The sequence below is a fragment of the Mustela putorius genome, unplaced genomic scaffold (genome assembly GCF_011764305.1).
Source record: "Mustela putorius furo isolate JIRA1106 unplaced genomic scaffold, ASM1176430v1.1 tig00003913_pilon_pilon_pilon, whole genome shotgun sequence".
NCBI lineage: Eukaryota > Metazoa > Chordata > Mammalia > Carnivora > Mustelidae > Mustela > Mustela putorius.
Genome location: NW_025422060.1, coordinates 2622295 through 3775727, shown reverse-complemented (window position 1 = coordinate 3775727; position 1153433 = coordinate 2622295). Strand labels below are relative to the sequence as shown.

At 40.2% G+C, this 1153433-nt stretch overlaps 2 protein-coding genes and 1 pseudogene across 19 annotated transcripts; all 3 read right to left on the bottom strand.

The window, feature by feature from the left end:
* Positions 1-228627: 228627 nt before the first annotated feature.
* PARD3 (par-3 family cell polarity regulator) lies at positions 228628-882282 on the bottom strand. Of its 15 annotated transcripts, none has more exons than XM_045069142.1 (25): positions 882017-882282; positions 767053-767154; positions 624180-624360; positions 584768-584946; positions 563195-563326; positions 524640-524731; positions 522315-522398; positions 502917-503042; positions 501433-501818; positions 497185-497324; positions 494688-494816; positions 492355-492393; positions 477178-477366; positions 475735-475905; positions 467179-467338; positions 460423-460612; positions 455156-455307; positions 454054-454098; positions 448946-449173; positions 435420-435651; positions 405256-405366; positions 389444-389683; positions 249283-249403; positions 236775-236902; positions 228628-230692 (listed from the first exon to the last, which is right to left on the bottom strand). In XM_045069142.1, the coding sequence occupies exons 1-25, from the start codon at positions 882134-882136 to the stop codon at positions 230296-230298; spliced, it is 4074 nt and encodes a 1357-aa protein (XP_044925077.1). In that variant the 5' UTR covers positions 882137-882282; the 3' UTR covers positions 228628-230295. The 15 variants fall into 15 exon arrangements, with proteins under 15 accessions (XP_044925077.1, XP_044925078.1, XP_044925087.1 ...); XM_045069143.1 differs by having other exon boundaries at positions 455159-455307; XM_045069152.1 differs by having other exon boundaries at positions 455246-455307.
* A 20231-nt stretch (positions 882283-902513) lies between these two features.
* Positions 902514-902941, bottom strand: LOC101688267 (annotated as a pseudogene).
* A 129107-nt stretch (positions 902942-1032048) lies between these two features.
* Positions 1032049-1134463, bottom strand: CUL2 (cullin 2). Of its 4 annotated transcripts, none has more exons than XM_004774295.3 (21): positions 1134298-1134463; positions 1110352-1110492; positions 1098774-1098876; positions 1095267-1095361; positions 1088357-1088462; positions 1081896-1081978; positions 1057549-1057645; positions 1057345-1057455; positions 1054150-1054312; positions 1050945-1051069; positions 1049162-1049269; positions 1048420-1048479; positions 1047560-1047688; positions 1047365-1047451; positions 1046193-1046345; positions 1045828-1045905; positions 1040806-1040872; positions 1037672-1037874; positions 1035678-1035779; positions 1033980-1034096; positions 1032049-1032945 (listed from the first exon to the last, which is right to left on the bottom strand). In XM_004774295.3, exons 2-21 carry the CDS (start codon positions 1110468-1110470, stop codon positions 1032814-1032816), a joined length of 2238 nt encoding a protein of 745 aa, XP_004774352.1. In that variant the 5' UTR covers positions 1110471-1110492; positions 1134298-1134463; the 3' UTR covers positions 1032049-1032813. The 4 variants fall into 4 exon arrangements, with proteins under 4 accessions (XP_004774352.1, XP_004774350.1, XP_004774351.1 ...); XM_004774293.3 differs by lacking the exon at positions 1134298-1134463 and adding an exon at positions 1134051-1134242; XM_004774294.3 differs by lacking the exon at positions 1134298-1134463 and adding an exon at positions 1133765-1133969.
* Between the last annotated feature and the right edge of the window lie 18970 nt (positions 1134464-1153433).

The following is a 1153433-nucleotide window of genomic DNA, read 5'->3' as shown; positions in this document are numbered from 1 at the left end:
TCTTTGCGCAACTTTTTTAAATGTTCAAATATTGACCTAAAATGGAAAAAAAAAATGTGTAGAAGTGCTTACTTCATTCCTCCTCTGGGAAGCTTTCTCATTCAGTAGGACTCAGATTATTATCCAGCATACATGAATAGAGTTTGGCCAAAGGAAACCATTGTTAAACAAACTTTTCCAATGAACTCCTTAAAATAATTCCTACCAACCACTCATCGTTTTCCTCAAATAAAATGCCAAGACCAACTGTAAGTTTTACTCAAGTAAATGGCAATTCATTAAAAAGTAAACATGGAAGAGTCAATATTTCTACTCTAACCTTGGATCAGTATTTGCACTTAGGAACTAAAAAGAAATGAAACTGTTATGTAACAACTTTATTTTTTTCCATTTAAAATTTCATTGATGGGTTATATTTTTGGCACACACATATATATAATTTACTTTATATGTACAAATGTGAACACTCATAATTGAAACTTTGTTATGAGATTAAAGTATGATAATAAACTATATGTCTCATCTTTCTATGAGTCTATTCTGATACCAATTGCTATATTACAATTCAATTCTGGCATTAACCACCTGGACTAAAAGGGCAAAGTACACAAGATTTTCCTAACCTCAGATGCCAGCCATAAGTAGTATTCTTAGTCTACCTGTTCTTTTGTCCAACTGACTTCAGATCCAGGGATTCTCAAGAACCCCCTCAGGTATGATGAGTTACTACAATAATTCACAGAATTCACGGCATTTACAACGAATAGTTTTATTATAAAGGACACAAATCAGGACCAGCGGATGAACAATCACACAGGGAAAGGTCTGAATGCAGAACTTCCATGTCCTTTTCCTGTGGAATCTGAGAGTGTTATAATTCTAGCACATACATGTATTCACCAATCAGGAAGCTCTACTGAGCTTCAGTGTCCAAAGTTTGTATTTGAGGTTTTATTACATAGGTATGATTGGTAACTCGATCTCCTGCCTCTTTTCCCTCCCTGGAGGTCAGGCTTCCTCAAAGCCCCAGCTATATGGTTGGTCTTGCTAACGACCAACCCTCATCCTGAGCCATCTCATTAGCATAAATTCAGGTGTGATCCAAAGGAGTCATGAATAACAAACATCCTCCTATCTTCTGGGAAATCCCAAGGGTTTTAGATGCTCTGGGTCAGGATCCATAGACAAAGACCAAACAAATTCTTTATTATACAACAGCACAACACCAAACAGAGTCAAGTAAAGCAATCATTTTCTTTAGAGATTTATTATTTATTTATTTGAGACACAGAGCGTTGCAGGGAAAGACAGAGGAAGAGAGAGAGTCCTAAGCAGACCATGATGAGCAGAGAGCCCAACACAAGGCTGAAACCCATGACCCTGAGACTATGACAGAGCTAAAACCAGGAGTCAAATCTTAACTGACTGCCACCCAGACGCCCCTCAAGTAAAGCAAGTCTATACCTAGCCAGCCCATCTTGGTCCAGGTACATGGTTTTCTTATGGTTTGGCTTTAGAAGTGTCAATTATAGAGCATCTACAAGGGTGAAATGACTTATTTATCTTCCAGACTGTGCTTCATAATTATTGACTTCCTCAACTATATCTTTAAAATTGACATTATCTAATTAAGACCCCTAAAAAGTTACAGGTGAGGAGAAACCTGGCAGATATCGACCGAACCATGTCATCCAAGTTACCATGACTACATGTGCCTCCTTATACGATGAGGCACTCAGAAGGCTATGATGTCACTTCTGTATTATTACTACCCAAAATTCATAACTGGTCTTTACTCCTTAATAACATCAAGGTCATGAGAAACAAAGACAGACTGAGAAATGCTTCCAGAAAAAGGAGACTGGAGTGATAAGACAACTAAAGGAAAAGTAGTCCCGTGACATGATCTTGTCAGTTGATGTAATTTGTATATGGATCACGAATCAAATAAGATTATTATAATATTATTATGTCAGGATTGTATTTCCTGGTTTTGATCATTGTATTGTACATTGAGATGTACACACATAAGCGAATTTCCTTGTTCTTATGAAACAAACACTGACATATTTAGGAGTCACTATGATGCATCTATACTTCACTCTCAAATGATTCTCCCTGAGAAATAGGAGAGGGGTATGGTGAATGATAAGGTATAAGGGGTAAAGTATAAGCAATAGTGGTATTCTTGGTATAGGGTATACAGAAGTTCTTTGGATCATATTCATAGCATTTCATTAAGATTAAAATTATATCAAAGTAAAAACATTTAAAAAAAAAGTCATGAATGTAAAGGGAAGGTATATGTGATGTTGCAGAGAAAATGAATAACTGGCCTAAAAGAAATACAGACAGAAATGGTATGATTTTGGTAACTGTGCTTTATTTTAACTTTAAAGATCTTGATGAAAAGATATTCTCATTTATTATCTTCATTCTTAAGATTTTTTTTTTGAAACTTTTCTCAACTTGAATCTCTGTTTTCACCATTCTCACTAAATGGGAATATTTTTTCTTTTTTTCTTTATTTTTTTCTCTTTTGTTGGTTTGCATTTAGAATCCTATACTTTGCACTGTAGGAAACATAGCACTGAACAAAGTATGTTTCCTACTCAATGAGCTTATAATTTTATAGAGCAGATAGGCCTTCTCATATTCAGCTGTTTACATGTGGTAAGGATTGAAACACTAAAAGTGATATGAACGTGCTGTAAGAGCACATGAGTCTGATGTCCTGCTGAGTTTTGAGATGAAAGGAATTGATAAGGGAAGACAAAGATGGAAAGCCATTTCACAACATCTGGTCTCCCCCAGCTCTGGGCAGCCCTAACAAACCTATCACTACCTTTTACTACAAAGGAATATTTGTGTCATTTCCTCCATATTTCTTTCAGAATCACTTGTTGATGACTTAAAGTTGAAAGAAAGTTTCATAATCATTTCCTCTTCTATTTTTCTTCCTATGCTCTTCTTTCCTCTCTGTCTCCCAGTGCCTTGGCAGAGTAAGTCCATGCCTAATTATTCATTCAACAATCAGCTGGGCAAGAATTGGAATTTAGCTTTGACCTCCTATGAGGCTGGGCAATACAATCGAGGCTTTGGTTTGGTTAGAATCAGAAGCAAAGATAAATGAATCCTGATTGAGTTAAGAATGAAATTTGGTTAATGGCCTTTTGATGGAATCAACAGAATGGCATTATTTACTGGTTTGGTTGCAGAAGTTTCAAACATTAAAAGTGAACACCATCTGCTATCTTTATACCAAAACAGAGACACTGGAAATGAACTGAGAAGTCAGAGATGGTCAGAATAATTCTTGATGTATAAGTTTTAATGCTGCTAAAATCTGACCCATTGAAAAATATTATATTAGTTGTATCAGGTTTAAACAGGAGACACCAAATGGATCCCCATAATATATAGCTTACAAATCTGCCTTAATCCTCACCTTTCCTGTCTTTGAGAAACTACAGAGAACCAATAAATGACGATGACATATCAAAAGAGCCCTTGTCCATCCTGTTCCAATAGCTTGAGGGTCCACATCATTTTCAAGAGTTGGTGTGGTCTTTAGAAATCATGGTTCCTCTATATGATTTTTTCACACCCATTGAGATAGCTCTGACCAACCGAAATAGATGACTTTGAAAAATATAAAAGAAGTAGAAGTAGTACTCTAATTTTGTCAAGATGGTTGAAATCAGACTCCTTGCATTTGGTACCATCATGACACAAAAGGAGCAATTTTAGCTTCACTATACTGCAGAAAGATCTAGGTCTGGAAAGCATTCTTCCTTTCCTTGGGCAAGAACACTTGGCATTATTAACAACAATGTTGTGACTATTTCTTGGTCAGAAATTTTTATAATACTATTGGTCTGGTTCAATTGACTAGGTGAGAAAAAGCACTTTGATTTAATGATAGATAGCAAGATAGATAGATTGATAGATAGATGGATACAGATACCCAGGTACTGAGGGAGGGAAGAAGGGATAGAAAGACAGAGAAAAAGGGAAGGTTTTATAACTTAACCCCAAAAGGGCTTTACATGCACATTATTGTGCAATTTATCATTATACACTTTGAGTAATTAAAAAAGATAATTTTTTTAAAGATTTTATTTATTTATTTGACAGAGAGAGAGAGAAAGCACAGGTAGGCAGAGAGGCAGGCAGAGAGAGGGGGGAAGCAGGCTCCCTGCTGAGTACAGAGCATTAAAAGTGAACACCATCTGCTATCTTTCCTTATATCAAAACAGAGACACTGGAAATGAACTGAGAAGTCAGAGATGGTCAGAATAATTCTTGATGTATAATCCCAGGACCCTGAGATCATGACCTGAGCCAAAGGCACTGAGCCACCCAGGTGCCACCCAAAAAATAATTTCTTGGGGTGCCTGGGGGTTAAGCAACTGCCTTTAGCTAGGGTCATGATCCTGGAGTCCCAGGATTAAGCCCCACATCAGGGTTCCTGCTCAACAGGGAGTCTGCTTCTCTTTCTCCCACTACCCCTCCCCTAGCTCAAGCTCTCTCTCTCACTCACTCACTCTCTCAAATAAATACATAAAATCTTTAAAAATAAATTAATTAAATAAATAAGATAATTTCTCATCATAAATATTGCAAAGTTCCAATTTAGTTCAGAGCACTTGGAAATTGTATACTTACAACTATCCAAGAAAGACCTCTAAAGTTAATATCGGCAGTGTGACTGTATTTATTAGTGTTAAGATGACTATGAAAATTGAAGTAAGATATTAATCATACTCTTTTCACACAGAGTAATTTCAGTTATAGTGTAGTTGAGCATTCAAGGGATTAAGTAGGCTAGTTGTAGGCCTCAATATATTCTTTTTCACAGGAATCTTCAAAGGATATTAATTATCTGCGTTCAACGGTCTTGGAACCCCCTTTATACCGCCCTTTCTTTCCCTTTCTCCATCTAAAGCCAAATGAAAAGGGACATGAAGGAAGCTGAACACACTAATCCAGGTTAGAGGCACTGAAATCAATGAAGGAAATCATTAAGCACAAAATAAAGTCTTCGGGGACATATCAAAAGGGCTACTTAAATATAGAAATTGAACTAAATAAGAATTTGTGCTTCTGGGCTTGCATCATCACCTAAAGAAGGCCCATGTAGATCACCAACATCCTGTTGCCTCTAGCCTTGAAGTGCATGGGTCCCCTGTCCCAGCTCAGAGGCCCTGTCATCACATCCAGCACTGGTCTCTCCCTCCTCACGTTAATAGTCTCACAACTCTTATTCATTATTCTAGACATTTAGGGTTGATTTATTTTGACCACCTTTCATGATTTAAGTGTTCTGTCTATTCCTTTTTTTGTTTTGTTTTTCTTACCTCTTAATGTTTGACCTTTCCAAACTTATTTTTAAAAGATTTTACTTATTTATTTGACAGAGAGAGTGCAAGAGCACAAGCAGAGGGAGCAGCAGAGGGAGACGGAGAGAAGGAGGCTCCCTGCTGAGTGGGGAGCCCAAACTGGGGCTCCATCCCAGAACCCCGAGATCATGACCTGAGCCAAATGCAGATGCTTAACCGACTAAACCACCCAAGTGCCTGTTTGACCTTTTCAAGATTCTGTATGAAAAGACATATTACCTCTAATAGAGTCGATTTTCGAACACTGCAGGAGTTTAGGGTGCTGACCGCCCCCCCAAGTCAAAAATCTGCCATATAACTTTCAACTCTCCAAAAACTTAACTCCTACTAGCCTACTATTGGCCAGAAGCCTTCCCGATAACGCAAGCAATTGATTAACACACGTTTTTTATGTTATATGTATTATATACTGTATTTTTACAATAAAGTAAGAAAAGAGAAAATGTTATTAAGAAAATCATAAGGAGAAGAAAATTGATTTACATTTAGAGTACCATACTGTAGTTATAAAAAAAAAAAAATCTGGGTCTAAGTGAGCCTGCACCGTCCAAACCCACATGATTTTAGCGTCGTCTATACTTGAACCTTTTTATTCTCCTGAAATCCTCCCAGTCCTTTTCTTATCTTTTTGGCTTTGCTTCAACTATCATTACTTACATGCCAGTGTTGTCCTCCTCTGATACTACTTTCCATTTTTCCTGTTGTGACTTTTCACTTTCTAACTATATTGAAAACCAAGATGCATTTGGATGCAGCTTGTATGAAGAGAGATGCGTAACAGAAATTGCTTTGGTCAGGGAGTTTGGCCTCCGTGTTTACTCTTCTCAGTGGGCTGGCTGGATAGAGGCATCTCCTTTCTACCTTTTCCCTCGCTTGTTTGGCTTATTCTGAGTCCAAACCATGCAGCTGATCAGACACATCCCAGAAAGAAATTTTATAAATAATTACAATGTCAAGAACCCAAAGTTTCGTGTTTGATTTTTACAGGATAGTGAAAGATAATAAGCCTTAAATTAAAACTCCTTAAAAAATGATTTCTCTAATTAGGCCACTTGGTAGGTGCTATTCCTGTTAAATACTCTTTGCGTCCCAACTTTAATGGTATTACATGAGACAGCAAAACGGAGAACGGCTTTTCCACCCTAGTAAGCGGAGAGCAGGAAGAATGCATTTTGTTCGTAGAACTTGTTGTAACTCACTGCCAAAGGGAGAAACTTTGGGGAAATTTGTCATGGTAAATCAATGTATTTGTCATGGGTTAAATAATGGCAGAAGATACATGAAAACCTGATGCTGATCGCTGAGTTACAAATGACTTGCAGATGTTAAAATGTTTCCCAGTAAAAAATAAGACAAAATGCCAGGCTGCCTGGCAAGAAGAGGCTAGACACCTGCCTGAAAACAATGAGAATCAAAATAAGCAGGAACAAGCGAGATATTCCTGAAACTTCCTTCCTAAAAGCTAACAATAGCGCCTTCCATATTCTTTTTTTTCACATGAACTACAAATTCCTACACTGGATGCATATAAAGTGTGTACTGGTAGTTTCCTTCTCAGCACATAGGAGATGTACTTGTTTGTGCAACTTTTATGACATTGTGATTTATAAGGGGCCTGATTCTAATTCTTTCATTTCTATACCAATGGCAAAGCCTTCCTTCAGAGCAGCCTTGAAGGGCATGGCATCAGCCTCCAAACGACTAGCGGCTGCCTGTTGGCTCTTTAAGCTCATAGTAGAGATTCAGGAGTATTTCCCTAACGTGACAAATGGGGTTGTGATTGACCCTCTAGTTCTCTTCCAGTTTGAGATACAGATCAAATTTTAAGTGGAATCATTCCTCAAAAACAGGCCAAGCAAATTCTTAGAAGGCAGCTAGCCTCAGATTAAGGGGGTATAGGTCATCCACTGCAAAAATTAAGTTTATTTCTCAGGTCAAGAGGCAAATACCAATTACCTTCCAGAATACTCAGACCTCTCTGAGACCCAAGTTTCATATTTATAAGCAAGCCTAATGAATGGATTAGTCAAAGGGTTTGCAGACTCCAGGAGTACACACAGGAGAGAAAATGGATTATGAAAATCCATAAGGATTAATCAAACATTCTGAACTTCTTATTTTACTGGGAATCTTGTAAAGACATCACTGTGACATGGTTCAAGATAGTTAGGCTATGTATATATGTAATTTTGATTCAGAGACCAAAACAAAGAATATTTTTTTCTTTCAATGAGCATTTATTGAGCCTACTATGCCATTGGGACTCCAAAGGTGAGGGAGACAGATGTAGTTTTTGCCCTCATGGATTTTACAAGCATTTCAACTGTAGGGAACAAAGTATCTATAAGCTGGAAAAAAATGTATGAAGCATCTAATTCTATGCTTGGTTCTATGAAAGATAAAATCTTATTGGGGCAGGTCAGGGGACAGGACACCTAACATGACACCACAAAAGAACAACTAACATTGCATAGGGAATGGTAATTATAATCTGCACAAAAATCCCCATTCCAAATATCTTGAAATCGCAGAATTTTAAAAATCCTTTTAAAATAAATTAAGGAAAATATCAATGTCCGTGAACCATCCAGAGAAGGAGATTATGGCTAAGCATTATTGTTAAAACAAATAGCCCTCCCTAATTACTCCCCTTCCCCACTACACACACACATAATAATGGGAAGTGTTGTTTCTTCATTCACAGGTTTATACCACCATGATTTGTGTTTTGAGAGGATTTCAATTTCCAGTAGCAATTGGTGGGGGACATTTGTAGTTTGGGTTAATGTTTATCCTTCAAAGATTTGCTTTGGTTAAATGTGAGTTAACTATATTTAAACCTACTTAAAAGGTATAATTAAAATAGGCTGTGGAGGTCAAACATTTTTAGAATCTATTGCTTTGGCAATTTAATTTTATGTTAAAAAAAAAAAAACAGAAAAACAAAAAACAAAATTGAAGCCCACCTAACTAAACACCTGTTCAAAGAATAGCCTTGTAGGAAAGACCATATCTGAAATCATATATATAAGTTTTTTTAAAAAACCACATGATAAAATGATACACCATTACTCTTGATATGCCTATAATGAAATAATGAATATTTATACAATACAATGATGAAACAGAATATAGATAACCACGTGGTCATTTTTACTTCCAGTCTCAATTAATCACAATCATTCTTGGTAAAGCAATTTTCAGGTGAAAATATAAACAGATATAAAAACCATTAAAATGAAGATATTCATAAATTTATTCATATTCTCATATGGTTCACAATGCATAATAAAAGTGCACATGCAAAAATCAAAACAGCAACTGAAAGTTTTCTAGAAGATTGCCTTATTAAAATACTCTTCATTTACCACATTTTCAAAGTTCAGTTAAAGGGTAGACTGTTTATTTTTTATATATCATTTCTAAGGAATTCTGTAAATGTCATTTGCTTTCATCAACTTAAAAAATAAGAAAAGCTATGGTTTTTCTGGGATATTATTTAGATGCATTTCCTCAAATCCTGTTCTCTAGTAACTATTCAAAACATTTTCATCTTACGATCATCTATTTTACATTATTTTCACATAATGTAAGGCAACAAATTATATTTAAGGCAGTAAGATAAGAAAAGATTTTCTCGGTGGTGGGTATTGTGGAGGGCACGTATTGCATGGAGCACAGGTGTGGTGCATAAACAATGAATTTTGGGACACTGAATAAAAAATTAAATTAAAAAAGAAAGAAAAGATTTTGCCTTTTCCTTAAGTAAAATGATTTGACCATACTTGAAACATCTCTCAAAATAGAACCAAAATGTTTTGGACAGAGTCCATGCATAAAAACTGGTATTTATTTCATTACAGAAATGTTTTATCTGATGCAGAACATGTAAGCAAAATCACTGTGCTGTGGCACTTGACTCTATTTTGCTTTTAACTCTTCATAGAAGATCCCTGAGTTGGCATACACGTCACATGAAAACTATAGAAGCATTTTAACCAACATTTTCAGGAGTCCTATCAGCTATGACTTCTACAGGGCGACGTTATTGGGAAATGTGATCTTGGAACATGCTTATAGTCTCAAAGAGTTGGCAGGGTTCCTAAGGTGGTTTCGAGAGTTTATGACCCAATCCTACAGAAGAGGAAGTCTTGATAAGGTTTTGATATTAGAGGAATAAAGAGCAAAACAGACTTTTCCTGTGATTAGTCCAATGGAAACATAGAACTATTTTTATTTGTTCCATGTTATTAACAAAGACCTTAAAAGGCTTTGTGCACTTGAATTCCCCTAGAAACACAGTGAGATTGATAAGAATTTCCATTAAGGGTTTTTCGGTTTTTGTTTTTTTTGTTGTTGTTGTTGTTTAAGATTTTATTTATTTATTTGGCAGACACAAGTAGGTGGAGAGGCAGGCCGAGAGGGGGTGAAGCAGGCTCCCCGCTGAGCAGAAAGCCCAATGTGGGGTTCAATCCCAGGACCCTGGGATCATGACCTGAGCCAAAGGCAGAGGCTTTAACCCACTGAGACACCCAGGCGCCCCAGAACTTCCATTAAGGTTTATAAATACTGAAGTGGAAGTGGAATGTCTGGCCTAGGGGGTCCACTCACATTTAAAGGACCCTCATGAGCTGGAACAGTCCCGGAGACGCGTGCTAACGTAATGGCCATGTTTTCACAGGAACACACAAAGCAGGACGAGCAGTTTGAGAGCCATCGGCAGTGGCTTCTCCTGTAATCTGTGCAATTCCTTGCTGCCTGGAAGGAGGCAAATTTGCCCAGAGAAGGGACTGGCTCCTGAAAAGTTGAAGAAAACGACAAGGGGAAACCCATCATCAGAAAGCAGAAGTGCCTAGTCCCCATGGCTGGTTAGTTGCTAACAACTAATCCTGGCCAAGGTGCTAACCAAGCCTCCAAGACTGACCTCCCGAGAGCCTTTTAATATGACCTTTGTGGACCCAGTGGTCATCATAGCTCAAGGCAATAAATTAGTAACAACAATAACAATATGTGTTGAGCAGCCACAAGTCAGAAACTTCACATACCGTCTCCCTTAAGTCTCATAATAATCCCACTGTCAGGGAGGAAGACCTTCCTCTGTCCATCTGCTCTTGTAGCTGGATTTAGAACCAAATTGATACTAGGCAGATTAGTAGGAGAAATCACATTTAATAGACGGACGTATGCTTGGGGAGTCCACACAGACAAGATTCCAAAGACAAGGAGGCAGGGAAACTAAGGAAAGGGGTAGGGTCTCAGGACACTCGGGGAGGAAGGCCCTTAGCAGAAAGGTGAAAGGAGATGTTTGAAAAACAAAGCTTGCCTTATTATGCAGACAAGTTTCTTAGGTAAAAGGGTGTCTCTGTTAATAGCTCTTTTCCTGGTACAGCTCTCCATTCCAAAATAAATTTAGGTGGTTGAGGGGTAAACAGAGAGCTTTTCTGGCATCTACTGGGTTTGGGTTACTTTTAGCTCAAAATAATCTTTATGCCAAAGTGGCCCATCTTGGGGCAGCTTGCCCTGGGCCCCTACATTATTAAACAGGAATTATTCTCAAATGTTCCAGGTTAAGATTTAGAGAGGTAAGAAATTTGTCCAAGATCACACAGCTCATAAGTGGTAAGTGAGATTTGGACCTAGGTTTGATGCCAAACCCAATATTCATTCTATTTCACTACACCATTCCATGATGAACTTTCAGAATATATATGACAGAAGATGGGGGAGACATTTTTTTATAAAGGAGTCCTCTTAGTACCCCTTTGTTCCTCTCATATAAATGAGAGTCTATCTGCACAGCTGTGGGGCCCAACTTCTTACAAGTGTTAGTCTATTTTCGTATTGCTTTGCCAAATCCAAGTGCAGGCTGTTAAACCATATGTGACCTGAATCATATCCATAAAAACAACTTTGTAAATCACCACTAGAACAGGGTGAGAGTTTATGTTACTTAGGTTGCCCCAAACAGGGTATTTATTTCATTCTGGGGATCAGTTTGGTAATGCAGGGACTTGCTGCACTATAATAGCTTTGTAATTCCTCTGACCTGGACTGGCTGTGTTCAGAAAGCCATCAATGGCTTCTCCCCTCCCAGGATAGTGTATGAGAGATTTCCCACAGGAGATGAGCTTTGTCTCATTTACTGCATTGTATGCACTTCTGTTCCCTTGATTGTTCTGCCCCACTATCCCCCACAATCTTCTTGTGTAGTTGCTAAGTCTGTAATACTCTTGTGTGTCCATTAATTCATCCAATGAATATTTATTTTCTACTTGTCACCAGGGACCCAGGCAATGATAAAGGCTTGGTTCTGCCCTGAGTTCTTGTCCTTTATTGCTGACCATCTTGGATGGTCAAAATCTGACATAGTGTCTGTTACACATAACTAGCTTTATAGGTCCCCACGAGTCATAGGTTTAGATGTGGGTTTAGATGTGTGAATTGATTAAGTGTTCGTGGTCATTTCCAAAGCTGTTAAGTGCTACAGGAAGGAAAGGTCGTCCTACTGCAAGAAAGGCCAGTTTCTCTTGAAGAGTGTGGTTTCTTCTAAACATCTGGGCTTAGATGATTAAAGAACTTCCCTAATCTTGATAAATTGCTCCTTGGTCCTGGATATTCTATACATGGGTTTGATAGCATCTTTTTAATCTGACAGTAGAAGGGCTTCCGATCCAGAATGGCTTCAATTCACATGGTGGATGATTTTCTCTGGAAAATGAAGAAAGGTGATCTGCTTGGTTTCCTTTGATGCTTTTGGACAAGATAGATGATTATCCTGGGTCCAGTGAGTCACATGTGTGGGAGGCTTTCCTTTGTAGTGAGGAGTTTCTTCCAATGTCTTCCCTGAATGAAGTTTTATCTTGTAGTTCCATCTCTAATTTGAAATTCCTTGAGAATGAAGTGAATAAACCCATGGCTTCCGAACTGTGTGATCTTCTTGGCTACTTCAATATTGAAATTAATTCTTGAGTAAGAGCTCTAGGATGACAATTTGCATTAATTATGATCATATCTGAAATTCTTGTCTTGACCATTCACTAAGTCTAATTATTTCCATTTTTGTATTCAACCTAAAACAGAAGACAATAAGATAGTAGATATAAAGATTTACAATAGAAGGTATTCAGACCAGATAAATGATTTTTAAAATAATGTCCTTTTTTTTTTTAGCAGTGCAATCCTTTCTTCCAGTAATATTAAAAATCGGTATATAAAACACATAATAGAATTGTTCTTATTGAAATGGAGAACAGAGGGGAACCTGGGTGGCTCGGTTGGTTAGCACCTGCCTTTGGCTCAGGTAATGATCATGGGGTCCCTTGCCTCTCTACTCAGAGGGAAACTGGCTTCTGCAGGGTCTGCCTCTCCCCCCTGCTCATGCTCTCTCTCTCAAATAAATAAAGTCTTTAAAAGAAAGAAAAAAAGAAAAGAAATGGAGAACAGATCTTTCTCCCATTGGTCCCTGCTTTCTTCCCCTCATCTGTATCTCTTCCCTCATCATGTGGGGGCACCTAGCACACCATGTACGGAAATCACAGCACTAGACAACTACTTCTAGTTCTAAAATTAATGCATTGATTCCTAAGTCCACTACAGCCTTTTTACAATCATGTCATTCCAATTCTGCTATTTCAAGATATTTGGAATGGGGATTTTTGTGCAGATTATAATTACCATTCCCTATGCAATGTTAGTTGTTCTTTTGTGGTGTCATGTTAGGTGTCCTGTCCCCTGACCTGCCCCAATAAGATTTTGTCTTTCATAGAACCAAGCATAGAATTAGATGCTTCATACATTTTTTTCCAGCTTATAGATACTTTGTTCCCTACAGTTGAAATGTTTGTAAAATCCATGAGGGCAAAAACTACATCTGTCTCCCTCACCTTTGGAGTCCCAATGGCATAGTAGGCTCAATAAATGCTCATTGAAAGAATAAAATTCATTTACATTAAAGTATCCAAAATGTTAATTGCACCTAGTTGTTTTTCTAATGTGTGTCACTTTAAGCTTCGGTATTTTCATCTGCAAAACAGTGTCTAGTGCACGAGTTTACTGGAGAGATTAAATGTGGGGGACATATAGCATTTCTCACAAAGTAGGCACACAAAGTAGGCCTTTAGTCAATATTTACCAATGAGTGAAGAAAGTTACCTTTTACATAGGATAAGTGTTTGAATTTACTATTTTAGTCATTAGCTTTGTTATCTTAATGTGACAGAGTTTTCTGTTCTGTTTTACCTGGAAACCAAAACAATCAGAAAATAGTAAGAAATTCACCTTTTACATGATTTAAGTGTTATGAGGTTTCTTGGGATAACTTTTGTTTGTTGAGCTTTTGGAGAGATTATAAAATATTTTACAATGGAAATAGCCTTTTTTATTTAATTCTCCAATAACTCAGAAGCAGCTGCAGGCAATCTTCTTCTTAAGTTCCAAAAAGAAAAAAAAAAAATTTTGGCCTCAAAAGAAGCAAGGAAAATTTTAACCCCAAAGGATAATGTTTTGGAAAGTTTCAATGGAGTGAGACTTGGGGTTACAATAGAAATTTCATACAAACCTAACTCCAGCTTACACTAAAGTGAATAACATAATGCATACTGTGGAACCCAACTTAATTTACTCTGTAATTGTACCAGACAGCAAACAGGATACAAACAAAAAGAACAGTGATGCCTTTTTAAAATGAATAGCTAGTAAGAGAATATTGACAAAGGGTATTTGTCAGCAAAAACTAGAAGTGGGACCTATATGTATCTAGTTCTTTCCTCTATTCCTTTACAAGGTATTCATTTTAAAGGAATTTGCTCCTCTCTCGTGTACTTTACTTGTCAGATGGTACAATTACAGTTATTTCACAGAGTCGATTTTCTGTTACATAATCACATAGACTTGTGTCTAATGCAACAGAAAATTGCCTGTGTAGAATAACTTTCAGGTGTTGGTTGACTCCAGGGGTTTTGAGTTTGCTTTTTGGTCACAAAGTTTTACTTTGGTTCAAATCTCAACTGGAAGTCTTGGTTCCAGCACCACTGGGGAGAAGCAATCTACACAGCTGTTCAGGGAGTTAGCATTACCTCCGGATAAAGCTGGTGTGGAAGTCCAGTTTGACCACTTACCCGCCATTTATTTGTGAGTGTATCTCCTGCTGCTCACCCGCTTCTTGAAGAGATGAACTGAGTTCATTGTTTGTTCGGGTGAGGAAGAACACCACCATCGAAGGGCTCTGATAGGGTTTGGGAAGGAAACGGGCAAGGTTTGATGTTGCTGAGAAGCTGAAGGTCGGTTTAGGGTGAGTTTTTCAAAGCTGGTCCTTGAGAAGAAGCAGGAAAGACCACAGCACAACAGTCCAGAATTAGGGAAAACCGTGAAATGAACACCTTAAGATCAAGGACTCAAAGGATTTTATGGCATAAACTGTCCGTCCGTACTTTCCACTGAGGAAGTAACAGATCTTGTTGGTAAATTCCTGAAAGGAACCATCCAATCTGTTGCCTGACAAGAGAGGCCTGGGAAGAGTCAAGTCAGTGCTCATTCTACCCTGTTAATAAACTTGAAAATAGGCTTCATGCTTCTATAGTGGTCTGTGCCACGGAACCAAACACATGGTGCGAACTCGGGGAGAAGCTATTGAACAGAATGGGCTCCCCCCTCCCCCACCCCACTTTATTCAGAGGGCAGAGCCGCAGCTTAGGAGATAACGTGTTTCCAAGGACACGGTGGAGCTGTATCTGCTTGACATTTAAACAATTTAGTCAAATTCAATCTAAAATCGAATGAGTCCAGATGTCTTTAATTGGTGGAGACAATGCCTAAGCCTTCTAACAATATGGCTTTGGGAAACATGCCTTCAAGACTTGTTTTCCTTCTTTCAGTCAACTAAAATAGTCGGGAGTTGGGGGGAGGGATGTTGAAATTTACACCTCCGCACGGAAGACTCAGGTTGTCCTTCCCCAGAAACGGCCTCACAGTGGAATCTTGGGAATTTTGGCAAGAGCCAAATTGACTGCCCCTTAGACTTATTTGCAAAAGATTTCCTGTGTTTGCACATTCTCCTTGAAAGTCACGTCCTAGCCTGGGCTGTGGTGTGAGCAGAATGGAGTTCTTCCCCTCATTAGAATCTCAAATGTCCAGGAAGAAGAAAAGAGCCATTGTGTCCAGCACACCTTGGTGCTATCTGGTCTCTGTCCATGTCTGCCTATTTATTACTCATGCTTTCTCTTTCCTTTTTTGAGGCTCTTTGGTATTATTCCAGCTCTTAATAGGCTACCTTTTGATGTTTTCCCAAACAAAGCATCCTTTGTGTCAACTGTCAAATACTTACATTTGACTTTGCTTTTTGGACAAATATGAAGAGGCTGTTTGAAATTTTTTTCATTCTTTTCATTATTTTAAAACAGCAATTAAGACACCAACCAGAACTCGCTTGTGCTCTATTGGAAACAAACCCATCATATTCAGCCTTCCCTATAATTGAATTATTGAAGCTTGATGTCATTTTGGTTTCCATGCAAGTACAACCCCTTAAGAGCAATTTCATCGTTTTGTAGGCCTGATAACCAGTCGTAGTTCCAATTCTCCAAGGTACCTGAGATCCAATCTTACAAGACCATAATTTCATTTTCCTTATCTGTATTATATCATTTCTTGCCACATAACTGCTCTTAACGTTGTTTGTATTGTCTTTATTATATCTGAGTGAAGTTAATAAAACTTACACCATTTAAAATTCTTGGAAGATTTTGAAGTCATTTTTGTAAAATAATTTTAGCATGCCTAGTGGAGGTGACGTGGCTTTTCCAAATGATACTGTAATCATGCTGTTCCAAAGGATAATACTAATTCTTTACATGTTTCTTATTAGTTAGTCTCGTGATCAAATGTGTTACTTCCTCTACACATTTCTATACATCTAAGACTACCCACAGCCATGTTCTTTTTTTTTTTCCAGTGTTCCAAGATTCATTGTTTATGCACCACGCCCAATGCTCCATGTAATACATGCCCTCCTTAATACCCACCACCGGGCTCACCCAACCCCCCATCCTCTGCCCTCCAAAACCCTCAGTTTGTTTCTCAGAGTCCACTGTCTCTCGTGCTTTGTCTACCCCTCCAATTTACCCCAATTCACTTTTCCTTTCCTTCTCCTAATGTCCTCCATGTTATTCCTTATGCTCCACAAGTATGTGAAACCATATGATAATTGACTCTCTCTGCTTGACTTATTTCACTCAGCATAATCCCCTCCAGTCCCATCCATGTTGATATAAAAGCTGGGTATTCATCCTTTCTGATGGCTGCATAATATTCCATTGTATATATGGACCATATCTTCTTTATCCATCCAGCCATTGAAGGGCATCTTGGCTCTTTCCACAGTTTGGTGATTGTGGTCATTGATGCTATGAACATTGGGGTACATATGGCCCTTCTTTTCACTACATCTGTATCTTTGGGGTAAATACCCAATAGTCCACAGCCATGTACTTAACATATTTTCTATACGAACCCTTCGGAAGAGTCCTCAGAGTTGAAAAATAAGTCTCTGTTTTCTTCTAGATAGCCAATTTTCATTATAATGGAAAAATAGTAATTATTTTAATTGAACTATTCCTCCGATGGAATCACCAATCACTGGCTCTGCAAGAGGTCCAACCTTCTCGGTGTCCTGTTGAAGTAACAGTCCTATTACTACAGAGAAGAACAGAATTTGGGCTATCATTTTAACTCAATCTAAAAGGCAGAAAAATGTCCTACAAATTATTGTCACAGAATGGAAAAAGATTATACTGCCTCGTGACTAGTTTCCAGGAAACCAAGATCCACATCTGTTCTAAAGACTTGCCCTTTAACTTTCGCTGAGTGCTCAGGAGCTCCTTGGAAGGGACAGGGGCAGGACCCTCACATTATGCACAAGCTGCCTCTGTAATCTGTCCCTGTATTAGCATTTGAGGGAGGCAATTAAGTGATGGCTGAGCTATGGCAAATTATTGAATGAACTCTGCTATAGCCACAGTGCTTTATGAATTCAATTCAGGCAGTATGTTGTGATCTGGGTTTGTGAGAGATGAGCTCTACTCGGTCTTCAAACTAATTGTTTAAGTGCAGAATTAATAACTTGTGGGACAGTCAACGCCTTGCAAATCAAATCACAGCACTCCATCTCTATTTGGGATTTAATGAAAAATTCTTTCCCTTTCTGTCAATGCACTCAACTTCCCACAGTTTTCAACATATCACAAATTAACCTTTTCTTATTTCTGGAACAAATCTGTTTCAAATATTTTTCAGACTTGCCTTCTGACAAAAAGACATTTTTTCTGTGATTTTCAGTGGAATAGTAATGTTCTCACTGAGTAGAAGTCTTTCTATTATCTAAGAAGAGGTTTCTCGCCATTGTCTGAAATGCAGAGTCAAGTGCTAATTCTCTTAATATCACCAATACCATGTTAAAAGGACAAAGCTGAGTTTATTGCTGGGGACGGAGAATACCACCACCACAGACCTTCTATAGCCTCTTGGAGTGGGAGAGACAAAAGTTAGATTTTACTGAGAATTTTGAGTTTGTCTTTGTCAGGGAGGAAAAACTTCTCTATGCAAATTAAACTGATAAAAGGTAGATTAACAAGTGAAAAGATAGATTTATATTCCCATAAGTATGTAGGAGTTAAAAAAAAAATGGGACTTCAAAAGTTGGTTAAAATTTGGGGCTTATGGGCACCTGGGTGGTTCAGTGGGTTAAAGCCTCTGCCTTCGGCTCAGGTCATGATCCCAGGGTCCTGGGATCGAGCCCCACATCTGGCTCTGGCTCAGCAGGGAGCCTGCTTCCTCTACTCTCTCTCTCTGCCTACCTCTCCCCTACTTGTGATCTCTCTCTGTCAAATAAATAAATAAAATCTTTTTAAAAAATTGGAGGTTTATATACCATCTTAATAGGGCCCAAGGAAGGAGAGAAAAGGCGCTTACAGGAAAGAAATATCTATTAGGAAAGACAAATGAGCCCTTAGGAGAATAGTTGTGAGATACGATAGTTTTGGGACTATCTAGGTGATTTCTTATACTAGCACCGATTTTTGATTTCTTGTGTCCAGTGATAAGAGTCAATCTCCTAGTTGCAAAACTCCCAGGGAAGGGATTTATGACAGTTAAATTATTTGGGGAGGCTCTGCTTTTAGACAGATAAGGAGAGTTCAGAAAACAGAATAAAACGAGACTCTCCACAGTGGCATATTCTGGATCCCATCAGGCTTAAGGCAGCTCTTTCTTAGAGGGAGGAGCCAAAGGGGGTGCGGGATGATGATTCACTAAAGCTCGAAATGTTTAGGGTTAGTGGGTAATGCAAAGAGAGAAGTTTTAGGCAAATGCAGTATGAAAACTATGCCTCCTGTAAAGAACTGGCGAGCTCTGTAAATTGTTCCTACAGTGAGCAAATGTGTTATGAGCCTGGGAAAGTGTGTCCCAGAATGGTGAAGTTAGGCTAATGAATACAATGAAATATTAAACTCCAGCTAATGTGGTCTGTAGGCTGTGTGGGAGTAGGTGGTTTCTGTTCTCACCAGTGGGCATCCTGGACTGCTGCTCTTTCTTTGGCTTACATACCAGCTGGTATGTCTGCCTGCCTTTGGCAAGAACCTTTCAATCAGTATTAATTGCTTTTGATAATAATTCCATTTATACTTTGAAGAGGTTGACCTTTTATCCCTTTATTCTGCTTTGGAAATATCCTGACGTCCTGGACCACTTAAGCTATTTTTTACACCAAAACCTTAATGATTTTATCAAGACCCAGCACATAAAATACAAAAACACCTCAACATGTGCGGTCTCACTGATCTGGGGCTCTGTCACTTTCAGTTATGTCTCCTGGGCCTGTCACATGGTGGGTAACCCGGAAATATTTTAAATAATTTCCATTTCGTGTATTTCTGAAGCTCAAGAACCTTTCTCTTTCCAGTTTATAAAACTTCTAACCACATCAACATTCCATCAGAAGAACTCTAATGAGGTACAGTCTTCTGGAAGGAGTAAAGAAGGACAGGCTGGACATGGCCGGCTCATAGGACCCAGGCCAAATTCTGAAAGAAGGAAGTCTGATTCTAGCAACATAGGTATGCCCTTCTCCCCTCTCTGACTTCTCGAAGTGGCCAGCTTGATCAGTGTTACCCCTCATCAAATCAAGCTCTTTCTATTACCAGATTTAGATCTGCATTTATCAGCTTGATTGTAGCTCCTTAAGAAGCAAAATTAACTTTTTCCCAACTTCCATGACTCAGAATTTTACTCTAGGGGAACAGTTACAAATAAGTTAATGGGTTGTCCCTCCAAGAGAACACATTCATACTGTGTTGGGGGAAAAAATAAAGCCTATTTTCCCTTCTGTATTTCTCTTTTTCTCTCTCTTTTCCTTGACACCACGTCTTGTGGAAGTTGCCAAGCAACTCTGTGACACCAACTGGGTGTCCTACAATTCAACTCAGTTCTGACACCAAATGCTTGGAGGTAGTATCAGATCCTATAGGTTAAGGTTTCAGGCCTATCTCAGGTCCCCAGATTTCCCTGCAACTCTGTCCACTTGGCTACAAATCAGAGAGTCCCACAACCCTCTCCTTGAGTTCCAGTAATTTTCTAGAGTACCTGACAGAACTCAGGGAAACACTCACTTAAGTTTTCCAGTTCATTGAAAGGCATGCTAAAGGTTATGGACGAACAGGGACATAGGGCAGGATCTGTGGGGCAGGCGAAATGGGGGAGCTTCTGTCCCTACAGAGTTGGGGTACACTACCCTCCTGGTACATGGGTGTCTTCATCAACCTGGAAACTCCTAAAACCCCATACAGTTCAGTTTTGTGGAGGCTTCTGCAAGTAGGTATGATCAATGACTGACTTCCTTTCTCCTCTCTCTGGAGAATAGGTAGGACTGAAAATTCCTACTTTCTCATGGCTTGGCTTTTCCGGTGACCAGCCACCACCCAGGAGCCATCCAAGAGCCCACCCAGAGTTGCCCCACTAGAACAAAAGACAGTCCTATCCCCCAGGAAATGCCAAGGGATTTAGGGGCTCTGTGTCAGGAATTAGCATCAAAGAGCAAAAAAACAGAAGGTGCTCCTGGTGCTCTTATCACTTAGGAAATGACAGGGGTTTCAGAGCTCTCTGCCAGGAAGTAGGGAAGAGGCCAATATATATATATTTTCTATTATCTCACATATATGAAAACAAACACCCTCAATAATCTCATCAAAAGGGACAGAAGTTCTCAGAGTCCCGAGCTGGAGCTAAAGCAAGTACAAGCAGGACCACTGTATACAGATGTAGACATTGTGCACTGCACAACATAAACTGAGTGGTACCCCACAGAGTTGCGTAGAGCCTCTGTCCCAAGCAGTCTTTTGGTGGTCCCTCGAATGGCATGGTATAGATGCCACCACATAGCCTTGAATTCACCATAAAAAGAACACATGCTTTGCTTTTCTCCCAGTGATACTGGATGCAAATGCACAGATTTCCACTCCCTTTGTCAGTCTGAAAGATAACTGGCTGGGTTTTAGGGCTCTGAACCAAAATCTTCTGTATGCAATGCTCATATGACAGAGAAGGAACTTTTCATCTTCTATTATCTGCTATCTTCCATTATCAATAATATACTTTATACATCGTAATTAATATGAATTGTGAGTAGACAGGAGAGGCTTATCAAAATTCTATGTAGAATGGGGAATTATGTGTGATTTCAAAAGGCTATAAAACACATAGCTTTTTATATTTGGGGAAAGTTATTTTTGGTAACATAATGTGAAGAGAGCAAAAGTTGACAAAATCTTCCTGAGGGTGATGGATAGAGGTGATTCCCAGGCAGGTGGGATATATTCCTTCAGGAAACATACTGGAAACACTCACAGGAGAAAAAGACATTTTTTAAAGCAAAATGGAGCATGGCTTAGGGAAGAAACACTCCGTAAACGATCATGGGTAAATTAACCTCCAGTAGGACTAGAGCTCGTATTTGCGAACATGTGACGATTCTATCAGAACATAGTAATAAAAAACAGGAAAGAAAGCAGACTTGGAATGTCTAGACCTTGGACCCTACCGTGCTGCCGCTGTGTGACCTTGGACAAATAATGTCACCTCTCTGAGACTCAGTTTTGTCTTTTAAACTAGCATTAATTAGTCTTCCTTATCTCAGAGAGAAAATGCTAGAAAACATGATGCATGGAAAAAACACATCCCAGAAAGCACTCACTAGATGGTAGCTGTTATTGCAACAGCTATCCTGAACATATGAAACTATCTCTAGATTTCATAATTGTTACCCAAACTCTTCCCATTCTTAAAAAAATCAGAGATACTGAATCTGTCTTATGTGTTTATGTATTTTAACTTGAGATGCAAGGAACATTTGCCTGTATCATGGGGAGAAAAAAATCATCAGAGGCTTAGTTTCCCACCAACCCAGTCGAAAGAGACAAGTAAGAATCTATGTGTCTCCAGGATGCCCTCGCGGTCTTTGTAGGCCACAGAGCAAATTTCTAGAGAGAGAAATTACTAGAAGCCTTGGAGTAGAGAAAAATCACTGGGCAGAAAAACCAACAGGGTGCAGTTAAGTCCATATTCAAGGTGTTGCTTGCAGAACACAGCCCTGGATCCTTTTCCAAAGCCAGATAAAAGGGAAAGATACTAAGCCAGCTCAGGCTCTATCTGTTTGACTCTCAACGCCCACCCATATTCAAAGCCAGCCAAAAATCTGGGTGTTTTGGCACCAGAGAGATAAAATACTCATTTCTAAATTGACTATTTCACATTTTTATTTGGACGTGTGACAGCATGTACTTATTTATTTATGTATGCCCTACCTACTTCCCCAAAGGGTTCGAGAAGGCAGCATCATAAAGACAGCCTTAGGTAATAATTTGCTCTGAAAACCCTCCAGCGCAAGCCTTTACAGAAACCCGGTTTGGAGCGGAGGAGTTATGGGTTTATGTAAACATAATGGCATTAATTTCAGTAGTAAACTAAAACAATAAACAATATATTAGGCACAAAATTGAATCTGCAATTGTATCTTAAAGTACCAGCATAAAAACAATAATTGTAACCAGATGAGAACACTCTTCATTATGATAAAATTAATCCAGGAGCCTATTTGCATGACGCTCCTCGTTTGACACCAACACAATTTCAGAAGCGCGCTTTCTGAAACTGAGGTTATTGCTACACTACTCTGGTCGAACTCGACCAGAACAGATATTCAGTGGGTCGTCGGTAGGAAAAAGAAAGAACACATTTTATGCCACTCTAGGACTAAGGTTTCCTTTCTTCCCGTCCGTCATTCGTATAGGCAGCCATAAAAGGAAATCACCGAATCAGAAGTGACAGTGACAGTGACAGCAGCCACCTCCTGCGCGGTTCCCATGTGCCAGGAGCTTTGAATACATGGACTCTATGGGGCTCCTGGGTGGTTCGGTCAGTTCAGCGTCTGCCTTCCGCTGGGGCCGTGATCTCGGGGTCCTGGAGCTGAGCCCCCTGTCTGGCTCCCTGCTCTGCAGGGAGTCTGCCTGTCCCTCCCACTCTCCTCTGTGTGCTCGCTCTCTCTCTCTCTAAGAAATAAGTAGAATCCTCTTTTAAAAAAATGAATAAGTAAATATACAGACTACAGTGGCACCAAATGAGGGTCTGCCCCTGAGTTTGGAACTGGAACTTAGTATCGCCCAATTTTCATGGTCCTTATTATCTTTTATTAACAATAAATTAAATAACCAAGGGGTGGGTGAGGCTGCAAATTATACGTCCCAGTAGGCAGCATAAGCAGCACTTGGCCAGGAATGCCTTTTCTCAGGTTGACAGGCATAACCCTTCGTCTGAGCGCTGAGTGCGTGGGTGTGCTTGGGGCCGCCTGGCTGCCATTCCAGCTCTCTTCCTGCTCACGTACCTCTAGCTGCCTTTCTAGAACATTTCTTTCTTTCTTTTTTTTTTTTTTTAAGATTTTATTTATTTATTTGACAGACAGAGATGACAAGTAGGCAGAGAGGCAGGCGGGGGGCGGGGGCAGGGGGAAGAAGCAGGCTCCCTGCTGAGCAGAGAGCCTAATGCGGGCTCCATCCCAGGAGCCTGGGATCATAACCTGACCCGAAGGCAGAGGCTTTAACCCACTGAACCACCCAGACACCCCTAGAACATTTCTCAAGACACACCAGGCACAGGAGGAGCTCTTCTAATCTTTACCACAATCCTGTGAGGGAGACATTATTGAGTGTTCTTGTCTTGAAGGGGAAGAAGCGGAGGCTCAGAGAGAACCAAGTCCTGTCCCCTGATCCCCGGAGGCCGTGTTCATAATCACCGCGCCGTCCTGCCTCGTCATAACACTCTTATCCTTTCTTTCTTATTATTCCTTCTTATTCCCAATACCAAGAGTATGTAATGAAGTAAAACTCACTGTCAGATTTTATTGTTTTCATCATTTGTCTTGTAAATAAAATAAAAACACTAAAATCTTGGGCCTGATGTTCAGCTCTCTGGTATGCTCCCCTGTGGGTCTGACCACACTCAAGGAGGCCAGTCCAGTCATGACCCGAACGACTCAGGGAAATCATCGGACAACCGCCATGCCGGTTTTGGGTGACCGGAATGGGCAGCCCCCTTGTCGTTCACAGCAAGGCCCCATTATGCTTCCAAGAGATTAACAGTTAATGGAGAATAAAGACAGTATCTTACACTATAATTCTTCCCACAGATGCTTAAACACGTAGCATATCCCTGTGCTCTGATATAGTAGGTGTATATTATTATGTGGTATGTTTAATAAATAGAAGCTGAACTGACTCTAACCTCATCAAGTCTGGGAGACTCTCGCCCGTAGCCTCCCTCGTCATCAAAGCCAGCTCGGTGCCTCATGAAACGGGGAACGAATGACAACAGATATAAGCCCCAGAGTCACTTGAATTTAACCTCTATTATGCTTCAAAAGCCCATTCTCATCACCACACTCAGTCTTTTTTAATAATCACACAGAACTGCTTCAGTGTTAAACCGCCTCCTGATCTTCCCGCTCTCTCTCCAAACTCCTCTGTATTAATCCAGTCAATCATTCAGCAGAACTTCAGGAAGCTGCGAATGCTGGGCCATGTGGTAGGCAGGGAAAGAGGACACAGAGAGGAAAAAGACTGTGCCCACCTTCAGGGGCCACCCCACCCGGTGGGGAAAATGATGAGAAAAATATCCATCATGACCTGCTAAGGAATGAACTGGGCGCCAGGGGTAGCCACAGTGCAGGGGGCAGGAAGTGTCTTTCTGAGAAGGTCAGTTGGCCCCTCCCCAACCTACCAACAGCCTAAGTCAGGCCAGCTGTCTGCCTCCTCCCCCTTCCATCTTGTGGGCCAGTAGCAGCACCAAGGGGACTGGTGCCCCTTCCCTCAGAGCATCTATGTCCCCATCTGTCCCCTCACACTTGGCACTTGGCTCAGCCCTTCAATGCTAGAGAACAGAGGCCACGAGACACAGATCCCTACACTTCTTATACCCTGCAATTACATTTGGCACAGTGTGTACTCTTCCTCCCTTGGGCATCTCGGTGGAGCTCTGGGCGGACCCACTCTCCTGCCTCCTCAGGGCACTCTCCACACTCACAATGCCCCATCCCAGTTACCAACCCCGCAGCTAGCTCCTCAGGCTCCTCACTTTTCACAGACTCCCATTGAACCAACTGTAATGTTTGATTAAATTCATCTCCTTCTAGACATTTGTCTTGAACACCTCTTGAAACTTTCCCCCTTCATCCTCAAAGAGATAACAGAATGAAGTCAGACCATATGATTCTTCTTAACATACTTCACTGACCTCACAGTTGTTTTTACATTGGCAGTCAAGGCTTTATATCCCTTGAGTCCTGCCTATTTCCAAGGTGTCAAAGCTGCCTAACTTTCATTCAAGGTCTTTTGTTTGACCTGATCTTCTTTTTCACCACTTCTGTTTCCAAAAGCTATGTTCTTTGGGAAACCCCAAAACTATAGTGGTCCCCACTTACCTGTGGCTTCACTTTTCACAATTTCGGTTACTGCGGCCAACCCCGACAGGAAGCAGAAGATCCTCCTTCTGACAGACGAACTATCAGGTCAGTAGCCTAATGCTACGTCACTCACCTCACTTCACGTCTTTGCTGGGACATGTGGTCATCTCACATTATTGCAAGAAGAAGGAGGATGAGGACAAGAAGATATTTTGAGAGACATAGAGACCATATTCACATAGCTTTTCTTATAGTATATGGTTATGGTTATAATTGTTCCATTGCATTATCAGTTGCTATTAATCTCTTACTGTGTCTAATTTATAAATTAAGCTTTGTCATATTATGTATGTATAAGGAAAAACCTAGTATGTGCAGGGTTTGGTCCTGTCTGAGGTTTCAGGCACCCACTGGGGGTCTTGGAACATATCCCCCGGTGAATAAAGGGGGACCACTGTACTTACAATTCCTTACATACATCCTGCTTTTCCACATCCTTGAAGCGTTGTGTGAGATTTTTGTCTGATTTATCCTAGACTCCCCCAGTCTCCTTCACTTTCATGACCCCTTGGTCACCACATCCTGCTAATTCTATCTCTTAAGTGGTTCCAACCAAGTCCTGTTTGCCTTCAAGATTTCCCTTGAAGTACACACTCTTCTGAAACTCTTCCCTGGGAGTCTTACAAAGGCTGCCTTAGGGGGCTCTTCTTGGTCCTTATTTCTCAAAGGACGACCTCGGCCTGGTTAAGTCAGGTGGTGGATCTTTGAAATGAGGTGACCTTTCTGATCTGCAGTCTCTGTGTCTACTATGGTGTCTGGGACATAGTTAACCTTCAGATCATTGCAGAGCGGCCGGGCGAGGTAGCATTAGGAGAAAAAATGGAATAAACTGGGAGAAATTTTATGCTGCTGACTTTCTGTCCACTGGCAGCTAACTTTTGGGTTTTAAGTTTCTGTTCTCGGGCAAGAAAAATAAAAGGCCTACATTCATCTGGGGTCTCACCCCAATCTCTCTTTGCCTTCTACAGTAGTTTGTTGTGTGTTCCACATGGACCATCGAAACACTAAAACATTAAATGGGGGAGGCATACAAACCATCTATTGTTGAGAGAAACCAATAAATTTTCATATACTGAATGTGATAATTTCAGATTTGAAGTAACTACTAGGCTACTCTACCTCCTGATGCGGGCTGTCACTCCTTCCCCTAGATTCTGGAGGTGTCTGGGCTACTGACAAAACCCCTTTGTGGTCTTGTCCATCCTGCAAGCATGGTTCCTCGGCTTCTCTCCTCTCACCCTGCTCTCCTTCTGGAACTTCTTTACCTCCTACCCCAGCGGTACCATGCTTGCTCTTTGCAAATCTTTTAATCCCCACGCCTTTCTATTGTTTTCTCTCCCAGGCCCTGGATATCAAACCATATTACTGTGTACCATCTTTTTTTAAGTCTTCAAAATGCATGTCTCCTTTTAAAACATGACTTATGGTGATTTTGGCTATTTCCTTTAAAAGGTGTGTGCTCTCTTATTTACATTTTATTTAAGATAATTATGTCTAAGGGTGGAGGAGAACCACTTCTAAATTCAATCTCCCTTTAAAGGAAGTTGTTTGAATCATCTCTATGCTGCATTGGTGTGGGTGGGGCTTCCCGCCCCAGGATGGGGATGACCAAACCCATGACACCAGACACGGGACAGATGAGATCAACAGTAACTTATCGTCATATATCCTCACAGCCCAGAGGAAGAGAACACCGCACAGCACCCAGAAACATACAGGACTTGAGCTTGGGAACCCAGTGAACCACCAGAAGACTGTGGGAGATAAGCCTTGAAGTATCAAGAGGGTGAGGTGACCCTTGGTTCCTACAAGAGGATGTCCTTGGCTGACTGGAATGTTTCCTCAGGCTAGCAGGGAACTGAAACTCACTATTCAGGGATAAGCCGGACCTTGCCTGACCTCATGATGAGGAGATTTGTTTGGCTAGGGGACCCTGGCCCCAAGAGCAGAGTGAGCAAAGGACTCTGATATCAGGCAATCTGATGCCCTCCGGGTTTCCCCTGATGACAAGATATACTTAATATCGGATCTTCATTTTAGGCCTTACATACAGGAACGGAGAAGAGAAGAGGAAATTCTCTTTTCTTGCATACCCAATAGAATAAAATTACTTATTGACTTTGAAAAGCTAATCAATTTCATTGTTTATAATGAGTGGGGGGGCAGTGGACCCTGTGGAGCCTGGACAACTGAATCCAAGTGTGTGAAGACAAGGGTTCATCTCCTGGAGTCTCTTAAAGCCTGGCTATCAGGACCCAGCATCCACAGAGCTTGTGATATGACAGGAATCCTGACTGTCCCCTGAGAGTGATGAGACCACTTGCAGACGCGGCCCCTCCCCCTCTGATCTCCTTTATCTCCAAAAGGGCTGTGAGAACGTGATACGGGTGGGGCGGAGGGGATCCTCTGTTGGTGAAGGTGATGTGTCTAATGGTAGCTAGGCACCAATTATTCGATTCTGTTTGTGTAAGAGCATCCAGAGAGACATTTTTACCACAATAACCAGACAGAAATGGCAAGTCAGTAATATTTCATCTCTAGGTCCAATGTGTTTCCTCAAACTATTCCAGAATTTATTATTCAGGTATCTTTACTGCCTGGAAGACACGGGTCTTTCATATGGATAGTGAGTGTCCTCACAGCTTTTCTTCCTTCTCTCTCTCCTCCTTGATGTGCTGTGCAAGCAGTGGGTGAATGTGAGCCAGAGGCTACTGTCTGAATGGGGGGGGGGTAGTGGGTTCCATTCAATGGGGCTGATTTGTATTATCATGTATGGTGATGCGCATTTCTTTCCCATGCAAAGAATACAGACTTTTTTTAAGCACAAGTCTTTTTCCATGGATTTTTTTTTTGAGAATCTCCAGGAGACAATGAAAAGCTGCTGCTACACTGTGGGAACACGTAAATTATCCCACACCAGCATGTGCTGGTTCCTTCCTGCTATTCTTCCCACTTCTAAAGAATAGCAGGTTTTCCCATTGTTGTTTTTGAACGTGGCTGAAAGGGTTATCCCGAAGAACCATTTGTGGTGGCCTCTGAGCTGAAGGCTTATAGTAACCACTATTCTTACAGGCCATATCCTGTCATTGATTTTTACATAGAACTCCCCATTGATTTCAATAGGGAGTTTTTCCCTGAGATCGATGGCAGGATATAGCGAGTGACATTAAGCATAGATAAAAGACCCTTGAGTTAATTGTCAACAGAGTTAAAATTTAGATGTAAACTCATTTAACAAAAATTGGCTTTCCAAGATTCATCAGAAAAGAAAGCATTTTAAAATGCTTTTTTTCCTCCTTAAGGCATTGTAAATAAGATTTCTTATTCCCAAATCATTATTTCCTTAGATTTGTCTTTTTGCCTTTCGTGTTTATCAAGAGCACATTCTCATTAGTACCTGTAATTGATTTAAATTTTTTTTTAAGAAATGTAATTTTTGCCTCAAACAATATAAGGGTATAGTAAGGAGGAAAGATGGGTGTACATACAACTCTAATACAAAGTGGGAGGGGAAAAAAAGAGAAAATACAGAGAAGGGAGAGAATGTTTCAAACCCGAGGGTGCTAGGAACAATTGTACTATGGGTATATGTTCTCAAATAATGGAAGTTAAAAATTAAAAACTTGATCCACCCAAATTTTCTGAAGGTATGTGATACTATCCATTTATTAGCCCTATTGGTATTACCTATATTTCAAGTCAAAAGTGGGAAATCACCTATAGGCAGAATGGGCTATTCGTAGGGTAACCCCGGCTTCTAGTATTCCTGGGACAGCACAGTTACACCTGAGGTCCCATAGTAATTATCAAGGGCACAGCCTTACACTCGTGGAAGTGATCCTATTTAGCTAATGAACGTCACGACCACACTCTAAGCAATGCTGATGTCCGAATCGATCTTAGTTGTGGCAAGTCAATGAATGAGAAGGAAAGAGGCCATGTGGAGGGCACTGGTGTGCCCATCTCGGGTGCAGAGCCGTGAGGCCTGAGCTCTGAGTCCAAGGTTAACCTGACCAGGCAGTGCTTAGCAGTGGGACACCCAACACCATGGAAGGCTGGGCGGATGGGAACTCTGTGAGGCTCCATGATCCTGGGTTCTTCCCATTCCTTTCTCTCTCTTTCCTTCTTTTTTCTCTTTTTTTATCTGTCACGGTCTTTTTTTTACCCCATTCTGTTTTTCCTTCTATCCTAGAGTCATCAGCTGCTGGATGGTTGTTCCCTAAGACATCTGCTCTGCTTCCCTGAGACCCAGAAGCATTCAGAATCTCTTCCCGATTGTTGGAAAGCATCCTTCCAGATCTGCTACCTAGTCAGTCAACCCATTTTTACGGAACAACTGTTCTGCACCAGACAGAGGGCTAAGTACTAGGACTATAGTGGTAAAAAGCTCCACCAGAGCTGTGACCATTTATGGACTGGGATTTTTACATGGGTCACCATGCAGGACAGATACTGCATAAATACTATTTTGAAAGCACTGACAAACTTCTGGGTTTTAGTCCCACAGGTAACAAGTTTGAAAGTCACCCCTCCAGCCCAGCCGCAAGTAAAAAGCTGAACGAAGCGAAAATCCAAGAGTTCTTCTTAGATCCATAGAGGAGTGAGGTCCCAGGACAGAGCCCGGCTCCCCAGACTGGAGTCTGCGACGCGCAAATAGAGAGAAGCACAACACGCAGGCGCAGAAAGCCACAATCAGCCACCCCAGTGGGAACCAGAGCCTGCTTAGGAAAACCTGAGCGGTAATTGACCTGCTGGAGGCTCAGTGTAGACAAGTCAGAGTTACAAACTCCAGGGAGGCCCCGTCAGAGAGGGGCCTGCACACTTTCCTGATTTTTACCTCCTGGAGCTCTCCCCGGTTCTCACAGTGAATGGCAAAGTCCCCTTGTGCTTCCAGCACAAAGGGGGGGGGGGGAGATCCATTCTGAAATACGCCAGAGCACTCCGTTCTAGCAACAACACCTGCCCTCTGGAGAAACGGGTTTACCAGAGCCTACCTGCTGGGGCTTTAGCAGAACCTACCCAACTCCCACCCCCCAGCCTCTCCCATCCTAAGGGGCAGCGGGGGTGGAGCGTGAGAAGTTACCTGTGAAGGTCACAGTCCAGACGCACAGGTTCACTACAGGGCAAGACCTACTCCTACCGTCTAAGACTGCTTCCCCTCCCCACACTTCACCACCCCATGACTAAAGGCCGACTTAGAGAGCAGTTACTTCTACTTAGTACCTCAGTCCATCAAGCACCACAGTACACATTCGCTGACAAATTTCTGAAGGTAACCATATCAAATTGTCCTGAAGTTTTCATCAGTCTGAACAACGCAGGTTGTAGCCAGGAACTCTGAAACGTTTTCTTAATTAGTGGGGGATCATATGGGGTTGATTCATACATATTTGAAATGGACATTAATCTCATTCAAACATGTTTAATGAACAATCATTAAAATTTGATATAAGTAGACTTCACACATCTACTTCATCTTTGACAAAGGAATTTTGTGAATAAAATGTAACACAATAGAGTAGCTTCTCTCTTTGGACCTAACAGCATCTGACTGACAGATTTAAAAGATTCTATCAACCTAATGTTTAGGAAAAAAAAAATTTTTTTTTAGTTTTAGATTGTTGGTTTATTTCCCTCGTGTTCATAACATCCAAGTAATGAATCTCAGATTTTATGCAAGATAAGCTGCTTATGTTGTGGAAGTGAAATCTTAAATTTGAGGAAATGGCTATGAACACGGACAAACTTCTACTTAATATATGTCAGACGTTTGGCTTCCCCAAACTTCAGCTAGCAAGGGAAATGCGTATAGCTCTTGAAGTTATCTGACAAGAAACTGAATCGTATGTCATTGTACCCCTGAGGTCTGCCCACTTTTTCACAAGCATCCAGCAATTATGAATGGGCTTGGATCTGGGCATTCAGATACAAGTGTGGCATTTGGATTTAGCCTTATTTGTAAACAGCATGATCCACAAAAACCCAAGTGAATAACAAAAGGAAGCAGACAGAGCTGTGTGAGGCTTTAATTAATGTGAAGCTAACCCGAGGATGTGCAAACTGTCAATTTCTTGCCGGCTGCATGGGAGGCAGTGGCTCATGTGTCAGCCCTGATTCAAGACCGGTTTGCAATCTCAATAAAGCAATAATCATGCAAAAGATTGGTAGATCTGAGAAGAGGCATCGCAAATGATCACTCTCTTCTTAAGGATTACCCTCTGGGTGAAGAGTGAAGAAAGCACACTCATTTCCCCCAATTCCTTCTGTGCCAGATAAAATCATTAGACAAGATTAAAAACCCAGAGGGTGGGAATTGCTTCCCTATAAGAAAAGTCTTTCCGTTTCTCTCCAAGCCACCGTGCTTCCTGCTGGTGTCCTGAGCAGACGTCCGCCTCCCTGCCTCCAGAATAAGACAGTTCGATGCCTCTCTCCTTCTTTCAGAAATCTCTTCAGTTACATCCAGTACATCCAGTTACATCCAGTAGTTGCCCTAGCTTGCTTTCAGCCCAGCAGACAGGGGTTTGTAGAACAAGAACTAAACAGTTCTGCTGTAAGTAAGCCCCTGGAAGCATAAGCAGTTTATTGGGGTGCTGGGGCAGGGAGGGTATAGGATTTTAATCTTTCCTTAGAGTTGTCTCTATTCAGCCTTAACGCCTCAGTTTCACATGCAGTACATACACACACACACAACACGCGACAAATTAGAGTAAGGCTATCCGGAGTTGTGCTGTCCCCTCCACTGGTTGCTTATATGCATTATTTATGTCTGTGAAAGCATATCTTCTTGGGTTTTCTTCAGAGCATAAGGTAGGATTGCAATTCCTTGCCCTCCGAGCCAGGTGTGACCCTGTGATTTGCCGCAGCCAGTTAAGAGAACAGGAGTGCCGAGCCTCCCTTCCAGAAAGGAGCTTTAAAAGCCAGTGTGCACAATTCTTTAAAAAGAACTGCCATTCTTTTTTTGTTTGTTTGTTTCTCTGCCACCCTGACCAGCCATGTTTTAGCTGGTGGTTCTTCTGGAGATAGGACAATGCAGAAGGGAAAAGAGACAAGTGCACGGACAGGAAATACACCTTGTTTTTCTAAACTAGTGAGATTTGGGGGTCCAACGTCCCATCTATGGCTGATAGACAAACCTCAAAAATCCCATGAAATTCTAAGAAATTCTCATGTTTACACAGCCTATCTTGGAACAGACTCGCAGAGAGCAACACTTTCTCTGTGTTCTCTCTTGGAACAGCATCGCTGGAAGTAGCCAGTCATGCCGAAGCCAGCACACACTCGCGCTGGTTCCTACACCAGCAGATGGCTTCGCAAAGGCTGCGCGAAGCTTTCGACATAAGATCTAGGCTGCGCACCTCTGCAAAGGAAACAGGTCACTTTAAAAGTCCATGCCTTTTTTTTTTGAAACCAGCTCTTAGTCTTTACCCCTTTCCTTCCTGAACTTATTCAATCCTCATAAATTCAAACAAGATAACCAGCCCATTGGACATAAATAAAGACATAAGGCGGCCTATCCATTTTAGGAAATACACACTTAGTCATCCATTTCTCCACCTTACTATTCATCCTCCTCCACTTCCAGGAACGATTTCTGTTGAGAACAGCAGTTATTCATTCGCCATTCGCCGGTCTTCCCTGGCTGAGCCATCTCTTGGCTCCTAAGAGGGAGACTTGAGACGCAAACCCACACAGGCAGTGGCGGGCCCGGAGCAGGTGCAGTGCTGCTTGGTTTCTGCAACGCGCCTCTGCTGGGGCCGCTCTGTCAGCACCATCAGCTGCGGGCTTAGGAGCTTCGCCTTCCATCCCCTCACAACTAATAAGGATAGCGTTTCCGAAAGCAGCTTCCTGAAAACTTCAGATTTACGAGCCTAAAGTTTAAAAAAAAAATTCCAGTTGATGATATCAGAACCTACCTTCTCCCAGGGGCTGAAAGAAAAGAAACTTAAGGGCAAAATAATACATGACATGGAAATATTTAAATATAGGATTTGCATGATAATGGGGGAATAGATTACATTTTTCACCATTCTACCTGCAAATGATTATGGAGCAGGATCATCTTTTGCACAGCAAAAGCAAATCATATATAGATTAAATCCGAAGGTTCAAAGATTGATGGAAATCTTTTGCTCATTTCCAAAACAAAGGCAACAAAAGATACCAGCACCCGCCCTTAATAACTGGTGCACATTTCCGACATAAATACCTGAGCTTTTCCTCTTATGTCAAGGCCCTCTCTGCTGAGATGATTGGCAACAGATTTATGCCACCCTGTTCTGAAGACATTTCTGTTCAGAAAAAGTCACACCTCCTTTCTGGTTAGGTGCCCCTTTTTGATGCTTCTTTATGCTTTATAGTAAGTTAATACTCATGACATGCGTCGGTCTCTTGTATGCTGGTCACACGTCCTGGGGCCCGTCTGACACCCTTATTGGGCTGCACATTCCTTAAGGGAAGGGCCACATGGGATTTCATTGTTGTGTCCTTGGCAGAGAGCATCATGCCTGACGCAGAATGGATACCCGGTAAATACTGAATGTTTAGGGCGTTTTAATGATACCCCTTTTGAGCATCCCAGGCTCTCCTGCTTACCAGGACAGGAGTCTGGGGAGGCCCAGAGTCCCCTCACGGAGCTCTTCTCCCCAAAAAGAACACATCAGGAATGGGAAAGAAACCTGCTCCTTGGCTCAGGCTTCTCACCACCATTTAGGGAAAAGTCAGGAGAACAGTATATCTACTAATCGTCTTAAAGGCCTATAGTAATCACAGTGAGGAGCGCCATTTCTTTATCTTAAAGCTTGACCTCTGCAGGGAGAAAAACAAAAAAAGAAAAGGAAAGGAAAGGAAAGGAAAGAAATACATATAAATATGAACATTAAATTTTGCATTTGACAGATTAACACCACAAATACACATACACATCACTTATCAAAGGTTTCCCATCAACTCCTTATTATGAGTGATAAGGCCCTCATAATCTGAGCTTTAGGGCCCCCTCTCCCCTCGACCCCTCTTCCTGCCCCCATCCATTCATTCTATTTCAGCTCCTTCCGTTCCAGCTTCCCAGACTTTTTCCTCCTCTGGGCTCACGCTGAGCACACCCCCAGCCCGAGGCCTTGAAAACATGGTGTTTCCTCTGCCCAGCACGTGCTTCTACTCGAGTTTCGCATAGCTCACTCCTTCCCCACACTCTCGTTGCTTCTTCAGAGAGATCTGTTCCGAATCACCCGATCTCTCTCACTCTTTCACTCTTGATCCCCGTCCTGGTCCACTTTCACTCACCAATACTCATGACTCCAGATGCGGGGGGCTCCGTCATATTAGTCAATCCTCCAATTCTCTGTTCACCCACCGGGTGTCCTATGTACAACTCAATTCAGTTCGGACACCCACAACCCAGAGTTACCAGCGGACTCCGCAGGTTGACAGTTTTAGTTCCACAGAATGCCCCCCCATTTCAGGTGTCACGTGCAAGTCTCGTGTTCCCAGGTTCCCCACATGACTGCCCAACCTGCTGACAATTCTGGGGATTCCCATATCCCCCTCCTCTCAGGTTTGATAATTTGCTAGAATGGCTTGCAGAACTCAGGAAGGCAGTTTACTTACTATCTTCTGTTGATTATCAAGGATATAACTCAAGAATGGCCAGATGGAAGACAGGCATAGGGCAAGTCACTGGGGGAGTGGTAGAGAGTTTCCATGCCTTTTCCAGGTGCATCACCCTCCCACAACCTTGGTGTGTTCAGTAGGCTGCAGGGAGTTTTATGGGGGTGGGGGAGGGGTTATTATGTAGGCATGATTGGTTAAATCATTGGCCATTGGTGATTAACTCAATCGCTAACCTTCTCCCCTCCCCAGTTAGGGACTGGAGCTGAAAATTCCAACTGTCTAATCACTCCTTGGTCTTTGGGTATCAGTCCCCATCCTAAAGCTCTCTAGGGCTTCTCAGCCACTAGTGATCTCATGAGCATACAAGAGGTTCTCCTACTCAGAAGAACCCAAAGATGTTAGAAGCTACACCAGCAACCAGGGACACTATTTTCTCTCTGACAATCACTTAAAGCAATAACATCTTTTTTTTTTTTAACCTATTTCGCTGTTATTTTTCAGTCTTCCCCTTCTAGAATGAAAGTTCATCAAGGGCCAGGATTCGGGCTTACTCACCCTCACTGGGTGAGGAGCGTGTGAACAAGTGAGGGAGTGAATAAACCCGAGACCCACAGAATAAGCAATTGCTCGGAGCCACAAGACCCGGATATTTTCACTCTTTCTTCCAGGCTCTGCCTCTAATATGGAAGGCTGGCAAACTGGAGCTCCAAGTTACTACCTCTTTAGTCCAAGGAAACTGAACGTCCTTTCCAAGCACTGTATTAGTTTCCAAGGCCTGAACATAACAAAGCACCACAACCTCGTGGTTTCACACAACAAATTATTCTCCCACAGTTCTGGAGCCTGAAAGTCCAAAATCAAGTTGTCGACGGGGCCATGCTCCCTCAGAAGACCCTGAGAAAGAAGGCTTGCCCAACTTTTCAAGCTTTTGGTTGTGCCAGCATCCCTGATGTCCTTTGGCTGGATTTTGCATCACCACCCCATTTTTTGTCTCCATCTTCATGCAGACTTCTCCCCTGTGCATGTCTGTGTGTCTTCTCTTCTTCTTGTAAGGACAGTGGTCATGAGATTAGGACCCAAGTCATAAAACAATATGGCCAGTCTGACCTCATCTTAACCTGACCATATTTGTAAATCTATCTACTTCCAATAAGCTCACATTCACAGATACTGGGTTTAGGACTTCAAATCTCTATTTGAGGAAGACAGTTCAACCCAAAAGTGTTGATTAGATTATTCACATAGAGCATGTGGGCACCACTTTAGGAATTAACTATTCCTGGGCACCTGGATGGCTCAGTTGGTTAAGCATCCGACTCTTCCACTCAGGTTATGATTTCAGGGTCAGGAGATCAGGCCCCACATCTAGCTCCACGTTCAGCATGGAGTCTGCTGGCAATTGTCTCCTTCTCTCTCTGTTCTTCCCCCTGCTCTCTTGCTTTCTCTCTCTCAAAAAAAATAAATAAACAAATAAGACCTTTTTAAAAAATAGAATTAGCTAGTCCTTCTGAGCTGACCACAAAGTGTCTCCCAGGGCCACAGGCTAATGAGCTTCTGTATCATATCTTTTTATCGAGAAGCTCATCAACCTCATATACATGGAGTCTTGGAAGGAACTGCAGTAGAGACAATCTGTGAAATCTTTAGTAAGTATCAGGGAAGAGGATAAACAGAATACAAAGAAGTATTAGGCAATGGAAAACTGTAAACATTAGTAACGAAATGAGTGTTTTTAAGAAGGTTAGGATTTTAGAAAAATGATGGGTCCAAATTTTTAGCAGAAGAATAAGCAAGTTGAGTCTTAGCAGTAAAAATCTACTTACTAAGTGCACACATTTCTGAAGCAGAAATGTGAGAAATGACCCCAGAAGCTCAGACAGCAAGTGGTTATTCTCTGCACAATAAAACAAACAAACAAACAAACAAAACCCCCAAACTAAACTAAAACATGCATCCCAGTAAGGCCAAAACCACCAGATGATAGTGTGAAAATTCAGGGAACAGATATTTGTTCTATATGATACCAAATGTCCAACTATCATGTGTTTGTTGTCACTGTTTTTCCGTAGAAATAATAGCTTGACCTGGTGTCACGCAGAGTGCATGAGAAATTAGAGATGTAGCCCTGCTTTCTGGATGTCCCACAGGATGACTGAGATTGTCTTCAGTGCTAGCAGACTTCAAGGTTCTCCCTTGACCCTGCTGAGGGTGGCAGAAAGCTCACTTTTTCCCTTCCCTGTGCCCTGACTGCCGTGGAAGGGTCATGTGACCAACACCACAAAGTCTGCTCAGTTATCAGGGGAGCCATGGAACTGCTGGAAAATCAAATTCAGCAGAGGGTATAAAGTCCGCGATTATTAAAAGTGAATGTGTTCCACTCCTAAGCAAACTGGCAGCTTGATTTGAGGCTCATGAGAAGTTACTAAGAGTTACTAAGAATCATACCATATGAACTAGAGTAAAGATTATTCTCATTCTTTCCCATCTACTATTGTCAATGATTTTTCCTCCATCTATCTCTGAGATTCCTGAAACTGAAGGACCTTAGGAAGAGAAATGCATTTCATTTGGCTCAAACGTTCGTTCTCCAAAAATAAAGTGTGCTTCCACAGAAGGTAATGGGTGCCTAATTTTTTAAAAATATACAAGCAGCAACTGTTTAGGATACTCTCAAATGAATTCCTGTAAAATTGTGGGAGACAATCTCTCATGTTCCTTCTAACTCTAAAAACTGTGTAATGTTGATGATTTATTTCATCCCAGAAGATTTCAGATACACAGATATTTCAAGTTCATTGAAAGAAAGATCAGAAAAGAGTAACGTTATAAATGATACGGAGGGAATTTAATCACGGATACAGCCCACAAAACGAGCAGCTAATTCTCTGAAGTAAGGGTCTGGGGCAAGAGGGAGGGGCTGTCTTCACCTTCAGAGGCCGATCTGTCCAAGCAGATCAATTTCAGAGGGTTGTCATTGGATGGCGTGTCAGAGAATGTGAGGCATTTCTCTCCATCTAAAAGAGTCATAAGAAGCTGTCTTTCTTCAAGGTTTATATATTAGGGCCCTGGTTCTAAAATTGAGGAAGAGGGTATAAGAGAGCAAACTAGATTTAACTCAATAGGCTTTTCAAACAACATACATGTGCCCGTTCCGTGGAAGAGAAAGATGGGGGCAGATGGTGGGGAGGGTTAATGGGGCAGGAGTGTGTTTGAAAAGGCTCCTCGGGCGACTTTAATTATCTTCCCTGTTTCAGAATCATACCATATGAACTAGAGTAAAGATTATTCTCATTCTTTCCCATCTACTATTGTCAATGATTTTTCCTCCAAATTTGGCTTCACTTTTCATATGGCCTAACTTTCCTTCTGTGTGGTAGGCTGTTACGGAAATCACAGTAACAATTTACTCAGTAAAACTCTTAGCCAAGTAAAAAGGTTCCCCCACCCCCACCCCGCCTCAATTTCAAAAAACTCTGCTAAATTTGTGGTGATAACAATCTTTCACATGTTGAGAGTTTGGAGAAGAAATTAAAAAATATGTGATTGCCAAAAAACATGGTAAATTCCCTTTTGTGTTACTGCACAAGTATGAATTTATCCCAACCAGACCTCCCATGTTTAGGGACTTTCCTCAAACCCCTTGACTTTTTAAGATTATGAAATGTGCTCTGGGTACAACTCCCCTAAGTATCCACACCCTCCCACTCCATGAAAGAGACAGAACATCTGCTCCTCAGCTCTCTGGGAAAGTATATTTAATTATTAGATGCTTTTCTTTTCAAAATGGTGCTGGCTTTTTTTTCTTTCTTCCTTTCTTTCTCTTTCTTTCTTTTTTTGTTTTTTCCCCTCCAGGGCAAAAACAAAATAAGATCAGCCCTTTGATGCTTAAATCAGATAATAGCATCTGTATCAACACAAATAACAGCTAATAGCATGAAAGTGTGTCTTCTAGATTCCATGAGAACCAGGAGTGGGCATCAGGCATGGGTTTTCTCAGTATCCATGCAATGACTCTCCCTTAGGAGACTTCTAGAAGCAAGGGATGCTGAAAATGGGACAGCAAAGGAAGATTAGGAAATCTTGCAGACTTGATTATGGAAGCTGCAAAATCTTAGCCACATGATCAGTTTTTGTTTCTCAATTCTAGCAGAATCTATCAGAAGGGTGTGTGTGTGAGAGAGAGAGAGAAACAGAGAAAGAGAGAGAGAGAGAAAGCTTGAGAGAGAGAGATTGAGAGAGGAGACATGATAATGAGGGAGACAGGGAAAAAAACTAAGCATGTGAGTTCTCTTCCTGAAAAAACTTAATGCCTTCCACATCATGGTATAAAAGACTGCTAAAATGAGAAGCAGAAATTTCACTGGAGCAAATCTTAACCAAAAAAAAAAAAAAAAAAGTCAAGCAAGTGTGGGTCTGGCATCATTCACACTTTAAACAACCAAAGAGTAATATTACCAGATTTTTGTAAGATTTTTTTTTTTTTTTGCAGTTTTGTAATTTTCCTAATGTCTTATTTGTTTTAAATCTTCTTTCTGGAAAACCAACAAAAACGAGCCAAAAAGAAGTTTGCTTTTGTTTTAACAAGAGCAGGCGAGGACAAAGGTTTCAACTGAGTTCAATCAAATGAGTATCTTGTGAACCACTTCAAAGCCGGACAGAGTTCCTGCGCTCGCGAAGTGGACGTTTCCTGGCGAGACGCACAATTAAAGACACTGCAGTGGACACGGGAGCGACTCAGACGGAGTCGGAGGGGCCGGTCGGGGATGCTGCCCTGGGAAGGGAGGCCCACGAGGGGTTCCCCAACTCCGCCGCTCTGCAGAATTTCCAGGGGGAGTCTCCGAAAAGGTCAATTCCAGGATCGCTCCCTGGACCTGGGGAACTGGAATCTCTAAGAGAGGACTATATGTTCCCAAATTTATCCCGGGGAGAGCGCAGCGAGCAGCGGCCTGCCCGGGCTGTGGCAGGAGGCCGGCGACCCAGCCCGGATCGCAGAGGGACCTGAGAGAGGCCCGGCCTGGAGGAGCCCCAGCCTGGGCTGGGCAGCTGGTGACCGGGACTTAGGGAGGGAGTTGAGGGAAGCAGGGAACCAGGAGGAGAGCTATATGTTCAGCTGCAGGGGGGGCGGCCATCCCCCTCAAGGCGGCAGGGGTGGCAGGAAAGAGAAGGAGCCGGAGCAGCAGTGGGAACACAGCAGGGGAGGCATCCCCAAGACCTCCCTGAACCACCCCCTCTGCCATGGTTGTCAACTGCCCAGAATCTGTTCTGCGGCCCTTGTTGCATACTTTTTAAAATCTCCCCCACCCTCTTTCCCTTTTGTCTCTGCCCAGATCCCTCCATTCGCCACTGGGGAAAAGGGATGAGGTCAACACCTCATCACATGCTTACCATTGAGGATCAGCTGGGACACTTCCGCTTTTTCACCTGCACAAACAGAAATGGACACAGCTTCCCCAAAGAGAAAAGGGATGTAGCCCTGAACTCCTTCCTCTGGGCCTCTCTCTCAGGCTGCCCCGTACGACTCCTTAAGGCTACTGTAGATACTGTCACTTGTAAGTAAGTATTACGATATGTTTGAGCCCTCTCCCTCTGACAACGGTGGTACCCGTGTCCCTAAAACCTGCCACATGACGAGGTACATAGTGCCCTCCCTTGTGGTAGGACCATATCCTCAGGCTACAAATCTCTGTGGCTTTATTAGAGCCGAAAGGTAACAATCTGAGTGCACATGACAGTAAAGGACTGTCACACAATAGAGGAAAGGTAGGATCTCTGGTCTTCACATTCTAGCCAGCCTCACCTGCCCGCTAAGTCTCATGATGCTTCCCTAACTAGTGAAACTGACAGCAACATGCGTCAGTGCAAAGATTTAATAAGAACATTTAGTGGTAACAGGTCAAGAGACAGATCTTTGAAAACCACAAATTTTTCCCCAAGCCTCTGTTTAAGTAAATACACTTGCGCTAATAAAAAGTGAGGTTTCCCTAAGCAGAGGAAGCAAATAAGTGTGAGAAAACCAAGCTCTGGGTAACAAAGGTTATTGTCCATACCAGTCACGTCATGGAAACTAAACTGTGCTGGGGGGGTGACATGAAGGCATTTCCCTCCGACCAGCAGGTTTTTAAATAGGACCGTTGTTGAAAGAATTATCCAACGTGGAGAATCTCAGCTTAAATGTACCTATGGACATTGGCCAAAAGTTCACCTCATTGTCCACATAGATTCTTGTAGCTCTTTCTGGTGTTCCTGATTTTTTTTTTTAAGATTTATTTATTTATTTATTTTAGAGAGAGAAAGCAAGTGTAAGGGGGAAGAACAGAGGAAGGGGGAGAAAGAAACTCCATGCTGAGCACAGAACCTATGTGGGGTTTGATCCCATGACCCCGAGATCATGACCTGAGCTGAAACCAAGAGTCAGACGCTTAACCAACGGAGCCACCCAGGTGGCCTGGTGTTACTGATTTTAATAAGCCTCCCTATGTTTCTCTAGAGAGAGCTGGGGACCCAAGATGAAGAGGAGAGTGATCAAAGAATGACAGACCCCAAACTTTGTTTTCTACTCTAAGTCTAACCCAAACAGGTGATTTGAGCCCCAAATCAAAAGAGTCTGGAAAGTCAGTCTCCTCTACCCAGAAGTATTTTCTCTGAAAGTCATGTCAGTATGTTGGAAAGAGTGTTCATAGCTTGAAAACATTTCATAAAGGTCATTATTAATGATCTAGAAATGTATCTTGGTAAAAGAAAGCTTTCATACAATAAATGATGCCAAGGGGTATGTCGAAGTGTCTGTGCATTAGAATCTTGTTTTGGAAGAAAAAAAAAATCCTTCAGTGTAAACTGAGTTACTGTTTTAAGGCTGTAGTTTAAATTATTGAATGAAGCCCAATCCAGATTAAAAGTAAAGCAATTCAAAATACAAATCTAAAAGATGAGCTCCTGACTGAACTCCCTAAAAAAGAGAAAACCTAACACATAAGAAAAGCATCACAGTTTCAAGGTCTTCTTCCCAGGAGATGGAAAGAAAAATGGAGCAATAAACAGAAACAGAGAAACACAGGAGAGAGTAGGAAGACAGAATATTCTGTTACCCATGGGCAGAGAGCTTGTCCGTGTCTCACACTTCAACTGAATCCGAATTCTGACTGTATAAGTGAGATAGAATAATAACTCTTTACTTGGGTGTGTGATATAGTTGAAAGCATATGAGTATGGATTCAGAAACATCTGTCTTCCACATCATCTGTCTATGGTTTGCCTTAGACTAAAACCTTGGGTGGAACTAATAGCTCCAGTCATGCAAGCTGATGCCTCCAGGGGTAGGAGGTGAGAACACAGAAATATTAATACAGCCATCAGAGAAACGACTGTAAGCCAGCAGCTGACACTGTTTAGGCTCATTGACTTATGAGGACTGGGTAGTTTTAAAAGTGAATTATGAACGTGGTTAAGGGCTAGTTTGAGGAAAATGTTGGCAGGTATCAAAACCAGACTGGTTGTGGCCACTTCTAAGATTTCAGTTGACATGAATTTGTGGTTGAGAAGTCAAGAGGGCTCCTGAGGAGCGAAAGTTCAGCCCTTTCTAGTCTGGTGCCAAATCCAAGCAAGGCATGAAAACCAATTTTTATACAGTCAAAGGCACCGCCAGTATATAAAGTTTTATAATCTGATGTGTACTACATGATCCTTGCTGTTTAAATTTCCATCATGCTGAGAATGCAGAATGAAAGTCACCGAATGAGGGGGGCAAGTCTAGACCTGCTCAGGGCCCAGGGGTTAAAAAGTTTATACGAGTAATTACTTAGGCTTTAAGCCTGAATGATTCAATATCAGAATCAGGGCTGGTCCTAAAGAGAGAAGCCAAGGTTCAGGAAAACCTGGAGAGAAAGGAAGGCACGTGGCCGTTCCCCAGGGTTCAACACCTCAGTGCTGTGGGGGCTTTGCCGAGTTGGGTACAAATCAAAGGAGGGACAGGCATGTGTGTCTTGGCCCTCCACACTCTCCTTGGAACAGACATTTTGCACCTTCCATGCAATAATCTTCACTCCCTTAGCTCTAAAGACAAATTAAGTAAATCTGGCTTAGACATTTATATTGTGTTCACTAGAATTTCACTTTTATAAAACATTAATATGCTAAATTATGCCATTTAAAGCTCCCCAGTCATTGCATAGATAGAACCTAAGAAGGAGAATGCTGTAATGCCTCTGGAATCAACTGCCTGAGATCAGAGCCTGTGTATAACCCCCACTAGTGGTGTGACCTTGAGCAAGTTTCTAAACATCTCTATGACTGAAGTTTTCTAAGATCTGTCTTACAAGTTTCAGTGAGGAAAATAAGCTATCTACCTCATGCAATAATCACATGAGCATCAAAAGCCATCATTCACATAAAGTTTTTCGTAATGCATGGGATTGTGTGAGATCATCTGTTTTCATGAAATCCTAGTTGTGCGTCCTAGCTGTGAAGTCGTACCATGAAGTTGGTCATGTGTAGTAGGATTCCTCCTTGCCACTTTCCACCCTCCGAGCCCTGCTCTGAGGGGCGATTGTTAGCTGAACCTATTGATACTTGCTTCCATCTTTCCAAATACTATGACTAAATTCAGACGTGATATGTCAATTCCTTATTAAAATAGGTGAGGATTTAACCCTGTTATACCAATACACACACACACACACACACTCACACACACACACACATGATCTGTACCTTTCTGTTCCCCACCATGCTCAAATGTTATGTAACAATTTCTGGTTGTATGCAGTTCTTGTTCCCAGTTGAACCACTGACTGAACTAGGATATTTCCATATATATATAATTGCCTCAGCTGAGTTGCTTTGTTTTCTGTGCTTTATCACTAAATGTTCTTTTTTAAATTAACATGTAATGTATTATTTTGTTTCAAGGGTACAGATCTGTGAATCATCAGTCTTATACAATTCACAGCACTCACCATAGCACATACTCTCCCAGTGTCCATAAGGAATGGAGGGGAGCTTCCCAATATGTCCACCTACATCAAGAATGCTAACATATTTTGGGGTCTTCTCCCCTGAAGCCCTCTCTCTTCCACACTATTGGTTGTACTCTATGCACAACTGTCATTTTGTGCCTTCTCTTCATCAACTTGGAAACTTAGTTTTTCTCTTTTTCTGTACCAGATGCAGTTTCCTGATCTCCTTTTCTTTTGTTTATCCCTTTGTCTTACTAGACCAATCCTTCAGTGACTTTTGCAGAAAAGATGCTGTTTTGAGACTTTAATATGTCTTTAAACATCCTCACTTTTGGGGTGCTTGGGTGGCTCAGTCAGTTAAGCAACCAACTCTTGATTTCAGATCAGGTCATGATCTCAGGGTCGTGAGATCAAGCTCCAAGTCAAACTCCAAGCTGGGCTCCACACTCAGAAGGGAATCTGCTTGAGATTCTCTCTGTCCCTCTCCCTTTGACCCACTGCCCACAGTACATGTGTGTGCTTTCTCTCTTTAAAAACAAACAAACAAACAAACAAAAACAACTCACTTTTATTTGCTAGTTTGACATGATAAAGAAATTCCAGATTGTAAAACATACCTTCAGAATTTTAAAGACATTGTGATGTTTTTTCTAGCTTCCACTGTTATAACTAAGAAGTGTGGTTCACTTCTAAATCTGCCGTGTGTGTGTTTGTGTGTGTGTTTGATTTGGTTTGCTCTTTAATCTGTAGAAGCTTCTGGGGTTTTCTCTTTATTCCTCTTGTTCTGAAATTTCATAATAATGAGTCTTGGGTTTTTGTTGTTTGTTTGTGTTTGCAATTTATTATTTTGAAACCTCAGTGTAGAAACTCATGTCCTTCAGCTTTGAAACTTTTTCTTGAATTGTATCTTTGATAATTTTCTCCTTTTTTCTCTGTCTCTCTGGAATTCTTATTAATTCAATATTTTACTTAGTAGATTGAGCCTCTACCTTTCTTATCTTCTCCTTTTATGACACTAAAATCTATCTTTGTTTCTTTCCTATACATTCTGCACAATTTTCAACCTCATTTTTCTTGCCCTTTTTAAAATATCTTATTTTAATTTTGCTGTATTTAATTTCTAACAGCTCTTTCCTATTGCAGACTACCCTTATTTGGTAAATGCAGTATCTTCTCTCACTGAGGATAATACTTATTGAGGTGTATGTTTTGCTTCAGTTTGAGTTTCCTTTCTTTTTCTCATTTATCTTTGAAACTTTTTCCTTTTTTTCTTTTCTTTTTTTGGGGTTTGTTTTAGCTTTCCTGTTGGAGTCTCTCCTAAGGAACTGGTGATGCTTAGCTGTCACTCATATTTAAGGGAGAGGAACTACAGCACTAATTTTAATCTCAGTGTGCCTCAGTGGGGTTTATGAGCTTTGCTTTCAAGTGCCAAACAGGGACCCATATTTTCACCGGATGGTCCCAAATATCAATATCAATAGATCTTTTCTTCATGGGCCGGTTTCTCTAGAGAGGAATCTTCCAACGTCCACTTACTACCAAGGTGCTGGGGACCTCTTCTAGGAAGTAAGACATACTCACCAAATGCCCTCCTGATGTTACAGCAACATACCATACACTGAGCTGCCCTTGGCGAGCAAGAATTCAGGCTCTCTGCTCTAGTTTCTGTAGAGATGATGCCGGCCTCCTGCTCAGGTTGGCAGGAATAGTCATCCCGCTGGGTGTGAGAAAGGGGAGACACACAGGGGAAACTAACTGCTCAATAAACAGTCTCCAGCCTGCTGAACTACCTTTCCTGCCAACTCTTGAGCCTGTCCCAGATTCTATATAATAATAAAAGTACTCCTCTTTGTCATTCCTCTCTGATAAGTCTCTTCCTGAGTCCCTCTCTGCTTCCCCTTCCAGAACTTCATTATACTTCTAGTCCCCTCTTTGCCCTCTCTGACTCTGCTTGTCCTTTGATCTTAAGCCTTTTAAAATTACTTATGGTCAGTTTTAAAAGACTTGGGAGGGAAAACAGGCAGCTACATGCATTTAGTCACTATGACATTTAATAATGTTACATATTTTATTATCATTTTCTTAATACATAATAATATTATTAGCTAACATTGCTAAAGTAATAACCATTGTTCATGTCCTCTGGTCACTGTGAAAATAAAGGAGTTAAAATGAGGAAGTCCTATTGGGGAAAATTGAAAACATGGGCATGTCCTGTGTGTCTCAGCCTGGCTCTAAATATTAGCTCAGCAATGGAAAATTCTTTCTCCTTGCTTTTACATAAATTGTACCTCTTCCGTGACTTTCCTTAAGCTTTCTGGGTTTCTTTCCTATGGCAACTTATCAGTTGCCATGGAAAGAAGTGAGTGCCCCCTCACTATATTTTGACCTCCCAGTGGCCCTCTGGCTCCTCGCAGGTCCTTCTCTCACAAACCCATCTTAGCATTTCCACATTTCCTTCATGTCTCACTGTTTCCACGTGCTCTGGTTGGCTTTCCCCTTGTCAGGTCACCAACAGGTCTCAATAATTTCGCTCACCGGTCACTGACCAGCAAGGCAGAATGGAACTTCAAATTAAGTCCTTTAATTGTGGCATCTGCTCTGGATCTGTCCAGAGAAAAGCCTCCAAGTGGGAGTGAAATAATGAAGTAACAACAAACTATTGCTTTTCAAAACATTTCCGATAATTCCACAAGCAAACAGTGAAGGAAAAACTGGCATCTCACTCTCATGAGTGAGAACCCAGAGTGTTCTAAGACCTGAGGTTCTGAGGTTGTAGATGAAGTCCCGCAGGGGGGTCTCACGGAGCTCTGTGGAGACCTCGCATCTGACCTGGATTGTACGAGTGGGGAAGAGTAAGGATGACCTCTCCCCTTCTTGACTTGACATTGTTCGACAGGACCAGCCAAAATCCTTTCTTTGCCTAGACTATGAATTACTGGCCATTCCCCCATAGACCTGTGGATAAGGGGACTCAAATCCCTGAAGAAATCTTCAATTTCTATTCCTGTTTCTCACCGTCTTTCTAAGCACCGCATAATGACCTTGCAGAGAAAACTGGGGTTCTGACTGCCTGTGAGATCCCTGCCCTGCAGAATGTCTCCCTTGACAGGATTCTTCAGCTTATTTGTGTACATACTACAGAGATGGAAGTGCCCAGAAAAACAACACTATGCACTAAAATCCTGGTTTTACACAGAAGCTCTCAGCCCTCGAGTGAAAAGGCAGAGAAAAGAAAAGTAGGGAAATGACAAAGTCACAACACTGCCACAAAGCAAAAGCGCAGGGCCTTGAGGTGACATGTGCAAGGGAGTAATTGTTTGGCTACTTCCTTTCTGCCAAGGAACAATATACTGTAAGACCAAGCTCGGGAAACTATACAGTTAATCATCCAGCATGTGAATAAAGTTAAATAATGGAATAACTTAGATAAAGATGCTATAGTTGGCTGAAAAATCTCTGAATGGCAATTGTTTAATACAAAAAAAAAAAATTGGCAAAGTCTCAAGTCAGAAATCCCTGGTTGATTGAACTCTCCATTCCCACCGTCCCTTAGCAAACCTCCCAGGAAGCTGAGGAGGTCTGCCAGTGCCACAAAATATTTTGGTTTCATGGAAGGGTGTTTATCTTGGCTGCCAAAATTCCACATGCCATCCCTTACCTTCTCTTGGTTTGAAAAATACTCAACTCACAGACGAGATAAGAGAAGTTGCCCTTTGGAATAAAACAAAGAAAACATGTTTTGATTTATCAGATACTTCATGGAACTTGTGAAGGTTTGCATGTTCCTTAAATGTCCCCTCACTGTCTGTTGCTTTCTCCAGCTTTAATGTCCCCCAAGACAGGCATTAGTAAGACTGAACAATGGGAATTTATACCAGCCTTGGACCATTCAGGATTTGACCCATTTTTTTTTAATAGAACAGCCTCTTTTGCCCAATCACAATACTGAGTTAATTGTAATTTCCGCCATCAATACCCAATTGTGAATAAAGTAATAAAAATAACAGAGTAGTTTATCACAGAACTGACTTTCAAATAATTCTTTCATCTGTATTTTTTTTTTCCTGGTAAATACAGGTCTTTTGTAATTTTTGTAGGAAAATTGAAGTGATTTATGTAAAAGAAAATGTGAGAGGTTTAATAAGTTGGGGGTAATCATAAACAATGAAATAAAAAAGGGACAACTGGGGGGAGGAATTCAACTAACTAGTTCTCATTAAAAATGTCAATGTGGCTGAAAGTTCCAGATCTTTCCATAAGTAGTGATTGTAGGATATTTTAAAGCTTGCACTGCCCTCGCAAAGATGCAGCTGCTGTGCTGTTTTTCTTGGCAACCGTTGGGATCCTTTGTGGGTACTGAATAAACCTGAGCTTCGAAGCTGAGCAACTCTAGAACCAGACTGCTAGATGGTTCTCCTGAGGGTTCAAATATTTGAGTAAAGAAATATGTGTAAAACTCACTTCTTGTTTGGATGCAAGGAAATATGGACACTTAACCAGGTGTGAAAACATGGCTGAGCTTCTGTAAATGTGGTGTTGGATATCCAAAGTCTCGAGAGATGAGGGGAAATGAGCCTTCCCAGGCCACAGACTCTTGGCAGGAAAGCTCAGCTCCTCAACATGCACTAAGAAGTGTCCATCTCCACTTTGTTGACCTGGTTTTCTTGGGGCTTTCAATTAGGAGCACATTCCTTTTCTCCCTTTACTATTTTCAGGTTTAGTCCAGGTCAATAAGCACCTGAAGCTTTTTGGACAGCAAATAATAAACTTAATCAGCCTCCTGATGAGTGAAAATGCCCTCGGAGTCTTGCAGCACTTGAGCCTTTGGCATTTTCCTATTCAAGATAAGCCTAGATAATATCTGGGATCAAATGGAGTTGATGAGGTTTGAAGTGCCCAAATGCTTACTCCTTTCCTTTTTTCTTTTAAAGTGAACTTAGCCTTATTACACTCAAAAAAAAAGTGGACCATGAAGTACATGGTTTCCTCACCCAAAGCAGCTTCTTTAAAGAAGTTTTCCTTAGGACCAAAATATAAAAGTGGCAAGAAATTTCTGCAGTAAAATTAATTGCTCATGGGATGCGAAGAAACTAGGAAGAGAATATTTTAATGCAGCAAACAGCCGAAATACACAACTACAACTTGTAGTTGATAAAATTAAGTCCATATTTTAGGATTTTTTTTTCCCCCTTATCTATCTTTCCGTCTACTAGGTAGTCCCAGGCACTCTGCATGATTCCTCATGCAGATGGCTTTGCAGGAGACCATCACTTTTCCTGATTACTATGGCATCCTTTAGGGCACTGGAGTACCGTCCTTTCAAGACGTATTTCACGCCATCACTCACTGTTAATGGAGAGATGAAAGCATGCACGAGTCAAATATATTCCTCGTGAAAGGGCTGAGTCTCCTTTTTCTAGACATGGTCTCAAAGGCCCCGGATGGGACAAAAAGGGAAGATCTGAGTTAGCCCATTAGGAGGGGAACTTGTTTCAGTAAACCTGGTAACGAAGCCATCTGCCCAGAAGAAACACTTGCTGAGGCACCTGACTTGTATTGTCCTTGGCTGGCTCCGCCTTTCAACTTCTGCTGCAGGCTTGCAGGCTTGCAAGCATGACTTCCTCCCCTGCCCGTTTCCTCTCCCCGTCTCTGATCCCTGCAGCCTGAGACCCACCGTCTGCTCTGCACATGGCTGAACCTCGCCCAGCAGTGCACCAGAGAATGGTCGTCTCATCACTGCATCATAATGATGGTGAAAGTGTGTAACCATAAGGTAGGGGTTCATCGGGACAAAGCAGAAATCGTTTCTGTGTCACCATGGGGAAACCAAGGAACGACCCATATCTTTGTCAAAATTCACCTGCCGACAGACCTTGGAGATAAATATAAAGTGACCTAGGGTTTTAGACAAAGTCAGGGAATGCCAATTTGAGAAACAAAGCAGGGTCATGAAGGTTGAAGTCCCCATCAAATAATAGTGTTTAAATTCAAATAAATTTAACTTATTCAGTATTAGCTATTATAGGAACCCAGAGAGAAAAAGAAGAATTCTGACTAGCATGTTGGGAAGATGTTAGAAGAAGGTAGCGCTTGAGCAAGTCTTTGAAGATGAGACTGAACTTGCGCTTCTCACAAAGGGATGTGGGAAAAAACTCATGTGGGACGGAAGGCACAGTAGCAGTAAAGACAGAAGCAGAAACGGGAATTAGTGTAGTGCAGAGGGGAGGAAAGAAGCTAGAAAAGCAGCTTGAAGGACCTACCTTGGTTGGTCGAACTTCCATGCTGCTTCTGTAGACCAAGGAGAGTCTTTGATGGTTTCTGAGTAAGAGATTGTCATATTCAGAGCAGTGTTCTCAAAAAAGTGAATCTGGCCATGCAGGTGGATTGGAGTGGAGAGAGAAAGGACACAAGGCAGACAGCAGTTAGGCGGCTGGTGAAGTAATCCTCAAGTGAGGTGAAGTTCTAAGTCATGGATGACGGTGGGGCTGGAAGTAGGGGGCAGACGGCAGAAACAGAACAAAGGGTGGGTCGCAAAGACCTGGACATGAGCTGGCCCTAAGTTGGGAAGGAGGTGGCAAATACAAGATCACACTGAGGTTGCAAGCCCATGTGACCAGGACGGCTATGTCACTAAGGATAGTCACAAGAACTTGTCTGAGATATATTTCATTTAAAGGAACATCCAGGCATCTAAGTCCAACCTTGAAAATGGGAGATTTCCAGAGGAAAAAGGGCTAAGAGCCAGAAATGATGGCGGGGCAGGGGTCTGAAATAAGGTGGGACCCCAAGACAATTAACATAGAGTTGCTCACTTAATCAATATCAGTTAATAAGTATCAATTAATTAAATAAATGAGAGTAGAGATGGGGAGAAATATATCTCATATATATATGAAATATTTCATATATATATACCCTACTTGTAGCAAAGTGTATATATATATATTTGTTCTCTATATACTTATAGCATATATATTTATATATATTAATATATATATGTATATATATGCCCCACTTGTAGCTTAGATTGAACTCAGTGAATGCAGATACAGACAAAAGGTTGAAAAGCATAAAAGACCTGAGGAAGCAGGTGCTCTAAAAAGCTTAAATTGAGAGCATTTCTGCCATCTAGAATTTAATTAATATAATAGACATACCATGATGTGTAGCGCAGAGGGGAGGAAAGAAGCTAGAAGAGCAGCTTAAAGGACCTACCTTGGCTAGTCGGACTTCCATGCTGCTTCTGTAGACCAAGGAGAGTCATTGATGGATTCTGAGCAAGAGACTGTCAGAATCCGAGCAGTGTTCTCAAAAAAGTGAACAGAGCATAAGTATCACAGAGCATAACCTACCTTAATGAACTATGGCAACCACTCCCAAATTTCTTTTGAAAAATGCCAAGAGTACACGTTGCTCAATAAATTACATAATCAAAATGAACCTATGGCATTCTTCTCAAGTAGCAGAATTTCTGATTCCAAGCATCCGGGCACCCTGCTGCCAGGAGCGGCTCATTACACAGAAGTCCAATAGTTTGAATCCCTCATTGAGAACGAAGCTTCTGTTCATCAGCCGTTGTAAATAGTTTCGTTTTGTTTTTGTTTTCCTCTAAACTATCCTCAGGTTAGAACAGCTACATTGGAGACAATGGTTATTTCTCCAAGCACTTAATTTTTTTTTTCCTCTCTTATTTCTTAAGAGGTTGGGTGCTGGTGGAAGATAAGGTATGCGTACTTGTCCAAAAAATTGTCAGTAGCAGAAAAGAAATGGGGAACGATGATAATATCAGCAATTTGTATCTAATAGCATCCTTACTTGCAAGAGCTGAGAATGGTCTTTGAACTATCTCATTACACCAGTATACATGGAAAATATTGTAGGATTCGTATTATAGATTTTTCAGCCTGGTCAATAAAAGTTTCTGTACGGTACCAATAAAGAGTATTACTAGGGTGTTGACTTTTAAACCGAGTTCTCTTTGGTCAGTTCTTTCTAAAACTCCATAGTGAATACATCATCTGAAATGATTTTCACTAAAGTTCCCTTGGCTGCCAAACTAAACAGCATTAGTAAGTTGATGGATCATGGTCTTTCATTTTTGAAGAAAATAATTTTGCTACAGGAGTGATAGTGGGGGATGGAGGTACAAAGGTGGGAGTGAGCTGGGTAAGTAGAGATGGGAGTTGCATTGCCATATGCAAAATTGAGCTCTTACCTATAAATAAACAAACAAGCAAAAAGAAAAAGGGCATTCCAATTCTGCCAGTGGAGTCCAGAAATTTCTGAGTTACTCCTCACCTTTCCTCAAGCCAGCTGCCAAGGATAAGGTAAAAAGAGTTCCAACGAATGGAATTCATAAATCATCTGTTAAAGCATGAGCATCTTTCAATTTCAACATTCTTTTGTATGGTTCTCAAACAAGTTGGCAGCTAAGGCATTTAAAATACCTCTCAGCCACTGCCATAAACCTTCAAAGGAAGGAGGAGATGAGGGACTCACCATTCTGCCTTCCTGGTCTACTGAGGGCCTTCCCTATAGGCAGGTGGTAGCAGGGACAGAATCAGTCCCTGTTTTGAAAAAGGAATTGGTAAAGGTGAAAAAGCATAGCTCAGACCCCTTCCATTTAGTCTTCATCTAGTCATGGATAGTGAGGGATATAAAAATGAGTAAAATGTAACTCCACCCCTCAAGACTAGCTCAAGGGGAGAACTGGGGAAACTGCCCATTTGTTGCCACCATTGGAAAGAGGGGGCCAAGGGGCTCTGCTCAGGTCCCCCTGGGCTATCGAATCCTTCTTCTACAGGCTCTTCTCAGCCTAGGTGAAGTGACAGGGCAACAGTATGAATTATTTAGTTCATCTTGGCCCCACTCCTTTCTCTCCTTCTAATGCTGCTTGCTGTCTCTGCCCTAGCCATGTCACAAACACTGGCCTCTAGCTCACACTTCCCTCTCTCTCTCTCTCAGGAAAGGGTCTGAAGTCAGTCGTTCAATAAGAACTGCCATGTATTTCTCTTGGGATTAGCGCACAGTAAATGCCTCTCTAAGAAGAGGTACTCACTCTAAAGTAAGGAGGCTCATTTTCTTGCATGATATTTGGAAAGCCAGGTCTTCCATGACTTCAGAGCAACCACAGACTCCAACCTTGGCAAGAATTTAAGTCCCAGGGATGCTTGCACTTTTGTCTTTTTCAGCTTGGGCTGCTATCACAAATCATGACACTGAGTTGTTTAAACAATAGACATTGACCTGTCATGGTTCCGAAGGTTGGGAAGTCCATGGTCAAGGTGTCAGCATGGTCAGGTTCTGGTGAGGGCCCTCTTCCTGGCTGGACATCAGTCATCTTCTTCCCGTGTCCTCCTGTGGTGGATAGCAGAGAGAGGAAGGAAGTTCTCTCATGTCTTTTCTCACCAAGGCACTAATCCATTACATGAGGGCTCCACCTTCATGAACTACTGACCGCCCAAGGCCCCACCTTCTGGTACCATCACACAGAGGTTAGAATTTCCACATATGAATTTGGAGAGGATACTTTCAGTCCCTAAGCAGCTTTGTTGCCACTGAAGTTATTCCATGAACTGTGAGCTGGTGGGTGGGATAGGGATTTTGGAGAGAGAGCCCTTCCTGATCCTTGAAAAATCACTCCATTCACTCGAGCAGCCTGAACCTGTGCTATCCGTCACTATGATTACAGTAGCCGATAGCCACCATGGCTGTTTTTATTTAAATTAGTTAAAATTAAATGAAATTTAAAACATAGAGTTTCAAATACTTTTGCCATATTTCAAGGTCTCGCTGCCTTGGCCAACAAAGAACCTTTCCATCTCGGCAGAAATTTCTACTGGACAGCACTGCTCTGAATCAACATTCAAACCAGGGCTGGGGATCACTTTCAGATGTGACGTTCACACAACAGCAATGTAACTATTTATATAAAAAATCGGCCACAATAAAAAAATTGAAACCGTAATTATGAAAGACAATTTATTCTCCCACACATGAAAGGACCAGAGACAACATTTTTCATTGCACACCAAAGAAAGAACAGAAAGACTTCCTAGAGACAGTAAGGTCTGAACTGAAATGAGTTAGAAAAGAAAGCAGCTTATCTTTTCAACCGGCTTAGTCTTTGGAGATCTGTGTAAAGAGGTACTTCATAATTATAATAATCCGCACACCATACTCTAAAATGCACATAAATATTTTAATCCATATATTGTTGCTTCAGTGCACAATAAAACCACATAGGGACAGCCTGCAGAGTTAAAATTAGACACATCATACACAAAGCAAGAGACAAGCCTAGCCAATCAGGTAAGGGGCCATGAAGTATGACACCCAGGAGCAAAACGAGTAGCCTGCCCGGAAAAGAAATGTCACGTGACAGCCGCTCATAAAGGGCCTCCTGGTGTTCTAGCAGTGGGGGAGCCTTGTGTCGCCACTTAAGGCCCTGGTTGGTGCTCTCTTTTCCGCAGCAGAGTAGCAGCTCTCCCAGACAGGGGATTCTCTTGGCCTTTTGCTTTCCACAGACCTTCTCTGCAGCTTGTCAACAGCCTGGCCAGCATGGGCTAAAGGGGCTGGGGAGGTAGCAGCAAGGTAGAGCTGTGAACTGCAAGCTGATGAGATTTTGAGAAAAAACAACTTGGAGGCTGAACTTCAGAAAGATACATATTTCCATTTCTGAAACTCCTCACCCCAACCCCAGCGAGGATCCACTCTCTCTATTTCCAAACCATCGCTGAATAGGATAAAGAAATGCAGAAGTGCAGAAGGCAGGAAGGTAAGCATGAATTTTGTAGGACGCCACTCTCCTGCTCCTTGCTGCTTTACCAGATTCCCAAAACTAAACTCTCCTTCCCCAGGATAACTCATACCGAGGGCAGCTTACCACTCATTGGCGCACAGAGCTGGGTTCTCCATGTTGGGTATGAGCTAAAATATATCCCAAAGATCCTTGGTCTGGCCCACCTGCAACCCTAGATAACTCTACCAGCTCTCTTGGTAGCCCACGATGAGACCCGAAGAGTAAGCATTCACAGCTGCAGCTATCAGTCAACACATACTTATGGGCACCCCCATATGGACTCAAGATCCTTGCCTTCATGAAGCCTCCAGACAGAACTCTCTTCTTAACATGCAAAAATCTGAGAAAGGAGACTAGCATACAGTCACTAAGGCCTTAGCCATTCATAACTGAGGATCTTGAGTTGACAGCATAGGGAGAGGGTTTGAGGGGCCCAGGGAGGCCATGGCAATCTATCAAAAGAAGGATCATGAAGGTCCCATTTGGCATAGCAGTGTGGCATAGCTTATGGTGTGGCTTGGGCCCCCCCCATTTCACCATCAAGAAGCTTCTGGGAATTAGTTGCAAGTATCTTTTCCTTTGTTTTCTCCTTAGTTTTGCCCATGGTTTCCTTGAATATTTAAACACATTTTTACCTAAAGAGTTACACTTAGAGCATCCATTAATTCTCTATAATTCACATGCTAATGCACAACTGCTATGAAGGCAATATTTGTGCCTTTCCAAAATTCATGCTACAACCAAGCCCCCAGTGTGATGGTATTAGGAGGTGGGGTCTCTGAGAAGAGAAGTGGAGTAGGTCCTGAGGGCGGAATCATAATGAATGGGATTAGTTGCCTTATAAAAAAAAGGCCTCAGGGAGCAGCTCCCTTGTGCCTTCTGCCATGTGGGGCACCAAGAAAGCAGCTGTCTATCAACCAAGAAGCAGGCTCTCACCAGACACCAAATATGTCAACACCTTGACCTTGGACTTTCCAGTCTCCAGAACTGGGAAAAATAAACTTCTGTTGTTTAGAAGCAAACCAGTCTATGGCATTTTACTGTAACAGCCTGAACAGACTGAGACAACAGCGCTAAAACAATAATCCATTCTCTTTATCATACTCTACTCATGACAATAAATACCATATCATCTGTGGTATCAGCTTGAAAATGGCTCTCCTGCTCTCACGGAGAAGTGTCGAGACAAAGCCGATTGGTTGGGAGATACCTCCAAGCTCTTTCTTGTCTTCCAGGCTGGATAGGAACATTGTACTGAAAGAGATAAACAGGGCTGAGCGCATTTCAAAGCTCCCAGGCAGAGGTAGGTAAGATCAGCTACAGAGGGGCTCTGTGACTCCAGTAAGATGACAGTTTGAATTGAACTTGGCGGATGAGCTAATTATGGTCGAAGAAAGTTAGCACTGGGCTTGCAATGAACGACACATTTTTTTCTGGGAAACACAGCACACAGGTGACATCCTTATGCAATTCAAGTGTTTCTTCAAGAGTTTGGAAAGATATTTAAACCAAAAGAGTTCAAGATAAAGGGAAAGGGGGTAAAAAAAAAAAAAAAAAAAAAAAAAAAAAAGTATCTGTATGCGACTGTGAAGGTTGAGTGGTGAGCAGGAAGTGGAGTTCAAAAGAGGTAGAATAATGGTCCACAAAAGGCAGCAATAAGTGGGAAGAAGCAATTAATTGGATCAGTCTGTTAAGGCTCAAAACAGTCTGATAGAAAGACGACGTAATATCCTGATTCCCAAGTTAGGATCCCAAATCTTCCATATGACTAATAATTAAAGCCAGCTCTTGGGAAATAAATTCTTGAATTTGTATATTCAAAAGGGGGAATGCAGTTAGCCCTTTGACCTTACTCCAAACTCTCTTTTAGTGGGTAAATTCTTTAAGATCCTCCAGAAACTGTTTGGAAGCACTCTCTATAGCCATGACAAATTTGAGGGCCTCATGAAAGGTCCAGGAAACAGCCTTCACTTCCAAATGTCCTGCCACATCCTACATAACCCCCAGAGCTCGCTTTTGAAGACCCAACTGCCAACCTCAGGTACGACAGGAAGGCTTACCGACGATATTGTTGAGTGGTTTGTTTTTTTTTTTTTTTCTTTCTCCATTTTGTTACCCAACATTTATTCTTGCAAGCAGAGACATACATACACTAAAGGCACCAGGGATCTTGGCAGGAACAGAGAAACTAATCGTCACAGCAAGCCGTGGTGAAGACCAGGCCAGTGGTTTGGATCTCAGAATGGAAAACAGATGCTCCTCGTCTATTTCCCCTTCCTCACTCTCGCCTGGGCAGAAGCCAGAGGAAGAATGACCCCAGTCTCTGTCAAGAGTTACTAGCTCAACTGTGCTCAGTGTAGAAGATTCTTTTCATGCTGTTCTTAAACTGGATAATGACTCCACCTTCACCTTCAGGGAGGTGAGTTATCCAAATCCGTGACTAGGAACAAAATAAATGACAAAAGGCCATTGATGTGCATGGCACGGACAGCTTGAGAAATAAAAAGAAGAAAGTCAAGGGTTCTTCTCTGCCCTCAGGAGGAAAAAGGGAAGCATACAGTGGCCCCAGTGTTAAGGAGAGACAGAGGAGGATACAGCCACTGGAAGCCAAGAGGGACTGATGTCACCCGGGGTGGTCTGTGAAGAAGGGTTCCGTGTGGAGAACAGCTGGAAGCAAGGCACTGACAGAGACCAAACCAAAGCTTTAAAGAGCCCAGGGAGTAAAAGGCACCTTCTGGTCAGTATTCAACATCCTTCGAAATCGCCTGTCATCACGCATGGGGAGGGGGTTGGGGGGTGGAGGAGGGCCTCAAACCCAAAGACTGATTGAGTAGGTCTGGGCTGGGTCCAATAAATTTGAGGTGGTGCTAAAGCTGCCAGTACTAGAAATAGACACATTTTTGCAAGAAAGCTTGGTTGATACTCAAGACAGAACTATTACGGGAAACTCAGCCTACTTGTCCCTTTACCAGGCAAGAGCAATGGCATATTCTGTTAAGCCACATGGTAGAAAATAATGTTTACTTGCTGGAAGGTGAGAAGCATAGCTCTGTCCAGTGGAGCCCATGTTCCCAGGAACTAGTGGAGAAGGCTAACTGCCAGGTGTTGGGTCTCTGTTATAGAACCATCTCTGTCATAAGGGTTCTACTGGGAAAAGTTTGGTTCAAATATATCCACAGCTTTTTGAAGACTTCCCTAAATTAATGGAAACCCATGTTATTCTGTTATTCCACTACTTCATGGTCTCAGCCTTTAAGACACATCACGATAACCCTGCATACAATACCAGAAAATTCTGTTTCCCCTTCTTTGTAAGCCACGGTTTATAGCTAGACCCATTAAAAGTCCTTGGAGACTTTTGCACACCTGTCAAGAGAACCAAAAATCACATTAGCTCCGGAAAGAGAGTTGAGATTGTTCAACACATTGGCTTTGTTTGGTGTTGAACTTGATTTGGTGGTGATGGGATCAGGCGCTCTCAAAGGGAAATTGCAGGGATATACACAATACTTTCAGCTGAAAAAGTCAATGACTCCCAGACAGGTAGGTTCTGTTTGGCCATCGAAAAATCGTGTCCCCAGGTGATCTGAGCCGAAAGCTAAAGTGGCTGTGTTGAAAAGCTTCACTTCCACTGTAAAACCATTTCAGCACTTGTTCATTAAATGTAAAACATCAAAGAGGATTTGCAAATCTGGAAAACATTTATGAAAAATTTAAATGGGGTGTCACTTTGGCAGTGTAAGTGGCATGAACTGTTTGATTTTCAACTATTTACAGATGTATCTGAGTCTGGGATTAAGGCCTATATTTTCCAGGAGAAATTGTGTATGCAAAGTTTTGACCAAATTTGCCTACAAGAGGGAAATTAGTTTAAATATACATAATGCGGACCTATTCTCCTGTATGTAACATGTCTCTCTGTGTATGTGAGAAAAGAGACACACCTTTTTTCAAATTTGTATTATTTTATAGCTCTTGATATCAGAAATTCTGCATCAGAACATTTAAGAACGTAATGTTCTATCCTCATTTCTGTTTGGAATTCCTAAGTTCCAGAGTTGCCAAATCCTTTCTTCCCTGGTTGATATTTATGTTTGGGAACTTTCTTTAAAGAACTATCTGAAAACGGGTCACATAACACAATGCCAAGAGACAATATGAACTGGGAACATATCTGGCTCTCTGCAAGTCTTGAAGTTTTCTTAAATACTGTTTTTCTGCTGGATATTCCAGTAAATCAACGATACTATGACTCAGAGCTTCAGCCCTTGGGGGAAAAAGGAAGATGATTCATCTCTTAACCTAGAATGTTTCGAAAGACTAAGTGTTTTCTGTAATTTCTATTTTAGGTATGATTTATGTCACTTCTTACCCCTACAGTGATTTGATGTGACTTACATAAGTACATATAATGCTTTTTAAATGAAGCCAAGAAAATGAGGAGAAAGAAAAAATAATTGCCATAAGTACACTTTAGTGCGAGTCTGCTACGTATTGGAATCTGCATTTTCTAGCAGCCAACCCAGAGAAAGAAACACTCTCTGAAAGTATTCTTTTTTTTTTTTAAAGCAATTGCTCGGGAAAGGTATAGTTGATCCTGGTATTGGTAGTAGTAAGATCTGAGTGGAAAAATATAGGTTGATATAGGGAAAATACTTTATAATTTTCTCAATAGCTTTCCTACATGATGTATTAAAGACTTTCCAGAACTTGAGTTTTATACATTCCTCAGGGTAGTCAATGGCTGAACCCAAGAGAAGAGCTCAACAGAGCACGACGCAAGGTGGTAGAATAATGTCTTCCAGAAAATCAGGGTACCCTGGTCTGGCTTTATCTAAGAAGAAAATTGCATGTACCTAGCAAAATGAATGGATTGACTGTCCTTCAGGCAGTCCTCCCCAGATACTATTTTCTGAAAAACAAGCCTTTAAGAAATATGGAACAATGTCATACAATCTTCCTCCTGCATTCCACTTGGGGAGCTTTCTAAAAATGCAGTCCTCCTAATGATGTTTCTGAAATCTTAATCCCCTATCTCCATCTTCACGAAGCTTCTCCCTGCCACGGCCCTTGGTCAGGTCATTATTGCTTTTCCATCTCCTTCAGTCTGTGAATACCTTGGGAAGACATCTCAGGACACGTTGGAGTAGTTTAGATGGAATTAAGATTTAGATTCCTAAAACACACCTCTGACTTTAAAAGTCTTGTTTTCTTCTACCTACCGGAATAAATGATGACATCTTTGGATCTAAGTCTGCTTTCTCAAATATCCCTGTCTCTCTCAAACTCTGCACTTTCCCATAGCTTTGTCAAATGCTCACACAGTGTTTCCTCTGGGGAAACCTCTCTCAGATCCTACCGCCGAAGCAGCCCTAATCCCACCTTGTGTTCAAGGCCCGTCAACTGTGTATCCCTCACATCAGTTAGAACAATGTCTTTTCCCAAAGTTGGAGATGAATTCATATTGAATGAGTGGATGAATAAATGTTCATCTCCATATCTTCTCTTGGCTTCATTAGCAAGAGAATAAGATTTTTTTTCATTAATTTCCATTTATTTAACTCAATCCTTTCAGGGAAAACAGACTTTTTGACCTGCTTTGTCACTCCTTAAAAACCAGAGAGAAAAGCTTTCATATGTGACCCTTCTCAGGAAGCAGAAAACCTTTCACATTGTATTCTCCTAAGGAGACCTTGTTTCACACCACGAATCAGAGCATCTGCAAGGGCAAGCCTAGTCATGACACAGGGAAATCCACAGGATAGGAATTTGCTCGAGATCTCGAGACCAGGCTGCTTCAGGAGAAGAGCGATAGCTCAATGAGGAAAGAGGCATCGGGGTTCAAGAACATCATTCACTCTTCACCTGCCTGCTATTACAGGTGCAATGACACCACAGGACACTGTGATTTATCAGAGGAAAATAGCCTGGTAATAAGAGTAGAACTAGACCTCATTAAGATGAAGCAGTGTCTGATATCTTTCAGTCAGACAAAAGAGAATATGAAATTGATGTGGTCAGCATTACTGCCAAGCTGCATTTGAAAAGAATCAAACGAAGTGGCAATTGACAGCACTTCAGGAGGAAAATACCCACAAATGAAACAGAAGCTTGTTGAATGCAAACCTCTAGTCTTCAATGCATTAAAATATGACTTTGCATTTGATTTCCTTCCATAGTGAGATCATTCAGAACAAATCTATAAAAGGAACAAGGTGTGTACATTTAATATGCTCTTGTCAAAGCCCTACAGCAAAGGGTGGTGGTAGGATTAATTTAATTACCAAACTCTCATCCTCTTAACATGAGTATGGACATGTTTCTGATGCTGGGATGACAAAAGTGCTTCGCAAAAGGGAGACAGGGCCGGCCATAGTCCTCGAAGACCCTCAGCTATTAAATAAAGGAGATATCGGTTACCCCACGTTACTTGGCTTTCTGTCACCTCCCACACTGTAGGTAGGATGGAGGCGTTTGTTTGCAGTGGCCCTAGCTAGTGAGCTACACCATATGTAACGAATAGCCTTTCTTCAGGTGAAAGTCTTCATTCCTGAGTTGCTTCGAAAGAAGATGGTCAATGTGTTTTCTCTGAGAAGCAGATAGCAAGTGGTGGCCTTTCCTCCATAGGAGGATTGGTATCCCTTGCTATTGTTTAGTGCTAGTTACTGATTAACAGGTGAAACCTTGGTGATCTTTTTTTCCAGCAAAAATATCTTTATTCATGTGTTCCATGCAAATCTTCCAAAGATATTATATCTTATCTCCCACCCAGGGGATCTTCTCCAGCCTTTTAAATTCCAGTCATTTTTATTTTTATTTGTTTTTTTTTTTTAAGTAGGCTCCTGCCCAGCCTGGAGCCCTGTGTGGGGCTTGAACTCACAACCCTGAGGTGGAATGGGACACTTAACTGGGTGAACCATCTAAGCACCCCTAAATTCCAGTCTTCAAGACCCGCTGCCACTGCTCCCATATTTCTCAAATAGCCAAAGAGCAGCCTTGGGCTAAGGAAGACCTTTAGGCTTCTTGGGTTTCCACAGGGAGGGATCCAATCTATTGCAGAGACCCAGCTTTGAGGGGCTGCCATAAGGAAGGGGAGGGACCATGGCTCCCTCCCAGCTACTATGTCCTTCTTCCTTCTCCAAATTATTAACATTTTTAAAAATAAGACACTGATGGACTTGAAATAAAGTGAGGTCATATTTGAGAAAGCATGAACACATAGCCTACTTGTCAATTTTTAAAAAGCTCAACTTAGATACATATATATGATAGATATTACAGCATTTAAAAATAACTTTCTTTAAAAAAATAAAAATGAATTTCTTATTGTTAGGCTATTTCTCTAAAACAGAATGTTTCTGTATAGAATAAATCTTTGGAGAGCGCCATCTTACTGGACATACAGCTCTTCTTCAGCCAACTGTGACAATAATAATAAAGGGCGAAGTTCTGTGCTGTGGGAAAAGGCAGAGTAAACCAAAAAGTGCAGTATGTTCCTGGCAGAGATTTGCTGTGAAACATGACCTATGATAAGTGCAAAAGAGGGAAATACTTTCCCATAATTCTTCAGAAACCTAGCTCATCTGAACAGTTGATTTAAAATTAAGAAACAATGGGTTTTTTTCTCATTTTAATCCTACTTCTTAAAATAAATAAATTCTCCCAGCAGGGAACAAGGGGTAATGTGGTTAAGGACAAAACAATGAACAGGCCGTGTCCATGCAGTTTCAATTCTGTCTCTAGGTGCCCAGGACTCCAGGATCAGTTACTGAGACTTTCTGGTCATTGACAAGGTGAGATTTAACAACTGTCTTCTCATGGGTTGAGAACATTTCACCATCCTCGTCATAAGAAGAAAGCTTTGGAAAGATTCTGAATTTTTGTGAATACGAAATTCAAATCACAGCATTTGTACTGTTTTAAGGAACTTTCTTAAGGGATTTGTCTCCCTAGTTTTGGCTCTCCTGGTAATTTTTCCTAAGGAGAATTATTATAAGCAAGAGGGTAAAAAAAATGTTTTCCAGGTCCTAGAGACAAAGTAAATTCAGTATTTATGGTGTACAACAGGACGAGAGGAGAAGAGCAAGGAAGCCCACACTGACCTGCTCTGGACCCCTCTGCAAACTCACTCCGGTAAGAAGATCTTAGCAAGACAGGCAAAATGGTAGAGTTTACTCCAAAAGCATTGCTGGGCTTGGAGAACAAGCAAGCTCTGCAAAAAATCATAGCCCTTTAATTTTCACTGTGAAATACAGACATTTCATTTTCTCTCTTTTTAGCATGCAGCAAAGACTTATTTGTTAATGAGTTCTGTTTGTGAAGGAATTTTTGTATGTGATTTAGGGGGAAAAATGTGAAACCCCCACAAATAGAAGAACCATCATTTCAACATTAATATAATTCCCTTTCCCACCCATTTCTCACAATCATGTACTCTTGATATATTTAATCTTTTGCAATGGTTCCCATAGCAACTCCTCCTGGTAGTGGCTGAGCTGAAGGCTACTGGAGTCTTGAAACCCAGTCCTGCCCTGGGCAGGTTTGGGTTTTTTTTGTTTTTTTCTTTTCTCTCTCTCTTTTCATTTATTTGTTTATATTAAACCTTGGGTATCTTAGAATTCTCCTTGTGTTGCCCATCAGAATCCTGCCAGAAATAAGAATATGAGATCATTTTAAGGACAAAAGATGTGTTATTTGTTTTGTTTCCTGTATTTCTTCCTTTTTTTCTTTTTTTTTTTTTTTTTTTTTTTTTTTGGTTTTCAAAGCAGGGACCCTGATTCTTCTAAATCTGCTCTCCATCACCACTTGCAAATTTCTTAACAGCACTTCCAAACAGGAGGAGGGGCACCTTAAAGAGGTATTAATTAAAATGTTCCCCTAAAGAATAAAAAACATCACCTCTGCTCTGCCCCCAGTTCTAGGGTGACCAGGAAAACAAGAGGCTGAAAATCCTATGTAAAAATTCATGGGGTGACGCAAAGCAGCGTTTGCAAAGGCAGCTCTGGGACTGTGTAATACCTAAGAATTCAAATGGTAGGACATACTTCTCATTTCCTTCCTGCAATTTGTTTCTCTGCCCCCCCAGATAATACCAGCTCTGAGGAGTGGGCTCAGGGACTTGAAAATCAAATATTATTATTAATCACTGTAATTACTTTTCTTGGCCCAACTGTGGGGCTGGAAAGCAAATGAAATTCTCTTGAGTGCTGTCTTAACTAAAACATGTTGCTGAGCCACGATTACCTCATCCTTAGTCATCTTAAACTAGAGTATTAGGGCAAAAAAAATTTTTCTAAAATATAACTGAGACTGTTTATTTACATACTCAACTTTTTTCCTAAAGATGAAGGTAAGTCTTGTCTCTAACTCCCCAGCATCCGAAAGAATTCACTGCAAATTAAAAGGAGTTTAAAAGGAGAGTATACTTCTGTTGACCAATGGAGCAAGATTAAAATTTCAAAGTTAATAGTACTGAGACGACTTGTTTGAAATTATAGCAGTTATATGTCTAATAGCTTTGTGGTAAATTCTCTTTTCTGATAAATGTACATCTGGGCCTCGATCATTGCAAAACTCTGTGGGGTGCCATTCAATTGAAAAAAATCATAGTATTTCTTACAACCATTCTCCAGCAGATGGAATTAAAGTCTTTTGATCTTAAACAAACCGAAAACAGCTTATTGTGACAATCTTCTGTGAGTAGAAAGTAAAGAATGCTGAGGAAAGTATGCCTTTTTCTAATTTACACAGAAGCGAATACTAAATATATTAAACGCATTCCATTTAAAGCCATCAATATGGGCTACAGGCTGCACCACAATATTTTGATTGAGATTTATGGTCAGATGAAACTATTGGCTATTTTGTGCTATACTCAACAATGATTAGAGATTGTTTAAATTTTTCAGCTGGTGGATTTGCTATTAACCAGTCAAGTTTGAGACCACATGAATGCAACATTTGGGCCGTTTATTAAAATGTCACTGTGACTTAGCTCCATGGGTGGCAGGAAACCCAAACTTCCATTTTGTGAGCTGGATTTAGGCACCCTGCATTCTTATATAAGTTGGAGCAAATCCATTTTTACCCAACCAGTCTTGTTTCTTCATCTAAAAAAAAAATTATTACAGAATTTCTAAGGTCTCCTTGATTGTATATTTTATAAGATTATAAATTTGGCCCACTGATACTTTCAGGAATGTGTAATTGTATTATAGTCAGACACACAGCCTTAAAAAAAAAGAAAAGTTTTATATTTCGTAGGTCAGATGGCAGTATGTGAAACATTCAAAAAAGTCAAATCCTCTTTTCCTTTTTCTTTAGAAATATATATTGTGGTATAATTGATATATAATAAGCTGCATATAATCAAGGTGCACAATCTAATAAATTTTGACTTATGTAATACCCATCATCACCACAATCTAGATAATGAACTTACCCATGATCCTGGATCAATTTCTTAGGATCCTTTGTAATCTTCTTCCTGCCCTACCCCTCCCCCAGTCCCATTCCAGTCTCCAGGCAAACATGGATCTACTTTATTTCACTATCGATTAGTTTGTATTCTCTAGAATTTTATATAAATACAATTATGTTGTCCAGTTTTTTTCACTCCGCATAGTTTTTCTCTTTCTGAGAGAAACTCCTTCACTAGAAATGTTGTATTTGGATCCAAAAAGACCAATATGGAGCCGTCTTAAGATCTCTGAAACAGGGACGCCTGGGTGGCTCAGTTGGTTAAGCAGCTGCCTTCGGCTCAGGTCATGATCCCAGCGTCCTGGGATCGAGTCCCATATCGGGCTCCTTGCTCCGCAGGGAGCCTGCTTCTCTGTCTGACTCTGCCTTCCACTCTGTCTGCCTGTGCTCGCTCTCTCTGACAAATAAATAAAATCTTTAAAAAAAAAAAAAAAATCTCTGAAACAAATATTTATTGATAATTAACAATATGATTTTGAGAAAAGATTGATTTTGAGAAATATAAAATCAGATTGGTCTGAGTTTTAATAAAGAACCATATTATGAAGTAAGAAGACCTCAGCTCCAGAAGGTAAGGAATCTTGGATTTCCAGTTCTGTCTCTAATGCCATAGTGTTCATTTTACTTAACAAGTAACAGTAGCTGTTTATTAGTAGCATAGTCAACATATAGTGTTTCAGGTGTACAGTATAGCGATCCAACAATTCTATACACTACCCAATGCTCATCATGATAAATGTCTTCCTTAAACCCCATCACTTGTTTCACCCATCCCCCATGTCCCCTCTGATAACCATCAGTTTGTTCTCTATAGTCAAGAGTCGGTTTCTTGGTTTGTCTCTCTCTCTTTTTTCCCTTTGCACATCTGTTTCGTTTCTTAAATTCTACAAATGCGTGAAATTATACAGTTTTGTCTTTCTTTCACTGACTTCTTTCATGTAGCTTTATACTCTCTAGCTCCATCCATGTCATTGCAATGACAAGATTTCATTCTTTTTTTAGGGATGAATAATATTCCATTGTATATATACACACCACATCCTCTTTATCCATTCATCTACTGATGAACGTTTGGGTACTTCCATAATTTGGCTTTTGTAAATAATGCTGTAATAAACCTAGGGGTGCCTATATGTCTTTCAATTAGTGTTTCTGTATTTTTTAGGTAGCTACCTGGTACTGTGATTACTGGACCATGGGGTATTCTATTTTTCACTTTTTGAGGAACCTCCTTACTGTTTTCCACAGTGGCTGCACCAGTTTGCATTCCCACCAACAGTGCATGAGGGCTCATTTTTCTCCACAACCTCACCAACACTTGTCATTTCTTGTGTTTTTTATTTTACCCATTCTGATAAGTGTGAGGTGGTATCTTATTGTACTTTTTATTTGCATTTCTGCGATGATGAGGGATGATGAGCATCTTTGCGTGCTGTTGACCATCTGGATGTCTTTTTTGGAGAAATCCTGGTGCATGTCTTCTGCCCATTTTTTAATTGGATTATTTGTTTTGGGGAGGTGTTGAGTTATATCAGTTCCTTATTTATTTTAGGTACTACCCCTTTATTGGATATGTCATTTGCAAATATCTTCTCCCATTCAGTAGGTCCTCTTTTATTTTTGTTGATTGTTTCCTTCACTGTGTAGGAGCTTTTTATTTTGATGCAGCCCAAATAGTTTATTTTTGCTTTAATTTCCTCTGACTCTGGAGACATATCTAGGAAAATCTTGCTACCACTGATGTCTAAAAAGTTACTGCTTGTGCTCTTTCCTAGGATTTTTATGGTTTCAGGTCTCACATTTAGGTCTTTAATCCTTTTGAATTTATTTTTGTGTATGGTATAATAAAGTGGTTCAGTTTCTTTCTTTTCCATGTAGCTGTCCAGTTTTCCCAGCACCATTTTTTTAAAAATAGTTTATTTATTTACTTGACAGAGATCACAAGTCGGCAGAGAGGCAGGCAGAGAGGCAGGCAGAGAGGGCTGGGGGTGGGGAGAAGCAGGCTCCCTGTTGATCATGACCTGAGCTGAAGGCAGAGGCTTTAACCCACTGAGCCACCCAGGCGCACCCACCCCCAACACCATTTTTTGAAGAGACTCTTTCCCCCATTAGAAATTCTTTCCTGTTTTGTTGAAAATTAATTGACAGCATAATTGTGGGTTTATTTCTGGATTTTCTATTCTGTTTTATTGATCCATATGTCTATTTTTGTGCCAGTACCATACTGTTTTGATTACTACAGCTTTGTAGTATAACTTAAAGTTTGGAATTGTGATACCTCCAGTTTTGTTTTTCTTTTTCAGGATTACTTTGGCTATTTGGGGTTTCATACAAATTTTAGGATTGTTTGTTTCAGTTCTGTGAAAAATGATGTTGATATTTTGGTAGGGGTTGTATTAAACCTATAGATTGCCTTGGGTATTATAGATATTTTAACAACATTAGTTCTTCCAATCCATGAACATGGAATCTTTTTCCATTTTTTGTGTCATCTTCAATTTCTTTCATCAATATTTCACAGTTTTCACAGTACCTATCTTTCACCTCCTTGTTTAAGTTCATTCCAATATATTTTTTTTATTTTAACGGTGCAATTATAAGTGGAATTGGATTTTTTAATTAACATATTATTTGTTTAAGGAGTACAGGTTTGTGATTCAACAGTCTTAAACTATTCACAGCACTCACCATAGCACATACCTTCCCCAATGTCCATTGGATTCTTAATTTCTCTTTCTGCTGCTTCATTATTAGTACATAGAAATGCAACAGATTTCTATACATTGATTTTATATCCCATGATTTTACTAAATTCATTTCATCAGTTCTGATAGTTTTTTGGTTGGGGCTTTAAGGCTTTTATATAAATAATATGTTGTCTACAAATAGTGAAAGTTTTACTTCTTCTTTAGTATTTAAAAGCCTTTTTTTTTTCTTTTTCTTGGCCGATTGCTGTGGCTAGGATTCACAGTACTATGTTGAATAAAAGTAGTGAAAGTGGGCATCCTTGTCTTATTGCTTAGTATGATATTTGTTGTGGGTTATTCATATTAGGTCTTTATTAAGTTAAGGTATGTTCCCTCAAAACCTACTTTGTTGAGGGTTTTTATCCTGAACAGATACTATAGTCTGTCAAATGCTTTTTCTGAATCTATTGAAATAATCATATGGATTTTATCCTTTTTCTTCATGTAATTCATCACCTTGATTGATTTGAAAATATTGAATCACTCTTGCATCTTGGGTATAAATCTTGATTGTGGTGAATGATTTTTCTTAATGTATTGTTTGATTCAGTTTTCTAGTATTTTGTTGAGTATTTTTAAACCTATGTTAATCCAAGATACTGGCCTGTAGTTCTCTTTTTTGTGGTGTCTTCATCTGGTTTTGGTATCAGTGTAATGCTGACCTCATAGAGTGAATTTGGAAGTTTTACTTCCTCTTCTATTTTTTGGAATTGTTTGAGAATAGGTATTAACTCTTCCTTAAATGTTTGGTAGAATTTGCCTGTGCAGCCATCTGGCCCTGGACTTTTGTTTGCTGGGAGCTTTTGATCCTCATTCAATTTCATTGCTGTTTATCAGTCTGTTCAAATGTTCTATTTCTTCTTTCTTCAGTTTTGGTAGGCTATTTATTTCTAGAAATTTGTCCATTTCTTCTAGGTTGCCCAATTATTGACATATAATTTTTCATAATATATTTTTACAATTGTTTGTATTTCTTTGTTTTTATTTCTCCTCTTCCTTTTGTGATTTTATCATTTTAAAAATTTTATTATTTATTTATTTATTTATTTGAGAGAGAGAGAGAATGAGAGAGCAGGGGTGGGGGCAGAGGGAGAAGCAGTCTCCTCACTGATCAGGGATCCCTACTTGGGACTTGATCCCAGGACTCAGGATCACAACCTCAGCTAAAGGCAGACATCCAACTAACAAAGCCACATAGGCACCCCTGTGATTTTATTTCCTTGCGTCCATTCTCTTTTTTTCTTGATGAGTCAAGCTAGAGGCTTATCAATTTCAATGAACATTTCTTTGTTTTTTAAGATTTTATTTATTTATTTGACAGAGAGAGAGAGACCACAAGTAGGCAGAGAGGCAGGCAGAGAGAGAGGGAGAAGCAAGCTCCCTGCCGAGCAGAGAGCCCAACTCGGGGCTCGATCCCAGGACCCTGAGATCATGACCGGAGCCAAAGGCAGAGGCTTAACCCACTGAGTCACCCAGGTGCCCCAATTTTATTGATCTTTTCAAAGAACCAACCCCTAGTTTCATTGATCTGTTCTCTGGTTTTGGGGTTTTTATTTTGTTTTGTTTTTGTGTTTATGTTTTAGTTTCTGTATCATTTATTTCTGCTCAAATCTTTATTGCTTTCTTTTCCTTCCACTGATCGGAGATTTTCTTCTTCTTTTTCTGGCTCCTTTAGGTATAAGATTAGGTTCCTTATCTGAATTTTTCTTGAGGTACGTCTGTATTGCTATAAACTTTCCTCTTAGAACAGCTCTTGTTGCATCCCACAGATTTTGGATCATTGCGTTTTCATTTTCCTTTGTTTGCATGTAATTTTTTATTTCTTCATTTTCTTCTTGGATTTCTTGGTTGACCCATTCTTTGTTTAGTAGCATGTTATGTAACCTCCATGTATTTGTGGGTTTTTTTCAGTTTGGGGTTTTTTTTTTTTTTTGTGGTTGATTTCTAGTTTCATAGAGTTGTGGTCAGAAAAGATGCATGGTATGACTTTGATCTTTTTTAATTTGTTGAGACTAATATGTGATCTATTCTGGAGAATGTTTCATGTGCACTAGAAATGAATGTGTATTCTTCTGTTTTAGGGTGGAATGTTCTTTTTTTTTTTTTTTTTTTTTTAGGGTGGAATGTTCTGAATGTATGTTAACTCCATCTGGTCCAGTGTGTCACTAAAAGCCACTGTTACCTTCTTGGTTTTCTGTTTGGATGATCTGTCCATTGATATAAATGAAGTTTCAAAAGGTCCCTACTATTACTGTATTGCTATAAATTAGTTCCTTTATTCTCATTATTAACTTTGTTATGTAATTGAATACTTCCATGCATAAGTATTTACAATTGTTATGTCTTCTTATTGGATTGTCTCCTTCTTTATTATATAATGCCTTCTTTGTCTCCTGTTACACTTTGTTTTAAAGTCTATTTTGTCCAATATAAATATTTCAGCATAATTATTTGAGTGTTATCCATGTTCTCACAAATATTGATAAACTATTTTTATTTTTTTATTACTGAGCAGTAGTCTATTGAATGGAGATATCAGTGTTTATTTACTTATTCGCCTGTTGAGGAACACTGCAGTTGTTTCCAGTTTGAGATTATTATAAATAAAGCTGCCAGGAACATTTGTGTATAAATCTATATCTGACATATTTTCATTTTTAGAGGAAGAGTGGCTAGATCATATAGTAAGTGTATCTTTGCCTTTTTAAGAAACCGATAAATTTTTTCCAAAGGTATATAAACCTACATTCTCACGTGCAGAATGTGAGAGTTCCAACATTGGGCCAACATTGGTATCATCAGTCTTTTTCATTTTGGACATTCTAATCAGTGTGTAGTGATACATCACTGTGGTTTTAATTTGCATTTTCCTGTGTCCAGTGTATTTCCATGAACTTATCTACCACCCATTCCCTTTGGTGAAATGTCTATTCACATTTTTTTTCTTTTTTTTCTTTTTTGGCTCTTAATCTTCTTATCATTGAGTCTTGAAACTTCTTTATATACTCCAAATATAAGCATCCTGATAAGTGATTTACAAATATTTTTCCCCATCAATAACCTTTTCATTCCCTTTGCAGTTCTTTTAAAAAGCAGAGTTCTTCAATTGATGAAATCTAACCTATCAAACTGCTTTCTTGTATGGATTGTATTTTTGATGTTTTAATGTAAGAAATTTTCTCTTTCTTTGAGAGAGAAAGGGAGAGTGGTGGGACAGAGAGAGAGGAGGAGGAAGAATTGTAAGCAGGCTCCACATCCAGTATGGAGCCCAACACAGAGTTTGATCTCACAACCCTGAAATCATGACCTAAGCTAAGAGTTGGACACTTAACTGACTGAGCCACCCAGGTGACCCAAGAAATCTTTGTCTAATCAAACTTCACAAAGATTTTCTTCTATGAAGATAATCATGTTCTTCTAGAAGTTTTATAGGTTTATGTTTTATACTTAGGTTACTTGATGCATTTAGAGTACATGATGCAAGATGTGAACTGATATTCATTTTTGCACATGTGGTTATCCAATTGTTTCAGTAAAATTCGTTGAAAGACTGTCCTTTTTATCACTGAATTGCCTTTGCAACCTTGTCAAAACTTCATTGACTATATACATGTGGGTCTGTTTATAGACACTTCATAATTTATCTTTTTATCCTTGCAGTTCTATTAGTTTTTGCTTCCTATATTTTGAACTTCTGTTATTCAATGGATTAACACTTATGATGGTTATGTTCTATAATTGGCTCTGTTAATCATTATGAACTGAACTTCTCTATCACTGCTAATATCCTCTGCTCTAAAATTGCTTTGTCTGATATTAATATAGCCATTAAAACTTTCTTATGATTAGTGTTAACATGATATATCTTTTTCCATACTTTTACTTTTAACATAACTGTACTTATATAGTTAAACTGCATTTCTTGCACACAGCATGCATTGATTCTGATTTTCTGTTTGTTTTCCAACCCAACAATTTCTATCTTTTACTTAGAGTGTTAGTCCATTGTGATTTAATATAATTATAAATATGGTTAAATTATAACTACCATCTCATTATTTTTATTTGTCCCATTTATTTCTTCTTCCCTTGTCCCTTTTTCTCTGCTTTCCTTTGGTGTTAGTATTTTTAAATTTTACTCATTTATTTAAGAACAATTAATTGACACCTACTTTGTGTCAGGCAGACACTGAAAATATAGCAGTGAACAAAACAGAAGAAATCCCCCCTGTGAGGCCCCTCCTGGTGGAGAGATAACAAGGTGACCAGCATGGCTGGACAAGATGTGCAGGGAGTAGAGGGGATGAAACTGAAGTGAAAGGTTCAGTTAAGGGTCAGATCACACTGGGCCTTATAGATCATGGTAGCATGTTTGGATTTCATATTTTGGTGTGATGAGAAGCTACTGATGGGTTTTGAGCATTAAAGTGGAATGGTCTGGTTTACATTTTAAAATAATCACTCTGGCTGCCATGTGGCAAAGCTAGACTAGAAGCAAAAAGTGTGATTAGGAGGTCATTGCAGTTTTCCAAAGGTGAGAGAAGGGTGGTTTCGAGGAGTATAAAATGGTTCAGATGGTGAGTGGTTGGATTCTGGCTGTTTTTAAGGTAGAAATGACAGAACTTACTCAGCAATTGGATTTGGGAAAGAAAGAAGAGAAATCAGGCATTTTCTAAAGTTTTATCTGAGCAACTACATGAAAGCTGGTGCCATTTGCTGAAGAAGATTAGGTTTTGTTTTGGACATATGAAGTTTGAGATGTTTATTAGATATTCAGATGGAAAGATCAAGTAGAAAGTTGGATAGGAGCCTTGAAGAGGAGGGGGGAGGTCATGCTGGAGAGGAATTTTTCCGAGTTGCTCATGGGCTTGTGTAAACTTTTAAGAAAATATCCCAATTGCTATATTCTGAGGCAGGGTGGGATGCGTGGGGGGGGGGATTCATATTCTCATATTGCAAATATAGATGTTTCTTCGTACTCAAGTCCAACACACATCTCTTCTTAGTGAAGATTGTTTTGATTATATACAATAGAAACTGACTCTGGATAGCTACCCCAAAAAGAGAGAAATTAATTGAAAGGGATTTTTCAGTACAATCTCAAAATTGGAAGAATATTAAAAACTATGACACAGTAAAGATGGCAACCAAGGCTAGCCCAGAGATCTCTGTGATAAGTGTTTGAGGGATTGTTATCAGTAGAACTCAAGTTCAATGGCTTCCGTGCTTCTAGAGTCATTGCAATGCTCTAAAAAGCCAGGAGAAGGGCCATCTATTCCTTCTGTGTTAGAAAAAGGGATTAAAGCAAATTCCTGCTATTGAAAACATGGTCCTTGGATCAGTAGCTTTTTGGAACACAGAATTTTAGGTCCCATGTAAGACCTAATCAATCAGAATTTGCATTGCAACAAGATCACCAAGTGACTAAAATACATGTTAATGGGAGGTTTGGGTGGCTCAGTCAGTCAAGCTCAGGTTATGATCTCAGGGTCCTGAGATTGAGTCCCACGTGGGGTTCCTTGCTCAGCGGGGAGATTGCTTCTTTCTCTGACTGCCACTTCCCTGCTTTGTGATGGGGTATAGTTTACCCAAGCCAGGGTATCTAGTGTTTCTGGGTGGAGAAAGGGATTATCTGTCCAGGAGGACAAGGAGACTTCCTGAACCAGTCCTTACTGTGGTGTGTCCCTTTTCTCAGTGCCACCTATCCACTCACTGTCTTTGGTGAAAGGTGGGAGGGAGTCTCAGGTCTAGAAGAGAATGAGAGTGCCTCCTGGGCCACACACTTTTTGGAGTAGGATCTCCCATCTTAGTGTCTTCCAGTCTCTTTCGTTAGAGAAAAGAGTCTTGGGTTCCCACTAGAAAGAGTGAACGGTTCCCCTAAACACTTACCATTAACAGGGCTTCCAATCAGTCCCCTTTGCTAATGTTGCTGAGCTTCCCTTTTGTTCCTGAAAGGAGTCTCAATCAGTCCAGGAGGCAAATGAACCTACCTATCTGAGGTTAAAGGTCAGAAAAGGCCAAGTCTGAGTCACCATCTTCTGTTAGGCAGGGGGATTATAAGATAACCTGATGCTGTTTCTCCTGTAGTCCTGAGGTCCCCAATCAGTTGTTTTCCTTTTTCTAACATGCAGAGTTCTCCTTTGGTTGCCTCTTGCCTTATCTCCAAAGTTTATAGTTGTACCTAACAGGGACAAATGAGTCTATACCAATTTGCCCAAAGCAGAAGTCCGCAGATTGAATATTTTTTTATTGATTCTACTTACTCCCTGAGTTTTCTTATTGGCCATAATTCTCTATGGCATTATTTTTGTAATTGTTTTAGGGTTTATAGCATAGTATACATCATATGTCGTTACCTTTTCAGAATCAAATCTCCCTTCCCATATAGTATAAGAACCTTCAACAGTATACTTCCATTTCTCTCTCCTGGACTTCATGCTATTGCCATCATACATTTTATTCCTATATATTATGTACTCTCCACGATGCACTGTTATTGCTTTGAGCAGTTGATTATCTTTTCAAGAGATTTAAATTAGAAGCAAAATCTCTTTATAGTATCCACAGAGTTGCCATTTCCTAGACTCCTCATATCTTTGTACGGATACAAATCTCCATGTGGAGTCACTTTCCTCTGCTGAAATAACATTCTTCATTGTTTCATCCAGTGTAGGTGTGTTGGTAACAAATGTTTTTAGCTTCAACTGTCTAATTAAGTTTTTATGTGCCTTTATCTTTCAACGATGGTGTTTTCACTGGTAAAGACTCAATGTTGAGTTTTCGTCTTTGAGAACTTTAAGGATGTTGCCTCTCTGTCTTCTTACTGGCTTTGTTTCTGGGAAGACAACTGCTTTCCTTTGTTCTTTACATTTAATATGGTCTTTTACCCTGGCTGTTTTTAATATAGTCTCTTTTTCACTGGTTTTAAACAATATGACTATAATGGCACTTGATGTAGTTCTCTTCATGTTTCCTGTTTTTAAAGTTGCTTGGATCCATTTGTTTATATTTTTCATCAAATTTGGAAATATTTTGGCCATTATTTCTACAAATAACTTCTCTGTGCTACACCAATTACACAATATTAGACCTACTAAAATTGTTCCAGACCTCACTGATGCTCTCATTTTTTTCCCTTTCACTGTTTTCTCTTTATTTCATTTCAAATAGTTTCTACTGCCATGTTTCCAAGTTCACTAATCTTTTATTATGCAATGTCTAATCTGCTGCTAGCCACATCCTGTGTATTTTTCATCTCAGACATTGTAGGTTTCATCTCTAGAAGTTTGATTTGGGGTTTTTTTTTTAATATTTTCTGTACCCCTACATAACATGTTCATTTTCTAACTTTTTGATCACATTAAGTACAGTTATAGTATTTTAATATCCTTGCCTACTAGTTCTATCATCAGTGTCAGTTCTAAGTCTGTTTTGATTTTATCCTTGTTATGTGGTATACTCCCCTGTTTGGTGTTGTTGTTGTTGTTTTGTTGTTTCCTAATGCTTGATGATTTGTGATTAGATACCAGACGTTGTGATTCTTACCTTATTGGCTGCTTAATTTTTCTATGATCCTGTACATTTTCCTGTTTGTTTTGTTTTTTTACTGGGATGTGGCCAAATTACTCAGAAATCATTTGATTCTCTTGGGTCTTCCTTTTAAGCATCGTTAGGCAGAACCAGTTCTTACAAAACCAGATTCATAGGAGCATTATGCCCGGGGAGAATTTTTCTCACTACTTAAACCCTTCTAGTACTCTATTCAGTGAAGCATAAATTATGAGGTTTCCACTGTGACTACAAGCAATGGGCATTATTGTAGGTCCTAATTGAGCTCTGGGTATTTTTCATTCTTATCCTCTTGACTAGATCTTTCCTAAGCATGGGTAGTTTCCTTGCAGACATACACTCATCACTATTCAGCTGAATACTTGGGGAGGACTCCCAACAACTCTCCAGAGTTTTCTCTCTCTGCAGCTCTCTTTTCTCTGACACTCTCGTATGAAATCCAACCCCCTAGATCTTCCTGTGATCCCAGCTCCCCTTTACTTACCTCAAAAACAATGCTAGGCTCCATGTGGCTTCCCCTCCCTGCATCATGTTAATAAGCTAAGTCATTCTGAGACTCACTTTTCTTGTTTACTGTGTCTCAGTTGTCTCTATTTTTATTGTCTGGTGGCCTGACATCCAATTCCTCATAAAATTTTACTTCATATATTCTTCATGTAGAAAAGTAACTAGAAATTAACAAGAGTAAATGTGGGGATAACATTGAGGAGGCTATGTCCAGTAAGACTAGGATGATGCAGTAAAGATGGAAAGAAATGGATAGTTTTGAGAGATATTTAGGAAGTATAACATCAGTATTTGGTGACTGGTGGGCCATGCAAGAAGGGCAGGGGAAGGAGAAGAAAGTGTTCCCAGGTACCTCTGGGTGTGTGGTGGCACTACTCACTGATGTAGGGAACTCTGGAGGGGAAGCTAGTAGAGGATGAGCCAAGATCAATTTGGGAGATGCCCAACTTCATTGTGATGGCCAAAGTAATGATGGACTAATTAAAATATAAGGCTAGGAGAAGAAATTGTAAGAAAGAAACCAGGTTATAAAGGATATAAATGGAAGAATAAAACCATCATTATCATGCCTTTCTATGGGATTTTATGGATTATTTCTACGCTCATTTGTAAGGGCCGCTCATTTGACACTTAAAAACATGAAGTTTCACTGATAATACTGACTACTTCTAATATGTCAAAAAATAAATACAAATGGTTTCAACTTCTGGTTTTAGAATTAAGAATGTTAAATATGTTTATTGATGGAGATATTTCATAATGAATTATTTGCATGTTGCTACTTTTCCATAATTGAAAATTCTTGATTCATACCCTTGGGTTTTTGTGTTATAAGCTGCTATATTCTATCAAGAAAACACTGACTTCGAATGTAGATGGCAGACTGTTGTCCAGAGAGGGGAAAACACTGAGCCAGATTAACAAAGCAAGGTGCAAGATTTCACCACAGCATTCAGAGAAGATGGTAGGCTTGGCCATAACACATCAAAGAGGAAAAAGGAAACTTATGGTATAAAGTGAGAACTTCCAAATAGGTAAAAATAATTACATATCAGAATTCATCATAAAATACTTACTTTACAAATAAATAGCAAAGCTAACATTCCTAATTCTAAAATCAGAAGTTGAAACCATTTTTATTTTTTATTGACATGTTAAAAGCAGACAGAATTGTTTCAGGCTGTGTCTAAATGATCTGATTATGAGCCAACATCAAAAGTGTAGACAGTTCTAGGCAGGAGTAGCAAACACCTGCTGAACTCACCATCATGTTTAATATCGTACTGAATTTTGAGATATAAGATCACAGCTTAAATACTTGTCTCACAAAACATCGGGCTTAAGACATTGACCTTTATTTGTCTAAAACACATAAAACTCTCTCTCTCCTGTTGATGAGCATGACTGTCAAATGCTCTGTGTGCAACCACTAAACACTTCCAAGACTGCAAGTTGAGGCATGGATATTAAGTGTACATTTAATCAGCTGGAGAAGGTGAGAAGAAGCATTATACTGCCTAATTTCAGTAGTAACTGTAATGGGCTCGTAATTATATTTAGTGTCTGGTAGATTCATTTAGTTGCTGATTGCAAGACATAGTGGCAAATATTGAGCAGTTTACCTCTCTTTCTAGACGGTGCACATTTTAAAAAGAAACCCGAGTTCTCAAATCACGTTTCTGTGGATGTAACTTGGGGAAGCATCTTTGGAGGGCAATTTGGCAAAACCTATCAAAACCGAAGGGTGCTTCTATTTCTTTTAACCAAGAGATTTGAATCTGAGACTTTATCCCAGAGATAATTCCATATGTGTGCACAAAGACGTAAAGACAAAGATGTCACTGCAGAATGGAAGACAATAGCAGAATATTAGAAACAGCCTCAATGCTCATCAGCAGGGAATTGGTTGGATAAATTATTATATTTCTATGGAATAAAGTGCAGCTATAAAAATAAGATTGTGCTTCTTTATATAATGATTTGGAACATCTGTTGAGATATATAGATATGTGAAGGAAACCAAATAGAGATCAGTGTGTAACATAGTACTATTTGTGTGAAGGGGAGAAGCAAGCATCAGTTCTAAAAATTTATGTGTATGTTTATCTGCAAGGATACACAAGGAATGAGGAATCCTGGTTGTCCATGGACAGAAGAACTGGCAACTGAGGGCCAACGATGGGGAAAGATTAATTCTTCATGTATATCCATATATCCTTGATATGCTTTGAATATTTTACTACATAATATATAAACTATTGAGAAATTAAAAATTAAAAATTCATCAAATATTTAAAATTATATCAGGCTCCATTATAAATTGTGACATAGCTTTAGGAAAAAATACTTGGTAGAAGATGGAGTAGAGGTACTTAAGAATGTGCCAAATCCTGTTAAAATTACATATTTAAAGGAAATTAGAAGTTTCTGATAAAACTAATGATCATTAAAAAGAAGTCGGAAATACAGAAACAAAGGAATTCGGATATTTTCCTTGCTGGGCAAGGAAATGCTGAGAGAAAATTCCTGACAGCTTCCTGACCAGGAAAGACAAACCTGCAAGTCACGTTTCCTCTATCGGGTAGCTCAGACCCTGTGACTACCCATCATTTAGAAGGCTTTTGTCAGTAAACACTCTGGCCTAACTAACAAGGGAAGGAGAATTAGGAAAATGAGAAAAGAAACCATTTGAAATGAAATTGCACATGAACAAAGGAGCATGCTTACTGGGATAAAATGTTTTACTGGAATACAAACACTAGAATAAAAATAGTTTGCCGAATTTCTATGGAGCAAACTATAAATGTCTATGTATCAAAAATGACCTTCATTTGCATTACTTGTAAGTTTGTGGAAGAACGAAGACTATACACAAGTGTTTGCAATAAAATAGATTGTGGATGCGGTCACCCCCTAAGCAGCCAAACAGAACCTTGTAGCCAAGTGAGAAGAACACCTGGGTCCAGTGAATACTTGTTTGTAAATTTTATTTGAAGATATAAAATCTAAACTTATAATTAGTGCTTTGCATTTATAAATATTAGAAGCTCTATTAACATGTCACTTTCTATCTTAGAAAGTGTTTTTTTTAATGGTCCTGTTTCAACAACGTCTTCATGTATCAAGAGAGAATTTTTTTTAAAAAATTAGACCCCAAAATTGGTGTTTTCTTTTCCCTTTTGGGCAGTTTTAACAATTATTGGCTGATGGGCTAAAAGGCCTGAGGAGAGTAACCATCAGTTAAAGAAACGAGTCACCAGGTCGAGGACATGCTTCAAACATCTAACTGGCCTGATCATGAATTGTTAGGGAGAAAAGTCACTTGTCAGTTCAACAACAGTCTTCATGGAATTTGATCATATTGCACAAGTTGTTGGATGTCTTCTTGGGCAGATTCCACTCTGGTAGAACTTAACTCACTCTAAATGCAACTTGTGAGAAGTTTAAAAACATATGCTCCCTAACACTCCCAGGTGGCTACATCTTCAAGAATGGAACAGATGCCAAAGACGAACAGCAATTTCCATTGGAGAAACACAAGAAGAAAAGAAAAAGGAAAAGCACGAAATAAGGAAAGAGAGCATACATCAGAGGATAAAAAATGTTCATGTCCTCTGGAGGAACCCAGTCCTTTCCTTCCTGCTTGCCTCCCAGCGCGGACCAGGATGGGCCCCTCTGCAGACCACAGAATCTAGTCCCACTTCCAGTTGCCTAATAAAAACCACTCCTCACCGCTTTTCTCCCCACTTGGTGTGTCTCAGGCATTCTACCCTGATCTTGAGAAATTCTTCTCACCCCACCTGGTAGCCATTTGTGGAACATCTCCATACATGTGGTTTGTGAGATGAGTAATACATGATTCATCATCAAGATCACAATCGAGCAAATGTTTTGCTCTTAACTCTGAAGCTTGAGCTCAATTAAGTAGAACAGGCTTCAACACAATCATCTTCACACGAAGGTCCTACCTGTTCTACTAACTAGCAATTAGACAAACTGCCGAACGGAAGTATCAAGCTTTGCTTTAGTTATTATTACTTCTGTTCACAGATTTTCTGCAGCTCCAAATAGTGGGCATCTGGTATTTGTGTTCCTTTCTGTGATTCAACTAGGAAATGCCTCATTAGTGACAGGGGCAGTGAGAAGGGGCCTTGCAAAACTCTCTCAGCCCTCCAGCTGCATATGTCTATGACTCTGTCTATGGGGGAACCAAATGTCAGAGTGGAAACTCGGTAAATCAATCATTCTTTGATTCTACAACATACTTATTGAATGTTTACTGTATGTAGTATGCTATACATGGACCTACAGATGAAAACGTGAACAAACGGATCGTGCCTTAAAATTGCAAAGGACATTGAACATGAGTGGAGTGCTGAATGGAGCAGAAGGGTAGAGGAAATCAGCAACTCAGTACAGTAAAGGAGACTTACTGTCCAGAGATATGCCTCTGGTGGTGGAGTAGCCCAATGGAAGGAAACCTAAGACTCAGTCAGGGAGGATTTCCAGAAGCAGATGGATCTCCAGAGAAATCATGTAGGACACAGGCAAGTCTTCATCGGAGAAGAGAGAGCAGCTAACAGAGCAATCAGAAGGAGTGTGCCCGTTCTGGAGAGAACAGAACAATGTGACCAGTTTGTCCACTGCTTTGCCCCACTTCAAACAAGGGCTGCCATATCCTATGTCATCAATGGACACTTATCAAATGAGTAAACGTCTGATGAATCATGGAATCGTTCTATACACCTGTAACATAGAGTCAGGGAGCAGGGAGTGTTAAAGGATGAGGTTTTGTAATAGGAAGGTCAGAGACAGACTTACATATCTCTTGGAAAGAATCTGTAGTTCCTTCTACAGGCAACATGAAGCTATGAAGAATTATCTACAGAAACAGACATATCAACATGCATTATCCACATTAAATGCCGCATCATGCCTACTCCTGCCTCAGTCCTCGAGGGCATGTGTGAGAGCACCTGGATGGATTGCCCTTGAGCATGGCTGTGCCGACACATCCTTTGATGAAACCATCCCAGAAGGACGCTCAAAAGAATGAGGATCAGATGATACGGGTTGGTACCAAATGCAGACATATTCTTGATAGAATCTCAATACCTTGTGAAAGGAGAGGTATTGGAGGATCTACCTTACTTGCAAGCCAGTTAATTAGCTTCTTCCATGGATGTTCTCAGAAAACACTTTTCTGGGTCAGAGACAACAAACCTCATTACTCACAACACCACAAGCAGCATTCGTACCACGTAGTTTCATTGGTTCCCTTGCCCACCCCCCTCAGTCCCGTGGACCCCCAACGGCTACTGCGCACAGAGCAGGTTTATCCCAGCTGAAGAACACTGAGTTTGGAGAAACCACTGCATTCAAACCGTAAGACAGCCTGCTCAGTGTCTGGTGACAGATGCGACCTCAGGACCAATGGTTGTTAGCCTCAAACACAACTCTGAGAACTGACCCAGGTAAAGAGCGCCTACAGTCGTATGCGCGGGATAAAGTGTATTAGAGCACCAGAAACCCAAGACGGGCTGTCTTTCTTGACAGAAGGCATCCATTTACCTTGGGGGAAAATGAAAATGATTTAATTTAATATTACTATTTGGGGGTTTGGTTATGCCTTTTTGCCTCTGCCATGCCAGTGTGCTCCCCTCTTCAATGACAGGCTCTGTGAGGGAGTGGCACTGCCTGCTACTGTATTTTGTGCTTCAGGAATGGGTAACAGTAAATGTGTGATGACGCATTATATTTACGGAACGCTGTGCTAGTAGGACTCACATGAATCGTCTCATTTACTCTTCAGAACCCCACGTGGTAAGTTCTATTGATTGTCACTCTTATTTTACAGATGAGGTAGGTGAGGGGTGGAAAGGCTGAGTGCTTGCCTAGGGTCACTTCCATGGCACAGCTGGGCGCTTACAGCTGAGCCGAGTGACTTCAGAGCCCACTCATTGCTGGGAACATGTTCTGAGGTGCAAATTGTTATTTCGGGACCTGTAGTTACACACTTCTGGTTCTGTTAATTTGAGCACATCTAATCCTCTAAAAAACAAACAAACAAAAAACCCCAAACCATCTTTTTAGGTAATCACGGTGGTCCTGAGGATATTCATGGGTTGCCACAGAGGAATTGCAAGTCAAGTTCTCATGGTGGAGAACTCTGGGTGGTAAGCTGGATAGAGTCTCAGAGTGGAGAGGTGAGAGCCACAGGCAGATGAGAAAGTCTAAGAATGGGTGTTATTAGGGGTTGTGTTCAAAGAGTGAGTTGAACATATCTCACAATAAGGATGTACCTAGACCTAGACGTGACTCAGCTGTCCAGGCCTACCTGTGAGCGGGGCCTGGCCTGAGTGCCAGGACTTCTCATGAGAGCAGTTCACAGGTGAGTGTGGTTTGCACTGTGAGTCAAGAGGCATTCCTCGAACGGTTGTACATGAAACACCTAGGATGGGAATCCAATTAGTAAACCAAAAATGGGATTGGCAGAAAAGACAAGAAACTTGCAGCTTGGGGCTTGGCCCCACAGGGATGAAGTAGGGGTATGATAAAAGGATCTCGGGGACAGCCACCGAGTAAGATGGTCCAAAACGTCCATTGGAGGGGTTCAACATCTTTGTGTCTGGGTGTGTACGCAAGGGCAGTCTTGCAAGGGCTGAGCTGTTCTCCTCCCAATGTGGGAACCTAAAACCCAGAAACACCACACTTGGCAAAATAGAATGACACGAAGCAGGAAAACCCTCAATGATCAGAGATCCTGAGGGAGACAGGCCTTTAAAAAACACAGACTGCTCACCAGGGTTATGAGTTTCCACACCCAACCCGTAGATTTATCATTATTCACATCTTTGTTTGGTAAAACTCTGTCCCATGCATTTAGGGGGAGGCACACAGTATGTGACCTGGAGGAGGGTAATAGGCCCTGTCCACAACAAGGATGTTAAGAGGTCATGCTCAGCGACAAGGATCTATTCCAACTACAGGAAGGCTGCAACCCAAACCACGAGAACACAGATGGTTGTTTAGGCACAGAGACATACACAGGTCAGAAAAGACACACAGGTAGCTACTGATATCCAATCACGGGAAGTCTCTGGAAAGTTTCAGATAAACTTCTTCATTTCAGGTGAAGCCATCATGCTATCCTACCACTTCTTCACCACCCCGCCATAACTGTGACAACTTTCTTGCTGGATGCTTGATTCAATCTTCAGTATAGTTCTCTGGCTTCTTAGGCAGAGGACCTTGATAGTCTCCCATTACTTTAGAAGTAGTATTACAATACCACCGGGTACAAAGCTAGAGGATGAAGCCACTTAGATCTCTGAGGAGAACTGCTAGTTGCTTTCTCTTCTTCCTTTCCATATTTTATAAAATGAGAGCTAGATTGGGTTCTTTGTTTCAAGTGTTCGGGACCAAAACAGAAGATAGGTACCTTTCCTCACCTTTATTTGACTCTCTGCCATTAGTGGATAGTACTTTAGGGTTAAGAATCAGTAAATCGTATAATCAACATCCTAGGAAACCACTTTCATTGTTGAGAGGAATCTCAATGGATGGAACCCCCTATATCCATAAGAGTTCACAGACATGGGTCAGTGAAACAGAACAGAAACTGGGGAACATACCCCAGGACAGCTCAAGGGCAAATCATAAACACTAACAGAGGCACAGGAATTTATAACCAGGGGCCGTCACCTCATTATCAGTCCTATATGTTGCTGCCGACCAGAGGATCCACGTCAAGGACTTTATTCCAAATTCCACAGTATAATTAGCCAATTATTTATCACCTGGTTCAGGGATGATCAGCAAAGAAACTGCGGATGATGAAAAAACCCTAGAATGCTTGTCTTAAAATTTTACTTTTTACGATTTAAGAGAAAAAAAGTATCTTCAATGATGGAGGGGAGAGAACCCAGAAGATGTTAATGACTAGCTTCCAAGTCAAATCACTTAATTCGGTGTTATGTGCTAAGCTAATTTCAGTTTTCTTGCGGAAGAATAAGGCTAATTGAAGGTTTATCTGACGTGTCTTCCCTCCGTGCTGTGAGTTCTTTCCCTTGCTGTTTCTCTCTGGCAAACGGATGCATTGTATACCATCACTTTCTGAGCACACTTGGAGGCAGCTGCTTCAGCACTAGCTACCTTTTGCTGAATTCCACAGATTGAAGCAGCTATCCATTAGAGAAGACAGCTTTGGCCCTGCGATTCGGGGGAGAGGCTTCTAGTCTGGGCTCCTCTAGTAGCTTGCTGTGTGACCTTGAAGAAGTCATCTCTTCTCCGGGGCCTGATGCTTCAGATCTAATTTAAGAGGGTTGCCCAGGATGATCTCAATCCCCACTCCTGTCCAAATACTCTGTTCTGTGGTTAGAGGACAGAAACAGCCATGGGGAGAAGAGAGAACAAAGATAAGAGGCCGTGGCCAGAAAGGAAATTCATTCAAGCTCAAAACCCAGGCCAGCAATTTGATCCAAACAAATGGCAGGCGGTAAGATTGCAGGAGCCTGTTTTTCAGCTTCCCAGTTCCCATCCCAGATTTTGGAAAGCCAGCAGCAGCTCTAGTCTTTTCTCCACATTGGCGTCTCTGATTCCAAATCAGCCCTGAGACCCACCATTTCGCTCCTGTGCCCTTAGTCGGAGGCTCTGCTGCGCCACACTGCATCTTTCTTTTCGTGTTGCTTCCTGCTCATGTTGACATCTCAACAGCATGATGACTGAAGGACCCCAGAAAAAAATAAATAAATAAAATAAAGGTGATTTACAGACACGCGGCAATGAAATAATGAGGGAGAAGGAGAGCTCGAGTCACAAAGGAATCCAAAACAAACAGCGTCCAGCAAAAGCCTGGCTATGAAGCAGAAATAGAAGATGCCCACATCTTCCTGATCTGTGAATCTCTGAAAATACCAAGAGGAGAAAGAATGAGGGTGCGCTAAGCACAGCGCCAGCTCAGACGTTCCCAAGAATGATTGAAAAAAGTCAAGAAATGGTGGGGGGGGGGGAATGCTGAAATCAAGAAGAGAATGTGTTACCAGGTCAGATGACCAGGTTGTGTGACTCAACGAGATTCTCTTGTTCGTCTCTTTCGGTGCATAGATTAAAGCCCCTGTGAGAGTCCTCGAGCTCCAAGAATGAGAACGACGTCAGTGAAATCATTTCAGCTGACAGAGATCGGACCTTGATTCATGCGGCTGGGGTAAGAAATTTCTAGTTTGGGCAAACAGTCTCCTGAGATGTGAATGTATTTTGTGGGCGGGCAGAACTTGAGTTCTTTGCTGCCGGAAAAGCAAAGCATGTATTCACAACCAAGACAAATTTCTTAAGAACCCTTGGGTCCTTGAGGGATAGTCAAGTGGGTGAGGGGTATGTCTGGGGAAGGAAAGCCTGTTACATCCGATCCATCTAGCTAAACAGAAATAGCAGTTTTCAAGCTAGATAGCATAAGGAGGCTGCTCTGACAAAGACCACAGCTCCGTGCAGCTGGGGAAGGGGGGTGATGGTCTGGGGACGGAGCAGCCCCAGTCCCCTCCAGTGCACACAGCTCCTGCAGTGCCCTGCTGTGAAAGAACACTGGTAGCTTCATTCATGGTATCAAAGAACAGCGATGCGTGCTGGAGCACCTCCAAATGCATTTCTGTTTCCCCAGAGGACAGCACTTTATGACAGGACAGCCCCTGCTTCTAGAGACCGGGAACTCCCACAGCGTTATAACAAGTGAATTCTGCTTTGAAACTGAAGTACCAAAGAAAATAGGTACCAAAGCAAAACCACACAGACAGCAACCCGGAGCCTTAGGTCACCTGCTCTCCACTCCCCAGAATGGATTTTTCTGCTGCTGTTGCGAAACAAGTCAGTTGCCCATTGACAAGAATTCTGGATTTGCTTCCCATGCAGCAGGTTCTAACCAAGTTCCACTGGATAGAGTTCTTCAATTCTAACAACTTTTCTCTGGGAATGGGGTGTCATTCAGGATAAAACCTGATGTCCTTAAACAGTGTGGATCCTAATGAAACCTTATAAGAGACTATAAAAATAAAGTTCCCTCCCTAGAAATCTAAACTTTTTGCCTACTAGTAAAATCAAAAGGAATCAGACTGGCTATTTAAAGTTTTCCCAGGGTTCATTAGAGCTTCAGTATCATACCTACTGCTGAGCTGATGACAGGTGGGGATTTTACAGAAATCACTGGATCTAATTAGCACCAGGGGTCCACAAGTCAAGCACTTCCAGGCTACAAATTATTGGTGACATTTCTAAACACAGATTGACAGCTGAAGCCAGGACAGTCTTCTCTACACCTTTGGAACATGATCAGGGAGCAAATACCCTACCCAACTTTTCTAATCTACCATATTAAAATAAAGAACTTCTTACAAACTCTATTGTCACGCTGACTCATACACTCAGAAGACTGGTGTATGCTTACTCTAACGAACCCCAAACAGGCTTCTTAGTAATGTTTACATTTTGCACTTTCAGGAACATGCATAAAACCAGGCACCCAGACTGTATAAATGCCGCATGGTGATAAAATTATGTAGTTGTTTCTTGGATGACAGAGTTGCTTCTCGACTCTTCTTGCCCTGTAAAATTTCAGATACCAGTCTTGTAATAAAGGAGTTACATCCACTTCTGTTTTAGACTCGTCATTCTCAAGCTGTTCCCATAAAATGATAGTGCTCCCTAAGCTGGGGTAAATATCCCACAAGTAATAACGTCCGCACCAAACAACCCCTAGAAATACATTGTACAGAATGATTGTCGAGTTAATGACAGTCAAGGTTTTCTTACTTGTATTTTTCTGCACCCTTTGGTGCTTGCTCCCCGGGTGTCCATTAGGAAACATTGGCAGCTGACAAAAATGGACGGACGAAGAGCAAATAGACTGAGGGAAACTCCATGATGGCTGACGCCGCTGGTTGAACACTTTCATTTCCCAAGTGTATGCATGTTCATGATTGTGGCTCTCTATCACAAGTGTACAACACGCTCCCATGAAGCCTTCTGACTTCCACAAGAGGGGTGATATCACAAGATGTCTTTGTCCACAGCTCTACCATTTAAAAATAGAGGTCTACTTTAATAGGAAGAAAAACTGCAAAAGCACACTCTACATACTTACCAGGGACTTGGACTTTGAACTCTTCGCCTCTCTGAGGTGAGCTAAAGTCACCAGAGAAAAACAAGACTGAAGGATAGGTAGTCCATCTCTTTCTCAAGAAACTAAAGCAGGGCCAAACTCTCTGGAAAGGATTGGCTAGTAAATATTTTAGGCTTTGTGGGATATGTAGTCTCTGTCACAACAATGGAACTCTGCTGTTGTAGCACAAAAATGAGCTTAGAAAATACAGTATGTGAATAAATGAGTAGGATGTGTTCCAGTAAATGAGTAGGATGTGTTCCAATAAAGTCATATTTATGGACATAGAAATTCAAACTTTATATGATTTTCACATGTCAAGAAATAGATGCCAAAAAAAATTCATATTTGACCCACAGGCCATAGTTTGCCAAGCTCTTCCTAAAGTTTAGCTGATTTAAGATGCATTCCTCCCCACTGGAGAATGGGGTACCTGATTTCCTCATTTGGCCCTTCCATGGATGACATTTACTAAATTGGCTTTGCTGTAGCTCCAAGAAACAACACAAAGGAAAGTGTGAGAAACAGCAGATGAACTTCATACTTGGGTTTAGTGAGACAATGTCCTCCAGAGCATCCTACAGGGTCCTGTTACAGTGGATACAATTTCTCTGGGGTTCTGATCGGAGAAATGACTCTAGTCTTTCGAAGGTCAAATGGCTTATCAAAAAGAATCATAATGCTGATAAATTTTTCTCTTTAGCTGCTAGAAATTTCATGGGCCAATTTGCTCAGATGGAGCAATATTGGATCGCACAGCATATATTTTATGTAAATCCATCCCACATTTGCCTTATTTTCCTATCCCATTTTTCCCTTTATATTGCATTCTTCACATTTAAAATATTATTATATTATACAGGTTTGGATCATTAGCCCACTATGGCAGGGTACAAATAAATAATACAAATAAAATATATACATTATACCCATATTTTTGTACTTGAAATTGTTGATGATTTAAATTTTTTTTAAGATTTTATTTATTTATTTATTTGATAGAGAGAGAGAGAAGGAACACAAACAGGAGAGGGAGAAACAGGCACCCGACCAAGCAGGCAGCCCAATGCAGGGCTCGATCCCAGGACTCCGGGATCATGACCCGAGTTGAAGGCAGATGCTTAATGACTGAGCCACCTTGGCGCCCCTGTTGATGATTTATTAATCAAGAAAAATTTGTTGTCATGTCCCCAAAAGAACACTAGGACAGGTGTTTAACCAGTGAAACCAGTGGTATTCTGACTTGTTATGGCTGAAGAATCCTCTCCTTAAAATAAATCTTAGGCAGAAACCAAATAGTGAAAAAGACAAAACAAGGAGTTGTTTTGAATAAAGCAGGACAAAGCACCCAGGGCGAGGAGGTACAGAAGGAATACTTCTTCAAATGACAGATTTCTGGGCTTCACTTAGAACCTCTGGATCTTCCCCTTCAGGCACAGAACTTAAGAATCTACTTTTTAAATTGGATCCTTGGGACAATTCTTGGAATACTAAAAGTTGAGTGATATCACCCAAAGCTCTGCTAAGAACAATTTGAAACACACTGTTCCAAGCAGTAATACCATCCCCTAGAGAATTCAGAGAAGAGGGGCCTAGGGAAAGAGAACTGTCTGGGGAACCTGGGCAGGATCTTGCTGTAAAGACAAAGGGTTCATCCATGGACCTCTGGGACCAGTATGGGCTTAAATCCTGGGTCAAAGTTACTAGCTATATAACCTTGGGCATGTGACTTAACCTCCCTATCAGCACCTTCTTCATAATCTGTATTCCCCCCTCCTTGTAAAATGAGGGTTTTGATGACAAGCGTGATTTATTTGGAAGATTTCTGTGTCAATAAGGTTTGTAGAATACTACCCAAACTTTTCCTTTCTCCTTTTACCACTTATCAGACACTTTATTATGGCTTGCTCCTGCTCTCCTCGTTCCTCTTGTATCCTCATCTTCAGCTTTGCCCTCTTGGACATCAAAACTCAACATCGGAGCAGTAGCCAAAGGGAAATTACATCTTTATGGTTGTGGGTGTCAGGAGGAGGACTGCATGGGAGAAAATCTTGAAGCACGGCGGAAAAGCACCTTGAATCATGGTGAAATCACACAAAAAGGAGTGCAATGTGCAGATGGGGATAGGCTGGCACTTACGGAGGTGCTCACTTCCATGTGGGCTGAGCTAAGTCTTGATGATACACGTTAGGCCCAGAGCAATTTTCTGATGTCCGGCCCGAGTCCAGCCACATCCTCACTGTCACTAGCATCCCAGCAGCCACAGCACCAGCATGAGCGGCAGGAGGCACACACGCAGTGTGCATCATCTTTTAATGCAAATACACACTAAGGGTAAAAAGCACATTTTGATTAGTCGCTCATCCTTTGACAAGGTTTTACTCACATCTAGCACCTTAAGGAAACAAAATGTAGTCTTTACTTCTTAGTGTATATTTTTGTACATGTGGGGGGTGGGGGATGATATTGCCCTAAGGTGATAAAAATTCATTCTTGGGAGGCAAAACCATCTTAGCCATGATGGTCCTTGACGTCAGACAGAGGAGGACCACTATGTAAAAACAGATATATAGTCTACCTGGGACATTACAATTTCATGAGAGACAGGTGCAATTAAGAAAAAAAATGTCTAAAAAGGCTCAAGGGAGGGAAGAGAAGCAATTAATGAGAAAAATGTTGAGAAACACTATTTCAGTGGACTAAGCGGATGCTAACTCGGTAGGAGAAAAAGCTCAGGATGTTCAGATGAAAGAGATTTTAAAGCAGAGACATTAGAATAGTACTGATGCCCGCTAAAGATTCTGGAAGGCCTCAGAGCTTCTGGAAGACATCATAATTGGCAAATGTCTCAAGATTAGCTGCAGGATGGGGTTAAATTAAATCAATGCATGGTTAAGTATACTCCGTTGCATTCTCCGTTAGATCAAGGTCTTAAAAAGCCTTATCGCTGGAAGCGGAAAGATCATTTTTTAAAAGAGAGAAATCCATTCTGTATTCTTGAATTAAAAATGATGCCCCATGAATTCAAAACTATCACAATAGCTACAATAAAATGATTGAGCTACCCAAATTCATCTAATCACACATCCTGTCGGGTCTATTCAAACACACACACTACACAAAAGAAGAAGTCAAAGCCTTACTTCTCCCCGCTATCCGTAAATAGGAAAGAATGTTCGAAAGGTTGTGATCGAGTTCTGTCGTGAATTTTTGCCTGTTTCATATTTTCACAAAACGTACTTGCCTTCTGAAGAGATCAGCTTGAAATTTAGTTTATTAAAACAAGATTTTTTTAAAAAATCCGGAAGTCTAAAGGAACAATATTAATATTCTGTTCAAATCATCTCTTGATTTCTATTTTGAAGGGCACCGCAAGACAGCTTGATTTTTATTATGGTGAAGAAAAATAAAGCGACTCCCTCCCGTTAATCAAAAAGAAACGTAAAAATAGGTTCTACTCAAAGCTACCAGAAAGTTTGATTTTGCAGAAAGATAAAGAATATCTTCAGAAGTATTGCAATCAGTTCTGAAAATTTTCATTCTTTTTTTCTTCCACAGCTTTCTAGCTATTGTGATCTTCCATCCCAGCTACTTCTTGGAGTGATTTTATTCCATCCAGCAGAAGAAAATGAACTAGTTAGCTCCACACTTAATGGCAAACTCCATTTCAGCATACGCATTAAGTCCAGACTCCAGCAGGCCCTGATCAATACATTTGGTTATGAACCAGAGGCCCCTGTGCAGCTGGAGATCCTCGCGGGAGATAAAGGACTGAGAGCTGTCACTGATTGATGCTCTCTCGGCAGGACACTGACAAGCGCTGCCCTAGGACACAGAGTAGAAAACCATATGAAGCAACAGACGGGTCCTTGGGGGAAATGCCGACCAGCGCAGACCATGAATTGTCCCTAAAAGCCAACAGAGCTGTGCCCTGGTGCAGGGCACGGGCGCCATGTGAATATGCACGCAGCATCTAGTCAAAGCGCTCCTGTGAACCTCAGCTTCTCTGGGACTCAGGCCCAGGAGCTGGCTCCCGAGGCGGGATCGTGGTGGTGTTCATCAAGCAAGGTCCTTGCACTGCCTACGCACACCCTCCAGCTCACTTGAACTGGCAGCTGTGATGGGAAGACTCACTATAGCTCCCTCCTCTCAAGTCTTTGGACACAGCCTAAGATAGCCTGCAGATCAAACCCCTAGCAGGATAAGTGACAACAGAGAATTATCGATGGCGGGTCCTTATCACAGGCAGCGCTCAGATGTGACAATTCTGCTGGCTAAGAAGCAACTTTATTCCACCAGACAGGTAGGAAATAAATACAGCAACACGTCCTTCTTCCGAACAGCAAAGAGAACCGGCTTGACAAATATTGGGCCGTTCTGCTGGAAAATGTAAAGCCCTTTACAAGTTTTGCGAGGAGCGAGAGCCCATCAAGCAGATACCTAGCCAGCACTAGGCCAACAAAGAGTAAGAGAAAATAGCAGGCAGTGACATTTTAGCGGCTGGGCGTGGAGGACCCACTCAGGTCCAGAGAGTGAAGGAACCAGAGTTCCTGGCATTAGACTTTTACATCTTCTGAAGAGAAACCACGAATGGTTTTTACAAATCTCCACATATGCCTAAAACTTCTTAGCGAGGATAGGAACAGGTGAGCCAAACATCCCAAAGCTTTCAATTAAGAGTGGGCTGTTACACGCAAAGAAAATAACTAGGGGGCCAAAACATGTCTCCAGGAAGAGCAGACGTGGAAAACCAACATTTGAATTCAAAAGCATCCATTCGGACCGACTCGGACAGGGAGCACCTGAGACAAAATGATCACGACTGTCTAGAGCAGGTGCCTGTCACAGGTGTGAACGTAAGCACACAGACGCCATATTTCCCTCAGCAATTTCATACAATCTAAACTCTCAGGGGAAAAAAAAATGCTGTTTAAATTAGATAATCCATAGGAGAGTGGCCTGCACACAGTAAGCAATGGGTCAAAATTCATTCCCTTCCTGATCCCGGATAGGGGGGCTTGCTTATTTTGACGTATATCCACCCAGTGCACACAGGTCCTATTCTACAGGAAGAAAAAAAAGATGACCAAGAACAACATCTCCCTTAGCTCTCCCAGAAGACCTGCATGTATTTATTCCAACACAGGGGCCCAAAGATCTTGCCCCCCCAGTTTTGAGGTGAATTCTGAGGAGAAACATTATTCATTTGCGGCTGTTCCAGATAAGCCATTTGAAATGATGTTTGGCAGAGTTTTTCCTTGCCTTGTTGTTCTGGTTTTGTTTTTAATAACAACAGCTGCGCTCTGAATCAGCTTCTTTTTGTTCCTTTTAAAGTGACTGGAATCTGGGGGGTTTGAAAGATTCTTCTTCATACCGTTGATCAAAGATTCTTTTCCCTGAGAACTGGTTTACTCCCTCGCTGTACATTAATCAAATCCTCCCCTTTTCTCAAGCGCCCAAAGTGTTTTTCTTCCCTCCCTCCAGCTTTAAGTCTGATTCCACATTAGGAAAGTTGATGAAGTGGCTCTGTTGTGAGGGAGACCCAGAGGGCCTTTCATCTCGAAGACCACAGATCCCACGTCCTCAGTCAGACCCGCTTACTGAACGTCAGGCTGCGCCGCCTCTGCCGCCTTCCAGCCCCTCCACTGCGGGCTTGGAACCAGCACCTGGGAATGGGCAGTGACCAGCCTTGTGTGTCTGTGAAGAGACGACCTACAAGGGACAGCCTCCTGTGGGATGTGACCCTGGAACACACATCCGGGACCTTTCACCACATGGCAACCCTTCACTCTCTTGGCTGTCCGCCTCTCTGCCATTTGTCTTCAGTGAGTCATATTATCTTTTGTGATAAATTTTTATTGGTCATCTATAATTCTCTCAGACTCGAAGCTCTAATTAGGAATCATCTTGGCCACGTAAAGCTTTCCCTGTCTGAAGAGCATTAGGTAGCCATTATTCCACCTCCACAGCGAATGCCTCGTATGTCCAACAGTGCGCTTCTTCGTCACGCTCGAATTGCCTGCGTTTGTGCTCTTCCTGGCTTAGCCAGTCTCATTCTGAGAGCAGTCATTCTGATTCACAATGAATAAGTAAATAAATAGCTAGTATTTGTCAGACCGAAACAGTGCACCGGTCCTTTAAGAAGTGAGAAGAACTCAGCTCAGAAGTCTGTTGCCTAGCAACACGGAACTAACTTTGCTTTCCATTTTCCAAACTGGTTGATAGCCTCCTGTTGGTTTGTCAGCCTTCCAATGTAAAACTTTCCCCTCCTTTTTAAAATTTAGGAAGGAATGTTTGGCTTTTTAGTTCTCAGGGAATCGACTTGCACCATCACGACTTGTTTCTGAATTTCACAGTAATCCCGATTTCCTGGTTCTCAGGAGGTCCTAATTTGTGATCCCTCCCTGATAGGGACTGCTAATTCTCCAATTAAGTACTATACCTAAGAACAATTCGCCTATTTCCCATGAAAGGACACAAGCCTCAAATAGAAGTTTAATTGATTTTAATTAATAATAATCACACCAGTCAATTAAATGGCAGTTAATGCGCGGTAAAGTCCTTTCATGTCCACCAATTCATTTAATTAATATGTTAGATGCTTATCCAAACTTCTCTAGCTGATGACAACAGGCTCAAAATCCTTCGAACTATGGTCAAGAGGTTTGTGGTGCTGCCTTTTGTTGTTTTGCTTCACATGAGGAGACAGTATCTGGTGACTAGGCTTTCCCATAATTCCGGTTTCTCAAATCCACAGCCTGGTCAAAAATCTAGAGGAAAAGCAAAATTAGATCTTTCATCTGTTCCTTTTTTCCCTCCAATGCCGAGCCCCCTTTCACAGGTGATAAGCCTTGCTTAGAAGCCACCCCCGCCCCCATTTCTCTCTCTCCTTCCAGCCACAACCCCTCTGGGTCTTTGCAGGGAAGCCATGTCAGGAGCTTAAGGGAGAGCAGCCCAGCTGAAGAGGCTCCTGGGCTCGCACTTATCTTGATGACTTTTTCTGGCTATTCAAGGTCTTTGAAATTTTCTCCAGACAGAAAGTAAAGAGACTCTGACAAAGCATCTCTCTATATTTCAGAGCACAATTGTTTCCCGTGCCACTGCCACATCAGCTGTGTTTGCAGGTTCACGAGGTTTACTTTTGACTCTGGCCCTTCTCCATAGCAACACTCCCTTCATGTTGGCTTCCACATCAGCTCCGAAGTCAGGGGCTAGACTTGGGACTTCAAAATCACTGTGATTTTTCAATGTCTGTTAGATGAGTCAGGAAACACTTTGCTATGAGTCTGGCTGAGGTAAGGCAAAAGAAATGGCCAAGTGTAGTGAGATCACCTGTGTCTTCTTCTCTTCAGGAAAATTACAGAGCCTTGGTCTTTGCTTTTAGAAATTGGAAACAACTTCAGCATCACCCATCATAAAAACCACTCAAATAGTCAGTGTAAAAATGTGAATAAATTAAATTAGATGAGGGAATTTTCACTACGAAGGACTGTGTTTAGACATCAACAAAATGTAAGAGAAACAAACGTGTCCTAAAATATCTACATCCTTTGGCAGCTGTATTATTTGGTTTGCATTTGAGGATATGTGAATATGTAATTTTGAGGCTACAAATATGGAATATAAAGAAGTAGAGAAGGAATATACCTAAATATGCATCCTGACTTCTCACAATGCTTTCACTGACCAAGTAAATCTTAATAGAAAGTATGTTTCTTCCATTTTTTTCAATTCTTTCACACCAGAAAATGGATTTCCCAAGAGTCTTTCTCATCCTCGTCTCTCATTTTCACCACAACAGGCATCTAGTCTAGTCTCACCTCTGAGTGGCTCATGTCTTTAGAAATCTAAGGCAGAAAGTTCTCACACACGTATAGAAGACAGGACTACGCCACCAAGGGAATGTTCTCTGGCCAGAACATAATGTGGTGGGAGGGGGAGGTGGCAAACTAAACTGAAATACTAGGCCTTGAATTCAAAACTTAGTAAGAATTTCCAGGTGACAACCATAGAGCATGAAACCCAGCCCAGGGCTCATGTCAGCACAGGGTACTGGGTGACCACTCAGGTCACACACTTGTGAAGTGTACCTTGAATCCAGCAGAGGAGGCCCCTGTCATATGGGGCTGGAACCTCAAGAAACACACAGTCAAGGCCGTCAAGGAGAGGCTGTTTGGTGGTAACAGAAGTGAGGAAAGTGAGTGATTACTCTCCCTCAGCCTCCTCGCGTGCTCCTCTCTGTTAATGGGGAAGGCTATTTGGGGCCCAAAGGAAAGGAGAAGAACATTGATAAGCATCAGGCTTGATACACGGTAGTTGTATTTAGTACCTACTATTGTATTTGACTCTGTAACAACATTCTGAAGAAGATATATCATTTTAACAGAAGAATCCAAAGAACACCAACAACGTTCCCCAATTGTGCAACTTGAAGGTGACAGTGATTGTATTTGAAGCCTGGCCTGGCTTCTCTCACAGGTTTCCCCCACTGTTATCCTCTTTAGGCTCAGGAAGACCCACTTCGTGACCCTTCTTAGCATGAGAGACAAACCTATTCAATAGCATGAAGGAGGAAAACTAATGAGTTGATAAGTATGCCGACTGAAATAGCATGGCAGTGCTGCCCTAACCCCTCGCCAGCAGGCTCCTGTCCTTGGGTATTCACCCTGTCTCCAGGAGCCCAGTATCCTCTCTGTCTTCCAGTCCCCCCCCCCCTTGGTGCCCACAGCATGCCCTTCTAGAAGACATCCCAAACCCTGGACCTTTCCCAAACTTCTTTCCATCAAAATATCACTATTCCACATCCCATTCATGGGAGGAAGTATCGCCTGCCAAGTTAACTAATCATGTCAACTCATTCATGAATCGATTCCTTAATTTGACCCCTCCCTCCAAAAAAAAGTGAATAATGTGTGAATTTCAAGGCTTTATAGATAGGTCAATGAAGTGAATTTTCTTCCCCCAAAGGATCATTTATGAATCCCTCGAATTATATCTCCTATCCATAGTGCACCTGTAGTCAACATATCATATAATACAAGATAAATGATATAGCCATGATTGTCAGGTTTATAGGTTAGGTAACAGTTTGTAGAAAGTAACCTCAGGTACCACAGGGCTTTCCCAGGCAGTGGTGATAAAACACTTCACATCTGATCTGTAATATCCTGTATCCTGTTAAGGCTAACCCTGCAGTGAACAAAATTGCCACTTCTGCCAAATTTCATGGTCAGTGATTCTGTGATACAGAGAGGTGTTCAGTATAGATTAAAATGAAATCATCAAAGGCCTTACACTGATGACCTATGACAGACTTGAACCATCTCTCCCAAAAAGTACATTCATCACTGAAACCACTTCACTATGGAGTCCACTAAAACAGCATAAAACTTCTTGAGAAAAAGTTCTTATAAAAACATACAGAGTATTTTGAAACCCTCAATATTGGCCTTATTGGATACAATGTACTTTTATCATAGGGTTTCCTGATTTTAATATTAAAATGTTCATCTCAGACAAGAAAGAAGCTATACTGTGTATTGAATCTGGCAAATGCAAAAATTTCCAACCATTTAAAAGAATAAGATTCATTTATAATTTGGATTGGGAATTTAGGTTTATACTTGCATTGGGAATATAATCTAACCCTTAAATTTAAATATGGTTGTGTGGTATATTCTAGGAAATGACTTCTGACAAGATGACCAAGTCATACTCTGGAGATCTGATCCAGAGGAATCTGGGAGGAGTTTTCTGGTCATGTTCTTTCTGCTCGCCCTCTGTAGGACTTGCCAGTATTAGCTCTCACTTGAAACTCTTCTTTCCTGACTTCTATGACACTGTACTTTATATACAGTAATTAAGTTTTTCTTCATTTGTCTCTTCCTCCTTTACAGTTCTTTTTCCATCCTTCCCTCTTCCAAAGGCCCACCATAGATTTCTCCCCACCTCTACTCCCCCTCCACCAGCTACTTGTCACAATGTGATCTCGTCTCCTTGGCTCCAAATCTTTGTTTCCAACTCTAATCACTACCGATTTAAAATCCTGCAGCTCCAATAATCTGCACTGCCTCTCTTCACCATGAACTCAGGAAATCTAAAACTTCAAAGGTAGAACACACTGTTTAGGAGATAGAGTGTTCCCTCTTATTGGAGATGTCTGTGCTCATGTGAACATTCTTCTGGCAAGATGATATAGAGCAGCACTGAACACTAGAAGGAAGATTGGACTAAATAACCTTTAGCTAAGGTCCCATTAACAATGAGATTCTATTATTTATTGCTTTTTTCTCCAAACCAGTTTCTCCTCTTGAAACTTTTCCTGGTCTCCCATAATCAAAATCATGGGATCACCATTGTGCCTTATTTTCCTTTTCCTCCCACATGGAATTAATTGCCAAGTTCTGTTGATTCTTCTACACTATCTTGTTGGATCTCCCCTACTCTCCATTCTCCTCAACCTCAGCTTCATGTAGCAGCAAAATTAAGTTGATGCAGCTGATGCCTTTGAGCTGAATCTGGGGTGACCCTGGGGCCAGAACCTCTGTGGCAATTTTTTTTTAACCAGCAGGTAAAGACTTCCAGAGTGAGTTTGGATAAAATGAAAATTAAAAAGGGGGAGAAAAGATGTGGAAGGAAAGCAAGGGGGTAGGGGGGCTCATGGCCCCTCTTCAGTCCCAGCCAGCTGTTCTGTGTTCAGAGTAAGAGACTAGACCCTGAGTCTACAGACCCCCCTCCCTGGTCTCAGAGTATCTGCTTTGGTAAGTTTACACCCTAAGAAAACTAAACTATTCAACTTTCTCTTGCTATCCCCAAACCTCTCACATATTGAACCAGATCCAGTTTCCCTTCTCACCAGAAGAAAGGGGATGATCTTTTCATTGTACTTGGGAGCCACACATGAAATGCTACATCAGATTCCGTTTTCACTCATTATCCTACCAGACTGTTTATCTCAGTCTTAGGATACTGCAACTGCCTTCCAGTCTCTTGGAATTCTTAGCCATTCTGTACACGGATACCAGATTAATCTTCATAAAATATTTATGTGTTTGTGCTTATTTTCAACTCAGAAATGCTCAGTGAATGACTTCCCTTTTCTCATCGCATAGAGTCCAAAATCTTAAACCTCCTAGTTAAAGCCCTCCAAAATATCTTCCACGGCTTTTCTTCAACAAACTCTCTGCCTAGGGAAGTTTCTTTCATGGTTCCTGACTACCATGAGATTTCACTCACTCTGACTTGGCCACCATCCATCTCGCTGAATTGAAGGGCTGTTGCTACCTCCAGTTAAAGATTCTGTGCATTCTTAAAGACCCAACGAAATATATCCTTGTTTTCTAAGCTTCTTCCCCAGTTTCAATCAGAAATAGTTCCTTCCTCTTTATTTATCTCCTAAGATGGTTATATCAAGTATGTGATGGCATTTCACGCCCACAGTACATGCCCACAGAACTATAATTACCAGATTTGTGTGAGATTTTTGCACATACCTTAGCTTTTCCAGTAGTTCACTTCCTGGAGCTCTAACTAGTATTTCTTTGTGTACATCACAGTATTAAATAGTATCTCACACGCAGTAGGCATCTGAAACTTTCATTGGTGAACTAAATTAATGAATGAATAAATCTTCCCTGGCAACAGCTCTTGCTAATAATAGACATCTTTCCTAAATAGCTACGAATTTTGTTCTCTCAATATTCCTAGAGGGAGGCAAGTATTTTGGTTTCAAAAGACTTCTATACATAAACAAATAGAGTTGAGATGCAGTAATTAATTATAATTATAATTAATATTAGTTAATATCAATGGTGAGTGCACAGTTCTTTGGTTTTTTAAGTGCAGTACTTACATAGAGTGGGTGAAAGCAAAGTTTTCCTTGGATAAATTAATTCAAAATTATCTAGAGTTACCTGGATAGCTGTATGTGTATACTCCTATCCTATTATTTCTCGATGCAATTAGCAAGCTTCTGTGCAACAAAATTATTACACTACTACTAAGTTTAAAAAGTCAGTTGAAGTCTAGACAAAAAAAGACACAGGAAAACACATAAGATATAAATGAGACAAGATCTCCACAATCAACTCTAACAAATGCTCATGTAAGTTTCACACCACTCTCAGAAGATTTACCATTTTTAGTGTTTTGCTCTGGCATACCGATAAAGGTGGTAGCTGCTAGCTGAAAGATTCCTTGCCCCCTGTCTCAAAGACAAGGAAGTTTATCCACAATGATAATATCAATTTGAAAAGAGATTTTATTAAATGCTACTTGTCCTTGATGAGTAAAGAACCATCTATCTGGCAATCAAAGTTGGTAGGTTCAAAATACCAAAAAGTGTCTATATTTAAGACCCAAATGACATACAGACCAATGACACTGCTTGAGGTTCTGGAACAACACTGCGGGTAATGCCATTCCAGCAGCAATTCAGCCAAGGCCATAACCTGCCAGTGTTTATGCAACGATACCAGTTATTTGTCCAAGCAGTTGATACTATATCGGGCTACTGCCGGATATCGCCGTAAGTTTTAAGAATAAAAACATGAGGGGTGCCTTGGTGGCTCAGTGGGTTAAAGCCTCTGCCTTTGGCTCGAGTCATGCATGATTCCAGGGTCCTGGGATTGAGCCCGCATCAGGCTCTCTGCTCATCGGGGAGCCTGCTTCCCCTCTCTCTCTCTGCCTGCCTCTCTGCCTACTGGTGATCTCTGTCTGTCAAATAAATAAACAAAATCTTAAAAAAAAAAAAAAAGAATAAAAACATGGATGAGACATGGCCTTAAGGCAACTCTCATTCCAGGCTGAGGAAGAGACATCTAAACTAGTTCTTAGCATGAGGGAGTTGCTTCACAGAGGCATGCTCCAGATGTGATGGCAAGACACGAAGAAAGTAACCCCAGACTCTGCCAGGGAAGCAGGGGGAGAGAAAAGGAGAAGAAGAAGGAGAAGTTATAGACTGCTTCTCCTGAGAGGGGGCACAGAGCTGGGTTGTCCCATGAAAGGAAGGCTATTACAGGCCAAGTGACTAGCATGTGTAAGGCCTGGAGAACAAGAGAATGCTTCAGTGCGTAGTTTCTAAATCATCCAAAGTTAAATCATGTTTAGTATACTGGTAATGTCAAATGAACGGATTTTACTTATATAGAATTTTTAAATAGTAATATTCCCAGATAAAGAGATTTTTTTTTAATTTGTTGTTTCATTGTTTAATTAGTTGTGCTGTTGTTGTCGCCGTTGTTGTTTTAACCAGAAAGCTCTAGCAGTTCTCTACAAAGACATAGATTCACTCTGACCTGGCAAGTCACTAGTATAACCTTTATTTATTCCTGTCTAGGGCAATCGTAAGGTTGCTGGAGAAGACATGAGCCCGTGTCCATATACTCCAGAGCAGAGGCACAATGTGTGAGTTAACTGAAGCAGCTCTGTCCGTGGAGATGCCAGAAGGCTGTGTCTACTTTACAGGGAGAATTCTGGCTGTGCCTGACACCTTCATACAACCACTTAGGAAAGAAATCTGGCAAGGTGGATCAGAAACCCAAAAAGAGGGGTTCATTTCCTTGGACCCAACAATGCAATTTCCATGTTCAAAATAATGCTCATGGACTAAGACAGCAACAAAAAGATTGCTAGTGAGGAATTATTTATTAGAAAAAACAACAAGGAGAAACTCTAGGGTTCAACGGTTAGGTTATGACTGCAATGTGACTGCAACATCCAGAAAATAAGCCTTTCCTTAAAAGAGTGTCTAGGAAGAGCTTAAGACAAGAGAAATATCAAGGATATCAAGCTGAATTAAGAAACAAGAAGCCCATGATTGTGTGTGCAGAGCGTGATCTCCATTGACCAGCGATGACTCTCACTGGCTCTGTTATCTCTCCCTTCTTTCATTCCACACCCAGCTCTATGCTGTAGGGTGTCATTTGTGTGTCAGTGACAAGTGACTCGTGTGGAGTGAGCACTGCATGAGTATTATTTGATGAATAAATCAACCCTCTAAGCAACACATATGTATTCCCTTACTAAGCATTTAACATGCGGATGAATTAAAGGTACAACCCATTAAGAGATAGCTCTGATTATTAGCTTTGCAAGCACACGGTAGAGTTCAGAGAATGAGGCACACAGGATTTTCCCCTCACCACCTACATGGCCCTACAAAGAACTCCTAGGGGCAGGGAATGTGAGCACAAGCCAGGCTTCCCTCTCCTCCCCCACCCCACACCCCTGACTCCCACTCCCCTGGGGAGTCATTGAAACATGGCACCATTCCCCAGGCTCTTCCTTCCACTTGGGTTTTCCCATTCCAGCCAAGCCTGAGAGGCAAACATTTACATGGTAAAAAATAAACAACAACAACAAAAACCTTCTGTTACGAAGTGGACTATCTTTTACGACCTATCCAATGAGCTAAGAGTCATTGTCTTATTTTTCTCGGCCTTATGGATGATTTCTTTTTGTGTGTAACTTATAATCTAGATGGGTCAGTGCCCATATAGGATTGAGTACATGAAGAGGGAAGAAAACCCTTCACTGTCTGGAATGCAAATGCCTTGTGAAATGACTAGGAGATTTCTATACCAAAATACCAAGAGTGTTTTTCTCTGGGCGGTAACATTACAAATAAGCTTCTATTGTATTTACACATGCACTTTTTTTTTTCTATTTCCTACTGCTGGCTGGCATATAAAAATTTTAAAAACAAACATTTTAAAGCTACTTTACTATGCTTACTAATAGTTTTCAGCATCTTTCTTTATCAGTCCACAGGCCATAATTGAAAGAAAATTAAGGGGCAATTAAGACAAGCCCTACAGAGCAGTGTTTTGTTGGAAATCATACCAAACCTGAATGAATATCATATCCCACTACTCCTCGTGCTTCAATCAGATCATTCCTCCCAGATTATTTGGAGGCAACACACAGTTTGCACAGAGTTTATCAAGCGTTCACTTTCTAAACATTCCTCCCAATCGCTTCTGATTTCCTGCAAATCAACCCCTCTGGAACAATGAGTCTGAAAGTATGCCACAGCCCTTCTCCTTGGAATTCCAGTTCAGTATGTGTTAAGAGATCTGGATCTCGACAGGAGGCAGGGAACTCGGAATCTCAGCCTCAGTGATGAAAGTGCTAATTACTATGGTAAGCAAGGCTAGATCTTTATGCATTTTGCTTGTTAGACTACTCATTGAATACATACCACTTTGGGAAAGCAGAAACACTTGTGGGGGGCGACATTTACATACTTGTTTACTTTAGTTAGTTATTTATGTTACTAAATACAAGTCGGTTAAGCTCCAACTTGCTGCTGACCATGGGAAAACAATCAACAAATAAAGTCAAGAAAGAGTCACTGCCTATTCCTCCCCAAAGGACAGTTCTTCAGCCACCGCACGGTATCAATCACAACCATCTTCCCTAGCTACTTCCACCCCTTCCGATGCTCACTTCACCAGGATACCCACATTCTCTGGCTCCTGAGAACAGACTCATTGAGAGTGTGCTGTGTTAGGAAGTACGATTTGCCTAAAAAGGAGATTGCCATCTCGCTCATTAATTTTACATTACCATACTGCGCTTCTAGTGATGTTATCACGATGCTTTCTAGAGCTACTTACTGTGATTGCAAAAATACACAGATTGTTCTGTCATTAAGAAGAGTAAACGGTTTTTTGAGTGATGCAAGGGAAGGAAAACTTTCAGGATGATTTTCTCTAGCTACAGCAAACTGTTCCACGCGTACAGTATGTGTTTGCATGTAAACAGTCGTGTGCGATATACATCGATGTGGTCGAGGTACTTCATTGCTCTTTTACTATCGAATTGTTGAAGATGTCTTCCTGTCGGGCAGAATGTTGGCTTAATGGCACATAAACAAAAGAGGCTATTGACGTGGTTATAAAGAAGTGACTCGGTCTCAATTTGCTCTCTTTTTCTCAAATCATTAAAAAATGGATAAAGAAGGATGACCGTGGTATACTTACCAGCATGGTTGTTTTCCTGTAGGGCTTATTAAATCTGTAACTGTCAATATACAAAAAAATATAAAATCATGATGGAACAAATTTTGGAAACAAAAATACTTATTTTCTGTGGAAAGGCATTGGACTTTAAATTATAAAAAGATCCCAATCTGTCACTTACTTACAAAACTATGGCAAGGGATAGCATGTTCAGTTTTCAGCAACGTGGGCTTAATAAGACAAGCCTTGGTTTGACGAGAGACTCCACCACTTACACCTGTGTGACCTTGAGTAAATTACTTCCTCAGTGTACTTTCATCTATCAAAAAGAGACAGCAATAGTCTCTTACAGTCACTGATGAGGTTGTTGTAAATATTACATGCAATAATGCATGCAACATGGTCAGCATGGTATCTGGTAGATAGTAATAGTCACTAAAAAATTGGTATCATCATCAGATTTTTAAGATTTATTTATTTATTTATGTATTCATTTTAGAGAGAGTGTAAGTGGGGAGAGAGAATCTTACTCCCCTAAGCACAGAGTCTTATACTGGGCTTGATCCCAGGACCTTGATTTCATGACCTGAGCCAAAGATCAAAGCCAAAACCAAAAGTAGCCCCCTAATAGACAGAGACACCCAGACACTCCCATTGTTATTATTAAGGCATTATTTTTAGGCAGCAAATTCCTAAGATATCCTAAGATAGCAGTAGGAGACTATACCTGAGGGTCCACCCAGTAGAAGACCTTATGATTGAGCTAGGGAATGATTGTACTTAACAAGAGAATTCCTCACAAAGAGATTCAAATGACAAAAACAACATCAATTTATTCACAATAATATTAACTTCTATTTTGGAAATCTTATCTGAGGTAAAGTTCTGATAGTAGGGGTAGCATGTGGGAATTGAGATCCTGCTTCTCTGTATTTATTTGCTCCTCTTTTCCAGTAGCCTGTAAAGCTTCTGGAGGCAGGGATTGTGTCTTATTCATCTTTGGAATCCCATGTTCAGTTCATTGAGTGATTTAAAACCAATAAGTAAACGAATGAATGACTTGATGAAAAGAACAAGCAGCCTAGTAGCTCTACCTTTGTGAATATAATCAAATAAAGAGGCTTAAAAAAGATATGGAAGGGGTTAAAAAAAAAAAGGAAAAAAAAGACAAAAAAACAAACAAACACCTTGGGATGAAATTTGTAATTTTAATTAAAAGGGCCCAAGAAAGCCTCAAGGAGGATATGATATATAAATAAAGAAAAGAATGCAAGGGAGCTACCCACTTTGATGTATGAGGGGAAAACTTTACAGAGGGAAAGCAGATGCAAAAGCTCTGATCCAGGAGTCTGATTGATGTGTTAAAGGAGTGAGAAGAAACTGGTAGGTTGAAATGGAGAAAGCAGCACAGAGAGAGGCAGGAGATAAAGTCAAAAAGATAAGGGGAATGAGGGGCAAGGCATGTGGTCTTCCAGGGCTTTTCCTCTGCATGAACAGAAAAGATTGGGGAGCTTGAGCAGAGAGGCTGTGTGAGTGGCTTTGTTGATTACTTTGGCTGCTATGTTGAGTGTAGTTGGGGGGTGCAAGTAGAGGAGGCGTATAAAGGGTATCAGTTAAGAAGCTACTTCTTCTTGGATAGAAAAGAGATAATGATGGCTTGGACCATCATAGAGCTGATGAAAACTATTCACATCCAGAATCAATGATGAAAGTAGAGCTGTAAGATTTTCTTGCAGAACTGGTACAGCCAATTTGGAAAACAGTATGGAGGTTCCTCAAAGAACTAAAAATAGAACTACTCTACAGTTCAGCAATTGCACTACTAAGGTGTTTACTCAAAGGATACAAAAATATGGATCCGAAGGGGTACACGTACCTTGATGTTTACAGCAGCATTACCAACAATAGCCAAACTATGGAGAGAGCTCAAATGTCCATCGACTGATGAATGGACAAAGAAGATGTGGTATGTATGATGCAATATTACTCAGCCATCCAAAAGAATGAAATCTTGCCATTTGCAATGGCATGGATGAAGCTAGAATGTATTATGCTGAGCAAAATAAGTCAATCAAAGAAAGACAAATATATGATTTCAGTATTATGTGGAATTTAAAAAACAAAACAGAAAAACATATGGAAGGGGTGGAGGAAGAAGACAGGGAAACAAACCATAAGAGATTCTTAAAGATAGAAAATAAAGTGAGGGATGAAGTGGCTGGTGGATGGGCTAGACAGGTGATGGGTATTAAAGAGGGCATTTGTTATGATGAGCACTGGGTGTTGTACGTAAGTGATGAATCACTGAAGTCTACTCCTGAAACCAATATTGCACTGTATGTTAACTAATATTTAAATAAAATGTTTTTAAAAGATTGTCTTATAGATAAAATCGGGGATAAAAGAGGAAGAGAAAAATTAAAGAAGAGCAATTGGAAGGAAGCAGTGTCTATTGGTTGGGATGTTAAGACTCTGAGGAGAACAGGTTTGAAGGGAAATGGTGAGAACTCTGTTTTTTACTTGGCTTGGTTTTATGTACACAGCAGACATCTAAGTAGAGTGCTATACAGACAGCCAGATAAAGAGTCTGAAATTCAGGGTGGAGGTTACAGCCAAAGATATAAATTGGGAATGATCAGAGAAGAGATGATGCTTAAAGCTATGTAACTGAATGAGAGTATAAAGGCAATGTACACAGGTAGGAAAAAGAATGAACTGGGATCTGAGCCTAGAAATACTTGAACATTTAGGTTACAAACAATGTTTGTACCTAAAAGGAAACAGCAAAAGAGTCCATTAAGAATTGACTAGTTGGGGCGCCTGGGTGGCTCAAGTGGGTTAAAGCCTCTGCCTTCGGCTCAGGACATGATCTTAGGGTCCTGGGATCGAGCCCCGCATCAGGCTCTCTGCTCTGCAAGGAGCCCGCTTTCCTCCCTCTCTCTCTGTCTGCCTCTCTGCCTACTTGTGATCTCTGTCTGTCAAATAAATAAAATCTTTAAAAAAAAAAAAAAAAGGAAAAGAATTGACTAGTAAGAAAGGAGGAAAACCAGTGTGGAACATGAAAAGCTAGTCACAAAAAACATCAAGGAGGGGCGTCTGGGTGGCTCAGTCTTTAACTGTCTGCTTTTGGCTCAGGTCATGATCCCAGGAACCTAAGATTGAGCCCCACACTGGGCTCCCTGCTTGGTGGGAAGCCTGCTTTTCCCTCTTCCACTCCCCCTACTTGTGTTCCCTCTCTTTCTGTGTCTTTCTCTATCATATAAATAAAATCTTTTTAAAAAATCAAGAAAAGAGTATAGACAACTGTATCAAATGCTGTTAGTTGGTCAGATAAAATGATGACCAAGAAGTAACCATTGGGATTAGCAATGTGGAGGTCATTGGTGACCTTGATAATGGAAACTTTAGTAAAATGGTATGAACAAAAGCCTGATGAAGAGGGTACAAGAGAGAATGAGTGAAGGGAAATTGGAGTGTGTATGGAAAACTCTTGGTTTCTTGTAGAAGAGAAACAAAAATTCTTAATTTCCTAGTTTAAGAGAGGATAAGATCTAGGGGACAAGAGGCGCAGTTGGCTTTAGCTAAAGATCAGGGCAGTTCCTCCATAATCTTTAGCCATAAAAATGAAAGACAGATGGGCAAGTTTAATCATGTAGTTATATATTTTCATTCTTCTCTAATGATGACAATAGATTGGCTTCTTTCTTAAGTTTCACATATGACTACTAGAATAGCCCTGGAGTTATTCTAAATTGCAGATGTTATGGAAATAATTTTAATTCAGCAAATAACACTTTCGCCTGACTTTTTTAGGAATGCATCTATTGCCTAAAGTAAATTACTCCTAGACTTCTGGAACCAGCCGTGGAACAGTGATTTTGAGAACCGATTTTTAAATATAGATATACTATACAGCTTATGCTCCACTTATAACAGAAATCCAAATTATCTTTCTCTATTATGAAGCAATAGTCTTCAAAATCCCCTTTGATGACTCTCCATCTTCTCAGAATGTTAATAGTCCCTATCATAAATGTCATTTTTTTCACACACGTTATCAACTGGAAGCTTGTATTGTTTATTTCATTTTTGTGTAATATATATGATATATATTATATATATTAATATAACTAAATGCAGAATATGGGTCACATTTGCATATATATCTGCTTTAGTGATGATGACTGAAGCTAAAAATAAGCAAAACCAGGAAATTTCTGGAGAATCCTCCATTGTCATATAGTTATAAGATCAGAAAATAAATATAAGCATGTGTCCATGGAGAAATAAGTCTCCTGGACTCATAGAAACAAATGTCAAGTCTATATACATTCTTCAAAGGAGAAGGAGGAAATTTCCCCAAACTAGTATCAGATCATTTTTTAAAAGAGTATCTTTGTTTTAAAGATTGGTCCAAAGATGTTTCCTGGGGAAGAGAGAACGAGAAAACAAAATTGCTAGAATTATAGATTTTTCATTATAAACCTTGCATAGAGAAGTGGATGCGCATGTACATCAACAATGAAAGGTTAAATATAATCCCACACTACGAGCCAGCACCCTATAGGTTTTCACAGATATACCACTGGAGGTAAAACTTGTATCAACTCTTCTTTTCCATGAGGTTGATCTTCCTCTGCATAGTAGATCTTGTCTCTCTGCTGTGGGTGTCCCCAGGGAGTTATATACCATCTTATATCATGGTATCAGGCACATAAAAGCACTTGAAATACCCTTGTTAAATGCAATTTTCACATAAAAATCTAGCGATAACAAATATTTTTATGGATTGCAGTTCCTAATTACTGGAGAGTGCATGCTAAAGCAAAACTGTGACCAGTGCTATTTGTATTAATAAACTATACAGTAAAAATTACTATGTTAATCAATAGCTCCTTAAAATGTACTAAAAGTGATACATTTTATTAACATTTATTAGGCTTTGCTTTGTTGGCAAAAGTTACAATTCACCATAGAACAGTTGAGAAATATGGCAAAACACAAAGAAGAAATTTTATATCATCATCCAGAATTCATATCTCAAAATTAATTCATTATAATTTTATTGTATCATCAGAATAAATAATTTTCTATCTACATGGGATTTTATAGTACTTGTTTTAGAACATATTTTTTTGACATAATTAGTAATATAACTTAAATGGTCTTCCATGTCATTAAATAGTTTCCTAAAACACCATTTCTAATGGCTGCATCAGTATATAGATAAACCATAATTTGTTTTACAAATACTCTATCATTGGTCATTAATGTTATTTCAAATTTTTCATTATTATAAATGATGCTGAAATAAACATTTCTATGAATAAATTGCCCAAATCTGAGGCTATTTCCTCAGATTAAATCATCACAGTGGAATAGTCTAAGCATCATTACATATCTATGCAAATATACTATATATAGTGAATACATATATTGGCAAATGGTTCTACAGAGAGAGTGAGTAATTTACACTCATCACAGAGCATAAGAAAAATATTTTCTCACAGAAAAAATGTTTTCTCCATAATCTGATTATAGTCAGAAAAAGTTTCCTCCTTTAAAAAAGCAGAACAGTATTGATTTTGAAAAATCTGATAGCTAAAAAATACCTCATTGTTTGAATTCGTGTTTCTTTGAAAGCTGGTGAATTAACTTTTTTTTTCAAATTTTCTGGCTGTTCACCATTTATATTTTGGAAAAAAAATTTTGGGAGAATGAGCATGTGTGTCCAAGGGAGGGAGGTAGGGGATCGGCAAAGGGAGTGTGAGAGAAAGAATCCTAAGCAGGTTCCATGGCCCCAGGGTGGAGCTCCTGTGGGGCTGGATCTCACAACCCTGAGATCATGACCTGAGGAGAAATCAAGAGTCAGATGCTTAACCAACTGAGCCACCCAGGCACACTCATATTTTGGAAATTATTGTTCCTATCTTTTGCTTTGGTACGGTTCTTTCTCTACTGATAGTCTCCTTTCATTTTTCATTTGTATATTTATATTTTTAGGGTATCAGCTTTTTGCTCTCACACATGTCCTAAATAATTTTAATTTTCTCTTTAATTGTATAAAAAGGTGTTTTTTGATGTACTCATTTTTTAATGGCCAAATCTATTGGTTTTTAGATTAGCAAATATTTCTATCTTGACTTCCCAGCACCCATTTCCTTGTTTGGCAGCACTCCAATTCCCTCTCTCCTCTCGCAATGGACATAGTCTAGTGAAACTGTCATTAGAAGCTTCACCTCTCTTAGCCAGATGGTAGATATTTGATTTAAATTTAAATATGCGAATTGAAACTTAAATTTTTAGCTGAAGAACAAAGAAACTGAGAAAGGCTAGAGTTCACCCAACACCAGTGCCGCAAGTGTACTTCTTCCCGGTACAAAATCATTCTTGTGATACTTATTTCCTAGTCTCCAGAGTTCTTATGATAACCATCATCTACCAAGCCAGCCTACCACCAAGCATCAACTCTTGCAAGCTCCTAATAGCAATTCAATGACTACTTTATTCCTTAATGAACCAGTCAGCCTAGCAGGGCTATGGCCAACGTAACAAACCTTGCCCAGTTCATTTCTCACTCAAGTTCTTTGCTGGCCAGAAAGTTCGTTTCTCAGAGCCACTTGGGACCCCAGCTGACAGAACTTAAATATTCATCTGTATTTCCAGGGAAGGGAAAATGGTAACTTAAACCCCTCTGAAATACTCTGCTCGGACGTGGCCCACCATAAGTTTTTCTTCATTTTCATTGGTCAAAGCAAGTCCCATGGTCAACCCAAATGTTACAAGCAAAAAAGTACAAACTTTCCCCAATGAGAGATAGCAAATATTTGGAAACAAAGTTCCAGCCTGCTCTACTCAGTTCATCAGAGAGGTTTCTTGCTGTTTATAACCAATCATGTTACATTTCAAAGTTCTAGCTTTGATATGATGTTCAGAAAGACCTTCCTACCACAGAAATTATAAAAATGTTTCCTGAAATTGTATTCTAGTTTTTTTGAGAATTATTAAGCCAAATTTCCAAAGCGGTGCTTTATTTGAAAATAAAAATAGTTCTACATAATTATGCCAAATGTTGCATTATAATACAGCTTGTGAATTCACAATGAACATTAACATCATTTTTAGAATTTTTGCAGTGAAGAAACCAGTTTAATTTCATTTAATTTGACACTTCCCAAACTTATGTAGCCAGAGAACTATTTTTTTCATGTTAACCTTATTAACAGCCCACAGGTGAGTGTTTCTTTGAAAATGCTATCTTCTCTTATTTGGAATTTATTTTGTTATCCAGGATGTAGAGACCTATATTTTTAATTCAAAGAGTTAAGCAACTGTTCTAGCATCATATGTTAAATAAATTTCACTTTACCTAATAGTATGTTAACTTTATTAGACACCAAAATTACCCAATACTAGGATTTCTATGGTTCATATTCTATTTCAGTGATCTTATTTTCGATTCTGATACAAGCATGATAGTTGTAATCCTTCCAGTTTTGCTGTGTTTATCTGTTACTACGGGTCTTCTGCTACTCTTTAATAATTTTTTCCCTTATTGTCATTCAGTGTTTCACAAAACTAGAGCACCTGCAAATGTAAGGAATTGTGATAGGCAAAATAACATACAGAGGAGTAAGACAAGAGAGTCTGTACACTTGAGGCTCATATTCTAGCAGGATGTGCAGTCCTTAAATGGTTAATTACACCAAACTATTAATTGGGATTTTGATACATCCCAAAAAGAAGTATCCGGCCATAAAATTAAATAAAAGGAGTATACTGAACTCTTCCTTGAAATACATGATGTTGAAGTGGTTCTTGGAGGAGAAAGAAGACATAACCAAGGGAAGAGGAAGAGAAGGAGAGATCCAAGCAAAAGGAATAACAAAGACCTTGAGGTGCAAACACAGTAGCGTTCAGAAAACTAAAACTGCCATCCCTGGAGAGTGCAATATGTCAGGGAAAGGAGCCAAGAGGAGACTGGTGAGGTGAGACAGACGGGGCCCTGTTCCAGCCCCCCAAGCATAGAGCTTCTGTTTTAATAGTAATAAAAGGCTATGGAAGAATTGTAATAAGTAGAGATACAAGACCAGATATTTCTCATATTATTAAGAAAGAATAAAGAATGGTGACTCTGGTCAGCAATAGTCAAAAGGTAGACCATTTAGGAGGAAATCCACAAAATAACAGTTGCGCTGGTGGCTGAAGACATGATGTGATGTGGAGAGACCCAGAAAATACTTAGGACAGAAAATCAATTGGATTTGATAAGTTATGGGATTCCCCTGGATCAATTCAGGATCCAGAACTCATTGGCTTTGGATTAGGACTGAGAGCAATCTTTAAATAGAATTATGGAAAGGTGAAATTTTATATAATATTTAACTCTTACCAAGAACCTGACTTGTTTTTTCATTGATTCACAGCTGTCTTTCTGTTCTCTCCGCAATATTTGCTTGCCTTCTTCATGTAAATCACACATATTTCTTGCAAGACTAACTTTTAGAAGTTGAGCTTTTTGTTCTTGTTGCTGTTATGGGTTAGAATCTTTTTCCAAATGTTTTTTTTTTTTTTTTCTTTTAACCTGATTGTCACTTAGGTGTACAAGGAGGATTTTGACTCTGGAGATTATAACTCACCACCTTACAATAATGTTCACTATTACATCTAATGTTTTTCCAGTTCATTATTTTTGGGTTTCTGAAGATTATGATTACTTAATTTCTCCTTTCCAGTGGCTATCCCTCCTTCTGCCAAACTCTTTCTCTAATTTACTGCATAGAGAAGAAGTTCTAGAGAGGATAGCAAATATTCTTGTCTTATTCCTGGTATTAATTGAAATTTATACTTATCACAGTCCTTTCCAAAGAACATTCCATAGAACTCTAATGTATGGTTACACAAATAAAGGATTCCAGGGTCAAATAAACTTGAAAAATAACATCTTGAGCAGAGTAAAACTGATTCTTTGATAAACATCTGATTTCTCAGAAGCTTTCTGATGTTAGTGTTCTTCTTAAATATCGAAAAAAAGAACCTAGTATACAGCAGTTCCCAAATTTTCTCCTTTTCTCCCCTTTTTAGTATCTGTCAGTCCTCATAGTTTATGGGACACAGATATCTTGGTCCCAAATTCATGGGACGTGGCCACTATTGGCCCAACTAAGGCCAGGGATTCACTTCATCCCCAGGCCTGGGACAGGTCTTATACTCCTGTCCCCTACAGCCCATCCTGAGATTGAGAAGGGTCAATTCTCAGTCCTCCAAACTCTGTGAGGTCAGGCCACCAGGCAAATTATCAATATTCCATCCTCCCGTTGTGGACATGTGAGAGTTACTGAAGAGATGTCTAGAAAAAATCGCCAGTGGATTACCTGCTTATGCTCCTGCATACCTCCAAATCATTAGACACACTTAAAAACTAAGGATGAAGTAATTTACCCTCCATTTCATCCAGTGATCTAGGCCTTTAGCATTATCTAACCACTTGATACATGTTTTGGGCTGAGTGACAATTATAAGTGGGAATAATAAATATTAGTCTCTTTAGTGATGGCACAATCCTAGCATAGTCCTTGTCCACTTATGACAGTTTTCCAAAAATCCAACCTGCTCTTTTAGAATTAAACAGAAACACATGATCATCCTTCAGTTAACATGGCATTTAAAAAATCTACTATCAAAGCAATCCATTCACAATACCAAATGCAACACAAGTTGAATGGAAGTGTTAGGAGAAAAACACACTATATATCTCCGCCACTGGCTGATGAGGAAACCTACAGGTAAGTGGTCTGAACCTGGAACCATGGGGCTTCAAAAATGCAACCTTCATCTACAAAGGGGTGTGCTTTTTAAGACATTAACCATCTGTAGCAGTGTTCCAACAGCAGCCCTGGTCTTTTTTTCCTAGCTCCTAGCGACTTCCCCGTGGTGCGTGTTCCTGCGATTACGCTCGGAACTCAAATTGTTTCGCATCCAGAAAGCCACAAAATATGAATACATATATATATATACTATATGAATAACCAAAGACGTTGCTTGAATAAAGATATTTTTATTGCCACTCATTAAATTGCTGTGTTTGAAATGTCTCAAACAAATGCTTTGGAACAGTGTCATGCCAAACGTTACCCACACAAACAGAAAGGCAACTCAGCTTAAAAAAACAAAGTGCTAACAGCCACCATGCTCTGATTGGAGCCACATGGTACTCTGGGATGCCATGTGCTGCCTTTTCCACCCAAATTAACTTGGAACATTTCCTCCTGAGGGCCCCCTCTCCTATTTCCTTCCCCCTCTGATTTAGAACACATTCCAAGAAACTTGAATGCTCTTTATCCTTTACCCAAGCATAAAGGACAATGCAAAATGATTACGATCAAATATAAAAAGCTGGTTTATTTTGAATCCCTGAGCTATCAAGACTACATTTTACCTGTTCAATTGAAGACCCACCCAGCTACTAGCCGTAATCAGTATAAAGTTAATTTTCAGGAGGATTATGTGCCCACCTGAGGGCAGAAAGCCCTGGTGGCTGCCGGGAGCCCTGGGTGTGGGGATCCAGGCCTCAGTATGAATGCTTAGGCTGCTTGGGGCTGCCTGGGGCTGCTGGGGCTGCCCAGCCAGGAAGCCTAGGGATACTTCCTACTGGAAACGCGGTTTGGGACAGCACAGACCCGGCCCCTGGGGAAAAAGGATGGAATGATGAAAACACATTTTACAGAGGAAGAAACAGAGATGTGAAGTTGATTTAGCTCATCTGAGATCTCGCAGCCCCCCACAGGTGGAAGGAAGCCTAAGACTGAGGCCTAAGGCCACCCCAAAGCCCCAGCTGTGCAGCTCCACCACTGGGAATCCTGAGGGCCGCTCACAGCGAGGTTTCACTGGAGCATAATAAAATAGTATATTTCAATCACAAAACAATGAACCATTGATTTCATTAGATGTCAAATTTGCAACATTTCATAGTTTAAAAGCAGAATTTTATCTTAAAAACAAAAACGCCTTTGCCCTCCACCTGACGTGGACAAAGCCTCTCTTTCACTACACCGGTGCCTGCTAAGTGCCATTCTGCGGATCATCGAGACATCCCAGGAGGGTATTTTGCCCATGTAATCGATGAAAACACTGTCTGAGGATAAGCAGGACACCCACTTGAATGCCCTGTAGCTTGGGAACATTCGCAGCAATGAGCAGCCTGTCAAGATGGCACCCCACTCCTGCGGCTCACGGGCGCCGACCACAGAGCACAGAGACGCAGTCAGCCGTACACTGAGCACTCGCAGGAGCACGCGTGACATTTGCACGTCAATTCTCACCATATTGTCTCCCTGCCCCTTGGCCTCCTACAAATGCCTGGACCTTTCCTGCACTTCAAGCGAAGTTAGAAGCTGCTCATCTGTTGCGAAAGAGAACTCAAGGATAGCTAGTCCAAGCCAAGAAAACATATGGTCTAATTTCCTGGAAGAAAGAATGGAAGGAAAGGGTTCAAAGGGTTCTCGATTTATTTTTAGAGGAAATATGTATTGAACAGGGTAGTGAGTTGGCCAAATTGTTTTAAAGAATAATTGTAAAAGACAGGTGGGCTGGTCCAGGTGCAATGTTTCCAAAAAGCAGAACACATCTTAAATTTTTTTTTTTAAAGGAACTACATGGCACTGTGTCATTCCCTTGACATTGGAAGCGATAAGGTTAACCGTTCACCTCACCACCTCCTGTTCCTTACCCTCCTCCATCCCTTGCTGCTACACCCAGGCAGGAGGTGGGACAGAGGTCTACATGAAGAACACTTCTTCCCATCCACCAAAGGCATGATCTTTCAAACCCTTCTCATTACCAGAGCTTAACATAAAAACAAAATCTGGGGGTGCCTGGTTGGCTCAGTGGGTTGGACCTCTGCCTTCGGCTCAGGTCGTGATCTCAGAGTCCTGGGATCGAGTTCCGCATCGGGCTCTCTGCTCAGCAGGGAGCCTGCTTCTTCCTCTCTCTCTCTCTTCCTGCCTCTCTGCCTACTTGTGATCTCTGTCTGACAAATAAATAAAATCTTAAAAAAAAAAAAATCTGTGAGCAAAAACCTAGAGAACACTCAGATAAGAGAGTAAGCTGCAGGATGGAGAAAATAGAGAAAGAAGTTCCCAGGCCATAATTACTCATGGCAGGTGTATGGAGAGGGGATGGGAAAAACAACGCCTCCTTCAGAGTGTATTTGTTGAAGATCTGGTCCTTAAAATGAACTTGGAGCAAGAGCAGAGGCAAAGGATGAGCATTTCCTCCAGATGATTCTAAGGACCCCGTTATACGAAGCATGAGTCCGGGGGCCAAAAGCAGAATTGTGAGAGATCCACAGAAAAAAAAAAAATCAGGGCAAGGGAGTTCTCAAATAGGAGAAATATAGGTTGGATTCCAACAGACCTTGTTCTCATATCCAAACTAGGCTCGGTATTCCCACAGCCCAAGCTAAGAAGAAATTGGATGGGTAGGCAGCAAAAAATCCTGATAAATGGTAGTATCAGGATTGGAACACAGACCAATCCTTTTGTTGCATAATGACACTGGCTTAGCTCTATGGAAACTGCATGAGATCCTCATTCCATTAGTGGGTTCAGTCATCAATTGTGGCTGCTATTGTTGTCTGAAGTCAAGATGGCTATCTTTCTTGGGAGGGCTGGCTCTTACAACAGAGATTCTGTGGCCCCAGTGGGGGAGACCAGGTGGGTATCCCTGCTGATGAATGGCCCAGGCTGACTTTAGTCTGCATGCTCTACACCTGACATGTAGACAAATGGAAAATGTGCATTTTTAATAACTACATTACATGTTTATTGCATTTTTAAACACAGTCTTAGATCATGGCCTTTCTGCCTCCACTGTCATCACACAAGGGTCTGACGCCCTTTGCTATGACCATACATGCCAAGCACAGTTCTCAGAAAGAGGCCTCTCTGGGGGCAGAGACCATGGCTTGTTCATCTTTGTAGTTCATACCCTCCCCCTCCCCCGGACCACTCCCCCAATTCCCACAACAGTGGCTTCCACAAGACTGGCGCTCAATAAATATTTATTGAATTCAGTCTGCCATAACCTTCTTCATGCTAGCACTTTGACAGTGCTAAACATCTAAGCCAGTCATTTTGAGAATAACAAAACTGTTTTCCAAGGGAGGAAGCATATTTCCAAATGACACTTGTGAGGGGTTTTTTTTTTTCTGATTATAAAAGTAATACATATTCATTATAGAAATTTGGAAAATCCAGGAAAGCATAAATAAAAAGTAAAATAATCAATAATCCTGTCATCTACAAAAGAACCACTATTAACATTTTGATGCTTATTCTTCCAGGTTTCTTAATATTATGCCTCTATACACATATATTACAAAACTGAGATCATAGGGATTACTATTTTTAATCTTTTTAACATAACTTATGAGCTTTATCATGCATGCCCTTAAATATTCTTGAAGAACGTGATTTCTAATGTTTGCAATGTGTTGTACCATATGGATGCTCCAGTATTCTGTAATTTAATCAATTTCCTTTGTTAGGTATTTTGGTTGTTTTTAATTTTCCACCATTATAAATAAAGCTTCAGTGAACATCCTAGTACATAAATCTTTGCATCCATTTTAATTATTTCCATACGTGAAATTTCTGCAAGAGGAATTGTTCAGTCAAAGACAAAAAGCAAGCCTATTTTGAAGATGAAAAATGACATGCAGTCCAGAATCTAACATCAGCCATTTACGGAGATAAGGACCAGGTAACAACCTCTTGGCCTCATGGCACAACCCCTTTGAACCCTGACTTTTTTGGTTCATAGACCTACTGTCTTCCACTTTATAAGAAAACTGTCTTCTATTGAGAAGACCACGAAGAGACTTGGCTCTGAAGCCCAGCCACGCCTCCGTCTTAATTCAGATTATCTCCATTTGTTAACCACATGAATTTGTCCAATGCACTGAGAATGAAGACTCAGAGTGCTAGTTATCTACCCAATATTTGTTTTCTCCTTCATTCTTCTGTCAAACCCCTGGTTTTTTTTGGGGGGGGGCCTTGCATTGTACTTTAATGAATTTATGACAAATTTCCCTTGCTGGTGGGTGTGGCTTTATATGTTAGTGTTTAATCATAAGATGTAAGGGAAAATTGTTTGGGGATTCCTGAGAAGACTTCTTTTTTTTTTTTTCCAGCTTTATTGATATATAATTGTCCTATAACATTGTATAAGTTTAAGGTGCACACACTGATGATCTGATACAGGTATCTACTGTAAAATAATTACCACAATAAGAGTAGTTAACACATTCATCACTTACCTTTTTCCGAATTTGTTGTAAGAATAATTAAGATCTACTCTCTCTCTTTTTTTTTAAGATTTTATTTATTTATTTGACAGAGAGAGAGAGATCACAAGTAGGCAGAGAGGCAGGCAGAGAGAAAGAGGAGGAAGCAGGCTCCCTGCTGAGCAGAGAGCCTGATGTGGGGCTCAATCCCAGGACCCTGGGATCATAACCTGAGCCGAAGGCTGAGGCTTAACCACTGAGCCTCCAGGTGCCCCTAAGATCTACTCTCTTAGCAACTTTCAGCCCTACAGTACAGTATTTTAACTATAGGCACCATGCTTTCTGTGCTACCCCCAGAACTTACTCATCTGATAAACGGGAGTTTGTGCCTTTTGACCAACATCCCTCTTCCCATCCCATCCTCTACTCCCCACCTCTGGCGACCCCCAATCTGTTCTCTACGTCAGTGAGTTTGGAATTGGTAGGTCCCACCATCGGTGATATCAGACATGTCTATCATTCTATATCTAACTTATTTTACTTAACATGTACATGGTAGGATTTCCTTTTTTTTATCTATTCCTCTGTGGATGTATACTTAGGCTATTTCCATGTCTTGGCTATTGTGAATAATGCTGCAATATATTTTTAATGGCTGAATAATATTTCTGTGTGTGTGTGTGTGTGTGTGTGTACACACAATTGTGGCATTTGTATAAATTATATATGTAATATATGTATATACATATATATAGGTATATATTTCTCTTTATCCATTCATCCATGGATGTACACTTAGACTGCTTCTGTGTCATGGCTATCATAAATAATACTGCAATGAACACGAGAAGGCACGTCTCTCTCTTTCGTTTCTTTGGTTGAGGTATAATCAGCATACAACATTATATTAGTTTCAGATATAACACCAAATTATTCGGTATTTTTGTATATTATGAAATGACTATCACAATAAGTCTAGTTAACATCTGTCACCATACAGAATTATTTTTTTTCTTGTGATAATTGTAAAGATCTACTCTCTTAGCAACTTTAGGATTTGTAACACAATATTATTATTAACTGTCATTACCATGCTGTATATCATATCCCCATGACTTACATATTTTATAACTAGAAGTTTGTACCTTTTTTCTCCCTTCACCCATTTCACCCACCCCCCACCTCCCAGATAACTCTTCGATATAGCGATTTCATTTCCTTCAACTGTATATCCAGAAGTGGGGTTGTTGGATTGTATGGTAGCTCTACTTCTAATTTTTTAAGGGAACTCCATACCTTTTCCCATAGTGGCTATACCAAATTACATTCCCAAAAGACTTCTTAAAAGCAGGAATAGTTGGAGGAAACCCCTTTTGCATCCCTTCTTTCTGATGCTTGGAACTCAGATGTGATGGCTGGAGCTCCAACCGTCATCCTGGAATCTTTTTTTTTTTTTTTTTTAAGATTTTATTTATTTATTCGACAGAAAGAAAAAGAAAGATCACAAGTAAGCAGAGGGGCAGGCAGAGAAAGGGAAGCAGGCCCCCCTCCAAGCAGAGAGCCTGATGTGGCGTTTGATCCCAGGACCCTGAGATCATGACCTGAGCTGAATGCAGGGCCACCCAGGTGCTCTGCATCATCCTGGAATCTTAAAAATGAAGCCACACTCTAAAAATATTGGAGAATAAAAGCTGGTGCCTGACTCACTTAGGATACCAAGGAGTTGCTACACCTGCCCTGGACTAACTCATTCACATGCTTTTTCTGAGAGACGAAGCCCAGTTTGGTTAAGTCAGCATTGTTTCAAGCTCTCTCATAGGCAGCCAAGCCTAATGCTAACTGATGAGAGTACCTGTATTACATAGTCACTGTAAGATTAAAACAAAGTAATTTATTAATATACCTGACATATAGCAGGCTCTCAGTAAAGGTTAGGCCCTTTTTTATATAGTAATATCCAGTTTCTGTTCCTGGAACATGCTAACCTTCTGCTGACCCTCTCTCCTTTTCCCTTCCCCCCACACTCCCCCCTGTGAAACCACCAAGGACCTCCTCCTCCTCCTCCTCTGACTTCCAGTTGAGAATTTCTTGCTGGCAGTCTCAGCAGTCTAGCTTCTGACATAAATTTCTCTTTCTCTCACAACTTTCTGCTTCCCTCCTTAAAGCCTCACTTTCCATTGATTTACTGGGAATTCTGGACTAACTCGCCTCTCTTAAACATACAAAACCAATTCTGATTTTCCAGCAAGTAACTCAAAAATTTACTTAATATTTCTCATCAAGACATAATTGTTAATCACACATTGCTCCAAAAAGCTATCACATAGTCAGGTACATTTGTGCCTGAAGTTCTAATTTATAGTTGGGTTGCTTCACAGATCAGATCTGACAGACTCCCTGGTCAGAAGAAAGTCAGAAAATTTTCTCCTCAATTTGGAAACCAGAAAAATAACTAACTGTGCCTTTTGAAGTCTGAAAGATCCATCTACCTATCTATCTACAACTTTCTCATAGTGGACTGGAGATCTGAAACTATAAGCCGGGCAGGATTTAGTTCTTGAATGGTTGAAATTAAATTAATTTAACCAGTCAACAAAGTGATTGGACCAAATTTGACCAGTTGTGAAACAAAAGGCAAAGCAACTATTTCGATTCAAAGACACTTCAAATTTATTTGCAAATGTGTGTGCAATTAGAAAAAGTACTAAATTATATTTACCATAGCATTAGTTTTAATAGTGAAAAATTGGAAATGAAATTGGAAAAGGGATAAATAAATTATGTTGCAGCCGTGGATATCACCACCTGTTATAGACGTGATGTTTATAGAATAGATAATAATAACAAGGATAATGTTTGTAATATTAGGAGAAAATGGGGACGCCTGGGTGGCTCAGTTGGTTAAGCGACTGCCTTCGGCTCAGGTCATGATCCCAGCGTCCTGGCATCGAGTCCCACATTGGGCTCCTTGCTCAGCAGGGGACCTGCTTCTCCCTCTGCCTCTGCCTGCCATTCTGTCTGCTTGTGTGCTCTCTCTCTCTCTCTCTCTCTGACAAATAAATAAATAAATAATCTTTTTAAAAAATTAGGAGAAAATGAAATATACAGATGGCATAAGCAACGTGATGATTTTGTCCATCCTCATCATTGTTATCTGCTGATTTTTCAGTTAGTCCCACACATTCATGGAACACGTTGGCACCCCTCATTCTGCTCAATCTTCCTGGGTGGCATGCTTGTCATAGAATAACATATACTCACTAGTCTGGTCTATGTGGAATTTAGGTTGCTAAGTAGGACAGAGGGTCATTGGAATTCCCAATGTGAATTTCCAGAATTCTAGTGACCCTCTGTCCTACTTAATAACCTACCCTAATCATCACTCTGGATCATATTTACTAGAGATTTTTGTCTTCTAAATATGATACCCCACTGCTTGACTAAAATCTCCTATTATTATGATTTTCTTATAATCTTACTACCCACTCATCTATTCTTGAAACTGATTTCTCCTCTGGTCCCTTAAAATGGTCCCATTTGAGCCCCTGATCAATTCTTTTCTGTCATCTCTTTTTTCTCTCCAGCTCCATTATTCTACAGTGACCCTTCAGGATTCTGATCCCTCGCCCACCATCCCTTCTCCCATATGAAACTCCAGCCTTGGACTAAGCCAAACATGAGTCCTTTGATTCGACCCCTGGGCTCTGAAGCACTACTGCAGAGATCTGCCCAGCCATACAGACTTGTACTGACTCATGGTTTCCAACCTCCCCTGGACCCAGTGACCCCTGTTCATTCCAAAATGTTTCGACTCATAATTTCCTCAGAAAAAAAAAAAAAAGCTCCTACATTATTGGTGCTCTTTTCCCCCTCCCTTGCTGGCTTCATTGGAAGCAGAGTCCTTCCTCTGTCTCAAGCTCATCTTTCCCTCCTTTGAGCCATCTTGCCCCACTCCATGGGACACTTCTTTGTCAATTACTACCTATTTTTGGACCTTTTGCCTTTTTTGTGGGCATCAAAACTCTTCCATCAAAAATCTCTTCCATCTCAACAAAGTTTTTTTTTAATTTCCCGTCCATTGCAGCTGCCATCCTTTGCTTCCTTTAAAAGCCAAACTTTTAAAAGGATGCTCAACATTTGGTGCCAGTTTTTACCCCCTTTTTTGCTTATCAACATCTCAAGTCTGCTTTTTTTCCCTCCAAAAACTGTTCTTCCAAGGTGACTAAGTGACTACCTAAACTCAATGCAAAAAGTCTCATTTTATTGACTACCATGTAGACATGGATTATTTTTTGGTTGGTTGTTTTCTTGTTTTTTGTTTCTTTTTTTTTTCCTGAAACTTATTTGTTTCAATTATTTTTAATTTAATTTTTTTGTTGTTATGTTAGTCACCATACAGTATCTCATTAGTTTTTGATGCAAGATTCCATGATTCATTGTTTGCGTATAACACCCAGGGCTCCATGCAGTATCTGCTCTCCTTAATACTCATCACCGGGCTAACACAACCCCCACATACCTCCCCCTAAAACCCTTAGTTTGTTTCCTGTAGTTCATAATCTATCATGGTTTGTCTCCTCCTCTGATTCCTCCCCTTCATTTTCCCCTTCCTTCTCCTAATGTCCTCCATCCTATTCCTTATCCATATGATAATTATCTTTCTCTGCTTGACTTATTTCACTTAGCTTAATCCCCTCCAGTTCCATCCCTGTCAAGGCAAATGATGGGTATTCATCCTTTCTCATGGCTGAGTAATATTCCATTATGTATATGGACCACATCTTTATCCATTTATCTTTTGAAGGGCACCTCGGCTCCTTGCACAGTTTGGCTTTGTGGACATGGCTGCTATGGACATTGGGGTTCATGTGCCCTTCCTTTTCACTACATCTGTATCTTTGGGGTAAATAATACCTAGTAGTGCAATTGCTGGATCATAGGGTAGCTCCATTTTTAACTTTTTGAGGAATCTCCACACTGTTTTCCAAAGTGGCTGTACCAACTTGTTTTCCCACCAACAGTGTAAGAGGGTTCCTCTTTCTCCACATCCTTGCCTACATTTGTTGGTTCCTGCCTTATCAATTTTTGGCATTCTAACTGGTGTAAGGTGGTATCTCAATGTGCTTTTGATTTGAATTTCCCTGATGGCTAATGATGTTGCACATTTTTTCATATGTGTTGTAGGTATTCTTATGTCTGCTTTAGAGAAGTGTCTATTCATGTCTTCTGCCCATTTTTTGACTTACTTGGTTTTTGGGTGTTGAGTTTGAGAAGTTCCTTATAGATCCTGGACATAAGCCCTTTACCTGTAGTGTCATTTGCAAAGATCTTCCATTCCATGGGTTGCCTCTTTGTTTTGTTGACTATTTCCTTTGTTGTGCAGAAGCTTTTATCCTGATGAAGTCCCAAAAGTTTATTTTTGCTTTTGTTTCCCTTGACTTTGGAGATGTGTCTTGAAAGAAGTTGCTGTGGCCAATTTTGAAGAGGTTGCTGCCTATGTTCTCCTCTAGGATTTTGATGGATTCCTGTCTCACATTGAAGTCTTTCATCCATTTAGAGTTTATCTTTGTTCCTTTTGGTAATAGCTTTATTGAGATATAATTCACATATCATATAATTTGCCCATTTAAAGTGTACAATTCAATGGCTTTACAAAACTCTGAGTTGTGTAATCCATCACCATAATCAATTTTGGGACATTTTCATCGTCCCCAAAAGAAGGCCCAGACCCTGTGGCTGTCTCCTTTTTCCCCTTCGTCCCTCCTCTTCAGCCCAAGGAAACCATTAATCCACTTTCCATCTCTATAGTTTTGCCTTTTCTGGATACTGCACATACAGGAAACAATAACTCATACAATGTGTAAGTTTTTTTGTAACTAGCTACTTTCATTAACCCAAGGTTTCCTATATTCATCCATGTAGTAGTATGAATCATTATTTCTTTGCTTTTTAAAGGCCAAGTGATATTTCATTGCATAACTATACCACATTCTTGGATGAAATGTGGATTCTATTTATCCATTCACTAGTTGATATACATTTGGGTTGTTTTCACTTTTCAACTATTATGAATAATGCTGCTATGAACATTTGTGTGCGCGTTTTTGTGTGGACTTTTTTTTCTTGTATCTTGGGTTATATACCTAGGAGTGTAATTGCTGAGTCATGTGGTAACTCTATGTTCAACCTTTGGAGAACCTAGACTCTTTTGCAAAGTGGCTACACTATTTTACATTCTAATTTGAAGCATACCAGTTTCCAGTTTCCCCACATTTTCACCAACACTCACTATTATTTTTTTTGTTACAGCCATGCTAATGGGGTTGAAGTGGTATTTCATCATCGTTTTGGTTTGCATTTCCCTAGTGACTAAGAATGCTGAGTACCTTTTTTTTTTTTTTAAGATTTTATTTATTTATTTGACAGAGAGAGATCACAGTAGGAGAGAGGAAGGGAAGAGATCACAGAGAGAGATGAAGGGAAGCAGGCCCCCTGCTGAGCAGAGAGCCCAATGTGGGACTCGATCCCAGGACCCTGTGATCATGACCTGAGCCGAAGGCAGCGGCTTAACCCACTGAGCCACCCAGGCGCCCCGCTGAGTACCTTTTTTGATACATTATTTTATTACTGAGTTGCAAGATTCTTTATGCATTCTAGAACCAAATATCCTATCAAATATATCATTTGCAATTTTCCTCTCCTGTTCTATGGCTTCTGTCTTCACTGTTTTTGTAGTATCATTTTAAGGGCAAAAGTATCTAACTTTGGGACGCCTGGGTGGCTCAGTTGGTTAAGCGGCTGCCTTGGGCTCAGGTCATGATCCCAGCGTCCTGGGATCGAGTCCCATATCGGGCTCCTTGCTCGGCAGGGAGCCTGCTTCTCCCTCTGCCTCTGCCTGCCTCTCTGTCTGCCTGTGCTCACCTGCTCTCTCTCCCTCTGTCTCTGACAAATAAATAAATGAAATCTTATTTTTAAAAAAAAGTATCTAACTTTGACAAAGTCCAACGTATTTGTTTTGTTTTGTTTTGTTGTTTGTGCTTTGGTATCCTAAGAAACTATTAATTCATCTTATCTCATAAAGATTTTCCTCCTTATTTTCTTCATAGAGTTTATACTTTTAGCTCTTACATTTGGAGCTTTGATTCATTTTGAGTTAATGTTTATAAAAGTTGATCTGGACACTCTCAGTCTTGAACTTTCTTTCCTTTTGGCTTTCAACATTAGCTTTCCCCTAGTTTCTACCCTATCTCACAATGAATGTGAATTCATTGTTTCTATAAAAAGTTTTCTTTCTTCTCTGGAAGTCTGAATTATAATTATTGATTCAATTTGGACTCCCTGTTGTAAGTTTGAAATTGAAACTTCCTTATTTGACTTTATGCATACCAAAATTTCTGACAACATCTGGAACTCTGTGGGTATTGGTCCATGTTTCTGTTTAAAAAAAAGAAAGAAAGAAAGAAAGAAAGAAAAGAAAGGAAAAAAAAACAAAACAAAACCAGAGTCCTGAAAGTAAAATATAGACCATACACACACACACACACACACTCACACAATCTTGCCATATCTTGCCTTAGTTTCTTTTTTTTTTTAAGATTTTATTTATTTATTTGACAGACAGATCATAAGTAGGCAGAGAGACAGGCAGAGAGAGAGGGGGGAAGCAGACTCCCTGCTGAGCAGAGAGCCCGATGCAGGTCTTGATCCCAGGACCCTGGGATCATGACCTGAGCCAAAGGCAGAGGCTTTAACTCACTGAGCTACCCAGGCTCCCCTTGCCTTAGCTTCTATTCCTTGTTTCTTACAATAAAGATGCATGGAAATAATAAGAAAACATCTGCACTTAAGGGAAAAAGAGAGAGAAGCTAAAACTTTTAACAAGCAAACAAACAAAAAATTAAGTTACTGTGCTGACAACCTCACTAGATTATGAGATCAAATGAAAGCACGCCACTGAAAGCAACTTTTATGAAAAGCACTACATAAATACAAAGTAAAGCTCTGCACAAACCTCACCTGTGATGCCCTGGTCATTATCTGCCAAGTCTGAATTCCTTTAGGGCAGGATCCATTTCCTGTATATCTCCAGCCCTAGCACAATGTCTGGCCTCTAGCACATCTAGTCCCTTGGTTCATTTAACTAATAGGTCTTGAGTAGCTACCATGTGCCACAAACTGTGCGTCGTGCTGGAGAATATAGAAACAAGAGAAGCGTAGTCTCTGCTGGTGCGGCCTATTGTGCAGTTAAAATAGGGAATAGATTTATATGCAGCAAAATTAAATCTGCTTGTGTTCTTCACATGTTGTCTTAAAAATTTTAATTATAATGACAACCTGTTTCAAATAATTTTTAAGAAAGTTGAAGAAAAAAACAAGGACATACTAGTGAACGAAAACCTGTTAGGTACTTAGAGAGTCCCCAGTATAGTCAAACCACCCTAGAGTCTGTGAGGAATAAAAAACACGAGTGAGAGCAGGCTCCTGCCCTGTGAAAGTGCCGTCGAGAGAGGGGTAGACAGACCTACACACAGAGAGGTCTAATTCCTGGCAATCTATGGGAAACGCTGTGGCAGAGGGCCAGACAAAATACTGGGGGTAACTTAGTATAAGACAGGATTACAAGGAGAACATCATGTTACCTTAAGGAGGTTTCTGCTCGTGCTTGTCTGTCTGGCAACTTAGTCTGGAGCAGTTTCACTAACAGGTTTGAGTATCTGTGCCATCACAAAGCATGTTCACCTCCTTGCCCACACTGCTGGGAAGATGGCAGCTTTGGGGGTGATTTGAATTCAGAACTCCTATGAATCCCCAAGACCTGGGGCTAGATGGGCTTCCCATTTATGGTGATGGGTGGGTTTTCTAGTCCTTCTAGAATATATGAGATCTGCACCATAGAACAGGGAAAGAAGCTGCAGTCCATCTCTTCCGAATTTCCCCTCCGTACATCATTATTTGTTTGGTTGTTCAATCTTGGAGCCTATGTCAGCGCTCAAGGACAAGTGTCCTTTCAACTCTGCCATCTAGGAGATCCTTGGATTTTTGAAGTTTACCCACACTTAAAGGAGAAGTAGAAGAAATGAACATTCAATTAAGTGTAACTCAAACAATCTGTTTTATCAAAGCAAGTTGATCGTAAATCAGAAGAATAGGTACAGTCCAAATTACGTAAACGAGACAGGAACTTGGCAGCAACCCCATCTTGGCAAGCTGTCATCCCAGGTCTACCCAAGGTCAGTATGGTAATTCATTTCCCGAAATTACTTAATTCCGCTGTCTGTAACCAAATTGTTATTTATCTTCAAGTACAGAAGCATGTCATTTCAGGTAAAATTGATATTAGGAATTCCAAGTTTACATGCAGATGAATTATTACAATACCATAGGACTGATTCCTTTGCAGAGGAACATCTCTTAAACATTCTAAAATAGGATTCCATTTACAAGAGAAAAAGATTATTCTATGCCACCTTTCCTAGAACATCGTAATTACATGGAGATGGATATGGCTCCATACAAAAACTTCCCACGATGGTCGACAGATAATATTTGTGCTGAGGCAAATTCCAAAATTTTGAGCAGTAATTCTGGATGCTGCCAAGTCCGATTGCTGGAGGTCGATTTTAACGTCCTTTCAAATGATAGTAATTAATAACAGATTTTTTTTTTCCTGTTATCGACCCAGGCATAAACGCAGGCTTGAAAAATAGCCAAAACAGATCTACACGATGCCCTAAAAGAAAGCTTTCCTCTATGGCACCGATATAAGCCTTATTCCAGATTTCTGGCAAAGCTTGTCTCAGTTGCCTTCCTCCAGCAAAGTGGGCCTACGCATACTATAAAATAAACTCCGGGAATGTTCAGCAATCTGCTGGGGGGGAGGTGCTTGTGAAGTGAGCATCTCTCCCCTCTGTAAGCTGAAGTGTGATCATTTCTCTGTTCACCTCATTTGCATTATCTAATGAAACATGCGCAACATGGGACTATATTCGAAGCTACGAATTTATTAGGCCAGAGCAACAAAAAGCTAGACCCAGGCTGGGAAGTGTTCGACCGTATACGTGTTACATGAAACAGCATAGCACACGCATTATTTGAAGATGTTGTGGAATTGCTTTATCTACTTATAAAAGTCTATGCATTTATCCAATAAACACATAAAAAACACTAAGAAGTCAAGGGAAGGACCTTACGCTTTGGTAAAAAGGTATAAACTTGGAGCAAAATGGAGGGCCAGACATGCTCTCAGATAAATGGATGCTCTCTTAGCAAAGAGACCAATTCTATCTTGGGCCAGAGACTGGATGGACTCTCCGTATATTTAATGTAAAAAGTTGGAAAGGTCACCCTAATCAGGGGACTCTATAAATGTCATGCCTTCCTTATTCAAACATGAAAGCTTTCAAATGATGGTATCTGGAGCAGAGATACAAGTATGGTTTTTTTTTTCTTCTAAAATTGCAAGTATGTTTGGAATAACTCAAGCGGTGAATTACACTGAAAAGTCATTTTTCCAAAAAAGAAAAGCAGATCTTATTTTATGCAGATGCATTACGTGGGACAGACTTCCTTCCTATCTGCCTTCGGCTCACCTTTCTAATGTAAGTTATATGCTGCAGGTGAGCTGACTGTACTTTCCCTTTTTCTCTTTTGAGGATGAAAATGACAGCTGTACCTAGCACAAGGCATTGCCATCTGTATGCATTAAACTAAGCCAATTTAATTTTTAGGATAATAGGACTTTCCAAGCCTTCAAAGCTAAAGACAAGAAGAGGAAAAAAGACCATCTCAGACTTGCTCAGATTCTGGAAGTGATTGTTCTCCCTTATGTGAACTATTAAGGTAATGGAAACTATCAATATCACTGTATTTACTCTGTAAGATCCTGTCTTGTAATACTATTTGAATACATATTATAACAAAGGAATAATAAAAGGCAAGGTGGGATGATCTGTCAGTGTTGGAGCTAAGGAATACACACACTTCACTGCAGACTGGGCTTCTGGGTCGAGGGCTGTGAATGTCAGAACGTATCAAAGGGATCAGGGACCGTCAGCAAATCCAACCTGTTGCAAATGTGGGACGTTGTTCTGGGTTTCCTATGGAAAAGCACAAGCAGAATCGATCAAACTGGGCTTTAATTAGGACACGAGTCAATCAAGAGACCAAATTCTAAAGCTAATTCTAGCACTGTCCAAAACAAAAACAAAACAAAAAAAGCTCAATTAGACATTGTCTTCCAGTCCTCAACTAAAATGAAAGCATCTGCCTAATTAGAAAAAGACATCATTCATCCAACACAAATTAGGAGACTTGTCCATGAAGGTTGCATGCAAAATTATGGGAAGATGGGTAAGAATTTCTATAACTCCCAAGAACATGTTTACAGAATTACACAGCCTTTGATGAAATTCTCATTGCGTCCTGCTTGCAGGGCTGTGTGAAGGGAGTTATCCTTATCTTTAAATGAACAAATGCCAAGAATATCCCACCCCAATATCCTCTCTCAGCCGAGCAAGCAAATGTGTAATTTTTTGTGACTGAATGCACATTTAGCTGCGTTTTTCTGAGTTGATTATATTTTCAAAATTCATTTTTATTGAATTGGTCCAGCTTAAAATTTAATTGGCTTCGTATAAGACAAAAATAGGTCTTATAACAGTTGTGCTGAATTTTAAAAATGCAAAATTAGAAAAATAAAATGATCTGAGTACCTCTATGCCAGGATTCTTCCCCCACATTCCATCCTACATGTACATGGTTTGATCCAGACGGTGCACCGAGCTTTTGAAGGTGCCCAGAAAAATCACTATACATGTGACCGTATTAAGCAAATTACTGTTTGCTTTAGAGGGAGTAAGAGTATCTATGTTACAACTCTGCATTTGAAGATGAAGAAGGCCAGTCAGTGCATATAGTTACATGTTAAGCAAGAGTTCTTCACCTAAGAACACCTCTGAAGAACACAGCTGCACAATATGGCCGCCCAGAGTGCTGAGCCAAGCTCACCTGTGTCTGAGAAAACTGAAATGGCTGTGCCTGCAAACAATATGCCAGGTGAAGATCGTATTTTATTCACATGGAATTCCGTTTTCAGATGCAAACTGAATTTTTAATGAAATATTTTACTTTTCCCTACCAAAATATTATCCTCAGAATATCCTGAAGGGGCAAAAAGGCATATCCTATTCAGACACATCCATTTTTTGCAGCTCAGACTGCACTTTTCCATTAAGATCTTAGGGCTTGGGGCACCTGGGTAGCTCAGTGGGTTAAGTCTCTGCCTTCGGCTCAGGTCATGATCTCGGGGTCCTAGGTCCAAGCCCCGAATCGGGCTCTCTGCTCAGCAGGGAGTCTGCTTCCCCCTCTCTCTCTGCCTGCCTCTCTGCCTCCTTGTGATCTCTCTCTCTGTCAAATAAATGAATAAAATCTTTAAAAAAAAAAAAAGATCTTAAGGCTTTATATTAATAGAATGACTATGTGAGCAGTTACATCTCTAGTTACCTGTGGTGGGTTGGTTAAAGTTCTTGCACACCTTAATTATGAAAGATGTGTCCTCATTTGAGAGGAAGTCAGGATAATTCATGTGAATCACAGCCTCAACCTAGAGAAGGTCCCAATGGGTGAAAGGCCACGGAATGACTCAATCCCCCACACAAAGGAAAATAGTAAAAATGGTCCAACCATAAAATCTCTCCTGCCTCTTGCCCTATTTCCTTTAGAGAATACAGCTGCAAACTGTATTGAGATACTTAGTATTATAATATAAGTATTGAGATACTTAGAAGGGAAAATATTATCTCTCTAATATTTCTGTGGAAGATTTTTACAAGGCAAGAAATCACCTGGTCTCTTAGGCACTCATGACACGGACTTTGGTATGGACTTCTCCATGTGCACTCCAAGAGGAGGTGGCATCCTCCTTTGCTGCTGATCTCCAAGCCTCCTTCTTGCTCTAAGTGCCTCTCTTTTCTTGGCCTCTAAAACATCCCTCAAATCCCCTCCCCAGCATGGTCTAAATTCCCCTTTCCCTAATCTAAAATGAGATTCAACTATTCCATCCAACTCTCTTGATCTCTTCCAGAATATGTCTCAATAGAATTCCTCACCCTTTCATTGTCAAACTTCCAGTGTTTGCTCCTTTGACAAAAATACCTCCACGCCTGCACTCTCTCCATTCTTTGGTCTGTGTGATACATTGAACATCCACAAGGAACTGAACAGTGTTGCAGTATTGAGAAAGCCAATCAAGGCTATATTTCCCCTGCAACTAACTGCCCCGCCCTCTGGTACTGCTCAGCAGTACAGCACTGAGTGGCTTTTTACCCAGAGATATCCAGTGATAGGACAAATGAGGGCATCCCACAGACAATCCATCCAGATTTCAGCTTGGTGTCATGAATAGCCCAGACCAACAGGGTCTATGGTAAATAGGTCACCAGCCTGGCTTGGGCTGTTTGGGCTGGACATATTGGAAATGTTCAATGGGTATGGATAGTGGAACAGAACAGGAAGGAGACACATCATAACAAAAACACTGTGCATAGCTCAAGAGAGCACCTCATCTATCTCTGTTACCACAGCTTTGAGATGAGCCAACATTCATCCAGAGTGAGTCTGTTGCTTAAAACAGAAAATGCCTTATTAAATATGTACTAACCCAACCGCTTTGCTTCACACTTTACCTCTTCCTCCCCACCCCCTACTTCCAAAAATCCCAACACTGTTGCGGATGATTCTAGAAACTTCTCCCCCTCGCTCTACCCCTGCTCCTTCAGCAATGCATCCCCCCTCGCCAAACATGGAGGTTGTCAGAGAAAGCTAAAGGCAACAGTTGTATTCCATCTGCTGAGTACAAGAAATGTTCTAAAGACACTTTAGCTAAAAAGCATTGGCTAGCTGAATATATGTGCGAACAGTTGGGAAAGATGTGTACGAAAGACAGCAAGGAAGAAGTTTGGGAGGAAGCTGTACCTAGGAACGCTGTGAGGACCAGAACAAGCAGACATGTATCAGCTCAGCCAGTTTCAGAGGCAGTCTAAGCAAATGAAGAAGATTGGAGGTAAGAACCAATGATTAAAGTCTGGTTCAAAGTAGTCTTTGGAGGCCTGTATTAAACAGGAATGATAATTTAAGCACCATTTGAGAAATGTGATAGGTACTTGAATGAAGATGGCTTTAAACGATGACAATTTTCACCTCACTGAGTGTAATTGGCAGATATTTCTTTCCTGGAAATCTTATTTTTATGTTTATTCCTGGTTCCTGATATCTGATTAAGAGCAATGGAATCACCCGATCTTAAGTTGTGGGAAGGACTGTTTAAGCAATTTGTTATCTGGGCCCTCTTTGCCACACCAGTGACAGAAAAGCAGCTTGCTCTGCTGTTCACACTGTAGTCTAGTCCATTTTGATGAACAATAGAGCCTGTAATGAACTCAAAAAAGGAATGAAATTTGTGTTTTTATGGTAAAATAAATGCCTTTTTACCGTTTCCAGCCAAAAAGTCTCTTTCCTAAAAAAAAAAACCTTTTAATTTGATTCAACTCTGAAAAATTACCCCATTTCCTTGTTCTCACTGGAAGATAGTATTTTTGGTTAAAAGCTAATGTAGGCACTTGGATATCTCAGCCCACGTCCTTATATCCTGGGTCCCAGCAAGAAATACAGTACAGTTCGATGGGTATGGGGCTGCTCTTCTCTTTCCTATTACAGGACCCATTGTCAGCTCCTCCAAACATCTCACTGTCAGCAAAATTCATGGATACAGGAAGATCCCACAGGTTGAAATTCACTATAAAATGCAAATATGTGAGTTGATGGGAACCAATCAAAGCGGATATGGCATTAAAATCCCCTTAAAGGAGAAAACAGTATCTATTGACATTCACTTTGGGGTTAGCAAATACTACTTAAAATCAATCAAACAACAACTGTAACTATTCGATGATGCTTGAACTAAATGGAAACATCATTGGCTCTGCACAAATTTCGTAATTATCTCAGATCTCTCAGGACAAATTAATTTTAACTTATGTGTGTCTGTGGGTATGTGCATCTGAAACTATAGTTTTCACAAAACACCTGCCGATTAAACAAGTGGCGTGAAAAGCATCATTAAGCCAAAGAATACTAGAAACTTTTTTTTTTTTAATTTGGGAAAGACTGCACTCGACCATGGGCAAAACGTTTGTCTTTTACTTTTTAAATACAATGCCACTCTAGCCACACCATACCCAGTTCTCCCACCATCACCTCACGCTAGCCAAGGACGACTTCAATAGGATATAGAGCAAATCAAGATGCAGACCATTCTGGCTTTTCTTTCTAGATGGCCGCGAGCAAGCACAGGACTTCAGGGTCAATGCCTGGCCAGGAGGGAGTACTGTCATCAGGCTCAGACATCAGGCCACAGCGGGTGGCCTTGCTGCCTCCCTGGCCCCTCTACCATGCCTCTCAAATAGAGTTATCCTGGAGAGTGACAGATGACTGGCCCTGGAGGCTACAGCCCAATGCTGCCTCCAACAGACAGCTGGAACCCTGCAGAAAGAATCCACCACACCTTATCTGTGACCCAGAGAAGCTACTCCAGGGAAAAAGGAGAGGCCACGTTTCAACTGGGTCAATATTTGGTCTTTGTTTTCAAAGGTACCCCGAGGCTACAACAGTTCTACTCATCTTTACTTGTGTGTGGGCTTTGGTAGAGTAAGAAGTGGGGCTATTTCCTACAACCTGGCTTAAAATGATAGGCAGTTTCAAACCATCTCAGCTGACATCAGTTGAATAAATATTCCCTGAATAAGAAACTGTTGTCCTCCCATTCCAAACCGTGAGGGGGGTTCACTTTAGAGTTGAATCCCTTTTAAGGAATACATTCTCTGTTCTTGGCTCCATTTGCCCTAACATAAAAATCACGGAAAAATGTTAGTAAAAGCATGTTATCCTTCTCAAATCGTGTGTCTTAGGTCTCTGAAATATGAAGTGTTCTGATATTTGATACATTATAATGATTATTTATAAGGCGAACAGGATCTGGCCCCTGGGTACAAGTAACAGATACAAAATTAGTTGACTTTATCAACTATTTACTTCTAGAATCAACAGCCCTCCCAGCTGGCCCTTCCTCCCAATCCAGTTACCTGGCCCCTTACTTTACATACACTGTCAGCATCAGTATGCCCATAATAATATCTTGCCTTCAACATATAAGATGAAACAAGGTGGTCTTTTTTAATTCTTGCTGCTCTAAGGCAATCCATCTTGTGTCTTGGCTAAAAACGTCTTCCAAAATACCCATCTAAAGATTCTTCCTCCCACTTAGACCCTAATATGTTAAAAAACAAAAAAATCAAATTATTGCATCAAACATTCATCTGAATTTCGCTATGTGAATCACTGAAGCATGACACCATACATTATTCATCAATCACATGTAACTTGGGAAGTGTCTCAATGTTACAAAGACAAATTGTGAATTTTATGTAGGAGAGAAAAGTGATATGTACCTAAATATTTAGGACATTTTAAAAAATGCCTTATAAAATGTTCCTTTGTGTCCTGATTTCTGTCTTAATTTTACCCAGTAAAGTTGATTTACTGAGTAAAAAACAAAGCAGCTCGCCACTTTCCCCCCAACCAAATGGATAAATAAATCCAGAGACAATTACTTTGTGGTTTTCAAGTTTTGTACATTTTGGCAAATAGATCACAGAAAACCCTTATTTATACCATTTCCATTATCTAGTGAGCTAGTGTTGGGTCTTTTCAGGAAAGGAAACATTGAGAAAGAAGTCATGTGTAAAAAATGGGCACTGCCAGGGAGAATCATTGGCTCTCCACCTACTAAATTGCACTGCATGTGAACTTTAAAAAAAAAGGAGAGGAAGGGAGGAAGGAAGGAAAGAAAGAAGAGAAGAAGGGAAGGGAAGGGAAAGAGGGAAGGGGAAAAAAAAGAAGGAAAACATGTCTGGTATTTTTGCCGTAAGCATCTTTGCCACAGACATTTTCACCACATAAGTAATTTTCTATTTCGCCAATCAGTGAAAGATAAAAAATAACTGGTTGTTAGTTTGGCTTGATAGGTTGGTTCCATCAAAGTGGTTGACATTTTGGTTCCATTTGTCCATTGATGAAGTACTCCCATTTTTATATTATATAAATCCTAGCCCTCACCATGGTCTACACAGTGGCTCAGAGGTCTGAGCCCACATTTCCGAAGAACTTTGGAACATCCATCAACAAACACACCACAACATGCCAAGAACAGTGTAGAAGTGTTTCACAACACAATATGAAACACGGTTCCAATTATGCATCTTAGTGTTTGGGAACTGATACCTTCCTTCATGAAGAAAATGTTAGCAAAAGAAGAAAAAGTGTGATGCTGAATAAGGGGACAAATCTAGGAAAAAATGAAAGAAAGAAAGAAAGAAAGAAAGAAAGAGAAAGAAAGTATAATACCAGGATGAAAGACTGAAAACAAGACTTTATGTACAATCTACAAAATGAATTCAGTCATCTGCTCAAAATTGTCATGAATCTGCACTATACATTTTGAATATCTTCAAATGCTTCATAATGAAGTCTAGTTAGTCATTTCCCACATTTCATTATGTCCTTTTTAATGAATGTCCCTCTTTTATTTTCCCTGATTTTACCTTTTACAGCAAGATTGCTGTACGGCCAATTAGTTTTGCAGCAAAGACGTCTGCAGCAAAAACGCTTGTGGGCCCAGATGCTTATGGTATAACTCCCTGCCACCGAAATAAACACCTTTGAATGAAATAAGCCACCTCCAATATGTCAGACAAACATAATGCATTTTGTTCACACCTTTCCTTGTAACAGGTTTCTTTCAAAGGTAAGGTGTATTTTTACATGAGCGATTCTTTTTAAGATCAGTAAATGCTGAGTTAAAAAAAAAAAATCTGCGAAGTACCTAATTCACATATGGACATTTTAGGAGGGGCTGGAGCTGGTTAGACTCAGAAGACATTCAGCATTTTCTAAATGCATACTAGTTCATCACTTTCCTCAGGAGGAAAGGCGAAAGCTGGCTTGCATTTTCCCTTGCTGTAAACATCGGTGTATTCATTTTCTGAACATAAAATAATAATGATTTATAATAGCATCCCCTCCCGGTGTAGAATCTACTGGCTAGAATCATGTTACTAATGGAATTTAAGCTATTTTCACTTATTATTCATAGTAATACTCAGGTTTAGCTCTGGGCAAAATTGTTAAGTAGGCAAAACTTATCTTTGGTGTCTTCTTCTTCAGTAGATATTTCCCCTGGTGAAGAAAGCTGGACCCATACTTACTAAGGTATTTACAGCTAATGCAGCAAAATATTCAGGATTACTTCTTCTGGGAATATTTGCACACTGATAAGAGATTTCTAACATTCTTGGGGGGGGGGTGACCATAGGTTTGAGATGTTAAGTTCTAATGGCCAGCAAGACGAGAGGTATTTGGTCCAAAAGAGCTCCTTGGACACATTTCAGTGTCCACCATGAAGGCTGACTCTTGTAAAAATAGCAAAGCACTCGATTTTAAGCATAAATCTAGCTATTACTTACAGGTATATATTATATTATTTCAATTCAACATTGTAGAATAGCACTTTGCAAAATGTTATGCAATGTGGGGGCCCCTGGGTGGCTCAGTCAGTTAAGCATCTGACTCTTGATTTGGGCTCAGGTCATAAGCATGGGGTCGTGGGATAGAACCCCACTTTGGGCTCCACACTCAGTGGGGAACCTGCTTGAGGATTCTTTCTCTCCCCCTCTCCCTACTCATGCTCTCTCTATATATATAATAAATAAATATATCTTCTGAAAAATATTACATGGTCTGGCTATGAATGTGCATTCCTGTACTCCATGTTTTTTTCAAAATACAAAAAACAAAACACCTACCACATTTTGTTCTTTATCTTAAAGGAAATTTCCATGAACTAAGGAAGAGGGAAAAAAAACCAAAACCATAGACTGCAATCTCACTGGCCTCTTACTCACCTATCTACAAATATCTCTTTGATGAGAACGAGCAATACAATTTCCACAGGCCTGATGGCCAAGTCAACTGTCTACTCTCAGAATCATTCCTGGAGAAAGAAGACAGTAGAAAGGAGTAAGTGTGCACTGAGAAGGAGAGTACCAGCTCAAGTCATGGAACCACCCCTGTAAGATATTGAGCAAATCACATCTTCTTGAGCTTAGATTCTCATCTAGTTAAAGGACTAGATCTCAAAAATTCCTGCCAGTACTGGAGAGCATCTGGAATTTAAGAACTCAGTAAGAGACAAACATGAATAAGAATCCATTTGAAACCCCAAGGTGGGGTTGCAAATTATGACTTTAAATATTTGAATTACTTGAAATAATGAATGGCTTTCTGACTTCCTCTTCTACATTTTCACACTTGTACCCAATACAGCCTTCCAATTATGATTCATTAAGAAGGGAAGAAATCTTTCTTCCTGATTTCGTGAAAGTTTCATTTTAAATGTAATTCAGGTCAAAGTTTCCTTTTCTGTGTCGGGTAAAATTACGTAACGAACTCAGAAATAGGATTACAGAATGAGTCAGATAATACCATTTCCCAATAATTAATGAGTCTGGATGTCTTGGTCTATGCAGTGAACATTTCATACAGATCTGTATTTATTCTGTAGTCAAATATAGGCCAAAATGAGACAGATAACTGAATACCAATTTTGATTAGTACATCAGAGAGGGGGAAAGCCCTGCCAACAGCACTGCTTAGCCTTGTTTCCATGAATTGCTTAATAACACTTAAGTGGCTTTTGAGAAATTGGATTTTCCCCACTTCTTCTTGGGCAGGAACCAGAAACAGGAAAAGCTCTAAATACAGTTAACAGGACCCTTTCCTTCAGACTATTTCCTGAAGTTGAATACAGATCATAGGCCAGATTGGTTCCTTTATTTTCATTTAACATCATCTTCAGATGAACACTTTTTAATAAGAGACTACTCTTTGAGTCTCTGATTTAAGTAGTGACTATTGATTGACTAGTTAGAACTTCCGTGCTTTATGAATTGTTCTCTAGAGGTGATGAAATGAAGAAATCAATGCTTTTATTTGCGTTTATAGTCAGTCTACAGAGTGAATTGGATTTTCAGACCAAAGGATGTTTTAGAATGCCATTACTTAAGGAATGAAATTTTTAAAAAGGCTAATTATATCGAAGCAAATATTGCTCAAAATATTCCTAAATGTTCTGAAATGGGTGATTAATGTGAAGAAAGCCAACCCTCAACCACTTAGATAGAACTTTCTTTAAAACAGAAATTGTCATATTTGTCATTTTCTCCTTGCTACTTAACATTTGCAAAGCAAAAACATCTGATGAGTAAGAGCGTGGGCTTGGAGCCACGCAGAACTAGTTTGGTCCTGCCTGTGTGGTCTCGGGCAGGTGGTTTAGCTTATCTAAATCTTAGGTCCCTGTTATATCAGATGGAATAATAATAGTCCTTCTTCCTAGGATTGTAAGGAGGCTTAAATAAGGTAATATACAGCATGATGTCTGGCTTACAAAAAGCAACATCGTAAATGTCATATTACTGCTGCTTCTACCTCTACTGCTAGTAGTAGTACATGGTAAGTAGATACTCAATAAATGTTGATGAAGTGAAGTTTGGAATCAAGTTTCCAGAGGCTCACTGCTCCCTGGTCTGCCCCTGGTGTCTCTCCAACATCCCATCTTCCCTCCTGCTACTTCATGGTCAAGTAATTAGAACTTGGTAGTCCAAGCCCTGTCTCTTCCATTGGACCTTTGGTGTTCATTAACTGTATATGTTCCTCCAACTAGATTCACCTGAGCCCTTCTTTATAGGTATACCATAAAGCCAATACTTCTCAGCTGAACTCACTTCTGTGGTCCATGACCATCGATGCCCTCCCTAGCTTTAAACCCTACTTTGAACTAAACTCCTTTAGTGCTTAAATCCCAATCATGCTCAGCTTTAATCGCCTGCAGGCTCACTCCATCTTTATTGGCTCCCTAGGATGCACTTCTAGTTTTGACCTTCTGGTTCACAATCCTCCCTTCTATTCCTCCAACACAGCCAGTGACAGTTCCTCAGTTCTTCAACATTCTCAACCCTATAAATATTTGTTCACACTCCACTCTCCAATTTAGGGCCACATCAGTACGCTGAACTCCTCCCATTTTCTTCAGGTCTCTGATTATGAAATTCCTATATCTTCCTGTCCTTCCATATACCTCATTCCTTTAGTTACACTAAATTGACTTTTACTCATGAGTACTAGTATCAAGATTTCTCCCTTTCCTTCCTGGCCATCTGCTCCTTCTATTCTCCCTTACCTCCTTCTCCTCTTCCCTCTTCCATCATTTCAATGAATTTCTTTGCAGAATCCTCAACTCACTTGTTTACTTGTCCTTCTGTCTTCTCATGTTATGAATTCCTAAGTTTAGCTAGACACCCCCTCATAACCCTGTTTTGTTTTATTTTTTTTCTTTTCAGATCAGAGGAATCTACTGAGTGAAGCATTGAAAATGCATTTGATTGTCCTTTATTTGGTACTCTGCTTTGTTTGGCAGTGTTCTTATTTATCTTTAATTTGTTTCTTATCACCTTTCCCAAAACTCCCATTCATGTCCCTTCTGTTGTCCTCAAACCCTACTCTGGTCCTAATGTTTGTAGAAATACTTAGGCTTCTCCTTAACACACATACACACACACACGTTTCCTTAATGCTTCTTATTTTTAAAGAAGTATTTCTTCTTTGTAAAACCAACCCCATCTTTCATGACCCTAACCAATTCTTTCTGCTTGTTGTTGGTTCTATCTAAATTTGTTATTATCTTTCCCTATTCTATAATTTATTTTTCTAGCCAGAATAATTTTCTTACTTTTTGTAAAATATGGTCAAATTTGCCTGTTACATAGCTTTTCAAAAGTTTAAAAAACTATCTCATTTGACTACTTTATTTATCTACCATCATCACCTACCAATCACTCATTCTTCTACTCTTCCTAAAACTGTCTACACCTACCATCCCCAAATCACCTTTTATCTCAGAGTTAATCAATGAGACATGAGTTCTCTGACTTCCAATTTCTATCACCTTGATTTCCCTGCAGTACTTGAAAATATATATACTTCCTCCATGAAACATTCTCTGCTCCTTGCTCCCACGGTGCTTCTTTTTTCTCCACAATTTTCTCTGTCTACACTTAGGTGATTTCTATTTTTTGGCCATCTCCCAAAATTTTGTTCTTGCTCCTCTTCTCTTTATTATTTATCTCCTTTGGCCATTTTATCTACTTCTGCTACATCGTTGAGGAAAAACTCAAACCCAAGCTCCTGACTCTGAGGCATATCCACAGGGGTGTCCCAGAAACTTATTCGCAACAAATACAACAGCTTTACTCATATATCTATTTATTTGGAAAAGCTGATAAGAAAGCCCAGATGTTTCTCCTTTGGTGCCGGCGAAAAGTTCAAACACATGCAAAAATCCTTTCCATGGTCCTACCACTGAATCACCATAAAAACTTCAGGCCATGTTCACATGTCTTTTAGAGCTGCCCTGCTCTCCCTCATAAAGCCTCATTGTGTGAGTAATGAAATCTCTTATACTTTTTGGTGTGTGTGTGTGTGTGTGTGTGTGTGTGTGAGTCTTGACATCAAAACCAAATTTTGGGTGAGGGTCCATCCTGGTTCTGCAGAGTGGTCACATTTACTTTATTAACTTTCTATGTCTCATTATAAATGTGTAATTACACTGCCCACCCCTAAGTTTTACCTCATTAAATCCATCCAACATTCTCCATGAAGCTCAGATATATTTTATTTCTTCTCACTTACAACATTTCACTTTTGTCTATTGCCTCCCAAATAAAATTTTTGATCAAGAATTCAAAATTTTCCATGACTAAATCCCAACGAGAAGATCTCTATTTTCTATTCTCCTTTAGGTCTTCTAAAATTTCACTAAATTACACCATCTACCTTTCCCCAGCAATCCCTGCATTTTCTAGAGTTGGCTCTTGGTTAGATTATCCTCACCCCTTTGCTTCCTGTCCAAATCCTAACTGAATAGATTAGCCAGGATATTTTTTTGGTTGCAAGAGACACGGAATCCATCCCAGACTGGCAAAATGATAACATAATTTATTGGCTTAGATAGTTTTAAAAATTTAGGAGGATTTCAGGCTTTGAGTGAAGCTTGATGTGGAGGTTCATACAACATCCTTAGGACTCAGTTTGGTCCCTCCAACTCCAAGTTCTGTAACAGTTCCAGTCCTATGACTGCAATACTCAGACAAGGGAAAGGTGGAAGGTCTTTTCCCAAAGTTCCTGAAAAACTCTTGAATTCATTCGATTGGATCATCATAGGTAACATGTTACCCTGGAGCCAATATTAGCTAAGAGGAAGCAAACCACTGAATGGCTCTAGCTAGGGTTACATGTTCCATCTGTGGAACAGGAGGCAGAAGGCCACCAAGACCAGACCACAAAGACCAAGAGTAGAAAAATGTTGACATCCCAAGAATTCAGAGATGTTACAGGAATAAAGGAAAATGGATGCTGGAAAGGAAAAGAATAAATGTCCACTAGATTATCTGTCCTGACCAAGCTCACACACAAGGAAAAAAAACCCAACTATGTATGGTGATGGATATTAACTAGACTTATTATGGTGATTATTTTGCAATATATGCACCTATCAAATCATTATGTTGTACACCTGAAACTAATATACTGTTATATGTCAATTATAAATCATCTCAATAAAAGACACAGCTCAAATTACATTTCCTTAATGTACAATTAAATTCACAACATTGAAAATAATTTCTTTCTCCTCTAAACTCCCATCATACATTGTACCTGCCTTTCTGATAATATTTGATAACACTGTGTTTTGTAGAGTGTCATTTCTGCAAACTCCAAGGATAGTGATCATATTACACTATTCTTCATATTTGCCCCTTAGTGTCCCATTATAAGTAGTGTTTCATAAATGTTTATCAAAAAATAAAGCTCCCTAATGAAAGTATTAAAATCAATAATAATTTTCATTATAATAATGATCATTCCACTTTCATCCTATCATTCTTACTAGTTATTCAACTTTTCCACTAGTCACTCCCTCTGAGAAAAGAATAATGACTTACAAAAGCTTGAATGGCTAGACTAAAGTGCAGGTAAGTTTATAATATTCTCACCTGTGGGTATATATCAAACTAGAAGTGGTTTTCTTTCTCTTTTTTTCTTTGTATTCTCTGAAGGAAAATTGAGTCATTTTAATTTTCATGTTCATCAGTGAAGGAATACTGCTATAGATTTACAAATAACAGTAACTCCAAAGACATTCTTAAAAACTCTCTTGGTCATCCTCTGATCTTAATGGGAAGTGAAAAGCAGGAGAATGTTAACAAGAAATTAGCTGTATAGTACTTCCAGGAGGCAAAATGTCTTCCTGGGAACAAAATCTCTCCTATACCCCGAAGTCTACTGAGTATCGGGCAGACCAGGGAGAGAAGTAGGGAAAGATGGCATCAGGAGAAGGCTAAGAGAGCACCAAGGAACCGAGGCTGGGTGTGCTGTCTTCCAGTTTGCTGTTGTTCCTCTTTCCACTAGGAAAGGACAGACCCCAAGTGGCTGAGCCAGCAGGAGCAAAAGTGGGAAGGAATGCAGAGTGTGTGGAAGAGAGATGACCAGAAGAAACAAGTGTGTATAATTAAGGCTATCCTCTTTAATGACTGTTACAGTTAAAGGTATAAAACGTGCCAAATTAAACTATAAAACATCCAAAAGATCTAGGAAATCATCAGTGTATCTTCCCATCCAATGCTAAAATAGCCAATAAACCTTTATATTTCTCTGTAAAATAAACGTCATTAGTATATTCATTAATAGGATCTTTTAAGTGACTGGTTTTAGGTCTCAGGGTAGGTTTTTAATCCCAAAGGTATATTTCCCATTCCATCTTGCCTTATAATAAGTTGATCAGAGTAACACTGCTTAAAAGTGGCTTTGAATTATTCGTTTGACCATTAACACACTCTAACACATTTTCTAATTTTCATTACAAATATTTTGAATGAGTTTTCTCTATGATCAAAAACTCAATACACTGTATTTTACAGGTCTTTCTCTTCCATCTACGAGACCAGGACTTACCGCTAAACCATGTAAACAAGAACAGACTAATCAAAACCTTTAAGCAATTACTATTTCAGTTAACAACCTCTGTCCACCAAGGTTGTCATAACAGATTCTTCAGATCCCTGATGACATTTGTTATTCTTTGAATTACTGGGCATATTAGACAGCATTCTGTTAATATTCTCTATGAACCATTTTGGTGTTATAAATATTATCAGTTTAAATGACTAAAAAGTTCCAGTAAGGAAAGAAGAGAATAAGAATTTAATGGGCAGCTTTGTGGGGTTTTTTTAATTATTTGTAAGGCTAGTAAAATATATGCTCAATGTTTTGATTTCAATCAGAAATACAAGTTTCCTCTCATCACTGCATGTCAGTATTTCCGAGTACAGTCAGCTTTCCAGAATTTCATTCCATTTAAAATAATCTTATCTTACAAGTAAAAGTGACAGCTCTGAGTGAAATAAAGACATTTCCTTCAGTAGAGGCAGTAATTATTTCCATTTTTTATTAAAGTAACCCATTCAGTATTAAAGATCAGAGGAAATAATTTAAACTATAAAATAAAATTGCCATTAAAGCAGAAATGAGCTAACAGAAGGAAATACATAAACAAGATGAAGACTTCTGAAAACTAAAAAAATAAACAATGATAAACATCAATAACAAACACTTTGCATTTCTAAAATACCTTATATCTAGAAACCCCAAGGATCAAAGGCAAATGTACAAATATTTATAATACATAGGAAGAAAGGCAAAAGAAGATAGCATTCCCTCCAACCTTTGACAAAGGGAAATAGACTCAAAAAAGAAAATAAAAATTCAAGGAGTTCTTTTTTTTTTTTTCTGCTGCACTCTTCAAACTTTAACATTCTTCTGAGAAGTGAGTTTCCTTTGAAGATATTTTTCTCTCAGTGGGTTTTCTATACCCTACCAGCTCCCTTGGATCTCAGAGTAAGATAGGCTTGGTGTGTTGGGGCCAAGATGGTAATGTGTGTGTATTTTGGAAGGAATATACTCTTTTCTTGCTCTGTGTCATTTTTCCTCTTGCTATGGTGTTTCTGAGTGGAGGGCAAAGACAGAATGGGAAAGCAGGAACTAAAATCTCTCCAGTCTAGCGATGAGTCCTCTGGAAATCTCCCATAAATGACTTAAACCCATGCCAAGCGCATCTGAAAATGGACAACATTGATTGGCTGTCCCAGGTGGTAACTCTATACCAACCCAGTCTTCTGGTGGCATTTTCTCTCCATATGCCAAGACGTACATTTACTCCCAGAATAAACTGTGGCTGCACTTGTTCCCACAAACTAGAAAGTCTGGAAAAATCTCAACACCAGGTTAATTTAAAAAGCAAAACAAAACAGGAATCTGGTTTTTGTTTTTTTGTTTTTTTTAAATCTCAAAATCCTTATTCAAGATGGTAGAAATTTTATCTATTCTTCTCGGTATCGAAGGGTATTTTAAGGGAAAAAAATTTTTAAGAAAACAGTTCTCAAAACAAAAGTAAATGCTGACTTTTGAGCATTCCTCCCTTATATGGCACATGCTCTGTCACCGTCCTAAAGCACTGCCTCAGCCTCACAGGTTCCAGCTGCTGCTGAGAGGTCTGTCAGGCACTAATTCAGACGTGAGGGTCAGATTTCTCACATGTGAGCTTAGGAAAATCACTGCTCTTCTCTAGGCTCCAAGTTCCTTGTCTATTTAAAATGGAAATTAAAATACATAATGTGGACTGACTCATAGTCGGTGCTCCACAACTGTTCTATATTAATTATCAATCCTAGCCAGTGATCATTAAGAAAAATGGGGGAACACCGTATGTTAACTACACTGGAATCAAAATTTAAAACTTTATTAAAGAGAAAGAAAAAAATGGAGGAAATGGGGTACGTATTTGTAGTAAAGAGGCAAGCCTGTCTTAGAAACAGTTTTTAGCTCACAACAAGTTTACATTTTATAATGAATAATTGATACCCCTCAGCTCAAAGGGAACCAGATGTAGTCATTCTACTTCTGTATCAAGGAAAAGACGGCATGATAACAGGCATAGATTCAAATGCTTTCTTGATCTCATTACAAATTCCCCCAGATTCTCAAAACCCTACGAGTCTTCTGCACAGCAAAAGAAACAATCAACAAAAGGAAAAGGCAATCTACAGAATGGGATAAAATATTTACAAATCATATATCTGATAAGAGGTTAATGTCCAAAACGCAAAAGGAACTCATACAACTCAATTTCTAAAATAGAAAAAAAAAGAAAGAAAGAAAAAGAAAATACAATTAAAAATGGCAGAGGAGCTGAATAAACATTTTCCCAAAGACATACAAATGGTCAGTAGGCATGTGAGAAGGTGCTTAACATCATTAACCATCAGGAAAAGGCAAATCAAACCCACAATGAGAGATCACCTTCTACATGCTCGACTGGTTGTCGGAAAGAGGCGATAACAAGTGTTGGTGAAGATGTGGAGAAAAGGGAACCTTATGCACTATTGGTGGGAATGCAAATTGACATAGGCATGTGGAAAGTGGTATGGATATTCTTCAAGGAGTTAAAAATAGAACTAACATATACTCAGCAATCCCACTTCCAGGTATATATCCAAAGAGAATGAAAACAAGATCTCAAAGAGGTATCCGCACCCCCATATTCATTGCCATATTATTTATAATAGCCAAGATATGGAAACAACCTAAGTGTCTACCAACAGATGAGTAAATAAAGAAGATATTATGTGTGTGTGTGTGTGTGTGTGTGTGTGTGTATACACACCAAACAATGGAATATTATTTGGTGATTAAAGAAGGAAATCTTGGGGCGCCTGGGTAGCTCAGTGGGTTAAGCTGCTGCCTTCGGCTCAGGTCATGATCTCAGGGTCCTGGGATCAAGTCCCGCATCGGGTTCTCTGCTCCGCGGGGAGCCTGCTTCCTCCTCTCTCTTTCTCTGCCTGCCTCTCTGCCTACTTGTGATCTCTCTGTGTCAAATAAATAAATAAAATCTTTAAAAAAAAAAAAAAAAGAAGAAGGAAATCTTGCCATTTGTAACAACATGGATGGACCTTGAGGGCATTATGCTAAGTGAATTAAGTCAGACAAAGAAGGTTAAATACTATATGATAGAACTTATAAGTAGAATCTAAAAAAGCCAAACTCAAAGAAACAGAGAGTCAACTGGTGATTACCAGGGGTTGGAGAAATGGTAAGGGGAGTGGGGAGACAGTCAGTCAAAGAGTACAAACTTCTAGTTATAAGATGAATGAGCCCTGGGATCTAATGTACAGCATAGTGACTATAGTTCATTAATAATACTGAAAGTCAGACAAAATAAGATAACTACCATACGATTTCACTTTTACGTGGAATCTAAAAAACAAAAATGAACAAACAAAGCAGACACAGACCCATAAACACAGAGAACAAACTGACGGAAGGGAGTAGGAGGATGGGCAAAATGAGGAAAGGGATGTGGGAAGTACAGACTTCGGGTTATGGAATGAACAAGTGATGGGGATGAAAGGCACCACAGCCAGTGGTATTGTGGTAGCATCGTATGATGACAGACGGTGGCCACCCTAGTGCTGAGCATAGCAGCAAGTTGTCCAATCACTGTGTGGGACACCTGAAACTAATGTAACATTGTGTGCTGAAGGTACTTCAACAACAACAAAAACACTGTATTGTTTACAGTTGATAATGCACTTGAAAATTGAGTAGATCTTCAATGTTCCAGCCACACAAAAGAAATGGCAATTATATGATGTGAAGGTGTTAGATAATGCTATGGTGGTAATCATTTAACAATAAAAAGTGTATGAATGTATACCTTAAATCTACACAATATTATATGTCAATTACATGTCAATAAAGCTGGGAGTGGGAGGAAGCCTGTGAGTCATTCTTCCAGATTCCTCTAATGTCTATGGAAGGCTGTGGGTGGGAGTGACAGAAGGAAGGTACCTTAAGAGAAACCCACCGAGAAAAGTTCGAGGATTACAGGCATTCCACTCATCTCTCTCATACATCTCTGCAGCCTTGGGCATGTCACTTAATTTTTTTAAGCAAGCCTCTGCTTCATCCTCTATAAAATGGTGATTTTAGCAGGATCCCCTTCATTGGTTAATTCAAAGAGTAATGTAAACTCCAATGCTTGGCAAATAATGGGCTTTCAATAAATATCGACTGCTATTTATTAATATTATTCCTTCTCTCTTAAATTAAAAAATTAGACAGACTTGAAAAAATATTTCAGTGATGAGGTCACTTCAAGGATGCTGCTCATGGCCCCAAGCCTCCCCATTCCTGGACCCCCACAGCACAAGCCCTAGGGAAGAACGGCCAGGTTAGCACTACTTTCAAGTGAGAGATCTGTTGCCTTCTCTGACATCTGAACAAGGAGTGGGGTAAGCCACCCACTCTTGGTTTCTGCTCAGGTCCTGATCTCAGGGTTGTGAGATTGAGCCCCGCATGAGCTCAGGCTCAGTGCAAAGTCTGATTGAGATTCTCTCCCCCTCCCCCTCCTACTCATGTTCCACCTCTCTCAAAAATCAATAAATAAATCTTAAAAGAAAAAAAATAAACAGTACCGGCCCTGTTCATTTTCATACCTCTCTAGCTGTGCCCACAGACCCTTTCTTTTCTTGCTCCCCCTGTAACAAGGATGTCCCCGTGATACCTGGAGCCACCACGATTTCAAAGTGAGGAGGAAAGTGTGGTAGTTGGCAACTGTGTTATCTTTTAGCAGATGACTAGAGTCCAGAGGCGATAATCATTTCAAACTAGCCAGGAGAGGGAGAACGAGAGAACTGTAATAATGTACTCAGGTAGCGGTTTCCACCTTATCAGCCCCAGCAGATGCAAACCTGCGCTGACAAATACTACACCAGAGGGTAGGATAAAAGCAGAATTAGAAAACACCTACCTTCAGGAGATACCGGGCTCCCAAATTCGATATACAATTGTAATATAGATAACACGGAAAAACAGATAATAAATACAGCTTTTAATGCAAACATGACCTTCAAAGAGTTTTTCCCTCAGAAACACAAATGAAAGGCCCCCAAACCTTTGAAAGAGAAGATCCAAACAATAAGCATCGTCCCTTGTCCCTCCTTCCCCACTCCCCGCCACCCCGCCCTGAATGCAGGGCACACAGATGACTCTTCTCAATAATGGCCTGGCAGCAGTGCTTTTATCACATTTTATCACATATTCTAAAGTTCTTTATCACATGGGAAAGATAGGCTTCCTTTACCACATTTTATCTCATTCCAAAGGTATCTTATCAATATTCACTGGGTGAGCCTGTGAGTATTTCTAAATGACAGCCCAGAACAGTAGATGATAAAACAGGAACATTGCTGCCACTCCGATCAGCAGGCGAGATAAAGAGAATGTGGCCAGCCAGAAAAATCAGCCGGGCTTGGCTAAAGTGTCAGGATCATCTGTAATGTGGCAGGGAATGGCGCAGCGCTGAACCCAGAGACTCTCCTCAAAATGAAGAGGACCAGGAGGTACAAGGTCAAAGTGGCCTGGAGAAGTGGCCTCTAACCGCAGCCAAGTGGGGGCTACCCATTGTCCTTGAGAAGTGAGCGAGCCTCCGCATTAAACTGTTTTTCTCCTAATGCCATATATTATGGGGACCAGAGTGTTTTAATTGAGCCGAACCTCTCAAGGTTGAGCATGAGCCTCTCAAGGTTCATGCGAGCTCTTCCCACCATGATATTGAAGCAGAAACTGTTTCTGCTCCTTAACAGTTTGTAATCACACAGAAAATCCTGAAAGGCTAGAGCCCCCCTCCCCCGCCATGCCCGCATCCTTGATATTTCAATCACTCCCTCCTCCCGGCCCCATCTTTGGTTTTCTTTCTGAAATGGAGCATTCATGTCTTGTGTAGAAAGCTTTCCATGGTTGATAAGAGGGGTACATATGCAGCTTGCTTTCTCAAACAAGCATTCAAACATTCAACTGCTTTACGAATTTCCAACAGTAGCATCAAATGTAATTTTTCAACAAAATCATATGAATTGTCTGGTTAAGAAAGACTGTTACACAAAGGACTTAAATTCCACCAAATATAACAAGGTGCACATTCTCATTTCTGATGTTAGGTCCTAGAGAGCATTCTCTGGTTAATCAAAGGCATAAACTCAATCTCCAAAAAGAATTCGATAGTGATGGTGAATATATCAATTGATCCAAATGCAGATGAAGGGGTACTGCTCAAAAAACTTCCTAATCCTAACAGTCAAGTTCTTCTAGACCAGGTGCAAAACCAGCCCAAAAGTTGTCATGTTACAGCTGACCTAGAAGGCAGGTCAATGACCCCAAAAGACACCAGGATCCCTTTTGCTGGACAGAGGAATAGCAATTCACAAGCAATTGAGCGGAAATTATTTCCTCTCTGGGGCAGTTGAACCAGCATAACAAAATCACGAATGCTGTGGCTGGGTTAGCTTAGATGTTTCAAAAACAATGCTAATGATGTCAGGGTTGCAGGGTCAAACCCCATATGGGCCCATTGTCTTTGGAGAAGGAGAAACGATGTTCCATGGCCGGGGTGGCTTCATGAGTAAATGTCTCTGGTCCAATGGGGGTCCTAACACCAAGACTTCACCACAATCCATCAGTACTACAAGAAAAGCTAGTAGTACTGAACTACTTAGTTCAAAGCAAAATGTCTCTCTACCTAAATATGCCCAGTGAGTATGATCTCTGAAAGGAAGACACAGGTCATGATAGAATCGTGTCAACAAAAATATACAAAAGGACAGGACAATGATGTGATTTTATCGAAGAAATTAGAGAGAAGAGAGAAGAAAATTGAAAAATCAGGGCCAGAAGCTGATTGCTTTAGGAAAAGGGTCTCTCGAAAATAAAAATATGATAGAATGATCACAGATGATCCCAAAGGGGAGGACAAGAAGAACAATTTTGAGAGGTCGGCGTGCCACACGATTTGCTCCAAAGGAAGGAGAGTCTCCAGACTCTCACGGCTCCAGACCCTCAGTGAAATGTTCATTGGAAGGGGCCCATCCCCCAACCCCACAACCTCAACACAGTCGCCCCACTCCACTACTGACTCGTACCACCACCTTGCAGGGTAAAATGATTTTAAGAGACGTGGCGCTTTCCTTCTGGCTGTGACGCATTCTAAGTTTAAAGCACAGCTGAAATTCAACATACAACTGAACATTTATGAATAAATATTACATTCTAAAGTCACTTCCTTATCCTCTTTTTCAGTTTTGTTTTTGCATCACTGCTAATTAAAGATTAACTACCACTTCTAAATAGAAGTTTGGTGAGTCAGCTCCTAGAAAACACATTATTCCAACAGTGGCAATATCAAAGAGCTGACAGATAAGAATCACCGCCAGTCCAGAATTCAACCCTTTTCTATAAATATGTTTAGACCCTGCCTTCCTGCCAGGCTGCTGGATGTGCTAAAAACAATCCTCAATTCCATTTAAAAAATGAGAAGATGGAAAGGGGAGAGTTGGCTGGCGAGCCATTAAAAAACTTAGGTCATATCCTGAGCGCTAGCATTCCTCCAAGACAACATTTACCAGCAAAAGGCCATTCTTAAAAATGTAACAGACAACTAGTGGGAAAGTCAGAAAACAAGCAGTGGATATAAGGGCACGGGACTGAGATTTGATAGCTAAGTGTGAGAAATCTGTTGGGTGAAAAAGTCAATAATTCAAATCTCAATTTCCCTACAGGATTACCCCCATCTCCAGACTTACAAGTAAACTCTCAGATATCTGGCATAACCTTTATGATCAAGGTGCAGGACTAAGGGAAACAACCCAGGCCCCTCTCTCAATCCTGGGCCATTTCATGGCATCAGGGTCAGAAGCAAGTGGGAAGAACACTACTTCCAAATCACTCAGACCTTTAGGAGAGACTCCCAGAAAGCAAAACCAACAGAGAAATCCAGAAAAGGTACCCTTATATATCGATGAATATTCTTCAAGTTGCTTTCCTTGAGAACATATTTCTAGCTCCTCTGATGAGGAGAGAAAAAGTCAACAGCCAAAAAGAGAGTGCTGACCTATTCCAAATAATCAACTTAAAAATTTCCTTTAACAAGGAAAATGAGAAAGGCAATTAGAATTGCTTTTTCTGTTTTATTATAAACAGAACAATTTATTCTCTCTGCATTTACTGACTGCCTGCTACATACCTGGACAGAATGAAGCTTTCTACGAATGACTCAGCCCCAGGAAACCTTATTCCATGCACTTTGTCCCACTGTGTCCATTAAGACCTCTTCTGACTCATTGTGTCCCTGCCATCTGACTTCTGCCTCAGCCTTAACTCCAGTCCCTCCTGGGAATGTGATTGTTGACTTGATGCTCAGGGAAGACAGATAAGGAGCAGAGGGATGGATTCTGGGTCTGACATCCTACACAATGAGGTCTCCTAATAATCTTCAAGCCCTTTCCTGACCAGCCAAGCCCAAAGTCACTGCTCTCTTCCTTCCTTCCCACTAGCTCTTATCTCTAATCTTCATTTGTACTTACCCCAACTGGTAGACATAGTTGTCTGCTTATGTAAACGTATCATTCTTTCGGTGTGGACAATAAACTAGTTGACACAGGAACCATTAAAATGAGATAACACAAGTGATTAATGTCATTCCCTCAACTCCCCCAGCACAATACCTCGTATAGTAAGGAATCAGTAAATATCTGCTGATTAAGTAGATGTAAGAAAGGCATTTTGTTATATGGGCAAAAGTCCATTTCTCAACTACGAAGTCAGGTATTTAAATTTAGTGATCTTTAAATTCCTTTTGAACTTTTAACAGTCTATGATTCTTATTCATTAATTTGCAATCAAACATTATACTAAGGTTTATCGTTGCACAGTCTGTAAGAAAATAGTGTTTGCTGACACACTAACAGAATCTAACAAACAACACTCAGAAAATAATTAAGTGGAAGTTTTTGGTTTTGTTTTTGTACTTCAAGTGCATCTATTCAGTTCAAATTGATAAGTTAATTATAAATCCTATTTATTCACTCTGACAATTGTTTCCTATGATGCTTTGAAACAATAAAATAATACTTTTTAAAATATAATCTATGATTCTGTGTCTTGATTCTTGAAATGGATTTCACCCCACCTAATTAGTGGCAAAGTCAAGCTTCAGTCATCGATTCATTTCCCCAAGACCCACAGCTTTTTCTTTTTTTTTTTTTTTAAAGATTTTTATTTATTTATTTGAAAGAGAGACAGTGAGAGAGAGCATGAGAGGCGGGAAGGTCAGAGGGAGAAGCAGACTCCCCATGGAGCTGGGAGCCCGATGCGGGACTCGATCCTGGGACTCCGGGACCGGGACCTGAGCCGAAGGCGGTTGCTTAACCAACTGAGCCACCCAGGTGCCCCGACCCACAGCTTTTTAAAAATACTCCAGGGGGAAAATATCCAAGCCACCCCATCAAATTGGCTATTGAAGTCACCATTTTGTATCTGTAAAATACAATAGTTCATTCACAACTAATTTAATAAATAATAACTAAGAGGTTATTATCTTTCAGGCAATATATAACACACTAGATTCAAGAAAAATTAGTATCTAGATAACAATTCAAGAGAGTTAGGCAGAATTATATAAGCAATTATGACTCAGTGGCCACATGATAGAGAAGAGCAAAATGCTTTCCTGGCCTTAGGAAAATTTCCCAAAAGAGAAGCTATCCCAGGGATGCCTGAGCAGCTCAGTCAGTTAAACGTCTGCCTTCAGTTCAGGTTATGATCCCAGAGTCCTGGATTGAGTCCCACGTTGGGCTCCTTGCTCAGCAGAAGCCTGCTTCTCCCTCTGCCTGCTCTGCCTGCCACTCCCCCTGCTTGTGCTCTCTCTCTCTCTCTCTCTCTGACAAATAAATAAATAAAATCTTTTAAAAAGGTGAGAGAGAAGCTATTCCAGCTGAAATCAGAAAGAGTAGTAGCATCTAGCAAGATGTGATAGTTTCGTCACATAGGCATACTTTCTAGGTAGAAGGAACTGGTCATAAAGAAGAGAGGAGTTAAGAAAAAGTATGTTGTTAGAGGAACAGTTTTAAGTTTTAAGTCAACCTACAGTAAAAGGGTATAGAAAGGGGGGAAGCAAAGGAGAAAAAGGAAACAGATGAACCAGAGAGATGAGCAGTTGCAAGATCATGCCAAGATCTTGTAAGCTTCATTAAGAAGCTTAGACTTTGTCTACTGGGTAATGAAAACCCACTAAGATAAAATGATCAAATGGTATAAAGTCATGTGTGGAGAACAAATGGAAGACAGTCAAGACTTGGCATCAGGAGAGAAATTAGAGCATGAAAAGATGGTGACCTGGGCCAGAACCAATATGAAAATAGAGAGAAATGGTCAGACAGTCCAGACAGTGAAGAAACATCTGCAGGCATCAGTGATTGGTTGACTAGGGAATGAGCAGATGGAGAAGTTGAAGATGATGCCCATGGTTCGAACTTGGGTAACTAAGCAAATAGCAGCAGCCACTAAATGAGAAGAAAGGAGATGGTGGTGGCTTTATAGGGGCCTGAAGAGAATGAGTAGGAAGGGAAAGGAGATAGTAAGTTGAGTTTTCATGTTGTTAAGTTTCATATACTTGTAGAACAACCATTTGAGATGTCCAGCAACTGACCATGTGTGTGTGTGCAGATCAGACAAGAGCTCTGACTTGGAGAAAGGATCTGGGGTTCATTAACTTATAAATGGCAGTGGAAGTCATTGGAGGACAGAAACAGGAAAACAAGAGTAGAACATAACAGAAACAAAAACCTAATTAACAATAATATTTAGTAATGGTTTGAAGAAGAGGAAGTCAGAAAGAGGACTGAGTAGGAAGAACAGAAGAAGGAAAACCAAGCAAGTATTGTCCCATAAAAGCAAATGAAAAGGATGTTTCAAGAAGGAAAAAACTATTGATAGTGCTGAGTGTTACTGATAGATGAAGACTAAAATACAACCATTGGGTCTCAGGACAAAGAGATCATGGCCAGCCTAGCGTGACTGAGAACAATTTAGTAGAGTGATGATTAAAGGTCAGGTTGTAGCATTCACTTTTCAGGCCTCTACACAGTGTTAGCAGTGGCCAACCACTGTCACCCCTACTGATTTCCATTGGCATCTGGGTTCTGGCATTCTTCTGGCTTCCTTACTCCACCCCTCATGGATCTATTTTTCCATCCTTTTGCTTCTGCTCCCATCCATTGAGCATGAGCACCCTTCAAAGTCTATCTAGCACCAGGCTATTCTTCTTTTCCCCACCCTTCCTCTTCTTTCCTCAACCCTAATCAGGAAAGGCATCTTCATACCTGTGTGGCTTCCACGGCCAAATTTTATCTCCAATTGCTGCTGTCTAAGCCCCTGGCTCTTCCTTCCCCGCTCCCTCCCCTTCCACTCTCTCCCTGTCTGTCTCTGATCCAATGTCTGTGTCCCACACCACAATCACAACTACCTGTGTACTTCTCTCCCATACCTTCATCAACTGAAAGCATCTTAAACTCAAGATAACCCAACTGAACTCTTCACTGGCCTTCTTCCCACCTCCCAATTCCTCTATGCTCCACTCTCTCCATTTCAAAACAGGATAATCATTTTTAACTTAACTTTCGATCTTTGCATCCAATCTGTTGAGAAATCACATCTACCTTACCTTCCCAATTTTACTCACATTTTTCCCTCTTTTTGTCACACATCAACCCTTCTGGTTCAGGCCATTCTTACTCTTTCCAATACCAAAATAGATTTCAATTCAGTCTTTTTCCATTTTGCCTCTTGAATATGCTGTACATTTTGGCCTGATGTCCAGCTCCAATCATGTTTATCTTGCTTAGAAGCTTAATGCCTCCCCATTGCCTGTTGAATTTAGTACACATTTCTCTGATGTGCCTTCAGAGACCTTCATAACTTGACATTTTATATCCTATCTTTCCATTTACTGTTCTGCTACCTGCTCTGTAAGTCCCAAGCCATGAGACTACTCACCCTTCAACAAATTAAACCCCCGTTTCTCACCTGGCTTCTGTCCATTGTCTTCCTCCCTAGAAACCCTTCCACCCCATGAGGCCTACCTCCAATGCTATCCCCATCCACCATGAACCCCCTTCCAACAACACTTCAAAAAACTCCCCTACCGGGGCACCTGGGTGGCTCAGTGGGTTAAGCCGCTGCCTTCGGCTCAGGTCATGATCTCAGGGTCCTGGGATAGAGTCCCGCATCGGGCTCTCTGCTCGGCAGGGAGCCTGCTTCCCTCTCTCTCTCTCTGGCTGCCTCTCCGTCTACTTGTGATTTCTCTCTGTCAAATTAATAAATAAAATTAAAAAAAAAAAAAAACCTCCCCTACCAAAAAAAATTCTTCATAGCATGCTTATTGTACATTTTTTTGTGGCACCCACTATTTCTATCTTAATTACAATCATTGTTATCTTGAAATTATCACCCTCTATTCAACCCAAAGTTCCTGTAGGTCAAATCCATGTTTGCTAACCTGGGGCTCTGGGTGGCCAGTGACTGCCTGTTGGCAGTAATTAATGGGATTCCATTGCATATGTGTAAGCATTTGTTAATAAGAGTTAATTTTTCCTTTTCTAGTAGCATCTAAAACAGAGGTCCCAAATTGGCAGCTGGAGGCTGAATCTGGCCCACAGATGTGTTTTGTTGAATCTACAGTTATTTTTTTAATTGAGTCAACATTTTTAAATGGAATATTTTGCATAAAATGCCAGATTTTCAGCTTCTCTGAAAGTAGACTATTCTGGCAACAGTGGACCCATATTCACATCTGACAGGAAGCGACAGAAACAGGGGCCTGCTTGCTCCCTTCAGACAGAGTGTACACGGCTTGCTTCATTTCTCTCCCCAGCACTTCCTGGTCCAAACTCCTCATTGATGTTACCAATATGTTCCACATAGACATTAGAGATTGCAACTCCTGGTCTAAAGCCCTTGCAAGGGCAATCTGTAGAACTATGCTGACCCATGTCTCTAGTTGAGGACTGTTTCTGGAATCAGATTTGAGAGGTAAATGAATAGAATCATGGCCTTCGTTTTCCTTTCTGTGACAGCTCTCCCCCTCATCTATACCATGCAAAGCCCTCGGGTGTCCACCTGGAAAACCCTTCTGTGTAATGTGTTATGATCCTTTCTCATCAAAATGTGTTACACAGCATAATGACACACATATATATTGCAAAAAGATAACCCCAATTACTTAACATCCACCTCAGTAGTTAACAATTTTTTTTTTCTTGTGATGGGAACTTTTTTTTTTTTTCAAAGATTTTACTTATTTATTAGGCATAGAGAGAGAGAGATCATAAGTAGGCAGAGAGGCAGACGGGCTGGGGGCGGTGGGGAGTAGGATCCCCCCTGAACAGAGGGCCTGATTCGGGGCTCAATCCCAGGATCCTGGGATCATGACCTGAGCCGAAGTCAGAGGCTTAACCCACTGAGCCACCCAGGTGCCCCTTCTGATAAGAACTTTTAAGATCTTCTCTCTTAGGAACTTTCAATTATACAGTAAGTATTATTAACTATAGTCACCATGCTACACCTTACATCCCTAGAACTTATTTAACTTACAATTAAAAGTTTGTAGTTTTTAACCATTGTTACACATTCCCCCCACCCCACCTCATACCTTGGGCAATCACCAATCTGTTCTCTGTTTCTATGAGTTGGGTTTTTTTTAGATTCCACATATTAGTGAGATCATAGTACCTGTTTTTTCTGACTGACTTCACTTAGCAAAAAACCCTCAGGGTCCACTCATACTATCACAAATGACAGGATTTCCTTCCGTTTGTGGCTGAATAATATTGCCATTTTTTATATAAATATTTCTTTCTTCTGTGTTTTCCTCTAGAATTTTTATGTTTTCAGATCTTATGTATAAGTATCATGTCCATTTGGAGGTGACTTTTGTGTGTGGTGTAAGATGTGACCCCAATACCATTTATTAAAGAGACTGTCCTTTCCCCATTGTATATTCTTGGCTCCTTTGTCATAAGCTAATCAACTATATATATATATATATGTATATATACATATATATATATATGTAAACCCACATATATATGTGGGTTTACTTCTGGCGTCTCGATTCTGTTCCATTGATCTAGCATATTGTTTATGCTAATATGATACTGTTTTGATTTCTATAGCTTTGTAATATAGTTTGAAACCAAGAAGTATGACAACCTCCAGCTTTCTTCTTCCTCAAGAATACTTTGGCTGTCTGAAGTCTTTTATGACACAGAAAACACTCGGGGGCACCTGGGGGGCTCAGTGGGTTAAGCTTCTGCCTTCGGCTCAGGTCATGATCCCAGGGTCCTGGCATCGAGCCCTGCATCTGGCTCTCTGCTCAGCAGGGAGCCTGCTTCCCTCTCTCTCTCTCTCTGCCTGCCTCTCTGCCTACTTGTGACCTCTCTCTGTCAAATAAATAAAATAAAATCTTTAAAAAGAGAGAGGTAGAGAGACTTGAGAAAGAGAGTGGAAGCTGGGAGACAGGGGCATGTGGAGAGGGGTATAGGGAAAAGGAGAGAGAATCCCAAGCAGGCCCTATGCCCAGCATACAGCCTGACACAGGATTCAATCTCACAACCCTGAGATCATGACCTGAGCTGAAATCAAGAGTCAGACACTTAACTGACAGAGCCAGGTATTTTATTATTGGACTGTTTTCTTAATTTCTCTATTTCTCTTTCTGATAGTTCATTTTTAGTATGTAAAAATAAACTAATTTTTATGTTGATTTTGTATCCTGCAACTTAATTAAATTTGTTTATTAGTTCTAACAGGGTTTTTGGGTAGAAACTTTAGGGTTTTCTATATATAATACTTTGTCACCTGCAAATAGAAACTGTTTTACTTCTTCTAACTCAACTTGGATGCTTTTTTGTTTTTTTTAATTTATTTATTTGACAGACAGAGACCACAAGTAGGCAGAGAGGCAGGCAGAGAGAGAGAGGAAAGCAGGCTCCCTGCTGAGCAGAGAGCCCGATGCGAGGCTGGATCCCAGGACCCTGGGATCATGACCTGAGCCGAAGGCAGAGGCTTTAACCCACTGAGCCACCCAGGTGCCCCTTGGATGCCTTTTTTGTTTTTATTGGTTAATTGCTCTGACTAGGACTTTCAGTTCTATTCTGAATATAAGTGGTGAGAGTGTTGCTGATTTGAGGGGGGAAAAAAAGCTTTTAGCTTTTCAATAATGAATATATTAGTTGTGGACTTGTCTTATATGGTCTTTATTATGTTGCGGTATCTTCCCTCTATAGTGAGTTTTTTGAGAGGTTTAATCATGAAAGGATGTTGAATTTGTCAAATGATTTATCTGTGCATATTAAAATGATCATAGGATTTTATTCTTTATTTTGGCGATGTGGTGTATCACATTGATTTGTGGATGTTGTACCAACCTTGGATCCTTCAAATAAACCCCACTTGATTGTATACAATCTTTTTAATGTATCACTGAATTCAGTTTCTAATATTTTATTGAGAATTTTTTCATCTATGTTCATGAAGATACTGACTTGCAATTTTTTCCATTTGTAGTTTTCTTGTCTGGTTCTGGAATCAGAGTAATGCTGGCCCTGTAAAATGAGTTGGGAAGTGTTCCTTCCTTTTCTGTTTCTTGGAAGAGCTTAAGAAAAGTTAGTATTCATTCCTTAGAAGTTTAATATCTGGTCCTGAGCTTTCCTTTGTCAGGAGATTATTGATTACTGATTCAATCTCCTTACCAGTAACTGGTCTGTTCAGATTTTCTTTTTCTTTATGATTTGGTCTTTGTAGGTTGTATGTTTCTAGACATTATCCATTTCTTCTAGGTTCCAACTTTTGGCATGTAGTTGCTCATAGTAACCTCATATGATCTTTTGTATATGTGAGGTATTAGTTATAATGTCTCCTCCATCATTTCTAATTATGTTTATCTGAGTCCTCTCTCTTTTTGCTTGGCAAGTCTACTTAAAGTTTGTATATTTTGTTTCATTTTCAAAGAATCAGCTTTTAGTTTCATTGACCTTTTCTGTTATTATTTTCGTCTTTATTTGATTTCTTTCCACTGTGATCTTTGCAATTTCCTTCCCTCTGCTAACTTTAGGCTTACTTTGCTCCTCTCTTTTCTAGTTCTTTGAGGTATAACGTTGTTTATTTGAGCTTTCTTTTACTTTATGTAGGTCCTTATGACTATGAAAGTCCCTCTTAGCACTGCTCTTGCCGCATCCCATAAGTTTCAGTATGTTGGATTTTCATCTTCATTTGTCTGCATTTGTCTTGTTATTTTTAATTTCTTTTTTGATTCTCACTTGTTCAGAAGCACGCTGTTAATTGTCTATATAATTGTTAACTGTTCCATTTTTTCTTATAATTTATTTCTAACTTTATACCTGGGTAGTCAGAAAGGTACCTGATATGATTTCAGTCTTCTTGTATTTATTAAGAGTTGTTTCATGGCCTAACATAGGACCTGTTCTGGAGAATGTTTACATGTACTTCAGAAGAATATGTACGCTGCTGCAGTTGGATAGAATGTTCTGTAAAGGTCTGTTAAATCCATTTTAAGTCCAATGTCTCCTTATTTATCTTCTGTCTGGATGATCTATTATTGAAACTAGTGTGTAGAAGTCCCCTACTGTTACTGCATTGCAGTCTGTTTCTCCCTTCAGGTCTGCTTATATTACTTCCTATGTTTAGGTCGTCCTGTGTTGGGTGCTTAAATATTTACAAGTGTCATGACTGCTTTATCATTGGAATGACCTGGTCTTCTCTCTTACTACAGTCTTTCTTTTAAAGTCTATTATATCTGATAAAGTATAGTGACTTCCCGTTTTCTTTTGATTTCCGTTTGCATGGAATATCCTTTTTGATACCTACAATTTCTGTGTGTATCCTTGCATCTGAAGTGAGTCTGTTATATACCGTTCCCTTGTACTTAAGAAGTTGTTTTTCTTTTGCTGCTTTTAAGATTCCCTCCTTGTCTTAAACTTTTGACAATGTAATTATATTGTGTCTCAGTTTGGGTCTCTGGATTCATCTTTTTTTAATCATTATTTTTTTAAGTAAAATTAACAAAGGTATTTGAGTTTCAGGTGTACAATATAATGATTCAACAATTCTATACATTGCTCAGTGTTCATTAGGATAAGTGTACTCTTAAGAAACTTTATTTCAATCATCCCCTCCTCACTCACCTTCCTTCTGGCAACCACCAGTTTGTTCTCTGTATTTAAGCTTTTGTTTGTTTTGTTTCTTAAATTCCACATGTGAGGGAACTCATATGGTATATATTTGTCTCTCTCTGGGTGACTTAATTCCCTTAGTATTATACTTTCTAGGTCCATCCATGTTGTTGCAAATGACAAGATCTCGGTCTTTTTCTGTCCCTTTCTCTCTCTCTCTTCTCCTTCTGGAGAAGATGCAAATATTGATTGACATGCTAGTGCCCCATAAGTTCCTCAGGCTGTCTTCGCTCTTTGTCATTCCTCTTTCTTTTTCTTTCATTTATTCATTCGTTCCTTTTTTCTTTCTTTCTTTCTTTCTTTCTTTCTTTCTTTCTTTCTTTCTTTTTCTCCCCTCTGATTGGAGAAATTCCATGGCCTTGTATTCCAGTTCATGAATCCTTTCTTCCATTTGATGTACTCTGTTGTAAATTTGCTCCATTGAATTTTTCATTTCAGTTATTATACCTTCAGCTTTGTGATTTCTGTTTGATACTTTCTTATATTTTCTCACTTTATTGAAATTCTCACTTTGTTCATGCATTGTTTTCCTGACATCAGTGAGCATTTTTATAGCCATTATTTTGAACTTTTTAATCAGGTAAATCACCTGTCTCCATTTTATTAAGATCTATTTCTGGTATTTTATCTTGGTTTTTTGTTTGGAACATATTCCTCTTTTTCTTCCTTTTTTTTGACTCTCTGTGTTAGTCTTTGGACATTAAATAAAACATTCACCTCTCCTAGTCCTAACTCATCTCCTCAGATGAACCTTATTTTTCAGCCCAGTCCTAGCTCTTACTTGTCTCTACACATTTGTGATTGTTCAGGTTGTCCTCTTTGTGGTTCCCAAGTAGCTGAGGGTATGCCAAAACAGGGCAGTGTCCCAAAGGGGAGACTCTCAGTCAGCACTTGGATGTAGGCTTGTTAGAAAACAGACCCTCAGGCAATAGAATTTAAAATATGCACTTATACCTCTGTCAGTCTGGAAGATTAGTGTTTTGTCTGCTCCCTCTGCATTAAGCCCTGCTTGGGGTACCATTATCCAGTTAAGAACTCGTTCTTTGTTACAGTCCTGTGGAACCCATGAAGAGAAGTCCCACTGGTCACAAGAACCGTGTATTCAAGGGCTGTGTCCCTTGGGTGACAGCCTCAAAGCTAGGGCACCAAATGTGTGCGCAAGCTCCTTGCAGAGAGTTACCAGCTACCTGGAGCAAGGAAAAGGGAGACCATGGAGATGGCTCTCACTGGCCTCCTTCATAATTGGCCCCTAAATATGTACTGAAAATAGGAGTCTGACCTTCAGGTCATAGGATTTGGGGTATACAGATAGGTCTCATTCAAGGAAAGACTACAAGATGGACATTTCTTTCTGCTCCATCTACACTGTATCCTGAAAAGACAGCCATGGCAAGAACTTGCAAGCCTATTAAGAGCTAGTTCTTTGTTTGCTATAGTCTGGTGGATTTCTTGGATGCAAGCCTTGCACATCTAGGTGCATTAGGGGCCTATCCCTCAGGTGAAAGTCTTAAAACTAATGCCTAAACAGGTCCTAGATGCTGGGTCCAAATCTTTCAGTCTTTAGGGAGAAGCTGGGAATTGTGAGTTTGCTTCAAGCTATAATGTCACTATGTCAAGTGTGGGGTTTATGGTGAGAGCTGCGTTTCAGCTTTTCTATTCATTTCAATGTCTTGGGGTGTTTGTTTGTTTGTTTGTTTCCCCCCTCACTCAGCTGATGTGTAGGAGTCACTTAGCGATTTCTGGATTTGTTTCAGAGAAAATTCTTCCATGTATGGCCATAGATTTGGTGTATTCATGGGAAGAGGGGCAGCAGCCTCCTGTTTCCATTTTGAACCAGAGCCCACATGCATGTTTTAGAAACAAGGGTCCTGAAGTCATTTTAATATTTTAGAGGAATAGAATTATTCCAACTAGAATGTGTTGTTCCCATTGCCTGTGGCAATCCTACACTATCCTTGTACTGCTTGGTCCTCCTCATAGCCAAGGCACATGATGGTATATAAACGATGAAGCTGGGGCCTAAGAAGACTCAGAATGGCTTTAGATACACTATCACTCAGGTTGCATCTGCTGCCTAAGAGGGAACTCCAAGAAATCAGACGTTAAATAATGGGACATGCAACTCAGTAAGGCCCAGAAAAAGACACTTCACAAAAACAAGATAACTAACTGTAGCCCAAAAGGAGCATAAGCAGGGGACTATAGAAAAGAAGTTTCAGAGAAGCAAGGCAGTCAGCAAAGAAGGAAACATTAATGGTATTTTATTGTCCTTCTATTAACTTAAGGAATGGAGTGAGGGGATGGTCAAGAGTACAGCATTTTCTGGAATAAGACATGGCATGCAGACCTGACAGTCATCCCAAGGAACCAACATGGATCTGCATATGGAGGCAAAGTTCTGAGTCAGCCAGGAACTTTAGGTGTGATTCCTGTATTTTTCAGGAGCCAAACCCACAGCAATTGTATACCAGAGTTTAAGGGGAGCAGTTAAAGAATATGTCTTCCAAAAAAAGGAAGAATGTGACAGCTCTAGAACAATTCTGGCCCATCATAATGGAAACCATCCCTCAGATTCAGGACCTTCTTTGCAGATTCCTGGTCATACAATGTGTTGTCTAAAGTCTCTTAGAACTTAGTTGGGAAAACAGCAATTACTTTTCCAAAGCTGAGAAATGGTAAATATGTCATGGCCAGTATATATGCACATGTTCTCATGGGTCCCCATACACCTGCATACACACAGATGGAAAGACACATACGCACACACATGCATGCGTGCACACACACAACACACACTCACACACACACACACACACACACACCAATACATTTTTACTTCCTGGTACTCTAAACCAAAATATGGCTCAACTACATAGCTTGACAGAAACATAAATAGGGGACATTAGAAATAGAATATTCCCACATATCATGATCCGGCAATATTAATTTTACACCAGTCTACCTTGCCAGTGGAGTGTAAGCCTCACCTTCTGCTAGATTTTCAATAGTGATAAAAAAACATGTATTCCCAGAAAGTGAACACTTGTCTGCTCCCTATGTGGCCATGTCCTACAAAGAGCCATATGCAGGTGGTTGCCTATTAATGCCTTTTAGTGATTCTGGTGAGAAACCAAGGATCATGCAATCAGTGCAGAGATAGCAGGTCTTCTGGTCTGTGTTCCAAGATGTGCTGAATCCCTTAAGCACTTTAGCTTAATCCATGGGAGACAATAGGTTAATGGCATCTACTTTCACTTGAATAGTTAACCAAATGGCTTTGTTCAAAGGCAAACTATAACTAAAAAATAAAAGAAAAAATTTTGCTTATAGAAAATTTTTAAAACTAGTGATTAATGGGTATACTTAACAGGGTATTGCCTACTTTCATCTCTGTCATAACTTGCCTTGAGAGCTTTTGGAGACCTTTATCTGTGTTAATTTTGAAAGAGATTATCATGAGAAGTATGTTTTGAGACGTCACCTTTCATTTCTTAGGACCGGGTGGTAAGCTCTCTAGGAGCGTAGCCTGAAGCTTAATGAGGATGCCACCTCTGTGCCACTGCAGCACAGAGGACTGGAAAATGTTGCCTGCTTTTCTCTGAGCAGAAAATACCACTGTTCTTTCCATGGACCCATTTAGGGGCAGGATCAATGTCTATTCTAAGAGTCAGGCTTGAGTAATAACTCAATATTAAATGCTTGACTGAATGGGTTCTTTCTAATCAGCTGTAGTATATAATCTAAATCCCCTTTCTAGGAATACAAGGCAAAAAAGAAGAAGAAAAGAAGGAGAAGGAGAAGAAGAAGAAGGGAATCCCAAACAATCTCTACACCACTGTATAAGCAAGGGACGTGAGGTCAGCTCCTAATAATTGGATGGAATTAACTCAGCATGACCCTAGAGCCCTATAACTCTAATGGAGCTCTGTCATAATTTGGGGAACTGGTAGGAGGTAACAGAGGACTCAGGTTTAGAAGCTGGAAATCTTTTCTTTCTGAGAAAGAAAATCTTCTAAAGTAAATCTTCTAAAGTAATGCCAATTTTGGTATAGTACAATTCAACTTACCTTACAGAAGTAATCTTACAGGCCAAAATGTTCAACTGAGATTCACTGGCCTACTACAATGCATAAGGAAATTACAAGAAATTTAAAATTACAATTTTGAAGAAAGAACTAAAAAGAAAAGGAAAGGCCAAGTATGGCCATACCCTTCCTGATGCTCGGCATCAGTGTCTGCTTCCATTGTGTTTGTAGAAATAGAGACTGATCCTTTTCCTAAATGGGACATTTAGGAAATGGTAGCATTTTCTATCCAAACAATTTTCCAGGTGAGGATCTAGTGGTCCTTATGGCTATTATGAAATCTTGACTTAATAACATCACAGTTATCTTTTCACTGTTGGTTCATAGATTCAGTCCTGTAATGACATATTACCAGTTACTGATCCAGTCCCCTGATGGAAAGTCACAGTCATGTGTTGCTCACTAAGTGTAAAATGCATCTATGACACTATTACAGAGGTAAGGTTTTTGTGACTTTACCTATGAAAGAACAAGAGCTCAGATGGGGATAAGTAATGTATCTAATGCCCCAGGGCAAGGAGGTGACTCAAATCCAGGTCTGCAGGATTGCAGAGTTCATGCTCTTACCACACAATACTTAATTGACTTCAACTTGTTCACTCTAACTTGCTCTCTCTGAATGGGGAAAAGAGACTGTCAAGGGGAAAGAAGATCAGACAGCAATAGGTCTAAGACTGAACAAACAAGATGGCAGTTAGGAAATTCAAGTCAAGACAATAAATCCAGAATCCAAACAAGATTGTTAGGGATTGCTGAGCAGGGTTGGTCATGGAGAAACATGGCAGACAAAGTGTGAGCAGCCCACATCCCTACAAGGGTAAGCAAAGGCGAGGTTAGCTGGAAACTGGACACACAGCACAAGGTGAGACGTAACTCTGATGCCAAGACAGCAGACTGCCCCTGAGACCAGATGCTTTTATTCTCTTCTCGCTTTGGTCACACCAATCCTCAGTAAGCCTGGCCCAAAGCCCTACAGGTGAGAAGAATGGGAAACAGCTTACAGGCGAGTGCGTGAGGGAGCAGGGAGCAGACCCTCTTCTCTGGCAAAACCATTCCCCTAACAGGTGGCAAGAGAAGAGCATGTTCCCAATCAAACCGAGTTGGACGGAAACAGCTAAGATGAAAAACAAACTCAATGCCATCCCTTCAAAATCTCCACATGCAGTGGGAAGTGGCTGCTGAGCTAGACCTTAGAGGGAGAGAAGCAGACCTTCGCAGCTGAGAACTGACACATAAACACCTGTGGCCAGCCCCTGAGGGCAGGAGAGTTGGAGACCCAGATGAAATCCTAACTCCTAGAATAGTCCTGATAAGAATAGCAGCAACACACGCTGAAATCTCCTTATGGCCAAACACTTGGGGTACGTGTCTTTGTCTTGTTCCCCAACAATGCTGGTGTTTCCCCACTTTCCAGGCGAGGATCTAGTGGTCCTTATGGGTAAGTAACTCACCCACTATAAGCAGGACCACACACTCATATAGAAGAATGTCCCAAAGTGTGACTAGAGTGTCATATTCCAAAGCTTATGCCCTTTCAACTTCTGCCTATGAAGGTCTTCTTCCTGAACCAGATAATAGAACCCGGGGCGCAGGGTAAGAGGGCAACGGACCCCACAAGAGCCGTCTGACTCCTCACTGGGAAGGGACCCCCGCCCATGTCGCCCGTGCGCCCGCACCCGCCCGTGTACACACACGTTTCGTATCAAACTTTACAAGTTTCAAAAGCATTTCCAAATCTTTTTATTTTTAAAATGACCACACACATCCCTTTTCCTCCCAAAAGATGTATCTTTGAACAAATTTAATTGGAAACACAATTTCGAACAGGAATATAAAGTAGTTCCTTCCCATTCCCCTTAAGAACCGCTTGCTTAATGATCTTTTCTCCGAATTTAACATTTTTCAAAATGGAAATCCTTTTTCTTAACTTCAAATAACTAATACATCCATTTTCTAAGATTTTTTTAGACAAAATTATTTTCAAGTTACTAGATCCAAATTTTTGAACCAATATTTCTTAATTGTTCTGGCTGAATTCTATAATACTTAAGGGACTTGGGAGTATTTTACAGAACTATTCCCAGCTAGCAAATTTAATCTCCCAATTTGGGGCTAGGAATTGTGGGATCTCCCAGTCAAAATAGAAGTTACTTCTGCACGAGAAAAAGATTTAAAAGACATTTCCTGCATGCCATTAACTAACTATTTAGCACTTTTGGTGTATCAACAGGACGAGAACTAGAAAGCTTCACACGAAAAAATTTATGTATTTCCCTCATTGATCTGAGAGCTCCATTTCTAATTTTAAGCACACTGCATCTTTAGAAAATCTGTTTTATGGAAGGGTACATACACATTAGTTGGTTGCCCTTATCTCTAATTTTACTACAGAACCAGCAAGACCCTTCAAAGAAACTCCCAGGGGCCCTTGTGCCTAAAAGAGCTTCATTTACTCAACTGTACTTTGTTCCCAAATGCTCTTCCTAACAAGCACAAAAGCTGAAAACAACATCAGAAAAATATCCTGAAAATGGTTCACAACATTCTAATGGCTTACAGATGGGTTGGGAACCTTCCTGCCATTTTTATTGTTTGCTAGCTTCCTTTCTTCTGTCCGGAGTTTTATTGCTTGCTTTCCTTGTTAGCCTCCTTGATGCTTGAATTAACCCACTGAATCTTCCCACATCAGTGGACAGGGCCAACAACCCTTTGCCCTCCAGCCGATGGAGAGGGTCCTCAGGCTTCAGATTGTATTTCCACAATCCGGAACAGAGGATACTTATATTAGTCAGGCCCAGCAAGGTGGTTAGAAAGTATATTTCTGTAAAGATATTAAACTCACTTTAACCAAAAAAAAAAAAATTTTTTTAATCCCCACAGTTAGAATAATGTCCTTGGAGACCAGGGAAGCTTATCCAGATCAGCTTTATTAGGTCGAATATCAATCAGCAAAGCTCAGGCTGCCAGAGGATTATTATGTTAGGAAAGTAAGTCAGCATGTTAATGGTTCTGCCTGTTAGCAGTGTTAACTTGTTCACAAGACTGAGAAGGATTATTACCTGACACTTGTGTATCCTTACTGAATTTGGAACGCGACAGCTCAAATCCAACCAAAATTAACTACGTCAGATGTCGAGGTCATGGAAATAAAGATCAATGAAGCCAAACAAGAAGACCCAAGATGGAACTTGGGAAGTGTCCTGGATCCGGAATCAGAAAACTTGAATTCCGGCTCCGTGGCCACGCCCAGGTCTGCAGGAGGCACCTCCACTGTGCTTACCCAGCCTCCTCTCCAGCTGCTGCTGGGAAATGTTCCTGTCTCCCACCTCACCAAGTGCTTCCAGTGGGGCTGGGGGACAGAGGCTCACTGCTCAAACCACCAGAGCTCTACCCCTGGATTTCTTATGTTGAACTAAGAGAAGTTGGCTCTCTGTGCTCTGCGGCAGGATCTGGGATCCCCCCATGGTCCTGTTTCCTCCACGTGGAAGCAGAAGTTCTGTAGACAGGAAATGGGGGGTGGGGAGAGGCTGATGCACTGAGAGCCTCAGAGACAAGAATCAGAACACCCAGCAACTGTCCAGCTCCAATTCCATCATTCCAAGGCCTCGACCCAGTGTTGCCCTTGCCATAGTTTGAGTCCAAGAGCTGTTCCTTTCCCCTCACACCTGAGCCCACTTGATGTTGGATTCTCTCACTTAAAATAAAAAACGCCCGATGGACAAGAACACCATGAATTAATCTCTCAGGCCCTCGGTGTCTTTGAAGAAAACTTTAAAAGCACTGTATTCCTGGGGACTTCGGTCTCTCTTCTGTCAAAAATACCTGAAATAACAGTTTCTCACTCACAAGTGAAACTTCAAAGCTGGCTTGCCAGCCTGCTCTGTCAATCTGGCAGGGGCCCAGGCTCTTTCTGTCCAGGGGTGCTGACCAAGGAAATGACTGCCCAGCCAGGGCGGGGATTTGTTGCTCTTTCTACCTGACAGGATTTGATCATAGTTAGGGACCAGTGACCGTGCATGTTTCCTGTTCTTCCCTCTTGTGAGTGGGAGTTTTTACTGTCATTAATCTAATCCTGCACTATCACTGTCTGCTGAGTATGAGGAAGAAATAGACAACTTGCTTTTACTAGGGAGAGGAACCTCATCTAGATGTGACAGAGATGACGACACATCCCCAGAGATCCTAGACCTTAAGCTGGATGCAGGGACTCAATGGACCATTAGGATGGTCTCTCCTGGGCATGGAGTGGGGGTGCTCTATGAGAAGCAAAGAATGCATATGGATATTTGAGTGGCCAAAATGGGTATGTTGACAGAGACTGCTCATTGTTCCAAATATCTCATTTTTAATAGAATATCCAGCTTTTAGCCGGGTAGACCATTGCAGAATAAAGAGTGCATATCCCAGACTCCATGCAGCTAGGATGGCCTTGTGACCAAGTTCTGGTTCATGGGATAGAGCTGAAGTGACGTGCTCACCTAGGGAATCATGCTCCAAAAGGGAGAAGCGTGCCCCCTCTCCCTCTTACACTCACTCCTGGTAGCTGATATGCCAACTGGGTGGTAAACCATCTTGGACAGGGCAGATGCGACCAATCCCTTAGGGATAGTGACCAACTAGACAGGACGATCCTGGGCGCCCAACATATATCAGCCCTGGACTGTTACGTAGGAGAGAGAAATAATGCTGTCTGGTCTAAGCCACTTTACATTGGTCTCTGTGAGAGCAGCTAGATGTTATTCCCTATATCACAAGTACTATCCAAATGCATCTCCAAGTAAGTTTTCATCTCAAATTGAAGTTTCTAGGAGTCAAGGCCCAGGGCCACTCGCTTTCCAATGTAAATGTGAAGCTGTGATCGATGCTGGAGACATGAACTGAAGGCGATTTAATGAGTAGCGATGCTTTTGTCTGGCCCTCCTTCCCTGGTTCCTTACGGCAGCCATGTACTTGCCTTCTTCTTGGAAGCAGCCCCTACCCAGGAAACCCCTTACTCTTGCCAGGACATGAAAGGTACTGGCTGACTTGGTCTCACGGAGGCCAGGCCAAGTTTGAAGTGAGCTTTCTCCCATACAGTCAGATTACTAAGGACAAAGATATGGCCACTGGGACATAGCAAAATGACAGGGCCTCGGTGCCACTGTGGTAGGAGTGAGCCTGGGGCATTCCTGGGAACAGGACTGATCCTCATGCCCCTCTACCCCCCACCTTACCCCATAACCTTATTATACAGCAACTAAAGGATTAGCACCTGACTCACCTGGTTAGCAAGCCTTACCAGGACCTTGTTTCAAGGCTAAATCTAGTATCTATTCTGATGTATTGGACCCCAAGTACGTGAACAATTAAATATGTTGAATCATCCTTGCCTATGTGTACCAGGTTCTATTTTTCCATCCACCTGCATGAGCAGGCCATTCAAATGAGTTTCCACAACTGGGTGTCCCCTTCCTTCCTTTGCCTGTTATTCCTTATTCCTGTTAGAACTGGAGCTCGGTCTTCAAACCCATGTCTGGATACTCTGTCACATTCTTGCAAATTTCCTTCTTCTTTGGGTATAGTTGAGTGCTGCCATGAGTGGAAGAGACTCAGTGCCACTTCCTGCCTCCTACCTTGACTCCTATGGCCATGTGTTGCTCATCATATAAGAGCCCCTTCATAGATGACTACTTGCTGTGTAGACCGTAGTTGAAAGCCTTGGAATCAGGAGACCTGGGTTCAAATCCTAATGTCAACACTTAAAGTAATGAATGTGGCCTTGAGAAAAAAAACCTAAGCTTCAGTAGTTTTATCTTCAAAGTGAAAAGTATAGGGGCACCTGGGTGGCAAGGTCTGTTAAGCATCTCCTGATTTTTGTTCGGGTTGTGATCTCAGGGTCATGAGATTGAGCCCTGTGTTAGCCCCACTCTGAACATGAAACCTGCTTGGGATTCTCTCTCTCTTTCCCTCTGCTCCTCCCCCCACCTTTGCTCATGCACGTGCACACACTCTAACTCTCAATAAATAAATAAATAGGAGCATCTGGGTGGCTCAGTTGGTTGTGCAGCTGGCTCTCGATTTCAGCTTAGGTCATGATCTCACCATCCTGAGATGGAGCCCCAGGTCAGGCTCCACGCTCAGCAGGGAGTCTGCTTCAGGATCCTCTCTCTCTCTCTCTGCCCCTACCCACCTCTTTTCTAAAATAAATGAACAGATCTTTTTTAAAAATTAAATTAAAAAAATAAACAAAAGGAAAAGTGTAATACTTACTTCATAAACTTGTAATTAAGTATTGAATGGGGGCGTCTCGGTGGCTCAGTCAGTTAAGTGACCAACTCTTGATTTTAGCTCAGGTCATGATCTCAGGGTCCTGAGATCAAGCCCCATGTCGGCCTCTGCACTCAGCGGTGAGCCTGCTTGAGATTGTCCCTCCCTCCCCATCTGCCACTCCCTCTGTTCACATGCATACTCTTGCTCTTTCTCTTTCTCTCTCAAATAAATAAATAAATCTAAAAAAAAAAAAAAAGATTGAATGATACATAGTGAGTAGTCAAGAAATGGTAACTGATCCGTGTGCCCTCATAGCTGAGCTACCATCCACCTGGCTATTTATTCTTCAGCTGTCAAGCTGTCTCTCAGCAGTCAGCCTCCACAGGGGAGATACTCTCCTTGATCCATCTGGTCCTGGAATCTGTCCCTATCCTACTTGATAATGTTGCCAATCCCCAGGTGAATGTGCTCAATCCCACCCAAAGCATGATGACCTTGTTCATGGTAGGCCCTCAGCACATGTTTATGGAATCAGTGTTTATGGAACCATGTTTATGGAATCAATGAAAGACTAAGCACATGGATTAAATATCTATTGTTTTCTAATATGCATAAAATATCTACTATAAGCAGAGACCTGTTCCAATTGCTGCAGGGAGTGCACAGGATGATAAGCATGGTGGCTTCTCCCAAGGTGTTCACCATCCTTTGTTCCCTCAGTGTCATTGTCAGGAAGGACAAGATGAGTCAGTTGACATATCACGTCTTCACTCTCCACACTCCCACCAACATCCCAGCACTCACAGGAAGAGAACCACCACAAAGCGTGATGTATCTGCTTCTGAGGTCTTGGGATTAACCTAACTCTCATGCTCTCGTGGACTCTGTGGTAGACATGAGTCAGTCAGAGCAATCTGTGCTCCCTCTCCTACAGAGGGACTGCCTCACTGCATGCATTCATGGAGGCCTGCCCCACTGAGGGCCCAATCAGCAGGGAAGAAGGAGGTAACAAGGATGTGAGTGCCACTGTGAGCTCCCCTGCAAGGAAGGAATTTCCAGACTCTGGCACAATATCCAAGAGCAGCTGCCCCTGCCCTGGGAATAGCTCAGGCCTCTGATAGTGATAAAACTGAGGAAATGTCAGAAGGGGAAAACTCCCCTGCTTTTGGACTTATAAATATGCCACCAGTTCCACGAACTGGAACAAGTCCCCACTCCCTCACCTCAGAGCCTCACCCTTCAGCACAGCCCTAGCATTTAGAACAAAGAAAAATGTTTATTTGGCTTTGCTCCAATGATTATCTCAACCTTGCCTTGAGGATCTGTATGCATAGATAAAAACCATCTTTTTCCCTTTGTTCTCCATCCTTGAGTGTAAGTATCAAGTTCCAAAAAAATATTTCCATCATTTTAGAAAGAACTGGGAACAAAAATAATATTCAGAAGGGCTTCACAAGGGGAAAAAAAAAGTTATTTGAGGAAAGAAGAGTGAAGATTGGGATAAATGGAAGAAATGAAAGAATTAATCTTGAAAGGACCAGTTGGTGCTTTTACGTAATCAGGAAAACACAGGCCAAGGGCACCCTGTTGGGCTTATGGTTGCAAGAACCCATCTACCTGTAGACCTTCAGGCAGCTGAACTTGGAATCTGAGTCCATCATGGTAAAGTCAGAAATGCTATCAAAATAGTTCCCAATGATTTTCCTCCTCCGTGGCTACAAGCAGAAGCAGTGTCCATGGAGAGGTTCCAACCCATTAGGCCTGTGGCTGCTCATTCAGACTTTCCCTGTGGAGACTCTCTCCCCTCTTCCTGCTCACACAGCCTTCAGCCACTGGGTTGGCTCCAGGCAGAGCCATGTTCTGCAGACCGTGTCCAGTGACCTGACCCTCTAGTCTGGCCTAGAGGACAAGCATGTCTGGTGGGCAGATAGGGGATTAGTGATGCCTAAGGAATCAAGGCTTCCTTTGAGCTCCGTCTACCTTGGGCCCAGACCTGCATTTCAGTATATTCTTTAAGCCAACTGGGTGATAAAACAGAAGAAGGGACAGCCATTCATGCTGGCACTTCACTTTACTGATTGCAATAACTGATTAATTGCTCTTGCATAGCAGCCTTCTTCTCTGCATCACTTAGATGGACTCTTGAAGGTAAGGACCATGTCCTAGCCCTGGTGACTCTCTGTAGAGGGGTGAGCAGGGTAGAAGCTGTGCATTGGCATAAGAGTTTGAAGATGGACACATGGACATTGATTCTCTTTTCAGGCCTAGTTCCCCATCCTAACTGTCCTCTATGTGTAGAAATATGACTTCCATCTGTGGCAAAGGAGCATGAAAGTTTGCCAAAATTTTCCCTGCTGCAGAGCTTCTCTCTGGCCAAAAATGACTCAATCGGGTCTTAAGCAAAAGACCTGGAATGTCTGTCACTTCTAGGGGTCTCGTGCCAAGCACAGGATGTAAAAACTCACTTCTTACTCTTGCTGCCCACTGCTTATTCTATACAACATAAATCTCCTTTTCTTTCTCAGATGACCTTCCTTTCAGAAGCACAAAGGCACTAGCTCACTTTGGGCTCAGCTTTGCCAATAGTCACAGATTTCTGCACCATGGTGTCTCCTCTCTTTCCCTGGAGAGCATCCCAAACTTCCTTTCACCTTGGAATATTTTGGGCATTGGGAACTGGATAGGGATAACAAAAAGAAGGGCTCAAAGTAGCTGAGCTTCCTACATCCCCTTCTTTGGCACAGTGAAAGTAGAACCGAGGGTAATCGCGGACAGCATCTAGCACATAGAAGACACTCTATAAATGGCTAGTGAAGTATTTGGCACAAAAACACCAGCTGTGATAGGTTTTCAAGCACCACTGAAAGACAGGAAAGTACCTTCCCTACAAGATACCTCCCGGAACCTTATTAATTAGATTACTCCCGAACCACGTGAAAGACTACAATAAGTGCCTTGTATGGGACATATATCCACATAAGTCAGTAATCATCACAGAATTACTGTCCTGTTATTTCAATTACACTCAGCAAACATCACACCACCACATACAACCCCCTGTGCCAGGTGTAACACCAGAATGAGTAAAACACAATGTTTGACCTCACGAAGCCCAACTCTGTTAGAAAGATGTGTTGAGACCCAGTTACAATAATGCCCACCGCCATGATTCTCCATGGAGGTGAGGTTGGTGGATGGAGGCGGGGCAAAGTTGATTTAAGCTCCCTGGGCTTGAATGAAGGCTAGATCTCCCTAACTCTTGGGTGTGCACATGCCATAGCTAGGGGTGCTGGGGTAGAGGTTGGTGGGGGCTGAGTAGGGTAAGTGAGAGGAAGAAAGAACCAGTGCTCCTGGCAGAGGAACACCACAGGCAAAGGCATGGAGGGTTGAGACACATGAACTGTTGGAGAGCAGTGGTTATTCTAATATGCCTTCAGTGGGGTGTGTGGACAGTGAGGAGAGGCCAAAAGAGCAGAAGTGTTGTAGTGCGTTGGACAGTAAAAGGCACTGCACTCTGCACTTGGGAGACACCCTAGAGGCCCCTAAATGATTTTACATTGGAAATGACCTGATTACAACTGTGTTACAAAAAAGCTAACCCTAACAAAGGAGTTGATTTCCCCTATTAATGAGCTATAAGAGATTATCTACTCTCACCTCCAATACCAATGTATGGCATCGTGACAAGGAAAATTCGAGTGCATATGTAAGAGGGTATGTTGTACACTGTCTTGGCTCAGGGGGCACCCCCCATCTAAGTATAGATGTAAGAAGGGTCCTTTTCCCTTTCATTGTCCAGTTATGTGTCCAGAGCCCCACATCTTTCTCTTCAACTTATTCAGGAATATCTTAGGGAAATACTCCACCTGGGGTCAATCATCCTGGAAGGCACTGGTGAGACATAAGTTAGCCTGTCATCAGCCAAAGAGCTGTGGGAGGGCAGCTGGCTGGGGCTTGTCCTGGAGGACACTGGGCCATGAATGTTTGGGCTATTTTCACTGCTGTCTGCCTTCTCTCTCCTTCTCTTCCTGGGCCCTCCAGCCCTTCATCCATCCATCCTTGCTCTGGGTCTGGACATCTATTCTGGTGCAGGAAGTTTGAGGGAGAGGGTGGTCAAGGAAGGGATCTTGCCCTCACTCATGAGGTTCTCACACAATCTTGTCTAGATCACCTCCTTGTTTTGCCCATTAAAAGAAAAACAATCCAGAAAGAGCCTCTTTTTTTTCTCGGCTTTCTCCTTTTTTAAAAACATTTTATTTATTTTTGCATGCACATGCACCAGAAAGAGAGAGAGAGAGGGAGAGAGAAAGCACGCATGGGGGAGGGACAGAAGGAGAGGAAGAAGCAGACTTCCTGCTGAGCAGAGACCTTGGGATCCCAGGACCCTGGGATCACCATCTAAGCAGAAGGCAGATGTTTAACAGACTGAGTCACCCAGGTGCCCTCTGTACTCTACTTTTATTTCTCCTTTAAGAGCCAATGGTCACAGAATAGTCCCAGAGCCTGAATAGGGGGACAGGACAAAATAGAAAAAGGAAAGACTGGAGAAAAATTGTTTCATTGTTTCACATCTCAAAAATATCCTACAGCAAAGGGACACTTATAATGTTAGCTTTTATATTTATATTTATATTGATTTGTTTACATATTATATTTATATTAATTTATAAATATTATATGTCTGAAATGCAAAATTCTTGAAATGCATCAAAAACCATCCTATAGGATTATGAACTTACCCAAGTTACTGGAGCATACTGGAGTTTCTAGACCTCTAGTAGATACTAGTAAATCCATGTGAATCTTAATTAATATAGTTATATTTTCACACAGACAAAACTTCAGAGTGCCTATTATAATCCTTCAACCAACTGGTTGCTTCCTCCTCAACACCATCACTACTCTGACTAATTGTGCACAGAAAATATTTTAGCAAATCATTTTAAAAAAGAAAAGATCTCAAGATACCGAGATAATTCTCTTCATCCCTCATCTGTAAATCCTAATCCAGTCTAAGCATATTCACATCTCTTTTAAATAGTCTCTGTAGGCCCCTTAAGCTTTCTAATCTCTTCTTTCAAAAAATTGCTCAGTTCTGAAAAATGTTTCTCCTGGCATAATACCTGGTCTTGTGATTCCTGGCCTGGACTCCGACCAACACTGAAGGCCCCACCACTGGAAGCCACGTCCCCGAGGAACCAAATCTGTTGGTAAAGTCTCTGGGATGCCATAATACTGTTCTCGCACCATATTTCACCCCCTGAAAAAGTGCCAGAAGGTTTTATTTCTGTTCTGCTAAATGACATGATCCAAAATGTTTGAACAGGATCACGCTAAGTGTGGTCCACCCAGGAACCCACCCCCCGCAGTGACACAAATGCATTCACAGCACGGCAGAGGTGGATTTTTTTCATCTTTAGATAGATCATTTTTAGATAGACTTTGGATCCTCTCCAGGTTCAGAAACTTTTCAAGGAGTAGATGGGAGCCAGTGAAGTAATCCATTGAAGAGTCTTGCCCTGGCTTTATTTTTCTAGAACTAATATATCTATTTTTGAAAACTTATCCTTCTGCCTGGTTGTCTGATCCAGGCTTTTTTTCTTTTTTTCTCTTAATATGAAGAGGATAGTCTGAGAAAGATGCCCTTGCTTTGGCCTCTTTTCATTAATTGAAATTTAAAAATGCTACATCTCTCTATTTGTTAGTATGCTTGATTTTCATCTTACAGTGGTCTTTCCAAAACGATATGTAAGTGGAGTAGTTATTCACATCGTATGATGACAGGTAAGAAAGCCCGTAATCACTTCAAAACATTATTTATGCACAAGTGAGTAAGTGCCTGTGTGTGTATGTGTGTGTGTGTGTGTGTGAGAGCAATTTTTTTTGCTTAAAAGCCCATCATTAAGAAATCACTCACTTGGAATTAAAAAATGTATATTCTCGACTGCGAAAGAAAATTTTTTTAAGTATACTTCTAATAGGCCTGAGTAAGTCATTCTTTCTCCAAGTTTCAGAATTCCCTGTAATATTCTTTAAAATTATAGCTTTAGGAAAACAAACAACCAACCAAAGTAAAAACTACAGCTTTGAGGCCCTAATCAGGCCTGCACAAGCAGAATGTCTGGTGGGAGAGGCCAAGAATCTGTGCTTTTAACAAACACTCTAAGTATTTTTAAGAACCCTAAAGTCTGAGAATCACTATATTAAATATTAAGAATAGCTATTCCATAATTAAAATTAACAACTCAGGAAACAATAGATGTTGGCGAGGATGTGGAAAAAGGGGAACCCTCTTACACTGCTGGTGGGAATGTAAGCTGGTACAGCCACTCTGGAAAACAGAATAGAGGTTCTTCAAAAAGTTAAAGATAGAGCTACCCTATGACCCAGCAATTGCATTACTGGGTATTTATCCAAAGGATACAAACACAGTGATCTGAAGGGTTACATGCACCCCTATGTTTATAGCAGCAATGTCCACAATAGCCAAAATATAGAAAAAACCCAGATGTCCAATGACAGATGAATGGATAAAGAAGATGTGGTATATAAACACAATGGACTATTACTCAGCCATCAAAAAGAATGAATCTTGCCATATGTAATGATGTGGATGGAACTAAAGGGTATTATGCTAAGCAAAGTAAATCAGTCAGAGAAAGACAAATGTATGATTCCACTCATATGTGGAAACAAAACAGATGAACATAGGGGAAGGGAAGAAAAATAAAATAAGATAAAATCAGAGAGGATGACAAACCATAAGAGACTCCTAACTCTAGGAAACAAACTCAGGGTTGCTGGAGAGGAGGTTGGGGGGGTGATGGGCATTAAGGAGGACACTTGAAGTAATGAGCACTGGGTGTTGTATGCATCTGATGAATCACTAAACTCTACCTCTGAAACTAATAATACTATATGTTAATTAATTGATTTTTAAAAAGGAATAGTTATTCCAATCCTAGCCTATGTAATCTCTCTACAAAAATAAAATAAAATAAAAATAAATCCTGAGGTCTCTCAAGACTCAATCTTCATGTGGACTTGGCATTTGAAGAAATAGTCTTATACCAGAATCCACAAAAATATCTTACAACAGATATCATGATAATAGCAGGGTATGAGTCTTACAAAATAATTTACACCAGAAACATTCCCAGCTACCCTCTTCAGGCATTTCTCCCTTTCCTCCAATTTTTCTACACTCGAAAACAATATATATCCGTTAAATATCTTTCCCTTGGGGCATCTAGATGGTTCAGTCATTAAACATCTGCCTTCGGCTCAAGTCATGATCCCAGTGTCCTGGGATCAAGCCTGACATCGGGCTCCCTGCTCATCGGAGAGCCTGCTTCTCCCATTCCCTCTGCCTGCTGCTGCCTACTTGTACTCTCTCTCTATCTCTCTGTCAAATAAATAAATAAAATATTTTTTTAAAAATCTTTCCCTCTGATGCACTGAAAAACAAATGCTACAAAAGAAATCTCTGGATAGTTGAAGAAATATGAACATGAGCTCTATGCCGCTTATATTATGTTATTATAAAATTGTTAGTTTAGCTAGGTGTGGAAATAGTCTGGTGATGTAAATTGATGTCTGTAGTCTTAGGAGATGTATTTAGAGCAGAGGTACCATGACATCTTCAACTTACTTTCAAATGGTTCTGTAAAGAAAAGTATAAATATGTGTATTTGTATGTATGCACACATAAATAAATGCATGTAGACACACACATATGCATATGTACACGTGTGTGTGTGTGTGTGTGTGTGTGAGTGAAAGCACATATGACCAAATAATAGTGATGGGGTTAATCCAGGGTAATGATATTACCTTCTAACTATTTTGTAAATTCAAAATTTTTCAAAATTTAAATTTGGGGAAAAACAAATCTCCTTCTATTTTTCATGCTGTTCTGTCCCACCTCCCATGTCCTATCACACGCTGCCCACCTTCCACCCGGACGCAATGACCACTCTTTCAACCACACCAAACTACAAACCCCATACCTTCCAGGCCTCCCTTGCAAGAAATGGAAGCAACTCGAAGGATATTTACCTGCTCTCACTCTAATATTCTTCCCAAGAAATTCCAACGTGTAAAATTCTCCACCTACTAAAGTGTGCGTATGCTTATCACTTAGTCTCCACCGAACAGCTGACTGAAGAACTCCAGAGCGTATGAAGGTCTTAAGGGCCTGGAGAATTAAAATCCTGCACAAAGTCCAGGATCCTGTTGGGCCTGATTACAGAGGCCACATTGGTACCTCTGGTCTAGACTGTCCATGAGAATTCTCCAGAACACATAGCTTCCATTTACCACCAAACCTACTCATCATTGAAATCTTGTCTCCTCCAACCACTGTTCTCTAGTACATCCTCTGTCCTCAATTAGCTCACGAAATCCTTAGCATGATATGACTAAGTATAACTTCCCCTCCACCAATGGTGAGAGGGGCGGTTCAACAGTATGCTAGGCAGTGGCTTGTCATTCGCCTCTGTCAACTGCAGCCGTATAGAGATCTCAGGGACAACAGGCCCAGAGCCCCCAAAATCAAGGGAAAAGTGAGGTGCCACATCCAGCAGCCATTGTGGGGTATTCCATTAAGCAGGAAGCTAGAATTTTGTGGAGTTTATTGGAGCAAAGCCCAGTCTCATTAGCAATACCATGGTAAGTGTCCCCGTGGTTAAATAAACTCTATGTGTATGACCCCAGAAAGCAACCCCTCAATGGAGAACTTCCCCGGAGGAGTTGGGCCAGGGGAAGGGGGACTGGGAGCCCCCACAAGAGGCCAGGGAGCAAGAATTGAGATGAGACACAAAACCTAATAGAGACACTGCCCCTGGGAGAACAGATATAGCCTTGCACTGTCCCACTGGGGGCATTTTGTCATTCCTTAGTGAGGAGGAGTTTAGAAATAAATGCCAGAAACCAACTGTGGTGGTGTGAACAATTGGCACCCAAAGATACCCCAGAATCTGTGAATATTACTTTTCATGACTGAAGAGACTTGGAAGATGTTAAAAATCAAGGATCTTGAGATGGGAAGATTATTCTGGACTATCTTGGTGGGCCCTAAATAAGAACACAAGGGTCCTTCTGAGAGAAAGGCAAGAAGATCAAAAGAGAGAGAAGACCCCTGTGACGATGGTAGCATAAGGCACAGGGCTGCAGGCCCAAGCCCAGGCCAAGGAATGCCAGCAGCCTCTAGAAGCTGGAAGAAACAAGGAACAGATCCTCCGCTGGAGCCTCCAGAAGGAACCAGCCCTGCTCACACCTTGATTTTCAATTTCTGACCTCCAAGACTATAAATTTGTGGTTAATCTGTTACGGTGGCATCCAGAAGCTAATGTATCATTCACACAGATGTTTAGTCTATGTGGGAATGCTGAAGGCAGCCAAAGAGCAAACCACAGCTCTCACTTCACAGCAGAGTTTCAGTATTTCTCATTAGCTCCCACTTTCTGGATCTTCATAAAATTCTGCATTAAGAAATTCTGTCAAGAATTGGTATAGACATGGTCCTTGAGTGGCTCAGTGGGTTAAGCCTCTGCCTTGGGTTCAGGTCATGATCCCAGGGTCCTGAGATTGAGCCCCACATCGGGCTCTCTGCTGGGCAGGGAGTCTGCTTCCTCTTCTCTCTCTGCCTGCCTCTCGGCCTACTTGTGATCTCTGACTGTCAAATAAATGAAATCTTAAAAAGTAAAAAAGAATTGGTATAGACTACAGAGAGCTATCTGGAGGGTGTTGACCCTATCCAGTATGGCAGTCAAGGTGGACAGGCTCCAGCAGCCGCTTGAGGAGGCAAGAGCTCTATCAGAGCTTCTCATCTAGGGATCCCCATCCTGACCGCTTAGCCCACTTCCTTTTCCTGCTCCTACCTGACCACAGCACTTCATCATGGGATCCCGGAACTGGATGGGGGAAGATGGGAGTCTTAGGGTTTTTAAACAGCAAGGCCCCAAACAGACCAGTGAGAGACAGTCCCTATACTAGAAACAGAACAGAGACATGTATGTTTGAATCCTAGCTCCACAGTGACCAGCTATAAATCCAGAGCTTCTCTTTTATCTGAAAATCAGAAATCATAATACTTCTTACTGGCTAGCTTTCTAGTGCGTATGAAGTCAGATTATGGTGGTAGAGGCCCTCACGTGCTATCTGTCCAGAGTGTTGTTATTAATAATAGGATGTGAGTCGCCGGCACTCACACAGAGCTCATTGCCAGAAGGACTGCCTCCCATGTCCCTGGGCCATGGCATTCTGGCTCACTGAACAGGACACTATTTCAGGAGTCTTGGCTTGCCTTGGACTACTTTGGAGCACCTTTGAACGCGACTTCCATCCATTTTGCTGGCTGCCCTCAGCCGCTGCCCCGACAGCCCTCAGTTCACCGAGGGCTGGGCCATGGGATGACATTCGCCCAGCCCCAGCTGCATGACCCAGGAGGATGATTCAGGCCGGGCCAGGGGACAGAGGCCCTTGGATGAGCCAAACAATGCCCCTTCCTCAAGGAAATTCTATTTTAGAGTGTCCAGATAAGAAGAGAAATGACGTTTATGGTGTAGAGTCAGCAGAAAGCCAGAAGAAGGACAGCGTGAGGTACTATATGATCAGTTCATGGGCAGATGAAAGGCTTCAGGAGGGCTGTGATTTATATGGGCCCTGGAATTGGGCAAGACTGTGACAGATGGTAGAGGGACAAGGAAGGCGTGGGAACATCTGGGGCCCACTTAGACAATGGCAAGCCGTCTGCCATGGGTGGCACTTAGGGACAGTAGACATGCTTATGCCCACCACACTCCAAATCCAAATGCTTTTATTTCTGCTTTATTCTTCACGGTCAGTGCAGGCCACGGAGAAGGGTAGCATGCTTAAACCAATGCTCAGCTGCTTCCCTTTCTTTGTGTATAGCCAACAGGTAACTATGGGGCTGCTTTTCACTCTTTGGGGAGAAACAACTTTATCTGCTTCTCTTAAACAACTGTAGAGCCAACAGATACCCCCTGGCAGGAGGAAAATCCTCAAGAGACATGTGTGGCTGGAAGAAGGCATCCCCAGGAGCTCTCTGATGAAGGGTTCTGCAAAAGGGTCCCGCCACTTTCTGAGGAGATCGTAGGCCCTTGTTTCTCAATTCCAGGAATCAGAGAAGTTGACTGACACCAGCTATGGGCCCCTGGTTGTTGTCTGAGGCCAGAACAGAAGCCAAGGATGCCAACAGGAAGTTTACAAGAGGGGAGGGAGTCTGTGGTGATGAGGGAAGCACAGTCAAGGGCTAAGGGTCAAGGGCGATAACTCATCCCAGCAAGGCAGGGGCCCAGTACTCAAGGCCCTTCCAACCCAAGAGGCTAGCACAGTGCAGCATTCTAGAACAAATGCCTGGGAATGTAGGAACGGAAGGGGCAGTCTCAGAGCCCAATCAGTATGGAATATTCCAGTGAGGCATAATCAGGGATCCATGCTGGGGTCTCCACCCCACAATCCTCACCAACAGAAAAGAAGCTTCCACCAGAGAAGGCAGGACTCTTCTGGGTGGCAGCTACTTCCTTCTGAGCAGAGAAGCAGCTGTGCTGGGTTACACGAGTTGCTAATTACATTCATACTGGCTGGGCAGAAGGGTCCTGCCATCGCCACAGCTGTTGGGTGTTCATTGCGGTGTGCAGATTTTAGCATGCCGCTACTGACGTGCAGACCTGTACCAATGTCATCGCTTTCCTGCGCTAGACCCCTAGCAGGGCCTCTGGCTGTTAAGCCGGCGTGCTCAGCACGGAGGGTGGCAGTCACTCAAGTACGGGGATGCTTTCTGATGAGGACATTGATGAGCCAGGACTTGTTAAACATCTTAAAAGTCTTTCCTAGGACAGGTTCCACATAGATGATATTAAATTCATAAGTAAAATCCTTGTCAATTTGTCTCATTTATATTCAATCCAGATAAAGGTCCCTTTTCTCCACAGCTTCCTGTCACATATTACTTTTTAATCAGATCATTTAACTTCAAACTACATGGGTGTGGAAGAAAGAAGATGAGTAGAAGGGAGACCACACTCATTTCTGTTGATCTTCTGAAGTTCAAACCAGGGTGTTGGATAGAGCACATTGTCACCTTCTTGGGAGTCTCAAATTCACCCAGATCAGTAACTATACTTTCTCAGCAGCCCTCCTTATCTTCAATCTGTCTCCCCAGCTGCACCATTTAGTGTGATCCCAGAGAGAAGGATGGCTTCCCTGGCCCTTCAAGTCTGGTCCTTGCAGGATATCAACCTTGAACGTTGCTGTCACAAAGAATTGTGGGGGAAACAATGACCGTGGCCCGGGGCTGCCAACCTAGGGGCCCTGTCTCCCCATTTTGCCAGGAAGACACAAGGACAAACAGCTGCTCCAGACATGTCTGTGTATATGTAAATATCTACATACTCGCTCTGAACTCTGAGAGCAGTCTGGCCAACTGCCAGATTCAGTGTGTATCTCAACTCTACAGTCAAGGTCACAGATGGAGGTGGGGTAAGCCCTGGGCATCTCTACCCCAGTCTCAAGCACGCAGACAATCCCAGAGCTGAATTTCTGAGCCTTTGAGGTTTTCCCATCACACTATTAACAATAAACAGAGAGCACAATTCAAATGAAATGTTGTCTTACTGTTTCATTGTTCTGAATGGGCAGAGAAGTGCCAAAGTGCTATTAAAAAGACAAGGTTGAAAATGCCCAGACAATAGGACATCCAGAAACCCTTTCCCTGTCTTGTCCAAAGCTGTTCTCTAAACACAACCACTAACACTCTCTCTCAGATCCAGATCAACAGCCCATTGAAAAAATTTCCTCCTTCAGATCTCCGAGACAAAAGTCCAGTCCCAAATAACTCCTATAATGCCTCCTTCTGCTCTCCCGCCCTCCTCCTCCTCAACAGCTTCGCCGTCTTAGCTGTTCTGTCTTTCACTGGATTCTCAGCGCTGTTGCCTTGTTTCCATAGAATCACAGAAGTCAAAGCTGAAGAAGGCTTTGCATGTTTTTTCCCTTTACACAAACCTCCAAGGGCAAGATCTTAGCAAACTCCTACTCTCAGAGCCATAACAGACTTTCCTGTGGGAGTTGGGCCTGAGCACAGAGTCACGCGTGACTATCGAGCCCTGACGTATGTGTTGGAGAAAGGCATCAAGTTGGGCAGGTCTACGACGGCCACCGTAATGGTTCCCCCTTCCAAAGGAGCTTTCACGCTTCTCTTCGGCTCTCATTTGCTGCTGAGGATTAGAAACCTCAAGTTCATGGACTGCTCTGAGCACTCTCATGATATACTTACTCTGTCTTTTCCTAGTAGGCATGCATACTCCAAGCCAAAAAAACAGTCAGAGAGATGGATGGGGCAGAAGACAGGGAAGCAGGTAAACTCTAGGAAACTGGCCTGTCTGTTCCACAACATGACCTCAGAAGGGGGCTCTATGCGCAGTTCCCAGGAGCATGAGAGCAGGCAGGAGGGCAACTATTTAGAAGATGATGATACTTCCGAACACTGCCTTGGAGGGTTGGCCTCCCATGACCCAGGTATGGGCCCTACCTCCCTTTCCCCAGACCAAAGAGTACCTGCCTCTTGCATCATTCTTTTGGGGTCTGCTTGGCTGACTTGACAGTATTAGAAAATATCCAGGTTGTATCTTAAAGATTTTTTTTTAATTTATTTATTTGACAGAAATCACAAGTAGGCAGAGAGGCAGGCAGAGAGAGAGAGAGGAGGAGGAGGAAGCAGGCTCCCTGCCAAGCAGAGAGCCCAATGCAGGGCTCAATCCCAGGACCCTGGGATCATGACCTGAGCCAAAGGCAGAGGTCCAACCCACTGAGCCACCCAGGCGCCCCTCTAGGTTGTATCTTAACACCTTTAATATCTTAACAATAAAAAAACATGTGTAATGATAGAAATGTAGGCCATTAAAAGCTGGTCAGTGCAAGAAATAGTTAAAACCCCCCAATCATGATGGTAGATGACCATCAACTGTCTGGTGGGTTCTTGTGTTTTTTCTTAAGCTATAGAGGGAACATGAAATTGATTTTTCAAATGTCCCTCCCCATTATATTATTTTTCCATCCCAATTAGGAACAGTAAGTCTTTGGGAGGTACATCAAGTAGGTAGGCAAAAATAGCAATAAGAAAATATCCCCAGACTTCCTGTCTATCAATCTAGCAATGTAGGCATGTCACATGGCCAAGGACAAGTCTTTCCTTCTAGACTACCTCACTAGGGCAGCTTGGCCCACTGACCCTGTCCACCAAAAGGGAGCAGGTTTATCCACAAAGAAGGAGCACTTCATCATGAGCTGTCCATTTTCAAAAGTAAGAGTTTGCTCTCCACACCTATCCAAAAATCGGCCCTGTTAAGAATCATGATCAGACCATATTGATCACTTCTCCAAGCATCTCTTCAAGTGATTCTCTAGACACACTTGACTGAGCCGGATTTAATTTAAGCACTTTGCTATCTACAGATTCTATCAGCTTAGCTTTGTGAAAATTATGACATTAAGGACCCGGCTTCCCCAAGGAGCTTTGAGTGCTGATGTTCCTGATGTCTTGAATTTCCTCAGCTCAAGGAAGGATTTGGGTAAGTCTGCCCCTCCTTTTGAGGTGAACCCTGCATTGCTGTCATTTTCCTCACACTATCAGCCATGCTGTCTTGCCACCCAGATTTCTCTTCTTGACAAGCAGCTGCCTAAGACCACATACCAACACCAACACATCCTATTCAACTGAGAAGCAACTTCCCTGTCTAGAGAGAAAAAAAGAATGAAGCAATTTGAAGGAGCCAGATCCCCTTCCTACCGTTTTTGGGTTTTTTTTTTTTTTTAAATCATCTTTGATACCTCTGGAGAAGGTCACTGTAGCTAACATCTGCTGGTCCGATTCTTTGATTCGTTGACAGTGAGGCAGACTGGGAATTACGGGTGTGCAGAGGAGATAGATTTTCAACCCCTTTATTTTCTTGAAACTCTTTCCTCTCATAGTGTGAATGGAATTTTAAAAATGATATCTGAAGCACAGCAGGAAAATAATGTAAATCTGGTGCTGGGAAATTCTTCCCTCCAGGCATCATTCAAAAGCCGGGTTCATCTGAGAGGAGTTCCAGGGGCTCGGGACAGTTGAGAAGGCTCTTGCTTTGCCCTGTCCAACTGCGACAAGGAGAGAGAAAAGAGTGTGCGGGGACTGAGCGCTGAGACCCTGAGCTCAGAGCTTGAAAGCAGTGAGTCAGCCCTGGAGCCACCCGCTGAAAACAAGCACTCAGCCTTGTTGAGATGAGATCTGGAGGTGTGTGTGGGTGGATCTTGAGTTTCAGATGCTTTCAGAGTATTTTGTCCTATCATTTGTTCCATTAAGATTTGCTTCAAAGAAAAAAAAAAAAATCCAGGAAACCAACGTCAACAACTAAGAGGATTTTGTAAATACCCTTCCTCCCACTTCATGTGGCGGTGCCTACATCAACACTTACCACACATCAGTAAAGCTTTTGAAAGGAATTAAGCAAAACAACAGTCAGAAGTTCCTATGACTTCAGGAAGCTTTTACCAAACATCTACTTTGATTTCACACTTCCCAACACAAGTAGCCATGACTGTACTTTTAAGTGGAAACCCTGTTCTGACATGGATGAGTAATACTGTCATGAAACAGAGACTAGTAAGCAGGGAAGCACAAATGGGACCTGGGAAAGTGACTTTTTTTTTTTTTAAGATTTTATTTATTTATTTGACAGACAGAGATCACAAGTAGGCAGAGAGAGGGAGGAAGCAGGCTCCCTGCTGAGCAGAGAGCCCGAAACAAGGCTCGATCCCAGGACCCTGAGATCATGACCTGAGCCAAAGGAAGAGGCTTAACCCACTGAGCCAACCAGGCGCCCTGGAAAGTGACTTTTGTAAGATGCCATCCTCACTCTCATTTAATATACAACGTGGGGCAAGCCTGGGTGACTTTATAAATCACCAGAAGGGGATACGTAGCTTTTAAGTAGTAATAGGGCTGAAAGTTCCCTCAAGGATGGGATGGTTGTAGTAAGACACAGAAAACACCAGGAGGTGAAAATGAGGTTGAATGAAATGGAAGGCTTTTGGGTAACACAGACTTTGTTCTTGCTTTGTTTTTCTCATCAAAAACTATAGTGTTATAATCCTTCCCCACTGCATCAGCAGGAGGCAGTGAAGGTTGTGAAATTTTTATTCGTTTGTTGGATTTGGGAAGTGTAAGCAAAGACCAGAGAACAGTAACAAGCAGTAACAATGCAACTGATAAACAATGTGAAGCTGGGGAAGAAATCTTTGCCCCTGATGGTCAACTCAGAGAATAGCGCAGAGGGTGCTCATCCACTAGGACCAAAGCAACAGCTTCCTAGTGTTATTCTGGGGTTTCTGCCTCATCCTAGGGATGGTGTTGAAGCCAGATCATAGCTGAGGCTTATTTAAACTAATTGGGACAATCTTTCAAACTAAAGAAAGATTTGTATTCCAAATCTTTGGATTTGGTCCTTCCTATTCCTTCCTTTTCCTGAGCTATCTAGTCCTAGACCTAATAGATGAGAAAGAGCAAAAGGTGGAAAGAAGGAACCACAGTGGCCCAGTGTGGGGGAGGAAGCCAAAAAGGACAAGGAACATATTTGTATACAAGAGTCACCTGCAAGGGATGTCAGAGCTCAAGCAGGACCAGGAGGCTATCCATATGGAAGGACTGGAGGGGGAAGCAACAATGGTCCAGCTTAGGGAATTAGAGCTCTAGGGAGGTAAGGGGTACCCATGTGGGGATGGCATCAGTGGAGACTAGATACATTCAAAGAGATTGATCAAGTAAGCAAATGTGCTAAGGACAATAGGACTCAGGTTTTTCACTGCCTGAGAAGGCAGTTACAAATAAGGAAAGAAAGGAAACTAGAATGAACCCCGCAGTGTTGGTTTGAAATTGGAGGTATTGCTACTACTCCTTGAGGTTCTCAAAACATATGGATAGATAAATACATGTAAAGACATAGATGTAGTTATAGAGGTAAAAGTATCTATACCTATATATGTAGTTTTATATACATATGTGTGTGTGTACATACATACATTTCCTACAGGTATATTCTCTATCTCTGTCCACTGAGAAAGAAATATTCCAGGAGCAATGAGTAAACCTAGAACCCAGAGGTTGGCTTCTGAATACCCTTCTCCACTCAAAGGAACCAGAGCTTCTTGGAGAAACAGATGATTCCACGGCCAGGGAAGGAAAAGTAATAATGAGTCAGGAGCATCTAATTATGCTAGAAAAGAAGGAAGTGTTCAGATGATGACTAGGGACACATCAAAGTATATCAAAGTATAACAAATTAGTTTGAAGGGACATCTCCTGGCCAAGTCCAGGATAATTAGAAAATAGAAAATCAAAGTTAAATAATGTTAGTAATGGATCATATCCCAATAAATAGCAGAGCAAAACATGAGTCCATATTGATACAAATAGGCATGAGCTGAAAGTTTATAGAATAACGAGATATTTACATAGTTTAAAATTGCTCCCTTCACAATACGTATTAATTACAAAGAATAAAGGAACAAGCTTGGTGTGGAGAAAACTGGCAGACACCGTAATCAAGTATCTAAATGAATTGTATCATTAACGGAACAAAGGCACATTGTGTACCTCTTGATAGAATGCATTGAGAAGAAAACAGCACCACCTCTGATATTTCTGCCGAAAATGCATGACCAAAATCTAATTATGAGGACATGTCAGACAAACCCAGATTGAGGGGCAGTCTACATTATACGAGGCCGTCGTCTTCAAAAATGTCAAGATCCTGAATGTCAAGCAAAGACTGAGAAACTATTTGAGACTGAGAGATTAATGTGGCATGACAACTAAATGTACTACGTGATTTGGGGCTGGATTCTCTTGCTACACAGGCCATTACTGGGACAATTGATGAAACTGGAATGTGGTCAAAGGATTAAATTGTAGAAATGTATTATTGTTAATATGCTAATTTTAATTATGTTGTGGTTATACAGAAGAATGTCTTTCTTTGTAGAAAACACACACTAAAATATTTAGAAATGATAGAGTATTAAGAGAGAATATTAAGTTGGCAACCTGATCTCAAATAGTTCCAGGAAAAAAAAAATTCGACATTTGCAACTTTCCTCTGTTTGAGATTATTTTTTAAGAAATGTTTTTTAAAAATATTGTATGAAAAATAAGTTCTACAAGGATTTTCTCATCAACTAATACAGTGCTGGGGTTTTCTGAATAGTAATTCTAAGCCAATAAGCATAACATAATTATCTAAGGAATTTTTCAAAACATATACACACATACATAAGTATACACAAGCACACACACACATAGACACACATACAGAATCATTCAAATTTAGCCACTGATCCTAGCTAAGTGAGACATTGATACTGAACCAAAGAACTGGCCTATGGTTATGTCTGTCTATTCTTGTAACACAAATAAAGGGTTCAAAAACTTTTTGGGCCAGTGAAGAAACGCAATGACTATATCTTCTTATTGATATGGTGCCCAGATTAGCACATAAGAATGATAACTTATTTTGTAATCTACATGGTTAATTCTCAAAGTTTAGGTCAGCAAATAGCAGGTGTTTAATAAATGGCAACAATAACCTTTACTGTATGCCAGAGGCTGTTATCCCAACTCTGCACAACACAACAAGGCATATATTAAAGGAAATATAATTACCACTATGTGAATAACCTGTCTGCTTGAGGCTCAGTGAGGCTGAGGCTTTTGCTCAATACCACACATCAGGAATGTCTTTATTACTTTCTCTTCTTGACCCTGGTTTGAGGCCAGATTGCCCTCCCTCTCAGGCAGCCTTTACTCCGTTGGACAAGCCCCACTCTCTTGGTAGGAAAGACCTAGAGAAAAAATATAGAGGGATTCTCGGTGTCCCAAGGGTCATAAAAAAATTCTTCCTCCCATCAGAACACCTCTGAGTTGAGTAAAGTCACTTCAGTATCAAGACACATTGCTGGGTGCCTGGGTGGCTCAGTGGCTTAAAGCCTCTGCCTTTGGCTCACATCATGACCTCAGAGTCCTGGGATCGAGTCCCGCCTCAGCTGTCTGCTCGGTGGGGAGCCTGCTTCCCACCTCCCTCTGCCTGTCTCTCTGCCTACTTGTGATCTCTGTCTATCAAATAAGTAAATAAAATCTTAAAAAAAAAAAAAAGACACATTGCTGCTATCCAACCTGGGAAAGGAACTGAGGGTATAGCTCTTCCCTTCCCTGCTAATGGAATCACACTACAGCACTGGGTGGGAAGCTGAGATCTGTCTGCTTCCCAACCTGTGTGCAATAGGAAAAGACACATTAGTCCACACTGCCCATTCTGGATTTACTGTATTTTCCCTCTAACTCCTACCACTAGCCCCAGTCACTGCTTGGCTTCAGAGTAAACAAGACTGGACACATTCCGAGGACTTACTCTCATAGAGCTTCTATAACCAAGCATTTTAAAGGCTTCACGAATCAGGTCTTTCTATAACACCTGCGTAGTGCTGACTAGCCAGGTTGAATTTTTTGCAGTTTTACGAGATAGACTTACATGAGCTCTCAGCAAATTCCCAAAGGAAAATCCCAATAGCTGTTATTCAAAAGAAGTTTGTAAACCAGGCACAACTGGATTTGGGTCCCTATCCTTGACCACATTTGATGGACAAGCAATTTCCCTTCAAAAGGCAGTTCTTGGATCTGCTCAGGTTTTAGAGGATCCCGTCAAGTAAATAAGGAAAATATTGTCTGACTTCGTAGACAATGTGAAATGGGAAGAAGTATGAAAGGTTAATTGGGCAAAGTGGATTCAGCTTCAGCAGTTACCTCCCAGTGGGGTGAATAGTCCAATTCATATATTCAACAAGTAGGAATCAAGAATCCGCCACATATCAGGCACTGGTCTTGCTTCTGTGTACCTAGGGATGAACATGACAAGCCAAATCTCTGTCTTACGGGGAATCAGTCGTTCGGTCGTTCACTCAACAAATGGCTATTTGCTCATACTATAGTCCAAGCCCTGGGCTAACGTAGTTGGCTTCCTTCTGGCTCCCGAGCTGCAGGTCCAGCCAGCTACTTAGCTTTTTAGGCTGTGTTGGCCACCATTGATCACCTCCCACTGTGTGCCATGGTGACAACACAGAAGGGATAATACGGAAGTCAGGAGTCGACAATCTTGAGTTCTAACTCGAAGAGAAGCATGGCGATACCAGATGCCACAGTCAAGCAAAGCTTTCGAGGATTTCTTTCATGAAGAACGACGACAGAGGAGTTGTGCAGGGTCACTTATGAAAATCAGGCAGTCTCATTTACTCTATATGGATACTAGCATCACCCAAGTGTAAAGCTTTTAACGCTCTGGTAAGCAAAGCTAAGATTGGACTCCCTTCTGCAGTTTGAATAGAGTGAAACTCACCACCAGCTGGTTCCCATGGCCAATTAACTGGCCAGCCTGTATCCTGTCTGGGCACAGTGAGGCAGTTCTCAATGAATTCCACTATTTTTATGGCAAAGACAAACTTCTAGAGTTGTCTGGGATTTATTTCAGACCTTCTTTATGATGGGAAAGTAAAGCCTCCCTATTTGTACAAGCTACTGCGTGTTTACAGAGGGATTCTAAACATACTGCCAACTGGAGAGCATGGGGTTGGCCTAGTTTCGAAGAGAATCTTAATTAGTAACACCAGCAAAAATCCCATTTGGACCAAAATTTCATGTTCCAAAAGTTTTCATCTCAACTCCCTTAGGTTTATGGATGACTATTTCTGGAACGGTCTAGTGAAGAGAGAGTAAGAGAATCCAACACCATATATTTATCTCATTATATCAAAGTAAAAAATTCAGGCAACTCCAAATTCACAAGTTGGAGCATGAGAATGAATTCATATGATCACTGTTGATCCAGAGCTGTGTGTTTCCTTGAGAGGTCCTTCTGTCTTAGGAAAGAATTTACCAAGGACCCCTGTCTGCTTCCTGGCCAGGCCACAGGATCTTTTCTCCAAACTTGGCTGAGGAAGGGCATCTCCAGTTAGAACAACCTATCTGCTTTCTGGGTCAGTTTTTCTCAAACATTAATGTGTATCTAAACTACAAAAGGATCCTGATAAATTTCACATTTTGATTCAGGAGGTCTGGGATGGGGCCTGAAAACCTACATTCATAAATAGCCCCAAATGACGCTGATGCTGCTGATCCACGGACCACAATTTGAGTAGCAAGATTCTAGGTAATGGCTGTGAGTGTGAAATAGTACCATTTCACTCAGAAGAGGCCCCGAGACAAAAGTTAGAGGGAAGATGCAGTGCTGGAGAGCAGAGTGATTAGACTGAGCAGACTGAAAAAAGAATATGCTCTGCTTCCTGGAGCATATAACCTAGGCATGGCTTCTCCCAACCTCTCATGAGTGATGTCCGCCAACAATATGCCACCTGCTCTTCAGCAGGATCTCTTCCAACATCTTTTCCTATACCATCCAGGGTAGTTCAAATCCATGCTGCTAGAGGATAGGGGATCCCATATATGGCTTCCCTTTACTATTTAAAGTCTTTGGGGATTTTCTTCACTAATATAAGCTGGCTGACTTGCCTTACTCTTCATTTAACCGATCTGCTTTGAGGAAGGGACCCCACCTGTTTTATTTAGTGGGGCTTGTATGAAAAGTCCTCATCTAAGACTTGAAACTGTTGGCATCTCTGGTTTGAAGATTTCCAGTATCTTTCCTGTTCCGCATATGTTGCTGACCTGCAGGTTTTGCTTGGGTAAGCCTGCAAATGGCAGGTCTGACTGTATACAGGAAGGAACTGCTCTTCGCCCATACCCCTGATTCTTCTCCCCATCTAAAAATTTACCTAACTAAAGGATGAAGCCTTTCAAATAAATGTGTTTTCTTAAAGGGAGCAAGGATTAAGATAAGGAAGATTGATCAAAACAAAAGGAAAATGACTGATATTGAAAAAAGAAAAGAAAGGAGAAGAAATAAAGAAAAGAAAAGAAAAGAAAAGAAAGGAGAAGAAATAAAGAAAAGAAAAGAAAAGAAAAGAAAAATTTGTTAGTCATGTTCAATGAAAAATGCAAAACTGCTGACTGCTTTTGGTTTGGGGTTCTGCTTCTATAGGGGATCATGATGTCTTTTGCTTTACACATATATCTGGGCATCAAAGAGATAATTCCAGTTGTGAGGACATGGACCTGCTGTGCCCCTATAAACACTTAATTGCACTGCTAGTTGAGATGGTTCCTCTCTTCATATTCTAGTTCTTATTATATTCAAAAAACTTCTCCATGTGTGAGAAAGCCTGATATGGAGAAAGAAAGCGGATCCGTGTTCACTGTGAAATGTTCTGAGCTATCGACCCTGCTACTCAAAGGGTACTTTGGGGACCAGCAGCACTGAGGCAATCAGGGAGCTTGATAAACAATAAAAATCTCCGGTCTCACTCCACACATACTGAATCAGAACCTTCATGTTAACAAGTTCTCCATGTGATTGGTAAATGCAATGGTCTTTGAGAAATAGTGCTATAGTGCTCCCTGATTATGTAATATAACATTTCCTGGGACACCGGTGTGTCTCAGTTAGTTAAGTGTCCAACTCTTGATTGCGACTCTGTCATGATCTCAGGGTTGTGGGATCAAATCCTGTATCAGGCTCCTCACTCAGTGGAGACTCCGCTAGAGATTCTCTCTCCCCCTCTACTTCTGCTCCCACCCTTCTAAAATAAACAAATCAATCTTAAAAAAAAAAAAAAAAACCACATTTGGGCAACTGTCATGTGAGACAAATTTGTTTGTTTAAGGAAGCAATTCTGGAAGCACAAATGAACTGGCCACGTAGCTTGCAATTCCAGCTCACAATCTCCAGTGTGGGAGACAAAACCCACATGCCCCCTTTCAGATAGATTCTTCTAAAGAAAATTAAGGCTTTCATTTTAATTGGCATAGAAATTCTAAATTATCTTTTAAAATACTTTCCAGGACAGACCAAAAAATGTCCATAAATTCTACTGGATAGACCATAACTAATGGATTGAATTTTACCCAACCTCATATTACATTTGTCTCATCATGTATGCCCAAGTGACTCAAAGATTCAAAACATGGGATTTGTTTTATGTCATGGAGCAACAAAGTTTCAGAAAAATCTCTTTTTCATGTGATTTCCTCTGGCCATACTACAATGGTTTGTCTCCTCCTAACTGTTCCTTAAGCACTTCTTGCAGTAGTCATTTCCCTGCTCCAAAATGTGGAAACAGAGGTGCATTCCTATTTCAAGGAATGGTAAGGCAGGCTATTTGGGTCAATCATTCTGCTTAAACCAGTCAAAATTTGCTAAAATTTACTAAAATAAAAGAACTTATCTTCCTAACAGTTAAGATAAAAAGAAATATGTCCAAAGAGCTAAATAAACACAGACACACATTTTTCTTGGAGAGCATTTGCCAATCTGGGCAGATACTTTTTATTTCAGTAAGTCTGTGATACAAGAGAACACAAATCATTGTTCCAAGTTCATAAAAGGTTTGGTGGCCCCCAAATGGTAGTGGCTGAAAGAGGTATGATCTTAGCATAACAGCATACCAGAAGTAAACAAAACCTAAGGATTTGCATGCATTTCTTTCTTTCTATCTCTACACAGCTTTATAAAGTTCTTTGTGTAATTGGTATGTTGCAGTGTCTCTCCTACTTAAAAAAAAAAAACTGTTGTCTAAGGCTTCCATTTCTCAGTGACCACTGGAGTTGTCAAGCATCAGATCATTCCACTTCTGCTCAGCAGAGACCCAGGCTCCTTTCTGGAGACAGGTGACATAAGGACAACAACCTCCACCTGGGGTCTGGAAATGCTAAGAAAAAGAGGAGAAGCCTGGGTTCAGTTAGAATACATAAAAGGGAGCCAGGGAAGTGAAGGGAGGTGGCTGAGATGAAGGGCACTCCAGAAAGGAAGAGCAGCTTGAGCAAGAAGCACAGGACAACCCAGGGACCCACGTGCAGCTGCTGTGCTGGGGGCCTGCATCAAGTGTGCAGAGTGAGGAGGAGAGGCTCATAATACCTCAAATGTTATCCTTGCTTTAAATGTCAGACAGGTAATGCCCCAAAACCTTTTGCAGAAGAAAACATAAACTCTTTGTGAAAGAAAATACCTTCATACTAAACCTCAAATGCCTCAAAAAATAATTTCTATAGGCAATGATTAGCACTCTGTCAAAGATAACAAGGGAAACAGTAGAGCAAGACACCATGAACAGAAACCAAGAGAAGCAGAGACTTTGGATCTTGGAATCATCAGACCATAATTATGAAAATAGAATTAATTATATTAAAAAACAGAAAACATTATCTAGATTTCAACACAAGGAAATAAAAAGATGGGGAAAAAACAGAAGTAAGGTTAAGTATCTAGCTTATTTGCTTATTTGTTATTTCAAAAGGGCAAAATCAAGAGAAGGGGAAGAACAAATATTAGAAGAAAAAAAATAACCAGAAGGTTTCCAGAATAATAAAAGATGCCAAGTTACACATTCAAGAAGAACAAAAGATCCCAAGTAGAGTAAATAAAAAGACTCACACCTACATACATTATAGTAAAACGTCAGAAAATTAAAGGCAAAGAGAAATCTGAAAACAATTAAAAAATGAAAAGAAGACAGATTGACAGCTGACTTCTCAAAAGTAACATTAAAACCTGAAAACCAATGGAAAATATGTCCATATACTAAAAGAAATTACTGTCAATGTAGAATTCTATAGCCAGTGCAACAATCTCCCAAATATGCAGGTAAAATAAAAATGAAGATCTTGTCAACAGCATCCCTTCATTAAAGGACATCCTAAAACAGTACTTCTCAAGTTTTTTATGGTGAAGGACCAGATTTTTTTGATGTTTTATTTTTTTAATAAATTTCTGATCTGTCATGGACTTGGCCCTTTGGTTTCTACCTTGTTCAAAAAGTCCAGTACACTGGTCATGCACTTGGCTATTGCAGCAATGTCAAATGGTTATACAAATTTTAGATTCCCACTTTTTGTACTTGTCTTGTGGTGGACTGGTAACTAACAGTTTGCAGACTGGCAACCATCCTGTGGACCACACTTTCAGCAGTACAGTTTTAAAGAATGAGCTGTAGGCAGAAAGCAAATGTTCCCATATGGGTTGTCTGAGATACAAGAAAGAATAAAGAGCCAAGAAAGTGACTGATCCCGCTGAGGACACACTGGTAAGAAATCTGAATGTCAAGTTTTACATGGGAACAATTTTACATCTCCTTTTAAGTTAAATGGAGCTGAGCTATCTGAGGTGGCTCATTAAAGCAGTTTTCAACCCTGCTTTTCCTAGATGGCAGGAAAGAGTGAATTTCATTGCAAAGAGAAAGGGGTGCGGAGATTTTCTTCCTCTATTTAAAGTCAAATACACTGCATAATCATCCACAGTCTTTTAAGGATTATTACATTTCCCTGATGATATAGGTAATTCTAAAAAACCTCTTGAGAAAATTACTCCAGAAAACCCTCCTAAAACAAATTTTAAAATAAACTTTATTTTTCTCTCATACTGTCATGAATAGCAAGTTCAAATAAACCGTGGCTATCGGGTTGTAAGCTATGGAGTCTTCAGGTAGGGATCCGGTTGGGGCATGGCTGGATCAGGAGAAAAGCTTCTCTTTTGATTGTTTTAATAAATAATAATGTCAGCATGTAAAAGAAACATTATAATCCAAGTCCAGTATACTTCAAAATAATGAGGGTTAAAAATAAGATTCCTACTATGGACTACTGGGGAGTTTATTCTACCAACTTAATCAGAAACTTGTGATCCACTAATTCATGTCTTATATGAGTACCAAAACACATATTTTGGATCTCATCTTTTTCTTTTCCCTGCCTCAACTAATTAATTAACTCTGTTTTATCTTCAAACACCACTCCCACTTCCCTTCTACTCCCCACTTAAAGCCATGCAGTTGGGGGTGCCTGGGTGGCTCAGTGGTTAAGCCTCTGCCTTCAGTTCAGGTCATGATCTCAGGGTCCTGGGATCAAGTCCCACGTTGGGCTCTCTGCTCAGTGGAGAACCTGCTTCCTTCTCTCTCTCTCTCTCTCTCTGCCTACTTGTGATCTTTGTCAAATAAATAAATAAAATCTTCTAAAAAAAAAAAAGCCATGCAGTTGTGTTTCATGTGTGTATAATCTTATAAAATATATAGTCTTACAAAATGCATTATTTTGTATACTGGTATTTTTATTACAAGCAAAGTAGTGTTGTGTTATATACTTTAAAAATCGGGATGGCTCCTTATTTCATTGACTCAAAGATCCACAAAATTTAAGTTGACTTTTTTTTAAAGATTTTTTAAAAGATTTATTTGACAGAGGGAAGGAACATAAGTAGAGGGAGCAGGAGAGGGAGAAGAAGGCTCCCTGCTGTTTAGGGAGCCCAGTGCGGGACTCAGTCCCAGGATCGCGGGATCATGACCTGAGCTAAAGGCAGACACTTGACGACTGAGCCACCCAGGTGCCCCAAATTAAGTTGACCTTTGAAGTCAAGTCCATCTTTCTTCCCAGGATGCCCTTGCCCTTACATCATGCATATGACAGACAGGATGTCCAGCCAGACTCAAATACTCTAAGTATTAGGAATTTCCACTTTGTAAGGAGGCTAATTCCACAGTGACAGTCAAATCCATGAGAGGTCTCTTCCTTCTCTTGGGCTAAAATGCCAACCTAAAAGTCGCTCATCTTATAGACTCTGCACCAGGACCCGCTACAGCACACCGTTAACAGTGGATATCTAACCAGGTCATCATTCTGCCATTTAGTTTCCCAGGCTGAGACTTGGGAATTGGGTTTTTAAAGACCTATTGCCTGACCTATCTTTATTAGCTCTACTTCCCTCACATCATTTCCCCATTCAGAACTCTTCCTCAGCTCCTCTGTTTCTGCCATTTTGATCCTGGCGTCTTACATACCCTCCCTCCCTCTCACACCTCCCCTGTGCATACCTGCTGCTAGACTCGGACGCTCTCTTCCCTGTGTCACATGCGCACTTTGCTTGCTCCCACCATCACAGCTTTGTTCACACTGCTTGTTTCTCCTAACACCTTTTTTCTCTCTCCTCCAAGACTCAGGGCAACTTTCATTTCCCCCGTGAAGTGTTAGAGACACACACTAAGGGAGGAAAAAAAATCCATGGAGAAAAGTAGCTGGAAAAAAAAAATTGCCCAAATTTAAGAAGCCTAATGTAGTATGTGCCCAAGCCATTAAAAAAAAAAAAAAAAAAAAAAAAAAAAAAAAAAAAAAAAAGCTGGTACAAAGCTATCAAGCAGCTCTTGGAATCTATGGACAAAACTAGAGAACACTTTTTGACCAATGAGCTGGAAGGCAGAGTGGGGACCAGAGCTAAGATCGACAATGAAGTCATCTCATTGGATGCCACCATCACTACCACATCACTGCCGCTGGTGGGGACTCGGCACCATTGCTGTCTCCCAAGTGAGACTGGCGCCACTGGATTCCTGCTGCCATAGATAATGTCTCAATTGTCAGCCCATTTTTGATTCACTCCCTCAAAGTTCAGGATCTAGGCAAGGGAATCTGATTCCCAGTCCTGGGTCTTCTACTTACACTCCATTTGTCAGGAATAAGTGGCCCCTGAAACTCTCCTACTTAGAAATGAGTTTCTACCTCCCACCAAACCTCACACAGTTGGGACTCTAGATAGCCAGAAACTAAATTTTCCCAACAGATACTTAGAATATTTACTCATTCTTTTTGAGGTAGGTCCACTTTTCCCAACCTGATGTGTAATACACATTTTGGGGAACTTGTGAAAACAATCTCAGGTAGGATTCTCGGTGATAGAGGGAAAGTCAAAGACCTGCAGCTTCTTGAAAACATCTTACTTCCCTCAAAAAGGAAACTAAAATATTATTAACACTTGATGACTGTAAAAAAGAAATATCAGCAGCTATGTGAGAATAGGGGCTATAGCTAGTGCTTCTCTTGTGTTTATTGACGCCAGATCAGAGTGGAACACGGGGAGGTTGTCAATTACATGGAAGCTTCCATTGCAAAGATGGTTTCTGATTTTTCCAGCTTGACCCATATGAACGCTTATTGTGGTTTCAGACTTTTTGCACGATCCTTTCTGGGAACCTAGCTAGGTAATTAAGACCCACTTGCTGTTTCTAGTCGGGTCAAGTCTCAAGACCCTCCTTGAATAGAGCCAAATGTCACTCTTGGGAGTATTCCCAGACATACCTTCTGCCACCAGGTACTATTAAGTTCTAGGATGCTCTGGGCTCTGTCTTGGTCAAATGGTTTGGGGTAGCCCAAGGAGCTGTTACTGGAGGGGTCATTTAGGAGGAACTGGGCTCTAGAACTAGCTCTTCTCACTGCACTGTGGCAGGCTCCAGGGCTACATTATCAGCTGCAAGTTTGGAGGAGAAAGGAAAGCAGACTGGCACAGGGACCACAAGGTTACAGCAAAAAGCACACGGAGTTCTCCAGCCAGGGGTGAGCCTGTCTCAACAGGTTAGAAGAGTAAGATGCTGCAGAGGGTGCTGGGTGCCAAGCAGCCTCCCAGATCCCTATCCCTGGTACCGGCACACCTGCCCTGGTCAGTGCAGCCACGGACCTAGGTGTCTACATGGTCTTACCTCTTTTGCTGTTCAGAGTGGGTAAAGGAGATGTAAATGGAGACCACTGGATTTCTGGGAGAGCCCCCCTATAGCTGTTTTCCCTTTCCTTTCTTGTTTAGAATATGGACATAATGGCTGGAGTTCTTGCAACCATCTTTCAAAGCTGAAAATTTCAGAGTCACCTGAAAGTAAGCCACATGGAATGATTCAGGGAGCTTCATTGACTTAGAACCCATCCTAGGAGTCCTGGACTGCCTACTTCCAAAGTGGTTTCCTGGTTTTTTCTTTGTTTGTTTGTTTTATGTGAGTGAATGAACCCTTAATTTTCTTATGTCATGTATTTGGGTCCCTGTTAGCCCAGCAACCATGAAGATTGAATCATACTGTGGATAAAAAGGAGCAAAAGGACAAAGAAATTCAGAGGCTCAAGCAGGGCAGCGGTTGTAAATGGCAGAGAAGAAGGTCAGTAAGAAGCAGGGCTTCAACCACCACCCTCTGTGAAATGAAGGGCTCTCTCCTCAGGCTCCCAAGGAACAGGGCTGCTGGTCACATAAGCCAGAAGCAACTTAATCTAAGGGGCTAAACAACATCCAGTTTCCAGAATTTGTATACACAACCAGGACTGAGTTCCCGGAACAAACACAAGCACAGTTATCAGGACCAGATGTGGCCCATGGTGAAAGCTGCATGAGTAGCAAAAGGGATTTGAGGCCAAGTTCTTAAATCCCCCTGTCTGGAGTCAGGACTGGTCCAGAGATTAGAGTGAGGGTCAATGTGAGGACAGATGACAAGTGTCTTCACTCACAGTTAGACCCAGAAATCATTCATTTTGGGTTTGATTGATTCATCAGGGCAGTAAGTCACCAAGGACTGAAGTCCTTCAAGCCCATCTCAGTGACTCTCCACCTCAGCCTTGTCCCCATGGTCCCAAAATGGCTGCCACAGTTTGTAGCATCATATTTGTATTAGAGTCTTTCTCAGACTATGGTTGTATCTAACTGGCCAGAACTAGGTCATATGATGGGATTGCAGGAAACAGTGTCAAAATAAATATTTGGCATTTTTTCAGCCTTTTGTGAGAAGTGGCTTCTGCCAGCAAAGGAGGGGTTGGAGATGAATATTGAGTAGATAAGCAACGGTATTCCCATGGGGAGAGTAGGTACTGCTCTAGAAAAATGGAACAGCTGTAATTTGAGCCTGAGAAACGGTTCAGAGACCCAAGTCATCAGAATTTACCAATATGTTTTTAAAAGGTGGGATAAAAAGAATCTGATGTGTTCCTCGTTCCTGTCTTGAAGGACTCCTCCAGCAAGGTGCACTCTGCTATCATTAGCCAAGAGCTGGGCACATAGTCTTAACACTTAAAAGTGACTTCACGGGTTACAAGTCACTCAAAAAATCTTCCATCAACCCCCTCGCATCCCCCCTCCACAAAATGGCCTCCAAAATGTGCTTGTCCGTAGTACCTTGTGACCATATCAACCCCGTTTAAGTCTCTCCTACAAAGAAATTCTGGAGCTGCCACCTTATAGTGATCGAACAAATGACTCTCTCCTAATGTCTGAATCTCAAATGAACAAATAAAAAATTAAGCAAATGGTCAAAGTTACTATATTCAGACTTAGGTGTCCTTTAGGTACCTTAGCACTTGTTCTTCTGGATCCTTGGTTGTTCAGACATTTTTTAAACATAGATGAGTCACTCAGTATCATTTCAGTAAACTCCTTTTCAGATGAAGGTCAGCAGAGTTGCTGTTGCTTGCAATAAAGAACCTTGACTGTTACAGATGGGATACCACCTGCTAGCCAGAACAGAGGGGATAGAACTCTCATTTAAAAAAACAAAAAACAAACAAACAAAAAAAAACTCTAGTTCCAGCACTAAAAGATTTTTAAAAGCCCACTTTTGAACTACTTTCATGTCATTCAGGCCACACCTTTATCACTAAAATCAGCCCATCAAGGTGAGAACCTTGAAGTTGAAACATCTACTTAAGGTCCTGTCCTAGTCGACCTCCTCAACTTGATTGTGTTTATTATATCTGATTTCTTAGCAAAAAGATATGTGCCCAACCTTGCAGCCCACTATACCGTGTGCTAGGAAATTGCCTGGCAAACAATGCATGAAACTCCTTCTGTCTCCGAAGGAAAAGAACACATTAATTTTATCAGGGTGATCCGAGCCAGTATTATTTGCCTGCTTCTTTCCCCTTCCCTTAGAGATTTGGCCAAACAATGTCTCTCAGTTGTGAAAAACAAAACAGAGAACAATTACTGTTAGAAATATTAAACTTTAATCTTCGCTTTTGAAAGGACACTAAAGTCCTTTTTCCAAAGAGATCTTCAATTGGATACTCATTCTACTACTAAAAGAACCAAGGATGCCTCTGTTAAGCAGGGATTATGAGATAAGGTCCACAATAGACCACCAGCCCTGTCGAGGTAACAATTTTTCATTACCCTGCATCAAACTAATGCACCATTATAATGATCTGATCATTAGGATAGCAGTTTATTCCAACTAAGAGCCCACAAAATACCAGTCTATAAAACAAAGCCAAGGTTGGTTATAGGCACAGATGCAGCAAGGCCACATCCACACTATGAGGGAATCTGGCATTTGCATTCACAAATCAATGCCTCAGCACCTTGTGAGGAAAATCTGGAAAGACGCTTGTGTATTTTGACACACTCGTCGTGAGATATGGTCTGCTTGTCACTTGGGCACTGTGCTCTCCTCCCGACATCTGCATGGTCTATTATCATACTAGAGAAACTCAACCCAATGGTTGAGATGGTTTCTTAGCAACCAAAACAATATTATTGTGCAGCCAGAGGAAAAGCATCAGATTAGCAGAAAATCCAGATTTCAAATTCTGAAGCGGGACTTCCCTTGCCACCAAATACAGGTTCTGCCCTTGATGCAAAGAGTTATCCAGCATTTCACACCAGGCTTTCTTCCCCTGCCACAGCATGGCTGGCATTCCAAAGTGGGTGGTGGGTGCCAGTGGGGTACCAGTTACCTATGCTGGAAAAGAGCCCAAGGCCCATAAGTGACCAGATAGCAGGGGCGGTTGAGAAGGTGGCCCAGAAGTCACTGTCCCAGGAAGACCTGTAGTACACTCACTGTCACAGAGCAAGCTACAAGCTCCAGATTGTCCCAGCACAATCCCAGGCCTCCTTGTACTTTCTATTTCTGGAGCCACCTCCCTCTTGTGTTTCTTGACACCATTTTGGTGGGTGTAACATGATGTCCTCAGAGCTCTGCTCTTTCCACAGCTTGAATCCCACCCCCGGGGAGCTGGCAGCTGCCCTTATCCCAAGGGAAATATGCTGGAACTGAATTGGGAAAGAGTCTGTCTGGGAGGAGGGACTTGGCCCACTGGAATTCTTCTGCATGAGGCTCTGTGGAGGCTCTGAGTGGGCTCTGGGTATAGGGGAAGGATGGAAAGTAGTCCTCATATCCCTCCAACCATCTGCCACTCTATTCTCAAGGGAGGGGGCAAAATAACATAGAGGCACTCTCAGATCCTTCCCTGAACCCCAGGTTTGGTGAGATAGCTCCTATCACATGTTTTCAGACAATAACCTGTGCTTATTTTTGTTATTTTTTACTGTGGTAGCACCAACTGAATCTCTGGGTATTGAAAATGCCCAGAATCTCTGCTTTATGAGAATGAGAACTTGTCTTAGTCACTGCCCATCCCCTCTGCATAATACAATCAATGCCTGTCAGGAAAGAGAAGAAAAAAGGAAAGAAAGAAAGGAAGAAAGGAAGGAAGGAAGGAAGGAAGGAAGGAAGGAAGAAAGAAAGAAAGGAAGGAAGGAAATAGAATTCACATCACACACAGCACAGTACAGCTATGTTGAGGGGACACAATGATGTACTTGCCCTCTAAGAACTTGCCATCTAAGACAAAGAGGTTGTGCCTGAGTGTAGAGGTGAGGACTCAGGTACCCACCATGGGTTGCCAGAGATGCCAAGACCAAGGAAGAACGGGGTTGGCAGAGACACTGAGCCGTTGTTTGGAGGTACTCGCAGTTGAAGAAAAGAAACAAAGCCTTCAAAAGAGGGTAAAACAAAGTCTGTTCCTTTCTTCCCTCCAGAGGAGCCCTATAAACACTGATCGGTTAAATTTTCACTTCTGACATTTTATGTCTTTCTCCCCAGGATGGTTTTGAAAACCTCAATTCAAACTGAATTAACAAATGAGGAAGTTTATCATTCCACTTGGCAAGGGGTAGAACAGTGCAGGCCCCTCAGACCTCTGGCCCTATGGCTCTTCTCTTCTTCCTCTCAGTCTTGGACTCAACCTTGGCCTGCTTCAAATGGCTGGTGAAGTTGCCCGCTTCCTATCAGACAGGGTGTGTTGGCTGAATTGTGTCCCCACACTCAAATGTTGAAGTCCTTTCTTCTAGTACCTCAGAATGTGACCATATTTGGAGATAGATCTTTAAAGAGGTACTTAAGGCAAAACAAAGTCATTCCGGGTTGGCCCTAAAGAGACTAGTGTCCATGTAAAATGAGACTGGGACAAAGACACAGAAGGGAAACCATGTGAAGATACGAAGAGAACATGATCAGTGACAAACCAAGGAGAGAGTCCTCAGAAAACAACAACCACAACAAAAATTTGCTGACACCTTGATCTTGGACTTCTGGCCTCTAGAATTGTGAGACAATAGATTTCTGTTGTTTAGGCTACTCAGCATTGTACTTTATGGCTGTCCTAGCAAACCCATTCACAGGGCTATGTCCAGAAACACAAAGAGCAAACTCACTCTTTCTTGGGATTCTACCCCCAAGGGACTTTGCTTTACGTCTCATTGGCCAGAATCAAGTCTCACACTCCTTCCTGGTCAATCTGACATGATGAAGGGGATGGGCATCCTCTGAGATGGAACAGATACAGCCACATAAACCCCCAGGATCACTGCCCAGCCCCGGAAAGAATAATTCTCTGTCTGCTTCTCTGTCCTTTATCACTTACCCTTAGGATATTAGCAGAATATAGAGACCCCAAATGTGGGAAATGGGCAATCATATTACTTATTATGGCTAATCTTGCTTCCCTTTTAAGTTCTTAAAGTTTGCGTGTCCATTTGGTTTGTATAGCATCCAACAGTTTACCTTTTGTAATCAAATCTTATTGTAAAGAAAGATGCAGACTCTACAAAAAGAAGAATCACTCAGTATTTGTCCTTTGAGATCGAATGGCAAAAAGTTCTTTGTCATCTCTTTAGGATCATCTGGGCAGTTCACAGTGTCTTGAGCATAGCTGGTACTCAGTAGTTGAATGAAGATTCCTGGTTTCTTCAAGTACCTTTGTTTTATGAGAAAAATGGAGAATTGATTGAAAATCTGGGCAATGTTTGGGAGCCAAAGAGAACCAACCAAAGCCAACCAACAGAATGAAATGTGCCATTTTATCCCTCTGCAATGACTATACCCAGAATTTGGTTGGTCCCTCTGCCCTGAGTTGACTACAGAGTGTCTTCGCAAATAGGTTGGGAATTTTGGAAGTTTGGGGGAAGACATCAGATATATTGTCCTGCTATCACCACAGACATCAGTGCTAGAGTTATCTGCCCCAGAACCTACCTCACCTGTGGCACCCACTGAAAGGATGTCCATAAGCACTGAAAGGATGTCCATAAGCAACCACATTTTAAGTAACACATCTTTTCTCCGCAGCCCCATTATACGGGATCATCAGTAGACAACCAAGCCACAGACAAGCACCATCTCTGCTGATCAATGATGCTTACCTCAAAAAAATATGGGATGTGCTAACCAGTGTTTTTGACTGAGAAATCTAAACTGTGAAGCTGAATCAAGTTAGCAGCAAAAACAAAGAGAAAGTTCCCAGAACAAGGGGAGCTCTACATATTTGTTGAAAGGGTGAAAAAAGCTGGGAGACAGAGTTGGGCTAATGGGAAACTTAGTTCTGAAGAAGCAGGAACTAAAATGTTCAGAGCGGGTGGACAACATGGCGGCCCCATTCCAAAGTCAGCTCAAAATGCCATACTCTGACAAAAATGTTGCTGCACCTTACACTATGCTGGAAACCTTCGTGGTCTTTCTTTAGGGCAGTATGTTCTTTAGGGTAACCCTAAATGTGTCATGTTTTTCTCTTGGTGACAGATTTGCCTTTATCTCAGAATTGAATATGGCCAAGTCTTACGCACATCATTCATGAATCAACCAGCTACAGAAAATGATTGAGCCTGTCCCTGGGGTTCGGTTTTCAGATCCATAGATAGGAAGTGTGGACATAGATCACCGAGGTCTGTTCAAGTGCTAACATTCTGTCACCATGATTTTCACCATTGCTTTATCTCTTTCTCCCCCTTTGTTCCTATTCCTACATGTGAAAAAATACCAGAAAACCTTCCAGGAGGATGTGATCCTTTAAAAGGCAGATATTGGGAAACTTGATGAAAAACAAAACATTTAGAAATCAAAGCTATTCCCACCAATATCAACCAGACTATTTTCTTCCTCGGCTTCCCTGAACTTCCCCACCCCTGAGCTTCTGGTCTTGATCCAGCATTGCAAGCCACCCTTCTCTCGTGTCTCAGGCTTTCTTCTCGACAAAGCGATGGCTAGAGTTACTGTTCTTAACATCTCCAACATGGGCTGTGGGACAACATACCACATTTCAAAAGGACACCTCACCACGGGAATGTGTGATTGCAAACATCAACTTTTAATTTTCTGATTTCCTCTGTTAGCATATTTCCCATAAACCTAATCCCATGAGTGCAAATACAAAAACACAAATTGAACCAGAATTCTCCAGAAGAAGGAAGCCAGGGAACTGTGGAGAGAAAAACAAAGAAACTAATTCAGCTTGCTCTGGATGGTTGTGAAAAAGAGAAAGCCGAATACTGCTCCTGGCTCAGTGCTTGGAAATCCTGTGCCCATTTCCTTGGCACATCAGACCCCAGCACTTTCTGGACAGACTCACCTGGCATTCTAGTGTTTTCTTCCTAATCTTTGGTGTTGGCTGGTCCTGTCATTTGAGCCCAAGCCTGAGGGGGGGAGATTAGACATGACAATCTCCCCTGTCATGGAGGCATGTTGTGAGGCACACGTTTGCTCTCTCAATCACCACATTTTCAAATGCCTCTAGAAAATGTCAGGAAAAATGAGGTGAAAAAGGTCTCAGAAGTAAAGGCTGGTCAAAGGGAAATAGCAGGAGTTCTTTGTTTGCCTGTCTGCTCTGACAGGCCACTGGAGAGTGATTCTGCAGTCGGATTCAGGACAAAGCAAGGTGGGTGGCTGGCCAGCTTGAAGGGGAAAATGTATGCAAGGCAGGCTCTGGGACGTCGTGTGAGCTGGTTTCTGTAATCCTCCTCACTGACAGATGCATACATTTGGGAAGGATTTGGTCTTGCAAGGTAGATAGAATTGAAACCTCTCATGAGAAAAAATGATAAAAGAGCAGTGTCTATAGCTCCGCAGCTTTTCCAGGAAGAGCTGTTTAACAAAAGCACCAGCCTGGCGCCCACGTTACGTGATGGCGTTGCTGCCAGTGGGCCAGCAAAGCTTCCCAGCATGAGCCATCAAGGCTGCTCTCACGCGAAACATGCCCACGCTGAGCTGGTCGTCTGGTTGGCTGGGCAGAGGCGGCGGTCGGAGGCTTCTGTGACTGACTGCTCCAGTCTCTGAGCTCTCAAAACCTTGGGGTCCCTCACACTCAATGACAGACAAAAAATATATACCTTTCATGAGGATGTAGAACTGGAACTCTCCTCCACTGCTGGCAGGGACATAAAATGGTGCAATCACTCTAGAAACATAGGCAGTTTCTTAAAAAGTTAAACACCCACGTACCATAACATCCTGCCCCTCCACTCCCAGATACTTACCCAAGAGAACAAGAAAGCTACTTGCATGCCAAGACCTGTACACGAATGTTCATAGCAGTTCTATTTAAAATAGTCAAAACCTGGAAATAGCCCCAATTTCCACCAACAGGGGAATAAACAAATAGTAAATCCATACAATGGAATAGTACTCAGCCCCCCCAAAAAAAGAACTATTTATACATACAACAATAGGGATCAATCACAAAATGAAGATGCTGTGCTCGCTTCGGCAGCACATACACAAAATGAAGATGCTGAGTGAAAGAAGCCAGACCAAAAAAAGAAGGTGTACTATATAATTTCACTTACAAAAATTTTAGAAAATGCAAACTCATCTATATTGACAGAAAGTATGGCAGTGGTTGCCTGGGGATGGAGTGGATGCCAGGAAGCCATTAGCAAAGGGTGGAAGGAAACTTTTGGGGTGATGGGGATAGTCATGATCTTTACTATGATGGTGGTTTCACAGATGTATACACATGACAAAACTTATCAATTATATCCTTTTAGTACGTGCAATGTATTATATATCAATTACACCTCAATGAAGCTTTTTAAAAAACGTGTATGTCTTGTTACTTGTCTGTAACCACTTCATGTTTATCTTCAGCAGCCCTCAACTTCTCCAGGAAGGTTTCTTGGCTACCGCTCCTTCTCTCTTCCCCACACACAATCTGTCAAGGTCTACACTGTGCTCACCATCTTTCTACACTAACACTCATTCGGATATTTTTAAGAAGGATTGATTGGTTGGTGTGGTACTAGATGTTAGGGTTCTATCTTTCATATTTGTGGCCTTGGCACCTACCATGATATCAGGCACAGAGATATTTTGTGAGTGTTGAATCCTGAATAAATAAAAGAATGTAAAATATTTACTTTGCATCTTCTAAAACACTAAATATCAAAGTTGGAACATAATCCTACTTAACATTTAATAAAGAACAGATGGAAGGGTGGATGGTTGAATGGATGGATGGATGGATAGAGTGAGTACTGACCTGTTGACCCCTGATCCATTAGCATCCGAGGCTATATTTCCCCATCACCTTGAGTTAGCTTCTGAAATTCCCCCCTTGAAACCTCAGTAGACACAGTGCCCCCCCCCCCCAGGCAGCAGCCCAGAGTTCATGCTTCTTCCATATCAGACTTCAGTATATCCAGTCTACTCCAGAGCCTTGGTTCAATCGCTTTCGTGATAACAAGACTTTTTCCAGGCTTTTTCAAATCAATACTTCACCTGGAGAATGTTCTACTTTGCGGTGGTGCTGAGTAGGGGGAAAATGGAATAAATTATTCCAGTCTGATGCCTTTCTTTCTAATAAACCCCAATTTCCCAAATTATAATTAAAAGGAAAATATTAGAGCACAAACAGAATTATAACATTGAATTGCTGTATTTGGTGGAGTTTCCTCTCTAAATCCACATCAATAGACAATTTAACAATAGGAGCAATCTCAATGGGAGTTCAACAGATGAGATTAACACAGCACACGGCTCTGGGCTCAAATATTTCTTTGCCCATGTAATTGCTTGCAGCCACCCTTGTGTAAAAGCCCCCATCAGATTACAGGATTTGTTGTATGTAAATTGAAGACTAAATGGTTGGTAGCACCTTTCAGCTCTGCAATGCTGGAAATGAGTTTTTTAATAGGAAATTAGATTAGTAATATTTTAGTCAACAAAAATGTGGAAAAATTCTGCATAAAGATGAGAAAATCATTCATGCAAAGAGACTTTCAGAATCAAGAGTGAACAATTGTTGAAATTTGTGAATGGTTATTCACAAAAGAATTTCTCTATACTTCTCCTTTTCGAAGTCTAGGACAGGGAAAAAATTATTTTCCCCATACCTTTATCACAAGATTCCAGTATAATTAGTGGTCTAGATAATGACAGTATGTTCCCTTCCTCCAGAGTTCCCTACAGTTTGCCTATAACCTGGGAACTTAAATCAACTGCAGGTGAGTCGGGTAGGACTTTTACATCCTAAAGTATGGGATGTCAGCAGGGGTGCATCCTAGAAACATTAGCTTGTGGTCCCTGGAAGGCGAAGGGTGGGGAGTACAGAGTATCCAGGGACATCTGGCTGGCTGGCTTCCTTGCCAGCATATGGACCTGGTTGAGAATAGCCCTGGTCCTAGGAACTGGGGGGCTAGGCTGGCCTTACCTCTGGTTCTAGGCTAGAAGTAAAGGACATTTGATACGTGGGAAAAGCAGGCTTGGCAATTTAGTACATAGTCTGCAGTCCCCGTGAGCAGAAGGAAACCAAGGCAGGGAGAATAGTACTTAAAGGCCTGTCACAGAGGCCCCATGTGCCATGCTAAGGAGGAAGATGAGAGGTTCCATTTTTGGAGACAATGTCTAGATGGTGGAGTATGAAACTCATACAATTAGGGGAGTTCTCTTTATAAAAAGAATAAAAAATTATGAATATCCCTTAAGGCATAAGGCCTTAGAAGGGGCCTTGCTAGGGAGTGTCTCTGGAATGTAAGCTTCGTAAACTCTCCTGTGAACCTGCTTCTGTCCATAAAACATACCTGCAAAAGAGGGAGAAACTATTTATGAGTCTGGGACCCATGGCTGGAGAGAAAACCACAGCAAGAAGTGGGTTGTTTTCTTTCACTGAGGTTGGGTGTTGGGGAGTGAGTGGGCGCAGCACTGTTGTCTGGGCCTGATCCCCGACAAGGAACATTAAACTGGCTGGAGATGGCCTGTCCAGCCCTCCTCCACCAGCAACAGAAAACAGATGGTGTGTGTGCTGCCAAGAGGCACAGGCCTGAGAAAAGATGTGACCCTCCCTTCAAAGTGGCCATTCAGAGAGCTGTGTGGGGGCAGCAGGACAGCAGAGGAAGGGCCCAGTGGAACAGCCACAAGAGAGGGCATTTTAGCAACCAGAGCCAGTGACTAGATCACACCAGCCACTTCCCATAGCTACCTTTCAGATGGTCATTGCTTACCATTTAATTCTGTCATGGCAGAGAGTATTGACTTTCCATCAAGCTACACTTCATAGGTCTGAATCTTGGCTCCAGCACTCATGAGCTATATAAGCTTGTATAAATAATAAACCTTTCACATCTGTAAAATGGGTACTACAATCGCATATACCTCTTGGGGTTGTTTGTTCATGTGCTTGAAGCACTTAGAACAGTGTAATAATAAATATAAGGTATTATTATTACCTAGTCCTTCAAAAGACAATTATACAGACTGATGTATCTCAAGTGTGGTATACTCTTGCATCAACTGGCAACAGTTTTTAAGTAAACTTTTTATTGAAATGTGATGTGCTTACAGAAAAGCACAAAAATGATAACCATACAGCTTACTACATGTTCGTGAAGTAACTACCATCAAGACCAAAACAGAATATTGTGGCCTGTGATGTGCTTTTAGAAATGCAGACTTTCTGGGGCGCCTGGGTGGCTCAGTGGGTTGGGCCACTGCCTTCGGCTCAGGTCATGATCTCAGGGTCCTGGGATTGAGCCCCGCATCGGGCTCTCTGCTCCACAGGGAGCCTGCTTCCCTCTCTCTCTCTCTCTGCCTACTTGTGATCTCTGTCTGTCAAATAAATAAATAAAATCTTAAAAAAAAAAAAAAAAAGAAACGCAGACTTTCTAGCTGTTTTCCAGAATTTCCAACGGTGGAGAATAACCTTAGAATTCCCAGCCTTTAAATAAAATCTTTAAAAAAAAAGCGGAGGGGTGGGGGGAGGAGGGCGGTGGCTGGGCGCACCTGGGTGGCTTAGTCATTCGTTAAGTGTCTACCTTCTTCAGCTCAGGTTATGATCCCAGTGTCCTGGAATCAAGCCCTGCATTGGGCTTCCTGGTCCGCAGGAAGCCTGCTTCTCCCTCTCCCACTGCCCCTGCTTGTGTTCCCTCTCTTGTTGTATCTCTCTATATCAAATAAATAAATAAAATCTTAAAAAAAAACAATTCCCAGCCTCCTGAACTGAAGTACCTGCTGGGGACCAAACATGCTGAAGAGGTCCTACAAATATAGATGGGCCAGTCAGGTAATGTTTTTTAAACTGTCTAATTCACCTGAAGTGAATAATGCTTGAGGCATCTAATGACAGGTCAGGTTTCAGTCATAGGAGAGACTGGCTTTGAAAGGGGTCTTACATTATTTGAATAGTGCTCCATAACAAATTACTCCCCAAATAATGTTTATTGTCTCAGACCTTCTGTGAGTCAGGAATCTAGGGAAGACTTAGCTGGTCTCTCTGTCTCAGGCTGTCTCAAGGCTGCAGTCAGGATGGCAGCTGAGCTGGGATATCTTCTGAAAGCTCGCCTGGGGAAGACCTCTCCCTCTCATGGTTGCTGGCAGGATTCAGCTCCTCACGTGCCAGACAGCAGAGGCCCTTGTTTCCTTGCTGGACGTGCCTCTCCTTATGGTAGGTTGTCTTCTCAGAGAGAGCATGTGAGGACAGCCAGAGAGAGAGTGCTGGGATGATGGAAGTCACAGACTGTGATAACTCACTGGTAGAATCGACAACCCATCACTTTTGCTGCAATTTATTCACTGGAAACAGGTAGGTGAGGATCATGGGAAGCCATTGTAGAAGCCACCTACAACAGCTGGGGACCAAACATGCTGAAGCAACAGCTCTCTTTTCTAAGTTGAATGCTTCTTCCCTTCCTTTTTTTCCTTAAGATTTTATTTATTCATTTGAGAAAGAGAGTGTGAGAGAGAGAGAGAAAGAGAGAATGAGCAGGAGGGAGAGGGAGAGAGAATCTGAACAAGTCTCCCTACTGGGCTCAGAACCAGATGCCGGACTCGATCCCATCACCGCAAAATCATGGCCTGATCTAAAATCAAGAGTTGGATGCTTAACCGATAGGGCCACCCAGGCAACCCCACTTCTTCCCTTCTAAACTTCTTCTTAGGGGAAGGGAAAAGTGGTCCCTGGCTGCCCGGGGCTGCTCCAGTGAAGGCCTTCTCTGCCTTGGTGCACCAGCCAGCCTGGAAATAGATGGAGCTTGGGCTGGGCTGGGAACCATCTGTGGGCAAGTCACTTGACTTCTCTTAGTGAATCTTCCTCTGTGATAGGAAGATAAGCTATGCTTTGCAAAATCATGAGGAATAAATAAGTTGACAAATACATAATGCCTGATTAGTAACCAGTATTCAACCATTTTATTTCCCTTACACGTGTTTTGAGGTATTTCTTGTCCCTCTGAGAGAAAATATTGTCATTTTGTCCTCTTCCCTAAAGCTTTTCTGGGCCCCTATAGCCCCCTGAGGGAGCCCCCTGTGCCTCCCTCCCTGATCTCCCCTCATCTTGAAACCCATACCACTTTCCAAATATTCCATACCTCTCAACTTTGGAGTTTAATCAATCAACACTTGAATAAAATATAGCGTTTTATTTTTGGCTAATAATTTTTCCTAATTCTTTCCTGTTGGAAATGACATCTCCTAAACAGGCAGCTGTTTGAAGGTAGAGACTGTGCCCAACATATTTTGGCTAACATGTGGCACAATGTTCAGTCCACGGTACCTGCCTGATTGCTGAACGGACTTGAACTACTTCTTATCCCTCAATCAGAATGAAATTGATCCTATCATGCTGACTTCCTGCACTGGTATTAGGCAACGAATTCTGGGACTGACAAGCTGACAGGTCCCCCAAAGACTCTCGACTTGCTTTAAATTAATCAATGAATCAAGACTGCTTTAGGAAAACCACCACAAAGAAAGAACCACAGGGAATATAGAAACACACAAATTTAGTCTTCTCCTCCAGGAAGCCAATAGACCAATGAGACTAATAAGCAGTGAGCACACAAAAGCATTAACAAGAACAAAGTACCAAGCATAAAAAGAGCTCAGTTGATAGAACATGTAATCGAATATGTAATTCTTCGTGTGGAGGGAAATCATGTGGCTGTAGCAGGGAGAGGGAGTTTTATAGGAGGAGACAGAAACAGTTGGACTTTGAGGGGTGAAGAAGATTTGGGAAGGAGAATGGCTGCTGGCAAAAAGTGAGGGTAGGAAATCTCCTGGTCCAGAGTGATGTCGTAGACCCAAGAATCAGATAGGAATGCAAGATGTGATCTGACAGGAGGGCTGGTTTAGAGATGGGATGTAATGGGAGAAAAGGCTAGAAAGGTAAGACTGGGTCATAGCCTCAGAGGATGTACCAGAGGATGTACCAGCTTCATGAGCCACAGAAGGGCTTGATAATGTTGGCTCTGAGGAATGATGGTCTGGCTCCAAGGTACAGCTCAAACTGGAAACTCTAAGTGTAGCTGGGACTGAATAGTCTAGAAAGTCTCTCCTTGGTCAGCCTGACCCTGACCACCAGGGACTATTCCAGATCCGAATGCTGTGTCGCTCAGTGCTTTTGAGTCCACCTAAGCTGAGACTGCTTGCTCACAGTTGGGCATCACTGCTGTGTGCTGGCCTGTTTTCATGCAGAGAGCCCTTCTTGCTGCAGAAGAAACAAAACAAAAACAAAAGCGAGAAGGGGTCGTTTGAGAATTCTTGCAACATCTGTGCAAGCTAGGTAATGAACAAATATTCTCCTACCTGAGACCACATCCTCACTGGGCTGCAGAATCAGGAAAATTAAAGAATGAGTAGACTTAATAGGTTTTTTTTAGTGTCTCCCCCCAGACAGTACCCAATTGTTCCCCATAGTATAGAATTAAATTACTCTGAAACACAGCTACTTCCCAAGAAACCAGATCATCTTAATAATTTAAGAAACTTAAAGAGAATAATCAGCTTGGAAAAACAAATTAGAATTTTGTAGTTATTTATGCAACCATCATATAAGCATGTGGGGAAATTCCCTCAGAAGCAGAACAAACCCAAAAAGGAGTCAGAGTAAATATCCTGGACTCATTCACCTAATCCTTAGGAAGCAACAACGTTATCAGTCATCAGCAGCTCTGGCAAGATGAGCAGGCTCTTCTGGAAAGGAGAGTGGTGTTTCCGTTCATAGAGTAAAAGTCAAATCCTTAATCCAGGAAAGATGATTGGGAACCAGGTCCTAGGCTGGCGCTCTGAGTGCATGAAGAACTGGAGACCCAAAGCTTCTGCCAGTCAGTTAATGTGCTGGAGGAGAGGAGGGAACAAGAAAGAGGGTCCAGTGGCTGGGGGGTGAAGAGCAAAGAGATTACTTGTTCAAGATATCGCTTTCTGAGCATCCCTGTAAAAATCCCTTTTGAGCTCCTTGGACAGAAGGGGACCACCCTAGGAAAAACCAAAGGAGGTACTTTCACAAAGGAATAATCTGCAAAGAATAAAAATGAACATTTGGGGAGCGCTTACTATGTCCTAAGCATGGAACAAAGGGGTCATATTATCAGTGAATCCTTTAAACAACACTGCGAAGTAAGTTCTCTTATTGTCCCCATTTCACAGATGAAGATATTGAGGCTTGGAGGGGTTAAAATCAAAGATGATCTAGTGAGTAAGTGACAAAGCTGGGATTCAAACCCAGGTCAGCTGACTCAAGCCCGTGCTCCTTGACATTGCAGTAAACTGTGTCACAAGCCGGGTTGAGAACAATTCCACCCACAACGGAGCAATCGAAGGAGAAGAGTGAGCCCCAGTGGGGCATTGAGAAGGTCAGGAAAGCAGACCTCAGGTATAGGCATTGGTAAAACCAGAAAGACCCCAGCAGGAGAGGCAGTATGTCCCTGCGTGGCTGTGAGGGGCAAAGCAGGCCAAGTGCAGACCCTGAAAGAGCTGAGTGTCCCAGAGACACTGAGGCTTGGAGCTCTTGACATGAGATGGCGCAGGAAGAGACTATACAGGGAGGGAACAGAGTGAGAGATGAGAAGAGGGCCCTAGACAGACGCCAGAGGAGAACCAATACATCACCAATGAACAAAGAGATCTCAAAATCAAAACTTAGGAAGAGGTCAAAATTCCATCTACCCAATTCTATGAAAACACGGTGAATTTCATTAGTGATAGTTCCCAAATACAGTTACTCGAGTTGAGGAGCATTTGTCTTTTTTAGTTTCTCTTTAGAGTCACACCAATATCTCTTTTCTTACACTTCTTCTCCCTCTCTACTATTGTTTGCAGAAACACCGCATGACCATTTTAGTTGCAAAAAGGACACTACAGGGAAAACATTTTTTTAATTGCTTTAAGTAAAGTTTCATACAAAGCATTCACTCGACAAACATTTATTGAGGGCCTACTATGAGAAAAAAGCCAGGTTAATTTCACAGTCAATTAATTTCCCAAAGTCAACCTATCAGAAGTGATGGATGTAGTGCCGCGGGTACCATCTGGGGAGAGCAGAGTGTCATCCCAGCCTGGGGTACATTTGGAAAGACTCTGAACCATTTGGTCAAACCAAAAGATAGCCGAGCACCAAAGATAGAAGAAGAAAAGCCAAAGCCAGAAATAAGCCTATAACAGGTATTAAGATTAATCAAATCCTGAGGTTAACTGGGTGAAAAGAATATGGAGATCAAGGCATCAAAATCATGTCTTAGGGCCAGGCTGAGATCAAGAACACAGGATGGGCTAATGGGGTATCAAAGGGCTCCAACTATTTCTAACACAATGGCCCAAGGTATTGGCATTTAGTTGGACCTGAGTCTTGTGGGCAATGGATGAATTGCTTCGTAAGATGTTGCTACATGTCTTTGGGAATTTCACCTTCAGATTCACCAAAATGGGACTTAACATGTGGACCCCTAAAAATCCTGGTTTTCATGGGTTTTTTTTGTTTGTTTTTCCAGCTATGGTCCCATTTTCACAGGAAAAACCACATATCTTAGTAAAGAAAAGCTTATCTTTAAAAAAAAAAATGGGCAAAGAGAAGATGCATGATATTTAAGTCAGACTAAAGAAGAATACAGCATTTGAAGGCTCTTGGGTGGCTTAGCTGGTTAAGCATCTGACTCTTGATTTCAGTTCAGGTCACAGTCTCAGGGTGGTGAGATCAAGTGCTGCATTGGGCTCTGCACTAGGCATGGAGCTTAGGATTCTCTCCCTCTGCTCGCTCGCTCTCTCTCTCTCCAAAAACAACAACAACAACAACAAAAATCATTAAAATTACACTGTGGCAACAATCAGAATGTTGACTCGGCAACAGATACTCCTTAATGTAGAGATTTCTTTAACGTAGGCTATTAAGCATGCCAACCACCTTAGGCCTTTGTTCTCCTTTGTAAGAAACTTTTAATCAGAGAGGGAGTCACATTGCCTACCATTCAAGTGTGATCAATCTTCCCACCCATGCCAAGAAGCCATCTGCCAAAGCCAGCATTTTTGCCAGTCTCTCTGAGACTCAAGAGGAAAGTTGGCACTTCTGACCAGAACATGAATCTTTGACGGTCTCCCAATGGCCAACATTATTAAATAGTAATCATGTGGCTCAAGACTCCTCTGCTTCTTATTATCTCAGGACTCAAAGTGTCACGTACCTGTTCTTTGTCCCATCTCCCTTACTCTTCTAGGGATGGTTTGGGAAACTTCTGTCCCAAATGCCCATTGTGTTACATGAGTTCTCTGTAACTCTGACTCACTCTCCATTTGAGCTCTCATGAAAAAGAGTCATCATGGGGACACAGTCTGGAAAGGTGGTGATTTGGGCCATAAATAGGAGGCGAGAGATCCTGGGGGTGATGTTGCCTGGTGGAGAACATCCGTAAACCACAGGAAACTCCAAGGTCCTCTTCTGCTGGACTGTGTCTGTATCCTGGAAATCACTCAGCAGCTAAGTGAGAGCTCTTATTTCTGGCATTTGCAAAAGCAGAGCCTTTAAACAGTACTTTTTTTCTGATTAAACTTTAAAATCTTTCGATAAAGGCCACTCAGGAAAGATCAAGCCAAGAGTTCATCATCGCAAGAGGACTTCCACTTGTTCTGGCTACTGAATCCATGATTAAGAAAAGGGGCGAACAGGATGTTAAGACTTTTGTTTCTGAACCATCCTGAGCATGGTTAAAAACCCGCTGGGGCTCCTCTTTTTGGCACTTAGCTTTTTTTCAAAAAAAGGGGGAAAGGAACCTCTCCCAAACCTCTCCGCACAAGCTGAATGACCATAATTTCCCTATTCCTCCCACAGTCCAGGTCACTGGTTGATACCAACAAATCTGCGTGAGCAGGTGGGTTTGGAGAGCTGCTAAGTCATGTTGATCAGTTACGCTTTCCCACAGAATGTGGAATGGTTACCACTTGAGAAGACATGGTTCTTCTCAGACAGGAGCCGAGCTAAGCATTGAAGGGCTTTAAGTTGGCAATCACCTGGGGATGGGCAGGAGCAGCTATTTCTGATACAGATTAGACTATTTGCTGCTCCCAGTCTTTAGGCTGGGCCGCTCAACGTTCTTTCAGCTGGAAATGGTGTAAGAGCACAACTTCTTTCTCTGAGGCATCTTGTAACATACCATGAGATGGAAGGACTCTCGTGACAAGACTGCTGGAAATGTGGCACTTTTTATCATTCGACGTAGACGCTATCTCCAACTTCAGTTCTCACTCTTAAAAATAAGCAATATATTTCAGAGTATCAGAAGAAAAGAGCTTTACTTCTTAGAACTTTCCTGATCTGCACGGGGTATTTTATTGAGGAAAAATCAACTTTCTATACACAAAGTACATTTATTATATTGTTGAGATATTGTAAAATTTATAATAAAATTTATAATAAAAGTAGCTATTTTGAGCTAATGGCTCTCCTCTGACAGGTGACTTTGGCAAAAGGACTCCCCATAGGCTTTAACAAACTTTCCTAGAACTTCACCATAGTACATGGCCTTTCTTCCTCCCGTCTCTTCCTCACAGCACTTGGAACGGCATCATGGTCAGATGGCTCTCCCAGGTTCCTCTGGCTCCCTCCCTCTCACCCCTCACTGGCATTCCCCCCAATTCATTTATCAATCAACCAAGCTCATCTTGGTGACTGTTTCTCAAAGTTCCTCACAGAAGGGCTCCTCAAAGGAACACACTACTCCATAAAGTACACCACCAAATATCTTAGTGGGTCACTCATTAAATCTCGAGATAAACCAAGTTAATCTCCAAGAAATTCAGTTACATTTCTTTGGGTCTCTGCCATTACTGATCGTATGCGGCCTTTCACCTTCCTCCTAACCTTTCTAACCATCTACCTACATGTGTTGTGCAGTTAATTTTCCTGAAATGTCGTCCTTAGCCTACCTGTCCCTTGCTTCTTATTCAGGATGGTTTCCCCAGACATCCCCAAATCAATCCACAGGCCACATGAGGAAGCCCTGGGCATTCCCCATGAGTCAAAATGATCTTGTTGTCCTGTGTGAAGACCAGGCTTTCTTTCCTTCGATGAGCGTGAACGGGAGGCCTAGGCTCAGCGTGTGTCATGGCTTCCCCAGATCTCTTCACTGACTCCCCTAGACATGGCCTTGCCACGAGGAAGCCCATTTTGGCTGTTTATGACCATCATTGCAAGAAGCCCCAGATTCCCAGGGCACCCCTCTTCCCTCACATTCTAAATCTTAGAAAGCTCTCTACAGCGGCTATTTTGTTCTCAATTTCTGCCGATTTTATTTCAGACCCATTCCCGGTGCTTCAGGAATTCATTGAATGCAAAGTCTGTGCTCCCAACCACCTCTCTGAACCCCAGCTGACTGAGGCCTGGTTTCCCCTACATAAAAGGGAGCAGTTAGCCTCCTGTACCTCTCAGTCCTGGGCCTGGAGTGTGAGTCGGCCTCTTCCTTTACCCCCATTATGGCTCTGATCTTACCTTCTCTCCTCAAAACTCCCCTCATCCTTGAATCTCATGCCATTAGACTCCATCCCACCCCAATCACCCTACATGGGTCCCATCGCGTCCGGCCTCACTGTCACTTTCACTGGTGTGGCTCCTGCCATCCTTTGTGGTGACAACATCTGTCCCTTATGCAGTGGTCTTCCAATTATCATTCACATGGCTTAACCTCTCACTCTAGGACTCGTCACTACCAACAACTTCGGCCCGGCCTCCGTCTGTCTCTGCCTTGGCTCAGAACCCCTGTTTTCCAGCCTTTGCATGCGCGAGGCCTCACGAGGCTCGCTGTGACCCTGATTCAGTACAGCAACCGGACCCCGCCCTCCACAAATGTGCCTGCTCGCTTCTTCCCGACTACGCAGCACTCTTCCTACGCTGTAACATTTACTTCTTGAGTTGGTCGCTTACTTGGTCTCCCCCTCCCCAGTGCCCACCGCACTCACCCCAGTACACACTCAGATGTCGGCCAGGTGAGGGCAGGGGTTTTTATCTGATCTGTTCACTCATGCATCCCAAGCTCACAGTGCCTGGCACACTTGACAAGAATGTGGTAAATTAATGAGTAAGCGAATGCTCAAGAACCTGCCTTCTCCCCCCATCCCCGCCATGGGCCCCTGGTGTCCAAACGCCTCTGCAGCTGGCTCCCCCTGCCTCGTCCAGCCCAGGCGCCCACACCTGTCTCCACACAGCTGCTCTCACTCACACAAGTTGTTAAGCCCCACTTCTACAAGTTGTACGTGGAAGTTTTCCTCACAGGAAGACTCCTCCCTCCCCTCCCCTCCCCAGTGCCACCCTTTTATGAAGGCACAAGCCCACGTGCCAGCTCGTCCCTGAGTCACCCTGGATCACCATGAGCTAAATGAGCTTCCCTGTCCTGACCTTAGATGTTCTCCCACAGCAGCCAGAAGGCCCGGCTACCCTGGGTGTTCAGTAAACACCCTGAGTGTTCAGTAAACCCTCGCTGACTGAATACTGCCATCCCGTGTGCCCGGCTCCAATGCCAAGGTGGGAGTGAAAAGGCAAAAGGTAACTACAAAGTTTAAATATTTTTAACTCAAGAAAAAATGTTAAATAAAATGATTGTCTTTATTTTAATGGAGACACAGAGAAAGAAGTCAATGCAAATCCTAGTGCAAACACTCAGTGGAAACTCTCATTAGTATCAGGGGTATTTGTTCCCTTCCTTCACATGTACATGCATGTACACACATGTGCATAGATACACACATGCTGGGGGACAATCTAATGTTCACTTTTTTTAAGCATTTTTAATTTAAATTCAATGTGGTAAACAGTAGTGTGTTATTAGTTCCAGGGCTAGAATTTAGTGATTCATCAGTTGTGTATGACATCCAGGGCTCATTATATGATAGCCTCTGAGTTCAGCATCTCTTATGGTTTGCCTCCCTCTGTTTTTATCTTGTTTTATTTGTCCTTCCCTTCCCCTATGTTCATCTGTTTTGTTTCTTAAATTCCACATATGAATGAAGTCAGATGGTATTTGTCTTTGACTTATTTCACTTAGCCTCATACCCTTTACTTTTCTCCATGGCATTGCAAATGGCAAGAGTTCATTCATTTTGATGGCTGCATAATATTCCAGTGCGTGTGTGTGGGTGTGTGGGTGTGTGTGTGTATCTCACATCTTCTTTGTCCATTCATCTGTCAAGGACATCTGGGCTCTTTCCACATTTTGGTGATTGTGGACATTGCTGCCATAATTTTTTAATTGAACATTATATTGCCATTTTATTTCTTTGTCAATGAAATATATTTATCAGCTCAGGTAACAAGAGTGCTGCATTTTATACATAATTTACTTAGCTATTTCCCTATGTTCTCATGTTTAGGTTCCAATTTTCCTTTTATAAACAATGTTTTTGTTTTTATTTTAGTATTTTTAACAGGTTTGGGTGTAACTCTCTGTTCACCTTTTGGGTTGTTTCATTAGCTAGATTCCAGAAAATGAACCCTTACTGTCAAAGGGGATGAGGTCTTCAGATACTTGATATGTTGTCAAATTCTTGTTGGGTTTCCAGAATCCTTCAGGACCCACCTTACACAGCCCTCCTCCCTACCTTTCACCGTCCTCAGCCTGATTACATCCCCTTGTCCTGCTCCTCGCTCATAACAACTTTGTTTTGAGAGACCTTGTCATAGTTGAACATACTACATCTTGTCACAGTTGAACATACTATATCTATTAATGTGTTTATTTAATTAATGCTGGCTTCTGCTTTTTTTAAAATTTTTAATTTTTTATAAACATATATTTTTATCCCCAGGGGTACAGGTCTGTGAATAGCCAAGTTTACACACTTCACAGCACTCACCAAAGCACATACCCTCCTCAATGTCCATAACCCCACCCCTTTTCTCCCAAACCCTCTCCCCCCAGAAACCCTCAGTTTGTTTTGTGAGATTAAGAGTCACTTATGGTTTGTCTCCCTCCCAATCCCATCTTGTTTCATTGATTCTTCTCCTACCCACTTAAGCCCCCATGTTGCATCACCACTTCCTCATATCAGGGAGATCATATGATAGTTGTCTTTCTCTGCTTGACTTATTTCGCTAAGCATGATACGCTCTAGTTCCATCCACGTTGTCGCAAATGGCAAGATTTCATTTCTTTTGATGGCTGCCTAGTATTCCATTGTGTATATATACCACCTCTTCTTTATCCATTCATCTGTTAATGGACATCTAGGTTCTTTCCATAGTTTGGCTATTGTGGACATTGCTGCTATAAACATTCGGGTGCACGTGCCCCTTCAGATCACTACATTTGTATCTTTAGGGTAAATACCCAGTAGTGCAATTGCTGGGTCATAGGGCAGTTCTATTTTCAACATTTTGAGGAACCTCCATGACGTTTTCCAGAGTGGTTGCACCAGCTTGCATTCCCACCAACAGTGTAGGAGGGTTCCCCTTTCTCTGCATCCTCGCCAGCATCTGTCATTTCCTGACTCGTTAATTTTTGGCTTCTGCTTTTGAACGCAGTTTTTATGAGAACATCAACGTCTCTTTAGTTCACCAGTGAATGCACAGTGACACACATTGTCTGGTATCCATCAGCTCCTGAACAAGGGAATGAATGTGTGAATGTGTCTGTTGTCAAGACACAGGCGTGAAGCAGGTTTGGGGATTTGGGGAGTTACAGCACTCTACCCCGACTCAAGGGGCCCCTATGGTCCTTGCAAGAATCCTGCCTCTCAGCATCTGAGAAGTAGGCAGTGACTAGAACTGAATTTCAACCTCCCCTCAGAGACCAAAGAACTTGATCTTGCTCTGCAACCCTTTTACCTCAGACATCAGAAGCAGCCCAAGGCCTCGAGGGGACCCCTGTTATGCGGTCTGATGTCTCTAAAGGGTTTTGCCCATCCCCCACCAGCTTTTTGCCTTAATCAACATCCCCAGCCTTTCCAGGGGTGGTTGGTTTTTGCTCACACAGCACACACTTGGGGCTTGGACATGGGATAGGTGTCTCTGTCACTCTTTAGGGACACTTCCAGGTCGTAGGTCCTCCTTTCTCCCTAACCGCCCACCCCACCCCACCCCCACATTTCTTTGAAGCTTCTAATCTGGTACAATATGTTTTATTTCACTCTTGGTGGCGGTTTTCTATCGATCTTCATTCTGTGAAGATTTTAGCACCTGAATCGGTGTCTCACAACCATATTTGTTGTTGTTGTTGTTGATGTCAACACCCACAAAGAAGACCTAACATATGGGTCTTTCTGTTCCTTAACTGCCTTACTTCCACTGAGCTTGTCTTCTGCCTCATGGTCCCACCTATGAGCGCTCCCTCTCTAATCTCTGCTCAAACTGCACACTCACTCATGACTAATTCCCCGACTCCAACCATTCCTTGACCAGAATCGATTCATTGACCAACATTGCTGTGTATCTCAACCTGACTCTTGTCCTTGCTTTTCTCCTTGTCCGGCTCTGATCATGATCATAAAAACTTTCCTGCTCCTGTCTCCCTCAGCCACCCTCCCCTGGGAGAACACCAAACCCGGCCCCCATACTTCACGGTGAGCTTCCCAGGCACTCAACTGCCCTGGCCGTTTGCACTTGTGGTTCCTCCTCAGCCTGCTCTTCCTTCAAAGAGCCACGAGGTTCCCTCACCTCCTCAGATCCCTGCTCTGAGATCTCTGTCTACTCCTTTTCATTTTCTATCCCATAACCTCTCTTTATTTTCTTCCTGCTGAGTACCACCCCCTGACTGTTACAGAGCTCTTCCCTGCTGGAATATGACTGTAACACTCTGCCGTATGCTCAGCATCTAGCACAGCGCTTGGCATATAATGGGAGCCATAAATGAATGAATGAATGAGTGACTATGAGATAATTTTCTTTCCTAAATTGACTCCACATTCTACATTGTACATTTCAGGCCACATAAAGTGGCATCTTCCTTAAAAATCAATATTGGCCTCCTCATGGCCTTACAATTACCTTGAACAAATCACACAAACAGGATATCCATGATTTTCAATTAATCCAGAGGGGACTGAAGATAGGCAGCAGAATATACTAGCATAGTATATGAAGTAACCAATCAGAGATTAGAAGTCCCTGATGAGCCATCCCCTACTGAATGCAGAGAACATTTCCTGGCTTACGGGAAGGAGAGCCGGAGCCAAGGGAAGTGCCTCGTTCAGCTGGATTAGTTATTGGAAACTCGTTTCCTTGGGCCAGCCAGTTCTTCCAGACACTGAGTCTGTGGCTGTCTATGTCTCTTCTCTAGGGACAGGGGATCAGAGGAGAGGGGCCTGGAGCATCAGCTACGACCCCACAGTTCATTTAGAGGAGCAAGGAACCGAGGGTGGACATGATCCTCCTGGCGGAACCCCAGGGAGTGTCCTGGGTGGGGCTGGTCCTGGGGAGCTGCCCAGACTCTGCCTGCTGCCCTGAGACATCACAAGAACTGCCAGTGTTTCTCTCCGAGATACCGAACTGTGTTTGATTAGGATCTTGAGTGAAATAAGCCGCTCGTTTCACTGGGAACGTTTTGGAGCTAAAAGTTTCTTTCTATGCTTAATTAATATTCTACCTCTTTGAAGATAAATTTTATCTCTCCAACACTATAAATGAATCATTTCCCCCTGGCTGTTACTATGTAGTCTCCTTACCAAAAATAAAATAAAATACAAAGAATAATGATATGTAAAGAAAAAATCATCGCAGAAAATGATTTACATTTTTGTTCCCAGTGCGAAAAGCTAAGAATGTTTTTAATGCATGTCCAGCTTGAAACCCGCTGCAAATGTCTTATGACGTTTTGTAACAGGCTCTTCCCATCTGTGCTGAAAACAGCTGATGATTTAATGCAAATTGTGATTGTTTCATGATCTCCCAGCCATCTTTTCTATTTTGTTTCAGGATTTGGGGTTTCTTCTGCATCTGCTTCAGAAACCCGGCCGCTAGGATTGGCTTTTTGTTGTGACCACTCTGTGTTCTACTGCCTCCTGTTTTCCATGTTTCAGATCCAATTCATTTTATGTATTTTTGTTTTTTTAACTTTCACTGTCTTCAATCTCAAGTGACTCTTTTCTGAACGTGAAAACCTGGCTTAGACATGAATACCTTCTGGTCAAAGAGATTTAAATAGCGAAACGAAGGATCCAAAGCATGAAACAGTGGTTACCAACAAGGGACATGGTGGGGTCTGCAAATCCACAGGGAAACCCGGCATTGTCTATTTCAATAGGTATTTGAAATCTGTAAACATTGGGCTTAAAGTGTGAACAAACCATTGCATTTAAATCATATAGCGAATATATTTACAATAGGTAATATACGCAGTTGTAATTTTCAAGTGCATGTAAATGGCATTGTGATTAACGAAATCTATTTTTAAGGCATTGCTAACTTCTTAATTCCTTAGACATTATTTTGTGTTTCTTCTCCCAATTGGTGAGTTATAGTCAAATAAGGAACTTTACATTGTTAAAAACAAAAGGCTTCTCTTTTGATAAAAACTTGATACTGCAACAGTGGGCTGCAGCCAGGACAATGGGTTTTGTGTTCTGATGGAGCTGCCACCGCTGGCAAGACACAAACCCAGGGAGGCTCGATTTCCTCATTTGTAAAATTGGACCATCACTTCTCTAACCTGCTTCCTGGGGTTTGGAGACTCAAAGAGAAAAGATGAGAATATTGTGATTATTGTGAACTACCACACAAATAGATCAAGTAAACAGAGTGAGAGCCAGCAGCAGCTTGTGTACTCTGATTCCAGGTTGAGATTTTATAGAAATGCTTGGGTTGCCCAAACCAGAGAGCAGAGACTCCTTCGGCTCAGATCGGAGTCCGGCCAAGGAGAGTTTGGAAATGGAGTTGAAGGTTGGGACATGTGTAGGACAAATTCACTCTGAGGCTTCACAAGGCAAGTTCAAAGGTTCTCATTATTCCGAAATAACCCTCGTTCATTGGCGAGCCCTAATCTGACCTGTCTCCGGGTCCTTAGGTTAATGTTTTCACCCATTTGGTCCCAATATAAACAACTGTGATAAGTTTTATGCCACTGCATGAAAGCAAGTCAGATAGGAGCTGAAGCCTGAAACCAGATCATTAGCCAAGGTCACGATTGGTTTAGAAATTTGTGTTGTTTCCCTTCCTGTCACTTGCCAGAAATATATGGCACTTTTCCCCCTTGTAGTTTGCAGTCGGCTGGGCCCTGAGCCATGGAGACTGTTTTTAATGGCAAAATCTTCAAAGTTGTACTTAAAATATTTGCATCATAAAATCCCTCGTGGAAGCCAAACTTCAGCTTGAGGAGGAGCCTTGTAGCAAGTGGCAAACTTGCCTTCAGAGACAGGAGAAAGGCTCCTGCCACCTGGACCCCCTTCTCACCGATGATCCGCGGAGGCTGATGACACCCTGGGAAGAGCGTCGTCTCTTCGTGAGACATCCACACTGTCTGGGAACAAACTCCAAATGGCTTTTCTGAGCCAACGACAGTGTGAGGTGACTCAGCAGTTAGTTGAGCAATTCAGAAAAACGTGTTTTTCACACATTTAATTGATCCTGTGAGCAAATAAGCCCAGAGGAGGAAAGACGAGTCATTGTTCAGACTCACTGGAGGGAGAGCTTCGCCCTCTTTCCGGCACCCAACAGACCTACCTGGGCAGTGACAGGCTGCGCCTAGGGCGCGCTTTAAAAAATGCAAAGTCAGAAAACAAAAACCGATCACTTACATCTGAATTCAGAAAGGAAAAACAAACCAACCAACCTGTCTGTCCCAAAAGATGCTTGATCTTATAGGACTCATAATGGGATCCTTTAAAAATGAAATTCTGTACTGCGGGGTTTAACCTAAAGAAAGAAAATGTATGGACAAAGGACACTCATATATTTTGGGCTTGGCTGCGTGGGATGTGGAAGCTGGAAGGAGAGGAAGAGCAGGGGAGAGGAGTGCTGCGGGAAGACGGTGGATTTTGGAGGAAAGAACCCATCTAATGGGAAATATGTCCGTTCTGTGTGGAGTGCAAGGGCCCTCTTTCCCTCTTTGAGATCAATTGTAAAACACCAGTTTCTTGTGAAAGAAAGAAAGAAAGAGGAAGGAAGGAAGAAAGGAAGAAAGAAAAGCTTATGCTCAAAATTATAACCCTCATTCTCCACACGTTTTTTTAAAAAGTCAATTTAACTTAACCAGCTCTGTGATCTTGTCATTACTCAGCTGACGGGGATTTCCGGTTAAAGCACCTCTGTCTCTCGCGCTTCTGACCTGTGAACATTCTTATTAGCTGCCTTATTAAGATGATATCCTGTCTCTGAAGTAAGAAAGGAAGATTATCTCCTTACCTGACAGGTCGTCAGTATAATCTTTGTTAAAAAATAAAGAAGAAAGAAAGAAAGAAAGAGAGAGAGAGAAGGAAGGAAGGAAGGAAGGAAGGAAGGAAGGAAGGAAAGAAAGAAAGAAAGAAAGAAAGAAAGAAGAAAAAGAAGAAGAAGAAAGAACTGAGTTAGAGAGCCATTGAAGTTCCTAGTGCACTGTTACCCAAGGAAGCCCTCCAGGACGGGATAAACTCAGAGGTAGTTAGTCGGACCTTAGTGACTTATTCTTCCATGACTAGCGAACAAAACTAGAAACAAAGTACTCTCTGCTTCGTCTTGGTTTGACTTCAACCAGGACAAGAGCTGCGTGCGTGTCAAGGACTCACAGGATGAAATTAGAAGCATGTTAAACTAACCAGACTAATGGAGACAGATATAGAAACACGTGTGCATTGTGCACATGCTACCTAGGCCTGTTCCACCATCTACATGGAAACGTGTGTACTTTCTAAGAAAAATTATTGGAGAAAGGCGAGCCGCCTGGAAGACAGTGGCCTTCTTTGGGCAAATGGTGAGCAGTGATGTGGACAGAAGAGCCTGGTCTCTTGCCTCTGGCCTTGTTTTCAGAATCATGCTGCTGGCAGAGTGGTCGGCTCTGTTGCCTTATTTGCTGCCCTTCCTCAACATGGGTTTGCAGTTAAATCCGTAGCCTCCGCTCAAAAAAACAGGAAATTCATTTGGTTTATGGTCTCTGATTTGATATATTTGACTTCTTTGGCAGGAGACGTGAGAAGCCTCATTTTCCTTCCTATTGTGCGGACAGCCCTGTCAACCGTGGGGTGGTTTGACTTCTGAGCAGTCTTTGGTCTAACCAGCCACAGGGAGAAAAGATGGTGGTGGCATTCAATGCACATATGATACAGACACCTTATAGAATATTATTGGATAATTTATACTTGCAAGACTTTCCATAGTCTTAATGGACCAAAAGTGGTGATGATGTAACTGTGGGACCATCTTTTCTGAGGGATGGCTGACTCACTCCACTTCCAACCTCACCTAAGTATGGGCTGTGGTGGGGCTGCCTGTCCCCTGGCATGGGTTGGAACTCCCCCCCCCCCACCCCCCAGAGGCTGCAGCGTCCAGTGCACGTGCTGACCACACCCACCCTGGCTCCCTGCTACAGATACGCTCTTCCTGTGACCCCAGCTAGTCCCTGGAAAGTACTCTGGAGCCAGAAGGCCGTCATTTAGGCAAGTCTGCTGGTAGAGCGTATTCCCACTTCTGTGCTGACTCATTGCGAGTCCTACTTCTCCTCTCAGTGTGGCCCAAATAGTCAGTATTCATCTACAAATCCCTTTGTGATTTGGGCCCCCACGATATTCACTATTACCTCTCCCGCTCCACTTCTGTCAGTTGAGACAAATAACCTGCGAGTTTTGGCATCTGCAATGGGCCTCCTGGTCAGTGAGAAAATTAACCAATCTGCCCACCTTCTCTTTGCTACTTTCCCACACCTTGCATGCATACAAGAACCCAAGACATGCTATTTTCTTGGCTTGCTATACACTTCTCGTTACTAATCCTGAGGTGACAGAATTGGACTTAGTGACAGGCTGAAGGCTACCATGACAACCAGCTGATGCTGGTTGTGGAGCTGGCACTCCACACGGAAGCAATTTTCAACAGGTCTGTGTAAAAAGCTTGCCCTCTGGGCGGGGGCCACATGGGTATTTATGCACGAGACACACCTAGGGATATGGTGCCCTTTATGTCTTCAGAGGAGCGTATGCATGTTAATGAATCTAAAAGAAAGAGTGAAGCCTTATTTTGTAATTTGGGAAAGAAGAACTGGTTGGTATTAGAAGTGGAAAAGAATCTGGACCTTTCTCTGGGCTCACAGTATGCAAGGTGGGATTCCCTCAAAACACTTGGCTCTGCTGAAGCGATCCAGAGGGAGCAAGGGACAGTAGCGGGAATATGATGTGACTTCCTGCATAATTTTTCTCTTATGTAGCTCTAGAGTATTGACTCCTTCCATTCTGCACTCCCCAGGCTTCTTTCGGCAGCCTGGGTCTTTCAGTAAACTCACTAAGGCGGTCCCTCTTTCTTTCCTGCCCTCTCTCTCCTCAGGTGTTCAAGTAAGCGGTCAATCACCCACCTCTGCATCTGCACACAGACAGACAGAAGGAAACTTTCAACTTTTTCCAAATGTGGGGGGAAAAAAAATCACATCTGCTAATATACTTAAAAAAAAACAAAACCAAACCACCCAGCTAGGAGTTTCCACAGGAACACTACAGACACCACAAAGCACAGGAAGAAATATGCCTTTTATTAGAAGTCTCATATGTACAGGGAAAGCTGTTTCTCACAGCTCCGGGAAGGCTGTGAGAAAGAGCCACTGTCATCCAAGGTCACCGTGCTGACATTGGTAACACCACTGAGTATCGCCACACATTAGGAACACAAAGAACCATTACACAGAAATGCAAAAAAGACAATAGGTACGTGTGGACATTTCACATATTTTCTAAAAACAAGTGGACACAAAAATACAATGTGCCAGTAAAAAAAAAATACGTATATCAGTACATGTCTTTTTTTTGTTGTTTTCTTTTTTTTTCTTTTCTTTTTTGTTAATACACGGTATGCCGAGCTTTCACCTCAAGCCTTTGCACCTCGGGATTTGCAGGCACTTTAGCAACCCAGCCATGGTTTACAGTACACGACGGTCAGACCGACAGCTGAAAACGGGAGCAACCAAGGTCCTCATGACCCCCACACACCTTACAATATTGACACGAGAGCCCAGGCTTTTGTTACCACTGTTTGGGGACACCAGAAGGTTTGCCGTGTGACAGAACAGCTTTTCCCTTATTTGTCTTCTTTGTCTCCGGGCAGAATTATTTGGGAGCCCGGATGGTATCACCAGGCAGAAATACAACGCACTAGGCAAATGTCATTTCCAACTGACTTTCAACACCATAGAGAGCAGATGAGTTTTGAGAATCCCAAAATGACTGTCTGATTTCTCTTTGTCCCACTCTATGCCCTTCCTGCCAACCTGTCAAATGCAAACTAATTAAAATAATTACTGGGATGTTGTGGGCCAGAAGCTCATCCTGGGAGAATTCTTTTCTCAGCTCCCACCTCCCACATCACGATACACACAGGGCGGGTGGGCTGGCTCTATCGGTCCCCAACCAGGAGTCTGTCCCTCTCCCACGCCCCCCACACAGAGCTGCGCTGACTCAACACACGTGTCAGGAACATGACTGAACAAGCGTATTTATAAACACGGACGAGAATGATCGCTTTATTGGTAATGTCGAGTTCTAAGGCAGTGGCAAAAGGACCCCCCATGATAACCAGACAGTGTTGGATATGGCTTAGCTTCTTTCATGGGATGAAGGAACGTTGCTGTGGCAAGGAGCTGAGGAGAGAACAGGGAAAACCATGCTGATTACAAAGTACTATAAATGACTGTGCTGTGAAGTACCATAAGGCCCCAATTTCTGGTGTCTGTCACCCATGCAGATCCGCCAGACACTGGGACGTCGCCTCACATCAAAGAAAACTGAAAGGGGAAAAAGAAGGATCCGGATCACCCTCACTTCAAGGTAATTTGTCACCCTAAGTTGTCAGGGGCCGAGATGCAGTACCACGGACAGCTCACCATGGGGGGTGGGGGCGGGGGCGGGGCACAGTCCTGGGACTCCAGAGAGACGCAGAGCACACGGATGCCTTGAACCGATGATTGTCGGGAGGCGGGAAATCCTTCCATGAAACAGACACTGGAGACATGGTGGCAAAGACATTAAGGCCTTCCACTTCTTTGCCCTCGTTGCGTAAAGGCACTGATACCAACAACAGAAATATTCCATAGTACCATCGAGGTTTTAAAAAAACTCCCAAAATACAAGTCTTCGTAAGAAAATGTCCTTTATTGCCTGACACGGAGCCTCCGCTCTTCTCCTGCTCAGGAATAGAAGGGTTTCCCTTTCTCAGGAGTCTGGAGTCTGTTCAGCCTAGCGACCTGAGAAGGGGAGGGGGGCACATCCTGCCGGAAGGGCCCCTTGGGAGGGGTATAACTGGGGTCCTGGACTTTCTTGTATGAGTCATAGTTGTTGAGCCCCTCTGGAGGAGGCGGCTGCTTCTTCATCTGCTGCTCTTTCCGCCTCTGCTCCTGGCGAAGGAGCTCCTGCGTCTCCAGCATCACCCTGGCGTTGAAGCCGTGCCCGCCCAGGTAGCCGTTCCTGGAGCCTTGGTAGCTGGAGTACCTGGGGTTCTCCTTGGCACTCTGGAAGCCTTCCCCGGGGGAGTAGTTCTGCTCCCAGGAATCCTGGGACACGGAGCTGGCGTTTTTCCTGCTTTGCCTAGAAAGCAAATCCCGAAGGTTAGTACAGGGGGGTTGGGAGAAGGGGAGAGAGAGAAAGGAAGCAAGGAGAGAGAGGGAGGGGGCGGGGGGACAAAGCAGGGTGGAGAGGCAGGGAAAGTGGAACATGCATTTGCATCTCTCGACCAAAGGTGCTGAGCTACAATCATGCATCACCCAGAGTGATGGGGGGAGGGGTCCCCGGAGGATTAAAACACGACTGTCAACAAACAGTGGCCAGACAGGGGAGAGAGCTAAGGGACTCCGTGGCATCCAGCAAAAAGGATCCTCTGACTGCGTCTGGATAGGCATTGTCTGTTCTGCTTGGGGTAACCGTATGTCCTGCCATTTAGATAGACACACCGGCAAGACGCTGTACAGGAGTATTAGAGATCTGGTAGCTTCGGCCCCAGCTGTAATTGCTCGTTTCAGAACGTTACAATTCAACCCTAAACAAGCAAAACAAATATTTTACACAGCTGCCACCATAATGCCCGAGTCTCGAGCTAATATGAAGTGCCCGTAATGGATTACGGTATGAGTTCAGTTATGAAAGATTTAAGTCTAGACTCCTATATGATGAAAAATGCAACAGGAGGTCCCTTAAAGCCCCGGCTTTCGAGATGTGTATGTCAGCAACTGACACTCTTCAGAAAACATGCTCATCAAGCTGGTGAAACCTGGAAGGCTGGAGAGTAAGCACTATTTTCCCACACACTGCACCCTCTCCGAGGGCTGGGACTGTCTCCTTCACTCATTTTCTGTCATCCCAGGATAGGGAAATAAATCAGAGTCATATAGAAATTTCGAAGTCTTATCACTTCTGCAATAAAGTTGCACATCATTTTCAGGAAACATTATTGTTCTGAAACATCTTTAATTTACTATCAAGTCTCTAGATGCTTTTATGAATTTACAATAAGATTGGCTATGATAAAGTAAAACAATTTGGTGCCAGAAAGGAAGACATGTCCTAATTTTTCGCCTTAAAAATGGAAGAGAGGAAGAGAGAATTGAGTAATAAAACAAAATATATTGCTCCATTTATCAAGAAGAAAATCATCTGGCGACAGTATGTAGTGCTCAGCCTTTCACATCAACACACACGACATGACGGAATGTTCAGGAAGACTCGTGTGAAGGGAAAATAAGGTCTAGGCAGCTACAGGGCTCCCACGGGCATGGAGAAATTTGCATTTTTGAACATTCAGAAGTGCTACCAATATGGTTTGGGATGAAATCTGCCCATTTTCCACATGGCCTAAAATGCAGCTGGGGATAGTTTCAATAAGGAAAATGAACTAATGTCCAGCATCATCTCTGGATATGACTAAGATTAATTGAGCGGTCCCCAGTATCTCTATCTGGCTCTCTTTTAATGGGAATCGGACCATTTGTACCATCAGCCCAGGCAAGAATCCTTAGATTTGATGGAATAGTTTATTTGCCTAAAGCACTGATTATCTTCACTTAAAAAGTCATAAATTAATCTGCCCAGGGACATGAATGATGGAAAGTGCCAGCTTGAAACCAGGGATTTGACATTAATCATGAAACTTTAATTAAAACAACGAACTTGTTACTGATGTTCCAGCAACAAAAGTGGAATTCCTTCATGGGTTAGTTATCAATTTAAAGATAACCAGAAATAGGCTGCAGAAATGTCAGCTCTTTTCCATTCTTAGCCTACTGAGATCCACTAACCGTCTCCACCCCCCAACCCCAGACTCTATAAAGCCCGAGGCTTTGCTCTATGGCACTCATGCACCAGAAGTGGAATTCTGAATCCTTTCAGGAAGACAGAGTCTTTCTTATTTAAACACACGGAGAAGTCACCAAAGGTCTGTTAGGGACAGACATTATGATGTGAGAGAAAGAATTTCTGGTAGCTAAAATATTCTTCAAATTAGGCAGGCCAGAGAGAAGAGAGCAGATCTGCCTGAGATATGAAGTAAGACACGTGGGGAAAGTACATACGTATGGGTACACACGCATGCACATGGGTACACACGCACGCATATGTGCCCATGCGCACACGCACACACACCCGTGCTGGCCCGTGCCCGTGCACGCACTCTTGGTAAGGAAACCACTGGTACCAATAAGCCCTTGATTAAGGAGAGGACGAGAAATGAGCAGCTCATAAAGAAACTCCAGAATAGAGCAGACAATGAGAGTTTTCTACACTAGGCTCAGGATCAAGTGGACAGAGATTCCAATCCTGTCTGCTACTCACCAGGTGTGTGATCCTGGGAGGGTTATACTGTTTGGGCCCAAATTGTCTCATCTGTGAAATAGGCTAGATACCTAATGGCATAGGATATGGGGAGAAATCAAGGAAAGAGGACGTGTCTAATGCTTCGAAAAGCATGGCACACAGTGAATGGTTAACTAATGGGTGTTGGAAGTATAGTTTGAAGGCCAAGTCACTTTGCCCTTAAAGATGAGCCTCTGGGTTTGGGGGGCATCTTTATGACCAACAGGGGAAAAAAATAAGCAAAAATAAGCATCTGTCCTTTGTCAGGAGGACTGGGCCGAGACCAAGATCTTAGCGGGAGAGACACCAAATAACTGAGGTGGTTTCACTAAGTGAAAGCAACCCCACTTCCTCAGAGACTGGAAAGGAGTTTCTGACTATCCCAGGATTTCTTAGTCAAAAGCCACAAATTAACAACAGCAGAAACAAAATATCAATCTCCTTTCGCTGAACTCCTTCATAACCAACACAAAGGTTTGTTTGGTCCTGGAAAGAGCCCACTCGAGTCTTCTGAATCCACTCAAAGCAAATGCCCGGGTTTGGCAGTACCTGCCACTCAATGATTACAACCACTTCCAAGATGGCCTAAAGACCACCACCCTGTACACCAAAGACCCAATGCTTCAGGAAAGCCATCTTTCTGTCCGTGACTGTAAGGGAACATACTTCTACTCAGTTTTAGAGTTGCCTTTTGAACACTAAGAAACTAATCTAGAAATGTTAAAAGGATTAAAAAGAAGAAAGTAAAAAAGAAAAAAAGATAACTAATTTAGGAATTCAAAGATTTAAAAAGAAATCCTAGTCTGGTTGAGAATTAAGTGTGCATTCACTCAGGTCTCTCCTTCCAAACGAGTGTTATTACCTGAGTTTCTTACTGACATTTCAAAATGTAACTCGAATTCTGTCTAGAGGTTTGTTAATTACAGTTAGAATTTACAAACCGCTCCCTCTGTATCCAGCCCTCTAATTCAAACCACCTTGTCCAATGCTACTGATACAAAGACGACCATTTGTTTGATTTTATGCTCCACTTTGCAAGAGAATTTCTGCTGTGTGTGAAGTCTTTTTGATATCAAATGCCACACCAACTTGTTTAGACAAAACTCAAATTGTCAACATCCAAAAGGCAGAGGTCAAGTGTCTTTAAAGAATCTCACATGTCAGAAATGTGGGTTTGACTCAAGCCCATGGAGGCTGTTGCAATCTCTCCCTGAGCTCCTCTTTGGTCTCTCTACCTTCCTCTAGATCTCTGCACACAGCCTTCGTCAAGGGGTGCCGCTCTACAGGGAGCCAAGCTGGGGGCAAGGTTCCGGAATCTTCCTCACAATCGCCACTCCCATTGAGAAACTGTTCTCTGATGGAAGAGAACAACAGGCTGTACAAGGCCTACCAGCCCTCTTGCCTGAAACTACAGCTCATTCTTTTTGGAATTTCTGCTTTTCTCCTACTAATACAGAACACAATGCCTGGTCCTAATGGGGCTTTGGTCAACCCAGAGGGATGTTCTGTCGCCACTGGCAGTGGTAGAAGGAGCCCCTTCCATGAATCAGATCCTTCTTCTGGGTTCTTCAGAAGGGAGAGGGAAGGCAAGCAAAGGCAGCTCAGAGAAGGAGGAGGTGGGGACAAGAGCAGAGGCTCAGTCTGGAATACTGGGCTACCTGGGAGCACGACCAGGAGAAAGTCAGCAGAAACACCCCATCTGTCCTTGTCCTCTTGCCCAGCACCGGGACCTGACGGGCTCTTCTTCTACCACGTGTCCTTCCAGGCCCTTGGCCACCATCTCTCCCACTTCCCTTCCTTAGCCGCATGCATTTCCCAACTCACTCCGCCCCTTACAGAAGCTTTCTGATATTTTTCCTTCATCTGTTACACTCTTGAACACCACAAACATTTAAGAAGCCAAACAATTGGCCAATAAAATCAGATCATAGCCCTGCACAGGCAATGCTGTTCCCATGGGCCACGACATGCGCCTGACCACCAGGTGGGTCTACCTGACCTAACTGCACTCATCTTTCTGATGCAAAGCAAGCCACACGGGCGGAGTGGAGGGCTTTGACACAGAACCCCTTTGTGTAGAATCCTTCAGGTGTTCTCCGTTTGATGCACTGAGCTGATTCATACAGTGGCCTTCTTCCAAATGCTAAGGGCAGTAGAGCACAGAGAAACTTTACACCTACTCCCATTAAAATTCCAGACTTGAGAACCAAAACCTTTGGTAGCAATGAGCCTTATGAAATTAGGGTTTAGGGCATGGGCAGGTTTGGGTTCTGAATGTTGGCAGAATCAGCTGTGAGACCTTAGGGGAGGTTACCTAATTTCACCTAGCTGCTTCCTTGTAGGACAACATGATTTCCAAGGTCCTGTCTAGACCTAAACTTCAATGACTCTTACTTAGACAGGACTAAATAAAAATATTCTCCTATTTAAAAGAAAAAGCCAGTCTCCTATTTAAAAGAAAAAGTAATTTCGTTTTCTAAGGAGATACAGCTTTATAGATTAAAAAAGAAAAACTGAATGAACAATACTACAATACTAATAATACTACGATCATGATAACTACAATAAAGTATTCAGCCTGGTAGAGAATTTCATTCATATCTTCATTCCCTTGTCTGATCTGCAACAATATAGCCAAGTCCCTCATGGTTATTATAGTGATTATTTAACATTTAAAGGGACTCATCATTCTTAAAAATTTGAAGGAAATCAAGACTACTTTTGTATCCGTCGGTCAAGTTTACATGTAGAAGCACTTGCCGCCCCGGCCCCCAGGGCTCTGCTTGCATTCCAGGCGATCCACCTGATACAAACATGGTCAACATAGTTTCTTTCCCACCCAAAATGTTTTTGTCACCTGCTTTTGAAACAGAACAAATGTCTGTTAGGAATTGTGATTATCGGAGTGCCTCCTGAGAAGTTTGGGAAGATGAGCGTTTTTAAGTGATTTTATTCTTTTTTTTTTTTTAAAGATTTTATTTATTTATTTGACAGAGAGAGATCTCAGGTAGGCAGAGAGGCAGAGAGAGAGGAAGGGAAGCAGGCCCCCTGCTGAGCAGAGAGCCTGATGTGGGGCTGGATCCCAGGACCCTGGGATCATGACCTGAGTGGAAGGCAGAGGCTTTAACCTACTGAGCTACCCAGGTGCCCCAAATGCTTTTATTCTTTACTGTGCATGGAGGAAATAGCTAAATGGAAAAAGGTCTATCATTTCAAAGTATTAGGGCTCAGTCACCCAAGAGACCCTACCAGCTTGTCAGCTAATGAGGTAGGCATCCCTGGGACTCTCTGGATCAGCACTGAGCAAAAGCAAGGATGGCAGGAGAGTAAGAAGAGTAAGATGCCCCCTGAGCACAGACCACAGAGCCTTCACCCCTACCCTTTCACAGAGCCCTGGATCCACACCGTACCAGACACACTAGTTGGCCTACCCAGCCAGGCAAAGGAAGAGTTAGCTTTCCATTTCTCAGCGGAAGAGACCGTCTAGTCCACGGCCCCCTCGGAAGTAGCAGAGCCAATACCAGATGGGAGGTGTGACCCCTCAGCCTAGTCCTCCTACGTCAGCTCATCTTGCTCTCAGTCGGGGAGTTTGGGGTGAGACCAGCAGCATCCCCTGCACAGGGAGATGGCCATGCAGGCTGAGCCATGCTCCCCTCCCCCCGCCTCTCACCCCCTACCCTCCACCCCACCACCACCCGGAGGCTGCTTTCCGCAGGGAGGCTGCTTCCTCGGCTACGGGCGAGAGTGGGAGAAGCCAGTGCGATGTGTCGCAGGGAGGGGTTTGCTACAGCCAGGGTGGCTGTGAGCTCAGGGCGAGGGCTCCTACCGGGGCAGGGAGCTGTACTGGCGCTGAGCCTGCTGGAACCCTTCGCGCTCCTCCTGCCGCTGGCGCTGCATCTGCACCTCCACCGACACCGAGTGCCTGCCGCTCTGCGCCGCCGCTCTGGAGTTCGGCTGCGGGAGGGAAACGCACATCGGTTAGCAAGAAGGGAAGGGTGGATGTCACCGGACAGCTTGACCCCGCTCCGATGCATAAGGATTGCCTCGGAAACACATTACACATTCTGTGAATTTTTAAAAAGCCCATGGCTGTGTTTTCTATTTGCTCTTCTGAGCACGCAGTACTCAAGCATCTTAAATTTTGATTATGGCTGGAGGATGGTCTGAAATTGAGAGGTCAACTTTTCTAGTCTTCCTCACGAGGTTTGGTAAATACCAACATTAGATACCACTTTGTATCCCATGTCTCTCTGGCAAACATAGGGGAGTGAGTCTGCTCAGAAGACCAGAGGAAACCAATGCCAAAAATAAACAAGTCCCTAAACATCTGCTACAATAATTCACAAAAGTGGGGGGAGTCCGTGAACATTGGTTGAGCTGGTGAATTGTTTCAGCAGCTACATATTTTAGCCTAGCAATAGACGACAATATAGTGGATTCCCCTTTTATTAAAGGATGACAGTTACATTTTGAATCAAGATTGGCTGAAACTAGTCACGCTTGCCATAGGTCTCCTCCAACCCACAGATGGCGACCACATGGGAACGGAAACACTCATCAAAAGAACAAACCCAAAAGCTAACAGGTACTTGAATGGGTTATGAGATAATACATGTTGCCTTCTTATTAGGAAATGGCATGTTTTTTTTACCTGGGTTAATTAAATTCTATGGAGAAACTTTTACTTCTTCTGGCTAAACACAGGTCAGCAGGTCATCTAACTGACTGCTGCGTCTCAGCAAAATCAGATGGGGGGGGGGGGCGGGTAGACTGTTCCTTGCAGACCAAGCCCCCGTGGATGCTTCAACTTCTCACTGACAGTTTTCAGCTTACCTTCCCTTCTGGATCTGCCCTTTTAAATCAAAGTAACTCTGCTCAAAATAGACAGCGGTGCCTCTAATTTTACAAAACACCCACCAATGGTTTATCTTAGCATTGGTGACACTAAATAACCCATCTGGGCACTGTGGACCTCTGTTCCCCTTTGTGTTACGCAACATTGTGCAACAGGCATATTCTGCGTGAAGAATGTCTCTTGAAAACAAGCTATTGATTTTCTTAGGGAGTTGAAAACCAATGGCAGACTTTGACTCGACACTAATTTCCTAAAATAACAGAGTCTTCGCATTCGCTCCGAGAGTCATAAGATAACATGTGGGCTTGCTACTTAAGGAGTGGCTCCTGTGGTTGGCTTTTGTGTGAACAGAATGCAAGCATCGTCTATTGTTCTCTTTCTGCCTGGCCAGCATTATCTTATTTGTTGGTAAGCAATAATAAGGCAATATATGGGACAAAAATTTCAAAGCATATGGGCATAGTCAGTGAGCATATTAAAAATATCCCGATACAAAAATAATGTGTGAAGAGATTAGGCTTTACAATACCCCAGTCTCTACTAGTGGATGTTTATAACCACACTCACCGGAACAAATGTGTGTTCTGAGACCCGCTCCACAACACCGTTCAAATAACACATCAGCGGTGCCTTCAGCAAGGAAAACACTTTGCTGAGTGAGTTCTGCTTATGCAAACAAAGCATCATCCAATTGTTCATCAACTCCATTAAGGAAGACAGACATTTTCTTCCATTACACTTGATGAGGCTGGCCAAAAAGAGAACTGAGTGGTTCTATTGTTCATGGTGAGGCATGGGAAGCTTGAAACAAGCCACTGGACGGAGGGAAAGCAAAGCAAGAAAATACTACACAATTGCCTTTACACCCTCAAAAAAGAACCACGTTTCTCTTTCCCTTTCATTCAGTATAAGCTGTATACATGTGTCAAGCAGTCTTGAAAGATCTGGCATTCTCCAGTAGGATTTAGTCACCAGCTTTTTAAGCTCATGCTGTTCTGTGACACACTGCTTGTGGAGATGTGAAAAGAAAATGCAAGGTCTTGTAGAATTTTCAGGTGTATTTTTAAGTTGTTTCTCCCAGAGGCCTGAAAATTTGATTCTGACAGGAAAAAAAAAAAAAAAAAAGGAAGAAGAAGAAGAAGAAGTTGAAGGGCTTTTGTTTCCTCCAGTGTGTGGTTTCTGATACCATTCTCCTCAAACCTTATCAGTGGCGAGCATCTTGTTGGATCTTGATGCATTCTAATAATAAAATTATCATCACACAGGATCGGAAAACTTAACATGAGTGAATGAATTTGGTATTGGCAAACTGACATATGTCATCCTAGTTTGCCCACGAGGATGAAATATACACCTTAACCTTACCATGAATATTTTATTCCATTTCTCTTTTTCTAAGTGTGCAAACGGGTAAGTTCTTAAAAAGAATCACCCTTATCTTTAGGATGAAACGTTAACTGAGCTGCCGATTTCCAGGAGGCTTAGATACATGAGCAGCCCAGAGCAACACCTAGGTAAGTTCATCCTGGCAAGTTTCATACTTGGCCCAAATCAAAAATAACCTGACCCATGGTTTCAATGAAGAGCGCATAAAAATGTAAATTGTGGGAACAGTATTATAATGGACAATCCTAACTTTTAAATGAAATAGAATAATGTATCTGGAGGCCAGAAATCACAAAAATAAAGAAATGAAGAAAGGTAATTTGTAACCCCAGAGAGAAGTGCAGGTTTTCAAATAAAACAGTATCAACAAACACCACAACAAAGTAACAAGTATACAGGGAAACACATGGGTAAATTACAGTTGTTATAATTCTGGAGATTCACCAGCCAATAAGGTAATAGCTCTGTTTTTAAGAGTGCAAATTACAAATAACCTGGCCTTGTTCAAAATGAAATTTGTGACAAGCAATGACCTTTCAAGTAAAAAAATAGCCAAGGTTGCCACAGCGATGGTAATGTAGAGATTGTAAATAGAAATAAATACGTGGTGATATAGTACAAGTACACTCGAGGGCCATGATATGTGGATCTCTTCATGGTTCCTGTTTAAAACCACAGTGAAAACTATGTTACTTTTGTAAGTGAGTTGCAAAGTGCTGGTCTTTATCATGATTATAGAGAGATATTATTTATACCATACAAACAACTATATAAGTTTTGGGAAAGCTACACAACTTGCCCATTATTTACTGGTGTAAAACAAAATATTAAAAATATCTACAAAGTGTTTTCATCACATTAAGTCATTAACTAAGCATTTTCCTCAGTTATACAAAAATCATTCTTTTGCAGAAGTGAAAATAATCAATACAAAAAATAAAAACACAAAATCAAAATGGTTAACAGTTCATGGGCTAAAGGAAGAAAAAAAATAAATTATGCACCATACAATGTTCCAGCGCAGTTAGAACTAGGCAATGTTGGTCAAACTTTTAGAGCTTAATACACAAGTGCATGTGTTACATAGGAAAGAAAATTCATTAATGTTTATGAACATTTAAAGAAAATAACTTTTAGATACTCTTTTCTTCATGTAAAGCAGCATGTAAGCCTACATGTGTGTGCACCTGTATCTGTTTACATATACACACATGTATGTGCTATTCTTATAAATGATAGAGAGGGAGAGAGGGGGCTGAGAGGGGCAACAAGGAGAGGAAGAGAGAGAATCTGAAGCAGGCTCCACAGCTAGCATGGAGCCTCAATCTCATGACCCTGGGATCATGACCTGAGCTGATATCAAGAGTCAGAGGCTTGGGCGCCTGCCTGGGTGGCTCAGTGGGTTAAAGCCTCTGCCTTTGGCTCAGGTCATGATCCCAGAGTCCTGGGATTGAGCTCTGCATCAGGCTTTCTGCTCCGCGGGGAGCCTGGTTCCTCCTGTCTTTCTCTCTGCCTCTCTGCCTACCTGTGATCTCTTATCTGTTAAATAAATAAATAAAATCTTAAAAAAAAAATAAAAAAAGAGTCGGAGGCTCAACTGACTGAGCCACCCAGGAGCCCATCCAAATGATACTTTTGAGTGACTTTCCTATTTAAATTATCAATGATCAAAATTCCCAAATTTTCCCATACATTCAAAGGGCACATATTGAAAGCAAAAATGAGCTACAAGAAGTTTGTCTGCTTTGGAGGCAAAGCTGTGGTGAAGATGACGGCCACGATCACTGAAAGAACACACGCCCACCTGAGATCTGGAGTCCCCATTTCAGCAATTCAAATGTGCTGCAACCCTAATATGCATCCCACGTGCTGATAAAAATGGTAATTTACACATTTGGTAGCGGGCAGGAAGAACAGCTACGCCACTGAATCACGTAAAGAATGTAAAACGTTTATTCTTTTTAAAAAGGGGCAACTGCTAATCTTGGTAATCATTTTCTGAAGCAGACCCACCAAAAACTTTTAATCAAGACAAAGTTAACTTCTGTCTTGATCCTGCCTTCGCGGCCCTCCACCTCGATCCCATCACCCAAGGTACTTCTACAACTATCGATCTAACTCTTGTGGGTTCTGAATGTTGAAAAGCTTAATTGCTACTAATGATGTGACTAATGCTTGAAAAATCTGCAGAGCATACCAGTTTCCCTCATAAAGTTTTTATAAATACATGTTTGATTTTTAGACACCGTTTGTCTCTGTCTCCTCTTTCCCAACCAGTGCCTGGATCTACTTCCCCCGCCGCCCCGCCCTCAAACAGCAGGTAGGATGAAAATACAGAGTAGCTCTACAGAACAGGCGAGCTCTCTAGTGGCACGTGCTAATGGCAACCCAAAGCAGCGTCACTCGTTTCCACTACCTGACACCACTGTGGGTGGCACGGCCCACTGGTCATGGAGCCTTTGGCTAGGGGACGGGTCCTGGGGCTATAAAAAAGGGCTCTGCTTTGCAGCAGCGTGGAGGCTTTGGCCATGAGTAAAGGGCCCTCCCTTTCCTGTGGGAATGGCTTTCTCCAGGTCGACTTCTAAGGGAGGTGATTTCCACCCAATGTGGACTGAGAGGCCATCAGCTGAGAGAAGGTATTTGTTGTCAAGGCATGGAGCCCCATTATAAGAAAATCAGAGCATATACCCTTGAAGCCTTAAGAAAGATGAAAACCAAAACAAAAGCATCATTTGCTCTGATTCCCCAGGTACAGGGAAGGCAATCTGGGGGCGTGGGGTGGCTGTGTACTACCGACTGGCTTGCTAATTAAAGCAGACAAAACCCTAAAAAGGGAAGAGGAGCCATTAAAAGTGCAAGACAGAAAGATGGAGAAAAGGGAAGATTTTTTTTGTTGTTTTTAATATTTGTTTAAAGATAGCTAGAAGAAAGCTTGGGGGAGAAGAGGGTATTCACATCACAGAGGATCAATTTTCCATCTGAAGGACTAAACTACTTTCAGTCACTACCAACCCGGGATGGAAAGGATTTAGCAATATAGCTATTAAAGGCTCCATTATCCCATCTATCAACCGCCTCAGCCAGCAAGTCTCCTTGTGGGCAACACTCAGGTATCTGCAAAGTTTTAACAGCATACTGTACTTCTGTCTGCAGCCTGCAATTTAATTCTTTTAAAAGCAACACTAAGTCCTGTCCATATCTGAGCTCTGTGATAATAACCCTAACCTCAGCTATTGTTCCATTATCTTAAGAAAGATTGAAAACAACTTGCTGCTTTATTTATGTTGTACCTGGCATGACACCCGGGAAGAAGTTGCTTTTTCTCCTTCTCCTTCTTCTTCTCCTTCTTTTTTTTACCCAACTTGGGAGAGAATTCACTTTAATTATGGAGCTAAGGAAATTTTCTGGGCCTCTGCTCATCTAAAGACCTTTTGTGCCACAAATCAGCTCCCTTAGGCCCGAACATTATTTTGAACAAAAGCCCAGGAACAGGTGCATTCCACACTAGTGGAGTTTAGGGAGAACATTTTGAAAATGGATGAATGGAAAAGGGCTACTTGGATGAATTTTCTGCAGCATGGCTCTCTGTATGTAAAGTAATTGGCCTGGATCTTTTTCTATGTAATACATCTGGTTGCACTTTGTGTGTGGCATTTCCAACAAGCATGGCAATTTCAACTACTGTGGACTAAGACGGACACATAGTTTGAAGATGAGTTTGTGACTCCTTGGAACAAAAATGATTGCAAACCGTTCTAATGGTTGAGATCATAGTCTCATCCTTTCCAAATACAGTGACATTTCAAGGTCAGAGTACATACAGGAAAAGAAAAAAAAAAGACTCTAAGACATTCAAAGCTCATTTTATAAAACATAATAAAAACCATACACCCAGCTACCTTTTGAACAACTGAGCAGCTCTTATTAAGGCAACAATGAGAATTGGTAGGAAAATTAATACACTAGGTAGAATTACAGTCACTTGAAGCCCATTTATATGATCAGCAGAAAGCAGAGTACACAGCAAGATCCCAATTGTTTGAAAATTAAAAAAAAAAAAAAAAAAAAAAAAAAAAAAAAAAAGAAAAGGTTAACTCCTGACCCACAATTTAGGAAATTATTCCATTCTTATAGTAATCAGCTTGTCATCCAAATAATTCCCCATTCACTCATTACAGGAAATGATAATACAAGCCAAGTGGTCAGTCTAAAGTTGTGATGGCATTTTGTTATACAATAATTTGGCCTATGACCTTCAGTAGGTGACTTTCTGGATGTGTAAGATTTTCTCAAACATTTTTTTAATACAGGATTGTATTAAGCAGATAAATAGAAATCTATGCCAACATATTCCTCACTACCATTAAGGAAAAAAAAATCCTTACAAATGAATCAAAATTGGTATTAAATCATTTCCACATCTTTCAATGAAAAATATCTACAGCTAAGAAGTAAGAAATGCTCATTTAGCCTCAAACAAACTTGGACATTTGCATGGGGATACAATGTCAGCAACCAGAAGTCCAATCAATCTGAGTTCCCAAATACATGTTTTTCTCGTTCTCAAAGTTATATATTTAAAATATTTTACAACTTCAGTGAGGTGTTCTTTCTTTCAAGTTCATGCTGGCACATGTACTTGAAATCAAAATGATACAGAGATGACGACCATGGCCCCCAAAGGGAACACCGAAGTCTTCTTTCAAGCCTTTCCTAACCAGTCACACTGATCTGGCCATGGTTCCTCTGTGCTTAATACTCTGTGCGCACCTGTATCATAAACTGTACAAAATATTCTTTTCTTGTGGATCGGCTCGACTGCGGAGTTCTAAGGGTAATCTTTCCTTCCCATCTTTGTCCTCCTGCACCAAACACACTGACTAGAACACAGCAGTAAGCACTCAATACATCTGATCAACTAAGTAATTAATTATTTAATTGTGGTTTGAAATCCACATTCCCAAGTAAAGTAAAGAGGATTTCTGCTACTCCTCACAGTGTGGTATGGGGACTAAGAAACCCAGGCATGCTCTTGCTGGGTTAGGACTCTGTGTTTGAAAACCATTTTCATATAGGATTGGTCTTCTCCCTCAGGTGGCCACTGTACTCTTTCCTCTTTTCAGCTTTTCTGTGCAAATATACATAGCTAAGGATGTTTACCACACCTCAAAAGAGAATCCTGCTTCAAATCCACTGACATGATACATCACAACAATAAGAGAAAGGGTAAAAACCATCTGATCATGTCAATAGATGCAGAAAAAGCATCTGACAAAGTACAACATCCATTCACAATAAAAACCCTCAAAAAAGTAGGCCCAGAGGGAATATACTTCAATATCATAAAGGCCATCTATGAAAAACCCACAGAGAACATCATACTCAATGGGGAAAAACTGAGAGCTTCCCCTAAGGTCAGGCACAAGATGGGATGTTCACTCTTCTCACCACTTTTATTCAGTATAGTGCTGGGAGTCCCAAAGCAATCATACAACAAAAAGAATTAAAAGGCATCCCAATTAATAAGGAAGAAGTAGGGGCACCTGGGTGGCTCAGTGGGTTAAGCCTCTGCCTTGGGCTCAGGTCATGATCCCAGGGTCCTGGGATCGAGCCCCACATCGGGCTTTCTGCTCTGCAGGTAACCTGCTTCCTCCTCTCTCTCTGCCTGCCTCTCTGCCTACTTGTGATCTCTGTCAGATAAATAAAGAAAAAATCTTTAAAAAAAAAAAAAAGGAAGAAGTAAGACTTTTGCTATTTCCAGGTGACATGACACTACATATAGAAAACCCAAAAGACTCCACCAAAAAACTACAAGAACTGATAAATGAATTCAGTAAAAGACACAGGATACAAAACCAATGTACAGAAATCTGCTGTATTTCTATACACTAACAATAAAGCAACAGAAAGAGAAAAGAAGAGAAAAATCCCATTTACAATTGCACCAAAAATAATAAAATACTCAGGAATAAGCTTAATTAACCAAAGAGGTGAAAGGTCTATACTCCAAAACTATAAAATGGTGATGAAAGAAACTGAAGAGGACACAAAGAAATGTAAAGACATTCCATTTTCATGGATTGGAAGAACAGATATTGTTAAAATGTCTATACTACCCAAAGCAATTTACACATTTAGTGCAATCCCTATCAAAATACCAATAGCGTTTTTTCACAGAACTAGAACAAATAATCCTAAAATTTGTATGGGACCACAAAAGACTCCAAATAGCCAAGCAATCCTGAAAAAGAAAGCAAAACTGAAGGCATCAAAATTCCAGACATCAGCTTCTATTACAAAGCTGAAGAGATCAAGAGAATATGGTACTAGCACACACACACACACAAAAAGACACAGAGATAATGGAACAGAATAGAAAACTCGGAAATGAATTCACTATTATGTGGTCAATTAATCTTCATTGAAGCAGGAAAGAGTACCCAGTGGGGAAAAGACTGTCTCTTTGTCCAACAAATGGTGTTGGTTAAACCTGACAGCCCAGCCACATGCAAAAGAATGAAACTGGACCATTTTCTTTCACCGTACACAAAAAGAAACTCAAAATGGATTAAAGACCTAAATGTGAGACCTGAAACCATAAAAATCCGAAAAGAGAGCACAGGCAGTAACTTCTCTGACATTGGCTGTAGCAACATATTTCTAGATATGTCTCCTGAGGCAAGTGAAATAAAAGCAAAATAAAGTATTGGGACTATAAAAACTATTTTATCAAAATAAAAAGCTTTTGCCCAAGAAAGGAAACAATCAACAAAACTAAAAGGCAGCTTACCAAATGGGTGAAGATATTTGCAAATGACATATCTGAAAAGGGTTAGTATCTAAAATATATAAAGAGCTGATACAACTCAATACCCCAAAACCAAGTAACCCAATTAAAAAATGGCCAGAAGACCTGAACAGACATTTGTCCAAAGAAGACACCCAGAAGGCCAACAGACACACGAAAAGATGCTCAACATCACCTATCATCAGGGAAATGCAAATCAAAACTACAATGAGACATCACCTCACACCTATCAGAATGACTAAAATCAACAGTATGAAAAGCAAGTGTTGTTGAGGATGCTCATGCACTGTTGTTGGGAATGCAAACTGATGCAGCCACTGTGGAAAATAGTATGGAGTTTCCTCAAAAAGTTAAAAATAGAACTACCTTACAATCCAGTAATTGCATTATTGGATATTTATCCAAAGAATACAAAAACACGAATTCAAAGGGATACATGCAGCCCTATGTTTATTGCAGCATTATTTACAACTGGCAAGTTATGGAAGCAGCCCAAGTGTCTGCTGATACATGAATGGATAAAGGAGATGTGGAATACACACAATGGAATATTACTCAGCCATCAAAAGGAATGAAATCTTGCCATTTGCAATGACATGAATGGAGCTAGAGAGTATAATGTTAAGCAAAATAAATCAGAGAAAGATAAATACCATAAGATTTTGCTCATATGTGGAATTTAAGAAACAAAACAAATGAGCAAAGGAAAATAGAGAGAAACCAAGAAACAGACTCTCAACTACAGAGAACAAACTGATGGTTATCAGATGGGAGGTAAGTGAGGGGGATGGGTGAATAGGTGATAGGGATTAAGAAGTACACCTGTTGTGATGAGCACCTGGTGTTATATGAAACTGTTGAATCACTATATTGTACACCTGAAACTACCATTAACACTGTGTGAACTATACTGGAATTAAAATTAAAAACTTAATTTAAAAAAAAAAAAGAAAGAACCATGCTTTAGGAAACCTAGTAGAAAGAGACTGAGTCAATTATGCCAAACAATATAAATAGATTAACATAATTCAGTCATGCTGCTACCTGGGAATGACTCAATTTACTTGATCAACTAAAAAATAAATGTTTTAGAAAAACAATGCCATTAATAGTAATATTGTTGCAGGAACACGATTAGAAATTTTCCTAGATGTTATATCTGCTGAACTTGTTTTATAACCTCCCAAAGTTAGTCTGGGCTTGATTTCACAATCAGGTCTTACTCTTGGATGTTGGTCTCATTTTGCCAATTGCCTGCTCTAAGGTTCCACCTTCCTCACTTGAACTGAGGTAGTACCACTTCTTCCATTTTTCCTTCTTCTATCTCAAAATTATCTTCCACAGACTCCAGTTTGACCCCTAAACCCCACAATCAAAACGTTTATAGGTTTCTGGCGTTGAGAAGAGTCTATCGAGGGTGTCAGATTTTAGGACCAAAAAGGACCTCAGAGATGACTGAAGGTCTAGAAAGGTGCTTCTCCAAGTTGAAGAGGCTCCAGAAGGACCCCACCAGGCCTTGTTAAAATATAGATTCCTGGGCTGCACCCAGAGAGGTTGAGATCCAGAAGGTCTGAGGCAGGGCCAGAGAATGTGCAATTATAACAAGTTTCGAAGTGACAGTTCAAAGTGCTGGTCTGTGGACCACACTCGGAGAAGCTCCCCTTCTGTCTGCTTTAACTTACGCACTCAGCTTTCTCTTAAATTTTCATTTTATAACAAAGGGTTTAATAACTGGCGCTCAACCATCTACTCTAACTCTCTTGGTTTACAACATCAGAAAAGAGGCCTGAGGAGCCAGATCGCCTGGCCAGTAGGCCTGTGCTCTGTCCTGATACTATCTTTCTTCAAACTCCTAATCTAGCTTTGAAGCCTCCGACTACATTTCTACCTTTATCTCTGCTTCCCTACAAAATAACCAACCTCTCAATTCTGGGTCAGCTGGGTACATACCCTTTCCCAAATAAAACAGGATTTTTTTTAAGCCCTTTAAACCACTTTAAGCCCTTTCTAACATTACTAGTCCTCCTAGTCCTACTTCCCCAAGTATCTAGTGTAATTAAAATTCCAGCACATTGAACTGAACCCATGAGCTTTTTGGACCTTAATCTCTCATCTACTTTAGGAACTCACATGGATGGGATACCTTTGACCGCAAATTATCCAGAACTGTCCCACCTCCAAGATCCTGGACTCTTAAAAAATATACCTTCTTGCCTGCAGCCCCCTATGCTTTCCAATCCGTAGACCACTGACCTTTCTCGCATCCTCCCAGGCAACTGGGGTAAAGCTTCCTTGAGCTGCACTTACCCAGCCTGGGCAATGTTCCACCAGCATCTTCCCAGGCCTCCAGAGTGCCTTCCCTGATTTTCTGTCATGTCTGTCTTGCCAATCCCCAACACTGAATTAATCCAAACATTGTTCTATTCCCAATCCTCTAAGCCCTGTTGGCTATGGGCACAGTACAATGTTGGCTAGACTTACTAATACTCTCAGCTAGAACCTCCTACCTCAAGCAGCTTGTATGTTCACCTCTCACAGATTCTCTCTCAAGTTTCCAAAGGGATTCCTCAAAATTCCTGTCATCTTGAACCTCTCCACCCCCCACCCCCAACCAAATCTCCCCCAGTATCTCCCATTCCCAGCAATCCCATCTTCTCCAAGGCAAAACACAAGAACAGAGAGCAAGTCTGGGGCTGGACTTAGGGGGATTAGCACAGCACTCTGTAGAATTTGGACTCTCTCTTCTGGGGCCTTGAGACGCCATTCAAAATTTTGCTTTAGAAAAATCACTGTGATGGCTGTGAGCAGGACACACTAGAACAGGGATAGGGGCAGCTAAACCAGAGGGATTCCACAAATACACAAAGGGGATGAGGGAAAATCAAGAATCAAGAATTCCTAAATACTATACTTCTTGTATAGTAGATACACAATAGCCATGTGTTGAACTAATTTATTCTGGCTCTGATTCTGAGAATATATAGAAAAATATTTACTAAAGTTAAAAAAAAAAGTGCATAGTTGAGAGCAAGAATCCCTTGGCTATGTCTTGTCATAAGGCAAATGCAACTGATTATGCAATGGACAGATGGTGCAACAAGATATAAAATGAAATTAGCAATGATGAAACCCAGATGGAAATGAGGAAAAGGTCAATATGTTAAAGGTCAAAGGAATTTGGCTCCATCTTGTCTTGTTTCATAAAGGACGAAGGTCAGAGCTCAGTGGTCTTTACTGCAGGCAAGTTGTCAGACTGTTCTCTGTGCCGCTGAACCGCACACTCACCCAGGGTTGCTCAAAGCTGTAGGTACGTCGCCGATCTTCTACGTCTTCATCCTGCTTCGCTTGCTGAAATTCTTGCCGTAGACGCTGTATCCGATCATGGTTGCTAGGAGTTGATCTGTTGCTAAAAGAGAGAAGGGGCAGCAATGAACACCCTTCAGAGATACAATCTGTGATATGCAGTTGCTAGGGGAAGAAAATGGCAGCCGGCTGTGGAATGACCCCGTTTAAGAGGCAGTGAGTTTATAAAACAGTATCTGGGCACTTAAAAGGCTTTCATTTTGTTCTTATGATTAAGACTTATTGAAGACTTACTTCAGATATTCCAGAGGGCAAGCAGTATTTTTAGACATTCCTGTTTTATGCAGTACTTTAAAAGCTTCATTTCCTTTCTGTAATCTGGCAAGGTGTTGGCAGCAACAATTTTTTGGAAAGGACATTGCATTAAGAGACAGAAATACCAGGGTCCCATCCTCGCCCCCCCCCCCCGCCTTCTCAGACTAAGGCACTTAATACCTCTGAGGTGTGGGGTTTTATATACATATGAATTGGACATGATAATCATTTCTGCTCTAAATATCCTAGTTGCAACAACCAAATAACAACCAAGTAACAACACAGACTCACGAACGTGCAGTATTATTTTCATAACGCCATCATATAAAGTTTCTGTTTAGGAGTTATCTATATACAAAAGGCAGGTCTCACAGCATAAAGGACAAGCATTTAAAAAATAACTTGGGGTGGCAGTTTGATTTCACGAGTTAGCTAATAATAATGATGCCTTCTTTTTTGATAGCATTAAATTTTAATTCTCACAAAAAGCCTTTAAGATAGGTACAGATGGTAGTATTTCTCTCTCTCTCACTACACACACACACACACACACAAACATAGAAACTGACTTTCGTGACTTGTCTGCAGTCTCCCCATCAACAGGGAGGGGAGGCTGGAATTCAGATTCTTCTGGAGCCCAGTCCATCCCTGATTTTGCTGTGCCATGTTATGTCCCTTAGTAAAACGTATATCAGACTCCAAAGCCCCTGCTTTATAAAATCATACAGATTTTAAAAACAGTCTTTGGCAAGAGTTGCAGAGATAGCCAAGTTAAAACAATCTTAAATCTCATGGCACTTTTGGTCTATGTTATCCCCTGAGGACGAAGTCATGTCCTATCAGGAGAGCTATTCAAGCACATTAGGTACATGCTGTCTCCCCAGTGACACATCGGACTCCTTGAGGGTGTGAATCAAGCCTTGTATTTATCAACTATACCCTCCAAGCTGCTCACAGAAAGGAGAGCTATAAGCTCCTAGAAGACGGGGTCTCTTCACTGAAAACATGTTACCCTGGTTACTCTGTATGATTCTGAGTTCCTCTAGCTGCACACCCGCCCTGGGTCATGTAATTTGTCAGAGGTAGCTTGGAAAGAGGAAGTCTGCCACAGTGGAGTACATAAAATTCTCTAATATATATCTTCATATGATTCCATGTGTTTTGAAAAATTCTAAAGGTTTAAGGATCTCAGATTGAAAATATTCATATATAGGACAATACGAACATCTTCCAAGAATATGGGACAGTCTTTCATCATTTAATCTACTGGGTAGATCCCTATCATCTTTTTGTTGCTATTAATTTTATTAGAGCTTCTGGAACATTCTGTCAATACTCCCAGTTTCATTATTTTTTCAGTCAATAAAACCCTGTGTTCCCTTCTTAATTCTGACAAATATTTTGAACAGATCGCCCTGAGAACATTAAAGGCTAATGGGTCTGTACAATGTGCTACTTGACAAGGCTTCAGCCCACGTCTGGATACTGCTTAAAACTTCCCCTCCATACTCTTGAGCTGAGCAGGTTGTTATTCCCACTGGTTTTCAAGAAACATATAAAGCATCTTATATTTTTTAACACATGCACTTTCAATAATGGCTTCCCAACATAGTACCCAATCCCTGCAACTCCTGCTCTCCATGTGAAGCTGTGATAATGCAGGCACAAAGATAGTTCCTGAGATAGGAAGTGAGCATTCGTTAATCTCACTGCTGTTTCTCCAACTGTGACTTTTTTGTTCCTGGAATACTTTCCATAGCTTTTAACATGGGGATCGTAGGAGGCTTGACTGACAAAATATTTTACAGGTCTGACTAGAAATATTTCCCTGTTATTTTCATGTAGCATAGACAGTTTTAACCCCATAATTATCAGGTTCATGAAGTCCAAACCACTGATGAAAACTGATCTCCTACTATTTGTGGTTAATTGAAAGTACAAATCTCCCAACACAGGAAGTTGACCCAGTGTCCTTAATTTTAAATTCTGGTGACCTCAATGTTTTTCACAGTAACAGCCAAGTTCTGGAAGTCACTTCTGCCCTTATTTCAAATCTCAGCAGCTGTTGAGACACTGCTTCACTTTCTTTTCCTTTGCTTCCTTTCCTCCTTTGCTCTAGAGAATGGCAACCCACTTGCCTAAGACTAGCAAAGCCGCATTAAGGATTGAAATTGAAAAACAGGCCGCAATGGTTTTCATGATTGATGATGACTTTCAAAGACTGGAAGACCATCAAGCATCCTTGGGGACAACAGTTGGCAGTCTGAAGGTGAAATCCTGGCTTCAAGAATGAATCCCTTGCAACTGCTTGCTCTGTTTCTCAGGCCAGTCTATAACGGGCCAATAATTCACATTTAGACTTCTAAAGTTCTTGGTTGGCTCTTCTGCCAAGAAAGCCAAAGGAAATTTTAAATATTCATTAGCATTAGTGGCTGAGTCCTACACATCCCAATCAACTTATATTTAGATTCATTGACAATTTAGGTTGCTCATTATTTTATGTGTGGGGGAATAACAAAGATGCCACAGGAGTTAGCAGATGGGTGAGAGAGACAATACAACTCTTAATGACGAGCTAGTAAATCATAACTTCTACAGAAACGAGGGATGAAGAGGACAATTACAGAGATGGTTTTTCTTTTCCTTCTTAAAAAAGATTTTATTTATTTATTTGCCAGAGAGAGAGAGAGAGAGAGCGCGCACAAGCAGGGGAGCAGCAGGCAGAGGGAGAAGCAGACTCCCCACTGATTAGGGAACCATAGATGGGACTCGATCCTGGAACTCTGGAATCATGACCTGAGGTGAAGGCAGACTCTTAACTGACTGAGCCACCCAGGCATACCAGAGATAGTTTTTTCATAAGAATTCCCACAGACACAAGACAATTTAAGTCTAACACCAACACAGCCTTCCCTTATACATTTTTTTAGTCCAATTGGAACTTTCTTTTATACTTTTATGTGTGTGTATATATAAATTTTCAACTAAATGATGGTGGTTAATTATGGTTCAGTAATTATCTGGAAGTCTTTCTGACAGCACTAAAACAAGGATACATTGGCTCACCCACTATGGAGATTCCTAGTCTGGCATGAACAGTGTAACCCTTAATTATATGGAACTCAAATCTTTTCCATTCATAATTACATGGCCTTTGTACCCTCTCCTATCAGAGGAAGATCACACAGACTGCTAGGCTTTATAGCCTTCAGAATGGACCACTGCAACGTGCTTTGCAAAAGTAGCCAACTGTAGCAAAGATCTTATGTGCCTGTAAGCTCTGGAGTCTGTCCTGTACCTGAGCCCTGCAGGCACGCTATCCGACCCATGGCCTTAGGTCCAGAGAGTGAGAAAAGAAACATCAACAGGCGCTCTCTTGTGTCCATGAGAATCATGCAGGGCATTTGCTTAAAGATGCAGATTGACAAAGACTCACCTGGAGAGATTCTGAGTCAGTGAGTCGTGGGCGGGTCCTATGTATCTGTATGTATTCAAAAGCACTGCAGGTGCCATATGGACACCACTTAGGAAATAATTCAGCCTGTAAACGTCATAGTTGGGACAAATTCCCAGGCCCGTGGGGCAATTAACTAAGGACAGAAGGAAAGCCCATGGCCTTGGGAGCACCCATGTGGGTTCTGTGACAAATGGGAGTAATATGCTTAATCAGGAAAGGGAGTCCCTTACTTGGTTTCAGTAGATTGTTGTCCTAAAGGGATGTGAGCCTAGCATTGCCTTCTATTTTCTTTTTCTTTACAGAGAAACCAGAACTATAGTTTTCTCCTCTATTCCCTGAATTTTAAATGCTGGCTTACTTTTTTTTTTTTTTTTTTTTTTTGAGCTAAGGTGAGACAAAACAAAAAACCAAACCAAATAGGTCTGTGGGCAGCTAGCTTGCAACCTCTATTTTGTATTCTGCGGATGCTGCCTGTTTCATACGTTGCTTTTCTAGGCTATTTACTTCCACTGCACCAAGATAAGGCCAGTGATCTCCCAGTAACAGACCCAAGAAACAAAAATATTTTTTTAAAAAAAAGACAACTAGGCATTTCCATCTAGTCTTGCCTCTCCAAAGCTGTCTGCTCCTTCTGATCTAACGTTGGGTCTACTGCCCTGCAGGCTGGAGGTCTGACCTATCTTTTCAGACCAACATATGCTGAGAGAGAGGGGGTTGTGATGTGACTGATTAATTCTTTATGGACTAAAAATACCTTAACATTTGCATTTTTAATTATGCAAAAGAAATCTGGAAAGCTGGAACAGAGGGCACAGCTTTAAGATCCAGAATTCAATGGAAGGGATAACGACCACTCTGTTGTTGTTTGTTTTTTTTTTTTTTTTTTTTTTGAGCAAGAAGCACCACCTTGGAATACACTAGTTTTCCCACAGAAGGAAGGAAACCATGATATGGGATGGGGAAGACAGAAGGGAAAGAACGAACTGTGGCAGGCTTTCCATGGTGCCCAGAATGGAGAGGTGATTACCATGTCTAGCACAAGACAAGGGAGGAAGGTATATTCACTCGAATCTTTCTTTCTGTAATATCCTCTCCTTTCCTTCCATCTTCTGATTCTACCAGAAAATATTGTTTTACAGTGTTTATAACTTACATGTGCATGTGTTTCTCTTTCTTAAGATCATGACTTAATCACAATAATTAAATATTATAAATATATTATATAAATTTATATTTATATTTATTTTATATATTTATTTATATAATATATATATTATATATAAATATATAATAAAAATAAATGATAATATATTTTATATATTTATATTTTATAATATATAAATATATTTATATTCTGCAATATATATTAATATATAATATATAATAATATTATATATATAATTATAATATTATATTTATATTCTGCAAGTCACGTTCCTGTGGCAGGGTAAACTGTTACATAAATACTTGTCATGGACAGACTTTAGAGTGGCAGTGGCCCCACAATCCCCCTTCCACATATTCACACCTTTGCACAACTCTCCGTTGCTGAGTAGGGGCAGGGCCTGTGACTTGCTTCTATCAATGAAATGGAATAAAAGTCAAAAAATGGATATGATTACATTTGTGTGAGTATATAAGTATGCAGTGTCCATCTTGCAGGTCTGTATCTCTCTCTTCTGGCTTTGAAGAAGAAAGCAGCCCTGAATCCTACAGCTGCAGAGAACAGAATGCTGTCAACATCTCCGGGAGCAGGGAATCAAATGTTTCTTTCCCTAGTGGAGCCTCCCAGGGAGACCCCAGCCTGGCTGACTCTTTGATTGTACTTGGATGAGACCCTGAGCAGAGGATTCAGCTGAGCTGTTACTGGACCCCAGATCCACAGAAACTGATCGAAGAAGCTGTTAAGACTGTGCTGATTTGTTATACAGCAATAGCACTAATACCCTTTGATGTTGGCCTTGGCCATGTGTCTTGATTTTACCCACAGGATGTTCATGGATGTGATGCAAATAGGGGTTTGAAATGTGATTACACAGTGGGTTTGTTTTCTTGTGCTCCATTGCAACAAAAGATAATAGACACTCTAAACCTCTTTCCTTTAAACACACACACCTACATATAGACACAAACACTTGCCACAACCACCACCACATCACGTTAGTGCTGGCAGAGTGGTGGGGGTGGAGGTGGGGGTGGGCTGGCCATAAATAGGTATTAAATGGAATAAAGTTGCCTAGAAGCACAAAGACCTAAGCCCTGCCCATGGCTGCAAACAAATATTGCCTGTTGGAAATGCTTGCTGGTTCAAAGAGCAGAATCAAGAGAGGAATGAATGAATGAATTTTACCACTGTTATTTATATGGTTAGTCACTCCAAAGTTCCAGTCTCTGAGAAAAATTACACAAAGTAAATACTATTGCAGAAGATGTCCCTGAAAGATGGTTACTGCCAGATCTTAACACAAGAAACCAATCAAATGAGCTTTCCTCTGAACACCAGTATATTGCCAAGAACACTCCATGGAAATCTACCCAATTGTTTAGGGTGACTCCTTCAATCAATTTCCTCATCATTGCACCCAACGTACCTCTCTGGTTCTGTGAGCTCTGAAAATCAGTCCTCATGAGACCAAATCCACCATGTGAGTGCTTTCTCAATGTGTGGTGAAAATAGACCTGCCAGCCAGGTCATTCAGTAAAATCTAACTCATGGGCTCACTCCCAGTTTCTCTTCCTGGCAGAGATGGGTGACCTGCCAGGTTGTGACATAACTCACAGATATTTGTGGTTAAAACTGGTTTTACTTAGTCTGGAACTTAACATATGTCCTTCAAATCCCCAATTTACAAAAGAACAGGTACAATGTACAGAAATCAGTTGCTTTCTTTTACACTAACAATGAAAATATAGAAAGGGAAATTAGAGAATCAATTCCATTTACTATAGCACCAAGAACCATAAGATACCTGGGAATAAACCTAACCAAAGAGGTAAAGGATCTGTACTTGAGGAACTACAGAACACAAATGAAAGAAATTGAACAAGACACAAAAAGATGGAAAAACATTCCATGCTCATGGATCGGAAGAATAAACATTGTTAAAATGTCTATACTGCCTAGAAGCATCTATACTTTCAGTGCCATCCCAATCAAAATTTCACTGGCGTTATTCAAAGAGCTTGAACAAACAATCCTAAAATTTGGATGAAACCAGAAGAGACTCCAAATTCCTAAGGAAATGTTGAAAAAGAAAAAACTGGGGCCATCACATTGCCTGATTTCAAACTTTACTACAAAGCTGTGATCACAAAGACAGCATGGTACTGGCATAAAAACTGATACACAGACCGGTGGAACAGAGTAGAGAGCCCAGATATTGACCCCTAACTCTATGGTCAAATAATCTTTGGCAAAGCAGGAAAAAAAATATGTAGTGGAAAAAAGACAGTCTTTTCAATAACTGGTGCTGGGAAAATTGGGACAGCTATGTGTGGAAGAATGAAACTTGACCATTTTCTTACACCATACAAAATGATAAACTCGAAAGGGATAAAAGACCTCAACATGAGTCAGGAATCTATCAAAATCCTAGAGGAAAACATAGGCAGTAGCCTCTTTGACATTGGCCACAGCAACTTCTTTCAAGATATGTCTCCAAAGGCAAAGGAAACAAATTCGAAAATGAACTTCTGGGACTTCGTCAAGATCCAAAAGCTTCTGCACAGCAAAGGAAACAGTCAACAAAACAAAGAGGCAACCCACAGAATGGAGAAGATATTTGCAAATGACAGTACAGACTACAGACAAAGGGCTGATATCCAAGATCTATAAAGAACTCCTCAAACTTAACACATGCAAAACAGATTATCACGTCAAAAAATGGGCAGAAGACATGAACAGACACTTCTCCAAAGAAGACATACAAATGGCTAATAGACACATGAAAAAATGTTCATCATCATTAGCCATCAGGGAGATTCAAATCAAAACCACATTGGGATATCACCTTACACCAATTAGAATGACCAAAATTAACAGGACAGGAAACAACAAGTGTTGGAGAGGATGCGGAGAAAGGGGAACCCTTTTACACTCTTGGTGGGAATGCAAGTTGGTGCAGTCACTTCAGAAAACAGTGTGGAGATTTCTTAAGTAATTAAAAATAGAGCTACCCTATAACCCTGCAATTGTACCACTGGGTATTTACCCCAAAGATACAGATGTAGTGAAAAGAAGGACCATCTGTCCCCAATGTTCATAGCACCAGTGGCCACAGTCGCCAAACTGTGGAAAGAGCCAAGATGCCCTTCAACAGACAAATGGATAAAGAAGATATGGTCCATATGTACAATGGAGTATTATGCCTCCAACAGAAAGAATGAATACCCAACTTTTGTATCAACATGGACGGGACTGGAAGAGATTATGCTGAGTGAAATAAGTCAAGCAGAGAGAGTCAATTATCATATGATTTCACTTACTTGTGAAGCATTAGGAATGACACAGAAGACATTGGGAGATGGAGAGGAGAAGTGATTGGGTTAAGTCGGAGGGGTAGATAAACCATGAGAAACTGTGGACCCTGAGAAACAAACTGAGGGTTTTGAAGGGGCCTGGTGGGATGGGTTGGGTGAGCCTGGTGGTGGGTATTATGGAGGGCATGTATTGCATGGAGCACTGGGTGTGGTGCATAAACAATGGATCTTGGAACACTGAAAAAAAAAATTAAAAAAAGCACAGGTACACACAGTAAACATTTTGTTAACCACATCAGCTTATACCCTTGGCCTTTCCATTTTTGCTCTACACTCCTCAGCCCCAGCAATTTACTTTTTGGCCTAAGTACAAAACTCTATTCCAAATGCTACTAGATTTTATACCTGCACTTGGCATCCAATTACTGGAAATGTAAAAGGACATTATTCTTTTCCCAATTAAAAAAAAAATCACAAAAGTTAATTTCCACATTCTATCTGAGATCTCAGATATGCCACTCCATGCTTGACGCATATTCCTATGACATATTTCTAGCATTCCCCGCTGGGGGAATGCTACACCCGAGGGGGGCTCTTGGAGTTCTGCTGACTGCCAACTTCTCCCCTTAAGGAACTCTTTCTTCTCCAGCCACCAGTGTTTCAAAGTCCAACCATCTCCCAGACTCCGGGATCTTGCCGTCCAGCCTTCTGAAACACCATTATGGCCTGCATCCCAGCACACTGACAAAGGCAAAGACCAGAGTAATTTAAAGCATCCAGGATACTGTTCATGACACTCAAAAGACCCTGTTTTCCTGAACTCCGGCTTTTCCAAACCTCGGTGCTGTCTGTAGATAACCCGCCCTTCACAGGAGGGCCACTTATTTCAGGGAAATGTGTTTCTTTTTTGACTTCCTTGGTAGTCGCCCACAAATGAAAAGACTAAAGATCTCGTACATTATGTAAACAACCCTTCTTGGGTACTATTACTTTTCAAGATATTTCATTAGAGTAAAACTAAAGCACCTTTCCCTTCCTTGTCCAATGACTACTTCTTCCTGCATCCCAGAGAAGGAAAAACTTTTAGTCCCTTCATTTGTACCAGTGGCAAGTCTAAAATTCAGTTATTTCATGGATGTCACTTAAAACAGACACTAGGACCAGAGAAGGTAAAAAAGTGACACCCAAGGAAACATATGTAGGGCAGACCTGTCACACAACTTTAGAAACAGGCAGCCAGCAATGACCACAAGCGTCTCAGATCATTAAGCAATGTCTTACTGTGATGTCATGCACCGATGTACAGAGTTGTAATCCTTTCAAAACAGACAGATTGTCAGCATGATAAAGTGGATACAAACAGGTTCTTGAACAGTGATGACTACAGTGTTGGGGGGAGGAAATGTCACTGAACTGAAAAGCGTTACCAACACAACTCCTAGGGGCCAGTGCCATCGAGAGACTGAAGGTATGTCTCATTATTCTCACCGAGCTGTTTCTCTACACTGAGCAGTAACTGCATAAACTCTTCCTGATCTTGTAATTGCCAGACAAATAGTTAGAATCTACAGATGTCAGAACTGAGTTCCTAATTGCTGTAAATTAGTGAGCAAACACAGGTTTCTCATTAAACCCATTACACCCCGTATGTTAAAACAGAGCCCTTGCATGTGTTTTCTTTCTTGGCACTCACAGCATTCGTGGAACAAACCTAGGAAGAGAGATGCAGAGTGGTATTGCTAGGGCGTGTGTGCGACAGGCTGATTCCTGGGTGAAAAACTTGGAAATGGCAATGTGTTTGTTGCCGAAATTTTAATGAGGAGTTACACTGTGCCTCCATCTTTGCTTTCTTAGGACAGAGTCAAGTGACGTCACGCCTCTTTGAAAGTTTTTGCTTCTCTTAGAGGAACCTGGAATGCTGCCTCCCGTGGCACTTGGATTTGCCTCCTGTTACCTGTGCAGGTGGAAATGCATACATTGCTAGATTAAATGGGAAGGGAGGAGGGAATGGACTGAAATGCTGTGGAAAAGCATATCTGAATTTTCATTGTAGGTAAGCACTAGTCTTCTGGCTCAGAAGACCATGGCTTTTTCTACTCTGGCTCTCTCTCTCAGGCTGGAAGATTTATGAGAAATGGGGGAAAGGCTGGGAGGGTTAAACCAAGAAATGTATCAATTACCAAACTACAAATAAAAATAGCTCCTTTGCACAAGCTTCATTAAGTTTTATCAGCAAGTATCTTGGGGTTTTACACTCAAACCACAGGTCATAAATTCACAGTAAATCCCCCATATGTTCACCAAACACCTGAATTCAATTTCTCTTCTGGTTGTGAAGTAGGAATATGGTGCTCCAATTAATTATGCATGCAAAGTTAGTTCCTAACATGGGGAACTTTTTTTTTTCCCCAATGCTGAAGGGTATTTAGACATTATACATTCATACATAATATATATATTACACTATATAGGTATATTTATAACATTCGAAATTTAGGGATAGATCTTTTTTTAATCATCACAATTTTATACTGGTGAATAGGTATAAATTCTCTTTTCCTAGTTTGAACAGTGAAAAAGCAAAATTGGTATATACTTTGCTGTAATGTATAATTTTTCTATAGACAATCTCATACCTTTGTGAGATGTGACAATGATGTTAATATTTAAGGTTTTTACTTTGAATTACAGAAAAAGTCTAACGTGAGGCTAAATGGCTATATTTATATGTGTCTATATGTACATGTGAAATTAGCTACTTAGGAAATATCATGTCATTTTCAGTTTATTTTCACAGTTTTGCTCATCACTTGTAATATGAAAAGAATTATGAGAAACTTATGCAAATCCCAAAGGCACTCACTTTCCTCAGCTGATAAAATTCATTTTCAGATTTTTGACACCCATGATTTGTTGTCCATTTCACACCAATTTCAGTGTAATAAATCATAACAAATTAAAAACATACAGCTACGTTTTCTGGATTAAAAAGGTAGTCACCAAAGCTGTTATTACTGCATTTGCTTCTGATGTGATGAGTCACAGGGAGGGTCACCTCTCTCCATCAGAAAGACTGGGGACTAGATCTTACCCTGGGTCCCTGTGTGGTCATTCGGTAAAGGGCTATCATTTCATAAGCAGCAAAATCTCAGGAATGTACCCCTCACCCCATTTTATTACTATCATCACTCTTCCTTATTAGCCTGTCACCGGTCTCAGGCAGGAGTGAGAAAAATTTAGCTTTACTTTTTCGAGGAGAATTCGTCCAGCTACAAAGAAAACACACGTGCATGGACATACATAATTTCAGGACCCAACAATAAATACACGAGAAAAGACATTCTATTATGAGCCTGAGGTCGTTTTTCCTGACTAGTAAATTTCACAGAAATAATCCAAGTTGTTTTCTCCCCAGAAAGATTGCTAAATCTATTGCAGTCACACTTCTGATGAGGCATTTACTTAAAACTTAGCACAAAGTAACATTATTTAGCAAGCTTTAAAGGACCATCAATGAAAAATGATTGATCAAAGTGTTCACTTCAGAAATCATGTTCTCATAAAACTTTCCAACAAGTGAGCTTTGACTGTTGTGAGATGGAGTGTTGGAGCTTAAGACCCCAGAGAAGGTGAGAGAAGCCAGAATGAACCTCCCCAGGCCCTTAGAGGAAAATGGGCAAGGGGGCAGGGGGAGAGAAGCAGTGTGCCTCAAGTCTTCCTCACTCCCAAGTTGACTACTCTGGGGCTTTAAACAAATAAATGATGGGAGAGAAAATGTTTTCCAGGCATATCTATGAATTTAAACTCATTCTTGAAAATACAATGTTACTGCCTCTAAGAAACCATATATGACATTTCTCTTTCCACGATGCAAGACGCAGTTATAATTTGGATATAATGCCCCAAGTGCACTTTCTTTTCATAGACTGTATGATTTTCATAAATCGTCTAATAAATGGCAAGGACATAGAAGGTATTCTATTAGGTTAGAGAGCTGAAGAAAGTTTATGGATCAGGCTCTTCATTTAATAAAACCACTGGGGATATGAAGGTTAGCCAGTTGTGACCCACAGTTAAAGTCGGTGCTTCAAACTAAAATATACGTTTCAGTGTCTGAAAAAAGAGCAAAGGAATTCGGGAGCACAGGTGAAAATTCTAGAGAGTGAAAAGAAGAGTGAAAATCAGGAGTACATTATGAAAATTTGAAATAAGAAAGCAATGGAAATTAAATTACAAAACCTGATGGGTTTTGATGACAAAATAAAATGATTATCATGTTCCTTTTCATATTAGAGAGGTTTTATCATACAAGCATAGAAACTAATTATAGAACCATTATTTTAATTCTTTAATCATGAAATGATTACATAGAATTCAAGACTAACATTCTTTTTTTTTGTATTCTTTGTCCTTAATGACAGCATAATTGCAAAATACTATACGAACCTAAGCTATTTTTTTTTCCTAAGATAAAAATTCCAGTGCAATACGCTGTTTAATGCTCATGTCAATTCCCAATTATGGATAAATTCTATATGGCTTTCCTGGAATGATTTAAAATGGAAAATAATGTAACAGGAGATACACGGCCTGTGATTCCATGACTGGCTAACTGAAAGGTTTCTGAGAACTAGAATAAAAGCAGAAACATATTTATTAGTCTTCTAAGAAAACAGAACACTGGATGTGCCCAAATGAAGAACTTGCACATATTACTTTATAAACATTTTAAATATCATTGGAATACTTCTGTTGACAGGTAGTTTTTTTAATGTCTATTTATGTCTTAATTAACTTCATAATTATTAGCTAATAATTTTTTAGGCTTTCCTTTAATTTACAATCTGGCCATGTCCCAACTTATAAATAATTTATCTGGATAAAGGAAATAAATGAGATAGAAACATTGATCAGTTTAACTTCTCCTTTCACGTTCAATTAAATTATTAGAAACAAAAAATGTGACCATGTTGGTTTGGAATTATTGATAGATTTTGAAAATGGTCTGCATCATTTTTTTGTTAATTACTTTTTCAAAGCAACACTTGCATGTGTAGGGTTGATATTTTTAACTGCTAACTAAAAGTCTTAAAGTATCTTCTACTTCATTGCCTCGTGTCCCTCTGACTACCCAATCCCAAGCTAAATACTTCTAAGGCTTTTCACTGTTTTCTACAACATTTCTTTTTAATTCAACCTCAGATAGCAGAATGGATCAATCACAATTCCTGGTTTGTGATAGACTCTTGTTGATGATTCTCAGCTCACTTTCTTCCATATAATTAATGATTTTTAATACTATACTCAATATAACTAAAAGTAAATTATCAATAAGATTTATTACACAAAACAAAAGCTAGAGATTTAACAATAATCCCTATCTACCCGAAATACCTCTGGCATTTCACTACATTTTTCTGAATAATTTTAAACATTATTTGTTGATTTCCTGTGAAGGTAGAAGCAGCACTAACTCTCTTGTACACGGCAATCCCATTCTTCACTCCCTGTTTTCATGTCCCACGTCCTCTCGATGCAGTTCTAGCAGAACTTTTAAATGCTTTTTTTAGTATTTATATTACGTATATAAATATTGTTCATTACTAATTCTAATGGAGCACTGTGATTACATTTCCTTTTTTCTATGACATTCTTGGTTTTTCTTTGGCTTAGTGTTCTTAGAGCCTGTCTCTAATTTTTTCCACCCTCTGTAGTCTTTTTATTTTTTTAAGATTTATTTTTTAGAGGATTTTTAGGTTCAGAGCAAAACAGAGAGGAGGGTACAGAGATTTCCCACAGACCTCCTGCCCCACACGTGTGTAGCCTCCCCCGTTATGAACATCTCCCACCAGAGTGGCATACAGGTCACAACTCAAGAACCATCTTGTCACAACATTATTAGCCGAAGTCCATAGTTCACATTAGGGTCTGCTCGTGGGGTTGTAAATTCTATGGGTTTGAGCAAATGTATAATGACATTTATTTATTATTATAGCATCATACAGAGTATACTTTTTGCCCTAAAGTCCGCTGTGCTCTACCTGTTCATCTATCCCTCTTCCACCTTTCCTGGCAGCTACTCATCTTTTCACTGTCTCCATAGTCTGCCTTTTCCAGAATGTCAAAGAGTTGGAATCACAGAGTATGTAACCTTTTCAGATTAGTTCCTTTCACTTAATAATAATATGTTTTAAGTTTCCTCAGCTTGATAACTCATTTCTTTTTAGCTCTAAATTCCATCCCACTGTCTGGATGTCAGTTTCTATCCATTCATCTACTGAAGGAAATTTTTATTGCTTCCAAATTTTGGCAGTTACAAATAAGACTACTATAAACATTCATGCGCAGGTTTTTGTGTGGACATAAATTTTTAGTTCTTTTGGGTAAATACCAAGGAGCACAATTGCTGGATTTGTAAGGTATGTTTAGTTTTTGTAAGAAATTTCCAAACCTTGGTCTTCCAAAGTTCTGGTACCACTCTTGCACTCCCACAAGCAATGACTGAGTTCCTGTGGCTCCACATCCTTACCAGCATTTGGTGTTGTCAGATTTTGGCCATTCTCATAGATATGTAATGGTATTTCACTGGTGTTTTAATTTGCATTTCCCTGATGACATGTGATGTGAAACACCTCTTCACATCCTTATCTTCTGTTTGCGGATTGTCTCTGGAGAGGTGATTGTTCAAGTCTTGAAGCCCTTGATCCTTTTTTGAAATGGGTTGTTGAGGGGCACCTGGGCAGCTCTGTCATTTAGGCATCTGCCTCTTGGCTTCAGTTCAGGTCATGATCTCAGGGATATGAGATCAAGCCCCATATTGACTCCATGCTCAGCAGAATCTGCTTGAGCCTGTTTCCCCCTCCCACACTCTCTCCCTCTCCTCCTCCCCCCACTTACACTGACTCTCTAAAATAAATACATAAAATTTAAAAAAAATAAAATTCAGCAGTTGGCTTTCTTATGGTTGAGTTTTAAGAGTTCTCTGTATATTTGGGATATGGTTGAGTTTTAAGAGTTCTCTGTATATTTGGGATAACAGTCTTTTATCAGATAGGTCTTTTGCAAATATCTTCTCCCTCTTTATAGCCTTAGACACATTTTCCCATGATCCAACCTATCATAGCCTGGGTTTTTTCTTGGAGCCCTCCAAATCAAGTGTTCTTGCCACATGCTCCAGGCTGCACTGGGCTCTCCAGGTTTCTGCATAGTGGCAGTCCTGGCACCTCCCTTCATCATCATCCTGGGATTTTTTTTTTAGAGTACATCATGTAGCTTCCTAAAAGGGGAAGTATTAGAAGTAAAAAAGAAAAAGAAATAAAACAAGAACTTGTATCTTTACATGCTTAAACCATCACCACTTATTGGCAGTTTGGTTAGGGATGGAACCACAGGTTAGGAAACACGACTCTTCAATATCTGAAGGTATGGCTCCATGTTCTTCTGGCTTCCAGTGTTGCTGTTGAGAATTCTAACATTCTGATTCCCAGCTCTCTACTGTATATTTTCTTTAAAGGATCATCTATTTGTTTCTGTTATTCTGAAACTTCACAATCCTGTTTTCTTTTAAATTTGAGTTTTGGGGGCACTAGTTAATTCTTCAGTTTAGGATCTTAAGTTCTCCATCTCTGGAAAAATTTCTTGTGTTATTTTTCTAATAATCTCTCTGTTCATTACCTCTGTTCGCTCTTTCTAGAAAACATATTCATTATATGATGGACCTTCCAGAATGAACTTCTGCTTTTTTTCCTCTCTCTCTTTCCCACTATATTGATCTTTACCTTATGTTTCATGTTTCCTGGCAAGCTTTAGAATTATTTGTATACTATTCTTTTATATTATGTATGTTTTATGCACATAAATTACTTTTTAGAATATTTATATATTTACACATGCTATATGTTTATATATGTTAATATATGTAAATATATGTGAATATCTATGTGTGTGTATATATACTTTAAAAAATATTTCCATATATATTGACTCAGAGACTAAACTTTTAAAGCATTCAATCTGTAACCTACCAAGTTCCAAATACAAGCAAATCTTATTTTTATGACTTAGCCAAGTCTTCCAAACCTTTCTTCCACAAACACACGTTCTGGCATTATACTACAAATGACTTTTTCTTTGACATGTAATGAAATTCACAGTTTGGGTTTAGATGTTTATTACGCAAGTTTACTCCCACTGCTCAAAATGGTGATTACAATCTATAATTTTTAACTCTCTGTTTCAATATTTGCTGGCGTCCACTCTTAATTCTCCTGCCAAATAGTGACCAGCTCCCACTTGGATCTCTTAAAATTATCCCATTGGTGTTCATGGTAGAATGTTTCATGACTTTTCCCACAGTGCAGTCCGAACCTTAGCCACAGAAGCATGCTTTGAGAATACAGTCCAAGACTCAGCACATCCCACCACACACAAAGCTGATGCCATTTTCTAAGAGATTTGGTTCTATAGCTAGTACATGTGAATTTATGTAAGCAAATGAAACCTGGTATAAAATCCTGAATAATCACAGTCTTTGAAGAATCAATTGCTACTTGGACTAAATAAGAGTTTACAAAAGTCCTTTTTGTATGTTTGTTACAATCCCCGAGTTTGAAAATCTTTCTAGAAAGCACTAAAGTCTCTTCCATCTAGGAAAGAAGGAATAATGGATATCATTTGAGTATCTTAAAAAGCTTTAAGATTCTCATGAACTTTAGTTCTCATTACTGAATATCTGAGTAGGAAAAAGAAGTACTTGAGCTGAACCTTATTCCATCAACTACGGGATAATACCCAAAAGCCCTTTTGCTTTCTCATTGATGTTTTTGGACAAATTCCCAATAGCAGTACTTTCGTAGGCATCTACCTCTTTCTTCTAAAACTAAACTTTTGCAAACATTGGCTAATTGTAGGTTTGCTTGGTTGATTTCTAGATAACTGAGACTTCACTGTATCATTTTACTTACACGTGACTTTAAAATTGTACTGTAGCTGAAACAAATGAGAAAATCTTTACTTATTTTGCGGTATAGGATTCCTAGAAGAGGTTTCCTTTTCTTGTTTGACTTTTTCTCTATTTCAGGCATTTGTGAATTTCGAAAGAAAAAAATCAATAATACTGACTTCCAGACACAAAATGTTTAAAATGTGGATAAGAAACTTTTTGACCTTTATAAGTTGATTCGTGTAGTCAAATTTTCACTTCTGACAAAAATGTTGTTCAAAGACTTTTTAGAAGTCTTTTTATGACTTTTTAAAAAATTTAATTTTTTCAAGTATAATTAACCTGCCATGTTATATTAGTTTCAGGTGTTCAATATAAAAGGCTTCAAATTTAATGCTTTCTCTTTTTAAATTTAATTTTTAAGGTTGTGTGTTAATTCAAGTTATTTAATAAGTAATCCAACACTTCCATACATCACCCGGTGCTTTCATAACAAGTGCCCTCCTAATGCCCCTCCTCTAGTTCACCCATCCTCCCATCCCCTCCCCTCTGGTAACCATCAGTTTGTTCTCTATAGTGAAGACTGTTTCTTGGTTTGCCTCTCTCTTTTTTTTCCTTTGCTCATTTGTTTTGTTTCTTAAATTCCACATCTGAGTAAAATCATATGGTATTTGTCTTTCTCTGACTTATTTCTCTTAGCATAGTACACTTTAGCTTTGTCCATGTTATTGCAAATGGCAAGATTTCATTCTTTTTTATGGCCAAATAATATTCCTTACACACACGCGCGCGCACACACACACATATTATATATTGTATCACATATATATATATATATGTGTTATATATATATATATACATACATATATATAATCTCACACATCTTCTTTATCCATTCATCTATTGATGGACACTGGACTGCTTCCATAATCTGGCTACTATAAATGACAACTGCTATAAATGTCAGGGGGCTTGTATCTGTCTGAATTAGTGTTTTTGTATTCTTTGGGTAAATACCTCGTACTGTGATTCCTGGATCATAGGGCAGCTCTATGTTTAACTTTTTGAGGAGCTTCCATACTGTTCTCTGGAGTGGCTGTACCGGTTTTCATTCCCACCAACAGTACGAGAGGGCTCCTCTTTTATCACATCCTCTGAAACACCTGTTGTTTCTTGTGTTGTTCATTTTAGCCATTCTGACAGGTGTGAGATGATAGCTCATTGTAGTTTTGATCTGCATTTCCCTGATGATGAATGATGATGAACATCTGGCTATTTGGATGTCTTCTTTAGAGAAATGTCTGTTCATGTCTTCTGCCCATATTTTAATTGGATTATTCACATTTTGGGTGTTGAATTTTGTAAGTTCTTTATATATTTTGGGTGCTAACCTTTATCACATATGTCACTTACAAATACCTTCTCCCATTCCATAGACTGCCTTTTAGTTCTGTTGATTGTTTCCTTCACTGTGAAGCTTTTTATTTTGATGTAGTCCCAATAGTTTATTTTTGCTTCCATCTTCCTTTAGCTCAGGAAACCTATCTAGAACAAAGGTGCTACAGCCAATGTCAGAGAAATTACTGTCTGTGCTTTCTTCAAGGAGTTTTACAGTTTTGGGTCTGACATTTAGGTCTTTCATCCGTTTTGAGTTTATTTTTGTGAATGCATGTGGCTGTCCAGTTTACCCAATACCATTTGTTGAAGAGACTGTCTTTTTCCCATTGGATACTCTTTCCTGATTTGTACAAGATTAATTGACCATGGAGTTGTGGGTTCACTTCTGGATTTTCTATTCTGTTCCATTGATCTGTGTGTCTATTTTTTTTTAATTATTTATTTATTTATTTGACAGAGAGAGATCACAGCAGACAGAGAGAGAGAGAGAGAGGGAAGCAGGCTCCCCGCCAAGCAGAGAGCCCGAAGCGGGACTCGATCCCAGGACCCTGAGATCATGACCTGAGCCGAAGGTAGCGGCCCAACCCACTGAGCCACCCAGGCCCCCTGTGTGTCTATTTTTGTACCAATACCATACTGTCTTGATTACTACAGCTTTGTAATTTGACTTGAGGTCTGGAATTATGATGTCTCCCACTTTGCTTTTCTTTTTCAGATGGCTTTGGCTATTTGGGCTCTTTTGTGGTTCCGTACAAATTTTAGGATTATTTATTCTCATTCTGCGAAAAATGCTTTTGATATTTTAGTAGTGATTGCACTATGTAGATTATTTTGGATCGTACAGACATTTTAACAATATTTTTTAAAACAACAAACAAAGCCTAAATCCAGCAGAAGGAAGGAAGTAATAAAGATCAGAGCAGAAATGAATGATACAGAACTAAAGAAAAACAGAAACACCCCAGTAGAATAGACCAATGAAACTAAAAGCCGGTTCTTCTAAAAAATTAATAAAGAGTGATACTTAATCAAAAAGAAAAGAGAAAGGATCCAAATAATAAAATCATAAATGAGAGATGTGAAATAAAAACCAACACCACAGAAACACAATTATAAGAGATCATTATGAAAAACTGTCTGCCAACAAACTGGACAATCTGGAAGAAATGGATAAATTCCTAGAAACATTTAAACTACCAAAACTGAAAGAGGAAGAAATACAAAACTTGAATAAACTGATAACCAGCAAAGAAACTGAATCGGTATTCAGAAAGCTCCCAACAAACAAGTCCAGGGCCAGATGGGTTCACAGGCAAATCCTACCAAACATTTAGAGAAGAGATAATACCTATTCTTCTCAAAATATTCCAAGAAATCAGGGTGCCTGGGTGGCTCAGTGGGTTAAGCTGCTGCCTTCAGCTCAGGTCATGATCTCAGGGTCCTGGGATCGAGTCCCACATCGGGCTCTCTACTCAGAAGAGAGCCTGCTTCTCTCTCTCTCTCTCTCTGCCTGCCCCTCCATCTACTTGTGATTTCTCTCTGTCAAATAAATAAATAAAATCTTTAAAAAAAAATATTCCAAGAAATGGAAGGGAAACTTCCAAATTCATTCTATGAGGCCAGCATTACCCCGATACCAAAACCAGATAAAGACACCACAAAAATAGAGAACTTCAGGCCAAAATATCTGATGAAATCTAAACAAAATACTAGCAAACCAAATCCAATACATTAAAAAAAAAATCATTCACTACAATTAAGTGAGATTTATTCCTGGGCTGCAAGGGTGTTCAATATTTGCAAACCAATCAGCATGATGCATCACGAGAAAGAATAAGAATCATACGAATAGATGCAGAAAAAGCATTTGATAAATTACAACATCCATTCATGATAAAAATCCTCAACAAAGTAGGTTTAGGGGGAACATACATCAACATAAAAAAGGCCATAGAGGGAAAAAATCACATCTCATATCATCTTCAAATGGGAAAAACTGAGAGCTCTCCCTCTGTGGTCAAGAACAAGACAGGGTGTCCATTCTCACCATTTTTATTCAGCATAGTCCTGGAAGTCCTAGCTATAGCCATCAGACAACCAAAAGAAATAAAAGGCATCTAGATCAATAAAGAAGAAGAAAAACTTTCACACTTTCTATATATAGAAAACCCAAGACTTCACCAAAAAACTGCTAGAACTGATAAATGAATTCAGTAAAGTTGCTGGATACGAAATCAATATACAGAAATCTGTTGCATTTCTATACTCCAATAATGAAGCAGCAGAAAGAGAAATTAAGGAATCAATCCCATTTATAATTGCACCAAAAATAATAAGATACCTTCCTAATCAGAGAGGTGAAAGACCTGTACTCCAAAAACTATAAAACACTAATGAAAGAACCTGAAGACAGCACAAAGAAATGGAAAATTCTCATGGATTGGAAAGGCACTTTACTAACTTAAATAACTTTGGGGGAAAACAACTCAACATGATCACAGAGTGTAATCAAGATTTGTTTTTCTGCAATAAATATAGAATTTTTGATCTTTCAACGAGTATCAAAGTGCTGGGAAATAGGCAGAGTAAGTACCTAACCAGGGTTCTACTGCATCATGAGCAGCAGGGGCAGAGGTCACAGGAATCTGGGTGCACATTTCCAAACCAGCCTCGATGCCTAAAGACTCACCAAGGCAAGGGGTAGTGCCAGCTTATACCTGAGCACAGAGGAGAAAGGAATGGAGCAAGGCATCTGTTAAAACTCAGTACGACCCCTTATAAGCAGATTGCAACACTGCTTTCCCTGTATTTTTGCATTCAACCTATGTCCAAACACTAGTGTGCGGGGAAGCTAAGCCAAGACCAAATAGAACTAATTATGTGTGCAGTAGCAACAGAAGCCCAGAAGGAAGTCAGAGATAGACACAGACATTGATTTAGATCTAGACACAGGCAGAGATGTAGATATAAATATCAGCACGAAAAGACATTTATACTGAAGAATCAGTTCTGGATATTTTCCTGAGTGGCAAAAAAAAGATTTAGAAAATATATACAGACCATCCCCAACTTATGATGGTTTGACTTAATGATTTTCTTTTTTTTTTTCACTTTATGATGCTCTGATAGTGATCGGCATTCAGTAGGAACCGTACTTTGAATTTTGAATGTAGATCTTTTTCCAAGCTCACATACAGAGTGATACTCCGTTCCCAGGCCCCAGCCAGCAGCAGGATCTCACGAGGACAAACAACGGATAACAATGGTCATGCACCGATCCAGCCATTCTGTCCTTCGCCCTCACTACAGAATTCAGTAAAATGCATGAGCTATTCAGCACTTGATTATCAAATAGGCTTTGTGTTGGATGATTTTGCCCAACTGTAGGCTGATATAAATGTCCTGAGCACACTGAAGGCAGGCTAGGCAAAGCTAGGAGGTTCAGTAGGTTAGGTGTATTAAATACATGTTTGACTTGGGATATTTTGAACTTACAATAGACTTATTGGGACCTAACCGCATTGTAAGTAAAGCAAGCTCTGTACTGAAATATTACCCGTGTTTGTCATGAGCCTATTATCTGACATAAAGCTTCCCTGAGACTCAGAAGTCACAGGCCTCTGTAGATATCATTTTGTTTTGTCTTTCCTCATATTGTAATGTCTCTGCAGACTGCCTCTGATATTGTTTCATTTTGATATCATAATAGTGTCTCCATGGATTTTGGCTGACATTTTGTTTTGACATTAGGCTACAATAGACCTCCACTGACATTTCATTTTGTCACTGCAACATTGTTTCTATAGGTTCCCGCTACATTATTTTGTTTTGACATCAAAATGTCATCTCTACGGTCTTGGCGTGACATTATCTAGAGAACTTTATGAAGAGGTATGGAGCCCATGGAATAGATGGATACAATGCAGAACATCTCATAAACTTAAAAATGTTTTTGATAAACACACGTTTACATGAAACAATATAAATGTGCTAAATTGTTTCCATAAAGTTACTAAGGTTTTTTATAACATGGATTCAGGTAAGGTGTTGATTTTCCATCTTTCCAATAATACAAAGTTTTTTAAAGATTTTATTTATTTCTTTGAGAGAGCACGAGACAGCGAGAGAGCACAAGCAGGGGGAGAGGCAGAGGGAGAAGGAGAAGCAGACTCCCTGAGGAGCAGGGAGCCCAATGTGGGGCTGGATCCCAGGACCTTGAGATCGTAACCTGAGCCCAAGGCCGACGCTTAGCTGGCTGAGTCACCCAGGTGTCCCGCATTTACAAAAATCTTTATGAACATTTTGCTACTCATAATAAGGCCAAGAATATTGATCAGAAAACTAAATACTTCTAGGTTATATCAACTTAAATTCCCAGGGAAATATTTTTACAGCATAATAAATCTTCAACTTTGGTCAGAAGTCTATATGACAAATGGTTACAATATGAATATTTCTGTGTTTTTGGCAACCTATATTTATAAACGTTATTTAATTTGTTGAACAGTTTTTATTTTGGAACATATATATATAAAACATTACTCCTAACATAAAATGCCAGAGAAGGTATTTCTATAGATGTTCTCCTATATTTCCATCTATTGTGTAAACAATTGATAGTAATAAGAACATTCATGGATCTTATACAATCCTTCACTAGAAAATTGTCATTTCATTACATAGTTTCCCTTTTACAAGTATGTTAAAAGTGACCTGAAAGTTGGTGCTAGTGAAAGCATTTCTCTGGCTGAATATGTGTTTCCTTTAGTTACAGAGTGAGGATTTTATATTGTCCTTTTTGCCTTGGCTACCAGGAATCTCCAAGATAATGTTCAAGTATAATTACTCACACCAATTTCCTGGTATATCTTTTTTTCCTTTAGTCCTTTTAAACTTTGTTTTGACAGCTATTTTTGCAAACTGCTTCAAATAATTTTTGGAAATCAGATGGGCATAAGTCCTATATGAATAAACTTTATGTTTTAGAGGGACATAGTAACCACTCTCCTGAATATGGAATATAAAGCCTAGAATTTCTCTTTGTATTTTGAGCAGTTATTTCTTCTGATTCTCTTAACAGAAGTAATAATATCTGTCTCATGCATATGCAAATAGTATGAATGTGGCCTAAGAACACCCCTCACCCAGTGGTGAGCACAAAACAGGCACTTCCCCACCTCTGAGTCCGATGAATTAAAATGACATCTTGATAGAGACACAGAATCAGTTGTTATAAATCCAGGCTTGCAGCTCAGGAGAAAAATAAAGGTGCACATAGAGCAGGGCACCTGGGTGGCTCAGTGAGTTAAGCCTCTGCCTTTCGCTCAGGTCATGATCCCAGCCTCCTGGGATTGAGCTCCACATCGGCTCGCTGCTCAGTGGGGAGCCTGCTTCCCCCTCTCTCTCTGCCTGCCTCTCTGCCTCCTTGTGATCTCTAGCTGGTAGATAGATAAAAATCTTTTAAAAAATTGCAGATAGCGCTTCAGGGGTCATCAACAGATACAGAGGTATAATTCAAGTGGTAGGAGTGGGTCAGATCACACGCAGCAAGGATGTAGAAGAGGGACGGGCATGTATGAGAACTCGAACTAATACCACTACAAAAGAACGGCTCTGACTTTCCACAGTGGCTGTGTAATTGGGATAGAGAAGCAGAAAGGTCAACCGGGTTGCTTATGAAGTGGGGACCCATGGGATATCACAGTGTGCTGTTGGAGAGAGAGCGGCACCTCCAGTGATTCTTGGGCTCCGCTGCTAAAGGCTGACTGCAGGGAATCCCTTCAAGGTCCCAACACAAACTTCTTTGCTCCCTCCAGCTGGGCTCTCAGGCTTGTGATACCTGGGCTGCTGGCAAGTGGCATCTGCTTTGTGGGTGACATGAGTCTCCTCAGGGGTTGTTGCTCTGATCCCTTTCATGAGTGCTCAGGTTTCACTAAGTGAGAAAACTTTACAGAAAATTAAAATGTTAAATTAACTAAGTATGACAGCTGCGATGTGCTGCTGTCATGATTCCCCTTTCTAAATCCAACACTCGGAGATTAATCTTCCCATTTTCCTGATGTTAGATTAATATTGTTACTGAGTATGCTCTTTATCTCACCTATGCTTTGGCTAACTTTTCTCATGAAAAGAATGGAAGCCACAGTAAAGGGCATACCCCTGTCTTGGCCAAAACTACTGTTCTCTGTAAATCTCAGCATGTTTTGGTAGATGAGCTATTTGGCTTATGCAGTTTCTAAGTCCCAATGGGTATTATTATGAAAGAGATATTATCTTTCAAAAAAAGCTGATTGGACTCCTTCAATTATTTAACAACAACCAAAAAAAACTCGAGAAACTTTATTTTTTGTTCTTGTAAACTTAGAACCATGATTCTCGGCAGGATCTTAGCAGTAATTAAAATATTCAGCTAAAGATGTCACCAACAATGTAAGTCTGATTAATGACAAAAAGGAGCACAAAAGGACAATGAACTTTTGGATTTTTAAGAGAAAAGCCAGGATTTATCAGTAACTGTAACTCTAGTCTACATTTGGAATATCAAGATGTTTGGCACTGCAGAGAAGAGAGCTCTTTTTATTTTATAACATTTCAAATTAAATTCTCATTCCAAAAACATGAGTGCATAAATGTGTAGCAAATTTTCCAGTTAAGGCTTAAGTTTGACTTACACATTTACTATCCTTTCTGTATGCACTTGGGGGAGGGGCTGGACTCCCACTCAAATCGAATCCATGAGCGAACTTCAAACTAAGACACACTAGTCACATCTTGCCAAGTCATAACTGATGGTATAATGAGTTGAAAAGCTTAAACTTCAAAAAATGCAGGCATTCTCTACTTTTCACCACGATGTGAAACCACATCATAAAGTAGATCACATTTTCCCAGAGGAGCAATGTTATAATTGGAGGTTATGTTTCTGACCAAGGAGTTGGCTCCAGATAATTCCATGATACAGCAACAATGGATGCCATAAACAAAGACATAACAACACTAAATCTTTACAGTAATGTTGATTGTAAAAGTAGACTGTGACTACTATAAAGAGTTTAAATATAGTCTACATGTAACTTATACAAGATTCTTAGCATATATACATATATATATATACGCATACATATACGTGTGTGTGTGTGTGTGTGTGTATTACTAAGAAATTTTTAGGAATTGTCATGAAATGAACTAGCCAACTAAATATCATCAAACTTTGATTTTTCCCCCCTTTTAACTTAAAATTGCTTTATGGAGGATGATGTCCAGATTTTTTGAAGAGGAAGAGAGTCATCTTCTAGTTAAACCTTTGAATTTTACCCTGGAGACCCAACATGCTTTTTATATTTTTCACAGGATTTTCCTTTTATTTTGAAAAAATTTCCCCATGTTCACAGAGACTACCCCCCGCACCCCCCCCCCAAAAAAATCATCCCATGAACTTCAGAACTATTCCAAAATGCTAAAGCCAGGGAATCACAAATTGTTTAACTACATGTTGGAGAGTTTGTTGGTCTCTATCATGGCATTGACTATTTTATTCAAATGCCATTAAGGAAAACCCCTGACTTAAAAAAAAAAAAAGGGAATATTTAACCCTTTCCCAAATAACTGACACAATCTGTACTTGGACTATTTGCCTTCCGTTCTTGTAGTTCAGACATGGCTGTGAAAATCACTGAATAGAAGATTTCAGGCAAAGAAAAAGAAAATTTAAGTGTTCCTTACATGGTACAGAAGGAATGGCTGATCACTCAAAATCTTATGCTATAAACCATACTCTGTGGTCACAAATTCATTGCTTTTAGAATTAAAGAACATTCAAATTATAAAGTAGCTCTGAATTCATGGAGACCAACCCCTTCACTTTATTGAGGAGGGAACTGAGGCCGAGAGAGAAAATGACAGGCTGGCGGAACGACAGAGATGACAGGCCGAGGACAACGCATTCTTAGTCCAAGGCTACTCCAGGTTGGCTCCCATGCCAGCATTCTGTTGCTCAAATCTGCATGATGCAAAGAAATTGGGAAAAAGCTTTCTCATCTGTGCCCACTTGGATTAAGAGATCTCTCTCCCTCTCCTTTCCTCTCTCTCCCTCTCATGCACATACATATATAATACATGTTCAGTTCCTAATATGACTATAAAGTAACATGATACTTTCTCATATTTATTCCACATGGGATCAGACACTTGAAGTGTTTAATGCACACCATTTCTGAAAGAGTACCACATTTGCAGTATAAAAACACAGAAATAAGAAAACCAGCCTTGGGCCAATTTAATTCAGACCTTCTAAAAGTAAGTCAAATTCGTATAAATCCTTTGTCCAAGTTGTGTCTTTTATTAGCAATCAGTTTAGCTCAAAGTCTTATAGAAAAGATCAATTAAATATTAATCAAAGTCCAGAGAATTTTAAGGGTCCATTCCATTATCTTAAATGCAACACCCAGATAAACCACCAAAGCAAATCTCTTTTTTCCTCCCTTATCCTTCAACATAAATAAGCTTTTTAGTCTTTTCCCTGATGGTATAACTCATACCAAATGATGACACTATTTACAGTATCTGCTTTAAAAGGGCATAGCTTCTATTCCTATTTCAATTAAAGCCATTGTGCAATTATGCTTTCAAGAAACAATTAACCGAGGAAAAAACCATCTCGCTCGCTCCGGCCTTTTTAGAGCTGTGTGGTGAGTACCCCTTCTTACCACTAGTGGCACTGAAGCAATTATTTAATGTTAAGGTTCACTTCCTCGGATGTAAATTTTGGTTTTAGTTGACACTAAAAAGAAACATCAATTTATTAGGAGATAAAACTTGTTCTCTAGTAATGGAGCCGCTGCGTACATAAATTTATTGCAGTTTAATGTTCTCACACATAAAGCAATTAGAGTTTTCTGACAGACAGACTCGCCGCAGAAACGACAGTGGGCACCGTGGTGGGGACGGTCTGCGAGATGGAAACTGCCGTGGGAGGCGGTGATGACAATCTCTGCGGAGCCGTAAAATAATAACAACATGCATTGGACAAACTCAAGGGGAACTCTCTTCTTGGTGAGTGGAAATGGAAAGAAATGCGACAAACTCTGAGTTCCCCTCAGCACACACGCACGGTAGCTTCGCTGGCAGTGGACTCATTTAGTGACGCCCAGAATGGAGACAGCATGGATTCTGAGCCACGGATGGAGCAGACCATCCCCGACGGCATCACCCCATTGGGAAGGCAGCACAGTGGTCAGGTGAGCGGTTACGGTTATTTCCAAGAGCTGAATGTCTGGGCTATGCTTGCCAGAAACTAAAGCACATTTGCTCAAGAGTTTGTTTCACTCCAGACAGTGTCCCCATCTTTCCACATGCCACCTTTCATTTTTAATGCATGAGAGGCAGTGTGGGAGAGGAGGCGGGGACATCCACCACCCACGACACCAGGCCTGCCAGTGTAGCAGACCCTCCCCGCCCCCATCGGTCCTCATTGCTTTGGGTTGAGAATATGTCTTCCCAGTTCAAACAGGAAGATTAGGTAAGACTTAAACCTGCTATAACATGTTTCCATAATTGGTAGTGACAATTACCATTGTTATTTATTAAGCACCTTTTAAATGCCGGGTAATACACATTATATTGTTGACAATACACAGATGTGCAAAACGGTTCCTAAACTCAACAGTCGGGTAATATAAGAATAGATAAGGTCGTGGGTGCGGTGCCTGGAGGCCTTAGTCGGTGAAGTGTGGGCCTCAGGTCATAATCTCAGGTTCCTGGGATCAAGCCCTGCCTCAGGCTCCCTGCTCAGGGGGAATCTGCTTCTCCCTTTCTTCCTGTGCTTCCTTCTCCCTCTGCCCCTCCCTACTCCTTGTGCTCTGGCTAGTGCTCTCTCTCTCAAATAAATACATCTAAAAACAACAGATAAGGCTGTACAGGAAAGTAAATGTATAATTTTTGTGAAAACCAGAGGGGTGGACCAATTCTTAAGGGAAGTTGAGGCCTGGGCCAGCTGCATTTCAGACTCCCTGCACTTGGGATGGGCTTGGAGGGAGGAACTGGTGTGGGCCAGTTTAAGAGGCAGCAAGTGGTTTGGGGTCCCTGCCTGGATGGAATTTTTCCTAAAAAGAGATTTCTGAAACACCCAAACCCAACAGACTGAAGTCACACATGAGGCCAGATCTCTTCTAAAACCCCACTAAAATGACAAAACGAAACAGTCTTACAGCCCCAAGGATAAAGAGGGGACCACGATAATTGAAATGAGGGAGCACCTGGATGGCTCAGTCAGTTAAGCATCTGACCCTTTGATTTCAGCTCAGGTCATGATCTCAGGGTTGTGGAATCAAGCCTCAAGCCAGGCTTCACGCTCAGCATGGAGTCTGCTTGAGATTCTGGCTCTCCCCCTGCCTTTGCCCCTCCCCCCACTCATACGCGCTCCCTCTCTATCTCCCTCAAATAAATAAATAAATGTCTAAAAAAAAAAATAAAAGAGATGAGATTTTAGGAGCTGGAAGGCTAGTGAGACAGCATGCTGGAAAGGACAGAAGTCTAGGTCTAGGTCAGGGGGAGATGCTCAGAGTCAAGCACTGGATCTGCAGTTTCCCAGGAAGACCCGGACACAGAGGCACCAGGGAGCTCTGAAGATGGGTGGTGGATACACTATCCTTTGGGCGTTTTTGCTTTACACAGTTTTCCCTTTCACCATTCTAAGAAACCACAAGCCCTTTAAAAATATGTGTGGGTATACATATGTGTGTGTATATTTATACTCGTGTTTCCGACTTCCATGACAGCAACAGAGAGCCAGCGGAAGGAGCCCAGCAGAGTAGTGGTGGCCACAGGTGGACAGAAAGGTCCTCTGGGAGCTGAGCGTCTGTCTACATGCTGGTGCAATCTGTGCTGACCATCCTACTCAGAAGTAGGAGGCAGACGCCAGGCTGCCCATCCACTGTGATCGCTTTCCTAAAGCAGGATAGCAAAACATAGCTGTTCCGCGTGGTCCAAAAGGGTTTCAGCTCACACCTCTGACCGGCTTCCTACTCTGATAACTGTGTGAGGCACAGGGTAGAGATGCCAGAGATAGGCGCTCAGCTGAAAGATTACACTTCCTATCTTGATGGAGTGGCCACAACCTCAGATACTCTATGGCCATAAACAGATGGCTCATGCCAAGTGCCAAATGTCCTAATTTGTAAATGAGAACTCATGGTCAATGGGAAGTAAGGGGTTAAAAAGAAAGGGCTTCATTGTAAGTGCTCCCTCAAGAAAACTAAGAAGCGATGGGTGAGAGTTTCCAGTCAAGGTTCCGACATGAAGTGGTCCTGCTCCTAGATCCCACCCAGGTCCCCAGCGGGAGCCATTTGCTGGGGCTGGTCACTTCCAGTTCTCAGCATCCCAGAAGCTCCACTGGGCTCCCGCTCGCCTGGCTGCCATCTCCACGCTCTTCTCATTAGGGCAAACCACCGCCCACGCACTTACTAAATTCTTTGTATCTTTGGTTTACATGAATGGGAAGAACAGCTTCTGCACATTTAATCTTCTTACTATAAATACTTAAGCGAAGAAAAAAGGTGACAATGAAGGTTCATCCCACTCAATTTATTCCTGTTAGCATTCTTTCAGTGGGAAAAAAAAGAAGGGGGAAAAAAAAAGGCAGCCCTTGACTATGAATGTAACATGAAAAAACCCTGTGCTGAATCATGAACATGATTATTCTATGAAAAGACTCAAACTGAATTTTAAAATCTCATTTTATAGCTACTTATAAATCCTGTGAATGGCTAGGCATTGATCTCACTGAACTTCACACAAGAACATCCACTGTCAAGGGCAGAGATTTTCAACTTGGTGGGGAAGATGAGGGTGATGCGGGGCAGAAAATTCTGGTTTGGACAAGGCAAAGTCTCAAGGGTGAAAATACTCCTTTTCTGGCTGAGCAAGATGCATCTACACTTGCCAGTCCCCTATGCCGTCTTATACTAGTGTGCACTGCAGGTGTTTACTGGACTTGTCTCTCTGGAATCAGACAACAAGCTTTTTAAAGGGAGGGACCTCATCATATTCATCTTTGTGTCCTCAGCCCTGGTCCCAATGCCAGTTAAGTAAGTACTCCATGAATTCCTTGAATGAATGAGAGCCTCTGATCTATACCCTCCAGGGATATGCTCCACCTTAGCTCCATTTTCTTTAACTATCTTTCACATGTAGTTATACTCTGTGTGTGTACCTCCCAACACAGAACATTATGAGCACATGAAAAATATTCGCCCTGTAAAACCAACCAGAAAGGACTCCTTCCACTCAACTCTGCAAATTTCACAATAGAACTCTTTCTATCATATATTTCCAAACCTGTGGCTACACTTAAGGATTGGGGACCACCATCTGCTTTCTATATAGGATTTTTTGCTGTTCTGATATCCATGAAAGGATGACATGAAACACATGGCAAAGTAAGTGTAACACTATTATGGAACTAGGCATTAGAAAATTAGAAAAATAACTCTATTTATTCTATTACCTATAATTCTAACTCAGTATTATTCAGACTTCGACCAAGGTCTATAATATTTTATACAGCAAGCAGTACAAATGTACATAAATATATAATATATATAACTGAAGTAGAGATTATGAAAAAAATTTCTATATCTAGTATACTTGATAGTATCTATTCTATTCTACCTCATTCTCCTTAAAAATGGCTGATGCCAACCTATTAAGATGATTTTATAACCCAACAGTGGGAGGTGACTCATGATTTAAACCTAAAAGTTGTCCATATCTCATTTCCTTTAAGAAAGAAGTTTTGGGCATGATTCAAAAGCAAAACAGGATCATTAAGACCCCCAAAGTAGATAATCACTTTCAGGGAAGAAGTTAAAAACCCTAGAATCTTCTGCAGAAATCTCTCTTAGGTCTCTTCTCTCTTTGCCATCTCTCCTCCTGTGGTTCTCTTTTTTATTTATTTATTTATTTATTTGACAGAGAGGGATCACAAGTAGGCAGAGACACAGGCAGAGAGGAGGAAGTAGGCCCCCCGCGGGGCTCGATCCCAGGACCCTGAGATCATGACCTGAGCCGAAGGCAGAGGATTAACCCACTGAGCCACCCAGGTGCCCCATCTCCTCCTGTGGTTCTCTTGGACAGCTTCCTTTCTCTTCCATTTCATACTGTCCACATGGTTAAGAATAGGCAAGACATAGGTGGGGGCTGGGAGAAACAGAAAAGTTGCCTCTACTCAGGCTTGACTCTTGTCAGCCCAGGCTTCATTCTGAAAGGCAAGAGGAAACCTAGAAGCTCCCCAGAGATCCTGTCCTGGGTACAACAGTGGGCTACCAAGGATAGAGATTCCAAACCTTAGCTCATAATACCATATATGTACCACATGTCCCTGTGAATATCTCTCTACAACACTGCCAACAGAACTTTCTGCCACGATGAAAGTGTTCTACATGGATGCAATATGGTCATCACTAGCTACCTGTGTCTACTGAGCACTTGACTTAGCTAATTAAGAAGAAAATCTGGATTTCTAATTTCATTTAATTATAATTAATTGAAATATAAAGAGCCAAGTGTGGCTGGTGGCTTCCATACTGAACAGGGAGCCCTTGGACCAACTAAAAGATGGAGAGAGTGTTGAAGTTGGGAGGCTTAAGGGCAGGTAAGAACTTGGAGATACTGATCCTGATTATATCATTCCATCTGATATTTCCAAAAGTAAGGATGGAATCATGGCATTTAGCACTCTCGAATCTTGAAAGAGAAATGGAGTATGTGGAACCAAACCACCACAGAGTTTCCTGTGTGGGATTCTGTCATAGGTGATAAGCAATCTCTTCCAACTAGATCCATGGTGATAGGTGTTACACAAACAGTTAAATGTTCTTTGAGGGGTAGGGGAGACAAGAACCTAGTTCATTGTATGGTTTTAGAAGGCCCAAGTTATAAATATGCTTTTTAGTCTCCAAAGCTAGGGATGGGCTGTTCAGCTGTCGTGATTCGGTGTAGCACTCGGTACTATGTCTCAGGCTAGATGACTTTGCAGTACTCAACAGTGTGTACACATAAGGAGATACGCAAATACTCTTACTCTAGTTTAGGCTAACTACCAATTAAATTACATAGATAGATACAAGGCTGACTCTAATTATTCTATATTTGTGTGACTTCTAGAAAAGGGTAATCTAAAACTTGTGGGAGACAGAAAAATCAATCTATACTATTAGTAATCCTCAGACCTAGAATATGACTGGCCAAAATCTGAAGGTCTCTGAGGTACTTTATCCATTGTTATCCATGACAAAAACAGCTAATACAGCTATGTAGCTCTTTCCATATACTAGACACTGTCCTGTTTACCTAATCCTCACAGTTCTAGTATTATGCCCATTTAATAGACGAGGTAAGTGAGGAGAGAAATGCAAAGATTAAATAATTTGCTAAAAATTAACAGCTAGTAGTTATTGTAACTGGGATTAAAACAGAGTGCACACTTGCAATCACTACATAGTAGTGTCTGCACATGAAGAGTGGGTTCTAGATGGATGGCAGTCAATCATCTTAGCATAGTCACTCTGGAACTTGGATGTAACATAAGACAGCATATTAATAGCATCAAGGACACAAGATCAGAAGCAAAAAATAATATATGACTACAGATGAAGTTCTATAAAAATAGATTAAAATATTTTAACAATCTGTTAAATCTGTTATTTACTATAAGAGCAATCAATTCTTTATATCTTAATAACTCAATGAAATAATCAATGCAAATAGATGATCTAGAACCATCAAGGGTTAATTATCATCTAAGTACACTGCTGAAGAAGACAGAGAATCATTAAATATAGGTTAAAAGAATTCATACTGGGACACCTGGATGGCTCAGTCGACTAAGCATCTGCCTCCATCTCAACCATGTTGAGCTCCCTGGTCAGCGGGGAGTCTGTTTTACCCTCTCCCTTTGCCTCTGCCCCTTGCTTTTGTGCTCTCACTCTCTCTAAAATAAATAAATAAATAAATAAATAGATAGATAGATAATAGAAAAAAAATGGGTTCCTAAACATAGTGAGCTTTGGTTATTTGGAAGATTCAGCATACTCAATGCATGACATAGTTCTACGAAATAAACAAGACTTCAGTAAACAAAGAAATTGATCCCAGGGCCCTCTAAGTGCTTAAATCAAAAAAGTGTGTACAGCTTGGTGCAATCAGTAGGCACCAACACAACAGTCTTGAAGAGAACTGAAGATTCAACACTGCTGTTGGGTACATTAAAGAAAAATGTGCTAAAATAATGGGCAATTGAGGCATTCTGAAATTAGATCTAACAAGGTGAGTAATTGCTGTGCAAGTCACACTACATTTTGCAGACTGTGTTCTCACACTGAACAAGATGCAGAGATTGCCTTTAAAAGGTATAATCTTCTGTAATCGTTTTTTGGTGTTCAAAGCAATTGCTTTCCAATGGTAAAAGAACACAAGAGAATAAAGGTGCATACCCCCAGACATCTTGATGACATGGAAACTCTGACCACTCACAGCACGCCATTATTGACCAGTTGGGCGCCATTAACTTACTGCAAAACTTGTCAGAAAAGGAGTAAAATGCCTTTGGCACCTGTTTCTAGTACACAGGCCCAACTGAGGGAGCATGTGGAAGAAGACTGAATCATCTCAGGCAAGGTTCATTTTTTAGCCAGTGCAAACTAGGGAGATGCATCATAAAAGAGAGAACAGCATTAGCATGAATTGAGGGGAAGCCCTAAGCTGACGTTCAGTGCCAAGAGGGTAAGGAACGGATTCATTCAAATGTTTCTACAGTGTACAGTGAGTAAAATGCAGTATGTTACCCCGTAGGGGATAAAAAGATGAATAAGACACAGTCACTTGAGTAGGAAAGATAGGAGGTTTTATGTGTGTGAGTGTGTGTGTGTGTGTGTGTGTATGTGTATACACATATATATGCTGATAGTAAACTTTTTTGTTTTAAGGTTTTATTTATTTATTTGACAGACAGAGATCACAAGTAGGCAGAGAGCGAGGAGGTGAAGCAGGCTCCCTGCCGAACAGAGAGCCCGATGCGGGGCTTGATCCAAGGACCTTGGGATCATGACCTAAGCCAAAGACAGAGGCTTTAACCCACTGAGCCACCCAGGTGCCCCATAAACATTAACTAGAATTGTGTTGTATGCTAGGAAGGTGAAGGACAAAGTGTATCTGGGTTGAGTTAAGCTTGCCACACTCTCCTGAATTCTGACTTCACAAGGTAAGTTGAAACGACTAGTAAAAGTTGATCTGATTGGGGGCACCTGGATGGCTCAGTCGGTTAGGCATCTGCCTTCGGCTTCGGTCATGATCCCAGGTTCCTGGGATTGAGCCCCACATCGGGTTCCCTGCCCGGTGGGGAGCCTGCTACTCCTTCTTCCTCTGCCTGCCTCTCTGCCTACTTGTGTTCTCTATCTCTATGTCAAATAAATAAAACCTTTAAAAAAAAAAAAAGTTGATCTGATGGGCTGGAAGGATCCCACAAGCAATGAAAAGTGTCCACTGATGAGTGCTGAAAGCCATCGGCTGGCCACCAAAGACTACTGGCAGGACTGTGAGATTTCAGACCCCCCCGCCCCCAAACTCTGGGACGAGCTGCTCAAACAGAGGTCATGACTATGTGGGAATCTGAAACCCCACCTCATTTCAGAGCTGGAAACACTTGCCCAAACCAGCAGGTAGAGCTCTAAGGAAATGCAGGGCAGAGAAAGCTAGAACCATCTAGGGACTGCATTACCATAGAGCAATTTAAATTGTGATTATCAGGGTATTTCATGTGGTATTCTTTGATATCAACAACACGTGATCTGTCACTCACTAGGCTGATGATGACGGGGACTAAAGTCCAACAGCCCACCCTGGGACTCAGAGCAGCTACACCCAGAGGGCTGAGCCCTTATCTTGGAAGTTAAATCTGGGGAGAGGCCTGTGCTTGAGGACACGCTATTGGACTGGGTTAAGAAGAACCCAGAAAATGCAGGATAGACGCTTAGATTACAAGTAGAGTAATCCATGCTGGTGGAATCAGATATGACTTCTTGGGTGAGAAAGCACGTGTGTTGGATCTTAAAAGGGAAGAATTTGCAGAGGTCAGGAAAGGGCCTGAGATGAAAACAGACAGGATGCCGTGGATACATTAAAAAAAAAAAAAGAAAGAAAGAAAGTCCTGTCAGTTTGGCTGGGACACAAGATGCCCAACTGAAGAAGAATAAGACAAGAGTGGGAGATAAAACTAGAAATAATTTACAGTGGGATGGAGAACCACTAGCAAACTTTTTCTGCAGATGGCCAAATAAATATTTTCAGCCTTATGCGCCAAATAGTCTGTTTTAAGTATTCAACTCTACTTCTGTAGAGTAAAAGCATCCACTGACAGAGCCTAAACAGATGGGCGGTGGGTGAAGGGTCATTCGGTGCGCGGGCCGTCGTCTGCAGATCCTGCGTCTGAGGACTTTGGAGAGCTGGGGCCTGCGCATGCGCTGCTGCAGGACAGCGAACCACGCATGCGCAGCAGTAAGTACTTGGGAGGGGGGTCCAGTGAGTCATGTTAGCGCTGGGTGGTGGCTTCTTGTTAGTCTCAAACCAAAGGGTTCCAGAAACAATAAATACTCCAGGGAAAGCTGTAATAATAAGCAAAGTAATTAACCTGGAGTATTATTCTATTTGTTACTTCATATAAGTATTACTTTTTTAATATATAAAAAAATGAACGTGGAGCGAGGATCGACTAATTAAAGCATCATGCATTGGTCAACTTGGGGAAGGCGAGGACGAGCAAATCACTCACAGGACCTTTGTCTGAAGCAGAGACATAAACAGCTCTGTACTCACAGAGCAATCAAATAATGAAGAAAAAGAAGGGATGGCCACAAAAAAACAGGCCTTCTGTTTCTGACCAACCTGTGAGAGATTAGTGGAAAAGTTCCTGTTTATCTGCAACGCAGGCTCTTTCCGCTGAATTGTTAACACGGTTTAAGAACATCGAAGCATGGTCACGGTCAACTTTCGTGATGGGCAAGTGCTTACAACTTCTGCCTGCAAGAGCTATACTGTTGTTATCTCCAGGGATTAACACACACTGGATAATTACAGGTCATTCAGTATCATTAGAATACGCTGGTACCCAACATGGTCTGTAATGTCTGAATATTTGAAAGCTTTTAATGAGGAATCACACCTGCTGAATTACTCTGACCAGAAAATAAGACAACGCAAGAGAAAAGAATCAAGGTCAGAACTAGAGGTCTCAATGAACTACAGACCATTTTTTTTCTTCTTTTTTCACTCTGAGAAACATATAAGCAAATTCCAATGACAACTTCTGTAGACATGTTTATAGCCACTGCTAAAGAAGACTTGTATTTTCACTGCATGCAAAAAATCTAAAACTAACATATAAAGGTTGTTGTTCTTTTTCCAAAATTCATAAAGTACTACTTTAACATCCCTTCTAGTTGGACAGAGACATCACAGACAGGCACACACAGAGTGCTTCATAATTTTTGTATGGGTTTAAAAAAAGCAAATAGTAACATTTCTCAAACAGACTGAACTCACCCACTGAAGTTATCAAGTCACTAACTGGAACGTTTTCAAGAAACCACCCCGTTTTGATCCTTGACTTCAGCCAACTGAATGTACATTATTTAAAACAGGTAAGTTTTTTTTTTTCCCTTCAAGATTTTCCATAGCCCGTTAGAACCCCATCCTAACATTTCTTCAAGTTTCTAAGACACAGACAAAAGAATCACCTTTTTAAAAAAGATTTTATTTATTTGACAGAGAGAGGCACAGTGAGAGAGGGAGCATAAGCAGGAGAAGTGAGAGAGAGAGAAGCAGGCTTCCCGCTGAGCAGGGAGCCTGACATGGGGCTCGATCCCAGGACCCTGGGATCACGACTCGAGCCGAATGATTGAGCCACCAGGTGCCCCAAGAATCACCTTTAATTTAAACTCATTTCCTCTTATTTTGGCCTCTGTAAGAGTAGGGGAAAACTGGCCAGACTCATCCTCATAAAACTTTGTGTTTCTGAGAATCAGAACAAGGCCTCCTCCCAGTCTTCTCTTTGAAAAGCTAAGTAAATCTCAGTTCTGTCACTTTTACATGGAGCCTCTCTCCTACCCCTCTTAAGTTTGCCAGCTCTTCCAGTTCCCTTTGGCTATGCAGACACCACATTTTGCTCTGGCCTTCCTTCATACCTCCAGCACGCTAGGACATGTTTACATTTAAATCAGCAAATCAGAAATTTTAAAAGCCAGACTCACATGTTCATTGAAATCTTACTTAATATCACGTATCTTATAAGGTGCTGTGTGGGGACAAACTTCATCATGGCCTAAGAGGCAAAACTGTTATGGCTGGTAACTCTTTGTGTCTATAATTCACAGTCCCCTCTGCCCACCTGCCAGCACACCTCCCTCTCTCTTTCTGCTCATTCTGGATGAGTAATTAGGACTTCGCTGCCTGAGTTACTTTCCTCTGGTATCATCAATGACTCCTTCATTGCTGGCTGATTTATCTCCGCTTCATGACCTTTCCTTGACCTTCCTATTCAATTAAGTCATAAATACCAAGTTCCATTTCTACCCTTCTCTACCCAACACTGCACGAAGGTCACTGACATTCCACTCCCACTTCACACTGTCTTCTCAACATCCAGCAACGTGGCTTCAGTGGCTCCCACTGGACTCTCAAACAATTTTCCAGAGGCTTAATGCTGTGAATGTCTTCTTTTAGGTTTTTGAGTTTCTGGCAAAAATCGACCCTGCCAATCTCTTCCTCTTGAATAATAAAATATGATTCTCCATATTTTGGGGGGGGAGAACCCCAAATTATGACTCATTTTTTATCTCTGTTTGCAGCCTCAATAGGCTGGTCCATCCTATGACATCAATAATCATTTTCATGCAGGGAACTCTACCTCTCCAGCTCTGACCTCTCTTTTAAAAACCATATCCATTAACCTAATTGCCTGTTGGGTATCTCACCTGGATATGCCAACAACAATCTGAACCTGTTATATATAAAAATGAAATAATCGTTCTCCCCAAGCCTTCCCTACTTCTATTGGCCCTATGTTAATGCTTTCACTTTGTCTAGAAAAATACGCCAGTTTTCTCTTTCTTTCCCTAATCCCTCCCTTAAATTCAATGAGCTGGAGTCAAAGATGTGAAGTAGGAATAAGGGATTTTACTTTATTGCTGATAAAATATTAGCTTTGAAAATAGTTGTTCTAGTGGATAAAATTAATTGGAAAACAAAATTAAATTTAGTAATAAAGCTTGGTGTGTACCAAAGCATGGACTGTGCTCTTTCTTAAGAAGTACTGATGAATGTCAATACTTTCCCTGAGTCTCAAGATTAAATTCCATTTTGAACCTGGCAGATGGAAACACCAGAAGTTTCACTTGCATTAAAAAGAGCTCAGAAAGCCTCAAGAACTTTAAGCCCATGGCTGGGACAGATGAGAGGCCACTCAGAAAACAGTCTGCAAATACCTTCCCTACCCCCATAACACCCGACCTCTAAATCTCCTTAAATACTTCTCTTTTAGAAAAACAAAGTAAAAGTAGACCTTAAAGATCTTGGTAACCTCTGTTTTTCTGCATCTCTGGTTAAGGAAGGATGGCTGGTATCATTCCCTATCAACATCCTGCATGTTCCATCTGAAATGATACACTCTGGCTGGGTCACTATTTGCAAAACAAAACTGTCAAGATAATTAAGAGAGTGATTTGTGAGAATAAAAAAGCATGACCAATTTGGGCAGTAATGATGTAAACCTGATGTACCGCTGAAAATTTACACAACACTGAGTGTTGGCTCGTCTTTCCACTGTCTTTAAATCTGTTTGCCAGTGGCTCCATGTCTGTGTGTCTGTCGGAGACAATAACCTGTTGGGGGCAGGTGGCTGCAGAAATCTCCCACTTACCCATTATGGCCAATTTAATATTGTTCACTAGTTATTATTTATATATCTTACTTCCAAAATGTCTGACTATAATAAAGTATCCACCACCCAAAACCATAAACAAAACCAAAAACAACTCGGGGTCATTGTGGACACCCACCATCATTGCTTGACTCTGCCAGCGTGCGCATTTTGGTGGGTGATGGGTTACGATGCACAGGAATGCCTTTTCATTATGACCATCTACATTAGAAACAGTATTGAGGGGTGTTTATGGAAAGATGCTCCAAAAGTGACAAGACATTTTCATTCTCTGAAGAACTGTTAAAAAAAAACAAAAAACAAAAAACAAAAAAACCAACAACTCAAGAAATGATTCCTATGGTTTGCAGAAAAATGAAAAAAGTCATATTCAGGTAAATGGAAAGAAGCACATCTTCTGAAATGAAAAAAAAAATTAGAAAGTACATAGCAAGCAGAACTGAGTAAACTAGGAAAATGTCTTATGGGTCATTTTTCTTTGATATGTTCTAAACTTTTTCTATCAACTTCAAACAGAATACCTAATACCTTGTTTAGACCTAAACATGTCTCTAGTCATGGAAGGCAGTTTCATGAGACTTATTAATTTCTAATTTGTTTTCTAATCTGATTATTTTTATAGCTACTTATTTGTGTCCTTTGGTACAATAATAGACTCTTGGTACTAATTGAAATGTCCACTAACCCTGTGTCCTAGAATCATGTACCACCATTAACAGAAAGGGCTGCCCTTTGGCCTTTACTGCTCCCAGGGGTGCACGAGTGTTATGTTGAAACATGGATCTTTTGAGAAAAGGTCATGCCACTAGTAATGGCTTGATATGGGGTTTTTCTTTTCTTCTTTTTTCCCTAATGAAAAGGCTAAGTATTTGACAGAACTATAACATGGAAGCTATCTTCCTTTTATAGCTTTGATATCAACTGCCCAAAAATAGAGTTCTGAGATGTATAGCTTAAATGTTTAATAAAAGATGTCTCCCCCAACAGAAAAGTTAATAATGACACGATACACTAAGTTTCAGAAGTAGTTATTTAGCAATATCTTTGTGTTTATCATGGGAATTTAGCAGATAGTTATCTGTTCTAACTGCAAGTATGTCTTACTGCATACTATGATTTAAAATGGAGTCATTTTTTTTTTCCTGCAAAATTGTATTAGTATAGAACATGTCATAGTAAACTCTAATTTTAACATGAGTTTCTGATTTGGGATGTTTTGTTTTCCTTTAATCCAGAGAACTGAGAGTACGTTTTTGGACTGTGCCAGCATATCTTGCCAAAGCCTGGTTCTGTTGTTAAATATTCAAGCCCACACATAGTTCTGTGTTCCATTTAGCCAAACACTTCCTAGGACATCAGGGGCGATCTCCAGGACAGGCATACAATTTGGTAAATCATCGCAAGGGTGATGCGTTTCACTCTGATTATCCTGACGGGCTCTTTCCTGCACAGGGCTCCTTGGCTCCGAAAAGAGCATCTAAAATCAACAGCTGTGTCCTGATGTTTTGCCACTCTGTGCTCATAAAACATGACATTTGGTAACATATTTCAAACGCAGTTTGCTTTTGTCTTTTCAACACCAAAACTCTTGCTTCTGTATCTTCTTTAATGCAAGAATTCCTAAACAGTTTGAGGGCCTTCATTATGCCATAAAGAAATCCCTTCACAGTAGTTACTGGTGTTACTGTTATCCTAATTATCTGTAATACCGACAAATCCAGCTTCTCTATTGGACTGCACCATGGAAATGCTCGTAACGGAACGTGCTTTAATGCTACCTAGAAATGTCCGCTGCCTTGTTGATGACTAAAGAACTCTGAAATGTATACATACTGCAGAATCTTCTCTGTTCCGCATTGTGCTTTTCACATTAAATGTCAGCACTGAGCTTCTCTTTCTAAAACGCCTCTGCTATATACAGACTTTTCCCTGTAAGTCGGAATGAAATTTACCAGCTACATTTTTTTTGATCAATTTCAGACAAACCAGGCTAAGGTATGTCAAAGTAAAGAACAGCTGCTGAAAATTCAATTTCTAGGTCCTAGGCCTTGCAGACAATGCAAAGAAAAGTCATGCAATCTCTGCTTTCAAGAAGCTTACAATTTCAGAGGAAGACCAAATGCAGGACGGAATACAGGAGTAAGTTTAGTTTCCCACGACGGTAACCAAAGGACACAGAAGACAGCGTGGGAGAAGACTCACAGGAGAGCAGGAGGCGACCAAGGAAGTTGGATATTCTGGTGCTAAACTCAGGAGTTGAAAGTTCAAGTTTTATTTTTACTCACAAATATAATGAGAAACTTTTGGAAACCCTAAGGAGATGACACATGATCCAAGGGATGGAGAGAGAACACTTTGAGGTGGCCAGCTGTTCCCCCTCTCTACTGGGGACGAAATGGAGGAAAATGGGCATTTTGGGATTTAGATTAGAGCAAAAGAATACATTTCTGACAGAGAGACTTATTAAACAAATAATGGAATAGGTTACAGAAGGAAACTGTGAAAATGTCATCTGTGAAAGTCTTTAAAACTGGGACACGTTTTCAACAACCTAAAGAATGGAGCAAGTGAGGTATGGGGCTTGCTGGCCTAATGGAAACCATGCAGCTTTACCTTCCAACAACTGAACAAAGGCTCTCTGGATACATCTGCTTGAGATTCATTTTCTGGTCATGAAGGCCAGGTGAGCTGCCATATTCCTTGACAGAGCCTCCTCGACCCAATGTGGGTGTCTCCAAAGTGGCCAGTGGAGAGGAACCCAGACTCTACTCAGAGAAGCAAGGTTGGGATCCCATGTGGCATAAAGCAACAACACTAGATATCTGTAGAGCCCTTCACAAACTGAATCCATGAGCTCGGATTTTAAGTTGGGCATCCCCAAAAGGGGGTTAGCTTTGAAGAGCTAGTTTGGGACCCTCATTAAGTTACAGATTTATTCATTCAACCACATAATTACTTTGCATTTAGTGGTGGGCATTATAGGTACAGAAGGTGGAGTCCCTGCCACAGGGAAGACAAGCACAGAAACAGTTAATTATACACCAGAATCACGAATGTTAGAAGAGAGGTAAGCCTAGGATATGTGGGAAGCACATATGGTGGGTGCTGCCCCAAGACAGAGGGCAAGGGAAGGCTCACAGACTGACATCAGGGGATCCTGGAAGGAAAGAGTCAGGCAGCTGATGACAGAGGAGAAAAGCTTTCTTTCGAGAAAAAGGGCATGGCATGTTTGAAGGCATTACATGCCACAACAAAAGATGATCATGTGAATGCCTACAGCAAGGGGAAAACTGGCAAAATCACAATCTTGGCTCGCATTTGCTTTGCCTTCTAGCGCCAAGGTTGCTTTTTAAAATATTTAAGTAAGACCTTCAGCCTTGATTAGAGCATCTGTCATATGAATATGTATTTACTGGTTCCCTGGAATAATGTGTTAGACATGGAATTCAAATGCCCTTTCGTTTATCAATGGCTACTAAGAACTGTAATCAAGCCAAGTCCTCTTATCCAAACAAACTCGCTAAACGTAGGGACAGAGGTCTAAATAGAAAACACGATTCATTTGATCATTGTTTTCTCCCACCATAAACACTCACTCTTCATTCATGACATATATTCTCGTGTGTACACATGCATTTATACATACTATCCATCAATCAAAAAAAAGCTGTCACGGTGAATATATGATTCCACGAGTGAGAACACAAGCTCTACCAAGAGGCAAAAAAGAAGCTCAATAAATTTTTAAGATTCTCTGGTTATACATCTGTTCAAACTAGAATTAATATGCAAAGTGGAGATGATCAAAGTTGCTTCTTTCATCCTGTCACCCATGGAGGCTTTCCCAGTGACTATGGGGACAGCGCTTTGTCCCTTCATGCTTTATCAATGTTACCAAGAGGTTGGTTCATGGGGGTCACAACACAGCCATCTCACGAAGAGATATGGATGCAATTGGTAGAGGAAAGGGAGAGATGTTAATGTATGGGTAGTAAAAAAATATGGAGTCTGTCTGCACTGCATGAGGTCCACGTGCCCCTGTTTTTTTCTAGCCCTTTCTGCCCCTGCCGAAGATGAGTAAAAAAGAAGCTGTCCACACATGGACTCTGCACAGACCGTCCCCAGCTTCAGGGTGCTGAACCCCAACCCCAGCTGCTCTGGGCTCTTCCCAGTGACTTCTCCCCATTTCTCTTTTCCCCATCTCTCGACCCTTATGAAGGATTTACTAAAAGACTGAGAATTTTTTGGACAGGCAATTGCTGTTGTAACACAACCTTCTCAAGGGTTAAGTGTAAATAAATCAGAAACATGTGGCTTAAATTTCCCACAAAATTGAATTCATATGGACTTTGATATAAAAGGGAAAATGGTGCTTTTCAAAACATGGTTTGAGTTTTGAAAGACTCCAAGCGCTGGGAAAATAGTTTAGGTATTCACTTAACTTTTAGCGATGGCCAGAATTATTCATCCGTAATACTACAAAACTTTGTTCTGTTACATAATGTGTCACGCTCGGAGGAAATTACAGAGAGAGTGATTAAACACCCACCTTCCCCATTCTGTTATGAGCTCCAACAGAATCTGATCAGGATGGAACACGGGGTGCTTAGGGAGCGAAACTGACAAAAGTGCTTCCCACCACTGAATGTGCATGTGTATTATGTGGGGATCTTGTGAAAATGTAGATTCTGGCTCAGCAGGTCTGATGTGGGGCCCGAAACCCCCCACTTCTAACAGCTCCCAGGTGACGCCAATGCTGCAGGTGCACAGCCCACATCTGAGCCGCAAGGGCTCGGGTCACCCATGCTGCATGTCACCACTCACCACACAAGTCACTTCATACTATGTTACAGGGCTCTGAGCTTCCGGAGATGCCTATTTGTTTGATGGTAGATAAATAAATAAATAAATAAATATTCAAGCAAAATTACATAAATGGGAATTAAAATACCCTGCTAAAAAGGTATAGATAATTGCTGTGAAATTTACATAACAATATCCACTGATTAGATGTAATGAGTAATGTATTCATTATTACACATGAACAATGAGAAAACAAATAGGAAACAGTAAATATTCATCATTATCAGCTCTGCTACTACTTTATACCCTATTCCAACTGGGAATCCTTTCACAAAATCTTCCAGTTCACTTCAGACACAGGAGATATGGCCTGTTTGGAATTCGAGCACGTTGTTGTCTTCCACGTGACTAAGTAGGAAGGACTCATCTAGCCCTTCTGCACGCATTAATCTTGCACATATGGATGCCTTATTTTCACAAAGAGATTTTCATCTCTGTGAGGGTGTGGCTTGTCTTTTCCCTTCCTGAATACCCAGGAGTCCCTCAACGTGCTTCCTTAGTTGACGATGAAATGAGCCTCACATCCTTTATAACCATCTAGAGTCCTGGCAGACTTCGGCTTACGGATTTTCAAGGCCAATAGCTGTACCCATCTTCACAATGTTAGAATTCACGCTGCTCAGGTTGTAATAAATCCAGTTCTATTTGTCACCTGAAGGTAGGGGGTGAAGGCAGGGGATAGATGCTGGAGGTGGGTAAGGAAACATTTGATGTTTGAGAAAACATTCAATACTGATTCACAAAACTTGATGAAAAATTTGTAACTCCTTTCCTCCCTCAGGGGTTGAATGGGCCCATTTTTCATATATGCAGCTTTACAGGAAACTTGTTAAGATGAAGAATGTTATCATTTTCCTCTTGGGCAAACTCAGCAGAGAAGCAGCTTCCTTTTGAGTACACCACACACACCACCACCACAATGGCAAAGCTAATAAAAGTGTTTATCAAACCCTCCAACTTCCAAACCATTCTTCTCACTCTCCTGGTGAGAAGGCACATATTTAACTGCCTTTCTAAGGGCAAGGTCATTCCCAGGTTCTGGAAAACCCATTCACATACCCTGCCACTGAAAGGCCCGCTCAGTCTGGACTGCCCTTCATTTTCCACATGAAAGCACTTGGGCTCCAAAGATAGGAAGGTCTTTTCTCACAGCAGACGAAGTGTGGCCAGAGAATCCTAGCTCCCAGCTCTCACCCCTGCACTGAGTTCTTCCACAGCCAAAGTCCCAAGGCCACAAGCCCCCATCATGAAGGGAGCAGCATAGGTTCTGCTGACTCTCCGGCTAGGATCGGAAACACTTCCTCTCCTCTGCACATAACCTATGGCTGGTTCTGGAAGCAATGTCATAAGTGAGGTTGGTTGGTTGGGTGGACCATTAGATCTCTGCATCAGGTCTGCCACCATGCATAATAGAGGTCTCTAGGAAAATGAAGGCCAGCTCACACAGGCCCAAATTGAAATAAACTGGGTGCTGTCTCTTCAAGGAGGACAGCTCAAAATGTATTTTTTGTAAGATAGGACTGTCATAAATTCCTCCTCCTAGTATGAGCTGAACTGCAACTACACTCCCAGCACTATGCTAGGTTAGGAGTAGGGAGAGTGCTGGGGTTTTTTCATACTTTTTACCCAAAGAAAATTTGCAGTCATGATGGGAAGACAAGACATACACAAATAAGCAGCTGAACAGCTTTTGAGCCAAGAATATTATTGCAAGACATGTTACGAAATGGTATAAGAAAGAAGCGATTGAGCTGTGTCCTGAAGGTCAAGAACAACGTGTGAAGGGAGGAGTGGACTAGGAGTCCAGATCGGGGATATGCAGTTATGAAACTCTGCTGCGCGGGACACAGTGCGTCGACCCACCTGGCTGGTGCAAAATGAACATCAGGTAGAAATTTAGGTTATGGTTAAAGTAAAAAAATCATCAAATCAACAAGTTTGGATACCATTCGGTAGGTGGATTTTTTCAGACAATATTCCTTGGAATCCTCAGAGTCTATAGACATGACTTAATATTCTCAGTGGTTGATTTTAAGAACAAATGCATATAACACTTTTGCCCTTAAAACTACATTTATGCCAAAAAAAAAAAAAAAAGAGAATTGTTTTGATTAGTTTTATAAACTAAAATTCTGTGTACAATTCTATCGAGAAAAGAAGAATGACCTTGATAATCATGAGCTACCTTTTGAGTTATCACAGAAAAGAATGGCACTGTTTAATTGAAAGCATCTTATTTTATTTATAACGCAAATTCACTTCAAAATTAGTTTAAAATTCATTGTATTTAAAAAACAATAAAAATGCTTAATTTGACACTTGGTGTTCTAAGGATCCATAAGGTAAAGTTATTATCGACAGCGTTATTAAAAATATCAATCTGGCTGCATCGCATTAGCTGATGAGGACTAATAGATCAGAGCGTGTGCCGTTATGGGATTTAATAGCACATGGTCCAAAAGAATTGCTCGCTGCCCAAGCAGCAATGCATCCTTGTATATACAAAACCCACATTAACTTCATGGAGAGCTAAGCATCAAACAGGGCCAGCAGATGATGGGCTTTGGTCCTTGATGACTCTAACGAAGATATTAATTTCAGTTTTGCAGCTCATTCAGAAGATTGCCCTAATAACTTGGAAAAGCCCAGTTGACACTTTCTGCTAGTGTGTGTGTGTGTGTGCGCGTGCGCGTGTGCACGCAGGCACACACGCATCTGAACCAAAAGCAAGCATGCCAGCCGTAAAGGAAATTAAAAACAAACTTAAATATGCTTCCATATGCCAGGGCAGGGGCCCCAGAGACTGGATCATAAACTTGCACACTGAAATTGTCTACCTGAATTCTTGATTCAAAAAGTATACTAAGCAATTTTATCAGCACAATCACATAAAATAAAATATATTTTCGCTTGGGGAAAAATATTCCTCAGGCAAGAAATGGGATATTTTATTTAGACATTCAAGTATCAATTTATAATAAATGAATGTTCTGGATTTTAAAAACCCTAATAAAGCTACTACTTTCCCTTGTATGAGGCGGTCACAGAGAGGGAATAATACAGGAGATATAAGAAAAGGAACTTAAAACAATCAATTTTATGGGATGATTGAGAATTTTAAAGTAAAATTATATTAACAATTTAAGTGGTAAATCCCCACGTGTCGATTCATTTAAATCCCCTTATATTGTTAAACAGAAAACAGGTGTTGAATTTCTTATACTTTATTCTTTATACTTACTCTTCCTCTCACTGCATTAAGGTAATTTTCAAACAGGTACTTTCAGGTACTGAGGATCCTTCAGACACGGATTGAAACCAACCCACAAATAAATAGGATGTAATTCAAATATTTAACAAATACGTTTCTCTAAAACCTTATTTCATATTTGTGGACAAAAGTGATCTACTGGACATGATTTTAAAATTAGGTGTTATTATAAAAAGGGGGCCTATTCCCAGGCACTGAAGATGACGAGGTCTTGTACGCACATGGACTTCTGTGGCTACCACCTCCCTACCTGGATTTATTAGAACCAGGAAAATAAAAAGAGTTGGATCAATTTAATTTTAATTCCAATTAAAAAAAAATGTGCCAGGCAATCAAATGGCAGCTGCAGACTTTTATGCCAAGAGGATGCAAAAACAGGGACATCGAGTATTACTAATATGTAACATTATTAAGAAAAATTTTAGTGAGCATAAATAACACGGGGGAGGAAGGGCAGAACACTGGAGATTAAATTCGTAAAAGTGCTTGTTAGCAGGAAATCCACTTGTTTATTGAGAGACAGCCTCAATTAGCTGATTGTGGAAGTGGATAATTTGTTTATTGTTTCCACTTTGAGGAAAGGTTTTCTTACGTATTTCCAACCAAAATAATGGGCCCAGTGGTGTGTTTTGTCTCTGGGGCAGCTTCTGCCACCTGCACCCGTCACTGCAACCCTCACCCCCACCTCCATCTCGGGCTTGCCAATCACTCTCTCTAACACTGTAAGAAGCCCCGGAAGGGGCCTAGACTTCTGGGGTAAGGGACTTAGGTGTTGCAAAGGCTGGTGCAATCAGATCCGAAAATGACTGCAATTAAAAAAAAAAAAAAGGAGCTTGCAAAGGGGGAAACCCTGATATAGGGATGAACGTCAGCCGATCATCAAACCCTAAATGACAAAGGAACTAAATTCTCAGGGCTTTCCCTGGTTACAAGACTGGCAGTGGGAAGTGATTTGCAATTGTGCACAATCAAGGTTGTTTTCTCTTTAAAAACGCATCCCAGGAGGAGTGGCGTTGAAGGAACCTATGCCACTATTTGCTATCATTATAAAGGTTTTGATCTTAAAATCCAAGGTTAGTATATATAGGCATGCTGAAGGCAAGAGAGTAGCAGAGGACTTGTAGTATTTAAAAAACATGGCAAATATTTAAAATCACACTCCAGCAGAGCCGAGATCGAAGGTGATACCACCAGAGACTTGGGCTGCCCTGACCCTGTGCCTTGTCGACTCCCCCTACCTCCCCCATGCAGCTTGGCACTGTTATTCTTTACGGGGGAGCACACTTGGTCTCAACCTCTTTTAGAGTCGGGATTTTCACTCATGATCCGATGGAATAAGAAAAGAAAGACAAATACTGCAAATCAATTTGACAAGTATTCACCGATCAGATTTCAAAATGTTTGAGAAAGAAAACCTCTCTCTTAAATAAAATAATTTAAAAAAGAAGAAGCAGCAGCAGCAGCCACCGCCATCCTTCATCCCCTCCAGTTCGGTCTGCTCACTGGGTTGCCAGCTTTCAAGCCTGACCCTCCCCTGATAACCACTTATTGTCCCCAGACCTCAGCCCACTGGGCAATTAGAACACAAGAACCGCTTTCCAACCTCCTCGATTTAGTCGAATGCATGATCAAGGAGTTCCCTTGAAAGGGCGGGAAGCACACACCAGTCCCGGCGACATCACAGCCGCTTTAAAGACCCTGCGACATCCGCCCCTGCAGTTAACAGAGCGACACCAGATAGAGGGAGTCCCCGCTTCCTTGGCCCTCGCTCCTGTCTGCTACACACAGATTTTCCCTGGTGGGGATCTCTCGCCTTCAGCCCTTCTACTGGCTTCAGGTGCTTCCAGCCTTATCAAGTTATTTACACGAATTACTATCACCGGTCCTGGGAGGTACTATGATCATAAAACATAACCCAAGGTATACACATCAATGACAGCAAAAGTATTTTCTACTGACTTTGCTATAAAAAATAACATCAATAAAATTTTTATGTTGGACAAAAGCGACCTAATTAGAAGAATACATTTTTGGCTGCAAATCTCTGTAAACTGTGTATTTACAGAGACAAGGAGAGAAAAGCAGCTTCGTGAAGAAGCCGAGCCTTCTCTTATCAAGTGACAGGGACACCAGTACACTTTCCTCTAACATAATTACCTACAGGAAAGTTGGTTTCTTTTACTCATAAACCCAAGTTCAGCAAATGGAAATCCTAAGAATTCAGTAGCAAAAGGGACAGTAACCGCACCGAAGGCCTTCCAGGGAATAAGGCAGCTCAGTCCACGGACCACAACCCACTTTCCACCAGACCACGAAGACATGAGCGCCAATATTTTTTTTTTCCTTTTAAGATAATGAATTTGAATCTCTCTGTGAAAGAAAAAAAAAATCCACAAGAGATAGCATGCTTCAAACAGACCTTTACTGTGAGGATCTCTCCTAAGGAAAAGCAGGAATAAGAAAAGAAAAAAATAAATTAAAAAACACCTCATGGATCCTCCTTACTGAGGGACTTCTACTGAATTATTGGCAATCACCCTTTAGACTGGACTGGCCCCACCTTCATCTGGCCTCATCACAAAATGCTGAACCTTGAGGCGTAGAGGTCTGGTTTATAAAGAGATGACATTTGCCAAACTTCAAAAAAGAACACTCAGTGGTGGAATGAAGGGGAAAACCAGTTTGGTGATAACGGTTATAATTTTAACTTCCCACGATTTGCACAGTGGTCAGTTAACACGGTACTTTTGAAATTTTAACAAGAACAGGCTACATGACTACAACTATTTTGCCAATGATGGAATTGGGGTTCAAAGAGGACAAACGATTTGGTTAGGATGTGATAGGAAAGCAGCACTGGAGGCAGGACCTGCTGCCAGATTCGTGACACGGGACAATGAATGGCCCGTGGCCTCTGCCAAGTTTACCCAGACAGCCAGGCAAATACACGGACCCTGCCTGCAAGGCTTCACCTCCCCCAGGAATTGAAGGAGAGAAAAACCGAGGAAGAACACCAAGACACAGAGAAAAGATGTTGATATATCTCCGTGGCCTTCTAACAGAAATAGCACATAGGAAATTCATTTACAGCATTCAAGCACGCACGCACACATACACACACCGAGTTTAGGGACTGTATTTTTAAATTTACTGCAGGTCAGCCAGGCCCTAAGTAGAGGTATCTATAAATAGCACGGAGATCTGGAAGGATAACCCTCTGGTGGAACATTCTGGCTCTGTCACCACCACCATTTCACAAAATATGTGTGGACACACTGCCATTCTTCAACTTGAGAAAGCCTTGGAAAGCGGGAAGCACAGAGCCGGGAGAATGGTTTCTATCGTTGTGGTAACATGAGAAACCAGAGTGTTTTAGTGGAGGAAACGCAAAGCTTCATATAAATCAACTCAAAATGTAAACATACCACTTAAATATTAATCAAGGTAATTATAGAAAAACAATCCAGAAAATCTCTGTAACAATCCAAGATAAATAAATGTCCCCAGACTGAAACGAAACTCAGAACTCATTTGTTCATAACATCTCTGGACTTTCTTTGCTACCTCTTACCAAATACCATATGCTTGGCTACCTCAGTTCTAAATAAAGTGATCTTGTAGTTGCTATTTTTTTTTTAAAGATTTTATTAATTTGGGGGCACCTGGGTGGTTCAGTGGGTTAAGCCTCTGCTTTCGGCTTAGGTTATGATCTCAGGGTTCTGGGATCAAGCCCCGCCATCGGGCTCTCTGCTCGGCGAGGAGCCTGTTTCCCCCTCTCTCCGCCTGCCTCTCTGCCTGCTTGTGATCTCTCTCTCTCTGTCAAATAAATAAATGATATCTTTTAAAAAAAGATTTTATTAATTTGAGAGAGAGAGGCAGAGATAGGGAGAGAGAGCTTGAGTGGGGAGGAGAGGGAAAAGCAGACTCCCTGCTGAGCAGGGAGCCCCATGTAGGCTCCATCCCAAAGGCAGACCGACTTAACCAACTGAGCCACGCAGGCGCCCCTTGTATTTGGTATCAACATGGAACCCAGCAAACCTACACAAAAGTTTATGAGGGGGAGGACTAAGTCCAAGGCAAAAAGCCATGAAAATAATCACAATATCCCTCAAACAGAACCACTGTATATTTTTTAATAAGGCCTGTTTCTCAACTGTTTCCTTTAGGAATGTGTAAAAGTGGAGAACAGGTGCCTGTGCAGGGGAGCAGGCACATTTAAGCCAGACCGCATGCACTTCAAACTCCACTCTAATTCAGAATGGCAGTAACTTAGGTAGGTAGAGAAATGAGAAAGGCTACTTCTCAGCATCTCTGGAGAGTTGAGTCTTTCCTGAGGGGTCCGAGATGTGATTTTGCAGAAGCAGTGTGGTCAGTGTGGGCTCTCACAAGAGGAGAAAGGTGAGTTCTAAATGACCAAAGGTACTTCTGTTTTATATGGTGATATGGGGAAACAGAACTGCAGACAGAAGAAGCAGCAGATGCAAAGGCCCTGGGGCAATAACAAATGTGCACATGAACAGGAGAAAAGCCTCTGTGGCAGAAGCACCATTAGCAAAGGGAAGGCTGTGTTCAGTGCCTGGTATTCCATGCTGTTGATTCATGATTATTGGTTTATTTTCATCTTCTGAGCTCTTTAAAATTAGAGGAGGGGCTAGGCTGAATTATCCAAGATTATTACCTAGGCTCTAACATATTTCTGGTCATCAGGGAGGCAACTAACATGGGAACTTACTAGCTGTGTGACCTGGGCCACCTACTTCACCTCTTTGAGCCTCCACGTCAGATGAGGTAATTACTACCATCTTGATAGGATTAGTGTGCCTGTGCATGTGTGTGTGTGTGTGTGTGTGTGTGTGAACATACAGCTGGCACACAACTGGTGTACAAAATTACTCCTGACACAATATAAATATTTCTGGCTTTTCCTAGTCTCTTTTAAGAACTTTCTCTAGTGGATTTTGTCTTAACAGGTCATTAACTTCTTGAGACACTTCAAGCTAAAGCAGTAAGACCAATGACAACAGCAGACCAATTATAAACACTGATCAGTCAGCTCTGAAGTCTTAACTCAGCGGGAAGCCATGATCCAATTAACAAACGTTGGGTTTGTATATTGCTGTTCAAAAATCCAAATCTGTATAATGTCCATTCAGTAAGTTAAAAAACATTTGTCTGCTAAAATTCAGAGACAGATTCCAATTGGGGCATAGGTCTCACAATTTTCCCCCCACTTCTGCGAAGTGCTACAGAAGAAATGAGCTACAAAACCACAAAGGGTGCTTTCAAAAGGTAAATACATTCAGAGTCCCATCACCTCCGTTCGTACTTGTCGGAACATATCTAGTAGATAAATATAGACTCTTCTACTATTTACAGATTTTCTTTCCTTTATTGCCTCAGCAATCAGTTAACACCAGAAGTCTACGGCTCTTAACAGCAACAGGTAACAAGTCATCTTTCTGGAACCTGCTGACATCTGGTGACATGGGATTGCTCTAAAACTTCATAATTCAGGAAGTTCCTACAGGAAACATTGTGCTTGACCTCTATGCAAATGACTCTGGGAACTTTCAGGAATCACTATTGACACTGTGTTTGAAAATCTCACAAAAAGGTCTAGCCTCCAAATTTCAAACCCAGGATTCCTCCAAAAGCTGGGTAAGGAGAGAAGAGTCACACAGTTGGAAACAAGATGCATCCTCAGAAAAGACCCCAACTTATCCCATTAGGGCCAACTAAATGTGTCAGATAAGAATTTGGTGAATTTACTTCAGCGAACACTGCTCTCCTTCTCAGTACACACGGCTGATGAAAAGCCAGATGTTTTCAATCTGGAAAGCTTAACACTACCCCACACCAAAACCAGCTGGCAACAGCCTGAAAGAAAGTGTGTGTCTTGCTGGGAGAAATCCCAGCCCTGCAGTGTTTGATCTTTCACACACAACGAACAGAGTTCTCCCCTTCCTGAGTCCACTCCTGTGTCGCTGTCCTGACAGCCGGTTCTAGTAAGGACTTTGGGAACAACAGCATGATGTCATTCTTTTTCCTAGAGTTCAAAACTACTTGGAAAAAATATATATATACATTTTTACCCCAAATAATAGTCTCCCTAAAACGATTTAACCTCCCCTCAAAATGATTTCACCACTTCATCTCATACCTTAGCGGAGATACACGTGTGTGAACATACTTTGCAACAAACCACACACCACTAACTCATATAAGTTGCAAAGAGCGAGATTGAAGGTGGCATCTGTACTAATATAGAAAGGGCTGTAGTACAAATTATTTGAATTTTCTCCAAATCTCACACAATGGGAATCTATTATAGGAATCAAGAGCTATAAGCACTTTTCTAGCCCTTCAAAAATACCCATCTGTTCCAGCTGATACAGGCCGGAAGATCACAAACCAATTTTATCTACTCGGGACAAGTATACTCCTTAAGTATCACCAGCGAGCAGCACTTTGTTAGCTAGCTTCAAAATATATTTCTTTAAAGAAAAAAAAAGGAAAAGCAAACCACTACATTTATTTTTTTTAAAAAGTTAAAATTTGAACTTTTCACAATTTCCAATGGGTCCTCATTCTAAGAGGCCACACTGAGTGAGCTTTAACTATACTCATAAATGGTTCTTTTACACCACATCATAACTATCTTCTATGCATAGTGTGTCTTTCTCATAAGAAATTCAAGTACATAATGTTTATTGGTAAATTACATCCAAATTGCAGGAACATTCCAATGATCCTAACATCTATGTCAGATAAGCAAACTGGGGAAATGAAAATATTTACATGACACGGAGAGAATAAAGAATATAGCATTGAGCCACTAGACCATGAGCAGGAGGTACTCTTCTCCCCTACAAGTGCTTGGGAATAATCCCAATGCCACAAGGAGCAAAAATTCAAAAAAGCCGTGTTTTCAAATAAAGTCGTCATTGAGAGGATCAATCAATCGATGAATCTTTGAATGGACTATTATGGCAGCTACAGAAATACTGATTTCCAGTCTGGCCCTCTTGTTGCATGTTCTCCTTTACTGGGCACAGGGGAACTGAGCCCCGATCTTTCCTCTGGACTTTCAAACCAAGTACAAGCAGAGCTCTGAAAATGAAGAGAACACAGCAAGAGGCAGAGTGGTCACAGAGCCTGCGTGGAATCACAGGACAGAAACCAAAGTGTTGACAGACCTTCATCCACGGTCATAATATCCAGGTTTTTCTCCCACACAGGCTGATCAACATGCTACCTTTGTTGTTCCTTCTCATAAAAATTCCACTCCACCTCCTCAGCTCCCAAGCCCGCAGTGTTCTCGAACTTGCATATCCACTCTGGCAAGAATCACTGGCCCTCCTTCGTGATTAGTTACCGACGGACGGCACCCCTTGGCTCAAGGGGGGCTTAGAGAATTAATTAATGTTTGCAAAGTGCTTGTAGATCCACAAGCCAAGGGGTATTATATAAATGCAAATTATTAGCATTATTCTGTTCTCCAATGGGGCAGAGTGCCCAGAGCACTTATTCATGCCTTATAAGAAAACCAAAGTCTCCTTAACTAGGTCTTCCTGCATTAAAGGGACTGTCGATTTACAACCCCAGATCACTGTGCCTGCACCACCAGCCTGTGTTCCAGGACTTTGGGTTTTTTAGTGAGCTTTTTGGTGGTTTTTTTTTTTTTTTCGCTCCCTCTCAAGGAGCTATTTTTGGACCCTGGGTTCTCCTGCTCAAAGTCTGCAAAGTAGTTCAGAACCTATCATTAAAACAAATCTCACCTCCAGAAAGCAGTTTCACATCTCACTTTCTCATCTTTGGAAGGAGATAGGACAGAGGTCTTGACTTTTTAGAAAGTTCACTGTGTCCCTCGGTGGGAATACCACATTGAGTGATTATGTTCTGCTCACCTCAAGGTCTCCTGCTGCTCCAACTGTGTGTAGCAGTTATCGCCACTTCCTGCCCTTGAATGTTTTGCAGGCGTCCCCCATTCTGTTTCAACAAATGCTGCATTTCACCTGTCAAAGCCCTATTCCAGGGAATAAAGGGCAAGAGGACATTCGACACCACACCTATCACTTTGAGGTCCTCACTTTGAGGTCCTGGGATGCTGGTTTATTTTGTTATGTAGATCGGATGAGCTATTAATATATCATGTTTACACACGTCAGTTTCTTCCTTTATCTCTGTTATTTTCACTTTCAACCTGGGAAAACAGTTGGAGGTTATGTAAGCATTACCCTGGGTCCTGATCCCCAAATATCTTTTGTTGGTCTTGGAGCATTCCATTCCTTTGTACTAAAGAACACGGTCTTTCATATCACATCATTAGAATTACACAATGTTAGGAGCAAAGCTGTCAAAAAGATCTCCAAACACACTTAGAGGAAGGAGAAATGGCTTTGAATTATTCTTCCTGTATATTAAAAATGGAAACAAAAACAAAATGCACAAGGAAAAGAGAAGAAAGAACAAATCATTTCAAGTAATTCCTTCATTTTCTGGATGCTTACTGAACTAGGATATGCAAAACAGACATGGCATTGATTTTTAGGACTTTTTACCTCTCCCATTTCTGCTCAAGGAAACGTAAATAATTTTGGTAGGAAGAGTACAGGTGGGCAAGGACTATAACTTCTCTTCAGGGGTTTGTCTTAGAACTAGACCAGTTAGTCACAGGGTGTATGGACAAGGCCTGAGAAGGCAGCAGCTAAGGAGGAATCAGAAAACTGACAGGCAAACCGTCCCTTACATGTTATTACATACGTGCATACGTGCACATGTATATCTACTACTGTAGAGTTCTGTGGTTCAGAGAGGGCTTTAACAACTATCTCATTTAAAGCTCACCCAAGTATCATACCCCTTTTACAGACAGGAAAACTGTAGCTCAAGGAGCTGAGCGACTACCTGAGGTGGATCAAACAGCCAGTCAAGGAGCACATTCTGAACTTGAGCCCATTGCCAAGAACTGGAGAACGGTTAGTTTGCACACTCTCACTGAAGGAGGGTAGGGCATGAGACAAGCAAGAGAAGAAATTCGGGAGAAGATGGTGGGATGATGGTTCAAAGTATGGGTGACACAACTTTCCTAGAAACTGGCCAGCAAAGTGCCCCTACTCAGAAAGGTCTCCAAACACTGATGCGCATGTTCAAGTTGACTATGAGTTCTCCCGTAACTGTTCGGACTGCTCGGTCACACCTAACTGTCCTAAGAGCCCCTGGACTCCATCAGCTATTCTGGGAGTCATTCTGAAAGCCATCACAGAGACCATGGCTGACCCCAGTGCCTCAGTTTCCCTCTCCTCCTGAATCTAGAAGTCTAGAAGGAGCCAGTGCTCCCAGAGAGCACTGAGGGAAGCGGCTGGAAGAGGGCAGAAACAGAGAACACCTCAAGGGTCCTTACAGATCGACCAGTCCTCAGTGCTGATCTGGGGTGACCCCTCAGCCTCTCCTTCCTCTTTGCTGGACATCAAGACCTCGCCACCCTCCATCTCCCCCCTCAGCCATTCTGGGGCCAGCCTCTTCCCTCCCTACATTCCTACTATCCAATGTCTCATGTCTCCATTCCAACCCTTCCCCATGGGGCACAGACTGCCTGTGGACAGAGGCAGGGCATCATTTTTCTTGGTCTTCCCCTGTAGTGCTAATTTCAAGTCAGACATTCTAAGAATGTCTGTGGAACTAGCTCCTGAAAATACCCCATGTCCTATTCAAAGAACCCTTTCCTCTCTCCCACTGTTTAACTGATAGTGTGAGCTCTATTCCATGCTTAAGAACATTACCTTCTGGAGACAGGACCCTGGGCCAGCTGTTAACAATGGGGTGGGGTTTCAGTTTATTGGGAGGTGAGATCTTGGGCCCAGGCTTTGGGGATCTTGAGAGAGGAGGCAGTTAAAAGAACTAACCTTGAAAGAAGCTGAAAGCCTGAACATTCTGCCATTTGGATATGTTGCAACAACACAAGAGGCACAGTGTTGGGCAAGAAGCGTAGCACAGCATCTCAATGTTAGTTGAAGGGCTTCTACAATGACAATTCAGGGAACTGCCGTTTAAAATTCCCATCTGCTACAATCATGTCTAAAGTCCCAGGCCAAGGCCCACACATTCCTGTACCCTCCACAAGTACAACAAAAACAGATGCTTGGAAGCTCCACTGGGGAACAAAGGCAAGCTCATTCCTGGTGCTGATTATTTTCTTCTGTATCTCTTCTCAGAGGAAAAAAAAAAAAAATCAAACCACAACATTCATCAGGACAGTGCCTAAAAGGGCAAAATGGCAGATCCCAGGTTGGAAAGTCCGAGCAGAAGGAAGCCATGAAAAATCCATCAATGGCAGCAATTTGGGGAGTAATATAAGCTGAGCCCCTGAAATGCTTCACACCTTGATGTCCTTTCAGTGATTCTGGTCTCCTCGGGTTTAACCGACTTAAACGACATTCACCGTCTGTAACAGTAAACCGCCTCCCAACCGAATGGAAATTCACAGTATGTTCCTCCTTTTTCCAGGGCGGGGCTAACTGTACTCTCCAAAGTGAAGCCACGTGCTTTTTTTAAAGGCATTTAACTAAATCACTTTTAATCCACTTGGCCAATCAGAGATGAACCATATATGATCTTTGTAGCACGGCAATGAGAAACTTTGTCACCCTCGCCAGACTGGGACAGCCAGTTACCTGGGTAAATGTGGCAGAGAAAGGAATACAGAGCTGCAGATAATTAAAGTGCTTTAGACGCTCACCAATTGATTTCCCTCTTGTAAAGGTAGCTCAATTGAAATGTTCAGAATAAATCATGTGTTAGAATTATCTTCTGAAGTAAGAGCTGAGAGCATATTGATTAATAATTATTTGCACTAACAGACTCAACTAAAGCAATATCATCAATTACCTTAAAAATTGGCTCAGATCAATCACAATGGAATCAGCTGAGTTTGAAGATTCGTTGTCTTCTGCTCAGTATTTTTTAAAGAGATCAACAGAGAGGCAGGGCTCCTGAATGGAGTCCCAAGCGAACACTGCTAGCCGGGTTAGAATGATTTGTGATTATTCTGAACATCATATTGACCTAGACCTCGTAACTGAGTAATGAGTCTCCCATGCTGCCACCGAGTGGGAGGTCTCCATGGTAAACAAATGTTTTCCGCATATGATAGAGGATGGACGTGTATGGTCCAAGAAATGTGCTGCTGATGAGAAAACACAAAGACGCGCTGGCCCAGAAAGTAACGATCTGGCAGGCCAAGGAGCTGGGGACGTGTGCGCACCTAAGTGGTACCTATCAGGTCCGTGTGCATATACGCCCAAAGTTCACTTCCTACAGAGTAAAAATAAGAGCACCCAGAAGTACCTTCAACCTAGTGCATCCGTGCAACTGAATGTGATTTGAGTAACAACACCACTCCAAAAGTGTTTAAAAATTGGGGGCTTACTCAATCGGACACATTCATTAGCAACTCAAACATACATAGCCAGTTTTTGGCATTAATGTCCAGTTCTGACTCCCTAACTCCCCACAGGGCCTCCAAAGTCCCCACAGGACTCTGTCACTTGTCCCCTCATGCCCTTCCCGGCCCAGCACTAATGAACTCTGCGGCCTCCATCAAGGGGCCTCGGTCTGGCTCTCTAGTCCCATGGTGCTGGAAGCGTGCTCTGTGGATTCCTGGGGGTCTCCAAGAGCCTTTCAACAGGCCCCCGAGGCCAGAACCATTTTATAATGATGATAAGACATTATTTGCCTTCTCCACTGGATTAACATATGCCCAGACAGTATACAGACAGCTAACAAGGGGGTGATTAAACAGCCGCTGACCTGGGGCCCAAGGTAACAGCACCCACTGTCCTGGTGGTCACTGTATCCCTCCCCTGCAGGCACTGGAAGGAAGATAAATGCCAGGTTCACTTAGGCATACCCTTGATGAAGCAGTAAATACTAGTTTTAGTAAATTTTGACCCTGTGTCCCTACCTTTCTAATATTCTATCACAGAAAAACAAGTACACCTGAAGCTCTTATGTTGCACCTGAGTACGCGGTCAGTCTCACAGAAGAGCACACTGAGACCAAACAGCAAGCCGAACTCGTCATTTCTTTTTCCTGAGCACCATTTTTACTTAAAAAGAACAACTGACAAAAACCTGTTATTCAGAATTCGGGATTTACCAAGCATTCTGAGTAACAGAACAAAAAGTTTGTCCCTGTTAAGTTTCCGTTTTCACACTATGATGGCATGCCAGAAACAATGGCCTGTCAAGTTTTGGTGTAGAAAACTACCCATAATCAAGGCGGACTGTCTGCATAGCCATCCCACTGATGTGAATGGAATGTAGGGTCAGTTACGAGAATCCAGCTATCCACTCACAATGAGCCAGACGTTCAAAGAGTGTCTTAACTGTTGGTGGGAATGCAAGCTGGTGCAGCCACTCTGGAAAACAGCATGGAGGTTCCTCAAAAAGTTGAAAATAGAGCCACCCTACAGCCCAGCAATCGCACTACTGGCTATTTACCCTAAAGATACGGGGAAAGTATGTGAAATGGTGAGTGCTGTGAAGCGTGTAAGCCTGACGATTCACAGACCTGTACCTGTGGGGCAAATAATACATTATATGTTAATGACAAAAAATAAGTAAGTAACTAAGTAAATAAGTAGATAACATTACCACAATTTTTAAAAAAAGAGCATCCTAAAAATGCAAAACAATGATGGCCTTCTTGCTGTATTGTTTTAATTCTGAAAAAGAGTTATTTTCTATAAAATTGTATCACTTATAGTAGCAGGTAATGGGTTTATTTGTGTTGATTTTAAAGGAATTAATAATTTTAAAAACAGTTTAAATTTCCAACATGGTAGATATCAATGGATATTTACCCACAAGATTAACAAAAACCTCTTGGAGGCCGTTAGTAATTTCTCTGAGTGTAAAGGGATCCTGAGACCCAAGAGCTTGAGGACCACAGCTGTGGTCTTAGTCCTGGGCACCTTCTCCCCAGTGCGCTTCCTGCCCTCAGGAGCTCGTACGCCAATCCAGAGACATGTCAGCAAACAAGAGTTTCGAATGCTCCGTGTTGAATGTGGTCACGGGAGTCCCCGGAGTGCAAGAGAGCAGGACAAATTCAGCCCTGGAGAAGGAAGGAGAGACTCCGCGCCGGCAGAGGACCAGGAGAATGAGCAGGAGGCTCCCAGGCAGACATGGAAGATGCCAGCGGGGAGGGAGCATTTCAGGCAGAGAAAGGGCAGAAGCAAAGGCAGAGACAAAGCAATGGCATGGAGCATCCCGACTCCTGCAACGTGAGCCGTCAGCGCACAGAGTGGAGACTCTGGGAAAGAGAGCGGGAGACGGCTGGCAGAGCCCAGGGCATTCCAGACCAGAAAAGTTGATGATGGGCCATCAAAAAGCCTTTAATCAGGGATGTAACAGATCTGCATTTAAAGCAAAGAAGTTGTGTCAACCTTGTTAAAAAGAAAAGAGTGAAAGAGGCACATGATGAAGAGAGCTAAGAGAGAGAGGTAAGAGGCTACCAGAATACGTTTAGGTGAAAAATAAAGCCTGAACCCAGGCACCTGCAGTGGGCGAGCAGATGCGGCGGGTTAAGGCACCGTTATCCAGGAGAGATCTGGAATTGGGAACGAGCCTGTCAGGAGGAAAGTTTTCGAGCTGAGCCAGGGTGTACTGACTGGGGGACCCTTGGGAAAGACGCCGAGTAGGCAGCTAGGTGTATGGGATGTGGTGAGTGGAGCCATCATCAAACCTCTCACGGGCCAAGACTCCATCACTCAGAGTACCAAGGGATCTGAGAGGCAGAGGGAGAAGGAGAAAGGCCCCAGCAGATGGAAAGGTACAGCCCAAGGTCTGCATAGAAATAATCTCTGGCCCAAGGAAGACACCACTGGGACGCTTCAAGTTACTGAACTTGAACGAACTTGCTGGATATTCAAAAACAGACATGACCAGCCAGTAGATGCTTTCCAATTCACAATCGCAGAGGCTCGGAATAAGCTTCAGCCTCGTGGTGGTGAGCATGGGGACTGAGACACAAGAGGAGGGAAGAGTAAAAGCAGATTGGTGTTGATTCAGAAAGATTTCTGTCCCTGCTGAAAAGAGAGAGCCAACCTTCCAAATGAACAGCGACAGCACGAGCGTCGCCTCCTGGTTCCCATGTCACATACAGACAGAGGAATTTTGGATGAGGGAACCCAAGACTGAGGGAGTTTTGTATCTTACATGTGATCAAAACTGTTTTCTAACAATAAACTAATTTTATCTCCAAAGCCAGGAAGCAGATACTCTGGGCTAAAACACGGACTCATTTGAAATCCAAGGACTCGATCTAAGCACACAGTCTGGTGGAAAGTTAAGAGCTTACCATGTGAAGTGGACTTAGCAGAATGCTTCCAAATCAAGCATTCAGAACCCAGCCTGAACTACTTTCCTGTCTCTCTGTCTGCCCTTTAGGCTGTTGTGTCTGGGGCAGGAACAGTGCTACTCTTGTAAGATAGTTTCTATCTTCTCAACACAGAGCTTCAACTTTTCAGGGATTTCCTTGTTGCTTTCTGCTTCGCAAAAAAGTTCTTCCATTTTTTAAACCAAAGCCTTCTAACCAGAGATCTAATTCCTTGTCTTCCATCCTCAGCTGTGCTGGGAGATGCCTGACCTCTGCCAGAGAGAATCAAGGCTGTGTCCCTACTCTCCCCCGGGGGCAACAACGTGGTGGGGGGTTGTTGAAGGCATGCGCCTGCATCCTTTAGGTCTGCACGGAAAGCTTTAGGATCCAGGAATAACTAGCTGGCTCTTCTCTATGTGTCTCAAGGCTTTCTATGAAGCCATGACGTGAAAGTACCAGGCGGGCTCCATGTGAATGGGACAGAAACACTGATTCCCACATCCACCATCCTCACTGTAAAAGGATCACTCCAGCCTCTCCATCTGTATTAGAGGTAAAGGCATTAAAAACTAGAACACTTAAAAAAAATAAAAAAGATTTTATTTATTCATTTGTCAGAGGAGAGAAAGAAAGAGGGCACACAAGTAGGGGAGAGAAGCAGGATCCCCACTGAGCAAGGAGCCCATGCAGGATTCGATCCCAGGACCCTGAGATCATACCTGAACTGAAGGTGGATGCTTAATTTACTGAGCCACGCAGGTGTCCCTAGAACACATTTTTTTATAGCATCCTTTTAAGTTAAACTCAGTTTTAAAATATAACTGAGTCAGTGTGAGCCCCTAAAACTGATTTTGAAGGAAATGGGAACACCACTAAGGACAAGCCTTCCCTGAATTACACAAAACACCATTTGAATTAAACAAGTAATTCTTTCCACTGAAGTATCTAATTTGAATTTAAACATTTCTTTACATGCTACCTTAATTAGATGCACGTTTCTCTCAGCATCTTAATTTTATGCATTTTACACTTCTAAGCAGCTTGCTAGTGAGGATTGCTTATTTGCATTCATTTACATACAATTTGCAAGAAATGTTGAAAAACCTAGAAAGGGAGAGATTGTAAATTCATGGATTTTTTTTCCCTAAATATAAATGTCAGTTCTATGAGGAAACAAACAGCGCATTTTTTCCTTGCTTACCTATAGTACTTTCAAGACTACTTTTAATATTTGTACACACAAAGAGATCCATTTAATGAATACTGGAATAGGAAGATTTTCCCCTACAAGTTAATAACAATGATAAAAAAGGCTCCAAACTTCTAATCGCCTTCTTAATAAGAACATGAAACATTCTCAAGCAGAGGATGCCTCCTAAAAAATATTATTTGCAAAGTGCATCTTCTCATACAATAAGGACATATTTTATCAATTCTACTCTAAAGATTCATCCAATTTAAAACTATTTCTTTTAGCAATGGGTAGTTTATTCTGTATGACTTTCACTCTAGTTAATTGGATTTTCTCCACATCCCTCTCCACTCTTGAGCTTGAATTTATATTCACAATAATTCCGCCTTCCTTACAAAAATGCTAACCGCTAGAGGACCAGTTTGGGCCACTCTTTCTGTCAGGAAATTCAGTTGCTTATTTTTCGGAGATGGAAGTTGTTGATACTTTCCAGGCTTGCAAAGCCTTGTATACACTAATATCACAAAATATGGGGTGTTCCTCTCCCTGTGACCTTGAGCATGGGCTCAGAAAGGGCTCTGGGAATAGATCTCCTACAGCAGCTATTTCTGCAAGGGCTGTAGAGGGAGGAAAATGGTAGAAAACACTTAAATATAAGGTCTTTTGACATTAAAATTTTATCTCCCTAATTTCTTTGGAACATGTCCGGGAGCTCCCCACCCAAGCTTCATAAATAACGACTGTACTTCCAGAAGGCTCTCCCCCCTCTACATATTGAAAGTAATTTTAGGTTACCGATCTGAGCTTCATAAAAGAAAGCTGCCTGTCCAAAATGAGACATGCTTCGACAAAAATTAGAGTTTTGACATTCTTCTAGTTGTAAAATAATGTTATCTGGCAGATGGAGTTTATCCTTGAACAACAGTAGAAAGGCTAGGCACGGAAGTTGCCTCTACAGGGCAGTAGGGGAGGCTGGAGCAACAGTGTTTGATGGAAGCTCCTGATGCAGCAGGCTCCAGCTTCCTGGGTGGGCTCGGACTGGCCACGTGACTTCCCTGTGCCTCAGTCCCCCTGATGTAAAACCAAGATCTTGCAGAAAAAGCAAAAACAGATGCTGCACTTGAGATGATCTCTCTAAAGTAAACAAATTAGGGAATTTATACATCAACTGTGGTCTCTGGAAATCAGTGAGAACCGAGTTTCCTAAAATAATTCAAGAAATCACTATGAATATCCTGTAACGTGCCAAAGCTATTTTTTTTTCCCCAGCACTTTTCTCCATCATTCTCAAGGCACTGTTAGGTGGATGTTAGAAGATGCATTGCGGGTCACAGATGAAACATACTAAATTTTGACCCACAGTTCCTGAAGAGTACCAGTGGAACTGTAGCAGAAGAAAAAAGAAACACCATTTTTACCTAAGTGATTATGAAAACCTTTCTTTGTAAACTTAAATCTTACAGGAGGTGTGATTACATATATTAGAGAAAGTGAAATTTGGTGAACTTATCTATAAAGCTAAAATCCAACATATATTTATTTATAAAACAGATTTGCTCTTTTTGCTCTAGCAGAATAACTGAAGAATTAAGTAATGTTCATTCCTGGTTTTGTAACATCCTAAATTGTCTTCAAATATCTCAAGTTGTGCCCAGTTTCTTATGCTAAGTTAACTGGAGACTCCAAATTTCTTCATTTTACAAACAGTATTCCGAACAGTGTCCCTTTAGAAAAAGCATATCAATAATTAATCCAATGAAGAGTTGCAAAAAAGTTGAATATGATTAATCCAGTGTTTGTGGGATCCACCTTCAATTTTCATCTTGCTTAATCCCAATCTTAAGATACACTTGATTTTTTTTTTTTTTTAAATGTGCCCATTTATAGTCTTGGACACATAGTAAGAACCTCAGCACTACAGTGGACTTTCTTGCTCACACTGAGCAAGGTACCGGCTCTTTCCTTTTCTGTTCAAGCAATGTCTGGCACTGGGACCAGGCCCTCTGTGAATATAATGTATAATAAGCCCATTCATAGAATGTCTGCTACGAATACAAATATGCACACATACACATTAACATACAACATGAATATTAACTGACAATACACAGCAACATGCAAGGGGCTTGTCAAAGAAAGCTTCTTTAAAACAGACAAATAGAGAAGTACAGACATCAGAAGCAAACATTTATAGTGTGTTTATGTGTTGGGACAGGAGACACATTTAACCATCCTCTAGAAATTAGCTCCAGTTAGGAAACGGGATATATTTATATAAAACTAAGAATATAAGGCATCATATGTTACATAAAAAATGAGAAGGGACAGAAGGTAGCGTAAGAAGCAACATTTGAAAACGTATTTAGACACAGCCCAAGAGGGATTTTAGGAAGAGGTGTATGATGTCAGCAAAACGGAGTGGAGTGGGGTGGGGGTTGGTGGGGTCCACGTATGCACAGAAAAGAATACATGCTTGCAGCACTCACAAGCAGAAAGCTTGCCACTCGTTAGCCACAAAACCTTGGCCAAGCTCATGAACCAACTCTTTTAAAAACCTTAGTTTCCCAATCTCTTAACTGTGGGTGACAGCAGTAACTCACTGTGAAAGAGAAATGTTGTGAAAACCGACTGAATTCGCGCAAAGGGCTTACGTGGTATTCAGTGCACAGACAATGCTTTCGAGAAATATGAGCTATAACAGAACTGATTTACATTAAACTTACCTCACCTCCTCTTAGCCCAATTATTCATTCCTATGTCATTTAATTTGTTCTCATAATGACTTTTCCCATCCCTTTAATCAGTCTTGTTGCTGGCCTGGCAGTCCCCTGGTCTACACTTTCTAGAAATAAGTGACCCAGACAGAGTTCAGTGTTGGGGTGCTCCCCGGGGTTACAGATTACGTAGTGACTACATCTGGGCTCTGTGACATAATCCTTTTATAGTGCACATGGAATTGTGCTGGTCTCTACCCTAACAGATCTAATTAAGGAGCACTATCATTTGAGAGTCACTCTTTAAAATCATCTTTCGTCTCAGTATCTCTGAAGCTCCTTAGATTGTGTGCTAGTTCTGGCGTTTAGGACGACTTTTGATACAACACAGGATGGTCCTACCTCCTGTCTTATGCTGATCACTGTGTGAAATAAACAGGCCCTCCAGGGAAGCTTTGAACTCATTCTTGTCACAAAGAATTTGATGATCCTGGCATTTCTCCTTACTTTCTTTGACCTCTAGTATCTTTTAAGTTAATACTTTGTAATACTTAAGTTGAATTCTTTGTACTCTTCCTGTTCTGATTACTAATGAAGTTAAGAGGAAGACCAGAGCCAAAACCAATATCTGTGTAACATCCTATGATGTTACAGCCAATTTTTTGATGTTACCATGCAATGTCAGCTTTATACGTCCATCTTAGGAAATGGCTGGTTGTGTCTTGGAAACAGGTAGACATTACACTTTATGACCTTGTGCTTTCCCATCTGCACCCACAAGATGAGAAGATATTCAGCTCCAAACGAAGTTAAATTAATCTGAATAGTGCAATATCTTGAAACAATGTCTTCTATTCCAAATTTAAAGTGTATGTGTGTATGTGTGCACTCACACACATACATACACACAGACATATAGCTCATAATCTTGAATAATTTCTTGCAGTCACCAAATACTATGTATGTATTCTTAGGAAAAACACTTTCTTGTTTTTAAGATTCAGTTGGCTTCTGAGTATTCACAGATGGTCTGAATGTTTTAATTACTCAGTCTGAGGGACTGATTGGCCCAGGACTGGAATGAAACCTCAACCTCCTGGTTTTTGTCCCACTGGCACTCAGTTCAGGCTGAACTCTTAGGACAATACATTGTTTTCCTTTAAGAAAAAACATAGACCACCTGTCCACCTCCAAACAAATAAAAACAACACAACAATAACAAAACCAACCTCCAAGTTCCTGGTATATACATACTCTTTTGTCAAACCTTCAACAATGCAAACATCATTAGTTTGTGTTTAATTATTTTAGGACATCAAAGTTTGCTCTATCCCTTCTCTCTTACTTAGACCAGGTGCTTACTGAGTGAATAGCAAACTCAGGACCCCAGGTTAACACATCAAAGTATTTTATTTTTAACACGAATTATCTAGTTATTTGCTTGAATTCTCCCCCACCCCCCCCAGTTTACTGTGTAACCTTAGCTCCTGCTACAGAAGAATGTGAATCGGGGGTAACCTGGGTAGCTCAGCTGGTTAAACATCCAACTCTTGAGTTCAGTTCAGGTCATGATCTCAGGGTAGTGAGATCAAGCCCTGTGTCGGGCTCTGCACTGGGCATGGAGCCTGCTTGAGATTCTCTGTCTCCCTCTCCCTCTGCCCTTACCAACTCCCTCAACCTTCCAACCCCCATGCTCGCTCCTGTGCATGCTCTCTCTCTAAAAAAAAAGGACTGTGAAGCTGTTATTATGTTATGAGATGGATGAGAAATGCTCTTGGACCTTGACGTCCACATTAGAGCTCTTCACATTAATAATGAGAGCAGCAAGTTTTTAGAAGATGATGCAATAATTAAAATTGTGAAAACATCCCATAAGCATAATTTCTGGTCAAATTAAATTTTAAGATCGTTTTATTTTTTGATTATCGAAGAACCCTAATAAACTCAGATAATAAACAGAAGAAGATAAAAATCACTGGCAATCCTGACAATTATGATTTTAATGTTTTGGTCTTTTTTTCTTCTAATCAACATTCAATCAATGAAAGATTTATCATATTTCAATAAATTCCACCCAGATACTGATTTTCAAATAAAATTATTTTAAAATCTAGAAGAATGCCCACTTGAAATCACTGGTTGGCATGTGCATATACACATAAAGGGCTATCCAGAAGGGCTGCCCTAGAAGGATCTTGATAGAATAGGGCACCATCTTTATTTTTTTCTTTATGTTTTTCTGCATTTCAAATTTTTATGATGAACACTATTCCTTATTATTTAAAAAATAGAATTATTCTATTTTGTTAGAGCATTTTCACTGGCTGTTATTTTGCTTTATGACAGTCAACTGAAAGAAAAATGCATCCTGATATTCCTTTATAGATTACAAAATTGTCAAAAGCAGTTAATTCCCTCAAAAGGTGTCATAAAATAGGCAAATACAAAGGGAAAAGCAAACTGCCAGATGAGATCCCAGGCTTTGAATTTACCTGGGTAGGGGCTCGATAGCTATGAGCTCATCCTGATATGCCCGCCACCCTGCGCTCTGTGCCGGGGGGCTGTTTTAATAAAGCCCAGCCTCAGCCCAGAGAAGCCACATGCAAAATTGGAGAGAAAAGTGCTGCTGTGAGACAAATGCTACAAGCTGACAGTCCCCCGTGGCTGGTTAGTGCAGACAGAGCCAAAGTCATGGTTTCAAGTAGGTGACCACGGAGCTTTCCTCTCCTTTACTGCCATTGAGGACACACACTCCTAACTCCAGTTACCTGAGCAAATGCTGGCCTGTTGTGTTGGGCAAACCTGAATAACCAACACCATGAGTAAAATAAAGCCATCAGAGTATGAAAAATGCACCTTTCTAACCAGGTGAATAGAGCAACAGCACCTCACTCCTACTTTCGAGAACAGAAGATACAACCTTTCTCTTCTGAGCTACTAATCAGAACAGGAGAATCGGCGAGGCCAAAAGAAAGGTGTGAGCTCCAAGACACAACCTAGTTCTACCTGACATCTTCCCGGCTCCTTACCGAAGATCATTCTTCAAATGTGAGTAGGAAATGCACAGCCCAACAAAAGCAAAATATTATATCCATGAAAAATGGTCCAGAGGCCCCAGGAGATGACATATATGTTCTGAATTTGGCTGAGGCAAAGAAATAATTGAGACAGCCATGCAATGGAATCAGACAGTAAAAACCTGCTCCAAAAAGCAGAATTGGGTATATGAACCATCCTTGACACTCTGATCATATAGACCTTTGTTATAAATAGTGATGATAATGGTAGCTTCTTGACCTCCAGCTTTGTTAATCAGCTTATGTACCTTGTCTCACATAGTCCCCCAAGCCCACAAGACAGGGAGCACCATGACCCTTCCTTCACAGAAGCACAGCTTAGAGAGGTTAAGGAACTGGCCTACCATCCCCCCATGAGAACTGACTTCCAAGTCCTCCCAACACCAGAAGAGGAAAGCACACATTTCCCACAATGGTTTCTTTAGGGATGGGTGCTAGTTGCCAACTGGGAGACGAGGTTGGAGGAACATGGCTCCTGATGTGGAACTTTTGCCAGACGCTGAGAGATTTAAAAACCTCACAAGAGAGAAGAAATGTGTCAGGAAATGCACTAGTTGCACCACATGGGATTGCGCTGCCTGTGGGTTCCGCTCTAGTTGGGGAGTCTTAGTCTGTATCAGAAGAAGGAAACTGGGAGTCAAGATGGCGGAGAAGTAGCAAGCTGAGACTGCTTCAGCTAGCCGGAGATCAGCTAGATAGCTTATCTAAAGATTGCAAACACCTGAAAATCCATCGGCAGATCGAAGAGAAGAAGAACAGCAATTCTGGAAACAGAAAAACAACCACTTTCTGAAAGGTAGGACTGGCGGAGAAGTGAATCCAAAGCGACGGGAAGATAGACCCCGGGGGGAGGGGCCGGCTCCCGGCAAGCGGCGGAGCAACCGCGCACAAAATCAGGACTTTTAAAAATCTGTTCCGCTGAGGGACATCGCTCCAGAGGCTAAACCGGGGCGAAGCCCACGCGGGGTCAGCGTGGCCTCAGGTCCCGCAGGGTCACAGAAGGATCGGGGGTGTCTGAGTGTCGCAGAGCTTGCGGGTATTGGAACGGGAAAGCCGGCTACAGAGACAGAGCCGACAGTAAGCTCGCAGCTCCGTGTTACCTTGAACCGGTCGCAGGCTCGGTGAGCTCGGAGCGCGGCCGGAGGTCAGGCAGACGGGAGTAACTGGGCGCTGTTCTGTGAGGGCGCACTGAGGAGTGGGGCCCTGGGCTCTCGGCTCCTCCGGGCCGGAGACCAGGAGGCCGCCATTTGTATTCCCGTCCTCTGGAACTCTACGGAAAGCGCTCAGGGAACAAAAGCTCCTGAAAGCAAACCCGAGCGGATTACTCACCCCGGCCCCGGGTAAGGGCGGTGTAATTCCGCCTGGGGCAAAGACACTTGAGAATCACTACAACAGGCCCCTCCCCCAGAAGATCAACAAGAAATCCAGCCAAGACCAAGTTCACCTACCAAGGAGTGCGGTTTCAATACCAAGGAGAGCAGCAGAATTCCAGAGGAGGAGAAAGCCAAGCACGGAACTCATGGCTTTTTTCCTGTGATTTTTTTTAGTCTTGCAGTTAATTTAATTTTTTTCTTTTTCATTTTTTTTTTTTTCTTTCTCGCCTTCGGGTAAAATTTTTTTTTTAAACTGTTACCTTTTTCTTTTTTAAAAACGATTTTTTACTAGTTTATCTAATATATATATATATATTTTTTTAACATTTTTCTTAGGTGTTTTTCTTTTTTTAAAAATTCTTTTCTTTTCTTTTCTTTTTTTTTTTTTTTTTTTTTTTTTTTCTTTTTTCTTTTTTTTTTTTTCTTTTTTTCTTTCTTCTTCCTTTTTGAACCTCTTTTTATCCCCTTTCTCCCCCACTCACGATTTTGGATCTCTTCTAATTTGGTTAAAAGCATATTTTCCTGGGGTTGTTGCCACCCTTATAGTATTTTACTTGCCACTTCATTTACTCTTATCTGGACAAAATGACAAGACGTAAAAATTCAACACAAAAAAAAGAACAAGAGGCAGTACCGAAGGCTAGGGACCTAATCAATACAGACATTGGTAATATGTCAGATCTAGAGTTCAGAATGACAATTCTCAAGGTTCTAGCCGGGCTCGAAAAAGGCATGGAAGATATTAGAGAAACCCTCTCGAGAGATATAAAAGCCCTTTCTGGAGAAATAAAAGAACTAAAATCTAACCAAGGTGAAATCAAAAAAGCTATTAATGAGGTGCAATCAAAAATGGAGGCTCTAACTGCTAGGATAAATGAGGCAGAAGAAAGAATTAGTGATATAGAAGACCAAATGACAGAGAATAAAGAAGCTGAGCAAAAGAGGGACAAACAGCTACTGGACCACGAGGGGAGAATTCGAGAGATAAGTGACACCATAAGACGAAACAACATTAGAATAATTGGGATTCCAGAAGAAGAAGAAAGTGAGAGGGGAGCAGAAGGTATACTGGAGAGAATTATTGGGGAGAATTTCCCCAATATGGCAAAGGGAACGAGCATCAAAATTCAGGAAGTTCAGAGAATGCCCCTCAAAATCAATAAGAATAGGCCCACACCCCGTCACCTAATAGTAAAATTTACAAGTCTCAATGACAAAGAGAAAATCCTGAAAGCAGCCCGGGAAAAGAAGTCTGTAACATACAATGGTAAAAATATTAGATTGGCAGCTGACTTATCCACAGAGACCTGGCAGGCCAGAAAGAGCTGGCATGATATTTTCAGAGCACTAAACGAGAAAAACATGCAGCCAAGAATACTATATCCAGCTAGGCTATCATTGAAAATAGAAGGAGAGATTAAAAGCTTCCAGGACAAACAACAACTGAAAGAATTTGCAAATACCAAACCAGCTCTACAGGAAATATTGAGAGGGGTCCTCTAAGCAAAGAGAGAGCCTACAAGTGGTAGATCAGAAAGGAACAGAGACCATATACAGTAACAATCACCTTACAGGCAATACAATGGCACTAAATTCATATCTCTCAATAGTTACCCTGAATGTGAATGGGGAAATGCCCCTGTCAAAAGACACAGGGTATCAGAATGGATAAAAAAACAAAACCCATCTATATGTTGCCTCCAAGAAACACATTTTAAGCCCGAAGACACCTCCAGATTTAAAGTGAGGGGGTGGAAAAGAATTTACCATGCTAATGGACATCAGAAGAAAGCAGGAGTGGCAATCCTTATATCAGATCAATTAGATTTTAAGCCAAAGACTATAATAAGAGATGAGGAAGGACACTATATCATACTCAAAGGGTCTGTCCAACAAGAAGATTTAACAATTTTAAATATCTATGCCCCCAATATGGGAGCAGCCAACTATATAAACCAATTAATAACAAAATCAAAGAAACACATCAACAATAATACAATAATAGTAGGGGACTTTAATACTCCCCTCACTGAAATGGACAGGTCATCCAAGCAAAAGATCAGCAAGGAAATAAAGGCCTTAAATGACACACTGGACCAGATGGACATCACAGATATATTCAGAATATTTCATCCCAAAGCAACAGAATACACATTCTTCTCTAGTGCACATGGAACATTCTCCAGAATAGATCACATCCTCGGTCCTAAATCAGGACTCAACCGGTATCAAAAGATTGGGATCATTCCCTGCATATTTTCAGACCACAATGCTCTAAAGCTAGAACTCAACCACAGAAGGAAGTTTGGAAAGAACCCAAATACATGGAGACTAAACAGTATCCTTCTAAAGAATGAATGGGTCAACCGGGAAATTAAAGAAGAATTGAAAAAAATCATGGAAACAAATGATAATGAAAATACAACGGTTCAAAATCTGTGGGACACAACAAAGGCAGTCCTGAGAGGAAAATATATAGCGGTACAAGCCTTTCTCAAGAAACAAGAAAGGTCTCAGGTGCACAACCTAACCCTACACCTAAAGGAGCTGGAGAAAGAACAAGAAAGAAACCCTAAGCCCAGCAGGAGAAGAGAAATCATAAAGATCAGAGCAGAAATCAATGAAATAGAAACCAAAAAAACAATAGAACAAATCAACGAAACTAGGAGCTGGTTCTTTGAAAGAATTAATAAAATTGATAAACCCCTGGCCCGACTTATCAAAAAGAAAAGAGAAAGGACCCAAATAAATAAAATCATGAATGAAAGAGGAGAGATCACAACTAACACCAAAGAAATACAAACTATTATAAGAACATACTATGAGCAACTCTACGGCAATAAATTTGACAATCTGGAAGAAATGGATGCATTCCTAGAAACATATAAACTACCACAACTGAACCAGGAAGAAATAGAAAGCCTGAACAGACCCATAACCAGTAAGGAGATTGAAACAGTCATTAAAAATCTCCAAACAAACAAAAGCCCAGGGCCAGACGGCTTCCCGGGGGAATTCTACCAAACATTTAAAGAAGAACTAATTCCTATTCTCCTGAAACTGTTCCAAAAAATAGAAATGGAAGGAACACTTCCAAACTCATTTTATGAGGCCAGCATCACCTTGATCCCAAAACCAGACAAGGATCCCACCAAAAAAGAGAGCTATAGACCGATATCCTTGATGAACACGGATGCGAAAATACTCAACAAAATACTAGCCAATAGGATTCAACAGTACATTAAAAAGATTATTCACCACGACCAAGTGGGATTTATTCCAGGGCTGCAAGGTTGGTTCAACATCCGCAAATCAGTCAATGTGATACAACACATCAATAAAAGAAAGAACAAGAACCATATGATACTCTCAATAGATGCTGAAAAAGCATTTGACAAAGTACAACATCCCTTCCTGATCAAAACTCTTCAAAGTGTAGGGATAGAGGGCACATACCTCAATATCATCAAAGCCATCTATGAAAAACCCACCGCAAATATCATTCTCAATGGAGAAAAACTGAAAGCTTTTCCGCTAAGGTCAGGAACACGGCAGGGATGTCCATTATCACCACTGCTATTCAACATCGTACTAGAGGTCCTAGCCTCAGCAATCAGACAACAAAAGGAAATTAAAGGCATCCAAATCGGCAAAGAAGAAGTCAAATTATCACTCTTCGCAGATGATATGATACTATATGTGGAAAACCCAAAAGACTCCACTCCAAAACTGCTAGAACTTATACAGGAATTCAGTAAAGTGTCAGGATATAAAATCAATGCACAGAAATCAGTTGCATTTCTCTACACCAACAGCAAGACAGAAGAAAGAGATATTAAGGAGTCAATCCCATTTACAATTGCATCCAAAACCATAAGATACCTAGGAATAAACCTAACCAAAGAGACACAGAATCTATACTCAGAAAACTATAAAGTACTCATGAAAGAAATTGAGGAAGACACAAAGAAATGGAAAAATGTTCCATGCTCCTGGATTGGAAGAATAAATATTGTGAAAATGTCTATGCTACCTAAAGCAATCTACACATTTAATGCAATTCCTATCAAAGTACCATCCATCTTTTTCAAAGAAATGGAACAAATAATGCTAAAATTTATATGGAACCAGAAAAGACCTCGAATAGCCAAAGGGATATTGAAAAAGAAAGCCAACGTTGGTGGCATCACAATTCCAGACTTCAAGCTCTATTACAAAGCTGTCATCATCAAGACAGCATGGTACTGGCACAAAAACAGACACATAGATCAATGGAACAGAATAGAGAGCCCAGAAATAGACCCTCAAATATATGGTCAACTAATCTTCGACAAAGCAGGAAAGAATGTCCAATGGAAAAAAGACAGCCTTTTCAATAAATGGTGCTGGGAAAATTGGACAGCCACATGCAGAAAAATGAAATTGGACCATTTCCTTACACCACACACAAAAATAGACTCAAAATGGATGAAGGACCTCAATGTACGAAAGGAATCCATCAAAATCCTTGAGGAGAACACGGGCAGCAACCTCTTCGACCTCTGCCGCAGCAACATCTTCCTAGGAACAACGCAAAAGGCAAGGGAAGCAAGGGAAAAAAATGAACTACTGGGATTTCATCAAGATCAAAAGCTTTTGCACAGCAAAGGAAACAGTTAACAAAATCAAAAGACAACTGACAGAATGGGAGAAGATATTTGCAAACGACATATCAGATAAAGGACTAGTGTCCAGAATCTATAAAGAACTTAGCAAACTCAACACCCAAAGAACAAATAATCCAATCAAGAAATGGGCAGAAGACATGAACAGACATTTCTGCAAAGAAGACATCCAGATGGCCAACAGACACATGAAAAAGTGCTCCATATCACTCGGCATCAGGGAAATACAAATCAAAACCACAATGAGATATCACCTCACACCAGTCAGAATGGCTAAAATCAACAAGTCAGGAAATGACAGATGCTGGCGAGGATGCGGAGAAAGGGGAACCCTCCTACACTGTTGGTGGGAATGCAAGCTGGTGCAGCCACTCTGGAAAACAGCATGGAGGTTCCTCAAAATGTTGAAAATAGAACTGCCCTATGACCCAGCAATTGCACTATTGGGTATTTACCCTAAAGATACAAATGTAGTAGTCCAAAGGGACACATGCACCCGAATGTTTATAGCAGCAATGTCCACAATAGCCAAACTATGGAAAGAACCTAGATGTCCATCAACAGATGAATGGATCAAGAAGATGTGGTATATATACACAATGGAATACTATGCAGCCATCAAAAGAAATGAAATCTTGCCATTTGCAACAACATGGATGGAACTAGAGCGTATCATGCTTAGCGAAATAAGTCAAGCAGAGAAAGACAACTATCATATGATCTCCCTGATATGAGGAAGTGGTGATGCAACATGGGGGCTTAAGTGGGTAGAAGAAGAATAAATGAAACAAGATGGGATTGGGAGGGAGACAAACCATAAGTGACTCTTGATCTCACAAAACAAACTGAGGTTGCCGGGGGGAGGGGGTTTGGGAGAAGGGGGTGGGATTATGGACATTGGGGAGGGTATGTGATTTGGTGAGTGCTGTGAAGTGTGTAAGCCTGGTGATTCACAGACCTGTACCCCAGGGGATAAAAATATATGTTTATAAAAAATAAAAAATTAAAAAAAAATAAAAAAAAAATTAACAAAAAAAAAAAAAAAGAAGAAGGAAACTGTTCACGGCCCTCTGGCCCATCCATCACATGGCTTAGTATTTACTGAATTCTGAGAAGGTATCAATGGCGCATTGGTGCTGGTCCGACTGGTCGGTGCAATGTACAAGAAAGGACCAGGGCTAGCCGGGGACAGAGCATTGAGAGATACCAAGTCACGGCAACAGGAAGGAGGGAACAAAGCATCAGTCCCTTGGCTACTGGCTCCTTCAACACTAGGGCTATTGCTGTGTTACAGAACAAAAGCTCCCACGTGGACACCGGGGCTACCATAGCAGATGGTTTTGGGGGGCTGCCATGGTCAACCCAGGCATCAAGATGAGGGTGGCTATCCCTGAACCAGCCTCTGCTGCTTCATAAACAGGGTAGATGGGGAGCAAACTTTCTGGCAGCTTCTTGGAAAATCTCCCCTGTCCCTCCCTCCAGTATATGTGTGCATGCTCATTTGGGAAAACAGACACACACACACAAACACACACACACACACACACACACACACCTGCCTTGTCATCTTTACAAACGGTATCCATTCCCAGGGATGGCAGTCTGGAATGGGAATGGTGTCGGATTCAATAGAGCCCCGTCTCTGTCCTCATGGACTAGGCAACTGCCCCAGGTCTCTCCTTTCTTGTGTCAAAGAAAGATAACACGCACACACTGGGGGAGTTTGAAGGATGAAGTAAAGGACCCTGCGTTAACAGCTAGCAGTGTTTGGCACATGCTACGCTACATGAATGCAACTCGCTAATATTCTTGTTCCTCACGGCTTCTCAGGAAACGCTGATAAATCTTACTTCCACTGTGAGAACCTTCTTGGAAGAAAACAGGTGTTCTCTCATTACTTAAAAACAATATTTTATAACAGAGGAAGATCCTTATCCCAGAATACATAAAAGTTTAAATAAATTATTAGAAGACCAAAGAGAAATATAATTAAATATTAGAAAGAAATGAAAAGTCACTTCTATTAAGTGGGCTAAGATATTCTGGAGAGAAGAGTTCCAGCTGCTGGTTCATCTCTTCAGAGGGCTGGCAGTGACTCTTTTAAAAGGAAAGGGGGTTTTTGTTTGTTTGTTTTGAAATTGTAAATTAACATAGAGTAATACTGAGTTTTTAATAGACTCTACGTTAAAATCCATAGAGTCACACACCAAAAGAAGTCAACTGCATCATTAAAAAATGAAATGAATTTTAATACACCAAGAGATTAAACAAAAATAAAATGCAAAAATAAAAACAAGATAAATTTAAAAATTTAAAAATCAAATGAATTAATTTCAACACTAATTTTAAAAGGAAAAGGCATGTTAATACATCAAAAATTGATTTAAAAATAAAATGAATAATGAAATAGGGGCGCCTAGGTGGCTCAGTTGGTTAAGTGTCTGACTCTTGAGTTCAGCTCAGTTCCTAATCTGGGGTTTGGTTCAGCTCTGTGTTGGGTTCCATGCTGGCCATGGAGCCTACTTGAAAAAATAAAATAAAATGAATTAACTTTTAAAGAATGAAATTTACTATAGTAAGAGACTCATGTAAGTATCCTAACAGTCATAATATGGAGCTTTCATCACCCTAGAAACCAAAGGGGGCTGAAGTGGGGTTTCATTTAGCAACTGAGTGCCGAGTGCTTACTGACGCTGATAAGTGTGCTGAGTACTAGGGAGACAAAAGTGAAGGACAGGATCCCTGCCCCAGAACATTGTTGTGTTTGGAGAGAAGGGTTAGAGATCTTCTAAACTACTTTAAAGACTTTTCAAGCATATTCTTTACACATCCTTTCTGCATCTTACAGAGAGAGGTGTGAAGGGCTTACTAAGATTGAGATCCACTCTTTGGAAGAAGAAAGCATTACTTCTTGTCCAAACATCATATTGTATAAGTGAAGCATAAAACAGAGGTACAGAGACGCTAAAGGACTTCACACAGAAGATCCAGAACCAGGGCCAGCGACCAAAATACTTCTGGACATATCTGAAAACTCATTAAGACAAACCTCCTGTTCCTTTTATTTCAAGTGATGTTTTTGCATATGGTGGCATTCCTTATATGCATTGATAGCGATCAAATCACACTGTAGAATCCATTCTTTTTATGAATGTATTCTCACTTTCATAAAGAGGAAAAAAGAAAAATAGGTCTAAATGTACATTTAAATGTTACTGTCCTGGTAATATTTAAGGCACAATACATCGATCTATCTCTTAATGTTATTCACAAACGAAAAACAAGTGGTTTAAACCCAGAAAAAAATAAAATGAGTAAATCTGCTCAGTGACAGTGGCCATCTGAGCTGGCAGTGACTGGGCATGTCTGGCACTCTGAGCATCCAGAGCTTGAATCCACTGAGGTCTGCGTTTGAATACAACCCAGTGGGCACGGCCACCTCTTGCTCGTGTCACCTTCTCCCCAACCCGTCCCTGCTGCTGGCATCAGCTCCAGGGTACACATCTCCAGTTTCTCCCTCTGCCTCTGCCAAGACATCATGACAGTTTAATTTTGAAGGTCATTTCTGGAGTGTATATAATGCAAAAGAGAGCTCTGTTTCTTGCTGTCTCTACCGAGAGACAGAACAGCAAAACACTTCAATGTGAAGCAAGTGTTCCCAGAATCTGCGAAATCACTGTCCACCTATCCACCCTCCACGCACTTGAGGTCTGCTATAGATCAATGGCTGGGTTTGCTACAGTAGAAAATATAAACAAGTTATCAAATAGGGACGGTGTGAAAGTGCTGTGTTCATATGCAAGAGAAGTTTGGGAGATGTCTGATCTATTTTGAAGAACGTTTTGAATGAGTTAAAGATGCCTCTTGTGTTCTGAATGAAGTCAGCGGCAGCTGGATCACAGTCAGAATGCTCATGAGTTGAAGTTCTAGTTCATCCCTTGATTAGAGGTTTCTGAATAATAAATGTATTGACTAAGCCTAGATCTCACTTAGAAAATGGAAGGTAAGTGGAAAGCAAAATATATCAACATTTATTGACAGTATCAATTTCAATGATGAGAACATGTTATCTCTTCAGTGAATGTTAGAAGAGGATGTTAATTAATTTTCCAATTACCTTTTTTGATGTGGACATTAGTCAGCATAAGAGTTTTCTTCATAAGTAGAACAACTGTTTGTTTAGCAAACTTTGGATTTGCTTCTCTTGTATTTAATTACAAGCATATTAATTTTATGATCATATTAAAGAACTCCAATAAAACTTTCAATGACTCAAGGGAAAGGTAGCTTTAGACAGTCAACCATTATTAAGCAAAACAATTGTACCAGCTTCATTACGACAAATGTAAGGCATAATTTGAGTCTGGGGACAATAATCTTCAAAAAAAAAAAAAAGAAAAAAGAAAAACAAGACACCTAAACGTTTGCATCATAAGCACATTTCGTCAATAGCAGCCTCAGGGCTCCGGTGAAATCAATTAAATATGTTATATACTTAACAATGGAAAAAATCTTAGATTTTGTATTTCTCAACAAGCAGACATCTGATGCTGGAGTTATTGGAACTTTCAGGTGAGAATCAGCAGGAGCTGAGAGTTTTAACACCTGCTTGTAGAACTTGCCTGATTTGACTATATTTAGTCTGTTATACTGATATCTGAACTCAATTTAAAAATACTCTGATGCTGACCTAAAGTCTCTTCAAATTCTACACTGGCCATGTGTATGAGGAAAAACTCCTCCATGTATTAGAAAAGAAATTAACAAAGTACTCAAATCCTTGAGTGCTTTTTTAAAAAAAATATACTTGTGTTTTAATATATTGTGTTTAATTTTTTTTAATACACTCTTCCAACTTTATTCTCTTGATCCATTTTCAAAAGTAAACCCACGAACTGTAATCATATATGACTCTGGTGAGGCATCAGACATGTAGAGAGGCCAATGGGCTTGAGGAAGGGGACCAGAGGGCAGGGAAAAGCAGCACAGTGAGACAGAAGGTGAAAGTAAGGGCAAGGAAGGAAACAGAGACTAGGCCTTGAAGAAATGCAAGGACTCACCTCCTGAAGCTGTTCCTCGAGTTCCCCACCTTCTCAACCTCACCTGGGGTGCAGGAAATGCAACAGGTTTCTCTGACTTGTTTCTGTTATGGGTATCTGGCGTGGGAGGAGGCAGCACACTGTGGTGTGTGCTTTGCAGAGAGTCCCCCCACCCCCTGGGCTGGGAATCTGAGGGCTGCTGTCACCAAACCCCAGAGGGTCATGGCTGAGGACCAATGTGAGGGTGGGGGAGGTGGGCAGGGCAGAACGGAGCTGGAACACCCCTGCTCAGGTATACAGTGACAGTCAATCATATATATACCTCACTGGACTCTTACTCCTACTTCATTCTCATGTGAGACAGAAGGAGGGGCGGGGGGTCCAAAAGCAGGTGCGAGAGCAGGCTGCCTGGGGACAAGGAGCAAGCACCGTGACAGATACAATGGCGGGCACAGAGACGGCAAGTAAAAAGAACAGTGAGCTGGCTGGCCAGGAGCCCCATGCCCACTGACTGTGAATCGCAGACCTCGTGTGCCAGGGTAGGAAATGATAAGGAAAGATCTCACCGCCGGGCTACCGTGACGGCTCCAGCAAACCCAGCACTGTCAGGAAATAGGAAATAGCTTACGATCACCTTGAGGCCCTTTATGCCCCTCCTTGTGCTACTGAGATTTGTCAGGTTCCTACAGGATCCAGGCCTTGACCCATTTGTATGTTTCTGGAGGAAGTTCTCTTGGATATAGTCAGAAAAACTAGTGGTACCACCCTATAATTCAAAAGGCTCACTGCTATAGGCATCTACCCGTCACTCCCTTTGTGCCCAGCATCAAGCCATCATCTGTCAGGGTGTGTGTGCCTGCCTGCAGGTACGCTAGTGTGTATATTTGGTGAATCTGGGATGGATGATGCCTCCCTGTTTACAGCTGAGTTGGATAAACAAGATTCATTAATCCTATACCCGAAATTTGCTCCTAAAATATACTCCCTCTTTAGCTTATAGAGAGACTCATGATTCATTAAGATTCAGTCTTCTGATTATCTCCCATTCAAATGGTTGTTTTGCAACTCTTGGATTAAAAAAAAAAAGTAATAAATAAAAATAAGCACAGAAACAGGTGTTCTTCAATAAGCAACCTTACCACTGACCGCTGGCTCTAGCTGAGGTCCTGCAGCTAATTCAGGCTAATCAGCGGGGAGCAAAAGTGAAACCCCAGCAGTGGAGTTCCTGGTAGAATCATTTCCAAAGTGGGCAGAGAACAACTTCCCCGTCCCCGCCCCCCACCCCCTGCACTATCAGAGGTCACTGCTGCTGGGACACCATGGATTGAGTTTCACTTACTCGGGACAAAGCTAGTTACATAAATAAAGCCTATGGTCACGGAAGGGTTAAATGTACATCCCACCTTTCTTTTATCAAGAAGAGATAATTTTTCTTCCCCCCCCAGCCCCCAAAACACACACTAATAAAGACACGCAGTAAACCTTGTGGGAATTCTCAATTGATATTTATCAAAAGGGTTTCATTTGAAATTTCTCATTCCCAACTTGAAATAAAAATAACCAGTATAATTCTAGTTCTTAAGGTGATTTAATTTCCCTTTAATGTGAACACTGAAGCTTTTTTAGGAAAGTCTGAATGGCTGAATTAAAAAACAAAAAAACAAAAAACGTGTGCCTCCCATCCTTTTTCAGAAAATAGAAAGTTTATGTCAAAAGAGGCAATAAAATAACTTTTATAAGAGAGGAAAAAGTAATGAGCTCTCCCTGGACAAAATACGCCTGGGATTCTCATGCAAACAACATACTTCTCCAATTTTTCAATGCTTAAATATTCTCTATGGTGTGAAACAAACCATAGAGTGTTTGTTTCATAGAGTGGTGTAAGTACTTTTGCTAATTAATGAGCTGCTTTTAGCTATAAGTCAGCAGAATTTCATTTTTTAGAGACACACAGCCAGGAACATAAGATTTACTTTTTTTCTTATATGTATCATTTTTTTATTCCATCTCTGTCATGGACACAAGTCAAATCAGGAATCATGAGCCATTCTCCAAGGTGCAAATAACAGCATTCATTAAAGACGTATTTTAGCCAAGAAAAGGAGCAGACAATAAAGATGCCGCCTAAGTTACGCCAGCAGGTGGGCCCCGTGTGGGACACGGAACTGAATCACGGAGGTTCTGCGTGACCATTTAGTCAGTTGCTCAAGACAGGAATGGCAATATTAGTGAGTTCTCATCTAATGTTACTAATGACATCCCTCTGTCTTCTAGCCTCAGAAACCTTGCCAACACCACCACGGGGGTAATGCCAAGGTCCTTAAATACAGTTTTAACAAGGCTGTTTACTAATCGATCACACCTGATGGCACAGGCGCATCTACAGCTGATGTCTCGGGAGGCTCATTGTGCACGGGGCTAAAGATAACAACAGAGAAGGCAGGGAAGAGTCACAGCAAAGGCAGCGATGGCCATGTGTGATGCAAGGCACGTTGCTTCCCTAGTCCTCCTCTCCCAGGGCAACGGAGCAGCAAGCAAGAGCTGCATCCCCAGCCATCAGGCCTTCAGCTACACAGTGTTTCATCAGGGACCACCCTGGAACGTCATACACGGACCTCTGGAGCCAAAGGCCATCAGAACCCGGCTGCTCCGTAGCTACCCCCGTGGCTCAGTCATGCTCCCTGAGGGCCTTTCAAATGGTGAAAATCATAGGTTCTGATATCTTGAAAATTGTAAAGGGATTCCACCATCTTTCAGCGAATACTGAATGTCTGAATCCTTTTTAAAACAACAGACCTGTCTCGGTGACCACAGCTTTGTAGTAAAGCTTGAAATCAGACAATGTGATGCCCCCAGTTTTGTTTTTCTTTTTCTCTTCTGGTTCCATACAAATTTTAGGAGTATTTGTTCCAGCCCTTTGAAAAATGCTGGTGGAATTTTGATCGGGATGGCATTAAAAGTATAGATGGCTCTAGGCAGTATAGACATTCTAACAATGTTTATTCTTCTGATCCATGAGCATGGAATGCTCTCTCATCTTTATGTGCCTTCTTCAATTTCTCTCATGAGTGTTCTGTAGTTCCTCGAGTGCAGATCCTTTACGTCTTTGGTTAGGTTTATTCTCAGGTTATCTTATCGTTCCTGGTGCCATAGTACATGGAATCGACTCTCTCATTTCCCTTTCTGTATTTTCATTGTTAGTGTATAAGAAAGAAATTGACTTCTGTACATTGATTTTGTATCCTTCCACATTACTGAATTGCTGTATGAGTTCTAGTAGTTTGGGGTGGAGTCTTTTGGGTTTTCCATATAAAGTATCATGTCATCTGCAAAGAGAGAGAGTTTGACTTCTTCTCTGCCAATCAGAATACCTTTTATTTCTTTTTGTTGTATGACAGCTGTTGCTAGGACTTCTAGTACTATGTTGAGTTACAGTGGTGAGAGTGGGCATCCTTATCATGTTCCTGATCTCAATGGGAAGACTCTCAGGTTTTCCCCATTGAGAATGATATTTGTTGTGGGTTTATCATAGATGAATTTTATGAAGTTGAGCAAAGGTTCCTCTGAAGAGTTTTTTTTTTTTTTAAAGATTTTATTTATTTATTTGACAGAGATCACAAGTAGGTAGAGAGGCAGGCAGACAGGGAGAGAGGGAAGCAGGCTCCCTGCTGAGCAGAGAGCCCGATATGGGACTCGATCCCAGGACCCTGAGATCATGACCTGAGCCGAAGGCAGTGGCTTAACCCACTGAGCCACCCAGGCACTCCCCTCTGAAGAGTTTTAATTGGGAATGGATGCTGTATTTTGTCAAATGCTCTTTCTGCATCTATTAAGAGGACCATGTGGTTCTTCTCTCTTGTTTTATTAATTTGTTCTATCCCACTGATTGATTTAGGAATGTTGAACCACCCTTGCATTCCAGGGATAAATCTCACCTGATCATGGTGGATAATCTTTTTAATGTACTGTTGGATCTTGTTGAGAATCTTGGCATCCATAATCATCAGGGATATTAGTCTGAAATTCTCCTTTTTTGGTGGGGTCTTTGCCTGGTTTGGGGATCAAGGTGATGTTGGCTTCATAGAAAGAGTCTGAAAGTTTTCCTTCTGTTTCTATTTTTTTAAACACTTTCAGGAGAATAGGTATTATTTCTTCTTTGAATGTTTGGTAGAATTCTCCAGGGAATCTGTCAGGTCCTGGGCTTTTGTTTTTTGGGAGGTTTTTGATCACTGCTTCAAACTTGTTACTAGATACTTGTCTATTCAGGTTGTCAGTTTCTTCCTGATTCAGTTTTGGAAGTTTATAGGTTTCCAGGAATGCAACCATTTTGTCTAGGTTGCTTAACTTATTGGCATATAACTGTTGATAGTAATTTCCGATGATTGTTTCTATTCCCTTGGTGTTAGTCGTGATCTCTCCCTTTTCATTCATAATTTTATTAATTTGGGTCCTCTCTCTTTTCTTTTGGATTAGTTTGGTCAATGGTTAATCGATCTTATTGATTCTTTCAAAAAACCAGCTTCTAGTTTCGATGATGTGTTCTACTGTATCTCTAGTTTCTATCTCATTGATCTCTGCTCTAATCTTGATTATTTCCCTTCTTGTGTATGTGGTTGGCTTTATTTGTTGCTGATTCTCCAGTTCTTTAAGGTGGAAAGAGAGCTGGTGTATTTACTTCAAAGCTGTGATCACCAAGACAGCATGGTACCGTCACAAAAACAGACAGATAGACCAGTGGGACAGAGTAGAGAGCCCAGATATGGACCCTCAACTCTATGGTCAAATAATCTTCAACAAAGCAGGAAAAAAAATATACAGTGGAAAAAAGACAGTCTCTTCAATAAATAGTGCTGGGAAAATTGGACAGCCATGTGTAGAAGAATGAAACTTGACCATTCTCTTAGACCATACACAAAGGTAAACCTGAAATGGATAAAAGACCTCAACGTGAGGCAGGAATCTATCAAAATCCTAGAGGAGAACATAGGCAGTAACCTCTTCGACATCAGCCACACCAACTTCTTTCAAGATATATCTCTAAAGGCAAAGGAAACAAAAGTGAAAATGAACTTCTGGGGCTTTGTCAAGATCAAAAGCTTCTGCACAGCAAAGGAAACACTCAACAAAACAAAGAGGCAACCCACAGAATGGGAGAAGATATTTGCTAATGACACTACAGACAAAGGGCTGATACCCAAGATCCATAAAGAACTCCTTAAACTCAACACACGTGAAACAGATAATCACATCAAAAAATGGGCAGAAGACATGCAAAGACACTTCTCCAAAGAAGACATACAAATGGCCAACAGACACATGAAAAAAATATTCATCATCATTAGCCATAAGGGAGATTCAAATCAATACCACACTGGGATATCACCTTATACCAGTTAGAATGGCCAAAATTAACAAGACAGTAAACAACAAGTGTTGGAGAGGATGTGGAAAAGGGGGAACCCTCTTATACTGTTGGTGGGAATGCAAATTGGTGCAGCCACTTTGGAAAACAGTGTGGAGATTCCTTAAGAAATTAAAAATAGAGCTAACCTATGACTCTGTAATTGTACTACTGGGTATTTACCCCAAAGATACAGATGTAGTGAAAAGAAGGGCCATCTGTACACCAATGTTCATAGCAGCAATGGCCACAGTCGCCAAACTGTGGAAAGAACCAAGATGCCCTTCAACAGATGAATGGATAAAGAAGATATGGTCCATATACACTATGGAGTATTATGCCTCCATCAGAAAGGATGAATAGCCAATTTTTGTATCAACATGGACAGGACTGGAAGAGATGATGCTGAGTGAAATAAGTCAAGCAGAGAGAGTCAATTATCATATGGTTTCACTTACTTGTGGAGCATATGAATAACATGGAGGACAGTGGGAGATGGAGAAGAGAAGTGAGTTGGGGGAAATCGGAGGGGGAGACAAACCATGAGAGACTGTGGACTCTGAGAAACAAACGTAGGGTTTTGGAAGAGAGGAGGGTGGGGGGTTGGATGAGCCTGGTGGTGGGTATTATGGAGGGCACATATTGCATGGAGTACTGGGTATGGTGCATAAACAATGAATTTTGGGACACTGAAAATAAAATAAAATTAAATTAAAAAATAAAAAACAGACCTGTTACAACTTCTCCAAGGATTTAAATATCTCAAGTTCCTTAAACATTCTGAAATGTACTGGCCTGATATATATTAGCCCAAATACTCATATATATGTGTGTGTGTGTGTGTGTATGCTGAATGAAATAAGCATATATATGTATAATAATAAGCATATATATATATATATATATATATATATATATACATACATACACAAGTATTTTGGCTAAAGGAGAAAAGTAATACTGTATGAGGATAACCACCACTTCATTTAAGGCACACTGAATTTTCACATATTTTGATCCAGAACAACCACCACCACCACAACATAAAAGAAAACAAAACAAACCTTAATCCTGTCACTTAAAATTAACTAGAGGGGAGGAAAAATGACTTCGGATTTTCTTTCCACTTCAGTAAGACATGAACAGACACTTCTTTAAGTTTCTTTACACACAAAACATGTGGGGCATTCCACCCTGGTTCCTTTAAACTCCATTTCCTGGGTCAAGAGATGAACAATATATAAACCCACTGGTTCTTTTTAATGAGAAAAAAACTTCAGTTCACAGGAAACATCTTCTCATCAAGAAGTCTAGCAGAGGGGCGCCTGCGTGGCTCAGGTCATGATCCTGGGGCACCTGCCTTTGGCTCAGGTCATGATCCTGGGATCAAGTCCCACATCGGGCTCCTTGCTCCGCAAGGAGCCTGCTTCTCCCTTTGCCTGCTCTGCCTGCTGCTCCCCCTGCTTGTGTGCTCTCTCTCTCTCTCTGACCAATAAATAAATCTTTAAAACAAACAAAAAAAAGTCTAGCAGAACCTGTAGTTGGATGATTATTTGGTTGTCAGGAGCCCAGAGGATTCACTCTTACTTCCCTTAACATCATGCTATGAAATATTCTGGAAATGAAAGAGGGTAGAACTCACACGGAAGCATTATCAGCACTGGTGTCAGAGCTTGGGTAGGCTCTTTGCCAAGAAGCAAAGCATCACTGAGTCTTTTCTTTGTGAAATAATATTAAGATGAATGTCAAATTCTATCTGGGGAGAATGACCTTGGGAGTCCAAATTTAACATCTTTTATAAATAGGGAAATACTTCCCAGCCCGGTTTCCTTAACCACAAACATGCACACATGGGAGTCAGAGAGACACGGGTTCCAGTGCTAACTTAGTAGCTCTGGGAGCCTGGCTGAGTCGCTCCTCGGTTTCGGTAAACTGTACATGCTATAAAGTGGTTTCCCGAAAAACTGCCCACTTCACAGGGATGCTGTGAAAACTAAAGGAGGAAATGTATGCAAATTCTTGCAAGAGAAAGCACTTAATATAATGCTAGCAATTATTAGTTATCATTACCATGCTATTTTGTATCGCAAAGTTGTAATGCTAGAACCATATCAGGTAAGATATTTATGGCCAGAAATCCCAGACAGGCACCCAGTTTACCATGAGTGCATAAACTTCACCTTCAGTTGCCAAAAATCCTACTTAATGGAGATCGGATTCCTTGAATTTTGAACATATATCTTTCTAAAATTATCCACATATTGCAAGCATAGGAAGATTTTTTTAGAATTTGTCCCACTGTGAGCATCTGCATGGTACTGTCTTTTTATGATATGTGCTCGATGCAAGGCCAGGACAGAGGATGTCCCAACATATAGCATAAGAAAATGTCTCCCATATTTCCTCTGTTACTACAATAAGTGGTAACCATAAGTGTAAATAAGGGTTGTGTGTGCACCCACACATATGTGTTACACATGCGTGTGCATGTTGTGTGCATATATGCGTGTGTGTTGTGAGTGGGAGAGAGAAGAGAAATTGGAGGAATACCAGTAGAGCTGACCCTTAAACAATGTGGGGTTAGGGGCACTGACCCTGTGTGCTTGAAAATCTGTATATAACTTTGGATACCCCCAAATCTTAACTACTAATAACCTACTATTGACCAGAAGCCTTACTGATAACATAGACAGTCAATTAACACACATTTTGGATGTTGTATGTATGATATACGGTATTCTTTTTTTTTAATTTATTTTTTATTTTCAGCATAACAGTATTCATTATTTTTGCACCACACCCAGTACTCCATGCAATCCGTGCCCTCTATAATACCCACCACCTGGTACCCCGACCTCCCACCCCACCGCCCCTTCAAAACCCTCAGATTGTTTTTCAGAGTCCATAGTCTCTCATGGTTCACCTCCCTGATATACGGTATTCTTAAAATAAAGCAAGCTAGAGAAAACAAAATGTTATTAAGAATAACATAAGTAAAATACATTTATAGTAGTGTATACAAAAACATCCATGTGTATAAGTGGACCTATACAGTTCAAACTGTGTTGTTCAAGGGTCATCTGTATTGGGGTTTTCTTTCTTTCTTCTGTTTATCAAGGCTGTGGTCTAATTCCTCCGTGACATGTGAACATAAATCAGAACCGTTCTTTCAGGGGCGGAATGCCCCACATACTTTGTGCGGAAATGTTGGATGGGACATTTGATAAGACCAGTGGCGATGGAAACAATTCTTGTAGGATACCACCTCTGCATTGAAGCCTGTGGTTTCTAGAGCATCTGAAACAGCTCAAGTTGTTGTATATACATGGAGGGAAGATATACCCAGGGGTACAAAATGGAAATAGTTCACCATTCTCTCTTGACTGACATAATAGACACGAATGATCAAAAACTTGCTGCCTGAGAAGATGCCATTACTGGGACACAGGAGTGACCTCCCCTCTGTGCCCTTACCTCATTGCCATTATGGTCACAGCCCAGACTCATTTCCCAGGACATGGGGTGGTCTGGGATGATCTCAACCATCTGATCCCTAAGAAAACTACAATTTATCCCACAATGCCATCCTTTTTGACTTAATTTTTCAACACGGTGTGGTGGTAAGGGGTATGGTGTCTTACCCTGCCGTGACCCCATTCCCCTCAATTCTAGGAGAAGGTGACAATGCATTGTTTCCTACTGCTGCACCAAGGTCTTTATGTGTATTAGCTCATTTACTCAGGCCGACTTCACTGGGTTGTCATGAGAATAGAGAATGCATACACAGCTCTTCGGCCTCTGCCCTATGCCTGGTACACTATAAATACTGATAAATATTCCTTCTCTTCCCCTGACCCTTAATTCTTATATTTTGTAAGGTCAGTGTACTTGTCCCCAACCGACAGACATGGAAACATGTCTAGCGTCCTAAAGACAGGAAGTGGCTGTGTAAAGATTTAGGCCCAGTCTGGCCCATCTGACCCCAAAGAGTGGGTGGGCCCTTTCCTCCATGCCCAGACATCTCCTGCAGAGTGTGCATTTCCTTTTTAAGTTCAGAGTCATGAAATTGGGAAATGACTGTACACTCAGAAATGCTCAGAATCTGGGGAGGGAATGTTAAGCAGACAGGAGGGAAGACAATGGCAAATCCAAAAAAAAAAAAAAAAAAAAGGCAGAAATAAGAAAAAAGAGAGAACATGTTCATTTTCTCCTTTCCATCAAGGGGAAAGGCCGCTTTGTGGCATATCATATAGTATGTTATTTAGAATCTGACAGTGCCTAGACCATCTTTCTTTTTTTGCTTCCATGTATTTTTGCTCTGTATTTTGTTCCCATATATATTTCTGCCCGTTCCACCGGTTCTTAGGACTACTTAAGGGTGCTCAAATCACTATCATCCTAGCTGAATTTATAATACTATCGGTGAGCCCTAGTGGGAAATCTGACATTTATTATTATACTCTCCTTCTCCCTTCTTACATTTCGTGACATTCCCACAACTTCACCAATATACATTTTAAAAAAATATCTCAATAAACTCTAGGACTTTGAAGTCCTATTATCTCAGCCTCTTCTTCTCGATCTTATGGCTGTCAACACTTGCCCAAGCAGCCTTCATTTTTTACACTCTTCTAGCCTGACTCTTCCTGGCAATCTCCTTTAGCCCAAATGAGCATCATGACTTTGTTTTCTGCTTTCTTTTTTCCAGCTCTGTTGCCATCATTTAGAAGTCAAACTACTCTGCTAGGCTGTGAGGACTACAAAGATATTCAGAAACGAACCTCACTTAGACAGGGAAGTAACTCCCAATGTAAAATCATAAAATGTTATGAACAAAAGGCAGACACGACCAAGACATGCCTTGCATGTCCTTTAGTCCCTCACGGAAACATCTCAGCCTCACTTGATTCAAGTCAATGATGATGTAAATGCTTACTGAGGATTCTAAGTGTATGGCCTCCCATTTGGTTTGGTTCTGTAGGGGATGCACAGAGGTCCTCCAAGAATTCACCATCCTGGAGTAGAGAGAAGACGGTTATGTAAACAACGGGGATGGGGACAAGGTCCAAGCACCTGGACAGCTCAGAAGGCAAGAAGTGAAGCAGCCAGTGAAACCCCACATTTTAGGGCTATTTCTTTTGATGATGAGAAACCATTGGCTCTTTGATACACATTTTCTAGCTTATTTTGATTTTCTTACAGGGAAGCTTTTCATGCTGATTTTTACATATAGACTCTTTTGGTTAAGTGGTGTGCTTTAATTTATAGCTCTTCAGGGTCCACAAATTGGGAGCGGGTGGGTGTTTGCAATTTCAGAGAACTGTCATAAAATCACTGCCATTATTAATGTGGCTATATATGCAATTCTTATGAACAAATCTGGCAATTCTTCCTTCCATATCATCAGTGACAAGGGAAACTCACTACAAAGACATCTGCAGTCTCAAGCAATACGGGTTGAGCTGCCTATTTGGTGCACAGGAGAGAACAACTCAGGGGTCTCCCATTACCCTGCTTTTCTAGTTGCTACCACCACTATATGAACAGGGGGAAAATGTGCTCATTTATACTGTCTGTTATATAATGAAGGTCTAAAAGTATCCTATATGGAGGGGTCTTCCACAACTCTTTCTCAGGAGAAGTCCAGTATCAGCACGTGGTATTTTGAAGATAATAAAAACCTTTAGAAAATCAGGACTTTTCAATATAGGAAGAATATGCCATGAGTTTTCAGTATTTCCAAGAGTCCAGGAGACTTGAAAAACCTAAAATGATCAGGCCTCGTTTCCTTTAAGTATCAGAACCCAGTCAGGAAGTTAACCCACTAGTTTTGCTAACAGATGTCGTATTAGCATTAACTGTAATGGCCCATTTTACTTATTAGGTCCCTCTCGCCTATTGGCGTGGCACGCACCTTGCATAAATCCTGCAATAAAGCCAATTAAAATCTCATTAAAAGATAACCTAAAACTATGCCAATAAATGCTAAATACATTTTAAATACATTCATTTTGTATCACTTGTGGAAGATATAAAATGGAAAAGAGTGGTGTAACTGTTGCAAAGCCTTATTGAGGACAGTGCCAATCTCAGGAGGTCAACCTGGAAAATACAATTAAATTAGTCAAATGTGCTCTGCCTTGTCAAATTTCCAAGTCTGGTTTTCATCAGTACTATATTGAAGGGATTTCCTACGTTTTATAGGAAAACCTGTTTCTACCTGCAATAAAGTAAGGGAGATATTTCTGGGATAAATGTGTATTGAAAAATACATAAAATGTCATGATAGGAAAGCTGAAATGTCACTTTCAAAAATTTATCCTTTTATTCAATTCATAGCACATATGTCTCACCAGAAAGCATGGAATTTGCTTTCTGAACATCTCTTGTAGGAACAGGGAATTATACGTTAGGTATGAAACTTAACAACTTGTATGAATAGACCTAAAGAGCTGACCCATCAAGAATTTTTCTAAGATTCCCACCTCCATGGGTGAAAAAATGCCTTTCTGTTACTCTCTACAAAAGTATGTAAACATAGGCTCGTCTTCTATCCCTTCTATAATGTTTGAAGCAAGGGAAGAGATAAAAATCTTCCAAGGAAAGTGATACTTCCTTTAACCAAGAAGAATAAAGAAAGAAAATAAAAATAAATTGTATTCACAACTAGATGAGTGCTTGGTGATGTGCGCATGCGTGTGTATGGTGGGGGGGAGGGGAAAACATTTTAATTTTTTTTCAAATATTTATTTATTTATTTATTTGAGAAAGCAAAAGAGAGAGCACGAGTGAGAGGGCCAGAAGGAGTGGGAGAGAGAGCCTCAAGCAGACTCTGCCTCGAGCATGTGCTGACCCAGTGCAGGGTCCATCTTACTAACCTGAAATCACGGCCCTAGCGGAAACCAAGACTCAGATCCCCAACCGACCATGCCATCCAGGTAAGTGCTCTGAGACATATATTTTATAATAATACCTTTAACACATGTATCCAAAAACAAAATAATTGTCATTGGGTGATGACATCTGTGTTTTTCATTATGCCCTTCTGTATTCTCCATGCTCTTTGCATTAAAGATATAGTATTTAGTATTGGGAAAGTAGGTGCTCTCTAACAACCTATGCGCAGTATTAGATATATAGGAAATTAGTTGACTAATCTATTCAACTGGCCTCAGGAAAAAAGAAAACACAGTATCCAAGTAAAATGGCTGACACTTCTTGCATTAACTACATTCTCTCACTGGGGCCCAGCTGATGGTCTAAAACGGCTCCACACCATTCCTGACCTCCGGCCACCTAACCCAGTATCTTGATGCAGATATGTAAGAAACATGCATGAAACTAAGCAAGTGGGCTACACTGCTTTAACAATAAGCATTCATAATGCTATTTGTACTACTACCTGCAGAGAATAACACTGGATGATCTCTATAGAAATTTAATAAATGGAACACTGTCAAATTTATAAGCAACATTTAGACAGCAAATATGTTGCTTGGATTTTAGCAGTCTTAAACACTGCAAGCGGCTTAACCTTATCTCCCAGTGCCACTGCCTTCCTGGAGTAATTGATGCTTGGAGTCCCCAATTTCACATAAACCAGGCCACTGTGTTATTGTATACAGCAATCTGACTGCTGGCAGAGACAGGAAACTGCACTGAACCCAGATCAATAGACATGTCAACAGTAAGCTGCTTAATCTAATTCAGCCTATCTCATCTCGGGGCACAGAGTTTGCAATTTTACTGTTGGGTCCCTCTGGCAGGAAATGGTTTGGAAAGTTTAGTCTTAAGAAGTTTAAGTGATATGCTTATCCTTCAGACTCTTGAATGTTTATTCAGCAGAATAGCTGTTTTAAATGTTTTATAAATGGCAGTAATGTAAACAAGGCACTTCTGACTTCCCTCACATGTGAAAACTACAATGGTGATTTCCTTGACTATGGACACAGAGATTAACACTACAGTCAATTACACTTTAGAGGAAATTGCTTTGGTTCACGTGTTCTGGGCTAATGTGTTTTTTAAATTCCATCCTTACCTCAACCACTAGCATTCTTCTGAGAAAAAGTAACTATTTGTTTTAAGTAAATACTTGTTTCTTCTTTAACTACATTTTGGACAAATGGCTTCTTTAGTGATGAAACCTTAAATGATTACCCATCAAAGCACTGTTCTTATTCCTCAGAATAGGTAAGCAGGAACTAGTTCAGCCATGACGATCAGAGTCGGAAATCCATGAATTCTGGCCCTCCGCCAGACATCCACCTCTCCGGCGGGAGTAAGCCACCTCACTGCTGTCCTGTCCCTGGAAGTTCTGTGCCCGTCTCCGGGACGGCAGAGCTAGGAAGACATCATCCCTCGGAAGACAGCGAGCTAGCTATGTACTTGTACTGCCTGCAGCGCTGGTTCATGCTGGCCTCGAATTATCGATCATTTTCCACACTGTTTGTACCAGACTCAGTACTTTCGTCAATCTTTGGAAATCACAATTCATTATCACTGTCATCCTTAAAATGACCTTTAACAGAGGTGTGACAGGTGATGTGATCCTACCTTGTGAATGGAGAGGGCAGGGAGGCTGGGCCCGGAGGACAGGAGGGAGGAGGGTGAGGAGGACGGGGAGGAGGGGGCAGAGGACATGGAGGACGGAGTTGAGTGTGGAGGACATGGAGGATGAGGGGGGCAGGGGATCAGGGATGCAGAAGGAGAAAGAGGGTGGCATGGGAAAAAATGGATTTGTTCTCAGTGGCATCAGATCATAAAGGTCAAGTCTCTGCTTGTGGACATCAAGGGCTCACGTACTTAACTTAAACTAGCCCAACATTTTCCATGCCCAGACGGCGAGGAAGCTGTGCCAAATAAGGGCTGAAAGGGAAGCTCACAGAAGTGGTGAAGCATTCGAGAAATTTCCAGTCAAAAGAGATGAGGGCCTGACTGGAAGAAATCAAATCTGTGCTGGTGCCCAGGAGTAAGAGCCCTGAAAAGTAGGGATTCATGAGGCTAGTGAGAGTCCCTGATAACACACTGAGGGCCACGTGTGGAACGCTTTCTGCCCGGGAAGCCTGGGCAGGCAAGCTGCATCCCAATTTCCAGTCTCCAGGGAACTTATTCCAGAGCTGAAGCTACCACACAACACTACCCCTCAGGGTAACACGTGCTAGTCCATGGGTGACAAAAGAAGAGTTTGCTTCAGTGGTGGGTTCCTGAGTTTCAGTATTTTAAGATGGATATTTATCAAAATTGCATGTGTTAAACCTCACTTTTATTAATCTCAAAGAGAATGGTGGCAAGCTAGGACAAACAACGACAAATTTTCTTGCCTTGGTAAGCACTCAGAATGACACCCCAAAAAGCAGACAATATCAACAGCAAAAATATGAGAAAAAAGTCATTTTCAGTGGAGCCCACCACAACCGGAGGTGATTCGCCACTCAAGAGTACCCTCGTAGAAAAATTCATAACACAAGTATCAAAATTCTGTATTCATGCAGTGAGTACTGAAAGCGCTCACAACAGAGAAGACAGAAGCTAATGTATGTGTGTGTGTGTGTGTGTGTGTGTGTGTGTGTGTGTCACTCATACCTACCTGGCAGGGGAGTTCTATTCTCAGCAGAGCCAGAATTTTTATTCTGAAGCCATTCTCAGAATTCCTTTAGCTTCTTCTCATACAGCTGCCCATGCTGCACACTGCATAAATGTGCCATGTTAAATGGGCACTATTTGCATCACAGACAATGTCAATGTGTGACTGTGGTGACAACTTTATGGCAAGCAGCAATAAGTATCCTCTTTTAATAAAATGCCACAGAGAGAGGAGACAATAAATCTGGAGGAAGGGGTGCCTTTTCTAGGAAACTGCAGGTTTCCTATGCAGGTAGCTCCTGGAGGCCCTGACTACTGGTGCATCCAGTTCAGAAAGTGAAAGAACAGAACTGGACCAGGTAACACACCAGGAAGCTCTGGCTGTCTGCCCAAGTTCTTGCTCCATTTTGGCTCTCCTGAGCATGTGTTCCCAAGTCCTCCAACTAACACTGAATAAGCAATTTAAATCCCTACCAGGAAATGTAAGTGTGTAGCTACCAAATAAGGTAGCTACAGCATTCACAGACCTAGAGGAGGAGGAAGAACCCACTTTAAATGTTCCCAGAACCCATCCAGGATTTGGGAATGATTAGTTCCCCTTCTCAGCTGGGTTTGCTCATTTAAAACAGGTCAAAATGAAAAGATCTAGTAACCTTTCTTCTGGATTTCTAGATAATCTCAGCCTCTCTTGTTCTTCAAGGTTAATCATACGAGGCAATACTAGGAGGCTTATCTCCCCACTGTGGGAGGGCAAGGCAGGGGGAAGCTTTGTACAACACTTCCTGAGAAACTGAGCAACAAAGTAATGACAAATCCTATTACCAGAAATAAAATAAGAATTCTAGAAGAAACCGGTTCCACTTATTTATGGTACATAATCTTAATTAAAGAGGAGGAAGAACCCTGAAGAAATATGCCATTAGCTCTTTCACTTTAGCTGGAATATGCGTCCCCCCTAATTATGAAACAAAGTGCACCTTTATGCACCTGGTGATTTTCTGTGCCATGCTGTAGTGTAACGTACAACGGGGATTGTTTTAATAGGGCTGGTAATGAGATCTGGGTGGAAAATCTCTCTGTTAATTTAGCAGTCCTCCTGAGATGTTAAAATTCTAGTTTGCAGGTGTTTTAAAGTTCCTCGCCAAGCATGACCCCAGTCTGCCCCCTAGTTTTGACATTAGGTTTTAAATATCACCTGTAAATCTCTTCCTCGGTTTGTCCTCACCAAAAATCACTTCTATTCTCTTCTTGCCTCTATGCCACTGTGAGTTTCTTTTGCTTTGCCTAAAATGTTACTGAATTAATAATTTGATACTGTAATAATCCACATTTGAAAACAAGCTTCTACAGAGTTTTAACCCTACAATCTGTCCCATCCAAGGCACAGCAACCTCAAATAGCCAGAACCAACTTGAGCAGCTGCTGTCGCTTCTTGACCTTTTTGTTTAAGGAATACATCAGTCCTTGTAAGCATACTTAAATAAATGACTTGCAAATTAAAAGAAACATTTTTATGATTCACTGCAGTAGTTTGCTTTTTGGGATACAAGGTTAAAAGTGAACAGTAAACCTTTTAAGGTTATTGAAACTAAATTATTAACGCTGTGTTTCACCTTCCTTTTGTCCTCTTTATGACGTTCTCCCTGATTACTCACTGCAACTCCACTCCTACAAGTTGTAAATCAAATGAAAAATCTTTAAACCACAAAAACAGCTGATTAAAATGTTCAACCACAGGGGAACTACAGAGATGATGGAGAGGGACACACCGCATTTTTTTAAAATATGAAGCTTCTGATAGCTTTTGAAGAAATATGTTGTGAAAACTGTGCACTTTCATCTCCAGGAGTGAGCAAAAGGGACAGTCCCGCTTTTGAAATCCATTTGCAACCTTCAAAATAATGAGTACTTTCTTCCACTTGCTTTGCACCTGGTACCTCACACCAGAGTGCTTTTCACCTGTACGGTTTGATGCTCAAACACGAGTTGCTTCAAAGGGGGCTGGTGACTGGCGCCAGAGGATGGGGTTTTCTTCCTCCTCTGATTAGCGATGACTGACAAAGCTCTGAAATCACGATCGGGGGGGGGGGTGCTGGAATGTCACTGAGGAATGCCATGTTCCACCAATCTACGTGCAGCCTCCATCTCCTCGCCTGTAAAATGGGCTGATGATGCTTTCTTCTTAGGTCCTAGCTGTGAATATTATTTTCACCTCTGAGCACACACTCAATAAAATATTCAGTGGGTAAGTCATGCCTTACACATCTTCTGAAAGGAGGGTTTTATGCTTCACAAAACCGTCTGAATTCGTTAAGTGCATTCTGATTAATAAAGCAAGTCCAATCCTGCCCGGGGCACCAGCACATTACATCTGGGATCCCCAGAGGACGCTCCGAGGAGGGAAGAATGGAGCAGAGTGGAAGCTGGGCCAGACTCTGGGGTCACACTGCGTGACTCCACGCAATCCGACGGAAGGGGCTTCTTAAGAGTAGCGCTGTCTCCCGTAGCCTCCTTTCCCAAAATGCTGGGGAAAATACCAGGAACAGGGCCAGGCCCCCGGCTGTGCATCCTGGACAGAAGGGTTCTGCTGTTGCAGTCCTGATGTCCTTCCTAAATTATCTGAACTTGTGTTAAGTGGAGTCGACCGGATGGTGGCGCGTGGGAGGGGGCGACGATCCTGCAGTGCGCATGCACCGCTCCTCCGCCCCGCCCCGTGAGCTCGCACCATCCCGCATGGTCCCCAGCCCAGGATCCGGGTGGACAGGACCGTCAATGCTCAATGTGTGGGAGTTCAGCGCAGGTGCCCGAGACGCTGCTCTCCCCGTTCAAACCAGAACTGGCTTTGGATGCAGAAGGCAGGCAGTGGTGTTCTGAGAAAACAGAAATGACCAGGGAACCCTATCCTGTCCTTTCTTACTCGTGTTACTTTAGCTGATTACCCAAAAACACTGTCAAGGACGGAAGGAAAGGGAATGATGGAGCCGCCCACAGATCCTTTCGGTCCTTCCTTACAGTCAGTAAGTCGGAAGGAGAGCGTGTGAGTGGAGTGTGGGCTTCTCGAAAGCAAAGAGATCAAAGGTTGAGTTAGATTTCTGCAGCGTTTCCCCACGTGGTTGACAACACAATATGTATGTGTGCATGAGCTGTGAAACACGAATTATGTAACTTCAGCGATTCCGCATGCGAGGGAAATGCTCTTATATTTGTATTTAAAACTGGCACCGATCCCAACAATGTGAATGTGCTTAGCACTACTGAGCTTAAAAGTGGTTAAGATGGCAAATTTGATGTTACGTGGTTTTTACCACAACAAAAAAGAATGGCATTACAATGCTATCAAGATGAATGGTAGAATCCGTGCTAATAATTTAAAACTGCAATGTTTCTTTACTTAGAACAACATTCAATAGCAAATTAAAAACATCATGAGAAGCTGGAAAAGAAGCTATAAGAGAAAGGCACAGGCTTTCTATTTTCGTGCCTTTAACTGCACGTTTCTCTTGTCTTTTAAACAAAGGACCCGGAGTTTTCATTTTGCATTGGGCCTCACAAAGTTCGGAGCTCACACTCACCGTGAACCAGTTATCTGAGTGAGAATCTTTGTCCTTGGAATGCCCTAGGAAACCTAGGGCTGGCCCAGGAAGGACCAGGAGCTGCCCTTCTCTGTGAAAGCAGTGGAAAGAAGAGCACCAGGCCCCTCCTCCTGGGGACTGACAGCGTCAGGCTCCAACAGGGGAGTCACGGTAAAGGCTTGGAACCCGCTATCTGCTCTACCGCTCTGGCAATAAATGTGAGAACAGAAGCAACAGTCCCAGCAGCGGCTTTCAGGCCTAACCAGGATGATAACAATTGAGAGAGGGAGAGATCCATCTGGTGGTGGTGAAGGGAGACAGTTGCTTCTTACCTTCCCCAAGGCTATATCAGGTCTGCAAGCATCTGCTGGGTCCAGAAGGGGCTTGCCAGAGGCCCAGGATGGACCAGCATTTGAGCTCTGGGAACAGAAGCCACCAGCAATGCCCTTACCTAACTTCTGCCCTGAAAGAGAGATTTTCTGCTCGTGTGTCTGTTCAGAATCCGTTGCCTTGGTCTCGGCTGTATAGCTCCTTCTGGACTCCAAATCACACAGGGTAAGACAGAGAAAGGGAAACAAGACACCCAGCCCTCCAAAGAATGTGCTACCCTGGACAGCTCTCATTTTGGCTGCTCCCCACCTCCGGTTCTCTGTGGGGCCCACCAGGCTCTCCTCTCCGGTATCTGACCAACAGCCCTCTCTGCTGTTTGGCTGCTGTAAGCCTTTTTGGAGGTCTACATGTGCCGGGAATTACTGACCTTTATCTAAATCATCTCACTGGGAACTCCTAACTGCTCCTGGTGGTGTATACTAGAGGTCCCCTATTTTAGATGAGAAGCAGGTTCCAAGAGATGGAGTGGCACACGTGACATCAAAGGGAACAAAGGGGCCAAGCAGCAACTGCACCATCTGCAGACCATACTCCCAGTACATCCCAGGCTCCCAGGTCATGAGGAAACCCCCGGGGAACATCCGCAATATGGAGCATTATGAGACAACTGGCCCAGACTCTGCATGTGTGGTACCATCCAAAGATATAAAAAGGGAGCGGGGAGAGAAAGAACATTCTAGATGAAAAGAAACTGAAAAAGGCATTGCAATGATATGCATAAAACTTAACTGGATCTTGGATCAAAAACAAACTGTACCAATTGGGGAAACTTGAATATGGATTATACATTTGATACTATCAAATCAACATCAATTTATTGGGGGTTAGTTTTGAAAAATGGACCAGAGGACAAAGACCAACTTCAGGAGATATCTTAAGGGGGAAAGGAGAATGGAATGGGAGACACATCTGACCATATCTGTAATGTGATATCTCTAATAAGAAATGTAAAGTACACACACACCAAAGCAAGGGGCACCATATGAGGCACAGAATGCTATGGAGGGATCTTGCAAGCTTAACATGATCAAGTTCAGGTCAGCACAGAAATAGTTAAAAACATTAACAATGACAGCCATTAATTAGCTTATTGCACGTGAGGCTTAGATCTACATACCTTTTTTATATTCTTTAGTTGGCCTTTCTAACTTCTTTGAGACAGATGTGAACCCCATTTTTACAAAACAGGAAATGGGCTCAGAAATATCGAGTAACATTCTTAGGGACACACAGCCTAAGATTCCGACCCAGGTCTCTGTGGCTCCAAATCCCAGCCTAATCATTATTCTGAACTGCATTTCAAGTAGATGAAAGGTGAAAAACTAAAGGTGGATATTAAAGAACTTGGTCTGAAACCCTGAGGATGTACTTGATCCTTACAGTTTGATACGATCAAACCTCCAAACAGGTCAGCCTCAGGAGGGAGAAGTCTCATTCTGAGAGCCTTTGCCAAATCCTAGCATCATTACTGCCCTTATATTCCTGTCTCAAGACAACAAACCTGAAGAGATTGACTTAAAAGCTTTCCATAAGACATAGTTAAGAAGATCAATACCCAAATACATTGCTCACTGAAACCTGCTTAAGTTGACTATATGGAAAGATTATTTCTCAGCTGGATTTGGGGAAAATCTCACAAGATTTTACAGAGGCATGCGGGAAATTGGAGTAATATTATAAGTATTTCTCCCTCTTTCATCACTGTTTTAAACATACTGAAACCCCCCCTTGGGGGAAGGACCACTCATGTGCATGTGTGTGTATCTTCTACAGGACATAGGACACAGAGCTTATTACATACTAAATCCTCAGTAAATATCTGTGGAGAAAATAAACTAGAATCTCTCTCACCTGATTATAAAGAAATACAAACAACCTTTTATTGCAGAAAATTTAGACTAAATCCTCGAGGCACAGGTTATCGTCTCACCTGGAGCATAGGAAAACCATGCCTCAGGTGCCACCGCAGGAAGTGTATGGGACAGGGAGATGGACATCAACAGAGACAACGAAAGCCCTCAGCAAATTGGAGCACAGAGTGACTGCAAGTAAATAATAGAGATGGGACTGGCCACATGTCTGCTGTCGTCTGAGGGTTTCCAGGTTTTCTTAGATATGCTATTTCATTAGGGCTGTAGCCGTTATCCATCACCCTGTTCAAGTCCCATCAAATCACTGTCCCTTTTCATATGTCTATCTCCAAAAGCTACAAAGCAGCTCTGCAGAAATCTGGGTACTGTCAGCTAGAATGATTTATTCCTTCTCCCGAACAGGCTGGTTCCCTGGACTATTTTCATGGTTGCTGTTGTTTCAAATGCTAGCAGGTTTTAGATTTTGAAAGACACACACACACACACACAGCGTGGGAAAGGAGAGGGAGATTTTCAAGGTTCATGGAGGTAGATATTTAATCAAATTCAACCCAAAATACTTCAGGTTCTAGTACATTTCTCCACTGAGGAAAGAGTGAAAAAGAGGCTCACATTCTGGAGAGAGAGACAGACATAAACACACCATGACAATAGAGGGTTCCACATTTGACACCAGACAAATGTACAAAGAAATAGGTAAGGAACAAGTTCTATCAAAGTAGAGAAGAGAGGACACGGAAAACATCCCAAAAAACTTAAATATCTAAGATGAGTTCCATAGGATGAATGGAATTTTGTCACACGGCCTCTTGTCTATTTTGACTTAATTATTAGCTAGGATATCCACATGTCCATGAGATCACTTCAGCTCTTTTCTCCTCACATCATACACAAAATCATTTAAAAAATTTGGACCACAGACCTGAATGTAAGAGCTGCAACTGTGAAACCTCTAAAGGAAACCCAAGAGGAAATCTTCATGGCCTTGGCTGGGGGTAAGAGTGCTTAGCTATGACACCATAAGCATAATCTTATAAAGCAAAACTAATAAATTGGAATTATCAAAATTAAGGACTTTTGTATTTCAAAAGACATCATTAAGGAAACTGACACGGGTCCATCAATGGATGAATGGTAAAGAAGATTTACATACACACATACACGCGCAATTGAATTTATTCAGTCACAAAAAAGAAGGAAATTTGGCCCTGACTACACGGAGGGCCCTTGAGGGCATTATACTTAGTGAAATAAGTCAGAGAAAGACAAATACCTATGATCTCGCTTTTATGTGGAATATACAAAACAAACAAGCAAACAAAAACCTGAACTCATAGATACAGAGAACAGACACGCGGTGCCAAAGTGTGGAATGGGGACTTGGAAAATGGATGAAGGTGGTCCAAAGGTACAAACTTCCAAATAGAAGTAAGTCACGGGATATGATGTACAGCTCGATGACTACACTTAAGACTGTGAAGAGTAGATCTTAGAAATTCTCACCACAAGAAAAAAAACTATGTGATGGATGTTAGTAGACATGTGGTGATCATTTTTCAATATATACATACATAGGACTGGTATGTTGTACACCTGAAACTAATATAATGTATATGTCAGTTACATACCAAATTTTTAAAAAATGTTCATTATAGACTGTAGGATGTTTTTTTAAAAATCAACAAACCACAGAATGGGAAAAACATTGGCAAGTCACATCTCTGTTAAATGACATATATCATGAATACATAAAAGACTCTTAACTACTCGATAATAAGAAGCCAATTCAACCAACCTTATTAAATCAGAGTAAAAATATATATAAATAATTTACAAAAGAAAAGGCATACAAATGGCCAATAGGCAAAGACATTCAACATCATCAGTCATTAGGAAAATGCAAATAATTAAAATCACAAGATACTATCTCACATCCATTAGGATGTCGGTAAGTCAAAAAAAGACAATAAAAGTGTTGATGAGGATATCTATAAACCAAAACTCCCCTATGCTGGTGGTGGGAACATGAAATGGTACGGTCACTTTGAAAACCAGTGTGGTAGTTTCTTAACAGGTTAAACGTAAACTCACTACACAACCCAACAATCCCACTCCTGGGTATGTGCCCAAGAGAAATGAAACGCGTGCACACAAAAACTTGTGTGGAAAAGTTCATAAGAGCATTACTCTTATTAGCCCCACACCGGAAAGATCCAAATACCCATTTGCTGGTGAATGAATAAACAACATGTGGTCTATCCACATGGTGAAATATTACAGAGCAATAAAGAGGAAAAACTACAGATATGTTATATAATATGGAGGAACCTAAAAATATTGCGCTAAGTTAAAGAAACGAAACACTATAGTTCTACTTATATGAAATTTGAAATCTTAAAATTTTTTTTTTTTTTTTAAGAAGACAGAAAGCAGGAAAGTGGTTGCTGGGATTGAGGAGGGGTGAGAATAGGGATTAACTTCCAATAGGCACAAGGGATATTCTAGGGAGAATGGGAATATTCTAAAACTGGATCAGAGTGATGGCTGTACAACTCTATAAATTTACTAAAAATAACTGAACTGTAGACTTAAAACCAGTCAATTTTATGGGGTATAAGTTATCCCTCAGTAAAACTATTAAAAATTACTGGTTAGGATGAAAATCAGAGGAAAAGATTTTTAGGGAGCATAACAGTTATAGTCTGGTGTGAGACAAACATTTTAAAATAAATGAACAAAAAATGAAAAGACTGGATGACCATCACACCCCTGATTCATGCGGATAAGTGCTCTCCGTCATGTGAAACTCTTTTCACATGTTCCTGTGTTAGCCACGTGGGCTGTAGTGGCTAGAGGGTAAACCTGGGAATTTTTTAAAACTCTCTTCTTTCTGCTTTTCATTTCTCTGTTTACCTTACCTTGCCTGTGATTGCTTGTTCTTCCTGTTATATCCAAATTACCCTAGTCCCCTGTCTCTGTTTCTCTTGAACCTGGTAAGGTGCAGGGATCTACCAGTTGTGTTTTCTAACCATCGTCCCCAGCCTCGAAGCCTCTAGACCCCTGGGCCTTCCGGTCTAATGCCTCACCCCCCAGAGCAGCTACTCTGTACCTGGGGAGTGGGCACCCCACATCCAGCCTCAGGACTCTCTGCGTGAGATGCCCTTTATGTCTGTTCCTCAAAATGTAGCTTCACGCTCCTCTTATACACATCCCACAACTGGCCTAGAGATAAACCTCTTTAATGGTACTACTTTGCGCTTATTCATCTGTCCCTTTGCGAGTCTTCTCGAGTTGGGGGGAGGGGGCGGCAATGTGTGCACGTGTGTCTGCAACCAGACGGAAAACTCTAGATCACACACCACGTCCTCCCCACACGTCTCACGCTTTCAGCACACCGAACCCACCTTTGTGTTATTTTTGTTGCTGGGCAATACACAAGTGACCACAGGTAGGAAGGAACGAGGTGCCAATATGACAAAGAAACATTTCTCTCATTTTGTCCAGTTGGCCCATTTGAACACCTTGGTCACCTACCAAACAGTGACGCAAGAACTGCCCTTACTTATCCAGGGACTCTGGTGTTCATTCCTACTCGCAGTTGGGTGGTTTGAAAAGACCATAGTTTCAGTTTCTATTTATGCATCTGGCCAGCTACAGGGCGAGACAGAAAACGCAAATGTATTGACGTGAAATAGCAATAACCTTTCTCCGCCCGGCTCCGGGTAGGCCCTGAGCTGCAGAAACAGTCTGGCCTTTTGGCTCTATTTAATACATTGAGGAACCACAAATCAAAGACTGCAACGTATAAGGAAACACATGCACAACAGGACATAAACCAACCCAGCCAAAGAGACCAGGAAAGCCTCGATCTGGCCATTTCCTGAGCAGAGAGAAATGCACGAGGCACGATCTGGTCCAGACCACACCGGCTAGGGCCAGAAGTGCTACACACCTGCTCCATCTTGCTCTCTGTCTCTGCCCCACACTTGAGCTACGAAGACTGATTTCTTTATTAGACGCGTTAGTAAAGCTGAGCCTTCTGTTTATGTTTGTCAAAAAACATAATATAGCCAATATCAAGGTGTTTACTTAGAGAAGAACAGATTGGAAGTTCTCCCTGTCTAGCAACTCCCTCTGGGCACTTGAATATAGACCTGGAACATCTGTATCACCTCCAAATTATGCTTCTTTTAGCCAATTTCATACTGGAGATGTCATGCCCTATTTTGGCCTTTTACGTTTCAATGCAAACCAGCCACCTGGAAAACAAGAGCTCTTTTCTTCTATTCTCCTTAAAATGACAAGTTTAGAAAGCAAAAAGGGGAAAGTGCACAAGCAATAACTTAAAACAAAACAAAACAAAACATGCAGACCAATTTCTCTAAGGTTGCCCTTCATGCTAAGGTTATTCTACCTATATCTAAAAAGGAGACACTTGGCCCAGCCATGAAAAGACTGCACTTTGCCAAACTCAATATAGAAATCCACACACACACACACACACACACACACCATTTCTTGAAGTGAAATTATATTTCCTCTTACAGGAAAAAAATATATATACTACATGAGATTTTTTCCCTTTTATCTGATGACATGTGCATTTAGTGGTATGATCCTAAAAGACCAAAAAAAAAAAAAAAAAAAAAAAAAAAAAAAAACCAACCAACCAAACAAAAAACCTAGAAAGAAAGAAAAAAAGAACTTATTCAGGAACTATTTGTTATGAAGAATCAACTTTTGGTTGCTGAACTTTATTATTTCCAGAAGTCACACTAGCTAGAAATGTACGAGTTACCTCTGAAGGTCATAAAATTTCAATCAATTTTGGAATGTCAGCGCTGTCTGTGGCATATTCCAGAACTCAGCATTCAAAGTGGCAGCTGTGGCTTAAAGATGATCATCTTTTAGGTCCATCACTGACTTACACAATTTTCATAGGGCAGAGATGCACAGAAAACTTGTCTGTATCAAATGCCTCCTCCGGAAAGTCTCCACCCCTCTCCTGAAACAGCCGCCCATTGTTCTCGGACATGGACAGACTTTGCTCTAAATCTTCATCTTTTTTTTTTTTTTTTTTCCCAAGGCTCTCTTGCTTGTTAATGCCCTGACCTTGGCATCTGTGCTCAAACGACAGCTAATGTGATCTGCTTCAACAATGCTGACTATTGGCAAGGAATAGAAGCATGCTCAGTGATGTCATTGAACTCATTAGGGATATATCTGACATTTTGGCCCCAAAGAACATACTTATTAAACACAACCTTACTGAACAGCAGTGTGGCCTGTTGATAAGTCAAGTAAAACAATGCATGTTTTGTCTTGCTATAAAAATAGCATTTTGACCAAGAAACAGAGTTTCTGCTCTTGTCTCTCTAATTATGGTAGCAAAGCAAACTGAAAGACAACTTACGTAAGGAGGAGAGATAATAACCTGAAATGCTCAGTGCTATGTTAGACATTTTACAGAATTTAACGAAGGTCCCAATATTAATCAATCGCTTAGCAAACAATCCTTTTTCCAGCCCTGGCCCAAGAGCAGAGGCAGATGTTACTGTTGCTGAGACAACGTTACTTGAGAAAACGTCTTATACATCGACAAAGCAACATCTAAATTGTGATTTTAGTCTAGATGGCTTATTTGCAGACTGATAAAGCCGACAGAATATGCTGGCTTCCAGCGACTCCAATCCAGTTTTATCGCCCTTGCCGTTCCGTGAAGGTGGCTTGACCATGTGGCAGCTACGGAGGGCACCTGGGAAAGGTTGGAGTAACCCTGCTGACCCATGGGGCTTCAGAAACAGGCTAAACACGGCACCATGGGCCTCGCTTTCTGGCACTTAGAAAAGGCAGGCCTTTCATTAGCTCCTAAAAGAACAAACACCTTCTGAGCCTCTTTTTCAAATGAGATTACTTTCAGACACGTGAGTGGAGTGTTCCTCATTTATTGAGCAGCACGACTGGAGGAAGCTGGTTAGAAAATCCCTGAGTAATGCCTTCTTCACATCTTACTCTGTCCACGACTTATTTTCCAAGCACCCCTGCACACAACCGACCACTGCCTCCTTCCTGTCTTGGCTTCTCCACATCACACTCTCTTTACTTCCCTTCTAGTATTTGTTCTGTCCTGTGTCAGCTTCCTTTGCTCCCTCTCTTGCTCTGATCTCTCAATACTGGAGATCCCCAGGGCTCAGAACTAGCCCTTCTTTCTCTTTATCCTCTCCCTAGCTGGTACCATCCATTTCTATAGTAAAGACCACCTGAAAGTTGATGATTCCCACATCTGGGTCTCCTCTGACCACCATACTCACATATCTGATGGCTTACTTGACCTCCCACACTCAATGTGGTCTAAATTCAGTTAGATTTCTCCCTGCACCTGCCCCTCTGGATCTCTCTTCCTCAAGGAGCGGAGCCGAGTACACTCAGTTATTCGATTAGGAAGCTTGGGAGTTCATCTTGACTTTCTATTTGGTGAAACCAACCCACAATGGCGGGTCTTATTGGTTCCAGCTCCAAAGTCTCTCTCAAATCCAAGCATTTGCCATCCCACCACCTATGCTAAACCATTTGTTTCATCTCCAGACCAGCACAGCAGCTTTCCTGTGCCTGCTGCTGCCCATGGTGCCACGTATTAATCTGTTGTCTCTGCTCCAGACCCACCTTCCTATCCTCCACTCTGTGTTCTGAGAGCTGCTTTACACACCTATTATTTCTAGATACTTTCATTATCTTTTCCCTCTTCCAACCCCCGTGTAACCAAGCCCCTTTACTAAATCCCACCTGCTTGACATCCCTAATATACTTTCTGCCTTCCTAGGTGACATGCCCACCGCACAATCTATTTTCCACACAGCATAATTTTAAAATTGTAAGTCAGACTATGCTCACAAGCTCAAAAACACTATAATGGCTCCCTAGAGAACCTTGAATAAAACTTATCTTGTAAGCTTTGCCTAGGGAGGTTTGATTTCCACATACTGCTTTGATTTCCTCCCATACCAAATTAGCTTCCTTCCAGTTTCTGGAACAGGTTGAACTTTTCCCTGACTTTCACTCGGTTCATACAGCTCCTTCTGCCTGGACTCCTCTTTCCTCCATGTCTGACTTCCTTGTGCCCTTCAGGATTCAGCTCAAATGGCATCTTCTCAAAAAAAAAAAAAAAAAAAAAACTCCTTCCTCCTGAAGGATTTCAGCACCCTGACTAAGTCCCTATCATAATCTGTAATTAAACATGTAGTCATTATTTTTTTTTCCCAGTTAACTCTAATTCCCATGACATAAAAGGCAGGGACTTTGTTGAACTCACCAGTCTGCACCCAGTACCATGGCCCCACTACATATCTGTTCAATGAATGAATGCATGAATGAAAAAGTAAATGAAAGATTACCATTTCTTCTATGTTTCTGTAAATGAATAACTTCCAAATTCCACAAATAATTCAAAAATCAGAAATATCTCTATTTCTTACAAAGGATGATTTGTAAGGCAAATTAGTAACATAGATACACTTCAGGGAGAAAAACCACTTAAAACATACTAGCCCATGGTGAATTCCTTAGAAACACTGCTTTATTTACCCACTGATGTACTATTTGTAATTTTTTTCTTAACTATTTACCAAAGCAATTTCTGCAAGGAACTCCATAAATCTGAAAGCAATTAAATAACTATTAATTTTTTTAAAGAGTTATAATTTAGGCCACTGATTTAGTTCGGTCTTCCTCTTACTTAATGTGAATTTAGTGAGTTTTGCTACATCTTCTGCATTCATTTTTTTTTTTTTAAGATTGTTATGTTACAGAAGTACAAAAATTCTTTTAATCCCATTGGTTGGAATATCACAAATTTTCCTAATAACACCAAATTTACTGTTTGGTACAATGGGAAGAAGCAGACAAGAGAGCCGCAAAGTCAGCTCAATGTTGCACTAAGCACAAAGATGACTTGGGTCAGAATCAGCTCAAGGGCTGGGAAGATTCTGGGCAGTGCTCCAGAGCCTCCTACTTTGACTTCTGGTATAACCTCATTCAAACCGTTTGCCTTTGTCATGTTCTCTTCTACTCAGGGATATTTTTGTGATGGATATTTACATTTTGGGGTATTTACATAACATTATTTACAACTGGTCACTATTCGCGGATAATTTGCTTTTTTCCAGTTCATCGATGTGTTTATGAAATGCCACATTAACTACCACTGCTATTTAGTTACTGAGTCCTAATGACTGACATAAACAAACAAATGTGTGTGTGTGAATGTGACTGGCATGAAATCAGATCTTGCCGAGAGAGTTCTGACTAATGATATTCACTTGTGATCTTATTGGTCCCAATCTGAATCAGTGACGCATATTTACAAGAGTGAAGGTTACAGTCATTGCTTTTGCATTTGCATGTCTTGGGTATTTTACATCGTACTAAGTGATTTTGATTTGTTCTAAGAAAATGTCTGACAATATCCACTTCGATGCATTTTCCAGCTGAAATGTTTCCAAACACAGTATTTTCCCTCTAGAAGTATTCAACCATGTAAGAACATTCACACACTTTTACCGGTGTTTATATTAATGGAGACAGAAGACACCAAGAAAATCCTGCACAACCAAAGGTTGGTAGTAGGACAATGTCATCTGTTCCACAGCTGGTGATATAGGAAATGCTAGAATCAGCAGTAGAAGATAATCTTGGAGATCATGCCCAATCCAACCATCTACCTAGGTTTGAGGTCAGTTTTAGGGTGTGTGATGGCCATGATAGGAAGAATCTACAGCTAAGGATTGAGGGAAACAGGGTGAGAGAACAGGGAATGGAAGGTTAATGACTAAGTTCCACAGTCTAACAACTTACTGTCCAATGACACAATATCAACCAAAGAAGATTGTATCAAATAATAGATACTCTATTTATTTTAGGACTCACTGGGACTCCCTACCCCTCTTCAATTTCCAGGGCTGTCTGATCATTTTAGTTTTAATATCACTTTTATTAGAGTTTTTCCTCTCAATTGTAATAACGAACTGGTCATTTATTTTACTGTGTCAAACAAAGAGTAAAAACAATGACACTTTCCTATAACAAGTATATGATAATTAGTAGCTTAATTATAAAAAAAATATTCTCTCACCTTGAGTAAAGTCAAAGCCTTTTTGTTGTGGTGGTGGTTTTTTCTGTTCGGCATTACGTAAAAAAACAGTCTTGAACTCTGACTATCTTGCAACACTAGCTCACGAGAAGAAAATGGCTCTAGACCCATTTTGATGCTCAAAGCCTAAACTTGTTAACAAATGCCAACATTTCTGAACCAAGACAAAATATTCACAAGTTTTTGTGGGATTCAAGAAGGAATAATGTGGCATAGACCTTCACAGTTCTCTTAGCCCTGATCAAGTCTATTCTCCAACAAGTCTGAATGATTTCCATTATGCGAACATGTTATTGGCACATGTCTGTGGCTCCTTGCAGCAAGGAGCGGGGGGTGATAGGGGCAAGCTGAGAATAATGATCCTTAAAATATTTGGAAACTTTAATAATAATTTAGCTCCTGGGAAGCAGTATTTCCAATACTTACCATAGTTGATGTTAAAAGAATGTAGAATTAGATGCTCGACGAAAAGAATTTTTGAATTCCTACTAAGAACGGAGAAGCTCTAGCTGACAGATGCTGAGGTCAAGCTACGTAGCCTTTTACAGCTAATACAAAACCTATTACAGCGCTCAGTACACAGTGTTGGTTGTCAGAATGAGCATGTGTCTTTAAACTCTTAACCACAGATTAGAGGCTCGCTTCCTGAGGGTTTTTAGTTTCTTTTAAACAGATGGTCCAAAGTGAGGATGAAGGAAGCTGTTTTGATCCATTGTGTAGGTACAGAATGTTATCTTTGTTTTGTTTAAGCATTACACTACCTAGAGTTAAATAATTGGGTGACAATTCTCAGCTTTACTTTGAAGCTAGAGCACATGGGAACAAAGTGTTCGGTAATTTTTCTTAGCATATTTGCATAAATGTTTACTCTCCTGCAAATATGAATGTAAATACAACTATCCTTAGTATTTACACAGTCACTGAAGGGATGGGCATGCCTCTCTATATATTGTTTATTTATGTTTTTTTTTTTTAAGCAACTGTGATCATCTTTGGTAGAAAGAAGAAAAGCTGCTTTTTTGTGAAGTTTAAAGATAGGAGGCCATTGTCTTATTGAAGTTTCCGTGCAAGATCTCAAACAGCCTTCAAAAGGTAAAAAGTAAATCTTCCTGACACATCTTTTGATTTTACAAACTATGAACACAGGCATGTAAATTTAACTCGGAAATTTCGATACTTCTGAGCATTTGCATATGATACTATTCTGATATACATTATAACCTGAAATTACATTGCTAAAATAATAAGGCTCAAAGCAGTCCTTCTCCATGAACATGGGATTAGGAATAAAGAGTACTGTCTTTCTAAGCTTAGCATTTGAATGCATTATTTTATATGCCTCTCCTGGCTTGGCTTCACACTGGTAAATGGTGTTTCATCAGCCCAAATGATTGGGAAGATGGTTCATGAATTTAGTTTATGAATACTGACACATTTCAACCCACAAATAGGGATGTAACACTGCATCAAAATGGAGCTAAAAGATGAAAAAGAATACAGCAGCCAATGGGAAAATCTAGATGAATTGAACAAAGGCACTTAATTTAATAATGAAAACCACTCCAACGTACAATGTACTGTACTATACCTCTAGCCATTCAATTATTAAAATAAATGCATATTCAGATGTTTCCCAAAGATGCTTTCTTTCTCTTTCAGATTCAAAAGAACGCCTTTCTAATCCAATACAATTCTTTTCACTCTGCATTTCAGCAGCTGTCTTTCCTGATTTCTAATCAAAGCTGATGATAACTGGCTTTGGCAACAGACTGTAGTATCCCAAATGAGTAATTAAAGCTATAAATGTGCTCACTTCTTCCTCAAAACCCAGGGTGCATTTCATAGCCTAACAGATTCAGGCTCAACAAGGCTCTCCTGGTTTTTAAATTTGGTCAGGATCTTTAGTGCATTAATAAAGGAAGGGCTTGAGGTTTTGTGTTCGGATTTTTCAATAGCCAGTTCTACGTACACAATACAAATGTCAGTAGGGTGAACAAACTCCTTCAGTCTCTAATGTCTCCCCCACATATGGGCCCAGGATGAAGAAGCTGACAGCCAATAATAGCATTCTTCTAAGAAAGAGAAAATGGGGGGAAAACAAACAAAAAAAAGGGGGGGGATATAGCATTTTAAAGAAAAACGGAAGAAAATATTTTTAAAATCAGAGAAAATGCTTAAACTATGCAGGGCAGAACACTTTCAATCTCTGTCTGAGAAACAGTGGTCAGGGGAGGAGATGTCCACTTTGAAATGGATTCTACCTTGAAGGGATATATTCCTTTCTAACCCACCTCGTCCCCTGTAAGAAAGATGAACTCATAAAATGGAGAAAACAAGGAACAGATACATTGTATCAATGTAGAGCCTAAACAGCATTTTCTTTCCAGCTCTTAATAAATGCATGATAGGACCGTGAATAAACGTAGGTTTTTCATATACTTAATTCAGAACAGACACTTAACTGTGACATATTTTAAAGGGGGAGTAAACAGACATTCATTAGAAATAGAGATGGGGTTTTCTTTTTTAATCCAAAATAACAGAAACAGTTCCACATTTCTAAATGTGTTTACTACATGCTTAACTGCATGGGAAAGAAAAAAAAAAAAGACTCAAAATAAGAAAAGTTTAAATTAAATCGAACAACTTTTATTGAAGGCCACATGTCCTCTTCAAGTATATTGGTGAACTACTCCACTCCGAAAACAATTTCTTTCGTTTCCTACCACCCCGAGGCTAGCAGCCCGATGAGCCCTGAGAGACGATAAAAGATGAGAGAAAGCAGAAGAGCACGGCTAACCAGGATGGAGGCGCTTCCGCTCCCGGCCCTCGTCCTGCAACAGCCGGGGTGAGCATCAACCTTTAGCCGAAGGTCAGATCGAAGAGGTGGCAGAGGCCAGGAATGAGACAGACGAAGGCAAGTAGGACCAACTTTTACTTCCAGGTGGAAACTCCTGAAGCAACCTCTTTTATAAAACTAAAGTGTTCTTCCTCTGGGAGGAACTAGAAATGCCCTATTATCTTTTGATAATATTATTTGAAAATAGAGACAATGTGGAGTTTTAGACTTTAAAATGTGTTATTGATAAAATAAAATTACGTACTTGAATTCGTAAGAAAGAGTAGTAGGACAGATCAGAATGTGTTTTAAGTTCTTAAATGATAGTAGGAACGGATAAATATAAACTAAAGGGCAGCTAGTATTCACTGAGTACTTGCTATGTGACGGTCTTGGTGCTTTCTGTGCCTCTTCTTATTTAATTTCCTTACGCTATTTAAGGCAATGTTGTTGTCTTTTACAGACGAGAAAAGTGAGGTTTAGACTGTTAAGCGCAAATTGGTTTGACCAAGATAAACCCCAAAAATGAAATACTGTAGCCATTTAAAAAGTACTTTTGTAGGAGAACGCTGACTGGCACGGAAAGATGTTTGTGATATACTAAGTAAAAAGGCAGGTCACCAAAGAGTTATGTATAATATGATTTAGTTTTGAATAAGTATACATCTGTAAATATCGATCTATGTCTGGCTGTGTGCCTAAGAATGTACTCTAAAATGTTAATAATTATTATATTGGGGTGAGATCATCTTTTTCTTTTTTTATTTCCTTTTCTATTTTCTAAGTTTTACACACAAAAAAGGTATTACTTTTTTTAAGTTATTTTTTAAGATTTTATTTATTTATTTGAGAGAGAGAGAGAGAGCATGAGAAGGGGGAGGGTGAGAGGGAGAAGCAGGCTCCCTGCCGAGCAGGAAGCCAATGCAGGACTCGATCCCGGGACTCCAGGACCATGACCCAAGCGGAAGGCAGTTGCCCAACCAACTAAGCCATCCAGGTGCCCCAAAAGTATCACTTTAATAATAAAATAACTTTAAGGTTCAGTGAAAGGGATCATACTATTAATGTATGTTAATTCAACGAGAACACTTCCAGAAGCTCTTCATTCTATATTCTCAAAGAGGCGTGCAAGGAGGGTTAAAAGCAAAATCTCTGACAAATCGGTTCTTAAATACAGCTGAGACAAGGCAGAGTTTTTGAGTTTGGTGAAAAGGAGGTGCTTTAAAAACCCGAAACAGAAAGCACCAGAAGGAGACGACTCATTTTTGCTCCTGGTGGGGACCTTCGTGGCATACCCAGAGGTCAGCACCTGCCACCCAGCAGGATTTTCTGAGAGTAGGTAAGAGCGCTTCCTCAGCAAGGGGAAGAAAGCCACACCCCCACACAAACACACATATATCCACACATGCATAGAAAGATACACACACAAAACCTGCATACGAAATACACACATGCACGCATGCATACAGCAAGGATCAGCTAGCACCTACCCCTGGCCAGCCACTGTAGAGGAACCTTGCAGACAGACAAACAGACAGGACTTGGGGGGTCTTGAATATAGATTCAAGAAGGCAGAATTAGAAATAAGAAAACACACGGGCGAAGAGGGCAGGCTGAGATAGGGATATGTGTATGCAAACATCAAAGAAGGGTAACGGGCTAGAGAGGGGTTGGGAGGTGGGGCAGCCTGTGGCACATAGATGGGGCATCAGAAAAGATCACCCTGAAGAGTGAGCCGGGATGACAAGAAGCATTCAGTCACGTCAAGAGCCAGAGCAGGGCATCCAGCAGACGAAATGCCAGGTGCAAGGGCGTGAGCGTGGGAACACTCGTTGGCTGGTGTGGCTGGGTCCCGGGAGTGCTGGGGAGCAGGAGCCGCGGGCAGCAGACACAGGAGAAGGAGAACAGAGGATCTAGAGTGCACAGAGGTGAAAAGGCGAGGCTGGATCAACAGCAGGAGAAACAAAGAAGAAAGCAAAAGAGAAGGATGGAAAGCAGCCCTGGAACCAATGCAGGTCCAAGGAAGCAGGAACACGGTATGAGTGATTAATGCAGAGCGCGGTCAACGTGTCTCAGTCATAACTGCAACGGGGGGACATCGCGATATTTAACAAGACTCTGCAACGAAATGAAGAATGGCCACAGACACAGCTCAGGGAGCCACCACCACCGGGGCCAGTGGGGGTGAGAAGGATGACACAGAATTCAGAGGAAACAGACCGATTTGTCCAGATGAGTGCATCCTTCTCAAGCTCTAAGACAGGCTGGTCCACACTGGACTGGTGCTGGCATCATCCATTCACAGAGCTGCCTCTGCTTCATGTAACTGTGCCATTAACTGTTACATTAATGTAACGTAACTGTTACTATGGCGTCCATGGGTTATAACTACATGGTACATATTAAGCTCTTAAAAATTTTTTTTTCTCACTCAAAGTCCAGTTAGACCCTTACTTGGGTATTGCTTATTAAAGAAGTATCTAAGTCCTGGAACATTCCAATACACCACTAGTATGGTAAGGTGTCCTCTACTCTTCAAAGCTGCCACATCTCCACCTCTGAATGAATACATTACTCAGTAAAATTCTAGAGTTCCTGGAAGAAGTCACCAGGCAGCGGCAATTATAAAAGGGGAGACCTTTATATTTTTAAGTACACTTTCACATATATACTTTATTTCATGTATACTACTACTTTCACATATATACTATATTTACAGACACTTCCTTTTCGTAACTGGCAGACTACGTGTGAGTCTGTTTTATACATTTGTAGAACACAAATGAAGTGACTCACACAAGCCAGCACGCCTATCTGGGGGCAGTGGTCCCACAAGCCCACAGGTTTCCTGACTCCACATCAGCTGCTTTTGCCATGGTACCACCACCTTTAAAGGAAAGATAATGACAGGCAGGACCCACCCTCGTTGACATCCCAACCCCTCAGTTCCCACTTCAGTGAAGTAAGGGGCTGTTAAATCAGGACTTCCCAGGGGCACCCGGGTGGCTCAGTCCGTTGAGCTTTGGACTCTTGATGTCAGCGCAGGGTTGTGGGATCGAGCCCCACGTCCAGCCCTGTGTCCTGCCCCGTGTCCAGCCCGGTGTAGGGCTCTGTACTCAGTGTGGAATCTGCTTGTCCCTCTCCCTCTTCTCCTTTCTGCCCCTGCTCGTTCACTCTCTTTCTCTCTCTCTCAAATAAATAAATATAATCTTAAAAAAAAAAAAATCAGGTCCTCCCAGCTCTGCAACCAGAGAAACCTATGATTCTAAAGTCTATTTTAACATAAAATTTAATGAAAACCAGTATTTCATCACCAACAAAAGCAACATTATAGCTGTCAAACCATGACTACCCCTCGACGTTGGAAACTGAGAAATGATTACCACTTTAAGGACCTTGTTAAAAAGTGTGCACATTAAAAATAATTTACAGAACCAATTCTCTGTTTGCAGCCACAGTTTAAGAAACAGGAAAATGTATTTGCATTTCTATCTTGTTAATTCCTGTGTTACGCTGGTGTTACTAATAACATAAAATATTTAAAATTTGTGTTACACACAGAGCCAATTATAATTATCTAGTGAGAAAACAATTTTATATGGGAATCTAAAAATAATCTATTTTACCACTGCAACAGATCACACACGTTATGAAATAAATTCTATCGCCAATTAATGTTACAGTGGTTCATCTACTGACAGTCCAAGTTTGAAATGCTCTCATCCCAGCTGATGCCCACATTCACATTACTCAGAAAACACTGGCTACAAAATTGTTATCACACATGTGCAACATATATTAAGTACGCTGCCCGATATGTCACATTCAGGGATTATCTCATTTTATTTACTCCATAGCTTGGCCAGTAGTTTCTATAGATTAAATTCCATTTAAAATGAAGTCTAAGATTTCATAATGTACTAAAACTAAATGCTTCTTCAAGTAATTGTACCTCTCATTAAGTTTTCAAGGTCTACTTATTAAAAGGGTTGTTTTATCGTAACATATTTTTGTCAGATTTTTGACATGCACCACAATAAAACAGATTTATAACACTGAAAGCAGGCTTTATGCCAAATGTTTTATCTATAGTATCTCATTTCTCCTACACAATTCTACAAGATAGTGACCATTACTATTTATCTGTATGCGGATATTTCACTGTACAGATGAAGGAATAGAGGTAGTTTCTCAAATTCACAGTGCTTAAGTTTGAAACTGATGTCAATATATAGTCTTTCTTTGTGGATGACCAATTAAATTGATAAACGTGATAATAAGCTTAACATTGTTTCTCCTGCACCTGGACTTCAATATTGCAATACGGTAGCAGGACGCTTCTTCAGACAATGTTTAATTACCAGCCTTTAGCTCAGAATTTGAAACTAATTGGAATAGGACTTTGTTTAGTGTAAACAGACATCTCAAAAGAAGCTGATTAAGGGATAATATGTTTCTTACTCAGGAAACATTTAAAAGAAATCAGCAAAATGTTGTGCCTAGTTAAACATAGTGCACCACACTGCCAGAATATTTGCACAGGAAGAAAGAGACACAAGAGGAGAGATGTTGACGGGTCCCAAAATAACCTGTATTCTTTGTTTCCTTGGGATGCCTAGCCTTGAATCCAGCATTATCAGGAGGAGGATAGATCATGGTCACGAGCTTAAGAAATGTATCAGGGAAAAAATTTGCATATATAAATATACACATACAAACACACACACCTTTATCAATACTGAATTTGAATTATTTTGTCCTAGCCCCTCCCCCAAAATACAGTGCAATAATGGATTTTTTAAAAAAGATTTTATTTATTTATTTGACAGAAAGAGAGATCACAAGTAGGCAGAGAGGCAGGCAGAGAGAGAGAGGAGGAAGCCGGCTCCCCGCTGAGCAGAGAGCCGGATGCGGGGCTTGATCCCAGGACCCTGAGCCGAAGGCAGAGGCTTTAACCCACTGAATCACCCAGGCGTCCCGCAATAATGGATTTGTAAAGTGTTTTATTCTGTTCCATGTCACTGATACGTTACCGCAAAGTTATATGTAACTGATTTTTATAAACGGAATCATCTTAGATGCTGAAGTCACATGCTACATAATCTCCTTAAATCAATCAAATGATTCAACAATTTTAAGCCAATTTTTTTTCATTTATTCATCCTCATGCCCACCTTTAATTTCTCCAAAAATATGCAAAAGCATCTGGAGGTTATGAGTGAAGAAGGCATGGCCCTGAGCCTTATTTTCTTATAAGAGAAGTCAGCCACATACAGAGTGATCACAACCCTACACATGAGATTGCTTTCTGGCTGCAGTGTGAGTCCTAAAAGCAGCTCTTGGGGAATGCCTTAATGATTTCCCACCATCACTAAAGAAGACCTCTAGAACAAAATGAGAAAAAATGCAAATCATGCAAAAAGTGGAGGGGATGCAGATAGCTTCTAACTCTCCCATACAAACATAGAAATCCTTAGTAGGCAGGCATGCAAAAATGTTTTGCATCCAAGAAAAATGAGAGACTCATTCCAACTAGATGTACTAAATTTGCAGAGATGGCATCTGGAAAATTAGGATTCTTAACAATGGAGATAAAGAGAGCCATATGCGTCAGTTTCAGACTGATTTAAAAAAAAAAAAAGCTTATGTGACGGGGACTATGGTAGGAAAATGCTTGACACATTCTGGGATAGCAAATAGCCTAGTGTGACTCGTTTTGACAAGGGCAAACACGGAGGATTAAGACTGTGGTGGCTCACCAGGAGGAGAACACCACACTCGAGAAAAGTTTGGACTCGATTCTGCAGTGAGATTTTCTGAGCAGGAGCAATGCCACCCAAACTAGACTTTAGAAAGGTGATGCTGACACAGTGTAAGATGGATCACAGATCGGTGAAAGGGGTGTAGAAGTGTAAGTGCTGCTACTTCACTACACCAGAGAAGGGATAATACATCTCTGAGTCCAGACAGTGAAACAGGTGGGGGAGACTGGTTTAACAAACAGTACAGAAACAATCAATAAAACCTTATCACTAGATACAAGGATGAAGGAAGGGGATGTGTGAAGAGCACAGGGAGGATGATGGTGAAAATAGTAGACAGAGGGGACACCGTGGTGGCTATGGTATTGATAATACAGATAACGGTAGATTGGTTATGTTGAGTTTTGCTGCTGTCAGTATACCCAGAGAGAGAGGCGGGGAAGCAGGGGTGGTACTCAGAGATAGATCAGCTCTGCTCACAGTGACCTCAGGAATCTGCTGCACATACGTGACAGGGGAAGGCACAGTAGGAAGGAAACTAGATCAGAAAGCAGGTACTTGAGAATTACGACAGGTAGGGGATAAAAGAGCCAACCCCCCCAAAAGTGGTAGTCAACAATGAAGACACAAAGCGTAAGAGACAAAGGAAAAAGAGCGTCCTGTAAACCCAACATGAATGCCTTTTTAAGGTGGTGTGAAGGAGTGGTCATCAACACTAAATATTTCAGAAAGAACAAGGAGGCGAAAGACAATGCTACGGTCTCAAGATCTGGCAATTTCATCACTTGGAAAGAGTTCGCCTGCGTGCGTGCCTGCGTGCGTGCCTGCGTGCCGGCGTTCGTGCCTGCGTGCCTGCCTGCGTGCCGGCGTGCGTGCCTGCGTGCGTGCCGGCGTGCCTGCGTGCGTGCCTGCGTGCCGGCGTTCGTGCCTGCGTGCCTGCCTGCGTGCCGGCGTGCGTGCCGGCGTGCCTGCGTGCGTGCCGGCGTGCGTGCGTGCCGGCGTGCGTGCCTGCGTGCGTGCCTGCCTTCCTGCCTTCCCTTCCCTCTCTCCCTGCCTTCTTTCCTTCCTTCTCTCCCTTCTTTTTCTTCCTTCCTCCCCTTTCCCTCCTTCCATAGGAGAGAGGAGCCTGAACTCATGACCCTTAGATCAAGAATCAGATGCTTAAGCAACTGAGCCACCCAGGAGCCCCTGCAAAGAGTCTTTCAGGAGCCAGTTGTGAGTGGTTTAGGAGTAAGACTGTGTGGGTAGAACGAAGACGCCCTCGGAAGAACAATTCTTTAAATACATTTTAAGAAGTTCCATTTCTGGCAACAAGAGGATGTAAGTGGTATCGCGTTCCCATCTTATTTTAAGCAACTGGAGAATCATAAAAAACTATGTTCAGAAATTGGGTGTGAGGAAGACTAGCGCTGTCATCTCCAAGAAAAGGAACCCAATGCGATGAGCTCTACCCATACCCCGGCTTTCTGTCTGGTGGCGATTCCCACACTGCAGTGCAGGGAGGGGAACGCAAATGGGCACTGTCGTCACCCAGACAATTCTGAATTGGGGGAGGCAGAGGCATCAGAATTTCTGGGAGAGATTCTCTGAGAGGAGAGATCTACACTGAAGACAGAGCTCCAGAAATCTGCATGTGGACAAACCATGCTTGGGTCAGGTAAAACCCCACAAGCCTGGTCAGGAACAACTTTCTGGGAGAAGAGAAATTCATTCCCAGGCAGCAGTAAGATGAACAATTTGGGCCACTCTTAAAGTACTAGGAATTGGGCAGTTTTTCTCCAACTGGAGGAAGAGACCTCATGGAATTCTTTGACCACGCGAAGTAGTCCATCAAGAAGGGCCACATCTTGGAAATGGGGCTAAGTTGGGTCTCAACATGAAGGCTACTCTCACCCCGGCCGAAAAAAGATTTTAAAGCAGCCTAAAAATAACAAACGATCAGCCATTAATTTAATCGCTTGCCAAGTAAGATCCAACACTTACAAAAGAGAGTAAAACCCAGCCCTCAATATAATAAAATTCAAAATGTCTGGCATCTGATAAATATTTATTAGACATAGGGACGCCTGGGTGGCTCAGTGGGTTAAAGCCTCTGCTTTCGGCTCAGGTTGTGATCCCAGGGTCCTGGGATCGGGTCCCGCAACGGGCTCTCTGCTTCGGCGGGAAGCCTGCTTCCTCCTCTCTCTCTGCCTGCATCTCTCCTACTTGTGATCTCTGTCTGTCAAATAAATAAATAAAAATATATATATTTATTAGACATAAAAAGGAGGAAAATGTAATTCACAACGAGGAGAAAGTCAGTCAATAGAAACAGATCCAGAAAATACAGTGATGGTGGAATTAGAGGAACAAGGGCATTCAGCAACTAATTTAAAGATAGTGTGTATGGACATAAAGGAAAACACAAACTGGAGGAGGAGAGAAATGAAAGATATGAATGTTTTGATGGCACCGAGGAAGCTAGGGATGCAATGAATATTTAAGAATTGATCAGGGGAGAAGACAATCTAATACTGTGATTTCACTGCTGTTCACAGAAGTGGTATCACGATTTAGAATGATTTGCACAATGAGAAAAGCACAAAGTCATGCTACTTTAAACCCTGACTATTTAAAACAATACATTATTGCTAAGTATTACCCAACTCCCATGTTTTATGTTCTTTGTGTTACAACACCATTCAAAATCTGGAACTGTGTACCCACAATCAACTGATTTAGGGTAGTTTTATAACGTTTTTAGGCATCCCCAATCACACAGTATACGTTCTGTTCTAGATCATTTCACATACTCATTGCCTACAGTTCTTTGATGCAACAAATTTCCAGTGACTGATGAACGATAATCTGTACTCTATCTTTTAAGAAGGGTGTTTATATCACCAAGAGCTTAGAAAATGGATCGATTCAAAATAAAACATTTTGCTAACAACTTTCATGGTTCACTGGCAGAGAAAAGAAGGCTTATTAGCTTGGCACTCTAGATATGGCCTTGTCCATATGGTAAAAAACATACCAGATTTTTAAAAAGTCAATCAAACCATTCTGGTCTAGCTATTAAAATAAACAGCATGGTCAATAAAACTGGTTGTGTTATTTAAATCCGTCTGTTATTCTCCCAAAAGACTAGGAGAGCATTACCATCAGAGATTGGATCTCTATTTCTCTTTGAGCCCCAATAACTTCTAACACGGACCATGATGCATGGTTATGAAGAACATATTTTCTAAATATAAAAACCGGGACACAGCTGACATATGGTCTAACAATGGGACAAAAAATTTAAAGTACAGATGAATTTAACGAGGCTCACAGAGGTTAAGTAACTTGCCAAACATCCAAGTAAGTGGCAGAGCCAAGATCTGAATCTAAAGCCACGGGGCGGTGAAGGGGGGGGGGCGCGCCTGGGTGGCTCAATGGGTTAAGCATCTGCCTTCGGCTCAGGTCATGATCTCAGGGTCCTGGGATCCAGCCCCGCATGGGGCTCTCTGCTCAGTGAGGAGCCTGCTTCCTCCTCTCTCTCTGCCTACTGGTGATCTCTCTCTCTCTGTCAATAAATATATAAAATCCTTAAAAAAAAATAAAGCCACAGTGATCGACTATGTCACCCTACTATAGAAGCTTACATCTGCATTCACATGTCCATTGAAGGCTGAGAAGCAGGACAGGTAAGTTGAGAGGATCATAATGATGAAGTCCAGTAAATCTATCTTAAGCTTCTTCCTGGAATCTTGAGAGTATCATATGCAAATACTAGAATTACTGAAATATGCATACTCACACCAAACAGGTCATGGTAATGCTAATACAGAAGAATAAAGTATTTATTATGAAGAGTTATCAACAAACATTCCAAAGGTAGGCAAAATGTAAGGACTAGCTCTGGGTAAAGAAAGGGTTAATAATTTTTAATGGTAGATAATATCTCCTAAAATATAAGCATTCTTTTAATTCTCCATTAGTAGATATTTATATATTTACTGGTGGCTCATTAATTTTTTAGACATATTTCTGGGAAAAATAGATCAGGGACATGAGGCAAGTCAGCATTAAGTTTTCTGAGAACAGTCAAGAGGGGAGAATGGTTTCAATCCAATGAAAATATTTACAATTCTGTACACATATACATTTACCAATTTTAAGCACAAGTTTTTATTTCTTAACATTTAGCAATTTTTGCTCAGCATGAAAACTCAGTGCTGTGAAAAAGTGAAAGTTAATATGTACTATACACAAAAATTGCTTAACATGGCTGTGGAAAATAGACATATACTACTTCAAAATCAATTTCAAAAAAGAAAAAAGAAAATATCTATCCATCTACTTTTTTTTTTTTTTTTCAGTGCTAGCATCAGCTTGTCAGAACCTGTATGTGCCAAGCATGTTTCCACCTTTTAGGTTAGTTATTCAAAAACAACAACAACAACAACAATAACAAAACAAAAAACCAACACAAAAACAAAAACCTAGGGCCTATGGATGCATTTAAGGAGAGGTACTTGGAGTTTGGGGTTTTAAGAGGTTCCGATCTGATTCCCACACCCTGCGTGGGCTGTGTCTAGCTGCTACCGGTCACAAGCAGCCAGTGAACAGTTTAAGAATAAAGAATGGCTCTTCCCTGCACAAGCATCACATTAACGTGAGGGCCCAACTCTTGGCTTCACTGAGACAGAGCAGCGCTCTCTAGGTGGCAGCACAGAAGCCTCGGAGAGGGCCACCCCCGAGGACACACAGGCCCACGGAGCATCGGAGGGTGAGGGCAAGTGTGCCTTGAAAGTAACCGGAGACACGTTCTGAGAATAAGGTGTATGCCGAGATAGTGATCTCAGTCCCGGACCATGCCGCACACACGATGCTTCGTTCTTTCCCATTGATGGCATAGTCTAAGAGTGCGTCCCAGTTACTTACTTCCTGACTTCTGCATATGATAATTCAGTCCTTAGTCTTGGAACATATGAAATAGAAAATCTGCACATTATTATCAAATATTCAGAGGAGGCAAGAACCCGGTGCAAAAAAGCATGCGCGCGCACATATAGCTTTCCACAGCCTAGAACTCTTAGCTTTAAGTACAGTTAAAAAAAAAAAAGTTGGATCAATTAGCAGCTCTGTGAAGAATGTTGGAAACATCTTAACAGTGTCTCAGAGATGAAAGAGTATAATACAGAATGAGAAAAAGAGGGAAAGGTAAATTATGTCTGCAGTCATAATGAATCAAAGCCCAGAAGGAGGTCTGCAAATCAGCGGGTTCTAATGAAATATTAAGGTAAGTGATTATTGATGAAAAATGAATAAGCCTTTTTGATTTCAGCAACCTTTAAATCACACCTAGCTAATTAAAACAACTCAAACGCATTCATTTATTCCTTGATGGGCATTTAGCTATCCTTGGGTATAATGAGACCTCATTTTGTGAGGTATGTATGTAGCTAATCCCAGGTAAGTGGACAAAATGGGCCAGAAAAAGGCATATCATGAAAGAAAACAATCTAGCCCCTTCTCATATCTGATTTATTGTTTCCAGGCTGGGAATAAAAAAAAAAAATCACAAGGGACATTTCTTGTTTACCATAAATAAAACATCAATAATATTCTCAATAATATTCTCTACTACATATTTATTAACACTGAACCTTATTTTAATTAATTATCATATAATGAATACGAGGCATTTGTAATACTAATATTATGCAATTACATGGTAGTTTTTATTTAAATATACCACAGAGCTATTTAAAATGGCCCTATTATGCCACCCCACATTCCAGGAGGAAAATGGTAAGGTAAGCAGCCTTCCTGAAGGCGGGGAGTCATCCATGGGATGCATCACGAGCTGTGGGAGGATCTGACCCCAGTCCCAGGCCTGTGCTGTTTTCATTCCTGTCCTCAAATATCATAACCCTCATTTACTTTAGTGTTCTCTTTTGAAAATGAATCTGTGGCTTTTCAAGTTCAATACTACACCAACTTACTGCAGATTAAGTTGCTTCTTAATGACAGAAATCAGTCAAATGTCCATGGCAATGCACATCTTAGCACGGCATATACTGTAAAAAGCTGCAGATGCCAACTGTGGCATCAAAATAAGAAGTTGAGAAACCTACAATAAATACTTATGCACAAATATGCTAAAAAAATACAGAATCATTATAGATCATGTTCAGATGAAATAATCTATGAGGCAAACTTTTTAGCTTCTAAAAGTCCTTAGAATGCAAGAATACAGGGGCGCCTTGGTGGCTCAAATGTCTGACTCTTAATCTCAATTCAGGTCATGGTCTCAGAGCATGAGATTGAGCCCCATGTTGGGCTCCCCTGCTCAGTGTGGAGTCTGCTTGGGATTCTCTCTCTCCCCCTGCCTTTCTCCCAACTCTGCTCACTCTTTCTCTCAAATAAAAAATCAGTAAGTACTCTTAAGAACTCAAGAGTACAGATGGTGATGGTGGTGATAGCATAATAATAAGGATGACGTTGATGACAGCAACTGACACTTACCGGAATCTTCTATGGGTCAGGTAGTATTCAAAGGGCCTCGTCTGTAATCATTCATTCAATCCTCACATGCATACACAAAAATCCCAATGAGGTCAGTAATGTCAATATCCCCATTTTACAGGTACAAAAAGTGAGGCACAGAAGGTTAAATGGCAGAGCTGGCATGAGAACTCAGACTGTGCCCTTTACCCTACCTAGATCATATCTACCTTAATGTATCACATTGCATAATATTATATCACATCTCTCCCTCAAAATTATAGATGCTTTAGGAAACCCAGAAGGATAATGGATCTAGCATGAGCAAAAGTGATTTTTAACAATTAAAATGTTTAACTTCCTTTTGAGGCTAGAACTCCCACTCTTCTTTTCTAAAGCAGGCCCCTCTACTTGCGCACAGCTTAGAGTTGTCCTTTTCAGACACCACGCCCCACATACTGCCTTTCCTGTGCTGACTAAGAGCTTGGTTTATTCATTCATTTAAAATATTCGAATGACCATATGCCAGGCCTTGGAATACAGCCGTAGACAAAACAGACAAAGACTCCTACCTGAAAGGGAACTTCAGTCTAGTTGTAGGAGATGGAGGATAAACTGTGTTTTGAAAGTCTGACTAGGCCCTATGATAACAGCATAAGCACTAGTCAGAAAACTAAAGCAGAGAAGGTAATTAGGGAGTTTAGGAAAGGATGCGGGAGCGTTGCAATTTTAAATTATTTGCATTTCTTCACATTAACCACTTTTAATTACTGCTGGTGGCTCTGCCTGCTCCTGGCCCCGAGCCCTAGCTGCTTTGGGGCCAGAGCCAGGACCCCTCAGAGGCAGCTGAGGCCTTCACAGGGGAGTGCTCCCGGCTGTGGCCTTCTGCCACAGAAGCACCTGCGACTCACTCCTTCCTCAGGGCTGCAGGCCTGTGGCGCCTGTGAGGTCCCAGAATTTGCCTGGAACGATACACCAACTCGTGGTCAACTAGCCTGTCTTCCTTGTCCTGACTCCCATCTTCCCAGACGCCCTCCTTCCCACTGTTGGCTGTGAAGGTTCAAGCCAAAGGCCACGTGGGAAGACTCGCCCTGGTGGCCGGTGCGAGCCTGGGGAGAGCCCAGAGTGCCCTCAGGAAGGACATCAGCGCCTGAGTAGGGATGCCGCCTGGCTCTCCATCGATGGGGTGATGGCAGAGGCCCTGGCTTGCACTTGCCTCAGGTCCGGGTTCTCCCAAGACAGTGGAGTTTATGACCAGAATTTTCAGCTCTCTAAGAACACAATCGTATCCAACCCTGCATATATGTACATGTGTGGCCTTGGCATAGTCACTGGACTTGTAAATGTTTTCAGGACTGTACTAGAGTAAAAGTGGGAGAGTCACGGTCTCGTGCAATAGCTGTGAAGGACGTCCCGGTAAGACCCAGAGCACCTGCCCTTCAAAAAATCAGCCAGGGGGCACCTGGGTGGATCAGTGGGTTAAAGCCGCTACCTTCAGCTCAGGTCATGGTCCCTGGGTCCTGGGATCGAGCCCCGCATCAGGCTTCCTGCTCAGCGGGGAGCCTGCTTCCTCCTCTCTCTCTATCTGCCTGCCTCTCTGCCTACTTGTAATCTGTCAAACAAATAAATAAAATAAAATAAAAAAATCAGCCAGTTTTAAGTCCGATGGGACCGCTGATCATCACAAACCCCTCAGTCAGCGGGGATAACACGACACCTATCTCCAGTTTGCCCTAATTGTGTGTAAAAGCTAGAAACAGAAAAAGCAAGACAATTCAAAGATGTGCTGATCCTGGGGCACATGGGTGGCTCAGTCAATTACGCGTCTGACTCTTGATTTCAACTCAGGTCATGATCTCAGGGTTGTGAGATCAAGCCCCGCATCAGGATCCATGCTCACGGTGGAATCTGCTTGACCCTCTCCCTCAGCTCCTCCCCGCTGCAATCTCTTTCTCCCACTCTCAAATAAATAAATTAATTAAAAAAAATTTTTTTTAATATTTTTTGAAAAAGATGTGCTAAACTTTAAAAGAAACTGGGGCAGCACATTTTGGATTTATTTATCACAAAGACGGATTACTGGGGCTCTCCCAGATGCAAATAAAATTCCTTAAACATAATATCAGAGGGAAAACGAGATCTGCCAGCATTTCTGAACTGGCCTGGCAAGGTAGTCTGCGTCTAGCAGGTGTTCAACAGATAACTGCCACTAACTAACGGAGTCCCATGTCCCTTGTTGATCCAGCAAAGCCTACAGGCCTGGGGATACTGCAAACCACAGGCCATTCACGGCCAGGAAGAGCCGAAACAAGACTTTGAGATTCTTCAGGTGTTTTGAGCCATACTATATGAAATACATAAATATTCTCACAAACCTATTTTGGATCCATAAGGTCAGTATCCCCAACCACAGCTCTCACTCACAGCCCCTGAATCCTGGATCTACTCTCCTAGAAACCACCTGCCTGGTAGGGCAGAGCATCTCTGCCTGTCCAGGCTCTACTTCATTATCCTGCAGGCCTCAAGGCCCCACCTAACTGAGAGCTGGAGACACCAAGGGACCTAAAGGCTAGGCAAACCTCACTTGCTGAAATCCATAAACCCTTCCAAAGCATCAGACCGCTCGGAGAGAAAAGCCACAGCAATACTGCCAGTGGCTTTTAGGCACAGGAGGTATTAAAGAATCTACATAGTGAAATGTTGACCACATTTCATATTTACCAGGAGCACATATATAAATCGAGTGCCTTAACTAGACTGCATTGTCAGTCAAAACTAGGTAAATATATATGTAAAGATTTTTATTTATCAACATCTTACAAATTTTTATTTTTTATATTTATATAGATTGTGTATATATGTGATATATTTATATATTTTGTTAAATAAGATTTACATATTATAACAATATATATTTATTATGCTAAACATATATTTATATACTGTAATATGCATATGATACTATATATTATAGATATTTATAGATATAAAGATATAAAAGCTCTGACCCACTTTGGATGCAAGCACATCATGTCTTTGAAGCCTCCCTTCCCCAACCTGAGTCAATCTCCTTAGCATCCTAATTCCTCTCAGTCTGTGTGCAATATACTGTGTATGGTCTCTCAGGTAACACCAAGTAAGAGGAACCTGGGAGGTAAATGAGGTCTCTCTCATTTCCATATCCCAGATGTTTCCACAATTTTCAGGACCCAGTAGCCCCGGGGATAACTGCTAGGGAGGGGGATGACCACCCCCAGGGGCTGGCTGTAAGATGGAAATGTACAAAAACCTTGGGCTTATTCAAAAACTGTAAGCCCTTGACTATTTCACAAAGCTTAAACATACAGACTAAAGGGAAAAAGGAAATGGAAGAAAAAGAGAATAATTAGAAATAAGTATTTATCCTCAGCGTTAGTTTCTGTTACAAAAGGGGTGGGTTTTTAAGGTTATGCTAATGCAGCTTGCAAACCAAAAACCAAAACTCTTCTGTATCAGAATTCTAATTACACAGAATTTCAGTCATTTTTCTAAGTCCTCCACCTCCCCCCCTCAGGCCACATGGTAACTTTGTGAAATTGAGAGAAAATCCTCATGCCTCATGTCACTGACCACCAACTGCCAGAAATTCACCATTAATTGTCCACAACCACAATGACTGGTTTTATGGCACTCCTAGGGATTAAAGAGCCCTTAATTCCCTCACCTATGTCCTCCGAAATTCCCCAGTTCCATTTGCATTCCTCCCATCCCCCCCCCCAATCTTTTTAAAGAATTCTTTAAAAAAAATGTGGCACTTGAACTCACAACCCTGATAGCAAGACCTGAGCTGAGATCCAGGGCCGGACACTTAACTGACTGAGACATCCAGGTGCCCCCGGGAATTCTGAGCACCATTAGAATTTAAAATATATTTGGAGTTAAAATTTTACTTGACTATGTCTCTGCCTAAGTGCCTGATGCAGGTCCAATTTATTACATAACCTTCAAAAGACTACTGCTTTGTACCCGGCATTAAATGACCTATTAAGTAGCAAAGCAGAGACCAGAAAAGAGAGACAAAAGATATCTGCTATTTGGTTGTTAAACAGATTTATTTGGAGGGAATTGTGTTCTGGTCATAGTGAAGAGTAAGTTCTGATATGGCAAACTTTTTCTTCTAAATCACATTTTTCTTCACAAAGACAAAATAATTTTTTATTTTTTAAAATATATTTTCACAATTCAGAATTATATGAGGTCAACATGAAACGATAGCAGTATTTTTTGTATGGGGGTGATTTATAATTATTTCAGATACCACTATTCATAACCTTTGAAAATCTATACAGGAATTTATCTTTTCACTATCAAATTTTTTTCTTTACAAATTTATAGCAGAAATGAAATTTTAGGGAGACTTATCTGAAAGGAATTTAGAAGAATAATTTTCTAATCTGATTGCATTCAGATCAGCAAATAAGTCTTCTCTAAATAAAATTTAGGCAAATTTGATTTATATCTAAATTAGAATAACCAGAATCCATGGTAAAGTTTACAAAATAAAGATTCTCTAACTGAAACTGCTAGCCCTTCATCTGAGCTGCCGGATATGCTTTAAAGTTCTGAGCATGATCTCTTTGAACATATACTTTAATTCAGATGTTACACTATTTCCTCAATTCAGATTGACATTACCAGTCAATGCTAAGTCACAAGATTTTAGGCTGAATTCATGTACACGCAGGAAATCCTCCAGATTCCTGAACGCTGTATTCTTCAGCTCACTTCAGCTCAGATCATCTGAGTTCCGCTGTGAGCTGGGTTCATTCAGTGGCCTGTTGGTCTTCCCTTTGCTTCAGGTGCAGTCAGCACCTGCCCACACCCCCTGCCACTCTCCCCACCCCACCCCCCACCTCCCCACCGGAAGGTTAACAGCACATGGGGCTGGGCCAGGTGGGCCTCTCTTGGAGGTAACCAAGAATTTCAGTTAAACCAGGGTACTAAAAAGTCCAAATTTAGATTAAGATTCATTTTTTGCCCAATAATATCTGTTCAACTTCTAAAATACATTTGTAAAAAAAAAAAGAAAAAAACTGAAAGAGCCCCCCACCCATCCCGACACATCACCAAAAAGAATCACCTACGAGATACTTGCCTGGCCCCGAAATATTTTCTTTTGAGAACAAACATTTTAAAAACTCTGTATTCCTAGGGGTTCGATCCTATAACCCCTTTATAATCTATTAGGTAGAACTAATAATATAAGACAAAAACTGATACAGAAAATTCACTTTTAAAAATATTTGTGAATTTTACAGAAATGTATATATACACCAATAAACATTCATTCATTGATCCATTCAGTCTATGAACATGAGTTCCTTTTATGCAATCTCAACTATAACGTGTAATTACTACATGTTCATAGAACATATGAATTATCTAGTCATTTTCTATTCTGCAACAATACAGAAAGCTTAGAATTTCCACATATCTATATACTCGTCTATTTTAGTAGGAGACACACTAAGGATTCTCCAAACACTTCCGTGATTGGAATATGCAACAAACATTTTTCAGTCAACTACTACTTCTCCTTAAGTTACAAAAATCAACCAACAAGGAACTGATGGAAAGAAAAGGAATGAAGCAGCCAATAAGGACTAATCAGACAGTTATTCACACCGAGGGCTGGGGTGCCCAAGGAAAAGCTCTAGAACATCTGGGAAGTTAATTTAAAAATGGATTTGGATTCAGGTCTTGATAAAGTCTCCCCCAAAGTTGAAAATGCATCTCACAACAGGGCTCCATGTAAATCCTCATGAATTTATATTAATAGTTGACTGATATCCCAGCTTTGTTCAGGAGCAAGAAAGAAAATAATGCCAACCTAAGACCACTATATACCAGTAAGATTGGCACTTGAGTCCATGGGTTTCAACAGGAAACCTGTTGTCTACAGGACAGGAGGGCCAGGAGGTTGGGACAGAATACAAAGATGAGTTATCATGCTGAGTTGCATTTAAAGCAAGATCTTGGAGCTTCTGTTAGAAAGCTAAAAGCAAATGAAATCTCAAACAGCTCAAGCAGATTCGACGCAGTGCGGCCACCTCACCATCAAAGGCCGAAAAGTTCAGTGCCCTGCAAAGGGAAAGACATTAAAACAAAAGCGAACACACTGTGCTGGAAAATTATTTGCCTGATGACTACCAAGGTCTAAGATGGTTTTCCCTTATCCTCATATTTCTGTGTAATATTTAAATCTCCTCCAAGGCTGAAATAAATATATAAATAAACAACGCCCATTACATGTTACTTCTACAAACAAATTGTGGTTTCAGGCAATGCTAATCAACAAAAAGAATTAAACAAGAAGTCTTTAAAATTAGCCATGACCTTATTTATGGCTTCATTACTTTCAAAATTTCATTTGTTGGGTTGTTTATGTCACCTCAGCCTTTAATTTAATTGCTGCATCTCTAACTATATTAGAATAGCTTAATGAACGGTGATTGCTTGTTTTAACCCACCAAAATGTAACATTTACACAACATATAACGACCAAAGAACCACTTAATTCACCCACGTATTTCATGAAGTTGGTTTATACTTCTAGGATATCCTCTGTTAGGAAAGTAGGACGTGAACCAATATGACATAGTCTGATATAATTAGGAAGGAGGCTGAAATGGAAGGTCTCGGAGGCCCACAGACACCATGCTGAGGGCTCAGACTGCATCATGGAGACAATGAACAGCGACAGAGTAATTTTAACCAAGGGAATGGGCTATCAGATCTTTATTTTGTGTAGAAGACTCAGGGTACTGGTAAAAGTAGGAATCTGGGGAAAACAAGACTGGAGCTCAAGCAAGGAGATGAGCTAGCACACTGTTGCCAGTCCATGTGTCATGGTGTGGAAGGACAGAAAGGATTTGGAATTGTTTAGCGTGTAAAACTGGTAGGCCTCTGTCACTGAATGAGGTGGAGGAAGGGAGGCTGGCTGCCTAAGAAAGGTTTGTGTCTTGAGTAAATCTAGAGAAAGTATTCTTGGAGATTAGGCCCATGAAACTAGAAGAGGCTTGGAATGAAAGTGATGACCTTGGCTTTTGGATAGGTTGGGTTTAAGTTCCTGACAGACACATGAAGCAGACACCCCAGCTGGTAGTTAGCTCCAAGGGTCTGGAGCTTAAAAGAAAGGACTGGGCTAGGACGGGTTATCCATCACCAGTGCCACACAGTAGTTAAAACTTCAGCCAAAAAAACCACATTAGGGAATAGCAGTAGTCCAGAGCTATCTCCCTGAAGAATTCAAACTTAGCAGGCAAGAAGAGAATCCTTAAAAGGACAGTTAAAAAACAGTTCCATAGGAAGTAGGAAGCAAAAGGCAGTAGGTTCCATTCACAGAAACACAGAGGACAGAGTTCCAGGAATGCCACAGAGGGATCCAAAATCAAAGTACTGAAGTGTTTACCGGATCAGGAAACTAGGAGACCAATGGGAAACTTTAATTATATTGTAGTTTTGGAGGTCAGAGTCCAAAATGGTTTTCACTGGGCTAAAACCAGGCTGTCAGCAGTGTTATGTCCCTTCTAGAGGCTCTAGGGGAGACTATTTCCTTGCCTTTTCCAGCTCCTAGGATCTACCTGCATTCCTTGTCTTGTGGTCCCTTCTTGTCTTCAAAGTCAACAGGCCAGCATCTTCAAATCTCTCTCTGACTGACTCTCCTGTCCCCCTACTTCACTTATGATGACTCTTGTAATTCCCCTGAGCCCCCTTGGATGGATAATCTAGGAAAATCTCCCCATTTTAAGATCATTAACTCAATCAGATCTTCCGTGTCCTTTTTGCTGGATAGATAGAGCAACATATTCAGTGGTTTCCAGGCTTGGGAATGAGGTAAAGGTGTGGGGGTGGAGGCCGTTATTGGGCCTGCCATGTGGAAGGAATGAGATGTGGGAAAGAAAACCCAGACCTAGTTTACATCAAATCTAGATTAATCTTTCAAGAAGTCTGAATTAGAAGTGAAGACAGAAAATAGGGCAGTAAATAGCTAGAGGGTAAAAATAGCTAGAGGGTAAAAAAGGATTTTTTTTAATAGCATGATAAAGACATCTATATAGTTACTCCTCTGTGGAAGAGCGAGCAGAGAGACACAGGCTAAAGGAGGGGCTGAGAAGGACTCATGGAGCGAGCCAGCTCCTTGCAGAACGGGGCTGGCAGAGTGTACACAGAACTGGCCTAGAAGAAGAAGAGTTGACCCGCGGCACGTAAGGAGAGGGAAGGAACCAGAAAAGACGGAGGTGGGTGGTCGGTTTGGACAAGAGAGGCATGTTGAAGGAACAACCCAGTTTGGGACATTTGCTGAGGTGGATGGAGCCAGACAGGGTCAGGAAAGGATCGCTAAGGGCACTGAGAAGGGCGGAGTGGAGCACATGAATTAGCAATGGCACCAACTTGCAAAACTCTTCATGACAACGAGATTCACTACCTTCGAGAATGACTTTCTCACATTTCAAGAAAAGCAGGGATGACTAATACCGAGTAACTGTAACTAAATAAAATGGCATTTGACTTTTTGAATAGCAAATGCAACTTTGTTATGTGACCCAACATTTTAAGAAGAGCACTTGTTTAATAACTACCTGTATCTAAGAAAATTAGTTTTGTTCTTTGTCACACTTCCTTTTGACACAACTGGATTTCAGTTTTAATGGGGGGAAATAAACAAGTTCACAAAGGTCTTTTCTTTTAAAATCCACATTTTCTTTTTAGTGGTAAAACGCATGCAAAAAGCGTTATGATTATGGTATTTATGTTTCCATTAAGGTGTCCTGAACAAGCTGGGGGAGTCTAGCCTACTATTTTCCTGCTATTTAGATTTATAACAGCACAGTACCCTGGAGATAACCTGATGTAAATAGAAATGTCAAAATTTTAGAAAAGGTTGCAGAAGTTCAAGTCTCCATACCTCCAAGGAATTTCGCTAGCTTGGAATCCACCAGAACTTCATGAAAGTAGAACACGAAGAACTTCAAAGAGTTCCATGAAAGTACAAATGAAGACCTTCAAATTGTCAAAGGACTGAAATCAATTAAGAGATCACATTCTTACACAACTATCCCCCCTACTTATTCTCAAGTAAGCCATTTTACAGTACCCAGCACTTACAAGTATTTACACAGAGGAAGCCCTCCACAAGGCCTCATACCGAATCCAGTATGTCCTAATTTAAAGAGAAATGTGAATAGCAAATGATGAGGTTTATGAAGAATACTTAGAGACCAAGCTATTTAGTGACTAAAGTGGTATCAGCAGAGTTGCATGCCCACACCTTTACAAGTATGTTTACGTGTATGGAATAAAAGTTATCTTAATTCGGGATGCCTGGGTGGCTCAGTTGGTTAAGCAGCTGCCTTCGGCTCAGGTCATGATCCCAGCGTCCTGGGATCGAGTCCCACATCGGGCTCCTTGCTCCGTGGGGAGCCTGCTTCTCCCTCTGACTCTGCCTTCCACTCTGTCTGCCTGTGCTCGCTCTCGCTCGCTCTCTCTCTGACAAAAAAAAAAAAGTTATCTTAATTCATTTCAGTTCTGTTCTTTGCTTGTCTCTGCACCCAGGTGGGGCTGCTGCACTTTCCTGAGGGAAAAATACCCATTTCCTAACAAACTACAGCAACATCAAACACTTAAACAGGGTTTACTGTGGACCAGAGACATTGCTGGTCCTTTTTACGTATTTTTTTTATTATGTATTTTATATACAGCGAGAAGGAGAGAGCACACATGTGGGAGTGGGGGGAATAGGGAGAGGGAGAGAAACTCTCTGCTGAGCATGAACCTGCCCCTGTCCCATTGCTACCCCCATGCGGTGCTTGATCCCATGACCCTGAGATCATGACCTGAGCAGAAATCAAGAGTCAGATGCCGAACTGACTGAGTCACCCAGGTGCCCCAGAGCTTTATATGTATTAACAGACTTAGTCTCCCCCAAGCCTGATAAAGTGTATTATTATCCCTATTATACAGATGGGGAAAATGAAGCAGAGAGTTTACACAGCTGATGGTGTAAGAACCCAGAACCAAACTCAGGTAGTATCCCCCATAGCTCGGGCTCTTGTATGTTACACTTTGTAGCCGGACTGTTGAGAGACGCAGGAGTTGCCGGGAGATGGTGCTGTATCAGCGTCAGGAAGGATGTTATGCTAGCAGACATCTGACTGATAATATTTATTTAAGTACAGGCTAAATAAAGTGAAAAGTAGAAGAGCTAAGTAAGCAAAACTAGAAAATAAATTTGCCTACTACTTAATACAAAATAATGTGGACATGATTTGACCAGGGGATAGTTCTTCAGACAGTCTTGATCAAAGGATGATTATTCCCTTTGGGCTCCAAACACTATTTGGCTCCATGGAACAGAAATGATGGAGAGTAACCTAAACAAGTAAGAGGCTCAGTTGCACAGGTCGCAAAGAGGGTGGGCATACCGGAGTTAGAGCCATTCGCTGTCCAAGGGAATGGGCCGCTTTCCTCTTCCTCCATGTAGCCTTCATCTTCAAGAGTGTCAGACAAAAGCCCACCTTGGAGTACCTACCTAAGTTCTAGACGGGAAGGAGGGGAAATGGCAAAGGGAAAAAGCTGAGTTGGCTCCATTTTTTCCCATCAGAAAAAAACTAGCTTTACAGAAAAAGTTCTATCCAGATCCGCTTCTCACTCATTAGTCAGAATGATGTCACATAAGCACCTTTCACTGCAAAGGAGCCTGGGAAATTGAATTTTTATCTGGGCACCTTGCCAGCCTGAACAAAACTGGGATACTATTAAGTGGAAGGAGAGAATAGGTATTGGGTAGGCAGCTGGGATGTCTTCCACGGTAGGAAGAAATACATCAGAGAGCACCGTATCAGCCTCTCACATATCTAGCCAGCCGAAGATATAATTATCAAGCAGGAAATACAATCTTGCCAAAGAAGTATAGGATTATGAATCATTTACATAGCTAAATCTTTGAGGTCTCTGGTTCTAATCAGGATAAAATGTACGTACGCCCGTATTTTTGTGAGCTTAAGCCTTGTTATTCACATAAAACAGAAGGGTAGGGTTGGCTTCTCGTTAGCATCAACCCAAAATGATAAGTCAAAATGTTACCAAGGGCATTAATGGAGAATAGTAACAACACTGTGACCAACACAGACAGTCGGATAAGAGTTCATTTGTCAATCAAACTAAATTGGGATGAAAATATAGTAGGAAGGTACCTGTTTAAAAAAAAAAAAACAACATTTTACAAATAATCTGTGCAAACGGAAAAAGTATCCTATTTTGACATCAAATTCACAGCAGTTAACAAATTAACCCTGGGTATTTCCATGTGGGGCTAACAGATGCACATTTCCGACTATATGATCAATCAAAATGATTAAGCGATGAAATTCCGAATGCCGCTTTCTCAGCGAACAGTGAAAAACCCTAGAAACAGATGCAGGCTATACTTCAGATTGTCCACTGAGTACCTACACTCCCGTGAAGTCCAGAAATCTGAATCGTAAAGTTGTACCAGTTCACCAATTACAAATCTTGGTGAAATTTAATTAACTGATGGGAGTTTCTTTATTGGGTATATTCTTTGTACAGGAAACACATTTTTTTAAGAGTTTATTTATTTATTTGATAGAGATCATAAGTAGGCAGAGAGGCAGGCAGAGAGGGAGAGGGGGAAGCAGGCCCTCCGCCGAGCAAAGAGGGGCTTGATCCCAGGACCCTGGGATCATGACCTGAGCTGAAGGCAGAGGCTTTAATCCACTGACTCACCCAGATGCCTCAGGTGACATATTCTGAGGAGTGGCAAGCTTTTTCTGTTTTCATCTGAATGATTATATCTCGGTATAAGGCATCTCTGTCTGAATTTAAGTTTCCAAACATGAAGGCACCCAGAAATGGCATTTTCACTGCCTCAAGTTACTGATACCCGAAGCAAGTTGGACTTCACAGGTAAAGACGCCGAGACACGGCAGACAGGAGGGAGCTCGCAGAACCGCAGAAGTCTTGCAGAGAAAATGGGTGGGGAAAGGAGTCAGCGCTGGGCGTGTGAGGGTAGGCACACAAACTCAAATGAACCTTCCATGGCGCAGCCACCACCATATTAATGATTTGTGCAAGAGTTTAGATTTTAAAACACATTACTGGCCACATTAAATTAATGTTGCTCATTTGAATGTAATGGTTTTGCTGTTTTGTTTGTATTTAATTTGTAAAGACGTTTGGTTTTATAGTTGTATAATGGCTGTAAACAGAAGGAGTTTAGCCCTATTTTATTTTTATACATATTTAAGTAACATTATAATCAAAACTATTTAATTCCATACTGCAGTATCAAGAGATTGTCCTTTAAAAAAGAGTCTCTATTACCACTCAAGTCTGAGAACCACTTTTCCACTACTTTCTCTCTGACGGGAATAGACAATGGAGGGGATGCTGTTATTTCCAAGCCACATTCATATTCGATGATAGGTTGGTAAAGAAGTACTTTACAGATGAGATGACGCCCAACTTTTCCTATTACTAATGTATTGTTTGGTAGACATGTTATTCTCCGTAAAAACAAGAATTACAGAACACTAAGAAGTTCCTGTGATCCTTTTCAAAGAAAAAATAAAGTCTCTCTCTCTTGAGTTGGCAGTGCCTTAGAAATCTTCTAGTCCAATCACCCTTTGGGGGCACAAATGGGTAGAGTCTGAGGTCCCCAGTGGTACCCAGCTGCCTAGGCTATGCTTGAGTGAGGCTGAGGGGGACTTCTGGATACAACACTATCCATGATGTGATTTTTGAGCTGTTCTCTGCCTGGTATGACTCGTCCCCAAAACAAAAGTCTCTCCTGAAACATCTCACCAAGTGGGTTTTTGACAGAAATGAGTTGAGGAGGCTGAGTTGCAGTAGGGTGTCAGCCTGGTCCAGAGCTGAGATGGCAGCCAGGGATGCTGGAGCCCAGTAGCAGATGGTGCTCTGAGCACTTAGTCCTTTTGAAAATGTGCAGAAATTGTCAGGGGAGACAGAGACTCCTGCTGCGGGGCACGGGTTTTTCAACTGGGGGTTGAAACAACTGCTTCCGGCCTTCAGGGACTGGAGAGATCGCCACACACCAACTCCCCCCCCCCACCCCGGGGTTCCCCTCTCTCCTGTCAGCTGGGACTTGGTAGCCCCTATAAGCACATGTACCACCTACAAGATTTCCAAACTTCATGTGGGAGGTGCTGGGAATGATTAATATTTTTATTATTGATCAATACAACATTAATTCTCTTTCAGTTCTTCCCAAAGTTACTAAAAGGCCATGCCAACGTTTCTGTTGTCCTTTCTCCACCCAGAAAACCACTTTTGATGGGACAGTCATGGCCTTCTAGTGCTATTTGACCTTCTACAAGCAGCTTTCACAAGTAGAGCAAAAACCAAGTAAGAAGTTCAGTATAAAAATGTCACTGTTACTGATAATGACCTTATTCTTTGAGTCCTGACACATCGATATTGGTTAACAAGCACTTTGAACTTTCTAGATGACCACACCAAAGGGGTTTAAATAAAGCATAACCCTTCTATGTTAACTTACATTACTTATTCATTACAGTCAACATCAAATTGGTTTTCATAAAATAATAAAGAAAACCTAAAGCCAAGAAAGAAGGAAAGAGAGAAGAAAGAGAAAGAAAACAGAAAAACAACCTGACTACAGTTTTACCTTAAGGCCTGCTTCTCCTTTTGCTACTCTTTATAAAATGCTTCCTTCTGGGTTTGCCTGAAGGTTGCCTGTTACATTTGCAAACCTCTATCAAAGCTGGAAGTAAATAACTAAAACACAGAACGCCTGCAAAATGTAGCAGCCAAATCACAGGTGGGTGCTAGAGACGAACTAATTTCATCTCATCCCTACACTTGCAAGGGTTGGTAAAGTGCAGCAGGGGAGAGCAACCTCAGACTCAACAACTTGTTAGAAATGCAAATGATAGCTCCACTCCCTTCATGCCTACTGAATCAAAATTCCGGGAAGGGTTAAGCAATCTGTGTTTGAAGAAACCCTCCAGGTGATTCTGATACAAGTCAAAGCTTGAGAACCACACCTTTTAAGTGAAACCTACTTTGAATGTTCAAAGCCAGCTCCCCTAGAGAGCAATGATTATAAGAAAGCCTTATAATATATGATGAAATTAGTATATTTTTTATGAAAATAACATACATATATAGTACAGATAAGAATAAATGAGAATTATTTTCCTCGTGAACTAAACTTTAAAGGTGTTTGATAAATGGATAGGTAGAAAAATGTGTTTTTAAAATAGTTCAGAATTTAAAATTAATATGGAGCCACTAATAAATATATAACCATAGAGTCAGTCAAATTTTGAAATAAATACGTAGTCACTAATATATAAAATCAACCTTTCCCTCCTTTGTGCTATATTGTTATTCATAATCAGACCTTGGTCTCTGGCTATTAACAAGCAATTTGGAGACTGGCTATATTATACATCTCATTCACTAATTCTTCTGTAATAGGAAATCATGTCACCAAAAAATGAGACCCTTTAAGTAACTCATAATTCAAACAAATCAGGCCACCTCCACCTGTTTAATTACTGTAACTAGAGGCTCTGTTAGCAGCAAAAGGAAATACAGCTTAAGTAGAAAAGCCAAAATTTCAAGTTTGTTTTTTATTTGAGTTACAAACTCAAAGGTTAGTTTTCCAGTCTAAAACCAATTTAAGGACAAGATGAAATACGTTGGAATCATTAGAAAAGCTATCAAAACCTCTGCTCCTCTTTCCATTAAGCTTCAATTTGTATAAACCCAATACTTTTAGACACAACAGCTTTCTAAAGGCCATTAATAAAAGACAGTCCAGGTACAAGGACTGATGAACAATCTACTCCCTTGTCAAAAACTGTATAAAAGTTGATTTGGAAGCAATACCTTGATTGCTCCCGGAGCCTACCTGTCTACAGATGAAGGTTTGGAATGCCGTGGCTTCTTCACTTGGGCATATAAAGCATCCATCATATCTCCTCTTGGGCTCTGGGGTCTGGCGTTGAGAGCCATAGAAGCTTCATAGGAAGACATGCCCCCATACATCAACTCATCGTTACAACCCAATGTCCGATGAAAATCTTGGATTTCAGCATAGTCACGCTCTCGAGCTTGTCGCTCTCTAAATTCACGAGTTTTGGCTTGAATCCTGTAAAATTAGAACAAAATTGAAAAAACAGAAATGATGCCTTTTCTAAGAACTGCATACAGAAACATTCATCAAAATACGTTGTAAAATACACTTTATTTCATGCAGTTATAAGACTGATGGCATAAATGATGTTATAGTCATTTTAGATTGTCAAGGTAATAGGGACTCTCCAAAATGATAACTTTAGAAAAGTTATGTTCATGTCCATAAGACACAGTCATGATTCACATCTTAACTTAAATTGCCACTTATTAATTAGTTTTAGAAATTCACCAGGGACAGTTTTAGGCATCCACCTGAGTCTTACTCATGAATTTTTTTTTTAAGGCAAGAAGTGATTTTTTTTTTAAAGTTACACACACGCACACACACATACACATGCACACACAGAGACTATATATGTATAAATTTATGTGTATAAATTTATAAATAATGTATACATCTTACTCACTATAAACCTATCATACACATATAATATGTTACACTTACAATACATTATGAAACCTAAACATGAATCCACACCATAATTCTCTATTAACAGCAAAAGAAGATCTCAGTTTAATGATACCAGCTTTGATTTATGTGTATACAGAACCAGCAAATCCTGAGACTAAGGACAAGAAGGCATGTATCCAATCAAATTCTGAAATAAAACTTATCTGTGTTATAACTAAAAAACACAGCTTAAATAACCACTTTTACTGAAGATCATTTAAATATTTCCTAAGATTTTATTGAGCTACTTGGTAGAAAGGACTTTTCAACCTTATACTGGTATACTTCATATACTAAGTTGATCTTCGCTACCTAAAAATAATTAAACAACCCTCAGTCAAATTGTAATGATTTTTGTTGGGGAAAATATTTCCACTATATACTTACAAAATTTAGCTGCGAACTTAAAAGTGAAGTCTTGTGAATATAAAACAATATGTTCGACTGAGTTCAACATTTTATTGCAAAGTTCTTTGCTTTATTCATATCTGAAGTAAACCAATGCTAGCATACATGACATATAGGCATATATTGAAAAGAATACAGAAAAGATACAAAAGCCAGATAAAGATAGTATAGAAATTAAAAAGCAAAACAAAACTGAGCCAATATCCTTCATGAACACAGAAGCAAAAATCTTTAACAAAAATATCACCAAATAGAATTTAGCACTCTATAGCAAGACTATACATCACAGCCAAGTGATGTTTATTGCAGGAATTCAAGGCTGGTTCAATATTCAAAGATCAATCAATGTTATTAACAGATCAGCAGATTAAAGAGGAAAAAGCACATCATCATATTAAGTAATGCAGCAAAAACCATCTGACAAAATTCAATACCCATCATGGCAGAATCTCTCAAAAAAAAACTGGTTATAGAGCATAACTAACTTCCTAAACTTGATAAAACTACAAAAAACTTGTAAGTAACATCACACATTATACATCATGGAGAAAGACTGAATCTTAAGATTAGGAAAAGGCTAGGGATGGCTGTTCCCCCAGAGGGCTGGAAATTCTAGACAGTGCAATGAGCCTAGGAAAAGAAATGGGTGGTATATAGAACAGATTGGAAAAAAAGTTATAAAACCATTCTTGTCTGTAGATGACATAATGATGTCATTGCAGGTCTGCATTCAGAGAAAATCCCAAGGAATCTACAAAAGTCTCCTAGAACTAAAGCTCAAGTTCAACAAAGTAACAACATACAGCATCAAAAAACCCAAAAATCTTTGTATATAAGCTGTCAATGAACATGGATGCTGAAATTAAGAATACAATGCCATTTATAAGCACTAAAAAATGGAATAGATAGATACACAGATTAAAAACTTGGTTGGTTTATAGATATGTATAAACGTAGAGAGATTATCAATCTAACAAAACATGTACAAGACTTATATGCTAAATATTATACAATGCTGATGAAAAGTAACAGAAGATCTAAAAAAATGGAAAGAGTTACAGTGATCATGAATCAAAGACTCAAGATAGTAAAGAAGTGATGTCTCCCCAAGTTGATATCCAGGTTTAATATGATTCCTATAAAAATTCCAGGAAGATTCCTGTAGATATGGACAAGATTGTTTTTATTTTTATTTTTAAAGATTTTATTTTTTTATTTGACAGAGACACAGTGAGAGAAGGAACACAAGCAGGGGGAGTGGGAGAGGGAGAAGTAGGCTTCCCATTGAGCAGGGAGCCCAATGCAGGGCTCGATCCCAGGACTCTGGAATTATGACCTGAGCTGAAGGTAGACACTTAACAACTAAGCCACCCTCACGCCCCATAGACAAGATTATTTTTAAATTTATATGGAAAGACAAAGGATAGAATACCTAAGCAAATGTAAAAAGTAATAATAAACAGAGAAAAAAACACCCATCCTGATTCCAAGACTTAGAATGTAGCCATGATAATCAAGACGATGTGAAATCTATGGAGGGACAGACACATCAACAGAACAGAAGAAAGAACCCAGAAATAGCAAGTAAGGTCGACTGATTCCTTTTAATTATGCAAAAGCAATTCAATGAAATAAAGCATTCTTTTCAACAAATACTGCTTGAACAATTAAATGTCCCTAGCCAAAAACAAAAACATTACAAAACAAAGCACCCTGAATTTACACATCATACCTTATACAAAATTAATCCAAAATGAATTACAGATTTAAATGTAAAAATATAATACTATAATACATTAGGAGAAAATCCTTAGGACCTAACACTTGGAGAATAATACCTAGAAATGATACCCAGAGCATCATTCATGAAGAAAAGGCATACAAACTGAACATTACCAAAACTAAAAGCATTTCCAAATAAATAAAATCTTTAAAAAAAAAAAAAAAAAAGGGGCACCTGGGTGGCTCAGTGGGTTGAGCCACTGCCTTCGGCTCAGGTCATGATCTCGCGTCCTGGGATCGAGTCCCGCATCGGGCTCTCTGCTTGGCAGGGAGCCTGCTTCCTCCTCTCTCTCTCTCTGCCTGCCTCTCTGCCTACTTGTGATCTCTCTCTGTCAAATAAATAAATAAAATCTTTAAAAAAAAAAAAAAACAAAAAAAAAACTAAAAGCATTTCATCTCCAAAAGACTCTATTAATAGAGTGAAAAGATAAGTACAGACTGAGAGAAAATATTTGTAAAACACATATCTGACAAATACTTCATGTCCAGAATATCTAAAGAACACTTAAAACTAGACAGAGAAATACAATCCAATTAGAAGAGCAAAAGACATGAAGCAATATTTCTTTGAAAAATATATACTCTCCCTCTGATCCAGTCTCTTCATTCTTTCCTTCCTTCTTATAATGTCCTCCATGTGATTCCTTACGTTCCACATATAAGGGAAATCGTATGAAAATTGTCTTTCTCTGTCTGACTTACTTCACTCAGCATAATTCCCTCCAGTTCCATCTATGTTGATGCAAATGGTGGGTATTCATCCTTTCTGATGGCTCAAAAATATTCCATTGTAATATGGACCACATCTTCTTTATCCGTTTGTCTTTTGAAGGGCACCTTGGCTCCTTCCACAGTTTGGCTATTGTGAACACTGTTGCTATGAACATTGGGGTGCACTTGGCCCTTCCTTTCACTATATCTGTATCTCTGGGGTAAATGCCCAGTAGTGCAAGTGCAGGGTCACAAGGTAGCTCTATTTTTAATTTTTTGAAGAACCTCCACACTGTCTCCCAAAGTGGCTGCACCAACTTGCATTCCCACCAACCAGGAGAGACTATGGACTACATGAAACAAACTGAGGGTTTTAGAGGGGAGGGGTTGGGGGAATGGGTGAGCCCAGTGATGGGTATTAAGGAGGGCATGTATTGCATGGAGCACTGGGTATTATATGCAAACAATGAATCATGGAACACTACACCAAAAACTAAGGATGTACTGTATGGTGCATCCTTAGTTATAAAATAAAATATATATTGTATAAATATATATTTAATATATAATATAAAATATATATTATTATAAAATAATTATTATTTTAACATAATAAAATTTTTTAAAATTTAAGTATATACTAATAATAAGCACATAAAAGATGTTCAACATCACAAGATGTAAATTAGGACTATGATGAGCACATCTATTAATCAGTTAAAATAAAAAAGTGACAACATCAAATGCTTGCAAGGATGTAAAGAAACCACCTGTCATACATTACTGTTGGAATGTAAAGTGGTACAGCCACCGTGGAAAACAGTCTGGCACTTTCTCACAAAATTAGACATACACTTACTATATCACAAGCAACTGCACTTCTGGACATTTATCCCATAGAATTAGAAACTTACATCCATGCAAAGACCTGTACGCAATTGTTCAAAGACTCTTTGTTTCAAATACTCAAAAACTGGAGGTAACTAAAACATGTGACAACAGGTGAACAGCCAAACCAACCAAAGTCCGTCTTTCTCACAGAGTACTACTCGGCAATACAAATGGACAGATTAGTGATAAACGCAGCAGCTGGAATCGACCGCAGGGGCATTATGCTTTGTGGGGAGAAAAAGTCCATCTCAAAAGCTCAAGTACTTTTGAAATAAGATTTCATTTATATAGCGTTCTCAAAGTGACAAAATTAAAGACCAGGTGAAGAGACCAGCGGTTGCTGGGATTTAGCAACAGTCGGAGCAGAGGGGCGGGTGTGATGATAAAGAACAGCACGAGGAAGGTCTTTGCCAAGGAATCGTTCTGCTTCTTGACTGCAGTGCTGGTTACAGGAAGCATACACGTGACCAGATGACACAGAACTATGTACATACACGGAAGCAGTGACAATTTCCTGGTTTTGACATTGTACTACAGACATGGACGTTTTAGCAGCTAGGGGAAACTGGATGAACAGTATACAAGATTTCCCTGTGCCATCTTTGCAACTTCCTATAATCTAAAATTATTTCAAAATAGGAAGCTGGAAAACTGTCGATAGCACTGCAAGCAAAATGTGCACTTTTCTCCCTTGTTTTCTTCTTACATTGAGCCTATCATCATGAGGCGGGTCCTGCTTACCCAAATTTTGGACCTGCCTAGTCAATCTTTTCTAACTTCCTTTATTTCCCAGCTATAAAATGGAACTACCTAAATTCGCCTAGCTTAGTGCTCCTCAATAGGGGTCCAGTGATATCCGAGAAAGGGTAATTCGCTATTGTTGCAAAACTTCCTGCGTAACTAGTTCCAGCTACATATCAGCAAGTAGTGTCCCCAGCCATGTGGGCAAGCAAAAATGCTTCACATATTCCCCAAACCTTCTAAGAAGTACCCTATCTCCTGAGCTGAGAACCAATCATTGTCTTAATTCATAACAGACTAGTGGAAGCTAGCAATTTTTATCAGGAAGGGTCCTAGATTCTAATAAGTCCCACTAAGAGAATACACATAAGAAAAATAGCAAGTCAAATTCTAATGTCAAGTTTAGCTAAATTTATACTCAATTTCTTATTATAGTCTACTTATTCACTTAGGAGCTATTATGACAGTCAAGGATGTTATTATAAAAGCTGATTACCACTAAATACTGGATATTCATGATGAAAAGTTCATATAAGTTCAGAGATCTTTTCATTCTTTGCATCATACTATCTTTTTGACTTCATATTCAGTCAGAAAAACTACAGAAGAGAGAAATGAGTTCTTTCTTCAACTCAGTGGGATATTAATTTGAAGCTCAATTATGACCACTCCACTGACAATCTACTTTACTACTCTACGTGGTCGCCATCAGAGAATCACCTAACTATAGGTGGCTGGGCATTCGCAGACGTCTTGAAGTTTGGGAACCTGTAGAATGTGAAGGGCTACAACAGAAATGAAGTAAAAATCTCTGAATTTGGAGACCCCTCTGAAATCAAAGGGAGTAACAGATGGTTTTATGAATGAGCCCTAAGGTACTTGAACCTCAGTTCACTAAAAGTAAAGAAAATCCAACTTACTTATGTTGGAAAATGCAGCCCTGTTCAGAAACCATCGGAAAAAAAGAATATGAACATTCTCTTCTCAAGAGAAGCATGAACCTAAATCATCTCCCCAAACTTCTTGTACAATAGTTCCAATATATTATTGATGGGCCCCAAAACTGAATGTTCTTTTGTTCCAAATTACACAGAAACTCATCTTCATTTTGGGAGTCAATTTCTAACAAGTCAATTGCTCAGAAGAAGCTCTTGGTAGCACAAGCTACTATTCATAAAGCCTGGCTCTCATCTGCTTACTTTTACCCAAATTTGTACACTATTACTAATTGCCACTAATCACTGAATCCAATAAACATTACAGTCACATCTATAGCGCCTTCTAAAAGCATTAGGTTTTTTTCCTAAGCTCCAAGAACATAAGAACTTATATTTTTTTTATTGTTTATCTTGTCATCACTAATGAATTCATCCCCAAAGCCATGAAAGCTCTGTGCCCCTCCCTCCCTCCAGCTCACCCCGTGCTGAAAACCTCAGAACTCCAGTGCACCTGTGGCCCAGAAGTGGGGCTAGAGCTGTAAGAGGTGAACGAGTCTGATTATCAGCTTGGACCGATATGCGTTTTATTTATTTTTTTAAAGATTTTTATTTATTTATCTGACAGAGAAAGAGATCACAAGTAGGCAGAAAGAGGGAGGAAGCAGGCTCCCCATGGAGCAGAGAGGCCCAAGGAGGGACTCAATCCCAGGACCCCAAGACCATGACCCCAGCCGAAGGCAGAGACCCAATCCACTGAGCTGCCCAGGTGCCCTGCAGAATTATTGCTAATGAGCTTGCTACTGTGAAAAAGGCCCTGAATAGTAAATTTTTAAAACCAGTAACGCACTATGGCTTTTGTGAGTTTTCATGACAATTCACAGTCAAATTAACAGAAAACACAAACGATTTTCTTTATTACATACTTTTATGCATGTATGTCTTGTGTAATCTAAAGTGAGGAAAGGGACTTAGGAACACAAACATGTTATATTTACATATGACATATTTTCATTCTCTCTGGAAAGATTTAATTAGAAAAGAAATATTTGACTCAGGGGAGAAAACATTTTTGGTGTCTTAATAAAAATAGTAAGGAAAAATAGTAAGGAAACTTAAAAAAAAAGACAGTGAGTACACTGCAGTTCAGCCTTTAATAGTTCCAGATGGTCAGTGCTATAAAAGGACACCCCCTCTATTCTTTTATCGTGACCCTGAGGTCACAAATTATCTCTAAGATGTAAGAGCCATTCGTTTTTCTGAACAGTCAGGTTGTTGTTTAGCATTATCCATCCAATTTATCTTGGGCCAAACCTCAGCAATCACAGAAGTAACTGATTAGCCCAAAACTTAGCCAAAGAAATAAATGTCTATTGCTTTAAGCATTTCAGACAGTCCTTCGTGGTTATAAACAAGAGAACTATTCTGAGGCCTAAATGATGGCAGACAGCTGTAGTGACGGAGGCTGATGGGCAACATCATCATGAATGATTTCCTGATTCTTAAAATGTAAAAAAAAAAAAAAAAAAGAAAGAAAGAAAGAAAATTTTTAAAAAAAAGGAAAAGAAATGAGAGCTTAAAAAACTCTGTAAGACTTTTAACAAGTGAGGAACTTACATCAATTTGTTATATACAAGCATAAATATCCACATTTTTTCTTTTTGTTAAAAAAATAAAGTATTTTCCAAGATGATAACGAACTTGCTTTGAACCTGCATGGACAGCAATACACAAAATAATGTAATATACTAAATAAAGTAATAAGGTTAATTTCCTTCCCGCTGTCACTAAATTCATGCTAACAGTCTCTCTTCAGCTTGACATCAATTAATGATTTTAATTCTAGACTCTTGTCACAGTGTTCACCACCCTTTTCGCTAATTAAAATGGATGATGCGTGATGAAGATAAAACACACAAGACTTCTGTTCTTGTAATATTTCTGTTCATTTGGATTTTTGCTTTTATAATAAATGGCTTTTAGCACTAATTGCAGTAGAGTAAGATGAAAATAACTTTTATGGCTATGAAGTATGGTCTTCATACAGCCAGAAAAGGTACAGCATGAGGATTGCTACTGAGTGACCCACTCCTGAGGATGGAAATCAATGACGTACTTAGTTATATCCCAAATACTTCACCTCCAAAGTTACAAAACTTCAATACATAGAACACCCATGGTTCATTTTTCAGAACTCTCTAAAAAACTAAAATCGACCTGTAGAGATGTTAATTTTTTAAAAATTTAAAAAAATGCTATAAATGTCTACTCATACTAGTTTACCAGAAAAAAATTAAAATGAATTTTGGATTGGTATATTTTAGATAGTTGTTAAATATTTTCAAAACAATGTTTAAGGCCTTGCCAACAACTCTTTTGGGAAACATTTTACACCCAACTTATCGCACTGTTATCTAGAAGCCTCATTCTGGGAACAAAGTTTTTGAATCTTTTCCCCTCAGTATTTCCTCTCTCTAAAAATCAGTATTACAGACAGTCAACAAATAAAATCTAAAGGCATGGCAGAACGAAATTTAAACTACAAGATAACTGGAAGGAAGAGTTCAATGTAATAGCAGTTTGTGTCAACTGAATGAATGCTGTATTTGCCCCTAGAAACACCTCAGCAACTGGCGGACTTCGGAAGTAGCGTGGCTCAACTCATCAATCCTTCAGCTCACCCTGCTACGTAAGGCTAACTGCCACCTCCCAATAAGCATGCTTCCAATTTGGCGTCTGTGCCGAATTCCCAAAAGAGGGACAATAGAACACTACATTTCCTACTTTGAAAACAGTCATAATTTTAAGTGGGATTTTTAACCTCTTTGTGATACTGAGTTAAAAGTTGGTTGAGAAGAAAAAACTTCCATATTCTAAATGGGTTCTGAGGAAAACTTTTTCATGAGGAGGACCAACTGTTTTTGAAGGCACATTTCCCATCTAAGATTTTATTTATTTATTTGACAGAGAGAAGTCACAAGTAGGCAGAGAGGCAGGCAGAGAGAGGGGGAAGCAGGCTCCCTGCTGAGCAGAGAGCCTGACGGGGCTTGATCCCAGGACCCTGGGATCATGACCTGAACTGAAGGCAGAGGCATTAACCCAGTGAGCCACCCAGGCACCCCAGAAGGCAAATCTTAAAGTTTAGAGCTCCACAGAAGAAACGTGCACTCGGTAGGGCAAAGTTAAGCTTCATCCCTTAATGCTCAGGTGAGATGATAATGGTTTTAAAATACAAAATGGCTAAAAGTTGAAAAAGAGATCAAAGTATTCATACAGATACAACTAATGACGGATACAACCACAATCTGTACGGAATCTGAGGGGTTAGAAGAATGCCTCCTCCCTGTGAGCGCCCGTGCCCGAGCATGTGTGTAGAATCCGTCCACTTTGCTAAATATGTAAGTTCTTGGGAATGAGACCCCAGATGACCGTCTCTGGGCAGTGTTCATTATTAACTCCAACCTGTCAATCTGTCCCTTCCCAAAGCTCCGCAGCTACCTATTTTCACACTGATTATATTGCTTTATATCGATTTTATAATGTTAACAGGCTTAGATCTTTTCTCCCCCTTAACAAAAGCAAGGGATCCCTGGGAGAGGGTATAATAACGTAGCACAGAATTCATACCATCAGATGTGGACTTAATGTATTGTGAAACAACAGAAACTTCTCTTTTACACTGACTAATGGAACACTAGAATAATATTTCACAAACCAACACACACACACACACACACACTCACATACATACTCATTCACTCACATGATGTTCTGACTTTCCCGAGTATCAAAGTACCTACAGTTATTTCTAACTCAAAGAGATGTTGAAATGCTAAATACGTCTAAAAGAGCTCTCATCGAATATAAAATTACCTTTTCCTACTCCAGTTACAGTCTATCAACAAAATTCATCAAACACACACACACACACACACACACACACACGGCTTAATTTGCCCAAATATTGGTCAAAATACTGAACTTCCACATAGTTAATAGATTCTTTAAAATTTCTGTTCACCTGCAACAATAAATTTTTCTAAAAAATGCCTGCTGGAACTAGTCTCAGTGATTAGAGTTGACTTTTCTGAAGGAGTTGAGAGGTCAGAGAAAATATGAAAAAATCTGCTATAGAATAGAAAAATGTAATTTTCCACCAAAAGGTTAATTTTTAAAAGTCAAGCTTTGTTCAAATGACAATATGGGATCTAAATGCAAAGATCACCTAGGTTGTCTGGGTTCTACTGTCAGAATTCAGGGAGGCTGAACACTAAGTTTCAAGCCAAAATGAGTGAAAATATCTTTTATTTTTCAGACCTACGACTGCTTTCTTGATTGTTCTCCCTGTAATTTCACAAACTTTCTATTCATGTACTTTAAACACACTTTACTACTACATTATGATATTTTAAAATGTTAATTTCTGCAAAGACTAATAAACACATATCATCTTTTTAAAAAGATCTAAAAAAGAACTAAAAAAATCACAAAAAAGTTTTTATCAAAATTTCAAGGAATTACGCAAAGCAGATATTGGAAACAATTGGTAAAACCAAAAAGAGAAATGCCAGTAAATGGGAACCATGTACAGAAATGCCACAGAGTTGCAAATGAGGCACCAAGAAGGGGAAGTACCCCTTGTGGGCACAAACAGTTCAACAGCCCAGTACTGAAGACACAAAGCCTGTAAGAGAGATTATCTCTTTAAATAATGGAACATTTCAAGCCATACATTTCCTTAGCAGATTTATAAATGTCCTTCACATACTGGGGTAATTTCGTAAGACATTCATTTACCTTTTTCATGTCTCCACTAGGAGCATTCAGTCCCCTTAAAAATACTTCCCAGTACAACTTACTACATAGATAACAGATTAAGAATACCAGAATAGGTATCCCTTGCTGAATAACTACAAAACACAAGCCAGTTAACGTTATGTCTAAACCTCATTTAATAGAATGAATAACATGTGAGGTAAATATTTGACAGCTGGGGAATCTGCCAGATACGGCAGCTAAGATTTCATCTTTCAGACCTCTTTCATTCTTTCCATCCTTCCTTCCTATCCATCCGTCTGTTCATACACACTTGGCCTTGTCCCAGAAAGTTTAACATGGTTTTCTAAGGATGTATAAAAATGCAGATGAAGTAAAAATGAAAACAGAGGGGCGCCTGGGTGGCTCAGTGGGTAAAGCCTCTGCCTTCGGCTCAGGTCATGATCCCAGGGTCCTGGGATCAAGCCCCGCATCGGGCTCTCTGCTCAGCAGGGAACCTGCTTTCTCCTCTCTCTCTCTGTCTACTTGTGATCTCTGTCTGTCAAATAAATAAATAAAATCTTAAAAAAAAAAAACAAAAACGAAAATAGATGTGGGGCACCTTGGTGGCTCAGTCAGTTAAGCACCAATGTCAACAACTGATGATTACGGCTCAGGTCATGATCTCAGTGTCAAGAGATCGAGTCTTGAGTCAGGCCAAGGAGCTTGCTTATGATTCTCTCTCTCCCTCTCTCCACCCTCTCCCTGCTCACGCTCACTCTCTCTCTAAAATATGGATAAATCTTTTTTAAAAATGAAAATAGATTTAACTTTTTAAAGGTATGCCTGTGTGGAAATATATATTTTATAGGAAATAAATTAGAAAGGCATAGACCAGTAGGTTAATAGTGGTATTACAACAGATAAATTTTTATTTTCCAGTTTTAAATTTATGTTTTTTTCTTTCAAATTTTCTATAGATATAGGACTAGAATACATTAGAATTAGACCTTAAAAATGTATATGTTTTAAACAAGTGAGAAATGTGGGTAAGAGAAAATGGAAAATGAATGTTCAGGAATAAGATTCGTAACTACACAAAACAGAGGCCATAATGTAGAGGCCGGTCACAAATACTGGCTCTACACTTGCTCATGATTCTATGAAACAACCAACCCGGAGTTCCACAGCAAGTCACATGAGGGAGCTGGATATGGCTGACTCAGGAGCTAATGGCCTTTGCTTTCCACCAGTATTTCCCCAGTGAATGAATCCTGTAAGATGTTGGTATTTCACAGAAAACAAGTGAAAGGGGGTGTTCTGTGAATAAATAAGTTAGGAAATGATGACTCTCTATTCATATCTTTGTGACTCACAAGGTACATTAACCAGGGGAGGGTTTTGAGAATAATGGAGTAAAGAAATATGCATAAACTGGTTTAACCAAGTGTTTCTCAAACATATCTGCATGCAGAACTCTTTTTTGGCTGCTAAACACTGTTTGGGAAATTCCCACACCACACTGCTTATATACACCAACCTTAAGAGCCTAAGCAGAGATACCACTAGAGCAAAAACACAACAGAGAGCCAAACGTTAATTTGGATACTTAGTCAACGTAATGGTAGCTAAGTGGGCCTGAACTGACACAGATCATTTAATGAAGTATGTTCTATTTTGGGTTTGGAGCCCAATCCTTCTGTGTGGTGGAAAACAGCCAACAGGGGCTTTGTCCCTAGGCACAACTGAAAGACAATCCAGTAACAGCAGTGAATTCATCCCTCAGCTCCAAATACCCATACCCTGCTTCGTTTCCCCACCTAGCCCTAAAGTAGCCAATAGCATCTCTGAAAGGTACCTCGGTTTGGCGTTAGAAGTCAAATAGCACATCACAGGACCAGCTAACCCAGTACTAACCCAGTACTAACCCAGTACTGGTGTTAGCCCTCTGTTCCCCCCTTCTCAGAAAGAGAGCCTAGATGTGCAGGCTCAGGCTGTTTAGTGGGGCAGGACCAGTAGAGTCAGAGGACAGTTCCAGGCAGGGGTCTTCCTCATTCATTTCTCCTAGAAGGACAGTTTTTTATTCAAGACCCTACCTCCCAGGGATGACAGCAAGTGGAAGGAGATGGGGAGAAGTGAGCAAGGATGAAGTCAAATCTAATCTCAGACCCATGCTCAGAAGAATCTAGTTCATGTTCATTATCGAACACATTTTCAATTCTATTCACTTGTCTTCTCACTTGTTCCGTATTTTTATCTTGAGTCATAGTCAGGCTTCAGGGATGTATACAGACAAAAAATATTTTTGTATATGGACATGTCATAATTAATAACCAGGGAATAGCAAGTTTTCTATTTTTATACGAAATCAGCCAAAATAATTTTGGGAACTCAAACAGCTCCAGTGGTAAATAATGTGAAAGGAGGTGTTTTGCTACTAATCGGCGCGAAGCAAAAGCTATGATGAGATTATAAACAGTGCTTTATTTATTTTTATCTGCTCCTCCACCCAAATTCTCCCCAAAGAAGTTGCAATTTCCTTTCTCAAACAAAGCATCGCCAATGCCAACAGACAGAATAGAAAGGAGGGCATACAAAGAAAGGCTTCGCCTATCCAAATAACAAACATACTTGTAAAAACTGTTACTGAAATACGAAGTCAGAGTATAATAGTTTTCTTAGATTATGAAGCTAATTGATTTTTTTTAATGGACCATTTACTTGTTCCTTGACCCTGAAAGATTTTTATTCTAGGCCTCCTGTACATTGTAAATTCATTATGACCAACCTAGTTCCCAGAAGTATTGCATCATTAGAGGTACAGAGACGGAGATTAAAAGCAAAACTGCAAGTGAACTGTGCCTTAGGCAAATTAATAATACAAGTGAAACCATTATATAAAAATCATTGTTTGGCTGCAAAAACTTGACTATGCATTTTAACAAGTATCTTGGAAAATGTTGATAGAATTCTGCATTGAAACACAGTGATCACCTTAAACTGCAAGAAAAGGATATTGCAAATATGGATAAGGTACTGGATTAATGAAGCTGTCCGCTATGGTTGGCAACAACATAGGGGAAAAATATAATGTTACTACCGCTAAGATTTTTCTCTAGCTAAGTCACATTATTTGCCTGTGGATAAATCTGAGTACATATGTTCAGCTGCTATACACTCTATCCTACACTCTCTTAGGATATAAGTTTATAGTACTGAGCAATTAAATGCCATATTGTATGGACTAAGGAATATTGTGTGTCCAGGCCTGACAACAGTGAGCTTATTAATAAGCTTGAGGATCGGGGAGCCTCGGTAGCTCACTGGGTTAAGCCTCTGCCTTCGGCTCGGGTCATGGTCTCAGGGTCCTGGGTTCAAGCCCCACATTGGGGAGCCTGCTTCCCCTTCTCTCTCTGCCTACTTGTGATCTCTCTGTCAAATAAATAAATATTTTATTTATTTATTTTTTAATTTTAATAATATTTATATTATTCATTACAATTTATTATAATATAATAATTTAAAAATATTATAATTATTATTTTATTATTATTATTTATTTTTAAAAAAATAAGCTTGAGGGTCTCAAAATTGCTGAGGATTAGAAAGGGTCCCAGAAAGCAAGAAAATGGAAGGATTTAAAAAATAAATAAATAAAAACTGGGGAAGAATCAAAAGAATAAATCCAGTCTTGCATCACAAATTAAAAGTCCCTATTTTTCCCAGTTACGTATTTAGTACTCTGAAAAGCTATGCATAGAAAATCAGAGTAACTATCCTAGCCTAAAGCCTCGGACATGGGAGAAAGATGAGTAGAAAAATACACAAACAGTAATCTCTTCTAAAGAAAACCATGGTAGAATATTCTTTTCAGTTCTTTCATTAAACTCGAAAGTGCCCCGACTCTAGAATTGTTAGCAAGAATCTGGAGATGTAGACACTGGGCTCTAATCTTATTTATGGACAATACTTAATCTTTTAGCCTCACTCAAGGCACCCTCATTTCCCGGATGATTCCAAGTACAACAGGTATAGATAGTGTCTCTTGCTATAGGGGTCTGAAACCACAAAGAGGAGTTGGCTGTGAGCCTGTGAGTAACAGAAGTTCAAGGCAAGGCGGTGGTTTGCTCATCTCCTGGGAATTACAGCAGGAGAAACTCTAATCACTTATAGAAATGAGTTTCAATTATCTGTCTAAAGTAACTTTTCATGCATTTCACTGGTCTTTGGGTTCTTACCACAGAATGACTCAACAATAGATAACAATCTTTCTGGAAGAGATGCAATCAAATTCAAGTGATAATTTCATAAAATATGATAGGGAAATAAAAAGAGAAAAAAAAGAAACAAATGTCAGGTTTGAGAGGAAAACAACATAGCAAGAAAGCCTTCTTGAGTCTTATTATAAATCAAAATATTTTAAAAGAGATATAAAAATTCAGTTTTATTGCCAGAGAAATAGTCTTAAAAATTATCACAAAATACTATATATTCATAAATGAATGAAATGGTATTGTAACTATTTCCTTATGATTTTAAGAGTGATCATAAATTCAGTCTTAATGTTTATTTAATTCATCTAATATGCCCTACTCTCTTCTAGGCAAAGATCTTAACTCAACCATTAACATTCACTTTAATGCCTCATATAAATACACGTTTTTTCCTTGAATCTTCCTTTACATTGTATCTATCCCACAACCATCAGTGTTCAGACTGACACAGAAAAACTAAAAACCCATTGAGTATAGATTCTTCATATTCAAGAAAAAAAGAAAGAAAGAAAGAAAAAAGAGCAGAAAGGACAAAAAACTCTATCTGGTGAGATTTAATCAAATGACTGAAGTCTACCTCTCCTGCTCCTGCTTCATTCGTATCCTCTCATCTTCTGACGTAAGGGAGTCCTGTATTTTTATTTTACCCGTTTTCTCAATCTTGTCATCTTTTCGATGTTTGCCAAACCTGTTGATAACAAAAAATTCTAATTTGTCAATATATACAAAATGAGTTTTCATTCTTTTGTGACAAAGACATATCTACTCAATGAAATGCGACCTTCCTCAAAATGAGGGTCAAAAATTCTGTAATTCTCCAGTTTTTGCCCAATATGAATATTTTCAATCAGATTACTGGATTCATTTTTAATGAGAACTTTCCAGAGACAACCCTTTTGAAAATGGCCTCAATCCCCCCTTTCTCCTTTGGAGAAACAAAAATAAAAAACAACTCTGCAGTTCATCCCTACTGAACGGAATTAAATACTTTAAATGCTAGAGGCCAAAAATCTGCATTAGAACGGGTTGCTCTTATGACTAAAGAATGGTAATCCGCAATCATCTACTTAATAATCTCTCCATAAACAACTATTCTTATTTTCACAGTCAGGTTTATTGGAAACATTCATCATAGTTTAAAAACTGACAAACAAGGTCATGTTTGCAAGGTTTAAAGTACAAAGGATAATTTACACTGCTACAATGCTTTGAGCTTATTAAATTGAAAGCTTTAAGGCATTCTCCTCAAATGCTATTCTGAAATCTGATGGAAAGCAATTGCTGAATATGGCATCTTTGCCTTTGAAATCTGTATCTGATCAAAAACAAACATGATTCAAAACCGGTCCACACAAACTTTCACAGATGGCCACGGAGCTGGAGGCTCTCTGCGAAAACACTAATACTCCATGCTGGCATCATCCGAAATATCTCTGGAGCCTAGATTTGCTGTCAATTCTTGGTCCTGTTCTGCTGCTTTCCTCTAACAGAGACCATGTTGCCTGGAATGCATGCGTTACATACCCTCAAATAATACTCCTTTTAGTGATTTTGTCACCAGATATTTAAAAAAAAACCTTTTATAGACAGTTACTCAACTAAGCATTCATGAGTATATAAAATACATCGAATATTTCTTTCAGAGGACAAAGTAGAAATCTAGTTTATGATGAACAATTAATCACATTGAAAAGAAGAGTTAAATAAATAAATAAATAAACAGTGGTCCAAAACTGATATTAAAGAGAAAAAGATATTTTAATTAATGGCTTGGTTGGTAGCATAGGTCTTTCTTCTATTAACACAAATCTGATTTCAAATAATGGTTTATACATGAAGTGTCCATGGGATTATCTTACACGTTTACTAAAGGAACACTGTTTACAAAGGGGTTTAGAAATAAGGGAGTACATTCTTAAAATGTTAAAATAGAAAAAAGTTAAAATAACTACCATCACTCATCCTTCAAAAGTTACGTGTATTATTAGACAGTATTCAAAACTGTCTATAAAATTAACTTCTATAAAGCAAATCTACCCTTAAATTGTAACGGTATTTAGAAACTGGAAAATCACTGCAACTGCAGAAAGGGAAAAAGAAAAAGAGGAAAAAAAACTCCCTAAGAAGTTAGGCCCAGAATCTGACCACTTCCCACAAGGGATAAAATATGCACTACGTTTTTAAAACAAACACAAAGCATTAAAAACAAAAACTTTCTCTTGCCTTTATTTTTGTCAATATATCAATAATGCCTAAGAGTTAGTCATAATGACTGACTTTATGGAATGAATTAATAAACAAATGAAAAAGTGAACATAAAAAACTGATACATCACAGTAGGAGCCAACATCTAAAACATAATGTTCATTCATTTGACAAAAATTTATTAAGCATCTACAGGGGGTTCAGGAAAGAGGACAGAACTGGACAAATTAATCTGAGCATCATCAGCATGTAGATGGTATTTAAAGCCCTCATGAATTCCCATCCTGAAAATTCTGCAACACTGAGGCATCTGGAAATAGAAAACGTATTAAATTCCAACTTCAAGAAAAGTGTAAGTTCAAATCTTTACATGATATTTACTTAGATGAGGGCTTTCTAAAGGTAAATCATTTTAACCATTTAGTTTTCCAGTGCATAAATATCCCTCCAATGATACAAGGCTGCAAACTTGTTTTGTTTTGCTTTTAAAGGCCTGGGCTGGTTCACATTGTAAATTACATACATTCAAACCTGTATCATATTTATGAAGCACTACACCATGACACAAGATACATAGTTGACGCTTAAACAACATGGATCCACTTATACCCAGGTTTGTGGTTTTTTGTTTTTTGGTTTTTTTGATAAATATAGTACAGTACTGTAAATGTATTTTCTCCTCAAGTTTTTCTTAACATTCTCTTTTCTCTAGCTTACTTTATTCTAAGAATACGATATATATAACACATACATAAAATCTGTGTTAGTCAACTAGTTATATTATCAGTAAGGTCAACAGTTGGTTATTAGTACTTAAATTTATTTGGAGTCCAATGTTACCCATGAATTTTCAAAAGCACATAGGATCGGCACCCCAATCCCTGTATTTTAAGGGTCAATTGTATCTCTATCTGTACCAAAAGGTACAGTTTAATCTTACAAGAAGATCATGTACAACATTCCTTTGAGTTAATAATATGAGGGAAAACTGAGAGTGGTTGACTTTGCCATGTTTTAAAACAGTTAAGATATTCTTGGTCCCAAACCTAACATAGAGTTATTTTTGTTTTTGTTTTTTTAAAGATTTCATTTATTTATTTGACAGATAGAGATCACAAGTACGCAGAGAGAGAGGAGGAAGCAGGCTCCCTGCTGAGCAGAGAGCCCGATGTGGGGCTCGATCCCAGGATCCTGGGATCATGACCTGAGCCAAAGGCAGAAGCTGTAGCCCACTGAGCCACCCAGGCACCCCCTAACATAGAGTTTTAATCAGCTATGTTAGATCTTTTTTTTAATGATCTCAGCCTGAAAGCTGAAAAGGTTTCTGTTTTAGATCTCAATCTATTAACTTTCAAGTTTCATCTTAAATACACATGATTAAAAAGAATAAAAAAGAGTGAATCCTGATTCAGATTTAATAAGTGAATTTTTTTCCTCATTTATTTGATATTAAAAATATTAGTGTCCTAGGCCAGCCCTGAATAAAATATGCTATTTTATTATATGTAAATTTATTATCAAACTGTTACAGTATACTTTCCTTTTGACATTATAAATTCAAGATTGATATATTAAAAAGCAAAGAAAGCACAGATAAAATGTTTCTAGGTTAGCATTTGGACATTTCCCTTAATGCCTGCCTTAGTTAATAAATTATGTGATTTCTTTAAGACATACTATAAAAGCACAGCATATTACTTTATAATTGGGTAAAAATGAATCCCTTAGTGTAATTTTTTGACAGAATAAAATAAAGACAATAGGTGAAAAAAAAATATACCAACTGTTCTAGAGTGTAAAAAGAACAAGAGCGTAGCTATGCCCTCATTTATTCTCATTGACAATATATTGTAGTGTTCTCTTACAGTGTTTAATTTTTCCTGCAAAGAGGCGGGACAGGATGTCCATGAAAACTTTCAGTTACACATGTATTTTCAAAGTCAGTTTCACAGCTAAAATCGGTGATCAGTCTATGAAGACAATCATTTAATACCAAGCAGCTTAAAACTTGGAAAATACCAACTACATTTATTTTATTATCTTTTAAAAGCCATGGATGAATTTCAAATGGGTCATGTTCCAAAGAAGAGCAAGGCTGAAAAAATCATGCACTAATAATGGTAGGTCCAAACCCATTTCCAGCAAAGGATCAGTTTTGGAACAGCCTTCTGACTAACCTTCCCCCTACCCCCAACATGTTCAAACAGAAAACTCCACCATCCAATGGGTGTGACGCTAGACTAGAAAGCAGTCATGGACCCTACCACTCCAGGAAGAATTTGCTAGTCATATCTTAGGATAAATTAACATAAGGAAATGACCTTTGAAAAACACAAATATGGGGGTGGTGGGGTGATGCAGTCAGTTAAGTGTCAGACTCTTGATTTCAGCTCAGGTCCATGATCTCAGGGTCCTGGGGTGCAGCCCAGACACAAACCCTGCGCTCAGCATGGCATCTGCTTGAGATTCTCTCTCCCCTCCCCCTGTCCCCTCCCCTGCTCATGCTCTCTCTCTCTTTCTCTCTCTCAAGAAAGACAAAAACAACAATAACAGCAACAACAAAAACAAAACACAAAAGCATGGAGACAAAAAGAAAAATAGGAAGCTTGAGAAGAAGTTGATAGAGAAAAATTTCAGAGGTACTGCTACCTGAAGAAGGTGCTGTGGAAAAAATGCCAAGCCACCGAAGACTCCTTCACAATAAGATACAGCCTGATGAGCCCTGTCTTACCAGAGTAGAATTGATTCTAACATTTCTTAAACATATGGCTTTCTTCATAAGGAATACAGCAATGTTTTCATTCAGCTAAAGTAATCTTCAAGTAATCTGCTAAATGGGTTTCACTATGACACGTTACAAATGAGATCACTGCCGTCTGCCAGATCGGCCATATTTATTACTATAGTAAAGAACAATGGGCAAAACCATGCACTTGTTGATGAAAGGGGAAAGAGGAAAAAAAAAAGAATAACAAAGGACTACAACAAAATTCTGTTGTTTTCTATAGAAAGAACTGTCATTAAAAATTTACTGGTAAGAGTTTCATGCTATTGAGCCATCATTTCAGCTTTTAGTAAATTAACCTAATTCTCTCTGCAGTATAAATAACAGTGAAATATCTTACTATTATATTGCTACTAAATTCTTCAGAAAAAATTATGCTGAGTGATAGAACACACAGCATCTTACTATAAATAAAATAAAATAAAAATATAATTGGATTTGTAATAAATGGAACTTCCTAGTATTGTATTTGAAAATGTGATATAGTAGAAGTCTTAAAAATCTTCTGCCATACTTAAAAATAGATGAACAGAACACCCAGCACCAATTATCTTGCGAGCTTTGAGGAATAATTTTTGAAGTAAGATTTTCTTCAATAAAGAAAATCACTGAAATGTCACTTAGAAGGCTGGTATTTCTCATTGCCAATCACCAAGGTCTTTATTTCTAAGGAGGGTTTGCTATAATATTTGCCTTACTTTTTACCCTAACCAATGTGTAGGTTAAGTGATAACGCTTGCCTGGGGGAGAGAACTGAAATGGCTCAAATACAAATTTCGTGTCAGTGACTAGAAGCCCTGTCCTCCCCCAACACCAACTTCTCCACTGGAGCGGCCACCATGCACTTAACTCAATACCCCATGCTGTCTTTTGGCCCTCATCTTTATATATTTGCACCATCACATGGTTTAATCACTTCCTTTCTCTGGGAACTCATTATCTCTTTCTGGAATCTTCCCGGTGTCTCTCATAGACACAGTTAGTTTAGCCACTGTGCTAACCTGTCCTCGTCCACTGTCTGCTGTGATAATGCTGCCCTTTGCCCTAAAGATCCTTGAGATCCAGCAGTACAATGAGCTGGAATCAAGACTCTACAGCAAAACTGAAAACCCTGTCCTGTGTTATTCTGATGTTCTATCAAATTCTCTGAAATGCCTCAGGAACACTCTGTTCACCCAAATCAAAGCAAAACCATGAGCTTGTAACACTATTTCTCTATTTTCCTTTTGTGTCATACTTTTTCCTAAATGGTTTTGATCCAAGTTTCTCTAGAAAATCTTTTCAGTTGATTCTGGTTCAATCTTTTTCCACATTCTTGCTGTCAGCAATGCTCTCAATTCATCACTATGGTCTCTAACACAATTATGAACTTTTTTTTTTTAAGATTTTTATTTATTTGTCAGAGAGAGACAGTGCAAGCTGGAGGAACAGCCGGCAGAGGGAGGAGCAGACTCCCCACTGAGCAAGGAGCAAGATATGGGACTCAAACCCAGGACCCTGGGATCATGACCTGAGCCGAAGGTAGATGCTTAACCGACTGAGCCACCCAGCCATCCCTATTGAACTTATTTTTGTCTTAAAGCCTTAAACTGTTCTAAATTTTAGTTGGAAAAAAAATCTAGCTATATATCTTTATAGAATATTCTACTGCACTCTTACCCATATGCACAGAAGGTATATGTGCACATTTCTGAAAATCAGAGTCTAAAGATTGGTCACCGCATTCAATGTCCATATTTGACAAACAAAGAAACTGAGGCTCAAGAAGTATGCAGAGCTGCCCAACGTCACACTGCAAACTAAGAACAGAGTTCAGGTCACCTCATATGTAGTTTAAGAGATCTCAGTGATTCTAAACTTGGATACTCCTAGAGAAATTGAAATTCCCAGACCTATGAAGTTCACTTCGTGTAAATCCTAAGTGAGACATATAATTGAACACCTGTTGGATGCTCTTTTGATTATTTAATTACATTTAAGTAGAATTTATTGAATTTTTATTATGTACTTTATCTCATTGATTTCCACAACCAGCCTGTGAGGTGGGTGTTACCATCATCCTCCTCTTTAGGGGGAACCTCAAGGGGATTTAATGATTTCACAGGCCATAGAGCAAGTAGCAAACCCGGACATTAGACTCTTTTTACCCAAGATGGGCCCAAGACTCTTTTCACCACACCCAGCCTCAAAAGCTTGAGGAACCAAGAAAAAAACAAACTTGAGGAACCAAAGACAGTCTAACACTTATTCTTTTATGCTCAGAGCAGCTGTTAAACCATCTTTGTGGAAATAAATGAGATAAATCTTGCATTTCCTACAGCAGTGAGGTCCAAAAGGACATTGTTCCCAAATGGAACTTGTCTGTGAAGACCATGAATCTGGATGCAAGGTTAAGAACTGATCCTCAACATTGGGAAGGATCTTAAAAACGACCCACATACCCATTGCTAGGACACTGCCAATATTTCTAAATACAATGATACTCCACAAGTCAAAATTGTCTGTACTGACATATGCAAATACTGCCAGGCAACAGCAGAAGCGTGTCAAACTGTCCAAACCCAATCCAAGGGTAAAACAGCAAGAATTCAATGAGTGCATTTATCTTTTATAATAACACACTCATAGTTTCTGGCTAGCCCTCCCCCCATCTCTTCTTCTTCTTCTTCTTTTTTTTTTTTTTTTTTTTTGTGGCTCAGCCTCCATTTTATAAATAAGATAAAAAACAAGTCACTTCTAACATGTCCTTCCCATACAGGATCTCACATATTTTAGTGACATTTTAAGAACTCGCTACCATGATCGTGCACTGATTTGCTCAGCAGTAGATTGTGGCAATGCTGGGTGAATCAGGGAAGAGAAGGCTGATTATGAAAAGCAGAAAGCTTCTATTTAGGCAAAAAAAAAAAAAAAAAAACAAACCTGGTAATCAACAATGATGAGAACGGAGGCTTAGAAAGGGTACATGACAACTTGATAGTGCTTTTATAAAATGGGATGCCGTTTTAACTTGGCGGAGTTTAGCAGGGGTTCTCTTTAGAAGGAAATTCACAAACTTGAGAACCATTATTTGATTGTGTACAGTTTTCATCAGTGCTAGTCTGATTAGATTTAATAAACTAAATTTGGGATGCTTGATATCCAGAAAAAAAAAAAGAACTTTTTTTTTTTTTTTTTTTAAAGAAAGTATAGCTTCTATTTAACCAAGCTAGAACAGCCTTTAGACATGTAGTATATGAACCCTGAATGGACAACACACCCTTTTCAGGACGCCCATTAAGTGTCCTTATAAGTGCGCTCTTCCCTTGGCATAGCCTGTGTTATCTAATCAAGGATGAACTGAGATGCCTAGTAACCCAGCACTTCAGGAGTCCTGGAAGGATATGTATGGAACAAGGAAATATTAAAACAACAGTAAAGAAATTGAACCTGGCACATATCAATATTAATTTTACAAACATCACTGTAAATCCCAAATATCTTAAAAACAACACCAAACCCAAACACACACACACACACACACACACCCACAGGATCTAGATAGAAAGACTTAAGAAAAAAAAAAAAACAAGCAGACACAGTAATCCTCCAAAACACAAGATAAATACATAAATAACTCTGAAATAATATTTATAATTTGTACTAAGAGCCATTCAAGGAAAATGACAGAAGATGAGTGGAAGTATATCTTAATTATGATGTTAAAGCCTTTCAGGCATCAGCTAGTTCATGGACTACATGACATTTTCTGTAGCAAATAAATTCCCTTTGTAAAATGGGGTCAATTAGTAATTACTATTCCATACAAGATTTTTATAAGGCTTGATACACCTTATTTTTTTTTCAACATATACCCACACAGGTAATCAAACCACACAAACCCCTAACACCCATAACACCAAACATGCAGATGCAAATAATATGAAAAGTATATTTTTTGTTTCCCCTTTAACTACACTGACTTTATATTAAATGATGTGTATATATATAATATAAAATATATATTTATATATAAATATGTGTATATTTATATATATTATTAAATATAAATATATAATATAAAATATAATATTTATTTATATATAAAATACACACACACACCTAAACATAATAAAAACAACACATAATTCTGTTTTTTTTTTTTTTATAAATGCTTAATTTGGCATTGAAATCAGTCATGTCCACTTCTAATGATTCTGAGAATGCCTTTCACACAACTACTTCTCTGGATCCTTTCTTTACTACTATACTCCTAATTCTTGCACTGTTCCTTTTAATGCATTATTGTTTCATAATACAATACTCCAAATTGCAAATTACATTTGGCTCAAGAAGTGATTATGAAAAATACTATCACTGCTGCCTTTGCTCGAATAACTCGGATAATAATGAGAGATTGATTGAGCTCTGAGCAGCCCAAGTGATGAGAAGGGTCAATTTGAACATTTCTATTAAGCTTCTTTTGTTAAATCCAACACTTTGCCAGGTCAGAGGCAAATAATCATACCCTACATCTGGTTACCATGGTTTTCCTTTTCTTAAAGCATCAGAACAATTTAGCAAGTGGTACTGCCCCAAAGGCAGTCCCTATAAGAAATGCTAATGAGACCTAAGTCAAGAAACACATCTATTCAAAAGGGCACTTGAGAAACATAAAAAGTAAAAGAAAGATAGGTTACCCTACACCTTTTTTCCTATTAGGACAAAGAATCGGAAGTATTTAGCACCAGAGATAATCCTAATAATTTCCATTGTCATCTGCCTGATACTCAAATTGACGTCCAGGTTATAAATGCTTCTGTGGCAATGCAAACACATGTACCCTTTAGGAATATCTTTTTTGAGCTGGAAATATTCACCCTCCATTAAATACGTACTGCAAGTCGAAGTCCAAGTTTTAACTACTGATAGGAGATATTTAGTTATAGATACAGCGGAAACCCTCTCAAATATGTTCTGTACTGTGTTTACAGAGCAAGGAAGTGACAAAGAAAATATGATCATTGATGACGGGAGGATGGGAAGGGGAGAGACCTTTTGTATAGCTCCTGGAAATTTTGAAAGATTAAAACTTCCCCAAAGATCTCATTATCTGTAAAGTTAAGGTGTCAGTCAGCACTTTTTTCTGTTGATGAGAAGAAACAATTTCTGTTGATTCACATTTCTTAGAGAACGCTCTCTACAGAGTAAATTAAGAGGTACCGACTTTCATTTTTTATCTTTTGCATATTCAGATTTAATAGTAGGGAGCTGACACGTTTGAGAAGGTCCAACAAAGGGTTCTTTGGGGCGTGAGCTGGAGGCTACTGGCTGTCCCCACCTCCCTGGGTCACAACATCCGCTCAAGGAACAAAGGCCTTATGGTCCCACATCTGGGTCAAGTCGGAGTTCCTGCAGCACGCCTCGGTCCTGGTGAGTTTCACACACACAGATGAGGGCCGGCTGACGGGGAGAATGGCCATGGCCGTTTTCTAGAAAAGCTCCACTCCTCTTCCACACTGTGATTCACTCCACCCAGACGCACAGGACCGCCTCAGAGTTATGACTCAACTGTGGCTCAGGGCACAGCTGCCAGGGAGGGTCTGAAGTCTGGATGGCTCGGGGTCTCGAGCGACAAGGCCTCGGAGTAGGGAGATGTGTTTACTGTCTCATGTCCAATCAGCACAGCCCCCGTGGAACAGGGAACATGAGATGTGACAAATGGCAAACCACCACATTTTTCCTTATTTGACAAAATAGTTCAGCAAGCATTTAAATATAGAACTTGTTGATTTGCACACTGGCCTGGAATTCCTCTCCGCCCAGCGGATTTCCATCTCCCCAGCAGGGTCTCATCTGCCCGGCCTGCTGTGTGGTCTGCGGCCCCACCAGCTCCGCGGCAGGCGTGGGCCAAAAAAGCAGAGCTCGGCGAGAGTGCGCCCTGTTTGTCCAAGAAACCGTCCTGGAACCAGAGCCAAGCCCACGGGTCTCAGTTTAAATTCTCAAGTCTCCCCAGTGACGGCTGCTTTGACGGGAGATCATTATGCTGCTTTTCCTTGGCTGAAGTTGAAGCTGTCAGGCCGAAACGAGTGTGTACAATCAGGGGGTATTAGCCAACGTCACTTTATGGGGATAGTTTGTAATATAAATAGACTTCTACCCCAAATGATCGAGATAACCCTTACATCCTTTTTAGCAAAGGCACTCAGGACACCTATCTAGAAACTAAGAAACTAATGCAGAAAGAAATAATCTAAGGGACAAAAGGCCATGAGAAAAGAACTTAAATAACACGAGCTGACAGATGTACAGCACCTTACAATTCCAAAGCTTTCCATCCATATTCTTTCATTTAGTTCTTAGAAGACACGAGAGGGAGACGTGTAGACGGGAGCCCGAGGTGGCCGGGTGAGGCAGCAGGGGCGGTGGGGCCGGGCTGGGAAGACAGAGCTTCAAATCCACACCCTGATTCTTTCTACCACAGAATCCTCGTCTCCCCTTAGACTGACCTCAGCCTCTCTGAATGCCTCTTAGGTTCCTTGTGTTATTTTATATGTACTGGTCACTCATGAAGTAAAATCTTTATTTAGGACACTGAGATCATATTAAATATAAACTTTAAGGAAGATCACTACGTAAGCACCTGCAGCACCTATGTAGACTGCAACATACTTGAGCATTTCCAGTGTAATGCTAATTCTTAAACACCCGCCAACATGCACGGTGTAGGGTTCCCCCCCACAGAATAACTGAAGTGAGCTGCTCAAGGGGGATCCAAGGACAACCTGACGTAAGACACAGAAGCATTTGGGTAGCTTGTCTGAAAATCAACAACGCAAGGACATGTCACATAGAGGCTGGGGCTGGGCAGGGGCAATGTTTTTCCAGCCTTGGCATTCTTGAAATTTTGACCCAGAGACAATCCTGGGCAGTAGACTGCATGGGGTGGGGGAGGGGGCTCTCTCATGCATCATGGGATGTTCAGCAGCATCCGTGGCCTCTAACTGTACCTACCGCTAGCACTCCTCCCCGTGGATGACAACCAAGGAGTCATTAGACACTGCCAGAAGCCCTGAGGGCAAAACCCTGGGGCCTGAGGACCACTGGGCCAGGGTTTCAGATAAACAACAAAGCTCAATGTGGTATCTTTATTATTTACAAAGAATAAGAAGAGAACTCCTAGTATAGTAAAAGGTAAATCCTCACCCCCAAGTGCCCCAATTATAGGCCTACTTCCCCAACACTAAAGAAGGAAGCTCCTTCTACTGAGATGGTTACGATTGAATGCAGATGGCCCTCTAAGTCCCAGACGGTAAGATCTAGCATGCTGTAACCCAAGAATATATTAGGGAATATATCCATAAAAACCAATCAAGTTAAAAAGGCACCACAGTCAGTATCATCAACATGAGGACACTGATGAAGAGCCTGTATTCCAAAATCAGAAAGACATAAGTTACTTGATATATAACAGTTGGCACTATTAATAAAAATACTATCTATAAAAAATAGTAGCAAAGATGAAATGTAATCATGTTCTAAAGCATGTAGCACTCTGAAGGCAGAAATCACTCAATTAAATAATAGATATGATTTTCTAACAAAAATATCTATATATTCCTTCCTTCCTTTCTTCACTGGATTCCTTCATCCAGTGTGCATCCTCTAGGCTAAGCTGGGAAGACCACGACCCTTTCAAGAGGTGCATATTATAATGCTTTCCAGTATTTGTGGCCCACACCTTGTCTTTCTGGTTAAGCCAAAATGCTCTGGCTAGTCATAGCAGGTCTTGGCCAGCAGGGTAGAATGAGGGCAAACGGCAGCCCAGAGCTATAAAACAGCTACAATCTCAGAGGCCTGACTCCACCTGTCTTCAGAAACAGTGACTCAGAAAGGTGGCTCCCAGCGCAGACTCCCCACAGCAGCTCCTAGCTGTCAGGTATCCCCTTCTTGATCTCCTCAGAAAAGGACGCCTGATTTGGTAGGGAGAGGAAATGTGCCTCCCTGGGATCAAGCTACTTTGCCCAGCCACCTTTGAGAACAGGAACAGAAGACTGTAGAAGACAGTTAGGAGTGTCAACACTGGAGCCAGATTTCTGGGTCAAAATCCCAGCTTTGCCCGACCAGCTATATGACGCACAGCCATACGACTCACTCTGCTTGGACAAGTCACTGAGCCTCTCTGAGCCTCAATTTCCTCTTTAGTAAAATGCAACCACCCTCATGGATTTACATGAGAATTCAGTGCACTCTGCACTGACACAAATAAGCTCTCCAAAAGTACTAACTGTTTTATCATTACTTTTATTGTTAAATTCTGGCTCATAGAAATTGATATGGGACTTCTGGGAATGATCTGTAGAAAGGCGGCCAATTCCACTGAAAGTTCCCTTTCCCCCTTCCTGCTGCTTCTTGCTTAGAATTCTGATAAGATGGCTGCAGCTGTAACCACGAAGGGACCACAAGGGTAGAAATACATGTTTAAGACACTCGTGTTCATCGTGACACGACTCACACAAGCTAAAAGATGGATGCAAACTGTCTGTTGATGGACGAATGGATAAACAAAATGTGAGATAGAAGTAGAGTGGAATATTATTCAGCCTTAAAAAGGAAGGAAATCCTGTCACAGGTTACAGCACGATGGATCTGGAGGACGTTATGCTAAACGAAATAAGCCAGTGACATAACTACTGTTGGAAGTATCCAGAATGGTCAAGTTCAGAGAGAAAGAAAACAGAACCGTGGTGGTTATGGGTGGGGGACGGGGAAATGGGTTTGGTGTTTAGAGGACACATGGTTTCAGGATGTGTGAGAGAAAGAGTTCTGGGACAGACGGTAGTGACAGCCACACGGCAACGTGAATATTAATGCCCCTGGCCAGCACACTTAAACACGGTTAAGATGGTAAACATTATGGCTATTTTAGCACAATTAAAAAAATAAAGACACATGTAGTAAGGATGGCTGAATGAACAGAAGTGGGTCACACTGCAGACACTCTGGGCCTAGAACAGAAGCCCTGGACTGCCTTTCTCCAGACTTCTTGCAAATTAGAGACAAATAAGCCTTGTCTCATTTAAACGACAGTTCCTTGGGTCTGTGCTGCAACCAAACCAATTTGTCCCAGATAAAGGCATGGAGATAAGAAGGCAAGAAAGACAGTTTCCTTTCATATATTTGGCTTTCCAAACAGAAAAGAAAAATACATTCTTTGAAGCATCTTTGTAAATGATCGCACCCCCCCGTCAGCACCTCACTCTTCAGGCCCACGGTTCCCGGCAACTCATCTACTCTTAGGGATGTCACCGTCAAGGTTAACCCAAGGTGGCTGACGCGGGGGGTGGGAGGGCGCCAGCCAAGACTGTAACAGCAGAATTAATGGCGACAACTGAAAATAACCACCGCACAAAGCCTCATCTCTTTTGGCCAACCCTGCAATTCCAACTGAAAGACTTTCAGTATGAAATCGAGATGAAAATAACATTCCATGAGTCAAAAATGATTTTCATTTTCTCCTCATTGTTTCTGATGCTATTTGGATATTCGACAGTTGGTGACTAGAGACTCCTTCACACACTTTCTATTACCTTGGTCACTATTAAGGCTTCTTTCTAACTTAGTTGGCTGCCTGTCAGCCGCACTATATACACAGAACGGAGGACGCTCCTAAATGAAAGGGGGATTTCCCATGGCTGACCAGACTACCTGGAAATAGTATGAAAATTCTGCTTTGGTGAATTACCGAACTTCCATCTCACAAGAAAAATAACATTCAAAGGAATTCTGCTAGACTCCACAGAGAGGGATCTACTCGTAAGAGTAAAAGCATGGAATTTCGACAGTAAAGATAATAAGACCCGTATGGATAAAACTATATTTAAATATGCGACCTTTCCATATAAAAAGAACTCCATAGGGAAAATGTTATATACACTTTTTTCTATTTGTTCATGAAAATTGTGAAGGCAGATCTAAAATCATAGTAGTAAATTATTTAAAGACTGCAATGGTACCTATGACCAAACAACAGCTAACTAGTTATGTTTTCTACTTTTTAAAAAATGATACTTAGCTTATAGTATTTTATTATTGAAGATATAAAAGAAATCAAAATCGTGTCACAGCAGGAAATACACATAATTCTCTATTTTCATGGGAAATATATTTCCAGAAAGAAACCTAGTTGAAATGCTTCGGAATGCAACCATGACTATAAAGTGCATAATATACAGAATGATTCATATTAAAAACACCTGTAAAAAAAATAGTAAAAAGTTTTCTTAAAATAATGCAGATAGGCAGTGCACAGCTAGGAGCCCTTCAGAAAAGGCAACAAACTAAAAATAATGGGCACACGCTCAATATACCAATTTCAATAGTTTACATAAAGCATTAATAGTGTGACTATATCCCAAACTTTATATCCCCTTGGATAGAACATAAAAGATGAACACGGTGGCCTTGAAACACAAAGATATCTGTAAATGGTAAAATCGGTTTGTTCTCTTTTAGAAGCCACGGGAATGGAAGCACTCACGAATCTTGAGAAAATACATCCTGGGAAACAGTTTGAGATGTACATAAGTATACAGTGAGGACTCTTATTATGTGTTATAATGGTTAAATGTCACAATTTGAAAAAAAAAAGTTTCAAAATGAATCTTGGAATGCTGAAAAAATTAATTAAATTTTTTAAAAATGTAATTTAAAGCAGGAACTGTGAGGAATTCAGATACAAGCTTTGTATCTGAACTAAGTACTTCTATTGTTTTGTAAACAGGAGAGAAAATTGAACTAAGGTCCTATTACAATTCAGAGCAGCTGGTGTCATCCTGATCCCCACTCAAGTCTGGTCACAGACTCAGCAGTAAGACACCTGCCAAGACAGACAGAGGAGGAAGACAACACAGAGAGAGGGAATGAGAAATTCTCTCGGACCTCATGGTCAACAAAACCAATAATTAAATTTGTTAAAATTAATCCCTCATATCCTAGTTTCTGTAATTCTTTGTGAACGTCTACAATGGGGATAAATATGTCACTTAAAATGTAATTTCTATTGCTCAAAAATACAGAAATCAGCACAGGTTTCTGTGTTTGTGTAGCCAGTGTTGGGAAAAAAAAAGAGCTTGCATCTGGGCGCCTGGGTGGCTCAGTGGGTTAAGCCGCTGCCTTCGGCTCAGGTCATGATCTCAGGGTCCTGGGATCGAGTCCCGCATCGGGCTCTCTGCTCAGCAGGGAGCCTGCTTCCCTCTTTCTCTCTCTCTGGCTGCCTCTCTGTCTACTTGTGATTTCTCTCTGTCAAATTAATAAATAAAATCTTAAAAAAAAAAAAAAGCTTGCATCTTACCACAGGAATTAATATATTATATCCCTAACTTGGAACAAGCATTAGCATCCAGAGATTCTGTGTGTACTGCCATCCTACAGAAACCCTGAAACGGGTAACCATTCAAAACTGGTCAGTAACATGTATGATGCTAGAATTCCCATGCAGCCAGGCCCGTGAGTCCGTCGGACTTCTCAGCAGAAACACTGTGGGCCATATCCTTCTAATTAATAAAAGACACACCCTTGCCTTGGCTTTAACAATCATAATCTGGTTTTCTATCTGCAGCAGCCTCTCGGTCACCAAAACCTTCCACGGCCCCACTCCGCACGCTAAGCTGCCCCCCAATATTTGAAGGGTCCCCAGCACGTTGGCCTTCACCTTTTTGGTCTCCGACTTCCTAATCTCTACAGCCCCTCCTGCTCATCTGCTCCCTGGTAACGTCCACTGGGGTATTTCGCACACAAGCACCAACCAGTCAGATTCAACAGGTCCCACTTCCTCCTCCAGAAGGGACATTCCTTCAGGGTTTCCCATCAGTGTAAACACCATCAGTCTACTTTCTCAGGCCCAAACCGTAGAAATTACTTCTTACTCATTTTTCTCTCTCATTTTTTACATCTATCAAATCCCCAGGTCCTCTAGATGCCTCCTGAGAAATACGTATCGTATCTCTGTCCCGGTGGCCACCCCGTGGCTGGCCACCATTTTTATAACAGCTGCCCTGCAGAGCTCCCGGTCCCACGCTCTGGGCCAGCTCCTTAGTTCCTCCCACACACCGTTGCTACAGTCCTTTTAATTTTCTTAAAAAATGTCAATGTATCAAGCCATTCTCTTGAATGGCCTCTCATTCCCCACCTGCTGCAAACCTACAGGACTTCCAGCACCGAAACAGTATTTTTCAATTGTACGTTGCAACCTGTTAAAAATGTAAAATCAATTTGGTAGGACACCTTTAGCTTTCCAAACAAGTGAGTTACACCATAATAACAGTAACATCACGAGCAGCTACCATTTACAGAGAGCTTGCTTTCTTTTGTAGCAGGAGGGGTTCTGAGGTGCCTGGGATACAGTGACTCATTTTAGCTTCCAAACCACGGGGTGAGGCAGGTACCATTATTATGCATACTTGACAAGCAAGAAAAGTGAAGCACAAAGGGCTTCATTAACTTGCTGCAAATGCAAGGCTGGTGAGTGTACAGCTGGGATTTGGACCCAGGGGATGGACCTCGGCGTCCAGGCTCTTCACCATTCTGCTCAGCCGGCTCTCACCAGTACATCAGAGCACAGCACACGGAGGAAGGGCCAGTCTTACCCCGGGAAATGTTGGTTTTAGTGACTTTGTGTGTGGGGGTCCACTGGCTTGCAAGGCAAAATGTATTTCTTACTGAGGAACGTTATCAAGAGTCTGAATCCCACCGATGCCAAATACTCCTTTCCCCAGAAGACCCCTTGAAAAAGAGAAAACATCTTTTGGATCTCAGTTTTAATGTCATCTTCTGGAGGGAGGTGACTCTGGCCCCTACTGTGGGCCGGATGCACTTGCTCTAAGTCCCCCAGCCCCTCCAAAGGGCCACTGAGGCAGGGCCTGTCTTCTCTCAGTTACACGGGAATCCCTGGCCCCCAGTATGGTCCCCAGCAGAGAGCAGGCCCTAAGAAACAGTTGTCGAATGTACGTACGAATGGCTTTACCTGAAAATGACTAAGACATCCTACCCACTCCATAGCCAGCCACTTGCTCACCATCAGAAACAGTTTCTGCCAGGTGAGCAGCAAAATGCTCAGAAGCCATTGCCTGCCCCAGCTGTTCTTTGCACAAGGCACGTGCATGCATGTTTTTCTGTGCCTGCCTCAGAGTCCAGGCTGCTCCCGCTGGCAGGGGTAAGCAGGAGTGGATATGGTAGGAGAATGAAGCCGTCCTTTGGAGCAGTGATCAGGGCCAGGAGCCCACACTCGCCTCCATCAGGAAAATGGCTCTTCCTGCCAGAAATAACCATTGAGGAAATGGAAGGCATCAAGCCATACTTCTCAGGCTGCAGACTTCCTTGGCTCCAGATCTGTGGCTCTCACCAGCCAATGTGCAAAGAAGCAGTGAAAGTCTTTAATAGGATACTTATCATTAAGTGTTGAAATATGATTGCCCATCAGGAGATTTACTGCTCATTTGCAAATATATGTACCTGAATGCTGAGATGCAGGAAACTTAATTAATTTGAGGGCAATCCCCTTTTTCCCAGTCTGGCTAGGACAACTCAGGTGTGTAGCAGAAAACATCCTGAATAAATGATTATCAGCGCTTTGCTGGTGTGCTCTAAGCATCTGGCTGTTGCTCTGTTCTAGAAAGTTCATCAAGGGAAAATGTCCAAAGTTTACTTCCTTAAACTTCCAGAATCACCCTATACTAAGATTAAATTGATACTATCACTTACTCAATTAAAAAAAAAAGTTTTAACCTTACCCTAAAAAGATGAAGTAAAAAAGAAAACCTGAAATTCCAGGAATTCCAAAGTAAACTTAGGATGCTTTCCTAATGACGGAAGTGGTTATAAAAGCAGGAATTCGATAAAAGATTACTTCCCTCAAAGCAGCCGTGGAAAGGTGCCCTGGCCAGGTACGAGGATCCAGACAGACATAATGAGCAGTGCCGACAGGCAGGCAGCCCTGAGCTGCACTGGTCTTCCAAGGGGCACAGACCTAAAGGCTGAACTGTGGTCTCTGGGGCACATCCAAGGATCGGCAGGGTTGCTAATCCAGGCGGCACGGACAGGGCAAGGGCGAAAACAGGAAGATAGGGAACATCAGGAGATTCACGGAGGAAATCAAGACTGCGAACACACATGGCCTCAAGACTGTTTTAACAGCAGAAGATGAAAGGAAGAGCAGCCGTCGAGCAAGATCTGAGGTACAAAAAGGTACACAGTAAGGGGAAAAGGGGGTGTAAAAACGGGAAAGCACTTAAAGCATTTATAGGACTCAATAGCCATCTTGGAAGAAGAGAGCAGGCATAGAGCTAACCTTTGTTCTCTTTTTTTTAAATCATCACTAGTATTTGGGGTACCGTATAGATGGGTTTGAGGGTCAGGTATGGGGGAAAGGATATGGCAATCAGTAATTTTTAAATTAACAATAAAACTCCTGAGTCCTTAAAAATTATTTTGGGAGGGGAAAGACCACAGACAGAGGAAGCTAAGAAATCAAATAGGAACAAAAGTTAAAAGTCTGGCTCAAAAGATACTAACTTCCACACTTCCCAGCTAGCAACAGGGATCTCTCTTCTTTCCTAGCACACAATAGCAACAGCACGTCACGTGATTAACCACTAGCCATCTTGGCTCTCATCCGGGTAGTCACGGCAGCCCAACACATTGGAAGAGGCTAAGAAGGTTCAGTTGGTTCAGCAGAGTGGGTAGGAACATGGCCTTAGGGGTAGACCCGTGTTCAAATTCGCTGTGGCTCTGCCACGGGGCCCCTGTGTGACCTCGGTCATCAGTAACCCCTGAACATTTGTGTTCACGTTCTTTACCTGTAACAGCTGATTAGAAAGAGTACCCACCCTACAGGGTTATTATAAGGATTAAATGAGTCATTGCAACAATGTTCTTAGCGGACATCCATCAATATCAACACGCAATGAATGCTAAATGCTTGCTACCGTACCAGCAGAAGCACAATCCATGAGGGATGATTTCTCTCCTTCGGGAAGTCCTCACGACCAGCATGTCACCCAACGAAATCAGAAACAGGTACCAAGAGGTGATAATGGATAACAGGCTAAATTACTGGGAGAGTAGAAACAGAGAAGCCTTCATGCAGACAGTAGGGATGTTACGTAGTTAGTTTGTGTCAGTTCAGTTCATTTCAAAGTCCCTGTTCCTTTGTTTGGGCAAAGAGTGTAAACTTGTTCTTTTATTCTTTTTTTTATAAAGACTGAAAGTGTTACATAAACTAAAATGACAGTCTTTTTAACACAGGAGAGATGGATGTAATAATCACAATATGTAAATATTAAATAAGGTATTGAAGGAGCAACTAAGGAGGTACGGCTACCTTTACCCCAAGATACACCTCATTTAAGAATCAGGAGTATCCCAGGGTGGCTGAGCCTGGGTGGCTCAATGGGTTAAAGCCTCTGCCTTCGGCTCAGGTCATGATCCCAGGGTCCTGGGATCGAGCCCCCATCGGGTTCTCTGCTCGGCAGGGAGCCTGCTTCCCCTTCTCTCTCTGCCAGCCTTTCTGCCTACTTGTGATCTCTGTCAAATAAATAAATAAAATCTTTAAAAAAAAAAAAAAATCAGGACTATCCCAGGCCTCAGGAGGCTGGGCCCCAGGCACTCCGCTAAGCCTCCTCCCTTCAGGGCGGTCGAGAAAAGGGGAAAACTCCAGGGCGCCACCTATGGGTGGTGGCACCTGCAGAGGACGCAGGCTGTGAAGGCCGTGGGTGTGGTCTTCAGAAGGGAGGGGACAGTTTCACCAGCTCTTTCTCTGCTGCTTGGGGAAGCTTGTGAAGAGGAAAACAAGGTTCCGACTTCTTTTAGGGACAGAATCTTGCACCATCTGCTGAGCCTGACATTTTAAGGCTTAGGAAAGCATTAATAGGGCAATTTCAATATTGACTCCTTGCCTGAATCTGTGACCCCTCAGCGATACGACCCAAAGCCTGAAGGTTGGGGCCCGCATGGCATGAAGAACTTTAATTTGGAAATTGTATCTTTCTTTAAAAGTCTGATGTAATGAAGAATACCTAAATCATTTATGGCTACTAAGAGCACGGAAAACGGTAACTTGAACAATAAACCAAAGGACATGATGTAGACCTATGGAGTGTGAAAAGGCCTGCTCTCTAGGGACTGTCTTGGTCAGTCACAGACACGCTTTCGAATGACATCATCTTCCAAAGATGGGAGCATGCAACAGCACTGCCCTGGAGTGACAGCCTGTCATAAACTGCAGAATTACTCCAGGTAGAAATTCCTCACCTACACTGTCACTGCTTACTCTGGGAATCTGATGTATTCATTCAGTCAGTCAACACACACATCTGGGTCTGGATTTCAGCACAGTAGATCCTGAGATGAGGATTCAGGCCAGTGGTTTACTGGAATGACAGGGGAGTGCAGACATGATGGGGCGGAGGGAGGAAAAGCAGCCCAAAAGGAGTGTTCTCAAGCCTGCTGCCACTGTGGCAAGGGGAGCTCAATCCCGCAGACAAACTCCAGGAGCAGGCAGAATGGGGCTGCACAGCCTCTCCCCACGGGGTGTGCACAGAAATCTCTAGGGCTGTAAAGCTGCAGGTTCTGATGTCAGTGGATCTGGAGAGGGGCCTAGGATTCTGCATGTCTGACAGGCTCCCAGGGCCTGCTGTGCTCCTGGTCTGAGGACCACAGTTCCGGGACGAAGGGAGACTTATGCCTGAGCATTCAAACCCTCTGGGCCGTACGGACAGGAGTCCTTTTACGGGGGCTTTCTTGAGTCCTCGGCTGCCCATGGCTCTGAGGAGGGGGGATCCCAAGGCACTTCCGGCTGTCTGCATGAGAAGCAGAGCTTCCTTCCACAGCCTGTGACGTCTCGGGCACCAAGGGGGAGATGGGCCGTGGGAAGCTGGAGGACACACTGACCGCATATGGACGTCCTGACCTCTGTTACACTCCCTGGGTACTGATGACGCACCAGGCAAGGGCCAAGGTCAACGATCCCTGCCACTGTCAACCGAATATTAAATCAAGTGTGATATATCCTATGTTAGGCAGTGGTGAGTGCGGAGGAGAAAAGCAGTGCCAAAAAGTGGGACAGGAAGGGTCACAGTGGGAGGGAGTGCTATTTGGTAAGGCTGGAGAATCAGCCCTGAAAAGCTGACCCTCACGAACCTGTGGGTATCTGAGAACGGATGATTCCAGGCAGAGACACAAGCAAGGACAAAGGCTCTAGTGGGCCTGGCAGGTGTGGAAGGAGAGGCCAGCGCAGCCAGAGTGAAGTCAGCAAAGGCAAGAGAAGAGGTCAGAGGGGCTACGGGTAGGAGGCAAGTGCTGGGCGGGTGGGGTGGGGGAAGGTGTCCCACAGCTGACCCTTGAACCTCTCCTCTGAATGCCTTGGAAGGCGGCTGGGGGTTGAGCAGAGGGAAAGGACATGACTTCTAGTGCAGCGTTCAGAAGGTACTGAGTGGAGGCAAGGTGGGAACAGGAAGGGCGGTTGGAGGATTCCTGCTGACATCCAGGAGGCGGAGGACGGGGGTACGGAAAAGTACCAGGGCTTTACAGAAATTATAAACCAAGTGGGCCTTTGCTCTTGTACACCAATAAACTGGATGTGGAATGTAAGGGAAACATTACAGGAGAGAAAATGAGGTCGTAGTTGAAAGGGAAGGATCACTTGAAGGTTTTGGTTCTAACCAACTGAAAAAAAAAAAAAACCAAAAAACCAAAAAACAGAGTTGCCAATATCTAAGAAGGGAAGAAACAGGGGCCCCTGGCTGGCTCAGCTGGGTAAGCCTCTGTCTTCGGCTCAGGTCATGATCCCAGGGTCCTGGGATGGAGCCCCGCATCAGGCTCTCTGCTCAGCAGGGAGCCTGCTTCCCCCTTAGGCCTGCCTCTCCCTGCGTGGGTGTGTGTGCGTGCTCTCTCTCAAATAATAAATAATTTGAAGAAGAAGGAGGAGGAAACAACAGAAGAAGAAGAAGGTAGAATGGTGAAGAGGGAAGCAATATCCAGCACTGAGCTGGAAGCACATGAAGCGTCGACAGTCAAGTGAGCGTGGGAAACAGATGGAGGACCTACCAATCTAGAGTTCGAAGAAGATGCTCAGGTCGGAGATGTGAACCTGGGAGTCATCTGCCCCCCGGGTGTATTTAGAGTCCAGAGGCTGTTTCCTAAGAACGGAAAAACCCTGTGTTACTGAGAAGGGTAAAAGAGAAGAGCACTGAGGACGGAGCTGGGGGTGTGGGAGGGGGAGCACCATGACCTGAAGGACAGACATGGCCCAGGACTGAAAGGGGAGATGAAACGGAAAGGCTAGAATGGAAGGCAGAGACCCCGGCGAGGCTCATCTCGAAGACGCGCAACCGTCAATGTGCCAAGTGCTACGGGCCCACCCAGGGGAGCTGAGGGGGCACAGGGAACACCGCCCCCTGACAGAAGAAGTCCCTGATAACCTGCATGATAGAAGAGGTCCCTGATAACCTGCATTGGGAACAGGCCGTAGAGCCCAGGGCAGTGAGGTGTCACCGAAGGCGGTTTCAGAGAGAACAGGAGAAATGAAGAGGACGAATACTAATTGATCAAAGGGTAAGTGCTGGGATGCGTAGGAGAGAAAATGAAGTTGTAGTTGAAAGGGAAGGGAGGTTAAGGCAGACTTCCGTCTAAGCTAGAGAAGTAACAGCACCGTGTAGGACAAAGGGAGTGACCCGGTGGAGAAGGGCAGACCTTCCTGACGCGTCCCGGCCTTACCTTCAATCTCATCCACGCTAAAAACAGAGAAGTAGAAAGGTTAACGGGAGACATGATCATTTCACTAGGATATGAAATTTAAGCCAATTTTAGTCTTTTGTCTCTAAATTGGCTATTATTAAACAGGTCAAAAGAAAACCATCCAACACTCAATTATGTAAGCGGTCACTTAGCCAGGGAATTCTTTAAAAGCCTATCTGCAAGAATCAATTACCTTTATGTAATAATTTGTGGCTTGATAAAAATATATTTAGGAATACCAGGTACTCGGATCCATTATATTTAATGTGAAAGATACAGAACCTCTAATGGTAACAAATAAAAACATTCAGAGGGAATATTCCCAATACATGTTGTGGTAAATGTCATTAGCCTGGCCTGTCTTCCAGGACATTTTCCAATGGTGTGATCGTATTTATTTACCCTGTGTTATTAGAGAGTGAATAGTCACTAGCCTTCAATTTTCACATCAATTGCAGAAAAAAGATTCCATTTTCTACACCGTCTGGAATTGAAATTGACTTAGCATCTCAGAACTGTCAAAAATTTCTTTTACGAAAAGGTTTGCTTTACAGAGACTATAAAGTAGGTGTCATCCTTGACACGGGCATTCTATATTCATGCCGCAGGTCTCTGCAAAGGCAGCGCTAAGGAGCGTCAGGAAAGGTCTTGGAAAGGCCTCGCCGTCATGCTTTGTGCCTCCCCTGGCTTCCTCGCAGTCAGCTTCTGCGCTGTAGATGTCAGGGGCTCTCTATTTAAAACTGCTAACAAGAAAGAGAAGAATTCGAGAAGAATATGATATCAGCTACCCTCGAACTTGCCTTTGCTAACAGGTCAGCCTGACAATTTTCCTGCGTTAAAAACGGGAACCTCGTCCCCATTCGAATTAGAAGCAAACGTTAAGTCCTCGGTTGCACAGATTTGAAACTTACTCCGAGGGATCCTCCCCCGCCTGTGTACTCACACAACGGGGCTGGTCTCTGTCCAGCTCACAAACAAGAAACTAGGTAAAATTACACAAGATCTCCTTAGTCCTTTCTTTTCTGTTAGGAAGTACTGTGCCTGTCCTTCATACAGATGGGCAGACTTTCCCACAGATGTTTTCTTAACTGCATTCCCTAAATCAGCAGCAGCTTAGACTGAGTGCCATTTAACGTTACCAGTGTGCAACCGGTCACATTCACCCACAGGGCAATTAGGCCTGAGCCATAAAAATCTACAAGCCCCGCTATTTCCGACATCAACAAATAAACAGGCTTATGGGAGCCTCCTTCCTGGGATCCAGGTCAGGGCTGTTGCCTGGCAGGGGTGGGTGGAGTTCCGTCCTCACAGGTGCACAAGCCAGCTTCGAGACACCCTTTATGAAATGGTTCTCTGTTTCATCATCACGTTTATTTTCAAGAGCGATACGATTCCAACATTCTCCGGGAATGAAGCTAACTACATAGAGTCCTGCCGGCAATTCTGAAGATGCACAGAATGGAGAGTTAAGGCTTCTTCTGAGCAGAAGGCTTCCTCCTAAAGGAAGGACAGGCTGAGAGCCACCCATACATTCAGAGAGTAGTGATTATGAAACGTGGTCAGAGAGACTCTTTCCGGAAACACTGTTATAAAAGGGTATATGCTCTTAACTCCCTGGGGCCTCAGCAAACCTTAGAATTACTATTTGCTGGAGTGACTCTACTTTTTCCCAGGAAGGACCTGATGGGTCAGCCATGCCCCCTAAGCACAGACATCTCTTTTCCTAACCCCAATCTTTTGTCTGAGCCCTGTAACTATGGAGGGACTCAACCTTGTTCAAAAGTACCTTGCAAACCGGCAGATTTGGTTATCAAGTAGTGGGTGACAGTCCCAACCCACAGGCCTCCCTGCCACCTGCCTGTGTCCTTGGCCACCGTGTCACACAAACCAAACGGGTACGTTACATTGTCTCGAAAGCAGATTCTAACATGGGACTGATGTGTGCTGATGATTTCTGAATACGCCAGCAGCTAGACTATGGTTTTCCACTATTAAAAAGGGGCTAATAAAAATGATAGGAAAAAACACTTCTCTGCCTTTTCAAGCAGTAATTTAAACCCCCAAGCTCAAAATCAAGATGAAAAAGTTCCAAATTGATTAATATGGAAATTACCAAACCATCGAAACTGCTGATGTCGTAAACAAAATTTGTCAACAGCCACTAAGACTTCATTGAAAGTAAATTTATTGTTTGTTTTAAAAATCAACTGTGCAAATATGTGCTTCTCGAGACCTTTTTGAATCTGGTTTGTTGTTCATCTCTTCTCAGGCTTCAGTTTGGCAAGGCTAAATGAGAAACACGGTACAGACACACAGTTAGTAAGTACAGGTAAGGGAAGCAACAGTCATTCCTGTTTGTTATTCTCTCAAAGCCTAAAGCGTATAATCCAAGCTACAATATTAAGTCTTAAAATCTGATCATGTTCACTGTGGTCTGAAAACTATCATATTCTAAAAGGGGAAAGATAGCAGTGTATCTGATTTCAACCAAACAAGGTTTCAAACTAAATTACCTATTTCCTCTTACAGAACTAAATAAAACAATGCTGCAGGGACCCAGGTAATCATTTTAAGTGTAATTGGAGGATTCAATTTTAATGGTAATAATGCAACATTACTTGTGCTTTAGCTCTCCATAGTGATAGGTTCTCAGCTGTCACATATGGACAAAAGCACAAAATGAACCCGAGATGTGCACAGTGAGGTCACCTCTAAGAAACCTTCAGTTTGAGAGTGGATACAATTCTACGGCATTCGAAACAGAACCATTCTAATCTTTTAGGCAAAGCAATATCAAATTGTACTTACTCCAGGACTGAAAAGGAGGGCAACACGTAATTTTTTCAACACTTACTATTGGAGACTATTGTCCTAATATAGGGTTTTATTATCATATTGATTATTTCAATTTGAAGACAGACACCAGGCAAAAGTTATGTTACTGAATAATGCTATTGCTTTCCTTCAAACATGAACTCATTTAAAACATTAAATAATAGATCTCTCTCCTTCTAAAGGGCAGATTTAGTTCCTTCCCTCTTTAGGGACAATTTCATGAACTGCAGAATTCTCAAAAATATTCTGGAGTATTAAATGTGAATAGGCAAGCATCTGAGAATCAAACATAACAAAGACTCAAAATTCCAGACCTTCCCTCTGTTCTGCACTTTGCACAAAGAATGATTACATTTACAAGTCATGTTTACCTATTCAGCAAGCGCACTCTGGTTTCTTAGCTACAAAGCCATTTTAATTAAGGCAACAGGAGTTCCTTATGTGCAAAAGAAGATGTAGTGTATACAATGAGAAATTCATACAAACATGAAACACTTTACATTTGTTATTTGATTTCTTATAGATTTGAATTTGTGATTTAAAACTTGCATTAAGACAGCTTTTGCACTTCATATACTCCATAATTTATAAACAGAGAAGTGATTCATAGGACTCAACACATTCTTTCCTAGAGCTGTTTATCAATAATTAAATCATCTTTGTGACTACCATTCAATGTGTGAAATAGAAAACCATGTCCTCTGACTATACCAATAAATAAAAATACTTATGCAAGGTGCCATGGTTTCCTCTGGTGCCCTTTTAAAAACAGAGTCCGTATGTTTGGCCCTCTTCAAACTGAACCCCAAATCACAATCTACAGGGGTAGGAAGAGAGTGTATGTGTTTGCGGGGAGCTGTGGAGGGAGATGGTGGGAGAGAGAGCTTGTGAGCCTGCTTTTAAAGGAAAACTTATTATTACCTCCTTCAGTGACTAAACAGAAAAAGCTCATGTGCCCAGAAAGCTAGACCAATATCTAATGCCCCTGACCCTTAGTTTTATCATTCTGTTACCTGAAACAAAACACAGAAACAAAATCATAAAAACACACGCACAAATACACACACTTGCACACAGACACACACACACACATCCTTGGTTCGTACTTCAGGTCTCTGTTGGGCAGCCTCATTCGAACTCCTTTCCTTACAAACTGATCTAAGAAGGTATATGCACATACACATTTTGATTAAGCTATTTAAAAGCAACACTGCTAAGGAAATCACATGCTCTTCTCCATAAGAGCACAAGAAGGGAAGAGACGAATTTTAAAATTGGACTATATTCCCTACATTATTAAAAAAAGAAAAAAAGAAAACGTAAAAGAAGCAACCTGAGACTGGATTGGTCTCAAACAGTGAGATTCAGAATAAGAGGTAGTTACGAAATGTTTTGAAAAAATCTAACAACACTTTAATAAGAGTCTTCTCCAATAAGAAGAACATAAAATAATGGTGTGAAGGAAGGATTAAGAGCCAAGAATCAATCAGACAAAAAGTGTATTTTGTTTAATAAATTATTCTCAGATCATTTTCAAGGAGAAGTGCTTGGCAAGCTTCAACCATTTCCCAAAGGGCTGAGCCAGAGGTCTGCACCCAGATGGAAGACAGCCACACTCAAGAAAACTAGACGAGATACCGAGACTCTGCTAAAGAGAGATTTACATTCGTCACTTGGTGGCATGTCATTCTCCTAGGGGAAGCAGCTCTGTTCTGTGGAACTCAGACACTTCCATGGTCTAAGCTCTCCCAACACAGCTCATACTCATCCAGCAGCACATGTTTGAAAGGTAGCGCTGGCGAGAGCTGTGTCTGCCCACCCTCGTAACATGTCCGCACGTGCCGATGAGAGAGGGGTAAATAACCTCAAAAGCAGAGACCGTGGTAAAATGCGATAAAATAATCAGGAACTGGTAAATTTTGAGTACTGTTTTTGATTTTATAAAGCGGACTTAATTTTTATAAATAATGGCGTGTTTAACAATCGTTGGGCTGTGTGTCTGAACAGGGAGCAACCCGCTCTCAGAAGCCAACGTGGGCTAATTCTAGCAAACCACTGACTCTGTATTCCCGAAAAAGTGTGAACATTGGTGATTTTCTTTAATAGCTATTCTCAAACACTGGGAGAACACAAGCTAATTTTTTAGGGGAAAAAAACCACACACACACACAGACCCTTTGGCCCCCACACCTAAACATGGAAGTTAAGTTTTCAAAAACACGCAGGCCTTTGAAATTAGAATTTTCACAAAGTTGGCTTTCACTAAAGGATGCAGGTATAATCTACAGAATCTGTCTAGAGAAAACATCATGTGGTATTTTACAGAACTTTTAGCAACAAGGTGCTTGCCGGGTTACAATTCGGCATCCCTCTGAAACATATATGTTCCCATGGACCCCACACTGTCCACTCTTCTGACCCCCAAAGGAACAACTCTACCATAAATCCTCTCTTATTCTGGAGCTGTAAATTATAGAAAAAAATTTATAAGGAAAATAATTTATAACATATTTTATAAAAAAACACACCAGAATGTTGCTTTTTTTTTTTTTTTTTTTTTTTAATTCCAGGAGAAGGACAGAGCACACTATCTGCCAAATAAATGTTGGCTGACGAAGGGGGAAAACTAACAGCCCATTGACTTTCAATGTGACTCCAGGAGGGCACCTGGACACAAGACTGTACGACCGGTTGAATGTGTTATGTCTAGGGAAGATATTCTCCCATCTCATCTTCTCTAATTTAAAGAAGACAGCAGTACATGGTCCTTAAATTTTAATTGATGGGCAAGAGCCTTACGTCATGAGTAACCAAGTGCCAGCTTATGTGCTGCCCATCTACATAGACAGAAAGAAAAGCCCCTGGCTAACACAGAAACTGAAATAAAGTGGCAGTTAGCGCAGTTTCATCCCATAGGTGTTCCTGGACACGGCATATAATGAAGAAAGGCGAAACATACTGAAAAAAGCATTCGGGAGTATATAAACAAAAAAAACTCTAATGTCAAAGTAGGAAAATCCCCAAACTCTAAAGCATCAGAGATGAAAATCCCTTCATATTTAAATGAAAGCTAATGCCGCTAATAGACCAGGCTTTGTTTTATCTAGGTCTGTAGTATACTTCTTCTGTGCACTCGACATGTACATTATTCAGACATGTACGGAGCACATCTGTTGGATTGTGCGGCCTGTAGGCTGTGCCCCGAGTCCTCAACTTTGCAGGCCTGACATATCTTTAACTCTCTGAGTTATTGAGGTCAACCTGAGGATCATAAATCAAGAAATTCCATGAAAATAAAAACTCTTATTCATATTTTGCAATTAAAAAAAAGTTAAAAGGAAGGGATTCCTAATACAGGGTAACTACGTTTTGAAGAGTCAAGCGACTATGCTGTATGTTTTCAATTTGAAACCATGATTGTGATATGTTTAGGGGTTTAATTTATGGAACAATCGAGCAATCTTTATATTTAACATTAAATGCCTGAATATTATAAATCACTTAAGATGAACATTTATGGGAGAGTTTCAGTGCAACTTCTGAACAACTTGTCATTTTTACTGTGGAGCAATGATTTGTAAAAAACGATATGCTAAGTAATCCTGGAGTATAATTTAGGGACACAAAAACAACTGTCAGGAAACAGCCAGAGACTACATTTAATGAAATCTTTACAGACTGAAGTAATAAGTATTAAATTAATCAACACAGCTTAATTGAAGCTCTATTTGTAACATTTTTTATTAGACTTGTTATTAATGAACCTTTAAATGCTACCACTAACTTGAGCTCTATGTTAAATTTAAATAATGAACCATTGTTCACACACACAAAAGAACAAACACCGCTTTAATAGCCCTTTGTCTCCACGGGGCTTTTACTCTATGCACAGCTAACATGAAGACATGTCCTTCCTTCCTCTCACCGTTATTTACATGGTTGGCAAGAAAACATCTTTAAGGCTGCTACAAGGGTCTGAAATGACTCAAGTGAAATCCCTGAGAAATTACAAGTGCAACGGCGAAGAATGAAAATTAGAAAACATTTCTGGTTGAACTCAAAGATAGTGTTTTCAAGTCTGTGTTTCTGGAATTCTGGATTAAGTATGTCTAGGGATGATCTGCTCTGGGTTGGTAAAGACTTACCTGAACATGTCTCCCAAGCCCTTCAGCATTCCCTTCTTGGCTTTCATTTTGTCCTTCTCCTTGTCTCGGTCTTTCTTCTTGTCTTTGCCAGCTTTATCCTTTCTCCTATCCATCTTGTCGCCTTTCTCTTGGTTTCCATTCATGTGTCTCTCCAGAGAATGTGAAGGCTGATCACTGGCTGTGGATACAGACTCTCTCCCTGATCTTGAACTTTCTTCTGTGTCTTCCTCCACTTGGAAGGGAAACAAACACAAACAGATGAGGAATACAATGAACCAAAAGAACAAAGTCAAAGAGGCTAAAATATACACATGCAGATTTTGCTTTCCTACATTTTCTACCGTTGTTTGACCCTGATATCAATGGGGATTGCAATGTTAATTTAGTTTTTGCTTTTTTAAGTTTTTCCTTTTTTAGTAATCTTTACACCCAACCTGGGACTTGAACTCATGACCCTGAGATCAAGAGTCCCATGCTCCTCTGACTGAGCCTGCCAGGCGCCCCTGTGCTATTTACTTTTGAAGAGAATGAGAACTGAACATGTGGTATGGATGACTACTAAGCACATAGGTATTCCTATGTGAAGATCATGTGCCAATGGTAAGAGACAAGCAGCTTCCTGGCCAGATGTTGATTCCTTCACTAGGGTAATATCCTCCTTGATACAGGCTATGCATGGCTGGCTGGGATTAGTAGGCGCTTATCACACAGCGTGGATCCCTAAGGCTCCTGTGTACTGTACTTGCAAAATGCAAAGGAAACAAGCAGCTCCTCCTCTGGTGCTTCCTTTCCTCGCAGGTAAGGATAACGTAGATCTACTCTGGCCCCTCATTAATTTGTGAGACTACACCATTCACTAGTAAGCACACCAACACCAGCACAAGGACTTCTTTCTTCAGGCTCCCAAATATGTCCATTTGTGATTTCTGCAAACAGAAGACTGGATCTTCACAGCCTGTTACTTTTCCTCATGCTGTCATTGCATAAAGCCAACATCATAAGCAAATGCTACTGTATCTTCTAATCCTAAATAATTCTGCATGTCCATCTACACCATGACAAGGAAACAAAGATGGATAAAACCATGAAAATGTGTAAATCAATAACCTCACACTCCCTTGAAGTCTGCAGATAAAAGATCTACTTAATGATAACAATATCCTATCCTTTGAACCAACACTCAGCAAGCATATGGTCCAAGGGCACTTCAATACCTCAAACTTTTTGATCTGAAAGAATGACAAGTAACTAGAGTAGGTTTCCACCTACCAAAAGAATTAGAACAATTTCTATATTAAGTAAGAAACAATACATATACATATTAAGAGCCACTCTCATAAATCTTTTTTGAGATTGGTTGCCTAAGATTTTCTTCCCAATAGAATAAGAATTATTGGGGCTTCAGATTTTCCATTGACTTCTGAGGTCATTTTATTCTCCTGCATCAACAAATAAAGTAGGAATCAATGTTTTTGAGCTTCCTCTTATACAGAACCAAATAGAACAGTTAAGCCTCTTCCCAATATTTCACAAAGAACTGACCTCTAAGTCAAGTTAATATATCTTCAAGTGAAAGTCAGTCTTGCCTCTCCAACACCAAGGGACACTTGAGTTAGTAATACACAATATCAAAGCATAATAAGGCCAGTTAAAACAATCTCAGTATCTTAGTGTTCTGCTAGTAAACCTTCCCAAATCTGAGGAAAAGATGATCAGTAATGGCATGACCACTACAAGGTAATACAGTTTAAAAAAAATTCAGCTACTTAGCAAGATACCAAAATAAAGTGTACAATTCCTTTCGTTGACACATTTGGTTAAAAACATGAGCCAACATATTTCTCACGCCAACAGGTCATGCCTTCGTACAGCTCAAGAATAAAAGCACCACCGTTTCTAAATCTGGAAGGTACTTCAGAGGTCATTCAGACCAACAACTCCTATTTCTTGCTGAGGAAACAGTAAAGTTTGAGGGCAGCATACTCCCAGGCTAGGACTCTTTTTAGAATTATGTCCCATATGATTGTACTTCAGCAAGACCTTCATGCGTTTCTTTCATCAACTCTGTTTGTGATTGCGCATTTCCATGCTTCACACAACACACACTGAGGTAATCTATCACCCAGCCATTACACAGTCTGCCCAGAAGATAATTCCAGCGGTCAGCACTGTATTTCAGAAACCTACTGTCAATCCTATGTATTCATTTAATGCTGTGACTTGTGGCTCATATTGATGAAATCACTCAAGAAGCCAGATCAAAAATGTATATGAAAGACTTTAATGACTTAGAAAGGTGCGACCAGTGACTTAAATGCCTTTAGAAAGGTCTGCCTCCCTCTGCACTGGGTGATCTAATTGTGAACCACTCCCCTGCTCCAAAGGATGTAGTAGATTTTAAAATTTTGCTTTTTTTCCTCTCATTTTTTTGTGGTCTACACAGAGCAGTGAAAGAATATCCTGGTCAGGGGTGCCTGGGTGGCCTGGGTTAAGCCTCTGCCTTCAGTTCAGGTCATGGTCCCAGGGTCCTGAGATCGAGCCCCACATCGGGCTCTCTGCTCAGCGGGGAGCCTGCTTCCTCCTCTCTCTCTGCCTGCCTCTCTGCCTACTTGTGATGTCTCTCTGATAAATAAGTAAATAAATAATCTTAAAAAAAAAAAAAAGAATATCCTGGTCAACTAGGCCAAAGACGTGCCAAGTATAATGTAGCCTTTTTACACGTGAGTCTCCCAGGAGAATGTAAGTATCGCTTTAGCGGGTCTGAAGTGCCTTGTCTGACCCTGTAAACATGCCTGTTCTCCACCAGGTCACCAACTGCTGTCTCAGCCCTTTGGGGATCAGGTGTGGCCTCAACTTTGAGATAATCATGCAAATAGTTACATAGCAATCAGAGGTTCTCGGAAACTGTAAAAACTAGGTCTATTGGTCCACTCAAGATAGCTAAATGGATGCTAGTCAATCTTCTTAAATTCCCAACATGCAAGCCTCCCTTTACCCATCCTTCCATAACTCTTGGTATAAACTTTTATTACTGCACTCCCCATGTGGTGTGACCACATGTCTGCCTCCCATTCTCTAAACTTCTAAAATGAGGACTGCCAGGCAGACGCGGACAGCAGAGGAAGGACTGTGGCTAAGCCTGATGCATGACTTTATCCCAACCAACCAAACTCTCCTCCAATCTCTGGGTATCCCCGTTCCCCGAGGTTCAGAGCAATACCTACTTTCCTCTAACCGAGAGTGACAAAACTAGCCACACCCCAGCTACAACATCAGGAAGGCTCACTGTACTTGGTTTTTGCTCCCTCATCAGTTGCTGGTACCTTTTCATGTGATTATTGTTAGTGCTACACGTGTTGTCTAATGGATTTTAGAGCCCTCTCCAATATCTGAAACTAATAAACAAAAAATGAGCTCAATAAATGTAAGTGACTTAGTCTTCCACAGCAACCATTATCATAAATCATGAATGGAAGTATCAGTAGCAGTTCTGCTAGTTTTCTGCCTAATAGTTTTGGCAGAAGTACAAGGGGCATATGTCTGCTCCTGGCTCAGTAACAGAATAAAGGCAGTGCCTTCACAACTGACTATATGCTGAAGTCAGATTTGTTGCCAGTTCTTTTCATGCTCACAATAATTTTCTGGTGTATGTAATACAACTTATTTTCTAAATTGGGTGAAACAGAGAAAATTAGTATTAAATTATTTATTAACTTCGGGTTTTGTAACCTCATTTTATAAAATCAAAAATCCTAGCTCCGTTTCCTGCCCCAAGCAAGTGGACTGTTTTTAAAATGATACTTGCACGTTTGAGAATTCTTTATGCTTATTCGGAACATTCTAATTTAGATAATACATTATCACAGAAACTCTTCTGGGGGTGTACTGATTTAAGTAATCCCTTTGAATGCCAACTAATTAAAAATATTTAGCAATATGTGGCTTCATATGTACAAACATAAGATGTTCTTTTAGAGTATCATAGTATATATACTTCGAACTCTAAAAACATTTGATAGAAAAAAAAAAAGTAAGGATCTCTCACTTGACCCTGTCCCCATGCAGAATCATGGTGGTTATCAAAAGCTTAAATAAATGGGTTACAGATGTATAATTGTTTAAAATATGTATATTCAAGGTCACTGATAATACTAGTCAGATTATTTTTTAAAGTTTTACAACCAATCCTTGTACACTTAATACTACCTTTATAATGAGGTACATAAAATACTTTTATTCCCTCAAACTTAAAAAAAATACAAAAAAATTCACATAAACAATTTTTCAAGTAAGAAAAGTACTGGCAATATATTAGTAGTAAATGGTTTGATCGATTGTGTTCCCGCCATAAATTACAATGCAAGAACTTAAACTTACACTTAGATGATCTATTTAAATGCTATGTTTTACATTTTTTCTCCTTATTTCTGCTCATCTTGACACATTATTTGATTTCCTTTTGCAGATAGCCTACACAAAGAAAGATGATTACTTCCTTCCAAACAAATAGAAATTTCTATTTTTGACTAACACTTCTGCCTATTTTAACCTGCTCTATGCACTGAACTTTCCCACATGATTACCTAGGAAGGCAGATACTTTTAAGTTTCTCTTTCTGAAGAAGGTTTAACGCGAAGCTGCTCATTTCTTTTTAATGCAGCACCGTCATTCTGCAATTAAAACATACCTAATTACCATGTTTTCAACAGATGCAAATGCAGCTCAATTAAAATTCTAGTCCATGCTACAAATTAAGCTACTTAATTCTGCAAGGTATCATGTTAGGACTGGGTCACCAAGAAGTTCAGAAAAGATTGGGCACTTATATGTTAATGACTATGGAGGAAATGACGTTAGGTTTCAACTGAAAAAGTTCTGCAGCTCCTGACATAAACAAATACTTCTATCTAGTTATCACAAACATTTTCCAATCAAAAATTGACTCTAAGCCACATGGACCTGAGAGTCTTCTCTTCCCCATGGTTACTGTTGATACTGTTAATGATTTCTGTTGGTTGCTTATCCACAATCCATTTTCCCCTTTCTTCTTCGTACTGGGACTCTGACCATGTTCAGGAACGCAGTCTAGCTCCAACATGTTAATTCAGCATTAGACCAACCTATGGGTGCCTGCCCCTTGATTTACTATTTCCAGTGTTACTAGTCTGAGAATGGCCCCGTCAACCTGCATAGAAACACTCCATGCTTGGGGAGATAGCGCACTCACCCCCCACTGTTGGATATACACAAGAAAGCAGAAGGCCTCTGAGGTCTGTGATTACCCTTTGGATAAGCTGAATTGTGGATAATGGAGCCAAAAGGGCAGGAAGATGGGGGATCTTTGGTAACCCTGCTGGGCTATGAACCCAATGGTCTCTGAAGCTGCCCAACTCCAGAGCTCAGCTACATAAGACAGTGCATTTCCTTATGGTTCTAGTTGCTCTGAGTTGGATTTTCTATTAAATGCAGCTGAAAGCATCCTAATAGGTACATTGTGTAAATCAAACTTTAGAGTAGCTATGAAAGATACACAGTCTATCCCAAGTGTAAGAGTTAGCAGTTAAATGTAATTCTGGATAGTGGTGACAACTTTGCTAGAATTAAATGATTTGTTCAGACTGGCTACTAGAGTTAAATGAACTGTTCAGCAGGTATAAACAGGGAAACACAAAATGAGAATGATAATATTACTTCTTCATCACCAGTAAACAAGTCCTTTCCTTTGAGGTCACAGCTCAAAGAAGCATCATTATTTCTTGAGTGAACGACACAATGAACAAATAGTCAATCACATGGAAAACTATCCTTTACTGTTCCTTACTTATGAAGGACTACCCTAGGTATCAGAAATACCTAATGAGGGAACCACACATTCTTGAGTAATTTACAATTTATTTTAAAAGACAAAGAATTAAATGGAGTAATTGTATAGAGGATGACTAAGTCTTTGGAATTTATCTTCTTAAAACTTAAAATGAGTAAGTTCAAATGAGACATGAGTAATTGGAAAATTTCACTAGACTTAGCAAATCCACTGACCCCTACCAATTTCTACTGATTAATCTTAGGTTAAAAAAAAAAGTGATAAAAATTAATGAAGACTAGACTCCCGGGCACTGCAAAGTCCTATGCAGGATTCAAGAACTTTGGGGATATAAATATTCTTTTTGTTTCTTATTTTAGTAGAGTATTTTGACTTTGAAAAGGAAGAAAGATGTGGAAAATGAACAGCTAGTGATACAGATGGTGTCGAATAACAGGATCTGCTTTTCTGGACTCTGACTTTTAACATTAGAATGATGAGCTCTTGGCAAGGGATAATTTAGCTTTTTCAAAATGCTAAAAAAAAAAAAAAAAAGAAAAAAAATTACAAAGCTGCCACCAAACGTAAAACATGAAGAATTAAGAAGCTTCTACCCTAACATCCTAAAATTTGAGGTGAGAATAATAACTGATATGATGAAGAACCAAGAGTCTGACTATGAAAAGAAAGACAGAAGAGTTCATGTGACATTTGCCACATGCTATCACAGAGGTGGTTTCAGCAACTGGAAGACAGGTCAAGTAGATGATTCCAAAAACACTCTAAAGTATATTTAGTTCATTTTAAAAAACCAACAACAATAACTGTTTATGTTGAAGAGTGGACACAAACAATTAAGATCACTCTTCCAAAGAACTGAAGACTTATTAACAAAACTCATTTTTTGTTTCTACTTTATATTCTAGCGTCACTCCAAATTAAATAGGTAAAATGCTCCTGAAGATGCTGGCAGAATGTCATCTCCGTTATCCTTCCCTTCCCAAGAGAATGCTACAGAACACATAAGTACAATGAGGGTCATACCCTCAATTTTCTGAACCCTTGCATTTTAACTTTCGGCATCTAATTGATTTTTACATTCAAATGATGGTCTACAATGGATACTACTTCCTGTCCATGGGGACAATGTAGTGAAGCTGGAAGTGTTCCTTTCAACAGACAGAATGGATTGGTTACACAACCAAAATGGTGGCACTCATCACTCTACTGTTGGAACATCACTAAAAATTTTACTTTTAATCATGGAATGAGCGTGGTGTTGAATCTATGTTCTAACACTACACAGAATATGATTTATAGTGTCAAGGAAAGAGATTCCAGGTCACTACTCTGACTCTTTTAAGTGAAAAAAATACAAAAACAAAAATAAATAACAACACTACCATGTGCAAATATGATAAAGTAGTGAATGGCTAGCAATGCTCTATTTTGCTATTTATTGAGAAATCAAAATCACTATCCCCCAAAAGCCAGTGTTCTAAACTATCAAGCTAGTCCATACTGGGGACTCCACAAAATCTTCTTGATGTTAAAAAAAAAAAATGCTTTATAATATAAAGTCTCAGATACATCCTATATAATCAGTTAGGGCTTGAGAAAGTCAAGGAAAGACTAGAGTGCTTGGGAAGGAGTTTCCTGAAGAAGGCAGATAGTCTAACGTACCATGAGAGGGTAGGGTTGAGGGGGAGGAAGAAGACACAGCTCATGGAGATTACATACTCCAGGCAAGAATGAGCTGGGAGGCTTGACGGACTCTGAGAATAAGAACGTGATTACAGAGTTTTCTAGAGAAAGCAGAATCAGTTAGGAGATCCTAACAATAACTTTAGATATTAAATAATGAGGATTTGGCTAGATTGAACAGAAGGAGTGAAATTAGTAGATTTCATGGGGAAAAATTAAGAAAGCTTGGTAATGGAGTGATTACACAGTACGATGATGATTCGAAGTTTCAGAGCCTGGAAGTGCTAATGAGAAAGATCACATCATCATCATCCATCTTTATGTGTGAGATGCTAAGCATGTAAACGCAGTTTCTTCCTTTTCTTTGGCACTGCCAAGCATCATTACTCAACCTGGATGATCGCATTACTAACATATAACTGATTTTCTTGCCACCAGTACTGCTCACTTACCATGACATCCCTGGTAACCATCCTCTGTCCTACCACCCCAGCAATCACACTTACTCGAAATTCTTCAATGGTTCTTTAAGGCCCTTCATATAAAACAGAAATAATTTAAACAAGGTTGTCTGTGATTTGTCTTCTACTTTCATCTTAAACCGTATTCCTCATTACGCTGTCACCTACACTACACACATCAATCTTAATCAATCTATGGCAACCCAGAGAAGGTCCACAGTCTTTCTGATGCACTTGCTGCCTACATGTCCAGGTGAAGACCTCTCGGGCAACACCACTCATCTCCACTCAGACCTCTTCTGGGGCGGCTTTTCCTCGCTACCTCCCCTTCTGCTCTAAGTCCACAGAGGCTAAGTGGGTACCCTGACCTTTGGTGCCATGATAACCCATGCACTACAATGGCCCTTAACCACATTGCTTCTTAAGGATCGGTTTATCCAGTGGGTTGAACCACCCCATGGCGCCCAGGAACTTACAGGGCGAACACACACTCACATACTTTAAAGTAGTTTTAGTGTAGGGGCTTTCCCATTTGGAAGTTTAGTATTCTAGAAAAATCACAGGACTATGAATCAGAAAGTATACATTCAGCATGATTCAGTTTTTCCCAAGTGTGCTCTTGGTCAACTATTTAAATACTTCTTTCTTATCAAAAAGTGGTTAAAATGAGGATTCTATAATTCAAGCACTTCAGATGTGACTTTTCATCATACTTTTAGCTTACTTAAGTTAATATTCACCCACAAATAGAAGGGGAACTAACACCTTGGGCTATTTTACCCGCTTACACCCATATTGCATGGAGAAACTTCCTAAAATTCATCAAAGCTCCTTTTCTTAAACTGCAGGTGATATTTAAGTATTCAAATTGGCTTAAAAGCACAGGACAGGCTATTCCTACAATTCTGGAACAAAAATTTCTATAGCTCAACATCCAATTATCGATATTAATCAACTACATAATCTTTTGAAGTACTTTTGACTTTGAAACCCATGTCCTGAATTGTCACAGCAGATTTTCTATAATCTAATGGGTTTTGCTTAGATAAAATTAGACCTAGTTTGCATATTCTGCTGGAATACATAGTGCCGAAAGTGCCTACGAGTGTGCAGAATGCCGACCACAGAAAATCTGAGCTATCAACTGCGATATTCTGTTTTATAACTAATAAACAAAAAAAATTACCCAGGGATCCCTCATATGAGCTGACTTACTCCTATAAATTTACCTTCTTCAAATCTCATAGGGTTCACCTAAGCTATGTATATTTTATAGAGCTATGTCTTTTCTTATACCCTGATAAGAGACTACAAGAAAAGTGGGCAAACTACTCAAAAGCAAGCAAGTTGTCTCTGTTTTCAAGGCATACAGTTTTCACATCTAAAACTGTAAACTAGATCTTAAAATCCATAGGTACAATTAATAAGAGTGTTTTGGTTTCATTATGCTTTACCGTCTGACCCCCACAAAAAGCAGTTTCTGTGTTGATAGAAAGACTTACAATTTGGCAACTTTAAACAGAAAAAAAAATAATAAATGGGGCCATATATTTTTCAAGAAGGAAACAAAGCAATGTTGTTGCACATAGCAACAGAAACTGATTTATTCTGGGAGAGGTAGAAGCCACGTGCTGAGAGCCAGGCAGGGTATGTAATTTGCATAGAAGAGGGAGCAGATTGTGGATGCCCTGACCTGTCAAGCCCAGGTAGGGCCTCGGAGATAATGGGTCCCAGAATACAAAGCTCCATCTTGATCCAGACAGACACACACAACACGGAGAGGCCAGATGGATTAAATGAGAGACAAAAACGCTGGCTTCTGCCATCTCCACAGGAAGAACGTAAGTGTTACAGAAGATGACAGATACCAGATACCACATGGAGCCCGCCCCGGTCTCTTGGCCCCCATTGTTGTGCCCATGCCATGATTTCGACACCGCAGAGAAGAGGCAAGCCTGTTCGGAGCCATGAAATACAGTCACCAGGGAGATGCTCGGCCCAACTGACAAGAGCCATCAAGCGAGCCTATGCCTCAGCATCTTACTTGCAGGGCTCAGGCGGGAGGAGGAAACAGGGACAGGAGCAGCACCGGGGGCTGTCTGTCTGGGTCCCCTGCCTCGGCTCACGGCCTCACGGCCTTCGGACGACAGCCCGCCCTCCGAGCCCACACGTCTGGGGCACACTGGTGGGGGAACAAAAGGACTGTCTGCTAGGACAGTGTTCCTCCCTTCAGAGCCCCGTTCAGCAGCGAAAGGGCATTTTCCCTGCCACCGGCGGCTGTGAGGGCGTCGGACCACAGCACAGGAAAGCACGGTCTGCCGGAGTCCCCCAGAGCACAGACAGGGGCAAGAGAGAGATGCGCTCGCCACAAAGGACGGTGCCCTGGGAGGCGGGATGCGGAGTACAACCAGAAACAAGCACCCGGATGCTGGGAAGCCACAGTGACAGCACGTGTGTGGACCAGGCCGTGAGAATCCGGAAGCCAGACTCTGAAAAGGACGCTGTTTAGGAAACCAAAGGAAGAGTGGAATGAGCTGGACCTTCCTCGCTGCTGGAGCCACAGAACACCTTTTTGTATCCAGTCCTACGTGAAGGGGACAGTCTAATGCTCACCGGGAGTAACACTGGGTCGGAGGGGCATTTTTTTTTTTTAAGACTTTGCTTAGGCACCAGAGGTCTGGTGCGTGCAGGTTCCGCGTGGAGCACAAAGAGGGATGGCAACGTGACACAACCATCCCCCTCTTCCCACAGAGTGAAAGTCTCTGCCCCGCTTCTCTCTCGCAGAGACACAGGGACGCAGAGGGACTAGTTAAGCAGGAGCTCACTCACTGATACAATGAATATTCACCGAATCCCCTGATCGGCCTGGCCCATGCTTGGTTAGGCGGGACTAAACCAGACATGGTGGTGTTTCCCTTCGTGGGCCCTACAGAAGGTCAGAGAGCTTCACGGGCAGGACTGAGGCAGGTAAGTGAGCAGGTATACAGAATCATGGAATGGCCAAACTACAGAGGACCTCAGAAACCATCTAAACCAGAGCTTTTCAAGAATGTTCTAAAGAACTGTAAACTACCCTTTACTAAAATTAAAATGTACAGACAACCAAAATGTATTAAAAGTAACTTAAAAAAAAAAACAACCCTCAAGGGGTGACAGCAGAGTCCCGGCCACTCAGCCTTTCCCTGACTTCTGGACTCCCCCCAAACCCCTTGAGGCTCCCCCTCCTGACCAGAGGTCACAATACACAACTTTGAGAATCAATGATCCAGTTGTCCCAATCTTCAGTTCCACCAACGAGGAACTTAAAGCTCAAAGGTTTTAGATAACTTGACCAGAATCCCAAATTCGTCAGAAGGATGTGGACTAGGACGCGAGTCGCCCAAATCCCAGCTCAGTGCTCACTCCACTCCACTAATGCCGCCTCAACGACTCGGACTGTGGAAGTCTGAAATGTACAATATCTGTTTTTCTCTCTCTCTTTTTTTCTTTTGTAACCTGAGTTCAACAGACTGCTCTGGGAGGGGAAAAAAAAATGATAAAATCAGGCCTTTTGGACAACATAGCGCTCATGGCTACAAATGCCCATGTCACAGGTCTTTCCCCATCTCTCGTCCAGAACGTCTCCTTTGGTTTACAAAATGTAACTTGTCTATTTGCTTGTCTTTGTCTCAATGGCAGCTGAAGGAAAAAGTTTTAACATGATGTACTTAAACCAGTTATTTCAAATTATAAAAGGAAACTGAGTTGACATAGGGACAAATTTAGTTGTCTATCCACACGGCTGAGAAACTCTGAAAGCTGTCCCTATCAGAATTAAACACGTGCCTTGTACTGATATACATTCCATCCCCTGATGCATTTGAAATGAGTGTTATAGATGAGAAAATTACATTTTATGAGTGAATTTAAATAACATTTTAACCAGAACAAGAAAAAAATTCAAAAGCATCAGAAACTGTAGAAGCTTAAAAAAGAACTAAGAGTGAGGGGCCAAAGTACCATACGTCTCATTAAATACAGACCCAGGACAGGCAGAAGCATGATGCTACCATAGTAGGGCTGCATGAGAGATACTGCTTAGGCTGGAGAGGAACCACTGATAGAGCGGGAAAAAACTCAAAAGAAGGCTGAAAGCGCGTATGACTCAGGATCTTGGAGCCCAGACTTGGCAGCAAAAATAGGAAATATGTTCTTCATCTGGCAAGAAGAGGTTGCATACATTTGAAAATCACTGGCTGGATAGAGTAAAAAGGCTCCATCCAGCTTTAGATGGAGAAGGAGGTGAAGGGGCAGGAAGGCGGGGGTGGGGCAGAGCAGTGCCCTCCCGAAGTTTCGCTTGCTACGTGATGACGGTGGTATTCGCCTTCCCAAAACCAGTGTATGTGCGACAAGCAAAAACTATATGATTTTTCTTTCAGTCCCCACAGAATATGATTTTTATCTAAAGCTTTTCTTCCCCACTGCAATTTTCCTTAGGTATTTGTGACAGGAGCAGTTCACCCAAAAGTTAAATTGCAAGTAAATTACAATCCACTTCAATTATCTCTGGTTTCTGCCTGGACTTTGAGCAATAGTGTCTCTAACAACAGTTAGATGCACAGAGTAGTGTTTGAACTTCCAAGTCCAATAGAATTATAAAAGTATAGAGCAGTAATTATGAACAACAGAAGTTAATCAATAGGTTTTACTATTCGGACTCTTAAATCCTTTTTCTTTTAAGGAAATATACTAAGGTTGTTTTCTGATTTTTAAAACCAACAGAATGGTTATTTTTATGCCATGACTGTTTAACTATAAAGATAGTGCTCTGTAACATCTGAACATACTTATAAATAATACTTTTTTCTCAATATTCTACAGAAAATATATTGCTCACCCATAATAACCTTTGACTTTCAATAATCTTAGCTTAAAATATTTTGCAATTTTGAAATACACACATCTACAAATATGCCAGCTAAGATCAAGGAAAGCAAGAGTAATTCATAAAAATAAAACTACGGTTTCAAAGGCATAGATTATTACATATATTCACTGGAGATATCACATTATAGCGGCGATTTTCAAACATTTTGGTCTCAGGATAACTTTAAATTCCTAAAAATTATTAAGGAAAAAAATAATTTTTTACGTGGATTATCTCTATTATTATTTACTGAATTGAAACTGAGAAGACCTAAAAATATTAATTACTTTATAAAAAACAAAATTTATATTAAGAGAAATTGTTTTTATAAAACGATCATTGTTTTTTCAAAAAACAGTGAGTGCAAATCTCTTTACTATCTGGCTGAAAAGACTGATTCTTCTATCTGTTCTGCTTTCAATCTACTGCAGTATCAAATGACTTGTTGTCTCTAGAAAACCCAACTGTGTCCTCGTGAGAAAACAAGGGTACAAAGATAATAAATGACATCTTATTATTATGAAAAGTTTGGACCTCACTGATCCCTCTGAAGGATAACAGGAACCCCTAGGGTTCCCTGAAGCATACTTTAAGAACCGCTACTCTACCAAGCTGTCTGTAATTGCTATTCTTTCAGACATTATGAACTTACACGTCTCCATGCCTTCATCATCATCATCCACCGCTGGTTTATCATAGGACTTGTCGATGGCAGCTCTGAAGCTCTCATTGCATCCCCTTCCTCTGATTATCCGCGGCCGTGGGCGGTGGAAAGGAATATCCCCATTCAAAGTCACTTCAGCGACCGCCGTCTGCAGACTCTCTAATGAGCTTGACTTTTTCAGACCCAGGGAAGGGCCTACATCTCTGCTGGGGGAGCCTTGGAGATTTACAAAAATGAAATGTTAGTTAGAATTAGTGGTGAAAATTACATACCTGAATATCTACGGACTGTGGAAAACATCAGGGACATAAATTATTCACTCTCTGAGTTCTAAAGTGTGGATGGAAATGTTATAAAAATAAAGTTAATCGTAACCAATTTTAATTTTTTCCAAATATATTTTAAATTTAGTCTACTTTCTCTATTTTCATTAGTCTCCATTTTTAGCCCAAGAGAGCTAAAATCATTTGCTGGTCAAATCATTTGCTCCAAGTATGTAAATAACCAAAACCAGCTAGAATAACCCAGAAGCTTACTTGAAAAGTAGGGATGATGAGAAGGCTAGGATAAGCAACCAAACGTAAGCTTTGTAACTTAACTGAAATCATTTATAGACAGCTCAAAATTATTTACAGCAGAATTTAAACTTTCATCTCAGTGAGTTCCACGAATTCTCTTCCTCATTACACCACGGCTTCACACAGCTCAGTCAGTAAAACGAGCACAAAGACTACTCGTCACTGAGTCAATTAGGGCACCCTGGCACCAGACAGAAACCTGATTCTGGGAAATATTCATGTTCTCAGGAAAGAGCAATGCAAGATCTGAATAGAAACAAATTACATAAGGGCTCTCACTAGGGAGCCGTGAAGGAGGAGAGACTCAGGAGCTGAACATGAGTACGTGTGTCTCCAGGCTCGGGAGTAATAATAGCTTCTCGAGGAACAACTGAGGAACAGGAGGAAGAAAACTTAACAATTAATGAAGAAAATTTCAGGAGGATGGCAGGGGAGAATTGGGAGAATGAACAATGGGGCTGTTTCTGGAGGATATAGGGCAGGGGGCCCGGAGAGAGTACCAGTAGCACCACGCTTTAGAAGGCAATCAAGATGAATTTCTTTGAGTGAGGAAGACAGCCGCATCCATCACTGCCTGACCTGGCACTCAGAGGCAGATGAAGTCTGCCGCTCCATGACTAAAATACCAGCTTTGGACCACCACTGGTCAGCCCAGGTTTCAGAACTAGCTCGTCACTTACGCTGTTAAAAAGACAGGCACAAAAAAATGGGAAGGTAGAACAGAGCAGGTCGTTTATCTGTACATGGGGTCACCAGCTCACGTGTGAATCAATAATTAAGGCAGAGCCTTGATATGGTATCACCTAAAAGGCAAATAATTATGACACGGGCTTTGCATGGCTCAGAATAAAAGTTTAAACTGAGAGTCAAAACAAGAATTATCTTTTTAAGATCCATTTACATTACATCTCCCACCTCATTTTCACAATGGGGTAGCAGTTTTTAAGTTAGAATAAATACGTCAAAAATGTAACACAGGCAGAAAGGCAGAAAGATGATTCTAATGAAGAAATAATAGTCCCTCAATTATTGTGTTTGGGAGAAAAAGATGATTTACTGAACTTTCTCCATGCAGGATTGTATATATTTGATTATTTTATAACAAAAATTCCCATGAAATGTTTCTTTCTAGGATGATCAATCTTACTTTTTCTCTTGATAGCACTATAATTTTTGACAAGATCATGTTCTAAATACTCATAAAAGTCATGTCACGGGAAGGAAAATGAATTCTGTTCTAGAATTAAACAAAAAGTAAGAAATCAAGAAGTCAAAGAGAACAGGAGAAGATCACTCGTAGGCAGGGACATTTACTTTATATTTCCTAGAATTAGCACAGGGGAACCCTTTTTCTGAATAACTCATGCATATCAATTTTCATAACCTACCAGCTACACCTGAATTCTGTAGTCACTTATCAGGCAAATATTTGGCACTTTTTGGTGAGCATAAAGGACGTGTGTGTTTGTGTGTGTATGTGTGTGTGTGTTCGTATCTATCTATATTTCTCCAATAAAGATTTCATGCTTCCAGTAAAGATTTTCATAAAAACATCACTCAGGTATATTAAGTTTTTCTTTATGAAAAGTTAGCTGAGATTTGACTTATTATACTCACAGCACTAAACATTTTAATAATGAAATCTAGAAATAGCATGAATATTACAATAGGTGTATGTCTATATATACATGCATATAAATATTTATGTACATATATAAGAATATATATATATGTATATATTAAAATACATAAACAAAGGCAAATCTGGTGGAAAAAACAATGATGAAAATATAAATAAGCAACAGATATTTTGTAAGAATAATTTAAGGCTTACCTACCTATTCTTCTTTCTGAAACTGTAACACTGTAGTATGTAACATTCTGGCCATGGTATTATGTATATAGGAAATCAATGAATTATTACCTCTATATTTAGGTATGGTTGAAAATTCTTAAAGTAAAAGGTTATACAAAAAGTCATAATTTGTAATTTGTGAATCTATAAGAGGGATCAGCCAACCATGGGCCTAATCTGGAATGCCCATTCTATTCCATGGCTGCTCTCATGCTACATCAGAATGGAAGTAATTGTTACAGGAACTGTTTGGTCTATAAGGCCCACATTATTTACTATCTGGTCCTTTACAGAAAGAGACTTCTAATTTGTAACATGGATATGATACATTTAAGTATGACATTTGTCAAAGAAGCTGTTAACAAAGATTTTGTTAAGGAGCAATGCTAAGATTCCTGAGTGATGGTTACTGAGAACCCCAACATGATACACTTAGCACTTCCTAGAGATGAAAATTAAAAACGCCTTTCTCTATATAAAGTATGGGCAAAAATTTGTCTTATTTACACACACAAGCACACACAAATCAACACCTTTTAATTTTAAAATAATATTCTAAAGCTCTTTATAAGTCAGCTCATTAGGACACTTTGCTTATTTTTTATATCCAAAGATTAAACTGTTAGAAACACAATTCTCCTCTTATTCTCTCTTTTCATTCACAAAGAAAATTTACCCCCAAATATCAAAAAAGAACTTTAGATCTGAAATAAAGGGGAAAATCATAATCATACTGTTTTCCCTAGGCCATTTTTCTACTACTTACTAATACGTCTCTTGCCGAAAAAAAGTAGAGGATGTCTTTTGCAAGGGCAAAGGGGAATGGAATTCAATTTTCATTATGAAAGGCTTATGGCTAGACAGATGATCTGTGCTGAAATGCCACTGTGGCTCTACCAAAAACCTTTGGACTGAACTGTAAAATCATGATCATCTTAGCAATTCAAGTGAACTGAAGAAAGAAAAATAATAAAATCTGCTCACTGTCCAATATTTCAGGGTGGAAAGGATCTACTTTAGACATTTTATTCATGTAGATTTAAAACCAATAGACCAAAAAATAGGTACTGTGATGTCTATGTAATAATTTTGTTTCCCAAGGTTTTCTAGTTTACTTTGGTAGGATCAATGGTGCATAGTGGGGAAAATAAAAGAAAAAAAGAAAAAGGTTTTATCTAGGATCCAACATTTTAAACCACAATAAAAACACAAAATTGAATTAGATTGAATTAGATTATAAAATCTGCCTCCTCTCCATGAAAGTTATTTTATGTGTCCAATTAAACTCTGGATATCATCATCATTATTTTTTTTAATTGCACTAATGCTCTTTTCCTTTTAGTAAAAGTGAGTTGGTCAAATTAAATATTTTCCTGACTTTACCTAACTGGCATAGTATATGAAGTCATGTTCTTTAACCTGAGAAGTTCGAGTTGGTTTTTATGAACATTAACTTGGATAGGGCTTACTTCTTTAAAAGTAATGAATACTGTTAACTCTAAAACTAATTACTAATTTACATATATGAACTATCAAATAGTTTCTCTTTAGCCCTGTTCCAGAATTTCAGTGAATTTCATGTTTGATCAGAGAAATAACTACATAATAATGGCTGAAGCTATAGTTAATTGCCTTCCACTACAGTTAATCTTATGATTTATTGGATGTAATTTTTAGAATGTATCTTTTACTCTACAGAATGTAAAAACTCCAACCTTGTCCACAATAATCTTTACATATGTATATGGATATACATTTTTCAAGCAGGCTAAAACTAATTACTACTGCAGGTTAAAAAGGTGAATTGAAGCTAATTAGTGCTAAGTGATGTGAGTACTTCATACCGGATCTAGAATAATTAAAACACTATTCCAAACTTATAATAATAAATCATAAATGCACCACTGTACAAAGCACATTAATTACACGTGATGACTTTCCTATGATTATTTTTATAAAATAACATAAAAATAAATTCTAATACAATGAAAAACCCAGTTCAATATAATCTGATTATTGATGCTACATAATGATCTAGACAGCATTTGAGAAACAGTCCTAATAAATTAATTAAAAAAAAAAAAGGAAATTTTAGAATAGGTTCACAAAGTCAAGTCAAGACAAGGAGCTGTGTGCATTGTCTAGTCTAACTCCATATCAGACAACTATGAGCTAATTCTTGCACCTGAAGGAGAACTAAGGTTTTCCGAGCAACTAAAGACAGCATTACTGGACACTGTCCATCAGTGAAAAATATTTATATTTATGCTATCATCTTTCAAATCAAAATCACCACTTTGAGGATCACTGTCTGGACATCAAGCTAGTCATCTAATACATGACTTAGATACTTAAGAGTCTATTAGAAGAGATCCTGTTTTCAGGATTTTGATTTTTATTTAATCGTGACAAAACATTTCTACACAAATACTATTAAAATCTAGGTTGTTTTAGCATTTTTGAAACACTAATTATATTTGCACTTAGTATTCCTTCTAACAGAAAATTTTTCTTTTCCTGTACAATTTGATTTCCTACAATGAAAGCATCCATGCAAGTCTGGAATATTTATGTTTACACGCAATATGATTGGCAGCTCTATAATTATGATCAGCTCCTTGGACCACAGTTTCTATGGCAACAGTCTCACTGTCCATTCTTACCTGCTTTCTGGTCATCCACTGTATTGAGTTTAGTCTCGTCAGCTACTGTTAAAAGGTAAATGTATATTGGTTAGCACAGTTAGTCCCCACAGCCCAACATGCTTCAACCATTCCCGGATCTTTTCAGTTAGGTGATCATTCTTAGGTAATATTTCATGCAAATAATATGAAACATCAAGCAAACATTCATAATCAAAAAAGGGGGGGGGAAGCAGTGTCTCCATGCAAAATGCCAGTCATTTCATTTCACAGACACGTGTGTTATTTATAAGTTAGCATATCATAATTAGCCAAGGCAATGCATCGCCAAATTTTTCTTTTATGCATGTGATAAATTAATGCTTTTAGTCTTGAAGTACAAACAGCCACCAGAGAACAGCATAAATAAGTTACAGTTGATTAACAAAGGTTCTGTAAATCATTTGATCGGTTTATAGATATAATTAATTATTTTACTTGTTTGTTTGCTTTTTGGTGGATTTTGATTCAAAAAGAGACACTACCTGATTGGTGTTTGATTGAACAACTACGGTTATTTTCCTCCTCCCATTTGCTTCCAAATACTTTCTACAACAAATATTCTCTCCAATTATTACTTCAATTACATGCCTTAATTATCAACACGTAAGAGTTTCTATTATATAAACCTTAAAGAATAGGAGTGAAACAAAGATATCATGAAGTAACCAAATTCCACACATGGATTGAGATAATGGTTTCTCTCCAATACTTCTCCTTCTAGTTCAAGAATCCCACAGCCAACCAAATACTATTTCCAAAAATTGGTTTTAGACAACCAAGATGTTAAAACATTTCATCTTTTCAAATAAAGATGCAGGAATATAGCATGAGATGCGTGTGTTTGTTTCTTTTATCATCAGGAAACATATATGTTAACATATTGCACATTATGTAAACATGCCACTTATGATAAATATGGTTATCTTAAACTCAGAGAAAAACTAATTTTTGCCAAATTGCCACATTTCACATTTATTTTCTCTATTGCTTAAAGTAAACAGACATGTGTTTGGGACTATCAATTTTAATCTGAAAGCATCTAAACCTTATTTAGATAAAGATTCATGGAGATTGTACTCACTACCTAAATCCATGCTTTTTGATTTTCGCGTTTTAACGAAATCCAATTGACTGGCATCTGAAAATTGCTTTGTGCGTTTTTCTGACATACTCTGGCGTCCAAATCCTTCTCGTTGAAAAGCAAGAACTGGATCAACATCTGGACTCAAAGAGCTGGTGTGAAGAGAAAAACAAACATAAAAATATTTACTAAAAATAGAGGACATCCAACATCAGGAAAGAACATATACGCTTGTGCGTAAGAAGGTGTGCTGAAACTAACACAAATACAGTTCATTAAAAACAAAAACAAAAACAAAAAACCTGTGGCTGAATAGGAAGTGATGGGAAAATACAAAATTCTATTTACATTTAGAATAATTCTTTCTCCACATGAGTTCTCTCGCCTTCTTGATTTGCTTCAGTTTCCGCACTGTTCCCCTATACATCATTATTTCTAAGTGATTAACAAAAAGAAGGCAGATGGGGGTGCTGGGGTGGCTCTGGCAGTTAGGCGCTCGACTCTTGGTTTGGCTCAGGTCATCGTCTCACGGTCATGAGATCAAGCCCTGCACTGGGCTCTGCGCTCAGCAGGGAATCCACCTGTTCTTCTCCCTCTGATCTCCAACAATCTCCCCCCCTGCTCACACAGGCTCTCTCCCTCTAAAGTAAATAAATACAATAAAAATCTTTAAAAAAAAAAAATAAGGCTGGTAGTCTTTTGGACATGGGGAGGATTGGATATTTGAGGAAGACTTTCATATATGAATACAAATACTGGCCGCAAACAATGACTGTATGAACTGCAATCAAGTAAAAATTTTAAAAAAGAGTATGGTCTTTTTTAGACAGCCTTTAGATATCCTGGTCTTCTTTGATATCCATTATCCTGTGTTTCAGAAAAGAAGGAAAAAACACCATTGTGGTATGTGGTTTCATGAGAATGCAGTTTCTCAGCAGTATTTATTCAACGAAGAAGAAACCATCTCAACACACCTTTATCAGAACCTATTCTGATTAACATGTTGTGCTGGGGACCGAAGTTAAAAAAATAAAAACAAACCATCTCTGTTCTCTGCACGTTCCTACAGAAAAAAATACTACACCAGACGCACCAAGCCAAAGCTGTGGACGCGGAGATGGGGGAATGTTTGGTATGGGAGGGAGGCGGGAATAGCGCGACTAAGCCCGGATGATATTTGATTTTGGCAACACCAACACAGTAGTTCAAACAGACATGGTGAAACCCACGGCAGATCATTGGAAACAGGACACCGCCGGAAGAGTTTTCCCAGGGGACGTGTCATGGGATGACATAGAATCACTCCTATTTGTAAAAATCTGTAAACGCTTTAAAAAAGTACTTAAGTGTTCTGAGCATAGTTTCATGCAGTAAGAATGGTTGTTCTGTGCTGGGCACACTGAGTACACACACCACTCTCCTGTGTTAGCACCCAGCCACCTCCCCATTTGGCCGGTGAGGAGAAAATGCCTCCACAGCGAGCTAAACATACTAGAAGGTGAGGGGGCCGCGTCTACCCCATCAGCTCAGTTTACAGAACTGAGTTTATAGGCTGATAGCCTGCCTTATGCTTCTGATGGAAGCAAACGTCTCTACCCTTTATGGCCGCAGATAATTACCATCCATACTGGTAAAGCAGAGAGATCTGGTTTGGATATCCATCAAAAACGTAGCTGCAGTTTACTGCGCATGAAATGATAGCTGGCTCTGAGAGAAGAGCTAAAGCAAAAATTGTAAAAAGAAAGACATCAAGGGAAATGTTTCGCCCTCAGGTTAAGTGACCTGAAATGTGTCGGGCGCACGTGTATTCATATGCTCAATAAACAGGAGAGCGGCCCCACCCGTCTGGAAAGGCCAGTGAGAGACTTCAAGGACATAATGTGAAAGCCCTTTGTAAACTGCAAACCACGGTACAAAGTAAGCTATTATCACCCCACAAAGACTGTCTGTCTCAAATAATCAACTTAATACACATTATGATAACAGACATAGATAGGGGGAATACACAGGGGAACTGCACAATCCTTCCCAATCTGTTCCACCAAGCACAGAGTGGGGCCCCCAGGGTGAGACAAGGTGGGTGCCCACGACTCCAAATTCAAGAAAGCACTCACTCTCACGGTCGTGCGAGGTCAGAGTGCACACCTGGGAGTGATTGCCTGCCTGTAGTTTGTATCCTGGGCACCTGGCTTGCCTCGCCCTTGTCCTGGTCCCAGTACTGAGAAGAGAGAAGATGTATTCCATGGGCACTGGGAATTCAGCCCAGGGCAAGAACAACTTTATTTGGTAAAGTTCTATGTTATGTCCAAATAAACGTTCTTTTCTCTGCATTCTATAATACATCTTTCCATCTTTAATATGCCACCTTTTTTTCCATGAAATTTTGACTACATTTTTGAGACCTTTGGGGCTCCTTCAGATACTACTATGCCTGCATACTGTGTATGCATGTATCTGTGCATGTATGTGTGTATGCATGTGTGTGTGCATTGTGTATGTATGTGTGCGTGCATGTGTGTGCGTATATGTATGCGTGTGCATGTATGTGTGCGTGCATGTGTGTGTGCATGTATGTGTGTATGCATGTGTGTGCATGTGTGTGTGCGTGTGTATGCATGTATTTACAGCCACAGCTTGCAGTATGCACATAATTATGTACTGTTTAGACATATTTCTTAAATTTATATATGCTTGAGTATTATGTATATGTAGTAGTATTCAGATACCACTATGCTTACTACATTATTCTTGTAGTTTCCACATACACCCCAATTGGAAAAGACAGTCCTAGAAGTGAAAACTAAAAACCCATATGATAAGAACTATGATCCAATTTTGCAACAGCGTACTCTATATATTTTCAGTAAGAATAATTCTTTCATCTGTTGAAAGCTGATCCCTTCAATCATTCTACTCCTGAAATACATTCTTAATAGAAATTTGGTAAGGGCCTTTTCAAATAAATATTGTTGGTGCCAATGTTATCTGAAAACCACATACTGGCATATTTTTTAAACTGATCTCATATCCTTGGAATTATGTTGCCACTAAGATTAGAATCTGCTGTTTTGCCTTGTTTCTCCTTAAAAACATTGCTGATATTCCCTAAATCAATTAACGGATTGAAAAAAGTATATCCTATTCGTTAACAAAAGTTCAGCCACTTGACGTATTCACCTTCCACGATGGCTCAGTGAACTGTAAACATACACAATTTAAAATGTCAAATGAGTTTGTGAGCTAATAAGAGTCTTAAAATAACTAAATACTCTTAAACCATGACATACTTAATTCTTCCCTATCAATATACCCATTAAACTAATTTCAGACACAATAAACAGTATACTAGAATACTTAACAAGTTCGATTGCAAAACTGACAGCTGATTCTTTCAAGAATGTAACCATATCCTGACCCTCAATGTTATTAAAATTCCAGTTATTAATCCTGTCTTATTGCCCTTTTGTTTTCATAACATTTTCATCAAGGATTAGGGAGATATTGTCAGGCTGGAAAAGCTTACAGTTTCTGCTGTGATTCGGAACAGCTGCCATTCTTGTTTGGATAACCCTTCATTCATATTCCTTCCCCTGCTCCACGTCCCCCACAGCAAAATCACGCAAGTACTCCCCATTTTATCAATGCCCTTAGGGAAATTAATGCCACAATCAATTTCTGCTAGTTCCTTATTTATTTTCACCAATACAGTGCGTTAGAAGGCCCCAAACAGATCTATTCCTATGGCCACCTTCACAATCCTCACCACTGTGGAAATTCGAGGGCTTTTGTCCCCAAGTTGAATACTGCCAATAACTAACCCTTACTTTCCCTGTTGCTGCTTTCACTCTCCAAAACAGATACAAACTGCAGCAGTGAATGGAACAGCATCTGTGGATTTCAAATGAGATTTTACTTTATATTGTGGTTTCCCCTTCTATGTTGAGCCAAAAACCTCATTCACGGATACGCTATTATCATGCAAGCTGGAGTATAGCTCCTTTTTAAATCCTGTATTTTCAGGAAGAGAATTTTTTTTTTTTCTTGAAGAAAGAAAGACAAGACAAGACAGAGACAGACTTTTCAAGGATCCAAACAAACAGGTGAGACTATTCCAAGAGAACATCTGCAGAATTCCCAGGTACATGTGCTGGATGTTCATGTGGTTTTGTAAGGAGTGGGGGAAGGGGACTGGGGAGAGGGTGACTTTGCTAAAATCACCTCTAAAAAATGTTAACACAAATCAACAATGATCCCCCAGACCCCTCTGATCTAATACCAACTGTTGACACAAGTCTGGGTAAGAGTAGAGAAGAGAAATGGGTAAGTTGTGAAGAACAATGCTGTAACATTTAAGTATTATTTTGCTGATGTATTCATGGAACACCCCCAGAGAAACGGCAATAAGAAAATTCTTTATGCTAATTTTTACATCAACCTCACAAGGTCATCCCTGGGAGGTATTTGCCTTTCGGGTTATGGATGTGTATAATTACAAGGCACGCAAATTAAGGCACACATCCACACTCACAGGCCACGCATCGGCTCGATAATATCAAATGCTTTCTTCTGTTTTGGAAGATTCGGGAGAAAGAAACGGCATTAGACTGCCCCAAAAGTCACAATGTTAGAAGCAAGAGGGAAGGGTTACAGCACTCTAATAAAACAACCCTTTAAAAAGTCTCCTCACTTGGGGCGGCTGGGTGGCTCAGTGGGTTAAAGCCTCTGCCTTCGGCTCAGGTCATGATCTCAGGGTCCTGGGATTGAGCCCCACATTGGCCTCTCTGTCTACTTGTGATCTCTGTCAAATAAATAAATTAAAAAAAAAAAAAAGTCTCCTCCCACTCCTACAGCACAGCAGCTATTAATTTGACCAAAGTCATCTAATGGTTACAAACTTTCAGCCACCTCAGAGATTTTGCTTAGAACTGATTTAATGAAAAAGCAATTCATCAAATTAAAACAGATCTAAAATAACCAACAGCGGAACTTCAGAAACGAACATGTCTTTTTGGTGAGTGGAAGCTCTGTCACAGAGCTGGCTGAGTTAGTCAGTACAGCTCTGGACACGCTAAAACAATGGGGCAAGTTTATGGGGTGGAGGGGAATCTTTTATTAAAAGAGTGATAATTAAGAGTATTAAGACCATGGAAACAGAACACGGCCATAAAACAAAATTGATTAACTGTGCTTAATGATAGACCATTTAAACATAAAATGAAGGTGATTACAATTAAGTAATGTTTTCCAAGCCTGGAGTGCAGTCTTACCAGTCTGCTGAATCACTGATTGCAGCCTTCGCCCACGTGCCAGCGTCCATTGTCATGAAGCCCACGTCATCGTGGGAGCTGGAAGATGACTGGTCAGACAGATGTGGGGGAAGCACTGGCAGCCTGTCATCTTCTATAATGACAGTGTCATCCTGGGGCATGTTCACCGTGGGGGACAGCTGGTATTTACCTGCCCAGTGGAAAGAAAAGTAAGAGAAATTCTAGATCTCAATCTAAGGGCTACGCATATAGCTATACGAATGACAATATTAGAAAAAGGCTAAATTTCCAAATGTCTGCTCAACCTGGTGGAACAAAACAGAAGGAAGGAAATTTATTTTTTCACAAATAAATGGCCAGTGGAGGCCTCGAGTCTGCTCCCTTCTCTGACTCGGCAGCTCTGTAGCTCTTGGCACAGAGTTTAATTTCACTGGATTCAGGTTTCCTAAAGCCACAGATGATCTCCAGAACGTCTTCTAATGTGAAAATGTGACACAGATTCTAGGTTGTGGAAGTCCTTTGAAAAATTTTACCAGGAAATTTATAGGGAAGCCCTGCAGACTTACATCAATCACTCCCGTTCTCATTCGCTGGGCACATACCACGTAGCAAGGATGGAAGAAAGACTTAAACCTCTGCCCCCAAACAGCCCACACCCTGAGAAAGAGCCCGGCATACAAACAGGGATAACGGACTGGTGGTGTGAAGGATGTGCTAAAAGGACTATGGCCTTCACTAGGGCTGGTAATTGCCTGGGCAGCTGGAGGCAGAGGACGCCAGGGATCTTCACAAAAGTTAACCTCACAGTTGGGCTCTGAATGAGGAATGTGATCTTTTCTGCTAGGAGAAATGATGACATTGACTTAACGCATTGGCAACAACATCATCAAATTCATGAAGGAGAAAGGCTCCCGGTACACTAAGGGGGCACTTCAAAGATGAGTACATGCAGAGTCGAGGCCTCACGGGGAGATGGCAGGAGTGATCTGAAATGATAGGATCTCACTGCCCAAAGGATTTCAGGCCAAGATAGTGGGGTCTGTATATTTTTATTTATTCAATTCGGATGTAACGTTCTTGCTAAGGACAGACTCCAAACTGTCTCTACTGATGAGTTTTTTGGGGAAATCTGCTCGGGCATGTGGATCAGCATGACAGATGTATTTTTTGGGACAAAATGAAGATTCAAGCCCTCAATCACTAAAGATAAATCTTCTTTATCTTTGATGAGGCATCTTCCTCCCCAAAACATCCACAGTTCTGGCTTCCTCCTCAAATCTCATGCCATACTTCTGGGTAAGACCTCGCTGGACAAGCCTTTGGCCCAAGTGGACCCATCAAGAGAGTTCATACTCACAGAAACACACATCAGGGTACGATGACTGCCTCTCCCAACAGGACAAGAATTGACAATTTCCCCATCACCTTACAGCAGGATAGGCCAAGTCTCATTTGAAGTCCAATATTCCAATCTGGTAAGCCAGCTCTACTGGCTCCTACCCAACTGAAACGGACTGCTGTCCTTTCCCAACACTGGCACCATTTTACACTTTACACAGGGTGCTCTTTCCCTTTATTATGAGCCACTTTTTAAAATAGCACCACAGCAACATGTGGAGAGATTTTAACATTTTAACATCAGGCTTAAGATCTAATTTTTAAAACAAACATTCATAAGAATGTGCAAATGATGACTTTTTATTTTAACACGATTTTGGCAATTATGGGATGGCATATATAGGCTTGAAGGATTTTTAAAACACATATTATTCTAGACGTTCAACAAAGGAACAAAAATTAAGTTGATATGTATCTTTTCAGGACAACCCACAGAAGAGGATGTGCTAGACGTTTCAAACGCATTCATTATTTAGCACCAACTACTTTATTATAGAAATACTCTATGTTTACTGAAACAGCAACATAGCATTTTATCAAGAAAAACACTCTATTTTGATTTGAAATGCACTCATTTTGACAAACTGTGAAAACTAGCAACTTTTTATGAATGCTCATGATTATAAAGCAAATCAAATTTAACATAATCGTTTCTTTCTCCTGAATTCAAATTATTCATTTACTACTACTTGAGTTTTAGGACTTCAACACAGAAAGAAAAAAATCTGTCTAAAAAATTATCATTCATAAATAAAGTTGGGCATCCTAGGACGATCACCAGAAGAAATATTCCCTTCTCAAGACAGACTTTTTTGCCTAAAAAGTGTATAGAATGACAAAACCAGAGTTATCCCTGACAGCTCGCCACTGACAAGGCACGTGTCACAGCATTAAATGCCAAGTCCTCACAAAGGCAAAATTTACTGGAAGGAAAAATTACAATATAATTATAGTGCACTCCCTTTTAAACACAAAAACTAAAACTCTTGGGTTTACACAATATATTCTGGGAGACAGCCTAATAAGCAATATGGAACACTGAATGGTTCTTCATATGACAATCCTTTTATAATATGCTGTGTTGAGTAGAAATATTGTACCTTAAGTGATCCAAAATTTTATACATAAATGGTAAGAAATTTTCCTAATAATAAGAAAACAATTTAGCTTTTTTCCTCTCACAAATGATTCTAGGGGCTAATATTTCTTTTTTTTTTTCTTTTTTTTTTTTTTTTATTTTTTTATTAGACAGAGAGAAATCACAACTAGGCAGAGAGGCAGGCAGAGAGAGAGGAGGAAGCAGGCTCCCTGCTAAGCAGAGAGCCCGATGCGGGGCTCGATCCCAGGACCCTGGGATCATGACCCGAGCTGAAGGCAGAGGCTTTAACCCACTGAGCCACCCGGGCGCCCCTAATATTTCAAAAGATTTGAGAATTCACATTTTTTATGAGCTTCCCAACTTCTTAACATACTCGCCAAGAGTTAGTTTTTGATTCTGGATGCAGGAATATATTGGGAACGATGGACAACTAAATTATTTCACTCCAAGTTCTACCAACTCCACCTAGACAATACCTCTTAATGATGTATGTACATCATAAACATGAAACCTTCCAAGGGTGATCTGAGAAGCCTTTGATCTGTTGTTTGATGGATAAATATTCCTTCTAACTAAAATGTAAACCAATCAATATCTTACAGAGGAGTGAAACAATGGATACAAAATGATTGTTTACTAAACATTTATTAATTGGTACATTTACACAGAAGACAATACCATTCATGACACTAGAAACAGATGAAAACTTTTCCAGTGATTTGACTCACAATAAAAATAACCTTAATGTTCCATTTCTCAATGTTGAATTTCTAACAAGATAAAAATATGCTGAGCACAAATATTTATTAAACTCACCACAAATGTATGACTATAAAAACTACTGAGGTTAAACTCTAAAATGAATATACCAGATTTTGGTCTTACTTTAAACAGAAAATTTCTTCAGATTAAAATTTGGAAAAAAAAAAAAATTAAGGTTCCATGACTCCAAGTGTCAACTTGAGATATATTTTAGTGAACATGTTGGTTAAATTAACCATGCCTGTTATTATTTAAAGATTATTATAGTTAAGGCAGTCCAGCAATTTAGGAGACTTTTTTTAAAGTCTTTTAACATGAAGTGATCCTAGGCTGGATCTCTAGAGATTTCTTTTTAATGAATATCCAGGATTAAAAGCCCTGATTAGTGGCAGGTAACCCCACACAGAAGACATTAGCAGAAATCTTGCCTTGGTCACAACTCTGGCTGATCTGAACAAAAGAGAGACCAATCCAGGTTGAAGTAATGTGGGACTCATGAATCGGGAGAAAACACACCCTCACTGGTTCACGAACACAGAAACCTTGTGACTTCAGACTTGTCACTGAATTTCTCTGGTCCCTAATTCCTCTGAACATGAAATAATTCAGCTGGAGTAGATGATTTCTAAGGCTGTTTTGAGATGAGCTGTTCTAATCTTCAGAACACAGTGGCCGCCAGAATGGAACAGCTTCTGGAGACTGTCTAATGCTTTTTGCTTAAAGATATGGATAAATTAATATTAATCAAGAACGGTCATCACTAGTCCTCATTGTGTGGTCTAACTATGCCCTAGAGAGGGCTACTTTTAGAAAAAGGAAATAACCAAAAACAACATAAAACAAAAAAATCACCATGGGATCTTGTGTCGGTGGTCCTTTATCTGTTAAGTGGGAGAATGCAGCGGATGACCCCGACCCCTGCCAAGTTTTCCATCTCTTCCTTTTTTGATTTATTTTTTAGAAGCTTCTCTCTTGAGATATGTTTCCACAGAAATGAGTTAGAGAGCCTCAAAGCTCCTTTTGGTCTAGAGTCTCACATGATGATTTTTCTAGGTAAAAATTCACCCTGTTTGCATACAATCAGTCATTTCTTAATCAGCTGGAATTTCAATACAAAGCTCTATCTGAATCAAAGCAGATCATAAAGTAAATATCATCACCTCCACTAGTGTCTACATTCGAACTATTCTAAATGCAGAAGACAATCCGTAACCAAACAAGATCTACCTGAGAGATTTCCATGTACCTAGATTCTGTGCAAATCAGATACATACTAGTGCTACTGATTTAGGTTAACAGAAATTCAGTGCTCTACTATCTGATATTTGGTAACCTGTTCTGGTATTTTGTTGTAAGCTAACATCCCTTGCAGGACCTGGAAACGGACTTAGCAAACTAATTGTTTCTTAGGGCCACTGATAATGGAGTATGGACTGATGAAGACTGAGTTCTCAAATTTGTTAAAACTCAAGACAGATCAGGTTAAGCATATACATTTCTCAGGGCAAAACTATAGAGGATCCCTAGTTGGCAGTAGAATATGTAAAAAACGATGTAAAGAAAATATCCAAATTGTTCAACATTAACTTGGCCTACCAACAAAGGGTAAAGAGTTTTTCACCCCCCACCCAAAAGGCAGGCACAATACATCACAAAGATCACAAAGCACAGAGCTGGGAGGGAAGCTGCTGCCCCCGGAAGGCATCGGGAGCCTTAAAAGTCCATTACATCTCCACAGGAGGGAAGGAAGAACAACAGCAACACCAACGGAAGTGGCCTAATGAAGCCACAGCTAACAAAATCAGGGCACCAGACTATGAAGAAAATGAAGGAATCCTCAACCCCTTATAGACAGCACTTCGAAAGGTCACTAGGTGAATTTTGGGGTTTTTGGTTTTTTTAGTTTTAGTTTCTCAGCCTTCCTCTGAAGCATCAGGGATTGGAGGCAGGACGCAGGTTACAGGAACTGGTGGACCAATGGTCTGATTCAGTATGGCAAGTCCTACGTTCCTATAATAAAGGGGAACAGCGTATCACTTTGTATGCACACAGATCCAGGGACACATGCACTCTCTCTCTCAAGGGGTCTGAATTTTCATTAATGAAAAAAGTATTTAACAAAGATAAATTTCACGCCAAAACCAAGAAAGTATGGGAAATGCAATGCCAGTGAAGAGAACGATCATTAAGAAGTGAAGATTAGTGTGCTGATCTCTGAGAACTGTGTACCTCCTAACAGGTGCACAATGGTTTCAGCATCCTTCCCCTACTTCCATTTATGCCAAGCAGGCAAAAAAAAAAAAAAGAAAAGAAAAGAAAAGAAAAAAAGAAAATTATCGACAAAATCAAACCAAGGGTTGGCAGGTCTAAGTCCTATGTGCAACAAAATAAGGAACTGAGAATTTAGCAACTTTTCCAAACTAGAAAGCTAGAAGGACCAAAGGAAGACCAGAAAATTCTACTAGTCATTTTTATGTGTTTTTCCTGTCATGCCCAGGAGAGAGTTCTTTTTAAGCAAAGATTGTGTCTCACTCATTTTTGTATCTACAGCAAAGTTTGTACACAAACGTCCTGTCAATAGAAAGTTGTCCACAAATGTCCACTGATGAAGGAAATAAATTCCTGTCCCAATGAAGCTTCGCAATAGAGACTTGAATTGTATTAAATCTTCATTAAATGTTTCAAAATGGCATTAAATTCAGGGTTTTACTTTCGAGCCTTGCGAAACACACCAGCAATAAAAGTGTTTTATGTCAGGTGCTGTTTTAATCAAAACAGCTTCTTATGCTTTAAATTTGAAAACTCTCACAAGTTAATCCCAAGATGAGCAACTCAGTCAATCCAACCACTCCTGTGGCAAAGCAAGTCTTTATTAACTGGATCTGTTAGGAGAGAGCTGCACGGCTATGGAGCTCGTGCTAATAACCTCATTACCCACTGGGGGCCAAGCAGACAGTATGGTGCTGAATCCAAACAAAGGATGCAAAACACCAGCTTCCAGATTTTAAAATGAGAGTTTTGAAAAAGTAGAGATGCAACTTAAAAACGGTAACATCTTACTGAGTACAAGCCAAATCAATGTGAATATTTCGCCTACCTGCAAATGTGGGGAGATGCATTCGTTCCTCTCCCTACACACGGCGCTGCTGTGACTTTGAAACCTCCTTGTCATAAACCACTGAATTTTGACTTTCCTAAAACATGGCTTCACTTCTACTCTCAAATAAGCTAAACACATCTTGATCACTGACTGAATTTCCATGTGACCCCTTCCTTTTCTCCCCCCCAGCCCCCCACATGTTACAGGATCTAAAATTCACTTAACAAGATCAATGTATTGATTCAGTCTCTCCGCTATTAACACTTCCTGGATGATTATAATGAACCTGCTCTTTCTCCTCTTAAAAACACGGACCTGCCTTACATTAATATTACATTAATAACCTTCCAGTGAACCAGGAAAGCATAAAAATAAGATGTGATAAACAGAGTTTTACCTGACTCACCCATTATCCTGCTGAGGGCAGCATTTCTCGTGGGGGATTCATCAAGCCCCTCGATCCCACTGTAGAGGGAATGGGAAATTCTTCGTTCTCGATCATCCAATACCGTTTCAATGGGCAGCTCGGGTCCAGAGGGGCTCCCAGGTGACTTCAGCTATGGAGAAAAGGAGGCAAGGGAAAGTCAGTCCTGGAGGCCCACGAGCAGCATGGGGGAATTATAACAACTTGCCCAAGGCCTGCATCCAACTGGGTACCAAATGAACTAGAACTTTTCACCCTGTACCAAAATAATTTGTGATGACAGCTCTGCCTAATGACCAACTTTCTCTGCCACTTTACACTGGGCCTCCCATGAAGTTCTGTCAGATTGCAGCCATTGGAGGAAAAATATGTATATTAAAAGCTTTTTTTTTTTAACTTATTTTGCTGCTTATTTTTTCAATTTGACTGTTAGTATCTGCTGAAGTCAATTTAAGTTATGGTTTAATTCGGAATTCTTTATGAGCTGTTGCTCTGCATAAAGCGTGCTTTATCAGAATGGAAGCCGGAACTGAGCTATACTTTTTGTATCTATAATAAGCAGATATACCTCACAAGCGCTGGTAGAATTACTACCTACTCTATAAGACCTAAAGACCATATGTAAGCTCAGGTGTCTTGAACAATTCACTGAGTCTATATTTCTTCTGCTAGAAATTAGAAAAAAAATCATCCTATTCTCTTACTGCAATCTTAAGATAGTGAGTACCTGAGAAAACCACTTTAATAGTACACAAACAATATAGAAGTAAAGACCAAATATTCTAATGAAGCAAATATGTGTTGGTCACAAACATATATGATCTAAAAAAATAAGCAAAGAAAATGGGTCAATTTCCATCACCATGATTAAAACAGTATGTGGCATTCTTTAAAACAGCTGTGCCTCATAGGTCAGATTCTTTACAAAAATAATAGGAATAAGGAACCTATGTTCATAAGGCCTTGAAACAAATCAGCTTCGAGGAGGAACAAAGCACACTTAACAGCAATCCTCCAAATGTGGGCTCTGAGGTTAACCCCATAGACTAAGATCTTATGATGCTCAGCCAGAGACAAAAAGGGCTTGGCAGGGAGGGCTGGGCTGGTGGTGGGGGGACTCTGGGGGGAGGCAGCACAGCACCGCCAAGTGGGAGAGAGGACCGCACATCCCAAACAGAGGAAACCACAATGGCTCCGGCTCCTTCATTGGAACAAATTATTATTTCTGTTAGAAGCTATCATCTGTTTAATATAAATGAGATATTTAATGAAGTTCCGAATTGTAGACTTATCTCTCCCAGTTTGATAAGCACTGGGGAGATTTAATGCATTGAAGGGTCAACACAATTACAATTGGAGGCACGTCAAACTGCAGGAGAATAATAAACTCACAGCGCTAGTGAATTAGACTCAATAAGGTTTAAATTGTGAAATGAGGATTTGTTTTATTAGTTTTTTTTTTTTAATTGCTGATTACAACTGACAGCTTCACAGAAAAGTAAATTAAATATTCAAGGTCTCTGATGTAAAAAATAAAAGGACATTTTCTGAAAAAATACTATGCCTCAATTCCTAAGTACTTTGGGGAGGTAAAAACAAAAACAAACAAAAGCAATACCCTATGTCTTTAAGAACAAGTATATCTGAAAAAATTTTAAATGAGCACATACACTGAAGAAACTTGCAATCCAGATCTCTAAACGAGACCTACTTCCTGTACAATTTATTTTATAAGACAAACAATGCATCCTCACATTTGCTTAACAGATTACATTTAATTGAACTGCAGAACTGCAATTTTCTAGATGATAAAATCCTTATAATTCATGAGAAATCCCTAAATAGTCTAAAAGGCTATTTTAGAATTTTAGAAAATCGAATAAAAATTCCATTAAAAAAAAAAAAAAAGCAGATGCAGGCTTTCTAGAGAAAAAAACAGTAAGGTGCCTATTCAGAAAGAACCTCACACTTGAACGTTTTCATGGGAATGAGTCTACACCTCCCTTACCTCCCTAACCATGTCTAATTTACATCTCAAAAGACAGATTTAAATGAAGACATCAGTAGCCTACTACATAAATATTTAACAGAAGATACAATGCCTTTTAATTTCTTAAAAAAAAAAACAAACCTGATTGGGGTGCACAGTTTTGTTTTAAATCTATTGATGATTTTTTGTTGTTGTTGCAAGAAAAGGAGTTTAAGAATAAGAAACGTGCCATGGGGCACTATGGTGGTACAGGCAAGAGACAGAATGAGGGGGTCCTGGAAAGAGGCCCAGGGTAGTCTGCAACCTAGCTCGTCCCAGGTCCTGTAAGTCTCCTTACATAAAAACCTGCTCCAAGTCAAAGTTAATTAGAAGAAGATACTAAAATAAAAGAATCACAATTTTTACTTTGTGGCTTGTTGCCTGAGGTGCAAAAAGTGTTCTTCAGTCTAACTTAATTTAGTTAGTTTACTAACTAGTTAGTTAATTTACTCCTCCTTCAGGGAGGAGTAATTATGCTCAGGCCCCCCTCAGCTCCACCTCTGGAAAAACAGGAAAGCTTTTCCACCTGTTAGAAAAAAATTAGCTCTCAGTTGTACTGGGTACCAGTCTTTTCTAAAGTAATACAGAAATGTATATCACAGGTCCCCAAACATCTGATACTCCTTGACCTGGCCACTTCTTTCACTTTGTAGTGGTCACTGCCCTCACAAAATAATAAGCTATGTGAATAAGATTCACGTGAATCAGTTCTTTATCATAACATTATCTACAAAGGTATAAAATTGGGAATTACCCCAATACTGGAAAACAATGTTAAATGTAGTTCATACTTAGAAAAGATATTCAAACGATCCTATGTTGCTTTTATAATCAGAAAGTAACAAATGATATATAATAACAAAGAAACTGGATTCCATCCAATCAATATGCTTTCCATTATATACTTGATTACTTTTCTTAGGAAGAGTTAAAAATGTTGGCTTCTTTTAAAAAAACTAATATATTTTCTGCAGCGTTTAGCAAATTCTCATGTTGTTGTAAGTAAGCATGAGTGGGTCAAATGATGTCTTTAATATAGAGAAATTGTATCCCACCATCTCAACATTAACATCAAAAACCTGGCACAGATGTGGCCCTGATCTCCACAGCAAATTACAGACTGGCTTCTGGTTAGTAACTGTCACAATCTTATTATTCTAAATTTCAATATTTATGGGCTTATTCTATTTTATCCCCAATACCTGGCACAGGGCAGGTACTAGGTGACTAAAGGTATGAATAAATTAATTTCCAACTGAATGACTCAGATTTTCCTCAAAATGGTTTGGAGATCTTATACACACTAGGCCACTGGAAGCAGGCCTCAAGCTGAGAGCACAGCACAGTACATAGCCTAGATTACAATGATATCTTGTGGAAAGCACTAACATCCAAAGGACGGGTAGAAACGAAACAATGAATAAAAAGACAGGCTTGAGTTTTGAAGAGTGGTCCTAGTGTTCGGGTCAGTTTCAGGTTCTGCTGTCAGGCAGGACAACACTTCATCTCCTTCGATCCCGCCCCCCACCACCCCCCCGTGGGCTACACCAAGGATCAGAGAGGTACTGGAACCTTCCCAAGTCACTCTACCTATGGCAGACCCAAAATGTAACAGACTGTCTGATGCTAAAACCCATGCTTTTATTGTATGCTACTTCCTAACACAATCAGAATATAAACTGCCTGAACAACACAATCACGGCCAATTAGGCGCACTCGCATGTGTAAGAGGAATGGGCACCTTGCTTCTAAATTACTTTGCCACTACCCTGGCCTTGCAGCCATTAAGCAAATCATTCGACCTCTCCACATTTATTTCTTAATACATAAAGTGAAGAGAATCATAAATGATACCTTAGGCCCCTTCCTATTCTCATATAGCTTTCTAATTCTAAGAGGATTAAACTTCAGAGACTCATTTTAAAGTAGTCCCTGATGACTAAATCCTTCAGTATGGGGTCTAAGACAAGGCTCACCCGGCCACATTCTCTACTTGTACTAAGACGAGGCTTTACGTGTCTAACACAGATACAATGAGATAACTGCCAGCTGTGTTAAAGTGCTGTAATTTCTACAAACGTTAATTTCCTTGGAACATCTACAATCAGCATAATTGTCATACACAGGTTATTTTCAATCCTCAAGGAACAATGTCAAGTATTTACTCCCGTTCCCTCTACTCTCCTTCAAAGTCCTCAACAAAAGTTTTCTTTGTGATGGTAACCAACATTCCTGCCTCTTGCTTTATGTGTTATATCCAATGGAAAAGACTTATGAAGTTTTTCTCCAAAAAAGTTAATCTATCGGTCAGGAGCACAAAACAAGGGGAAGCCATTTCTCTCTCTCTCTCTTTTTTCCCCCCTAAAGAAACAATTATTGTCAATGAGATGTTTTTAAATGTACTTAACAATAAAGGTAAGGAAAGCAAAGGAAATCCAGAATCACTGCCAAAATATTAGTTTGGTTACCATGCCTGATGGTTTTGTTTTGTTTTTAGAACTTCAGTTTCTTTAATATAACTATGTTATCTTTTCTTCTAAAAACATCAGCCTCCCTAGGATTATTTCCCTAGTCATTCCTTTCATGTTTAGGTGACAGCTCTGGGTTGGACATCAAGTGATGGAGAGGTAGGAACACACAGCAGATGGACAAGGTCCCAGCCATCTCAGAATTCACAGTTCCCACGAAAGAAAACTAAAAAGAAAAACCAGGACAAGATGACTGCTGCTAGATGAAGGTAAGTAGTGGGACTATGGAATACTCTGGTGAGAGAAACAAACTAAAAGCTGAAAGTGGTCTTTGTGAGGGCAAGGAGCAGAATGGGCTCATGGGGCAAATCCAGAGGCGACAGAGAAATTGCAAGCAGTGCAGAGGAGCTCACGCTGGCCGCACGGGACAGGCTGGAGGGGCACAGACGCCAGCTTCTGCATGGCCCAGGGGCCCACGGGATGGAGACTGACGCCCATCCCGGAGAGGATGGAAACCTCCTGAAGGGATTTCAGCCAGGAATGACATGAACAAAGTGTTGTGAGCAAAAACCTGCCTTCCTGCAGGGTGAGGACGGACTAGAGCAGCCAATCCTGTGGGACAAGGTGGTGCCACAGCAAGGGGATGGCGTAAAGTGGCTCAAGGAGAGAGAGGTTCTGGAGGCAGAGGCTATCAAACTAGGGAAGGCATTGGAGATGTCAAGAGTGAACTCACATCTCCAGCTTCTAAACCACAGAGTGGCAGTGGAGGTTTGCGAGGAGGAGGCAAGACCAGGGTGGATGAAGAACTCAGGGAGAACTGGTTTTGAAGGAAAAGCATAAACGAAGTCTTAGGCACCTTGTGACAAACGAGGGAGTATCTGGAACCAGAACAGAATTCTAGGCTGGAGACGGGTTTGTGGGACTGGTCCTAACATCGGGGGTACCTGAAGACCTCCCAAGGAGCATGCACAGGGTACAGGCCCCAGTCCAGGGAGAGCTCTGAGGCACACTCACAGTAACAGAGCAGACAGAAATAAAGGAACCTCAAAGGAGAGAGAAGAGCCAGAGTGAAGTAGGAGAAATATGAGGAGAGCAGGTAAGAAGAGCTGCAAGATGGCTGCTTCCAAGATTCCTGAAAGGCCAAGCGAAAGACACTGAGAAACATCTTCCAGAGAATGTCTCAAATGTGCTGTAGAGTGAAATGCTGGGTAAGGTGACGATACCTACTGTGGAGAGTTGACAAATAATTTTTGGGAAAAAAAAATTAAGATTATATACAGCACTTCCTACATAAAAGAAAAGGGCACAAAGAGATGTGACAAAGTACAAACCATTTTCCTTCTGCAAATTCTCATCTCCTCTGGTTTGAAATTACATATGCAAACCCCTGATTTAAAGATGAGTTAGTAAAATATAGTTTTGTGATATTGTCAAAGGCTGGACTCTGGCTGACTAATAGACCCAGAAGGAGGGAACCCAAGCACATTATTTTGGCTTGAGGTTCATTCATGACAAGACACCGTATGCTTGTATCAATATTTACTGTAACATAATTTACACATACTCTCTCGTAATTCAGGGAGCCGCTTTTCCAAAGGTAATATATAAGTACAACAGCAGCAAAATCATGTCTTATGCCTTATGGGAAGCTGAACTGAGCTCTTCTGTCTTCATATAATTCTTTAGTTAAACCCTGTCAGTACAAAAGGCTTCTCGGTAGTATTACAAAGAAAGCACAGCACTCGTGATACGATTTTTTTTTTATATAATTGTTTAATAAGCTTATATTCTCCTAAGAAACAGTAATAACCAGCAATGTATGAAAATGATACCATAAGGAATATTGAATATTAAAGTCTATTATTGTCTATTGCAGCTGTTCCCTTACTTAAATCATTTCATTCACATAAATTCATATGAAGAAGTAAATGAGACACAGAGATATTTCAGTGGGATTCCAATTTCATGTGTTTTACAGGACAACAGGGAATAAAATCAGTGCTTTTATCAAAACATTTTCAGGCTGGTACAGGTTTGCTTTGCTACTGTTCAGGGAGTAATAGGGACTCATCCGAATCACAGGAAAGCATGTCTAGATTCAGGACGCTGGTCTTTAGTGTACACTTCTTAATGTTTTAAGTGCCCCCAGAACATCCCATGCTTTTCTGTGAAAGAAAAGTTTGAGAAGGCGTTTAGTAATTTTATTTTTAAAGAGACTGAGAATATGACATATTCTCCAGTAGAATACAAGTTTTGCAAGAGAAGGAGCCCCATCTGTTTTTATTCACTGCCATATCCCAAGGATCCAACACATTTCTTGAATATAGTAGATGCTCAATAAACATGTGCCAAACAAATACCATCCTACGAATGTGACATTATTCAGTTTTAGAGAAAGACCTACTAAAGAACATGTACTTGTGAACTTTGGAGATTTTGAAACTAGCACTTTACAGGACTTATATTAGAAAGGTCAGTTAATAATTTTTGGCAATGAATAAAAACTCTACTGTTCAAGAAAACCATTCCAGTAGCCTACTCTGAGGAAATCAGCATTTATATTTATCTTATGAAAATGAGTTCTTTTATGTCCCAGTGTTCTCCATTCTGAGATTTTTAGTTAAGGTTACACTGTTCTCGTATTGCTATGGAAATTAATGCATTAATTATTGTTAACAAGTTCTCCATTTGAAAAATAGTAAAGAATAAGTCAATAATCAATAACCTTTCCCAAATTGGTCACGTGTAGATTGACCACCCAACTTTCACTGCAAAACATGATTGCCCTACAGGATGGCATGAGTGATGAACACAATCTGAATAGCTCGCTTTATATATATAACATAGATTTTTTAAATTAAGAAAAACACTTAAACGATTTAGATATAATTTTCAGTTTGTATGATTTCCTAGTCATTTCCTTGTAGCTGATTTGAAAATGTGGGGAGTTGAGCATTGATTAAAAACAAAAACAAACTCTACATTTTTTTTTTTTTTTTTAAAGATTTTATTTATTTATTTGACAGAGAGAAATCACAAGTAGACTGAGAGGCAGGCAGAGAGAGATAGAGGGAAACAGGCTCCCTGCTGAGCAGAGAGCCCTATGCGGGACTCGATCCCAGGACCCTGAGATCATGACCCGAGCCGAAGGCAGCGGCTTAACCCACTGAGCCACCCAGGCGCCCCCAAACTCTACATTTTTAACAAGCTTTGCTCTCTAAATTCTCAGCTCCCACCTATTTCATATAGACGGCACATAATTTATAACAGATCTATGAACCTGCTTTTTTTTTTTCAAGTTCTAACATTATCAAATCAATATAGAATTCCTTTTAAATTTTCAAATACCCCACTGTGCCAGAAAGTATGTTTCCACTTACTGTTTTTTAAAACTTGGGAAAAGAGATGATCACAACCTTCAGGAGAGGCTACTCTTGCAACTCTCTGCTAATGATGCACTGCTGCAAATATTTAGAACCCGCCACAGCCTCATGCAATAGTTATCTCTCACAAAGCACGCCATCAAGAGGAAAATACTCCACCCCACAGTGAAGGAGAAAGGGGACATAGGGCACAAGAGGGGAGACTTGAACTTTTGACAATGTGACAAGAGAAACAGACTCTGGCTGTTTCAAGGCATCCCATTTTAAAGAAACAAATGAACAAGCAATTGTTTCACTGTTTCTCTGTCCCAGGTACAACACTACTGAACAGAAGAGAAACTGTTGGTTCCCAGAAGGAAAGTGTGTTCCTGTTTGCAAGAAGAGAACCCAGCTAAAGGTGCTTCTAAGATTTCCAGTGTTATCTGCTGAGTTGGCCATAAAAATACTCATGCGCACTTAGGAATTCTTTGAGCATAGAACTAAAAGAACAAATCGCAGTCCACAGTCAGACAATAAGAAGAGCAAAGATAATTTTATAATATTTGGAAGGAAAGTGCCAGGGCCTGCCATTCTTTGTCCATTAGGACAAAAACTTAGTCTTATTACAATTTCAAATGGAACTGTCTTGTTTTTATTTCCTACACTTTACCTCATTGCACTTGCTTATTCGCCTCGCCACAATGAGCTGGATCATTCCTCGCTTGTTCCCTTCGGTGGACATAGACCTTCTGAGGGTTTCCATGGCGTCTTGGTTTGTCTTGCCCAACAGGGATTCCCCATTCACTGCTATCAGTTGATCATTCACCCGAAGCCTTCCATCCTGGGAAGAAAACAGGTAAAAATAAGTGCTATTAAATAGTCTGTTATGAAAGAAGCTTCTTTCTCTTTAGTTTAAATAAAATAAAATAAAATAAAAACAAGGGGAAAGAAAGAAGGCTTTAATCCTAAAGGATTATGCCCAATTGAACAGGAGCACAATAATGTCTGAACAGCCATGGCAGCCTGTGTCTATTTCAATCATTTATACATTTGTAAATCAAGTCATTATCATAATCTGTTTACCAAAATAGCATACTAATTTAAAGGACACAAAGTGATTACTTTCTTGCTTCCAGAGACACCCATAGAGGTTATTTAGAACCCAAGACAAGAACAAGCTCAAGGCTGTGACACAATTACAGAGAAGTGCCCCCTTGACAAACAGGCAGGAAACCTGCTCTTCACTGGCCAACAGGCTAAGTGACCCACAGGCAGGGGAGAGCGGAAAGACGTGCCTTCCCGTAGAGCAGCTCTGTGCCCAGAACCTGAACTAAGTCTGCATGGATTATCTTCTTTCAACTGCAAGGACTAAGGTTTATAAAAATACGAGACCAAAAAAATGGGGACTCGAAGCTATGGATTCCATCCCGAAATGGGAAATCACGGAGATTTCCATTCGCTTGCTCACGAATGGGGTATTATGAGGAAAAACAAAAGGTGTTACAGGGTAAGCACGCCACCCTGGCACAAGGTCTCTTTGGAGCTGAAGGCAACCAAGATCCGGCAGATGCAGGAGGAGCTCTTTGCTCCCCGCCCAGCTGGCTGAAGAGAGAGTTCTTCTTACAAAGATGGCCCCTCACCTGTCCCTAACCAGAAAGAGAACCACCCTCACCACCAGAGACAGGGATGGCACGGAGGTAAGTCAGCGACAGAACAGACCAGACACAAGAAACCTGACTGACCGTCAGCTTCTGCCGTCTCTTTACCACACCTGACCTCACCGAGAAGCCCAAACCTCCTTTTTGCTTTTTTCTCTAGTTACTGCTCCACAACTTACTGCCCTTTGCTAAAACGGTATCTAAGCTTCTGAGTTTTCTTTAGCTTTTCTTTCTTTTCTGTAGAGCCCCTGTACCTGGAAAATTTTAAATATTAATGTCAATAAAATTTGTAAACATGTTCTGTTCATCTGGTCTTTTGCCAGTTTAATTCACAGGTGTGTACCCCTACACACACACACACACACACGGTGTATATGTTCCCAAGACAGGAATAGGGTAGTAATGAACTATTTTTGTTAATGGGCATAAGCTGATTAAAGTTAACATTTGCTTACTTTAGACGCCGCTCCTCCATTAATAATGGACTTGACGAAGATTCCCAAATCCGCATGGTTCTCTTTTGACCGGTTACCTTTGACACTGACACCAAGACCGGCTGATCCTGAATCGTTAAGTGGAACTTCAAATGTCAGAAATTCCCTGGTGCCGTCAGGTGTGAGAACAATATCCTCATCTTCTCCTTTCTAATAGGAAACAAAATTGCACGGCATGTTATATTCCAATGTTCCTTTCTCACAGCTATTTTTAAAGACTGCTAATGAGCAATGTTTAATCCTAACAGGCACAGTATTTCCACCAAAGTTCTGTGACAAGATCCGCGATAATAGTGCATCTGCACCCCCTCCAGATGACTCCTGGAACCAGCTGCTAATATTTTTATGTGGCACTTGTTTCAATATTGAAACAAACTCAAACCAGATTCTGAGAAATGTAGGGAAAAGTATAGCTGAAGACTGAAGACACGTGGACTCCTAGAGTTTAGTGTGGTTTTTTTTGGGGGGGCGGGGGGATCTGTTTATATATCCTAAACCACAGGAGAAAAACAGTCACAGCAGGAATCAAAATAAATAAATAGAACACCTTTGTCCTTTTAGTCATTAGGAATTTTTAATGTCATTAAGAGTTAAATGCTCAGTAACGGTCTGTCATTTTCTTCACAATTAATAAGTTCTGAGGATACAAAGCCAGTAGAAACAGGTTTACATTTTCAGAGAGGCACTAGAGAGCTTTACCCTTCAACATCGTGAGGCAGAAAGCACAGTAGAGGACACCTTTCCTCAACTCTGTCGCATGCCTCAGGCAGCTTGGGGGATATGCCCCAAGCTTCATGAATTCATGGTGAGCACAAGGTTTGATTTCGTAACTGTAGTCGTCACCGCATGAGAAGACTGCTTCAGACTGCAACACATATAAGACACCCAGCTCCTGCCCAGCCCCCTTCACACAGTGAGGAAGAATGGGATGCTGGAAGGAGAGCCTGATGAACCCCAGTCAGAGGACATGTTCTGCCACTCGGACACTGGGCACTGGGGAGACGCAGCCGGCCCCCAGACTTCTCTTCAGCAGCCCCACCTACGACCAGGACTCTACCCTGGTCATCTCCAAACAGGCAAGCACAGACTTCTTTTTCGAAGTTAGGACTTCCAACCACATAACAGCTAGGTGGCACAAACTTCAAATCACAGCCAGCCCCTCATCTAGCCCTACTACACGTTCCTCCTCTGCTTTCTCCAGTTTTGGAATATTTCTCCAGCATCTACCTAATCACTCAAGCTGGACTTATCAAATTGTAACTGAAAAATGGCTAAACATCTAATGGCATATAATTAGGCGAGACTATAATGCATCCTTAAAAGTGTGCTTTTAAAGAATGTTCAATCACAAATATGGAAAGGAGACCATCACGCAGCAATGTGGGGAGACTTCAGTTTTCCTCTCTGTGTCCCAACAAATGTTTAAATTTTTCTAGTAACTACCAAAATTAACATAATAATGACGTGGTTTTTTTGTTTTTTACAAATTTGGGGATTTAACAGCGCAACGAGATGAAATAATTTTTGGAAGTATAATATTTATCAATAAAAGATTATTTTGTACTGCAAAAGATAAGTTTTTTTTTTAAATCTCCAAATCCCTAATTATGTGATTCATGAAGTGATGTTTCTGATTTACTAATATCCACTTTAACGTTTTATGGTAGGATATTCCTTGTGCCATCTTTGCAAAAGACAACCTCATAGGTATTAGGACAAGGTATGTTTCAAAAAATAAAATAAAATAATTAATATGTTAAAAACAAGAAAACTATATAATAAAGAATACAAAATAAGAACAACTTGAAAAGATACACGGCAATTCCTATGTTACTATACAAAGCAAATATACTTCAGTGTCAAAGTCAAAAAAAAGCCTAAGTCTACCCATTATAAAGATGTTTATATTGAAAATATTCCCAGAGAATAATTATACCTCAAATAAAAGCATACCTCAAATAAAAGCAATGTATGAGAGAAATAATATCAAATACTCATATCAAAATATTGGTATAGCTCATATTTACTATGCTAATACTAATGTATATATTATATTCTATAAACTTTTATTCATATAGTTCAAAACAACTAAAAAATACTAAGTAATGACTGTGTGAATTAATACAGCTATCTCAATATAAAGTATTATAGAAAACATAATGTATGAGTAAATTTTTATGTCTGAAATACAAAACAGTATCAAAACACACCATAGTGTCCTTCAGAATTATTTCAAATTCAGAAGTCATTAAAGGTAAAACATACTTTGTTAATCAGAATCAGTATTTATATTCCTGGAAAAGTTGCTTTTAAAAAGGTATAAAAAGCAAAGATAGTTCTTAGCTGGGCACATTTAGGTCTGATCATTGAGCACATTTGTTTGCCGCAAGCCTGTAAGGTTCTTAATTGTCACTTACTGATTTAGATCTTCAGTTTGGCTTTTTAATGTTTACTGATTTTCACATTTCCATAATGTTTTACTAAGGCTTAAAATTCTCATTTATTTTTCTACTTGAAAAATCAAGATAAGGAGCTGACTGAATATATGAAGAAAAATTTTAATCAAGTTGGAATCATTTCCTGACATGCCCTACTCTGAACCTGTCTTAAAGGAGACTATTTTCTCCACAGGAAAGTTTCATTTATTATGAAAACTGCAGGATGGGAATGATATTCTTTTTCAGCTTTCTTATCAAGTCTTAAGTCATTTTTATCATGAAAAACATTTAAGTGAGAGACTGTACTTTCCTTTGATATTTCATTATTAATCCATTTGGCTCTTGACATAAGACTGAAATTAATGCCAGCTTTTAGAACTTAATTTTCTGGCAGCAAAATCTTTTTTAAAAATTTGCTCTTCAAAAACCATTTTAAATGCCACATTATAGAGAACTTTTTACACTGTCTTCTAGTATGGAGATCTCTTCACTCTGATATAAAGGAGAAGCTAATTTTCTATCACCTTGAGGGTTTCCATCCAGATTGTGTAATTTACAACTATATGAATCAAAAAAAATTTTTTTTAAGATATTTTGTATTTATTTGAAAGAGAAAGAAATAGCGAGAGCAGGAACACAAGCAGTGGGAGTAAGAGAGGGAATACAGGTTTCCTACTAGGTTGGCAGCCCGATGTGAGGCTCAATCCCAGAACCCTGGGATCATGACCTGAGCCGAAGGCAGACACTTAATGACTGAGCCACCCAGGTGCCCCATGAGTCAATTTCTTTCTACAAAAACACAACAAATGTCCTTCCTTTATCTCTCATGCCATTTGTACATGACCGTGTCATTTAAGCTCACATGACACATGTAGGGACAAGCCAAGTGATTTTTTGCATTGATGCAACCTGGCATTTTTTACAGTGCCTACTACTCCCCTGTAGAGTATACTCTATATGCATACTAGAAGCAGGAAACCTGCAGAATGGGCAGTATGAAAGCTATCGGCTTTCCCACTATCCTCAGAACAGCGGGAAAGATGCACACTTCTATCTGCAGACAGAACAGTAACCACAAGTGTGCAACACCAGCAGGACACCTGTCCTTTTTCCTCAGACAGGAGTCCCAACAGCTGCGGGAAACAGCAGGCCCATAGGTCCCTCTGAGCCTGCTTGATCTGGAAAATGGGTCGATCCAAATGAGAGAGGGAAAAAAAGTTATCTTAAGTAGAGGAAAAAAAAATTGAGCAGAATCATCTCTGAGCCTCAATATACTACAATTTTAATATGAGTGCACAAAATACTGGAAAGACATGGTATGGTTATGTATCCAGGTCATAGGAGGCCCTAAAATCACAGATGTGAGTACAATAGCTGATTTCAGGGTCTGCAAAGAAATAAATGACTCGACATATTTCATTTGTGAAATTGAGGAAGTAAATGTAAATATATAAAATTTGCCTTCAATGCCTGCTACTATATTGGTCTTTTGTCCCAGTTCCTGACACACGGCAAAAAAACCCCTGTATTTCCTAGTAAGAGTGTTTCTGACACAGAGCTCCAAAATCCCTTGGGATTTTCTGGATGTTAGGGGCATCTTTTGTTGTAATGAGGTGACATTTGGTGGATTCCTTGGTGGCTCCCGGATGGGATCTGGCCACCAGAAAGAGCAAGCCATGATTAGAAGTTAAGAACTTCAGCTCAAGCCCATTCTCCAAGGACGGGAGAGGGGCTGAAAACTGATTTAATAACTGATCACGCCTATATACTGACGCCTCTATAACAACTGTGAAAATATGAGATTCAGAGAGTTTCCAGGTTGATAAAGTATCAATTTACCAGAATGGGGGCACACCCCCACTCCAAAGGGACAATAACTCCTGAGCTTGGGAACTTGCAGATTTTTGCCCTGAATATCTCTTCATTTGGTTTTTCTGTTTGTGCCCTTTAAAATATCCCCTGTAGGGGCATCTGGGTGGCTCAGTTAGTCAACTGTCTGCCTTCAGCTCAAGTCATAACCCAGGGTCCTGGGATCAAGCCCGGCTTCAGATTCCCTGCTCAGTGAGGAGTGTGTTTCTCCCTCTCCCTCTGCTCATGTATTCTCTCTCTCTCTCTCTCTCTCTCTCAGTTGCTCATTCTCTCTCCAATAAATATTTTTAAAAATAAAATACCTTTGTAAGAAACTGGCAAGATCCTGGGTTCTGTGAGTTGCTCCAGCAGATTATCAAACTGAAGGAGATAGTCCTTCAAAGGCTCAAAAAAACCATTGATTCGTGGCCAAGTTAGATAGAAGTTGTGAGTGGCCTGAGGACCCACTACTTCCTTATGGCCTCTGAGTGGGGGGCAGTCTTGTGGGACCAAGCCCATAACCTGAGAGATCTACACTAACTCCAGACAGTATAAAAAAAGTAAATGGTCTAGAAAATTCACACATTTGGTGTCAGAACTGTTGTGAGTATGAGCAGAGAAATAATGGCAAAGTTTTTGCTGCTCCCTGCTCCACTCCAATTTACTGACTCACTCTCTCGCTCCCTTTTCCACTGAGTTAATTTCATTATTGCACAAACGTGATGACTTAGTAACAAAAAGATGAACACTCACAACAAATATGAAAGAGAGATGGATGAGCAATTCATTAAAGAAAGATGAATGAACCAAAAAAATAGGTAAAATAAGCTACTTGCAACGAAAGCATGCAATCAACAAAAGTTATCAAACTACTGAAGAAAACTGCTTTAAGTAATGCTATCCAAGAATGCAGAAAGGATGGTGAAATGGGTACTTCCCTGCACTCTGGTGAAATACAGAAAGATACAACACTTATCGAAGTCAATTTGACATCACTTAATAAGAGCCCTCACATTTTTAACCCAAAAAATAGTAGTACTTTAGTAATATGTCCTAAAACACCATGATCAAGAATGAATGTTAGGACGTTCACTGCTTTATATGACAGCTAAAAAATAAGAAAAACCTATGTGAATGATATTAGGTAGATAATGTCATACTATTCAGCTATTAAAATGTCTTAAATCAGTATCCCATTTGGTGGGACAGAAGAACATTTATGACTAAGAAATTGGGTTTTATTCTGTAAGCTCTCTTAACTTCCAATACGTCACCCATCATAAGCCCTGATATCCTATTTTAATAAATTGTTTAATGTCTGCCTTTTCGTATCAGTAAAAGTTTTAGGAGGAAGGGACATATCAACCTGTCCTTCTGCTTTGGACATGACATTTATTAGCTACAGGATATGTGCCTGGTACACCATATATATATGGTGTACACACACAATATATAAAATTTATATGTATAATTTATAATTATATTATATATAATTATAATTTATATATATTTATATTTTTATATATAGGCTGCATAGGTAAAGGAGAAAATCATGAAAAATACACATCAAAATGGTGGCACTGAAGTCACATAATCGCAGATGATTTTTTCTTCTATACTTGACTGGTTTTTGTAAAATCCATTATACACTACTGCTTTGTAACATAAAAATCCTATTGCATGCCACTTCTTTAATTCTTTTTCCTATTCAAAAACCCAGTGAAGGAAAGAAGGGCTAGGACCATGGTTATAAATGCTGGGCAGGGGCTGGTACTCAGAAGGGACACCAGAGTTCTTACAAAACCATTACACCATGGTGACAGAACATCATGTTCTCAAGCTAACAAAAGGTTTACAGAAGTTGAAGGGAGATTACATTCATTCAACACAAAGAGATTAAATAATATGCAGTTATCACAAATAGGAACAACCATTCATGTTTTTAGTTATCAGGAGGATTTTTTAAATAGATGAGTTATCTTGGTTTTACTTTATTTTTTTCACAGAAGAATGATCCTCTAGTCAAAGTTTCTTTAAGTTATATATTTTAATTTATCCCATGTGTGAGATGAATGTTTATATACATTATCTATGCTGATATGTTAAGGTTAATTATTCTTATTAGCAAAGTCAAAATATCATATCTGGCTTTATTGAGCTCTATGCTAAATCAAGTGGTAGATGTAAAATAAATAAAATTTAAAGAATTTATTGGCTTGATAATATAAAAACAGATAATGTTTTATACAGTTAATAATCAGTAATATTGTTAGAAAAATCCTTATCAAATTAAAAAAATACCACACAAACCAAAACTGAGGTGCATTCTCATAGTAACCTGCTCTTCAAAAATGAAAAATAAAGATAAACTGAGGAAATGTTCCAGATTACATTAGACTGAAGAAACATGACAGCTAAATCCCTCACATGGTCCTGAATTGGAAACCAAACCAGGATTTGATTCTTATGTATCCATCCATTCATTCATTTTCAAGTCAATGTTAATTTCATTGTCTTTGGCAACTATACTGTGGTTGCATAAGGAAAGGCCCTTGTTTTTAAGATGGATACACTGAAATATTTACGGATAAAGAGAGTTACATCAGCAATTTATTCTCAATTCAGAAAAAAATTCATATAGTGGGAAGGAAAGGAGGAAAAAGTAGAGGGGGAGTGGAGGATGAAAGATAATTAGGTATCAAATGCGGTAAAATATTAACAATCAGGGAGTGTGGTGAAGGGCATACTGGAGTCCTCTGTACTGTTTTTGAAACTTTTTTAAAGGTCTTACATTTCAGGAAAAAAAAATGGTACAAAGTAACTAATCCAGAATAGTTCTGCTATATCTAAAACAGTTTCCATTTTAAAACAGGTATTTCTACCAACATAAAAAATAACCTAAGAGTTCAGTAGCCAAAAAAAAAAAAATCAATTTTTTAAAATATCAATTTTATTACTATCTACAAAAGGAGGACAATAAACAATAACCAAGATATGTTTCTCAAGGAAAAGCACACCAAACACTAAGAAAGCCTCATCTTACTACGGTAATAATAAAAAATTTCAAATGAATTCCTTAAAGCTGACAAAGAGATTGACTATACAAAATCACTACTATTTTTATAATATCATGAAAATATTATTCTATCCTAATTTGGAGAAAGATCATATTAACATTAAGTTTGAATCAGGGCACCTTGGCTAGCTCAGTCAGAAAAACTCCTGGTCTCAGGGTTTTAAGTTCAAGCCTCATGTTGGGTTTAGAGATAATAAACAAACAAACACACTTTAAAAAATGAAAATAAGTTTGAATCATCTGAATTTAAACTTAATTAAATTAACTTAAACTTAAAAATAGCTTAAAATAAGTTTGAGCATTTAAGCACTAAAAATAGTTCAAGATTTTATAAAATGTTTTATTACAATGGCAAAATTTGCTACTCAAAATCAAACTACTAAAACCAACATATGATTATTGTCTCATAGTAAAATTCTTCATCAAAAACTCAAAAAAACACTTTAAAGTGTGTTCTCTACAGTATCAACATTAATTTACATTAAAGGGCCTATAGAAGTGTTTCATTATGAATTTAACCCAAAGAATTTGTACAAAGACATTGCTAAAAATGTAATGACTCAAAATTCACTCCCTCACTAAGCTATTTCCTTTGTCTGTTTTTATCCAGCTTTTTTGAGATATAATTACTACAAAGCATTGTATAAGTCTAAGATGTGCAATGGGTTGACTTGATATACTGACAGATTGAAAAATGATTACCACCACAGTAATACCTCCATCACATCCCATAATTATATATTCTTTCCGTAAGAACAGTTAAGGTCTACTCTCTTAGCAACTTTCAAGTATATACTATTGTATTATTAATTATAATCACTATTCTATACCCTAGATCCCCAGACCTTATTAATCTTATAAATGGAAGCTTATCCTCTTTAACCAACATCTTCTCTTTCCTCCCATCCCCCATCCCCTGGTAAACACCATTCTAGTCTGTTTCTACAAGTTTGGCTTTTTAGATTCCACATGTAAGGGATACCAGACAGTATGTGTCTGGAGCAGAATGCCCTCAAGTTTCACCCATTTTGTTGCAAATGGCAGGATGTTCTTCCCTCTTGTGACTGAATAACATTCCATTGTATATAGACATCATATCTTCTTTATCTATTAATCTACTGATGAACATTTAGGTTACTTGCTATGCTGCAATGAATAGGGGAGTACAGATATCTCTTTGAGATTCTGATTTCAATTCTTTGGATACATATACTCAAAAGTGGGATTGCTAGATCACACGGTAGCTCTATTTTTATGAGGAAGCTTCGTACTATCATGCCTTATGGCTGCACCAATTTACATCCCCACCAACAATGTACAAGGGTTCCCTTTCCCACTTTGTCCCAACACTTGTTATCTCTTGCCATCTTGAGGGTAGTCACTCTAACAGTTGTGAGGTGACTTATGGTTTTGATTCGCATTTCCCTGATGATTAACTGACATTTAGAACTTTTTCATGTTATCTCCTGGCCATTTGTAAGTCTTCTCTGGAAAAACTTCTGTTCAGCTCCTCTGCCTATTTTCTAATCAGATTGTTGATTTTTTAGCTATGGAGTTGTATGAATTCTTTATGTACTCTGGATATTGACCCCTTACGAGATGTAATGATTTGCCAACATGTTCTCCCATTCTCTAGGTTGTCTTTTCATTTTATGGATTTCCTTTGCTGTGCAGAAGCTTTTTAATTTGATGTAGTTGCTATTGTTTATTTTTGCTTTTGTTACCTTTGCTTTTGGTGTCAAATACAGAAAATCACCAGCAAGTCCAACGTCAAGGAGTGTGTTTTCTCCTTGGAGTTTTTTATAGTTTCTAAATCCATTTAAATCCTTTATCCATTTTATGTTGATTTGTGTGTATCGTGTAAAACACGAGTTTAGTTTCATTCTTTTGCATGTGTCTATCAAGTTTTCTCAACAAGACTATCCTTTCCCCATTGCAGAGTCTGGGTTCTTTGTCACAAATTAATTGACCATATGTAGATGGGTTCATTTCTGGTCTCTTTATGCTGTTCCATTGACCTATGTGTCTGTTTTTATCGCCAGTTCCATACTGTTTTGATAACTGTAGCTTTGTAATATAGCTTGAAATCAGGAAGTGTGATGCCTCCAGCTCAGTTGTTCCTTCTTAGTATGGCTTCAGCTGCCAGGGTCTTTGGTAGTTCACCGTGAATTTTAGTCTTACTTTTCCATGTCTGGGAAAAATGTCACTGGAATTTTGATAGGAATTGCATTAAAATCTGTAGATGACTTTGGGCAGTATGGACATTTTAACAATATTAATTCTTTAAACCCATGAGTATCTTTCCATTTATTTGCATCACCTTCAACTTCTTTCACCAATGCCTTACGGTATTCCATGTTCAAATCTTCACCTTCCTGGTTAAATTTATTCCTAGGTATTTTATTCTTTTTGATGCTACTGCAAATAGAATTGCGCTCTTTATTTCTTCAATGGTTTTCTCATTTTACCATGGGATCATTTACTTTGTCTCCTATAACCATTAGTTAAATGAACCTCTTAATGACAATGCTTATTACCTAGCTCATTAAATCTCTAAATCAAGACTAAGTCCACTGAAGTTACCCTATCAAGATACCTCCTGATCTTCCAGGAGGTTCTCAAAGACTCCCCAGTGTATCCCTCTATTTCCCATAGGGAGAATCCACTAACTCTTTTGGGAATGCATTTGAATTCATGACATTTAAGCTTATCTTATCTCTGTGCTCTCCTATCAACTCTAAACCAGATTATTTTCCAAAGGCCTACTTTCATGTCATGACCCCGAAAAACATTTAACATCAAATTGTATTTTGACATGGATCCTACTCAAGTGTTCTTTTGGGGACTTCCTAAGCAGGTTTGCATTAGGCCTATTTGAAGCCAAGGAAGAAAATGGCACTTTGGTAAGTCAAGGCCTTATAGCCAGCAGGTAAATTCACTACACCTCACTGTGATGCTAATTTGATATGTCAACTCACAGGATGTTTTTGAATGAGATTCATATTTAAACTGATGAACTCTGAATAAACAGATTGCCCTCCACAACGTGGGCAGGCCTCATTCAATCAGTTACAGGCCAAATAAAAGAGAAAGACAACCTCCCTGAGGAAGAGGAGACTCTCCAGCTAACCGACTTCAGACTTTATCTGCTACACTGGCTCTCTGGAGTCTGCAGCCTGCTGACCCACACCGCAGATGGGGACTCGGTGACCTCAACAATCACGCGATCCCAACTATTGTACTAAATCTCTTCTTGTATATGCACATATCCTTTTAGTTCTGTTTTTCTGGGCACCACTGACTAGTAACCCATGTATTGTCTTGTCCTACCAGGACACCCATGCAAGATGCTTTATATTAAGGGAATAAACTTCTCAAAGGCAAAGGATCTTGTTCAGGACATGGAGTAAGTGATGGTGAGCCTGTGCTAAATAATTTGGCTATCTGTCCAATTTTGAATCGGTAATTTGAAACCAGAATCTCTAATCTTGAAAGAGGACTTCAACTATTTCCATTTTGACCTCAATCTGTATTTTCTAATGGATTAAGTTCTTCTTTTCAGTTTACTTCTTAACTCAGGCAAAGACCCTGCCAGCAAAGCACACCCTGATGGGAGCTAAAACTACCACCTCAGGCAATAAGGACTCCCCTGTGTCACCTAAGAGTCCAACACAATGATCAACCTGACATTCATAGCCCGCCTGTATGTGCTAGAGGCGGTCAGTTAGGTTCTAACAGGAAGCCCCGAGGCCAGACAAAAGAAAGTCATGACCAGCTATTGAGAAAGTCAGAGGCATGTCCTGGCAACACTCCAGAACAGAATCACAAGAACCTAGGTCAAACTAGACAGGCCCAAGATGGCTGACAAAGTAGGCTGGAAACCCCTGCCCAAATAAGGAAGAAAAGGCTCAAAACCAGCTTCCAAGAAATCCATACCCAAGTAGTGAATATTCCATAACTGTCAATAAAGGACCCTACCCTTAGGGTCATGAGCTCACTCACTGGCCTTCTCACATCTGTAGAGTGTACTCTCACTTGAACGAACATTCCAGCTTCTGTCTCTGGCCTGCTGTGTTGTGTCTGTCCTGTAATTCTTTCTCATCACGAGACTTAAAGATTTGGGTGATCTTTGGAACAGACTAGGTTGAAGACTCAGGGCCCAAGTATCCCCAGCTCACGTGGCAGTTATGTTTGCGTACCAACCTTTGCTCCACATTCTCCTTCTATAAACCTGGAAGTATTTTCAGCACTTTGAAGACAGTCTTTGAGATATTATTAGTCCACTGTCTTTCCAGTGTTGGCCTCACTGAAATAAATTCTTTTCTTGTTTACCTACCACTTGTTTCTCTGCCTCTGGATCCTGTCAGCAGCAGGTAGCTGAAACTGGTCTGTTTGGACCCCAAGAGCTAGGTGCTCTGGCACCCTTTTGCCCCAGCTACAATCTCCTGCTCTTATTAATTAAGATAATATTTAGAAGATGTACAGGAAGCTTCCATCTAATATATTCAAGAGGTCTACTTGTCATTGAATTTATTTGTGTATCTTAATGATGTGTTTTCAATTTCTCAAACTAAATCAGTTATGAGTCATTGTAATAATCAACCAAATAAACAAATGAATTGACTTTTATGACATATCTATTCTCAAGGTGCTTATAATTACCTAAAAGTTTAAATAATATCAGAGAATTTCAAGACTTGAATAAATTTAATGACTTGACCTCAAAAGGTACAATGAGAGGCAGAGACCCAGGAAGTCATATTTTTAAAATTATAAATGTAACATGAAGCCTTTATTTTTTTTTAAGATTTTATTTATTTAAAAAAAAAGATTTTATTTATTTGACAGAGAGACAACAAGAGAGGGAACACAAGCAGGGAGAGTGGGAAAGGGAAAGGCAGTCTTCCCGCCCAGCATGGAGCCTGACAAGGGCTCTATCCCAGCACCCTGGGATCATGACCTGAACGGAAGACAGACGCTTAAGGACTGAGCCACCCAGGTGCCCAACATGAAGCCTTTAACAACCCAAACGGTATTCTATTATATACAGAGGAAGAGCAGAAACAGAGGCAGATGTGAGAGGACATATTAAAAACAGTTAAACAAAAACAACAACAAAAAAGAAAACATTTAGGAAAAAACCAAACTGATTTCTGACTGAGCTTGGAAAAACTCTCATCAGAAAAAATTTCCATTTGTAATCAGAAATCAGACACACATACATATGTATATTTCTTCTTTTGTTAAGATGACTGAATTGTCATTTGCTGAACAAACTTTCTCATGAACACAGGAGGCTACTGGGTATAGGTAGTGGGCTGAAATGGACCTTGGAATTCTCAGTGGAATATGACATTTAAAGCCAATGCCACTTCTTACCCTCAGTGATTGAAAAGGTCAGGGCTAATCATCAATTTCCTCACCAGGACAGCCTAAATGTTTTGAAAGAACATGCCTAACTTTAGAGCTTATAGCATGATTTTCTAGCTCACGTTGTCCTGACTTCAACAGGTGCTAATTATGGGCACTGACCCCTCACATAGTAGAAAATCCTCATATAAAATTGACTCCCCATAAACTGTACTAACAGCCTTACTGATAACATAAATAGTTGATTAACACATATTTTCTATGTTAAATATATTATTTGTTGTATTCTTACATTAAAATAAGCTAAAGAAAAGAAAACGTTATGAGGAAAGTCAAAGAGAAAACTACATTTACAATAAGGTACTGTTTCTATCCTAACTAACTAAACAAATAAATAAATAAAAATCCACATGTAAGTGGGCCCACACAGTTCAAACCCTTATTCAGAGTCAACTGTACTTTATGTGGGAAATCATTCTGTTTTCCTAAAAGCTATAGGATGAGATCCCAACAATAAAGGGGTAGTTATTCACCAAGGGTCGCAGTGCAGAATACTTCCCCCATTTAGCATTTATCTTTTCACTATATCATAGTATGGTTATTGCTATACAAAAACTTTCTATAGACAAATCTAAATCTATTTATCGAATGAACATCTTGGTTTTGCCATGCTTGGCCAGGCATTCACTATCCAAAGTTAACAGAGATTTTTCACATTAAAAAAAAATTATTTATTTATCTATTTATTTATTTATTTTTGTTTATTTCTTGCATACTTTTTTCTTAATATGTTTTCATAATTTTTAAGGTTTAATGCCAGAACCAATTGGGATTTATTTTGGTGTATGGTGAGAAAAAGAAATCTAACTTTTTAAACTGAATGGCTAATTATTTTAAACATGAAATAAACCATGCTTCTATTTGGAAATGCCGCCTTTAACATGCATGCATATATATACATCAGGTCTATCACTGTTAATGTGTTCAAGTGTTCTCTTCATCTATCCCATAAAAATATCATGCTACCTTAAGTGTTTTGATTTTACAGTATATTTTGCTATCATTATGACCTATAAAATACTATGAATCACACTTGTGCCCAGTTTAAATTCTCTAAAAATCTATCTAATTTCCCCTTTGCTTCCAACCTATCCACCATACACATATGCAAATACCATTTTGACTTTGATTAGTTATCATTGCCCAACTTTTTTAATGAACAAAAACTAAGACCATAAATTTTCTACAACCCATCTTATGAATGTACAATAATATTCTCAAGACTGTTTACCCGATTTTCCTGAGGTCTGATTTGTCACCCATGTTTATAATTATGGAATATTTTAAAATAATATTTTATTTATTAGGTTCAGAGCTGTCCATAAATGTGGAAAGAGAAACCAAACCTATTAAGTATGTTATTCAAATTCTTCATATTCTAATATTTTGTCCACTTAATATGACAATTTTTAGAAAAATACATACTAGCATCACCCACTGTAGATATGGTTGTTAAATTTTCCCACTACTTATAAGAGTCTGGGATATATTTTTATGCCTTGTTGTTTGATATATAAAGGATTGAAACTATTAGAATTTCTACTGGATATAATATGTCAATATAAAACACCCTCTCTTTTCACCCCATGCTGAGCCTCCACACTAAAACCGTATTTTTCAGAGACTGATACACTAACATGGCAATTCTTATTTTTATTACATTAACACTGCCTGTTAGAACTCAACTTACTCCTTTATTTCTAGTCTGTATTAGAATTTGTCTCTTTAACAGGACACAACTAGGTTTGCATTTTAATTGAAGCTGTGAACAGTTACTTTTATTAAGAGAAATTACTCCATTAGAATGTGCTATAATAACTCATAATAAAATACTTATAATAACTGTAAGTTATTATGACAACTAATATGTTGTGCCTAATTACTGACATATCACTTTGTTTTTCCTGCATATGATACACTGTTACTATGCTTTCAGGCCTCCCTATTTTCCTGTGCCTGAATCAAATTTTCTTTTTTACTTTTTTTTTCCTTTGTAGCCACTTAAAATATAACATTTCACAACTCATAAAGCCTTTTATATTTATGTCAAACTACTACACTTACCAACTTTCGGTCCCTCTTACTGTGAAGGTGACAGGAAACTACTCTAATGTCTCCCTCTCTTCCATCCCTGTCTATCCAAAAGTAATCACAAAACATTCTCCATCTGTGGTAATAGCAATAAGTCAGCTTAAGATGAGACCACTTTGAAATTTAATGAACCTACGTAGTATCTATTATGATCCAGGAAAAGGGAGGACTAATAACTTCATATTTAATTAGTCAGAAGTTAGTTCCATTTATCTTTCCAACATCTCTGCACCCTGCAAAAGACAAAGCTCTTACCGTTTCTTTTGGAATCTGCATCTGGCTTGGCTCTGCATTCTAGAAGAATTGAAGAAAAATATAAATACAGACTGACCAAAGCCATCTTCAACACACAGGGACACAAAGCTTGACTTTAAAGGAAATTTTGTTGGTTCTTAAAACCCACGAAATATATAGAGGGTGATTATATTATGGATGATGTACGACTCTGTCTTCCAAACTTTCACTGATGTGGTTGTATTATCTTCTATGTGTGTCGGTGTGTGTTTTAAGAGAAGTTTCTGATGTAAATTTTTACTTGCTCACTCACACTATATCATGACTTTATTATTTGGAGGAAAACGAATGTCACCAGACTAGGCTCTCTATTCATGGCACTGTTTCTAATTTTGTTTTTTTTTTTTAATTCCCCAACTACATCTAAGTTATAAGGTATATTATAATTTGATAACTACACTAGATAATAAGTCTGAACCACAAGCATTATACTTTAAAATATTACACAGAAATGTGAATTTTTATCACATATTATAGAGTTGCTTTAATTACATAGATATTTAAAAGGCTGATTTATAAAAGAGGCATGTACTGGTAACAGTATTTTGTTTTAGACAGAGAATTTAAACACAGAGACCCCAAACAGAGGAAAGGAGTTTTGTTAATTGGATTCAAAGATCATTTTAAATGCACCCCCTCCCCTTTAAGTTTTCAGAATTTTAGTCTTTGAAATCTTAAAAAGCAGCTGCAACATGAATAATAGACTGACGGGCTACTGGCTCACTCCTTAATGAAAAGCTCACAAGCAATAAATTAAATAACCAAGGGAAAAAAAACTAGGCAGCAGAAGGGGAAAACAGAAGCCTGGAAGATCAAAATTGGACAAGAAGAACCTGAATAACCTTAAGCTGGCTAGATGCTGGCACGGAGTCTGGGAAGGGCTGCTGACGAGCAGTGTCGAAGCTCTGGCAATCTGATGATGCTAACTATTACCCAGGCTAAGATATACTGAGAAAGAATTAAAGCTTCATCAAATCACATCTAAAGCTTATTATTTTTTTTTTAAGGGCTCATTTACAATTTAATAGAGACATCTCCAGATTTAGGATCAGGTGGCATTTGAAGCACGAAATTGGATAACAGTGGGAGGAAAAGGGAAAACCGAATTTAAATTGGGAAATAATGCATTCAACGTTTTAAAATAGAAATAAAGACGTTTTTATAATTTTCAAAATCTACTTAAAACACAAGCATTCGGCAATGCTTTCCTACCACAATTGGAAATTCCATGAAATGGGAGTAAATTTCTGCAACCAGGGGATAGGGTATTCCTACACTGAAACATATCTGGCTCACAACAAAAGGAAAATTTTATTAACCACAAGACATCCACCTTGAAATATTAGCAAGAGATTTAGGGCACTAGGACAAGTCTGGGAATGGTGCCCCTAAAACCTTGCCACTCCAGTATATACGAATTAATTGTTGCTTAAAGCTAAAAGCGGACTGAAAGAGATGTCAAACGCTCTAAAATGGCCCAACTAAAATCTGTTTTGAAATATTTAAAATACCACTTGTACTGAAATAAAACAATTTTCTTACCACATCAAAGGATAAAAGTGATTCCTCCAATTATGTTGTTTTTACATAATAAATGAAACCTGGCACTTCTTGCAGAAAAACATTCAAACTATGTCAACTTAGTATACATATTTCATTCACACCAATACTATGTAAATACCTCTTATATTTAGACATATTGATGCACATTTAAAAAATAAAATGAACTGCAAACAAATGCCTTTTAATTTCATCTTTGTCATTTCAAATAATGTCAATATTAGTAATTAATGGCCATGGGGCTTATTACCACTCAGGTCTCCTTACTTTCAATCGTAATACTCTAATTAAGGTATTCCTTTTCATACAACACTAAGCAAGAAGCTTTACTTGGCTTAGCTAGATTACTATGAAAATCTGAAATATGAACATTTGTCGTATGTAGTGGAGAAGATGGCAAGTTTTCAACAACAGCCTTTGAAGTGACAGTTATGAAATAATCAACGTCTCTGTATTCAATCAGTCCATCTGAAAGTGTTCACTAATAAACATTTGCTGTCCTAGAAAATATCCTTGCAATTTGATTTCTATAATCAAATTGGATTATGGATATCTATCTTCAAAACTGAACGAATGTAAGAAAAGAATGCTTATGCTAAGTTAAGGCTGAAAAAAAATATAAAATATAGAAACTATTTCGAAAATGTATTGATAAACATTGGCCATCAGGTGGCTAGCCCAGATCCCTGGCTTGTGTGCATCAGAAATCTTTCATCTGCTCTAAATTTACACACCAGTTCCCTTGGGTGGAAGGCATCTTCTTGGCGAAAGACCAGGAGGCTCACAGTCCCTTCCATCTTGGTGCTTCGCAACAGGGAAACGACTTCCTCTTGGGATTTGCCTGCTATATCTACTCCATTTACCTGAAAACAAATAAAAAGTTTTCAGCTGCAATGCTGTGCAAACATATGACAGAAGAAAAGACACACATCCTAGAATGTACCATGTCTCCTACAGAGCACAGTGCATTTCATGGGAAATTCTGCCATGATCTGGCAACCATCAGGCTGTTGTAGCTAATAAGGAAACATAGCCTAGGTATCTAGAAATGAGACAGGAAGTGGAAAATCTTTTAGCGCTTATTAGTAAGCCAAAAGCCACAGCCACCAGAGTATTAACAAATAACCAGTAATAAAAAAAATATCTAAATTATTATGCTAACACAAAACTTAATGGCTTTGGACTGAGATATCTTGATGGCCTTATGTATCATAGATGATCTTAAACCCAAACCAAAAGGTGTTGCTGTTAGAGAAGAAACACACTAAAAGTATTTTGGTAAAACTTTCAATGAAATTTTACTGAAACTTATAAAGACAATTTTTATCCCTAAAGACACACATTAAAGAAGAGTGCAAAGTAATAATATTTGTGGAGGAGTAGCAGTATTTTGAGGTAGTAATACCTCAATATTCTTCAATATTTTTAAGAGAATCCTACAAAAGATAGAGAGAGAGAGAGAGAGAGATTTGAAATAACCAATTTCTGGGGAATCTCATTATTTTTACCTTTAGGAAGAACAATAACATTATCAGAAAGCACTATATATTTAAAAAAAATAAGAGTGCAAATTTCTTTTAAAACCTATTTGGTAGTATTCATTTTAGAGAAAAATAACATTTTGTCCATGGCAATAAAGTATATTATTTAAATTGTGATATCAAAATTACCCTTAGTTAAAATACGTTTTGGGACCTTTCCCTCTCCACTAAAAACCATCTTCTACTGCTCAGTGTACTACTATTTAAGTGACTGCACAAAACTGATAAGTAGTAACAGGTTCAAAGAAAGGAAAAATTTCTAGATTTAAAAAAAAGAGTGACTTGATACTTTAAGTATGCTTCCAAATATATAGATGCTCAGAAAAACTGCCCATAAAACTGTTGACGTGTCAATGCAACTACAGATACTAGAAAGTTAGGTTTAAAAGATGTGTGAAAATGTAGTTTCAAATAAAGAAGATAGCTACAGAAAACAGAGCCTAACTCTGAAGAAACAGAGGTTTTAGGCTCTTCCCACTGCTCAAAAAGAAAAACAAAAGCCTTTGTAATGTGTTGAAAGTAAAGCAATTATGGGAGGAAAGAGGAAGTGGGGCTGGTGCCAGAAAGAGGACGACAGACATGTTTTGGACTCAGAGGCAAAGACAACGACATTCAAGTCCCAGCTGAGCCTCCTACTACATAAAACAAGCTGTAACGGCAAACTTGGCCCAATACTACTCAATTTATGCCCCAAGGACAAGTGGCCCTTTCTGGAAACAACGCTCTAAACATAATTTATACCGAATCTTTCCTTCTAGTTAGCCTCTACCAGTGCCCCTTTAAAAAATGGTATCACAAGAACAAGACACAAAGGAAAAGAGCAAGATTTAAGAAATCTAAGCCCAATATGTAGCCACAGAAAAATCTGGAAGGCAATCCCCTTCTCCATTACTTCTCAAGAAATCTTTAGGAGAGCTCGATCTAGGGAATTCAAAACCACATATGAAGCTACGAGTAAACAAGAAAGGGTAATGCCACAAAAATGTAGTTTAACATCAGTGTTTGAATACTAGTTAATAATTAGGAAAGGCGGTATCTGCTGCTAAAAATACAGACACTTTTTTTCCGAAGAAAACACTAAGAAAAGCAACTAACCTATTTTTCTCAATCTTTCTTCCTTTTACTTCTACATACATAAGCAATCACACACACAGAAATGTCTAGGTATGTTTATGTATGTCTGAGATGGCCTCAAAGACCAATGAACCGAAACTCATGAGGTACAGAAAGGAAATTTTTTTTTCTGACATCTGATTTTTATGTCTCAATTCATTCTCCATGCTGCCATTTCAAGATTTCCTCTCATCAAGACACACTGTTTTCATTTACTTCGTTTGTCTCTGTTCTGATTACAAAGTAGATATCATTTCTATATTGCCAGACATAAATTTGAAGCCATCTAGAAACAGAACCTAACAGACACTGTACTTACATAATGACAAATGTTATGTTACCTCATAAACCGAATGTCTGAGTAACTAAAAATTTATGAGTACACTCAATGAAAAGATATTTCTCATCAAATAACATGGAAACAAGTCGAAGTAAAGCAGAAATACACTGCTTTATGATGCACACTTCTAACATATATAATTTAACTTCATATTTATGAAGAGGTGAAAAAGAACTGGCCCCTAAAAATGAAAGTTCTTAAGAACTATGGAACTTTCAACTTAGAGAAGGCACTCACCTCTATAAGTCTATCTCCTGCCTTGAGTCGGCCATCCTGGATGGCAGCTCCTCTTGGGAGGATGTTTTTCACATAAATTGGAGCTGAGCCACCTATTGTTACATCTCGGGAAGTGATGCTGAATCCCAAGCCTTCTGTACCTACACAGAGAACGACAACAGAAAACGTAAATAAAATGAGATATCTTGAATTTCACGTGTATGGTACAGAAATGTTTTGTTATTTTCTTCCTCGGCTTGACATTTTGTAATTTTCACAATGGCCTACACTGCTTTCAATACTTCTGAAGTCTGAACAGCTCTCCCAAGACAGACTAAATCAGGGAAGGTTTAAACGGCTATATACCAAAATTCTTTAAGAAGAAATGGGAATCTAGTCCAAGACAGATGAAAGGTAGTATACCAATACGACTGCCAAAAGTTTTTAGATTGGTCAAAATGTTTGATGTGAAATAAACTTAATATCTCCATGTGGAAAAAAATTCTGTTAAAACCCATAGTACCTCAAATATCAATTAATATTGTGTAATCATGGTATCCAGATTTAAAGAGTAGGAAAAGGAGCAAGGAAAGAGAAAATGGTCAGGAAGACAGAAAAAAATAGTAAAAAAAGAGATTTTTCTAGATAACAGAACCTCCCAATACTATAATTAGAACAATTTACTTAATATATGTGCTGCCAAAGCGAGCACTAGAACGATTTACTTAAAGGATGAACCATATTATATTTGCCTAGTTCTCTTCTATTTACCTTAATCTTAACATGTATATTTCTCAACCAATAAATCAATTGTAAAAATAATAAATAAATAAATAATTAAAAAACAAAGGCGCATTACCCAGGGAAGACACCACCTCATATCATAGCTACCAAGTGTAAGGACCATGATATTATGTTTAAAGATACTAAAATCAATAAGGCATTTACAGATCACTGTGCTGGTCTGCATAATTTCAATTTTAGGTTCTTCAGCAGCTTTCTTGACAGGCACTCATAAGTGCGATGCAGTATAGAAAACAGTTACATGTTATTAGAACTGACACACAACAAGCCAAAATGAGCCAAGAAAAAAATGTCAAGACTATAACAAATTTCTAATGAATCACAGCATTTTTATAACACTTCTAATAATGATTAATTTCTACCAGAGCTTTTTAAAAAATTACTCTTTAGGATCTTAGGTTCCATTTCAGTCAAAATGACAGTAGGAAATACTTGTTCATGTGGGAAGAACAGAGGGTTACATAAAGGTGAAAAATCTATGAAAGGATACATTAATTTGATACAGCACTCAGTATAAAACTAGAAGCAAGAGTATAAATCTATAAGCAAATAAATATGGGCAAGTAACTGAATGAAAATTTGGGTTAAAGAAGAAGTATAAAGTTGATATACCTGTAGCAAAACCTACCATATATATTCTCAAGTTCAAACAAAACAGTCATTTACTTTGAGTCTGAAATCAGTTTAATATGCCTAGACTGTTAATTTCTTGAGTCTTCTGTGCTGAAGACTTGAATGGCATCTTGTCTATATGAAATTTTCCTAATTATTCTGCTGGGAGTTTTCCATATGTCTCTGTGCTTTCATGAAACTCTAATGACTTGCAATAACATTTATTAAGAAAGAATTCTAAATTATTCTCCTTTTGCAATATTAATTTTTATGAACTACAAAGACTGATTGTTATATGAACCTCAATACTATTAAAATATCAGCAATAACCCCTAAATCTGTAAGCTAAAAGTTCAGGCAATGACCTTTAAAAGAAAGATAAATAGATATCAATTTTCATTTAGCAAAGCCAACAAAACATTTTGCACTGACTGAAACAGATTACTGACCTTCTCTTCTGACTTTATTAAAAAGCTAATTTCTACAAAAGAGCAGGGTATCTGAGAATGGAAAATGGCAATAAATATTAAGAAATCATAATTATGAAAGCAAGTACATAAGGGCTATTCTATTTTGTCATGTTTCCTAAATTAGGCTTTCTAAACTATGCCTAAGAATCATTATCATGAAGTCTTCTCCATTTAGCACATAGAACTGCTATCAGTTTATGAAAGAACTATCATTCAAAGCATGTCAGCTCACTCTGAATTTTGCTTAAAGTTCAACATGGACACACCCTATGTTCTTCATGTACTTCATTAAAAATGTTACATGTAACAACTGTAACTAGTAAAAATCTTATGTTAGCTACAATGAAAGCTGGTTCAATTCTCATACAATCATTATTATTAAAATAACTGTCTTCAGTACTAATCAAAGAGAATCAGCATTCTTCACTCTTATGTATCATAAACTTATTTTTCATATAAAGTATTTGTAAGTATTGACAGAATGTACGGTTGGTTTCTACCTTTCGTCACACATTCTCAAAGTAAATTAAAATCAAGACAGAGCTATGAGGATACTCAAAAGTCAGAAAAAATGTTTAAAAGAAAACCAGTTTCCACTTTTCTGATCTTGATGACTGAGCACAGTCTTTCTCAATTAGCTATGTCAGTGTAACCTATCTTTTAAAAGGCTACTAAAATAAACTAATTTCTGCATTTAAAAGAATTCCTCTCTTAATGGCAAGTCAAATTTCACTTCATTTAAAAGTTCATATTGTATCCTAAGTTGTTAAAATAGAATTGTGTAAAAAACTGTAATTAACTAAATAAATACGCCTGTTAGTGTAAAAGGGCAAAGATATTTATGAACTAATATCTTTATGACAATGGCCAAGTAAAATATTTTTCCTCCACTGAGAGATCCCAAGCAGAATTTTATTTTTTCATACAATTCCATTTGTGGTTCTTACTGTGTTTTTGCTTAAAAACAAGGGCCTGTCATTTGATTAGGGAAAGAAGATAGGATCTGATACTTACCTCATTCAGGAATTAACAAAGCTAAAAGGGGTTTATGCTGACATAACTCTGCATTTGTAAGAGGTTTCAAAAATGGAGTAAAGCTGTCAATTCCTGATCATGTCAACCAAGTATTTGGAGCTTAAAAGTCAGTAACCAGAAATAAGGAGTTTGTGGTTCATGTAAAGTTCAATGGAAGAATATGATTAGAAAGGAAATAGGAATCTCAGAGTTTACAACCTTGTAAACCCTACTCCAAATGGAAAGAACGGTCTAAATGTCAGGATATGGAAAATGTTCTCTTAACAATCTGCTGCCAACGCCATGCGACTTGAGGAAATCACTCAACCTCTCTTGGATGCATTTTCACCTAACTGTAGGAGTTGGCTGAGCTCATAAAAAGAGAAATATTCTTTATGACACCATTTTGAAAGAGACAATTTTAAAATATGTATCAGAATCCCAGCTAAAATGGATGATTAACAGCAAAAGTGTAACCCAGTGCCTGGAGAGGACAGTGTTCGGAAATCAGAAAATCAAGCCAAGCAGTCTGCTTTGAGTTGTCAAGAACAAGATGGAAAAGCATGCTTCTGGTACACAGTCTATTGAAAGGATACTTAAATAAATAAATTGATATTAGGTGTACATAGTAAAGATTTAGCAAGGTCCATCAGAATTTCCCTTGCCATCTTAAGGAAGGAAAGCAGTATAAAAGTCTGGGAAAGTAGCAGACAAGGAGCCACCTGCTGGGTGAAATTACGTTCTGCCATGAACCACTGACAGCTTCAAATCAATCCATCACTTGCCCTTACCAAAATGATGGGGTTAAAATGGAGAAGCGCTAATGTCCTCTTTGAGAGCTATGTCTGGACATCAAGTGGTGTGATCAAAACAGTCAAGTCCTCGTTCTTGTTTTGGGTTTAACAGTATATCCTAAAACCAATTTCCTCCTTTACCAAAAATTTTTACCACAGTAGAAACTGCTACCTTCTTCACAGAAACTTATTTTTAAAGCCTTATTTACTCTGAATTTCATACTTTAATTCTCACATAGCAAAATGAATCTGAAAAGCATAAAAACTGCAATTTTAAATACTTTAAATCATTGTATCAGTTCTTTCCTATAATAACAGGATAGCTATTTGATTTTTAAAATAAATTCCATAGGGACACCTGGGTGGCTTAATCGGTTAAGCGTCTGCCTTCAGCTGAGGTCATGATCCCAGGGTCCTGGGATTAAGTTCCCACAACGGACTCCCTGCTCAGCAGAGAGTCTGCTTCTCCCTCTTTCTCTTCCCTTCTATGCTCTTTCTCTCTCAAATAACTAAAATCTTTAAAATAATAAAATAAAATTTAAAAATTTCATAAAACAAAACAAGGTGGGTCATACCTTTCTTCAGCTGGATATTAAGCCTCTTGCCTATTTTTTTGGTGTTATAACCACTGCTTACATTTGTACTAAATACATTTTGCGGTACTGGGGCCGGAGCTGATGGTGGTTTTCCGGATGGGTGTGTACTCTGAGGTAGAAGTCGGGGGTGAGAGTCTGTGGGCTCGGACAGGGGGTTCGGTCTAGGAGCTCTCTGCAGGGCTGAAAGTCCTGCACTATGCATGCTCCTGTTGTCAATATATTGGCTGTCCGGACTGAAGCGACTTGAATAGTAATTGTTCTTCTCACTTTGGGATAGTTGTTCGTACTGCTCTTTATTTGCTGCAGGAACCACATGGAACCAAATGATGGGTGTACACATGGCTTGGCGAAACATATGTTGTGCTCTGGGTTTGAGAAAGAATGGAAAATTAGCAAACTGAGACTGGCAGCCTAGAAGATATTATGAGCTTAATGACGTATGCTAATTAAGCAACGAGAACTGACAGACTTTGTTGAAAATGAAAAACAAAATTCTAATATCCCATTTATCAATCAAGTTTGCGAGCTCTGACAGAAGCATCGCTGTTTCTCCAAATATAAATTTCTCGTTCTCTTAACAAAAATTAAAAAATTATCTGTAACTACAGATAAAATATTGTACTCTCAATCACAAATTATTAAGTAATAGTTTTAAGTACAACAGAGGTACTATAATTACAACAGGAAGAGAAATTAAATACAGTCTTCTCTTCACATCATCATTCAATACATTTAAGAAGTAACTACATTTTATTACACAGGACCACTTGAGTTTTTAAAGAAATAAATATACTTAGAAAACTAGAGAAATCAGCTATCCATCATCAACAACACGAGCGCAAGTCTGCGTATGCAAAATTCTCAAGAACACCAGGATGGTCTCAGGGACTCAAAATGTGTAGAGTTTTGGTCCCGGTGCACTTCCAGGAGCAGCCTGAGAACCTGCTGCACCTCGCATGGGTTCCCTACTCAGATCCTACACAAAGTCCTTCTGATTTCTGCTCATTCTTGCTTTGTTTGATAGGCACCGGACAACTTTCTTCTTTCCAACTGCATAAGGACTTGAATCAGGACAAAGAAAATCTGAGTAGACCACACACTACGGTTCAAAGGAGCTTTCCCTGCTTATTCATATGGGGAGTCATTACGTGCAATGAAGTTGGAAATGTGAGGCAAAGTATAATAAAACCTAGTATACTGGCATATTTTCCAAAAGGTGAGGAAGTAGCAAACTGTGAAGTCTAAAAATTGTGCCCATAATATTTTAAGAAGCGCTCTGTCGGTCGGAGGGCATTTTGAAATACAGTGTAATGGTAGTAATTACCTGGAGTTTGATTAGATTTTTAAAAGCCAGGTAATGACAGAAAATACTCCTCTCTGGTATAAAGACAGAGACGCAGACGTGTTGTTTGGGGCATTTCAGCAGACCTCACTCTCTCACACCGAAAGCCACACGCACTTACTGTTCAAATCTTCTGTTTCGAAGGTCGCCATCGTTAATCCTGACAATGCAATCATTCTCATGAAAGAGTTTTTCTTGTTCAGCTTTACCACCTTTCTCCAATCGCTTTACTAACAACCCCAGGGTTCTGGAACATTAAGAATGCAAATCATTACACACGTAGTATTTCCACCATGCACAATGCCCTCCTGTTTTAATGCTGGTATTATATTTACAAAGACTTCCTGATAACGGAGCGCATTAAGTTGTTATTAATACATTTGAAAATCACACCAACACCGAAAGCACAACAGTATAAATAAACTGCAGCAAGGGATCCCCTCAATAAATGAAAGAAATTGTTTCTGGGGGTCAGGATTCTGTTTCCAAAACAAACCGTGTCCTTCGGTCTCTGCTTCGAACTGCTTCGGACAGAGCTCGTCTGATGGTTCAGTGGACATCGCAGTGTGCAGCAGAGCTGAACGTGTGGTTGTGGACAACTCTGGCAGTTTTCTGTTCTAAGCCAGCTGGGACACAGCTGACAACAACCCCATCTCCCCGTGAGAGAGCAAGTAACCAGGAAAGGTTAACCTCAGCGCACCGTACACAGGCAAAGAAAAATAGCAAAGTTTCCAATCTGGGCATCTGCATTTGATGGTGCCTAATATTCTGAATTTCAAAACTTGTTAGGTTTCCCAAAAGGAAAAAAAATTGTTGCCATTATTCCCAATTGAAGACAAACAGGAGAAAGCCAGGGACAGGTTCAAATGTCAATGGTTCAAATCCTGTCAATGTGTGCTCCAAATGAAGGTCGAAAGGAAAGCCTCAATGAACTTCTAGAGACCAATAAGGAGAAAAAAGGCAAAAATTATCCATGTACCTGGTCTAGAATACTAAGGTCTTGCCTGAGAGAAAGAACATTCTAGATACCCTGGGACAAGCAGCAAACATTATGGGACCACAGGAATCTTTACCTAGTTCTGGTGCTGTGACTAACTTAACAGCTAACATAAATTCTACATGATGAGCCTGTTAAAAATTGTTATGAATCTATTTTGGGCCTGTCCAAAGCTTAGATTTTTCTCTCATAATCCTAATATTTAGAGATAACATTCATATAGATACTCAAATTTAGAATCCTGTCAAAATTAAAGTTGAAGATATTTCCTATTTAGCCCAGATATGGATATACATCTTTCAACAGAATACACTTTGCCGTGTCCTATATAGGCTTTCCGGTTTAAAAAAAAAACTACCCAAATAGCTTCCTCTTTTAGATGTTTACAGTTCTGGGGCCATTCATCTCACTCCTCCGTAACTGTTACATATATACACACCTTCTCTCTACTAGTGCACTGTAAGCTCCTAGAAGAGAAGATGGGATTCACCAATGCACACTCAAGCCCGTAACTAGCAGCAAGGTCTCAACAGACCAACACAGAGTTACTTTAGCTGAGGCAAACAAATCTCTTGTTTCTAACAAGATTTTTTTGCAAAATAGAATACAAGTGAAAGGAAATTTAGATCCAGATCCTTTTTTTCAGACAGATGTTAATTATACCAAATATATGATTGGACTGAAATAAGCAAACCTGAGAGCGAGGGTCTTTTTCACTTGTATTCCTGCAAACTTAAATTTGTTTCTTTCACAAAGAGAATCATTTTTTAACTTCATTTTAATTTTTAGTATTAAGTATAGAACAACACGTTTTACTAAGGTCAAGTCCACCAACTTGCAAAAATAATTAGAGGAGATAATACTTAAATCACCTTTTGAAATGATGCCATTTGAGGATCAATACCTACTAATGTATAGTGTGTGTGTGTATACACACATACACACACATATATAGTATATAGTATTGTGGAGTCTATACATCTTAGTGACTGGTTAAAAAAACATTACAACATAGGTGATTTTTGGTTACCTACTACCATGTATTGGAATTAAACAAACATAAAAATCCTCTCAGCTCAAAGGTCAGAACAAAGTACACTAACACAGTTGCATGAGCAACTTCACACTGTCAGAGTCGTACGTGAAAGAAAGCGATCCCACACAATACACCCAAAATTAAGTTACTGGTAAAATGTTATCATGCCCACGACCTTCTCCCTACACGTCCCTATTGTGTAAGTGTGTTTCTACGTGTCATGGATTAAGTGTCCCGTGAGAGGAATCGAATTATTAAGAAACATCAAGGATTCTGCTGAATGAGAAAAAATAATCTGAGAAGGCAAATTAAATCATAGTTATTGACAGTATGGGAAACAGAAGGCATCTGGCCACTTCACCATCGAAGCAACTGCATAGAAGGACCACATTCAAGGAGACGATGGCCCGGCCAACCACAGGCACTCACAGCACAAGCAGACACGTGGTACCATGACTGTGGCTAAAAGCTACCTCATCGGACCAAGAGTGCTTTTTTGGAGTGCACGCATTCCATGGGCAGCAGAAGCAGGTGTTACTAAGAGTCACTCCAGTTAAGTAGCTAGTTTTAAATTGCTGAAATCGTGAGCAGTTTCTCAGTAACATTACAATCTTATCCCTGCAATCTTAAAGTGATGAATAATGATTATGCTTTTATGTATTCTGAAATATTTTATGTATTCTAAAATAGCCTACAGAATACTTTGAGAGAGACATATATATATATGTATACATACATACATGCATATAGAGACAGATAAGAGACAGAGACAGACTATGTTTAATGAAAATTACTCACTTAACTAGTACTGAAAATTTGTTTAAATTTATAAATTTACCCCAGATAGATCCTTTCAGTATTTATCACAGTTTAAAATAACACAACCTGAAAATATGTAATTTAAATCTGTAAGTGGCATCAATATTTTTCAGATGAATAAGTCTATGGATTTATATTCATCTAGATAACAATTTTTTTTTATAATCTACCTCCTCCTTGGAATCATTCTAGAATAATAATCCAAAGTAAAAAAGCATGCCATGCTTCATTAATTCAATGGCTTGTCTTTCTGAATAAGTCCTCACATACAGCTTAATTCCTCAGTAGTCCCAATACACAGTGAAAAATGTCACGAATCATAAATAAATACACCATCACATTTACATGGCACATAAACAGAATTTTATTAAATGAGGCTTTTAGCATCCAAAGTTGTTAAAATAGATGCAAAAACCTTGAAGTTCTTTTTCTCAGTGCTAGGGACTAGAGAACTGATTGGGGGGCGGGGGGCGAGGAGGAAGAATTTCACCCTGAGTAACACAGCAAGTGATCAGGGAATCAACGGAACAGACTGAATTAAGGAGAAGTTAGTAGCCTGCTGATTTCTAAGTACTTGACCACACTATTAGAATCATTCTCTCAAAAAGAATGGATTAATTTAAAAGTAAAGTGGTACAATCTGCAAAATTATCTCATTTGCTTCACTAGGTGAAAATGATTACAAAAGGAATGGGAATGAACTATCAAAAAAAAACTTCACAAGAAAATTGAACTGATAACAGGGAGACTGAGAATGAAAAATACCCTCTGATGGGAAATCAACAGTTAGTTATAACACTTCCATCTTCCTGAAAAACTTGAGTGCAAGCAGATAGATTTTCATACTTCCCACGTTCAATTTAAAGCCATCATAAACAGTATAATTAAAAATAAATTTTAGGTATATATTTTGCAAATTCAACCCACAACTAGTATTTGTTCTGGAATAATAAAGAACTGAATGCCTATGGTGTTGTGGTCCCTAGAACACTTTATTAAAGACATATTTATTAGGTCTTTAACACTTATTAGAAACATAATTGAAAATAATGAAGTTCCAAACATTCTGGCATGTCCACGTGTTAGGATAGAGACTAATTTTTCTTCTAGACAGTAGGAACCAGAATTCCTTATCAGGGACAATGATTCTCTGTAAGAACTAGAAGTCACTCTGCAAAAGCTATGAAGAGGAAGAGGGAAAAGAGGCAGTGGGGTGAGCTCTGTGAGGGGAACAGTCTGGGAGCAGAACTCCAGGGAATGAGCAGTGGTGATAGACACAGGAGAAATGTGGAGGGTCTGATTTATGAAGGTCTGTTTGGAGGGCTGGGGGTATAGGAAAAGAACCTCCTTCACCTTCTGTGTGAATCTAATGTAAACTTCTCAGCACACGTGATTTTAGAGCACACAGATTTTTTTTTTCTGCTACATCGGATCCCCAAGCCTAAGCTGTTTCTATTGTTTCCTGTATTTTTTCAAAATTTTGGGAAAAAAATACTACATCCACCAAGTACAATTCTCATTTCTGAATAATTTTCTTACAATAAAAATATGCAAATCTACACACATTTCTTTAAACCCTTTCTTGGGGCTTTTGAGTAATGTTTCTCACCAAAAGTGGGGGAGGAGGGCAAAGAAGAAGAATACAGTCACAGAAAGCAAGCCATTGAAATGCTGCATCTTTGTACATGATTTTGGATGTGTAATTAGAAATTTAACTGCTTAGATTATATTAAGGATTGCACCACTACATTTATACAAGGTTCATTAGCCTAATTATACACTTAATTAAAACAAACTCAGTCATACATGTTAACATTTTCAATTCTAAGTATAAATTACAACCAATGATAAAACTGAAAATAAGTAACGAATGTTTTATTGACATCTAAATTGGCTAAGCAAGTCTGAGCATTGCTTTGATAATGTAAACTCCCACAACTGCCACCCAGCTGTATGGAAATGATCATAATTCATCTTAATAAAAGCTGACATAGTCTAAACACCACCACTGTCATGAAGGCAGAGTAGGAGTGGGAAGGACAGGATGGCGAGAGCAAGACCCTCTCACCTCGCTCAACACTAACAGGGGCCCACAATTACCTACATTTGATCCCTGAGGACCACAGCCGCCATCAGAGCAGACCCAAACAGAAGAAAGTTCAAAGAAGGTCCAAATTTAAAAAAAAGAAAAAAATCGTAAGTTTTTAAAATCTTTAATAGATAAGATGAAGAACCACCACAACACAAAAGTAAATAAAAATAGAGAAATCCTGCAGCTGAGGACAGAAATGACAGGCATCATACTTCTACACTTAAAGAGGCAAGATTTATCTAAATGTAAGCTACATTTTTCTGTCTAAAGCCTATGTATTTATTGTAGTCCATTATTAAAACAAGTCTACAGCTAAGAATGCACAATTGAAAACTTTCAGACAAAAGGTTACAGATTCAGCTGATAAAGTTAAATTGTGTTTTCTCAGAAGTAAATTAAAACGGAACACAAAAGAGCATATTCATTCTTTGAAAAGTGATAACCAATTTCAAAACTCTACAATGATCTGAAATGAACTAGTTCTATGAAATTCCAACTGGCTATAATTCTTCATTAACACATAAATTCAACAGACTAGTGTATACAGTTGACCCTTGAACAACACAGAGTTAGGGGTGCTGACCTCAGTGTAGTAAAAAATCTGCATATAACTTTTTGACTTTATAAAAACTTAACTACTAATAGCCTACTGCTCCTGATAATGTAAGTCAATTAACACATATTTTGTATATTATGTGCACTGTATACTTTTTTAAAAATATTTTATTTATTTATTTCATGTAGACAGAGACAGAAAACACAAGTAGGGAGGAGCAGGAGAGAGAGAAGCAGACTCCCCGATGAGCAAAAAGGGCCCAATGCAGGGCTCCATTCCAGAGCCTGCGATCATGACCTGAGCTGAAGGCAGATGCTTAACAAACTGGGCCACCCAGGTGCCCCTGTATACTGTATTCTTAAAGTAAGCTGAAGAAAAGAGAGTGTTAACAAGAAAATCATAAGAAAGAAAAAAACATTTACAGTACTGGACTAGGAGAAAAATCCATTTACAAGCGGACCCACAAAATTCAAACCCATATTGTCCGAGGGTCAACTGTTTTTGTGAATCTTGAACTTAAGACAGCCATAAATTCTTATCTTGGATTCAAAACAGAAGGAAAAAAAAACATCATTTTCCACTATTATGTAGACTCATCCGCACCTACCTAACAACCAGAACAACAAACAACACGGAGGGAATTATAAGGCACGTTACAGGAAGATAAACAACAGAAGATGAAGAAATATCATTTCTTTTTTTAAAGATTTTATTTATTTCACAGACAAAGATCACAAGTAGGCAAAGAGGCAGGCAGAGAGGTTGGGGGAGCAGGGAGAAGCAGGCTCCCTGTTGAGCAGAGAGCCGGATACGGGGCTTGATCCCAGGACCTGGGATCATGACCTGAGCCGAAGGCAGAGGCATAGCCCACTGAGCCACACAGGCACTCCTGAAACATCATTCTTATTAGCTGTCACTGCCAAATACTTCGCTAAATGCTGTAATTTATAACCACATATATTTTCCTATTTAAGCCACATGAAGTCATAGGAGTATCCATCCCTTAGATGAGAAGACTGAGACTAAGTGAAGATAAGTGGTTTAGGCTACACTTTAACAAAAGACAGAGCTGGGTTCCATCTCAGGGATCTCTGGTCTTAAAATCTGAACTGTTCTGAACAACACCTCTGCCAAGAACATGAAGCTGACATGTGGCCAGTTAGTCAATGACTGACAGAAATGTAACACAACATTCCTAACAAGAAGTTCTGGAAAGAAAATGAACTTTTTGTTTTCACTGTTATTATAAAACAAAAAGTCAAGGGGAAGAAGTCATGAAAAGAAACTTTACTATAGCAATTCAAAGTGTAGTGCTGACTCCTCACTTGATACTCTAAATAGGAAAATATCTTCATATATATAAAGTGAGCTTAGATGGGATTATTAAGTCAGAACCAACATGAACCGTTAGCAGAAAGCTACACACACACACACACACACACACCCTCAGACCCTCCCTTTCATACCAAGGGCTGCTTTCCCAGTTAAAGACTTAGGATTTTTCCTTAATTCTTATGAGTGACAATCAGATATAGGAAGAAGAGTTCTGTGACTACTTAGTACTAATGGGAGGATGTTGAAAGAGTTTGGTTTTTTAATTTGCCACCTTCTGGGAATTCCTGAGATTTAGGGGGAAATGTTGGTGGGAAATAATATACAGTTACAACAGAGAGACTTTTCATCAACCAGTAAGTGACAATGAAACTCTGCACTCTCGGCCACCACAGCACCTCCTCGCTGACAAATATTATGAATAGGAAACAGAGAAGGGATTTTTTGATATAAAAAAATACTAGAATAGAAACACCCTGATGACGGGCATTTTTATTTGTTTGGTTCTCTAGAGCACGGCTGGCAAATTACGGCCCACAAGCCAAGTTTCAGCCTGCCACCCATTTTGTTAAATGCAGCTTTACTGGAACATGGCCACACTCATTTGGTTCTCGTTGCTACGGTTGCCTTCAGGCTACAATGACAGAACGGCATACTTGCAACAGAAACTCCATGTCCCACAAAGCAACAAAATGGAATATCTGACCCTGGAAAAAGTTTGGCAAGCCCTGATATACCCTATGCATAGAAACAAGAGTACTCCCTGGTAGATACAAGATCTTTAAAAACAACAACAACAACAACAAAAAACCAATCAAACAAACAAAAAAATAACCCAAAAAACTTCCTGGATAAAATAAACACAAGCGTGTAACTACTATTTGTGTAAGAAAAAGTACTGTGAAAGAAGAGTTCAAAGACCACACATCTAAGAATAAAGAGGAATGTATATATAAATGGGAAATGTCCATTACAGAAAAGACCCAGAGAAATAGACTGTACTTTGTTAAGAATAATAATGCTTCGGGGTGCCTGGGTGGCTCAGTGGGTTAAGCATCTGCCTTTAGCTCAGGTCATGATCTCAGGGTCCTGGTATCCAGCCCCACGTCACAATTCCTGCTCAGCTGGGAGCCTGCTTTTCCCTCTGGCACCCCACTCCTGCTATCTATCGCTCTCTCTCTCTCTCTTCAATAAATAAAATTTTCAAAAAAAAAAAAAAAAAAGAATCTGCTTTAGCCATATTCCCTGTGGTTTCCACAGGGAAAAGGATGTCTAATATCCACCGAAAGTTATACTGTGGAATCCAGGTAAAAGAAAAACTATTACTTAAAAAAAAAAAAAAGTCATATTTCTCGAAAACCTTTAACAATTTCTCCATTATTTACTGAATGAAGTCTCATTGGTCACTCACAAAGAGCTTTGTAACCATCTCTCCAGCGCTATCTCATAATAAATTCTGTCTCAAGTCCCTGACTCGTTATTTCTTACCAAATCATGTGCACGTGGATGTGGCATCTTCCTTTCATACATTCTCCTCCTAGGAAAGAATATCACTCCAGAATGTCATGAGCATGACTCCCATATTTCCTTCACAGAACAGACCAAGCTCCACGGCTCTGCTGAGGGTACCCCACAGCACGTGACACCCATCCTTCTGCTCAATCCCAAAGGCACTTGTGTGTGCGGTTCTTCTGACACATGACACGGATTTTTTTCTATACATATTTTTCCATTGGACTTTTAAGTCCCTTAAAACCCAATTTAAATCTTGTAATTTCATAAACCCAATGTCTGCAGTATACATTTTTCTCTTGCTTTTTAAATACATAAGATTATATTACGTTATTAGAAACCTCAGAAAAACTCATTAACTATCAAATCAGGATATGTCTTTATTTATCTATATCTAACACAGCAATGCCATAGCTAATATGGATGGTCATAGGTTCATTCACACTTCTACTTTGTTTTTCTTATTTTTGTTCTTAAAAGATTTTATTTACTTATTTGACAGAGACAGGCACACTGAGAGAGGGAACACAAGCAGGGGGAGTGGGAGAGGGAGAAGAAGGCTCCCTGCTGAGCAGGGAGCCCCATGCAGAGGCTCAATCCCAGGACCCTGGGATCATGACCCAAGCCAAAGGCAGATGCTTAACAACTGAGCCACCCAGGTGCCCACACATTTTTTTTTAAGATTTTTTATTTATTTATCTGACAGATCACAAGTAGGCAGAGAGGCAGGCAGAGAGAAAGGGAGAAGCAGGCTTCCCACTGAGCAGGGAACCCAATGCGGGATTCAATCCCAGGACCCCAGGATCATGACGTAAGCCAAAGGCAGAGGCTTTAACCCACTGAGCCACCCAGGCACCCCAATTTTGTAAGTTTTACTGAGCAATACCTATGGGTTAAGTCCTAGGAATATAAAAAATAAAATATAAAACATAGTTTCTCTACCAAAGAAAATGACAATTATTTGGCATAACCTCCCTGTAGCATTTGTGATGTAAATAAGAAGGGTATGTTTGACATTTACATCAGGAAGAAATCAAATTATATGTATGAAGTGAAAATTGATTTCAAGGTAATGAAACTGTGAATAAAGACTTCTGGATGGGAATTAGGTAACTTTATTTTTGAAATACAAGATGTATCTGTTCATGTCTTCTACCCATTTTTTAATGTGATTATGTTTTTTGTGTGTTGAGTTTAAGGGGTTCTTTATAGATCTTGGATATCAGCTCTGCCTGTAGTGTCATTTGCGAATATCCTCTCCCATTCCATGGGTTGCCTCTTTGTTTTGTTGACTGTTTTCTTTGCTGTGCAGAAGCTTTTGACCTTCATAAAATCCCAAAAGTTCCTTTTCACAGGGAGATTTAAATCAGAACTACATTGAGATACCACCTTATGCCAGTTAGAATGGCTAAAATTAACAAAACAGTAAACAACAAGTGTTGGAGAGGATGTGAAGAAAGGGAACCCTCTTACACTGTTGGTGGGAACAGAAGTGGTACAACTACTTTGGAAACCAGTGTGGAGTTTCCTTAAGAAATTAAAATTAGAGCTTCCCTATGACCCTGCAATTGCACTACTGGGTATTTACCCCTAAGATACAGATGTAGTGAAAAGAAGGGCCATCTATACCTCAAAGTTCACAGCGGCAATGGCCCCAGACGCCAAACTGTGGAAAGAACCAACATGCCCTTCAACAGACGAATGGATAAAGAAGATGTGGTCCATATATACTATGGAGTATTATGCCTCCATCAGAAATGATGAATATCCAACTTTTGTATCAACATGGACGCGACTGGAGATTATGCTGAGTGAAATAAGTCAAGCAGAGAGAGTCAATTATTGTATGGTTTTACTTGTGGAGCATAAGGAATAACATGTAAGACATTGGGAGCTGGACATAGAAGTGAGTTGGGGGAAATCAGAGGGGAAGATGAACCTTGAGAGACTGTGGACTCTGAGCAACAAACTGAGGGTTTTGGAAGGGAGGGGGGTGGAGGGGGGTGGGGGAAGTGAGCCTGGTGGTGGGTATTAAGGAGGGCATGTATTGCATGGAGCACTGGGTGTGATGCATAAACAATGAATTTTGGAACACTGAAAAAAATAAAATTAAATTTAAAAAAAAAAGAAATACAAGATGACGACTAAAGTAAAACAGCATCACAGCAAAGGAAATAAACAATAAAACTACATGGCAACCTATGGAATAGGAGAAGATATTTGCAAATGACATATATGATAGAGGGTTAGGTTCCAAAATATATAAAGAAATTTTAAAATTCAACACCCCAAAAAATAATAATCCCAATTAAAAATGGGCAGAAGATATGAACAGACATTTTTCCAAAGAATACATCCAGATAGCCAACGGAAACATGAAAAGATGTTCAACATCACTTATCAGGGAAAATCTATTCAAAACTATAATGAGATATCACCTGACACCTGTCAGAATGACTAAAATCAACAACCCAAGAAACAACAGGTACCATCAAAGAGGTGGAGAAGGGGAACTTTCCGGCATTCACTGGTGGGAATGCAAACTGGTGCATTCTACTCTGGAAAACAGTTTGAAGGTTCCTCAGAAGGTTAAAAACAGAACTACCTTATGATCCAACAATTACACTAGTAGGTATTTACCCAAGGAATACAAAAATACTAATTAAAAGGGATATATGCATCCCAATATTTGTAGCAGCATTATCTACAATAGACGAATTGTGGAAGTGTCCATCAACTGATGAATGGATAAAGAAAATGTGAGATATATATATCACATATGTATTTTATATATATAACACATACATATGTATATGCACACATACATACATGTATACAAACACAATGGAATATTACTCAGCCATTAAAAAAATGAGATCTTGCCATTTGCAATGACATGGATGGAACTAGAGAGTACAATGCTAAGCAAAGTAAGTCAGAGGAAGACAAATAAATGCCATATGATTTCACTTATATGTGGAATTTAAGAGAGAAAACAAACGTGCAAAGAGAAAAGAAAAAACACAGCAGAAGAGGAGAGGCAAACAAGGAAACAGACTCTTAACTACAGGGAACAAACTGATGGTTCCCAGAAAGCAGATGGGCTGGGAATGGGGTAAACAGCTGATGGGAATGAAGGACCCACTTGCTGTGATCCCCAAGGTGATGTATGGAAGTGATCAATCACTATATTATATACTTAAAACTAGTATTACACTGTATGTTAACTGGAATTAAAAACAAACAACAAACAAACAAAAACTTAGGGGCACCTGGGTGGCTCAGTTGGTTAATCGACTGCCTTCAGCTCAGGTCATGATCCCAGAATCCTGGCATTGAGCCTCGCATTGGGCTCCTTGCTCCTTGAGGAGCCTGCTTCTCCCTCTCCCTCTGCCTGCCACTCCTCCTGCTTGTGCTCTTTTTCTGTGTCAAATAAATAAATAAAATCTTTAAAAAAAAATAAAAAAAGAAACAGCAACAAGGGGAAGATGGCACTGTCTTTTCCAGGCATCTGTCGTTTCTGTGTCTAGGTAGTGAGGCAGTGGTTGGGGAATGAGCTGCCATATGTCAGCTGTCGCTGATGCCTCCAATCAAAAAAGACCATCCAACTGTACTCCAGAAAATAGTCTTTTTAAGTAGGCCCAGCAAGATTCTTATTCAAAAAATTTCATTATCCCTCAGGCCATAATAATACTTAAGTGGCTTTAAGAATTTCTCTCACACTGACTTCACATTTCTGCCTATTTTTCTGAATTGTATTTGTATTCGAGATATCCTGCATTGTGTGTCTTCTCTTTATGATATATAATTCACATCCCACATGGTCCCTTAGACTTTTTGACTTTGAAATCCAAATCAAAAAGCAATTCTGACATATATGGGTCACTTTTACAAAAATAAGTATTCAGTGAGTGTTATTCAATTAGTCGTATCTCCAAAATTGAGAAAGCCCAAGTATGATTGGAATTTTGTAAAAGAGAAGTTATTCTTGGAAATTTCAACTTACATCCCATGAATATGTATTCTTTTATTCACACTAGATATATATGCAATTTCGTCACGAGTTCCACTTAATTTCTTCCTTTCTGCTATACTCCATTGCTTAATTTGCCCTTGCAGCCACCACAGAGCTGATGTAGCTCCCTTTATAAGCTGTCATCACATTTAAAATCATCTTTGGCAACAGGCCAGCTTCAGTTACATAATTCAGACAATTCTTCTATCAACTCACAGAGTACCTATTACCTATCAATATTTATCACATAGTTATAATTGTGTGATTTCTTGGCCATCACTGCATCTTGACTGCAAATCTCTAGAGAAAGACTATGTCCTGTTCATCTTTGTTTCCTAGCACCTAACACAGGAATCGTCACACAGTAAATACTTGGGAAGGTTTCTGTTTGAATCAGAAGAATCTGCCTATAAGCATTTCTGAGAACAAGGACCATGAGGGTGTCTTGACTTCTATGATTCTGAGCAGCGTGCCTATTTTCTTCTCTCCCAATGACAACCTAACTCTGAAGAACCATGACTCTCGAATCCATGCAGAAGCTTAAAAATGCAATACAAATAGTGAGAAAAAAACAAACAAACAAACAAACAAATATTTCTGTTGTTTCCCAATATGAAAACGGGAAATGCCTAAAAAGATTTTATAAAGAATCTGATTTTCTTAATCGCCTTGTCCCTTATATAAGAAAGCTACACAAGATTTTCTTCTTTAAATGCCAAATCAACAGGGATTAAAAATGACTCAGTTATAAAACAACTTGTAGTTCTGCAAAGGGATACTTGCCTTCTTGAATGTGTTCTGTATCTCTAAACACCATGGTAACCAGTGTCTGATGGATTCTGTGAAATTGCTTCCACTGAATTAATCTATACTGCATTTACTTTTCTATCTTATTCTCCTTTTGCTCTAGGCTTTTCATCTATTTATTTTATCCTAATATCCTTTCACATTGAGGGAGGAAATGTATAATAAATGACAGAAAATGTGTAAAAATGACATGCTTGTAATTGAAATAGGTTAAGTCTCATTTAAGTGGGAGGGCAGAAAGTAGATCAAGAGGGCAGTGTAGGAAGATCCTAAACTTATGTCCCCCTACAGATACAACACACATATGGAACTGTTCCACCAGAAAGGAACTTGAGAACCAGCTGAACAGCTACTCTGTAAGAAAGGATGACAAGACCACATGGACATGTGCTCTTGCCAAGATCCCCCAACATAGTGACCCACACTTGGGAAAAAACTTGAAATATAACACAAATATAAATAGATATATACATACATAAATCACTACATATACACATCTTCTTCCTGAGGAGCAAGGGGTTTGTACTTCACACTAGACACGCACAACTCTCTGGGCCTGAACCAGAGAGAGGAACCCCCAAAATGTCTGGCTTTGAAAGCCAACAGGAATTACATTAAGGAGAACCACAGGGCTATCAAGAATAAAGATTTCCCTCTTAGGGAGCTCACACATTGGACCCAGCTCAAAAAGCAGCAGTTTGAAAAAAGTCTAGACCACAGATGAAGGAATTTCACTTGCTAAACTTAAAGGATCTACCAGAGGGGTAGACGTCTCTTGGTATTCTCTCCAGGGACAGAATGCTGGCAAGTGCCATTTTTATAGGTCACTTCTACATTGCTAGTGATAGTGTTGTTTGTGGGTGCCATTTTTTGTGCCTCACTCTAGCTAGCTAACAGCTACGGGAAACCAACCCCTTCTCCCCACTGCCAGCACCTCCAAGTGCAGCAGGTGAGTAGAACGATGCCTTCTGCCCTTAGCTGCTCATGCAACCCTGCCTTAGTTGGACAGCCATGTGTAGAGCACACAGGGCATATCCTGTGAGTGCCAGACACAGGTAGGGGTGGGGGGAGATTAGGTTTTTTGACTCCACAGAACTGATACAACTGGGCAAGAGACAAATGAAGTAACAAAATAAAATCCCAGAAAAAAGCCTTAATGAAACAGAAGTAATTTATCCAAGAAAAATGTCAAAGTAATGGTCGTAAAGATGCTAACGGAGGTCAGAAGAAAATGGATGAACAAACCAAGAACTTCAACAAGGAGACAGAAAAATGTAAGTACCAAACGCAAGTCACAAAGCAAAAGAATAGAGTAACTGCTGTGAAAAGTACACTAGACAGAATCAAAAGGAGGCTAGATGACACAGAAAAATGAATCAGTGACCTGAAAGTCAGAGGAGGGGAAATCACCCAAACAGAACAGAAAAAGATAAGCAAGTTATTTCAATGGGGATAGATTTAAGGATCTGTGGGAAAATATCAAATATATTCCACTCACATTATACAAGTCCAGAAGGAGAAGAGAGAAAGAAGGGGGCAGAAAACCTATTTGAAGAAATAATGGCTGAAAATTTCCCAAACCTGGAAAAGGAAAAAGATATCCAGATCCAAGAAGCACAGAAAGTCCCAAATGAGATGATCCAGAAAGATCAACACCAAGACATGTTGTAAATAAATATCAAAAGTTAAAGATAGGGGCGCCTGGGTGGCACAGTCAGTTAAGGGGCAAAGACAGTCTCATCAACAAATGGTGTTGGGAAACCTGGACAGCTACATGCAAAAGAATGAAAAGAATGAAACCAGACCACCGTCTTAAAGTATATGCAAAATTTAACTAAAGGTGGATTAAAGATTTGAATGTTAGACCTGAAGCCATAAAAATCCAAAAAGAAAACACAGGTGATTAAGTTCCTTGATACCAGTCTTAGTGAGATACCTTTTTCTGGATCTGACTTTACAGGCAAGAAAATAAAAGCAAAAATAAATAAATGGGTGGGATGCCTGGGTGACACAATGAGCTGAGCATCTGACTCTTAATTTCAGCTCAGGTCTTGATCTCAGGGTCCTGCAATGGAGCCCTGCATGGAGCTCCTGACTCAGCAGGGAGTCTGCTTGAGGATTTTCTCTCTCTAAAATAAGTACATCTTTTAAAAACAAAACAAACAAACAACAACAACAACAAAATGGGAGTATATCCAATGAACACATTTTTTGTAAGTGAAGGAAACTATCACCAAAATGAAAAGGCAATGTACTAAATAGGAGATAATATTTGAGATTCATACATTATAAAAGCAGCTAATAACATCACACCACCCAAAAGCAAAAAAATAAATAAATACTAAAAATAAAAAAAATTAAAATGGGCAGAAGAGGGGCGCCTGGGTGGCTGAATTCTTAAGCATCTGTCTTTGGCTTAGGTCATAATCCTGGGGTCATTGGATCAAGCCCCACACCCGGCTCCTTGCTCTGTGGGAGGCCTACTTCTCCCCTCTCCCACTCTCTCTGCTTGTGTTCCCTCTCTCACTCGCTCTCTGTCAAATAAAAAATAAAATAAAATCTAAAAAAAAAGAAAGAAAGAAAAATTGGGCAGAAGATCTGAGTAGACCTCTTTCCCAAAGAAGATATACAAATAGGCCAACGGGCATATGAAAAGATGCTTGACATCACTAATCATCAGGGAAATGGGAATTAAGACCACAGCAAGATCCCCTTAGCCTTGTCAGAATGACTATTATCAATTTCCCCCTCACACACATACACACTAAAATAACAAGTATTCTTGAGGACGTGGAGAAAAGGAAGCCTTCGTTCACTGTTGGCAGGAATGATTAGTGCCACCACTATGGAAAAGAGTACAGAGGTTTCTCAGGAAATTACAAACAGAACTATCAGACAATCCAGCAAATCCACCTCTGGGTATTTATCCAAAGAAAACAAAACACTAACTGTAAAAGATACAGACACCCCATATTCATTACAGCATTGTTTACAATAGCCAAGACATGGAAGCTACTACTTAAGTGTCCATCCCTAGATGACTGGATAAATATGCGGTATATCTACAACAGAATACCACTCAGCCATAAAAAAGGATGAAATCTCGCCATCTGTGATAACATGGATAGACCCTGAAGTTATTAAGCTAAGTGAAATGAGTCAAACAAGGAAAGACAAATAGCACATGATTTCACTTTCATGTGGAATCTCAAACACAAAACAGATGAGCAAACAAAACAAAGCAAAACCAGACTCATAGAAAACAGACTGGTGGCTGCCACAGGAGAGGGAGTTTGGGGGGCGGGTAAACTGGGTGAAGGGGATCAAGAGAAGCAAACTTCCAGTTACAAAATAAATAATTCATGGGGATATAATGTGCAGCATGGGGAATACAGATAATAATATTATTAACTTTGTATGGTGACAGATGGTAACTAGACTTACTACAGTGATCATTTCATAATATATACAAATGTCAAATCACTATGTTGAACATCTGAAACTAATAGAATATTGTACATCAATTATACTTCAATAATAACAAAAAATGAAACACTGGTTCAGAGCTGGTGTATACACAATTAAATCTCATTTGTGAAAAGTTATATCCCACAGGGAGATAAATGTACACTAATATTTGGAAGCTACAATGCATGTGCTTTACCATATCATTTTTCTACTCATGAAATAAAATGAAAAAAGGCTTAACTTTTGAGATCGTTTAAAATTGTATCCTTTAAAGGAAATAAAGGCAAAGGACATTTTTGAAAAAGAACTAAGCATGTTTACATGAAATCACCTTGAAGAAATTTCAATGCTTCTCCAGAGTTTAAAAATAAACAAAGAAGAGAAGAAGGAAAAAAGGGAAAGCAGTCACAGCCCTGTGAATACAATGCCACCTCAAAATTCAAGGTGAATTTCAAAGCTTGTTATAGGACACTAACTGTCAAGTCTCCTACTCCAGCAGCGTTCTAGGTAAATCAAAGTTTCAACTTCCAGACATCTCATAAAGTAGGTGCTTCGCCAACGAAGTGAAACCTGGAGTCATCACCATTAGAAGCGTTTACCAGGAAGTAGTACAATTGTTCAAATACTCAATTTAAAAAATAAAATAATTTAATCACACACTAATCAGTGACAGCCCACCTGTTTTTTACAACATACTAGACACTTCTAATTCACTGGCAATGGTGTAAACTGTGTTTCACATCCTCAGTCCCTGGTCTAAGTCCACTTTCCAGCTTTCCTCTTCCTTCTCCCAGTGTAAAGGAAGTTTAAAAAAATTGTAATAATGGCAACAATAGAAGAAAGAAGGTCGAAATAAGCCAAATAGTTCGTAAGTATATTTCACTGGGTAACTACTGAATGGGGCTTTAAGAGAGGATACAAGTAAACCTCAGGCCCTGAACAGCTCATTTCTCCAGGACAAGGATGTGAGCACTTCACGGGTTATTGACAGATGCCCGTCAACCATGAGTCGCAAAATCAATTCACAGTATTTAAAGATATTAAAACAAAAATTTTTAATAAATCCAGTAATACTTTTTTCACAGAACGCAGCACCAGAGTAAAAGTAATTCATACGACATTCGAAGTTTTTAAAGATATGCATTCTACCCACTTAAGCCCCCATGTTGCATCACCACTTCCTCATATCAGAGAAGAATCAATGAAACAAGAAGGGATTGGGAGGGAGACAAACCATAAGTGACTCTTAATCTCACCAAACAAACTGAGGGTTGCTGGGGGGAGGGGGTTTGGGAGAAGTGGGTGGGATTATGACATTGGGGAGGGTATGTGCTTTGGTGAGTGCTGTGAAGTGTGTAAACCTGGTGATTCACAGACCTGTACCCCTGGGGATAAAAATATATGTTTATAAAAAATAAAAAAATTAATAAAAAAAAGATATGCATTCTAAAAAGTAATGAAGTAATTAATGATACAAAACTCTAACATTTGAGTGTGCAGAGATTGAAGAGAAGGAGCCACAGACCACACGATAGGAGATAAATCAATAGCTTATTTAGGTTTCACACATAATCATAAAAATCTTACAAAAATTTAAGAACTAATTAAACCTAAAAATGAATTTTAAATTAATCATTACCTAAGTTACTCAGATCATTTTTATTAGGTAAGTTTTTCCAGAAAACTGCTTTAAGCTCTCCCTTAATTTTGCAAATTCAGCTGGAGTTCTGACTCTAAAGTGTTTCATCAATACACAGTGAAGTAAAATGTTTGCAGGGATGTGTGATGACCAATAACATTATTAGAATAATTTAAATGCTTGATTTCTTCATCAGCGTAAGTGTTTTCTGTGATTATGATGTATACGTCTGAATGAACGAGCAGTTGGCCCCAAATGAAAATGTTCCTATTAAGCATATGCTAAATCAACACCACTCTGTAGATGGGCATAAATGAAGATAAAACACTCAACATTAGGATTCAATTAAAAACCTCCAGGACAATGAGATATCACCTCACACCAGTCAGAATGGCTAAAATCAACAAGTCAGGAAATGACAGATGCTGGCGAGGATGCGGAGAAAGGGGAACCCTCCTACACTGTTGGTGGGAATGCAAGCTGGTGCAGCCACTCTGGAAAACAGCATGGAGGTTCCTCAAAATGTTGAAAATAGAACTGCCCTATGACCCAGCAATTGCACTACTGGGTATTTACCCTAAAGATACAAATGTAGTGATCCAAAGGGACACATGCACCCGAATGTTTATAGCAGCAATGTCCACAATAGCCAAACTATGGAAAGAACCTAGATGTCCATCAACAGATGAATGGATCAAGAAGATGTGGTATATATACACAATGGAATACTATGCAGCCATCAAAAGAAATGAAATCTTGCCATTTGCAACAACATGGATGGAACTAGAGCGTATCATGCTTAGCGAAATAAGTCAAGCAGAGAAAGACAACTATCATATGATCTCCCTGATATGAGGAAGTGGTGATGCAACATGGAGGCTTAAGTGGGTAGAAGAAGAATCAATGAAACAAGATGGGATTGGGAGGGAGACAAAACATAAGTGACTCTTAATCTCACAAAACAAACTGAGGGTTGCCGGGGGGAGGGGGTTTGGGAGAAGGGGGTGGGATTATGGACATTGGGGAGGGTATGTGCTTTGGTGAGTGCTGTGAAGTGTGTAAACCTGGTGATTCACAGACCTGTACCCCTGGGGATAAAAATATATGTTTATAAAAAATAAAAAATTAAAGATTTAGAAAGAAAAAAAAAAAAAAAAAAAAAAGAAGTTTCTGGAAAATAAAATGCAAAAAAAAAAAAAAAAAAAAAAAAAAAAAAAAAAAAAAAAAAACCTCCAGGATACGTTACCTGCCGCCTCGAGCACTGAAAGGCACTACATGGATTCCCAGAGGCCCTCCATCGTTGGGGACTCGTACGAGCTTTACCATATCACTGTGAGACAATGATGAATGAGGGAGCATGAACATGTACTGTAAACAAACCAAAACCGAAACAAAACAAAACAAAAAAAACCTGCTACAACACGGACACACGATCAACAACAGAAGAGAACACAACGAAAATCTCACCAAGCGCACACGCATACACGTACACATTCTGGAACATAAGCGTGAGGATGAGAGCGACAGTAAACAGTACATACCTGCACACTAGCCTGACGGCATGGGGAGAGAGCAAGCAGCAGAACAATGACATTAAAATGACACAGAACCCTCTCTCTTGGACCACACTCTTGTATGTGTAATACAAGTATACATTTTGTGAGTCAGATCTCTAGACTTCCACTGAAAACGTTCCATCCCAGTATTTATTTCAAGGACAAGGAAGAGTAAATGAATAAAGGGCTTTTGGCCACACAGCACTTTAAAATTTACAAAGTGCTCCTGCCTAGGTCACATTATCAATCCTTCCAATAGTCCAGTGTGTTTTGTCCCCGTTAGGGACAGGCCAGATGTGATCCAGCGATCCTTCCTGCCCACATTATCCCACAACAATGCAAAGTCCTAAGCTTCCGGAAATGTCCCACAATGCCGGGAATGAAACTCATTCCTCAAAGCCAGTAGATACCTGCTAAAAAATCAAATAATTTCTCTAAGTGTTTGTAACCAAACTTTAAAGTTGTGAAGAGAGATATAAGTAATATGAAGCTACTTCTATTACATAATGGAAGTACTTTACTATTAAGCCTGAGTTTAATGAAAACTGGTTAATTTGGAGAATGTAAATATTCTAATTCTTTTCAATGAGATTTCATTTTCTTCATAGGTTTCTGTGTATGTATGTGTGTGTGTGTGTTGTGCACAGAAATATAAGCAGGTCTTATCTAACAATCAATTTTTAAAAATAGTATTTCAATTAAATATCTAGTAGAAGCAACCTGGACAACTATGATTACCAATGGATTTGACAAAGATCTCAGTTTAGTTCTTACATAAAGGAAATACCAATCCTTCAGTTGTATTTCTTAAATAAAAACCTAAAGTTATCCTAGATACTATTAACTGTCCTCGTTATATAATACAAAGACTAAAAGAAAAATAAAGACAGTGATATCAAACAAATCAAAACAAAATTAAGAATATGTGTATAGATGTAATCACATATGTTAACTAGGAAAAAATTAAAATTCTGCCAAACTGCCAAAATATTTACAGAAGTAATACTATTTAAATGAATTAATTTTTGTATTTTCATAGAATTTCACAACTTCTTATTTTAGATACTGTTATGTATCATTTGAATATCTATTCAAGGATTAGTTTATCAAATGAAAATAGTAATGGTAACTTTAATAAATTTATTTTATTCCACATTCTTTCTGAAAAGAAGTAGGACATGGCAAGTACTTCTTAACTTTAATAGAGACTACTGGTTGCTGTCTATCTAAACATCCCCGATTCTAGACCCTGTTTAATCTCACTGAAAAAGCTCCCTTGGAAGACCAAGGAAAGACAGAATTAAGAGTTGAAATGCCGATTATCTAGGTTCCCTCAACTTTACCCAAAGTCAAACAAAACTTCAGAATGATTGCCCTCCCCAGTCTAAACTACCAAGCGAAGAAGTCCTGAGAACACTTTCCACTTAAACATGTCAATACATAAGATAATTGTAAAGTTGTGATAATATAGTAAAGTTTTCCTTGTCCTTTTATACCTAAAGTCACATTTAAATCCCTAACCTATGACTCTAATTCTTCAACAGATATCTTGAGAAAGTCCATTTCTTCAAATCGAAAACATATATACTAAAATGACTAATGCTTACATGCTCAAACTGGCTTTTCAAGCAAAGTATATCTACATTTTTTTTTAACTTAGCAAAGTTGAAGAACAAACAAATGACCAAAACACGGACATAGAAAGCAATTTGAAAACAGTTACAATGCTGTTAACATGACAAACATTTTCAATCAAATACTATTTCGTGTTATCATTTAATAGTATTTGCCAAGGTATGAAACCAGGACAGGTCCATGGGAATTTCCATGCTGTACTTCTTACGTTACGTACTTAACGCAATAGATCAAAGATGCTTTTTGGAAAACAAACCAATGCAAGGCATGTTTTTAACTAAGCACAAACATTCCGCATGCCATATGCTTTTGGAATACTTGTTGCTATCAGTGATGCTACACGTATATTACAAAATTAGTTAAAACCATCCATAACTTACTCCAGAGAAAAGCTGGGTATGTTCTCCAAACCAGTGTCAGCATGTCCAACGGGTTCAACGCGACTGTTATCTTCTTCTGTCCCATCCTCATCCTAGAGACACATAGCACAAAGAAGAGAAGTATACTCCATGTTAGGTTTACTTCCATCATGTGAAAGGAAACTGGATAAAACTGGAGTTTGGTAGGCATTCTGATCGTGTTAACTAGGTCCTTCCTCTAGGGAGTATCAGTGTTAGTGATAAGGTGGCTATGTGTATATGCCAAGCTGTATTTTAGAGCCACAGTTCCCTGAGTTAGCATATCCAGGAGGTAGACAAGACACCACTGCAATAAGGAAAGAACTTCTACTTACGGGAACTTTATCATTTTTATTTCACTTTTCCATGTATGTTTTCAGGAATAATTATACATTACTATGATGTTATGCTAATAAGTAAATGTACAGGGCACAGGCAATACATGCTTAAAATTTTTACTAACCCCAACAGTTGAGACCATTAGAAACCTTAATGACTACCAAAATCTTCATGTTCTTCCTAAATCAATGCTCCCTCTAAATCAGCTCATCAAAATGAGCGTGCAGGAAGTACCACCCTAGACTCAAATCCTTCATCCCCTGAAATTTCACATAAAGACACCCTAAGCCAGTTGACTGGTTATTTAGAAGTATCTCTGAAGGCATTAAGATCTTAGCCATAAAGAACCACTTGTTTACGTCTATTATGAAGCTTGAAGCATAGGAACAGGCACAAAGAGCAAAATAATCCACCCTCACTTTTGTATCTTTAATGAAGGCAGAATTTTGTAAAATATTATGTTCAACATGTTGTAGAAACCAGGTAAGTACACTGGTCCTGCAAAAGGTGTGTGTGGAATAAATGAGACGGCGCCTAAAAAGAAATGAAATGGCCACTCAACAATATCCCTCATTTTATAACCTTGGTCACTGTCTTTTCATTAAAGAGTTCACAGTTAGGATGGCTTTTCAGGATACTTTGAATAATAATAAATATGAATGACTGATACCAAAGGCCTTTTTAACCAAATTAGAATATTTAGAAAAGACTTGAAATCTCTAATCATAGTTGCTCAGAGGCTCAGCGTCTTTATCTTGGATCCTTTAGTGCCTGGTACCCAGCAGATAGTCCATATATTTTGCTAATAAAAACAAAATCATCCCGAGAAATCTTTGGGGTAATAAGTTTCCAAATACACATAAATAAAATTTATTTAATCTGTTTCTTGGAAGTTTATACATGCAACTTATATAAGCATATAATGTGTTAGGTCCATCCCTTTCTACTATATAAATTTAGTAACAGGGATTTTCTATGTGAATTTATTAAACTGCAGAAAAGAAAAGTTTTAAAACTTTTAAAGAAAAGGTCTTCTTTAAAAAAGAAAAAATATTTTAAAGATTTTATTTATTTGACAGAGAGAGACAGTGAAAGCAGGAACCCAAGCAGGGGTAGTGGGAGAGGGAGAAGAGGGCTGCCCCCACTGAGCAGGGAGCCTGACTAGGACTTGATCCCAGGACCCTGGGATCACGACCTGAGCCAAAGGCAGATGCTTAACAACTGAGCCACCCAGGCACCCCTAAGAAGAAAAATTTTGTATTTTTAATCATGTATTTGAGAGACTCATAGCAGAAATTTATATGCCATCAACAAAGTCATCAATCAACAAAATGATAAGCAAAGATCGTAGGTTCAGCGCACTGTTAAAGCAGTATTTTAAATTCTTCAAGCAGTATTAAGCCAACACAGAGCAACTGGTAACACCCAACTGACAATACCTCTGAGAATCCACCAAAATAAGAAGGTGAATGCACCAAGTTTTTCTATGAGTTGTAGATAGGTTCCATGTGTCTTCAATAGCGGTGCAGTGCATGAAGTGAAGGTACTTGAAGATTGATGATCCTATGATTTAAGAGGCTCTAATATGCACTTCTTAGTCATCTATCTCTTTTAAGCACAAGCACACAATACATTTCAAAGGTTAACCAGCATCTTGAACCTGCCTAAGAACCACACTTTAAATGTAAACAAGAACTCCTAAAATTATGCTTTTCCATTGGCAGTGGGGGTAGGGAGGAGAGCCAAAGAGATTGTTTATAAATCAGATGGAAAACATAAAAATAATCTTTCAAGTTAAAAACATTTCAGTTCAGGATTCATTAATAATTTAAGCACCACTGAAATGCCACCATGATATATTACCAGCAAAACACCTAAGTTGTACTACGAAACAGCCACATAAATGAAATGCCTCATACTACAGTGATAAAAGAGTAACTGATAATTTACACATTCATTGTTCCCACAGTGGCCATTATCAGGCCCCCGAGAGCATGTAGAATATTATTTCATGCAGCTGCATATGGTGTTCAGTTTAAATCGCAACATTCACTGCCCTGAGGCGGAGATGCAATTGCTGTGGGAACCACAACTGAAAATTTCCCAACTTTTGGATGGGTAAATATCAGCTCCTGTGTCACTTTACTTTGTTGTTTTGTACTTTTAAAAAGCTGTGACTGAACCTGGTAGCTTTTAGCACAAGTTATATACTGAATTCCATTATAGACACGGAAAATGGAACTTGGCTTTTATGTCAAATCAATAACAAAGGCCTAAAATACTAATTTAAACTATACACTGTTAAAAACTTCCAGATGAGAAAATACACTTTTTAAAATATATATATTTTATTTATTTACTTGACAGAGAGAGATCACAAGTAGGCAGAGAGAGAGGGGGAAGCAGGCTCGCCGCTGAGCAGAGAGCCCAATGTGGGGCTGAATCCCAGGACCCTGGGAACATGACCTGAGCCGAAGGCAGAACCTTTAACCCACTGAGCCACCCAGGCACCCTAGAAAACACACTTTTTAATCTTTTCCCTTCTCTCCATTTTATAGCATTTTATAGGAGAGCTCGGGTTCAAGAATCAAATGGCCTTGGGTGTGAGTACCAACTCTACCATTTGCCAATTTTATATCCTTAGGCAAGTTATATACCCCTTCTATTTCTATCCCTTCTTTTGTAAAATACAAACAATAAAAACATCTTCCTAGGACTACTGAGAGGGATAAGGTAACCTGTAAAACAAGTATAACATGGTGCCTGACACATAGTAATTGCCCAGTAAATGTTAGCTGGTACTGAAAAGAGAAATACATGACATATGAAACATACTGCAAATAAACGATTTACGGTAGTGTTACACCATTATATTTTAAGAGAATACATTCATCCTTTCATACTTTGTGCCTTACGAGACAACTTAATATTAAGCATTTGCCCACCTACTAATATTAAGCATATTATCTACTCAAACATAAAATCTACATTTTAGAAACCTTCAAAAAACCTGATATTTGTTGTGCTTTGCTATATACAAAGTACCTTCATTGTAAAATGTCTTTGAAATGAGAATCCTCATTAAAAAGTGCAAACAACTAAATGCTGTATACAGTCAAATACATGGCACGAGGATGAAAACACTATGGGTTACTGGTCGAGGAAATTTTCAGAGGAGAAAGAAATGTCAAGAACGATGCCTGGGTGGCTCAGTCTGTTAAGCATCTGCCCTTGGCTCAAGTCAGGATCAGAGACCTGACACAGAGTCCAGTATCTGGCTCCTCGCTCCGTGGGGAGCCTGCTTTTCCCTCTGCCTGCAGCTCCCCCTGCTTGTGCACTCATGTGCTCTCTTTCTCTCTGACAAATAAATAAAATCTTTAAAAAAAAAACAACTTTGAAGAACCTATGATTTTATCCCAAACTTAGCCTGCACAGTTCCATGGATGTTAGAGGAAAAAAACGAGACCCCTAGGTCAGAGACAAAGGACTGTTTACTACAGCAATAGCCAAAGTATCATTCTTGGCTTCGCACATTTCTCCAGCTAAAATTCTTACAAAGTAAGGAACGCTGGTGCACACAGAATAAATCTGAGCTGAGGGAACCCAAATACCTTACATAGGCAAAAGTGTGTCTGCCCACTGCTATGGCAGGACACACTATATCTATCTTCCAAGGCTGTTTGCTGTACATACATCCTTGCAGGGATAGTCTACAACAAAGGCTTCCGCTCACAAGGCATAAAAAGATGGAAGAGAACAATGGAGAATTATCTCTCAACAACAGTGCTTAATCTAAGCACTGCCAAATGGTAGCATTTGTATGACTGCTAGCAAATGAAGACTAGGAGTATCAGTAACAAAATGCTCTATCATAACCATGCCTTTTAAAGTAACATTAAATTCTACTAGAGTCATACCTTCTATATTAAACCAAATTTTTCAGTGGGGATTTCTATGTTCAACCAACCAACCAAAGAAAAATCAAGTATGAAAGCTGAAAAAAAAATCTTTAGATAGGCAAAGTCTTCACTTCTCATGAATCTTTTCATATTAAGCTATTTTTGGATGTGCTCCCGCAAAATCCAAGAAATTCAATAAAGCAATGGACAGAACCCAAGGAAAGTCCTAGAATAAGGTGAAAAGAAAGCTCAGAGAAGCAGCAGCCAAGTCAGATTAGAACAACAGAACAGAGGAGTCTGGAAAGTCTATCTCCTTGAGAAAAAAAGAAAGTAATAACTGGTCTGATATTTTTGAACATTTGGGAAATATTTTGACATACCTGTTGGAGCATGTAGGGGAAAGTTTCAGAAATACACAGATAAAACAGAATAGATTTTTAAAAGGTCAAAGCAATTGACTCCAGGAACAGCAAAGGAAAATGTGTAAGGGGAAAAAAAAGTTAATCAGAGTGCCTACCTGGTCACGCAGTGAGCCACAAACCGCCATCTAATGTGGCACAGGCTACGGATTTCACTTAGACTTCGGATGTGATAAGAGCAAAAAGATGGGAACATGGCAAGTAAAAAAGGCAGAAAAGAAAAAACCTTCATCTTCCACAGTGGCAAGTCAACAGATATCAATAACCAGTAACCAGGAATGAGCAACCCAACATTTTATTTAGAAACATGGAAGTAAGTACCAGAATAAATATATCCATAAACAGTCCCTCTGAGGAGAGGGACTGGGACAATCAGGAGGAGCAGAACAGAGTGCTCATTTTTTTTTCATTAAAAGCCATCCAGTAGTATTTTTATTCTGACTACATATTTGAAATTCCCGAAGGACCTAAGACTGGAAACCCAACCTGCCAGCAAGGCAGGATCCTTGGAAGAAGCAGGCTGTATAACTGTCCCAGAGCGATTCCTGGGTGTCCCAGCTCAGGTGCAGGAAAGGACTCACGTCAGCAGGCTACGAGGGCTCCTCTGGCTTCAAAGCCTCCCTCACACCTCACAGAAGCAGGCACCTCAAAACACCACAGGCAGAGCTGCTTGTCACATACTTCGTTTTTTGAGCCCACATGCAATTTACTAATCAGAGGTCACTTGTACCATACAAATATAGTGGATGGAAGCTTTTAATCAGGTTTTCAGAAAAAGAGAGCCAAAAAATAACCAAAGCTTAAACTCTCATGCAGAAGAGAGGAAAGATTTTGTTAACCCTTTGTTTACCATATTATATGGATCTAAGTAAGTTTTTAAAAAGATGGAAGAATTCTAGTCAAAGGTGAGAAAAAGAGTAAGAGAAAATGAGTAGATGATAAGCTTGGGTGAGACGATGAGTTTTAGATCAGGTTAGAAATGTGTATTAGACAAGTAGGGATAAAGACATTGAATTTATTTGTTCTTTGCTTCTAGGAAAAAGTAATCTTATTCTCCTCCATAATATGAATACTATCAAGGCTAACCCTCAACTTAAAAAGCCCTTACAGAACCAAGGGATGACACATTCTGAAATCACATGTACTCACATGACCTGCTTAAGAAAACTAAATTTGGCTAAACTCCTAATTACCTTTCTAATTTCAAAACTTACCTAGTTATATTTTTTCTTGCTTGAGTAATGAATATGTTCTCTATAGTCACAGATTTTAAAATATATATATACATATATATATGTATATATATATCCAAAAACATAAGTAGGTATCATTGCAAAGAAGAAAAGGATCTGTAATTAGAACACTTAAAGATTGAATGCTGCCTCTATCAATCACCATATGAAATAAGAGGACAAATCTGTAACTGGTTTCCTTATAAAAGCAAGGAAATGAAAAGCACACATTCTGCTTTATAGGAACACAATAAAACTTTATCTAGAAATCAACCACCTGTACATCTATATTTAAACTCTAAGCTTCAAGGAATTAAATACTGTGAAGTTATTACTTGAAAAAATGCCTATAATGTTAAGAAATAATTTATCATTTTAAAAACATTTTATAAAAAATTAGTTGTTTGCCTCCTTAAAATTTCCTACACACCTATCTTTGATCTTTATGTTTAGGAAATGCAAAAGGAAGTGAAAGTTCTGATGGTATCCTGTTAAATTTACGATATTTTTCAAGTGTTTTCATTATTCTTAACAATAAAATAATTTTAATGGTTCAATTATATTGCTACAAAAATGCTTAAGTAAAAGTCTTTTTCACACTTTTTAGAGTACCTCCAAGACCTTCCAAACTTAATGAGAAACATGTTAACTACTAATGAGCTACACCATCTCCCCCCAAAAATATTTATTTGGATGTTCACAGCATGAATTAAATCACTTTTGGGGGGGATCACATTCAGAGAAAAATAATTCCAAGGGGAATCTCTTTCCATATCCCCTAAGTATCACAAACAGGATTCCAGAAGGCTTTTCTGTTAATGTTGCCAACGACTTGATTAATTGGCCCAATCACCAGGGAAAAGTAATTTCCCATCACACGTGGAAAACAATTGAAAACATCTAGGGGAGGGGGCCTTCTCAACTGAGAATGGTAAATGTATAGCAGCAACCTTCTAAACAAGTAAAATCAGGAAATGTGTAATATAATTTTACTTCATGGTCTTTATATTCTGCTTGAGTAAAAACATTTATGAAAAAAAACCTAATTCAAATCCTTGAAGGATAGACAATACTAGATAATAAGACCTCTTAAAAGTATTTTCTTGTACTGTATTGGGAAATTAATAACCGTTATACTTTTAAATGCAGTGCAGTTCATTATAACATGAATTGAACACCACAGAACCCAGAGCTCAACACCAAATAACTGGGGCTTATATTAGGAATGATTCAGTACTTGCGATGTAGAATATTAAATGTGAGCTTCATCCCCCCAACAGGATTCCAAACATTCCCAGCTCAAGCTAATACTGATCAAATGGAATGGCAAACACAGTATTTAACACAGCCCATGAAATTTTCATTTACCACAGAAATGAAACATTTCCTGTCTTGGAACATACACAACATGACTCCACACAACCCAAGGCAAGAGAAGAGTCTTTAGAAGGAGAACAGATGGTGCTGATTTATGAACGCTATCTCACTACAGAGAACAACAAAAAGTATGTATCTTTGCACCTGTTACATGCAGAGTGGAATCTCAAAATTAAGTTCCAAAATGTAAGTTGGTTCCTCATAATTATTAGAATTTCAGGGCATGGAGGAATCATACCGGAAGACATCTGGTCCAAGATCCAATCATATACTAGAATCTCTTCCTTCACTTAATTCTTCCATTTTTTCCTGTGCCCCCATGATACACAAAAGAAGCTTTACATATTAATCCTTACTAAGAACACTGAATTCAGTAACTAATCCTGCATCTCACCCGGCATCAGCTGCCTCACTCCTACCCATATTTATGCCAAACACATGACCAAAGTATCTATCACCACTTTGAAAATACTGAAGCCATGCTTCACATGAGGTGTCCAGTCCCCCCACCACACACGAATGGCCAGGCAGCCTTATCAATCTGGTTTCATAGGGGCCTTGAGTATGAGAATAACACCCAATTGTTTTCTTTTGAACACTCCTAATTTATGGATTTATGGATTGTTGAAATATATGGATTTTTTCATCTGACCATTCTGCCTTTCTAATAACTTTCTAGACCTTATCGAGGTGATATTTTAAAATGTTTTATTTTGGGGACGCCTGGGTGGCTCAGTTGGTTAAGCAGCTGCCTTCGGCTCAGGTCATGATCCCAGTGTCCTGGGATCGACTCCCACATCAGGCTCCTTGCTCAGCAGGGAGCCTGCTTCTCCCTCAGCCGCTGCCTGCCATTCTGTCTGCCTGTGCTCGCTCTCTCTCCCTCTCTCTCTGAAGAATAAATAAAATCCTTATAAATAAATAAATAAATAAATAAAATGTTTTATTTTGGGGGTGAAGTAAATAATACCTGGGTAAGTAAAAAAGAGATCTTATTCAGTGGTACATTAAAATACCATATGTTTAAAAATATTTACACACAACTATTTTCAGTCAAAAAACATTTTCTCCTTGGCTTAAAAATGGTTTCAAAATTAATATTTGATAGGAACTAAAATAATTTAAAAATGAACTTTCATTTAGATCAATAAACAAAAAATTGAAACAAATATTTCTTGCCAGTGATCAGTGCAAATCACTTCTTAAAGAGGCAAGAGACCTGCAAATTTTATAATATATAACAAAAATAAAAATGATAATTGCTAATATATATACTGAAGACCTACGATGTGCCATTTAGTAGAGAATCTACTGCTTTTGTCTTCGATACAACCTCAGTTTAATCCTCAGCACAACCCTTAAGCATATTTTAATAAACAAAACAACAGAATTTTATTTTAAAGATTTATTTTATTCTAGAGAGTGCATAAGTATGCAAGAAGGGGGAGGGGTAGCAGGAGAGAAAGAGAGAGAATCTCAAGCAAACTTGGCACGAAGTGCAGAGCCCTACACGGGGCTTGACCACAGGACCCTGAGACCCAGGATCCTGACCTGAGGCAAAATCAAGAGTCAGACACTTAAGCAACTGAGCCACCCAGGTGCCCCAAAACATATGAGATTTTTAATGAATTATGTGTTAAACTTTTTTCCAAACATAATTTAGCAACATAACCACATGACAAGTTCCCAGTGATGGATTCACAATGCGGTTTGGATAACAGAGGTGTGCTGCTGACACACAAAGTATTTGTCAATAAGGTTTACTAAACGCTGTATGAGATATTATGTCTAGAAATGTACTGGGCATGCCCAGATGTGCAGCGGTGCACTGAACGATAGAGCTGGGCACAAGACCCATCTCAGCCATGTCACCACGCCCTACATTCCTAATCCAAAGAAAGGAAATAAGATGATCTGTCTGGGAAGCTATGATGGACTCAAGGATACCACTACATGCAAAGTGCCTTACATATAAAAGTAAAGTTTTTAGAGAAAAGAGAAAGAACCAATTTTACTACACATCTAAAACACAACACAAACTGCATATACACTCTGTCATTTAATCCTCACAACAAAGTGGGAATTCTCATCATGAGAAATAAAGCTTAGAAAAGATTTCACTGTTCCCTGCAGTGGTTGAGCTGGGATTTTGAAAACAGCATCAAAAAGGCCCATGGTCTTGAGTTTTGCCATATTTTTTCACTCCATTTTACTCAAGGAAGAGTGACCAAAGCTAGTAAGTAATGCATGTGATCCTAGTCAACTAGTGAGTGTGAGAGCCAGGATGTGTGAAAAGAGAAAATAATGATAAAACTTATGTTGGAGAAAAACTTAAATTCTGAACAGATAATAAATGAACTTTCATATGGAGTGAGACTTACTATTAAAATGGAGGTGGGGCTGTCATTTTAAGAGAAACATAGAAAGAATAAACATCAGGAAATTTAACTTGTGGTTATATTTGGGTGGCAAGATTACAAAGTGATTTTTATTGTATCTTTATAGAAATAAGTATTTTTACCATGAGCATAAAATCTTCTTACAATAAAGGCTATTTTTATTGATTTTTTAAAACCTTACCATACTTTTATAAACTATTTTTATTACATAATATCACTGTATTATAATTTCTCTGAAAAGTGACTTTGCAAAGAATCAAGGGCTTAAAAATCAAACAGAACATTATAAAGAGGTACAAACATGGGATTATTCATTGATATGTATCATATTTAAGCCGTCTTAAAAACCAAGCAGAGATTTTTAAAAACCATTTTTGGGGTGTAGCACTCCAAATGGGAGAAAAGATTAAGATGAGAAAAAGACTTAACATGCCATATAAAATAAATTAAATAATTAGGAGAAATTTCAATTAAACAGAATCAATGGAGTTAGTGAGGAAGAGTCACAGTAAGGCAAGTTCATCACTGGGTCCTGTGGTCCACAAACACCTAAGAGGACTTTCCATAGGGACCATAGGGACCAACATATATATTTTTTATCCTGCTTTCCTAGATGATAAACACATATTTCACCATTAATAATTTTGAAGGGCTTACTAAGAAAACATATAACAGTCCCCAAAGTTTTGTATTATTTTCAATTACTAGTAAGCAAGTAAAGAGTAACACATGGGTCCTGTAACAAAATCCACACACGTAAACATGCATTAGAATGTGTACCGGTTTATTACTTCCCACTGCAGTATTATAATTTCACAAATGAAATGTAGTCATTAAGTTACTTGAAACCAATAAATAGCTTGAATAAAGTAAGTGCTTTCACTCAATTTTCTAGTTGAATTCAATGAAGCAAAAACTAGTCAGTAGATTTCCTAGGGATTGAGAGAATGTATTCTCTTGAACAAAACGAAACCGCTTATATGTTTGACACAAAGTACATAGCAATGATGGTAAGTCTGAATGCTCAATTTTAGATCATGGTTCAACAGCTTATAATAGCATTAGAAATTAACATTAATAAAACTAATTAGCTATGCATTACTGCACTGTCTCTAATACCCAGAATGTGATAAAAATGCCAAACAAAAATTAAGATATTAAAGAAATACACTCATCTAAAGTATAAGACATGTGCTGTATTTGGTATAGCACTTCATTCTGTTGGTTAGAAACATGGATTCTGCAGGATCCCGACAAATTATATAACTTCTCTGTGCCTCAGTTACTCACAGGCTGGGAAGAGTACTGTCTACTGAATTTCTATGAGAATCACAGGAGTTCATTAATGCCGATTATCTGGAACACTGCCTTGTGATGATTAAGTACTAAGACTTCCCTGTACATAAGTAAAACTAAATCTTGATTTATAAAATATCATTTGATTTTAAAAATAAATCTGTCTTTTATCCTATACAAAAGTTGGTTGTAATGATTGAAGTACATCATGCGCTCCAAGAAAACAACGCACTGATTGAGATGAGTCCCAGCTTTTCCACCTTACGTTTGGTATTTCTTTCTAGTGTTTTGAAATCTTACACGTGTTCTTTGCTTACATAGGAATCGCAATAAAATATGAATGTTTCACCTGAAGTATTTTATTTCAAATTGTACAGAAAACATTTTCAAAAGATTTCATTTCTATCAAGTCACTCATCACAGGATACTTTTCAACTCCAGTCATCACAGGTTTCTAAATAAAAACATTTCAATATTTAGGATTATGTTCTTTGAAAGCAGTCTAAAACAGAATGCTTCAAATGACATGATCATTTTAAAGAGCTTAGTGCTCACTTATTTTCTGAAAAGACCAAATCAATAGATATTTCTACCAGACTGATATTAAGCTGTCCATTTCACAACTTTTATGGTCTGCACTGGAAGACAATTCTCCTTCAACTCTGGCATACCTGTAAGTCTTGAGAATACAGGTAGTATCTCCCTCCCAAGGGCGGTACCATAACCTCTATAACATAATCCACACAGCATGAAGATCTTATATCTGGGCCAGTGGTGACATTTCCACGGGTTTGGGGATAAGAGGAACTGATCCAAATATGCTGATGCTCACGCTGCTGGCTCTGCTAACAGTAACAAAATCTTTCATCTCTGATCCAGGACACTCATCCTCCATCACCATCCATGCAACTGTAGCAGGCTAACTAGGTAGCTTGTAAACAGGGTAAAATTTTATCCCTTTTCAATTCCTGACTGGCTACTCCAATACACACACATACACACACACGCCCCTTAGTTAATCTGATCAACAAGAAGCCTTGCTGTCATTCTAGTTCGAATTCAGTATTACTAACGAGACTGAATATATCACCATTTTTGTGAAACACTCACACAGGCTCTCTGTAGATTTGCTATTCATTTCAATCATTTATTTATCAGGAGCTTATCTTTTCCAAGAATTTTAACAAAATCTTTATAGACTAGTAATATTACTCCTTTAGATGTCATCTAGACGACCGACTTATGGTTCGTGTTCACTTCATGTGAAACGAAGTGGTGATACAAAGGAACAGTACTTTTCAACAGCGATTTTCTCCTTTCACTGCTTTCCCTCTGCCTTTCATAAGGACCTATACTTCACTTCCCTTCACCTTTCCTCTCACCCATGTCCCAAAACAAATCAACCCTCGGCTTGAAGGTGTAGCCTTCAGAAGTATTTCCAAGCAAAAAAACGGTCTAGAGGAAAAGATCTGTTTAGGAGCGGTGACTGCCTAGGATGTCCATTTCAACACATTCACTTATTACTAAAATTTCTTGAATCAGAGAAATGAATTAAATGCTGGGAGATCATTTCATTAGATTTAATAACCATATCATTTGCTTTTGATTACACAATTTGATCCAATTATATCAGTACTTTTGGTTTCCTCAGGTTGTTCCCTTGGGATATAATTAAATTCGGAATTCATGATTTGCAAATGGACTAAAAAACTTCAGCTCATTTTATATGAAAGACGGCCTTATCAATATTTACCAGAAAGAGATGCCTTCAGAAAAAAGAGCCTCATTACAATTTTTAGTATAAAATGATGGAAAAAATGATTATGTAGGACAAGTAAAAAATATAAAACACAACTGACACAACTTTCAGTTAACAAAAATAAAAGGTTTGAAATATTTATTTAGGTCACACTCAGGGATAGAAACTGTTTTATGTTTTACTCTTGGAACATTCTGGTAAAAGAGGATCAAGTTGTCCACTGACCTGTGCTCCAAATGATAGAGCAGGTTGATCTGGGCTACTCACAATAGGAATGTTCCCTCTGAAAAAAGTTCATCAGTTTCCATTAGTAGGAAACAGACTTTGTAACTAACAACAGATTAAAATAAATTCTAAAACATTCGACAGTAAGTGTCTTTCTAAAAGCCACAACGTCTATCCATTTAATACCAGGACTCTAGAGCGCAGACATGTGTATGCCCCTGAACAATGTGCAGCAGCTTCAGACAAAGACGAAGAACAGGGAAGTGCATTCAGAAGCCTTTCACACTTTTCCTGTAAAGTCAGCTCAGCCTTTGTTATTCAGATTAGCTTTTCAAGGGCCAGAGATACCTTTCTCCCCCCTTATTTGAGAAATCTTTTGAATACCAAATACTATTTCCTATTCAAAACCCTGAATCTGTCATTAGGCAATTTCTAAAATAAGTCTCATGGCTCTTCCATCCTGATTCTTCCTTCTCTCTGCAATCCCTGGCTGCCTGATTCCAGGATCTGTATCAGCAGGCTCCATTTCTCTGGCTCCGGCCAAGTCTTGGCCTTAAAATGTGAAACCCACTCCTCATCTGGCCACACCCCTTTGTCTCTGTTCTCCATCACTGTGAAAATCACCTTTACATATGAGAATTCTTTGTAAAAACCGAATTACAGGGGACTGGCGGGGGGGGGGGGAGCTATAAGTATCCTTTAGGGTAGGCCGTCAGATATTAATATAATTTCATTTTTTCTTTAAAGATTTTACTTATTTGACAGAGATCACAAGTAGGCAGAGAGAGAAGGGGGGGAAGCAGGCTCCCGGCAGAGCAGAGAGCCTGATTTGGGGCTGGATCCCATGTCCCTGAGATCATGACCTGAGCCAAAAACAGAGGCTTAACCCACTGAGCCACCCAGGCGCCCCTCATCTTCTTAAAAGAATCATTAAACCATGAGAAAATTTATGTAATACTGTTGCCAAGGCCAAAGCAGTTGAGTCACACGTATTGACTAAGTCAAAGAGACTTGCACTTACAGACCTCCTTTCTTCTGCCAGTTAAAAGAAATACCACCAAGATCCAAATCGTATTTTTAAAACAGGAGCACATATACTGTACTCCACAAGCCTAAGGAGAGGCTTGCCATGGTGCAGGTGTCTTCCCAATGCACTTAAAATTCTATGGTACCCCAAACACCCCAAAGAACACCCAGCCCTCCCTGGCTTCTCCAATAGAACTGGAAAGTTTAAAAGGGTCAGTTTTATATCACAACCTCAGACAAAATCCCAAGGTTTCTATCAAAGCAATGCCACTACAAAAGCACAGGGAAATTGGAACCGGACCCAGCACCCTTCTGGTAAACCTTCCAGGGGCTCATGGAGAGAGGGTGGGCAGGCTGGTAAAAGCAGTAGACACACACATGCGGAAATCCATCTGGGAAAGCAGAAGTCTGGCCACTCAAGTTAAAGACGCAGACGAATGCAATGAGGGGCTGCCGAAGTAGTGACCTGGAGGGACGGCCAAAGGTCCCAGCAGTTGCTGTGAAGATGTGATAAAACCACGAGTGCACTGATCCGTGTCTAACAAATAACTCTCAAAGGGGGAAAAAAAGTCCTAATTTGTAGCACTTGCCAACACCCTGCAGCGGACTCCAAGCTACTGACATGGGGTCATCATGGCAAGGGGCTACCATCAAAGGAGACAACTCCGGAGTGACTACCCAAGTAGCTGTGAGGACGACTAGAAAGTAAGTAGCGTTCTCAGAAGATATATAAAGAAAATCAGTAATATAAAATATCAGCGCTCCTTCTGACACTTAACCATACTTGGCCAGATTATTGTTTCATTTTGTTTTACATCCTAACAGGGATATTTAATATCTGTTGTTTGTTTCGATCTTATTTGAATCAACAAATGAATTACTATTAACCAATGAATTTATACCAACAAACCACTCTAACAGCAAAAGAACCATTCTTATCTAAAATCAAAGAGGACCTGCATAAAAGGCCAGTGATCAGGGGATTAGACACTGTAGAGTCTCTGGTCCCCTCTGTGACACCTTGATGAGACCAAAGAAAGGGGTCCCCTTACAAGGTTCGTGAAGCTGGGGTACAGACACAGGCTGCATTTTACCCCGACTATTCCCTTCAGCAAAGCACCTACCTAAATGCAAGGGCCCCAAGTGTAATATTCATTTTTGGTGTTTAATAATTACACCCATTAAGTGAATATATTCAGAACAAAGCCTCTTAACTAACGGATATTTTAGATAAACCCTGAAAAATACGTTATAGGGATTAATTACCTCACAGGAGGAAGATGGGTAAAAAGAGAGAAAACATATATGGAGAGTGGTAATAACATTAAACACCTTCATGAATGTGCCAGGAACCACACACAGGTGCTGTCCCTGTTCTACAACTCGAATTGCAGCTCAGATTGGTTAAGTAACCCACCCTCTGTCACACAGCTACCAACCCACTCCATCAACGGTGTGCATATAAATCCATCACAGTCGAGGGAGAGCATCTTGAGAGCAGGGCAGGTGACCTGTACACACACACACACACACACACACACACACGCGTGCGCGCGCGCACAATTACCAGCACCATCACAAAGTGTACATGCAAGATGGAGTTTGCCTGGTGAAGCTCTCACCCCAGGGAAGGGGCAGGGCCTGGGATCGAGCCCCACAACAGGCTCTCTGCTACGCAGGGAGACTGCTTCCCCCTCTCTGCCCACTTGTGATCTCTTTCCCTCTCTGTCAAATAAATAAATAAAATCTTAAAAAAAAAAAAAAAAGTATGAATCTACAGTAGGTTTTCCTCAGGCGACTTTGTGTTCTCAACATCAAACTCCATTCCAGATTCCAAGATTCTAAGTGTGAATCTTGGCTCTCCTGGAAGGCACTAGATTACTAACAGTAACAACTTAGAGCAACATGAATTTGAAAACACAGCCAGAACCCACCAGGTATTAACATCAACATCCACGTGTCAGAGACAGAATGTGGGAGACTATAAACACAGAGAAGCAGCTGCACATGAAATTACTCTAAGGTCTGTGACCTTCTATTTCTTAAACAGAGATCCTAATTGGGGCTGTGAACTATTTTTACTTCATTAGCTGAAATGACCACATTCAGGTAACAGTAAATTCATTTTGCCATTTTAAAGAAAATGTTAAGAACCTAGATTATATATTAAAAAAATGGTTTTTTGGAAAACTTCAATCCTACAGAAAACTGAATAAATATATTCAACCCAATGTACCTTATATCTAAATTCACTAATTACTAATATTTATCTTCTTTCTCATATAGGTTTTCATTTTTGAACTATTAAGATTAAGTTGCCATAGATATTCTTAAAGGTGACTTGAAGATAATGAATTATTTTCAAAAACAGAAAACAGAATACGTTGTCTTTTTTTTTTTAATTTGGAAAAATTTTGTAAGGAACGGATAGGAGCATATGTCTTAATGGTTTTCAATTACCAACTGCATTTATTTTGTTTAGCTTTTCTGATGTTTTACAAAAGAAAAACAAAAAGGGGGGACGCTTGGGTGGCTCAGTGGGTTAAGCCTCTGCCTTCAGCTCAGGTCATGATCTCAGGGTCCTGGGATCGAGCCCCACATCGGGCTCTCTGCTCAGTGAGAAGCCTGCTTCCCCCTCTCTCTCTGCCTGCCTCTGCCTACTTGTGATCATCTCTCTCTCTGTGTGTGTCAAATAAATAAATAGAATCTTCAGGGGGAAAAAAAGGAGAAAAATTAAGTTTAAACTACAAAAGACTAGAAATTTAAGACTAGAGATTCCACAGGTACTTTTCAGTATAGTACAAATAAAATATCCTTGGTTTAACAGATTATGATGTGATTTTAGAGACGTTTCCACATGGAGAAATGACCAGGAACCAACCTAGAAAGGAGAAGATTTGGATTTCAGAGTAGGTGAAAAAGTAGCGAGGCAAGCCTAAAAATAATTTTTTTAAAAGATTTTCTTTATTTAAGAGAGAGAGCGCACAGGCAGGGTGAAGGGCAGAGGGAGAAGCAGACTCCCCACTGAGCAGAAAGCCCAATGTGGGCCTTGATCCCAGGATTCTAGGATCATGACCTGAGCTGAAGGCAGACGCTTAATGGACTGAGCCACACAGGTACCCCCAAAAACAAATTTTAAAGAATATATAACTTTTGTTTACTAAAAGCATAGTTTACTTAAGTTTTCTTAAGTCTATAAACATAAATCTATTTCATAATTGTACATTTTTCAAATATTTGGATGTGCTGATTCTAAAAAAAATATTTGTTCTATGTGCTAGATGACTAGATAATGAACTTTGAGATTTCCCAAGTAAATTTTTGGAGTTTATCAGGAAACTCTTCAAGACAGTAAAATACCATGATGGTGCTTATTATATGTGCTTTATTCTGAACACTATCTGTATTCCTAATGGGCATGTGAAATAACAGTTATTCTACCAGACAATCTTTTGTTTCATAAGTTGGAGCAAGTAAACTAAAGGCTCATTTAATATCTATCATTACTATTCCTCAGAAAACTACTACTCTGCTTTAAAAATCTTTAATTTGCTAGTCTTTATTGAGTTTCTACCTTCAAATCATGGCACTTGACACAAAGACATTTATCTGGTCATGTCCCATTTTCTGAAAGCAAGTGATTCCAAGCTTGCCGCAAGACTGCATTCAACTTTTTAATAAAAGAGACTACACATTTATAAAAATAAATATAAAAATATATTCATTTTAAATATTAAACTATTAATTTTAAATTAATCAAGCAAACTTTAAAGAAGATGTTGGATGTTGAAGAACAAATGGGAAAGAAGTAATGCAAGGGAACATTATTTAAAGCAAAGGAAATCAAACCACCTCGGCTTTGGAGTGTATGTATTTCTCTGGCAATTTTTTTTTTAAGGTTATAAACAGAATGTCCCCATCATTAAGTCATCTAATAAAGGATTAAACTAGTGCTAAAGTATACAGAATAAAATATAGAAATCCTATTTCACCACTATAATTCTATTCCAAGTTGCTCCCTTAGAATTAATAACAGTTGCAATTTAAAAGAAAAAATTCCTTCAATTTCCTTTTTATATTCATAATAGGTCCATATACTCAGGTATAAACTTTGTATGAAATGAAACATTAATATACTCAGTGAAACTTACTCTCTTCACTTAACAGCATGTCTCAGAAATCTTCCAATAGTACCTTAATTGTTTCAATGGCTGTAGAGTATTCTATAGTACAAATATAAAATAATTAATATGGCCACCACTCCATTAATGGGCGACAATAACTTGTCTCCAGTATTTTACTACTGTAACAATAACAAACTTATCCATGTGCAAACATTGCTGTGGGTAATATTCCCATTAGCAAAATTTTGAAATCAAAGGCAGATATTGCCAAATCCACTTTCAGAAAGGCTTTGTCAATTACATTTCAATCTGTAGTACATGAGCGCAGCTACAGGGTCACATCATTGCAAATACCTGACATGAAAAATATTTTTTTTAAGATGTATTCATTTTTTTGAGAGAGAGAGAAAGAGAGAGCACACACAGTGGACAGGGAAGAGGGAGAAGGAGAAGCAGATACTGTGCTGTGCTGTGCGCAAAGCCAGACAACAGGCACTGTCTCATCACCCGGAGATCACCACCTGAGCCAAAACCAAGAGTCAGATGCATAACCAAGGGCACCATTCAGGCGTCCTGATATGACAAATATTTTTAATATTTGCTAAACGATAGCCAAAAAAAAAAAATCAGTATCTTAATTTGCATTCCCATGATCCCTAGTGAAGGTGAGCATCTATTCATAAGAAGACTTTTACATTTTCTTTGAAAATGAAAAAAAATTTTAATAAAAAGGCTTAATTAAGCCAATACAGTAAAGTGAAGAGGAATTTTTATTCCTACCCATTTTATTAAATGATGTACTCTGATCAACAGCAAAGTTTTAACAAACCAGGTCACATGTGCAAGACTGATGGGCAAAACAAGAGTATGTGACTGTCAAGAGAATGAAGCAGATGACCCAATGGCTGGTGGTCATGAGCCCAGGACTCAGTGGACCTGAGCTCTAGGACACATCTTCATATAGTCCTGTTAGCTGTTATATAGCATCACGGCCATTTACATGACTTAGAACTTGACTCTTCTCTTTGTCCAGGAGATGGTCCGTACCTACCAGCATTCATAACATATTACATGTACAATCATTCTAGGCAGAGGACCAGAGCAAAGACCCTAAGAGAGCACAGGCATTCAAGGAACACACCTCACAGACTTCCCAAAACACTCCAGGGACACACCCCACCTTCTCCCAACCCTGGGAGTGTCAGTTCCTAGAGAATCTGTCGCTGCCTATGCAGTTACGGTACACTAGACAATGGCATGGGTTTTAGAGCCAGAGAAACCTACATTTGTATGCAAATTGTTGTACTTGTTTTATAACCCTTAGCAAGTTATAGGACTTTTAAGACCCAAGTGTCTCATCTAGAAAATGGGGATAATAATGTGAAACTCTGTCTCATAGGTTCTGCATAAGGACAATGCATATGAAGGGCTCAGCACTAGGGATCTAACGCACAGCACAGGGATCAGAGTCAACAGCACTGTATTCCAACTTCCAAGTTCCTGAGAAATTAGACTGAATTGTTCCCACCACAAAAAAGAAATGAATTATGTGACATGGAAGAGTTATTATAATTAACACCATGGTGGTGATCACATTGAGAAATATAAATGCATCATATTAATACTTTGTACTTCCTAAAATTATATGTCAATTATATCTCAATAAAAATAAATAGAATAAACAAGCTCCTACTTAAAAAAAAATTAAACAGAGTAAAAATCAAGATACTGAAGATCTTGTAATTACTCTTAACAAAAAATTATCCTATCATAACATACTCACTCTCTCTCTCTCTCTCTCTCTCTCTCAGGGTTTAAAAAAAAAAAAGCCAACCCATGTTTTTATTATTAAAATTGTTTCTATGAGAACTTAAGTATTAAGAAGTTAAACTATGTAAGAATTACTAAGGTTTTCCATATCACCTTAAAAATCACAAGGATTTTTTTTTTAATTCACAGAATCATTATAGGGCAAATATTAATGACCTGGTAAATTTATAATCACAAGGGAAATTGAAAAGTAACTACATAACTGGTCCAATTTTTATCTTCTTATTTACAGGAAGTCCTTAAGCAGTATTAGTCTAGCAAAAAGTAGCTCAACACAGACTGAAGATTAATTTTTAAATTCTCCTTTATTTTAAAGCTCATATATTTCTATATTTTCAAATGTTATATACCATAAGATCTAATGCTTTACACATTAATGTGTTACATAATAGTAAAAACAATAACAGATGAGAAAAGTGAAAATTTGATGATAAATAGTTCTATCATCCCATTACATCAAGCAATCCATGTGCAAGGTAAAAAATAAAGTCATGAGTCATGTCACAAAAGTTCTTAACAAGAACAGGGATTTTAATAATCAGAATCCTTGGGAAAAGAATCATGCCCAATGCTATTTAATATATTTACAGCATATCTGTTGGAAGAAAGAGACACAAGATATACTCCAGTAACACAAAACCTAGTCAGTAGAAACCAGAAGGGTCTTTGAAAGACTCCAGAAGGAACTAATCAAATATGAAACATGATGAAATCTGGCTTATTAATGCAAGGTAATCCAGGTTCTCTTTAACTCTAATTTTGAGCAAACAGCCCTATCAAAGGAGCAATGGCTTCCTCCCATTAGCAGGAAACTAGGCAACAACCCCTCCTATCATTTAAAAACTGAACAAAACAAAACAAAACACATCCTTCCCATTTCTCTTAGCATTCCATGTTTTATACCTCCTATTTATTCCTCAACCTCCTAGAAATCTGGTGCATGGCCCTTCATTCTCCAAAAATTATCACTTGCCACTTTTAAGGTCTTAGTCATAGGAAACCACATCTTGATTATTACCAAGACCAACTGACCCTACCTCCTAGTTTCTATCAGATTTATTCTTTCTTCCTCTACTGCAACAGTCTGGGTTTAGGATGTTCTTTCTTATTGTCCTAATGGGGCTCTCTCTTCCCAAATCAGTGGCTTCAATGGTTAAAGAAACCTGTTTTCTAAATCAGTGTAACAAAATCAACTCCTTTTCTTCATGACCAATACTGTCTTCTCCGATTACATATTTGGATACTTTCACAACCTGGACTCAAGTTCTGTTATCCAACTGTCTACAGAGGAACACCAAACCCTCAACACAATTAGTCACCAACAAAAATCACCTCGATTTTCATGTTTCTGTATCTTTGTTCTGCGAGGTTCCCACTATACACCTTCAATATCCGAAGTGAATACCATTTATCCAAAGCAGTCCCAGTGATTTGGAGCAGAGTCCCTGAATACCTGCCCAAATGTCACATCCACCTGAAATGTTCACATAACGCCTTTCACCCCTCCTCTGTGACCTCATCACAGGCACGATGATTCTAGTCCTCTTTGACCTCCGAGATCGTAAGTTATCTGACAGCAGGGGTGGATTATGAGTAAATTATTTTAGTCCATACCAGTACTGATGTCTATACTCAATACTACAGAGATATTTAACTAAACAAAAATAAAAGGGAAAATTTAGTATTATATTTTCAAATGTAGAATTAGGCTGGTTTTGAAACCAAAATTTAATGGTAAATATTCATGTTGCTCAAATGAATGCTCTTCTTTGCAAATGTACCTGACTCACAATAATACGAATGTAGGAAGCTGGAATTAAGTTCTAGCTAAGACTAGTCACACCATGAAGGGGAAGAAAATGAGAGTGGTCCAAGCCATACAGAGGCTAGGAAGAGGCAGTGGGGCAAGAGTTGGCAGTTGTATGGCATAGGAAGGAAGAAACAGTCAAACACCCCCTACTGGCATGTGGAAGAGGGAGAGCTGGAGAAGGAGCTGGAATATACTGTATCAACCAGACCTAACTAGGAGAGAAAAAGGACAGGCAGACCAGCACAGACCAGCATCCTGCAAGGTGGGCAACGGTCAAAAACATGGCTGTAGGCAATAAAACCACCCCTAGCCCACCTCCATGGCTGCCCCAACCTTCAACAGAGGAAGACTTATTAAAGAACCTCTCCCAGCTTCCTTGACCCCAGTTACTATGAAATTTTTAAGTCAGTGTGACTTACAGGATTGTTGTTATGAATTGGCCTAGTAAGATGAGGGACAATGCAAAGAGCCCAAAGTCACCAACTCTCCTTGTCTACTCACAAATACATGTGATTGTTTTATTGTCAAAAATACCTAAAATTCTATAAGTTGCTTTTATTTCTAACAGTTTAGTTTGGAAGTGAAAGACAGAAATGCACAAACAAATTATTCAAAATAAAGATGAAGTGGTGTGGTCCTTCACTGTTTGGGATGGAAAAGGGAGGCTGTCATAAAATTGACAGGTAGGAAGGTTAGAGCCCAGCCAACAGGACAAAGGACCAAGCAAGAATACAGGGCCAGAGGCTCTCTGATTCAAACCATAAAGATGGGGTGGGCGGTGGGCGGTTGGGGAGGGGGGATTAGAAAGAACAAAAACTAGTTTATTCTACATCAAACACACACACACACAGTAACTATGGAAAAATCAATGAAAATTTGTTAGCAGTGCAAAATGTTGTACCAAAGAAATTAAAAATAGTAGCCCAGGCTAAAAGTGGTTAAGAAAAAGAACACAGTAAATTACTTCTTTAGAAATCAAAGGATATAGGGCACCTGGGTGGCTCAGTGGGTTGGGCTGCTGCCTTCGGCTCAGGTCATGATCTCAGGGTCCTGGGATCGAGTCCTGCATCGGGCTCTTTGCTCAGCAGGGGGCCTGCTTCCCTTCCTCTCTCTCTGCCTGCCTCTCTGCCTACTTGTGACCTCTCTCTGTCAAATAAATAAATAAAATCTTTAAGAAATCAAAGGATATATATGGAAATTTTCTTTTAGAAGATATAGTCTTCGTTTCTATAATCAGAGTAAAATGCTTAAAAATGTAGTTTAATTTGTAAAAGTTCTAAATAAATTTGAAATATATACTGAAATATAAAATGTCATTAAAAAATGGCTTTATATTTTAGAGCCAAAAAGAGTTACAGTGTAGAACCTAAAAAGACTATTAGTCTGAATGAGGGGGGGAAAAAAAAAAATATATATATATATGGCCAAATCTCAGAAGCTGGAAGACCAAACTTTTATACAGCATAAGCACTGGATAAAATATCCATAAATTCAAGTAACTGGAATATATTCATGAATTGAGACTGTAGTTATGTTTACTTCACCTATTTGAATTTAAATAAAAGATCAACCTACATGAGAAGCATTATAGCTACAAGTAGATCAATACTTATAAGTAAATAAAAATCTGCTATACCTACAGACATAATCTTATGCTTCTTCATAAAATACTGAGAAACACCTTATTTAAAGTGTTTACAGTCCTACTGCAACCAGAAAAACATGCTGATGTATATCTTGGCTACATTTTTTCTTATTGTCAAGGGATTTTAACCATACATATAATTATATGAAAAGCATCACCACTAATACATGTAGAAAATACAAAGAATACTGATTATAAGGTTCAAAAATGTTTCAAATACAAAAAGCATAATCTAAGATTTTTTACAGTGGAATAGACTGTTGTATGTAATTTTCTTATTATTCTACCTAACAAGGCCTTATATTTAAAGATAAGAAGCAAGTTGAGTTCCTAATGATAGAACATGACTACCAAAAATTTATAGCAATCACTAGGACACGGTGAGTGGCAGAGAATAACAATAAATTCTGTATTAGGTTTTGATTAGCATGTTACATCATTAAAATAACATTTACTGCATACTGAGCTACATTATTTTACTGAAGTGCACCAGATAGGTTCTACTGCCTAATTTTTTTTTTTATAAATAAAAAAATTAAAACAGGAAAGAATCAAATCCATATGACCAAAGTCACACAGCTAAGGCAACAGAAATCTAAGTTTTCCTGGGTCCAGGGCATAAGCTGCAAACCACTATGGAATGGTCATTAAAACTTCTGAACAATCATACTCGTAAGAGAGAGGGAATTTCCCCACAGTTGCCCACATACGGAAATAGTCGCTCGCAGAGGTCAGCCTAAGAGGGCATGAATTCTAAGCTTTGTGATTATGGGCACACAACACCAATGCTCACTGGGTTTTGCCCACAGAGGAAGCATCAGAACATCTTTTACTTGAAAGTACTGAAAACTGTATCCAAGTCACATGATAAAAACTGGTATTTTGTGGACAGATCATTAACTGAAATAAATTATTTGGATTTCCTCAAAATTTTACCACACTCCCTTTTCCCCAGAGATACTTTTAGAACATTACTTTTCAATAAGTGGCCATTTCAATCCACGTTCTGCTATTCCAAGTAACTGAAGATTAAGAGGTTTATTCAATTTTCCATTTAAGAAGATGAACTAGGATCCGATTTTGGTCTACTTGACTAACTGTCCCACCATTTCCATTTTCAAGCACAGCGATGTCTCACAGCAAGCACCCAAAGCACACATGATCAGAGACTAAGTTAATTAATGACACAATATTGATTCAAGAGGTGGTGGGGGGGGGGGGACATCTGACCAAAAGGATTGGAATATTTATTTGAAAGGAAGGAAGAACAATCCAACAGAGTTCAAGATAGGCATGAGATCATGGTAGGAGATGAGGCCTAAAAAAGTTAAATTGGATTTTGGATTGCAGAGTACATAGCATACCAAGCTAATGAGTTTAATTTTAAATCAGAGTGCAGGAGGGAGTTTTGTCGTGCTTTTAAACTGGAGGGTGATGCAATGTAAGTGGTGGTTTGAAAGATAATGCAAATAGGAACACGCAGAATTCACTAAAGAAGAAACAGATGGTAGAGGGAGATACATATTACATCAGTCCGGTCAAGAGGAATATGGCTGGGATGAGAACAGGTGCTACGAAAGTAGAAAGATATGCATGTATTCAAGAGTAAAGGTATAATATGGCATACCTGGCAACAGATAAAACATGAAGGAGAAGAACAAAATAAGTTTGGATTGTGGGAGATGCATGGCAAAATTACAAGGAATGAGAAGGTCATAGATAATTACAGAATTCTCTAGGTTGAGGAACTTTTTTGGAAATGAGCAACATGCAATTTCACAGGGGATGCAGGTCACTGGGGTGTGCAGAGCCTCTGAAATACGGCAGAGCTAGATGCAGAGTCAGCTCTAGAATAAGGAGTTTCCTCTCCCCTGTCCTATGGACTAGGGATCACATCCCCTCTGCTTGGGAAAAAGCATGAAGATAGTTCAAAGACATCCAGAAGAGAAGGAATCAGCCAGTATTCATAGGTAAGCACAGGCTAGAGGGACAGGAACAGAAACTAAATGATCACACCAAGGAAAAGCACATAAAATCTCATCTAGAGAAATGACCTGCATGCACACAGGCAGAGCAAAAGACAGACATTTTTCTGTAAATAATACCAGTGAGCTTAGAAACAGAATGTCAGAGAAGCCAAAGGCAAGTCTTCTAGGGATACAACAGATTCAAAGTGCTAGCTCAGCCACTTACCGACAGCAGGAGGAAAACTGCTCATGTACCTCAAGAAAACACTTTCAACCATCAATAAAAATTCCTCATATATTTTTATGATTTCCAGTATATTTAAGAAAATAAGACCCAGGATTCATCTTTTTATAATCCACAACAAAATTAGTTAAATAATAATGTATATGCTAATACAACATACTCTCTAGTCAAAAGTAAAATTTTTAAAATTCAAATAGTCATTATCTTGAGGCACAGAAAATACCTCAAATCCCCGCTTAAGCCATGTTCAACATTAGACAACTAAATTAGCAAAAAAGTTTGAAACACAGCTCAATGGAAAAAAAAATCTCTTTAAAATAACAAACACATTATTTTTATTTGAATTGAGACTTATTTTTCTTGGCCAACCTACAAAAGTATGTTTCTCCTTCTAAGAGTTCAGAACATTAATGCCAAAGTCTCAGCCAAAGGTTTATAAAAGTATTAGTGAATTCGGGTCTGTTTATGATTAAAATACAAAGTTCTCAGGCAAATTAGTCCCTCCAGGGACCTAAAATATGAGTAAGTCCAAAAGCCTAGATTTCTGCTGATATAATCTAAGATTCTTTGCCCTCCCCTCAAACTTTCTCCAACTTAATCTGGAAGAGACTCATGAAAAGTAAAACATTCAGTATGTGAAGAAAGATATACTATCTATGGAACGAGATATTCTTCACGCAAGTGCTTGCTATAAAAATGTTTTAGAACAAGTACACTTTTAGATACACAAATTACAGGCAGATAGCTCCTTGTAATTATGAACACACTCAATACAAGGGTAGGGCATGTGGATGCAAACGCCATGAAGATCTAATGCCACCTGCAGGGCACTCATGCCTCCTGAGCAAGACCAGAAGGAAGCCCCGAGCCACAGAGAGTGGCCACACTCTCACAGAGACAGACAGGAACACACAGGATTGTAACGACACGTGAAAGTGCCGAGAGGGAAACGGAAAAGAAAGCACTACACACACTTGACTTCGGTTTTGGCACAGACGGGCATGTGGACCAGGGAATGCTGCAGGAAGCAAGGTGGCAGGAGAAGTATCCCAAGCCGGGAGACACCCACAGCAAGTGCAGAACAGGACTTAGCAGGAGAACGGGGAGAGCCAACGAGCCCGCGCCCAGGGCCTGTGATACGCACATAGGGGAGCCGGCCAACCAAGGAGCAGATGGGAGCAGCAGCTCCACAGGTCAGCAGAGTAACACCAGGAAGACCTCATCACCAGCAAAATCTCGGCATCAAAACTAGCCTTTACGGAGTGTTTACGGTGTGTTAGGTACTGTTTTAAAAGTTTTACATGAATTGTCTCATCCATGCCTCCTGATCCTCTGAAATGCATCTTACAAAGTTATGAAATCTGATCTGAGGCTTAAAAACTTCAGGAATTTTCTCAGCATGACACATGCTATGAAATTCCAACCCAGGTCACTCTGACTTCCAGCAGCAAGCTGTTAACCACTTCATCCCTCACCGATGCTGAGGATGGTGTTAAGCATGGCTCTTCCTGTCCCATCACCCTGATCTCCGCGGAGACAGGGGTGACGGGGTGACGGGGGATGGCTGTGATGCTGTTGCAGGGACCCAGGAGAGCGTGGACGGCAGCCTGAACTTGGGAAGGGGCCTGCGGGTGGAGAGGAATGGGTAAATTTCTGAGAGACGTTTAGAAAGAGAATCTCCCAACAGGAGATACAGTGAAAAGAAATAGCAAAACTGAGGACTAATACTCAAAATGTCACAGGCTGGTCAATGATGCAAGCAACAAGATCCCAGGCTCTTTTCTTTAGGGAAAATAGTCTCAATAATAACCACCATATTCACAGAGCAACACGTTCTCATATTTACACAAGGCTTTTCTTGGAGAAAATTAGATTCTCTATTAATTTATGTCAACTATGGCATTTAATAAATCATAACTTTAAGTGTAAAAGATAGAAAAACTGACCTAAGTATCCAAACCCAACTGTCACAAATGGTGAAAGGCCTTTGGAATAGGGGCACACATTCACCTTTCTAAACACTTAAATGTGATTTCACAAATTTCACATTTGGTATCTATAATTAATAAGATATTTTACTGTGTGCATAGCCACTCTGATCTACATATTGATACTACAGATAAAAAATGTGACTAGGAAATCACTGCATTTATAGCTATGTCTGGTACTTCCACTTGTAATTGCAGAGGCCAACACCTTACCATCTCAACTTTCTGAATGCCAGAGGGAGAGAAGTTTGGAAATAACAAGAATCATCTAAACCAGTTGCTTTGCAAAGTGAACATAAACAGAGACAGTTCTAACCAATCAGGACACCATTAAATGGTAAAATAATGGGAGAAAGGAAGGAAGGAAGGAAGGTTGAGTGGATGGATGCCTGGTCCTAATAAGTGAGAAAAGAATAAGAGGATTTAAATTGTCAACAATCCCTCTTTACTGGTGGGAGTATAACTTGGCCCAACATCTACTGAGGTCACTTTGGAAATATCCATCCAAGTTACAAATATTCTTGTACAAATCTACAAATGCACTATTTCATCTTTAGGTATCTATCCAAGTAATACTCAATGCAAAATGGCGTCTGTACAGAGTTTATTCATTTTATAACAGGAAAGACAGTAAACAATCCAAATGCTCATCATCAGCAGACAATGGCCCATCTAAACAAAGGAAAATTATTAAATTCTTTCAAAAGGAGACATTTTTTATGTTCTACCATGGCAAGTCTGCCAAGCCCTATTAAGCAAAATTAATTAATTAATTAATTAAATGCACAGAACATGGTAGATAGTATTTACACAAGTACATGAAAAGAAGATAAATTTTTACATTTTCTCATAAAAGAATGGTAGTATTTGAAAGGATTCTCAAGAAACTAGTACCAGTGGTTACATATGAGGAGGGGAGCTAGTAAGTGGAAGGCAGCATTTTGCAGATTCATGTGAAACATTTGATTTTGGAACTGAGTATATGCTATTTGCAAAAATCAATAACATTTTCTAAAAAGTAAAAAGAAAAAAACCACATTATCAACTTCATCCCCATATAGTCTATGAGTTAAACTGTCATCCAACATAACACAGAAGGTTCTAAACACTCGTCTCATTTAGATATCTAACAGGCCCTGGGGACAGGAAGGAATAAACAGGGAAACCTCTCACCCTTAACTCAAAAAAATTTAAATTCTCTACAAGCTTGTGTGGTGTCATCTTCTTGTCAGAATCAATTCCTTTAACTAAAAAACTTATTATACAGTTCCATCAGAAATAAAAGATATTTCTTCTCTCTTTGAAGATAATTTCTAAAACTCAATTTCATATCAAATATCTAATTCTATCAAATATTCATTTTATAAGAAGAGAAGCTTTACTCGGAGAACTGAATGAACAAAATAATATCAAAAAGCTACAGACTAGGCATAATATGCTAATTAATGGCAGATCAGAATTCATCATATTCATATTTTATATATTGAATACATGAGTACCAAAACTCCATTTTTCCTGAAAAAAGAAAATTCATCTCTAAAAGAAAATAAAATTTTACCAGCTTGAGGTCGCAGAGTAATGGTATAATTCTTAGTCATTCTAATGAAAATGAACCCTCAGAACTCTCTGGAGAAAAAAAATCTAAAACAGCAAAAAACCAGCTCTCAAATGAAATAAACCTACTCAGAAGAGAATACTAACCATATTACATTCAACTGCCTATAAATTATTAAATATAATCAAATGGTTTGTTCAAGTATTATTTTTCCAATTAAGTAGAAACTGTATTTGTCATTTCAATTATGAGCAAACTTACTATTTTCTGATAATTACATATTTTTGGAACTATAACAGAACTGATGGCTATGCGGAGCCCATAACACAACAACATTCTGGGAAGCCCATTCTTTCTTGTGTCTCACTAAGGCTCACTGAAGTCACAGCAGCTCTTGGCCTCGACACCGTCACCTCCTCTACAAAGCCTTTACACACTCAGGTGGCTTCCCTGGGCTGCTGGGTTCAACTGTAGTCCAGCAGAAATCATTAGGACACAACACAGACAGCCTGTTGGTAACAGACTGATAGTGTTCACCTTTTAACACTTAAATCCATGTTCCATTACAAGACATTCTCAGAGAAAGATCAACTCGGGCATAGGAAGCCTGTGCTCTCCCTCGTATCATCAAGCTCTCTGAAGTGGGAACACTGCTTTACTTTCATTTTTCTCCCCCTTCCTTGGTCCTTTAGTCTGAAACAATTTTCCAGTCTTTTTGCCATGAGCAGATGCTAAGTGACAAGCAGTGATGAATCAAACATCAGTGACTCAGAAGTATGACTGTTTCTCAGGTTTCTGTAGGTATGTGTCTTAATATTTAACAGATTTTCTCTGCTTTATTTATAATCTGCAATTTTTAGTTCATAATTAGTGAATATCACAAGATCATAAAATCTCGTCCACCAAACAAGGAATCTACCCATAATACAGGAAACCCGCAAAGTGAGGACATTTTGAACTTTTTCCTTTCAATTTATTGTAACACTTATTCACCTAAAAATTCATTGAGGCTTACTAAGAGCTCCAAGCAAAAGTAAACAAAACACGCCTATGCCATATCAGTGCCTGGAGACAGACATGAACATTATCAAGAACGGTGAGAGAGGGACGCCTGGGTGGCTCAGTGGGTTAAAGCCTCTGCCTTCGGTTCAGCTCATGATCCCAGGGTCCTGGAATCAAGCCCCGCATCGGGCTCACTGCTCGACAGGGAGCCTTGCTTCCTCCTCTCTCTGCCTGCCTCTCTGCCTCCTTGTGATCTCCGTCTGTCAAATAAATAAAATCTTTAAAAAAAAAAAGAACGGTGAGAGAGGAGGTGATAATGAAGGCAACAGGGACGTCATCCTCTTTCAAAAATGAGGACTAGGAAAGGTCCCCTGAAGGAGAGGATGTGACCAACACATGAAAGGTAAGAAAGAACCAAAGCCATGAATTGGGAGGCGCAGCAAGCCAGGCAGAGGTGACAGGAAGGCAGAGCCTTGTGGGGAGGGGGAGTTGTGAACTCATAGATCTAGTACAGAGAGACACACACACAGGACTGGGGAAACAGGAGTTGAATAAAAGAGGAAAGTCCTAAGACTGAGAAGGGATGGCAGACAGAGGAGAGGTGATGGTGGTTAGCCTCTGAGAGGCCTGGGAAGCTTCTCCCAAGTTTATAAAGGGTGGTGAGGACCCAAGGATACTACTAATCCTGCTTCTTTTGCTCAGGGGGCTGTGATGTTAAATCACAGGAGGACCAGCTAATGGATTACTTCAGAGAATTAAAGGGATTGCCCAAGATAGGAAGAGACATTATGCCTCTCAAAGGGTTTACCTAGATTCCAATGGCTATCGACATTGCAACTTTATCTTAAAATTTGGAAAGTATAATATTTGCAGAAAAAGAGAAAAAGGTGCTCAGTTTTACAGTCTTATGAAGTCTGATTTACCAAAAATAAAAATATTTCCAAAGTTGTATGCGTTTACTATTGAAGAGTATAAATAACACAAAGCATGAAATGAAACCCAAAAGCCTATCCTAACTCCCCTTCCATAACACCAGCGGTATGTTATGGAACCTACATGTTTCTTTTCAGTACTTTTAATTTCTTTAGAATTTACTGGATATTAAAGAAAGCTCACAACAGCCTTTTTTCAGGCACACAGGCAGAGGGAAAAAAAGGATCACAGATTTACAACAGACCCAGTGAAAACACTATGGGGCACAGACATCAGTGGGGGGGGAGAAAAACATAAAACCATTGGGCAAAATGGCTTAGCAGTTTAAACAGCCCATTTTTCAGGACCATGTCAGATCCATGCTGAAGGTAACCAGAAAAAGCCTGTGGAGGACTGAATTTTAAAAAAAAAAAAGAAAGAAAAAGAAAAAGAAAAAGACACAGGTACCTAAATCATAACATTCCAAAATTACAAATGGCTTTTGAGTGATTCTATTTGTATAGGCGGGTTTCAGGATATGGCTAGTGAAAACAACATACCGTTAAGCCGAAAATGTTAATGTAATTTCTTAACCAGTATTTTTTAAAGAGTAGCAGTTCCACTGTTCACCGAACACAGAAATAACAAATTTTCAAAAGCAAATGACATACAGATTGGTGGGAATAAAGAGAGTTAGAGTATAAAGCGTGCATTCTTTTCATTGTCATAGTTAATCGCACAGCTCACAACAAAAATCTTTAAGACTGCCTACGATGAAAATATGAAAAGGCACCTGAGGGTCATAGCTAAAAATGAAAATGCATCTTTATCCACAGTGCATGCTCTAAACGTCTCGTTCTTGCAGCTGTATTCACAGGCAAGAAAATCATCAGCTACTAACAGATTCCCCGTGAAGGTTAATCCACATACCACAGAAGATTTTTCACTGGGTAGAATTTCTGTCTCACTTCCCTGCTGCTTGCGGGCTTTTAGCTCCATAGGCCAAACAAGCAATAAACAGGGCCAGTCATAAAGGACCAGGAGAATTGATGAGGACCCCCTAAACTGCACAACCCACTCCAAAAGCCGGTGAGTCGAATGGTGGCTCCTTGACTCCGCTCACATCACAGAGGGACCCAGATGCTTAGCCAGTGGCTGAGCAGAAGCCCTTGTAAGACACTTGGCATTCTTAAATGCTATTCTTAAGATTTAATCGCATTTAAGCCACGCAGGCTTGCCAAAAACAAAAGGGAACATAAAAAATGGACACAGACACAGAGATTAACACTAATGTCATTTTTGTGTCAGATTATGTTCTTCAGAAAAGAACCAGAGATGATTTAAAAAGATTAAAGTTTATTCTAATTCTGATAAGATGCCACAGAAGCAAGAATCCAATTCGGAAAGGATGATGAGGGCATTAGAAGTACACCAGGGAAGAAAAAACGAACCAGCCCCGCATACCAAATAGCACCTCCGATATGCAAGGAGAAGAGAACATGTAAGAATATAAAAGAGGTCCTCCCTCCTAGAGGGAGCTGCGGAGGCGTCTCCAGTAAGTCTATCCTCACCTAAAATAAAGAAAGCAGAGAAAGCAGCCATCATGGACAAGTGTCTCTAAGACACCAGAACCTGGATCCGCATTTCACATCTTCTAGATCACTTAATCCTCACGCACGTCACTATCTGCCGAATGGGTATTATTGTCCCCATTTTGTACACAGTGCAAATGACGTCTGCAGAGTTTATACCTAGATAAGGCCACACAACTGGTGAGTTATGGATCAGACAAAAGGACCCACGCATGGGAAGGACAGGTTTCCAGTCCCACACACACTCTGCAGGCTCATGGTGTCTTTTTGCCACTAAATGGAAGGGTAAAATGCTTCTTGTTGCCCTAACGGAAGAGCCTCCCAAGTGGCCCTGTAGTGGCTGGCAAGGGTCCTCAGGAAATTACCGTGTCCTCAGATGAAGCTCTAGCAGGGTCCCTATGCTCTAGTCCCCTTCTTCTGCCTGATGCTTCCTGCCCACAGTTCTCCGATAATAAAAGTAGAAAACATGTAGCGCTGGTGGAAAAGAACACGGCACAGACATACAGGATGCATGCGTGGTATTTGAAAACACAAATAATTTTAAGATGTGTATTACAATAGTCATCTTATTAGAGCACAACAAAATCTACTGGCATTAATATATCCAGGTGACATGAAAATTCTTTTCAAAGGTTGTTTTGGTTTTATTTTTAATGTTATTGGGATTATAAAAGGTTTCTGCTTAAAGAAAATCTCTAGCATTTTATAATGAAAACTAAATTTAATTTTAAAACAATCTTGATGTTCTTAGTTTCTATACGGGCTCTTGCTGAGGTAAAACACAATAATGTTTGCTTCCGCCCAAGTTCAGCAAAAGTTTACCAATTCGGAACTAATATGAATAAATCCTCTTCCTTTTAACAGAAAACAGTAGAATTTTAGGATTTGGAGGCAGAAGGTTTTGATTATTTTTATCCAGATAACCCTAGCAGTCATTTAGTTTCCCAGTGTTCACGGGCTAAGGAATTAAAGTATAAACAAACACACGCATCCCAGGTACCATTTGGCAGCCCCAGAACCTAACCTTATGTCCCATTAACGAGGCAGATGCCATGAGGCCTGGCCTCTGCCCACATCAGAATTTCTATAGCCCTTCCATGTCTTAACAAGATGACCCCATGGTCAGTTCACTGACTGGTCTGCAGCTGTTATAAACAGATTGCTAAGGAAGCTATCTCCTAACTTTGTAATTTAAAAAGTATGATCATTTCCTATTCGGAAACTGACTACTTACATCATCAGGATGGTTCTAGGTATCAGTGAAATGAGAAGGGTTTTGTTTTGTTTTTCCACTTAGAAAAGGCTCTTAAATACTTGGGAAAGGAAAAGGATCTCCCAGAGGCAGGCAGGTCAGAGGAAAAAACGAATCTCAATGAGTGGTACAGAAACAGGACCTGATCATCCTGGACCCCCATCGGCCTATCACTACAAGGTAAAACAGGCAACACCCAATAAATACCACAATTACTTATCACCTGGCTTACTTATTCTTTTTTAAACCATTTCTATATAAAATCTGGATAAGCTTAAAAATGTTTTTTCAGGGGCGCCTGGGTGGCTCAGTGGGTTAAGCCGCTGCCTTCGGCTCAGGTCATGATCTCAGAGTCCTGGGATCGAGTCCCGCATCGGGCTCTCTGCTCAGCAGAGAGCCTTCTTTCCTCTCTCTCTCTGCCTGCCTCTCCATCTACTTGTGATTTCTCTCTGTCAAATAAATAAATAAAATCTTTAAAAAAAAATTTTTTTTTTTCATAAAATAAGAAGAAAAGGCACTGTCCTTGTTCCTTAAACTCACAGCTGTGAGACAACACCAAACGCTGGGGACCAGAAGGCCAGGGGACAAAGGTGAGGACAGCGCACATCCACTGTCACACTTGAACTGTGCCATCACCAAGCATTTAAGGTAGTTTTCCTCACAGTGTGCCTCTCCCAGTATAATCTGCCAATTAGACAAAGTTCTTGCCTGATGGAAAAAAAAACCCTAAAACATGGACTTTTCTCTAAAGGTCAGGGCAGTCATTCCCCTATAAGAGCTTAAGTGGGGGCTGGAATGTGCCTTGCACCTCCTGGCTATTTCTGTTAATTGGCTTCAGGCCTGTTCACCAAGTCAAGGTAGTGAAAATGGCAGGCTCCCAATTAGCTTAAATTTCCCTGAAGGTCCCTCTACTTTCAGGCCTTAAATTCCTCCAATAACATATTGTAAAGTTCCTGCCTCCCCTTTTGTGGAATTTATTAGTTGCAATAAACTATAGGGACATAAGAACAAAGTCAGCTTATGATCTATTATCTACCAATATTAAATTATAGTCTATACAGAGTCAGGGAAATGGTGATGGTTAAAAGGAATTCAGATTTCTTAAAGCATTGCCACACATCAAAACCAAGCCTTTTGCTGATTTTTTTGTTGTTGTTGTTTCCTGGGTCTCAGAGTCAGAATTTCAGAAGCATGAAAACTTTTTCAAGGCAATACAACAAACCATTTTCTACTGAATTCTTTGTGCCTCCTCTGAGAGCTCAGAAAAAGGAAGTCACAAGAAAAGGATGCTCTTTGAAAGATACACAGTCCTCTATCTTCTGAGAGGACCCTGATGTAGGATTCAGCTACAGGCTATTCTGAGCAAGAATTAGTCACTGAATGGCAGGACTTGTATTTCGAAAATCATGTTGAGCTTGAACCCAAGTGCTTCCTGGTACAAAGTTCTAATGAAATATATCCCCTACCTTTGATGATATGAGTGTGTACCTTGTGAATATTCTAAGAGAGGGAAAGAGTCACTATCCCTTTATAGGGGACCAACCCGCCAAAGAAGCGCAAGCCACCTTCAGCTTCCAGAGATGCCTACAAGCTCGGTGCTTGCTCTAACACACTCTCTTGTCCTTTTCATTCCTGCTGTTTATTCCCACCTGCAAGACTGATGTGGTCATTAATTGCCTTCAAGAGGCAGAGATAATGAGATGAGCTATCTTGCAAGAAATAGAGCAAAAACAAAGCCACCGAAGGCATATAAAATCTAGAACTCTGTTGACCTCTTCAATCCAGATGGCTTAACTCACAGAACACAGTTCTGCCCTAGTGATCCCAAACTGTAAAGGCAAGGGGGTGATTTTTTGTTTTTTACATATAAAACATTATTTGTATCTATGTGATGCTCGTCTGTTGTTACATTTTTAATGGCAAAAACTAAGAAGGAAAAAAAAGCCACAGAAGAGCCATTAGGCCCTTATAGTCAGATGACTCATGGGAAACAGTTAAAAGAATAAATGCACAATTAAATGAGAGTATCTGGACCAGATTTACAGGATGTCCAACATAACCTCTTCTCCTCTTCTGCCCAAATAATTGTGCCTACTTTTAGGCAAAGTTTTAATACGGATTTTGTGTTGTTTTTGCTGTTCTTGTTGAGTTAAGTAGATTTCAGTTTGGTTAATTATCCTGCTGATGTGAAATCATCAAATTTAGTGAATGGATCATCATTTTTTAAACGTAAGCCAAGGAAGATGTTTTCAGGCTCAGGAATCAATTAACTAATGCCATTTACATTAGGCTACATAGACCAAGGAAGTACTTATTCTTTAAAAACCTGCTTATCATGGAATAAATGCTTCAAATAACTTCAGCAGAAGCAAATCAAGCTTGAGTCTTTTGAAAAGGAAAAAAAAAGTATGTGGCTTCTCAATGCAATTCCTTTTGTGTAAAAAAAACTATTTTATACCAAAACTACAAAGAAAAACTATACTACCTCCTTAAAGGCACATCTACAGCCACAAAAGTTAGGAAAAAGAAAGTGTATTTTTAGGATACAATTAAATATATCATACTTTGGAAACTCTGGACTGCCAATTTTTCCTCCTAATCTTGTAATAACAATAATCATATTTAGCAGAGTTAGCTAATCGTACTTCCCCCCCCTTGTTTTAACAGAACCCTGACTGTGTTCAGTGATGAGCAGCTGTGTTCCAGGGAAGACAAACCACCACACCCACACCCCTAGCTCTAGGAGATCAAGCTCAACCAGTCTAAACCAACAACTCCCTTTGACAAAGTGGCAGGCAAGTCACACAACACGGTATGAAGGGCACCTCTTGGGGGGGGGGGGGGCTGCTTGTGAGGAAACATTTATCTGCTTTCAAGATGAGCCCTGCAGAAGATAAAGGCACGATTCTTCTTCTTCTGTGCCAAGCCGTGATGTCCAAGGCTCTGTCAACTTGGGGGCACACAGCCACGGAGGCCCTGTGTTGGGCTCCCAGCAAAGGAAGGGTCTGGATCCTCAGTGAGATCTGCTGGGCTGAGGCCACCACCGCCAATCGTCCCTCTCTCCAGGTATCTTGTTAAATGGGTAACAATCTAGAATCTTCTTCCACAATCTAGAATTTCTGTTCGTGGCAGCCAATTTTTTTTTTCTAACAAATATACTAAGATACACAGTTTTCCTAGGTACCATACATGATTCTACTAACCCCTTGGCAGGCATCCCATCACTGGATAGAGTTATTGTACGAGCAGGTTCTATGCAGCCAGTCCGACTACAGGCCCCTGCTAAACTAACTCTTCAAAATATTCACTTCAAAATGGTAATAATATCACCAAAGAGTTTAAAATCTGTATTATTTTTAGAAAATGTTTTTCCTAGGTAGGACTCCATGGTTTTTTAATTATTTAAAATTATTTCCATCACACAATGCTTCTAATGTATTCTAACATTTATGATATGATAATGTATTCTAACATTTATGATATGATAAAAATCAGTATGTTTGTGATACCATCCATGGTATCAAAGGCAAACTGTCCTTTTTTATTGTTTCATATTCTAACACCCCCGACACACAAAATTGTTTTTGGAGGTTTATGCTATAAAATACAAACTAAGATGAATTAAGTAAAACATTTAGGATTTCTTTTCACTGACATCATGAATCTAAATTGAAAAACAACTATCCCAATATCCAGGCAATAGAATTGCTGATAATTTTAGAAATTACCAGAACAGAAAACAAAAACATTCTCTTGAGTACACTTGTTAGCCTTCCATTTTAAATGAGCTTTTTTAGCAAATAAGTGACAAAGTAAGGAGAGAAGTGTGTTTTTAATACAAAAACTGTTTAAAACTACAAAGAAAATCCTAGAATTTCCACTACAAAGAAAACACTGTGACTAACAATAAACAATTCAGACTTTAAACAACACCACTGGAAGAATTTGTTTTTTATATATCAAAACTTACCGAATAAATCCTTAGTCTTCATGCAGCGAAGGCTTCTCTACCAGTGATGTAACAAGTTTGCAAACAGTTGTTTTTCCCAGGACACAAACCAGTTACTTACACTGAGTGGTAAACGATTCTGGTTTCATGAATGGCCAACCCTGTGGAGTAAACTAAGCACCTCTAAAAACTTAACAAACCTCTAACAGTTCCTCGACATTTATGAAAGGGGAAGTCCCCAAACCCTACAAAATCAGGTAAATTCTGAAATAACACTATCGCATGGATTTCTCCTGCAGAGTGAAGTCAGGTAAGATAGAACATTATAATTTGCCTCTTCAGGTCCTCTGACTTGTTCCCCATCAATAGAGAACCTATAAGTGGTCTTGAAAGTCTACTCATAAACTGTACTGTTCACTTCCAAATGTCTGTGCTTCGGCAATGTAACAAGCTCTTAAGGCAGGATGCTCCAGAATCCACAGCAAATATTCATAACTGCTTATGAGAAACCTTTGATCTGGGACCGCCGCAGAAACTGTCTGTACTCATATTAGACAAACTGACAGAAAGCCTGGTACTTACCTGAAGTCTGTTAGAATAATTGACCTTTAATCATCACAGTGATGGAGAGAAACATGTTTCAGGGTATGAGCTAGAAGTTACACCAATGACACGTGTAGAAGGATTAATTTATGTTACCTGTTCTTGCTTCTCCAGCCACCTGTCCACCATTGGGTGACTGGCACTCAGAGATGAGCGAGCATTGTCTCTCTGAAACTGGTGAGACCAGTTACTAGCATCCCGTGGAAGGCTTCTGTAGTTTTCATCTTTCTATTCAAAAAGAAACAAAAAGGCGTCTTGTCAAAAAACAGACCTTGCAAATGAACGATGCACTTGGTCTTTCAAAAGTAGCAGAAAAATGATTTTGCAGACTTAAAATATTTTCCCCAAATCTATACAAAATAGCTGACTGAGGACATTTCACCCAGATTAGGCCTCATGAATGCAGTCATCCGTCTAGGGGAAGGGGATATAATGGCGGGAGCAGGAAGGCCGACACGCGCATATGCATACAGGAGACGAACCATTTTCCCTGCACTCCCTCCCAAACCAATCTCCACAGGCCAGTTACATGCACCAGAAAAAGAAAAGTATTTCTCTACAAGACTGTTGTTCTCTCTCAATCATGGGATGTTCTCTTTTCCTCTTCTTTCTAGTCTTATAATAATATTGTGAGATATTTTCTACAATTCACCAAAAATGTTTAAAATAAGAAAGATTAAGGAACTTACTCTTTATTTACAACTTTGTAGTTGTGTGATTTTGGGCAAGCGACTTAAGATCCTTTAGACTGTTCTGTTAGCTACTTCATGGGTTAGTTGAAGCATTAATTCAAATATCAAATAAAGAAAAAAATTCATCTATCCCAATACAGAGTACATAATAGATGCATAATTGCTTGCCCCAACATGCTTATAGCAAGTGAAGTCTTTAAATAAAAACCTAGTTAGTTGATAAATATTTATTTAGTATGTTCCAAAGCGGGTACCTGGGTGGCTCAGTTGCTTAAGCAAGTTTGCCTTTGGCTCATGTCATGATCTCAGGGTCCTGAGATCGAGCTCCGTGTTGGAGTCTACTACTCCGTCTATCTACTTCTCCTTCTACTCATTCTCCAATCCCTCTCAAAGAAATAAATAAAACCTTTTAAAAAGAAATACATCCCGGGGAGCCCAGGTGGCTCAGTGGGTTAAGCTGCTGCCTTTAGCTCCGGTCATGATCCCAGGGTCCTGGGATTGAGCCCTGCATTGGGCTCTCTGCTCAGTAGGGAACCTGTTTCTCTTCCCCTCTCTCTGCCTGCCTCTCTGCCTACTTGTGATCTCTGTCAAATAAATAAATAAAATCTTAAAAAAAAATACATCCCAAAGCCACCAAATGTTACTGGATGTATCTTTGAAATAATAACGTACAACAATCTGCTTTGGCTTTTGGGCTGCAAAACCTAATTTCAATGTCCTGAAGAGAAATGAGAAGGCTAGGATAAGGCAGAGAAGTCAAACATTCTAGCTCAACATGTAAATCTAAATATTTTCTACAAGGACAAATTTAAAATGCTACCATCAGTTCCCCACTTAAGTGAAGGACCAAAACATTCTCCTTAATAACTTTGTTAAGGATAATCCGGTTGTATACATTATACACATGACTGCTTCTTATTCTTCAATTCTTAATCTGAGCAGCATATACAGAGAAACAAAAAAGTATCATGTAATAGGTTTGCATTGCATAGACCATAGCAATAGACCAAGATTCTGTTTTCTGCTCCTTCACGAATTCCATCAGAGAGAAAAAAGCTTCAAAATGGATCGATAGTCCTGAACCTATGCCACTATTGTGGTGCACAGAAAATATTTTTAGATCTATAAATATTTATCAGTGTAAACTTCAGTATGAAACTTTAATAAAAGTTTTCTTCTTAGTATACCTAGATAATAAACTAAAACCTCAACAGAATTAAACATCAGCAGCAAATATTTTTACTAGGAAACCTCTACACATGTCCGATTACCGCAGCTCAGAAAGCTGTTAACAGAGCACATGACCTCCAGCACAAGGAAACCACGAAGATTACGATGCTGCTCCATATCCAGGAATTAGGGACTGACCTTGGTTGCAGGAACATGGAAATGGGAACATAAGCAAAGGACACAGACAAAGGAAAAGAATAAAGCAACAGAAGAAACCAAAGCCCACTGTATCTCAAAATACTAGGAGCTCTGCCTTAAAACTGCTGCGTGGTAACTTGAGAACAAAGCAAAATGAGCTGACTTACTGCCAAGAAATTCAAATTAGTCATAAAGGGTAGATAAATGTATTAAGGGCAGAATCTTCAATGTCCATGGAGGAGGGACTGGGAGCACGGAGACACACAAGTATAGTTTTTATGCCACGATCTTGGGGCTGACAACCTGGCTTCTCTATTCATTTTCCACCATTAGAGGTGATTACTGCATCAGCTCTACTTTGAAAAAGGAATAACTGAACACAAGGCATTAAAAATCTATTCTGCCTTTTCACTAGGAACTGTATTTCTGGGAAACCAACAGTGCCAGTGGATGAGGGGAAGCACGTCTTTTCAGAAGAACGCCACGTAGAGCCAACAGAATAATGAAGAGATTTAGAAAAATCACCATCTTCAGCTCCTAATGAAATAACTCATTCAGGCAAAGATAACCAACGGACGCTGGAGCTGTTAGTGAAGAGTGGACAGTGAGCTGGGTGTTCAAAGACAAAATACAACTTACAAAGGGAAAAGCGGATCTTGAAAACGAAGAAACCAGAAGACACAAAATGCTCACTTTCCTTGGTATCTACTAATCCAGGCTGTTAATGGTACATTCTTTTTATTCCTTTTGAATCTCCACCATTCTTTTTCTTGCCTGCAATGGCCCTTAATAGCTTATCTATGGCCTGCTCACTCCTGTCTCCTCAGCCAACTCCTCCCTCCCGACAACTTCTAGGCACTGAATTCAGGATCTAAATTTCCAATCGGCCATCCCCAAAAATACCTCCAAATCAACAGATTCAAAATGAAACTTGCTTACACTATCAATTCCGGTGCCCTCCTGAAAAATAACCATCATGCTCTGTACCTCTTTCGACCCAATCTCTCATCTGAAGCCAGTACAGCAGCCTTCGAACCCGAGGCTGATCCCCGCCTTAACCTCTCCAGCAATGTTCTCTGCCACCTCCCACAGACGACTGTACTAAAATGTGCGCTGGAGGGGCGCCTGGAGGCTCAATCGTGAACCATCTGCCTTTGACTTGGGTCATGATACCAGGGTTCTGGGGTCGAGCCCCGCATCGAGCTCCCTACTAGGCAGAAAGCCTGCTTTCCCTCGCCCACTCCCCCTGCTTGTGTTCCCTCTCTCACTGTTTCTCTGTCAAATATATAAGTAAAATCTTAAAAAAAAAAAAGTACGCTGGAGCTGTGGGGCAGACACCACAGCTAGCGTGGAGGAATCTGCATACAATCATGCTCAAGGTGCCACACGCCTCTTTGCCTTCACTTAAGCTCTTTTGGAGCCTAGACTCCAATACCATTTCTTCTTGTAAGATCATTTCCCATTTTTCAACACCCAATGCAATCACTATTTTCTCTAAGAAAGATTCTCGGACTTTCAACAGACATTGGCATGTCATGCTTTTTGTTACCACTATCTTCTAATTTTACTTCTAATTACAGTTCTGACTTATAATTTAGTTAATTTTTAAAATTGCTATTTCCACTATTCCAGCAAAACCGAGGGAGAAGATCACCATTCACCTCTAAACTCAAGCACTTAGCTCAGTGGCCTATACCAACATGAAGGGCTTTTTCTTCAATATGCATTGTATTTCCTATTTTCACATGGTTCAGATGCCCAGAATTTTCAAAGAACACTTCTATAAGTTGTTCTAAAAATTAATAAGTGAATGCTTTCAAAAGGCATCATGATAAGCATCAGTGAAATGCATTTTCACTGAAATATAATGATTGTACTTGTAGATTTATACAAGATGTGTAACTCTGTTTTATGCCCATTTCAATTTAATGTCACACCTACAATATACAATGTCTGTGGATAATGTGATTACTTCCAATTGCATCCAAAAGGCAGTGTGACATCTCTCCATTTTCATCAATTATGACATGTAATTCATGTTTCAGGCCATCACAAAGTAATCAGATTAAAGGAGATAAGAGCTATAGATTTAAAAAAAAAAATTGTCCTCTTGAACTCCACCCGAAAAACTCAATTTTATATTTACAGAATCAACTTTGAGTAGTTAATAGATAACAAAAATAAAATTAACCCCTCATATCAAAAAAGTTTTCCTAATTCAATACTGTTATGGTAATGTCAATAATGAATTCATGCATTAATTTATAAGGTATGAGAAGCCCAGCTGAAGTATCTTAGTCTCTGTCAAGAAAGCAAAGAATTTCTAAAATGTATTAGGAATCACTATGCAATATATACTTTAGTTTGTGGATAGCAACATGTAGGCACTACTCGCATTGCACTCATGTTCTTCTTCACAATCCTGAGCTTGATCCAAAGTTCATACAAAGACTGGAGTCCTAGAAAGTTGTGATTCTGTATTTATGGGTATATCAGCAAACACCATAACATGCAATATGATTTCTCCTTTACAATACATGCTTGGATATTCATGATTTCCAATTGAAATGTATAAAGTACATACTATTTTCAGCTTAAAAATATTTATTTTGGTGTAAATGATTTTAGAAACCTAGTAGTCTTAAATTTGGTGATCTGAAGAGGCACCTGCACCCCAATATTTACACAGCAATGTCCACAACAGCCAAACTACGGAAAGAGCCCAGATGTCCACCAAGAGATAAATGGATAAAGATGATGTGGGTTGTGGGTGGGGTGTGTGTGTGTGTGTGAGAGAGATAATGGAATATTACTAAGCCATCAAAAAGGAAATCTCGCCATTTGCAATGACATGGATGGAACTGGAGGGTATTATGACAAGCGACAAGCGAGATAAGTCAATCAGAAAAAGAAAATTATCATATGATCTCACAGGTGGAATTTAAGAAATATAACAAAGGATTGTAGGGGCAAGAGAGGAAAAAATAAAACGAGATGAAATCAGAGAGGGAGATAAAACGTAAGAGACTCTTAATCATGGGAAACAAACTGGAGAGGAGGGAGGTGGGGGGGAGGGGTAACTGGGTGACAGACATTAAGCAGGACATGTGATGTAATGAGCACTGGGAATTATATAAGACTGATGAATCACTGACCTCCACCTCTGAAACCAATAATATATCATATGTTAATTAATTTAAATGAAAATAAAGTTTTTTAAATAAATAAATGCCATATCCTCTAGCAAACCCAACTACATTGTAAGCTTTGGAGAAAGGACCATCTTCCTACCCCTACCCATGATGTCCAGCACTGAGCCTTTCGGAAAGTAGGTATACAGCAAATATTTAATGTACTTAACAGAAGAAGCAGCTATGAGAGATCATAATAATAAACACAAAAAAGAATTAAAAAAAAAAAACTCATTATAAGCATTGCACTGACATTGAAATATTTGAACTCCGAAAGATCTGATGAGCATTTCTCAAAACATTCCCGAACTCATTGATTCTGATTAGCAATGAACCTAAACTCACTACCTATGTGAACTTTGAGTAGGAGTGCCTGACAGGACATATTGATAAACATACTGCTTTCTTCTTCCAAATTATATATGTTAATTTATTTTTGAAAAGAATTTTCTCTTAGTTTATTTGTGAGTTTGCATTCCTATGTTCCCATTTTTAAATAAAAAATAAAAGTTAAAAAAATTTTAAAGACGAAGTATGAAGGCATTTCCTTCATTTGTTTTTGAAAGAAAGGAATGTCTGTAGATGTATAAACAACGACAAAAAAAATGGTAGTCTTAATATGTCTATGCAGATTATCTACATATTTAATGGATCAGACTATCATCAGCTACCAAAAAAGTGAACATTTTTAAGTTAAATGTATTTTAAAAACCTGTACTTTCTAACCTAAAGGGAAAAAAAAACAACAAAAATCTTTGCCATTAATATTTTTGTAACAAGTCAGAGCTGCATTTATTTAAAAAAAAAAAAACTGGAGAATGTGACTTTAAATCTATTTCATTCTATGATCAAATTAATGCCTCCGTTCTGTATATTTCTGTTTTCCAAAATAAAAACAGAAATCTTTTTCATTAGACTTAGAAAAATCTGTCAGTAGTACCAATATGCAAAATCCAAATAATTATTAAATTTGCTAATGACAAAAAATAATCTATTATAGTAAAGCCACTACTACTTTATCTAACGATTTTTATAAGAAAAATACCATAAGGAATTACTCTCCTTTATTTTTTAATTACAATTTTAATCCTTCACTCATGAGGCTGTCCCAAACAGCCATTCAGCTTTGCTTTCCCTCTTGCCAGAAAAAAACAGATGTTCCTGCTGTGATCAGGGATTTTCCTTATCATCTAAATGTACTGCCATATCATCAGGTGTCAAAAAGCCACCCAGGCTGAGAAATGCATATTAATTTTCTGCTCCCTGGTAGCAGTACCCTAGTTATGCAGTAAATCTCTTTCAGGATAGGGAAAGGAACTGTCCTCTCTCCCCCATCACTCCTCCCCAAGCCAATTACAATTCAATAAAAAGAAACCACACAGAACCCACCCAGGGCCTTGGGATAGGAGCTTATTCCTTTCATACTAAGCTGAAACTCCAAAGCTTTATCTCTCAGAAACAGCTACTTAGCTGATGGTCAGATTCCTTGGCAAGCCTACATCCTTATGTTGCAGAAATATAGGAATATTTCAAGAACGTTACAGAAGTACCAGATATTTCTATGTTAGTTTAAGAAACCCAACTACAGCTCTACTTTTTTTCAATGCAAAAATTCCAAACACCTTTTTAAAAACCATTAGGAATTGTGTCATTTTGACATGCCGAACGTTCAGTGCATATAAATTTAACTTTTGTACCCTCTATATAAGCATCCTATGGTTTCAAATATCCCCATGCAGTTTTCAGATTTTAAGTTTATAACTATTTTTCAACTCAGCAATCCTAGAACTCAATTTTCTGTGTTATCATTTCCCTAAGAAATGATACACAGACACCAAAGAAACTATTTTCAGAATGTCTAACCTGAAATTATAAGACTGAAGTGAAATTAGTAATGATGGTTTAGAATTTTTTTTTTAATTACATAAAGTTTGTAGCAATTACCAGTAATCACATTGTTGGGTCAATATAACAGACCCATTCTGGTCTCTATGCCCAGAGTTTACCTTGTGTGCTTCCTGATAGCTATATCAGAGCATGACCTTGCAAGCAAGGCCAAGGCTAACGCGTAGCAGAAGAAAACAACCATAAAATGGTCTGTAAATAGGATTTTTATCAATGTACTTTTCTGACCTTCAAATCGTCCTCTAGTTAATAAATGAGAAAGAAAAAAAAAAGAGAGAGAGAGAGAGACATGGGATTGGGAATAAACTGACTCACACAAAAAATAATAGATTCAATAAACAACCTGTAAATGAAGGCAGAAGGTTTGGCCATCACTGTCCATTTAAACCAACTACATGCCTATTAATATACTTTTTTAAATAAAGAAACATAGGGTTTTATTCCAAACACAGTATTATCACCACTTATCCCAGACACATGGCTGTATAATGAACTTTATTTGAAATCCACGGTGACCAATATCCTACATGAAATGCCCCCTGTGTTACTGATCTGAGGTCAAGGAAATTCATCCCCATATTAACTAAGCCCATATTCTCTGTAATTCCTGCATATATAAAAAAGTATAATCACTTTTTTGGTGGGTAGACAGATAGGTATCTCCTACTCTCCTTTTAGGTAATTGATTTCTTCCACATTCTTAATCATTTTTTAAAAATTATTATTTGGCAGAAAGAGATCACAAGTAGGCAGAGAGGCAGGCAGAGAGAGGAAGGGAAGCAGGCTCCCTGCTGAGCAGAGCGCCTGATGTGGGGCTCGAACCCAGGACCCCGGGATCATGACCTGAGCTGAAGGCAGAGGCTTTAACCCACTGAGCCACCCAGGCGCCCCACCACATTCTTATTCATTAATGAAAGGGCTAAAGAGATAAAAGAAGGAGTCTGTACCTACAAATCTGTTCTTACTCCGGAACAGAATTATGACAAGACAAAGAGGAAATTCAAACATCCATACGTTTCTGTCAAAATTCTATTAGTAGGCTACATATCATTAGTGATAGTCTACTAAGGTGTGGTACAATTTGTGATGAGACATTGATTATACTGATACTGTAACTTTTTAAAAATGAAAAAAAAAACCAAAATGCAGATATTTCTGAATGCCAAAACATTTATTAGAGTACCTCTGTAGCTCAAATTTCATTAACACATAATTTATTTTTACACCTCTATTTTTCCATTCTAAACTGAGTTTAAATTTTGAAGAATTAGCAGCAAAAATTGAAAATGACTTATCCAAGCAGATTTTATTTTTATTATTGTGCAAAATCAAAACTCCGATAATGTACATCAAATTTTACTAGTTTTTTTCCCTTTGAAATATTAAAGGTACAAAGTTCTTAAAATTCATTCTGACCTGAAAAATCTGTCTTTGCAGTCTTTACAACATGTGTTCTGTAGCTTCTAGATCACAGAATTCCATTTAGATCAGTGGGACACTCAAGAATGCTGAATATGCCAGGGGAAAAAATTCTTGTTTGGAACTCTACAGAAAGTACACATTTGAAAATCATGATTAATTTGCAAGTAAGTTTCCTGTCACGGACCAAATCCTTCTGGTTGGTATGCTGACAAAACCAGAAGTATAACATTTTAGTTTTACTCACAACTTGCAACTAACCAGTAACTCAGTAACTGCTGTAACATCAGATAAGAAAAATAACCCCCCAGAGCACAGACCTGCACTGGGTATCAACATTAAGGGATCCGTTATGAAAACCAGTCGGCCAAATATCTCACAGAGATGCAGGCCAACTTACAAAGGCCGTGACATTTCCAGAGGTGACCATGAGGGCACAGATTTCTCTGAAGCCACCAGAACTGGTCATGGAGCAGACAAGGATATCTAAGAGGAAAGAGATCAGCAAAACTCAGCCTCATTCAGGCTATTTATTTGAACCTCTTTCTTCCGTTGTTTTTAATCCATCTCAACAGTTCAGAATACCGTGAAAAACTTTAGATCCAGATTTTTAAATCTGGAAGGAGAAAAGTGAGAGACTATTCAGCTTAACCTCTTACCATCTAAAAAGCAGAAACAGAGGCTGAGAGAAGTTGCAACAAATGTTCTGTGGAGATGAGGGTGAGTAACCAGTTCCCAGGGTTTTATCTACCCATTTCAATGTCCAATGTCTGAGCAATGAATTCTAACCCTCATGCGAAAAACCAGGAACCGTGGTTTACCTGGGTAACGATGGTAATTTCTGAGATCCAGCCATTCCCACAAAATGACCCTCTCCCAACAGAAAAGTATCCCTTGAGTTCTTGTACATAAACTAGGGCAAAGCCAATATATAATCTTGTATCACAAATTATATTTACAAGAGAGATGGTTGGCTCCCTGATAAACACTGCCTAGTCTCAGGAATAATTAGGAGTAAAATGTTTGCTTTAAAATGGTTTTAAATTGGGGCACCTGGGTGGCTCAATCCCTAAGTGACCAACTTTTCGTTTCAGCCCAGGCTGTGATCCCACAGATCTCAAGACAGAGCCTCATACCGGGCTCCATGCTCCACAGGGAGTCAGTCTGAGGATTCTCTCCCTCTCCACCCCTGCCCCTACATACTCAGGCGTGCCCATGTGTGCTCGTATACATTCCCTCCTTCTCTCTCTCTCTCTCTCTCAAATAAATCTTTTTTATTTATTTATTTAAATGGTTTTAAAACAATCTCTTTCCAGGTATAACTGGGATTATCTCCTTTATCCTTTGAAAACATCAGTAAGAACATAAGGAGAAGGTAGCCTGGAAGGATAGTTTAGTATTTTTCAAATTACAAAAACATTATCCCCATCTGGATTCTGAGGAACTAAGGGAAATAACTTCAAGGGAAGCAGTGATAATAGGCGCTGCCATTTTATTTCTTGCCCAGTACTTCATAAAAACCAACATGACTAGGGCACCTCGGCGGCTCAGTCGGTTAAGCACCAGACTCTTGATCTCAACTCATGATCTCAGGATTGTGGCATAGAGCCCCATCCAGCTCTACCCTGGCTGTGAAACCTGCTTAGGATTCATATTCTCTTTTTTTCCTCTGTCTCTCTCAAAGACAAAAAACAAAACAAAAATGTCACCCAATTGCCATATGGCCACAGGCATTCCACAATCAGAAAGTATAATGAATGGAGAAAAGAGACCACCATTTTTTACCCTGTTCTTGATTTTTTTTTTAATTTTTTATTTCTTTGACAGAGAGAGACTCAGTGAGAGAGGGAACACAAGGAGGGGGAGTGGGAGAGAGAGAAGCAGGCTTCCTGCCAAGCAGGGAGCCCTATACGGGGCTTGATCCCAGGATCCAGGGATCATGACCCAAGTTGAAGATGGAGCCACCCAGGTGTCCCTACCCTGCTCTTTCAACAAAGGCAAGTGTATACAAACAAAATAAATATAAGTATTTCAGGTCAGGTTACATTTTGAAGAGCCTGGCTCATTTTCCAAAACTACAATAAAAATGAAGAGCAACATTTGACTAATGCTGCTTGACTCTGAAAAACACATTTAAATCTGAAACAATTTTAAAACATTTTAGAAAGTGCTACATATTTCTTATTTTGACAGCAAGAAATACCTATCCACATTTCGTTTTCTTTCAAAAACATGTACCTCTAAACGTTTGTATTGCCATGCTAAAATTATAAATAACAATAGCATTTTGCATCAGGAGCAATTTGCACAACACCAAGAGATGAAGGGAACAGATGCCAGGGAATGAAAGGGAGAAAGTAAAATACTTAGAGTAGTTGCCTAATCCCAAAATATCTACAATCTTACACATTATCTAAATGTGCAACATGAATTTTTTATATTTACCTAAATGTTCTTCATGTTAATTTAAAAGCAATATATATATATATTCAAAGAAATCACTAAAACTTGGAAAATCAAGATAACTAGCTACATAACTAGCCTGCCAATGTAAATATTAGCACTCCCTTCTTATTTTTTTCGGTGTACAATCATAACTTCAATGAACTGAGCAGATTAACAAACAACTGAGTAATTTCTGTGCAAATCCCTAGGTACAGTTGACGATTTGACTTTCTTAACGTTTTTCCCTTACTTGTGAAATTGCCTCCTCAGGTAAATATCTCCACAGATTTTTTAAAACGAAGAAAAAATATTTTCACTTATCAAAATCCCATCCTATTTATGCTCCTCATACAATCATAATGACTTTTCTGGAGAATTCCATCTCCACACAAAAAGCATTTATCATAAAGAAATTGAGAGCTCAAACTTCTAAAGAATTAAGTCCTTCTCTCCTATCTATCAGCAGAAAAATCATGTTCTCTAAGCTGGATATTAATTTTCAAGGAATCTATTTTTCCTGAATGATAACTGAAAATCCCAACTTTAAAAAACATGATTCCAGAAAATTTGGAGTACTTCTTATTAAACCCCCTTCTGTCTCCCCCTCAAAACCTTAACAATTTGAATAAAGGGACAACAAAACAGCTGTTGTAGCAGAATGACTCGACAAAAATTAAAGACACAAGTGGGAGTGGGAATATCCAGCCATAAGAATGCAGCAGGTGTAAGACTGGTAAGCATTTCTCAAATTCAGTCCTGTCATAGGGAAGGCTACCAACCATCAATCCCTAGTAATAAAATCAGTTGAAAAGCTTTCATTAGAACTCATTTCCATGGGCACTTGGGTGGCTCAGTTGGTTAAGCCTCTGCCTTTGGCTCAGGTAATGATCTCAAGGTCCTGGGACTGAGCCCCAAATTGCATTCTCTGCTCAGCAGGGAGCCTGCTTCCCCCTCTCTCTGCCTGCCTCTCTGCCTACTTGTGATCTCTGTCTGTCAAATAAATAAATAAAACCTTTTTTTTTTTAAAAGAACTCATTTCCAAAGAGAAAAATACATCTCTGACAATGACCAGGTGTGTTCAAGGGTTCACAGAGATCTGTGGCTGAGTCCTGGTTCCACACATGCCAGGTACCTGTGCCTGAACTGCTATATCTAATTCTCAGCCCAAAATGTGGGTGACACCATATGCCTTGGAAAACTGGGTTTTAAAGACTTCTTGGGATGGAAAAAAATTTAGATTTCCTGAAAAGTTGTGAAAATAGTAGAGTCCCTACCCACTCTTCACCCAACTTCCTCCAATGTTAACATCTTACATAACCTTGGTATAGTTGTCCAAACTAAGAAATCAACACTGATACAATACTATTAACTACACTAACAGATGTATTTGCAATCCATCTGTTCCCCCCAACCCCCACTAATGCCCTTGTTTCATGCCAGGATCCCAAATTGTATTAAATCCTCACATCCCCTTAATCTCCTCTGACCTGGGACAGTTTTTCAGTCCTTCCTAATTTTTTTTATGACCACAATATTCTTGAAGAATACTGGTGAGGTATCTCATAGAATGGCCCTCGGTTTTTGGTTTGTTCTGAGATTCCTTACAATTAAACTGGAGTTATAAGGTCTGGGGAAAACTCCACTGAGGTGAAATGTCCATGCCATTGTACCATTTCAAGGGTTCACGATATCACCATGACTTATCATTAGTGATATTAACCTTGGTCACCTGGTTAAGGTAAGTCTGTCACTTCTCCACTATAAAGTTAGTATTTTTCACATTCCTTCCTCTCTTCTTAGGAAACAAGTATTAAGTACAGCCAATTCTCAAAAAGAGGGGAATTAAGATCCCCACCTTCTAGAGGGGGACATATTACTTCTACTATTTAGAATTCTTCTGTAAGAAAATTTGTCCCCTTTTTTCCCATTCACTTTTTATTTAGTCATTTATTAGTATCAGTATAGTCTTATAGATATTTATTTTGGTCTTTGGATTACAGTCCAACTATATCTTTATTTTCTCTGCTGTCACTAATGCACATAAAATATCAAGAAGAAGGCCAAATATATAAATTCTCAATAATAATAATATCAAACACAAGGATTAGAGAAAATAGACGAACACAAAGAATTCCTCAAAAAGGGGGCAGAAATGGAGATCAGTTAACATAATCACATTATTAGTACAGATATTCATGAAGCCAGCATACTTTTACTTAAGACTAAGATGTTAAGATATAATACAGACTTGGTGAGGTTTTACCAAAATATGCCAGATCTAATAATAAACACATGCTCATTATTCTTATATTCATGTATAACAGAAAGACTTAAAGGAGATAAAAATAAAAAGGTTATTGTGAAATATTTTACAGTTTAAATTGTTCAACTAAATGAACATTGGCAGGGACCCCTGGGTGGCTCAGTCAGTTAATAGTCCAACTTTCTGATTTGGGCTTAGGTCATGATTTTAGGGTCGTGGGATCAGTGGGGAGTCAGGCTCTGCACTCAGCATGGGGATTCTCTCTTCCTCTCCCTCTGCACCTCCCTGCTCATGCAGGCATGCACATACACTCTCTAAATAAATAAGTAAATCTTAATTAAAAAATTTAAAAATTAAATAACTGGGCAGTGTATAAAGTCTGTAAGCATGTTGAGATGTGGGAAGATACTTGTCAAAAGCAGAATCTGAAACTGCAAAATCGAGATTCACATCACAACTTTATCACTGAACAGCTGGCTTAACTATTAGGTGACCTATTTAACCTCTTGGCTTTACCTCTTCATCAATAAAATGGGAACACCAACCACACTTATACAGTAGAGGAGGATTAAATGAGATATATCATGTAACACACCAATCACATTCTCTGACAAGAAGTACTCAAGACAACGTGGCTATGATTATGTGAAAATATCAAAAACCTCAAAAATGGATACAGTTTAGGGATGAGATCGATGGAAACCACTTCTACCCCCACACTGCAAAAAACCTTGACTGAAATGCACTTCTCTAAAGGCAGATGGGAACACAAGGGCACCTGGAATCCGTGCAAATTAAAACCAAGTTTGGCAGAGCAGCTAGAATGCAAGTGGCAGAGGGCTCTGGCCCTGAGCGGTCCCATCCTCTACTTTTTCTGTTAACAGCAGGACCTGAAGTGACTACATCTAACTTTGTGACTTGAAGGAACTAGGCTTATAAGCCAAAGTATCAAAGATTAAAAACAAAAACCAAGTTAAAAAGATGAAATAAGGGGACGCCTGGGTGGCTCAGTTGGTTAAGCAGCTGCCTTCGGCTCAGGTCATAATCCCAGTGTCCTGGGATCGAGTCCCACATCGGGCTCCTTGCTCAGCAGGGAGCCTGCTTCTCCCTCTGCCTCTGCCTGCCAGTCTGTCTGCCTGTGCTCGCTCTCTCCCCCTCTCTCTCTCTCTGATAAATAAATAAAATCTTAAAAAAAAAACACATATCTTATAAAAAAAAAAAGATGAAATAAGGCCAAAATATTTTTAAGTGTATAAAAGCCATGCAAATGTTTGTTCAATATAAGTCAATCAATGTCATTTCTCAGTTCTCTCCCCCCAAGTCAAGAAAAACAGGTGTAACGCATTCATTTCCCCCTCTATCCTATGTAACTTTGAGGGTACTCAATAAAGATTTTCACATTTCTGGAATGGTTTGTGAACTCTAAAAATACCACATCCAGGCTCAAAAATTTTCTCAATAGCACCTTAGGATTTTATAACTTTGAACACAAATTATAATATTCAAAGCAAGTGAAGATAGATTATATCCCTACCGGTGACACAGAAATAGATGAGACCAGGTTATTAACAACTCTTACTAGGTGCGCTTGGCAGTTGAAGCCAGCCTATTGTAGAAATGATTATAACCATCACTTACTAAAAGCACACAACTGTACTGCAATCAAATGAAGATCTTTTAATATGCAAAATAGGAGGGTGAAATTTATAGTTTCAGAGGCCTTTAACGGGAAATACAAATGTTGCAGCAGAACGGTCTAACATTTAAGTCTCAGTTGGATCTCCCTTGAAGCTAATGCCCCAGAAAATTAAACACAGCTATAGGTCTCTCGCAGAGGAAACATGTGGTTTTAGGGGATAATCTCAGCTCATCCTTTGAGGTTTTTAGATGATTACTGTAACTAGCTAACCTCTACGATTGGCTCACAAATGAAAAAAGACAGACAATGTTTTTCAATAGCCACCTGGTCAAACGTACTAGCTTAAAAATGAAAGAGCATACTCAAATGTACCAATATGACTGGACTTCTGCGTTAGAAAGCAGAAAGGAGAAGCAGCGACTCCGAAGCCAAATGGTTGAGAAGGGGGATGAGGCAGCAAATAAAGAGGTAAACACAGACTACAACTCTGTAAAAGATGAATGAATGAATGAGCAAGCAAGCGGCTATTTTAGAGTATCATGAGGTAGGAGCCAATGTTAACTAGTACACTGTCAGCATAGAAACCGCCAAAGTTTTCTGACTCTGAATAAAACAAGGAGTGGGCACTTTCTGGAAGTCCCTTGTGTCTGAATTAGCATTGGTGACTTCACACATGATAATGGGAACACGGTGCCTTGACCCGATGTATTGAAATGCACTTTCAACTAAGATTGGGGGTGGAGGACAATATGCCAAGGAAGGAGAGACAGGTACACTACTTGTATCAGAGCTTCTATTTAGAAAAGAGAAGTCCGATTCTAGTTGGGCACGGACAGGATAGGACCCAACATCGCAGCAAGTTGTTAGATTACTTTTATTTAAAACTCAAAAAAATTTTTCATTTTAATGGACTTTTGATTAAAAATGATAAATTTGAGCAATCTAAGTATGAGAAGTGAAATATCACAAAACCAAATGCGGTAAATGTTCCAGACTCTATTCTGCTATGATAGGAAAATTAGCCTAAAAGAAGACATCTCAAAATAGACATAATACTCTTATTTACCCTCTCCTAACAGGCAAACAAACACACTTCCTTTTCAGCTGAACTTCAGTTCTCAAAAAAAAAAAAAAGACTGTGCCCTGAAGTCAGTAAAGCAGCTTTAAGTAAACACACAAATCTCCTGAAATAGGTAAATGAATCCATCACTACAAGTGTATTTCATCTTTTTAAAATTCACAGGTGATTCTGATGCAGAGCCAAATGGGAGCCATTAACATCTATAGTACGATAGTAAGTTCCAGAACTCAGGAACAGTACCACTTGCTTCTTTTTCTTTATCCTCTATCGCTCACTCCATCTGGGCCTCCTCGCAGTGCTTTATACAACATAAGTACTTCACACTTTATTAGTCATGAATGTATGAGAAACAATTATCAGTAGCTTTAAAAATATCCATTCCTTTGGTCAAATAAGCCTACTTCAGGAATCTGTTCTAAGAAAATAATAAGAGATGTCAATATAAATTAATATATTAGGATCTTTTTTGAAGGGTACTTCTAAAGGTTACTTATTAGAGAGAAAAAAAAATTGGCGAAGTATAAATGTCAAGCAACAGGAAAGTCACCAAATAAAACAATAGACACCAACTACAAAAAAAAAAATCAGTACATAAAAGAACATTATGCAAGCTATCTATATTTATGACATGGGAAAATGCTCTCAATATAAGACAAAATTAGAAAAAAAAAAAAGTCAAGAAATTAAACCATGTTCACTGGATGATTCCCCACTGGTAATAGGGACAGCCACCAACTATACAGAGCTCTGCTCCAGAGTCCCAAGTCAATACACCAGACTGTCAATAACACTTATCTACACCATTCCAAATTACTTACTTGCTTCTTTATACTTTTCATTACTTTATAAATGCAAAGAGCAAACAGTAGTATTATAAGAAAAAGACTATGGGGAAATCTTAAAATATACTACAGAAATGTTTCTGTAAGTATTTTTCTAAAGTTAAAAGAAATATCTCCTAACTCTTCTAATGAACAGAAAAAAAGATGACAAAGACAATTAAGACAGCAACTCTTCCAGGAGCTTGTGTATATGAGGAGTACTGGACAGATACCAAACATGTCAAGCAACTAAGAAATAATAAATCCAGGGTGTCAGAAATATTCTAAAGTCTCTTAAGAACTTTAAAAATAAAAATTTACAAGACACTGATGCTAATATAAAATGTTGTCTTACAACTTTCTTCCCCTTACATCAAGATATGTTTTTTTCTTTTTTTTTTTTTTTAAGATTTCATTCATTTATTTGACAGAGATCACAAGTAGGCAGAGAGGCAGACAAAGAGAGGAGGGAAGCAGGCTCCCTGCTGAGCACAGAGACCAACGTGGGGCTCGATCACAAGACCCTGGGATCATGACCTGAGCCAAACGCACAGGTTTTAACCCACTGCACCCCTCAAGATATATTCTTAATGCCACCTTTGTTTTCATCTACCTTTGTAAATTTTCTTTGGTGAGGCAGGGAAGGGGGTTGGTGAAAGGGACAGATTACTTAGAAAGCAACAGCTCTTAGTCTTTGGGGGAAAGGAATAATGGCTTACAATGAGTACACAATGAAATAATGCACAGACTTGATCCTTGAAACTTCATGGCTGGCTGATTCTGTAAGTGCCTCATTACATTGTTCTTGATGGAATGAATCTAATGCTCTCCACATACTATTTAGACTTTATTTTCAGGGACAATGACTTAATAAGGATGACCAAAGAGGTGGCAAAATGATTTAAGTGTTCACACTGATTGAAATACTATTTCCTAAGATGAAATATTAAACAAAATCTCAAATGAAAATACATTTTCTAGCAATATACTTTCCATGCTAAGTATGAGTAAAAAATGTTCTCTAAAAGAGTTGAAAAAGGCAGTCAGCCACAAAATGCTGGCCAACAGGAGTGAGTCAGTGTTCCAAGGAACTTTTTTAAAAAGCCAAGACTCTCTTCTATTCTACATGTCACTTCTAAATTAAAGAATGAAGAACTGTAAGAAATCCAGAAGCCCATAGAATCCTTGGTCTCTCCAAGCTCTCACCTGGTTTTGTTGCACCAAAATCATTCTATGTTGCCCTCTAATTTAATAGTGTAATAACTACATGAACTGGGAAGACTCTACCTCCCACCTCGGTTTTCAGCCACAGGAGCGAGTTCAACACGGTAGCACTTTAACACACCTGAATGGAACTGCCTCGTTCAGAAATAAGAGATTTCAACTGACTGGTGACATCATTCCAAAACTGTGTGTTTTGCTCATCAACTTAAAAAAACAGAGATCACTGGGACGCCTGGGTGGCTCAGCTGGTTAAGCAGCTGCCTTCGGCTTGGGTCATGATCCCAGCGTCCTGGGCTCGAGTCCCACATGGGGCTCCTTGCTCATCAGGGAGCCTGCTTCTCCCTCTGCCTCTGCTGCCACTCTGTCTGCCTGTGCTCGCTCTCCCCCCACCCCGATAAATAAATAAAATCTTAAAAAAAAAAAAAAAAACAGAGATCACTTAACCATGTTGAGTTATAGAAAAATGTCAACTTATTTTATCTATTAAAAATCAATGCATTACAAGACTGTGAATCCTTAACTCCTCTATTTCCATGCATTTATATAGAAAACCTAAACCACTACATATTCATAAAAATGTATAGCATCTTGAGATCATCCAGCATAGGCAAGCTCTCATGCCTCAAGAGAAGGAAATCAAGTTAATACTGATCAGCCATTTTGAATACTAAAAATACAGGACATCATTTTATAAATGAACATAAGATAGATATACACATACAAAAAAGATAATCTCTCAGATCTTAATACAAACAGCTTAAAATTTTGACAGCAAGCTTAGGAAATGGGTACTTGAAAAGTAAAGCCAAAGATAATTCAAAGGACAAATTCATTATGTATTATCCTTTATGTGCGTTGTATGTGAACATGATTTCATCTAAAGATGTATATGGAATTTGAGATCTTTCCAGTGAGAAAGTGTGGGCATTTGGCTACATTAAATACTGTTTCACGTGGGAAAAAGCTTATCGAATGGATAACCATTTTTAAAAACAGAACTACATTCAAATTTGTCTCACAGCACTTATACTCATAATGTGAAAAAAAATGAAAATAGTATAAATAAATGTCTAACAATAAGAATGATAAATTATATTCTACAATGAGATAGTCTGCATCCATTAAAAATATTTTTCAGGGGGCACCTGGGTGGCTCAGTCAGTTAAGCGTCTTAGTCTTGATTTTGGTTCAGATCATGATCTCAAGGTTGTGAGACCAAGCCCCAAGTTGGATTCCACACTGGGAATAGAGCATGTTTAAATTCCTTCTCTCCCTCTGCCCCCTGCCCCACTATAACATATATATTTTCCAATAAAATTCACACCAGGAGAAATCCCTAATATGAAACAAAGTAGAAATAATAAAGATGCCAAGTATGTTGACATAGTATGACTCCAACTCTGTGTGGGTATATATGTGTGTACGTGAGTACGTGTATGTGCCATGGGTGCATATTCCTTATTATCTTAATACTAGGTGTTGCTGCATTTTAGCATTATAAATAATTTAACTTTGTATTGCATTAGTTTCCCAAATTTTTTACAATGATAGATATGGAGTTTTTTTTAAAGATTTTTATTTATTTATTTGAAAGAGAGAGACAGAGAGAGAAGAGTACAAACAGGGGGAGCAGTGGGCAGAGGGAGAAGGAGAAGCAGACTCCCCGCCAAGTGGTGAGCCCAATGTGGGATTCAACCCCAGGACTCAGATCATCATCAATCCTAGGACCTGAGTGAGGTGACTCACTGGCAGGGTGCCTTACAGTCCTCTGGTAGCTTGCCTCCCTCTGCTACAGCTGGAAGACTAAAATCAACTTCCTAAACCTCCCCTGCAGGTAAGGATCCAGAGGCAAACAGCGTTCTGCGCATCTGGACTCAAGAGCCGGTTGTGGAAGGTGGTGGTTGTGGTAGAGGGAAGAACTGTCCCGGGCTGCTGATGGAGAGAATGGAGGTTGCTGAGACATTTCTGGGTTCAGTTGCCAGCAGCACAAGTGGCAAGCAGCAGGGTGAGCACACCTGGAGACAGGCTGTTAGCATTCGGTGGGCAGATGCAGGGGAAGGACCCAGGTCACTTCCTTCCCAGGCAGACGTGCAGGACTGCATGGTTCAGGAAGTCCTGGAAGAGGCCCAGCCTACGGCCCGCTCTTCAAGCTCTTCCAATGATTTTCTGAGACTCCAATTCTAAGTATGAAGTTCGTTTGTTTATGTTTAAAACAGCCACTGTAGTTCTGTTTGTACAACTGAAGCGGACTCACCTACCCAAGATGTTGAAGGAATTAGAAAGAAAATCCTGATTACCTCAATGACTTCTGATTACTCTCCGTAAACCATGCGAAAACCTTTCTAATAGTGCTTTTTTAAAACTGTCAACTTTACTTGTTTATACACTTCTAAATATCAATGTAAATAAAATCTATTCTGAACACAAATTAAATGTCATGAGGCTTATTCATAAATTGGATACTGCTTCTTTGGATGGTTTACTTCATGGTCAAGCATGCTAAAATTCCAAGCTGGTCTCAATGAGAAGACACTCCAACTTGATTCCTCATCAAATACATGATGAAGTATTTCAGAAAAGTGAAATCTTTCCTGGAAGATTCTTCTCAGTTAAGGTACTCTAGGTGTTCTCTACATCCCCCCCCCCGCCCTGCCCCAGAAATGAACTACTACAAATGAGTGTTTGTAGAAATGCAACAAGTAAGGAAATTTTAAAACTGGCACTTTCCAATAAATGCAAAGGATAAATCAAGCAAACATCAAGCTATACTCACTTCCATATTAACATGTTATTAGTACAATTCAACAAACACATGGTGCTCTATTATTGCTGCATTGAAAAAAATATTAACTCATTCAATAGATGTTTACTGAGACTCAACAGAATCAGCAATAAAAATAAACACAGCTTAAAGCTCACTGAGTGAAAGCACAGAGATATAACAGAAAGGGATTATAAGGGCTCTGTAGGAATATAGGACAAAGAGCATTAAGAAACAAATTGAAAAAATAGAATAAAGTTTATTCTTTTAGACTAAATAAATTAGGTCATGGACTGAACTAAATTGGCTCAAAGAAGAAAATGTTATTAAGACTAGGCAGTACACTTCCTTTCTCTAGGAAGAAAAAATTATCAATAGAGTAGTTAGACTATGGATTCTACCTTTATCCTTAAAAGTCCATAATGCTGTAATTTCTTTAATGTACCTCAGGAACCAATATGAATATCTGCTCACACATGTGTAAAACATCTTTGCAAGGACATGCAAAAGGCTAGTAAGGGGATTGCCCCCAAAGAGAAAGAGGACAACTAGGAGACAAAGTAGGTGAGGGATGTTACATGTATACATTTCAAGTCAAAAGAGTCTTCATTGTTAATCATAAATACATTATCTATTAAAAATGGATAAATAAATAAATACATAACATGAATTTTACTATAAAATGCAAGGGCAATATAAAATAGGAAGTCATCTAAACTTTGAGGGAAAAGTTGACACACACACACACACACACACACACACACAAAGGGCCACAGAGAAGACACGCTAGAAGCAAAGGACCCAGTCAGCAGTTGACATTCACCACTGACACAAAGAAGACACAAAACAGAAATGGTTACCTTCCTGTCACAGGTTTTAGGGCTACCAGCAGTGTTTTGCTTAAGGAAGCCAGCTGTTGTTGACCAGCGTGTGGGGTTTTTCCGTGAAGGCTCTTCAGAAGAAAAATTATTATCACTAATGGAAGTTGAAAGGCCAATTAAAGCTGGGTCACTGCTTCGTCGGACATGAAGAGGCATATCTATAAATACAAAAAAGCATTATATTTTTTTAAATGTAACTCGTTTCTGAAAACTACATATTAGAATAAAGGCAGTGAAACCAAAAATCAGAGTAACACTTAAGGTGACAGTGGGTCACCAGTCTATTATCCCAGTATTCTTAAATAAAATATCATACAGGGGCACCTGGGTGGTACAGCAGACAGCGTTGGACTCAGATTTGGTTTTGGCTCAGGTTGTGATCTCCGCATTATGAGATCGAGCCCCACTCCTCTGAGTGACAAGTCTGCTTGAGATTATCTCTCCCTCTCTCCCTCTGCCCCTCGTGCTCACGCACACACGCATGCTCTCTAATAATACATATTGTACATATTCTAAAATGTAAATAACAATGTGAGCCATGGAACAAATTCTATCTAACTTTTAACCGTACTGGGATTAAAAATACACAATCTAAACTTCCTGGCTCATCTAGTAAGGAATTCTGTTAAATAAGATAATTATTTTGTTCAAAGAAAAAAACGCAAAGCACAATCACATTTCTTATCTTTAAGAGAATAGAAATCTTGAAAGTGATATGTTAATATGCAGGTAGTATCTGGCATATATTCACATATAGGATTCATGAAAGACAGTGTTTCAGCAACTGTATTCACATAAAAGAGGAATCTGTTTGCAACTACTCTCACATAATCATTAACAAACTCAGGTGAATATTTGTATCAATAGCCCTGAGCATATCTAAACAGATACAATCATTGGTAAAGGAGAGAAGGAACAGAACTATAAAACCAGACCTAAGAACAAAAGCACATGAGTCTGTTAACACTGAAAATCAAAAACCCAAAACTCCACTCATCAACTAACTCATCACTCAAAAATGTAATAAATATAAGATGAAAAATTTAAATTATGTTAGACAGCCTGTTTTTAAAAACCAGAATGTAAGGTATGCATTTCTTTAAAAAATCTCTAACAGGGGTACCTGAGTGGCTTAGTCGGTTAAGCATCAGACTTCTGGTTTTGGCTCAGGTCACGATTTCAGGGTCATGAGACTAACCCCCAGTGGGGCTCTGCCCTGGGCGAGGAGCCTGCTTAAAATTCTCTCTCCCTCAGCCCCTCCCCCCAACTCTCTCTCTCTCTCTAATAAATAAATGAATAAATAGTCTCTAACAAAACAGTTTTCAGGGTGAAATAAATCCATCACTTACTCCATGAAAAACATTTTTGGAACACTGAAGCATTAACGGTATGGGCATACAGATCCTAGAGGACGCTCAACTGAAAACAGACTCTACACACTGAAGGTGATATTTAAACCACTGCTACTTCAATAGTCAGAAAGATGTTAAAGCAAATTAGAAATGATCAGAGGAAACAGAAGCATATAAATATAATATTTCTTTTAACATGTGCTTCTACATCATAAGGATTTGATAGTAAGAGAACCTGAGAAATACTACCAGAAAAAAAATACGCTGAACATTTAATACTGTTAGTAGTTATCTTAATTTCCTGGGAGAAACACACATATGAAAATTATACAGAAGAATCATTGCCAATTTTTAAGTGTAAGCAAAAAACTCATGGGGCACCTGGTTATGATCTCAGGGTCCTGCAACTGAGCCCTGCATCTAGGCTCTCTGCTCAGCAGGGAGCCCACTTCCCCCTCTGTCTCTGCCTGCCTCTCTGCATACCTGTGATCTCTCTGTGTCAAATAAATAAATTAAATCTTAAAAAAAAAAACAAAAACAAAACTCGTGATGGCCCTTACCACTTATACACTGCACCCAAAAATAAAACACACCAAGAACAACTAGTCACTCTCAAAACAAGTTCACAAAAATATACATCTATGTGTGTTAACACTTCAATGCTCTTGCTATAAAAAAGACTTCCCTCCCAAATAATAAAATTGTTCCCAGATTCATCAAATCAAAAATGTTAGCAGAAAACCAAAAAAAAGGAGGGGAAGAATAAAACCGTTCCGGCCAATTATAATACTGCTTCTTGGATATGAGTTCGGTCGCTTTCCAATTACTGGGCTGTTAATTATTTAGTGGTTAAGGAACTATGCACACTTCAGTTTCTGTGTATGTGTGTATGCATCTGCGTGTATGTGTGTGTGTGCGTGCACACATGTGTAAGCACGTATGTGTGCATCTGCGTGCAAATCTAAAAGAAGCACTACTCACAAGAGATGGTCTCTAAAAAGTGGTACAGAAGTACTGACCACAATAAACAATCAGATAAAAGTACTTCAACCCCAAAATAAATCCAGGAACTCTAAAATTTCACTGAATTTGCTTAGACAAAAGATGCTTGCTTTTGAAAAATTTTCCCACAAGAAATAAATTGCATCCAGGATGCATCTTCTGATGGGACATGGTCACTGTGTTAATCTGTTCATCAGAAACAGACAAAAATAATTAGCCTTTTACCTCTTGTATCTGTAACTTGAAACTGCAGATGTGGGAGGGGAGAAGGGATTAGAAAGGGACTATGGTGCAGCCAAGACTGCAGACTCTGTGGCCGGAGCCTTCTGGCTAGATGTGGGGCACTGCCCAGGGAACTGTGTACAGGAACTGAGGTGTAACAGATGTCCCAGAAGAGGCACTATCAGCTGGCCCTTCCTGCCAGTTCTTTACACATTACACTTTCCATTTTCATTTCATTCTGTTTTCATTTGAGGGATGTCCATTAAAGGAAACACTACAGTCTGGATCTTTCGCTTGTAGTACCTAGTAACCAAGTACCCTGATGCAATTTCAAGGTCCCACAATTATACTTCTGTCCACAGTCACATTCAGGAAGGTGATTTGAGTCCCAGGCTAATGAGAAAATAACAGAACTCAATTTTTAAAGTAAACAATGCAGTCTTCATAAAAGAATGCCAAATGATATCATGATGATCTTAAAATCAAGGTTTTCTTGCAATTCACTGAACTGGAAGAACTGAATTCTAGTGCACACCAGCAGCCTCGCTAGGTCCCAACACAAAGTCTCCAGGCCACACAGTGTCGGTCTACATTCATGGTGCGTGTGATTCAGACTCAGCAACACAACAATGGTGTGAGATGGGCATTTGTATTGGTTTATAATTCCTTCTTGGTTTTATGAAACTTACATAAAAACTGTAAGACATTTTTATCCAGTTTATACACACACCTAAGTAATCTTGGATCAGAACCATTGATTTAACCTGGAATGACTGTAGTCTTTTTTTGAGTCTCTGCATCACATCACAACAGAGGAACATGTGACTCATCTCACAGATAAGTAAGCTGAGGCTCAGCGAGATGACAGGAGCTCAGGGACAATTTCCTGGCACCTGGGTCAGTGCCGACTCACTACTCAAATCATGAAATTAGTTCTTTTAATTAGCAGGTCATTGGAAAACAAATTCCATTTCTAGCTACTTGGAGACAGAAATGTGAGTCTCATTTTTATAAAAGGAAAAATGTTTGTTGTTTCCTAAGCAGGATTATATACACTGAGAAGTCATACACTGATTTTAACAAATAGCAACATTCGATTTTAGAGAGTTAAAGAAATATTATGTTAGTTATGCATATAGATTGAAACAACAGTCATCCCTATTTGAGAAGTGTGAAAGAAAGAAAAACCTCCTGGTTAAGTTTAAGTACAATATATAAGATAATAAAAAATACCCCAAAAGAGACCAGCCTAGACCAGTGCTTGTCAAATTTTGATCTCAGGACTCTTTGACTCTAAAATTTACTGAGGACCCCAAAGAGCTTTTGTTTGTGTGGCTTATAGCTAGGGCTGTTTACCGTATTGGAAGTGGAAATGAAAATAATTTAAATATTTATACCTTAATTCATTTTTAACTTAACAATAATAAACCCATTTACATGTTAACATAAACAACAGAATTTTAGAAAACTCTATTTTACAAAACAAAGTTTATTTGCTGGGAGAGCAGCACTGTTTTCCATTTTGCTTGATAGATGACATCTGGATTCTCATCCCTGCTTCTGATTTCAACGTGCTGCCGCATGACAAGCATACAAAGAAAAAAAGCACTCCACAAATATTTAGCTGCAATAATATTTTAAGAATCTTTCCCAAACTGTAGATAGTCTTCTTTGATACCACACCAAAACTTGACAGATGAGAGTTTCTCAAAGGTTAGCTTGCAAGATGGAATGTAAACTTCTCATTCTTTGTATATTAAAATCTCCTTGTCGGTCTTACATTTTGGATCTTTTATTCACGAAAAAATTCTGTAACATTAGCTACTTGGAATATATTATTGGCTTATACCACTCTTACAAAGGCTGATCTATTTCTTCATATCAGAAAACCACATATGTGAATATCACTACCCATTTCATGACCAAGTCATTAAGTGGTGGGAGAGTTTATGTTTTCCAAAATCTAATTTTCACTAGAAGTCTTGCGTGTTTTCTTTGGCAATAAATACTATCCGTTATTTGCCATGTAGCAACAGGCTCACTTCATTCATTTTCTGGAAACTCTGCCATACACCAAAGTCTGACGAACCACGGTTTTCTGTCCTTTTTCACAAAAAAACAAAGAGGAAAAATAACACGTGGTGTTCCACTAAAAAAAGGGCTGGCTCACTTACAACGCACACCCGTCACGTAGTTTTTCTCAAGACAATCTCTGCTCTTCAATACGTACAAATACTTTACGCCTACCTGCCACTTTAATCACACAAAATACTAAACCGGATACTCAAAGGCCAGTATGTAATAAAAGCAATCATTTTTGCTGCTTTATCAAGGACAACAGATGGAAATGGCTTGTGTTTAAAAGTGTGAGGAAAGTGCTGGGTAACGAATACATTTGGTGCCAATGTCCTCACTGGTGCACGGGGCCTGCATTTTACCCATCAGTGCCTAAGCACCACTGGTGCAGATGATCAACCCAGTGAAAAACACAGCATGTATTTGGTAATATTCTGAAAAGTCTTGCCCTAACAGCCTCCTTGATATGATCTGAGTGATTCCCAAGGGCCCAGGACATTAAAAAAAAAAAAAAAACACTGGCCTAGACCAGTAGGCAGCCTGGCGGGTCACTGCCCTCTCCAGGCCTCAGGCTCCTGATCTAGCAAGACAGGTGGCACTGATGGGGTCAGAAATTTTTCTGATGCTAAAAAAATGTGTGATTCTACATATGTTTACCTGTATCCATGACCCCCTACCAAGCCCAAGCCTCATCCTAACAGAACTCATAATAATTTATGAAAAATGAATTAGAGAAAATATGAAAGTGTTTCAGAGAAGTATCAAAAGCCATCGTCAGGTGCCTCTAAACAGTTTATTTATTTATTTATTTTTTAAACAGTTCAAAGTATAACAAGCAACACGGGGGAAGGAAAATACCTGAGTTGTAGGGAATGGTGGGGAAGCAGCCACAAACGGCATGTGGTCTTTTGACAAGTTGCACCTGACTTTAAAGGAGATCACTATAAATGTCTGGCCTTATCAACAGAAACCATCATAAAATACAACTGCCTGGCTCCTCAGACAGGTTTCCCACCTTTCACAGTCCTGATAAGATATATACTGTAAAAAGAATACAATTCTGTCTTGGCCTCCGAGGAAAATAATACAAATAGAGCCTTTTCCTCCATGGGTGGCCCATGGCCTATTTCAGCATTCTAATGCGCTGATGTGATCTGTGTTCTTTACAGTAATTAGAAATAATAGAAGCTTCTTGTTTAAGGTAATTCGGTCATTATTATTACAATTCCTCATCCTCAATTTTAGGAAAATCAATGCATTTAAAAACACGAGAATAAAACTTTCTCCATAATCTTCTGATTTATTTAATATATAGATTTGCTAAGTACATCCTCTGAAATATTAAAAAGAAAATTCAAAGACGAGGATCTTCAATAATTAAGCTGCTGGTTGGAGCGCACGGGGACTGGTGCGATGTCGCTGGGTCCAGGACGAGAGTGGAGACTGTTTGATGTGTGCATTCCTTTGAAGAGTGGATAAAACAGCAATAAACCCTCATCACAAGATTTCAAATTCCCTGTGTCACTAATGCACTGTAAATATTGATTTGCCTCTCTAGGTAAGGTGCCTTTTAAATAAGTGGAAAATGGCAAATCTAATAATGAATTAGAGCAAATACTAAAAGGGCAGATATATACATTTTTAACTATTAAATATCACCCCTACCCACTCCTAATCAGTTTTCCCATTTGCTTCTCTTCTTTTATTCTTCTAGTGATTTCTAAATTATTTAACCACTCACGGCAATGAATAAACCTTTTCCAAGAAGATGGGCATAAGCCATCAAGGTATTTCATCAAATCTAAAAATACTATGCGGTTACACAAGTTCTATTAGAACTTATGATGCAAACAGCATAATTACTCTTGATGCAAAATGAAGACAGTCTCCCCGATCTTCAGGGCAATTACACATTTTCTAAAGACACGTCTCACAGGGAAGAGAACCAAGTTATTAACACATGCCACGGGGATAAAAACCTGTCATCAATATTGCAAAGCTGACCTTCCAATATATGTTGCCCTTTTTATAAAGGTGCTTCTCAGTGTTTCACAGACTGAGGTGAAATCCCTGGAAGAAATGTATAGAAGGCAAGGCACAAAATAAGCTCTAAAAAAACAGTGAATAACTCACAAGGATATAAAATGAGCTTTATCACCCTGCTATTAACTATCTTTTTATATATACAAGCAATAAATAAAGACTACCATAGCTGGAAGGTGCCCTAGAAAATAAATTGAAACATCACATTCACAGATGAGTGCACGGAGGCCCAGCGAGGTAGTTTAAGGGTTGGGTCAAAGGTCACCTACTCCTGGGTGACCCATCTATACCTCCAGTGCTTGTTAACGGACTCCCTTTTCTCTGCACTTTGGCTATGACCACGCTGCTCTCCTGGGAGAACTGAGGCACGTCAAATCCACAATATGCTTACACTTCACTAGAGATAACAGGTGATTCTGGGGGGAGGTTGAGTTTAAAGCACATTTCTATAGAGAACAGCATGTTTTCAATGGTCCCACTGAATCTTAGACACATACAAGAAGGGAAAAGTATGTCAATGTCATATGAATGTTTCCAAAGAAAAACCAAGAATTTTCCGAGGCATACTGAATTCGTAACATCAGAATTCTCACTTGGAAACTGATAATACAACTGATAATTCAAACACCCTCCAAATACTCATAGGAGCACAAACGGAGAAATCAGAGTCAGGAAGGTGGGTCGTATCAATGTTCGTATCGGTGTGATGCTATACTACAGTTCTTCAAAATCCTACTACAGAGGGAGAGACACAAAGAATCTCTGTATTACTTCTCACAACTGCATGTGCTTCTGCAATTATCCATATTAAATGATACAAACATACATACATACACAAGCAAACAAGCCAGCCAGCCAGCCAGCCAGCCAGCCAGCCCTCCCAAGAGTTAAGCAGAAAATCCCAGGACAGAGGCCTCAGTGTCAAGGCCTACAGCAATCGGGACTTAAGAATCTTCCTAACACTATTTCCGAGAATACTCTTCTCGCCCCAGGGCTCAGCCACCACACACACCCCACACACCCTATCGGCCACCCCACACGGACAGCTCATCCAACACGTGCGATACCTCTGTCCCTTACCAATGTCACTAACTTAGACTGCCCAGCATCTGCCCTCAATCCCAGCCAAGTCCCCACTGCTCAGTGTCCTCAAATCCATCACATCCAGGGTCGGTGGCCCAGCAGCAAAACAGTTGGCTGATTCAGAAAAGGGTCAGTGAGGAAAATCTAAAGGATGGACTGTTTACAAATATATGGCAGAACTAAGGAAGAGCAGCAAGGGGGTCAAGTAACTGTGAGGCTTTTAGCTCCCCAAGGCATGGGGAGATGTAGCTTTCACTCCGAGGACACAGCTCCCAGCAAACCACACAGCTGCGCGGGGAAGAAGCCCAGGTGAGAGGCCTGTCCCCTCTCTTCCCGCACTCGGTCAGTGCCCAGAAGGTGCAACCCCACCTGAACCCCTGAGGCACGAGCCAGAGAGCCTGGAACCTGACCCCCTTAGCAGGAGCGGCTGGCCCAGTCAGCCAGAATGGGCGGGAGCTGCACAACAAAGCTCTGTAGCCCGGGAGTGCGATTCCTCCACCCTCCCTCTTTCACTGCACGCTGTCTCCTCCTCTAATGCCATCCGCCAGCTACTTAACCAGAGGACAAGTGTGCACCCTATTCACTGTAACTGTCCTTCCTCCCTTCCCCCAACACGCACGTGCATGCACACACACATACACACACACATACGCACACACACAAAACCCCCCAAAGCAGGAACTACAATTTTTTAAAGTTGGTTCAAATACATCAATCAGGAATAAAAATTTCCCAATCGCTAAAGATGCAACCCAGGGGTTCCTTAGTTGTTGTCTTCGAGGGTAGGAGAGAGGAGGGTGTGAGTGTGTAAGAAACGGGTCAGAAGTAAAAGGCCTTTCACATTTACCTTTCTGCATCCTGATGGAGATGGTAGGGCCTAGCCAGCAGTAAATAACCAGCAGCTTATAAAAATACACACAGGCTACTGAGTCCTGTATATAAAGACTTCGTGCCCCAGACCCTTTGCTAAAGCAGTTACAGCTCAGGGAAAATGGTCAGTTGATGCCAGAATCCTGAGCACCTGCCAGGAGCCCATCGGGGAATGTTCAGGCCAGCCCAAAGAGCACAGAAAAAGCAAAGCTTCACTGGGTGATCTTTTCCCTTTTATCTAATTTTGGTGTCCCTTTCTCGTTTTGCTCTGGCAGGTGTAATGTCTGGCTACTTCAATCAACAAACACGTGTGAGCCTCTACCAGACACTACTCTTCTAGAGATTCTGAAAAATAATGACTATGGAGCTAAGGGGTTTTTGAGAGTCATTTATTGTGGAAAAATCACTCCAAGTGAATCCCACTCTGAACATTCAAAAGGGAACAAATACTCTAGCAGACCACCACCTGCCCTGTGATAAAAAGACGCTAGTAAGAGGACGAAAGTCAAGGTAAGAAAGGTGATCTACACAACAAGGTGCCCGGATGAAAATAACCACAGGGGGTAGGAAACTATGTGAACAGCAGGCACCAAAGACTTTCTTTGGGAGAACAGTGTGGCTTCCTTCCATTTGGGGCTTCTTTTTGCACTTTCAGAAAAATACCTCAATGAGCAACGAGGGGACTGGAGTCGGGAACATGAGAATGAGCTAGAAAGAAACAATGAGAGAAAGAAAAAGACAGAGAGCAGGAGTGTGCACCCAGAAGCACGCACAGGGGCAAGAGCTAGCTGAGCTGCCTTCCTTCAAGCATGAACAAGATATTTAGAGATGATTAAAAAAAGGGGGGGGGGGCTTCTAGGTTATCGTTATAGATAATGTTCTCCCTCGCAGTAGTGTGCAGAGGAGTGTTGTGCCCTCTATTGTCATACATCCAATAGCCCCAACTAGAGGCTGAGTTCCAGGAGGGCCCTTAACAAGCAATCCTTGAGAAAGAGCCGGCTGCTTCATCTCTCCCTTTTCCTTTAATGCACTATTACTAGCTTCCTCCCCACCAGTCCAGTAATACAGCTTTTGACAGAGAGCACCAGAAACCCCCTCCTCTTTATCAATGCCTCCCCAAGGGGCTCACGGTGTACAGCCCGGAGTTGGCCTCTGCCATGCACCAGAGAAGGCAAATTATCCAGCCCTTTAGAGCATGCTCCCGGGGCTGCAGGAACAGAGCTCTACCAAAACACCTAAGAGGGGAATCTTTCCTAAGAGCATCAGCAAAGACTTCAGAAGAGAAGCCACAGCTCCATTGTTCCTGTTATCCTTTTAGATTCTCTTTGTTTCTCCTCTCTTAGAAAGCGTCTGACCAATTCTTCAGGAGTGAGGTGTTTCTTTTATGGCCTTCCAGTTCCTACCCTCACACTTGCCACACTGTTTCATCAGAAGTTTTAGGATCTGCCTCCCCAATAGCACAGAGCTCCCAGAGAACACTACTGCACTCTTTGCGGACACAACCCTAAAACAGACATTTGTGGAATCAACCAAGACATGAAGGAAGAGGACATCAAAGATGAAGTTTTTGGTTTGTCAGTGTGCGGTTTTGTTTTGGAGTGACGGTGTTGATGTCTGGCCAGTGGGATGAAGAGGAAAAAGGAAGACACGGACTCAGAGAAAACTGCAGAGGCAAAGGCCAAACACCTAAATTCTAGAGAATTAAAAGGACTGGAAAAAAATCAGCATGGCTAGAGTGTAAAGTTAAAGATGTGACACAGGAAAGATAAAGCAAGGCAGGGAGACCTGGATGAACCAACACAGGGACCTCGTTAATTTTAGAGCTTCCACCCCTACTTCCCAGCCCAGCAAAAGGCACTTAGGAAATGTCTGTTAAACTGTTACTGCATCTCTACCCTTTTCACCTTAATTGTCTTAAATATTAAACAGGCAATCTTTTTAGTAAAGAAAAACAAATACTGGATGGCCAGAGAAGACCAAAAAAAAAAAAAAAAAAGTTTTTTGCTCAGAAAGTTCAAAGAATTGCTGCTTCATATCGGTAAAGAACACTGCAGCTAGAAATCCCACTGACATTTTAGAGTTTTCTTCTGGGTTTTTTTGTTTGTTTGTTTACTATCATGGCCCTAGGAGTATGTGAGTCCAAGCAAATCTAAATTAAATTTTCACACACAATTTTATATGTATATCTGTATCAAATCCTTCATATCCCTTTCACTTTACCAATCTAGGTCAGCCATCATGTAATTAAATTTTGAAATTATCAACTTCATCTGACAAGTAATTTATCTTTCAAAAATGGATGTTGATTATTGATTGCATTGAAGATTGTCTCTAAATGCCCTTCTCCTTGGGCATTTGTCTTCTATTATTTTATTAAGGATTTAAGTTTCTCAAGAACTGTCAAGTTAGCTTTTGATAAGCATTATTCTCCCATTCCTTTATTGTTCTAACCTTTATCCCACAATACTATACAGAAGTGTCATATTCCCCCCTTCACAGGGGACTGGAGATTCATTTATTTCATTAATCTGTTTTCTGTGACTTAAGGATGTAAACTTGACTCTCCCCTATTTTACCACATTTTTAGACTTAACTATGCTAGCTCATTAGCCATCACCAACTACCTCACAAAGGCAATCCTCTTCTTAATTCTCAGGCATTAAACCTCCACTGGAGTCTCTATGCTTAATTTTCATCATAAACAGAGTTTTCCTCTTGAACTTGAATCTTCATGGTACTAAAAGACATTATATAAGCATGTACCAGAAGTCATTCATTCAAGACAAGGGTCTCTTGAGCCCCTCCTCATATATGCTAGGCATTCTTCTAGCTGCTGGCATCAAATAACCCCTCAACGATGTGAGATTTCGTGGTAAAAGAAGAGCAATGGGTAAGTAATTACAGAGGACTCACAAGGCAATCAGCATTATGAAGACAAATGAAACAGAGCACAGGATTAGAGACTGCTGTATGTTGAAGAAATGCTATCTGATACTGGGGAGTATGACAGAAACACTTCAAAAGTATTCAAATAGCTCATTATCCACTTCTCTATCTTATGTGTTCCAGTTTCAGATTAATTTCTTACCATACAGCCTCGTACATACTAGTTATTAATAAAGGCATTTGGCACCAACTGGTTGCTCCAAGGGGGCAATAAGACTTCATGGCTCTGGAACATATGGCTACATGTCTGTTTATATTACCTTCAAAGTGCAGAGATCTTTGTAGCTAATCTAATCCATTCAAGGAAAGAGTAATGTAAAAGTAAATACATCCTGATCATTTATAATAAACCAATTAACTCTGTAACCACTAACATATATTGAGCATTTACTAGGGGTCATGCATGTGCTAAGAACCTTAATATATTAAGTGATCATACCTCAGAACAAGCTACAGAATAGGTTCTATTATTATTTCCATTATTTTGGTAGGGAAACTGGTGTTGCATGGGCAAGATATCCTGGCTAAAGTTTACCTACCTACCTACCTACCTACCTATTTATTTATTTATTTATTTGTTTATTTATTTATTTGAGAGAAAAAGAGAGAGCACGCACACAAGCAGGGGGAAGAGGCAGAGGAAGAGGGAGAAGCAGATTCCCCACTGGGCAGGGAGCCGGACATGGGACTTGATCCCAGGACCCTGAGATCAAAACCAGAGTTCAAGGTAGACGCCCAACCAACTGAGGCCCCCAGGATCCCTGAAGTTAACCTGTTAATAAGGGGTAATGACAAAATCCAAGCCACAATAATCAGGCCACAGAGATCAGGCTCCTCTCCAGAAAGGATGAAATCCTTAAAGACCAAGAACTTAAAGACAGGGGCTCTGATGTATTTGCAATTTTCTCACCAACATCTACCATCATGGTCATCTCACCAAGGGCCAGTAGTAAAATGTCCATTAGCTGAATTCACTCACAAGGAACCTCGGAGCTGGGAGGCTAGTCACTGGTAAGCAGTCAGTGACTCATCAGATGCTGGGATCTTTGCAATCATTCTCCACAGGTAAAAAGAAAGCTCATGAGAAGGAGACAAGTTCCCTTTCACTAAGACTGGCAAACAACCGAGGCTTTTAACATCATCACAACTTATTTTATTTTTAGGAGATTTATGGGAAGGAGTTGGGCAGCAGCACACTGAAGGAGGGTACATCATGGAGAGAGATAGAGAGAGAGAGAGAAATTAAATGCTTCATATTCCATTTCTATGTAGGGAACAACTATCTGGATTAAACAGAAATGCTTCGCAGTAAGGGTTCAATCTATATCTTCACACAATGTGCCACTACATTCTTGGGAGTGAAAGAGACTGTATGTTCACCAAAAACAGTCTTTTCTAATATGTAGTCAATTCAGGATAACACTATGTCGCATATGCTAAGCACTCATTAAGAACTAACTCTCTTTCTCCACCAATACCCCTCCTATATCCGACCTTAACCAAAGGTCCAAAATCCAGGTCAGTACGAAAAGATCTCCCCATCCTCATCTCACATTATGTGTACACCCTTTGAGTTTCTAAATCTCCACTGTTCATTAAAATAATCTGAGAACATAAACAATGAATTCTGTTATGCTGAAAAGAAATTAATTTTTTAAAAAAAGGAAAAAAAAATAATCTGAGAGTAAGGCTGGTTCCCAGGCCCCCATGCAGAAATACTGAAAATTAGGTCCAGGATAAAGCCTGGAGACTTTGACAAGCTCTCTGGGCAATTCAAATATGCAGCCAAGAAAGGAGTTGCTGCTCTAGCCAGACTGGAGAGTACTGCCTAACAACCCTAAGAGATTTGTTAAAAATACAGATTCCGATTCAGTAGATGTGAGGGTGGGGCCTGAGATTTTGCATTCCGTCAAGTTCCCAGATGATGCTGTGAAGTAGCGACATCCCTATGTCTCACATCATGACCTAAGCTTAAGGCAGTAGCCTAACCATCTGAGTCACCCAGGTGTCCCTATCCTACTTCTTTGTAACTTGAACTTCTTTCTAACTTCAGTTGATATAGAGAGAATACTTTTGTAACTTATCAGACACAGGGCAAATGACCTGCATTTTGTAAGATCTCACTGGATGTTTAATGTAGTATTTTAATGTTTATATTTGCACATTTTAGGAATCATAATATATGTCCACAAGTCCTCAAAGTAAATAAATATTTACAAAAGAATTTTTTTATTGAAGTGCTATATTTGGATCTAACCCACTGTGGCAATTCAAATCCTACTACAAATGTGTCCACAAAACAGAAAATTCCAGTAATAATCAAGGGGAAAAATCCTCTATTATTTTAAGAAAACCAAACAACTGCTTGGCTGCTTTTTAATTGAGGAGATAAAGCACTTTAACATAGATAAAACATTTCTAATAGTTATTCCACTTTTACAAATATAACGCCAAGAACTTTACCCATAACTCTGACAGCCTGACAACCAAGCAAACAAAATCCAACCCAGTAGTAGTTTCCTAGGCAACGAGCACAGATACAGGCCAGTGGGAAAAAATGAAAACAAGAAAAAGCACTGTAGCATTTCCAGTAGGCTTGAGAAATACATTTTAATTGTCAAAATGTCACAGAGACAACAATATTGAAAATCATTTCATTGAAAGTGATTCAAAGCAGAATGCCATTTTCATTACAGCAAACAAGGTGTGGAAAAATAGAAAAATTAGATTCCCTTCCTTTGCTCTGAATTAAGTAGGGATGGTAATCAATCTTGTTTGATTTTACAAAATTTATCTGCATTAGTACAGATTTCTAATATGTCTCCTTAGTTTTCTCTGCAAATGTGACCCTACACTGATTCAACATACAAAAAAGGGTCACTCAGAGGTGGGGTGGGGGGGTAGCAGGAGAAAGTGTGTCCCTGGGCCACCACTGTTGCAAAGCTCATACATGCTTAGGTTTTAATTCAAACAGGAAATACTTCAAAACACATTAAGTGTATATTAACATATACACTTGTTCTCATATAAAAGCTATTATAATGCAAGCATACAAGTTATAACAGAATAAGGTGATAATTCAAAAGAGCACTGGGTTTCCTCATCTAGAACAAGAAGGATATGGATTTGATCTTAAAAACCTCTTCAGCTCTAACAGCTTTTGATTCTCAGAAATAAAATACTGAAAGAAAGACTATACTGTCTAGAAACATTGCCTATAAAATAAATACTCTATCCTAGGCCATTTTAAAACTTTTTCTTTAGAGGACCTAAACCCTGACAGTTAACCTTTAGAAAATAATATTGGAAATGTCCTACTTCGTGGCTATTACAATGTCTGAGTTTTACATCAGCTTTTGTAACTATGATGACATTTGTTCTTATATCTGTGTCAGGAACATATATTAGAATTAACAGAAATGTGTTGGATGCCCTTAATCTATACTTTCATACAACGTGTTACTACAATCTTGTGAAATAGTCTATATTTTCTCCAAAACTGTCTTGTCAAATGCTTTAGTTAATTTAGGAACTTGGGCTGAATTGATCAAGTAATTCAGGCAAAACTACCAATTTAGTAGCTTCAGTAGCAAACATCAGTGAAGTGTTTTTCTGATAATTCACATCTCAACGATCGGTAAATAAAAGGTATAAACAGCAAAATGGGACTTCCAAGAAAGAATACGTTCATTTTTTTTTTCTCTATCTTGTCTCTCCAACAAGCAAGATTAATCTATTATCATTCATATTCCCCATTCACCCACCCCTGAGCTCCAGCAGATCCATGCTAACTAACATCTTCATGAATCAGGGGCCCCCACTGGAGTGGTCTTGGATATCTACATGCACTTGCATGTTTCCTCTTTTTTATATACACTTGTTCTCATATAAAAGCTATTATAATGCAAGCATACAAGTTATAACAGAATAAGGTGATAATTCAAAAGCAAAGTAAATGCCCAGAAATAGCAGCACATATGATGGTAAGTTCATTCTTGTGAAATTAATTTCGATTCACTTACATTTTTCTTTTTTGCTCTTTATCTTCCTCTCTAGATTCTCTGCCTGTTAAACTATTCAGAACAGTGGACATCAACATGCTTCCACAGAAATGAGCTCTTTCTTGCATGACATGTAATCAGCTCAAAGAAATTTAAGCAGTATGGGCAATCAGAGAAAAATAAGAAGAGCCAATCATAAAGAATCTCATGGGTAGATGGACTAACATTGTGTACATCTGCCAGGAGTCTGTCAGAGCTTGTGTTGGTCAGGAGAGTCGGTAAAGAAGGAAACATTAAAAGATATTTCTTATTTCCCTTTACACATTAGCTGCCAGGAAGCAAATGCGAAATTTTGTGCACCGGAATACTATGTGATAAATGGAACAGACACAGAGAGCACGTACATAAATTTCCTTTACCTTTGTCTTCATTTTTTCAACTTCAACTTATTTTCCTTTTACATAATCCCCCATTTTTATTAACTACTGTTGTTATTTTAGAGATCAACATAAACCCTTATCTACTAGATAACAGAGTATGTATGTTACTGGGTCTATACAGTATCGACTACATATTTATACAAAAAGAAATGAGCTTTAAAATACCAAAATTAACAGGGTATACACAGGTGACTTATTCTAACAATGTCTAGAACTTAAAACTGCTCGGTGTATGTTGAAAAAATTAACTAACTGGAATTTATTTATTCTAAGCAAGTCTTCCAACTATGTACCATGCATTCCATAACAGGCTTGGGACTAAACACTGGTCTTCCTTTATCAAGGGGTAAAAAAAATAAAGAGAGACGTCAAATCTTTCAAACCTCTGAAACCTCCAATGTCCAAAAAATCTCACATACTTGAGAGAAAATTATGGGTAAAAGTTATCATGACCTAAGTGGAAGATCTTTACAGGGGATTAAATGATGATTTGACAAACCATACTCTTTTTGTACTTGCACTTCTAAAAGGAAAAAAACAGAAATTCCTTTTAAGAAGAAATAGTATTCAGTATCTTTATGAATTAATCATAGGACTCATTAAGAACATACTGCCTATCAGAGGCTGGCTTGATCTCAAAAACACATTTACTGAGTTAAAATACCAAAAATACACATTAAATATTTTTATATGACAGCTAAGTCACTGGAAAAGCCCAAACAGAGAAAGAATGCCTCCTTTACTTCTCATCAGGTTAAAATCTGAGATGCTGAAGTGCACCACTGGGACCACAGGATGCAGAGCACATTGTCAGCTAGCTCTGTTACTGGGAGTCCTGCAAAGGATGACCATCAGAAAGGCTTAGGAAGCTAGGAAGTCACAGCTCGTGTTTCTCTTTACCTTTTCACACATACACAAGCATAGATGTGATGTGAAAATAAATGCCAAGAATGACATGAAAATAAAAAGCCCAAAGGGAGGGCGTGGTTATATATGTTTTTAATACAATCTTGGTCAGAATCTGAATATGCTCTCTGACCCCCTTTACCCAATCTAGTCAGTGTCTAAATACAGCAACTCTAGAGATCTATCCACCTTTTAACTTCTCTCTCCTTCCTCCACGGATCTATCTCACATCTGCTCCAAGCGTCTTTCAATCAGAACTGTCTCCAATAACTACTTATCATACTTACTTTATTCCACAGTTTCTAATCAACTCAAAAAATGTGCCGGATACAAAGGATTTCTAGAGATGGCTCACACCATCTCACGAGAAAAGATTACATTTTAAATTTCTGAGAGTTGCTTATTAGAGTCATTATTAAAAATTACAGAAACTTACAATCAAATAAATTATATTAAAAACAAAGATAACAAACGCTCAAACACTCCACTTCCCAATTATTTTACATTTTATCATTACCTATGCTCATGATGCACCCACTGCCTCTGTCTGGTAGAAATCCCCTGTAATGGTGTGCCACCAAGCCTCTCTTAAGGATTCTATTCAGGAACATGACTAACTTGAAATTGGCCACAATAAGAGCATTTACATGGACAAATGCTACAAAGTCACGTCTTCTTTACTTTTCACAGATTCAGCTGTAAAACGTTTACCAGCACAACGGTCGTGGAACCAGATAAATTCCCTATGCTCCTGGACTTAGAAAGATTACAAGGCACTCCAGGACCACACAGCAAATCTATGGAATCAGGGCCGACCTATCAGAGAAACTGGGACTTCAGCAGAATCCTGAAGTATAAGATGGGGTTAGCCAGGTGTGCGATAAGGACAGAGAAGCAGCTTTACCACGCAAGGAGAAAATAGGGTGCTTGGAGCTAAGGAGGCCTGGACCCAAACAAGAAACTCATCAAAGGGCGCTAGTTACAGGATACAAAGAGAGGCAGTTGAAAAGACAGACACAAAACGGGGTGCCTCGGTGGCTCAGTGGGTTAATCCTCTGCCTTTGGCTTGGGTCATGATCTCAGGGTCCTGGGATCGAGCCCCACATTGGGCTCTCTGCTCGGCAGGGGGCCTGCTTGCTCCTCTCTGCCTGTGTCTCTGCCTACTTGTGATCGGACTGTCAAATAAATAAATAAAATCTTTAAAAAAAAAAAAAGAAGAAGACAGACACAAAACAGTTCTCACAAACCTTAATGAAACACACTAATAGTTTTAACTTTGTTAAAAAGTGCTGAGAAGCTTTTGAAAGTTTTTAAAGTGCTGGGGCAAAAGAAGAGAGGTAGCTTTTTAAGCAAATGGACTGGACAGAAGGGCTGCTTTGAGAGTTCGGAGAGGAGACAGGTCTGGTAGCTCCATGTCCTGACAATACAGCATAATTAGAAAAATAAATAAATAAATAAAACCACTTCTTAAGCATGCAGAACTGTAGTGGTTTTATTTATTTTATTTATTTACCATCTAAATGCATTCTCAACTCCATTAATATAAATATTATTAAACACATAAAAGAAAGTATAATTTTTAAAATATGAGATAATAAATTGAAAGTGTATGTTAAGATAGAATCTTCTGTTTCCACAGTTCTATGATTGTATGTCCCACTTCAGACACCACCCATGAGGGCGCCCTTGGAAGATGAAATGTAGAATATAAGATCACCAGGATGTGGTGAAGACTGTGGGAGTGGGAGCCATATGCCACTCTTAGGGATGAGAAAGCTTATGCTAAAACATACCGGACTAGGAAAAATCTCTCCAAAACTCAGCAATCCAGACTATGGCCAATTTCCCTAACACGGTGCCTTCCAAAGACATAATAGTTTGGAACAATTTTTTGGCCACTCAGTTTCACCAGGGACAAATATCTCATTAACTGATACACCATTTCTTCTTCATTATTGGGGGAGGGGAAGACCAAAGCAAGGAAACAGAATCTTAAAACACTGGCTACCAGTCATTGTCAAAATGTCTGGATTCCTTTGCGGAGCTCCTCCCAACACCCGCACAGCGGTAGAAGTGCATTCTGCCATCCTCCTGAAGGCCAAGCAGAACAGCCCATCAGTGCTTCTGACACCTGACACCTGCCAAGTATGAGCTCATCAAATGCACGGTCCTTAGTGCCCATGGGAACATTAGTCTTACAGTTACTAAAACGTTCATCAGAATCCAAATACAGGCAAATTGGAATTGGCATGGAGAACACATTTGATTGATCAGTGCCCTTAAAAAGATTCATCTCTCTCTAGTTATGGAATGAGTAAGTCACAGGGATAAAAGGTACAGCCCAGGGAATATAATCAGCGGTGTGACAGTGTTGTGTGGTGACAGCAGCTACCCTCGTGGTGGCCACAGCCTAAGGTATGTACTTCTCTGAAATCATGACACTGGACACCTGAACTAATGTAACACTATATGCCAAGGAGACTTCAATTTTAAAAAAGAAAAGCAACATATGCAAAAACTGAAAACCTCAAGGAGGGGTAATCAGAGGAAGATTGCCGAAAGGCACACATGTCCAGCTACAAGACAAACAAGTACTGGGGACGTGATATACAGCACGACTACTGCTCACCACTGTGGAATATACAGGGAAGTTTGTGAGGAGTAAATTCTAATAGTTCTCATCACAAGCACAACATTTCTCTTTTTCCCTTTTCTTTACTTACTTAGTATTATACCCATATGAGGAAATGGATGTTAGCCGAACCTGTTGTAATCATTCTGTAACATATGTAAATCAAACCATCACACTGTATGCCTTTCAACTTAAACAGTGACATATGTCACTTATTTCTCAATAAATCTAGGAAAAAGAATCTATTCAAATAATCATGAATAGATTCACTACACTCTCTGGCATGACTTTGAAAATTGTCATTTGACCATGATGCTCTTGATTTTAACTTACTATTAAGCTTAGCAAAATAAAAACAATGTACCCACACAGTGACTTCTGAATATGCTTTCCTAATAACAGGACAAAAAATGCTTAAAGAAATGACTGATTCCAGGTATGAGGCAGAAAATGTCTAAGATGAGCATGGAATACACTGCCACTGCAAAAAGCAAGAATGCTCGTATCAAAAGCATTCAGGAGCCAAACTAGACAGGTGTCACTACTACAAATATGGCAATTTGAGCACAAGTAAGAATAATAATGTAATAGGTTGAAACAATATGCAATGTTTTTAAGTTCTTAATGACACAATTTTTAAAGGTGGGGAAAGGAAAGAGAAACCAAGAGGATGTTAGCCGAGAAAACCAACTCATTATTCTGAAAATTGGTAAAGAAAGAAATGGAATTAAGCATCTGGTCTGTCTTTTCCTGTGCAGAAGATACCACAGGGTAATATACTAGATGTCAAGGAAAAATTTCTCTTTATAGAAATATTCTAGCTAGTAAGTGAAAGACAATTAACATGTTGCAAATATAGAAACAAATAATGTGTACATGCAGTAATCACCAATGCTGCTAATGCTGCAAAATGAGAAACCACCAGAGTACTCATCTCCTGATGGAAGCACAAGCCACCACCTAGAGATACCACTGTTGATACAAACCAAGACTCTGTATCTCATACAGGGGACACAGAAACACAGCTGACACCACAGCGATTGATTCAGCAAAGTTCAGAGAGAGAAAAACCACAGGAAAAAAAAAATCCAATTTCAATGAATAAATCATAATGTATGCTTGTGTGTCAAATGCAATGTGTGAATTTTCTTTGGATCCTGATTTAAAGCAGCCTAATATGAAACCATATGTATAAAACAGTGATTTTAATACCATTACATAGCATTAAGGAAATACTGTCTTTTCTGAAACAGTATGGGATTACATTAAAAAGTTTTTATCTTTTAGAAATACATACTGAAGCATTTTCAGAAGAAATTATCTGAGGTATGGAATTTACTTTGAAATAATCCCACCTGGTGTAGTAAACATGAGGCAAGATTGGTCATAAACTAATAATAGTTGGACTTGAGAGGTGGGTATGGCATTTCAGTACACCGCTTTCTTCAGTTTTGCATATGTTTCAAGTTTTCTTTAATAAAAAACTTAAAAGATAAATGATCTCGCAAATAGAAAATTATAAAGACAAGGGTGAAATATGCAATGTAACAATATTGAATAATAGTCTTTTTTCCTGATTAGGGTTAAATTAAAAAAAAAAAAAGGAAAGCTGTCTAAAGTTGCATTCATCACGATTTCTATAATATTTACTGTGCTACAGTTGAATCAATCTCTTCAGAACAGACTGTGCCAACTTTACAGAACATTCATTCAGAAGTGGCTCAATTTCACTGAAAAGATTTCCTAATTCAAGTCTCCTAAATGCTGTTTTTCAAAAATTAAATGACTTTTAAGAAGCAACAAGAAATTACTTCAATTAATTTAACAACATAATTAGTGGTTATAGATGTGGCCTATACCCCATTTAAATTAGATGTGTCTTGACTATGAAAAGGCAAGCAACAAATACTACTATAATCTGATTTCTTAATTTTTCAGAAAGATGAAGCACATTTGATCATAATCAAGTTACAGAGACAAAGTAACTGTATTTTCCCACATATACTTAGTAGATCTTTTCAAGGAACACTGGAGTGACACATAGTAAGTAATGATGAAGAAATACAAAAAATATTCTTACATTATTTTGATGTTTTTAAACTATATTATTAGAAGTACTCGCAAAGACAGCATTACCAATAAGATTAGTGGGTGAGTAGGCAAAAAACTAGGAAATACAACATTTCATTTATTTAAAAACATTTTCATCATACAGAAAAAAACTGTCCAATTAGTTTTATAAACAATACCTTCATCTCAGATAGTGTCTTTTGATATCACAATTATACTCTTTAATATAAATACTTCCTTGAAGTTTAAAAAAAAAAAAGCCTTTATCAAAACTCAGGTTTCGGTCAATAAAAAGGGGTAATACTTGTGATATATAAAGGCAAAGAATCACTGCAACAAACACACACACACACACACACACACACCTTTTACAGACACTTCAGGACTGCTGTAATGGCAGTTGTGACTCTTGCAAAAGAAAACAGACCACACACATCAAGATTTTGCATCACCAACGATGGCAAAGCATCATTTACTGCAGATGAGTAAAGCAGAATCAAGATCTACAAAAACCAAGTTCTGGAGAATACAGTTGTGCCCTAGTAGTTACTTAATGGATTAAGATCAAAATTGTTGTTTTATTTTTGTTTTTTTTCTCTAAGTATATACTCTGTCTTTAAAGTTAGTAAGGGAAAGTAAACACAACTATAAAATTATCTACAGCTAAATCAAACTTCTCTCCTGAAGCAATTAAGCCTTATACTACAAGTTTAACAAAAATGCAGCCATTTAGTATGTCTTCAAATTAAGGAAGCGAAAAAAGATGGATGACGTAACTAAAAGCAGACAGCAATCATTTTAGTTGTGCTTTCAGTAGATATTTTTTCTAATTAAGAATCTCAATTTTCTACTCTAATAGAGTTTTACACTGGCCACTAATCACGCATATCCAATTGAGGATATAGATAGAGAAAGTTATTTGTGGTGTCTCCATATACATTTACAATCTTGGAGAAGGTACAAAAATTAAAATACATATAAAATTATAATGAATAGAAAGTACTATAAAACACTTCTTCAGTGTAAAAAAAAAAAATTCTGTTAAAGGAATGCCAGCACAGGGGATGCCTGGGTAGCTCAGTCAATTAAGCAAGCATCTGCCTTCAGCTCAGGTCATGATCCCAGAGTCCTCAGATCGAGCCCCTTATTGTATCAGGCTCCCTGCACAGCAGGAAATCTGCTTCTCCCTCTCCCACTCCCCCTGCCTGTGTTCCCTCTCTCACTCTCTTTCTGCCAAACACATACATAAAATCTTTTAAAAAAAAATAAAGGAATGCTAGAACAATTGTAAATAAAATTGTAAGATCAAGAACACATTTGAACTTGGACATAGAGAGATTTTATATTCGAAAATACAAAGTCTTTCATCACACTGGATTACTCAGAAATTGAAATGAATAGACTGTCTACCCCTTTAAACCAACTGTGACCAAGTCTATGCTTACACCCTTCCTTGATACCACCGCCATGCTCTTGGGGCTGAGAGGAAAGGGTGTATACTTCTTGAATGCAAAGCACTGAGCCAGTTTCTGCAGAGTGATGATGAAGATAGTATTCTTTGCTTTATAAAACTTACAGGCTAGAGAGGTACAGAGTGGCCACAAAAATGAGCAGAAGATAAGGAAACACAAAAAGAGAAAAAGGATGCTAGGTTTAAGAAAATTTTGATTCTTTAAAAGACTGGTAAATGGCCAAGAATCCACTTCTTTATAATCAATAGAAGAAAACAAGGTGAAATAATGCAAAAAGCGGAGGGGAGGGGCCTTTAGGTAAATGCACTCATGAAGAATCATTAGAACTAGTCTTCAGTCATTTCAAAGGCTCTGTTCAAAACAGAATTATTAGCAACTTGTAAAACCACTCAAGAATGGAACCTGATAAATAAAATCTTAAAAAAAAAAAAAGAAAGAAAGAAAGAAAGAAATGGAACCTGATATGGAGGTTAAACAATGAAAATGACACCTCGTATTTGAAATGACACCAATGTATGCAATAATCCCCAAAGCCATCCTTTGGATCCTTTATGGAAAGGTCTAGAATGTAACTAAAATAAACATCAACATGGAGCGCCTGGGTGGCTTGGTCAGATAAGTGTCCAACTCTTGGTTTCGACGCGGATCATGATCTCAAGATCATGGGATCAAGCCCCATGTGGGGCTCCAGGCTCAGTACAGAGTCGGCTTTGGATCTTTTCTCCCTCCCACTCCGCCCCTCCCCACCCGCGTTCTCTCCCTCTCACCCCCTCTCTCACAGTAAATAAATAAATAATAAACATCTATGTGACTTTAAAGGCTTAAGAAAATAAGACGTAAGGAAGGGAAGAGGAAAGTCTGAGCAAGTAAGAGAGAGCACAGGTAGACAATGACACTGTCTACGGTTTTCAGCATTCATAAATTGTACATAATATTTCCAATCAAAACTTCACACAGCATGTCAATAATCATTATGAAAAGTTCTTTTAAGTATGCAAAAGAGATAAATATTAAGCAAATTTGTTACTATAGATTATTTTGATCAAACAATAACATAACCATGGCTAGAGTTATATTTTTGCAAATACTGAGCCATTTGGCTTAACTAAGTAAAAAATGGTCTCAGAAAAATAATTCTAATGAGGTGGTTTGCCCCTCTATTCCTTACTTTCCTTCCCTATGTACTTAAATCAAAATGACCAGCCCATGGATGTTTTTAGACCAAATGCTCAGTCATACCCAGAGTAACCTGATCAGGACAGATGATGCCTTCATACTGAAACCAACGGCAGTAGTATTTTTTCACTCTACTCTAATATATCTATATCTAATAAATATACGCATATTGTGGTAGGCAACATAATGGCCTCCAAAGATGTCCACTCCTAATCTCTAGAACCTGCTATGTTACCTTACATGGCAAAAGGGCTTTTGTCTGTGATGAAGGTAAAGGCTCTGACTTGAAGAGATTATCCTGCATTATCCAAGTGGGCCTAATATAATTACGAGTCCTTAGAAATGGGAGGGAAGGGTGGAAGCATACCGGCAGAACTGACTGTAGAAGAGCCAGGGTCAAAGAAATGCAAGGATATTAATGCTGGGATAAGGGCTGCCCAAGCCAAGGAAAGCAGGCAGCCTCCAGATGCTGGAAAAGGCAGGAACATGGATTCTCCCCTAGAACCTCCAGGGGAAGCACAGCCCTCACATGCCCTGGGTTTTAGCTCAGCGAGATCCCCCACAGCACTCTGACATACGGCGCTGTAATAAATCTGTGTTGTTTTAAGCACTAAGTTTATAGGAACTTGTTATAGCAGGAATCATGTATATGCAACAGTCATGTCCATACACACAGACTCACACACACCAGAAAAATTATATAGTAATTCCATTGAAGTTAATGTCCCATTTTGGAAGAGAAGAGGTGGCAAATTTCAGGGGAGGAAGAGCAATGAATATGGTGGACTGGTAACTTTTCTGGCTGAAGCAGAGACACAGACGCAGGCCCGTGCGTACCCCTGCCCACTTGGCTCTCCCTTACCTCCTTGGAGCGGATGCATTACCTCTCAAGCTTTAACCATGCATCCCAGACCTGCATTCAGAATTCAGTACAGTTTCCTCCCAGGATCTTTGATTCATCAGTGACCTTGTTTATGCCTCCCACTCCCAACCCCCGTACTCTGGCTACAAAGAATGGCTATTATCAATATCTGTGTGTACCATATATTCTTATGCAAGCTGACTGCTAGCTGGTTTTTGTTGTACTGTCATAAATCTTTATGCTGTAACATCTCTGCCAAGCAATGGAATACTCTTTTCCAACTCATTAACACAAATTCTATATTTAAAATAAATACTTCTCAAGCTGCTTTAAATAACAAATTAACTAATAGAACAGCCATGGTACAAACTACATTTTAATTAAATTGATGATAGGCTGAGTATACCTATCTTTTGAAATACCTTTTCCCATATTATAGTTGGTCTGAGGCTTTCTAGACTGATCCCATTATAATCTCCCATCTGTAAACATGGGAATCATCCTAATAAATGCTACATTTTCCTGAAGTTACTCTTATACTTCTTCCACATATAAGCTCGCTAGATATCAGTTGTGTATACGTATACATGTACTCAAACATAGGTATATATGTAAGTTTCTTATTATTACCAGGGTCCCATTCGGCAAACAAGAAAACGCTGCCGTATGATTTGGTGGAAACACAGCTGCTGCATTTCTCTGTCAGTCTGTAAGAAAGGGCTGAAAATGGTGGTTGCTTCATCCCCAGGACTGACAGAAAACGTTCTACAACTCTGGGAGAGAATACAAATAGAAAAGCGATGGGGCCAGGAACACACAGTGTGACAGTATTTAAGGAGAAGCACGGTCAGTGGTTTGGATCCATGAGACCAAGGAGAGAAAGTAGAGGAGGTAATGAGAGCGTTATCCCCTTTTTTGGAGTTATGAAAATTCTAGACTTACGTGCTATCAATTGCCAATACGGGGGAAAGATTTAAAGGAAGCCTCCAACGTAAGACTGGAAAGAGCTGAAGAAGAAAGATCTCTGTGAGAAGGCCCTACTGATCCCCTCTCAGACCTGCTACTTGAGCACAAATACCCTTACATGCCCTCACACATCTTGAGCCATACAAGGGGCACACTCTGCAGGGAGCAGACCTGTATAAAGGAGAAACACTATCTGCTGAAATGTAGGAATAAACTGATCGCTGAAAATTAATATAGGATTAATTTAGAAGTCAATGTAAGTGAACACAGTAAATACAAAATTACATAATGAATCCACACAGTGAGACAGACCTAAGCTTTTTTTTCTTTCAAGTGTGGCCCTCACAGAGACTACTATCTGTGCGTTCCAAGAAAAAAATCAGAAGGGGTTAAAATATCACAGGTGCATTTACCAAGCGCCTTGTGCCTTTTGTGTAGCTTCCTCTTGGTCTTTCACTACTTGGGGCTGACACAATGGTTCGGAGATATGAAGCCCATCTCCAGCCGGGCACAGGAACAAACACAACCGGGAATGCAAAGCCACTTCTGACATTAAAAGCAATGAAAAAATAAGTAAGCAAACACAGTCTCAAGAAGTAAACAAGAGATCTGTATCAAGTGCAGCAAGAAGAGAAGAAAAGACTTAATGTGGCAGGCTTTCATGCTGACAAAATAATCCGCAACATGGGTCTCTCTGTGACATGCGCTAACAGAAAAGAGAACCTACATACCTGGTTAGAATGGGAAAATGAAAGACAACTCTTGTTTCCAATCTCATCCTGTCTACTAAAACATTTTCATACAATTATATTCTCCATGTATTACACTTCTGACTGCCATTTGGACATGGGCTTTCTTGCTTTGATTTAAAACTTTTTTTTTTCCAGATTTTATTTATTTACTTGACAGAGAGAGACAGTGAGAGAGGGAACACAAGCAGGGGGAGTGGGAGAGGGATAAGCAGGCTCCCTGCTGAGTGGGGAGCCTGATGTGGAGTTCGATCCCAGGACCCTGAGATCAGGACCTGAGCCGAAGGCAGACGCTTAATGACTGAGCCACCCAAGCGTCCCAAGGCTATTGGTTTCTATTTAAGAAAAAGATGAGCAGCAGGGACCTGAGTCGAAGGTAGACGCTTAAGGACTGAGCCACCCAGGTGCCCCTGAACTGTACTTTCTTAATATATCCATAGCTACATTACCTTCACAAATCTTTAAGTATCACTAACTATTTCTGTATTTGATAAACAGATAATATATTTGGACAAATAAGGTAGATTCCTATACAAAAGCAAGAGTACAAGGCAAGACCTCAGGGTCAAGTAAAACGTTAAGAGCCAAGGGCAAAAAGAAGGGAGGAAGGAAGCAGTGTTCAGGCAATGCAGAAAACAGGGGCGGGGGACAAATCTGTAAGAAGTATTCTTCTCTTACAACTGCAGCAAATTTTGACAGATACCCAGAGCTTCACACAAGAGGGGTCCAGTTCCACATGCTTTGGGTCTCATTTCAAAGGCAACTTCTGGTAGAGTGTGTAACTCACCCCCTCCCAACGTGCCACATGTCAGAGGTGTGGAGATCCTGCCGAGGCAGCACTGTGAACCCCCCTACAGGCAAGCTTTTTCAGACGAAAGCCCTGTCCAAGGATCACCTGCTAACTACAGGCTAAAAGTCCACGTGATTACACGGGGCAGAGAACTTCTAAAAACGAATACTCCTCTGACTAATGGACGGACAGTCACTATTACTAACTGTAAAATATTATATTCCATATGTGTAGGGATTTGTTAAAAATTAAGTGCTTCATACAGATATAGTTAAAGAATATTAGGAACAAATATTTATTCTGCTTAGAGGCAGCTCAGAAATACTGATGCCACAGAGGAAGTACAAAGATGCTCGGACTCCAAGTCAGGCATTGGAAATGCCACAAAGGGAGCTTACAGTACAGGTTCAGACATTTTGGTCAGTAAGTCAGCTCGTTGATCATGAAGTCCTGAGCCATTGCCATGCCATAACCACAGACTATATTCCTTTACTTGAGACTAAGGTTCCCTGTGGTAAAAAGAGAGGAAGCAGACCCCAAAGTTTAGGGACCGACCGACAGCTACAATTCTACAAAGACACAAGTATCTTTTTCAAATGCCCCTTACACAATGTAATATACTGACAGCCTCAATGGGGGAAAAGCCATGCACCTGTCTAAATGTTCATGCCCTCCATGGAAAGAAAGGATTCTCTGGTAAAGTAAGCAGATATAAATGACAGAGAACACTGAAAAGACGACAAAGTTACTTTGGAATGTTCCAACAAACAAACCACAGATGAAATGTTTCAGCCCAATGAAGCAAGTGATCACTTATATTTTATGAGTATATTTTAAGACCTCATACTACTCTTGTTCTGATGTGTGGAAGATACATTTTGTTCGTTTGTTGTGTGTTTTTTGTGTTGTTGTTTTTTTTTAATGGAGGAAACATTTCACAAGTTTAACATACTTTTACAACCAAAATCACCATATGTTAATTACTGGCTCTTTAATTGGAAACCTGAAGGGCGAAAGAAGAATCTTTGTGATACCAAATATCAATGAAAAAAAAAAAAAAGATTGTATTTATGGTATTTAAATGTAGTGCTCTGGAACAAAAAAGTTGGTTCGCAGACAGTGTGCCTGCTGTTGATCTGCGGTTGCCTGACAGCCCGTCTTATCTGCCAAATTGCTCATTAGGTTTGGCAATTTTCACCTGCGCCTCCAGTTTATTTTTCAGCAGGGAATAAACATCAGTCTGCTTTTACCATCCTCTGCAGTGAGCTCCCAACTCCCCCTCAGTAGCACAGTCCCCATCCATCTGCAATCCTCCAAACACACTCACCTTGTGTACATACCATTATTTTTAAAATGTCGATTTGGCTTCCAGCTTTGGAAGCTAGCTCAGCTTAAATAAAGCAAAAGTATGAGAGAGAACATGCAAAATAAGCTCCATATTACAATACTAAGTGGGCTAACAAATAATTCACATATTTTTAATACAAAAAAAAAAGGATGCACAATCTCAATTTAATTTAAAAAATGCTTATTTCAGGGAATACTTCTGAATGTGGCACAGGTGACAAGAGAGCAGTGAAGACGATCCTTCTTCCAATTGGTTCTGACCCATCCAACCTTTATTATAGGTCTGAAAGGAGACTACTCCAATTTATAAATAAACAATAGACGTAACGTGGCAACCAGAACAAAGAGGTAGCTGAGAGTACTACTCGGCTCTCTGCCTGTGCCTGCTTCCACTGATCCCTTCCAATGAGCTATCTGACATTCAGAGGCAGATCAATACACAAAAAATACAAAAGAGATACTTTGTGGGCAAAAAGCAACAAAGATATAAAACAAAATGTCTGAAACCCCATAAAACAACTTCTGATGGAACACTGTTTTTCATTTTGCAGAAGTAAAATATTCACCACCAACCCTGCAATTAGCTAGAAAATTACAATAATTACAGCAATTTTGTATCCCATCTCCAATCCAATTAATAGATATATGACCTTGTCAACATGTAATAATCAGATTGCATCTACAACAAAACTGGATGAGTTTTATATGCTGAATAGAACTTGCACAGTAAGAAGGTAATTATTTGAAATACTGAGAATACCATTTGTATGCCATGCTCCACTTCACAAGTTAAAAGAAAATACAATAGGAATATTATTTCTGTTTTTCAATATATATTTAAATCAAACTCGGAAAATAGTACTCTAGTACGAGTTAATGTTAAGAGGATAGATCTCTAAAGCAAAGATCTTGGATCTCTTATCAAGGCAAAAGCAATCTCTAAGTGCTTAGGGGTAAGAAAAAAATTAAGAGATTAAGATAGGGGAGTGGGTGCTAACTTAGGACACAATCCTTCTGTAATAATTATTACTATCTCTTTTACTTCTAAAAGTTAGAAAGCTAGTAAAACCTTATCAATTAATCAAACAGCAGTATTTAATAAAATGTTGCCAGCAATGGATAAAACCTGTAAGATTAACATTGCTTAGAAATGTTAAAAATGTTACAAGATTTAAAACACAGTAAACATACACACACACACACACACAATATCGAACAAATCAGACACTTTCTCAACATTCCTACAGCAATATTATTTCCAGAAATTTTGCAATTACTAGGGCAGGTGGCAGTTCCAAAAGAATCCTGATTCTCTAGTCTGGATCTTCCAGAAGAAATATTCAAAAATTAGATTTCTGGGGCAGAGAAGAATCCTGCCACCATTCTAAGATCAGGCTACCCTGGAATGTCTGACCTCTAAAAAAAAAAAAAGTCTTTGAGAATTAAAAAACAAAGAAAAAAACTCAGAGTAAAAAAAAAAATCACTAGATTTGAACTCAATGATTTATTTGCATAGGAAATGTGTGTCCCTGAGCACATTAGGTCTCTCAAAACCTGGATTTGTGACCACTAAAAATAAAGACACTTAAACATGTATCAAAGAATTATGAAGGTGAGAGAAAACAGTTGCAGTCTAACTGGGTATTGAAAAGAGGTAGTGTGTCCCACTCAAGAATGTACGTCCCATCAGGGTGCCTGGCTGACTTAGTCAATGGAGCAAGTGACTCCTGATTTCATGGCTGTGAGTTCAAGCCCCATATTGGGTATATAGAGTACTTAAAATGAAAATCTTTAAAAAAAAAAAAAAGAAAAAAAGAAGAAAGAAAGAAAGAAAGAAAGAAAGAAAAGAGTATGTGTCCTATTTACTTAGGTTCTGTAACTTTTCAACCCTTTAAAACATCCATAAAGTCTACACTCAAGAGACATCTTTTATCATCATCACCATTCTATAATCTTCTGTTATCTGTGCTTATCATGTGCCCAGCACTCTATTAGGACTTAAAGACCTCATTTACTACTCACAACAATCCTAGGGCAGGCACTTAGAGACTGAGAAATTGAGGCTGAGGGAGATTACTAATCTTGCCCAAATCTTCAAAAGGAACAGTGCCTGAGAAGACACAAAGACCATCCACGCGATGCCGGGACACCAAAAATTTCAGGGACCTGAAGTCTAGGTCTTCACATTTTTCCCAAAATGGCTACATTGTCCTTAAAGTGGTCAAGGTGAAATGCTTGCTTTTTGAACCCCTTTTTGCCCTTGTCAACAGCCCTAAGGGCTGATGTATACCCAGGAGGCAGAGGAGTCCCAGTGCCTGGGACCCACAGTGCTTTCAGGAGGCTCAAATATTTAATTTCTTTTTAAAAAAATATTTTATTTCCTTCTCTGGAGAGAAAGAGAGTGTGTGCGAGCAGGGGGAAGGACAGACGCAGAGGGAGAGAGAGAATTTTGAGCAGATTCCTCGCTGAGCGATGTGGGGCTCTCTCTTAGGACCCTGAGATCATGACCTGAGCTGAAACCAAGAGTCAGACACTTTTTCTAAAATCGTTATTGTGTTATGTTAGTCATCATAAAACACATCATTGGTTTCTGAGGCAGTGTTCCAAGAGTCATTGTGTATGCACCACACCCAGTGCCCCATGCAATCCGTGCCCTCCTCCTTAATACCCACCACCAGGCTCACCCAACCCCCCACCTCCCTCCCCTCTAAAACCCTCGGTTTGTTTCACAGTCCAGAGTTTCTCATGGTTCATCTCCCCACCCCACCCCGATTCCCCCAGTTCACTTTTCCTTTCCTTCTCCTAACGTCCTCCATGTTATTCCACAAGTAAATGAAACCACGTAATTGACTTTCTCTGTTTGCAAGAGTCAGACACTTAATTTCTTTTAAAATCAGAAGGAAAACAAAATGAACTTTGAGAGACACAGTAAATATTTTTTTCTCATATCATATGAAAATAATACTTTTAGAGCCATTGAAAACTATGAAATTTTGCATGACAGAAACAATAAAATACTGAAATATTTAGTTATATGAAATTAATTTTTATTATTGATATTATTATGGTAGGAGGGGTCCATGAAGGTGAAAGTGCCTAGAGTCTAGGAAGTCCTACATATGCTCTGAACAGCTTTTCTACCTCACAAAACAGGTGAAACACCACACACACACACACACACACACACTCTCTCTCTCTCTCTCACTCTCTCTCTCTCTCTTAAAAAATTATAAAGTAAAAACTAACCATCACCTATCCTGAATCTTACAACTGATGATATATACCACTACACATAAAAACTTCCAGGATGGGGCACCTGGGTGGCTCAGCTGGTGGTGAAGCACCCGACAATTAGTTTGGCTCACGTCATGAGATCAAGCCCCATGTGGGGTTCCACACTTAGCATGGAATCTGCTTGAGATTCTAAATAAATAGATAGATAGATAGATAGATAGATGAAAGAAAGAAAAAAAAGAAAGAAAATCTCAAAAAGGAAAAAACAAAACAAAACAAAAAACAAACACTAAACCTCCAGAATGCCAGACAGTGGGACATTTTGAAATAATGGTCTTGATGTTGAGAAAGTAAATGATTCCAGGTAACAAATCCTTTTGCCACTCAATGAGTTTCTAGTTCATTCCTTTTAACAAAATGAAAGGAAGACACAAGCCAGTTGTCTTTCCAATGATACATCAATAAAAATCTTGATGAAGGATCACTAACTCATGTTTGGTGCTTAACTTGACGGAAGGTCGAAGGGCTGATAACAGTACCGTAACCGTAACAAACTCCATCTATACCCTTCTACTCACTTCTGTGAACAAGATTTAAAGATAACAATTTCTCATTCTAGAAAAATTTAGTATTTTTCAACAATTAGAGTGAACTAGCTGGGGAGAAAATCCCATTTAAAGAGATACACTTATAATAAAAATAATTTCTGGAGCACCTGGGTGGCTCTGTCAGTCAAGCATCTGACTCTTGATTTCAGCTCAGGTCATGATCTTGGGGTCATGAAATTGAGACTCAAGTCAAGATTCCCCCTCTGCCTCTGCCCCTCCCTCACCCCACTCATGCACACATGCCCTCTCAAAAAAATAATAAAAATGGACAATGACCAGAGTATACATAAAAATGAAAATCTAATCCACAATCTGTAGAAACCAACCTAATAAGCCAGTCTGCTACTTAGAGTAACCAGTCCAGGAAATTAGACTACTATCTGCAGCAACCAGTTCAGGAAGCCAAGCAATAATCCCTTTAACAGTAGGCTCAATATAGACAGCATCTGATTAGAAATTGACAGCTTCCCTAATTTCTGACTCTGCTTTCAATTTATGAGGAGCCAGAGACCGTCCCTGCACACCTTTAGCCAATTACAAAGGACACTCTGCTTCTAGGTAGCCCACCGGCAGCTACTCTACGCCAACAGCTACCAATGAGGGCACATCTAAAGCCTCCCCCTTGTTTTACTATAAAGCTTTCCCACTTCCCTGCTTGCCAAATACAAGTGATGGCGGAAGGGCCCCTTGCTTTGGCAAGCTCTGAATAAATAGCTTACTCTCATTTGAATGCTCTCGGTTATTTCCACATTAATAGGCAAAAATTTTTATAGTGCATATTTACACTATGTTGATAAATTATGTATTAATAATAATCACCAGTATATTTGCATTATATAAAAATTCAAGAGTTAACATTTGGATGTATTTTGTTTCACAGAAATGGGAAAAGATGACCAATGAAAGATACTCAAGCTTATAAATGTATTAGGTTAAAACTTGAGTTATATTAAATGAAACAATGTTCAAGAAAAACAGGAATTAAGTAAACTTTGAAATGTTAAGTGCCTTTAAAAAGTGTTTCCTTCAAAAACACACATGTACACAAACACACACATACATTTTTAGAGTAATTTTAAATACAAACAGAAGCAGAATAGCATACTGCCTCCCCACACAGCCACTCAGCTACTATCTCCGCCTGTGTACTTTGAAGCAAATTCCAGATAGATGATTTCCAACCACACCTACTTTGTTATGTATTGCAGAAAGATAAAAATCTTAGAAAATAATTTCAATAACAACGTCCATCTAAAATGAAATAATTCCTTAATATCAAATATTCAAACGGTGTTCAACTCACCAATCTGCATATGACTGCTATTCTTTAGTTGTTGTTGTTTCATTTAAATCAGGATTTATACAAGATTCACAGATTATGATTGGATGTTACATCTCTTAAGGCTCTATTAATCTGTGTTCCCTCTCCACCTCTTTCCCCTACCTTGCACTTGACGTATCGAAGAACCTGGGTCACTTGTCTTATATAGTCTCCCATCATCTTGACTTGACTGACTGCACATCTACGGTGTTAACATGCTTTCCAGCATTCAGGATTTCTTATAAATTGACAGTTGGATCTAGATACTTGATTGGATTTGGGTTTAATTTCTTTTGCAAGACTACTTCATAGTGTTATATTCTTCCATCAGAAAGATCACAATACTTAGTTAACTCTCAATTTACTATTGTCTTTTTATATTACCAGTGATTGATGATAAATGCATAGATCTATTATTTCATCAGGAATGACAAAAAAAAAAAGCAATATTCTTACTCTAGCATTACTTCTATCATTTATTAGCCAGGATACCTCAATAAAAAGAACTTCCCCTTCATCTATTTAGTTACCCAGTAATATCATTCATACACAAAATACAGGAAAGATACCTAATTATTTAATTCTTCTACCAGTTTTCCAAATAGTAAGCTGGTTCACTAGCATCCCTTATCTTGCTTGCTTACTTATTCATTGTCATTATGAACTCATGAACGCACTCCTTTCACTCCCCTCCCTGATGTTCTAATCGTCTTCCTTGGGCCAGTGGGAGCTTCGACATGACTCCTGGGCCCTGCTGACACAACTCCAGTGACCTTTCACAGTTTCCCTTATTTTCTGATATGGCAGGATGACCCAGAATCCTCTGATACATTTCCTCCCTGGATCAGAATTCAGCCATTTCTCCAGAAAGCTCTGATCCCTTTTGATGGAAAATGCTATTTCCAAATCACAGTCTGGATATCGGGAATGCTCAGTTACTGGGCTGGAGCGTTAATTCAAGACACAGTCAGTGAACATATATAGGATTTGCCTTTCCTCCCACCTTCCTTTGTGTGTGTGAAATAGAACATCCCACAGAGTCATTGTATGTTCTGTGCAAACTGAGGACCATGGAAGTTTTCTTTATTCTCTTCTAACTTAAGTCTGTAGACCTTTCCTTCTATATTCTGAATCCCAGATCCTTGATGGCACAAGGAATAAGAGAATTAGAATATTACTATAATTCTTCATTCACTCCATCTCATAATATCCACCGAACAGTCCAAGAATAACAGGACCAGTATTACCAACAAACAAACTGCAGTTCTTCCCCTCCCCCCCATCTTTCTTTCATGGTACAAATTACTAGACTTTACAGTAACACAAAATAGCTACTCTTGGATGCATGAGCTACCAATTGGATATATAATTTATATGTAGTTCTGTTATATGATTTTTTATTTTGAGAATTACTATTTAACTACTAATAATCTTACAGTTTTTTAATTAAGATTTTATTATAATTATATAAAACATAATATGGTTTGAATGCCAAATATACAAAACAAGAGGTTGTGAGTCTCACTTCTACCCCACTTCATCCATCCTATTCTCTCTGTTCCCCATAGGTACCTATTTTTTATAGTTATTCTTTTTTGTTTTATTTCTTCAACATAAGAAGCTTTACATAAATGATCTCTCACTGTGTGGTCTATTTTATTCACTTTCTCATTTTTTTAAAGCACGTTTTTTGGAATTTAAGAAAATATGTATTTTTTTTTCAAATAATTATATTTACACCAGTATGTCTATGTAAAACTGCCCATAATTCCCCCATTTTTATTATTATGGTCTACTGATTACCTTCTATGAGCAAGATCATTATTAGCTGGTTGTGATGTCTCATCCTTTAAGGGTATTATTCAGAACGTTGTTCAACACACAGGGCTCAAGAAAATATTTCTCAAGTATCAGTTTAAGCTTCTCTCACATAACTACTATTTTTGACCATAAGGACAATGATTCATTAATTCAGGGTTTCTCTACCTCAGCACTATTGATATTTGGGGATGGAGAACTGATACGGACAACAGTCCTATGACTTATAAGATGTTTGGTAACATTCTTGGCCTTAATCAGACACTCATAGTATCCACATCTTTACCAGTTGTGACAACCAAAAATATCTCCAGATATTGTCTATTGTCCCTCATGGGAAAATATCACTTATATATGAGAACCAATAATTCAACTAAATCAAGGTTCTCAGTTTATATGCACTACAAGGGCAAATTCACAGTAACTTCTAAAAAAGCATAAAAAGCTTTTAAGATGAGAATTCTGTGTATTAAGTCCACTGTTCTATTGACAAAATAAATTGCACACTTTTCTTAGCTTCCATCAATTCTTCATGCAAAAAAGGAGAGGAGTGAATTCAAACACAGCAAGACTTGGAAAACACAGCAAAGTTAACTTTCTTTCTTCAAGGAAAGCATCAGGAGTTTACCTAAAATCTCTTATGAACCATGCCCCTAATTAGAGTTGATTATCCGTCAATTCAGCAAATTTCTACATACTGTTGGCTTCTTTATTTTCCTATTGGTAAACCAGAAAGACCACTAACCATAAACCCCTTTTGGACAAGGACTAGGCCTTATGACATCAACTCTGGACTCATCACATATCGCAATGCCTGGCCCAGCACTGTCCAACTCCTGTATTATGTTTGAATCAGTGGTATTAAAACAGTATGAAAAACCATCCTAATAGTTAGGGGAGTCGTATACAACACGTAACTTTTACACAGCTACCAAACCTTGCGTTTATTAGATGCTTACCATACACTTACCCAACGGCTGCCAAAGCCATGAAATCTAAATAAACCTAGCATATAAAATTTAGAACTAGAAAGTCATATTTATGTATTCTCCCACTGATGGCTACAAGACATTGCCAAAGCTTCCAATATAAGTTCCCCTGCTCATGATAAACAAGGTAAAAGAGATCTTTTGTGTTAAAAACAGCACTTAAATTTAAACACACAGGACCAGCCAAATATGGGTGGTGGTGATGAAGAAATGTTGCATCCAGAACAAAAGACAAAACTTGATGGAAAGTACACCATTCAAATTCTTCTTAACATAAAGACAGCATTTACCTTTCCTTGAACAATTTTTTAAGGTGCAGCTAAATTAAAAGTACATCCTTTATAAAACATGAACGTAAAACTACAACAATAAGACATAAAAAAAAGCTCTGTATTTAATTCTATACCTTAGAGGGTAATTATTCATATAAAGATACTATTTCCCAAATATCAGGCACCTGAATATCTGTACTCTTATTTCATTAAAATTTACTGTAAATCACATTTAGAAGTAAGTCAATCAGAGAAAGATAGGTATATGATTTCACTTGTAAAACTCATGGAGCATAAGAAACAGGGCAGAGGACCATAGGGAAAGGGAAGGAAAACAGAATGGGAAGACATCAAAGAGGGAGAAAAACCATGAGAGACTCTAACTATGGGAAAAAAACTGAGGGTTGCTGGAGAGGAGGTGGGTGATGGGCGTTAATAAGGGTACTTGATGTGATGAGCCTTGGGTGTTAGAAGAAACTGATAAATTATTGAACACTTCATCAGAAACTTCAAAAAAAAATCAAATTTAGGCAATCTACATTTATAAATGAGATTATTCCAAGCAGAAAAGGCATGGGCTTAATAAGCTGGTATACAATAAAAGAAAGTAAAGTAACTAGTGTACCCACTTACGTATTACCTTGCATACCATACATGGTACACACCTCACATTTGGAAAAACATTGCCTGAGGCAAATCCAAGATAATATTTTTAAAAGAGCATATCCATGTAATAATCAAATGCTATTTCCACAAAATTAGTTTAAAATATGTTTGTACATGTGAACAAACCGATGTTTTGTGAGAATTAACTATAGTCTAAATATTATCTAACTATACTCTATAGAGAATTTCATACATTATTATACACTATTACCTATTTATATGAAGAAGATCTTCTGATAATTACCAATAAAACCACACAAGACTACCAGTAAAATTAGGGGAGCCCTGGTGGCTCAGTCAGTTAAGCATTTGCCTTCATCACAGGTCATGATCTCAGGGTCCTGGGATAGAGCCCAGCATCAGGCTCCTTGCTCGGCAGGGAGCCTGCTTCTCCCTTTCCCTCTGCCTGCTGCTTCCCTACTTGTGCACTTTCTCTCTCTGTGTCACGTAAGTAAATAAAAATATTTAAAAAAAAAAACAACTACCACACAACACTGGAAAAACTGCAACGTTTCTAAATAAAGGTGACTAAAAAATAAATGATTTCTGACTTACAAATTTCTTGAAATGGACCTTCTTATTCTTAAAAAGTGCTTAATTATAAGATTAGATCATTACAAACACTAAATTTATTTATTTTTTTTAAAGATTATTTATTTATTTATTTGACAGACAGAGATCACAAGTAGGCAGAGAGGCAGGCAGAGAGAGAGAGAGAGAGAGAGAAGCAGGCTTCCTGCGGAGCAGGGAGCCCGATGCGGGGCTTGATCCCAGGACCCTGAGATCATGACCCGAGCCGAAGGCAGCAGCCCAAACCACTGAGCCACCCAGGCGCCCCAAACACTAAATTTATTTTTGCAAAAGTACTTCACTTTTCTGTGTAAACCTCCCATGAACAGCCAACAGAATTCTTCAGGCAAGTGTCCTAGAATTTGAGTATTCTAAGTCCCTGGATTCCTAATATAAACTCACTCAGCCCTATATTTTCTCTCCTTCAGAGGGTATTTGAATAGCAGCTCTTCCAGATCTCTGACGATAATTCTGGCCCCGAGGTCTCTTCACCACTCTCTCTCTCAGATAAAGTTCAAGTAATGATTGTATCCAAGTTGATTATCAATCAAAGATACTAAGTTTGGGTTTGGTATTAAGGTCATTAACTATTTCCTATTTGATCTAGCATTCAAATAAGAAACATGAAAAGAAAAGTCTGGGAATATAACGTTAACTGTCATCCTTGTTTACCTTTAGGGAGCAATTTAAAAGTCTACCAGTCTAAAATGAAGTAAGCCCAATGCATCAAAATGTGAAGACTCTTGCCTACTTCTCCAGCAAAAGACATTTGCCCAGGTTCTAAACTTAATCAATTTTTGATAAAAACAGATAATGAATTCTATTCACAGGAGCATGGCTGGATAACAGGAGTTGGCATCCCTGTAAATTAAGATGAAACACGCAGAGAAGAAAGAGCTTTCACTTACTTGCACGAAGGACGGAAGGTGTGACCTCAATTTCACTTGTTGCTTGATAAGGCTGAAAGGCTGAAACATTGTTGGTGCCAAGTTCACTGCCAAATATCTCCGGGCTCTGGGTACCCGTGGAGCTGGCACTGGTGCCATCACCTCCATGATGTGGATCCTGCTCATCAAACACAGCTACCAGCTAGAAACGAAAGGTAAATCTGCATTTACAAACAATAGGTGAATCACTGAACTCTCTACCTCTGTACTTAATACACATTATATGTTAGTTAGTTGAATCTAAATAAAATTAAAGTAAAACAAAACTGCTACCAAAGTTACACCACATTTGACATAAATCTACAGAGGAAAAAAACTGACATTTAAGCACCCAGGAATATTATGTTCTAGGAAGCAAAGCTTCAAAGACCTAATCTTGCCCCCAAGCTTTGATGCTTTACTTTTATATTTCTAAGTTGTACATTTAAATCCAAAATTCTATTGGTAAAAAATAATAAATTGGTTTTATATCACAGAACATTAAGAGAGATGGGGCAGATATAAATCTTTTTGTAAATAATACATTAAGTGGAAGAGAAAATGCATTTCTATATATAATGCATATATGTGATCTGTAGTACTACATATTTAGCAAAACACACAAGGTACCTTTCACATAGGAGGAAGGAGTATTTAAAACTACACATATGTCTGCCCATTTGTGCATAAGAGGGATAAAAGATAAGGTTGTCTCCTAGCTGTTGGTAAGAATGGAATGAAAGAAAAAAAAATGGGAGCAATGTGGCTGGTGGGGAGGAAAAGACTTAAGAACTTTGGAAAACTATTTTCACCATTCAATGTAAGACTAGAGACCAAAAAACAAACAAACAAACAAAAAACCTGTCATATAAATTTGTTTCTCACAAGCGTATGGTTTAGAAATCCTCACACCACGACACACACACATACCAGGAATGAATGAAAAAGAAAAATATCTTGGATAATGAGAGTCAAAATTCTCCCTGTCAGAAAGAGAAGTTACAAATAAAGAAATAAACTCTGTGATATCAGATTAAAATCAGAGGCGTCAATATGAATATGCGGTTGGTTGTTTTTTGTTTTTGTTTTTGTTTTTTTAATGAATGGGTAGGTAGGCAGACAGACAGGAACGAAAGTCAATGCGTGTGTGGTTCTTAGCTCCCCCCACTGAGTGGTCCTAGAAGCAACCACACACAGTATGAAGGAACATAAGCACCTGGATCTTGGTTTCTGTTACCATTTTCCAACGAATGAACTAGGGCTCCTTAAAAAAAAAAAAAAAAGTTAATTCCAGGGTTGGGGCAGAGAAAATACATGATGGGCCTGGAACACCCTTGATGCCAAAAAGGAAAGAGTACTCAAAAGTGAAAGAGGCACATCAAAGGGAATCAGTGTTGACCAAAGGAGCTCTCAATGGCCAAAGCTGGGACAATTCATAAACAAGTCAATAATGACACAATGGGATTTTAACCCCAAAACAAACAAACTAAATATCTGTAAGTCCATAATGATACAAGTAAATAGTTAAAGAAATAATTAATGGTAGAAATGGACAGCTCTTCCATACTGTAGCATTCCAATTAATAAAAAGAGAAGAAATGATGGAAACAGAAGTCATCACAGGCCATCATGACAGTTAGGACTGCCGCAGGTGAGATCACCAATGGAAGCGGAAATCACTGAGTGAGAATATCACGAGAAACAGGATACTAGCAAATCTCCAAGTATCTCCCCACACAATACCTTTTCATTAAAAAGAGAAAAATAGTATCTTTGCAGGGGAGAAACTTGGCAGAAAACACTTTACCAAGGTTAACATCACCCGTAATGAGTCATAACACCCTCAGATAAAATGCACGGAGAAGGACATAAAATTACTTCAGTGGTATTCCTGCTAAAAATGTGTATCTTTGATCTAATCATGAGAAAACATCAGATAAATCCAAGTTGAGGGGCAATCTATAAAATAACTCACTCTTTAAAAATATTAAAGTGATGAAAGCAAAAGAAAGGCTGATGAAGTCGTGTAAATTGGAAGAGACAGAGGAGAAATGAGAACGACATGCAGCGTGAGGTCCTTGCCTGGATCCTGGGCTAGAAAAAGGACATCAGTAGAAAGGGGGCAACATTCAAAAGATTGCGGTAGATTAGTTAACAGTATTGACTCAATGTTACTAGTTCTTCTATGTTTGATAACTGTGCTACAGCTGTATGAGATTTTACATTAGGGATGGATGAAGAATATATGCAACTATTTTTGCAACTTTTCTCAAGTATAAAATTATTTCAAAATTATACTTTCATAATATAGCATTACAAAAGGCCATGAAAATTAAGATGCAATCTATTTATTCCAATAACTAAACAGTGGAAGCACTTTAAAATCTCAGAGTAATAAAGTGCTAAGGGCCAGCACCACCTTGATCATTCACCCTACAACCCTATGCCTGGTAAACTAAGCGTGGCATTCCAAGGAAGGTAGAACCATGACTAACCCTAACATTCCTACCTACCTCCAATTCAAGCTTCTCCAAGCTTGAGTCCTATCAGTTAAAGGATGCTCTGATAAATTTACAGAACATGAGAAGCACTTATAATTACAATTCTCATTTCATAGTTGGTTTTGTCATTTTGAACAAATGCTATTTTCACAAGTGTGTGTGTGTGTGTGTGTGTGTGTGTGTGTGTGTGGGCAATCAATTCGTAAGACAAAAACAAAAACCATCATAAGGTCATAGAGACATGTAGACAAACAGGAAGCTCAGAACCCTGCTGTGGCATCATCTATAATTAGCTGATTAAACAACGTGGAAGGAGGTTAAGTGGTAAGGAGAAATTAACGTAGGATGGATAGCTGGGCCACTCAACCTTATAATAAGCAACATAAGTGGGATAAGAAATCCCCAGCAGTTATAAATAACAGAAAGGTGTTTGTATGTATACACTGAAGTTCCCATAAACAGAAAAAAAATCAGTCTGTTTATCTGACATCGACTGGCAAGAATCTCCCGGAATTCATAACACAGACATTCTGCTAGACGAGGGGTCAGTAAACCTCTGGAAGTTCCAACTAGTAAGTATTTTTGGAGCTGTGCAATCCATGCAGCCTCTGTCACAACTATTCTACTCGGCCACTATGGCACAAAAACAGCCGCTGGCGATACACAAATAAATACCACAACGAGGTTTAAATAAAACTTTATTTACAAAGCAGGGGATGGACCAAATTTGGCCCATAGGCCATAGTTTGATAATCCGGCTATAGAATGCTCATCCACCCAGTAACATCCAATTTACAATCTTCAACTTGGGAAATAAAATGAAGAGTCAAGGCACCTTGGTAACCCTGATAAATACCAATATCCATTTCAAGCTCTTCACTGAGATTTTGAATTTCCCTACTTGATTTTAATATTATCAAACTTCTCACAAGGTATGCAGCCTAATATGGATTTTGAAGATATTAAGTTCTGACATTTGGTCTTTAATTGGAAGAAAATGAAAGGCAAGTTTTGTTATTAACTTTTTACAATGGTGTGTTCTCTCAAGAATCAAGTCCTTTCTGCAAACTGAAAATGGAGACTGCAAATTACAGAGATCGTGTCTTTAAATGCCACACATGGAAGAACTTATACATGTATATTAGTTTCAATAATTATCTCCAGCATTTTTAGAAAACACAAGTATGAAATCTGGACTGTGTCATGAACAAATGCTGTTTGAATTTCAGTGGCAGAATCACAGTTGGTGATTTGCAATATGCCAATAACATACAATTTCCACAGCTTTCTTTTAAACCAAAATTTAACTGCCAGGTGCAGATATGAAGTAATTTTGTGTTAAATTGGGAAGGGTATATAATTTTAGAAAATCTACTCTACAAGAATGCATATAGTAGCACAGCAAAAGAAAACGAAACCTTCACAAAAACATCACATATTAAAAATCTCTATCATGCCCTTCAAAAAAATAAAGGAAATGTCTGCTTTTAAAATTTGTGAAACGTGACTCATATCCATGCTTTAACAGATGGAATCTTCACTGCTGTCCGTGAAGCAGATCATTTCTGAAAGTTCATTTTTACTTTCAATAGTTATGACTTAATCTCTCTTCTGATTCATTTATCCATCAAATCTCCATGAAAACAGATATGTTGAATTTAGGGTAACACCCACAATTTAAGATAAACCCACATTCTCACCTACCTCGGGAGAAATCATTTTAACTTTCTGAGATATCAGAACCCTCCGAACTGCTTTTATTTTCTTTTCCAAGTTATTTTTAAAACATTACATGCAAACACTTACAAACCACTGGGATAGAGGGTAGCCCTTTTAATGGTTAAAATTATGTGCTTAAAGCCCAGAACTGTGTGTAGCAAAGTGTCTAAGAGCCCAAGATTCAGAATCAAACAGATCTCCAATCAAAAATAGCTCTGATCTTACTTCATGGATGGGTGTTGGTAAATCCACTGGCCTCTCTACCATCTCTTAGCCTTACAGTCCTCATCACAAAAAAAGAGGATGATGGCTGTGGTGGGCAGAATAATGCTCCTTGTTGTCTATTCCCCAAACCGCTGGAACCGGTGGTGTTAACCTTCATGGCAAAAGGGACTTTACACTATGATTCAGATTAAAGACCTTAAACTACAGAGATTATCTCAGATTACCCTGGGGAGGAGGACATCTGATCATCCAAATCTGGAAAAGTAGAGAACATTTCCCAGCTGCAGTCAGAGAGAAATGTGACAATGGTTAGAGAGGTATTATGTTGCTGGCTTTGAAAATGAAGAAAAGGAAGCCATCAGCTAAGGAACATTAGGCGGCTCTGGAAGGCAAAGAAATGGGTTCTCTCCTAGGACCTCCAGAAAGTATAGACTCTGCTCACACCTTGATTCTGGCCCATTGAGACCCTTGACAGACTTCTACAACAGACTCCATCCCCCCCCCCCCCGGCCTTTCACTCAGGGATATACTTTTTAAAACTTGTCAAAGTACATCAAGTACTTGGGTCCCTGAATTCCTCTTCATTCGTCTCTTGAAAAACAAAAACAAAACAAAACCTTTCATTTATAGTGGTCTCCCATATAGCTCACCTAATAACCAATAGCACATCTATAAAAGGAAAATTACCAGATAGTAGCATGATTATATGGATTAACATAGTATATAATCTACACATATGCAAAGGAATCTAATGAGGTAAATATTTAATAGTGCTATTTCAATGTAGTATATCATGTAGTAAAGAGCAAGACATTCCCATTGCTACCTGCACAACCAAGGAGACCAACACCATAACACACCCCTACCTGTCAACAGTCAAAGGTCATCTGTCCCCTAAGAGCTAATAAACATCCTTTTAAAAAGTCACAGATACCTAAAAAGGTATTATGCATCATCTGGAAATCGCAGTGAAACATATTCAGCTATGCTCCCCAGCTTACACTACAGAGCTGGGATTTCATTCTGCGGTCCCTCAGGATGATACACTCGATCACCCACTGAGCCTTCAGACTAATTAGATTCCCAACTGAAGAGTAATGTTCAGCTAACAGCTCTGAATATGTCATCCACAATCCATAATATGCAAATGCTGCAGCCATAAACTAGCTGACCCACTTGTCAGATACAATGTAAACCCCTCTTCCTCCCATCCCCATCACCAAGAGCCACTGTTTCATTTGTACCTATCCATGAAGTTACGACTATATTACACTACTGTTTAAATGTTAATAAAAAGTAAGACCACAAAGTCAGATAAAGCAAAATAACTCTGAAATTGGCTAATCACATAGAGATAGGCGGACTCCAAACTGGAGAAGGCAGCATTTCTTATGATTTTATCATGAACACATGCAGCTTTCTCTCAAAGAGATGACAGTAGATAAAACTGGGAGAGAAGCAATATGAACCTCAGAATCAAATGTAATGATGTAACAAATATTATACAGACATGGGTGAAGAAACTATTAAATCAATTTGTAAGCTTTCTGATGACTGTTTCTATGCTAATGACATAGAGACAATACTAAATCCTTAGTCATTCTCTGAGCCTTACTTGCAATCATGGTTCATTAAAAACTCATTTAAACAGAGCTACTGTTTTACTGGATGAGTAAGCAGAACAATAGCAGAAGAATATATTTGAGCCAGTGATGTTTTGTAATAGTAGTAATACAAGCTATACCAATGAAAACTCACTCACTACAGAAGGAGCATCTCAAACTTGCCGTTGAAAACCCTTAAATGTCACATTCACTAGATTAATTCTGTGCCTCCTCAGCATTTCAAGAATTATATATATTTTGTCTGACCATCACCCCACCCAAAAAAAGACCCAAAGCTTAGCAAGGAACTCTAAAATGACATGAGCACATGGAAAGCTAGCCACCTTTCCTACTGGCTGTGCCTGGAGGCCTTACCCTGCCCTGCTCCATGAGAATGGATCTCAAATCCAGCCCAACTGCAGGCTCCCCAGCTTAAGAGTGGAGAGGGAGCTGTTCCTCATCTATGCTGCCCTCCCCACCTTGTCACTCTGCCAACCCTCCAACAAAACCTACCTAAAAGCAAGTAAAATGTGGAAATATGATTCAACAGCAAGGTATTTCAATCTGCAGACAATTTCATGCTTAACTATTAATATGTGTTACATATTGATTCACAGATAGCTTTTCAGGAATAACACTCAGGCATAGACCCTCAAGAATAACTTCTTCTATGAATGCCATAATCTGGGAATTAGGGATCTAAATTTGAAAAAAAAAAAAGTTTTATTAATCAAAGTCCAACATCATGTAGGAAACAGGCAATAACGAGACAAGCCAAAACCATACACAGGTAGCCTTTCAATGTCTTGCTCTAAACTGTAACCAAAACCCACAGCACCAATCATGATGTTACTTGAACTTTACTCAGACAAAGACATTTGTCCCACAAATGTCCCACACAAAGACATGCCATTGCCACCCTCACTCACAAGTCTGTCACCATGCTCCAATCTCCCTAACTCCTGACCCAAAGGCCCAAGGGTCAGAAGCTGCCATTGGGATTCCTCAGCCCAGAAACACAGCACCATCATTACACTGCAAAAGATCACAGAGTCTTAAAGGCTCCTGCCCTGTCCTCGTGTGCATCTGCATTTCTGCCTCCATTTGGTGAGTCCTCCAAAGCAGGGTTGAGCCCTGTGCTTAGGAAGGTGCCTTTTAGTTTACTTCCTCAGCAAGCCAGGTAAATTAAGCCAGGGCCTGCTCCACTGACCTGAAAACCTTGTCTCAAGATGCCCACAGCACCCCCAGCTCCACCTTCTACCATCCAACTAGCAAATTACCATGTTTACATCAGAGAAAAGGAGCAGTCCAATGTAAGCCTCCAGCTGCTACCGCATTCTCCTACCAACTTGCTACGTTGGTACCAGGGGGCTTTCAGGCACACAGAAGCAATCAGGCCCAGTCAGTCTCTCATCAAGTAACACCATCTCACAGAACTTAGACAATCACCTCCTTTGCCTAATCAACCCATCACTGACTCCATTGTTGAGCATATGACAAATGACTCATCACTAAAATTTCTTGCCAGTCAAATCTGGTGAACTATATATAGCACTTTATTTTTTTGGCAATCAGTAGTGGAAAACTTCCCATCCTAAAATAGAAATTAGAAGGACTGCTTCCTTACTTCTAAATGTTGCAAATCATGTTTAAAATTAAAAGCACGAGAAAAGAAAACTTGGCTGTGGCTCCAGTCAATCAATCAGTACTAGAAGTAGTGAAGCAGAAAACATCTCAACACAATGTTAGACCTACAGAGGATGCAACAGAGGTAAGCAAATCATCCTCTCTGGCATTTAAAGACAAGATAATATTTCCAACTCAAATAACTAGCCTTGTTTCCAAGGCAACTTGGCATTTGTACAGGGAACTCACTAGGGAGTTAGTAAACCCTTAACTGCTGACTTCACGATTTGAACCAGACCCCCACTGACACCTTAGCTTCCATCTAAGAGCATCATCAGAAAAAACGAGAGTTTAACTGCTACAAAAGAATAAAGGAATTCAGATGACTCTATTAAGACTTTGGGGAGTGGAAGGGGATATAGGAGAAAAAAGTATCCTAAGAAAAGCACCCTGGAAGAAATGTGAGTTATTTTTTAACAGTGATTTCTTTTCCTATGAAGGTGCATAAAAACCTAATACTTCTGTTCACTCCAAGTTCTGAATGAAAGTTCGGTTTATACTGAGGCATAATAAAAAGTCACCATTCCTTCTGACAACCACAAGCCAATATTAGCAAAAGATCAAAGCTCAATAAATTTGTTTTGTAAAATATAAGGATAATGTTACATTACAAAATGCCTTTCAGTTTAATTTGCATGCAAAAAGGATAAGTGTGATTTTTAAATATCCACCCAGAGGCAGAGATGAAAAATTTCAAACATTTTCTGACTCCTTTTTGCTGCATTCATTATTTCAATACCTTCTACAAAGGAGAGATAAAGGTGTCCTTGACATTAGCCTAAATTATCTTCAGTATGCAACACAATGCTGATTAAATTAGGCTCATTTTAATCACCTGGCAGGTTTATTCAGAAAGTAACTAAATAATGAAATTCTTTATAACAACTCTTCATTAGTATAACCTGTCTTAGCAATGTTTTTTTTTTTTTTAGTGAACACAGAATAAATACTAATTGTGTGTCAATCCTTTCTCCCTCATATTTGACAGGTAAAAGAACGAGCAAGTTAAACATTGTCCCCAATCCACAAATAGCTTTAATACGGAAACTTACTGCAAATCTTTTGAAATCTAGTACCATTTAACGGGTTTAGGTAGCCAAGCCCAAAGAGTTTGGAAACCTTAATTTTGATGAAAATATATTCTGAGGAAAGCCAAAGCCTCTGCCCTTTCAGGTACTTCTCACACACAAGAAACGAGCCCGTCCGTGAAGTGGAACAGTGGCCATGGAGTCCCGGGTGCGCCGGTGTCTGCACTGCATTCCACCCATTCCGTTACCACGAGGCTGCCAATGTTGAACTGGTCTCCCCAAGTGAGTCCAGCTCAGAGAGGATTCACCAGTTGCATGACCAGGGACAGCTCCAACATTCTGGGTCTCAGTACTGGTGCTTTGTTGCACATCTGCCTTAATCCTGACAGATGGCACACAACAGCCCTACAAACAGCAAGTACTCAATAAATGTCAACTATTATTATTATCTGGGAGTTTCAAAAGACTATCAACCTATCAAGAGGTTATCAACAGAGGAAGAGGAAGGGCATAGGGATTAAGTTAAATCCTATGAACTTTAATCCTAAAAACTGGGAGGCATCCTTGAAGGCATACTGGTTTAATTTGCATGTATTCTGCAGGTTTCAAGGACTATGAAGAAAGGACTAGAAGGTTAAACACAGCTCCTTAATCCAACAAGGAAGAAGTCATGAGGCCCTAGACCAAAAGAAAAGCTACAGAGTGAAAAGAGATGTAAAATGTATAAGCATTAAAATGGAGAACTGAGACTTATTTAAAAGGATTTGGTACATGGTTAGGGCTGGTACTATGAAGAAAGGGATCAATCCAAAATGTCTAGGTTTGTGGTTTGGGTGGTTGGGCTGAGAGCAAGCACAAAGAAAAGAAGTTGGGGACCAAAAAATGATACATTGACTTTGAGGTCAAATTATCATATATTAAGTATGATAGAGAACTGGAAATAGGCATCTATCATGCAAAGGGGAGTTCATGGCTAAAGAAATATAACAGAGCCATGTCAGTATGTCGGTGGTAGTTGAAGCCACAAGTTTAGTTAAGGACCCCAGTCTGAAAGTGCAGCAGGTACAAAACTGGGGATCAAAACCGGAATGAAGCTGAGATGGCAGCTTTTTCTTCCTTCCCTCCAACTCTACTTCTGAAGATACTTGAGAAGAACTGATAAAACAATGTTAAGCAAACTCAAGGCAACATGGTTTCATAGAAACTAGTAAAGTAAAAGTATCACGAGTAGGGACGTAGGATTTAAATACTATAAAGGAGGCATATTAAAACATTTTCAGGAAGGTTACATCAATACAGAACTTCAACAAATAGGACCTAGTTATTTTACACCAGTACTAAACTAATTTCAATAATAAGGATATTTTAATATTTTAATATATGAATAAACTTAATTTTTAGTTCACTGATATGTGTGTGAATAGACACACAAATATCTGTTCCAGGAGCACTAACAAGATAAATTCATCTTCACAATGGTAGGCTTATCTTCACAGATGAGGATTCCATAAACAATTCTTGATTCTCCTGTGAAAGGGTCTATTTCATTAATTTTCTGCTTCTGCCTAATAGGTGCCCTGACAAATACATGGTGAATTACTATCACTTATTGTATCTATTTTGCAGTCCCTCTGAAAAGTGTAGGCAAGTGAACACAAGTAGCTAATATACTACAAGTCCTCTGGGCACCATTCCCTCACCTCACCCCTGTGCTTATACCCAGAAAATCAAGCTCTTTTCACAGCCCACAAAAAGAGAGAAAGAAATTGTGGCTCGTACCTCAGTTCAAGGAATGATACCAATTACCCACATCATAATCCTCCCACTTCTCAACACTCTATGATCCAGATCTTATTATTCTCTCAAGCCAAAAGTATGCTTAAAAGAGGCTGAGTCTAGGAAATAGCACATCAATGCAAAATAAGAGCCAGCTCAAATTCCTGCAGTCCTTGACATCTCTGGCCTCTGGTTTCCACTTTTCCCTGCGGTGGCACAGCTTTCGTTTCTGATTAGATAATTCTACACCTGCTTAGAAGGCTACAGTTCATGACCTCTTTCATTTACATCCTTTCATACCCTATGCCAAGTAAGTGCCAAGAATTGTGTGACATACTGGCTTTAGACCACTTTGTAACTTTAATAAAGGCATAAACCTTCACAGAAAAAAAGCACAGAGGCACTAAATTCTGGACATAGTTTCAGCAGTTTCACAAAGCCCTGCTCTAAGAAAATGTAGAGGGAATTAAGAACACATTTTCTGATATTCAATTAAATATCAATACACATTTCTTAAATTCTTTTACATCACTCTGTTACCACAAAGTCTTTCTATCAGCCAACTATAAATCTCTTCCAAATATCCTCAAATTCTTTTTTACCTTAAAGTATTCCTGTTAGTTTTTCTGCTCTGTCTTCTTATTTTACTATATAAATATTCAATGTTAAAACCTAGAAACCGGGGTGCCTGGGTGGCTCAGTGGGCTAAAGCCTCTGCCTTCAGCTTGGGTCATGATTCCAGGGTCCTGGGATCGAGCCCTGCGAGCCTGCTTCCTCCTTTCTCTCTCTGCCTGCCTCTCTGCCTACTTGTGATCTCTGTCAAATAAATAAAATCATTCATAAAAAAGAAAAAAGAAAAAAACCTAGAAACAATGAATCCCTCTATATCAATTAGAAGAAAAGGAAGAGGCCTAAAACAAAAATCCTATTTACAAATGTGATTATGAAAACAGCATAGCAATAGCAGTTGAGTAATACAAATGGGAGTAGCTAACATTTCTTACCACTCCTGTGTTTAGACCTTTTACACATTATCTTTTTTAATCCTCATAATATAAAGACTACTACCATCATATCCATTTAATACCCAGGGAAACTGGAAACGCAGAGGGCTAAGGTAATTGGCCATGGTCTACCACTACGTCTAAGTGGTAGAACTGTGCACGTGTACTTGAAGTCAATGGCTTTGCCCAGAATAACTGCATGACGCTGTCCAGCATACAACCTCCACCGTGGCCAACAAGCAGAGGGGTCATTCAAGGAAGGCTGAGTCAAGGAAAAGGAGAGCCACAAGTCCTCCTGTAAAGGAGACCTAAAAGAGAAGTGCCAAGAGACACAGTCTACCCAAAGTGTGTCACTTCTCAGATAAACTCAGGCTTCCCTAAACATGTAAACCCAAGAGAATAACAAAATAGCCATTTATGACATTACTTCTCTGTACAAACGCTCAGCTTCAGAAGGCACTCCGCAGGCTGTCATGAGATGGAAAACACCCCAAATTCTATGAGAAACCGCATTTCAATTTCAACCAAGCCTACAAGGTAACTTTCAGAGGATGATTTCCCTAGACAGCAACAACACCAGTGTTCAGAGGTATCGAAATACCAAAGTGGAATGAAAGCTGTGAGAATCTGGAAAGGACTCAGTGTAGGTATACCAGAAGGAAGAGTAGCCATCAAGGATGGGAGAGCTTTTTCCACTGAAGAGTGGCAGAAGAAAGCTAAGAGGGCAGCCCTTGAAGCCTGGGAGCCATTGGTTCAAATACAAACTACCACCAACCACCTGGGTGGCCCTGAGCGAGTTACCTCTCTATGCCTCCATAGGCAGAGAGGCAGAGAGGATAGTAATGCCGGTCTTGTGAAGTCATTAAACCTCATGAGGCTGTCATGAGCAAACCTGAGCTCATATGTGCACACGCTGAGCAAAACAAGCAGCCCAAACCCAATGAGGACACGAACCAGGGGCAGCAGAGTAGTGGGAGTGGTGGGAGTGGAAAGGACTGGCTTCATTAGGATCCCCAGATTCTGTTTATTTTGAAGACAAAGTGCATTACCCAGCAACATACTCAAGGCCTACAATAATATGAAGTTCAGCACAAATATTATTTAACAATTTAGAAAAATGATATATTACTAGCTGCTTTGAACACATTCCTGCATTTCTTCTTTGCAAGTCTTGAGGAAATCTAATGGCATGAGTAGAAACAGGTAAAGATTGGGAGAATGACAAGAAAAAGAACAGTTTCTAATATGGAAACAAAAAATGTGAGGGGCTGGGAAAGGAGCCAGGCAGTTTATCAGAGAATGCTGCCTCAGTACATGCCAAATCCAGAGCCTACAGGACAAAAAAGACTAGCTATTTCCTGTAACAGGGCTACAAAAAGAGCTATGAGACAGTCCATGCAATGAAAGTTTCTCTCAGTATCTTACATGACCAAGGACAGCAATAGCAACAGATATTAGAGAGCAGCAGAGTTAAAGTAAAACCATTTTAAGCACATGACTCTTGATTTCAGCTCTGTTCTTGACCTCAGGGTTATGAGTTCAAGCCCCACACCAGGCTCCACACTGGATGTGAAGCGTACTTTAAAAAGAAAGGAAAAAGAAAAGGAAATTTTAAAAAGCTAATAATCAATTTGCAATGTCTTGAAAATATATTTAGGTTTTAAAAAGCCAAATCTGACCAAAATTAATTCAAAATGCGTAATATTTTCTTGATATTGAAACAAAAATGGTTTTCATTTACAGAAACTAAACCTGCTGGACAATTATCCTGGTTAGGGGTATATTTAAAATTTAAATTTACAAATTTAAATGTTAAATTTTAAATTTTAAACTGGTTAGTTTTTGGTTCATGAATCACATTAGTGTTGTTGCTAAGTGTGTGAAAACAATGTGACAATGAAGTGTAGGGCATTCTGAAGACAAAAGGACAATGAAACATTCCAAAAATAACCCATCCTAGTTTCTTCAACACTAATTCAATTTGGTGTCTATCACAACATTTAGTTCAATCCCTAGTTAAAACCTACGATTCCATAAATCAGAGCCAATGACTAGATCTTTGGTATAGCCGAAAAATATTTAAAGTATTCAGAGAGTTTTTACTGCCCTCCTCAAGTATATAAATATATATTAAAAGGTATTTAAATTGCTGCGTTATTATTTTCAAGTCTACAGTGACTCATAAATTTACTAAGCATAAGCAAATCTGGCGACAAGTAAAGCTGCATTAACCACCCCACCCCACTTCCACCCCACAATCTATGGAAGGAGTAACAGAGTGGTACTGTAGGTCTTCCCACTGCCAGCGTCTCAAACACCATTAGCCTATCAAGGAGACATAAGGAATAAAGACTTAGCTCTTTAAATGGTCAAGCATTCAACTTTCTAAAGACTTTCTTAAAGATTTTACTTATTTATTTATTTATCTGAGAGAGAGAGAGGGAGCGTGCGCACGTACAAGCAGGAGGGCAGGGTGAGGGAAAAGCAGGTTCCCCGCTGAGCAGGGATCCGGACAGAGGACTCGATCCCAGGACCCCAGGATCATGACCTGAGCCGATGGCAGATGCTTAACCAACTGAGCCACCCAGGCGTCCCCTAACGATATTATCAGAAAAACTACATAGAGACATGGCAAGGAAATATAGGACAGAACCATTATTTCCGACTAATCACCACATTTCCTTGGACAAGATCCTGAAGACCTCCCAGCATCTTTTGGAAGAACAGTGTCCACACCAGAAAACCAAACACCACTTGTGGAATCCTGAATTCTGGATCCCACTGTTTGTGGTTGAACCTTTGCAGCGACACTTCTGATCCCTCTGGGAGGGCACAGAGGTCTCAGAATATCACCCTGCTCTCTTCTGAGGAAGTCAACATAGTCAATCCCTTGAAGAGGACACAGGAAATTTAAAACGTAACAGTATGATGGCCAAAGGACTGAAAGAAAAGGTAAGAGAGAACACAATGCAATAATTAAGAATAATACCAGAAGAGTTACCACAGGAAACTATAAGGCAAGCCAAGGAGACACTGGGTATTCACATCCTTGATGGAAGACCAACCCAGACTTCCCCTGCTGTGGGGTCCACACTCCTCATCAACAATTTTATCTCTGAAACCATAAAAAATGCTGGCAATGTCTAAATGACCCAGAAGCTGGGAACTGCTCAGACAATAAAAATCACTCTCACACAAAAGAGACCCCATAGACCTTACCAGAGGCACAATAGCAAAGCAGGAAAGACTACTGCTGGGACATTTAAAAACAGTTCTTTTATCTTTATATACTAGCCTGCAAGAGAGAACAACAGAAACTCAAAAAATGGTCAAATTAGTATTTATTTTAAAACAGAAATCTGATTAGACAATTAACATCAAAATTGCCAGAAATAAAAACAAACCTCTTGTAAACAAATCATTAATAGACTGTTGCTTTATCTTTGGAAAAAGAACATTATTTATAAATTGCTGCCACCTAAAAACTGACCTGATTTGGTACTGTCAGACAGTGAAATACACTTAGGCAAGTGGTAATTTATGAGGGAAAAAAGTCACTTCACAAACTGTGACATGTTTCCAAGTATAATAAATGAGTAAAATAGAATACCACACAACAAAACTGTGAAATCTTTAATGGTATTCATGCAGAAAGGCTGAATTAAATGTCTATGTAATATCAAAATATGAGTTAAATTCACTCCATAGTCTCCCCTCATAAAAAGGTATTATTAGTGGAAATCCCTGAAATTAGTGATTCAGAGGTCCTGGTATCAAATAGTCCCAGTGGAACCTTAAAAACTACCAGAGAATCAGGAAATCTGTGTGCCCAGCATGTTTGGGCACTCCAGGAAAACTGGCTCATTGCCTCTTGTTCCCTAATGTGGCTTTTATTTCTGGATACTAGCACCAGCTGAAGTCCCTCAGATATATGCTCACTAATAACACAGACACAAGAGGTGTGCAAAGAAATGGGCAATGACTGACTGATTATAATGTACCTGAAGTACTGGATAGGGGGAAGGAGCTTTGCAAAGACACAAACATCAACATCCCAAACACTATGTGAAAATGCATCTCCACTGCTAGAAATCGCTATTCAGAAATTGCTTAGCTTAAGTCCCATTCCACTTCCTGGAATATGAGTTTATGAAGCTGGACTTGAAAATTTGTGGCCTCTGTATCATGACTGCATGGCAGTATACAGCAAACACAGGCTAAAAAGAGCAGCAACAGAAGGTTGGGTAGCAAAAGGAAGAATCAGGATCCACTGGGGTGAAACACTAAGGAGAGATGGGGCCAGGAAACTGGGAAGAAAGAATGAAGCCCAAGATGAGTGTGGAAAGGTGGGGGAGTCACATGGCAAGAGGCTTCTAGAAAGAAGAGCAGCCACACAAATGCAGGGACTCTGGGCATCTCCTGCAGGGCAGCCATGATCCCACAGAACAGCACACTGAGTTCATTCTCTTTCATATTGAGAAAGTAAAACCAGACCTGAAATAACAAATCTTGATTTGCAAACAAAAATACAGCATCACAATGCCTTGTCCACAATTCCAAAATCAAACAGCTCCAGAAACAACCCTTTTCTTCCTAAGTTTGTAAGAAAGCACATTTGCGGGCAAAACCAAACCTGAACTAATACAAATTTGTAGTATGTATTTATTCACCTATTGGTGAACAGTCACATGTTTTGCTACAGAAATAGCAATGATCTGATTACAGAGTTGTGCCTCAGACATCAGAGGAGGTATTATAGATTACGGTACACCTTCCAGATTACTTTTCTAAAAATTAGAAAAAAATCTCGACTCTAAAACCTGGCCATAGAAATTTCAGGCAAGGTACTGTGGTGCTGCTGTGGTCACAGCAGGAGCTGACAAATACTCTGGCTCTGGAAAACAGATTGTTAAATTCCCAGGACTTCTGTAAGTCCCCTGTTAACAAAGTCATCATTAAAAATTAAACTGTGCAAATTTGTAATTAAATGAACGAGATTAAAATCAAATGCGGGAAATCCTTCAAACTCACATCTTCATTATGCTACTGCAGTCTCATATGTGCATGGTCTTAAAGTTCTTTATATCCATTGCTTCTGTACAGTAGAAATACTGAGGATATGTGACTGTGTTTCCCAACTCGACACTCAGTGATGTCCCACTGGCTTCTTGCAATAGAACCCGGCAGAGTATTTACACCACAAAACTGCCAAACACTGCATTATCAGTGTGTTGTTAAACATTTGAAAATACATCAATGCTGAAGGCTCTCCTGAAACTATGAAAACAAAGATGAATTCACAACTACCTTCAGGATCTTCTGTTTAGACAGAGGTCAAAATTTGGGAGCTAGAGTCCACAGAGCAGAAGCTTCAAGAACCACGGCACCCCTTTCCAGTTGTTTGGTTTGCCATTGGGCAACAAGCCACACAGGTAGACTGCTGCATGCTAGGGTCTTCTACCCTAGTCGCAGTACATTAAGGTAAAGGTTAACCTCCCAACCACTATGAGTATGCACGAGAACAGGGACTGTTGTCCATTTTATTTATTTTTTTTTTTTAAGATTTTTATTTATTTGAGACAGAGAGGGAGAGGAAGAAGCAGACTCCCTGCCAAGCAAGGAGCCCAATGCAGGGCACAATCCCAGCATTCCAAGATCATGACCTGAGCCTAAAGCAGAAACTTAACCGACTGAGCCCCCCAAGCACCCCTGTTGTCTGTTTTATTCAGTGCTCTATCCCAAGGGCCTAGATAGTATACATGTAGACCACAGAGTAAATATTTACTGAAGGAATGTATTAATTCTCCAAAGCACCATGTGGTTCAATACACATTATATTTCAAGTCCCATAAGGTAAGAAAAACTGCCAGTCAAAGAGACCATCTGCTTAACTTTTCTAGTACAAGAACTCATTGAGGGTGGGGGTAGGGGGTAAGGGTAGGTAAAGAGGATGAGTACTCCATTATTTCATAAAGACAGAAGTATATAATATTTCTTTTACTTTCTGGTTTAAATAAGGTTTTTTGATTGAATCTGAAATCCATCATTTGCAATACTACTTCTATGAAAAATAACGCTCCAAATAGTTTATTTTAAAATGAAGTGTTAAAGCACAAATCCATTCCTAAGTTGGAGACATCAACCATACATTTACAGTCACCATAGCAACTTTTTCCTAAAAGCTCACATAGCCTTAATTTTAAACAGAGGTAAAATTTTAAAGCAAAAAAAAAAAAATAAAATAAAAAAAATAAAAATAAATAAAATTTTAAGCCCACCCCAAAAAAGCCCAACCAAAAAACCAAAAACACGACTATTCAAAACAATCCAAAAATCCCAAAAACACGTATTCAAAATAATATGGAAAATGCAAAAGCTTACTTTTAGAAGATAATGTTTCTTTTAATCTGAACACATTATTTATAAGGCACTTGGAAGATTTCTTATTTATTGCCCAGGAGAAACTTCATCCTGCACATAACTGCAGTTTAATTGATATTTCACACATGGTATTTGCATAAGAAATACAAATGCAAAGAGAAGTGAAGGGCTTCCAGTGCTTAAGCACCTAACATTATAAATGCTTCTTTTGGAGAAAATAAAAACTTAAATCTCTCTAATCTGTGGTAGGAGACTCAAAAAGCCTTCCACTTCAAGATCCAATCTATATTCCTAAAAGAATAACAGAATTCTCTCACTCTCTCAATCCTCTACAGGCAAATTCCAAATTTACAGGCAACTTTCAAATCGCATCTCATACAAACCCCTAGAGCCCAAGGTGGCACAACCTTCTCGTGCAGACAGCACAACCTCTGTCTCCTAAACAAAGGAAACCATATGTTTAGACCACACCCCTGACAATCTGTCCAGTGTGCACAGTGTCAGGTAACTGGAAGAAGGGCCACAAGATAATCCTGGTGCCTCACCTGCGCTGTTTTCCAGAATCACTGCTACATATGGCGTCTACAGGAAGCCTGGGATAAGTAATGTTCCTCTGCCTTAGTGAGCCTCACTTTAAGAAAATCCACATAAAGGAGACAATAAATCTTTACCCCACATACAGTTCTGGGTGACTACCAAGTGCCATAGGCACCTACTCTACCCAGAAAAACGTCTTTACAATATCTTTAAAATAAACTTAAGTTATAAAATGAACAAAATCGAACAAATGAGAATAGAAAACATCAATGTACATTTCAAGCACTGAAGCTGTTTAAGTGCGTGTGTGTGTGTGTGTGTGTGTGTGTGCATGCATGAATTTGTTCACTGGGCCACCAAGTCAAATGTACTTCTTACTATAGGGCAGTGGTCTTCAATGAAGGCAAGTCTGCCCCAGGGAACACTGGCAATGTCTAGAGACACTTGGTTGTCACAGCTGGGGGAGAGTGCTATTGACATCTAATTGGTACCGCTAAAGCAAACTGCTAATCATGCTGTAATACACAGGATGCTAAAGAAGTCAAACTCATTCTTCACAGATGACATGTACTTTATATGGAAAAGCTAAAAGACTCCACCAAAAAAACTGTAGATGTCATACAGGAATTCAGCAACGTGGCAGGATATAAAATTAATGCACTGAAATCAGTTCCATTTCTAAGCACTAACAATGAGACAGAAGAAAGGGAAATTAAGGAATCAACCCCATTTACATTTACACCAAAAGCCCTAAGATACCCAGGAATAAACCTAACCAAAGAGGTAAAGGATCTGTACGCAGAAAACTATAGAACACTTATGAAAGAAATTGAGGAAGACACAAAGAAATGGAAAAATATTCCATACTTATGGTTTGGGAGAATAAATATTTTTGAAACATCTATGCTGCCCAGAACAATCTACATATTCAATGCAATCCCTATAAAATACCATCAACATTTTTCATAGAGCTGGAACAAATATCCTCAAATGTGTATGGAAAAGACCCTGAATAGCCAGAGGAATGTTGAAAAAGAAAACCAAAGCTGGTGGCATCACAATTCCAGACTTTCAAGCTCTGTTACAAAGCTATAATCATCTAGACTGTATGGTACTGGTGCAAAAACAGACACATAGATCAATGGAACAGAACAGAGAGCTCAGAAATAGACCCTCAACTCTATGGTCAACTAATCTTTGACAAAGCAAGAAAGAATGTCCAATGGAAAAAAGATAGTCTCTTCAACAAATAGTGTTCAGAGAGCTAGAGAACCACATGTAAAAGAATGAAACTGGACCATTTTCTTACACGGTACACAAAAATAAGCTCAAAATGGATGCAAGCTTATATAAATAAATATGAGACAGGAAGCCATCAAAATCCTAGAGAAGAAGAAAGGCAGCAACCTCTGTGACCTTGGCCACAGCAACTTCTTGCTAGACATGTCTCCAAAGGTAAAGGAAATGAAAGGGAAAATGAGCTATTGGGACTTCACCAAGATAAAAAGCTTTCACACAGCAAAGGAAATAGTCAACAAAAACAAAACCAAAAGAAGCTATGGGGCAAAATGGGAGAAGATAACTGCAAATGTCCTATCAGATAAAAGGCTAGTATCCAAGTTCTATAAAGAATTTTATCAAAACTCAACAGCCAATAAATAAATAATTAAATAAATAACCCAGTCAAGAAATGGGCAGAAGACATGAACAGACATTTCTCCAAAGAAGATATACAAATGGCCAACAGACACATAAAAAATGCCCAACATCACCTGGCCATCAGTGAAATACAAATCAAAACCACAATGAGAAACAACCTCACACCAGTCAGAATGGCTAAAATTAACCAGTCAGGAAATGATAGGTGTTGGCAAGGATGCGGAGAAAGGGGAACCCTCTTACACTGTTGGTAGGAATGCAAGCTAGTACAGCCACTCTGGAAAACAGTATGGAGGTTCCTCAAAAAGTTGAAAATAGAGCTACCCTATGACCAGCAATTGCACTACAAGGGATTTACCCAAAGGATACAAACATTGTGATCCAAGGGGGCACCTGCACCCCTATATTTATACGTCCACAATAGCCAAACTATGGAAAGAGCCCAAATGTCCTTCAACAGATGAATGGATAAGGAAGATGTGATATGTATGTATATATGTATGTATGTGTATCTATATATATATGTATGTATATACGTACATATACATATATATATATACACAGAGAAAGATAGATAACACACACAATAGAATATTATATTCATGTGGATAAAACTGAAGAGTATTATGCTAATATATTATATATATTTACATATACATTAGCTATGTATATATATATCTAGTGAGTTATCATTCATTAGCTCATCACTCATTAGCTATATATATACATGAAACAGTGAGTACTAGGTTTATGCAACTGATAAATAACTGGACTCTACATCTGAAATTAATGGTACACTCTATGTTAATTAATGGAATTTAAATAAAATAGGGCAAAAGAAAAAAGAGGGAAAAAAGTGTCATTATGCTAACATTGAGAAACCCTGTTTTAGGAGACAAAGTTTAAAGGCCACTAACTGATCCTATACTTCACCCTATTGAGCAGTCACTCCTATAAAACATATATAACTTTAAATGTGCATTGCCTTAAGTGGAGTCTGCTAATATTTAAAAAAGCAAATTAACAACTGCCTCTCAAAGGACACTGTTACATGTCGGAGACCAGTATTTTTTTCTAAATATAAAAATGCTGAATACTCACTGCAGAAAATAGTGAAACCAAAAAAGAATAAAGTATTTTGTGGCAAATTTATGAAAAGATAGAGCAAAACAAGACAAGCTCACCATCTATAGATTTTTTGCCACAAAGCAAAAGCTCCCCAATATATGTGGATTACGCATAAAATGTTCATTTTCAGATTTTGTTTAAACTTTACAAGTCTTCACACAGGAACTTTAGCGATGAGACCATTCTTGCTCCTATCATCAGAAAATGCCAGCGACAGATGTTAGAGTTGACTTTAAGAAAAAAATCTTAAAACAAAAGATGGTTAAGTGAGCAGGGGAAGGCCAGGAAAAGTAAAGAAGGAAAAAGACCAAAACAGGAAAACATGAGCAGAAACCTACTTCTATTCACCATGCACACTTTTCAAGCCACAAAGCAACCTGGGACATTTTTTGTTGGAAACTGCGAAGCACCCCACCTGCAAGCCATTTGCAGGCAGAGGCATTACTATAGAGAACCTCAGCCTGTTTAAGAACTGGACACAGATAAGCTGTCGTCTGCTTTTCAAACTGCTGAGGAAGAGAGACCACACAGTAGAACAACAAACTGTAAAGTTCTAAGTTAAGGATTTTGTCAAAAACTGGTGTTTTGTTTTTTTTTAAATCACAGTCTGACAAATTTTAGTCATTGTATTTAAGAGAATCCTAATTACATCCAGACGAAAAGTGGATATGCTTGCTGTCACTAATGAGATCTCAGAGCATGTGAATTATTCCAGAAGCAGCTGCTAGTATCCTAGCATGCATTTTTTTCACCATTTGCATTAAGCAGAAATTTTATCAGAGGCCAATTAATAGTCAATTTAATAGCTTTGTGGAAGAAGTACTAAATTAAGTGTGTCAACACCATATATTCGGTGCCTTTCCCTGTCTTGCACTCAGCAAGAAAATTACATGACTGACACTCCATTCCCATCATCTCGATGCCATCATCTTGATGGCCAATCACTGGCAACTCACAATACCTGGTTGACAATTCCAGTTGTTTTAAACATCTGGTCGAAATAATGCCATTAAAAGGACCTCAGCCCCTGATCTTTCGCAAGTAAGCTAAAAAGAGATATTGACTAAAGCTCTCAGCCTGACATTATATAAAATTTTGTATTTTACAGTTCTGAAAACAAATCCATGCTCAAATGAACTACTAGATCCACTAGAAACACATGCAGAGAATCCTCAAAGGAAAACCACCTTTATCAAACAATTTCATTAAAAGTAAGCCAATGTAATACACGTATACCAAAACGCTATCAAACTCCTCAAAAGTTCAGGTCACTCTAACTCTAAAACAACTAGCTAATTCTAGCTTTAAATTTCTGTAATAATCCAAAACAATTAAGATTGACTACTTGGAGGAAAGGGAACTAGAGGATACCAACTTTTTCCAAGAAATTATTTCAATGTTATCCATGCAGGTGGGTAAAAAGAAAGGGCGATATATGTACTGGTTGCAAATAACCCCTGTCCTTCTAGTGGCCTAACCCAGAGGTTTTCCAAGTGCAGTCCCTACCAATATCCTCAGCTCCTGGAAACTTGTTATTAAGACAAATATTCAGTTCTGCCCCAAACCTATTAAGTCAGAAACTCTGGGGCTGAGGCCCAGAAACCAGTGTTTTCACAAACTCACCAGGAAATTCTAATACAAACTCAGGTTTGAGAAACACTGCCCTAACCTTCTAGAGATGGTAAAATGAGACTAAAGAATAAGAACAAAGAGGAACTGGAGTTTCATAAGACGTATTGGACTAATCAACATCCATGATTTATTTCATTTAACCGTAATAACAGTTTTATGATACAGGACCTATTATTCTCATGTACACTGCAGCAACACTGGCTTGGTGAGACTAAGGAACTAAGTCCAAACTCTGAGAGTCAGTGTAGAGCTGATCCACGAACACATGGCCCCAGACAAGGAGCCCTCTCTCCCTTCCTGCCCTCAAAGCACTGAGTTCACCTGCTTCATCAATTACCGAAAATTTTAGGAAATGAACAGATTCCGTCAGAATTTCATTTCAGTCTTGATTACAGGGGCGCCAAAAGCCCACCTGTGTTGATGGCATTCCCCTCCACAAAAAATAGGTAGGATGTTTACTCTAGATGGCCCCTTGGTCTCTCTCTCAATCAGTTCAAACTTTTTAGTAACTGCCTCACTGAGGTACACAGCCCACCTTGCTGGCCATCTTTGCCAGCAAAGCGCCCCTTCCCAAAGCCAGGCAAAGTGCCCATGGTTGGCCCATCCCTAAACAAAATCCCAATTTTCCCCATCTAATGGGACCACGTGGGAGAGAAAGACCTTAACAAGCACTCCAAGAATAAATCTTTTACAGTGGCATCCTCTCATATCCTGGGAATGAGAGACCTTAAGGCCCAAACATCACCGTCTGTTCTTGTCGACAGGGAAAAACACACAGACAAGGGGGCAGTAAGAATCTATCCACATGGATGTTGAAAGGAAAAATATTTATAATGGTTCTATTAGAAAACTTGGGGAAGAAAAAAAAAAAACAACCCTTAACTGTATACAATAGGAGCCACAATAAATCACTGTAAAACTACAGTATTTTAAATGTATATCTAAAGGCATGGAAAGAAAATCAAACAATACACACCAAAATATTAACATATTATATTAAATATTTAATACTGTAGAATTAGAGGGGATATATTTTCTGCTTTGCACTCTTTTTTTCTCCACCCCACAATATAAGCATGTTTGTAAAGCAAAAGCATATTTATAGTACATTTAAATTAGAAATAAATACAATAAATATATTCTATACTTTTAGAAGCTAGCAAATTATCAGCACATACATTAATATTAAAGTAATGATGAAAAGCTGTCTTAAGTTTGCAGTTAGCAATTTATATTAACAGTCAAAATGCGGCACACTTTAATGAAACTCACTATTGGAAAACACTGAATATAGCAGATAAATACTTTTTCATACAAAGAAGAAAAATAAGTACTTTGCAGATTATAGCAATTACCAATACCCATCTCATCAACAAGTTTCAGGGTTCCCCTGGGAATAAATACATAGCTTTTATTTTTACTGGAATTAACTGAGCTGCTTTCCTCTTCTTTCATATTGTTTTAGAGATTTAATTTATTCTTGCGACTCAACACAATGAATGAATACATTAGAATTTAAGACCATCCTAGAAGGACCCCTGACAGCCAGATAAAACACAGTTATTACTCTCAGAACACAAATGAAATAATCTGAAAAGGCAAAGAATTATTAGCCTGCTGTCTAGTTTTCAAACACACAAAAGCAAGAAATAGGGTTTATTTTAGACTTACTCTAAAAAGTTATTTTTGTGAAATTTTGCTCTTCAGTGTTTGATAATCACACATAAATTTCCTACTAGAATGGCTATTATTGAACAGTTCATCAAAAAGTTGGAGGGACATTCCCATTGCCAGCCACCTCCCTTTAGCAGGTCAGTTAATGAACATGAGGAACTAATAGTAATTTACAAGAGGAAATATACAGAAACAAGGAAATACATAGAAAACAAGAAACAAATACATAGAAACAAGACTTAGAGGACTCTAAGCAAAGTACTCTGCTTAGTTTCTTTATTTTCATGCAACCATTTAAAAAATAGAATAGTGGGGATTTCAAAGTTAGAGATGCATAGCATTTTTTACCATACATTTAAAGCATAAACAACATAAATAATCTGCCAGAATTATGCCACATCATTTTTCTCCTTGGGAAGATTATAAATGCTACACATACCGTATGTATTAAATAATTATGACTAGAGATAATCACAGCACACATAAAACGTATGCATCATTGCCAAGAATTTGTCTAGAGATTTATTACATCGAGACATACAGCTTTTAAGCTCTGTAAGGAAATCACATGTTTAGCTCTTAATACTACCTAGAAACGATAATAAAGACTGGGGGAGGGGATAGTAAGCACCTGGGGGAGTCTGCTATCACATGGGTTAGGACTTAGAACTTTCTTCTTACAGTATAACCAGACATTTATGGCTCAATTGGAGACTCAAATTAATGATGAGGAAGAAAAGAAAGAAAAAAAAAGACACTGTGCAGACGGAAAAACGTATTGCAGGCAATGACTATGCTTAAAAATGCTAATAAACCAGTAAATTTTGACCATTAGGTCAAAACTTAGCCTACGTTAAATAAAAAATTTCCCGTGACTTGATAAATGTTGTACTTCTATGGTTCTAAAGCTAACGAGATGGTGGCAGACAAGTTACACAAAAGAGCCGGCGTCCTCAGGCAGCTCAGTTTCTACTGAATAAGCACACAGACTTTCCATTTGATGTTTCGGTTTAGCCAACCTGTGCTTGAAGAACTTGTTTGAAAACAGTAACGTGTATTAACCTGGGAAACTCAGTGTTCTGTAAATCAAAATGCACTTTAACTCTGCATATTTATAATTCATTTCCTATAGAAGTAGTTCCACTATTTAAAATATCATGAAATTCATTATCCAAATAGAATTAGAAGTTTACCCTGAACACAGCAGTCACTCACTCAATGAACGTGATTTGTGAACAATCTCCCTCCACATTCCAGTCTTCTAAATAGGAAGTGCCATTCTTCTCTCATATTCCTAAACCAATGGCAAGAACTGAAGAAGGGGGCAGCCTTTGACTGGCTTTCCTTTGTAAATACTTTGAACAAAATGTCTGTCACTTCCCACAGTTCCTTCTTTGGTCTCTATTGCATCCCAAATCCAATTTCCTATTCATCACTCACGAAAGTTAAGTGATATGAAGCAGTCAACATTCAACTGCCGCAAGAGTATTATTGGATAACCCAGGTGTACCCATCTTGGACCTTGCTTCTGTTAGGCCCAACTAACTTAACTACCCAAGCATCTCTACAGAGGAAGAGCAGGAGCAGGAAAACTAAACTCTAGCAACCATCAGATAACTCAGATCTCAATGGTTACTTCTTTTAATGTTTTAGCTTTTATCTTTCAACAACAGAAATTTCAAACCAATGCGTTTTTCCATCATTAATTGTTATACCTTTTAAAATCCAGTATGTTGGACACTGCTTGCCACAGTATAGATTCCCACACAAGAAATCCTCTGAACTAGGAGCCCTGGGGGATGTGCTATGGTTTTGTGTCTCAACAGGTCTTTCATAGTTGCCTCTGACTTGCAGCACTTGATAACAAAGTCTTATTTAAATAATAAACAAAGTCCGCTCTAAATAATTTTCTCCTCTGAAGGTCTTAGATTTTATGATACAACCCACTGCCTAACATTCAAAATAAATTAAAACTTCTCTTAGCCATATAGCTCCTGCCTTAGCTTTACACAACTGAGATCTCTTCTCTTCTGAATCCTTAAAACAGTCCACAATCCACAATATAAAATGATTCACAGTGCGATGAGCTTTTTTGTTAAGTTGATTTTCCGCATTATGTCAAAAAGCTAGCCAATCCTTGAAATCCACTGATAGAATTCTGCCTTTATGTTACGTTGGCTGCTATTTTAACAAAAAATATCTCCTTAAAAACACACTGAACTTAAGCACTAGAGTTGTGCTTAGAAGGTTTTGTAATTTTGAAAACAGGAAAACATTTCACTGAAATACCATAGACGGAAATTTTATTTCAAGAAGTAAGATCACTGTGTATCTATCTTTGGTTCGGTAATGTTCTTCTACTCAGTCCTTCTGTAAATAAAGAAGCCTGTGGTACTTTGACCTCTCTATAAGAAGGTTCCAGTGACACTGACTGGACAGCTCAAGCCTGAGCCAGTCAAAACTTCTGCTCCTTCTGGGTGATGATCCCCAGAGAGTTCAATAAGCAGATATCACATGATATTCAAAAGTACACCCCATCAACACAAATGACACCGTCTTCAATCAGTGCTGCCAATGATCTAGTAATAAGGCAAGAACTTTGCTGGACCTTCTCACATTTACGCCAACTTAGTAAAAATAAAATCCTGGGAGCGCTGTGAAATAAGCCGTGGTTCATTTGCTGATCCCTTACACAAGGAGTTGGCGTACCTGTCTGTGCCAAGGCTGGAAGACAGAGTCCATGCCTATCTCTGTATGACATGCAGATCTTTGCTGAGCACTCGCCCTCTTTAATGTATCAGAAATCATAGAGAAACTGAATCTTTCCTTTAAAAGACTACATTATGGTAAAACATGAAAAATTTCAAGGAAATCACGTCCACAGAGGCTTAAGAAAAACAAATGTCTCTCCTTGGGGCTTATATATTTTACAATCACTCCATATTTGGAGATAATTGGGATTTTTTTTTCAACTCACAAAAAGGAAATCTTTATTGTGTCCTTTTAACTCTAAGTCTAAAAATAAAACAGCAGGAGTACAATATTAAAAGTTTTCACTATAAAAACAGTTTTTTTCATTAAATAATCTACTAATTTTTTACCTATTCATTACTCTTAAAGAAAACATGTCCACACAACTACAATCTAAAACATCCTAAGGACAAAGTATTGTATTACACACCCCTTCACTTCAGGACAAGAACTCTACTCATGTCTGTCAATTCAATGCCATGAGTACTAGAGAAATTCTCTCAAGATTATCTAGCTCTCCAGAGCCCCACCTATAAAAATATGTTAGAATTGAAAGTCTTCTTCAAAATGCATGCAAAAAAAGAGTGCTCCTAAATCAACTGAAGATATTTTTAAAAGTCCCATATAAATTATGTAACCCACATTGAAATTTTATAGCCAAGTATTTACAGCCAAGCTAAGTCACAAAAGTTTGCATAAATATACCCAAGAGGAGGTAAGCAATATTCCTGTTCTTTTTTTTTTTTTTTAAGATTTTATTTATTTATTTGAGAGATCACAAGTAGAGAGGCAGGCAGGGGGTAGAGGGGGGAGCAGGCTCCCTTCTGAGCAGAAACCTAGATGCGGGGCTTGATTCCAGGACCCTGAGATCATGACCTGAGCCAAAGGGAGATGCTTAACCCACTGAGCCACCCAGGTACCCCACAATATTCCTGTTCTGACGCACACAGCTGACTGGTTTGGTTCTCCTAGAAGCAAGGCAGGAAGGCAATAGGCTTGGCCACCAATATCAGCAACCCCACCCTGGGAGCTCCACTGTCTTTAATAATCAATCAAAATATCTTACAAGTGACAGCTATCATGCATAAATGATAATTTTTCTAACCCGCTTAATTTATTCACTTACTCAAATATATGCAGGTAACAGAATCTAACAGGCTACTTTAGTATGAAAGAAGAGCCTGGGACTTCTGCCCCTCCCTCTAGCCCTAGGCTTGAGGAATACCAAGACAGCTAAGAAGATTGCCCCAATTACATCTACGTATGTATTTTAAAGCCAGACTCCAAGTAGCAGGGCTAGAAGTAAGGCTTGATAAAGTCGGATGCCCAACCACACCAGCTCTGGACCAAGACCCTGACCCCAACAGGAATTAGTCGAGGCAGGAGAATCCACAACAGCTAAGGCAGGGGCAGAAGCTTCCCCACAAACCAGCAAATACTGGGACACCTGGTTGTCTCAGTCAGTTAAGCATCTGCCTTTGGCTCAGGTCATGATCCCAGGGTCCTGGGATTGAATCCCACATGAGGGTCTTTGCTCAGCAGGAGGCCTCTTCTCCCTCTGCCTGTCATTACCCCCCTTGTACAAGCTCGCTCACTCCCTCTCTCTCTTTCCCTCACAAATAAATAAAAATCTTTAAAAGAAGTTAAATTTAATTATTTTAAAAAGTGGCAATATTACAGCTATGGCTTTGGTCAGCTAGCGATGATGGGCATCAGTAAAATCAGCCATAAATGAGGAGAGAGGCCAAACCAGTCTGCTCCCTAAGGCCTTCCGGAAGTAAAGCAAAACCACCACAGGCAGGAGGAACTGTGACCTCACCAGGACTTTTTGACGCATTTGGGAGAGAACAGCAGAGCAGCAAGAGAATTTTATCGTCACCCCCGAAAGTTGTTTTTTTGTTTTGTTTTGTTTTTCTTGTCTTTGGCCTTGCTACAAAAAAGAACTATGCAAAACCGGAGGTAGGAGAAAGACACCTTATAACCAAAACTGTATCTTGGCGGGGTGGGGTGCCTGGGTGGCTCAGTGGGTTGGAGCCTCTGCCTTCGGCTCAGGTCATGATCTCGGGGTCCTGGGATTGAGCCCCGCATCGGGTTCTCTGCTCAGCGGGAAGCCTGATTCCTCCTGCCTCTCTGCCTACTTGTGATCTCTGTCTGTCAAATAAAAAAAATAAAATCTTTTAAAAAAAAAAAAAACTGTATCTTGGGCAACCATGTCTCTAAAAACACCTATAACCACATTTCAGACCTAGTGTTTCAAAAATAAATTTCAAAAAAAAAAAAAAAAAAAAGACCCAGAAATAATACTGAAGCAAATTACCATTTAAATCTTAGTTTTAAGGGGCGCCTGGGTGGCTCAGTGGGTTAAGCCTCTGCTTTCAGCTCAGGTCATGATCCCAGGGTCCTGGGATCCAGCCCCCCCACATCGGGCTCTCTCCTCAGGAGGGAGCCTGCTTCCTCCTCTCTCTCAGCCTGCTTCTCTGCCTTCTTGTGATCTCTGTCAAATAAATAAATAAAAATATTTGAAAAAAATCTTAGTTTTCAGGAATCAAATATTTTAAGTTTAAAGCTTTAAAGGAGCTTAAATAAATGGACTGAGGAAGCATTTAAAATGTTCAAATAACTATCAATAGAATAGAACAGTAAAGCCTAATGAAAGTTTAGGTCAGTGATGACTTGAAGGGACTCCTTGCCCTTAGCTAAAACAGCACTTCAAATACTCAAACCCACTATCAAACAATGCCACAAAACACAACTGAACAACTCTAGTATGTGACTGCCCTTTAAAAGAGAAGGAAACCGAGGTTGGGTGATCCAGTGAGAATTTAGGAGAACGGCGGCAAATCATCCCTAATCAACCTTCCAACCCTTACCTGCAACCAGGTCCAGAGCCAGAAAATGACAGGCCGTGTGCCACACTGGTGGCCAGACAGGGTTCCTGGGCCAGAGCCACTGCTGGTGCATGGCCAATGCAGGGCCACGCGGATGGGCCTCCTCTCCAGTCCACTGAACCTGCGTCCCCAGAGTGGGATTCCAAGGAGCCCAACAAAAGCACGGCCTGGTGACTGTGCTTCCCAGCCAGGCTTTACATTCAGAGAAAATCAGGCCTTTAATGCCCCCGAACAACAGAATAACTGCAAAAATGGTGTATTGGATAAATGGGGAATCTCAGGCTAACTACAAAGAGGTAAAAAAGGGTAAATGGATGACTGTAAAGGACACCTGGCTCAGGGGCCCAGCTCCGCGTGCCAGCAAGCGTGATTTTATGGAACATGCTAATGATAGCAAATTACTACAAAAGGAAGAGAAAAAAATGAACAATAAGCAAAAGACACAAAAGCTGATATTAATCAAGTATTTGGGGTTTAGAAAAAAAGTCTGGGTTTTTTTTTTTTGTTTTTTTGTGTTTTTTTTTAACCCCACTAGGGCCAAAAGAGCTGTAGCACATGAACAGGCAATGTTTTGTACAAAAGAGAAGTAAGACCCTCGCTGTAACATTTACAACACGACAAAAGACTCCATCAAATTCTGTGAAGGCAGCCCCAGAGGCTGGCATCCTCTGGCTCTGGTGAGGTGATCACTTAACCCGCCTACTGCTGTTTTCTGTATTTTACTGCGAGACTATTGATGCATTTAACACACAAATGCCAGCCCTTCCAGGCCAGGATACAAAAATTTATTGTGGGTGTGCTTTACGTTAACGTTGATTCCAACGGTTTACCATCCCTCAGCCCTTCTCGTGCCAATTAGCACCTTAAAAATCATGTATAAATATTTGAAAAACATGCTAGCAATTAAAGGGAGGAAATATTCTACATTAAAATCAGGAAGAGACTTTAGGTTAAATACTAAAAGGTAACTGCATTCTCAGAAAAAAACAAGTTTCAGAGCAAAACACAAATGCTGTGTGCACTCTAAACCAAAAATGTAGATCATGTAGATCTATTTAAAACTCAGCAAATGCCAATTATTATTTACTGCTTTCAAAGCTAATAGGTCCTCTAATTGAATATAAGAGGTTTTAAGCTCTGTGCATCATTAACTTATACTCTGTGTTAGTAATAAAGTGTTGACAAAGGTTTCCAGTGAACTAAGAATATGAAAAATTCTGATTAAACGCAGCTTAGGATCGCTCCTTGTACTAACTTTCCGATGTCTGCGGTTTTAAACAATAGGAAAAGTTAAAGTGACTAGCTTGGTTTAAAGTCAAGCTTTATTCTTCAGTCATCTAAAAAGAAGAATATAAAGTTCTCATAGTTTAAAGACTTGCCATTCTAAGCAGAATAATCCTAACAGTCAAAAAAAAAGAATTTTAATATAAACTCAAGGAAACTTAATAGACCAAGTTACCAAGTTATAATTACGGCCAATGACAACAGCTTTTCTGAGGAATCAGAGCCTCACACTATTAGGTCCATTTTTTAAAATTAGTGAGCTTTAAAACTGGAACAAAGGCCATTAATAGCAGGAATTGATATATTCTTATTAAGACCACACCAACTGTCCAAAATGAGAAAAGTAACCCAAAGCATTCATTCATGGGGTAAGTCTAGGAAACTAATAGTAAAATAGTTAGATGGCACTGAGTAAAGTATTTGAGAATCTATGAATTGGCTGAAAATGGATACAGTCTTTTAAAAACAGTAACTCGAACGTTAGCTTTCAAGACATGAACAGTGTGGTCCCAATCCATTCAAACAGAACAGCAGTGGCACTAAGCTACGTAAAGAAAATATGGGAAAGTTTTAGTTCTACTTTCAAATTCGGTTAGAAGGCAAAACCTTGTACTTGGCGTATTTGGGAAAATGATCTCAGGAAAAACTTAAATAAAAAATAACCAAGAAACAACATTTTAGGATCACAGAATAATAAATATTCAATTTTTGTTTTAACTATTTGAAAATGTTGAACCGAGGAAGGGAATCATGTAACTTCCATGTCTGAATGTGTATCTTACAAAATTATTTCACTTTATCTATCCTAATACTCTTAATATGTTCATCTTTTGTACTTATATGCACCTTATAAGTCCAATTCATCCAAGTTCAGGTGCCCTCCCCATTCTCTGAGAAATGCGTCCACTCATCTGCACACCTACCTTTGTCCCATCCATCCGAAGGGGCAGGCCCTCAGTCAACACAGGTGTTCTGAGTGACTATGTCATGATCCCCAACCACTGCCATCATCACTGCCACCCCCCTGCACCATCCCCTTCCAGCCACAACTGCTGAGATCCAGGCTGGACCTCTGATCCAAACTGGACCAACTGCAATATCTCCATAGAGAATCTGCAAATAGGACCAAAAGCGCAGGGAGGCTAGAACTTCATAAGGAAATATTCATGTTGTGAGCTAGACAAATTAGAATATGGAAACAGAGGCAAAGAAAGCTGCTCTCTGCGAGGAAGAATAAACAGAATTCCAAAAGAAAGCAAGAAATCAGGGACTGAGCAGAGGTACTTCTGTGGTTCCTAACATAACACCTTTTTAATTCTGATTCCCATTGATTTCCTATGCTAGTTGAGGCCATGAAGAACCCCTGTAGTATGAACTACAACTTCATTCTTCTCTACTTGGCTAACTTGATTTGGCTACTGTTACATGGACATAGACTGAATATACCCTAACATCCTATGTGCAACAAAGATTTAATATATACAACTGTGCTACAACTCTTCGATCCCTTGGCTTGTAGTAATTTAGATTAACAAAATTATAGGGTTTATTTGTGTTCTATCCATAACTATTTTTTTTAAGATTTTATTTATTTATTTGACAGAGAGAGATCACAAGTAGGCAGAGAGGCAGGCAGAGAGAGAGAGAGGGAAGCAGGCTCCCCACTGAGCAGAGAGCCTGATGCGGGACTCGATCCCAGGATCCTGAGATCATGACCTGAGCCGAAGGCAGCGGCTTAACCCACTGAGCCACCCAGGTGCCCCTATCCATAACTATTTTAATCATGAACTTCAAGGATTATTAACTAACCCTCCCCTTGCACTCCTTCCCTTCCAGTAGTCCACCATACTGTGCTAAGTTCAACTCCTTAAATATCTATAATAGGATACTTCTGGCTCACAAATTCTATTTCATACAAAAACTCTCTGGGCACAAAGATATATCTGATCACAACCAACCACTAAGCACTGGTGGTTAAGGAAGGTTATAGTATTGCCTTAAATTTCTCTCTCAACCATGAGTACAGCAACAACCAATGGATCCAGTGGTTCAACCCGGACAGAGGAATATCTATAAACAAATGATGATAATTCTTATGGTATCCTTCTCTCCACTCTTTCCAAAGTGAGTCAGTGTTCATATTTGGCTCAGGTCATGATTCCAGGACCCTGGGATAGAGCCCCACATCAGGCTCTCTGCTCAGTGGGAAGCCAGCTTCACCCTCTCCGACTCTCCCTGCTTGTATTTCCTCTCTCACAGTGTCTCTCTCTGTCAAATAAATAAATAAAAATCTTTTTAAAAGTGTGTATTTATCTGAGTAGTTTGAGGACGAAAAGTAAGTCAAGGGTCTAGTAAGTTCCTTGAAAAAGAGGGATTATGCTTTATTCAGTTTTGTATCCCAAGTGCTCAACACATCATACAGGGTAGAGTACATGCACAGAGAATAATCAGCAATCAGAATTAACTAGAAAATATAAAAGGTATGAGGGAAGCATGGTTATTACGTTGCCAGGGCTGCTGCACAATCCACAATGTAGAGGACTGCAGTGTAGCTGGCTATTTATAATATGTAGGGAGAAAGTAATAAGGCCTTCCAAACCCGCATCCCTGTACAAGCTGCCAAACATTCCTTAGCTCCTTCTTAATTCTGCGTGTGGACTACACATCTACACGTCTCTTTACTCAAAAATATTAAGTGAGCCATTGTATCTCTCAGTGCTATAACCCCCACATGATCTAGCACTGCCATTTCAGAGGCTCATTAATACTGGCTCATTCGAAAACCAATTGGAGTGGATGTTGTTATGAAGTTTTTCACAGCTATAGGTCTTTTTTTTTTTTTTAAAGATTTTATTTATTTATTTGACAGAGAGAGAGATCACAAGTCGGCGGAGAGTCAGGCAGAGAGAGAGAGAGAAGCAGGCTCCCGCTGAGCAAAGAGCCTGATGCGGGGCTCGATCCCAGGACACTGAGATCATGACCTGAGCCGAAGGCAGCGGCTTAATCCACTGAGCCACCCAGGCGCCCCCACAGCTATAGGTCTTAATGGAAATTCGGCTTCATTGTATTAGCCATATGAATTATAAGCAAGAATCACACAGTAAACTGTCAAAATTGCACAGGTCTCTAGAACAACCGATAAAAGAGTTAGCACTCCTACAAACTCATTTTCTCCAAGTGTTAAGTCATACATAATTTGGGAATGGGTTCTATCTCCTTTCAGATAGTCCCTCTGACTCCAAAATACCACACTGCAATGGGGTAAAGCTAACCTACTACAAAGAAAGGGTCTGCCTTAGCTTCCATTACATAATGTCTCCACCCCCTGAAATGCATTTTATTCCAATTATGATAAACTAATGATTAATTTAAAAGGTATGCTGCTTCCAAACCCACACAGTTGCTATGCCCTTTGCCTGGGATAAACTCCTCCCTTAGAATTAAAAGCATCTTTGGGGCACCTGGGTAGCTCAGTTGGTTATGTGTCTGCCTTCAGCTTGGCTCATGATCCCAGAGTCCTGGGATCAGTCCTGGGATCAACCCCCACGTCAGGCTGTCTGCTCAGAGGGGAGCCTGATTCTCCCTGCTTGAGCCCTCTCTCTTTCTCCCTCTGTTGAATAAATAAATAAACCCTTTCTAAAAAACAATTAAAAACATCTTTTCCTTTTCTTTATCAAAGTCTTAAGTATTCTTGAGCCCCAATGCCAAAGCACTCCCTCTTTCTAATTCCTCTGTTGTGCTCCTTGTCTTTTTAGCGTCGGTACCATACTCTGCCTTCTATTTCAGTTACTCATACACATCTTAAAACAGCTCGGTTTGACTGAACTGATCTTACTGGCAAATTAGTATTTTTCATTGATCCGAGATGAAAGGACTTGCAGGTTAATACAAAACTGTTACACTTTTGATAACCCATGCCCTAGGTGGAATGCCTTGGCTGATGACTGGAACTGCTAAGTACCTGGAATTACCCATGCATTTTTAGGCAAGGGTTATGAACTCTACAGAATTAGCCAGAGATGTTTTTCAAGTCCAATTTCATTTTAAACTGTAAGCCTCTAGAGCTTTCACAATACTTTCTGAAAGAAAAGTGCAACAATGAGATATGAAATCGACCAGAGTCGATTTTGCTCAGTTAGTTACCAGTCAGAAGAAGACATGTATCAACAAAAGAGAAAACAAGATTGCTACCTTTTTAACATGCCAGCAAATCAAGATTCCTCAGGTGAATGCCACTCGTCAATGCCACAATTTCCTCTGTAAATCATTATTCCACAGTTTAATAAATAGAGGTACTCACCCAACAGAAAGACACATAATAACTGACAAAAACGATGACTCCCAGGACAGCAATAAAGTCTGACCTTCCTTACTTGATGAGAACAGAAGTGACTATAACAACAAAAATGCACTTCCGAGGGTTCTGCAGCTCCCACTTGTCAAAGTGAAGAAGGGCACAATGGATGTCATTTTAAATGATCTTGGGAGCTGAACTCAGATTGTTTATGTTATATGGAACCAAGCATCTAAAATGAGTCTGTGAAGAGAGAAGTTTCCTTTCCTAACAGAGTATCTTTCATAAAGTAAATGATTTTGAAAGTTTGAATTAGAAGCGGACTTGGGTCCTGTGCCTTAATTATCAGCATCATAAAAACCAGGACATCCTCCCAAGCATATAACGTCAGAGTAATTCAAAATCCTGGTAAGTTTTTGGCTTCCCAAGAAAAATGAGTTAATTAAATTTGAAGGCTTAAGTATGAGAAACCATAGCTAATCACAATTCCTCAAGAAGGAATCAGCATCCAAAAACAGCATCTGGGGAAGGGTTTCCTTGACCATACAATGCAGACTTTACCATGCTCTGAATATTTTTCTCAGTAGGCTCTATACTGGGGTCCTGGTACCTACTGCTATTTCTCAAACTGAGAATGGCTGTTGTTCAAAACTAAGCCATTCAGAATGTTAGATGCCATAGATACTTGTCAAAAGCAGATACTTTTATGTGTGTTCTCATTCTAATGCTTCAAGAGTTTATGGGGCTGTTATTTGCTTAGTAGTTGGTAATGAAAAAAGGACATCAGCCTAGTACAGACGATGTCTCACAAAACCAAAACCACAGGGGCGCCTGGATGGCTCAGTCATTAAGCATCTGCCTTTGGCTCAGGTCATGATCCCAGGGTCCTGGGACTGAGCCCCACACGGGGCTCCCTGCTCAGTGGGAAGCCTGCTTCTCCCTCTCCCACCCTCCCTATTTGTGTTCCCTCTCTCGCTGTGTCTCGCCCTGCCAAATAAATAAATAAAATATTTTAAAAAGAAAGAAAGAAAAGAAAATCAAAACCATCTACTAGATGCAAATACGTTCGTTTTTTTGTTTCCTCCATGTTACACATCTTCACAATTTTATTTTGATAATGCCTCTAGCAATAACAGCAATTCCTGTTTGAAAATTAGCGTGAACAGATCCAAGATCTTTATTTGAAAAATTCTGGGGAGACAGAGGCCTTCAAGCATAAGGGCCTACATTCTATATAATCTGGTGTGGGAGAGGGAGCATGGGAGAACAAACAGGAGCACAACATATCCACTAAGTTATTTTTAAGGCTTTTTCTTTGGAGACGATGGTGATAAATTATGATCACGTTTTCATGAGTTGCTAAGGACAGCTAGGGGAACCAAGTGTCAGCACCTCATTTCGACTGCGGGAGTATCTGGAACGAATATAGCATTCTCATGCCAAAATAACAGAATTCTAAATCAAATTAGTCTTTGTCCTTTCCCTCTGGGCATGTACTCAGGTGAAGGCTCCCTGAAACCACTATTTGGGGTAAGATTTTAAAGCAAAAAAAAAAAAAAAAGTCTTGGTGGTGCCACTGCTCCTCAGCTTCAAGCACACAACAGCTGAGGTGCCAACCCTACGAAGGGACGAGGGGCCAGGAAATACTATTCCAATTATTCCAGATTCTGGTGCAGATTACACGTCCCTGCAATCTCGGGGGTGGAGAGCTGGAAGGAGGAATGATGACCCAAAAAATCCCCTTCACCACACGCCGAATAATGTGCTACTGGAGTAAAGTAGCACCATGACAATCACAAAGGTGCAATGATGGGAACCTTACCTCGCTAAGGCTGACCAACTGCTTTGCATTTGTCCTTGAATCCCAAACTAGATTTAATTTGGCACTTTTAATTCCCATTTATCCTTATCCTAAACTGTATTCATTAAAACCAGGTACAGTGCAGAAGCCACGTTAAAATCATTTTCCTCACCAGACGTTCTAGTAATCAGTGAAGTACAGTAAAGACCATTGACGGGTGTCTCAAGGCCAGACATCAAGGGCCTCAAATACCTTCCCCATGGCGTCAGCACCACCCTTCACACAAGTGTTTACTCTTTGTGTGTACTCTGTTTTCTGTCTTCCAAGTCTCTTGTCAGAAACTCTACGGGAGGATTACCAATTTAATTTTTTTAAAAGTCTACCATTCCTACAAACCTGAATACCACTTCTGTTAAGCCAAGCAGAACGTAAATAATTTCAACCAAACGAATCATCATCTTGTGGAGGGAGGAGAGGTACAAAGAGGAATATGGTCTTTATGGGCTATGAAAAGTCATGATGTTTATTTAATTCAAAAAAGGGAAAGTCCACCTTTCCACGAACACCAGTTAATTCTATTCTATACTAACCTCACACTACAACCATTCGCCCTTCTAAATACAATCATACTTTGTACCACCACTCTTCCACTCACCCAGCTTACAAACCTAGTAATATATTGAGTTTAGACAAACAAGGAGCTTTTGGGATTTTTATTCTAGCCTCTTGAAAATTATAGAGTTCAAAACAGGTGTTTCGGAAGGAGCTGCTAGAGTCACAGGGAAACAGAAATAATTAAACATTACTGCATAAGGTATTATGAAGCATTTTGCAAATTCTTATATCAAATTTATATTTAATGAGAGAGTTGATTAAAAATTTTGCTAATATAAAAACAGAACACTGCGTCTTACATAGAGTCTGTTCATACCTGTCTTCAAAAATAATTAAGGTTGGGCGCCTGGGTGGCTCAGTGGGTTAAGCCTCTGCCTTCGGCTCAGGTCATGATCTCAGAGTCCTGGGATGGAGGCCCGCATCAGGCTCTCTGCTCAGCAGGGAGTCCGCTTCTCCCTCTCTCTGCCTGCCTCTCTGCCTACTTGTGATCTCTCTCTATTTCAAATAAATAAATAAAATCTTTAAAAATAATAATAATAATTAAGGTAAATCAGTGTTATAATAAAGATTAAGAACAGCATCTAATATCCTGATGTCCAATGGGAATAAGAAATCACATGTTGTAATGGAAAGAGCTGAAACTTTGCAGGATCACAAATCTTTCAGCAATTACTGGTTCTATCACCTTGGACTACTGGCCCTCTCCATCCCTGAAATGAAGTTAATAATTTCTATTTCAAAGGCTTTTTATGAGGAGAAAATATATACTATATCCAGCAATTAATACACCTTCTGGTAGATAAGTTATATAGACGCAAATATAGGCTTTTTATTGATACACAAATGTCATGTATCTATTAAAATGTTATTATCTATTAAAATACAACAACAGAAAATGTTACTTAATTGAATATCCATTCCACCCTCCTTCCTCACTAATAGATTCTTCATTTTTTTCCAGGGAACTATTTTTCTCTGCATGGCTATGTGACACTGCAATTTCATTTCATGTTAGGATTTGCTTAGGAAAGGGCAAGGGACTCAATTATAGCCCACAAGTCATCAGCTGAAATCTTCTGAGGGTTTTGGGGTAGGTTTCCAACTCACAAAGCTGAAACGTGTAAGATGGAACTGCTATAATTCTCTTGTGATTCTGAGAATAAGCCTACATGCTGAGAAGGACAGGAACAACAAAAAAAAAAAACAAAAAAAAGGAAGGAACTAGGTCTCCGACAACGTTATCAAATTATATAACTAATAAAACCTCACACCCATGTGGAGATATGTAATTATGCAAAGTATAGATTCCCTATTGTTTGAATCTCTTAAGTGAATTTTCTATTAAATGTATATTTTGATTGAATAGACATTTGGGATGCTTATATTTTGTGAGCATATGTAAACACATTTTATTATCTCAGTCTGTAATTGCAAGCTATCAATATGATAATTTTCATGTATTTATGGAATAAAAATAAGCAACACTTCTCAAATACTCCCTGTAATTCATTTCTTACAACAAACTTATGAAGTAGAAACATCTCTTACCCCACTTTGGAGACATGTCAACTGAGGCCCAGAAAAGCCAGGTAACTTTTCCATGCACACGGAACTATTACCATAGGGAGCCAAGATCAGGCTCTGGCAGAATGGCTCTCAAGCCCACTCTCAGAATGTTAAGCAATACTGTCTACCAAATACGTAGCATTAAATTTAGACCATCAGTAATATTAAGTGCTGGCCAGAAACCTAAGACAATTTATTGTCCAATTAGACCCAATTATGAGAGCTAGTTTAATTATATCAAGACAGTTCTTCATCTGGTCACTACTGAAGACCATATGGCCAGATAAAAGACATAATATTAAAAGATTTAATCACTTTTTAAATCACAACTCAATAAACAACTTGATCTTTAGCAACTTTATGTTTTAGACCATTTATTCTCAGTTCTTAAAATCTGGGTTTTTAAAAAGTGACTTTGATGCACAGTATGCCTGAGAACCTCCGCTTTAGATAATTAAGTATTTGGCATTCACTTTTCAAACACAGAAGGACAGCAACCCTTTCCTTTAAGATCACATGTAAGCTTACAACAGACACTAATCGCATCACCAGGTTTGGGGCTGAAGGAAAAAGGTGGGTAATTACCTCCCAAAAAAGGCACGATTCAAATTATTATGATAATTAGATTTTCATAATTCGTCAAAATTCTAATCACAAAAAGAAAAACAGAAAGTCGTGATTCAAATGTTTTTCCATCTTACCAAAAAGAAAATAGCAGTCTTGGTTTTCAGCGATTAAACATAACCCAATTAACTGACCGTTGACAATCCAACTCAACACATTCCACGGATTCAGGGGTCACCCCAAGGAGAAGCAAAGGGGGTTATTTTTACTACATGGGGTCCAAGGCTTAGTCAACAGCAGGAGGTTGGGGGCAGGAATAATACCCAGCTCTATCAATACCATAGCACATAATGAAATTTTCTATTTTGCAAAAAGCTTTGAACTTTTTCTTCCCAGAGACAGACAGAGCACATGCATTCCTGAAAGTGACATGAAAACAACATGAAGCAGGTCTGTGTACCATTTCTACAACAGGTCATTAGAAGCCTCTGTAAAGGGGAACACACACATCCCCTCAGAGGCTTAATCTTATAGCAAACACAGATTTTTTACTAACTCCAATAACAGATTAAAATCCTTAAAAACCAGGCCATGGTCGTGACTTGGCCCTTTCTGACAGGCAAGTACACAGATATCCTGGGGGTGGTGGGGTTCAGGGTGGGGACTCCAAGAAATACGGAATAAAACATTTCATGAATACATTACTAAGGAACTGTAATAAGTACGTCTCCTCAAAAGTGGTGGAGAAAAGTGGTATAAAAATGATCAAAATGCAGACTTTACCTGTCACCAAAAAAGGAAAAAGCAGGTTTTAAACCAGGTATGTATCTTCACTTTCCTAAATGCACCTTTGCTTTTAACTGGAAAATACTGCATAAAAGTTCCGCAGTAGTTCATCTATAGTATTCTATGTAGACAGTAATCAAACAAATGAATACAAGTATTTCTACAGCTGGCACTTCCCATTCCTGCAGCTGGCCAAATAAAGCACAAGAGGCTGAACCGATTGCTGAGAAGGCCAATATTGCTTTAAGAATATATCTTTAAGTGTTATTATTAAAATTCTTTTCTGTGGGCACTTGGGTGGCTCAGATGGGTAAGCGTCTGTCTTTGCTCAGGTCATGATCCTGGGATCCTGGGGTCCTGGGATTGAGTCCCGCATCAGGCTCCCTGCTCAATGGGAAACCTGCTTCTCCCTCTACCTCTCCCTCTCTCTCTCTACCTCATGAATAAATAAAATCTTTTAAAATAAATAAAAATAAAAATGAAACTTTTTTGCATGTGCTAGTTTAAGGGATAAACTCTAAAGTGAGATACTTCCAGGATTTTTTTGAAATGTGTTTTAGGGGTGCCTGGGTGGCACAGTGGGTTAAGCCGCTGCCTTCGGCTCAGGTCATGATCTCAGGGTCCTGGGATCGAGGCCTGCATAGGGCTCTCTGCTCAGCAGGGAGCCTGCTTCCTCCTCTCTCTCTGCCTGCCTCTCTGCCTGCTTGTGATCTCTCTCTGTCAAGTAAATAAATAAAATCTTTTAAAAAAATAAAAATAAATAAAATAAAATGTGTCTTAGGATAAAATTTAACTTTTCCATTTATCATCACTTCCCCCACTATCTAGTCCAGAACAATCGCTACACAGGAAACTAGTAACAGCACCAACGCTGTGAGGACAGAGGCCCACTCAAAAACAAGCGAAGTGAATGGGACTTCGTGGAGATTGGGCGGATTACAAGTTCATGCACAGGAGAGGAAAAGGACATCAACGAAGTCTAAGTATGAATGTCTATAACATTTCTATTACACTGTGTACTGAGTTAAAATATGTTCTGGAAATGAAATATCCATCCACTGAAGTATTTCTTTAAAAACAATGTCAATATAGAGAAACACTCACTTTAAAAGAATGATAAAGAAAATGGGAGATGGGCATGGAGGAGGTACTTGTTGTGTGATGAGCACTTGGGTATTGTATGTAAGTGATGAATCCTTAAATTCTACTCCTGAAACTACTATTACACTACATGTCAACTAACTGGAATTTAAATGAAAACCTGAAATATAAAAAATTAAATAAAAATAAATGATAACAAATCAGGACACTTTTAAATTAAAATATTGAAGATATATATTCTGTATAGATACAAACATGTATGAATGTTTGCTTGGGTTTAATGAATATTACTGCTACTACAAAATTATAAATCACCAAGTCATTTCTGAAATACTTTAAAATGTTGAGAAAACTTTCCTCTGGCAGCATTTTCTTCTTACACTGATATGACTTAACATTAAACAGCTGGTCTGGTTGGAATTCCAAACATTCAGAGATTAAATTCATCCACAGAGCACTTCTCACAAATCATTAATTAACACGAGTACAGAGAGACACAAACATCCGTTATGTGCTTTGACAACTTCATCTAATTTAAAATTTTTCAGTGACCTTAAAAGCAGTACTAGCATTATTCATTTAAACAATAAGGTTAAATAGGAAGACCAGAAACCAGCAGTTGCAGCTGGACACTAAGCTATCAATATTTTACCAAGAAGCGTCATACAATAGTCTTGACACTACCATTTCCAGATTTATGCTCTAGCCATCTGTCCTCAGAATTGTGCGATGGGTGTGATTGTTGGAGGATCTAGCTAGCGAGCATGATTAGTCTACTAAAGGCACATGTTACAGAGTTCTATATCCAACAAAATATAATGGAGTTCTGTCCACTGGAGAATTACTAATAGCTAGTTAAGGAGGGAAACCAACTGTTTTCCATCCACTTTGCATTTTTCTTTCTGTGGGGTAATCAAATACGCCTGCTCTCACCTTTCCCTTCCACACTCCATCTGTAGCCACCCTGAGCAAAACTCAAGTCAGTTATCTCTGGTTCCTAGAGAACAGAAGAGTCTTCGTAGGCAGTTAGTAACTGCCTTTGAGAAATCCACTGGACACGACAGTTGAATCAAAATTCACTGAATGGAAGTTAGCATTATAAATGTGAATAATGTTCCCTATTCTGATGATCACACTTTTATATTCAACCAGTCTTATAGTAATGCTTCCATTATTGGTAAATGAGACCGCCTTTGAAGAGGCTTTAATTCATTATGATTTTAAAATAACTTTTCTTAGGACTCAAAACCTTGTTCATTTTGAGAGTGCCTCTACAATAAGGAAGAAAACTGGTCTCTGATAATTACACAGAAAAGCCACAAATCATATTTGTAAGATTTTAAAGAAGGACAAGATTTTAGAGAAAGGAAAGACAAAAATAAAAGGAATTTTTAAAAAAACTGTTCAGCTTTTCATAAATAACAAAACTCTCGGGTCTAAGACTGAGACCATTATAATAATTAATAATTTAATAACAGTCACGGAACTAAGGGGTGGCAGAGCCACGGGATGACCCACTCTGTTCCCAGATGCAGCAATTTGCAAGTTAAAGAACAGAGACACTAGAGCCAGACAGGGGAGAGCTGAACTCCAGCTCCCGAACTTGCTCCCTGTGTGACTTCAGGCAAATTAACCTCTCTGAACTTCAATTCCCTTAACTGTTAAAAGGACACACTCAGATGTCAATTGCCCAATTCCCTTTCTTAACTTTTTTGTCTAATAGTATAAAAAAGGAAATGCTTTGACTGACACAGACTTAATTACATTTACAGTGTGTATTATCTCCAAATAAAAATGTTAATACAGTCATCCAAAAAAACAAAGAATCACTCCTATGTGTGGTTAATAATTAATAGGTATTAATATTCAAATCTAAACTCACCACACTATTCCAAAGTTCTCTTTATACTACCTAAAATATATATACAAAACCTCTGAATGCCAGATAAATAGTATTTTATAAATAATATCTGAAGAGTAACTACCTTTTCCTTTAAAAAAAAAAATCATTTGTAGAGTTCTAAAAAAAATCATTGTAGAGTAAGCAAAGATACCACATGAAACCAAATGCAAATAAGAATAAAAACTTTATTGTATTAAGGTTTAAACACCAGCATATAGAAAGCTGTAGAGAAATGCAAAATCATTCTTTATAAAAATGGGGATTTGGGGAGGGGCTGATCTTATTACCACAATAAAATTTACAAAAGACATTTAATTTGGTTTTTATTTTTAAATATTTTTAAATTATGAGGGAGAAAAGGACAAAACAAATTTGCCATGATTACATATCATACTGTGTTATAAGTGAGCTGTTTCAAGAAGGTCAACACAAGCCAACATCACTGCATGCCATCAGAACTTCTAAAAACACTGATACTATCAGAAAAAATGGTAAAACTAAGGTCATACATAGCTGTTTAAATGAGGATTAACTGGCCACTGGTTAAGAAAGCCCTTCCTTCCTACTCAAAAACAAGGGACAATAGGTGAGATAATAAATCTTTTCCACATCTTTACTGAAGACCTCACTACAATAAAAATAGGAATAGGTGATATCAATGCCACAAATGGTTTTTTTTACTTGCCCTCAAAAAGAGACAATAGGATCAGATAAAATTTTCTAAAAATAAGAAAACGAAATAAAACATATGAATCTAATCCTGTTGTAATTAAAGAACGTTCAGTTTTGGGATGCTGGGGTGACTCAGTGAGTTGGGCATCTGCCTTCAGCTCAGGTCATGACCCCAGGGCCCTGGGGATGGAGCCCCGAATCAGGGTCCCTGCTCAGTGGGGAGCCTGCTTCTCCTTCTCCCTCTGCTTGTTCTCATTCTCTCTCTCTCTCTCTGACAGATAAATAAATAGATAAAATCTTAAAAAAAAAAAAAAAAGGGAAAAGAATGTTCAGTTTTGAATTCCACAACTTGCTTACAGGAGAAAACTCTATTCAAATTTCTACCTGTGTCATTTCATAAATACAGTACTGTGAACTATGTTGGGTCACAACACTGCCTAGCAGTGTTTTTCTTCTCACTGGTGAAGATGGGGTACAAAGAATTACTCAAGAAAATTTAAGATACAATCAACTGCTTCTGTTTGCATTCAAAATTCCAATTGCTTAGTAAGTCCCACATTATGAGGGGGCACAGACACTTATTCTTACAACTAAATGAACAGGAATTAAAATTGGCACTCCTCTTTAGATATGAAATCTGGGAATCTAATGGTGGGTAACAACACAAAAACAGGTTTATAATTTTTTATCCTCACGCCTCAGTGAGCAAACCGGATTGTAAAGCTCGGCCTGCCACATGGGGCGTAGGACTTGCTCCTCATAGTAGTGATTTGCTCCTCATGAGGTTAGACTCAAGCTTAGAAGCAAGCTCCAGTAATGTTTATATCCTTAAAAATACTAAAAAACTCCATGGAGCTTTTTTTTTTTTAAAGATTGTATTTATTTATTTGACAGAGAGATCACAAGCAGGCAGAGAGGCAGGCAGAGAGAGGGAAGCCAGGCTCCCTGCTGAGCAGAGAGCCCGATGTGGGGCTTGATCCCAGGACCCCAAGACCGTGACCTGAGCTGAAGGCAGAGGCTTAACCCACTGAGCCACCCCTCCATGGAGGTTTTGTTCCTATGGATTATCTCTGTCCATACGGCCTATTTCAGAAACTAAAACCCAGAAAATCTTTAAACAGGACAAACCCACATCATCACAAGCACACTTGGGGCAACGATGTCACCACATGCATGTGGCTTCTAGAAAAATGCACCCTGCACTCTAGAGAGAAGTAGAGTGAAAACGCAAATAACATTTTAGCATTACTATGAAAACAGCTGTGACCCAAAGGACCCCTAAAAGGGGTCTGAAGCCCCCGGTTGTGCCCAGACCACACGAAGAACTGCAATACTTTGCCGCTCAGAAGACATACAGAATCACCCTCCTGCACCAACAGGTGGCCCAGCAGGAGACGGGCAAAGCGCCTCTAGTCCCGTTAATAACCAAGGTTTTTAAAAAGTATCTGAACTTATTAAAAATTCTGTAAAGATTTACTGAGAATCTGAAATTTCTTCTTCTTGACTAGAAAGATAATAATGATAAGATGACGATCTTAACAGGTTGATGATGGTGACGATATGACCTGCTGACAGTCTTGATACTGTGCCCAGTACAAGCCAAACATTGTTCCCAGTCTTTATGTATCCAATTCATTTGGTCTTTACAACCCTGTAAGGTAGCATTAAACACTGTAAATCAGCTGCCATCAAACAGTCGCAAGGCTTCCTCTTCAGCATGAGGTAGCAACACTAGCAATAATTCTAAATGACAAGCAAAAATCTTATGTATTTGGGAAATAAAGCAAAATGATGCTCCAAAGAATAATAAACCAAAAGAACAGATGGAATTGAAACTTTTGTTACAGAAAGCAGTGATCGAGTCAATTAAGAATGCTAATGTCCTTGGTATAATTGAACCATCAAGTCAACTTTTTGGAACACTGGCTTGGGAAATCACTCTCCTGTTTGATGTAGGAATTCAGCTTGAGACCGACTCAACGTGTACCATTTACACAAGGCTAGCTATTTAGGTAAACAAGAATATTTGCATTGGGTTTTTCTAAGTTACCTATTAGGAAAAATAATACAAGACTCTAGATTGAGTGAGAGAATGCAAACAAATACCATTATACTCGATCCAGTAAGAAATTATCTGTCCTTCCATTAACCCAAGCAAATTACAATTTCTACAAAGAAAAAACAGTTCTCAGTTGTGATAATCTGAGTATGTAGAACTATGAATTACTAGGGCAAGGAACTCTTAACTCTAAAGGCCTTTTTGGTTGGTTGGTTTTTGTTTGTTTGTCTTTTGAGAAAGAGAGAGAGAGTATAAGTGTGCCCTGCAAGCAAGGGGAGGAGGGAAAAAGAAACAGAAAACCCTCCAACTGGCTCCCCACTGAGTGTGGAGCCTGACATGTGGCTCTCTCCCAGGACCCTGAGATGGTGACCTGAGCCAAAATCAAGAGTCTGACACTTTTCCAACTGAGCCTCCCGGATGCCCCCAATTAACTCTCAATACCTTCTACCAATTTTGGGGTATCTTGAAAATATCACTGATATTCTGAGTAAGAAAAAGATATGTTTTACTAATAAAACTAACTGATACAGGGATTTTTTCAAAGAATGTGATTTGAAAAAATACAATACAGTACGTAAGGATGAATTATTAAGTAGAAACTGACTAGCATCACATCTCATTGTTACTCTTACCCTCCTGCCTGTAATCCCTTATACAAGATCTTTAAAAATTATTTTCTTTCTTTAAAAAAAAAATAGAGACAAGATCAAACTACCAGTTGTATTAATAGTAAGCGGCAATGAAACTGTTTAAGCTAATGATGCAATGTAATATCACATTTATTTGGGTGGCAGAATTTTTTTTAAAGATTTTATTTATTTATTTATTTATTTATTTGGCAAACAGAGATCACAAGTAGGCAGAGAGGCAGGTGGGGGAGGGGTGGTGGTAAGCAGGCTCCCCACTGAACATAGAGCCCGATGTGGGGCTCAATCCCGGGACCCTGGGACCATGACATGAGCCGAAGGCAGAGGCTTTAATCCACTGAGCACCAAGGCCCCCCAGGTGCCAGAATTTTTTAAAATAATCATTTGTTTTCTATTCTACTAATATCCCAAAGGAATCATCTAAAGTCTTTTACCTTATTTAACATATTTTGTGAGGGTACATCATATCATATACTGGTATTAAAATTTCAGCCGTTTAAAATAGCCCCCATAGTTAAAATCAGGAATTCAAGGCTCTGTTATACTTGTGGCTTGGAAAGAATTCACCAAGTCAGCCTCCACACGGTTTCTGAATTGCATCTGCTTCATGCATATACTTTCCATAAAATGCCATCAGGAAGTATAACTTTAAACAAAGGGTGCTTCAAGAGGAGCTGTGCCACATCCTGGGGGAAAGGGGGGTTGTTGTGAGATCACGAAGGCATCTGTTTTCCAGTTAGGTCAAGCTTGACGTCTACAGTTTGAAATGATAGTTTTATTATAAGTCATTTCCTTTATACTTAACTTTTATTTTGATAGGTCACCAATCAGCCTCAAATATATCCTATAAATGTTAACATTTATAAATCAATATATAATAATTGAGGTATTTAATTTTTCTATTTATTTATTATAATTATAATTAGGTTCTATTTTCTAATGAATTTCATCTCAGGATACCAAAAGGAAAAGTTATAGAACAGTTATTATAAAAAGGGGATACTGACGGGGCTCCTGGGTGGCTCAGTGGGTTAAAGTCTCTGCCTTCAGCTCAGGTCATGATCTTGGGGTCCTGGGATCAAGCCCCACATCAGGCTCTCTGCTCAGCAGGGAGCCTGCTTCCCCCTTTCTCTGCCTGCCTCTCTGCCTACTTGTGATCTCTCTGTCAAATAAATAAATAAAATTAAAAAAAAAAGAAAGAAAGAAAGAAAGAAACCTCTGTTTTAAAAAAAGGTGGGGATACTGAGTCTGAGAGTTAAAACTACTCTAAATAATAAAAAATCATGTGTTCCTCAAGATCTCAATTATGTCAAACCCTCCTAGATTCCTCCTTCAAATTCAGTTACAATAATGGACACATCTGTTCTTCCAAGCTTCTAACCATATCATCATCAGAACAAGATGTTTGTCCATAATTCCTATGTGTCCTCTGGGTCCTTGAGAACACAATACCACATGATCCACTCATCAGTTTCCCCTCTACACAGAGGAAACAGGAAGTCCTGAGCATTTTCCAAGGATCAAACACGCATGCAAAATTCAACATTATGTAACTCCAAAACGGGGACCTACCCTATTTTTGGGTTGGGTGGAAGATGGTATAATGTGGCTGCAAGCTCATTAAAATAGGCTTTGAGACTCTGTTTCCTCAAATGAGAAGTGAGGGAGTTCAGTCCAATTAGCTCTAAGACTTTTTTGACCTTTATTAAACTATGACTCTATGAATAAAGTACTTATACCAGTGCTACCTTTAGACAAGGAATAAAAGAACCTGTCTACTCCTGAATCTGAATGTTCCCTCTCCCTTCCTGTCAGGTAATTATTCTCTCAAAACACAAAAGTGATAAGCCTAGAGGATCACTATGAACTTTGGAATAAAACATTTTCAAAGACTATCGGCAACCAAGAGTCGAGTTCCTAGAGAACCCACGCAGAGCCATCAGCCATTCTGATACCACTGGCACTAATCATTTTATCCACAACAGTTTCTACATGACTCCTTACATAAGAACATGTTCATAACACAAAAAGGATTACTTAAATGCATTTTTAAAAAGATTTTATTTATTTGACAGACACATCACAAGCAGACAGAGAGGCAGGCAGAGAGAGAGGAGGAAGCAGGCTCCCTGCTGAGCAGAGAGCCTGATGCAGAACTCGATCCTGGGACCCAGGCTTTAACCCACTGAGCCACCCAGGTGCCCTAAATGCATTTTTTTTTTAAAGATTTTATTTATTCGATAGACAGATCACAAGTAGGCAGAGAGGCAGGCAGAGAGAGAGGGGGAAGCAGGCTCCCTGCTGAGCAGAGAACCCGATGTGGGGCTCGATCCCAGGACCCTGAGATCATGACCTGAGCTGAAGGCAGCGGCTTAACCCACTGAGCCACCCAGGCGCCCCCCTAAATGCATTTTTAAAGAAACAAAATTCTGAGAATGCACAAATTCTTAACAAGTCAAATTCAACCTCCCAGAATATTAATTTTATGAGACAGCTTCCTTTTCCACTAAATCAGACCTTGCAGAGTGCAAGCCAAGGAATGAGCACTGCTTTTTCTTTTTCTTTTTCTCTTTCAGATTTTGTATTTTATTTGGGAGACAGAGAGAGAGAGAACAAAAGAGAGAGCGCATGAGAGGAGAGAGGTCAGCAGGAGAAGCAGACTCTCGGAGGCCGATGTGGGACTCGATCCCAGGACTCCAGGATCACGACCTGAGCCGAAGGCAGTCACTTAACCATTGGAGCCACCCAGGTGCCCGAGCACTGCTTTTTCAAGCTCCACAGGTGACTTTCATGTGTCATCTTGAATAAATAAGAACGAGAATTAAGGATGTTTGACAAGAGTAAAAGGTAAGGTCTCCCTGCCAAATCTTAATTTCAACAAGAGTCCTGGATAAAATATATTATGGCAGGAGATGCCCTAAATACACAAGCTGGCTTAGGCGCTGCAGAGGACCGGAGCTCCGGATCCAGAATGAGACAGCACCGCTTGCTTGCTCTGGCCTCTCTTCCTTACCCCACTTCGACCCACCCCTACCCTCAGAGAGGTGTTTTGTTTGTTTGCTTGTCTAACTTTTTCTCGTCAGCCACGTTCTCGTTTGTTTCAGTTTTTCAGAGTTCCTAAGAGCCAAATCACAGCATCTCTAAAAACGAATCCAAGTCAAATGAAACCATCCACAGACACATACTGCATTCATTACTTTATATTTTAGGGCAAGACATCTTGGAAGACATCTATCTGACAAGAAGCTGCGAGGCAGGGGAGAGAAAAACAGACAAAAGCATCTTTTGGACCATATCAAATTGGAGGTAACCAGATGGTGCTGGTTCCCATTTCACCCCTCTGTCCACCCCCAACAACATGGGTCACCCCCTGACTGCACTAATCAGAACTCTATTGAAGGAGATGGCTATGTGCATTTATTAGAAACCAAAGAAATCACTACAGAAACAGTCTCCCAAACCAAAGATAATCCTGTAAACTGACCAGTGTCAAGATCTGAATATTAAAACATACAAATCCAAATTTAGATACCTCTATGATAATTTTAGTTACAGCGGAACGTGTTACTGTATAGTTTCTCTGCATCTAATGCATAAAAATGAAATCTAGTTTTCAACATCATACTCCCACTAAAACAACCCGCAATCAATTAATGTTGTCAGCAGCAAAACTCAATTTTCTCCCCTGCGTGTGGAGGTGAACGTACAGAACAGATTGATAATTCCCGTTGCGAGTGTGGCTAAATGTTCCTAAGCAACCTTGCTTCATCATCTTCTCTGACAAAAACAAGGGAAAGAGTTTGAACTGCAGGCTGATGGAGCTCTGAATACTAATGACGAGGCAAGGAGGAATGCTTCATTACTGACGTTGGAGAGGAAAACAGGAGCAGCTTCTAGCTGTAAATAAATTCTAATTAAACTTGGTGTGCAGCTCGTACAGCTGAACCCAAGCCTGCAGAGGAAGTTCCTTCACTGACTGGCCATTCATGTGAGTTGGGCTCATTAATACGCTTGTATTTTCAGTTTAGCAAATGATTCGTGTGTGTTTTCTGGAAATTACTTGGAGGAAAAACCTTCCAAACATGTCCATTTATTTGCTGTGGAATTTGTTTAATCCTCTTAGGAGCATTTAGACTGACAACATTCTTAAATTAGCATCTTTGCCCAAGAGACCTTTCTAGTCCCATGCACTGAACTATAAGACAACCCAGAATCAAAATTAAAAACATTTCCACGGCTGGCCATGCTGCTGAACACCACAGAGCGCAGCAGAATGAATCCAATTTGAGTGAGAATCAAGGATGTTTTTCTTCTTACACCCTTTTCCTTCTCTGCCCAAATCCATCACTGTTGTATAAGATGAGTATCATGACTCATCTGACTCATCTTCCCTGTCTATAGAACAGGAATGAGAAATAATTTTTCCCAATAAAAACTCCATTGAGCTACTAGGGAAAAAATGAATAAACATATATACGTATTTCTTTAAAGTTTTTAAAATCAGAGTATTATGCTGTTCAGAGATAGAAATCATTACTTAATGTGTCATTGATATCAGAATTAACTTTTAAAAAGCAGAACATCTCTTCAAAATACTTCAACTATTGTGCAATAAAAATACCACAGAAATTCCTGAAAAGAAAAATTTTAAAGAAAAATGTTTTAACTAATCATTCTAGGGACACCCCCCAAAAAAATCTATTGAGAAGAATTCGGCAGATTTTTTTTTTTTAAAAAAACAAGCTATAAAAATTCTCCCAGTATTGTGTAAATTTTTATTCTTTAAAAATTCTTAAAACATGCTATTTTTCTTAAATCAAATGAGAAGGTATTCCCTTGGCAAAGAACAATAAAATTATCAAAGAATACATTTTTAAAAACAAGAGCAACCAACACTTTACCAAGCACTAAGCTTGTCATCCAAATACAGGATCTCCTTTTAACCTGACAAAGAAGGGGAGTCCCAACAGCCCATTTAACATATGAAGGAACCAAGACTCCAGGGCTCACATATCAAGTACTTGGTGGAGCCAGGATTCAAATCCAGATTCTATGTCTACAAAGCCTGTGCCTTTACCCACTCACACTCAATGTTTCCAACTTTCCAAACACACTCAATCCCTGAGGTAACACACATGCCTTACATTCCTAAGAGTATCAGGAGGTACTGAATTACATATGCTAATCAGGCTATTATGTGAGCACAATTTTTATTTTCTGATTTCTCTGAATCAGTTTAGGGTGAATTTATACTATTCATGGGGAAAGGTTCTGAGGTAGATAGAAAGGGGGAAATGTGCTAAGCATATACAGTTTCAAGAGCTCTGATTAATCAGGAAAGCAAATTATTAAACTACTTTAGCAACATCCTTTCTAATTACCCCTGATATCCCTCAGTACTCTCTTGAAAGGGTGTAAGTCAAACCAGCTCTAGGGTCCCTGGAAGCCACGTGCAACTTTGCCTTTCCACAACTTACCCTGGATGACCTCGGCTTCCTTACCTGTGAAAGAGGTATTCTACTTCAAAGTCTTTGTAAAGATGAAAGGAAAAAAATAAACGTGAAGAGGCTAGTTAATTGCCAGACAGTAGCCACTAAGTAGCAGTTACCATTTTCACCAAAGAAGTCAATTTTATCTCTCTCAATTAAAGCCTTCTTAATAAAATCTCAAAAAAAAAAAAAAAGCTTCAGTCTATTTACTAAGAACTGTAAAATGAAATCTCTTTTTTTAAAACTGTATGGAGGGGACACCTGGGTGGCTCAGTTGGTTAAGCGTTTACCTTCAGCTCAGGTCATGATCCCAGAGTTCTGCAATCAAGTCCCACATACTTCTCCCTCCCCCACTCTTCCTGCTTGTGCTCTCTCTCTTGCTCTCTCTCAAATAAATAAGTGAAATCTTCTCAAAAATAAAATAAATAAACAAAAAGTTGTATCTAGTCCCCTTCCAGTTTCTAATCCTGGCTATTATCTTTAAAACCTATTCTAAAAACCTGGGTTCTGCCATACTTAAATTCCTTAAGTTTGAAATCCTGATCAAGTGTGGGCACATATTTACACCTTAATTCAAAGAGTAAACAAAGATTACAGTAGTGGAGCCACTTACGGATACAATGTGTTCAGGACACTTTCCATAACTTCAGAACAGTGGCAGCTGCCAATATAATGATACACATACTATTTGAATATAAATAAAATGGAATATTATCGAAAAGGTTGACATGATTACATGCTGACTCAAAAGGTGACTCCATCACCCCTTCTTGTCTAGCTTAAGTGATCTAACACACTTACCATTTAATTTCTAAAGGAAAATGTAGAACATGGTTCTATAGTAAAAGGAACATTTTTCTCTTTCAGCTTTCTCCCCCTCGTAAAATCTAAGTATCATGTTAAAAATTCGCTTATGTATCTGATAATATACCTAATATCAACATTTCTTGACTTAGATTCCTTTTAAAAAACTAATAAGCAAACACTTCTTAAAGATAGCATTCTTTATTTTTTAGGATTTTATTTATTTATTTGACAGAGAGAGAGAGCGCGCAATCACAAGTAGACAGAGATACAGGCAGAGAGAGAGGAGGAAGCAGACTCGCCACTGAGCAGAGAGCCCAACGCTGGACTCGATCCAGGACCCTGTGATCATGACCTGAGCCAAAGACAGAGGCTGAAGCCACTGAGCCACCCAGGCACCCCAAAGATAGCATTCTTAAATGTAAACTAACACTTAGGTGGGATTCTTGAGAAAATATGCTCTCTAGAATTTTTTTTAAGCTTATTTTAAAAAGCCATTGCACAGGGCGCCTGGGTGGCTCAGTGGGTTAAGCCGCTGCCTTCGGCTCAGGTCATGATCTCAGGGTCCTGGGACCGAGTCCCACATCGGGCTCTCTGCTCAGCAGGGAACCTGCTTCCCTCTATCTCTCTCTGCCTGCCTCTCTGTCTACTTGTGACCTCTGTCAAATAAATAAATAAAATCTTTAAAAAAAAAAAAAAGCCATTGCACAGAAGTTTTGAATTTCAGAAGTAGAAGAAAACAGTATTTTAGCTCAACCTCTTATTTTAAATATAAAGATACTGAGGCCTCAAAAGACACATCGTTTTGTCAAATTTCATAGGAAATCTAGAGTGAAGATCCAGGGTTTTGAGAAAATAGGACTTGCTTAACCCTGATGTACAGATGAACCAAATAAGAACAGATTGTGGGAAAGAACGGGACATGCTGGGGGTCTATAAGAGGCAGCGGTGGAAAGGAGGGATTTTACTGGTTATGGATGAGAAATAGAATCTCACAATAACATTATGGGCAATCCCTCAAGTGCCTAAAAACTACTATTTAGCATGCCTGACAACCGAAACAAGCACAGAGTTGATTCATTGGCTCACTAGAAGGCGTTCTTTGTAACACAGCAAGCTGTTTTCTCATTAGCTCTACAACTAAAGGAATATAAAGAATACAAAGCTGATATTAACTATTTAAAAATTTACTCCAAGAACCATGGAATTCCCCCAATAGAAATATAAAGACTTGCTGGATGTTTCATTATGTGAAATTATTGCCAATTCAATTGTCTTAAAAGTTGTGCTATAAAACATATTGTCCTTTGCTGTTCCAGATCACATTTGAAAGAAATAACTTTCTTAAGAGGGTTTCTGGAATTTTCTTTTACTCTCTAAAGCCAAATCTTAGACCCTTAAAGAAATGGTAAGCTGGCACTTTGCCCATTCTTCTCTAGGCAATTTTTAGTTTGTTTAAGGAATAAGGGGGGGTGGGGATCATATAGAAACTACAATAGCATCAAGTTGCTTACATCTCCTCCTGAAGACTTTGGAAATTTAGTGTGGTAGTCAGAAGCAATCCAGAAATCTACTGTTAGGGTTATTGGTTAGAAAGAGGGATTGTGAGGGGCGCCTGGGTGGCTCAGATGGTTAAGTGTCTGCCTTCGGCTCAGGTCATGATCTCAGGGTCCTGGAAGCCTGCTTCTCCCTCTGCCTGCTGCCCCCGCTGCTTGTGCTCTCTCTCAAATAAATAAACAAAATCCTAAAGAAAATAAGAAGGAAGGAAGGTAGGAAAGAATGAAGACACGCTTGTGAAAACAAACTCGTTTAAATAAAGACATACATAAACTTATGTAGATATATACATATCTAATATATATACACATATCTAAATATATCTGCATCTATACATGAAGAGTAGTCAGTCACAAAATCTTACTGACGCATCCTCACTACTAACTAACCTGTTGTGTCATACTGTACATGTGACAGAGACTGAGGCATGCTTATACCAACATCTATTCTTCTCTTCCTCCGTGCTAAAGAAACCCTGATTTTTAGCTGAGGAGTCATGCACTTGCCTTACAACAAGCTGCCCTACAACTAGAACATGATAAAACTAAGAATGCTATGTGGCACTTCACAAAACCATCCTTAAAAGGCAAACCAGGTGCCCTTTTACTTCCCTCCTTTATGCTGCCTGGAATGTGAACATGATGGCTGATGCTCCCGCAGCCACCTTGGACCATCAGACGATGTATTAAGGATGACACTGACGTGATGGAGGTATCTGGTTCTCCAACACGGAGACTATCATTCATACCAGCACGGACTGTTGACTGCTTGGTTCCTTTTACATAAGAGACAAATGAACTTTTAGCCTGTTTCAGCCACTATTATTTTTATTTGGGGGATTTGGGGTTACACACTGCCATACTTCATCCTAACCAATAAGGTAAAAGATTTACCAAAAAATATTTATAACAAGAAAGAGACCAGAGTTTTTGTTTTAATGCTATTAGATTTAAATCAAGTTTAGGGGGGCACCTGGGTGGCTCAGTGGGTTAAGCTGTTGCCTTCGGCTCAGGTCATGATCTCAGGGTCCTGGGATCGAGCCCCACATCCAGCTCTCTGCTCAGTAGGGAGCCTGCTTGCTCCTCTGTTTCTGCCTGCTGCTCTGCCTATTTCTGATCTCTCTCTCTATCAAATAAATAAATACAATCTTTAAAAAAAATAAAAAAATAAAAAATAAATAAAAAAAAATAATAAATCAAGTTTAGGGACATGCCAGTAAAGCAACAAAACTAAGAAGAAAGTATAAAGCTGTTCTTGTGAAAGAGATATTCAAAGTATTCTGCTCTCAAAAGTTAGTCAAGAAAGCTACTACTCAAAGCGACTGGGTGGTTCAGTGGGTTAAAGCCCTGCCTTCAGCTCAGATCATGATCCCAGGGTCCTAAGATCGAGCCCCACATTGGGCTCTCTGATCAGCAGGGAGCCTGCTTCCTCCTCTCTCTCCCTCTCTCTCTGCCTACTTGTGATCTCTCTGTCAAATAAATAAATAAAATCTTAAAAAAAAAAAAAAGGAAAAAGAAAGAAAGAAAGCTGCTACTCTAAGTGATGGAATCAGAGACACACATGCTCCCTGCTTCAATTGTTATCTGTGGTTTTTGTTCTGTTTTCAGCCTTTTGAAAAATGAATGAGATTGCTATTCATTAAATTATGTCAGGAGTAGTTTTTATTTAGAATCCTCGTCACTTCTTCCCCTCTGCATTCTTGAATGTTCCACCAAACAGTTAATCAGTCAAACCTTCTAAATTGAAGAAATAGTGCTCAATCAATCTGCTCTTAAAGTTAAGAAATAGACCTTAAAAAGCATAATTAGGAAACCTTACCTTCCAGAGGTCATTCAGAGATGAAATATGAGGATATATGTGAATCCACTTTGTAAACACTAAAGTACAATACAAAGGATATTAGTATTGATTTTCTGTTAAAATAATCAAGAAGGGAAAACAGAGCATTTCCCTACCAGGAGAACACACTTTGCAATTTTCTATCACTTTAATTCTTCACAGGTTTCTATAAAATTGATGTTTTTTTAAAAACAAACCATGCAAATTAGGGGATAATTTTAGTTCCTTTATCTCCACCTCTTTAATTCTTATCAATAACACTACCATTTCTAGATATTTTACTGATTAGAGCCTTTACCGTACATAAATCATACATTATGACAATCTTAATATTACTCAGGTTATAAAATCTATGCTTGATAAAACAAATTTAAAGATGTAAAGATGCCTGGCATGCCTACTCACTTTTCTATTATCTTTCAAGCTATTATTTCTTCTTGATCTAAAGTGGACATGCATTTGCTGATGTGAGGCTCTTTAAGTCAAAAAGGCAACCCATTATTCTTTATAGAGACTGAAATCTTATCCTCCTCGTTGTCCATGGAGACATAATACCCCTTATTAGCTTCCAAAAATGAAGAATGTCTCAGAATATTCCAATGCAAGGTTTTTTCCAGTGTAATAAGGATGGAAAAGCAAAGACCCATGGGTTTCAATTCCATTTCAGCCACTTACTATCCATGATACATTTTTAAGACATTGCAACTTATCGAAGCTTAAGCCTAACTACATGTAAAAACAGGGACACTGTCCGTTGCGAGGTTCACTCAGATGCTAGTTCCTTGGTCCACTTCATCTCTTCTGAGCAGCTGTGCTCAACTTAAAAGAGATACATGGTGCCGAGGTCATCTAAAGTTGAGTATCCTAGTAATTCATATGAAAACAAATGTCATCTAGCTCCACAAATTTTCATGTGTATCTCTACAGTGTATATCTCCTTTTTCTTTTTTCCTTTTTATTGCAGTAGAAATTCTTGGTTTGCTCAATCACAATGACATCTAATGACAGATGGCTGGGTAACAAAGCTGAAAAAATATGTAACAGTATTCCCAGATTACTACTTGATTTTTATCATATAAACTAAAAAACTTGGGTTAACTGTACTTTAAGATCATATCTAATTCACATAATAATCAATGGTCATTTTACTGCCCATTTCCTAAAACAGCCATCTAGTCATTAGATTTTCCCCTCCCCAATCCCATGGATTTTATGAGTTCTCTCCAGATACAACAGTTAGCTTTTTGCAAAGAAGTCTATTACACCTTTTGCTGTTACATTAAATTTGCATGTTTGACCCCAGAGCACTCCTAAAAAAAGACAAACAAAAGGTACCCAATTCACCATTATCTGTAGATGTCATTAATATGCTGCTTAGCTAATTCTTTCAGATCATTAAAAAATATATACACATTATCTTGTGGTTCTCTTTAATTTGATATGTTTTCAATAATCATTATGTCTTTGGACAGTTTATTAAACATTCATAATTTCTTTATCCAATTCAGTTAATTTAGTATGTGAGAATTCAAAAAAATTGCTTTCTCAAAATCATGATATTTAACATCTATAGCCTTTTTTTAATCAAGTTAATTCTATAAAGCTATCAAGGAAAGCAATCAGTTTTTGTATGATGATTACTACTTTAAATCTTTGGTCCTGCTTCCATTATCTTATAGATGTTTACACATTCTTAATAATGTTATTTCATCAGTCTATTAGGAATTGAAATTAAACTAACTGGATGCTAATTTTTCTTTTTAAAAACAATACACTAAATTTCCCCTGCTAATTCTTCATTATTTCTAGTACTAAAACCCAACACTTTTTCCTAATGTTTCTTGGGGGCGGGGGGGTGCAGTCTGCAAAACTCTGAAAGACTACAGATAGCACCAACTCTACTGGAAGATGGAAAAAATGACCATGGCCTATGGGTATGATTTCAGATCACTGACCACATATACTACCTATCATTCAAATTGTTCTGCTTTCATTGTTTACAGTCTTGACAGTTTTTGCCTTTTGTAAAATCCCGTAACATTACATAATTTTTATAAGGTGTTTAACTATGAAAATTGTTTATTGTTTGTATAAAATGAAGTAGAGGTGCTTGCCTTTGTTCATTTAAGCCTAAACTAACTCAAGGGGACATAAGGGTGCGTGCGGGTGCACACACACACCAACACACACAAACACAGTCCCTCTACGTAAAGAGATGAATAGCTTAGAGATAGTACTTATAACTTTTAAATTTTGAGCTGTGTTAATACATTATTTATAAAAAATTCCAGACCAAGAATCAGAATCCTCCACAAGATGTTTATCAAAACAACAACAACAACAAAAACCCATGTTCCCTAAAATCCCATGATATTCAAATATTCATGAGAGGAAAATAGATTATCATCATCAAGTAACAACTACTCCCATAATGCAGATTTGTTTTCAGCTCCAACTGAAGGATACAGAAATAGGATACCTGGAAATGAAGCTAGGAGAAATAAGGTAGATGGGAACCAAGACTATAGAGGAAGTAATGACCCTATGGAAACCTGATCATTTTCTTTGATATAATTACTTGATTAAAGGAATTCAATATCAAGGATCTAGAAAAGCACCAAGAGGCAATCAGTCTAGTAGGATGAGTGGGAATAAACCTCAGACCACTTTCATCATACCTCAAATTTCTCCTTGGGCTAATCTAAATGAAAAATATTTCCTTGGCTTCCAGAATTATACACCTGCACAGTTCCCCTAAGGTAGGGAAGGGAGGGAGGAAGGAAGCAGGAACATGGGGAAACAAGTTCAGTGATAGATGACTCGGCACTGAGGTATACTTGTCTCCTACAGAGAAAAACTGACAAATACGTGTGTCTGTGTAACCCAAGCATTTTAAAATCCATTTCTGTATTATTAGTAGTATTATAATGACCTTCACTTCAGAAATATGGAATGAATTTTGCTCCCAGAGTTAAATACTACCATTAAAGAGCAAATACAGTGTTATCTCAATGACAAAGAAGCGTCATCATTTGGCAGAGGAATTCACGTGTCATGGCCCAGATTCCTTTGAAACTTTCCAAAGGAAGGACAAGTTATATATAATAACCACCGTGGCTGGTAATATTCTGTTTTATACACAAAGATAATCAGAGTGACAGGAGCAACTCACTTTATTTATAGCGCCTGCATACTAACACTTCCCTATGTTCTGAGAGGAAGCTTTGTGCAAACACTATGTAAAACCATGATTAGTTAGAAGTAGAAGGATTTTATCACTGGCCCATAAAAGTAATCATTTGACAAGCCAGTGTGAATAAGTGCCCCAGGATGATTTCCTTTAGCACTCTGACACCAGCTCAGCGCTGACTCCATGGGCTTGCCACTGGAATTTTCCAACAGGGCTCCCTACACTTGGCTCAGTGTTCTGCTGTGTAGTCTGAAAATTCTTAATCATTTTTGAGCAAGGGATCCACGTTTTCATTCTACACTGTGACCTGCAAATTGTGCAGCCATCCTGTTCCTGCTTCTTAAGGTATGATATGAGAATCAAAAGTATCAGTATCACCTGGAGAACTGTTAGACTCTGGTTCTCAGGCTCCATTCAAAACCTACTGAATTGACATCTGTATCTTGAAGGGATCTTGACAATATTAACACCCAGGTGAGAGCAGGAGGAATACTGTTCTACTGGAAGTAATTCTACATTAAGACACAAAAAACTTTCAAAAATACCATGCTGTGCAGGGTACATGACAAAAATCAACCAACCTGTGATATTAAACAGTAACTAACGAAGTGAAGTATTTTGTTTTACAGAAATTGATACAGGGGCAGCTGGCTGGCTCAGTCAGTACAGCATGCGACTCTTGATCTCAGGGTTGTGAGTTCAGGCCCCACACTGGGTATAAAAATCACTTAAAAATAAAATCTTAAAAAAAAAAATCAATATAAAATGTTTGGTCTATTCCCTTAATTTAAGCATCCTTCCCTTAAATTCATTTAACAAGCGTTTCGAATCACTTAAGAAGTATAGTACTGTTAAAAGCTATTTGTTCTCCCCCAAAATTCATACGATGAAGTCTTCTTCCAGGGTTTCTGAATATGGTTCATTTGGAGAGAGGGTCTTTAAAGATGAAATTAGTTAACAGAGGCTTTCAGGATGAGCCTTAATCCAATATGTTAGGTCAGCACTAACAGGAAGAGGAAACTGTGACATAGACACCCACAGAAGGAAGATGGCCAAAGAGAGAGGCCTCAGAAGCAACAACCATACCAAAACCTGATCTCAGACTTCCACACTCCAGAACTATAAGGAAGTAGGTTTCTGCTGTTTAAGTCACTCAGCCTGTGGTACTTTGTTGTGGTTGATCTAACAAACTAATACATGGGGGGGGGGGGGCATGTCAAAATATAGTTTCTTTCTCTTTCTGACAAAGTCCATGAACTATCAACTTTCAATTCATAATTTCATTAACGGAGAAATCATATATCCAAGTGCTGTTTTTCAAAATTCGCAACTGGCCTACATATCAGAATCCCCAAATAAGTCCATGCACAGGAGTCATGTGTCGATACAGCAATACAGATTATTTCCTCCTAATTCCTAATGGCTGAACACCTAGAAACTGTAAGCAGAAGGAAACAGGAAAACGACAAGTCATCTTAAGATGGCCTAATAGTAACCTCTACTTCTGCCGTTTAGACAGATTGTAAACATCACCCAACCAGAATCCCTTCACTTACAAAATGTATGCACAAACTTAGGAAATTTCATACACTTAGTTGTCCATGAAAAGCCAACTGCTGTTCCCACTCTGGGTTTTACTAACATAGAGATAATAATGGCTTATATGAAAAACGATCTCAGCAGAACGCCCTTCTCAATCTTCTGTTAATCTTTTCTCCATCACTGCAGACAGCAGTGGGTAACATTAGTGGGGGGGTGGGGGCTGTCATATGCTCATGGCAACTGGGTCTAATGACCAACCATTCACGAAATCTAATTTAAAATTAGTGCTAAAGAGGGAACAAGGCTCAGAACATTCATTCAGAAGGACCTAGAAATTGCAAGAAATCTAATGTTACTTTGTATCTATTTCTTTCTAGAATACATAAAGTGCTGCCTGGATGGCTTCTCTGTTTTCCCCTCATTTCCAATTTTCTCCTTGCAGAGCAGAAGAAAGGAAAGACACGATTCTTTATTTGAAAATTGTGATCATAAGTTACCCATAGTTGACTACATTTTCACTGACTCACAGTATAATTGTTACTTATAATTTTAAAACCAGGGCATTGGGGGGGGGGGATAGTTGGAAATTCAACTAAATAAGAGCAAGGAAAACACTAACTTTCATTTTTCCTATTAACAAAGAAATAGTCATCATCAAGAACACCAATAAACATCCCTGGCCAGTAAGGATCAAGTTTAGACACTCACCCTAGTTTGCAAAGAGAATCATTCCTAAAATGGTTCCTAAAAGAAGAAACTATAGATGGGAATGTCCACAGAGTCTAGATGTGTCCCTTATGGTCTCTCCCATAGAAATCCAGCCTCTTTAAAACATACATGAGCTAATCTTTAAACCCTGTGTTTAGGAGCAGCTGGACTGGGAGAAGACACTTCAGAGTAAAAAATCTCTTTGTCATTATTGTGGTCATTTAATAAATCTCTCCCAGCCCTTCCTCCCTCTGCTCCTGGCCCAGAGACTGGTGGGCATTGGTAGGATTGCTGTAAAACAGGGACAGAAAGGAGAAGAAAATAAGCCCCACACACCATTCCAGAGGCCCCCAGCAGCTCCAGTCATGAGGACCAGCTTGTCCCCAAACCCCTACCTACCACATTCTACCTTTTGTCATCCACCTCCAGTAATGAAACAACCATTGTGAGCCTGGACCTTCTTTCAAAGAATAAATAAATCTTACTTTATCTCTGTGTACCCAACAGTTCTCTATTACCAAATGTTTATAATTATTAATGTCTTCTTTCTGGGATTTTTTATTAAATATAAATGGAATGAGTAAAAGGAAGGAGACAAAGAAAAACAAGTATACATGTCTTCTTTCACTCTCATCCAACCAACATGTGAGTATCTACTATATGTCAAACACCATTCTACACACGGGGGATACAACAGCAAGCCAGACAAAGACGCTACTCCCTTGAGTTTACATGACACTCAGGAGTCAGTGTCGTAAAGTAAGACTTTAAAAAAGAGGATGTGATGAAGAATGACTTGATCAGAAAAGATCTGAGTGTCGAGCCTAAGACAAGCCCCAAGACAAGGAAGAGCCCATGGTTCTCAAGTCAAAGGAACAGAATTCCCAGCAGGGAGATAAACCAGTGCAAGACCCTACTCTAGAAATGAACATGGTAGGCTCGAAGAGCAGAAAAATAACCCCTGTGGCTAACGTGTGGGTGAGTAAGGTAAGCTGAGGGATTCTGGCCAGGATTAGGAGACTCTGAACTCAATGTGGCCAAGCTTAAAAATCTGAATGGGCCTGCTTCGGGGATAAGACAATATAGTCACAAGTATAAGAAACTGTACTCTATGCTACAGCAGGCATAAGATGAAATGGATGGAAACGCAAGCAGAAAAGTCATAGGGTCACTGCGCTAAGGGAAAGATTAACAATGACCTGGAGCACACACTGACCAAGATTTCCAATATACTCCAGTTAGAAACATCATGATTAAGTTCTTCACTCCCAGATTCCAAACTTTCTCATCCTAACCTTTAGTCCTACCACAGACCTAACCTTTAGGAACCCCAGACTACCCACCAAGTTAAGAAGAAAACTCCTTATCCTTAATTCAAGGCTCTCCACAAAATAGACCCAACTTACTGTTCCAGATCCATAATGCACTACTCCCAGCGAAGCATTATACACCCACCCTTCCTGCATACTACTTAGAACTTGCCTATATTCTGTTACCTAAAAGAGAAGTGACACAACCTTCCTACCTTAAATCACCTGGGACATCAATTTTATCTCTTTGGGTGGCAACTAAGGTGAGGATAAAAGTTAAACACAGACTAGAAGTAATACCCCTTCAGCTAGAATACTAGGATGCATTCCATTCCACTAGCATTCTATGAGAATGCTCCACATAACATTCAAATAGAGCTTCCTATGCAAAGCCTACTATGAAAGCCTACCATGTTCTAGGCAACACATAAGGAATGTAATCATATTTAACTTTGTCGATTCAATGACCTAAGTGTAAAAATGCATATTCTGCAAATGATGAACTAAGTTTCAAGAGATAAAACTGGTCCAAAGTAACACAAAAAAGTGCCAGAAGTAGACTTCCCTAGGATCATGGACACTATTTCTCCCCATTCCCATCATACTCATTCAATAAGTGGTTATTGAATACCTACTCCGGGCCAGAAACTGCTCTGATCCTGTAGATTCAAAAGGGAATAAAAGGAAAGACAAATGGGAGTTGCATCCTACTGTATCTTTTAAAAAGAAATGTGCAGAAAGAAAGACATGATTATGGTATTAATGTGGGTTTGAGGCAAAATGCTATGGGGTAGAGAGCAGGGGTTGGATGATGAGAAAAAAGCAAGATAGTAAAGCAGGGAAATGATGGATGGGGAAACTAATGTTTGCATGATGGAGGTTCATAGCCTAAGTAATCAAATTAGAATAAATTCTGAACCTGCTTCAAAAAACATTACGTGCATACAGATATATGTGCATATATATTTGAAGTTTTTTTTAAATTCAACAAGTAGTTCTTAATCAATCACTACCTTTCTTATTGGTTGTGTAAATAAATGTTACAATGACAGACACAAATATGCCATACTGAGAGTCACCATATAGTTAATATACACTGTTATGATATAGAATGTGTATCACTTGTAATCAGCTTTTTAGATTAACTAGCACGTGCACACACACATACACCTTCCAGCACTGGAACCTATAAATCACTGAATACCTCAGAGCTATTAGAAAACATTAATTCAATTCCTCAAGCTAAATTACATTTCACAATTTCCATCAATGGGCTTGAATAGAACCTTGAGATGATTAATGTTTTATCAGCGATTACCCAGACAGGGGAACAGAGAGCCTGCCATCTCGAATTTAGGATGTTAGTTCAGTACCACTGATGAAGTAAAGACCTGAGCTATCATTTGTACGAGCATTATTATTCAAATTTAGTAAAAACTTGAAAAAGTTTAACTTATTTAGGAATTCATTTCTGTCACTTAAGACTTGGTATTGCTGTGGGGTTTTTTTTGCTAAAAGCCAAGAGATGAAGATTTTGAGAAGTCTTAGAAATCTCAAGGCTAAAATAGGTAGATAATTCTATGATCTGAGCTCCAGAAAGGAATATTAGGGCATGGTTTCACAAGCTTCTGAGACTCAACTGTTTGAAGCTAAGCCATTCTTCATGGATTTACATTTATTACTGCCTTCAATTATGACTTACACCTCTTCCCAAACCCTCCGACTATAGCTTTCTTTTCTACCTCATGGAGAGCAAAGAAAAGGTTTATTGCTTTAACAGTCAACCCTATGCCCTAAGGACAATACAGAGCACAGGGACATGTTTTGTTAGTAAAGACTTTCTGTTCAATCAAAGCATGCTATTTGAAGGACCTAATATGCATGTAATCAATTTGTAAAAACAGTGTCTTTGAAATGACCCACAATTTACACTTAATTTAATGACTATTACATTTAAACTCATATTTCCAACTTCTAGAAAGCCTTGATAATACTGTATGCAGTCATTTCTGTTACACAAAAATTAACTTAGGGCTTCTCTGAGATGTGTCTTAACTTCATGACCCATTTATACAAATATACATATCACTGTAGCCTGTATAAAAAGCTCTTCACTCTCTGGCTTTCCTAGAGACCAGAAAAACTCAAGAATGTAGACTAAGTAATCGCAGGTGTGATGAAGATAGGATTCGCCTATCCCAAAATCCTGAAGGCAGAAGGGGACAGTAAAAGGATGATGGGCTTTAAAACAAGTCAGATATACTCTTTTATCCACTTGGATGTGGGGCATCTTGGCAAAGTGACTCTCTTGGGTTTTAGTTTCTTTATTTTAGTTTCAGCACCAGTGAGCTGTCTCTCTCTTGAAAAAGAGAGCAGTGTTTAAAATACCTAGGAAAGAGACATACAAATAGTAGAGGATATGATCCTCTACTATGATCCAAAGGTAGTAGGATATGATCCAAACAGTAAAGGATATGATCATTATTGTTACTATTAATTTGCTTATCAAAAACACTAAACTTGAAGTTGGAGTTCTACAATTCAGGAATTTACAAGAACTTCTTAAGGCGTAAAAATCAAACTATTCCTTAAAAATATCAGAATGTGGGGCACTTGGGTGGCTCAGTGGGTTAAAGCCTCTGCCTTCGGCTCAGGTCATGATCTCAGGGTCCTGGGATCGAGCCCCACATCAAGCTCTCTGATCAGCGGGGAGCCTGCTTCCTCCTCTCTTTCTGCCTGCCTCTCTGCTAATTGTGATCTCTGTCTGTCAAATAAATAAATAAAATCTTTAAAATAAATAAATACACACACACACACACACCAAGATGTCAGACTCATACCACAGTTTATGAAATTCTGTTTCTCTGTTCTAGCTTTAGGGAACTCAAAAGGGCCTCTGATTAAATTTGAAAAGCTCATTCTTGTGGGATCGAGGAGAGAGGTAAGAGATTTATTTTTCTCTCAGCATGGCAAAGATTAATAAATTGAAAATACTAATAGAAATTTCTCTTGCAAAATACTGGCATAAGTATTCACTATATGTCCGTTCAGAGTTTTAAAGAAATCCTTTGGAAACCTAAAAATAAAAATTTTTTTGCTTGCAACTAGAATTCTTAAATCTACTACAAACTATGACTACACTCCACATGGCACCCTACAAAACATGATGTCTCCAGTTTGGTTAAATTTCAAGTTGATTTCACTACATTTTCTTACTTTTTTTTTTTTTAAGATTTAATTTATTTATTTGAAGACAGATCACAAGTGGGCAGAGAGGCAGGCAGAGAGAGAGGAAGAAGCAGGCTCCCTGCTGAGCAGAGAGCCGGATGCGGGGCTCCATCCCAGAACCCTGGGATCATGACCTGCGCAGAAGGCAAAGGCTTTAACCCACTAAGCCACTCAGGCGCCCCTACAATTTCTTACTTTTGTTCATATGTATGTAATGGCATTCCAAATGCCAACTACAGTAATGCTTTTCAGTCTTGTCCATCTAAACTATTTCAAGAAAGAAGGGAGGTTGATACCACAACTTAGTCACCTTTTAGGAGAAAAATTAATTTATGTATGCTGTAGTGTAATAAATTGATGTTTTGCAATGAAACAGACACAAAATAAAACTTTATTTTTCACTTAGTTATTTCATTTTTTTTTAAGATTTTATTTATTTGAGAACGAGAGAGAGAGAGAAAAACAAGGGAAGGGACAGAGGAAGAGGGAGGGGGAGAGGAAGAGGGAGAAGCATTTGGGGAGCCCCCATGCAGGGTTCCATTCCAAGACCCTGGGGAAGACCCAACGATGATGACCTGAGCCAAAGGCAAACACTGAACAGACTGAGCCACCCAGGTGACCCTCACTTAGTTATTTCAAATAAAAAGAGCTCAATATTTAAATTAAAAATATTCTGTCTCAGTTTATACATTAGACCTATCTTGGTTTTCTTTTTCCTATCTTGTTCAAATGTCAAAGAACTGATGAGGATAAAAACTTTATTTTACCCTTATGATGCATACTAATTCTTCCCATAAAAAAACAATTTATAAGTGGAAACACATACCACATTAACCTTTTAAGAACAAAATTTTCTTCCAATTATTGCTCTTGTTCCCAGTATCTAATACAAGTTCAATACCATAGAGTCACCACAGCTCAGGTGAGATTAGGCCCATCAGTGCAGATGACCTCAGGGACACTCAAGTTTGCGTGCAACGTTCATCTAACCCTAGTCTTTAACAACCCCTTTTTTGGAAAATGTGCTCATGTGAACTAACTGGATGCAGACTTTCCTTCTCTTACATATACACAAATTGACAAAACCCTGTAGAATATGCGAACTCCCCCCACAGGTGCCTAGCCCAATTCCAGAGCTGGGAAATGACAGAGGAGAGGGCAAGGGAAGGGCACGTCGTGGATCCCTTCCACCCAGCAATCTCCAAGAGCTCCAGCTGCTTGCCGTGCAATCTTTAAAATATTATCTCAATCTTAAATCTAGAGAGAGACTGCTAAAGAGAGTAGGGACTTAACTAGCTTTAAACACATAAATAAGAAATCATTCCCAGCTGTAGAGTTTAAATAAAGAGAGGACAAATTTTACACCCCTGGAGCCAAAGAAATTCCAAGAATGTGCTTTATCAGAGAAACACTGAAAACCCCCGAAGTCTCTAGGTTCCTAATGGGATGATCAGGGGAAAAGTCCTGGAGTATTAAGCTCGAGTAAGGATAAGTTAGTAGCTGATTAGCATTCAAGATCATACTAACAGAAGAACAGCTGGGGAAGACTTGGTCTTCTCAGTAGTTCTGGATATGTGGTGACAGCAGGACAGGGCAGCAGAAGGGGCTACAAGAACCGAGACCCTCAGAGGCACAACTGTGTTTATAATTTCCTAATAATTTTTTAGTTTTGCTTATATTTTTATAATATTGCTATATACTATGTAACATATTATTTGTTTGTATGTTTTGGGGTTTGTTTGTTGGTTTTTCTTAAAATTATCCTAAAGTTTTAATGAGACAAACACTTTGTTTAGAAAAACAAATTTTCACTATGCTCTTCTTTAAAACTCTGCTTCTCAGGGAAAATCAGTGTAAGAAATAATTTAATTTTCTAAGGGTGGGGAAGATACAGTTGAGGCGAGTTGGAGTACACATGTGGCGATCAGAAAAGCAGAAAACAGTCTCTGGGCATAGGGACCGGGAAAGGAACTCTCCCCAGTCACCCTGTCCCGTAGTTGATTCTGTGGTGAGCCAAGCTGGGAAATCACTGTCTCTGGAAGCATGGAAGCTGACTGTACCTTCATAAGCAATTAATCTTAAATAATTGCTCTTGAGGGGCGCCTGGGTGGCTCAATGGGTTAAAGCCTCTGCCTTCGGCTCAGGTCACGATGCGGGATTGAGACCCGCATCAGGCTCTCTGCTCAGCGGGGAGTCTGCTTCCCTCCTGACTCTCTGCCTACCTCTGCCTACTTGTAATCTCTGTCTGTTAAATAAATAAAATCTTTAAAAAAAAAAATACAATTATGAAAAACACACATCACAAATGTAGGGAAATTGGAATTTTAAATACGAATAAAACATTGGAACATGAAATCAGCACCAGATGTCAGACTGAAATTAAATTTTCAGCTGTTTTACAAGGAATTGTCCACCCTGGAAAAATGTATTTTAGTATTCAAAAGTAAATAGCGGGACGCCTGGGTGGCTGGTCCGTGAAGCGTCTGCCTTCAGCTCAGGTCATGATCCCGGGGTCCTGGGATCGAGCCCCGAATCAGGCTCTCTGCTCAGCAGTGAGTCTGCTCCTCCTCTTCCCTCTGTGATTTCTCTCACCCTCACTCTTTCTCAAATAAATAAATAAAATCTTTAAAAACAAACAAAAGTAAAAAGTAGAACAATCAATTCATGGAACATTGTAAGTGTCCAAACCACTTTCTCAATAATATGAGGTTTAAAAAAAAAAAAAAAAAAAAACTGAAGTGAGGGAAGAAAGAATGTTCATTCATGGGGGCTCTTTTTCCAAAATGTGTATTTTAACTGAACCGTTATGAGGCATGCTTCAGTCTACAAAAGAACTTCAGGAATAAATCGAGTTATACCCCAGCACCAAAAAACATTTGAAAATTGTAAAAAATAATAATAATAATAATAATAAATAATAAAATAAATAAATAAATAAAAACAAATTAAAAAAAAAAAAAAACCCTAGGGCTGAGACAGCAAGCTGTCACTAAGCCCTGGGGTTACTAAGTCAAGTGTTATGAAGAGCTTCTAAGAGAGGGCACCATGCCGTGGCCATGATGCTCTAAACACTCCCCAGAATGCCCAGCATGGAAGCCTAAGCTCCTCAGAGCAGCTCGGAGGGCAGGCTTCCAGGATCCAGCCAGCCCGTCTGCCCTTCACAACCAGAACCGCACACTGACTCACCGGTTTCCCACACAAAACCATATCACAGCTTCTCCCTTTACCAGCAAAATCCCCGCTCCTCCTCCTACAGCAAAACTGACTCGGTCCATAGTCAGCGGTCAAGTTTGAAGTCTTCCTCACACACCATCATCACCAACCTCTCCCCTCCTTCCACAGGCCCCCAAACAAACAAGTCCCACAAAACCACTGTACTACATACTCCTTTACGGTCACCATCACCACGCTCTGAGCACGACTCCATCAATACTCCCAGCCCAAGTACGGTTGGGAATGATCACAGCTGTAACTAACCCCCACTAAATCCTAAAGCTCTGTCTTAGCCTACACTATACACCCAGGTCTGAGTCTAGTGTCTGACACATTAGGGGTGAGTGAATAATGGCTCATCTGCATTCAGGCCACATCTGAATCCACTGTTCACACCATGATCCACTTCCAGTTACCACATGGCCTGTCAGCAAAGTTACTTATGAACCTAACCATGGACATAAGTCAATATGACATATATTAGCAGTTAATACTCCTCAGCCGATTATACCAGAACAGGCATTTATAACTAAAGTCTAAACTACCAGGTGCCTGGGTGGCTCAGTCGGTTAAGCATCTGTCTTTGGCTCAGGTCACGGTCCCAGGGTCCTGGGATCAAGCCCTTTGTGGACACGACTAAGTGGCTACCATCATGGTGTTCAACACTGTGCTGAGGTCCTAATGAGGGGGACAAAGCATAAAGAAGAAATAAAAGGTATAAGGACTGGAAAGGAAGGGGAAAACTCTTTACAGAAAACATGTGGAATGTCTAAATTTAAAAAACAGTACTGAGTGCTGAGGAGATAATAAGAAAGAAACAGCTATATATTCACCAGGAGGCATGTATAAGAATGTGAACATTCTTATGGGACATGTATTCAGAAGAGCACTGAGGTTCCGGTTCCGGTGAAGAGGAGGGAGACAGACTACCCCAGGTATTGGCAATAAGGAGTAGAAGCAAGAGAATTTTGAAACATTTTTTTTTTTTAAAGTAGGCTCCACACCCAACATGGGGCTTTGAACTCCCAACCCTGAGATTAAGAATCACGTGCTCTACCAACTCAGGCAGCCAAGCAACCCAAAACAACTTTAAAAAAACAAAAAACAAAAAAACAAAAAAAACTCTAAAAGTTAGGCTCCTTTTTAGTATCACCAATTACTAACAATTTCAAACAGTATCAATGATAAAACCTCGTCGCCTGAAGAATCCTTTTATTGGTCAAAGTTCTAAATCATTGTTATAGTTACTGTTAAGTTTTTTCATATAGAAATTAGCATATTTTTGTTGCTTATGCCTTAATATAAACACTGATTTTCACCTGGAGGTTAAACCAGGGACCTCTCCTCACAGAGTTGTCCCACTGACTCCCGTGGCCTGCCACCACACGCAATTCTGCTACACAGACCCGTTTTGAGTAAGTTCCTAACAGTGTGAAACCATCCCACCTTGCACCAGGCACACTGTGTTTCTCCAACCCCTGTGGTTTTACATGGATCTGAATGTTTAAAATGACAGCAGAGTGGCTGCAGTAACAAATATGGTAGTTATTTCAGTTCTGTCATTCTGCGCAGGCCCTTGGACTTTTTCTTGGCGCTTAACATTTTTCAACTGTGGGAACATCATGTGAAACTCACTAGAACAATTCCCCAAGAAACAAAGACACTGTAATTCTTGGAATTTATCACAAAATGGGATTCTTATGACTCTGTGCCAAATGTATACCTCTGTTTAAAAATTTTCCTAAACATTTACTTATATAGAGGTTGGTGCTTTCTGTGGAAGAAAATTTTCAAAATTAAAAATTATAAGACGTATTTTTTGTTGAACCTCCTACAAAGACAGATCAACAAATCTGGCTAGGCTAACTACTGAACACAAAAATGGGGCCTAAATCCCGTAAAAGGGACGAAGGCAAAAACAGCAACAGGCACTGTGCTCCTCAGTGCTGTGATGGACCATACAGGGGCAGGTATCCAAGGTGCACTTTTTGGAAAAAATACTTAAATGTAAGTAAAACCTACTCATCTATTTCTCTCTTTCTTTCCTTTTTGGTATTGTAGTCTTTTTTTTAACTGCCATGATTAAATACTGGAAATTTACTAATGGAAAATTTTCACCTCATTTCTTTCCTGGCAGTTATTATTATGTGTCCCATGTCATGAATATTAATGAGAATAATTTGGTTGTCTAGTAAGGTGGTGTGAAACTGGCCTGCGGGGTCACATACATTAGGCACACCACTGATGTGAAGGAACCCCAAAATGGAAATAATTCAAATGTCCACCAGCACTAGACTGGTTTTAAAAGAAGTGCCATAATCATATAGAATGCTACACAAAAGTAACTCCTGCCATATCAAACCACCTAGATAAATCTTACAGACATAATAACGAGCAAATGGAGTCGGAAACAGGGGCGTGTACAACATATTTTCCCATCTACTCCATAGTGATAGCGAGGGGACCAACTTTTGGCAAAATGGGCACAAGGAGTCTTCTGGGCACAGGTAATGTTCTGTATCTTAATCTGGGTGGCAGTTATACAGGTTTAAAACCTACATGAAAACTGTTCAATCTACACTATATATACATTCTTTTCTTTTCTTTTCCTTTTTTTTAAAGATCTTCTCTACTGTCCATATGTGCCTATAATTAACAGAAAGAGACACTAAGGTTCAAAAATGTAAAACATGTATCAAGATCATTAGTACTTAAAAAACTGTCATCTATAGTTAAAAGTAGTTGACAAATAGTATGCTGTGGTTTTTTAATTTCAAAACATTGTGTCCTTTAATGTGAAGGACAGTTTGGTAGTGAGAGGTTAATGCAAAGGAGAAAGCAGTCAATATACCAGAGCAGCAAATGGCTATCAAAATTAAGCGGAGTGTGGGACGCCTGGGTGGCTCAGTTGGTTGGACGACTGCCTTCGGCTCAGGTCATGATCCCGGAGTCCCGGGATCGAGTCCCACATCGGGCTCCCAGCTCATGGGGAGTCTGCTTCGCTCTCTGACCTTCTTCTCGCTCATGCTCTCTCTCACTGTCTCTCTCTCAAGTAAATAAATAAAATCTTAAAAAAAAAAAAAAAAAAAAATTAAGCGGAGTGTATAGGACTTGAGAGAGTGTATCAGAAAAATAAATGTGCTTTGAAAATTATTCTTTGCTGGCAGCTTGTCAAAGTGTCCCGGAGTGAGGCAATGGTGCCTTGGTGGGCTGTAAATTCAAATTAGAAAGGACCGCCTACCTAGTATTTTGCAGCTCTGGTATTAATAAAGTTGCATTCTTGTCTCCCTGAAGAGCTCATCTTTGTCCATGATGGCACTGTGCCCTTGGCAGAGAAGATCTGGCACATTCCAAGAGTCCCGGGGGTTAATACTCTTTGCCCAATGACAAATCTGCAAAGACTGTCCCTTCTGCCTAGTTGCCTCCAAAATAATGCAAAAGGAATACAAACAGTAAAGGAACACACTGAAAAGTGGATACTCCGTTCAGGATGGATCACTTCCCTCTGTCTTTAGGGAAAGGACCTCCCAGTCTATCAGAGTTCAGAACTCAGAACAGAACCACAATTACCAAAGCAATTAGCAAAGACAAAGAACTCCAACAGCTCACTGCTCTGCCAAAGACTTCATGACCAGAAGCCATGTGAGACGTAATTTATATTCCAGAACAGAAAGTAGGAGAAGGGGAAAGTGAGGACAAGACAGAAACAGGAAAATATAAAACATACATGTAGCTGTTATGGGGGAAAGAGAAAGGCGTACAGACGCTCAGCCCCTGTAACCATTGCTTGGACTTCAAAGAAGACAACAACCAAAAGCATGCTACACAGAGAAAACCATCCACACACCCTCAGTCCCTTCAAGACCCAAATCCTGGAGGAGGGCGCTAACATTCAAAGGTCCGAGACACATTCAAGAATAAGAAATTCAAAAACTATCTCATCTTCCCCACAAACCTGCTACCTTGAAATCTTATCAAAAGGGTTGATTCCCTCATTTCACAAAAAGGACCCCAAAAGCAAAGGTCAAATGTCCAAATGCAATATACTTCTGAGGGTTATGAAGCTGTTCCTAGTCAGTAAGGGCAAGTAATTTCTCGTTAGTCTTGCCAGTTTTCAAAGGAGATTATGTACGGATAAGCGTGTGGGTGGGTGTCTAAAGGTGGTGGGAGCAGAAGATACAGGGGAGCATGGCTCCCCCAAACCCAGGCAGAGTAACCACGAGAAAGGAGAGCAGGAGATAGATGAGGCTGGAGTAGAAATGCACGCCTGGTACAGTGTCCCTCATCAAGGTAGCATACTGTGGAATGGGATTTCCCAGGATTTCTTTCAGCTTACTGTTTTTTTATGGGCCAAGGGGGTAAAGAAGCTACATTTCTATAAATGTTAACATTATCAGTAGGACAGCCCTACCACAGCTGGGACTTGTAGGGAGTTGTCCAGATTTATAGATAGATGCATTATTTCTGTGGTAAAAAGGCAAACTTGAAAAATGTACTTCAGCACACATCATAATCTTTGGGGGCCAATCTAAGTTCCTCAGAAGGCTGACCAAATTTTCTGCATTTTACAGATTTCAAAACTGACAGCTTCGCTCCATCCCACCCACAAAGTCATTACTCCAGATACATTAAAACCATAAAAATATTCCATCTTTTTCAGATAAATTCACAACACATGCAATCCCAATTTGCAAACAACCCTCTGGGGTACACACAAATGTGCTAAAAACCGCAACGCTTCATAGTCATATCAGAAATAATAGATGAGAGCATTCCCAAGATGAGGCTTAAGTGATGGGTTTTGTGCCAACAACAGGAATTCTTAATGCGTAACAGCTAGAAGAACAGTTGAATAATTAAGTAACTTCCTGGGATATTAGGAGAGAGAAAAAAATACAAGTGGAAAATCAACAGATTAAAAGAAACAGATACTCTGTGTGGTACACAAATTGTAAGAATTACACAAATTCTGAACCTAGGTGATACCTGTGTTTTTATAATCCTGTTTCGGTTCCAAGTATGTTGAGAACATAGAGAAAAGCGAAGTGCAGTTTTAGACACCTACCAGACATTTCTGTTTGTGTTCTGTGGCACCCCTCAGAGCTCATTCTGCAGTTCATGAAAGGGCCGGGGGTTAACCAGCAAGGAAGCTTCCAATTCAAAGACGTAGGACGCACAAAGCTAGGTCAATCCTACCCTGCTCTGCTCTCTAGTATTAGAATCAAGACAGCGCCGTGAGAGTAGGAGCATGGCAGGCTTCCTGGGAGAAACCCACTCGTGCATTAGCACAGAGCCTCACACTTGATTAAATAGTTGTTGTCAACATCTTCAAATTCCAAATCACTTTTTTTTAAACAAAGTATCCTGCACAGTCCTTCTGCACCGTGCCTGGCAAGTGATGCAGCCAGTCCTGAGGAAGAATCTGGTTTGTCTGTGGGTGCTCCCTGGTCTCACTGGCCGCTACTTGGGAGCTGCCATGCATGCGGGTAGGGCACTTTGGGTCTCTGCTCCAAAAAACAACAGAAAAAGGCCATCTGCATCAAACCCTGGCTGAGCACTGCAGGAACAGGACACTCTTCAAACAACAGAACCTTCCCACAGACAGTATTAACAGAAATCCACCCTGAGAGGACGGCGAGGAATATGCCCAGCTAAGCCAAGCGTCACGCACAGACTACCATCAACATTCGTGAGAAAAAGGCACGTGCGTACAAAGAGTAAATACGAGGAAACTAATAAGGAATATAATGATCACGGCCGAACTACATTCATTCACTAAAGAGTATTTATGGCGTTCCCAGAATATACCAGACAGGTCAGAAACTGCTTTGTTGTTGTTGTTTGACAATGCTGGTGGTGCTGGCATTTTGTTTTGTTTCGGTCCATAACCTTTACTGATTCTGAGTAAAATAAAACTGCCAAACACTTACATGATTAACTCCAGGTTTTATAAAGTGTGGTACCCAACAGGACAATGAGCAAATACTCATAGCTTTTAGTGGTTCAGTCAGTTAAGCATCTGACTCTTGATTTCAGCTCAGGTTAAGATCACAGGGTCCTGGGATCTAGTCCGGCTTTGGGCTCCATACTCAGAGGGGAGTCTGCTTGGGATTCTCTCTTTTCCTCTCCCTCAGGCCCTCCCCACCCTGCACTCACTCCTTCTCTCTCTCTCTTTCGAATAAGTAAATAAATAAATCTTTTTAAAAAATACTCACTGCTTTTGATTACTGAAAATATATACAAAATTCATTTATATTTGCAAGTTGAGTTGACTAAACTATGTGTGTGTATGTGTAGCAAACTTGAAAATTTCCAACACTTCTATGATCTTAGAAAGTAAGCAGCACCCTCTGAAATACATTCATGCCATAACAGGAAAAAATGGGTAATTTTCTTTTCTTTTTGTGAAGATTTTATTTATTTATTAGAAAGAGAGAGAGATCACAAGTAGGCAGAGAGGCAGGCAGAGAGAGAGGGGGAAGCAGGCTCCCTGCTGAGCAGAGAGCCTGATGTGGGGCTTGATCCGAGGACCCTGGGATCATGACCTGAGCCGAAGGCAGAGGCTTTAACCCACTGAGCCACCCAGGAGCCTCTTTTTTTCTTTTTCTTTTTAACGTCCTCAATGCTAAAAACATCCTATTCCCTCAACAACTTAAGAGACTTGAAAACAGTCCATTTTCATCTTGCCAAACTCAGTCCTAAAACTGGAAAAAAAAAAAAAACATGAATCTGGAAATGGGCAAAATAAGGACCAGTTTATTCTTACATTCATTAATGCTTAAATGCCTACCTAAAGTTAAATTCTGAGGTGCGCGGGGAAAATAAAGTATAGCTTTCAGAGGTGTTCAGTGTTTGCTATTTATCTGTAAAATACAAGGCAGTACAAATTTGAATGCTCTCCATCCCGACTCTGTACCTTATAGTAGACATGTCAGTGTCATAACCATGCCTAGCAGCTGAGTTCCTTCACAGTTAAATAACCACAGTCCTCAAACTAAAAATAAGCTAGTCAAAATGTAAAAATTTCCTGGAAATACAAAATATTTTATAAGAAACATTATCTAAGGGAGCATTATCTGAACAAAACTGAAAGGGGGAGCAGATTAAATACCATGCCACCAAAAGAAGCATAGAGAAGTCACACACAGAGGAAAGCTAAGGAAAGAAGCAAAAGGGAGGAATTTTAGGCTTTCCTAAAAGTCTTTCAACTGAAGCTCAAATACCGCCAGAAAAATTAACTAGGCAAATCACAAAATTAATACCATTTTCAAAATTCCTTCTTCATAAACTTCTAATAGAACAAGTCAGAATAAAATTATAGGAAATCCAGAGAAAAAACTGGATCTTGGGCCAATCTCAAGAATTCTACCACTCCTGAGGTTCAACATACAATTTTTCACAAGGAAATCATGTGTGTGTTGGGGGGGGAGGGGGCTGTTGAAAACTTACAAATTTATTTTAATTCATGTCCATGAGGATGGAAAATAAATTTGATGTCTGACATTTAAAATAAAGAGGCTCAAAGATGGTATGTATCCATAAACATAGCGTGTGGGATGCCTGAGTGGCTCAGTCAGTTAGGCATCTGCCTTTGACTCAGGTCATGATCCCAGGGTCCTAGGATGGAGTCCCACATCCAGCTCCTTGCTTAGCGGGGAACTTGCTTCTCCCTCTGCGTGACACTCCCCCTGCTTATGATCAATCTCTCTCTCTGACAAAAAATAAATAAAATCTTAAAAAATATGTGTGTGTGTGTATAAACATAGTGTGTAAGCAATATCTAAACATAGGCGTAAGCTAGAAATGTGTGTATATGCCCAAGTATTCCAAAGCTACATTGAAAATGCATTAAAAATGCAAAAATCAGAAATTATTCAATATAGAAAATCCTTTTCCAAAATCCTTAAATATAGATACATCCTCCCTATCAGTCAGTGATATTATCCCTTAGGAAGAGGACAGCCATGATTCTGAAACAAACAAAAACAAAACAAACAAAAAAATCCAGCCTAAGACAATGTAATGTTTTTTAAAAAATGGGTTTTGGCTCTTTCTGGACTTCCCCCAAATGATCATTATGGATCTAGAACAATGAAAACACCATGAGAGGGATGCTGGATGCTCTGTTCGCACTGTCCTAACTCAACTTTTTAAGAGCTGTGTGCAACCTGGGACAAGCCATGGAACATGATGATTCATTTCCTAATCTGGAAAACTGGGCCAAGCATTTCTACCCCAAAGGGCAGGAATCAGATAACGGATACAGAAAGCTTTTTAATTCCGGTGTCCAGCACTAGACGTGAGGAATGGAAACAATTACGGCTAATCATCACAGCAACCCAGCAAGGTGGGTATCATTCTTCTCCTGGGAACAGTAAGAGAACGAGACACAGGCAATGGTGAGTTGGGGAACAGCTGAAGGGGAGGTGAAAGTATTTGACCAGACAATCAAAGAAACGATTCTAATTCATCCTAAATAAAAGTGAAATTAAGCTTTTAAGGTAATGTACATAATTCTCCAAGCAGCTATACAAAACCTAAGCCCACACAGATGACAATACACCGACCAAAGCTACCTGTAGTACAAACGTTAGTAAACATGCATGTGTACCTCATGTCCAACACACAAGGTGACTTTTTTTCCCCTAAACTTAAAGGCATGCTCAGAATAAACCCATAATTGCGCCACCACTCCAAGCATTTTAAATTAATTTATAATTATTTTTGCACTTTTGTAAAACAGTATAAAAACACAGTAAAGTGAACAATATACAGGAAAGCAAAAGTGTATCCTGATTAATGTGTGTGTACATGTGTGCTACTGACCCCCTGCTTTCTTTGTGATTGGCTCTTAGTCTCCACCTTTCTTAGGTCTAATTTGTGAAGTACCAAGATAAATAAAATCTTATTTCCATTAAAAAACAGTCACAAAACTTTTATGACTTGAAATTTGAGCTCAACAACATCTGTGCAATAACAAAGTATTATCTTGTAGGACCAGAGCTCTGTATCACAAATACATACCAGTAGCACAATGTTAAAATCATTAAGTTTTATTTCATTACAATCCACTCCCTGAAATGCACATGGTCCGGCTTACAATTAATCATAATTATTCAACCCCACAACACAGCACCACATAGCATCAGGAGGATTAGCAAATGTGTGGCCTTCTTATTCTTTCTGCCTGTTATAAGACAGAAAGAAAATTCAGACAATATGGCACCACAGGAAAAGGGCAAACAGCTTCATTTCCTGTAGAATAAAGAAAAGGTTTAAAAAATAGTGTTCTGTCCAGTATTCTACAGGCTCAGCTTCCAAGTTTCTGAGTTTATGGAGGAAATCATTTCAGGTCAATGTGCAACAACCATTTTGCATCTTTCTTTTTTTAAGCTTTGTTAATTTTTATTTTAAATTTGCTTTTTAAAATGATGTGGCATCACAAGCTGCAGGTTTATAATGCCAAGCGGACCCTTTTATTAACCAATTTATACAAGTTACTGAAACTACAGCAAGCACTAACAATACACTGCTAGGCCATCCTTACAGGAAAAGGTGATATGCACAGGAACGTGAGAACACGCACACTCACACACACACCCGCATATGTGTGTGTTTGCGAGCCTCATCTCGGTTTCAAAGGCAAACAGCTAATTTGGGAGACAAGAAAAAACAAAAAACATTCTTCCCCCTTTAAAAATTGTTTCTTGGAGCGCCTGGCTGACTCAGTGGGTGAAGCCTCTGCCTTTGGCTCAGGTCATGATCTCAGGGTCCTGGGATGGAGTCCCCGAATCAGGCTCTCTGCTGGGCGGGAAGCCTGCTTCTCCCCCCCCACCACCCTCTCTGCCTGCCTCTCTGCCTACTTGTGATCTCTGTCTGTCAAATAAATAAATTCTTTAAAAAAAAAAAAAGATAAAAATAAAAATTGCTTCTTCTTGGAAACAGTGCTCCTGATATTTTAAGTCAACCGACTAAGTCATTTGAGTCTATGACCTCTCTCCTTTTGCTCCACTGCCTGGGACAAAAGGACTAATTCTCTCTGAGGAAGGGGAAGGAACCTCTGGGAAATTATTTCAGAACTGGCTCTGAAGAAGAGTTAATAAGAGCTGAAACTCTGGAGATTGCAAATTTAAGAATACCCAGAAGTTCTCTATGAGTATCCAGAAGACTAAGAGAAAAAGAAAGAAAAATATTCTAAGGTTCAAAGAAAACCAGGGTGAGACCTCCCCCCAACCCCTGCAAAAAAAGCTTAGTGTTCAAGGGTAATAAACTCAGAATGACAGCATTTATTAACAGATTATCTAAATGTCAAACAAATATTTAAAACACTGTAATATGGCTGATATTTTATGTAACTTTTTAAAAAAGAAATTATCTTAAGTATATTTCAATTTGTCTATAAATAAACTAGTAATGTAACCCACAGACCAAATTAATTGTTTCACAAACTGAAAGACCACAAAAGTGGGTCTGCAGGAGGAGTTTTAATAGGATGGGCTTTAGAAATGTAAATTCACAAACAGGGCAGCCACCTTCGAAGACATCCCGGCTATACTGCAGGGACTCTGAGAGCCTGGAGAGATCAAAATTACACTTATAAATAATTATTTTTAGACACTAATTTCTTAGTTTAGATGACATGAAGGGTAAAATGTGTAAAAATGCAAAAGATGTAAAATGTAAAAGGGTAGAATGAAAAGAAATGTGATTTGGTTTTAAATTTTCTAAAAAGGAAAACATTTTAGGGGTGCCAGCCTGGCTCTGTCGATAGAGCCTGCAACTCTTGATCACAGGGTTGTGAGTTCAAGCCCTACTACGCATGGCTGAGAGTTAATTCAAAAATATATTTTTTAAGTCATTAATTCAAAGGGAAAACATTTTAAAGTATTAGCTACACCTCCTCTACAAACATTGGTACTCAGCTACATTTTCTTGTGCGAAAATTATATTATTACAACAGAGGATCCTCAAAACCATGACCTCTGTAACTCATAATCCTGGAGCAATCATCTGTCAATCAATAAACACAGCTCCTCTATCAGTTCCTTTAATACTCAGGCTTCCTAGTCTTTATTCTAAAATGTAACGAACTTAACAGACAATTTTATTTGCTTACTAAGTGTTCAGTGATTAACAAAGAAGAGAATAAAATCCAAAGCCATTTAACCTATGACCTCCCAACATTAGAGAACACACAAATGTCCAAGCTCTACAGAAATCCTTCGCATTTCTGAAAATCCAGTGAATCCTTTAAAAACTGAAAATTTTCCACCCCACTTAAAATAGCTTTTCACAACTCTTGGTGACATCAAGTGACATTTTGCACCAGTGAAGCCAGCATGTGAGAACACTTCCGTAACGGTGACAAAGTAGTCACAATTCATGTAGAAATGAGAAAGTGACATCTCAGAAAAGGAAGAATCACACTCTGGTAAATGCCTACGAATCCATTTTAAAAGAAAACGAACCCAGAACAGAACAGACCAAATGAACCAAATGCATGTTTAAATCAGCAAACAGATGAGCCATTTCAAAACAGGTAACATTTCAAAATTTCAAATGTCCTTTTAGATATGATATCTCCATGACTGGTTATTTCCAATTGGATCTCCAAAATATCCAACTCCACATGTCCAAGAGTACATCATTTTTTACCTACTCAACATTTGTCTGACAGAGGCATTCGTTTTCAGACTCAGTAAAGCCATACACACCTCTCCCTCCAAACTCAATTACACCGTTCACACCTCAAAAGGAAGCAAATACTGCAGGTCAACCACAGTAGGACTCCAGCCTCCTTTCTGTTTTCACCTACTACCACTTCCCCAAGGTCTGCTACTATCCAGCAGCATGCCCCACCAGTCCCGTAACCTAGCTCCTCCCACTCCAAGCCCCTCACTGTGTTTCCATAAACACTTTATGGTGTGACTGAACCCCAACCCCTCCACGGTTTTGCTGTTCTCTCCAGCTACAAAGACAACGCCGGCACCTACAATGTTTATTGGCACTTGAATATTTACTGAATGAACAAATGGCTTGAATATTGTGAATTTCATTATGTATTTATAGTCTGTTATTTTCCAAATTTTTTTATTTTACCACCAAAATGATCAAGCATATGTAGGTATCTCAATTGTGGAGAAAGACAGAGAGGGAGACAACAGGCTCAAAATGGAGTCACTTGTGCTAATAAGCCCACATCACCAGAACAAGACTTAATATCTTCATTTAGTTTGCATCAGTTAGATGGGATACTGCCCAATTCATGATTTTTAAAATTTACTCAGTTGAATTTTGCTTTTGTTTTTTAATCACGTTCCACCCACTACCCATCCTCCCATGACTCATACATTGTTACAAAAACGGTAGATGCTCAACTATTTAATGGAATCTCAGAATATAAATAGCATTTTAGAATCATCCAGTTTAACGACCCATTAAACGTATCAGAGTGCCCTCTCCAGGATTTCCACCACACCCTCTGCTTGATCTCCCTCCCTCCCCCTGCTTCCTCCAGCAATCTTTGGGAGCTCTGACTTTAGGAAGCTTTTCCTGACACAGGATCCTGGCCTCCTCCTTGCCACTGTACTGAACATGCTTATCTCTGCTTCCGCATTATAGAATGAACTTCTAGGTTTATCACTTCATTTATTCATTCAACAAATACTTACTGAGTACCTACTATGAACAACCCCCTCACGCCAGGCACCAGAAGTATAACATACACACATACACCACCTCTGTTACCACTACCATGGTCCTCGCTCACATGGAGTTAAACACAAGTAGAAAACATGGACACTGTTCAGAAACCCACCCATGAAATACATCCCCAGTTCATCTACCACTGGCACACAATATGGTCTTGCCTCCCTTCGATCAACTTGACTCCTTGCTCTCAAATGCTACCAATTTATTATCAAAAATATTTTTGCAGGAAACACCGCCTGCATCCCCAACAACCAACGGATGACTCTTTTAACTCCATCAACAACCCAAGCAGCTAACCTTGTGTCCATCTGTAATCTCAGATTCCATTTGTATGCTCCTGGTTCTTTCCCTGATTTACTTTATTCCGAACTTGCTGTCACTAGAAAGCAAGAGATTTTGGTAAAGCAGCTCTCACTCTTCCTCCATTCAATATGAACCAGGAGGAGAACCCATTTTATAAACAAAACCTTTCACAGACTCACCATATATAAACCAAAATCAGTATTAGCATAAATGGATCTCATCATTCTGGAATATATGTCATTTCCTATTAGAAAGACAACTGAAGAGAACAGTGAGGCTGTCTGAGGACTAAAACAGTTAAGTCGAAATTGGGATGGAGCATTGTATCAACCTTGGAATCCAATTCATTTCTGCATTTCTATTCAGCTTACACATTATCAGCTCAAAACTCTCACAGATAAACAGATGAAAGTTCTTTTAACAATTTCAGGACACTCTTTAATTAAAGTAACTCAAAAGCCTGAGAGACAAGTGAGAAATTTCTGGTTCACTAACAATGAACCAGCTCTCATTCCTTATTTAAAAAAAACAAAGCAAACAAACAAAAAACACCCCCAACCACATCCCCATACAGAATCACCTGAACCATCCCTAGACTTACCTGAGGTATGTGTGCGACCACAACATAGGGAACAGTACATGGGTACCAGAGGGCGCTGGGGCATGACCTCAGCCTTCCCTCAGCAATGATACACTAAGGAAAACCTTTTGAACAAAGATGGCAGGAAAGCCCCTCTCTTCTAAGGTTTGAACACAAAGATCAAAACTAGTGGAACACAATGAAGATGAAGAATGAGTTGTTTCCAACACGTAACAATGGAGCATGACATATTCACACACACCCTTGACAACAGTGACAGTATCCCAACACCTGGTATACAATATGACTGGAAATAATCAGCAGCTTTACCGTCACACCCGTTCACAATCATCATTAAACTGATTTTTTACTTAAATACTGTACATTCTAAAGAGGTACATGCACTATGTTCCTACTCTCTAGAAGCCTTTGGTGGCAGACTATTCCGATAAGGACGAATACAATCCTATAATGTACAGAAATAAAAAAAAATTAATGTCAGATTTTTTTCTTACTAAACCTAGTTCCGAGGGGATGCCTGGGTGGCTCAGTCGGTTAAGCATCTGCCTTCAGCTCAGGTCAGATCTCAGGGTCCTGGGACTGAGCCCCATGCGGGCTTCTGCTCAGCCGGGAGTCTGCCTCTCCTCTCTATCTGATCTTCCTAACTGCTTTTCCTCTGTCTGTCTGTCTCAAATAAATAAATAAATAAAATTTTAAAGAATTAAAAAATAAACCTACTTGCCAGTACCAAAGCTTAATAAAGATTTTGTACCTAAATATACTCTTGTTTAAGATGCATGTTCATAAAGTAAGTATCCAGACCATAATGCTCAGGTTTCCATCACATTCTGTGCACGTTGAAGAAAGACTTCTCAATTAGCAAGTGAATCTCAATCATTTATTTAATCATTACTTACTTTTCATACAGTTCGTAAAATTCACTAGAAGATCCATGTACCTCTAGTGGTGGCCATTCCTCTTCTTTTCAGTTAAGAGAATTTTACTTAACCCAATCCAAGCTCATATTACATCTGACCACAACTCCTTACTAAAAACAAATAGAAATCCTCTAAACAAGGCAGCATTACAAATCTATTAGAAAGAGATATAACGAAAGATATACTATGGAACTTAATTGGGAAAACACTCCAAGAACAGAAATCACTTATTCTGAAGAACTTCATTTTTTCCAATTTATACATTTTGTATACATTGTATATAAGTATCAAATTTGGATTTGCAGACCAATACTGTTTAAATTAAAACCCAGAGTCTCCAGATACCATGAATTAACATATAAAAAGGATAGCAAATAAGAAAATTATATGTTTGAAAGGAAATAATGTGTTTCCTTGTTTGAAATTTCTGAAAACACCTCTACACTCTCTCACCTAAAAAGCTAGCCATTGCAATTAAAAAAAAAAAAAAAAAGGATGAATTACATTCTACCTACCAAAAGAAAAGGTATTTTCCCCTTTCTACGGTGCAGAAGAAAAAGTCACATCAGAGATAAAAATTAGTCTGTCTCTGTAAGCAAGCTATCAACTACATTAGCCCCGATGGGCTACATAAAAACGCTGAATACGCGATGGTTAAATGAATTTATTGGATAAACTTCAGTTCGTTGTTTTTAGCTGGCTTTACAAAAACAAGCAGCTTCTGGAAAACAAGATCATTCTGCTAGGACAAAATGCCAGCACTAGTCCTGCACGGGCTGTGCCTGCTTTGTTTTGTTTCGTGTTTTCAGTGCACAGGACACTGACATACTAATGTCGCATCTTACAATCCTCCTGAAGTAATCCCTGGCGAGGAGTGTGAATTCTGCTCTTTCAGAAATGCTGTCATTCATCTGATCTATTTTTCTCCCCTGACAAACGGACGGACCGCGGTGTGTCCCTCCTTCCCGCCACCAGCCGCGGGGAAGCAGCTTCAGCGTCCGCGGCTCACGTAGGAAACTTCAGGGCGTCTAGCCCCGAAGGCAGACTAGGAAAAAGAATGAAAGAGGAGAACTCTACCCCAGGAACACAGACTCACATAAGCATATGGGAACAGGACTGGGGCTTCAACAGCCCGAGAGGGAAAACTGAGACGTGCAGGCAGCTGTGTTGTTAACACAGGCTGCCACACAACGCCCCCCGAGGCTGTTCCCACAAGTGAAGGAACCGCATTTCACCCCCGTCTGACGACAGCTATTTATAGCGGACCCCCCTTCTCCAGACACAAGATTACGAATGCACGTTAGGTATGCATTACTGAACAGTGTGCAGAACCAAAAGAGGCATCTTTTCATAGGTTATCCGAGTTTTTCCCCCAAATAGTGATGTCCCATTTTAAATGACTTAAATCTTCAACTTTAGCCAGAAACCGGGCATCTGAATTTAAAAACTCTGGGACAAGAGTGTTTTACCATCTTACAAAATAGGTGGTTGGAAGGGGGATTAAGAGACTCTGCTTCCCAAGGTCAACCAAAAGGAGAGAGAAAACAAACATTTTCACAGGGCCCTTCTCAGCAACCCACCCTCCACCCCCCAACTCCATGCCCGCCTCCCCGCACAGGCCTGCAGGGCAACCCTGGCCCCTACCCAGCCGTCCTTTCTGCATTGAAAGCCATGCACTGTCTGACCCACAAAACCCGCATAGGACCGTGTGCCCACTGCCACCAGCGCCCAGGGACCCACCATCCTTTAGTGGCAGACTGTCTCCCAACTTCCAGTGCCATCTACTGTCATGTTTGTGCCCTCTTGGTGTAGGTGGGAAAAGGTATGAAAAAAAAGTAAAAGCCTCTCTGCTGGAAAAGCAGCAGTTGGAATATAAGCCACTGCCTTTTTTTAAAAATTTTTTTTAATTTTTTTAAAGCAGGCTCCTTGCCCACCCAGCATGGAACCCAGCGCATGGCTTGAATTCATGACCCTGAGATCATGACCCCAGCTGAGATCAAGAGTCTGAAGCTTAACCGACTAAGCCACCCAGGTGCCCCTAAGCCACAGCTTTTATATAATAAGCATGATATTTTGACCCCTGCCTCACAAATGTGAGCAAAGAAGAATTTTTTTAAAAGAAACTGGGTAGAAACCACAAAGAAGGTCTGTGGGGACTGAGGGCAGAGTCTTCTCACATGGATTTATTTCTGCTCAAAGCCACAAAATGAGAATAAACAATCCCAGTTTGGATACCCAAAGCAGAAACAGAGTAAGCCACGTCACCCCTGGGCAAGGTGAGACTTTCTGGAGGCCAGAAAGGTGCCCCAGAGGCCAACGGCGTCAGCAAGACCCAGATGCTGATGATCCGCATTGTGCCCAGAAGGAATCAGCCCCCACCCTGCCCCAAGAGGTTGGCCAGGGGAGCCAGAGAAAAGAAAGATGGTCAAGAGGCTAGCATGTTGACACCTCACCCTGTGCAGGAAGGAGGCACCCAGAGAGACCCCACTCCACCGCACAAAGTGGCGGCCATGAGGGTTCCACATCTTCCTGAGCTCCACCCCTACTGCAGTGAGGCAACACGCCAGCCAAGCTGGGGTAAAGCCTCCCGCACGGTACTACATTAGACACAACCCAGGCGGAGGCCCACAGCACTCTGCTGGGGGCGGTCAGCTTCTCGGGGCTCAGGCCAGGGGTGTGGGTCACTAGCCTTTAACAAACACATCTCAACAGCTCTAAGCTCTGGGCTGCAAAGCCATACAAGAGCCACGAGGGGTGACCCCTCATGGGGTCCACAGCCCTGACCATGCTGAGCCATTAAGACTCCACTGAGAGAACCTGCCACGTATTTCTGAATTTGGGGAGTGATTCATACACATCTGATATTTGACCATTCTCATGAAGGCTCCTAGTGTCTCTTACGAGTAGGCATTATTCTTTTCACGTAACATGACAGTGGAACTGAAGGTCGACATCGAGTTTATAGAACGTATCTACTGAGCACCAACTACATACCTGGCCTACTTCTCAGTGAAAGCCTTGCTTACTAGTGAAACCCAAGTCAGGGAGAGCCCTTTCCTAGGCACAGGCCCATAACAGGTGTCTGTGCTCACTGTCTTGCAGACTCACACACGCGTGGCTTTTTTGGTCTAATACCCCAGTTAACATGATGTAGCTGGAGAAATCCACATTTAGTTGTATCACATTAATGAGACCTGAATGGAAGGGTTAGTCAACTTCAAATTTTGAAAATAATGAAGAGATTCAAAGTAAAATTAAAAGTCAACTTCACCAGAACTCTATCTGAATTTGGGGTAAGTTCTTAAGCCTAAGAGAACAGATGGCTAAGATTTTTTCTATTTACTACTATGTTTCAAAATCTCTTCAAACTGCCCAGTAGTGGGACAGATCACTTTTAGTTTGGTTGCTAAGGACCAATAACAGATCACTCCCTCCCCCACCAAAAAAAGGGAAGAAGGCAGCAATGTAAATATTGAAATTACTTTCAATGCAGCAAGGTGCACACCCTTGGGCAGCCAAGGGGAGCTGGGACCAAAGCAAGAGCAGACCCACAGTTCCACTAAATACTCATTTTCAGATGTGTTCATTGAGGGGAATGGCAGGTGCACCTGGCAAACCTTTTGAAACCACTCTCTCTGTGCATTGCTTCCTTTCTCTCTCCTCCTCCTCCTCCTCCATGTGGGAAAGTGTCCTCTCTGTGCACCTGTTTGTTTGTCTGTCTCTGACTCTCATGGACATAAAGCTTTCCTTTTTAATCTCTCTTTCTTTCTAAGGAAGACAAGGGAAGGAAACAGAAACCAAGGAAACACACAGAATAACAAGACATTATTCTGTGATTAACTCGTAACTCTACATCTTGGCAGGGCACAGTCTCACAAACCACTCACAGAGCATGCATTCTATGTTATGACTAAAATGTAAAATTAAGAAGAAAATTCTGACTGGTCAGAGGGCCCTGAATCCTATATACAAACATCTGAAAATTAGCCAAGGAAATGACAAACGCACGAGAAGAACGTTGCCATGATCCTCATTATCTAACACACTGGTGTATACTGTCATTTCAGAGCACACTTTTTCCAACAGTCTCTTCCTTCTAACCACATCCAAAAAAATAAATGACTAAAAGTTCATATCCAGAAAAAGTCATCACAACTCTTGTAATCAACACTTAAGGCCCATGTACGAAGCCCAAGTAATCATGTGCAAGACTTTATAGGCTCAGATAATGACATGTTGCCTGACCTTGGCCATAGTTTATAAATAGATTTCACTTCTTGAGCCAGGAATCCTTCTAAATTCTACTGCCTATTTATTATGGACTGAATTGTAGACCCCAAAAAGACATGCTGACGTCCAAGCCCCCAGCACCTCAGAAAGTGGCCTTATATGGAGACAGGTTCTTTACAAAGAGGAAATTAAGTCAAAATGTGGTCATTAGAGTTGGCCCTGACCTGCCATAACTGGTATCCTTATAAGAAGGGCAAATGTGCAGTACATGAACAGAGGAAAGAGGATGTGAGATACACAAGGAGGACCCCCCGTGCCACTGGAGGGCTAGAGACACAGCCACAGCTCAGGGACCCCTGGGGCTACCAGAAGGAATGATCCCTCCCTGGAGCCTTCAGTGCCCCACTGACACCGATTTCAGGCCTCTGGCTTCCAGAGCTCTGAGATTTGTTGTGTGAAGCCACCCAGTTCTTGGTCCTCTGTGACAGCATCCCAACAAAACTAACCAGCCATCCAGAAGCACTATGACCAAAATAGGTTTCTAAGTTTCATGTGGGAAATAACTGATCTCAGGAGAAAATGAGGGGCACGCGTCGGCCCACACAGGCTGCTAGTGCAGTCCTTTGAAACATCGGAAGCAGCATGTACACACATTAGCCGGCTCTCAGTGGCGGTGGGGGTGGGCTGCCTTTCAATCTGTAGCCCAGACAGAAAAGGGTGCTGGTCACATTCTCTGCCCTCATCTGCCTGGCTCTCCTGGGACCCGCACAGCCAAGAGTCGGGGACTCATTCTTAAGGAACATGGCGTGTTCATCCATGCAATTTGGGAATCTTTTCCAAAGTCCAGCAACTTTTTCCCCAATCCTTCCCCCTTCCTCTGGAGAGGCACTGCACAGATGCTGACACAATATTTGCAGGTACTGAATGTGACCGAATAATACATCCTATGGACTAAAGTCAATTTCATCCTCTGATGCATCTTCACTCCAGGGTGTACAAGTAGCCCAAGCAGCAGGGACCATTGGTTTTGTGTGTATATTAAGTAAAACCTGGGTGGGAAACCCTTACTATGTTAATTCATTCAACATTTATTGAGTACCTGCTACGATGTGGGGCAGGGGTCAACAAACTCTTCTTGTAAAGGGCCAGACAATAGTATCTTAAGCTTTTTAAACCATGCAGCCTCTGTCACAAGTACTCAACAACACCCATGGCGGATGCAACGAGAAGCAGGCATGGACGGTCCATATGGAGATGGGAGTGGCTGTGTTCCAATAGTGGCCAGATCTGGCATATGCGCCACCATCTGCCAAGTCAGTTTAGACGATGGAGGTACAAGGCAGCCCTGCCCTCAGGAGGCTCTATCCAGCCTGAGAGACACGGACTAGGCAAGCAAAGGGCTTTGACAGTCCCGCTACCCAACATTCACAGGCATCTTGCCAATGAAAGAGAGGGTCCTAAACTTTTAATTTTGGTAAGGGAAAAACTGGAGGCCAACAAAAACAAAAAGTGAAACAGAAAGGAGAGGAAAAACGAAGAGCCATAAAGAAAAAAAAATGCACCACAGATGAGAGGGAGTCAAGAGACAGCATTCAATGTCACAGGAAACTGACATCACTTGCCTCTATATTTCAAATGTGCTTTTTAAAAATCCCCATGAAGAGCCAAATGAACTACAAATGTGTAAAAGAAGAGGTCTTTAAACCTTCCCCCAAAAGGGTTAGAGCGAGGTGCTAAATCCCTCCCTCACCACAATCCCTACCAACCATCGAACATGGCCGAGTTACGAGGTGAGAGTACTGTGCGTGATTGATGCTGTAATGAAAAGTCCCCGGGCAGAAACACACACTCCCTGCACCTGGGCACCGTGGACATCTATTTTAACACGGCTGTGTGTGATTTACTGCCCCTGATTCTCGTATTAAACATTTTCAATATCTTTTAGCAGTTTGATAAAATCTGTTAAAATTAAATTCCAACCGCAATGCACTCATCCACACCTCAGAAGCAAAGGTTATACTAATGTGATCTCTCTTTATAGCCCTTGCTAAAGAAAAGAGGAAGTCCTTTGGCCAACATGTACCAAAGGAGTCACAGGAAAGCACGAAGGGGGATTTCTCCCTTCATTTACACATACACACACATGCACACGCACTCACATGCACATACACACACAGGTTAAGGTCCACAAACCCTGTATTTGGGAACATGCTCCACTGGTCAGAAAGAACATCACCTCCAATCTGCTACAGGAAAATGTCACAGAGAGACCCCCCAAGCTGCACATATTTCATGCACAGACTGATCAAAATTAATACTGCATTGCATTATTTTAGACCCATTAAAAAGAGACCACCCAGTAGCTCAAATGTTTGAGATAAAACACCTCATATGGTTGTCATAACCTTCTGCTTAGTGACTTATTTAAAACTACAAGTGCCAAAATATGCAAGACCCCCAGCTTTCCTTAGGAGTTTGAAGACTATTTTTTGAACAACTTGTTTTCCCTAGGTCCACAGTCCAGAGTACGTACACACTCACCAAATACTACAGACAGAGGATATTTAGATGTAAATACCTAATGCATGAGATCATTGAAAACAAATCCACAGGAGAACGTGCAGCCGTTCCCACTGCGGTCAGCGGCACATGACGCATTCCCCACGCAAATGCGCAGCTCGCACCCGAGCTCCCTAACCGAAGAGCCTATCGAGCTGGACGAGGGCGGGGAGGGAGGGGACGGGCGAGAGATCCACACTGGCAGGCACAGCAACGACAACCCAGGATTTTAGAAATTAAAAGCATTGTGGGTCCTGAGCTTAGACGGTACGGAACTGATCCCCAGAACCAGAGAAACAGACTTCCATCTGCATGTGCTCCAGGCCTTTTCTACTTCACGGAGTTAAGTTTAAGCCCCAGTCACAGCAGCCTGCCCGAAGCCTGGGCCCCGCGGCAAGAAGGCGCCTCTCTCTCAGGTCCAGTCCTAACCTCCAAACACATGGCCAAGGACAGCCAGGAGCCATCACGGCCCACACTCAGCCTCTCTCTGCAAGGGCCCATTACAGTGAGCAAATGAAAACCTTCTCCATCCAATATCCCAATAACTGGCTGAAAATCTGAGGCAAAATGCTCTTGGGATCAACTTTCCAAATGTACTCGCTCAGCCTCTCCCCTGCCGCCCTCCAACCACCCATCCAACACTTTTTCTTCTAACTTTGGCACCAAAACCCAATCCTACGTGGCCTGAAAAGGCAAATGATGGCAAGGCAAGTATATGGACCGGGCTGTGGCGAGAGGCAAGGGGCAGGTGCAGAGAAAACATTCTGGGACCAATGATGAGCCTGCACCCTGAGCGGGGCCAGCGGGAAAGGTGGTCTGAGAGCTCCATTCTGCACCTTGCAGTGGCAGGGAGGGACCTGGCCCCACGTGTCCACCCACTGCCCGCCCAGGTCACTGATACCCACAGCATCACAGGAAGGCAGAAAACACATCTGCTGCTCTGACTTCCCATGACGCGGGGCTGGTACGTGTCTGGGAATACTGGGCACATGTAGGTACGAGACACTTAAACATTCACAATGCTCAGTTAAAAAAAGCAAACACAGTAACGTCAGTAAGACCTCGGCAACTGTCTTCTCACTGAGGTTCCCTATCCCATGTCCCAAGTCTCCTCCTCCTGCCCCCGCTCACCCATGCCAGACTCCAATCCCACAGTCCAGGCCACGGGGGCCAGCATGGTCTGCACGTCTGTTAGGAGTCTAAGGTGCTTGCGGCTGGCTTCGAATGAGGGGACCAACTTTAGTTTCAAGGGCAAGTACAAGACACACCAGGAAGCGGTATTGAAAGGGGGGAGGGTATGAATAGTTTCACACAGACAACCGCAGAAAAACATTAGCTTCTCCAGCACTTACGCCAGGTAGATGAAACTCAGAAATGGTGCTTGTAGAGAAAATTAGAAATGGGTCGGCCAAAAATGCATATTTTAAAAATGAGAATCTTAAGCCGTCAAAAGCTAATTACACCGATTACACACAAATACAAACCGCTGATAGCCTCCAGTTCTAGAAGATAAACCTAGCAGGCTATCGTGTCATAAAAACATTTAGGGTATTTACACTGATTCAAATCTAAGGAGCCAATTATAATTTTGTGAATTTTCTAACGCATTGTTTGAGTGCCTTTTTACTTCCTATTACATGCAGAGGTGGCTCCACGGAAGGTGGCTCCACGGAAGACAGCTCGAGGCGGCAAGACGGAGGGACAAGAGGGGAGTCTGGGTCATTGGCAAAGTAACTGGGCAGCACCCTCATCCTCAGCAGTCCTGAGACGGAGCTTCAAGATCCTGAATAGAAGATTATTACCGCATACCTGGGGTGCCCGGCTGGCTCAGTCAGCGGGACACATGACTCTGGGTCTTGGGGTCGGGAGTTTGAGCCCCACAGAGATAACTTTTTAAAAAAATATTAAAAAATATTTTACATAAAAAATTTAAAAAATAAAGTTATTACTGTATATCGTCACCCCCAATTCCAAATTCAACCACACTGGCCTCTCTTGTTCCAGGCTGAATTCTGTGGCCTGCCCTTTTCTCATTAAAAACGTCACTGGTAACACAACAGGAAATCGACAAAATGTTGTAAGTGGAGGTAGTAAGCAAATGAAACTCTTTCCCGCACCAAAACAGACCTGGAAGAGCTCGGCAGAGAGGAAGTGGCGTGGGGGAGAACCACGGGAATATATCCAAAGGATCCTTTTTGTAACCAAGAAAATAAGGGCATTTTAAGAAATTATCCCCTAATTACTAAGGAGCTGTTAACAGATGAAGTCAATCTATATTTGCTGATGCATAAACATATCCAAGATATACTGGCAGAATGATATGTACAGCAGGAAACCATTTGTGTGTGTGGGTGTGTTTAAAATGCTCATATATGTGCAGACAATTTCTGGAAGTATGCAGAACCCCCCCACCCCCCAAAAAAAGATAATTGTGTTTTCCCTCCAGGGGAGAGAAAGGGTGTGGTATTCAGGGCACTTTTATTTATTTTTCCACTTTATACACTTCTCTACTTTCTTCTTCCATGAGTATGTACTACTTTTCTATTAAATTTTTTTAAAAACCTCAGACTTTAAAGGAACAGAAAGATTTGACAGTAAGGCAGGTGCAAGATATTCAAGAATTGTTCTGTTTAATAAAAAGGCAAGAAACAAAAACATGGCTAAAAGTCTCTTCACATGCACAATAAATAACCGAAAACAAAAACATCTCCAAATGAAACATGGAGACAGCCCCATTGTTTGCAGAAACCCTAAAGTCGGTGCTTTCAAATACATGACGGAGTGAATGAAAGCCGCCAAACACCATTCCAGGATTGGGAGCTTTTTCAATAGGTTGGGTGATTTCTAGTTAAGATTGAAGCTGTAGAGCTGGGAACAAAAGCCATCAAAAAGCAAGGAGGTGACATCCTGAATATGAATTAGGTGAGGGCAGCACTAAGAGGGCATCACTAAAGGCAACGTATGCGCCCGGGAACACAAAGGTGCTTTAATGTCTCACGCCCAGCTTGAAGAATTGGTTCCTCCACTGGGTGCCCAAATCCTAACTCCTAATTGCAGCTCCTGAGCACGCTCGGGGACTTTCACAATGTCCCTATTTAAAATGCTGCTCCAAACAGGAGAGGGAGAACTGAAGCCCACAGAAGGGAAGGACTTGCTGAAGCCCCACGGACTAGATAAAGGTTTCTCCCCTGTGGGTGCCTGCTCTCACCCAGACGGCCAATTCTCAGATTACACTCGTTGAAAAACGTGAAAGGCACAGAACTTCAAGGTGTGACAGCCAGAAAGTATCCATGAGTCTATTTCAGCTTAGGTCTGCTCCAGGCTACGTTTCTGAACAAGCCACGCTGGCTGCTGAGGGCCTGGGCCCTGGGGCTGCCCAGGGGACATATGAGTCCTGACTCCTCCTTTTCCCAACATGGGAAAGTTTCTTAACCTCCCAGTCTGTCCTGAGCGACCTCGGGGTGAACTGAGAACAGCTGGAGGGAGTTCCAACTTGAGAGGGTTGTTCAAGGTCTAAGTAAGATAATAAAAGCATTTAGAACATGACTGGATAGAGTCAAGACTCAAAATTATGTTACGTATCCTCTGAAGACATCAGCCAGGTCTCCTAATCTGCTCATTCCTTGAGGTTAACTAGCAGGCAGAAAATACTTCTCTTTGCTAGTAATTCAACCGTAAGGGATGACCGAATGGACGGGGTGTGGAAAGGGAAGCAAACGAGTGAGCACCTGCTGGGATGTACCAGACACTGTGCAGGACTTTTAGAAATCCAGTGAAACGACCTTCCCATGAGCTCTGTGAGCAGCACTCAGATCAGTAGACAAAATCTGGGAAGGTTCTGGAACCACCCAAGATCCCTGTGGTGCTGGCATGTAACAGACTGGACTCCCAGAGCCCATACACACCCACCACATCACACTCCAACAGTGGATGTTTGGTTCTAGTGAGGATCAGGATTGCTTTTCTCAATTTACTGTTGTTCTCTCTCTCTCTCTCTCTCTCTCTCACACACACACACACACTCTCTCTGCCTGTCTCTCTGTAATTCCTGCTCCAGTGGTTGTTCTTACTCGGCCTAAAGGATAAACTTAAGTTTGCATGTGATAAAGGACATTGCTTCATCAGCTTAAGCCAAAGCGATGATGAGCCTGAACTGCCAGGACATGGACACACAACCTCTCCCGTCCTCTCCAGCAAGACCTCTGAGCACTTATTTGACCTACTCTCCCCTCATCTCCACCTCGCCTCAGGGGTCCAGGGCCACATCGGCCTGCATACCACGCCACGTGAGCTCCACCTTCTCCACCAGGGCCCCTGGCCAGCCCCTCCTCCCTTGCCGAAGCTCCCTGGCCGTCCATCCTCGGGCACCCCTGCACCACTGCCACTTCACCTGACCTCGCCCTCCAGCTGGTGAGAAGCTCGGAAAGATCAGACAAGTAACGGAGATGCTTCCTGCAAAAGCGCTTCTGCCAAGAAGAAGGAAAAAGAAAAACCAAATGGTACCTCAAGTAATCTCACTGAGAATCAAAGTAAGAGGAATGCTGAAGATACTGTGCTCGTTCCCATCAAGCCCGATGCTGTCAACCAGCTAGAGAATAACTTAATTCCTCTCCTAACAGGCTATGTCTCCACGGTAACCCGCCTGATGCTGTGATGGAGGATTAGTATGTAAAGGAAAGGTAGGGCTCGGTGGCATGGCTAATCCAACAGGTCCTGCTCGCTGTGACGGACACACAGGAGCAGCAAGAAGGGCGCATCCATGCACGGTTTGGGAAAGGTACGTTAAATGTGAAAACCAAGGAGAGTGGAGGAATTTTGCAGTTGCTCACAATATAAAAACTTATCAGACAAAATGTTTGCCAAGCATTATCGCATTCAAAACTCAAACTTGGGCAATAAGAAAGTTGAAAAAAGGCATGAAGGCCAAAAGAAAAGGACTTAAAATCAAGATGGCAATCAAGACACAAGTCACACAAATGATATGAAAACAACTCTAAGACCACTCAGATCTGCAGTAATGCACTAGTTTGCGAGGATTTAATATAGTCCAATTCTGTGTCTGCTTTATCTCCAGAAATCAATTAGTAAAATAAACCTGTTAGCAAGGACTCAGTCAGGTACTGTGAGCAGAGTTTCTTCCACGATGGATAAAGTAATCCACATGCCTTTATTTGCACGTATTTTCCACTATATTCAAAAACAAAAATGAAGCCAGAGAGCAAGTTTTCTCCCAACTATCTTATTTTTAGGCCTCAAAAGTCTTCAGGGGATTTAAAAAAAAAAAAAAAAAAGCCTGCTATCAAAGGCCTGACAGAATGTGAAAGTTCTACAATGAGGCATCCATTAACATTATAGCTCACCGCCATTCACAAGTGTTAGTCTTATACAAGTGATCCAGTGCAGCAGGCCTCGCCGTGGAGACCGGTCACCAGGATTCTGAGAATTTCCCGGATCGTGTATTTGAATTCACTACAATGCTTTGTCACTGGGGGTTTCTGTGTTCAGTAATAATGTGCTTTGTTCTCACAAGTGCCCCTCGCACCTGCCAACTGAAAAGAAAGCCATAGAGACTTTTGCTGGACAGTGCGCAGTCGTGCTGCCCTCTAGTGGATCCTGCGGGCACAGCATTTCTAAAAATGGACAGGGTGAGGGGGCGTCCGCAGCAAGAGTATAAGAAAACCAGTGGATACAAAAGTTAACCTATGAAAATATATAGTGATCTCTCCTAAAAATTCAACGGTATTCGATGGGCATTGAATAATCATGTCTGCAGGCAAGAATTGTACTCAAACTCAGAAATGTATAGATAGGTCTATGCATGACTTTAAAATTTTATATACTGAAAAACTTATGCAAAGTGTATCTGTATCTATACATGTACATACATAGATAATACACGCAAACACACATACATTTACTGCACCTTACCAATCTCACACTGAACAAAACAGAGACAATTCAATGTCCATAGGATATACTGGCTATGTTAGTCTGGTAGACAAAGAATACAGAAATATAATTCAGACACTGTGGGAAGGAGGGAAGATGGGAGAGTGGACTTAACGAGGCTGTGTGAGTCTGCACTTAAGGTGCAATCATTTGCCAGGATTCAGAGCAGAAAAAGAAATACTTAAAATTTAAGAACAATTACCAATCATCAGGGAGTCATGAAGCCACCAGTTTAAAAAAAAAAAAAAAAAATCATGCCTTCTTTTTTGCTACATATTAAAATCACACCAAAAATTAAATGTCTCTTAAATTCATAACTAGTAAGATTTCCCTTATAAAACAAAAGCAAAGGGGGGAGGGGCAAAGTGGAAATCAAGCCACATTTTCATAATAGTCCCCACAGTATGTTAAACTACGCTAAGTAGCTAACTGTAAAAATATTCAGTACATCTAGGTAGCAAGAACCGTTACATCTTCTGAGATACCTTAAAAATGCTATTATGACACCTATAATAATTTTCATGACAACATTCTAAAATAAAATCTAACTATTTTCACATCACACTCAGACCTATTTCCTCTGGAAAGCACTGCAGGCTCAGCTGCCAGCAAGAGCATTTAATGACAAACTGGCAGTGACCTCTGCTGGCAAGTCTGGGAATCACACCCCAAAAAGCAAAAGTCTTGGCTTTCATTTCTGGGTATTTTGAAATAAAAAATATCACAAAAGAGCTCAACTATTTGGTCTTAAAAACAGTCCCCTAACCTGGCTTTACAAAGCACTTTAAAAGCTTACACGTTCAGCAGGTGTGTTATGATTTGGAAATTAGTTATAACTTGAGTTCAATCATCTACAAACATCTTTGTCTTTGTTAGTATTTATGATTTATAGTTCTCCCTATAGGGAAAATAAAATTAAATTCTTTCACAATGCTTGGGAGAGCAAGATAAAATATGAACTAAGGCTATGTGAGGTTATTTCAAAGAATATTTCTTACTAAGCCTAGAGTCTTCGTGCCATTAGCATAATACTTAAAATTGTCTCCCGTTTCAAATTCATCCTCATCTGTGAAACAAGATATGATCAGGCATGAAGGTAGACAGATAAAGATGATACAAAACCTCATCGTGGAAAGGTGTGCATGGGAAAAATACCGTATTTATATGACAGCCCCCCGTTTTAAAGCACATAGCACATTTTTTTTTTCCTTGTAGGAAAAAATAAAAAAGAACACATGAGAGGTTTTTTTCTTTTTTTAAAAAAAAAAAAGGACTGAAGCAGCCTCTGCAGCATGTCTCCTCTCAGGACGGTGCAGAGGGACCAGAAAGAGAACCAGATCTCAGCTCGACCGGGGAGCAGGTGAGGGGTCTGGAACTTCAGCTTCCAAGCAGCCAACCCAGCAAGGTTCTCAGGAGAACCCAGGTACTATATGTACCTACCACACAGACTCGATAAACACTGGCTTTTATATGAACACACATGCAGAAGAAAACAGTCACTCCCTCCACTTCCTTCCACAAAACTGTCTGAGGTTCTATATTAAGGGCAGAAGAAAACCCCAACTCCTTGGGTCAGCATCTTCCTGCCTCTTGTTCGGGTCAGAAAAGAACAAGGAGGGCCACACAATGAGCAGTGAGGGTCCCACAAAAGCTAAGCCGCACCCTTGCACCCTCCCTAGTCCCATCCTTTGAAAGATTTCAATGTTCTCTGAAGCCAGAACTGAACCTCACCTTTAAAAAGGCATTTTTTTCCTATCTAAATTTTAAATGTGCACTCCCTCTGACCTAGCAATTGCATTGCCAGACATATACTCTGTGGTATATATTCTAAAGGGTTCACCACAATGTTGTTGTTTTTATAAAGAAGGGAAGGAGGGAGATGAAGACAGAAACTATGATATATTAATAAATACGGAATATTTTGCAATCATTAAAAAGGACAGAATGTGTCTAACATGTACTTGTCAAGAAAAAGACCCAAATGACACATTATGTTTAAAAAGGAAAACTGCATTAGACAATACTTTTGTAGGCTTCTCTGTACATTTAAAATTTAAAATTTCTGGAGGTATCTGCCCAAATACAAAAAATATATATATATATTCGTGATTAATTCTGGGGAGTGAAATGTGGGTAGCAATGATAGGGTATTTCTGGTTTTTCTTATCATTATTCTATGAGGTATGACTTCCCTACCATGAGCATGCTATATTTTAAATTAAATGAATGCCGATATTGAATTCTTACTTACGTTAAACACACATCTGAGGCCAATGAGGAAACCACAAAGGCCAGAGCTGCAGAGCAATTCAATCAAGCAGGTCTTCCTGCAGGCACCTGCCAGCACTCTGAGAATCAGAGGAAATCCTGGAAAGCCTAAGGGGTTGGTTTGGGCCTATCTTTGCTTCTCAGCAAGAAGACATGGTCCTACTCACACTACCTTCTGCAGAGGTGGAACCTAGGAAAATCTGAGTTCTGAGTTCTGTGATTTAGTCCAATCTGTCACTTAACTGAAATCTTTCACTTAACAGTTACTGACAGGGCCCCTGGGTGGCTCAGTGATTTAAAGCCTCTGCCTTCAGCTCAGGTCATGATCCCAGGGTCCTGGGATCAAGCCCGGCATTGGACTCTATGCTAAGCAGGGAGCCTGCTTTTCTCTCTCTCTCTGTCTCTCTCTCTCTCTGCCTGCCTCTCTGCCTACTTGTGATCTCTGTCAAATAAATAAATAAAATCTTTATTAAAAAAAATTTACTGGATTGTGTACTACATCCAAGTCTCCTGGGCTCTGGGCCATCCTCGAGGGACACATCCTGGAGACACAGCACATACAATGTAAAGAAAGAAGGAAGCACCAATAGGGCTATTCAGTCCAGGACCCTGCCCTCTCCCCACTCCCGGCTACAGCCCCCCCTTCATGCTCCCAATGGCCCCGGGGTCTCACAAGCCAATGGGTGCGTGGCCATGAGGAGCCCTGAGCAAACCAGGACGCAGTTCTTCACCTCTAAGCCCACCCCTCGTCTGTGCAATGCAGCAATAATTCACCAGCTGGTAGTAGGTGCCTGGTGAGATCAGCTCAGCAGGTGCCTGCTAACGGCAATATTCAGCAACACAACACTAACTGTATGTACATGGTGTGTCAAGAAGGCAGAGGAGGGAGATGTACCCCTGGAGTGCTTCAAGGGAAAGAGGCCCCACCAACCAGCTGCAGTGGAGTGGATGTCTCCAAGAACAACAGTTTGAGCTGTCCAGTGTACACACACCTTTTCCACGGAGCCTCAAAAAGGATTAAGTGATAGCCCATACAAATAGGAAAGGTCAGCTAGGGGGTAGGGGGTGGCGAAGGACCAGGCCCCCTGTGCTGAGGCCCCTCCCCCCACCCCACCCCAGCCCCCACGCAGGCCCAGGCCCTCCTGACTCCTCTACACCTTGCACGTTGCCTTACCTTTTGCCATTTGGGTATCCTCTACCTTTCCTCCACCGATCGGTCCGACCACCCCATTTGCGTGCACAGTTGTCACCATTCTTCCGAAAAATGTCCTTTTGCTTTCTGACCCCTCCCTAAAGAACCTCTCCCGGGATCCGCAGCCACAGCCCGAGCAGCCCTTCACCACCCGCCCCACTCCTGGGAATCTCAGGTTCCTCCCCTCCGCTCACTGGGAACCCTCCCCCGCCCCAGCCTGTGCATCCAGTTGTCCACAGGCCTCAATCCCTGCCCCCAGAGACAGCCGTGGGGTCCCAGGTTCTGCTCCACAGCCGTGGCTCATTTCCCACCCCCCATCCTTCCTCCTCACTGGCCTTAATGCTGGAGGCTTGCACAATACCCCAATTTCAGTGCCACACTCCAGATCCACTCGAGGTATCTGAAATTTCCCCAATGATCACCCCGCTCCTGCCCAAACTTGGTCCCCTTCTCTGCTGCACTTGCCAGAAACCCTGTCACCCTACTCGCCCACACCCCACAGTAAGCTGTTCACTACATGCATCAACATATCAACCTATCTCCTAAACACAGTCCTGCTCAAATCTGTATGCCCTCCCCTCTCCGTTCTGGACAGAGCCACCTTCTTCTCTCCCCTAGACTCTAAAAGCTCTAAACCGGCTTCGTGACCCACAATGGAGCCAAACTGCCTTTTTAGAACACTCATCTGCTTATTCCCCCCTCAATAACTTCCCCACTCTTATAATTGATCCAGAAACCTTAATATGCTTAGAAAGGGCTTTGTTGCAATGTTGCCCCATCAGAGAAGGGGGAAAAAAGGACTGTAAAACAGCACTCCATACCCTGGGTCACTTGGTCCCAACCCATTTTCTCACACTAACAGCACTTACGCCCTCCTGACATACTTTATTACTATTAACTGTCCACTGCCCGCCTCCACAACATGAAGACCACAAGCACAGAACCTTGCCTTTTTTGCCAAACCTGGAAGCCTGCTGAGTGGACGGATGGGCCCACCACCCTCATTACCTCCCACTGAGCCCTCTCCACTGCCTCCAACTCTGAGGGGTCCTTTGCACCCCCAGAAGGACAGACTCCTCACCTTCCCACGCTCATCTCCCCTTCCCAGGTCTCCCTTCCTTACTCCTTCTACCTGGTGACTCCTGTCCATTTATCTTTGGTTGAAAAGCAGCTATGGCATGGACGGTTTCCCCAATCATCTCTCCCAGGATGAAGCCAAGTAGGCCTTTACCTGCCCTAATGGCAGGCCTTCAGCTCCAGAACAGCAAGATTCAGCTCTGCAACAGTCCAGGTGGGAACACGATTGTGGCAGATACCACATGCGTCCTTCACACTGGTATCTGCCTAGTCGTAGCCCCCTCCCTGATCCAAGTTCATGTATAGAAAGAGCTCAAAGCAACCAGTCAAGAAAAAGAAATAAAAAGCATCCAAATTGGAAAAGAAAAAATAAAACTGTCTCTTTTGAAAATAGCATGATTTTTCTATAGAAAACCCTAACGACTCCACTCAAATAAGCAGAATAAACAAATCTAGTAAAGTTGCAGAATATAAAATCAACATGCAGGGGCACCTGGGTGGCTCAGTGGGTTTAGGCTCTGCCTTTGGCTCAGGTCATGATCTCAGGGTCCTGAGATCGAGCCCTGCATCAGGCTCTCTGCTCAGCAGGGAGCCTGCTTCCTCTCTGCCTGCCTCTCTGCCTACTTGTGATTTCTGTCTGTCAAATAAATAAATAAAATATTTTTTTTAAAAACCCACCTATAGACTCAGTGCAATCTCTAAATAAAATCTTTAAAAAACAAAACAAAACAAAACCCACCTATAGATTCAGTGCGATCTCTACCAAAATTCCAATGGCACTTTTCACAGAAACAGGAAAAAACAATCCTAAAATTCATATGGAACCACAAAAAATCCCAAATAGCCAAAGCAATCTTGAGAAAAGCTAGAGGCATCACACATCCCAATTTCAAACTATACTACAAAACCATAGTAAGCAAAACAATATGGCACCAGAATAAAAACAGACACATAAAACAATGAAATAAAATTGAGAGCCCAGAAACAAACCCGCACATACACAGTCAACTAACATCTGACAAGGGAGCCATGAACAGTCAAGGGGGTAAGGACAGGTTCTTTAATAGATCATGCTGGAAAATCTGGATATTCAATGCAAAAGAATGAAACTGGACCCCTCTCTTATACCATTCACAAAAATTAACTTGTAGGAGGTTTAAGACTTAAATGTTAAGGCCTGAAATCATTAACCCCCTAGAAGAAAACACAAGAAAAGAGCTCCTTGATACTGGTCTTGGTGATGATCTTTTGGGCATAATATATAAGTACAAGCAACAGAATAAAATATCAACAAGTGGGACTACATCAAACTAAAATTCTACTGCACAGCAAAAGAAACAATCAGTAAAAGGAAAACAATGTACAGAATGGGAAAAAATATTTGCAAACCATACATATGACAAGGGATTAATATCAAACATATAAAGGAATTCATATGACATAAAACAATGCCTGAACAGACATTTTTCCAAAGAAGATATACAGTCAACCGGTATATGAAAAGGCACTCAATATCAATAACCATCAGGAAAATGCAAATTAAAACCACAGTGTGGTATCACTTCATGCCTGTTAGCATGGCCATCAACAAAGGGACAAGCGGTAACAAATGCTGGTAAGAATGAGGAGAAAGTGTCCTACTGGCGGTAATGTCAATTGGCGCAGTTATTATGGAAAACAGTATGGAGGTTCCTCAAAAAATTAAAAACAGAACTACCATACAACGCAGTAATTCCTTTCTTGGACATAGATCCACAGGAAATGATGTTACTATCTCAGAAGGATTCCTGCACTCCCCTGTTCACTGCGGCATTATTCACGAGAGCCAAGACACGGAAACAACCTGAGTGTCCATTAATGGATGAATGAAGAAAGAAAACAGCGTGTATATGTGCCATGAAGTATTAGTCAACCATGTGAAAGGAAATCCTGCCCCTTAAAAAAAAATGGGTAAACCTTGAAGGCATTATAAATGAAGTTAAGTCAGAGAAAGTCGCATACTGTAGGATCTCACCTATATGTGGGAATCTAAAATAGCAAAACTCTAAAACAGAGAGCTGACTGGTGGTTGTCAGAAGCTAGGGAGAGAGGAAATGAGTGAAGATGGTTAAAGGGTACAAACTCCCCGTTATAAGACGAGTAAGTGCTGGGGATCTCACGTACAGCACGCTGACTACAGTTAGCAATGCCACTGTGTATCCCCGAAAGTAGCTCGGTGAGCGGATTTTAAATGTTCTCATCAAACACACACACAACATGTCACTCTGTAGGGTGACAGATATGCTGACTGCGGTTAGTATAATCATTACACAATACGCAATGTATTAGATCATCAGGCTCTGCACCTTAAACTTACACAGTGCTAAACATCCATTATATCTCAATAAAGCTGGGAAAAAAGAGGTCAAGGGACATCTGTACAATGAGTGAATAAGACAGTCTAGGCACCTGACAGTTTTACAGAGTCTAAATCTGTAAGTGTCCACCACTAAGTGAAATAAAAGTAAACAGGCAAAAAGGCCCTCCCCGATTCTGTTAGTTTGTGCTTCAACGTTCATAAATACAGCAGCACTACAACCCCCTAAATTCAGGGTTCTGTATTTTAAAAAAACATCATTTCTCAGGCAGATCTCAAACGGAATGATGAAACACAGAAAAGGCTTAAGACACCGTGAGGACAAGATACGTAGGTGCTGGGTGTGTGGTTCAGGTTTTTATTCGATTTACTCTTTGCATACCTTTTTAGGCTGCGAACACCACAAAGCTGTCCATGGTGACTGGATATGGAATTCTGAGACAAACAAAATTCAAAACCATTTCTCTGTGCCTCTGGGGGCTTTCCGAGTGCGAGCCAACAGCCACCCAGGCTCGCAGCTCAGACGTCAGCCCAGCAGAGACGGATGCCCTGCAGCCGGACGCCGGTAAGACTCGCAGGGAGACCCAAAGGACATGAAGACTTTACCCTGCTCCGCGGGAGCTTTCCAAGCTTCCTATTTTCAAAACTGCTTCAGACAGGCAGCGGCTGAGTCCTGAGGGCCCAGTTCTGCACTACGACAGCTGACTGCGGGGCTATGAATGCAGGTTGCTGGGCTGTCATGGCCACTGGCATGGCAGCTGAAAAAGGGCGTCGTCTTCAAGGGTCCAGGCACCCAGTCTGCTTCACACATGCCTGGTGCCCACAGAATCCTGGAATTCCTCCTGGCAGCTCGTTTCAACAACAAATCAATAGAATAAGGATAAAAAGATGCACCTTTTGACTGTGCGACCCCAGTTTCTGGAGAACGTTGCTTCGGGGGGACAGAAATAACCACGCAGTCTTTGCATGTGTTGGGCAGGAGGCATTCATTCGGCCTCAGAGCTCTTGCTCCATGACAAGGAAACTGGAATTCTAGTTTTTCCACAGTTTATGAATTTTAAGAAATCTGTTTGCGGAGTGAGAGTAAAAATACACATTTTAAATGAGTACAATAAAATACATTTCCTTGCAGTACTGGGATAGTCACCTAATTTTCTAAGAGGGACATCTGTTAGGATCGGACCAGCAAGGGAATGCAGTTTAAAGAAAATGGCATTAAATGAAAAAGCAAAACAACAGGATTCCAGACTCAGTGCTGCCACTAAAAGCAACTAAGAATTTTTTGTGGGCATGTGTTTTCAGTAGGACATGAAGAAAGCCAGCCTTTAGAAAGTAGAAATCGTGGCCCTGACAACAGGCCTGCGTCGGACTCCTGGTCTCTGTCTCTGGAGCTGAGGAGCCTCTGTCCAGCCCCTCCGTGTTACCATGCCATGAAAGCAGAGGCAGAACTGCTCACAGGAACCTGGCACCACTCAGCTCGCCCCGACAGCCAGCTTCCTCAGCCCCTGCGAGGGACTGGCAGGGGGATGGGGAACAGCAGAACCAAGACAACCAGTTAGAGTCCTCCTGTTCCCAGAGGGCCTAGTGCCAAGGGACAACAGGCCCAACACTGCCTCTAGAGCTCAGGCTACACACACAGCCCCATGGCCTCTGCCAGATGGCTTTGAAGGTGATCCAAACAGTCCCCTTATCTGTACACAGTGACGGGGGTGGGGACAGCTGGCAGGCGTGGCAGCTGCCCCTCTCTGCACTGAGCACAGCCTGAACCCTCCAAACCCTGTAAATATTGCATCAATGGATGAATAAAACTTTCCTAAGAAATGGAAAAGGGAAAAAAAAAAAACATAGAAATGCAAATGGAGGTTACCAAATGACAAATTTTTAGAGCAAACTATAAAAATGCATTATTTACATCTGACCTGTTCTGATGCTGTTATTTGTCATAAACCATTTTGCTACTAAGAATAAAACTAGAGGCTAAAACCTAAAATGGAAAGGAATTAATGGATTAGCTTTCTGGAGAATCACTCAGATAGAATCAAACCCTCATAAAAGTATACAATATAGTGACTAAGTATAACTAATCCCAAAACACAGTAACAGTGCAAAACAAAAATAAAAGTTTTTATGAAAGAGGCAAGAATATGGTTATAATATCTAAATATTTATAGTCAAAAATAAATCATGCTTTTCCCAAAACTATCATCAAAAACTTTCCATTTTTGTTTTTAGATTAGTGACAGATGAGTGCCTATCATAAGCCAAACTTCTTCTTTTTTGGTAATCAGAAGTAAATCCAGGTACAGGAACAACGGACTATCTTCCTTCATGAATAGGTTTTTTAAAAATGTACTTTTTTATTGAAATTTTGCCCTAAAGCCTTCTCTGCTGTCCAAATAATTTCCCAACTGCCTTTCAAATTAAAGTTTTCATCTCTCTCCCCTATGGTGCTCTGCATTACAACATATTTTAATGTGTTTAAATGACAGCAGTGTTATAAAGTGTTATTTCCCATTGAAAATGGTCATTAATATGACTCCATACCTCAGAGAGCACAACAGTAACTTGGCAATAGAACAAAGTTTGATCATCAACCACTAGTAATCTGAGAGGGGAGTCCTGCTAGGACGTTATGTCTACCGTGGAATATTCTTCACATGAGCACCTTCTGGTCACCACTGAGATGGGAACATTGCCCATGCACCATCTCTGATTTCATAATCACATGTTCTTATAGGTCATTGCTGTCCCCCTCTCCAAATCTCCACACACTTGTCATGGTCATGGTCCCCTTCGACACCAGGGCCATACACCGCCCACTTAGGTGTCTGTTTTGTGGAAATGTGAAAGTATCTGCTTTTATTTTATTTGAGTAAAGAACTGTATTTAATTACTCTCTCCTTGTCTGCTATCACACACCTTGTACGAGAAAGGACGGAAGCCTAAGTTGCTCTTGGGAAAGAGAGCTTTGTGCGCGCGGAAGCCTGGGTGGGCTGCACCCAACCCAAATCACGGCTCGAGCAATCCATTACTCGTCCCTTCCCGTGAACACCGTCCCACCATCCACGTCGGAGGGTGAGCAAGGGGCCCCAGCGCCCCTCGTGCGGGCAGGGGTCTGCCTGAGCCCCCCGCGGTGGCCAGCCTCGGAACAGCGCCCTGAAGGGCTCAAGCTACAGCGGCACAGGAAGACGGGATGGAGGGGGATCCGGCCGCTCCGAAGCATCCGCGGGCACAGCTCTCATGAGGACAGCACTCCGACCCACTGCCGTCCACGAGCTGCACACCGCCGTGTGCTCTGTACGTAAACAGTACCGGGCAGGAAACACAGACCCTCTACAGAGCTCTCTTCAAGCTTAGAGGAACAGATCTATGCCTGACAGGAAACCCGAAAGATCTGAAAAGTCCTCTTCTCTGGACACAGTCAGCATCCCAGATGGAGGAGTAGCATTTATGCCCTTGTCATTCTTCAGCATCGCACAGTTGACCTGCTTGCCTTCCAATCCAGAGGAGAGGTTTTTGCTAACACCTCTGAGAGAATTCAGAGGACGCGTCAGCTTTGGGGAAAATTCGATTGAATTTTCGATCGAAGTGAGCACCTAGCTCAGTACTGGGACCCCTAGCTCAGTAAATCCTGAACCTGGCAGGCAGGGGTGAAGCGTGGACGCAGGGCTGCAGGGTCTCAGAGGGAAGCCTGGGTGATGAGGGGCAGAGGACAGTGCAACGAGCCTGCTGGTGCTCCGTCATTCCCCCTGTGCGTGCAGAGACATACCAATTCCAGACAGAACCAAATGTGCAAATCCCATCTCAAATACTCACGAATATACTTGTTCATGAAGAGAAACATGGTCTTCCTCCTCGTGTTGCCATGTGGCGTGCACATGCGTCTGAGGGCTGGATCTGAATTTCATAAACAGACCACAACCGTGTGTAACGCTCTATCATCTTAAAACGCACGTGAACCCGAGATTAAAAACCTATAAAGGCAAGTTGAACCGTAGAGCAACTGTAATAAATGCAACCATGTTAAGTCAGCTTCAAAGAAATTCATAAAAGGAGCTCCAAAAACATTCATGAATGTTTTATAGTGTATTTTTAATATTGATGTATTTCATCTTAAAACAAATGCCAAGAGCTGTTGTGAATGCTCCTCTTTTCATGTCGGTGACGCCGCGAGGGGTCTTTGATAGGACCGAGAACATGGTATGACGCTGCAAGATGTAAGAAAGAATAGGAAAGCTGAGAAATGTGTGCTCCTCCAAGTGATACCCTTCAAGCGGCCCAGCTCTCTTAGACGGCTGCTGGCCACTTCTAGATGGACGAAGAGTCCCGCTGCCCTTTGGGAAGTGGTCAGAATAAAATCACTGCACTCACGGACACCCCAGAACAGGCAACTAGGAGCACCATTTTTAAATATGGCCATGGAGCTCTCTGTGCCAAACATTAAGTGGATGGCGTTCAGCCGCTCCCTGAACATCAGGATTAATAGTCCCCAACAGTCACACCTGACAGAGAACTGCACACATAGCATACAAAGGCATCACGTGAGCATTTGTGACTGTACATTAGTTCTGAAGCCCAGAAGACCAAAAGTGTCTTGTGGCTGATGAAGTCAAGTGCAGTGGGGCTGGGCATCTGGGCAGAGGAGGAACCCTAGAGATGAAATGGATTTTTTTTTTTTTTTTTTAGTCGCTTAATTATCAGAGAAAGGCTAGCAAACACGAAGAGTCTCTAGGGTGGGCTGCTGGAAATTGTCTCCACAGTCAATGCACCGATTAACGTAGGTGTCACAAGCACTCAGGTCAGAAAGCACAAAGCAACACAAGTGAAAAATAAAAAGGGTAAAAATTAGCACACTTGATCACACCTTGGATCGATTCAACCTTACAGTGGCTAGGTAGGCTCAGTCCTACCCCCGAGTGTGTGAGTAATTGTGTCTATCAGTGTGCAAAGAGCCATGGAATACAGATAACACGCCCCTGGCATAACTTGCACAAGAATGAGGTTTTTGCTCCAAAGCTCAAGAATCAATATAGTCCAAGACTTCCCATGTATTACTTTGTCGGTCCAAGCAGAGAGCAACACATACTTTCTCCCAAAATCAAAATCTTTTCTTTACATCCTGAGCGTAACAATCCCTGGATCGTCTTTGTAAAAGGGAACATCAGAGAAAATCCTCTCACAAATACGGTTCTACCACCCACACACAAGGAACTACCCAGAGAGCAGCAGGCTGCACACAAAGGCAGGACGGCTTACACCAGGGATCAGGGAAGGTGGACGCCAAGGCGCTCCCCAAGGAGGGGACACATGCCGACCGAGACTCCATTCTGCCTGAGCCTCGAGCTCTCCTCAGGGACAGCGTCCAAGGCACCCCGGAGAACCTGTCCATATAGCGGACACAATAATAAGCCCTTCTTCGGCACGTGTCCTTTCCACAACGCCTAGATATAACTCTCCAATTCTGAGGCCGGCATGACACTGAGATCACCCTCCTGCCAGGCACATGTGAAATGAGGACACCAACAGCCGTATCTTCTAGAGCCAAATGATGGTCCGTGACTAAGACTATAAACACCGTTGTGGGGTCACTCACGGTGAAGTCGTGGAGGTTGACTTTGGTGAGCAATTTTAATACCGTATGCTTGTAAGAGATGTGGATCTTAGAAAATCTGTACTAATTATTTTAGCCCCTTTTTGTTCTGGAAAACCAAGATTACTGGTTGGGGGGTGGGGGCAGAACACAGTGGACTGACCAGTTGCTTATCTCCTGGGCACAACTGAGATTTTTAGCACACACCATCTTACTCCTGGTCAATTTTATACTTCAAAGTGTAATCACTTGATTAATGGCTGGCCCAAAGTAGAGGCAAGTTCCACGAAGCAGACACGGTATCCATTCTTGCTTAACAGACAATCCCCATGGTCTATGTGCCTGGCCCATGCCAGCAGCTTTTCCTCCTCCCGGTTCTCACTGAGTTCCCAAGCAGGCTGGCTGGCAGTGAGTTGTGCGGACACGTGCATGATTTCAGGACATCCACGCCACTTTGCCAGCCTGCTGCTGGCCATCAGGGAGCATATCAGCACCTGTGATGTTGGCTGATGGCTGACAAGAACGAGATGTTGGCCTGAAAAGCTTTCATGCCTCTTCCTGCCCTAAATCCTTAGGGGACATGAGGAAGAGATCTCTCTTCGCTTTTCCCCCGAAAACAAGCACCAGATTCCAGAGAACAGAGAATGCACCCAGTTTAAAACATTCTGCTGAATAACCATACGGATGTTAAGGCCAGAAGTGAAGATATGATAGGAAAAGGAAGATTCCAAAATGGCACAAATCCTTCAAGTTATAGACAAAAGTACAAAAACAGAAGAAGCTAGAGGACAAGCTGGCCTAAGAACAGCACATGGACTGAGCTACGGGTCGTGCGCAGGACGGATTGTCTCACTGTCTGGCACACAGACCTCACCGAGCCTGTGGCTTTACCAGAAGATCCCGCCTGGAAAAGACCGACATAAACCCTAGAGAATGAGATATACTGGCATGCAAGGCTTACTGCAACTGATGCCCCTCAACTGGGCAAATTCTTCAGTGGTAACAAGGAGCTTAAATACAAAGTAACCAGCGTGTAAGTGGGTTGCCTCTAGCTTGTTATACAGATGTACATTACAAATAAAAAGCTGCTAAGTAAAGCAAATGGAATGAAGAGCTGGGGTAGCATTAAAACAGAAGTGCTCATTTCAGTGATAAACTGTACAGCTCTGAAGCTGGGCAGTACGTGGCAACACAAACACACACACACACACACACACTTAAGAGGGAAAAAACTCTGTTAACCAAAATCACTTTTAAGGAAGAGAACTTCGAGGATCTTATATAAAGACTAATAATCAGAAAAATTTTATTTGAGGCTAAGTTACAAGGGCTTCATTCTTAGGAGGAAACAAATTATGGTCAAGCATTAAAAAGGAGACAACACTTGGATGTAGAACCACTTAAGCAAAAAAAAAAAAAAAAAAAAGCCTCATTTTCTGGTTCCACTTGTGGCCCACAGATGGACCCCACTGGCCGTTTCCTTTACCCATTCCCTACCAGCTTCTCCTCAGCAACCCCCCCAGAGATATGTTCATCGTGTTTAAGACCTGAAAAATCATATCTTTTCATTTTCTCCCATTTCCACAAACTGTCCTCCCCCTGGGGGCAAAAAGGCTTCCACCAAGGAACATAAAAACAGCATGTGTAGCATGAGACAGCAAACCTAAGTTTGGAAGGACACAGGAAAACACTCCGATCAACAACCTCTATATAAAAACACACAATTTCTGAATTTCTGGCCTTGGCAATCCCCGACAGAGGACCCTGGAATAGCAGCACTCGCTGTGTGCGTCCCCAGGGGCGCCTGGTTCGGGAAAGAAGATTCTGCTCTCTGTGACATACCACTTGGAGACACGATGCCAGGGCGGAAGGATGAGTAGAGAGACGTTTGTGCCTGTGTACACTCAATCACGGTAGAATTCTTCTAAATTGCTTCCCATTAACACAGAGGCATGAGTTAACAGAACAATTCACACCTTGTCTTTATCCCTTGCTCTAATATTAAAACTGACAACCTTTATAAAAATATGAATGTGACTACATGGCTCTAATAGGAATTATGTAAGGACAACACATTCGATGCCCATAAAATTGTAAAAAAAAAAAAAAAAAAAAAAAGTTCAAAGAAGTATGGTAAAGATAACCCCCCCACACTGGTTTCTGGGAAGGGATATGCAAATCCAAACAAATGACAATAATGATAGCTAACAATAATGATAGCTAATGATACTGTCTACCACATACTGCCTTCACCTTCACAACAACCCCCTTCTGATACAGGTACTATTATCACCATTCTGCAGATGCACTGAAAAGTTAATTAACTTGTCCAGGGTCACACGGCCAATAAGGAGCTGGGCTGAATTTGAAATCAAGCCACTTGAATCCAGACTGTGCTCCAGAACCCAGGACAGACTGCTTGCCTCTCTGTGGGAAAATATCCATGACTCTCAACGGAAAAGCCAATGTTCTGCTGATGGAAAACAAAAATGGAGTTCCACAGTTGCACAAGAACCCTAAACAGCTCAGTCATACCGAATCGCAAACCAAGGGCAATCACAAAGCCTATTTAAGTTCTTCTTTCTCCATTTCCTTCTCCCATCCACCTTCCCAACACAGAGTACTCCAAAACTCTACCCTGATGCCTAGCTTTCAAGACCTTCCATTTGATGACTTGTGCTGAGCTAGTCTCTAAGGCAGACACTCTGCCATTACAAGGACACATGATGCGCATTTCCACATCTCTGCTTCCCTTCAGGCTGATGTGCAAAACATTTGCTGACCCTGACCTCTTCTTTGTCAAATCACAATCTGTCCCTGATTGCTCACGACTGTATCCATTTCCCCCATCTACACCCCAACTGCCTTCTAGTGAGAACCATAAAATTAAGTGCTTAAAAATTACTCTGTATTCTTTCCTGGTATGAAAATAGAAGAGCACATGACAAATGTTTTTTCTGAGCCCAGCACTCCACCCAGCATTTGCTGAGCACATTTGCAATTCAAACCTGTTGTTAAGAAAACAGACAATTCTCTTATATGAACAAGGGATTTATGTGTGCCTTAGCGTACTCCCTCTGCAATCTTACCTGTGTTACACTGTTCAAAAGAACAGGTAAATTCAGCTTATCAAGCCATTCCAAATCCCTAAAAACGGGAGTTTGAATTGTACATGACATGAAGACTCTATATAAATTTCTCTTCTAGAGCCACCTGCTTAACTTTCTCACACTGTACAGTGTTTATCTATAAACCTTTCTAACATATCAGTTCACATCAACGACTTTATGTGCTTTATCTCTGAAAGCCAACGGCATGTCCTTAGCCTGTGTTTCTCCTGATCACCTAGGGCCCAGTGGAGCGGGGGAATCATACGCAGGATATAATCAAAAAGCCTGCGAAAGAGAGCAGAAGGCAGAGCAAATAAGGGAATGAAACTCTGGAGAATATGGCCATTCTCACTTTTTAGAGACAGTAATGAACTTGGTTGGCATTACGTAGGGTTTTACAAAGAGCCCTGGGAAGGACAATACAGAGAGTGGGCACAAGGGGGAGCCAGCAGGTCCGTTGTAAAGTTAACTGGTGTCTAGGAAATTGGCTTTAAAAACCAAAATGTTCACTTAAGAGAAACTTTAAATTCTATTAAGCCACAAAAACAGGAATGGGCAAAGTTTAACAAGAGAAGCAGTGTGAGAAAGAAGTAAAGAGTTAGATACAGATTCTCTATGCTCCTCAGAACTGAATTCAAATACCATAAAGATTTTTTCATGTCCTCTTCAATGAGAGCTCAAAAACAAACATATCATGCTTAGCGAAATAAGTCAAGCAGAGAAAGACAACTATCATATGATCTCCCTGATATGAGGAAGTGGTGATGCAACATGGAGGCTTAAGTGGGTAGAAGAATAAATGAAACAAGATGGGATTGGGAGGGAGACAAACCATAAGTGACTCTTAATCTCACAACAAACTGAGGGTTGCCGGGGGGAGGGGGTTTGGGAGAAGGGGGTGGGATTATGGACATTGGGGAGGGTATGTGATTTGGTGAGTGCTGTGAAGTGTGTAAACCTGGTGATTCACAGACCTGTACCCCTGGGGATAAAAATATATGTTTATAAAAAATAAAAAATTAAAAAAAAAAAAAAAAAAAAAAAAACAAACATTTGAAATGATGACATGGAAATAGCTCTCCCACACAGTAGTACAATATCAAAAATCTTCATGACCTATACATCTGAGCTTGAAGAAAAAATAAAAACTTAAAACTCCCCTCCTTTGTCAGATTTATTTACCACCACTGCCTCCTCATATGCCACAAGAAGTATTTTTGGGCGGGTCTGTTGGTGGTGGGTTTTGTTTTGTTGTTGTTGTTTGTTTGTTTATATATTTTATTTTTAACCTCCAAAATGTTTTCTTGTTGTTGTTGTTGTTTTTAAAAACCATCTGGAAGACATTTCTTTCCAATATCTCCTTGAGGTTCCAGATAACTGACCTTAATTCCGGGAACTGTTCAATGATAAATATATTGTCAGTAAAGATTTAAATATTGCTACTAAAGATGTAATTATAGATGCTCAAGTTTTCATACTACTGAAGCACATCAATTAAAATTTGGCACAGTTGAAGGAAATCAGGGAACAAATGAAAAGGGAGCTGACGTGTATTTCATATTGAGCGTCGCATAATTACCTCCTTTTGATAAAGATGTTCCAGAGAGAAGGCACTAGTGCTGTGCCTGTAATCACTTTAATCATCATTCAATACAAAAGAACCAATCCGTCAAAATCCAAAGGGATTTGCTTATTGTCATGCTTTTAGAAAGCTCACCAGGTATTTCCAAACGCTTCCTAATGACAATAATTAAACATCTGGTAATGGTGACCTACTTGCGGCTGCTGAACTTCCTTGGATACTCTTTGCCATTAATTATGTACATGCTGGGAACGGAGAGAGAATTTACATTATGAATAATAACTCCAGACCGCAGGAGTAGTCAGAAACCCACAGGAGCAGCTCCCCGCTGTCCTGGCTGCTATCTGTATTAAGGCCTTGTTAGCGCTCTTGGATTTGGGAACAGATGCCACGTAAAAACTGCAGAAGCACCAAGCTAAGGCATGCATACAAGCCGGGTGTAAACATGTTGTGAGGAAACAGCCTTTTATTAAACATTCAGAACGGTGCCCAAGGGGGAGAAGAGCCAAGCTGTCACGTTTCTACATTTCACTCCGTAAGGAATTACGCGCTGATGCTAACTTTGACCCTGAAGTTTTGCAAATAATGACCAGGTCTGTTAGATCCTTGGCAACAGCACAAATAAGAAAGGCCAGAGCAAGAACTTGCACACTTTTAAGCACTATATTCCTGGTTCCTTACGTTTAGGGGTGAGGAGACAGGGAGAGAAAGGTTTAGGAAGCATGAAATTCATGGAGTGCGAGAAGAGCTTTTGTCCAGAGAAAAATAACAAATAAGTTCACTTACACCTCATTAAAATCAACTGGTATCTATTATTCTAATTAGATCGGCATCTTCCCCCAAAGCCCCAAGATTTCACTGACATACTATGGCTACCTTCTACTTTCAGCTTTATTTAGCAATTCTGGAGATCAATGAAGAAAGTGGCATCATTCCATTTTTTTTTTTTAAAGAGTGTTTAGGTTTTATACCCTTTAGTAAATTTCCAAAAATATGTACCAGTACTAATTAATACCTAGACACTAGTTAGAGTATTACTTAGAATAAACTTAAAAAAATATATTTTATTATCCAATTTGCTTAATCCTGAGTATCATTTAATATACACCAGTCAGGATCCAGTGAGGCAAAGATTTTAATATAAGGAATTTAATATAAGAGAATTTAATATAAGGAATCAGGTAAACAGGTGAACTACCGGAAGCAGCTACACCCTTAAAGCTAGAGAAACAGAGGAGGAGACTGGGGTGGGTGGGACCTGGAACCTTGGGGTAGGGGTGGGAGGTCCTGGGCAGCTACCTGGCCCTCTGAGGGCAGCTACACTGGAGCTGGGAAGTGGGGAGGTTAATGGAAGGATTTCATGGAGCTGGGGCGCTGCCTTAGGGGGACTTGCCAGGCCATGCTAGTCCCCTAGGCGCCCAGAGGGGCTGAGCAGAGCTGGTGTGCTGGAGGTCAAACTGGGGGTGCTCAGGCTGGAGTTCCTAGAGGCCTGATGAAGCTGGTATGGGGGCTGCCAGGAAAAAAGCTGAAAACCTGAATCAGCTGGCACTCAGTGACCAAAGTTGGGCCATGCAGACAGGAATAGCAAACAAGCAAGAAAAAAACAAGTGCCACCTCCCCCTCCTTCCTTCCCGTGCCCACCGAGAGGGAGCAACTGGTAAGGCAGATGATGCCGGAGCAGAGCAGAGCATCAGGGCAGGATTGGGTGAAGAATTAACAGCTTACTGCTGGCATCTTAGCATGGTGCCTTCATCCCCTCATCCCTGGAATGGAGAAAACACCAGAACCCTTCACAGAGTGGTTACCGTCCCGTTTGTTAAAATGCATCAAGTACTTATAATTGTATCTGGCACAGAATAAACACTAAAGTGATACATGATATTATTTTCAAAGATTTATTTAATTTCTACTACTTTATTATTAGAATTTATCCATAGAATCCATCTTAATAGAAAGTATCAGTGCAATATGAGAGCACACATAAGCACTGGCTTGGTCTACACCCTAAGGAACCTGATCCTAAATGGCAGATATTAAGAGCGAGGAGCCAGGAGACCTGGGCCCCACAGAAGGCTCCGCCTCCAAAAGCAAATCAACACCTGCCACCTGGCCTGTGTTCCTTCCATTGAAAGAGGAAGCCAGACAAAAATTATTTCTGAGGTTCCTTCCAGTACTGAAAATTTTTGTAATTATAAAAATGCTTTTCAATTTAATTTTAAGACTAATTTCTAAAAGTCCTTGATTTTCATTAAGATTTGTCAGAGGGAGAAAACTTTGGTCCAAATACACATAATATCAACATAAATGCCTACGTGATTCTTCCCTAAACATGGACAGTTTAAAAACTTAGAACAAAATTTTAGAACATAAAGTACATTTTAAGCATGGAGTATGTTCCAGGTAAAGAAGAGAAGATCTAGAACAGGCATGCCACGTTGCGTAGTGGCTTATGGGGAGGCTGCCATGGAGCTGTGCAGGGCAGGCCGGCGTGGCCAAGGACAGTGGCCCCAAACACAAAGCTGCTGAAATGTATAAACTGGCCAAAATGTAGATGCGTGTGGTAAGAACGTGTACTGACCACTCCCTCACTGACCCAAGTGCACACCAACGAGCACATGGCCAGAGAGCCTTGGGGCGATGAAGCACAGGTTCAGCAACCATTAGGCATACCTTGGCTGAAAATGCCAACACCAAAGCCAGTCAGCACCAAGTACGAGCGCGATTCGCGCTCAGCAAGAATGCACAGAGAGAAGTCACTCAACTGACAAGCTACGCCCAGTTATTTCCAGACTGGAAACCTCTTTTAAAACCTGACAGAGAAGTAGTATGTTCTATTACAATACTGTCAAACCATTTTCTGTGGTTATTGTGTCCCAATTGGCCCCCTATCTGATACCAGCATTGAGGAACTGAAATCTGCTAATCTAATGAACTAGCAATTTTTAAAATGTAACTTTTAAAACTGAACTGACAACAGATATTCTTTCACACATTAAATTACCTGCCAAAAATCACCATTTACGTGTAGCAGAAAGGGCTATGATTATGACTAACTGAACTGGTAATAGGATTGTGTATAACAAAGACGTTTTCATCTTTTTACATGACATAGCCCTTCAAGACACTGGGAATCTCAAGTGAAAAACCTGCTTCTTAACTGAAGCTATAATTATTCTACCTGAGAAACAAGAGAAAAAGATGCATTTCTGTACCCAATATGCTGGCAAAGCTAATTCATTTATAACTAATAAAGGAACAGTTTATGACAAAATAAAACCACTTTCCAATATCCTAAAACAAATGTACAAATAAGACAATGCAAGACATTCATACAGTGCAAATGTCAACTCTTTTATTGACAGCTTTGATTAAGGTTCTGTATTTTCTCCCCCAAACTGCTAGCATTTGATGGAAGGAAAATGACTTGGCTTAAACACTTGAGTGGCCTGAAGGAGGAGAGAAACAGGGGGTAAGCTATTTGCTCTGGAGCTTAGAAACAAAGTTATTAAAGCATAATCTTTGGGGACACCTGGGTGGCTCAGCTGGTTAAGCCACTGCCTTCGGCTCAGATCATGATCCTAGAGTCCTGGGATCAAGTCCCACATCGGGATTCCCCTGTTCTGCAGGGAGCCTGCTTCTCTCTCTCCCTCTGCCTCTCCCCCTGCTTGTGCTTTTTCTCTCTGTGTCGAATAAATAAAATCTTTTTTTTTTTAAGATTTTATTTATTTATTTGACAGAGAGAAATCACAAGTAGATGGAGAGGCAGAGAGAGAGAGGAAAGCAGGCTCTCTGCTGAGCAGAGAGCCCGATGCGGGACTCGATCCCAGGACTCTGAGATCATGACCTGAGCCGAAGGCAGCGGCTTAACCCACTGAGCCACCCAGGCGCCCCACGAATAAATAAAATCTTAAAAAATAATAATAAAGCATAATCTTTGCACAGGATAAAGGGGAAAGAAAAGACAACAGACATGATCTAGCTCTTCATCTCCCGCCAAAACTGGGCAGGGATGGTGATGCCCAGGCCTTCATCAAGGTGCAGTGATGGAGAATGAAAGCATCTGGGATGCCTGACAGCTCCACCTCTCCGTCAAAGAAGGGGCTTTCCTGTTGGTGAAAGGAGGCAGCAGAGACAAGAGGCTTTGCCCTTCAAATACACCCTTCAGAGTGGAAGGTGGAACATTTTGTGCAATTAGCATTGCATGAAGTTCCTGAACATGGAGCAGTACAGTCAAAGACAGAGGCACACCTGAGCGTCCTCAAGGTCCTGCTTCAAGATCCAGAGCCCCCAAGTAGAGCCGTATGCTGTTGCTTTCACCATGGCAGCACCGAAAACGTGCAGTCTAGTGCCAGGCACAGCGCCACCTGCCACACGTTACTGGAGACACACCTGAGAGGGGGATGAGGTTGCTGCTTTGTGCTCAGACCTCTCCGCTCCCCTCTCAAAGTGAAGGAAATGAACTGTGGGGCCCCCTTCTCTGCATAAGCAGTTTTCCTCTTTCTCAAAAGGCTCCTCTACCTGCAAACACCTGGATGTGGGCAAATCTGGGCGCGACAGACAGACACACTGACCACAGGGGATCAGCTCACAGCTTGGGAGCCGCCCCTGCCTCAGAAGTTCCCCGTGTATGGAACATTTTAAAGAGCTTCTGTCATTTTTTATCCAGAGAACTTCTGATGTTCCCTTTTTCCAAAAAGAATTCTTTCCCTATATTGAGTTATTTCAATATATAACAAATGCAATCAGAACTTTTTTCTTAGCCAAATTAGTGGGTGTTAAAGTCTGTCAGTCCCAACAAGACCATGAAGAGATACATTCGAAGCAAGTCTTTCTGTATGAAACACTGAGTACCTTTCTTCTTATTCACTTCGGAGCTCTTAAGCATGCTCTGACCTACTCTTCTATAATGGCTGACACACAATTTGCAGGTAGTACAGTACTGCTTCACGAACTGTACACTTGCTTATGTGTATGATATGTAAATATACACAGAGACAGAGAGAATGTCCAAAAGAGAAAATGAGGAACTTTCAAGAAAGGCCCCTAATAAAACCACAATTACCCCCCCCCCCCGAAAAAAAAAAACTTTCCATAGAAAGAAAATCCAGAAAATTTTCCTATACTTAATATCATCTGTGAAAGTCATTAATAATGAAGATTCCAGAAAGCATTTATCAAAATAAGTCCAGTGATTCGAATAAACTAGAGCATAATCATACTAAAAAAGAAATTCTCACAAACCACATAAATTATCTCTAGATAAAGTCCAATCCTCAAAGAAAAAAAATTAAAGTATGAAAGGTACACTACTGAAGCATTAATGATTTTTAAATCCTCATATGTGTATTCATGCAATATTTACTAATCATATGGCTAATCAAGTAGCAAGAAATGGCTACTGACTTCAATCACTATAGATTCCCAATACAAAACAAAGTATCTAAGAAACTCCTTTTCTTCCCCGCTCTTTGTCAAAGCTCAAAGGTTAATTCAGTCTTACTGTTAGACTCTAGATGGCACTCGAGGAATAACTCAACAGGACTGAATCCACTCCTAGGTCTATCCCCCTAATGTCCACTAGAGGGTGCAACATTTGCGCATCTCCTTATGAGCTTGCTCCTCTTTCCCTTATCCTTCAAGGCAGGACCCCGGGAGGCAAGGCACACACACGTTAACATGGAACGGATGGCTCCAAAAACTAAAAATGGAAGTTTTAAATCTTGTGTGGACCAAATTTGAAGCCAGACTTTGATTTAGATACCGAACTTCTCCACCCTCAACAACTGTCTATTCCAGCTCTCTCAGAAACATCCTAAACTTAATTATAAATAGCTAGTGATTATTGACATGATTATTGACACAGATTGAGAAACTGGTTTGGAAATCCAAGAACAAAATCTAAACATTAAAATGAACACATTAACAAGGGCAAGGCAAGCTGGAAGGAACAATCTTCCTGTTAAAGTAGTAAGAACTCCATTTCTAAGAAAGAGTGACTTTGCTCCAGAGTTTCAGGAAACACATTTACCACAGCCAAGGCACCGGAAGCCAGCAGTGAGAAGACCAAAGGTGTGTTGCTCTGCGATGGCATTCACTACGGCTACTTCAAAAGCAGCACAGTGATTTAAAGCTGCCTTGTTGTCCTTGTAGTCATCACTGGGCCATGGAACATTATATAAAAAGGGTTTTATTTGACACTTTCTGGCACCGAAAAATGCATGATTTAAGAAGATTCTGTACCTCGCTCTATTTGAGATACATCCGCAGTAGATGGTTTGGAAACACTGAAGGACTCATATATGGGTGTCAGGGGACCAACCGAGGGTACCCACCTTTCCAGTGTAGCCAACCAGACAAACCCAAAGACTGACAGCCCAATCCCCAGCCCCGTGGACTTGGTCCTGATAAATGAAGCAGCATGGTAATGTCAACTACTGTACCCATGTTGAGTCTTAAATTCCATAGGAAATACTCATTATACTGTGATGATTTTGTTAAAAGAAAAACATCATAATAAGCTCTGTTCTCATTTGTGGGGCCTGAAGGAAAAAAAAAATACCTGCTGTTTTCATGTTCTCAGGTCACATAAAAGGGAGTGAGAAAAAAAAGAAAGAAACAAAGGAAAAGGGGAGTGAGAAACAGAGATTTTCTGAAAATCAAGGAAGGAAGGAAAAGCAGCACACTGATGCTGCCACATTTTCTCCTTCATCCCTCCACATCCTGGGCGGACTGTTGAGGGATACAGATCTTCCCCAGGCAGCCTGGGGCAGTCAAGGTGGAAAGAGTAATTGCCACTTGCCCATAGATCAAAAGCAATGAAACAGCTGAGCGACGGACAGCTGTCCTTGGCCACAACTGCAAACACAAACAGCAAGGGCTCTGAGACTGTGCTTGATAATCACAGCTCAGCCAGACTTCTTGGCCAGATCAAGAAAGTTCAGGTTCCACCCTGTTACACAGAATCCTTCCTAGTCGGTGAGCGTAGGTCTGCGGTGGGATTCTATAAGCGCTCTCTACCCAACACAACGTGCTCAGCCCAGGTCACACTTTATGGCCCCCACACTCCACTAAGTCCACGGAAGGTGTGAACTAGAAAGTCTCTCTCACAGTTCACATTTATTTGAGTCACTTCAAAATCCTATTAGAGCTGAGAGAAAGGAAAAAGACAAAATTCTCTTCCTCCAAACCTAGCTTTAAAGGATTTCATTATTATGACTAACAATATAAATGTCTTCAAATCCAGGTAGAAGGGACCACTGTTTATAAACCCTTCTGTGTAAAGCTATACTTACATGTAAAAACGAATATTTCGTTTTCATGGAAATCAAGAGAAGAAGAAAAATCCTATTTGCCCAAAAGGGCCTTCTCAAGGCAAAGACACTTTGTATTAACTCATTTCTATTAGTTTCAAAAAATACTGAGAGCTTCTTCCATCCTGGGGAAACTGTTCTAGGTGTCAGGGACATAGCTGTGAATCCAGCAGATGAAAACGGGAGACAGAGTTAGGGGGAGGAGAGGTATACCTCTGACTATTAACAAAACGATGCGTGGTCAGGTGGAAAACGTAATAATTGGCTTAGAACTACTGAAAAGAAACAGGACCTTTGATAGGAGACCTGTTTTCCCACATTTTGATGAATCGTCACAGCATCAGCATCAAAAAGTGAATTTTAAAAAATATTTTAGGGCGCCTGGGTGGCTCAGTGGGTTAAGCCGCTGCCTTCGGCTCAAGTCATGATCTCGGGGTCCTGGGATCGAGTCCCACATCAGGCTCTCTGCTCAGCAGGGAGCCTGCTTCCTCCTCTCTCTCTCTGCCTGCCTCTCTGCCTACTTGTGATCTCTCTCTGTCAAATAAATAAATAAAAATCTTAAAAAAAAAATAAAAAAATAAAAAAATTTTATCCAAGGTACCAAGTTCCTCAGATGCTCTTCAAAATATAGGTAAAAAACATATTCCAGTTATTAAAATTTGGCTTTCCGGGGTGAGGGGGCTAGGGAGAGGGTGGTTAGGTTATGGACACTGGGGAGGGTATGTGCTATGGTGATTGCTGTCAAGTGTGTAAACCTGGCAATTCACAGACCTGTACCCCTGGGGCTAATAATATATTATATGTTAATAAAAACTTAAAAATTAAAAAAAATTGGCTTTATATCCTATAATGAAGATAAAAGTCTACTATGAAGAACTAAAATATACACTCTACAACAAAGCTATTTATGTATCCTACCAAAAGATTACACTGAAAAGCTATCCAAAGCCAGATAACCAAAGAATGACTGTTATTAATAAAGTCATGCTTTGTGTTACAGGGACAGAGATTCTTTTTTTCAACTTTTTTTTATAACTGACATACAATATTGTATTTCAAACTCCTAAAGAACATTAAATTCAAGAAAAGTAGAAATACCAAAAGGCTGATGTTACCATATAATGCTGCAAGATATACTTAAACACTTGGGTTAGTAGAAATTGAAAAGGGTAAAATCCCTGCCAAAATATGATTATATGTATTTCCAAATCAAAGAGAATTGATTTTTTAAGCCGTAATGTCAATCCTTCCAACCATTAGGAAGATCAGCGTTCGCTGAGCTATGACTGCAGTTAGAATCCAGAAGCAGCATTCCTAAGGGGAAGGAGAAGTGGGTCATAAGCTTCAAAAACATGTTTTACGGTTTTAAAGATACAACTCTAAAATCGACATATGGAGGTGGGGGTGGAAATCCTGGGATTAGCTACAGATGGCTTTTGTTCCCAAGGTTAACTGCTCTTGCTCTCCCTTTCACCACTTACACTTATTATTTATGCAAACGTTTTTATTTTTCTCACCCACCCTCATGATCAAGAACAAAACTGAAGGTTTTTAAAGCACAAATCAACAAAAATTACAGCACACTTAGTTCCCAGCCCAGAATGGGAAACAAAATTTACCATCAGCCGAGCACCCACTCTCACGGAGCAGCTACATGTTCCCACGTGGCAGACACAATCATCTTTTTTTCAATCTGAGAGAGACAGGTCCTCTCTGTGGTCATGTATCCATTAGTTTAGAATATACGTTATGCGCTCTCCCTGATCAACTGCACTGTATCCACCCCATTTTATGTGTGCTCCCTGTGGAACAACTGTTGCTTTTCAGAAAATATATACTGATCCTCCAACTACCTAAGTTCTTTATTCAAAAGCCTGTCCTGGTTATATGGGGATGTAGCAAGCCTATCTGAAGGAAGGGCTGTAGAGAAAGCTTCACTTCACTTCATTCTTTCCAGAAAACTGTATTCAACAGTCTTTTCTAAAAATACCATGAGGATAATAAATTCCATCACAGAATTTATCACCAACGTGTACTTCACCAACGTGCACTTCACTTCCCTGTATATTTAGGTCTTAGATGCTCTGAATTCATCTCTTTTCAAATCCATGATTACTCCAGCCTCCTTTTAACTTGGCTGCCATTTCAGAACAAACCCTCTTAATTAAAGAAATGTCAGTGGAGAATTGTGGACTACAATTAACACCTAGTGGCCGACACAACATTTCCCTAAGAATAACTAAGGAGAGCCTGCTTCCATGCAAATCAGAAATCTCTCAAACTGGGATAGTGTGTTTTTGGAAAGAAAACTTACCCGCCCTAGGATAATCGTAGGGTAGGAAATACTTAAAGTTTGTATTTTTTTTAACTAATATTTTGAGTACAATGATATGCACCTAATTGCATGGGTAAAGTTAAAGTTAATATTTTAAAAATTACATGCTACTCTTGAAAATATGAATTATATTTAAGCTTAGAAAATATGAATTGTATTAACTGAGGTGAGAAAAGCAAGAATATACAACTTCACAAAGTAAGAGTAATAATAGGTCAAATTCGATAATCTTTTAATATCCACACAGCAACGTCCCAAAATGTACCAAGAACACATTTCCCTCCAGAGGGGTGGGGGGGATAAGCAAAATGGATTAGGGGTACGGGCAGATCCAGGCTTCTGGTTACAGACGAAGTCACATACAGGAGAGGTAGAGCAGAGGGAATGCAGTTGATGACTGTGCAATGGCGGGGTGCAGGGACAGGTGGCAGCTACACCTGGGGTGAGCACAGCGTAAAGAACAGAGTTGCTGAACCACTACACGTCATACACCTGAAACTAATGTAACAATGTGTGTCAACTCAACCTCGATTAAAAACAAAACCCATTTCTCCTTTACATCTGGGTAACAATAGGAGCCAAAACTATCTTTACAGCTATGATTAGGAAACTATTCTGGTAAGGAAGCAGGGGAGGAAAAAAAAAAGACCACCCTTCAAAGTTGTCCACAGATACACATTCTACTTTCCATTTAGCAATCTAAGTCACTCTAAGAAGAAAAACAACCACCTGTATAGTAACCACTTTATAAAAAAGAATTGTTATAGATTCCTAACTCATTAAATATTCTAAAGCAGTTTCCTATTGGCACTTACTGAGAAAGATGTTTTATTAGTGTCTTATGATCAACAGGGTTGTATTACGCCAGACAAACCTGCATTTTCTCGTGGACAATATGGGGCACATCTATAATGGAGAGAATAACTAGCATAAAAATGCAACTTTGTGTACAGCGCTAGATTCCGATTAGCTGTCAATTTTCCACAGGTGGCTCTTAACATGGAAAACTGGTATGTTATCTTCTCATACACACACTAGACAGTGCACATTTCTAGAAAGTTTTTTTTTTAAGATTTTATTTGTTTATTTGACAGAGAGATCACAAGTAGGCAGAGAGGCAGAGAGGCAGGCAGAGAGAGAGGGGGAAGCAGGCTCCCTGCTGAGCACAGAGTCCGATGCGGGGCTCGATCCCAGGACCCTGGGACCAGGACCTGAGCCAAAGGCAGAGGCTTTAACCCACTGAGCCACCCAGGTGCCCCATTTCTAGAAAGTTTAACAGAAAACCCACCCAATTTCCTTTGCTGTTTACTTGTGCAGAAGTACCAAGGGGTTCAAAATAATCACCTTTAGGCCCTAGAAGATCAAGGCAGCATTCCTTATAGTTCTGGGTATTCTACTGACCAAGGAAGGCTTTTTAATAAAGTGTAAACTGTATATCTAACTTAAAGCTCTTAAGCTTTCTTCTTGAGTTTTTTAAAGATCATCTAACTTTGAGTTAGTTTTCCCACCATTAAGCATCTTTGTCAGAATGCATCATTCTGCTACTTCTACATCTAGATTGTAATTTTATATATGATCAAGATCTAGAAGTCAGCACATACAGATCTACAGGTAAATAACCTCCGTACTGGTAGTGAAGTAAATAACTAATCCACACACACGGGTCATGCACACATCTTGACGCACGGATTTCAACTATTTCCTTCAAAACCAGCCTCTGCTTTGGCTGAGGCAGATTTTTCAATCATACGTGCTTGAAATTCAACCCCTTGCCTTGTGAGCCCAGCAAACTGTCCAATATACAACACTTCAGCTTCTCTTACTTTTCTTTTTCCATTTAACACAAGATCACGATTTTCGCGACAACTCTCAGAGGTATCATTATACTCTTGTTCTAAATGTAACCTCCCACCTCCCCCCCCCCCAAAATATACAGAACAATGATTTTGATGCTTATAATTTCCACAGAAACCTTTGCTCAAGCTAAGCGATACACAAAATTGAAATTATACGGTTGCTTAAATGTCACATACTGGCATCCAGCAAAGAAATGATGTTCTAAAGAGAGGATGTATCTTGCTTGAGGGGGGAAAAAACCCGTCTTTATCTTCATTAGTGTTATACACTCTCATCCATAAATTGACCCCGAAACTTTGTGCAGGAGGCCTAACAGAGCTCTTTATCTACACTGCCAATGTCCCCATGCCCCCTCCAAAAGACCACATTGCGTCTTTAAAAGAAAAAAGTAAGACATTTCACCAGACAGCTTAGATGTTAATCATTTAAAAAGCATGTTTATAAGAGCAGAATATCATGCCTACTATCACCACCACTGAAACTACAAGTAATTAGAAGTAGTTTAGGACAGGAAGTTAGAAATGCTCAGCAGAATTTAATTAAACAAATTGGATTTTGGCAGAGAACTACACCCTACTTCTATAAACAATGCCACAGAATCCTTAATGGCAATGCAAGGCACTCATATTTAAATTCTCAAGTATCAAATGCCAACACATAGGCCCCCACCCTTGAGTTCAAGCAGAGTTTTAAATTCGAAGCTTCTTCAAAAGGGAAGAGAAAGGATTCTGCCAACTGAATTAGTATCCTTCATTTCCTCATTCCTTGCTGGTATTGGTTTCTGTATACTCTACATAGAAAGTTTCCTTTCTTAAAAACAGGCTTTACTCTGTGTCCTTAACTCAAACTATATTGATCTGAACATAAACAATGCCATACTGAAATGATTCACGATTGTTCAGAATTCTTAACCAACAAACATCTATTATGGTTGTGATTTCTGCTGGAGGAAATACATTGCAGAGATTTGGAATGTCTCAGGGCTTGATCTGCTTCTAACAAGTCAGTATTCACCATAATAATAAGGAAAAGTAAGGGAAAAGACAGAACTTAAACTACTCAAGATTTAGCAAATCTTTAAATTAAGAAATCTGAGGACCAAAGTATAGAATGGATGATACAAAATAATTTCCAATGTCCACCTCTATAGACCACTGAGAGATGTTCTAAAACACAACCAATCATAAACTTCCCAGATAAATATTGGGCTGATTTTGAGCTATAAAAGAAGGAATTAGTTCTGAAGCATTTAACTGTAATGTTGAAAAAACAATTTTTCACCAGTAGAGACATGGATATTATTTAATTGAGCTCAAGAAGAACCATTCCACCAAAAGGCCATGGGGGTTGGGGGGGTTGGAGAACGCAATCTATGGCTCTAGTCCAACAATAAATTATAAATGAAAAAAATTGTATTTTGTGTGTGGTGTGTGATTATGTCTAATTCTTCTCAATTATTATAGTTTGGTAATTGAAAAATAGCTCCAAACATAGTAACATTAAAGAAGGGAATCTTTCCATTTCTAACACAGTACTTTTAAAAGACATGCTAAGCATTATTTGGACAAGTTATATATTCAGCACATAAACAGTAAAACAACATATCAAGAAAGCACACAGCCAGAATCTCTTCCTAACATTTCTATTTCCATTCAGTAGCTTCAAAGTATTTTTTAGGAAAAATAAGTTTCATTCCAAACAGTCTTCTGGAATAATATTCCTATGAATTTGTATAAATATTAATTTGCTTATATTCTAATATTTTGTTTATGCATAAAAGTCAGTGAGATGTTGGGTAACATGAGGGTCCTCCCAGAACAGTGTTTAGTAGGAGATTTCATATTAGTAATCAATCATCCGATAACATCACAACCTTGTGTTGTAACACACGATAAGCAATTTAAACCCACACGGTAAATCAATAAACATACACACAAATAATAAACATCTACAAATGCACTGAAGGCACAGAAAACACCGATATGATTTGTAGCTATAGAGCAATGTTCAAAGAAATCAAGAAACTTTTTCAAAAGAATATTAAGAAACAAACACAAGGAATGTTAATTTTAACCTCAAAGGAGATATAAAGGGATCAGAAATTTCTGTACCAACCTGCCTTTTGCTGACTTCTGATGTAGCTCTTTTGAGGTTTGAAGACCTTGAAAACCTCAGCGCTTTCACTGAATCCTTCCGAAAGGTACCAGAAAAAGTGTAGTACCTCTTTGCAGGTTTCCTCTTCAATCTGTCTGCCATCTCAATCCATTAGAAAGGCAAAATCCACAGTGACTCAGATTCCAAAACTAACTACAGAATAAAAGGATTCCCAAATAAATAGTCGCCAAAACCCAGACACATGATCTGTGTTTTGCTCCGTTCTCTAGGAAGGGTAACTAATTGAAAACAGGTGGGCAATATAGGACAGAATCGTTCCACTTAGGTGACCCTCAATGGAGACACAAGCTTTGCATATGGCAGCATTGGTTCCGGGCTCACCAGGGAGATCAGCAAGGAGCTCCACCACCCCAAATGAAAACAACCATCACCAGTTAAACAGGCCACAGGTAGTCTGTCAGGAGTAAAACAGGGTGTAGCAACACATCTTCAAGTCAGCAGGGTGTGAGTAAACGCACCAGGTTCAAAGAAGTCTCCTTAACTCATTCCTTGCCAAAACCGACAGCAGGATAGGATGAAAACACAGCTCCTACTTCAAAAAAGAGCCCTCCTAGCACTATCTGTCAATCTCCTGGAACATTCTCTTCTTCCAGTGAAAAAGAAATGAAGTGATCAAGTCTTAAATATCCACCTTTTCCCCCCAAATATACACCTTTTACTCTGAAAAATACAGGACAAAATATGCACAGGGAAAAATGAGTTAGTTGTCTGGAATACCTCTCCTGTGTCCCAGGAAGGAGAGGAAAGGTGCTCTTATGTCCTTTCCAAAGGCATCAAGAGCATCTTTTCTTCACTTTATCTCAGGTCTAATTGAACAGAGGCTGAGTGTGAGGAGAGATCACGAAAGTAAGATACCCACGAAAACAAAGAACTAGGTTTCCAGTAAGTACTGGACATTACAAATATCTGCAACACAATTAATACTCATTACTATAAATACCAGAGTCTCACAAAACTCAACGCTTCAGGACACACACAAGCCTAACCAAGGGTTTACTTTCAAGGTCATATTTTTTAATTTAGCCACAATCTTAGGAGTTTACTATTTTTTAAGAAGTATGCATTGTTTTTAAAAACACATACAGACCAATTATTAAAGAAACTGCAGAAACAAACATTAGCCTATACCAGAATACCTCACTGATAAATAATGCAAACACAGGAATTTTAAAGGCAACACTATTTAACAACGAGTTACATACTATGGTGCTGTTGAAAGCGTTACCCCAGCCTCCAGGGAAGTACAGAAATAGAGTAAGCTTTTTGGAAACTCTTGAGCAATTTGACAGAATTCTTTTATGTCCGTTAACTCTAATCACAGATGAAACAGAAGCAAGCAAAACACAAGATAATTTTTCCTTGTAATTAATCTACATTGTATTTTATAAAAGTACTGGAATGCAAAAAGAAAACAAATCCAATCCTCCACCAAGACAGTGTGAGGGGCAGAGAGATCTGTTGTGTTAACAACTGTAGAAGGGAGACAACCTGAAGAGAAGGCTGATTTTCTGGCAGAGAGGGAAAAATCAGAACTGGCAATGGGGATTTAAGGAAGCATTTCTACTCTGTAGGCTGACGAGAACATGCCTCCCTACTCATGCTAGCTGAATATCCCCACCTATATATGAAATATTTCCTACTATAATAGTACTCACAATTATTTTAATTTATACTAGGAGAAAAAGACACAACCAAATTACAGAAAATGGTCTTAATGGAAAAAATTTTGTTAAGTGTTTTCATCTTCCTATTTCACAATGGGATTCCCTAAAGGTAACCCATTCCCTATTCATTTCAATCTCTCAAGTTTTGTGTGGAATGGAAGAGATGTTCAATAAATATGTCTGGACTAAATCAAAGAAAATGATGCTGTTACAGAAAATGGTAAGTGCAGTTTTGTTTCAGTCTCGAGTTCATACAACAGAAATCTCTACACGTTGCTGCTAATAATGCCTGAGAACAAACAGTCACCGTTTGACTATCCCCTTAAAAAGAAGTGTTGCTGATCAATTTTTCGCTAAGTAAAGAGGTCAAGCAATATACCAGATATTCCAGTGCAAGGAGTATCAGAATTGTGAAACCCGGGATGCAGAGTCTGTAATTCCCACATTCCAGGTGACTCTCTAGTTTTATACTATGTGCTTTTTAAAATTATATTAAATATGCACTTTTCAGGCTGGCAGTCATGTGAATGCCTTCCAACATTAAAGGCTGGTTATAAAACTCACAAATTTATAGTGACTTTCAGAGTGTAATTTTCTGTACATATCTTGGATGTGATATTACCACTGTCTTGTATCTAAGGAGCAGCCTCCCTGCACACTTCAGAGCCTTTTAAACACCACTGTTTTTCTCAAAATCTAAATTTTACCTTATTTTCATTCAACTGTGTTAATTCAGGGGAACTTGATTTCCTTTCCCACATTTTACATTAATTTCCTAACTAAAATTTACTAGTATTTTCCATCATAATCAAGGCAAGTATTAAGTCAAGGGTGTGTATCAAAGAAGAAACCAATAAAGGTTATGAGGTTATTATTACAAATTTTTGTCACATGGAAATGTTATTTAAATACCATTTATTCTATACAGTGGTAACTTCCAAATTCGTGTTTCCAACTCTGATCTTTCCCTTGAGCTCCAGACATCTATGTCTAACCACCTACGTGACACCCCTGCTTGGAAGTCTCAAAGGCATTACAAAATCACTTAAATGTCCCAATAGGAAAGAGATTTGACTGCCCCTAACCCTGTATCTTTATTCCATTCCTAAGTCATCTACTTAAATGAACCTCCATAACCCCTACCCTACTTGCTCCAGTTAAAACTCTAAAAGTCACCCTTAATACCTTCTTTGCCCTCATTCTTCACAGCCTGAGAGCCTATGTGGACACTACCATATCTATCAAAGGTATATTGATACATATTGATACAAAGGTGTTTGTATCTATATTAATATGTATATTGATCCAATGCTCATACATATCAATAGTGATACATACATATTTATACAAAGGTGTAACCATATCCTGCCACAGTGTGTACTACAATTAGGTTGAACTCGGTTTTTTAAAAAATTGGTTTTATTTATTTTAACTAAAAAAAAAAAAAAAAAAGTACCCATTCTCACTTGCCCTCCTTCTAACCACCAATCCACCAATCTATTCTCTGTATCTGTAAGCTAGGGGTAAGGGGTTGTTTTTTTTTTTTCTTTTCTAGATTCCACATATAAAGAGAGATCACACGCTATTTGTCCTTTTCTAACTTAGCATAATGCCTTTGAGGTCCATCCATGTTGGCACAAATGGCAAAATTTCACTATTTTTAGGGTTGGGTAACATTCCCCTATACACACACACACACACACACACACATATATATATATGTATATATATGTATATATACACATATATATCACCTATATGTATATATACATATATATGTATATATATATATATATATATGCCACAAATTCTTTATCTATCCATCCACCAGTGCACACTTTAGGCTGGTCCCATGCCTTGGTTACTGTAAATAATGCTGCAACGAACATGTCACATATCTGCTTTTGAATTACTGTTTTTGTTTTCCTCAGATAAATACCCAGAAGTAGAATGGCTGGATCACAAGGTAGTTCTATTTTCATTTTTTAAGGAACTCCCATATCTTGTCCATAGTGCACCAATTTACATCCCCACAAAGAGTGCACAGGGGTTCCCTTTTCTCCACACCCTCAACAACCCTGTTAGTTATCTTTTTTAAATAATCATCATTCTAACAAATGTGAAATGACTTCTTATTGTGGTTTTGATTTACATTTCCCTGATGATCAATAAGACTGAGCATCTTTTCATGTACCTGTTGTCTTTCTCTGGAAAATGTCTATTTAGATCTTCTGCCCATTTTTTAATCTGACTGGTTTTTTGGTGGTTTCTTTTTTTTTTTTTTTTCATTGTTTTTGTTGGGGGGGGTGTTCTTTTGCTATTGAGTTGTAGGAGTTCTTCATTTATTTTGGATGTTAAACTCTTACCACATATATGCAGAAGCTTTTTATTTTGATGTTCCAAAAAAAATTTTAGCTTTATTAGTTGATTTATTCTGGAATTACATTAGAAATCAAAGGGTATAAGCCATGCCAATTTTCTTCTGCTTCTGATATAAAATCCAGGAGAAAAAAAAAAATCTGCTACTTTCCACGTGATTTCTATCGTTGTGTGAATGAATAAATGAATGGGATAATCTTCTTTATCATATATAATTACTTCTCCAAAATTACTTCGAAATTTTTAATGAAGAAGAAGAAATCAACAGCTACCAATCTTCCTATAATCACTATGCTGTATACTAGGTGCCCAGAATTTATTCATCTTAAGTTTGTACCCTTTGACCAATACCACTCCTCTGTTACCAGTTCCCAGGACCTGGTAAACATAATTCTGGCTTTCTTTCTAGGAGGTCACCTTTTTTAGATTCTATATGTGAGGTCACACATGTATATTGTCTTTCTCTGTCTGACTTATTTCATTTAACATAATGCCCTCAAAGAGATTCATCCAATGGCAAAATGCCCTTTTAATGGCTGAATAATACTCCATTATACACACACACACACACACACACACACACACACGGATGTGAGATCTTCCCGATCCATTCATCTGTTGATGGACACTTAGATTGTTTCCATACCTTGGCTACTATGAACAATACTGCAATGAACCTGGGAGTGCAGATACCTCTGATTCTCTTTAGAAATATACTCAGAAGTGGGGTTGCTGGATAATACAGTAGTTCCAGTTTTCACTTTTTGAGGGACCCCCCCAATACTGGTTTCACAGTGGCTGCACCAGTTCACAGTGCCACCAACAGTGCACCAGCGCTCCCTTTGCTCCACATCCTCACCAACGCTAGTTATCTCTTGTCTTTTGAGGATAGCTATTCAGACAGGTATGAGGTGATATCTTACTGTGCTTTTAACTGGCATTTCCTTGATGTGTTGAGCAGCTCTTCCTCATATATCTGCTAGCCATTTATATGACGTTTTTGGAAAAATGTTTATTCAGTTCCTCTGTCCATTTTTAAATTGGATTCTTTGGTATTCTGCTATTGAATGATTTGAGTTCTTTATGTATTTTGGATATTAACCCCTTATCAGATAAATGTTTTGCAAATATTTCTTCCCATTCCATAGGCTGCCTTTTCATGTTTCTGATGAGCAGAAGCTTTCTTACTTGATGTGTTCCCACTTTTCTTATTGCCTTTGCTTTTGATACCAAGTCTATTTGTGCTTTATTTTTTTTAATGACATAGTCCTTGTTGGCTCCGAAACACTAAAAATTGAAACCAGGGTCACTTTTTTCTGTTCAGAAGAATATGCATATTGACAGTATAGTAGAAATCCTCTAATGTCAAGGATTAAAAAATAATGTATTTCTTCCAACAACTATTACTGAGTAATAATTACCAAGCTCTTTTCAAATTGATAGAAATGTTAAAAAAAAAAAACCATAAATGCAAGTAAACATTATAGAATATAGAATATTTTTCATTACAAAATACCCAAAGTAACAGGGCTTATTTGTTTTTTTAAATCATTAGAAACTAGTATTAAAAGAATGAGTGTTGGCGAGGATGTGGAGAAAGGCGAACCCTCCTGCACTACTGGTGGGAATGCAAACTGGTACAGCCACTCTGGAAAACAGCATGGAGTTTCCTCAAAAAGTTGAAAATAGAGATACCCTATGACCCAGCAATCACATTACTGGGTATTTATCCTAAAGATACAAATGCAGTGATCCGAAGGGGCACGTGTACCCGAATGTTTATAGCAGCAACGTCCACAATAGCCAAATTATGGAAAGAACCTTGATGTCCATCAACAGATGAATGGATAAAGAAGATGTGGGGTATGTATGTATGTGTATATATATACAGATATATATACACACATATATATATAATGGAATACTATGCAGCCATCAAAAGAAATGAAATCTTGCCATTTGCAGTGACGTGGATAGAACTCGAGGGTATTATGCTGAGTGAAATAAGTCAATTATCATATGCTCTCTCTGATATGAGGAATTTGAGAGGAAGAGCGGGGGGAGGGGGGGCCGTAGGGGGTAGGGAAGGAAAAAATGAAGTAAGATGGGCTCCAGAGGGAGACAAACCATAAGAGACTCAATCTCACGAAACAGACTGAGGGTTGCCGGGGGTGGGGGGGGTGGGGGGGGTGGGGGGAGAGGGTGGTTGGGTTATGGACATTGTGGAGGGCATGTGCTATGGTGAGTACTGTGAAGTGTGTAAACCTGATGATTCACAAACCTGTACCCCTGGGGCAAATAACACATTACATGTTAATAAAAATAATTTAAAATATTAAAGAAAAAATAAAGAATGGGTGTTAACATAATTCAATGATGATGGTGGTAGGGATGTGACCAACAATGATGACGGTAGTTACCATTTACTGGGGTGTTATTTTTGCTAAAGAATGCTGAATCCTTAACACAAATCCCCAGGTTTAAACTCAAATGTAACACAACCTCACAAAGTAAGTAAAATTGCTATCCTCCATTTAGAAATGGGAAAACTGAGGTTAGAGAGATTTAAGTCATTTCTGAAGCTTGTGAAGTAATCATGGAGCTGGGATCCAAATACAGGCCATGTGGCTTCTCATCCCCCCAAACAAGATGCCCATCTTTGGTGAAGCAACAAAAGGTACAACAAAGCAAGAACCAAGCCCTGGCCTACAATTAATATGGTAACTAGAAGAGTGAGACATTGTCCCCCACCTTCCCGAACTATGGGTGGCCCCAGACAAACAAAGTCTGGACTGCTTTTCCTAGGAAAGCTATGAGCAGCCAACACTGTACAGGCTGTTCCCAACTTCAAAACTCCAAATGCTTAGGAGAAGCCTTTCCAATTGGTGGACCATGTAGGAGGCCAATCACCCTTTTTTGTTCCCTTCCACAAGCACTCCTCACCACCAACACCTCTGCTACACCTGGCCCTGCACTCCCCAACCCATCCACCCACAAACTGAAGAGCTGTGGGCAAACCAGTACCCATAAAATATCTAAATGTTGGGAAATCATCTCTCTGAATTAATTAATGAGCCATGTGGTGCTCTACTCAGCATTTAATTTAAATATTTTCTTTAGAGTCTAACTAAAATAAATCCATTTAGGAGGAAATTAATGAAATCATCTAGTTAATGAAGTCTGTTTAATACTAATCATTTCAATTCCAAGTCATCAAACTCTTTTATATCAGTCCTTCCCTCTGCCAATTCACATCACAGTTTAAAAAGATGACTCTATTCTCAGTTATATGTAACACTGCCTAATGCTTTCTTCATTCTGGAACTAGGAAGTCACAAAATTATGGGGAAATTTAAAAACAAAATAAGAAAATCCCCAGTTAATCACATACTCCACTTCCACTGCTAACACACCTCCCTTGGTAACACCTGCTCACTAGGATCCCTGCGTCTGCCCTGCTCCTATTCATGCCCACCCTCCCACTGCAGCCAGAGAGACAATTCTCAAACGGACTCTCATCACCCACCACTCTGAATTTTCACGTACCCGTCCTGCGGATTCAGCCTGACTATATCTTTTAGGCAAGTCTTGCTTCATCCTGACTTGGTCAGAATGCTTTGGTGCCACCTTTTGTGGCATGACTCCTTATCTTCAGACCATTATTTGTTGGTAATTCTACATTTAATTTCTATGATTGTTTAATTCTGACTCTCATGATACACCATGAGGACCTCGAAAGGACAAACTGTGTCTCCTTTTGTTTGACACTGTATTACAACACGGAGCATAACAGCTGGCACAGAATAGGTGCTCAGTGAATTAGTTAAAATAACTAAAAGTCTTATTATCTTTCAAAGGAAATTATTATATGTGCTGCCTTTTAAAATTATTATTATTGTTCTCATCATCATTATTCAGAAATATTAGTCTGTAAAAATTCTCTCACATGTTTAGGGATAACTAAAGGACTGTATTCATGGGCCAAGTCAACAAGAAATTCGGGGGGGGGCAGGGGGAAAGAGTAAAAAGGAAGTTATTAGGAACCCCTCAGCCCACTCCTACCTCCAGGATACAGACATTCTAAAAACTAACTGACCTCATGCGGCAATTTAGTGTTCTAGTCTTGACAACAAAGGAATTTAAATCTCAAAACTCTCTTTTATCAGGCACATGCCTGGCGATGGGTTATGTAAGGAGAAGGATGGAGTCTTTAAAGAAATTAAAATTAGATTTGTTTCAATTATGAGCTGTGAGCTCTTGCTGTAATTTAAGCAACAAGCCATTTCTTCAGAGCTCATTCTTCAGGCTTATTCACGTTTTAGAAACTATTCCAGATCCAAAAATACGTTCTTCATTCTCATCTAAAAACTAGAGATGTGACTGTCTTCAGCAAAAATAAAAACAAAAGAGTGCTTCTCTCCACATTATCAATAGCTATGGCACAGAATGTATAACGCCCCCTTTAAAGGACATGTGTACACACGCTCTCCACAGAGAAGCACGATACGCTCCTACCGTCACCTCCCTGGACCCTGATTATTTTTCAGTAACTTGATGCCAAAACAAGTAAATTAACAAGTTATACCTAGGTAGCAAAAAAAATAACACCCAAAACAGTAGAAAACAATGAACTTTTAAAACTAAACCATGTCCCTTGCCTGAAAGTTGTACCAGACATGTATTTCAAAAGCAAAATTTATTACAACACATTTCAATGATACTAACATCAGACATCTGGTGGGGCAGAAATATTGTGAACACAAGAGCAAAGAAAAAACTACATCAGTTTCTAAGTTAGGAGAACAATGAAAATGTGTGATCTACACCTCAGCACTAGCTTCAGCCAACATGCAGAAATTAATGCTTGCCCATGAGGTCAATAAATTTTTTAAGTCTCTTTTTCTCAACATGCTTCCAACTGAGGATACTGGCCTAACTGTCCCCCAGGAAACCCTGGGTTCTTCCCAAAAAGCAGCAGCCAGCAGTCTCCACAACAATCCTCCGCAGCACCTGGCCTCCAGCTCCCACACCTCAAGCTCATATAAACTTCCAAAAAGTTTAAATTACTATTCCCTTCAACCCTTCTTCCACAAATAGCAAGGAGCAGATGGTAGAAGACATTCCCTGGGCGCCTGGGTGGCTCAGTCGGTTAAGCATCTGCCATCGGCTCAGGTCATGATCTGGGGGTCAGCCCTGGGACCAAGCCTCATGTGGGGCTCTCTGGTCATCTGGGAGTCTGCCTCTCCCTCTAACCCTCCCTACTGTCCATGCTCATCGCCCTCTCTAATAAATAAAATCTAAAAAAAAAAAAAAGTATTTCCCAAGGTCAACACAAAAATAGCACACACGACATCTTTCCTGGTCAAAACAAAATTACATCCAAGAATGACAAAGAAAATGCTTGCAACTAAGCACCCTGAGCACCAAAGGTATGAAAAGGAAGACGGTAACATATGGAAATGGCTTTCTTCTTGCTGATCACACACAAAAAAGCACACTTCCCCCAGCTTTAAGTTCTTGGTCAGTCCACCTAAAATCAGTTTTAATGTTCTTACAACGGTCTCAAGTGACTGGCATGCAAAGAGAAGTGAATACAAAACATTTTTCTACTGTAATCTATTTGGAATTTTCAAATTTTACTGCAGTACACAGAGGAATAGCAGGAATGACCTAGACCTATTTGAGGAGAACCGAGGGAAGGTTCACTAAAATAATAAATAAAAGATAGCAAAGACCAAACCAGGAAGAAATTGAGACAAGAAACTGCTTGACACTCGGGAAAGCACATACAGACAAACACATTCCAACAGCTGTTCTAAGAGGTCCTACAGATAACATGGTAACCATTTCAGTTTTTCATCATTTGGCAAAATGTCAATGGAGAAAACTGAGAATGAGACACTAAGAGTAAATAAAACACGATGACCGTATGCACACTAGGATTCTCTGTTCCCTTTTACTCGAAAGCAGCAATGCAGAGTAGGGACAAACAAAACAAGGCACATTTATATACACAAAGTAGATCTAGAATATTCTATCTTATAAAATCAAACCTACTCCAAGAACCCAAGACAACACATGCTAATACAATTCTGAATAAACTTGGGTAAATCCTGGCCATTGGAATCGTGTAGGCACCAAAACAAAACTTCCTCAGTGCTGTGCATGAAACTCTAATAATTAAAGGATAATGAGCAAAATTAGGTACTAATTAGGTACTTCAATCTTCTCTTACTATCATTTAAATTGTTGCCTCTTAATCCTAATATCTCTCTATGAAAATAATTTTTCAAAACTTCACAAATTCATAGTGATCTGGTATATAATTTACACCTTTTTAATTTTTCTTTATTTTTTATTTTTTTATGTATTTGACAGACAGAGAGAGAACACAAGCAGGGGGAGCAGCAGAGGGAGAGGGAGAAGCAAGCTCTTCACTGAGCAGGGAGCCCGTGCGGGGCTCGATCCCAGGACCCTGGTATCATGCCTGAGCCAAAGGTAGATGCTTAACCGACTGAGCTACCCAGGTTCCCCTGTAATTTACATCTTTGAAAGAAATTACCCCATTACAGAGACTGATGGCAGGGCCACTAAACCATGGTTTCAAAGTTCAGTGAGCCCAAATACCACCTGGACTGTTTATAAAATGCAGATGCCCAGGCCTGGCTAATGGAGACCTTATTTCCCCAGGCTAAGTATCTATCTGTATTTTAAACATGACCGGGGGATTTTCATTAAACATAAACAGGACACTTTTTAGAGCAATTTTATTGTGTAAGAGAACTGTAATGTCTTTTTTAACCTAAAAGAAAAACAGGTGTCAAAATCCTTACTCAAGAGTAGCTGCCAAAAATACTTGAAAACACTCCAGGATGATTAAATCAGAGTCAAATTTCAAAGCCATGGAAAGGAGCCATACAACTGACTACATGCAACCCTTCGGTCTCAATAATGCATCTGACAATACCATGAATGTGATTGTGGAGAGTCTGGATTCTTAATCATATATATATTTTTAGAGTTACAACTTCAATGGGTCCTCTAAGAAGCTCATTCAAAAAGTTAAATTGATCATATATACATATATATATATATATATATATATATATATATGGAGAACATAAACACAAAAAATAAAAAATAAATAAGTATCTCTGAATAAATCAAACAATGATTTAAAAGTTCTTTCAGTCTGCAATACATGGCATTCTCTAACATTTTTCTATTTGGAAACTGAATTTAATCTGCATGATATAAAACTCCCTGAAAACTTACTTCATTTATTAATATTTAAAACATTCTCCTTCAGGCGTGCCTCGGTGGCAGAGTCAGTCAAGCGCCTGACTCCTGATTTCAGCTCAGGTCAAGATCTCCGGGTCATGAGATCAAGCCCCACGTGGGGCTCCACGCTCGGTAGAAGTCTGCTTGAGATTCTCTCCCTCTTGTTTCTGTCCTTCCCCACCTTGTTCTCTCTCTCTCTCTCTCAAATAAATAAATCTTTAAAAATGGGAAAAAATACCTCTGATTTTAATGGCAACTATTTTAGAAGATCATAATTTGCTTCTTCCTCCATTTATATGTGTAACCTAATAGTTATTGTGTTTAAAGAAGATTATTATTTTCAGTTGCTGCATAACAAATTACCCCCAAAGACCTAAACAATAGTATCAACCACCTTAACCTAACTGATCTGTACAGAACACACAACCCAACAACTGCAGAATATACATTATTTTCAAATACACATGGAACATCCACCCAAAATGCCATATACTGAGCCTAAAATAATAGTGCATTTCCAAAGATTTTTTTTAAATCCTACAGCTGAACATCTACATCTCAGTATTCTACCTAGCTAAAACATGCACACTGTTAAGGTGGTTGATACTATTGTTTAGGTCTTTGGGATAATTTGTTACTCAGCAACTGAAAATAATAATCTTCTTTAAACACAATTAACTATTAGGTTAATAGTTGAGGCGCTAGGATGGATGGTGAAAAACTGTAATCTGTACTCCGTGAACCCACAGAGCAGGACTGCAGGTGCCGTGTGCACGAGTCCTCTGAGCTCCATGTTCTCGAGCACTGAGACAGGGAACAGCCCCCCATCCTACCCACCCAGCAAACCAAAGTCCACAGCAGGCTATCCCAAGCAACACACCAGAGCTCGGCCGACCACAGAGACAATCTTTAAAACACTCTGATTCACTCTATCGAAAGGCACAACATATGAACAGGATGGTACCCATCTGGGGCAAAGCCTGTCTGTACACAGTCAAAAAGGAAACACAGGTGGAGAAATCCGGGCACGCTCATCAATGCTGCTCAGAATGCAATAAAGCCAAAGATGAAAGTACACTGATGGCCACCTCTGCTTTCTCCACGGTAATCTCAGTATCCAAAGTAAGAACAGCAACGAGTACACCATAAAACGAAACGCCGTGCGCAGCTAGGCTGGCACGGCCACAGTTAATTGGCATGGAAATATATTGATAATCAACTCAAAGAGAAAAAGCAGGCCACTGTTCAATCCTTTCTACTTTAAAGAAAATATGTGTCAGTATTTGAGCAAAGAGAAGAGTCAGGCCGCCAAACCCACTCAAGCAACACCAGGAATGAGCTCTGGGCAGCAGCATCAGGTGATTATTTCCTTCTTTATGTGCTTCTTTTTCTTCACCAGGAGCTACAATATTTTTATATTAGAAAAAGCAACCAAAAAATAGGAAAGAAAGAAAACAAGGAAGGGGAAGGGAAAATACTGAAAGATTAATATAACATGAGTTCATCTCTTTGTAATATTACAGCTGGGCAAGGGCACCTGTTTGAATTCTTCATAAACATCGAGAGTTGCTTTAAGCTTTGAAGTTGAACCACACATTAATTTGACTGTAAATTTAAGTTTCTAGGTAAGTGGATGGCAGGAAAAGGATCTGAGAGTCACCTTACACCCAGCTCACTGAAAAGCCCAAAAAGAAGAAGTGACACCAAGAGAAAGAGCAGCAAGTCAGAAACGGGCAGAACAGTTCTGTATTTTTGATCGATGCAGGAGCTACACGGGACAAACCCCACAATGGTATGTGCTAGTGAATCAAATCTCCCAGAATTTACACACTATTTCATACCTGGGATTTTTCATTTTCCTCAAGATTTCAAGAAAACATAGAGGATATCTGCCAGTTTGGAATGAGGCACTGCGCTGTCAGGAAAGCAGAAGCCAAGAAGACAAGACAGCCGTGCTCAGCCATCTCCCAGCCAAGTACAGGCATGGAGAGAGGGTGAAGCCAAGGGTCAGCAACAGGAGTGGAGGGGAAGGGGGAGAAAGAGAATTGGGTTGGGGGGAGAGGAGGAAGGTGGGCAGCGGGAGGAAGGCAGAGACAGGGAGGGAGAGCGCTCCCCGGAGAGAACCAGAGTTGAGTATGAGACAGCTTCACCACCCCCCAACCCCATGATGTGACCGCTGGCTTAACCCATCCTGTGCTGTGACACGTGTGATGACACAAGGCGTGTGCAGCTGGCAGCCCTTCCATAACTTCATCACGACCAGAACACAAACGAGGCTGTGGCCAAAGTCTGCTCCAGCCCCATCACCCCCTGACAATAATCATCTGACTTCTACATGCAAATATCCTGTCACAGATTCTTAAAGTACTGAGTGTCACTTCTCCTCATTCCCTCAAAGAGCAGGACAAAAGGGTGAAAGCAAGTGAACACTGATGTGCCTGGGGGTGGTCCCGTTGGTAATGCCGAAATCAGAGGACACTGAGGATGGTCCTACAGTCCAAAAGCTCCCCAAGAGCAACACCAAGAAAAGCATGGCTTTTGGAACACAGAAAAGCCTCTGCTCCCTGAGACGCCTCTGCTCCCTGGGACGTCCCTGTTCCCTGAGATGCACCCACTCCCTGGGGAGCCAGATAGAACACTGCCCATGCCCACTCTGGGACAGGCCAGTGCTCCGGTCAGAACTCAGAGACCTTGCATATCACACACGGAAACAGACCTCAGTTGTCAAGAAAGGGGATCAGTTTGGTTAAGACAAAGGAAAATATGGCAGGAGAAACTTCTAAAAAGAATTCTATTCAAAAAGTTGGAAATTTAAAATTCTATAACATAGTAATCTTAATAAAGCCCAGGTGTCAAGAAAAACATTATACCGTAAAATTCAGTATAGTGAAGACTCACAATACTTGTTTAAAAAAAAAAAAAAGCAAAGGGAGTGACCCAAATGTTCTTTAAAGTAAGTTTCTAATTAGAAAGGGAAGTACTCCCACCTAACCACCCCCCTTCACTAAATGCATCCTGCATGGCTTCCCTGGATTTGAACTCACTCTGTCTTTATCGTCTGCTACATCACAGAGGGTATCGTCAAGGTCTAGTATTCCTCCATCTCCGTGTTCAAGTCGGTGCACCTGTATCCAGTAGTTTGGATCCTGTAGAGAACAGAAACATTGAATGTAGGTAGTTACATCACCAAAAGAATCTCTAACACCTGAGAATCACTAAAACGGAACACTTACTAAAAACGCTTGTTTAAAAAATGCTGAATTACCCATCTTTTCACTTTCTCAGTGCTCAAAATGCAGCTCAGACACTACTTCTCAAAACTATTAAACACTATCATAAAACACTACTAATGCAAATAGCATATAGTTACTCTGCACCCACATTCATCCGGACTTCTTTCAAAGGAAAGTCAGTACTCAAATTGGTCATCCACAGAGACTAGGTTTGTAAAAACACATCTCTCTCTCTCTCACGCACACGCACACGCACACACACACATGCCATGGCATCTGTCTTCATTCTAGAGCCTTATGCTGCATGATTCCCAGATTACAATGTTGTCCAGAGTCCTTAGGACACCTGTTGCTATGGTTCCAACAGTGCTCCAGTGAGCCATCAAAGAACAAATTCCCCAAACAAACCACACTCTTACTCTTCCTTACCAAAAGGTATTAATCCTCCAAGGGTAATCAGGTATAATTAATATCCTGGGGGAGAATAAAGAAAGCTGTACCAACCATCATTCCCTAGCAAGTTAGAACAGAGTCATCCTGCCCTCTGCTCTTCACCTCCCCCCAAGAAAACTGTAGGATGATCTAATCAACTAAAATATTAACTTTCATTTCTAAAACCCTTTTAGTACACAATGAAGCAGACTGACCTCTAAAATGTGGTTTATAAAAACCTCTTCTTCCTTCCCTGTCCTCCCCACACGCTCCTTATGAGATCATAACCTAACAGCTTTTCTGTAACATTTGGAGCTACTCCTCTGAAATAAATTTCCTCCTAACAATTTTCTCAACCCCTTGACTTTTCTATTTCAGGACCTGCTATGTTCTAGCCTTTCTCCACCACAGTTAGTTCCCCTTTCACAGCCTGCCTGTATTAAAGTCCTGCAGAACTGTCCCCGCTGCCCACCGTGGAGGCCCAGTGCCTCCTCTACACAGGGCCTCACCTTATCATCCAGGCTAACCCTTCCCACCCCTCATGACACACCTCAGTCAGTCATCACCTTTCTTCCCGACCAGAAAGCCCCCAAAACAGTTTAGAAGTCTATCTCCAGTCTTACTGTTAATGTTTCTAAAAACCATAGTACTTTGGAAAATGGTACTCAGATGTAAATGCTGAGTCTTTAAAAGCTGTTGATACTGTATTTTTTTTTCACATGCTAAAATAATTGTATAAAACTTTCCATTGACCCTACTTTACTCTTTAGTCACTCTACCAACTCTCTAACTCTCTTTACAGCAAAATTATTAATAGATTTGTTGTTTTACATTCTTCTCTCATAATCCTGTTCCAATGAAGTTTCCTCCCCACCACATGCTCAAAAATGTCCATTCAAGTTACCAACAGTCTCCATATTGTTTAATTCAATGGTCCATTCTCAAGACTCATCGGCCTTGGTCTATCAGCAGAATGTTATATACTAATCATTCTCCTGCCCTTTCAAATACTCTGTAAACCTGGCTTATAATCTTTCAACAATCTGATCAAGGCCTGTAATTAGACAAGATCAGTAATCTCAGAATTACTGAGATTCGGTTGTCTCCTCTCTCCAGAAGGGTCCTGATTCTACGGTCAACTATGCCAAGTAGCCATGACAACACCATGTCAGAACATTTATCAGGACAGCACTTATTAAATGCCACTCCATAATACGTGCTGAACAGAAACTGTCTGGACAGAAAAAAACCGAGAAGGAAATCAGCACTAATCCCAAGAGAGTATAACACACACACACACACACACACACCCCACAGATCTAAACAGGACACATAGAAATGACCTCTTCCCACAAGAGTATAAAATCCAGGAAGGACATTTTTGCCACTGAGAAATACAGCTCCTTCAAACAGTAGCCTCTCTCAGATTTTAACTGGCAGCTTTCATCAATACAATTCTCTCTCAATAAACAGAGGATCTGCTATATTTTCAATGGAATAGTGAAGAACCTCTAAGGAAAACTTTTCTTAAAAAGTCAGAGTATGTTTGTTGATTCTACCTTGGTAGTTCACCCTAAAAACTTTGAAATGTTAATAGCAGAAACCATTGTTGTCCCAGCTATAGAAACGTAGAAATGTAACTGAACAAAAAGTTGTGATAAGGCACTTTTAAAAATACTAATAAACACTAATTCTACAATAAATACACCTGTTATGAGATTTAAAAACCAACATGACATAACACTCAATTTTAAAAAATAAGAATCTGTCTCACTCAGGATTAGTTCATTTAAAATAACCAAAGATCTAAACACCGAACAATAGTTTTATGTTCTGACAACCAAAAATCCCTCACACACGAGCAAGAAACAAGGAATGACGTTCATCAAGCGATGAAGACAGAGCTACCAAGAAGCAAATGCCCAGGCCAGACAAGGGTCCCCAAACACCAAGAAGAAATCCAGGGACAAAACCACAGAAAGAATCACTGCTTCTCACCCAGGCTAAGAATAAGAGCCAGGACCTGGCCTAAGGCTGGAGACAAAGAAGTAGAGGAACCATTTCTAAGACCAGCTGAGAATGAAAGCACAGGTGTGTAATTTGAAAAAATGCAAGCTGCAATGAAAGGTGTTGCCCACTCTATTCCAGGACACAGTAAGAACAAACAGTATGGGGGAAATCCTAATGAAAGACTGGCCCCGCAAAGAAATCCTTCCAGCTCTACAGAGAGCATCATCCCATTATGCAAAAAGCCATGAGCTTCCGTGAGCTGTGACCTGTGGAACACACAGCCTCTGCCTATCTTACACCCACGTAAGCTTCAAGAAAAGTATCTGCCACTGGAAACGGTGGTAGCCTGCTCTTTGCAGTGACCATGCATACTGCAATGGTCTATATCCTCTCAGATTTTCAAATGAGAATATATATGTAAATATAAGACTACAAAAAGATAACTGAAAACTCGTGATAATTTGAAAATAAATTACTACTTGCAAAAAACAGGATGAGAGCAAAAACAACCACCGCTGCCCTCTGTGAGAAATTAAAATGTATCAGATAAGACATAAACAAAAAGTCAAAGGAGGTAGACCATGCGTCATAAGAAAAACAGACATAAAAATGCTTTGAGTTCAGAGGAAGGAAAGATTACTTTTGCTTGGAAAGATTCAGGAAAGGCTTCTAATGAGCAGGCTGGAGGAAGGAAGAACGCAGAGATCATTCTGAGCTGAAGGACAGGTACGAACAGGCAGGGAGGAGGGGCACGGTTTATTCATTAAACTGGGAGCACAAAATGGGCCACACAACAGAAACGGAAGGTAAAAACATCCTACCCAAGAGACCCACGTGTACTCGGCCTCCCCCGTCCTGGAACCCTCCCGAAACTACAGTCGTTATGTATTTTTCAAGGTGTATCGCCACAAAAGCAAAGAGAACAGAGAGAAACAAGAGTAACAGAGCAGCAGGAGGCTGGGAAGCCGGGCTGATGATCACACGTGGAGCAGACTCAAGAAAGTGAACCCCGCGCCGGACTGCGTGGGAAACCAGGCAGCAACGTGACCTCCTCGGGAGAGCCCTAAGCTGCTCTGGAATTGGGGAAACCAAGTACCTCAGAAGACAGGAATGAACATGGGAAGAAAAACCGCAGGATCGGCTGAAATTCTCTTTAAGCAGTAAAGATATTTTGAAGTGCTGCACACAGCACTGGGACAGCCCCAGCAGCTTCCTGGAGGCTTATACTGCAGAGATCTCTGAAAACCAGGTGGGATGCGGGGATAAGTGAACATTTTCACACTGAGTAGAGAATCCAGCTCTCTGCTTCCGTGTGTTCCCGGAACACAGGCAGCTGGAGTCAAGCCACCTAGACAAGAGCCTGGACGATCTCTCCCTGGGCATCTGACCACCTGAAGAGCAAAGGGCCAGAGGAATCTAGCCAGCCAGGTGCCCCTCCTGTGCACCTCAGCTTCTGAGCCCTTGCCTACACTCTAGGGTCTGTGTTCGAGTTAACACCCCTTACTCAGCCAGCAGGCAAGGAACAGACCCTGAGGAAAACCCAAGGATGGAGCAAAGGCCAAAACAAATAGAAAAGATACCGAGAAAAACAGGCTGTATAAAAAGAAGATGGTTGTAAAAAACCCGTCACTGATACCCAGGAGAGTTCAGATGATGGTAATCCAGGTAGCAAAGGAAAATGAAAAGACAGGGAAAGAGGAAAGGAAAAAAACAGAGAGGAAAGCCAAACAAAAGCCTCCTAGAAGTTAAAATCACATCAAGTGAAAAATCATTAGAAGATTGGAGAGGAAGTGAAGAAATCGCCCCAGAAAGTAAAGGAAAAAAAGAAGATAAAAGCAGGTAATGAAACAGAAGATGAATCAAGTAAGTCAAGCGGTTGAATCATAGAAGCTCTAGAAAAAGAAAACTGGGAAAACGGGGGCGGGTGGGGGGATCAAGTTAGTTCCCCAGAATGACAAGAGTTTCCACATTAAAAAGGCCTGTAGAGAACACAACACAAATTATGAAAACAGGCATACACCAAAAACAAAAACAAAAACAAACAAAAAACAGGCACACACCAAGGCATATCAGAACAGAAGAGATAAGCAGAAGGTAAAACAAACAAAAACATTCCAGAAAGTAAAATACAAATACTATATAATGAATGGAAAAGGAATCAGAATGAGTTTGGCTTTCTGGAGAGCAACACTAGAATCCAAATGACAATGGTACACTGTCTTCAAAATGCTTAAGAGAAATGGTCCCCAGGCAAGAATACTATACTTCACCCGACAGCCATCAGTAAAGTGCAAAGGCAGAAAAAAAATGTTTTAGAAATGCTATTTCTACAAAAATTACTCTCTCTGCACCTTTCTCAGGAAAGTGCTGGAAGATGTGTTCCAAGGAAATAAACCATGAATGAAGATGGCATGGCATATGAGAATAGGGGACATAACATATAAGAGAATTCCCAGAATAATGTGAGGCTGAGCCCGGATATCAGCGGGGCACCAGGGGCGGAAGGTGACTGGTCCTCCAGGAAGTGGGCCAGAAGCTCCAAAGGAGAGGTCTTCAAGAAGCTGAGAGTACCCACTGTAACTAAACATGCCAAGGGACGCCTGGGTGGCTCAGTTGGTTGGACGACTGCCTTCGGCTCAGGTCATGATCCTGGAGTCCTGGGATGAGTCCCGCATCGGGCTCCCAGCTCCATGGGGAGTCTGCTTCTCTCTCTGACCTTCTCCTGGTTCATGCTCTCTCTCACTGTCTCTCTCTCAAGTAAATAAATAAAATCTTTAAAAAAAATAAAATAAAAAATAAACATGCCAAGATGTTACTTTTTAACAACTGGCTGAGCTGGATTAGAATTGGCTGTAAATTCACAGAAGACCAAACAAAGGAAAAAGTATTCTTCGTTCCAGGGAAACCACACAAGTTACAGGAAAATGTCACCAATGTATCTATCACACACAGTTCAGCTCTGAGCAGCTTTTAATAATGAAAATAATGGGTACATCAAATACTTAATCAAATTTACAATTGCTTTGGAGGGAAGAAAGTGTGTGTGCATGCATGTACATGTATGTGTGTGAGAGAGAAAGAGAGAGACTGAGAGAGAGAAACCTCTCTCTCCAGACAGAAACAGAGATCCAAGAAGTGGCTGCAAGAGAGGGGAAAGGCACATGTGGGGCAGTGAAACAGGCTTAAATCGTCCATATTAAATAAAAAACATGACAAAAGCAACAAAAATCAATATAAGCAGGTGACACAGAAATACAAAGGTAGTACCAAAAGAATCAAGTGCAAGAATTGAAAAAGGCCATCTCTCAGGGAACAAGTATGGCTCTCTTCCTAAAAATCTGACTATGCACATCCATAATGTTGGAAAACAAAAAGACTGGGGAGAAACGGCACAAAAGGTTCCTGAAAATAACATGCACAGCACACAGCTTGAAGTGAGCATCCATCAGTCCTATTTAGCCAGGGGATAATTACGCAGCCAAGACAAAGGAGGTCAGTCCATGATACAACAAACAAAAACATTTTGCTTTTAAAGTCAAAAGAAGAGCACAATGGATAGAAATTAGGCCACATTCTCGATTCCCTTGGTTAAGTATCTAATTTACTTAAACCCAAAATGAAACATTTTTTAGAATACATTTTATAGTTCTCTTTTTAAAAAAATGAATCATTTGGGGGTGCCTGCATGGCTCAATGGGTTAAAAAATGAATCATTGGGGGGCACCTGTGTGGCTCAATGGGTTAAGCTGCTGCCTTCGGCTCAGGTCATGATCTCAGGGTCCTGGAATCAAGTTCCGCATCGGGCTCTCTGCTCAGTGGGGAGCCTGCTTCCCTCTCTCTCACTCTCTGCCTGCCTCTATGCCTACTTGTGATCTCTCTCTGTCAAATAAATAAATAAAATAATTTTTTTTAAATGAATCATTGGAATTTCAAGATGGAGTATACACAGTTTTGAATTTGTCTAATCAGCTCCATTCCAAAAATGCCTAGCTTTTAGTATAAATTCAAACCAAAGGACCTATTTTCAATTTTGTTGTAACAATGTTGACATTAAACAGATTTTTCTGTTGCTTTCTTAACAAAGCCTGAAAATACAGGTGGTCAGAAAGCACAGCTGATGTTCAACGATAAAACAGTGACCTCCATCACAATAAGGGAATATCTATTATTTCATGGCAAGTGCACTCTTCTGCTTTCCACTTTTCCATCCCAAACCACACCCAACACACGTACCACCACTGCACCTCCACACCTAACACAGAGCAGCCACAACCCTGATGCCTTCCCTGAAGGTGACTGGCTTCATTTACAGTGTCAGTCAAAAAAGAAAACAGCAGCATGAAACCAAAGGTGAATTCCAACCACATGTAAGTAACTTTCTGGCATTTTGTTTCATTAGAACTGCACACAATCTCTTACGGAGTTATACCGTAGCCCAGCCATATGGGCCTGCCCATTACTGACCTCTAACTCTGACACAACTTCCACAACATCGCCTGAGTCACAGCTGCTCCCCCAGTTCTGCACTACTCCACAGAAACAGAGGAAAGGGGGGAAGGATCGGGGGCTGGCTTGGGCAGGCACCCGGACAAGGACAAGAAGGCAGTCACCACCAGTATATTTGCATTATGCATTACAATTCTAAAAAACACACTCGCACTTGTGCATTATCCCATGTGGTAAGAGGGATTATGATCCTTGCTTTCGATGAGAAAACTGAGCCGCAGAAAGCCTAAGCTACTGAAAAGAGGTCACAGTGAGTAACTGCCGTTGGCCAGGACCCCAGGCGGCTTCCGCTGATTCATGTCCCAGCCTTTCTCAGACCCACATGGATTCTTTTCAAACAGGAGCATCAGAGTGACTGTCCTCTGGTTACAGCCCCTCTTCCCAACCTCTTTATATTTTGCATAATGGAGAGGTATACAACATATTTCCTCTAATAAAAAGTTTTTGACTGTTAAAAAAAAAAAGTTTGAAAAGCCACCCACCTAAATATTATATTACATGTTCTAATCTCATCTATGATTTAAAGCTGAGGTTCTTAAAGTAGTTCATTCCCGCATTATCAACTGGGAACTAGCCAGAAATGCTAACATTTGGGAGCTCCACCTGGCCCTACTGAATCAGAATCTCTCAAGGCAGGGGCAGGGCCCAGCAACCTGTGTCTTAACAGGCCCTGCAGGTGATCCAAATGCACACCAGAGTCTGAGAACTCAAAATTTGTGGTTTAGAATTGAGGCTGCATCGGGGCTGAAATACTTTGAATTTCTTTTACGTATTATTACATATCATGTTTAGCTCATAAATTCATGGATTTAATGTTTTCACCCACTCTTTTTTTTTTTAAAGATTCTATTGATCGGTCAGAGAGACAGAGCATGAGCAGGGTGAAGCAGGCAGAGAGAAAAGCAGGCTCCCCACTGAGCAAGGAGCCCAATGCGGGACTCGATCCCAGGACCCTGAGATCATGACCTGAGCAAAGGTAGATGCTTAACTGAGCCACTTACGTGTCCCTCACCTACACTTCTTAAATCAGAAGTTATTACTATATCTTAAAAATGGGGGGCACCTGAGTGGCTTAGTGGGTTAAGCCTCTGCCTTCAGCTCAGGTCATGATCCCAGGGTCCTGGGATCGAGCCCCACATAGGGCTCTCTGCTCAGCAGGGAGCCTGCTTCCCTGTCTCTCTGCCTGCCTCTCTGTCTACTTGTGATCCCTGTCTGTCAAATAAATAAATAAACTCTTAAAAAAAAAAATGGTTACCACACACACACACACACTCTCTCTCTCTCTCTCTCTCTTTTCCTATGATAACCATATAAATGTACTTCTTCCTTTCATCTCTTGTCCTAAATAATCTAATTACTTTCCAACTCATCTTACTGCTTCTAGACTCCAATCTTTTCATTCCTGTCCTGCATCTTGCTGCATAACTATCTTCACGAAATATCCATTTCATCATGTCCCTGTCTTGTGACAGGAGTCATTTGCACTGACTCATGACATTCCAAAAGGTTAAAATCCAACATCCCTGTCCAAGCACCCACTCCTCCCAAGCCTGCATTTCCAGACTTCCCTTGGCTCCCATCGCAGTCTGTCAGTCCTTCCAGACAGTTCTCAACACCACATCTGGGCCTTCAACTGCTCTCCTCACTGAGAAACCCAATCACTAGGATCAGTGCCTGAGACAGAGTAAAGACTCAATAAATATCAGTTCTGTGAATTAGTTAACCCTTAAGTTTTTTTTTTTCATTCAATTTCACACCTGGAACACTTTCATCTCCACGGCTCCAACTACGAGACTTGTATTTGTCCTCTCAAATCGAGATCAGAAACCACCTCCTCTGGGAAATGCACTCCAACCTCCAAGTATTTATCTAGACCACATATTTGTGCTGTTTGTTTATCTCTAGTTAAGTTCCTTGACGGCAGGAACCATCATCTTTTTTTTTTTCTTTTTGCATGGAACAAAGAACAATGCACCATGTTGTGTAAGTAATGTATAAAAAATAAAGGTAATAACCCTGTTAGATAAGAGAAAAAATTTAAACAAGAGCTCCTCAGAGACTACAGTCAACAAACACAGACTTGTACTCTCCTAACTGCCAAAAGAAATACCACGGGCATGCCGTGCCATGTCAGGACCAAGAGCCCCCATTCACACTGTATCTTCCAACTCCCAGAGCTGGCTCTAGACATTCACACTGTATCTTCTGACTCCCAGAGCTGGCTCTAGACATTCACACTGTATCTTCTGACTCCCAGAGCTGGCTCTAGACATTCACACTGTATCTTCTGACTCCCAGAGCTGGCTCTAGACATTCACACTGTATCTTCTGACTCCCAGAGCTGGCTCTAGACATTCACACTGTATCTTCTGACTCCCAGAGCTGGCTCTAGACATTCACACTGTATCTTCTGACTCCCAGAGCTGGCTCTAGACATTCACACTGTATCTTCTGACTCCCAGAGCTGGCTCTAGACATTCACACTGTATCTTCTGACTCCCAGAGCTGGCTCTAGACATTCACACTGTATCTTCTGACTCCCAGAGCTGGCTCTAGACATTCACACTGTATCTTCTGACTCCCAGAGCTGGCTCTAGACATTCACACTGTATCTTCTGACTCCCAGAGCTGGCTCTAGACATTCACACTGTATCTTCTGACTCCCAGAGCTGGCTCTAGAAAGGCTGTGAGGTTGTTCCAGCTGACATCCCAGGCAACATCTCAGATGTGGAGAAAGAAGACATCCAGGTACTTTTCCCTGGCAGTATAAAGGAACCCAAATTCCAGTAGAAACACCATCATCCTCACCCACACAGGTGAGTCCCCAGCAACCCCACCCTAAAATGCCTAAAAGAAGTGAGCTGAAGCCTAGATAAACGTGCCTAGAACCCAAGGAAAGGAGGATAAGACAAAAAGCTCACCTTCTGCTCCGCTTGGCCAATCAAGTTCTCCCCACTCTAGTCCCAGCGAACATAAGAACATGCAAGGGCTTGGAGGTGGGCAGTATTGTTACCTGATGAGCTGGTAGGGGGTGAACAGAAGGCTTTTCTAAAGGAAGGGGAAAGGTGCAACAGATCCAAGCCTAAGTCCCTAAAGGACAATACAGATCTATAGGATATTGCTCCAGAACTGAAAACATCTGTTTATAAGCTGTACAATCATCAGCACTATGGAAGCAGGTGCCTGGCTCTGGGCTCCCCTCCATATGCACTCTGCTCCTTCACCCTTACGGTACAAAGGGCCAGTGTGGGGCGACCAGGTACTGAGCACTTCCTAGTGATGAGATGACTAATGAACAGGAAACGTGGATGTCTGGGTGGCTCAGTGGGTTAAAGCCTCTGCCTTGGGCTCAGGTCATGATCTCAGGGTCCTGGGATGGAGCACTGCATCGGGCTCTCTGCTCAGCGAGGAGCCTGCTTCCCTTCCTCTCTCTGCCTACTTGTGACCTGTCACATAAATAAACAAAATCTTAAAAAAAAAAAAAAAAAAGAACAGGAAACTTGCTTGAGCTATCACACATGTAATTAAAGCTGAAGGGGAAAGAGAGCTCAAATATTACTCTGACTTTTTAATACCTGCTTGCCCTTTTTTGCACAACTGTCTCTTGAGAAGGATCAAATAGGTTCGTCAGGGGTACAAATCCGGAAGGGAAAACTTGACCAAAATAAAATTCTCTTTTCTTCTTCTTCTTTTTTAAAGATTTATTTGTTTATTTGAGAGAGAGAGAACATGTGCAGGGAAAGGCAGAGCAGGAGGGAGAGTCTCAAGCAGACTTCCCACTGAGCACAGAGCCCCAAAACAGGGCTTGATCCCACAACCCATGAGATCACAACCTGAGCCAAAACTAAGAGTGGGATGTTTAAGCAACTGAGGTTACTCAGTTGAGGGCACTCAGGTGCCCCGCAAGTCCTCTTTTCTTTCTCTTTTTCTCAGAATAGAAGAAATGAATAATGAAAAAACTATATCCCCCACCGGTTAATACACCTGACTCTCTTCGATACTAGAAAGTAGTGCTTCATACTGTGTGACCTATTAAAAATATACAGATTTAAGAAGTCAGTCATGCACCAGGCAGTCCTGAAATAAAAACTGAAAAAAAAAAAAAAAATCCATAAACATTAAAATAGGGCCTAGGATACCTCAAGGTGGAGACCCACTGTGTGACAACCACAGTGACCCACAACACATGTGCAGTTAATGACAATACTATACAGTGTGAGAGCTTTTAAAGCTAATTGAAAATGTCAATTTTTTTTTTTTTTAGTGCTTACAAAAGAAATAACCAACCTAAAAAACCTTAAGGTCACTTACCCAGCCTAACAAAAGAAAAACCTACCCTCGTGTATTTACTATCCAACCAGCAAACAAGAGAGGCTGACTCAGACCAGAATTTCTCTAACCTAGAAAGAAAGCCTCACGGCAACATGGTAACTCTAAGTAGCTCAGAATTCTATAAAACAAAAACAAAAACAAAAACTTGACCCTGAAGTAGCTCTCCACGAGCCCCTCATATTACTTAACCCAAAAGCCACCGCCCCATTTTTCTTAAAGAAATTATCTCAAATCACTTTAAGGTACATGACTAATTCCTCACGTCTGGCAGCACTAAACAGGAGTGAATCAGAAAAAACAGTCCCCAGCAAATACAGGAGAGGAGACTCTACGGAAACTGAATTTTGACAGCGAACTTGCACCTACCTTCAATCTCCTCCTCGGAAGGCAAGACAAACAGTTACCCAGCTGTGCCCTGTGGCCCCTGCACTCCAGACCAGCACACCCCACACTGTGTGGGGTCTGGGTCAGAGCTGCACAGCACCACAACATCACAAGTATGGCCCCCAAGGCAATGGACACCAGACCACAGCACTCAGAACGTGCTCAGACCACAGCCACTTGGGAGGGTGGAGGGGCCTATTCCCAGTGTCTCCTCAGGACTGCTGATGTCAGAGGTGGGGCTTCCTTCTCCTCCCAGGATTCCCCTATCATCAGTCAAGGGAGGGATCCATGATGGTATCTTCAAAAGATTTGCTCAAGACCAGAGATGCTCTTGACTCTTATTACCACGGACATCTCTGCAGGCGATGGAGGCGAGGAACGTGTGTCAGCTTTTTGGAAAGATTTTGAGTAAAGAAGGGAGCAATACAAACAGACAAAGGGTATTTACACACGCGCACACACACACACACACACACACACACACACACACACCTCAAATCCCAAGATAGAAGCTAGTCAGCCCATGGGACTTCCTGGTCACTCAAACTTGATAGACCTCGATTGTACCATCCTAGAAAGCCATACCAACTCCTCACTTGTGTAAACCTTACTCAAATTTCAAATCCTGGCTAATATCTCTTCGCAACATCAGTCTTCAAGCCCACTTCATCTTCTGCCCTATCCCTCCACAGTACACAATGTCTCATAGATGTGCATGTTTTATAATTTACCACCATACTGAATCTGTGGACGTTATCCACTCATTCAACTATTTATGGAGCATCTATTATATGGCAGGCACTGAACTAGGTACAGGAGTTACAGCAGTAAATGTTCCCTACCCTCCTAGAATCTCTAGTCTAGCATACAAAACAACAGATTTTGTATCACCACCTGAGGTTTCGGGCATCCCCTGGAGGTCTTGGATCTCGACCCCTGTGGATAAGGGTTAACATCACACAGCTCATCTGTCTAATCGCTATTCTGTAGCATACTTAAACACAACCCTCCTACCCCAGAACCTTCACTGATACATGTTACTAGTTATCTCAAACCAAGGACCCATGTGCATCTCTTTACTAACCTGTTTATTTGAAAATATGTTGGCACTTAGGTCTTTCCAGGAAAACCCTAAAGACTCAAGACCTTATCTGGGCCCATCTGGTCCATTTCAAATACAACTGAAATGCGGACGTTTTTAAATAAGGACTCCAAGATACCTTTGAAATATATGTAAAGGAAATTATATTAATGCCATATAATTTCTTAGTTTCCTTAAATACATGGTTAGTTTTCTGTCCTTATATAGTTTATAAAGTTTTTTCCTTATGAGGTATTTGAAAGTTAGGTACTTGTGCCTTCAATTTATTCCTCTTAAAAAATTATGGTACATATGGTACATACCATCTAAGAGGAAAAAAAATGCACAATCCAAGCACTAAAAAAGAAAACAGCAAGCACTAATAAGTAGTCCCCCTACAGTTTCCCTTTCCATAGTTTCAGATACCGCCATCAACCACAATCCAACAGCAGATGATCCTCTTTCTGATACACTGTCAGGTTAGAATTAGCCCACTCACCTCACTTCATGTCATCTCATAGGCATTTTATGATCTCACATCATCACAGGAAAGGTGAGGACAATCCAAGGAGGTATTTTGAGAAAGTGAGAGAGACCACATCCCCAGAATTTTTCCGACGGTATACTGTTATATAAATTATTCCATTTTATTATTAGTTATTGCTGTTAACTCTTACTGTGCCTCTAATTCACAAATTAAACTGTATTACAGGCATCCATGTATAAGGAAAACCTAGTGTTAGTTCAGCACCGCCTGAGGTTTTGGGCATCCCCTGGAGGTCTTGGATCTCGACCCCTGTGGATAAGGGTTAACGTCACACAGCTCATCTGTCTAATCGCTATTCTCTAGCATACTTAAAAGTAGAGTTCCTGATTTAAAAAAAAAAAAAATTCCTGCATGGAAGCAAAGAAACAAATTAGCTCTATGGAAACTAGGGCAAAACACAATTACACAAGTAGTAATTAAAGTGTGAAATGGACTACCTCCAACAATGAGAGCTGTCCAGATAATCGTCTCAGACCAACGCGGGGGGACGACAAACGGACACGAAGCAGGCGGCTGAAACTCTGAGGATGCTGATAGAGTGGCTGCCATGAGAACGCTAGGTTTGATGACGAAGCCATTGAGCGGGCACATATCCGGTCTATCCGCGGCCACAAAGAAGGGCAATAAAACGGCTTGACAGGCTAAGTGGACTGCATTGCACAAGTCACTTCCTCTTTGTGGGCACCCGAGATCTCGTGTGTAAAAACAAAGGGACGAGTTATCCCTGAGGTTCGCCTCTTGTTCACCCAGTCTATGGCGCTGTATCAGAACCAAACACACTCAGAGCAGCTTTCCTTCCCTGAGCGGATATAGGATAACCATTCCCATGACCACCATCACCTGATATTGAAAACAACTCACAGAATTAAAACTCCCTAACCTTCCCTACAACATTCTCCATCAGACATGTTTATAAATGCGTGTCCTTGAAGCAGCAGAGTACTAAGCCCCACAGATCCCATCTTCCTGGAACAGCTTCCCAACAGTGCGGGAACCACAACTCGGAGCCACCCAGACTAACATGGCATGCTGCGGGAAGCAAAGCCACAGGCCCATCCAGACCATGGAAGAGTCCTGCCATGGGACTGGTCAAGGACATGGAAGGGTACCCACATGGAGGCTCCCTGTGACTGAAAGCATTTCTACACCAACCACAGACTTAAACAGCCTGTGGAAGGCATGTTACATACTACCCATCAATTAAGAACATTCAGTCTCGAAGTGGTTGCGTTTTGGAATAACAGCCAAGTCTGTGGTAAAGTCCCTGTTCTCCAAGACTTTAATATCAATTTGGGGAGGCAAGCCATAGGTATGTAGAAAGTTCACTAACCATACCCAATTATCAAAATTAAATGCCAACCAAGCAGTACAGGAATTACAAAAATTCAGAAAACACTGAAGACAAAGAACCCTTCATGAAGGAATTATTTCGTTTCAATCAGGATAAATCTTAAGACAAAGGTGGGAAGGCCAAAACATACGTGGCATGTTTGAGCAATGGGGAACGAGGCCTGGACATGACATCAACAGTCAACACTTATCTTTTACTTTCTTCTTTTCCCCTGGGACTGGGAATCCTGAGCCCAGCTGGCCCCACGAGATCCCTACCAGGGCTGGGCCACTGCAGAGACTTTTCAGACCCACAGAGAAATGGCTCGCTTGAGCCCCAAACTTGATGTCACCTCAAGCGTCATGTACTAAACAACTATTAAAACAATGTAATTTTTTTTAAATGGTGATATATTACCAACAGAAGCAGCAAATGTGAACCTACAATTTGAGATTTGAAGAGACAAAAGCATTTCAAAAGATCCCAAATTTTTTAATTCTAAAATTTTAAGGATTTCTGTGATCCTACAATCTCCTCCTGTCTCTGCATTTTTTAAAGTTAGATCCTTCCTGGATGAAATTCTCATTCCTCACAGCAACAGTTCCTTCAAACATTCCCTCCGAGTACTGGAGAAGCTTCTTCTGTTTATCAAAAGACTAAAATAAATAGCAGGTCAACAAGACCAGACAAGGAAAACACAAAACTCGCTAGACAGCTGAAGCCACCAATGTGTTCATATGGGTGCAAGAGAAACAACCCACCTTTTCAGGTCCAGTAATCAGGCCCTTCTTACCTTCTCACCACTGACGTTTCAGGCCAATCTGAGATTTGGACCAAGAATTTAATGTCAAATTCAAGACTTTCAATTTTCACATCATAGTTAAGTAATGAATATCACATATAGGATTTAATTAGCATACATTTAGCACATCCACATATGTGAAATATAATACCAGGGCCCATATTTACTGAAAGCTTATAGTGCCAAAAGAGAAGCAAAGCCCATATGGTCGAAGTGAGTATTTATTTTACTGCAAAGCCTCCAGTTTCATTCTTGTATGGGTCTGTCTCACAGTCAGCTGACATTCCTGCAAAAACTTATCTTAGCCTTAGATAGACATGCAAACAAGGGCTGGCACCAAAATTTCAGTTCATGGTGCAAGGTATGCTAGAAAACTTCTCCCTTGAGTAAATAAATCATGTGGATGGCTGACACTCATGGGTTGTGTTGTTTTTTTGTTTTTTTTTCCTTACTTTGAAAGAAAAAAAAAAAAACTGCCTTGGAGATAATACCATTTTGTATTATGTCAAGAATTTTTCTCAATTCACCTGAAATAAAACGTATAGATCTGTAAGTATACACCACTAAAGTCATAGGAATGTTCCTAATTATTTAGTAAGGCAAAATCTGTCATAATTTAAATAACTTGCCTTGGAAGTAAAAGAAAACACTTTCAGACTAATTAGAAGACATTTCATAAAACTGTGCGGCATAATACCAGAAAGGCAATAGAAGTATTTCTAGGTGGCTGATCAGTTCATTCTAAATCTACAACAAGTAGTCTAAGTACCGCTGAATAAGTTTACCTAAATGAATATGATACTGAAGCAGAGTTGATTTGGTTGTATATAAATCTTAGGCAACATCATACCCTTTACAAAGGCCAATGGCAACCACAAGAAACCAATTCCAGAGTTAAGATGATTGCATTGTAAAAATAACAAAATTCTAATCTTCAAATTTAATTATTTCTTTCCTGTATCTCCATGCTGCCTTTGAAAAGGCTCCTGCTCTGTTCTTTCTTGGAAAGAACAGAGTATAAAGTAAACAACATGAAAAGAGTAGCGGCTAATACTCCAGGAATGCTTCACCAGCACGGCAGATCTGCGGACAGGGACGGAAGACAGTGAAAGAATCTGACCCTTTTCCTCCGCCCCCATCACAGCAGCAGGCACCCCACGAATGCTCCAAGCTGGACCGAGAAGAGGAGACTGTGAGGAGGTGCTGTCCCAGGGAGTGCCCGCTGTCCACAGCCGAGAAAAACATCAGCTGTATTATTTTCCAAATAGTAATAAATGAGATCTCAGCCACCACCATCCTGTCATCCAGCCTTGCACTTTCCACTGGACATCACCTACCCAGCACACAAATTACAGTGTACCTACTCCCAGTTTTAATATTAAACTGGCTCAGTGATTTCGCCCAGGGTCACTGCAAACTACAATCAGAGGAAACATCCCCGGAAGTGCAATGACTTGTGAGGGCTGAAGAACAGGCCTGGCTGCTTACTCTCAAGTGGGAGCAGGATAACTTGGACTTGGTATTTCAACATGGTGCCCCGTGGTCATTCCACCTCCCTGCTCACGTTGGGACACAGCAAACCTCACGCTTCTGTGCACGCTCACTGCACAAGTCTCTTGCCCAAGCTCTCAATGCGGTTTAAGGCCTAAGTCTCAAAAACGTTTAACTCCACATTGTTTGCCTCTGTATTTGGGATAGAGCATAGCATTTTTAAAACCCCCTTCTGGAACACAGAATTGTCTTTAAAACCTGAGAATAGTGTGTTAATATCCCCATTTGCCAAATGCATATATTGACTTGAAGAAGGGAATGAAATCTGAAGATGAAAAGTAATCAATTACAGCTGAAACAGACACACACACTCCAGCAAAGTCATTATGCTTATGCTGGGGGTGGGGGGCAGTTCCCCCTTAAAGGAACACTGTACCTTCATGACTCCTCAAATTTTAAAGTCGGTGACTTGTCACAGATAAAATTATAAACTCCTTTCAGTTAGATTACTGTATATCTCAATCTTTTAAAAACCCAAATTTAATAGGTATTAATCAGATCAGAGTAATTAATCCCAGCTTTATTATGGCAGAAAACTTTTAAACTCCCTCTTTTCCACAGCTAGTTCCCTGCTTAGGGGAAAAAAACCTAACAACCTCATAAATTTTGCATTATCCTTGTACATTGTTTTAAAATATGCTCAAGCATTGATCACAGTGATGCAGCAGGGGCACTGAAGGGCCTTGGGCTTGGCAACTCAGCAGGGAGGCAGGACCAAGAATGGGGCCTGGCTTCTTCCACAGGGGCTGTCTTATGTTCTAATTCCCAAAGCAGAGGGGTGCCGAGCTGGGAGCCAGGTTTTAGAGCTCCTCTGACTCTCAAGTTCATGTTTCCCACTTCTGTACTTGGTGATGGGTCTGTGACTACTATTAAAATCCAAAACTGCCAGCAGAGAGCACTCTACGAGCACAGAGGTTCCCTGTTCTCCCGGGATGGAAACAGTTCATCCCATCAAGGCAAAAATGCATCTTTTTTTTTTAAGATTTTATTTATTTATTTGACAGAGAAAGATCGATCACAAGTAGGCAGAGGCAGGCAGAGGTGGGGGGGCAGGCTCCCCGCCGAGCAGAGAGCCAGATGTGGGGCTCCATCCCAGGACCCTGAGATCATGACCTGAGCCGAAGCAGCAGCTTAACCCACTGAACCCCAGGTGCCCCAAGGCAAAAATGCATCTTAATGGAAACTTCACAGTTAGCATGGGGACAGTTTAATCCAAAATCAGAAAAAAATCATGTTCATGAGAAAATAAATAGGCGATCTGAGAATGCCACAAAACTAATCTTATATTGGGGCACCTGGGTGGCTCAGTGGATTAAGCCTCTGCCTTCAGCTCAGGTCATGATCTCAGGGTCCTGGGATCGAGCCCCACATCAGGCTCTCTGCTCAGCAGGGAGCCTGCTTCCCCCTCTTTCTCTGCCTGCCTCCCTGCCTACTTGTGATCTCTCTCTCTCTTTATTAAATAAATTAAATTTAAAAAGCAGAGTAAGCTCAATTAGCATGGGCTGGCTCAAAGAGTTAACATAGTTTAAAAAAAAAAACTAATCTTATATTGCTTAAAATATTTCTCTACCTAAAACGCTTGGGGGGGGGGGGTACGGATTGCAGTGCAACTGAACACTGCATCATGATCTATGCCTTTCTCCAGGCAATTAAAATGGCCTTCCAAATCATGCCCATTTTTATTTATTTTATATGGGAGGTGGGGGCAAAGGGAGAGAGAATCTTAAGCAGACTCCATACCCAGAACAGAGCCCAAAGCAGGGCTCAATCTCACAACACTAAGATCATGACATGAACCGAAATCAAGAATCAGATGCTTAACTGACGAAGCCACCCAGGTGCCACCCCCAATTTTTTTTCTTTTTTAAGAGAGAGAGAGAAAGAGAGAGCTGGGGGAGGGGAGGCCAAGGGAGAGAGAACCTTAAATAGGCTCCATGCCCAGCACAGAGCCAAAGGCAGGGCTTAACCTCATGACCCTGGGATTTTGACCTGAACTGAAACCAAGTGTTGGAGGCTTAACCACCTGAGCCACCCAGGTGCCCCCAAACCATGCCCATTTTTTAAAAGCCTGTATGAGCATCTACTCTTTTGTAATGGTGGGCACAGTACTACTGCTTATTTCCCTTCACTTCTCCTTCATGACTACTTTTTTTCCAAAGCCTCATATATTTCTAGATCTGCTAGTAAAGTAATTCTATTTGTTAGCAAATTTCCAACTTTACTGCCTATATTTCAATTTTTCACTAGCAAACTGCCCTGTTCCTGATCTCAATAAATTATTTAAAATAATTTTATTATCACCACAGTAAACACAGCACACAGGGCCCCAGGACATACGAGTAAAAATACTAAATGGGCCATAAATCAGAAAACTGACCAGACCTAAGGTATTTTTTTTTCCTCTTTACTGCTATGCTGTGTTATTGTACCTTCTGTACCACTATACAGAAGGTGGGTGGCAGGCGTGGGGAAGAGCTCTGGGGATCAATCAGCCTTGCTGTATGACCAGTGGCGGCAGAGGTTCCCATGAGAACTACATATCCGCGGTCTACTGAATGCCGTAATCCAGGGGACAAAGGCTGCCTGTGAACATGCAGGCAGTATAAGGCCAACACCTTTACAATCCACTTCTTGAGCTCTAAGTCTTGTTAATCATAAATACAAAGGAAACATGAGCCCCTTAGGCACAAGGTATAGAGCTCAGAAGGAGAAAGACCTGGACCTCATGGGAGCAAATGACCTAACCTCTCTCTGCCTCAGTTTCCTTATCCAAGAAATCTGAGTAACAGGAGCACCCAACTCACAGAGATAAAAGGATTAAATGAATCAAAACATTTAAAGCAGTTAAAACAACTCAAGACATTTAGTTACTGCTCAGTATTAGTTACTATTATTACTGGCCAGAATTTAAAAAAAAAAAAAAAAGTCCCTCCCCCAACCGTGTAAGCTAATTACACACTGTAAAACCTACTCTCTGAGAGGCACAAGTACCTAGTGTCAGTCTGTCTCAAAGGGAACAGCAGGAAACACCAGCGGTTCTCAATCTTGATTCATCAGAAACACCTGGACAGCTTTCTTAACTAGCTACCACTCACCCATCCTAACCCAGAGGAAGCAATTGAGAAACCAAAGTAACACTAATGTGCAACTAGCCCTGGGAACACCACAACTCACACCAGGGTCATCACTCAGTATCATGTCGCTCTGCGAATGGGCCAGTTCTCCAGCACACCTAAAATATAATGTGCCTGATGAAGACTGACTCTATCTTGAGTGAGTAAGCTCATGGTTTGTTTTGTGTTGTTTTTAAAAACAACAACAACAACTTTGTTCTCAGCCATGCAGCAGCTAAGTGCAGTATGCAAGCATAAATTTCTCTAGACTGAGATTTGGTCAAAGTTCTTCCCAGGTTTAAGGGTCAGCATAGGTAACCCATTAGCACCTCATGGAATTCTCCCGAAATATATCCATCAACAGTCAACTATTCAGAAATGAGACAGATGCAGTACAACTTTCTAAACTTCTATACCTCTCGGGATTATTTTTATACTCTGGAGTTAGTGGTTTCCTAAAACAAAAGCCTTTCTCTCTTACATGTAGTGGAAAGGCTAGCATTATGTCTTTACACCCTCCTCCCTGGGCATGGACCTAAGAGGGACTTCTACAACCACACAGTGTGTCTGAGCCCTCGTTGGCTGGCAGCTGTCCACTAGTTTCTGCAGACTGGAAATCAACTCTAGTCCCCGCGTTGCCAATACCTAGTTGTGTGAGCTCAAGCCATTCGGAGCTCCGACCATTTCCCCGTCTGCAATAAGAAAGGGGCAATACAAGATTTCCCAACCCCCCTACCCTTAACATTATATTATCCTTTGAGCCCGCAAAAACCAGACCATCCATTCCCACTTCACACACTGTCGTGGGCTATGCCATCATTCCAAGAAGTCAAGTTTTAAATACTTCAGTGCACAAGTCCCAAGCTCACATGCCTACGGGAAATGAGAATAAATGAAAGGGGCGGGATGGGTGGGTTCCCACATGGTGGAGAACCAAAACCACATTGAAGGACCAGCTGCTGCAGGCGTGCAAGCGTGTGAGCTCACTCCTGCCCAGAAGCTCCAGGTCTCGGGAAAAAAGCTGCACACTCTGATGTTTTATGTGGCATCTTCAGGCTGGTTATGATGGACAGCATCCGTCTGCTGTCCTAACCACCTCCCTCTGCAGGCAAGGTAAGCCCCAGGGGACCCCAAGCAGGTCCTTCCTCCCAGATAGCTTAAGCCTGAAAGTGCAAAGAACTACCACCCTGCACTTCCTAAAGAGGGTGAAATTCATTTAACTGAAGCAAATCTGACCACAGCAATGAGACTGCTGTTTGTTTTTTTAATCAATAGCTATCCAAGTTTCTAAGCCTGATGATTTACGAGCACTTTGAAGCCTTTTAGATTTTCTTTCTGTCCCTGGTCTCCTCTTTCTCCATTCCCAACCCTATGCACTGTTGCCAGAATAAAATTCCTCCAGCCCTGTTATTAAACACTCTCTTGTTTGAGAATTAAAAGTGGGTTTCCCTATTGTGTGTAACGAAAGTATTCAACCCACCCCCACCCCCACGCACATGCCACTCCATCCGTTCTGTCCACACTCTTTCACTACCATTTATTGGGTACAGCCTGCGGGAACCTAGTATCTAACAAGAAATGTTCAGCAATGTGAACACTGAGATGACATAAGACCCTTGCAATGGATTCCAGATCAAAGACCAAGTTTATTCAGTCTCTTTTATTAGAATCTAAGTGTTTTGAAGCTTACTAGTACATATGATGGATGCTGTGTGAGCAAAGCAGGACAAAAGTCCTCTATTCTCCATTATCCTTGGTCAAGAACTTGTAATAATTAATAAAAGTTTTTAGAAAAACTTCAGTTCTCAAATACATACGTACTATTTTAAGTATATACAAATATGCTTTAGGAAACCTGTGCATTAAAATGCAACAAATAAAACTTCTAAAAGACTCTGACACTGTGATTTCTGAACGTTTTCACCAATTAGAAAAAGTCGCATTAGCAGCCAACTGACCCCCAGTCTTAAGTATTTCCAAGATGGTAATGGCATAGAGCACGTCACGAATAAAAGCAGCAAAATTCTCTTCAACCCTGAAACACAACCTAAAAGATAAATGTTAAATGAATGGAAAATATGCACCTAAAGGTGCCTCTCCACTTTTTAACAGTGTTGTATTAGTTTCAAGTGTACAATACAGTAATGGAACATTCCCACACAGCACCTGGCACTCCCCCATCCCCCCACCTCCCCTCTGGAAACCATCAGTTTGTTCTCTATAGTTGAGAGTCTGTTTCTTGATTTATCTTTCTTCCCTTTGCTCATTTGTTTCTTAATTCCACATATGAGCGAAATCATGTGCTGTCTTCCTCTATTTCAGTGGACAGTATACTCTAGCTCCATCCATGCCGTCCATGTCTTGCAAATGGCAAGATTTCATCCTTTTTTTATGGTTGAGTAATATCCCATTGTGTATACAGACTATATCTTTATCCATTCATCAGCTGATGGACACTTGGGACTGTTTCCATAATTTGGCTATTGTGAATAATGCTGCTGTAAACACAGGGGTGCAAGTACCCTTCATGTTAGTGTTTTATATTCTTTAGGTAAATACCCAGTAGTGCAGTTACTAGATTGGAGGGTAGTTCTATTTTTCAGTGTTTGAGGAACCTCCATACTGTTTTCCACAGTGGCTACACCAGTTTTCATTCCCACCAACAGTGCACAAGGGTTCCTTTTGCTCCAAATTCTCTCCAATACCTGTTATTTCTGGTGTTGCTGACTTTAGTCGTTCTAACAGAGGTGACATGGTATCTCACTGTAGTCTTGATTTGCATCTCCCTGAAGGTCAGTGATGAACATCTTTTCATGTGTCTGTCTGCCATCTGGATTTCTTGGGAGAAATGACTGTGTCTTCTGACCATTTCTTAATTGGATTGTTTTTTGGATGTAGAGTTGTGTAAGTTCTTTATCTATTTTGGATACTGACCCTTTATTGGATATCATTTGCAAATATCTTTTCCCATTACATAGGTTGCCTTTTAGTTTTGCTTACTGTTTCCTGCACTGTGCAGAACCTTTTTATTTCGATCTAGTCCCAATAGTTTATTTTTGCTTTTATCTCCTCTGACTCAGGACACATACCTAGAAAAAAGTTGCTATGGCCTATATCAAAGAAATCACTACCTGTGTTCTCTTCTAGGATTTTTACAGTTTCAGGTCTCACATCTAGGCCTTTAATCTATTTTCTTTTAGATTTTACTTACTTATTTGACAGAGAGAGACAGCTAGAGCAGGAACACAAGCAGGGGGAGAGGGAATGCAAGCTTCCTGCCAAGCAGGGAGCCTGATGTGCAGCTCAGTCCCAGGACCCTGGGATCATGACCTGAGCCAGAGGCAGACGCTTAACAACTGAGCCACCCAGGTGCCCCAAATCTTTTTTTTTTTTTTCCTTCATGTATGATGTAAAAAAAAAAAAAAGGTCCAGTTTTCCCAGTACCATTGAAAAGATTGTCTCTTCCCACTGGATATTCTTTCCTGCTTTGTCAAAGATTATCTGACCATATAGTTGTGGGTCTATTTCTGGGTTTTCCATGTGTCTATTTTCGTGCCAGGACCATACTGTTTTGATTACTACAGCTTTGTAATATAACTTGGAGAAGGAATGGTGATGCCTCCAGCTTTGTTTTTCTTTTTTCAAGATTGCTTTGACTGTCTGGGGTCTTTTGTGGCTCCATACAAATTATAGGAATAGTTCTGTGGAAAATGCTGTTGGTATTTTGACGAGGATTGCATTAAATCTGGAGACTGCTTTGGGTAGTAGAAGAATTTTTCACAATATTTGTTCTTCCATCCATAGGCATGGAATGTCTTTCCATTTCTTTGTGTCTTCTTCAATTTCTCTCATCATTGTTTTATAGTTTTCAGAGTACAGATCTTTCACCATTTTAGATAGGTTTATTCCTAGGTATCTTATGGGTTTTGGTGTGACTGTAAATGGGACTGGTTTGTTTGTTTGTTTTTTAAGATTTTATTTATCTGAGAGAGAGAAAGCACAAGCAGGGGGAGCACAGCAGGCAGAGAAAGAGAGAGAGAAGCAGGATCCCCACTGAGCAAGGATGCCAGGCTGGATCCCAGGATTTTGAGACCTGAGCCAAAGCCAGATGCTTAACCAACTGAGCCACCCAGGCACCCCAGGACTGTTTTCTTAATTACTCTTTCTGCTGTTTCATTATCGGTGTATAGAAATACAACAGCTTTCTATACATTGATTTTGTGTCCTGTGGTTTTGCTGAATTCGTTTACCAATTCTAGAAGTATTTTAGTGGAGTCTTTTGGATTTTCTATATATAGTACCATGTCATCTGCAAATAGTGGAAGTTTTAATTCTTCCCTACAAATCTATTCCTTTTATCTCCTTTTGTTGTCTGACTACTGTAACTAGGACTTCCAGTAAAATGAAAGCGGTGAATAGACATCCTTGACTTGTTTCTGACCTTAGGGCAAAAGCTCTCTGTTTCTGCCCCATTAAGGATGATGATAGCTGTTGGTTTGTCATATTTGGCCTTTATTATGTTGAGGCATATTCCCTCTAAACCTACTCTGTTGAGGCTTTTTATTATGAATGGATGTTGCACACTGTACTGTGCTTTTTCTGCATCTACTGAAATAACTGAATGACCCTTATCCTTTCTCTTATTGATGTGATATTATCAGCTTGATTGATTTGTGAATACTGACCACCCTGGCAACCCAGGAATACATCACACTTGATCATGGTGAATGGCTTTAATGTATTGTTGGATTCAGTTTGCTGGTATTTTGTTGAGAATTTTTGTACCTATTTTCTCATCAAGGACATTGACCTGTAGTTCTCTTTTTTAGCGGTGTCTTTAACACATTTTGATATTAGGGTAATCCTGGTCTCATAGAATAAATCTGGAAGCTTTTTTTTTTTCCTTCTTTGTCTATTTTTTTAGAACAGGTATGAATGCTCCTTCAAAAGTTTGACAGAATTTGCCTGTGATCTGGTCCTAGATTTTTATTTTTGAGAGTTTTTTTTATTACTGACTCATAGCTTTGATGGTTATCAGTCTGATTAAACTCTATATTTCTTCCTGTTTCAGTTTTGGTGGGTTATATGTATCTAGGAATTTATCCATTTCTTCCACATTGTCCAATTTGCTGGTGTATCATTTTTCATAATATTTTTTCCAATTATTCATATTTCTGTGGTATTAGTTGTTTCTCATTTGTGATTGAGTCGTTTCTCTTTTTTTTCTTGCTAAGTCTGGCTAGAGGTTTACCATCAATTTTATTCATTTTTTCAAAGGTCCAGCTCCTGGTTTTATTGATCCATTCTATTGCTTTTATTAGTTTCCATATCATTTTATTTCTGCTCTAATCTTTACTACTTCCTTTCTTCTGTTGGTTTTAGGTTTTGTTTAGGTGTAAGGTTAAGTTGTTTATTTGAGATTTTTCTTGCTTCTTGAGGTAGGCTTGTATTGCTGTAACTTCCCTCTTAAAACCATTTTTCTTGTGTTCCAAAGGTTTTGAACCATTGTGTTTTCATTTTCATTTGTTTCCATGTGCTTTTTTATTTCTTCTGTGATTTCCTGGTTGACCCATTCATTCTTTAGGAGCATGTTATTTATCCTCCATTTATGTCTTGTCTTCCCAAATTTTTGTGATTGACTCCCAAATCCATAACATTGTGGTCAGAAAAGATGCATAATATGACTTCGATCTTCTTGAATTTTTGAGGTTTGTTTTACAAGCTAATATGTGATCTATGCTACAGAATGTTCTGTCTGCACTTGAAAAAAAATGTGTATTCTGCTGTGTTAGGATGGAATGTTCTGAATATATCTGTTAAAAACACCTCTTCCTCTTTAAAAGAGGTTAGATGGGGGGTGGAGGGAAACCCCACCGGGGTGGCTCAGCTGGTTAGGCATCTGCCTTAGGCTCAGGTCATGATCCCAGTGTCATGGGATCAAGTCCCACACTGGGTTCCCTGCTCAGCAGGAAGTCTGCTTCTCCCTCTTCCCCTCCCCCCCACTCATATTCATTTGTGCACTTTCTCTCCAATAAATAAAATCTTTAAAAATAGTAATAAATAAATAAATACACCTCTTCCATTATATCATCCAATGCCATTATTTCCTTGTTGATTTTCTGTTCAGACGATCTGTCCATTTATATATTTGGGATATTCAAGTTCCCTTCTATTATTGTACAATTATCAATTAGTTCCTTTATATTTGTTATTAACTGTTTCATGCATTCTGGTGCTCCAATGTTGGGTGCCTAAATATTTACAACTGTTATATTTTCTTGTTGGATTGTCCCTTTATTATAATACAGTGTCCTTCTTTGTCTCTTGTAACCATCTTTGTTTCAAAGTCCACTTTGTCTGATGTAAGTACTGTTACTCTGACTTCCTGCTGACATTCATTTGCATGATGGGTATTTCTCCATTCCCTCACTTTCAATCTGCAGGTGTCTTTAAGTCTAAAATGAGTCTCTTGTAGGCAGCATATAGATGGGTCTTGTTTTTTCATCCATTTTTGTCACCCTATGACTTTTGACTAGAGCAGTTAATCCATTTAAATTCAAAGTATTTACTGATAGAAATGTATTATCATTTCATTATTTATTTTGTGATTGTTTCTAAATATTTTCTCTAATCGTTTGTCTCTCTCTCTCTCTCTCTCATGGTTTGCTGATTTTCTTTAGTGATATATTTGTATTTCTTTCTTTTTATTTTTTGCATATTTATTAGTGGTTTTGATATATGGTTACCATTAGGTTTATATATAACCTCTTCTGCATATAGCAGTCCATATTAAGTTGATGACTGTTTAAGTTTGAGTCCAATCCTTTCCCCTCTCCTCCCCATGTCTTAGGTATATGTTGTCTTATTTTACATCATTTTATCTTATGAGTTCCTTGACTGATATTTTTAAGGAAATCTTCATTGTTACTGCTTTTGTGTTTTCTACCTCTATACTACCACTTTTGATATCTCCTTTCCACTCAGAGTCCCCTCTAATATTTCTTGCAGGGCTAGTTTAATGTCATGAACTCCTTTAGCTTTTGTTTATCTGGCCAACTTTTTCTCTCCTTCTCCTCCAAATGATATCCTTGCTGGATAGAAAATTCTTGGCTGTAGATTTTCCCCCTTCAGTTCTTTGAATAGATCATGTGACTCCCTTCCAGCTTGGAAAATTTCTGCTGAAAAATCCCCTGCTAGCCTTGTGAGCTTTCCCTTATATGTTACTGTCTCTTGTCTTGCTGCTTTTAAAATTTTTCCTTGATCACTATATTTTACCAATTTAATTACAAGATGTCCTGGTGTAGATCTACTTTTGTTGACTTGGTTGGGGGTTCTCTGTGCCTCCTGGACCTGGATATCTGGTTCCTTCTCCAGATTAGCGAAGTTTTCAGCTAATATTTCTTCAAGTTCCCTAAGCCTATTCTTGTTTTGCATAATTTTTTCTCTCTTCCTAACCTTGATTTCTTTCTATTACTCTTCTTTGGTCATTAATTCGTTCCTCTCCTTCCAGCCTGCTGTACATTCCATCAAGTGTCTTTCTCATTTCATTTATTAAACCCTTTATCTCTAGGTTATTCCTTATTTCTGTGGTAAGGGTCTCACTCATGTCTTCTACTTTTTTTTCTTAAGACCAGTGAGCATCCTTATGATCACTGTTTTAAATACTGTATCAGACATATTATTTATATCTGTTTTACTTAGATCTCTGGCCAGGGCTGTTCCTGTTTTTTCATTTGGGATAAACTTCTCTGTCTTCTCACTTTGTCTATGTATCTGTGCCTGTTTCTGTGAGTTAGGAAGGTCAGCTACATCTTGAGGGAAATGGCCTTATGAAGAAGAGGTCTATAATGCCCTGCTGTGTAGTGTGCCCTATTCCTGGGGACAGTGCCTGGCACTTCTGGAGTATCTCTGAAGTGTGCTACAAGTGCTCTATTTTGTTCTGGCTGCCTTATCCTGCAAGGCAGTCATCTGCAGTGGATCTCTTTACCTGTTGTGGGCAGTATTTGGTCCCTGGCCTGAATGTGGCACATTTTAACTAAGTATGCTCTGCTCTGCTTGTGAAATGACACAGTTGCCACTGCTGCCAAACTGAGGCTCTGTAACACTGTTGTGTGGAAAGATGCAATGTGAGCCAGGGTTTGGTCTAATCTTCTGGGGGAGGGGATACCACAGCACTGGGACTGAGGCAAGTGAAATAGGGAAGGGTTGTTCTACCAGAGCATAGGAAGTGAGAAAGAACAGGGTTTGGTGTAAGCAAGTTAGGTAGGGAGTACTGGCACTGGACTGGTCCCTGTAGGTAGCCCTGACTTCTGCTGATGGCCAGGGAGAAGGGTCTCTCCATGAATGCTCTCTCTCTGGAACATGTTCCAAACAAGCAAATTACCTCCCCAATGTGTGCCCTACAGAACTTTTCAGATCAGTTTTCATACTGTATATCCACAGGCTGTTTACCTGCCTTCTCTCCAAGAGCAGTACAATGCCTTTGGGGATCTATCCCAGCCTAGCCCACTGACCTTTAAAATTCCAGGCTTTAAGCCTCAATGGTTGCCAGAAGTCAAAATTCAGTCCATCTCACTTTCCAAGCCAATTGGTATGGGGATTCATTTTCCCTATGTACTCCCCTGTGTGCTGACCTGTCTCTCACCCTTTTCTACAACAACAGCTCCCTCTCCATGGTAACAGCCACGATCAGCTTTTCTCAAATCTCAGTTTCTCCCAAATCATGTTTCCATACCTCCTACCTTCTTCAATGTAACCTCTTCTCTCTACCTTTAGTTATGGAGTTGTTCTGCCAGCCGTCAGGTCCAACTTCTGAGGTATTTAGGATGATGTGATAGTTATCTAGTTGTATTCATGGGACAAGGCAAGTCTAAGGATCTCCTACTCTACCACCATATTCCCACTGAGAACTGGTGCCTTCCCACCTTAAAATGATTCGCTTTCAGGGCACCTGGGTGGTTCAGTGGGTTAAGCCACTGCCTTCGGCTCAGGTCACGATCTCAGGGTCCTGGGATCAAGTCCCGCATCGGGATCTCTGCTCAGCGGGGAGCCTGCTTCCTCCTCTCTCTCTCTGCCTGCCTCTCTGCCTACTTGTGATCTCTCTCTGTCAAATAAATAAATAAAATCTTTAAAAAAAAAATGATTCGCTTTCATTTGTGCTAATGCTTAGCTAACCAGTTGATAGTACATATGTCACATTGTTGCCTATTTTTAAGTGCTCCCAAATCAGATAATGTCACTATAGGCTCCAGTAATGTATTTTTATTGCCCAGCAGAATATAAACCACTTGAATACTTGCCTTTTCACTCTCACTACCTAGAAACAGTGAAGATTCCAAGTTTTTAGATAGTACATTTCACATTCCACATGTGAAATGGAAGTTAAACATCTTCATATAGTATAACTTGATTTAATATAGAAGGGTCTGCTACAAAAAGTAAATCAACAAGTGCATGCACAAAGTAATTCCCACTTAACAAAAAATACACTAAGGAAGTTACACACAACAAATTAACTTCATTACACAATGAAAAAATCTCTATAGGAACCTGAAAGTAATCTGACAGCAGACCAAGTAGATCATTGTGCTTTGCTCCTAGCTATATGACACCAGCTGTGATCCATCCCCAGGGAGAGATTAAATTTAGAAGGATGGGGAAAAGAAGGAAAGACACTTCCTGATAAAACCAATATCCAACATTTCCCTTACCTCCTTTTGCCAAAAATCAAGGGCTTTTCCATATATGGGTTTTTATTTTATTTTATTTATTTATTTATTTGAGACAGAGAGATAGGGAGACAGAGAGAGGATGAGCAGGGGGGAGAGCAGGGGGAGAGGGAGAAGCAGGCTCCCTGCTAAGCAAGGAGCCCAAAGTGGGGCTCAATCCCAGGACCCCGGGGTCATGACCTGAATGAACTCAAGACAGACACTTAACCAACAGAGCAACCCGTATGTGTTTTAGAGAATTTTAATAGGTTTTCTAATCTAAATCAGAAATAAAGTAAAATGCTCAATAAAATAATTTCTCAGGGCTATCTCCTAAGTGTTATCATTCATGAAGTATCTTATAAAGAAAATACATCATTTGTCTTATAAAATGTGCAATGCTTATGACATCTGTCAGCTCTAATCTATTAACTCATCTTTTAGAAATTTTGCCCTTCTAGACAAATAAATGTACAGATGCAGACTGTTGAAAGTGAGAATTTCTGAGGCTGGAAATTACATTAAACTATGTCAAAAGATAATTAAAAATTTAACCTAGCAAGCTTTCAAAAAAATATGATAACTATTACAAAACTTTCAACTAGTTAATAAGCCAATAGATGAAATCAAATTTTCATGGAAGTGCCTCTTTTGCCCTCATGTGTGAACAATGTATTAGTATTACTAGTATTGAATTAATTGTCTAATTTTTGGTTGCAGTTGTGTTCTGTCATGATTTTGTATCTACCACAATCCAGTAAAAGTTAAGTACTTTTTAAAAAATCCAATGTCTAGGGATTAGTGAATTTCAGTTGGGACAATATTCCTTGGAGTTAAAATTTATGCTGCCAAATCCTTTTATTTATTAGATAGAGTCCCTTGTGGATCTAAGTTCTTTAAGAGAATGTGATGATAATCTTTTCCTCACTACCCCAAGGTGTTTTATTCTACCTCACTCCAGCTTCAATATTCTAAGACAGAAAAGGCTCAACACATCAAATTTCAGTATTTATCCTAATAAGAAAATGCAGAGCAAATACACTGTCATTTCACAAAACAGTCTGAGTTCACCCACTTATGAAATTATCATCTTTAGAATATGTACACATATTCCATAAAAGGCCTACTGATGAAAGAAGAAATTTCAGTAGGACAAATCATATTTCTATTATTTTCTGAGTTGCTAAAAAAAAAAAAAAGTGAATTTGCAATTTGAGGAAGGAATCACTTAAAGCACTCAATCTTCCTGCGATACACTAAAATTGCCTCCTATTTCATTACAGTTTTGTAGTCACTCATACATAGAAGGGACCTTCTGACCCCCTTCTATACAAAATACACCACCAAAGTCACTGTGAACACATCAGCCTGCATCACTCCCACATCTCAGCCTGAAAAGAGGGGCCGTTTTGTCCTCAATCCAACTTGTCTTTCTTTTTCTGGCTGGAATAAGAAACAGAAAGGGTTTCAAGTGCCCATGGAATACTCACTCAGATAACCAGAAGCTGAGTCACAAAGGAAGTCTCAGTTAATTTCAAAGAACCGAAATAACACAGCCATATGTTCCCTAGTCACAAAATGAAATTATAAATCAATAATAAAGATATTTGGAAAAATCTCCAAATGTCTGGGCATTTGAAAATTAAGGAGGACACTTTTAAATAACCCATGCATAAAAGAACTCACAAGTGAAATTAGAAACTATTTTAACCAAATAAAAACTCAACATATCCCAAATTGTGAATTGCAGCTAAAGCTTGATGGGGAATTTATAGCTCTAAATGTTTATATTAGAAAAGAAAAAATAATTTAAAAACAATTACCTAAGTTTCCAACTTAAGAACCTTAAAAAAAAAAAAAAAAAACAAATTAAACCAAAGAAGAAAGGAAATACTAAAGCTCAGTGAGACACTGAGGAACTAGTAAATGGATTAATCTAGAATATGAGCAAAACCAAAAATAAGGCCTTTGAAAATAAAGTTGATAAACCCCTAAGCAATACTAATCAAGAATAAAGAGAAATCACACATTAAGGAATGCAACAGGAATATCACCATAAATCATACAGATATTTAAAAAATAATGGAAGATGATGAGCAACTTTATGCAAATAAATCTGACAACTCAGATGAAATGACCAATTCCTTGAAAGACACAAATGACCAAACTTGATACAAGAAGATTTAGGATTGAATAACCCTGTATCTGTTTTAAATATAGATTCATAATCAAAACTCTCCCACAAAGAAAACTCCAAGCTCAGATGGCTTCATTGTTGAATTCTCTTATAAACATTAAAGGAAGAATTAATGCCAATTTCATGTAAACTCTTTCAAGAACTAAACTCATTTTGAAAGGCCAGCATATGCCTGTTTAAAAATCAGATTTAAAAATTTAAAAATCAAGGGAAGACATTAAAATATACATATTATCTCCCCCATGAACACAAACACAAAAAATGTTAACAAAACATTAACAAATTAAATCCAGCAACATATAAAAAAGAGCAGTCAGGGACACAAAGTCATTCTTTCCACAGCCACAACACTGAAGTGCCTCTCCATCTACTCCTCAAAATACAAACCTGTTTTTTAAAGGATCAATTAAATGAATTAATGAGTCTGCAGACTGAAAACTTCTGACTAACATTATATTGTACTATACAACTACAAATTTGCATAATGCATGATTATTTAATAATAATCCAAAATCAAGAGCAGAGAAATTTAGAAAAAATAAGGTGAAATCAATATTCAAAATGCATTCCATGAGGTCTGCAGATGGGCTGTGAAGATTCTAGCAGCGTATGGATACCTGAAACTGAAGATAGTACTAAATCCTATATATGCAATGTTGTTTCCTATACATGCATACCTCTGATAAAGTTTATAAATCAGGCACAGCAAGAAGCTAGAAAGCATAATAATATAGAACAATTATAAAAATATACTGTAATAAAAGTTATGATAAAGTTTATAAATCAGGCACAGCAAGAAGCTAGAAAGCATAATAATATAGAACAATTATAAAAATATACTGTAATAAAAGTTATGTGAATGTTGTATCTCTCAAAGTATCTTATTGTACCAAATATCTTATTGAAACCAAAAGCCAGACACCTAACCAACTGAGCCACCCAGGCACCCCAAGAAAATGTGTTCTTGTAGGAGAGTCCCAGTTACCTGATAAATTTCACTACTCTTACATGGAGAGCTGTTCTCTTACACCAGTCTTTTACCTTAGTCCTTCTATTAATCCTTTACACTAATTGCTGACACTGATATTTGAAAAAGGTACATTTACTCCCTAATGCTGGGAGTAAATGCTTGAGCTACTGTACCAAGTTTATTCAGAAGCAACCCAAAAACTATAGTTATATGTTCTTCATTAAACACTTTTTAAGCCATAAAAAGTATAAAAGAATATAAAGAATTATTTGCCATTAAAATCACTAAACTTGACATGAATACAAAGACTTTAGAGGTAGTAAATAACAATTGAGAAACGTTACAAATCAAAATCAAATAGCAAATGGATAGCAAAATCTAAACCTTCCATCTCCTAACTACTGGTCCATTATTTTTCAGCATGCCACATGTTTTGCCAAAATCTTTATTTTTAAGTTAAACCACAGGGAAAGTAAATACTGTAATGAATTTGCAAATATTTACAAGAGGGGAGGCAAAAGAAGTAAGCCTACTAAATTCAACAAGACAAGTATAATGGGAACTATTCCCATGGCTCACTTTTCTCAGCTTCTCAGAATGGATAGGTTAAAAATGAAGGGAAAAAATGTGCAAGACTAAATCTCAAAAACAGCTTTTTGCAAAATTAACCATAGCTATTAATCCTTCCTCGAAAACTAGACAGCAGGGTATTTTCCCTGTTTCTATGGAGGAGGAAGCACGCCACCACTGAGATCTGCAAGCTTATGAAAAGTTAAACCACAGAATAGTCATCAGTGGAGTTAAGTACACAGTCAAGCCTGCAACGTAGTTCAAATTTTTCTTCTCGAGAAAAAGTAAAGGCAGTAAAACAGAGAACATTCTATGGCTGAAGGTCTGATGGGAGCCGCAAAAGCTTCGCTCCTCTTCCTCCAGTACAAAATGTCTTTCAAGTCTCTTTCATTGGGGTATCTTGATTTTATCTTTAAAAATGCTTGCATATGAAATTTACAACCTATTCCATAATATCTATTTGTGTTAATAAAAGAAACCTGAGCCTTCCAATAAGCATCACTGACAAACTCACACCTCCCCACGCCATGCTCACAGCCAACAGGACACATAACGCCAGGCCAGTACAAACAGCACAAGGTGCCTGAGTACCAGGTGGACAAGAGACTCCAAGGAGGAGTCCTCTGTGAAGACCCTAGTCCAGCATCTCTTCCCCAACTCCCACCCACTCTTTGGCTCTCCCTAGCCCTTGCCCCCTTGCAGTAATGAGATGACACTTCAAGGAAGGAGTTGGCTGGGAAGAATCAATGAAACATGAAGTTTCTCAAGAAAAACAGAGGTGTTGGGCAATACATCTCTATCAACTACAAACATAAAAGGCTCACTATTACAATGAAACATTTGCTTCCCTCTCAGACTTTATACCAAAGTTCAAAGATAACACCATTAATCATGCACGAAAGCATGACTAATCAAGTCATTACTACCCAGTCATTTCCTGCTTGCTTACGGAAGGTGAACTTCCCCAGTATCACTGCCAGCAACTCCTCGTATTTAAAATCCCATCACTATCACTCCTCAATGGGTTCTTTCTATTTAAGACAAAATTTTACAAGAAAAATTTTCTTTACTACAAATTAAGATTTTAATGTAAACATACTTACTTCCATGTGTCACTAATAAGCAAAAGTATCCAGCTTTAAAAACACACACACACACACCAAGAAACTAGTGACAAGCATGATCACAGTTTTTATTAGGTTATCTGTTCTGGTAAGCAGATTCAAACTTAATAAAATGATCTTTCTCAAAACCTCTAATAGCAAGCCAACTGCAATCCACAAAAGGAACAAATTAGGTTTCTGCAAAGATAAAGTCAAAGTTGTTTTCCACTTATTTCCCACCGACTAAATGAATCACATAAATAGCAAAACTACTACTTATTCAGGAAAAATAGTATAAAGAGTATGTATGCAAACCATGTACTTTCAAAAATCACAAAGAATGAACTGCAAAGTATGCCCTAATCCCACTTTATGATTTAGGACACTTATTCTCAAGTTCAAAAAATAATACCCTTTAAAAAAATTTATTGTAATGTACCAGTCTTCTTCAATCCAAAAAATAAATACATGGTATGTCTACAATGTACTTCATGAAAGCGTTTAGATAATATGCTTCTGCAAACACCAAAACCAGAAGCTTAAAAATTTCTGTAGAGTGTGGTATACACCATTTAAAAAGGTTAAACATTGGAGAAGAGACCAGAAAGTGTATTTTCAACATCTATCACAAAAAGTTACTATTATAAAGGGCTCAAAGAAAAACAACCTCAAACTGAAATGGATAAACAGAAAATTGTGATTAATAGATACAAACTAAGGGAAATTAAAATAAATATAATACACCAATTTTGACTAACAAATTAACAAAAAAAATTAATAGGTAACTCAGTCTTCACAAGAGGCAGGTATAAATTTAGTGCAATTTGTCAATATCTAATAAAACATAAGATGTGTACTTCCTTTTCTCCAAGCAACTCAACTTATATCCTAAAGGAAAAACTCCCACACAGAGAATGGATCTATAAAGATGCTGTCACACAGTTGTTATCTGTAACAGAATACTGGAGAAAATATTAATCATTAAGAAATGGTTACATAAATTATGGTACCTCCATGTTAGGAGAGATTATGAGATACGTGGTAACGATTAAACCCCAGCATAACTAACCACAATCTAAATTCTCCACCCTATCTCCCCTACTCTTCTTCCTTTTCAAATGATCTGTTCCAATCCAATGGATTCTCTCACCAGCTTCCAAATCTGGCTTCTACTTCAAGCACTCCATCTCCCTAACTTCAGCAGCGATGTCTAAGAAAGTGTCACCTAACCTCATCAAATAGGCTTCAGAGACTGTGCCTAAGAAAATAAAGTACAAGTATGCAATTAATTATTCAGAAAGTGTCTCAGCAGATCCTTCATCATAGGAAAAAAGCAAAAGAATCCAATTTTTTCTTATTCATTTCAAAATAAGTGGCAAATGGCAATAAACTTTGCCTATAATCCCTTCAGCAAGGCAATACATGTAGTATAATCCCAATTTTTAAGTGAAATATTTTGTATATGGTATTTGTATAAATATATATGGTATTCATATATTTTATGTGCCATTTGTGTAATAAACATTCTTCTTGGAGTGCTAAGATCAGAATGTTTCCCTTGTGTGTGTGTTTTTTCCCCGATACTTTACATAAGCAATGAAGACTTTTTTAAAAATCATACCCCAAAATGAATAATTTTGAGAGAGAAGTCCTAAAACATAAATAATCCAAGAGTTGCTTTCATCCCCTCACAAAAATACACTGTGCAAAGAAAACGCAATATTTACAACGGAATATATACACATTCATGGTTTTGACCCATCAGTGAAAGCTTTCCCTTTCTTTTGCCTAAAACTGAAAACAGAACAAGACAAAAAGTAGCCTGTGCTGATGATATGATATAATTCTTATGCTAAGTTCCTCAACAACATTAAACCCTTGAACAAACATTCATTGTTAAGTTAGACACTTGGAATCTCACATATTTATGCGAGCTTCCCCTGGCCACCTGCAGGAGCTCTGCAGAACGCTGTCATCTCTCCAGGGCCTCCTACCGCCACTGCGCTCTACATTACACACAAAACACCCCAGGCCAGTGTTTTCAAACTGTAAAATACATCTTTTTTTTTTTTAAAAAAAACAAAACCCTACATTACCCATAAACACAAATTTAAAAAAAAAAAAAAAAAAAAAAAACCCTACTGAATGATCTTACTATCTATCTGTGCACACGAATACTTCCAACTCTTTTTTTAACGCTAGTTTTATCCACTGATGAAACGCATCCCATTTACTTTGGAACTTTTTTTCTCTCACTATTGTATTATGAAACTATCCAAACACAAAAAGTTGACAGAATTATACTATAAACAGCTGTGTACCTTACTTAGATGCTACAATTAACAGCTTCCCACAGTTGCTTTTTCACAAATCTATCTATCCGTCCTTCTACCCGTTAGTCCATCTAATTTTGTGATGCATTTCAAAGTAAACTGCAGACATCCGTACACTTTTCTCCTAATCACTTCATCATGCATATCAATAACTAGAGATCAACATTTGAAAGAGTTTTCTATTCAGGCACATTTTCTTCCTTTTAGCAAGGCAGCAAGCAGCAGGGGTTAAAATTTAATGCAGAAAGAAGAGAAAGAAAAGCCCCTAGCAGTCCCCTCCACTGGGAGGATGTCCTCTCCACGGGGAAAACCAAAATAGACTGCAGGCTTGGAGATCTAGAGCCAACCATGCACACTGAAGGGCTGCTCCCCAGAGAGCCCCTCAGCCCTGGCCTCCCATCCAGCCACATGGAGCTGCTGGCAAGCGATCAATCAGTCCCCTGGACCCCAGCCAACGCATGGCATATGAAGATGTTAGATGGACCTCAATGCAGCTCATGGCTAGCTTAAATCATTCCCATCATAGGTACCTAATTTCTGATATTATAATTATCTCTTCATTTCTTCTCAAATATTTTATTGCCTTCTAAAATGAAAGAACCCTCTCTGCAGCATTTAATAAGTATAAAGCGTGGTTTTAATTCAAATATGTGCTATAAGACCTAAAAGTAAGGCAGGTCCAATATTACGTGCTGCCCTGACATTTGGAAAACCAGGAAGGTCTCCAATGGCCTAACTGCAACTGCCCCTCCCCACTGAGACCTCATAGACAAGGTCCCCTACCCAAACCAGACACCCCTCCCCATCACAGGGCGAAGCACAGTTCCTGCTTCTCCTGAGGAGCCTGCCACCACACAGAACTATCCACACAACTAGTCACATCCTCTTCAGGAAACCATGGACCACCCTACCCTCTTGATCCTGCAAAGTCTGCTTCCCACAGTCCCGCTAGATCTCTCTGCTCCTGAGCACAACCCCTGACAGGCCTGCACTGTTTGTCCCTGGGCTGGGAGTGTACCTGATATCCAGTTACACAAAATCTACTGTCATCAAGCTCAGCGGTCCAGTGCCAGGTGTCATGTGTTTGGCCATCCCCACAACCCTAGGGCAAGAATCCACCCCCACCACCAACAACAATGGAAGGGAAGAGGTAATGATTACAACAGAATGCTCATTTTTAATTAATGCCTACATGACGACTGGGGGGCAAAAATGACCATTATAATGTCAACAAAACATCAAAATTTTAGAAGTCATAAAACAGAAAATTAGGAGATGTAATGGTAAATGGATACTGAATTTCTGCCTTTACAAAAACAAAAACAGACTGCTGGTATCTAAAACTCAACATGGCCAAATGCAGCTCTCTGAAATCCCTCCAAACCTGCCCCTCCCCAGATGTCCCTATCTCAGCAATGGACACCGCCATCCACACAATTAAACCTGTAAGCCAACTGCATGAGATCGGGGCCTGGGTTTCCTACTCATTGCCACAGCCCTCTATCCAGTATGGGACTTAGCACAGAGTACATGCTTTGTAAATGTCTGTGGCAGGATGAGTGAATGAACAGAGAAATGGTTTCCTCTAAAGGTGAGCTCACCTTTCATGCACCCCTATGTGTTTACAATACATGCTCGGTTCAACTCGATTCAGAATTGATTTTTCTCATTAATAGAGTGATAAAAAGATGAGATAGAAATAAACTGCTTAAATAAGTAATTCTGCACTACTGTATATATTCATTAAAAAGTGACAACAACAAACAAGGAAGTTTAAGGATTATTTCGGAAATGTTGTAAAAGGGTACTTTAGACATTCCAGAAGGTTCAAAGCAACAAGTCTCATGTTTCCCTCCCCTTTTAAGCCACTGAGACCCCCCACTTTCCCAACTGAGAGCATCAAGATCAAGATCTAGTCACAGAAATGTGAATGGCAAAAGGCACACAGATAAGCGGGGGTTGATGCTGACCTGGTCCTAGTAATTCATTCTACACTGTGTTTATTCTATTTAATAGTCGTGAGGTCAAAGGTATCTCACTCAGACAATCTGCCTTTCACTTTTTAACAGAAGCCAAAGTTTATTTTGTGATTATGTGGCCAGGCAAAGAGGATTTCCTATTTCCATGCTCACCACAGTCAAAAGCAGAAAGCTCTTCTCAAGGTACTTGGTTACATTTTGCCATCAAGGACAGATGGAGGCATATGGTTCACCTTAGCCCCACCAGGGACTGAAAAGATCCCTACCACAAACATTACTGAGCAGCACTTACACCAAAGCCAGAGAAGTACAAGGCCTATCCTCTTCCTCAACCAGCTTATCTGTGGGGAGGCAAAGCCAGAGCAAGGCAGCCTGGATACACGAGTAAAAAGAGGAGGTCTGGAACACACAGCAGGTGGCTCAGAGGACAGGGATCCAGGCTGAGCTCTCGCGGTACGGGATGGTACAGGTCAGCGAGGGGCACGGAGGAAGGCAATACCAGCTGTGGACATCTTGCTGAAGAAGCAAAGCCTGTGGGATTACTACATCCCAACTACCAAATATTTTCTATTTTATTCTTTCGAATGCCAGTTTTAACACACTAAAAAACAATCCCCCCCTTCAAAAGCACGTGCACATATGCCCACGCACACACACACACTATAATTTTAAGGAAAATACTTTTATAAGATAGCTAGAAGGAATGATCAGGCTTTTACAAGTACCGCTGGTCCTGGGAAAGCTGGTACTAGACTCATCTAGTCATACAAGTAGAATCCCATTTTTAAGCAGCTCCATGGCACGTCGAAACTATGTTATTCAAAACCTCATTAAAGTGGAAGGAAACCTACTGCCACTTCATTCAAAGTACTGCTAATTTTACTTGTAAATACAAACACTTGAAGAACACAGTACTTACAAAACATCAAACCAGAATAAGTACAAATGGGGATATTCAGTAAATGGTTAGGATTGATATGTCTGAATGAAATATTTTCGAATGGAAGAAAACGCCAGAGCCAGAAGAAGGTAACTCACTCTCCTTCCATTCCCTTAAACAAAATTACCGATCACTGATACATACAGAAATTGATATTAAAACACAGCTGGCAACTAAATGTATTGTAGTTCCCCCTTTGGATCCTGAAATAGAAAGAGGACATTAGTGGGAAAGCTGGTGAAAACCAAATGAAATTCCGCAGTTTAGGTTGGTTTCTTATTTTGAACAAATGAACCAGACAAATGAACCACGGTAAGGTAAGATGTTAGCAAAGGGGACTGGGTGAGGGTATAAAGGAACTCTGTTATCTTTGCAACTTTCCTACATCTCTAAAATTATTTCAAAATAAAACATTTTTAAAATGGAGTTAATAAATACTGGACCAAAGGTTGTTCAAGAAAAGAGGAAGTAATGAACCATGACTTAAGTACTGCTGAGAGATTAGTCAACTAAGGGTCTGATGGCCTCCTATTAATTAAATGCTAAAATCCCACAGGTGTTGTGAGAGAAGGGGAGAAGGGAAAAACAGCAGAACTGCACTGGGAGCAATGTACGGCCTCAGAAGTCTGTCCTACAACTCCAGTCAACATGACAACCCCTCCTCTTGTGCCGGACCACCCCCCCCCTCAGGGTGCCCTCCAAGTATCACCTTTCAGGGTTACCAATCACCAAGTCTAACTGCAGCCGTATTCCAGAAGACTCAAGAGTGAACCAGAAAGGGCCACCTGGGTGGCTCAGTTGGTTAAAGGCTCTCCCTTCAGTTCAGGTCATGATCCCAGGGTCCTGGGATCGAGCCCCCCACATCGGGCTCTCTGCTTAGCAGGGAGCCTGCTTCCTCCTCTATTTCTCTCTGCCTGTCAAATAAATATATAAAATCTTAAAAAAAAAAAAAAAAAAAAGAGTGAACCAGAAGATTCTGACAGCTTTTCCTGAATTTAGGAATGCATCCTAAATTATTTATTATACTAGTACTAGGATGTTTACTCAAGTGAGAGCAAGGACCAGGAAGTCTACTATACAGTGTTCTCATAACTTAAACCCTATAACCAAACACAAATTCTATACATACAAGGTCTCTGGACATATAGAATATTTTCAAGACCCTTGGTGGAAAATACACTCTTTGTTCTTTCAGAGAAATTGGAAAATGTTAAGTCACAAGGAGAGTGGACCAAGGCCTCAGAATGAGCAAATGATAAGCACTAGAAGAAGTGGGCCCACTGGCCACCACCAGGGCTCACCTCTCACACACGGGCACTGCAGGCACACTCCTAGAGAAGCAAATGGAAGGGAGGAAAGAAGCCAGATGACTTCAGCTAAAGAGAGAGAGAGAGAACATAAAAAGGGCAGCTAGGGAGAGCCAGCTCCTCCCCCTCCCTCCCCAAGAGGAAAAGAGAAGGAAATATGAAACCACTGCAAGAGGAAAGAGAGGGGGTTCCCGTCCTCTTGCTGCCTCTTCCAAGTTTACCCCCAGTGCAAGTCAGGACTGGGAGGCAGATGCATCAGACAGGAAAAAGCTCTAAGCTGAGTGGCAGGAGAGGACTCTAAGAGCTCTCCTAGATTCTGAGATAACAGTTAATTCAAGGAGACACAGATGCTCTGAATGCAAAATGATAAAAAACATATCAGTGGATCTGGTCTCCCTATAAACAAATTCACCATTAGGATTCAGCTTCTTTCACAACCCAAGTATCTCAAAATCATCACCCTTTGGAGTCAGCGGCACTAGACAACTTCCTTTGTCAATTATGACAAAAGGGAGATTTCTCATTGTTCCTGACAGGACTGTAAAAAAGGATGCTCAGAGCTGAATTGTTCTTGTGTGCCGCGCCCCCCACACCTCCCACTCCTTCCACTGTCATCTCTCCGAGTCTCCACTTTCTTATCAACCTGTTTTCAAACTTCAAAATGTCTCCCTCACCAGCCTCTTTTACATTGTAAGAACAACAAATTATGCTCCTTTCCCTCTCCTCCTAATGATTCAAAGTCAACCAATTATACCAAGTATAATAGGTAAATAGTGCTTTAAAACATTGGAAATACAAAACTCGACTTTAAAAGTCACATTTCTGTTGAAACATCACTACGTCAATAATCTAGTAGGTCCATAACACAGACATCTCAAATCAGACTCCTGAGTCCAACTTTTTAACAAAACACATGGAAATACAAATGAAAAGAATTTATTTGCACAGAATTTTTTTCCCAAAAATGAATTTTATGGCTTAATGGACCTGGCCTGTTTGCAGATGGGCCGACCAACATGCAGTAGCCTACCCCAATACCAGATCTCCAAACACACAGAAAAAAGTGCTGAACTTAGAAATAAGGTTATTGCCCGTGGAAAAGCCTACTGCTGTTTTCACAGGGCAGATTATAATTTTTATTTTAAAAGAAAAGAGTTTTTAAAGATTTTGTTTATTTGAGAGAGAAAGAGTAAGCAAGAGAGAGAGCACAAGCAGGGGTAGGAGCAGAGGGAGAGGGAGAAGCAGACTCCCCTCTTGGGCTGGGAGTCCAACTCCATCCCAGGACACCAGGCTCATGACCCAAGCCCAAGCCAACTGACTGAGTTGCCCATCTGCTCCTAAAAGAAAATTTTGGATTAACAAAAATGGCTAATTCCTATCTGCATCATTTTTTGGACACCAAAAATTCTGTAGTTTTGAATGGCCCTAAACATGCCTTCAGATCTGTGCGTTAGTGACAGTCCCCGTGCAGAAGAGTATAGCCATCCATAAACGGGCCAGAAACCAGACAGAACAGCCAACTGTCAGCACAGAAACTCTTCTCGTGGTATACATGACCCTGGGGTGAAGATTCTTGGCTATCATCCTGCATCACACTGGAAATCAGTATGCTGTACATGTCACTAAGAAATCTATTCTAGTTTCACAGAAGCCAATGTAGCACGTTCAACACAGGGAAGTGGACCAAAGTTGACTGAAATGCTTTCGTCCAAACAATAAAGACTGGTTTTTGTTTTAAAACTCACAAGACAATTCTTCAGATTTCTAAACCATTAGGAATATAGAAGTTTACAAAACTTATTAAAGCATATAACAGAATGGCAGATTTCTAACAAGCAGGTTCAGCTACCATACTTAGTAGCCACAAAGCCTTCCCACCACACCATCTAGCACAAGCAAGAACTGCCTTTTTTAGTTTTCGAGAGGTTTTACCTTCTGCTATCCAAACGTCCCCGTAACCACCTCGGCAGGAAGGAAACGCACGTGACACCCATGTCACTGCTACACAGGGATTCGCTTCATCTGCTGCTACACTCGATCTCCTGCTTCCCAGTTCTTGGTCTGACGGTCCCTAAACAACATCACACCTCCATGGGCGGTCTTCATCTCACAGATCCTACAGACCAAACTCCCTACTCATTTTCACTCTCCCTGTCCTTAAAATGTCTAGGCACGTTATGAGTAAACTATTAGCAGAAGATCCAGGGTCATTACTCTGGTGTAAAACTCACAGAGAAGCTTGTGCTAAATAAACCATGTCCCACCAGGGCAGAGCGGTGTCTCCACTGCCCTCTCTCACTGTACGAACAGAGTGGAGCACAGGGAACTCCCAGGCTTCTTACAACCACCAAGGAGTGAAACTGGTGAAGGCAGAGTGCATCCCCTTCCATATTGCTTTCAGTTTTAAAAAATATATACGTATAGGCCGGCCTGTATTCATAGCAAAGAGTCGAGAACCAACAACAGGGAAAAGCCACTTGCAACCACAGAAACTGTGGCCCATGCGTTCCTGCCACAGGCTCTTCACTGAAAGCGAAAGCTTTGAAGTCATACAGTCTCGGGCTCCATCCAAGCCGCTCTCAGCCATTTACTAATTTCATCAGCTGAAATGTCCCTTTGTGTGAAAGGAAGGGAACACCTAAGTCACGGGGTCATAAATTCTCATGCTGAAGGCCCTAGAGAATGCGATGGACTTCGTGGGTCTTCAATTAAATTTTATTAACATGTTTCCATGGTTATTTTTCCATTATGTGTCCTAACTGGGACACCTCTGGGAACTTCTGGGTTCCATGACCACATGCTCGCAGAAAGGACCAAAGTCCTGGTAGGAGCCCAGGGCAGGCCGTGCGCGTGTCTGCTGTGGCCCTCCCCCCGGCACCCGCACCGAGTGAGCGGTTCTCCAAGGAACCGCACACCACAACTTGTTGATAGCTTTAGTCCTCCTGTCTGCATGGCTCAGACCAGTAACCCGATTCAGCTCTGTCATCTCAGAAGAGACGGCAGTAGCACAACTCCAAACCAGCCTCTGGAACAGGCCTGGTGAACACACAACTGAGAGGACCCTGACTTCACCAGCACCTGCCACACACAGGGACACACCTCACACCTGCCTGTCCAAACGCATAGAAATCTACACTGTTTCAGACCCCGAGCTCTCCTGCCAATTAACGCAGAGCACGGTACCACACAGGCAAGGAGCCAAGTCCTCCCCTATCTAAAATCTACTCTCTCAGAGCCACACAGACTTCACAACTAGCCTTGACAGATCTTAACGTCCACCACTGCCTGACAAATGAGTTTCTGAAGTTGAAGTGACTTGTTCCATTTAACATGAAGATTCGACCTGCGTATCAGCTGTCAAAAATCAATGCCAAGGTCGAGGGAGGGAACAGGAAAACAGAGCTGATCTGAGAGCCCTGGGAAGACTCATGAATGCCCACAATGGCTCTGCGGCCTGCGAGGGGCATGGCAGGCCCTCCCACTGCGGCCCTTTCGCTGCCATATATAGCAGCTGGCAAGACACCCCGGGCGCTCATGGCCGCCTGCAAAATTGCTCAGGGTGCAAGCATGTCCCTGCTAGTCCAAGAGATCCCCAGACACTTTGAGCCTGTGGAGGAAACAACAAACAGCCAGGCCTGGGCCAGTCCAGAAATCTCAGCTGCTCAGACGAGTCAACGCAAGGCCGGCTCTCACCTCTCACCCTGGTCTAATGGATCACCCAGGTGTCCCTTAGAAATAGTAAGAAATACAGCCCAGTGATCTCAGAGTTAAAAGGCAATGAGACAGCTCTATGTCTCCTAACGTGTCCCACATCTGGGGAAGACTTGCATGTTCCATGTCAATCTGGTCATGTTTACCAGGAGAAATCCCAGCTTTAAAATGGCTTCACCATGAAGAGGAATTCAAGAACGAGGATATTACACGAACCACCTCGGAAGTCATACAAATTTTTAAAAGTTCATCTAATATTTGGCTGTTGATAACTAAACTACCAGGACTGATAGACTAACAGGCTTCTCCCCCCAACCCCGAGAGAAGAGACTGGAAGCTGTCTCACAGCCTGCCTTACAGCTGTTTCTGTCGGGTCCTTACAACTGGCCCAGCCCAGCCACGAGGTCGGCATGAATAAGCAGTTGTTTACCAGAATATCACTGGAATCTCTTGTTTGAACCTCTAAATTACTTGGCTTTGATAACCACTTTTAATGACATATGACAAAGAATTACAGTCTTTCAAGGCAATGGTCAGAATAAGGCGAGGACTTGGGATGAGGCCAGGGCTATCTGCCCCTGAGACAAAATTTAAAGGGGTGCCAAAACCTTCCTCATCAAGAAAAATATTTTTTAATTTTTTTAAAAACTCAAAGTTAATGCTAAAAATCCATGATAAATACAGTGTCAACATTTTAAACAAAAAGAGGATCACTTGAGGGTCTTAACTGATAAGAAATTTAGAAACTTTCTCAACAAATGTTCCATCATAATCACAGGCCACCCGGCTCCCCACAGGGGTCAGAAGAGGGTCAGTGGGCTTCAAGAAGTAAGTGTATCCCCCAGGAGACTCAGCCACTTCCCAGAGTTTGCCTCTTCACTGCAAACTTCCGCTAAGGGCTGCTGCCCCTCTCACTCCCCCCGCCCTCCCCATAATGAGGGACCGGAGAACCAGAGGAAGCAGTGGTGAGAAGGACCCTTGGTGTCCTCCCAAGCACCCAGTCTCCATCCTGATTCCAGAAAATTAACAATAACCAACAGACCAACCTTGTCATACACAAATGAGGGAAAGAAATGGGACTCAAGAGGTAAACTTCAGAAATGAATTAATGCATGTGCTCTGAACCCAACAATTATTGGTGAAAAGGCCTCTAAGTCCCACCCAGGGCAGTAAGCACACCCAGCAATCCTGGGATGAATTATGCAGGAAAAGGGGGCTCAGCGATCGTGGACGCGCCCACCTTCCATTTCTACATCTAAAACAAACTTTACTATGTAACTGTGGGATAGTTATTAATGTTTAAATTTTTCTAAGTAAAAAACTCTCCTCATTGGGTGCCCAGGTGTCTCGTGGGTTAAGCCTCTGCCTTCAGCTCGGGTCATGATCTCAGGGTCCTGGGATGGAGTCTCGCATTGGGCTTTCTGCTCAGTGGGGAGCCTGCTTCCCCCACTCTCTGTCTGCCTCTCTTCACTTGTGATCTGTCTGTCAAATAAATAAATAAAATCTTTTAAAAAAATAAATTACTCTCCTCATTTATCACCTCATGATTATTGTTCTTCAAAAATAAAAACTAGGAGTAATAAAACAGTCCTCTCTACTATAACAGAATTTCTAACAGAATTATTTGCCCTGATTTAATAGGAATAACATTGGGAATTCATATGCAACGTCATAAAATTTAACTTTCCCAAATAACGTATTTTCCTAATACGTTAACATAACAGAAGTCATGTTTAACAATCATCCTGTATTATACTTTCAGTTCAAAAACTACAGAACTAAATCTTCACATCTTTTTTAAAAAGCAGATTACAGTTTCACAGTATGTCAGCAAATATGCCCAACAGTTTGCAAACATCGGTATTTAGCACAAAAATCCACAAATGCTCTCTATCCCAATATGACCATGAAGTGACCAAAACATTTTTCTTCAAGTACCAATGTTTCTCCCTTTCTGTTTCCCATTATAAGAAATAACTAAAAAATGCATTATTAGGGTGTTTTGTTTTGTTTTGTTTTTTAAATCACATTGGAGTTAGCAATTGATATTCACATTTTACAAAGATTTGCAAGTTCCAACACAGAAGTCTTTGCTAAAGTTGTCTTTTATAGCATGGGCTGTGGTCATGTGTGGTCTATAATTCCTCTAATAAGCTCCCATAAATGTTACCTTAAGCATACAAGCATCTCATTTGGGGAGACAAGAAATAGAGCCTTGAATTCTCAGACTAAGGAGAAAGCCCAGGCTCTTCCTCCCCCTCGAGGCTAGAGATTCCCACACAAAATGTGCTCGCCGATAAGTGGTGCCCCATCACCACACAGCCCAAAGACCTGCATTCCTCCAACTGAGCCAAGAACTCTGGGGTCGGACATCTTGGGGTTGAAGCCTGCCTCTCTGACCTACAGGCTCTGTGAGACTGTGCCAATTAGCCTTCTCACTTTACTCTTCTATCAAAATGGGGATAATACTGCCTACATCGTAGAATCAGTGTGCATATGTAATCAAATAATGACACAAAACCCCTGAAATGTAATGAAACTAGGCAATAAATATCAGCGTCCATCCCATAGCAACCCTTCAAAAGTCTGTCCATTAGAGGTACTTCTCCAAGGAGCACACAGTCCTGTGATACAGGCACAGGACCATGAGCATTTTATAAGCACTTAAGAATTAAGGATTCTTATTTTCTTTTTTTTTTTAAGACTTTGTTATTTATTTGACAGAGAGAGACTGCACGCACAAGGAGGGAGAACAGGAGAAAGAGAAGCAGACTCCCCACTGAGCAGGGAGCCCAGTGTGGGACTCAAGAAGGCAGATGCTTAACCAACTGAGCCATCCAGGTGCCCCAAGATTAAGGATTCTAAAACCACCTTGTACCAAATTCAATAAAATTCATGGTGAAACACACAATTCCTTTCACTGTTTCTTCAGACTTAAAAAGAATACTGGAGAGAGGTTCCTTTCTTCCCTACAGTGATAAAACAATCTTCCACATAACCGCCACCAATGAACTTAGTGACCCTGTGTTTTGCAAAGGAAATAGCACAGGAGCCTCTAAGAAAAAATCCACTATCAAAAACATTTTTTAAAAGATTTTATTTATTGATTTGTCAGAAAGAGAGAGAGAGAGATCACGAGCAGGGGGAGTGGCAGGCCAACAGAGAAGCAGGCTGCACGCTAAGCAGAAAGCCCAAAGCAGAACTCAATCCCAGGTCCCTGAAAGGCAGATGAATATCTGACTGAGTCACCCAGTCATTTTCTTAATACTATTTTCAAAATTGACAGAATTACTGACAATGTAATTGACCTCTAAATCCATGGAAGTCAAATGTCTCAAATTTATGTTTCTAATTTTTTTTTATCTTTTTATTATAAAAATTTTGATTTATCTATTTGACATAGAGAGAGAAAGCGAAAGTACAAGTAGGAAGAGCAGCAGGCAGAGGGAGAGGGAGAAGCAGGCTTTCCGCTGAGCAGGGAGCCAGATGCAGGGCTTGATCCCAGGACGCTGGGATCACGACCTGAGCCGAAGGCAGAGGCTTAAATGACTGAGCTACCCAGGTGCCCCATGAAATTTAGATTTCTAAAAACATTTGCAAATATGCCCAAAAGTAGCCCAAATTTTAGCTGGCTTTATACAAACTAGAAAAAAATTACAAACATCTCAAATAAAAACTGCAAACTTAAAAAAAAAAAAAACTGCAAACTTTACTGACTGAACTATTAAAAAGTCAGCAGATTATGAAAGAAACTCAGAAAACCAGCTATCTAACATACCCAATTTCCTTTCTATGTTAAGCATTAGGTCTTCAGGAATCTCCTCTAAAAAACAGGAATTTATTTACTTTTATCAATGAGTCGATGAAAATTAACTTACAAAACAATAAGTTTCTGACATTTTCACTCAATAGGAACTATATCCTACTTTAGATAGAAGGAGAATAATCCTTAGCTTTCACTAATATTATGACAATCTATTCACTGGAAATTGGTGTTTCCACTGTTTACATTCTCTGACTAGGTTGGGGGCATTTCCCTTTAAAAAATAGGAAAGGGGACAAGAATATCACCTGAGCCAAGATTCTAAAGCAGCTCCAGCAACTGGGTGTGGCTGTGGCTACAGAGGGCAGAGAAGACGCCAGAAAAAGACACTCTCTGGGGACAACTTGGGTGCCAATTCCTTTTCAACGTGGACGTTTTTTCTTCAGGATCTATCGCTAATCCAAAGCTTACATGGTTTTCAGAGGTATTTCCTCCTTTAAAAGCCCAAAAGCTAAACACTGGGAGCTACAAATGCTCCTAGTAGTAACTTCACTGCCTCCTCCATCACTCAACTAAAAGTGAAAATGTTCATGTCGTGATTCCTCCTTTCTAAGATTCTCACTGAGGGAATGATACCTGGCCAACTCCTTCAAACTGAGTTCCAGAAAGGTGGCATTAGGGTAAGGAGTGCGGGGCTCAAACAGGTGGCCCTGGCTCTTCTCAGAACACCTTCCCCATACCCAAAGCAGTTACTGTCATCATATGTTCATCATTACCAGGCCTCCCCACAAGAGCTCACTTAATCAAAGCTTCCATGACTAACAATGACTGAAAAGCCACTTGGGGAAGATGTTGAAACACGTCCGTAACGCAGTGGGTGAAAGAACATAAGTTACAAAATCAGCTTTTACAGGATGGCTTTGCAGTGGACTGCCTCAGCATCTATTCCTAAAGCCCTCTGTCCTTTGCTGGCTTTACCAAAGGTGGCTGGACAAGCTAACATCTCATACTCACTGTTCCGGGATCCCCTGGGCCTGGGCATGGAAGAGCAGCGGGCAGAGGACAGGAACAGATACAGGGGACCACCTCTGTATCCATTTCCTGTCTTGCACATCATGGGAAACGCAGACCATGTGGGCTAAGGTGCCTAAGGCAGCCAGACATACAAAGGGTGTGAGCCACATCTCAGCCACCAGAACCCCTCCACGCTGCCCAAGTTAGAAAGCTCTGCTCTCTGCCACCGCTGTGCCCTCCCCTCAAAATTACTCCCTCTTCCTCCTCTGCAAATACTCCACACCTCGAACAGAACAGACCTGTCCTGCATCCCGCTTGTAGTAGCTGACATGTATCAAACTTCCTTCAAGTAGTTGAGAAGCTTCTCCTCCTTCTCTAACAACAGAACCCAGCTCAGCTCCTCCACAATACTGGCCAAAGCCACAATGAGCAGTGACTTCTTTCATCCATTAATACGTACCTAAGTACCTGCTCAGGGCCAGGCACTGTTATAGGTACAGGGAATGCAGTAGTGAAGGTGGACCAAGTAGCCTTCTTCTAAATCCTTTGATAATTTGTGCCTCTATGACACAGTGATATCATGCAGGCTTCTACAGCCTTGATCACTGAGGGTTTTCCCTTCCATAATTTACAGAGAACATGTCACAGGCCAATCATGAAAGAATGTTTAACTCCTTGTCTTCATGGCATCTGTCAGAACACTGGGCCTGACACAAAATGATCATTTAACACTACCTAAATCACCAGAGAGCCCCACAACATCAGCTGTAGCCCATTAATTTTCGTCCATTAGATTTTCCCATTATTTACCCCTCACAAACTCTAGTCCTGTTCTCTTCTTCCTCCCATGTACTTTTGTTTTTAATTTATTTTCTCTTTCTCTATCTCCAAAATTATAACAGTTACATGCTTTTTGTGGTAGACTTTGAACTCCTTATACCAAAAACATTATTATGTAGTCTAGCACATAGTTAGCTAGATTCTCATTAATACCACTATTAATTAACATTTTTCTGGAAGTGCCAGCCAGTGCAACTAAACAGAGAAGTAAGTAAATATCTGCCATAAACACAGAAAGGAGACAAACTGATCATTATTTGCATATGACAAAATTGTACACCTGGCAAATGCAACAGAACAACTTGCATTACTATAAAACTTCAGGGGCGCCTGGGTGGCTCAGTCAATTAAGCATCCAACTCTTGGTTTCAGCTTAGGTCATGACTCAGGGTCATGGAATTGAGTCCTGCACTGGGTTCCACACTCAGTGGGGAGTCTGCTTGGGACTCTGTCCCTCTGCCCCTCCTCCTCTCTCTCTCAAATAAATACTTCTTAAAACAAACAAAAAACAAAAACAAAAACAAAAAAACCACCATGACCAAGTGGGATTTATTCCTGGGCTGCAGGCATGGTTAAATATCTACAAATCAATCATGTGATATATAACATTAATTTTTAAAAAGGATAAGAACTATATGATCCTCTCAACAGATGCAGAAACAGAATTTGACAAAATAGAGCATCCTTGCTTGATTAAAACTCTCTGCTATATGAGGACAGAGGGAACATATGATATTATGATACCTCAATATCATAAAAGCCATATACAAAAACCCACAGTGAATATTATCCTCAACAGGAAAAAACCTTTTCCCGTAAGGTCAGGAACATGACAGGATGTCCACTCTCACCACTGTTGTTCAACACAGTGGTAAGTCCTAGCCACATTGGAAGTCCTAGCTTCAGCAGACAACAAAAAGAAAAAAAAGACATCCAAATCGCCAAGAAGTCAAATTTTCACTCTTCAGAGATAACAGGATACTCTACACAGAAAACCCAAAGACTGTGCCAAAAACTTGCTAGAACTGTGTGTCAGTCCTGTATGGAAGTCAGCAAAGTTGCAGGATACAAAATCAATGCAGAGAAGTAGTGCATTTCTATACATTAGTAATGAGGCAGAAGAAAGAGAAATCAAGGAATCAATCCCATCTACAATTGCACCAAAAACCGTCAGATACCTAGGAATAAACCTAACCAAACAGGTAATGAATCTGTACTCTAAAAACTACAGAACAGGAAGAAAAGAAGGAAGGAAGGGAGGGAGGAAGATTGGCTGGTAGGTTGGTTGGTTGGTTCCTTCCCTGTTCATGGATTGGAATAACAAATATTATTAAAATGTCTATGCAACCCAGGGCAATCTACACGTGGAATTCAATACAACCCCTATCAAAATACCACTAGCATTCTTCTAAGAGCTGGAACAAATAATCCTAAAATTTGTGTGGAACTACGGAAAACTTCAAATAGCAAAGAAATGTTGAAAAAGAAAACCAAAGCTGGAGTCAACACAATTACAGACTTCAAGCTCTATTATAAAGATACAGTCATCAAGACAGTATGGTACTGACGCAAAAACAGACACATGGATCAATGAAACAGAACAGAGAACCCAGAAATGGACCCTTAAATCTACAGTCAACTAATATTTTACAAAGGAAGGGAGAATGTCCAATGGAAAAAAGACAGTCTCTTCAACAAAAGGTGTTGGGAAAACTGGGCAGCAACATGCAGAAGAATGAAACTGAACCATTCTCTTTCACCACACACAAAAATAAACTCAAAATGGATGAAAGACCATGTAAGACAGAAATCCATCAAAATCCTAGAGGAGAACACAGGCAGCAACCTCTTTGACCTTGGCCACACAACTTAGTAGACATGTCTCTAAAGGCAAGGGACACAAAAGCAAAAATGAACTATTGGGACCTCATCAGGATAAAAACCTTTTGCATAGCAAAGGAGAATAGTCAACAAAACCAAAAGACAACCAACAGAATGGGAGAAAATGTTTGTAAATGACAGCCGATAAAGTGCTAGTATCCAAAATCAATAAAGAACTTATCAAACTCAACACCCAAAGAACAAATAATCCAATGAAGAAATGGGCAGAAGACAAAACAGACATTTCTGCGAAGACATCCAAATGGCCAACAGACACATGAAAAAAGTGCTCAATGTCAGCTGGCATCAGGGAAATACAAATCAAAACCTCAATGAGATATCACCTCACACCAGTCGGAACAGATAAAATTAACAAGTCAGGAACCCACAGATGCTGGCAAGGATGCAGAGAAAGGGGGCTATTGGTGGGAATGCAAGCTGGGGCAACCACTCTGGAAAATATTATGGAGGTTCCTCAAAAAGTTGAAAATAGAGCTACCCCATATGACCCTGCAATGGCACTACTGGGTATCTATCCCAAAGATACAAATGTAGCGATCTCCAGGGGCATGTGCACCTCAATGTTTACAGCAGCAATGTCCACAATAGCCAAAATGTGGATAGAGCCCAAAAGTATGTCAACAGATTAATGGAACACAGAAAGAGTCCAACAAATCTTAATTTATGAAATATTTGGCATTTCAAGCAAAAGCATAAAGGAGTGATTATTAAAAGAAAAATGGCCCAGCAACTCCATTCTACAAAGCTACAGTCATACTTGTAGTATCACCAAAATTGGAATTATCTCTCAATCTCTCTATCCTCTCTTTCTCTCTCTCTCTCTCTCTCTCTCTCTCTCACACACACACACACACACACACACCCCTACCTTACCTAAAAGCCTAGAAGGAAGGCTATGCAGAAGACAGCTTCCATGTTTACACTTGGAGGAGAGGAGCTGGGGGCAAGGAGCCTTTATGTCTTGTCTACACTGATAAAGTTATCTAAATGTTTATACACTTTTTATGTCAATATGGATTACTTCTGAGAGTGACTGATGTTAAGAATCATTTTTCTTATTTACATTCATTTGTACTGTAAACTAGAGGTGGGAGGCACACACAGAGAAGCATAGACTTTGCCATCAGACAAAAACAGGCTCAAAACCCATAGCTTCTGTGCATTGTTGACATGATCTTGGAGAAGTTGTTTGTCTCCCATAAATCCATCCCTTCATCTGCAAAACGAGGATGATACCTTCACTCAGTTGTTGGTTAAGTATTAAGGGCAAGAAAAATACTCAGCCTTGCATCTGGCGCGTGATTACCTAATAAATGGAAGTGGTTGCTGTGTTGATGATACCTACAGTAAAAACAGCAACGCCACCTCTAATCCATGTGTAAGACAAGAAGTGAAGTTGGTCATACACTGGAGACATGCAGTTCTCCTAATCTGTTTATCTATACTGTTCCCAACAGACTACATTTTAGTCTTATTTTCTTAGAGAACAGCAATTTATTTTTGTGAAAGATTTTTCTGTGGGACAAGAAAAATCCAGCTCTTAAGGTGCCTGTAAATTAGAACATACCAGTGGGGATGAGCTAACCAGTACAGAACACCAAAATCTTCTAATCACAGTTAGCATAAAGGCCATCTCCCTTCCATCCCAAATTCAAATAAGGCAACTTGAAAAAAACATTCAAGTCAGCATCTTGTCAGCATTCCCAGCTTGGCAATAAGCACAGGTTAACATAAATGAGCCCTTTTTATAATTTATGTGGTAGGCTTTTAGGAAAAGTCATTTAAATGCCCCCTGAAACCACAGCAAAAGCTAAGAAACTCTTGGGGGGAGGGGGGAGTAATAATAATAACGTGTGTGTGTGTGTGTGTGTGTGTGAGAGAGAGAGAGAGAGAGAGAGGCTAAGTTGAAGCTGACTGATAAGACCAATCGTGAAAACTGAGAGCATTTTCATGTGATCAGTGTAATCACCTCTATCATATAATCAAATACTTACTGCACCTCAAATCAGTGGAATCTCTTTACAAAATAGTAAACAAAATGCAAGTGCCAGATCAAGCATACAACAACTTACAACAGACAGCTGTCCTTAATCAGAACAGGGATGCTCTTATCCGTCACACAACTGAAACTACGAAGACTGGTATTCAGTAACTGCCAAAAGACAGCAGTTGCTCTCTCCATTTGCCAAAGCCAGGGGCTCAGAGAACACCTCAGCCAAACTCTTTTGTCTGGACGATTATCCTTACTATCCCAAAGTATTAACAGGGATTGGTCTCCAGTCAGAGTGGAAATTCTTCTAACGCTCCCTATTTTTGCAAATGTTCCATTACGGGATATCTCTGAAAACAGCCAGAACAGCACATAAGCCCCTCCTCGGTGCACTGGGTCAGCCCGCCAGGGTCTCTAACCAAGGGGGGTACCTCCCCAGGGCCAGCCCTCTCAGAATCCAGCCCAGTTTACCAGAACTAAGTGTACAGATGAATTCTCTCCTCTTCACACACACCCAACTGAGGAGTGGAACCGGATGACACACTACCCACGACCCAAGAGCACTTGGACGGACACATGGAAAAAACAAACCAAAAGTCCAAGACACCCTGGGAGAAGCTGGCGGCCAACCTCCAGGCAAACCTCGAAGAATGGGTGAATCGGTGCCAACCGTGAACCCACCGGGTGCCTCAGCTAACTAAACACACCAGGGCGTTTTACCTTTAAAGTCCTCTGATATAAGACCAGATCACCACAAGGAGAGCCTTGGAACATAGCCATCTAAAATGTCAAAAGCACAAACGAATAGTTCTAAGACCTTACCAAATGGAGTCGTAAGGAACACAGAAAGTAACTCATTCTCTGGCTAAATAATACAACTTTATATTTCACTGCTGCCTGTCAAAATGCCAACTGCGATAAAAGTAAATATTTCACTATTTAAAATACTTGCAATAGGATACCAGTCAGAGCATGATGAATTTTTAGCAGAGGACCTGAAGCAAAGTTTTAGACCAAGACGGAAAGGCTAAAAAGAAATTTTTTATTTCCCACTAGCTGGTAGTAAGTTTTCTCTCCTCCCCCTCCCTTAAACTTAACCCATTCGAATGAAACACACACACCAGTTATTTCACACCATAAAATACAAGCTTTCTTGAAAATGGTTAAAGCATTCTTTTAAACCATGTGGACACCCCTACATGGGCACTTTTAGTTTCCAACCTACAGCACGCTCTGCTAATCAGTGTGATCTGGGCTGAACTCCTTGACAGAACCCTGCATGCAAACACAAGATTATTTCATCCATCCCTTCTCAGTGTGCCTACTTGTTTCCACAACCATTATCTTAGTTTTGGTTCCTGAGACCCCTGACTGCTGCCCCAAAAGAGAGAATGCCTTCCCAGCCCATCCTCCCAGGATGTGGAAGACAGTGGCAGACACTCTGGGCATTCCAATGCCTGATTCATAAAATCCCGGAGGACATTCCCTCAGAATCCTTACCTATCTCTAGACCGGCAAATCCAGTACCGAGAGAAGCAGAGAATCACAGGAGAGCGAGCTGCGGGAAAGCAGGGCTACAAAAGGGATCTGAAAGTGTCAGGGAAGATTGGCGGGGGAGGGGTGTGGGAAAGGAGTAAAAACAGACTTAAAGAGCAAATATTCCTAATCTAGGATGCATCAGAAAGTGTCTGGAAACAGGAGCGCTTGTTGGGTTTATAGCATGTTAACAAAAACAAACATGGTTACATTTATAATGAAAACCTTTGAAGGTGGCTTCTCAATCACACTCTGTGTTTTTTTATGATATTGTAGTAAAAAAATAAAAAGTTGTTGTAGGAAAGAGAGCATATAGGTTGGTTTTTTGTTTGTTTTTTTTTTTAATGTTGCTGGGTCATCAATCTATTGAGAAATAATGAGCATCTGTTCAGGGGACCAATAAAAACTCTTCCAATTTATAATGGTTGTTTCTAGAACCCCTGCCTTAGATGACATCTCATATCTTGTTCCTTACCTCCCAAAATAAGCCAAGTTCCTTAAAACAAAGACCATACTTTGTAGCTACCTATTTTCTATGCATCTACATGGATACACATGAAGTGTGTACATACTGTACATACACATGACATACATGTACATACACATGACATACATGTACGTACACATGACATACTCAAATACCTTCTTTGTAATAAAGTATATTTTATTACAATGAATCTGTCCTTTTCATATCACATACACCCATGTTAAAAGATTTCAAAATCCAGCAAACTTTCTTTTTTCATCTCCTACTAGACTTCTCTGAACAAATTAAACAGGCCAAACGTAAACCACACCAACTTCCAAAAGTTATTTCCGATTGTGGTAGGTAACAGACAGTACCCCGACTTAAACTACACCCAAACATCCCACTACAAATACTCACAGAAAGAACCTACCTCCTTTTAATAAATGACACTCACGAGTCACTAAGAGCAGGAAGACATACTTCAAATATGTCAAAGCTATCAACAGGGAGGAGAACCTGGGTTGTGGGAGCAAATACCCCCACCGTCAACTGCAGACATGGCGGGACCCCATGCAGGACATCCCTCAAGCTCATGAACCAACTGAGAATGTCAATCAAGGTGGCACTGTCAATTCCCCAAGGTCCTTCAAACAAGCACACTAGGCCAAAAGCAAAAGTTTTCAGAGGCAAAGAAGGGACTGACTGCTTCGGTAATAACTGCTGGGCCCAGCACGACAGGCCAGGTGCCTGGGCACCTGACACAGGAAGTCCTCCCTTCGTGAGGTGCACCTGGCAATTGGTGAGGCCATGATTGGGAAATCGGTACTATGATCCAGACCTGCATCTTTGGTGATAACAGACAACCTAATATGACCTCTGAGGTTAGAATCTGTGAGTATCTTAGCAATTTTCTAAACAAATGATTCCTGAGAATAGTCCTTCCTTAAGGAGGTGAATAAGAATTGGCATTAAAATGAGAACAGAGGGGCACCTGGGTGGCTCAGTGGGTTAAGGCCTCTGCTTTCAGCTCGGGTCATGATCCCAGGGTCATGGGATCGAGCCCTGAATCAGGCTCCCTGCTCAGCGGGGAGCCTGCTTCCCCCTCTCTCTCGGCCTGCCTACTTGTGATCTCTGTCAAATAAATAAATGAAATCTTTAAAAGAAAAAAAAAAAAAAAACAGAAACGAAGGATGAGAAAAAACAAACATTCCACCCTAAACATGTACAACATGCTTTCTTGCATTTTTCCCTTTCTGTCCCAATTACCTAATTACAGAACAGAAAAAAATGATGACAATGCAGAGATCCAACAGTCATGAATCTCAAGACTGGAGACCGGCTGTGTTCACCTGCCTCAAAAAGACGAGTCAGAATTACATTCACTGGCTCCTCCTGCTCTAGTCCTGGAGACTGCAAGCTTCCCCACATTACGGAGATGATCCGGGTCACCGTGGGCTCAGAGGGGAGCACCTAATTCACAATAAGATGTTACATTAAACTGCCAGAGGGACAAAGCTCTCACCTGGACCGATGGCTCTGTTCAGGCAGGAAGTATTCCTACTCTTCTTACTGTCCCCACCAACCACCACCAAATCCACTTTTTTTTTTTTTTTTTTTAAAGATTTTTTTTTTTTTTTTTTTTTATTTATTTATCAGAGAGAGAGGGCGAGAGAGCAAGCACAGGCAGACAGAATGGCAGGCAGAGGCAGAGAGAGAAGCAGGCTCCCTGAGGAGCAAGGAGCCCGATGTGGGACTCGATCCCAGGACGCTGGGATCATGACCTGAGCCGAAGGCAGCTGCTTAACCAACTGAGCCACCCAGGCGTCCCCCAAATCCACTTTTTAAGATAATTTCTATCCTTTCAAACCAATAAAATGTTTATAGGGCAAAGCTGTTAGTTTCTGGAGAGCTGTCAAGCTAAAAAGGTAGATGGAACAGTTCTAGTAGATTCTCTATTTCTTTCTCCTCTCAAAATTCTATTCTTTACTGGGGCGCCTGGGTGGCTCAGTGGGTTAGAGCCTCTGCCTTCGGCTCAGGTCATGATCCCAGGGGCCTGGGATTAAGCCCTGCATCGGGCTCTCTGCTCAGCGTGAGCCTGCTTCCTCCTCTGTCTCTGCCTGTCTCTCTGCCCACTTGCGATCTCTATCAAATAAATAAATAAAATCTTTTAAAAAAAAATTTATTCTTCTACTTAACTTTCTGCATGAATCTTCCAAGTTTTAGACCCAAGGCACAAAAAGGTACTGCAATTCTCCCAAAAGGAAGACAATGACATAATTTCTTAAATATCTGTAAAAGAAAATATCTCTTTAATTCCTTTAGTGTACAGAATTTCTGTGTGTGTGTGTGTGTATGTGTGTGTGTGTGTGTGTGTGTGTGTATGTGTGGACAAAAGCCATTTCTGAAGTCTGTGGTATTATTCTGAATCCTTTACTTTTAAGCTTTTGTTTGTATTAAAACTTCCTCAGTTCTAAAATACGTATTTCCAAGATATCTGCATGATCGATTCAAATACAGTGATCACGAATGAACTTTATAGTTAATTACCAGTCACAACTAAAAAAAAAAAAAAATTACAGTTTGCACTAAATAAAATCTTTTAAAAAGGGTTGGGGGGGGGGGCACCCAAATGGCTCAGTTGGTTAAACAGCTGCCTTTGGCTCAGGTCATGATCCCAGGGTCCTGGGATGGAGCCCTACATCGGGCTCCCTGCTCCGTGGAGAGCCTGCTTCTCTCTCTCCCTCTGCCTGCCACTCTGCCTATTTGTGCTCTCTCTCTCTCTCTCTCTGTCAAATAAATTTTTAAAAAATCTTTGAAACAAATTTTTTTTGTTTTGTAACACAATACCTCATGTAACACAATACCTGGTGAACTAAATTCACAAAAGCAGTGAGCACACACATACACACACATCTACCTGTCTCCTCATCCACTAGCTGAAACAATGAAATCATCTCTAAGAAAACAGTATCTCCTGAAAATCACTGCAAACTCCTCCCTCCAGACAAACTAGGACCATGCCCAAGATCCATATCCCCAGTTAACCTTGTTAAGAGACACATTTTTCTGACAACTATTGTAAAATACCAAATAAATGATGACTCATTTTGCCCTCCCACTGGAAGAGTGAACTTCACTGCTGTGGTGCTTCATGATGTTGTTCTAAAATACTCCCTTTTGGGCCACCTGGGTGGCTCAGTTGGTTAAGCAACTGCCTTCGGCTCAGGTCATGATCCTAGAGTCTTGGGATTGAGCCCTGCATCAGGCTCCCTGCTTGGTGGGGAGTCTGCTTCTCCCTCTGACCCTCCCCCTTCTCATGCTCTCTCTCTCAGCCTCTCTCTCTCTCAAATAAATAAATAAAATCTTAAAAATAAATAAACAGATAGATAGATAGATAGATAGATAAAACACTCCCTTTTAAGAAGAAGCTGTCTATTCAGACATGAAATTTTGAGACATGAAATTTAATTTCCTGAACTAGCCTCCTTATTGGCAACTCAGTGATAAGCCCACCTTTGATCTTTACTTCTAAGCTGCATCCATCCTGACCCCCTCAAAAGCACTCGCTGTTTCTCTATTGCCCAAAATTTACCTAAACTATGAAATGCTGGAAAATTCTACAAGTACCTACCTGGGCCACTTGACAGACTCTCATACAATGAGGGCTCAGCATGAATGTGGGAAAAGCTCAGCTTGGAAATATCTGAATAAAATTTTTACACCCCACCGACTGTTTCTGAGTATCTACCAATTACCCTACCCTGTGCTAGATGCTATTTCCTATGTTCTTATTAACCTGCAGCAAATCTCTTCAAGAAAAGCAGTATTCTCCCCCATTTGACAGAGCAGAAAGCCCAGGTTCAGAGAGATGAAGTAATTCCTCCAAGTACTACAGTTTCTACAGCTGGAAAGTGGCAGAGCATCCTCCCAAGCCCTCTCCACCACATGGCACGTCTACATCTCATAAGGCTGCAGGAGTGTCCCGCTGAAATAAAACCATTAGGGGAGCCCGGTGAATTGTAAGAAGAGTCACTGTTTTACCTGCAATTTCCTTTTTCCTCTATCATGTCATGGTCTCTACACAACTACACCTCATTATGAGTCATGTTCTAGCTGGGGCAGTCAAGCACTAGGGACCTGCTATAATGCTGGGAGCATCGAGTCTGGATTAATTTCACTGTTACTCATTCACAGAAAGACAAAATATATATATATATATATATATATATATATATATATATATATATATATATGTAGGAACAGTTTCTACCTAAAAATAGCTTCTCTTCTAGCAAGAACTGGAGAGTCCAGACCCACCCCCTGGAAAGGCACACCTTGAACCTTGGGGAATTTAAGTTGGGTGACAAAGGTGGCTTAACAATGGTGGAAATTCCCCATTGTACAAATTGTAATGGGTGTGACCGAAACAGCTACATCAAGTCATGATAGAAGGCTGTGTCAGACAGAATAGGTTATGCAAACAAAGGACAAACTGAAGACGATTTTTGATAGTCAATGTTGCCCAAGAAGAGCAGAAAGGGAAAAAAAAAGAAAGAAAAGCTACAGAATCGTAGGCACTGATGATAAAGGAAAACTAAAATAAATGAAGAGTTTAATTCACTGAATTTAAATTTTAAAAAATTCAGAAAAAGAAGAGAAAGCATTACTGCTTTCATTAACCAAAACTCAATATAGAAAATAGAAAATGTAACTATTAAAATTTATTAAAAATGTAACTGAATATTAAAAATGTAACTATTCTTTTTTCATAGGAAACCAAAGAAATATACTACTACATAGGAAAGTACTACAGCATAGGTTTGGCAGAGGATTTTAGTTGCACTTATAAATCTCTGAACTTAGGACCTAAAGGGTCCTATCACCATCAAAGAAAAACTGTATATAAATTTAATCAATAAATATTAATTGTCTACCAGATACTACCAGATACCAGAACTATTTCATGAAGCACACCGATGAAGAATATCACATCACAGTTAGAATTGTCCAGATTATTTTCATAAGCAATTGTCATTTGTCAGCATCTCGGAAAAAAAGGGAAAATAAACTTCTAGAACTTTCTGCCTCAAACATTCCACTTAAGGGTGATACACTTAGCAATAATACATTCCAATTTAAAGTAAGTGAAAAATCTGTCAAGAAAAATTATCAGTATAAAAAAAGAATTGAAAGAAGTTGATTTAGGGGCAGCCTAACACTCCTCACCCAAGACCAAGGCAAAACTCTCCTGAGTAAGCAACACTGTAAGCACAAAATGTCAGCCAGCATAACAATGCTGGAAGTAAAAACTAACATTAAATAGGATTATGGCAGGGGTACCCAGGTGACTCAGTGGGTTGAGCACCTGACTCTTGATTTTGGCTCAGGTCATGATCTAAGTGTCACAGGATTGAGACCCATATCGGGCTCCGCACTGAGTGGGGAGTCTGCTTGAGGTTCTCTCTCTAGTCTGCCCCTTCCTGAGGCATGCATGCACACTCTCTCTGTAAATAAACTAAAAAAAAGAGAGAGAGAGAGAGAAGAGAATTACAGCATGAAGGCTCACCCACAGAGGCAATTCACAAGTCCTTTATGTGCATAAGAAATAAAAGAGAGAACAAATATATGGTTTAATGTTTTAATATAGCAAGACGCTCTGCATATACCACTGAGCTTTCTGCTTCCCCTTTAAAGATCGGCTCAGAACATTAATAAATTTAGAAAATTCTTCATTTTCTTTAGAGCAAGAATTTTTTATTCAGTTTCACAAGCACAGCTTCAGCTATCAAAATCCTATATGCAGCCATGAGGTATTCAGGTCTCAACCAGTTTACTATACTTCCAAATTTTAGTAAACTATATAGGTAAATTTAATGTAGTAGGCAACGTTTAAAATGTCCCCCATGATCTCCATTTTCTGGTTTTCAGGCCCCTGTGTAACCCAGTCCCCTTGATCTACGCCTAATGAGTACTATACAGCAGAAGTGATGAGATACCACTTTCAAATTACGTTAAAGAAACTCTGTGGTTTCTATCTGGGGGACTCAGTGGCTCTCCCAGATTATGATGAGGAACAGAGGCCTCCTGCCAACAGCCACAGAAGTAGGCTTGCAAGCAGAGTCCCCAAACCCCACCTGAGCCTTCAGATGAATGCAGACTCGTAACACAGTGAGCCAGAGGCTCCCAGCCAAGCAACACCTGAAGCCCGCGCCCACCAAAACTCTAAGTTAATAAGTACATGGGTTTGTAAAAAAAATAATAAAATAAAAATAAATAAGAATAATAACAACAACAATAATAATAAAAGAAGTGTTCAGGTGTGTCAATATAAGAAAAAGTTTTGTAAAAACAAAAAACTAAGTTTTGGAATAACCTCTATATTGCAATAGATAAATTAAATAAACAATATACTCATTTTTACATAACAGTCTGTCATGAAAGATACAACATTTGGGCACAAGGTTCAACCAACCCTTAAAAGAAAAGATATAAATGCATTCAAGTAGCTAGCCTTACTGAAAACAAAAAGAACCCTATTTAGATTTATAATTTTTCAAAGAAACGAACAAAAAGATCAGATGTATATCTTCTGGTAGTTTAAAATTAAACAATTTGCAGTTATTATATTTCAACTCTAAAAAAAAAATGATCAGTGAAACATTTTAGAAATAAAGCCAAATTATAAAATCCTAGATTTCATGGGGCACCTGGGTGGCTCAGTGGGTTAAGTCTCTGCCTTCAGCTCAGGTCATGATCTCAGGGTCCTGGGATCGAGCCCCGGGTCAGGCTCTCTGCTCAGCGTCTGCCTGCCTCTCTGCCTGCTTGTGATCTGTCTGTCAAATAAATAAATAGATAAATAGATAGATAGATTTTTTTTTTTAAACCCTGGAAAATTTCCAAAGGTAAACTAATGGCACAGTTCTACTAATTCACATGAAATGAGTCCAGCATTTCTCCCATGACACTTAAATGAGGAAAACTTCCCTGAAGAAATCAATGTTAAGCAAAGACAAATGCTCTCCTACTGTATCTTTGTAGCATTTTATGCTGTCGTGCATTGTTCTTCTCCAAAGAAAGACTATTGCTTTTTTTTTTTTAATATTTTATTTATTTGTCAGAGAGACACAGCAAGAGAGAGAACACAAGCAGGTGAAGTGGGAGAGGTAAAAGCAGGCTTCCCAGGGAGCAGGGAGCAGGGAGCTGGTTGCGGGGCTCCATCCCAGGACCCTCAGATCAGGACCTGCGCTGAAGACAGCAGACTGCTTAACAACTGAGCCACCCAAGCGCCCCAAGGCTATTGCTTTCTATTTAAGAAAAAAGATGAGTGCTAAAGCAACAAAGCATTGTCGCTAAAAGCACAATGTATGTCATAATAAAGGAGCCAGGGAGGAGACATCCCAAGGACAGGGTTTGAAAAAGTGCCTCCACACATATAAGGAGCTTTGTATGTGCTGCTTGAGAACCCATGAAACTTACTTACAAAACATATGTACACACCCCCCAAAAGAGAATTCCATTTCACTTAACAAGGCTATTTTGATATCTTAATTTGGACTCATACATTAATGGCACTGAAACAAGTTCATCTTTAAAAGAGAATATATTAATTTCTGTTTTTAAACAGAAACCTCAACTTCTGCTTCCAACCCTGACGGTTATCCAGTCCGGCCCTATAACAGATTCAGGTCCCAAAACCCTATAACAATCAGCAACATATTTTACTAAACATTTTAGAATTGTTTAAGGTTTCTTTCTATATGTATGACGCTAACTACTTGACCAAAAAAATCTCCTGTTTCACAAAGTGGCTTTGACATTTTGGAGCCCTGGGGCAAGAAAGAATGATTTTTGTTGCTGGTGAAGAAACCCTTGCTATTCACTCTGGGACTGGCAGGGCTCTACACTCAACAGAGAAGCAAGCCCTAAAGAGGAGTTCTACAGCTCTTGCATCTATTAACTAGTAAATCTTCCAGCTACCACTCAAAGCACTCAATTTGTTTCCTTGCAGTAAACAATATACATGTAGGGCCTGTTACATTGTCAACAATAAGTAACACAGTACATCATATCAATATTAGGTACTGATATGTTGGTTCAAACCAACACTCTATACACGGAGAATTTTTTCCCCAGCCTGGGGACTAAGGAATAGATTCCATCATGAGAAGTCATGTGTGTTCCCTATCTTAATAGTTCTTAAAGGGTGGTACTACCCTCTATGGGCATTTTGGAAATTTTGTCGTCACAATGATTGGAGGGTACTACTGTAATTTAGTCGTAGAGGCCAGGGACTACCAAACAATCTGCAATGTGTGGGCAGTCTCCCAGGAAAAATAAATTCTCTCCAACTTCTAAGGTCTGAAGGTCCCACCAGACACTCAAGTAAGTAACCAGCTGTTTATAAATTTCCAAGACTTGAACTGAAATCTGTTCTACACATACGCATTTTTGCCCAGGTTTAGCAGCACTCACTATTTCAGGAATGCGGTTACCATGTAAACTGAGGGGAGACTGCCTGGAACTTTCCGAAAGCTAGTCACCATTTTGGAAGAGCCTATGACTGCAGCAGCGCTGTTTGTGACACTGAGCAGCCAATGGCCACACACTTTCATTAGTCATCAGCCGGCCACTGCATTCCTGTGACCACCGCAGGAAGGCTGGGTTACTATTAGTACAACTTCCTATGAATCTATCATTATTTCAAAATTAAAAGTAAGAAGAAAAAAAAAGAGAGCTGTAGAGCCACATAGGGTTGGGATCCACCACTCTGAATCCATCTGCCTTAAGGTAAGGGACTCCATCCACTCCACTGCACCTCACCAAGGCCAAAGCAATCTTCACCTCATTTATAGCCCATTCCTAATCCATCTCCTCCAGATGAGAAAATGGAAACCTAAAGCCCTGTCTAGCCGAAGACCACCAAGGTATTCAGGGCATGAAACATGAGTATTCCAAACTACATTTCCCAGCTCCCGATTCAACACTTGTGCTAGAATAGACCATGTGCTTCTGCGCCACCATATTTAGTGTGCAGAATTACTCCAAAACTCTAAGTTTCAGGTACAGCTTTTTGTCTCAAATTTTAAATAACTTTTAGTAGTTATTATTAGTTTAAATAACCACTGACTTCATCTCTTTCTAGCACATATTTAATAAATAAAAAAGTAAATAACAAAATGTAAACAGAGTCATCTTCCTGAATTTTCATTTTCAATTCATGCACCCATCACCAATTAGCTGTGGTCGCCAACCCTTTTCAGTCCATTTGCTCATAAAGAAAATGGAATCTGTCTAACACCCTGAAGCTACTCCTCCTGCCTTCCTGAAGACTGAGGAACACGGCCATCCTATACTCTGGGAAGTTCTGGGCTACCCCAGGCATTGGCCATATATCATCACAGGTTTAGAATACTCAAGAGACCTAACAGGAACTTCTTTATCAATAGGTATCCGTCCACAAGACCTTCAGGAGAATGAGCAACCCGGGACTGCTTTGAAACTTCACCTAATCCTGGGTTGCTCAGTAAAGACAAGATCTCCTAATTATATAATTACGGCCAGCCCCCCTATTTCCACCAGTGAATGCAATCTCCGTGAATGAAAAATGATGGCTGGAAAATACAGTTTACAATAAAAACTTTGTAGGAGTCCTTATCTTTGAGTGACACATACAGAAGAATTTATGGGGGGGGGGTGATATATTTCTGGGATTTACCTTGCAATAATCCAGCAGGGGAAGGGAGTTGCAAATAAGATGAGACAGGCATGTGATGACAGCTGTCGAAGCTGGCTGAAGGACACCCGAGGGCTCATTATTCCAGTCTCCACTTACTCATGTTCGAAAATGCCCATAATGAAAAGGTACCGCCTCCCCCGCCACACACACACACACACACACACACACACACACACACACACAGCTTGGGGCATGCTGAGCACACGGTGGGAAGAGGTAAATGCGGGGAGCCCGCTGGGAAGGAAGCGAGGGCCCCAGTGAGTGGGAAAAGACAGGATTCCTTCTCGGTGCTGACTCCATGCCACGTTTTTCTGAGCTAGGACAGCAAGATGAGGTCTTTGCTGTTGAGATTTTTCTAAGCCCAGCATGCAGCACTCAATCAAGGCATGATCAGATAAAAACAAATTTATCATCATAAATACACCGCATTGGCAGTAACACTCTTCCCCTTCCAATCGGGCTGAGAAGTCTGAGAAAGTGGGATTAATGTTCACAGCATGAAGAACACCTACTTGCCGATTAGCAGGCTCGCACATCCTCCCCCTGTCTGGTAGCATACAGGCCAAAAGCAGTACCTAGTACTGAGAAAAGACACGTATCTGCCCCCAAGAAAGTACAGCTCAACTTCCACACACTGGCTTCCTAACATCTTTATTCAACATGTCTATCCTCAAAAAGTATAGATGAAACTGCAGGGTGAAGCTCAAACCTAAACGGGATGTCGAAACACCCACCCTTCCGACCAAAGCAGTCCCTAGACATGACAAGCCCCCCAGGAAACAGCTCGATCCACCCATGCCACAGGAGGGGAAACAAAGCCGGCTCAGGTGGGCCACATGCAGGTTTCAGCAGAACACTTCTGTGGAGATCTGGCACTCCTTCCAGCCTTTGTTCTTTGCACATGGGCAGCGAGGGCCCTTCTTTTGCACACGAGGATGCTGCCTTAATGATACTAACAGGAGAGGCAGAGGTCCCTTGCAGGGGTTATGAGCAGGAAGCAATCTCAGCACTTATCACTTATAAACCGTGTAATCCTCAGTCAATCCTCAGAGTGAGCACTGTCCCCAGGCAACCGCCCCGACTCCACGTCGCAGGTAAGGAAACTCAAACACAGCAGTATGCGGTCATTTGCCTGAAGTTACATGGGTCTTAAGGGAGAGAACCGAGTTTCGAACCCAGGCAGGATCCCCTGCGGTCTGTGCTCCAGCCCCTGGCAGCACCACTCAACAATCCAAAAAACCCAGCCACGCTGAGCTGTGCTTCCATCTTTAGTGTTCTAATCAATAGGTCATGTTAACTGTGAGTTCAGTAATGAATCGCTGCTGACCGAGTCAATCAAGACATTGTCCTTGTGTTGGAATAAGCATGCGAATTAACCAACATTGAGTTACTCATGTTTTATTAGTTCTATTTTACCAGACTTCTTTGTAAGAATCTATGTAGCCATTTAGTAAGGGGAAATCACCCTAAGCTGATACAAGCAGGTCAGAAGTGAGTATTTGCCAAGGGAAACACTTCAAGGTACAAGAGCAGATTAAAATGCTCTGATTCAACAGAGACATCTGTTCTGCCATAAGCGACCATCTGCTTCATATCCCAGACAGCAAAACATTTCAATAGGAAGTGTCAAACCTGACTCCTAATCAGGAAACAATTATCTACATTTGCTACTAGGCCCCAGAGCTGACCTGAAACCCTGGGGCAAAAGTTAATGGGAAAACCACAGTACAAGTACACCTTCTAATGAAACTAGATACTGGCCAAGATGCCTACCAGCTCTAACTTTTTAAGTATTTAATTGACCAACAAAATACACAACTTAAGAAATATAGGAAAATTTTTCAGAGGAAGGAATAGAGAATGGGAAACAAAGATGTTTGAATGAAAGATTCCACAGTCTTAGCATGAGGAGTTGGGCCACGAACAGTGTGTGAGCTAAGAGTCCCTGACTGGAAGGGACAGGGACCACATGCACTATCACAAGGAATTTTTAAGATGTTTAAAATGACTTTCAGGGGCTCATAAAAGTGAGCACTAGAGCCAGTTAGGGTGTTAGGAAAAGTTTCATGGAGAGCACAAGCAAAAAAGTTGGGTCCAAAAGACTCAACACTTTGAGTGGGATGGTTACCAAGTATTGAGTTGGGTCCAAAAGACTTAACACTTCCCTGACCAAGACTGAATGCAAAAGGAGGCACTCCAGGAAAACAGCAGCAGCACACCAGTAAGCAGGGAGTGGGAACTGGGATTTGGAGATGTCAATTCAGGCAGATGGTCTGAGAAAGCAGCTTGGGGCAAGTTGGACATAGGGGTGAAACTCTGCACTTGTTTCCAAGGCAATAGAAAGCCTCTGGAGGTCATTCAGTGAACATACATTCAGCCACTATTATGGGCCAGAATCCTGGGGATTTAGCACATACCACAAAAACTGAGAGCTTGTTATACTAGAGCTTGGATTCTAGGGGAACAAGATGGAATCAAAGATGTAAGATAATTTTCACTGGTAAGAAGTGCACTAACAAAGAAAAACAGGGTAAAAAGGTAGAGACAGGCAGAAGGCTACCTTCACTATCCCAGTGCCTGGTTAATGCCATATCTCACTTCCCTGAAAGGAGCTTCCAGGGCACTGGGATGAGAAGAAGAAACATGGCTCTGGACGTGTAGGTCATATGAACAGGCCCTTGCAGAATGTTCCAGAGCCCCCATGCAGCTTGAGAAGACTCAGCTGACTCCATGTCTTTCTGATTCAACCTCATTAACTGAGCTAATGAGAGGCTGTTTCAATAATGGCTTCTTGTTAATACAAGAAGCACTCTGAAAAATGGCATCAAGCTCTCTTTGGGGTTTTGGCTGACCAAGAGTTCCAATCCTGTTATTGCTGCAATCCAAAACACTGCTCCAAACAAGGTGAGCAGGCGACCCTGTCCCTCAGGAAAAGTCTGAGAAAGCAGAGGGCAGAAGGAGGCCTTCTTTTTTTTTTTTTTTTTAATTACTATAATTTTTGAACATCTGTGGCAAAACTTTTTATATTATATTATTAAATAGGTAAAGATGGAATGAAATGTGTACTTTGATACAACGATGGTATGCTGGTGGGGTCATAAAATTGCAGCCTTCCAAAAAAGCATTTATATGGCAATATATATAAAGTTTATTTTCCTGAGCCCAATAACTCCTCTTTTGGAACTGAAAATAGTGCTGGATATTCAGATTAGTATTTACATATAAATATGTTTCATGCAGGTTTATACAAACAAAATAAGAAGAAAAGTTATATAAAAATTATACCCATACAGGGGCACGTGGGTGGCTCAGTGGGTTAAAGCCTCTGCCTTCGGCTCATGATCCCAGGGAGACTGCTTCCCTGTCTCTCTCTGCCAGCCTCTCTGCCTACTTGTGATCTCTGTCAAATAATAAACTCTTTAAAAAAAAAATTATAACCATACAAAGAAATGTGTAAGCCATTAAGAATGTTTAAAACACTAATATAAGAAAACATTAATATATTTCTTTAAAACAGGAAATGACCATACTTAGTGTGACCTTCAAATTTGTAAGAATGGGAGAGAAAGAAAAGATAAAAATGCAAAAGGCTAGTGATGAGATTCCAACCTCTATACCTAAGTATGAATTGTCTTTTAAAACACATATGCCTTTTTTTCTTCTCTGTAATTTTTTTAAAGATTTTATTTATTCATTTGACAGTAAGAGAGATCACAGGTAGGCAGAGAGGCAGGGGGGTGCTCCCCACTGAACAGAGAGCCTGATGTGGGGCTCAATCCCAGGACCCTGAGACCATGACACTGAGACCTGACCCAAGCTGAGGGCAGAGGCTTAATCCACTGAGCCACCCAGGCACCCCTCTTCTCTGTAATTTTTCACCAATTTAGCCTTCTTCCAGTGTCAGTGCAATCACTCCACGATACTGCGTGCTCTCAGGATCCTCTAAGGTCTAAGTTTTCCAGAAAGAGCTATAGCACTGTGACTCTGAGAGTGTCACAGACGGGATGAAAAAGGGCACAAGCCCTAACTGGGCTGTGGCCCACCTTGCCCCTCTGCACAGAGAATGGAGGAGAGCCAGGTAACTGACTGGGTCCCTGGCTCCCAGCCCTGGCCAAAGCCCTATACACATGCCCCCACCTCCCCAGCATAATCAGGGTGTGGCCCCACCCGGGGCACAGAGATAGAGCTCTGATGGGTGCCATTACTCTGAGGGTAAGCAGGTAGGTATCTGGTCCCCAGCACTGAATCCTAGTCCTCCGCCAGTCTCAGGGTACAGGCTTTACTGCTCAACACCCCTGGGAGTACACATACCCATCACCTCCCCTTTGAAGGTTCCCATCAATAAATTCCTTTTGGCCCCCTGCCAAAACTGAATGAATTCCATTATCCCACCATTTATCTCCACCTCACACAGAGGTCACTGTCCACACACCTTCCTCCCCACAGAACCATGCCTCCGGCCCACATTGTGCTCAGAGTCACGCTCTGCCAGCTCTCTGCAGAGGCGTGGAGAGCACGGTGGGGTCTCAGGACTCCACCAGGCAGGATGCGGGGGGACTCTGAAGGACACCATAGCTCCCGGACCACCACTCTGACCAAACTGTCACCACTATTTATCCACCTCTATAGCCAACTTCTCCCCCAAAATACTACCTCCAACCTGCTTAACCAAAAGCCTCTTGAAAACTGAACGCCAAATTTAGCATCAGCACAGAAGGCAGTCCGCCCTGCGTTCACTCTGCCTGCCCCCACACTCGCGGTCACAGCCTCCATTCTGCACAAGCCTCTCTTCTCTAAAATGGGGCATGAGAACTAAGTCCACCTTTTTCCTGCCCTCCAAAATTTCTTCAACAACTTTTCAATTAGATGTTGCCTCAACCATGGACACTTATAATTATTATGAGCTCTGCCCTTGTAAATTCTGCTGCCATTCCAACGAAAGCCCCCTTGAGGTCCCGCACGTGACTGACCTTCACTGTGTACCCTCAAGTGCTTCATTTAGCACTGCATACTCTGTGAGTGCTTTGAAATAATCTACCTGGGGGCTTTTTTAGATGCCCTTCCATAGTGCTCTGCCATTTTTCTGGGTAGATGTGGGCCACTTTATAGCTCTGAGCCTAACATTTCTAATCTGTGAAAAAAAGGGAAAGGCTACAACAACAGTATCCACCTTCTTCATGTTCTGGTTGTTTTGCATATATTAAGGCAATTATAATATAATAGTTTCCATTTTACTCCCAAAATCACACCCCAACTTCACTGTAGATACGTATTAGTTCATCCATTCATGTGACATCTGCGGAGCACGTACACACTGGGGTACAACATGAACAGGAACCTGGCGCTCAAGGAGTTTATGGTCTGACAGGATATATTTGGGTAAAAATGTGTCTAACAACACCTTATCACATAAGCACGCAGAGATGTTATGGGATCTCTAGAGAACAGCAGGGCTAGGGGAATGACGGGGAGAAAGGAAAAGAGAAGGGGACGGAAGAGGGCATTCGGGAAGGCCGGTGAGGTCAAAAAAGACTTCATAACCAAGCAATTATGGAAAGTAATAGGGAAGATAGCAATAACAGAATACAGAAATGATCTCTTCTCCATTAAGTTACTTCAACTCTAAAAGAATTATACAAATGAGCTGGCCTCAATTTTTCTCAGTTCTCTCATTTTAAAAAATAGAACAATATTTTAGCACCTTGCATACCAGGGGAAAAAAATCAACCAAAATACTACAAATAACTCAAAGGTCTTAAAAAAAAATAGGTTATAAACCAGCATAGTCATTAACCTTAACAGACTGATTAATGAGAATTTTAAAGAATTACATTGAACAAAATCTTCCGTGTAAATTTCTTCTCTGTATGAAACCACATCTAGTATTCTTAAGGTATACACTTATATGAAATTCACACACACACCCATAACCATTCCATACTTACAAGAATGATCATTTCCTTTAATGTACCTTCTAATTAACTTGGTAGATGCCAGCTTGAGCAGTCGCAATTGCCATCATTTATGTTCAAAGAGCACTCGTTCTGCTCCAGAACATCCACTTCTAGATTGACAACATCCATTTGTGTCTGAAATTGGTTGTGAGCCCTAAGTGCCTCTCTACCTAAACCTCCAGCTGCTGAGTTTCTGAGGCTCTTTTCCTAAATGACATTAATTCAGAATGACCGGGGGGGGGGGGGGGGTTGTCTCCCACTGCTCTCCTGGTCTAGTCCATGCCTACCACAAAAGCCAGCTTATCCTATTAAAATACAACCCCTATTACTTTAACTCCCCTGCTCAATAATTTCAATGGTTCCTAATCCCTTCCTAAATTAAGTATCAGCTGATGATCCTATACTATACTCAAAACCCTCCTATTACATGAGCCCAGCCACTTTTCACCTCACCTTCCAGGGGCAGCTGAATTACCCAGCCAAATCTTCCCTGCACTTCAGACATAAGCCATCCCTTCATTTCTCTGGCTCGCTTCCCTATTATCCCAGCCAACATGCCCGCACCTCTGTGCTTCTGTTAAGATCAATTCGATGCCATCTCCCTCCAAAGCTTTTCATGGTTATGACCAACCAATGATCATCCCTCATGCCTTTTAACTGCAAAAGCACTTTCTACCTTTGATTAAAAGTATCACTTTTTGCCTGCTATTCAATGTTATTTCTGAACTAATACTGTACCTCTAGCCCTTGGCTAGCTCATAAACACCTTGAAGCACACAGCTTTGAAATGTGACTCGTCCCATCAACCCCTACTAAATACCCTGCACACAGAGGTTATCTCGATTTGATAAAGTAACTCTCACCCCAAGTTTTCATTGTAACAGCCCTGAGTGTCAGGAGGAACAGTCTGTAGGTCAAAGGGAGCCATGAAGATTTCTGAGGTGAACCCTGTGACCAGAGCTGCAGTTCTCAGAGGAACAAGGTGACTGCCAGACGGAAGGCAGCAAACCTAGAGTCAAAACTGACTGGCTATTATAATAAGTATGTAACTTGGGACAGATGGCTCACACACACCCCACACCCCACCCTCGACCAAAGGAACCTTATCTAAAACTTTTGCTCTCAGAGTAAATTAGAGAGGGCAAATAAATTGTATCTCAAGCTCCAGATCCAATCTCCTGGTGGTGACTGCCCACAATGAAATAAAGTTTCACAAAGACGCCCGGCAAAGAATATGCTGCCCGTTCTCTGGATCCACCGCAGCAACATGAGGGCTTGGACTTGCCATCCCCAGACCCCGTATGATCTTTATAAGGTCTAGTGTCATTGGGTTTGGGGAGGCTTGTGATGTTCCCCTAATACTCAAAACTCTAAAAGTTTACGTGGTTGTTCTGAAATAAAGTCTAACTGTAACTCTGGGACAAGAGAAAAGAGGGAAGGAAGAAAGACGGGAGGAAAGGGGGAAGGAATGGGAGGGGACAGAAGGGAAGTGAAAGGGAAGTAAAAGGAGGGGCGGGGAAGGCAGGGAAGGGGGGGAAGAATGGAAGCGAGAAGGACCTGGTATTAAAATCTGTCATTTTAAAATACACAAGCATTCATGATTTTAATCAGGAAACTGCACAAAAGTAAACTTATAATATTTTTAAAAGCTTACATTCCCTTGATCAAATGTTCTAACCCTTTCAAAGCAAGTCAAAGAAAAAAAAACTGCAGAAGCTGAAGCTATTCCCAAGGCAATTATTTTTTTAAAATTTGTATTTATTTATTTGAGAAAGAGAGAGACCGTGGTAAGCCATGAGGTGGGGAGAGGGAAAAGCGAACTCCCCACTGAGTGGGGGAACCTGATACAGGGCTTGATCCCAGGACCCCGGGATCATGACCACCCAGGAACCCCTCCAAAAGCAATCACAACACAGAAATAGCCACTGCCTGGCTCAGCCCATCCCATCACTCAGCCTCCTGGGTTCCCATTCAGAGGACAACAGCAGGATTATACCCACAGACAGGATCACAGTGAGATCACAAGGGTCTCAAAGAACACAGTGCCTGGCACACAGAGCATGCACAATTAATGTTCACTGCGACTACAATCACCATTATCAAAATCATTACCAATTAGGGTACTTCTGTCCACAATGTTGTTAACAGAGAACATTTTTTTTAAAGACTTTATTTATTTATTTGACAGAGAGAGAAATCATAAGCAGGCAGAGAGAGAGGAAGGGGGTGGCACGCTTCCTGCGAGCAGAGAGCCCTATTCAGGGGCTCAATCCCAGGACCCTGAGATCATGACCTGAGCCAAAGGCAGAGGCTTAACCCACCGAGCCACACAGGTGCCCCACAAAACAATTTTTTTAAACAAAAAATAAACAAGACTGACAAAAATAACATCAGCTAGTCCTAACCATGTAAGTCTTACAACTTGCTGGCTTTTCTTTGGTGTCTGGTCTTGGTGCCAGCCAAGAATAGTTTTCACTCCCTCTTTTCAATTTTGTGGTATATCTTCTGAAGCAACAGATGCTTAGGCAAATCCACACGCATGTCCAGGCTGGTATATTTAAAAGAACTGATCTGAGAGAAATGAACATCCTGTCCTTTTAGGTAGAAAAATTTTTCCACAGCATGAGCTCATACTTTGTTTAATGGAGATTCACAGAAATACAGCAATTTAAATGACACTATTTCCTAACAGCTCATGGGATAAGCCTCGAAGGTCAGTCACACCTGGAAACATCTTCAGGTCAGCCCTTGGCAGTTGGTTAAGAAAAGCAGGAATCCTGCCACAAAGGAGAACACCAGGGAAGTTCTTCAGGATGGAAGGCAGGACCACCCACATTCATCCTGACCAGCAAAGTTCAAGGACATGCCCTTAAGGGTTTCTGCTTTTTCTAATGACTCCATGATCCCTGGGTCAGTTCTACAGCAGAAATATGTTAAAGTCCAAGCTCAACTCACATAGGATTATAAAACCTGCACAAGACAACACTCAAGCCCATTCAAATTAAATGAATAAACTAAGTAAATGTGGTTGGATCTAAACAGGATCAAGTGATATAAACAGATCTTACACAATGCATGTTATCAGGTGGAAGCCCATCCTCACAAAGCAGCCAGTCTCCCCTAAACCCTCTGTGTTGGAGCAACATTTCCCATATTTGCTACAGAAGCAGTTGCTAAAGCAGTTGGCAAGCAGTCTGGTCCCCCAGCAGCCGTCAGTGCGAACTGAGCCACGGTGCAAAAAATATGTTCATCACATTAAACAGTTGACTTCATTTGTATACATATGGTTTCGTTGTTGCCACTAAGGATGGACCGCACTAATACCTTGAGTGTGTAACTTTTTATAATATCCAGGACAAAGAGAACTATACTTGATGTTTGAACAAAGAAATTACAATAAAGTTGCCAAAAATCAAACTGTTCCCTGAGATTCAATTATAATAAAAATGTAAATGGAAAATAATCCAAGTGTATATTTTACCAGAATTTTAAAACTTGATTTAATACTCAGAAATGGACCCACAGCTACACATGTCAAAGACAGAGTTCAAGTTTTGACCTTCACATTCTAAAGAACTCTAAATATAATAAAAAGCAAACATCAATTTAATTTGGTCAGCCTTTTTAAGGTACCCTACCAATACTTTGTATCTAAAGCAACTTAAATGTAAGTGACAAGGCAATAAACAGAATAAATCCCTCCAAAACGTACAAGTAACTCCATGAAAATGGATATGGAAAGCTGGACTAGTGTAATGATTTCTTGACTTTTTAAAAATCAATTTTTCTATATTTTCCCTTATTTAAAATTCCTACTTACAGATATTTCTCTAAAGAGATATACTTAGGAACCTCTCAAGAAAAGAAAAATTTCATTCTCTACCCATGATACTTTCTTAAGCAGCTACAATCACTTTTGCTTCAAAGCATTTGGCACCAAAATATGACAGATAATACTAATGTTTAAAAATTCACTAACCCGGGGCACCTGGGCAGCTCAATCCGTTAAAAGTGGCTGTCTTCAGCTCAAGTCATGATGGCGGGGTCCTGCCACTGAGCCCCACGTTGGGCTCCCTGTTCAGTGGCTTCTCCCTCTATCAGCCCCCCACTTGTGTGTGTGCTCTCTCTCTCTCTCTCTCAGACAATTCAAATCTTTTTAAAAGATTCACTAATCTAATTCCAGTATTTTTTAGAGGATATTTTATTCCTGTGAAGTATCATTTTATCTGAAATAAAAGAAAGTCATTTTAGTTGAAACTATTAAAATAAACCCTAATTTTTTTCTTGGATATACTCTGATTTACAGCTTGCCAAGAATCATTTGGAAGCATACTGTCTTTGTATTAAAAGCTATTATTAAACAATGTTAGTTTCTTCAACTCAGGAAAGTATTACTATGCAAATGTCGAGATTATTTTAATAGGTGAAACTTTTCCTAAATATTACTATTTCTGTAGTGCAAGCACAAGAAAGAGGGGGAGGAAGGTATCTTTTTTGATGTTCAGCAAAAAGGAAAGCACAGAGCAAACAAAATCTGCCTTCACAGCAATATTAAAATAACACTAAAAATCTGGAACAATGATACCCCTCTCAACCACCAAAAAATGAATTAATTTTCAAACTACGTACTTTGATCATTCAAACTACGTACCCTGATCATTAAAGGTCCAGGGGCATCAGCATCCCCTGGGAACTTGTCTGAAATACAGATTCTCAATCCCCATCCTAGGCGGGATGACTCTGCATTTTGATAAGATTCCCCGGTGTACACACTGACGTTTAAGAACCAGTGTTCCAGGGGCGCCTGGGTGGCTCAGTGGGTTAAGCCGCTGCCTTCGGCTCAGGTCATGATCTCAGGGTCCTGGGATCGAGCCCCGCATCGGGCTCTCTGTTCAGCAGGGAGCCTGCTTCCCTCTGTCTCTCTCTCTGCCTGCCTCTCCATCTACTTGTAATTTCTCTCTGTAAAATAAATAAATAAAATCTTTAAAAAAAAAAAAAAAAAAAAAAAAAAAGAACCAGTGTTCCAGAAACTATGGCATTAAAAAAAAAATGAATTTAAAAGAAAATGAACAGAGAACCAATTCGTGACTGCCAGAGGCAGAGGATGACGAGTAGGCAAATGGTGAAATGTGGCCAAAACTTCCAGTTATAAGATAAATAAGTCCTGGAGGCGTAATGTACAGCACGGTGACTACAACTAATAATATTGTATATATAAAAGTTGCTAAGAAAATAGACCTCATCACAAGGGAAAAAATTGTAACTATGTGTGATGAATGTTTTGGGGGGGTTTTTTAGGATTTTATTCATTTGATAGAGATCACAAGTAGGCAGAGAGGCAGGCAGAGAGAGAGAGAGAGAGGAAGGGAAGCAGGCTCCATGCTGAGCAGAGAGCCTGATGCGGGGCTTGATCCCAGGACCCTGGGATCATGACCTGAGCCGAAGGTAGAGGCTTTAACCCACTGAGCCACCCAAGTGCCCCACGTGTGATGAATGTTAATCATACTTACTGTGGTCATCATTTCACTATACACACAAACACACAATATCGAATGGTGCCGTTGTATACCTGAAACTAATGCTGTATGTCAATGAGATCTCAATTAAAAAGCAAAACGGGGTGCCTGGGTGGCTCAGGGAGTTAAAGCCTCTGCCTTCAGCTCAGGTCATGATTCCAGGGTCCTGGGATCAAGCCCTGCATTGGGCTCTCTGCGCAGCAGGGAGCCTGCTTCTCCCCCTCTCTCTGTCTCTCCACCTCCTTGTGATCTCTGTCAGTCAAATAAATAAATAAAATCTTAAAAAAAAAAAAAAAAGAGCTTCACTAGATCCCCATTCTTAGAGAAGGGAGATATTTCAAAGTCTCCTTATGAGATCTGCCACATTCATCCCTACCTTACCTTCCATGACCACCACTAACCGCAGTCTGTGCCTCTGGTCTGCAAGCGATAGCTCATTGCACCTTAGAGATTCCAAGTTGCTCAGACTCAATTTCTGACCTGAAATTTGTTACTCAAATAATGCATACTCTTCAAGGCCAAGTCCCATGTCCTCCACAAAGCCAGAGCTACAGAGCTGGGTCCCAAAACACACTGAGAGAGTTCGTTTTCACTTTCACCTTTCATTTCACCTTCCTGTCTTCTGCTGTTAGCCGCCATAAAAACATCAGGATAATGACTCTATTTTGAATCCTTTTAAAGAACAAGCCCACTAGGGTATCAATAAATAAACTCAGGGGTAAGTAATGGCTCACTGCTGAGCCTGTAACAAAAGGAATCCCTTTTTGATGGGTACCAAAACTCAACCAACTCAGTAATGATAGGTAGACTGTTTCTTTCCTGGAAAGGGAGAAAAGGATCTCTTACTGAGATTTTTTTTTTTCTACATCAAATGTTATACTAATAAGAGCAGTGTGTCCCCCACTAATTTTTAAAACTTAGGTCTTATAATATGCCAATTACTACCGTCTAGAACACACGTTTACTGAATCAGCAGATGGGGCTCTTCTGTCTCCACTAAAGAAAAAAAAACACACACACAGCCAGTAGAAGTTTCCATAAAGTTTTATCAAAGTCACATTTTCTCTATAAAGTCATTTTAAGTTTCTTCTAGAACAAGAAGGAAAATATGTACAAATAAATATGTAAGTGGGAGTCACTAATGTATGGAGTGAATATGCCTCTTTATTAGCTAAAATCCACCCGTACTGTCCAAATAAGCATTTGTGAAAATTTCAACCTTCATTATGTGTGATCTTTGTATTTAACAGGGACTAGATATCTTTGAGAGATGTGTACTATAGAAAAAGGAAGCACATACTATGTATTTCCTAAAAAGCATGAGCCATTAATTACAAACTATAAATCTTTAACATGTTGATATCAACGGACAATATCAAAGGTAAGTCAGTACGTTTGCATACAAAGTAAATAAAAATAATCCGAAACCTTGAAATAAGAAGTAAGACCCAAAAACATATGATGATTCAAATATTTACTCTAAAATACTTAAAGAAAAAAGGTCTGTCTCTGCACAGCTCCGGCACTTATATTCTCAACATAGCAAGCAAGCTGCAATAAATCCCTTTGCAAATACACACACACTCACCAGATGGATTTTGAGCTTTAAAATATGATCTTAACATGTTAATTAACTATCAAAATTACTTCTCTTTATACTAGGGCATCTAGAAAATCTGTAACCATTTACTCAGCAAATGAACTGCGAGAAGTCAGCGGCACACCAAAGGGCACTGACACATCCCCTTGGATTAAGAATAAAGTCAGCCCAACATCTCATTTTCATCCTACCATAGCCTTATCTAATTCTTTAATGTTCTCTTTACCTTGATGATTATAAACAAAAGAAACAGAAAATACACCTATAAGCCCTCCACCCCTCAACAAATAACGTTTGGGCATTACCTTAGCTATACCATGTTTAACATTGTTCTAATTATAGCCTATGCTTAATTTTGTACCTTTTTTCACTCAACCTAACATAACCTTTTGCCACTTTGCTATACAGTTGTTAAATCCATTTAATGGCTACATATTATTTCTTCTAGAAGACAAACTGTGGCTTGCATACCCTTTGCCTGTTATGGGATCTTCAAAATCATTCTGATGTTTTCAGAATTTAAATAATACTGGCCAAGAGCTTTACCCATAATTTCAATTTCTGAGGGATTAACAGTAGCCCAGAGGACAGTATACCAGAGGACTGAGTGAAAGGTTATAAACAAGTTTGTGGATCTTGATAATCCTGCCAAAGTACTTTCCGAAAGATACGAACACTTCTGCACAGCGCTCAACAATGTCCCAAAGCAGACTTTGCACCATGTGTATCGGGCATTTTTTGTGTTGTCAATTTAACAGAAAAAAAGGATAATATTTTAATTTGTCAGTCTTTGAATACTACGTTTATTCAATGTTTTCCCATGGCTTTTTACTGGTTAATTCCCTCCTTTATGAGCTGCCTATGTGGGTCCTTTGGATAAGCATCTATTGGGCTCTTAACGTTCTTCTCATTAGTTTGATGGAGTCAAAGTGCCCCATAAGTGCCTTGCATTTTCAATTAGAAGCTTTCATATTAGAAGAAGAAGAATAGAGACTTCATTTTATCACTGATCGGTTGAGTAAATGTTCAGAAGTAAACATGTCACTACTCCTAAGGACTCCCACTTCTGGGAAATAAAATGTGCTTTACTTTAAACCAGAGGCTCTTTATTTAACACAGCCCACATTTCTCAACCACTATTACTTTCAAATAGCAAACAAACTGAAATTACAAAAAAGACCACCACTGAATAAAAAATTGGTGAAAAACATACATCTATCAGGAATAAGTCACGGATGAGTCATATGTTAATAGCAAACCATACCTGGCTTAATTTTTCATCATTAGAAAATTATAACCCCCAATACTGTTGATAATAGAGTACATCACTACATCCTGTAGATCTGGTCAAAGATTTCACAACAAATTGCATGACATCAACTTTCACAAAACGTCTGGCTTCTAAAATCAAGGCTTAAGGCTATGATAAAATGAGCCCTGAAAATTATTTAAGTAGACCACACAGTACAGCACATGTGGTTTTCCGAGCACTGCATTCTCTCCATGAAGCCCAATGCTGCCAGCTTTTCCTGCACTCTTGGAACAGATTGCTGTTTCTTTGGTTGAAACCCAGAAGAAATGGGTCTGGCTTGTATTTAAGGGAATGTTGCACGAGAAAAAGAAAAAAAAGGCTAATTATTTTTCAGCAAACACTGACAGTGGAATTAGCATAAGTTAAATGCACATGAATCAATGTCACTGTAAAGCGATAATGATGAAACCAAATGAATTTATAATTTAAAAGCAAAACAAAAGCAGTAACTGAAAACCACCAACAACCAAGTCAAGACCACACTGATGGAATACAGCTAAAACATCCTTCTCAGAATCAACCTGAATTAAAACTCTGCATGTACATACCTGTCATTGTTTTGCAAACTTGCTAAATGACACCCAGACTTAAGAATACTGAACTTAAATCTCACACACATTTTTTATATATAGATACAAATTCCAGTAACTCTTAAAACTTTTTACTTCATTTTTTAAAAATGAAAGTATAGTTATAAAATAGAAGCATTCGAGAGGTTTCTGCATTGACATTTAAGGCCTGTCAGTAATTACACTTTGAAAATCACTGCTTTGAAGACAAAAGCCAACCAGAGAAAGGAAATGTTATTTGAGGAAAAAGTGAAGGATTTATTTTTAATTCCAAAACCCTTTTATCCTGGAGACTTGTACAACACAGAAAGTAGTAGTAGAGCACCCACTAGCTCAAGATTAATGTGGCAGAAAACCAGCTCCATATACAGTAGTTCTCTAACTTCCATGAGCCATTAGATCAAGACTGACCACCAAAAAGAACTAATTTCTTCATGAGACCAAGACTGGACAGGGAAGTGGAATGCCAGGCTGCTGATTAAAAAGTGACCCTATGTTCAAAATATGTATTATGAGAGGAAATGCTATACGTACTTGTGGGAGTACAGAATTGGGGTACAGATAAGAGGGGAGCAAAACAAACACCCGCATTAAGAGTTTGGCACTTACTGTCCAGAGAAATCAAAGAGAGATACATAACTTTAATATTTAACCACAAATGTGCAAATAGAATCAAGATGTAAGGAGGAAACCTCTAGGTATTTGTTGGGTCCCCCCAAAATTAGGTACCCCAATAATGGGTCGAGACTGATACAAAGCAAAGGTCAAGCAAAGCTTTATTCTTCGACAAGCATCAGGAATCAGACCGACCGCCAAACACATGGGTCGAGGCTGCCCCTATGGAAAGGACAGCCCCTACGGAGAGGACGACCCCTCCCTGCTTTCCAGACTAACATTTATAGAGCAAAGGCCATGTGGTTGGGCCTGGCCACACACAGGTGGCCAATGAGATTATAACACACACAGAGGAGACGCCACAGTGATGCAAGGCGACCAACTGAATTACAATTTACCCTAGTAGACATTTGATTTAGCCTATCACACCTTGGTTAAGATTGGCGCCAAAAGGCTCCTAAAGGGTGGGGGACCATACTCCTTGGTAGCTAGGATACAGTCTGCTCCCTCACAGATTGAATACCTCCACCTGGCCTGACCCACCCTTGTATTTGGACTTTGTTACGTGGGACTGGTTTCCCGGACTTGCTTTTAAATAAGTTCCCCTGGGGGGGAGGGGGTGTCAATTTAAGCTTTACAGAAAAATGGCAGTTCAACCGGGGTGGGGCTGCTCTGGCTAAATAGGCCCTTACAGTATCATTTTAAAATTTTTAAAAAGCATGTCTTAAGAATTCTCAACTTGTCTCTGAAGAAACAGTAAGAAAAGTTACCATTCTCAACTTCATTCTTTTTTTTTATTTATTTTATTTATTTACTTGACAGAGATCACAAGTAGGCAGAGAAGCAGGCGGGGGCCTCAAAGCAGGCTCCCGCTGAGCAGAGAGCCCCATGTGAGGCTCAATCCCAGGACCCTGAGATCATGACCTGAGCCAAAGGCAGAGGCTTAACCAACTGAGTCACCCAGGTGCCCCTTCATTGTTTTTAATAATACTTTCCTTTTTAAAAAAAAAAAAAAAAGATTTATTTATTTATTTATTTGACAAACAGAGATCATAAGTAGGCAGAGAGGCAGGCAGAGAGAGAGAGGAAGAAGCAGGCTCCCCACTGAGCAGAGAGCCAGATGTGGGACTCGATCCCAGGACCCTGGGATCATGACCTGAGCCTAAGGCAGAGGCTTTAACCCACTGAGCCACCCAGGCACCCCAATAATACTTTACTCTTTAACAAAAAAAACCTATATTTTAACAAAATATAGGTTCACAGGAGAAATTCTGGAAAAGTACAAATAAAATAAAATTCATTCGTAATTCTGACCAAAAAGAAATAAGCAGTCAAGTAGTCAAGAAACCTGGAAAAAAGTGAGAACACAATTTTGAAGCTAATAACAAGACAAGAGAATGATAAACACAGCAGACACCATCTCTAGACTCTAGAGAACAAATTCTGAGAAGCCTAAAAAATATTTATTATACTCCTAGAATAGACTGCTGCTTTCGTGGCCCAGGAGACACTAAAATATGGCAAGATGAGAAACACAAGACAGCATCACGTAGACCAATTAATTTAACTGGGTAGCTCAGTTTTTAAAACTATCTAAAACTTGGGAGAGGCAGGCACATAGCCAAGAAGGAAACGAAAATGTGGTATGAACCACAAAGGACTTTGTCAGGAAGATAAACCCCAGATTTAGTTGAAGTGCAGGAGCAATTTTTTATTAAGTAGAGGAAAGTAGGGTTCTAAGCTATATTTGGAGGAAGGAAGAGATAAGCTGCAGTGTGGAGAATGTAGGCTATTATTAACCAATCATATTTTCTTTTGGTCCTTTATAACAGAAGAACTTGAAGCTAGAAACAGAATAACAGTATGAACAGAAAATTAGTAGCTTCTCCTGACCCTTAAAAAAAAATTATTTTTTTTTTTAAGGAGAAAATTTCCAAGACATTTTCAGTGAACTTCTGTCATTCCCTTACTTTAAAACCTTCAAAAACTCCCCAGTGGAAAGCAATTATCAATTCTTCAGCTTGACATTAAGACCCTTTTCCAAACGGTTTCCCTGCGCCACCAACCCCCTTCTCCTCCAAATCCTCCTCCAATGTCGACTTCTCTGGCAGGTCCCTTCTTCACCACCAGCCTGGAAGAAGGCCTTTGCAGGAGATCACCCTCGTGCATCTCCTGTCTCATTTTGCCCCTTTGCTGTGATTTTTCCTCACTGGCCTGGGGGACGGGGGCATGTCACATCCTGGTACCAGGAACACAGGAGGAGATGTGCATTTGTTAATTAACTAATGACTGATTTCCTGAGTCAGGATCATGAGAATAGGAGAAAATCAAGAGTACTGTCTCTCCCAAGGATGTAGAACTCTACTGGGTGACTACCATCTGTGTGGCTCCGAGTTAGAGCCTTATTCTCCAACACCCTTCAGAGGTAAGCAGTGCCAGGCCCTTAAAAATAAATAAATGAATGAATGAATGAATGAATGAATGAAACTTCCATTCAGTGGTTGAATAACTTGGCTAAGGTCCCACAGGTAAGTAATGGTTCCAAACTCCATGTCCATAAGCCTCCAAAACTTATTCCAGAAGCAGATTCCAACGAATCCTGTGAGCATTCTCAAAGAGTAAGGACACTGTTCCCTACCTGGGATCATTAGGGCCAGATTCAGAAAACTAGCCTCTTCTTTTGTATAATACGGTTACCAAATGTCAGAAAGCACTTTTTACGATTTCCCAAATATCTATTACATATCAAGTGGTAACAATGAATGAATGGTAAATACATTCCTGAGCATTCAACCAGGTCAAAACCATATTCACAAACAAGAACTAGCAACTTTACCACTTGGACTTCCAAGTACCTTTTCACTATTGAATCCAGACCTGAAACAGAAGTTACTAAACTCAAAGCCAGCATGTGTGGCTTCAAGCAATATATTTAAACTTGTGGATTTTCAAGGTGTTCATCTGTAATGGGCAAAGGAGTAGGGAGGTGGTCAGGTAATCTCCAGGTCTGCTTCTCATCTGTTTCATTCTAGACCCCTTGGGCCAAGAACAGACATCAGACAACAGCTGGTTCAAATCTACCCGCTGGCAAGAAGCCAGCAATAGCCCTGTGTGGCTCTGAGCTTCAAGAACTGGTAATCATAAAGTAAAGAGAAGAGACTAGATCTGGGTTGTTAAGTGGCCAACAACATGAGTTAGCAACAGTATAAATGAAGCAACTATCAGGCCAACAGAGAATTTTCCAATAAAAACTGTTAACCTTTTGAACTGGCTCCTCGAAATGGTGCTGAGCACATTACCACAGGCATTATTCCCCAGCGAAGACGCCGTGGAGAAAATGTCTACCCTGCTCAGAAGGTCTACATGTTTAGAAATAACTTCTTAGGTTCCTTACTACCCTAAATCCTATTTTATGAATTATATGGATGCTGCACCAATATAAATGAGAAATCATATCTTTAATAAAGAGTTTGTTCTTTTTTAAAAGACCTAATCTGATTTTCTCCTTAGTGAACATTTTTTTTAAAAATCCATCTCCATTTCATCCATTGAGTCACCTCAAAGTGAGGAAAACCAGTATTTTTGTTCACAGGACAGCCAAAAAACAGCTAACTGATAGAGCTGTCAGAGTCCGACTTAGAAACAGCTAGCATCCTATAGCATATACAGTATATGTAATCAGTCAGCATTAATATGCATAAATTACAGTCACCCTTCAAATAACATAAAGCAACTATGCAGAAATCACCAGTTTCTGAAATTACTACTAGAAACCCACTGAATCAACTATTCTTAGGAGGTGAGGTGCAAAAGTGCAAGCAGAAGACACTCATTTGCTATAAAATTTTAACCATGCATAACATGAAACTATAAATACACATAAAAAAAATCCAACGTGATTCTCTTGCTATTGGCACTTTCAGGAAGAATATTCCCATTTCAGAGAAATTCCTGCATACAGGCAAATTCTTCTACAGTATTCATGGATCCCTGTCTTCTTTGGTTCCCTTCTAGCTGATTCAGATGCTCAGAAATGAACAATGACATTAAAGCCACTGAATGACATGTGAAATCAACATTTGCCATCACATTCTCCTACTTCTCTCCACCAACATCTTCATCATCATCATCATCACCACGGTAGATGCCTTGCACCTGTTGGTGATCTCCTCGGATACATAAGGAAGTTCATTTGAATGGTTTTAAAAGTTGCTGATACATATTTATAAAATATTCTTTTTGCCCTCTTTTTTTAAGATTTTATTTATTTATCTGACAGAGAGAGACACAGCCAGAGAGGGATCACAAGCAGGCGTAGTAGGAGACAGAGAAGCAAGCCTCCCACTGGCCAGGGATCCTGACTCCATCTCAGGACCTGAGCCAAAGGCAGATGCCTAACAACTGAACCACCCAGGCACCCCTTCATTTTGCCGTTGACCTACCCTAACCTCAAAAACTAACCACCATGGGGTACCTGGGTGGCTCAGTGGGTTAAGCCTCTGCCTCTGGTTCAGGTCATGATCTCAGGGTCCTGGGATCAAGCCCCACAATGGCTCTCTGCTCAGCAGGGAGCCTGCTTCCCTCTTCTCTCTCTGCCTGCCTCTCTTGCCTACTTGTGATCTCTGTCAAATAAATAAATAAAATCTAAAAAACAAACAAAAAAACAATTTTTGAAATGATGTAGACTATAAAATAACAATTTACATAATAAGGTGCACATAAGCACTTCCCTCACACTAATAATAAATTTTTATGGCAATTTTTTCTGGGGATAAACATCTAATTATTATAAGCCTATAATCAGAAAGATGTCATATGAGTACGATCCTAAGGAATTATTTCTTGGAGGTTATCGAGAATCACAATAGGAGGAAATCCTGCTCTGCTGTTAAAACTCTACTGGGATTCATTAATAAAATCATTGCTAAGTAGAAATTCAGTCTTCTTTGGTCTCGTGCCTATTTTATCCCCAGGGACAACAGTACGCCCCTTCTTATCTCCTGCCATGGTGTTTACAGAAGCTGTGTTTTTTAAAATAAAAAGGGGGAGAGCTACAGTTCAAAATTGCTATTATTTTTCTGTTCTGTTCCTCTGGGTAAAACAAGACTTCTAAACTAACAAAGAACAATAATCAGTGCAGATGCAAGATACAATACACTGTAATAGGAAATACTGAAAACTAACATTCACAATGCCACACATAAAAAGGAGCTGAAACTCAGTGTTAAGGCTAAATTGCAAGATATTATTTCACACAGCTGTGAGGGGATCATAAAAGCAACCTGAGATTTCCTATATTTGAAGGGATGTACTTCCGCTTACTTTGTACTTTTCTTGAACTTGGGGCAGATCACTCTTCCATCCCACGCTTCTCAGTTCCAGCTCAGCATCCAAATAAAACTCTGTACCTTTGGGGGCTTAGAGCATTCCTCCCCACCTAGCCCTGTGGGAGCACCCCCACACCACGGGCTCACATGTGCATAAATCAGGGAATCTGGATGACACCCAGCATTTCTGATAGCCTGCGCAGCTGCAGAATGACACTAGCTTGGGAGGAGAGACACACTTTGCAGAAGGCAGCTGTGGGATTTCCCTCGCCCCTCCAACCGGGAGCTGTGATGCTTGGCCAGGGGAACTGGTATTTCCTGTCTCTTCTTCAGTCACTTCCCATTCTTTTTATTGGTATCTATCTACTGGTTTCCACACTCAGAAAAGAGAGCAGAATCAAGAGGACCACCAGATTTCAGCTTTCTTTCACAGCTAATATTTGATTCAAAGGGGAAATTAACAAGAGAAAATTTATAAAACCAAGAGTCTGACCTCAGAAAAGGTTAGTATGATTTTATGATAGAATGTTAAAACCAGGTTGGATCTGATTCTCTAAATATACCATGCCTTTTCCTATAAGACATTTAACTTCAATTATTTGTTCCCCAATAAAAACGGGCTTCTGGGAGGAAAAGTTGGGGGAGGGGAATAGAACAGAAATGAACAATTTGAACTGCAGTTCTCAGCACTATACCTCCACATAGAGTGTAAAAGATACAAAATATCACCACGGACCTAGCGTTCACAGTTCTATGTAGTAAAAAAGCCAGTGTGTGAACTACTGAGAGAACACCAAGCTATACTAAATAACCCAAAACTGAACTATATGGATTGAGCAACCACAAGGTAACACTAGAGATGTTTCCTGAACTTTTTAGAAAAATGTAACTGCATAATTAATGGAATTTTCTCTTCCCGGTGCTTAAGCACTCTAAAAGGTGACATCTAAATCTGGCACCTACTGAGAAATTATGACACAGTTGCTATAATCTTTAGATATTTTTAACTTGTAAAGAGATCAAAGAAAGGGAATACATCTTGACTCAACTATTGCCACATAATTTTCCTTCAAATATCATCCCAGCTGGCTTCTGGATCAAACCGCATCTAGCAAAGGAAGACAGAAACAAATCATGGAGGCCTGATTCAAGGACAGAATGTAACCCAAACACATTTTTAACAAGTAGTGTGAGAAGAGCTGCTTTTCTACTCGTCACAGATTTGGAGAAGCTCTAGGAAAGCAGAGGCCGCACCCAGCCTCCACCATTAAACGCTAGAGTCGAGTTTTAGAAAGGCTTCCTATAGAATCTTGAAGAAGGACCACAGCTGCCCCCCCCCCCTTTTTTTTTTTTTAACCAGTCTGAGGATTTAATTAACCAGGAAGGGGGATTATGGGGAGGGGCACCCCTGTAAAAATGTACAAAAGGTCTGGGGGGCTATGTGGAAGGGGAGATAAATATGTACATGGAGCCCCCTTCCGTCAGCCCCTCCTCCCCCAGCCCTGAGAAGGCGTGAGGACTCGGGTGGCAGGTGCAGGGGGGGCACTTTGGCCTCTGGCTTACTGAGCCCTTGGGGAGGCAGGCCAAGGGCCTAGGGGCCCTCAGGGGGAGCGATGGTGTACCTCAGGGGGTCATGAGCAATGACCCCTGACACAACCCCCACTCTCACCTCTCATACACACACGCAGACACATACACACACTCACACACTCACACACACCCCTTTCTCTAGAGGCTTGTGACCTCTGCCCTCCCAGTGACCCCAAGGTCCATCTGATGCTTGATCTTGCGGGGACTGGGGCTTCGGCTCCCAGGTTCGGTGACCTCAGAGGTGGCTGGTGAGGTCACGACCTTTGCCCTCCCTGGCTTCAATCCTCAGCTCGAGGACCTTGTCATTAGGAAAGGGGGATGGACTGTGCGGCGGCCCCTCCCCGCCCCTCACCTGTCAGCCCAGGCTGGGCCAGGGGCCCTAGGTGGGGAACTGGGCCAGGGCGCGGGCAGGAGCGGAGGCGGTGCCCCCAAAAGGGGTACCTGAAGAAGGACCTCAGAAGGAACCAGGTGTGCTCAACCCATCATGGAACACACAGAAAAATCTTCTCTGAGAATCCCTCCATGTTTCATAAGCTCAATTAGCTCTACACACATTCTGTTTAAATAACCACCATTCTCACAATGACATCAAAACATTTTAAGAGCTTACCACTCTACTTCTGGCTGATCTGAAGATTTGCAATATTAACAATTATTTTCCCTACCATAAAATGTTGTTACCCTAAACCAACTTACAAAAGTTAATTTATTTTCCCTCTATTTGCCAGCTTTATTCCAAGAAGGACTTACAGTGAGCATTTAAACCTTATTTAGTTTAAAACATTTTTAAGAATATCCTCTTTTGCCAGAAATGGAAAAATGTTCCATACTCATGGACTGGAAGAACAAATATGGTGAAAATGTCTATACTACCTCGAGCAATCTACACATTCAATGCAATCCCTATCAAAATACCATCAACTTTTTTTCAAAGAAATGGAAAAATGATCCTAAAATTTGTATGGAACCAGAAAAGACCGCGAATAGCCACAGGAATGTTGAAAAAGGAAACCAAAGCTGATGGTGGCATCACCATTTCAGACTCCAAGCTCTATTAAAAAGTTGTAATCATCAAGACAGTATGGTACCGGCACAAAAACAGACACACAGATCAATGGAACAGAATAAAGACCCCAGAAATGGACCCTCAACTCTATGGTCAACTAATCTTCGACAAAGCAGGAAAGAATGTCAAATGGAAAAAACAAATGGTGTTGGGAAAATTGGACAGCCACATGCAGAAGAACGAAATTGGACCACTTCCTTACACCACACACAAAAATTGACTGAAAATGGATGAAAGACCTCAATGTGAGAAAGGAATCCATCCAAATCCTTGAGGAGAACACAGGCAGCAACCTCTTCCACCTCAGCCGCAGCAACTTCTTCCTAGAAACATCTCCAAAGGCAAGGGAAACAAGGGCAAACAAGAACTACTGGGACCTCATAAAGATAAGAAGCTTTTGCACAGCAAAGGAAACAGTCAACAATACCAAAAGACAACAGACAGAATGCCAAAAGATACTTGGAAATGACTATCAGAAAAAGGCTAGTATCCAAAATCTATGAGGAACTTATCAAACTCAATACCTGAAGAACAAATGATCCAATCAAGAAATGGGCAGGAGACATCGACATTTCTGCAAAGAAGACATCAGATGGCCAACAGACACAAGTAAAAGTGCTCAACAACACTTGGCATCAGGGAAATACAAATCAAAACCACAATGACATACCACCTCACACCAGTCAAATGGCTAAAATTAGCAAGTCAGGAAAAGGACAGATGTTGAGGAGGTTGCAGAGAAAGGAGAACCCTCCTACACTGTCGATGGGAATGCAAGCTGGGCAGCCACTCTGAAAAATGATATGGAGGTTCCTCAAAAAGTTGAAAATAGAGCTACTCTATGACCCAGCAATCGCACTACTGGGTATTTACCCTAAAGATACAAATGTAGTGATCCAAAGGGGCATGTGCACCCGAATGTTTATAGCAGCAATGTCCACAACAGCCAAACTATGGGGGCACCTGGGTGGCTCAGTGGGTTAAAGCCTCTGCCTTCGGCTCAGGTCATGATCTCAGGATCCTGGGATCGAGCCCCGCATCGGGCTTTCTGCTCTCAGGGAGCCTGTTTCTTCCTCTCTCTCTCACTGCCTGCCTCTCTGCCTACTTGTGATCTCTGTCTTCAATTAAATAAAATCTTTTAAATATACATATAAATAAATAAATAATATTTTTAAAACAGCCAAACAATGGAAAAAGCCTAGATGTCTATCAACAGATGAATGGATAAAGAAGATGAGGTATATATACACAATGGAATATTATGCAGCCATCAAAAAAAGAAATCTTGCCACTTGAGATGATGTGGATGGAACCAGATGGTATTGTGCTGAGCAAAATAAGTCAATCAGAGAAAGACAATTATCATATGTTCTCACTATATGAGGAACTTGAGAAACAAGACTGAGGATCATAGGGGAAGGGAGGGAAAAATGAAACAAGATGAAACCAGAGAGGGAGACAAACCATAAGGAACTCTTAATCTCAGGAAACAAAATGAGGGTTGCTGAAGGGGAGGGGTGTGGGAGGGATGGGGTGGCTGGCTGATGGACACTGGGGAAGGTATGTGCTATGGTAAGCGCTCTGAATTATTTAAGACTAATGAATCACAGACATGTATCCCTAAAACAAATAATACATCATATCTTAATATGACCCAGAATAAAGACCCCAGAAATGGACACTCAGAGATAACCCAGAAATAAAAAATAAAATTGAATTAAAAATTAAAAAAAGAATACTCTTTGTTAATGTACTAAAAGTTATGATTTGGCCAAGCCGAATTTATTTTAATTCAAGGGACAACAGGTAAAAAGCATTAATTTGGAAGTTTAACATAGTGAATGACATAACTTCCATATAGAACTTTTGCTTCTAACTATTCTCTTCAAAGTACATTTTCATAAACTTTTAAATATTTCTGACTTCAATTTTAATTTGTAATAATTGCCCTAGGGTGTGTGTATGATTATTTAAGATTATAACAAATCCTGTAACACATTTAAAATAAAAGCAGGAGATTATGCAGTTTTAATTTTATCACAAAAATATAACCAATCACATTATAAAAACTTTAGAAACAAAAAGTGGGTAACCACCATATCCATCATTCTAAAACAAACATTATGATTGGTTTAATATGCTTCCAAATTACTTAATGCATCCCTTTAACTATCTGGAAGCATACTACCTATAAAATGCCCATCTCCTAGGTGATTTATGAAACTGCCAGTTTTATAACCATCATTTTAACACTTAAAAGTCTAAGTATTCCAAAAAGTTAATAGTCATCTAAATCATACAAAATAAACAGCAATAGATTAAAATTACAGAAAGAAAAATCCAGTCCTTTGTAAGATGAGAGGGAAAAAAGGACCCACATGTTTTAGGATGTGAAGAGCTGGATATTAACAAAAGGGCAAGTCTCAGTGGAGATCAGCTTTCTCCTCGTATTTTCAGATAAACTTTCTAAAGTTTCTCTAGATTTTCTTCCCTTTTCTTTTCCGCTCTCTTCTATATAACCTTGTGAAACTTTGGGAAAGTACCTTAAACTCTCCCATTCTGTCAAGGGGGGACACAACTGTCATGGGCATGAAGACACTCTTACCTGCATCCCAATACTAGCATTTCTAGTACTCATTCATCTCAATTCCTCTTTGGAAAGTTGATACCAGAAATCTAATCACCAACTAAGTTTCCCCATTGCCTCAGAACTGCTAGAAATGGTTAAATTAGATAGCAGAGATTTATTTCAGTCCACACAGGGAAGCTATGCGATGGGATGTTAGGTTTTGTTTTTACTTACACAAATGAGAAATGATTTTATCCTTTTTAAAATGAACGGTTCTTCCAATCTGAAATGACCACAATCACCAAAAACTTGCACAACTATCACAGAATTATGCTTCTGAAACCCCAGAAATCTAAATCCACGACTTCAACAGTTTTGCCCTTATTTCCTTAATTTTGCACTTTGAAATCCATCCCCTGGAGAAGCTCAGGATAACCCACATGACTCTCTCTGTGAACTATTTTGTGTTCTGGTCAAAGCTCCGACCCATAATTACTGACTAAAAGTAGCCAACTGAAGGCATATCACCCAATGCCGGACTAGCCCAGGTGAAAACAGACGTTTTCCAGCAGTACAGCCTTGTAAGGGAAAGGGCAAGTAGTCTATTAGGAAATGGCAGAAACCCTCTGACTTTTTTTTTTATTATTAAAGATTTTATTTATTTATTTATTTATTTATTTATATGACAGACAGAGATCACAAGTAAGCAGAGAGGCAGGCAGAGAGGGGAGAGAGGGAGAAGCAGGCTCCCCGCTAAGCAGAGAGCCTGATGTGGGGCTCGAACCCAGGACCCTGGGATCATGACCTGAGCCGAAGGCAGAGGGTTTAACCCACTGAGCCACCCAGGCGCCCCAACCCTCTGACATTCTTAAAGGCATTTGTAAATACCACTGCCACCTGAGAAGACTGACAACAATTTTATGAATGGCAACTGAAAGTAAGTACAGTCAGAGGCATCTCATTCCATCGGGGGTTTAGAAAGGAATGGAGAGGCCTGCCAGTGTACGACGAGGAACAGCTTATGAGATCCACACACCTATCCAGTTAATGTTCCTATTTAAATAACATGCTCTAAAGATCCACCTAAAAAGTATCCATTCCTGATACTTACTGCTTACTTCGGACAATTTTAAAACTTAAAAATGAGTTTTGTGATTCTTTTTTTGCCAATACGTATATATTGCTGTGATGTCAGAAGTCCAAAAATGTCATGCAGATGAGACAGAAAAAGCAGTTAATAGGCATCATTTATTTTAAGTAGATCACACACCAAAAACAGGTACACACAGCTGCAAAGCTTTTAAAAAGTTCTCTAGGGGCGCCTGGGTGGCTCAGTGGGTTAAAGCCTCTGCCTTCGCCTCTGGTGATGATCCCAGGGTCCTGGATCGAGCCCCACATTGGGGTTCTCTGCTCAGCGGGGAGCCTCTTCCCCATGTCTCTCTCTGCCTGCCTCTGCCTGCCTCTCTGCCTGCTTGTGATCTCTCTGTGAAACAAACAAACAAACAAATAAATAAATAAAATCTTTAAAAAAAAGTTCTCTGAAACAATTAGTCTAAAAAAGCAGCACCATCTCCAGCTGACTCACATAACTGGAAAACTACTAGGTCTTTTACAGCTTTTCTCAATCTCTGGGAGACTGAATAGAAGTCCCAATAAATCTAGTATGTCCCTCAAGAATACAAAGGTTAAACCCAGTTCATATGAATAGTACTAAACGAGTACAGAATAACCCAAACACAATACATAACAAGGACAAATTCCTCACATATAATGGGGGAAAGTGCCATAGACGCAAAAGAAAAGGACAAAGTAATAATAATTCCAAAATGTCAGAATCTTAACAAAAGACCAGTGTTGATCAGATAAGCAGATGAAGTAATTTTCCTCACTCATAAGATGAGTAGCCAAGTAAGAGTTGTCCAAGGAAACTGCTAAGAGTAGATTTACTTTACAACTGGCTGAATTAGGTTCCAGAGCATTTCAGCAGCTACATAGACAACACTGCAGTTAGTCAGCATTTCTGTGTCTCTCTTTTTTTTTTTTTTTGTTCTTTTTTAAAGATTTTATTCATTTGTCAGAGAGAGAGAGGGAAAGAGAGCGAGCACAGGCAGACAGAATGGCAGGGAGAGGCAGAGGGAGAAGCAGGCTCCCCGCCGAGCACGGAGCCCGACGCGGGACTCGATCCCAGGACTCCGGGATCATGACCCGAGCCGAAGGCAGCTGCCCAACCAACTGAGCCACCCAGGCGTCCCAGCATTTCTGTGTCTCTTAAAGATGGAAGGAATCCTTGAAGACCAAAGAGGCAAAGGAAATGCATGTATTAAATGAAGACCAAAGAGGCAAAGGAAATGCAGACAAAAGACAGACTTCATAGCCATAATCCAGTCAGACTAGCAGAAAAGTTGTGAAAAGTGTCATCCCACACCCAAAGCACATAGCCAAAGAGGCACCTGACATGCACCAACAAAGCCCCCAACAGACCAGACTCATGCAAGGGACCGGTAAGACAGAGCTGAGCCATGTGGACGGATGGAAAATATTCTAGACACCAGGAAACGTTTGTACTCCACCCTACATGAAATTTTCAGGAAATAGCTTGCTTTTTTTTTAATATTAAACACTGGTTTTTGAACTATCTTATGTAGAATCCCCATTTCAAGGATGTCATGACTCCGTGAAAGCACAGAACACGTTGATGTAGTTACTTTTTATGTCCCACTTCTTCACTCCACTCCATTAATATGGAAGAACCCAGACGCTAGACGTAAGATCGTTCACCACCACAACTACTATGCACCAACTGCCTACCTTGGGCCAAACTTGACATCAGGCCCCTCACCTATCTACCTCTCATTTAATCTACAAAGAGAAGATACAGGAGTTACAGCCTGGCTAACAGATGAACCAAATGAGGCTGGAGCCCTCCTTCCTGGGACCAGGGACTCACCGCTACAACACTGACCCAGGAGGCTCCCCGCTGCAGAGGCAGGAAGCGACTTCCCATGCCTGACAGGGACATGGTGGCATAACTTCTCTGAGAGCAAAGTAACAAAATATATAAACTGAGAGCCTTCAAAATGTCCCTGACTTCCCACCCAATAATCAGACCCCTAACTTAAACAAATGATCCAAACTCTGCACCAAATTTTATGCACTGAGATTATGCTATTTTTATATGGCGAAAAATAGGGAAACAAAAATACTATGCACCCTTAAATTTATGATGACAATTTTTAAAGACATAGGAAAACGCAAATATATCAAGTAAAATAAGTAGGAATAATTATAGATGAATCATGATCTCCACCGTTTAAAAAAGCATCTGTGTTTACATATACAGACAAAAATACTGAAAATAAATACTAAAATTTTAGATTATTCTGGATGGTAAAATGATGGGTGACACGGTCTTCTGTACAATCAACTGTACATTCCAAGTTCTCTATTAGTATGTATTTATCTTACGGGAAACAATCAATACTTAACATTTGTCAAGAAAGCGTTCATTCTGCTCCCTCAAACCCGTGTCTCTGTGGAGGCATCATGTGCCCCCAGTGCTGAATCAGGAAGTACAAAGAGATTTCATCTGCAGAAGCAGATTGTCTGAAACACTGTGCAGCTCTGGGCTGGGATAAAAACTTGTCATATTCCTTGTTAATTATTGATGAATCTGGAAGTTGCCTCATTTATTAAAGACTTATGTGCTTTCCAAGGCAACAGGCACACACTGAAGCCTGTAATCTGGCGTGAGTAAGCAGTTTCTAGATGGTAATAGGATTACTTGTGGTGTTCTCATTCAAAGGACAAAATCCAATAAAATAAATTGTAGAATGTGTTTGTTTAAAGAAAACACTCACATATTGTCTTCCACTTCCTCTGCCAGCACTAACTTAGCAATCAGTCAGATCCCCAAGGACACATGCACAGTAATGATGCTGATACACAAACAAGGGGGGGGGATTATTTTGCAGGCAACACCACAGAGCAGCAACAACAGATTAGCCGAAAGTGACAGAGAATGGAAACCTGGGGCCTCTGCCCTCCCCCATGATAAGGGGAGCAACTCTGCATCGCCCTGATTTCTCCCCCCACCCCACTGGAGTACTGAATTCTCTCACAGCCAGGCCTGATGATGAGCCAGCATTCAGGCAATACAGTTTATAAGAAAACGAGGGGGAAAGGAGTGGGGGGGAGGAATCGTGAATATCCTCTTTAAAACGAAGCAGGAAAATTCAAGTTATAGCTAAATTAACACCAAAAAAAAAAAAAAAAGAAAAAAAAGAAAAGGTTTTTTTCCTAAACATGCCAGCAATGATCGTTTACTGAACCATATAAAAACTGACTGCATTTCTATAATTCATGGAATTATATAAGAAAATCATTTATTACTTGGAAGACAGCCTATAAGTATAAAATAATCCCAAGTCTTTTACTGGAAAACTCAAACAGTTACAAAAACCCCTTCTATCCCAGCCCCCCACATGCACGTGCCCACACACATCCATACAAGTGAGCACACTCAGAGGACACATACATGGACATACACACTTCGGTTGATAATCTCAGACTATCATAAAATATAAGAGAATTCCACTGAAAGAAACAAATACAACTGACAGACTATTTTGAAGTGTTTCTTCCTCTATCCAGTGCGGCAAAACAAAATATATTTTTTTCTATAAGAACATTATAGGACATGCTCTGGCCAGGCAAGCATTACCACATTCTAATGTCCTAGGTCATTCTAAAAGATGCAGAAGGCCCTACCGGTCACCACAGAGCATTGGCTCTGCAGGAGGCCACAGCCAGCTCAGACCACCCTAAGTTAAGTCTGGGGGCCCCACAGTCAGTCACCAGTGGAAGCCGCTGGCCTGAGGCTCCATGACTTGAGCATCCCTTGAGCTCCACTGTGCTACTGTGGAATACCAGACTTGGGCTTGCAGAGCTCCCAATCCTATTGCCACCCCGCGTGACACCCTCAGAGGCACGACGGTGCCCCAGTGGCCCTACTCAGGCCAGCATTTTGCCTCAGGCAATTGGGATCCAAGCCAATGCTCTATCTGATTTAAAAGACCAGTTAGTTCTTCAGAAGGACTGTTTCCGCCTTCTTGGAAGAGACAAGAATGAGGGACCATGGTTGGTGGGAAAGCGAGAGCCAGGCCAGCACCACTTCACACCGGTGAGCCCCCTAGTGCCTCCTCGGTCAAGGGTCTGGGAACTCTAAGACGCCATCTGCGGCTTCATGTGTACTGGCCCTTGTGTTTCTCCTTTGCCGGCTTCGTCTAATTTCCCCTGCCTGACCTCTCGGGTGCCTCCAGGATGGATGGGGTCAGTCCCCACAGAAGGCACAACTGCCCCCCGTCCACAGACTCCGCACGGATCTCTTCCTTTGCCGGACGCTGGGGGTGGGAAGATCTGCGACAACAGAATGGAGTCCAAACCGTCTTCCCAATTGAAACAGAAGGGAAGCGATGACCATGTTTCAAACACCCAGTTCAAGCCACCAGTTCACTTCGCTAACTCAATTCAAAAACGTTTTCATTAGCACAGCAGCACCTGTTCTGCCATTATCACGTCTCAGAGATGCCACTCCTCACAGAACAGCTAATGCAAAGAAACACACTTTAATATTCATTCAGACTTAATTATAAAAGATTAAAAAAAAAAAAAAACTTTTGGCCCTACGCAGCCAAAGAAGCATTTCTTTATCAACTACAGCATTGGTCAGAGCTGCCCTGCAGTCTTTTTTCCATAAAGAATACATTTTACCCTCTTTTATCCACTTTATGGACAAGCCACCCACCACCTGGAACTTGCATATCCACCCATAATCTTCATGGGGACCTCTGAGCACAGTAAATCCAGCGTGTCAAGCCACACTTGTCAGCAGCACTACGAATTCTTCACGGGAGACAGGCAGCTCAGAAGAGCACCACACTGAAAGACACACTGAAGAAATCCCTCCTGATGGTATCTGCTTATTTTCTCTTAAAAGCTCATCCACTTTAATTATTTACAAGTAATAAAACACTTAATAACTTCCTTTCAAAAAGCACATGTTCTGGTAATTATTCTTTGTATCCCTTTTAACTTGACTTACTGAATTTTCAATCTCTCTGGGCTGTGGGCGGGGAGTCAGGGAAGGGACCATTTGGGGTGTGCCTAGCGCTGTGGGCCAGCATGGCCCCCCCACGCACACGGTGCCCAGAGGAAAGGAAGCCCAGGGCCGGTCAGAGAGCCCAGAATGCCACCCAAGGGAGCAGGGATGCTGTCCTGACAGCAACAGGAAGCCTCTTAAGTTTTCTGAGCAAAGGAGCATAGTGCTGGCAGCAGTGACAGGAGAACGAAGGACAAAGTAAGAAGGAGAAGAAGAAAGAGAATCCCAGGCCAGGAGACACGTTCATCATCAAAGGAATTGGGAAACTCGGCACAACCTCGGGGAAACCCAAGAGTCAGCTCTGTCACCGACGGGGCCGACGGAAGCAGGTGCAGGGAGCTAAAGGGGGAAAGCCAGGCTGGGGTCTGTTTTCAGGCTGACAAATTTGAATTTTACTTGCAAAGCCATGCAGAACCCATGGACTTCTCTGTACCAGAGCGCTGTGATGAAGTTTACCTTGCTGGAAATACATAGCATAGATCATTTCACACGGGTCAGAAGTTTGTGACCCAGGAGATAGCCAATACAAATTCTGGCTGAGGAGCTGTTTCTTCCCAAAACCTAAAGCACACCAATCATATGCGAAGTGCTTCATTCTAAGCAAAACTGGACAAATGTAAGCAATATCACATTTAGAACATTACAATGGAGCTCCATCTTACTCAAAGTTTAGGTTCTAACTGGCAGGGGTAGAGTAAACTTAACACACAATTAAATTATCCTTTAAAACTCCATTTAATCACCATAAGCACAGGCACTAGGAGGTACTCCCCCAACAGGGTGTTGGCGGGGTGTTGGGGGGAGGGGGTGTTGGGGGGAGGGGGGGTTGGGTACAGATACAGGTTTTCTCACCTCCAATGTCACCGTCAGGCCACACGCCACACATTCACTAAGTGGGCAATCCTATAACTGCCTTTACCTTTTCCACTTTGTCTCTGCTGAGCATGTAGAATGTAATCCATTAAAGTGAAATATCCCTGTGCTACAATACCCATAAACTTCTACCGAAACAAACAAAACACATTGAAAAAGTAATGAGCTCTCCTTTCAACATGGCGCTTCTCTGGCAAATGGTATATAATTTAAAACATTATCAGTGGACAAAAGTCAATCTCCACCATTGCCCAGAATCGTATCTAAGGAAGGTAAATTCATGCTCAAGTTCTGATCAGTACGCAGACCTGCAGAAGACAGCCTTCTGAACACTACGCCCTAGCAGGCTGCTGAAACGACTTCATTTCCTCATCTGTGTACTAGCGTGAGGGGTACTACAGCTTATTTACCTCAGAGGACATTCCAATAAAGGAATCATGAGTGGCACAAACACTTTGAACCTCTCAGAGAAGATGCCACATAAACTCAAGGTGTTATTACCATTATCTCTTTCTACTGAGTAGCCTGGGAAAGCTGTCAGATCTTTGAACTCATGAATTATGAACACAAAGTACTTCTTAGGTTTGTCAGCTTCAAAAGTTCAGAATACACATTTTATGGCCAAGAACAGGACAACTTTAAAACATGACACAAAACAATAAAAAGACTACCTGTTTAATGTTACGTGCAATACACACACACACACACACACACACACACTGCATTCACACATTCCTATAGCAGAACAAAGATGGCCACAACTTAAATTAAGAGTTGACCTCTTTGCATTAGTAAGTGGAGTAGATGTCCTCTGCTCTGTAATCCAGGCCTCTTAATGACTGGTTTGGTGCATAGAAGAGAGGGGTTAATGATGCTGTGCTGACTTCCAGGACTAGGTCTTAAGAGTGTCCTCCTCCTGTCTCTGTAGGAGCCCTTGAACCACAGCATAAGAAGTCCAGCTACCCTGAGACCTCCATTCTAGAGCTGCAATGTGTAGGTGCTCTTTTTTTCTTTTTTTTTTTCTTTTTTCCATATACTGTTTATTATACATGTCATGGGATAAACACGGAGAAATACTGGCTTCAATGAGATTTAAAATGATCTTTACATCAAAAGGGCTGAGGGGCGTGGAAGGTAGGTTTGGGAAAGACAGGGTACATACATTTTTAGATTGGGATTGAAAATTTGCCTATAGCAACTTACAAATCAAGGCGCCACACAAATCCTTCAGGGTCACAAACACTCAAATACACGCAGTGTTCTTGGGAGCATGTGCAAAGTCCCTGCAGAGGGCTGTAGAAGCATCCCTCCACTGTATCCCACTTCTGCTTCCTGGCTGAGTGGCAGCTGAGCCCAGGCTTCCCGCTACCCCGACCAAGCACCACACTTGTGAATGAAGCCATCTAGGAGCCTCCAGACCACATCATCTAGCAGCTGGACAGCCCCACCTAACCCCAATGGAGAAGACTCACTCTGTTGAGCCCGGTCCAAATTCTCAACCCACAAAATGAGAAATAATTAAATAGTTGTTGATTTACACCCTTAAGTTTTGGGTATTTGGTTATGCAACAATACCTAAATATACATTAACTTTCAAACAACGTTTTTGCTGATCAACTTATGGTAAGGTGTTATGTGACACTGCTGAATAAGATAAAAAAATTCTTACATAGGCATCGCTATCAGGGCTATAAAATTCAGTACTAGCAAGTTCTCACAGCTACAGTGTATTTGAAGGCAACGTTTCGAATATTACAAAGAACTATACTTTGCAGCTCTGAAAACACCTTAAGGAAATGACTTCTTGTTGAGGTCACCTCTCACTAGTCATGCCACAAACACTTGAAGCACAGTGTTAGGCTCTTGGCTTGCTAAGGGCACAGCACTTCACTGGCACTGGAAAAGAACTTCAAATGATTTCAAGGAAGCTGGCAAAATCTATGTGAAGAACAGCAGCTCGGGAGGGAACACAATTCCAGACTTCAAGTTATATTACAAAGCTGTAGCAATCAAAACAGTATGGTACTGGCACAAAAAATTGGTCACATAGAGTGATGGAATTGAACAGAAAACCCAGACATAAACCCACATTATATGGCCAACTAATCTTCAATAAAGAAGGAAAGAATATCCAAGGGAAAAAAGATAGCCTCTTCAACAAATGGTGTTGGGAAAATTAGAGCACAAAGTGATGCTTACGGGGGGGGGGGGGGGGTCCAGTGGTGGTGAAATAGGCGATGGGGATTAAAGAGTGGACTTGTCACGATGAGCACCAGGTGATGTATGGAAGGGCTGAATCACTTATATTGTACACCTGAAACTAACATAACACTGTTAACTAAGTGAAATTAAAATAAAAACTTAAAAGAAAAAAGAAAAGCTTAGTTATCTGTCCACTTTTCCCTACCTTCAATAAAACAGAAAACATATAAAAACATAGGACATAAGGAGACATATTGACAGAAATAGCAATGCCATATTGAAGATACAAGAACTGATCGTGGTCAAAGCCTCAGACCAGAAGCACATATTTGCCAGCATCAGCCAGGCCACCCTCGGCACTCTGGTGTGGGAATGGGAAAGGGTGCATGAGAATATTCTAAGAAGCAGAGTATGAAAAGTGTGTAAAAGGAACCCACTACTGGCTTTGAAAGTGTGCCTGTGGGCATTATTTACTGTGACACCCTAAAATGCAAGGGCCACAGCAGTCTGTCACAGTGTAGTAAGTCATGGTGCAGGCCTTGTAGTCAGAGGGGTCCACCTAAGACGGCCAAGCCATCAGGCATCAGATGTGCAACCTTTTGCAACTTTCTCATCCTCTGTAGCCTCAGTGTCCTTACCCGTAAACTTGGGATTGAATCAACACCGCCCTCCACCCTACTTATTAACATATACACACAAAGCACTGGGCCCAGTACTTAGGGCCTGACACACAAGATGCCCCATAAATGCTAACCATTACTGCTGATAATGGTACACCCACCAATATTCCTGATTCTCCCCCCACCCCTATGAAACTCCTCAATGACTTGGGGCTGAGAAAACTTGATAGGTATCCCAGTTAAAGGTCCTTTCTCAACATCTACCCAACCTGACAGGCAAGTAAATAATGCCTCAATACAGCACATCCTGTGTAAGAGCTTTCGATCATCAGTGCTGACCTAAAAATCTTAATAACACCAAAAGCAAAGACTATACTGAGAATACCACTCCCCTGAAATCTAAAAAGAAAGCAGTTTCCCTCCTAATATGTAGGAAAAACAACCCAAAAAGAAGAGCTTTACCGGTTCAGCTTAAAGATCTGAAGCACACCATTCACCTTTCAAAACAGACTATGAGCTGTCTCAAATTCCCCGAAATTAAAAAAGTTCTTACCAAAAGGGGGGGGGGGGTATGTGAGGTGATGAATGCAATGTATTACAGAAAATCTTCACAATGTGTATCAGATCATCACACTGTACACTTTAAATGTTATCTGTCAATAAAGCTAGAACAATGACGACAAAGAATACTCCAGAGCTTGTTTCTCTACAGTTTTACAGAAAGTTATTCTGGAAAGTTTTTGAAAGTACCATCCCACACTTTCATTAGCCAAGCACAAAAACTCAGGAAGTTGTGAAGGGAAGAGAGAGAGAGAAATTCCCATCTCCCATGTGGCCACATCTCTTTTTTGTATCCTGTATGAAACAAAAACTTTCAATTTCAAATGCACTCATGTGAAACCATGTTTACAAACACACACTGGAAGGGATCCAAGCCAAAATATGAACACTGCACAAAGAGATAAAGTTTCATTACTTTAATCACTACCTAGCAACTGCCCGAAACACACATGGAGAGAGGGAGAAACATTATTTTAATAAGATGTTTAAGGCCCTCAAACAGAGAAAGATAATCGTCAATAGTGTGGTGTGGAAAGATAAATGAGAAAAGGTGATCCACTTGAATAGGAAGACAGTCCACTGTTGACAGCTTGGCAAGTCTAACACGGTAACGCTGCCGTGCCCAGGAGCTGAGCAAGTCTTCAAGACGCCACTCCCTACGTAGTATGATAAACAGGTTAGCTCTTGGGTGAAGTCCTCAGGTGACTGGCACCAGGTGCCTTTAGCTGAACTAAAGCATTAAAAGTTGCATCAATCTGTCAATCCTTACACTTACCTACCTAAACAAAAGATGTTTTGTGTTCATTTATTGATGATTTAGCTCCCCAAAATCACCTTCTTAAGATCCAGAGAAGGGTAAAGAATAGGATGGGTACATGAATTATAGAGGCCTATAGAATAAAGGATTACAGAGGTCACATTTTTATGTCAGCTTTTCCATTTTATTTTACAACTGAGATAATCTCTTTGAACCCCCGGGTATTCTTGGAACTAGTACTAGTTAGTAAATTCTGAAGTTTTTAAAAGCATTTCTGTATTTTATAAGTATAAATACTATTTATAATTTCTTAGTTTTATTCTTTCCAAGTTTCAAAAGATATTTTTAAATGGAAATGTATAACCAAAGTTTTTTAAAATACAACAAAGAAATTTTACATAATTTCCGTTGATGCAGCAGAATGACAGCTGCAATTTTAGAAAGTTACAAGGGCTAATAGTAAAAACAAGTAAAAAGTGACACAGGCTAAGATAGTTGGACAAACACATTTCTCCTTGATCTGTAAAAGAATCAGCTTTAACCACTAAGTGATCAGAACATTTGCTTTCCTCTATTTTCAACTAATTCACTAGTATTACTGGAATTTCTATAGTTCTTTTTTTTTTAAGATTTTATTCATTTATTCGACAGACAGATCACAAGGAGGCAGAGAGAGAGAGGGGAAAGCAGACTTTCTGTTGAGCACACAGCCCGTTGTGGGACTCGATCCCAGGACCCTGAGATCATGACCTGAGTCGAAAGCAGAGGCAATCCCCTGAGCCACCCAGGTGCCCCTCTATAGTTCTTTAGAAGGAAAAAGTGACCCCTTAACAAATCATCCTGAAAAATGACCATTTGGTATCACAAATCAAATAAAAATCAACTTTATGAATAAGCCATTAAAATTGTGTTTAATCTGTATTTAAAACTTGAAGAAAAAGACCTAAGAGTCTGTTATATGAAGAAGCATTACCTACATTAAGTCACTTACTGTTCATTCCTCCAACCAAAGGATAGCATCCCCAAGTTACAGATGGGAAAACTGAGGCACACAAAGTTTGTGGGACTTGCCAAAGTTCAAAACTACTGGAAACCAAAACCAAAACTGGAAAAACTGTGGACATCCTGGGAAAATCTAAATGGGTGTCACTGGGATTTAACTTCTTAAATTGCAGAAAAATGTTTCCATGGTTTTTTAAGGAAGAACAGTTTTACCACAAATTCAATTTCCCACATCCAGCACAGTTCTAATGAGGATGAAAAGAAACAATTTAGAAGAGTTGATTCAAGTGAGACAATCATTGACAACCACTCATTGCACAAATGAAAGAACAGTACAGCTAACATCTACTCCATTTTACCCATACGATGCATTTTTTTACATTCTCTCTTCAAGCCCTAACAACAATCCCATGAAGTAAGTGTCACTAAAAGCCAAGGATCCTGGGCTTACGGAGGTTACCCTTCTTGCTCTCAGACACACAAACGCAGAATCTGCAATCTACTCTTCTGAATCCTGGTCCAGAGTGTGTCAATCTGATATGCTGCCTCCTAGGAGACAAAAACACCCATAACCAAACTTTCCACCGTCAGCCAACTGTGTTTTTCCAAACATCTGTGTTTTAAAAAGTGGCTCATAAAATACAAAAGATAAAACTGACCCCACCATAGAACGTTCAGGGTTTTATCACTCTTCCAAGTTTTCTTGGGGGGAAAAAAAAATCCTGACAGTATGTATCTTCAAAATCTAAAATATACTCCTTTCATAGTTCTCAGACAGTACAAATGCTCAAATACCACCATCCGCCAGATGCAGTTGCTGAAGCATTATCAATCCAACTGATGCACTTTCACTAATAGGTCCTCTTGATTTGCCTGAAAGGTTTTTTCCCCAGGTCTCTAACAGAGTGGTAAAAGTACCAAATCCTACATTCAACTTTAATGGATTCAGTGATTTGTCATATCCTGTGTGGTGGTACCTCGGGAACCAATATCCTGTACATTTTACTTCCCTCTTTTGCAGGTGCTGCTGGCTGTAATAAGAGAAATTTCAGTTTAGAGCATAACCCTGCTGGGCAGGAACCCAGCTAACTATTCACACATGACTTTGCACACTGGGTTTCAGAATTATAAATTATGCATCTTAAATGCCTTTGTAGTAGAACAAAGTTTGTTCCCTGGAAAATAGTTTACTTTTTAATTCTAGATCTAATATTGCACTCAGAAAATTAAAACAGACTAAAAAATCTTCCAGTATTTACTGTATACTTTAAAGAAACAGAAAACTCAGTCTCATATCAGCAACCTACATAAAAATGGTATTATCTCTTTATATTTTTAATCTGTTAATACAACATAGTTTTGGTATTTAGTAATCTTAGGTTTCTGAGATATGTAGCGAATTATTTTCTGAAGTGCTAGAGAAGGCATTTTTATTGTATGAATTTTACTGTATGAATTTTTATTGATTTTTATTGTGGAATATCTCAAACAGGCCTTTCCCAAAATATAAACCCTTTCATATAAATTAGTTTTCTACTCTCAAGGGATGTGATAGAAATAACGAACAAGAAAAACCACACACCAGAAAAAATGTCTGGGTTCCAAAAATTAGGTCATACAGAATTTGAATATTAAAGATAATCAAAAAGAATATTACTGCCATGTCTAAAACCACTTAAATTTATACTACTATCAAAATAACAACTTCAAGACTACATATGTGTATGTACGTGTATACACATATCCTACATTTAGTATCAGGCACTATCACATACTCAGTTATACTTCACAAAGGGATAGTGTCATTAAGTCACTTCTGAGCATGTAATTTATCCTAAAAGACACTTCTCTTGAGATGGTAAGGAATTCTGAAGGACACTCCAGGCAAAATACATCCTAACTTCCAACAGCGTGTGTTTGACCCTACGGTCAACTCCCATCATTTCAAAGTAAGGGAAGCAAAATACTTTCGCAGGGAGGTGGGTGGGTCAGGGATCCTGCACCCTGCCTGCTCTGAAAAGTCACTCTACATCACCCATACCTCATGGTTCCATGAGCACCGTAACCAACAATATAGACTAGGTCGGAGCATCTCTAGCTCTGGGGACTGGCATCGGGAGCCCAGCCCAGAACTTCTGAATACGGGAAGATGAAGATGGCGAAACGAAGCCTCACGAACTTGTGAGATTTGCCAAAGCTCGAAATGACTGAGGATCAAAACCAAAAACTGGAAAAGCTCTTCCACAATGGACATCTTTGGAACCTCTTAATCAGCCTTCACTCAATAAAGGCAGCTGGTGAGCTAGGCAGGAAGAAATCCCTGGCTGACCGTGAGCAGGTGAACTGCCGGGGAAGCCTGCAAGGAAGGAGAGAAGTTAACAAAGGCGAGCCCAGGGGCTTGGAGTCTTAGCAGCGAACAGCTTACCAGACAGCAACAGGTCAGAGTGAGAGGCCCAAGAAAGCAGGGTTTACACACTGTATACAAAACTCCTAAAAATAGCCAGTTTTCACTTGAGATTTCTGAGCATCTCTGATGCAGTAATACATGTTTATGGGACTCTCAGAACTATAAAACACCTAAAAAGTGAGCTTTATTCACAGTAACCTATGGAGTCTATTTTTTAACATCTTTGCTGAGACAGAATCACAAACCATAAAATTCACCCATTTAAACTGTACAACTCAAAGATTTTTATCATATTCACAGAGTCATACAATCACTCACTATCTAAATTTAGAATATTCTCATTACCCCCAAAGCAAGCCCACGAGCAGCCATTCTCCATTACTCACTCCCAAACCCAGTCCTCTATAACCACTACTCTACTTTCTCTACCTACAGATGTGCCTGTGTCAGGTCATTTTGTATATACGGAATCATGTAATATACATGGGCTTCTGTGCCTGGCACAGTGTTTGCAAGGTTCATTCACGTTGCAGCATGAATCAGTATTTCACTCATTCTTATGGCTGAGTAATATAATATTCTAATGTATGGATAGACCATATATTGTTCTGTTGGACATCTGGGTTGTTTCCAATTGGTAGCTGTTATGGAGAATGCGGCTATGAAGACTCATGTACATGATTTTTGGGTGAACATGTTTTTATTTCTATTCTATATTTTACAGTCTGTTTTTAAGAGAAAAAAATTAAATAATTGACATTTCATGTGGATTTGGAGATTTCAATTTTATTTCTAAGTTCCAATATCAATGGATAGAAGAAAAAGATAAGCAAAAGTAATATTTAATGTCATAAGCCACCTGAAGATGGCAAGGCAGACCCAAGAAGATGCAAAGCTATGAAAAAAAAAGTCACATGTACATACTCCTTCCAAGTGAAAGAAATCTTAAAGATAAAATGACTAACAAGCAAACAAAGATCACCTTTCTACCATGTTCACACAGCTCTGCATTGCTTTTCATAAAGCTTTCTCTTTTCTATGTAAAACAGAAAAGATACCAAAAATAGGTAAAATTATATAAATTTCTGATTCCCCAACTCTCTGTATGGCCACTAACCTTGGTTCTGGCTAGACCTGGTGTATGAGTGGCCACATGGGAGGAGGAAAGCACACTGTGTGGGCTGAACCAACTATTTTACCCTGTGGAAAATGAACTGAGGAAATACCTCCCTGGACCAGTTTTACACATTTCTTTCCATCCCCGAAAAAAATGCATAAGGCTCCAAACATCTATTATGTGTCCAACATCACTAAGCTGCCTCCAATTCTACAGGGAAGTACAAAGCTCCCAGGACAGAAGGATGAGCTATGGGTTAGGGGTACAAGTGATACTGAGCGCTGCCTCCGTGACCAACTCATCCAGGTCTGCCATGAGCCAAGAAGCACCTCACGTCAGCCAGACTCTCTCTGTGAATCTCAGATCCTAAACATTTCTATTTACTGCTGGCACTTACCCAAGGATCTCAACTGACAGAATTAGAGGCGCCAGACCCAACATAGGTATGTTTCCGGGCCAGATTCCCACACTGCTCTGGCCACCTGCCTTGAACCAGGCCCAATGCAAACCCTATGACTATCCCTCTGCTTGGTCTGAAAACAGACTGAACTCCTTCAAAAGAGCTGAGACAAAAAGAGTAACTTCCAGGGACTCCAAATCACACTAAATCTTACTGTCAATTATAATCTGTTTGTACCAATATGCCAGACACATCAAACCCTAAAGGGCTAGTCATACAGTCTTCCAAGTAAAAGTATACTTTTTGTGTAATAATGCATGCGATGTGTTTATCCTGAGCTTTTTATTTACTCAACCGGTTAAGATTCCTCTGCAGCAGATGTTGGCTCTCCAAGTAAGACTGAGGCAGGACTACCGCCCTCAAGCATGTCCCCAGAAGGAGACGGAGCTCAGTTGTGTTCTGCAGATAAGCACTGTTAACAGAGGGCACAGTAATGCTCATTCACCCAGGTCAGTCCAGGAGCTAAGGCCCCAGGAGAAGCACAGACTGGAGAGCCTCAAACATCCTGAGATGCAGGGCCAACCTCCCAAAGATGCTGGTTTGAGACGAGGCTCAAAAGATGAGCAGACACAGACAGTGGGCATGGGGGCAGCATACAGAAGAACAGACAACACTACGGCAGAGGCAGAAACGTGCGAGCAAGTGCCTGTGGGTAGAATATGGGATGGGGAAGCCCGGTGAGGGAGTGGCTAGAGGCAGGAGGGGTCCCACAAGGGACAGGTTGTGCTGAGGTGACGTGCAGAGGCACTTACACAAAAGACTACAATGAGATTTGCGTTTTTAGAAAGATCAGCCTTTCAGACAGGTTGCATTTCTTTTTCACTTTGAGAGGAAAGACAGAAAATGTTCATAAAACAACATTTATTTCACTTCACTATTTGTTTGCTTGTCCCTATTGTCATTCAAACTCTGCCACAATGTAACTATTTCCCCAAGTTTCAATAAGCTTGTAAGAGTGTAACAACAAGCAGTTATATATGTATTTGCAGGAAAAGCTCATACCAACTGTTAAGACTTTTCATAAAAAACCATGACTTAGGGATGTCTGGGTGACTCAGTGGGTTAAGCCGCTGCCTTCGGCTCAGGTCATCATCCCAGGGTCCTGGGACCGAGTCCTGCATTGGGCTCCTTGCTTGGCAGGGAGTCTGCTTCTCTATCTGCCTCCGCCTCCCACTCTGACTACTTGTGTGCTTCCTTTCTCACGCTCTCTCACTCTCTCTGACAAATAAATAAAATCTTTTTTAAAAAATGACTTATCATGTTTTTAGTAATCAGCAGTACCCCCCCCCAAAAAAAGCACATTTTCAAAAGTTACTGTCGGTAAACTCAAGTTTGTTTTAATAATAACGAATCACTATTAAACAACTCAGGTTTCCATGCTTCAGGGACAAAAGCAGTGGCCCACAGGCCAGAGGCCCAGATGATCAAGCTAGAGTAAAGCCAATATTGGCTGCATTTATGTTCCCTGATACACATACACACATGCGTGTGGGTGCACACACATACACACACACACACACACAGAGGCACACACTTTGCTCCTCTGACTGCTGTGCTGCTTAGGTAAATATTAACATTTTTACCTATTCTTTAATTAAATGACATACTACCTTCTTTAGTAAAGAGGAAAAAACAAGCAGGAATGATAGGATACTTGGGAAAGTTTCCCAGCAAGTAAAACTGGTGAGTAAAACACCAGTGATTCAGCTCTAGCACTAAAGACTCTCCCATTCATCATCTGTTCAGTACTCACATTAACCCTGCCAAGGGAGTAACCCACTTTAGACAGAGGAAAAATGAGTTTCTATAGGGTTAGTTTGCCCCAAGGTTAACTGGTAATACAGAACAGTAATACCTACCAATAATAAATAAACCTAGGTCTCCAAACCCAATCCAAAGTTCTCACTGTCCCCTAAGAGAAGAGGGCTATGGGGGAAGGCAGGGAATTAACAGGTTCCAGCAACTTCCCTCCCTCACTTTACCCTACTCCTATTCCTTCTCAGCATTCAGCAGCACTTTGGACAGAAGGCAGATCTCATCCAAACAGCTGCTCCAGATGTTCTCCCAGAGGACCAGGAGTCCATACTGCTGCCCTGGCCAAATACCCGACTCCCTCCCATACCATCCATATAAAGTCCCAGTGTCATGCCCCCGCATCCACAGTCCTCCTGATCCTGACCCACCACCTGGCATGAATGCCCCTCAGGAGCCACAGCAACCCAGAAAGCCCGAATCAACTGTGTTCACACTGTTCTCCTTCATGCAATCCCTTCCTTCCCAGCTTGCAGACACAGGAGATGCCTCCAGAGGCTCATGCCTGGACCCCACTGCAGACCTGCAGAAGCAGGACATCTTAGGCAGGGAGGTGCTTTCTGAGATCGCTCCACTAGCCAGTTAGGAAGCACTGCCCTCTAGTAGGGCCAGCCTCCTGGCTCACTAAGCCCAATAACAACTCTAGAGACAAAAGAGGATTTCCCCTCCCCCACCCAATGCCTAATGACCACTCACATCTCTGAACTCCAGAAGCAATTACTGTCTGCACCACCCTGTTGCCAAGCAGTGCTCCCACCTACTATTACTATTGTATGTACTCATCTGGTCTCCTAGATATTCTTCTCAAGTGCAACAATTTCATCTAATACTTCTCCATAGAGCATAACATTTTGTACACAGCAGCCCTCCAAAATAGCAACTTTTTTTTTTTAAACAAACACGAAGACTTTCTTATCTTTCTCCTAGCCAGATTTAGGAGGTACAGCAGGAAAAAAGGGAAGCCTCGGGGCCAGACTTGATTCACTCAAAATTAAGGAGTGGCCCGCAAAGAAAACCTCAGAAACCAAGGGCACCACACTTAAAAGTCACTGCAGTTGGTGCTCTGCACCCTGTGTCCATCAGGATTCAAGGATGAGTCAGGCTGCAGGCATGAGAAGAACGAACAGACCCATATACAGCAGACAGTCCTCCAAGTCTAAGCACTCAAGACTAGTTCCTCCAACAGAATTCTCGATGTCTAGCAGAACACCCTCCTTAAACAGGGTCTGGATGAGGATGGGTGGATGGAGATGGAACAGTCAAAACATTTTCACCCATCAGTGATCATAAGCAGAAAAACATTTTTCCACTAGAGGAAAAAAAAAATCATGACTAAGTGTAAGCCTTTAAATATCTGCTTATTGAGGGCATTTCTGGTATTGTCACATCACTCCACTGTCCAAAAAAATTGATTTGTTTAACCTGAAAAAAGCTCAAATACAATGCCAAATAAAATAGCCCCATGACACTACAAAATGCTTATTGCAGAGAAAACTTTAGTGACCTGGGATCTTTCCTTCCCTTTTCCTTTCTTCTTATTGGGGGAGCGGGTGGAGGTGGGGGGAAATTTTAGCTGATTTTTATACAACGCTATAAACATGATCTTTCCACATTTTTCCCCACCAGATGGGAGTCTGTCAAGCCACAGGTCACCTAGCAACTTAAACACCACTCTGCAGCTCGCCAGCTACCCAATTCTTCATACAAAACTTACTTTGTCCTATTAAACAATAAGCGGTAAAGAAGAGAGAATAAGAGTTAAAGCAAGTGTTAATATGTGTTTGCTTCATAATCACCTTAAATGAGGTGGAAGAAAAGGGAAGAAAGACTAAACTTTAATCTTAACCGTTACCTAACAATTTAAGAAGAAAAAACACCAATGAAGACACTCAGCCTCTGACAACATCTGAGCTCAACAGTCTTGTGATTCAATGATTAAACTTTGTGTACTACAAAGTCCATCTTAAAATTCACCCACTGAACTGTGAATTGCACTGAAAGAGCCTTTAAATAATTTTAGAACGCCCTGACTCATCTCTGACTCCTCCCCCTCATTTATATCCAACTCCAATGCTACCATCACCCTGAGAATCACCCTTCCTTCCATCTACACCTGGTGATCTCACATTTACCCTCTAAAAACTCAGCTCAAGGGGCACCTGGGTGGCTCAATTGGTTAAGCAACTATCAACTATCCTCTTTGGCTCAGGTCATGATCCTGGAGTCCTGGGACCAAGTCCCTTGGGCTCCCTGCTCAGCAGGGAGTCTGTTCTTCCTCTAACTTTCCCCCCTCTCATGCTCGATCGCTCTCTCTCTCTCAAATAAATAAAATCTTTTTTAAAAATACAAATAGTATAAAAACTAGCTCATATAACCCTTCTCTTAGGCATGCCTCCCCAGACTCTTAAGAAAACTGCACTCCCTTTTCCATCTTCCCAGGTCACTGGGAAACAACTACACTAATATTTAAAACCAAGGTCCAGATCTATCACTAAGAGTCTTCAGGTACATCTACCAACACCACAGACACAGTCCCTTCTCCAGGCACCACAGCATGATAGTCTACAGCACGGTCACCTTCACTTAAGGACAACGGAGCCTCTTGTCCTAGACCCTGACACTGCCAACTTTCACAAAGCAGCCAGTGGGCTCCCTAGATTTCCAGCACCCAGAATGATGCCTTTAACACAGTAAATGCTTAAGAATTTCTGTAGAAGGAATGAATGATTCGATCAAATCAACGACTACAGTTTTATCTCCCAAACGGGCTTTTCAACCAAAGTCCATGGTGTGCATAGTGAAAGAGAACTAATTTTAACCATGTAAAATGAAACGAAATGTCCTCTCTGTTCAGTAACACAGGCACACTGCCTAGGTTGTATTATTGTATTTCTCTTCCCTTTCACAACTTATTTTGGTCTCCAAAATGCATATGCAATCTGATTATTGATTTAGAACATTTAGATCATAAACTGCCATTCATAAACAATTTTTTAAAATGTTAAATGTAGGTTTTAGAGTTCTGTTTTCCCTTGTCAGCACTGTAAGATAAACGGGTGCCCAATTTCCACTAATTGTATTTGATTTTCAATAACAGTTAAACCAACTGTAAGAAGCATTTTAGAGCTGTTAAATATAGTCAACATCTTCCATCTTTCTGTCAGGTTCCTAAACGTTTCCCCAGATGATCTTCAAAAGGCCAAATTTATGCTATTCTATTCAATATATACTATAAACCAAACAACAGTGTAGAAAGTTTTTCTCCCTTAATTTCGGAGAAAATTGGATTATGCAGCCTGTATACACCTAAGTGGGCAATGCCACCGGTCCCTCTTGTCTGCTGCCCCTCAGCCTGCACAGGAGCTAGGCCACTCCACCACCGAAAACATGAGAAATTTTTTAAGTGAACATGCTTTCCACCAAATGTTACTCTACAGCAAAGGAAATATCCTCAGGTGCTTGACAGAAACTTCGGAGGCGTGGGCTGTTGTCAAACAGACAGCAGATAAAACAATTTAACAAAATGCCTTTTCATTTCTGACACATTGTAGAGGAATGCAGTTAAGTGGAGACAATGTTATCACTCCACGAAGAAAAAGGGAAATCTACTCCACTCCGAAATCAGGCCCCAGCTCCGCAGCCTCAGCACCATATGGAACTAGTTCCAGATAGGTATACGCTGAGGTCCTCGGCAGGAAAACTTTTAATTCAGTGACTGATCAGGGCTGTGCCTTTTAAAGGAGTCCTCCTGCACGGGAGCCTCCCAAGCACCGAGATTCCGTCCCCAACCAATGTCCGCGAGCCCGTGGGAGCGGGCGTCCCTCTCGGGGCTGCCGGCTACTGTCCCCCACCAGCTGCCCCCGAACCGCGCTGGGGCGGCCCTGCCCGCGGGCAACCGGGAGCGAAGGGCTCGTGGCTTCGGCTCCTTCCCCCGCCCGGACGTAGGCAGTGCTGGAGCACAAACGCCCGGCTCTCCGCCGCGTGGGGAATAATTAAACTCTCCTCCAACCAAAAAAGTTCCCTTTCCCCAGCCTTTGCCGCGGGGCCTGGGAGCGGGGAAAGGCCTGAGGCTGGATTTCCACCCCCTGCAGCCGGGGGAGAGGCGTCCGGCCAGGCTTCGCCCGCGCTCCGGAGGGCTGGGTTCGGGCTCGGCCCCTAACAGGCTCCGAAGGGGCTCCGGTGGCCGACGCCCGCCCCGCGGCCGGAGCCCCGAGGGAGAGGCGGCCTGCGCTCGACCAGGAGGAGCCGCGGGGTCCGGCGCGCTCACCCGGGGCTGCACCCGCGCCCGCCCTACCGGCCAGGCCCGCGCGGAGAACTTTGCCGCCCGCAGCTCCGGGCCGGGGGCGCCCGCGAGGCCCCGGCCCGGCCGCCGCACTTTCCCTTTCCCCGCCTCCCCTCCGTCTCCCTCCTCCCCTTTCCAGGAAGCGCCATATTGATCCCGGCGCCTTCCCCCTCCTCCTCTTCCTCCTCCCTCTCCTCCTCCCCCCTTCTCCCGCCCCCACCCCCGGCGCCCCGTGCGCCCCCGGCCCCTCACCTTGGCGATGGCCTTCCGGTAGCGGGTCACGGCTTGCTGGATGAGGCTGAAAACTTTCATGTGGCCGTCTCCGCACGGCACGACCACCCGGGTCCTCCCGAAGCACACGGTCACTTTCATGCCGCCGCCGCCGCCGTCGCGGGCCGGCCCGCGCCCCTCGCTGACCGCGGCGGGAGCGGCCCCGGGCAGGGGCGGCTGGACGCTGGGAGCGGCGGGGCCGCTGCACGGGCGCGCGGGAGGCTAGGGGCGCAGGCAAGCGGCGGCGCCGGGGGGCCGCTCGGCTAGCATGCCCGGCCCGGCCCGGCCGCCCTCGCCTGGCCCGGAGCTCGCCTCGCCTCTCCCCCGCTGCAGCGCCCGCAGCCTCCGGCCACCTGTTCGGCGTCTCGGCGCGCTTGACGGCGGCGGCCCGGGGCTGTGTGGCGCTCGCGCTCACTCGGGGCCGCTGGGGGAGGGGCGGCGGCGAGGGGAGGGGAGGAGGAGGAGCAGGGCCGGGCACACAACACCGCGCACATGCGGCAGGGGGAGGCGCGGCCCGCTCCCCGCGCGGGGCGGAGCGCACGCCCGCGGGCCCACGCCCCCGCCGACTCCCTCCCTGGGGCGCGGGCGGCCGCGGGACCCCGACCGCACGGCACGCCCCGGCCGGCTGTCTTCCGCTTGGGCCAGCCCTTTCCCGAGCGCCGCCGCGGAGGTGGAGGCCGCGGCACCCCTCCCCTCGCCTCGCCGACCCCCGCGCTGGGCACCGCGGCCCCCACCCGCCCCCCTCAAGCGCTCCGACGCGCTGCGGGGCTGCGCTCGTCGCGCTGAGCCCCTCCTCCGGGGCGCCGCTCCACACACACCCCATCCCCGAGGTCTCTCCAGAGCCCACCCCCTTTCTTTGTCACTTTTAATCCCCTTCCTCAGGCTAGGGGGTTCGGGAGAAATCGTTTCTGGAGAAAGCACTTTACTCTTGGCGCCGCGGACTCAATGCACAGGGACTCCTGGAGAGGAGCCGTCCCCACGTTACCACCGAAGGATAGGGACGGGACTGGGCCGGGATGTTCCAGCGGAGGTTTCTTCTCCCGCGGGGGCCCTCGCGCCGCGGACATCTCTCCCCCCACCTCGGGCCCGCATCTTGGCAGGGTTTTTGGTTCTGGCTGGCTTGCTGGGCTGCAAGGCCGGGCGGAGGCTGTTACGCGTTAAAAGCAAAAATTAATCGTCTGCTCTGGGGAGAGGTTGGTGAAGCTCTGACTCGACCCGGCCATTCTCTAGAAGCCGTACTATTTACCCTGAAGTTTCCTGTGACCGGGTGATGACCCACCCACTTCAACATGTAGATTTAAACATCTGCAAGTCCCATAATTTTATTTCTTAAAATTCTGCAACACAAGCAATCCTAACGCAAATTCATGAACAATACATTTAGAATGCCTGTGGGGAAGCTGTGCAAGGGGATCCCCACGATGCGCTGGCGCTTAACTCGGGCACTTAAACCCCAGAAAGAGAAAGCAACTCTGTAATGAGTTACATGCATGCGGGACCTGAGACATTTTTTTAAAAAGTGGATGGTATCAAGAAAAGCAACCGGCGCTCCTCTCTGTCTTAGTTATGAGCTACGATTCCTTAATAACGGTATGTCACTGTGTTTACAGAATGACAAAGGTCAGCAAAGAGTCTTTTGTTCATGTCTGTCCTAAATGGTAGTAAATTCATTTTTTCCAGTTATTCCTAGAATACGTGAATTAACAGCTGCCTTGAGCTGACATAGAACGTCAGCATTTACAGCAGGAAGAGCAGGTGATCACCCTTCCATCCCAACACACCTCCCATTTTAAAAATAAGGAAACAGATCATCTGCTTTCCAGACTCCCTAGCACTTTCCCCTGCCCCACACTGCCCCAGGTATAGTACAATTTGTCACTTAAAAAAAAAAATTATACTTCCTCTCATCTACAGTCCTTGACCAATGTACTCATCGGTTCTGGCAAACCAGTGCATTAAGCAGGTGCTGGGTGTCATCATCACCATCTTACCTCAGGATATCCACTGAGTGTTGAAGTCCCTTGCCCAAGGCCACAGAGAAAGCTTGAGGCAGACCCAGAAATAGAGTACCCGTTTCCTTCCACACATTCGTGGGAAAGGCTCATTATACTCCTATTTGGCTGGAACGTTCCACATTTCTAACCAATAATTAAGTTTGTGATAGTTTGTAACTATGATAACAACTCATGCTGAGGTCTTCTTGCTTCTTGTACTAATAGTTGGGTCCACACAATTACCCATAATTGTAGATGTTGTTTCTGTTTTAATGCATGGGGGAGGGAGGAGTATACTAGTTTAGAGTGGGGCTTTCTCAAAATAATTGATTGAAAAATAAGTTGCAGAGCACATCAGACACCAGAAGTCTCTAGATTCAGATCCTGACTCTACCAATTTACCAGCACCTTAGACATGACACACAGTCTCTCTCTAGCCTCAGTTTTATCAACTGAAAAGTGGACTGATGGTCTCTGTCTCATCAATTATATGGATTAAATAAAATAAAGTGGGGTGTCTGGGTGGCTCAGTCATTAAGCATCTGCCTTTGGCTCAGATCATGATCCCAGGGTCCTAGGATTGATGGTGCATTAGGCTTCCTGCTCAGCAGAAAGCCTGCCTCTCCCTCTCCCACTCCCCCTGCTTGTGTTCCCTCTCTTGCTGTGTCTCTCTGTGTCAAATAAATCAATAAAATCTTTTTTAAAAAATGTTTTTAAGTCTACTTAACTAGCTTAAGAAACTTAAAGTTTTATTTAAATCAACCTAGTTTTTCTAGATATAGTGATTCCCTTTATGTTAATAAATGATAAAAAACTAATACTGTGTTAATTTTTGATACCAGATTCTTGGGTATCTTGAGTCAAATTCATAAAATTGCCTCACAAATAGTGAATCTACTCTCACCAATGTGCTTCACTAACATCTAACCATGAAGATCCATTAGAGCCAGGCTACCTAATCGGTTCTGGCCTAAATGGACAAAAAAGGAAACCCCATCCTAATGAGAACCCAAATCCTCAAAGTCAAGGGTGGAATGTTATATAAATATTTTCTGGTGTGTTTACTCTCTTAAATTCAGCATATATCAGGTGGAAAAAAATTGTAGCCCTTATCCTATTTGTACTTCTCCTTTACAGTTGATTGATTTGACTGGTTTTAAAAACCTCAGAGAATTTTGAGAATTAATTGGGATCCACCTGGGTTTTGTGCCTATCTGCAAATGAAAATGGGCAGGTGTGACCACCTGGACTGTAATCTCAATTATATCCATCAGCACTCACGTGCCCTGTGAAATACATATACCACATGGGCACAAAGAGTATCCTATTACCTGGCATCTTCCCCTTAGAAAGGTAATAATTAAAAATTAAGAAGACATTTACAAGAGTTTCTGAAATTCGGTCATACATTGAAAATTGAAGTTATCTCTGGGATATTTCACCCACATATTGAGTGCCTCTCCATAAGTATTAAATTTAAGATCGTGTTAACACTTGCACAAGCACAGTCTAATAGAAGAATCAGATCAGTATTCACCAAATAATTTTTGTCTAACCTCTTTGTACCAAGCATTGCACTGTAGGCTAGGTGTGTAAGTTCCTCTCATTTTTTATTAAGATTTATTTATTTATTTGACAGAGATCACAAGTAGATAGAGAGGCAGGCGGGGCGTGGGGGTGGGGGGAGCAGGCTCCCTGCTGAGCAGAGAGCCCAATCCAGGACCCTGAGATCATGACCTGAGCCAAAGGCAGAGGCTTTAATCCACTGAGCCACCCAGGTGCCCCTATAAGTTCCTCTCTCATGAGATGCTCAGTCTAGTAAGAGCTTCAGATGTGGACAGGTAGCCACTGGAGAATGTGATAGGTGGAGGCCTCCAGAGAAAATGTGAACTCCTTCTGGGAAGAAAGGGAGAAAGGTGGAAGCAGGCCATCTAGAAGAAAGCAGTCAAGAGAAGCATAAAGCAAACCTCCTTTGTCACTTCAAATCTTCATGTAGCTGCAGAAGAAATTGAGTTTAATGATATCTCTTATTTAACCTAGTAGATCCTAAATATTTTCATTTCCACATGTAATCAGCTTTTCAAAAATACTAATGATATTTTTCGTACACCTTTGACTATGAATTCCTCATGACCTCCATGTGTAGTTTATCCTTAGAGTATATCTCGGTTTGAACCAGCCCTCCATATTCATCCACTCATGCATGACTCATTCATCAAACACTGTTTAACTAGCATGTGTCCAATCTCTGGAGGGTTCAGTGGCTGCGTGAGGCTGGTGGCTACCGTACTGGACAGCACCGCTGCGGAGGACGGGACCACTGATGGCTGGAAGCCACGGGCACCATCAGGGAACATACACATGGATCCAGCTCCCTGGGGGCAGAGACTATACTCTTCACAGAACTTCCCCAGAACTGCTCTGGGGTGGGGGAAAAGAGGACTTCTCGACATAGATATGAATCGTGTAATAGTACCGTGGTGTTTAAGAAAAAAAGTACAAAGACTGGGGGAAATCAGAGCTGCACGTGGGCTCAGTTGAGCCTCCCTGATGTGCAACATTAAACATAAGTCTAGTAACCGTGGTTTTTCTAATGAAACAGGAGCTTGTATGAATTGGATGGGTGAGAGAAATGGCCAATGAAAAAAGGAAAAAAAAAAAAAAAGCAAGAAAGGAAAAGAGTAAGAGAGGAGAGGAGCCTTAATGATCCCCGACCTGCTGAAAGCAGTCATCAGACACGAAAAGTACAGGGAGTGACTCGGTTCACAACAAAAGTAAATTGTATAGGACAGGATTGGCCCTGCCAGGCTTCCTCAGGCTATCTCCTTTCCCTCTCACATCCAACGCTGCGTCTTCACCCTAGAGGCTAGTATGATCCAAATGGCTCCAAAGGACACCTGACTCACCAGCTTGTGATTACAGGATGGAGTAGTATTTACTTTTATGCCCTGACCACACATATCCAAGCCCTCACCTTCAAAATATTGCAGGGTTGCCCTCCACCAATCCATCAGCTCTAGTTCCCACATTCTTGCTTTCCTGTTCCAGTTTGCAGAAATAACTGGAAGTGTGTCAGCATTGCTCTGTTGATACAGCCCATGTTGAAAAAGCTGGCATCCAGGCTGAGCTCACCACTTCTGGATGTCCCCGGTGTCACTCACCCAGCGTCAGAGACTCAGAAAAGGCCTGGGTCACCTGCAGAAACCTCAGAGACCTAGAAGGACCTGAGTGGCCCACCATCTTTTTGACAGCTGTCATGGCCCAACACTCAGAGCCCAGGTTCCCTAATCAAATGCCTCTGTCCTTCCCAGGCTCCAATGTCAAAAAACAAGGGAATTTGTTGATGAAGTCAACGAAGACATACCCACCAGGGCACAGAGCAGGGGCGAGGCTGGACCAGATGGTGATATTAAACTCAACTACAGTAAAGACAGATCTGTAGAAAAACCAAGCAAAGGAGTCTTAGCCGTTTATTTCCTGGAGGTCCAGCGTGACCTAAGGCACATTGGATTCTGAGCATCCAAGGGCTGGACAGGCGTTTCCACATGATGCTTGATAAATGCCACTCTTTTCGGCTAAATCTTTTAAAGCAAAGTTCAGGGTCAAATTCTCTAGCAAGGCCTAGAATGCTGACCTTGTAAATTGCCAGGGAAGTCAGAGATGTAGGTAACAAGATTGCTACTATCTATGGAGTTTCAGAATCTGAACTGGGATTCTCTGCTGGGTAGGAGACCATTCTGCCTTCTCTTCAATGTGGGCAGGGTTCTACCAGGAACACAAAGTACCGTAAGCCTTTATGTTTGTTTGTTTACTTGTTTTTAACCTTAAAAATTCAGAGAAAATGAGGTGGGAATGGAGGCAGATCAAGGGAATGATTTTAAACATTCCTTAAGAAGTAAAATTCTCCTCACCCAGGAGATACTTAATGTGTGACAGCTAAAGAAAAGGGGATGAAGTGACGTCACCTAAAACCTCACGCCAATGCCTAGTTAAATCTCAGCTCTGAAAGTCTTCTGGTAAGGGGATAGGTACAAGGTTTTAAAGACTATTTAACAAATGTGACTAAGCAGTTTCATTCAGTAGAGAGAGAAAGAAAAGCAAATGCATTGAGATTGATAATTGGAACAACATGCTTTCCCTTGACCCAGTCAAGTTTAAACGGCTGAAATTCTCAAATCATGAAACAATGAGGATGAGTAAAGGAAAAGCTTTAACTGGAGTCAACCAACCATGTAGGGCCTTCTCAGACTGTGTCCAGGGCTGGGATATCTGGGTTACCAGTGAGAGACCCTTTTATCTCTCCCTTCCCCTCACACCCTGCCAGCAGAAGGAGGCATGTACTCTTGTCCCAGAGCCAGACCTGCTCATGTCAGAAGGACATGAGTGGAGCTGAGGCTGCTCTGCCACGAAGCCCACAGGACCCCTGGCACTGTGTGCAATAATTCAGGTATGCTGGACCAGTGCACATCCAGCCCTGCTGATCTTCTCTACCTGATTTTAAATGGCTGACTCATCCTTCCCTCCTCTGTCAAGTCACTCTCTCTTAAGCTAGGCATTCAATCTGAAAAGCTCTTTCTGGTGCTTTGGAATTTCATCTGCTCAGTATCTAAGCCAACGCTGCACGCTTGTTTCAGCCGGGGAGGTTTCCTAGGTAAGCATGATGCCATGGCCCCCACCCAGGACCCAGAGCTCACAGAAGTCAAACACCTTTTCCTGACAAAACAACAGACTCCCTTGCCCTCGCCCAGCCTTCCCTCCATTGGTGATCTTTTGAGCCAGACCGTGTCATTTCCCTCTTCAGAGCCCTCCAGCGCCACCTCTTTCAAAACAAAACCAAAGTCCTTATATTAGTTTAGAAAGGTCTGCATGATCCACCCTCCATCCCCAAACTTTTTCTACTGCTTTCCCTGTTCACTCCGTCTCAGAGGTCCCATCTCACTGCTGATACTCAAACAGGCTGAGTAGCCTCTCTCCTCAGGGCCTTTGCACTTGCTCTTCCTTCAGCCTAGAATGCTTTTCATCCCAGTATCTGCATGGCTTCCTCTCTCACTTCCCTCAGGCCTTTATCCAATGTCATTGCTGCATTTCCTGACCACCTAAGACAAAGTAACAATAGCTTTTCCCTGTCCTTCTCTGTGCCCTGTGACAGCAGCCTGTGAGGACCAAGCCAAGCTATGCCTGGACTCCTGACCCCAGAAACTGTGAAATAACAAATAGATCTGATTTAAGCCTGCTAAGGTTGTGACAATTTGTCACATAACAATAGAAAACTAATATATCTATTCAATAAAGTCTTTGAATTGTATTTTAAAATACTTTGAAATCATAAGGATCCTCTTGAAGCCCTGTAGCCTGATGCTGAGAATCACATAGGATCCATATTAATATACGAGTCTCATGGCTTCCCCTTGAGATTCTGATTCAGTAGGCGTTGGGTGGGACCTCAGAATCTGTACTTCTAATCGGTGTCCTTGTTAACTCTTGTCACCAGTTAAATTGAGAAAGCCCTGACTTTGTTGTCAAAAAATGAAAGAGAGGGGTGCCTGGGTGGTTCAGTCGGTTAAGTGTCTGCCTTCTGCTCAGGTCATGATCCCAGGGTCCCAGGATAGAGCCCATCAGCCGGCTCCCTACTCAGCGGGGAGCCTGCTTCTCCCCTACCTCTGCCTACAGCTCCCCCTGCTTGTGTGCTTTCTCTCTCTCTCTCTCTTTCTCTCTCTCAAATAAATAAATAAAAATCTCAAAAAAAAAAAAAAAACAAGAAAGAAAGAAAGAAAAATGGAAGAGGAAAAGTCACCTTGGGCTGCAGTGGTCAGAACTGATGTGACGTTGAAGAACGGAGTATGAGTGGAGACATTTAAACAATGTTGTTCGTGCACTTCCGTGCCACCCAAATGCTGGGGTCTCAGGTTGGACCACTCACGTCTGATTAAAAATTCCTGTTAATTCTCTAACATACCTCCTCGAAGCTGTCATCAAAATCCCTTTGAAGGCCGCTTCTCCCACTTCTGGGCTCCCATTATATTTGCATACAAGGCTTTTTTCATTCAGCTGGTGTTCATTGAGTGTCTACTATGTGCCAAGTGCTATTCTAGGCGCTAGGAACAGAGCCATGAGCAAACAGAATACAAATCCCTCCCCTTACTCTGCTTACAATCCAGGATCTCAAACTGTGCTCTTAGAATGAATGTTAGTTTTTGGCATTGGTTCTCAAAGTGTGGTTCCCCGGACCAGTAGCATCACCATTGCACAGGAACCAGCTAGAAAGGCAGACTTTCAGGCCCCATCCTAAACCCACTGAATCAGACTCCATCAGGATAGCACCTAGCCTTCTGCATTTTTAAAAACCCTCCTTTGCATTTTGATGCACACTAAAATTTGAGAACCACTAGTTAACAGATCTGTCTCCCAGTTAGGCCTAGGTCTTCCACAGTATTCTGGTATCCCATTCACCATTCTAGCCTCTAGAAACTGCCAGAGAAAATGTTCTTAATTCATGTGTTGAAGAAATTGTACAATGGATGACCGAACTTACAGTCATCCTTAGAGTGATCTGGGGCCCAAAGTATTGGAGAACTAACTCAAAATAATTTATACATCCTCCCCCCCAGTTTTATATTATTGAAGTCAAGTTAAAATTAATGTCGAAAGATCACTTGATGCAGAGTAAAGCGTGTCAAAAGCTTTAAAATGAACTCTGGGGGCGCCTGGGTGGTTCAGTGGGTTAAAGCCTCTGCCTTTGACTCAGTTCATGATCCCAAGGTCCTGGGATCAAGACCCGCATCGGGATCTCTGCTCAGTGGGGAGCGTGCTTCCTCCTCTCTCTCTCTCTGCCTGCCTCTCTGCCTGCTTGTGATCTGTGTCTGTCAAATAAGTAAATAAAATCTTAAAAAAAAAAAAAAAAAAAAAGAACCCTGAATTGCAACCTAAGAAGTGGCTGTGGGAAGTGCAAAGTGTGGACCTCCTTCCTTGCCTTGGACACACAAGAGGCTGTTCTGATGTGTGTGTGCACCGTGTGCATCTGTTCATGTAGGTGCAATGTGTGTGCATCTATGCATGCATGTGCACTGCGTGTGCATAATGTGTGTGCATCTGTGCACGTATGTGCACTGTGTGTGCGTGTATCTGTGCATGTGTGTGCTGTGTGCATCTGTGCATGTGTGTGTGCATCTGTGCATGTATGTGCGATGTTCATGCATCTGTGCATGTGTATGCACTGTGTGTGTATCTGTGCATGTGTGTACTGTGTGCATCTGTGTGTGTGTGCGCGGTGTGTGCATCTGTGCATGTATGTGCGATGTTCATGCATCTGTGCATGTGTATGCACTGTGTGCATCTCTGTATGTGTATGCACTGTGTGTACGTGCATCTGTGCATGTGTGTGCATCTGTGCATGTGTGCAATGTATGTGCATCTGTGTGTGTATGTGCACTGTGTGTGCATTCATCTGTGCGTGTGTGCGCTATGTGTGCATCTGTGCGTGTGTGCACTGTGTGTGCATGCCTGTGTGGTGTGTGCGTGCCTGTGAGGACATGTGTGTGCACGTGTGCACAATCTCCCTTTGCTGCTCTGGGCCTCTGCTCAGCCCAGCTAAGTGTGGAACATTGTTCCCTGCACCCTTGGGGTGGTTCAGCCTGAGATCATTCAGACCAGGAGGACCCACTGAGCAAGAGCAGAGGCAGGATGACTCGGGCCTTTTTGCGAAGCACTGCTAAGCAGACAGGCCTTGTGGAAGTGGAGGATCTTGGACATGACTGGCTGGAGGTAAAGAATAAAATGCATTTTGGGGGACCCACTAAAGGTATACCTTTCATGCTAAAATTTCACATTTGTTCAGTAGTGAGTGAGGAATCTTAGAAGCGTTTGAAGTATAAGAGTGGCCCAGTGAAAGTGTCTGGTGGGCCAAGGACTGGGATCGGATGAGATCGCCTCCAGCCTCACCATCATGCCAAATGGTCGCAAGAAGTTATTTGGGACCCCTCTCTCCCCCACAGTTAGGACTTAGGAAAATACCCCCAGCCCAAATGGAAAGTGTCTCCCTCCCCAGGACTATACCACCATCCGCTGCTTGGGCCTCTGATTCATCCTGGGGCCCTCCCAGGTGTGACCACTCCATCATGGTCACGGCTTCTGGCTGCGTCCACAATGTCTCCACGGCACTGCGGCAGCTCACCCCACCTGCTCCTTGCTGGGACATCCTGATGCTTCCCAAGGCCTGGGGTGAGCCTGTAGTTTGCTCGCCTACCTCACTTGCCACAGCTAGACGCTGGGACAGGCGTGCTTTCTCTGAGGTCCATGAGAAAATTCCCAGTGGACCTAAAGCTGGCCAGAGCAGGAGTGACTGGGGGCTAGGTAGCTGTAGCACTCCAGCAGGCTAGTTTTTCCCAAGTAGAACCTCACCAGCCCTGGAGCGATACTCATGCTCCCTCCTTTCTTCTGCACTCTCATATCCAAACCCGTAGCCCTGTGGCCCACTGCTGCCAGAGCCACCTCCCTCCCTCTCCTGACAGCTAGTATCACTTTACCCACTTCTGCACAACCAGATTTCACAAGCTCCAAAGGCGTCCTTGTAGATCTTTGAGTCTTTCGTGAAAAAATTACCTATCCACTCTCTCAGCTTTTATTGGGAAATTAGTAATTTGCCAAGCACAATGCTAAATGATAGTAAAAAGGTAAGGCATACTCTCTGCCCTCAAAGATGTCCTTTTCTTGAAAAGGAGGGGACTGGAGAGTGACGTAAATAGGCCATTACAACACAGTGTGCAGCTTCCCATGAGAACATAAAGGCTAGAAATTTCTGTGGTCAGATGCAGTCAGACAAAGCTTCCAGAAAAGGGTAATTTTAAAAATGGATGATTGGCAAAGAGATGCTTAGAAAATGACGGGGCCCCCACGTGCGGTGGGCCCAACCCACTAAAATGGATTATGGACAGATCTATGAGTTCCTCCAGGAGACAAACAAAAAGACTTTAAAATGACCCAATGTAGAATAAAATGAGAAAGATAAATCAAAGCAAGGTGAAGTTTGGGGCAGTGATGATGGAAAAAGATGGGGTCGTTGACAGGTATGGAATTCAGCAGAAACGTCTTTGTAAAGATGGTGAAAAGATGAGGTGTCAAATACATAGAGATTCCAGTGATTAGAGAGCAAAGTGGAATGTAGTTCAACAGACTGTTGTCATGGCAGGCGGCATCCTGCCTTGTCCCGCAGGACAGCAGGTGCAGTCCGCTGGGGGCAGACCAGGGCAATACAGGATCTCCTGCCTGTGAAATATCCTTGCCGTACAGCACTCAGCGCTGTGAAATGGGAAGAATATGGGACTTAAATCCAGAAGACTTGAATTCGAGCCTTCTCTTTACTAGCAGTGTTGTTGGCCAAGCTAAATAACCAACAATTATAACACTCTGCTTCTCCATCTGCACAATGTAAATAATTCAAATGCATAACTCTAGGCTTGCTGTAACAATCAAATGAGATCATTAAAATGACAGTGTTTTGCAAGATGTAATGCATTCTACAAATGTTAGCTATGATGATGGCTGTGTCATTTTCCAGCTTGCTCTCTTTCCCACCAATATTTTAGTCATGGAGATGATTTTTTCCTCTGATATTTTAGTGGGGCACATTTATCACAGTGGCTTCTCTGATTACAGAAGCAACCATGCTCTGCTTATATAATTCAACCATAATGGAAATAGATAAGAGAAAAAGTGAGCAATTTCCAGGTCCCACCGCCAGAGATAACAAGAGTAGGCACATCCTCTTTTGGGAAAGCTTACCCTATTTATGAAACTCCTCTTTCCACAGAGCACACCAAAGGAATGTAAGAGAAACCCCTTGGTTTTTTTTTTTAATTTTCCTATGTTTTATAGTTTTATTTCCCTATGTTTTCAGGGAAAAACTTTTCTCTGCCACTGGCTGAGAAGTTGGCAGGCTCCTCAATTTTCTTACTTGGTTTTTAGGTACCAGCCTGTCAAACCATCACAGAGTACAGGATTCAATCAGAAATTAGGCACCCAGCCCAAGATTTTATTCAATTCATTCAGCCTTTGTTCAAAGGAAAGACTTTCCCTTTCTTGAAGGTGGTGGGTCTGGTTTTCTTTCTCTCTTCTCTTCTTTCCTACTTGCTCACTTGGCAAAGTCAGGGGGTTGGGAAGAGAGGCAAAAAAGACAGACCTCCTTCCTTGGCTGTTGACCGGGGCTCTCTGAGCTTGGCTTAGAGCCAAGACCTTCTCTCCAGGGTGTTTCTGAGACATCTTGGAGGTCCCCTGCTGGGCCCTTCAAGCCTGGGTGGTGCTTCTTCAAATGGCTGGAGCCCGCTTCACTCCTCAGGTCTCTGAAGATCTACTCCTCACTCGGATTCTTGCTGATGGGGGCCCCCACCCTCCCTAGCATTCCTTTTGGACTCAAAATGGCTTAGTGGCTGCTGACTGGCTCTCTATGCCTCTTGGCCCAGGGTCTGTGAGAAACAGCCTTGAATTCCCTGTCCGTGAACCTCGATCAAAGTGGGCACGGTTGCTTCTCAGGCATAGCCTCCATTCTTCCTGCCACAAGCCTCATGAGCTCTCTTGGCACCAGTTTATAGGGCCTCCAACTCAGAGAACACACAGCTCTGCTAGTGTCTTCTGAAGCCCATGTTCCTGGAGCCCCAGATGCAGGAACCAGCACTTCCCCACTCCTGGCATTCAGTAGCAGAACTCTTGTACTGCATTTCCTCACAAAGCCCTCTATCTCCACTTTTCTTACAGTGTCAAGATGAGAAAGAGGATCCCAGCACCCGTCTCAGCATTGACTTTGAAACTTCTTTCGGGGCAGCCCACTCCACCTTCCTTTCAGTGTGTGATGTCCTCCATACCTTGATGATTGGGATGAGACTTATAATGGTACAGCCCAGTTCCCTGTATTAATATATATGTAAATGTAATTTTTAGCACAATGTTATCATCTAATGGACATACTTTTGCAATTTTTTTCATGTCAGCACAAGTAGTGCCACCTCATTAGCATACAGTAGTAGATTGGTGTAGTCCAGATAGCATAGAGCTTCTAGATGTCAATCAATTCCATTGTGGTTGATGACAGAATGGTCATCTAAGGGGCGCCCGGGTGGCTCAGTGGGTTAAAGCCTCTGCCTTCGGCTCAGGTCATGATCCCAGGGTCCTGGGATCTAGCCCTGCATCTAGAGCCTGCTTCCTCCTCTCTCTCTGCCTGCCTTTCTGCCTACTTGTGATCTCTGTCTGTCAAATAGATAAATAAATCTTTAAAATAATAATAATAATAAAGAATGGTCATCTAAGCCAGGTTTAGACGTTGGCAGGGCAGTGGGGTGGTGGCAGGGGGCCTGGGCTGGGCTGCTGTGAGTCGGTGGATAAAGAGTGGTGGGCAGTAGGTGGTGGGGAAGGAGGTTGGAGGCATCAGAACAGCATTCCCTGAAGGGCTGTAATTAGAGGAGCTGCTCCACGGTGCCCTGAGAATTTAAATGATGGGGTGGGACGAAGGGTGCAGTCCTCCTACCTTTTCTCAGGTCCTAGATCCATCTCATCATTGTTTAATGGTCCAAACACATCTTGGAAAAGCACTTTTATCCTCCAGGCCCTGCTAGTGTGCCTTTCTTTCCCCTCCCTCCATGCCTGGATTGGGGGGACGAGGGGGTAAGTAGGGAATGTTAGTAACCGGGGTTAACGCTGAAGCAGGAGGGAGGATGTTACTCAGGAGAAATAGGGAATATCAGGACACTGGAATGGGGAGCACTTGGGTGACTCAGTCAGTTAAGTGTCTGACTCTTGATCTCAGCTCAGGTCTTGATCTCAGGGCCTTAAAAAAAAAACGAGCAAACAAACAAAACAAATGGGGTGAAGGGAGAGAAAGCAAGGGTTAATACTTTACATCATTCTAGTGTTTTCTTCCCTTTTCTCCCTCTGCCCCACTACTTCAAATAGGGATAGGGAGAAAGTTTTTATCTTAGCTCCCAAATTACACAGCTTAGAGACACAAGCAAACGGAAAATAGACCACTAACGAAGCCTCACGCATGACCATTATCACATCTCCTCTGTAATGTTCATGCCTCTTCCACCATGCAGCTCATCCAGGGCATAAGTCATTAACTCTCTGGTTGTCAGAAGGGGCAAACGCCCGGCACAGATGTGCAGAGTGGAGATGCAATCTCACGGAAGGGGCGGTTTTCATGGCAACGATGTTGGAGAACCGCTTCTGAGATAGAGCTGTTCCCCAGGCAGGATCCGCCAGGGTTAGGTGTTTAAAACTAAAGAGGGAATCTGCAAGGGGATGCAAGACAGTTGCTTCAAAAAAAGGATGATTTGAAAGCCAAAGGATTGAGAAAAGGCAGTTGGGAAAACTGGTAACCCTAGGGGTTATTTTCTGTAAAAACAGTTCTTTGTCTGACCAGACTGTAAAATCAGCCAGGAAGCAAAGGACACTGTAATATACAAAAGTCCACCCCTTCCCCAGGTAAATGATTCACACATTCATGGTTTATTCTGACACTGGGGCCATATTATCATATAATAGGGACCTGAACCTTCGTAATATAAATTAAAGATTTGGTGGAGTTTTTCACATTATCTAGTTTCATTTTTCCACACAAATCTCAAACCATTAAAAAAATTAGCTAGTATGAAATTTTGTTCCCCATTAGAAGCGGATTGCGTTGAAGCAGCTCTTACGGCTCAGAGAATGAGGGCCTCTCATATGGCGCACATGCACAAAGAACAGCATATTTTCAGCTTTTAGGAACTGATCATTCCCCAGGTTGCTAAAAATGGAAGGAGGGCTTTTTCAATCAGGGGTCCAATCTAATAAAATTCTCATTCCCTGGAGTTTTCATGACCTAAATAGGAGGAGCTCAGTAAGAGTCTTAGCTTTCCACAAACACTTCCTTTCAACCCAGCAGCGTTCTCCTACTGAACATCTTTTCTGCATACCAAGCTCTAAGAGAAGCATAAAGGAAATGTAAAGTAGTAAAAACAAACAAACACAAATACACAATTCTTGTTCTCAAGCAGATTGTGCTGTAAACATACACATGTATTTATAAACTCCAAATAAAGAGCCTTTAGAAAATATAAACAACCTGAAACAACAGCTTGCTAGAACTTGTCCGGGAACAGAAATTTATTCCTAGAGGACATTTTGTTTTCAGGCAACGGCTGGTATGGAAAAACAGCTCTCGCATTCACAGTGGTAACTGTTTCAGTCATGGGAGACAGTATTTAATAATTTCAAAAGGAAAAAAGTGAAGTTGCTTCTAAACGGAACAGTGTGACAGATTCCCAGTACCTTGCCACATACATAGCTAAGGCGGGATGTTCTATTGTAGGAGTTCAGGGCCCTTGGGGTTCCAGGGAAGCACGGAGTAGAGGGGCATTGGGAGGCGAGGCTGGGTCTGAGCATCTTTGGGCAGTTGGTCTGGATTTAGATCCTAGATCTGCCACCTATTCATCGTGAAACATGAAACTCTTTGAGCCCCAATTTCCTCATTTGTAAAAAAAAAAAAAAAAAATACATTTTTCATCCAGATGTTGTCTGAGTGATAAACTAAATAAAGCAGCTGGATACCTGATTTATAGAAAGTACTCAGTAAAAATAGTTCTCTTGGCATCTTCATTATTATTAGTAGTAGTATTTATTTTATAGCCCAGAGTTACGGAATAACTTTGATTATTTTTTCGAAGTGAACTTTTAGCAAACTGAAGTTACTAAGTTGAATTTTAGTATTGTCTTGTTGATAACAACCCAAATTTCTATGTTTCCTACCTTCATTTTTCTTCCTACCTCTTCTTGTCTCAAGAATTGTGATGCCCCAAATTGTTCATCATAATATCTATTTTTGTATTAGCATACACACAAGTTCCAGAGTCTCCACACTTTCTCTTGTGCCCACAGAAAGTATTACCTCCAGAAAGTGCTCCCATTTTCCGCTCCTCCTTAGAGCATGACTTTGAGAAGGGCTCGTTTGGTCTTTCCATCTTCACTCTCACTTTTCATTTTCTCATAAACCTTCTCAAATCTCAATTCCACCCAAATTCCTCTTGTCAGTGTACGTGAAATTTCCTTGTTTCCAAACCCAATGGCCTTTTTTCGCTCGATCCTTCGGCAACACTTCACACTTTTTCTTCCTCTTGAAGCATTTATCTTAGCTGCCATGCTTTCTGGGGACTCCTTTTCCATCGCCTTGGCTGGATGTCTCTAAATTTTGGAGTACCACAAGGATCAGCGCATTATCTTCTCGCTCTATTCTGGCTGCCCAGATAATCTTATCAGTTCCGTGGGCTTACACAGCATCCATGACTTTGACTCTGATACACCCCATCCATCCCTCACACAGAAGCCAAGTGATCTTTTGAAAAATGTGAGTCACATTGTGCCACTCCCCTTCTTAAACCCTTCAGTGACCTTCTACTAACGCTTGATGCTATGACACCCTTTATGATCTGGACCCTGCCTACCACCTCCCAACATTACTCCCTACCACCCACTACACCCGGCAGCACTGGCCTGCCTCCCTTCTGCTCCTCTGTTCTGCCCTGGAGCTCTGCTTTTCTACTTCCTCCATCCGGAATCTTGGTCTTTCTCAAATGCCAGCTCCTCAGACAGGGCTTCCCTGACCACCCAACTAAAAAGAACCCCCATTATTCTCTATCCCATAACCTATACAATGTATTTGCTTTGCATGCATGTATGACTACCTGGCATTTTCTTGCCCGTTGCCTCCTCTCATCAGAATGCTGGCCTCACAGGGAACGTCTTGCCCACCATCCCCAGTGGCCAGCATGGATAAGGCACCTGGTAAGTTCTACTGGATGAAAATGTCACCTACCACTCAGTTGTAAGACACCAGTGTGCAGATACAGTCATTAGCAATATCAGCTTAGGATTTTACTCCTGTGCTTGCTTTTGGGAACTGAAATAGGCATATTGGTGGTGACATGTGCTTTTCATCTGAAGGGAAAATCTACACCAAAAGATGCCAAGTAATTTTAGAATTCGATGTCCCTCGCCCTCCCCTCTTCAGAATTTATATACTATTTCAATGCAAAATGAAATAAACACAAATAAAATGAGTAACACAGGAGTTTACCATTTTAGATGGTCCTTATTAGTGTTTCCCCAAACTACCTTCTCCTGGTGTGGTCTGTGCTCCTCTAGTGTGTGTGACCCACAAGGGCCGCTGGGCTACTCCTGTGTACCTGGCACTTACCTATGGGGGAGGCACAGACGAATGTTACTCTGTCTGCCTTCAGAGAGCTCACTAAGGGACAGAGAGACACAAAAGCAGAGGCTTCCGATCTAAAGTACTCCCTGGAACCCTAGAAACAGGCAGGAGAGCTGGGAGAGGCACCAGGAGCGAGGGGTGTGCCAGGCCATGGAGGGGCAAGGCCAAGCGCCTGAGACTTGAAGAACATAGCAGGTGCACGAACAGAATCCCACAAGTAACAGAAAACAATTCAAACGAGATGTATGAGTTTTATAGAGCTGCCATAATAAAGTAACGTGGGCTGGGTGGCTTCAACAGCCGAAAGGAATTTACTCTCAATTCTGAAAGTGAGAGATCTGAGATTAAGGTGTGGGCAGAGTTGGGTTTTCCTGAGACCCCTCCCCCGTTGGCTTGTACATGGCCATCTTCTCCCTGTGTCTTCACATGGTTTTTTCTCTGTACTTGTGTTTGCACAATTCTCCTCTTTTTTTAGGACACCCATCATCCTGAGCTAGGGTCTACCCTAACTACCTCATTTTGAATCAGTTACCTCTTTAAAGACCCTGACTCCAAATACAGTCACTTTTGGAGATACTGGGGTTTAGGACTTCAATATATTTCAGTATGTATTCAATATATTTCAATATATGAATGGAGGGGTACAAAATTTAGCCCATAACGCCAGAAAACAAAGATGGAAATGTTCTTAGAGATACCAAGATGTCACACAGAAAGCAGCTGAGTATATGAGAAGTGTCTCTCTTCCTGCCCCTCTCGCATTCCCCCATGTCCACTTCGTCCACTTCTCTCTTCTTCATGTAATTGCACACATACAGCTTAAAGAAGAAGGAGAAGAACCATTTAGGTAACTGCTCCCTGAGAAATGGATCCTTAGGAAATGCTCTGTTTTAAGCAAATCCCTTCTCAATGGCGTCCATCCTTCTCTTGCCTAGATTTCATGTCAACCACAATTTTCCCTTTTTTTTCTTTGTTCTGTTCAATAAGGACATATCCCTACCCAAAGCAATATATTTAGTTCTATTTTATACTTTGTTGAAACAAAATTGTGTAGCGTATAGTATATGACATGTTTTCTTCTTTGAGTACTGTATTATTAAGATCCAAGTGTGTTTCTGTATTCTACTGTAGTTTATTTTCCTTCTGGGTAATATGTATGACCATCTAGCCATTCTGTTTGTTGTAGCCATTTGGGTTGTTTCCAGTATTAGCTGTCATGAACAAGACCACGACAGATTTCCTGTATGGGTCTCCTGGTGCATGTGTGCTAGAAATACTCGAGGATATACCAATGAGGAGTAGAATTTTTTATCATAGGTTTTGCACATGTTGACCTCACTGGTCACTGCCAATTATTTTCCAAAGTGGAAATTTCTATTTTTCCACATTGTCTCTGAGACTTAGTATTATTAGACTTTGTAATATTTTTGGTGAGTGTGAAATAGTACCTCATTGGTGATTTTAATTTTCCTTGCCTTGATTGCTAAGTTAGATTGTGGACCTTTTCATCTATTTATGGGCCACTTGTGTTTCTGTTTCTGTATAGTACCTTTTCATGCCTTTCCTCACTTTGTATTTTCTATTGGATTGTTTACCTTTCCTATTGGTTTGTTTAATTAGTTTATATAGTATTTTGTCAATGGTATGTGTTGCAAATGTCTTCTTTCAGTTTGTTGCTTGTTTTTTTTTCTTCTGAGTCATCTTTTAATGAACATTTTTATTTTTAATAGATTTGAATTCATCATAATTTTCCTTTTTAGTTTGTGCTTTTGAGTCTTCTTTTAAAAGTTTGTACATAGCTTAAGTTCCTTAAGAAATATATTCTCCTATTTGTCTTGTAAATTTTTTCAATTTTGCCTTTCAATTTGAAATCTTTAATTCATTTAGAATAGATTTTTAATGTGCAAGGGAGCTATCCAGCTTGATGTTTTTCTGTATGGATAGCAAGTTGGTTCAATAGCACTACTGAATTGTCCATCCTTTTCTTACTGATCTGCAATGCTCAATACTTAACAGAATTTCCATATTTGCATAAGTCTCTTCCTGGGTTTTCTATTCTCTTCCATTGGTCTATCTAACCTTGTGTCAATACTGATTGTCTTTATTACCTTGCCTTCATAAGTCTTGATATAACAAACCAAGACACTTTTTCAAGAGTCTCTTGACCATTCTTTGCCCTTTGTACTTCTTCATACGTTTTAGAATTAGTTCCTAAATTTCTAGACAGGGAGGATGGGGAGACACTTAGGGACCTGGATTTCAAATGAATTGGTCTGAAGCCCAGGATTGTATTGTCAATTAATCTTCAACAAAGGAGGAAAGAATATCCAATAGGAAAGAAGTAGTCTCTTCAGCAGTGTTTGTTTTTACCCCCCAAATTAAAAAAAAAGAAAAACAAAACGAAACACTAATTTGAAGGGACATGTACACCTCTATGTTTAAAGCAGCATTATTTTCTTTCTTTCTTTTTTTTTAAAATATCCATAGGGTATTTTATTTTTGTTAATATAGGTTCTAAAAATCATGAATTGAACAGATTAATAATTTAACACACATCAAAATTAGATTTAAAAAGGAGGTGGTGGCTCTTAGTAGCTCTATCCTGGTGTTAAAGATGGTATAAAGATACTTACTTAGACTACAACGAAGTACTCTAACATTGATAAATGCAGGTGTTATCAAAAGGTCGATCTCTGGGGTGCCTGGGTGGTTCAGTCATTAAGCGTTTGCCTTCAGCTCAGGTCATAATCCCAGGGTCCTGGGATGGAGCCCTGCATCAGAGTTCCTGCTCTGCATGAAGCCTATTTCTCCCTCTCCCACTCCCCCTGCTTGTGTTCCCTCTCTTGCTGTGTCTGTCAAATAAATAAATAAAATCTTAAAAAAAAAAATTCTGTAGCAAAGAGAAACCATCCAAATTTTATTCTTTATATTATGGACACGATTTAACTAAATCACTATGGCACGTGGTATTACTATTTTTCTTACTGTAGCAAGTCCTAGTTTTCCCAAGACCTTTTCCCTGACTATTCTGGAAATAAAATAAATTTATCATGTATTTCAAGCCTTCAGGTTAGAATGTTATCCTCATAAATGTATTTGCCAGGTTGGTATATTCACATATATCCTTTCCGATTTTAGGCTAAGCAAAGACATGCCCTTAGAGCTGTATTAATGTATTAAAGCAAGACAATCCATCTTATTATCAAGAGAAACTATAATCCTTCCATGTAGTGTCTGACAGAGAAAACACTGATTTTGACACATTATCTTCTTTTATTCAAGTACCAGTCTGATCACACATGGTCCAAGAACCCTCAAATAATAAGCCACATATAAACAGATGTTAAAGATTGGTCTTCAAACATTATAGCCAATGATGCCATGCTTGCCTATGATCTCGCCGACATAAAACCACATCCACACCTCGGTGGCCACCAAACCATTCAGCAGAGCTTCCTTAACTGTGAGCTGTTTGAAGCTACCAGTTTGAGCACTCTTGACTATTGTTTTCAAGCTCTGAATAGCTGTAGGGATCTCAGCAGGGGTTGGAGGAAAAGCTCAACTTTGGCATAGTGCCAAAATGTAGCCAATCCAAGGCTTTGAGTAAGTCACAGCAGCGTTCACCAGCGCCGGGGCCTTCTCCGCCAGGTTACGGACAAACTGGGCCATGGTTCCAAGCTGGAAGGTGAAAGCAGCATTATTTTCAATAGCCAAATTATAAAAGCAGCCCAAGTGTCCATTGATAGATGAATGAATTCTTTAATGGAAATACACAAGGGGATATTACTCAGCCATAAATCAGAATGAAATCTTGCCATTTGCCATGGATAGATCTAGAGAGTAAAATGCTAAGTGAAATTAGAGAAAGAACAATACCATCTGATGTCACCCATATGTGGAATTTAAGAAACAAAACAAATGAACAAGGAAATAAAGAGACATCCCAAAAAACAGACTCTTAAGTATAGAGAACAAACTGATGGTTCCCAGAGGCGAGGTGGGTGGAGGGATGGGTAAAATAAGAAGGGAATGAAGAGTACACTAATCTCAGGGGTTTGGGGGTAGGAGAAGAATCAATGAAGCAAGATGGGATCGGGAGGGAGACAAAGCATAAGAGACTCTCAATCTCACAAAACAAACTGAGGGTTGGGGGTGGGGAGTGTAGGGAGAGGGTGGTTGGGTTATGGACATTGGGGAGGGTATGTGCTATGGTGAGTGCTGTGAAGTGTGTAAACCTGGTGATTCACAGACCTGTACCCCTGGGGCTAACAATACATTATATGTAATAAAAAAATTTTTTAAAAATTTCAAAAAAGAGTACACTATCTTTTTTTTTTTTTTAAGATTGTATTTATTTGACATAGAGAGAGAGAGAGAGATCGCAAGTAGGCAGAGAGGCAGACAGAGAGAAAAGAAGGGAAGCAGGTCTCCTTTTTAAAACTTTGCAAATCACTTCAGTCAGCTTAAAAATTATGACTTACAGTGTTATAATATATTCAGTACTGAGATTATACATATTTGGAGTTATTTAATTTTCAGTGGTCAAAAATTACCCCTGAAGAAAAACTGAAAGGTTAATGGGGGTCAGGAAAGGGCATCAATCTTCGGTTAGTGACTATATGCTGTCGAGAGGGAGGAGACTGCCCTTGGGAGGACTCTAGGGATGTGGAGGGGAAAAGTTCTTAGCTGATATTTGGAAATGTTCCTTAGAGCAGAGCACGATTTGTCTAGTTAATTAGGGAAATGCAGAAGTGGAACATGGTCTTTCCCCCTAAAAATTAAAGATGTGGAGATCTGGATTAGAAAATCTGAGGTTTGGGGTGCCTCACTGGCTCAGTCAGGGGAACTTGTGACTCTTGGTCTTGGGGCTGTAAATTTGAGCCCCATGTTTGGTATAGAGATTACTGAAAAATAAAATCTTAAAAAAAGAAAAAGAAAAAGAAAATCTGAGATCTACCTGCACTTAGAGATCCTTAGATCCAATCAAAGGAACATAAAATAAATCAAAGATAAATACTTAATGTTTTTAACAAAAAAACTTGACAGAACTAAAATTTGTAAAAATTATCCAGTAAGAAAATATATTCTTGTTTTTTTTTTCTTCCCCCAAAATATCTACATTTACAAAGAATTTATTACGGGGATGCCTGGGTGGCTCAGTCAGTTAAGCATCTGCCATGGCTCAGGTCATCATCCCAGAGTCCTGGGGTTGAGTCCCACATTGGCCTCCTTGCTCAGCAGGAGCTTGCTTCTCCCTCTGCCAGCAACCCCTGCTCCCCCTATTTAAAAAAAATTAAAAAATTTTAAATCAGAAAAAAAAAGATTTTATTTATTTATTTGTTGGGGAGAGAGAGAGTTGTGCTCTCTCTCTCTCCCCCCCCCAACAAATAAATAAATAAAATCTTTTTTTTTTCTGATTTAAAATTTTTTAATTTTTTTTAATAAACATATAATGTATTTTTATCCCCAGGGGTACAGGTCTGTGAATCACCAGGTTTACACACTTCACAGCACTCACCAAAGCACATACCCTCCCCAATGTCCATAATCCCACCCCCTTCTCCCAAACCCCCTCCCCCCAGCAACCCTCAGTTTGTTTTGTGAGATTAAGAGTCTCTTATGGTTTGTCTCCCTCCCAATCCCATCTTGTTTCATTTATTCTTTTCCTACCCCCCAAACCCCCCACGTTGCATCTCCACTTCCTCATTATCAGGGAGATCATATGATAATTGTCTTTCTCCGATTGACTTATCTCGCTAAGCCTAATACCCTCTAGTTCCATCCATGTCGTCACAAATGGCAAGATAAAATCTTTTTTTAAAGGCTCATTTATAACTGCAAAAAAGAAAACTGCCTAAGAACTTTCTATTAAATTTAGACAGAAATATTCAACCAAGACCATTGTTTGAAAAATCAAAGTAGTTGATCTGCTTTTCTCTTGGAAGAGATCCTTCTAAATTAGTTTGCAGGATAACAATGGGTCTTGGGGTATGACGGTTTCATGGCATATTTTTCCACACATTGAAATAACATTCAGATGTCACATTTGCTTTGTCGGAGAAGCGTAGTCAAATGGAGAAGTTGTCCTAAAGAAAAGGGACTTTGTTTAATTCCGTAAGAATTGTTTCTACTAACTCAGCTAAATTTGAGATAGACTCAAATTACATAGAAGTATTTTCCTGTGTTTATTATAAAACATTTTCTAATAGGAAAAAAAAATTTTTTTTTTTTTTTTGAGAGAGAGAGAGCAGGAGTGAAAGTTCTGAGTGAGGGTGGGGAGAGTAGGAGAGGTTGGGGGAGGGCGAGAGGGAAAAGAGCATCTTAAACAGGCTCCAAACACATCACAGAACACATTGCAGGTCTTGATCTCATGACCCCGAGATCATGACCTGAAATGAAATCCAGAGTCGGAAGCTTAACTGACTGAGCCACCCGGGAAACCCGGAAAAATAATATTTTTTGAAGAATGTAATTGTAACTTTGATTTTCTACTAATATAATTCAGAAATGAGTTAGCAAATACACAATGTCTGAGTTACCTGAGAGCTTGTATAAGATGATTATTTAAGGTCTCTCTTAAGAGTCTTATGGCTCTGAAACTGAGCTTTCTGTAAGGAATTGCTGTAACTTATAAAAATTACTACACTAAAGGGCTCTGTTTAATGTTACATCCTTCTTCACATGCTACTAAATTACATCTGAAGACCCCCAAAACAAAAGGGAGATGGTCACATACTCAGCAAAGTTTTACTACCTCCTCTTGCCAAAGGGGACTCTGCAGGTACTGACCAATCTGTGGGAATGGTGATAGCAGGAACATGATTTTCTTTAGCTGGGAGGGCATGAGGGGCAGGAGATGGCAGGAAATCTGATAGAAAATGTGGAAGGTAGAACTTGATCACATAGGGAGCTTTAATGCTGTAAATTAGAATGTTCAAAATTGAACTGATAAAATTCCTTAAGCAAACACCACATAATACAGTGGCAAACCAGAAGATGCCCTCAATTTTCCTTTGCCTGAGCAAGAACACTTAGACTATTCCAATTTAAAAGAAGTCTTATGAAAAAAAAGGATAGCTCAGCTAAGGATAGCTCAGTTACCTAACATGTGTTTATCTCCCCAGCGGTAAGTCTGTACCTCTCTAAACACAGTATCATTTACACATATCTGATTGCTTTAGAGAGATAAAATTGCTCTGAAGAATTAAGAAGTCTACATAAAAATTAAAGATTAAAAACTTAGATTTCTCAGCAGGGAGCCTGCTTCCTCCTCTCTCTCTGTCTGCCTCTCTGCCTACTTGTGATCTCTGTCAAATAAATAAATAAAATCTTAAAAAAAAAAAAAACAACCCTTAGATTTATAATTTTATGGCCTGGGAATCACAAGTAGGCAGCCAGCGAAGCAGGCAGAGAGAGAGGAGGAAGCAGGCTCCCCGCTGAGCAGAGAGCTCAATGCAGGGCTCCATCCCAGGACTCTGGGATCATGACCTGAGCCAAAGGCAGAGGCTTTCCCCACTGAGCCACTGAAGTGCCCCTAGCCTGGGTATTCTGTGCCATATTACTTACTTCTTAAAAAAAAAAAAAAAAAAAAAAACTATTTTTATGCTGTGCCACAGGGAAAAAAAATGAGTATAAACACTTTTTTATTTAAAAATCATAATAGCTTAAGTTGTCCTTAAAAGAAAAATATAAATTTAGGCTCCTCCCTAAGGTAGTATTTCTATTCTCCCGTCTTAATTGTTTCCTACATGTAAATGAATTCAAAGCCCTTTTGCATAAGCCCTAAGAACGAGGTATAATTTGTGCTTTAAGAAGAACAAAATAAAAAAGCTTCTTTTGCATGTAAAGAAGTTTGATAAAATAGGGTGATGTGTTGGAAGAACATTGTAGGGAAGTAAATGGAGTGAGACTAAGGAAAAACCAACAGTGGAAACAGGCATGAAAGAGTGACAGTACGGAGAGGTAGATTCTGGAATCCGACTGCCTGGGTTTGAGCCTGCCTCGGCCACAATCCCGCACAAGCTAATTAACTTCTATGGGACTCCGTCGGCTCATCTGTAACACAGGAATACTGATTAAACGCCAGCATCACAGGATTGTGATTGAGATGGCATGCATCGGTAAAGCACTTAGTCTGCTGCCTGCGCAAGTCCGAGTACAAGGTTGTTCATCCATCCATTCATTCATCAAACATTAAGGAGCATCTGCTGCGTGGTGGGCACGGTTCTAGGTCCTGTGAGTTACATCAGTGAACAGAATAAGCGAAAATTCCTGCCCTGGAGGGGCTTACATTCCAGTGAGGACCAGAGAGGCTCTGATCCATTTTGAAAGGAGAACGCTTTGGGCGCCTGGGTGGCTCAGTGGGTTAAGCCGCTGCCTTCGGCTCAGGTCATGATCTCAGGGTCCTGGGATTGAGGCCCGCATTGGGCTCTCTGCTCAGCAGGGAGCCTGCTTCCTCCTCTCTCTGCCTGCTTGTGATCTCTCTCTGTCAAATAAATAAATAAAATCTTTAAAAAAAAAAAAAAGAAAGAAAGGAGAACGCTTCGTACGTGTTAGCTGTGATGATGATAAAAGTAATCACTAAAAGAGCTTTGTATTGCTTGAGCCTAATGAATGTAATAAAGCATCTGAATCTAATGGAGGAAACATTCAGTTCCCTGTCCCCGTGGTGAACCCAACATCCACCAGGGGCAGGTGAAGGCAGCTTGTATGCCAAATGCAGGAGAGCTCACCACCCTGGGTCTGTGGAATGTTCTCAGGGCTCAGATCGGGGTGCTCCTCGCTTCCCGAAACAAGACCGCCTGTTCCCTTGTGTCATCGTGTCATCCCGGGCTCATTCCACTTCGTTACTTCAGATTACATCCAGGCACTTGACGATGTTTTTGTGTTTGGTTGTTTTTCTGCTGCTTCCTGGATTCCTGTCAGCAATCCAGTTTTACAAATTGCTTGGCTGAGTTTTGTATTTGCCGTCTTCCTTTGAAACTGTGATTCACAGTGTACACCCTTTAAACAGAATCCTCTCAGCCCATGAGACTCAAAAGCTTGTTTCAGAAACAAATTGCAGAACAGGCTGCCTACCGGGGGTTTTCGCCCAGCATGCTCAAATGGTCAAATATAATTAAGAGAGCGCATTCAAGATCTCTATTTTTTTTTAAATTAGCCAAACTGTTTTGAGATGCTGATCAGATGGTGATGTCATTTCACACCTCCAGGCTGCTGGAGACAAATCCAGTCAGCTGGGAAAACAAACTTCAAATTAAAGAAGATGTTGGCCATCTTCAAAGTAGCCTTAGAATTTGTGTATTCAAATTGGACTTTTTGATTCGATATGAAAAAAGTGATGATCACAATAGGCTTATAGGGTCCTCAGGTCATAAACTTTTAACTCGGGGCAGAACTCAAGGATGTCTCTTCTGGTCCCATCTCTCTTGCGTAGGATGGGGCAATAATAGCATTTACCTCTTGATATTATTTCGGGGCTAAATAAGAGAATATAGGTTAACACTTAGTGCCACACCTGGGATGGAGTGAACATTCGACCCGGGTTGGCTATTACTGTTCTTCATCACATGCCTCTGCTCGGTGCTCTTGCCTGAGGGGCAAACAGGGTTAAGACAGCAAAACACTGTCCGTGACTCTGATCACTGGCAGAGTTGTAAGAACCTCAGCTTTTTGTAGATTATTTTCCAGGGTTCAGAGAAGCCCCTAGGAGTGTCATGGATCTGTTTGAGGCTGCTACAGAAGAGATGTCATTTTCCTTCCTCTAGCCTCTGGAGCCATCTTGGATGACTAAGTCCATTGGCTAAGTCCACCAATGCTCTGACAAGGGCTGTACCATCTAACCCCCCTGGGCCTCAGGCCTCCAGTCCTCCCGAGACCACCTTCACTGGCCTTTTTTACTGTGTCCTAAGGAAACATGTGAGACAGGCCTTTCATTTCTTTACCTGCTGTACTCGGTGCGCCGGCACACGTCCCTGGGGAAATGTGGGTGGCCTTCAGGAGCATATCCTCTGCTGCCGGGGGCCTTTTTCTCTCACTTGGTGTCTTCCCTCCTATGAGTTACTTGGCTAGGATTCCTTAGCCACTTATGCAGATAGGCCCTGGTGGATCTGCTCAAGCTGTCCTCCAAAATCTGGAAATAATTCAAACTTTCTTTTTTCCCACCAAATTTATTTATTTATTTATTTGAGAGAGAAAGAGAGCGCGAGCGAGAGCGAGCATAAGCAGGGGGAGCAGCAGGCAGAAGGAGAAGCAGGTTCCTGGCTGAGCAGAGATCCTGATGTGGGACTCGATCCTAGGACTCTGAGATCATGACCTGAGCTGGAGGCAGAAGCCTAACTGACTGAGCCACTCAGGCGCCCCCCAATCCAAACTTTAAACTGTGATGGCCTCTCAGTACTCTGGGAAGGCAGGAACAGAGGTGAAGAGCAAGGTGGCCATGGGTGCCAGACTGAGCTTGGACAGTACGATTGTTTGAACACAGGCCGCTCCTTCACCTCCCTGTGCCTCAGTTCCCACATCTTAATTGGGAGGAGTCACACGCCCTTGCAGGGGTGCAGTAAGGCTCGAGTGCACTAAGCCTTGTGAAACAGTCAGCTCACTGCCAGGGGAAACGCCAGCTCTGTGTTGCCTGTTTGCCGCTCTTCCGGGCTGCACACTGAGATCCCGGGTCTGACATTGTCCAGCTGCAACCAGATTCCCCTCAAGGACTGTCCTCTGCAAAACCGCTCCTCCTTCCTCACCCTCATCCAGTCCCGAAGGACCTGCCATCTCCAGTCCAGAAACGCCTCCACATTCTACAATACCAGTCTTCAATACCAGTCTTCCCTTTCCCTCTTCAATACCAGTCTTCCTCAGACAGTAGCAGGGGCCCTGGAAGCCCTGCAAGGGCATCCTCACTAAATGTGAATTCCTGTCTGGGCCCCTTTCCTTCCTAAACCTACTCCACACCACAAAGGTGTAAAGACAGTCTACCAGTTCACCTTCGCGTGCAGGAAGAGACAAAACTCTACACCTTGGAAAGACATAAAAGGCACTTCACAATCCCGAGCCTGCAGCTCTCCAAATCTCCATTTTATGTGCATCTGCACTGTCCTAGGCCTTTCCACGAATCCCCAGGGCTCCTGCAAGCCTGGCCCCTCGGGCTCACCATCCCTTCTGGCTCTGTGGAGTTCTGCTGTGACCCTTTGCTCAGGCGACCCATTTCATAAGCTTCTGGGGCCTGGTCTTTGATGGTTCTTTTGGAAATGAGTTAGCAGCCTCCCTGCGGGTCTGAGCACCAGAGTTGGAGGTAATCACTGCTCTCACCAACCACTCAGCCCTGAAGAGTATGTCTTGGCAGGCACACTTACCCAGCTGAGAAGAGAGGATCCCATGCCCAAGTCACTCCAAATTTCTCACTCATCTGCTCCATAACCAAGGGCCTTTGCTGACTGTTGGCCCTTTGCACATGATGCACCATTTTTCTAGAAAGGCCTTCTCTACTGTTTTCATCTTGGCAAGCTTCTCTTCACCCTTCGAGAAATAATACCACCCACTCAGTGAAGTCTTTTTAGCCTCCCCAGATCTGCTTAGAGCGCCCATCACCATATATGGATGTGCATACAGTTCCCCTATCTAAATTCCTCCATACCAATTATGTCTTGTTCACCTTCAACATCCAATTCCTAGCCAATGTTACACTAAGTTCTCCATAAATATATGATGAAAAGCTAAATGAAGGAAAGCTGGGATTTTTATGCTCCCCTTATGGATAAGTTACAGATCCAAGACCTAGTATTCAGGGAAAGTAGAAAATAGTTCTTTTCCACAGGCGAATTCCCAAGACAGGAAACAATTTTTCAGATAAATCTCATATTGATTACCTGACTAATTCTTTGTTTGGTTTTGTGTGTGGGGACCAGGTCCTTGGGCATCTGACAAGAAGGGTCAGCTCTTGCTGCTTTGGAAGGTCATCATATAATGTGAATCTAGACCTCTGGACCAACTCAATAAAATGCAAAAGTGCCTGCTCTTTTGGAACTTTAGTGAAACACACTGAAGCCTTGAGAACAAATCTCTGGGGAAATGGAGAGTAATTTCTAGCTGTGGCCCTTCTTCAACAGAGTGCAGAGAAAGAGGTTTAAACTTCACATCAGTTAATTAATGATTACTCTCATTATTTGATCTATTTAATAACAGGTTAGTGCTAAGTTTAATGCTCACCAGGAGACAAACATGGAAAGTACTTTATTATATACACTAACTCATTTAGCCTTCATGACTTAAATTCTATTATTAACCCCACTCACAGACAAGTTAACTGAGGCCGTCAGCGCAAAATCAGCTGGGGCCTAAATCTGATTCTTAGGCCCCAGCCCTTAACCTTATACAAACAAATAAACAAAAACAACAAAGAGGGAATCATTCCTCAGGAGAGAGCATTTTGAAAACATTAAAAACTGTCTTACTATTGTCTACCACAGCATTGTTTTTTGTTTTGTTTTGTTTTGTTTTTATTTACTCTCTGCCAGTTCACTTAACATACGATGCTATATCAGCTTATCAAGTGTGTTAAAGGGAAAATTCCAAATAGTGTGAGATCTTGGGACCTAGAATCTGTGTCCCTAACGTCTGACAGGACTGGCCTCGCCTGGGCGTGTGTGCACGGAGGGAGACAGGCAGCGGGAGCCCCCGCATACACGATGTCCTCAGACCTGAGGGGTGCCACCCCATAACCCCAGCAATACAAGCCCATCTGTCAGCCTGGCAGAGTAGGAGAGGAAGAGCCCAGCCAGCGTTGCTGAACAGGCCCAAGGACCACTCTGGGCACTTCCTGTTTCATGAGCGGGGTCTGGTCAGACAGGACGCCCGAGAACCCGCTGCCCAAGTCCTCTGAAGCTCACCTCATTGCAGCTGCACGTTTCTCTCGTTTCTCTCGTGATATTCAGTTCCCTTCAGGGGAGAAACTTTCTACCTGCTTCTTTGTACCTACTATCTTCACACAAAAGAAGAGTCCATAACTTAAAGGCAAAAAAGAAAAAGGGAGAAGGGGGAACCATTATAATTCAGTTCAGGAGCCTCAGGGCTCCCACATCCTTGGTCTTGGGCCTCTGAAGTAGACGAGGGGCCCGAGAAGGTGCTAATGGGTATAGAAGCCAAAAGAACTACAAGGTCAATGGCAGGTTACTCTAATTTCCCTTCAGTGCTATGTATTTATTACTGTCTACAAAGCGTGTGTTTATGGTCTTGGAAAATCCAATTTCCCCATTGGAGAAAAACCAAATAGGGCATCAATACAGGAAAGACTTCATCAGCCGACCCCTTATCCTATTTTCAAAACAAAAAGCGCCACACTTGACTTGTTGTGGAGGGCAGACACGACTCTCTGAAACCAGCCAGCTTCTCACGGGTGTGGCCTCGCCTGCCTTCTGCGCTTACATGTCCCGAGAGGCACCAGCCTGCTCCCAGAAACCCAAAGCCGCACAGTGTCAACACACTACTCCTGTGTAAATATTTGCTCCAGAGAACACGTCTGAAATACCTCTACAACTAATTTTCTAGCAGGCGGTAAGATGAAAAGGAGAATTAATGCACAAATTAAAAGATTTCGTATAAGAGCTGATCCATGGCTGTGCTGCCTTTGTCAGAGAAACACTTGAATGGCTTTTTCCTCCCTCCCTCTCCCTCCTGTCCTCCTCCCACTCAGCTTTGCTAATAAAAAGCATTCTAAGTCTTTAGCTCTGCTGGCAAGGAGAATTAAATTGCTATTTGCCACCTGGTGTTGTCTTACTTAACATATTTCCAAATTGCTCTTAAATCTCCCTTTGGAATTCTGAGTATAAATACTAGAAGGAAGGAATGGGAATTAGAAGAGTGGACAGAGGAAGGAGCAGATTTGCGTCATTTCTGCTAGCTTTCTTCCTAACGGGCTCTAGTCTGGGTTTCCCTCTTTGCTTGTATCCTCTGCTCATCCCACTCAGCTTCTCTCCACATTTATCTGCCCCCCCCTTTTTATTCTCCAGAATTTTATTCAAAGAAGAAACACATGTTTTCCTCATGGCAAAATTACAGTCAGGCTCAGAATGGGATGGCCTGAATGTTTCTAATTGATTCTGATCCCAGAAATTCTGAGATCCTGCCCACGGTGACTCTCCCTTAAAAATTTTTCAGGGTTCCTTTTCTCCTTTTCATTCATTTATTCGGCAAATGTTTGTTGAAAATCTCTTGCCTGGTGCCGGGCTCTCTTCATTTTCCACTGTTGTCTGACTTACTCTCTTTTTAGTTCAATTATCACCTGCCAGGAGTGAGTAAAGTGACAGAATTCAAGTACTCCTGCGACTGAGCAAAAGTCCATTCTTTGCAACTGCAAGATAGCCCTCCCTCTGCAGCTTCCGGTAATAGAATACAAAGATGAATTATAATTAGCAAAAAGACCTATAGGACTTATCAAATTACAAATTCTTAATTTCTATTGAAATGAGTTACTTGGCAGGGGCAGGGTGGAGTCATCCTCAACAACCACTTAGACTGATGCTTGCGTTCTAAATGGGGTTTCTATTTGCTCTCAGCGGCCCTTTAGAAACTGCATTTCATTCACTACGAAAGCAATGTCCTGACCCTTAAACAAGAAACAAGGACAAAATCAGTGGATAAACCAGTGACTACGGCAGAATCCATTTTCGGGCCTCTTAGGGAATTTATTATAATAGGATCCGCGGATGAAAACAAACAATAATGAAGTGCCACACTTCACTGCAGAATGGCCTCGGTTTAGGAACGAACCCAGCCACGCACGTACTCGCCAGGGAGGGAAGCCGTCGTTTCCAAAGCAAGAACTGGACAGACTTCGGATAGGGAAGGAACCTCTCTGACGTGTTTGGACTCATCCTGTTAAGAAGAGGTTTAAGATGGTTAGAATTCAGACTTCATTCTGAAGTCTGGGAGGGAGAAGGTCTGCGTTAGTGGAAATTTAAGGGCAGTGTCATTTCTGTACTTCTCCCTAGAGGGCAAATCAGTATCCCTCTAACTAAAGATGATTTGGGGAGAGCAGAGTCCTGAGGTGTGCTGCTTGTGGAAAACCAGAGAAAAGGACTGGGTGTTGAGAAACTCATGAATGCTTGGGGGCATTTGAGGCTCAGAACAAGGAGCAGGGAAATGTTAAAAAGGTAATTAACATCTGTATTTTAAGGAGCAGCGAGTACAGGTTAGAACAGATGGTTTCAGAAACCATAAAAATAGCCTGAGATCGTCTGTAGGTGGAAGAAAGAGCTTTAATACGGGTGAGCGACAAGATACTACAGTGAATGGTTCGTTAGTGTTTTCTCTCAACGTGTGCTTTAACTGGGTAGTTTGGGCATTCATAAGTGTAAGGCAGCTCATGCATTGTTATCTAAATGAAGAATTTCCTTGAGAAAAAATACTTGGGAATGTAATGAGTGGTGTATCTTTACATCTCCATTCACTTCATCTGGAAGTTAAGCCTACCCTCTGTCATGAACTATTAAGAAAATAGCCCAGCTATGTGTCCAAAAGCTGTATCATGCCCAGCATATCTTGTAGGAGTGCTCAGTACTATGAAGTCTTTCACCGTGAAAATCTCACCTTACAATTGGCAGTTGGTAAAACTTCGAGAACAGGGATCAGCTCATATATAAGTCAATTCAAAATGTGTCAGCAAAAATACAACAGGAAGAGGCCCATGCAGTTAAGTATAGCAGTTATGTAAAAGCTGGTAGAACGGCTCACTTTCAAAAAGCTCAATTCTGAACAGCAAAGCATTCACTGGTTCTTTGGACCTTTTTTAAAAAGCTGAATATTCTACACTTCAGAAGCACCTTGAATTTTGAAGAGAGAGGAAGAGAGAAAGGGCAGAGTGCTGAGAAGAAGCGTTCACTCAGGTCTGTTCTTGTTTTTCTGCCTCATAAAAGTGCTCCACGGGAGGATTTTTGAGTTTGAAGCAGGACAGAATGACATTTCAAAAAACAAAACCCGAACCCAAACAAATACCCTTTCTTACGTTTTTCTAAGTGTGTGTTCAATCCTCATTTCCAGTAAAATGCCTAAAGTTGGTTATTTTTCCTGGATCAGCATAGGTCTTGTCCCAAGCGCTTTCTGTCACAATATTCTGTATTTACAGACAATGAAGTTTATAAATACAGGTAATGATAAGGCATAGACTGAAGGATTTGATAACTAGGAGATTTTTGTCTAGAAAATTCCCTAGGATTACAGGACTAATGTGCCATTAAGATACAGCAAATTCCCAAACTATATTGCTCCCCCTAGGACGTGATCCACTTCTTAGCTTGCTAAAATATCTGCCCATGTACAGGTGTTATTTTATACCTTTGATTATTCTGCAGGTTTTAAAATTGTATTTACAATGTGATCATGGTAGCAGCAGACAGATGTTAGTGTGCTGTTTGAAAAAAGATTTTTTTGGGGCGCCTGGGTGGCTCAGTGGGTTAAGCCGCTGCCTTCGGCTCAGGTCATGATCCCAGGGTCCTGGGATCGAGTCCCACATTGGGCTCTCTGCTCAGCAGGGAGCCTGCTTCCTCCTCTCTCTCTCTCTCTGCCTGCCTTTGCCTACTTGTGATCGCTCTCTGTCAAATAAATAAATAAATAAATAAATAAGAAAAAAGATTTTTTTTCCCAACGTAATTAGCATGCAGTAGTTCTTTCCCAAATAATACTGAATATTTTTATAAGTTTTGGAAAATGGGAGATGAAAATGGTAAAAAAATTAATGCAATTCAAGAAAGTAAAAGAAAAAAAACCCAATATGGTGTTAATGATCCCTGACACTCCTAGTTCTCTTTGTAGTTTGCACAGAGCCTTCACAAGGAGGTGATACTATTTCTTGAAGCATGACAAGGATAAGCAAGATAAGAAGATACTCTAGAGAGGGGTGTAATGTAAGCAGAGACATGGTCATCAGGACAGACCATGGAAGGACAGTCCTCTCTCTGCCAGGGTCACTGGTCTCCCTGGGTGTACAGGGAGAGGGAGGAACCAAAGTTTTATTTATGAAAAAAGAAATTGGGCTTCAGAGACTTTATGTGATTTGGCCAAGTTCAAAAGTTATCAAGCAATGAAGTGGAATTGGAAAGGAGCACTCAGCGTCCCCCTCACACAGGGCGGGGGTAGGGGGGAAGGTTGTGGGTGACTGTCTTTTCTCAGATGTTGCTTGTTCGCCATAAGCAAAAGCAAGAATAAAAGACTATGAAGATGGCAAAGCAAAACTGAAAAGAGAAAAAGATTGTCATTTTTTCCTGTCCCCAGACCTCTTAAAACCATGTAAGTTTTAGGGCTGTTTGACTAGTTCATCTTCCCCTCTGGGGAAGAGGGAGAGTGGGCTCAGTTTGGTTTGAGCCAGGAAGCGAATGATGTTTGAGCTGGATTTTCAGAATGTCCTGATTCTATTCAAGGAACATGCCCAGGTGAAATGTAAGGAGTATCAGAAAGTTGACAAGATTTAGTGATATGTAATCAAATTCATAATTTGTAGAAATACCGTTACCCACACTCAGGGTCGTGGATGGTTTTATGGCCGTGTATTTACAATCATTAGATCTCTTTATTCTGCCTTTTTATTTTTTTAAGATTTTATTTATTTATTTGACAGAGAGAGACACAGCGAGAGAGGGAGCACAAGCAGGGGGAGTGGAAGAGGGAGAAGCAGGCCTCCTGCTGAGCAGGGAGCCCCATGTGGGGCTCAATCCCAGGACCCCGGGACCATGACTGGAGCCAAAGGCAGAAGCCCAACAACTAAGCCATCCAGACGCCCCCTCTTTATTCTGTTTTTAGGTGTTTAAAATAATAAGAACAACAGCTAATGTATGCAGTACAGGAAAGAGCCCCAAAATGAGATTCTGTAAACATTGTTAGGGTGAAAAGCACTCCTATTCCAAAGAACTGTAAAAGAAAACAGCAAAATTATTCGTGTAGTTGGAATGCTAGACCAGTCACGAAGGATATTTAAAACTACCAAGAAGAACATGACAGGTGGTGTCCTAAGGGACTCAGTCCCCGGAAGGCAGCGGTATTGATGGACAACCTTAAACAGCTTCCAGCTCTCCCCTCTACTGTGGTGTTACATAAACTCCACTCGTGTAGCAGATGGCATAATTTAGGTTGCCTATTTAGGTCAATGACTCTATAAAATGCCACTTTCAAATTTGACCAACTTTAACAAGTAGAACTTTCAGAAAGAGAGTGGAGAATATTTTTGTTTCCTTTTTACATCAAAGCAAATGCATGTGTAATGTTAACAAAATCAAAAAAGCATAGGAGCCAGAGGTTGTGGGACACTGGGAAGTGCATCCTTTGGGAAGCAGGAGCCCTGCCTCGGTCTTCAAGAAAGGAAAGGCATTGCAGAGGAGTGGGGTCTGTGGACTCAAAAAGGAGAACCAGTGAGGATGAGTGTAGGAAAAGGTGACTTCGCTGACCTAGTGGGGTGGAATCTAGGATGACATGTTAGAAAAGTGGTCCTCAGGGAATTCTAGCATCCTGGGTCCTTTAAATGAAATGAAATTATTGAAGTTAATTGATGTGATGTCATACCAATGAAGTCACACTGCCAGCTAGTGATCTCACTAGCAATTCCTAAACAGTAGTAAGGGGCTAGTCTTCATGTACATCCAGAGTTCACCTATTGCAAGATCAGACCTGTGCATGACCCCACCTCTTACCACTCCCCCTCCTCATGCTGCTTCTTCTCTCTTTCTCTGACTTGACTCATACCCCGGGGCCTTTGCACTTATCATTCCCTCTTCCTGGGGCATTATTCTGCACGGTGCTAGAACTGTCCCTCACTCCCTCAGTCTAACAAAAATGTCACTCTCTCAGTCAGCCCTCCCTGGCCATCCCTCCGTAATGTTGAAACTCTTTTCAGTGAAATCCCTTATCTTCCTCCCTGTTTTATTCCCCTCACCATAGTTCTTCATTTTAAATCTGTTCTGCTGCATTACCTTCAATATAACAGTAGCACATAATAGGCACTCCACACATATTTATTGAGTGACTAAATGACTAAATGAATTCACGAATAAAGGCAAATAAAGGAAAAGTATTCCTAAGACATACATGACTGAACTGTGGAGATTAAAATAAGGAAAGGATTAAAGGAGTAAAAGTGAGCCTAAGTATAAATAATATACTTCACAAATTAGATGTCATATTACATATAATATGCATATGTAACTTATGTATATATTTTTAAACACAACAAACAAAGGGATTACATCAACAAAGATGAGTATCATATGTACATTAGGAAGACTAGATTTTTTCCTTTTCTTTAAGATTTTGTTTATTTATTTGACAGAGAGAGATCACAAATAGGCAGAGAGGCAGGCAGAGAGAGAGAGGAGGAAGAAGGCTCCCCACTGAGCAGAGAGCCTGACACAGGGCTTGATCCCAGGACACTGAGATCATGACCTGAGCCAAAGGCAGAGGCTTAACCCACTGAGCCACCCAGGCACCCCAGGAAGACTAGATATTTTTCAAAATCAAATAGTATCTCCTAAAGAAATTATAACATGATGAAGTAGAATAATAAAAAACTACACGTGTCTTGCCAAGAGCCCGTATTAAAATAGACTAAAATACAAAATAAATCTGGGGAGAAACAGAGCCTTTGAGCAGAGACGGGTGCAGCTAACCAGCCATGTTCTCACTTGGCCAGTCCCTAAGAATGCCAGTCCCTGGAGGATAGGACAGCCTCAGATGAGAAGGACAAGACAAGCATGTGTTTATATAGACAGCCTTGGACAAAGTTGGGAGATCATAATAAGGGCCTCTATGTAGCAATTTATGTTTTGAAAAGAAGTGTACACAGTATTTCTCTACGTGGCTCTTTTCAAATGTATGCGTTTCAAACGAAGAATGGTACACAATATTTCTTTTGATCCTCAAAAAACCCTGTGAGGTCTAGAGGCATAAAAAATGGGTTTTCAGAGCAAAGACTTGACTTGGGTCACCAACCATCATCAGCCACCAACCTGTGTCACCAGCCTGAATTTCCTGCCTCCCAGCTCTGTGCTTTGTCCAAGATGCCCTCCCTTCCTTCCCACAGGAAGATCATCTTTCCTAGAGCATCCACGGCTCTGGGTTTTGGCTCCTCTGCCCGGCCCTGCTAATACTATACACAATCATCACAGCTATGGTTTCTCGGTCATGTTCTCCCACTTGTAGGCACTTTGCTCTGCTACTCATACAGGACTCCATGTAATCCAACAACTTTTTGAGGCCTACAGGTACTGTTAGTATCACCATGGATAGATGAAGACATCAAGGTTCAGAGAGGTGAAGTAACTTGTTCAGGGTCGCTCAGCCAATAAGGGGCAGAAGAAACGGACCCTGCATTGACTTGCTCTACTTTGGCAACGCCAGACCTTTCCTCTCCCATTAAAACGTACCTGTCTTCCTTTGTTCTTTCTAATAGCATTTATCGAGCAACTTCTATTGTTCTAGGTTCTGCAGATGCAGCAGAACAGAGAGCAGAGAGAATGTGTTCCCTGGAGTTCTCATTCTAATGGGGTGGGGAAGAGATCAGACAAACAGAAATAGGTAATAGGTGATAAACTCTAAGAAGAAAACCAAAGGATGATACAGGCATAGAGAGTAATGGCCGGGGGGTGTGATGTTAGACGGGATGCCCTGAGAAGGCCTCGGTGAGGGTGATATCCCAGCAGAGACCTGGCTAAATTAGGGAGGAGGTCATGCAACCACCTGAAGAAGGCAGTTCAGGCAGAGGTCTCCAGGTACGAAAACCTTGAGGGTGTTCCGGAAACATCAGGGGCGGCCACGGGGTTGAAGGCCCAGGAGGGGGATGGGGGACAATGGCAGGAGAGGAGGTCAAAGTGATAACCAGGAATCCAGCTAGATAAAGACCCCCCAATCCCCTCTAAGAGGTATGGAGGAGTTTAGAACAAAGGGGGCTGTCACCTAACCTGGGCTTAAAAACCTCTCTGATGGTCAGGCTGAAAGCCAACTGCAGGTGGGCAGCTGCTGGTAGTAAGAGGGCCCCTGACAGACTCAGGGCTGGGAGCTGGTGGGCAGTCAGGGTGGGAGAACTGGTGGGAGAGGTGTTTCCTTGGAAAGCAGAGCCAACAGCACTGCTACTGAATAGGAGGCGGGCGTGGAAAGAGAGGTCAAGGAGGTCTTGGCTCAACCTTAGCCGCCCATTGGATTGCTTGGGAGAGATTCAGAAATCTTATGTCTACACCATGCCACACATCAACTAGAAACTCTGAGGTGAGACCAGGCGTCCCGGTTGTTTGTTTGTTTGTTTGTTTGTTTGTTTTTTAAGATTTATCTATTTATTTATTTCAGAGAGAGAGCATGAGCAGAGGGAAGGGCAGAGGAAGAGAGAGAATGCTTGAGCACACTCCCCACTGAGCTCAGAGACTGACACCAGGCTTCATCCCACGACCCCAAAATCATGACCTGAGTCCAAATCAAGAGCTGACAGCCCAACCAACTGAGCCACCAGGGGCCCCTGGCATCAATTTTTAAAGCTCTCTGGGCGATTCCAATGTGCAGCCATGGGTGAGACCCACAAAGGACAGAGAGGCCATAACCTGAGATGGGGAAGATGGAAGAGCAGGCTTCCGTCCCATTTCCTCAGGGACTCGGTCCCGGTTAGAAAGCTGATGAATACGCCTGTTAATATGATAATGACCGTGAACACATTCGTGATGCCTGTGCGCTTGGGAAAGCCGCACTTCTGCGCTTGCTTTTCAGACTGTGCTTTCATCTCAAGTAACTACTGATTCTTACAGCTGCCGGTCATTCCTCTTCTCTCGCATGCGCATTAGCGTCTGAGCATCTCATAGAATGGAGCATTCACAAGGCTGTAGATTTCCTGGAATTCAGGACCCATCTCCCCAATTTTCCCATAGGTGCCTGAGGTTCCGTGGATGTGTTTGGCGAATGGATGGAGGACTCGGGCGAATGCACGAAGGACTTCATGTGTATCGGTCACCCCTTGGGATCACTTGGCCCAAGTGAGAGAGGGGTTCCCAGAAGTCCCTCCCAAGGAAGAGAATGGAGTAAGCGCAGCCTTGGGGGAAGGTCGGAGCTGGGGAGGACTCCAGTTCGTGCCTGCTCCGGGTAGACAATAGAAAACCACTCCAGGTTTAAATTATCGCACATGGCTGGTCAGAAAGGAATACATTTTAACAACTGACGAAAAATATGTTTTGTGAGAAGAACCGGAAGCAGAATATGGCAGTAGAAACTATATAAAGATGGAATCAAACTCAGCACAAAGAATTTTCTGTTAGTCTAGGCAAATATTTGTGTGTTATCAGCTACTGGAAGACAACAAGTGTTTGTTGTGGGAGGGTTTCTACTTTGGGTGGAAATAGGGTAACCCAGGGCCCCATTTGCTGGCACTGAGGTGGGTGTCAGGATGCAGGGATTGGCAAAGTCCCCCAAACCAGAGCTGGTTGGTCCCCTTGGCTAGAAAGCTGAACCAAAGATTTGTACCAAAACCTGGTACTTAGCAGGTGCTCAGTAAATACCTGTCAAGTGAATCAAGTTCTAGGATTCTAGGAATTTTGTCCACTTGTAATTAGGGAATAAAATTTCTTTTTTTGTAGGGAAAGCTTATCTTAAGAATTATTTATTTTATGGGGCGCCTGGGTGGCTCAGTTGGTTAAAGCCTTTGCCTTCAGCTCAGGTCATGAGCTCAGGGTCCTGGCATAGAGCCCTGCTCTCTGCTCAGCAGGAAGCCTGCTTCCCTTCCTCTCTCTCTGCCTGACTCTCTGCCTACTTGTGATCTCTCTCTGTCAAATGAATAAATAAAATCTTAAAAAAAAAGAAAAGAATAATTTAGTTTAAAGTAATAGAACCCGTCCAAGTAAAATGGAGATCACGGGAAGGTTTTATAAAAGACTCTCACAAATTAAAAGTCCAAAAGCAGGGAGGCTTTAGAGGGGTGGGACAGTGAAGTGGAAAACTATTTGGTAATAAGGTCAAAGTCACTTCCCCTCTCCCTTCCCCCTCCCTCTTCCCTCCTCCTCCCTCCCCTCCTCCTCTGCCCTTTTTCTCAGGTGCAAGTGCTCTGCCTGTTTTATCCCTTCTTGTTGTTCTTGCTCACATGACCACACCCGAAAAAGGGCTAAGCCATAAATTAGCATAACCTGTCAGTTTTGCTCATCACAGCAAATTAACTCAGGCCCTCCATCGCACATTCCTGAGGAGCAGCAGCTGATTGGCTCAGGTGCATCAGGGGCTCACCTTTAATCACCTGCGACTGGAGGGGGAGGGGCGAGATCCTGCAGTGTGATGTGCTGCCCTTTGGAAGACTGTGGAAGTTTCCTAACCTTTAGAACAATGGTTACCTCCAGTGGGAAGGAAAGGGGGAAGGGATGCCCAGGTGGCTTCAACTACTCCAGTTTTGGTTTCTTTCTTAAACTCTGTGGTGGGTTTCCTGGAGTTTATATATATATGTGTGTGTGTGTGTGTGTGTACTTTTTTTAAATATTTGATTTTTTTATGGGGTAGAGAGCTCAAGTAGGCAGAGTGGCAGGCAGAGGAAGAAGGAGAAGCAGGCTCCCCACTGAGCACGCAGCCTTATGCGGGGCTCAATCCAAGGACCCTGGGATCATGACCTGAAGAGAAGGCAGACGTTTAATCAACTGAGCCACCCAGGTGCCCCTAATATATTACTTTTTATACAATTTTGAATGTCTGAAATCTTTTTGAAAGTTTCAAAATAAGAAATGTATAAAATTACATTTATATAAACACGTACATAGTCTTTAATAAGATTATTGGATAATTTCCTGTTAATCTTTTGGTTCTCAAATTCTTGTCCTAGTTTATTGATAGACACAGGTTTATTTAGGAGTTGGTGATTCTTTCATTCATTCAACCAATGTGGATTGAATGCCCACCATAAGCCAGGAGTGGTGGGAACCCCTGGGTTTCCAGAAAAAAACAGAGGACCTGAGGTGGAAACAGGGAGCTTGATGCAGCTAGGCAACACTTGGAATGGAATTCTATTTTTAAAAAATTCTGAAATGAATGTCTATGTATAAGTGTCCCACAGTTTCTATCTAGGAAAATTCCAGTTATTCGGGAGAAAATTGTCTGTGTCAGGAAGAATCACTCCAGTGGCCCTTCTTGGTAATGGAGGGCAAGTGGCCCTGTGGCTCTGGGGCAAAGAAATAAAGAAGTGCCTGTGTGTGTGTACTGGATGGAAACTGCTTTTCCTAATTCCTCTGGGCCAGCTGGGGAGGTGGGCTAACCCAAGCGTCCCCCAAGGGGACCCAGAACTTCCTGGGATGAAAGTGAAGGAGGCTTTGGCCATCGTTGTTATGTTTCAGAAACTGTCCCATCAGGATGGCTTCAGGAGAGAGCTTCAGGAGGGGCAGATGATGAGGCAGATGATCAGTAAGTGGTTTGCTAAGCAGGCAGGGCCAGGGGAGAGGAGAAGGGAGGGAGGCTGAGCAGAGCAGGGTGCGTGTGCTCCCAGGCAGTGCTTCCAGGGGGTAGTTTCAGGGGGATCCCACAAGGCACTCTGGAGTGAAAGCTGTCTACACTGAAGTGGGAGGGAGGGGTCCTAATGGATCTCAGCAGCACCCTGTCATTAAACACCACAAAAGGGTAGGGCTGGCTGGTGAGTGGGGTGTGGTGCTGGGACTGGTGTGGTCACAGGGTGGGTGTAGGCACTTGGGGTCTGGGAGCTAATCTTGGCCCAGCCTGGGGCCAAGCCGAGGAGCTGGGCGGGGTGCGCACATCCTGACACACTGAACCCGAGTGAGGTCTACCCAGACGGACCAAGTGAGCCGAAGATAGTGCACAATGATCGAGCACAGAGTACGGACTCAGTTTTTAACAACTGAGGAAAACAACAACGGAGCCAACTACAAAAGCAGCCCAGAAACTCCAGATGATTCTCATCGAGGTATCTGGGATTAGGACTAGCCTCTTCAAGTTGAGTAAATCCCTGAGGTTATTGGACAGTTTGCTGGGGTAAGAGCCTCCCCACCACCCCAGGAAGGGAGTAAGCTTCCTGGAAGTCTGGCAAGTGGAAACTAGAGCCAGTGCTGACATGAAGCATAAAGCTGTGACTTAATTTTCACCCCAAGCTGGTGAAGCAGGTCGTACCAGTTACACATCAAAATAGGAAAATAATTTCAGATTGTGATCAGGGCTATGGCTATATAACACAGGTTAAAATGAGAGAGAATAAAGGGGAGTTACAGTTGGACTTGGAGAAGAAGGGGTAGAAGCCTCTCTGAAAATGTGATATTTCAACAAAGCCGGAAGAAAGCAATGGTGTGGGTTGGAGGGAAATTTGGTAGAGGGGAGGCTTCTACCTTTGTATGATGCAAAGGCATGTGCAAAAGTCGGGGGGCAGGGCATCGTTTACTGTACCTGGGAACCCAAAATAAAGTGGGGATGGCCCTGGAATAGCAAGTGAGGAGAAACTGCTTCCTAAGGGACCAGGTCCTCTAGAGCCCTTGCTTTCTGTATGATAGCAAGATTTATCACTGTTGTTTTCCCCTAAGGATTTTGACGATCCCTTGAAAGAATTACAGCAGAGAACTGACCTAATAAAATCTACCTTTAAAAAAATTGCTCAGGCTGTTTTGTAAATAAGGTCAGCATTCAAGAATCAGATTGCCTGGATTCAAAACTCAGGTCTACTACCTACTAACTGTATGGCCATGGGTGAACTACTTAACTTCTCTATGCCTTGGCTTTATCAACTCCAAAATGCAAATAAACATGGTGCCCATTTTATTGGGTTATTATGAGGATTGAAAGACATAACATTTTATAAGCATTTTCACACATAGTAATTCTGGCACATAGTAAACACCCCATAAATGTTAGCCGATTTATGGTTTATTATTGTGCTATTGTTATCACTGTTTTCAGTAGGAGGAAGAAGGTTGTTGGAGTCTTAGGAGACAAATAACAACTCTTATCTTCTCCTCCTGAGTTTGGAACCAATGGAGAAATAAGACGTAGAAGATAACAGATGGGTATCTATTTTATCTTACTGATACCTACTGTATGGATATCTTGCTGATACCTACAATGAACACAAGCTTCAGAAAGCTTACATCTCAGCATGGGTGAGGTTGGTGAGGCATGGGAGCACAAATAAGTGAATGGTTAAGTCGGTAAGTTATATTGTGCTTAAGAAATATCTCCTTTATTACTGATTTTGAGAAAATGTGCCTTAAATCAGCAATTGGAGCTAACCTTCTACAGTTCCCCCCTACTGAGACAGACTTACTCTTCTAATCAGAGAGTTGAAAGACCACAACCTCTCCCACCCGCCATAGCTTCAAGGCTATAGTGTCCATGACCTGGTCATCTTTAAATCAACTATAATGAAACACGACCATTTAAAGTATGCATAGATAAGGTGTTTTTGGTTTTGTTTTAAGATTTTATTTTTAAGGGCGCCTGGGTGACTTAGTGGGTTGAGCACCTCCCTTTGGTTCAGGTCATGATTCTGGGGACCTGGGATTGATTCCCCCAGTGTTGGGGGGCCTCCCTGCTCAACAGGGAATCTGCTTCTCCCTCTGTCTCTTCCTCTCCCTGACTTGTGCTCTCTCTCTCTTTCTCAAATAAATAAAATCTTTAACAAATATATTTTATTTTTAAGTAATCCCTACACCCAACATGGGGCTCAAACTCACAACCCCAAGATCAAGAGTCACATGTTCTACTGACTGAGCCAACCAGGTGCCCCGAAGATACATGAGTTTTGACAAATTTCTGCACCACAACAATTAAGATACAGAATATTTCCTTTACTCCAAGAAGTTTCCTCGAATCCCATCACAGAACCCCCCCCAACATACACCCAGACAGCAACTATAGATTAGTTTGCCTCTCCCACTATTTCTTCTAAATGTAGTATCATATGAACTCTTTGTGTCTTGTGCTTTTGCTCAGTGTATTTTTGAGACATTAATCCATGTTGTTGTGTTATAAGTAGTTTTTTAAGTCTTTTTTTTTTTAAGATTTTCTTTATTTATTTGAGAGAGACAGAGTGCGAGAGAGCATGAGAGGGAAGAAGGTGAGAGGGAGAAGCAGAGTCCCCATGGAGTTGGGAGCCTGAAGCGGGACTCGATCTCGGAACCCCAGGATCATAACCTGAACCGAAGGCACCCCCATTTTTAAAAAAGATTTTATTTATGGGGCACCTGGGTGGCTCCCTTCATTTAACCAACTGCCTTCAGCTCAGGTCATGGTTCCAGGGTCCTGGGATTGAGCCCTGCATGGGGCTCCTTGCTCTGCTTCTCCCTCTGCTTGCCACTCCCCTTGCTTGTTCTTGTTCTCTGTCTCTCTCTCTCTTACTCACTCTCTGTGTCAAATAAATAAATAAAATATTTTTTAAAGAAAAAAAAATCTTCAAAAAATCTTTAAAAATATATATATTTTTAAAGATTTTATTCATTTATTTGAGAGAGCTTAAGCACAAGAAGGGGGAGCAGCAGGCAGAGGAAGAAGCATGCTCCCTGCTGAGCAGAGAAGCCCATATGGACTCAATCCAAGGACCCTTGGATCATGACCTGAGTGGAAGGCAGATGCTTAACCAACAGAACCACCAGGGTACCCTGTAAGTAGTTTTTTAATATCTATTGCTGAGTACTATTGCATCATATGGATATACCACAATTTGTGTATCTATTCACCAGTTGACAGATACTGGAATTGCTTCCAGGTTTTGGTTATTATGAATGAAGTTGCTGGGACAATTCATGTGAAAGTCTCTATGAACCTAAGTTTTTGTTTTTCTTGGGTAACTGCCTAGGACTGGAATGACTAGGTCATAGAAGTATATTTTTAACTTTGTAAGAATCTGTGAACTCTTTTCCAAAGTGATCATAGCATATGGCACATTTCCAGCAGGTGTACAGGAGAGCTCCCGTGGGTCTGCATCCTTAACAACATTTGATCTGGGCAGTCCTCTTAATTTTAGCCCTCCTGGTGGGTGTGTAGGAGTATTTCATTGTGGTCTCATTTACATTTCTCTGATGACTACTGATATTGGGCATCTTTTCATGTACATATTGACCATCCCTGTGTCTTTTTGGTGAAGTGTCAGTTCAAGTCTTTTGCCCATTTTAAAATAAGGCTTTTCCCCACTTCCATTATTGAGGTGTAAGAATCCTTTACATCTTCTGGATATGTGTTCTTTGCCAGATCTATGGATTGCAAACATTTTCTCCTCTCTATAGATTGCCATTTCATTTTTTATTAAATTTTTGTGGGAAGACATTTTTTAATATTGATGAAATATAATTTATCAACTCCTTTCTTTTGTAGTTTGTACTATTCCTACCTAAGGAATTTTACCTACCCCTACTGAGCATGGATTTTCCACTATGTTTTCTTCTAGAAGCGTATTAAAGGAAGGAAGTGAGTGAAGGAATGAGGGAAGGAATGCTTTCAGGTGATTACAACATGGTCACTCCAGACCCCAAACCCCTGCTTCAATGAAAGGAAACATTAAGACCATTGCTTGAATGGACAGAGAAATCAGCTAGAACTTTCTTGTTTCCCTAACTTTGTTTCTTAATATAATTGTTTGTGTTTATTAATTATAAATATCATTCCATAATAAAAGCAGTACAGACTCAGTGGTTAAGGATCTACACAACCAAACTGTCAATAATTTGTGAGGCAGAATAAAGGCATCTGTAGACACATGACATCTCAAAAAATGTACTTCTTGTGCACTACTTTTCAGGAATATCCTCAAGAATATGCTTCATTTGAATGACAGAATAGAGCAAAGAGAAGAAGAGATGGGTCCAGGGAACAGGAAGGCTAACACAGCAGGTGAGAGGAATTCCTTTGGACAATGAAGAAGGATGTCACAGAGTGGCAACTATACAGAGAGCAGATGGACAGGAGAGAGCCGAAGGTGGAGAATTCTAGAAGATCTGTCTTTAAGGGGGAAATAAACAAAAAATCAACAAATCACTTAATGATTCTGAATGTATTGAGAGATTTATTGTGCTATCAAGAAAGCCAGAAGGTAAATTAGTGATAGGTAATTGCAGAACAAAGTGAACAAAAACTCATATGTGCAAATGAACAAACAAATCCAAGTCAATTACTACCTCTAGGCAGAAAACAGTACAAGAAAGAAATGTATTCACAATATACTCTGTGGCTGTATTATCAACGATATTGCATATGATGAAAAAGATAATTAATATGACTTTAACCAAAAATTGTGATATAGCCATACCGATTAGATGGGAATGGGGGTAGAAAGTGATATATAGTGATTTGTGGTATAAGTGGTATAAAGTGATTTGTGGAATGGAAAAATAATGAAATCTTTTTCCTCCACTTGGCCCACTTGAAACTTCTTCTTTATCTTTATCTAAACACTGCCCTTGGGACGCCTGGGTGGCTCAGTGGGTTAAAGCCTCTGCCTTCAGCTCAGGTCATGATCCCAGGGTCCTGGGATCGAGCCCCGCATCAGGTTCTCTGCTCCGTGGGGAGCCTGCTTCCTCCTCTCTCTGCCTGCCTCTCTGCTTACTTGTGATTTCTCTCTGTCAAATAAATAAAATCTTAAAACAAAAAAACACTGCCCTTTTTTCAAATACATTCTATTTGAAGTATTTTTCCCTACCCATGAAAAGAATATCACACAGATCCCATAGTTACTTTCAGGTAATAACAGGAAGTCTGCTTTTTGGGTGTTAAAGTCTAATCATGTCCATTCTGATATCAAAACTGCAATCAAGATTCTGCTTTTCTTCCTTCCTCCTTCCCTCCTTTTTTTTCTTTCCTTCCTTCCTTCTTTCTCTCTCTTCCTCTCTTATCAGATTGCTCATGGCAGTTAGCATTCAGGGTTCTCTCTCCCTCTAGTCATTCTCAGGCTCCCTCTCAAGACCCCTCGTTCATGACATCATTAGTGGCCTGTGCAGAGGGAGACAGCAGCCATTCCCTCCAGCCCTCCCAGCTTTCTACAGCTATTTATATGGCAAAATCTCAACAAAAGGATCTAAAAAAAAAAAAGATCCTCTTTCTGGGTATGATGAACTAGAACACAATCAGACAAGCCCTTCCCCTATGCAAAAAGCAATTATAAAACCTGAACATGACACAAACAGTAATTACTGAAAGTACTGGAGAGTGAAGAGAATCTGACAGACTCTGACGGGGAGTACCGGCTTGCTGGGGAAGGTGAAATGGGAAGCCACAGAAGAAAATTCCCAGCTCTTGGGATCTCGGAGTTGTTAAGCATTGCCCTCGGCCCTGGTTATGATCCCAGGGTCCTGGGATTGAGTCCCACATTGGGCTCCATGCTCAGTGGGAAGCCTGCTTCCCCCTCTCCAACTCCCATGCTTGTGTTCCTTCTCTTACTGTGTCTCTGTCAAATGAATGAATGAATGAATGAATGAGTAAAAATTCCCATCTCTGTGGCCTTTCACCTATGGCTAAGGGCAGTCCACGTAGCATGCATAAGCACCAGTGGTGGCTTACGTGGACAAAACCCCAGGTTTTCTGACCCAGGAAACAAGAAGGATGAATCCAATGAACTGGAAAGATGATGCCACGAAACAATGAATGCTGAGGAGAGTGGGAGGGTCATAGATAGGAGAAATTCAGAGACAGGATGCTCAAACTCTGTGTACCCATAACTCTGACACACATCTCTGCCACACAACTCTGCCACATGTATATGAAACAAGCTTAAAGTGGCTCAGCTTAAAAAAACAAGAACTGAACTGAGATCAGAGCTATCATCTAAAAGTGGAGTTTTCACACACAACTTTGCTGCAAACACATGGAAAAAAGTAGTCATTGGCGAAAAATAACAGGATGCAGAATTTCTACAACTTAACACTTATAATGTCTAGGATCAATCTAAAATGACCAGTCACATGAAGAATCAAGAAAATAAGACTCAAGAAAAGAAAATCAGCTAAGCCATATCCCAACTTGAGCCCAAATTGGAACTCAGAGATTTGATGTGGGTATCATAATTATTGTCAATGAAGTGAATGAAATATGCTTTGAGCAAATGAAAATCTCAGCAAACAGGAAATCTCACCAGAGATATAGACACATTAAAAAAAAAAAAAACTAAATTGAAATTCCAGAACAAAAAAATACCTTTCTGAAATAAAAAATATAGCCAAATAGATGCACCAGAGAAAAGACTAAATAGCATGCAAGATAGGACAATACAAATGATCTAAAATGAAGAACACAGAGAAAACAAATTTTTGAAACATTTAAGCAGAAATTCAAGTGCCAGTTAAATGATATACAAAAGTCCAATGTTTGTGTAATTGGAATATGAAAGAAGGAAAGAGAAATAATGAGGAGAAAAAAAAATTTGAAGAAACCAAGGCCCAAATTTTCCTAAACTTTTTTTTTGTCAAATATAGACAAATTTATTTATTTATTTATTTATTTTTAATTTATTTATTTTCAGCACAACAGTATCATTATTTTTTCACCACACCCAGTGCTCCATGCAATCCGTGCCCTCTATAATACCCACCACCTGGTACCCTGATCTCCCACCCCCCCCAAATTTTCCTAAACTTGATTAAACACAGAACTCTGCAGATACAAGATGATAAAAAAAAATACCACATAGAATAAACACAAAGATCCCCTGAGATGCATCCAAGTCAATGTGTTGAAAGCCAAAAATAAAGGGTATTTTGAAAGCAGCAAGAGAAAAACAACATATTACATACCAGGAATAGCAATCCCATTTCCCACTGACTTCTTAGAAAACATGGAGGCCAAGAGAAAACGGAAGAACATCTTTAGAGTGCTGAAAGACAAAATTGTCAATCAAGAATTCTATACTCAGTGAAAACATCCTTTAAGAATACAGATGAAATAAAATCTTTTCCAAATAGTGTAAAACAAAGGGGATCCATCACCATGAAACCTACACTATTAAGAAATGCTAAAAAAAAGTTTTTAGACTGAAGAGAAATGAAATGAAGAGCAGTGGAAATTGTATCTATTGGTTAGTCCTTGGGTATACACAAAAGTTTGGATCCTGAAATCGACAAAAACATTATAAACAAAGAAAACTACAGATTGATATCCATGAATATTGACAGAAATATTCTTAACAAAATATTCACAAATTGAATTCAACAATATGTAAAAAGGATAATACATCATGCCCAAGTGGTGTTTGTGCTTGGAGTTTGAATTCATGTTTGGTTAATACCCCAAAATTCTTCAATATCATTCATCATTTTAATAGAATAGAGGATGAAAGCACATAATCATTTCAATAGATGCAGAAAAAACATTTGATTAAATTCAACAACAACTTGTTATTTTAAAAAATAAGAAATCAAAACTTTCAGCGAATTAGGAATAGAAGAAAACCTAATTAAGGTTCACCATGATTAAGGGCATCTGTAGCAAACCTATAGTTAATATTATACTCAACAGTGAAAAACAGCAAGGATGTTCATTCTCACCCCTTCTGCATTATATTGAAGATCCTAGCTAGTGCAATAAGGTACAAAAAAAAAAAAAAAAGAAATGAAAGCATAGAGATTAAAAAGGAGGGAAACTCTAAGAAATCTATTAAAAAAATCAACTAGATTAATAAGTGAATTTATCAAGGTTGAAAGATACAAAGTAATTTTCCAAAAATCAATTGTATTACTATTATTGACCATGAATTAGAACATGAACCTTTTTTTTTTTTTTAAAGATTTTTATTTATTTATTTGACAGAGAGAAATCACAAGTAGATGGAGAGGCAGGCAGAGAGAGAGAGGAAAGCAGGCTCTCTGCTGAGCAGAGAGCCCGATGCGGGACTCGATCCCAGGACTCTGAGATCATGACCTGAGCCGAAGGCAGCGGCTTAACCCACTGAGCCACCCAGGCGCCCCAAACATGAACCTTTTTTTAATTGAGCTTTTACTTTAGTTCCAATCTGCTCAACATACTGTGTAATAATAGTTTCAGTACAATATATAGTGATTCAACACTCCCATGAAACACCTGGTGCTCATCACAATTGCCTCCTTGACCTCATTATCTATTTCACCCATCCCCCCTCCCACTTCCTCTCTGGTAACCATCAGTTTGTTCTCTACAGTTAAGAGTTTGTTTCTTGGTTTGTCTCTTTATTTTTCTTTCTTTGTTTTATTTCTTAAATTCCACATATGAGTGAAGTCATATGGTACTTGTCTTTCTCCAATTGACTAATTTTGCTTAACATTCTGTTCTCTAGCTCCATCTATATTTTTGCAAATGGAAAGATTTCATTCCATTTATGGCTGAAATACACACACACACACACACACACACATGTATATATACATATATATGTGTGTATATATATATATTCCCCCCCACACACACACTCTTTATCCATTCATCAGTGGGCACATGGACTGCTTCTATAATTTGGCTCTTGTACATAATGCTGTTATAAACATACATTGAAGCATGTATCCCTTCAAGTTAGTGTTTTTGAATTCAGCGAGTAAACACCCAGTAGTAGAATGCCAAATCTTTGTAGCTGTAAAGTAACATCAGAAACTACTTAAGAATAAAATTAAATAAATATATAAAAGGCATGTATATTGAAACATGCAAAACATGACAATGAGAAATTAATTAAGAGCTATGTAAATGGAGAAATATACCCTGTTCATATATTGGAAATCTCAATACTGTAAAAATGCTAATCCTCCCTAAATGGATCTATAGATTAAGTGCCATCCCATTTAAAATCCTAATATACTTTTTTGAGGAAATTGACAAGATGATTTTACAATTCCTATGGAGGGGCGCCTGGGTGGCTCAGTGGGTTAAAGCCTCCACCCTTGGCTCAGGTCATGGTCCTGAGGTCCTGGGATCAAGCCCCGCATCAGGCTCTCTGCTCGGTGGGGAGTCTGCTTCCCCCTCTCTCTCTGCCTGCCTCTCTGCCTGCCTCTCTGCCTACTTGTGATCTGTCTGTCAAATAAATAAATAACATTTTAAAAAAATAAAATAAAATTCCTACAGAAATGCCAAGGATAAGAACAGCCAAAATAATTTTGAAAAAGAAAAACAAGGTTAGAGAAGTTATACTTGTACCAAGGCAATACTTCCCGGATTTCTCAGTGTTCCTGTACAGTCCAAACTTTCTGAACCACAGAAACAGATGTGCTATAAATAGAGGGAATGTCTATTCTTGAACCCTGGAGACATTTGTTCTTCACATGTTGTGCATGTTGAACCTGACCCATATGTCTCCTCATGGTAGAGCTATCTGCTCCCATTCAAAGGAGCATCCTATCCTCTCTGAATCTGGATGCCTACATTCTGGAGCAGGGACTCCTCCCTTCTTCCCTCAAATTCTTAATCTCAGGGGGCCTTTCCTATGGTATGATCTCACTGTAAGTGCAGGACACATTGGACTGTCATCACACCATCTATGAGACAGTGATACTATGGACACTATTAAATCGTGAGTAAAGAATGGTGTGATTTCTGACTCAGAGTCTTGGTGCTTCTGTCATTATCAATGGATCTATCTATCTACACTATACCTATCAATATAAAGCTTTGGATGTAAGGTGACATCTCAGATTTACGGTTTCTGACTTAACAACACTATCTGATTTCAAGACTCAGTGTACAGCTAAGGAATCAAGAAAGTATGGTATTTCAATAAGGATAGACTTGTAGATAAATGAACCTGCACATATATGGTCAATTTATTTTTTTAAATTAGTATACTTTATTTTTTAAAAGATTTTATTGTATTTTATTTGACACCGAGAGAGTAGTATACTTTATTTTTTAAACCATCTTTAGGCTTACAAAAAGTTTATTGTAAAGTACAGAGAATTGCCACAAACTCTTTCTCCCCCCAACACATAGTTTTCCCTATTATTTGCATCTTGTAATAGTGTGGTATATTTGCTACATAGTGCTACATTTGCTAAAATAGTGTATTGATACACTATTTTATTATTGTTTAAAGATTTATTTATTTGAGAGAGAGAGAGAGGGTGTGCATGGGGGAGGGGCAGAGGAAGAGGGAGAGAGAGAACCTCAAGCAGACTCCCCACTGAGCTCAGAGCCTGACACAGGGCTGGATCTCATGACCCTGTGGTCATGACCTGAGCTAAAATTCAGAGTCAGATGCTTAACCAGGTGAGCCACCCAGGCACCCTTACACATGATTATTAACTGAAGTCCATACTTTAAGTTTCACTTTTTATGTTCTACATTCTATGGGTTTTGACAAATGTATGATATATACACATTTCATAATATACAGAAAAACTTCACTGCTCCCCAAATCCCCAGTGCTGACCTATTTCTTCCTCCCTCCCTTCCCTCTGGCAACCACCAATATTTTTCCTGTCGCCATAGTTTTGCCCTTCCCAGAATGTCATCTAGTTGGAATCACGCAATATATAGCCTTTTCAGATTGGCTTCTATCACTTAGTAATATGCATTTAACTTTCCTCCATGTCTTTTCATGGGTCCATAGCTCATTTCCTTTTAGCCCTGAGTATTCCCTTGCCGGGATATACCACGGTTTATCCATTTACCTACTTCAGTGACATCTTGATTGCTTCCACATTTTTGCAATTATGAATGAAGCTGCTATATATAAGCATCCATGTGCAGGTTTGGGTGTGAACATAAGTTTTCAGCCCTTTTGGGTAAATACCAACAAGCATGACTGCAGGATTGTATGATAAGAGTGTATGGTTGTTTTTAGAAACTTCCAGACTATCTTCCAAGTGGCTATACCATTTTGCATTCCTATCAGCAACGAATGAGAGCTCCTGTTGTTTCACATGCTTGCCAGCATTTCGTGTTGTCAGTGTTTTGGATTTTGGCCATTCTAGTGGGCGTATAGTGATATATCATTGTTGTTTTAATTTACAATTCCCTAAAGACATATCATGTTCAGCATCTTTTCATATGCGTGTTTACCATCCTTTCCTTATATCTTCTTTGGTGAGGTGTCTGTTCAAATCTTCTGAATCTTTTAAATTAGGTTATGTGCTTTCTTATTGCTATTTTGTTTTGTTTTGAGAGAGAGAGGTCAGGGAGGGGCAAACGGAGAAGCTACATACCCAGCGCGAAACCCAGTGCAGGGCCCAGTGTGGGATTCTTTCTCACAACCCCGAGATCATGACCTGAGCTGAAATCAAGAGTCAGACACTTAACTGACTGAACCACCCAGTTGCCCCTCTTGTTCAGTTTTCAGTGTTTGTGTGTTTTGGATACGGCTCCCTTGTGTTTTGTAAATATTTTCTCCCAGAATGTGGCTGGTCTTTTCATTCTCCTAATAGTGTCTTTTACAAAACAGAAGTTTTTAATTTTGATGAGGGCCACGTTAATGATTTTTTTCCTCCAGATGTTGTGCTTTTGGTGTTAAATCTTGAACACTCGTGACCAAACCCAAGGTCATCTAAGATTGTCTCCCATTATCTTCTAGGAATTTTAGAGTTTTGTGCTGTAAATTGAGTGTATGATCCATTTTTTAAAAAAGTACGCTCCACACTGGGCGTGGAGCCTAACACAGAGCTTGAACTCACAACCCTGAGATCAAGACCCCAGCTGAGATCAAGAGTCAGACGCATAACCGACTGAGTCATGCAGGCGCCCCATGATACATTTTTTATTTAATTTTTGTGAGGAGTATCAGCTCTCTACTTCGAAGGCTGGACTTGGATATTTTCCATCTTCCAGGTTGATTAGGCTCTAGTAAAAATAGTTTCCATCTAAGGAAGGTCTTATTAAGGAGAACAAAATGCTCTGGGCATATTTCAAGCAGGAAATGATTCTGGCATTTGAGGTACTGGGACCTGTTAAGAAGGACACTTGGGGGACTAGTACAGCATCTGCTGTCCCTCTTATTACATAGCATGAGTGATTTTCTACAGCTTTAGGAGGCAGCCTGTGGTGTCAGCCCTGGGGCTGGGGAATGGGGCCAGGGATCACGTCGTCCCTAATATCTACTACAGCTTGTTGGGAGAGTTGTAAAACCAGCATATTCCTAGGAGCCTCTCATCTAAATCGCGACTGCCAGGTTCTCGGTACATACTTGACTATCCAGTATTTCAAGGATTTCTCCCCTTTTCAGCTGTACCTGGTTGAATACATGCTTGTGAGCATAGGTCTTGGTGCCAAGAATTACTGGGTAACCCACAGCCCTCTCCCTGCCTGTACCTGAACAGAGTATGTCCCGTGGGCTTAAAAGGGAATCGGGAGACAGAACTAGCGGTCACTCTCCTCAAGCAGTTCTCCTGTTCAGAAGGACTTGATCTGGCTCAGATACAGCTTTGAGGAAGTGCGGTCGTCCCAGAGCGTCACCCTCTACCAGGCCTGGGTGTGGACAAGGATGAATGCTCAAACGCTCACCACCAAACGATGTTTAGATTTGTTGGTTGGTTTGTGTTTATGTTATTCTGCTCATCTTTCCTCTCACCAGGACAGTACACAGGCAAAGAGTTACTTGTGTTAAAAAGGGGGGAGGGTAGAATTTGGTTTCAGAGAAGTTTTCAGGGGGAAAAATTCAGGTTTATAGACAGAAATAAGGCAGAAAGCAAAGAATTAGGAGATTTTCATTATAATGAACATTATAAGGACCTCAGCCTCTCTTAGATGGCATCTATACCAGGATTAGAGGGGAGAAGGCACACCTCAATCACGCCAGCCAGGACCCAGAATGAAAGCCAGCTTGCAGAGGGCAAGCTCAGACTCGCCCAGGCCTTCCCTCAGATGGGGCTGGCAGACTACCACAGCATCTGCCACTCTGAGTAGAAGAAAGAAGACATGCAAATTAGAAAAACAGGAGCTCGTTCTAGAAGATCAATATTCAAAATTTGGGCAAGCATGAACTGGAGATCTTGTCCCATCAGAACATCGATGCCTGTGAAAGGAAGCCAATTCCATTTTTAAAACAGCAGGAGAGTGGGGCGCCTGGCTGGCTCGGTGGGTGAAGCCTCTGCCTTCGGCTCAGGTCATGACCTCAGGGTCCTGGGATCGAGCCCCGAATCAGTCCTTCTGCTCAGCAGGGAGCCTGTTTCCTGCCCCCTGCCTGCCTCTCTGCCTACTTGTGATCTCTGTCTGTCAAATAAATAAATAAAATCTTTAAAAAAAAAAAAAACAGCAGAAGAGTTGCTTCACCACCTTAACAACAAAATCCAGGGGCACCTGGCTTGCTCGGTCAGTTAAACGTTTGACTCTTGATCAGGACTCAGGTCCTGATCTCAGGGTTGTGAGACGGAGCCCCACATCAGACTCCATGCTGGGTGTGGAGCCTGCTTTAGATTCTCTCTCCCTCTCCCTCTGCCCCTCCCCCCTCTTAAAAAAGCCAAAGACACTTTAGGATTGGTGGATATGTACCATGAGCCCTACTATTTTCAGCTCGCCAACAAACTTGAGATAAAGAAATGTTCATCTGAATTTCAGCCATAAGAACAAATATGACTAAAATTGATTTCATTCCACTGGAATGCCCCAAGTTCAATTCATAAACATAGAGGACACCTTGTTTACAATAAGCCTTGTCCCCAGGAGGCACGTTTATGAAGGGTTTTGGCATCCTTAGCTGGTGGTGGACTCCACACTCTAATGGTCTTTGGAGCTGACCTGTCACGCTCGAGTGGAAGCAGAAGTTCTATACTGCAACCACAATCGTGTCAAGTGCACACAGCAGGTCCACAAAGAGGAAGCTGACATCAGAGAAACAACACAGTATGGCCAGTGGGCCCGAGGGAGCCCTCAAAGGCACACCTCTTGTCCCCGGGATTGACACGGGCAATTCAGCAAGTTCCTTGTGGGATGTGTGAAATAACGGGGGTAGAGACACCCACACTCCTGTGGGAGTGGAACAGTTCAAGTCCACTGAAACCATCTTAAGAACAGAAAGGCTTCCAAAGCAAATTGGAGAAACGGCACCCAGGGTAGCATACACCCCTGCTTGGCTAACGCCCGCTACTCCCTGTTTCTTATTTGGCAGGAGAATCCTAATTTTGTCACGATGTCTGCACATCTCCTCAGTGACTTGTAGATAAACGTCATTGTTTTAGACCAACCCTAATGGTTCTATTCCCCTCAGCAGTGATTTATCTAGAAATGTCCCTGTGCCCATTTCTGGCCACATGTGCATTAAAGGGAGGTCTGGGGAAGAGGAGAGACTTCGAAGGAAATATTTTGTTTATAAAAAGAGTCATGAGCAAGGGAACAATCATTTTTCTTCCACCCAAGTTGCCATATCTGGACGTGAGGCTGGGCCATTATCTTTTGAGCATGAAGGGAAGTGGCCAGAATTCACACTGAAACTGGAAGAGGAGAGAGATGGAAAGAATGGGGCCCCCTGATGACGGCGTTGAGCAGCTGCATTAAGCAACCCCAGAGTCACCCTCCTCTAGACCTCTTGCTTTGTTGCATAATATATTCTCTGATTATTTTAGATAGTGAATTTGGGGTTTTCTGTGACTTGTATCCAAAAACATTCTAAACTGATAAGAAAGAAAGGGAGGGAAAATCAAGCAGGGAAGGAAAGAATGAAGGAAAAAATGGAAGGATGGGTACCTAAGCAGAAATGCTTGCTGGACCTGTAGGTAATGGTCCAGACCATGTAAGGCAAAAATTTCAGTCCAGTAATGTGGGAAATGGAAACCTGCTCCCCACCTCACTACATCCACACACCTACCTCCGAAGTACATCTCCTGTAGACACTAGAGCAAACTAATATAAACGAAATTAACATCTTCCCAGAAATTTTTCCTTCTCAGTGTATCGATACCTAATCATTGGCCAAATTGTCTGCACTCAGCTAGGGGAGCAATATCAAAGGAGATCAAGAACTATTCTCTCTGAAAAACCATCAAGAAACTCCAACACATTTCTTTTTAAGAATGAACTTTGAGGTCCACGGTATCCTCACAGGTTTTTTAAGCATTATTTTTCTATTTCTCAGAAGATTATAAAACCCAGACAGGGAAACTATTTTAGAGTCTCACAGACCCAAAGAAATGAAAGGGACTTTAGAAGTTAGCCCCCAGTCCAACTTCCCATTTGAGGTGAGATGATCCCGTTGGGTCACCTACCTCAGAACCCAGGTCTTCTGCCTGCCAACTTGGATCTTGGCATTTTGTTCACTGGAAAGAAAAACAAAAGTAAAACTGAGTTGTTTGCAAAAAGACACTCTCACAAGCCTTCCTGTCTGCATTTTGGACAGGATTCAAACCTGTGTAGTTTGAAACAAGGTCACTAATCACATGTATCAGACATGAATAGAATTTGCTAACTCAGGTATATAAGAAATATTAACACTTTTTATATTTTTATAATTAATTATTTGACGATAGACACATAATTTCTGATTGGAGTCCCCCATCAGATATCATTGTACATTCTGTGGGCTTTGAGCCCACCCTAAATGCTAAGTTTGAAACTCTGAAGCAGAGTTGAGGGTCTGGTGAAGCCCATGGACCTTTTCTCAGAAAATGTCTTTACATACAAAAACAAAATGCATAGGATTACAAAATAAGATAAATAAATAGAAATATATTTATCAAAATATTTTTAAATTGTTACAAAATGCTTCTTTTTTAACCCATTAAGTAATCTGATCTGGCAAAAAAGTCTAATGACTACCATAACTTCTAATGAGTATAAATGATTATTAGAGATGTCTGCAACTACTGTCTTGCGAGGTAAAAACATCTGTGATCTCTAATGGTAATCAAGTCAGAGATATTATCATTACTTCTGGGGTTTGTTGCAATTGAAGGAAATGCTAAATTTCAGTTAGAAGCTATTGAAGATACAGATCTGATGTTTTTCCCAACTAATTTTAATTCTTTCCACAAACCCTTCTAACTGGTCCAAGGACCCCAGATGAAAAAAATATGAGCCTAAAGACTTTTGGGGACGCCTGGGTGGCCCAGTCAAGTAAGCCGCTGCCTTTGGCTCAGGTCATGATCCCAGGGTCCTGGGATCGAGTCCCACACTGGGCTTTCTGCTCTGCAGGCTGCCTGCTTCGCTCTCCGTCTCTGCTTGCCTCTTTGCCTGCTTGTGTTCACTCGCTCTCTCTCTCTCTCTCTCTCTGACAAATAAATAAATAAATAAAATCTTAAAAAAAAAAAAAAAGACTTTTCTCTACCTCCCTGCTGAATAATCTTGCTCAAAGCCATGACTGTAACTGACCAAACTGGGGGGGGTGGGTAAAAAAAATAAAAAGAAGTTCCCAAAACAAAACTTTGTCCTACTTCAATTGGGAGAATAGCCCCTCCAGCTCACCAGGTTGCTGGGTACACACGGTTTGCCATGCCAGAGAGGGGGACCTCTGCCTCTTCCCTCCCGTTACCAGTGTCAACAGAATGTCTTCAGCAACACTGACTTCTGGTTAAAGGTGATGAATTGGCCCCATACGTTTATTTATTTTCCCTTTGGAATAAAAAACACAAAAGGACAAAGATTTCGGTAAAGGAGACACCAGGAAAAATAGATTTGAACACGTGTTTGAAAGCTAATGGAGGGGCTGCAGCCAGTTTAGCAGAATGGAGGAAGAGAAACTGGATTGTTTGCAGAGGAGATACCAAAGAGAGCCCCAGTTCTTTCCACTAGACCCCAGAAAGCCTCCAAACCTGAAGACAAGGAGGCAGGAGGTGGAGTTCACTTCTCCGCCCCGAGGAACCAAGGAATCAGATGTCTGCCCCATCCTCCACCAAGGCACGACTGTCACCTCCCCAAATGTCGAGAGAGCAGAAATTTATTCTTTGGAGGAGATAATTAGAAAGAGAACAGAGGCGAGCCTTGGGTTTGAACATAGGGACTATTGAGTGAGATTCTTCAGTAGACTTCCTTCTTTCCTAATCTGCTTCCAGAATACCAACAGTATGACCTCTGGCCCCCTGGAAAGGAAGCAGGGAGAGATATTGCAGGATTCTTCTAATGCACTGAACCTGCCGACATTTGGGGGCCTCTCCAAAGAAAGGCCACCTATTCACTCAACAAAAATCTCTTCAGTTGACAAGCCTGTCCAGCAGAGAGTTTCTTTGTTTCTTTTTTAAATTAACGTATAATGTATTACTTGCCCCAGGGGTACAGGTCTATGAATCATCAGGCTTACACACTTCACAGCACTCACCATAGTACCCCCAAGAAGCCTCAATTTGTTTCCCAAGATTAAACGTCTCTTATGGTTTGTCTCCCTCCCTGGTCTGATCTTGTTTCATTTTTTCCCTCCCTGCCCCCCATGATCCCCTGTCCTGTGTCTCAAATTCCTCATATCAGAGAGATCATATAATTGTCTTTCTTTGATTGTCAGCATACTATCCTCAGCATACATCATTGCAAATGGCAAGATTTTGTGGGCTTTTTGAAGGCTGCATAGTATTCCATTATCTCTCTCTCTCTCTTTCTCACATCTTCTTTCTCCATTCCTCTGTTGATGGGCATCTAGGTTCTTTCCATAGTTTGGCTATTGTGGACATTGCCAGCAGAGAGAGAAAGGGGGAAGCAGGCTCCCCACTGAGCAGAGAGCCTGATGCGGGGCTTGATCCCAGGACCCTGAGACCATGACCTGAGCTGAAGGCACAGGCTTAACCCACTGAGCCACCCAGGCACCCCACCAGCAGAGAGTTTCTAAAGAATGTTTTCGTGTCTTACTCTCAGATATGAATGGACGGGCAAGCAGTGCCATAGCATTCCCGGAGAAGCTTTGACACAAGTGTTGCAAGGACTCAAACTTACCTCCCTTATGTTCTTCTCAAGAATGAAGTATTTTCTTTTCCAAATCAAGATCATAGATGAAGAACAGCATGCAACCCAGGAAAGGGGATTCCACATACAACAGCTTTAAGCAGCAAAGGTAACTTTATGAAGACAGCTTTGCCTGGGCCAGTACCCTCTGCAACAGGAGAATGTAGGGCTCTGGGAGAAAGATCTTCTCCTGGCTTACGGTGGGAAAGGTGGGAGGAATGGCATCGAAAGATTAACTGGTTTCTTTGAACCACTTGGAAAATAATACCAAGATGTTTATAGTATCTTAAGACGAAGCTTGTGGGTCAAATTAAGGTGAAGTTTATAAAAACAAACAAACAAACAAAGGCAAAACAAAAAAAGGCAAAAAGTGATTATATTTTTTGGAAAAATGGCAAAGTCATGAAGGAAAAAAGCCCAGTTACAGAACGCTCTATGGCTCAGCAGTGAACAGTTACTAAAGGGTCCTAACCACGCCAACGCTATTCATGCAGCCTTCTCTAAGATACGGACGCATGGGAGAGTGGGAAAGCAAGGGCTGTGATCCTCGGTTAAATACTCAGCTACTGGAATCAGGAGTCCACAGAAAATGTCCAAACTTGGTGAACCAAAACCTACTGCAGTGAGGGCACTGTGGAGAAATACAAAGGTAAATACCAGAAGGAAGGGCTAGAAGAAACTCCTGAAGCATTCAGTCTGGGAAGTAGGCTGGCCGACAGTGCTACTGTCACCGGGTGAGCGGCTGTGCCCGGCTTAGGGATGCTGGGCACACACAGGGCGCGGCGACCGCAGCCGGCGGGCAGCTGGCTCCCCCACAGCATTTCAATATTTCAGAATAGAAGAGAGCAGAATGAGAAGGGGAAATCAAACAGAAGTGAGGATCGGGTAGGGTGGGGCGGGGCAGAGAGGGAGAAAGCGTTGAGGACCAAGTCGAGATAAAAATGAAAAATAATGTTCATCGACATTGAATATCTTATGGCTTTCCTCTAAAAGGACAACAGATGTAAGAACGTATTTCCCTTACAGTGATACTGAGAATGTGCAGATCTCCCTCTATAGGAGCTTAACTTGGGATCTTCTCTAGGAGGGTCACACGCCAAGTCAGGCAAATGGCTGAATGGGGAGAGAATGAGCTGGGAGTCACTTGTAACTTTAGGTGCAGACTTGGCTGTCACAGTCTCTGGTCGTGGGAGGCCTGGGTACCCCCCGGCTTGAGGTGGAATAGGGTGTCACCAGTGGGCACACACAGGTCTCAGCAGACCCATGCGGGGAGGGCAGTCTGGTTCTGAGTGGACAGGGGCTGCCAGGGGCCACCGTGCCTGGACAAGACTAACTGTGCTGAAAATCACTTCTCCCCAACTTTCTCCTGAGCCCCACTGACTCCTAAGAAAGAACCTTACGTTATAAAACCCATCCTATCAGAGAGAAGGTAAAACTACAGTCAACAAAATCATATAACCCTAAGACAACATGGACTGGCCTTGGGAGGTATCTTTATTGCTGTAACGATCTGCTTAATAAAATATTTGAATTTCCTCAGGAAGCAGGTGATTGGCTCAGAAGTTAAATTTCCTGTTCCTCATAGAGTAGATTAAAAAAAAAAAAGTGTATCAAGCCAGGCCAGGATTGGAAAATATTTGTTCCTGGAAAACTACCATGTATTTCTCTTCCTTGTTGAGGTTGTCCCTGGTTCACATAATTAGATGTCCTCCCTTCGGAGACAGCCTCCTCTGAGGCATTGCTGACTGTCCTTGGAAGTACGAAGCAACATGAGAGTAAAAATAGCAGCAACCATTCCTGTTCTGTGTAATATTCATCATAGGGAAGTGATCCTGCAAATTAGATGTTCATCTCTGCAGTTTGCGTGTGAACAAACTGAAGATCCCAGGAGCCCAGCGATTCTCTCCAACCCACTGAGGTGGTGGAGAGGAAACTGGGCCATTAACAACACTCAAACCAGGCTTACTGTCTGTTTTGCTTCTAGCATCGGGAAGAACTAACCAGAACGCTCAACTCTACTTTCTGAATCTAGGGTATGGGTTTGTACAAACACCAGTGCTTGAAATAGATCTTCTCATAAATGGCAGCACAATGAGTATGTGTGTGTTGGGGGTGGGCAGGGCAGTGGGGGGCGGGGTAGCCTGACCTTATAAAAGAATGCTTTTCTGTTCCATATATCATATCCTCTCCACTGGGGTGGGCATTATTATGTTCATATTATAAATAAAGTTCATGAACTTCCCTAAGGTCACAGAGCTATGAGCCACTGAACCTAGATCTGAGGCCACGACTGTGTGCCTCCAACGGTTGGGCTTCTGCGTTTAGCTCCAGTGCGCACGTGCCTGTGTGTATTTTCTGATCTGATGACTTGAGACACAGTCTTGTGTCAAGTCAGAATATACCCTCTGTGAGAGGAGGCAAGATTAAAGAAAAGTAGGAGGACAAGGCAAGGGACCAAATTCTTCGCTTCAAATCTCAGGCCCAACATGGGCAGGTCACCACCTCCCACCGCCTGCTCCTGGGAGCCCAGGGACTTGAGCATCTCGAGCAGATGCTGCCTGGCAGAGTCCAGAGCTCTGACCAGGCTCTGAAAAAAGCTCTCCTTCCCAGACCCACAGTGGGGAGACAACTGCCCCTACCCCCACTTCATTAGCTCACTTTTTAACAAATGAATCAGAGTTTCAGATCAAGCTCCTATAAAAACACAGGGCCACTGGGTGACTGCAAATTGCTAACAGATGTCTCTTTGGTTAGACTACAGTCCTATTCCTGCCAACGATAAAAATGAGAGGTTAGAGAACAGATCATTTTATCATCACATAAAGAAACTCAGCCAGTTGAGTGTTCATGTTGTTCAAGGGTATGTGACATGGATTTTGAAATCTCTTGGCAAAAGGACTATATTTTTATAGCTAAAGAAGACCTTGGCTATTAGAGGCAAAGTTCTGCACATCTGAATTTTATTCATTTGAAAACAGAGCAAAATAGAGTGTGTGTGTATCTGCGTCGATTACCCATTAGGGTAGGGGGATTTTCTTTTAATCTTTCTTTAAATATGTTACAGACCATTCCTAACATTTTTTATTGCTAAAGCTTCATCAGAACTTAAACCATTTCCTTATTTGTTCTTATTCTATAATCATATACAATAAATTATAGCATTTTGCTAAAAAGATTTCAGCCTATATACATAGGCTGTAATTTTTCCTTCTGTGAATAATGGGTAGAGCTTTACATTGCATATTTTTACTTATCAGGCTTAGAATGTGGTTATCATAAGATTTCTATTTTGAGAGTCCTTATTAGTCTGGTGAAACTCTCCTAAAAATATCAATTGTCAATAACCTTTAAAATTAATCAGCTGAGCTTATTAGGGGCAAGCTTAAGTTAGCAATTAGTCTGACCATATTATCTTTTATTGTTTAAGAAAAGCTTATCTTAAAGAACATTCCTCATATAATTATTTTTGCAAAATGCGGGAAATACAAAAATCAAAAACCATACATTTGCTGAGTCAGCTCCAAACCTAGGGATGGCAGCTAAAAACATCTCGACACGTGATGAAATTCAGACCCTCAATGTTCAACATTAAACCTGAAGACAAAGGTAAACGTTGTAAATTCAAGAATTTCAATGAAGTTATACTTTCTTGGCATTGTTCAAATATTTGCTAGCTCCTTTGTAGTGGGAGACCATGAAGCCCATAGGAAAAAAAAAGATGACCCTGCTTCTGACTAGCTAGTACCAGAAACCAGAAGGCCTATAACCCTTGTTGTGGTTGGGCTGTGCATGGCCCCAAGCCATGGAAGAAGATTGCAGAGGGCCCTGGGCCTGCCCCATGTAAATGCTCCTCCTGTCTTCCTAATCCTGATTCTGAGGGTTTGACTGTCGCTCTGTGTTCACTCATGCAAATGTGAGTCTGTCTGAGATGGAACTTTCTCGGATGAAGAAGAATCTAAACTAAGCCAGGTTTAGCATAGCCCATTCCTCAGTTTCTCACCACACCTCATCTCCTCCTTACAGGGAGGCATCCTGGTGATACCTAAGCAAAGAGCAGGGACCTCCAGTCCGTCAACCAGTTAGCCAGGGAATCCATCAACTGGTCAATCTGTGTTTACTAAGCATCTGCCGAGTGCCCAACACTTGCTCTCGAAATACATCTCTGGAGATAGAAGATGAGTGAGCACAAAGAAAGGTCTACAGCATCACTGCAACACCCAAACAGGATCTGCTGACTTAGGGCCAACAGCCTAATTTAAAAATAACCCAGAAGAGCACAATGTGAAGAAGACGTTCTGGGAAAGGCATTCTGTTCAGAGGAGAAGAAGGGTGAGTGAGCACAGTGTGTCAGGGGCAGCCCCATCCTGGAATGAGTAGGGTGGGGTTCCAGAGGGCTCCTTCTGTACTGGGCAGGGCAGGGAGCACCCCTCCTCCTCTCACCAGTGGAGCCCCAGCCCCAATTCCAGGCCTTCCCTGGCTAGAGCGGATGTGGGAGGCTCTGCCCCCTGCCACATAGTAGGACCCACATGATTATCTAGGCATGAAGCCCGGCAAAGAGGCATTGCCCCCGAGCATCTAGGAAAAGTGACAGTTGACAAGATGGTCTTGAGGTGTCAACTTTAAAAACTTCATTCCAACGACTAACAGAGATGGTTTGGCTAACATTTCAGTAAGTCCTCCGACTGGACTCATTGGGACAGTGTTCAGGCATTGTCGTTGCTAACCACCACCAGAAACCTGGACCTTTAGCTTCTTGTTAGTGCAAGATGGTGGACCATGGTTTTGACTAACTGATGGCGGACCACCTGGCCTCCTGTGAGAGGGTTCGGCCTCTGGGATCATTTGGAAGGGTGAAAGGCACAATTTATTGCCCCTGTTGCTGAAAAAATGATCATTTTGTAGTTCTGTCACAATGTATTTTCGCATTAGCCTCCGTCTGCATATAAAGAAATGTGTATGGAAAATATTACCTGGCCTCCTAAAAAAAAAAAATCAATGTTGTTTATCATTTTGAGTAGATCATGTTTCCTTGAGCATCTCTTAAGCAGAGGCATAGAGAAAGTAATGTAATATGTAGAGAAATAGCACAAAAATCAGAAAGTCACCTTGATGATGTCTCCTTGCCTCTTTATGCCAAACTGAAGACTTGTTTTACTTTTCCTGTCATAGAATATGCAGGGAAAGTCTCCTTCATGTGCAAATGGGGTGTTCTTGCCCTTCCTGCCATGAACACTTGAAGAAGCAAACGACTCTCTGTATCCAGAAGAAGGCAGATCTCACAGACCATAAGTACTTCTTGAAGAAGTTAAAAGATAATGAGTTATTTCCACACATTTTCTTCCATTCCAAAAACTAGTTATTTATGGATACAGGATATAACTTGTTCTCGGGAAAAACAAACATATCAGCAGGAACAACTGTGTAGTGAAGTGTGGAGAATAATGGAAGCAAAAGTTGTTCCCAAGTAATTCACATCTAAAGCAATTGTAAAATCAGGAAAAAAAAAAAACAACCCTCAGAATTTGGAAGGGATTCCCCTTTTATTAGTTCTACACCAAAAGCAAAGGTTTGACCACCTCACAAGGGGAGAGGGATCTGGAAGGATTATCCTTTTTTTCTTTTTAAGATTTTATTTATTTATTTGACAGAGACAGTGAGATAGGGAACACAAGCAGAGGTAGCAGGAGAGGGAAAAGCAGGCTTCCTGCTGAGCAGCCTCCTGTCCCAGGACCCTGAGATCATGACCTGAGCCAAAGGCAGATGCTTAAGGAGTGAACCACCCAGGCACCCCTGGAAGGAGTAACCTTTAAAGAAAATAGAAATCCAGAAGATAATAAGACAAGTTATTCTCTACTCTAATTGAATACCAGGATTCCCACACAGATCACGATGGAAGGTACTCCCAGATTCTTAAAGACAGAACCTGAAGACTCTAGTTCATACACCTGCAGCCACTTCTCCCCTTCTGCAACACAGGTAGAGCAGAAGCAGCGTTTGATAGCAAAGGGAGGGGATCCGTGGAAACTACCTGCCGGCCTACCTAAAACCAAGGGGCATTTTCCATTTTTATCCACATCGGAGCTCTTTTAAGCTTGGTCCAGTTCTGTTCCGGCCCTGAAATTGTTAGTCAAAATCAGTTTGTGGAGCAGACTTAACATGCTCTGAGTTTTGATACCCTCATGCAAGAGAGAAAAGAAGGACAGGATGAATATCTCAGGCTCAGACTCTGCATTTATTCGTTCCACTTCAGATGTGCCTAAAGATTGCCTCTGAGTGGCACAGGGTGGCTGTTTCTGGGTGTGTTTAATTTCTTGATTTCACTAACAGCTTGGATTTTTTAATAGTGCTTCTGACTCACTGCCATATGGTTGCCTGACATGTGCCCACACACCATTTGCTCACAAGTATGTCAAAGACCGAAAACACCAAGCGCCTTGTCCTGAAAAGCCTGGGCCTGGATTACCAGGAAGCCATTCTGGCCACTCTGATACTTAGAAACTTCCCCATCTCTCAGCTCTATGTTTTAATACCAGCTGGAATCCTCCCTTACAAACATGCGAGAAGTTTCGGCAAGTTGTCATGTTTGTGCGGTGAACTCTGAGTTAATGTTAGGGATTTTTTTTTTCCCCCCGAGAGCTGGAGACAGGTCCTAGGGAGGATTATCCCAAAGTCTTCTTCTCCCCTGAAGATAGCCTTTTTTGTTCCAATGGATTTTATTTTTTTAGAGCAGTTTTAGGTTCATAGCCAAACTGGTCAGAAAGTACAGAAATTGCCCATTCACCCCTGTCCCCCCATAAGCACGGCCTCCCCAGTGTCAACACCCCCACCAGATGTTATGTGTGTTACAGTTGATGGACCTACCCTGACACCTCACTATCACCTGAAGTCCAGGGTTTATATTCACTCTCACTCCTGACATTCTGCGCTATATCTTGGTTTCGACAGCTGGATGGGGACAGATCCAGACCATGGCAGGATCATATCGAGTAGTTTCATTGCCCTAACAACCCTCTGTGAGCTGCCTGTTCTTCCCTCTCTGCCCTTAACCCCTGGCAACCACTGATCTGTGCCCTGTTTTCATAGATTTGCCTTTTCTAAAATGCCACATAATCGGAATCACACAGTGTGCGGCTTCTGAAGATCGCCTTAGTGATCTGCACTTAACTTTCCTCCATGTCTTTTCATGGCTTCACAGCTCCTTTCTTTTTAGCTCTGAATAATATTCCATTGTCTGGATGGACCACCATTTATTTATCCATCCACCTACTGAAGGGCAAGTTGATTGCTTCCACGTGTGGGCAATTATGAATAAAGCTGCTATGAACATCTGTACAGGTTTTTGTCTGGATGTAAGTTTTCAATTTATTTACATCAATATTAAGGAGTGCGATTGCTGGATTGTATGGTAACAGTATGCTTGGTTGGCCGATCCAGTGGCCGATCCATTTTGTAGTCCCACCAGCAGTGAAAGAGAGCTCCTGCTATTCCACATCCTTGTCAGCACTTGGTGCTGTCAGTGTTTTGAATTTTAGCCATTCTAATAGAGATGTAGTGGTATCCCGTTTTAATTTCCATTCCCCTAATAACGTAAGCTGTTTGGCATCTTCTCGTAGACGTATTTGCCCTCTATAGATCTTCTTAAGTGAGGTATCTGTCAGCCTTTTGCCCATTTTTTAATAAGACTTTTTTCTTAAATTTTATTTATTTATTTGACAGAGAGAGATCACAAGAAGGCTCGGGCGCGCGCGCGCGCGCGCACGCACACACACACACACACACACACACACACACACACACACACACACACGAAAGCAGGTTCCCTGCTGAGCAGAGAGCCTGATGCGGGACTCAATCCCACGACCCCCGCCCAAGATCACGACCAGAGTAGAAGGCAGAGGCTTAAGCCACTGAGTCACCCAGGTGACCTTTTAATAAGACTTTTGAAATTCAGTTCAGTTCAGTTCTTTGAAATTCAGTCTTTTGAAATTCAGTTCTTATCCTAATAGATTATAGGTGCCAGAGAGAAGCAAAGTGCTTCTTTAGTAAGTACTTACGTGGGGAGCTTCTGGAGGCAGACTGCCTGGATCTGAGTCCCAGATCTGCCCCTGTCCAGCTATGTACTTTGGGCAAATTACCTTGCCTATCTGTGCCTCCATTTCCTTATCTGTAAAATGGAACCAGTAGTAGGAGTATGTACCTTGGAGCTTGTTATGAAAGTTACGCACATTAGTACACATCACCTACGCAGAAGAGTGCTGGGCACAGAGCATACATTCAGCATTCAGCATGCCTCCCAGACAGAGGAAGACACTGTGGCATCATTGGTTCCATTACCAACTTTGGGAGACCTACCAGTGGTCATGCTTATCAGCTAAGAGCATTGTTCAAGGTTGCAAATTTTCTTATCTCCATTTGCTAACTGAGGGGAGACAATGAGTCCCTGTTGCACAGCCCTGGAGCTGCAGCACAGGGTTGGATCTCAGGCCTATCCAGCTGAGCCACGATTCCTAATTACTTCTAAATTCCCGTAAGCTATTAACTAGCATAAGTTTATCTGTTTCACTCAAAATGACGTCTGTTAGGTCAACTATATGAGCTTGCTGATGCTGGACCATTTTTGCCTTACATTTTGTCTGGTTTATCCTAGTAGGGAAAAGCTTCATCATTTAGACTATGACCCATGAAGTCTCAGGCCTCTAACTCCTAGAGGAGGACACCCGACAGCTAGACCAGGGGGTCCAGGGTTGGGGGGAGGGTGGTTTTGTGGGGGAGACACCCACACTCTTCACTTCCCCTGCTTGGCCAAGCAGCCCCTGCCAGCCCACCCAGCTGAACACTGCGGCAGGGGTGGGGCTCAGCCTTCTGGAACTCAGGAAAACAAATCTCCTCACTATCTGAGAAGCTATGATTACTGTGCTTTCAAAACTAACTCTGAGAGCAAGAACCATCTTATTAGATATCCTATAAATAGTATTTGGCTCATAGTGAAAGCTTAATAGATATTTTAGAATTAGAAGAAAAGTCATAATAAGTCCCTTGTTTCTGGAAACAAAAGCACTCTCTGGCTCTTACTGTCTGCACTGCCCAGCTCGGACGGGGCTCTGCAATGCCGAGACACACATGGACACCACTGTCTCGTGCCAGGCTCCCTGGACTGGCCAGCCCGGGGTTCTCCTGCCCTTTTCTCCAGGGAATCATAGTCCTACCTCCTTCACAAAGGAAGCCACTTTACTTCCAGCTTGGGTATTCTTACCCAAATAAGAGGAAACCCTGGCAAACTATTACATCACGTCAACAACAGCATTTCAATCGTGTGGTTGGAGAAGTAGGTGCTTTGGTATCAGCTGAGTCTCCCTACTGGCTACTGCAGCAAGATGAGCGTATCAAGCATAGTTTCTGCCATTCTGGGCTCAAGAGTCTACTCTGTGAGCCTTGGGCTGACCCGCAGGGGCAGTTAGAGAAGGGGGCGCTGTCACTCCTGAGTGTCAAGTGGCCCGCCGAGACAATAAATTCAGAGGACATCAGGGAGATCTCTCCTGGAACAGGAAGAGTAGGATCTGGAAGCCGGTAGGGAGATGGGCACAAGGACAACGTGAGGACGGATGTGGAGATGGAAGGAAGGGTCACGTGGGGGAGGAGCGCTGTCTGAGGGAGAACAGGGACACGCACCCATGTGGCAGAGAGCCTCCAAGTCCTCCCAGCCGAGAAGGCCACCTGCCATTTGCACTGACGGACGAACATCAGAGCACGTCTGCGGAGCCCGTGCTAATTATCGGACCCCACACCCACCATCGTGGGCACATCGCAGGTGAGGACGCTGAGCTGTAAGACTCATCCACAATTCCATGGATGGGAAGAGGCAGAATCTGGACACAAACCCACGTCCAAATCCCAAGTTCTTCACATGGAGGTCCTGCTGAAGGAGACTGCCGATTGCCCTGGCCCGCGTGGAACCCACTCATAGTGATGACAGCACCCCAAGCACATCGAGTGTGTACTTTTATGATATGGCGCCACGTCTATGACTTAGATGTGACTTACACATTTGAGATGTTCTCTTTCCAATGAGCCAATACCAAATTACAGGCGTGCGACATGAAGAACTTCATGTTCCAACAGACGAGCACTGCCGAGAAAAAGCCCTCCTGGTCCTTGGTAGCCTGGGAGGCAAGGCGGTCAGGGTGAGGGAGTCACTGCCAGGAAGAGTGAAATGAAATGTCCGCACCATACCAGGATGATCAGAAGAAGGACGCTTCCCACCTCCCTGGCCTTGAGCCAGGCTTCAATTAGCAGAGTTTTTACAGGAGCCACAGAAGCGTATTAACCTTGTGACCCACGGACTCGCTCAGAAGTGGGTTCTTTCTCCACACTCCTGGCCTCTGTGGGCGACAGGTTTCATCCCTTAATACTCGTCCTGAAATGAAATATGTAAAACAGTAACCAAATCGCTGACACCAGATGTGATGCCAAATGCTCGGAATTACCCAAACAGCTGACTCAGGACGGCCGTCCCCCCTTTTCCAGCTTCCGGCCCCGGGAAGGGACCCTGTGGGGGTGCGCTGGGCTGCAGCTGCTGCTGTCACCTGGCAGCTCCGCCGGGGAGCCCTGCCTTTCTGGACCTGCCGGTGGGGAGGCTATCCGGGACGGTGACCCCCGGAGGCTCCCTGTCAGCTGCTCCCCTCTTGTGTAATCAGCTGTCCTCTGGGGTTTATTGCCTCCTGACAGGACTTCACAGCTGCTCCAGGAAGGAGCACCCCCCTTTACTCTTTCTTCTCATTCCATTCTGCTGAGAAGTCAGATTCACCCACTAATCATTGCATCATCAGTCTTACCAGGATCCAAATGAATTTTAGAGGCAAGAAAGTCCTCTTAGATGTTACTAAATGCCGACTGCTCAGAAACAGGGCTCTGTCTTCCATGTGTCCTCCCTCATGTGCCATCAGCACTGAATATGAAGGAGTGGGGTAGAGGGTGGGGGGGGGTGCTTTGCTCTGCTCAGCGCAGCTGCCTCTCTGCAAACACATCAAAGACGGCGCAATTCCACCGCTTCTCCCAGGCGCACGGTAAGTGGCATTTGAGGGAGTTTGATGGAGCGGTCGGTCGGAAGTGCTTGCATCTAATGAGATTCATTCTTCATGTGTTCCCACGCGCTGCAAGAAGGTTTTGCATTTAACAGAATTATAATGCCATAACACTCCATTTTAATTATGGCCAGTGGCAGCTGGTACCCCTATTCACAGCACCAACTTTTTGTTAATGTGATGCAATTCACATATATTTCTTCCTTCTTCAAAGACGGGAGCATGGTAGATCAATTGGCTTGTGTAGGGCTGACCTGAACACAAGGAAGGTAGTAACAAGGGCCCCAGTCTTCATGATCTGTTATCTCTTGCTACTCTCTGGGTCCTGAGACCCCAAGCTTTCCTCAAAGCCTATTGAACCTCACAGAGCCTGATCTCCTGAGGTTGTTCTTAATGTTTTGCATCAGTAGTCCTTGGGGATAAAGTCAGATCACCGCAGGAAACTGACACATAGAAGGAATATCACCAAAATTCATTCTTTTGCTCATTCAATAAACAGATTCAGACAACAAACAATAAAGAAAGTAATGCCTAGAATGTCCAAAGGTAGCAAAAATCATGAAAAGACATAACTTTGGATAAGGGATAGAGAACGTTGGACTGAGGGTAGAATTTGCTCTTTTCTGTTACTTGGTCAGAAGACCTGATCAAAAGGCTGGCCTTGAGAAGCACTCTTTGCAGGACAGGGAGAGATGCCCAGTGACTCACACTGATACCTGGAGGAAGAGCTTCAGGACAGAAGGACCATCACAAGGGTCCCAAGACAGAAACATGCTTGGCATGTCTGGGCAAGAGCAAAGAGGCCGTGGTGGTCAGAGGTATGTGAAAACGGGGAGGGAGACTGAGGAGATGAGGTCGAAGAGCGAACAGCCCAACATGGGCTGAAATCTATTGGGCTATGCTATGGCCTGAGCCTCACAAGAGACCAGCAGGGTCCTAAGGAAAGGAGAGGAATGCCATGGTCACGTCTTATGTGCTGTTGCAATGTTGCAAAGGTGAGGGCAGAAGCTGGGAGACCAATCAGGTGGTTTGCTAGGGCTGCCATCACAATACCACAGTCCTGATGGCTTAAACAACAGCAATTTATTTTCTTACAGTTCTGTAGGCTAGAAGTACTAGATCGAGGTGTCCGCAGACCTGGTTTCTCCTCACGCCTCTCACTGGCTTGCAGATGCGCACCTTCTCACTGTGTCCTCACATGGCCAGTCTTCTGTGCTCCCATCTCTGGTGTCTCTTCCTCCTCTTATAAGGACAGCAGTCATATTGTATTAGGACCTCATACATATGACCTCATTTAATCTTAATTCAACCTTTTCTTTAAAGGCCCTTTCTCCAAGGACAGTCACCTTGGGGTTTAGGGTTTCCACATTCGCGTTTTGAGAAGGTACAAAGGAAGTGACTAAAGTAATGCCAACAAAAGATGACCATGCTCAGACCATGGTCACACTAGTGGAGAAGAAGCTGGATTCGGAGTCTTTTTCTGAGGATTGAATTGCACAGAACCATGTTTGTACCAGTCTTCATGAGCATCAAGAGTGAGTGGAAGGAAGACAATAAATTGTAAACACTGGAAAGAAGATCAAGGATCGTTGTTTCTCTTTGAACACCTCTGGTTTTTAGCCTCTTGGGACAAGGTTGTCTTTTGGGGAACTGAAAAGTACAATTGAAAAATCAAGAGAAAAGACATGTTAGCTTTTTACTGAAGTATAACATGGTTTCAGTGAAGCACACAAATCTTAAGTATACAGCACAATGAATTTTTCCAAATGTACACAGTCATGTAACCAACACCCAGATCAAGATGCAGAACATTTCTGGTAAACCAGAAATCCCATCATGCACTGTCCCAATCAACAACTCCCCAGAGATTACCACTATCCTGTTCTAACATCATGGATTAGTTTTTTTTGTCTGTTTTTGAACCTCATACAAATGGAATGTGAATTTTTTATATGTATTGCTCTTTTCACTCAAGATAATGCATATGAGGTCCATTTGCATGTAGCTAAAGTTCATTTATTTCCACTGTTGGGTTAGTATTCCATTGTGTATGTGTACCACAATTTACTTATCTATTCTACTCCATATGGAGACTTGAGTTTTTTCATTTTTAACCATTATAAATATAAATATAGTTGCAATGAACATTCCTGTATTTGTCTCTTGTTATGCATACAAACTCAGTAGGAAAAAATTTTTTTCAGCAAGTAAGAGATTAGCCTCTCCTCTTTCTCTCATTTAAAATCAGTCTCTTCTTCTTTTTCTGTACCGGATCCTATTTAACACAAAAACAACTACTTTAGGGCACCTCAGGCATAACTATGTTCAGAGATGCACAAGATGCACTCATCCTTGCTCAGGAGAGGCTATCGCTAAGTTTTCAGGAATTTTGCAAACTGATTGCTTATACACAGACTTTATTTCAAGTTAATTTATATAAACTTGAATTAAGTAAAAAAAAAAAAAAAAAAGGGAAGGAGAAGAAATTTATTCTATGAAGCCAGCATTGCCCTGACAATGAAAGCAAACATACTAGAAAACAAGAAAACTATGGACGCCTGGGTGACTCAGTGGCTAGAGCATCTGCCTTCAACTCAGGTCATGATCCCAGCCCTGGGATCGAGTCCCACATTAGGCTCCTTGCTCAGGGAGCCTACTTCTCTTTCTCCCTCCACCTGCTTGTGCGGGCACATTCTGTCAAGTAAATAAATAAAATCTTTAAAAAAAAAAAAGAAAACTATAGACCAATATTCCTGATGAATCCAGATGTAGAAATCATCAACAAAATGCAGCAAATAGAATTAAATATCCACATTAAAAGGATTATGACCAGATGGAATTTGTCCCCAATACAAGAATCTCTCTCCATATGAAAATCACTTAACATGATACACCACCCTAACAGAATGAAGGAGGAAAAAATGTGATTATCTATATTGATGCAAAACAAGCCTTTGACAAAACTCAACACTCTTTCATGACAAAGATACTCAATAAAACAAAACAAAATTATCTCAACATAATGAAGGCAATTTATGAAAAGCTTACAGCAAGTAAATTCCATAGTGGAAGACCAAAAGCATTTCCTGTAAGATCAGGAACATAGATGACCATTCTCACCACTTATATTCAACACAGTGCTAGAAGTTATAACCAGTGCAATTAGGCAAGAAAAAGAAACAAAAGCATCCAAATTGGATTATCATCTGTCCACAGATGACATGATTTTATATATAGAAAACCCTAAAGATTCCAAATGTATGTATGTGTACACACACACACACACACACACACACACACCCTGTTAGAACTAGTAAATGAATTCAAAAAAGTTGCAGGATACAAAACCAAAACCCCCAAATCAGTGGTGTTTCTGTACAGGAACATGAATAATTCAAAAAGAAAATTAAGAAAACAATTCCATTCTCAATCTATCTTAAGAATAAAATACTTAGGAATAAATTTACCCAAAGAGGCTTAGATGCTGAAAACTACAAAATTTTGCTGAAAGAAATTTAAAAATGACACAAATGGGTGAAAAGACATCCTTTGTTCATGATTGGAAATTTCAATATTGCTAAAATGTTAATATTACCGGAAGCAATCTATAGATTCGATATCAAAATCCCAATGACATTTTTTAATAGCAACATTTATCCTAAAATTCAAACTCAGGGGTTCCTGAATAGCCAAAACAATCTTGAAAAAGAAGAACCAAGTTGGAGGTCTCATACTTCCTGATTTCAAAACTTACTACAAAGTTACAGTAATTAAAACAGTATAGTACTAGCATAAAGATAGGCATATAGGCCAACGGAATAAAATAGCCCAGAAATAAACCCTTGCAAACATATCCAGTGACTTTTGGTAAGAGTGTCATTCCGTGGGAAAAGAATGATTTTTTCAAGAAGTGATATTGGGAAAAGTGGGTCTCCACCTGCAAAAGAATGAGGTTGGACACTTACCTTACACCATATGCAAAAATTTTGCACCATATGCAAAAATTAGATCCATTAAGAAAATGGATCTCAGACTAAAACTAGAAAACTATTAGAAAAAACACTTATGGGGAAGCATTTGATAGCAATGACTGTGGCAATGATTTCTTGGATGTAACCCCACAGGTTACAAAAGCAAAAATAGATAAATTGTACTACAGCAAAATTTAAAACTCCTGTGCCTCAAGGGACACACTCAAGAGTGCGAAGCCAGCCTGTGAAATGGGAGAAAACATGTGCAAACATATATCTGATGTGAGATTGATATCTAGAATATGTAAAGAACCATATAGCTCAACAACAACAACAACAAAACCAAATAACCCAAATCAAAAATACAAATGAATTTTTTTTTAAGATTTTATTTATTTATTTGACAGACAGAGATCACAAGTAGGCAGAGAAGCAGGGGGAAGCAGGCTCCCTGCTGAGCAGAGAGCCTGATGTGGGGCTCGATCCCAGGACCCTGAGATCATGACCTAAGCTGAAGGCAGATGCTTTAACCCACTGAGCTACCCAGGCTCCCCAAATACAAAGGATTTAAGTAGCCATTTCTCCAAAGAAGATAAACAAATGACCAGCAAACACATAAAAAGATGCTCAACATCACTAATGATTAGGGAAATACAGGTCAAAAAACACAAAGAGATTTCACCTTGTGCCTATTAACATGTCTGCTATCCAAAAATTAGAAAATACTAAGTATGGGAGAGGATGTGGAAATTGAAACCTTTGTGCACTGTGGGTGAGGATGTGAAATGGTGTGGGTGCTGCGGAAAAGTGTATGACAGCTCCAGAAAATAAAAATAAAAATATAAGATCCAGCAATTCCACCTCTGAGTATCCAAGAGAATTGAAAGCAGGATCTGGAAAAGGTATTTTACATCCATGCTAATAACAATATTATTCACAATAGCTGAAAGGTGGAAGCAACCCAAATGTCCATCTGTAGATGAATGGATAGAAAAATGTAGCCTATACGTACAACGGAATATTATTCAGCCTTAAAAAGGAAGGAAACCCTGTCGCATGCTACCTCATGGAGGAATTTTGAGGACATTTTGCTAATTGAGATAAGTCATCACAAAAAAGACAAATACTGTGTGATTCCACTTTTATGAGATATCTAGATTGATCGAACTCAGAAATAGGTCTTCTCTCCCCTAAACTGTAGGTAAGCTTCGAAAGGGTGAGAACATTCTCTTTAGTTCACAGCCTTATTCCTCGTACCTAGAAAGTCCTGGCACTCTACAAGTGGACACTCAGGAGTAAATGTCCTATGAAAAAATGAAACTTCAGGTTCATGAACTCACTGCCCACTGAGCATACACTCTGCTGCCTGTATCCTTACATGTCTGAACACTACACATGATGCTGATTGTACTGAATGTGACACACACTCATGGGAATCAGAACCGGCCTGCTGGGAGCTCCTAGGATGACCCAACCAGCCCCCTGAAGTCTTGGTGGGAGCCACTGGAGAAAGGCACTGAGTTCACCAGCTGAGAAGCACTGTCCTCTGCAGGAAAAGCCTCATTGCAGAGACAACTTGCTTTGCAAAACTGTCTTTTTTGTTTTTGTTTTTAAAGATTCTATTTATTTAATTGACAGAGAGAGGGAGACAGCAAGAGAGGAAACACAAGCAAGGGTAATGGGAGAGGGAGAAGCAGGTTTCCTGCTGAGCAGGGAGCCCAATGCAGGGCTGAATCCCAGGACCCTGGGATCATGACCTGAGCCAAAGGCAGATGCTTGACGACTGAGCCACCCAGGATCCTGTAAAGCTTTTTAAAGAAAGGGTAGAGAATGGGACTCCTGGGTGGCTCGGTCAGTTAAGCATCTGCCTTTGGCTCAGATCATGATCCCAGGGTCCTGGGATGGAGTCTTGCATCAGGATCCTGGCTCCACTAGGAGCCTGCTTCTTCCTCTTCCTCTGCCTGCCATTCTTCCTGCTTGTCCTCTCTCTCTGGGTCTGCCTCTTTGATACACAAATAAATAGAATCTTAAAAAAGAAAAGAAAAGAAAGGATAAAGGGGTGTCTGGGGGGCTCAATCGTTAAGCACCTGCCTTCAGCTCAGGTCATGATCCCAGGATCCTGGGATTGAGCCCCACGTTGTGTTCCCTGCTCAGTGGAAAGCCTGCTTCTCCCTCTCCCATGCCCCCTGCTTGTGTACCCTCTCTGTGTCTCTCTGTCAAATAAATAAAATCTTTAAAAAATAAAAACAAAAAACTTAAAAAGGGATACAGGAGTTAAAAAAAATTAATCATCATCCTCTAGGTGCCATGTGTCAAAGCCAAGATTCTTCCCTGTTTATTTTCCTGTTGTGTGTTTCAGATCAGCAGAGCAGGGTCATTATTGTCACTCAAGAAACCGCCACTGGCCAAAGAGCCATCAGGTTAAGGCAAATAATACTGACCCTATTTATTTCTACGCTTGGGAGAATCCAACAGCTAGACACAATGAGAGTGGATAGTTTTTTAAAATATGGCAGGCACCATGCAATTAGACTTTATATATAAATTCTGAAGGAAATAGGGGTCGTATGTCTAAATTTCTTTATAGGAGATTAAGTGGAAAACCAATATCTTATTATAGTAGCTGAAAACAGCCCGCAGGTTTTATTAGGCAGAATCATAATATCCTAGAACGTGAGCCAAGGCAATTGTACTGAACCACCCCTGCTTTTCTGTCTTCAGTACCCAGAATTTATTTCCTTCAAGCTGAAGAAGATCAAGATGGAGATGACACTTTTAAGAGCAAACAGACGAGCGGCTGGATTCTGCTCAGACTGAACTAGAACCGACAGACTCTTTCAAACAGTGAGTTACATCACAGGAACAGCAGCCTTTCTAGGAATTTTCCAGTCCTGTGTTTGACGTTGCAGAGACGCTAGGCAAAATCAAGCAAGGAAATTATCCTTAGGAAGACCCCCCGCCCCAGTGAGGTCTTCCAGGGTGTCTTGCCCCACCCAACAATTAACTTGTCTCCCTATTACTGCACTTCATGTGGAGACAGACGGCTTTCCCCAACCCCCACCAGCCAGTGGGCGTTTCCTGCTCCCTTCCCCGCTTCTCCGGTGACAGCTGGAGAATGTCATCTCTGAATCTAGGACTAACAAAAGCTGCCTGTTTCACATCACCTCAGAGAAAGACTTTCAATGGAAGTCTCCACACTTGATGGGAGTATGGCTAGGGGATAAGGGACAGGTAGGCTTGGAAGCCGCTGAAATCTGGAGAGCGGCCTTGTCCTGCGGTGCTGAAGAGCATTGAGGTGGGAAGGCTTGACAGACGGTGGAGAGGCCTGGAAAAGGGACAGAGGGCACTTGCTTTTCAGTTTTCTGCTAGGATTCATTTGAAACAGTCGAACCAGCCAGAAAAGACATTTGCTATTCCGCTAGCTCCTCAGAGCAGACCTGATGGTGATGAAGCTGCCCCTTTCTAAAAATTCTATCAGCCATCCCCGGGAAGTAGACAGCGAGACAGCTGTATCTGGGAGGACTGGCCTTTCCCCTGAGCAGTTTCCAAGTTCAATAGGTTTGCAACCTTCCCCTTTTCAATGCATGCACTGGAGGCACACATTTGTGGTAACTGCGCTTTTCATAGTTCTTGGTCTCTAGGCTGTCCTGTGGACCAGTCCTAATGATATGGATTGTCCGCGTGGGCATGGCACAAAGCCGGTCACACCTTAACTCACTGCAGCTGTTTTCAGTTCCGTACAGATAAGGCAGGCAAGGGCAGATGAGGCCATTTTTCCTTCCTTGGCCCCAACAGATGCGGCCTGTGGGGTGATTGTGGGAGCTCGGAGCAGCCCGCAGCACCAGAGTCGAAAGGTATATCCTAACGTCCGGTGATGCTTGCAGACGACACCAAGACTGAGCTCCTCCTTCCTTGGGCTGCACTTCTAGCACCAGGGACACAGTCTAGAACTTATACAGACCTTTCAGAATGCCTGGAAACCCAGCATAGGGATAGCCGCCCAAAGAACAAAGTAGATCTACTGCCCTCCTTTTACAGCTGGGGAAACTGCGGTAGGCAGAGAGAGCACTGGTGGGGGTGACAATGATGACAAATAGCAAAAATTCCTTTGAGGGACGGGTGACTTCTGGCCATAGGTGTCCTAGAGACACAGGCTCTACTTCTGCCCCAACGCCTCAGCGTCTCCTCCAGCTCTGCCCCCACAAACCTCTTGAACACGCAAGCCTTATTTGTCAATTTTTGAAGGCTCCTTTAGCTGTTTTATTATTCTTGTTCTTAGGTGCTGCCTTTTTTCTTCATTTCCTGCCCTGCAGGGTCAGGCTAGGATAAGCTCCTGGGACCCAGACCAGGGCAAAGCCTAGGACCCTGATAAGTTGTTGGGGAGGAAACAGTGGCTGCAGAGGTGGATAAAGTTAGGAGCTTCCTGATCTGAGGTCCTGATGTCCTTCTTTTGTTCAACTGCCTTAAAAATGGAGGTGAGGATAAGCTCTCAAGAGAGCCATACTTTGCAGAGAAGTGTAACCTTCCCTATAATGGGCCCATGACTTCCATGAATGTGAGTGTCCGCCCTGGTAATGAAATAAGCTTTTCCCCCTCTATGCTGAGATCCCCATTTAGCTGGGGCCTTCTCATCCCTCTAGTTTCAGTCCAATTTTAAACTGAAGGTGTTAGTTTAGATGACTGGTGTAAGGCTTTATAAAGGCAGGCTGTCCATCTGTCCCTGCCCATCAGTCCCTGTACACAGAGGCACTCAGCACCCCTGCAGGGAGTAAAGGGTGTGTCCTTAAAAGATATGTCGCCAAGAGGGACTCAAGTCAGTTATCATGATCCAAGTAAGCATTCTATTGTTGTGGGGAGGTTTGTTTTTTTTAACCCTTCTTGTGAAATTTTTATTTATTTTTATTTTTTCAGCTGAGAACTAGAGAACTACAAGAATTAGTTTGGCTCTAAAGGGAAAACCAGAAACAACAAGAAGGGTCTCACGGGTAGGTAATCTTGCTGCAATGTAATCATAGTGACGCTTTGAGTCTACTTTCATCCCTAGGTGTCCAGATTAAGAAGAGTGATTGGGACAAGAGAACAACCAGTTGGACATAAATGTGAATCTGCAATTTGGGAGGAACACATCTCTGAAATTGCAGAGCACCACATGTCGGTCAATTAGGTTTAGTTCTTCCAACGAAACTGACTTTAGAGCGCTTTGCCCCCTATTCAGACAAATGAGCTTATTTCTAGAGCCTTGGGATGAAGCAGAAGTCACACTTGTAAGCGTTTATTCTTTTATTTATTAAACCCATTTTTAGTCCCTGTAATGTTCCAGAATATGCAAGTGACCCAGGACACGAACAAAGTACACAGAGTAATCAGAGGAACAGATATTAAACAAAAGTTACATAAATTAGAATTGCAAAATATGATAAGGGCTATCAAAAAAAAAAAAAAAAGCAAGAGATATGCTAGAGATTAGATGGGTTTTGGGTGTGGGGCTTAACTGTTCCTAACAGTTCCGGACATTTAAGTTGAAACCTGAAGGATGAGCAGCCACTGGCCAGGCACAGAATGTAGAGATGAGAGGCCCAGGCCTATGCAAAGTCCTTAGGGTGTGTTGAGTGTGTTGAGGAACCAAGTATGCCTTGAGCATGAGAAAGTGGCTAAGGGAGAGGCTGCATACACAGGAAGAGAAGACATTCAGTCCATGAGATACTAATGAAGAATTTGGTGTTTCATTTCTTTTTTTTTTTTTTTAAGATTTTATCTTATTATTTGACAGACAGAGATCACAAGTAGGTAAAGAGGCAGGCAGAGAGAGAGAGGAGGAAGCAGGGTCCCCGCTGAGCAGGGAGCCCCATGCAGGGCTCCATCCCAGGACACTGGGATCATGACCTGAGCCAAAGGCAGAGGCTTTAACCCACTGAACCACCCAGGTGCCCCTGGTGTTTCATTTCTAACGCAATGGGGATCTCTTAAGGTCTTAAGGGGTGTGGCATGATTAGATGTGCTTCCCAAGTCATTTCTCTGGTTACTTTGTGAATGAGAGTAGATGACGAATGAAGTTGGGAAGAGAGACCAGGAGGAGACTGAGTTAGGATGCTAATGCTGTAGTCCAGGCCAAACATGGTTTCTTGGAGTCCATGGTGGCAGTGGAAATGGGTGTAACATGGATTTTGGAGGTGGAATCTGCAGGACTTGTGAATGAACTGGATAAGAGGGAAAGGAAAATGTTAAGAACAGCTCCTTCGCCGATGTCATGAGAAATGGGGAGCAGCCTGCCGGGTGAGGGAGAGACAAGGAGCAAAATGTGGAACATGCCAAGTTGGAAACGTCTACGAGATATGCAAGTAGAGAGTGGAGGGGGCAGCTGGTTGTGTGACCCTGGGCCTTAAAGAAGAGATCTGGGGGACACCCATTTGTGTCTTGACAGTACACAGATGGCGTCCGAAGCCAAAGGAGCAGATCCGTTCACTGGGGGATGAGAGTGCAAAAGGGCACGCGCAAAGGCCTGGGGCCCGGTTGTGGGAAGCGGCTGTCAAGAATCAGCGGGGTGGGAGTGGGCAGAGCCACAGAAGGCCACTGCCTCAGACACAGAAGGAGGGAGGTGGAGGGAGCGGAAATCCAGCAAGGAGGGGACACCCCCACCGAGTGACACAGTCACTCAAGAGGAACCTGGAAAAGTGTCCATTGCGTTGAGCCATGTGGTGGTCTCTGGTGAGTGTATTCAGGCGTCCCTGTCATGGGGCCGGTGTGGGAAGCTCTAGACTACGAGGAAAGGGGGACAGCCGCCTCCAGAAACATTTGTTTGTAAAGGGGTGAAGGAGGGAGCTGGAGGGAGAGTCTCTAAAGGGTGGGAGATAAGACTGCGCGCTTGCCATGTTGAGGGACTTCTCAAGGATGCGCTTAAGACTGGGATGCGGGCTTGGCTCATCTGGAGAAGCCTGGTCTAATCCCAGCCTTGTCTGTACCGTAGGGCGTGACATCTTGCCAGCAGGACGAAATCTGATTAAAGCACCATCATGGTCCTGGGGTTTGGTGCTGTGGCAGGTGCTCTGGTCACCAAGGCCTTGGCCGCACATCTGACTTTTATGTTCCACCCCCGCTGCCCTGTCAGCTGCTAGACGCTGTCAGCTCCATTTTCAACGTTTCACTTTTCTCTAGTCCCCGCCATGATCAGTGCCTGGGTAAGGTGAGCACCCACGGAGACTCCAGGCTCCCCTTCCTGCTGGCCGTGCCCAGCTCAGCTCTCAGCTTGGCTCCAGCGCTCAGAGGAAAGCACACTCATGTGGCTGAATTCCTCAGTTGGCAAGAATGGCAAGGTACTTTCACAGAAATTCTGAGTCCTACAGACAGTTTTGAACTATAATACATTGTGGTATCTACTAACAGCAAAGGAGACTGGCGACCCTTTACTTTGTTGAAAGAAAAAAATCAATGGAGTCTCTTAGAAAAAGGATATCCCCAAGAATCCTGACTTTTTAGAGGCTAATACGTGGTCAAAGGTAGAAAATGAAAGCTTACAAGAAACTGTTGGAAGAACTGTTCTAAGAGATTCTAAACTATGTTCTTGAAACCTTCAGAAGAAAATCTGAATTCATTTCTATCCAAACTTCTTTTGCTTTAAGCGAAACATCCAGATCTTTCCCTTGCGCCATAGATCCATTTCTTATTCTGCCCTTTCTCTAACACCAGCACTGAACGTGGGCCCAGAGCAAGCCGAGATGATATTCTGACTGAGGCTCACCACCGCCTCCTCAGAGCCCGCCCGCTGGGTATAGACAGCTTCCAAGACAAGGAGCAGAGCGCCCTCCCGGCTCCCCTGGGCATGCGCAGAGGCAGACAGAGACAAAGGCCAAAACTGACCTCTCACTTCAGCTATGCGCATTAGCCACAAATCAAACATTTTGGAGGGGAGAGGAGCCTTCTCTTAAAACACGTAGGTAGGAACAAATGTTTTAATAAAATACTAGGCTGAACAGACCAATTTCCGTTGAAACTGGTCCTCAATCTTTCAAAACCACTCTGCTATTGAAGCACGGGCTTCCTCCAGCCTAACTCGAGTCTGCTGGAGGAGGTGAGCAAATGCAGGGAGGTCAGGGCCTGGGGCGGCAGCAGCCTCCAGAGGTCCCCGCTGGTGGGGAGAGGACACACTCGGGCATCTCGGGACTGGCACACCATCCCAAGACTCTAATTCAATTTGCGATCTGGAGAAGATTTTCAAAGATTGAGCTGTATGCTGTTTTTCATTTTTAGGGCTTTGGAAACGTGCTTGGAATTTTATAAAAGACAGACAAGCCTCTAGGCTATGAGTGATGCCACACAGGGCTTTCCTTCCTAACGGCCCCCCGGAGGCTTGGGGATTGTCCAGGATAATGCGTGAAACAGGACTTACGACACCATCATTCACACACTGGAGTCTTCTTTAAAGTGTAATCCAAGAGATAATTTTTCACCTAATTTAAGTCATTACTTGATTAAGTAATGAACACTTGATCGAGAGATAGGTCTGAGAGTAGGTAGCAATAACAACGTCATCGAGAAATAGGAAAAGCCTCCTTCAGCAGCTTGAGCAGACACATGCTCCGTTAGGGACATGAGCGATGGCGATTCTGTGCGTGAAGGAGACTGGTATAAACATGCCATGATTTAATCATTTCTTCTCTCTTCACAAAAAGGGTTTAAATTAGTGAATTTTAAATGTGGTATTATACTTTCCAGTGTGTGTTGTGTGTGTGTGTGTGTGTGTGTGTGTGTGTGTGTGTATGCCAGCAGGTAGGTAAGTAGATGAAAGTAAATTTAGGGGCGCCTGGGTGGTTCAGTTGGTTGAGCGACTGCCTTCGGCTCGGGTCATGATCCTGGAGTCCCGGGATAGAGTCCCGCATCGGGCTCGCTGCTTGGCACGCAGTCTGCTTTTCCTGCTGACCTCTCTCCTCTCATGCGCTCGCTCTCTCTCTCTCAAATAAATAAATAAAATCTTAAAAAAAAAAAAAGTAAGCAAATTTAATTTTTTTTTAAAAAGTCTCCTTTTTTCTGTGTTTTTTTTTTTTAAGTTTTTTTTTGTTTTGTTTTTTAATTCATGAGAGATAGGCAGAGGCAGAGGGAGAACTAGGCTACTTGCAGAGTGGGGATCCTGATGCGAGACTCAATCCCAGGACCCTGGATCATGACCTGAGCCGAAGGCAGATGCTTAATGACTGAGCCACCCAGGCACCCCTAAAAAGTCTTTTACTTGCTGGGTTGTTCTTGGTTACTGTAACAAACAGATTGAGGAAATTTGTCTTTGAGAAAAATATTGTAAAGGCTATATCCATCTGAAGGAATATAAAGCTTAATTCACTGTAGATAAGATTTAAAAATACATATATACTTTTATTAACTATGGTTACTGCTATATGCTTCTTCATATATTCCTTTAGATATACTTCCAAAGTTTAATTTTTTTGCCCCAAGCAGGTATTTGAAAATGGCATTGTACTTGTAAATTTTGAAATAAAAATGGTGTTTTGAGACAGATATGATATTTCTCTCATAAATGGTGGTCATATATTATAGGAGTGTAAGACAGAACACGTGAAGAGAACTAAGGCAAAAAAGAGAAAATATAAAGTAAAAAGGTTAAGAGTAGGTTGTTTGAGCAACTTGAGAGAACACCTTTCTGAGCATCCTAAACAATGTGGATATTTATTCAGTTACAGGTTGTCCTCAGCAATTATTTAGAGCTAATTTCTATAGAGCCATTTCTAGGCTACTTTCATTTTAGTCATTTGGCGCTAATAGAAGGTCTAAAAAATTTTAAGTCACATTGTTCCTTCACTTCATTCAACTGAAAAGTGAGATTTGCGCATGCAAAATTCTGAACTCCTTGCACTATAAAATTGTTTAAGAAGACGCGAGACTAGAGCTGCCATTGGAAGTTTGAGAATGAAGCCAACACAGTTTCATTGTTTGCTGATGTCACTGGAGAGGATGCATCAGGTCAGGATGGATATTTCCATTATTTAGGTTAATTACTACTGTTCCCCTTTCCTGTGTGCCTTTACATAAATAGTTTAGTTGTCCCACTGGCAAACCCAAAATACTTGGAATTGTTGACTTTCAGATGAATGGTTGCATATTGTTTATGATACACATACAGTGTTCCTTAAAGTTAGGATGCACAGACGGCCGGCAATACTGCCCGTCCCTTGCCTCTTGCTCTGTCACTCTGAGGGAGTCATCTCCAACTACTTCCAGCTCTCAGTTCATTCGATCTCCATTCTCTTTCTTCTCAGACACCAGCAAGGAGCTTGATGATGACAAGCTCAAGTCTATTGCTGATGTCCCCGGGCCATGAAGAAAAAGATGATAAATACTTTACACTCATGTCACCCCATCTGTCAGTAGAGCCTACAGCAGATAGTACCAATAAGTCACAACTTTCTTCTTCCCCGAACCTAGAAATTCTTAATGTAGTGCTTCAAGAGGCCATCGCCAATTAATACCAGGAAATACAGAAAGGAAAACTTATTATCTGCCCTTCACTTGATTAAAATTCCCAGCACATGGGGGGCGCCTGGGTGGCTCAGTGGGTTAAAGCCTCTGCCTTCAGCTCAGGTCATGGTCTTTGGGTCCTGGGATCGAGCCCTGCATCGGGCTCTCTGCTCAGCAGGGAGCCAGCTTCCTTCTCTCTCTCTGCCTGCTTCTCTGCCTACTTATGATCTCTCTCTGTCAAATAAATAAAATTTTAAAAAAATAAAATAAAATTCCCAGCACATGGTACTTCAGACACTCAGTCCTCCACTTAGTGCTTTACCCTTGCAACCAGACCTAAGGCCTCAACTGTGTAATTTACTTCACTTAGTAGCTCCACCCCTTCCATTTCTCAAGAGGAATTTTCTGGGCTTGACTTCCAGAGCACACCAGCCCCTTCCCCGCACTGTCCCTGAGAAATCCTGTGCTGGTGTTGCCCTCCTCCTCAGAGGGGCAACGTGACCAGGGCTGTGTGGTGTGGCCGACGCTGGGAATTTGCTCACTCTCCAGGCATTCCAGCTTCATTCTACTGCGCCTCCTTTACCGGAAGCCAGAACAAGAAAGGACATTTCCCATGCTTCCTAGGAGCTAGGGTTTTAGATGAGATTTACGTTCTGCTGATTAGATGCACTCTAGCAAGACTTGAATTAAGAATGGAGTTACCTGGGGGTGGAGGAGGGGGCAAGTCCCCTAGAGCAGATGGCTTCCTGGTGGGGAGTGACAATGGCCCCTGGCTGGGGTTAGCTGAGCCAGCCTTGGAGCTAGAAGCTCAGTTTAGAGTCTGCTTCTATAATATTCTATAATAAATAGAGTCTGCTTCTATGATATTCTATAATAAATCCCTTCTGCTTCACCCCCAACTGCACATGATGGAAGCAAGGTACAGGCATGGGATACCTCTCAATCATCTTCCTGTTGGTTCTTCCCTCTGATCTGGCTCCACTCAGAAATTATTAGATTATAAAAAGTGAAAGTGCTGGGCCACACCGGGCAGCCTCGTTATCATAGGTGGGGAAGGAAATATGGTAAGTCTTTGGCAGCCAGTAGCCAGAGGATAGAACACAGAAGGCTATTTAGATAACTTATTTTGATCACTGTAGAGAAATCATTGTTTATTTGTTTTTTAATGGGAAAATTTATTTGTAGCAGAGGAAGAAAAAAATATGATAATGATAATCTTAAGAGCCACAGGAATACTTTCTATACTTGCTGAATATTTATGTTGAAAAATCTTTTCTCGCTATGTTCCTCCCAACATATGACCACCACTACCCAGCAAACCTTAGGCAGAAGAAGCTAAAAGACACATGAGACAATGCTCTTAACTCCGTAAGAGAACCTCAGCAGAATAAATATCCGTTGTCCACCAGAAAACTGGGTGTGGATGAGTTTAGTGAGAAGAGAGATGTTTTTCTTCTGAAAGGAGGCTAGAAAGAGGAGGAGGAGTAATTTTACAGTGGAGTAACCTGCTACTCACAAACCACCCTCTGCCATATGATCAAAGGTCCACACCAACAGCCATAATTCATGTCAGTGGTATGTACCCTTGATGTGATGTGATGAGAATGGCCCTTGACCTTCCTCCCAAAGCCTGTAACCCCAGGTTAATCACAAGAAAACTATTAGACAAATCCCAATAGAAGGGCATTCTACAAAATGCCAGGCCAATATTCCTTAAAACTTGTCAAGACCATGAAAAGCAAGAAAGTCAGAGAAACTGGCTCAGCCAAAGAAACCTAAGAAGACATGACAGTAAATATCATAGGGTATCTGGATTGGGTCCTGGAACAGAAAAAAAGACATTGTTTTAAAATGATGTGTGGACTTTAGTTAAGAATTACATATCAATATCAATATGTCATTTGTGAAAAAAACAGCATATTAATGTAAGATGTTAATTATAGAGGAAACTAGGCATACAGTGCCCAGAACCCTAGGTGCTATCCTCGCAACAGTTCTATAAATTGAAAACTTTCTCAATAAAAGGTTTATTGAGAAGAAAAAAGAGAGAGATTTACAGCTATTGTCATAAAAGGAAGCTTTACTAAAGAGGCCAGAATAAGCCAGTGCCAGGATGTTCAAACTCTGAGCAACTGGCTATTATTTTCATTGAATTGTTATGACAACGGCAAGCTTGAAGATGCCTTGAAAACATCAAGAGAGTTAAAAAGCAAAAGTGTAGTTTCATTGCTCACTAATTCTGGATGCACCATTGACTTAGTGATGCTGGCACATTCCAGTGTACTCTTTGTCTGTATCAGTACCTATCAATGATGTTCCTTTATTTCGATTACTGTCACTAGGCTTTATTTATTATTGTTTTTATTTATTTATTTTTAAAGATTTTATTTATTTACTTACTTGACAGAGAGAGACACAGTGAGAGAGGGAACACAAGCAAGGGGGAGTGAGAGAGGGAGAAACAGGCTTCCCACTGAGCAGGGAGCCTGATTCGGGACTCCATCCCACAACCCTGGGATCATGACCTGAGCTGAAGGCAGACATTTAACCAACTGAGCCTCCCAGGCACCCCTGTCACTAGGTTTTATTTATTTATTTTTTAAATTTTATTTTTATTTATTTATTTTTTTGACCTTATTATTTATTTTATTTTATTTATTTATTTTTTTGGCCTTATTATTATTTTTTTTATTTTATTTTTATTTATTTATTTTTTTTAAAAAGATTTTATTTATTTATTTGATGGAGAGAGATCACAAGTAGGCAGAGAGGCAGGCAGAGAGAGAGGGAAGCAGGCTCCCCGCTGAGCAGAAAGCCGGATGCGGGACTTGATCCCAGGACCCCGAGATTATGACCTGAGCCGAAGGCAGCAGCTTAACCCACTGAGCCAGCCAGGTGCCCCTGTCACTAGGTTTTAAATGGAAATGTGTATACTCATGTACACACATATTTAGTGTAATGGATGGCATAGATCTACATCATCTCTGGTATCACTTCTGTGTATCCATGCTCAGTAGAAACTTGAAGGGGCATATGAAGATTTTCTTATTTATGGACATCTTTTAAAAACTTGGCTAAGAGGGGCACCTGGATGGCTTAGTCACTTAAGCGTCTGCCTTCAGCTCAGGTCATGATCCCAGGGTCCTGGGATTGAGTCCCACATCAGGCTTCCTGCTCAGAGGGGAGCCTGGTTCTCCCTCTGCCTCTTCTCCTTCTCCCCTACTCATGCTCTCTCTCTCTCTCTCTCTCTGTTTCTCTCTCTCAAATAAATCAATTGTTTAAAAAAATATACATATATGTATATACATATGTATATATATTTGGCTGAGAAATTAACCCTCACACAAAAATGAGGCCCGTGCAGATATTATGCTTCCTCATGTAGAACCCATACATACATACATTCTGGGATCTCCATCTTATTAGGTAATCATAACATACTTTATCAACTCAATCTCCTTCCAGCTCACCAAGCTTGCACTGGCTGAGATTAAATCAATGCTTACAGTATTGCATGCCATGAAATTAAAAAGTTTGAGTTTATGTTTAACTCACCTGGGAAAGGTACAGTATCTTGATACTTAAAAATTCCAGTCAGTAAAAGCAGAGTGGAGACACAGCTGGTATTCTTTCCAGAAACTTTAGTTGAAAAAAATGCCCTTGAAGGCAAGGTCAGTCTGCAGCTGTTGGCCCAGCCCTGCCTGAAATAGCATTGACTGGAGTCAAAAACATGAATATCTACATAGAACAGAAGAGAGAGTAGACAAGGAGAAGGGGCTAGATATTGAATCCGTCCATAAAGCACAGCATACTGGGTGTGTTTGTTTCACTACCCCCCAAGAAACGTAAAACAGGCACCCTTTAAGTCTTAGGTGACAGACTTACAGAGATTAAGTTGATGGAAGCTGACTGCTCAGTAGGGACAAAGTCAAGAGTCAAACCTGGGTCTGTCTGAGTCCACAACCCCTGAAACTGAAAACCAGGAGCTTTCCCGCCATGTTGGCTCTCACCAGGCTCTGGCCTCAATGTGGGGGCTTAATAGCCCTTGTTTGATGAGAAGGATTTCTGCCTCTGTTCAAAAAAGTATCTTTTCTATCAAAGGCTTTGGGGGATTTCCACAGAAGCCTGCATTTCCATCTTTGCAGCTCTCCTGTCCTAAAAGTCCCGCTCAGAAGTCTACAGTGAGCTTTCTGGTGGGCTGAACAAGGCTGAGCCCTGAAGTCCCTCTCGCTGATGTTGATGGCAAAGCAGCAAGCAAGGTGTAATTCTTAATTACTCCACAGATAATTGCACAATGTGTGTGTGCCTTGCAGACCTGGTCTCGAGCCATGTAGATACGTGCAGAAGGAAGAGTCTTTGCATGATGGGATCTGCCACGGCCTGCATGAGTCCCGCCACCCCAAAGGGGATGATTGCAGATAACTGGATCCGCGGCCCCGGAGCTGTGTTTGCCAGTCACACATGGACGGAGCCCTCAGAGAGTGAGAACCGAAGGATCTTCAAAGGCTGGAATAAGAACCCGTCGGACAATGTTTATTTGTTTTAAATGTTTGTAATCCATCTGCAGATGGAGCACGGCAGATTTCATTGTGTTTCTAGAATGGAACATGGATGTGAAGCATGACTACATAAAATGAAAACAAAAGCCTAGAGGGGAGAGGCGGTGGAGGGTAGGGTCGAGAGAGGTGGAAGAAAGCCCTGCGCCTTTTCATGAAGCCCCTCCGTGCTGTTGGGATTTTTAAACCAAATGCATGTGACAGGGACACCTGGGTGGCTCAGCTGGTTTAAGCGTCTGCCCAAATTCGGCTCAGGTCAAGATCCCAGGGTCCTGCCATCCAGCCCTGCATCGGGCTCCCTGCTCAGCAGGAAGCCGGCTTCTCCCTCTCCCACTCCCCGGGGTTGTGTCCTCTCTGTCTCTCTCTGTCAAATAAATAAATAAAATCTTTTTAAAAATGCATGTGACAAATTTAAGTAATATAGCAAAGACGTGAAACAAATCATTTATATCCACCCAGTGTCCCATATGAAGGGACAGAAGGCAGAGTCTGGTGGGGGTATCCAAAAAGTCTAGATGTGAAGTGCTTTCTGTTTCTCACAGACCGAGACAATGTAAGCATCCATTATGCTTTTCTCTTATTCCCTTTCACTGAAGTTTTGAGATCACCAATTACTTAACAACCTATTTTAAAAATGGGTAGAGGCGGGGCGCCTGGGTGGCTCAGTCAGTGAAGCCTCTGCCTTCAGCTCAGGTCAGGATCTCCAGGTCTTGGGATGGAGTCCCTGTTGGGCTTCCTGCTCACTGGGAGTCTGCTTCTCTCTCTGCCTCTGCCCCCACCGGTGCCTCTTGAATGTGCCTGTGCAGTCTCTCACTCTCTCAAATACATCTTTTTTAAAAAAGTGCGTCCAGGCATTCGTCCAGAGCACCATGTTTGAAGGGGAGAACTGGTGTCAACGAGCCCTGGAGTCTGGCAGAAAGCAGGCTCAGGTCGGGCCTCTCCATAACCAGCTCCAATCGGGAACACGGGAGGCAGCATGGCTTAGGGCACTGGGCACACTGGGCCCTCCCGCCTGAGACGAAGACGCCGTCGGGGTTTATTCCTGAGCTGAAGGAAGGAGGCGCAGCTCCCCCTTCCCCCCTCCCCCCGCCCTGCTAGACAAGGGGGGCGCGGGGCGGCGGACCCTCCCTGCTGAAGGTCAGGCGGCTCAGCAGAGGTCAGGCTCTTGCCATTTCTTGTCAGAAAGAGTATGTTTTGTGACCTTACACAAATTTCAGTCTGCTTTGTAGAAGCTTTTCCTGGGAGGGAGGATTCTGAAGCAGAAAGTGTGCGTGGTCTCTGCAAGAGACACGGGAACGTTGTGTTCCCGTAAGAGCTCCTGGCCCCAGCCCTGAGCTGTCAGGCGTCTTGGGGCTGGGGGGGCTGCAGGGGGCACGGCGGGACGATGAAGTAGCGGGGACGCCCCAGGGCCTGCGACGGGAAGGGCGTCCGGAAGGGCGTCCGGGGAAAGGGTGCTCAGCAGGCCGCGGCGGGGCCTCAAAGGACAGAGAAACAGTCACTCTGCTGGGTCGTTTTCCTTTTTCCTTACAGGTGAGACCCAAGGAGACCAAGGAGACTGTTGGATCCCCACCTATGGTGTTTCCAAGAGGTATTCCAACACCAGAAGAATGGAAATTTCCCACGTTCCAAAGAACACTTCCCTGGTACCAGGTGGAAGGTAAAAAGCCTGAGTTTTTTTCCAAGTGCACTAAAGATGCCCAACAAATTTGTCTTTCAAAGTATCCTTTCAGAGCACCTGGGTGGCTCAGTTGGTTGAGAGTCTGCCTTTCCCTCCAGGTCTTGGGATGGAGTCCCGGTCTCAGGTCATAGTCCCAGGGTCCTGGTATCCCATATTGGGTTCCTGCTCAGCCGGGAGCCTGCTTTTCTCCCTCTCTCTCTCTCTCTCTTCGTGCTGCTCTGCCTGCTTGTTCTCAATCTCTGTCTCTGATAAACAAACAAACAAATAAATAAAATATATATTTTTTAAAGTATCCTTTAATGCTCCCAACCTATGCTCTTAAAAAATACCACTCCAATGTTATTTTCCCTTAAGATTTATAAATACAGCATTCAAGGCTGTTTTCTTCCTTGTAGGACTTGGCCTGCCAGGAAGATTCTGTGCTCCTGGGTGACCCTGGGGCTCGGACTGCCTGGATTCAGCCAGTTGTGGGTCTAATTATGTATGGGGCTAATTTTTAAAGTAAAAATCTTTGCTTAGAGGCAGTTATATAAATAAAAACTGCTTTATTTCAAAAGGTTGAGTTTTCTGAAAGAAAATGTGAAGACTCATTCCTTTATGCATTTATTCAATGAATATTTTATGGGGCGGCACTCCACGGCAGGCCTAGTCTCAGGGTGGCACGTTAATGAACAACTCAGAAAACCGTTCCTACCCTCCTGAAACTTGTGTTCTCATCTTCTCGTGGCAGAAGACAGACAATAAACAAGCAAACAAGCCAACCATATGGTGTTAGATGGTGACAGTGCCGTGAAGAAAATAAGGCAGGGAAAAGGATAGGGTATGTGTTGGGGGCTGGGGAGGCTGCTGCTCCAAATGGAGGGCCAGGGAAAGCCTCGCAGAGAGGCCGACGTTCGAGCCAAGACCTGAAAGTCTTGCGGAGCCTTGAGTAGAACACAGGCCTGTGCAAATCCATGTACTAGGGTGAGGGCAGATGAAGTCAGAAAGGGATGTGGGAGCTTGGGATATGGCAAGGAGGGGAACATAGATGTTGTGCGGGGCTTGTGGGCCATTTTATTAAATTATGGTTTGTTTTTTTTTTAGATTTATTTATTCACTTTAGAGAGAGAAAGAGAGCATGAATGTGAGGGGCAGAGAGAGGGAGAGGGACTCTCAAGCAGACTCCACTGCCCAAGCATGGAGCCCAACATGGGGCTGGACCTCACAACTCTAGATCACATCCTGCACTGAGACCCAGAGTCAGACACTTAACCGACTGCACCACCCAGGCGCCCCCCTGTGGACTGTCTTAAAGGATGACAGCTTTTGCGTGAGCAAGTGGAGAAGCCAGTCACCAAAGGTGTTCCCGCACAGAAAATACACACTGTTCTAGCATTAAAAGCATTGCTCTCGCTGCCGTTCTGAGAGTAGATGGGGGCGAGGTGGGCAGGGAGGTCAGCTAAGGATACGGCAATAATCCAGCGGCCTCAGTCATGCTGGTGATAAGTAGTAGGTAAAGCCTGGCTGCATTGTGAAGATAGACTTGATAAGATTTGCTGACAGATTGAATGTAGGATGTGGAAGAAAGAAAGGAGTCAAGGATGATGCTAAGTGCTTGGATCTGCGCAATTGTATTCCTCTGCTTGGTCTGTCGTAACCAAATACTACAGACTGGGTGGTTTAAACAACAGAAATTTATTGCTCACAGTTCTGAAGGCCGGGAAGTCCAAGATCAAGGTGCCAGCGTGGTGGGTTTCTGGTAAGAGCTCTCCATCTGGCTCATAGAGCACTCCCTTCTCTCTGTGGCCTCAACCATGGGAAAAGCTCTGGTGTCTCTTCTTTTATAAGGACACCAATTTTATTGGCTCAGGGCTCCAACCTTATGAATCCCTTTAAACTTAATGACCTTAAAGCCCTGTCTCCAATATAGTCACATAGGGGCTTAGGGCTTCAACATGTGGATTTTGGGTGGAGGGGAATGCAATTAAGTCCATAGCAGCAACTGAAAGGATGGAGCTATCATTTACCAAAATGAGAAGTTGGGCTACATACTGAGTTTGGGGGGAAAGAGCAAGAGTTAAGTTTCAAAGATGTCAGGCTTGGGATGCCTGTCCACCTGAGCAGTTGGTCATAAAGTTTGGAATTCAGGGGACAGGTCTCCGGTAGAGACATAAAATTGGGAGACATCAGCTTCTGGAAGTGATGGAGAACCAAAGACTAGGCCTGAGCACCCCATCTACAGAGTTTGGGGGTGAGGAGGAACAGTATAGGAGACTCAAAAGGAGAATCCAGGGACATAGGAGGAAAATCAGGGGGTGTAGTGTCCCCAAAGCCAACTGAAAATTGTGTAATGAAGAGGAAGTGATTGACTATGCCAAGAGCTACAGATTAGTCAAGAGAAGACTAAGACCTGAGTGTTGGATGGTCATCAGAGACCTTGACAATGGCAGTGTTCACAGACAAAGCCTGGCTGGAGCAGGCTCGTAAGAGCGTGGTAGGAAGCACACCAGATATGGTGTATTTGGCAGCCGTTCTGGGAAGCTGTGCTGGAAATGGAAGAGAGACAAAGTGAGCTAACCCAAGGGACTTGAGGGCCAAAGAGGGATCCTCTTGTTGGGGGACATTTTACATTGCATTTATATGTTGGAGAGATGGAGAAAAGGTGATGAAAACTTACATTTTTCATTCTCTCACTGGCTGGTTACTGATTAAGCCTTCCCTTCTCCATTTAAAGACAGAAGTCGTTCTCTTTCAACCACAATACCTGGGCTTGCTCAAAAGCCCGGCTTTGCGGCTGGAACGCCCATCCTGCTTATAACTTTTCCCACGTGTCCTGCCACTGCTGACTGACAGCCAGCTAACCCTCCGGGAGTGCCATCTGCCAGCCTCTGCGTCTGCTGACTGATTTAATGCTAGAACAACCCTAAGAAAACGCGAACACTGCTATCCTGCATGACAGGGGCACCTGCGGAGAACCAAGTTTCGGTAACAGTCTAGATTGGTGTAGAAGCTGGGGCTCAGCCTGAGGAAGTAGTTTCGGAATCTCACGGTCTTAATCTTTACTGATTCAGGGAAAAGCAATGGTCTTTATTTTTCCGACCTTTCTCTGTACAAATGCTGTCGGCAGCTCGCCGCCCCTCCCCCCACCCTTTCAGGCCCCCCTCCCATATCAGAGCATCCTGTTTTCTCCTCGCAGCAGCTCTGCACCCCCCTTATGTGCCCTATGCCTGCTGTCCATTCCAGAGTGTGCTCATCGCTTACCCTTTTGGGGGAAAGAGGCCTAAATCACATCCGTGCGAACTTTTCCTGCTGTGCTCTCCTTGCTGGGCTGTTTGAATGTGTCACACTTGCTTCTGACACAAAATAACCAGCTGCAAAAATTTCAGTAAATGCCAGAAGACCTTTTCTTTAAGGGCCAGTCAGGGAAAGACATCTTCAAACACGACAGCAGACAACTTGAAAGGCACTTGCTATCTGACAGACTTCAGAGTTGGGGCGCAAACTGGGCCCTGAACACAGGCTGACCGCACGTCTCCAAGGAGGCCCCCTCCTTTCCCACACTGAGGGCCCTTGCTCTGATGCCACCACGGCTGCAGGTGTCATCAGTTAGCATGATTCAAACAAGCAGAATCCCAGGAGAAGATGGGGCACGCTGGAAATGGAACCTGTCATTTGACTGTCTTTGACTTGATTCCTTTTGCTCCACCATGACTCCCACCTTTTGTTCTTTGTGGTTTACAGGGCTGTTCGCTCTCTCTCAGGTGTCCCAGCTGACAAATCATGAAATGCTACTGGCATTGATTCAGACACGGTTCTCTCCAGCGAACAAGATTTCATTCATCATAAGTCGGCAAGGGCCCCCTGTTCCCTCCTGTCTCATACCCGAATCAGAGTGGGAGCAGCATGAGGAACCGCGAGTAGGCCAAGGTGGTCCATAGACCGTCCACCTTAGAAGTGCCTAGGGTGAATCCTGATTCCATCCTGGGACCCCACCCTGGGCTCACAGAAGCAGAATGGAAAGGGAAAAGGATCAGAATCTCAATTCTAGAAAGCTCCCTGGTGATTCAGATACACACAGAAGACTGAGGACCAGTCACCTAGGATAGGATATGCCCAAGGAAACGTGGGAGAAAGGCTGGCCTTCCACCTGGCCTGTCTCCAGGTGCAGGTGGGAGGAGCGCCAGGAAGTCCAGCAGATGAAAAGGAAGACATGTGTGGACCTGGTTCTTCCTACCGAGTCATACACCGTCCCCTTCCCAAATCAGAGAAGGATGCGCTCTCTGGGAGCATGAAGCATGTACCTTTTTAAACCTCTGCCATGGACAGCAAAGAACATACTTTTAATCAGAGAGCATAAAAGGTTTAGAGAGCATCTGGCCCAGCTAGTTGTCTCAGTGTAAGTTTAGTCTGGATCAGTTCCCTCCCGTCTAACACTTGAGGAGCCTGAGGCCCAGCAGCTTCTGTCACTCACTCTGTCACTGGGCCAGCTTGTGGTAGAACCAGGCCTAGATCCAGGCTCCTGTCTTCAGGGCTTTATCTGATGTCTTAAACCTAAATAAACTTGATGGGGAGTGGGCAGGTGGATTCTTGAGGGGCTTAGAGGTTGATGCATATGCCGGGGTGGGGGGGGGTCCCCCCAGAGCCAGGTCGCTTGCATAGTCAGCTCACCATACATATTGTTTTTCATGGTTTATATAAATAGAGAGAGATACAATACATACAATATATATTGAGAGAACCATTTATCAAATGTGTGTCACATTACATTATCTCAAGTGCTTTGCCTATATTTTCTCAGTTCTCACCCAAGCCCTGCCAAGTTTCATCATTTCCATTTCACACAGGAGGGAGCTAAAGCTCAGAGGTTAAGTAACAAGGTCAAGATCCCACCTTAATGAGTAGAGAAGCTGAGAGTGGGGGCTGGGTTCTCTCCTTCCGAGCCTGTGTTGCTTCCATACTTGGCGCTGGCTCCCTAAATCCAGGTTCACTCCAGACTGAATGTGGGCATGGGTGAGCATTAACGCCTTCCTTTCTATGGGGGCCATGCTTCAGGACTCTGCTTGTTTTAAAACAAGTTTCCCAGTGGGAACCCTCACTGGAAATGCAAATTAAGATGAAAAAGCTACTTACTCAATAAAAGAACAAAAGGAATTCGATAGCCTTTAGCCTTAAAAGGTGAGCCTTATCAGGTGGGCAGCGGGGAACCAGCATGCTGTGTGTAGGGCTCTGAGGTGGCCTCTCTGGAGGACACGGGCCAGCCTGTGGACCCACCGGCCTGACGTGTCAGGGCAGTCACCCTGCCAACCCTTACACCCAACTGCTTCTCCCTTGGGACCACGTTTTTACAGCTGTGATTCAGCTTCCTGAGTTCTGTTCCATTTTAAACAAGTTACAACTCATGGCTTATTTGCTTGGCATTGGGGACATCTTAGCTGCCCAGTTCTTAATGGGATCTCGGGAGCCTCCTTGCACATCCCCAGACAACAGCTGGGAAGCATTTTCTCTGGGAAATGGTGAGCTTTTTAAATCTCATTTGCAGCAAATGCATCCAAGTAAATCTCAACGACCTTGGACTTTGCTTGGCGGGCTCCCGCGGCCAATGGGCAATCTAATTTCTTTCGGTCTGTGGCGGCCACTGTTTACCACTAACAGCCATCGTTCTTGGTCTTGGTTTTGGGTTCATTTTTAATGATGGTGTGTGCTCATATTACATGAAACAGTAGAAAAGGGCATTTTGTGAAAAGCAGTTCTCCTCCCATCTGACCTCCTGACCTCTGACCCTCTGTTGACTCTTCCCAGAGGCAATGGGTCTCTTCCACTGCTGGTGCTTATTTACATTTTGCTTTTTAAAATTAAAAGTAACAGTGTATATTTCAAAATAAGAAAAAAGATAATGTGTGTCTAGATTACCGCAGACATTTACTAAATGTTAATCCATTTCCTATCTAAGCCCTTACCCTGCCTCTGTCAGCCAGCTCTTGGCCTCTGCAACCATCTGTGAGAACCTCTGTTAACCCGGACAGCAGGCAGAGCTTAGGCCCATTTGGCTTCCTGAAGTAGATCTGACAAACGATTTGGCTGAGGAAGAAGCTGAATAAATGGACGAAACTGTGATTTTAAATTAAGTTAGGATATCAGGATCGAAAGCTGCATTGTTCACTATAAAACTACTAAAACACATGTGGCTACTTAAACTTAAATGATTAAATATTTAATAAAATTAAATGCAATTAAATGATCAGGTCCTCAGTTACGTTAGCTTCATTTTAAGTGCTCACTAGCCACATGTGGTTCATGGCTCCCTCCTCAGACGGATCACATCTAGAATATTTCCATCAGTGCAGAAGGCTTTAGGAGACAACACCGTTCTAAATGGCCCAACAGTTTTGTCTTTGTTGGTCTCCCATGGATATGGCTCAGGGGCTGTTCTGATCTTCCTACAGGCTTATGATTCTTCATAATCTGCTTCATCTCCAGTTGCCAAGCCAACATTTCCTCTGTCTAGATCCATTCCATCCTTTCCCACCCACACTCTTTGCCCAACCAACTCCAGCAAGATCTCAACTGAGGAGTTATGTCCTCCAAGAAAGCATTCCTCCCCCCTAAATGTCTACATTATGGCTGCTCTTTTGTTTGTTCCCAAAACACCGTCTGCCCTGTAACCTCCCCCTATCACAGCATCCTATCACCTACATATAGTTAATACCTGCTTGTCTGTATCTCTCATTTATCTGTTCACTCAGTCATTTCCTGAACACATTCTTATGAAGGGCCAGACACTGTGCTAGGCACTAGCAATTTTCTGGTGATGAGCATAGCCTTTGTCTCACAGAGCAACTGTACTGTGTGAGGCAGGAGACACAGCAATCTCGTTCCCAGTTTATTACGATCTAGATGCCTAGCACATAGTAGGTGGCTCAGTACATATCTGTTGATAGAATGTGGAAAGTTCTTCAGGAATGTGCTGTTATGACTCTTCCATCTGGGTGGGGTCTAGGACACGGATAATGTGCAGTAAAATGAAATCATCAAAACCTATGATTACTGTAGTGAGTTGAAAAGTGGTCCCCCCAAATTCCTGTCCCCCAGAACCTCAGAATGTGCCTTTATGTAGAAATAGGGTCTTTCCAGATGCAATTAGTTAAGAAGATTGGCCCTAAATCTAATGACTGATGTCTTTTTTTTTTTTTAAGATTTTATTTATTTATCTGACAGAGAGAGACAGTGAGAGACAGAACACAAGCATGGGGAGTGGGAGAGGGAGAAGCAGGCTTCCTGCTGAGCTGGGAGCCCTATGCAGGGCTGGATCCCAGAACCCTGAGATTATGACCTGAGCCAAAGGCAGACAGTCAATGACTAAGCCACCCAGGAGCCCCCAGAGACTGATGTCTATATAAGAAGAGAAGACCGAGAGCGAAGACCACCTAAGACCATGGAGGCAGAAATTGGAGTGATGCATATACAAGCCAAGGAGCACCAAAGATTTCATGGAGCCACCAGAGCTGGAAGATGAAAAGAAAGACCCTCCCCTAGAGCCTTCAGAGATGGTACGGCCTACCAATGACTTGATATTGGACTTCTAGCCCCCAGAACTGCGAGAGAATAGGTTTCTGTTGTTTTAAGCCACCAAGTTTGTGATAATTTGTTACAGCAGTTCATGGTTGCCTCCCTATTATGGAATGGTATGCCATGTTAAAAAGAATGACATGGATCAAATCTACTGCCAGGAAAACTCTCCTGATGCCTGTGCTTTTGTTTTTGTTTTGAGTATGTAAAATATAGTCTTATTTGTGTAAGATAAAGATAGCATGTATATGTTTAATGTATACTGTGTGGGCACTCACACTTAACAGACAGGAAAACCTCTGGAAAGAGATCCCAAACTTTCAATAGTGCTTGGCTGTGGAAAGTGGAAGTGAAGAGCAAAGGGTTAGTTGTCTTTGTTATCCCATATACCTCAGCATTATTGTGATTTTTATTTATTTTTATTTTTTATTTAGTTTTAATATTTTAAAAGATTTTATTTACTTATTTGACAGAGAAAGACACAGCAAGAGAGGAATGCAAACAAGGGGAGTAGGAGAGGGAGAAGCAGGCTTCTCATGAAGCAGGGAATCCGATGTGGTGCTTGATCCCAAGACGCTGGGATCATGACCCAAGTCGAAGGCAGATGCTTAACAACTGATCTACCCAGGAGCCCTATTGCAGTTTTTATTAAAAGCATAATCTTGGGCTCCTGGGTGGCTCAAAGGGTTAAGCCTCTGCCTTCGGCTCAGGTCATGGTCCCGGGGTCCTGGGATTGAGCCCTGCATTGGGCTCTCTGCTCAGCAGGGAGCCTGCTTCTCTCTCTCTCTCTGCCTGCCTCTCTGCCTACTTGTGATCTCTGTCTGTCAAATAAATAAATAAAATCTTTAAAAAAAAAAAAAGCAATAATCTTCTATTACTGCTGTGATTTTTTTCAACCACAAAAAACAGTGAAAAGTGGAGGGTAAAGTTCATTTTACCTGTACAACAGCTTATTCCTATCAGGCCTGGGTCTGTCTCGCGGGCTCTCTTGGTCGGGAACGGGGAAGGAAGCCTGGAACCACTTGGTTTGAACCAATTAGCTTATCTGTGTGTCGGGGGAGGGATGGGATTAAACACAGGATGCTGCGCGCCATCTTTCCTGCAATCAGACCAGATCCTAGCTGGGGTCAATCGTCCCGCCCCGCCCCGCCCCGCCCCGGCCTCGTTTGCCCCGCCCCAGCCTCGTTGACCCCGCCCGCCCGGGAGTCCAAGCTCCGCCCCTCCCCAGACCCCTCCCCACGGAGTCTAGGCGGGCTGGCTCTGGGAGCCTTGGGACCCTCGCGCTGTGTCCGGGTGCGAATCCTGGCAGCGCCCTTGGAGAGAACTCCTGAGTCCAGTCAGCGGACTCTCGGGGCTGCCACAACAGAGGTTCCTCCACAGACAGCAAGTTGCGGCTCGCTCTCCAGAGTTCAGCGAAGATGGAAGGAATCGGGCTTACCCACGAGCACGACGTTGTTTGTAAAGCTTTTGAAGACACGAGGTCCCACATTTCCAAACCTTTAGGCGTCCAGGGAAGCCCCGCCGAAGGCAGCAACGGACGCCAGATCGGATAAGGATGACAAATGAGGACCCCAGCCCCCCTCACCTACCCTGGCAGATTCAACCCCGGGCACCCTAACGTTGTCCAGCCTTGGGCTCAGTGCGCACCAGGAAGCAGGAAAAGGAGGTAACAGCCTCAAGAAACTGAGTGGTGCAGGCCTGGGAAGAGCCACCGCCTGCCTTGCTCCTTGGTGACTTTTTTTTTTTAAAGATGTTATTTATTTATTTGACACACAGAGAGAGAGAGCACAAGTAGGCAGAGAGGCAGGCAGAGAGAGAGGGGGAAGCAGGCTCCCAGCTGAGCAGAAAGCCCCATGTGGGGCTCGATCTCAGGACCCTGAGATCATGACCTGAGCTGAAGGCAGAGGCTTTAACCCACTGGGCCACCCAGGCACCCCATGCCTTGGTGACTTCTAAGCAAAGTGTGCCCCCTGAGCCGTGCTGAGACGGCGGTGAAGACCCGGTGGACGCACCTCCCAGGAACCCTAAATGTGAGCGGGGAGAGACAACAAGAAGACTTTCCCTTTTGTATCACGGAGGTTATACTTGAGGAGCCTGCCCCTTAGGACCCCGGATGTACAGAGATACAGAGTTTGCCCCTTCCTTGTGTGCACTTTGGTCTCTGCAGTTCCTGATTCAGAGGGGAGAGAAGGAGGTTATGCTCTGAGTGCTAGGACCACATGTGTGCAGGGAAATCTTTCCCTCACCCACTGCGTCCTAATCTGTGTGTCTGAGTTAGGGCAGCATCTAGGCCCAAAGCCGTTCCTTTCCTCCTTTGTACAGGAGTCTATTGCCTGTGCCTTTTAAGAAAGCCACCAGGCGCATCAGGGAAATACAGATGGAAACCTCAATGAGATACCCCCTCACACCAGTCAGAATGGCTAAAATTAACAACTCAGGAAATGACAGGTGTTAGCAAGGATGTGAAGAAAAGGCAACCCTCCTACGCTGTTGGTGGGAATGCAAGCTGGTGCAGCCACTCTGGAAAACAGTGTGGAGAGTCATCCAACAGTTAAAAGTAGAACCACTCTATGACCCAACAATTGCACTACTAGTATTTACCCCAAAGATACAAATGTAGTGATCCGAACGGGCATGCACACCCCAATGTTCATAGCAGCAATGTCCACAACAGCCAAACTATGGAAACAGTCCAGATGTCCATCAACAGATGCATGGATAAAGAAGATGAGGTCTATATATACAATGGAATATTATGCAGCCAACAAAAAATGAACTCTTGCCATTTGCAATGACTGGGGTGGAACTAGAGGGTGTTATGCTAAGTGAAATAAGTCAGTAAGGGAAGGGCAATTATCATATGACCTTACTGATATGAGGAATTTGAAAATAAAGACAGAGGATCTTAGGGGAAGGGAGGGAAAAATGAAACAAGACAAAACCAGAGAGGGAGACAAACCACAAGAAACTCTGAATTTCAGGAAACAAACTGAGGGTTGCTGGAGGGGCGGGGAGTGGGACAGATGGAGCGGCTGGGGGATGGAAACTGGGGAGGGTCTGTGCTATGGTGAGGGCTGTGAGTTGTGTAAGACTGAATCACAGACCTGCATCCCTGAAGCAAATCATACATTATATGTTAATTTTTTAGAAAGCTGCCAGCCCCAGCGGTGCTGGAAGGAAGGCTGAAGGCTGAAGGACCACACTGATCCCAGACTGCTGGTCAGAAAATCCCTTCACGTTAACTTCCCAGTTCAGACAGATGGGGGAAAACAAAAACTCTTAGGGTGCCTGGGCGGCCCAGTCTGTTGAGGATCTGCCTTTGGCTCAGGTTATGCTCTCAGGGTCCTGCTTAGTGGGGAGTCTGCTTCTCTCTCTGCCCCTCCCCCTGCTCATGCTCTCTCTTTTTCTCTCTGTCTCAAATATATAAATAAAATCTTAAAAAAATATATATATACAAAACACCAAAAACAAAAACCTTCTTGTACTCACCTTTGTTATGAAGTGATTTTTAAGAATGTGAGGGGTGTCTGGGTGGCTCAGTGGGTTAAAGCCTCTGCCTTCCGCTCAGGTCATGATCCTAGGGTCTTGGGATCAAGACCCACATCAGGCTCCCTGCAGGGAGCCTGCTTCCCATCCCCCCACCCCCGCTTGCCTCTCTGCCTACTTGTGATCTCTATCAATTAAATAAATAAATAAAATCTTAAAAATGTGAACAGAGCTTTTTCTATTTCTCTAGTAACTGATTGCCGTTCTTAAATTCATTCTCTTAAACTGAGCCTTACCTCTAGTCAGGGAAGGAGCCCGAGTCGGCCTTCCTCCAGGAACACGGGAAGGTTGGCAGGGGGAGCCCACACCAGCAGCCTCCAGCACTTTGGTCTTTGGCATATATACTCTTCCCCTTTCCTCCCCTGACTAGACACTGATGTTCCATTCTAGAGGACATCTAGAGGAACACGGTACTCAGCACAATTGTACATAGTATGTATGACTGTCACACCTGTTGGCAATGAACTATTGCTATAATGTGCATTTTTAGGTTCTCGACTTTGTCGTTCTTTAATGTGTTTCCAGTGTCTTACCATTTAGGTTGTATCTAAATAAGTGAATGGTCAGGATGTTCCTGTCCCTGTTGGAAGCCATCACGAACCTCAATAACAATCTCTCCACCCCCATTGAACTTCATGGTGGACCATACCACCGGAAGGAAGATACCTGGGGCCCTCCGCAGTCCCTTCAAACTGCGTAAGACTTCATGTGTGGCCTACCCATGAGGCTGGGCCCACTTGCAAACCTGGAAAAGCACATACATCAGAATAAATTACCCATGTTAGAACAGATGTTTTAATTTACCATCACACTGAAATTGTTTTTAAGGATTTTAAAGGTAGAGATGGTGAGAATTAAAGGTGCTAAAAAGGAAAAGAAAAACAAAAGGCTAACAGGCACTCCATAAATGCATCCAAAGGATAACAGACTCCACCAAGAGGAGCTTGGAACACGGGGCGTCAGTGTGACTGAGCCATGGCCAGCGCTGGGGGTGCGCTGGGGCCGTCACCCTCCCAGCCATATGAGGTTGCTCCATTAGGCAGATGGAGGCATCACATTGATCCCACCAACATATATTTACCAAGTGTCAGCTATGGACGAGGAACTATACTAGAGTTTTCGGATGCATCAGTGAACAGAACAAAGACCTCTGCCTTCAAGGAATGTAGACTACAGCAAAGGGAGAAAACAAGTATAAAGGCAAATTGTGTAGTGTGCCCAAAGGTGATAGGATCTTGGAAAGAGAAGGAAAGTGGGATAGGGGAGATGTGACACTGTTTCAGGGAGAGGGTTTGTGGACAGAGGTTTGCCATCTTAAATGCGAATATTCGGGACAGGTTTCACAGAGAAGGTAGATTTAGGCAAACATTTGAGAGGGTTGAAGGAACTAGCCAAATGAATATCCTGGAACGGCTAGAGCAAAGGCCCGAGGCAGGAATGTGCCCAGATGTGAGGACAAAGGAGGTCCCTGCAGCTGGAGCAGAGGGACAGAGGGGAGTGTGGCAGAAATTGCAGGACAAGAGGCAACGGGTTGCCTTGTGTGGACCCCAGGGCCATTGCAGAACCTTAGCTTTTATCCTGGGAGAAGTGCGGCCGTGGGAAGGCTTGGAGCAAGATAGCAGCACTACCTGACTCATGTTCAGAAAGGAACACTCTGGCCGCCATATGAAAAATGGGCTGAAAGAGGACCAGCACAGGGGCAGGTGGACCAGAGAGGCGCAATGCCTGAATCCAGATGGCGGGGGAAAGGCGAGCAGAAGTAAGATTCTGGATATATCCGCTGGGTGAGTCAAAACCACTTCCTGGTGGATTTGGACGTAGAAGGTGAGACAAAGACAGGAGTCAAGAATGCTTGCAAAGTTTTTAATCTGATACTAGGGGCAGTATATTGCTGCCATTCATTTCGGTTAACTGTGGTGTCAGAAATGATCTGCGCAGGCTTGTCTATTTCTTTAGTGACAAAGGTTGCAAGTCTCCTAAAGATGCTGGTAACCTGAATTTGCCTGAGTCATCATAAAACAGTATATATAGTTTGAACCAACACCACATACTCGTACCAAATTGCCAGAACCTAGGTAGAAAATTGACATCTAAAGACCTTTCCTGACTATTGAAAGTTTATACTTAAGAGGAAGTGGTACATGATTTTTGATGAAGTCATTTCCAGAAATTTTCTTTCCACCTAAAGCTGGTAACAGAAGCTAATAAATGAGTAGGAGATAAAAAATAACATTAAGAACACTCTTCAGTATGTGAAGTTACATATAAACAGGGAAAACTATTTGCATCTTTTAATCCAATTTTTAAAATGTAACCCATTTCCCTCCCAAAAAAACAAAAATAAAAAGTAACCCTTTTCCAAAATGGAAATAGACATTTGCCTTTTATGACCAATGTGGAAAATGAAGTTGACTCTAGATCCCAGGTTTTCCTTTTTGTAATTCTCAGTCAGTGTGAATACAGAATGACAGTAATTTTCTATAATGTATAGTGTGCCCTGAGGAATTTTTTTTCCCCCCAGATCCAACCACATACGGAAAACACTGAAATAAGGTAAGCGTATACAGCCAGGGGTACCTGGGTGGTTCAGTCTTTGAGTATCTGCCTTCGGCTCAGGTCATGATCTCAGAGTCCTGGGATCGAGCCCTGCAGCAGGCTCCCTGCTTGACAGGAAGCCTGCTTCTCCCTCTCCTACTTCCCCTGCTTGTGTTCCCTCTCTTGCTGTGAATCTCTCTCTCTGTGTCAAATAAATGGGTAAAATCTTAAAAAAAAAAAAAGTATATAGCCAGATATGGTCAATTTAAAGAGGAAATAACAGATATAAGGATTACTCTAAAATGTGCTTTTCTATTTTAAATTTTTTTAATTTTAGTTTTTTGGAGTAAAATATAAAAGAATTCAGCACTCGGTCCCTGAGTTGGTAAAGTGAATCCTGATGTGTTTCTGTGGCTTTAGCCGTAACCCCCAAATACAAATAAACTATGCCAAACTCTAGGAACATCTGTGGCTTTATCTGTTGTTTGAATACAGCTGATCTGATGGTCAAAATAATTACTTTGCCTAATATCACCTATGGATTGTGCAACTGTATTCAGTACAATGGTACCTAGTGCGTGTGAATGTCAGACCTGTAGTTACACAGACTGTTGTAAAACACGTTTTGGTGTTTTCAATTCTAACTCATTCTTTAAAAACTCTGTATACCCTTTGGGCTAGACTTCTGGAGACAAATAGCCAAATTCTCATTAATGATGTCTTTCACTCTCTTTTCTGGCTGGCCCCATCAGCCCCTGCAGCCATCCCTCTGCCCTTGGCCACGTGCTCTGTGACATTCCTGTGAGGACCCCGAACCATCCGGCCTGGTGCATCACAGCCACAAGCAGAACACCCGCCCCGGCCTTCTGCGAGGAGGGAACAAGGTGGACCCAGAGCTGAGCAGGGTGAAGCCAGGGGCAGGAACGGGGAATGAAGCTCTGCCCGATGAAGTTGAAGGCCTCCCTGAACCTTGCCAAGTTGGGTCTCCATTACAAACACTGTTTCTGTGTTGTATTTATGGCCTTTAAAACTAAGTTTGGGGGGCCCCTAGATGACTCAGTCAGTTAAGGGTCTGCCTTTGGCTCAGGTCATGATCCCAGGGGTCCTGGATTGAGTCCCCTGCTCAGTGGGGAGTCTGCTTCTCCCTCTGCCTCTGTCCCTCCTCCCTGCCCCGCCGCCGGGCCCATGCTTGCTCTCTCTCTCACACTCTCTCTCCTCTCTCAAATAAATAAGTAAAATCTTTAAAAACAAAAAAACAAAAAACACCAAGTTTGCTTTCCATTCTCCCATTTCTATGTTATTGTCTTAAAATAAATACCGACGCATCATGGGTACGGATGTCTCCACAGGAGTCCGTGTTTCTGTGAGCACTGCTCCGTTCTAGGGACTTTCCAGGGGGCCAGTGCTCCAGGCTGGTAGGAGGGTGGACTTTGGAACAAACAGAAGATTTCAGCCTGGGCCTTGCTGTTCATGAGCTTCAGTCCTCACTTGACCTCACATTTCCTTAGCTGCGAAATAGGCAAATGAGTACCCGCCCCACTGCTGTGAGGAGTAACTGAGGTACTTCAGTAGTTGCCACCACAGGGTAAGTACCCTGAGTAGCACGTTGTTGCCTCACGGAGCCACTTGGAGGACTGATAATCACCGCGAAGCATTTTGTAACCTGTGAAGTCCTACAGCAACTTTATATCAGCTACTTAGTGGGCCTGCTGGGGCGTACGTGCCGTGGAAGAGTCTAGCACAGGTAAATTCTCTCTCAATCCCCAAGTGCCACGTCACTCCCAGAAAATGACTCCCTCTACCCAGTACAGGTTGTTAACCGGGGTGGTCAGCAGCGAGAGGAGCAGCTCTGGAGACAGTGGCCTAGGACGTGGGGTACTTTGCCTTCTTACCTGATGCTCTGAGGCTCGGTGTCTTCATCTCAAATTTAAAAAATGACAGAAGGCCCCGCAGTTGAGTGGGAGGAATGTGGAGCGCTTGGCATGCCTTGAGGCGAACCCCCAGAGCAGCTACTCAGAAGAGCTGACTTTGCTGCACTGGCTTCTGGTCCCGTGCAGATTCGAGTCCACCCGCCATCTCCTTGGGGGCTACAGAGAGGACTGCTCACGCCCAGGCTGCCCAAGAAACCACACCCCCCACCCCGGGAACACTGTACAGGGGAGACACATCCAGACAAACAACCATAAAGTTGAATGTATTTGCAGGCACAGTCCTTGAAAAGGCATAATTATATGGGACTTAATGACTTCCCTTTCCCATTGTGAAACAAAAATGGTAATCATCCAAATTTGCATTGTTGGCCAAGGAAAGTACTGGAAGAGGGCTCTTTTCTTAGGACCTGGCCAACTGCTCGAGCTGCTACCCTGGGATTTTAAGCTATGGAGGAGCTCTACCCAGCGGGAAAGCCAGCCCGGAGCTATCTCCCCTTCTTCTGGCTGACAAGGGCTGCCTGCTGCACTGTCCTTGGCGGGGGGTCGCCACCCCAACTGCTCGACTGTTCGCTGTCCAGGCCTCTTTCCTAGTGTCACCTTGGCCAGCTGCTGTCAGACTGAAATGTCACAGGTGAGATAGTACATAGCAATGGCTCTGAGCTGGAGGAAGGCCACGTTTCTAGTTCTACCTCAGAGTAGTGTTGAGGCTGGAATAGTCATCTTTTGTATTAATTTACACGTTTAGCCACTAACCCAGTAATCGAAAAGTGCCCTCAATGCCACAAAGCGTTACCCAAATACAAAGTGGTATTTTGATTGCTGGAGCAGCCGATTGGAGTTGGACAGAAGAGTTTTGTCTACCAGATTTCTCAATCTCTTTCTCTTCCCAAAGTGGGTGCGTTTAGAGAACGCAAGGGTGTGAGCTTGTTTTTAACTGCAGGGACTTCGAATCACTTTATTTTTAGTATTTCACAATCGCCCTTGAAATAGACACCTGGAGGTGTCCTCCAACCAGGGCTGGGAATCATGGATTTAACCACTTGGAAAGTAGCTTAACTAGGGCTGGGTCCAGGTGGACTTGAAAATCTTGTTTGAATTTGTGTTCATCACTCCCTCTGTAAGCTAACCACGTTGTCACTCCGGTGTTGTTTTTGCTTTGGGCACCTGAGCAAGGTAGGGGTGGAGAGGAATAAAGGAAAGGACTCTGGAGGTTTGATACGCGTAATCCCCCCTTCAGTCAGGGTCTCTGTAGGCAGGGTTTTTTCCTAGTCCATTGTCAGCTTGACAAGGAGGACCCTGCTTTCTTCTCCTTTCCCTTTGAGCTTCTTTATTTATTTTAACCCTCAGACTGTGATTGCCCAACTCCACAAGGAAAAAAGCCTAAATTCCCCAACACAGCCATGGTGAGTAATCAACCAACAAAATGTGCAGGATCCAGGAACAAGGAACATAATCTGGTTATACTCAAGTCTCAGCATACTTCTTTTAAACTGTCTCAGGAAAAAAAAAAAAAACTCTTTATTGATTTCAAATAGGGGTCACACTGGGCACCACTTGGTGGGTCTTCCTTGCTGCAGGTTTTCCCTCTTGGTGGGCAGTTCGGTAAAGGACATGACTCGGGCTCCCCAGTCTCGGTCCCTCCATGGTGGGTGATAGTGGGAGGCAAGGAGCCCATGTCTCTCCAGAGCCTCTCTGGCTGTGTGCATTCACGGAGTCCAGGTCTGGCTGAAAGAGCTTCCTAAATCCGGTGTCTGGGCTTCTGGCCACAGCCCAGTACCCACTCTGTGCTGGGTCCAAGGCAGTGGGGCAGAGATGCTCCCGGACTGTCTCTCCTCCCTGCTTATTTCTTTCTCCACAAAGTGCTTTTCATCATTTGCAACAATGTTTCCTCTATGGGGGCAGGTTTCCCCAATGTTCATCTGTGTCCAGAAGTGCCTTTCAACAGGTAAAACGGGGTGCACATGAAAGGCAAACTTGCCAACAATTCAATTTGAATACAAGAGTAACTGTGTGAGGTGGTGGATAATAGCGAAACTTATTGTGGGGATCGTTTCACAATATGTACAAACATCAAATCATGGTGTTGCACACCCAAAATGAATGCAATGTTATACATCAATCATAGCTCATTAAAACCGGGGGAAAAACACCTTAACTAAACATGAAGTTGCTTAATAAGGTCCTCCATTCTCCTGCAGATTTCAGGAAAAGCATTTCTGGAGCTCCTCCTGACTTCTCCTCTCTGTTCCACAGTCTCTGCGGTATGGGAGCTGGTATGGGAGCCAGCCATGTGAGGACACCTATGGCGGCTGCCCGTGGCCAGTTGTCCCCTGTGTGTCCATCTCTGCAGGCCACACAGAGCATCAGGGTGACTCTGTCTCTGCGATTTCTATGACCAAGGCGCCTCTCTTCCCACCCCACTTCCATTCCTTTGTGCTAAGGCTTCACTCATCAGAGGTTCCTACACCGTTGTGTTTGGCTGAGCTTTAGGACTGGGCTGGTTGTAGTCTGGTTTAGCTCCAGCTGCTATAAATACACCCCTTAGCATGTGCAACTTGTTCCTTCTTCCACGGGCAGCTGTCCCTGGCAGGGCTCTCCGCTATCTGTCTGAGACAGTGCAATTCTTAATGACTGCTGCTAGGACTAGCAAGCTTCAAATGTCGACATAGACCTGCCTGTTAAGGGGTCTGGAGAAGCAGGGAGTCTCCAGAGAAGAAGGCACTAGCTTTCCTAGTGTCTTTTTTTCCTGAGTAAAGACAGTCATTTCCCGCCCTTGACTTCCCTTGAGCCAGCAAGATGGCTGCCCCGAATCCCTTCAAATAAAGGAGCAAGATGAAAACCAAACCTTCAGGTAATTTTCCACCTGCCTCCCATGAAAACGCCAGCTCATCCTTTAAAACAAAAGGACTTGACAATGCTAGAAGTCCTCTATTTAAGGATCACAAAGGCTTTTTTTTTTTTTAATTCTTTTTATTTTCATCAGAGCAATATGTATACTTGGCTTCAAAACATAACATTTTTTGAACAGTTCCATGTCGTGTAAACCTGCCTTCCCAGGCTGTTTACACCTTGAGGGTGCGTGAGGTGGCTTCTGCCTGTCACCTGGGCCCTTCCATACCTTTGATTTGGAAATGAGCGAGTGGGGAAAGCGGGAGGGCACGGGGATGCATTTTGCCAGTGAGGCTGTGGCGAGGAGGCTCGACCTGCTGCTCACAGCTGGGGCCTTGGGCATCAGGGTGGCGGCCCCTGTGCGTGGTAGAGGCCGTGGCTCCCTCTGGGGCTGCTTCAGCAGTTCGGCTCTGCCAGCCACAGCAGAAACACAGCCTAGAGTCTCTGTCTTCAGTCTTCCCATGGTTCTTGGAGCTACTTGGAGCTGCTTGCTCTCTTCTTGAGAAAAAATGCTCCAGTGGGTTCCGCTGTCTCGACCAAGGACCCCGACAGTAATGGATTACCGGCTTCCAGCGAAAACCAGCAGCCCTTCCCCATCTTAGCTGATACTTCTGATATATGTTAACTTCGGATCCAATGTTTTGACAGGATTTTGTGCATTTAACACAACCACCTATTCCTTTTTCCCCTTTCATTCTCATTAACAGTCTATTTTATAGACTCATATATTTCATTCTCATTAACAGTCTATTTTATACTAACTATGTAAATGTTTACCGTTGAGTTAAGCAGTGCACTGTATGTTTCCTTTCTCGTATAACTTTTATTACCTAATTGTTTTTCTGTTGCTTAGTTGTCTAAGAAAAAAAGGAAGGAAAAAAGAGAGAGAGAGAGATATCTACTGTTCTGATTCCCAGTGTCCCAACAGATCCAAAAATGCCTACCCAGGACGAGGATGTTTATGCAGTTTGCACAAGATGTCACAAAGAACAGTTGGCAAAAGCTGCAATCAGAACAGAGTTTCAGCATTCCAAAGGGGCTTGCCATCCTTTTTGTATTCATATTTATAAAATTCACCCCAAAAAGTCATGAGCTGAGCAATCATATACATGAGACAAAATCTAACTAAGTTAATACCAGACTCTTAATGTCCACTGATTTACAAGAGCACTTGCAACTATTCTCAAAAATTTGTAGAAGAATTCTAAAGGCCGATGACATAGAGGACTGTGGTTTTGCTGAGCCTCCATTTCTTTAATTTTCTTTTAGGCTTCAAATCTCTATTTTTATTGATCGATTGACTTTTATATCTTATCGCTTCTTAAAAATTACCAAGGTAATAAACTGGTACTGGATCAAAGTCAAATAAAAACATGAGCAAATAAAGTAAAAAATGTGTCTTCTTAACTCACCACTGCCACCACCAACCTTCCCCACAAAAGAGTGTGCTCTCTCCGAGATCTTCCCGGGTGGTTAGATGCATGGTAGGTGGTCATCTGGCCAGAAGGTGGGGGAGCACACCTGTGGAAATATTAAACTTTGATGTGAAAAAGAACTGAGTTCAAAGTCTGGCTTTGCTATCCTGTAGCTGAGTGACCTTGGGCAAGCTCCTTGGGCTCAGAGCTCTGGCCTTCCCACCTCCAGCACGTGGATGATTGTGATGTCTACCTCGTGGTGTCACCTGAGTGCATCTGGCCACATCATAAACCCAGAACTTTGGGACTCCCAGAAACTCTGCCCTGCTGGCCAGCCAGCAGCCGAAACTCAGCGTGTCTTCTCATTCCAACTCTCTCATGAAGGGATTATAACTTCGAGTTTGTGTAGGTATTATACTTAAATTTATTTGAAAAAGATGAGTAGCTTTATAGAAAATAGCCCTAAAAAAGCCAAATGTTGTGTGTCAGTAGTGGAAGTTCAAAAAAAAATTTTAAGAAGGTGATGGTTCTTAACCAGGAAAAGAAAAATTTTGAGTAAACGAAGGAGTAGAGTTTTAGCTACCATGTTGCCTTTGGTGCAAGGATGAGCACACTCCGCTCTATCAACAGAAAAATAAACACAGACGGCGGTTTGTGGAACTCTTCTCAGCAAAGGCTCTAAGTAGTACAAAAATTGCACATGTGAGAAATATTACTGAAAATTAGAACTCTAATTAACTTGCAGGGTGAGGAGAGACACAGAAACCATGTGGAACCAGATGGAAATATGCATAGCCAGGAATCGCAACAAACACTTCCTTAGCCAAAACTTGTATAGATTATCAAAGTGTCCAAAAATATCCTTCAAAGATCCTTTTCTCATGTCTGAGGAAATTGCCTGAGAAATAGGAAATCCTTCAGGAGCTGGACCTCTAGTGGTGCAGAGGTCCGGAAGGAGTGAGGACAGCTGACTCGAGGGTCGGGACCGCTGCCCAGTGCCACAGAGGAAAAGAGTCTGAGGTGCAGCTCCGCATGTGAAAACGCCCGGCCCCAAACCGGCTTTAGTGCCTGCCGCTCAGCCCTTCCTCAGCCTCCCCATATGTCCTCCCAGAGCCTGTTTCTTCCGGCCTTTATCTGTGCTTCTTCTTGGGAAAGGACATGGAAAACCCATTTGCACTCGTGTATGACAAGTCTGTCACCTGCTCTCCAACAAAGCCTATGGTGTGGTCTTAATTACAAAGGCCTACAGAAGTCCAGATTTTTGTGTCGGCTTTTCCAATTTTTATTTATTAGCAACCAACGAATTTATGTTAAAATCGGTGTCCACAGACAGCCTTTGGCTGACAGGAACAGGGGGAAGGCGACGCACAGATGGAAGATTGGAGTGATAAGTCTGAAACCAAGGAAGATGGCCGGCAATCTGCCAGAAGTCAGAGAAAGGCACGGAAGGATCCCTCCCTACAGTTTCAGAAGTTTTCTGGCTTCCATCTTCTAGAACTGTGAGTCAGTAAATTTGTGGTACCTCATTACAGCAGTCCTAGCAATCCAACATAGATTCTGATATTTCATGTCCTCTGAAGCGCAATGTTCGGTAGACATCACTAAGACCCAGGGGGCATCTTTGCACAGCATGTTGGTGACCACCAGCTGGTAAGATGGCCCTAATCACGTGGCCGCTCATTGAAAAGGAGCACAAGGGGCGCCTGGGTGGCTCAGTCCTTTGACTTGGGTCATGATCCCAGGGTCCTGGGATTGAGCCCCGAATCCACCTCCTGCTCTGCAGGAAGCCTGCTTCTCCCTCTCCCGCTCCCCCTGCTTGTGTTCCCTCTCTTGCTGTGTCTCTCTCTGTCAAATAAATAAAATCTCTAAAAAAGAGAAAGAAAGGGAGCACAGGACCATGTCAAAGCAAATTCCTCCCTGAGCTGGATCCAGGGAGACTCCTCTTAAAAGGGCGGGACAAATCTGGTGAGAGCCCAAGTCAAAGGACCTGGAGCCAGAGCGGGTTCTCAGAGCTGCTGTGAATCAGGCCGAACCATTCCTCAGTGTCGACACAGAATATATTTGCGCAGACATGTGAGTCTTTGGCTGAAGAGAGAGTAAGGCCACCCAGGGGAGCTGTATGGGACTGTGACAAGGTCTAGGCAAAGCAAGAGCCTATAGGAGAAAATGGGCAAAGGCAGGAACCAGGGGAGCAGATATTACTCTGAAAGCAGGATACAGGACAGGGTGCTCAAGAGAGAAGGTGTAGCAAAGCAAGCATGCTGGGGTCTTGGCCCTTTTGGGTTCTGATCTTGTGGCCCAGGGGTGGAGGACTGGTTTCAAGAAAGAGGACCAGGCCAGACGGCAAGAGAAATGGGCCTCTTGTCTCCTCTGCAGAGCTAACGAGAATTCTCCCTGTGTCCTTCACAAGCAAGGACGCCAGATAAAATAGAGAACACTCAGTTAAAGCTGAACTTTAAATCCACATGGAATGATTTTCAGTGTAAGTATGCAGATATAGCATGGGACTTAGGCTGAAGATATGTTCATTATTTATCTGGAATTTTGACTTAACTGGTATCTTGTATTTCTATTTTGCCAAATCTGGTAACCCTATCCCAGGCAACAAAGAAAGTACTCCCTGTGGCATCACAAGTCTCATCGATACTCAATAAATATCCACATCCAGAAGAAAAAAAAATCCACGGGGCTGCTGAGAAAAGCAGGGCTCTTTCAACAGGCAGAAACATGATAAGTTATGTTCCTCTTCCTGCCTCCAGCAGCTTGAAGGTCACGGTGCTGACAGCCCTTTAGAAACTCAACCCAAACAGTCCTTTCTTTCCAGACCGATTCCTAGTCAGTTGCAGGAGATTTCAATGTCTTTTATGACTACTAACCGAAGACACCATCTTGAACGTAGCTTGCGAAGCCAGGAACGTGGTTTGGGTCCCAGCCCAGTGCAGTTTTTCCCAGAGCTATTATAAGGAAGTAGTCAAGAAACTAAATGAATCTATGGTTGAAAACTGCAGTGCTGACCCAAAATATTTCTAATGTGTGGAACTCGCTGGCAGGCTGAGAGCCTAAGAGAACAAAAAGCGCTGTTCGCTGCTTTGAAATGCCCCGATCCTCAGAGTGTGGCTTTGCCTTCATGTTATTAGCTGGGTTCCAATGGGCCGAGGGCCAAGTTAGGCACTTCTATTGGCGGGGCAGTGGGGGTGGTGGGGATGTTGGCAGACACAGGGCTTGGCCTTGACAGCTTCATTTGGAGGACGAGAAGGGGTGAACCGTCGGAAGGAGGCATGGAATGAGAAGGCGCGGCCTGGCCTGGTCTGGGTGGAGTGCCTCGAAGCTTCCCGGCCCTGGCCACACTCCCTCGCCTGCCACTCCTTGCAACAACCCTGTGACGTCCACATATTTTCTCCATTTTCCAGGTAGGGAAAAGGAGGTTTCCGAAGTTATCTGGTGGGGTAGACGTTAAGCTCAGCTGTTTTCAATTTACACTTCTTTTTTAAAAATTAAATTAAATTAAATTTATTTATTTGACAGAGAGAGAGAGATCACAACCAGGCAGAGAGAGAGGGGAGGAAACAGGCTCCCCACTGAGCAGAGAGCCCAATGTGGGGCTCCATCCCAGGACCCTGAGATCATGACCTGAGCCGAAGGCAGAGGCTTAACCAACTGAGCCACCCAGGTGCCCCAACACTTCTTCTTCTTATTCTTTTTTTTTTTTTTTTTTTGGTATAGATAATACAGTCATGTGGTTCAAAATCCAAAATATGCTTGGGGATGGAGTGAAAATTCTATCTTCCCAGGTCCCAGGCTTCCAGCTCCCCTCCAAGGAGGTGGCTGGTACTGTCCGTTTCTTATATGGCCTCCTAGAGGCTTTTATAAATATGTCTTTTGCTTTTCTTTTTTAGACAGATGATAGTTTACTGTATACATTATTCTGTTTTTCTGACTGAAACCAAGCTCTTTCAGTCCCCATCTACTGATATTTCTTGCTAAAAAAAAAAAAAAAATCCCCTTATAAAATACACTACATTTAATAAACTGAAGCTAAATGGAAAGAATACGATACCGACTCTTGTCCTACTTCCCAGAGGCCACTGCTGCTAGTGGTCTGGTACCTTAGTCCAGGCTTTCCCATAGCTGTTGGACCATGGCAGTCACCTCTTTGGACAGATTTAGGGGCAGGAAGACAATGGGAAGAAGAAACGGGAGCACATAACTCTTCCAGAGTGTGTGGGGGCTCTGGGGGCCAGGAGACGTCAGTCCAGAGAGGAAGTGAACACTTACTCTTCCCTTTGAGGAAACTTTTTCCGTTTTGAGTTCCAAGTACCTACTGTGTGGGAACACAGATCCTATAATAAAACAGAGAGTTGGGGGGAAATAAATCAACAGACTATTTCAACACTGTGTGCTAAGAGTTAAAACAACAGGAAGCCTGGGGAGCTAAAGAAGCCAGAGGATAGGATGGGTGTCAGAGCCGGCTCCCCAGGAGGTAACACCTGAGCCAAACCTTGACCCACCACCTGTAGGGTCAGGCCAGGTGAAGAGCAAAAGGGGCATTCTCACGGAGAAAGGGATTGCAGAATTAGAGATTGCGACAGGAATGGCAAGAGACAGGAAGGGACAGGTGTGGAATATGAAAGGAATTTTGGCTTCATCTTGAGGGTAACATGAAGCTCTTGAAAGTCTCAAAACAGGAAACTGACAAAATTGGATTTGTGCTCTGACAGAAGCCAAGTCTGGCTGCTGGTGGGGAGTCACTCAGGAGCAGCCACAACAGTGGGGAGTCTGGAGAATGGAAAACCAGTTAGGGCACCACGGCACACACCCAGGCAAGAGAAGGTGGTGGCATGAACAAGGACCTTGGTGACCCTAAGGATGGAGAGACTTGATGCCAGAGGCTACGGATGTAGATTCGGTGACTGACTGGGGATTAAATGGCCCACAGACTGAGATTTGGGCATTCCTTTCTCTCTTTCTTTTTCTCTCTCTCCCTTTCTTTCTTTTTTAAAAAAAATATTTTAATTATTTACTTGAGAGAGAGAGAAAGAGGAGGAACACCAGCAGGGGAAGGGAGAGGGAGAAGCAGACTCCTTGCTGAGTAAGGAGCCCAGTGGCGGGCTCAATCCCAGGACCCCAGGATCATGACCTGAGCCGAAGGCAGATGCTTAACCGACTAAGCCACCCAGGTGCCCCAAGACTTGGACATTTCTTAACTCAAAATTTTGCTCTGGCTCAACACTTTTATACAAAAAATATTTAGGCTTCTGAGCTTGGCATGCAGACCCTCAGTGACATCATTTCAACCTTCTTTTCTAATTCTTTCTCTGTCATTCTCTCAACTTGTACCTGAGCCGTAGCAGAATGATGGCTCCATCCCAGGCCCCTGGGATCATGACCTGAGTTGAAGGCAGATACTTAATGGATTGAGCCACCCAGGTGCTCCCAAAGTTAAAAGCATCTTGAAGGCAGGGACCACAACCCTCTTGGAAGCTTAAGGAATGTCTGTTCAACTGAAGTGAATACTCACTGGGAAAGTTCACAGTGAAGACTTGCAAAATAAAGGAGAATCATTCAGGCACAGGGGATCCATTTGGGTAAATAGAGTCAAATGTATAAGAAGGCCCAGACACAGGCAGAAGAGGCAAGAGCATAGTTAATGTGAAGGCCTTGACCTCAGGCCCTGGACAGAGGTTGATGGCCTGGTTTCAGTTTTCCTCATTCCATCAAGAAGCAGAAACTCACAAATGTTAGTAGACTCTGAATAGGACCAGGGGACAAGGTCTTTGGGAGGGGGTTGGAGTCAGACCCCAGCCCTGTGGTTTCATGAAACGTTCTTCTGTCATTCCATACCCTGCCATCCCCTTCTCAGAATAAGAACATGTTTTTTTCTTTTACTTCCCTTGAGACCTTACTGTCAACTTCTATGACTTAGGGGAGCCTGCAGAGACCGTAGACCAGACTGCCGCGGCCAGGTTCTCCCATAACTCAGCCTCAAAGCAACTCTTCCAGTTCATCATTTCTTTTTAAAAATCAGGGTTGAGGTTGGGGGAGAGGAAGTGTCCTGAGGACATTCCTGGCTTGAGCAAGACGCTTTGAATGCATAAGACGGCTTTGAATGCCGCCTTATGTGCGAGTCCTCAGAGACCAATGTGTATGTAAGTTCTCCCCAGACTGCAGCTTCTGACTGAAACAATAAAGGATCAAACAGGAGAAAAAAGAAGTTCCACAAGATTATCTCTAAAATCCAAGAGGAGAAGGCAGGTTCGGGAGCCCCATTCTTAAGACTAAGTGCATTCTAGATAAGAAGTCTCATTGGTTCCAGGAACTCCACCTCTGGAGGTCTAAGGAACCATAGACCAGCTAGAGAATTTTGGAACCTTCCATCCAGAGGCTCCCTGGCTGGAACCCCTCACTCTATGTGTGCTGTGCTGGGCTGTGAGAAGAACAGGAGAGGAAAGGAGGGGAGTGGTTAATAGAAAACTTGAGAGAAAGAAGCAAAGCGCAGGAAGGGTCTTCAGTGCAGTTTGGAGTTGCTCAGGAGTGGAGAAGAGGAAGCAAGACCACTGAGAGAATGACCAGTTCTTTAGTCTCTCATTTATTCACCTACTCAAGCACTAAGCGAGGGACAGGCATCGGAGGGCATGCAGACAACACTGGAGCTTCCTGTCAGCTCTGTGGGAAAGGAGAAACCCCTGGAGCTATAAGATAAACCCCATCCCAAAGGTGGGAAAGTCCACGTCAGGATTTCCCGTCAAGAGCTTTTAAACTCGGGTAGAAGAGATCAGAGAAGACCGCGTCATGGCTGAGCTTTGAAGAAGGAGCAAACTTTTGATCTGAAGAGTCTGGGAGGCCAATATGAAGAGATCGGAAGGAAGCCATAGCAACCATCTACAAAAGAGGTTACAGCATTAAAGCAGGAAGAGTAGAAAGGAGGGGACACAGAGTTTGTTTTGGGAAAACTTCAGCCTTTTCTAAACCAAGACATCCAAGCAAGACTCAAGAGATGGGTGCTGCCTGTCGTAGAACTTGAGGAGACAGTGGCAGTGGACCCCAAGAGTCAGAGGACGGGGATTTTGTGGTGTCTGATACACTGCAGGGGTGTCTTGTAAGCAGCATATCGCACCTGTCCAGTGGGGGCGGTTCGGGGGTTGGGAAACAACCAGAAACCTGCGGACTCTATTCTCTGCTCCTGGGGTTTTCTGTGCAGGCAAGATCCTCCCTCGTTCTGTTCCCTCTCAGACTGGGAGACAGGACAGGGCAGAGGGCAGAGCTGAAACACACCTGAACCCCCAGCCCTGGGAAACCTGCCCCCGGACTTAGTCCACAGCCCCACCTCCCCAACGCCGTGTGAATACCCAGCCAGGTTGGCCCAGAGATTTTTGTTTAGCTGCTCAAGGCCGCACAGCTTGTAGGAAGTAGAAGTCAGTTTCGAACTCAAGCTAGACTCTGATGACCTAGTTGATAGTCTTTCCACATATCCTTCATCTTCTGATCAGACTAGGAGAGGCAAACAGGGGGAGCGGAAGGACAGCAACTCTGCCCTCACTCGATTCTAGGGTCTGCCAACGTGCTGGTCACCTTATGCAAATTACTCACCAGTCCTAAACCTCAGTTCAAGCACTTGCAGAAAAGGGATAATGACATCCACCTCAAAAGGTTGTTTTGAGGACACCTGTATGGCTCAGTGGGTTAAAGCCTCTGACTTCTGCTCAGGTCATGATCTCAGGGTCCTGGGATCGAGCCCCACATCGGGCTCTCTGCTTGACAAGGAGCCCGCTTCCTCCTCTCTCTCTCTCTGCCTACTTGTGATCTCTCTTTGTCAAATAAATAAATAAAATCTTTAAAAAAAAAAAGGTTGTTTTGAGATTTACATTATTATTTTTTTAATTCAGGAGAAAAAAACACAGGTAGCCTATCACAGATCCTGGTGCATAGTAGATACTCAGTTAAATTGAGCTTGCTCCCTCCCTCCTGAAGAAAGGAGGTACTTAGCATTCTGGGTAGTATGCACCGGGGCCAGTCCCAGAGACCAGAGAATCCTGGAATCCTGGAAGGGAGAGCTCCTTCACCGGTGAAGAGATGGGAACCCGGGAAAGAGTAAGATCCTTACTAAGTGCCGCATTGCCTCGAGGCAGAGTGGGCCTGTGCATCAAGCAAATGGCTGTGGTCATTGAACCTTTTCCAAGTGCTGAGCCCTCTGAAGCTCTGGCCATGCAGGATGGTCCCGACAGATGGGCTTTCTGCCTCGAAGGATCTCACACTTTGGCAAGGAGACTTAACTGCAAACAAATAACTGCGGTGCTAAGTAACGCTGGGAGAGAAGCGGGCTCCCATCCAGAAAGTGAGTTGAAGATTCAGAATTGAGAGGGGATCCAGAGCGTAGGACAGATGTGAAAAGGAACGTGGTCTTCACTGCAAGATAGTGAAGCAGTAGCCAATGTGGCAGCACTGAGGTGCGGGTTGGGGCCCCAGGGACTGAGGGCGCCCCCATCAGCTGGCTTCTCTGCTCCCAGTGGTCACCTTTCTCCAGCTCAGGCGAAGTTCCTCTTCGTCACTTGGTTGCTACTGGAGCCCATTCATCCACGTTGCTGCATACAGTGACCATCGTGGGATCACTGATTGCTTTCCGTGAATACAACTCCCACCGCATTCCTTCCACAAATATACCACTCACCCATTCTGTGTCCATGGACATGTGGGTTCCTTCTAGTCTTGGGTGATTTCAAATAATGCTATGTATGTTCATATACATCTTTTTCATCTGTATGAGCATTTTTCAGGGCAGGGTATATATCTTGAAGTAGAATTGCTGAGTCACAGAATATGAGGATTTTCAATTTTAGGAGACTATGCCACAGTTTCCCAAAGTGATTGTTGCAATTTATTCCCACCAATAATGCATAACATTGTCATCCTGGACTAGTCGGTTTCTAAAATTTTAGCCATTCTGGTGAGTGAGTAGTGGTATATCGTTGTCATTTAAGTTTTCATTTTCCTAATTACTAATGAGGTTGGACATCATCTCAAATGTTTATTGACCATCTGGATTTCTGCTTTTGTAAAGTTCAATCTCTTGCCAATTTTTCTGCTGGGTTATCTGTCCTTTTCTTTTCTTTCTTTCTTCCTTTTTTTTTTTTTTTAAGATTTTATGTATTTATTTGACAGACAAAGATCACAAGCAGGCAGAGAGGCAGGCAGAGAGATGGGGGGAGGCAGGCTCCCCACTGAGCAGAGAACCCAATGCGGGGCTCGATCCCAGGACCCTGAGATCAATATCCCAGCCAAAGGCAGAGGCTTAACCCACTGAGCCACCCAGGTGCCCGTATCTGTCCTTTTCTTATTGACTCAGTACTTCTTTAAATATTCTAGATTTAAGCCCCTTTGTCAGATGCAAGTGTAGTCCTCCTGGTCTGCGGCTAGCCTTTTGTACTTTCCTTATAGTATATTTTCATGAACAGAAGTTCTGAATTTTAAGGTACACAGATGTATCAATATTTTAAAAGAATTTTAGTGTTAAGGCAAGGTCATGAAGATATTCTACTATGTTTTATTCTAAAAGTTTCATTGCTTTGCTTTTCACATTTAGCTGACAACCTCAATGGGATGGACTTTCATGTGCAGTTTGGGGTAAGAGTTGAGTTCCATTTTTTCCTTACGGGTGACCAGTTGTCCTGGGATCATTTATCTGTAAGTGAATCTTTTCCCACTGTTTTGTATTGACATTTGGTCAAAACCTGTGTTTGTGTGTATTCCAGGATCTGTTTCTGGGATCTCTAGTCTATTCTACTACTAAATATCTATACAACATTGACTTAATGTATAATTTTATAATAAGTCTTAATAGTTGGAAGAGCAAACCTTCCCCACATGTTATTCTTCAGGGCAGAGTGTTGATTATTGTGGGTCCTTTGTATTTCCATATCAATTTTAAGACCAGATTGTCAAAAATATCTCTTGAGAGGGAATCAAACTGAATCTACATATCAGTTTAGGGAGATGTGATAGCTTTATGATAGCTGGGTTTTCTAATTCATTTAATATGGCACATCTCTCCATTTATTTAGCTCTTTTTAGTTACTTGTAATACAATTTTATAGTTTCTATTTAGAGATCTTACATATCTTCTGTAATATTTAAATTAAATTAAAATTTAATTTTCAATCTTTGAATGCTGACTTTACATTCACGAATTTACCAATTCTAGTAGTTTATAAATTCTCTTTGATTTTCTAAGTACGTAATAATGTGGCCTCCAAAAGTGACCCCTTGGCCTTCCTTCTAGTTCTTATATTTCTGATTTCCTTTTCTTGATTTACGGCACTGGCCAAGAAATGTCACCTAGAAGTAGTGGGAACAGTCATTCCTGCCTTGTTCCTTACATCAAAGGGAAAGCTTTCAAGTCTTTACCATTAAGGCTTTGGTTTTCTTAAAGATTTTCTTGGTCTGAGTAAGGGGTTTCCTTTTTACTTACCCTGATTATGATTTGTTGACCTTCTAAAACCTGTGGCTTGATGTCTATTTTTCGTTTTGGAAATTATTCAGCCAACCCTCCTCAAATATAGTTTCTGCTCCATTTTTCTCCTATATGAGGTTTTAATTAAGACAATATTTAATCCAGCACTAATAAAACCTGCTGCAATAATGGTACTTTTCTATATCTGTGCTGGAGCTCGTGGGCATTTGAAGTGTGGCTATTGTGATAGAGGAAATGAATTTTAGATTTTTGTTTACTTGTAATCCATTTCAATTTAAACATCCATGTTTGGCTATTGGCCATCATATTGGACGGCATGTATTTAGAACCCTTCAACTCTATCATAAATGTCTCTTACTGTCTGTATATTACATGTTTCTGATCTGTCCTCCAGTTCCCTAATTCTTTCTTCAGTTGTACTTAATGCACTATTACACACATCTATTTTCTTAGCTTTGGATATTTTCTTTTCCAGTTATAAAATTTCTTCTTGTTTCTTACTCTGGTTATTGATTTCATTACTACTCAACTCCAGATTTATTCTTTTGGGCTGCTCTGTGAAAATAGATCTTGTCCCTTTAACTTTTTTTTTTTTTTTCCATGTCAGTTGGCGCTGAGCTTTTCTTAGTGGAGGGTGCTAGAGAGACACTGCAGGGAAAGGATTTTTCTTCCTGCCTCCAGTGTACTAGGCTAATAAGCAAGCTCTGGTAGAGCACACAGCTTTTCCAGTTCTAGGATTCTACCATGACTGTAGCTTCCCTAGCACTTGGCTCCTGCAGTGTGTCCAGTCCTCCCCATCCTGGCAGTTTTGTAATAGAGCATCTCTAGTGGGACCCTTTCCTGAGGACGGCTTTCCCCAACACCCTAAAGAGCAGATTTCTGGCAAGTTTCAGAGGGCATAATTCCAACAAGTCCCACCAATGCAACACCACAGGGATTTCTTCGCCAATGCCTCTCAAAAAGTTCAGAATCTCAGTCTTGGAGCAGGAGAAGACCCTTCTTTGGGTGTTCTATCTCAGCCCTAGGGTTAGTGATTTCTCCTTAATCTGCTATTTCAATATTATTAGAGTTCTTATTATTTCTTATAAGCCAATCTCTCATTACTCTGATCCTTTGTTATAGTACATAATTCTTTATATTGGATTCTTCATTGTTTAAATTACTGTGTGGTGGGGCACCTGAGTGGCTCAATGGGTTAAGCCTCTGCCTTCAGCTCAGGTCATGGTCTCATGGTCTCAGGGTCCTGGGATCGAGTCCCGCATCGGGCTCTCTGCTCAGCAGGGAGCCTGCTTGTCCTTCTCTCTCTGCCTGCCTCTCTGCCTACTTGTGATCTCTGTCTGTTAAATAAATGAAGAAAATTAAAAAAAAAAAAAGAAAGAAAGAAATTACTGTGTGGTTTCTTTCTCCTATTTGGAGCCTGACAGATACAACTCATTTCAATCAGGCAATGTCACTTCTTATAATTATAGTTTATTGCTGAAGTTCCCCCCGCCCCCGCCTTGCTGAAAATGTTAAGTTTGGCTTTTATCTCCATGAACATAACAGGCACGGTTATTTCATAGTTTGCATCTAGTAACCGCCTCTGGAGCATCTGTGAGTCTCTTCCTAGTGTCTGTTTTTTTGTGCTGATTTTTGTTTATTTGCCTCATCCCCTCATTATATTTGATTTTGTGTTGATGATTACAATTTTACAACTATTTATAGGAATAAGTTGTGACAAAGCAAAGATGTTACTTTCCTTCAGGCATGTTTTATTTAAGTTTCTGCCAGGGTTTTAAACATACTGACAAAATTACCTGAATATAATAACAACTGACATTTTCTAGACAATCCAAAGGACGTAAGAGCAGACTGCAGGTAATATCAGGGTTAGTTTCGATTTTCCTTTACTCTAAAGATGCAGCTTTTAAAAGCCCAGTGCTAAGTACAGGGAGTTACATGAAGTCCTCACTGTTGATCATCAATTAAGTCTGGTGTTTGTTCTTCCAGCCCTGGAAGGCTGCTGCAATGCTGTTCAGATACCCAGCCACCTCTTCGGGCCCAGCAAATGTCTCCTCAGCAAAAACAGTCCCAAATGCTAGACTTAATTCTCTGGATTCCTATCTCATCTTGGATCTTATCTTTGTAACTTTCCACTATTTTTTTAGTTCCTTTTTTTAGTTGCATCTTCAGGCTTAGTTCACACTCAAATCATCATTTCCCTAGAGGAAATCCCCCCCCTTCACCTTCCATAACAACCTGTGCATTCTTAATTACCCATTTAATCCTATCAGGCTACAAGTTATTTGAAGGCAAGAACAGTTTCATATTTATTCTTCATATCCTTGGTGTCTATCATGATACCTTGCGCATGGGAGGCGCTCAGCAACTGTTACGGGAGTGAAAGAATGATTAATAATGGCTTTGTTCTGATTTCTTAAGTTTTTGACATTTCCTCCAAAGTGCTGATCTTATCCTTGGGAGCAAGAGTTCAATCTGTTCTCCAACAACTGAATATTAAAGAAGAGCTAAGAAACTTGCTCAGGCTTGCTGTAGACTCCTGTCTTTCTTCCTTTTTCTCATAGAGCTAATCTCTGCTCCACCGAGAGCTTTTCTTTCCAGGTATTCATGTTTGAGCAAGTCAGAAAGCAAATGATTAGACATTAACTTGGCGTCAAAAAGAAAGCAGCCTGGGATCCCGAAGTGGATTTTTTAAAAAATTCACACACAGAGAATGAATTTTCTTTAAAATGTCATAATCTTCTTTAAGGTATTTTGGCAAGGACAATATGTAAATGTGTGTGAGTCGTGGGTGGGGTTTAAGACACACGTAAACAGAAGTCAGTTTCTTTAATCAGGAAACTTGCTCTTCAAAAGTGGTCAATTGGGACGCCTGGGTGGCTCAGTTGGTTAAGCAGCTGCCTTGGGCTCCGGTCATGATCCCAGCGTCCTGGGATCGAGTCCCACATCGGGCTCCTTGCTCAGCAGGGAGCCCGCTTCTCCCTCTGCCTCTGCCTGCCATTCCCATTCTCGCTTTCTCCCTCTCTCTCTGATAAATAAATAAAAATCTTTAAAAAAAAAAAAAACAAAAAGTGGTCAATTAACATTTAACCTCAGAGCCACACAACACAGTCAACTACTACAAAACCTTCACCACACATATATGCATTCTCTCTGTAGTTTTTTCTGTGTGTGTGTCTGTGTGTATATATCTTGATCAATAAGAGAGTCTTTTTTTACTACAAAAATGAATGTCATAAATAGGTATTCATTTGTAAAATTGTAAAAAGATGATGGGAGTGTGTGGCTGGCTCAGTCAGTAGACCATGTGACTCTTGATTTTGGATCATGAATTCAAGCCTCATGTTGGCATAGAGCTTACTTTAACAAATAATAATAATAATAAAACAAAATAAATAGTAAGATGGATGTCAGAAGTGGGTTCTTTCCCCACAAAGAAAATTTCAAGCTCAGTTTGTTCTATAGGCAAGTCTGCGTATTTGAAGAATAGATCATTCTAATTTATAAAGACTTTTTTAGAGAACAAAGAAGAAAGCTTACTCTCCAACTCACTTCATAAGACAAGCAGAGCTTTGAATTAAAAAAAAAAAAATAGTAGGAATAGTATCCTTTAAGGTCAGAAAGGAGACAAAGATGCCCATGATCACCAGGTCTATTCAACATGTCCCAGCCAGCACAATAAAGAAATTCAAGTCATAAGCACTGAAAGGGAGGAAAGAAAATTAGAATATTTTATGGTGATATCATTGTCTTTATAGAAAACTGAAAGCAATTAACAAATTACTAGAATAAACAGGAGAAGGTTCGGCAAGCTGACCGATAACTGCGCGCACACTGTCGTCCCATTTTATTCACTGGCAACGGCCAATTAGAAAATTGCACTTTTAAGAAGCCGCCGTTTCATAGTAACAAAAACCTAGAAATAAGTCTAATGAAAGATATGCGAACCCTATCCAGAGTAAATTGTACAACTTTATTGAAATATTTAAAAAAGACCCAAATAAGGAGAATGGTAGCATCTTTATGGGCAGGAAAGTTTAACCTGAAAAAGTCATACTTCACACACTGATCCATGGATTTAACTCAACTCCAATCAAAATCCAAAACAGAGTTTACGTGTTTGCTTTTATAAAACATGACAACTATGTGAGGAAGCGCAAATGTATATTCTACAATGTATAGGGAAGAATATCCATGACACTTCTGAAAAGAAGAGGAAAGAGAAGAGCTTAGCTCTGCCAATATAAAGACTTACGAAAAAGCTGCAGTAATTAAGACCAGGATGTCATTGGCACAGAGACAAAACAACCAAGAGAATGAAATAGAGCTCAAAACCAGATCTGTACATGTGAGGGATATTAACATATGACCAGGAGGTCATGGAAAATCCTCAGGGGAAAGGAAAATGACTCAGTGACAGAAAACAGGTTATCCATCTGGAAAAAAAAAAAGAAACACGGATCTCTACCATAAAAATAAATCCTGAATAGATTAAGAACGTGAATGTCAATAGAAAAAAAAAATGTAACATTTAGAAGAAACCATAGGTGACTTTTCTGAACCTCAGAGTAAAGGATAATTTTAAAGTAAGCCCTACTCTATGAAATACTTGACCAGTATTCCTCACAACTGTCAGGGTGTGAAAAGCAAAGACAGACTTAAAACACTGTCCTATACCACAGACTAGGGAGACATGACAACTAAATGCATTGTGGTTTCCTGTCTAAGATCCTGGAATAGGAAAAGGGCATTAATGGGAAAACTGGCAAAATCTATATAAAGTCTGGAGCTTAGTTAATAGTAACATTCCTGTGTTGGTTTCTCCGAGTTAAACATGGTAATATCGTAATGTATGATCATGGTAGGGAAAATGGACATTGGTGAGGGGTATACGGGAAATCACTACTCATTATCCCTGAAACTTTTCTATAAATCTAAAATTATCAAAAAAGAAAAATTCTATTTTAAAAATAAAGAAGACCCCAAAATCTCTAACGATAAAACAAAATATTGGCCAACTTGATGTCAATAAACATAATGCCTTTTTTTTTTTTTTATCCAAAATACTTCAAATCACTCATTGATGACTGTTAACAAGTGGAGTATTATTAAACATTGGGTATCTGGGGAGTCCATTATATTATACTTTAGACTTTCATGTGTTTAAATTTTTCATAATAAAAAAATAAAATCACACAATTAAAAAACAAAAAAGATCTCCTTAAGAAAGTGAAAAATCTCCTTAAGAAAATAAAAACATGACAAATTACAAACTGGAAGAACGTATTTGCAGTATACATCACTGACAAAAGATTACTACCAAATATACATAAAGATCTCCTAAAAACCAACAAGTAAAGAAAACCCAACCCAATAGGCAAAGGGTAAGAACAGGCATTCCAGAGAGAAGGAAACACGTGGGAGTCATCATGAACAAGGAACTGGCATTCCTAGTGCAGGCCTGGGAAAACATTCTAGACTCTCAGGAGGAAGAGCTTCCTTGTCAAAACGAAATCCCTAGCCCCAATTTCTAAAACAGGTCCCTGAAATAGGACATATTAAAATATATGGTTTCGTAGACATATTAAAATATAAAAATCTGTTTGAGATGGAACATTTTAGTATAGCTTCCCGGGCCAGGCTTCCTGGAAGGGGGTGGATCTTCAGGCAGAGGCTCTGCTCCCACAGGACACTGACTTGTGACCGAGGAGACAGTCTTAGAGGCAACAACTTCTGCAAAGCAGGTCTTGTTCCTGTGGCTTCCAGGATGCTGCAGCCGATGCCTGAGAGCGCTCCAGGGTGGTGTCTGCTATTTTCCCCTGCCCAGGAGCCTGTCTCCTTGGGGCCAGATTACACCAGTTTTCTCAGTAGAAGGATGGTCTGGTCCAAGAATGACCAAACTGACTCTAGGGTCCCTCTAGTCCAAGGTTCAGGCCCAGGAGAGCTCTTGGACGTATTGGCGTATTCCACTGGTTGTTGAAAAGTCACCCCAAGCCAAATTATCTTCTAAAATTAAATCAAAGCCTCTTAGATCGGCCAGCTTGTGTATTCCACACATTAGGAAGGTGCCTACAGGATGATTCTGAGTCGTTTATGGATCTGTTGACTCAGCTCTTTCTCTACAGCTGTGTCTTAACACTACCTCCACTTGGGCGTATCAGACTAGGCTTTACCCTCGGCTTTCTCTTTGTTCTCTTCAAATAGAACTGGAAACCTCAAAGCCAGCATGAGAGTTTAAGGCCCAGTGTAATGATTAGGAAAAAGTACAGCTGAGATTGAAATGTCTTCTTGTCCCAGAAAATAAAGAAGTGCTCTAAAAATGATGGGAACACGTCAAAAAGACACAGAGACCAGTTTGGAGGAATTCACTCTGGCCAAATCTGGGACAATTTGAGCATCCAAATAAACGCTAAGAGTGAATTATAATTCTTTGAATGGAATAGGAAACCACAAGTCCATGCTGATATAAGTAAGGGAATAAATAGAAGTTTAGTGAGAAACAGGATATTCACGTAGTTTCAAAATACTTTCCCATAACATGCTTTTTAATTCCAAAGGGAAAGAAGTAAATGGCCACTCTCAGCTCAGGCTGCCAGGACAAAACACCATAAACAAGGTGCCTTATAAACAACAGAAACTCATTTGTCACGGTTCTGGAGGCTGGAGGTCTAAGATCAAGGTGCTAGTACAGTCAGGTTCTGATGAGAAACCTCTTCTGGGTTGCAGGCTGCCAACTTCTCATTGTTTCCTTACTTAGAGGAGAGCAAAGAGATGAAGTAAAGTCTCTTGAGACTCTCATGAAGGCACCAGTACCATTCATGAGGGCTCCACCTTCATGACCTCATTTAATCCCAATAAACTCCCAAAGGCCCCAACTCCTAATACTATCACATTGGAAGTAGGGTTCAACATAATCCTGGGGAGCCAGGCAGGGTATTCAATCCATAACACCATGCTAACATAGTGACCAAAGGCCACGTCCCCTGCTAAAAACCAGAATCATGGTCCACCTGATGGGTTGCCATGAAGAAAACATGGCGTCACTTGTGCAACGTTCCTGCCAAAGATACATAGTAACCAAAGATACAACAAATGAGGAGACATCAGACACACCCAGTCTGAAGAGCATTCAGGAACTGAATAGCTGGTCTATTAATCTTCAAAAGTGTCAAGGTTTTAAAAGGCAAGGAAAGACTGAGAAGCTATTTCATACTGAAAGACGCTATAAAGACGTGGCAACTACATGCCCCAGGTGATCCCAGGTAGATCTTTCCGCTGTGAAGGACGTACTGGAGCAGCAGGTCATGCTTACATGGAGGCTGAGGATTAGATGGTAGGAATATGTAATGTCAATTTCCTATTTTCCAGGGGATTATTGAGGTTATGTAGGGAAATATCTCCCTTCGTTAGAAACGCATGTTAACGTGTTTAGAGATAATGGAGTATCAGGTCAGCAACACAAATTATTGAGGAAAAAAAAAAGAGGTTTCTGTACTGTTTTCAGCTTTCCCGTAAATTTGAGATTGTTTCAAATAAATGAAAAAGAAAAAAAGAAAGGAAGGAAGAAAGAAAGCCAGACAGATGACAATGCTCTGCCCCCGTGAAGGGAACGAGGAACAAAAAGGAAAACATGTCCACACAGCACGCCTAGCATATAATTTGTAATCACCGTGTTTTGACTCACATTTTAAGCCAAGGTGTGACATTAACTAAAGGGACCACTGAGGGTCAGTCCCCTCCTTATTCTGTTCATCTTCTAGCAGTCACCACAGGAGTAAAAGCAGAGGGCTAACAGCTCCAGATGACTGACAGATGAGAATGGAGGAAGAAATGTTCCTAATTCCTGGGACCCCACCTGGGAATTGATGGGACTTACAGCAAAGAGCGACAAGTTCTTCCAGTAGCGGGGTCAAGGGTCGCTGGGCTTGGACTGGGGCAGCTGGGGCTGGGGGAGGGTTCCTAAGCCTGCATGGGTGGGGGCTGCTGGCTCTGCCCAGGCCCAGCTGTCCCCTGGAATGGCTCTTCCCTGCACTTTCCAGCAGTTCCCAGCTGTCAGCTGTGGGAGTCTAGCAGTTCCTGCCTAGCTGGAAAGAGGGGGGACAAAAGAATCGCCAGTTGAGATCTGCACCACCTCCCCCTTCTCATCAGCTGCCTTTGCAAACAAGGGCTTGGAGGGCTGAGTGAAGCAACAGACCGACCAGCCGGGAAACCTGATGCTGGGCCTGGGGAGACCCTCTGCTTTGGGCCCACCCCAAGTGATATACCCATCCTGGTAAAACTCATTTCTTGAAACTTCCCCTTACTCAGGGTGGGGCACTGGGTGGATCTCCGTGCCCGGCTGTCTAGGAACCTTTGCCGGGCAGTGCACACCGTTTTCTTCTCCTGCTAAAGGGAAGAAGATTCGAGAAGAGGTTTCTTTCAGACTCTCGAGTCCCTGAAAACACAATCTACACCAAATACTCTCTTTAAGATGAGTTTCATCCTGACTGGAAACTGCACACACAAGTCTGGGGCTCCTGGGCCTAAGACCACACAGTTCCTTTCAGAAGTCAGACCTTACACCTTTATAAGAATCCAAAATTTGAATCAATCACCGCACCGGGGACAGCAATATTGCTGCGACAGAGAAACTCAGCAGATAACGCTATGCGTTCGGCGGAGCCTGCACCCAGGGTCTCGACTGCGAGGAATCAAGCCTACCCGTGGACGACAGTTTAATGAGTAACAGGGTATTTGACATGGTCTCAGAGTAGATCCCCACAAACTGCTTCTTAATTCATTACAAAGGGAAAAATAATAACTAGAGTAGAGAAGCCTGGCAGACCCCACTTGAACCTGAATCCAATCATGAGGAAACATCAACCAAGCCCCAGTCAAGCAGTTGAGGGGGGGCGGTCAATGCCCTGCATCAGAGATTGACAGGAGCACGTCTGTGATGGAATGAGCTGGCTTTCCTCATAGTCTGGTCGACAGAGAACACACACCCTGGGATGCGGGGATCTCAGTCAGGGGGTGTCAGAGAGGGCTTCTGGGATTTGAACCTCCTAGGGAAGCTTGGAGGAGGGCTCAAGGAAGCAAGGCCTTGCTTTGGATTGCGCACTGTCAAGAAGCAGGGGTGAGTTATAACTGGGCATCTCAACAATCTTCTCTCGAAGGAGGGCAGGCTAACGCTGTAATGGGCCAGGCAGCAGTCCTTCATGCTGGCCGGAGAATGAAGTGCTTGGTGCTTTGTGGTTTTGGCAATGGTCATGTTTTGTCTGTGTTTGGACATGATTATAGGCTGGTTTTGTTTTTGTCGTAATCCAGCACGGTCACAGAGTGGCCTCGGGGCTGCGGGTGTTTTGGGAGGTTGCTGGTGTTCGACAGGAGAACACCAAGACCTTCCTGTGAGCGTGCTGCTGGCTCCGAACAGCACCCGGGTCTCACAGAGAGTCACCAGCCGGCCCCTGGCTAGCACGGGCTCCATTTCTCCTTCTCAGAGACCCCCTCCAAACTGTCAAGAAAGACAAAGGAAGATTGAGACAGGTGTCCAGATTAAAATAGACTCAACAGAAAAGATAGTACATGACCTGGGCTTTGATTCTGGGTAAGAAAAGTATGAAATTCGAATATGGGTTTTTTTGATTAGATAGTAGTATATAAATGTTACATTTCTGGCTTCTGATTATTGTTCCTTGAGAGAGAACACACTGAAGTATTTAGGGAGGGGGGATAACGTCAGCAACTTATTCTCAATCTGTTTAGGAGGAAAATGTTTACATAGGGAAAATAATAAAGGAAATTGGGCAAAATGTAAATAATTGGCGTATCTGAGAGAGGGGCATCACGATGTTCCCTATGCTACGCTCACAACATTTTTGTATGTTTGAAATTACGAGAAGATGAAAATTCACTGAAAAAGGATAAACTTGAACAAATGATCTTCTTCTTTTTTTTTTTTTTTCCAATTTTCTTCCTTCAAAGGGAGTTAGATCACAACAAAAATATAACTCAGCAGTTAGAGCCCCAGAGTCTTTTCTTCCCTGGAATGAGGAGGATTCAGGGTGATGGTTTCTCTGCCGGATTCAAGGAAGAGAAAAGAGCTGGAATCTTTGACCAAGTTTCCGTGTTGCCCTGCTGCTTGCCAGCTTGGTAATTCAGCCAGAAGTGGGACCTTAATCACTGTGTGGGTCTGCGGGGATCTCAGAGACCACATTCTTTTCACAAACATGAACACTAAGGAGCAGCATAGTTGAAGTTTGTGCTTCAACTGGCTTCACGGAGATATGAGAACAAAGCGAGATGTTTTGGAAAGAGTTTTGAAAAGAATGTAGGACCACAAAAGTATAAGGTATCAATAATAGAAATAGACTTTTTGTTAGGTTTTGTTTTGATTTTTGTTTTTAGCTCAGATAAATTTGGTATCATTACATTCAAGTAGTTTCTTTCATTCTATTCGTATTTTATTTAGAGTTTTTAAAACAATAAATACTGATTATTATCAAATGACTGTCAACAACTACTGACATGATTATAGAGATTTTTTATTCTTTACTTGTGATTGGATTTTATCAATAGAGATTCTGATATTGAATCAAACTTGCATTACTAGGCAGAATTTATTATTTTTGATATGCTTTTTTTTTTTCTTATTTATGTATTAGAGGGAGAGAGAAAGGAAGAAACAGACTCCACTGAGCTGGGAGCCAGATGTGGGACTCAATCCCAGGACCCTGGGATCATGACCTGAGTTGAAGGCAGACACTTAACCGACTGAGCCACCCAGGTGTCCCTTGATATGCTTTTTGAATGAATTTGCTAATATTTTACTCAGTAATTTTTGCATCTGTATTGCTAAAGGAGACTGATCTGTAATTTCATTCTTTGATTTGTCTACCAGGCTTTGATATGAATTATGCAAGATTCATAAATAAGTGGATGAACTAGCTTTTATGGCCTGGAATAATTTAAATAACATTGGAATGGACTCTTCTTTAAAGATTAGATAGAACTCAACTCTGAAATCATGTTGTGTGACTGGCAGATTGTCAATTGCCTCTCTGATTTTTTCTATAGTAATTGTTCCATTATTCGTGTGTCAATTTTGACAATTGTATTTTTCCTAAGAAAACAGCCATTACCTCTAAGTTTTCAATTTTTGTCAAAGAATTGCAAGCAACAGTTTCTTCAAATTATTTTAATATCTGTGTATATGTGGTTATGTCTTTTTCCTTTCTCAGCTTGTAGTCAGGCTTGTGAAGGATTTCTCCATATTGAGCTATTCAAATAGCCCTAGGATTTAGTTGTCTTTGTAAAAAAAAATTTGGTTTTCTATTTTATTGATTTAAGCTTTAATGCTTTTAATTCCTTCCTTGTACTTTCTTTTAATTTTATTGTTCTCATTTAACTTATAAGAATGAGTGTTAAGTTATTTCTTTGTTTTTTATTCTTCAATAATGAAGGCATTTAAGGTTATAATCTTTCTTTGGGATACAAAAAAAAGTTTTAACTCTGTCCTATGTATTTTGGCACAAAGTGTTCTAGAATCTTTAATTTTGATTTTTATTTCTTTTTGATCCAAGGGTTATTTTGGAGGATGTTTCTCTTCATTTTTTAATTTACCTAGTAAAATTCACTCTTTTTCATATACACTCTTTTTCTATGCATTTTGACAAGTGCCACTAATAATCACCATAATGCAGATACAGAACAGCTCATCGCACTACCCGGTCTCCCCAGGTAATTCCCTTGTGTTACCACTTTGTAGTCAAACCCCGCCCCCCAAGTCTTAAACCCTTGCAATCACTGATCTGTTCTCCATCCCTGTAGTTTTGCCTTTTCCAGAATGTCATTTAAATGGAATCATACAGTATGTGGCCTTTGAGTTTGGCTTCTTTCACTTTACATAATACATTCCAGATTCATCCACATTGCCGCTTGCTTGTATCAATAGTTCATTTATTTTTGTTGCTGAATAGTATTCTGTTGCATGGATGTACCACAGTTTGTTTATTCACTCAGCAGTTGGTGGACATTTGGGTTGTTTCCAGGTTTTGGCAATTAATTTTTTTCCAGGTTTTGGCAATTATTAATAAAGCAGTCAGAAATATTCCCATAGCGGTCTCTGTGAACATAGGTTTTCATTTCACTTAGGTAAATATCCAGAAGTAGCTCATGTGGCCAGTATTTGTTCAACTTTATAAGAAACTGCCAAAAATTTTTCCATAATGTCTGTGCCGGCTGATGTTCCCACCAGCAATGTAGGAGAGTTCCAGCAGCTCTGCATGTTCGCCAGCATTTAGTACTGTTTGATCACTATGGTGGAAAGTGTTTCTTAGTTTCCAAGTTTTTAAGGTGCCTTTAGACATCTTTGTATTATCTATTTTTATTATTATCTAAATTGAATTGTTATGGTTAGATAACATAGCCAGGAAACTTTCTATTAAAAAATTCTTTTATGGGGCACCTGGGTGGCTCAGTGGGTTAAGCCTCTGCCTTCGGCTCAGGTCATGATCCCAGGATCCTGGGATCGAAGCCCCACATCAGGCTCTCTGCTCAGCAGGAAGCCTGCTTCCTCCCTCTCTCTCTGCCTGTTTCTCTGCCTACTTGTGATCTCTGTCAAAAAAATAAATAAAATCTTTAAAAAAAATTCTTTTATTTGAATATAGTTCACATACACTGTTACCTTAGTTTCAGATGTACAACATCACAATTCAACAGGTTCTGTGCTACGCTGTGCTCACCATGGGTGTAGCTGTCATCTGTCACCATACAATGCTATAAACGGTGATATTTTTAGTTAAGCCTTTCTCTATTATTGATCTTTCTCATATATACATATTTAACTTTTTATTGAGATATGTTTCCTATACCATAAAGTATATAATTAAATGGTTTTTAATATATTCATAATGTTGTGCAACTATCACCCTTACCTATGAAGTGAAGTCTTTACCTCTCAAAAAAAATACCTCCAAACCCATTAGCAATTGCCCCACATTCCCCCTTCGTCTAGCCCATGATCTAATCTACTTTCTACTAATCTACTTTCTACTAATCTACTTTCTGTCACAATGGATGTGTTTATTATGGACATTTCACTTAATGTGTTTTTTTGTGACTGTTTTCACTTAGCATAATGTTTTCAAGTTTTATCCACATGGTACCTTGTGCTAGAATTTCATTCCTTTGTGTGACTGAATAACACTCTATGGTATAGATATATTACATTTTATTTATCTGTTTTTCAGTTAGTGGATGTTTGGGTTGTTCTTTTATGAAGTGTTAATTCACAATACTGCTGCTATGCACATTTGTGTACAAGTTATTGTATGAATATAAGCTTTCAGTTCTCTTGAGTATATGCCTAGAAGGGAATTGCTGGATCACATGGGGATTCCATCTTTAAACTATTGTGGACCTGATAAATATTCCAGAGCAGCCACACCAGTTTACATTTCATCATGTGAAGGGTTCCTGTTTCTCCACATCTTCACTAACATTGGTTATCATAGCCATCCTAGTGAGTAGAGGATGTCTCCCATCTCACTGATTTGCATTTACCTACTGACTAATGATATTGAGCATCTTCTCATGTACTTATTGGCCATTTGTATATTTTCTTTGGAGAAATGTCTGTTCAAATATTGTGCCCTTTTTAAATTGGGCTAGTAGACTTTTAATTATTGAGTTGTAAGAGTTCTTTACATATAATATATATATATATTTTTTTATAGTAGACTCTTATCTGATGTATGAGTCCACAAGTATTTTTTCTCATTCTGTGATAAAACCCTACACTTTTTAACTAAGTTTTAAAATTTTAATCCCCGTATTGTTAACATATAGTGTTATATTAATTTCAAGTGTACAATGTAGTGATTCAACAATTCTATACATTACTCAGCACTCATCATGCTAAGTGTACTCTCAGTCTCCTTCACCCACTTCACCCACTTCACCCCCATCTTCACCTCTCCTCGGTAACCATCCGTTTGTTCTCTATTTTATTTTCCTTTGCTCATTTGTTTTGTTTCTTAAATTCCACATATGAGTGAAATCATACAGTAGTTGTCTTTCTCTGACTGACTTATTTTGCTTACCATTATACTCTTTAGCTCCATTCATGTTGTTGCCAATAGCAAGATTTTATTCTTTTTTATGACTGAATAATATTTTGTATATATTTATCACTTCTTTTTTTTATATATACCACTTCTTTATCTATTCATCTATCGATGGACACTTGGGCTGCTTCCATAATTTGGCTATTGTAAATAGTGCTACAATAAGCATAGGGGTGCATATACCCATCTGAATTAGTGTTTTTGTATTTTGGGGTAAATACCCAGTGGTGCAATTACTGGATCATATGGTAGTTCTATTTTTAACTTTTTAAGGAAACTCCATGCTGTTTTCCACAGAGGCTGCACCCACCAACCACACATGAAGGTTCCTTTTTTTCCCTCCATATCCTTGCCAACACTTGCTGTGTTTTTTTAAATTTTATTTTACTTATAAATTTATTTTAGCCATTCTGGCAGGTGTGAGATGGTATCTCCTTATACTTTAATTTGCATTCTGTGATGTTGAATGATGTGGAATATCTTTTCATGTGTCTGTTGGCCATCTGAATGTCTTCTTTGAAGAGATGTCTGTTCATGTCTTCTACTCATATTTAGTTGTATTATTAGTTTTTTGAGTATTGTGTAAGTTCTTTCTATATTTTGGACACTAGCCCTTTACTGTATATGTCCTTTGTAATTATCATCTCCCATTCCATAGGTTGCCTTTTAGTTCTGTTGATGGTTTCCTTCACTGTGCAGAAACTTTTTATTTTGATGTCGTCCCAATAGTTTACTTTTGCTTTTATTTGCCTTGCCTCAGGAGACACATCTAGAAAAAAGGTTGCTACGACCAATGTCAGAGACATTACTGCCTGTGCTATCTTCAAGGATTTTTATGATTTTCAGGTCTTACATTTAGGTCTTCAATCCACTTTTTAGTTTATTTTTGGGTACAGTGGAAGAAAGTGGTTCAATTTCATTCTTTTACATGTAGCCGTCCAGTTTTCCCAGCACCAGTTGTTGAAAAGAATTTTTCTCATTGTATGTTCTTTATTCTTTTGTCAAAGATTAATTGACCATACAACTGTGAGTTTATATTCTATTCTGGATTTTCTACTCTGTTCAATTGATCTAGGTGTCTGTCTTTAATGCCAGGACCATACTGTTTTTTGTTTTGTTTTGTTTTGTTTAATTTTTTATTTTTTATAAACATATATTTTTATCCCCAGGGGTACAGGTCTGTGAATCGCCAGGTTTACACACTTCACAGCACTCACCAAAGCACATACCCTCCCCAATGTCCATAATCCCACCCCCTTCTCCCAACCCCCCTCCCCCCAGCAACCCTCAGTTTGTTTTGTGAGATTAAGAGTCACTTATGGTTTGTCTCCCTCCCAATTCCATCTTGTTTCATTGATTCTTCTTCTACCCACTTAAGCCCCCATGTTGCATCACCACTTCCTCATATCAGGGAGCAAAACAAGTCAAGCAGAGAAAGACAACTATCATATGATCTCCCTGATATGAGGACCATACTGTTTTGATTACTACAGCTTTGTTATATAACTTGAAGCCTGAAATTATGATAGCTCCAATTTTGTTTTTATTTTTCAAAATTGCTTTGGGTATTTGGGGTCTTTTGATAGGGATAGGGATTGCATTAAATTGGTAAGATACTGAGTTTCATAGACTTTTAAAAAATATTTATTCTTCCAATCCATGAGCATGGAATGTCTATTTCTTGGTATCATCTTCAATTTCTTTCATCAGTGTTTTCTAGTTTTCAGAGTAAAACAGGTCTTTCACCTCTTTGGTTAAGTTTATTCCTAGGCATCTTTTTTGGTACAATTATAAGTGGGATTGTTTTCTTAACTTTGCTTTCTGCTTCTTCATTTTTAGTGTATAGGAATGCAACAGATTTCTGTGCATTGAATTTGTATCCTGTGACTTTACTGAATTGATTTATTAGTTCTATTAGTTTTTGGTGGAGAGGTTAGGGTTCTCTATATAAAGTATCATGTTATTTGCACACAGTGAAAATTTTACTTCTTCCTTACCAATGTGGATACCTTTTATTTCTTTTTGTTGTCTAATTGCTATGGCTGGGATTTCCAATATTATGTTGGATAAAAGTGGTGGGAGTGGACATCCTTGTCTTGTTCCTGACCTCAGGGGAAAAGCTCTCAGCTCTCTCAATGGTTATTTTCTCCAATGAGCATGAGGTTCACTGTGGGTTTTTCACATGAGGCCTTTATTGTGTTGAGGTACTTTCCCTCTAGCACTACTTTGTTGCAGGTTTTTAATCATGAATAGACATTGTATTTTGTCAAATGCTTTTTCTGCTTCCATTGAAATGATAATATGTTTTTAATCTTTTCTCTTATTAATGGTATGTATTGTGTTGATTGATTTGTGAATGATGAACACCCTTACATCCCAGGAATAAGTCCTAGTTAATTGTGGTGGATGATTTTTCAATGTGTTTTTGGGTTCGGTTTGCTGGTATGTTGTTGAGGATTTTTGCATCTGTGTTCAGCAGAGATACCGTCCTTAGTTTTCCTTTTGTGTGTGTCTTTCCTGGTTTGGTATCAGGATACCAAGTTCATAGAATGAATTTGGAATTTTTCTTTCTATTTTTTTGACAACTTTGAAAAGAATGGGCATTAATTATTCTTTAAATGTTTGGTAGAATTCACCTGAGAAGCCATCCTGTCTTGGACTTTTGTTTTTTTTTTATTACTGATTTAATTTCTTTGCTGGTTATTGGTCTGTTCAAATTTCCTATTTCTTCCTGCTTCAGTTTTGGTAGTTTATATGTTTCTAGGAATTTATCCATTTCTTCTAGGTTGTCCAACTTGCTGGCATATAATTTTTCATTTATAGTTTCTTACAATTATTTGTATTTCTGTGGTGTTGGTTGTTATTTCTCCTCTTTCATTAGTGATTTTGTTTATTTGGATCCTCTCTCTCCCTTTCTTTTTATGAGTCTGGCTAGAAGTTGATCTTTTGAAAGAAACAGCTCCTGGTTTCATCAATTTTTCATTCCTTGTTTTTTAGTTTCTATATTATTTATTTCTGTTCCAATCTTTATTATTTCCTTCCTTCTCCCTTAGGTGTAACCTTCAGTTGTTTATTGGAGATTTTTCTCACTTCTTGAGGTGGGTCTGTGTTGCTATAAAATTCCCCCTTAGAACAATGTCTGCAGACACCTGCAGATTGATGGTTCTTGTTTTTGTATCTGTCACCTTAAGTCTTTTTTTTTTAAGATTTTATTTATTTGACAGAGAGAGAGAGTGAGCACACAAGTAGGGGGAGGAGCAGACAGAGCTGAGCAAGGGGCCCGGTGAGGGACTTGATCCCATGCCCCTGGGATCATGACTGCACCAAAGGCAGACATTTAACTGACTGAGCAACCCAAGCATCTCCTTTATGCCTTTTGATTGAAGCATTTAGTCCATTCACATTCACAGTAATTACTGGTATGTACTTATTGCCATTTTGTTACTTGTTTTGCAGTTGTTTTTGTAGTTTTTCTCTGATCTTTTTTTCTCACTCTCTTTCATGGTTTGCTGGCTTTTTTTAAGTGGTATAGTTGGATTCCTTTCACTTTATTCTTTGCATATCTATTACTGGCTTTTGATTTGTAGTTACTTTTCAGTTTGTATATAATATCTTCTGCATACAGCAGTCTATATTAAGTTAATGGTCACTTAAATTTGAACCCATTCTTTACTCCCCACTCTAATGTTTTAGTTATATGGTGTTCTATATTATGTCTTTTATTTTAAGAATCCCTTGACTTTTTTTTTTTAACAGAAATACTATTACTGCTTTTGTGGTTTTTACTTTTCATACTCTCATTTATAGTCTTTCCTTTCCACTCAAAGAGTTACTTTTAATATTTCTTGTAGGACTAGTTTAGTGGTCATGAACTTAAACTTTTGTTTGGGAAACTCTTTCTCTTTCCTTCTATTCTGAATGATATCCATGCTGGATAGTTTTTTGGGCTGCAGACTTTTCCCTTTCAGCACTTTGACTAGATCATGCCCCTCCCTTCTGACCTGCAAAGTTTCTATTGAAAAATTGCTGATAGCCTTATGGAGTTTCCCTTTTATGTAACTGACTTCTTTTCTCTTGTTGCTTTTATTTTTATTTTTTCTTTATCACTTCTTTTTGCCATTTTAGTTAATGTGTGTTTTGGTGTGGACCTCCTTGGGTTGATTTTTTGGGGGATCTCTGTGCCTCCTGGGTCTGGATATCTGTTCCCTTTTTCAGATTAGGACATTTTTCAACTATTAACTCATCAAATAATTTTTCCCCTCCCTTTTCTCTCCTTCTTCTTCTTTGCCCCTTATCATGCAAATGTTCTTATGCTTGATGAAGTCACTGAGTTCCCTAAGTCTATTCTCATTTTCTGTAATTCTTTCTCCCATTTGTTCTGCTTGATTAATTTCCATTACTCATTCTTCCAGGTCATTAATTCATTATTTCTCTAAGTTGTTATTTATTCCATCAAGTGTATTTTTAATTTCATTTATTGTGTTCTTAATTTCTGATTGGTTTCTTTTTATCTCTTTGCTGAGGGTATCACTGATGTCCTCTACTCTTCTCAAGTCTGGTATCTTTATGATCATTACTTTGAATTTCTATCATGTGTATTACTTATATTCATTTCACTTAGGTCTCTTGTTATGGTGTGGTCCTGTTCTTTCATTTGGAACATATTCCTCTGTCTCCTCATTTTGTCCAACACTCTGTGTCCATTTCTGTGTGTTAGAAATGTCAGCTAAGCCTCCAGCTCTTGAATGTCCTTATGAAGATGTCCTGTAGTACTCTGCAGTGCAGTGTCCCATTCCCTAGGACCTGGCACTTCAGGAAGTGTCTCCTATGTGTGTTGTATGTGCCTTGCTGTTGAGTTCTGGCTGATTTTTCCTTCAGTCCATTCATCTGCAGAAGCTCTTTCTGCCTATTTTGGGCAGTGTTTGGTACCCAGCTGAGTGGGAGAAATTTTAACAAATTTTAACTGGTCTGTTTGCTAAGTAAGACCTGATGCCACCACTGCTGGAACTGAGGTCCCACAAAAGTTATGGATCAGGACACTTATTGCTGGTGAGGTTTGCATCAGTCTTCTATGAGAAGGGCCCCAGGGTACCACAGCAGAGGTGAGCATGACTGGGAAGGGAGAACTCAGTGAAGCATAGGGGCATGGGACTTGGTGTAAGCAAGTTAGGTAGCAGTGTGGGCAGTGCAGTGATTCTTGCAGGTGGCCATATGTTTATGCCGTAGGGGGTGGGGAATGATACCTGTCAGATCCTTTGTTCCTGGAGAGGCAGTCTCATGGTCCGGTCTCTCTGGGACATCCCCTGAGATAAGAAAATCACTCTCTCTCCTGTGTGACCCAGGCGTTTTTCAAATTGCTGCTTCTACACTGCATCTCTTTATCTCTGCTGACTCTGTATCATGCTGTCTTTTTTAAGGGCAGGACTCCACTTCTTAATGCCCTCCAGACTCTCCTAGATTGAGTACACACATTTTTTAAAATTCCAGGCTTTAAGTCCTGCTCATTGTAAGAACTCACAAAATTCAGCCCTTCTCACTATCAAAGCTAAATGTTATGGGGATTCATCTTCCCCATGTGGCTCCCCAGTGTGACAGTCTGTTTCTTGCCCTTCACTGCGACCCTAGTTCCCTCCTGCCACAGATGCCCATAATTCATTTTGCTCCCAAACAGCATTTCTGGGAAACATTTGTTTCCCCAATTCCTGCTTTCTCCCAGTGTCCCTGCCTTTTTCTGACAGTCTCTTGACAGTCTCCCCCCACCTCTAGAATGCTTCAGATGGTCTACTTCCACCAGAGCTCAAGATTTGTGACCGGACTCCTTTACGCAGACAGAAATATAGCTTGCTGTGTTCATCTGGTGGAAAAGCAGAGGCATTCTGAAATACATGAGCCCTCCCTGAAAACCAGTTTGTACAATAACCAGGAATTTTTACTCAAATTCAAAGGAGACTTGAATAGAGAAATTTTAGACACTGAAGTGAGGGTGATGTTTTGAAGTGTTTTTGGCCAGAGATTTTTCCAGACCCCTCAATTCAGTGGCATAGAAACTGTAACACTTCTTTAGTTCTAGAAAAACAGATTTTTGGTTGTCCAAGCAACCAAATTTCAGCCTGGTGTCAAGAAAAAGATGCTCTCCATCTTTTTCCTTCTAGGAAAAATAAACCAAACTAGGCAGACCTTGTTGTCTCTCATGTTACCAATTCTTCTAGAGATTCTGGAGGTTCCTTTCATTTGGCTTACAAAAGGAACATCTAGAATGTTTACAGTCTAACCTGGAGAACTGGAGGTGTCTCCTTGGGTATTTCTTCTGCACATAAGAGACAAAGCTATTTCATTTAAGCCAAAAACGTATGGAAGGGGATTTTTCAGTATGAGCTTTAACTATTTTACTGTTAAGGCCAATCTAACTGTGCATTAAGCCTACTAAGGCTCACACGATATAAGCCTGGGAACTACTATCTCGAGGTCCTCAGTACATACACTCAAATATCTGTCCTCCTTGTTTGGAATCAGAGCATATCAGACACAAATTTCCTTGGTGATCTTGTTAGAATGTGTTAGACCAGCTTTACTATCACCCCACTATCTGTCTCTCCAAACTGGGGCCTCTTGACTTTCTTTGCAGATGTAGCCCCATTCCAGCCTCCAAACCAAATCCCTGTGGTAGAAAAGATCTATAGTCCAGCACTGCTAGTTCAGGCTGGTGCCCATATCTGATGAGTGAATTTCTTCCTATTTCTGAGACTTTTAGGCTGGCTCCATTTGGGTTAACTGAGGTTTTCTCTTGCTTCCTGTACACAATCTCTGTTATAAAAATGCTAGGACTTGGGGTGCCTGGGTGGCTTAGTGGGTTAAGCCTCTGCCTTCGGCTCAGGTCATGATCTCAGGGTCCTGGGATTGAGCCCCACATTGGGCTCTCTGTTCAGCAGGGAGCCTGCTTCCTCCTCCCTCTCTGCCTGTCTCTCTGCCTACTTGTGATCTCTGTCAAATAAATAAATAAAACCTTAAAAAAAAAAAAAAAAAGCTAGGACTTGGCTTGCACATTCCAGTCTCCATAGCTGGGCCCTGATATCTGCTGACTCCTTTGCTGATGCAGGTTCTGCTTTCCATACTGCTGAGTGTCCCTTGCCTCCAGCCATGCTGATACGCAGCCTACTCCTTGATACATATACCTGCTGCTCTGCTGGCATACTGTCAGTCTCTAGTGCAACCCATCTGCCAGATTCGGAGTAGGCTCTGAACGTAGAGACAAACAAGTGGGACATGAGAGAAAGAGTAAAGAAAACTCTAAGGTTTGGCCTGAGAAACTAGAAGGAGGGAGTTACCATCAGTGGAGACGGGAAGGGCTGTAAGTAGAACATGCATGGCGTTGCAGGAGGAAGACCAGAAGAAGTTCAGTTTTGGATATGCTGACACAGAGATGTTCATTGGCTATCCAGCTACAGAGACTGAGTTGGTCACTGGACATACATTTCTGGAATGTGGGAGAGAGGCCTGGACTGGAGGTTATTATTTTGGATGTCACTAGTATGTAGCCAGCATTTAAGCCATTGCACTGGGTGAGATCACCTAAAAAGGTTGATGTAGATAGAAAGTCCAAGAACTGAACCAAAAGACACTCCTACATTAGAAATTGAGAAGAGGAAGAATCAAAAAAGACTGCTTTCTGGAAAACTGGTTGCTCTTTTCCAGCAAATAATTAATAAACATGACCATAGATGCATGCTGGGATCTAACCAGAGTTCTTCCTCTGTTTCTTCACAGAATGTGCCTCACTTTACACACAAATAGGATGCTACATACCACTGGTGGAGGCCTTTTTTATATAGTTCTTACCATGGACTTGGATTTGCTCCAAGTCCTCTTTATTTTCTCCTGGTATGTGTGGGATCAGTACTGTGATTTCCATGAACATGCAGCAGCAGAAGAAGTGAAGCTCTGTCTAGAGAGCAGTGCAGTTTTATAGGGTCCCATCCGATGGAATAAAAGGTTTAAGAACAACTTTCTACCCAAATATGCTAATCAATCATATCTGCAGGTGAGCATTTGGCTTTTTGTGTATATAGATTCATCACCTGGTAAATGGTGATTCTTTGGGAACTATTTTCTCTCTTTTTAAGGAAAAATTGAAAAAAATTGTGTTTAGTTAGCTTTTATAAGTATCATCTCCTAGCTAAAATGTAAACTATTTAAAATATTAAAAGCCCAGAAAACAATCTTAAACAAACCCATTTGAAAAAATGTATAAAAGGGAATCAGAGCACCATAAACTTGGTGGCTTAAAACAACAAAATTTATTCACTCACAATTCTAGAGGCAGGAAGTCCAAACCAAGGTGTTGGTGCGCTCTTCCTTGTCTTTTCAGTTTCTGGTGGTCCCCAGCAATCCCTGATGTTCTTGGCTTGTTGCTTTACCTTCCAATCTCTGCCTCTGTCTTCACGTGGTCTTATTTCCTGTGTGTCTGTGTCCAGATTTCCATTTACTTAGAAGGACACCAGTCAAAATATTAGGGCCCACACTAACCCAGGATGGCCTCATCTTAACTTGATTACAACTGCAAAGCCCTACTGCCAAAAAGGGTCACATTCACAGATTCTGGATTCTGGGGAGATAGGAATTGGCGGGGGGGCGGGGGCGGACACTATCCAACCCAGTAGAGTAAGAGTGAATTGAATTTACTCAATATGTAGCCAAAATACAATATATCATTCTCATAAAGATGAGCACATATGCCCACAGCAGAACAGTTAACAAAGTAAACACACAAGAGGATTTACCCTAATTCCCAGTTCATATCACACTTCACTGTATTTCTCTAGTGTATTTTCAGAAACTATAGCACTCTTCTACTGTGCTCCACTGTGTTTCATAGATTCCTTAGTTGGCCACTTGCTTGCCCTTTTGTAAGTCATCCCTGATAGGTTTGATAGTCTACTAGGGCCAAAAATGAATCAGGTAGCTTTCTGTTTCTTCCTTTATCTCTGCTTCACACAGAATCCCAGATTAGTTGCCTCAAGCTCTTCCCCTGGTCTCTGAACTTTTGGATCTAATCAGCTTGGATAGCAGTGAGCCTAACTTCTTCAGAGCTATGCTTGGCCTCCTAAAGGGACAATCTCCTATGGAATGCAAACTGGCTCCCTCCATTCAAACATGGGTCAATGCAAGTGAAAGCACAAAAAGTTGGGTGTTAGGTCATGGATACCTCTTCCTTACTCTGAGTGCCACTCTTCCCTGTTATGTGGAGCAGTGGGCAGGGTGCCCCCAACCAGGATCAAGCACATAGTTTACAAGTGGGAGAGCATGCTCCTTTCTGATGTCTTCTTATACCCTGTATTTCCAGTTTACCAAGTGGCTGGAGATCTTCATCTTGGCTGTCAACATGTAGACATGGTTATTTTGAAATACACAATCCAAACAAGGAATCCCAGATATTTACCTCATAGCATAGATTTGAATTCTGTCACTTCAGCACTATATAAACTAAAATACTAAAACAGCTTTTTTTTTTTTTCTTTTCAGCATCAACTTTTCCTTTAATGTCAGAATACTTCTGCTGCATCAGTTGCCTCCTTGGGCCAAATATTAGGTACAATTTATGCTAACCCAGTTTATTTCTACTGAAAGAAGATCTTTGCCTATCATGTCTGTCCTTTCCTCCCTAAGAGACAAACGAATAGGTAAAACCTGCCTACTTGAAGAAGTTGAGGTTCTCAACAGATGGCTGAGTGCAGTGCTAGGGAGAGTCTCATGAGCTAGTTGATAAAACCAGACATTATTCATCTCTTCCCTATAACACCAAAATTCTTCCAAGGAAAATATCAATCTGGTTAACCTGCTAACTTTACCTGCTCCCAGGACTGCTAACTTCAACACAACCTCTAATTCCTCAACTATTGTAACTATAAATAGTAAGTCACTAACAATGGAGAAAAAGAAAATAAATAAAAATGGAAAAACCCTTCCTTTCATGCTCAAGTTCTTTTCTACAAATTCGTTCCCATAGGTTCCTAATTCTTGCTGAAAAATTGTATCATTAAGCTTGTCAGGAGAATGCAAAACACTGATATATTTCTTCCTAAAGGGAAGTGTGTAACTAGTAGCTGACAAAGATTTGTGAATATAAGAAATAATCATACAGATTCACTTCTGGCTCCGTTACCCTACTTCCATAAATGTGCCCTTGCCTCAAAGTGGGTAACAAAGATCACCCACCAAAGTATAGAAAGACAAACCCTAGAATGGGTATAAACTACTAAATATTCTCATCTCTTTTCATTCTTGTTTTTATGACTCAAAATGTATGTATACATTCGTGTGGTAATAAATGTTTACCTCTAATCACATTTAACCTGGACACTGTTAATTCATGGCAAAAGAGTCAATGAAATGAGAATGCATCAAAAAACCTCTAGGGAATAGTTTCTAAGATTCAGGGCAGGAGCCTCTACAAAGCGGTTTCAGACAGTAGAACCAACTACCTGTTCCATTTGGTTATCTCAAAAGCACATCGAATGCAAGGTGTTATAACCAAGTTCATCATGTTCCTCCTCCATCCTCATCCTGTTCCAGGCTTCCTCTAACTCACTAAATGGTGTTAGTTGTGAAAGCCAAAAATCTACAAGCCATCTTTGACTCACCCCTTTCCTCATTCATCCTAGCCCAACCCATTATCAAGTCATATCAGTTTTATCTACTTCATTACTCTGGAGATGGCCACTGCCACCAAAACAACTGCTAACCTCACCATAGTCTCCTAAGTATCCACACTAACCATCAACAGTCCTCTAGAGTCTATTCTTCACATTAATGCAGGTTATTCACTTTCCACTCAAATTTGCAAACAGTACTTTGAAATAGTTCGTAAACACCCAAGAAAAAAAATAAATGCATACACTATAAAGCATAATAAAATGAGTATTTCCATTTTACTCATGCACCTACATTTTGAGGGCGGGGAGAGCAAATGTAACTCCCCTGCATAAAATCCAAGTAATTCATCCACAGAGGTATTTTGGTTCTTAGGTTATGGCTGCCACTTCTTACCTGAAGATCTTCGATGTTACTACTTAAATATGCTCTACTGCTTTCATTTTCTGCCCTCCTAACTTCTCTAACACAACTCTCCCCAGGGTACCCAGGGTTTTCCTTCACAAGCACTTACACTAGAAATGGCATATTTATGACTGATTGTTACAAGTCTAAAGCTCTGTGTTGGCACAGACTGAATCTTTTTTGTCATTGCAACGATTGTACCCACGTAATACACTGGCACCAGTAAATGTTTGTTAGACGATGAAAGGTGAATTGGTTGAACTATGGGCGGAGAACAGGGAAAGGAAAAATCCTTAGAATTTCCTGTGTGGTAGAGTCATTTCATGTGAAAGGGGCTTCTCCCCATCAGTGAATCCTACTTTTAATGAATTCTAGCCCACGGGGTAGTATATGTATCATAAGAATTGCCTAATTTGATTGCATCAGCTTTAGACATGCTTCATGAACTTCAACCAGTGGGCCTCTCCGTATTATCTCTATTCATTTAGCTATAGTCTATGCACAACTGCCCTTAGGACTAGCGCTTTAAAAGTTCACATCTTTACTTTGACCTCGCTCAACCAAGAAGGTGTACTGGGAACCAAAATTAAGAGCTCAATAAATTATCTGTTGCTACTATATAGTTGGAGAAATTTTAACTGAACACAGGTTTGTATTAAGTATATATACTTTAAGTAAATATTCTATAGCTGTAAATTTGAATGTAAAATATTGAATTTACAAGTATCCTTTGCCATGGATCAGCTATAAGCCGAGTTTTTAACAATGTATATATACTTCTTAAATAAGTATCTTAAGAAACTAAAACATGAAGCACTGATTCTCACAATCACCTAGAAACAAATTTTTATTCTTTAAAGCCAGGAGAAACTATTCTTTATGTAAAAACTGAAGTTACTTCTATCTTACAGGCTATTATATATATATATAGAGAGAGAGAGAGAGAGAGATAAAGAGAGAGAGACACTGTATTTATTAGGCCCACAATTTTGACTGGGATTTAAATTCAGGTTCTGCAGTTTCTGGCAATGACCTCTAGAAAACTCATTTAGTTTCCTCATCTAGGAGAGAGGAGCATTGCCTGGTTAACAGGACTATCTGAATTTCAAACAAAGTAACATATAAGGAAGCACCAGTCACAGTCTGTACTTGGTAAAGGTTAAAAAAATTAACAGAAACTTTATAGCATTGTAGCATATACGGGTTATAAAATTCTATAAAGGTAGTTAAGTTATAAATAAAACACAAATCCTAGAGTATCTCTTGTTTATATTAAAGCAAACTGTCATAAAATCTTGGCCCAAACCCTAGAATAAACCTACAGCAGGAAGTAAAATAATCTGGCTTCAAGGAGGATGAGTGCGCACAAAAGCTGCATGCTCTCTGGCTGAAAAGGTTATCACGGACTCATCTGTGTTAACTATCTCAGTGTTAATACTAATTTTTTAAAAGCTCCTGAAAGTTTTGCTCACATTATTTTTGTTTTCCAAGATCAAGCACAGAGAAGCTTTTCCTCTCTTTCCTCCTCTTTCCCTTTTGTAGCTCTGACCCTCTCTGCCTATGAGAGCACTAGGGACCACACACAGGGTCTGCCAGGTTAGTGCTCTGGGCTGTGTGCAAGGGTCTTCAGCAGTAATGACTTCAAATACTTGACCTAACTTGACCAAACTGCAACCTTCCCTTCATTCTCCTCAGCGGAAGTTGTGTGCTATAATTGATTTGAAACACTGCCCCTTTCAGATGATGACTTGGTCAAATGTATCTGGCCTCTTCCGCCTCATGCACAAGTATACCTTTACTGTTTCTTTCAAGTAAAATGAGCAAAAGATGTGAAGAAAGCTCTTGTCAGTCATTTCTGTAGACCTCAGCACAACTATTTTGTCAATTTTTCAATATAATATATTTTCTTGACAATTTAGATACCAAGATAAGACTTAAATTTAACATTTATAAATATTTAAGGAAAAAAAGAATCAATTTGGAAACTTTACCAACAAGTTATCAAAACAAAGGTTTGTTTTTTGACATTGCATGTACAATATTCTATGGTTTGCCATTACTTCCTCTCTAGGAAGAAAGATAAAATGAGAAATACAGTATAGAAGTAAGTCGTTGGAAGTTGGTAGTTTTTTTCAACACTTAAAGAGACACGAGTCAGAAAAAGTGCAATCCAACAAACCAACTGCAGAAGCCATTTTGCAACAAATTTGAATATGGACCACATATTAGATGATATTAAGTAATTATTATTTTTGTTAGGTATAAAAACGCCATTATAGTTGTGTTTTTGTTGTTTTTAAAAAAGATCTTATTGGTCAGAGACACAAACTTAAGTATTATAAGTAAAATGATTCATGTGGAAATGCATTAAAATATTTCAGCTTAAAAAAATCACATTATGTGTGTCGTAGTGGTGTGGGGTAGAGAGGTAATAAATATAATAGACCAGAGTATTCTAATACTGCTGTTAATATATATATAATAAACAAAATAGTGGAATTTCATGTCTCTATATAAGTGGCACCTGGTGTAATGCACCATACAGACCAAAAAACAAAAACAAAAACAAAAACAACCCCCCCCCCAAACAGCACTTAGGTTATGCACTGCTAAGCACACCTGTGACTTGTGAGAGTCAATCTAGTGTCAAAATGTTAGGGTTGTATGGGTAATATATAGATAGGAAAATGGAAAGAATACACCGGTATCCCAGGATCTCCTACAACTCAGAGAAAGATAGGGAGGTAAGAGAGCTGTGGTATTTGCTTATATTAAAATTAAGGTATTATGAAAACAGAAGACAAATTTTGAGCGAGAAACTCTTTCTATGCCAGACCTGAGGCCACCACATATTCTCCTCATCCTTTATTTCTGTGGTGTTAGCGCATCACCAGAAACTCTCGATAGAATAAAATCTTCAACATCCAAAACACTCATATCCAACGTAGTTCCAATCCATGAAAATAAAACATTCTTTATGTTGAATGCATTTTTATGCATTCAAGTACAACAATCTAGACATTTTTCATGTAGGACTCAAGTAGGAGTAAAAGTGAATTAAACCATTCAGATAAAAATGCAACTAAAGCTGTATTAGCTGCTTCGATGACTCATGAGAACATTTATACATATACTATTATATGTGATACTCCATCCACATAAAAAAGGCATTCTATTTCTTTATTTTTTTTATTTGACAAGCAGCAATATCATGTTTGTCATTTTAATGTAGATACAATTATTATGTTATCTGTCATATTACAATATTTAAGTTTTTTATTTTATGTTCTTTAAGATACATTAAAAAAAAACACATCAACTGCAAACGTGAAGGGGAGAAAAAGCATGGTACCCAACCAAATTCCCACATTTCAGCAATACTTCACTCATTCTTTTAATAAAGTTTTAAGAAATGTCATAATGACATGAGCTTGAAATATCTCTAGGCATTTTCTCTGACGCTCATGACGTGGCACTGGTGATGTTGTAAACAGCAGAAAAACAGGGGCTGCCAAATGACCAAATTATGGAGGCACAGGCCTGCTTTTTCCCACAGGAACACACCAAATGGTGATGGCAATGATCTTCTCACACTCACACTAGAGGAGAGCGACATCACGCTACGTAACTGTATTCATCTGCTGATGCTTGACTGCGCTCGATGTACTGTTTGTCTATCAGAACTTCAATACATTTCTTAATCATGCTGATGCTAGGATTAAACCTAGCTCTTGACTGGCTAATCACCTGTGTAAGAGAGACATGGATGTCAAAGTACTGCTAATTAGTAAGCTATAAATAATTACTTTTAACCAATCAGCTGTGAAAGTGCCTCAGATGTACTGAGGTCCCATCAAACAGACCTAACCCATATGGGAAAAATGTACTTAAAGTAGTTATGAAATCATACTGATTAAAATGAATAAAATCATCCTAAATGGATGGATGTGATACATCAAGCAAATGAATCCCATGAACAGTCCTGAATTTTTTAAGCTCGGATGGCAGTGCACAAGGAGAGAGGAAACAATGAGCTCAAGGTTTGATGACAAAAAAATTTAATGCAAAATAAGAAAAAAGTCTAATGTTTCTGTTGTGAAGGAATTACAAAGCAGAACACAGAGCAAAATCCAGTAATATTCATCCATAACTAAATTAAACTATAAATTACTTCATCTATCTAAATACACACCCACACGCTCCAGCTCCTACTTAACCTCACTTACCTTCCAGGTCCTAGCTGAACTAAACACTTTCTCAAGAAAGCTTTCCCCAACATCCCCTGAGTCAATACTTTTGTATACATTCTTATACTACTGTAGCTCTTTTTCAGTGCATGTTAATGTAATTTTTTATTTTGCTTGCATACTATTTCAATAATGTAGTTCTTTCCTATTAGAAGGTGAACTTCAAAAAGGCAGGAACCACATCTTGGGTTACTCTGCATCACATTCCTAATGACTAGCACAGCACTATATCACATGTAGACACTCATATATTTATGGAATGAATGATTATTTGAAATCATCAATTTCCTCCAATAACTGGACAAAAGGCTCAAAATATTGGTGAACTTCAGGCCTCTATATCTGAGCCAAAGCAAACTTGAACTTAATACTGAAATTATAAGTAAGTACTGTTTTCATTAAGTGATGAGGCATTTCTTTATGCTCTTTTGGAATCCTATTATTTATGTACCATTTGACAAAGAAGCATTCCTAATCCATTCATTGATAATACTGGTTATCTCAAAAAGCCTTGAGGGCTTCCCCTCCTTTTACCTCTTGAATAAGGGCATTATGCCGAAGTACTTTTCGTGCTTTCATGATACGAACTATAGCAGCCTGGAGATACATTTTCCGGTCCTCATCTACAGCACTTCTAGTCTGCTCCATTTCCTGTTTCACAGGGGTGGGGGAGGGAGCAAATGAGACATTAAGTCACTGAATCTTTCATAATTCATTTTATCAGTGAGTTTACATAAACTTCCCATCAATACTGAGCATCAAATTAATACAGTTATCATATGCCCATTATCACATAACCATTACCAAATGAGTATCTACAGTGAGTTATTTATAATTTCTTGGGTTAAAGTTGGAAGGTTATAAAAAAAAATTAACACTCTTGTAAAATGTATTTCAAGTAAACAAGCAATAAAGTAGAACCTAAATGACATAGAACAGTTAATTTTCAAGATTTCTCCTTGAGGGGCACCTGGGTGGCTCAGTGGGTTAAAGCCTCTGCCTTCGGCTCAGGTCATGATCCCAGGGTCCTGAGATCGAGCCCCACATCAGGCTCTCTGCTCGGCAGGGAGCCTGCTTCTCTGTCTCTCTCTGCCTACCTCTCTGCCTACTTGTGATCTCTGTCTGTCAAATAAAAAGATAAAATCTTTAAAAAAAAAAAAAAAGATTTCTCCTTGAGATTCTCTCTCAATCTTCCTCTGCTGCTCTCCCCTCAAATAAGTAAATAAATAAATAAAATCTTTTTAAAAAATAAAAGATAAAATACAATCCACAAATTACAAATTAGTATTCACTAGTGTAGAGAATAATGGGATTCCAAACATTTTAGGGTTCAAATTTAATTAACGATTAGTTGACACTGGTCTCCCCGTGAGGGAGTAAGCTCCTGAAGAGTGACTGACATCTTATGTAACTTTACATCCTGACCAAGGATAGGGTGGCACATAGAAGGGAATCGAGAAACTTAAGTGACATTACCAGGCTATCCCATAACAAAGCAATAATCATTACTGAGTTAAAAAAGAGGGGCGCCTGGGTGGCTCAGTGGGTTAAAGCCTCTGCCTTCGGCTCGGGTCATGATCCCAGGGTCCTGGGATCGAGCCCCGCATCGGGCTCTCTGCTCAGCGGGGTGCCTGCTTCCTCCTCTCGCTCTGCCTGCCTCTCTGCCTACTTGTCATCTCTATCTGTCAAATAAATAAATAAAATCTTAAAAAAAAAAAAAAAGATCAACAGTAGATGTTCACCTTGCAAACCAGCTCATCTGGTAGTTTGAACCCTACTCTGGACATTACTAGATCACACTCAGCATTAACAAGATCCCAAGTGGTTCATTTGCACATGAATTCTGAGAAACACTTCTAAAGACTTCTTTGAAAAACTGTGATAAAGCTTTCCCTTATTTTACAAATAAAAGATATGCGACATTATATTACTACTCAAGGTAAAAATTTTTGTGAAGAATCCAAGCAACACTCCACATTTTAATATAGTCTGAAAGTAAGTATGCGTATAGTGTAATACCTTTTTCCTTAGATACCCATTATATTACTGTTTTTATAATCTAAGATACTGGCAGCAGTTTTGTTTGCAAAATTAGTAAATTCAGAGAATAAACCAGAAAAATGCATTGCATTATTAATTTTGATGTGCAAAGTTTTGCATTATTTCAGTTACCACTTGTGAAGTCCAATGCTCAAATCTTTCCAAAAGAAATGACATTAAAAAATCACTTACCTGTGGTGTGTCTTTTTGCATTGATGTAGTAATTTTAAATTTTGTTCTTTTACTGCTAAAGTTCATATTTAATGAAAATGAAGATTCTGCATCAATGTCTTCCTACAATTAAAAATAATTCATTTATATTTATAAAAATTAAAATAATTAGAGTTGCTGTAAATAATGTGCTATAAACTTAAATGACTAAAAAAGACTAATTTCACATTATAAAGAATTATTTAAGAGAATAGTAGCTTTCTTCTGTCAAGGAAAGAAAAGAGGCTAAAATCAATTCTAATTTTATACTTGAATTTTAATCTGTTTAGATTTAGAAATAAGCTATTTCTTGGCCCGACTATTATAAATAAGCATTGGATAAACAGTCATAGCTCATTGGTTTAAACAGAATTTAACATTTTAATTCTTATGAACTACTAGGCTCATAGTTTTTCTATCACCCCATTTTGAAAAAGTGAGCAACCAAATGTCTTTTAAAGTATTGTAATAACAAAATACAGATTATAAATAACCAGACGACAGAAGAAAGTAGTTTCCAGTGGCACACGTGACCCTGTGTGGTTCTGATGAAAGCTTACCCTTGAACTCATGTTTTATTCAATCTACCTGAAGCAAGTGGCCTTTTCTCAAGTTAAAGTTGTTAAGCTAATTTTTATAATCACAACTCTGATCACCACTCTGATCATACAGTGAGTTTTCTTATCAGCAGGATCAAAAAGCACCTGGCAAATGAACTCACGCTCAATAATAAGCTACAAGTTCTGTTAAGGAATGGCAGATTCATAATTAAAATTTAATGTGCAAACAAGAATCTATATTTTGTACATTTCTGGGCAGCTAAAGTAATACATTTTAGAAAACTATACAGCTTCTTAGATACTTAATTTAGCTTACAAATTTAACAAACTTCAGGTTTTAAAAAAATCATGCTTAACTTATAATTACTTGACTTAATTAAAATATTAGGAATTTAGTATTTTGTTAGGATTCTGAAGTCAGAAAAATCATTTCTCAGTATTAAGAAAAGCTTGATTTGAATTTCAGAATATACGCCATTTAAAGCTGTTCAGTTATAGGCTACAAAATACCATCAATTAAGAGCACCTGGATGAAGCAGTTAAGTGTCTGACTCTTGGTTTCACTCAGGTCATGATCTCAGAGTCATGAGACTGAGCCCCAAGTTGGGCTTTATACTCAGCAGGGAGTCTGCTTAGGATTCTCTTCTCTCTCTGCCCCTCCCACCCCCTTCAAATAAATCAATCTTAAAAAAATATATCATCAATTAAATGAACTGAGGACAGAAATAGTAGGCTATTAACTTCACCAAAATAAAAATGACACCTCATTTACAAGAATTTTTTCTTATAGGCATAATTTGGTTTAGAAGATTTAACTCACATCTGTTGCTTCTGAACCACTTAAATATCCAAGATATACTATAACAATAACAAAAACTTGTTATCAGGAAAAAAAGCTAAAAAGAAAAGAAGTATATTACTAGCTTGCTATTCTTGTGACAGGCAGTACAAATATATGGTGGTTATTAGTTAAATCCTGGAATGAAGGGACAGGAGAGTGAGAGCATTTAGGATGGTCACACAAGCTAGCTATGCATACAAATATCAATAGTGGTCATTCCCTATTACAGAAGTATGTAATTAAATATCAATTAAATACATGAAAAAGTGAAACACTACAGTTTTTAACATCAGTTAATCAGAATCCACCTGATAGCAATTCTTTCACAATTTTCAGTACACTGTCACAGTATAGGACAAATGAAATCAAACTATAAAGTGCACACAGGCACCAACTTCTCTGTGATTCCAGAAACTCATAGCTATAAGGAGCCTGCAGCATTGTTAGCTGACTCAAGCGCTTTCCAAAGTACAAAGGGCATTACCAATTATAACCTCACTTTAAAAACTCAGAACATCTCGTGAAAAAGATATAATGTTAATAATGCTTAAATTCCTTGAAATACCACCCCATACCTTTTCCGAATCATGGTTAATCATTTTCACATCAAGTAATGATTTGATTGTTTTTGTCAGTTCTTTTTCATTCATCTGAGTGCTGTCCTGAAGCTCTTTATAGCTGACAGTTTCACTGTTGTTAAAGGCAAGAAGAACTGCCATTTGGTATGTAGTAACCATGGCTACATATGGTTTGCCCAAATAGTTCATTTTAACTTCACCTACAATTAAAACAAAATTGTAACAATAAACTGATCATTCAAAGAAACAGAATTCTAAGTAATCAGTCCAGAAACAGAGCCAAAGGATTAAAGGAGCCCTGGAACCTTATGATAAATGTGAAGACACCAGAACAAGAAGCTTAAAGGTGGACGGTGAGAAACAAAACTAAATAACTAAACTAGATACACTAAATAACTGATGAATATACAAGGCTAACATCTCTCTTGCAAAGGAATAAACTCTTTGGCTTTAATTAAGACACACATACACAACAGTAAAGTAAAACCCAAAAAAGGAACAAACGACAAGTTCCAAAAATCTGGTTATTATGGACCAGCTTAGGAATTTAGTACTATTCAAAAACAGGAAAAGAATGTTGATTTCTTTCCTATTTAGGTGTTAATGGTAATACTCTTCAGGTCAAATTCCAATGGCAAAAACTATATACATAGTCTTTTCTTTATTTCTATATACAATTAATTGCTGAACACCAAAAAGTGAGCCCCTCACAAAATACTTTAGGAGACAGGCTGATTATTGCTGAGATAATTAGAGAAAAAAGGAGAGTTTAAACTCCGCAAGACATTCAGGGGAAGTAAAACTAAATTAAATACAAATACATTAATTAAATACAAATACATTAAGATGTATGAGAAATTCTTTTAGTTATCTAAAACACAGGGTGAGTGAGGTGCTTGGGTGGTGCAGTCAGTTAAGCGTCCAATTCTTGGTTTCAGATCAGATCGTGACCTCAGGGCTGTGAGATTGAACCCTGTATTGGGCTTCCTGCTTATCAGGGAATCTGCTTGAGATTCTCTCTTCCTCTCTCCTTCCCACTTGTGCACTCTCCCTCTCTCTAAAATAAACAGATCTTTAAAAATAAATAAATACAAATAAAACTGGTTGAGCAATTTTTTTCCTTAAAACCAATTATGTTTAATAAATGAGAGTAGAAAAAATTCACAACAGATGTAAAATGAAAGGTCAAGTACAAACTGACCCGCTTATTAAGAATATATCTCTCTATTTCACAAACTGCTGAAAAAAGGTAAAAGCCCAACTTGCTTAATACAGATAAACTTGTATAAGTATGTATTACCACGTACCAATTATGTACTAATACGTATTACCAACATAATGACACATTATATTACAAATATAAATTGGTCAAATAAATGGCACTTAAAAGAAATTAAGTTTCTCGTAATGAAATTTCTCTTATGTAAGTGAACAGAATTTCCTAATAAAGGTTAATGGCACTTGACTGATCAAATTTTCTTACATCATTTCTAAGAGATACACATACCCTCCTTTCCTTATACAAAAGGTAAGTTGATTCAATGCATTTTCAAAGCATAGTTTTAACAAAAGGAAAGAGAATTTGAGGGTTTGCTTTGGTTAACATCTTCAGGCAACTCAGAGCAACTGCACACAGTCTACAATCATTCAGGTAGTAATCCTACTATCACATAAGTGTACAACGGTTCCAGAAAGAAGCAAAGGACTGGATTATGGTTCCAGAAAGAAGCAAAGGACTGGATTCTAACTAAACTTTTCTAAAATTAGAAACTACTGGAAATTAATTGTGACATTTTGGGAAAAGCATTTGCTATTGCAGTGCACAACAGTACCACAAATAAAAATCAAATGGTTAGATATCCTTACAATGCTATAATGGTTACAGAAATTTCCCTGGTGCTGCCACACTGAAAAATAGTATGGAGGTTCTTCAAAAAGTTGAAAATAGAGCTACCCTATTGACCCAGCAATTGCATTACAGGGTATTTACCTTAAAGATACAAATGTAGTGATCTGAAGAGGCACGTATACCCCAATGTTTATAACAGCAAAGTCCACAATAGTCAAACTATGGAAAGAGCCTAGATATCCATCAACATTTGAACGGATAAAAAAGATGGGATATATATATATAATATAATGGAATACTATGCAGCCATCAAAAGAAATAAAATCTTGCCATTTGCAACGACATGGATGGAACTAGAAGGTGTTATGCTTAGTGAAATAAGTCAATTATCGTATCTCTCTGATATGAGGAATTTGAGAAACAAGACAGAGGATCACAGGGGAAGGTAATGCAAAATGAAACAAGGCAAAACCAGAGAGGGAGACAAACCATAAGAGACTCTTAATCTCAGGAAACAAACCGAGGGTTGTTGGAAGGGAGGGAGGTGGAAGGATGGGGTGGCTGGGTGATGGACATTGGGGAGGGTATGTGCTATGGTGAGGAAAAAAAAAGTGAATGGAAAAATGTACACTATTTTGAGGGTAAAAAATCTGAGCCAAGAATAAAGGTGATTAATGATGACAAAAAATTTTTTTTTCTGAGGTTTTCTGACATATTTAGGGAAACGTTTTTTTTAGGAGTATCTGACTTGTCAAGTCTTGGTTTCTAGATAAAATTTCTAATGTCTAGATAAACTGGTGTGTTACAGAAATGTAACAAACTATTATAAAATTCAGAAACTTTCTTAATAAGCAGTAATAAAATATAAGCAGCATAAATTTATAAGGCACTACTAAAAAGTGCTTCACTTGGGGTGCCTGGGTGACTCAGTCATTTAAGCATCTGCCTTCAACTTGGGTCATGATCCTGGAGTCCTGGGATTGAGCCTTGCTTTGGGCATCCTGCTCTGTGGGGAGTCTGCTTCTCCCTCTCCCTCTGCCCCTCCCCCTGCTTATGCTCTCTCTCAAATAAATAAATAAAAATCTTAAAAAAAAAAAAAAGTGCTGAACTTAAACTTCATTAATAGTTGCTTTAATGATAACCAGCAGGGTAGACAGAGGAAAAGAGATGAAAAGCCATCATTAGGGAAAAAAACTATCATTAGGCTATAAGAAATCCTTTCCTATATTATTAAGATATTTATATCAGTAAATTTCACTAGATATAATGAAATGTGTATTACCTGTACAGAGATAATGTAACCACGTAAGTTTCCTTCCACTGAAATGCTGGCTGTAAAATAATTCAAACTGTAAAAAAGAAAAAAAATTAATTATTTTCAGCTACTGTAACATAACTTATTTAGCTATTACTACACAAAAAAGTTGATGTTAGAAAAGATATTATAACCCATCTGGTGTACTTACTCATTTTATAGATGAGAAAACTATCCATGCAAGTCCCTGACCAAGATCACACAAATATTAGTGCAGCTCTTTTCACTTACAATTTTGTCCAGGGTACTCTCCCTTAAACTACAACCCTCCACATTTGACTTTATGTATAAATTCAGAAAGGACAGTCAATGCTTAATTATCAGTTTCAAATGACAGCAATTTGGACTTTATAAATACTAATTACTGACCCAAAACACCATCATATAAATTTCAATATGAAAATGCAAATCATACCTTCATTTTTATTTTCCTATTTGCCAACATATGCCCTTGCTGAAGTGACAGGTTAATATTTCTGTGATTACCTATAAGGTGATAACTACAATTTAATTTCCACATCCAGCCAAACACTAATACAAAAAAAGCTTCAAAGTACTCATCTTTGTATCATCTTCTGTTGATATTACTGTAAAAAAATTTAACATTCTATTAATGTTGCTTTGAAATTAAAAAACTCCTTCCTTGAATTGAATGTGTAATTGTAGGACATCAATTCAAAACATATCTTTCAAAGAGTCAGTACATAAATATATAGTGAGAAAATGATACTGAAATGTAAAATAACAACAACAACAAACAAAAAACCGAAACACTCAATATCATTGTAAAGCCGAAAAATAAGCAAACACATCATGTCACAATTCAAAATTGTGGGCATACTTTCAGAATGATGTGCCTCATATAATATTTACAACTAAAGCTTTTAATTGTATATCAAACCTAACCTCCTGTACTCCCATAACAAAATTTCAATCAGCAATGTTTGACCTGCCAGCCAAAATAATTAGTGAATTTTTTCAGCAGTCCATTCCACATTTGCTTAGTCCTCATAAGCTGAAACTTGCTGAGCATGCTTTCCCTCCAGTGGTGCAAATCCACCAACCCCCTTGCATGATAAACAGGAAATGACTGACACCTGAAATACTTAGGATTTTATGCATGGTTCTAATCTAGACAAATGAAAGCCAAAATTATGTCATAAAAGTAACCCAGAAGTTGGCTCTAATTAACAACCTCCACAGGTGTCAATAAAATTCAATTACTACTATGCAACTCTTAATTTATTTATATATATATATATATACACACACACACACACATATATATTTAAAGATTTTATTTATTTATTTATTTATTTATTTATTTGACAGATAGAGATCACAAGTAGGCAGAGAGGCAGGCAGAGAGAGAGGAGGAAGCAGGCTCCCTGCTGAGCAGAGAGCCCGATGAGGGACTCGATCTCAGGACTCTAGAATCATGACCTGAGCTGAAGGCAGGGGCTTTAACCCACTGAGCCACCCAGGCGCCCCACAACTCCTAATTTAATTATGGACAAAAGCAAATAAAACATTTTGAAATTGAGAAAACCAAATTTTCTAAATTATTTAAGCGCAAGGATGTATATTTCACGGATCAAGCCCTGCGGCGCGATGTATATTCCAAGCTCTGAAAGCAATGTTTTGCCTCTTTCTACTCCTAGCAACTAGTACTATCAATAAAGTTTTAATGATAATGACATAGATAAGCCAGCAGAAAACATTCCTTTACCATTAAATTTTAAATCTGATTACAAAGATTTTCATGTCTATAACGACCCAAGAACAAAAGACTGAGCACCAAATGGAAACATAAATTCATCTGGTATTCAAAGACAAACGCTATAAAACCTTGCTTCATTCTATCATTAAACAATTATGTTACCAAAGTTTATTAGTAAAATATATACCTTGCCTAAACTTCTCATTTTAAAATAAATAATTGTCAGGCTAGGACACCATCCTTTAAATACCATGTGAGGGTATTAATTAGAACTCAAAAGGCCTTGGGGGCACCTGGGTGGCTCAGTGGTTAAGCATCTGCCTTCAGCTCAGATCATGATCCCAGGGTACTGGGATCGAGCCCCACATTGGGCTCCCTGCTTGGCAGGAAGCCTGCTTCTCCCTCTCCCACTCCCCCTGCTTGTGTTCCCTCTCTTGCTGTCTCTCTCTCTGTCAAATAAACAAACAAAATCTAAAAAAAAAAAAAAACAAACTCAAACGGCCTTAAAAAGTAAAGAATTCATATTCACTTCTAATAAAGAGCTGCATTAATACATAATACTTTATAATTCTTCGATATTATTCAGATTTGTAGACCAGGTACAAAGGAAATACAACAATGAAGATTAATTGGTCTAATATGTAAAATAAATTACTTTTAATTAAAGCTTAATTTCCACAGTTTTAAGATTCATATGTGTAAAATGAAGTAATTTTTAATACACAGCTATATTTAAGATACAAGATATACAAATGATCATTAAGGCAAGATGAATTAATTTATGTGTGGAAATGTACTCTGTTAAGTACACCAATGGATTCTGAGTCCTAGGTAACTAAACACTTGGATTTAGTAGGAAAAAATAGAAGGACAAACTCCCTCTACTGGTAATTAGAGAAAATCCAGATGGAGAGGATAATACTCTTAGAATCATAATTTCATAGTCAGAAAAGAACCCACTATTTGTTTGCAAATGAGGAAACTGAATCCTGATGAAGGTTTATACATTAATAAAAGTTGAAGGGGTTAATAAAAGTGTTATTGGAAATGATTATTTCAAGGGGGGAGAGAACAACAACATAAAGTCAGAAGGAAACTATTTCTGACAGCAACTATTCTCTGCCTTAATTGCAATTCTTACTTCTTAAGAAGTAAGTTTTAGTACTGTTAAAGGTGAGTACATCAAAATGCCTTACCTGGCTACCCCATCTCCTACCACTAGCTTGCATCTATTCTTTTTGCAAAACCCATAATAACCTGCCCACTTAACAGAGTGCTTTTCTTCATATAGTTTTTAAGATGGTCACGCTATTATGCCTTTCTAAAGAAGACCCAATAAGTCCTTAAGTTAGACTCTCTGGTCTGAAAGTCTAATGCTTGGTATCTTGATATCTACCTGGTTGTTATACTTCTCTACTCTCCTATTACCACTACTACTATAACTATTACTTCCTCTCTATCAGCTACCATTTATTGAGTACTTACTATATACCAGGCTAAGTGCTTTACATTATTTCATTTTATTTTTGTATCAACACTGAGTAGTCCTATCATCAGAAATATCAGAAAGGTATTTGCCCAAAGTCACAGAGCATAGAAAATGGCAGAATAGACACAGGAAACCAGAAATGATGACTCAGAGTCTACACTGTGTTATTTTCTTTATAATCCTTATTTTAAAAGGAACAAAAAACACACTTTAAAAAAACGACTCAAATAACTGCAAACATCTCTAGGGAACAGAATAATGAAATACCATTTTCATTTTAAACTTCATAATGTATGCATAATTCACTGGATCACAACCTCAAGTTACTGCCCAAAAACGATAATGAAGATTTCTCTAGAAAAACTGCTATTCAAACTTCCATCGAGTCAAGAAATAAGAAACCTCTTTTGGTGAGTTAGAAAATCAAGGGTCAGTTTCAAGAGAAATGAAAAATGTCCACTCAAAAACCTGTACATGAATGTTCATAGTAGCATTTTCATATACCAAAAAGGTGGAAACAACCCAAATGTCCATCAACCAATGAATGGACAAATAAAATGTGGTACATCTATGCACTGGAACTACTGATACATGCGACAACATGGGATGAACCTTGACATTATGCTAAGTGAATTAAGTTAGTTACAAATGTTAAGACTCTATGTGAGGTGTCCAGAATAGGCAAATCTACAGAGAAAGAAAGTAGATTGCCTAGGACTGAGAGGGGTGGGGAAGGGTGTTGGGGGAAAACAGAGAATGACTATTAATGGGTAGGGGTTTTGGAGGGGCAATTCTGGGGCAATAAGAATGTTCTGATATTGCGTGTGTGTCTCGTGGTTGTACAACTGTGAATATACTAAAAAACTACTGAAACTATACTTTAAATGAATTAGTTATATAATGCTATGGTTTGAACGTTTGTGTCCCTCCCAAATTCATATGCTAAAATCCTAATGCCCAATATGTTAGTAGTAGGAGGTGAGGCCTTTGGGAGGTCTCAGATTATGAGGGTGGAGCCCTCATAAATGAGATTAGTGCTTACTATAAAAGAGACCCCACAGCCCCTTCTACCATGTGAGGACACAAGAAGTCTGTGACGTGGAGAGGGCCTTCTCCTCACCATGCTAGCATCCTGATCTCAGGTTTCCAGCTCCAGAACTGTGAGAAATAGATTTCTGTTGTTTATAAGCTGCCCAGTCTGTGGTATTTTATTAGAGCAACCCGAACAGACTAGGACATCTGATACCTTAATCATATCCCAATAAAACTGTAAAGATACAGTCTCTTTAAAAGTTTTATAGTAGGCATTGTAAGGCTTATATTCAGTTGCACTTTAAAGCGTTTTTTCTAGATTATTTCACATTCCATATATACTTACCTAAATTACAGGCCAGAAATAAAAATAACTATTATAAGGGATAAATGTGGAGGCATAAAAATGTCTCCAAATTCAAATGAAAAATTAGAAAATGACTGTTTTAAGTACTGAGTTCTAAACTTTCTTCTAATAATTTCTGTAGTTTAAAACTGCTTAAGAGCAGATTTAATAAAAATAAGAGACACACTTTGACAAAGAACTGTATGACACCCTTAGCATTGTAGTTTTAGTATTAAATAACTACAATATACATTCTTCCTACAAGCAGACAAACTATCATTTGTGCATATACTTTAATATAATATGAGCCCTTAAGACTTTGGAACTATACTTAAAGTAATATAACATGAAGACTATTATTAAAGTTTCTTTGGTCTTCTAACATATTTCCTGCAAACTTACCATCTGTACACTTTTTTCCAATTCTTGGGGAATTGCAAATGTAGACGAAGGAGCCTGAGTAAGAGGCCATGCACCAGCCTAGAAGGAAAAAAGTTCAACAGATAAATATCTAAATTAAAAGTAAAAATTTGTAAAATTATTTAAGTGACTAAAGCACCTTTTTTTTTAACCTTCCTCGAAATGTTGATAAAACCCATCAATATTTCTAACATGACACATTTCATTCCAATTCAATATAACACTTAACTTTAGAAGCTACCATCCACTGATTGAAAGAAATGTAATCAGTCATCTATTCATTAATTCTCTGCATCAGAGTATTTGAAATGGTTAATAAATGCCCAGAATGGAACACATACTCATACCTGTAGAACATATATTTGAAAACTAATTCCCAAATCTATTACTGTGTCTTGATTTTTGATAAAATTGTTGAACTTATTGTTGAGATCAGCACTGACACTCATATCTGTATACATCCGATGTAGCTTGCTGGTAAACTCATAACCACAGGCTTGCTGTAAAAGAAAAAAGTTTTCAAAAATATATGATTAAAAAATAAAAATAAAAAATCATATCGATTATTAAGAATGTGTTTCTACTGATAGGCCTATGGTCAAAGGTCCTGCTTATGTACTTACTCCAAAAGCCTATATTATTCATAATCCAAAGCAGCTATTCAAAACAAAATCTTACAAAGATTTTTTTCTTCTTCAATGCAGACTAAATGAAAACACAGATTTATAAAACAGTAAATTTCCCTTTAAAACAAAAACTTTTCTATAAATTCATGTTTCTTATTTCAACACTACAAAATGCTCCATTTACTCTAAGTAAGATACCTTATGAAGTATTATAGTATCAAATACCTAGAAAGATGACTAGGCATATTTGAATCACTAGTCAGTTTCAGGAGGGTACTTAGGCATATTTTTAATACCATCTACTGAATAATGAAGAAATCCACTTCCTTGAAATTTTTCAAAACTGTATCATCAGCAGGTCAGAAAATCTGGATCTTTAATCTTGGGATAGAAAATGTTTTGTGTTTAGATTATTTTTTAAAAATCAAAAGGTAACTACTGAATGGTATATTTAAAAAGGGCCACATAGTATATTCAATGACTACTATGTAGGAATTATCAACTACTAAGTAACTCAGGATAAATATGAATCGATTACTATTTCTCTCATCAGTGTGTACACTAAAATGATGTAAAAATGACCTGAAATTCAACTGCACTCTAAAACTTGTGAACGGAATAATATAGGTGTATTCATTCATTAAGTAAATACAAGTCTCTTATAAAGTTAACAGGTTTGTATCTTGTGGATGATTCTAAATCAATATATAGAGAGAGATTTTGTCTTTTCAATTCAGTATTTGCAATCCCACCATGCAAATATACATTCTGTATTTTTTAACCAGTCACCTAGTAATGAAATATTTCTTTACTACATATAATGCTGCAATAAATATCTTTATGTGCTCATGGAATAATTTCTAGGACATGATCAGATCAAAGGCTTAAATTACCTTTAATTTATTGATCATGGCTTCTTCAGAATCCATAGACATAGATAACCCGTGAATTAAACGTTTTGCCAGCATTCTTGCGTAGAACTGCATTAAAAAATTTTGTTCAAGATTACTTTCTTTCTGATGATTTAAAGTTCAAAAGTAAGTCAAAGCTGATTAAAACACAATTAAAGCTTTCTATTAACAACTTACCTTTTGAAAAACATCTTTATCGTCAATATACTTGAAAACAGTAATGAAGCTCGTGAGTTTGTCCTCCACTTCATTCTCAGTCATCCCCTTCGCTGACTTCTTTAATAAGTTGTCACAGTACTTAGCAAGCTCAAGTAGAAATTGACAGTGAATTTTAGAAAAGGCCCTTCTGTACATATCATGCCTCAAAGGAGGCAAAGTGGCAACAATACAGAGTAAGATCAATGGATAGGTTCTTTGCCATCCTAAAGCTGTTTTAAAAATTATGAACATGCCCCAAAGAACTTAAAATATATTTTATAAGGTAAAAACAAAACAAAACTAAACAAAACAAAAAACTAGAAATAAGTAAAAAAAACTAATCAACGTGTAAAGCCCAATAAAGCACTGATATAATAAAAGTTTCAAAAGAACACCCAGATGAGTTTTGAGAGGCTCTGATAGTTTCTTATATTAAATAAGTACTTTTTTAAAATCTTACAAAAACCTTGGTATGTCAGTTTCCTGTAAAGGCTATCAAAAATTTACTGCACAATTTCCTTTAGATTTCAGATAAAATCAGTAAAATCCCTAGGAGAAGTAATGCAAATTATTCCAAAGCACACATATTTTAAATGCCAAACACTGTGAAATGAAGTATTTTCCTTGTCAGTTATTCCTTTAGTACACGGTCGATTGCATTCCTTAAATAAATGCCAAATTATACACAAGGTACACAATCATTTTTATTTTTAATAATTTAATTTCATCTATTTTTCTGAAAGATACACAAAGCCAAATTAATTTGATGCTCTCCTCAGTTTTCTTTTTCTAATACTGATTTTCCATAAAATTACTTTTAAGCAACCATCAAAACTTACCAGTTCAGGTGCTTTGCAAACAGACTTGGGTTCTCTGTAATTTACAACTGATGTGAGGGCCTAAATAAGAAAACAGACCAGTAATTAGCCCCCAGTAATGGGGTAAAAGTGCAGCTGGTTCAATACAGTATGCTATAATCTGTATATCTAAAAAAGTTACTGTCTTACACAAAACACAGCATTCTGATGGTAGTGTGCTCCTGTTTTCATATTTAATACAGGTTAAATTTCTAACTGTATCCCTCATAATAATTATATATAAAAAACTGTATATATTTTTCCTACCGAAAGACAGTCTCTATAATTCATTACTGGTATCTGAACACAGATAAAATAAGACTACATTTTTAAAAATCTTACAATAACTATGTAAAAACTTTATTTTAAAGTATACCAAAATCCAAAAATTTAGAAAACATACTTATTTTTTTTCAAATATTATTCAGTATAATACCTTAGTATTATATTTAAAAAAGGAAAAACCAGCACTAAGGAATATTAAAATTATACAAGCATTTTTTTAGAAGATACTAATTTATTAGCAATGTCCCCCTACGTAGCATACTCATGGGAAATTCAATTCCCATATAATTCAAGCATTCAATTTAATCACTCAGTTTTTAATCTAAAAGTTGTATTTCTATTTTGACTTTGTCTAGATTAGAAATCATATACACAATTAGGAGCTCTCATTCTGAAACTGCCTAAAGAAAATTGTATGTATTTATGTATTAAAAATTACCTTATCCAATGCACTCATAAAGTGCTGATCACCATTTAAAACAGTGTTGATAAGTTGAACAAATTTACCATGTACTTCCAAAACTGACTCCACAAATAGTGTTGGCATCTAAAAATATGAAATACAGAGTATAAGATCACCTTTTAAGAAGTTCAAGGATAAAATGAGGCTTACTAAGAAATTGTTTATGTGTAAAGTTTTCCCCAAATTAATGTTACACACACACACAAACCCTCAAAAATGTTTTTAGCTAAGATGACCTGAAAAGTCTAAAACTTTGATATTGAAATTAACCTGTCATTCAACATGAGAAATGTAGGACTAGAGTTCTGCCAGAAGAACCCACTAAAAGCACTCCTCTCTACTGGAACACCGTATCTTCAGGGTAACAAGATACAGCCTCTGAACGAACTACCAGGCCTACCACTTTCATAGAGGATTATATAAACCAAAACTGCCTTCAAAGCTACTGAAGGCTGAGAGTGAAAGAAGAGTTAAAAGGCCGGAGTCTGAGAAAACAGAGAGAGATCCCTGACCTAAGCAGTACAATTCTCCCACACCTCAGAGGTAAGAAGTATCTAGCAGTGCAAAAGTGAGTTTTTGAACTTAATGGAGAGAACTATGTCATAAAATTATTTGAATCTATTACAGATGTATTCTCTTACACATCCACCCCGTCCTTGACACCACGCCCTATGCCTCTTTGCTCAGTATCATTCAGCACCCTAAACCTAAAAGACTAATAACATAAACTAATGGTTTTATTTATGCATTACTGGCAGAACATAAAATCACTGAAGTGATCAGCATTTAATAAATGCTCCTGAACAATGATGTCCATATAGAAATTACTGAAATGAAGAGCCAAAGCTCTACTTCAGGAAGAGAAGTAACATTTCACATCATGTCTATCTTACTGGTTAAGCCATCACTAAAGTATTAACAAAGAAGGTGATACAGCAAGACTTGACAATAGTTAACACAATTCGAGAGGAAAGACACTTTGCTGTAAACAGTCATTTAAGTGGTAGGGCACTCTTCAGAAAGATAAGTAAGAGGGACATGAGGATCACTGCTGGAAATTTTGGGTAGCAAGCATATATTTAGGGAAGATTGTTTTAATCTAAATTGTTTCCTGGGCTACCAAATTTGGAGCATATATAAAGAAAGCAAATTGTAACTTGCCTGTATTGCCCCTGATTAATACCATTACCACTACAATTATTAATGCCAATTACATAGAAACACAATCACTTAGAAGCAGCAAACATATTTTTCTGTGAGAAGTTACTTAACAACTGCCCAATGAACACATCAATATGACTAAGAGAAAACCTATTTCATTCAATGATTTCCTAATAATGTGGTAATTCCAGAATGAAGCCAACTACAGGCTTAATTTTTTTTTTCAACTACAGGTTTAAAACATTTTAATAAAGATACTTCATTTGCTGGGGTGCCTGGGTAGCTCAGTGAGTTAAAGCCTCTGCCTTTGGCTCAGGTCATGATCCCAGGATTGTGGGATCAAGCCCCACATCAACTCTCTGCTCAGCTGGGAGCCTGCTTCCCTCTCTCTCTGTCTCTGCCTGCCTCTCTGCCTACTTGTGATCTCTGTCTGTCAAATAAATAAACAAAACCTTAAAACAAACAAACAAACAAAAAAGATGTTTCATTTGCTATCATGGTAGGATTTTTCTCTGGCATTGTTGAAAACAGTAAAGTCAAGAAAAAGTCCATTATAATCTGATTAAGAGAAAAATATCCAGTTCCTTATATCACTCACATTTTCCTGAGTAAGATTACTGGTTGCTCTAAGGCCCTCATCATGGATATGATTTTGCAGCTCCTGAATCATATGAGGTAAACCAGTGGACACAGCACGAAGTAACACATACATATTTGCCATGTCTGAAGAGAAAAAGAAGTTTGATTATCAAATTTCCAAAGAGTTCAAAAAATATTTTAATGTATTTGGTAATATTTGGTTCAAAATGCAGAATTACAAGAGAATGCAAAGAAAGGGCTCTACACCCATCTCCTGACCATCAACAGGAAAGCAATATTACAGTTAACATTTCAAAGATGTTTCACACACATTCAAACAAATAGTCTTCCCTCTGCCTTTTTACACAAATAGTGTAGCATATTTTATGTATTATTTGCAACTGCAGAACAGAACATTTACAGATCTTTTTATGTCATCATATAAAGGTAATTTTCCAACTGCATTAGCACCCCCATTATATGGCTATATTAAAATTTCTTTAAAATTGATGCAAATTTGCTTTTTTCCAATCCTTGGTAATACAATATTACAATTAATAATCCTGTATATGGACAAAGATATCTGTGGTATAAATTCCTGGAAGTGGGAGTATTGTGTCAAGAGCTTCATCTTATAGACAGATCCTTATAAAACAGCTCCCAATAATAGGAAGTTCTCTTGCCAACAACATGTAATCAAACATTTTGCTCTTTCCCATTGAGAAATGAAAATGATGTCTCAGTGCAATGCTTTTTAAACTTTTTATTGAAATATAACACATACACAAAAAGTGTACAAACTATAAGTATATATCTCAATGAATTATCACAAGTGAACACATACATACCCACGTCATCACCACACAGAGTAAGAAAGAGACAATTCCCACACCTAAATGCTCCTTTCATACCTCCTCCCAATCCCTATTCCTCTTGCTCTTCTACACAGGTAATCACTATAATGATTACCAACCCACAGATTAGTTTTGCCTGTTTTGAACTACTTATAAAAATGGAATCAATTGTACAATTCCTTCATGTTTGGTTTCTTTCGTTGAACATGTTTATAAGGCTCACCTGCATTCTGTATGTCGCTGTAATTGTTCATTTTCAATTCTCTAATTGTATTCCATTATAGAAGTATACTGTACTTTATTCTACTGTTATTGGATATTTGAGTTCTTTCTGGTTTGGAACTAATACAAATAATACTGCTATAAACACTCTTGTACCTTTTTGTATATATTTGCATGTAGTTTGGGCAGGGCATTATGTATCGGGATTGGAATGGCTAGATCAGAAGATATGTATACATTCAACCTTAAGAGTTAATGTCAGTTTTCAAAGTAGTTGCATTAATTTATACTCTGAGTCCACAGTATATAACAACTTCTTACTAGTCTACACACTTCACAACACTAATTATTTTTGGTCTTTTAAATTTTATATCAAAATGTGAGTACTGGTATCTTAGTGCGGCTTTTAATTCACATTCTCCTATTTTAATAAGATTGAGGGCCTTTGTATATGTTTACTGGCCACTTGGATATCCTCTTCTCTGCAGTACCTATTCAAATTTCTTGACCATTTTGTATTTTGGACATAAATCTTTTTCAGTGATTGCAAATATATTACCCTATGATTGTCTTCTGATGGTCTCAATGGTCTTTTAATGATCCAAAAGTTGTGTTTTTTTTTGTTTTTTTTTGTTTTTTAATGCAGTCCACTTGATCAATCTTTCCCTTTGTGGCCAGTGCTTTTTGTGTCTCATTTAAAATATCTTTCCTTACTTCAAGGTCATGAAGTTACTCTCCTATATTATCTTCTCAAAGTGTTACTATTTTACATGTAGGTAAAAAGCCAACAATGTATTGATTGATTCTGTATATGGTGTCTGAGGTAGAGATCAGATTTTATTTTCTCCCCAGAGAACATCCAATAGACTCAGCATTATACTAAAAAGACTTATCTTTCACCCACTGCTCTACTGTGTCACCTTGGTCTCAAATCAAGTACCTATTATGCACGGATTATTTCTAGGCTATTTTATTCCATTGGTCTGTTTGTTTACCCTGCACCAATGTCTCATTGTCCTAATTACTGTGGTTTTATCGTAAGTCATGCCATCCTGCAAGGTCTTCCCATGATAGTCTTCAAGACTGTCTTGATTTTTCTTAGTCTAAGAGTTTAACTTTCAGAATTAAAACAAATGAAAAATCATTTAGTTTTGAGTAGATTCTCCTGGATCTATATATCAATGCTACCTTCAATTCAACAATGTTTCATTTTCTGTGTAGGTCTTGCAAGTATCTTGTTACATTTATTCCCTGTTATTTGAAAACTTTTAGTGCTATTTTCTCCTTAAAAAAAAAAAAAAAAAAAAAAAATTTCAGGCGCCTGGTTGGTTCAGTGGGTTAAACCTCTGCTTTCGGTGCATGTCATGGTCTCAGGGTCCTGGGATTGAGTCCCACCTTGGGCTCTCTGCTCGGCAGGGAGCCTACTACCCCCCTTGTCCCCCCCCCCCCGCCAATCTCTCTCTGCCTACTTGTGATCGATCTCTCTGTGTCAAATAAATAAATAAATAAAATCTTAAAAAAAAAATCCACTTTGGAAAGCTGGGTGGCTCAGCAGGTTAAGTGTCTACCTTAGGCTCAGGCCATGATCCCAGGTAGAGCCCCGCATCCGGCTCCTTGCTCAGCAGGGAGACTGCTTCTCCTTCTGCCTGCTGCACCACCACCTATGCTCTCTCTGACAAATAAATAAAATCTTTAAAAAAACAAGCTCCATTCTTTTACTACTTATAACTAGTATCTCACTTGTATTTTCTTCTATTCTGAATGAGATTGAGTATCTGCACATATTTAAAATGTTTATTTCCTTTTCAAGGGTGCCTGGGTGGCTCAGCTGGTTAAAATGTATTATTTCCTTTTCATCTTTGTTTTCCTGCTATTTAGTAGAAACTCTTAATATATTAAGGAAATTAGGCCTTGTGATATGTAAAAATGTACAAACACTTTTTCCTAGTTTTTCTTTTGACTTTGGAATACACTTTGAAAACATACCTTTCCAAAACAGTCTTTTAAAACAGATTATTAAGAATTGATAAAAGGCATATTGAATATTTTAGACTAGACTATTTTTGAAATCTAAGAAAGCTTGGAGATGTGTAGAAAGTGGATTTATAATTTAGTTTCTATTCATACTCACTGTTTCATATCACTTACCATTTTTTTTCTCTTGTCGGATGATATTATGACATTCTGCATGTAAGAACTGTAAGTGGTCTGCTACCATTCGTTGCTGACATTCATGAATCACTTTAGTATATGAACTTGGATGCAAGTATTTTCGACATCGAATTTCTTCATCTTTTAATCTACCTAGAACCTTTAGAAATATATTTTTACAGTCATGAACTACTATGAGGAAAAACCTGTAATACCAGTAAGATAGCCTAATTTTAATGGTTCAATTAAAGATGGCCAGGTAACAAATATGGATTATATAACCAATTTAAACTCACATTCCATAAATCATTTTAAATTTTATTTAGGCATTAGTTATCACCTACATTTTACCAAAATCTCATGAACATGAACTCAAGTTAAGTGGCCTGCATTTTGTCTTCATTTAATAACCCTGATCATGCTATTATATAGGTAACCTAACATGCAACAGGAAAAGTGGGTAAAAGTTATTAAAAAACCAGAACAGGTGGTCACTTTATGAATATTTAACTATCAAACTAAAAAACAGTTTACATCAACTGGATTAAGTAGATTGATCTAATTATTTTATGTTGGTTCCTTGTCTCATAAAATGTAAATGTAAATAGTATATACATGATAATTATCAAATTAAAGATTTCATTAACATTTTTTAAAGTCATATTTAGTCATATTTAAATATGTCAATTAAGAGCTTTAGTAAAGCTTATCCTACATAAGAAACACTGGGCTACCAATAATACACTGATTAATATTAACAAGAACGCGCTAATGAAGATAAGAGCTAGAGAATCTGGCTAATTTCTACCTCAAAACAAAACAACATTCACAATAAAAACCAGCTAGTATAGCACATATACATACAAATGTTTAGACTTGGAAAACGTTCTGCAACTTGAAGCTATGTAACTAGACTTTCTGAACTCAAATGGTCCCAGAGAACTATGCACAGTTAAGCCTTGGAGAATACTGCTGAGTTTGCGAGGGCCTGAGAAGGTAATACTGGAAAGGAAGGTGATGTTGAAAGGGGAAATAATACATCATTCCTGGTTACCTCTCAGATACCTTTTGATGAAAATGAGGCAAAGACTGAAGAGAGACTCACCATCCTATCTTTCCTACTACGCTCCCCTGTGGAGCCAGTAGTCTAGGACAAAGTCACAAAAACCAAAGGCAGGCAAGAAAGCTATCTGGACTAAAATATGTTCAGTGCATATTTAATCAACTAAGAAAGTAATTTTTGTCAAAAACTTTTGCTTTTAAAAGAAAAACATCCCTTAAAAGGATTATGCCTATTAGTCATTTACAGATTTAATGTTTATGGATTAACTAAATGCAACAGGAATTAGAGTGGGAAGGTGATGGAGGATGAGAAAAGGAAAAAAATTAATGATAATGGAAGGGGATGGATGCATATCAAAAGAAAGGTAGACAAGAGTGGAGTGTCTCAATGTGGGGCTTCAAAGGGCTATAAAAGCACTTACAGCTGGGGAGAAAAGGCCGAAACTACAGGTATAATAGAGAAACAGAAGTAGGAAGACTACATTAGTCTGTTAATTAAATGAACTACGCTTACAAATGCTACTTCCCAAACACAATTTCCAGTGGCCTTCATTTTAACAGTTTGAGATATAATTTATTTATTGTAGAATTTACCCCCTTAAAAATATAATTCAATGGTTTGGGGTATATTACATTATTAGTGTTTTTAAAATTACGATAAAATATATGTAACATAAAATATACCATATTAACCATTTTTGAGTGTGTGAGTCAATTGCATTAATTATACTCATAATGTTGTGCAACTGTCTATTTCTAAAACTTTTTCACCACACCCAACAAGAACTCTGTAACCATTACACAATAATTCCTCATTCTCTCCTCCCAATAACTTCTTGTCTTTACCTATTCTAGATATTCCATATTCTAGAGAGAAATTCCATGTAAGTGGAATATATAATACTTTTGTCAAGGGCCTCTTTTTGAGAGCCAAATATAACAAGGAGTGTGTGTGTGTGTGTGTGTATAACTGATAATCCATGTGCACTTTTCAGGACTGGATCTAGAACCTTTAATGAGAGTCTAAGAAGCAAAAAGGCTTAAAGCTAAGAGTCACTGACCTGGTGTAACCTGTACTTAGTAGATGGAGAAAAATGTCCTAGAAGGCTTAACTTGAGGTCCTAGAGCTAATCAGTGACAATAGCAGAAAAGAATTAAAACAACTCAGACTTCTAGATCTGGGTTTTGTGGAATATGTAACAACGTACTGTTATCTCTTGACCTGTCATCTATGGAGGCCACTCTACAGCTATTCCACTTGAAACACATTTATCTTCTTGGCTAAACAAAGTAACAAAAATCATTGTATAATAAAATGCCTGGAATTCAATATTGTAAATTTAAAAACTTGGCTAAAAATTTAATACATCTTTACGATGACTGACTTTATAACACAATTATTTCTTTACTAAAAAAAGTATACATGGAATTTTTAAATAGTAATCAATATGTGTTGGTTTAAGGAGTAATTAAAATATCTTGTGGAGTTTTTCTCAGTCTTCCAAAAACTGAACAGACCAAAACAGTAACCTACCAAGTATTCAGAATTATTAAATTTTTCCTTCCATTTTAAAGAAGGAAAGAGGGGCACCTGGGTGGCTCAGTGGGTTAAAGCCTCTGCCTTCGGCTCAGGTCATGGTCTCAGGGTCCTGGGATTGAGCCCCGCATTGGGCTCTCTGCTCAGTGGGGAGCCTGCTTCCTCCTCTCTCTCTGCCTGCCTCTCTGCCTACTTGTGATCTGTCTGTCAAATAAATAAAAATCTTGGCGGGGGGGGGGGGAGGGAGAAAAGGTAAAAACCCAAACACCTAGCCTCTATGCTAAACACAGATATAATTTATTCTTTTGCCAAGAATGTGAGTATTAATTTTAAAGACAAGCTAATCAAGTAATCAGGATTTATCAAGAAGCATCAACCATTTTCAAAATTGGATAGAACTTTTTCCCATGGAGAATGCCATAGCAAGAACAATGACTTATCAATAGGTATTGCATATTAACTATAATTCAGAATAATGATCAAATAAAAGAAACCTTTTCCACCAAATAAATGTATTACCTAAGAAAATAAATGTTAAATAAAATACATGTCTTATATATGAGATGATACAGTTAGCATAATGTGTTCTTTACCTTTTCCATATACTGTGAACAGTTTGATTCTTGTAATAAATTTGAAGCTTCTTGTTTGTAATACTCTCCTGTTTCAGTCAGAAAGGGAGACTCAAAGATTTCCTGATAAAACTAAATAAATCAATTAAAATCACATTTAAAAAATTAGAACAGATAGTTTAAGAAATTAAAGGTCTGATTATGTTTTTAAAGGAGGCTTTTTACCTTTAAGGGGAATTTTTTCTTATACTGTTCAACATGAACAAAGGAGTTAATAACCCCATGGATTACTTTCTGGTTTGGGTCTTCTCCACCACGATCACTAGAACAAGATATAACAAAAAAAATATTGAGAATACAAATTATCTATGGAAAAATACCAAAGTATGCCAAAATACGGCTGCTTATTCTACTAATCTAATCAAATTACAAAGCATTTTAAAGATCAATGCATGCTTGATGCTTAAAAATAATTTTTCATATCAGAGCTGAATTAATACTTATGATAGTTAACATACTCATTATATGTCTTTTCAATAAATAATAGCTTTGATTGTTACACTGATATATTTGGTTATATTGACACTAGAATGATACCTACTTGATTTTAGAGTAGACACGAGTCCAGTAAGTTAAGAATATCTGAATTTCATTTACCAAAACTCTATTATTAGATGATTTGGTCTGAGAATTCAGTCTGAACCAGTTCACTATAATCTAACAGTACATATTCCTCAAAGGTACACTTTATATATTACCACTCACTGAAGGGACTAATACCGTGTTCTTTGAGAGATCTACTAGAGCCACTGAGCTGCTTCCCACTCACACTGAAGGTATTTTTCTTTTTAGAAATTTAATGATATGTTTCTGTATTGCAAAGGAACCTAAAGTCATCTCAGTTATTCATGTGACATTTGGTAAGTCCTACTTAGCAAAGGCACTATGAGTAACACAAGTTTTAATCACTATAAGAAATGTATCTGAGTATCAGGCTTTCTAATTACAGAAAGAGGAAAATGAAATAGAGAAAAAGTTTGCCTAAAGCTACTGTCTGGCCCCAAGCTGGGAATTTCTGACTCCAGTACTAATACTCTAATCAAACCACTATGCAGTTGTTAACCTTCCTACTGGCAATCTTTCATCTCACTTTAAAATGTTTTTTTCCTCTGAATTAATGATTATTTTACAAAGAGAGCAACAAGAAGTATATTATCACTATTTCATAGTAAAAACTTCTTGTTCTTTATAGGTAGGCTATAGACTTTCTAACATTGTCCCTCCTTGCTTCCAGATCATTCCTCAATTATCTGGATAGCCTGGAGAAAGTTTTTTGTACATGAATTAATATGGGTATAGTAATTCTGTACACAGAATCTCAGATACAAAGTCTACATTATATTACTAATAAAAACAATGAGTTTCCCTAAGGCCACATAGAGTAAACTCATTTCCTCTACTCATCTTCGGTTAGTACCTTCCTAAACCCAAATTAAATCTGGTGAAATAATGATCTAACCGATCTTATCTATTTGAAACACACTGGGTTTTTTTTTCCCCTTTCAACTTTGCAGGATCAATAAATATCAGTCAAGAATGAGAAAAGTGAATATTTGGAAAGTCAGATTACCTAGAATTCTTTTTTCTTTTTTTTTTTAATTTTATTTACTTGACAGAGAGAGACACGGCGAAAGAGGGAACACAAAGAGGGGGAGTAGGCCCCCCACCAAAGAGGGAGCCCGACACAGGGCTCAACCCCAGGACCCCAGGACCATGAACTGACCCGAAGGCAGTGAGCCACCCAGGTACCCCTAGAATTCGTTTCATTAACAAATCCTATTCTTCTTGCTCAGCACCAGGATAACTTCCATTCCTGATATTCTCAACACACCTGCCATTTGCTTCTGATCCCAAAAGGCCCAGATAAGCTGGAATCAGGGAACATACTGTCTAAAAGAAACAATGATATTCCCAGTGTTTAATAACTAAGCTGTCCTCCCTAAAAAGTTAACAACTGCAGAAGTTCTGCGGCATAATTATTCAATCACTACATATTTTTATAACTGCATAAAAGCATTATAAATATACAGGGTTTCTACTGGACTGACTGATAATGAAAATAAACCGTCAAATGATGTTGTTAGAAATATACAAAAGCACTGACTAAATTGGTCATCTGAATAAACTCTAATATCATCTAAGAACAGAGGTCCCAAGAGATAAACCTTGAGAAAAGAATATAAAGAATTTTTAGAAATATGGTTTATTATTTGATCCTAATAGGACTGTGTGGAAAATGCCTAGAGCAATCATAATGAAATTGCCAATATAATGAAATCACTCAGCTGGGATGATGGGGACTAACAGGAATATTTAGCATAGACCTTAAGGCCAGGATTTTGGAGTCAGACTGCGTGGGTCTGAGCTCTGGCTGCATTAATATGTCACCTTGGTACTCAGATTTCCTCTTCTGTAAAATGGGGATAACAAAAGTACCTAAACCTCATGGTTGCAAGGATGTAGTGAAGACTAAGCATAATCCAAGAAAGCATGTAACACAGTCCCAGGTACCTGAGTAAACAATAAACAGCACCTATTATTTTAAGTACCGACAGGAGAAAAATGGAACCACTTTTAATATATTACAGAGGAGAATAAAGCAAGAGACCAAAAGAGACCACAATCACTGATTGGGACTTTAAAATCAAGGCTTTTAAAGAAAACTAAATGAGCTGTTAATTCAAATAGCAGACTGGATTTGTGATAGTCATCAAAAGTTAGGCTGGAAAAAAAAAAAAAAAAAAAAAAGTTAGGCTGGAACTCTGAAAAGTCCTGATACTGGTATATGACAATGGGCAACTTAACCTTTTAGTGAAACCTTCCTTTCCCCTTATGTTTAAAATGAGACTAGGGTTCCAGCAAACTAAATGCAGTCTCCTGCTCCCACTCTAAATCTGAGAAATGACAAGAAGGATACTTTTTAACACCCCAATGTTGGCAGTAGCCCTTGGACTTCAAGAAACTGAAAAAGATAGAAAAAAGACTGAATAATGTAGGAAAATAAAACGACACACCAAAATACACAAGAGTATGTGACAAGGAGAGGGTGGGAAGAGAGTGGAGGCAGACAGGCAGAGAAGTGGCAGAGCTGACAAGCTGGATGGCACACAACGGATGATCAAACCCACTAGGTCATCAGGAGCACCAGCCAGGCTGTGAAGTGAGGCACCCAGCAGCAGCTGTGTCTGCATCCCCACTGGAGCAGTAAGTGGCGCGCCTGAGAGATAGTGAAGCCCAAGAGAAGGGAGACCTCTGCTACCAGACCACTTGCAGCAGTCCTCACTGGAGAATACCTCCTACTCATTCCTGTTCCCATGCCAGGAAGGCACTGGGAAATCAAGGGAATGGTTTCCCTTTAGACTGGCAAGACTGCATAAGAGCAAGATTGCTGAGTGGTAGAGAAACAGGCGTTCTCAGACTCTGTTTGTGGAAGAACGAGCACTTCAGAGGGCAAATTGGCAAAATTCTAAATGCACATACTTTATAACTCCAAACAAACATCTGCATTTTGTGCACAAAAAAAGCAAGAGTTATATTAGTGGTAAAACTGTAAACAAACAAATATACTCTGAGAAGAGCTTAATCAAATGAGGTGGAACCATATCAAATATTAAGTAACAATTTAAAAAGAATGTACTATGTACTAACAGAAAAATTATCAAGATACATAATTGAATAAACAAAGAAGTAAGTGTAAGTATCATTTATGATTGTCTGAAGTTACAAAAAAGTCACATGAAAAAAGAATATGATATCTGTATTGTACTTATATCTGTATGTAAACATAAAAATTCATAGGAAAGGGTTTGTAAAGACAGCTAACAGGGATTACCTCTGGATAGAGAAGGACTGAGGAAAGAATCTGGTTCATTCAAAGTTTTTCAAGAAAGCATTTACGTGTCACTTGTGTATTTAAAACTAAGTTTTTCATTAAGTAGCTAATAATAAGGTCTGGGGAAGAAAATGTACAAGATAAGTCTGGAACATCCTGATACACTAGACAGCAAGGAAGATAGCAAGTATGACTAAAGTCATATGAAAAAAGACCATGAGCCAACTAAACAAAGAAAGGCGATTTAAACTTTGATAAAACAATGAATAGAAATGAATCTAATGTATTTAAATCTCTAAGTTCATCAGAATGTAATGGAGAAAAAAAGCTAGTTAGTCATTTTCTGAGGATAACAGCAAACCAACTCGTTACCTTAACAAGTAAGTAAAGGAAAGAAACAAGTAGTTATTTTATCCTTCCTATATAACCAATGGGTCACCAAATAGTAGATGAGAGGGAAGCATGTCTTTATAAGATTATTCCAGGTAAAAGTGAAAATTAAATGGCAAAATTAAAATGATAGTACAAACCAAAATAAACAAAAAGATCTTGGTATTCAACATCAGCGACTGCTTACATCCAAAAAAGTGAAAAAACAGATAATATGGAAGAATATCTACAGCTTTGCCAGAGGGAACCAATGAGTCTGAGTAAGCCTCTGGGCTACCAATTTGCAGGAAATAGAGAGGACAAAGGAACATATTTAAATTTGTCTCATGCAAATCAGCAAAATCCAGAGGATGGGAAAGTCCAAAAGATCAAAGGGCCAGGGTTCACCAACAAAGTAAAAGGAGGGAAAAAGGACAGAAAAGCAACCTGTTGATTAAAAGACTTATAACCTGTTGATTAAAAGACATATAAAGTTCTTTTGGATAGACAAGACTAAAAACTCGTACAGAATCTGGGAATATACACATACGTGATAAAACCCTAAGAAAAAGAAAAAAGGTATGGCCTTAAAAGTCAGGATAGTGGTAAACTTTTGGAGAAAGGAAAGGGATGGGACACAGGCAAAGATTTCAGGGGTGGCTGACATGGTTCTATTACTTGACTTGGGTGTAAGATCAAGAATATTTACCTTATAATAATTCATTGGGTTGTACAATTGTGTTGTACAACTATGCTGTATCGTTTTTCTCTATTTTATATTTTACACTAAAAAGTTAAACACATACACCAAAATCTCCAAAAGTACAAAGAAAACTGATATAACAATATTAGTATGTGCTACAATTAAAAAAAAAAAGTACAAGATGGACAAAAATACTAAAATGCAGTAAAAATAACTATGGAAATGCCAATCTTGATATTTATTCAACAACAGAGATGTGACACAAAAAACAAAAACTGCAAAGAAAAAAGTTAATAAATCTAAAAATAAGCTGGGAAATTTTAAAACATCTCTCTCAGGAAATGAGAGATAGAAGAGCAAAGACTACGAAACTAGACTTAATCTAAGACTGTAGAATGAAATGAAATCTCATGAAATCTCCAACATCTATACAATTTAGAAACAGAATAACAAACACATGGATATGTCAGAGAAAACACAAATCAGCCACAGCAGCCTATGTTACGGAGTGTTCCAAATTCAAAGAGGAAGAAATAATTTCAATTTAATTTCTCTTTTTGGTCAAAGAGTACTCAAACTAGAAAGTTAACTACAGAATTACTGGAAAGCATAATTTTGAATCCTTTTAACATTAAAAATGCAGTGTTTTCAATAGTATCCTTAAGTATCTAATCAATGCCTTTTACCAGCATTTAAAAATATATCTATTTTGTTCATTTTTATAATTTCATATATCCAGTTTTAATTTTAAGATTTATTTTATTTGAGAGAGGGAGGGGGACTATGAGCAGGTGAGGTACGGGAGGGGAGAGAAAGTGGGAAAGGGACTCTCAGGCAGACTTCACGCTGAGCACAGAGCCCCACATCGGGCTTGAGCCCACGACCCTGAGATCATGACTTGAGCCGAAATCAAGAGTTGGAAACCGGATGGACTGAGCCACCCAGGTGCCCCTCCAATTTTAATTTTAAGTAAAATTAAAGTTCTTGCACAAAATTTATACCACAATATTTATGTTTCCAATTATTTGGTTATGCTTGCCTTTTTATATACCACTGAAAATACTCAAATCTTACATTGTGACATTTAGATACATGAAGTTACAATTTTTATTTATTAAAATTATAAACAACTTTAGATTGTTACTGCACCAAAAGTCCCAGTTGGCAATTCTACTATATTAATGTAAGTTAGCATATGAATAAAATTATTTTATCTTCTTTTTTTAATTTTTATTTTATTTTCTTAAAGATTTTATTTATTTATTTGACAGAGCGAGATCACAAGTAGGCAGAGAGGCAGGCAGAGAGAGAGGAGGAAGCAGGCTTCCCACCAAGCAGAGAGCCCGATGTGGGACTCGATCCCAGGGCCCTGGGATCATGACCTGAGCCGAAGGCAGCGGCTTAACCCACTGAGCCACCCAGGCCCCAAAATTACTTTTATCTCTCCAAGTGAAATAAACATTGAAAAATACGCAGATAGACAATCTATGGTTACATCAGGTGTTTTCTTCCTTATATAAGAGCCTTTTACTTAAGGAATATCAATTATATTTTGTGTGTACAGATTTTGTGTTACCATGAAAAAAATTAACCACTGTTACACTGAACCTCTTAACAAAAACAACAAAAAAATTACAACATACATTCTACTTGTAAATCTATTATTTCTCTAAAACACTTTTTTCCAAAATGCATGAAACTGGGATTATTTCTATAGTGTTTATATCTTTCAAGAGAAGCCATCTTTTACAAGAACATAATTAAGCAAAAAGAGACCAGTCCTAGTTTATAGCTTAAAAGCAGATGATCCATGATCTTTAAGCTAACAATGACCTCCTCCTTTTCTCCCTTTACATCATTTTACATTGCTGTTTCTTCTGTGTTCTTTTAGGACTTCTTCTTGTCTTTCCTGCAGAAATCCCACTGCACCCAATTACAACTTTTCTCCAAAAGACATGAAATCCTAACTGTAGTTTACTAAGTATTTCAGCATTCATGTTCCACAAGAATTATCACTTAGTGGAATGTCGTTCTTGCGGGCCGAGAACGATAAATGGTGCCGGCACCCGGGAACTAAATAAAGGAATCTTGCAAGGTAATCCGCAGGGAAGCGGGGAGTAAAGCTCCGCAGGAAAAGGAGGCTCCAATTTGGATCCCAGAGCGGCTGGTGCGTGCAGCCTTGCCTCCAAACACCAGTCATGATGCTGAAGATGCTGATGATAACTCTGGGGATGCTACACCTCCTGCGGCAGACTCAAGCCAGAGAGCTGTGGGCAGTGGTTAAAGCATGGCCATATCCTTTACCAGTGACTAACTCTTCTCTCATATTCCCTCCTCTCCCTTTGATGCATGGCAGGTCTGTAACTTGCTAGGAGCATGTACTGATATCTCAGCAGTGTCCATGTTAAATGGTGGCAAATTACTCAACTGTTCTTATAAACAAAATGACTCTAGTACCTTTGAGACAACAGTTAATGTGTCTTGTCCCAATAATATTACTTATCAGCCCACTCCCATATGCATCTGGCCACCGTTCCTTTTCCTCGTAACAAATGCTAGGGAGCTGAATGATACGTTGAATTGCACTAAGAACTGCTATCTTTCCCAGTGCTGGAATGTTACGGCCTTCAAGCTGGCTGTGATTATGCGTATCCCTACCCATGTTCCTATCCCAGTTTCCATTCCAGAGGACAAGTTACCGGGGGTGCTATCCAGAAAGAAGAGAGATTTTGGTATCACAGCCACCGTTGTGACAGCATTGGCTATATCTGCAGCAGCTGCCACGGCAGCAGCAGTCTCGCTTGCTGCAACTATACCCACTGCGGAAGCTGTGAACACCCTTGCAGAAGGAACGGCGGCTGCCCTTCAAACACAGACTCAGATCAATACACATCTGCAAGCAGGAATCCTGATAGTCAACCAGAGAGTGGATTTGGTTCAAGAACAAGTGGACATATGGGGGGCCCTGTGGGACTGGGATGTATAGCACCCTTCCCGGCAATTTGTGTAACTCCCATAGCCTATACTAATATGAGTGACTTACAGAATGTCTCCCGACAGCTCTCCCAATACTTGCGGGGGGGGGGAATTAGTCCGCAGAATTCCAAAACTGTACTCAGCACCTGCTACTAGGCATAACAAGGATAAATAACACCAGAGTTGAGCTTGCAACCCTCCCAGAGAAATTCAAAACATTGCAAGATGTGTTAACCTTTACGAAACAGTGGGCTAGCATAATTGGTCTGATGATAATCCTCGTAGTGGGCTTGATTCTGCTAGTAAGGAAACTGCAAATTTGGAGGCGACAGCAACATAGGCAACAGCAAGCCATGGTGCAGGCCTTGTTAGCCATCGAGGCTGGAACATCCCCCCCAAGTGTGGCTAAGTATGCTGGATCGGTAGTCAATGATGGGTAAGATTGGTGGGGGAAATATACCAACCTAAGACAGGACGCAGATCATTGATATCTGCCGTCTGATGACAGGTAAGGATATTCCCCGCCACTGACAACCTAAGACAGGCACGATCCCTGCCATAAAAGAAAAAAGGGGGAGATGTTGGAGGCAGGCCCCTGGCCAGGGCGGCCTCCGCCATTAAAAGATGGCGCCTGGCTAGTTGCCAGGTTAAGATTGCCTCATGAGACTAAGCGGAACGCCCAAAGGAAGTAAACAGCATTGGTTGCTAGCGAAGTTGTTCGTTTAGGTGCAGAGCCTGATTCGCTCCCTCCTGTACCCTGCTCGCTGATTGGTCATGTAAGCGTATATAAGTGTGTAGACTTGTGGAAATAAAGAGAGAGAAGATGCTTCCGAACTGGGGCTTCTTGTCATTCTTGCGGGTCGAGGGCGATAGTGGAAGATACTGATTTCAAAAGGAAAAATCCTCCATTAGCCTGACAGGTAACTTTAATTCTTTAAAGGCTGAAATAGGGGCGCCTGGGTGGCTCAGTGGGTTGGGCCGCTGCCTTTGGCTCAGGTCATGATCTCAGGGTCCTGGGATTGAGTCCCGCATTGGGCTCTCCACTCAGCAGGGAGCCTGCTTCCCTCTCTCTCTCTCTCTGCCTACTTGTTATCTTTCTCTGTCAAATAAATAAACAAAATCTTAAAAAAAAAAAAAGTACCCCTCTTCAACCTCCATACTATATACTCATATCTCAACTAAATGAATACTACAGATTACAAGGTAAAAAAAATACTCTGGTAAAAGACTTTGAAGTCACGTCCATTTCAGACCAATCTAAAAACACTCTTGTCTCCCAGAAGAGAAAAGAAAAAAATATAAGAACGGAATAGTAAAAGAGAAAAAAAGATACAACAGGGAAGATCAATAAGATACAATTGATTCTCTGAAAAAAATGCAAGAAAATACACAAACCTCTCACAAAAGTCATCAAGAAAAGATGCACATAAGTAATATTATGAAAGAAACTATTCCAGATGGGGATTAAAAAGAAAATAATACATTAACCAAGTTATTAAAGTTTACCACAATTTAAAAAGTATTATAGATATTCTCTACTCTTTGATATTATATGATGACAAGGGCATATATATCACCATGTGGAATCCCTCCCCTAAGCCGTAATTTCAGTATAATCATGACAAAGTATCAGAGAAATCAAAGTTGACATATTGCAGAATACTTGATCACTAATTTTTTAAAAAAGTGTCAACTTATGAGAGACAAAAACAATGAAAAAAATTCTCCAGCAAGTAGAGGAGACCAAGTGCAATGCTGTGGTTTTTGACTGAATCTTGGGACAGAATGAACACATCAGTGAAAAAACTGGGGAAATGCAAATACAATCTGTAGTTTAGTTAACAGTTCTGTACTAATGTTGATAAATACACCATGGGTTATCAGATGATAACAGTAGGAAAACAGGAGTATAATACAGGAACTTTCTGTACTAGTTTTGCAACTCTTCTGTAAACTTAAAGTTCTTTCAAACACGTTTTTAAAAGAAAATACTGTCAGTAGCTACTTCCAATAATTTTGAAAAAATAATCCACAACTGATTTAGAAGAAATAAATATCTTACCAAAAAAACTACTGGCAGTGTAAAAATCTTATTTAAAAAACTCTGAGACAGGGCGCCTGGGTGGCTCAGTGGGTTAAGCCGCTGCCTTCAGCTCAGGTCATGATCTCAGGGTCCTGGGATCGAGTCCCGTAACGGGCTCTCTGCTCAGCAGGGAGCCTGCTTCACTCTCTCTCTCTCTCTCTCTGCCTGTCTCTCTGCCTACTTGTGATTTCTCTCTGTCAAATAAATAAATAAAATCTTTAATAAAAAAAAAAACCTCTGAGACAAAAGATTCTGCTTTGGAATCTAGCGCTCTAAAATATGGCAAAAGGTTAGAGACTGGAAAGATGGCAGAGTAGGAGGATCATGAGCTCACCTCATCCCATGGACAGACACACCAAGGAAACAACTACATCTACACAACTAACTCTGAAAATAATCTGAAGACTGGCAGAATAAATCTTCCACACCTAGTTGTAGAGGAAACCCCAACAAAAAATGTGGGAGGGACATAACAAGCAAAGAGGAGTGAGGGGATGAGACCTTATTAGGAACTCCCGGCGCTGGGGACTCACACTAGGAAGATGGGTCCCCATAATGTATGGCTTTGAAAATTACCCAACTTAACTTCCAGAGCATTAAAAATCACCAGAGCTTAATCCCTGGAGCGCTGGAAGGCAATAAGAAACTGAGTCCCTGCCCTTAAAGAACCAGCACACTAAATAACTTGGTAGACACATAGCAGAGAAGCAGCAGTTTGAAAAGCACTTGGGGTGTACATGAAGATTTACTGACTAATCTTAGAGGGGGTCTGGAGCTATAGGAGATTTCTTAAGGAACTATACTGTTGGTAGGTGCCATTTCTTTCCCACTCTCTGGTCTAGATAACTGGATACAGTTCTAACATTCTCCCATCTACACTGCTACCCTCCCCAGTGTTCCCCAATCAGGCTGCCCCTGCCAAAACTGGTACCACTCCAAAGTAACTCCTGCCCTGAGAAGTTGGGGAGACAACACCATACATCAACCCACCCACAGTTTCTACAGCCAGGCCTCTTAGCTGGCTGCACACATAGCAAGCCCCTGCCCTTCAGTGCACTTGCAGCGGTGGCAGAGGCTAACTGTAGGCAACTAGGCTGAGTGCTAGCCCCAACAACCACCAGTTGCAGCTGGGCCTCTCAACAGTGTAGGGAGTAAATTCTGCCCAGTATCCCAACAACAGCCAGCTGGGCTGAAAGTCAACTCCACCCACCATCAAGCCCAAAGCAACTGTGGCTGAGCCACAACAGGAAGGCACATGCAGCTCACACAGGGACCACCAATGAAGTACATGGTTCTGGTTACCAGGGGAGACTGTGCTACAGGGTAACACATGACTTCTACACAAGGCTACCACTTTCAAGACCACGATACAGCTAACCTAACTAAGACAAAGAAACAAAGAGAGTTAAACAAAATGAAAAAGCAGAGGAATACAACCCAAATGAAAGAACAAGACAAGAAAAAGAGCCAAGTAAAAATGGAGATCAACAATATTTCTCATAGAGTTCTAAGTAACGGTCATAATGATATGGCCATAAAGATACTTGAGAGAAGAGTGAATGAATTCAGTGAAAACATCAACAAAGAGATACAAAATAATTTTAAAAGTGTTGAAGAACACAATAACTGAAATGAAAAAAAATACTAGAATGAATCAACAGCAGATTAGAAACCACAGAAGAATGGATCAGTGATCTGGAAGACAGGGTAATGGAAAGTAACCAAGCTGAACAGAAAAAAAAAAAAAAAGGAACAAAAAGAAAAACAAAAAATAATAGGTTAAAAGAACTCTGCAACATCATCAATAGTTAACAACATTCATATGATAGGGATCCCTGAAAAAGGAGAGAGAAGGGGCTGGAAAATTTATTTGAAAAATCAGTAGATGAATATTCCCCTTATCTGAGAAAGCAAGCATACATATAGGTCTAGGAAGCACAGACAACCCTTAACAAGATGAATCTAAGGAGATCCACACACCAAGATACATAACTAAAATGGCAAAAGTAATAATAGAGAATTTTTTAAAAAGTAAGAGTAACAGCACCTGGATTGCTCAGTCAGTTAACTGTCTGACTACTGGTTTTGGCTCAGGTCACAATCTCATGAGTCATGAAATCAAGTCCTGGGTCAGGTTCTGTATTCAGTGGAGAGTCTGCTTGAATATTCTCTCCCTCTCCCCCTCTCCTCAACTCACACATTCTCTCTCTCAAATACATCTTAAAAAATAAATAAATAAAAGCAGCAAGAGGAAATACCTATATACAAGGGAAATACTTCAAGACTATGAGCTGATTCTTCAGTAGAAACTTTGCAAGCCAGAAGAAAGTGGCACAGCATGTTCAAAGTACTGACAGGGAAAAAACTACAACCAACAATATCCTACCTGACAAGGTTATCATTCGGAACTAAAGGAGAGAGAGATTCCTAGACAAAAGTTAAAGGAGTTTATCACCACTAACCCAGCCTTATAAGAAATGTTAAAGGAAATTAGTTAAATGGAAAGAACAGGCATAACTAGAAGAAAATAATAAAAGGTATCTAATTACATAAATAAAAACAAACATATAGTAAACATAATAGATTAATTACTTAAAAAACACAACGAGGTTAAAACACAAAAAAGTAGTAAAATCAGTTATATCTATAAAAATCAGTCAAGAGATAGACAATTAAAAAGATGTAAAATGTGACATCATATATGTAAAATGTGGAGGGAGTAGAAATTTAATGCTTTCAGAATGTACCTGAACTTGAGCAACCATCAATTTAATATAGCCTGCTATACATGTTGGATGTTATATATGAGCCCAATGGCAACCACAAATCAAACACCTACACTAGATACACAAAAAATAAAGACAAAAGAATCTAAGCATAACACTAAAGAAGGCCATAAAACCATAAGGAAAGAGAACAAAAAAGAACAGAGAGCTACAAAAGCAACCAGAAAACAATGAACAAAATAATATGTAATAAGTATATACTTATCAGTAATTACTTTAAATTTTCAAAGACTAAATGCAAAAGACATAGGGTGATGTGGATAAAAAAACAAGACCAATCTATATGCTGCTTACAAGTGACTCGCCTCAGACCAAAAGACCCATACCAACTATAAGCGAAGGGACAGAAAAAAATATTCCACGCAAATGGAAGTGAAAATAAAACCTGGAATAGAAATATAAACATCAGATAAAACAGACTTTAAAAGACTGTAGCAAGAGACAAAGATCATTACAAAATAATAAAAGGGTCAATCCAAAAGGAGAATAGAACAATTATAAGTATCTATGCACCCAACATAGGAGCACTTAAATATATAAAGCAAAAATTAACAGATATAAAGTGAGATATTCACAGTAATACATTAGTAATAAGGAATTTTAATACCCCACTTATATCAGCGGATAAACAGATAATCCAAACAGAAAATCAATAAGGAAACAATGGCTTTGAACAACACATTAGACCAGATGGACCTAACAGATATATATAGAACATTCCATCCACAAATAGAACACACATTCTTTTCACATGCCTATGGAACATTTTATCAGAAAGATCACATGTAAGGCTACAAAGCAAGTCTCAATAAATTTAAGATTGAAGTCATACCAAGCATCTTTTTAAATCTCAACAGTAAGAAACTAGAAATCAATTACAAGGAAAAAAAAAAAACGAGAAAAAAACCCCACAAACACATGGAGGCTAAAAAACAGCTATTAAACAACCAATAGGTGAACAAAGAAATCAAAGAAGAACTAAAAAAAATAAGTGGAGACAAATGAAAATGAAAATATGAAACAGTCCAAAATCTTTGGCACACAGAAAAAAGCAGTTCGAAGAGAGAAGTAGATATTGATACCTACCTCAAAAAAACAAGAAAAATCAGAAATGATTAAACCTTACCAAAAACAAAAACAAAACCTTACACCAAAAGGAACTAGAAAAATAGGAACAAACAAAACCTAATGTTAACAGAAGAAAATAATAATGATTACAGCAGAAACAAATGAACTAAAGACTTAAAAAAGGAAAGAAAGAAAACAATGAAACCAAGAGCTGGTTCTTTCAAAGATAAAACTGACTAACATTTAGACAAACTTACCCAAAACAAGAAACAAACAAAAAAAGGAACTCAAATAAATAAAATCAGAAATGAAGGAGGAGAAATAACAACCCACCTCACAGAAATACAAAGGATGAGAAACTATTAATAATAATTACATGCTCACAAACTGGACAACCTAGAAGAAATAGATAAATTTCCAGAAACATGTAATCTTCTAAAATTGAATCAGGAAGAAATAGAGTATTTGAACACACTGCTTACTAGTATTGAAAATGAACAGGTAATCAAAAATTCCCAACAAAAAAAAGCCCAGGATTAGATGGCTTCATAGGTGAATTCTATCAAACATGTAAAGAAGATTTAATATTGACCCTTCTCAAACTATTCCAAGAAACTTAGAAGAGGAGGGAAACTTCCAAATTCATTCTACAAAGCCAGCATTACCCTGATATCAAACCAAGACACACACAAGCACGCACGCATGCACGCAAACAAAACCACAGGCCAATATCCCTGATGAACACAGATGCAAATTTCATCAACAAAAATATTATCAAACCACATCCAACAATGCATTAAAAGGATCATTCACCACAATCACCACAATCAAGTGGGATTTACTTCAGGGATGCATGAGCGGTTCAGTATTCACAAATCAATGATACCTTGCAATAACAAGAGAAAAGAAAAAACCAACTGATCATCTCAATAGATGCAGAAAAAGCATCCAACAAAATACAGCATCCATTCATGATAAAAACTCCCAACAAAGTGGGTTTAGAGAAACATACCTCAGTATAATAAAGGCCATATATGAAAAACCAACAGCTAATACCATATTCAGTGATGAAAAACTGAAAGCGTTTCCTCTAAGATCAGGAACAAGACAAAAATGTCCACTCTTACAACTTTCATTCAGCATAGTACTGGAAGTCCTAGCTGTAGCAATCAAACATAATAAAGAAAGAAAAGGCATCCAAATTGGTAAGAAGTAAAACTATCACTATTGTATATGACATGATACTATATATAGAAAAAAAACTAAAGACTCCACCACAAACTATTAGAATAAATGAATTCAGTAAGCTTGCTGGATACAAAGTTAATATACAGAAATGTAATGTTTCTATATACTAATAATAAAGGAACAGAAAGAGAAATTTTTTAAAAATCCCACTTACAACTGTACCAAAAAGAATAAAATGCCTAGGAATAATGTAAACAAGGAGGAGAAAGACCTTCTACACTCTGAAAACTATAAAACATTGATGAACTGAAAATGACACAAAAAATGCTTGTGGATTAGAAACATCACTATCGTTAAAATGTCCATATTGCCCAAAGGAATCTACCAATTCAATTTAATGGCAAAATACCAATAGCATTTTTCACAGAACAAATAATCCTAAAATTTGTATGGAACCACAAAAGACCTTGAATAGCCAAAGCAATCTTGAGAAAGAACAAAGCTGAAGGTATCACAGTCCCAGATTTCAAGATAAACGAAAAAGTTCCAGTATTCAAGGTGCCTGGGTGGCTCAGTCAGTTAAGCGTCCAACTCTTGATTTCAACTCAGGTCATGATCTCAGGGTCCTAGGATTGAGCCCCACATCAGGTCCCCCACTCAACAGGGAGTCTGGTTATTTCCCTTTCCCTCTACCCTTTCCCCCACTTGCACATACTGTCTCTCTAAAATAAATAAATAAAATTTTTTTAAAAAGCAGTAGAAACCAAAACAGTATGGTACCGGCACAAAACAAACACATAGATCTACAGAACACAATAAAGAGCCCACACTTCTATGGTCAATTAATCTATGTCAAAGGAAGCTAGAAGACACAATGGGGAAAAGACAGTCTCTTCAATAAATGGTGCTGGGAAAACTCGACAGCTATATGCAAATTAATGAAACTGGATCAGTTTCTTACACCATATACAAAAATAAACTCAGACTGGATTAAAGATCTAAATGTGAGACCCAAAACCACAAAACACCTAGAAGAAAATACTGGCAGGATCAGCCTTAGCAACAGATTTATGGATATGTCCTCAGGCAAGGGAAACAAAAGCAATAATAAACTACTGGGACTGTACCAAAATAAAAAGCTTTTACACAGCAAAGGAGACCATAAATAAAACAAAAAAGGCAACCCAGTGAATGGGAGTATTTGCAAATGATATATCCAATAAAGGGGCTAATATCCAGAATACATAAAGAATTTATACAATCAGGGCGCCTGGGTGGCTCAGTGGGTTAAGCCGCTGCCTTCGGCTCAGGTCATGATCTCAGGGTCCTGGGATCGAGTCCCGCATAGGGCTCTCTGCTCAGCAGGGAGCCTGCTTCACTCTCTCTCTCTCTCTCTCTCTGCCTGTCTCTCTGCCTACTTGTGATTTCTCTCTGTCAAATAAATAAATAAAATCTTAAAAAAAAAAAAAGAATTTATACAATCAACATAAAAGAAAATACCCAAACAATTTAATTAAGAAATGGACTGAGGACCTGAATAGACATTTTTCCAAAGAGATACAAATGGCCAACAGACACATAAAGAGATGTTCAAATCACTAATCATCAGGGAGAAGCAAATCAAAACCACAATGAGGTATCACCTCACACTAGTCAGAATGGCTAGTATCCAAAAGACAAGAAAATAGTAACCATTGGTCAGGATGTGGAAGTCCTATGGGCTGTTGATGGGAATGCAAATTGATGGCAGCCACTGCAGAAAACAGAATGGATGTTACTTAGAAAATGAAAAAGAGAAATATCCTATAATCCAGTAATTTCACTACTGGATACTTATCTAGAGAAAATGCAAAGATGAATTCACAAAGATATATGCACCTCTGTATTTACTGCAACATTATTTACTATAGCCCAAAGAGGGAACGAACCAAAGCATCTACTGATAGAATGAATGGATAAAGATGCAGTAAACATACACAATAGATACTACTCAGCCATAAAAAAGAATGAAATCTTGTCATCTGCAACAACACGGATGGACCTAGAGGGTATTATGCTAAGTGAAATAAGTCAAACAGAAAAAGACAAATGCCACATGATTTCACTTAGACGTATAATCTATAAAACAAAGCAAATAACAACAACAACAAAAAAAAACAGACTCAGACTCAACAAAAAAACAGAACAAACCGGTGGCTACTGGCAGGGATGTGGTTGGGGGGCATAGGTGAAGGGTATTAAGAGCTATAAACTTCCAGTTGTAAAATAAATAAGTCACAGAGATGAAAAGTACAGCATAGGAAATATAGTCTATAATATTAATAACATATGATGGTGTTAAAGATGGTGACTATACTTGTGGTGAGCAGATGTATAATATTGCCAGATCACTGTTGTACACCAGAAACAAATATAACAAAGTATGTCACCTATACTTCAGTAAGAGAAAACAAAGACAAAGGTTAATCTGTAAATGTGAAAAAAAAAAATTCTTCTTACAAAGAAACTCTAGACCCAGATGGTTTTGCAGGGAGTTTACTAAACACCAAAAAATGATCACCCCATGGTCATTAAAGAGGGCACGTGATGTAATGAGCGCTGGGTGTTATATATAAGACTGATGAGTCACTGAACCCTACCTCTGAAACTAATAATACACTGTATGTTAATTAACGAATTTAAAGAAAATTTTTAAAAAAGATTACCCCAGTTACAACTCTTTTTTTTTTTTTTAAGATTTTATTTATTTATTTGTCAGAGAGAGAGAGGGAGAGAGCGCGAGCACAGGCAGACAGAATGGCAGGCAGAGGCAGAGGGAGAAGCAGGCTCCCTGCTGAGCAAGGAGCCCGATGTGGGACTCGATCCCAGGACGCTGAAATCCTGACCTGAGCCGGAAGGCAGCTGCTTAACCAACTGAGCCACCAGGCGTCCCCCCAGTTACAACTCTTAAAACACTCTTTTCCTCAAAAGAAAAAGAGGAACAGCCCCAATCCATCCTACAAGGATGAGCCTGATACCAAACCCAAAGACATATGAGAAAGAATAGTTATAGGCTCATTCCATTCATGGATATACATTCAAAATTCTAAATAAAATATTATTTAGCAAATCAAATGCAAAAATGTTATAAAAGTTATTATAAACAACCACCAACCTGGGTTTTATTCTAGTTATATGAGGATAGTTTAATATTAAAAAATCCATAAATGTAACCCACCACTCTAACAGATTAATAGAAAAAAACATGACTGCTCAATACAAATAGAAATCATTTTATAAAACTCAATACCAAATTCAAATTAATTTAATCATTCTGATAAAGAGTATCTAATAAAAAAAATCAGAGGAAGCATCATTTTAAAAGAGGAAATGTTACATGTGTAATCTTTAAAATTAGGAATGAGACAAAGATGCTCATTACCCATCACCCCTCTTCAACACTGCTGTGGAGGTCCTGGTCATTGGGGGTGTGTGTATGTGCACAGGAAGCATGTGCACGCACACACACACACATGCACACACACACACACAAGAAATATAACTATCATTAACAGATTATGACTGCTTACATGGAAAGCACAAAAATAAGCACAAATTATTAGAAATGACACTTTTTTTTTCTTGGAAATGAAGCTAGAAACAATGGAATTTAACAAGGTGGCTGACTATAAGATTTATATATTGAGTGTTGTATTTCAAAACACTAGCAGAAAACAAATAGAATGGCTAATTATACAGATAAACTTTTTGTAACAGTATCAGAGAATATGAAGTATCTTGAAATCAAACAAAAAGCATGAAGAATCTTTACAAATATATAAAAACTATTTAGGGGGTGCTAAATAGTTTTTAGCTCAGTGGCTAAAACTGAGTAGGTGGGTGGCTCAGTGGGGTAAAGCCTCTGCCTTCAGCTCAGGTCCCAGGGTCCTGGGATCAAGCCCCATATTGGGCTCTCTGCTCAGTAGGGAGCCTGCTTCCTCCTCTCTGTCTGCCTCTCTGCCTACTTGTAATCTCTGTCAAATAAATAAATAAAATCTTTTTAAAAAAGCTATTTAGGAGGTAATAGGAAGATTTAATAGGGATAACTTAATAGGAAGATTTAATGAAGATGTAAATTCTCGGGGCACCTCAGTGGCTCAGTGGGTTAAGCCTCTGCCTTTGGCTCGGGTCATGATCCCAGGGTCCTGGGATCAAGCCCCGCATAGAGCTCTCTGCTCAGCGGGGAGCCTGCTTCCTCCTCTCTGCCTGTCAAATAAATAACTAAAATCTTAAAAAAAAAAAAAAGATGTAAATTCTCTCCAAACTAACTTATATCTTCAACTGAATTTCAATCCTACAGAAAATTTCTTCTAGGTAACTTATAATCACCTTTAAAAAAAGATGATTACAACCTATATATGAAAGAGTAAAGGACCAACTAACAGCAAGAACACTTCTGGCTTATGGAGGGCAAATTTGTCTTACCAGATATCAAGATTTATTATGCTGTAATAATAAACACAGTGAGGTGTGGGCCCAAGGACAGACAAACAAACAAGTGGAATAGAGAAGAACCATGATAGGGAGCCACACTTGTAGGAAACTTTGGTATCTAATAGGGCATGATGTTAGAATAATGGTTAAAGTAGGAAGAATTTAAAAAACAAAAAACCAGGAGCTATGAAGTTAAAAAAATTTTTTTCCATTTGTCACTTGTCTTTGTTTATGATTATACAACAGAGAGTGGATGCTAAAAAGTCATGACTGCTTTGCTGCTGAGTTGTAATTTCAGAATAAATAAAAACTTTTCCGATTCAACAAATACTAAGCATAGAAACTTATTTCAGATTATAATTTGCTAAATGGTTTTCTTGGGGATAAAGGAGTCTACCATATAAATGCTAAAGCAGCTCTTCTGATCCTAGGAATCCATAAACCTTCTAAAAAGTATGTAAAGGGTGCCTGGGTGGCTCAGCTGGTTGAGCATCTGCCTTCGACTCAGATCATAATCCCAAGGTCCTGGGATTGAGCCCCACATCGGGCTCCCTGCTTGGCGGGGAGTCTGCTTCTCTCTCTCCCTCTACTGTTCCCCCTGCCTGTGCTCTTGCTCTGTCAAATAAATAAAATCTTTACAAAAATACAAATAAAAGTACAAAAAGAATGTAAAGTTCTGAGTGCATATACATATTAAGTATTTTTATGTGGGGAGGCTCCAGAGTTTGCATTATCTTCCTAAAGGACCATAAAGATTCCACACACACGCACACACAAATAAATAAAAACCACTATAGTTAAGTAAAAAAATATTTAGGTATAATAAATTATCATCAGTAGATACTTGGGAAGAGAAAAAAGTTTCAGCTAAAAGGAAGAAAACGGATATTCACATTTTATGTGCCAATTAAACTTTAAAAATATATTTTTAAATTCTGAAATAATTATAGATTCATAGGAAGTTGCCAACATAATACAGAGTGGTCCTGAAAACATTCATCCAGTTTTCTCCAGTGGTAACATCCTTCATGATTATGATACATCAATCACAGGAAATCAACATGGATACAACCTATAGACCTTACTCAGATTTTTTACCTTATTTAGTTTTTATACACAATCATTTGTTTTTTTTATACACAGTCATTTGTTTGTATATATGTAATTCTATGCAATTTTATCACATACCTAATACTGCCACTATATTCAAGATACACAACTACTTTATAACCATAACACAACTCCCTCATACTACCACATTATAGTCTCACACCAACCACTAATCTGTTCTAGTTTTTAAGAAAAACATATTTTTAAGTATTCTTAATATTTACATAAACTCCCTAAGTGCATGTACATATGTGTATATTATATGTAATATATGTGTATATACATACACACATCCATATAAATATATGTACACACATATATATGTGCATATATACAATCTTAAATGCACAGATAATTTCTATTAGAAAATACTTTAAATCCTTAATAGGGATTTGCTTCAAATAACAGAACTGAAGGCATCAAGGGAAAAGTAAAAGTCTTTTAATTCCTCTTTTTAACCTTCTATACATTTTTAATTGTATACAATCAACACATTTTACTTTTATAATTTTTTTTTTGTAGAAAGAGAATGCTTTTTTTTTTTTTTAAGATTTTATTTATTTATTTGACGGAGAGAGATCACAAGTGGACAGAGAGGCAGGCAGAGAGAGAGGGAAGCAGGCTCCCTGCTGAGCAGAGAGCCCGATGTGGGCCTCGATCCCAGGACCCTGAGATCATGACCTGAGCTGAAGGCAGCGGCTTAACCCACTGAGTCACCCAGGCGCCCGAAAGATAATGCTTTTAAACATCCTTTGTGTAAGCTTGATTTTCAGTGGCCAGATTTGAGAAACCACAAGTTCACAGTAATGCCCTTTAGACACTTGTAGAGAATATCTAGCAACCTAGGGATGAAAGCAGGGAAAGGAAATTGTGAATGAACTGACAGGAAATCAAATTTGTAATATGCTCTGCTAGATCCCAGATTTTATTCTGTAAGTTTGGTGGACCTCTTTCCACAAAGACGTTATAGGTACACATAGTAAAATACTTCTCTGTTAGCAGCAGTGGCAATGAGATGCAACTTCAACAAACCACTGCTAAGAATATGTAATATATGGGTAAGACCACAACTCAAGGATCAGAATTACCGGTCTTCTGATTCTCATTAAGCCATATACTAGATATGTGACCTGAGTAAGCTGACTATTTTCTTCAAGCCTCAATTTCCCCATTTGTAAAATGAGCCTATGACAATATTCACCATCATTACAAGGGTCAGCCAGTTTTACCAATGGGGAATACCTACCAGAACCACTTGTCCGTGTAATGGAAGTTATAAGCCTTATTATCTTTAACGATAATGGATAAATAGATACTAAAGCAATGCAGTGAAAATACCCAAATTGGAAGTTTGTAGACATGGAATCTAATCTTTTTCCTTAGGTATTTCAAATTCAGCAAGTCATTTCTACTTATTGAAGTTCAATTTATTTACTTATAAATAAAACTTGCCCTGCTTTCTTATGATCAAATAAAGAACTATGTGTGAAATTACTAGAATATTCAAAGCATTATAAAACTAAAATGTATATAAAAGCCAAAGTACTAGAACTAGGAATGGAAGAAATGTTCTGTGAATTTAAAAGACAGGCATAGGGGTGCGTGGTGGCTCAGTCATTAAGCATCTGCCTTCAACTCAGGTCATGGATCCAGATTCCTAGGATCAAGCCCCACATCAAGCTCCCTGCTCAAGGAGAAGCCTGCTTCTCCCTCTCCCAGTCCCCCTGCTTGTGTTCCCTCTCTTGCTGTCTCTCTCTGTCAAATAAATAAATAAAATCTTTAAGAAATAAAAAAAAAAGGGGCGCCTGGGTGGCTCAGTCAGTTAAGCGGCTGCCTTTGGCTCAGGTCATGATCCCAGGGTCCTGTGATGGACCCTCATATTGGTCTCCCTGCTCGGTGGAGAGTCTGCTTCTCCCCCTCCTTCTGCCTGCTGCTCTGCATACTTGTACTCTCTCTCTGTGTCAAATAAATAAAATCTTTTAAAAAATAAATAAATAAAAAATAATTTAAAAATTTAAGAAAGAAAAAACTAACAGACACTTTAGAATTAGCTGAAGCCATATTTGAATCCCTGGAAGTAAGAAGATGGGGCTGGAGTCAAATTAGCTTTGTTAGGGCACCACCGACATCTTCATTTGTAAAATGGTAATGGAAGTAGCACCAACATCCCAGAGTTGTAAGGATCAAATAGGATAATGCAGGTAAAGCTTTTAGAACACTTCTTGACACATAGCTCCCATATTTTATTATTATTGTTGTTATTGTTATGCCTTAGTTTCCTTAGCTGTAAAATGTGGGGTAATACCTACTTAATAGAGTATACAAGAAAAATAAATAAAATATTAGTAGGGCATTCAAATAATACTTTCATGGAAGCTGACTATAACAACAAAATTAAGACACGTTGTCCTAATATCTCTAATCAAATAATCTGTCTTTTCCAGAACATCCTGTATTGTTGTATTATTTTTAACTTTAATTTTATTATTATTTTATTAATCTTCTATTATTTTTCATACACAGATTTTCTTTCATTTTTCATCAAATTCATTTTTAACAAACTAACAATCACACTTCAGAAAATTTACTAGGTTGGGCAAATTTACTAGGTTTTCTATGGGAGGAGCCCATAGAAAAAACAATGATTTCCTTGTTTTCCCTCACATAAAAAACTCGTATTAAGGAAAGCATTTTCAGATGGAGTGGCCATTATCATACATATCAAACATATTAAAAGAAGACATTTCAAAAAACTGCATTTAGAAAATTTTAACAGTATTTTCAATAAACTTAATGTAAAATAGCTGAATTCCAAGTCAAGAAACAAGTTACTACTTCACAGCAAAATAAATACATTAGAACCTACAAATATTACTGGGAGTGTTCTTTCAGTTAATTATGGTTTAGTAAAGAAAAGAGAAAAATAAAAAATGTCCCATCCTACTGCTTCACTATCCTTTTTTCTCCATCTCCCTATTTTTAGATAAAATGGAATCATTAAAAGGACAAGTAACAGTTTTTTAAAACCAAGTTACTAATTGCTATCATCTACTTTCTACTATTTAGTATTAACATTAAATTTTAAAATATTCCCCTATCCTCTTTGGTGGCTTGTTTTTTTGTTTCTGTTTGTTTGGTTTTTTTAATGTCCTATGAGGAGCCCATAGAAAAAACAATGATTTCCTTGTTTTCCCTCACATAAAAAACTCGTATTAAGGAAAGCATTTTCAGATGGAGTGGCCATTATCATACTGCAATTCACTGGTCTAGATAACTCCTATAACATCAGTTCCAGTAAAATGACATTTATTTTACACACACCTGTATGACTGACTTTTAGTTCTTCTAATTACCCAAAAGTGAAGTCCAGTAAGAATTTTTTAGGATGTTCTACTCTGGACTCTGCAGGAAAACTTACTCTCTTAAATTCTATTCACACAGAAATTAGGTAAAGAGTCCACCATGCTGGGCCATGAATAGAATGCAAAGCCATTTTCCCACAAACAAACCTCACATATAGGCAAGTTACTAATTTAACACTGGAACTAAGAGGTAATCTGTTTTCCCAAATAGGTTATCCTTATTAAGAGTTAAACTGAAAGAATATGTCAAAACAATTCAGCTATGCCCTAGAAGATCTAAGAGGTAGATCAACAACAAAGGACTTTCTTCAACAACAAATAACATGTCACTTTCTTTCAGGGACTTACTTATTTACTAAGCATTTTGGGCTAATGACCAAAGACCTGTCAAAAAAAAAGATTATAAAACAATTTTAAAATATTGGCATTAAGATGGAAAATGAGGCTTCTTTAAGTAAACCAAGGCCTGCGTCTAGTTAACTGCCATGCAAGTGTACACTATATAAAACCGTTTCAAATAGGAAAATAGAATTGACTCAAGAAGACAAATGTCAGTACTCACTTTTTTATTTCTCGGAGCAACATTCGGATAAGGATGGTCTGAAGTGGTTCAACCATCAATTTTCTCCACATATCCAATGCTAGCTGCCAGGAAAAATAATCAAGGATGAATTACCTATCATTTGTTTTTAACATTTACTAAAATGTTGAAAGACTTTTTTTTTTTTTTTTTTTTTTTTTTACAGATGTAACAATGACTGGTTTTATATTTCAAAGAAAAACTAGTTTTATAAACTCCTAAATAGGTCTTATATTTGGATGACAAAGACTGAACAGATCTTAGCATGGGACATCATACCCAATACATATGTGCATTGCAAAGTTCATTAATTGTAAATAATCTTTGAAGTCATAACTCTTCTTAAGTTTTCACTTCTAGATACATACTTTTAGGGGATATTTCTTTCCCCCCCACCCCTTTATTTTTCAGATTGTTTATTATATTACAAAAGGGATCTCCTCCTGAATTCATTCTTGTAGTTATGCATATCACAGACTCTTTCAGTTGTATTACATTCCAGGCATTTTGCTAGTTGTGGGACTTTTTAAAGCAAAAAGACACATCAAGTATTTAAAACTAATATTTCAAAACTCAAATGAAAATTGAATATACATAAAAAACAAATTTCTAATTTAAACTAAAAATGAGTATCAAACTTGTACAAAAAACAGAATTAAGGTTTGAACTAACTGAATCTGAATTGAATTTAACTGAATTAACTGAAAATCTTAAAGAAATACTTGATTTGATTTTTATAAATCATAATTTATTGATTGTTAAATGCCTGATATTATGGAAAGGTTGTAAAAATGCTAAGATTAAGAGAAACAAAGGAATTATGTTAAAGTAATTTGGCTGTTGGCTGATTTTTTTTTTTTTTTTGGTCAGGGATAGAGGGAGAGAGCAAGAGCGAGCACAGGCAGACAGAGAGGCAGGCAGAGGCAGAGGGAGAAGCAGGCTCCCTGCCGAGCAAGGAGCCCAACGTGGGACTTGATCCCAGGACGCTGGGATCATGATGACCTGAGCCGAAGGCAGCTGCCTAACCAACTGAGCCACCCAGGCGTCCCATGTTGGCTGATTTTTAAAATTATAAAACCTCTCATACAAACATAAAGGGTAAGTCAATTAAAAGAATAATAAAATACATTCCTGTACTCACAACCCAGTTTAAGAAACACAACTTCCCTATTACCAGTGCTCTGAATGTCCTCCTACCTTCCCCTCAGAGGTTCCCACAACCCAGAATATTATGTAAAATCATTCCCTTGCCTATAATTCTACCAAATGTGTACATATCCCCACAATTTTTTAAAATTTTAAGTCCCGTATAGTTAACACACAGCACTAATTTCAGGTGTACAACATTGTGATTCAACAATTCTAAATATTACTCAGTGCTCATCAAGATAAATGTATTTTTAATACCCTTAACCTATTTCACCCATCCCCTCACCCACTTCCCCTCTGGGGAGTGAATGAACATTAGTTCATTCCCTATAATTAAATCTGGTTTTTTTTTGCTTTTGTTTTTTTTCTCTGACTTAACATGGCATTATATACTCTAGATCCATGTTGTTGCAAATGACAAGATTCGTTTCTTCTATGGCTGAGTAATATCCCTTTGTAGATATAGACTACATCCTCTTTATTCATACATCTATCAATGGACACCTGGGCTACCTGCATAATTTATATTGTAAATTATGTAAATAATTTGGTACAATATACACAGGGGTGCATATGTTTTTACAAATTCATGTTTTCATTTTCTTTGAGTAAATACCCAGTAGTAGAATTACTGCATTATAGGATATTTCTATTTTTCATTTTTTGAGTAATATCCATTCTGTTTTCCATAGTAGTGGCCATCAATTTACATTCCCACCAACAGCCCATGAGGGTTCCCTTCCACATCCTCATCAAAACTTGCTATTTCTTGTCTTTTGGCTACTAGCCATTCTGACTAGTGTGAGGTGATATCTCATTGTGGTTTTGACTTGCATTTCCCTGATTATTAGTGATTTGAGCATCTCTTCATGTGTCTGTTGGTCATTTGTATCTCTTCTTTGGAAAAAGAAAAATGTCTATTCGGGTCCTCGGCTCATTTCTTAATCCAATCATTTGGGTTTTTTAATGTTGATTGTATAAATTCTTTACATATTCTGGATACTAACCCCTTATTTGATGCCATTTGCAAATATTTTCTCCCATTCACTGGGTTGCCTTGTTTTATTGATGGTCTCCATTGCTGAGGAAAGGCTTTTTTTTTTTTTTTTTTTTTAAAGATTTTATTTATTTATTTGACAGAGAGAAATCACAAGTAGGCAGAGAGGCAGGCAGAGAGAGAGAGAGAGGAGGAAGCAGGCTCCCTGCTGAGCAGAGAGCCCGATGCGGGACTCGATCCCAGGACGCTGAGATCATGACCTGAGCCGAAGGCAGCGGCTTAACCACTGAGCCACCCAGGCGCCCCTGAGGAAAGGCTTTTTAATGTTGGCGTAGTCCCAATAGTTTAATATTGCTTTTGCTTCCCTTGTCTGAGGAAATACATTCATATGTTGCTAAGGATGATGTCCAAAAGAATACTACCTACATTTTCTTTTAGACATTTTATGGTTTCATGTCTCACTTTTAGATCTTTAACCCACTTTAAGTTGATTTTTGTGTATGATATAAGAAAGGAGTTGTTCCATTCATTTGCATGTAGTTGCACAGTTTTCCCAACCCCATTTGCTGAATAGATTGTTCTGCATTGCATATTCTAGCCTCCTTTCTCATACATTAACTGACCATAAAAGCATGGGTTTGTATGCATGGTACTTTATCTTGTTCCACTGATCTATGTGTCTATTTCTGTGTTAGTAACATTCTGTTTTGATTACTACAGCTTGTGAGGTAGTTTGACATCCAGAATTGTAATACCTTCAGTTTTGTTCTTCTTTCTCAGGACAGATTAGGCTATTTCAGGTCTTCAGTGGTTCCATACAAATTCAAGGTCTGTGAAAAATGCTATTTGTATTTTGATAGGGATTACAATGAATTTATAGATTGTTTTGGTATATCCTTGTGTTTTTAACTGGCATCTTCTTGTTTGAGGCTGGGTATCTTTTCATACGTTTATTGTATATCTTAGTTTTTTTCTGTGAAATGCCAATTCATCTCTTTTGCCCATCATTCAGTTGTATTTATCTTGTTCTTAATAAAAACTAGGAGTTCTTCATCTATTATAGAAATTAAACCCTTGACAGTTTTATATATTACAGACATAGTTTGTGACTTGATTTGAGTTCCTTTACAGTGTTTTTTTGAGTAAAAATAAATTATATTTTAATGTCTCAAAGTTATCAATCTTTTCCTTTATTGTCTGTATTTTTCTTGTCTTTTAAGAACCTCCTTACCCTAATGTCAGGGATGTGTGTGCTCTTATATTTCCTTCCAAAAGCTTTTATGTTTTGCCTTTCATATTTGAACTTCAATATATTTTTCCCATAAAGAGTATAAATTATTCCTGTATCAAAAATTGATTGCTCCTCTGTTTCCAACATAATTGCATCTATACAGCTATTAGTCTGGTTTTAGCCTCTTTATTCTATTTCCCTGGGGTAACCTTATTCTGATCAATTGGTAATTCCATTTCAAATAAGTAAAAGCATCTGCCATCCCACAGGGTCCATTCTTCAAGTTTTCCCTTATTTTTTGTTTTTTAAATTGCACAAACAGGGAAAAAGGTGATACAAAAGAAAATGAGATGTTATAGCTACAGTAGGAGAACAAACTAAGAAACCTTTTGAAAGCAAACTGAGGGGCTATCAAAATTCAGTGTGTGCTTGGACCCAGAAAATCCACTTTGGGTACTCACTCTAAGAAAATTTCTGCTCATGTACAAAGATTTATATATAAATGTTAACTCCTTAAGCATGAAGATTTGTGTCTACTTTGTTCACTACTGTATTCTCAGCATACAGAAAAGTGCCTAGGACACAGAGGGATTAAAAATATATTTAATAAATGAATAAATGAACAATGATATTCACAGCAGTATTGTTTATTACAACAAAGAACTGAACACTAAGAAAAATAGTTTAATAAATGATTAAGAAATTATTCTATATCCCTACTATAGAATACTGAACTCTCAGAAAAATAAACTTATGTGCAAAGAACTAGACACATTAACCAAAAAACAAAACAAAACAGGCAAGAAATACAAGTTGCAAGATATATGGTATGCTATCATTAGGGTACATAGGATATGACATAGTATAAGTTTTTATATATAAATGCACAAGCAAAATTCAGGGAAGACATTGTTTATGGTGATTTCCTCTGAAGAGTGAGCTTGATAGTGTTGGTGATAAGGGACAATTATTAAAATATTCACTTATAATCCTACAAACTAAAGCAATTATTATTTCCCACTGAACTGTTACTCTACATCCTTTTTCCCTTATAGTTTTATTCCTATTAATGTACTGTGTCCAAATTTTTTCATTAAATATTTTCGCCTTTATTAAGTTCCTATGAACTATTTTTTGCCTTCATAACAAAATTGTACTGTACGTATTCATCTATGTATGGTTTTTACTATTGGATATTAGACATTTAGACTGCCTATCCTTTAGTCACCCTTATTATTAACAATGATCGCAAGGAATACTTTTTTTTAAAAGATTTTATTTATTTATTTATTTGACAGAGAGAGAAAGTGTGTGAGCATAAGCAGGGGGAGCAGCAGGTAGAGGGAGAGGGAGAAGCAGGCTCCCTGAGAGCAGATGCAGGGCTCGATCCCAGAACCTTGGGATCATGACCTGACCTGAAGGCAGATGCTTAACCAACTGAGCCATCCAGGTGCCCCACAAGGAATACTCCTAAGTATTTAAACTTTTTCCCCCATTATTTATTATTTTCACAGTACAGATTACCAGATATGGGACTATCTGGTTAACAGTACTGCACATTTTAAAGTCTACTGAAAGACAATGACAGGGGTGCATGGGTGGCTCAGTCGTTAAGGGTCTGCCTTCAACTCAGGTCATGATCCCAAGGTTCTGGGATCGAGCCCCACATTGGGTTCCCTGCTCAGCAAGAAGTTTTCTCCTTCTTCTCCCACTCCCCTTGCTTGTGTTCCCTCTCTCACTGTGTCTCCCTCCCTCTCTCTCTCTCTCTCTCTCTGTCAAATAAACAAACAAATAAATAAATAAATAAAATCTTTTAAAAAAAGATAATGACGAATTTCTTTCCAACATGATTATTCTAAGTAAAATTTGTACTAATGCCACATCTTAGCTGTTTATTTCTTTCATTAACTCACCACAATTTCACATTAATTTCTGTACTTATCTGGCATGATAAGTACATGAGGACAGAGACCTTCTGCCTGTTCACCACTGCATCATCAGTGTGTGACTACTCAATAAATACATCTTTATTGATTGATGATGATTTACTGACTGATGAATAAACAAATACTGTACTGGAGTATTTCTTTTACAACCAATGTATGTTTTCTGTAACTTTCCACATTTAAATTTACATTTTACCTCAAGAATCTGAAAGAAATACCTGACCTCCACGCTTCATTGTTTTATTCTGAACTTCTTTAATTACTTTTTAAATTAAAATAAATATGTTATATCCATAAATCTGTATTTCTTCTCTTTTAGGATCTCTTTTAAGCCTAGGACCTTTGCACTTTTTATTTATTTATTTATTTATTTATTTAAAAGATTTATTTATTTATTTATTTGAGAGAGAGACAGTGAGAGAGCATGAGCGAGGAGAAGGTCAGAGAGAGAAGCAGACTCCCCGTGGAGCTGGGAGCCCGATGTGGGACTCGATCCCGGGACTCCAGGATCATGACCTGAGCTGAAGGCAGTCGTCCAACCAACTGAGCCACCCAGGCGTCCCTTCACTTTTTTTTTAAAGAGAGGGAGCATGCAGGACATGAAATGGGGGGAGGGCCAAAAGAAGAGGGGGAGAGAGAGAGAAAATCCTATGCAGGCTCCACATCCGGCATGGAGCCTGACACAGGGCTCAACTCCACAACCCTGAGATCATGACCTGAGCTAAAATCAAGAGTCAGATGCTCAACCAACTAAACCATCCAGACACCTTGACCTTCACACTTTTTAACTACAACAATCTCAAGAGTATGTTCTAAATACTCTTGGAAAATATTTTCTTAAAGACTTTTTATGAATTTTTCACATAGTGGAACTATTAAACTGTCATTTATTCATCTATTTTTAATTTTTAAAATAGTACTAATTATATCTCTTCCGTTCTCATCCATGTAAAGATTCTTAGGAAATCGTTGCAGTATTTTATTAACATTTATGATGTTTTAAATCTTGACAATTTTAAGACAGTCAACATTGTATCCTTAAAATAAAGGAAAATCAAATTCCCGCAATATATATATTAAAACACTCTCACATCTGCCATTCAGGTAAAGAATTTCCTACCTCTCCTATTTCCATAAGTGGTTCATTCATATCTACACCACCATAGCCATACTGAAGGTCAGCTTCTGTCAATTTATTCTTTTTAATAAACTGTGTGTTGAGATACCTGAAAAACAAATATAGTACCATGGACATTATATTAAAATCAGGAGGAAAACAATTAACTTGCAACTTGAAAATAGCAATTTTAGGGTTATATAAATCAACTATAGAAGAGTGTGGTAACATATCCAAAGAAATTATGCAGAAGTAAGAAATACAATTTAAAAGGATCAAAAGTATCAGCCAAAGGCTAAGAGCAAAAGAATAACCTCTAGAGTAGTAGAGGAAAAGCCTATTAATCAGTCTCACTTTTAAAAACTCAAGGGTTTTGCTCTAAAAATTTCCAGTACTCATATAACCCAACAGCTAGTACCCAAGGTGCTTCTACAATCCTTCTGCATATAATTTTCACATTCCCAGATTCTTCTTGGTAAGTCAGGATAGTTCACTTCGCAAGGAATTAAACAAAGAAATAGTTAAAGGTAAAACTCAAGTCCGTTCTTCAATTTATATCTATCACCAGGAAAAGATGTAACTTTTCATTTTTAAACAACAACAAAAAGAGATCACAATTAGTAGGTAAGAAAATAAAATAGACTGTTATATACAGTAAGAAGTATGGGCAAAGCTGACAAATGTAAAATCACTTCGTCCACCCAGAGGAAAACAGCTTTATAATGTCTCAACACATTCTAAGACTAATAGCTGTATTGAACTCCACAAATTATTGAGTTGAATATAGAGTTCTTTATAGGAAATAAAATGTGTAGAAAGGGCTCAAAATGTTATTGCACTCCCTTTTCGCAATCTTAGATTTCACTATAATGCCTATAATGCTCACCACCTAAAAATACTGATTTGAAAGGTTCTGCCATGTGTAAATAGCTATAGACAACACAAATAGGCAATAACCACAAACTCTCTAAAGTGAAACACTTTCTAGCTTTCACTGCATCAAAATGAGAAGTCTACTTCATGTCTGCAGACAAATGAAACTGGAAACAAAGACAACAAAAGTTTCAACTGCATAACTTCACAAACAATTCTAGGAGACAATGAAAAACACAATTCCTGGAATTAACGCCAAAGCTGTATAGATACAACCACTTACACAAGTTGCATTCCGACACCAACGGACTACAAGCCTCTAAACTCCAAGGCTTAAAACCCTGGTAACTCCCTTGGACATCTTAGTCTCTTCTACCCATGTTACAATGTCCTATTACATTTTTCCTCCAAAATGCCAATTCATCCTTCCTCCCATCCTCTCCAGTAGTACATCCTCCTAATTTCATGTTGGGTTTTCAACCATGCCTTTCATCTGAAGAAAGGGAACAGGAATGAGACAGAAATAAGAGCTAAAGAGAGAACATCTGGGCTACCTGGCCTCAAACAGGAATATATAAATTGAAGAGATATTTTAACCTCTGGCCTCTGTCATTCAGGTCTCAGCTCAGACACACTTCTCTCAGGCCTGACCTGAAACCAAGCCAAATGAACTTTAACTTCTACTCCGATTTAAGTAACTATATATAACTGTTTTATATTCTTCACGGTACTTACTACTTTGTGAAATAAATCCAATTCTTTCATTTGCTTACTTGCTCTGTACATCTGTCGCCTCTCCAGAATATAAGAACTACAAAGCAAAGACCTTGCTTACACAGCATCCAGAACCAGTGGCAGGTAAATATGAAGTCCTCAAAAAATACTTCCTTGATGAATTACTGAATACATAAATGGACAAAATTCCAGACAGCAGGGATAATAAAAGCTAATATTAGAATACAAACTTAGAAAAGCAGCCTGGAGCCAGATCATAAAAACACAAATGCCAGGAAATAAAAGTAATCACTAACATTTACTGAGCTCGTGTCACATGTCAGGCATACCCATAAGCATTTTATATGGCTGCATACTATGAGCTAGATAAAGTGTGGTATTATCGTAAGATCCTCCTTTTATATGTAAGAAAACTGCAGCTTAGAAAGCTTAAAGAACTTGCCGATGGTAAATCTGCTAGCAAGTGGCAGAGCTGGCACAGAAATTTCACAAGTTCTCCCTCACTCATTCAACAAGTAATGACCAAGCATGAATTCTAAATCAGGTAGTGTGCCAGGCCCCAGGGACAGAAAGATGAAAAACAAAAATGTGGGCTTCCCGCACAGAGTTTACACATCTGGTAGAATATACAAACGTAAACAAATATAATATTTCAACAGTGACATGTGTTCCCTGAGTAGTGGGACTTTGTCATATCTTTACCATTTATATGTACCTTTCTTTATGCATCCTTCGCACCAAACCAAGTTTGTCGCACCAAACCAACACCAAAAAAGTTTCTTTTTTGGTCTGTGGTACCATGCCATTCCAGTAATCTCACTAAGAGATTAGAAACATTTACCTCTCTTCCTTCCATTTCACTCCTTTAATCAGCTGCTTTTCATGTCCTCTGAAACTGCTACTCACACTCTCCCATTACTTTCCTTCTCTCTTCCAATGCCTCTCTGCTTGGATCATGTGCAACACTCCCATGACTGGTCTCTACTTCCTGTTTCTGCCATCTCCAATTCATCTAAAAATTACTCACCTATTCAGAATCCTGAGTAGCTCCTTTATACCTACAGAGTAAGTATAAACTTCTTAGGATAGCGGTTTGTTAATGCTGAACGACCAGCTGCTAGATCTGCAGAGGTCAGGAATCACTATTCCGTTTCAAAGATCTGTATGCATATTCTTGAGCCAGCATACTGCTTTAGTGGAGCTTTATGTCTGATATCTGACAGGATAAGTCACTATTCTCTTTACCTCATGGAATAAAACAAACTTACAATTAACTCTATCTTTCTCATTCCAGATTTCTACTCTTGATGTTAAGTTTAAGCTTGATAGATAAGCTTTTAAAATAATTTAAAGATTTAACTTAAAATGTAAACAGCACAATTTTTTCATTTTGATGTGTGGATACAATTCTTAATTTCTGTCATTGGAGTATTTTACAGTCAATTTTACTCATCACACATCTGTTTTTAAATTAAGACATACATTCTAGGAAATCATAAAAGAAATCAGGTTCCAATAATTTCTTAAAATATTTTATACTCTACCACACAGGCAATATCTTGCTGTTCTGCTCACATATAATGCAGTAGTTTTTATAATTTTTATAAATGTTTTTATAATTTATTTCATCAACAAAGTATTTAGTAAGTATCCTTTGCTTTCCTGGAACATTAGCACTGACAAAATTAAATAGTACTTGATAATAAGGAATAGCCAAAAGTAACTTTGAAGCCTCAGAGAAACCAAGCATTTCAATCTGTCTTAGGAAATTCCATTACAAAATTGTTCTCATGCTAATACCTACTGGATTTCAAGAGTTGTTAGTTCTCCAGTTAATATCTTATGTACTCCACTTCAAGAGCCAGCAGGATCTAAAGAGGTATGGAGTACTGGGAAACGTTGAGGCAGGAATATCATTATTTTCTTTAAAGTCAGAATCCTTAAACTACCTATGCTAATGCATATCCATTTTATAAATCAGTCAGAATAACGAAGAGGCTAGAAATTACTTGATAAAAAAATTTAAAAATACTTTTGAAACAAAAATGAATTTTTCCTTTTTATTTCTTGATTTATTTTTTATTTATTTCCTTACAGAGTATGATTAAAAATGATAGCTAGCCTTGATAACCTCAGTACCCCACAATTAAAAACTATCATTAAGCAGTTTTCATCTAATTACTGCCAACTATATCCTCTATGAAAAGGATCTTACCATCTATACTACCAATATAATTAAATAAATGATGATCAGCCACAGTGGTCAAATAAAATTCTCTATAAGTGAACCCCAGGAGCCATTAGTTCTAAGTCTTTGATAAAGACAATGGAAGGTTACTAGGTGATTTCAGAGTGATCCGATCTGCATGTTAAAAAAAATAACATGAGTTCAGTAAACAGAAAAAATTTGAAATCAAAGGCTGGAAGACTGCTTATAGGGACTTATCATTAACAAGAGAAACAACAAAATGCTTACAATGCAAAGGAAATAATGAATTTAAGAGACATTTGGAGGACCTGACCAATAGGTAGAGAGGATAATCATAATGAATCATAAATGAAGAAAGGATAACTGAGGCTTCCAGCATCTACGTCTGGATATACAGTACATATAATAATATACAGTATTATTTCCAATTAAAGTTAGTAATACTGGGACACCTGAGTGGCTCAATTGGTTAAATGTCTTAACTCCTGATCTCAGCTCAGGTACTGATCTCAGGGTCATGAGTTCAAGCCTTGTATTGGGCTCCACGCTGGGCATGGAGCCTACTTAAAAAGTAATAATAATAAATAATAAAATTAATAATACTGGGAACAGTGTGGATGTAAAAGATAATAAGCTCAGTTTTGAAATCTGCAGTTCTACAACGTACCCATGGAATACCCTAAAGGAACAGGCAGGCTAGGTAAAAAATACTCTGAAACTTGGGCCACCTGGGATAAGCCCATATTTTGGTGGTTAGCAGTATATAGGTCATAGCTAAAACCAGGAGAAATTGAAATCATTCTAGAAAGAATGCATAGTTTAAGCTAAGTTATGAGAACAGAATCTACCTAAATGACTGAAAGAGTGTATTTAGAATGAGACTAAAGTAAAATGAAGAAGTTAAATAGGCTTAATTGGACTGATCTGGGTTTAAATTGTGATTTTTTTTTTTTTTTTTTTGGTAGCTGAGTAACGCTGAGCAAAGTCATTTAACCTCTTTGAGCCTAGTTTGCTCCGCTGCAAATCTGGTGACACCAACTACCTCATATGGTTTATATACATACATACATTTGTGTATATATCATATGTATTTAATAAAAGCTCAGTAACAGTACCAATTTATTATTAATATTAGTATTGATTTAAATAGTACCAAGTTATTGATTTTGGCAAATAAGAGATACAGACAGATGCAAGGAGAACCTAGGAAACAAAATGAAACAAGAAAAACAATTTAAATCTTTATGAAAATGTCTCAGCTCAAGAGGGAACACACTGCACATAGCATACTGCACTGGCATACAGTGTAACTACTCTCTTAGACATCTATATACCAGTGGCCCAAGCTTCTCAGCAATGCCAAAGGCATGCATGTGTTCTCACTCTTATCCTTAAGATTCCTCTAATTCTCCTCCACAATTTATCTAGGGTAGTCCTAAAAGTTCTATTTATGACTATCTTACTTTGATGGATGAAAAGGGGGGAAAAAAAAAACCATGAAATGTCAATATGTTTAATGTATGGTAAACACTGTTTTATAAAAGCCAAAGCCACAGTAAACCTTGTGCTTGTCAGAAACTTCTAGCTTCTGATTTTATTACATTTGGCTCTTCTAAGAAGAAAAAAAAAGCTAATGGCGGTTGAAATAAACTCCAGTTTTCAACAGAGGCAACTTTAAGTAAACTTCGGTGTTGTTATAAAAACCTACAGGAACAGGAACCACTGAAAAAGGACAAACATTTACCTCTCTTCCTTCCATTTCACGCCAAGAGAACCAAGCCCTAGCCTCAGTGTGGTACTCCAGCAATGCATGGAGTAACTATACAGAAAATGCTCTGCCAGCCAGCTTCATTCCTGAGTTTCTCACTGGGGAGAACTGAGGAGTTTCTCCCCAGTGAGAAACTGAGGCAGGGGTCCATCTCTGCCCAGGCCACAATGCATAGGCCAAAATTATCGCCTTCATCATAAGCCACAACCATTTCAAGAGTAGTCACTCGCATTCCAAAGGGAAAAAGCCCAGGTGACTTAACAATACTATTCCTGGGCGCCTGGGTGGCTCAGTGGGTTAAGCCGCTGCCTTCGGCTCAGGTCATGATCTCAAGGTCCTGGGATCGAGTCCCACATCGGGCTCTCTGCTCAGCAGGGAGCCTGCTTCCTTCTCTCTCTCTCTGCCTGCCTCTCAGTGTACTTGTAATTTCTCTCTGTCAAATAAATAAATAAATAATCTTTAAAAAAAAAAAACAAAAAAAAATACTATTCCTTATTTATCCACTTTTCTTCAATAAACAGGTTTCTTCCTTATGTACCCAGGAAATTATTTCCATTGTCTCTGTGAACGGGTTAGAGAGGATTAGCACAGAGCACCACAGAAATATGCCAGAGCAACAGTTAACACAAAAGATCTAAGTAGAAGACTGGGTAGAACAAGGAAGAGGGAAGTTCAGAGACAGGAATGGCAGAAAAACACATCAGAATTAGTCACTTAGAGAAAGGAAGACAAGCAATTCAGACAAGCAATCCAGACAGATACAGGAGTACAAGGAGAGACAGGAAAATGTGAGAGAAGGCATTAGGACACTGTAGGTAATTTAATACAATGCCTAAAGGATAAGGTAGAACTTCAAGAGAACAACGGCTGAATGCTTTAACTACCAGTCTTTCCATGAAACATAAAATACTGGATCTTACAGTCAAATAAGAACATACTGGAGAGGAACATGGGCTTGGATTTATTTCACCAAGTTTCATCCAAGCTGAAGTTGCACTTTGGAACTCTGTCAAGATTTAACATGTACTATATAGAGAGAGAAAAAGAGTCCCAGACAATATGAAAAAAAGAAAAATAGAACTATGAAATTAAATATAGTTTTAGTTTTCAGAGAGTAACTTTCCATACCCTGCCTGGCTTCCAAAGACCCACATGACCCAGACTACAGACCTTTCTCCATAGCAGACAAAGCCCATTGAGCAGAGAATGCTTTAGTTTTGTTCATTTATTTAAAAACTTAAAAACAAAAAGCCAAAACCCAAAAGTCCTTCAATTACTGAATACCCGCAACACTGCTTGGGTTGTCAAGAGTTTAAAGGTGTACTTACCTATACAAGCAGTCCATATAGTCTGCACCTTTGCTATATTCCTCCCAATACCTATGATACATAACAAGTACTTGCTCTTCAGACTCCAGAACTCTCTATATAAAGAAGAAATACATTTTTACTTGGAAAGCGCTAATCATTTTCATTTGTAAGCTATGAAATTTATCAAAAATTATTTTTAAATATATTTAAAATTATATTTACAGTTACATTCTAATTTAACTACTTTTAGTAAAACTTAAATGACCAGGAAAAAATGTGTCTTAGATATGAAAATAAAGCATCCATACTAGAGAGTTAACAGTTCCATTCTCTAAAAAGATAAAATGTAATAGTGTGAGGTATCTTTAGGCTACAATATTATACTAAGATCAATTTAAAAGAGGATATAATTCTACTGCCATGTATCTGTGTGCTTCCTCAAATCCCTCACTTTTGGTCATCCTGCTAGTTATATAAATATATCACTCTGAATTACTCACTTATGCTAATAAGGCTATTCATGAAAATTTACACCTTTTCTATATTCCCCAAATAAGTTGTTTTATATTTACTTAACAGAAATCTATTACTTTTTGAAAAATAAAAATATCAAACTTAAACCTGAGATCTAATTTTTTAAAAGTTATTTTTGAAGGAAATCTAGTCTCAGTAAAAATACACTGGACTGACATTCAAAAGATACCAGGTTCTTTTATCTCAGTTCTTTCATAAACTGTACCTAGGACTTTAAGCAACCCATGACCTTAATTTCCATCTAATTAATTCTCTGCTGAAATGCAATGCTTTTAAATGTGGAATTTTAATAATTAAGGCTCAGGAGAAAAAAATAACTTATAAATAGTATTTTTTTGCCTGTCATTTTAATAAATTAATTAAAAATAGCAACTATTATTAATAACACTGGGGGGAAAAGCACACTTAGAAACTGCTGCTGCTGGGTGAATAAATATGAGAACAATTTGTTACTGTTTGTCAAAACAATAAAAAAATGTTCATGACCTATGACTTAATTCTATGTCCACGAATTTATCCTATAAAAAACTCGGCTACACAAAAATAATTTAGCTACCAAGATATTCACAGAAGTACTGCTTATAAAAACAAATTATATATATTGCAAATAATCCACATGCCCAGCAGTATGAGAATATTTAAACAAATTGTATTATCTCTACACAATGAAAAATTTTACAATCATTGCCAGAATTATAAAAGTCCATTTAATGACAAAGAGTATTATAATAATATTAAAATCAAAAAGATTATAAAGTGTATAATATGATTCCATTTTCTAATAAAAATGGAAGTCTACACAAAGCAAAAATAGGCAAAGGACAAATATCAAATTATATATATTATCAACATATGCCAAAACAGATGTATTTAAGTATAGATATTCAAAAATATTCACAGTAGTTAATTCTGAAAACGGCAATGCAATACGTTAGTAATTTAAAAAGTTCCCTCCCCCAATCAAACAAAATTTTCTTCTCACAGGTGAAACTGCTTCAAATCTGTTGGCTATGTTAATAGTTTACTTTGTCATCAACTATTAGCCAACTTCTTTTTTGTCACAGGATCTGAGAAAACATATGGTATACAATTATGTAAGTATTCTAAACTTTCATAAAACTATTTCACATTACTTTAAAATGTAATTACACCAATGTTAATTTCCTAGTGTTAATAACTGTACCACTGTTATATGAGATGTTAACCTTAAAAAGCTGGTAAAAAGGATATAGGAAATTTGTATTACTTTTACAACTTTCCTGTAAGTCTGAAAGTATTTCAAAATAAAACATTTTTTAAAAAAACACAACCCATGCTAAAATATAAAACTTGAATAATTTGTAAGTGCCTTTACACAGGTAACAATTATGGGATAGCCAAAGTTCACTAGATTATCATAACAGAACTTTAAATTATGAAACATTGTAAGAACAATTTCAAGTATCTATTATCAAAAGTGCTTTCATGAGCTGATAAATTATAGCACATATTAGAACACTAAAATGTATCCGCCATGTATAATAAAAAGTAGAGCATTTCCTTCTAAAGTTTTAAAAGGGAAACATCACATGATCAATTGTGCTCTGGGGTTATCACTACTTTAAAATTTATCTGCACCTAGCCAAATTCAAGGTTAGACACAATATTATACAGTGTTAATGTATCTCCATTTAATTTTTATTTTATTTTACTTAAATTCAATTAATTAACATTATTAGTTTTAGAGGTAGAGTTCAGGGATTTATCAGTTGCATACAATACCCAGTGCACATTACATGAAGTACCCTTCTTAATGATCACCCAGTTACCCCATTCCCCCACCCTTCCCCCCAACGACCCTGTTTCCTAGAGTTAGAACAGCCTCTTATTGTTTACCTACCTCTCTAATTTCATCTTATTTTTCCCTCCCTTCCCCTATGATCCTCTATTTTGTTTCATAAATTCCACATGTGAGTGAAGCCATATGATAACTATCTTTCTGACTTATTTTGCTTAGCATAATATCCTCTAGTGTGTCTCCATTTTAAAGATAAAGAAACTTAAATTTCAATCCATAGGAAGATTGAGTTGCCCATGGTCACACAGCTAATGAAGGTTAGAGTCGTTTCTAACCCAGACAATAAGTGATCTCTTCCTGATCAGACCAGTAGTCCAAAATAAGAAATACTGTCTATAGCCAAATGCCACAAATTCTTTGTTCATACACAGATCAAGCCCATGATGTTGCCCTTGTACATATGGCATACTAACTAAAATAAGGGGTCACAGGAACAGTTTCTATCATGCTTTTTATTTCTTTTTTTCATTTTTTAAAATTTTTTATAAACATATAATGTATTTTTATCCCCAGGGGTACAGGTCTGTGAATCGCCAGGTTTACACACTTCACAGCACTCACCACACCACACCCAATGTCCATAACCCCACCCCCCTCTTCCGACACCCCTCCTCCCAGCAACCCTCAGTTTGTTTTGTGAGATTAAGAGTCACTTATGGTTTGTCTCACTCCCAATCCCATCTTGTTTCATTCATTCTTCTCTATCAGGCTTTTTAATTTACCATTTCCCTTTTTCATTTTAGGTTTTTGTAAGACTTTATGTAGGATATATAGAGGCAGCTAAATGGCTGAAAATAATAAAGACAGAGATTTACCAAGAGGTGGGAAGCAAGAGTAAAAGAAAACAGTTCTAATAAACACCATCCAGAGGACATATAAGCAAATTTTAAAGTTGAACAAACCTTGATTTGAAACTCCACTATTTCAGTTACTAGTTATATGATCCTGAATAACTAAACTGATTTCCCTTGAAGAATCTAATATAATGCTTAACTCACAAACCTTAAATCTATATAATCAAAAAAAATTCTATTTAGGAAACAAAGCAAATAACCTTAACCTGATATAAGTTATGCACTGGAAAACAGTAAACTAGCCTAATAGTAACTACCCAGCTACAAACACATTTATGTCATGTATGTACTACTTCTTACCTTGTGCAAATGCCGTACGTGATTTTCCAAAAAAATCTTAGTTTCTGTATAAAGTCTTTCTCCAAGGGGTTCAGGATAGGCCACACATAAAGCATAGATATCTCTAGTTAAATTGTTAAGGTTTTCATATTCTATATTGGAGATACTACTTTAAAACAAGAGATTTAACTCGTTTGCAATTTAAGGTTTTTCAGGCAATTTAAGATTATACAGATATAGAAAAAGTAAAATATATATAGCCAAGCTTACTTTAAAAAGCCCTGTGTTATTCACATACTCATTCAGCAAATATTACTTGAGAATTAGGCAGCATTGTAAGGAAAATGGTTCTTCTCAAAGAGCTTAAAATTCAGGGCAGCATTCTGTAAAATCAAATTACCCAGAAACCTACAAAATAAGGCTTATGTAAGAATGGACATAAGCATAATATCAACAAAGGGCTCTGGGATATCACAAGCAGGTATGTCTATGCAATTGTGAGAAACAAAACAATTACAGAAATTACTTATTTGACACAGTTTCCCACACCACAGCACTCATCAGAACATCCTATAACCCACACACTATCCTTTGGTATTTACTCCGTAAGAAGAATTATTCTATGAATAGAAATATCAATTAATCAATTAAGTTTTTGAGTACCACCTTGCTAAGTATCACAAGTGGGAGATGTGCTGTAGCAGACAGTCCTTAAACAGACGTCAAAGGAAATGGGATCTGATTGAGACTTGAGTTTCACTAGCCAGTGATCTTGACCAAGCCTCTGAACCCTTCTGCGTTGCCATTTCCTCATCTCTAAGTTAAAGATAATAAATCCTCTTTTGATATCTCTACAGAATCCTTTAAGACCCAAATTAAGTTCATGAATGTTAAAGTGCATAAACTGTGCATCACTGACCAGATGTTGAAGATGAAGCATACATGAAGCAATATGAGAACAGCTTAATTAGAGATGCAGATAAAAACTGAAAATAAGGTTGATTATTTGGGATGGAGTCAAGTATTTAATATACCTAATATATTTTTATTTATATTATAAATATATTCAGCATACTTAATATAAGAATTGGGATGTATTTCAAAATAAAAATTTTGCTTAAAAATATGGAGATGCGGGGGCGCCAGGCTGGCTCAGTTGGAAGAGCATATGACTCTCGATCTCAGAGTTGTGAGTTCAAACCCCACCTTGGGTGTAGAGATTACTAAAAATAATAATAGTGGGGTGCCTGAGTGGCTCAGTGGGTTAAAGTCTCTGCCTTCAGCTCAGGTCATGATCCCAGAGTCTTGGGATCGAGCCCCATGTCCGTCTCTCTGCTCAGCGGGGAGCCTGCTTCCTCCTCTCCCTCTGCCTGCCTCTCTGCCTACTTGTGATCTCTGTCTGTCAAGTAAGTAAGTAAAAATCTTAAAAGAAAATAGTAAATAAAAAATTTTAAGAACCAAACTTTCATTATAAAAAGATATAGAGGTAGGATGAAGACTGTTCCTCTTCTGTATCTCCATAACATTTTATATATTCTTTTTCTATAGTTCTTTTATACAATAGAAATTATTAATAACAAAGGTATTAATAATAAGAACACTAGCCTGTTCTTAAATCATCTTTAGATTCATAGATCCAAGGCACAATTCCTAACACATAAGAGGCACTTATTAAACACTTGGTGATGAGGTAGGGAATCAACATCATGTGCTCTATTTACCTAGTATTTACCTAGAATTTACTCCAGAAAGAACAAGCAGCCCTCTCCATTATGAGGTCATGGATGGGTAGATTTTAGCCAGACTTTTCCAGGTTCCTTCTAAATCCTTTTATTTGTTTTCATTATACATAATTAGTAAGTAATAAAATCTTAATGTATATATGTATACATTCTTCAATATACTACTGCTAAATATAAACAAAAAAACTTTTTACAGTTAAAAAACACAAAGAAGCAAAAATATCCATAAAGTACAATGTTGCTGTGCCAGGTTTTTTGTTTTTTGAAGATTTATTTATTTATTTGAGAGACAGAGACAGAGAGTATGAAGTGGGGGACAGAAGGGAGGGAGAAACAGACTCCCAGTTCAACAGGGAGCCTGACTTGGGGCTCAACCCCAGGGCCATGACACCATGACCTGAGCTGAAGGCAGATGCTTAACCAACTAAGCCACCCACGTGCTCCTGTGCCAGGTATTTTTGTAGAAAAAAATATATAGTAAAGAAACACACTATTACGATTACTTTAAATCAGTCAAGATATCATGAACCTCTATAAAACAGATTAAGTAAAATAGTACATAAGAACTATTTACTAATAATAACATAAAAACATTAACCTATATTACAAAGAAAATAGAATTTTTTAACATACATCTAAGAAAAAATTTAGAAATTTATCCGGACAGAAATTCTGTAGAGAACTGACAATAGTTTGGGGAGAGGAGAAGGAGCAAGGTATGAATAAAAAAAGGTGCTCCAAAATAATGTACTAAATGAGCTCCTGGATCCAGCTTGGAGGTTTTAGCTATAAAGTCCTCAGGGGGGGAAAAAGGCCTAATGCACCACATAAGAGTTTTATCATACATTTATACTCAATGTCAATTACTCATCATAATCTTACCTTAGTGAAAATAGATATAAAAGTGCTGTCAGAATTAAACATATTAGAAGAGAGTAGTTACCCCTAGTGACTGAGGGGGAATGTGGAGTACTTCTGGGATGCTAAGAGTGCTATTTATTGGGTACATGGGTATGTTCATGTTATGAAAATCCACCTATATGTTACTGTGTCAGTGTGTATACTACACTTAAATGTTTTTTTTTTTTCAATAAAGACTAAACTTAGACAGGATCTAGATCAATTCCTTTGGCAAAGGTGTGATGCACTTAAGATATTTAAGTTTTGGGCGCCTGGGTGGCTCAGTGGGTTAAAGCCTCTGCCCTTGGCTCAGGTCATGATCCTGCGGTTCTGGGATCGAGCCCCGCATCGGGCTCTCTGCTCAGCGGGGAGCCTGCTTCCCTCTCTCTCACTGACTACCTCTCTGCCTACTTGTGGTCTCTCTCTGTCAAATGAATAAATAAAATCTTTAAAAAAAAAAAAAGATATTTAAGTTCTGAATACCTACTTCAAGTTTTCATCTATCATATTTGCTCTACCTTTTTTTTTCCCCTAAAGCCACAATACACTTTTCTAAAATACACAACTTGATTTTGAAAAATAACATGATTCAGTACCATAATTTCAGTATGATATGCTAAATTATGTGCCCAAAAGTTCTGTATCACCAAACCTAGTATCTCAAAATATCCACTGCATGCACATGTAAACAAAATTGGCTAAAAGGACTCAGGCTACAGGACTTACCTTCCTTCCACCTAGGGAAAATGGATCTGTGCAGGGCAGGGAATACAAGGAGACTTCCCCATTTCAATCCATATACAGGATTTATATACTGTTTGACATCCTCAATGAGGATGTACTTGTGTCTTTTTTAATAGAGTGTGCCTTAATAAATCTTTCAATTTTTTAATTCACCATAGTTTGGGGTCTCAGTTAACCACTGTATAATGTCATTTAACTATCTAAAACATATTCCTAAATGTGCTATTTTTCTCTAATCTATTCAAATATCTAACCACCTTGGAAATACTTAAGCCTTGAGAAGAGCACCCAACCCTCTACGATCCAATTATGATTTGGTTTTAGAGAAGGCACTTTAAAAAACAAAAAATGGGAAATAACTGGAGAAGGCCAGTTTTAGATTTAAACGCTCTCTTTTCCAAAGTCCTCTTTTCCTTATGTTACTCTTTAGGGAGCCAGGATATAAAAATTCCTCTATTATGAACTTTCCACTTATAAAAACTCTCACAGCCAAAAAACAAAACTGTTCCAGAGCAAAAGTTTTCTACTTTGTTACAACCAAAAGACAGTGTTGGCCAGAAGAAAAATCATTTACTTTATTTTCTCTATTAAAGGTGTTACCTAGGGGTGCCTGGGTGGCTCAGTGGGTTGAGGTCTCTGCCTTTGGCTCGGGTCATGATCCCAGGGTCCTGGGATGGAGCCCCACATCAGGCTCTCTGCAACAGCCCGGAGCCTGCTTCCTCCTCACTCCCTGCCTGCTTCTCTGCCTACTTGTGATCTCCTTCTGTCAAAATCTTTTTTAAAAATAAATAAAGGTGTTACCTATGCTTGGGTTTAATTTTGAATATTAACACTATCAATTTTATTGTATAGTGGTTCTAAAACAATGAGTTCTACAATGGGGATGTAAAGATTATTCACAGCAGCGGGACACACACCATCAACCATTTTCTAAGAAATCTCCCCCTTCAGAAATGAGAAGTAACGTAGTATTATTATTTTGGGTGTCTTGACACCAGGCTGCAAAATCCACCTTCTTTTCTTCTGTCTCTGCTGTCCCTCAACTCTTCCTGTCTAGTCTTTTTCTGTCTGGGCTCTCATCTTCCCCTCCACTACCCGAGGCCTTCATCCTGTGTGTACTGGTCCTGCTGAGGGTCACTGCAGATGCCTCTCATTAGAAACAAGAAAAAGAGGGGGACCTGGCTGGCTCAGTCAGTGGAATATGAGACTCCTGATCTCAGGGTTGTGCGTTCAAGCCCAATGTTGGGTGTAGAAATTTCCTAAAAATAAAATCTTTACAAGCAAAAAGGAAAAAAAAGGTGGGGGGGGGGGACAGGGGCAGAAAACCAAGCCATGGGAAAAGAAGTATACATTGTATGTTTATGGGTTCTTATTATGAAGGTATAGCTTGCAGGAGATTTATATGGATGTGCTTTTAAGTTATGTATATTACATCTAAGAGGAAACAAATTTTAAACAGTGCTGGTAAGTTTAAAAAAAAAAAAGAAAAGGAAAGCTTATCTTAAAATTGAAAATGGTACAATGTCCAAAAAAGTATCGACAATAAAAAAATACAGATCTTTATTGACATTTCTGAAGAAAAAGAATAAACATGCAACATGTAAAAGATGCAGAATCTATGAAATCATCAACTAGTAAGCAAGGGTACAAATTATTGGTTAGATGGAAAAACTTTAAAGCGTATAGCTACAGAATTACAATAATCAAATATTTGTCTGATTTAATTTGGAGCAGAGTGAAAATGTTACTGATGCTTCAAGCAGAGAAAACTACAGATAAAGCCTTTCTCAATCTATACAATCAAAGAAAAAATGATGGGCTACTAATGCAGGCGCCAAGGTTAATAAGTTCTACTAACATCTGTGAGGATCGTCAGGGATGGAGATGACTTACTTCAATATTTTTCAATGTAGTCAAAACTGGTCTATGTTTGAAAAGATGCCTAACAGAATATATATTAGAAGTGAGGACAATGGTACAACTGGTTTTAAAACCTGGTTTTACATTCATGAAGGCATTTTAGATTTCCCCTCACTTAATCACTTTGGACTTGCATAAAACTATTAAGAATCTAACTTGCCCTTAAGTAGGAGAGCATCTATATTATACTGCAGGGTTTGGGAATTATCCTAACAGCCACCAAAAAGCAGAAAACCATGAATAAAAGTAAACCAAAACAGCCAAAAAACTCCAACCCAGAAAAAAAAAAACAACAGTAAATCTAGATCTACACCAAACCTCATGGCACTTGATAGAAATCCTTAGTAAAGGGCAAATCCCAAACCATGCTAAGCTGTTGTAAAGCTTTTGTTAGAAATATTATTACCTGTGTTAGGCAGAATTCTAAAAATGGCCTGCTAAGATTTTCCACCCTAATACCTGCAACTGCTACTTTATGTGACAAAAGGAACTCAGAGCAAAAAGTCAGAATTATGATTACTCATCAGCTGACCGCAAGAGGGAAAGTAGCCTGGACTTTCCAGGTGGGCCTAATTCAATCGAATGAGCCTCTTAAAGCAGATCCCCATCTGCTTCTGTGGCTAATCGCAGAGGGGGAGGTCTGAGATAACACAGGATGATTTGCCATGCCACAGCTGGCACTGAAGATGGAAGGGAGTCACATGCAACACATGAGGTGTATCAAGTCACCAAGAGAGAGACAAGAAAATGGAGACCTAAGACCTGTAACTGCAATGAATTAAATTTTCCCAATTAACAGCAACGGGCTTTGAAGAGGACCCTGAGCTCTAGATGAGTTAGCCAGCCAACTCCTTAATTTCAGCTTTATGAGATCCTGAAGAGAGAATGCAGTCATATCATGGACCTCTGATCCATAGAACTGTGAGATAATAAAAGGATATCTCTCAAAAATTTGTGGTAATTTTTTATGTATTAAAAAACTGATGTCTTTTATTTACATTACCTATCAACCAGAATGCCCTGCATTGTACCTGGATGCAGTACATTTATGAAGGATCAGTGTTAAGAAACCTGCTTATCAACACAAGAGAACTAGCTAAATATTAATGTTATTTATTCCATCTGTACAATATGCTTAATGACATTTAGTTGATAGTAGCTATTCACTCCCCAAGTATTTGCTGAATACCTACATGTGCTAGATGCTAGAATACAGCAGTGAACAAAATGGGTAAGAAGTCTTGCCCCTTACGGAGTTTATATTTAGTAAAAAATGTTGCAGACAGGGTTCCATAAATTCTGTACTTACACACGTTAAACACTTCAAATGATAGAACAAGCTTTCTTAATGTCCACTTCAAGAGTATAAGCAGACTTGAGCATTTTACTTCAGCATTCAGTCCTACTAGGGTAAGTCATCTTATACCATCAATAAGCCATGACATCCTCAGCTATAAAATGGGACTAGTAATACATATTTTACAGTCACTAGTTATAATCACATATATATGTTGAAAGAAAAAATTACGACAGAAATATATACACAGCATGATTCAATTGATATAAAGTTCCAAAAACAGAAAGAACCAGTAATTGCGTATACATAAGCAGTTATACTATTAAAGAAAAAAAAACATACAAGGAAATAATAGATGCAAAAGTCACAATAGTAGGGGCACCTGGTGGCTCAGTGGGTTAAGCCGCTGCCTTCGGCTCAGGTCATAATCTCAGGGTCCTGGGATCAAGTCCCGCATCGGGCTCTCTGCGCAGCAGGGAGCCTGCTTCCCTCTCACTCTCTGCCTGCCTCTCTCCCTACTTGTGATCTCTGTCAAATAAATAAATAAAATCTTAAAAAAAAAAAAGTCACAATAGTAGCTCCTTCCCAAGATAAGGAGTGGGCTTGTGAACTGAGAAGGACATGTAGTGAGGGGAGAGTTGGTGGATCCTCGCAGTGTTCTGGTTCTCAACCTGTGCTGATTATACAGGTGTCTGCTTTATAATTATCTGTTTAGATGAATGGATAAAGAAGATGTGGTATATATATACAATGGAATACTATGCAACCATCAAAAGAAATGAAATCTTGCCATTTGCGACGTGGATGGAACTAAAGGGTATTATGCTTAGCGAAATAAGTCAATTGGAGAAAGACAATTATCATATGATCTCCCTGATATGAGGAAGTGGAGATGCAATGGGGGGTTTTGGGGGGTAGGAAAAGAATAAATGAAACAAGATGAAATTGGGAGGGAGACAAACCATATGTGACTCTTAATCTCACAAAACAAACTGAGGGTTGCTGGGAGGAGGGGTGTTGGGAGAGGGGGATGGGGTTATAGACATTGGGGAGGGTATGTGCTATGGTGAGTGCTGTGAAGTGTACAAACCTGGCGATTCACAGACCTGTACCCCTGGGGATAAAAATACATTATGTGTTTATAAAAAAATTTAAAAATTAAAAAAATAATAATAATAATTATCTGTTTAACCCCATATGTACACCTCACCAACTTTTCCACATATGTACCAGTTAACCCTTGAACAACAAAGGAGTGAGGGGTGCCAAACCCCCAGCAGAAGGAAATCCACGTATAACTTGACTATTCTAAAACTGAACTACTAATAGCCTAGGGTTGACTTTACCTTACCTGAAACATAAATAGTTAACACATTTCTGTATATTATATTAGATAATGTATTCTTACAATAAAGTAAGCTAGAGAAAAGACAATCTTATTAAAGTCATCAGAAAGAGAAAATATATTTTCAGTACTGAATTTATGAAAAAAAGGGTGCCTGGGTGGCTCAGTTGGTCAGACATCTGGCTCTTCATTTTGGTTCTGTTCATGATCTCATGGGTCCTGATATAGCGCCCCATGTCAGGATCCATGTTCAGTGGGGAATCGGCTTGAGATTCTCTACTCTCCTTCTGCCTCTGTCCCTCCCCACCCCAGTTCTCACTCCCTAAAATGTCTAAAATAGATAAAATAAATCTTTCCAAACAAAACCTTTTTTAAAAAAAGATTTTATTTATTTATTTGACAGAGCGAGAGCTCACAAGTAGGCAGAGAGGCACGCGGGGGAGGGGGGCAGGCTCCCTGCCAAGCAGAAAACCCAGGAACCTGAGATCATGACCTGAGCCGAAGGCAGAGGCTTAACCCCGAGTCACCCAGGCACTCCCAAAACACCTTTTTTATATACACATAGTTCACAACTGTGTTCAAGGGTCAACCACATTCATTACATTTCACACACCCAAAAAAAAAAATGCTTTATAAAAGATCAATTACTGGGGTGCCTGGGTGGCTCAGTGCTTTAAGTTTCTGCCTTCAGCCCAGGTCATGATCTCAGAATCCTGGGATCCAGCCTGGCAAGGGGCTCTCTGCTCAGCAGGGAGCCTGCTTCCCCCTCTCTCTGCCTGCCTCTCTGCCTACTTGTGATTTCTGTCAAATAAATAAATAAAATCTTTAAAAAAAAAAAATCAATGACTCTCACATACGGTGATACACAATGGGAGGGGCTTCTTTTCATTTTCAAAAGATTAAAGTTTTGGGGCGCCTGAGTGGCTCAGGGGTTAAAGCCTCTGCCTTCGTCTCAGGTCATGATCCCAGGTCCTGGGATCGAGCCCCGCATCGGGCTCTCTGCTCAGCCGGAGGCCTGCTTCCTCCTCTCTCTCTGCCTGCCTCTCTGCCTATTTGTGATCTCTGTCTGTCAAATAAACAAATAAAATCTTTAAAAAAAAAAAAAGATTAAAGTTTTGTAGCCTCTAAAATTTCTATCTACGATACCTAAGGCTCAGAAGTCAACCTCATATTCTTGGACAAATTAACATGGAAAAAAATTTTACTTCAGAATAATTAGTAACCAGTACTTTATTTTTCACCCAAAATAGAATTTAAAGTAAGAAATTCCATTCTTAATTTTACTGTTTTTGCAGATATTCTTTATTTTAAAGGGAAGAAAAAATACGTGAGCAGGTATTATACTGGACCATCTCAGACAAATCAAACAATAAACATCTTAGAAATAACAGTGACTGAAGCAACACTTTCCAAGGAAGGTATTTCTACGACCGACTCCTTTCTCTGTTCATATTTCAGTTGAAATAGCCTTAAAACTACCTATGTACTTGTTTAGTGAAACCTCATTAACACACAAGTAAACTTAACATTTTCCATTTTATCGAGATTACTATGCAAAAAAGAAAAAGAGTCCTTTGCAAAAATAATCAATGATGCTCTATAAAAAAGAATTAGACTAACTCAATAATAAGTTCTTCAAAGGCAGAATCTATATCAATTATCCTCTAGATACACTGGCAAGTATTGGGAATTAGATGTTAGAAATCTCATATTCAAGTCTGTGCTACTTCAATTACTACCTGCATGGTGTGGGTATCAATTTCCTCCTTTGTTAAATAAAGACAATTGTATCTGCCCCACCAATCTTATAGGCTTATTTGAGGTACTAAACAATATAAAAAAATATAAAACACCCTTGCAAACTATGAAGGCTTCCAGAAATGTTACTATCATTTTATCTTTAGTGGCTAGAACATAGGTAGCCTAATATGTTTCTTAGTAATGACTGCAAATGTAATGAATGAGACGGTTTGCTGTTGGTCTAAAAGAACCTCACCATTCTTACATCAACAGTCAGCTTAATATTAAAAACTGAATTAGGCAGGGTGCCTGGGTGGCTCAGTGGGTTAAAGCCTCCGCCTTCAGCTCAGGTCATGATCCCAGCATCCTGGGATTGAGCCCTGCATGGGGCTCTCTGCTCAGCAGGGAGCCTCCTTCCCCTTCTCTCTCTGCCTGCCTCTTTGCCTACTTGTGATCTCTCTGTCAAATAAATAAATAAAATCTTAAAAAAAAAAAAAAAAAGCCTGAATTAGGCATTAAGAACAAGTTGGGTCACTTACAAGTGACCAATGCCAAAATCCAAGCTTTTATGCCCACATGATGAGGGTAGCCATCCCTTAATCCCAGAAGACTGCTAGAGGGCAGCACAGAGTTGGAAAAAACTGAATCTCCACACACATTTTGGTTAATACCTTCACATCTTAACTTCCCTTTCTGGAGAAAGAATTTCTGGTTCCTACACTGTCCAGCTAGTACTGAAGGCCTCCTGCAAGGCCCTGGCACTACCTTGCCATTTGGACCCAGAGATACCAGGCCTCAATCCTATCCCCTTTATTTACCCTAAGAAAGGACATGTATGGTGTGTCCTGTGGCAGACTGAGACAGTTCAGAAGTCTGCCAGTGAACATGTGCCAATGTACCTATACTGTCCCCATGCCCACCCAGCCTTGGTCCCTGGAATACAATGGCAGAATTGGTAAGACTGCCATCCATGAATTTGCCCCAGGTACCTATGGTCGAGGGTTCCTAGAAATCCCCTTTAACTTCCCAAATACTAAGAAGCAGAAGTATTTTAATATTGGGGGGCTTTTTCTTGGTGCCAGAGTTTATATCCATAATGCCCTGGTTACAGTGTTTTTTATATGTAATTAATATATACAGTATGTATATATTTTAAAAAGGGTTGCTGTCATGTGGGAATGCAGAACACCATGATTCAGATTGTTCTAGAGAAACCACAAATGTATTTTCATATAAAACTGCTAATTCACAAATATAGAAAACTTAACTAAAAAACACATTTCTAGCTGTCAAGTCATTAAACTTGCCACTCACTCTCTACCTGAAACATTCTTCCCCCAGATATTTGTAGGATTTGCTCCCTCGCTTTGGTCCAGTCTCTGTTCAAATATCACCACCTTCCTCAGAAAAATCTTCCATGACCATCCCACCTAAGAGAGTTGCATACATACATACTCTAACCATTCTCCATGCCCTTACCTGCTTTATTTTTCCCTGGAGAGTCCATCGCTACCTGCTAGTAGAAGCACTGGCATTAGATTTTTTTAAAATACCTGTTTATTGTCTGTTTCCCTTAGTAGAATGAAAGAAAAGTAGTTTTGTATACACTGTATTCCCAAAGCCTCACGTAGTACCTGACATATACATTAAGTGCTCAATTAGTACGGTCAAATGAAAGGTTCTCAGATTGTTGACTGACACATATAGGTGAACTTGGAAATGTAAACAATATATGTGAAAGCAGTCACAGGGCATTCTCTTCCATTTACATAAGCATAAACCTGTTTTCACTTTTCAACAAGTGAAAACTTTTTATCAGTTTTAGGGCATTTACCAATGTTCACTGACAGAGTTACTAATACAATATCACTATCAATACAAGAACATTTATCAGTGCCACTAAAAGGATACGAGAAGCGATCGTTCCATGTTGCTCTTTCCACGTATTCCAACATGACAACAGCTTTGATTGTCGTTAAAAGTTTGTTCCATGTTTCATCAAAATCTACTACTCTTGGTTTCAAAGACATTGTGCAAGTTTAGTGTTGAAATCTGTTAATTAAAACAACAGTAACGTTAGCAAGAATTCTACAAACAAGTTACTTGTTTTTAAAGCATCACAAAATTCTCCAGCACAATAGACAAAAGGGGTGAGAACAGAACCTGGCGCACAGTAAAAACACAATAGACACTGGCCACTATCTTCTCATGACTATCCAGACAAGGAACTACACAGAATATTTACATTCATTACAAACTCTAGGAAATGGAAAGTTTTTACTACAAGTTATTTAAAATCAAGAGTGTTGTTCCACGGATTTAGAAGACTCAGTGTGTTGAGGGAAAAAAGCTGAGGCCCCATTAGCCAAAACACAACTTCCATCATAAGAAATATGCAAGAGACACTCAATAAAAAGGTTTTGGCTCCAAATCCTTGTATGTACTCTTAAAACTAGGGAATGAGATAGGTGGGAATATGAAAAGACATAAGAAAGTAAAAGGGTTTATCTTCCCAGAGCCTTAGTTAAGTAAAAGATTAGGGAGAAAATTTACATTTCTATCAAAACAAATGAACCACAGAATAGAACACAAAATCCACAGGAACCTAAAAAGGTTTTAAAAATGTACAGATTTCAAAGACCATCAGGGTTGCAGCAGAGAGCTAAGGCTCCACCTTAGATTCTCAGAGTATCCAGTCCCACACACCTAATGAAAGCATGGCTCTAGCATGAAACCTCTGATTCTGGTGACCTTGACTAGCCCAGAAGTGAGCTAAAAGATTTCTTTGCCTAGCAGACAAGCTATATTCTAGAAGTCAGCCAGTTTCTGAAACAAAAGGGTAGAGAAACTTGGCTTAAGTCTAGATTCCAAATGCTTCGCAATATCACATCAGAAAAACAGATTAAAAGAGAACTCTTTTAAAGTTAAATTTAATTGAAGAAGGGAGTACTTTTCTGACATGTGTTTTAACATTCTCCCCAAAGCTTTCCATAATTACCAGAACTGTGAACACCAAGCTAGCCTTGTAGGCAAAGCCAAGTAAGGAGGAAATCCTTTCTCTTGTCTCCTACTGTGTAGGAAAATAACATACCATAGACTAACCACCAGGATTTATTTAAACTTCCAGTACTAACTAGAATGGGTGAGCAGTTACCTGTGAGTGGGTGAGTTTGAGTGCATGTATGTTGTGAGTAGTGTAGGGGAGAAACAGGGAGGACCTAAAGCACTAGCTCTACAAAGAATCAATGTTAACCACTTCACACCCTTATTTACTACATCCTATCCAACTGTGTTCCTGAATTACTTCTTAAATTTATCTATTCCTATAATATTTATGTAGTGCTATGAGCCAAGCATCAGTCTAAGTACTTTATACAAACTCATTTAATTCTCAGAACTATCTGATTAGGTAGGTCCAACTATTCTCTCCATTTTCCAGGTAAGAAAACTGAGTCACAGGGTGATTAAGGAACCTGCTTAAGGTCACAGCACTATTTAATGGTGGCCTCAAAAGGATTTATTTACACCTGTGCTGGATCCCTTCCTCTTAATTGCTATCTGCAACTATAGTGCCTTACTAGCATCTTTGGTGAATCTTAAATACTTGCAAGGCACTATTCTAGCCTCTGAGGATACAGCGGTCAATAAATAAAATTCGTGACCTTCAAAGTTATAATCTCAGAACAGACACTCAAAGACAAAAATAACCTACCTAAACCAAAAAGTTAACCGGTCACTCATACTTAAAAGCCATTTGGTATTTTCCACTACAGATAGCACAAAGTTTAAACTCACTGACAACCTGGCATACTAAGCTTCTATGATTTGACCTTATTAGTATAAGCATCTTTTCAGCTTCCTCTTCTCATGGGACTCCTTTCCTTGACATCATAAACCAGTAACTTCTCTCTGCTTTGAGGTTAGTGAACTCGGCAGGCTGATTCACACACCCAGCCTTTACTCTTTGTTTTCTTTACCTAAAATTCTTCTTTTTCTTCCTCCCTCTTTCTACCCATTCACCTAACTTACTGATATCACAGCCTTGGTGTAGTATACCTGCCGTTAAAAAACTTTCCCTGGGGGGGCACGTGGGTGGCTCAGTAGGTTAGGCATCTGCCTTCAGCTCAGGTCATGATCTCAGGATCCTGGGATCGAGCCCCATATCAGCACTCCGCTTGGCTGCTTCTCGTTCTCACTCTCCCTCTGTGCTCAACTCTCTATCACTCTCTTAAATATATAAATAAATAAATAAAAACTTCCCCTAGGCCCAGTTAAACCAGGCTAGGTGCCCTATTTTATGTAGTACTTGAGAAAATTCTGATTTACCACACTCCTAGAGCATTACCCAACCTGAACTGTAATTGTTTAAGTGTTTTTATTTTTTATTTTTATTTTTTAAAGATTTTATTTATTGACAGAGAGAGAGAACACGTAGGCGGGGGGGGGGGGGAGCAGGCTCCCCGCTGAGCAGAGAGCCCAATGCAGGCTCAATCCCAGGACACTGAGATCATGACCTGAGCCGAAGGCAGAGGCTTTAACCCACTGAGCCACCCAGGTACCCCTACTGGAGTGTTTCTTAAAGATAAGGCCTATTTTGTTACTGTATACTAAAAAGTTGTCAATGTCCCCTTTATAATAGTTTTTTCCCTTTATAAAAATGGTATTATGCCCACTACCTGTAAATTATTTTAATGGCTACATGATTACCTTTTACCTTTATTTAAATTTTGGTTTGGTAGAGGTTTATAGTAGAGTGGGTATATATGCAGTGATAATCCATTTTTAGATGGATGGAAAATATGGAAGTCAAGGTGAGAAAAACACTAGCTTAGTGAAACATACTAGAATTTAATGAACCAATAGCTAAAAGTATGTTGAAACTGTCTCCTCAATTCTCTGCTTACACAATAGAAAGCCCATATAATTAAAAATCTAAGTTTTTGTCTTATTAAAATTGTTTACATGTAATTATTCATGAGGAATTTATATAAAAATGATACAGAGCAAGTAAAGAAATAGGACCATGATCACCTCACTATTCTACATCTCCCAAGCTGACGGGTAATTCGTAAAAATAAATGAGTCTTCTTCTTCCCTGTGCTTTACTAAAGACCCCATCATGGTCCTATGCCTGACATTCTGCCAAGACAATTTCCATTCCCACTTAGATTACATCCCTGTGAGTGTCCACAAAGTTCTCATATTACCACCTTAGCTTTTTCCTGAGTTTCACCCAGGCAACATTAGGGATCTGGGGTTTTGTTTTGTTTTAAAGATTTTGTTTATCTATTTGAGAGATAAAGGAGAGAGAACACAAGCAGGGTAAGTGGCAGGCAGAGGGAGAAGAAGGTCCCCACTAAGCAAAGAGCCTGATGTGGGACTCGATCCCAGAACTGAGATCATGACCTGAGTTGAAGGCAGATGTCTTAACGAGTAAGCTCCCCAGGCACCCCAATGTTAGGACTTTTAACACTTAGGCAGTACACAAGTACTATGCCTAAGGCGCATGAGTGTTATGAACCCTAAAAACAAATCACAGGCTCTAAATACTAAAAAGAAAGAAAGAAAGAAAAAAAGGAAGAAAGAAAGAAAGAAAAGCAAGCATTGCAAAAATATTCATGTGTCATTACATTTCCAAAAAACATTATGTCAACATTAATTTTAATACCTACAAAATTTTCATTATATATGAAAACAATTTAGACTAGATTTTCTCAGAACCATTTGTAAATATGTATGATTATCAACAGTAAATTAAATAATTACAAAAGTAACTTACATAAAAAGAGTTATCATTTGACCCAGAAATTCCACTCCCACATATATACCCAAGAGAAAACATGGTCACACAAAAACTTGTACACAAATGTCCACAGCAACATTATTCATAAAGGCCAAAAAGAAGAAATTAACTCAAATGTCTATCAACAGATAAATGGATAAATAAAGTATATCCACACAATGGATTATTATTCCACAATGTTAGAGAATGAAGTACTAATAGATGTTACAAATGGATGAACATAAAAACCAGACTTAGTGAATGAAGTTGCTCAAAAAAAAAAGAGGTCATCTGAATGCATTCTATGCTGTATATATTATATATTCAAGCATTATTCAATCTACAAGTCAGCAAAATCCAGACTGTAGGAAACTACTGGATAATCAGATTTCATCAATAAATATGCACACATGTAAGAAAGAAAAGAAATGAAGAGAGGGAAAGAGATATAGAGGAGGAATTTAAATCAGACTAAAAAGCACATTAATCAATTAACAAATGAATGAACTTGTTTGGATGCAGACGATCTTTTGTATTAAATTATGACACCCCTGGACACTTGGGACAATGATGGGGTATTTGATAACCTTAAATAAGTAATTTTTAACTTTTTATAATGATAATTATAAAATGAGGTTTTTTAAATTGAGAGTCCTGTCTATTAGGTCATATTCCAAAATATTTATGAATATAATGAAATGCTATCTGAGATAGGCTTCAAAATTAACAGCTTGTGGGACACTTGGGTGGCTTGCCTGATTGAGCATTTGCCTTCAGCTCATGTCATGATCCCAGGGTCCTGGGATGGAGTTCCACATCAGGATACTTGCTCAAAGGGGAGTCTGCTTCTTCCTCTGCCTGCCACTTGCCCTGCTTATGCAGGTACCCTCTGACAAGAAATAAAATCTTTAAACAAACAAAAAAAATTTTTAAATAAAAAATTAAAAAATTAACAGCTTGGTTATGAATATTTAGGATGAGTGACAAGTACAAGCAAGTTTATTATACTATTCATTTTTCTGTATATATTTGCAATTTTCCAAAGGAATGGGATAAAAATCCTTCTCCTCCTCATCATAAACATGGGGTGAGGGGAGTACATAAAAGAATTAAGAAAACTCAGTTTCTGAGAGATACTAATCTAAGAGATCCAACATGCAATCAATATGCATCCTAAGAAAATCAGCACAAGCGGCGCCTGGGTGGCTTAGTGGCTTAGTGCCTTCAGCTCAGGTCATGATCCCAGGGTCCTGGGATCGAGCCCCACATCGGGCTCTCTGCTCAGCGGGGAGGGAGCCTGCTTCCACTGTCTCTCTCTCTGTCTGCCTCTCTGCCCACTTGTGGTCTCTCTCTGTCAAATAAATAAATAAAAATCCTGTACTAAAAAATCAATTAAATAACTAAATAAATAAAGGCGCCTCTTTTTGCCATATTAAAACATTGAGGAAAAAGAAAAGATTCCAAAAGTTTCAAGAAAAGAAGAACAGGTTACAGCAAACCCTAAGTTGGAAATCTTTAGATTTATCAAGAGCAACACTGGAAGGTGGAAGGTAATATAAAGCTATGCCTTCAAAATTCTCAAGGAAACCGACTAACCACCTAGAATTCTCTATTAAGAGTGATATCAATTTACTTCCCATGCAGCCTTTTTAAACAGGGAAATAGAAGATATATTCTATCAGGAGGGAATGAAACAAATTAAGAAAGACTTGGGATCCTAGAAACAGAAGGATCTAACAAAGGAGAAATAGGAATTTTTCAGAATAGCTACTATACAGAGCTAAAAACAATTTGTCCAGAAAGACACTTAAGAATAAAGGGCTGCAGTAGAGTTGCCCCAAGAAAAGGGGAAGGAGGAACTAATAGATTGTCTCCGGTGGCAATCAACTTTTCTTGTAAAGGAGTAGATAATATATACTTTTGGCTTTGAAAGCCATTCAGCCTCTGTTACAACTAACTCAATTCTGCCATTGGAACACAAGAGCAGCCACAGACAATAGCAAATGAATGAGCATGGTTGTGTTCCAATAAAACTTTACTTACAAAAACAGGGAGAGGAAAGGATTTGGCCCCTGGGCCATATTTTGCCTGGACTCCTTCCTTTCTCACCCCTCCTCTCACTGCATAATATATTTGGACACTGCAAGGAATTAGCAGCTCTGGTGGAGAATCAGGGGATAACTTAGGTAGATTAAATTAAAAACTAAGAAAAGTTTAAGAAAATATTTCCTAGTTATAACACAAAAAGCCTGAATCATAAAAGAAAAAACTGGACTTCCTCAAAATTAACATCTGGTCTTGGAATAATGCTGGCAAGAAAATGGTAAATATATAATAAATATATATAAACCTAGTTATAAAGGGTAGAAAACAAAAGTAGTAAAAATAACTATAAATATAATAATTAGTTAAGCAATACACAAAAGGATGTAAAACATGACTTCAAAAATATAAAATGTGAGGGAGAGTAAAAATATAAAGCTTTTTAGAATGCACTCAACCTTAAGCTGTTATCAACTTAAACAGTTACAAATACAGTTGTTATATGTAAGCCTCATGGTAACCACAAAGCAAAAAAAAGATACACAAATGGTAAAGATACACAAAGATAAAGAAAAAGGAATTTAAGTGCACCAGTAAATAAATTCTCAAGCCACAAATGGAGAGAGCAAAGAAAGAAAGGAACAAAGAGGAGCTGCGAACAGCCAGAATAACAATTTACCAAAAAAATGGCAGTTAAATGTATACCTATCAACGTAAATGGACACAACTCTCCAACCAAAAGACAAAGAGTGACAAAATGGATTTAAAAACAAAACCCATCTATATGCTACCTTCAAGAGTCTCACTTCAGATTTAAGGATATACACAAACTGACGGTGAAGGGATGGAAGGTACTCCTTGCAAATGGAAACAGAAAGAAAGCTAGGATAGTTAAATTTAGAAAAAAATCAATAAGCAAATATCAACCTTAAACATGTTGGGCCAGGTGGACTTAATAGATATATACGTAACATTCCACCCAAACACAACAGAACCCATTCTTCTGAAGTGCACATGGAACATTCTCCAGGACAGATCATATAGTAGGCCAAAAAATAAATCTTAATAAATTTAAGAAGACTGAAATCCTATCAAGCATTATTTCTGACCACAATGGCATAAAACTAGAGATCAATAACAGGAAGAAAACTGGAAAATTCACAAATTTAACAACATGCTATTGAACAACCAGAGTCAAAGAAGAAATCAAAAGAGAAATAAAAAGAGACTGAAAAGTATGGAAAACAGAACATACAACAAACCAGAACTTGTGGGATACAGCAAAAGCAATTCTAAGATGGAAGTCTGCAACAAATGCCTACCCCAAGAGACAAGAAAAATCTCAAACACTAGCTTCACACCTCAAGCAACTAAGAAAAAAAGAGCAAAGGAAGCCCAAAGTTAGTGGAAGAAAGGGAACAGCAAAAATCAGAGTGGAAAAAAGTGAAATAAAGACTAAAAGGATAATAGAAAAGATCAATGAAACTAAGACCTGATTCTTGGAAAAAATAAACTAAAGTGACAAATCTTTAGCTAGATTCACCAAGAAGAAAAAAAGAACTCAAAATCAGAAATGAAAGAGAAGACATTACAACTGATACCATGGACACACAAAGGATTTTAAAGAAATGATTATGAATAAATAACATATAAACAAATTTAACATATAAAAAAATGGATAAATTCCTAGAAACATAAAACTTACCCAAACTGCATTATGAGGAAATAGAAAATTTAACCAGACTGATTACTAGTTAAGAGGTAGCACGAGTAATCAAAAACCTCCCAGCAAACAAATGTCCAGGACCAAACAGCTTCACTGGTGAATTCTACTAAACATTCAAATAATGAATACCAATTGTTCTCAAACTCTTTCAAAAAACAAAAGAGGAAGGAAACCTTCCAAACTCATTTTATATGACCATTATTATTCTGATACCAAAATGAGACAAGGATGCCACAAGAAGAGAAAATTATAACTGATATCCCTGATGAACATAGATGCAAAAATCCTCAACAGAATATTAGCAAGCCAAATTCAACAATACAAAAGGATCATACAGCAAGATCAAGTGAAATTTATTCAACATCCTCAACTCAGTGTGATAAACCACATTAACAAAATCAAAGATAAATATTATATGATCATCAAAATAGATGCAGAAAAAGCATGACAAAATTTAACATCCATTTATGATTAAAAAAAAACTCTCAACAAAGTGGCTTAAAGGGAATGTACCTCAGCACAATAAAAGCCATATACTAAAAGCCTATGGCTAATATTGTAACCAATAGTGAAAAGCTAAAAGCTTTAAGACAAGGATATCTACTCTTATTACTTTTATTCAACATACTATTGAAAATTTGAGCTACAGCAATTAAGCAAGAAAAATAAGTAAAAAGCAACCAAATTAGAAAAGAAGAAAAACTGTCAGTATTTGCAGGTAACAATATTATATGCAGAAAATCTTAAAGGCTCCACCAAAAACCTATTTGAAGGAATAAACTAATTCAGTAGTGTTGTAGGACACAAAATCAGTATACAAAAATCTGTTTTATTTCTATACACTAATAACTAACTACCAGAAATCGAAATTAAGAAAACAATCCCGGGCGCCTGGGTGGCTCAGTGGGTTAGGCCGCTGCCTTCGGCTCAGGTCATGATCTCAGGGTCCTGGGATCGAGTCCCGCATCGGGCTCTCTGCTCAGCGGGGAGCCTGCTTCCCTCTCTCTCTCTCTCTCTGCCTGCCTCTCCATCTACTTGTGATTTCTCTCTGTCAAATAAATAAATAAAATCTTTAAAAAAAAAAAAAAAAAAAAAAAAAAAAAAAAAAAAAAAACAATCCCATTTACAACTGAATTAAAAAGAACACCTAGGAATAAGGGTGACTGGGTGGTTCAGTCCTTAAGTGTCTGCCTTCAGATAGGATCATGATCCCAGGGTCCTGGGATGGAGCCCTGCAACAGGGTGCTGGGATGGAGACCTGCAACAGGCTCCCTGCTCAGTGGGAAGCCTGCTTTTTCCTCTCCCACTTCCCCCTGCTTGTATTCCCTCTCTCTCCATCGCTCTCAGTCAAATTAAAAAAAAAAAAAATTAAAAAAAACAAAAAACAAAAATCCAAACCTAGAAATAAATAACCACAAAGTTGGGAGAACCTGTACTTTAAGACAGTGATTGAAGAAAACACAAATGAAAAGATATTCCGTGCTAAAGATATTCTGTGTTGGGCACCTGGGTGGCTTAGTCATTAAGCATCTGCCTTTGGCCTGGGTCATGATCCCAGCGTCCCTGGATCCAGCCCCGCATAGCCCCGCATGGCACCGCACCATGCCCCCTGCTCAGCGGGAAGCCTGCTCTTCCCTCCCACTCCCCTTACTAACCTCTCACACTGTGTCTCTCTCTGTCAAATAAATAAAATCTTAAAAAAATAAAAAATTGTATTAAAATGTCCATACTACCTAACGCACTCTACTGAGTTGATGTAATCCCTATCAAAATTCCAACAGCATTTATTTTCCTACAGAAATAGGAAAAACAGGGGCACCTGGGTGGCTCAGTGGGTTAAGCCGCTGCCTTCGGCTCAGGTCATGATCTCAGGGTCCTGGGATCGAGTCCCGCATTGGACTCTGCTCAGCAGGGAGCCTGCTTCCTCCTCTCTCTCTCTCTGCCTGCCTCTCTGCCTATTTGTGATCTCTCTCTGTCAAATAAATAAATAAAATCTTTAAAAAAAAAAAAGAAATAGGAAAAACAATGCTAAAATCTGTATGGAACAAAATAACACAAACTCATAGATACAGAAAAAGCCTGGGGGCTACTAGAAATGGGGAGTAAAGAGTGACCAAATGAGTGACAGGGGTCAAAACGTACAACCTTCCAGTTACAATATAAATAAGTCCTGGGGATGTGATGTGTAGCATGAGGACCACAGTTAATAATACTAAATGTTATGTATTTGAAAGTTGCTAAGAGAGTAAATCTTAAAGTTCTCATCACAAGAAAACAAATTTTTCTGATTACATAACAGATGTTAACTATACATACTGTGATAGTCACTTGGCACTATGGTGTATGATATAGGACATTGATATAGGACAGATACACAATACACACACAGAGGATTACTACCCAGAACTCTCAAAGAACTCTATCAAGAATGCTCAAAGCTCACTAATAATAAAACACGCAATCCAAATAAAAAGCCGAAAGACCCAAAGAGTTGAGAAATACTGATAGCAAATGAGTACATAAAAGATGTTCAACTGGGGCGCCTGGGTGGCTCGGTGGGTTAAGCCGCTGCCTTCAGGTGATGATCTCAGGGTCCTGGGATTGAGCCCCACATCGGGCTCTCTGCTCAGCAGGGAGCCTGCTTCCCTTCCTCTCTCTCTGCCTGCCCTCTCTGACTACTTGTGATCTCTCTCTCTCAAATAAATAAATAAAATCTTTAAAAAAAAAAAAAGATGTTAAACTTCATTAGTCATTAGAAAAATGCATATTAAAACTTCAACAAGATACCACTACACACCTATTGGAATGGATCAAAAATCCGACAGAATCAAATGCTGATGAGGACGTGGAGCAACAAAAACTCTCATTTGTGCAAATGGAAATTTAAAATAAAATAACGACTTAGGCAGTTTCTTTTAAATATACACCTTTCGTTTAACCAGTAATCCCCTTTCTGAGTATTTATACATTAGAAATAAAGATACAGATTTTCAAAAAAAAAAAAAAAAAAACTAAACACAAATTTTTATAGCACCTTAGTAACTGCGCAAAACTGTAAACAACCCAACTGCCCATCAACTGGTGAATGGTACCTCCACGCTGTGATGTACTATTCACCAATAAAATGGTATAAATTACTTTTATATGGACAATAGATGATTCTCAAAAGCTTTAGCTAAGTGAAAGGAGGATTCATTTGACTAAATATATTTGATTCAATTTACATTACATTCTGGGAAAGGCAAAAACACATGGACATACATCAGATCACCGATTGTCAGAGGCTCAGGAAAGACTATGGAAGAGCAACAGAAAACTTCTGGGGTGATATTAATTGTGGTGGTACTTACAGGACCATAAAAATTTGTCAAAATTCAAAGAACACACACAAAAAATTCAAAGAACATTTTTCCATGTCTGTTATTCTTCCATAAACCCAAACCCTCAAACTCAAGATGTTCATCCTTCCGCAGTATCCCACATCTCAGCAAATATCAACATCCAGAGTTCCTCAAGCCAGAAATTTTATTCTTTCTTGATATCTGACTCTCCTCTACAAATCAATCCAATCAATAAGTCCTGTCTTTATCTTCTAGCCAATTCTTGAATTCACTGACATCACCCTAATCCAACCCACCACCTCTTACCTGATCACTGCCATAGCTTCCTAAGTGACTGCCTGTATCCTCCTTTGACCCCTTGATACATGTCACATACCACGACCAATGTAAACTTTCCAAAACACAAATCTGATTATTTCATACACTCGGCTTAAAATCCTTCAAAGACTCTAACTTACAATCTTTAGCAGGTATCTTATATTTTATTGTTTAATAAAAAAAAATTCTCTAATTTATCACTCTGACATCTTTCCCATAAAAGTTGGTAAATATTTTAATAATATTCTGGTGACAAAGATTTTAAAACAAGTTATCAGTTTTAAGAGAAAAGCTAAGTAGCCTACGGTAAAGATGAGAATAAAAAAGTAATCAGGAAAATCAAACTGTTAATCTATTTAGATTTCCAATAGAAATGTTCTAAAATCTTGGGGCACCTGGGTGGCTCAGTCAGTTAAGTGTCTGCCTTCGGCTTGGGTCATGATCCCAGGATCCTGGGATGGAGCCCCGCATCGGGCTCCCTGCTCAGCGGAGAGCCTGTTTCTCCCTCTCCCGGCCTCTGTGCCTACTTGTGCTCACTCTCCATCTCTCTGTCAGATAAATAAAATCTTTTTTTTTTTAAAGATTTTTATTTATTTATTTGACAGACAAAGATCACAAGTAGGCAGAGAGGCAGGCAGAGAGAGAGGAGGAAGCAGGCTCTCCGCTGAGCAGAGAGCCCGATGCGGGACTCGATCCCAGGACCCTGGGATCACGACCTGAGCCGAAGGCAGAGGCTTTAACCCACTGAGCCACCCAGGCGTCCCAGATAAATAAACTCTTAAAAGTAAAAACAATGTTCTAAAATCTCTTTTAAGTTTTTCTCCTCACTACACGTACCTCATTCCTCAGAACACTAAAAGCTGACCTGTCACTTAACTTTCCAGTGAGTTTTAGGTTTCTGAGGCTGAAAGAGAGCTCCAAAAGAACATGTTACTACCAAAAGTACGATGTGTTAACACAGCCTGACGGAACTGTTTTAAAAACAAATTTACAAATAATAGCAGAAATAAAAAACATAACTTTGCCAAGATGGGTGGATCTTAATTTGAAGCAATATTGTTCTTCATTTGGATATTTTTCTTTCTTTTTTTTTTTTTTAAAGATTTTACTTATTTATTTGATGAGAGAGAACACAAGTAGACAGAGCGTCAGGCAGAGGAAGAGAGAGAAGTAAGCTCCCCACTGAGCAGAAAGCCTGATGTGGGGCTTGATGCCAAGACTCTGGGATCATGACCTGAGCCAAACAGACACTTAACCAAGCCACTCAGGCACCCATGAACATTTTTCATATAAAGAACTGATTTGGATAATTACATTTCAGCAGATAAAGCAGTAAAAGATTCTCAAAACTTTCCATTTTAGGTAGAGAACTGATATACACAATTGGATAAATATTTTACCTGAAGTATAAACTATTTTAGTAAAACATATAACCATGTTTAACATGTTGATGAAAGTGACTACACTTTAATTACTGATAAATGCTTTAGTATGCCACAGTTCAGTTGACTTCCAAAAGTATGATTTACGAACAATGTAAAAGACTAGAAACTTAATATTGTGATTCTTTTTTAAAGATATATTTGAGAGAGAGTCCACATGTGCATGCACACATACATGGTGGGAAAGGGGCAGAGGGAGAGGTAGAGAGTCTCAAGCAGACTCTGCACTGAGAGTAGAGCTCCATGCAGGACTCGAGCTCACCATCTTCAGATCATGACCTGAATGAAAAGCAACAGTTGATGCTTAACCAACTAAGTCACGAAGGCACTCTGTAACTCTCTTTTCAGCAAAAAAAAAAAAAAAAAAAAGAGATAGAGAGAGAAAAACAAAACTACCAAATAATGACTTTTTACTTCAGTATTAATCACTACTGCCAAAAATTTGGCCAGTCCAAAAATTACAATACTGGGACCTCAATTAATTTCAGGTACTCAATATACCATAATTAGCTTTTCAAATGATATTTAGTGGGCTTAGAGCAGGTTATATTCTAATTAATATCATTATAATTAATATAATTTGAAAGCAAATACTTGAGGCCCCATACAGGACATTATTAACTTGCAGTATTTTTCATTTGCATAGAAAATGCTACCTCTACTACACACTGACTAAAAATGCTTCTGTCGTTTCATATTAAAATAAGCTCCGGGGCTCCATGAGGCTGCCTGGGTGGCTCAGGGGGTTAGCCTCTGCCTTCAGCCCAGGTCATGATCTCAGGGTCCTGGGATTGAGTCCCGCATCGCACGCTCTGCTAGGCAGGGACCCTGCTTCCTCTTCCCTCTCTCTCTGCTCACCTGCCTACTTGTGATCTCTCTCTCTGTCAAATAAATAAAATCTTTAAAAAAAAAAAAAGCTCCAAGGTTGCATCTAAACAATTTCATCTTACTGTATTCAAATGAGTGAGCCAATAGAGTCAAAAGATATCTTTGTTATCTGATGAGGCATGGGGTACAATGCTTTTTGTTGCAACAAGATTTGATCCATGGAGCTATTAGTACTCCACAAATGTCATTTCCATCATCTGTTTAAAAAAAAAAAAGACAAGACAGAAGTAGGGGAAAAAGAGTAAAGAGAAATACAGTAGACTCTCATCAACCTCAGTTGGCAAAAAGTATATTGCAGGAAGAAAACCCTTAAGTCTCAAAGAAAAAGAAGGATAATGGGGAGTAAGTAATGTATTTATACTACAATATGTAAGTTGTAGAAGGCAAATGCTTCCAAAATAAACCCATCTGACCAGAATTAAAGTCCATTTTCTCTTCAAACTTGAGATTCTCTCCCAAGTCTCTACAGACTGTACTTCTCAAGTTTTCACACTGCTCTCATTAGTATGCAGTTTAATGTCCCTTTTACTTGCTTTCTCTTTTTTTCCTAATATTTAGGCAAAGAATTTAAGACACCAACCAGCCTTTAAAAAAGAAAAGAAAAGAAAACCATTCTCATATACCTATCTCAAATAAGTTATAAAACTTAAGTTTGTCTAATTCCCTCAAAGGCAGGCAAGCTCACACACTGCCATGCATGCTAGACAAAGCTGTGACCAACAAGCCTTTTCACAAATAATTACATGATCCAGGGCACAATTTTTCCTAGGCCTGATCTTCTACCCAAACATTAAAAAGGGTTACCCTAATCATTCTGTCTTTGCACTACCCAAAGAATTGCAGTATTTGTTATCCTATTCTTTGAGAGCTAAATTAAATCACATATATTTAAAAATCTTGGATTTAAATCTTTTCTCACAAATATAGGCTAAGATGTTAAGATTAATAGTAATTTGCTTTTCTGAGTTGTTTGTTATGAGTTACATAGTTTTTATGGATGATGGAATCACATACTAATCAGCTTCTACTGGTTTATTATTGGCTGTAATAAAATTCAGATTCCTTGCTTCTCTTCCAATTCCTACCAACTTTATCACTATTTCTCAACTGGTCCTTTTTTCCATTCAAATTAATATACCTGGGAGCTGCTATATATTAATTCCCACTTAAATCCTGACAAAGCTCTAGAAGACACAGACATGAGAGAATAAGAAAAGGGGATATGGCTACAGTGGGTATACAACAACTTTGCTGACTACCTCCTGTTTAAAATTCCAAAAACAGCATGGACAACACAACCTCTTACAATCCCATTCTTTCACTTAAGTGTCCATTAAGGTAAAGAATAAAGGCAATCCCTCTCCCACTGCCCCTCCCCCTGCTCATGCTTGCACGCGCACTCTCTCTCTCTCTCAAATAAATAAATATTTTAAAAAAAATAAAGACAATCCAACACACAAGTTATAAAAAAGAAATAAAAATGATACCAATTCTCCTACAGGAGAGACCTGAAACAGGATGTACTTTGCCCATGACTTATAATCATCATAACAGCATCTAACTACAGAGTTGTTAATAATAATAATAGCAAATTTTTATTGGCTTGCATATATTCCAGAAACCATGCTAAACACATTTTATACATTATCTCATCAATTCCATAGAATAACTCTAAAATAACTATTTTAAAGATAATAATGTTTTAAAGATGAAGAGACAGAGATTTAGAAAATTTGGGTAAAATACATACATAACTGTTAACTAGCAACCCTTGAATCTGAATCCAGATCCATCTGGCTTTAAGATGAAGCTCTTACCCCTGTTCTCTACTGCATTTATTATTTGCCATTGTAAAAACTAGAGTTGGCTCAGAGGAAGTGGATGAGATGACAGTTCAGCCTTCTAGAAGCAGACAAGTCCCACCTAAAAGGCTGAATATCTTAAGATGGTGGAGGAAGTTTCTGCCAGATGTCAAAACATTAAGAAAGAGGGGCACCTGGGTGGCTCAGTCAGTAGAGCATGTGATTCTTGATCTCAGAGTGAACTCATGATCTCAGGTTGAGAGTTTAAGCCCCACATTGGGAATAGAGTTTACTTAAAAAACAAAACAAAACAAACACGCCATCCATGAGAAAGAAAGAGAGGAAAGAAGGAAGGAAAACACTGGTCTCAAAAATGAAAAAGTGTGAATCAAGAAACTAGTATGCTAAACTGGCTCTGTCAATGACAGTGTGATCCCAGGCTAGTTGCTATTTCATTTTCTCCATCTGCACAACATAAAAAGGCAATGTTTATAAATACTTTCCAAGTTTGCTGGGTAATGCTAAGTTTAGGTAGTATTATTCTCTACCATTTTCTGTAATTTAAGTTTTCCATCCATGTTTTTGACTCTAATGAAGACCAAAACTGTACCATTACTGAAATCTTTATGCCTTTACTCTTTCTCATACTTTATTCCCATATATCAATTAAACAGGCTTTCTTTCATTCCATTTTTCTTATAAGCAGTTCATTTTAATGTTTACCTATTTCAGATAGGAAAAAATGCAATTCCTTTCATCATAATGCCACACCATTTCCTTAATCCTTGATTACCTTCTTTATAACTAGTTTTTAGCCCTCTAAAATTTAACTTCCAAACTAGCCAAAGTTTGGGCATATCTAAGTGCCAACATAAAGCCATCTATTGATAATCCACACAAAATACACTGTCCTTACTTACATGCAAACCTTAACTCAAAATGGAAGAAAGGCCTATACTTAAGATCTAAACATATAAAAATAGAAAATTCATAGAAGAAAACACAGCAGGAAAGCTTTGGCATCGGATTTGGGAATGATTTCTTGGATATGATACCAAAAACACAAACAAAAGAAAACACAGATAATTGGTCTTCATCAAAATTTAACTTTCATGCATCAGAGGACACTATCAAGAGTGAGAAAATCCACAGAATGAGAGAAAACATTTACATTTTTTTAATATGTATAAATATCCTATATAAAGAATACCTTAACAACAACAATAACAAATTTTGAAATGGGCAAAGATCCTGAATAGACACCCCCCCAAAGATACACAAATAGCCAACTAGCACATAAAAAGATCTTTAACGTCACAAGTCATTTGTAAATCCAAAATACAATGAGATGCCACTTCACACCTAGTAAGATGTCTATTATCACAGCACTCAAACAAGCCAAAAATGGAAAGTAACTAATGTTGGTGAGGATGTGGAGAAATTGGAATCCTCGTGTAATGCTGGTAGGAAATGTAAAATGGTGCAGCCACCATAGAAAACATTTCAGTATGCTCTCAAAAAACCAACTACAGAATTACCATATGAGAGCACCAATCGCTCTTCCAGGTATTTACCCAAAGGAAACGAAAAGCAGGGAATGGGAAAGATACTTCTGTTACAACATTCGCGGCAGCATTATTCACAATAGTCAAAGGTGGACAGGACTCAAATGCCCATTAACAGACGAATGGATAAGCAAAATGCAATACACATAAAAGGAATACTAATAATTCATAATAAAGGAGTAAATTCTGATACAAGGTACAGCATGGATAAACCCCAAAAACAGTATGTCAAATAAGATAAACCAAACAAAAAAGAACAAATATAATATGATCTTCCTTTTATATGGTAACAAAGGAGACAAATTCATAAAGACAAAAAGTAGACAACAGATTACTAGGTGCTGGCAGGAGAGACAATGGTGAGTTATTGCTCAATGGTTGCAGTTTCTATTTGGGATAATAAAAAAGTTTTGGAAACAGATAGTGGTGATCATTGTGAAGACACTGTAAGTAAAATTACTGCTAGTGAACTGTACACTTAAAAATGGTTAAAATGGGAAATTTTCTTATGTATATCTTACCACAATTAAAAAAATAAATAAATACAAAAAAAGGTACTGTCCTGGGGCCCCTGGGTGGCTCAGTGGGTTAAGCCTCTGCCTTTGGGCTTTCTGCTCAGCGGGGAGCCTGCTTCCCCCACTCTCTCTGGCTGCCTCTCTGCCTACTTGGGATCTCTCTCTCTGTCAAATAAAGAAATAAAATCTTAAAAAAAAAAAAAAAGGTACTGTCCTTCTCAGTGTTTAAAATCCAGATCATACGGACAACAAAGTTCTGATGCAAAAGAAATATCTAAATCTCAGTGCAAAGTGATTTCTAAAAATTTTTTAAATGTAATTAAACAATACTTAGAACAACAAAGATAAAATATGATTAATTTTGGTTTATACAGACTTTTACCAAATAAAAGAAGTATTCTGAAAGCTAGCTTAGCATGTTTTTTAAGGTTCAGGACTATTTGGGGATCTTCCTGAACATCACTATAATTCATTATTCTAGTAACTTCATACCAAAGTATGCTCTATTTCTCAATGTCAGAAAATAGTAATTATAAACAAAAGGGGACAGCTAGCATAAACTCTATAGTGTTTGGAATCAGAGTTATCGGTATGAACTCATAGTTTTTAACAAATGCACACATGGATTAAAAAGATACACAAATAAACATGGATGTTTGTGTATGTGTGAGTTAATGTGTATATATACACATATATTTCTAGCTCTGTCTGCTAAGAAGGCCTAATAGGGAGCAATGACACCTCAGTAGCAATATATGCACACATCACATCCAGATCTTGGTTTCTAAATATCATCTCCAATAGCAAGAACCAGAGCTCCTAGGACTAATGACTGATTCTAGGTCTCAGCAGAAAAATGGAAGATAAACCTAGAAAATGTTATCATGTCAGGAAAAAAAAAAAAAAAAAAGCTTTCCTAAAGAAAAGAGAATGGGGGCACAGTGAAAAAACAAAGAGTCAATCTGAAGACCATACCTGGAACCATCTGACAACAAAATAATGACAGCATTAAATTATAAACCATAGAATAAAACAAGTATCCATGACTCAATACTAACATAAACAAATTACTAAATAAACAAGAAGGGGCAGGTCTTCCCTACAGAAAAATTCCAATTAATAAATGGAGAAGGAAATGAGAAAAACAAGATCACTATCAGGTGAACACCATTATAGTAATTGTTACAGGCAAGATCTACCAAAGAATACTGAAAACAAATGGGCAAAGGTTTGAGGAGAAAAGGGATAAACGCACAGTTTCAAAGAATCTCCCCAAGATTCCTTGTAATTACAAAGACAAAAATGGTGACTTTACAAGTAGAGAAATCTGACAGACATGGCATCCACCATATGAGAATTAACATCACCTCAAACAGGATATACTGACATCCTGCACTCAACATCAATAATGTTGAATGTAAGACTCAACATTACACTGCACATTACTTCTATAGCATTTTTGTCAAAAATGCAAAACTTCAATAAATCAGGAAAACATCAGACAAAACCAAACTGAGAGACATTCTACAAAATAAACAACCATACACTCATCACAAGTGTGAAGGTCATAGAAGAAAAAAAGACTATTATAGATAAGACTAAGGAGACACAATAACTAAATGCAATGTAAGATTTTGGACTGAATCCTGAAACAGAAAAAGGACATTATTGGAAAAACTAGTAAAATTCAAATAAGGTCTGTAGTTTAGTTAACAGTATTGTCCGAATGTTAATTTCCAGTTTTAATCACTGTACTCTGGTTGCATAAGTTATTAACATTAGGGAAAGCTGGGTGAAAAGTACCTGGGTGAAGGTACAGATTTCAAAATCTTTAAAAAAAATTGTTGAAGTATCCTATACATTTTCTCCCTCAAGTGAGTTAAAACAAAGTTGAGAAACTCAATAAGTATTTACATAGAGTAAGTAAATCCAACATTTCAATATATGAAAAGCAACCTATGTTGAAACAAGACTTTAGTCATTAAGAGATACTTATGTATTTATAGGTGCTAGAGATGCTATCTTCAAGAAACTTATAGCTGGTAAGAGAAACAAAAACAATAAATTGTCAACTTCGTTGATAAAAAAATTCTGACACACAATCAGGCTACAATCCAATGATTAAATAACAAGAGTAACATCATTTATGATATTAAAGTATATAAATGAAAATCATTTAGATAACTAAAATCTTCAAATAAAACATTAACACCTATACATTTACAGAATTTAAGTTAGCCTAACACTCACTACACATATTTCAAATGGTAGTCTTATAAGTAATTAGTGTCTAATGCTTCAAAAAGTACTATTAAATATTTTCCATTAAAGATTCTATTTCTTCAACCTAAAAAGCTAGTAGCTTACTTTAATCTCCAGCAAAAAAGAAAAAAAAAAGAGAGAGAAGTAAGGATAACAAAAATGACCTCAAAAATCAAACTGAACGAAACAATTCTTAAATCAAGTACAATCTCAGGGGCGCCTGGGTGACTCAGTCAGCTAAGCACCTGCCTTTGACTCAGGTCATAATCCCAGGGTCCTGGGATCAAGCCCTGCATGAACAGGTCCCTGCTCAAAGGGGAGCCTGCTTCTCCCTCCCTCTCTGTGCTCTTTCTCTCTCAAGTAAATAAAGAAAATCTTTAAAAAAAAACAATCTCAGAAAAAAACAGATATATTTATATACCAAGTGACTGGCTAATAAAGACAGCTAACTGAAAATAAAAATGTCAACGAACATATAAAGCATTATAATTATATATTCATTAAAAAATATTCCCTCTCTCCTCCTCTGGGTAGGTCAATCAACAGGGTTCAACTGCACCCCAAAAGTTATAGCAGATGCTAATGATCTTAACCCTACTCAGTCTCAAAACTTCTAAGGATCAAAAGACCTACACTGTTCTAGTCTCTCCAATAAGCCTTCCCAAACACAAAGTGGTAACAGAGGATGACTCTAAATATTCTTAAAGATAATAATACAAGGATTATGCTAACATCTGCAATATAATAGAAACATTACTGTTAAGATTCAAACCCAGGCAAAGAGCCAGATCACTCTGAACAGATACACTGATTAGCTGATTACTGAGCAAGGATTCAGTCACACATCTCAAGTATCAATAACTTGTTATAAATCTCTAACATTCTAAATTTCTGCCTGTTTTTCCTAAACATAACAACAACCAGTTAAAAGTCTTTATAATATTAAGATTCCAGGGCTGATCCTGTCATCAATTTTCTTGAATTTACTTGACAGTAGATACATGAAAACACTGCCTTCAATTATAATCAGACATTTTCCGATATATAAAGAGAACAGGCCGCTAAGAAAGGTGAAACACAAAAGAAACAGTGCAAACTTTTGTAAAAAGTCTCATAAAAAGTAACAGCTCTTTAAACAACACCACATCTGTAGGTCCAAAACTCAGCAGGGACCAACTGAGAAAATGCTGCAGTATTCCAGGGCTTTCTCCACTTCTCTCTATATTCTTTCCTTAGTTGGTCTCAACCTGTTTCATAACTTAAACACCATTTCATACTCTAAAAAAAATACAAGGAGTCAAGGCAGGTGAAGTATGCTACCATTTTGACAAAGTGGGGAGAATATATACATATTTTCTTTATATGTGCATAAAATATATCTTTGGAAAGGTATGTAAGAAATCATGAACCCTTTTTAGCACCACAAAAATTGGGTGTTACAGGATACAAGAAATAGGGGAGATTTTCACTCTGTACCTCATCAAACATTTTAAGTCTTGAATCATGTGAATGTAGTTTTTATTCAAAACATAAATAAACCAACAGATAAATGCTGATGATGCCCGATCTCTTTTTTCTTTCCTCACCAGAATTTAAGTCCCATGAAGACAGAGATTTTATCTATGTTTTCACTACTACATTCCCACTGCCAGGTCCACTGCTGGTGCTTGAAAAACATTTGTTGAATGAATGACTTCTTAATCACTTCAGTAAACTCCAGATGGTATATCCAACTGCCTACTTCTTAACTCCACTTGAACATCTAACATGTCCTACTTAACATGTCTTATCTAACCTTTTCCCCATATAACATGCTTCCCTCACCACTTTCTCATCTCCATACCAGCATCACCACCCTCTAGCTGAAGTCCAAACACCAGGAATCACCCCTGTCCCAACCAACTACACTTTCATGCAAGCCTCAAGTTCAATCAATGTCGTTAGCTCCAAAATGAAGCTCAAAAATCTTTAACCTGATCTAACATGCTAGTCACTAAGCTACCATAGCCTTCTAACTGGTCTCTCTGCTTCTTTTCTCCTCTTATCCAGTCTTCCCTGCAGTCAGATTGTCAATCTGACCAGAGCAATTTCAGTTTCACAAAAATTCCAATAGCTTTTCCATGTACTTTAAGAATAAAATCCAAACTTCTTTGGACAAAAAGACCTCACCAGATCTGGCCCTTGGCTATAACCTAACTTCTTATCCCCCACTAGGGTCCACATGCACTGAGCTTCTTCAGTTTACTGACCCCAAGCTTGACAACACCTCTGAGAACTTCCCTGTGCTGTTCTCTCAGAAAGGAATACTCTCCCCTCAGACTTCAAAAGGCTAAACCCTTCTGACTTACTTGTCAGGTATTAGGTCAAAGCTCACCTCAGAGAGGTCTTTTTCCCAACCACAGCATCTGAAGTAGTCTTCTCTCAGTCACTACCACAACTTTCCATTTTATTTCCTTTATTGCACTTAATAATTCTCTGAAATTATTTTTATTCCTTATGTCTTATCAGTCTCTCCTCCCCCACCAGAACTGAAGCTCTAGAAGGACAGAAACTTCACCTGTCTGGCTTATTGTTGTATCCCTAATGCCCACAATAATACTTGATATATGAACCAGGTACTTAAATATTTAACTGATAGAGAAGGCAAACTGACTTTAAAGAAGGTCCACAATATTTAATTTAATAACAAACTGGTGAGGATAAAAGACATGGATAAACCATCTTAACTTCCATAAAATACCGAAAATCAACAGAGGCTGGAGAGTGAAATAAGATTATTTCAGATGCTTCTGAACATTCAAATACATAGAAAAGGTATTTTTCACACACTATGTGCATGCACACTGTGACACTGCTACAGGGAAACTACATTATACACAGCATCTGAAAAGAAAAAAAGGGTAACTCAAAACACTGTGTACATCTGTAATTTCACCTCTGAGTCTTTTGGAAGGGTCTTTCAAACACCGTATTTGGGTAAGAGAGGCAAAGTATAATCAATCTGTCTGCCTTGGAAAGGAATCTGAGATTCTAAAGGATAGGGTATAGCCTTTTGAGTGTTTTAAATACCTATTAGGCAGTCAGTAGTCAATGAGAACAAAGTGATTATTTCCCATATTTTACTCTGAATGTACATTTGGGAAAGATGTAGTTCAAAGAATTTTATACTGTCAAGTCAAAGCTCCTACAGTGAATGTTAATATCTTCAAATCTTATCTATTCTAGTTACTAATCTAATTATGTTCAAAATGTAAACTTACACGGTACCACCCATCAACTGGCAATAGTAATCCCTGAAGGAAAGGGAGATGATTTGACAATAACAGTGTGCAATTCACGGATGTTTTATTTACATGCACATATCGGTGGGGTTGTAGGGAATGGTCCAGACTCCCTAGTGTGTAAGTGCTCTGAGAAGTCTAAGGATCTTATTTCACTAGACCCTAAGTGTAGAGACAGGTCTGGAGTGCACGTAGGTTACTCCTCCCCATAGCTATCAATCTTCGCTGTCTGCGGAAACAAAAGTGAAAATACTCGTGGCAAGGATGTAAGAGACTGATGCCCCCACACACACCCCCAAACACAGAGTTGTGTATGCGTGTGAGCTCGTAAACAAGCAGAAGAGTACACGCACTCTCACCTTCCCTCCTTCGGAAGAAAATGGGGCCGAGGGAGGGGCGGCCAAGGCCGGGTAGGGGAGGCCCGGGATCCAGTCCAGGGGGTGCCGGGCTTACGGGTCAGCGCTCCGGGGAGCCGGGGTCACTTACGGGACACCATCTTCCCCCGCCGCCCCCCTTCCATCCCTCTCCCCTCCCCCCCTCTTCGCCCCCAACTCCTTTCCTCCGCCCCATCCCCGCCACCCATTAACCGGGAAGGGAAGTTTCCCGGAGCCTGCAGCCCGGCTCCCCGACCCTCAGCGGGGTTACCTTCTGCAGAAGCGGGACAAGGGACAGGGGATAAGGGGAGGGGGAGGCAGCCCGAAGGAGTGAAGGACGAAGCCCCCGGCGAGGAAGGTGGGCGGCGGCGGCGGCGGCTGTCAGCTCGCGTTCCCCTGCTCACAGCGCTGCCATTACTGTGCGCCGAGGCCGCCTCCCCGGCCGGCCGCCGCCACCGGCCCAGGAGACACGGGGGGTGGGGAGCGAAGCCTGGGGAGCCCGCGCGCCGGGCGCTCACCTGCCACAGCGGGAACACAGCAAAGCTCAAGGCCGCCGCCGCTCCCGGACGGGACAGGGGCGGCGGGGAGAGGGAAAAGGGGAGTAGGACGCGCTGGTTACGGGATCCGTAAAACAACCGGCCTCTGGACCCGGCTTTCCCCCCCCAACACACCCTTCGGGCTCCTTCTTCCGCTACCTCCAAATCCCCCCTCAGAAAGCAATGGTAGAGTCCGCGTTACGGCAAGCGCTGGGGCCCCATTTCGTGCAATTGCGAAGGGCCGCGGAAATCAGTATTCAAAGTGACTTCTTGCGGTATTCCCGGTTAAGGAGACAATCACGGTTCGCTGAGCCCTAGAGACTCAATACCTACCAAGTTTTGGCACTACTAGTAACCATATACCAGAAAGGTGTTTTCAACAAAAGCGCGTTCCCTTTGAGTTGTTTGAAATCCATGTGAATATTCTGAGATCTACAACCTCCTAGCCAACACTACCATGGGCTTTTCAAATTGTCAAAAATATGTTAGCAAAACTATGTTCCCCTCTGATATACATCTTTTCTAGTGGGTCTGTCTATAGATATTGTTTCTGGCCAACCAATGGTTGGTCTTTACCCTCAAACCTAACTCAAACCCTAGTTCATCTGTGAATCCTTTCTCTGTTTTAATTTTTAACAGAAATTACATATACCACTAAAAATGTGTTTTGGCTTTGTAAAATGTTTGTTGATTTCATTTATTTTTTTCTTGATTTCAAAAAATTTTTAGAAAATGTTTAAAAAGAGAGAGAGAAAGGAAAAAGCCCTACCAATACTGCAGAAATAGAGTACCATATTTAAGCTGACAAATACTCTTCAAAATGCTTTCCATGAATATAATTAAAAATGTTTATGCAAATCAGATCATATTATAGATGTGCTATTTTGTAGGCAGTTATTTCACTTCAAAATCTTTCTGATTTTGGTCTGAGAACATTAAATAATTCTTAGATAAAGTGATTTATAAATTAGTATTTAAAGAGGAAAATCAATGAATAATATTTTAGGTAGAATATCTTAAAATGTCATTGCATAAATCAGGTTTTTAAAAAAAAAGTATGTCTATTTCAATTCCCAATTGTGAGTGCACATAATTTTTTCTTTCAAAATTTCCCAAGTTCTGGGACATCTGGGTGGCCCAGTCGGTTAAGCTGCTGCCTTAGGCTCAGGTCATGATCCCAGGGTCCTGGGATCAAATCCACATTGGGCTCTCTGCTTGGTGAAGAGACTGAGTCTCCCTCTCCCTCTGCCTACTGCTCTACCTGCTTGTGCTCTCCCTCTCTCTCTAATAAATAAATAAAATCTTTAAAAAAATTTTTTCCAAGTTCATCTCCTAATCCCTCTGCACCTAATATTTGAGGAGCCCAACCAGAATCATCTTCTATCTTTATAAGCTTCCTTTATAACATAAAACCCGAAGAGGCCTTATTATTCCTGGACATTTATTATTTCAAACAATTTGTCTCATTTTTACATTCTATATACTCAATCTGAATCATCCCTCCTTAAATCTTTACTGGGAATATGCATTTCCTGGTTATATAATTTATTAAATATTTTTACACCTTTTGTTTTTAGCAAATAAGAAAACATGAGATCTTGGAGAACAGTTTTCATGTTTGGAGTGGCTGATTAAGGAGCTACTTTGTGCTTACAAAGTGCAAAGCTCTTCTTTGGAGAAATATCTGACTGGAGGACTGGGGCAGAAAATGCACAAGATGAGCCTGGAGCACCTTGTCATGTCAGAAAGGAAGGAAGTACTCAAAAATAAAACATCCACATTGACTGGAGTATGTCAAAGGCACAAGAGCCAAGTGAAAGAATTTCCAATGGCCAAAGCCTGAACAATTTGAGAAAGAAAGTAAAGTATTAGTGGATTATAACACAAAGTATAAAATAAATATCCATGGATTCATACTAATATAAAAAATTATGGAATAAAGTAATAAATGCGGGAGAAGAAATTATCTTACTTCATGCAGGAATTCCAAATAAATTTTGCAGATACTCCACCTAAAAGAAAGAGAGCATGACTCCCCACTTTTTGGCTGTGTACCATAAAAGTGACTTCCTTCCAAAAAATAAAGAATGACTTCACAGTAGAGAAACCTGACAAATGTCACATAGCCACATGATTAAAGTCAACATTAACAAGATAACTCATTGTGGGTAGTATGTTCCCTTGGAGTGAAGTAATGAGAATGGCACTACACTTCTGTGATTTTCTTTCACAAAATGCACAGTTCTAGTCTAATCATGAAAAAATTATCAGAAATTTCATTAGAGGGGCACTCTGCAAGATACCTGACCAGTACTCCTCAAAACTGTTAAGGTTATCAAAAAAAGTTAAGGCTGAGAAATTGTCAGCCGAGAGTTGACATGACCACTGAAGGTAATGTGGTATCGTGCAGAGGATCCTCAAACAGAAGAATACATTAGGGAAAATCTAAGGAAATCAGAATCATGTGGATTTTTAGTTAATTACAGTCTATCAGAATAGATCCATTAATTGTCACAAACATACCATACCAATGTAAAATGTTCACAGAGAACACTGAAGGGGGGTGGTGTGGGAAAGAGGTTATATAGGCATTCTCTATTATCTGCTCAGTTTCTCTGTAAATCTAAAACTATTCTTAAAAAAGAAAAAAAGCCCATGGGGTGCTGAGGTGGCTCAGTTGGTTGAGCCACTGTCTTCGGCTCCGGTTGAAGGAGCAGGAGGCTGGCTGGTGGTCTTTTAAGGTGGGGGTAATATTCAATTGGCATTTCACGGTTGTGATCCCAGAGTCCTGGGATCATATCGGGCTTCTCCTGCTTTGCGGGGAGCCTGGTTCTTTCTCTCCCTCTGCCTCTCCCCCTGCTTGTGCGCTCTCACTCTGTTAAATAAATAAAATCTTTTTTTTAAAAAGCCTATCAAGGGGCGCCTGGGTGGCTCAGTGGGTTAAAGCCTCTGCCTTCGGCTCAGGTCATGATCCCAGGGTCCTGGGATGGAGCCCCCGCATCAGGCTCTCTGCTCAGCAGGGAGCCTGCTTCCTCCTCCTCCTCTCTCTCTCTCTCTCTCTCTGCCTGCCTCTCTGCCTAGTTGTGATCTGTCAAATAAATAAATAAAATATTTTAAAAAAATAAAAATAAAAATAAATAAAAAGCCTATCAATTGGAAAAAAAAAACTCTCACAACTGTACACTAAAAAAAAAAGGTACGGGGTTTCTAATCAGAAAATCTAGGAGCCTGTAAGATCCCTGTATGGGAGGATGGATCCAGATGAACAGGTTATATCTTTGTCTCTCTTAGACAATTGTGGTTGAAAGCTATCAAAAGAAAAAGCATTCTCTTTTAAATGTAAAAAGAAAATGCCTGTAAATCCTTTATATTTTCTTTGCAGTCACATTAGGACAAGTAATTTAACAGGAACAAAGCTGTGTTAAAAGAGAGCTCATTTTACAGAAATACTCAATTTCATGATTTGAGATAGTATATTTAAGAAGGTGATTTCTCGGGGCGCCTGGGTGGCTCAGTGGGTTAAGCCGTTGCCTTCGGCTCAGGTCATGATCTCAGGGTCCTGGGATCGAGTCCAGCATCGGGCTCTCTGCTCAGCAGGGAGCTTGCTTCTTCCTCTCTCTCTCTGCCTGCCTCTCTGCCTACTTGTGATCTCTCTCTGTCAAATAAATAAATAAAATCTTAAAAAAAAAAAAAAGAAGGTGATTTCTCAGAATCGGAGAGTGAATCTGAGTAATGGATTACGATAAATAATATGTGATAGGTGAAAGAAGGAGAGGTGACATTTTCCTCAAGTGTTAGCTCATATCAAAAATACATATGTCACTAAGAGTAGAACATGAATCATGATCTGCCCCAAAAAGGTGTGATGGAGATGAGAGAACTTGCAACGTAATAAAAATAAGTAATGTAGGCCATCCCATTTGAGGACAAAGGGACAAAGAAAGCAGAGAACATCAAATGTGGCAAGTCTGGAAGCAAGCTAATTTAGAGAAAGCGTAGATGGGCTAAACGACACAGCCTTCAGGCAAAGGAAGGTGGTCTATCAGTAGTGTTAATTTGTGCAAGTGGGTCCTAAATGTTTAAGCATGCTCAGCATCAATGTCGGAAAAAGGAACTATGCAAGATTATGCAACCAGATTTCTAAAATAGAGTATTGAGGTACGGCAAGATTAAGAGCCTTAGCTGGGCATCAATGCCTTTTCCAATAAATAGCATACATGAGTCAAGTAAGCAAAGAAACAAACAAACAAAAAAACACCCTTATTAACATATGATTTACTTGGCCAGATCTCTGTGGAAAGCAAATAAGACTAACACTATAATAAGAATTGCAAAATAGTTTACTATTTAATAAAACATACTGTAAAAACAATTCATATATCACACCAAACTAAAAAAAAGTTACCAACCTCTCTCTACCAAAAAGATGTACTTTGGGTACAAAAAGATATAGTATAAAAAGAAAAAGACAAAGTGAAACAGGGCGCCTGGGTGGCTCAGTTGGTGAAGCAATTGCCTTTGGCTCAGGTCATGATCCCGGAGTTCTGGGATCCAGTCCCACTTCCGACTCCCTGCTCAGCAGGGAGTCTGCTTCTCCCTCTGACCTTCTTCTCTCCCATGCTCTCTCTCTGTCACTCTGCCAAATAAATAAATAAAATTTTAAAAAAAAGTGAAACATTCACAATATATAGTCTTAGAAATCAGCATATGTGTAAACTTAGTAGATCTTGTAACCTATACTATTTATAATTAGTTACTCATCTTGTAGCCTAGATCCTCATCACATTTCCTTTATGACTATTTAGGAAGATAGGAAAGACTGAAGGCACGGCCTCTATGCACTGCTTGACACTTTGTTTCCTTTTCTTTTTTGTTTTTAGAGAGAGAGTTGGGTAGGGGGAGAGGAAGAGGGAGAGAGAGAATCTTAAGCAGGTTCCATCTTATGAAAACAAGAGACCGATGCTTAACCAACTGAGCAACCCAGGTGCCCCAACACTTTGTTTTCTGATTTCATTTATTTATTTTTATCTTAAATTACCACAGTAAAACTGGGGGAGGGATATATAGTTCTAATAATTTTAGCACCTGTAGTATCTGTGTAGCCACAACACAATTGGAACTCAGAAGAGTTTCATCACCCCCAACAAGCTCTTTCATGTTATTCCTTTGTATCACTTTGTTTTCTTTCCATGTCATCTTGGGTTCTCATCCAAGTCTTTTCTCAATTAAGTTTTTCTCTCATCTGTGTTTTCTGACCAGTTGACCTTAGCAAAGAAAATGGTAAAGGACAATGTCTTTATCTGGGGATGTGTATCTGGCAGTAAAAAGAAAGAAAAAGAGGGTTGGAGAGGAAGCCCTCTGGGTAGTGGAAAAGCAGGAAACATATTCAGAACACAGTTTACAGGCTTCCATCTGGACAAGTTCCATAACCAAGGAAGTCTCAGCCTCCCTACCCATGAAATTAAGGAGTTGAGAGCTAAAACTTATGTAAGAGACACAGCACCTGGAATTCAAGATGTTCCTACCATACACCATAAAAGAATTCTTTTATAATTTTAAGTTAATATGTAATTTTATTCTAATTCAGATGTTCTCTTATCTAGATTCTATTTTTTAAAATAGGAAGCACAAATTGTGTAAACATTTGGAGGAAGAAAAATATAAAATTGAAAGATGATGACTACTAGCTTAAAGCTTTTTATTATGACAATTATTTTTTACCTTTAGTGGTAGAATACTTAAGTCCAGGTAGCAGAAGAATACTAAACTAGAAGAGTCCTAAGTTTACTTCCAGATTTCACATTTTACAATTCTACGCACAGGCTTTACCTGTCTGTCCAGGACGAGAATATATGAACTGTTGAATCCATGAATGAGGAGCAACACTGAAGCTGACCTATCACTACCACCCCTCACTACACTATGAAATGTGAATCTGCCCCTGAGATAAAGGGTGGAATCGGGGCACCTAGGTGGCTCAGTCAGTTAGATAACTGCCTTCGGCTCAGGTCATGATCCTAGGGTTCTGGAATTGAGCCCCACCTCGGGCTCCCTGCTCAGCAGAGAGCCTGCTTCTCCCTCTCCCTCCGCCTGCTGCTCTGCCTGCTTGTGCTCTGTCAAATAAATAAAAATAAAACATTAAAAAAAAAAGGTGGCATCAATGTCCCCTATGCAAACACAATGAGTGTGGCCAGGGAGCCATGAACTATTGACCAAGGTTATCATGAGTGTTAAAATGTGTTTGCTATTCTTTTTTTTTTTTTTTTAAGATTTTATTTATTTATTTGACAGAGAGAAATCACAAGTAGATGGAGAGGCAGGCAGAGAGAGAGAGAGGGAAGCAGGCTCTCTGCCGAGCAGAGACCCGATGCGGGACCCGATCCCAGGACCCTGAGATCATGACCTGAGCCGAAGGCAGCGGCTTAAACCACTGAGCCACCCAGGTGCCCCGTGTTTGCTATTCCTTACGTATCTGTTTTGTGATCCAAGAGCATACAAATGATTAATTCCATTATAAATCCAAATCAATAATAATGTATGAATCACAGTAAAGAATAAAGCACCTAATGGTGTATGGTAACTGTCTAGATCACTCAAGATTCTTTCAACTGCAAATGGTAGAAACAAGTTTAAGAACAAAAGAAATGTATTGGCTTATGTAACTGGAAGTCCAGGGAGCAAATGTCCAAACAAATGACCTAGAGATCTTTTAAAATACAGATTTTGATTTATAGATGTGAGAAGGGCCAGATATTCTACATTTCCAACAGTCCCCTCATTTCTAACAAGCCCCTGATGTTGACACTACTGGTCCAGCTTGAGCAAGCTCCTCAAGAAAAGGTGCTAGAGGGCGCCTGGGTGGCTCAGTGGGTTAAGCCGCTGCCTTCGGCTCAGGTCATGATCTCAGGGTCCTGGGATCGAGTCCCGCATCGGGCTCTCTGCTCAGCGCGGAGCCTGCTTCCTCCTCTCTCTCTGTCTGCCTCTCTGCTTACTTGTAATTTCTCTCTGTCAAATAAATAAATAAAATCTTAAAAAAAAAAAAAGAAAAAGAAAAGGTGCTAGAGGAGTGGTGGGGTAGCTCAGTCGGTTAACGGCAGCCTCTGGCTTGGGTCATGATACTACAGTCCTGGGATTGAGCCCCATGTCAAGCTCCCTTCTCAGCAGGGGAGTCTGTTTCTCCCTCACCCTCTCCCCCTGCTTGTGCTCACTCACACTCTCTCTCTCCAATAAATAAATAAAGTCTTTATTTAAAAAAAAAAAAAAAAAGGTGTGGGGCCCTTGGGTGGCTCAGTACTTTGGGCATCTGCCTTTGGGCTCAGGTCATGAGTTCAGGGTCGTGGTACTGGTCCCCATATCCGGCTTCCTGCTCAATGGGAAGCCTGCTTCTCCTTCTCCCTCTACCATTTTCCCCTTTGTGCTCTCTGGTTCTATCTCTCGGTCAAATAAATAGATAAAACCTTAAAAAAAAAAAAGGTGCTGGAAAGGGTGCTGGGCAGCTCAGTCAGTTAAGCATCTGACTCTTGATTTTGGCTCAGGTCGTGACTGGAGGGTCAGATGATGGAGCCCCGTGTTGGACTCCTGCCCAGTGCGGGTTCCAGAGAAGGCTGGTTGAGATTCTCCCTCTCCCTTTGCACCTCTGGCTCAAGCATGTACCCTCTCTCTCAAACAAACAAGATAGGAAAGGAAAGGAAAGAAAAGGAAAGGTCCTGGGAAAGTCACGAAGAAAGTAAATCTTTGAAATCCTCTCATCACAAGAAAAAAAAAATCAAATCATTCTGAAACTGATATAATGTTATATGTCAGTTATACCTCAAAAAATGCAACAAAAAAGAAAAGGGGGCTAGGCAACCATCATATATGCAATATATTGCTCTCGAGGAGTTTTCAATCTGGTCACTTATTAATATATAGGAAGAGCACCTAAGTTGATAAAAATATAATAGAACATACTCTTTGCATTTTTTTTATCCACCACTCTTCAAATCTGCACTAATTATTGCATTCAAAGGTATTCTAATTGGTCTCTTTGTTTACTGAGTGCTATGAAGAAAATAAAAAAGGAGGCATCTAAGCCAGTCTCAGAGATCAGAGATATAAAGTCAGTCAGCATCCATTCCAAATCTCTTCCCCCTTTGCCTTCTTCTAGCAGCTTGGGAAGACCATGTGACACATTTCTGGCCAATGAGGAGGCAGACAAAAGTCCCAAGGGAAACATGATCTTTCCTGAATAAAAAAGACAAAAGTCTCACAAGAGGCTTTTGTTCTTTGCCCTTTGTCTCTTATCATTTTCTTTCTGCCTGAAGTGGGGCACAATGCTTTTAGACACCCGTTGCAGCTTCGACTAGTGATTTTAAGGACAAAAGGCACACCCTAAGGATGGCAGAGCAGAAAGATAGAAGAACCCAGGGTCCTTATAAATATCTTTAAGTAACTATACCATCCCTGTATTTGTTATTTTGTGAGACAAATAAAACAATTACATCTTAAGTTCCTGTTGATTTTATTTTACTCCCAGCCAAATGCATTTCTAACCAACACAGATGCTTTCCTTATGGAAAAATACATAACCTGAAAGCAAAAAATTAAATAGACATTAACCAGGCAAAGGGAGAAGACAATATGCTATTTGTGTTTAACTTCATATTCTAATTTCATTTACTAACCTTGAAATCAATAGCAGACTTTGTCAGAGGCTTTATGCTCAACTTACAAATTTTAGTTCATTTATAAATCAAGTATACTTTGTATTAAAATTTAAAAAATACCCACCCTCACTTCTTGTTATTAATGCTCAATTAGTTGATAATTTTGACAGACTAAAGTTCTCTAAATCTTTCCCAAACACATACAAGTTGTTTTTTTTTTTTTAAGATTATTTTTATTTATTTATTTGACAGACAGAGATCACAAGTAGGCAGAGAGGCAGGCAGAGAGAGAGGAAGGGAAGCAGGCTCCCTGCTGAGGAGAGAGCCCGATGTGGGGCTTGATCCCAGGACCCTGAGATCATGACCTGAGCCGAAGGCAGCGGCTTAACCCACTGAGCCAGCCAGGCGCCCCCAAACACATACAAGTTTTATTAAGTAACTTCTCTTAATAAATAATTTATTTCTCTTAAAAATAATTATTTATAATAAACAATTTCTCTTAATAGTTTATTAACTTTTTAAGCCATCATCACAAATTCCATATATCAAAATTGTTCAGGCATTTCACACAGTAACGAAAGCAATGCCAACTTTACAGCAATAATGACAGATCTTCATTAGGACATGAATACTTTTACAAACCTATTCTAAACATAGCAGTTAACTAAATCAGAGCCTCATACTCACATTCTCTTCAATATGTCAAATTAAAACTATATTCCCTCAGTTTTAAATATTTTAAAGTACAAAAATTACACAGACAAGTTACAATTGTAATAAAGCTTATTCTTAAACCAAGCAATAAAATATTAACACCATGGCATTAATTTACTTTTACTTTTTCTACATTTCTATCTTTATTTCTACCTCTTCCTGGGCTTCCAAAGTCACTTTCTCAGCTTAGAAGAGTAGCAGCATTGTCAGTCTTGCTAAGGTCACCCTGTCTGTGATTCAGAATTGTACCACAGGTGGAGAGTTAGTTTATAGTCAGTAGACTCTGGATTCATGGGTTCAGAAGGCTACTTCCAGGATGATTCTGCTTTAGTTCACAGTAACACACCAGCCCTTCTTGTTTTTATCATCTACCTGCTTTGGTAACAAAGGATCCCACCCAAGCCCCTGACTCCCAGTGAGGATTTTAGGGTAGGTTTGGATTTTGTATAACTTTTGTGTGTCCTCTGGGTATATCTAAAGTTTCAACCTTACTCATTTTCTTACTTCAGTTTACTATACAATTTCATTTGACATGATTAAATTGGATCAGATTAGCATTCTTATCTGAATTACAATATGTATCTGCATTCCTGATTTATGTTGAAGACACATTGTGACTTCTTTACATGTTCCCTAGAGATCTCATCAACCATCATTTCATCACTATTTTATTGATAATTCTGCTCCTATTGTCCTTTGATTTCAAATTTGGACTTTTAAAGCAAAAATTAACATAATAATCAGTATTGTTCATCTATAATAAGCATAAAGCAGCAAAACAAACACTAATACTAATCAATAAAAACAAGGTAGATAACAAGATTTAATGTTACTGTTGTGGACATTGATCTCATTGTGGTTTTGATTTGTATTTCCCTGATGCCGAGTGATGTGGAGCACTTTTTCATGTGTCTGTTGGTCATCTGGATGTCTTCTTTACAGAAATGTCTGTTCATGTCTGCCCATTTCTTGATTGGATTATTTGTTCTTTGGATGTTGAGTTTGATAAGTTCTTTATAGATTTTGGATACTAGCCCTTTATCTGATAGGTCATTTGTGAATATCTTCTCCCATTCTGTCAGTTGTCTGTTTCCTTTGCTACGCAAAAGCTTTTGATCTTTATGAGTCCCAGTAGTTCATTTTTGCTCTTGCTTCCCTTGCCTTTGGCAATGTTTCTAGGAAGAATTTGCTGTGGCTAGGTTGAAGAGGTTGCTGCCATGTTCTCCTCAAGGATTTTGATAGATTCCTGTCTCACATTGAGGTCTTTGATTCATTTGGAGTCAATTTTTGTGTGTGGTGTAAGGAAATGGTCCAATTTCATTCTTCTGCATGTAGCTGTCCTATTTTCCCAACACCATTTGTAGAAGACACTGTGTCTTTTTTCCCATTGGACATTCTTTCCTGCTTTGTTGAAGATTAGTTGACCATGGAGTTGAGGGTATATTTCTGGGCTCTCTATTCTGTTCCATTGATCCATGTGTCTGATTTAGTGCCAGTACCATACTGTCTTGATGATGACAGCTTTGTTATAGAGCTTGAAGTCTAGAATTGGGATGCCACCAACTTGGGCTTTCCTTTTCAATTCCTCTGGATATTTGGGGGCTTTCCTGGTTCCATATAAATTTTAGGATTAATTTTTTAAAAAGATTTAATGTTACTATATCCTAACAGAGTCACTTTCTTTGTGTTCTAATTTTACAACTACATTTTGGCACATTGATTTTCGGGGTGGGGGTTGGAGAGGATTTTATTTACTTACTTATTCCTTTCTTTTTCTAGCTTTCTTGTCATTGTGTGAGTTTAAGGCGTACAGTGTAGTAACTTGCTACATGTATGTGCTGTGCAATGTTTCCCACAATAAGGTTAGTTAACACGTCATTCACCTAACATAATTACTGATGTGGGAAACAAAGGTAGAAGGAAATGTAGATAAAATTAAATGTCTTTATAACTTGCAGCCCTTTGATAAATACTTGAGATAGGCAAATTATGACATTTCTTCAGGATCCTAAACCTTCTTTAACATATGAAAGTCCTTTGGCAGGGCCAGTCAGGTGTCTGCTCCGCTCAGATCATGACCCCAGAGTCCCCCACCAGCCACACATGGGTCTCCTTCTCCCTCTCCCACTCTCCTTGCCTGTGTTCTCTTTCTTGCTGTCTCTCTGTCAAATAAATAAATAAAATTTTTAAAAAATGAGAGTTCTTTTGGAAATTCCCTTATCTTTACTTCTCCCAGTCCCAAGGAATATAATCACTCGCTTCTCACAGTCTTGGGGCAGCAGGAGACAGCAGGCAGCTGTGGCAGTAGTTCCTTCTGCCCCGGGTCCTGTCTCCCAGATTTAATAAAACCACCATTTTGCACCAAAGACATCTCAAGAATTCTTTCTTTGCCATCGGCTCCAGACCCCACCAACCAAACTTTCCAAAAACTACATCAATTATCATTTTGTTTTTGTTGTTATAATGAGAACATTAAAGCTCTACTCTCCTTGCAGCTTCCAAGTACACAGTACAGTATTGTTAACTATAGTTACCAAGCTGTATGATACAGCCCCAGAACTTACTCATCCTAACACCAGAGGTTTGTCCCAATATTCAGCCACTGACAACCACCGTTCTACTCTGTTTCTAGGATTTCAATATTTTTGGATTTCACATATAACTGAAATCACACAATATTTGTCTTTAAGGTTATTTCACTCAGCATAATGCCCTCAAGGTCCATTTATCCATTTTGCTATAGTGGGAGGATTTCCTTCTTTCTCATAGCTGAATAATATTCTGTTGTATGTATGTATCAAGATTTATTTATCTATTCATCCATTGGTGAACATTTAGGTTGTTTCCATGTCTTGGGTATTGTGTATAATGATGCAATGAACATGGGGGTACAGATACCTCTTTAAGACAGTGATTTTATTTCCTCCAGATACATAATTAGAGCTGGGGTTGCTGAGTCATATGGTAGTTTTAATTTTTTTTTAAGATTTTATTTATTTATTTGACAGACAGAGATTACAAGTAGGCAGAGAGGCAGGCAGAGAGAGAGGGGGAAGCAGGCTCCCCATGGAGCAGAGAGCCTGATGTGGGGCTTGATCCCGGGACTTTGACCCACTGAGCCACCGGAGCACCCCCTGGTTTCCAGTTTTTAATTAAGTACTTAATCCTTTTTAAGGTAACGTTTGTGAGTGCTATAAGACAGAGGTCCATTTAAATTCTTTTGCATGCATGAACTCCTGGTTCTCTTATCAAATATTAATTGATCATATATGCACGGTTTATTTCTGGGCTCTTGATTCTGTTCCATTGTCTCTCTGCTTGTTTTTACGCAAGTACTATGCTGTGTTGATTACTATAGTTTTGTAACATAGTTTGGAATCAGGAAGTGTGATACCTCTAGCCTTGTTCTTTCTCAAGAATGCTCTGGTTAGGGTGCCTGGGTGGCTCAGTGGGTTAAGCCGCTGCCTTCGGCTCAGGTCATGATCTCAGGGTCCTGGGATCGAGTCCCACATCAGGCTCTCTGCTCTGCAGGTAGCCTGCTTCCTCCTCTCCCTCTCTCTGCCTGACTGTCTGCCTGCTTGTGATCTCTGTCTGTCAAATAAATAAATAAAATCTTTAAAAAATTAAAAAAAATAAAAAATTAAAAAAAAAAGAATGCTCTGGTTATACATGGTCTTTTGTGATTCCACATAGATTTGAGGATTGCTCTTTCTATTTCTGTAAAGAAATGCCATTAGAATTTTGATAGGGATTTTTGAATCTGTAGATGTCTTTGAAAAGTATGGACATTTTAATAATATTAACTCTTCTGATCGATGAACATGGAACACTTTTCCATTTATGTGCCTTCAGTGTGTTTCAGAAATGTCTTATAGTTTAAAATGTCTAAATCCTTCCTTCCTTGATTTATTATTCCCAAGTATTCGGTAGTTTTTGATGCTATTGTAAAAGGGATGATTGGGTTTGTTGTTATTGTTGTTGTTGTTTGTTTGTTTCTTTTTCAGATATTTATTGCTAATGTAAAAAAATGCAGCTGGGGTGCTTGGGTGCCTCAGTCAGTTGAGCACCCAACTCTTGGTTTTGGCTCAGGTCATGACCTCAGGGTTGTGGGTTGAGCCTGGTCCAGCTCTGTACTCAGCAGGGAGTCTGCCGGAGACTTTCTCCCTTTTCTGTTCATTCTGCCTCTCCCCATGTTTGTGCTCTCTCTCTCTCTCCCTCTCAAATAAATAAATCTTTTAAAAAATGCAATTGATTTCTGTATATTGATTTTGTATCCTGAAACTTGACTAGTTCATTTATTAGTTCTAATGGGTTTTTGCTATAGTTCTTTCAGGATTTTGTATACATATATATATACATATGTATATATATATATCATATCAGCTAAGCGACACAATTTTACTGCTTCCTTTCTTATTTGGGTGCCTTTTTTCTTCTTCTGCCTAATTGCTCTGGTCAGGACCTCCAGTACCATGTTGAAAAGGACTCATGAGACTGAGAGTGTCTTGTTTCTGATCCTTAGAGAGAAAACTTCTGACCTTTCACCAGCGAGTACAATATAGCTGTGGCTTTGTGATATATGGCACTTATTAAATTGTAGCACATTCCTTTTATTCCCAATTTGTTCAGAGTTTTTATCATAAATGCATGTTGAATTTTGTTAAGTGCTTTTTCTGCAACTGTTGAGATGTCATAGGGTATTTGTCTTTCATTCTATTAATGTGGTGCATCACTGTTATTGATTTCCATATGTGGAACCATCTTTGCCTCCTTGGAGTAAATCCATTTGATTATGGTGTGTGAGCCTTTTAATGTACTGTTGAGCTCAGTTTGCTAGTATTTTCTTGAGGTTTTTTGCCTCTATATTCATCTGGGAAGTTGGCCTGTAATTTCTTTTTCTTACATGGTCCTTGTCTGGCTGGCCTCATAAAATGAGGTTGAAAGTGCTCCTGTTTCTTCAATTTTTTTGGAAGTGTTTGGGTATTAGTTCTTCATTTAGTGTGTGGTATAATCACCCATAAAGCCATCTGGTCCTGGGGGTTTCTTTTGTGGGAGATTGTTGGTTACTAGTCAATCCCCTTATTTGTTATTGGTCTATTCTGATTTTCTATTAATTAATGATTGAGCATTGGTAGCTGTAGGTGTCTGTGAAGTGGCAAGAGCCAGTTGCAGATACAAATGTAGTTGTAGGGCAAGCAGCAAAGGCTGGAGCCAACTGTGGGGACACTGGTAGCTAGAGGGGTGCTGGCTGTCATCGTGTATTTCCATGGCTGCTGGGCCTTGCCACAGACGCACAGCAAAGGAGGACTGTGCTGGGAGTCAGGTTGGAGTCATGCAGGTATACAGCTGGAAGAGCTGGCTACTGCACAGGCCAGTGGCAGGAGACAGCGCCAGTCTGCAACCACAAGAAGCTGTGGGGCCCCTGGCTGTGGGCATGCACTCCTATGGCTTCATAGTCTCTCCACAGGTGTGTGGAAATGGAGGCCAGTGATGTGTCAAAGCAGGAACGTTCAGGTGCACAGCAGGGCTGGGTTGGCTATAGGTGAGCCCAGTAGTGTGCCAGCCAGTAATAGGAGAAAGGGCTGAATCAAGACCCATAAACTGCTATGAGGGTCTTGGCTGCCAGCATGCACTTCCTTGGCCACAGTATCTTGCCATGTGCTCGTACACCTCAGCGGCGGCCAGTGACAGGCATTCGGCCACTGGCATGCAGCGTACACCTGGAAGGACTAACCTCAAGGGCGCACACATTGGTGGGAGACAGCTGTGGGGGTCTTGGCTGACATTGTGCATTTGTTAGCTGTAGAGGCCTACACTACAGCAGGCACAGGGTAGTCGGTAGTGTAGGGGTAGGGAGAATGTTTAGGGAGCTAGGAGAGACTCAGGTATCTTGTATCTGGGAATGGGAATACCTCCAAGATGGAAAGCTGGTAAAATCTGCAGGAGGTCTATGGCAGCTGCTCTGGTCATTGGTTTCTTTTGTGGTGAGCCTACTAGAATACCCTGTAGTACTGGTTGCTGGGAACCAAGGTTGATCCCACTGAGAACCTGATGTTGGTAGTTCCTGTTTTTATTCCTTGTTCCTAGAAATCTCTATACATCTCAGCTTTGCCTGTCTCTGCATGGGATGAAACCAAAGCAGGTCCTTCGTGGGCAGTAGGGGGCACATGCCTTGAAAGGATGGGGAAGCTGTTCGCTCTGCTCTCCCTTTCTCAATGAAGGGAACTACTTCTAGCTTGGGAGTTCCCAGTGGGCACTAAGTAATGCCCACTTGGAAAATGGAATGATGCAGGAAAATGAAGCTGTTTTCCTTCTCTTTTTGTGTAGTAATTCTTGAGCTTCTTGTTCCACTGTGTTGCTAGAATTTTTAAGTGAACTCCACATCTCTCCCAGAGCTGTTTTTGGTCATAGATAACTATTTAACTGTTGATCATTATAGGGGGACAGAGGCAAGGATCTGCTATGCTGCCATTTTAGTCTGGCACATTGTTCTTAATGCTTTTCCTTTGGAGTAACTTTATGTACTCATAGCTTTTTATAGATTAAAATTATTCCAATAAAGCATAATTATCATTCTTTGAATGTTCAAATTATCATGGTTGGGCCAGAGAGATCTTAGTTGTTCTTATGCCTGTTCACTAGTACTCCAGAATTTTGATTCTGGTAATAAGATCTTCTTTGCCCATTTAAAAGTTCCCTGTATGGAGATAAGAAATCAAAAAACTTTACAAGGAATACTGGTTCCCTATAGGACTGAATAGTATTAGAGACTAAAATTTGAGTATTAGGGATATATGTGAGACTGTTCTAGTCAAACACGGGTGGAACACAGGATAACACCACTGCAAAGACACTTCAGTGACAAAACTAGAAACATAGTATTTCCCACGTGAGAAATACTATGCAGCTGTTAAAAACAATAAGGTAAAAGACACTTCGTGAAGCGCATATTCTTGGGAACTAAATAGACCTTCCTTCCCCTGCATTTCCAACTGCAGCCTATTTTCTTCTCCCACGCCAAATAGTTCCTGGGATCAAAAGCAGCTGGGTGAGCTGTTCATCTTTATTGGGAGTGATGACTCATGTTAAGAGCTCAGAACTCCCTGGTGAATACCAATATTAGTGTGCTAAAAAAAAGCTACTATTTCAGTAGACATTTTATTCCCCCATCTCAGAGGCTAGAAAAACCCAGGGGATATGGGGAAAAGTGAAACTTCTCTCGGGTATCCTAGCAAGGAACTGCTAGCCTGCCTGGGCACTACCACAGGCTAAACACTTCTTTGTCTTTCACCTCCTCGACCCTTTCTCCTCATTCGTATATCTAGATAAGCAGACCTGAAGCTCAATGATAAAATAAAGAGAAACGATAGTCATTCTAGCTCCCAGGGTGAGAAAGGGCCAGGCAGCCCAAGGAGTTTTCAATAATGATTAAACTAAAATGCTGGAAAGGACAGATAAAAATCTGATTTTAAAAAAATGGAAAAACAACAAAAGTACCTAAAGGGATTCAAGTGCAACACTTAAAAATAATTTTTTTTAGATTTATTTATTTATTTGACAGACAGAGATCACAAGTAGGCAGAGAGGCAGGCAGAGAGAGAAGAAGAAGCGGGCTCCCTGCTGAGCCGAGAGCCTAATGCAGGGCTTGATCCCAGACCCCTGGGATCATGACCTGAGCTGAAGGGAGAGGCTTTAACCCACTGAGCCACCCAGGTGCCCCTATAAATAATTTTTTAATTAAAAAGTTCAGCAGAGCACCCGGGTGACTCAGTCAGTTAAGCGACTGCCTGGAGTCCCAGAATCAAGCCCTGCATCGGGCTTCCTGCTTAGTGGGGAGTCTGCTTCTTGACCCTCCCCTTCTCGTGGTCTCTCCCAATCTCTCTCTCTCTCAAATAATTAAAATATAATCTTAAAAAAAAAATTTCAGCCAACCAAGGGCACCAGGGTGGCTCAGTCAATTGAACTTTGGACTCTTGATTTTGGCTCAGGTCATGATCTCAGGGTGGTGGAATTGAGCCCCATGTTGAGCCCCGTTTTCAGTGTGAAACCTGCTTGTTCTTCTCCCTCTGCACCTCCCCCCACTTGCCTGCTCTCCCTTTCCATCCCTCTCAAATAAATACTTAAAAAAAAAAAAAAGAAGAAGTGCAGCAGACCATTTTCCATAATGGTGCTGAAGCAACTGGACATCTATAGACAAAAGAAAAAAAAAGATTCTTAATATAAGTCTCATACATTATATAAAAACTAACACAAAAATGAGTAACAGACTTAAATATGGAACTTTTAGAAAGAAACTAAGGAGAAAGTCTTCAAGATCTATGTTTAATCAAGGAGTTCTTAAACTTGACAATGAAAACATGACCTATGAAAGGAAAAAATTGATAAATGTGTCTCATCAAACTTAAAAACTTATTCTGCATAAGATTCTGTAAAGAGGATGAAAAGACAAGCTACAGTGTGGGATCTTGCATACCATACATATGACAAGGGGCTTGCTATGGTCTGAATGTTTGTGGCCTCTCAAAATTCGTATGTTCAAACCCTAATCCCCAGAAATGGTATTAGTAGGTGGGAGCATTGGGAGGTGATAAAGTCATGAACTTTCCATCATCATGATTGGGATGAGTTCCTTATAAAAAGGCTCCATGGAGGCCCCTAGAGTGCCCCCCCCCCCCCCCACCATAACGTGATAATACAATGAGAAATCTGCAACACAAAAGGGGGCCTTCATCCAAATATGTTGGCATCCTGATCGCAGACTTCCAGCTTCCAGGACTGTGAGAGGTAAGCTAAATTTCTCTTATATTTAAGATACCCAGTCTGTGGTACTTTGTTATTGCAGTCTGAATAAACCGAGACAGCATTCATACCTAGAATATACAAAGAGTTCTCAAAACTCAATAGTAGAAAACCAAAAAATCTCAATAGGAAGCAGACAAAGATGTGAAGAAACATTTCACTGAAGAGGATATACATATGAAAAATAAACACTCAAAAGAGTTGTTCAGCTGCATTAGCTCTCAGGAAAATGCAAATTAAAACCAGAATATGCTATCACTATACATCTTTTGGAATGACTAAAATAAAAAATAGTGATAAACCAACTGCTGGTGAGAATGCAGAAAAACTTGATCAATTATTCATACATCACTGGTTGGTTGGAATAAAAAATGGAATCAGTCACTCTGGAAAACAATTTGGAGGTTTCTTTAAAAACTGAACATACAACTACTCTACAACCTAACAGTCAGTGATTGGATTACATGACTTGAAATATAGAATGAAAAGGAAAAATAGAAAGAGCAGTGGGCAGAGGGAAAAATAGTACATGGGGGAATGAAGGTACTCTATGGACTTCATTTTATTGGGGTAAAGGAGACTCCTCCATGGGTGAAATAGTGCATCTTACTGGATAAAATAATGGGTATATAAAACACTAGCAAGATAAAGACCAAATTATACAATGATAAAGGGTACAATTTTATATAAATATATTACACATAGAGCACAAATAATATGCAGGGAGAGATAAATATAAATTTAAATATAAATACAACACATAGATGGTTTTTAGATTTGGACACACATACTGAATAAAAATAAGTAAATGCACAATTAAGCAATTTTAAAAGGCCTATATGGTAAAATAACATGTAAACTATACCTATACAATCAGGCCAAAACTAATAAAACTGGCCTTATTTTGTGATAAACAATAATTTTTATTTTAAGATTGTTTTGATCACAAGATGAGCAATT

Excerpts from the sequence above, each read along its gene's own strand:
- PARD3 (XM_045069142.1), bottom strand. The coding sequence starts at position 882,136 with ATGAAAGTGACCGTGTGCTTCGGGAGGACCCGGGTGGTCGTGCCGTGC. Across the intron at positions 494,817-497,184 it reads CAGGAGATAGACTTATAGAG|GTAAATGGAGTAGATATAGC; the intron begins GTGAGTGCCTTC and ends ATTTGTTTTCAG. Across the intron at positions 492,394-494,687 it reads CCTTCCACCCAAGGGAACTG|AATGCAGAGCCAAGCCAGAT; the intron begins GTGTGTAAATTT and ends CAATTCTTCTAG.
- CUL2 (XM_004774295.3), bottom strand. The coding sequence starts at position 1,110,470 with ATGTCTTTGAAACCAAGAGTAGTAGATTTTGATGAAACATGGAACAAA. Across the intron at positions 1,098,877-1,110,351 it reads ACATGGAACGATCGCTTCTC|AGATATCTATGCTTTATGTG; the intron begins GTATCCTTTTAG and ends CAATTTAACTAG. Across the intron at positions 1,034,097-1,035,677 it reads TGCAAAAAGACACACCACAG|GAAATGGAGCAGACTAGAAG; the intron begins GTAAGTGATTTT and ends CCTGTGAAACAG.